The sequence below is a fragment of the Scyliorhinus torazame genome, chromosome 17 (assembly GCF_047496885.1).
Source record: "Scyliorhinus torazame isolate Kashiwa2021f chromosome 17, sScyTor2.1, whole genome shotgun sequence".
NCBI classification, from domain to species: domain Eukaryota; kingdom Metazoa; phylum Chordata; class Chondrichthyes; order Carcharhiniformes; family Scyliorhinidae; genus Scyliorhinus; species Scyliorhinus torazame.
Genome location: NC_092723.1, coordinates 58,917,801 through 60,071,233, shown reverse-complemented (window position 1 = coordinate 60,071,233; position 1,153,433 = coordinate 58,917,801). Strand labels below are relative to the sequence as shown.

The window sequence follows — 1,153,433 nt, the reverse complement described above, 5'->3', positions numbered from 1 at the left end:
CCCCCACCCAACAACCCCCATTCAGCTCGCTGCCATCACGGCACCCGCCTCCCTTTCCAACTTTACGCCCCCCCCCATCCAAACAAAAAATAAAACAACAACCGCTCCCCATCCCCGCTGATGACTTAATACACCTTAAAGAAGCAGATAAACAGCTTCCACTTCAAGGTGAACCCCTCCTCTGTTCCCCCATCACCCTCCGAAATGGCGAACTGAATCTTTTCCAAGCGTAGGAATTCTGCCACGTCACTCACCCAAGTCTCGCCAACGCTCAAAATCCGTCTCTGGGCTATCAGGAAGGCAAAGGCCAAGACATCGAGCTCTCTCGCCACCTGTACTCCCAGATCCTCCAACACTCCAAATATCGTCAACTCCGGACTCGGAGCTACCTCTAGCCCCATAATCTTTGACATTACTTCCGAAAATCCCTTCCAAAACTCCCTCAACCTCGGACACGCCCAAAACATATGTACATGTTTCGCACCCTGTCCCCGCACACCGCCCACACCTGTCTTCCACCACCAAAAATAACTGATTCATCCTGGACCCCTTCATGTGGGCTCTATGTACCACCTTAAATTGGATAAGACTTAGCCTCACACACGATGAGGACACATTCATCCTTGCAGAGTGTCCCTCCACACTCCAGCCCTCAATCCCCCTCCCAACTCCTCCCATTTGCGCCTGACCTCCTCCACAGGAGCACGCTCCCTCCTAATCAGCTCCCCATACATGTCCGCAACCCTGCCCGCCCAAATTTCATCCTTGGACAGAAGCTTATCCTGCAGCACCAGGGCCGGCAGTGTCGTAAATGACGGCATCTCCTTCCCAATAAAGTCCCTAACCTGCAGATAGCTGAACCTATTCCCTCTTGGTAACTGGTAGGTCTCCTCGAGCTCTTCCAGGTCTGCAAACACCTCTCCCATGAACAAATCCTCAAAGCATTCTATCCCCACCTGCCGCCAGCTCCGGAATCTCGCATCCAACACTGTCGGCGCAAACCTCTGAATGTCGCAAATCAGCGCCCACAGCGCTTCCAATCCAAAGTTCTGCCCACACTGATTCCAAACCCTTAGTGCTGATGCCACCACTGGAACCGTGGAGTACCTGACTGGTGAGAACGGAAGGGGTGCCAACAGCAGTGCCCTCAAGCTGGCACTTTACACGAGGCCGCCTCCATCCGCACCCAAACTGATCGCTCCTCCACCGCCCATTTCCTAACCAGTGCACTATTTGCTGCCCAGTAGTAATTCAATAAGCTGGGCAATGCTGCTCCACTCCCCTCGCCCCCTCCCAAAACCAACCTCCTTACCCATGAAGCCTTCCCTGCCCACACAAACTTCAGCACCTTCCTTTTAAAAAAAATATATATTTTTATTGGGGCATCTATATAAACATTAAACACGGACCATCATAAGAGTGAGAGCAGAGAAATCTCATTAAAAAATAAGTAACGACCCTAATGCCCTGCCTTCCTCATTTTAACCCCATTAATTCTTACCCCCACCCAACCCCACACACACCTCAATTTTCCTTGAAAAAGTTGATGAACGGCTTCCATTTCCGGGCGAACCCATCCACTGATCCTCTTTAAGGCAAACTTGATTTTCTCCAACCTCAGGAACTCCGCCTGCTCGCTCACTCACACCCCTGGCTTCGGTGGCCCTGAGCCCCTCCGCTCCAGCAAAATCCGTCTCCAGGCTACCGGGGAGGCAAAGGCCAAAACGTCAGCCTCTCTCGCCCCCTGGCTGCCAGGTCCTCCAATACACCAAGTATCGCCACTTCTGGTCTCGGGGCCACCTTCACCTTCAGCACCTCGGACATTACGTTCGTGAACTCCCGCCAGAACATCTTTAGCTTCGGACATGCCCAAAACATGTGGACAAGCTTCACGGTCCTCCCCGCACATTGCCCGCACCTATCCTCCATCCCTTCAAAGAACCTGCTCATCCTGGCTACCGTCATATGCGCACTATGCACTACCTTAAACTGGATAAGGTGCACGATGATGATGCATTCACCCTCCTCAGAGACTCCTCCCACAAACCAGCCTCCTACCACCCCCCACCCCCAGCTCCTCCTCCTATTTCCTCTTGGCTTCTTCCAGTCCATTAACTCCTTGTAAATCTTGGACACCCTGCCCTCCCCACACTCTCCTTCGACACCACCTTGTTCCAAGGGCTAGTTTAGCACAGTGGGCTGAACAGGTGGCTTGTAATGCAGAACAAGACCAGCAGCGCGGGTTCAATTCCCGTACCGACCTCCACCAACAGGCCTCGGAATGTGGCGACTAGGGGCTTTTCACAGTAACTTCTTTGAAGCCTACTTGTGACAATAAGCAACTTTCATTTCATTCTGTGTCCTCGAGGCGGCAGATTGAGAAAAGACAGCACCTGCTTCCTTACATAGTCCCGTATCTGTAAATAACGGAAACCGTTCGCATCCCGACAATTAGGTCTCCAAAACACTCGCTCCCTGCCCGTCGCCAACCCCGAAACCCCGCACACAACCCCACCGGTGCAAATCTATGATTACTGCAAATCGGTCCCCAGACCGAGGCACCTTCCAATCTCAAATGCTGCTGCCACTGTCAACACACCCACATGGCCACCCCCACCATAGGGCTCGTGGAGTACTTGGCCAGCGAGAACGGCAAAGGCACCATCAACAATGCCCCTAAACTCGTACACCTGTAAGAGGCCACCTCCACCCGCCCCATGCCGACCCCCCCCCCCACTACTCACTTACTCACCATAGCGATGTTTGCTGCCCAATAATAATTCATTATGTTTGGCAAGGCCAGCCCCCACCCCTCCCCCCCAACTCGACCCCCTTCATCTCCACTCCGATAAGACCTTCTTAACCCATGGGGTTTTCTTCACCCACTCAAACCCCGAGATCAACAAATTAATTTTCCGAAAGAATGATTTTGGGACGAAGATCGTGAGGTTCTGAAAAACAAATAAAAGGCTCAGGAGCACCATCATTTTCACTGTCTGCACCCGCCTCTCCCCGCCCTGCCAGCGGCAGCACATCCCACCTCTTGAAATCCCCCCTCATCCAGATTCAATCTGAGAAGTTGTTCCCATCCCCCCGCCACCTGGAGACCCAAATATCTGAAGCTCACCCCCACCACCTTAAACAACAGCTCACCCAACCTCCTCACCTGCCCCCTGGCCTCGATCAGGACGACCTCACTCTTACCCATGTTCAGCTTGTATCTGGAAAACTGGCCAAAGTACTGTAAATTACCCAGAATTCCCCCGAAGCCTCCCAGTGAGTCTGTAATATAAAGCAATACGTTGTCCACATATAGCAAGACCCTGTGCTCAACCACACCACCCCCCCCCCCCCCAACCCCCGCACAATCCCTCTTCAACTCCTTGAAGTTCTAAACACCATTGCCAATGGCTCTATTGCCAAGGCAAAACGTAACGGGGTTGTGGACGTCTTGTCCCACGGTGCAGCCTGAAGTACCCCGAGCTCACCCGATTCATCTGTACGCTCGCTACCGGCACCCTATACAATAATCGGACCCAGTCTACAAACCCCTGCCTGAACCCAAACCGTCCTAACACTTCCCACAGATACTCCCACTCCACCTGATCGAATGCCTTCTCCGCGTCCAATGCCACCTCCATACCCTGTCCCTCCGGAGGCATCATTAACACGTTCAGTAATTTCCTGACATTTGCCAACAGTTGTCTCCCCTTTATGAACCCCATTTGACCTTCCCCTGTCACCCCTGGCACACAGTCCTCAATCCACGAGGCCAAGACCTTTGCCAACAATGTGGCGTCAACATTTAACAACAAAATCGGACGGTAGGACCCACACTGCCCCAGATCTTTATCGTTCTTTGATATTAGGAATATGGACACCTGTGATGATGTAGGGGGGAGCTCCCCCTTGTCCCTCGCCTCATTATAAACCCTCATCAGCAGGGGTCCCGGATTCCCAGCAAACATCTTATAAGATTCTGCAGGGAACCCGTCCAGGTCCAGGGTTTTCCCTGCCTGCATCACCCCCATGCCCTCCATCATCTCAACCAGTCCAATGCGGCCCCCAGCCCCTCCATAAAGTCCAGAACCGCTGCATTCCCTTCCCCTCGGCCCCTCATAGAACTTCCTATTAAAAAACTCCTCAAAAGCCCCATTCACCCCCACCGGTCCACCCACCACGCCCCTCCTGTCCTTCACCTTTTCGATCTCCCTCACCGCCAGCTGCTTCCTAGGTTGGTGGGCCAGCATCCTACTTGCCTTCTCCCCGTACTCATACACTGACCCTCCGCAACTGCCCTACTGCCCTACCCGTGGACACCAGCCCAAACTCCATCTGGATCTTCGGCCGCTCCTTCAACAATCCCGCCTGCGGGGCATCCGAATACCTCCTAACCAGCCACAGGATCTAATGCACCAGCCTTGCCATCTCTTCTTGCTCCTCTTTTCCCCTCTATGCCCAGATCGATATAAACTTCCCCATGACCACTGCCTTCAGTGCCCCCCATAGCGTGGCGGCCGAAACCTCCCCTGTACCGTTCAGTTCCACGTACCCCCGAATGGCGGCGCTCACACACCTCCTCATCCGTGGTGCTAGCACCCCCCCAATCCACTTGCGAGTCCAGCCAACCCAGCATGTGGTCTGAAACCGACAAGTACCCCGAATAGACAACCCCCGCCAGCAGTGCCTTGTCCAGCACAAAATTCTCAATCCGCGAGTGCACCCTGTGCACATGGGAGAAGTACGAGAACTCCTTCGGCCTCCCAAACCTCCACGGATCTGCCCCCCCCCTTCCCCCCACCCCCCCGCATGCACTCCATGAACCCCTTCAGCTCCTTCGCCACCACCGACACCCTCCCTGACCTCGGGCTCGACCAGTCGTACCCTGGATCAATGACCGTGTTAAAATCTTCTCCAGGTGCGAGTCCAGGTCAAGGATCTTCCCCAGCACCCACCTCATGAACTCCACATTGTCCCAGTTTGGGGCATAGACATTCACCAAGACCACTGACAACCCCTCCAACTTCCCGCTTATCATTATGAACCTCCCCCCCCCCGAATCTGCCACAATATTCCCCACCTCAAACGGCACCCCCCACGTCTTCATATCTAATTCCGAATGAAAACTTGCCCGACCCACACGTCCTTTAGCCTGGTCTGATCCCCGATCTTCAAGTGCGTTTCTTGCAAAAAGGCCACGTTTGCCTTCAAGCTCTTCAAGTGCACGAACTCATGTGACCTTTTGACTGGCCCATTCAGCCCTCGCACATTCCATGTGACCAATCTGGTCGGGGGTGTGGTGATCTTTGTGAGGGCTTTGCAGGATGGAAGGCGTAGTGCTCACAAAGATACACAAAGCTCTTTTGAAGAACTCAACTAATTTTATTAACACTACTAAATTTGAGTTTGACACTTGTTCTGAATAGCAAACATACACGTAAGAATTAAACTACACTCACTAACACTATCTCTATTAACTAATTATAACTATTATATCTTAATTAACTCTGCAATACACTATGAATCTTATCTTCTTCAGCTCCAGTCTAATCTCCTCCTCCTAGCTTAAGAGGCAGTGCAATTTATAGTACTGTCCCTTAGCTCCCTCTAGTGGCTTGGCCTAACATAACATTAACTCTTCACATGCTGTACATTTGTATAATGTCACGGGGGGGTGGCCACAGCAAACACACCTTTGTCAGCAGCCTCCCCTTCCCCCTCCCCCTCCCTTAAGCAAAACAACAACCCCATCCTCCTCTGCTACACTAACCACCTGCTCACCCCCCACTGCACACCCGTTAACTAGCCCGCCCAGCTTGCCTGTCGGGGGGCCCATGGTGCCAAACCGCCAAGCCCCACTGATTCCCCTCCCCCCTCTCGCACACCTCCATATCAAAAACAACAATGAAATAAGAAAAAGGTGCACTCACCCTCCTTGTTTCCCAAATACCCTGCCACAGAACCCAACAAGACCTCTCAAAAAATAGAGTTTTTCCCATAATCAAGAAACAAAAGGCAACAATATGAAAAATCAGAAAAATAAACAACATCTCCTCACACCTCCTCCACAATTCAATGGCCACCTTCGCCTGCCAGTCCATTGTACCTTGCTCCATTGCCTCCTCTGACGTCCCAAAATAATGTTCTCGGCCGTTGCGAGTCACTCAGAGGCGGGCTGGGTACACCAGTCCAAACCTCACCCCTTCTTAAAGAGAGCAGGCTTCATTCGATTAACACCGGCTCTCCTCTTCACCAGTTCTGTGCCCAAGTCCTGGTATACCTGGAGTTCATTACCTTTCCAGGTGCATCTCCTCGTCTGCCTTGCCCACCGCAATATCTTCTCCCTGTCAAGGAACCGGTGGAGCCGCACCACCTTTGCCCTCGGCAGCTCGTTCTCCTGCGGCTTCCTCCTCAGTGCCCTATGCACCCGGTCGACCTCCAGGGGCTGGTCAAAGGCCCCCACTTTGATCAGCTCCAACACCTTGGCTACATATGAGCCAGCGCCTGCTCCCTCGATGCCCTCGGGCATCCTCACAATTCTTAAGTTTTGCCTCCAGGAACGGGTCTCCAGATCTTCCACCTTCTCCTTTAGCCACTTCTGGGTCTCTCACATCTTTCCAAATTCGGCTGCCAATGAGGTAAGCTGCTCCTTTTGCTCCCCTACCGCCTCCTCCACTTTCTGAATGGCCTGGCCCTGGGGCTCCAGCCTCTGCTCCACACGGTCAATTCCAGCTTTTAGTAGTTCCACCACCTTGGCTAGGTCCTCCTGGACCTCCCTCCTCTGCCGGGTCAACTTCTCATTTAAGACGTCCACCAGCTGCTCCGTTGACCACTGGGAAGGCAGGGCTGACCCTTTACCCTCCTCCATCTCTACCTGTGACGCACAAAGAATTTCTTGCTCCAACAGCTCCCTTCTTCTCAACCCATTTCTGGTCAGTGGATCCATCCACCTGCCCCACCAGTGGAGTTTAACTTCCCTCGACCAACTCTACACCATTGTCCACTGTTATGGGCCAGGGTTTAGAGAACCCCAAAGTGTATCATGGAGTTCACCTGACCCACAACTTTTAATAGATTGTGGTATGGGGAGCACTCGGCCCACTCTACAGGTGTGGTACAGCAGAAATGGGAAAGTATTTTTTAAAGCAAAACAATGTTTATTCTATGAACGCAAGTTAACCTTTTTAAAACATACAGTGAACATCTTAGCAACCATTAATTCAAATACAACCCCCAAAGAATACAACACTTTCCTTTTAACATTCATAAGACTTAAAACACCTTTTACCAGAAGCACATCAGGTTAAAGTCACTACTGTTATTAGTTTTAAATCACCAGGATCGATTTACAATCTTTAGATTACAGAGAGAGATTCATACACCTTCTGGCTGTGACTGCAGCTATCCAGCTCTGAAAACAAAACTAAAACACACCCTGCAGCAAACAGCCCAAAACGAAAGTAAAAAGCTGACAGACAGCCCAGCTCCACCCACTCTCTGACATCACTGCAGTAATAAACACCCATTTCTTAAAGGTACTCTCACTACAGATATTTATATACACACCCATTTATAAACACCCATTTCTTAAAGGCACTCTCACATGACACCACCAAAACATCCGCCCAACAAACGGGGAAAAGGACCAAAAGAACTGCCTCGAGCGGGAGCTGCCAAATGTGTGACCACTCACTCCATGACCACCACCAGAAGTGCCCCATTAAGCTTCCTATAAAAGGACTACTTGTTTGCCAAACAGCATAAGCAGCAAGTAATAGATAGAGCTAAGCGATTGTACAAGAAACACATCAGATATAAGCTCTGTACTTCTGCCACATCCAGCCATGAATGATGGTGGACAATTAAACAACTTAGTGGAGGAGGAGGCTCCACAAATATCCCCACCCTCAATGATGGAGGAGTCCAGCAGGTATGTGCTGAGGCATTCACAACAATCTTAGCCAGAAGTGATAAGTGGATGATCCATCTCGGTCTCCTCCGGAGGTCCCCAGCATCATAGATGTCAGTCTTCAGCCAATACGATTCACTCCAAGTGATATCAAGAAACAACAAAAGGCACTGGATACTGCAAAGACGATGGTTGCTGATAATATTCCAGAAATAGTACTGAAGGTTTGTGCTCCAGAACTGGTCACACCCATAGACAAGGTGTTCCAGTACACCTACAACACTGGTATCTACCTGGCAATGTGGATAATTGCCCAGGTGTGTCCTGTACACAAGAAAAAGGACAAATCCAACCCAGCCAATCAGTCTACTTTCCATCATCAACACAGTGATGGAAGGAGTCATCAACAGAGTCATCAACCAAGCAGCACTTACTCAACAATAACTGTAGCACGGTAGCACAAGTGGATAGCACAGTGGCTTCACAGCGCCAGGGTCCCAGGATCGATTCCCCGCTGGGATACTGTCTGTGCGGAGTCTGCACGTTCTCCCCGTGTCTGCGTGGGTTTCCTCTGGGTGCTCCGGTTTCCTCCCACAGCCCAAAGACGTGCAGGTTAGGTGGATTGGCCATGATAAACTGCCCTTAGTGACCAAAAAGGTTTGGAAGGGTTATTGGGTTACGGGGATAGGGTGGAAGTGAAGGCCTCCTTCTGCATTGTATGTTCTATGAATAGAGAGCTATGAATAACCTGTTCACGGACACTCAGTTTGGATTCTGCCGGGGTCACTCAGTTCCTGACCTCATAACAGCCTTGGTTCAAACATGGACAAAAGAGCTGAATGCCAGAGGTGAGGTGAGAGTGACTGCCCTTGACACCAAGGCAGCATTTGACCAAGTATGGCATAAAGGAGCCCGAGCTAAACGGGAGTCAATGGGAATCAGGGGGGAAACTCTCCACTGGTTGGAGTCATACCTGGCACAAAGGAAGATGGCTGTGGTGGCTGGAGGTCAATCATCTCAGCTTCAGGATATCACTTCAGGAGTGTGGTAGTCGGTATTAGAGGTATTACGGTACCCTGTAATACTATAAGACCATTGGTGTAGGAGGTACTGTTTTCATTGGTTAAGCCTGTCTGCTGGTTCCGCCCAGTAAGGCGGAGTATAAGAGCCCGTGTCTCCCCAGCAGTTGCCTTCTGTACCCGCGCTGCTGGGGGAAACATCTAGTGTAATAAAGCCTTCAATTGTCTCCAATCTCGCTTCTGCAGTTATTGATCGAGCATCAATGTATTACACTAGATTTTAAAGAATGGAGATCCGAATCAAGCCGGAGTGTCCGCAACTCAGCCCCCACGCAGCAAACTCAGCGGCAATCTTCAAGCACTGGCTACCGTGTTTCAATGGATATCTCAGGACGGCCACAACTACACCCACGGAGGACCAGAAAATGCAAGTTCTGCACTCGAGGGTGAGCCCGGAGATCTACACTCTCATCGAGGACGCGGACGATTTTGAGGCCGCAATGAATCTGCTGAAAGGACACTATATTCGTTGTAAACCAGGTCTACGCCCGACATCTACTAGCGACAAGGCGACAAATCCCTGGGGAATCACTGGAGGAGTTCTACCGTGCACTCCTGGTGTTGGGGAGGAACTGTAACTGCCCGCAAGTTTCGGCCAGCGACCACACAGAACATTTGATCCGGGACGCATTTGTTGCAGGTATGCTGTCCTCCAAAATCCGCCAGCGATTGCTGGAGAAAGAGACACTAGGCCTCAAGGAGGCACGGGCCCTTGCTAGCTCCCTGGATGTGGCCTCCCGAAACGCCCGCGCTTACGTCCCTGATCGTGCGGCAGCCCCTTGGGCAGCGTGGAACCCCCCCCCGACCGACTCCGATGCATCCCCCATCCCCCCACAAGCTTGTGCTGCGAGACTGCCAGGCAACCCTGGGGGGTGGGGGGGGGGGGCCCGCTGCTATTTTTGCGGGCAAGCCAAGCACCCCCGACAGCGCTGTCCGGCCCACTCATCCCTCTGCAAAGGATGCGGCAAATAGGGCCACTACATGGCGGTATGCCAAGCCCGGGCAGTCGCTGCGGTCTCCGGAGGCAAATCGGGACCGCCACCACAACCCTCTCCACGGGCCACGTGCGGCCAGCGGGCACCGCCATCTTCCTCCTTCAGGGCCACATGTGGCCTCCGGACGCCGCCATCTTGTCTCTCGGACACCACGTGTGATGGTTGGACGCCGCCATCTTGTGCACCCCAAGCCATGTGCGACCAGTGGGCGCCGCCATCTTGGCTGGACTCTCAGGACCCCGACTCGGATGACCACACACCGCCCGAGGAGACCATCCAACTTCTGCCACGACTAGCCTCGGTGACCCTGGACCAGTCTCGGCCCCGAACACTCTCGACTGCAACGACGACCGTGCTCATCAATGGGCATGAAACATCCTGTCTGATCGACTCTGGGAGCACGGAGAGCTTCATACACCCCAACATGATAAGGCGCTGTTCAATCCCCTTTCACCCAGTTAACCAAAATATGTCCCTGGCCTCCGGGTCTCTTTCAGTGGAGATCAAGGGGTTCTGCATAGTGAACCTCACGGTCCAGGGAAGGGAGTTATAAAATTACCGGCTCTATGTCCTTCCCCACCTCTGCGCTGCCACACTCCTAGAGTTAGATTTTCAATGCAACCTCCAAAGCTTAACCTTTAAATTTGGCGGCCCTATACACCCCTCACTGTCTGCAGCCTCGTGACCCTCAAGTTCGATCCGCCTTCCCTGTTTGCGAACCTCACCCCGGATTGCAAACCCGTCGCCACCAGGAGCAGACGGTACAGTGCCCAGGACCGGACCTTTATTAGGTCGGAGGTCCAGCGATTACTGAGGGAAGATGTCATTGAGGCTAGCAACAGTCCCTAGAGAGTTCAAGTAGTGGTTGTAAAGACCGGGGAGAAGCATAGGATGGTCATCGATTATAGCCAGACCATGAACAGGTATATGCAGCTTGACGTGTACCCTCTCCCCCGCATATCCGATCTGGTCAACAGGATCGCACCATACAAGGTCTTTTCCACGGTGGATCTAAAGTCCGCCTACCACCAGCTCCCCATCCGCTCTAGAGACCGCAAATACACTGCTTTCGAAGCAGATGGGTGGTTTTACCACTTCCTAAGGGTTCCCTTCGGTGTCACTAATGGAGTCTTGGTCTTCCAACGAGAGATGGACCGAATGGTTGACCGGTACGGTTTGTGGGCCACGTTTCCGTACCTCGATAATGTCACCATCTGTGGCCACGACCAGCAGGACCACGACACCAACCTCTGAAAATTCCACCATACCGCAAAAATCCTTAATCTCACATATAACAAGGATAAATGCGTGTTCAGCACCGACCGTCTAGCCATCCTCGGCTACGTAGTGCATGATGGAGTTATAGGCCCAGACTCTGAACGCATGTGCCCCCTCATGGAGTTCCCCCTCCCTCACTGCTCCAAGGCCCTGAAACGTTGCCTGGGATTTTTCTCTTATTATGCCCAGTGGGTCCCCAACTATGCGGACAAAGCCCGCCCGCTAATCCAATCCACGGTTATTCCCCTGTCGTCAGAGGCCCGCTAGGCCTTCAGCCGCATCAAAGCGGACATCGCAAAGGCCACGATGCACGCCATTGACGAGTCCCTTCCCTTCCAAGTCGAGAGCGATGCGTCCGACGTAGCTCTGGCGGCCATCCTCAACCAAGCGGGCAGGCCCGTGGCCTTTTTCTCACGCACCCTCCACGCTTTACCTGGCCGGCAGGAGATTCACTCTCCTCACTGACCAACGGTCGGTTGCCTTCATGTTCGATAATGCACAGCGGGGCAAGATAAAGAACGAGAAGATCTCAGGGTGGAGGATCGAACTCTCCACCTACAACTATGAGGTCTTATATCATCCCGGGAAGATAAACGAGGCTCCTGATGCCCTATCCCGTGGCACGCACAAGTGGGCCGCCTCCGAGCCCTCCACGAGGACCTCTGCCACCCATGGGTCTCTCGATTCTTCCATTTCATTAAAACCTGTAACCTGCCCTACTCCATTGAGGAGGTCAGGACAGCCACCAGGAACTGCCAAATCTGCACGGAGTGCAAGCCGCACTTCTACAGGCCAGAGAAAGCGCACCTGGTAAAGGCTTCCCGTCCCTTTGAACACCTCAGGATGGACTTCAAAGTACCTACTTCCTGAACGCGATTGACGAGTACTCCCGGTTCCCATTCGCCATTCCCTGCCCCACCATGACCGCAGCCACCGTCATAAAAGCCCTCCACAGTATCTTTACGCTGTTCGGTTTCCCCGCCTACATACACAGCGCTAGGGGGTCTTCCTTTATGAGCGACGAACTGTGTCGCTCAGCAAGGGCATTGCCTCGAGCAGGACAACCAGTTACAACCCTCGGGGAAACAGGCAGGTAGAGAGGGAGAACCGTTCTACTGGCCCTGCAGTCCAGGAATCTCCCAGTCTACCGTTGGCAGGAGGACCTCCCAGATACCCTCCACTCCATCCGGTCACTGTTGTGTACCACGACCAACCAAACACCTCACAAACGTCTCCTTGTCTTCCCTAGGAAGTCCTCCTCCGGGACCTCGCTCCCAACCTGGCTGGCAGCCCCTGGACCCATCCTGCTCCGCAAACACGTGCGGCCGCACAAGTCGGACCCATTGGTCGAGAGGGTCCATCTCCACCACGCTAACCCTCAATACGCCTACGTGGCGTACCCCGACGGCCGACAGGATACGGTCTCCCTATGGGACCTGGCGCCCGCTGGATCCCCACACACACCCCCACCACCAATCCCGCCCTCCCTCCCACCGGCGCACCCCACAGCCGCCCCCTTCCCAGGTGGATCGGTCCTGCCACCGGTCCCATCTAGGGGTGATGAAGCTGCTGAAGAAGCTGAAGCCACGCTCCCGGAGCCACGGATTCCCGAGCCAGCGCCTGCATCACCACCGAAGCTACGACAATCGCAGAGGACGACCAGGGCCCCCGATCGACAAATTGCTTCATTCTGAACTGTAAATAATTACTGTAAATAGTTTCGATGTAACGAGGCAAAACCACTGTACTGATGTATACCGGGTACCTCCATAACGTTAACCTTTAACACTGTGTAATGCGAGGCCACCACCCCCGCCAGACAGGGGGTGAATGTGGTAGTCGGTATTAGAGGCATTACGGTACCCTGTAATGCTGTAAGACCATTGGTGTAGGAGGTACTGTTTTCATTGGTTAAGCCTGCCTGCTAGTTCCGCCCAGTAAGGCGGAGTATAAGAGCCCGTGTCTCCCCAGCAGCTGCCTTCTGTACCCGCACTGCTGGGGAAAAAATCTAGTGTAATAAAGCCTTCAATTGTCTCCTATGTCGCTTCTGGAGTTATTGATCGAGCATCAAGGAGTTCCTCAGGGTAGTGTACTAGGTTCAACCATCTTCAGCTGCTTCATCAATGACCTCCCGTCCAGCAAGTTACATTCGCACCACACAAGTGCCAGGCAAAGACCATCTCCTACAAGAGAGGATCTAACCATCGCCCCTTGACATTCAATGGCATTACCATCGCTGAATTCCCGACAATCAACATCCTGGGGGTTACCTGGGGGTTACCATTGATCAGAAACTGAACTGGACTAGCCACTTGACTACTGTGGCTACCAGGGCAGGTCAAGGCTAGAAATCCTATGGCGAGTAACTCACCTCCTAACCCCTCCAAAGCCTGCCAACCATCTAAAATGCACAAGTCAAGAGTATAATGGAATACTCTCCTCTTGCCTGGGTGAGTGGAGCTCCAACAACACTCAAGAAGTTTAACACCATCCAGGACAAAGAGGCCCACTTGAATCCTCCCCCTTCTATAAACATTCAAACCCTCCACCAAAGACGAACAGTGGCAGCCGTGTGTACCATCTACAAGATGCACTGCAGTAACTCACCAAGGTTCCTTAGACGCACCTCCCAAACCCACGGCCACTGCCATCTAGAAGGGCAAGAGCAGCAGATACCTGGGAACCCCACCATCTGGAGGTTCTTCTCCAAGTCACTCACCACCCTGACTTGGAAATATATCGCCGTTCCTTCACTGTCGCTGGGTCAACATCCTGGAACTCCGTCCCAAACAGCAGAGTGGGTGTACCTACACCTCAAGGACCGCAGCAGTTCAAGAAGGCAACACACCACCACCTTCTGATGGGAAGCTCGCGATGAGCAATAAATGCTGGCCAGGTCAGCGAAGCCCACATCCTGTAAATCAATTTTTTTTAAATAGGGAGGTTCTAGAATACAAGACCGTCATCTACATAGTCTGCACCTGCCCCACCAAAGACAATGACAAAACATCCCACCTCTGAACGTCCGCCTTCATTCCCTCCACCAGCCGCGCCAGGTTCAGCTTGTGCAGCTGGGCTCAATTCCGCGCCATCTGTATCCCAAGGTATCAAAACTCGCCCCCACCAACCAAAGCCGGAATTCCCCCAGCCTCTCCTCGCCTCACGCTTTTCCCCATATTCAGTTTGTACCCTGAAAAACAGCCAAACTCCCCCATGGTCCTGTCGAAGCTCCCAACCAGCTCATCTGCGTACAAAGAAACTCGGTGCTCGACCCCAGCCCCCCTCAATTCCCCTCCTCCCTCTAGTGCCATTGCCAGCAGCCAATTGCAAGGGTAAAGAGCCGAGGTGAGAGTGGGCACCCCACCCCACCTCGTCCCCAGTATAATCCAAAATAATCTGAGCTGACCTTGTTCGTCCGAACACTCGCCTTGGGCGCCTCATACAGCAGCTGAACCCAATCCAGAAATCCCTGCCCAAACCCGAACTGACCCAAAACCCGAACAGATACACTCATTTGACCCGGTCAAACGCCTTCTCCTCGTCAATTGCCACCACCACTTCTGCTTCTCCGCCTTCGAGAGGGCATCATATTGACATTAAGCAGCCTCCGTACATTCAGCGACAGCTGCTGCCCCTTCACAAACCCTGTCTGAATGTCTCCTATCAGCCCAGGCATGCAGTCCTCGATCCACATTGTTCACGCCATCACCAACAATTTTGCATCTGCATTCGACAGTGAGATCGGGTGGTCTGATCCACACTGCTCCAGGTCTTTGTCCTTTAAAACGAGCGGTATCGAGGCCTGAGACAATGGGGGAGGAGCTCCCTCCTCACCATCGACTCATTATACCTCCCAATTAGCATGGGCCCCATCTCCAACCCAAACGTCTTGTAAAACTAGATTCGGAACTCATCTGGCCCTGGGACCTCCCCCATGCAATTTTTCACCTTCCTCAGCCCAATTGGAGCCTTCAGTCAATTCATCATCGCCTCCTCAACCCTCGGGAACTCAAACCCATCCAAAAGCCTGCACCGGAGGCTCCGAGTTATACAGCCTCCCATAAAAGGCCTCAAAAACCCCCTTCACCCACTCTGGCTCCGATACCACTGTACCCCTCTCATCGCTCACCCTTCCAATCTCTCTCACCGCCAACACCTTCCTCAACTGGTGCGCAAGCATCCTGCTCGCTTTCTCATACTCGTATACCGTCCCTCTGGCTCTACACAATTGTCCCACCACCTTTCCAATAGAGACCAGCCCAAACTCCATCTGGATTCCGGAACACATAATTCCAGAGGGCCAACCTCACGCTCTCACAGACCACCTTGTCCACTAATAACCCCACATCCAAACTCTACTGCGGCTGCGGAACCTCCCCCTGCACCACCCACAAATCCACACAGTGGGGCGCGTGGTTAGAGACCAGAATCACTGAATACTCCGAACCTACCACCCCCACCAACAACAACTTGCCTAAAGCAAAGAAACCAATCCGGGAGTACACCCGGTGCACGTACAAGAAATACAAAAACTCCTTCGCCCTCGGCTTCTCAAACCCCCCCCATACACTCCATAAACCCCAACAACCTCTTTGCCATAGCCGAAACCCTCAGGAACCTCGGGCATGACCAATCCAACCCAGGTCCGGAATCTTTACTGAAACCCACCTCACAAAATCCACATCATCCCATTTTGGGGCATATACATTCACTAGCATCACATCCCCTCTAGCTTTCCACTAACCATCACAAACCTACCCCCTGGATCAGGGACAATATTGCCGACATCAAAGGCCGCCTTCTTGTTGATCAGCATCGCTACCCCCCTTGTCTTCATATCCAACCCCGAGTAGAACACCTGTTCCACCCAGCCCTTCCTCAGCCTCGTCTGGTGCATCTCCTGAAGATATACAACGTCGGCCTTCAAAATCCTTAAATGTGCGAAAACACACAACCTTTTGACCTGGCCATTTAAACATCGAACATTCCATGTAATCAAGTGGGTCAGGGGGCTCCTGCCCCCCCACCACTCCCCCCACCTCTTTAGCCAGCAACCCCCCCCCCCCCCCCCCAGTTCTGCGCCTCGCCTGTTCGACCTCGGGCCCTCTCCAAGATGTCCGCCGCCCTCGCCTCTTACCCAACTGCGCCACATCAACTCGACCCATGTCAACATCCCTCCCCTCCCTCCCCCATGACAAAGGAAACCCAACCATCCTACCCACTCCCTCCATAGGCCGACCCCCCACTTCACTCCCATTAACTAGCCAAAAAAGCTAGCATGGTGGCCCCCACTCGAGGCCTCCACCTAACGCTCTTCCCTCCCCAGCCACCCTTCACCTGCAATTCCCCCAAAACAGTAAAAAAGAACACCCTCACCCAGTCCGCACCTTTATTCATTAAATACAACCAACTGCCCGTTGTGTGAACCCACTTTAGCATCTCCAAAGTTCAATGTCCTCACACACCTCCCAGTCCATGGTCTCTCATAAATTCACTTGTCTCTTCCAGCCTCTGCTCCACTCTCTCGATAGCCGCCCTAAGCGGCTCCACCACCTTTGCCAGGTCTTCTGAGGCCTCTTGCCTCTGCTGCTGGAACTTCACATTCAAAAATTCCACAAGTTGCTCAGTAGACCACTGGAGGGGCAACGACGCCCCAGCTCCCTCCGTCACCTTTCCCTGTGTCGTACCTCGAATAAACCCTCGCCAGGCTGCTGCCTCTTACTCGTTACATTCCTCCAGGCAAGCCATAAACTGGTCCCACCGATGGAACACTCCTATTCCTCAGTGCTCATGCACCTTACACCAGCAAGAAAACTGTTAACAAGAAGCTGTGGTTTTGAGAAGTGGTAAATCTTCACTGGGGTTTTGTGTCCGTAAGGATATTGCGAGGGTAAATAAAGTAGTGTGAGTTTGAATCATTTTCAGGTGCTTGTATTGAAATCTTTTCAAACCTGCAGGAGAGGAGACTGAGGGAGATGCCGTTCAAAGTGGAAGGAAGGAGTTTTAGGTATGTGGTGGTATGTATTAGGGGTATTAAGGTACCCTGTGATGCCGAGAGGCTATTGGTGGATAGACACTGGGTCCCGATTGGATCAGCCGCCTACTGGCTCCACCCAGTAAGGCGGAGTATAAGAGCCCGGGTTCTCCCAGCAGCTGCATTCTGTAACTGTGCTGCTGGGGAACAAGTCTGCATAATAAAGCCATCGATCGACTCCTTCTCATCTTGCCTCGTGAGTGATTGATTGTGCTACAAGGTACCTGGGGATTCAGGTGGCAATGAACTGGGGTCAGCTTCATAAATTAAATTTGGGCAGGGTGATTGAGCAAATGAAGGGGACTTCCGCAGGTGAGACGTGCTCCCGCTGTTATTGGCGGGGAGGGTACAGACTGTGAAAATGACAGTCCTCCCGAGATTGCTGTTAGTGTTTCAGTGTCATCCAATTTTCGTCCCTCAGGCATTTTTTAGGAAGATGAACGCGGCGATCTCGGGTTCTATAGGGGCCGGGAAAGCCCTTCTTGAATGGGAGCACAGGGAGGGAGGTTTAGCCCTTCTGAACTTTATTAATTACTACCGGGAGGCCAATATTTCAATTGTTAGGAAATGGTTAGTGAGGGAGAGATCGGTGTGGGAGCGAGTGGAGGCGGCATCTTGCAAAGGCATGTGGCTGGAGGCTTTGATAACGGCACTTCTGCCGTTCTCGCCAGCTCGGTACTCCACAAGCCCAGTGGTAGTGGCAGCCCTGAGGGTGTTGGGGACAATGGAGGCAGCACATGAGACTGGAGGGGGCGTCGGTGTGGTCGCCGATCTGTGACAATCACCGGTTCGTTCCGGGGGGCCTGGACGGGGACTTTAGGAGGTGGCAAAGGGCAGGGATTGAGAGGTTTGGGGATCTCTTCATTCAGGAGGGTTTCCCGAGCCTGGAGAGATTAGAGGAGGAGTTTGGGTTATCGGGTGGCAACGGATTTCGGTACCTCCAGGTCCGGGACTTTGTCCGGAGGCAGGTTCCAAGCTTCCCTTGCCTCCCTCTGGGGGACTGCAGGATAAGATGATGTCAAAAACAGGGATTGGGGAGGGGAGGGTCTCAGAAATATATCAGGAACTGTTGGAGTTGGAAGGTGTCCCAATCGCGGAGGTGAAGAGGAAGTGGGAGGAAGAGTTGGGAGGGGAGTTGGAAGTCAGGCTGTGGGAGAAGGCCTTGAGGAAAGTCAATGCATCCTCGTCGTGTGCCAGGCTCAGCCTGATCCAGTTCAAGGTGGTCCACAAGGCTCATATGACAGTGGCCCAGATGAGTAGGTTTTTTGAGGAGGTGGAGAACAGATGTGGGCGCTGCGGGGGAAGTCCGGCGAATCACATACATGTGTTTTGGGCATGTCCGAGGCTGAGGGGATTCTGGCAGGGATTTTCAGATGTCATGTCAGAGGTCTGGAAGGGAGGGTGACTCCGAGTCCAGAGGTGGCAATATTTGGAGTTTCGGAAGTTCCGGGAGCCTAGGCGGGGTGAAAGGCCAATGTTTTGGTCTTTGCCTCCCTGGTGGCCCAGAGACAGTTTTTGCCGGGAGTGAGGGACTTGGAGCCTCCAAAGTCGGGGTTGTGGGTCAGCGACATGGCAGAGTTTCTCAGGCTGGAGAAGATTAAGTTCGCCTTAGGGGTTCAATACAGGGGTTCGCTCGCAGGTGGCAGCCGTTCATCGACTTCTTTAAGGAAAACTGAACGTCAGCAAAAGGGGGGAGGGATGGGGGAGGGGAAAGGGGAGGCATATCAGTGAAGAATAAGGGCAGGAAATCTAATATATGGGTTGTTAGGAGTTAGGGTGGGGGGAAGTTGGGCATGTTATTGTGGGGTTTTTGCGTGTGTCAGACCGCTCTGTTATTTAGAAAGTTAAAATGTTCCCGGTGGGGGGAATGCCGGAGGTGATGAGGATTCTCAGGGAGTGTGGGGATTTCTCCGGATATAAGCTTAATATGGGGAAGAGCGAGTTGTTCGTAGTGCACCCGGGGGACCAGGAGAGGGAGATTGGTGAGCTCCCGCTAAAAAGGGCGGAGACGAGTTTCAGGTACCTGGGGTTCCAGGTGGCTAGGAGCTGGGGGGCCCTACATAAGCTTAACTTCACAAGGCTGGTGGAGCAGATGGAGAAGGAGTTTAAGAGGTAGGACATGCTGCCACTCTCCCTGGCGGGTAGGGTGCAGTCAATTAAAATGACGGTGCTCCCGAGGTTTTTGTTCCTGTTCCAGTGCCTCCCCATCCTGATCCCTAAGGCCTTCTTCAGGCGGGTTAACAGGAGCGTTATGGGGTTTGTGTGGGCGCAGAAGACCCCGAGGGTGAGAAGGGTGTTCCTGGAGCGGTGCAGGAATAGGGGGGGTTTGGCGCTGCCTAACCTCTGTGGGTGTTATTGGGCCGCCAACGTGGCGATGGTGGGTAAGTGGGTGATGGAGGGGGATGAGGCGGCAAGGAAGAGGCTGGAGATGGCATCCTGTGTGAGCATCAGCCTGGAGGCGCTGGTGACGGCGCCGCTGCCGCTTCCTCCAACGAGGTATACCACAAGCCCGGTGGTGGCGGCTACCCTCAAAATCTGGGGGCAATAGAAACATCACAGGGGGAGGTGGGGGCCTCGGTGTGGCCCCGATTCGGGGGAACCACCGGTTTGTCCCGGGGAGGATGTACGGAGGGCTCCTGAGCTGGCACAGGGCAGGTATTAGAAGGATGGGGGACCTGTTTGTGGACGGGAAGTTCGCGAGCCTGGGTGAGCTGGAGGAGATGTTTGGGCTCCCCCCGGGGAACACCTTCAGATATATGCAGGTAAGGGCGTTTGTTCGGCGGCAGGTGGTGGAGTTCCCACTGTTGCCGCCACGCAGGGTCCAGGACAGGGTGCTGTCGAGGGTGTGGGTTGGAGAGGGGAGGATCTTGGCAATGTATCAGGTGATGCAGGAGGAGGAGGAGGCCTCAGTGGAGGAGCTAAAGGGTAAGTGGGAGGAGGAGTTGGGTGAGGAGATTGACGAGGGGACGTGGGCGGTTGCCCTGGGAGGGTTAACTCTTCCTCCTCTTGCGCGAGGCTCAGCCTCATACAATTTAAGGTGCTGCATAGGGCTCACATGACCGGGGCAAGGATAAGCCGGTTCTTTGGGTGCGAGGACAGGTGTGTTGGGTGCTCAGGGAGCCCAGCAAACCACACCCACATGTTCTGGGCATGCCCAGCGCTGGAGGACTTTTGGAAGGGCGTAGCGAGGACGGTGTCGAGGGTGGTAGGTTCCAGGGGCTTGCAATATTTGGGGTGGCAGAGGAGCCGGGAGTGAAGGAGGCGAAAGAGGCCAGTGTTCTGGCCTTTGCGTCCCTGGTAGCCCGGCGAAGGATTCTTCTTCAGTGGAAGGATGCGAGGCCCCCAAGCGTGGAATCCTGGATCAATTGGAGAGGGTGAAATTTGCCTTAAGGGGATCGGTGCAAGGGTTCTTAAGGCGGTGGCAACCGTTCCTAGACTTCCTGGCAGAACGTTAGAAGTTGGTCAGCAGCAGCAGCAATCCAGGAGGGGGGGGGGGGGGGGGGGTTGGTTCGTTTGTCTTGAGTAGGCGTGTATATTTGCCTTTGTGTTGATGAAGTGTTGCTGATTTTCTCCTTGGTTCAATTGCTCTGTTTTATTACCTTTGCTCTCGAGTCGCCAGGTATCTTTATGATACCGCCACGAGGTTCAAGTCCAAGTAATGATCAATAACCCAATACACTGATTAGTAAGATTTAAATCAAAGCACATTTATTATACACAGTAATCGCTACTCATGCACAAATTCTACGTCTAAGCTACTTCTACAACTAACCGGCCTATACTTAACTTTGGACTGGCCCACCAGGTCAGGGGAACAAATGGCCTTTCGTTCGGGTTCTGAGTCTGCGGGATTCGAAGTTGGTACGGATTGGTAGCTAGGAGCGCCTATCTCGTAGCGAGCGGTGAATTAAAACTTACTGGTCGGTGATCACTGGAGTCACTGCATCGGTCACTGTCAATGTTGGTTCGTGTTGCTGGGTGGCCCGGGCAGGAAGAAGAGAGCGATTTGAACTTGGGGCTCAGCTCTTATAGTCCCCAGGATCTTCCCGCCTTTCGGGGCGGACCCTGTACCTGGTCCCAAGTGATTGGACTTTGTCCCAATCGCTTGGTTCGATTTTCTCCAATACTGGAGCGGTTCCTTGATCGATGGGCGGTCTTGAGGTGCTCGTTCACCTCCTTTGTGTTGGCTCCTGCTGGCGCCGAGGAGTCTGGCTTTGCTTTGTGTGTCCAAAATCTTACTTATTGTTCCCGGGGATTGCTCATCAGTATGCAGATGGCTGTTACTTTGTTATGTTGATGGTCGCTGGTATCGATGTTGTCTGGTTTTTGCAGAGGTAAATACACAGCAAACCTGCAGCTGCTGGTTTCTGTCTTGTTGGCTGATTTTCCCATCAGCCTTTGCCGTTCGCCATTTTAAATCGGGAGTTGGCCACTAGGTGGCTACAGAAGGCTGTTAATTTATTATTTATGTATATGGGGGGGGGGGGGGTTTGTTCTTTTCTTTCTGTATTTTGTTGTTGATATTTTTTGAAAATTTGAATAAAAATTTTTTTTTTTTTTTAAAGTATGTTAAAATGTTAAAATTATAAATGCCTCAATAAAATGTTTTCTAAAAAAAAAAGAAATCTTTCCAACCTTTATGTCCAGTGGAATACAATTCATTTTTCATGATAAATGAAAGTTTTATTCTTTGTGGTAAAAGTACACTAGCAGATTTGTGTGAATGTGTTCAGTAACTGACTTCCACAGTTTCTAAAAAAAAATAAAGTTAGGATCTATCCAGCCAGGTTTCTGACATCTGAGTTGTCCAGTGTTAACAATGCTGGGATCATAGCAGTACCTACTTCCAAATGGCCTCTCTGAGCTTTTTGCAATAGACTTGCAGCTAATTATGAGAAACCGCCATGGTCAGGAAATGTACTGAGCAAACGTAATGTACTGTGACAGGATAACAAACATCTTAACGTTTTCAGTGTTTTTTCAATTAGGTTGGTAAATTCTACTTTGTATGTGTGTCCACAATTTATGTGCAGGGAAATGTCCTCAGAGAAACAATCCTATGCAATGTGGTGTGTCGAGGAAAGGTCTCATCCAGCAATATTGGGAATGGAAAACTGAACTGAGGTTTGCACTAAATATGTGAATTTTCTGGAGAATTTATATTAAAAGCGAGCATTGTTTTTAAGGTTAATGGTAAATTAATGATGTTTGTTTGTGAGGACAGCGAGCTAGCACAAACTGGATAGTCGGTCCGTTTAATCACACTGGGACTCGATGCTGTCTCTTCCTGTAATGAGCCCATTCTTTTCAGTTCCGTGGGGGTTGGTTGATATATTTCACTTCAGTAAATTGCCAGACAATAGACACATCTGCTAAGATTCCTTAACGCTCCATCAGCATCTACCCTACAGCGCGGCCAGATGCTGCACTGAGTCACTCTCTCACCTGACTGTCATGATTGCCTTTGCAGTGCGAGTCTTTTGCACCCAGGAAACCATGATACCAACGCTGCAGCTTTCGGGAACTTTGGATCTTCTCCGTCTGTGCAGACACCAGAAGGTCCCTAACCATTATCAGTTATTTATCCAGTTCCCTTTCAAAGGACACAGCAACAGCTGTTTTTCCTGCAAGTCTGTGGTGGCCTGCAAATGAGTCAAGTGCCTCTTCTCTCTGAGTTGGGACTGCTTTGGACCCCTCTGTATTTGATTCGTCATGATGAGGACTGGTGCTGGTATCTGGGTAGGGGTGCAAAATAGAGGCAGAAGAGATCAAAGCAGACAGCAATCCTGTTTACAAGGTGTATGATAATTCATTGGACTGTGGTGGGGAACTCGCCAGCAGAGCCGTTGAATCGCGCCCTAAGTGTCACTTTGGGCGGGTTTGGTGAGATATTTCCCACTAACTTTTTGGGTGAGATCCAGACCTGGATTCACCCACACTTCATCATTTTTTAGGGGCTTGGGGAGTTTCAGGCTGGTCAAGCCCACACCTCGAAACATTTTCAGCATTGGGAAGCTGAATGTCACCATTTTGAAAAGTGCCCCCATCTCTAAGTGCGCTTGTCCCCCACGCCCCCCCCCACCCATGGGCAATGCCACCAGCCACAGACATGGGCATTACCCTCGCCCCCTCAAGTGAGGACACCCCTTTATGGGGTTGCTGAAGGCCCTCCTTTTAAGACCCCGTCCCACTCTTTGCCCCCACTTTCAAGCCCCTCCCCCTTCATCCCCAACAACCTTTGAGGCCCCTTCATGACTCCCCTTCTCCCCCAATCCACACTTCATACCCCCTCACCCGCCCTTTCATGGACATGGCCTTCAGGTCATGACCCGTGGCTGTGCCAACCTGGCACCTTGGCACTGCAAGCCTGGCATCCTGGCAATGCCCCTACCAGCATCTGGCAGTGGAGCCCAGACGCCCTGGCAGGGCCAAAGTGCCTGGATGCCAGAGCACCCTGCCCAATGCTCGACCACCCATGGGTCTGCAATGGCCTGGAAGACCCCATCAGGTGCCGTTACAACTGGTCCACATTTGTGTGGACCAATACTAAATGATGCCCTGGCGGGGTCTTCCCGGTGCGACTGGTGAATCCCAGGCCCAGGAGAATCCAGCAAATGACTATTTAAATGCATCAAATGGCTCGTTTAAATATGCATATCTGGATCTCTCCCAGCAAGGGCAAGATCGAGATCGCAACACCGCGCGAGACGTTTCGAGCTCACTAAGTCGGATGCGATGAGGTAATTGAATCACGCCCGAGGTCTGCGAAGAAACATTGTTTTTAACAGTTCTTCAAGGGGCTTGGACGTTAGAAGCAGAAGTTGAAAAGTTACTCTCCCAGGACAGTATTGTTGTGTTCTCTGATGTAACCGTCGTAATGATGTCCACCAGACATATAGTTGATTAACTATAAAGATGATTTATTGATAAAAGCGTGGAAAAGATAACAAAGGAACTACTATACAGACGATGGCTACTAAATGAATTCAGTGAATTCTCCTGGCGCTATTCTAAGAGCGACTGTCTTCTTGTACAACTTACTACCGCCGGGTATCTTGAATCACGCGATGGATCTCCATCGCCACCAGCTGGTTGGAGGTCGCATTACTAACTATGTGCAGAACTGTGCACAGGCATATCACCACACTGATAATCTATGGCCTGTCCCATATATTTCACTATCCGGTATTCCTTGTGCTTACTCCAAGAGAGGCATTGTCAACCAGAGAGGAAAGGCATTAACTAACTGTTGAATGTTAACAGCCTGCCAACATATAGGGAAGGTGGATTTAGTACCGTATATATTTGGAGCAGGATCCCCAACATGGTTCTCCCAGAATCCAGCTAAGATGGTGTTTTAAAAGTAACTATTTTATATCTCTGTTCCTTCCATTGAACCATTGAAATCCTTCAGTGTGGAAGAGGTACCGACCCTCCGAAAGAGCACCCTACCTAGATCCAATCACCCACCCTATCTCCATAACCCCACCTTACCTACACATCTTTGGGCACTGGCGGCAATTTATCATGGTCAATCCACCTTACCTGCACATCTTTGGACTGTGGGAGGAAACTGGAGCACTCGGAGGAAACCCGCGCAGGCAGGGGGAAAACGTGAAAATTCCACATGCAGTCACCCAAGGCCAGAATTGAACCTGGGTCCTTACTGCTGTGAGGCAGCAGTGCTAACCACTGTGCCACCGTGCCGCTATTCGCAATTCATTTTTCAATTCCATTCCCTTAGAACCAGGCACCAGAAATCAGGAAGCAGATGAAAGGAAATTTTGAGGATTTAAAAATATTTTCCCTCAGAAACTATGTGGAATAGAAGATAAGATTTTGCAAGCAACGATTTTTGGTGGTGAAGGAAGAATTTTGGCTAGGACTTTGGTTAATCTCCCGATTCACCCTTCCACGGTGCAGCGTTGACCAGCTCAGCATCTAATGATGCACCACTCCCTCAGTGCTGCACTGAAATTGAAATAGCGCCAAGATCACAAGCTGAATTCCCGAAATGGGGCTTGCATGTTCCCTGGCTTAAGGCTGGAGAGAGGATTCCAAACTGGGTTAAGTTGACATCTATTCAATGGGCTGAGCATTCATAAACGTTGTGCACTTGATGTATGAATAGTTGTTGAAACATGAGTCATAAAGTCAAGTTACTAGAAAGAACAAGAATGCTGATTGGAAATATTTGGTGTGATTCTACGCCGCATCGCAAGAATAACAGTTGAATCATGGGAGAGGCCCAAATCTGGCATCGCGCCGAGGGCAAAACCTCACGCAAGTCCCCTTAGATGCCCGCCGTGATCTGGATCATGCACTCGCTGGCTGTGACCGAGATAAAAATGTTTAAGTGAGCCATTAAGCTCTTTTCAATATGTGCGGCCATCTTGACGCCACATTAACCCGGGGCGTGAACGGAGGGTATAAAGGGGCCGCTTAAATATTGGGAGGGGGTGAAGGGTTCATCAAAAGGCAGAGGGCTGAAAGGGAGGCTGGGGAGACATAGTGGGGTGTTCTCACTTGGGGGGGAGGGGTGGCATTCGCCCTGGATGGAGGGGGACTGTCAAATTCATTTTGAGATTGAGGCACCCTTTCAAAATGGTGTCCCATCTCTGAGGAGTCGGTCTTGCCCGTAAGTTCAACTCCCCACTGCTGAAACAATTCTTCTTTTAAAAATATTTTTATAAAGATATTTGAAAATTTTTATAAAAATAACAAAGACAATGACATCAACATGGTATAACAAACATTTCCGCCCCCATCTCAATCTTCACACACCCCAACCATAAAACAACAATCCGACCCCCCCCCTTGGAATACTGCATCTGCTGACATTTTAATTTTACCCGAGAAAGTCGACGAACGGCTGCCACCTCCGGGTGAACCCGACCATTGACCCTCTTAAGGCGAACTTTATTTTCTCGAGACTGAGAAACCCAGCCATGTCACTAACCCAGGTCTCTACACTCGGGGGCTTCGAGTCCCTCCACATTAACAAGATCCGTCTCCGGGCTACCAGGGAGGCAAACGCCAAGACATCGGCCTCTTTCGTCCACTGAACTCCCGGTTCTTCCGACACTCCAAAGATCGCTACCTCCGGGCTCGGCACCATCCTTGTTTTTAGCACCGTGGACATTGCCTTAGCAAAACCCTGCCAAAACCCTCTAAGCTTTGGGCATGCCCAAAACATGTGGACATGATTTGCTGGGCTTCCCGCGCACCTCACACACCTGTCTTCTACCCCAAAAAACCTGCTCATCCTAGCCACTGTCATGTGTGCCCGGTGGACTACCTTGAATTGTATCAGGCTGAGCCTGGCACATGATGAGGATGTATTAACCCTGCGTAGGGCATCCGCCCATAGACCCGCCTCCATCTCTCCTCCTAGCTCGTCCTCCCACTTGCCCTTAAGCTCCTCCACCGGAGGTTCCTCCGCCTCCGAAAGTTCCTGGTAAATATCCGATACCCTCCCCTCCCCCACCCAGGTACTGGAGACTACTCTATCCTGTATCCCCCGTGGCGGCAGCAGCGGAAAGGCCGGCACCTGTTTTCTCAGGAAGTCTCGCACCTGCAAATACCTAAACGCGTTTCCTGCTGACAATTCAAATTTATCCTCCAAAGCTTTCAAGCTGGGAAAGCTCCCATCTATAAATAGATCCGCCATCCTTCTAATTACTGCCCTTTGCCAACTCCGGAACCCACCATCTAGCCTATCCGGTACAAACCTGTGGTTGTTATAAATCGGGGTCCAAACCGATGCTCCCTCCACTCTCTTATATCTCCTCCATTGCCCCCAAATTCTCAGAGCTGCCACCACCGTCGGGGTGATGGCTGCGAACCTTAATTATTCCATATTTTCGATCCTTAGCTGTCTCTAAGATATGGCGGAGTAATGGGGCTGAGGGTAGGGGTTTACCGTCCGCGGAAACAAATCCTCTTGTTTCCCAGAGTGGTAGGAACTCTGTCAAACTATTACAGACATACAAGCTGTCCGAATAGATGTCTGCTGGGGTCGGGAACGAGTCGGGGTGGTCTACAATATAAACAATTGCTGCTTGCTCTGCTGCCTGTGAGCCTAAATGTCCTGGCAACTTTATTGAGATCTCATCTAGGACATGTCCCTACGCGTCCTCTACGTAAATACTGCAACCAGTAATTCTCTTTCCATTTAACACTGTGGAGGAGCCATCCACATAAATCTTCAGGGGTGCGCACGTGTCTGTGGGCTGGGGTATCTGGGGTGTACTACCTGTTTTCCTGGGGGGTGTTTTGGGAATAAATGGGCCTGTGTTCTGTTTCGTGGTGATGATCTCACATTCATGAGGGGTGCCTGCATACTGCAAATTATCGGCAAGGAATGTGTGGGTCTTGGTTCGTTTGACTGTGATGTCCCGTCCCTGTAAAAGAAGGGTCCAACGGGCTGCGCGGATTTGGCTGACTGCCATCTTTAAGTCGGCCGTCTAACAATAGCTGTGTTGGGGTGTGTTCTGTGAGGATGGTGATGGGGCTGAGTCCTGTAATGCAGGCGAAGTATTGTACTGCCCAAAAAACTGCGAGCAGGTGCCTTTCACAGGCAGAAAATCCTTGCTGTACGGGGTCTAACACGCGTGAGGCATATGCTACGGGGCGTAACTGGTCATGGCGTTCCTGGAGGAGTACGGCCGAAAGGGTTCGGTCGGTGCTTGCAACTTCGATTGCGTATGGGGAAAGTGGATCTGGGACCTGTAGTGCGGGGGCTGTGCTGAGTGCTCTTTATAAAGCATCCACGGCATCTGTACGCTGTGGAAGCCATTCCTAAGGTGCCTGCTTCTTGAGAAGTTCGGAAAGGGGCGCTGCTTTAGTGGTGAAACCGTCAATATGGTTTCGGCAGTAGCCAACCAGTCCTAAAAATGACCGGAGGGCTGAGACATTGTGGGGAAGGGGCAATTTGACGATCGAGTCAATTCTCTTTTGCTCGATCTCGCGTTTAGCATGAGTGATCACTGTTCCCAAGTAAATCACTTTCTCTTTCAAAATCTGGGCCTTCTTGGGGTTGACTTTACAACCAATTCCTTTTAGGAGTGCTAGGAGTTTGGCGAGAAGTGAAATGTGCTCTCCCTTTGTGTCTGTCAGTAGTAACAAGTCGTCTACGTACTGGACCAGACAATCGGGGCGGGAAGATTTTGCTAATCCATTTGCCAGCTGTCGGTGGAAAATGGAGAGGGAGTTGTGGAAGCCTTGTGGAAGGCACGTCCACGTATACTGTTGCCCTTGGAATGTAAAGGCGAATTTGTACTGGCATGCTTTAGCCAATGGAATGGACCAAAAGGCGTTACTAATGTCCAAAACTGAAAAATGTTTTGACTGGAGTCCCTGTTTGAGCATGGTCTCGGGACTCATGGCTATGGTGGGGGCTGCTGCTGGGGTTACTTTGTTCAGTTCCCGGTAATCAATGGTCAGTCGCCATGATCCATCCGGTTTCCTGACTGGCCAAATTGGTGCGTTGTTTGTGGAGGCTACTGATCTGAGTACGCCTTGATCCAGCAAACTCTCCATTACTTTGGAGATTTCTCCCTCTGCTTCCTGGGGAAATCCGTACTGCTTCTGGAGTTTGGGGTCGGGACCTGTAATGTTCACAAAGCCAGCCAATTTGCCACAGTCGTGCTTGTGCTGTGCAAATGCTGCTTTATGTTCCTGCAGGACTGCCCTAACCTGTTTTTCTGCACTAATGGTTCGAGGGTCAAACCAGAAGTCTAATCCTGTTTACATACTCTCCTACTGTGAGCGTGGCGGGGGTTCGTGCTGCCTTTGCCATTTTCCAAACACACTTGTTAACTGGGTCAAAAGAAAGGTTATGTGAGCTCATGAAATCGATCCCAAAGATATATTCTGCTGTCTGGGGCAGATCAACCAAAACTACGGGGTGCTTAGTTGTGATGTTCCCTATTTGTATTGCTACAGGGGCTGTGATATGTCCCTGTTGTAAATGGCCTGTAAAACCGCTGAGTGTGATGTGATGTCCGTTGTGGGCCATGTGTCTCACTGAAACATTGTGGAGGAATTGAGTGTGGTGCGGGACCCTCCTCTGTCCCAAAGAAATTCTACAGGGTGTCCCCGAACTTTGCCTGACACTACCGGTCTACCGGACTTGTCCCAAAGGGTGTCGCAGACCCAAGTTGGGGAGCCTGAACACCGTCAGTCGGTGCCGTTCACGTCTGCATTCTCTGAACGGGCGCTAATGCTATGGATCGGCTTTGCCCTATTCCTGTTTAGGGTGCCTGTCTGTTGGTTTCTCTGCTGCTTCTGGGGCGCATTGCACTCTTGTGCAAAGTGTCCTAGCTGTCCACAGTTGTAACATTCCTGAGCTTTGGGCTGGGGTGGGCTATTCCTGCCCTCATTTACCCATGCGGGGTTCTGGTGCGCTGTAACTGGGTTCATCTCTGCCTGCTCTTCATCGGGTTTTGTAAATGCGGTTTTGCCTTGGACTGATTGCTCCCAAGCGCGGGACAATCTCTTCAAAACCCATTTTTCATTGTGGGCCTCATCTGAGGGGTCGTAATTTGCGCAAGCTTTTCGTCCTGCGTCTGTGGCGTGGGAGACTAGAATTCGGGTCTATTTGGCCATATTATCTGGGGACAAATGGGCGCGGGCTAACTCTCCGAAAACTGCGGTGAAGTGAATCCACAAGCGTCCAGCAAACGCTGTGGGGTGCTCTGTCTTCTTTTGCCTATACTTGTTTAGGCCTTCTACGGGGTCTCCTCTGTTAAAGCCGATCGCATCAAGGATCGCTCTGTGCATCTCCTGGAGTGTGCCTCCTCCTACATTCTGTGGGTCGGAAAGGGCTGCCACGACTGAAGGGTCAAGGCTTAAAACTGTGAGCTTCACTTGCTCCTTTTCGTCCAGGCCGTATATGGTAGCCTGTTGTTTGATTTCGCGAGAAATTGGTGGGGGTCTGAAGTGTGAAGGAACGGTGTAATTGTTCCACACGCGTCCCGTAATTGGGTCACGGTTAACGGGGTTGTATAAAGGAAATCTGCTTCTCCTTCTCCTGCGGCCCTGCGGTGTGTGGTTACAGGGTTTATTGGGGTGTGTTCTGCCTGTTTGGTTGGGGGTTGGGGCGCTTTCCTTTTCTGGGGTTTTTCCTGCGTACATGTCCCATGTACATATCTATGGGCAGTCTCGTTCAATTCCTGCCAATCGGGGCCGTTTTCTTGATCTAATTGTGGTCCAAATGCGCTTTGAAACCCATTTTGAACGGAAAGCAGAGATTGCGCTTCCGACACTTTGCGTGGTCTACAGAGCTCTGCCTTTGTTCCGTTGTGGAAGTATGGAGTGCTCGTAGGGCTGCTTTTAAATCATTGCACTGTTTCTGCAATTTCTCCACTTGCTGTTCTGTCTCTTGTCTTACCAAGACCGCACGTTGCGTGTCCTGGTAGGCCTTATCATATTGCGTCTGAAAACTGTTCAAACGCGTAAGACAAGACTGATGTGCCCTCTTGGCATCATCCACCTCTCTGTCCCTTGCTGCTAACTGCTCTTTTAAATCTCTGTTCTCCTGCTCTACTTCGCTCACGTCTACCTCACTACTTCTGTCTCTCTCCTCTATCTCTCTATGGAGAGTCCTAACGACCTCCTCTGTGTCTCGCAATTGTGCCAAACAGGACACGATTGCCATCGGCTTGCGAGCTTTCCCTAAGCTCTTCTTGTGGATCTCTGACAGGTTCTCCCACCAAGTATGTCCTGTACTCCTGGGACCTGTTTCCTCATTAGCGCAGAATTCACACTAAAGGGGCCATCCTTTCCGTTTGAGATATTTCCTGATCTCATCTTCCCAAACGAGACACTGTCCTACTCCTGGTCGCTGCGACCTCGAATTCCTGGGGGTTCATAAGGCGTTCCATTGCCTTCATTGCCATTTTCTCTCTCTAGGTACTCTACTGAACTTGGAACAGTGGGTGATAAAGTGGTGATGTAAACACAGGTACGGCTTACGCTAATTTCCGGCCTACAAAACACACAACAGTTTCACGCAACAAAATCTCTCAGGTTTACCTTATATTCCTGTTAGTACGCATGCATTAACACACTTCCAAATCTCAGAGGCTTGATCAGTACTGTTCTTACGCTTGTGGTTTTTCTGTTTCCAATTGGATTCTCAATTCAAATTTGGGTTCTCTCGGAGTGGTTAGGCCACTTCTAAGTCGAGTCCTGTCAGATGTTGCCAGTAAATGTTGCTCTCTTTGGTGTTGTCTCTTGTTTGGCTCTGTTTAATTACGTTTGCTCAAGAGTCGCAAGGTATCTTTCGACACCGCCACAAGGTTCACAACCGAATACTGATCACAGACTCGATACACTAGTTAGTAAGTTCAAAAGCAATGCTCATTTATTTACACACAGTCAAATCTACTCATGCATAAACTCTTCAAACTAAACTATCACGATTACTAAAGCCTATACTTAGCTTCGGGTGCCCACTCAGTCAGAGGAACAATGGCCGTTGCTCGGTTCTGAGGCTGCTGGGTTGAGCTGTTTACAGGATAGCAACTAGGAGCGTCTATCTCGTAGCGTGCGTTGACTTGGAACTTACTTGGTCTGGCGTAGCTGCTAGGCTGGTCTCTCTTCGCTGAGAGCCAAGACCAAAGAAGAAAGATTCCCTCTTGGGAATACTTTTTGTACCTGAAAGGGCTTTGCGCGCTTTTGGGCGGGCCTTGAACTTGGCCTCAATTAATTGGGCCTTTCCCAATCATTCTTATCGATCTTCCTCCAATAGAGGGGTGGGTTCCCTGGTTGCTGGGCGTGTCCTGGGTGGCCGTTGGTTTGCTTTATTTGAGTCTCCTCTGGTGCCGGGGTGCCTGCCTTAACAATGTGTATCTAAATGTTTCCCTTTTGTCCCCAGAGATGGCTCATTGTATGTAGATGGCTTAGCAGTTTCTGTCCTGTCTGAGAGCCAAGGCTCTAATCAACAGACAGACCTTGCACCTGCTTGTTTCTCGGTATTGTCTAATTTTCCCTGCATTCTTTGCAAGTGTCCATTTTGTAATCGGGACGTGGCCATCCCAGATGTCTACAGCCTCATGAGAAGAATGGCCAATCTTAGAAGCATTAGGAAAGGTGAGAAACAGTTCAGACTGCAGTTGGGGAAAGCAAGAAAGGAACTGGACTGCTGATTGTGTCTTACGATGAGGGTTGTTTGACCTCTGTGGTCTCAAAGGTTACTACTGAAAGAGAACAATGGAGCCGATGATCCTGTTTTCATGACCATTTGACGGAAGATCTCAACAGCAGGAGGGTCTCTGCCAGACAAGCATCATCAGCATGTTGTAGGACTACCAGAGCAGTATAAAGGTGAGAAACTCAGAGGGCGTAATGTAATGGAAAAGTTTCTAAGTGTCATTTTTGCTGGGTGTTTCCCACCGGCTGTGTTGGCAAGTTCTCCATCGCTATCTAACCACACTTGGTCACTTTCTTGGGCCTTGGGGTGTTTCTCCCCGGTCAAGCTCACTAGAATTAGTTTCATCACTGGAGAGTTGAATTCCCTGGCCAGACCAGCTCCTCAGAAATAGGGGTGCCATATTGAAAGGGTGTCCCAATCTATAAATGAGTTTGTGGGTCCTCATACTACCACCCATGGGCAATGTCACCCCCCCCACACACATGAGCATCACCTATCACCTCCCCCCCCCAAGTGATGACGGTGCTATGGGGTCGTTGAGGGCCCTCTCCTTTTCAAGCATTTCCACACTCTCTTACAGGTTCACACCTTTCATCCTTCCCCTCACCCTTCCAGAGGCCCCTTCATATCCACCCTGCACCTCCCATCCACTCTTCATACCATCGCCGCCTCCACTCTCCTTTCATGGACATGCCCCGCCCCCCGCTGCCCCCCCCCTGCCCCCCCCCCCCCCCACCCAGGCCCTAATCCTTGGCAGTGGCATCGTAGTAGTGCTCCTACCAGCTTTGCAGTGCCATCTGGGCACCTTGGCAGTGCCCGGATGGCAGTGCCGAGGTGCTAGCCTGGCAGTGCCAAGCTGCCTGCATTCCAGGAAGAGGCCAGGGGGGCACCTGGCCTTGTCACTGACGACCCAGGGGTTTCCGATGACTCTGGAGACCTCCTGGGTGGCGTTCTATTTGGTCCACATATATGTGGACCAGTACTGACCGGCACCCGGCTGGGGACTCCGTGGGAGGCCGGTGGATGCTGGAAGCCCTATAGATCCCGGGTGAGCATGCCTAAGCGGGTTTTAAACCAACATAGGCTTGCAAGGCTTGGTCCGCCCATTGTGGGCAGGCTCCTGATCACAATGCCTCACGAGACCTGGGTAGATTTCGTAAGATGTAATGTCCGTTAGGAAGCCCAGGGAGTGCCTCTCCCAGCATCTACCGGCCACATTGCACTTTTGGTTGGGCGCAACGCGGCCAGTAGATCATGCCCAGAGTCTCTACATCAACAACCTAGGATGAACCATCGAGAAGGAAAGCCCTCAGTGGAATTCTCCACTGGCAGGATTCTCCGTTGTGCCGGCAGTGCCCCCATGTCCACGGGGCTCCTGGCGGTGTGGGGTGGCCACAATGAGAAATCCCATTGACAGGTGGCAGGAGCAGAGAATCCCGCTGCCAGCGAGGGCGCACCACCCAGGAAAACATGGCTGGTGGACCATCCTACCCCCCTGAGTTGGGAACTCGGAGAAGACAAGCCCAGCAGAGTGTACCTGGCCAGTTCATCACACATAGGTGGTATCTAAGTCCAAGTCATGAGTCTTTTGACCTATCATAGACCAGTGTTAAGTAGAATAGTCCATTAAACACAGAAAGCTGTAAGAGATAACTGAACACAGGATCGGGCAGCACGGTGGCTCGGTGGGTTAGCACTGCGGTCTCACGGCGCCGAGGTCCCAGGTTCAATCCCGGCTCTGGGTCACTGTCATTGTGGAGTTTGCACATTCTCCCCGTGTTTGCGTGGGTTTCGCCCCCACAACCCAAAAATGTGCAAGCTAGGTGGATTGAACATGTTAAATTGCCCCTTAATTGGAAAAATGAATTGGGTACTCTAAATTTTTTTTTTTTAAATGAATAAAGGATCAATTGTACAAGAGTGTAGATTGTGAACCTTTGTCCGTTAAGTTAGATGACATCATTGGGAGACGGGAAGTGTCAATAGGAGAGAATCTAAAGAAAGTTACAAATCTAGGGAAGGAAATCTGCCATCCTGGTCTGGCCTGGCCTCCATGTGACTCCAGATCCACAGCAATGTCGGTGACTCTTAAATGCCCTCATCCCATGAATGAATAGAAAAAAAAGTAGAGGGCCGCTATTACATCTGCCGGCAGATTTCCTTCCCGAAAGGACATTAGTGAACCAGATAGGTATTTACGACAATCGACAGTGGTTTTCTGGTCACCTTTAGACTTTTAATTCCAGATTTTTATCGAATTCAAATTTCACCATCTGCAGTGGCGGGATTCAAACCTGGGTCCACAGCGCATTACTCTGAGTCTCTGCATTACTCTGAGTCTCTGCATTACTTGTCCAGTGATAATATCACTACGCCTCTGCCCCCCCTATGAGTCTTTTGATACCGGAATAAACCTTTGTTCATTCCTATCCAACCGTGCATTCCTGTGTCTCTTCCATTGGATTCTACACATTCCCAACACTTTCTGTTTTTTTCATATTTCCAGTACCCACAGTATTTTGCTCTTACTAAGAGGAGTCGGGAGTTACCTCTGCATTCCAGTTTGAACCTGGAATAGCGAGCAGTTTTGACAGAGGAGTACAAGTTCAAGTTAGAAATCTCTGATGCTTTCCAAATCAAAGAGAATGATCATTTGGGTTTCATGAAAGTGACTGTGAACCCTTTTATAATATCACAGAACCCAGTGTCGACATGGGACCAGTGTTCTCAACAAATTTGTAATGTTGCCCAGTGATGATATACTATTCCATCGCTGCAGAAATATGCACTGAAATTCAAAATTTGAAAGACAATCTGAAATGATATTTGTTAATCTGTCTTTCATACTGTACATTCAGGGCTGTCATAGGTGGGTTGTGAGTAGCATGTCACTTCATTGAGAACACAACGGGATTGTACCACCCATTATATATTTAGCTTGGTGTCCTATATCCTGCCGCTGCCTTCTTCACTTCTCTTCATTTACGTTGCAGAAAGCAATCACTCCATTATGTGTGTGGTATATCCCACTTGTTGTGCAAAGACTTGGTCCAGAGGTAAAATTATCTATTCTGTACCTTGATAAATAAACCCTAGGCTCCACAATGACATTTTTAGCTCTCCTTCAGGACTATGTTTGATGACAATGGAATCAGAGTCTTAAATTGTTTTCAGTGTCATGCCCAAGTAGAAGAGGGTGGTTCCAAATAAAATTCAGTGCCCTCTTGCCCAATTCCTGTGGTCTGTCTGGAGCCTAGATGCCAATTGCTTCCAGACCCAAGTCCGACGTTAGACTTTAAAACATTAAACCCCATTGTACGAGCTCTGTTATAGATTAAGCGCATTATGTAACACAGCAAATGAAAGGTGTTACCCACAGTAACTTGGTCATCTTAACCAGTTCAGTGGTTACTGTCTCTTGGTCACTGGCATTGTGTACAAAGTGACAGACAACAGGAATTTAGCTGCAATTAGTCATTCCACCAGGACTAGAAAAACTGCAGGCAGAATTCAACCACCTCCAATACTGCACAACAAATTACTTTAATCAATGTGGAACAGTTTCATCTTCAAGCTATGTCAAACATTCAGAACACTTAAATGTTTCCCTGTAGGAAGTTATACTTTGTTATCTTCAATGCTCCTCTCCCCAAGCTATTTTTTGATGTTGATAATGCTTTGATCGGAGAGGTGCACAAACCACTCATTATAATGTTGCCTTATTACAAAATTCCCTGATGGCAAGGTTTGATGCAAGACTTTAGATTTTTCTATCATATTTCAAATCTGCAATAAAAATTGCTTAAATTATCCTTTCACCTCCTGAATCCATTATCAATTCAGTCCTGGGGACAAAGGTTTTCATTCCCTGCCAGCTGCAAGGATCTTGCATGAAAAGAGCTGGCGACATTTTAAGCTGAATTCTTTCTGGGGCTCAACACATGATGATAAAAGCCGCTTGTAATTTAGCCATAAATTGATGCTAAATTGGCTGTCTAGCTCAGTTTGTAACAACAGCAATTTGCATTAATGCAGCAGCACTTAATGTTGGAAAACATCCGAAGGCACTTCAAAGAGGCACAAGTTAAAACGATGCCAGAGTAAGAAGTAGTGATTAGGATGCGGGTTGAAAAGCGGGTTTTTTGGGGGAAAATATTGGTATTGAGCTTTTAACATTTTACATCACAAATTCATAGGGCAAAAGAAGCCCAACATAAATATCAGCAAATGAAGAAGTTCCAACCGACAACTGTAATAATAAGCCCCCATAACGAAAACATTTCTCTTGCAGACTTTACATTGCCAGACTTGGCCACAACACAAATTCATTGTGGTTTATATTCATTGTGGTTCAGGCGTTAATTTGTGAGCAAATCGGTCTCTTATAGTTTCCCTGCCTTCTGCCTGTCTCCCGTATTTGTCTTGGGTGAATCCGTCCGGCCCCGGTGCCTTCCCCACCCGCATAGAGTTAATGCTCTCCGTGACTTCCCTCAGTTCTCCCAAGATCGGCATGTCCAGTTCGCCGAGGAACTGCATCATCTTCGAGCCCCCCCGCCTGGGACTCGGAGGAGTACAGCTCCTGGTAGAAGATTGCAAAGGCTTCACTGATCTGTTCTGGCGCTGCGACTAGCTTGCCGCTCCGGTCTTTTATCTGGGCTATTTACCTCGTGGCTGCCTGCTTTCTCAGCTGGTGGGCTAGCAGGCGGCTGTCTCCATGCTGATGCCCCATGTCTGGTGGAGCTGGTTGGTACATTGCTTTCCCCATGGAGAGCAGGTCAAAGTCCATTTGTAGCTTTTCCCTCTCCGCCAATAGTTACATAGTCGGGGCTGTGGAATACCGACGGTCCACCTCCAGTGTGGAGTCAACTAGCTGTTGCCTAGCTATCCTCCCCTTCTTATCTTTGCGTGCCTTGCATGCAATAATTTTCCCCATATCACAGCCTTCCAGAAGGTGTCGGGTGAGACCGCTCCATTCTGTTTGTTGGTAATGTACCCATCTATGGTCTGTGATATCTGTTCACAGAATGCCTTGTCAGCAAGGAGGGCCGTGCCCAGCCTCCATGGGAGAGCATTGTGCCTGGCCCGTCTCCAACCTCACATCCACATAGCGTGGAGCGTGGTCGGAGATTATGTTTGCAGAGTACTCCATTCCCAGTATCCCTGGAAGCACTGCTTTCCCCACTACAAAGAAGACGATACCGGTGTAGACCCTGTGTACCTTGGAGAAGGAGAACTTCTTCTCCCATGGGTGGTTGAAGCTCCAGGGGTACACTGCCTCCATCTGCTCCATGAAGTTATTCAACTCGTCCTGTTTGGTAGTTTCTCCGATTTGGGCCTGGATCTGTCCGTCCGTGGTGCTGTACACAGTTAAAGCCCCCTCCCATAAAGAGTCAGTGTGAGTCTATGTTGGGGATTTCTGCCATGGTTTTCTTTTTGAGTTCTGCATTGTCCCAGATGGGGGCACACACGTTTATGAGGACCTTCCAGGCCACAACTAACCATGCCATACTGTCCCCGAGGGTCCGTGACCGTCTCTGTCGCTGTGAATGCCAACCTTCTACCCTTTGTCCTACAGCACGATTGGTAAGTATGTCCCACCCAGCTTTCTTACCCGCAGTCCGTCCTTCCCCCCTCGGGTGTGTCTTTTGGAGGAAGACATTGGTCCTCAGACTTTTCAGACGGGCAAAGACTCTTTTCACTGGGCCGTTAAGTCTACTGATGTTCCGGGTAACTATCTTGATGCGGTTTTTTGTACCCCGCCCTGCCTCCTGCAGGGTCAACTATACTTCTTAAAAAAGTATTTTCATTGCCGCTTTCCTGTTTAACAAAGTAACAACTCATGTGTATCTGGTATTTACAAAAAAGTTTGTATCTTATTTATGCCGGTTTTTATATGAGGTCCCCCCCCCTTCCCCATCAATCATACTTACCTTGTGGATGCCCCCCCCCCTGCACTCCGGGGTTTCCCTTTATTTGGGGGCCATCCAAGATGGCCATTCTTGGTGTACTTGTTTCTGTTGTTTCCATGTCTTAACCAGTGTTCCACCCACCCTCCCCCACCCCCAGTTTCTTCCTGGGTTTATCTACCCCCGCTAATCATCTGCTCCCCGCGATCTTGTGGGCCTCCCCACTTTTCCTCCCCCAGTATCTTGCCCCCTTCCTCCTCCCTAATTAGAGGTTTTCTAGCCCCCACCTCTTGTGCCAGGCACTCTCTCCCCCTCGGGAGCTGTGCCACGACCCCCTTCTCACATACTTCCCTGCGCTAGCTTGCTCACTAGTGTGGTGCTCCGCCTCCCCCCTCCTCCTTCTCCCCACCCGTTTCTGCACCTCACTGCGTTCACCCCCTTTTTCCTGGGACTCAGAGCAGATCATAAACGAAGCAGTTCTATCCCACCCAATTGTCCTTTTTTAAAAAGTTTGTATTCGGTGCTGTTGCTGCTGCCTTCCTAGCCGTGCCTGCACAAATTCCTCCGCTTGGCTCGTGCGGTGAAGTAGTGCCCCTTCCCCTGGAAGGTTACCCAGAACTTGGCTGGGTACAGCATCCCAAACCGCATCTTGCTCTTGTATAGGACTGCATTGGCTGTGTTGAATTCAGCCTGGTGCTTGGTCAGGTCTGCCCTAATGTCCTGGTACGCACAAAGCGTCTCCCACTTACAGGACCATGTGTGCCTTGCCCAGTTCAGGATCTTCTCCCTGATCTTCTCCCTGACTTCGTTCCGGTGCAGCTTTGCAATGATGGCCCGGAGCTGTTCTCCCGTTTTGGGCCTCGGCCGGAGTGACCTGCGGGCTCTGTCTACCTCTAGGAGTTTGTGGAAGATCTCCCCCCTGACCAGTTTCCCCGGAATCCGGACCACGTACTCCATGGCGCTCCTGCCCTCTATACCCTCCAGTAGACCCACAATGTGGAGATTCTGGCATTGTGACTGGTTCTCCTGGTCCTCGACCTTTCCTTCCAGCATCCCCTGCATCAATTTTCCCACCTCCATCTCCAATGCGCCAATCCGGTCGCTCTGGTCGGTTGCTGCTTTCTCCAACTCCCTGACGGTTGCCTCCTGCATCTCAAGTCGTTGCTCCATCTTTTCCAGCACCACCTTGAAGGGTGCCAGAGCGTCCATGACGGCTGCCTTCATCGTTGCCATCATCTCTAGCTTGATGGCGTCGCTTTGTGCTTTAGGAGCTCCTACATTAGGATGTCCATCCACTCACTATCTGAGGGTAGTCTGGAACGTGCCTCGGCGACTTGGCCTAGTTGGGTACAGCCTGTTCTGTCCCGCTCTGCATGCCCGTCGTCGGCCGGTCGTCCTTTCCAGGTTCTTACTGATCCTGCAGCCTTTTCGGCAACTAGAATTGATTGCGGACATTTTTCGGTAGCTGTGGTGGATCTTGAAGGAGGATTGGTGCTTTTCAAAAACTTAGCCAATTGTTGGGCTAAAAGTACCAAATTCAAACTTCCAGGAGGAGAACTACCTTTCCTGCTCCCGCTCAGCACATGCCCGTCACCGGAACTCAAATGCTAGCTTAAAGGTGGATTGTACGGATAGTTTTAGAGGAAACAAAAGAGAGAAAGGGAGGGGTTTGGAGAGGAGTTAGAAGATGTGGGATTTCACTCACCACCAGTGACTCAATGAAGGTGCGGTCAAAGAAATGGAGAGTTCAAGGGAAGTATTAGATTGTATATGGAGATTGGAGGAGTAGGGCTGTGAAGGGATTTGATTTTAAACATGAGGCATTTGGGGAACAACACCAATACTAACAGCAGAATGTTGAATTGAGACACAGTTTAAGGAGGTTAGACGAATGGATGGGAGACTGCCTGAGAAATCAAATATTGAGGTGCCAATAAATTAATGTGAGTTTCAGTCACAAATGCATTGAGCCAACAGACAAGACAAGTGATGTTCTGGAGATGTGAGCAGCCTTTTTGATGGAATGGGTGGAAGGTGGGGAATTCACCTGCGGATTGAAACCAGATGCCAATGTTGCAAACCTTTTGAGGCAGTGCTTGGAGTAGGGAATTTTTTAAAAATTCTCTCACGGGACGTGGTTAGGCCAGCATTTACTTATTTATTTTTATTCATTTAAGGCCGTGGACGTCGCTGCCTAGGCCGGCGTTTATCGCCCATCCCTAATTACCCTGAGAAGGTGGTGGTGAGTCGCCTTCTTTAACCGCTGCAGTCCCTGAGGTGTAGGTACATGTAGAGTGCTGTTAGGAAGGATTTTGAGCCAACGACGGTGAAGGAACGGCGATGAACTTCCAAGTCAGGCTGGTGAGTAACTTGAAGAGGAACTTCCAAGTGGCGGTGTTCCCAGGTATCTGCTGCCCTTATCCTTCTGGATGATAGTGGTCATAGTTTTTGGAAGGTGCTGCTGAAGGAACCTTGGTGAGTTCCTGCAGTGCATCTTTTAGATGGTACCCACAGCTGCCACAGTTCGTTAGTGGTGGAGGGATTGAATGTTCGTGGAACAAATAGGAATCAAGCGGGCTGCTTTGTCCTGGATTGTGTCGAGCTTTTTGAGTGTTTTTGGAGCTGCACTCAGCCAGGCAAGTGGAGAGTATTCCATTACAATCCTGACTGCGTTGTAGGTGGTGGACAGACTTTGCGGGGGTTCAGGATGTCATACACACAATAAAATTGTAGCATGTAGATGAGAAAGAGGAGTGCGTCAAGGATGGAACCACAACTGTATGGCCCAGAAAGAGACCATTTGCCCCATTGTGTCTGTACCGGCTCTCCGAACGAGCATTTTGACAGCGCCATTCTCCAGCCTTTTCCCTGTGCCCCTGCACGTTGTTTCTGTTCAAATAATCTTTGAGGATCTCCAAAGGTAATGGTGTGGCTATGAGAAGAGAAACCATTGTCGGAGGTGTCCTGAATACAAGCTGAACAAATGAGGAAATGTGCTGCAGGAGGATGATGTGACCAACTGTGTAAAAAGTTGCAGAAAATTCAAGAAGAAGAATTCACTATGGTTGCAGTTACAGAGAAGGCCATTTGTTATTTTGGCTATTTTAGTGCTGTGGGTGGTCACAAAGCTGTGGGCCGGTGTTCAAAGTGCGGATTGCGAAGAGATGGGTGTGAATCGGGGCGATGCCAATGCATTCGAAAGGAAAGGGAAGTTGCTGATGATGGGCGGCATGGTAGCACAGTGGTTAGCACTGTGGCTTAACAGCGCCAGGGACCCGGGTTCAATTCCCGGCTTGGGTCACTCTCTGTGTGGAGTCTGCACGTTCTCCCCATGTCTGTGTGAGTTTCCTCCGCGTGCTCCGGTTTCCTCCCACGTGTCCCGAAAGACGTGCTGTTAGGTAATTTGGACATTCTGAATTCTCCCTCAGTGTACCCGAAAGGCGCCGGAATGTGGCGACGAGGGGATTTTCACAGTAACTTCTTTGCAGTGTTAATGTAAGCCTACTTGTGGCACTAATAAAGATTATTATACTGTATTGGTTCGCAAGAACCAGAGTCAAGGCTGGGTCTGAGGTAGGGTATTGGTGGTTGTGAGAGGGAGGGGATAATGTCCGAACAATGCCGGCTTGGGGAACTGCCAGGGGAAAAGGAAGGAGTTAAACAGGCATGAAGGCAGGAGCCAGTGTTAGGTCTCATGAAGGAGATAAGCTTAGTATGGGAGGGGGCGAAGGTGGGGGCGGGGAGTGGGGGGCAGGGGGAGAACAGGAGAAACTGCAGAGATGAAGCTTCAGGGAAGAAGGGTACCGGTGACATGGAGAGGAGTAGCAGACACTGCTGCATGGATAGTCTCTGTATTGATAATGAAGAAATCCATGATATCGGGGTGAGAGTGGAAGGGTGTTTAAGGGGGCATCTGATTAAGGTGAAAAGCCTGGGGTTATTTATGCTCTGATTAGGAGGAGGTATTTTCCCTGGTCCAATTAGTCGATATCAGCACTCTAATTTCAGACTTTTTTAAAATCACATTTTCTGCTGTTTATCTATGTCGAAGATTTTAACTTTTGGTCTTGCCCTCTGGTGGCCATTCTTCATTTACATTGCCAATTCTGTAAATGTAAATTGTTGTTAGAGATGGCAGAAGCATGCCTGCCAGTGGTGGTCAGGTGTAGGATGCTGGTTTAATCCTCCCTACGCCAGGGGAATGGGGATCAATTTGTACACGCCATGACTAGTCAGGTTGAAATGAGCTAATTCTTCACAGATTATCACACAAACTAGGGACCTTTTTAGTTCATATGGCTCTGTTAACTGTTGCCTTTACCAATTGAGCCATTGAGAGACCTTGAGACCCAGATTGTTTTCACTCCCAGGTCAGCTGAGCAGACAGGAACATTCCCAGCTCTCCGAACCACACCTTTAAAAATGGCTGCCTACAGTTGAGAGTTTTGTTGTGGGGCGGGGGAGGCTGGTTTGGTTGGGTCATGGTGCAGGCTGGATTAGAAATTGGGCCCACCACTCCTGGAATGAGTGTGGAGGCTATGGGTGCAGAGTTGGGCTGGACGAAAGGCCTGCCTCTGTCCTTCAGAATTTATTTTAAGATATTTTGAAGAAGATTAAATCAAAGAACAGCCCTCACCCTCCTCACACATTCCACAAGCCCCATGTATGGCAACCTATACTACCTCATGTCCCTACCCATCTCCTCTTTGTTCTTCATATCTCTATATCAACCCATGCTCTTCTACCCACCCCTATGGTCTGTCAGATCCCCATGCTGACCCATGCTCCCTACCCACCCATTGACCCCTCATACCTCCTATGCCAACCCACCACTATAGACCTTTTTAGTCCCTCAGCTAACTTAGTGTCAACTCATGCCAACCCCCCACCACCATTCTTTGCACTTAACCAATTCATGTCAACTCACCTAATATCCTTTAACATTCTTTGGCAGCTCAATAGTCCTTTGACAGTTTTGAAAGTACCTTGACAGATTGAAGATTCTTTGACTGTTCATTGACAATTTCAGCAGTTACATTGAGTTAATGCACTTTTAGTAGAAGCCCCATGGGGGATGGTGCAATGGGAGTGCTGGCTATACTTCCATGGTGTTGATGGGGGCATTCAGTGCCAGCGCTGGGTGTAGCAGGGGAGGGAGCAGAATTCCAAAGCAGATTGTCAGGGCAGGGGGAGCCCCCGATCCCTCTGTAATGGGGCTGGGCTGTAGGCTGAGTGCCAGCGCTGGGTGGGGCGGCCTTTAAAGATGGCGCCCTGATCTCTTTGGAGCCAGTTGCCGTTTCTATGACACCCCACCCTGCCAGAGTGACGGCATAAACCATGCCCACTCTTTGTTTTGTCTAAGAGCCTCAAGGTTTGGCGAGAAAACTGGTCTGTGCAACAGGAGAGTTCCATGCCAGTTCTCTGCCTGAGCCTGACACGTTGCTAAATTCTAGTAAAATTCTGCTCTTAGAATAGTTTTTAGTGGGTTTAATTTAATGTTTTTGTGCCTGGAAGGGTAAAACCTGTTAGACTCATGCTGGACAAAGGTATATGTGGGGTTTGGTTACATTTCAACTGTGTTTATATTACGCTTAGAGAGGACTCCGGCATGAAGAATAAATAAACCAGCAGCGGTTGCTTAGCAACCTTGTAAGGTCAAGAAGCTTTTAACTTTTAGTTTAGCTAATTTGATTGCAGTTGGAGATGGGTAGTGAGTGAGCAGGCAGCCTTCATGCCTCTGCAAGATGCAGTTGGTTTTAGAAGGCGAAAGAGAGAGAACAATTCTTAGCACTGCTGGAAGAAAAGCCATACAATGGAGTAAAGGTTAAGATAACAGATGCTGGAAATCTAAAGTACAGCCAGGTAAGGAATCTAGAGAAATGGAGTCAAGTGTCCAAAAAGCCTGGAGCCAAGTGAGCAGAGATCAAGGCATGATTCAGAAGAATTCAAGGAAGAGTAAACAAGGTGTTCCGAGATAAGGATACAAAATCAGGAACCAGATATTAAGTGGGACAGCAGCCTTCAAAGGAAAAACAGAGTTAAAGCAGTTGTGATCAGTTTGCACAGCAGTCAAACCAAAGAAATCCCAAAGGGGGTTGGGTGAAATTCTGGACTGGATTCTCTGTTAAAAGTGGAGCTGAAGCTTTGTTTAAAAGTGTCATCTGGAAATTGTTTGCATTTTGGAATGCAAACCACTAAGGGAAAGCATTATTATTAAGATTTTAAAGCGTGTTTGGGGAATGGAGTTTGTAAACTCTCATATGATCATCATCTAGGGGGATTCTGAGGAGATATCCACAGATACTAACTTGGGTCCAGAACTGTGTGTGCAATTAACCACGGTCATCTTGTGTGCTTAGAAGGGGCTTTTGTATTAATGAGGCCATTGGAATTTAAGATGTATTTTGTAATCCATGTTAATCTTTAAAGCTGTATTTGGTAAGCTAAGGGGAGAGTAAAGGAGTATTGTACAATTTCAAATTGTACAAATACAATATTATTGTATTTTTCCTGTTTAATAACTGTATTTTTTGGTGTTAAAACTAATTAGTGATCCTGTAACTCTGTTCCTCCATGTTTTATATTAAAAAAGTAAAAGTTAGAACCAGGGTCTCATTATGGGATCTTCCCGTCCAGTTATAACATCAAGTAGGTTTGTAATCAGGAATGATTGATGGAAGGTGAAAAGCTCCTTCTGATTCTTCTGAAATGGGAATCCAAAGTTGATAGGCTTGTTTGATAGAATTGAATTTCCCAGCCATTAGGATTTATTTCCCAGTGATACGAGTACAGATCTTATTTAACCTCTTCACTCCTCCGCTGGTGCCTTTCTATGTGAGTGGCCTTCTGATGGCTCCCATTATTATTTTCCCGTCTGAAGGAAATGCAAGAATGAGATGCCACATCAATAAGGAAATGATGAATTTGTTCAAATAACTAGAATTTTCTATTTAAAAGACCTGGGCTTTTCCAACGAGGTTTGTCATTTCTTTCAGAATAGGACGCCGCTCCCTGTTACTGCCATTTATTACTCTATTTCTCCGGTGTTTCTTATTTATTCAATTCATGCACATGATCTTCATTTCCATCAGGTTGCCATGGCATCTAATTTCCTGTTGCATACTGAGGAATAGTGAACTCATTATGGCCGCACATTTCCTATTCAATTCATTTCAGTAATGTAGCTGATCACAGTCCAGCAGCATATCTGGCCAATCATTTGCAGACATAGGCTCTTGGTGTGATGCTGAATACAAGCAACAGCTGCACAAGCTACAATACTGAATCGAAAACAAAATTGAACATCTTAGACTCTATGGTTTGAATTTTAATGTGCACGAGTGTGGCTTTAAGACTGGAAGACAGGGGTAAAACTATGGAAATTGACACGTCAGGAAGCTGGCTCCAACATATTGACTTCTTCAATTACCTACAACACATTTGTATGTGTGTGTGAGAGAAGGTGAGAGTGTGTATGTGTAAGTGAGAGTGAGTGAGTGAGTGTGTGTGAATGTGAGTGTCTGTGTATGGAAAAGCGTGTGTGCATGTGTGGGTTTGTGTGAAAGTGAATGTGTGAGTGTGAAAGTTTGTGTGAGAGTGTCAGTTTGTGTGAAAGTGAGTGTGTGTGTGTGAGAGATTTTGTGTGAAAGTGAGAGTGTGAGTGAGTGGGTCAGAGTGTGTGTCTGTGAGTGTGTGAGAGTGTGCGTGTGTGTGAGAGATTTTGTGTGAAAGTGAGAGTGTGAGTGAGTGGGTCAGAGTGTGTGTCTGTGAGTGTGTGAGAGTGTGCGTGTGTGTGAGATTTTGTGTGAAAGTGGGAGTGTGTGTGTGTGAGTGAGTGGGTCAGAGTGTGTGTGTGAGTGGGTGAGAACGTGCGTGTGTGTGAGTGAGTGAGTGGGTCAGAGTGCGTGTGTGTGTGTGAGATTTTGTGTGAAAGTGAGAGTGTGAGTGAGTGGGTCAGAGTGTGTGTCTGTGAGTGTGTGAGAGTGTGCGTGTGTGTGAGATTTTGTGTGAAAGTGGGAGTGTGTGTGTGTGAGTGAGTGGGTCAGAATGTGTGTATGTGAGTGGGTGAGAACGTGCGTGTGTGTGAGTGAGTGAGTGGGTCAGAGTGTGTGTGTGTGTGTGAGATTTTGTGTGAAAGTGAGAGTGTGAGTGAGTGGGTCAGAGTGTGTGTCTGTGAGTGTGTGAGAGTGTGCGTGTGTGTGAGATTTTGTGTGAAAGTGGGAGTGTGTGTGTGTGTGTGAGTGGGTCAGAGTGTGTGTGTGTGAGTGGGTCAGAGTGTGTGTGTGTGAGTGGGTGAGAACGTGCGTGTGTGTGAGTGAGTGAGTGGGTCAGAGTGCGTGTGTGTGTGAGAGAGTTTGTATGTGTGAGCTTGTGTGTGTGAGAGTTTGAGTGAAAGTGAGAGTGTGTGTGAGTGGGTGGGTTTGTGTGTATGTGAGGGAGTGAGAGTGTCCGTGTGCGAGAATAAAACTTCCCAGGAGAGACATATTGTCAATTTCAGTATATTAGTCGCTTGATTACAGTGGTGTTAACATGGCTTTTGCAATTTTAAGTGTGGGCCAACCAGTTTTCTGAGCTTCTTGCAACTTGCCAGTTGAAAGCAAGGTGAGGACACGGTGACATTTGAGGGAGTTTACAGGATGGTTACAGCACAGAAAGAGGCCATTCAACCCATCATTGTGTGTTCTTGCTCTCCGAAGGAGAAATTTACCCAGTGTCTCCATGTAACCATTCCGACTTTACAGATAATCCAGTTCATTCTTAGAGGGATACAGCACCAGGAAGTGCTGATGGTTTTGACCAAGGGTGGTATCATGACTGGTACAGGCTTGGAGGGCCGAAGAGCCTGTTCCTGTGCTGTATTGTTCTTTGTTCATGAATGCCTCAATTGAACCTGTCTCCGCTCCACTTGTAACAAGACAAGAAAATATTCCAACATGCCACTGAAATGACACAGCTATTTTTTTGCATGCTCGTGCGAAAGGCTGTCTGTTCAACATATGGATACTGACAAAATTAGCTGTTTGTATGTTTGATCTGCAAGTTCTGTTAGATCAGCGCAAGTGCTGCTTAAACACTTTTACTTCGGGCCTCATCCAAGGTGACTAACACCAGCTGGAGAAGCAAATCACTCTGCTCCTCGCAGACCTGCAGCTGCACAGGAGAGATCAGCAGCAAAGCGCAGCTTGAGGGGTGCCATACGCAACACACAGTGTCTGGGCAGAGGAGAGGTTTCCTCAACGTATTGGAACTCAAGAGGCTCAGGATGTGGTGTCAGCTGGTACCAGACTCTGGAACATGGCCTAGTGACAGGTACACTCTGCCCTCTACTTCATCGTCTCTAGGTCCTTTCAGGCATCTGCCACAAACATTTACAGGACCTCATGGTCTGGCTCACAAATCTATAAGACAGGTTTCAGGTGGCTTGTCCAACAGCGCAGGTGATTATGTCAATTTTCCAGTGATGATGCCAGTCAGGCTGAGCAGGTGTTTCCGAGTATTCGCCTCTGGTTGGCTATCCGGTGATGCAGGGCCTCAAGACTGCACAGGTTTTTCATTTTCTCTGTGGAATCTCTAAAGTGCAATAGGTGGCCATTCGGCCCATTGAGTCTACATTGACCCTCCAAAAGATCACCCTACCTAGGCCCATCCCCCCCACCCTATCCCCACAACACCACGCATCGATCATGGCCAATCCGCCACCAAGTCGACACCAGCAACCGCTTCCACTTTACCAATGTACATGGTGTGAAACCACTAAATAATCTTGATGGGCAAGATTCCTGAGCAGGTGCCATGATGTCCTCTCCCATCCACACCTGGAAGCAGGGTCAGAGGCTGGCTGCTTGGAGGCAAGGGATACCCAAACTAGTGAGGACCAGGAGCAATACAATGAAAGCCATATGTCAACCAGATATGCCATTGAGATAGCCATCAACATGCTGAAGATGCCTGGACACCTTTGGTGGTGTGCATTAGCCTGTGTCTCCAGAATGCTTGTGGTTTGCTGCACTCGGCACAACATTGCAGTCAGTGGGGTTTGCGCCTGAAATAACTTCAAGAATTGGCTCCATCAGTTAACTTATAAAACACAACAATTTATTCCAACTATAAACCACTATTTACAGAGTGCTTACAACGGTCGCTATATACTCAGCTCTGTGTCCAACTGCTGGGACAAGCCCCAACACATCCCAGTGAATTCACAACTCCATCTCTGATTGGACTAGTGGGTCACATGACTCCTCTCTCAGAGAACGGCCCTTAAAGGGAAATAAGGTTACTTGCATTGCTTCAGTTAGTTTAAAAGAATTGATAGACGAGAACCAGTCATACAATGCACAAGGGTGTTGCTGAGGATTTGGATAGGGGTGTTTTTAGTGGATCCACGTCATGAACACTGTCCTGAGCAGAACTGAGGAGGTTTTGCAGATGTGCGCCATTTTGGTGAAGACAGTGCCTATGAAACTTGATTGTGATTACTGTCAGCAGATGGTTAGAGACTAAATTCTCAAAGAGAAGGAGTGGGAATTCTACCTGAGGAGATTTGGTGCTTTGAAGTACTTTGTGGCTGAAATTAGTAACATATATATTCGGTGAACTGCGCAGGGTATCCGAGATATACCTCTGTCATACCTTTAATGTATGATTTATAGTTTGATTGTTAAAATAAAAGTTATAAAAATGAAATCTTGTCCATTGGTTTTCTCATTGGGGTCGTTTGGTAAGTTCAGTTCTTTTGGTTTATTGGCCTCCACCAGGATCATAACACAGTCCTTACGGTACAGCATTAGCACCGAGCTGAGTGTCCTGTGGCCTCCAATGCAGACACTCTACAGGTGTCCTTGTCCCATCTACTCCTGCTCAACGTGATGCGTAAGCCACCAGTGAAACCAAACTATCATTTTTATCATTCCCACCAAAGTAAGATTGACTGAGCTGGTGCATGGTCTGCATGAAAATGCACCTCCTGGAAGGATGGGCTCCCTCTGAGGAGCCGTCGTCACCCTCCTGGATCATCTCATGCTGAATTCTCAAAGGCCCTGTGGAAGATGGAAGATGTGCATTTGAATGGTCAGGTCAGGATGTTTTCTGTGATTGTTGCACACCTGGTCATATTTCATTTGTTGCTGTCATCGAGTCGACGAGAGTGAGTGCAGTGTGCAATGCCGATGTCTGAGACTTAATTCTATCACGAGGTAGCTGGGCCATCCCCATCCACCCGCATCATCCCTGAGTGAGATTAATGATGTGTTGAATGGATGGATGCATTTGTTGTGGGTGACGATAGGCCTTAAAATTGAAGGTGTGTCGGTGCTGAATGGACAAATGGGATCCTAGGGTGCACATACAGAGATAGATGGTGCTCTTGCAAGGTAATATGAAGTGAGGAGTGATGTGCTGGAATAGGTTTGAAAAAGCAGATTTGAGGGGCTGGGGTGATGCACGATGTGGGTGAATAACCGCTGTACTCACTTGCCCTGCTTAAGTCATATTCGGCATTGAATCCACAAGCTCAGCAGTACACTCCTGAGCAATCTTTCTGGATAGATTACTGCAGGTAATTGCTTTTTTTCTGAGCCCTACTAAATTCCCATTGCAACTCAGCAACAGCACGTGGCTGAGTATATTCACGCCTTTGTTGTCGGTTCTGAACGAGCCTGGCCTCTTCAAATTTCTGTATCCCTTTCTGGTCACCCTTGTCACTGTCTGTCCAGCAGTTGCTTGGATTTCCTTGGCTTTGTGTACCACGTGCTGCTGAGTATAGGGCCATGGATTGTACTCAGAATCTCCTCACAATATTTATCACATCAGGTGCCCAATGTGGTAAGTCTGCAGATTCTGAATCAGCCCTCATCAGCTCTCTTCAGACGAATGCAAGACAATCATCCTCGCTCGCGTAGAGGGATAGCCAATAATAATAGCAACAATGACACTTTATCGATAGCCATTTCTTCCCTCATCAAAACTCAGCAAGGATTTCATCTAGCAGCCAGCAGTTTTTGTGTCATCGTTACTTTGATGTGAGATTTCCACTCACATTTTGACAATCTTAAACCCATAAACACAAGTACCGCTGAGGATAAAGACAATAATTGACCATACTTGGTGACACGCCTAAAAAAAGACAACAGTCTCCTATCGATAAGCATTTAAATGCAATGTCTTGCAAACGTCAATAATGTGTTCTACATTCCAGTATCAACATCACTCTCAGCAAACTCAGGCCCATCTATAGATCGGCCAGCATAGGACCAGTGGCAATTTAATTCTGCTTTGTAAGCATTGCTGCCGGTGCACGGAGACATTCGTCAGCATTTCAAACCAACGTCCTGCTTCCCACGTACAAATTACAACTGGGCTGGAGTGCACTGACAGTCTGCTTTTAAATAGCCTTTGTACAAAGATATTTAAGCCTTATTACAGGGCTTATTTTCAACTTTCCTCACCAGCCCTAACATTTGTTTTCTGATTAGATTACTCTACTTAAAATTGCCTCTATTCTAGCGGTGATGTTTAGACACTTTTCTACAGTCCCCAGCGTTTTAGAAAATTCATTCATGGGTTGTGGGCGTTGCTGGCTGGGCCAGCATTTGTTGCCCGTCCCTAATTGCCCTTGAGCTGAGTGGCTGGCTAGGCCATTTCGGAAAATAGTTAAGAGTTGACCACATTGCTGTGGGTCTGGAGCCACATGTAGGCCAGACCAGGTAAGAACGGCAGATTTCCCTCTCTGGAGGACATTAATGAACCCGATGGGTTTTTACGACAATAGTTTCATGGTCACCATTAGGACTTCAGTTCCAGCTGCCGTGGTGGGATTTGAACTCGTGTCCTCAGGGCATTAGCCTGGGTTTTTGTAGTTTCTTGATCACCATCTTCCCTCACAGCCAGGAGATGGAATGTCCCCAATTTCTCCCCATAGGGATTTAAGGTCTTTGCTAGAGGCATCTCTTTTTAACAAAAAGTAAAATCATTTCTCCTTTCAGTTTCCAGACATCCTTTAGTTCGATTTGTTTTGGTATTCCCAATACTCTCTTGTGCTGAGGATGCGCCACAAGTCATATTATAATCCATAGAGGGTGAGTGTGAAATCAGGTGACACTGTCTTCACCATCACTATCTTCTTACAGCACGGTAGCACAGTGGTTCGCACTGTTGCTTCACAGCGCCAGGGTCCTAGGTTTGATTCCCGGCTTGGGTCACTGTCTGTGTGGAGTCTGCACGTTCTCCCTGTATCTGCGTGGGTTTCCTCCAGTTGCTCCGGTTTCCTCACAAGGGGAGACCAGAAAGTTTGAAATGCAAACTTATACCACCTGTAGCTGGTTGGCTAGAAGAAACTATGGGGTGAGGGTGACCTGACATGTGAGATGGAGGGTTAGAGGTTTGAGGATTCCATCATCTTCAATAGGTTCAGCTGAACTGGCAACCATGGTCTTAGAATGGTCTTTACCATAATGGCTCCTCCATGGGGTTAGAACCTGCAGATGTGCTGGTCCCCCTCCAGCTTTCTCCAATTGTGCACCACCTTGTCCTGCAACTGAGAGGAAAGTATGTGTCATATGTTTGGGTGCTGTGGCTGTCAAGATTGAATAGTTGACAGTGGGTGTGAGGCTTGCAGCAGTATTGTGTGTGAGTATGAGGCTGGTACCAAACTCTGGTAAAGGCCTACTGCCAAGAGGAACTAGTGATAGGCACACTCTGCCCTGCTTCATCGTCCCTGGGTCCTTCCAAAGATCTGCCGCAAACATTTACAGGACCTCATGGTCTGGCTCGCAAATTTGTAAGACAGGTTTCGGGTGGCTTGTCCAACAGCGCAGGTGATTACCTAAATTTTACAGTGATGATGCCAGTCAGCTCTGGTTGGCTATCCGGTGATGCAGGGCCTCATGACTGCACAGGTTTTTCTTTTCTCTGTGGAATCTCTGCTGTGCAGTAGGTGGCCATTCGGCCCATTGAGTCTACATCGACCCTCCAAAAGAGCACCCTACCTAGGCCCATTCCCCCACCCTATCCCCGCAACAGCGCGCATCGATCATGGCCAATCCACCTAACCTGCACTCTTTGGACTGTGGAGGAACCCAGAGCATCTGGAGGAAATCCACGCAGACACGGGGAGAACATGCAAACTCCACACAGCCAGTCACCCAAGGCTGGAATTTAACCTGGGTCCCTCGTGCTGTGAGGCAGCAGTGATAACCACTGTGCCACCATGCCGTCCTATTAAATCACCTCCAGATCACCCAGTGTGTTCGGCAACAGCAACCGCTTCCACTTTTTCAATGTACATGGTGTGAAACCACAAAATAATCTTGATGGGCAAGGTTCCTGAGCAGGTGCTACAATGTCCTCTCCCATCAACACCTGGAGGCAGGGTCAGAGGCTGGCTGCTTGGAGACAATGGATACCCAAACTAGTGAGGGCCAGGAGCAATACAATGAAAGCCATATGTCAACCAGATATGCTATTGAGAAAGCTGATGTGTTAAGAAAGTTGGTTCAACGTTGACTGCAACTGGATGCAGTGAAACTAGAAACAGGCTTCTGACACAGGAGATGGTCCAACACTGTTTTACTGAACTTCCTGATTGCTGTACATAGTCTGCTGTGAGTTGAAACTCTATAAATCTAACTGATAACCTCCTCCTGGTTTGACCAGACTAACTCTCTACCTCATGGAGATGGTGCTCACTGGCTTGTGCACTCTTACTATCTCAGTAGCTGTGTCCTGTAGAGAGAGGGAGAGTCTTAATGCCCTGTGTGCTTTATAGTGGTGGTGTCCTGTCTGGTGATTGGTTGTTATGTGTTGTGTGTGTTCATTGGTTATCCTGTATGTCAATCTCTGCCTGTCTGCATCTCATTATATACATGAGTGGATATTATGACAAAAGCCATAAACATGTTGAAGGTGCCTGGACACCTTTGGAGGTGCCCTTAAATATGCATTAGCCTGTGTCTCCAGAATGCTTGTGGATTGCTGTTCTCGGCACAATGTTGCAGTCAGTGGGGTTTGGGCCTGAAATAACTTCAAGAATTGGCTCCATCAGTTAACTTATAAAACACAACAATTTATTCCAACTATAAATAGCGAATTACAGAGTGCTTACATCGGTCGCTACATACTCAGCTCTATGTTCAACTGCTGGGACACCCCCCCAACTGGCCGCTGCTCACCAGCGGGGCATCACGTGGCCAACTCAAGGGCAATGCCCACAGTAGCCCATACAGGGGGGCACTGGACGGGGGTCGTGGAGCATACCCCTGGCAGCAGGGATGGGTGCCAGGGCTAGAGGCCCCCATGGTACTGGCCACAGATGGGGGAGGAGGGGTTTTTGTGGGTGTAGGGTCCGTAGTGCAAACTGGGGCCGCCTTGTAGCCTGTTGAAGCTGGTTGGGCACAGGGGCATGCACCATACTAACATGTCGGCATTTCACCCCCTGCAGACAATGGATATTGGATTAAACCAGGAATGGTGGCCTTCCACCTAATTATAATAATAATCATCATCTTTATTAGTGTCACAAGTGGGCTTACATTAACACTGCAATGAAGTTACTGTGAAAATCCCCCAGTCGCAACACTCCGGCGCCTGTTCGGGTACACTGAGGGAGAATTCAGAATGTCCACTTCACCTAACAAGCATGTCTTTTGGGACCAGTGGGAGGAAATCAGAGCACCTGGAGGAAACCCACGCAGACACAGGGAGAACGTGTAGACTCCACACAGACAGAGACCCAAAAGGGAATCGAACCCGGGTCCCTAGCAATGTGAAGCAACAATGCTAACCACTGTGCTACCGTGCCACCTCTTGGTGCCATCTGCAAATTTAAAGATATTGCATTTTGTTCTCTCATCTAAATCATTAATATATATTATGAATAGCTAGGGTCCTCGCGCCGAGCCATGCGGTACCCCACTAGTCACTACCTGCCAATTTGTAAAAGACTCTTTAATTCCTGCTCTTTGTTTCTCGTCTGCCAACCAGTTTTCTATCCATCTCATTACACAGTAATGATAACAATAATAATATTCGATCAATCTTTGTGTCACCTGCAAATTTCTCAATCGTACTCCTCACGTTCACATCCAAATCATTAATATATAAAACAAACAGTAAGGGTCCAATGCCGAGCCCCATGGAACACCTCTTGAACCAACTTTCCAATTGCAAGGGCAGCCGTCGACCATTACCATTTGTTTCCTGTTACTAAGCCAATTATTATTTTTTTTAAATTTAGAGTACCCAATTAATTTTTTCCAATTCAGAGGCAATTTAGCATGGCCAATCCACCTAGCCTGCACATCTTTGGGATGTGGGGGCGAAACCCACGCAGACACGGGGAGAATGTGCAAACTTCACACGGACAGTGACCCAGAACTGGGATCGAACCTGGGACCTCGGTGCCGTGAGGGAGCAGGGCTAACCCACTGCGCCACTGTGCTGCCCCTGAGACAATTTTTTATCCAGTCTGCCACATTGCCCTGTATCCCATGGATTTTTACTTTTTTGACCAATCTTCCATGTGGGACTTTGTCAAACGTCTTGCTAAAATCCATGTGCACAATATCCACTGCACTACCTTCATCAACCCTTCTTGTCACTTCTTCAAAGAATTCAATCAAATTTGTGAGGCAGGACTTTCCTTTAACAAATCCATGCTGACTATCCCTGACTATTCTATGCCCTTCTATGTGACAGTTAATCCCATCTCTCAGGATTGATTCTACTAATTTGCCCACCATCAACGTAAGACTAACTGGCCTATAATAGTTTGGCATTTCCTTCGATCCCTTTTTAAACAATGGAACCACATTTGCATTTCTCCAGTCCTCCAACACCTCACCTGTATCTAATAAGGATTGGAAAATCATTCTCACAGCATCTGCTATCTCCTCCCTGACCTTCTTCAGTCATCTCGGAAACAATTCATCTGGCCCTGGTGACTTATCAGCTTTCAAGGATTCCAACCCTTCGAGTACTTCCTCTCTCTTTATGATTATCCCGTCCAATATCTCATGGTGTTCCTCCTGGACTACTATATCTGCATCATCCATTTCCTTTCAAAACACAGAGGCAAAATATTCATTTAAAAGCCTTCCACAGCTTCTGCATCTACACACAAGTTCTATTCTTCATCTGATAGGTCCCACTTTTTCCTTAACTAACCTTTTATCATTAATATATTTGTAAAACATCTTCAGGTTTTCTTTAATTTTACTTGCTAATCTTGTTTCATGCTCTCTCTTTGGTTTCCTTATTTCCTTTTTGACTTCGTCTCTGCACTTTCCATACTCGTCTAGGCTATCTTCAGTGCTTAGTTCTTTGTGCCTATCGTAAGTTTACTTTTTCTGTTTGATCTTTCCCTGTATTCCTCTAGACAACCAGGGGGGGTCTTGATTTGGCAGTACCACTCTTATGTTTGGAGGGCACATGTCTATTTTGTACATTTAGGATCTCTCTTTTAGTGTTTCCCACTGGTTTTCCACTGATTTATACTCTAGCAATGCTGGCCAGTCTACCTTAGTCAAGTCCCTTCTCATTTCCGCAAAGTTGGCCCCCCTCCTGTTCAAAATCTTTACTCCTGTTTTATCTCTGTCCTTTTCCATGGTAATACTGAATCTAACTGAATTATGATCACTCTATCCGATATGGTCGCCAACCATCACTTCACCCACTTGCCCTCCTTCGCTCCCCAAGACTAGGTCTAGAATTGCATCTCCTCTCGTTGAGTTTGTCACTAATTGGTTGAAAAAGATTTCCTGGACACACTGCATGAATTTTGTGACCCATGTTGGATTCTACTGGCCAACACCCTCACAAAGTGGAGCCACAGATTCATGTCTGGCCTTCCCTCACCAGAATGTAAACTAGAGATGTTTACACATCCACGGGAATGTCATCAAGCCCCCAGACCTGCTCGTCCTCACAATTAGATCATTGCTAATTGTTATTTCATCTTCATTTTCTGGTCTTTCCTCCATATCTTATCTAAGCAACTCAACCTTGAATGTTCTAACTGACTCCCAGCATACACAGTGAGTTGGGGAAGAAACGTCCAGATTCTATGTGCCAAAAGGCATAGTTCTAATTGTGAAATGTCCTCTCATTTACCATTCTCTGTCGTGAGAACAGTTTTGTCAGAAGTACGCCCTCTGATTCTTTTAATATTTGAAACACATCATCGGATAACCCCTCAAACCCCGCAGGAATGTTCAAGTTGATGATCTGAAATCTGCTTGCTCCATAAATTGGGTGGATTTTAGTGTGTTGAGTAACTTGTTCAGTTGCTTCAAATCAAATTTATTCCAGTTTCTAAATGCAGCAAAATATGTTTTTAAGTCAAACTTTCTGATATGATGCAAGTAGTGAAGTGTCACTCTGCTTCGTGAACCGTGCAATGCTGTTGCAATGATTTTCTACCCGTTGTAGAACCTCCAAGTGAAATGGGACCATTCATGCATGCAAGTGATCTGTTTTGTTGTGTTGTGTTTCAAACTAAATTGAACTGTGGTATTTGCGTAAACCCAGTGATGCTCAGTGACGCCTGGGAGGAAATGACACTGCAGCACCCTGTAGGCCCTGTAGTGTTAGAGTCTGGCATAGACAGAATTAGCGTGGGACTGGGTACAGTACCACTCACAGTGTAGTGTAAAGGAACACATGACCCAACTTCAGAGGGTATTCTTGTACTGGACAGAGATGTGTGTAGAGGCAAGCATGGAGGCAGCTCCTAGCTTAGACCTTCTAATGTATATATTATTAATAGTTAATAAACACTTAATGTTAAACTATACAAGACTCAGAACCATTTTGTGAGGCCCACTGGACTATACATATCTTACAACAAATACCATGAGGAAGATCAATTGGAAATAATTGTGTGCTTAATCTCTGCATTTGTAATGAGGTACAAGCTCCTTTCAAACAAAAGAAAACTACTGAAGTGGATTTAGATGGTGTGAAGATTTCAATCTCTTTTATAAAATTCTTCTTGAAAACGTTGGCAGCCTGCATGTTACTGGAGTGACGGCTGCTCTGTGGGAAAGTGTTGGTTTTGTAAAATATTTTTACTCATTTACAGAATGTGGGTGTCGCTGGTTAGGCCAGCATTTATTGCCCATCCCTAGTTGTCCTTCAGAAGGTGGTGATGAGCTGCCTTCTTGAACTGCTGCAGTCCCTGAGGTGCAGGTAAACCCAGAGTGCTATTAGAGAGGGAGTTCCAGGATTTTGACCCAGTGACAGTGAAGGAACGCAATATATTTCCAAATCCGGGGGATGTGACTTGGAGGGGAACCGCCAGGTAATGGTGTTCCCATGTATCTGCTGCTCTTGCCCTTCTGGATGGTAGTGTTTGTGGATTGGGAAGGTGTTGCCTAAGGAACCTTGACGACCTACTGCAGTGCATCTTGTAGATGGTACACATGGCTGTCACTGTTCATCGGTAGTGGATTGATGAAATGTTTGTGGATGGGGGAGCAATCAAGTGGACCGCTTTGTCCTGGATGGTGTTGAGTTTCTTGAGTGTTGTTGGAACTGCACTCATCCAGGCAAGTGGAGAGTATTCCATCACAATCCTGATTTGTGCCGTGTAGATGGTGGACAGGCTTTTGGGGGTCAGGAGGTGAGTTACTCGCCGTAAGGTTCCTAGCCTTTGACCTGTTCTATTAAACACAGTATTAATATGGCTAGTCCAGTTCACTTTCTGATTAATGGTAGCCTCCAGGATGTTGATTGTGGGGGATTCAGTGATGGTAATGCCATTGAATGTCAAGGAGCGATGGTTAGATCCTCTCTTGTAGGAGATGGTCATTGCCTGGCACTTGTGTGGCACAAATTTAGCTTCTGACCTGACAGCCCAAATCTGGATATTGTCCAGGTCTTGCTGCATTTGGACATAGACTGCTTCAGTATCTGAGGAGTCGTGAATGGTGCTGAACATTGTGCAGTCACCCGCAAATATCCCCACTTCTGACGTTATGATGGAAGGGAGGTCATTGTTTTTTAAAATTAACTTTTTATTGAATTCTCAAATATAAACAGTAATATACATATAGACAAAGATATATACATAATATAAATTTCATAAGCAACAAAAAAGAACAACTGAATCAAAAGTAGGAAGGTAATTAACGGTGCAATGGAACACGGAACCTGTGATAAAAGCAAATTACTGCGGATGCTGGAAGCTGAAACCAAAGAGAAAATGCTGGAAAATCTCAGCAGGTCTGGCAGCATCTGTAGGGAGAGAAAACAGCTAACGTTTTGAGTCCAGGTGACCCTTTGTCAAAGCCTGTGATGAATGAACCTGTGATGATATGCTTAAAGCAAATTTGTACATAATATGATGCACAACCTTCGACTACTAGGTGGCAGTGTAAACCCACTACGGGACCGTGTAGTTGGGAGTAGTGAGTGCTGGAAGATAAACATATTTTGCAGGAGTTCCACATCAGTGTTAGTGGTTTATTATTTTATTTATTCTAGTTATCAAGTAGTTGTTCTACAATAAATTATTTAAACTAGATGTTCTGTAGTTCATCATTCACTTCGGCCAGTTTACAGAGCATGACAGAACCCCTATTACTAAATGAACCCCCACTAACTCAACCCCCCTAATCCTCTAATGTGTCCAGATCCTTAAAGAAAGAAATGAATGGCCGCCAAGCCTCTGAAAGTATACTTGACCTTTTCCAGATACAAGACCGATATCATACCTTCCACCAATGCAGGTGCCTTGGGTGGAGAGGGAGATCTCTAGTTGAGTAATATTTGCCCCCTGGCTATTAAGGAAGCGAAGGCAAGAACATCCGCCTTCACTCCAGATTAGAAAGACAGGGAATCCGAAGCCCAAATGCGTGTGCTTAGCCGGTGGAAGTGAGCTCCACGTCCCAAAATGATCCATTCATTCTTGCCTTTGTCCATAAGACCATAAGACATAGGAGCGGAAGGAAGGTCATTCAGCCCATCGAGTCCACTCCACCATTCAATCATGGCTGATTTCAACTCCATTTACCCGCTCTCTCTCCATAGCCCTTAATTCCTCAAGAAATCAATAATTTATCAACTTCTGTCTTAAAGGCACTCAACGTCCCGGCCTCCACCGCCCCCTGTGGCAATTAATTCCACAGACCCACCACTCTCTGGCTGAAGAAATTTCTCCTCATCTCTGTTCTAAAGTGACTCCCTTTTATTCAAAGGCTGTGCCCCCGGGTCCTAGTCTCCCCTGCTAATGGAAACAACTTCCCTACATCCATCCTATCTAAGCCATTCATTATCTTGTAAGTTTCTATTAGATCTCCCCTCAACCTCCTAAACTCCAATGAATATAATCCCAGGATCCTCAGACGTTCATCGTATGTTAGGCCTACCATTCCTGGGATCATCCGTGTGAATCTCCACTGGTCCCGCTCCAGTGCCAGTATGTCTTTCCTGAGGTGTGGGGCCCAAAATTGCTCACAGTATTCTAAATGGGCCTAACTAATGCTTTATAAAGCTTTGTCATTTTGTCACCGTTTAGAAAATAGTCCACGCCTCTATTTCTTTTTCCAAAGTGCAAGACCTCGCACTTGCCCACGTTGAATGTCATCAGCCATTTCTTGGACCACTCTCCGTAATACCTCTACACAGACTACCACATTCACCCGGTGGGGGTGGTGGCTTGATATTACACATTGTAACGTGGTAGAAATTATAATTATGGAGGTACCGTAATACCTCCGTACAGCGTTTTGTAACTATTTACAGATTCACAATTAACTATATACTTTAAAATGAAGCAATCAGTCGATCGGGGGCCCTGGTCGTCCTCTGTGATCGTCGAAGCTTCGGTGGTGACTCCGGTGGAGGCTCGGGCGTCTGTGACTCCGGGAGCGTGGCCTCGATCTCCATGACAGCTTCAACACCCCTAGACAGCGCTGGTGGGAAAAACGGTTCACCTGGGAAGGGAGCGTCTGCGGGGTGCGTCGGTGGGTGGGGGGGCCTAGACGGGGCCGGCAGAAGGACCGATCCTCCTGTAAGGTACACCGGTGGCAGGGAGGGTGGGACTGGTGGCTGGGGTGTGCGTGGGGATCCGGTGGGTGCCAGGTCTTGTAGGGAGACTGTATCTTGTCAGCCGTCGGGGTACGCCACGTAGGCATACAGGGGGATAGCGTGGAGAAGATGGACCCTCTCGACCAACGGGTCCGACTTGTGCGCCCGCACATGTTTTCGGAGCGGGATGGGTCTGGGAGCTGCCAGCCAGGTCGGGAGCAAGGTTCCAGAGGAGGACTTCCTGGGGAAGACAAGGAGACGTTCGTGAGGTGTTTGGTTTGTCATGGTAGAAAGCAGTGACCGGATGGAGTGGAGGGCATCCGGGAGGACTTCCTGCCAGCCGGGGACCGGGAGATTCCTGGACCATAGGGCCAGTAGGACGGTCTTCCAGACCGTTCCGTTCTCCCTCTCTACCTGTCGGTTACCCCGGGGGTTGTAACTGGTCGTCCTGCTCGAGGTGTTGCCCTTGCTGAGCAGGAATTGACGCAGTTCGTCTCGCATAAAGGAGGACCCCCCTATCACTATGTATGTAAATGGGGAACCCGAACAGCGCAAAGATGCTATGGAGGGCCTTGATGATGGTGGTTGCGGTCATGTTGGGGCAGGGGTTGGCGAATGGGAACCGGGAGTACTCATCAATCACGTTCAGGAAGTACGTGTTGCGGTCGGTGGAGGGGAGGGGGCCTTTGAGGTCCATGCTGAGGCGTTCAAAGGGACGGGAAGCCTTTATCAGGTGCGCTTTCTCTGGCCTGTAGAAGTGCGGTTTGCACTACGCGCAGATTTGGCAGTCCCTGGTGACTGTCCTGACCTCCTCGATGGAGTAGGGCAGGTTGCGGGTCTTGATAAAGTGGAAAAAGCGAGTGACCCCCAGGTGGCATAGGTCCTCGTGGAGGACTCGGAGGCAGTCCACTTGTGCGTTGGCACATGCCATGGGAGAGGGCATCTGGAGGCTCGTTTAGTTTCCTGGGATGATACAAGATCTCGTAGTTGTAGGTGGAGAGTTCGATCCTCCACCGCAAGATCTTATCGTTTTTTATCTTGCCCCGCTGTACATTATCGAACATGAAAGCAACCGACCGTTGGTCAGTGAGGAGAGTGAATTTCCTGCCGTCCAGGTAATGCCTCCAATGTCGCACAGCTTCTACTATGGCCTGGGCCTCCTTTTCGACTGAGGAGTGGCGGATTTAAGAAGCATGGAGGGTACGTGAGAAGAAGGCCACGGGTCTGCCCGCTTGGTTGAGGGTGGCCGCCAGAGCTACGTCGGACGCATCGCTCTCGACCTGGAAGGGGAGGGACTCGTCGATGGTGTGCATCGTGGCCTTTGTAATGTCTGCTTTGATGCGGCTGAAGGCCTGACGGGCCTCTATCGACAGGGGAAAAACTGTGGATTGGATCAGGGGACGGGCCTTGTCCGCGTAGTTGGGGACCCACTGGGCATAGTAAGAGAAAAACCCTAGGCAGCGCTTCAGGGCCTTGGAGCAGTGAGGGGGAACAGGAGGGCACATGAGAAGTCTTTGTCAGGTAGGATCAAGGATAACCCTAAAGCTTTCTATAGATATGTCAGGAATAAACGAATGACTAGGGTAAGAGTAAGGCCAGTCAACGACAGTAGTGGGAAGTTGTGCTTGGAGCCGAGGAGATAGGAGAGGTGCTAAATAAATATTTTTCATCAGTATTCACACAGGAAAAAGACAATGCTGTCGAGGAGAATACTGAGATTCAGGCTACTAGACTAGAAGGGCTTGATGTTCATAATGAGGAGGTGTTAGCAATTCTGGAAAGTGTGAAAATAGATAAGTCCCCAGGGCCGGATGGGATTTATCCTAGGATTCTCTGGGAAGCTAGGGAGGAGATTGCTGAGCCTTTGGCTTTGATCTTTAAGTCATCTTTGTCTACAGGAATAGTGCCAGAAGACTGGAGAAGAGCAAATGTTGTCCCCTTGTTCAAGAAGGGGAGTAGAGACAACCCTGGTAACTATAGACCAGTGAACCTTACTTCTGTTGTGGGCAAAATCTTGGAAAGGTTTATAAGAGATAGGGTGTATAATCATCTGGAAAGGAATAATTTGATTAGAGATAGTCAACACGGTTTTGTGAAGGGTAGGTTGTGCCTCACAAACCTTACTGAGTTCTTTGAGAAGGTGACCAAACAGGTGGATGAGGGTAAAGCAGTTGATGTGGTGTATATGGATTTCAGTAAAGTGTTTGATAAGATTCCCCACTGTAGGCTACTGCAGAAAATACGGAGGCATGGGATTCAGGGTGATTTAGCAGTTTGGATCAGAAATTGGCTAGCTGGAACAAGACAAAGGGTGGTGGTTGATGGGAAATGTTCAGATTGGAGTCTAGTTACTAGTGGTGTACCACAAGGATCTGTTTTGGGGCCACTGCTGTTTGTCATTTTTATAAATGACCTGGAGGAGGGCGTAGAAGGATGGGTGAGTAAATTTGCAGATGACACTAAAGTTGGTGGAGATGTGGACAGTGCGGAAGGATGTTACAAGTTACAGAGGGACATAGATAAGCTGCAGCGCGAGGCTGAGAGGTGGCAAATGGAGTTTAATGCAGAAAAGTGTGAGGTGATTCATTTTGGAAGGAATAACAGGAAGACAGAGTACTGGGCTAATGGTAAGATTCTTGGCAGTGTGGATGAGCAGAGAGATCTCGGTGTCCATGTACATAGATCCCTGAAAGTTGCCACCCAGGTTGAAAGGGTTGTTACGAAGGCATACGGTGTGTTAGCTTTTACTGGTAGAGGGATTGAGTTTCGGAGCCATGAGGTCATGTTGCAGCTGTACAAAACTCTGGTGCGGCCGCATTTGGAGTATTGCGTGCAATTCTGGTCGCCGCATTATAGGAAGGATGTGGAAGCGTTGGAAAGGGTGCAGAGGAGATTTACCAGAATGTTGCCTGGTATGGAGGGAAGATCTTATGAGGAATGGCTGAGGGACTTGAGGTTGTTTTCATTAGAGAAAAGAAGGTTAAGAGGTGACTTAATTGAGGCATACAAGATGATCAGAGGATTGGATAGGGTGGACAGTGAGGGCCTTTTGACTCGGATGGTGATGTCTAGCATGATGGGACATAGCTTCAAATTGAGGGGAGATAGATATAAGACAGATGACAGAGGTCGGTTCTTTACTCAGAGAGTAGTAAGGGCGTGGAATGCCCTGCTTGCAACAGTAGTGGACTCGCCAACACTAAGGGCATTCAAATGGTCATTGGATAGACATATGAACGATAAGGGAATAGTGTAGATGGGCTTTAGAGTGGTTTCACAGGTCGGCGCAACATTGGGGGCCGAAGGGCCTGTACTGCGCTGTAATGTTCTATGTTCTATGTTCTATAAGGGGGCGCATGCGTTCAGGGTCGGGTCCTATAACTCCATTTCGCACTACGTAGCTGAGGATGGCTAGGCAGTCGATGCTAAACACGCATTTATCCTTGTTATACGTAAGGTTAAGGAACTTTGCGTTCTGGAGGAATTTTCGGAGGTTGGTGTCGTGGTCCTGCTGGTCGTGGCCACAGATGGTGACATTATCGAGATGCGGGAATGTTGCCCATAATCCGTACCGGTCAACCATTCGGTCCATCTCGCGCTGGAAGACCGAGACCCCGTTAGTGACACCAAAGGGAACCCTTAAGAAGTGGTAGAGCCGCCCATCTGCCTCGAAGGCAGTGTACTTGCGGTCACTAGTGCAGATGGGGAGCTGGTGGTAGGCGGACTTAAGATCCACTGTGGAGAAGACCTTGTAATGCGCGATCCTGTTTACCAGGTCGGATATGCGGGGGAGAGGGTACGCGTCCAGCTGCGTAAATCTGTTGATGGTCTGACTGTAGTCGATGACCATCCTATGCTTCTCCCCAGTCTTTACCACCACTACTTGAGCTCTCCAGGGACTGTTGCTAGCTTCAATGACTCCTTCCCTCAGTAGCCTTTGGACCTTTGACATAATAAAGATCCGATCTTGGGCACTGTACCATCTGCTACTGGTGACGACGGATTTGCAATCCGGGGTGAGGTTCGCAAACTGGGAAGGCGGATCGACCTTGAGGGTCGCGAGGCCGCAGACAGTGAGGGGGGTATAGGGCCGCCGAATTTGAAAGTTAGACTTTGGAGATTACACTGGAAGTCTAAACCTAGGAGTGTGGCCGCGCAGAGGTGGGGAAGGACGTAGAGCCGGTAATTTGTAAACTCCCTTCCCTGGACTGTGAGGTTTGCTACACAAAATCCCTTTATCTCTACTGAGTGGGAAACCGGAGGCCAGGGAGATTTTTTGATTAACGGGGTTGACGAGGTGTATGAAGCTCTCCGTGCTCCCAGAGTCGATTAAGCAGGACGTCTCGTGCCCGTTGATTAGTACTGTTGTTGTAGCAGTTGAGAGTGTTCGAGGCCGGGACTGGTTCAGGGTCACCGAGGCTAATCGCAGAAGTTGAGTGTTCTCTTCGGGCGGTGTGCAGTCAGCCGAGCTGGGGTCCTGGGAGTCCATCCAAGGTGGCGGCTCCCATTGGTCGCACATGGCTGGGGGTACACAAAATGGCGGCGCCCATCCATCTAACGTGGCGTCCGCGGGACAAGATGGCGGTGCCTGGGGGCCGCATGTGGCCCTGGAAGAGGAAGATGGCAGCGCCCACTGGCCGCACGGGGACCGTGGAGAGGTTTGGGGTGGCGGTCCGCATTCGCCACCGGAGACCGCGGCGACCACACGGGCCTGGCATACCACCACGAAGTGGCCCTTTTTACCGCATCCCTTGCAGGTGGATGCGCGGGCCGGGCAGCACTGCCAGGGGTGCTTGGCCTGCCCGCAAATGTAGCAGCGGGGCCCCCCGGGGTTGCCAGGCCGCCTTGCAGCACAAGCTTGTGGGGGGATGGGGGATATCTCGGGGTCGGCTTCGGAGGGGTTCCACGCTGCCAAGGGGGCTGCCGCGCGGTCGGGAACGTAAGCGCGGGCATTTCAGGAGGACACATCCAGGGAGCCTGCAAGGGCCTGTGCCTACTTGAGGCCTAGGGTGTCTTTTTCCAGCAATTGCTGGTGGATTTGGGAGGACAGCATACCTGCCACGAAAGCATCCCGGATCAAGAGTTCTGTGTGGTCGCTCGCCGAAACTTGCGGGCAGCTGCAGTTTCTCCCCAGCGATTCTTCCAGCGATTCCCCAGGGATTTGTCGCCTCGTTGCTGGCAGATGTCGGGTGTTGACCTGGTTTACCGGGCGAATATAATGTCCTTTTAGCAGCTCCATTGCTGCATCAAAGTCGTCTGCGTCCTCGATGAGGATGTAAATTTCCGTCCTCACCCTCAAGTGCAGGACTTGCAATTTCTGTTCTTCCGTGGGTGTGTTTTCGGCCGTTCCGAGATATCCATTAAAACACGCCAGCCAGTGCTTGAAGATTGCCGCTGCATTCGCTGCGTGGGGGCTGAGTCGCAGACACTCCGGCTTGATTCAGAGCTCCATCCTTTTAAATCTAACTTATTAAATTGATGCGCGATCAATGACCACTAAAGCGAGGTTGTAGTCCAACTGAAGGCTTTAATAAGCTAGATGTTTCCCCCAGCAGCTCAGGTACAGAAAGAAGGCTTCTGGGGCGGCACAGGCTCTTATACCCCGCCTTGCAGGGCGGAGCTATCATACAGCTTGACCAATAGGAAACATACAATATCTACCAATGGTGTTCCAGCATTACCAGGCACCGTAATACCTCTACACAGACTACCACATTATGTTCTCAACTTCTCAATTCACAGTAAAGAACATACCTCCTGCAAAGCAAAAGTGAAAGAGGTAAGATTTGGAGATGGCACACAGGGAGATTCTGGCATTCAGAGCAGAGAAAGAAGGAGGCCTAATCTATGCCAGAAAAACTTGCAAGAAAAATCTTTTTGTCCTCTCATCCCCTGGTGGTTGCACCTCTGGAACCTGAAAGTGATCTGTGAATTTTAGTGACATTTAATCTGTAATGGAGCTCGGATCAAGTATTGGATAATATTGAAGTCACGCAGCATACAACTTGGCCTTTGTGAGAAGGCGCAATCTGAGAGAGAGAATGAGGAGTCGCTTAGAAACAAATTGTGTAATAAATGCAATCTCTGTCACTAGAGTTCTCTTTGATTGAAAATTTTCCAGAGTTATAAGCAATGGTTAAGCAGGATTGTATCAGATGAATAAGTAAAACAGGTGTTGCAACAATTTGTTTCAGATACTATTTTTATTTCAGCTGTCACCACAGTTGGATACCCTTCAGGATAACCTCATGATTATGATTGATATCCTTATGCCCCCCCTTATCTTTAAGTCATCTTGGCCATTTAATGGAATTTAATTAGGGCCACTTATTAAGCAGTTGGAGACATTCCATCCCATAATTTTCTCCTGAAAACCGTTCTTGTTGCTGTGATGGTCACAAACACGTTGTGGGGATAATTGGCTGATTAACTTCATTCTTGTGGAAGATTAAACACTCAATGAACCTAGTACGTGGCTGATGATTTGTGCTGTCGATCATTCAGACTCTGTATACTCTCTCGAAATCTGACATGAATGTGCTCAGTTTAATTTTTGACATGTATTAAAGACACTGGGAGATGGATAGAGAGAAGCTATTGCGAGGACTCCATTAGTAGGTGATGCGCGATCAATGACCACTAAAACAAGGTTGTAGTCCAACTAAAGGCTTTAATAAGCTAGATGTTTCCCCCAGCAGCTCAGGTACAGAATGAGGGCTGCTGGGACGGGTTCTTATACCCCGCTTATCAGGGCGGAGCTATTATACCTTCTAGCCAATAGCAAGCATATAGGTTCTACCAATGGTACTTTAGCCTCTCAGGTACCGTAAGACCTATAATACCACATTCACCCCCTGTTAAATGCGGCTGGCCACCACCCGGCAGGGGTTGTGGCCAGAAACTACAAAACATAACAACATGGTATAATTAGTTATGGAGGTACCGTAATACCTCCGTACAGTGTTTAGTAACTATTTACAAGTCTGGTAGCTATGTACATTTGGTGTTTTATATTTACAGATTACAGTTAAAATTAAGCAATCAGTCGATCGGGGCCCCTGGTCATCCTCTGTGATCATCGGAGCCTCGGTGGTGACTCCAGTGGAGGCTCGGGCATCTGTGACTCCGGGAGCGTGGCTTCGATCTCCATGGCAGCTTCGTCACACCTAGACGGCGCTGGTGGGAAAACGGCTGACCTGGGGAGGAAGCGCTTGCGGGGGGCGTCGGTGGGTGGGGGGGCCTAGACAGGGGCGGCGGAAGCACCGATCCTCCTGATAGGTGCTGCGGTGGAGGGGTGGGTGGGACTGGCGGCTGGAATGTGCGTGGGGTTCCGGCGGGCGCCAGGTCCCGTAGGGGGACCATATCTTGTCGGCCGTCGGGGTACGCCACGTAGGCGTACTGGGGGTTAGCATGGAGCAGATGGACCCTCTCGACCAACGGGTCCGACTTGTGCGCCCGCACGTGTTTTCGGAGCAGGATGGGTCCGGGTGCTGCCAGCCAGGTCGGGAACGAGGTCCCAGAGGAGGACTTCCTAGGGAAGACAAGGAGATGTTCGTGAGGTGTCTGATTGGTGGTTGTACAAAGTAGTGACCGGATGGAGTGGAGGGCATCCGGGAGGACTTCTTGCCAGCGGGAGACTGGGAGGTTCCTGGACCATAGGGCCAGATGGACGGTCTTCCAGACCACTCCGGTCTCTCTCTCTATCTGCCCGTTTCCCCGGGGGTTGTAACTGGTCGTCCTGCTCGAGGCGATGTCCTTGCTGAGTAGGAATTGACGCAGTTCCTCGCTCATAAAGGAGGACCCGCTATCGCTGTGTATGTAAATGGGGAACCCGAACAGTGCAAAGATGCTATGGAGGGCCTTGATGACGGTGGTTGCGGTCATGTCGGGGCAGGGGATGGCGAATGGGAACCGGGAGTACTCGTCATACACGTTCAGGATGTACGTGTTGCGGTCGGTGGAGGGGAGGGGGCCTTTGAAGTCCATGCTGAGGCGTTCAGAGGGACGGGAAGCCATTATCAGGTGCGTTCTCTCTGGCTGGTAGAAGTGCGGTTTGCACTCCGCGCAGATTTGGCAGTCCCTGATGACTGTCCTGACCTCCTCGATGGAGTAGGGCAGGTTGCGGGTCTTGACGAAATGGAAAAAGCGAGTGACCCCCGGGTGGCAGAGGTCCTCGTGGAGGGCTCGGAGGCGGTCCACTTGTGCGGTGACACATGTGCCGCGGGACAGGGCGTCAGGAGGCTTATTTAGCTTCCTGGGACGATACAAGATCTCGTAGTTGTAGGTGGAGAGTTCGATCCTCCACCGCAAGATCTTGTCGTTTTTTATCTTGTCCCGCTGTGCATTATCGAACATGAAAGCAACCGACCATTGGTCAGTGAGGAGAGTGAATCTCCTGCCGGCCAGGTAATGCCTCCAATGTCGCACAGCTTCTGCTATGGCCTGGGCCTCCTTTTCGACTGAGGAGTGATGGATTTCAGAAGCATGGCGGTTACGGGAGAAGGCCACGGGTCTGCCCGCTTGGTTGAGGGTTGCCGCCAGAGCGACGTCGGACGCATCGCTCTCGACCTGGAAGGGGAGGGACTCATCGATGGCGTGCATCATGGCCTTTGCAATGTCTGCTTCGATGCGGCTGAAGGCCTGGCGGGCCTCTATCGACGGGGAAAAACTGTGGATTAGATCAGGGGACGGGCCTTGTCCGCATAGTTGGGGACCCACTGGGCGTAGTAGCTAAAAATCCCTGATGTGTTGGGTACTCTGCTACACAGATAAACCAACACGGTTGCGAATGGTACAACTCAGTTTTATTACTAACATTTATTTACAGTGGTAAACTGGTTATTGAGGTTCGATCATAACCCTAGAATCTGTGGACCTATTCCTAATACTATCTTGTAGTGGCACTCAGCACATAGTGGATGTCTGAGTGGCTTGCTGTGAGCTCTGTGCCCTGAGCTGTCTCCTGCTGGAATGCCTGGGAAGTGTCGTGTTCCCTGTTTTGTAGTGTGTATGCTCTTGCCTGTGATTGGCTGTGGTGTTGTGTGTGTGTTGATTGGTCCGTTGATCTGTCCATCAGTATGTATGTATGTTTGTACCATGATGTTTACCTGAATATCATGACATTCCCCCCTTTTTTACAAGAACGTGTGCCTATGTGGTCATAAATAGAGATGTGTACTGAGTGCAGCTGAATGTGTGTGTGTGTACAATATCTACAGCATGTACATGAGGCTAAACTATATACAAAGAGCGATGTCGGTTGCGACATAACAACGAGGTTGTACCATAAACAAAGAACGGGGAAATGTTGAACGACAAAACAAATTCCTGTAACGACAAGGAAGAACAGAAACATATTAACACAGTGGTATTATGAGTTCAATGTACAAACAGGCTCATAAGTCCAGTCTAGTAGGTGGGCGACGAATTCGGGTTGACCGCCTCAAGGGTGGGTCTGGAACCACCGGCTGAGGAATGGGCCTGGCCACGGGCGACGACGGAAGGGGCATGGTGGCAGGAAGCTCCACGAAGTTGATATCAGGAACAACAGGAGGGCGAGGTGTCGGTGTAAGTTCCCGTAGCGAGCGTGGAAGTAGGCGAAGAGCCCGGCGATTGGGCCTACGACTGGATCCATGAGGCATGCGAACCAGGAACGAGCGGGGAGCCACGCGTCGGAGAACTTCGGCAGGTGCTGACCAGCCACCTTCTGGTAGGTGGATGCGGACATCGTCTCCAGGCGCCAGGGCGGGAAGATCAGTTGCCCGTGTGTCATATGCCATCTTCTGGCGAACGCGCTGCTGTTGCATTCTGTGTAGTACCGGAGCATGGGTGGTTGTGGGTACCAGAATGGATGGCACAGTGGTCCTGAGGGCGCGACCCATCAACAGCTGGGCTGGTGAGAGGCTAGTGGGGCCGAGCGATAGGCCAGCAGGGCTAGGCAGAAAGTCGATCCGGCAGCAGCAGCCTTGCAGAGGAGCCGCTTGACAATGTGAACGCCCTTCCCCGCCTTTCCATTGGACTGGGGATGCAGAGGGCTGGATGTCACGTGTGTGAAGCCATATGAAGCAGCAAAGGATGACCATTCCTGGCTGGCAAAACAGGACCCATTGTCCGACATGACAGTAATCGGAATGCCGTGGCAAGCGAAGGTGTCTTTGCAGGCCCTTATGACAGCGGACGATGTCAAATCGTGCAGGTGTATGACCTCTGGATAGTTTGAAAAGTAATCACTGACGATTACATAGTCCCTGCCGAGCGCGTGAAAAAGGTCCACACCCACCTTCGCCCAGGGGGACGTCACCAGCTCATGGGGCTGAAGCGTCTCAGGAGGTTGCGCCGGTTGAAACCTTTGGCAGGTGGGGCAGTTGAGCACCGTATTGGCAATGTCATCACTGATGCCCGGCCAGTATGCCGCCTCTCGGGCCCTCCATCTGCACTTCTCAACCCCCAGATGGCCTTTGTGTAGTTGGTTGAGGACCAGCTTGTGCATGCTGTGCGGAATCACAATCCGGTCCAGCTTTAGGAGGACACCATCAATGACGGCCAAGTCATCTCGGACATTGTAGAACTGCGGGCACTGTCCTTTGAGCCACCCTCCCGTCATGTGGCACATCACCCGTTGTAGAAGGGGGTCAGCCGCAGTCTCCCGGCGAATACGGGCCAGACTGGAGTCGTCAGATGGCAGATTTGCCGATGTGAAGGCCACCTGTGCTTCGACCTGACAGACGAACCCCTCCGAATCGGGCGGTGTGCTCACTGCTCTAGGTAGGGCATCCGTAATGATAAAGTCCTTTCCCGGGGTGTAGACCAGTTGGAAGTCATACCTCCCGAGTTTAAGTAGGATGCGCTGGAGGTGAGGGGTCATCTCGTTCAGGTCCTTTTGTATGATGCTGACCAGGGGGCGATGGTCAGTCTCAATGGTAAACTGGAGGAGACCATACATGTAGTCATGGAACTTGTCTATTCCGGTCAGCAAACCCAGGCACTCCTACGCGCTGTTCTGTGGGGTTCATGGCCGCGAGGCATAAGCGACCGGGGCGCATGACGCAGTGTCGTCCCGTTGCAGGAGTACCGCCCCAATGCCGGACTGGCTGGCATCAGTCGAAATTTTAGTGTCACGAGATGTGTCGAAAAACGCCAATACCGGGGCTGTGGTGAGCTTAATTTTGAGCTCCTCCCATTCCTTCTGGTGTGTGGGCAGCCTCTGGAACTCCGTGGACTTCTTGACGAGGTGGTGCAGAGCCGTCGTGTGGGAGGCAAGGTTGGGAATGAACTTCCCCAGGAAGTTGACCATGCCTAGGAAGCGTAGCACTGCTTTCTTGTCTGCCGGCTGCGGCATGGCTGTGATGGCGCTCACCTTGTCTGCATCCGGACGGACCCCTGACCGGGATATGTGGTCCCCCAGAAACTTCAGCTCGGTTTGGCCGAAAGAACACTTGGCTCGGTTGAGGCGCAGGCCGTTTTCCCTTTTGCGCGCAAAGACGCGCTGGAGACGATTGATGTGCTCCTGTGGTGTGGTGGACCAGATGATGACATCGTCCACGTAGACGCGCACCCCTTTGATGCCCTCCATCATCTGCTCCATGATCCTGTGAAAGACCTCGGATGCTGAGATGATGCCAAATGGCATTCTGTTATAGCAGAACCTGCCGAAAGGGGTGTTGAAGGTGCACAGCTTCCTGCTGGACTGATCCAGTTGGATCTGCCAAAAACCCTTCGAGGCATCCAGTTTTGTGAAGATTTTAGCCCGGTCCATTTCGCTCGTGATCTCTTCCCATTTGGGTATGGGGTAGTGTTCCCTCATTATGTTGTTGTTGAGGTCTTTTGGATCAGTGCAGATCTGGAGCTCGCCGGAGGGCTTCTTAACACACACCATGGAGCTGACCCATGCGTGGACTCCGTGACCCGGGACAGCACCCCTTGGTCCTGGAGATCCTTCAGCTGCTGCTTTGAGTGGCGCTGGGACCCTGCGAGGTATGTGAATGACCGGGGTGGTGTCCGGTTTGAGCCGTATTCGGTAGGTGTAGGACAGTGTTCCCATGCCCTCGAATGTCCCCTGGTTGTGGGCAAGGGGCGATTGGAGCTGTGCCCTGAATTCTGCATCCGGGAAGTCAGATGTGCCTTCTGGAGACAGAGCATGGACCCGCTGCACGAGGTGGAGAACCTTGCATGCCTGTGCGCCTAACAGGGAGTCCTTTGATGATCCAACTATCTCAAATGTGAATGTGGCCGTGTGTGTGTTGTGTGTCACCTGGAGCTGGCAGGATCCCATAGCCGGGATAACGTTCCCATTGTAGTCGACCATCTTGCAGCGGGATGGCCGAATTGGTGGTCTGACCTTCATGGCGTAGAAGGTTGACCATGCTATGAGGTTGGCGGAGGCGCCAGTGTCCAGACGGAATGTTATCAGTGATCGGTTGACGGTTAGGGTGGCACACCATTCATCACCCGGATTGACAGTGTTCACTTGCAACGGCTGGTGGGTCCTGGCTGGAGACATCCGGTTCCCATCAATGACCGCAACACGGAAGGCGTCCCGGTCGCCTGTGTCACTGGTCTGGATAGCGTCTGGGCACGACTCGTAGTAAGGAGGCTGAATGGTCCGCACGTCCCTGCGAGGTTGTCAGAATTGGGGAACATTGGTAGGTTGAGCTGCTCGACAGCAGGCAGCGTAGTGGCCCATCTTGCCACAGCGGAGGTATTGTCGGTTTCATGCGGGACATTGCCGCTTTAAATGTGCGGCTCCGCAGTTGCCGCAAGTCGTGACGTCATGGCGTTCGGTGCACCACCGCGCATGCGCAGTTCGGTGTTGTGTCGAGCGCGCCTGCGCATCACGTCCCTCTGTGTCGATGTCTTTTTCGGCGCGCACAAACACGGGAGGCCCGGGAAAGCACGCGAAATGGCCGCCCTCGTCCGGGCCGCGGGCCGGGAGGAACTCGATCGCCTGGACCCGTTCGGCCTCGAAGGACGCCTGCCTCACCGATCTGGTCGCGTAGGACCCCTGCCGCGCCGATTCGGCCGCTTGAAATTGGGAGTAGCGGAGAGTCGCGTTTTCATGCAGGACACAGGCTTCGATTGCGGAGGCTAGGGTGAGGCCTTTAATTTTTAATAGCTGCTGGCGTAGGGTGCCCGAGGTGACCCCAAAATCTGGTCACGAATCATGGAATCGGAGGTGGTGTCGTAACCGCAGGACTGCGCGAGGATACGGAGGTGTGTAAGGAAGGATTGAAAGGGCTCATCCTTACACTGCAGGCGCTGCTAGAAGAGATACCTCTCGAAGCTCTCATTGACCTCGACGTTGAAGTGTTGGTCAAGTTTGAGAAGGACCATCTTGTACTTGGTCTTGGCCTCACCTTCCGCGAACACCAGGGAGTTGTAGACATGGATGGCGTGTTGAACTGTCGTGGAGAGGAGGATGGCAATCTTTCTGATGTCCGAAGCACTCTCCTTTTCGTTGGCTTCCAGGAAGAGCTGGAAGCGCTGTTTGAACAGCTTCCAATAGACGCCGAGGTTTCCAGCGACTTGTAGCGGCTGCGGCGTGCTGACGGTGTCCATGGCGCAGGATGGCAGATTCCGGAGGATTCGTAGGTAGGTCCCACAGTTACTCCTGGTACTATGATGTGTTGGTTACTCTGCTACACAGACGAACCAACACGGTTGCGAATGGTACAACTCAGTTTTATTACTAACATTTATTTACAGTGGTAAACTGGTTAATGAGGTTCGATCGTAACCTTAGAATCTGTGGACCTATTCCTAATACTATCTTGTAGTGGCACTCAGCACATGGTGGATGTCTGAGTGGCTTGCTGTGAGCTCTGTGCCCTGAGCTGTCTCCTGCTGGAATGCCCAGGAATTGTTGTGTTCCCTGTTTTGTACTGTGTATGCTCTTGCCTGTGATTGGCTGTGGTGTTGTGTGTGTGTTGATTGGTCCGTTGATCTGTCCATCAGTATGTATGTATGTTTGTACCATGATGTTTACCTGAATATCATGACAAACCCTAGGCAGCGTTTTAGGGCCTTAGAGCAGTGAGGGAGGGGGAACTCCATAACGGGGCGCATGCATTCAGGGTCGGGGCCTATAACTCCATTTCGCACTACATAGCCGAGAATGACTAGACGGTCGGTGCTAAACACGCATTTATCCTTAGTTATGTTAGGTTAAGGATTTTAGCGGTCTGGAGAAATTTTTGGAGGTTGGTGTCGTGGTCCTGCTGGTCCTGGCCGCAGATGGTGACATTATCGAGATACGGGAATGTTGCCCGTAAAACGTACCAGTCAACCATTCGGTCCATCTTGCGCTGGAAGACCGAGACACCATTAGTGACTGTAGCGCACAATGACTTACGCGAGACGAGAAGCGATGAAGTCGATCTAGGCTTTATGAAACGAGACTTGTCCCTAGCAGCTCAGCAACAGAATAAGGCTGCGGGGAGAAGCTCGGGCTCTTATACTCCGCCTTCAGGGCGGAGCCAGAAGTCAGCAGATCCAACCAGGACCCGGGACCTGACAGCCAATAGCCTCTCGGCTTCACAGGTACCACATTACCCCTAATACATACCACCACATTCACCCCTTGTTAAAAAAGAACACGGCGGGGTGGTGGTTCGCATGGTGGTAAGGGTTTACAAGGCTGGCCCTGGAACAAATTTTGGACTGTTAATACAGCTTTAGCCCTACACTGGGCTATGTACAAGTTTGTGAGAACTATTTACAATACGAGCAAAAAAAATTTTGTTACAACAACATTCTTGCTTTTCTTGGTGTCAAGCGGATTCCATGAGTCGAGCGGGCGGTCTGGTCTTTCTCGTCGATCGCCTCAGCCCCGGTGGTGGTGCAGGTGCTTGCTTGGGCGTTGTCGTCTCCGGGAGCGTTTCGCTGTTTGTTCCTGTTTTACTCCTGGGCGGGCACGGGAGGAGGACCGATCCCCCCGGGAAGGGGGCGGTCGCAGGGTGCGCCGGTGGCAGGGAGGGGGTGATTGGTGTCGGGGGGGTGTGCGTGTTGCCGGCAGGCGCCAGGTCCCGCAGGGAGACCGTGTCCTGTCGGCCGTCGGGGTACGCCACATAGGCGTACTGCGGGTTCGCGTGGAGAAGGTGGACCCTCTCGACCAACGGGTCCGATTTGTGCGCCCGCACATGTTTCCGGAGCAAGATGGGTCCTGGGGCCGCCAGCCAGGTCGGCAGCGACGTTCCGGAGGAGGACTTCCTGGGGAAGACAAGGAGGCGCTCATGAGGCGTTTGGTTAGTGGTGGTACACAGCAGCGACTGGATGGAGTGGAGAGCGTCCGGGAGGACCTCCTGCCACCGGGAAACTGGGAGATCCCTGGACCGTAGGGCCAGTAGGACGGTCTTCCAGACCGTGCCGTTCTCCCTCTCTACTTGCCCGTTCCCCCGGGGGTTGTAGCTGGTCGTCCTGCTCGAGGCTATGCCCTTGCTGAGCAGGAACTGGCGCAGCTCGTCACTCATGAAGGAGGGCCCCCTGTCGCTATGGATATACGCGGGGAAACCGAACAGTGTGAATATGGTGCCAAGAGCTTTAATGACTGTGGCCGCTGTCAAGTCGGGGCAGGGGATGGCGAAGGGGAAACGGGAGTACTCGTCCACCATGTTCAGGAAGTACGCGTTGCGGTCGGTGGAGGGGAGGGGCCCGTTGAAATCCGAACTGAGGCGTTCAAAGGGGCGGGAAGCCTTGATCAGGTGCGCTCTATCCGACCTGAAAAAGTGCGGTTTGCACTCTGCGCAGATGTGGCAGTTCCTGGTGACTGAACGGACCTCCTCCACAGAGTAGGGGAGGTTGTGGGACTTTACGAAATGGTAGAATCGAGTGACCCCCGGGTGGCAAAGGTCCTCGTGGAGGGCTTGAAGGCGGTCTCTTTGTGCGTTGGCACATGTGCCGCGGGATAGGGCATCGGACGGCTCGTTCAGCTTTCCGGGACGGTACAAGATCTCATAGTTAAAGGTGGAGAGCTCGATCCTCCACCTTAAGATCTTGTCATTCTTAATTTTGCCCCGCTGTGCATTATCGAACATAAAGGCTACCGACCGTTGGTCGGTGAGGAGAGTGAATCGCCTGCCGGCCAGGTAATGCCTCCAATGTCGCACAGCTTCCACTATGGCTTGGGCTTCCTTTTCCACTGAGGAGTGGCGGATTTTTGAGGCGTGGAGGGTCCGGGAGAAAAAGGCCACGGGACTGCCCGCTTGGTTAAGGGTGGCCGCCAGAGCTACATCGGATGCGTCGCTCTCGACCTGAAAGGGGAGGGACTCGTCGATGGCGCGCATCGTGGCCTTTGCGATATCCGCTTTGATGCGGCTGAAGGCCTGGCGAGCCTCTGTCGACAGGGCGAAGGTAGTGGACTGTATTAGTGGGCGGGCCTTGTCTGCGTACTGGGGGACCCACTGGGTGTAATATGAAAAGAAGCTCAGGCAACGTTTCAGGGTTCTGGAGCAGCGGGGGAGGGGAAATTCCATAAGGGGGCGCATGCGTTCGGGGTCGGGGCCTATTACTCCATTGCGCACTACGTATCCCAGGATGGCCAAACGGTTTGTGCTAAAAACGCATTTCTCATCGTTATATGTGAGGTTCAGGGCGTTAGCAGTCTGGAGGAACATTTGGAGGTTGGTGTCGTGGTCCTGCTGATCGTGGCCGCAGATGGTTACGTTGTCGAGATACGGGAACGTGGCCTGCAACCCGTGCTGGTCAACCATTCGGTCCATCTCCCGCTGGAAGACCGAGACCCCGTTCGTGACACCAAATGGGACCCTTAGGAAGTGGTATAGCCGCCCGTCTGCCTCGAAGGCGGTGTACTTGTGGTCACCTGGGCGGATGGGGAGCTGGTGGTAGGCGGACTTGAGGTCCACGGTGGAAAAGACCTTATACTGAGCAATCCGATTGACCATGTCGGATATGCGGGGAAGAGGGTACGCATCTAGCTGCGTGTACCTGTTGATGGTCTGACTATAGTCTACGACCATCCTTTACTTCTCCCCGGTCTTTATGACTACCACCTGGGCTCTCCAGGGACTATTGGTGGCCTGAATTATGCCTTCCTTCAGCAACAGCTGGACTCCCGACCGGATAAATGTCCGGTCCTGGGCGCTGTACCGTCTGCTCCTAGTGGCGACGGGTTTGCAATCCGGGGTGAGGTCTGCAAACAAGGAGGGCAGTTCAACCTTGAGAGTTGCGAGGCCGCAGATAGCGAGTGGGGGTATTGGGCCGCCGAATTGGAATGTTAGGCTCTGAAGGTTACATTGGAAGTCTAATCCCAGTGATGTGGGCGCGCAGAGTTGGGGCAGGACGTTGAGCCTGTAGTTCTTAAACTCCCTCCCTTGCACCGTTAGGTTTGCGATGCAGAACCCTTTGATCTCCACTGAGTGGGATCCTGCAGCTAGGGAACCCTTTTGCGTGCTTGGATGGATGGTCAGAAAACAGCGTCTTACCGTGTCTGGGTGAATAAAACTTTCAGTGCTGCCGGAGTCGATCAGGCATGGCGTCTCGTATCCGTTGACCAGCACCGTTGTTGTCGTCGTCTGGAGCGTCCGGGGCCGCGATTGATCCAGTGTCACCGAAGCCAGTCGTGGTAGTAGTGTCGCGGTGTCTTCGTTGGACCCCGTGGAACCGTCGATGCTGGGGTCCTTTGTTGTCAACCAAGATGGTGGCGTCCATGAATCGCACGCGGCCGGGGGTGGACAAAATAGCCGCCCCCATGAATCGCACGTGGCTGCGGGGGTCACAAGATGTTGGCGCCCATCCTCCACACGTGGTGCCCGGGACCCAAAATGGCGGCGCACGCGGGTCGCTGGGCGGGGGGTTGGGGGGTGTTCGGGATCTGTTGTCCTCGTTCTTCTCCGGGGATTGCGGCGACCCCCCGGGACCGGCACACTGCCGCGAAATGGCCCTTTTTGCCGCAGCTTTTACAAGTAGCTGCACAGGCCGGGCAGCGCTGCCGGGGGTGTTTCACTTGTCCGCAAAAATAGCAGCGGGCCCCCCAGGGATGGTCTGGCGCTTTAACCGTGCAAGCTTGCGGGTGGGGGGGTGGGGGGGTGCCGTGGAGTTGGTCGCGACGGGGGTCCACTGAGCCCAAGGGGCTGCCGCGCGGTCAGGGCCGCCGCGCGGTCGGGGCCATAGGCGTGGGCGTTTTGGGAGGCCACATCAAGGGAGGCTGCGAGGGCCCGTGCCTCTGAGAGTCCTAGCGACTCTCTTTCTAAAAGTCTCTGACGGATTTGGGGAGAGTTCATACCTGCCACGAATGCAACACGAATTAGCAGGTCCGTGTGTTCGATCGCATTCACCGGCGGGCAATTGCAGCCTCGTCCCAAAATTAGCAGCGCGCCGTCGAATTCTTCGAGCGATTCTCCGGGAATTTGCCGTCTCGTTGCGAGTTGGTGGCGCACGTAGACCTGGTTTACGGGCCGAACGTAGATGCCCTTCAGCAATGCGAGCGCCGTCGGGAAATCCTCTGCGTCTTCTATAAGCGAGTAAATCTCCGGGCTTACCCTCGAATGCAGGACCTGCATTTTCTGCTCTTCTGTGATCCGGCCGGGGGCCGTTCGGAGGTAGCCTTCGAAGCATGCTTGCCAGTGTTTGAATACGGCCACCGAGTTCGCTGCGTGGGGGCTGATCCGCAGGCTCTCCGGGGCGATCCGGAGCTCCATAGTCTTTTAAGCTCGCTTAATAAATTGTAGCGCACAATGACTTACGCGAGACGAGAAGCAATGAAGTCGATCTAGGCTTTGTTAAGCGAGACTTGTCCCCAGCAGCTCAGCAACAGAATAAGGCTGCAGGGAGAAGCTCGGGCTCTTATACTCCGCCTTCAGGGCGGAGCCAGAAGTCGGCAGATCCAACCAGGACCCGGGACCTGACAGCCAATAGCCTCTCGGCTTCACAGGTACCACATTACCCCTAATACATACCACCACAGTGACACCACAGGGAACCCTTAAGAAGTGATACAGCCGCCCGTCTGCCTCGAAGGCAGTGTATTTGCGGTTACTAGTGCAGATGGGGAGCTGGTGGTAGGTGGACTTGAGATCCACCGTGGAGAAGACCTTATAATGCACGATCCTGTTTACCAGGTCGGATATGCGGGGGAGAGGGTACACGTCCAGCTGCGTAAACATCTTGATGGTCTGACTGTAATCGATGACCATCCTATGCTTCTCCCCGGTCTTTACCACCACTACTAGAGCTCTCCAGGGGCTGTTACTGGCTTCAATGCCCCCTTCCCTCAGTAGCCTTTGGACCTCTGACCTAATAAAGATCCGGTCCTGGGCACTATAGCATCTGCTCCTGTTGGCGACGGGTTTGCAATCCGGGGTGAGGTTCCCAAACAGGGAAGGCGGGTCGACCTTAAGGGTTGCGAAGCCGCAGACGGTAAGGGGGGAATAGGGCCGCCGAATTGGAAAGTCAGACTTTGAATGTTACACTGGAAGTCTAAACCCAGGAGTGTAGCCGCGCAGAGGTGGGGAAGGACGTAGAGACGGAAATTTGTGAACTCCCTTCCCTGGACTGTGAGATTTGCTACACAAAACCCCTTTATCTCCACTGAGTGGGAACCGGAGGCCAGTGAGATTTTTTGATTAACAGGGTGGATGAGGAGGGAACAGCGTCTTACCGTGTCGGAGTGTATGAAGCGCTCCGTACTCCCAGAGTCAATTAAGCAGGACGCCTCGTGCCCGTTGATGAAAATGGTCATCGTAGTGGTTGAGAGTGTTCGAGGCTGAGACTGATCCAGAATCACCGAGGCCAATCGCAGTAGTTGGGATTCTGTTCAGGCAGTGTGTGGTCAGCCGAGCTGGGGTCCTGGGGGTTCATCCAAGATGATGTCTCCCATTGGTCGTTCATGGCCAAGAGTGCACAAAATGGCGGCGCTCATCCCTCAAGCGGGCGTCCATGGAACAAGATGGCAGCGCCCGGGGTCCGCACGTGGCCCTGGGATATGGGGGTGGCGGCAACCGCTGACCACACTGGGCCCTTTGTAAAGTTTGTGGTGGTGGTCCAGATTCGCCGCTGGAGACCGCGGCCACCGCTCGGGCCTGACATAGCCCCACGAAATGGCCTTTTTTGCCGCATTCCCTGCAGTTGGATGCGCAGGCCGGGCAGCGCTGGCGGGGGTGCTTGGCCTTCCCGCAAAAGTAGCAGCGGGGACCCTCGGGGTTGCCAGGCCACCTTGCAGTGCAGGCCTGTGGGGGAACGGGGAAGTCTTTGGGTCGGCCGCTGCGGGGTTCCGTTGGGAACGTATGCGCGGGCGTTCCTGGAGGCCACGTCCAGGGAGCCTGCAAGGGCCCGTGCCTCCCTAAGACCCAGGGTGTCCTTCTCTAACAGGCACTGGCGGATTTGTGATGAAAGCATTCCTGCCACAAAGGCGTCCCAGACTAAGAGTTCCGTGCGTTCGCTCGCTGAAACCTGCGGGCAGCCGCAGCTTCTGCCCAGCACCAGGAGTGCGCGGTAGAATTCCTCCAACGATTCTCCAGGGGTTTGCCATCTTGTTGCAAGCAGGTTCCGGGCGTAGACTTGGTTAACCGGGCGAATATAGTGTCCTTTTTGCAGCTCGATTGCTGCATCGAAGTCTTCCGCTTCTTCGATGAGGGTGTAAATCTCCGGGCTCACCCTTGAGTGCAGGACGTGCAGTTTCTGCTCTCCCGTGGGTGCGTTTTCTGCCGTCTCGAGATACCCTTTAAAACACGCCAGCCAGTGCTTAATGATTGCCGCTGAGTTCGCCGCGTGGGGGCTAAGTTGCAGACACTCCGGCTTTATTCGGAGCTCCATCCTTTCCTCTTAAAATTCTAGCTTATTAAATTGATGCACGATCAATGACCACTAAAGCGAGGTTGTAGTCCAACTGAAGGCTTTAATAAGCTAGATTTTCCCCCCCAGCAGCTCAGGTACAGAATGAGGGCTGCTGGGATGGCACAGGTTCTTATACCCCGCCTATCAGGGCGGAGCTATCATACACTCTAGCCAATAGCAAGCATACAGGTTCTACCAATGGTACTTTAGCCTCTCAGGTACCGTAATACCTATAATGCCACAGTAGGGTCCTGTGGACTAACGCGATTGCTGGCAAAAAGTTCTGAACAGGTGAGTTTACACAAATCTACTTTAGCAGAGTCTCCCCTGTGTTTATTACAGTTAGCTGTCAGCGGCCTATCCCTTCTCGTCCAACGTCAAGGTACAGCCAACGGGGAAGTGATCTAAATTAGGTGTTTTCAAACTCAGAGTCGTGACCCGCAGGTTGGTCGCAAGCATGTTTTGGGAGGATCGTGGCGCTCAGTCGCCCAACTGCCGTGACCGGTTTCTAAAAATGCCAGCTGCGACAGACTTTTGAGATTGCCTGCCATCCCGCGCATGAGTGCCGGATCAAGTAGTGCGCAGGCCCGAAGCCCAGCAGGGTGGACCGCCTCCTCTTGGCGTTAGCGTGTTGTCTAGGGCCAGTTTTCTTTCAGAAAATGATTGCGTCCTCCCACCGGAAATGGCAGCAGAGAGCAGGTCAGATGTCCAGTATGCTGATGTCACATATTTTGGGCGTGAGAGAGATTCCTCCATTTTGCATCTGCTAGCAGTGCTGGTGTGAACTCCAAGGCCTTTGGAGAACAACCAATGACGAAGATGCTGAAAACAGGAACAAAGCAGCGTGAAGATGATTACTTGAGGTGTGGGTTATTAATTTTTCCATTGCAAATCAGGATTCAAAGTTCATGTGTGTTATAAGTAGGGAAGCACTGGCAAATGAAAGTTTAAAACCCTCAAAACTTCAAAGGCATTTGAAGACTAATTTTTCTTTATTTTTTCAACGGATGCAGTGAGTTCTTAAATCATCAGCAGAAGTCATTATCAGAAATGTAACATTGAATAACAATGCAAGTAAGAATGCGAGGGCCAAGCAGGCTCATCTATCACATTAAAAGGCAAGTGAAAACGGTGGGTTGCAAAGGTTGGCCTGTGTGAGTCCCCAAGGTTGGCCAGTGTGAGTCCCCAAGGTTGGCCAGTGTGAGTCCCCAAGGTTGGCTAGTGTTAATCCCCAAGGTTTGCCAGTGTGAGTCCCCAAGGTTGGCCAGTGTGGGTCCCCAAGGTTGGCCAGTGTGAATCCCCAAGGTTGGCCAGTGTGAGTCCCCAAGGTTGGCCAGTGTGAGTCCCCAAGGTTGGCCAGTGTGGGTCCCCAAGGTTGGCCAGTGTGAGTCCCCAAGGTTGGCCAGTGTGAGTCCCCAAGGTTGGCCAGTGTGAGTCCCCAAGGTTGGCCAGTGTGAGTCCCCAAGATTGGCCAGTGTGAGTCCCCAAGGTTGGCCAGTGTGAGTCCCCAAGGTTGGCCAGTGTGAGTCCCCAAGGTTGGCCAGCGTGAGTCCCCAAGGTTGGCCAGCGTGAGTCCCCAAGGTTGGCCAGTGTGAGTCCCCAAGGTTGGCCAGCGTGAGTCCCCAAGGTTGGCCAGCGTGAGTCCCCAAGGTTGGCCAGTGTGGGTCCCCAAGGAATGAATTGGGTACTCTAAATTTATTTTTTAAATGTGTATTAGACATTAGTTTGTCATTAACCAGCTGTTTTGCTGCATGTTTCATTATAGTTCTTGTTATAAATAAACAGTAATCATGTTTACATTTACAAACCTGGTGACTGTGATTATTGGGCAGCCAAGAGACTACTTCAGGTATTTTTATAGGAATTATTGGTTAATTCACTTGCATTGTGACTCAGGGGCATGTGGGGCTGGAACTGACTGCGCACTAGCCCAGGGTGTCATAACGGTATTTCAGGGATTTGTAAGGCAACTTAGTGAGGGAGGAATGTGGTAGCATGGCCCCTTTAATGGCCGATCCTTTGTGGGTCACGTGATCTGCCCAGAACCTATGGATGGAGCTCATGAACTTTAGCCTGTTGGGTGCCTAGGCACGGACCTGGCTGTTGGGATATCGCCAGAGTAAGCTTGGGAGTCGAAGGAACTAGACCTGTGCTGGGGTTGTGCTGTTCTGTACATAAAGTTCTTCTTGTGTTAAATAAATCACCGTTGTGATGAAACACTGCCTCATTGTTTCACCTCGCACTACAACATATTACCTCACCATTAAGGAAATATTCTGATCTGTCTCAGATATAAAGCCCCATCATTCTCCACATTCAACTCCAACTGCCATAGGTCTGCACACAAATTTAATCTGTTTATGCGACGAAAGAGAAAATGCTGGAAAATCTCAGCAGGTCTGGCAGCATCTGTAGGGAGAGAAAAGAGCTAACGTTTTGAGTCCAATGACTCTTTGTCAAAGCTTTGACAAAGAGTCATCGGACTCGAAACGTGAGCTCTTTTCTCTCCCTACAGATGCTGCCAGACCTGCTGAGATTTTCCAGCATTTTCTCTTTGGTTTCAGATTCCAGCATCCACAGTAATTTGCTTTTAATCTGTTTATGTCCCTCTATGCACAATTCACATCAACCCCTAAATTACTGTAATTTGCAAACTGGAATCAACAACATTTTATTCCTTCATCTAATTCTTTCATGCATATATATAAAAATAGTGAAAAACTGAGGCTTGGTCACAGATCCCTGAGGAATAACATCTGTTACTTTTGTATTTGGATAGGAGAGAGGGGCAAAATTGACCTCTCTTATTCTCAATAATATTGTTGTTCTCTCTGCACATGCAGTCAGACTTGCTGAATCTTTCCCACATTTTCTGTTTCTATTTCAGAGCTCTAGCTTCTGCAATATTTGCCTTTTTTACGGGATCTGTTCTCCATAGCATTGCACAATGTAATGCTAATGGTGAAGTGAAAACCTCACAACACCCTCCCCAAAGAAAGATCAACAAAACTGTCCCGACCACAACACAAGACACTTGGGACAGTCAGGGCGGAGAAGGCTGAAAACATTTTTATATTATGATTTGATATATTGTGATCTTGATTGCTCCCCTTCTGTTAGAAAAGCAATTTTACTAAATTGTCTGAAATATTCAAAGGTTAATTGTTGATCCAGGAGTTCTGCTTGTCTAGGACTGGGCTGATATACAACTGGGGTGACTCACTACGAGTACGTGAGATTCCTTCCCTTACTGAGTCTCGTGAGATGTTGGTTTAAATTTCCAAGCATTCTCCTTTTCCTTTGTCCACCAGATATTCACTGAATCTCTGCTTCTTGTTTCCTGGGCATGAATTTGCACATACATACACGCACGCACTGAAATAAACCTCTTCTTTGGTAAGCTAAGATAATGGGCTCGATCTACCAGCCGCATCTCACTGTAATTGGAGTGGGACGTGGCCAGTAAATGCCGGGAGAGGCCTCCCCTGGGCTCCCCGACTGCCATTGCGCTTCGCGATATCTAACCAGATCTCATGAGCTGTTGCGATCAGCATCACACCCAACCGGCTCCCGGCATCTATCAGCCTCCCCAGGAGACCCCAGCTGGGCGCCGATTAGTGCTAGTCCACGCAAATGTGGACCTGGCGGAACGGCACCTGTGGGATCTCCCAGGTCATTGGAGGCTCCTGGGTGGTCAGGGACAGGGCAGGGTGGACCCCTGGCTTTCTCTCGGCACCTTGGCATGGCTATTCTGGTACTGCCAAGGGGCCCAGGTGGCACTGCCAGGCTGGCAGGAGCACTGCCAGGGTGGCACTGTCAGGTTGCCAAGGGGCACTGCCAACAAGCAGGGCCTGAGGGGGGCCATGCTCATGATAGGAGGGATGAGGGAGGGGTGAAGGGTGGGGGTCCTGGAAAGGGGGGTGGGCTGAAATGGGGTGTGGAAAGTCCTGAAAATGGGGAGGGGGGGGGCCCTCAGCTACCCCATAGTGGTGAGTCCTCATGTGTTTGGGGGATGACAAAATGGTGGCCCAATTTCTAAGCATCCGGTCTGGCCAGCGAGTTGAACTCCCCAGTGATGGAAATAATTCTAAGTGTGGGCTTGACCAGGGAGAAATTCCCAGGGCCTGAAAAAGTGACTAAGTGTGGTTAAAAAGTGGTGGGGAACCCGTCGACAGAGCTGGGAATAAACTCCCAGTCAAACCCACCCGAAATGACACTTCGAAACTTTTCCGTTAGATCGTTCCCAATGTTATTCCTTCATTTACCGCTTCCAAAGATTGTTTGCATTTGACCTTGGCCACTTTGTCCATGGCTTGATCCCATGCACAACCAACCCATAAACCATAGCTCATCACTTCCTATTGGCACCCTTATATTTTCTCTTTAAAAATGAAAGTCAGACAGCCTCTGTTTGTCTTTTATTTAACCAAAAGAAAGCATTGTATTAAACACAGGGGCTGATTTTGCTTCAATTTGTTTTTAAGCCTATGCCCTTGTTTGGTGCTAAGGGTGTGGTGGGGCAAAGGATGGCAATGCTGAAGCAGGCTTGTGGTCTATGTGATCACATGCACGGATTAGTCCTCTGTTTTCTGGCTCTCCATTGCTGGGCACTGACTCACTGGTTATAGTAAATGAATCACACCAGCTTCGAGGTTTGTTTGGTTAGCTCCGACCCGACAAAGCTTGAGGAAAAGTGAAAAGAGTGCATCCCTCTTTGTCTGAAGAAGATGGTTGTGAACCTTCTTGAAGCACTGCAGTCCTTGTTGTGATGGTGCCCTCACAATAGTGTTAAATACAAAATCTGTTGACTGTGCAATGATGACTGAGTGGAAATATATATCCAAATCAGGTTGGTATGTGTCATGAAGGGTATCTTGAAGATGAATGGCAGTCCACAAAGTTAATGCTCTTGTTCTTCTGTGGAGGTCCCAAGGGAAGGGGATGCTGTCAAAGTAACTCCATCGTTTGTGCATGGTCCTGACTCCACACTGACACAGCTGGCAGTAATAAATCTCAGTGGGTGAGTATCTTGCACTGTGCGACACTGAACTAGAATAATTTCAGTCCCCAACCTCACAGAAAGAGAAATAACTGATGGCCTCTTCAAATTGCTTTCACAGCGAACAATGGTGCAAAATCACAGCAAAGTTATACGTGAAGAAAAGTGCCACGAACACGCGCATTGTTGACAGTTGATTGCGTTTAATGCTATCTGAAGTAGGAAATGGTTCAGAAGGGGCACTTGGCACAGAAGATGGCTGCCTGACACACAAGATGGAGACACAGAGAATAAAGCAGACATAACTGATGCCTGAAGTCCAGCGGGGTGCCAGTGGGACAGATAGGAACAGATCCAGGACAAAGGGAGCCAGACAAGAAGATTAAGAAATACATAAATGCGGGACACCACTTGACTAAAGCTGACTTCAGCCAAGGTTTACACAATGATATACTAATACGAATGTCTTGGGCCATTTCCTAAAACAAAGGGACAATCGATACTGCTTTCCTGCTGCTACCTGTAACCTGTTAAACCTCTTTGACTGTAACCATGCGTAAATGGCAAAACGCTTACAAATAGCGATGTACAATCTATAAAACGTTTAAAGATAACAAGGTGATAATTGTTTTGTATCTGGGCTCATTGTGAACCCGAAGTGGCTGTTTAAGGATAACAAGGTGATAATTGTTTTGTATCTGGGCCCATTGTGAACCCAAAGTATAAAATGAATGACTGCCATTCCAACCACAAGAAAGGCTGGCTACCGTACCGCGGGGTATGCACGCTTTCTCCCGAAGCTTTGTGTAACAATAAACTGCACTAATTGGACACAGCATGTCTGACTCCTGAAGTGGTTGATTTTCCCACAACACTATCCTATTACAGCCCATGGTTGTTACTTCACATCTTTATTTCATTTTCTAAGGTAAGTAGCAGTAGTGCAATGATAATAGAACATCAGCCAAGCCCTGCTCCAGGGAGCAAGAGAGAGGGAGGCTAGGGAAATGGTTGGTATGGGAGCAGGTATGTGCAGCTTGAATTGCTGAAGCTGCATTTTCTGCATGACATGGCTCATAAATCAAACTCTGCACTGTGCTGGAGCTGGTGCATTAACTTTACTGCTTCTCCCCCACGTGTTACACTAAATATTGCTAAGGCCAAGAAGCAGGGGAAAGGACTCAGAGTCCTTTTGTGCATTCCAACAATGTTATGGCATCTAGGAAGCACTCTTTTCAACATTTCCTCATGTCATAATATACATCTATGTATATAATGGAGTGCAGACAGGCAGTGATTGACACACAGGATGACCAGTAAGCACACAGAACAGAGCAGCCAATCACCAGACAGGACACGACCACAATAAAGCCAGAGGGCACCAGTTTTCCCGCTCTCTCGAGACCCAGCCTCTGAGACAGTCAGAGTTAGTGAGCTGGCCAGTGCAAACACCATGTGGTAGCTAGTAAGTCTGATTCAGCTAGTATCAGGTATCCAGTCAAGTCAGCATAGTGTCAACCCACAGTTGAACATGTATAATAGTTTAGATGTGAAAAAAAAATCGTGTTCAAGTGTTGGAGGTCTGTCTCTTGCTACACTGCATCAAGTGCAGTCCACAGCGACCCAGCCTACCCAACACATCACCTCCCACACCACTCTGCTTGGAAATTTGATTTTTAATTATGAGCGAGCTGAATTATATTGGCCATCGTGATTCACCCAGCACACCCACTGCTTAAAAAATCTGGGTGGGCTTCATTTAACAACCACTTGGCCATTGCCAGTCTGGGGCTGGGATTTCCTGCTCTCAGGGAGAGGAGTTCCCGCCTCCGAGAGCTGCTCGATGTACTGGTCCGAACACTGGTGGGTGGGCAACCCACCGTTACCCTTGGTGCTGGTATAATTGTGGTGGGGGAAGTGACAGGTGGGGTAGGCGGTGGGCTGGTGGAGTTTCATGTGCCCGTCCCTCGCCCTCAAACCTAGGGACATTCATTCCTGCAGCCTGAGCTGGGCTTTACCCATTCCTAAAGGTGAAAGCGCAGAGCGATTCAGTCTCTATCATGTTTTCTGTTATAAGGAGGGGGCATAAATAACAGTAATAGTAGAACTTAGCATGTTGTATTATCTAAAGACTTTGTTCTAAACATTCCCTACTTAGTCGTGTTCTATTGACAGACAGATCTACAATGGGGGATAAAGCAGGATAATGCCAACTCCAGTAGCTCCAACTTGAGCCACAATCTCCGTGTGTCCCCTGCCCAATTTTTTACTTTTCAAATATCTCACCCACGTTTGCTTCTGTTGCCAGCACAACCTGCCTCCAGGCATTAGCCCTTTGTACTTGAGCTGTCAGCACATGTTCCTGCAGTTTTTGTGAAAACTCCTAATGTAACTCTGCAACATGAGAGCAGTTGGTCTTGAGTGACCTATTCGTCCAGGGTTGGGATGAGATGGACAGGCCATGTCCATTGATGCATTACCTGGCATTGAACATTATAGTGGATGAAGGATTTTGCTGCTTACCCATGGGAACCCAAGGATGCTCTCAAGTATTGATTTCACACAACCTTGCTGACGGTGTCCGCATTTCAACTCTCAAAATCTCTTGATATTCAATAGAACTGGAACTGGTTTAGGCTCTGATCCAGAAAGAGTGCAGCTTACTCAGTCTGTATTTTTAAATTGGATCCAATTCGCCTGTCAGATTTAAACCAATTGATGGCTGATGATTTTCTGTTTCTTTTCATTTAGAGATATGTTAATGTCTGTCTCCTGTTTCTGCTCGAATTTATGGGCGGTTTTGTCAAACTCTGGTGTGTATTTCAACCACTCCTGCTGTTACCCCAGTAAAAGATGTCACAATGCAGAAATTATTGTATTTTACTGGGAAACAGACTTGGGTTGGAAAATTACAAGAGTGTTTGAAGTTCCTGTCCTAATTCCAGAAATGGCAGGATCAATCAATTTTTCAGAGTCACGCTGTGAAAACGCTTGTTTGATTTTGTTTCACTGATTTTGTTGTCACAGTACCAAACTTGGAAGTAGATGGAGCTGTTTTCGAGAAGCATGCATGTAGCACCTCACCACATCAACATAGAACATTACAACGCAGTACAGGCCCTTCGGCCCTCGATGTTGCGCCGACCTGTGAAACCACTCTAAAGCCCAGCTACACTATTCCCTTATTGTCCATATGTCTATCCAATGACCATTTGAATGCCCTTAGTGTTGTGTTGGCGAGTCCACTACTGTTGCAGGCAGGGCATTCCACGCCCTTACTACTCTCTGAGTAAAGAACCTACCTCTGACATCTGTCTTATATCTATCTCCCCTCAATTTAAAGCTATGTCCCCTTGTGCGAGACATCACCATCTGAGGAAAAAGGTTCTCACTGTCCACCCTATCCAATCCTCTGATCATCTTGTATGCCTCAATTAAGTCACCTCTTAACCTTCTTCTCTCTAACGAAAACAGCCTCATGTCCCTCAGCCATTCCTCATAAGATCTTCCCTCCATACCAGGCAACATTCTGGTAAATCTCCCCTGCACCCTTTCCAATGCTTCCACATCCTTCCTATAATGCGGCGACCAGAATTGCACGCAATACTCCAAATGCGGCCGCACCAGAGTTTTGTACAGCTGCAACATGACCTCATGGCTCCGAAACTCAATCCCTCTACCAATAAAAGCTAACACATCGTATGCCTTCTTAACAACCCTTTCAACCTGAGTGGCAACTTTCAGGGATCTATGTACATGGACACTGAGATCTCTCTGCTCATCCACACTGCCAAGAATCAGACCATTAGCCCAGTACTCTGTCTTCCTGTTATTCCTTCCAAAATGAATCACCTCACACTTTTCTGCATTAAACTCTATTTGCCACCTCTCAGCCCAGCGCTGCAGCTTATCTATGTCCCTCTGTAACTTGTAACATCCTTCCGCATTGTCCACAACTCCACCGACTTTAGTGGCATCTGCAAATTTACTCACCCATCCTTCTACGCCCTCCTCCAGGTCATTTATAAAAATGACAAACAGCAGTGGCCCCAAAACAGATCCTTGTGGCACACCACTAGTAACTGGACTCCAGTCTGAACACTTCCCATCAACCACCACCCTTTGTCTTGTTCCAGCTAGCCAAATTCTGATCCAAACTGCTAAATCACCCTGAATCCCATGCTTCCGTATTTTCTGCAGTAGCCTACCATGGGGAACCTTATCAAACGCTTTATTGAAATCCATATACACCACATCAACTGCTTTACCCTCATCCACCTGTTTGGTCACCTTCTCAAAGAACTCAATAAGGTTTGTGAGGCACGATCTACCCTTCACAAAACTGTGTTGACTATCTCTAATCAAATTATTCCTTTCCAGATGATTATACACCCTATCTTTTATAAACCTTTCCAAGACTTTGCCCACAACAGAAGTAAGGCTCACTGGTCTATAGTTACCGGGGTTGTCTCTACTCCCCTTCTTGAACAAGGGGACAACATTAGCTATCCTCCAGTCTTCTGGCACTATTCCTGTAGACAAAGATGACTTAAAGATCAAAGCCAAAGGCTCAGCAATCTCCTCCCTCGCTTCCCAGAGAATCCTAGGATAAATCCCATCCGGCCCAGGGGATTTATCTATATTCACACTTTCCAGAATTGTTAACACCTCCTCCTTATGAACCTCAAGCCCTTCTAGTCTAGGAGCCTGAATCTCAGTATTTTCCTTGACAACAATGTCTTTTTCCTGTGTGAATACTGATGAAAAATATTCATTTAGCACCTCTCCTATCTCCTCGGACTCCAAGCACAACTTCCCACTACTGTCCTTGACTGGCCCTACTCTTACCCTAGTCATTCTTTTATTTCTGACATAGCTATAGAAAGCTTTAGGGTTATCCTTGATCCTACCTGCCAAAGACTTCTCATGTCCCCTCCTGGCTCTTCTTAGCTCTCTCTTTAGGTCCTTCCTAGCTAACTTGTAACTCTCGAGCGCCCTAACTGAGCCTTCATGTCTCATCTTTACATAAGCCTCCTTCTTCCTCTTGACAAGTGTTTTGACTGCTTTAGTAAACCACGGTTCCCTTGCTCGACCACTTCCTCTCTGCCTGACAGGTACATACTTATCAAGGACACGCAGTAGCTGTTCCTTGAACAAGCTCCACATTTCCATTGTGCCCATCCCCTGCAGTTTTCCTCTCCATCCGATGCATCCTAAGTCTTGCCTCATCGCATCATAATTGCCTTTCCCCCAGATATAACTCTTGCCCTGCGGTATATACCTATCCCTTTCCATCACTAAAGTAAACGTAATCAAATTGTGGTCACTATCACCAAAGTGCTCACCTACCTCCAAATCTAACACCTGTCCTGGTTCATTACCTAGTACCAAATCCAATATGGCCTCGCCCCTCGTTGGCCTATCTACATACTGTGTCAGGAAACCCTCCTGCACACATTGGACAAAAATGGACCCATCTAAAGTACTCGAACTATAGCGTTTCCAGTCAATATTTGGAAAGTTAAAGTCCCCCATAACAACTACCCTGTTGCTTTCGCTCCTATCCAGAATCATCTTTGCAAACGTTTCCTCTACATCTCTGGAACTTTTCGGAGGCCTATAGAACACTCCCAACAGGGCGACCTCTCCTTTCCTGTTTCTAACCTCAGCCCATACTACCTCAGTAGACGAGTCCTCATCAAACATCCTTTCTGCCACCGTAATACTGTCCTTGACTAACAATGCCACCCCTCCCCCTCTTTTACCACCTTCCCTGAGCTTACTGAAATATCTAAACCCCGGCACCTGCAACAACCATTCCTGTACCTGCTCTATCCATGGGCGAAATTCTCCCGAAACGGCACGATGTCCGCCGACTGGCGCCCAAAACGGCGCCAATCAGACGGGCATTGCGCGGCCCCAAAGGGGCGGAATGCTCCGTATCTTTGGGGACTGAGCCCCAACATTGAGGGACTAGGCCGACGCCGGAGGAATTTCCGCCACGCCAGCTGGCGGAAACGGCCTTTGGTGCCCTGCCAGCTGGCGCGGAAATGACATGTCGGGGCGGCGCATGCGAGGGAACGTCAGCGGCCGCTGACAGCTTCCCACGCATGCGCAGTGGAGGGAGTCTCTTCTGCCTCCGCCATGGTGGAGACTGTGGTGGAGGCGGAAGGGAAAGAGTGACCCATGGCACAGGCCCGCCCGCGGATCGGTGGGCCCCGATCGCGGGCCAGGCCACTGTGGGAGTGCCCCCCGGGGTCAGATCACCCTGCGCCACCCCCAGGACCCCGGAGCCCGCCCACGCCGCCTTGTCCCGCCGGTAAATAGGTGCTTTAATTTACGCCGGCGGGACAGGCAATTTATCGGCGGGACTTCGGCCCATTCGGGCCGGAGAATCGAGCGGGGGGGCCCGCCAACCGGCGCGGCGCGATTCCCGTCCCTGCCAAATCTCCGGTGCCGGAGACTTCGGCAACCGGCGGGGGTGGGATTCACGGCAGCCCCCCGGCAATTCTCCGACCCGGCGGGGGGTCGGAGAATGACGCCCCATGTCTCCGAAATGGCCACAACATCGAAGTCCCAGGTACAAACCCATGCCGCAAGTTCACCCACCTTATTCCGGATGCTCCTGGCATTGAAGAAGACTCACTTTAAACCACCTTCCTGCCTGCCGGTACTCTCCTGCAACTTTGAAACCTTACTCATGACCTCACTACTCTCAACCTCCTGTATACTGGAGCTACAATTGAGGTTCCCAAGCCCCTGCTGAACTAGTTTAAACCCTCCCGAAGAGCATTAGCAAATTTCCCCCCCCCCAGGATATTGGTACCCTTCTGGTCCAGGTGTAGACCATCCCGTTTGTAGAGGTCCCACCAACCCCAGAATGAGCCCCAATTATCCAGAAATCTGAAACCCTTCCTCCTGCACCATCCCTGTAGCCACGTGTTCAACTCCTCTCTTTCCCTATTCCTCGTCTCGCTATCACGTGGCACGGGTAACAACCCAGATATAATAACTCTGTTTGTCCTAGATTTAAGTTTCCACCCTAGCTTCCTGAATTCCTGCCTTACATCCCTATCCCTTTTCCTACCTATGTCGTTGGTACCTATGTGGACCACGACTTGGGGCTGCTCCCCCTCCCCCTTAAGGATCCCGAAAACACGATCCGAGACATCGCGCACCCTGGCACCTGGGAGGCAACACACCAACCGCGAGTCTCTCTCGTTCCCACAGAATCTCCTAGCTATCCCCCTAACTATGGAATCTCCAATGACTAATGCTCTACTCCTCTCCCCCCTTCCCTTCTGAGCAACAGGGACAGACTCTGTGCCAGAGACCTGCACCCCATGGCCTACCCCTGGTAGGTCCCCCCCCCAACAGTATCCAAAGTGGTATACTTGTTGCTAAGGGGAACGACCACAGGGGATCCCTGTACTTACTGCGTCCTCCCAGCCACTCTCACCATCACCCATCTATCTTTATTCTTCAGAGTAACTACATCCCTGAAGCTTCTATCTATGACCACCTCTGCCTCCCGAATGATCCGAAGTTCATCCAGCTCCAGCTCCAGTTCCCTAACGCGGTTTCTGAGGAGCTGGAGATGGGTGCACTTCCCACAGATGAAATCAGCAGGGGCACTGTCGGCATACCTCACCTCAAACATTCTGCAGGAGGAACATTGCACTACCTTCCCTGCCATGCCCTCTAGATAAAAAAAAAGAAGAAAGAAAGAGCTTACCTGTTATTCACTCCCCTTCTCAGCAAGCACTCACCCAGCAACCTCTGTGCTCTGCACGATAACACCTGAAGGAAAATTAAAGAAAAACTACTTACCAGTCACCAGCCAATCCCTTACCTGCAGGCTGTGACGTCACGGTTCAACTTCTACCTGCCCTCGAGCCTTCCTCTTGATCTTTACAGCGGTTGTTTTTTTTGGTTCGAGGAGGGGGTAGGGAGGGAAACACTGAAGAAGTGTTGGGGGTTTAAGTGTCACTTGACAACAGCTCCTCCACAAACCACCTTCAAGTTAGGGTGACCACAACGGAGATATGCAAATTTCCCTTGCAACAGCCAATCAGCAGCTCCGCTCTACTGCCCTCTGCTCAGAATATCCCCAAAGTGCTTCATTCACCAACGAATAGCTTCTGAAGTTAGTGTTGCTCTGTGTGGAAGTACGGCAGCTAGTTTTCACAGAGAGGTCCCACAAATGGCAACTGAAAAGAATGACAAGTTAATTATGATGTTAGTCAGAGAAGAATGTTGTCCATAATCAATAACTATCTGACTTAGGGGTAAGACTTACTTGTCGAGCCAAACCAATACTTAAATTAAAGATCTGCCTGTCACTGGTGCGTGGTACCTGCAGGGTGATTCATTATTAATGGAAGTCATTTTCAAAACCTGTCAAATCCAAATATGTCTTGCACTGGCTGCCAGGGGGAAATTTTCAGGCATTAAGACTTGGCTCCAAGGTAAGGATTAATCACTGCACTGTAAACAAGCAGGCCCTGTTTCCATGGACTGTTGATCTGCTATTTAATGAGAATTCTCTGGTCTGTGGGATGTGAAGGACATGCTACATGTTGCTGTGACAGTCCAACCATTTATCTTAATCCCTTGTACATGCAGCACCTTGCTGCTGATTCAGCCTGATCAGCATTCTCCTTCATTTTGCACATTCATGGATTTATTTTTAAACTGCTCCTGCAATGCAAGGAAATGGCCCTGAGAGTGTGCGAGGAGCTATTGACCCACTGAACTGCTCAATGTATAATGATGTAAAGTGAGGATTTTACCATTGTCCCTGTTTGTCTTCATTGTTTCCAATTAAGAATGTGTGGTTGCAATGGATTTTTTCAATGAGTAAAATCAATATAATTAAACATATAAAATAAGGCCAGCTCCATAGATGGTTAGGAACCAATGACACTTAAAACAAAATCTGTCAGACCACAGATTAATGGTAACCATTTACTCTCTCTTTGTCTGTCAGTGGAGATGCTATATTCATGAAGAAATGCCCACTTCAAATTTTGTTGCTCAGTGACGTCGAAAGGTGATGTGATAATACAATACAATGAATTAATTATCCATTTTAAGAATTAAATTTCCCCTCTCTCACCTGAAGGAGCATACCTGTGGGTGGGTGCTGGTCCATCAGCAATGAGGCAATTGCTATCGTCCTCAAGTCAAACCAATTATCCCATCCACCCTGGAGTCACAACTTTGCTGTTTGGACTAGCTGTCAGACATAAACCTGAACAGTGTGAGTCGGCAGGCTTTCATCCATACGGCCATCGCCACAGCCTAATTTCTTAGCCAACCGATTTCCGGGAGCGGGAGAGAGAGAGGGAGCTCGGAGTGCAGCGAGTGCAGTTTGGGATTCAGGTAGGTGTTTAAACTTGCCCCCAGGTTCCAGAGGCCTTGATTTCCGGGAGCGGGAGAGAGAGAGGGAGCCGGAGTGCAGCGAGTGCAGTTTGGGATTCAGGTACGTGTTTAAACTTGCCCCCAGGTTTCAGAGGCCTTGATTTCCGGGAGCGGGAGAGAGAGAGGGAGCCGGAGTGCAGCGAGTGCAGCATGGGATTCAGGTAGCTGTTTAAACTTACCCCAGGTTCCAGAGGCCTTCAATTCCGGGAGCGGGAGAGGGAGAGGGAGCCGGAGTGCAGCGAGTGCAGCTTGGGATTCAGGTAGTTGTTTAAACTTACCCCAGGTTCCAGAGGCCTTCATTTCCGGGAGCAGGAGAGAGAGAGGGAGACGGAGTGCAGCGAGTGCAGCTTGGGATTCAGGTAGGTTTTTAAACTTGCCCCCAGGTTCCAGAAGCCTTCATTTCCGGGAGCGGGACAGAGAGGGGGAGCTGGAGTGCAGCTTGGGAATCAGGTAGGTGCTTAAGTGTTTGATTTTTACCTCTATTTAAGTTGGGCGGTTGCTAAACCTGAGACACTACACTTGTAGTGTCTCCCTCCCTTCCACCTCCTCTAACCTAAGGGGGTGAGGGAATATCAGGAGAAGCGGCCTTCAGATTTTCGGCGGGAGCAGTGGCCAGGGGTCTGTCGGGAAGGTAAGTAGCTGGGAGAAATTTAACTCTTCGTAGGTTGGTAAGTATTGTGATTGGTAAGTAAAATCCTTAGTCCTTTCACTTATTTATTATTTGATATTATATTTGTAATCAGTTAAGGTAGAGTGTAAAAATGGCAGGAGATCCCAGACCCGTGTTATGCTCCTCGTGCTCATTGTGGGAGTTCGGGGATGCGGCCGATGCCCCTGACTCCTTCATGTGTGGGAAGTGTGTCCAGCTGCAGCTCCTGTTAGACCGCATGATGGCTCTGGAGCTGCGGATGGTCTCACTTTGGAGCATCCGCGATGCTGAGGAGGTCGTGGATAGCATGTTCAGTGAGTTGGTCACACTGCAGATTAGGATTGGTGAGCGAGACAGAGAATGGGTGACCAAAATGCATAGAAAAAGCAGGAAGGCAGTGCAGGTGTCCCCTGCGGTCATCTCCCTCCAAAACATATATACCATTTTAGATACTGTTGGGGAGATGACTCACCAGGGGAAGGCAGTAGTAGCCAGGCTCATGGCACCGTGGCTGGCTCTGCTGCACAGAAGGGTGGAAAAAGGCTGGCAATCTCAGGGTTGCTACCAGTGCCACGAGACAGTGAGAGTAGAAATTCAAGAATAGTCAGAATGAATACGTGGCTTGAGAGACGGTGCAGGAGGGAGGGGTTCAGATTTTTGGGACATTGGAACCGGTTCTGGGGGCGGTGAAACCATTACAAATTGGATGGTCTACACCTGGGCAGGACTGGAACCAATGTCCTAGGGGGTGCTTTTGCTAACACTGTTGGGGAGGTTTTAAACTAATGTGGCGGGGGATGGGAACCAGATTAGGAAGTTAGAGGTCAGTCAAGAGGCAGCAACTAAAGCCAGTAAGGTACTAGATAATAAACTCAATGTGACTAAGGGGAAGAGAAGACAGGGAAGAGATGATGAATGCAAAGGGACAGGTGGCCTGAGGTGCATTTGTTTTAATGCGAGAAGTGTAGCAGGTAAGGCAGATGAACTTAGGGCTTGGACTAGTACCTGGGAATATGATGTTATTGGTATTACGGAGACTTGGTTGAGGGAAGGGCAAGACTGGCAACTAAATATCCCAGGGTATAGATGCTTCAGGAGGGATAGAGAGGGAGGTAAAAGGGGTGGAGGAGTTGGATTACTGGTCACAGCTGTGATTAAGGAGGGCACGATGGAGGATTCGAGCACTGAGGCAATATGGGTAGAGCTAAGAAATAGGAAGGGTGCAGTAACATTGTTGGGACTTTACTACAGGCCTCCCAAAAGCGAGCGTGAAGTAGAGGTACAAATATGTAGACAGATTATAGAAAAATGTAGGAGCAATAGGGTGATCATGATGGGAGATTTTAATTTCCCCAACATTGAATGGGACTCATGTAGTGTTGGAGGCGTAGATGGAGCAGAATTTGTAAGGAGCATCCAGGAGAGTTTTTTAGAGCAGTATGTAAATAGTCCAACTCGGAAAGGGGCCATACTGGACCTGGTATTGGGGAATGATCCCGGCCAGGTGGTTGAAGTTTCAGTCGGTGATTACTTTGGGACTAGCGTTCACAATTCCGTAAGTTTTAGAATACTCATGGACAAAGACGAAAGTGGTCCTAAAGAAAGAGTGCTAAATTGGGGAAAGGCCAAGTATAACAAAATTTGGCAGGAGCTAGGGAATGTGGATTGGGAGCAGCTCTTTAAGGGTAAATCCACATTTGAAATGTGGGAGTCTTTTAAGGAAAGGTTGATTAGAGTGCAGGACAGACATGTCCCTGTGAAAATGAGGGATAGAAATGGCAAGATGGGAACCACGGATGACGGGTGGAATTGTGAAACTAACTAAAATGAAACAGGAAGCATACATAAGATCCAGGCGACTTAAATCTGATGAACTTTGGAGGAATATCGGGAAAGTATGACATATCTCAAACGCGCAATAAAGAGGGCTAAAAGGGGTCATGAAATAGCTTTGGCTAATAGGGTTAAGGAAAATCCCACAGCCTTTTATTCGTATATAAGGAGCAAGAGGGTAACTAGAGAAAGGATTGGCCCACTCAAAGACAATAGAGGGAATTTATGCGTGGAGTCAGAGGAAATGGGTGAGATTCTTAATGAGTACTTTGCATCGGTATTCACCAAGGAAAGGGACATGACGGATGTTGAGGCTAAGGATGGATGTTTAAATACTCTAGGTCAAGTCGGCATAAGGAAAGGGGAAGTTTTGGGTATTCTAAAAGGCATTAAGGTGGACAAGTCCCCAGGTCCGGATGGGATCTATCCCAGGGAAGCGAGGGACAAAATAGCTGGGGCCTTAACAGATATCTTTGCAGCATCCTTGAGCACGGGTGAGGTCCCGGAGGACTGGAGAATTGCTAATGTTGTCCCTTTGTTTAAGAAGGGTAGCAGGGATAATCCAGGGAATTATAGACCTGTGAGCTTGACATCAGTGATAGGCAAACTGTTGGAGAAGATACTGAGGGATAGGATTTATTCACATTTGGAAGAAAATAGACTTATCAGTGATAGGCAGCATGGTTTTGTGCAGGGAAGGTCGTGTCTTACAAACCTAATAGAATCCTTTGAGGAAGTGACAACATTAATTGATGAGGGAAGGACTGTAGATGTCATATACATGAACTTCAGTAAGGCGTTTGATAAAGTTTCCCATGGCAGGTTGATGGACAAAGTGAAGTCGTATGGGGTTCAGGGTGTTCTAGCTAGTTGGATAAAGAACTGGCTGGGCAACAGGAGACAGAGAGTAGTGGTGGAAGGGAGTGTCTCAAAATGGAGAAAGGTGACTAGTGGTGTTCCACAGGGATCTGTGCTCGGACCACTGTTGTTTGTGATATACATAAATGATCTGGAAGAAGGTATAGGTGGTCTGATTAGCAAGTTTGCAGATGATACTAAGATTGGTGGAGTTGCAGATAGCGAGGAGGACTGTCAGAGAATACAGCAAAATATAAATAGATTGGAGAGTTGGGCAGAGAAATGGCAGATGGAGTTCAATCCAGGCAAATGCGAGGTGATGCATTTTGGAAGATCTAATTCAAGAGCGGACAATACGGTCAATGGAAGAGTCCTGGGGAAAATTGATGTACAGAGAGATCTGGGAGTTCAGGTCCATTGTACCCTGAAGGTGGCAACGCAGGTTGATAGAGTGGTCAAGAAGGCATACAGCATGCTTGCCTTCATCGGATGGGGTATTGAGTACAAGAGTCTGCAGGTCATGTTACAGTTGTATAGGACTTTGGTTAGGCCACATTTGGAATACTGCGTGCAGTTCTGGTCGCCACATTACCAGAAGGATGCTTTAGAGAGGGTGCAGAGGAGGTTCACCAGGATGTTGCCTGGTATGGAGGATGCTAGCTATGAAGAAAGGTTGAGTAGATTAGGATTGTTTTCGTTGGAAAGACGGAGGTTGAGGGGGGACCTGATTGAGGTCTACAAAATTATGAGAGGTATGGACAGGGTGGATAGCAACAAGCGTTTTCCAAGAGAGGGGGTGTCAATTACAAGGGGTCACGATTTCAAGGTGAGAGGGGGAAAGTTTAAGGGAGATGTGCGTGGAAAGTTCTTTACGCAGAGGGTGGCTTTGCCAGCGGAGGTGGTAGATGGGGGCACAATAGCATCATTTAAGATGCATCTAGACAGATATATGAACGGGCGGGGAACAGAGGGAAGTAGATCCTTGGAAAATAGGTGACAGGTTTAGATAAAGGATCTGGATCGGCGCAGGCTGGGAGGGCCGAAGGGCCTGTTCCTGTGCTGTAATTTCTTTTGTTCTTTGTTCTTAACCTGGGTTCTCTCTCAAACAAGCTTGTCTGAAACTATGGGAGAATTCACAACTCCCCTTCCCAGCCCAGGAAAGCAGCTACTGTCATTACGGACATTACCTCGGCAGAGGTCACACTGGGATCTGCCTGATGCGAATGGCTCCTGTGGTACACTCATCCTCTAAGCCATGGAGAGGCTTGACGATGTACGTAATATTCTTATCAGATAGCCTGATTTACATTACAAGAACACTTGCAGATAAAGCTATAAACGATTTATTAACATTGACTGTGGGTAAACTACATAAACTGAATAACAGTAATATCAAACACGGCAACCTCTCTCTTCAGCTTCCTCCAGCCAGTCTGAGGGGGTCACCTGACTCTAATATTCACTTATAGACTAATGAGGCTCCTAGTGGTCAGTCAGTGAATTACAAAACAACCATGATATCACTACATCCCTTTCCTTTGAAGTAATAAATTAATACATTATCATCAGTATATTTACATGTGCTATCATGAGCCTGAGTCTAACAGTATTATTATTATTTTAATTTTTAAAAATTGTTTAACAAATATATACATGTACAAATTGAGTTGATCGGGTTTTCTTCTGACTCTGGTTGATCGTCTAAATTTATTGCAGTAAAAACAGGTTAAATTGTTGTTTAAATACACACCAGTTGCTGTCCATGTTACCATGAAATTGGAGACTCCTTGGTGACTTCAAGGACTCCATTCTTGCAGTCTTCAAAATTGTCAAATCTCTGTGGACGACGTGGCAGGCTTGATTTTTTCTCAATGTTTAATACCATTCAACCCTGGTACCATGTAATGTTCTTGTTGGATGGCCTGATTTATATTACAAGAACACTTGTAGTTAAAGCTATAAATGATTTATTAACATTGTTTTTAATGCATTTAGAGTACTAATTCATTTTTTTCAATTAAGGGTCAATTTAGCATGGCCAATGCACCTACATTGCACATTATTTTTGGGGGTTGTAGGGGCAGAATCCACCCAAATATGGGGAGAATGTGCAAACTCCACACGGACAGTGACCCAGAGCCGGGATTGAACCTGGGGCCCCGGTGCCGTGAGACAGCAATGATAATCACTGCGCCACTGTGCTGCCCTATGATTTATTGACGTTAACTGTGGGTAAACTATATACAAAACAACAGGTGAATAACAGTAAGATCAAGTACAAGCAACCTCTCTCTTCAGCTTCCTCCAACCAGTCTGAGGGATCACCTGACTCTAACGTTCACTTATATACTAATGAGACTCCTAGTGGTCAGTCGGTGAATTACAACAGAACCATGATATGACTACAATTTACTTTTGAAGTAATTTTCCTCTGGGAATTATGTTAGTTTATGAATTTGCAAAACGTGTTCTCAAAACATTTAAATCTTAGAAGAAAATGTAAATTCTTTGGAGATTAACTTCAGATTTGATTTCTTATTACCTGGGGAAAGCCTTTTGTCTAACTTTTATTCTTCTTCCTCGCATAAATAAATTTTTTCTCTTAAACGTATGCTTCTGGTTCCATTTGCAAATCCCCTGGCCTGTAGGATTACGGCCTTTTGAGTTGTTTCTGGAAGTTTCCACAATGTAAATCATACATCAATGTCCATTCTCCTGATCATTTCTACATCTTAAGTCAGAGGCATTAGCCTTTAAGAGTTTCAGTAAATTTGCTTTGAGCACAGGCAGAACACCAGCCACAATTCTACCTCTTTGCTGTCTAACTTGGTTTGTGGATGTCCCATTGTGTTCCGGTATTCCCAAACATTCTCAAGTGCCATGTATTCCTTGATCTCAAGTGATTTTATTTTCACATTAGCCTTCAAATTTCACCCAACTCCAGTCAAGAAAAGAATGCAGTCCATTCTTGTATAAATCCATATATACTTCCTGTGATGATTATTTAAAGATTTCTCATTGTGCTTTTCCTCATCGAATGCCACAGGAGTAAAAAATAGCAGTGCTATTTTTTTTAAAAGCAGTGAAATTTCCTTCCATTTTCCCAGAAGATATTTATGGTTACTGTGATATAGGATGTCCATAGGAAGCTGGAGAAGTGGAGCATCGTGAGGTTATCCGTGGGTTTGCGGTAAAGTGGACACACTCGTCTCCATCGAGGATGATCACCTCAGCACTTCGCTTTACCGCAAACCCACGGATAACCTCACATTGCTCCACTTCTCCAGCTTCCACCCTCAACACATTAAAGAAGTCATCCCCTCTGGACAAGCTCTCCGTATACACAGGATATGCTCAGACGAGGAGCGGCGTAACAGACATCTACAGACGTTGAAAGATGCCCTTGTACGAACGAGATATGGCAGTCGACTCATCGATCAACAGTTCCAACGCGCCACAGCAAAAAACCGCACCGACCTCCTCAGAAGACAAACGTGGGACACAACCGACAGAGTACCCTTCGACGTCCAGTACTTTCCCGGAGCGGAGAGACTACGACATCTTCTTCACAGCCTTCAACACGTCATCGATGGAGATGAACATCTTGCCAAGGTCATCCCCACACCCCCACTACTTGCCTTCAAACAACCGCGCAACCTCAAACAAACCATTGTTTGCAGCAAACTACCCAGCCTTCAGAACAGTGACCACGACACCACACAACCCTGCCATGGCAATCTCTGCAAGACGTGCCAGATCATCGACATGGATACCACCATTACACGTGAGAACACCACCCACCAGGTACGCGGAACATACTCGTGCGACTCGGCCAACGTTGTCTACCTCATACGCTGCAGGAAAGGATGTCCCGAAGCATGGTACATTGGCGAGACCATGCAGACGCTGCGACAACGAATGAACGGACATCGCGTGACAATCACCAGGCAGGAATGTTCCCTTTCAGTCGGGGATCACTTCAGCAGTCAAGGGCATTCAGCCTCTGATCGCCGGGTAAGTGTTCTCCAAGGTGGCCATCAGGACGCGCGACAACGCAGAATCGCCGAGCAGAGACTTATAGCTAAGTTCCGCACACATGAGTGCTGCCTCAACCGGGACCTGGGATTCATGTCGCATTTCATTCATCCCCCACCATCTGGCCTGCAAAATCCTACCAACTGTCCTGGCTTGACACAATTCACACCTCTTGAACCTGGGGTTACCCGATCCCTGGATCTGTAAAGATTTAATCACCTGCTAATGCTCGTATTCCAAGCATTGTCTGGCATCTTTGAATCTGTCTATATATATGTTTCTGGAACATACCTCTTCATTCACCTGAGGAAGGAGCAGCGCTCCGAAAGCTAGTGACATCGAAACAAACCTTTTGGACTTTAACCTGGTGTTGTAAGACTTCTTACTATAATATACAGTGCTGTTGTCCCTGTGATTGTGATCTAAGGTACTAACGTCACTGTGAAACAGGGTGCTAATGTCACTTATATAATGTGCTGTTGTCCTGTGATTGTGATAGAGGTTGCTAATGTCACGGTGATATAGGGTGCTAATGTCACTCACTGTTATATAGGATGCTGGTTTCACTGTGATTGTGATATAGGGTGCTAATGTCACTGTGATATAGGGTGCTGGTGTTGCTGTGACTGTGATATAGGGTGCTGGTGTCACTGTCCCCTGACATAGGGTGTGAATGTCATATTAACTGTGATAGATGGTGCTTGTGCCCCTGTCCTGAATGTTGATGTCCCTGTCATTGTGATATAGGGTGCTCATGTCACTGTCCCTGGTCTAGGGTGCTAATATCACTGTCACTGTGATCTAGGACACTGATGTCACTGTTGTATAGGGTGCTGGTGCCATGGTCACTGTGAAAAAGGATGTGAATGTCACTGCTGTGATATAGGGTGCTGATGTCTCTCTACTCCCGCATTCCCATAAGAATTGTATCCCTCTGTGGTGTTTGTCCCCTTTATGGGACGATCGGCTGAGAGGGGTCACATGACCTGGGTAGCCAATCAGGGACCGGTTGGGGGGGGGGGGGTCACCTAGCAAGTGTGGGTTTCTGGTTCAGTTTCATCCTGGAACCTGACGCACAGCCATGAGGTTGTAAGCCTGTGCATTGCAGTTTTATGTAAATAAATGTTGCAGAAATACATCACCTCACATTTCTCCGCATTGAACTTAATCATTCGCCTATCTGCCCACTCCGCAGCTCTACATCTCACCATTGCCTTCTCGAGGGCAATGAGGAATGGGCAATAAATACTGGCCTACCCACATCACGTGAACCAATTTGTTTTCCCTGTCTTCTTTAACTATCACCCTGTCTCTGATCGACCAATTTTGGGTGGTTTTTGACTTTGTATGAATATTTTTGGATCAGAAATTGAATTGGGCAGCTTTGACCGCAAAGATTAATAGTCCAGAAGGGCTTTAGTGACAGGTTGATATTGCCACAAAGAAATGGTTGCTCATTAACCTGTGTCACCGGGTTTGATGACATGTTGCTCTAAAATTGTATGGCCTTTCAACAGCTGTTGTGGTTTAGACAGATGTGTGCCATTTAACTGGAGGAACAGGGATGGCTCAGTTTGTAATTGATGTTAAACATCATTTCATTCCTGTTGAAGAGGTTCAGGCGTCTCGCAGCATCTGCCATAATAGCCAATCAGGAATGCGACTTCTTGTGTTTAATGCCCAATCAGTCTTCAGTCAGACTGTGCATCCCACATTGCCGTGCTGTGTTATCATTTATCAGTGTGCAAAGTCATGGTGCATGTGGGGACAATCCTGGAATTAAAATAAATGCTAATTGTCGTGTTGGGTGTTCCGCTATACAGACGAACCAACACGGTTGTAGATGGTACAACTCTGTTTTATTACTCTTAATAACAACATCTGTAAACTTATGACTGTGGCTCGTAATTTACCCGTTAACCTGTGGACCTAGCCCTAACACTATCTTAGAGAGGCACTCAGCACATGGTGTATGTCTGAGTGGCACGCTGTGAGGTCTGTGCTCTGAGCTATCTCCTGCTGGAATGAGCGGGAACTGTGGTGTTCCCCGTTTCTAGTGCATGTGCTCTCACTGGTGATTGGCTGTGATGTTGCATGTGTGTTGATTGGTCCATTGATCTGTCCATCAGTGTGTATGTGTGTTTGCACCATGATATGTTTATCTGAATATCGTGACATCCCCCTTTTTACAAGAATATGTGCCTATGTGGTAATAAATATTGGTGTGTACTGAGTGCAGCTGAATATGTGTGTGCAATATCTACAACATGTACATGAGGCTAAACTATATACATAGGTGTCAGGTGCAACATAGCAATGAGGTTGTACCATAAACAAAACAAGTGCAATCATCAAGGGCAGCACGGTAGCCTTGTGGATAGCACAATTGCTTCATAGCTCCAGGGTCCCAGGTTCGATTCCGGCTTGGGTCACTGTCTGTGCGGAGTCTGCACATCCTCCCCGTGTGTGCGTGGGTTTCCTCCGGGTGCTCCGGTTTCCTCCCACAGTCCAAGATGTGCAGGTTAGGTGGATTGGCCATGATAAATTGCCCTTAGTGTCCAAAATTGCCCTTAGTGTTGGGTGGGGTTACTGGGTTATGGGGATAGGGTGGCGGTGTTGACCTTGGGTAGGGTGCTCTTTCCAAGAGCTGGTGCAGACTCGATGGGCCGAATTTACACTGTAAATTCTATGAAATCAAACATCGAAAACAAACTCCTGTAACGACAAAAAGAGAAGCACATTAACATTGTGGCATAACACTTTAGTGAGTCCAATGTGCAAACAGGCTCATAAGTCCAGCCTAGTAGGTGGGTGACAAATTCGGGTTGACCGCCTCAAGGGTGGGTTAGGATCCACCGGCTGAGGAATGGGCCTGGCCACAGGCGATAGAGGAATAGGCATAGTGGCAGGACGCTCCACGAAGTCGACATCAGGGACAACAGGTGGGCGTGGCACTGGTGCATGATCACGTAGCGAGCACAGAAGCAGCCGAAGAGCCCGGCAATTACGTCGGCGAATGGAGCCATCAGGCATGCGAACCAGGAACGAGCGGGGAGCCACACGGCGGAGAACTCGGCAGTTGCCGACCAGCCACCCTCTGGTAGGTGGATGCAGACGTTGTCTCCAGGCGCCAAGGCAGGAAGATCAGTTGCCCGAGTGTCATGTGCCACCTTCTGCTGAGCACCCCGCTGTCGCATCATCTGCAGTACCGGAGCATGGCCGGGTTTAGGAACATGAATGGATGGCACAGTGGTCCTGAGGGCGCGACCCATCAACAGCTGGGCTGGTGAGAGGCGAGAGGCCAGTGGACAGTGGGGCCAGGTGATAGGCCAGCAGGGCTAAACAGAAATCCGATCCAGCATCAGCAGCCTTGCAGAGGAGCCGCTTGATGATATGGACGCCCTTTTCCGCCTTGCCATTTGATTGGGGATGCAGAGGGCTGGACGTCACGTGTGTGAAGCCATACGAAGCGGCAAAAGAAGACCATTCTTGGCTCGCAAAACAGGGCCCATTGTCCGGCATGACGGTAAGCGGAATGCCATGGCGAGCGAAGGTTTCCTTGCATGCCCTGATGACAGCTGACGATGTCAAATCGTGCAGGCGTACGACCTCTGGATAATTTGAAAAATAATCATTATGATGACGTAGTCCCTGCCGAGCGCATGAAAGAGGTCCACACCCACCTTCGCCCAGGGGGACGTTACCAACTCATGGGGCTGAAGCATCTCAGGGGGTTGCGCCGGCTGAAACCTTTGGCAGGTGGGGAGTTGAGCACCATGTTGGCAATGTCGTCGCTGATGCCCGGCCAGTATACAGCTTCTCGGGCCCTCCGCCTGCACTTCTCAACCCCGAGATGGCCTTTGTGTAATTGTTCGAGGACAACCTGTGCATGCTGTGTGGAATCACAATCCGGTCCAGCTTTAGGAGGACACCGTCAATGACGGCCAAGTCGTCCCGGACATTGTAGAATTGTGGGCACAGTCCTTTGTGCCACCCTCCCGTCATGTGGCGCATCACACGTTGCAGAAGGGGGTTAGCCGCAGTCTCCCGGCGAATACGGGCCAGACTTGCATCATTAGCTGGCAGATTGGCCGATGTGAAGGCCACATGCACTTCGACCTGACATACGAACCCCTCCGAATCGGGCAGTGTGCTCACTGCTCTGGACAGGGCATCCGCGATGATGAGGTCCTTTCCCGGGGTGTAGACCAGTTGGAAGTCGTACCTCCGGAGCTTGAGCAGAATGCGCTGGAGGCGAGGGGTCATCTCATTCAGGTCCTTATGTATGCTGCTGACCAGGGGGCGATGGTCGGTTTCCACGGTGAATTGGGGGAGACCATACACGTATACGTGGAACCTATCTATGCCGGTTAACAAACCCAGGCACTCCTTCTCAATCTGCGCATAGCGCTGTTCTGTGGGGGTCATGGCCCGCGAGGCATAGGCGACCGGGGCCCATGATGCAGTGTCGTCCCGTTGCAGGAGTACCGCCCCAATGCCAGACTGGCTGGCATCAGTCGAGACTTTCGTATCTCGAGAAGTGTCGAAGAACGCCAGTGCTGGGGCTGTGGTGAGCTTAATCTTGAGCTCCTCCCATTCCTTCTGGTGTGCGGGCAGGCACTGGAACTCCGTAGTCTTCTTCACTAGGTGGCGAAGAGCCATTGTGTGGGAGGCAAGTTTGGGAATGAACTTCCCCAGGAATTTGACCATCCCGAGAAAGCGTAGCACTGCCTTCTTGTCTGCCGGCTGCGGCATGGCTGTAATAGCTGTCACTTTGTCTGCATCCGGACGCACCCCTGACCGGGATATGTGGTCCCCCAGACACTTTAGCTCAGTTTGGCCAAAAGAACACTTGGCTCGGTTGAGGCGCAGGCCGTGTTCTCGTATCCGAGCAAAGACGCGCTGGAGATGACTGATTTGCTCCTGTGGTGTGGTGGACCAGATGATGACGTCGTCAACATAGACGCGCACCCCTTCGATGCCCTCCATCATCTGTTCCATGATTCTGTGAAACACCTCGGATGCCGAGATGATGCCAAACGGCATACTATTGTAGCAGAACCTGCCAAAGGGAGTGTTGAAGGTGCACAGCTTCCTGCTGGACTGATCCAGTTGAATCTGCCAAAAACCCTTCGAGGCATCCAGCTTTGTAAAAATTTTAGCCCGGGCCATTTCGCTCGTGATCTCTTCCCATTTGGGTATGGGGTAGTGTTCCCTCATGATGTTGTTGTTCAGGTCTTTCGGGTCGATGCAGATCCTGAGTTCGCCAGAGGTTTTTTTAACGCACACCATGGAGCTGACCCATGGCGTGGGCTCCGTGACCCGGGATAGCACTCCTTGGTCCTGGAGATCCTGCAGCTGCTGCTTGAGGCGGTCTTTGAGTGGTGCTGGGACTCTCCGAGGTACGTGAATGACCGGGGTGGTATCCGGTTTGAGCCGTATTCTGTAAGTGTAGGGCAGTGTGCCCATGCCCTCGAAAGCCTCCTGGTTGTGGGCGAGGAGCGAGTGGTGCTGTGCCCTAAAGTCTGCATCCGGGAAGTCGGACGTGCCTTCTGGAGACAGAGTGTGTACCCGCTGAACGAGGTGGAGAACCTTGCATGCATGTGCGCCTAGCAGGGAGTCCTTCGATGATCCAACTATCTCAAAGGACAGTGTGGCTGTGTATGCATTGTGTGTAACCTCGAGCTGGCAGGATCCCATGGCCGAGATAACATTTCCGTTGTAATCGACCATCTGACAGCGGGATGGCCGAATCGGTGGTTTGACCTTCAAGGCGTAGAAGGCTGACCATGCTATAAGGTTGGCGGAGGCACCAGTGTCTAAACGGAATGTAATTGGTGATCGGTTGACCGTTAGGGTGGCACACCATTCATCACCCGGATTAACGCTGTTCACTGGCATCGGCTGGTGGGTCCTACTTGGGGACATCCGATTCCTGTCAATGACCGCAACGCAGAAGGCTTCCCGGTCGTTGGTGTCTCCGGTCTGTACATCGTCAGGGTATGACTCGGTGTATGGAGGCTGAATGGCCCGCACGTCCCTGCGAGGCAGGAGGAATTGGGGAGCGTTGGCAGGTTGAGCTGCTCGACAGCAGGCAGCGTAGTGTCCCATCTTGCCACAGCGGAGGCATTGTCGATTATTTGCTGGATATTGCCGCTTTAAATGTGCGGATCCACAGTTGTCGCACGTCGTGACGTCATGGCGTTCATTGCGCCACCGCATATGCGCAGTTCGGTCCTGCGTAGAGCGTGCCTGCGCATCACGTCCCTCTGCGTCGACGTCTCTTTTGGCGCGTATAAGCGCTGGAGGCCGCGGAAAGCGCGTGAAATGGCCGCCCTCGTCCGGGCCACGGGCCGGGAGGAAGTCGATCGACTGGACCCACTCGGCCTCGTAGGATCCCTGCCGTGCCGATTCGGCCGCCTGGAATTGGGAGTACCGGCTGGTCGCGTTTTCGTGGAGGACGCAGGCTTTGATGGCGGTGGCTAGGGTGAGGCTCTTAATTTTGAGGAGCTGCTGGCGTAGGGTGCCCGAGGTGACCCCAAAAACTATCTGGTCCCGAATCATGGAATCGGAGGTGGCCTCATAACCGCAGGACTGCGCGAGGATACGGAGGTGTGTCAGGAAAGATTGAAAAGGCTCATCCTTACTCTGCAGGCGCTGCTGGAAGAGGTACCTCTCGAAGCTCTCGTTCACCTCGACGCTGAAGTGTTGCTCAAGTTTTAGAAGGACCGTCTTGTACTTCGTCTTGTCCTCACCTTCCGCGAACACCAGGGAGTTGTAGATGTGGATGGCATGTTGCCCTGCCGTGGAGAGGAGGAGGGCGATTTTCCTGGTGTCCGATGCATTCTCCCTTTCTGTGGCTTCTAGGAAGAACTGGAAGCGCTGTTTAAACAGCTTCCAGTTGACGCCGAGGTTTCCAGCGATTTGGAGCGGCTGCGGCGGGCTGATGGTGTCCATGGCGCAGGATGGCGGATCCCTGAAGATGTGCAGGTAGGTCTCACAGTTGCTGGGTTCCAATCCTGGTACTATGTCGTGTTGGGTGTTCCGCTATACAGACGAACCAACACGGTTGTAGATGGTACAACTCTGTTTTATTACTCTTAATAACAACATCTGTAAACTTATGACTGTGGCTCGTAATTTACCCGTTAACCTGTGGACCTAGCCCTAACACTATCTTAGAGAGGCACTCAGCACATGGTGTATGTCTGAGTGGCACGCTGTGAGCTCTGTGCTCTGAGCTATCTCCTGCTGGAATGAGCGGGAACTGTGGTGTTCCCTGTTCTCTAGTGCGTGTGCTCTCACTGGTGATTGGCTGTGATGTTGCGTGTGTGTTGATTGGTCCGTTGATCTGTCCATCAGTGTGTATGTGTGTTTGCACCATGATATGTTTATCTGAATATCATGACACTAATGATTTCATTAACTTCTGCTTGGATGCCGCAAGAAGCTTAACACAAACGCAATCTCTCAATGCTGTTGCTACTCGATGCAAGCTCACTGACATTGAATGGGCGAGATTCGCTGTTCCCCGACGCCGATTTTGTAATCGGTGATCGGGTGGAGAATCCCTTTTTATGACGAATTCGGGGGCGGAGCCTGTTTGACACAGGCTTCGTATGCTCCGTCCCCTTTGAAACGGCGTCATTGCGGCGTATGCCTCGCGCCCTTGGGACGGCCTCAGCGCGTCACCTGAAGGCCCTCCCCCCGATGCTCCGCCCCCGATGGGCCGAGTTCACGACGGCGGATTCACGTCTGGTCTCAGCCATGGGGGCACCCGGTGTGGCGGCTGCGGACTGTGTCCAACGCCACCAGAAATCAGACCGGGAGCCGTGCTGCTGGCCGGGGAGGCTTCCAAAAGGGCTGGGGGGGGGGGACTGGTGGGTGGTAGTCCAGGGGTGGCAAGGGGATGTCCAGGGGGGCTATCTGGCAGGTTGGGTCCGCGCATGGCCGTCGCCATGTTTTGCAGCACGACCACTGCAGGTTATCGCCATGCACATGTGTGGCCATGGACCCGGCCATTCTCCTGTTGTTTATTTCGTGGAGGCCGGGGGTTTTACATGGCGCGGCTGATAGCCCCTTACCGGTCGCAGCATCAGTGAGGGGGCGCCGCCAATTTTTTCCACGTAAAATGCCAGGGATCCTCCGCACGTAGCCTCAGAATCGGAGAATCTGGCCCAATATATTTTTCAGTCTAAGTGTATGTCGCGTGTTATTCCTCTCAACTCTCCTCTTCACAATGACCTATCTTACTGCTAATTTCATAGGATTTACAATGCAGAAGGAGGCCATTTGGCTCATCGAGCCTGCAACGGCCCTTGGAAAGAGCACACTATTCTCTCTCACACACCGTATTTAAGCCCGTGCCTCCACTCTGAAACTGGTGATATGAGCTGGTTTAATGGTTTTGACTAAACTGTTCTTTAATAAACCACCCCATGCACTGAGCGTTTCTGTGCAACTGCATATTGGAAGGAAGGTATGCTGTAACTGTTTCGAGACATGAAGCATTTGTACTGCAACTACTCGACCAGAAATTTTTCTATTTGCTTGCTCTCTTTCCTATGACTGAACATGGAATAAAGCCACGCAGGTGTTCTAATATGCCTAGTCATTAACCTTAGGCAAGTTGCCTTCTTGGGAGTATTGCTCACGACTCCATTATACCTTCTGCAAGGTAATGTTCTCCTCTGAGTGGACTCAGGAGACTACATTACCAATTTTCTGCAATTAAGCTGTGTGTCTGGATTATTCATCAGAGACTGGCATCTCATTAGACTAGAATACTAATGCATGTGGCAGAATGTTGAAATAGAGAATTGAAATGGGTTTTACATTCAAATCCAATAAGAAACCAGAAGGCAGTTGTGGTAGTAGAGGTATTACGGTACCTGGTAATGCTGGAACAGCATTGGTAGAAATTGTATGCTTCCTACTGGTCAAGCGGTATGGTAGCTCCGCCCTGCTAGGTGGGGCATAACAGCCCGTGCCACCCAGCAGCCTTCATTCTGTAACTGAGCTGCTGGGGGAAACATCTAGCTTATTAAAGCCTTCAGTTGGACTACAATCTCGCTTTGGTGGTCATTGATCGTGCATCAATTTAATAAGCTAGATTTAAAAGGATGGAGCTCCGAATCAAGCCGGAGTGTCTGCAACTCAGCCCCCACGTGGCGAACTCAGCAGCAATTTTCAAGCACTGGCTGGCGTGTTTTAAAGAATATCTCGGGACGGCCGAAAACACACCCACGGGAGAACAGAAAATCAAGTCCTGCACTCGAGGGTGAGCCCGGCAATTTACACCCTCATCGAGGAAGCGGAAGACTTCGATGCAGCAATAGAGCTGCTAAAAGGACATTATATTCGCCCGGTAAACCAGGTCTACGCCCGACATCTGCTAGCAACGAGGCGACAAATCGCTGGGGAATCGCTGGAAGAATTCTACCGTGCACTCCTGGTGTTGGGGAGAAACTGCAGCTGCCCGCAAGTTTCGGCGAGTGAACACACTGAACTCTTGGTCCGGGACGCTTTCGTGGCAGGCATGCTGTCCTCCCAAATCCGCCAGCGATAGTTGAAAAAAGACACTCTAGGTCTCAAGGAGGCACGGGCCCTTACAGGCTCCCTGGATGTGGCCTCCAGAAATGCACACGCTTATGTTCCCAACCGCGCGGCAGCCTCCTGGGCAGCGTGGAACCCCTCCGCAGCCGACCCCGAGTCATCCCCCATCTCCCCACAAGCTTGTGCTGCAAGGCGGCCTGGCAACGGGGCACCGCTGCTACTTTTGCGGGCAGGCCAAGCATCCCCGCCAGCGCTGCCCGGCCCGCGCATCCTCCTGCAAGGGATGCGGTAAAAAGGGCCATTTCGTGGGGGTATACCAGGCCTGTGCGGTTGCCGCGGTCCCCGGCGGCGAATGCAGACCGCCACCACAAACCTCTCCAAGGTCCCTGTGCAGCCAGCGGGCGCCGCTATCTTCCTACTCAAGGGCCACGTGCGGCCCCCGGGCGCCGTCACCTTGTCCCGTGGACGCCACGTTAGATGGATGGGCGCCGCCATTTTGTGCACCCCCAGCCATGTGCGACCAATGGGAGCCGCCATTTTGGATGGTCCCCCAGGACCCCGGCTCGGCTGACCACACACTTCCCGAAGAGAACATTCAACTGCTGCGATTAGCCTCGGTGACTCTGGATCAGTCCCGGACTTGAACACTCTCAACGGCTACAACAACTGTATTTATCATCGGGCACGAGACGCCCTGCATAATCGACTCTGGGAGCACGGAGAGCTTCATACACCCCGACACGGTAAGGCGCTGTTCTCTCCTCGTCCACCCCGTTAATCAAAAAATCTCCCTGGCTTCTGGGTTCCCACTCAGTAGAGACAAAGGGGTTTTGTGTAGCAAACCTCACAGTCCAGGGAAGGGAGTTTAAAAATTACCGGCTCTACGTCCTTCCCCACATCTGCGCGGCCACGCGCCTGGGTTTAGACTTCCAGTGTAATCTCCAAAGTCTAACTTTCAAATTTGGCGGCCCTATACCCCCCCTCACTGTCTGCGGCCTCGCGACCCTTAAGGTCGACCCGCCTTCCCAGTTTGCGAACCTCACCCCGGATTGCAAACCCGTCGCCACCAGAAGCAGACGGTACAGTGCCCAGGACCGGATCTTTATTAGGTCAGAGGTCCAAAGGCTACTGAGGGAAGGAGTCAGTGAAGCTAGCAACAGTCCCTGGAGAGCTCAAGTAATGGTGGTAAAGACCGGGGAGAAGCATAGGATGATCATCGACTACAGTCAGACCATCAACAGGATTACACAGCTGGACGCGTACCCTCCCCCCCCCGCATATCCGACCTGGGAAACAGGATTGCGCATTACAAGGTCTTCTCCACGGTGGATCTTAAGTCCACCTACCACCAGCTCCCCATCCGCACTAGTGACCGCAAATACACTGCCTTCGAGGCAGATGGGTGGCTCTATCACTTCTTAAGGGTTCCCTTCATTGTCACCAACGGGGTCTCGGTTTTCCAGCGCGAGATGGACCGAATGGTTGACCAGTACAGTTTACGAGCAACATTCCCGTATCTCGATAATGTCACCATCTGCGGCCACGACCAGCAGGACCACGACACCAACCTTCGAAAATTCCTCCAGACCGCAAAGATCCTTAACCTTACATACAACAAGGATAAATGCGTGTTTAGCACCGACTGCCTCGCCATCCTCGGCTACGTAGTGCGAAATGGAGTTATAGGCCCCGACCCTGAGCGCATGCGCCCCCTTATGGAGTTCCCCCTCCCTCACTGCTCCAAGGCCCTGAAGCGCTGCCTAGGGTTTTTCAGTTACTACGCCCAGTGGGTCCCCAACTATGCGGACAAGGCCCGTCCCCTGATCCAATCCACAGCTTTTCCCCTCTCGATAGAGGCCCGCCAGGCCTTCAGCCGCATCAAAACGGACATTGCAAAGACCACGATGCACGCCATCGACAAGTCTCTCCCCTTCCAGGTCGAGAGCGACGCGTCTGACGTAGCTCTGGAGGCCACCCTCAACCAAGCGGGCAGGCCCGTGCCTTCTTCTCACGTACCCTCCATGCTTCCGAAATCCGCCACTCCTCAGTCGAAAAGGACGTCCAGGCCATAGTAGAAGCTGTGCGACATTGGAGGCATTACCTGGCCAGCAGGAGATTCACTCTCCTCACTGACCAACGGCCGGTTGCTTTCATGTTCGATAATGTACAGCGGGGCAAGATAAAAACCGATAAGATCTTGCGGTGGAGGATCAAACTCTCCACCTACAACTACGAGATCTTGTATCGTCCCGGGAAGCTAAACGAGCCTCGTGACGCCCTGTCCCGCGGCACATGTGCCACCGCACAAGTGGACCGCCTCCGAGCCCTCCACGACGACCTCTGCCACCCGGGGGTCACTCGCTTTTTCCACTTTATCAAGACCCGCAATCTGCCCTACACCATCGAGGAGGTCAGGACAGCCACCACGAATTGCCAAATCTGCGCGGAGTGCAAACCGCACTTCTACTGGCCAGAGTAAGCGCACCTGATAAAGGCTTCCCGTTCCTTTGAACTCCTCAGCATGGACTTCAAAGGCCCCCTCCCCTCCACCGACCGCAACACGTACATCCTGAACGTGATTGACGAGTACTCCCGGTTCCCATTCGCCATCCCCTGCCCCGACATGACCACAACCACCATCATAAAGGCCCTCCATAGCATCTTTGCACTGTTCGGTACATACATAATGATAGGGGGTTCTCCTTTATGAGCGACGAAATGCGTCAATTCCTGCTCAGCAAGGGCATCACCTCGAGCAACCCCCGGGGTAACGGACAGGTAGCGAGGGAGAATGGAACGGTCTGGAAGACCGTCCTACTGGCCCTACGGTCCAGGAATCTCCCAGTCTCCCGCTGGCAGGAAGTCTCCCGGATGCCCTCTACTCCACCCGGTCACTGCTTTGTACCACAACCAACCAGACATCTCACGAACGTCTCTTTGTCTTCCCCAGGAAGTCCTCTGGGACCTCGCTCCCGACCTGGCTGGCCGCTCCCGGACCCATCCTGCTCTGAAAACACGTGCGGGCGCACAAGTCGGACCCGTTGGTCGAAAGGGTCCATCTTCTCCACGCTAACCCCCAGTACGCCTACGTGGCGTACCCCGACGGCCAACAAATTATGGTCTCCCTATGAGACCTGGTGCCCGCCGGAGCCCCATGCACACCCCAGCCACCAGTCCCACCCTCCCCTCCACCAGGGCACCTTACAGGAGGATCGGTCCTTCCGCCGGCCCCGTCTAGGCCCTCCCACCCACCGACGCACCCCGCAGGCGCTCCCTTCCCAGGTCAACCGTTTTCCCCACCAATGCTGTCTCGGGGTGTTGAAGCTGCCACAGAGATCGAGGCCACGCTCGCGGAGTCACAGACTCCCGAGCCTCCACCGGAGTCACCACCGAAGCTCCGACGATCACAGAGGACGACCAGGGCCCCCGATCGACTGATTGCTTCATTTTAAATTGTAAATTTAAATCATAAATTGTAAATAGTTACTAGAATTGTAAATAGTTACAAAACGCTGCACGGAGGTATTACGGTACCTCCATAACTAATTCTACCACGTTGCCATGTTTGTAGTATCAGGCCACCACCCCCGCCGGACTCTTTTTTAACAGGGGGTGAATGTGGTAGTAGAGGTATTACGGTACCTGGTAATGCTGGAACACCATTGGTAGAAATTGTGTGCTTCCTATTGGTCAAGCGGTCTGGTAGCTCCGCCCTGCTAGGCGGGGTATAAGAGCCCGTGCCGCCCCAACAGCCTTCATTCTGTACCTGAGCTGCTGGGGGAAACATCTAGCTTCTTAAAGCCCTCATTTGAACTACAACCTCACTTTGGTGGTCATTGATCGTGCATCAGCAGTGAGATAAAACATGTTCGAATAATGTCCATGTCACTGAAGACAGGAATGAATGACAATTGAAACCCAAATTGTCCTAACCATCTCAAGCTTCTGACTGTCTTCAGTGTTATCGACAAATTAATTCTCCAGGTTGTTTCGATTCAGTATTGCAGTGTTGTAACATTAATATAAAACGGTCATACTTCAGCCAAAATAGAGTCAAGACAATGGTTCAGCAGAATATTTCAGGAATTACCTTCTGTATTCTGATTTTGGGTGTGTACTAGATATCCTTTTTGGTTTAGCATCATTAGTCTTCTCCATTAAATTAACCTCAAACTCCCAACGATTGGGAGTGTTTCTGTGCAGAAGGAGGCCATTTGGCCCATCGCATCTGCACCGGGCCTTGGAAAAAACACTCTAAGCCCACGCCTCCACCCTATCCCTGTAACCCCACCTAACCTTTTGGACACTAAGGGCAATTTATCATGGCCAATCCACCTGACCTGCATATCTTTGGACTGTGGGAGGAAACTGGAGCACACAGGGGAAACCCAGGCAGACACGGGGAGAAAGTGCAAACTCCATACAGACAGTCACCTGAGGCCGGAATTGTACCTGGGTCCCTGGAGCTGTGAGGCAGCAGTGCTAACCACTGTGCCACCGTGCCACCCGGTTATCTATTTATGCAATAGTGTGAGGCGGGAGGCCCTATATTTACTAGATCCTGTCATCTTGCCTGTTGTACTGTGTGCATTCTCCTATCTTGTAAAAATTAAATGATAAACATTCCTGTGATATAATCCAATCATAAAAAGAAACTGCTTTATCTTACATGAAATGCACAATCCAGTGAAACTCAATTTATTTCCTCTCACTTCTCATGACATCAAAAGTAAGAAATTATACAACCCAAATTCTTGATATGATCCATGCTTCATTTTATGAATCAGTATTTTCTAACTTTAGAAATAAGTTCTCTGCCCCCTGAATTTCCTAATCAAACTGCTGCAGACTCTGTTCAGGTATGCAGACATATTATCAATTATCACAAATCTAGCCCCCCCAATTGCCTAGAGGAATACAGGGGAAGATCAAACAGAAAAACAAAGCGTACTATAGGCACAAAGAACTAAGCATTGCAGGTAGCCTAGACGAGTATAGGAAGTGCAGGGACAAAGTCAATAAGGACATAATGGAATCAAAGAGAGGGCATGAAACAAAATTAGCAAGTAAAGTTAAAGAAAACCCAAAGATGCCTTACCATATATTAAGGTTAGTTAAGGAAAATAATAATCTTTATTAGTGTCACACAAGTAGGCTGACATTAACATTGCAATGAGGTTACTATGAAAATCCCCCAGTCGCCACGCTACGGCGCCTGTTTGGGTACACTGAGGGAGAATTCACAATGTCCAATTCACTTAACAGGCACATCTTTCGGGACTTGTGGGAGGAAACCAGAGCACCCGGAGGAAACCCACGCAGACACGGGGAGAACGTGCAGACTCCGCACAGCCAGTGACCCAAGCCAAGAATCGAACCCGGGTTCCTGGTGTTGTGAAGCAACAGTGCTAACCACTGTGCTACTGTGTCGCCCACAAAGTGGGTCCTAACAGAGGCGATGCAGGGAACTTGTGTGTAGATGCAGAGGCTGTGGGAAAGGTTTTAAATGAATCGCTGTGTAATATTGGATAGGATAATCATAAAGAGGGAGGAAGTACTCAAAAGTCGACAAGTCACCAGGGCCAGGTTGATTGTTTTCGAGGTTGCTGAAGAAGGTCAGCGAGGAGAGAGCAGATGTTTGGAGGATGATTTTCTAATCCTCACTAGATACAAGGGAGGTACCCGAAGACTGGAGAAATGCAAACTCGGTTCCATTGTTTAAAAGGGGATCGAAGGAAATACCAAACAATAATAGACCAGTTAGTCTTACATTGGTGGTGAGCAAATTAGTAGAACCAATCCTGAGGAATAGGATTAACTGTCACATAGAAACGCATGGCATTGTCAGGGATAGTCAGCATGGATTTGTTAAAGGAAAGTCCTGCCTCACAAATGTGATTGAATTCTTTGAAGAATTCAAAGAAGGGTTGATGAAGATAGTGCACATGGATTTTAGCAAGGCGTTTGACAAAGTCCCACATGGCAGATTTTTTAAAAATAAAAAAATTTAGAGTACCCAATTCATTTTTCCAATTAAGGGGCAATTTAGCATGGCCAATCCACCTACCTTGCACATCTTTGGGTTGTGGAGGCGAACCCACGCAGATACAGGGAGAATGTGCAAACTCCACACGGACAGTGACCCAGAGCCGGGATCGAACCTGGGAACACAGCGCCGTGAGGCAGCACTGCTAACCACTACGCCAGCATGCTGCCCTCCCACATGGCAGATTGGTTAGAAAAGTAAAAGCCCATGGGATACAGGGCAATATTGCAGACTGGATAAAAAGTTGGCTTAGTAACAGGAAACAAAGTTGCCCTTGCAAATGAAAAATTGTTTCAAGTGGTGTTCCACAGGGCTCGGAGTTGGGACCCTTATTGTTTGTGTTATATATTAACAATTTGGATGTGAACGTGGTGGGCACGATTGGGAAATTTGTAGATGACACAAAAATTGGCCGAGTGTTGGACAGTGTAGAGGATAAATATAATCTACAAAATTATATAGATGGGTTGGTGGAGTGGGCGATAAAGTGGCAGATGGAATTTAACACAGAGAAATGTGAGGTCATGCATTTAGGGAGGTCAAACAGTTATAGGGAGAACACAATAAATAGGAATATACTAACTGTAAATCCTATGAAAAACCCTTCTAGGACAAAGAGACAAAAAGCTTAAGATGTGATATTCACTTTAACGCATCATTTCCTCTGCATTGAACTCTTCAACACTCTCAATGTTTGTCTTATTTTTCCATTGTTTATGTGGAATCTCTCATCATTTCTGTGACATCTCTCAGTATTCATTCAATGATTTTTCAGCATTATATTCAATGCCCAGTTTGACGATAGAAATGTATGTATTATCTGTGTATTTTGTACATATACTTACACTACGTTGTATTTTGGTGGTTGCCGTTCTAGTCAGGACTATTATTGGGTGTCCGAGGAGCTAGTTTAAAACAGTTGAACGGCTCATTAGATACAATATCATCAGCTTTATCAGCAACCCAAAGTCACTAACAAATTGTTTTGGAAGGTCACCAAATTTTACAGATGCCAGGTTTCCCATGGCTGTAAATGAGATAGGAACCCACCTGCCTGTAATCATTTGGATCACTGTCTTAATGACCACATGGGTGCCTGCTGTCTCAAAGTCATATTTGGTGATAATACCTTCTGCCCTTTAGCCACTAGGAGAAGCAGCAGAGTGGGCATTGTGTAATGAACCATCCCATGTAACCCATGCTGGAGCTGCATAAGGCAACCAGCACTTTGGTTTGATGCTAAATAGACATCAACTTTGACCCAAGAACTCAATATATTGTAAAAACTCATTTCTCCCTTGACTTCAAAGCAAACAATGCCAACTGACACCAACCGGCAGTACTTTCACAATAAATGCCCTGCTTATTCATTGTGGTATTACATTTAATTGACCATGAACATAATTGATTATGTTCAATTTCAATACTGCTTTGTTTGAATCACACGGAGGACGGACAATAGCTTCACAAAGGAACAAAATCTGGATTGTCTCTGAAGTGCCCAAGAACATTTTGCTACATTCACAACATTACAAATGCGAAGACTCTCTATATAAAAAGGCACAGGGACGGCATGGTGGCGCAGTGGGTTAGCCCTGCTGCCTCACAGCACCGAGGTCCCAGGTTCGATCCTGGCTCTGGGTCACTGTCCGTGTGGAGTTTGCACATTCTCCCTGTGTTTGCGTGGGTTTCGTCCCCACAACCCAAAGATGTGCAGGGTAGGTGGATTGGCCATGCTTAATTGCCCCTTAATTGGAAGAAAAATGAATTGGGCACTCTAAATTTATTTATTTTTAAATTTATATAAAAAGGCACTATATATATATAAAATAATATAAAATAGCTAACGCCAAAATTCAGGAAAGGCGATTGGGCGGAGAATCGGTTCTGACTCCAAAATCGCGGCAGGTGCCAATTTGACGCCAAATCGCAATGCTCCAGCACCTCGACAGCGGCATCAATGCATTCCACAACAGACGTACAGTGGACACCGTTGGCATACCATTAGCGGGTCCGACCCGGTATTCTCCAGGGCCTCTGCGATTCTCTGCCTTTGATGGGCCACGTTCCCGACAGCGTGGTTCACTTTTAAAAATTATGAAACAGGTGTGGTGGCTGCTGAGGGAGAGTAAGGAAGGTGTCCAACATCGCCATAGTTTGCTGACAGTTGAGCCGCTGGCCGGGGGGGGGGGGCTTCTACCAGGGCCGGGGGAAGTAGTGAGGAGTGGTCACGAGGTGGGCTGTGAGTTTGGGGTGGAGAGGCAAGGAATACCATTGATGCAGCCGGCAAGGCAGCCATGCAGCAGTGCACACCGCTAACAGCCCACTTTGAACTTAGCGCCACAGGTTGTATAGGTGTCCTCCCAGGGTCCCCCCCCCCCCCCCCACCCAGATGCCCTATGGCCTCAGCCGACCCATCAGCTGTAGGGCGCGCTCCAACGCAACCAGTGCCATATTGTTGGCTGATATATGTGTGTGGGGAGTGTAATTTGTACATGCGGCTGCAGCTCGTCAGCCTCCCGAATGTCAATCACGGACCTGGCGAATCCCGCACCGTTTTTCATTGGAATCGATTGTGTTCCACGCGATACTGGTGCTAGGCCCTCAAACAGTAGCGGAATCGGTCCAGATGAGGCACCATTTTTTCTGTCGTAAAAGTCCACGGATTCTGCATTGGCGTCAACACTTTGTCTCAGAAACGGAGAATCCCGTCCCTCATGTATTTGTTTTGATCTCAATTAAATACAAACTTCAGGATGGTAAATTTTAACACAAATAACTTTTTATTATTTAACAGGAATTGGTATTAAACAGGCAACAATACAACTGGTTAACTAATATCTAATTCCCAACCCCCCATATATATATATATACATATATATATCTAAATATATCTATACACACACAGACAACATAGAGGGAAAGGGTTGTGGGGAGGGAATAAAATAATAAAAAATAAAAGTGAGGGATCTTTGACTTCAGATGAATATATTCCAGTTACTTCCTTTCTCCAGTTTACAGCTTCAGTTGGATGTTCTCTTTTCCTTCAGCTTGTAACGGTCTTCACTGTAGATTAGCAGAGACAGCAGCCTGGAGAGAGGGAAAAGGCACAGCTTCTTGCTTTTAGAGTCACGTGTCTTCTGCTGGGTTCTCTCAAAAAAAAAACAACTGGCAGGAATTAATCGCTATTTGTTGCCAGGCAGAACACTGTCCCTGGCTAACACATTGGCCACCAGCCAACCATTTGAACAGAATCCCTTCAATCTGCTAGGTGCCAGAAAGTCTGGAATTTCCTTTCCCAAACACAAGACTTTCCCAAACACAAAACTTGAGGACATTGTGTTCAAATTGTCAAGCTATTTGAAACTTCTGTACTTCCCCTGCTCGACTTAAAGGGATGTTTTCGCTATTTCCCTGGCCCTACATTCATCTCTGAAGCATCTTGACAACTAGGGCTCCTACATCAGACTCCTATTTATTGACTACAGCTCCGCCATCAACACCATAATCCCAGCCAAGCTCATATCAGAACTCCAAAACCTAGGACTTGGCTCCTCCCTCTGCAACTGGATCCTCGACTTCCTGGCCCATAGATCACAATCAGTAAGGATACACAACAACACCTCCTCCATGATAGTCCTCAATACCGAGTCCCCACAAGGCTACATTCTTAGCCCCCTGCTATACGCCTTATAAACACACGACTGTATGGCAAATTTTAGCTCCAACTCCATTTACAGGTTTGCTCATGACATGACCGTAGTGGGTCAGATCTCGAACAATGATGAGTCAGGGTTCAGGACGGAGATAGAGAACTTAGTGTCATGGTGTACTGACAACAATCTCAATGTCAGCAAAGCTGAAGAGTTGGTTATTAACTTCAGGAAGTGAAGTATCATACACATCTCTGTCTGCATCAATGGTGTCAAAGTGGAGATGGTTGACAGCTTCAGATTCCTCGGCCATAGATCATAGAATTTACAGTGCAGGTATGCACATCACCAACAATCTGTCCTGACCTACCCACGTCGACATTACAACAAGAAAGCACAACAGCACCTATACTTCCTCAGGAAATTAAGGAAATTCGGCCCGTGCACATTGACTCTTAGAAAGCATCCTATCTGGCTGCATCACAGCCTGGTATGGAAACTGAGGAGGGTGAACTCGATTAAACTCGAGGGTGAACAAAACCATAAGCAACTACAGAGAGTCTTGAACACAGCCCAGTTCATCACGTGAAACCGCTTCCCACCCATTGACTCTGTCGACACCTCCCGCTGCTTTGGGAAAGCGGGCAGCATAATCAAAGACCCCTCCTACCTGAGTTATTCTCTCTTCAAACCTCTTCCATCGGGCAGGAGATATAAAAGTCTGAGAACACGCACTAACATGTTCAAAAACAGCTTCTTCCCCGCTTTACTCCGAAATGACCCTCTTATGCACTGAACCTGATCTCTCCACACATCTTCTCTATTGAGGACTATTACACTCCGCATGCTTCATCCAATGTCTGTGTCTATGTATTTATAGTGTGTATTTATCATTTGTCCTATGTTTGTTTTCATGTATGGAACGATCTGTCTGGACTGTATGCAGAACAATACTTTTCACTGTACCTCAGTACACATGACAATAAACCCAAATCCAAATAACGATCCCTGGAACAAAAAATAAAATAAAGATAAAATAAAAGAAATGGGAACAAAGGGAAATCAAAAGGAAGGATTCTAACTATATATACATATTTTTTTGGAAAATATTTTTATCATTATTTTTAGCAATTTATATACAAAACATACAATAACACAATAACAATTAAACAGTACGATCCCCCTCCCCTGCAACAGTATAACATAGTTACCAAATGTCACCCCCACCATCTGGCCTGGGCTTGCAAAATCCTACCAACTCTCCTGGCTTGAGACAATACACACCTCTTTAACCTGGGGTTACCCCTCTCTCTGGAATTGTAAAGACTTAATTACCTGCAAATGCTCGCATTCAAAGTATTGTCTTGCATCTTTGACTTTGTCTATATATATGTTTCTGGAACCTACCGCTTCATTCACCTGAGGGAGGAGCAGCGCTCCGAAAGCTAATGATTTGAAACAAACCTGTTGGACTTTAACCTGGTGTTGTAATACTTCTTACTGTGCTCACCCCAGTCCAACGCCGGCATCTCCACATCATTTCTTTAAAGTACATTATAAGCGGTCACCTTCTACGGTAAAACCCTTCCACTGACCCTCTCACGGTAAACTTAACCTTCTCGAGATGCAAAACCTCCACTAAGTCACCCAGCCATGCCGAGACGCTTGGCGGTGTAGTCGAACTCCAACTCAATGGGATTCGCCTCCTTGCCACCAATGAGGCAAAGGCCAGGATGTCTGCACCGCCCCGAGTTCCGACACAACCGAAACCCCCAAAATAGGCACTAATGGGCAAGGCTCCAACCCAATATTCAGTACTGCCAACATAATCTCAAAAAAGGACCTCAAGAAGCTCACAAACTTTGAGCATGACCAGAACATGTGCGTGTGGTTCGCCGGGCTCCCCTGACCACCAAACACATCGATCAACCACCCCTTCAAAACAAACTGACTCATTCAAGCCTTCGTGAAGTGTGCCTGGAACATCACTTCTAGTTGGATGAGACTCAGCTTCGCACAGGATGAGATCGAGTTCACCCTCCTCAGTGCCTCGCTCCAAACCTCCTCCTCCAAGATTGGCTCCAATTCCTCCACCCAATTGGCCTTCATACCCTCAACTGAGCACATCTCCCCACCCCTCCCACAATCCGCTGGTATGCACCCGCTGTGTTGGCTACCTCCGAGCCTGAGCAAGATAAGATCCTCGTGAGCAAGGTAGAAGGCGGCTTCACTGGAAAGGCAGAGAAGTACTTTTTGACCCAGTTTACGCACCTGGAGAATCCTGAATCCATCAGCAGCTGTAAACCCATATTGTTCCTTCAGTTTCTCCAGGCTAGCTAACTGACCCTCTAAAAACATGTCTTCCACCTTCTCCAAATCCTTTTCCTTCCACTTCCTAAACTTCACACCCTTCCTAGAAGGCTCGAATGATTCATTCCCACAGATGGGGGTTAGTCTTGAGACAGCCTTCAAATTAAAACGTTGATGGAGTTGCCTCCAAATTTTTTACGTGGCCACTACCACCGGGTTAGTCGAGTATATCTTTGGCACCACTGGTAATGGAGCCGTTACCAATGCCCCTAGGCTCCCGTCATAAATTCTGCTTCCACCCGGACCCAAAGCTCTTCCAAATCCCCGCACCACTCTAGCATATTTTCAGCATTAGCTTCCCAATAGTAATGTTGAAAGTTTGGCAAGGCCAAGCCCCGTACTTGTCTCTCCCTCTGGAGCACCGTCCTCCTGATCCTCGGGCCTTTACCCGCCCAAATAAACCCAGACACAAGCCGGTCAAACTCCTTGGACAAGAATATCGGAAGGCACTGGAATAAAAATAAAAATCTCTGCAAGATATTCATCTTAACCGATTGCACTCGGCCCGTTGGGGATAATGGGAGACCGCTTCATTTTTGCAAATCCACTTTGACTTTCTCCACCAGATTCATATAATTCAACCTCCGGAGTTCCCCCAGTCCCTTGCTACCAGGACGCTCAAATACCAAAAATGATTTCCTGCTGGCTGAAACGGTACTCCCCATAGCCCTCCTCTCCACCTCGCTACCCCAACCACAAAGTATTTGCCCTTTCCTAGATTTAGCTTATAGCCAGAAAAGGCCCCAAAATGCTGCAAGACCTCCATAATGTTGCCTCCGGATCCCTCATGTATAATAACAAATCGTTGGCGTATAGCGAGACCTTGTGCTCCACCCCTCCTCTAACTATTACTTCCCATGTCTTTGAGGACCTCAGGGCCATGGCTAGTTGCTCTATTGCTAATGCAAACAACAAAGGGGATGTCAAACATCTCTCGCTGGTGCCCCGGTACAGACGAAAGGGGTCGGAAGTCACTTTGTTAGTGCAAACACTGGCAAATGCGCCTGCATACAACAGCTGCAACCACGCTACAAAGCCCGATCCAAACCCAAATGTTTCTAATACCGAGGTAGAGTGAGTTTAGGTACTGGCAGGTGTGGGACTTTGTGCGAAAGGAGCAGCTGACGTTCCCCCAACTACCGGTGTACAGGGGCTGGAGAAGCTGCTATTCCCAGATGAGGTAGGGGAGGGCAGCTTCGGTGACATATACGGGTGGTTGGGAGAGCAGGGTAAGGCACTGGTGGAAAGGATTAAGCCAAAGTGGCAGAGGGTGTTGAGGAGGGAGATAGGATGGGGTCTCTGGTGTGGTGCGATACGTTGAGTGAATTCAGCCTCTTCCTGTGCCAGAATGAGCTTGATTCAGTTTAAAGTGGTGCACAGGATACACATGACTTGGGTTCGGATGAGTGGGTTCCCAAGGGTAACAGATGGATGTGAGATGTGTGGGCGGGGGCCAGCGTATCATGTTCAGATATTTTGGGGTTGTGGAATGTTGGAGAGTTTCTGGGACCCTATCGAGGATAGTGGACGAGGTGAAGTCGGACCCCATGGCGATCTTTGCGATTTCGGAGGTACCGTAGCTGCTGGATGGGAGGGACTGTTGCAGTGTTTCCCTCTCTGATTTCCCGGCGACAGATTCTGTTGAATTGGAGGACAGATACGCTACTGGGAGTTGCGGCTCGGCTGGGGGACCTGTACAAGTTTCTCCGGTTGTAAAATATTAAGTTTGCCTTAAGGGGGTTGTAGTGATCTGTATATCTATACATACATCTGCACATACACCAGGGACTGCAGACAGATGTAACAGCCACAGCATCACTAGAGGGCATCAGAGACGGGCATAAAGGGTCCAGCCCAAGGTAGGATCCGCCTTTATCAGAAGCACAGGGCTAGGGAGCAGCAGCAGCAGACAGAGACAGCTCAGCATTGGCAGCTTACCTTAGCTTCATTGGTCATACCTCTTGACTGTATTATATCTAGTTAAGCTCTGGAAACAGAACAAACCTACTGAATAAAGTATTTGTGTTAACTGGAAGTCTACAATCTTTATTCAGACTTAGAGAATAACATATGACCAGGAGTGATTTCAGAAAGGTAGCTAGACACCAGCAAGAGAAGAAAAACTTAAACCGGATATTCATCTGTGGAAGACTTCACAGCAAATGGATCCTCGACGACTAACTGATTCGATGGAACTTGTTGGAACTCCATGGCAGCTGGAAACAGCCGGTAATTTACGTTATAACTGGAAAATGTTTGAACAGCTGTTCCAAACATTTATTACAGCTAATGATTTAAGCACTGCCTCTGATGCAACAAAAATAGCCCTACTACTCTCAACAGGGGGGCATGAAGCTAGAGAAATGTATAATTGCTTTAATTACTTAGAAGGTGAAGACAACACCAAAGTAGACAGTATACTCAAAAAAATTGCTAAATGCTGTAACAGTCAGGCTGGTGCGATTCTGGAAAGATGTAACTCTTGTCAGAGAAACGGAGGGCCCATCTCTGATTTTATTACAAATCTCAAGTTAATACCTCAAGGCTGTGATTATGCTGATTTCAGAGACACTGTGATAATGCTTCAATTAATTTCTGGACTGTGGTGTTGGGCGTTCTGACACACAGATGAGCCAACACAGTTGTATTTGGTACAACGCTGTTTTATTCAAACTTATTATATACAGTTCGTTCTGGATACTCTGCACGTGGTGTCTCCCTGTGTGTGTATTGTAACAGGTCTGTCCTTGTCCTGGTCTCCAGCTAATACTGGCCACCAGGTGTCGTGTTTGTCCTTTTATACTGTCCCTGTCCTTGTCTGTGATTGGTTGTGGTGTTGTGTGTTCTGATTTGTCTGTTGGTGTGTCTATCATGATGTGTGTGTTTGAATATCATGACATGGACTATCTGATAAAAATTTGAGGGAAGAACTATCACAAAATAAGCATCTAACTCTAGAAACTGCTATACAAAAATGCCTTGCTTATGAACAAAAACAAAATCAATACTGTCAGTCTTTACAAACACAGAATCAGTGTCTAGAAAAGAAAATCGGACAAAACGGCGCCAAAACTTACCACGAGGCAGAGGCAGGATTGAAGGAAGTTCTGACCGGCAGCCATCTTGAGAAAGGAGCCGCACATGCGCAGTTGCGAAAAGAGCACACACTACAGGAAACTCAGAGTGCGCATGGGCAATCGAGTCCTACGCATGACGTCACGAAAATACGGCATCATCAAAGTAAGAAGCTACCATCGTTCCTCCCCGCCCGGCAATGTGAAAGCTGACGCCCTAGCGAAGGCAGGCTCATGACATGGCCACTGTTGGCAACCCCCCGAGAGTGCCCCAGTACACGCAGTTCAGGTCTCAGAGACCAACATCCAAGACCTAGCCCAGGCACAGAAAGAAGACAAAGCATTAAGAGACATTTTAGAAGGAAACTTCCAAGCTCCCTATGAAAGATTTTGAAATTCTTTGACGGTCCATGAGGGAATCGTTTTAAAAGATGGAATTTATGTAGTCCCCACCCAGGACAGGAATGAGATAATCTGTAAGTTCCATGACGAACATGGACACCAAGGATTGAATCCACCCTTGCCCACCTCAGGCCCCTTTGCTGGTGGCCCGATTTGAAACCGACGTGTCCCACGTCGTTGAAAACTGTTTAATTTGCGCTCAAAACAACCCCGATAGGTCTGCGAGAAAAGCCCAGCTACGACACACCCGCCCTGTAAATGGCCCGTGGACAAACCTCCAATTGGATTATATTGGTCCCCTTCCCCCCTGCAGAAATGGTTACAAGTATGTGTTAGTAGTGATAGACACATTTACGAAATGGGCCGAAGCGTCCCATTGAGAACAAACACAGCCAAGGCCACCGCAAAGGTCTTAACAGAGCAGATTTTTACAAGGTGGGGACTCCCCCGTAGTATTGAGTCGGACCAAGATTCCCACTTTACGGGAAGGGTCATGAAAAATGTAATGACGATATTTGGAATTAAACAAAGTTCCACATTGTCTATCACCCGCAGTCCAGCGGCATTGTGGAGCGCATGAATCGGACGCTAAAGGCCACCCTTAGGAAAATGGTGCAGCAGCACAATACAACATGGGACACAGTGCTCCCATTCACACTGATGTTTATTAGAAACACAGTGTCGAGCTCTACATGATATACCCCCCATACCCTCATGACTGGACGATCCATGAAGGGTACCGAATACTTACTCGGACTTGATTTGGCCAGCCCGCAGTCACCGCCCTGACCCATGAGAAAGCAGTCCAGCACATGGTAGAGAATATTAAAGCAGCACAGCTCGCTGCAGCTCTTCGACTAGGCGCTAAGCGAAAGCAGAGTAAGGCCTGCTTTGATAAAACAGTACACCCGACAGAGTATACAGTCGGACAGCAAGTAATGATCACCTTATACAACCCCAGCTCATTCCTCTCCACTAAATTTGCAGGACCCTATTCAATTTCAGACAAAGTAAGCCCCTCGTTTATGAAATCACTTTTCCCAACGGAAAATCAGGATGGTTCCATGTAAATCAGCTTAAGGTTTATGGAACGCAGTGCAGCCACTTGCAGCGCCTCTCATTGGCGATGGTAGACAATGAGGACCCGCCCACTGACAACCGAGTTCCCTCTCCCCAAGCACCAGCAGCACGTCCACAGACACGACCTTGACCACGCCCCCAGAATCAAATTTCACCCTGACGTTTCATTCGGCTGCCAGCGACAGCAACAGCAACAGCACAACTGAAGCCCCTGAGAGACCTCACGAAACAGGCCCCAATCACTACAGGCCCAGAGACCCCGACCACGATATGCTCAGCCTCTTTCAAACGATTTATTTGCCCACACCAGAACCTGACTCACCCCCAACAATAGCGACACCTCCCTTGCAACCTCCCTACGGACCATGAAGCACTGTCACTGCGACAATTCTTGTCGCTTGACGAGAAATGACAAAATGGACCCCACATTGGCACACGCCGGGTTAGCACACAAACTCCAGGAAAGAGTTTGGCACCCGGGAGATGGTGACAGCTCCGAGTCTGACTCCCACCATGGTAACCACTTTGCAAATCTTTTTGAAATGGAATCGTGAGGTGTCCAGATGATGAGAGTCAGGGACCGATGGAGATTTACAGTGTCCTGTACCCTGATAGAGCCTGCACGCTTTTTCTTTGTCTAATTTGTTATTTGTAAATGCTGAATGTTTGTTCTTCGTGCGACTATTTGTGTCGATCTCACTGAATTTCTTGATACAGTTTATTCTTTCGGCCTCACACCAAAATTCTTAATGCACCCATAATTACTCGTCTGATGCCACGTGGCAGTTAGTGAAACAAGTTTATCTGGAGGCCATATAGTTACAAATTCTTACCGCTCTTGGAAGGTCACTTAGGCAGTGGAGTAATGGCACTTACCCCGCCCTGCGTGGAGAACCCCTATACATTTGGTCAGCCAAGCCCGGGTAGTGGAGCAACGGCACTGATCACCGCCCTATCTGGGGATCTCACGCATCCTTGCACTGCCGCGCATCATATGCATCACCCCATTCAGATGCTTGTTTTCAAAACTCTTTTTCTGTTCTTTTCTAGTCCTGTGGTTTAAAGAATGCTTTTTGCCACTACTTTTGCCCTTCCCGGCAACCATTCGGTTGCTATTCCCCCACATACTATTTACATGTAAGAAACACTTGGTTGGAAAAACAAGTTTGCAGAGGACGGAGAAATTGTCCGCCCACTCAGCTCATCGACCATAGGCTGTGAGAATGCTCGCGCTGTGACACAGAACTTTTTTGGGATGTCTTGTCTCCGCAAATGGTTGTTTAAAAAAAATATGAGAGAGTCACATGACGATTATAATGGGAAAATTGACATTAAGGAGACACACATGGACATACGAGATGTTAAACAACACAATGATAACAGAAATTATGCTTGTTCCCCAGGAAGATATGAAGATACACGACAGCGAAGGAAAGCCGAATAAGATAAAGACGACCCTGATGATCGGCATCATGATCGTCACTGGAACAGCCCAACTGCGTGTGTTACCCACCTCTACCCCCCCTCACCACACAGGCCCCGAACACGACCACCCAACACAACACCCCCAGCCTGGACACTACACCGCGCGCACACCCAGCCACCGGTACCCCCACATGGTGTGAGAACCTCGTCAAGTGGTATTCACTGTCCTACACAGTGGAAGCCTTGCTAGTGATAACCATATTGTACAGCGTCATTCAGACCATCAGATTGTGGAAATGGAGAAGGAGAGCCTCCCGCCCTCCAGTATATACATTCACAGCCCCTTTCCTCGGACTCCAGCAAACCCCACACTCTTTCTGAACCTCTCTCTTCAATAAATTCCGCGGTTGTTGTTTTGTTCATAAGGTTTTTTTTCTGTGTATGAATGTCAGTGATTGGAAGAAATGCGCTGCTGCTATCGGATATTTTTTGTATTGTAAGGTAAGTTCTTTGATTTTAAATAGCAGAATGAGTGCAGTCTAGTTATAGGCAGTTAGAGGTTCCACTTTTACTGAATGTTAAATGGCCCCCGAGAAATTTTTAGACATGTGTTATTTAGGGAAATGTTTTTGGACCCATAGCACAGAGTAGAGTAGAACCTGTCCTTGGTTAAGGGTACCCGGCATCCCAAGAGAACAAAGAAGACCCAGTATTGTGATCCTTCACGCTTCGCGTTGAGGATCAAGAGGACGGAGTGTAGCCATCTGGGATGGCCACTTCCAACTAAGTACAGAGCAACTCGCAAAGACTGGTGGGTAAAATGGACAAGCCAAGAATCAGGCAGGCTCAGAGCATGAAATGCATATTTGTCTGCAAAAGTCCAGATGGTATCGAAACTCCGTCCCATTAGCATGTTCATTAGGCCTATTAGCATTTGATGGCCCATATTCCCCAAAACAAAGGACTGGTACTCGAGTGACCGGGACAGTCCCAGACATTTCGGTGCCACTCCCTGTCCAAGGGAAACGCAAACAACAGGGTCAGTGACCGCTTGGGACACGCCCAGCCATCCAGATCCCCGCCCACTTATTGGTTAAGGAATCGAACGGAGTGATCAGGGATCACCCAATTAGTAAGGCCCAAATCGAAGGACCGCCCAAAAGAGCGCGAAAACCCCCCGAGTATAAGAAGAAGAGTTTGCCATATGTTCGCTCTCTCTTGGCCCTGGTACCCCAGTCACAGCCATCGCCAAACGCAGCAACACCAGAAGCGAGTCCAAGTTCAACGCCCGCTACCAGACGGATGAGCCCAGCGGAGCAGCAGTTACTCCTTCGAACCCGAGAGATCCAGAATTGAACAAGCGGCCACTGTTCTCTGACCTAAGCCGGGTGCCCGAAGTTAAGTACAGCTTGTCTTAGTCGATAGGTGTAGTTAACTAGTAGTGTTCATGTTGCATGACTAATTGTGTGTAAATAAAGTACCCTTGACCTTGAACTAACTAACTGGTGTTTGGCTCTTTGATCGATAGCTGGTTGAAACTTGTGGCGGTATCATTTGATACCTGGCGACTCTAAGCATTCGGACATAGATAGCATAGAACGAAAGGCAAATTCACTGATTGCCCTAATTGGAACAGAGCCACAGAAAAGACCAAGTAGAAAAAGAAACTAGCAATACCAGCGACCTCGGCTGAGAACGATCCCCCCCTTGTCTTGCACGCAGTTCATGTCCCATCTCATAATACGTTGGTGGGTGTCCTGGTGCGGTATCGCTGACAGCAGCCATTTCATAAATATTGTATTGTCCCAATTAGGGGTATATACATTCATCAATACCACCTGTTTCTCTTTTAACACTCCCGTGACTATAACATACCACCCGCTATTACCTTCTCCGAATGAAACTGGACCCTTTTATTAACGAGGATCTCCATCCCCTGGGCCCTGCATTCGAACTCCAAATGGAAAACCTGACTCACTCAAGCCTTCCAAAGATGCACCTGGTACCGCTCGTGCATGTGGGTCATCTAGAGAAACATCAGGTTCCCAGGTTCTTTAAATAAACAAAAACCCGTGCTCTTTTGACTGGACCCCCCTGGCCCCACACATTCCAAGTGACCACCCTTATTCGGGGTCACTCATCACCCCCTCAGCCTCCAGTCAGCCATTACCACCCCGATAGGTTATAGCTTCACCGATGATTCTCAGGCTGCAGGCCCACCTAAGATCCACCTAAATGGTGGATTAAAGAAAAATACCTGGTCACTATCAGTTTTGCCCCCCTGCTCCCAGACAGTAGATAGCCTGCTGTCTCCTCTAATCCCGATCCACCGAGCCGAACCTAACATCCCGACAAGTCGCAGTCCCATTCCCCCACTTGACTTCTGTTAACTAGCCTACTTTCCAGTGCTAGTAAGGTAACACCCGCCTCCCCCCGCCCCCAGATCCCACCTACTACTTAACCATCACCTTTGTTTCTGCCTCAAACTCATCCCTCTCACCTTTTTAAAAATAAAATTTTTATTGAGGTATTTGAAAATTTTTATAACATTAACAAAAGCAATAACATCCACATAGCAAAATGAACAACCCCCCCCACCCCAGCCCAATCTTCACACACCTCAACCAAACAACAACAATTCGTCCCCCTCCCCGCCACCCCCCCACCCTCTCCTCTGAATACTGCATCTGCTGAGTTTTAATTTTCCCCGAGAAAGTCGACGAACGGCTGCCACCTCCGGGAGAACCCTAACATTGACCTTCTTAAGGCGAACTTTATTTTCTCGAGACTGAGAAATCCAGCCATGTCACTAACCCAGGTCTCTACACTCGGGGGCTTCGAGTCCCTCCACATTAATAAGATCCGTCTCCAGGCTACCAGGGAGGCAAAGGCCAGAACGTTGGCCTCTTTCACCCCTTGAACTCCCGAATGTTCCGACACTCCAAAGATCGCTACCTCCGGACTCGGCACCACCCGTGTTTTTAGGACTGTGGACATTGCCTTAGCAAAACCCTGCCAAAACTCTCTAAGCTTCGGGCATGCGCAAAACATGTGGACATGATTTGCTGGGTTTCCCGCGCACCTCACACACCTATCCTCTACCCCGAAAAACTTGCTCATCCTAGCCACTGTCATGTGTGCCCGGTGAACTACCTTAAATTGTATCAGGCTAAGCCTGGCGCACGATGAAGAGGTATTAACTGTCATAATATACATCAGTACATTGTGGTGCAATCACATACACACACTGATGGACATGCAGTGGGACCAACCAGCATACATAACACCGCAGCCAATCACCAGTGAGAGCACAAGCACTATAAAGACAGGAGATAGGAGAGTTCCCGCTCATTCTAGCAGCAGCCAGCTCAGAGCACAGAGCTCACAGCCTGCATCACAGACATTCACCATGTGCTGAGTGCCTCACCATAGCTAGTGGTAGGAAAGAGTCCACATTTAAGCTGGTATTGCTTATACCCACGTTTACAGTATGTTGCATAGTTGAACAGTTAATAAAATAGCGTTGCACCACTTCCAGCATTGTTGGCTTGTTTGTAAACCAGAACACCCAACATGACATTAACCCTGCTTAGTGCATCTGCCTATAGACCCGCCTCTATCTCTCCTCCTAGCTCGTCCTCCCACTTGCCCTTAAGCTCCTCCACCGGAGTTCCTCCACATCCGAAAGCTCCTGGTAAATATCCGATACCTTCCCCTCCCCCACCCAGGTACTGGAGACTACTCTATCCTGTATCCCCCGTGGCGGCAGCAGCGGAAAGGCCGGAAACTGCTTTCTCAGGAAGTCTCGCACCTGCAAATACCTAAAAATATTCCTTGGTGGCAATTTACATTTATCCTCCAAAGCTTTCAAGCTGGGAAAGCTCCCATCTATAAATAGATCCGCCATCCTTCTGATTCCTGCCCCCTGCCACCTCCAGAACCCGCCATCTAGCCTACCCGGTACACACCTGTGGTTGTTATAAATCGGGGTCCAAATCGATGCTCCCTCCCCTCTCTTATATCTCCTCCATTGCCCCCAGATCCTCAGAGCCGCTACTACCACCGGACTTGTGGAGTATCGGGCCGGCGAGAACAGCAGAGGTGCCGTTACCGATGCTCTCAGACTGGTGTCTTTACATGACGCCGCCTCCATCCGCTCTCATGCCGACCCCTCCCCCACTACCCACTTCCTAATCATGGCTATATTAGCCACCAAGTAGTAATTGCAGAAGTTCGGCAGCGCCAACCCACCCTCCCCCCGACTGCGCTCCAGCAACACTTCCTTCACTCGCGGGGTTTTACTCGCCCACACAAAGCCCCAAATAATCTTATTCACCCGCTTGAAAAAGGCTTTAGGGATAAAGATGGGAAAGCACTGAAAGACAAATACAAATCTGGGGAGGACCGTCATCATCACGGTCTGTACCCTCCCCGCCAATGATAGCGGGAGCATGTCCCATCTCTTAAAGTCCCCTTCCATTTGATCTGCCAACCTGGATAGGTTTAACTTGTGTAGTACCTCCCATTTCCGGGCCACCTAGATTCCCAGATATCGAAAGCTCTTCCCTCTCTCTTTTTCTGCCCTCTTGCCTGGATCTCAAACATCTCGGTCTTCCCCATGTTCAATTTATACCCCGAAAAACTGCTTAATTCCCCCAAGATTCACATTACTTCCCCCATCCCCTCAAACGGGTCCAAAATGTACAAGAGCAGGTCATCTGCATAGGGCGAGACCCGGTGCTCCACAACCACCACCCCCCCCCCCCCCCCCCCCCCGCCTCCGAACCAGTTCCTAGATGCTCTTAACGCCAGGGCCAAATGCTCTATTTCCAGAGCAAACAGTAACGGGGAGAGGGGGCACCCTTGCCTCGTCCCTCGGTGTAGTTTAAAATACCCTTACCTCAGCCTGTTGATACGCACACTCGCTACTGGTGCCTGATAGAGCAACCGCACCCAGTCGATTAAGCCCTCACCAAACCCCAACCTTCCCAGCGCCTCCCACAAGTAATTCCACTCCACCCGATCAATCTCCGCATCCATCGCTACCACCACCTCCGCCTCCCCTCCTTCTGAGGGCATCATAATAACATTTAGAAGCCTTCGAACATTGGCCTTGAGTTGCCTGCCCGTAACAAATCCCATCTGGTCTTCCCCATCACCCCCGGGACACAATCCTCTATCCTTGTGGCCAGTATCTGAACCAGCAGTTTGGCATCCACATTTAGTAAAGAAATCGGCCTGTATGACCCGCATTGCTCCGGATCCTTCTCCCGTTTTAGGATCAATGAAATCGAGGCCTGCGACATTGTTGGGGGGAGGACTCCCTTCTCTCTTGCTTCGTTAAATGTCCTCAACAGCAGTGGGCTCAATATCTCTAAAAACCTCTTATAGAATTCCACCGGGTAGCCGTCAGGCCCCGGGGGCCTTGCCCGACTGCATGCCCTCCAGCCCCTTGATTATTTCCTCAATCTCAATTGGGGCCCCCAGCCCCTCCACCAGGTCCTCCTCCACCCTCGGGAACCTCAACTGATCCAGAAATTGCCTCATCCCCTCCACTCCAGTCGGGGGTTCCCTCGGGAACCTCAACTGATCCAGAAATTGCCTCATCCCCTCCACTCCAGCCGGGGGTTCCGACTCATATAATTTACTATAAAAATCCTTGAACACCTCGTTCACTCCTGCTGGGTCCAGGAACGTATTACCGTCTCTACTCTTTACTCTACCTATCTCCCTGGCTGTCTCTCTTTTCCTGAGCTGATGTGCCAACATTCTGCTTGCCTTTTCCCCGTTCTCATAGATCGCCCCCCTTGCCTTCTTCAACTGTTCCACTGCTTTCCCTGTGGTAAACAGCCCAAACTCCACCTGTAACCTCAGCCACTCCCTCAGTAGCCCCGCTTCCGGGGCCTCCGAGTATCTCCTGCCCACCTGGAGTATCTCCTCCACTAACCTATCCCCCTCAGCCCATTCCACCTTTTCTCTGTGGGCCCGTATCGTGATTAATTCCCCTCTGACTACTGCCTTCCCAGACCGTCGTTGCAGAGACCTCCCCTGTATCGTTTGTTTCCAGGTAGTTCTGGATGGACTTGTTAACCCGCCCACAAACCGCCTCGTCCGCTAGCAACCCCACATCCAGTCTCCACAGCGGGCGTTGCCCTCTCTCCACACTAACCCGTAGATCCACCCAGTGCAGGGCATGATCCGACACTGCAATTGCCGAGTACTCAGTATCCACCACCTTCGGTATTAGTGCCCTGCTCAGAACAAAAAAGTTGATGCGAGAGTATACCTTGTGGACATGAGATAAAAAGGAAAATTCCTTTGTCCTCGGCCATGCAAACTTCCATGGGTCTACACCCCCAACTGTTCCATGAAACCCTTCAATTCCTTTGCCGCAGCCAGTCTCCTCCCTGTCCTGGATATTGACCGGTCCAATTCCGGATCAATGACTGTGTTGAAGTCCCCTCCCATGATCAGGTTATGTGACTCTAAGTCTGGGATCTTACCTAACACCCACCTCATAAATTCCACATTGTCCCAATTTGGAGCATATATGTTCACAAGTACCACCCGCACCCCCTCCAGCTTCCCACTCACCATTATGTACCTAACCCCCTTGTCTGACACGATTCTCCCTGCCTCGAATTCCACTCGTTTGCTGATCAAGATCGCTACCCCCTGGTCTTTGAGTCCAGTCCTGAGTGGGACACTTGGCTAACCCACCCCTTCCTCAATCTCGTCTGGCCTGTAACCTTTAGGTGTGTCTCTTGTAGCATTGCCACGTCCGCCTTCAGTTCCCTCAAATGCGTGAACACGCGAGCCCTCTTGACCGGCCCATTCAGTCCTCTCACGTTCCATGTGATCAGCCTGAACGGGGGGCTTCCACCCCCCTGCTGGCTAGCCATCACCCTTTTTAGGCCAGCCTCGAGCCCCCCCCCCCCCCCCCCGCTGCTCGTCCCTCTCACCTGATCCTCTTTCCCACCCATGTTGAGCAAAAGACTTAAACTAAGGGAAGACACCTCCCATCCTCCCGCAGTCCCAGCAACTACTAAGCCCATACAGAAGGATATTCATGAAAACAGAACAGAGGAAATGCCCACAATCCAAACATCTCTACCATTACCCCAACTCAACTCATAACAACATGAACATGAACAATAAAACAGTAAAATGGTAAAACTCCAACCATCCAATAACAAAACTCTATCCCTCAGCCCGCTCCAGAGTTTCGAAATAAAAGTCCTTTGAGTCAAACGTGATGCTTAACTTTGCTGGGTGCACCACTGCGAATGAACAGGCTCGTCTTCACCTTATTGAAGGCTGCCCGTCGCTTCGCCAGTTCCATGCTGATGTCTTGGTGAATTCTTACCTTGTTCCTGTCCAGTTGATGTTTCGGGCTTTCTTGGCTCATTCCAGGACCCCTGCTCCTTCCTTTGGAAGTTGCGAAACTGAATGATCACCTCTTGAGGTGGCTCATTCGGTCGCAGCTTCTACCTCAAGGCCCTGTGTGCCCTGTCCAGCTCCTGCACAGCAAACACCTCATCGCCGCGTACAGCAGAGAGAACTTTGCAGCAAAGTATTCAGTTGGTATTGAGTCCCCAACTCCTTCCAGAAGACCCACCGTCCTCGGGTTCATGTGCCTGGACCTGTTCTCCATATCATCCAGTTTCGCTTGGAGGCCTTTATTCTTGTCCCCGACAATCGCCATTTCGGCCTCCGGTGACGCAAGTCGGTCTTCGTGTTGAGATAAGGCCTCCTCCACGCCCTTCAGCTTCTCTGGCTGTACGCCTACCGCCTTAGTCGTCTTGCTCAACTGCTCCCTGACTGGGCCCAAAGCCTCCCCCCCCATAGTTTTAAATGCTGCCTTCAATTGCTGGCCACGCCCCTGGAATCGTTTGTCCATCTCCCTACTGAATTTCTTTAATTCTTTTGCCATCACCCCTGCCACCATGTCGAGGGTGATGGGCATGGTCGCTTCCCCCGCCATCTTTAATGAGTCCTTGCTCAGGCTCAGCTCAGGAAGCTTCACTCCTCCGCCTCAGGGATTTCGACATCCCAGATTCACAGCTGTTTCTTCTGCCAGGCCGTCCAGACCGATGCGAAAATTCTTTGTGAAATGGGCAGAAAAGCCCAAAGTATCAGAGCCTGCGGGGGAGCCACCTAAAATGCAACTGCTACTACATGCCACCACACCGGAAGTCAACTATATACACATATGTAAAAGCACTATACATAAAAAGCACTTGTATATATATATATAAAAAGGCACTCGGTAAATATTTATTATATAAATGAAATTTGCTATATGTTTTTAATATCGTAGCTGTTTCTAAGTCACTCCCACTGCTGCTTGTTACCTCTGCCTAGTAGGATGCTCTTAGTTGTCTTTCATTCTGTATTCAAACTCACAAATTTCTTTGTTTCCCCCCACATTCAAAGAGACCGCTCTCTTTCCAACTTGTATTTAATCATTTCTGGACGATACTAATTTCATCAAACACTAACCGCAGGATGGAAATAAACGCTTGGAATGAGTAGGTTTGCTGACTTTGTATAACCTGAACATTAATTGACAGTCAAAGGTGAGGAACTATGGGATCGAGTCATGGCTTCAGCAGAATTAAAACATGTCTAACCCTGGGAGACATCAGACACAGGATCGGGACAGCATAACCATGGGAGACATTAACTGATCAGACAACTACCCCACATCTCCGCATCCCCACATCACCTGAGGAAGGAGCTGCGCTCCGAAAGCTAGTGATTCGAAACAAACCTGTTGGACTTTAACCTGGTGTTGTAAGACTTCTTACTGTACTCCAAATGGTAGACTTCCATGACGCCCACTGCAAACCAGGCACCCTCCACAACCACTCCACTCCTGACCCAGTCTCTCTTGGGTTCCAAATCACTGCCAGCCCAGCAGGCCACTGATTCCCAAACTGCCTCAATAAAACTTCGAATCAGATTCAGTGCCATTAAGAGGTGCACCACCAACCACTGACCGGTCTCATATCGCAACCTCCACAACAACATCAGGACCTTTATTTCTAGACAATCAAAAGGGCTCCATCCCCATTAACTATGTGAAATTGGTGTTCAAACCTCATACTGGGCCAAGAGTGGAAATTAATTCCAAACTTTTAAGAACATTATAAAATCTTCAGGAGTCCTGAGAAAGTGATATAAACATAGGTTTATTTGGAAAGCAAAAGTAAAGGCCGTAACGTGGCTTAGAGCACATAGGTTCCAGCTGGGACTACCGATCCTGCCGTTCCCAATCCGGGCCGGCTTTTGAGCAATAGATTAATCAGCCCCAACTGCCGGGCCTCTGCCCCTCAACCGGGGAGCTCGTATTCCACGCGTCCCCTGGGGAGATCAATTGTGTCATCCTACAATCATATCAAGTCATCTGTCTGCACCTCACCCCACCCCACCTCCCAATATCTCTTTCTTCCTTCACTCCCTTCTCCTACACACAAAGTCATAGAGTTTTACAGTACAGAAAAAGGCCTTTCGGTCCATCATGTATGTGCCAGCCATCGGCTACCTATCTATTCTAATCCCATTTTGGTCCATAGCCTTGCATGCTATGGCATTCCTTTGAAGTTATAGAACCACCATTTATATAATTTACCTTTTTTCCCGTCTGGTTCTCTCCTGCTGTCTTGTCAGGAGGTTATGAATTTCTTGTTGTTCGGTTAGCTCAGTCCTGACATATCTTTGAGTGGATGGTATTATCACAGGTAAACCAAACCCAGTCCTCACCCAATGTTCACATACAAACACTTGTTACAAGAGTCACTGCTGATGTAGAGCAGGACATCAGATGATTTTCAATTTATTTTATAATTTCTTTAATGTATTTTATAAAATATGTTCATTTCATAAAACACTGGTTTGGCCTTAAGGAGAACTGTGCCTATATTTTGTGCACTATGTTTAAGAAAGAATGTGAAAGCTTTAAAGAGGGTGCAGAAAAGATTTACGCAAATGCTTCAGGCACGAGGGACATCAGTTATGTGGATAGACTGGAGAAACTGAGGTTGTTTTCGTTAGAGAAGCGAAAGGGAGATTTAAAATCATGAGAGGTGTAAACAGAGAGATAAAGAGATATTGTTCCCATTTGTGGAAGGGTCCAGAACCAGAGGCCACAAATTTAAATTGATCGGTAAAAACCTTTTAACACAGAGAGTGGGTACGATCTGGAATGCACGGCCTGAGAGGGTGGGAAAGACAGACTCAATCATAGCTGCACATGAGCCCCAGAAGGGAAGACATTTGCATGGTTACAGGAAAAAGGGCAGGGGTGCAGGACTAGCTAAATTACTTTTGCAAAGTGCCAGAGCTGGCTCGATGGGCTGAATGACCTCCTTCTGTATTAATTCCATGATTTTATGATCCTGTTCTTTTCCCTAATCCAATTATTGCGATGTTACAACCCGGCTTCGATTCAGGAACTCAGCATTGATCAAACCTGCCATCTTTCCAGTCAATTGGCTGCCTCACTCACTCAACCAGGGGAACAATTTGGAGAGTGTACATTGATGTACCGTCAATGACCACGAGACGAGAATGGTGAAACAATCGAGGTTTTATTGCACAAGGTGTTGTGCCTCCTGCAGCTGGAACCAGAATGGAAGCAGTGCAGGAGAGCGGACACTTTTATACGCCGCCTGCTGGGAGGAGCCAGCAGGCGGGGATTTACTGTTGCATCTGTAATACAGGGGCAGTACCGTAATACATGCAATGTTACTAGTGCTGTTTACCACATTCACCCCCTGTTTAAAAAAGAGTCTGGTGGGGGGTGAAGAAAACATTACAGATTGACTCTGTCGGGGGCTTTGACCATCTGCTGCGATCGCCTCAGTCCTGGTGGTGATGTGGGCGCTGACGTGGTCACCTGGGAGCGTGTTGTCCTCTGCTTTGTCACCCCTGAGTGGATCCGGTGAGGGGACGGTTCCTGCTGGGTGGGTGCTGCGGTGAGGTTCGCTGATGGGAGGGTGGGTGGCACAGGGGTGAATGAGACAACCGGAGGGGGAAGGAGCGGTATCAGGTCGGGGGTTGTGGGTGGGGACCCAGCGGGTGCCAGGTCCCGGAGGGAGACTGTCCTATCACCCATTGGGGTGTGCCACGTAGGCGTACTGTGGGTTTGCATGGAGGAGGTTGACTTTCTCAACCAAGGGATCCGATTTATGGCTCCGCACATGCTTCTGGAGGAGGACGGGCCCAGGAACTGTCAGCCATGTTGGGAGCGAGACCCCGGAGGTGGACTCCTGGGGAAGGCAAACACACGTTCGTGAGGGGTCTCATTAGTGGCGGTGCATAGGAGAGACCGGATGGAGTGGACCGCGTCGGGGAGGACCTCCTGCCAGCGGGAGACCGGGAGATTTCTAGACCGAAGGCCAGCAGGACGGCCTTCCAGACCGTCCTGTTCTCCCTCTCCACTGCCCGTTTTCCCGGGGGTTGTAGCTGGTCGTCCTGCTCAAGGCGATGCCTTTGCTGAGCAGGAACTGACGCAGCTCATCACTCATGAAGGAGGATCCCCGATCGCTGTGGATGTAGGTGGGGAAACCGAACAGGGTGAAGATGCTGTGCAGGGCTTTGATGACCGTGGCAGAAGTCATGTCGGGGCATGGGATGACGAAAGGGAACCAGGAGTACTCATCAATCACGTTGAGGAAGTAGACATTGTGGTCGGTGGAGGGGAGGGGCCCTTTGAAGTCCATGCTGAGGCGCTCAAAGGGGCCTTCACCAGGTGCGCTCTATCTGGCCGGTAGAAGTACGGCTTGCACTCTGCGCAGACTTGGCAGTCCCTGGTTACGGTCCTGACCTCCTCAATGGAGTAGGGCAGGTTGCGGGCCTTGACAAAATGGAAGAACCGGGTGACCCCCGGGTGGCAGAGGTCATAGTGGAGAGCCCGGAGTCGGTCACTTGTGCGCTGGCACATGTACCGCGTGATAGGGCATCTGGGGGCTCATTGAGCTTCCCCGGGCGATACAAGATCTCATAGTTATAGGTGGGGAGCTCGATCCTCCACCTCAAGATCTTGTCATTTTTGATCTTGCCCCGCTGCGTATTGTTAAACATGAAGGCAACCGACCGTTGGTCAGTGAGGAGAGTGAATCTCCTGACGGCCAGGTAATGCCTCCAATGTCGCACAGCTTCCACAATGGCTTGGGCCTCCTTTTCAACAGAGGAGAGCCGACTTTTGGAGGCATGAAGGGTGCGGGAAAAGAAAGCCACGGGTCTGCCCGCCTGGTTGAGGGTGGCGGCCAGAGCTACGTCTGATACATCGCTCGCCACCTGAAAGGGGAGGGACTCGTCGACCGCATGCATCATGGCCTTGACGATGTCCGCCTTGATGTGGTTGAAGGCCTGGCGGGCCTCAGCCATCAGGGGAAAAACTGTGGACTTGATGAGTGGGCGGGCCTTGTCCGCATAATTAGGGACCCACTGGGCGTAATACGAGAAAAACCCCAGGCATCGTTTCAGAGACTTGGGGCAGTGGGGGAGAGGGAGTTCCAGGAGGGGGCGCATGCGGTCGGCGTCGGGCCCTACGACTCCATTTTCCACTACGTAGCCAAGGATGGCTAAGCGGTTGGTGCGGAACACGCATTTCTCCTTATTGTAGGTGAGGTTAAGGAGTTTGGCGGTATGGAGGAATTTTTGGAGGTTTGCGTCGGGGTCCTGCTAATCGTGGCCGCAGATGGTGACGTTATCTAGGTACGGGAATGTGGCCCGCAGCCCGTACTGGTCAACCATTCGGTCCATCTCTCGCTGGAAGACCGAGACCCCATTGGTGATGCCGAAGGGAACTCTAAGGCAGTGATGGAGGCAGCCATCTGCTTCGAACGCAGTGTATTGGCGGACCTCCGGGCGGATGGCGAGCTGGTGTTAGGCGGACTTCAGGTCCATTGTGGAGAAGACTCAATACTGCGCAATCTGATTGACCATGTCAGATATGCGTGGGAGGGGTTACGTGTCGAGCTGTGCGTACCGGTTGATGGTCTGGCTGTAGTCAATGACCATCCTGTGCTTCTGCCCTGTCTTCACTACCACCACTTGAGCTCTCCAGGGGCTGTTGCTGGCATCAATGATCTCCTCCCGCAGAAGCCGTTGGACCTCCGACCTGATGAAGGTCCTGTCCTGGGCACTGTACCGTCTGCTCCTAGTGGCGACGGGCTTGCAGTCCGGGGTGAGGCCGCAGACGGTGAGGGGGGGCAGGTGTCTGCCGAATTTCAAAGTAAGGCTTTGGAGGTGGCATTGAAAATCAAGGCCTAGTAACAGGGCAGCGCAGAGGTGGGTGAGGACGTAGAGCCTGAAGTTGCTGAACTCCACACCCCGAACGGTGAGGGTTGCGACACAGTACACCCGGATTTCAACGGAATGGGATCTGGAGGCCAGGGAGATTTTCTGTGTGACGGGGAATACCGGGAGGGAGCAGCGCCTTACCGTAGCAGGGTGGATGAAACTCTCTGTGCTCCCGGGGTCAAAGAGGCAGGTCGTCTCGTGCCCGTTAATCTTCACCGTCGTCATAGCAGTCGTGAGCTTGCGAGGCTGAGACTGATCCAGGGTGATGGAGGCGAGCTGCGGAAGATGTTGGGAGGTCCCGGGCTGATCAGCGGTGGCGGCACCCATGGGCCGCAGGCGGCTTGTGGTGGAGAAGATGGCGGCGCCCCTGGATCACACGTGGGGGGTGTAGTAATGACGGGCCTGGAAACAACGGCGACCGACCAGGCCTGGCAAATGGAAACAAAGTGGCCCTTCTTCCCACACCCATTGCAGGTCGCGCTCCGCGCCGGGCAGCGCTGCCTGGGATATTTGCTCTGGCCACAAAAATAACACTTGCTCCTCCCAGAGTTGGCTGGCTGCAGCGCGGCGCAGGCTTGCGGTGAGTTCGAGTCGGCAGCTGGTGGGGCCCACGATGCTCACGAGGGTGCCGGTGGTGTAGACCTCCAGATTACGGGAGGCCACTTGTAGTGAGTTAGCGAGCTGCCTAGTCTCTGCAAGGTCGAGCATACACCTTTCCAATAGTCGCTGGCGAACGTACGGAGGCTTCATGCCCGTGACATAAGCGTCTCTGATTAATAGTTTGGTGTGTTGGACTGCCGAAACTGCCTGGCAGTCACAGTTCCTACCGAGAATCTGTAGGGCCCGCAAGAAATCGTCCAGAGTCTCTCCCGGGAGTTGCCGTCTCGTGGCCAGGAGGTGCCTAGCGTACACTTGATTTACCGACTTAACGTAATGTCCCTTTAGTAGCGTCATCGCTTCTGTGTAGGTGAACGCATCCCGGATGAGGGGAAATATTTCAGGGCTCACCCATGAGTAGAGGACTTGGAGCTTCTGTGGGTCCAAGTGTTCTTCCGTGGCTGCTCTGAGGTAGCCTTCGAAGCAGGCTAGCCAGTAGTCGAAGGTGGACGTTGGCTGTGTGAGGGCTCAGCTCCAGGCGATCAGGCTTTATTAAGATGTTCACCTTTTAAAATCTTGTGCAATAAATTGATGTACCGTCAATTACCACGAGACGAGAATGGTGAAACCATCGAGGCTTTATTGCACAAGATGTTGTGCCTCCTGCAGCTGGAACCAGAATGGAAGCAGTGCAGGAGAGCAGACACTTTTATACGCCACCTGCTGGGAGGAGCCAGTAGGCGGGGATTTACTGTTGTACCTGTAATACAGGGGCAGTACCGTAATACATGAAATGTTACTAGTGGTGTTTACCACATACATCTTACTGTTCGACTGAAATTCAGTTTGATTTTAAAAAACCCACCTGTGGCAGTGTAATGAATCTGCAACATTGACTTCCAACTTAACTCAGAAGTACCCTGAGTGAACGTGATCAAAGCTGCACTGTTCATTACCAGTGACTAATTGTACTGTCCTTGGGTGAAGAACATTCATAATGAAGGAGCCATGACCAATTCTTCATGTAAATCGATTTGTGCACTTGAGCCTGAAACGATAGCGATCCAATTGGAAACTTTAATGAATGTTATAAATGAAAGCGCATTATGTCATCCTCGCCAGAGACTAGGAAGGATGAGGAATCTATATTCCTTCAGCTACAGTATATGCGGATCTGCTCTGCATCAATAGTAATTACATTGAGAGAATAATAGCTTGTAACATTCATATGAAGCAGCAGAAATAATGGCCGTGAAATTCGATAATTCTTAAAGGCAGGCACAGGGATTGTGATGTACAATAAACCCTCACCCACTGCTCTCCATGCGGGCAGCATTCAATCTTCTCTCTGCCTGACCATTTAATGATTGTAGTTTAAGCCAGTGGCAAATATGTTATTGTGTACCAGAGCAGGGGGGGGCACACAATTGTGAGAGACTAGCCTGAGTTGAAGCCAGCCAGTCATTACTTAAAGATACTGCGGATGCTGGAAATTTGACATATAAACAGAAAATGCCAGAAAAACTCAGCAGTACCAGCATTTACTTAAAAAAATAAGTCTGCACCTCATAAAGGAGAGGTTAATTCTGGCTGGAGGGGATGGTGCAATTCATTCCACAACTGATTCTGACCAGAGAAACACAAACGAATGGCACAAGAACTTCATTGCCGTGTTAATGTAAGCCTACTTATTATTATAAGGTGGCAAATGTGGGCTCCAAGCTTTTCTCTCACATCACTGGAGGTCTTGGAGAGCAGGAGAGTTGCCCTCTGTCCACAAGGGCCCAGGAGATCCTCCAGTCTAAATATGCAAAGGCAATAGGAATGGATAGTTGTGCAATGAGTCTGACCCCAAGGACATAGATGCAGTGCCGTAAGATGTTCAATGTCCTAGCACAAGTTGTCAAGATCAGTGAATGTATTTTCAAATGCCAGATCTCAACAATTGCACCAATAGCCTCACACATTGCCAAATGCATCATATCATCATCATCACTCATCCCCCCCCCAAAATGTACAATCAATCACAGCTCATTCCTTATATTCATAGCTTCACTTCACACGCACGCTCAGCACTCCTGCAAGCCTTGGCCCCACATCTCACAGGTTGTACACATTGCCAACAGTTCAACCATGACAGCCACATCATCCAAATGCTTTGCACTACATTCACCGACACACTTCCCTCTCTCTCTCATACAGAGACTGGAGACAGCACACTTAACCAGCAGGGGCAGGCATAGCTGTAAGTCCTCAATACCGTCATTAAAGCTGCCATTACTGGCATCCTGGCCTGCAGCAAAGCTGAAAGCATCGAATGTGATGGTTGTCATACTATGCACTCATGCACACAATGAGGGAAAGACAGGCAGTGACAGACACCCAGGTTAGCCAATCAACACACAGTACAGAATACAACCAATTTCCTACTATAAAACACACGAGGCATCAGCACTCCGCCTCTTTCCACTGGTGACAACTGTAGTGACAGTCAGGGTGTGTTTATCAGTTAGCACCTTCTACACGTGGCTCAGAGCTAGTCTGGTCTGGTTAGTTAGCGTTAGCACACTTAGATTAGTAGAGTGTCAACCCACAGCCAGCTGTGTTCAGAAGTTCAATAGATCGTATTGAACCAACGTCTAAGTTTGGTGTCTGCTCTCCAGTACAACTGCATCCAGTTGCAGTCCGTGTTACCCCAGGGTGAATAACACGACAATGGTATCCTCAGACCTAATCCTTCTCCTCTTCAACTGCCTCTTCAACCCACAATCTCATCTAATTTACATGCGCCTGTTGCTTCATCACCACAACCTTGTCACTTTCTCCTTTCAGTTACTTGAAAACTGAAATGTATGGTGGTGGAAGACAGTGTTAAAGAAATTCACTAGGACCCATTTAGCTACCAGCTCAAATGCCTGTACTTTAGAGCTTAGATGCACATGGTCAGGACCAGGCATGAGTAATTTACAGCTAGGATAGGGGACAAGGGTAGCAGAAGTGCCAGCTCGTTGGAGGATAAGGTTGCACAGTTGCACATGAATTCTGCCACACCGGGCTCAGATGACATTGACGAGGAGCATACAGAAAAAGATTGATGGGGCTGCACACACTATTTCCTGCTGTGCTGGCAGGCCTGTCAGGAACCCATGCAGTTCCATGTCAAGGAGCATGGGGGAGTCCAACACTAACTTGGTACAGGCCCTGTACAGAGCTTTTTTAATATAATGGAAGTGTTAGCCAACTCCACTTGCCAACCCAACCACATGATGGCTGGTGTCTCCTCTTCCATTGGAGATGGATGTCCCTCTCTGGTGGATGTAGATCCCGTGGCAGTATTCTGAAGAACAGGGACGTTCTTCCTGGCGTCCTGGCCAATATATATCTTTCAATCAACATGACAAAAACAGATTATTTGATCATTAGCAAATTGTTGTTCATGGGAGTTGTGCGCAAAATTGGTTGTGGAGATTCCTACATGGTCACAGTGATTGCGGGTTTTAGCAGGCATACCTTTCCACTGAAATTCGCTGGAAACCCGATTTGCATCTCATGCCTGTCATTAAAACTCCAACAGACCACAATCACCTGTCCCTATCAAATCATCCACCCCACCAGCGGGCATTTACGTCGTTTGATTTCATTACCCAACAAACGTGGCGTGCACCCAGCAAGGGAGAATTTTTGAGCACTTACCGTACAGTCGACACTGCCTACACCACCGGATCTGACCCCAGGTGTGATGTGCACGAAGACATGGGGCTGAGAGGTGGCGCCTGGGTGAGATGAAGGGGTCGTGTAGAAAGACACAAAGCCACGATGTGGCTTGAGTAAGGGAGGAGGGAGGAAAGCATGAGAAGGGAGGTAGGGAGTGAGCGGGGTGATGGGTTTTGGGGCAGAGTGTTTCAGAGGGAGGGGTCCATTGGATCAATATTGGAATCCTGGGGAGAGAACTGAGGGTGCTGATGGTAAGATGGGGACCATGAGAAGGGGAGGTGGGATGCAATAAGGCCAGGGTTTGGGTATGGCAGGTGTAGATTTCATTCAGAGGGTCACTGAGGGGGAGAAGGATGGTGCCATGGATAATGGGACTAGGGAGGATTGGGTGGGCATTGCACAGTGGCTGAAGTGGGCTCAATGTAGAGGGGAGGCATGTCCAGGTTGACAGTGAAGGATCCAGGGTGGTGGGGGAGGTTCAAGAGTTACTGAGGGGAGAGTGAAGGTCATATTGGAGGTGGGGGAGGGGGGGTGGTTGCGGGCGATGGTGGTGATTGGGGTAAGTTGGTGGGTGACAAGAGGAGGGTGAAAGGTGGAGGGAGGCAGTCTGACACGTGGCACCCTGAGGCAGAAACACCTCAGCAGCAAGGAAACGTCCTCCATGCCACACAGCGGCAGGGCTGGCCCAGACCATTCTCATCTCACCAGATCCCAGCAAGATGTAAAGCTGATGTTCAGTCTGAGCCATTGGCCATTGGCCCCAGTCAGAGTTAATGAAGAAGGGAGGGGGCTGGTTAAGGGGGCATCCAGGGAGGCATCACTAAACTGTGGAGCTGGAGGCTGCTGCCTTCTGCTGCTCATTATTGTTCAAGGTCCTGCTGCCAGTATCGATTGATTGTCTGGGAGCCTTTTGTCATAATATCCACTCATGTATATAATGAGATGCAGACAGGCAGTGATTGACACATAGGATGACCAGTAAGCACACAACACAGCACAGCCAATCACCAGACAGGACACTATCACTATAAAGCCAGAGGGCACTAGGTTTCCCGCTCTCTCGGGACCCAGCTACTGAGACAGTCAGAGTCCACGAGCTAGCAAGCACAAACGCCATGGTAGCTAGTAAGTCTGGTCAGGCTACTACAGGGTCACTAGTCAGGTCAGTATAGTGTCGACCCACAGCTGAATATGTACAGCAGTTCATCTAGTTGAATAAAACAGTGTTGGATCTTCTCCTGTGTTAGACGTCTGTTTGTAACTTCCCTGCATCGAGTGCAGTCCACATCGAACCAACCTGCTTAGCACATCATGGTACCAGAGTGATATTGATCTTGACGGGCCTACCTCGAGTGAATCAGCATCGACCAGCAAGCAGCCATCCAGCAAAATGGAAAACATCCAGCCTCCTCCGCAACTCCGCATCTCCGGCAACCTCGGCGGCAACTGGAAAATCTTCAAGCAAAAGTTCCTTGCGCATGCGAGCCACGACCGAGTGGACGACGAGACCGAAAACCCATGCGCGATGGCGCACGGATCGCGCTGACGCAGCATCATGACGTGTCCGAATTGTGGCTCCGCCCATTTAAAGCGGCAATGTCCGGCAAGAGGACGCCGATGTCTCCAGTGTGGCAAGCTTGGCCACTACGCAGCCCTCTGCAGATCTGCTCCACCGCTCAGCAGCCAGTGATCCCAGCTGCGGCGCAGAAATATCTGCTCAATACAACAAGGCATGCCAGATTCTGATCCTGACAGCCCAACGGACCCTGATGCTGACTGCCTCAAGTCTCCATATCAGGTGGGCATCATAACCACACATGAGCTGGCCTTCACCACACCTGCGCAACACCTCTCGATCCTCAGTGTGGACCCTGACAACGGGTGGTGTGCTGTCCTCGAGTTAACAAGGCTCGCATCCGATTTAAACTGGACACCGCTGCGTCTGCGAACTTCATCATAGAATGCGACCTCGACACCATCCGGGCCCGACGAAGCATTCTTCCACCGGCCTGCCAGCTCCTTGTCTACAATGGCAATGCCATAGCTGCCAGTGGCTCATGTCAACTAGGGGTATCCAACAAGGCGATCAAGGCAACGTTACGATTTGAAATCGTCAGGCCTGACAGGGCGTCCCTGCTCGGTGCAAGCACCTGCAAGCTCTGAACCTGGTTCAGCGGGTCCACACCATGTCATCGTCACCGGCGATGGCCTTGCCCGATGGAAATTTGCAAGCCGACATAGATGACATTATCACGCAGTACCACAGTGTATTCGATGGAATAGGCACGCTCCCGTACCGATACAAAATACTGCTCAAGCCGAACGCCACCACTGTAATCCATGCACCACGCCGGGTGCGGGCGCCCCTCAAGGATCGTCTGAAAAAGCAACTACAGGACCTCCAAGACCATGGCATCATCTCGAAGGTCACGGAGCCAACAGACTGGGTCAGCTCCATGGTCTGTGTAAAGAAGCCATCAGGGGAGCTCCGCATTTGCATTGATCCCAAGGATCTAAACCGCAACATCATGCGGGAGCACTTCCCGATCCCGAAGCGTGAAGAGTTAACCAGTGAGATGGCTCATGCCAGATCCTTCACTAAGCTGGACGCCTCCTGGGGTTTTTGGCAAATACAGCTGGATGAGTCCAGTCGCAAGCTGTGCACGTTCAACACCCCGTTCGGCCACTACTGCTACAACCGCATGCCTTTCGGTATCATATCTGCCTCCGAAGTGTTTCATCGCATCATGGAGCAGATGATGGAGGGCATCGAGGGGGTACGAGTATACGTGGACGACGTGATCATCTGGTTCACAACGCCCCAGGAACACATCGTTCGCCTCAAGCAGGTCTTCCAGTGAATTCATGAACATGGTCTCCAGCTCAACAGGGCCAAGTGCTCATTTGGTCAATCTGATATAGGTTTCTAGGCGACCACATCTCACGGCAGGGTGTGCGGCCAGACGCCGACAAGGTTTTGGCGATCAACTCCATGAAGACCCCGGAGGACAAGAAGGCGGTCCTCCACTTCCCCGGGATGGTCAACTTTCTCGGGAAATTCATTCCCAATATGTCATCCCACACCACCGCCCTCCGCCATCTCGTCAAGAAGTCAACGGAATTCCAGTGGCTGCCCACACATGAAGCGGAATGGCGTGAGCTGAAGGCAAAGCTCATCACAGCCCCAGTTCTAGCGTTCTTCGACCCAACCAAGGAAACCAAGATATCAACTGATGCAAGCCAGGACGGCATTGGGGCGGTGCTCCTCCAGCGAGATGACTCTTCGTCCTGGGTTCCAGTGGCATATGCCTCCAGGGCCATGACGCCCACTGAGCAAAGGTATGCGCAGATCGAAAAGGAGTGTCTGGGTCTCCTGACAGGAATAGTCAAGTTTCATGATTACGTTTACGGCCTCCTTACTCCATGAGGGTCACCTTGGAGTCGAGAAATGCGACGCAGAGCTCGGGAGGCGGTTTACTGCCGGGCATTAACCAGGATATTGCCAACACGGTCCTCAACTGCCCCACCTGCAGTGTTTCAGCCGGCTCAACCCAAGGAAACACTGCAACAGCACAAGATCGTGACCTCTCCGTGGTCCAAAGTAGGTGTAGACGTTTTCACGCCAAGGGGCGTGACTACGTACTCCTGGTCGACTACTTCTCCAGTTACCCAGAAGTGGTGAAACTGTCCGACCTCACGTCGAAGGCGGTCTTCAAAGCCTGCAAAGAAACGTTCGCCAGGCACGGGATACCGCTCACGGTATTGAGCGACAACGGTCCATGCTTTTACAGCCAAGAATGGTCTGATTTTGCACAGTCCTACAAACTCCGTCACGTTACCTCCAGTTCCCACTACCTGCAATCAAACGGGAAGGCCGAGAAACGGGTCCATATTGTCAAGCGGTTGCTGTGCAAAACTGCAGACTCAGGCTCCGACTTCAACCTGGCAATGCTGGCATACAGGGCAACCCCACTGTCCACTGGGTTGTCTCCAGCCCAGATGCTCATGAATCGCACTCTGAGGACCACAGCTCCAGCCATCCATGTTCCACTCCTTGACCACCTCACGGTACTACAAAAAGTGCAGCAGTCCCGGGCCCAACAGAAGGCCACATATGATGCTCATGCCATGGATTTACCTGAGCTGGCTCCAGCCGATCATGTTCGCGTCCAGTTGCCTGAGGGCGAGTGGTCAGCCACAGCTGTTGTTGTCAAACAAGTTGCCCCGAGGTCTTTTATTGTTCGCATGGCTGATGGCTCCGCTATGGCGCAACAGACGGGCATTACGAAGAGTTCCACGCCCACCACCTGACCGCAGTGCTCCGCTGGCTATCATGCTTCCTCCGGACGTACCCTGCCACGAGGCCACCGATCCTGCCGGCCCACGCGACCACCACAATGGCAGCGATCCCACCTCCCTACATGCAGGTGGCTCCTGATCCACCTCTGCGGCGATCGACACAAATTTGTCGCCCGCCACAAAGACTGAATCTGAAGACTTAACTTTTATAAATTTTTGTGACTGAATCCATCGACTTAACTCTTGTAAATGTTGTTTAGTTTGCCATGTATCTGCACTATCGACACCTTCCCATGTATATACTTTTGTACAATCATCGTTTGTATATAGTCAGGCATATATATATTATATATATACACACCTCAGTGTTTATTTAACTCAAACAAAAAGGGCGAGATGCCATAATATCCACTCATGTATATAATGAGATGCAGACAGGCAGTGATTGACACATAGGATGACCAGTAAGCACACAACACTGCACAGCCAATCACCAGACAGGACACTACCACTATAAAGCCAGAGGGCACTAGGTTTCCCGCTCTCTCGGGAGCCAGCTACTGAAACAGTCAGAGACCACGAGCGAGCAAGCACAAACACCATGCTGGTGAGTCTGGTCAGGCTACTAGTCAAGGTCACTAGTCAGATCAGTATAGTGTCGACCCACAGCTGAATATGTACAGCAGTTCATCTAGTTGAATAAAACAGTGTTGGATCTTCTCCTGTGTTAGACGTCTGTTTCTAACTTCCCTGCATCGAGTGCAGTCCACATCGAACCAACCTACCTAACACATCACCTTTTAAAACAGATGTGTTGGTGGGTGATCGACTTCCTGCCCCGCCCTATTGCGAGATTTGACACGAACCACACACACATGCATAAATAATGAGGCGGGATTGGGTGGAGCAGCCCACCCCTTCCACAGCAGGAATCACTTCAACTTTCTCATCCCGTCACCGAACTTGGGCAGGGTGGGGGATGATTCCACTCAGACATTTAAAAAAGTACTTCATCGGGTGTGATGTACTTTGAGATACCCTGCAGTTGTGAAAGGTGCTACATAAATCCAAATGTTCTTCAGTCTGGAAACAACCAGACACGTACTATCTCTGTAAGAACCGAAAGAGATCAACCAGCAACTAACCTGACATTAATTGATGATCCCTTTAAACATCACTGAATAGGTGGTGACGGTGGGGGGGGGGTGGCATTTGTGTGTGTGTGGAGGGTCCTTTAATTTGCTGAATGCACATTTAGCTGTTTGAGGTTTAGAAAGAGCATTAATTAGGTGGAGCTCTGAGCTCCAGAATGGCAGCCACGGTATCAGGAGCACACTGATCCTATTCTACATACTTCCAGTGGTCACATGTGTTCACAAATGGCCTCATGAAAAATGGTGTCCGGCCCGGCCACAACTAGAATTGTGTGTGCGTGTTGCCGACTCCGGGTGCAATCCAGTGGCCAGCGAACTATGCCGTTGAATCTCGTGAGACGCTCGAAACATCTTGCAGCATTCAAAGGAATCCCACGAGACGCACGATCCAGATCGCGCCCTCACTGGTTCTGGCCCGGATCACCGTATTTAAATGAGCCATATTGTTCATTTAAATATACGTTTGCCAGATTCACCCGGCACCACAATTGACTTAACGGCCACACCTGGGAGACCTCACCAGGATGCCTTTCAATACAGGTCCACATAAACGTGACCAGTCGCAATGGCACCTAGTGGAGTCTACCAGGCCATTGGAGAGCCACGGATGGTCAGGGACAGGGCACGGTGGCACCCTGGCTCTCCCTCTAACACCTGGGCAGCTTGGCACTGCCAAGCTGGCAGGGGTACTGCTAGGATGCCAGGTTGGCATGCCAGGGTGCCTGTGTTCCAGGTTGGCACTTAGCAAGTAGAGGGGGAGGGGTTGGGGGATGAGGGGGGTCAAAAATTGGGGGGGGGGGGGGCTGAAAGGAGGGGGGGGTCGGGGGAGATCAGAGCAGACTTCCAAAATGGCTCCCGATGTGCGAGGAGCCTTTCCTACTGATGAGATTCAGCTCGCCAGCAGGATATCCCAGTAAGTGTAGCCTCCGCAGAGAGAATCTCCCCAAGCCCAAAAGAAATGGACAAGTGCCTTGGAATAACGGGGTATTTCTAAACTGGATTTCATGGTCAATAACGTTTCATTATTTGCCTTCTTTCACTTCTTATTGCCTGATATGCTTTGCGCATTTGAACTAAGAGTATATTTTTAATTTGTTAAGCATGTTGCAATGTCCCGTGACTCTCCAGTTAAATCATTTACCCCGATTTTTCACATTCTAAAACAATGTAGGCCACGACAACTAGCAGGCTATTCTAATTGTAGAAAATTTTTACCCTACTCATTTTGTTCATATTCCTCAATCTGACATGGTTCCATTGAAGTACCATCAATTACCACGAGACGGGAATGGTGAAACAATCGAGGCTTTATTGCACAAGATGTTGTGCCTCCTGCAGCTGGAACCAGAATGGGAGCAGCGCAGGAGAGCAGACACTTTGATACGCCACCTGCTGGGAGGAGCCAGCAGGCGGGGATTTACTGTTGTAGCAGTACCGTAATACATGCAATGTGTTACTAGTGGTGTTTACCACATCCATACACCTTGGTGAATACCAGTGAACTATCCAACCAACATTATTAAAACAGATTCCCTTGTCATTATTTCATTGCTGTTATTGGGGTGCACAAAATGGCTGCTGACTTGCACAAAATGGCTGCTGACTCACCTGTTTTCAGTGACTGTGCTTGTACTTTCCTTCATTGACCATAAAGTGCTTTGGGGTTATCAAAGGAGTTCGTTCAAATGCAAGTCTTTCTTTCCCACGGTGACATCGTGGCTATCCTGTGTTCATTGAAAATTGGGAGTTGTGTATTTACAAGATAGTAAATTATATGCAGTAATTGTGGTTCATTTCCTCTCTTCTCAGCTCCTCCCTTAGCTCAGGGCTGGTCTGCCCTTATCGCCAGGCTGACTTAAATCAGTAGACTGAGTACAGACTGAACCTGGGGCTGCCCTTTTAATTACTGGCTCGATTGATCACTGCTTTAAGTGAGCTTTTGGCTTTGAGCTCAAACCCCCATTCTAACTGCTTATGCATGGCTTTTCAATAACTCACTGCAGATCATGCTTACCTTCTTCAGTAAACTATATCTTTCTTTTTTTAAATATATTTGTGTGGTAGAGATCGTGCTGTATATCCCATTAATGGTACTTTGTGTTGTAATTTTTTAATTTTAAATTGTGAAATATCGGCTATTTCCCTGGGAGTTGCTGCCGCCTTGTGTTTTCCATTCACACTGAGGGGTGAGATCTATGCTGTGTCTATTCAGTCACTTTTGCTCTATGAATAAGAACAACGGGTGTGCATCTGTGAGGAAAGCTGCGACAAACCAGTCATACAATATTAAAATGAATGAACCTGGTTGTCCGGAGAGACCATTGGCTTTGAGATGCATATTTAAACAGATTTGATGCGACCATCAATTCACACGAGACGATTAGTAGAAGTGAACAGTGGTTTTAATAAGCTAGATCTGTGCCTGCCTGCGACTGCCCTGTACTGAGTGCCGCCTACAGGCTGCAGATCTATATACCACTCCCGAGGGGGCGGAGCCACAGGCAGAACCAACAAGGGCATCAACATAATACAATACAATACAGTGGTGAATTGTAGCAGCAATACGTTCGCCACATTCACCTCCTGTTAAAAATTGAAGTCCAACGGGGGTGAAGTGGGCTCACAGATTTAGTCTGTCCGGCGCCTTGATCGTTCTCTGTGATCGCCTCAGCTCCGGTTTCGCTGCGGGCATGGTTGTTGGGCTTGTTGACGCCGGGAGCGTGTCGTCTGGAGCTTCATCATGGTGGGACAGCGATGGGGGTACTGATATTATCAGGCAGCGGCTCCTAAAAGGGGCCACGCCCGACCTCGCAGAGACTAAAACGCCAGCGCTCTCCATGACGGTCGCCCTGCGCAATGTCCAGTCCTACGCCCCCAATCGCGTGGCCCACTCCTCCTACGCTTCATGGGCCCCACATGCAGCCGCCCCAGCGGGGGCACTACCCACCCAATACGCCTGCGCTACACGCCAGCCAGTGATCAAATTGATCGTGCCCCACGTGGTCGGAGGGGAAAGCATTTAGGCTCTGGAAGGCTACCTCTAATGAGGTGGATAGTTTTACCGTCTCTTCTAGGTTGAGGGCGTCCTTTCAAGCAGGCGCTGTCTGACATAGTTGGACCAGACTCCAGCCACATAGGTGTCCCGGATGGCAAGTTCCATGTGCTGCGAGGCTGTGACGTCCTTGTAGTTGCAGTTTCGAGCGAGTACCCTCAGGTCGCGTAGATATTCCTCCAGCGATTCCCCAGGGCATTGACGACGTGTGGTGAGGAGATGCCGCGCGAACACTTCGTTCACCGGCCTCATGAAATGTCTTTTCAGGATCGCGACCGCGTCTGCGTACGTGGTTGCATCTTTGATTAGTACAGAGCAGCCGCGGGAAGGCACAGATCTAGCTTATTAAATTGATGCGACCATCAATTCACACGAGACGATTAGTAGAAGTAAACAGTGGTTTTAATAAGCTAGATCTGTGCCTGCTGGCGACTGCTCTGTACTGAGTGCCGCCTACAGGCTGCAGATCTATATACCACCCCCGAAGGGGCGGAGCCCACAAGGGCATCAACATAATACAGTACAATACAGTGGTGAATTGTAGCAGCAATACGTTCACCACAAGATTAGAATGAGAAAACTCAATCAGCCCCTTTTGTATACCAATCTGCCCTCTCGCTGATTCAGCCTCACCTCTTTAATCCCCCGAAAGTTCTGCATTAACAAGCTCTGAAACGGTGAAGCAGAACTCTAGAATATTCATGCATTCCAATATCCCCACCATTAAACCAGGTCCCTCAAAAAACAATTCCCAAGATCTACTGCTTCTTAATTCACCCACCACTACCTCTCCTCCCCGACAAGACAGGAATTCGCATCTCAGTATAGTCCCATCTCGATAATGCCCCATCCTCTTTCCTCACCAGAATTTTGTGTAGCTCTCTTTTCAGCAAAGGAGCAACACAGAGTCATTCACCCAAAGAATAATGAACATGGAATGGATCTCCGACTAGACTAGTGTAGGGAAAACACATGGTCCGTGATTCACCGATATCGCGGCCAAGTGTTGACGCGGCGTCAAAACCGGCGCGGGCGACGTGGGCGTCAACAGGCCTCCAGGCCCAGTCATTCTCCTCTTCCTCGGGGGCTAGAACAGCGCCGAAGTGCTGTGCGCTGCTTCGGCGCCGAAAGCCGGCCCTCTACGGCTGGCGTGGGTGCCGCATGCGCGTGCTTGCCGTCGCCGGCCCCCGGGCAACATGGCGGAGCCCTACAAAGGCCCGGCGCGGAGGAACATAGCCCCCCTGGAATGAGCGCGCCCGCCGATCAGTAGCCCCCGATCGTGGGCCTGTCCACCGTGGAGGCCCCCCCCCCCCGGAGTCCGATCCCCCCCCCCCCCCCCACCAGGACGGCCCCTGCAGCCAGAACACCGTGGTCCCGCCGGGTGGGACCATATGTAAATCATGCCAGCGGGACTCGGTGGGCACCCGGCCCGTCAAGCGCAGCGAATTGCCACGGGGGCCGCTTTCAATGGCCCCCAACCGGCGCCGCGGTGACTGTGATTGGCGGCGATTCTCCGGTAATCGGCGGGCCGGCATCAGAGCGGCGTGGCGGGATTCTCATGCCCCCCCCCCGCCCCCCGGCGATTCTCCGACCCGGCATGGACTCGGGGAATCCCGGCCAGGACCTTGGTGAGACCACACCTGGACTATTGTGTGCAATTTTAATCTCCTTATCTTAGAAAGGATGAGGGAGTACTGCAAAGGTTCACCAGACTGATTCCTGGGATGGCAGGATTGTTGTATGAGAAGAGATTAGGTCAATGGCGACTGTATTCACTGGAAGAATGAGAGGGGATCGAATGACTCGTATAAAGTTCTGATAGGGTGGGACAGACTGGGTACAGGGATGTTGTTTCCTCCGGCTACGGGGTCTAGGACCAGGGGTCACAGTGTCAGGATACAGGGTAAACCATTTAGGACTGAGATGAGGAGAAACATAGGGCAGTGAGCCTGTGGAATTCTCTACCACAGGCGGCTGAGGCCAACTCACTGAGAAAATAGATAGATTTCTAGACTCTACAGATGTCGAGGAGTATGGGAGAGACTGGGAGTATGCATTGAGTTAGAGGAGCAGCCATGATCATATTGAATGGCCTACTCCTCCTATCTTCTATGCTTCTATGAATCATGGATACTTTGATGGTTTGGTGGGTTGGGGGAATGTGGGTTGGATTTTGTTGCATGGCTGAGGAAATATTTGTTGAGTGACCTTCCTTATCCAGATCTTAGGAATTTGTTTTTTTATGGGATCTGGTTCCACTTAATGGAAACCCATGAGGTAAGAAACAAATCTTCCAATCATTTTAGTCACAGGCTTGTCAATATTATGCATCTCCGGACGTCCGGTGGCGGCCATGCAAAGTGTTCCCAGTGAACGGGTTGGGTCGGTGAGCCAATTTAGGGGGGGGGAATGCCATTTAAAGTGGCCAGACACAGGTTTAGATACCTGGGAATTCAGGTAGCGAGGGAATGGGTAATGCTGCACAAATGGAATTTAACAAAACTGGTGGAAGAGGCTGGGGAGGATCTCAAGAGGTGGGATACGCTGCACTTAATTTTAGTAGGGAGGGTCCAAGTGGTGAAGATGAACATTCTACTGAGGTTCCCGTTCATTTCCCAGACACTCCCAATCTTAATACCGAAGGTATTCTTTCAAAAGCTAGACACGATTATTTCGGACTTTGTATGTGCAGGGAAGGTGCCAAGGGTGAAGATGACCCTGTATCAGAGGCAGAAGGAAAGTTGGTGTTGCTGAACCTGCTACATTACTATTGGGCGGCGAATGTGGAGAAGGTGAGGTGATGGTGGGCAGGAGAAGGGATAGAATGAGTGAGGATGGAGAATCCTGTAGGGGGTCCAGCTTAACGTCTACGGTGGTGGTGGCATTGCCAATGACACCAAGCAGATACTCGGAGAGCCCTGTGGTGCAGTCCACGGTGAAGATCGGCATGGTAGCACAGTGGTTAGCACTATTGCTTCACAGCGCCAGGGTCCAGATTCGATTCCCGGCTTAGGTCACTGACTGTGTGGAGTCTGCACGTTCTCCCAGTGTCTGCGTGGGTTTCCTCCGGGTGCTCCGGTTTCCTTCGTTTGCAGACGACACAAAGGTTGGTGGAATTGCGGATAGCGATGAGGACTGTCTGAGGATACAGCAGGATTTAGATTGCCTGGAGACTTGGGCGGAGAGATGGCAGATGGAGTTTAATCCGGACAAATGTGAGGTAATGCATTTTGGAAGGTCTAATGCAGGTAGGGAATATACAGTGAATGGTAGAACCCTCAAGAGTATTGAAAGTCAAAGAGATCTAGGAGTACAGGTCCACAGGTCATTGAAAGGGGCAACACAGGTGGAGAAGGTAGTCAAGAAGGCATACGGCATGCTTGCCTTCATTGGCCGGGGCATTGAGTATAAGAATTGGCAAGTCATGTTGCAGCTGTATAGAACCTTAGTTAGGCCACACTTGGAGTATAGTGTTCAATTCTGGTCGCCACACTACCAGAAGGATGTGGAGGCTTTAGAGAGGGTGCAGAAGAGATTTACCAGAATGTTGCCTGGTATGGAGGGCATAAGCTATGAGGAGCGATTGAATAAACTCGGTTTGTTCTCACTGGAACGAAGGAGGTTGAGGGGCGACCTGATAGAGGTATACAAAATTATGAGGGGCATAGACAGAGTGGATAGTCAGAGGCTTTTCCCCAGGGTAGAGGGGTCAATTACTAGGGGGCATAGGTTTAAGGTGAGAGGGGCAAGGTTTAGAGTAGATGTACGAGGCAAGTTTTTTTACGCAGAGGGTAGTGGGTGCCTGGAACTCACTACCGGAGGAGGTAGTGGAAGCAGGGACGATAGGGACATTTAAGGGGCATCTTGACAAATATATGAATAGGATGGGAATAGAAGGATACGGACCCAGGAAGTGTAGAAGATTGTAGTTTAGTCGGGCAGTATGGTCGGCACGGGCTTGGAGGGCCGAAGGGCCTGTTCCTGTGCTGTACATTTCTTTGTTCTTTGTTTGTTTGTTCTTCCACAAGTCCCGAAAGACGTGCTGTTAGGTAATTTAGACATTCTGAATTCTCCCTCCGTGTACCCAAACAGGCGGCGGAATGTGGCGACTAGGGGCTTTTTACAGTAACTTCATTGCAGTGTTAATGTAATTCTACTTGTGACAATAAAGATTATTATTTTTATTAATAATAAGATCTGGAACCAGTTGAGGAGGCACTTTCGAATAGAGGGGATATCGGTGTTAACTCCGTTGTGTGAAAACCATGGTGTGAGCCGGGGGGTGGGGGAGATGGCATGTATAGGAAGTGGAGAGAAGTGGGGCTGGATATGGTGAGGGAATTGCACCTGGAAGGGTTTGCCAGTATAGATGAATTCAAGGAGAGGGTAGAGGTCCTGAGAGGAAGTAAGTTTAGGTACTTGGCAGGTAAGGGACTTCACGCGGGAGGTTTGGAAAGAGTTCCCCAGGTTGCCGAAGTACACTCTGCTGGAGCGACTGTTGCCTCCGGATGTGGAAGAGGAGGGCAGGAACGGAGACATAGACAGATGGCTGGGAGAACGGGGAGATGAGTGGGTGGTGAAGATTAAGGAGAAGTGGGAAGGGGAGCTGGGAGGGTAGATAAACTGGGGAGCATGGAGTGAGGGGCTACAAAGGGTAAATGCGACCTCTTTGTGCGCAAGGATGAGCCTGATACAGTTTAAGGTGGTACACAGGGTACATATGACGCAGGCAAGAATGAGTGGGTTCTTTCAGGGGGTGGCAGATGAGTGTGCGAAGTGTGGGCGGGGACCAGCGAATCTCGAACATATGTTCTGGGGCTGCGAAAAGTTGGAGAGATTCTGGGTGGGGGAGTGTTTGTGGCGCTAACAAGGATTGTGAGGGAGGAGGTTGAGTCGGACCCTTTGGTGGCAATATTTGGGCTTTCAGAGAAGCCGGAGCTGATGGAGGGGAGGAAGGCCAATGTTGTGGCCTTCGCCTCTCTGATTGCCCGGCGAAGAATTTTATTGGAGTGGCGGTCAGCAATGCCACTGGGGGTGGCGGCCTGGCTGGGTGACTTATATAACTTTCGGCGGCTGGAAAAGATCAAATACGAGTTAAGGGGTTCAGGGGAGGGTTTCGAGGCAAGTTGGGGTTGTTTGTGACCGTGTTTAAGGAGCTGTTCGTCGTGGAGGGGTGAGGTGGGGGTGAAAAAGTGGGGAATTCTGTACGAACTGTATAGTTGTGTTGGGAAGTTTGTTTCCCGAATTGTGTATGTGTTGTAACTTTTATACGTTTGGAATAAAGTACAATTTTAAAAAGTATATTATGGTCTGCCCACCAACTGGTCTCAGAATTGTCTCCACATCTTTCTGCTGAGAATTATTGGGAGTGTGTTCTCCTCGTACGACTCCGCTGTGTATTCATTTCAACAGAAAGCAAATACACACAAACCGAGCTTCACAGAAGCGATACTGAATAATGAACCGGATTCTGAAGGTACTGATCAGACCACAGCCCAAGACTGTTCAAAGGTCTCTTCAAGCTTGTCAGGGGCTGTCTGAATATTGGATTCTGCCTCAGTGTCCCTGGGGAAGGTGTAGAAAACTGACGTACTCCAGATCACAGTAAGAAGTCTTACAACACCAGGTTAAAGTCCGACAGGTTTGTTTCAAACCACTAGCTTTCGGAGCGCTGCAGAATGCCCCTCACGGACACTGCTAATTACTAATTGCTTTTAATGTCTGCCTATTGAACAGCTTTATGAATGCTTAGTTCATTTTAAAACTTATTAATTATTAAGTTATTTTAAATAAATTAAACCCCCTTTTTGTAGTTTGTTGTCTGTTTTTCAGCTCCCTGGCCTGCCCCACCTCTCCCCCACTCGTCCCAGGCTGCTCAATTTCTCCCATTAACACATTTTGCTACCTCACCTTTTCCACTATTCACACTCTACATGCCGTAATAGCTCCATTAACACCCCTTTGACTTATGTCCATGACAAACTTGTCAATTTCTACTTTGCCCCAATCTATCCCTATTCTGCTCCACCTCCTCCGCTCCCTTTCCAACTATATCATTCTGAATATTTCTACATTTCCTCAGTTCTGTAGAAGAGTCATTTAGACTTGAAGTAGATGTCGTCAGACCTGCTGCGTTTATCCAGCACTTTGTTTTTATTTCAGATTTCCAGCATCTGCAGTATTTAGCTTTTATTTATTAATGTGTGAGGCCCTGATAAAAGTGAGGTCAGGGGTCATATATCACAGGATAAGTGTCCTGTCAGTGGCTCCAATTGGTGAAGGGCTGAGTCAAATGGATTGGCAAAGTCCTCAGTTTTGTCCCTAGCCTGAGTTGAGATAGCTGATCTCAGTCAGGGGCTGTCTGAATATTGGATTCTGCCTCGGTGTCCCTGGAGAAGGTGTAGAAAACTGACGTACTCCAGATCACAGTAAGAAGTCTTACAACACCAGGTTAAAGTCCGACAGGTTTGTTTCAAATCACTAGCTTTCAGAGCACTGTTCTTTCCTCAGGTGAATGAAGAGGTAGGTTCCAGAAACATATATATATATATATATATATATATAGACAAAGTCAAAGATGCAAGACGACACTTTGAATGCAAGTCTTATGTACTCCAGATCGGAATTGACTGACTCCAATGAAAATGTGTGTCTGTGTGCTTGATTATGGCAACCCTTCCGCTATCAACCGCTACTTCCTTTCAACCTGGGTTGCAAGCCATTTGGACCAAGCAACTTATCTACTCTAAGCACATCCAGCCTTTTCAATACATCTTCCTTATTAATTTTCACCCCATCTGCCAACTCTACCATCTCCACCTGTACCTATATTTTGTCAGTATCCCCTTCCTTAGGCAACATTACAGAGTACTCATTAAGTAAGCTAGCCATGCTCTGTTGGGGCGGCACGGTAGCACAATGGTTAGCACTGTTGCTTCACAGCGCCAGGGACCCGGGTTCGATTCCCGGCTTGAGTCACTGTCTGTGCAGAGTCTGCACGTTCTCCCCGTGTGTACGTGGGTTTCCTCCGGGTGCTCCGGTTTCCTCCCCCAAGTCCCGAAAGACGTACTGTTAGGTGAATTGGACATTCTGAATTCTCCCTCAGTGTACCCAAACAGGTGCCGTAGTGTGGCGACTAGGGGATTTTCACGGTAACTTGGATTGGATTTGGATTTTGTTTATTGTCACGTGTACCAAGGTACAGTGAAAAGTATTTTTCTGTGAGCAGCTCAACTTCATTGCAGTGTTAATGTAAGCCTAATTGTGACACTAATAAAGATTATTATTGTTGGTGTGTGTGGGGGGTGGGGAACCAACATTGCGAGCGACAGGATCAAGCTGGACCACGATGCTCTCCAAGTTGAATATCTTACTGTCACTTGTTATCTTGGGATTTTGCAGGAGGAATTAATGCTTTGCAAACAACTGGAACTAGGTTGGCACCTGTGGAACTGTACTTCAGGATCACAGAAGAAACGGGAATAATTAGGAGGGGAGTGGTGGGAGGTTTCTGTGTGCAGCCACTGGGTTACTTAAGAGAATTAATGAAAAAAAGCAAAATATTGGGAATCTGAAATGAAAAAAATTAAATGCTGTAAGTACTCAGTAAGTCAGAGAAAGAGACAAAGTTAACGTCACAGGCTGATGACCTTTCAACAGGTTTTTAGCAAAAATGGAGAGGGTAGAAATAGAAACAAAGGGGAGGTCTGTGAGAAGGTCGAAGAAAGGAGATATTAAATGGCAGAAGTTGTGGTGACATACATCACTAAGTACACAAAGGGTTAACGTACATACACTACACCTAGCTAGACACTAGAGGGAACACCAGAGACATGACACATAGACAGTCAACCAATAGGTCGGTAAGATAGGACACGACCAATGGGCAGTCACGATACACCCAGACGTGACACTACCACAGGAGGGCATTGCATCAACCCATATAAAAGAACACAGCACACATGATCTTCCTCTTTCCAGTGGAGACACTTAGTGAGTACAGACAGGGTTGATGGAAACACATCACACCCACCATGTGGATTGTAGCAGACTGATTCGCCAGTCTGAGTAGCTATAGCAGGATTAACAGTAGCGTCAAATCCAAGTAGGAGAATTGTTAATAGTTTAATAAATGTGTTAAAGCTATCTCCAAGTCTGAACCTTCCTTTGTCAGAGTGTACATCAAGGAAGCAGCTTATGCTCCGACAAGAGCATAACAAAACAGAAGTGTTAATGGTGGGAGGCCAAAGGATTAAGTAAAGAAACAAAACCTGTCTGGGCAGGTGCAAACGGCAGAATCATCGAACAGCTGCTACCCAAAAGCAAAAACTAGAGACAAACGAGAGGAAGACCAAAACCCCCCAAAAATTGTTGAACTCAGTGAGTTTGGAAGGTGTTATGACCGCCTGGGCAGTAAGGGAGTCTGCACCATCCGTTTCCCATTAACACATAACAAGTATGAACTCCCCTGGTAATTGGGGGCGGAGCTTCCTCCTTAACAGGGGAGGCTCCTCAATATAAAAACCCTGGCGTGGGTGTAAGTCGGGGAGAGTGACCCATTCGGGGCATGGGTGTTTAGCAGTGTATCCTTCTTTATATCCTGAGTGTTTCTCGCCTGTCGGATTCTACAGAAGGTGATAAAAGTGCCTAATTAAAAGATGAGGTACTGTTCCTCGAGCTTACATTGAGTTTCATTGGAAGAGAAGTTAGCATGAGAGCAAGGTAGAGAATTAAAATGGCAGACACCAGAAGCTCGGGATCAGACTTGCAAATTGAGCAGAGATCAATCTGCGTTTAGTCTCCCTAATGTGGAGGGGACCATGTGGTGCGCACCAAGGTGATGGTGAGCTGCCTTCTTGAACCTTTGCAGCCCATGTGGTGTAGGTACATCCACAGTGCTGTTAGGAAGGGAGTTCCAGGATTTTGACCCAGCGACAGTGAAGGAATGATGATATGTTTCAAAGTCAGGATGGTGTGCCTTGGAGATCTATCGGTTTCCCATTACCCATTTGATTAACGCACATGCACCCCGTCACACCACACCTGACACACACCCCACACACATTATCAACTTCTCTTCCAGTTTCCACCTTTCCCTTGGTCCATCTCTGACTCTTCTTTACCTTTTCTTGATCACTTTATTTGCATTTCTCAGGATATACTAACAACCAAAATTCATTATTAGCCCACTGTCTCCCATAGCTACCTGAAGTACACTTCCTTAAACCCTGTTTTCTCTATATGCTCCATATTGTTCCCCAGTTTCTCAGTCTCTATTGCATCCACTCTGATAATGCAACCTTCCACACTAGCACTTTTGATAAGTCTTCCTTTCTCCTCCATCAAAGGTTCCCCCTACTGCGATTGACTGGGATCTCAACAGTTTCCATCCCATTTCATGCACTTTTACCAACAGCCCTAACTCTCCATTCCAGAACCATAATAGTTTCCTCACCAGCCTCCATGTTCAACAGATCATCCTCTGACATTACTGCCACCTCCAGTGTGATGCCACCATCAAACTCACCTACCTCCCAGTAGCACCTTTCCACACAAGCACAGGAGATGCAACACTTTCCATTTTACCTCCTCCCTTCTCACCATCCAAGGCCCCATACATTCCTTCCAGATGAAACCTCTGATGCCATTTTGTTTCCTTTCTCTTTGCTGACTTTGGTTTTACTTGTTAGGAAAGAGTTCATGTTCCCTCGTACTTCAATTGGGAATTGGGGTTTCAATTGTTTAATGGATTGCATCAATATATAAAGGCGTTTTGTGTTGGAGAAGTGATTATTGAACACAATGGAGTTTAAGTTAAGACTTGTTTCCTCGTTCGTATTACAGAGTTACCATCGGAGCTTAACATTACTCTCCTGATTTAAACATTTTATTTTACTTTTAGGCAGCAGGCGTATAAGATTCTGCCTTTCACACCCTTCTGTGTATACTTTGTTTCTTTTCTTGTTCCATTATCTGGTGATTGTCCCTTGAAGGGGAACACAGTAGAGTAAGGTCACCTGGCTTGGGGGACCAATTGGGACACAGGGTGGGTAATCACCCAGTGGGTAGACATGTAGAGGACCAGGGCAGCCGTGTGGTTGCTGTATTGCCATGCAGTTTTCTTATTAATAAATCCCTCTGTGTTTCTAATACAGCCTGTGAAAGTGCATCACTAAACATTACCACTCCTTTGGCCCTGCACCTCCAACACTTAATCTCTCCTGTCTTCCATTCTTTTGCAGATCTTCCCTTTTGTACTTCTTTCCCCTCCTCTCCCACTCTTTCACTTTCTTAACACCTACTACATCTATAATTTTTCCCGATTGTCCGTCAACCTGCAATATTAACTTGGTTTCTCTCTCCCCAGATGCTGCCAGATGTGCTGAGTACTTCCAGCACGTTCTGTTTTTATTTCAGATTTCCGGCATTCGCAGTAACGTAGCAGCTCCTTCACTGCCCGAACTGCAATGGGCTAATTCTGCGCAATTCCACAATTGACTCAGGGGCGTCCAAGAAGACTATGACAGTCTACCATGCTCACGTGAACAACAAAGCGACTATGACAGTCCATCCAGATTGTTTGAGCCACCAGAAGAAGACTCTGACAGTCTACCCAGCTCAAGTGAACGACAAGAAGACACTGAGGGTCTACCCACTGTATGTGTGACACGTGACGACGGCATCCCACTTCCCATACCAGATGTGCAACATGACAGACCTCAGCTAGAATGTACAGAGGCACTCGACAATCACAGTGAGACTACTGGTGACTCCGGTGACACCACGTTAATTCAAACCTCATCCGCTCGAGCCTCTCCACAAGCAAATGAATTCCTGAACATTTTGACTCCGGATGGGGAGCATCACGAAACTTCAGAAGATGCAAGTGAACCTGAAATGACTCCGGACGGGGAGCGTCAAGAAACCAAAGCTGATTCAGGTGAACCAGAAGGGGCTCCAGACGGGGAGCATCAACAAACCAAAACTGACTCAGGTGAAACAGACCAGACTCCAGACGGGGAGCATCGACAAGCCAAAGCTGATTCAAGTAAGCCGGACATGACTCCAGACGGGGAGAGCTGCGGAATCAGAGACGGCACGCTCAATGAAACAGCAGGTGCCACAAAGGACGCTGACACGAGTAACTGTGTGAACAAATCGTATAATCCACTCAATATGGTCATTGAGCGCAACAAACTCAACAACAAAATCTACACAAACAACAAAGACAACGACACGAAGCGTACCAGAGGCAACAACGTCGACAACAAGCACGACAAAAACACCACTGGAACTACGACTGGTACAACATGGTACAACTCTGCAAATGCGGGACACTGTTACTGCTCAGCTCAGTACAATGACATACCATGGCAGGACAATGCATCTTACCAATTCACGTTTGCTGCACTACCAACAGGCAACCTGGCTTTCAGGACAGGTGCCATCAAGAATTGCTACCATAAGCATCGAAAAAAAAAGAAAGAAACAGACTCCAAATCAGTCAATGAAGTGATTTGAACACTTGAACACCTCCTGATGACCAAACACCAGGACACTGACAGCGTTCACAAGGGAATGACAACATCACCATTGACACTTCTATACCAGACCATACAAATTCATGAACTTTGGACTCATAACTTTTGTTTTGTATTGTCTTATCCTCAAGTCATCATAACTATTATTTGGTATTGTATAATATTGCATAGTCATCACAATCATCATAACTTGCACATAGCATCACTTATCTACCTGTTCTTGTTCAATTTTCTTTAACACTGTACAGAAAATATGTAACACGAAAAAAGGGGAGTTGTGGTGATATGCATCACTGTAAATACACAAGGGGTTAATGTACACACACTACACCTAGCTAGACACTAGAGGGAGCACCAGAGACATCATGGCACACAGACATTCAACCAATAGGTTAGTAAGATAGGACACGACCAATGGGCAGTCACGACACACCCAGACGTGACACTACCACAGGGGGGCATTGCACCAACCCATATAAAAGGACACAGCACACATGCTCAGTCTCTTTCCAGTGGAGACACTTAGTGAGTACAGACACGGTTGATGGAAACACATCACACCCACCATGTGGATTGTAGCAGACTGGTTAGTTAGTCTGAGTAGCTATAGCAGGATTAACAGGAGAGTCAAATCCAAGTAGGAGAATTGTTAATAGTTTAATAAACGTGTTAAAGCTATCTCCAAGTCTGAACCGTCCTTTGTCAGAGTGTACATCAAGGAAGCAGCTTATGCTACGTCAAGAGCATAACAAAACAATTAGCAATGTCAGAAATTGTACTGGGACAAGGTGAACAGGAAGAGGTAAAGGGCAAAGAAGAAACACAGTGAGAACACTATGCTTCACTTCAGCTTCCTCAACAACGAGTAAAGCAGCGCATTGCATCAGGCGCAGAGGTAAAACGGATCAGATAAGACTGAATTGGAAATTCAAGCAGTTGCCTCCAGAGCAGTCACTATGATGTCAAGTATACAGGGTCCCAGAGCTGCCTGTCACAGCAGTTTGTGTATGTTGGTTGGCTGGGTCTAGTCAAGTCCCCAGTGAGTAATGGGAGAGAAGCAAGGAAAGGAGGCCGTCAGAACCTGACTTGTATTCTAATTCTGTCAGCTTATTTTAGATTTTTGATCTTGGCAATAAAAAGCTCCAGCCAAAAGTGTTCCATCCTTCTGGCTGTGTGGACTGTTAATTGAGGTCAGAGGAACAAAGATGAGAAACCATTGAATTTGGCTAGAAATCCTTATTCATATGTCATGAAACTCATTTATCTATGTGTCCCCGAGTGTTAGATCAGTTGTCTGTAGAAACTGTAACAATTAAGGTACAGGATGTCCCTGTAATAGCCCGCATGGGACTTACGGGGTGGGAATGATTATGGTTATGGGGAGGAGGCAGGAGAATGGGAATGAGAAACATATCAGCCATGATTGAATGGCAGAGCAGACTCGATGGGCTGAATGGCTAATTCTGTTCCTATGCCTTATGATTATCATTCCCGTGGTTCTCGTGGAGTACGAGCTCCCCCGCTGTGGGGTGGACTCCATTTAGCATTGTATAAAAGGTCGGTCAGTAAGGCAGCAACCAGAGACCCGGTAGGGATCTACCAGCAAGTGTATATACTGTATTTGCAAATAAATCAAAGTTCATTCTTCAACTCATTGTGGACTCCCCTTGTGCTTATTAAAGTTCCAATGCTTGTTATATTGGTTCCTGCCGAGTAACAAGGGTGGGATCCTCTCAAGTGTTTTTGATAGGTCCCCACATCAGTTCAGGGGTCAGAAAATAGCTCTTCTGGATGCAGTCAGTTTAGGGAGAGTCAGGAGCAGGGGGGGAAGAAGCTTCATGCAGCAAAAGTGCTGCTGTTAGCTCTGAGGAGCTGCGAAGAGGGTTTGGATGCCCAAAAGATCCGAGGAGGCAGCCGATAGTTCGTGATTCCTTGCTGCAGGTGCTTGGAGCAGTGATGTTCTGCTTGGCACAGCCATAGATTTGAAAATGTGTTTGTGAGTGGTTTGTTGAGAAATCTGTGGAATTTGTTTTGGTCGCATCGATCATTTATTCTGTAGTGTTGTGGGTCTGACCACACTTTTTCTGCTAACCCACAGGTACCTCATAGATACCTTGAATGTTCGAGTATAAGATAGATATTGTAACTTGTTTCATCTTTCTGAACTCAAATAGTAAAGTTAGTGTTTAGAACAAAAAACAAAGAAAATTACAGCACAGGAACAGGCCCTTCGGCCCTCCCAGCCTGCGCCAACCCAGATCCTTTATCTAAACCTGTCTTCTATTTTCCAAGGATCTACTTCCCTCTGTTCCCCGCCCATTCATATATCTGTCTAGGTGCATCTTAAATGATGCTATCGTGCCCGCCTCTACCACCTCCGCTGGCAAAGCATTCCAGGCAGCAACCACCCTCTGCGTAAAAAACTTTCCCCCTCTCACCTTGAAATCGTGACCCCTTGTAATTGACACCCCCACTCTTGGAAAAAGCTTGTTGCTATCCACCCTATTCATACCTCTCATAATTTTGTAGACCTCAATCAGGTCCCCCCTCAACCTCCGTCTTTCCAACAATCCTAATCTACTCAACCTTTCTTCATAGCTAGCATCCTCCATACCAGGTAACATCCTGGTAAACCTCCTCTGCATCCTCTCTAAAGCATCCACATCCTTCTGGTAATGTGGCGACCAGAACTGCACGCAGTATTCCAAATGTGGCCTAACCAAAGTCTTATACAACTGTAACATGATCTGCAGACTCTTCTACTCAATACCCAGTCTAATGAAGGCAAGCATGCTGTATGCCTTCTTGACCACTCTATCGACCTGCGTTGCCACCTTAAGGGTACAATGGACCTGAACTCCCAGATCTCCCTGTATATCAATTTTCCCCAGGACTCTTCCATTGACCATATAGTCGGCTCTTGAATTAGACCTTCCAAAATGCATCATCTCGCATTTGCCTGGATTGAACTCCATCTGCCATTTCTCTGCCCAACTCTCCAATCTATCTATATTTTGCTGTATTCTCTGACAGTCGTCCTCGCTATCTGCAACTCCACCAATCTTAGTATCATCTGCAAACTTGCTAATCAGACCAACTATACCTTCGTCCAGATCATTTATGTATATCACAAACAACAGTGGTCCGGGCACGGATCCCTGTGGAACACCACTAGTCACCTTTCTCCATTTTGAGACACTCCCTTCCACCACTACTCTCTGTCTCCTGTTGCCCAGCCAGTTCTTTATCCATCTAGCTAGTACACCCTGAACCTGTTTGTTCAAAACCTGTGGAATCTTGTGGTTTTATTCCAAAAGGTGTCTAGAATCTCAACCTTTATCTACTTTAAACAAAACGTCATTGGCACCCCATGTCCTGAGGTCGGGCCAAGGATCATAACATATAAAACTAACCAACTTCTCAATAATTGCTAAATATATTTCAGGACATGCACATGATTGAAACATGAACTCACCGGAGGGAGTTTTAACTTGGGAGCAAATGGGAGTAGGGTATTAAATCTCTCCTGTGGAACTGCAGATCTGCTGCTAGTGTTGGTCACCTTAATCCATGTGTGAGAGCCAATCAGTGGCACTCATGAACGAATTTATCAACGCTCCAAAGTAGATCTCAGAACTCCAAAGCGTACATGAGATATCCAACATGTGTCAAGTAACCTTGCTGCACGAGTACTATTGTCAAGTCCTTTCACACAAGTAGGCAAGAAAGCAGCTGAAAGTGCTGTTTAAGTATTGCCATTTTTTTGCCTGCTACGTCCTTCGTTCCACAATGCTCTCACCAGTGAGTTTGATGTCTCATGGATTTGACAGACACTGGAACAGTATGGTCCCCAGGTCCACTTGGCAGCAGCTCTTGTTCCAGAAGCTGGAAATGTCTCCACCACCTGACATAGAAGTTCCATACCACAAATTGAAAAATACTGCTGGAAATCTGAACAGAAAATGCTGGAAAAGCCCAGCAGGTCTGGTAGCATCTGGGGAGAGAGGACCAGAGTTAATGTATCGAGTCCGTATGACTCTTCTTTAGAGCTAAAACAAATACCTTGCTCTCAGGCAGAGAATAGGTTTCCTTGACATGTCAGGTCATGTCTGTGTCTCAGGACACTCAGGGTGCCATGTCATGTCACACCTCTGGACTCCCTAGACCAATCAAGGAGGAAGGGCAGGTGATGGAGCCGTTTTCTAATTAAAGGGACCACGCCACGTTTCAAAGCAGCTCACCAGGGTGGCTTTGAGTTGTAGGAACAGTGAGGAGGCCTGGAAAGGCTGCCCCCCCCCCCCCCCCGTGTCTCTCACTCTTACGTGGAGGAACACGTAGAGAGGGGAGGTGGGCTCTCCTTCTGGGCAGGAGGATGTGGACAGCTTCTTCAACCAAGCAGTTGTAGATGGACAATGGCCAGGAAAGTGAGCAGCAGCAGTATGCTCCTCCATGGAGACAGTGCATTGGGAGGATCCAGGGCATCAGGTGGGCTTGCCAGGTGAGTGGTGTAACAGTGTCAGGTGTCATGCCCCATTCTGACTTGCCCAGTATTCTTCTGCACAGCACTCCTCATGGGTATATATTCCATCTCCACTATTCCTCTCTTTCCAAGCACCACATATATCTTTCTGAGCTGCCTACCCTCAAGGGGCAGCACGGTGGCACAACAGGGACCCGGCTTCAATACCGGCCTTGGATGACTGTGTGGAGTTTGCACTTTCTCCGTGTCTGCGTGGGATTCCTCCGGATGCTCCGGTTTCCTCCCACAGTCCAAAGAAGTGCAGGTTAGGTGGATTGGCCATGCTAATCCACCTAACCTGCACATCAGGATAGCTGATCCGTTGCCATTAAGCCCGATGGGGCTCTGGCTTCTCCCACCTGCATCTTCGTGCCATTCCCTCTGCCCAGTGGAGGGGCACGAGGCTGCGTAGAATCTGGAACTGTTGTATGTGGTGCTCCAGTTGTAGTTGCTGCCCTAGACATTCAGCAAAGGGGACAGTATAACCGTGTCAGCTGCTCCAAAGGGTGGCAGCAGAGATCTGCAGCTGAGGGTGGGCGAGATGCCTTCCAAGCTGTTGGCATTCTTCAGCCAAGCAGTGGTAGCACTCACCGGCAGAATTAGTGCCATGCTCCGAGTCTGTCCCTTTCTGTTTCTGTTCAGTGAAGCTGATAAAAGCCTTCAAGTTCTTGGCCATTTCACAGGGGCAGATTCTCAATATCGGGTTGTGGACATGTCAGGAGATTGCTCCTCTGTTGGAAAAGAGGGATTTTGCTGTGACAATCCCAATTTGTCTCTTGAATAGGCTTAATTGGCTTCCTGCCACGAGGAGATGCGGGGGGGGGGGGGGGGGGGGGGGGGGGGGGGGGAGGAGAAGAAGGCAAGAACATGCTGGGGAAACTGTCCGTCAGCATTTTTAATTTTCCTCACCTTCATAGACCTAGAAACGTAATAAGATTGCATTTTAAATGATAATTACGATACTTTATAATATACAGTTGAAAATTGGCCATTTGGTCATACAACACATTTATACATATAACGTTAAAAAAGCAAGTTAACATACCCAATAGATACCCAGAAAGACAGACTATACTAATGAACTGAACCATGCAGTACTTTTAACATTGTCAAGGTTACTGTGGCACTTTTACTATGTGCAATGAGTGCAATGGGCAGATGTCCAGATGTTTCTGTGTGCTGAATGATTGAAGGTGCACTGATACGAGCCATTTTAATTAAAAATTTCCATGTTGCCAGTTCTAGTGAGATATCGTTGAACGGATCAGGTTTTTTTTTCAATTTTTAACACAATTTAATGTTAATCCTTTAGTGTGATGTAGAGGGGGTTTATGTAGATTTATGACTAATTTTCCACCTGCCAGGTTCCTTCTCTGGACTGTGCTGTCTGGGGCAGGGGAAACTGAGTGGTGACTATGATCATGCATTGGCTGGGCAATGGGGGCCTGGGGAGATGTTCGTGAGGGAGCTCGACTTTGGCCTGTGCCTTTGTGATATCTGGGAGAGAAGAGCACTGACAGAACCTTTGGCTTCTGTTGTGCTGTTAGGTGGGAGACGCAAGGACTGTCAGTGGAGGGGGAGGGTTGAGTACTTACAGGATTTTCTCCGTTATTAAAGAAGTGCAGCTGAATGACTGAGCTGAGCTCATGTTTCTCAAACCTGCATTCTATCCTGCACTAATTTCCACTAGAATATCATCGCCCCTCATTTATAAATCACTCCACAGCCTCACCTCTGCAATCTTCGGTTAGTATAATCCCTCTGCTCTCAAGTTGGCCTCCTATGCTTTTCCCTGCCTCCTTTCCATCTTTGGCGGCAGAGCCTTCAGCCTGTATGGGCCATTCATTCCACAATCTTCAAACTCCTCTGACTTGTTCCTGTAGACCCACCATCAATAGACCCCCTTCAAACTGACCTCTTCAACCATGTCTTTGGTCATTACCCCAACTCTTGTTGCCTCTTGATGTATTTCTGTTTCTGTAATGCACCTTATGGCAATGGTGCTAAATAATTAGTTGTTCATTGCAAATTGGTAGAGACTGGGGAATCACTTACACCCATATGCCACTTGGCTGAGGTTGAGCACAAGCTGTATACATTGGTATGCGTGAAGTCCCTTTCACATGAGAAGTAAAGACACAAATATGTCAATTCCAGCCTATGGTTTATTGAAACTGTTTCCTAAAGGGTTGAAGTTATTTGGACGTATCATGGATTAGATAATAAGATGCCAAGTAGACAAAGGGCTAAACTAACCGAGTCCGCGAATGGCCTGGGTTCAATACAGACTGGCAATGGCCAAGTTCTGTATGGACCGGGAATGGCCCTGGTTTGAACAGACCTGGAATGACCTAGATTCCACATGGACCTGGAATGGTCCTGGTTCCATATGGACCAGGAATGGACTGGGTTCAATATGGATCAGGAATGACCTGGATTCAATATGGACCAGGAATGGACTGGGTTCCATATGGACCTGGAATGGCCTGGGTTCCATATGGACCTGGAATGGTCCTGGTTCAATATGGACCAGGAATGACCTGGATTCAATATGGACCAGGAATTACCTGGATTCAATATGGACCAGGAATGGCCTGGGTTCCATATGGACCTGGAATGGTCCTGGTTCCATATGTACCTGGAATGACCTGGATTCAATATGGACCTGGAATGGCCTGGGTTCCATATGGACCTGGAATGGTCCTGGTTCAATATGGACCAGGAATGGACTGGGTTCCATATGGACCTGAAATGGCTCTGGTTCCATAGGGATCCGGAATGGCCCTTGTTCCATAGGGATCTCCGGAATGGCCCTCGTTCCGCAGGGACCGGGAATATCACTAGTTCTGTCCAGACCAGGAATGGTCCTGGTTCTGTATGGGCCTCAATAACATTGGTCTGTCCAGACCTGAAATGGCTCTGGTTCTATAGGGATTGGGAATGGCCCTTGTTCCGCAGGGAACAGAAATAGACCTGGTTCCATAGGGACTGGGAATATCATTAGTTCTGTCCAGACCGGGAACGGTCCTGGTTCTGTAGGGACAGGGAATAGCTCAGGTTCCATACAGGCCAGAAATAACCCTGATTCAATACGGACCAGAATGACCTGGGTTCCGTAAGGAGCTGGAATGTCACTGGTTCCAGACTGGGGATAGCCCTGGTTCCCTTTCCACCTTTTGTCGCATCGGCTGAATTCAGTTAGATGGCAGTGAGGATCCACAATTGACCGCAATAGTCCTGGAGTAGGGAGATGGAGAAAATAGCTTGGATCCCTGATTATTCTCCAAGGAATTTTGCTGGAATGGTGTAGCTGTGAATACGAGCAAGGACAAAACATATTGCAGTTGTGACAACCTCTACACTGATTATTAACTAGGCTCAAACCTTAATTTTGTTGATAAAGAACAAGTTAAGGCCTTGAGCATGAGTTGCAATCTTCAGTATGAGGGAAAGTCTGCTAGTAGCAATGGTTAATGTGTACAATGTGCACCTCAGTTAATGCTCTTAATGGCCTCAGTCAACTCTGTTTCAAGCAATTAAAGCCTGGCGATTGTTGCTGTTGAGGTGATTAACCAATGGATAGGGAACACCTTGTGAAATTCATGACCCAAAATAGCACGGTTGGGTAAGAAAAGAAAATGGGCTCTTCGGATTTGGGCTCAAGTAATGTTTTTGGAAAATTGTATTACCAATTTAGTTGAACAAATGGCCTGATTATCCAAATATTTGAGGAGGTGTCAAGACGACGCAAATTTTTACTTATCCTTTGAGGCAGATCTAGTGACTCACAGTCGTAAACAAACTGCTGTATAAGCAAGGATCTCAATGTTTACCATTAACCAGGTTTACCTGAAAGTTAGAAAATATAAGACATGTTCCCATTAAAGTAGCAAGCCTGTTGTTCAGTCAGTCGTGTCGAGATGGGGCAGATATTTGCAAACAGAATTTGATGGATTGAGTGATTTGGGAAAAGTGTGGCAGGCGAATGCTCAATGTGGAGAAGCGCAAGGTTATCTATTCCCTTTGCACGTCAGATCACAGTACTTCTTAAATGGTGGGAAGCATAGGAACTATGGAGGAGCAGATAAGTACACTGGTCCCAGTGTAGAAATCACTAAAAACCATCAAATATAATTTAAAGGAATAATGGAAAGTAGGCCTTTATCTCAAAGAAGCTAAAAATACAAAGGGGTGAAAGTTACATTATATAAAGAACTGGTTGTATCCCATTTCACATGTTCCGTTCTGGAAGCCACGCTGCAGAAAAAGATATTTGGCTTTGGATGGGGTCCAGGGGCGATCCACCAGAATGAATTGCGGTTAATAGGATTAGACAATGGGAGAAGGAAGATTGTGTTCTTTTGAGAATAGGAGATTAAGGTTGGTTGAATTGGTGTTTAAATTGATTAAAGGGATTGATAGTTTCTCTCTCTCGACCCTATTTTCGAGGGTAGGGGAATGCGGTTCAAGTGAGCATTGCCTTAAAATTAGAGAGAGCAAGGTTTTTGGGGTGATGGCAGAAGTCTGAAACTCGATCCCCAAAATGCTATTGAGGTTGAGTCAATTCAAATTTTCAAACTCAGATTAATAGATTGTTGTTAGGCTAGGCTTGCAGAAAGAGCCAGACCAGCCATGTCCAAATTGGCTGACGGAACAGGCTTGAGGGGCTGAATGGCTATCCTGTTCTTATACCCAACTAATCTTAACATTATTCGTGCTTGTGTGGATTGAGCAATTCCAGTGTAGGTATAATTATCTTGGTACATAGCACCTCGGCTGCACACCTCTTTGTAATCAGTATAGATTTGCTTTGCTCTTCAGTTCGTTAAAAACAAGCTTAATTTGGTTTAATTCAGTCAAACGGAATTCCTTTTTTCAAAAAGCAAGTGTCAATGATTGAGATATTTCTGCATAGCACCGGAGTAAGACAGCTGGAAAAGGTATCCGTTGTACAAAGAATGCTCACAATCGCCCAGGGTCACTCAAAATGGAAAAATCCATAATTCTGTCCCTTCCCCAGGCAAGTCCAGTGTCACATATATTTCCCGGTCTGTGAGTGAAGTAGGTGCCTTGCTCCCAGACTGCGGCGACATTGGTGGCTCACACTCCATTTACTGGCTGCCGAGAGGCGAGAGAGATCGGTCAGCTCCTTCTGAATGGGAATATAGGTCGTCTTTTTCCTCTTGACTTCTGCGGCACGATGGCCTTGAACGCCCGTGGTATGGTTGGGGTGCTCATTTTGATAATTTGCTGTGGAAAGCATACAGCAGCTGAAGTGTGGTGTGCTGTGAAGGGCCAGCTCTTGGTCTTTGCACCCACCTGAATCAAGGCACCAGGAGCAGGAACTGAATGAAGGTCAGAGGAAGCAGCAGGAGTCTGTTTGAATTGTCCTGATGTCCCTCTTGGTGTCCAGATTGAAACAGGCAAAGAGCAGCAATTGAGTGGTTGCCTGTCTTTGACAGCGGGACAGTGACAAAGGATAAACTGGGACAAGGAGCAAGAAAATCAAACAGTGCCAAGTTTACAATCCTTTAACGAATACAGTCCATTATGTATACAAACCGTAACAAAAACAATCGCTAACATACGCTGTAGCTAATAACATTCATAATTAAAATCCCACAGCTCTTATGATCAGGAACTTTGCCAGGGTAACAGTTTATAGTCGGACAACAATATTTACACTAAGACTGTGCAATAAAAACAGAACCTTCTGAAAACAATATCTGCAGCATCTGAAAAGAGGAAAAACAAATTTTGGCATTCCAGGTTCATCGGGAATTACACCCGAGCCTTGAACCTGATCAGGAACTGCACCCAAATCCTCAACCGGACCAAATATTACACACAGAATCATAGAATTTACAGTGCAGAAGGAGGCCATTCGGCCCATCGAGTCCGCACCGGCTCTTGGAAAGAGCACCCTACCCAAGCCCACACTTCCAACCTATCCCCATAACCCAGTAACCCCATCCAACACTAAGGGCAATTTTGGACACTAAGGGCAATTTAGCATGGCCAACCCACCTAACCTGCACATCTTTGGACTGTGGGAGGAAATCGGAGCACCCGGAGGAAACCCACGCAGACACGGGGAGAACGTGCAGACTCCGCACAGACAGTGACCCAAGCCGGGAATGGAACCTGGGACCCTGGAGCTGTGAAGCAATTGTGCTAACCACTATGCTACAGAATCTGATCCTGATCAGGAATCACACCGGAAATCCAAAACAGATCAGGAACTGTTCCCAAAATCGGATGCTGATCCAAATCTGGAGCCAAATACCGATGCGGATCCGGAGCCACACCCAAATGCCAGTCTAGATCTAGAGTCGTTCTCGAATGTCATTCTGGATCCAGAGCCACAGCCAGCTGCCAGTCAGGATCCAGAGTCACTCCTGAATGCCAGTCCAGATCCAGAGCCGTCGCCGACTGCCAGTCCGGATCCAGAGCCGTTGCCGACTGCCAGTCCGGATCCAGAGTCACTCCCGAATACCGGTCTGGATCCAGAGTTGCTCCCGAATGCCGGTCGGAATCCAGAGTGGTACTCGAATGCCAGTCCAGATTCGCTCCCGACTGCTGGTCCATATCCATAATCGCACCTGAATACTGGTCCAGATCCGGGGTCGCACCTGAATGCCGGATCCGGAGTTGCATCTGAAAGCCAGTCCAGATCCGGTGTCACACCCGAATGCCGGATCCGGATCTGGAGTCACACAAAAATTCCAGTCAGGATACACACCCGAATCCCGGTTCTGATACGGAGAAGCACCCAAATGTTGGTTCGGATCTGGAGTCTCACCCGGATGTTGGCCCGGATCAGGAGCCGCACTCAAATGCTAGTCTGGGTCCAGAACCACATACCGATGCTGAACCGGAGTCACACCTGAATGCCAGTCCATATCCAGAGTCACACCCGAATGCCGGTCCTGATCTGGAGTCATATCTGAATGCCTGTTCGGATCCAGAGTTGCACCCGAATGCCGGTCCGGATCCGAAGTCGCACACGGATGCCAGTCCGGATCTGGAGTCTCACCCGGATGTTGGTCCGGATCAGGAGCCGCACTCAAATGCTGATCCAGGTCCAGAGCCAAATACCGATGCTGAACCAGAGTCACACCTGAATGCCGGTCCGGATCCGGAGTCGCACCTGGATGCCGGTCCAAGTCCAGAGTCAAATATCGATGCGGATCCACATTTGAATGCTGGTCCGGATCCTCACCTGAATGCGATTCATATCCGGATCCACACCCTGATCAGAAATCACATCCTAAACCTGAACTGGATCTTTCCCCCTTCAGGGTCTGCAGTCTGTTTTCAGAAATTCCCTTTTGATTTCAGATATCCAGCATTCCCAATTTTTAATCCATGCAGTAAAACCTTCAAGAGATCTAAGAACAATGAAATAAACATGAGGCAATAAGCAAAGCCAACATTAATAGTTCAAAACAAAATCAATGAATAGATTTGTCTTCTGAATCTGATTACGCAGCATCCCTTGATACTCAGTGGTGCCGAGATTCTCTCTCTTACCCCATATGGAGAATCTATTTATCACCTCACGCAAGCTTATTAAAAATATAATAGTGCAATTAAAATATTTACAAGCTGCTGTTTCATTGCCTGCTCCAATCAGAGCCAGCAAGTGTAGGTCAGAAGAAGCAGGGTGGGAGCTAAGCCAGAGTCACTCTTAGCAGAAGGCAGTGTGTTGTGAGGCAGGGTTGCTTTCTAACAGCTCCTCTTGATGATTTATCGGCGTTCAAGCATGGGTAGACTTGCTGTGATAAGAGAAGGTCACAGTTCCAACGCGTTAAAAGATGAATTGCTTGGTTTTTGCTGGTACAAGCACTGGACTGAAAGCAGAATCACAAATAATTGTTCAAAATCTACAGCCTCAAGATTATGCCATGTGACAGTGTGTAGCTAGTTTTAAGTGTTTTTGTACAATTACTGTTACTTGAACAGGTTAATGCTGATGTGAAATTACTATTTTGCACCAGCATTAACCTTTCTAAGGTGAACCTTTGAGATGAATGTCTCCATTAATTTACACAGAATAATTCTGTGCGCTATTATGCAGATAAAGTTGCACATAAGAAACTATTCAAAAAAATGAAATGGAAGGCAAATTATTGACCTGGTCAAGTGATCAGTTGTGCAGTAGAAGATGGAAAATAAAGATAATGCGAGTGGACTTGAATTGGAAGGAAATCCTCCCAGCGTCAGTAATGGCACCTCAACTATTTGCTATTATTAATACCTTAAATAACATAATAGAGTCACATATCCAAATTTGCCATTGATACAAGGATTGGTGATAGAATCAGCAAAACAAATTCCAATCCCCCTTCCGCACCTAATGGTGCACTATGGTAGAATTTCATCTGTTTCCATTGCTAGTTATTCCTGGAACAGGTCACTCGCCTGTCACCAGGGGCTTACAGCTTGAGGGGCGGCATTCCACATCAAACGTGGCTGACCAGGAGTCTTTCGCACACTTACTGCCAGCCATTAGTGTGTTTGGAAGAATTTTGCAGGTTGGCATACTCAACCTGTTTGGCCGAGTTATGACGGCACCTTCCTTGGCCATTAAATCCTGGGGTGGGACTGGAACCTGGAGTTTCTGGCTCACAGGCAGGGATGCTACCGACTGCGCCACAAGACCTCCAGCAATGCAAACGGGAGCATAAAATTACGAAGAGACATACAGTGATAGACACCTTGAGTACACAAAACAGTGGCCGATGGATTTGAATGCAGGTGAGTGTGAGGTCATTCATTTTGAACCAAAAATAGATAGATCGGAGTATATATTTTTTTTAAACTTTAGAGTATCCAATTCATGTTTTCCAATTAAGGGGCAATTTAGCGTGGCCAATCCACCAATCCTATGCATCTTTGGGTTGTGGGGCCGAAACCCACGCAACACGGGGAGAATGTGCAAACTCCACATCCGGACAGTGACCCAGAGCCAGGATCGAACCTGAGACCTCGGTGCCGTGAGGCAGCCGGGCTAACCCACTGCACCACCGTGCTGCACCAGACTCTGAGTATTTTTTTAAAAATAATTATAATTTAGGAGCAGGACAGTCAAAGGAGATTCAGGGGTCCATGTCTACTGAACACTAAAATATAGTGGTCAGGTACAAAAAAAATCTAAAGGGCTAATAGAGATATTCATCTTTATATCTAGAAGGCTAAAATATAAAGGGAAGGAAGTTTATCGACAGTGTACAAATCTCTGCTTGCACTATATCCGCAGTACTGCGGCACTGCACCGTAGAAAGGACAGACTGGCCTTGGAGGAAATGCAGTGCAAATTTAGCAGAAGGTATCTCGGGCTCCATGAATTAAATGATGAGGACAGATTGCATAAACTAGGCTTATATTCTCTGGGATGCAGAAGATTTAAGAGGTGATCTGATTTAGGCTTTTAGCATTTATTTAAAAAATTGATAGGTTACCAAAGCTAAACTCTTTCCACGGGTAGGAGAGACTATGGCATGAATATATAACCCTAAAATCATTGCCAAGGCCATTCCGCAGAGAAGTTAGGAAATGAACAATGGGTGGTAGAATTGCAGACCGACAAAAAGCAGCTCACTGACTAATTTTATGTCTGGGATGAACAGATTTTTGCTAGCCAAAGATATTAAGGGGAAATAAACAGCAGGTATACAGGGTTCGGACACAACATGAGGGTCTGAATGATCTATTCCACATTATAGGTCACCACTGTCAATTTTGTGTCATTTTGAATTGTGAACATCCATATTAAGCACTCGGAACCACGGAGGAGATAAAAATAATTTTTAATCATCTGTATTTTCTTTGATATATTCAGAACAGTCTAGTGACGTGTTTATAACTGTGTTGTTAACTATCCAGTACAGCAGATGTCTTTTTGCAGTTGAACTGCAAAGTGACATACATTGACACCCCAGGGGCAAGATCCTGAATTGGGCCTCTGATGTTCCTACATCGTATGTTCCCAATTGTACCAGTGAGGGTGGGAGGGGGATGGGATTGACGAGTTGCAGCTTTCTCACCAGTCAGCAACTGGATGATGCTCACGTCTGCCTCCTAGTGGCTTCTTGCTGCAGGGCCAGTCAGGAGGTTGAGCTTTAGTAACAAATAGAAGATGAGAATTTCAGTTAGGAGCTTTTCATTGAAGCTTTAAAGGGGCTGTTACAATTTGGGGAAAGAAATGATCTGCCTGGTTCTGTAATGCTGTTGTTTTGCCTTCAGACTAAGATGTCACAACAGAAATAACATTGCATTGTTTGATCAATATAATGTGCTCAATATTGCAACCTCATGTTACATGAAATGCTTCTATCCTGATTGTAGAACTGAAGTGTTATTTGTCAGGGTGTATTTATAAATTTCAACACTTTAATAATAACTTTTTATATCCTTTTCTATCCTGTCACAATGCAAAATATGTCAAAACTTATATTTTCGATTTGGAAGTAGTGTCTTGGATTACAACTGACTGCTATTTCCTTCAGGTTAGTGTGAAAGATTCAGTTCAAAAATGTTCATATTGTTGGACTTGATGCCACCTACTGGTGCGGCCTCAGTTTAAAAAAAGCTTCAATCTGTGGGCAGAAGGATCGCCCATAATTGGGCAGCGAGTTAACTTCAGACTTTTTGTAACATGTTAAATACATTTCACTGGACCATCGAGTTATACAACTTTCCCCAGCGAATCACGGCACCGCTCATTTATAATTATTCTTCGTTCCTCTTCCCCTCCCCCCACCCACTGATGTTGTATGGATGGGGAGTGGGTTTGTGTCTGGTTTTCGGGCGATTGTACAAAGCCACTCCGGTTTCAGTCTCCGAATCTGCTCACCCCCAAGGATATATGATCTGTAAATCTGTAACATTGCTGTTACCAATGTTTCCTAGTGCTGTTTGGCAAGTCTGCTTATGCAGAATGACTTCTGGTCTTTTGCTGTATTAAAGCAATCACTCCACCCCCAGTAAATAATCTTTCATGTAAATTAATTTTCAAAAGAAAATAGTGGCATTCATAAAGCATTAGTGTGCCCCCAAGTGCTTTCTGGACAATTAAGTACTTATTTTTTCCAAAGCAATGCAGTTGCTGTTGTAATGTGGAGCCAATTAGTGTACAACCAGTTCTCGTAAACAGCAATGTGATAAAGACCAGATAAGTTATTTTAGTGTTGGTTGAACGATATAAGTATTGGCCAGGAAACTGGGCACAACGCCCTGTTCATCTTCAAAACACTGCCATGAGATAGAAATAGAAAATTCTGGAAAAAAACGGCAGCTAAGGCAGCTTCTGCGAAGAGAGAGAAACAGAGTTCACGGGCACGATCTAACGGTGGCGACGCGCCCAAACGGGAGCGCGATGAGGCCGATAGATTCTGGGAGAAGTCTTGGATTTCCAGGGTGTGCAGCATTGTGTTTTTCGATCAATGTCCTGGGGTCTCTAACATCCACCTGAGAGGGTCGCATGGGGCTTGGGATTAAAGATTTTTCTGACAGATAGCACGTCCGACAGTGCAGTACTCCCTCAGGACTGCACTGCAGTGTCAGTTCAGCTTGTGTGCTCATTTGTGCACTGCCAGCTCTGTAATTTGGTGGGACCAACAGTAGAATATTGGACAAGTTCTGTTTACCACTAGATGGCATCCGATGAATATACTTAAACCAAACTTTAAAAGTCTCCAATAAAAAAAATATTGAAATAGATTATAATTTTAAACAAGCCTTGAGCGGGCTCCTACAGGATTTCTCCCAGTGTTATTCTATATAACATATCGAAGGCATCCAGGATCGCCCCTTTGGGTGACTTTCTAATGCCACTTGGGATTAAATTCTATGAGTGAAAACTGAACATGTTCATCCATCCTGTTATTAAAGGGAAACAGGGGATCAAACAGTCAATGCGATGCAGGGCTCCGGCTACAAATACCTACTATCTTGGTATTAATTTAGTTCAGATGTGGAATGATGTCCAAAGGCTGTTCACTAGCATCATGGAGCGTGGGGGATGGGGAAAAGAGAGAGGTGAATGGGCCAGGCCCAGTATTCCACAACTAAATAATCTTAGTACAGTAATCAGGATCAATGGGTCAGAACACAGTATTTATTGAATGCCAGATATTTGGGAGCACCTTGCAGAATGGAAGAGAGTTATTTATTTAATGAAACACACAGTTGTCACTTCCTTTCTTATCCCAGTAAAAATAACACTTACTGGATGTGCTTTATCTATGAAGGTCAATAATAACATCTGTTAATGTAGTAGCTTCACTCATACTATGATTGGGGGGGAACCATTCTAATGAACCTTGAATGCCTTTGCCAAGGTCCATCAGAATATGAGCAAAAGGAACAGGAGTAGGCCACTCGGCCCTTTGAGCTTGCTCTATCATTCAATAAGATCAGGGCAGATCTTCCACTTTAACTCTTCCTTCCTGTCGTATCTCCTTTATTCCCTTCCTACTCGAAAATGTATAACTCTCTGTTGAAATAGTCAACAACTGAGCATCTAGAGCCCTCTGGAGTACAACATTCTGTGGGTGAGAAAGGTGGTGTTAGAGTCCAGATATAACAAGGTGAAACCACGGCAAAGGTTCCCAAAGCCGATAAGCTCAATTAGCCCACAAGTAGCATGGCACAATGGGTAGCACTACTGCCTCACAGCGGCAGGGACCCATGTTCAGTTCCGGCTTTGGGTGACTGTCTGCGTGGAGTTTGCACCTTCTCCCCATGTCGGCGTGGGTTTCCTCTGGGTGCTTTGGTTTCCTCTCAGTCCAAAGATGCACAGGTTAGGTGGGGTTACAGGGTTACGGGGATAGGGTGGGGGAGTGGGCCTAGGTTGAGTGTTCTGTCAGAGGGTTGGTGCTGACTTGATGGGCCAAATGGCCTCCTTCTGCACTGAACAATTCTATGGTTCTATCTTCTCACATATTCTGGAGGTTATTCGAGTAATGCTGGGAATAGACTGCCCTCTTGTCCATGATCAATGTATGGTACAGGGAAATCTGACATAAGGGACGGAAAACAAAAAAAAACAAGTTTTCTTTTCAAAGATTATTAATGATTGCTGGGAATGGTGGTTAGCACTGCTGCCTCATGGCACTGAGAACCCAGGTTCGATCCCGGCCCCAGGTCACTGTCCGTGTGGAGTTGCACATTTTCCCCGTGTTTGCGTGGATCTCACCCCCACAACCCAAGATCTGCAGTGTGGGTGGATTGGCCACACCAAATTGCACCATAATTGGTAAATTTTAAAAAGAAATTAATGATTGCCAATAGTTGTTAAAGTACCAGAATATTGAGTTTAATGTGATTTATGTTTCTTGGATAAAACCAGGGACAATTTTTAATTACCCTGAGCATTTTATGTAATTCTAGAATTGCACGTTGACTAGAAGGATAGGGTTAAAATACGGCATCACACTAATGCTTGTTCACTTCTAACATTTTTGGTCCTTACCCTATGATCTACCGTAGTTCCTGCTTTCAGACTCAGCGAGAGTCCATCCCGGCGTCACTGTCCATGAAGAGCAACTTCACCAGAATCCCGGAGTAATAGGGTCCAAACACCATCCTGTTGTGGTGCAGTACACGACTGAGAGTGCAGCCAATCTCCTTCAGCTCTGCCTGAATTGGTGCAAGCCCCCCTGGGAGAACATGGAGGCATTTCTGTGGACTGGGAAAGTTGAGAAAACCCTTCAGGTATGAGTGGATCCGCCCACCTGCAGATAGAATGTTGGACAATGAAAATAGTGAAATAACAATACAATGGAGTCAGCAGAATAGGGCCGAGATAGGCGTAGTCTAGCAGACAGTGCAGGAGATGATAAAACAAACTATAAATATTTTCAAGTCTGAATTGTTCTCAGTTAATATATGAAACGGGTTTCTATATAAATTGTGGAAGAGGCGGGTTTAATCGAGGCATTGTTCAGGGCATTCGATGATTACTTGAACAGAATAATGTGCAGGGAAAGGCAGGGAAATGGCACCAAGTCATGGGGCGGGATTCTCGACCCCAAAATCGGGAACGGCAATTGGGCGGAGAATGGCTCAAGGGGAAGGGGGGGTTAAAATGGGGAAGGCAGGGAGGGAGGAGGGGGTATGGCAGGGGGGTGAGTGGGTGTTGATTATTTTTTATGTTGCATAATTTTACTTCTGCTTTCATGTGTTTTGTTTTTTGTGTTGTTTATGCAAATTCCTGAACAAAATATATATTTTTTAAATGGTCTCCGATCCACTGACACATTCTCGGAGTACTTGGCTTAGTTTGAAAATTGTACAATGGACTTACCTATCAGGTTCTGGATGACATTGCCTCTCTGTGTAATGCTTCGGATTTGTCCTTTTAAAATGGCTTCTTGTTCACTGGTCAGCGGAGTGCACCCATGTTCAGGAAGTGACTTGTTGACCTCTCTGTATATCTGGTCACTAACTGCAACTAGAATTTCTTCTAACCTGAATATCGTGGAGATTAACAGGAACAACAAAACAGAAATCTTTCAACATGTTTTTAGATGGAGAGGGATATTTTTGGTTAGATCGCGGAACATCTGGGTCGGGATTCTCCGAGCATCCGCACCGCAATCGGGCTCGGCGCGGGGGCGGAGAATGGGGCTTCAGATCCGTGATCGGGTCCGACGCCGGAGCGTGATTCTCCGGCGACTGGAGAATCGGCACCAATCACGCGTGTGCGGTTGACACGCCGCTGGTTGGGGGCCATTGAAAGCGGCCCCCACGGCGATCCTCCGCCGGTAACTACCCGAGTTCCCGCCGGCGTGGTTCACTCATGGTTCCACCCGACGGGCACTCGGAGTGGCTGCTGCGGACACAGTCCGCGGCCGCCCTGGTGGGGGTCGGGGGGATCCGTCACCCGGGGGGGGGGGGGGGGGGCTCCAGGACGGCCAGGCTCACGATCGGGGGCCACTGATCGGCGGGCGCGCGCAATCTGGGTGGGGGGGGGCCTATATTGTTGGGGCCAGCCCGCTGTGTGGCTCCACCATGTTGCCGCCACTGGCGACCGCCACACGCATGCGCGGACCCGCGGCCGGAAGTGCAGGGACCCCCGGGGCCCTGTTGGCCTCCTTCAAAATGGGGAATCACTCTTACTTCCTCCAGGAAAGTCCAGAGTGATTCGCACCCGTTTTCGCACGGGCGTGGGAACATAGCCCCGTGATGAGAGAATTTCGCTCCTGGTTGTCTTATGAGGAAGTGTTGGACAGGCTAGGCTTCTATCCACTGGAGTTTAGATTGACACCTGAGGGGGCTTGGCAGGGTGAATGTGGAGAGGATGGGCGTGATTCTTCCCCAAAATTCTAAGTTAATTTGTGGCGGGATTTTTGGGGAGTTTCCGCCGGCTCTGCTGGCAAGTTCCCCACCGCTATTCAACAACACTTTGGACGGGGTTCCCTGGCCCCGCCCGCTTGGCGATCGGAGAATCCTGCCTGAGTCAATAGACTTTTCCATTGTCTGCATCTCCCCCATGGCGATCTTGCGGCGGGCAGGGCAGAAGAATCCAGCACTTTGTCACTTGTTTGTGCCCTGGGAGTTTCACATCACACTTAGAATTTTCTTTAGCACTGGGGAGCTGAATTCCGAGATCGGGACACCCTATCAAAATGGGGAAGATCGGGCCGACATTTTGATAGGGTGTCCCGATCTCTAAATGAGCTCGTAGGTCCCCCCCACACATATGGGCACTTCCCCCCACCCCCCAAGTGAGGACAACCCCCTATGGGGTCCGCACTCTTCAGGCCTCCCCCAAGCCCCCTTACAGCACCGCCTCCCTTCCAGGACCCCCACCCAAAACCCCTCCCACAGGCCCCTACTTACCTGCCCTGCACACCCCCATCCTTCAAACCATACTCCACCCTCCTTTCATGGGCATTGCTCCCCTCACACCCTGGCCCTTGGCAGTGTCGCCTTGCACTCGTGAACTCTTGCACTGCCACCCTGGCATCCAGGCAGTGCTCCTGCCAGCTTGGGAGTGACAGGTTGGTAGTGCCACAGTACCAGCTGGGCAATGCCAAGATGCCCATGTTCCAGGGGGGAGGGCCAGGGAGCCACGCTGCACTTACCCTGACCATCCAGGTGCCTCTGATGGCCGAGGAGACCCGCCCGGGTGCCATTCCGCCTGGTCCACATGCTGAACGGCTGAAGCCTCGCTGGAGAGGCCGGTGGACCCGGTGTTGCCGGTTTAAAATTGGCTTTCGCGCGCACAGTTTGTCAACACCCTTATGGGCGTGTTTCAGATTCCGACGGAATCTTCCGCGGAACTTGGGTGAATCCCATGAGGCGCGAAGACCGTCGGAAGGTCCGTGAGAGAGCTCACCCGGCATATTCAAACGAGAGCACAACATGGCAGGTGCATCGCGCTCGATATTTCCCCTTGTGGGAGAATCTAGAAGAAGGGATTACTGTTTGAAAATAAGGGGTTGCCCATTTAGAAGGGAGATGAGGAGAATTTATTTCACTCAGAGGGTGGTGAGTCTTTGGAAGCAAAATTTTGAATAATTTGATAGATTATTGGGGGTAAGCAGGATGCAGATTTGAAGTTACTATCAGATCAGCTATGATCTTATCAAATAGCAGAGCACGTTCGAGGGGCTGAATGGCCTCCTCCTGCTCCTTGTTCGTATGTTTGTACCTCTTCAGGATTCAAAATCAAAGTGCCAGCTGTTTGAGGCACTAAAGATCAAAGCTTCAACTGGGTTTGTGACATAGAGACAAAATGGCTTCCAATTCCCCATCCAAATGGGTGAAAATGACAAAAGCCAGATGGTTCTTTAAACAGAGCTAAACAGGAATCATGGCAACCGGGTGACTTCCGGTGGCGGCCATGTGAATGGTCACACACATGGTGGATGTGTCCACGGACCAGAAGTGGGTCTAGAAGGAAGGAGATGCAGGAAAAAGAAACTCTTCATTCGGCACAGGGGAAGATGGTGAAGGTAAAGGGTCAGCCCTACCTACCCAATGGTCGGCGGACCAGTTGGTTGACTTTCTGAATGAAACGTTCTGCCAACAGAGGGGGGAGGCTCAGGAGGGCCTGGTGAAGGTGGTAGACCCGCTGAAAGCGGGGATCGACCGAGTGGAGCCGAGGCTGGAGACCCAGAGCCAGGCGATCCAGAAAATGGAGGAGGCAATGGGGGAGCACGAAGAGCAGCTTACCTCGTTGGCGGCTCAAGGAGAAAGTGGAGGATTTGGAGAACTGATCCCGGAGGCAGAATCTGAGAATAGTGGGGGTGCCGAGGGCATCGAGGGAGCGGACGCAGGCTCTTTTGTGACCAAGATGATGGAGAAGCTAATGGGGGAGGGGGCCCCTGGAGGTCAATCGGACGCATAGGGCGCTTATGAGTAAGCCGCAGGCAAATGAGCCGGCTAGGGCGATGGTGGTGAGGCTGCACCGGTTTCTAGACAAAGAGAAGATCTTGCGGTGGGCCAGGCAGACGAGATGATGTACCTGGGAAGGCAACGGGCTTTGGGTATACCAGGACCTGGGCGTGGAACTGGCAAAGAGGAGAGCCGGATTCAACTGGGTCAAGGCTGCCCTCTTTAAGCAGGGGGTGAAGTTTGAGATGTTGTACCCGGCCCACCTTTGGGTGACCCACTGCGGCAGCAAATACTACTTTGGAACATGGAGGAGGCAATGGAGTTTTTGAGAGACGATGAACTGGCAGGAGAGGGAGGACATTGAACTGGAGGGAATGTGAGGTGGCTCTCCCTGCCCCTCTTTTGTTGTATTGTGCCGGGTTCTTTTATTTTGGGTGATGGCCAGGGGAGAACTTCTCTTTTCTTAGGGGCTGTTTAGCTTTTTCATGGGGTTCTTTGGTGGGAGGCCGGAGGACGGTGGAGGGTGAGTGTACCTTTTTTTCTTCTTTACAGTGTTATTGTTGTTTGCACCATGGTGGAGTGCAAGCAAGGCGTAGGGCAATCAGTGGGGGGTAGGGTGTTTGGCGCCGTGGGCGGGGGCTGCCAGGCTAGCTAGTTCACAGGAGTGCAGTGGGGGGGTGATCAGGTGGTTAGAGTTTTAGAGTGGGATGGGACTGTTGTTTTGTTCAGAGGAGGGAAGGGGGCTGCTGATGGGGATGGGGCAGTCAAAGTGCAATAAGGAGGGAGTTGGTGACAGTGGACATCCGAGGGCAGACCTGGCGGGTTGCGGGACGCAAGCTAAGGGCTGGCCCAAGAAGGGGAATGGTTGATCGGCAGGGGAGCGGGTCGGGGTACCCCCGACCAGGCTAGTCACATGGAATGTGAGGGGGCTGAATGGGCCAGTCAAACAGTCGCGCGTGTCCCCAAACCTGAGGAGTTTAAAAGCGGATGTGGCATTTCTACAGGAAACGCATTTGAAGATCGGGGACCAGATTAGGCTGAAGGAGGAGTGGGTAGGGCAGGTTGTTAATTCGGGGTTAGATATGAAGATGCGGGGTGTGGCGGTGCTAATAAATAAGCAGGTAGCGTTTGAGGTGGGAAGCATAGTGGCAGATCTGGGGGGGGGGGGGGTGGTTTGTGATGGTGACCAGGAAATTGGAGGGGATGCCAGCATTCTTGGTGAATGTTTATGCCCCAAATGGGATGATGTCGAATTCATGAGGCTGGTGTTGGGGAAGATCCCGGGCCTGGACTCGTACCGGTTGATTATGGGGGGGGGGGGGGCATTTTAAAACAGTCATCGAGCCGAGATTGGACGGGTTGAGTCCGTGATTGGGCAGGGTGGCGGAAGAGCTAAAGGGGTACATGGAGCTGTTCGGGAGGGTGGACCCATGGAGGTTTGGGAGGCCGAGGGCGAAGGAATTTTCGTACTTCTCCCGTGTGCACAGGGTGTACTCGCGGATCGATTACTTTGTGGTGGATAAAACTCTGCTGGTGGGGGTGGCCGTCTCGGGGTACTTGGTGATTGTGGTTTCCGATCACCCGCCGCATTGGGTGGACCTGCAAGTGGACTGGGGGGGGGGTGCTCAGAGCCCAAAGTGGATATTAAGCATGGGATTGTTAGCAGACGAGGTGCGCGAGCGCGTAAGGGCTGCCATTCGGGGGTATGTGGAGCTGAATGACACGGGTGCGGTATCGGCTGCCACGCTATGGGGGGGTGCTTAAGGCAGTGGTCAGCGGGGAGCGATATCATTTTGGGCTCACAGGGACAGGATGGAGCGGGCAGAGATGGCAAGGCTGGTGCAGGAGATCCTGTGGGTAAATAGGACATACTCGGGAGGCAGGCTTTTTGAAGGAGCGGCAGAAGCTCCAGATGGAGTTCGGGTTGGTGTCCATGGGGAAGGCAGTGTGGCAGTTGCAGAGGGCCAGTGGTGCAGTGTATGAATATGGGGAGAAGGCGAGCAGGATGTTGGCTCACCAATTTAGGATTTTTATCCCAAAGGCCTTTTTTAGGAAAGTTAACACCCTGATTTCAGGGTTTGTTTTGGCGGGGTAATCTCCTGGGGTAAAAAGGATGCTGCTGGAACAGGGGCATGTGGGGGAGGGCTGGCCCTGCCAAATTTAATGAACTACTACTGGGCAGCAAATATATAATGGTTAAGAAGTGGGTAGTGGGAGAGGGGTCAGTGTGGGAGCGGATGGAGGCAGCGTCCTGTAAGGGCATTAGCTTAGGGACACTGTTGTCAGCGTTGCTGCCGTTCTTGCTGGCAAGGTACTCCACACGTCCGGTGGTTGTGGCAGCCCTGAGGGTGTGGGGACAGTGGCGGCAGCAGCTGGGGTTGGAGGGTGCCTAGGTTTGGACACCGATTTGTCCGAACCACAGGTTTGCCCCGGGGGGGGTGGCATTCTCTTTTTGTGTGCGAGGTTCAGCCTCATTCAATTTAAATTAGTCCTTGGGGCGCATGTTACAGTGGCCAAAATGAGCAGGTTCTTTGAGGGGTTAGAGGATAAGTGTGGGCGGTGCGCAGGGGAGCCCGTGAATCATGTCCACATTTTCTGGGCTTGTCTGAAACTGGGGGGATTCTGGCAGGGGCTTGCTGACGTAATGAAGAAGAAGGTTGTCCCGAGGCCAGATGTGGCGGTTTTCGGAGTGTTGGAAGACCCGGGAGTCCAGGGAATGAGAGAGGCCGACATTTTGGCCTTTGCCTCCCTGGTAGCCCGGAGACAGCTCATGTTGGAATGGAGGGGCTCGGGGCTGCCGAAACCGGGGGGGGGTGGGTAAGTGACCTCGCGGAATTCCTGAAGCTGGCAAAGATTAAGTTCACCTCAAGAGCGTCCATCCGGAGATGGATGCTGTTCATTGACTTCTTCTCGGATAGTTAAGACGTCAGCAGTGGGTGGGGGGTAAAAACAGGGGAAGCAGGGTGGGTGGAGGGGAACGCCATGGTGGGTGTTGTTATTTATTGGCTGTGTGACTTCCTGTTTGTTCTCTTCTAGGTAGGAAGAACTTAAAAATAGGGACAAGGGGAAAAACAGACAAAACAAATGGTAAAATTAACATTTTCCCAAATTGATATGTGTGGGAATAATTTGGCAAGAATTTCAGAATGAAGACAACTTTCCCCTCATGCATGTTTGTAGAAAGGTTTTAGGAATGAGTAAAAATCTGATGATAAATCCAAGCTGTTGGCTTGCGGAACACTGTGGAGATTTGGCAACGTGGTTTAAGTAGCAGTAAGATGTGAAAGATTCTGGGAGAAATCTCCTAAAACAAAACCTCCCAAATAGTGAAAATAATTCCTATTTTGAAACTTTTGTGCAAAACAGAAGAGAAATTCATTTATATTGAAATGTGAAGCAGGGTTTATATCCAGGTATCCATTTTCCCAGGAGTGAGTGCCCATTTTGGTTTCTTTGGTTATCAACACAGCTCGAAAGGTCATTGAGATAAACCTTTAGGCTGGATTTTAGCAGCCCAGAGACAGGAGAGAACACGGACACCTTCCCTCCAGCATGGCATTTACCTTCAGCAGGAGCCAGAGGCCCGAGTTTCTCCAGCAGTTAATTCGGGCAATTAAGAGCCCAAGTAAGGGGCATCTCCCACCCCCACTGGCATTCTATTGTCGGCAGCAAGGGTTTTGCTCCGTGGAGAGATTGCCAGATAAATGTTGGTGGCCTCCCAGCAAGTTCCCTGGTGTCCTCCTTTTACAGTTATTCCATGTGCATTGGAGAGGCCCCCTCAACGGTAATAGCTGTCACCATGGCTATGGCTCTGCCACTTAATGGTGCCTCCAATCCCACCTTCATTGCCAGGGCTCATCTGCCCTGGCTGGTCAACAAAACAGGCACTTTACCTTTGAGGGCATCTAGTCATGGAGGTGCTCTCTCCTTCACCCTGTAGTCTCAGCAATGGCCTCTAACAGTGGCAGTGCCGAGGCTGTTGACCATCTGATTGGGCCAGCAGCTCAGGGAGCGAGACCCAATCCCTAATTGCAAGGCGGTCCCAGAGACAGGCGGCCACTTAATTAGCCACCGCCAGTAGAAGTCCTTCATAGGGTCCCACATCCTGCCAGCGCCTGATCAGCTCCCACTCTAGGCCCTATTGGTGAAACCTCTCCCCTGCTCGAAGAATTCAGTCCATTAACTCTGTTTGCCTCTCCACGTCTGTTGCCTGAACTGCTGGGTATTTCCAGTATTTTGTGCTCTCAATACTGTCCACTTCCTTTACACTCAGTTGGATGATTGGTTTATTAGTACGAGCCGAATTGAGATCTGGGGCACAAACAGGACCAACTCCTCGACAATTCAGAAAAAGATAAAAAGAACCATCAGTGGAATTCTGCGTCGGCAGGATCCTCCGGACCGCCGGCAGCGCACCCACACCCGTGAGTTTCCCGAAGGCGTGTGGTGGCCACAATGGGGAACCCCATTGGCCAGCTGCGGGAAGAGAGAATCCTGCTGCCGGCGGGGTCTGGCGGGACGGAGAACCCCGCCCCAGAACTCTAAAACAGCTGTAGATCCTTCCATTTACTATCTCATTACTGGTAAGCACCAAAGGATCAGGATGTGCCACATTAGTTATCGGCAAGTAAGCACTGGTGAGGTTCAGTTTTGTAACGTTTCTTGATTTTTATGAGACTTTTGTATTCTGCCCTTATGTAACAGGCCGAAATAAGGTAGACAAAGAAAAGCTGTTTCCATTAGCCAATGGTACAAGAACTAGGTGACACAGATTTACGGTTTGGGGCTAGAGATGTTGGGGAAGATGTGAGGAAGACCTTTTGTACACAGAGAGTGTTAATGACCTGAAACCTGCTGCTCACTGGCATGGTGGAAGCAGAGATAATGTATAATTGTCTGGGCACTTGAGGGAACTATCCCATTGGGAGATAGCAGAGGAATGGGAGTGATTGGATTACTCTGTGGAGAATCAGCATGGGCTGAATGGTCTCCTGTGCCTTATTGACTATATATATCCGTGGTGGGCAACCTAGTCTAGTGAGTGGGCCACACGAGTGACCCTCCTTCATCTCAGTGGGCCGCAAGATTGAAATCGGGGCTTGTTCACTAACCATGATTTAACCATGAATACGATTAAATACATTTAATACACGTTGAATATTTCATAAAAGTTAATAGAAAATGCTTAATCATTTACTTATTAATAAAACTGTCAACTTCAAATGGTTAAAAATAAAAGAAATATTTTGCGCGCAGAGAGAAACCACAGTTCTCAAAGCCAATGTTGTGAGCAATCCGTCTGCACCTCACTTCACTAGCCCTTACTTTCTGTATGTACCAATTCAATCATACCAATAGGAAAAAAATTACTTGAATGGAAATCAGCGGAAAGTGGCAACCCTATGCATGGGCATCAGTCAACAAAATGTTTAGTCGGTCACGCTGAGAACCCAGATGAGCCGCAGTTTGCCCACCACTGATATATATCCTTAAGCCTGTCAAACCTCTTGATCAGCATTTCAGCCTTTCGTCTTCCGACTCTGCTTGCTGCACCTAAAACACATCTATAGTCCTGAACAATCACGTATCCTTGTTTTATATATATATGCAAATCCCGTGCCCATCAATGTAGGGCAAACAATTCTAAGGTAAAGTGTTTCAAAGGTTCAATAAAAGGACTGGTTCTCAGCCCGTTACAGCCAACCTTTAGTCATACTTTTTAGCTTTACCCTCCTGAATGCCCGATAGCCCTGAAAGCGAATGAATGTGGCAATGCATTCTTGGTATAAAAGCTCAAAATGGCACCTTTCCTGTGGTTAACTGTCTGCATTTGTTAAACAAAAGTAGAGCCATTGTGATCACCAGATCAGGTGCAGCGGGATTATTAATATACAAGCCTTATCAAAGAAGGTGAGCCAGGATATCAAGGCCTTTGGCTGAAAGTCAGAGAGAATACAGCACTGTGTATCTAAAGAAGGCAAGATTAAACAGCCCAAGCTCAGAAGGATTTCGAGACATTGGGGATGATTGAAAGCTGGAATGTGTTGAATGATGGCGAGGGGGGCCAGGACTGGACATTTAACAGGTGGTTAAATGCTGAAAGGGAAAGGCTGTAGAATTAGTCTTCTGGCATGATGGAATCAAACGGGGTGAAAGGGCCTCCTATTTCCAAATCCACCATTTGATCATGATACAAGAGGACAAGACTGAAACCAGCAATGCTGTACATTCAGCTGTCAGCCTTCCATTTACTGTGAGATAGCGGACCACACATATGTCTGTCTAAACTCGCAGCCGAGAGTTGTTTTCACTCTGCAACATTTCCACCTGAGTGTACTGAAGAAGCAGAGCTGTAATTACAGCAAGCGCTGAAAAATATGCTTCAATATAGTCTGCCTCTGCTGTCGCTTCCTGGAGACACAGGTGGTCACACAGATTAACTTACTTGTAGTTCAGCCCATCCAACAGGGCACAAGTGACCTGCTTTACTTTATCTACAAACCCAGGCAAACCACAAATGGCTGCTCCTGCTGTATTACTGGTGACCAGTAAGATGGAGGCCACCAGGGTCAGCTGATCGACTCTCTGCTTCAGCTCCTGTAGACGAGATCTGTCCATCAGCATAGTCTGTGTGGGGAGGGAAAAATATGTGTTGGTCCATGTTGTCTGTCAACAGGAAGACTATGGCATCCAGTAAATCACTTCTAAACAGTAGGATTGAGGGATTTGGCTCATTTAAAGTGATAAGTCATTTAAGATTGCTTTGAGTCCTTGTCTGTAATGATTAACCAGAACCAGCCAGCACCGCGGTTGCAGGCATTGGGATAGGCCCAGGCAGACTTTGAGCTATGAGGACATGCGTAGGGAGGGAAGCCAGCCCAGGTCCCAATGCCAGATTGTCATTGAGTGACCTTTGCTGGACAACATGCAGGGTGCACGTTGGGACTGGTATTTGCTGTGATCTGCGAATAGCTCACTAACACCCACAGCACAGACTCGCACGTGAAGGGCCACTTGGTCAGGATACAGAAAGTTCTGTCAGCACCCAAGAGCTGTGTCCCTGCACCTTCAGGAAAAGAACGGAGATAAGAACAACATGAACAAAAACCCTGAGCTGGCCGGACCGGTTAGATGTGTTCTTCCCCATGTAAGGAATCTTGGTGAGAAGCGAAGTTTTTGCCATCTTTGGGGAAAAAGCACAATCTGGAACTCTCTAAACCCACAGCAGTGCATCTTGTGCCGAGTTTCTTTCAGAGACAGTGGTGATCAAGTACCCCAATTGCGAGTAGATTTCAATTATATTTTGGAGGCCGGTTTAACTCACTCACAGGTATCTGTTCTAGAATCCCTACAATGCAGAAGGAGGCCATTCAACCACTGTGCCGCCCTGTGCGTTTTCCTTTCTCCATTTTAATCATTTTCTTCCCACCTCAGCGTTTTGCTCCTCTCCCATCTGGATCAACAAAGAATTTCATTTTGACGCCTCTTCATGGAGGAAGGGTGTTGAAATCTGACAAAACCAGGGCAGCGGGGAAACAAGGAACTAACAATAGGCAGGTGTGAAGTTGCCTCCGGAATCACCAGTTTCAGATGCAGATGGTGCTATTCATTGACTCTTAATAAATGACTTGAAGCAATCCTATCATCAAGATAAATCTGAACTTTAATTACTATTTTGAATTTGAATTGTTGGTGGAATGATCTGCATGAGACAAACAACTCAGCCTCTTGACAAGGGATCAGGAAACCCATTCACAGTTGTTTTACTTAGAGTGAGTCTCACTTTCATTGCTGACAACTGCCAATTGCAAAAGTCAATTGTGAAATAGACTCTATTTTATTTCTTTCCAACGTGTTTATTTTTCTGATCTCTGATGGCCATTCGGGAGTGACTGTGCAGAAGGTATGATGGAGCCTGGCACCTATTGTCTCCAGGGATGGCCTTGCACTTTCCAAGGCCCTATGGGGCAAAAGGTCATGGGGCCAGCCTCACCCTCAACCAGCAAACATGGGCTGCCAAGGCTTGTTCAATTTGATCAGGAGACTGGGCTGAGTTTGACCCTAGGCCTTGTCCTTTTGGTCTTGTCCTGAAGCCACACAAAAACCTCTGACCTGTCAATCTGAATTGTGTACAAGAACAATGGCAGAGTGTGACTGAATGGAGGAAGGTGGGCGAGGAGTGGGCACAGTTCCATCACTGTCATCACAAACTAGCTCCGCACATGCAAACCAATTGGACTGAGGCTGCCCTACCAAGGCAGTGCACACCCTTGCCGTCTCATTAGACATCCTTTTTCCATGTTGTTACACTGCTGAAGTTAACATGTGCATTCACACAATAATGTGGAGCTGTCAGGTCATGTCGGGATCAAAGAGATTCCAAGTGAGAGGCATGAGACGTCCCACATAAGTGTGAACGAGGAGCAGAGAAAAAATGGCACACTTGCTACATCTTAAATGAGGAAATGGAGTGGTGGTGTGCACGGCACTTCAGCTGTGTCCATGGTGGCACCTTGTTTATCATGTCAGTTTGTGGTTCTTCGCCTTTATTGAGGGTACTTGCCCCTTGCAGTCCAGAGCAGGATATCTGCATGCCCCAACATGGCTTCAACAATAGGTGATGGGCACAGCATCCGTAAAACGTTTGAATGGGCACATTCTGCTTGCTGGTGACTCAGAGCTTACCTCTGGATAATTGTCAGTGTCCTGGTCCCATTTCAGCAGGTTCATGAAGCCTTGATTCAGCACCACCGTGGGGCTTACCACTGCTGGACAGTTACCATGAGATGGTGAGACTGAATTGGCAGTTTCTTCAGTTGCTGCCTTCAGCCACGCAGTGGTGTGCTCCAAAGCATCTGAGAAATGGGAGAAGAATAAAGGTAACAATGGCATGATAGGAAACTGCTCTTACACTGGCTCAGTCTGATGAATGTGGGAATTTCAGATATATTGGATTATAAGTGGTGAAGTAAGGGACTGGATTCTTCCGCCCTGCCTGGTGCAAGATCGCCACGGGCGGTGCGCGGAGCATGAAAACGTCCATTGACCTCAGGCGGGAATTTTTGGTCGCCGGGTGGGCGTGGCCGGAGAATCCCACCCAAGGGTTAAAAGTCTGGGTTGGAGTGTGTTTGACTGCTGAAATCATGTTTTATAAGATTTGTAGTTTGAAAGACAACAAAGCCTTTGGGAGTCAGAGGTGCAGTTAACCATCGTACAAATCTTGGGCTAATGCAATTTTGCTTTCATTAAGGGGATTCCCTGGGGAGTTAATTTGTTTTCAGCTTGGTGAGATGGTGCTATTACTGGGTGAAGCTGAGCATTATGCTTTTTGAGAAGGCATTTTCAGTTCACTTCGGATCTGGCTGAAGCTGAGATCACAAGTACAGCAGTTTGTCCTCACTGTAGAACATAGAACAGTACAGCACAGAACAGGCCCTTCGGCCCTCGATGTTGTGCCGAGCGTTGTCCGAAACCAAGATCAAGCTATCCCACTCCCTGTCATTCTGGTGTGCTCCATGTGCCTATCTAATAACCGCTTGAAAGTTCCTAAAGTGTCCGACTCCACTATCACAGCAGGCAGTCCATTACACACCCTAACCACTCTCTGAGTAAAGAACCTCCCTCCTATATCTCCCACCCTGAATCTTATTGTTCTGCCCCCTTGTAACAGCTACATCCACTCGAGGAAATAGTCTCTGAACGTCCACTCTATGTATCTCCCTCATTATCTTATCAACTTCTATCAAGTCACCTCTCATCCTCCTCCGCTCCAAAGAGAAATGCCCGAGCTCCCTCAACGTTTCCTCATAAGACCTACCCTCCAAACCAGGCAGCATCCTGGTAAATCTCCTTTGCACCCTTTCCAATGCTTCCACATCCTTCCTATAGTGAGGTGACCAGAACTGTACACAATACACCAAATGTGGTCTCACCAGGGTCATGTATAGTTGCAGCATAACCCCGCGGCTCTTAAACTCAAGCCCCTTGTTAATAAACGCTAACACACTATAAGCCTTCTTCACGGCTCTATCCACCCGAGTGGCAGCCTTCAGAGATTTATCGACATGAACTCCGAGGTCTCTCTGTTCCCCCGCATTCCTCAGAACCCTGCCGTTGACCCTGTAATCCACATTCAAATTTTTTCTACCAAAATGAATCACCTCGCACTTATCACGGTTAAACTCCCATCTGCCGTTTTTTGGCCCAGCTCTGCATCCTTTCGATGTCTCTTTGCAGCCTACAACAGCCCTCCACCTCATCCACTACTCCACCAATCTTGGTATCATCAGCAAATTCACTTACCCACCCTTCAGCCCCCTCCTCCAAGTCATTGATAAAAATCACAAATAGCAGAGGACCCAGCACTGATCCCTGCGGTACACCGCTGGTAACTGGTCTCCAGTCTGAACATTTTCCATCCACCACCACCCTCTGTCTTCGATATGATAGCCAGTTACCTCTCCAATTGGCCAAATTTCCCTCTATCCCACACCTCCTTACTTTCTTCATGAGCCGACCATGGGGAACCTTATCAAATGCCTTACTAAAATCCATGTGTACGACATCAACTGCTCTACCTTCATCTGCACACTTAGTTACCTCCTCAAAGAATTCAATCAAATTTATGAGGCAAGACTTACCCTTCACGAATCCGTGTTGACTATCCCGGATTAAGCTGCATCTTTCCAAATGGTCATAAATCCTTTCCTTCAGGACCTTTTCCATTATCTTCCCGACCACCGAAGTAAGACTAACTGGCCTATAATTACCAGGGTCATTCCTATTCCCTTTCTTGAACAGAGGAACAACATTCGCCACTCTCCAGTCCTCTGGCACTATCCCCGTGGACAGCGAGGACCCAAAGATCAAAGCCAAAGGATCTGCAATCTCATCCCTTGACTCCCAAAGAATACTTGGGTATATCCCATCTGGTCCAGGGGACTTGTTGACCCTTAGGTTTTTCAAAATTGCTAATACATCCTTCCTCAGAACATCTACTTCCTCCAGCCTACCCGCCTGAATCACACTCTCATCCTCAAAAACATGGCCCCTCTCCTTTGTGAACACTGAAGAAAAGTATTCATTCAACGCCTCTCCTATTTCTCCTGACTCCATGCACAAGTTCGCACTACTGTCCTTGACCGGCCCTACGTTCACACCCTGGTCATTCTTTTATTTCTCACATAAGAGTAAAAAGCCTTGGGGTTTTCCTTAATCCGACCCGCCAAGGACTTCTCATGCCCCCTCCTAGCTCTCCTAAGCCCTTTGTTCAGCTCGTTCCTTGCTACCTTGTAACCCTCAAGCGATCCTACTGAACCTTGTTTTCTCATCCTTACATACTCTTCCTTTTTCCTCTTGACAAGACATTCAACCTCTTTTGTGAACCATGGTTCCCTCACACGGCCATTCCCTCCCTGCCTGACAAGGACATGCCTATCAAGGACAGTATTTGTTCCTTGAACAAGTTCCACTTTTCATTTGTGCCTTTCCCTGACAGTTTCTGTTCCCATCTTATGCTCCCTAATTCTTGCCTAATCGGTACAGTGCACAGGACAGGACCTTTATCAAGTCGGAGGTCCAACGGCTTCTGTGGAGGGGATCATTGAGGCCAGTAACAGCCCCTGGAGAGCTCAAGTGGTGGTAGTGAAGACAGGATGGTCGTTGACTACAGTCAGACCATCAACCGGTACACGCAGCTCGACGCGTATCCCCTCCCACGCATATCTGACATGGTCAATCAGATTGCACAGTATCGAGTCTTCTCCACAGTTGACTTGAAGTCCGCCTACCACCAGCTCCCCATCAGGTTAGGTAAAATAAATTAACAGTATTTATAGCAGTGCAGACTTGTTTGAGAACAAAGGGGAGCTGAAACAAGCCAGCTGGAAACAGCTTCTGAAAGCCATACAGCCAGGGTTTTTGCATGGGTCTGAGAGGAGTCAGATCTTTCCTTTAAAACAATATCAAGAGATCTCTTTCTCGAAGAATATCCCTGTTGGGGGCAGCATAGTGGTGCAGTGGTTAGCACTGCTGCCTCACGGCATTGAGGATCCAGGTTTGATCTTGGCCCCGGGTGACTGTCAGTGTGGAGTTTGCACATTCTCCCCGTGTCTGCGATCCAGGGATCTATGTACATGGACATCGAGATCTCTCTGCTCATCCACACTGCCAAGAATCTTACCATTAGCCCAGTACTCTGTCTTCCTGTTATTCCTTCCAAAATGAATCACCTCACACTTTTCTGCATTAAACTCCATTTGCCACCTCTCAGCCCAGCACTGCAGCTTATCTATGTCCCTCTGTAACTTGTAACATCCTTCCGCATTGTCCACAACTCCACCGACTTTAGTGTCATCTGCAAATTTACTCACCCATCCTTCTACGCCCTCCTCCAGGTAATTTATAAAAATGACAAACAGCAGTGGCCCCAAAACAGATCCTTGTGGTACACCACTAGTAACTGGACTCTAGTCTGAACATTTCCCATCAACCACCACCCTTTGTCTTCTTCCAGCTAGCCAATTCCTGATCCAAACTGCTAAATCACCCTGAATCCCATGCCTCCGTATTTTCTGCAGTAACCTACCGTGGGGAACCTTATCAAACGCTTTCCTGAAATCCATATACACCACATCAACTGCTTTACCCTCATCCACCTGTTTGGTCACCTTCTCAAAGAACTCAATAAGGTTTGTGAGGCACGACCTACCCTTCACAAAACCGTGTTGACTATCTCTAATCAAATTATTCCTTTCCAGATGATTATACATCCTATCTCTTGTAAACCTTTCCAAGATTTTGCCCACAACAGAAGTAAGGCTCACTGGTCTCTAGTTACCGGGGTTGTCTCTGCTCCCCTTCTTGAACAAGGGGACATTTGCTATCCTCCAGTCTTCTGGTACTATTCCTGTAGACAAAGATGACTTAAAGATCAAAGCCAAAGGCTCGGCAATCTCCTCTCTAGCTTCCCAGAGAATCCTAGGATAAATCCCATCCGGCCTAGGGGACTTATCTATTTTCACACTTTCCAGAATTGCTAACACCTCCTCCTTATGAACCTCAAGCCCTTCTAGTCTAGTAGCCTGAATCTCAGTATTCTCCTCGACAACATTGTCTTTTTCCTGTGTGAATACTGACAAAAAATATTCATTTAGCACCTCTCCAATCTCCTCGGACTCCAAGCACAACTTCCCACTACTGTCCTTGACTGGCCCTCCTCTTACCCTTGTCATTTGTTTATTCCCGACATATCTATAGAAAGCTTTAGGGTTATCCTTGATCCTACCTGCTACAGACTTCTCATGTCCCCTCCTGGCTCTTCTTAGCTCTCTCTTTAGGTCCTTCCTAGCTAACTTGTAACTCTCGAGCGCCCTAACTGAACCTTCATGTCTCATCTTTACATAAGCCTCCTTCTTCCTCTTGACAAGTGTTTCGACTGCTTTAGTAAACCACGGTTCCCTTGCTCAACCACTTCCTCCCTGCCTGACAGGTACATACTTATCAAGGACACGCAGTAACTGTTCCTTGAACAAGCTCCACATTTCCATTGTGCCCATCCCCTGCAGTTTTCCTCTCCATCCGATGCATCCTAAGTCTTGCCACATCGCATCATAATTGCCTTTCCCTCAGATATAACTCTTGCCCTGCGGTATATACCTATCCCTTTCCATCACTAAAGTAAACTTAATCAAATTGTGGTCACTATCACCAAAGTGCTCACCTACCTCCAAATCTAACACATGTCCTAGTTCATTACCCAGTACCAAATCCAATATGGCCTCGCCTCTCGTTGGCCTACCTACATACTGTGTCAGGAAACCCTCCTGCACACATTGGGCAAAAACAGACCCATCTAAAGTACTCGAACTATAGCGTTTCCAGTCAATATTTGGAAAGTCCCCCATAACAACTACCCTGTTGCTTTCGCTCCTACCCAGAATCATCTTTGAAATCCTTTCCTCTACATCTCTGGAACTTTTCGGAGGCCTATAGAAAACCCCTAACAGGGTGACCTGTCCTTTCTTGTTTCTAACCTCAGCCCATACTACCTCAGTAGACGAGTCCTCATCAAACGTCCTTTCTGCCACCGTAATACTGTCCTTGACTAACAATGCCACCCCTCCCCCTCTTTTACCACCTTCCCTGATCTTACTGAAATATCTAAACCCAGGCACCTGCAACAACCATTCCTGTCCCTGCTCTATCCATATCTCCAAAATGGCCACAACATCGAAGTCCCTGGTTCCAACCCAGGCAGCAAGTTCACCCACCTTATTCCGGATGCTCCTGGCATTGAAGAAGACACACTTTAAACCACCTTCCTGCCTGCCGGTACACTCCTGCAACTTTGAAACCTTACTCATGACCTCACTACTCTCAACCTCCTGTATACTGGAGCTACAATTCAGGTTCCCAAGCCCCCGCTGAACTCTTTAATTCCTGCGGCTTAATTTCTCAGTACCAGAACAGGCCGAGTAATGACCCCTTCAGTGAGCAATGAAACTCTGAGCTTCAAATGTTTACTTTGTTTCTTGCTGCACAGTTGCTGCCAGACCTGCTGAGTTTATCCAGCATTTTCTGTTTTAATCTCAGATTTCCAGCATCTGCGTTTTCCCCATTACTGAGTTGCTTACTGGGCTGTTTGTTGAGGAACTCCTGGAATTTGCTGCGCTCATACTGGATGGACTCTTGTTGTAGGTGAGGCTTCAAGGCCTTCATGGTAAAGTTCGCCATGTCGATCTTCATTAGGTCAAGCACACGGAAGATCTCCCTAAGAGATGGTAAAGTCAGACCGTTTAGAGATTTTGTTCCTCACTTGGCGATATGTTTCACTCTGCGATGCCTCATCTGCACCCGAGGAGAGTTACTGACAGCAAAGAAAGCAAATAAATTGTGAGGCATTTCAGTTGGTGATCTCTTGAACATATTTAAAAAAGAACCAACAGAAGAGGCCGCAGATGGTTTAATATAGAGTTTTACTGTTAAACCTTAATACCCTCCAACAGTGTACGGTTACAGTAAACTGTTCTGATCTAATCAATTTGTTTTGATGGTTTACACTGATAACATTGCAAAGCTCGGGGTGGCTTTGATGACTTTCGAATGTTACATGGGTATATAGTGAACAAATAATAATCATCACCGGAAGGGCTGGTCTGGAAGGGATTGTAACTAGAAATCGGGGAACAAAATCAGAAGAGGATGCAGCCAGTGTTCGACGGTACAGCAAAAAACACGGCCCTGATATTTTCTGGTGTGGGTGTTGTGAGTGAGGGGGAGGGTCATTTTAATCTGAGGCCCAGGCTTCTCCACCACTGCGAAGTTTCTTGGGGGGGTAAACATTGAGATTTGAAAAAAAAAACATCCTTTCCAATCCGAACTCACTTGTTCGTTTGGGTTAAAGTTGTCTCCATTACTGCAGTGAGTGAGTGGCCAAGCTGTGGAACAGGCTAACTAGGGAGGTAGTGGAAGAAGATGGTATTAACTAATTCAAATTAGATTTCTTTAAAAATTACTATTTTTGATACAGTGAATGAGTAATTTGAGACAGGGCATATAGTAATTGTAGCACCTTCAGGAGGAAGGGGTGACTTTGGACCTGTGGTTCCTGAAGCTTACTGGCACTGGACATTTCCTCACCTCTTGGCTGGCTCTGTTACAGATTAATTGATAGAGATCATTTGCTAAGGATTTGTCAATTGCTCCATTATTATTTTATCATGCGACAAGCGGGAATGGATGGGCTGAATGGTTTGTTTCCATGCTGTAAATTCCTTCTAATAGGTGGATCTTGGTCTTCTTTCGTGTAGCAATTCCTATGGTCCTAATGAAACTGCTGGTATTTGGGAAACTGCTAGATTTATCTTTACAAGCTGGTTGAACATTTAAGGAGATATAAACAAAATCAATCATAAATTTACAAAGGGAAATCACACCCAACTTAAATACAAGGATCTGGAACATAAAGGGTTAACGTGGAATTGAGTACAGTACCACCACATAGTGATGTAAGAATTAGGAAGGCAAATGCAATGTTAGCATTCATGTTGAGAGGGCTATAATACAAGACCAGGGATTCTGAGGCTATATAAGGCTCTGGTCAATCCCCATTTGGAGTATTGTGAGTAGTTTTGGGCCCCGTATCTAAGGAAGGATGTGCTGGCCTTGGAAAGGGTCCAGAGGAGGTTCACAAGAATGATCCCTGGAATGAAGAGCTTGTCGTATGAGGAATGGTTGAGGACTCTGGGTCTGTACTCGTTGGAGTTTAGAAGGATGAGGGGGGATCTTATTGAAACTTACAGGATACTGTGAGGCCTGGATGGAGGATATGGAGAGAATATTTCCACTTGTAGGAGAAACTAGAACCAGAGGACACCATCTCAGACTAAAGGGACGATCCTTTAAAACAGGGATGAGGAGGAATTTCTTCAGCCAGAGGGTGGTGAATCTGTGGAACTCTTTGCCGCAGAAGGCTGTGGAGGCCAAATCACTGACTGTCTTTAAAACAGAGATAGATAGGTTTTTGATCAATGGGCCGAGTGGCCTAATTCTGCTCCTATGTCTTATGGTCTTATAACACATGACCCACACCTAGGCGGTCAAGGTATGTTGGACAGAGCAGTGTGTAGAAGCAAGCATGGAGCCCTTTTCTGTATCTATGTATATAGTTTCTTAGCAGTTAATTAATACTTACTGTTGAACTACCCAAGACCATGAATGCCTTAATAAGACCGACCAAGCTACGCCCAACACCTTAAAACATGGCTATTATAGCAGCATTTCATGATAAAATAACCAAAGATGAAGATGTGAGAACAGTTTACACATGGTTTAGTTGGCTTCAATGCAATTTTTTTTGCAAGAGTATTGTTTAATCTGATTCCCCCAAGGCCACAAGAACAACTTGCATTAATTTGTAAAGCATCCCACAGCACTTCACAGGAGAGTTAACAAACCTGACACTGAACCACAAAAAGGATATCAGGATGAGGTCAAGGAGGTACACTTTGAAGAGTGTCTTTGGGGAGGAAGAAAGGCTTAGGAAGGAAAATCATAAGAAGGATATTTAGAGCTTACAATGTCATCTCCTAACACATCCTCCCTCCTCCAAACATACCTGAAGAGTGATACAATCTCTGTGAGGCCCTTCAGCTTCTTAATCTCTGCATCCCTGACTGGCGCACACAGAGTTGCCATCATGCCTACGATGAAGCTGGCCAATCGCTGGATATCTAGTGCATCGTGTTCAGCTTGCTGCTCGATCAACTCCATGTCCAGCACTTCACCAATCTGAGCCCGTAAACGGGTGTGGCCAGGAAGCAGTAGAGTTAACAGTGACTAAAGAGAAGAAAGCCAGCAATAAGTACAGTTCAGTTCAGACCAGCAGCTCTACTCCTCTGTGCCACAGCTCCTCGTTCATTAAATTCCCACGGTATAGAATCATGGATCCAACTGTGAAGACATCTTAGCCTGGCAATGATTGTGTTCCATAATTGGATGGTTTAAACATTTCAGGTTTGATATTATGTGCTTGTCAAGAATCAAGTGTGTTGTTTATTTTAAAAGAACACCAGTTTTATTTTATTGACAAACCTGTGAAGGCAAAGATCCACAGTGCAGGGCAGGATCCTCAAAAACAAGAAGAGATAAATGAGCATAAAATGAAGTAGTCATGGTGAAGTACTCAGCTGATGCATCCTTGGGTTATATTTCATGGGAGTTGGGGGGCTTGGGTAGAGGGCGGGGTGCATATTACTCACCCCTCCCTTGCCTTGGTTGGCCAGCAGCTGACGGACATGAAAATTGAAGCCTGTCCCCGAGTGATAACGTGTTGCCAGCAGGCTGGACAAACTGAGAGTGGGACTTTTGGCCCTCACTAGCAGGAAGTCCTGTCATCGAGAGTTGCCAGACAACAGCTCTCTGACTGGACAGCATTTCAAGCAGTCCCACCAGCTCCAGGACTGTGTAGTTGGCGCTGCTGGGACTGCAGGCGGGCTCACAGACTTCGGTGGATTCCACAGCCAGTAAAGTCCCCTGGGCTTTTAAGGCAGGCGAGGAACAAGAGGGCAACTGTAACATCTTGGAGGTTGCTGCTGATGTGTAAGTGGAACTGCTAAAATGCCATGGCCCCTCTCTTTCCCACCTTTCCAAAAACTTTTTTCAAAAGTGGTTTCCCCACTCCCATTCACCTGTGCACACCAACTATTTTATGGCAAAGGCAGTATGGAATATTGAGTAACTGGTTTGGTAACAAGCTCAATTGGCCATTCATTTGTTTTTTAATGCCTTGCTGTGAGGTAAAAGATTGGCTGAACTCCCAGCGAAACAGCCCAAAGGGCGGGATACCCAGCCGTTGCCACATCTCCGGTGTTTCCCCTCCAACTCCTACGGCAGGAGACAGGCACAGCCTCAGCTGAAACTCAGGGCCAGAGTTGGTGCAGAGTGAAGTTCAGTCCATTTAGTAGTTTCTGAAGTATTCCTAATTGCCAAGACGTGAGCAAGTCTTCAAATATTTTCTAGTCCAAGTGTAAGGGTAAATATGGATTTGGCGGTTTTACTGCTAATGTTGCCAATTTGGCACAACTGAGGTGGATTTATAAAGCCACTCTATAGTACAGACTGATTGAACAGATGAACAGCGAATGTGAATGATGCTGTAATGTTGCAAGCACATGCCTTAAAGTTTCAGTGTTAAATTCCAACCTGTCTTTCCCAGGGAAAAGAATGGAAATCTGAGCCAATTAACTTAGGTCGGTCTTATTAAGGCATTCATGGTCTTAGTTAGATTTGGTCCACTCCAGGCTGAATTGGACTGCAGCCCATCTCTACCACTTACCTCTTTAACTTCCTGCAGTAGCTTGATGGCCTGGCTGTATTGTGGTGGCGTCTCGTTTAACTGGGCCTTCAAACTATCCCAGAAAGCTTTGTGCACAATCTCCTTCACTCTTCTTTCCAAACTGTGGAAGAAATACATCGATATTTAATTGGGAATTTCCAAGCAAGGTGGAAACAGGGGAAGCGGTGGATGCACTGTACTTTAATTGCCAGAAGACATTTGATTAAGTGCCATTCAAAGGTTACTACACGGTGTGGGGTAACAAGTTAGTATGGGTAAAGGTTAGCTAACAGGAAGTGAAGAGTAGGGATGAATGGGTTTTTTCCAGGTTGGTAAGCTGTAATAAGTGGAGTGCCACAGGGATCAGGACTTGGGCCCGGCCATTTGCAATCTATATAAATGACTTGTATACCGGGATAGAAGGTTCTAGAGCCAAATTTGCAGATGGCAGAAAAATAGATGGGACAGTAAGTTGCAAGGAGGAAATAAGGGGCGGGATTCTCTGACCCCCCACCAGATTGGAGAATCGCCGGCGGGTGGTGTGAATCCCACCCCCGCCGGCTGCCGAAATCTCCGGCGCGGGGATTTGGCAGGGGCGGGAACCGCGCCGCGCCAGTCGGGGGCCATTGGCAGCGGCACCCCCGGCGATTCTCCGGCCCGCGATGGGCCTAGTGGCCACCCATTTTCGGCTGGTCCCGCTGGCATAAATTACCGGCGGGACCTGGCTCCGCGGGTGGCCTCCGGGGGGGGGTGGGGGGGATCTGACCCTGGGGGGTGCCCCCATGGTGGCCTGGCCTGCGATCGGAGCCCACCGATCCACGGGCGGGCCTGTGCTGTGGGGGCACTCTATTCCTCCGCGCCGGCTGGTGTACCAGTCCGCGATGGCCGTTGCGGAGATGAACCCCCCTTGCGCATGCGCTGGGTTGACGCCAGCACACGCTGGCGCAAATCACTCCGCCGCCGGCCTAGCCCCTGAAGGTGCGGAGGATTCTGCACCTTCGGGGCGGCCCGACGCCGGAGTGGTTCACGCCACTTCTTCGCGCCAGAGTTGCCCGCCCTGCTGGTTTCCGAAGAATCCCACCCCAGAACTTTACAAATGGATATAGATAGGTTCGGAGATTGGCCAAAATGTGGCGGATGGAGTTTAACGTGGATAGTTGTGAGGTCATGCATTTTGATTAGAAAAATAGGAAGGCAGCTTATTATCTAAATGGGGAGAGACTTCGGAGTGCTCCGTTGCAGAGGGATCTGGGGTCCTCGTTAAGGAGTCACAAAACTAGCATGCAGGCACAGCAGATAATAAAGAAAGCAAATGGAATGTTGGCATTTATAGCTAAAGGAATAGAGTATGAAATGAAAATCGCTTGTCACAAGTCGGCTTCAAATGTCGGCAGCACGGTAGCATTGTGGATAGCACAAATGCTTCACAGCTCCAGGGTCCCAGGTTCGATTCCGGCTTGGGTCACTGTCTATGCGGAGTCTGCACATCCTCCCAGTGTGTGCGTGGGTTTCCTCCGGGTGCTCCGGTTTCCTCCCACAGTCCAAAGTTGTGCGGGTTAGGTGGACTGGCAATGCTAAATTGCCCATAGTGTCCAAAATTGCCCTTAGTGTTGGGTGGGGTTACGGGGTTATGGGGATAGGGCGGAGGTGTGGACCTTGGGTAGGGTGCTCTTTCCAAGAGCCGGTGCAGACTCGATGGGCCAAATGGCCTCTTTCTGCACTGTAAATTCTATGATTCTATGAAATGAAGTTACTGTGCAAAGCCCCTAGTCGTCACATTCCGGCGCCTGTTCGGGGAGGCTGGTACGGGAATTGAATCGTGCTGCTGGCCTGCCTTGGTCTGCTTTTTTTTCCAATTAAGGGACAATTTAGGGTGGCCAATCCACCTAACCTACACATCTTTGGGTTGTGGGGGTGAAACCCATGCAGACATGGGGAGAATGTGCAAACTCCACACGGACAGTGACCCAGAGGCAGTATGCGAACCCAGGTCCTCAGCGCCGCAGTCCTAGTGCGAACCACTGCGCCACATACCACCCTAGGAAGTGTTTTTACCATCATACAAGGCATTGGTGAGACCACACTTGGAGTATTGTGCACAGTTTTGGTCCCCTTATTTGAAGAACGATATAGTGGCATTGGAGGCAATTCAAAGGAGGTTCACTCGATTGATTCCAGAAATGAGGGGTTTGTCGTATGAGGAGAGATTGAACAGTTGAGGCCTATACTCTCTAGAGTTTAGAAGATCCAATAAAATGTTTATGGGATTTGTGTGGGCGGGGAAGTCCCCGCGGGTGCGGAGATTGATGCTTGAGAGGAACCGGGGGGAAGGGGGGCTGGCGCTGACAAACTTTAGTAACTACTACTGGGCGGCCAACATAGCTATGATAAGGAAGTGGATGGTGGATGTGGGGTCGGTTTGGGGGCGGATGGAGGCCGCTTCGTGCAGGGGCACCAGTTTGGCAGCCCTGGTCACGGCACCCCTGCCGCTCGCGCCGGCACGGTACTCCACCAGCCCTATAGTGGTGGCGACTTTGCGGATCTGGGGCCAATGGAGAAGGCACGTGGGGGAAGTGAGAGCATCAGTTTGGTCCCCAAATTGCGATAATCACCGGTTTGCACCGGGGAATATGGACGGTGGGTTCCGAGCATGGCAGAGGGCTGGGATTGCGTGGATGGGGGATCTGTTCTTAGAAGGGAGCTTCCCGAGCATGAGGGCGCCAGAGGAGAAATTTGGGCTGGCGAGAGGGAATGATTTCAGGTACTTGCAGGTGCGGGACTTTCTACGCAGACAGATTCCATCCTTCCCACGCCTGCCACTTAGGGGGATCCAAGACAGGGTAGTGTCCAGTGGATGGGTGGGGGAGGGGTGGGTCTCAGATATATACAAAGAATTTATGGGGGCAGAGGAGTCGCAGACCGAGGAGCTGAAGCTTAAGTGGGAAGGGGAGCTCGGAGGTGAGATAGAAGAGGGCTTAGGGGCGGAGGCGTTGAGCAGGGTAAACGCGACCGCAACATGCGATAGGCTCAGCCTGATTCAGTTTAATGTCGTCCACTGGGCCCACATGAGAGTGGCCCGGATGAGTAAATTCTTTGGATTAGAGGACAGGTGCACCAGATGTTCGGGAGGACCAGCGAACCATGTCCACATGTTCTGGGCATGTCCAAAACTCAAGGAGTACTGGCAGGGATTCGCGGACGTTAAGTCCCGGGTACGGAAAACAAGGGTGGTGATGAGTCCAGAGGTGGCAATTTCTGGGGTTTCGGAGGACCCGGGAGTCCAGGAGGAGAGAGAGGCTGACGTTTTGGCCTTTGCTTCCCTGGTAGCCCGGCGACAAATTCTGCTGGCATGGAGGGACTCAAAGCCCCCGAAGTCGGAGGCCTGGCTATCAGATACGGCGAGCTCTCTCGGTCTGGAGAAAATTAAGCTTGCTTTGAGAGGGTCACTGTCAGGGTTCGCCCGGAGGTGGCAACCATTTATCGACTTCTTTGCGGAAAATTAATCGTCAGCAAGGGGGGGGGGGCGGAGAGATTAGGGCAACGTAGATTAGGGGGATAGTTAGGCAGGTCCCTGTAGGAGGGGAGCTGGTTTTGCACTTTGTTGATTGTTCTTTGCACACTGTTTTGTATTGTTGTTGTTTACTATGCCAAAATGCCTCAATAAAATTGTTTATCAAAAAAAAAGAATGAGGGGAGATCAAATTGAGGTATACAAGATGCTAAAAGATATGGAAAAGTAGACATGGAGCTGATGCTTCCTCTTGTGGCTCATTACGATGAGGTCCTGGATAATGTGGACCACTTTCCATAACTTGGGAACCTACTGTTGACAAGGCAGACATTGATGATGAGTGTGCCAGAACAGCCTTTGATTGCCTGAGGAAGAGAGTGTTTGAAGACCAGGACCCGAAACCTAGCACCAAGCTCATGGTCTACAGCTAGTAGTGATGCCCACCCTCGCTATATGGCTCAGAGGTGTGGACTATGTCCAGAAGGCACTTTAAAACCCTGGAGAAGTACCAGCAACGTAGCCGTCCGCAAGAGCCTGTAAATCCATTGGCAGGATAGATGCACCAACGTCAGTGTTCTCGGTCAGGCCGGCTACCCCAGAATCAAAGCATTGACCTCACTCGATCAACTCCGCTGGTCAGGTCACATCGTCCTCATGCCTGACATGAGACTGCCCAAACTAGTGCGCTACTCGGAGCTTCGACATCCCAAGTGAGCCTCCGGAGGGCAGAGGAAATACTTTAAGGTCACACTCAAACCCTCCTTGTAAAAGTGCAACATCTCCACTGACACCTGGGAATCCTTGGCCCACGACCACCCAAAGATGAGGAAAAGTATCCAGGAAGGAGCGGAACAGCCGGATTTGATCACCGAGAGTAAGCTAATGCCAGCGAAAGGAGTGGGTGGCGACCTGGGCACTCCACCCACCCACCCACTCCTCCATCCACCATCTACCCCACCTGTGATGGAGACTGCAGGTCACACTTTGGACTCCTCATTCACCTCAGACCTCATTTATAGTGTGGAAGCAAGTCATCCTCAACTCCGAGGACCTGCTAAGAATGCTTCAACAGTGCATCCCACCAGGATACTATCTGCATCCTACAGCCAAGCCTAATATTGTCTGTGCCAAACTCCAAACGTTTGTATATTTTGTATATTCAGTTAGGTTGTCAGCTTGTAATCGAGAATAGGAGCCATATCCGATGTTTTCACCCCACCCCTACTTCTTACCTTGGGTGTGCCGAGACTGACCATGGGTCAACCCAGCTGAGAGCAGCCAACTAAGGAATAAGCAGCGACTTTTTCGAACAAATGTGAGGCGGAAGTTTACGGCCCCTCCCGCCGGCAAGAGTTTCCAGTCCTGTTGAAATCAATTGACTTTTGACTTTTGACCGACTCGCTTCATTTTCTAGCCCCACCCCCGCCAAAACAGGTCTGTAAAATTCCACCCATTGAGTCTGCGTGGCTCAATTACTGAGTTGATAACCTCGCAGATTCACTGGGGAGCACATGATTAATTTAATTGCGAAACAAAACCCAGTAAATTAGGCTGTTACCTGTTCTGAGGAGATTCCACCTTCTGGATCTGGAAGTTGCTGTTCATTACGATTTCATGCGCAATGGTCATGTTGGACACATCTCGGGCAGTTTCCAGAACTTCCGTCACAGATATTATTCTTGGGGGACTGGCTGTGGAAGGGATACAATACAGACAGCATTTCTCTACTTTGAAAATGACCATGTTACAAGTTCCCAGATCTACAATAAAATGACCAAGATGCATGTCTCTATAACACTGGAATAAAATTGGGTTCCTGTTCAAATTAAGAAATGAACTTTTTTGCAGCAAATTCCATAAGCCAATGGTCTCATTTTTGATCTTCCATTTACCATACTACACCTTCAGCTGTCAGCTTTCTCACAAACTCGCACACCAGCATCTGTAACTCTCTTTTCCCCAGCAAAAATTATCACTATCTCATATCACGGTCATTTCCCTTGTCTGGGTTCCTTCTTTACTCAAGTTGAAGGGATGCAAATTTGAGCATATCAACAACATGTAATTTTATAGTACCTTTAACATAACAAAATGTCCCAAGGTGCTTCACATGGCGTTATCAAACAAGAATTGATACCAAGCTACATGAGAAGCTATTAGGGCAGATAAACAAACTCGAGGTCAAAAAGGTTTTAAGAAGTGCCTTCCAGGAGATAAAAAGAGGTCGACATGTGTTGTGGTTTAGGGAGGGAATCCTAGGGCTTAAGGCCTCATCAGAAAAATGGCCACCAATGGCAGAGCGATTAAAATCATAGATGATCAAAAAACCAGAACTGCAGGTGTGCAAATACCTCAGGAAGATTGTGAGAATAAAGGAGGTTGCAGACTGGATGAGGAGTGAGGCCATGGAAGGATTTAAAAACAAGGATGATAATGTAAAATCGAGGCATAACCTAACTGTGTAGATCAGTGAGCACGGGGCCGATGGGTGAACAGGTGTTGGTGCAAGTTAGGACATGGCCAACAGAGTTTTGGATGACTTCAGGATGGCAGAGGGTTGAATGTGGGAGGCTGGCCAAAATTGCAATGGAAGAGTACAATCCAGTGCTAACAATGGCACGGTTGAACCCATTCATCATCACATCTCTTTGGTTCACTTGGGAATTTGTTCAATCCCTATCCAACCATTTTTTTTTATTTGATGGATCGGGACAGCTGAGGACAACGGTTGTTTATCTTAAACAGAATAAACATGAAATGTTTCTTTAAAAGGGAATAGTCATTGAATTCTGTTTTGAATGTTTTGCTTCACCACTTTATGTGTGAAGGAAGAAAGACTTGCATTCTTCACGAACATCTGAAAGCACTTTGCAGCCTTGAAGTACTATTTTGACGTATATTTTGGCATGACATCCTGTGCTAGTGTACGGTCAATTCCAGCCCCACTTGGCCTGGAGTTGCAACACAGGTGAAATTAGATTTTATTTAAATACCCTAGGCCCTTGGTTGAGGACTATAAACTAGTCACCAGCTTTGTAACTTTAAATCACAAGTAACGTTTATTATGTAAAGTATTATAATTAAACTGACAGAAAATGTATCTGATTTCCTTTTCCCAATTCCCCTTCCTAACTCACTCCATTCTACACATAAACAAACAGATAAACAGAACAGAAGGGAAAGGATGATGGTAAGGGAAAGGAAATGTTAATAAAAATAAAAGGATAGAGATCTCTGTTGCGCTGGGATGACTTTCAGTCAATGTCTTTCTGAAGTTCAGACTTTTGTTTTGGTACTTCTTCCGTTTTGGCTTGAGACGGTTTTGTCTGGCACGGTTGTCCACTTTCTCTGCAGACTCAGCTTTATTTCACATTTACAGCAAAGGATGTGCCAAACACTCACTTCTTTCAGTGCAATAGAGCATTTTTTTCACTTCAGCAAGCAGGAGAGAGTTCCTTTCACTTCCAAGGTCTAAACATTTCTCCCTGTTTCTTTCAGAAAGCATCACGCAGGAGCCAATCATTGACGGTTGTCAGACAGAACATTGGCTCTCGCTAACTCAGCGGTTGCCAGTTAACCAATTGAACGGACTCCTTCCAAACCAGGTTTCCAAGATCCACTTGGTGCTGAGGAGTCTGGCTTCTTCTCTCCAAAATACAAAAGCTGGAAACACCATGACCTGGCAAGGAGGCTGTTTCAACTTTGAATATTCTGCTGAAAGGCATATCCTGATAATGGGTCCCCGGACCAAAATAATAAAATAAAAGAAATGGGAGCAAAGGAAATAAACAGGAAGGACTCTTAAAATTCACTGTTGCAATGTAGGAGAATTGACAGCCAACCTGCGCTCATGTTATGACCACAGCAGATGTTAATTGCTGAAAAACCAAATCCCAGAGGGAAACCTGGCTTATGGACCATACCCTTTTTTTTGTTCTGGAAGCAAGAAGACAATGTACTGATCTCAGCAGCAATAAGTTTAGTAACACTTTTGGGATACAAAAATTAAAAGTAAATTTAAAAGTAAAAGTAAGCTTATTAACAAGAAGAAAATAATACTTTAGCACAAAATATTACAGGTACAGTTAAAAATAATCTGACAAAACACTCCCCCCAAAAGAATCCCTACTTAGTCCACAAGTAAACACCTTCTAGGCAACACTCTTTTATAAATGTTTAAATGTAAACATTGCTCTTGCTTTAATAAAGATATTCCATACAACCTCCCAAGCCCTATTCCATTCTGCTGTGGAAATTCAAGAAACTTCAGAACACGGCTGTTCTTTTGCAGCCCAAGACTTTTCTGGCTTGACTGGGTGGCTGATTCAAACTTCATCTTCTCCAAGCCCAGAACTGTTTCCAGGATGTCTTCCTCACACAGCCAACATCAATTTAGCTCAATCTCTCTCCTTCCATAACTTTTGTCCCTGCCATCTTCAATCCCATTGTTCTCTGTACTTTATGAACTTAACTTTTCCAGAACATAAAAATCTTCATGTCTTTCCTATTGCCCCCAATACTGGGATCAAATAAAATGTAATAATCCTACCTTGTTTATTTATGAAACCTCTGCAAACTGTTAATTCCTTTTAGTGAAATTTAACAGCTAAAAAGAGTCTCTCTCTATCTCCTAATGCAAATTTTTAATCTTTACTTATTTGTTATAAAACCATTTAACTGTAGCTTCATCACAAATGCACGTATTTAACACCTTCGCTCCTTTCATCCCTCAATTCTTCCAGACAAATCATCCTCACCGTAATTAAGTCATTTAGATACATACACACACAGCCTTCTTTACAGAATAACATATTCCCCAAAATATTTTTTTAAATAACGCACAATCTCACACTCAGCAAACTCCCTCAAATGACAATGTGATAATGTTCATCTATTTTATGTGATTTCGATTGAGGGATAAATATTGGCCAGGATACCAGGGAATAACTCCCCATTCTATTTGAAGGTTGTTCGGTGGGAAATTTACATCCACCCAAGCAGGCAGACTAAGCCTTGGTCGAACATTTGATCTGTAACGCAGCACCTCTGACAGTGCAGCACTGCCGCAATACCGCACTGGAATGTCAGCATTGATTATTGTATTCAAGCCCTGGAGTAGGGCTTGGACCCAGAACCTTGTGAGTCAGAGCCACAATTAACACTATACTTCATAAACGTGCGTGAAAATTCATTAGAAGAGATGAATGAAATCCCGTCGTAACATATGGGTAATTTTTTCCATCTTTCTCGATGTCTAGGAAATTAATGTGAGCTAACTAGCAGTTGAACATATTGATGAGCAAAGACCAAAGCATAGCAAAGCTTCATTCTATTATTAGCTGGGCTATTATATTAACTATTTCCTCACAAGTCTTTAAGTTCTCAAATTGTTACTTTTTATAAATCTCTATTCAGGATGATGGAAAATATTTTGTTGTGACAGATGATTTATTATTGGTCAAGCCTACTTAGAAACCTGCTATACTGCTTCTGTTGACACTTTTTATACAATACTTAACATAGAAATGATAACACAGAAACAGGCTTTACAGCCCAATAAGTCTTTATGTTAATCCTCCTTGTGAGCTGTCGTCCTATTCCCTTTGTGACTCCCCTGTTGCTAACTCCCTTTATTCCCCATTTTGTATCCAACTATCAAACTTATTCTTAAATGTTAATATGGCCTCTGCTTCAGTCACTCATTCTTCACTAGTCTCAGGGTACTCCATATAAAAAGATTCCTCCTGTTCTATGTCATAAATCTTTTATATTTAATCTTATTTTTATGTCCTTTTATTCTACATCCTCAATTACTGGAAGCAGTCTGCTTCTAGATACTCTGTCCCATTCCCTTCATAATTATCGCCACCTTCATTAAATCACCTCATAATTTCCATGAGGAAAGATCTTTTCACCCAGAGCATGAAGGGTGTCTGGAATTCACTACCCAGGTTGGTGGTTTGAGGCCTAAAAGTTCAATTCATTTAAAAGATACCCGGATCTGTATCTGAAGTGCTATAACCTGCAATGCTACAGACCAGGGGCTAGAAAGTGGGACTAAAATGAACGGCCTCTTTCGTTTTCTTCTCTTTTTTGGATGGTGTAGACAGGAAAGGCCGTAACTTTTTCATGGTTCTATGGTTTCTACGTTCTAACAAAGACATCACATTTAAAATACTGCCCAGTGGAACATGAGATTATTAAATAACAAAAGCACTTCAATAAAAAGCTACTGCCCTAATGGAACCATGCTTGAGTTGAAGACGTCTGCTCTGAGGAACTAGCTTCTTATTTATTCCATACTTTGACATGCCCCGTTTACTGGTATTGACGCAACCCGCCAATAGCAGACATTATCATCCCTCCACACAAGAGAGATACGCAAGTTGCAATCCTAGATGCTTACTGTTAGTCATGCTAAGCTCATGGATACACTACTGACAGTGAGACTAGTATGCTATCTCAGAGACACCAACCTGCTAGCTGGTTTCACAGCAAATTAGTCAACTAAAGACCCTCCCAATCTCCTGTAAAATAAGCAGCCATTATGTGGACACACAGGAGGAAGATGCTCTATCCAGAGCGCTCAATAAGGCATGTCAGCTGGACAGTGAATGACATCACGTGGAGTAAGTGTAGAAATTCACAGGATTAGATTCAAGATGCGGCACAACATGGAATAATTTTCCCAACTGATGACTACATAGCTAATTGAGCAGATTAAAATGTACAATCATTAGAACCTATAAAACCCGACGTAATCTTGAATGTTTAGACGGAGGTTTATGTCTCCCCTTTCCTACTGGGTCGCTGTTCCTTTGCTTTAGGCTTTATACTACAAACCAGAAAAGTAAGTAGGCACCTTGTGTAAGACTGCCATTATAATGAAATCACAGAGAATGAAGTCCTCTCCATTAACGACAGGTATTGGAATAGTAGCGGGCTGTGAACAGCATTCCTAATTTATCATGCCATTGTAGAGCATGCCCGTGAAAGTAGGGTTCCCAGGCAAATGCCTGCTTCCAGGCTGCTACTCACTTACTACAGTAAGAGTGGAGGGAATCAGTAAATGTACAGGTGAAAGCTCTTCCTTGTTGACTTTATTTGACATTCAGATGGATATTTCCCATTTTAAGCAACCAGGTCCTATTCCAGCAGAATGTACTACCTTCACACTTGACACAGTGAATAGAAACATTTTAGTCGCCTGTTACCAGGGACAAATTTCATGCCTGTTCCTTGTTTTGACTAATGAATAGGTGGAGTCTCTGATAATTAGAAAGTAACTTTATTTTGATCACTTAAAGCTTTAAAATCAACTCAATATGCCAGGTGTTGATGACATAAAAGAAATTAATTCTCTCACCACCTGAATAGAAAGTGTTAAATTGGCATGTTGTAATCTGTGTGAGTTGCCCTTCACCTGCTGTTGCATGTCTAGACAGCGGCTGTCTAGAAATGAGCAGCTGATTGTGATCAATATTGTGGTGGTGCCTGAATGCGCTCATGAGGTGCTACTACTCTGGTTTTATAGGCCCAATTGCCAGTCTTCAGGTGTGTGTCCCCACCCCCCCATCAACTTCACAGTTAAAGGAAACTTGCACAATTTTGTCTGTGAAAAAATGGAGCTTAGAAATAGATCTCATCTGCCACAGATGAGATATTCATAGAGTTTTACAGTACGGAAAGAGATCCTTCAGCTCATCACGTCTGTGCTGGCCATCAAGTATTTATCAATCCTAATCCCATTTCCCAGCACTTGGTCCACAGCCTTGAATGCTATGGCATTTCAAGTGCTTGTCTAAATGCTTCTTAAATGTCATGGGGGTTCCCGCCTCTACCATTCTTTCAGGCAGTGAGCTCTCTCGGGGTGAAAAGGTTTTTCCTCAAATCCCCTCGAAATCTCCTGCCCCTTATATTAAATCCACCCCTTGGTTATTGGCTGGAGCACAGGAGGCTGTTCAGCCAGTTCTCTCTCTGTAAGAGCGATTCACTGAGTGCCACTTCCCACCCTTTCTCCATAGCTCTGCAATGTCTTCCTCTTCAGCTCAAGATCCAATTCTCTTCTGAAAGTCACAAATGAACCTGCCTCCACAAATTCTCAGGCAGTGCATTCCAGATTCCAACAACTCACGTTTCCCCCGTCGCCATTGCAGTTTTACCCAATTAACTTAAACCTGTACCCTGTGGTTCCCAATGCATCCACCAATGGGGGCAGTTTCTCTCTATCCAGACCCTTCGCGGTTTTGAAAACCTCTATCAAATCTCCTCTCAACCTTCTCTTCTCTGAAGAGACCAGCCCCAACCTCTCTGATTTACCCAAGTAACTGAAGTTCCTCATTCCTGGAACCATTCTTGTGAACCTTTTCTGCACTTTCCCTAATGTCTTCACATCCTTTCTGAAGATAAGTGCCCAGAACTGGACACAACACTCCAGTTGAGGTTTAATTAGATCTTTACACAGATCTATCATAACCTCCTTGCCTTTGTACTCTGTGCCCATTTATAAAGCACAGGATCCCTTAGGCTTTTTCAACCGCTCTCTCAACGTTCGGTGTCACCTTCAATGATATGTTCACATATACTGCAAGATCCCCCAGCTCCTGCACCCTCTTTAATGTCGCACCCTTTCCTTTATTTTATATTGCCTTTCCCGTTCTTCCTGGCAAAATGATAGATATTGTTTGGACTGCAAGGTAGGGTTTGCAGTGGTGTTCCCCAATGGTCAGCTTTGGGTCCATTACTCTGCAGTTTTCATAAGGAACCTGAACTCAGGTGTCGGGATCAGCAATGTCAAATTTGAAGAAGATATGAAATTTATCAAAGTAGGCTTCAGGATGACATAGGCAAGACTGTGAAATGGGGAGAAGTTGGAAGAAGGAGTTCAATGTGGAGAAAAGCAAAATGATGCACTTTAGGATAATAAAATGAAAACATTGTACACATGGCACGATCTTGAAAAGCATAGAAGCTTTGGTGTCATTATAGACAAATCTTTAAACCTGTCAGGGCAAGTTATTAAGGTGGTTCAAAAGGTGGTTTGTTGGGTGTTGGGGACTGGTTTACCGCAGAGCGAGGCCAGCGGCGCTGGTTCAATTCCCTTACCGGCTGAGTAGTCATGAAGGCTCCTCCTCCTCAACCTTGCTCCTCACCTGAGGAGTGGTGATCCTCAGGTAAATCACCACCAATCAGCTCTCTCCCTCAAAGGGGAAAGCAACCTATGGGCATCTGGGACTATGGCGACTTTACTCTACTGTTGAGTTTATAAACTGAGGAATTGAGTACAAAGAGAAAATCTTGCTAGAACTTTATACATCACCTTCGGCCTCATCAGCATTATCAGTGCAGCACACACCAGGAAAGAAGTTAGCACTTTAGAAAGATCTTTTGAGGCGCTTTACCAGGCTGTTATCAGGAGTGAGAGATTGGAGTTATTAAAAAAAAAATTTAGAGAACAATTGTGTTTTTCCAATTAAGGGGCAATTTAGCATGGCCAATCCCCCTACCCTGCACATCTTTTTGGGTTGTGGGTGAGACCCGGGCAGACACGAGGAGAATGTACAAACCCCACACGGACAGTGACCCGGGGCCGGGATCAAAGTTGTCAGGTGGTTGGGGTGTGGTGCCAGGTGGTCAGTGGTGATCGGATGATCAGTCGTGGAAGAGGGGGAGGTTGGGGGGAATTGTTGGCAGGTTGGGTAATATTGGGGGAGTTGTAGTAGGGGAGGGATGCGCTGTTGAGGGGTGAATGTGGTTGGAGGGATAGTGTGGTGGGGGGGGGGGGGGGGGGGAGTGGGTGGTTGGGAGTGTGTTTGAGAGGGGGTGGATTGGGGTGTTGACTGGTTTGAGCGGGAAGAGGTAGGATGCTAGAGGGTCAGACGCCACCTGACCTTAAGGGAGGTGGGGGGGGGGTGGGGCACTCAAAGTCAGAAGGGGGCTTCTGATGGAGACTTCCTCCCGCCTGAGATCCAAGCCTGTTCATTTTGGGCTTCCTCCACGTCAGGTAAATGCTTCAGCCTTCCTAAAAATTAAAGCTGAGCAGAAATCTATTGCTCGATCTGTGGTGGGCAGAGAGTTCAATCACAATCTTGCAGCATCATAGGTGGAATCTCATAGCTCGCCATTCTTAAGCCAATTCTTTCAAAGTACTATCCAATTAGTCCCATTCCTTCTCTACGCCATTGTTTCTTTTTCCTTTTCAAGTGTTATAGTTGGTATTGAACCCACTCCCACCGGTTTTCCAAGCAGTGCATTCCAGATCACAGCTCTCTGCATTAAAAAAATTCCAATTTTCTTAAATCTGTGTCCGCTTGATACCAACCTTCTTACCATTTCCTCTTGATTTGCACTAACAAAACCAATCCTAACTTTGAGCATCTCTACAAAATCTGCCCACTATCTTGTGGAGTTCTTTACCCCTTTGGGTATTCACCACCAGTAACAAGAACTCCTAATTCAAGTATATCATAGCTCAGATGCAGAGTAAAACCCACTCTACCCTTCTCCAACATTGTCTTGAACCAATACAATAGAATTCTCTGACAGCTTTGCCACTGGGAAAACTTCCATTTCCAGCATCCATGAGGCCCGGCAGAGTAAGATGGCCAATTTACTGCCATTTTGTGGTATGAGCTCATCATCACTGGACATTGTGTTGTGTTTACCGGAAACATATTTCACAACGGAACCTTTACAATCGACAGAAAGGTGAGGATTTAATTGGACCGGGTTGCAACCCAGTGACCAGGAATAAAAAAATATCAAAATGTGACAGCAACAACTTGAACTTATATTCCACCTTTAACATTGAAAACATTCCAAGGCACTTCATAGTATCTAATTTTGTCTGATTTTGATTCTGAGTGACCTAAGGAGATATTAGGATAGGTGACTAAAAACATCATCAAAAAGATAGGTTTTAAGGAGGATCTTAAGGGAAGAAATGGGTGGGAGGCTTGCAGAGCAGTTCGGGGGGGGGGATTAAAGAGCATAGGGTTGAGACCACTGAGGAGACCATGGCAGCTATTTGAAAGACACCAACACCACCACCCTCCACCCCAAGTCCCAGGATCGCGAAGGACCCAAGCTCCAGATATGTAGTGTAGGGTTGGGGTCACGGGGAGAGGGAGGCCGGAAAGTGGGAAGGAAGCAATGACAGGGTGGTGGATCTCAGCAGCACCCCCACCCACTTGTGATGTCCAGTCCCTCGATTAGGCACTGATTGAATCATAGAATTCATAGAATCATAGCATTTAGTACAGAAGGAGGCCATTTGGCCTATCGAGTCTGCAGCGGCTCTTGGAAAGACCACCCTACTTAAGCCACACCTCCACCCTATTCCCGTAACCCAGTAACCCCACCTATGATTGATTGCATTTGATCATGAGACTCGCCCCACCACCTACACCCCCCACCAGCTCAAGGTGACTAGCAGCAGTTGCAGCCCTCAAGTGGTCATTAATTGGTCACTTAATGACCTCAATTGCTGACGGTGCGGCAAGATCGACTAGGGGCCTTCCCACCCAGGATTAATTCTGCTGGAGGCAGAAGGGCGGCAGGGTTGAGATGAGCCACCACCCCACTGAGGTAAATACCCTTCCCAACTACACGTTCTTCACCAGCGAGAGCAGAAGATTCCTTCATAATATGAGTTAGGATGTGGGTAGCTTAGATGAGCCCAGGTCTATGGAGAGTGGACGCTGGCCAGGATAACTATGGAATAGTCAAGGCTAGACATCATTACGGCATAAATGAGGGTTTCAGCAACAGACGAGCTGAGGGTGGAGGGGGTGTCGACAATAGACCATAATAGCCAAGGGGAAGCGGACGTCCTTTGTAAGGCTGAGGATATGTAGCTGGAAGCTCATCTCAGGATCACACAACAAGGTTGCAAACAATCTGATTCAGTCTCATTCTGTGACCAGGGAGAGGGATCGAGGCGGTGACTGAGGAACACAGTAGGTGCCAGGGATGAATAATAATAATAATAATCTTTATTATTGTCACAAGTAGGCTTACATTAACACTGCAATGAAGTTACTGTGAAAACCCCCTAGTCACCACCCTCCGGAGCCTGTTCGGGTAAACTTCAGAATGTCCACTTCACCTAACAGCACGTCTTTCAGAACTTGTGGGAGGAAACCGGAGCATCCGGAGGAAACCCACGCAAACAACATGCAGACAGTGACCCAAGCCAGGAATTGAACGCGGGTCCTTGGCGCCGTGAAGCAACAGTGCTAACCAGTGTGCTCCATGACACCCGATAGGGTCAATGGCACAATGGTGGGGAGAGAGTCTGTCGGAATTCCTACATCTGGAAAAGATAAAGTTTGCCATTAGGGAGTCAGAGGAGGGGTTCTTCTTGAGGTGGAGGGTGTTCGTCTCCTTCTTTAAGGAGTAGTAAACGTCACTGGTGGAGGAGGGAGGTCCTTTCTGATTGAGTTATCCTTGTTTTACATCATAATTTTTTTTTTAAATTTCCAATTAAGGGGCAATTTAGCGTGGCCAATCCATCTACCCTGCACATCTTTGGGTTGTGGGGGTGAATGTGCAAGCTCCACAGGAACAGTGACCCGGGGCAGAGATTGAACCCGGATCCTCGGCGCTGTGAGGCAGCAGTGCTAACCACTGCACCACCATGCCGCCCGTTTTACATTGTAATTAAATCAATTTAGTTCTGAGACTTCTTATATTTCAACCCACTAGATGTGCTGATCAAACACTGATTAGTTTTTAAGTTGGTATGTGAGTTGACATAATGATTTGTTTTATTAGCCAACAAGGCGGTGCACATCAACATAGAAATGTCAATACAGAAGGAAGCTACTTTTCCCATGGTCTTGTACTAGTGCCAGTTTCCCCCACTCAAAAGGGGTCTGCTCTAATCCCTCTTCCTCACCCTACCCCTTTCCCTTTAATATTTTTCGACTTCAAAGATCTATGTTTTTTCCTCTGAAATGCAAAGATTAATTCAGCTGTAACAACTGCCTGTGGTTAATTATTCCAGATAAAAATAATCTTTTATGTAAAAAGGTTCTTCTAACTTCTCTGCCCCATTATGCTCCTTGTACTAATCCAGTGTCTGCCCCCATGTTGCTAACTCACCAACCAGCTATTAATCACTATTTACTCTTTCAAACTTGCTAGGATGCAGAACCACATCAATGATTCTCACTTCATGGTATGTTCCTGACCCAGCCTTTTCTTCAAGGTGAATCACTAAAGATTCTGGCACCTCACTGTCGAGAGGGGAACTGGGGAGACCGGTCCAACCAGCAGGCAATTGACTCAAAGTCATTCTCATGTGGCCGGTGTAGATGTGACATTGGTCCCGGTCTACTCTCTGCTGATCACGAAAGCTGGTTTGGGAGATCCAAATGAAGGATCAAAGTCAGGAGGCGAATAGGTAGGAAACTATAGGTACATCCGCCTATGAGACCAGTGGCCATTATTGAAAGCAAGTTTATATTGAGGTGCATGTACGGTTGTTGGCTGCTTGAAATTATGGACTGGATTCCCCGGTCCCCCAGCCACTTGTTTCTCGGGGTCGCGCCGTTCGCTGGCAGCGGGATTCTCTACTCCCGCCGCTTGTCAATAGGATTTCCCATTGAAGACACCCCACAACACCGGGAAACCCACAGGCAGGGGTACACTGCCGGTGGGAAAAGGGAATCCCAGTGGAAAGAGAATTCCGGCCCAAGTCAACTGTTTGGATCACTCTTTCTTCAAGGTAACTTCAAGACTGCTTTTTCAGTTTTATTATGCCCAATTTCATGCTCAGAACAGCCAGAGTGGGAGGATGACTGTCCTACCACTTCAGCTATTGGATTTCCTTTGGATGGACTTCATTGTTGATCTTAACGTGGCTGACAGGGTGGGCATAGAGGTGGCAGCCATTTCAGTTGTTGGGGAGAATTACATGGATACGGCTGTCAGGAGTCCCCAGGTGAAAATTTATGACAGAGATAGAGCTGAGTATGTTTTGGTTTTTGCAAATATTTAGAGCCTCCTCCTTCCTGCTCTTCCACAACAACCCTCTTGACAATTCAGCTCCTGTTCTCTATAATAAACCAGCTGTTTTGTTTGTCAGGCGAGAAAGCGTTTTGAAGTGAAAAAATGTAATTGGTAGTTAGGGTGTTACACTGTAATTGTCTCCAGTGAACACACACACATCTGATCCTGCCTTATTCAAACCTCAAAGACATCCAGGCCTGCAACCATAGAGATGTTCAAACCCAAGGCCATAAGCAGACGGAGTTTCAAGCAAATGTTGATACTTGTGGGGAATAGTTCCCTTCTTATTTCTCTGTGGTTTGCTCTTGATAATGTTTTCAAATACTTATAAAATTCATAATGTTCCTTTCATGAGCTGGATTCTCCGATTCTGCGGCTAGATGCCGACGGCGGCGTGGGAACTGTGCCGTTTTACGATGCCAAAATCAGCATAGAACTTTCAACGATTCCGGGACCGGTGGTGGGCTAGCAGCGGCACCGGGTGAAATTCCCGGCTCCTGCGCCAAAAAACACCAGAGAATGGCCGGGTCCATGGTCGCGCATGCACACGGCGACAACCTGCAGCGATCGCGCCATATAACATGACGGCAGCCATGCGTGGACCCGACCTGCCAAATACTGCCCCAAAAGACAAACCCTGGTCACCCCCACCAGTCCCCGCGGACCTCGCGGAAGCCCCCCCCCCCCCCCCCCCGGCCAGCAGCACGGCTTCCAGCCGACTGTGGCAGTGCTGGACAAAGTCTGCGGCTGCCACACATGAGACGTCATTCTCCGACCCCCCAGCGGGTCGGAGAATGGCCGTTGGTCGCCGTGAATCCCGCCAGCGCCCCCGCCAAAGTCTCCGGTATCGGAGATTGGGCGGGGGCGGGAATCGGGCCGCGCCGGTTGGCGGGCCCCCCGCTCAATTCTCCGGCCCAGATGGGCCGAAGTCCCACCAAGAAATTGCCTGTCCCGCCGGCGTAAATTAAACCTGGTATTTACCGGCGGGACCAGGCGGCGCGGGCGGGCTCCGGGGTCCTGGGGGGGGGGGGGGCGCGGGGCGATCTGACCCCGGGGGGGTGCCCCCACGGTGGCCTGGCCCGCGATCGGGGCACACCGATCCGCGGGCGGGCCTGTGCCGTGGGGGCACTGTTTCCCTTCCGCCTCCGCCACGGCCTCCACCATGGCGGAGGCGGAAGTGACTCTCCCCACTGCGCATGCGTGGGAAACTGTCAGCGGCCGCTGACACTCCCGCGCATGCGCCGCCCCGAGATGTAATTTCTGCGCCAGCTGGCGGGGCAACAAACGCCATTTCCGCCAGCTGGCGGGGCGGAAATCCCTCCGGCGTCGGCCTAGCCCCTCAATGTTGGGGCTCGGCCCCCAAAGATGCGGAGCATTCCGCACCTTTGGGCCGGCGCGATGCCCGTCTGATTGGCGCCATTTTGGGCGCCATTCGGCGGACATCGCGCCGTTGGGGGAGAATTTCGTCCCAGGTTCCCGGCTGCTCAGACCACACGTCAACCAGGCAGTCGGGAACTCGGCCCATCGGGGCGGAGCATCGGGGGAGGACCTCCGATGACGTGTCAATGACATTCCAACAGCGTGAGGCACGCAATGTCGCCATTTCGGAGGGAGTGGAAACTAAAAAAAACAGCGTCAAACCGGCACCGGCACTGCCCCCGATTTGAGCCTCAGAAGGGATTCACTGCCCAATCGACGATTACGATATAGGCGTCGGGCAATGAAGATTCCCGCCCTAAGTGTTGACGCCAACGGAGAATACATGGACTTTTGCGACAGAAAGATTGCCGCCACACCTGCTACTATTAATGGGCTAGCACCGGCGCCACGTGGAACACAATCAATTCCAATGGAAAATGGTGGGGGATTCACCGGGTCCGTGATTGACATTCAGAAGGCTGACAAGCTGCAGCCGCACATAAATGGTCCCCCCCCCCCCCCCCCCCCCCCCCCCCCCCCAACTGGGTCATAATTACATTTAGCAACCTCCTAATATTAGTAGAAAGCTGCCTCCCCTTCACAATCCCCATTTGGTCCTCTGAGACCACCTCTGGAACACACCCCTCCAACCTTCTTGCCAATACCTTTGCCAGGGCTTTCACATCCGTGTTCAGCAGCGAGATGGGCCTATTGGACCTGTACTCCAGCGGATCCTTCCCCTTTCTTGGGATCAACGAAAACAGCGGCAGAGTAGCGGCAGTTCCCCCTTCTCCACTGCTTCATCGAACACACCCAGGAGGTCTGGGGCCATCTCCGTCACAAACTACAGATACAATTCCGCCAGGAAGCCGATTGGTCTCAGCACCTTGCCCGCCTGCATCATGCCAATGCACTCCAACACCTCCTTTAGCCCTAATGCGTCCTCTGCGCCTGCCTAGTCCTCTCTTCCACATCGGGGAAGTCCAGCCCGTCTAGGAACTGACCGAACTCCTGCCGAGTCCCACCGGTGTGGTTCCAACCTGGTACCACCCGGCGGGAGCTTGGACCTGTGGTCGCGGTGGATGTCCTGGTGGGGGAGGGCGGGCGGGAGATCTGACTCTGGGGGGGCCTTCACACGATCGGGGGCTTCCGATTGGCGGGCGCCCGTGATCTGGAGGGGGCCTACCTCCTTCCATGCAGGCCTACTGTAGGTCTCCGACATGTTGTGCGGCGCAGACGTGGAGACGGCATCCACGCGCATGCGACGGCACGGAGACAGCCGTCACGCGGATGCGCGGACCCGCGCTGGCCATGCAGGGCCGCCTTTCGGCGCCGGAGCAATGCTCAGCACTCCGGCGCCATGCTGGACCCTTGAAGACCGCTGAATTGCTGGGCCAGGAGGCCTGCTGACGCCCGCGTACGCCACTCCGGTGTTTATGCTGGCGTCAACACTTGGCCGGGATTTCGGAGAATCCCAGCCCATGTTTTTAAAAAATAATTCTATTGTATATGGCCTAGATGTTTTTCGCAGTCAGAAGGTGAAATTGACGAAGGAATGTATTTTTCAGTCTGGGCTAATGGAATGTGATTTGACTGGGAAAGTTGTTGGGAGTTAATGTACTTTGCATCCTGCAGAGATAATTTGTTTTTTAGCTTGGGGAGATGAGGTCAGCACTGGGTGGAGCCAAGAAATGTAGAGAGATATTTTAAAAAGCTTCAAAGAGAGTTTTTTTTGAGAAAACTTTGGCGAGAAGAGTTGAATTCTGATCTGCCTGACGCCAAGTCCACAATTCTCCCACAATAAGCGAGATTGAGAGCTGTGTAGTTTTTTTCCTTGTTGTTTAATGGGATATTGAGTAGTAGTATTTAAAAGATAATTGTAAGCAGTTTGTTTCAGGTGTAAAGTTAAAAAGTTAATATTTTATTCATAATAAAGTTTTGTTTTAAGAATAACCCTATTTCTTCATGCAATCTCTCCTGGAGGGATCATTCTTTCCCCACAGTTTTACAAACAAAATATCGGGGTTTCGGTCCAGTATCCTAGCCACTGTTGAGAGTCCAATCTGGGATCGTAATATTATTCATCTAGGTTGGACAAGATGTGCTCTGATTGACCTCAGGCAGAGGTAAAACCACTGATAAAGAGTTGGCGACCACCATTTTAATCTGGAGAAGAAAGCCATTTAATGGATTTCAGAGCTGTGAGGAAGAGGGGACATGGTTATTCATGGCCCCAAATCGACCATTTTCCCAACATTTGATCTCATGGCCCTGATGACCCTTGATCCCATGGCTTTGATGACCTTGCTCACCATGTTGTAATTGTAAACACCCATTCCAATTGAGGTTGCATATTGTTATCCCTACAACAGCCAAGGTCAATCCAAAGGGGATCTGTTATGAGCAAATTTCAGCAATCAGTCTCAACACAAAGTGCTTTGCGATTTAGAATGCTCCAATATCAACTTTGCACCTGTGAATGACACAATGGCTGAAATTTTCCATGCTCTTTGAAGATGGCGCAGAAGGTGCTGAAAGGGAAACCCAACATGTTCCTGTTGCCATGGGATTTCTCCAAAGGCAAGTACGGCAACGGCTAGGCGGCTCACCAACGGGAGGCAGCCAGCCAATTAAGGTAATTAATTGGTCCATTAGTGGCCATTTTACTCGTTTCAGAATGAGCCAGCCCCCCAAACCCTGCCACATGATTAGTCTGCCATCTTCATTGTGGCAATCTTCTAGTGGTTTTCAGGGAACAGGAGGATCAAAATAGAGATGATACCTGACAACATCTGAGGATGCTGACCGGGTTTTGTGTGATTTCACAGCTGAGTTAGTAATAATGGCACCACTGTAAGGCAGTTGCAGAAATGTTAGTTTGGGAGTGTCATGTTGCTTGGCTGTGGTTGGTACATGAGACGTGGCAATGGTACCTGGTGAATGGTCACTTTGTACTTACAGCAGGAGAGGCCTGGTTTGCAGAGGCCAGGCATGTTGGTGTTGCCGCTTCCCACACTGGACTTGGTGTCATCGAGCAGAGACCCTCTGTCCTCCCGATCCTTCTGACCTTTGCCACTGGTGTCACTTGTGTCTTCACTGTTGGGCATTTTGTCAGGGCTGTTCCCCCTCCCCACTTCGAAAACCAGTTGGATAATTAATCTGTTGAATAAAAATGAGATGTCTTCCAAGGTACAACAACAGCTGTCACATTGTCCTCATGCCCTTCATTTTTCGAATTGTCACTTCACGGGCTGACATAGTCGTATCATCGGAATCAAACTGCTAAGTCTTGCCTCTGTGTTGCAAAACTTCCCGTTAAAATCAGCTTTAATGATTGGAAACCCTTCCGAAAATAAATATTTTGAGTTGTTGGACGCTCATGCACAGACCCTTGAATATCAGGAGGTCCAACTTCTGTTCCTGAGACCCTGAAAAGCTTTTAGTTTAGGTAGCAATGGCTGTAGATCACACCTTGCTCATGAAGGCAGAGCCTTAACCAGATCCACCACAGTCTAATATTCTTATGCTAGTTTATTTTCCTTTAACTTGACAGGGAATGAAAACTGGACAGGATACAAACAGCATTACCCCTTTGGCCCCTATGTCCCTCAAAATGTGTGTCAGCTGTACACTGACCAAAAATATGTTTATACACTCAGTGTTTGTACCACATGCACTGAATAAAGACAACAGTTTACATTGCCCCCTCTATGTCCTATGATGCCTCTATCTGTCACTTCCACTGTCTCACCATCTCTTATTTGGGATTCTGTGTCCTTTTTAAATTGCTTCATAATGGTTCACCTATGCAACTCCCTCCAGCTTGTTCCCCGAATCTTCCAGCTCTGGCCATCTATTACCCACCCCAAACCATTCCCACCTCCTCCCGCAACTCCACATCCCATCAGCATTGGTCACTTCAGCGGTCACACACCCTCACTTTGGACCTCCCTCCTAAAGCCCTTGCCATGTCACAACTTCCCCTGTTTTAAAATATCTCTGTCAACTTGTATTTATATAGCACCTACAAAAGTAATACTTGGCCACCTCCTCAATCCTCCTTCTATGTCGCTGCTGAGTGACTGGCTATGAGCTCTCCCTATGTTTGATGTTTCACTGCATTAATTATTTTATCAGTGCCATTGTTCTGATTGCACCCTCGATGGACCGAATGGCCTATTTCTGCTCCTACATCTTATAGTATATTGAGACCAAATATAAATGGCCAAATACACTCAGGTTTGTGCTACAGATTGAGGAAGTGATTTTCTTTCCAATTGGACTAATGACACATTTCCCTTTCTCTATATACACAAGTCTCCCATGTGTTTTGCGATTTCACCCCCCACCAACACCACCACTCCTTATTGTCCTGTCATTGCTGAGCCAGGCTGGAATACATGTACTCAGGCACCCACCATGCACCAGTAACTAAACCAAGCTGCTATTCTCCATCTCGGAATGTAAACAGTGAATGTGGGAATGTTGGGGACATCAGAGTCGAGCCCAATCCTGCGCTCGTCCGATATCCATAAATACAAGTACACACTGGAGGAAGCACAGAAATCAGGGTTATATCCCTCTTCCACCAGTGTTTTTGGGTTCGGATTTACTCACATCCTCATACAAGCTTGTTTAAAATTGGGATACAAGCGATACCTCCGTTATATAAAGTCCTGGTTGGACCACACCAGGAGTTGCTCTGAGCAGTTCTGGGTACCAGAACTGCTCAGCATGGGTCAGCACGGTAGCATAGTGGATTGCACAGTTGCATCACAGCTCCAGGGTCCCAGGTTTGATTCCCAGCTTCGGTCTCTGTCTGTGTGGAGTCTGCACGTTCTCCCCGTGTGTGCGTGGGTTTTCTCCGGGTGCTCCGGTTTCCTCCCACTGTCCAAAGATTTGCAGGTTAGGTGGATTGGCCATTCTAAATTGCCCTTAGTGTCCAAAAAGGTTAAGTGGGGTTACTGGGTTACAGGGATAAAGGGGGATAGGGTGGAGGTGTGTGGGGCTTAAGTAGGGTGCTCTTTCCAAGGGCCGGTGAGACTCGATGGGCTGAATGGCCTTCTGCCATTCTATGATAACCTTAGGAAGGATATATTTGGGTGGCACAGTGGCAAGCACTGCTGCCTCACGGCACCAAAGACCCTGTTTCGATCCCGGCCCCGGGTCACTGTCCTTGTGGAGTTTGCATATTCTCCCCGTGTCTGCATGAGTCTCACCCCTAAAACCCAAATGGAATGTTGGCCCTTATTGCAAAGGGGTTGGAGTATAAAGGTAGGGAAGACTTGCTACAGCTGTACAGGACATTGGTGAGACCGCTCCTGGCGTACTGTTGTATAGTTTTGGTATCCTTACTTAAGAGGGATATAGTTGCACTGGAAGAAATTCAGAGATGGTTCTCGGCTGATGTTGGTGCCGTATGAGTAAAGGTTGAGTAGGTTGGGCCAATTGTCCATTGGAGTTTAGAAGAATGAGGGGTGATCTTATTGGAACACATAAGATTCTGAGGGGGCTTGACAGAGGGGATGTTCTACAGATGTTTCCCCTCATGGGGGAATGTTGAATTAGGAGCAACTGTTTAAAAATAAGGGGTCGCCTATTTATGATGGAGGTGAGGATTGACTTTTTCTCTCAGAGATTTGTTAACCGTTGGAATTCTATTCCCCAGAGAGTAGTGGACGTTGGAATTGAATGTATCCAAGGTTGGGTTGGACAGACTTTTGACCGACAAGAGAGTCAAGGATCGAGGGGAAGGCAGGAAAGTTGACTTCACAGAATTATTACGGTACAGAAAGAGGCCATTTGGCCCATCGGATCTGCACCGGCTCTCCAAATGAGCATCACCGCTTAGCGTCATTCACCTGCCTTTTCCCCGTAACCTGCACATTGTTTCTATTCAAATAATAATCAAATGCTCTCTTGAAAGCCTCAGTTGAACCTGCCTCCACTACAAATCCAGGCAATGCATTTTCTCAAATCACATTTGCTTCTGTTGCAAATGACTTTAAATCTGAGCCCTCTCGTTCTTGATCCTTTTATGAGTGGGAACCATTTTCTCCCTATCTACTCTGTCCAGCCCCCTCATGAGATGGAACATCTCTATCAAATCTCATCTTAGTCTTCTTCTTCTCTCTAAGAACAGTCCCAACCTCTCCAATCTATCCACATTACTGAAGTTTCTCATCCCTGGAACCATTCTGCGTTCTCTCCACTGCCTTCACATCTTTCCTATGTGGCTACAATAGTTAAGGGCACAATCAGAACAGCCATGATCTTATTGAATGGTGTAGCAAGCCCAATTGTTCTTCCTCTATTTTTTTACAATCTTATTTTCGGGGAAAACTTAGGAAATACTTCCACAGAAGATGGTAGAAATTTCTTCCGCAAATGGCAATTAATGTTTGATTAATTTGTTATCTTTAAATCTGGAATTGATAGAGTTTTGTTGACCAAAGATGTCCTGGGATATGGCACAAAGGTAGATGCACTCGGTGGCAGATCAACTATGATTTCACTGAATGGTGAAGCAGATACACGGGGCTGAATGACCCACCTTTGTTCCTATGGGTGCTCTAGTTAAATTCAGTGTGTGCCTGGAGATTGCAATACTCAAAGATTTAGTACCTGGGGTTCTGAACTCTTTATAACAAACGGTGCCAGGTAGAATTCCAACATCAGGGGCCCGACAAGTCGCCACCAAGAATAAAAACAAGACCCACACCGTTATTGCTCATCAACTAGTCAGTGCAATGAGTTCATAAGTGGATTTAGGAGCATTTCAAAAAAGGAATAAACTATGAACGATATTCTAATAACACTAATTTCAGAGATTAGAGAGTGGTGGCGCCTGCAGTATTCCTCACATATCTCTCAGGGCTGAGGAATCTCTGCATCGCAAGAATGAAGAAGCTGCAAACACCACAACAGATCTGTCAGAATCTAAAGATGGATTGGTGTTTGGACACCTTCCTCCAGAACTAATTGGGAGAGGTTTTTTTTTTAATGGCGCCTTCCTGCCTAGGGGCACAGATTAATCTGCAGTAGCATCCCCCCGCCCCCCGTAATTTCAGGTCTGTTTCAGATTTCCAACATTTGCATTTTCACACTTTTCTCCCCTTAACTCAAAAACCTTAAAAACCGCTGCACCAGATTTACGTTATGAAACCAGTGCCTAAATAACGAGATGCACATGCAGAGTGCAGTTTAGTATTCAAAATTGTAATTTAAGACCGCCCAGTACTATTTAACAAGAGTGGGGGTTATCTGCAATGCCCACAGCGAATTTGCAGGATAATTTGACCTCCTTTCTGCTAACGTGAGAAAAGACAATTTGTCGACCCTGCTCATCTTCAGTGAGGAAGTATTTTAGAAAGTTTTTTTTTTAGAAAAAAAGAGTAAATGAAAGTTTTTTTTGTTGTTGTTGCAGTGTTTCCAGTGTTTAGCTGACTTACCTGGGCGATCGCTCTGACGAGTGTTTACACTGAGTCCCGCCTGTAACTTCAAACTGACCCCTTCCACACTGCAGGCAGCAGGGAGGGGGTAGCAAGCTGACCAACTTTTGCATTCGGGCTCCAAACTGCACAGTGAACACAATCTTTCACCGCATTTCTCAAAATTAACATGGACAATTCTGATCTGTGCACAGTCTGCACCTGTTTTATTTGTATGGTGACATGCCACTGTTTCCTGAGGCTTCTCTCGTCCCCTTATTTAATGGGCTCTTCCAATATTGAAACTAAACAGAGTGGGAGCTCCGCCCCTCACAGCAGTTGCAATGTTGTACCAATCCAGGAAATCCCATTAAAGTTACATTTGCGGGCATGTCGCGGAATCTCGCCCAAACTGAACCATTTGCAGAATCCACCCTCTGTGAAATGCAGAATAATTCACATCGAACCGCGAATCTAAGAGGTCAATCACCTAATCGAAAACATGTTTTTTTTAAAAATAAGCAACATTTTACCATGGTAACCAGGAAGTGACACGTCACCAATTAAAGCCTCCTCATGTATGATGTTCAGCCTCAGTCTGGAGAATAATGCATAGCAGAGTTGTAGCCAGCTGCCCTGGTTGTGCTAAAGCAAAATACTTCGGATGCTGGAGTTGGGAAATGGGGGGAACAACTCAACCCTTCAGGCAGCAACTTGGGAGACAAACATGGTTAATGGGTCTTCCAATCAATCGGTTCAACCTTCCTTGGGTGTCTGAGTGAGAATTTTAGGGTAACTGGCCACAGTTATGGGTCATGAATGCAATTATATATTCCGGATTTTTCGAATTGCTATTCTAAATAGCAAGTTGAGAAGGATTGTCTTTCAACTTGATCAGTTGAAGTTGCATTAAATTAGAAGTCCAAACTTCCCGGAAACTAAATGTAATGAGCGGAATTTAATGGTAAAAATTTCTAAGTTCATTTGTGGCGGGTTTTTCAGTGAGTTCCCTCCCCACCCCCGCACTTCTATCAAACGACACTTAGGGCACGATCCAATGGCCACACTGTGCCTGAAAAGCAGCTTACCGCCGTGCAGCATGCCAATAAAAGCGAGGAGACCCTGCTCCGTGGATCTACCCAGCTCGTATCGCCTCACGAGATTCTAAGCAATCCCGTGAGACATTGCGATTAAATCCCCCCTATTGTGGGTAGGATAATCTTTTGGCAAATCTGCATATTAGAGCGAGACAGCTCTTAACACACTAACGTGCCGATTCCCAAGATACCTGAGGCTTTGGGATTCATCCCCTTTGCCTTGGAGACCTCGGACAAGTGTCGTTCAGCACTGGTCCGTACAAACTGGGACCAGATGGAATGGCACTCGTGGGGGTCTCCCAGGGGATCGGAGGCCCCCAGCTGCATACTGTTGTGGTAGGGTGGTAGCCTGGCACTGCTGGTGCCAGCTGGACACCCTGGCAGTGCCACCAAGGTGCCCAGGTGGCACTACCAGCTGACATGGGCACTGCTAGGGTGTCAGGTTGGTGGTGCAAACTGGCATTTTTTGCACAATCAGGCTGGGGTTGCCCTGTTCAGGTGTTCTGGGATGCACTGGGGACCCTCCTATAGTGTGATTTCATCTGGGGGTGTCAGGGTTCGCTTCGGGGTACTTGGAGATTGGGACGCCATTTAAAACCAGTGTCCAGATCTTTCGCGACACTGGAGAGTTCTAGTGAGCAGAGCTCCCCAGTGTACAAAATGGAGAGTTCTAGTGAGCAGAGCTCCCCAGTGTACAAAATGGAGAGTTCTAGTGAGCAGAGCTCCCCAGTGTACAAAATGGAGAGTTCTAGTGAGCAGAGCTCCCCAGTGTACAAAATGGGGTTATCAGCAGCTTCAGCCGTGCAATCCCCGCTGAGGCCCCTTGTACAATACGAGTCGCTTGTATGGCCATGTGTTTCTCGGCCGGGAAACATGTGGCTAAACGTGCTCGCTAAGGGACTTTGTTCCCAAGTATTTGAATCAAGCCCATTGTCACTTTTGTAGGCCCAAGGGAGTTTCTCACTGGTTTAGCCCACACTTAGAATATTTTCAGCACTGAGAAGCTGAACTCAGAGATTGGGCCGCCATTTTGAAAGGGTACCTGGATCTCTAAGTGAGCTTACGGGTCCCTCACACACCCCACCCATGAGCAATGTCATCCCCCACACACATGGGCACTACCACCCCCCCTCCCCAAAGTGAGGACACCCCATCCTTGGTCCCTGGGGGCCCCCTCTTCAGGCCCCACCATGCCCCCTTACAGGCTCCCCCCTCCAGGACCCACCCCCAACTTCCCAGAGGCTCCAACTTACCAGCCCTGCACCACCCCACCCTTCAAACTCCCCCTCCACCTTCCTTTCATGTGCACGGGCCTTCTTGGGCTCTGACCCTTGGCTGTGCCACCCTGGCACCTGGGCACCATTACAGTGCCACCCTGCTACTCTGGCAGTCGTATGTCCGGCTTGGCAGAGCCACCGGGCACTTTAGCAATGCCAGGGTGACAGTGCAAGCATGGCAACTAGGCAGTGCAAGGTACCTGCGTTCCAGGGGAAGGGCCAGGTGGCCACCCTGCATTGTCCCTGACCACCCAGGGGCCTCCGATGGCCCGGGAGATCCCGCACATGCCGTTCTGCCTGGTCTCCGTTTGTGTGGACCAATACTGTATGGCACCCGGCTGCAGCCTCGTTGGGGCGGCTGGTAGTTACCAGGAGGCCGGTAGATATCGGGTGAACTCACCAAAGTAGGTTTAAACCCTACTTAGGCCCGCCTCATTTTGTTATGCCCATTTTGGTCAGGATTCCGATGCCTCGCAGGACTTGGGTATATCCTGCGAAACGTGAAGGCTATTGAAAAGCCTGCGGGAGGCCTCCCCCAAGTTGAGTGAATGTACAAATGCATGGCCGATGCAGTATAATGTGGATAAATGTGAGGTTATCCACTTTGGAAGCAAAAATAGGAAGGCCGATTATTAGCTGAATGGCTATGGATTGAGAGAGGGGAATGTGCAATGAGACTTGGGTGTTCTTATACGCCAGTCGCTGAAAGTAAGCATGCAGGTCAGCAAGCGGTGAAGAAGGCAAATAGTATGCTGGCCTTCATGGCGAGTGGATTTGAGTACAGGAGCAGGGACGTCTTGAATATTGTGTGCAATTTGGGTCTGTTATATGAGGAAGTAAGAATAATCTTTATTGTCACAAGTAGGCTTACATTAACACTGCAATGAAGTGGCAGCACGGTGGCGCAGTGGTTAGCACTCCTGCCTCACGAAGCCGAGTTCCCAGGTTCGATCCCGGCTCTGGGTCACTGTCCGTGTGGAGTTTGCACATTCTCCCCTTATTTGCGTGGGTAGGTGGTTTGGCCACGCTAAATTGCTCCTTAATTGACAAAAATAAATTGGGTACTTTAAATTTATTTTAAAAACCACTGCAATGAAGTTACTGTGAAAATCCGCTAGTCACCACATTCTGGCGCCATTCCGGTTCACAGAGGGAGAATTCAGGATGTCCAATCCACCTAATAGCACGTCTTTCGGGACTTGTGGAAGGAAACCAGAGCATCCGGAGGAAACCCACGTGGACACGGGGAGAACGTGCAGACTCCGCACAGACAGTGATCCAAGCGGGAATTGAACCTGGGACCCTGGTGCTGTGAAGCAACAGTGCTAACCACTGTGCTAAGTATGTTCTTGCTAGAGAGTGAGAGCAGCAAAGGCTTACCAGACAATTCTTGGGATGGTGCGACTGACATATGAGGAGAGATTGAGTCAGTTCCGATTATTATTGATGGGGTTTAGAAGAATGAGAGAGAATCTCATAGAAACCTATAAATTTCTAACAGGCCTGGACGGGGTAGATGTTGGAAGGATGTTCCCGATGGCCCGTCTAAGGATATGGGGTAACCCATTTAGGATTGAAATGAGGAGAGAGTGGTGAGCCTGTGGAACTCTCCACAACAGAAAATAGTTGAGACCAAAATATTTTATGTTTTCAGGAAGATGTTTTTTGAGAAGGGGCGAAGGAGATCAAAGGATATCTGGGGGAAAGCAGGAACAGGTTATTGATTTGGATGATCAGCCATGATCATAATGCATGGTGGAGCAGGCTCGAAGCGCCTACTCCTGCTCTTATTTTCTCTGTTTTGATGTAGCCAACATCCATACAACATGGTAGCAGCTGGGGATCAAAAACCCTCAACCGTGCTAAAATGCAGCAACAAGCTGAGAGGCTGAAAGACCAAGAAAAAGATATAAAGTGATTTTGCACAAAAAAGCAAATGTGATGTTAGAAAAAACAATGGGCTGAATGGCCTCCTTCTGCACTGTAACAATTCTGTGATTCTGTGAACACGTCAAGAAAAATTCTAAACGGAGAGAAGCTCCCAACAAGAAGCTGAAGAAGGAGAGAAAATGCCCCCCCCCCCCCCCCCCCCCCCGAGAAAAGGCCTGGAAATTGAAGGCAGGGATTTTTGCTGCAGCAGTAGACTCTACTGAATCTCCTTTGGAAGTTCAGTTTCAGAGCGCAGAGTCAACAGAACCTGCAAGGGTGAACTAAATCTTTCAAAGTTCCAGGCTGCAACAAGGCTTATTTCCCTAATTCAGTGTCAGAGGAAGGAAAGTCCATCACTAAAACCTATTCCCCAGTCAGAGCCCAACATGTGGCCTCCAAACACGTAAGATCAGACAAAAAATTAATTATTTAAGTCTCTCATGAATGTCGCGACTGTCCAGCTCAGAAAACGGCAAGCTTAACTTTAAATTTCAATGCCTCATTACTCAGCATAGTAAACTAGGGAACAAAAGAAGCTGGCACACAGCTGACCATTATGAAGAGTCTTCGTTAAGAAGCGTGCCATCGCCATTTTGCATGGCCCACGAAAACCAGCATGCACAGGAAATCCTTGTGTCTCTGAGTCAACGGTGACACCATCCTGAAAGCCTGTAAGCTCTTAAAGCTGCACATACAATTTAACATTTTTTAACATGGATCACAATTTAAAAATTCCAACTCAATCTGAATTTACCCAAGGCCCAGACCAGCCTCAAAATTGGAGACTTTGTTTGAAAGGTTTTCTGACTTTTGGACTTAAAGAAAAGGCCTGCGAACCTACAAGTGAAAGAAGTTCTAACCCTGGACAGGGCAATTTGGATAGACTGTTTGAACTATATGAGCAGCACAGGACAATCTATTTAAAATAAATAAATTTGACAGTACCCAATTCATTTTTTCCAATTAAGGGGCAATTTATCGTGTCCAATCCACCTAGCATGCACATTTTTGGGTTATGGGGACGAAACCCACGCAAACACGGGGAGAATGTGCAAACTCCACACAGACAGTGACCCAGAGCCGGGATCGAACCTGGGACCTCGGCGCCGTGAGGCCGCAGTGCTAACTCACTGCGCCACCATGCTGCCCTCACAGGACAATCTTAAGGGGAGCGAATAAAACACGGGGCAGAGACCAACTCTCAGTCCAGCTTATCAGGCCATAAAGTCACAGGGACAATCCAAGTCAGGGAAAGCAATTCCTGAACTGACCAGCAGAGTAGTACCTTACCAGTGCTGGAGTGCGAAGCACCATCGCAATCAGTGTTTTGTGAGTACAGTCCATTCTTCCACTGTAACAGGATGGAACACAGTGGCAAACTGTGGCAAGTCAAACCCACAGAAACACACTGAAGGCACCGCACCAGCCACTTGCCAGAGACACTGAAGGGCAACAAGGCCTGGATCACAGATCTCGAGAGAAAAGGTGGAATGGAATGAGGACCAAACCAGGTCCAAACAGATTAGCATGGCAAATGAAACAGGAGAAAACTCCGCCCTATCCCTAGACTGGTTGCTCCCATTACACTGTGGAATACTATCAAAGAAAACACACAAATGCCAGCCCAACCTCCAGAGAAGTTACAAGGGACGCTGGTTTAGCACACTGGGCTAAATCGCTGGCTTTTAAAGCAGACCAAGGCAGGCCAGCAGCATGGGTTCAATTCCCGTACCAGCCTCCCCGAACAGGCGCCGGAATGTGGCGACTAGGGGCTTTTCCCAGTAACTTCATTTGAAGCCTGCTTGTGACAAAAAAGCCATTTTCATTTTCATGTATGCTAAACAGCGGAGGCAGCATGTAATACATATTCATGTGAAAGGTGATCCTGCAACCAACAGATCAGATTAAAGCACAGATGTCCTGCTACTTTCAGTCATGAATGGTGGTGACCAATTAAACTATTAATCATTGTTGCTGCTAACTTTAGCCTTAGTTTAATTGCTCTGTTCTATCACCTTTGTTCTTGAGTCGCCAGGTATCTTTCTGATACCGCCACGTGGTTCAAGTCCGAGTAATGATCAATAATCCAACACACCGCTTAGTAAGAGTTAAATCAACGCACATTTATTATATACAGTAATCAATACTCATGCATAAATTCTACGTCTAAGCTACTTCCTACAACTAACAGGCCAATACTTAACTTGGAAATGGCCCACCAGGTCAGGGAAACAAATGGCCTTTTGTTTGGGTTCTGAACCTGCGGGATTCGAAGCTGGTACAGATCGATAGCTAGGAGCGCCTAGCTCGTAGCGAGCGTTGAAGTAAGACTTACGATTTGAGCGGCTGTTGCAGAAGGCTAGCAGAAGGGTCGCAGGAGGGTGCAGAAGGGGTAGCAGAAGGGGCCGATTTGAACTTGGACTCTATACTTATAGTCCCCAGGGGCTTCCCGCCTTTCGGGGCGGACTTTGTGCCTGGTTCCAAGTGATTGGACTTTGTCCCAATCACTTGGTTCGATATTCTCCAATGCTGGAGCGATTCCTTGATCGATGGGCGGTCTTGGGGTGATCGTTCACCTCCCTTTGTGTAGGCTCCTGTTGGCGCCGAAGAGTCTGGGTTGGCTTTGTGTGTCTAAATTGTTGCACATTGTTCCCGGGGATTGCTCATTAGTATTCAGATGGCTGGTGTTTTGCTGTGCTGATGGCTGCAGGTATCGATCTTGTCTGGCCTTCCCAGAGGTGAATACACAGTTTACCTGCAGCTGCTTGTTTTAGTCCTGTTTGCTGATTTTCCCATCAGCCTTTTCCGTTCGCCATTTTAAATCGGGGTTAGCCATTCCAAATCGGGAGTTAGCCATTTTAACCGGCTACATCATCCTCAACAATGGCAAAGCCCAGTACAACAGCAGAAAAGATAATTTTGCAATTGTCTTCAGCCAGAAGTGATGAGTTGAAGATATATCTTAGTCTCCTTCTGAGGTCATCAATATCACAGAAGCCATTCTTCAGCCAATTCAATTCACTCCAAGTGAAATCGAGAAATGGCTGGATACACAGGATACAGCAAAGGCTATCAGGCCTGACAACATCCCCCACTGTAGTCACAATATACATCTATGTATACAATGGAGTGCAGACAGGCAGTGATTGACACACAAGATGATCAGTAAGCACACAGAACAGAGCAGCCAATCACCAGACAGGACACGACCACTATAAAGCCAGAGGGCACCAGTTTTCCCGCTCTCTTGGGATCCAGCCTCGGAGACAGTCAGAGTTAGTGAGCTGGCCAGTGCAAACACCATGTGGTAGCTAATAAGTCTGGTTAGGCTAGTATCAGGTCTCCAGTCAAGTCAGCATAGTGTCAACCCACAGTTGAACATGTATAATAGTTTAGATGTGAAAAAAAAATTGTGTTGCATCTTATCAAGTGTTGGAGGTCTGTCTCTCGCTACACTGCATCAAGTGCAGGCCACATCGACCCAGCCTACCCAACACATCAATTGTAATGCTGAAGATCTGTACTCCAGAGATAGTTGCGGTTTGGCTGAATTGGATTTTGCCTGGTTTCTTGCGAACAAGACATACCTGAATAATTCTCCACTTGTTTGAGTGGTTGTCATTGTTATGGGTGAGGCTTTTCAGAACCCCATAATGTATCATGGAGTTCAACCAATCTCTCCCTTTAATGGATTTGTTGCTTTTCCGAGCACACGGCTTTTTCCCTAGGTGTGGGGTTACAATTATGGACACATGGGTTTTTAAACACAAAAAACTGTTTATTCCATGAACTCAACTTAACATCTTAAATAAACATTGGGGGTGAGATTCTCCGACCCCCCGCCAGGTCGGTGTGGTAATACCAGGTATTGCGGTACCAGAGAGAGGAATAACCATTGGCTAGACCGCTGGGTCTACCATTGGGTAATGTACATAGCCCTGCCCTGAGAGGCGGGGTATAAGAACCAATGCCGTCCCAGCAGCCTCCACTTCTGTAACATCGCTGCTGGGTACAGTTCTATCTGACTAAAGCTGAATCGATATGACTCCACGTGGACTCAAGCGTATTGATTGTGTATCAATTTAATCAGATAAGTACTTTTGAAGGATGAATCTCCACATCAAGCTGGCGTGCCTTCAGCTCAGCCCTCACGCAGAAAACTCCGCCGCAATTTTTAAGCATTGGCTGGCATGCTTCCAGAGCTACCTCGAGACGGCTGCCGACACCCCCACTGAAAGGCAGAAAATGCACCTCCTACGCTCGCGGGTCAGCCCGGCGATCTACCCCCTGATCGAAGGGGCGGCGAACTATGATAAAGCCATGGAACTGCTGGAAGGACACTTCATTCGTCCACTTAATCAGGTCTATGCCCATCACCTGCTGGCAACGAGACGGCAGAGCCCAGATGAAATGCTAGAAGATTTCTACAGGGCACTGATCGTGCTGAGCCAAAACTGTGGCTGCCCAGCGGTGACGGCGAACGAGCACTCCGAACTTTTAATTCGAGACGCTTTCGTGGCAGGTATGATCTCCCCCGACATTCGCCAAAGGCTGCTCAAAATGGAGATGCTGGGCCTCACCGAGGCCCGGGCCCTGGCAGGGTCCATGAACGTGGCGTACAAAAATGCCCTTGCGTACGCCCCCGCGCGCACCGCGCCCCCCTGGGCTGCGTGGCACCCCGCCGCGGCAGCCCCCCAGACTTACCCGCTTAATCCCCAGACTTACCCGCTATCTCCGCAGGCCTGCACAGCAAGGCACCCCGCTACCACCGTCGGCCAACGCTGCTTCTTCTGCGGCCAGGCGAATCACCCGCGCGCGCGGTGCCCGGCCCGCACCGTCACCTGCAAAGGGTGCGGCAAGAAAGGCTACTATGCCGCGGTCTGCCTCGCCCGCGCGGTGAACGCAGTGTCCAATGACTACCCTCAGCCATTCCTCCAGCCGCCCGCTGCGCAACCACAGCCGTTCCTCCACGTCCCGACCATCCCAGGCCTACTGCCGCACTCCCTTTTCCCAGCCCCGCCGGCCCAACGCGCACCACAGCCTTTGCCCCCCCAGGCAGCGTCACAGCCGCAGCCATTTTCCCCCCCGGAAACCATGCTGGAGGAGTTCGCGCAGCCATTTTGTCCCTCACCGGTCCAATCGTTGGGGTCTCCGTCCCCGAACTCCATGGGCGATCCCTGGCCGACGCCATCTTGGATGGGGCCTCAAGCCCCCAGCGCGGCTGGCTCCGTGCTGCCGGACCAAAACCCCTTGCTGCAGCTGGCCTCCGTCACACTGGAGCAGCATGCGCCGCCAGTTTACTCCTCCCCGCCGCCATCTTCCGAGTCCCCGGACTCCACGTGCGACCCATGGCCGGCGCCATCTTGGATGGGGCCTCAAGCCCCCAGCGCAGCTGGCTACGCGCTGCCCGACCAAAACCCTTTGTTGCAGCTGGCCTCCGCCTCGTGGGAGCAGAGAGCGCCACCATTTTGTCCCTCCCCTCCGCCATTTTGTTTCTCCCCGCCACCATCCTCGGAGTCCCCGGACTCCATGTGCGATCCATGGACGGCTCCATCTTGGATGGGGCCTCAAGCCCCCAACACGGCTGACGATGCGCTGCCCGATCTTCACTCCTTGCTGCAGCTGGCCTCCGTTACCCTGGACCAGAGTCGGCCCCGAACGCTAGCAAAGGCCACCACGACGATCGGCATCAACGGCCACGTGACGTCATGCCTCATCGACTCCGGGAGCACGGAGAGCTTCGTCCACCCCAACATGGTATGGCGCTGTTCTCTGGTCACCTACCCCACCCAACAAAGGATCTCCCTGGCCTCCGGGTCACACGTGGTGCAGATAAAAGGGTTCTGCCTTGCGAACCTCACCGTCCAAGGCAGGAAATTCCGCAATTTCCGCCTATACGTGCTGCCGCACCTCTGCGCAGCCACCCTTCTGGGACTGGATTTCCAGTGCCACCTACAAAGCCTTACTTTAAAATTCGGCGGCCCTATACCCCCCCTTACTGTCTGCGGCCTCGCGACCCTTAAGGTCGACCCGCCTTCCCTGTTTGCGAACCTCAACCCGGATTGCAAACCCGTCGCCACCAGAAGCAGACGGTACAGTGCCCAGGATCGGATCTTTATTAGGTCAGAGGTCCAAAGGCTGCTGAAGGAAGGGGTCATCGAAGCGAGCAACAGCCCCTGAAGAGCTCAAGTAGTGGTGGTAAAGACCAGGGAGAAGCATAGGATGGTCATCGACTATAGCCAGACCATCAACCGGTTTACGCAACTGGACGCGTACCCCCTCCCCCGTATTGCCGACCTGGTAAACAGGATCACGCAATGCAAGGTCTTCTTCACGGTGGATCTCAAGTCTGCCTACCACCAGCTACCCCTCCGTAATAGCGGCCGCCAGTACACTGCCTTCGAAGCAGATTGGCAGCTCTACCACTTTTTAAGGGTTCCCTTCGGTGTCACAAACGGGGTCTCGGTCTTCCAGCGTGAGATGGACCGAATGGTTGACTGGTACGGCTTACACGCAACGTTCCCGTATCTTGACAATGTCACCATCTGCGGCCATGACCAGCAGGACCACGACACCAACCTCCGTAAATTTCTCCAGACCGCGCACCTCCTGAATCTGACCTACAATAAGGAGAAGTGCGTGTTTAGCACCGACCGTCTAGCCATCCTAGGCTACGTAGTGCGAAATGGAGTCATAGGCCCCGATCCTGAATGCATGCGCCCCCTTATGGAGTTCCCCCTCCCTCACTGCCCCAAGGCCCTAAAGCGCTGCCTCGGCTTCTTTAGCTACTATGCACAATGGGTCCCTAATTACGCTGACAAGGCTCGACCCCTAATCCAATCCACGACCTTCCCCCTGTCGACGGAGGCCCGCCAGGCCTTCTGCCGCATCAAAGCGGACATCGCAAAAGCCAGGATGCGCGCCATCGACGAGTCCCTCCCCTTCCAGGTCGAGAGCGACGCGTCTGACGTAGCTCTGGTCGCCACCCTCAACCAAGCAGGCAGGCCCGTGGCTTTCTTCTCCCGCACTCTCTATGCCTCCGAAATTCGCCACTCCTCGGTCGAAAAGGAGGCCCAGGCCATAGTGGAAGCTGCGCAGCACTGGAGGCATTACCTGGCCGGAAGGAGATTCAATCTCCTCACGGACCAACGGTCGGTGGCCTTCATGTTCGATAATGCACAGCGAGGCAAGATTAAGAACGACAAGATCTTGCGGTGGAGGATCGAACTCTCCACCTTCAATTACGAGATCTTGTATCGTCCCGGGAAGCTGAACGAGCCTCCTGATGCCCTATCCCACGGCACTTGTGCCACCGCACAAGTAGACCGCCTCCAAGCCCTCCACGAGGACCTCTGCCACCCGGGAGTCATCCGGTTCTTCCATTTTGTTAAGTCCCGGAACCTGCCTTACTCCATCGAGGAGGTCAGGACTGTCGCCAGGGACTGCCAAATCTGCGCGGAGTGCAAACCGCACTTCTACCGACCAGAGAGGGCGCATCTGATAAAGGCTTCCCGTCCCTTTGAATGCCTAAGCATGGACTTCAAATGCCCCCTCCCCTCCACCGACCGCAACACGTATTTCCTGAACGTGATTGATGAGTACTCCCGGTTCCCATTCGCCAACCCCTGCCCAGACATGACCACAACCACCGTCATCAAGGCACTCCAAACTATTTTTACACTGTTCGGTTTCCCCGCATACATCCACAGTGATAGGAGGTCCTCCTTTATGAGCGACGAGCTGCACCAGTTCCTGCTTAGCAAAGGCATCGCCTCGAGCAGGACGACCAGCTACAACCCCCGGGGAAACGGGCAGGTAGAAAGGGAGAACGGAACAGTCTGGAAGACCGTCCTGCTGGCCCTTCGGTCCAGGAATCTCCCAGTCTCCCGCTGGCAAGAAGTCCTCCCAGTGGCCCTGCACTCCATTCGGTCACTGCTATGTACTACCACGAACCAGACACCTCATGAACGTCTCCTTGTTTTCCCCAGGAAGTCCTCCTCGGGACCTCGCTCCCAACCTAGCAACACCCGGAACTGTCCTGCTGCGGAAACATGCGAGGGCGCACAGGTCGGACCAGCTGGTCGAAAGGGTCCACCTGCTGCATTCCAACCCCCAGTACGCCTACGTAGCGTTCCCCGACGGACACCAAGATACGGTCTCCCTCCGGGACCTGGCGCCCGCCGGAGCACCACGTGCGCCCGAGCCACTGCCCCCCCCCCTCCATACCTGACCGGAGGGTCAGTACTGCTGCCAGAGCCCCGACCCAGAGCCGAGCAGGCACCGACGCCCCCTACAGGCACCCCTTCCTTCTGCCCATCTTTCGACCTTACAGCGCCGCCTAGGGGTGACGAAACTGCCTGGGAGGAAGGCACCGCGTTCCCGGAGTCACTATTGCCGGGGCCCTCACCATGATCGCCGCCGAAACTTAGACGCTCCAGTAGGACGACCAGGCCGCCCGATCGTCTGATTGCAGCACCATGAGGAAAATTAACAACGCAAGAACTTTCTCCGCAACCCTCGATAGCATGGTACCTGCAATACCTGGTCCTACCATGAAAAGGCGACAGTAATACTGGCCATCATCCCGCTGACTTTTTTTTAACAGGGGGTGAATGTGGTAATACCAGGTATTGCGATTCTCCGAAACCCCGCCGGGTCGGTGTGGTAATACCAGGTATTGCGGCACCAGAGAGAGGAATAACCATTGGCTAGACCGCTGGGTCTACCATTGGGCAATGTACATAGTCCCGCCCTGAGAGGCAGGGTATAAGAACCAATGCCGTCCCAGCAGCCTCCACTTCTGTAACATCGCTGCTGGGTACAGTTCTATCTGATTAAAGCTGAATCGATATGACTCCACGTGGACTCAAGCGTATTGATTGTGTATCAGTCGGAGAATCGCCGGTTGCTGGCGTGAATCCCGCCCACGCCGGTTGCCGAATTCTCCGGCACTGGAGATTTGCCGGGGGCAGGAATCGCGCCGCGCCGGTTGGCGGCTCCCCCCCCCCGCGATTCTCCGGCCCAGATGGGCCGAAGTCCCGCTGCTAAAATGCCTGTCCCGCCGGCGTAGATTAAACCACCTACCTTACCGGCGGGACAAGGCGGCGCGGGCGGGCTCCGGGGTCCTGGGGGGGTGGGGCGATCTGGCCCCGGGGGGTGCCCCCACGGTGGCCTGGCCCGCGATCGGGGCCCACCGATCCGTGGGCGGGCCTGTGCCGTGGGGGCACTCTTTTCCTTCCGCCTTCGCCACGGTCTCCACCATGGCGGAGGCGGAAGAGACTCCCTCCACTGCGCATGCGCGGAAATACCGTCAGTGGCTGCTAACGTTCCCGCGCATGCGCCGCCCGGAGATGTCACTTCCGCGCCAGCTGGCGGGGCATCAAAGGCCTTTCCCGCCAGCTGGCGGTGCGGAAATTCGTCCGGCGCGGGCCTAGCCCCTTAAGGTTGGGGCTCGGCCCCCCAAGATGCGGAGCATTCCGCACCTTTGGGGCGGCGTGATGCCTGACTGAGTTGCGCTGTTTTGGGCGCCAGTCGGCGGACATCACGCCGATACCGGAGAATTTCGCCCGTGGTCCGAAACATCATAATCACATAAACATTATAATTGTAGCACTCCTCAGATAAGCTTTGTTTGCATACCATCTAATCTTCACAAGCATTTCCTCTATTATAGATGTTTGGCTGACTGGTCTATAATTTCCAGATCTCTGCCTCCATTTCCTGTTCTAACATCTTTCCCCTCAATAAGCACCAAAGTTAATTTCTTAACATTTCAATTGGCTCGAGAAAAATGGCCAATGGAGGCTGAGTCAGTGGGACAGATGTTCCACCCTCCCAGCCAGCTATTCAATATACATTGCAGAAAATAAAAATATCACCACTTATTAAATTCAATCAGGTGGCCAGCTGCCTCGCCTTCCGCTGCTTCCTGTTGCCTAGTTTTTCTTTTTGAGGGTTCTGCGGCTGCAAAGTTTAAAGCTCACCGTGCTAAGAATCGGTAAAGAAAAACTAAACAGGGGAGGCAATGTTAATGGAAACATAGAATTTTGGGGCAGGAGGAGGCCATTCGGCCCTTCGAGCCAGCCCTGCCATTTGTCACGATCACGGCTGATCATCCAACTTAATAGCCTAATCCTGCTTTCTCCCCATAACCTTTCATCCCATTCACCTAAAGTGCCAAATCTAGCCGCCTCTTGAATGTATTCTATGTCTTAGCTCAACTACTTCCTGTGGTAATGAATTCCACAGGCTCACCACTCTTTGGGTGAAGAAATGTCTCATCTCTGTCCGAAATGGTCTACCCCAAATCCTCAGACTGTACGGCGGGTGGGCCGTACGGGCGTCAAAGAGTGGCGTGAACCACTCCAGCGTCAGGCCGCCCGGAAGGTGCGGAATCCTCCGCACTTCCAGGGGCTAGGCCGGCGCTGGAGTGGTTGGCACCGCACCAACCGGCGGCGAAGGGCCTCCGCCAGCCAGTGCGAGTTGGCGCATGCGCGGGAGCTCCAGCGTGTTCTGGTGCATGCGCAGAACCGCTGGCGTGATCGCTGCACATGCGCAGGGGGTTTCTTCTCCGCGCCGACCATCGCAGAGCTTTACAGAGGCGTGCGCGGAGGGAAGGAGTGCCCTCACGGCACAGGCCCGCCCGCAGATCGGTGGGCCCCGATCGCGGGCCAGGTCACTGTGGAGGCCCCCCCCGAGGCCGAATCCCCCCTCCACCCCCCCCCCCAAGGACTCTGCAGGCCGCCCTCAGAGCCAGGTCCCGCCGGTATGGACCTTGTGTATTTCACGCCGGCGGGGCCGGCCAAAAACGGGCGGCCGCTCGGCCCATCGGGGCCTGGAGAATCGCCGTGGGGGGGCACTGGCAACGGCCCCCGACCGGCACGATGAGATCCCCACCCCGCCATAAAAACCGGCGCCGGAGAATTCGGCAACCGGCATCGGAGCGGCAGGGTGTGATTCACGCCGCTCCCCGGCGATTCTGTGACCCGGCGGGGGATCGGAGAATCCCACCCATGGGGCGGGATTCTCCGATATCGGCGCGATGTCTGCCGACCGGCGCCCAAAACGTCGCAAATCCCACCTGCATCGCGCCGCCCCAAACGTCGCAAAGTCTCCGGCCCGGAGTGGGCTAGCAGCGACGTGCCGCTATCCGCGCTGGCTCACGTGGTTCACGCCGTGCGGCGTGACGGCTCAAAAGACGCGCTGCTCCCCCACCCGACCAGAAGACCCGACTGGATGGCTGGCCGCCGCTCACCCCGAGGTTCCAGTCACGCGATGTGGAGGCGCTCCTGGACGCAGTGGAGCAGAGGAGGGAGGTCCTGTATCCCGGACACGGCCGCAGAGTCGCCCCACGCCACAGCCGGCGTCTGTGGAGGGAGGTGGCAGAGGCCGTCACCGCTGTGGCCCTGACACCACGGACAGGCACCCAGTGCCACAAGAAGGTGAACGACCTCGTCAGGGCAGCCAGGGTGAGCCTCCCCCCCTGCCCGATATCCATATCCCCCATCTCCGATATCCCCCATATCCCCCCTCCCCCATATCCCCCATATCCCCCCTCCCCTATATCCCCCTCCCCCATGTCCCCCATATCCCCCTCCCCATATCCCCCCTCCCCCATATCCCCCTCCCCATATCCCCCCTCCCCCATATCCCCCTCCCCATATCCCTCATATCCCCCTCCCCAAATCCCCCATATTCCCCCTCCCCATATGCCCCCTCCCCCATATCCCCCTCCCCCATATCCCCCTCCCCATATCCCCCATATCCCCCTCCCCATATACCCCTCCCCATATCCCCCCTCCCCATATCCCCCCTCCCCTATATCCCCCTCCCCATATCCCCCATACCCCCTCCCCCATATCCCCCCCCATATCCCCCATATCCCCCCTCCCCATATCCCCCTCCCCCATATCCCCCTCCCCATATACCCTCCCCATATCCCCCATATCCCCCTCCCCATATCCCCCCTCCCCCATATCCCCCGTCCCCCATATCCCCCTCCCCCATATCCCCCTCCCCAAATCCCCCATATTCCCCCTCCCCATATCCCCCATATCCCCCTCCCCATATCCCCCCTCCCCATATACCCCTCCCCATATCCCCCATATCTTCCCTCCCCCATATCCCCCCTCCCCATATCCCTCCTCCCCCATATCCCCCCTCCCCATATCCCCCCTCCCCATATACCCCCTCCCCCATATACCCCCTCCCCCATATTCCCCCTCCCTCATATCCCCCATATCCCCCCTCCCCCATATCCCCCCACCCATATCCCCCTCCCCATATCCCCCCTCCCCCATATCACCCCTCCCCCATATCCCCCTCCCCATATCCCCCATATCACCCCTCCCCCATATCCCCAAGTAAATCCCTAACCTTAACCTCTGCAATACACGTGCAACCGATGGCGTGCATTCATATACCTGTCTAACACTGTTGCCTTTTACCCCTGCCACCACCCCCCACAGGAGAAGCGCGCACACAACACCAGGGAGCATGTGAGGACTGGAGGAGGCCCAGCTGATGAGAGGCCACTGACCGAACATGAGGAAAAGGCCCAGGAACTGGCTGGCGGACCTGAGGACCGGGGCGTTGCTGATGCAGAGTTTGGGGGCCCACCAGCAAGTGAGCCACCGACATCCCGTCCCCATATCCCCCCTCCCCCATATTCCCCCTCCCCCATATCCCCCCTCCCCCATATCACCTGATCACTGCCTGCGTGTCTAACCATGCATGCTTCATTGTGTATCGCAGGAGCAAACGTCGAGGCACCCATCCCCGCAGATGCAGACCGCCCGCAGGATGCCCCTCGGAGACCACGGGAGACGGAGCGACCCGGACCCTCTGGCATGCGACTCCCGCCCGATGCCCCTCGGAGACGGAGAGACCTGGAGCAACAGGGAGACGGCGCCCCCGTCTCATGCGGGTGCGGTGACGCAGGTGTGTGCCACCCAGCGACGAGAGGGGCAGCCACAGGCCCCCGTCACAGCCGAGCCACGAAACCACAACCCAGGACACCCCTACCCAGGACACCCCTACCCAGGAAACTGAAATACCGGACAGTGACACAGATTGGATGGGTGGAGACGAACTGCCACCCCAAAGTGCCATGGACTCAGAGTCGGACGATGCGCACGACACAACGCCACTGCTGTCACCAACACCCTCCACCATCGCAGAGACGCTCACCTCGGTTGGGCACTTTAGTGATGAGGCGTCTGGTACACTCACTGGTGCGCACAACACAGCTGTCCCGGTACAGCAGGTGGAGGTAGGAGCAGCAGAGGGGCCGGGCGGTCGGAGGGCAGCCCAGCCCAAGCGAACACCTGCCGCCCAGATGGATCCCGGGTTCTTGGAGTTACCACACCCACCCATAGGTCCGATGCAACCACCGAACCTGGGACGAGCGAAGAGGGTGACGGCCAACTTGCGGCGGCTGCAGTCGCAGGTGGAGGAGTCCACCCGCGTCCAGGAGCTGGCAGTGGTGCCGGTCATGCGAGCCACCCAGGCTGACACCGCATGGGTGGCGTCCGCGGTGGAGGCAATGGGTGCGATGGTGTCAGACATGGGGAGCGGTTTGCGAGGCCTGGGGCTTTCCGTGCAGGCGGCGTCTGTGGCCCAGGACATGGCTGCCCTCTCACAGGAGGCCATGAGCCAGCGCCAGCGGCAGATGGCAGAGGGGCTCAACTCCGTGGCACAGTCTCTGAAGGCCATGGCCCAGTCTCAGCAGGCCATGGCCCAGTTTCAGCAGGCCATTGCTGAGGGCATCGGCGCCATTGCCCATGTGCGAGCCGGCGTCGCACTGTCACTGACAGGGTTTGCCAACCCCCTGAGCTCCATGGCTGCAAACCTGCAGACCCCTGTCGATACCAGCACGGGCCTCCAGGACTGGCAGCGCCAGATGTTGGGGTGGCGTTGGATGGCCAGTCCGTTCGCATCCCCCACCCATGTAGAGGCCTGGGGGCCAACGGGCACCCCGAGGGAGGAGGAGGTGCTGGGGCCCGTTCCGGGTCCCATTGTAGGGGAGGTCCCGGAACACCTCAACACCTCGGGCTCCCCCCCTTCCGTCCCAGGTGCATCGGGTAGGCAACGGGCAGGACAGGCTGGCAGCTCGCCATCCCAGTCGCCCGGGCCGCAGCCTGGCCCATCTAAGCCAGGACGCCCCAGGAAACGGCCGCCAAAGGGATCCCGTGTCAGAGGGCAGGAATTGCAGGAGTCCACCTCCAGTTCTGCTGTACTGCCTGGGGAACCACGTAGACGTAGTCAAAGGGCCCGTAAGGCCAAACAATTAGACACTGAGTAAGTTGGCACGGGTGCAGGGCACAGATGAGTTTTAGGGGCTAGGGCACGTGTATGAACTCCTTTGGTTATTAAAGTCAATGTTACACCTACCGAAGCTGCCTTTGTGCTCTGTCCAAAGTGTGCGGGGGTGTAATGTACGTTGAGCGCAAGTGTGTGTGTGAGGGGTGGTCTTACCTCAGCCCCAGGTGAGTCTGCCCCCTTCCACCTGGGCCGCCATCAACATCCCCCCGGGCAGAGGGCGGGACCGTGTGCTGCAGTGTCACAGCCGCATGCAGGGATGGTCCGGGTGGATGGTGGTACTGTGGCCATGGGTCAGACATCGTCCAACGATGTGGAGCCAGGAGCTCATCGCAGGGCGGGTTGTCATCATCCTCCATGGCCTGCAATAGACACGCATCCACCGGCAACTGTGTGAGCCCGGCCGTTGTGCCGCAGGTGGATCAGTAATGGGGGGGGTGGTGTGCATGCGGGTGGGGTGGGTGGGGTTGGGGAGGGGGGTGAGGGTGCTGGGTGGGTGGATGGGTGGGGGGTGTGGGTGGTCGGGTGTTGCCATGGTGTGCGGTCTGTGGCCATACTACCCGATTCCCACGCCCATCTAGTCAGTGAAGCGGGCGTCTATCAGCCTGTCCCGTGCCCGCTGGCCCAGCCGGTAACGGTGGACAGCCACCCGCCTGTGTCTAGCCCGTCTGCCCTGACCATTGCCCCCATCTCCCTCATCTGGGAAGGACTGCGCCTCTTCCTGCTGCTCCTCCACTCCTCCCTCCTCTGCCTGCGGCACATCGCCCCTCTGCTGGGCTATATTGTGTAGGACGCAGCACACCACAATGATGCGGCCGACCCTATCTGACCGATACTGGAGGGCGCCCCCAGAGAGGTCCAGGCACCTGAAACGCATCTTCAGCACGCCAAAGCACCTCTCTATCACTCCCCTTGTCGCTACATGGGCATCATTGTAGCGGTTCGCCGCCTCATTGCATGGCCTCCGTATAGGCGTCATCAGCCACGATCGCAATGGGTAGCCCCTGTCGCCCAGCAACCAGCCCCTCAGCCAGGGATGGCGTCCCTCGTACATGCCGGGGATGTATGACCGCGACAACATGTATGAGTCGTGTACACTGCCCGGGTAACAGGCGCAGACGTGCAGGATCATCATGCGGTGGTCGCAGACCACCTGTATGTTCATCGAATAGGTCCCCTTCCTATTGGTGAACACGGCCCTGTTATCTGCAGGTGGCCGCACGGCGACGTGCATCCCATCGATCGCGCCCTGGACCATGGGGAACCCGGCCCCGGCAGAGAAGCCCACGGCCCGGGCATCTTAGCTGGCCCGGTCCACAGGGAAGCGGATGTAGCGGGCGCAATGGCATATAGGGCTTCTGTCACTGCCCGGATGCACCGGTGCACCGATGTCTGCGATATGCCGGACAGATCCCCACTCGGTGCCTGGAATGACCCCGTTGCAGAAAAGTTCAGGGCCACCGTAACCTTGACGGACACGGGGAGAGGGTGTCCCCCGCCAGTGCCACGCAGTGACAGGTGTGCCAGCAGGTGGCAGATGTGTGCCACAGATTCCCGGCTCATCCGGAGTCTCCTCCTGCATTCCCGGTCCGTGAGGTCCTGGTACGACAGCCGGGGCCGGTACACACGGGGCACCCTCGGGTGCCTCCGTTGCCGTGGGGCCACGGCGTCCTCCTCCCCCTCCTCGTCCTATCGGGCGGTTGTCCCTTCAGCCTGGTCGGCTACCGCCTGCCCCTCTGCGGCAGCCTGCGCCGCCTCTCCGGCACGCTCCTCCTCCTCCTCCTCCTCCTCCTCATCCAGGGCAACATGGACATTAGTGGCTGCCGCCACGGCGGCCAACATCGCTGGCTGATCGGAAAACATGACGGCCTGTGGGTGGAGGGGTGGGGGCCCATACCCCCTCCTCCCCCCAGCCAGGTGGCATGGACCGCATGGGTCCGACTGTTGGAGGCTGGCACCTGGCCAGGTGGACCAACTCACTTGCCCTTGCATCTCCCCTCCCCGGCACGGACACCCCCCCCTCCCCCCCCCCCCCCCCGGCACGGACCCCCCCGTCCCCCCTTCCTCCACCCCGGCACGCACCTCCCCGTCCCCCTCCCCAGCACGCACCTCCCCATCCCCCTTCCCGGCACGCACCTCCCTGTCCCCCTCCCCGGCACGCACCTCCCTGTCCCCCTCCCCGGCACGCACCTCCCTGTCCCCCTCCCCGGCACGCACCTCCCTGTCCCCCTCCCCGGCACGCACCTCCCCGTCCCCCTCCCCAGCACGCACCTCCCCATCCCCCTTCCCGGCACGCACCTCCCGTCCCCCTCCCCGGCACGCACCTCCCTGTCCCCCTCCCCGGCACGCACCTCCCTGTCCCCCTCCCCGGCATGCACCTCCCCGCCAACCTCCCCAGCACGCACCTCCCCGTCCCCCTCCCCGGCACGCACCTCGCTGTCCCCCACCCCAGCACGGACCCCCCCGTACCCCCCGTCCCCCGGCACGCACTTCCCCGTCCCCCTCCCCGGCACGCACCTCCCCGTCCCCCTCCCCGGCACGCACCTCGCTGTCCCCCACCCCAGCACGGACCCCCCCGTACCCCCCGTCCCCCGGCACGCACTTCCCCGTCCCCCTCCCCAGCACGCACCTCCCCATCCCCCTTCCCGGCACGCACCTCCCGTCCCCCTCCCCGGCACGCACCTCCCTGTCCCCCTCCCCGGCACGCACCTCCCTGTCCCCCTCCCCGGCATGCACCTCCCCGCCAACCTCCCCAGCACGCACCTCCCCGTCCCCCTCCCCGGCACGCACCTCGCTGTCCCCCACCCCAGCACGGACCCCCCCGTACCCCCCGTCCCCCGGCACGCACCTCCCCGTCCCCCTCCTCGGCACGCACCTCCCTGTCCCCCACCCCGGCACGGACCCCCCGTACCCCCCGTCCTCCTCCCCGGCACGCACCTCACAGTCCCCCTCCCCGGCACGGACACCCCCGCCCCCCCTGTCCCCCTCCCCGGCACGCACCTCCCCGTCACCATCCCCGGCACGCACCTCCCCGTCCCCCCCGTCCTCCTCCCCGGCACGCACCTCCCCGTCCCCCTCCCCAGCACGCACCTCCATGTCCCCCTTCCCAGCATGCACCTCCCCGTCCCCCTCCCCAGCACGCACCTCCATGTCCCCCTCCCCAGCATGCACCTCCCCGTCCCCCTCCCCGGCACGCACCTCCCTGTCCCTTCCCCGGCACGCCCCTCCCTGTCCCCCACCCCGGCACGGACCCCCCCGGCACGTACCTCCCCGTCCCCCTCCACGGCACGCACCTCCCCGTCGCCCTCCCTGGCACGCACCTCCCCGTCCACCTCCCCGGTACGGACACCCCCGTCCCCCCTGTCCCCCTTCCCGGCACGCACCTCCCCGTCGCCCTTCCCGGCACGCACCTCCCTGTCCCCCACCCTGGCACGGACCCCCCCGAACCCCCGTCCCCCTCCACGGCACGCACCTCCCCGTCCCCCTCCCCGGCACGGACACCCCCGTCCCCCCTGTCCCCCTACCCGGCACGCACCTCCCCATCCCCCTCCTCCTCCCCCTCCGCGGCACGCACCTCCCTGTCCCCCTCCCCGGCATGCACCTCCCCGTCCCCCTCCCCGGCACGCACCTCCCCATCCCCCTCCCCGGCACGCACCTCGCTGTCCCCCACCCCAGCACGGACCCCCCCGTACCCCCCGTCCCCCGGCACGCACTTCCCCGTCCCCCTCCCCGGCACGCACCTCCCCGTCCCCCTCCTCGGCACGCACCTCCCCGGCCCCATCCCCGGCACGCACCTCCCTGTCCCCCACCCCGGCACGGACCCCCCGTGCCCCCCGTCCTCCTCCCCGGCACGCACCTCACAGTCCCCCTCCCCGGCACGGACACCCCCGCCCCCCCTGTCCCCCTTCCCGGCACGCACCTCCCCGTCCCCATCCCCGGCACGCATCTCCCGCCCCCCCCGTCCTCCTCCCCGGCACGCACCTCCCCGTCCCCCTCCCCAGCACGCACCTCCATGTCCCCCTCCCCAGCATGCACCTCCCCGGCCCCCTCCCCGGCACGCACCTCCCCGTCCCCCTCCCCGGCACGCACCACCCTGTCCCCTCCCCGGCACGGACCCCCCCGGCACGCACCTCCCCGTCCCCCTCCCCGGCACGGACCCCCCCGGCACGCACCTCCCCGTCCCCCTCCCCGGCACGCACCTCCCCGTCGCCCTCCCCGGCACGCACCTCCCCGTCCCCCTCCCCGGCACGCACCACCCTGTCCCCTCCCCGGCACGGACCCCCCCGGCACGCACCTCCCCGTCGCCCTCCGCGGCACGCACCTCCCCGTCGCCCTCCCCGGCACGCACCTCCCCGTCCCCCTCCCCGGTACGGACACCCCCGTCCCCCCTGTCCCCCTCCCCGGCACGCACCTCCCCGTCCCCCTCCCCGGCACGCACCTCCCCGTCCCCCTCCCCGACACGCACCTCCCCGTCGCCCTTCCCGGCACGCACCTCCCCGTCCCCCACCTTGGCACGGACCCCCCCGTACCCCCCGTCCCCCTCCCTGGCACACACCTCCCCGTCCCCCTCCCCGGCACGGACACCCCCGTCCCCCCTGTCCCCCTACCCGGCACGCACCTCCCCATCCCCCTCCCCCTCCCCGGCACGCACCTCCCCGTCCCCCTCCCCGGCACGGACACCCCCGTCCCCCCTGTCCCCCTACCCGGCACGCATGGGTCCGACTGTTGGAGGCTGGCACCTGGCCAGGTGGACCAACTCACTTGCCCTTGCATCTCCCCTCCGTGGCACGGACACCCCCCCCCCCGGCATGGACCCCCCCTCCCTGGCACGCACCTCCACGTGCCCACCCCGGCACGGACCCCCCCGTTCCCCCGTCCTCCACCCCGGCACGCACCTCCCCGTCCCCCTCACCAGCATGCACCTCCCCATCCCCCTTCCCGGCACGCACCTCCCCATCCGCCTTCCCGCCACGCACCTCCCCATCCGCCTTCCCGCCACGCACCTCCCCGTCCCCCCCGTCCTCCTCCCCGGCACGCACCTCCCCATCCCCCTTCCCGGCACGCACCTCCCCATCCCCCTTCCCGCCACGCACCTCCCCGTCCCCCCCGTCCTCCTCCCCGGCACGCACCTCCCCATCCCCCTTCCCGGCACGCACCTCCCCATCCCCCTTCCCGCCACGCACCTCCCCATCCCCCTTCCCGGCACGCACCTCCCCATCCGCCTTCCCGCCACGCACCTCCCCATCCCCCTTCCCGCCACGCACCTCCCCGTCCCCCCCGTCCTCCTCCCCGGCACGCACCTCCCCATCCCCCTTCCCGGCACGCACCTCCCCATCCCCCTTCCCGCCACGCACCTCCCCATCCCCCTTCCCGGCACGCACCTCCCCATCCGCCTTCCCGCCACGCACCTCCCCGTCCCCCCCGTCCTCCTCCCCAGCACGCACCTCCCCATCCCCCTTCCCGCCACGCACCTCCCCGTCCCCCTCCCCGGCACGCACCTCGCTGTCCCCCACCCCAGCACGGACCCCCCCGTACACCCCGTCCCCCTCCCCGGCACGCACCTCCCCGTCCCCCTCCCCGGCCCCATCGCCGGCACGCAGCTCCCTGTCCCCCACCCCGGCACGGACCCCCCGTCCTCCTCCCCGGCACGCACCTCACAGTCCCCCTCCCCGGCACACACCTCCCTGTCCCCTCCCCGGCACACACCTCCCTGTCCCCTCCCCGGCACACACCTCACAGTCCCCCTACCCGGCACGGACCTCCCTGTCCCCTCCCCGGCACGCACCTCCCTGTCCCCCACCCCGGCACGGACCCCCCCGGCACGCACCTCCCCGTCCCCCTCCCCGGCACGCACCTCCCCGTCGCCCTCCCCGGCACGCACCTCCCCGTTCCCCTCCCCGGTACGGACACCCCCGTCCCCCCTGTCCCCCTCCCCGGCACGCACCTCCCCGTCGCCCTTCCCGGCACGCACCTCCCCATCCCCCACCTTGGCACGGACCCCCCCGTACCCCCCGTCCCCCTCCCCGGCACACACCTCCCCGTCCCCCTCCCCGGCACGGACCCCCCCGTACCCCCCGTCCCCCTCCCCGGCACGCACCTCCCCGTCCCCCTCCCCGGCACGGACACCCCCGTCCCCCCTGTCCCCCTACCCGGCACGCACCTCCCCAACCCCCTCCCCCTCCCCGGCACGCACCTCCCCGTCCCCCTCCGCGGCACGGACACCCCCGTCCCCCCTGTCCCCCTACCCGGCACGCATGGGTCCGACTGTTGGAGGCTGGCACCTGGCCAGGTGGACCAACTCACTTGCCCTTGCATCTCCCCTCCGTGGCACGGACACCTCCCCCCCGGCATGGACCCCCCCTCCCCGGCACGCACCTCCCCGTGCCCACCCCGGCACGGACCCCCCCGTTCCCCCGTCCTCCACCCCGGCACGCACCACTCCGTCCCCCTCACCAGCACGCACCTCCCCATCCGCCTTCCCGCCACGCACCTCCCCGTCCCCCCCGTCCTCCTCCCCGGCACGCACCTCCCCGTCCCCCTCCCCAGCACGCACCTCCCCATCCCCCTTCCCGCCACGCACCTCCCGTCCCCCTCCCCGGCACGCACCTCCATGTCCCCCTCCCCAGCATGCACCTCCCCGTCCCCCTCCCCGGCACGCACATCCCCGTCCCCCTCCCCGGCACGCACCTCCCTGTCCCCTCCCCGGCACGCACCTCCCTGTCCCCCTCCCGGGCACGCACCTCCATGTCCCCCACCCCAGCACGGACCCCCCCGGCACGCACCTCCCCGTCCCCCTCCCCGGCACGCACCTCCCCGTCGCCCTCTCCGGCACGCACCTCCCCGTCCCCCTCCCTGGTACGGACACCCCCGTCCCCCCTGTCCCCCTCCCCGGCACGCACCTCCCCATCACCCTCCCCGGCACGCACCTCCCCGTCCCCCACCTCCCCGTCCCCCTCACCAGCACGGACCCCCCCATACCCGCCGTCCCCCTCCCCGGCACGCACCTCCCCGTCCCCCTCCCCGGCATGGACACCCCCGTCCCCCCTGTCCCCCTACCCGGCACGCACCTCCCCATCCCCCTCCCCCTCCCCCTCCGCCTCCCCGGCACGCACCTCCCCGTCCCCCTCCCCGGCACGGACACCCCCGTCCCCCCTGTCCCCCTACCCGGCACGCATGGGTCCGACTGTTGGAGGCTGGCACCTGGCCAGGTGGACCAACTCACTTGCCCTTGCATCTCCCCTCCCTGGCACGGACCCCCCCCCCCCCGGCATGGACCCCCCCCCTCCCCGGCACGCACCTCCCCGTCCTCCACCCCGGCACGCACCTCCCCGTCCCCCTCACCAGCACGCACCTCCCCATCCCCCTTCCCGGCACGCACCTCCCTGTCCCCCTCCCCGGCACGCACCTCCCTGTTCCGCTCCCCGGCATGTACCTCCCGTCCTCCTCCCCGGCACGCACCTCCCCGGCACGCACCTCGCTGTCCCCCACCCCAGCACGGACCCCCCCCGTACCCCTCCCCGGCACGCACTTCCACGTCCCCCACCCCGGCACGGACCCCCCCCGTACCCCCCGTCCTCCTCCCCGGCACGCACCTCCCCGTCCCCCTCCCCGGCACGGACACCCCCGTCCCCCCTGTCCCCCTCCCCGGCACGCACCTCCCCGTCCCGCCCGTCCTCCTCCCCGGCACGCACCTCCCTGTCCCCAGCACGCACCTCCCCATCCCCCTTCCCACCACGCACCTCCCCGTCCCCCTCCCCGGCACGCACCTCCCCGTCCCGCCTGTCCTCCTCCCCGGCACGCACCTCCCCGTCCCCAGCACGCACCTCCCCATCCCCCTTCCCGCCACGCACCTCCCCGGCCTCCTCCCCGGCACGCACCTCCATGTCCCCCTCCCCAGCATGCACCTCCCCCTCCCCCTCCCCGGCACGCACCTCCCCGTCCCCCTCCCCGGCACGCACCTCCCTGTCCCCCACCACGGCACGGACCCCCCCGGCACGCACCTCCCCGGCACGCACCTCCCCGTCCCCCCTGTCCCCCTCCCCGGCACGCACCTCCCCATCGCCCTCCCCGGCACGCACCTCCCCGTCCCCCACCCTGGCACGGACCCCCCGTCCCCCTACCCGGCACGCACCTCCCCGTCCCCCTCCCCCTCCCCAGCACGGACACCCCGTCCCCCCGTCCCCCTCCCCGGCACGCACCTCCCCGTCCCCCTTCCCGGCACGCACCTCCCCGTCCCCCTCCGTGGCACGCACCTCCCCGTCCCCCTCCCCGGCACGCACCTCCCCTTCCCCCTCCTTGGCACGCACCTCCCCGTCCCCCTCCCCGGCACGCACCTCCCCATCCCCCACCCCGTTGCTTACTAGACCACTTCAGAGAGCAGTTGAGAGTCAACCACATTATTGTGGGCCTGGAATCACATGTAGGCCAGACCAGGTAAGAATGGCAGATATCCTTCCCTAAAGGACATTGGTGAGCCAGGTGTTTTTTTTGATTAACAATCGGTGATAGTTTTATGGTCACCATTACTGAGACTATGAAAATTTCACCAGTTGCGATGGTGGGATCTGAACCCCTGACCCCAGAGCATTAGCCAGGTCTCTGGATTACTGGTCCAGCAACAATACCACTATGTCAGCTCATAAATTGGATTAATTCAGCATTGCCAGAACAATTAGACCCAATGAATATTATTTGAGTCATGGAATGTGCATTACAGATCACTGTGGCGACATGCTCTTTTCCAGCTATGTATAATGGTGGTAGATGCTCCAAGGTTCTTACCATAAAATGGCTGACCAGGAATCTCTCCTGCACTTTCTGCCAGCCATTGGTGTTGGAAGAATTTGCAGGTTGATACTTTACCTGCTGACCATGTTATAAATACACGTTCCTTGGCCATCAAGTCCTGGAATGGGACTTGAATCTATAGCTTCAAGAGGAAGAGATGTTACCCACTGTGTCACAAAACCTCCTCCTAATCATGTTGTACTGGCTTCGCAGCCAAAATCCAATGATCTATTGCAATTATGAAAGAGGAAGAGATAGTGATACAATTTTATATAAAGCATTGAAAGGACCATAAAGTGAACTCTGCTTCACTCTCCACTGATGCTGAGTTCTTCCAGCATTTTCTTCTTGACAGGATCACCTTGTATGTATTGTATATTTACCTGGATATGTACCATATTATGTCATGTAGAATCCATAGAATCCCTACAGTGCAGAAGGGGGCCATTTTCCCCATCGGGTCTGCACTGACCCTCCGAATGATCACACCACCTAGGTCAACTCCCAGCCCTATCCGCGTTACCCCGCGCATTGATCACAACCAAATCACCGAACCTGCACATCTTAGGACTGTGGGAGGAAACCAGAGCACCCGGAGGAAACCCACGCAGATGTAGGGAGAACATGTAAACTCCACACTGACAGACACCCAAGGCCGGAATCGAACATATGTTCGACCGCTGTACAACCATCTCTTCTCCTCTGTCGCAGCTTCGAGGGCAGTGCGTTGTGGCACAGAGATTTTGGGCGTGAATGAAGGATCTGAGGAGGCAGTGCATTTTTCACCAAGCTTTTAAGTTACTGATCATTGATTTCCGGTGACTCCCGCTAGAGTTCTTGGTTTCCTCCCACAAGTCCCGAAAGACGTGCTGTGAGGTGAATTGGACATTCTGAATTCTCCCTCTGTGTACCCGAACAGGCGCCAGAATGTGGCGACTAGGGGCCTTTCACAGTAACTTCATTGCAGTGTTAATATAAGCCTTCATGTGACAATAAAGATTGTTATTATTATTATTATTATTATTACATTCCTGTCCGTCCTCAATGTCAGCGTGGGGACTGCAAGGAAAGCGGAGGCTGGGGCACCAGGGGAGGCCACATTGCTCACGGCAGAAGAAATGACCAAGGTGATGGCCGTGGAACTTGAAAAACAGTTCACAAAGCACATGGAAGCGATGAAGAAGGAGATGGGGGCGGTATTGAAAGTGCTGCTGGAGGAGGCGATTGCCCGGGTGAGGGCGGCGGTATCGAGCGCAGCGGCGGAGGTGCGGGAGCAAGGTGAGACACTGAAGGACGTGGGAGAGGCATTATCGCAGCACAGTGATCAAGTCACCTCGATGGAGAAGGAGCTGCAGAGGGTGATAGAGACCAACAAGGGTCTGCGAGCCAAAATGGAAGACCTGGAAAACAGATCCAGGCGGCAGAGTCTGAGGATCATGGGTTTGCCCAAACGGGTGGAAGGCCCGAGGCCGACGGAGTATTTTGCCACTATGTTGGCAGAGCTATTGGGGGTGGGGGACGATCCCTCTCGATACGAACTGGATCGTGCTCATAGGTCGCGGAGGCCTATACCAAAGTCGAGTGAGCCACCAAGCGTAGTAACTGTTTGTTTTCGTAGGTACAGCGTGATGGAGACGGTCCTGTGCTGGGTAAAGCAGAAGCGGGAGGTGCAGTGGGCTGGAGCTGGTAAACGTATTGACCAGGACTTTGCGGTGGAGCTGGCGAGGAGGCGGGTGGCCTTCAGCCGGGTGAAGAAGGCACTGCATAACAGCAAGGTGCGGTGCGGCGTAGTATATCCAGCTAAGTTGAGGGTGACCTACAAATCCAAGGACTTTTATTTTGGGGCGGCGGAAGCGGCGGAGGGGTTTGCGAAGGTAGAAAGACTGTGGCAGAATTGAGAATTGGGACTGAGAGCGGATCTTGTACCGATGTAGCCTCATGTAACTTTATTTTCTCACTGCGTGTTGGTATATGTACTAAATGAGTCGACGGCTGTATATTTGGACAAGGAAGGAATTGGGACTTTCATTTGCAATGATGGTTCTTTGGGGCTTGGGTGGGTATGCTGGGGTTGTGTGCTAAAGGGGATTTTGTGGTTTTTCCTGGGACCAAGCAAGGGGAAGGAGACCTGGGTGGGGGCCTCCACGTTGGCCGGTTTAAGCCGGTCAGTGAACGGGAGTGAGGTGGGGAGGGGCTGTGGCCATCGGAGCCTGGTAGAACAGGTTCCGGTGAGTCTAGCCGGGGTGAAAAGTTGGGGGAAGGAACCGAGGTTGGGGGGAGGAGTTTACAAGAGGAAGTGAAGGGGAGGAATTTGTGTGTGGTGGTGGTGGGGGGGGGGGGTGGGGGGTGGGGGGGGTGGGGGCGGTGGAGGGGACTACAATTCATGGGTGTCATTCACGGTATTCTTTCGGGGATTGGATGGCGTTGAATATTAGGGGGGGAGGTGGACTATATATGTCAATGGTGACCACAGGCGATTCCTGATTCCTTTTCCTTTTTTTTTCTCCTTGGGAGGTTTTGTTTTATTCGAGGCTTATATTGTTATGCGGGCCATTGCTTGGGGGGTGGTGGGAGGATGGGATCGTTGTTGTTAATAAGGGGCTTGACATTATATTCGTTACTGTTTACAGTTTGTTGGTGTGGTGTAAATCTTGAAGAAAATGTGAAAATGGAGAATAAAAATATTTTTAAAAATAAAAATTCCCCTTCCTGCCTGCGGCGATTCCCATGGCGGGGTGGGGGGGAGGGGGTGGAATTAAATGTAATGGTAGTACAATTAAATAAAGGTAACTACAAAGACATGAGTTAGGAGCTGGCCAGAGTTGATTGGAAGGGGAGCCTAATGGCAGTGTCGTGTTGGGTGTTCCGATACACAAACGAACCGACACGGTTGTAGATGGTACAACTCTGTTTTATTATTCTGTACAATAATAACTGTTAACTTCTGGCTGTGGTTCGTACTTCACCAGCTAACCTGTGGACCCAGCCCTAGCACTATCTTAGTGAGGCATTCAGCACATGGTCTATATCTGAGTGGCACGCTGTGAGCTCTGTGCTCTGAGCTATCTCCTGGTAGAATGAGAGGGAACTGTGGTGTTCCCTGTTTTATAGTGCGTGTGCTCTCACTGGTGATTGGCTGTGATGTTGTGTGTGTTGATTGGTCCATCTACCTGTCCATCAGTGTGTGCGTGTGATTGCACCATGATATGTTACTATGGATATCATGACAGGCAGGAGTTTTGGGGGGTTATTCGGGAGGCACAACAGAAATTCATCCCAAGGAGGAGGGAACATGCTAAGGGGAGAACAAGGCATTCATGGCTGATGAGGGAAGTCAAGGACAGCATAAATGCAAAATAAAAAGCATACAAAGTGGCAAGGATTAGTAGGAAGCCAGAGGATTGGGAAGCCTTTAAAAGCGAGTTGAGGACAACTAAAAAAGCAATAAAGGGGGAGAAGATGAAATATGAGTGTAAGCTCGGTAGTAATATAAAAGAAGATAGGAAGAGATTTTTTTCTGCATAAAAGGGAAGAGAGAGGTAATAATAGACATTGGACCACTGGAAAATGAGGCTGCAGAAGTAGTAATAGGAAACAAAGAAATGGCAGAGGAACCGAATAGTTACTTTGCATCAGTCTTCACGGTGGAAGGCACCAGTGGCATACCAGAGCTCCAGGAGAGTCAGGGGGCAGAGGTGAGTGTAGTGGCCATCACTAAGGAGAAGATTCTGGGGAAACTGAAAAGTTTGAAGATGGATAAATCATCTGGACTGGATGGACTACGCCCCAGGGTCCTAAAGGAGATAGCTGAGGAGATTGTAGAGGCATTGGTGATAATCTTTCAGGAATCACTGAAGGCAGGAAGGGTCCCAGAGAACTGCAAAATGGCTAATGTAACACCCCTGTTTAAGAAGGGAGAGAGGCAGAAGACAGGAAATTATAGGTCGGTTACCCTGACTTCAGCCGTTGGTCAGATTTTAGAGTCCATTGTTAAAGATGAAATTTTGGAGTACTTGGAAATGCATGATAAAATAGGACTGAGTCAACACGGCTTCGTCAAGGGGAGGTCATGTCTGACAAATCTGTTGGAATTCTTTGAGGAGGTAACAAGGAAATTAGACAAAGGAGAACCAGTGGACAGATTTCCAGAATTCCTTTGACAAAATGCCGCATAGGAGACTGTTGAATAGGTTAAGAGCCCATGGTGTTAAGGGTAAGATACTAGCACAAATAAAGGATTGGCTGATTGGCAAAAGGCAGTTGTGGGGATAAAGGGGTCTTTTTCAGGATGGCAGCCGGTGACTAGTGGTGTACCTCAGGGGTCTGTGCTGGGACCACAACTTTTCACAATATACATTAACGATCTGGAAGAAGGAACTGAAGGCAATGTTGCTAAGTTTGCAGATGATAACAAGATATGCAGATGGTTAGGCAGTATTGAGGACGTGGGGGTGGGGGTGCTGCAGAAGGATTGGACAGGCTAGGAGAGTGGGCAAAGAAGTGGCAGATGAAATACAATGTGGAAAAGTGTGAGGTTATGCATTTTGGAAGGAAGAATGGAGGCAGAGACTATTTTATAAATGGGGAAATGCTTAGGAAATCAGAAGCACAAAGGGACTTAGGAGCCCTAGTTCAAGATTGTCTTAAGGTTAACGTGCCGGTTCAGTCAGTAGTTAGGAAGGCAAATGCAATGTTAGCATCCATAGCGAGAGTGCTAGAATACAAGAGCAGGCATGTACTTCTGAGGCTGTATAAGGCTCTAGTCAGACCCCATTTTGAGTATTGTGAGCAGTTTTGGGCCCCATATCTAATGAAGGATGTGTTGGCCTTGGAAAGGGTCCTGAAGAGGTTCACAAGGATGATCCCTGGAATGAAGGGCTTGTCATATGAGGAGCGGTTAAGGACTTTGGGTCTGTACTCATTGGAGTTTCGAAGATGAGGGGGATCTTATTGAAACTTACAGGATACTGCAAGGCCTGGACAGAGTGGATGTGGAGAGGATGTTTCCACTAGTAGGAAAAACTAGAACTAGAGGACACAGCCCCAGACTGAAGGGACGATCCTTTAAAACAGAGATGAGGAGGAATTTCTTCAGCCAGAAGGTGGTGAATCTGTGGAACCCTTTGCCGCAGAAGACTGTGGAGGCCAAATCACTGAATGTCTTTAAGACAGAGATAGATAGATTCTTGATTATTAAGGGGAAGAAGGGTTATGGGGAGAAGGCAGGAGAATGGGGATGATAAAAATATCAGCCATGATTGAATGGCGGAGCAGACTCAATGGGCCGAATGGCCTAATTCTGCTCCTATGTCTTATGGTCTTACCAATTGTCATTGGCATGTGTTGGAAGGATCTTGCAGGTTGATATTCAACCTGTTGGCCACATTATGAATGCACCTTCCTTGACCATCAAGTCCTGGGGTGTGACTTGAAACCAAAGCTTCTGATACAGGAGGTACACTACCCACTGCGACACAAGATTTCCCTTGAAGGGTATGGAGTCCCAAGTTATAAAATGGTGAGAAGAATGATCATTGTCAGTTGATACCTTCAATAGGAACTGGATCAATGTTTGGTTGGAAACATAACTGAATATTATAAAAGGTATATAAAGTACATACGCTGATACTGAAATAGTCAATGGAACATTCTGATTCATATGCTGCAGGAACACACATACATCAATGTGGAAAGCAACCAACTATTTTAAATTCATGGGGGAACTAACCCTACTTCATAATTACCTTTGGATATTGGTAGAAACTTTGCAGAACCTCCCTAAAGAAGATTAACTAATAGAATCATGTCCACGACACAAAAGAGTGCAGGTGGCTTGGTCTTGATGGATTAGATCTTTTGTGCTTTATTTTTGTGACCATCAGCTGACAAGGTTTTATTTTAAATACCTAGTCATTTTCCACTGCTGAAGTATCAATGTGGAGCATTTCTTGGAGATAAAATGCAACCATTGTGTCCTCCGCAGGCCTGAACAGTTTACAGCTGTTAATCACACAAAAACATCACCGCCTTCAGGCGTTACACATATAGATGTGGCAAGGGACATGACTGTAAATAACCGTTTATGACACTTAATTATAGGCTTGTTCGCAGCATTAGTCATTGAGATTTGAAAAAGGTAAAATTACATACAGACATGACTTACCATGGGTGTAATTGCCATGGTTGGAAATGAAAGGACAGTACTATTATCATAGAATCGTAGACTTTACAGTGCAGAACGAGGCTATTCAGCCCATCGAGTCTGCACCGGCCCTTGGAAAGAGCACCCCATTTAAACCCATGCCTCCACCCTATCCCCGTAACCCAGTAACCCCACCTAACCTTTTAAGGGCAATTTATCATGGCCAATCCACCTAGCCTGAACATCTTTGGACTGTGGGAGGAAACCGGAGGCCCAGAGGAAACCCCCGCACACACGGGAAGCACGTGCAGACTCCGCACAGACAGTGACCCAAGCCTGGAATCGAACCTGGGACCCTGGAGCTGTGAAGCAACTGTGCTAACCACTGTGCTACCGTGCTGCCCACGGTAATGGTAAAGTGACCAACAGAAAGCAGGAGGAGGAGGAGGACAAGAGAGAGCAGCTATTTTGTTTTGTGAACAATACTATTCTGCAGTTCTTTTATCTTACCACCTGGTAAAGTGACATCCACAGCATTTTTCCAGGTGTCACGACCCCTTGGGCTAGTGCGTGGTCAATTCCAGCCCCACTTGATCCAGAGTAGCGACACAAGTGAAATTACCTGAGGACCTTGGCTGAGATCGATAAACTGCAGTCACCAGGTTTGTAACTTTAAAGCACAAGTAACCTTTTATTATATACAGTATTATAATTAAACTGACAAAAATGTAACTGACTAATACCCCTTTCCAAATCCACTCATTTCTAATTAACCTCACTCTCTACACACACACATACACAAACAACACAGAGGGAAAAGGGTGGTTGAGAGGTAAAGAAAATAAAAGAATAAAGGATCTTTGATGCACTAGGATGGCTTCCAGTTCTTCTCTTTCTGGAGTTCCAGCTTTCGTTTCAGTCTACCTTCTCGGCTTGTCATGGTTTTCTCTGGCAATGCTGGCTACTTTCTCTGCAGATTTAAGATCACTTAAAGTTTATAGCAAATATGTGCCTGGCACTCACTGATTTTAGAACAATGAAACAGTTCTTTCAGCAAGAGAGAGAGACTGTTTCTTCTCCTTTCAAGGTCTAAACACACCTGCCCAGTTCTTTCAGAAGCATCACGCAGGAAGCAATCACTGACTATTGTCAGGCAGAACACTGTCCCTGGCCAACCCACAGGTTGCCAGTCAGCCAATCGAACTGACTTCCTCCTGGGCGACATGGTAGCACAGTGCTTAGCACAGTTGCTTCACAGCTCCAGGGTCCCAGGTTTGATTCCCGGCTTGGGTCACTATCTGTGTGGAGTCTGCACGTTCTCCCCGTGTGTGCATGGGTTTCCTCTGGGTGCTCCGGTTTCCTCCCACAGTCCAAAGATGTGCAGGTTAGACGGATTGGCCATGCTAAAATTGCCCTTAGTGTCAAAAAGGATATGTGGGGCTACTGGGTTAAGGGGATAGGGTGGAAATGTGGGCTTAGGTAGGATGCTCTTTCTGAGGTCCGGTGCAGACTTGATGGAATGAATGGCCTCCTTCTGCACTGTAAGTTATATGATATGAACTGGTACCTAAGATTCACTCGGCGCCGATGAGTCTGTTTTCTCCTCTCCAAAATACAAAACTTGGAACACACTGTCCTGACTAGCAGGCTGCTTCAGCTCAAGTCTACTGCTTAAAGGCACATTCCGATTATGGATCCACGGACCAAAAATAATAAAATAAAAGAAATGGGAAGAAAGGGAATAACAGGAAGGACTCTTACACAGGTTACTTCAAGGAGATGCGTAACATTGTAAAAATTTTAAAAATACTATTTACAGGACACTGGTTAAAGCTCCATATATTAGGAATTCCATGCAGTTCTGGGTATCTCGATTGTAGGGAGTACTATAGAGGCATGCAAAGGGTACAAGCTAAGATTCATCGCATTATAAGAAGAATAAGAGTTTATTGTTATGAAAAGTCAAAATATTGAGAAAATTTGACTGAAACAGAGAATATCAAGGAGGGATTTAATCATTTCATTCTTTAATTCTTCAGTTGCCTGCAGACTTAACCACAGTTTGGGTCTCGAGTTATGTCAGACCAGGTCAAAGTGACAAATTCTCTTCTCCGAAGGTCATTAATGAGCCAATTGAGTAATTAATAACAAACTCAACAAGTTTAACAACAAAATCAACATGTCTGATGGAATTTTCTTCTTGTGCCAGTCCATAAATGAACAGCTTCCTTCCAAATGTAGGAACAGAAGAAGGCTGTTTAGTCCCTCAAACCTGTTCCGCAGTTCATTTAAACTGTTGCTGATCTGCAACCTAACCTGTGTCCGTCGTTGCCTTGTATCCCTTATGACTTTTGGTGAGCAAAAATCTATCAATCTCAGTTTTAAAATTAGCATCAAATCCAGCGTAAATTGCCATTTGCTGGAAAGAGATCCAAACTTCCTGGGCTGGATTCTCTGCAGCCCAACGCCAAAATCGCGGCCGATGCCGGGGCAGACAATTCAGTTTGCCGCCGGAATCGGGCCCGGCGCCGGTTCGCCGATTCTCCGGGCCCCAAAAATTGGAGTACGCCCGCCGCCGGGGGGGGCGGGGGGGCCATTGCCAGAGGCCTGCTCAGCAATCCTCCGCCCCCGACCAGCCGTGTTCTCGATGGTGTGGAACTAACCACCTATTACCGGTCGGGATACTCGCGTGGCGGCTGCGGACTCAGTCCGTGACCACCCTGGTTGAGGGCGGGCGGATCGGAGACTTGGGGGACCTTACAGGCGGCCGGCGATTTAATGGGCGGGGTTTGAGGCCGGGGCGCGTGGCCGATCGGGGGGTCTCTTTCTTCGGTGTGGCTTCGCGGTATGGGTCCGCCATGGAAGCGCGGGGGCACGTATCTGCAGCTAAAGCTGCGAGATTCACTCCGGGTCCCTGCCAGCCCCCTGCAGGGCTATGAATTCGTTGGACTTATTTGCAGGAATTTCAGGAGTAAAACTCCACCGTTCTTATGCTGGCGTGGGGACATGGGCCGGGATTCTCCGAGCCTCCGCGCCACAATTGTGCTCGGCGCAGTGGCGGAGAATGAGCGTCAGACTCACGATCGGGTCCGACAGCGCTCCTGCGATTCACCGGTCCCCGGAGAATCGGCGCCATCGCACATGCCGGTTGGGGGTCAACGCAGTGCCGGTTGGGGGTCATTGAAAGAGGCCCCCACGGCGATTCTCCGCTGGCAACTGGCCAATTTCTCGCCGGCGTGGTTCACTCATGGTTCTACCCGGTGGGCACTCAGAGTGGCGACTGCAGACTCCAGGGTGGCCAGGCTCGCGATTGGGGGCCATCGATCGGCGGGCATGCACGATCTGGGGGAGGGGGCCTATATTGTCGGGGCCGTTCCATGGGCTGTGTCCGCCATGTTGCGCCGGGCTGCCGCCGTGCGCATGCGAAGTGCAGGGCTCCGTATGGGCAGCTGGAGCTGCAAGGACTACTCTGGGGCCCTGCTAGCCCCCCTCAGGTAGGAGAATCATTCGCGCCCGTTTTCTCGTGGGCATGGGGACATAGCCCCATTATCAGAGAATTCCGCCCATCGTCTCGATTTCAGAGAATCCAGCCTGCTTTGTGCGTAGAATTGTTTCCTAATTTCACTTCTGGCTCAGATTTATACACGATGTCCCCCACACCAAGACTTCTCAACCAGCAGAAATAGTTTCTCGATACCCTATCTGTTCTCCCTAATACCCTGAAAACTTTGATCGAACTGCTTCTTTATTTTCCAAATTCCAAGTAATACAAAGTTGTGCAACTTTTGGGAATTCTGGTAAATCTGCACTGCACACCCCTCCAAGAGCAATATATCGGTGGGTTCCCCAGTGGTGGAGGGTGCAAACTGTAGGAAACCCCGTTAACAGTGGGGGGCCAGAAGATTCCGCCGCTGGCCAATGGCGGGGCACCTCTGCCCCGGCAAATCACCCGGGGGAGGCAGGAAACCGGCCCATTATTTTTACCGGTTGGCAAATCGGTTTTACCGGCTTGCTTTATCACAAGTGACGACTGAAACTGGAACACCATTTAAAAAGCATTTGAAAAGAATATAAAAGGGTATATGGAAAGGGCAGGTAATTGGATTGGAGGAGATAGTTTCAGTTGAATTCACACCAGTACAGACTCAAGGGGCAAATGGTCTTTGTTCTGTAATTTCTATTATTCTGTAAATGTAGTGCACTGGAATAATTTCAAGGTTTACTCCGTTCTTATTGTGTCTCCCTTGGATAATGTGATTGTGATGTTGGTGCTCTTCAGCATATTATAAATGTTATGAAGAGAGAAGTTCATCAATAGGTTCCCACATTTCTCTGTGACTCAGACTGGTCAGAAAGGTGAGCTGCATTTGTATTTAAAATAGAGGAATAGTGAGTACCTGGGAAGTGGCTGGGTACATCCATATTTACAGTTGTGCTGGGCAAGATCCGGATCAGCATATTTAGATGAGCCATTCAGGTCATTTAAATATGTCTGCGCCGTATTCTCCAGGGACCCAGGAACTAATGGCCGCGCCTGGGAGACCTCGCCAAGCGACCGTTTAGTACTGGGCCACAGAAACGTGGGCCAGGTGTAACGTGCCGTTACAAGGCGGACACAGCTATGGAACGGCCCAGGTGCCCTGTGGGGTCTTCCAAGCGTTTGAAGACCCTTGGGTAGTCAGGGCCAAGGCAGGGTGGCCCCGTGGCTCTCCCTCAGCACCTGGAAACCTTGGCACTGCCAAGGTGCCTGAGTGGCACTGTCAGGGTGCCCACATGCCAGTGCCTGGATGCCAAGGGAGTACTACCAAGGGCCTGGGCCTGAGAGGGGGCTATGCCCATTGTAACGGTCCTTCCTGTTTATTCCCTGCCGACTCCCTTATTTCATCTTTCTTTCATTTTTGCCATTACATTTTTGATCCGTGGATAATTAATAGACATGCCACTTTATGTCAAGAAGCCTGTGGCCTGGATTCTTCGCCACCCGCCGCCAGAAGTCGGGTCCCCAATGCGGTGGAGAATCGAAAGAAGCGGGATCGGTGCTGGCGTTGGCAGGCACTGATCCGAACGCAATGCTCCGACCCCCTACTGGCGGCAGGATCAATTTTGCGCATGCACGCCAGCGGGAGCTTAATGGCCCATTTGCATTCATTTAGCAGGCCCAGTACGCTATTCTCCGGCCGTCCAAGATTCTCCAGTCCCTGGGCCAAGGATCACCTGAGCAAGGATTACAACAGGTTTCACCAAACGTGGTGGACCTCGCAGTGGGCCAAGGGGGTAACTCCTTAAGGGAGCTTCCCTCAAAGTACATCTAAGGGCCCCCTCCCACTCCCTCCCCACAATGCACTACCTGATCATCCCTCCTCTATCAGATCCTCCCATGCCCCTCCTGAGTCATCCAGATTGGGGGAACCCCCCAGAAGACCCTCTTAATAGGGAGACCTACCCAGGTACTCCTTACTAGGCAGAACCATCCCAAGGGACCCCCTTAATAGGGAGACTCCTCCCCAGGGAGCTTCTTAATATGGAGACCCCCCAGGGGTCCCATTCACATGGAGACCCCCCTCCCCTCCGGGGGTCTCCTAACTGAAGGGACCCCACAGAGACCTATTTGAAGGAACCCTCCCCACAGGGACCCCCTAACTTGAGGGACCTCCTATCTAAAAGCTCCCCCACAGGGACCCCTGAACTAAAGGAATCCCCCTACAGACACCCCCTAACTATAGGTTCCCCCCCCCCCCCCCCCCAGGGACCCCCTAACCAAAAGAACGTCTCGCTCACAGAGACCCCTAACAAAAGGAACCCCCCCCTCCCCCAGGACCCCTGCTACCACAGACCGCCTCACCCTCCAGAAGAGAGACCCATCTCTGGAAACTAGAGAGCAATCCAGACAGGGGCAGTGAAAGAAATTACAGTTGTAATACTTATCTGGAAGGAGAACAGCTGTGACCTGTATTTAAACCCTTCAAATCCATTAGCTGCAAGCCATTCATTTGTTTCTAGTCGTAGGCCTCCACAAAACAGCTGCAGCCTTGATTCATTCATCTCCCTTTATGGATGAGTGGCTCTCAGTGCTGAAACCCCGATATTTACGAATATCAACCACATCAAAGCAAGATAAGTGCATTCCAATCACTCAAGCATGTGATTGCAATACACTTCCTGCTCTTTGATGTGGGGGAAGGAGGGAACACCAGGAAATCTGGGGGATGGGGGACAGATTGTGGTCTGAGAGGTGTGGCTGGCTGCAGGACTCTGCTATCGGGCTGTCCGCTCAAAATGGTGGCCCGATAGTGGGATTCTTTCGAGAATCCATCGTATTCCTCACCATATATAAATTTGCATGGCAAGGGGTACTGAATTGCTTCCCGATTTGCGCTCCCAGGTGGAATGCAAATCGGTAGCACTTCTCCTCTAGCGGGAGAACATTGTCTCCAAAATGAAGAATTTTGTCCTGTATCTTTAATTCAAGCAGGAAGAATGTGAAAGGCTGTGCTGGTTTAAACAGAAACTACAGACTAGTCGGCTTCAGTGACGGAGAGATTGCTTGGGACTTATTTTGATTGATTTGCTGGTTGCCAATGAATTAGCCCAAAAGGCTGTGCTCTGCCTGGTAACAGGTGATGGGATGTTCATCAGAGTCCAAGGTTTGTGTTTGGTTTCAGTTTTGATTCTGGCAGCATGGTGAAGAAAGAACCAGCTAACTCTCTCTAGAAAGATCCAGCTAATTCTCTCCAGAAGGCCACTATGAGGGCTGACTCTCTCTCCAGAAAGCCTCTGGGTGCTCTTTTCCTGTAACTACAGAGGCTCGAAGACAAACCATGAACTGAAAGCACAGTTTGATGAGAAATAAGGTATCTCTCCAGGAGAAGCTGTGTGGAATGCATTTTTTGTACTACAGATTATCTGAATGAATTTACAAAGAAGAAGATAAATGCATTACCCTCAAGGTTGACACTAATACAATTGAAGGTAATTCACAGAACACATTTGGTGAGGTCATAATGAGTCGCATGTTTGAAGGGGTTGAGGACATTTGTGACGTGCGGGAGGGGGCCAGCCAATCATTTAGACATGTTTTGATTGTGCCTGAAACTGAGGACATTTTGGACCTACTTCTTTAGCACCAGTGTTTCTGCACTGTAAATTCTATGATAATGTCAGTGTGTTACAGTCATATTCGGGGTGTTGGGTTTTCCGGAGCTCCAGATGGGGGCAGGGGCAGATGTCTTAACCTTTACCTCGCTAGCGGTGAGGAGGCAGATCCTGTTGGTTTCGAGGTCAGTTTCTACACCCTGTGCCTCAATAAGGCTGGGAGATTTAATGGAGTTTCTAAGCCTAGAGAAGGTTACATTTAGTTTAAGAGGGAATGAGGAGGGGTTTCATAAAAGATGGTGTCCGTTCATATCTCACTTTAAGGAATTAACCTCAGTCAGCAGCTAAAACGGGAGGGGGTTAGTTAGCTAATTAATTAATTGTTTTCAGATTGAGGAAGGGATTGTTAAATGTTAATTAAATATGTGTAATGTAATTTATGTATAAGAAAAACTTTGAAAAATCTAATAAAAATATTTATTAAAAGAAATAAATTACAAAGAAGATCATTTTCAAACCAAAGACTTTAATCTGCAAGCTTGCAGTGAAGAAAGTATGCTAACAAAAACCATAATTTGAAACAAAGGGCGGGACTCTCCGTCGGCCATCGCCGGAATTGCGAAATGCGACTGGGCAGAGAATCGATGCCAACATCGTGATGGATGCCGATTTCACGCCAAATCAGAAATCTCCGTCGTTTCGACGTCGGCATCAATATGTTCCAGAATGCACATACAGTAAATACCATTTGCATATCATTAGCGGTCCCGACCCGCTATTCTCCAGGGCCTCCGCGATTCTCTGCCTCTGATTGGCCCAATTCCTGATGGTGAGGTTCACTTGTGCTTCTAAAAATCATGAAAACGGAATTGTGGCTGATGAGGGAGAGAGAGGAAAGTGTCCAACATCGCACAGTGTGCTGGATTATGAATTTTACCCATTTCCACCCCTCTGTGTTTGTCTGTCTTGTGTGTGTGTGTAGAGGGTGGGGCAAGTGAGGATTAGATATTAGCTTGTCATTAACCAGTTGTATTTACTGCATATTTCATTATAGTTCTTGTTATAAATAAACAGTAATTGTGTTTACATTTACAAACCTGGTGACTGTAATTATTGGGCAGCCAAGGGCTAAAGACTGCGGGAATTTTTATCAGAATTTTTGGTTCATTCACTTGTGTTGTGAATCCGGGGCACACGGGGCTGGAATTGTCTACTATCTATGTACTGTGTACGTTCCCTCGGCTGCAGAAAAATACTTTTCACTGTACTTCGGTACATGTGACAAGAAATCAAATCAAATCAAATCCAAAATCAAATGAACTGACCTGTACCAACTTTTCAGTCATGAAAATTATTAAGGCAATTGGGAAAAGAACGAGAAGGGTAAGAGGAAGCAAATTTGTTTCATGATCTGGAATTCACTTCTGAATGAATGGCGCTGGCACATTCAGCAATATCTTTCCAAACAGCATTGGCTGGATGTGTGCAAAGAAAATCTTGGAGAGCTGTGGGCAAGAACAGGGGAGTGGGGTGAAGTGGATCGCTGTTTCAAAGACCCAGCATTGATATGGTTTTTGAAATGGCCATCATGTGCTCTTCCCAACTCCTTTCTACCAAAGTCTGTTCTAATAAATTGATACAAATGTCAAGCTTTATGATTCTCCTCTCTTCAGTTCCAGTGAACACAATTCTGTTGGTTGTCCAGCTGACATAGGCGTAGTTAATATAAATTTTGTATTATAATTCGGAGCCATGTAAACTAATGTTTTTTTTCCAATAATTTTTATTGGGGTTTTCACAAAATATCAACAACAGAATGAAAAAGGGACCCAATCGAATTAAATGCAGAACAAAGTAAAACGACCCCCATGCCCCCCTTCCCCCTATACATAATTAATAAATTAACACCCCGAATTAACACAAAGCAAACATTGCAAATATATACACCCCCTCAGATCCCCCAGGGTAAATAAGCAAAAATAAAATAGAACCCCCCCCCCCCCCCGCCCCGGGTTGCCGCTGCTGACCATTGTCTACCGCTCTGCCAGGAAGTCCAAGAACGGTTGCCACCGCCTCAAGAACCCTCGTACCGATCCCCTTAAGGCGAATTTCACCCTCTCCAATTTAATAAACCCTGCCATTTCGTTGATCCAGGATTCCACGCTTGGGGGCCTCGCATCCTTCCACTGAAGAAGAATCCTTCGCCGGGTTACCAGGGACGCAAAGGCAAGAATTCTGGCCTCTTTCGCCTCCTGCACTCCCGGCTCCTCTGCAACCCCAAATAATGCGAGCCCCCAGCCCGACTTGACCCTGGATCCTACCACCCTCGACACCATCCTCGCTACGCCCTTCCAAAATTCCTCCAGCGCTGGGCATGCCCAGAACAAATGGGTGTGATTTGCTGAGCTCCCTGAGCACCTAACACACCTGTCCTCTTCCCCCAAAGAACCGGCTCATCCTTGGCCCGGTCATGTGTGCCCTGTGCAGCACCTTAAACTGTATGAGGCTGAGCCTCGCGCACAAAGAGGAAGAGTTCACCCTCCCTAGGGCATCTGCCCACGTCCCCTCTTCAATCTCCTCTCCCAACTCCTCCTCCCACTTACCTTTCAACTCCACCACCGAGGCCTCCTCCTCCTCCTGCATCACCTGGTAAGTTTCCGAGATCTTCCCCACTCCAACCCACCCCCCCGAGAGCACCCTGTCCTTTACTGTGCATGGTAGCAGCCGCGGGAATTCCACCACTTGCCGCCTGGCAAACGCCCTTACCTGTAAATATCTAAAGGTGTTCCCCGGGGGGAGCTCCAGCTCACCCAGGCTCGCAAACTTCCTGTCCGCAAACAGGTCCCCCAACCTTCTTATCCCTGCCCTGTGCACCCCGAAAACCCTCCGTCGATTCTCCCTGGGACAAACAGGTGGTTCCCCCATATTGGGGTCCACACCGAGGCCCCCACTTCCCCCCTGTGCCGCCTCCGCTGCCCCCAGATTTTGAGGGTAGCCGCCACCACTGGGCTCGTGGTATACCTCATTGGAGGGAGCGGCAGCGGCGCCGTTGCTAGCGCCTCCAGACTCGTACCCTCACAAGACGGCGTCTCCAGTCTCTTCCATGCAGCCCCCTCCCCCTCCATCACCCACTTGCGCACCATCGCCACATCGGCAGCCCAGTAGTACCCACAGAGGTTAGGCAGCGCCAGCCCCCCCTATCTCTACTCCGCTCCAGGAACACCCTTCTCACCCTCGGAGTCCCTCGCGCCCACACAAACCCCGTTATGCTCCTGTTGACCCGCCTAAAGAAGGCCTTCGGGATAAACATGGGGAGGCACTGGAACAGGAACAAAAACCTTGGGAGCACCGTCATCTTAACTGACTGTACCCTACCCGCCAAGGACAGCGGCAACGCGTCCCACCACTTGAACTCCTCCTCCATTTGCTCTACCAGCCTCGTGAAATTAAGTCTATGCAGGGCCCCCCAGCTCCTGGCCACCTGGACCCCCAAATACCTGAAGCTCCTCTCCGCCCTTTTTAGTGGGAGCTCGCCAATCCCCCTCTCCTGGTCCCCTGGGTGAACCATGAACAACTCGCTCTTCCCCATGTTGAGCTTGTACCCTGAGAAATCCCCAAACTCCCTGAGGATTCTCATTACCTCCGGCATTCCCCCCATCGGGTCCGCCACATATAGCAGCAAGTCGTCCACATAGAGCGACAGCCTATGCTCCTCCCCACCCCGCACCAACCCCCTCCAGTTCCTCGACTCTCTCAGTGCCATAGCCAGGGGTTCAATCGCCAGTGCGAAGAGCAGGGGGGACAGGGGACACCCCTGCCTCGTTCCTCGATGCAACCAAAAGTACTCAGCCCTCCTCTTGTTCGTGGCCACACTCGCCATCGGGACCTCGTTCAACAGCCTAACCCACCTGACAAACCCCTCCCCAAACGCGAACCTCTTCAGCACCTCCCACAAGTAGCCCACTCTACCGTATCGAAGGCCTTCTCAGCATCCATCGCCACCCCTATCTCCGCCTCCCCCTCCTTCGCCGGCATCATAATAATGTTCAGGAGCCTCCGCACATTCGCATTCAACTGCCTCCCCTTCACGAACCCCGTCTGGTCTTCGTGGATGATCTGCGGCACACAACCCTCAATTCCCGTGGCTAAGACCTTCGCCAGCATCTTGGCATCTGCATTTAACAACGAAATCGGCCTGTAATACCCACACTGCAGGGGATCCTTGTCCCGCTTCAGGATCAAGGAGATCAGTGCCCGGGACATCGTCGGGGGCAAAGCCCCCCCCTCCCTTGCCTCATTGAAGGTCCTAACTAGCAACGGGCCCAACAGGTCCACATATTTTTTGTAGAATTCGACCGGGAAACCATCCGGCCCCGGTGCCTTCCTCGCCTGCATGCTCCCTATCCCTTTGGCCAGCTCCTCCAGCCCAATCGGGGCCCCCAATCCCGCCACCAGTCCCTCCTCCACCTTCAGAAACCTCAATTGGTCCAGAAAGCGGCCCATCCCTCCCTCCTCCCGTGGGGGCTCGGACCGGTACAGTTCCTCATAAAAGTCCCTGAAGACCCAATTGATGCCAACCCCACTCCGCACCACACTCCCTCCCCTATCCTTAACTCCCCCGATCTCCCTTGCTGCGTCCCGCTTCCAAAGCTGATGCGCCAGCATCCGACCTGCCTTTTCCCCATACTCATAAATCGCCCCTTGGGCCTTCCTCCACTGCACCTCCGCCTTCCTGGTGGTCAACAGGTCGAATTCGACCTGGAGGCTGCGCCTCTTCCTCAACAGTCCCTCTTCAGGCACCTCCGCACACCTCCTGTGTACCCTCACCATTTCCCCCACCAGCCTCTCCCTCTCCCTCTGCTCTCTCCACTCCTTGTGGTCCCTAATGGAGATCAGCTCTCCCCTAACAACCGCCTTCAGCGCCTCCCATACCATCCTACCATCCCCACTCGGACCTCCCCGTTATCGTTGGCCTCCAGGTATCTCTCTATGCTTCCTCGGACCCGCTCACTCACCTCCTCGTCCGCCAACAGCCCCACCTCCAAGCGCCACAACGGACGCTGGTCCCTCTCCTCCCCTAGCTCTAGATCTACCCAATGCGGGGGCGTGATCCGAAATGGCTATCACCGAGTACTCGGTATCCTCTACTCTCGCTATCAGCGCCCTACTCATAATAAAAAAGTAGATCCGGAAATAGGCCTTATGAACATGCGAGAAGAATGAAAATTCCCTAGCCCCCGGCCTTGCTAATCTCCAAGGGTCCACCCCTCCCATCTGGTCCATAAACACCCTCAGCACCTTAGCCGCCGCCGGCTTCCTACCCGCCCTAGACCTGGAGCGATCCAGTGCCGGATCCAACACCGTGTTAAAGTCCCCCCCCCATTATCAGGCCCCCCACTTCCAAGTCCGGGATCCGACCCAACATGCGCCGCATAAAACCCGCATCGTCCCAGTTTGGGGCATACACATTGACCAGCACCACCCTCTCCCCTTGCACCTTACCACTTACCATTACGTACCTGCCGCCATTGTCTGTCACAATGCTCGACGCCTCGAACGACACCCTCCTTCCCACCAAGATCGCCACCCTTCGATTTTTGGCATCCAGCCCCGAATGAAACACCTGAGCGACCCACCCCTTCCTCAATCTTACCTGGTCTGTCACCTTCAGGTGTGTCTCCTGGAGCATGACCACTTCCACCTTCAGCCCCTTCAGGTGCGCGAACACCCGGGCCCGCTTGACTGGCCCGTTCAGTCCCCTTACATTCCAGGTTATCAGCCGGATCAGGAGGCTACCCGCCCCCCTCCCCCGCCGACTAGCCATAACCCCTCCTTGGCAGCCACATGCCCGCACCCCACACCCGGCCCGTTCCCCACGGCGTCAGACCCCTATCCCAACCCCCTCTACTCGCTCCAGCTCCCCTTTGACCATAGCAGCATCAACGGGGTCCCCCCCCCCCCCAGCTAGGACCCCTCCTAGCTGCTTTACTCTCCCCATTGCACTCCCGCAAGTCAGCTGACTCCTGCTGACCCTGGCCACTCCCGCCTCTCCTTCGACTCCTCCCAGCCCCTCCTCCTCCAGTACCCATCCACAGGCTCTCCGCCTCCCCCTTCCATCCGAAGCGCGGGAAACAACCCTCGCTTCCCCATCCCGGCCCCGCCCCCTCCAGCCTTCAGCACGGAAAAAAGCCCGCGCTTTCCACCTGCCCGGCCCCGCCACCCCTGTCGCCGTTCCTTTTACAGGCTCAGTCCCCTCACCCCCGACTCAGGCCTCCCCCTCCCCCGCGGTGCCCCATCCCCCACCCTACCGGCCATCCACCCCTACTCCATTTACTTACCCCCCTCCAAGAGCCCACCCGACAGACCCAACCAAAACAGTGCCCAACCCACCCTAACCACCCTCACCGAACCAAAAAGAAATAAGAACAAAGACCCCCCCCCTCAAAATGTAACACCCCAACAGCAATCCCCGACCACCCATCCCGACTCTCAGTTTGTGTCCAGCTTCTCAGCCTGGACAAAGGCCCACGCCTCCTCCGGAGACTCAAAATAACGGTGCCGGTCCTTGTAGGTGACCCACAGTCGCGCCGGTGCAGCATACCAAACTTCACTCCCTTTCTGTGCAGCACCGCCTTCGCCCGATTGTACCCAGCCCTCTTCTTCGCCACCTCTGCACTCCATTCCTGGTATATTCGAACCTCCGCGTTCTCCCACCTGCTGCTCCTCTCTTTCTTGGCCCACCTGAGCTCGCACACCTGATCAGTGAACCGATGAAACCGCACCAGCGCCGCCCGCGGCGGCTCGTTAGCCTTGGGCCTCCTCGCCAGCACTCTATGGGCCCCTTCCAGCTCCAGGGGCCCCTGGAAGGACCCCGCTCCCATCAGCGAGTTTAACATGGTGACCACATAGGCCCCCACGTCCGACCCTCCAGCCCCTCTGGGAGGCCCAGAATCCGCAAATTCTTCCGCCTCGGCCGATTCTTCAACTCCTCGAACCGCTCCTGCCATTTCTTGTGGAGCGCCTCGTGCGCCTCCACCTTTACCGCCAGGACTAAGATCCCGTCCTCGTTGTCGGAGATCTTTTGCCGAACATTGCAGATCGCCACCCCCTGGGCCGTCTGGGTCTCCAGCAGCTTGTCGATAGAAGCCTTCATCGGCTCCAGCATGTCCGCTTTGATCTCCCTGAAGCAGCGCTGGATAACCTCCTGCTGCTCCTGCGCTCACTGCATCCACGCTGCCTGGTCCCCGCCCGCCGCCATTTTGCTCTTCTTCCCTCGCACCTTCTTTGGGTTCACCACCACTTTTTTAGTCGCCCCGCTCCTGGTCCAAGCCATACACTGTCGGGGAACTATTGCAATCTCCTTCTCACACCGGGAAACATTGAAAAAAGTCCGTTGGGGGCCCTGAAAAGAGCCCAAAAGTCAGTTTTTAGCGGGCGCTGCCGAATGTGCGACTTAGCTCCGCATAGCTGCAACCGGAAGCCCCATGTAAACTAATGTTATAAATATAAAGCAGTATTTTAATTTGGGGATCTCGTTCTAAAGTCCATTTGTATGCACTTCTGGTACATTGTCATGATAGTTGTATAAATATTTTGGAAAGTCGCTGGAACTCTGCACTCCAGCTCAATGTTATAGAATTTCCAGGGCAGCCTAACTGACAGAGGAAGACGGAGTCTCACTGTCACTCTGACAGCAGGTGGCAGTAGTGACACACAGGACTTGACTGAATCTCCCAGTCTCCTGCAGACAGTTCAGAAAACCCGATCCAAGGTGAGATTCCAACTGTGTGGAGTCTGCACATCCTCCCCGTGTGTGCGTGAGTTTCCTCCAGGTGCTCCGGTTTCCTCCCACAGTCCAAAGATGTGCAGGTTAGGTGGATTGGCCATGATAAATTGCTCTTCATGTCCAAAACTGCCCTTAGTGTTGGGTGGGGTTACTGGGTTATGGGGATAGGGTGGGGGTGTTGACCTTGGGTAGGGTGCTCTTTCCAAGAGCCGGTGCAGGCTCGATGGGCCGAATGGCATCCTTCTGCACTGTAAATTCTATGATCTATGAACTCCTTCCCAGTATCTAGGAAATTTGTAGAATATTTGAGGAACAAACCGATATTCAATTGTTTATGGTACTTCCACTTCGTGAGTGTGCTGAAATGGCGATGCCTCTCTCTCATGTGGGCACAATGTTTACCGGGGAGCGGTTCTGTGATCCGGAGGCTGTTTGTTGTTCTTCAAAGAGTAAAGAGAACCATCCCAAAGAAACATAATTTAAATCAGGTTAATTGAGGCTGACTGAGTCTTTTTTTAGGGATAGTGCTAGGGCTGGACGAGTACCTTGTAGTTATACAGAGGATCGATGGTGGTGGTGTGATGAGGGGAGGGTGGGCTGGAAATCTGCTCAAAAAAACAGTGCAAACAGGCACTTGAGCACCAGCATCAATACACTTTGTGTCCTGGGGAGTCAGATGGAGAGGTTAATTCAGAATAATGCCACTGAAGTTCATTGGCTCAGCCTGGGAACATATTGAGAGTTTGTGAGTGTGTTGCCCGACAGAGAGCCAAGGAATAGATTTTCATTCATGTTGCAGCTTTCACAACTTCAAGATGTCCCAAAGTTCTTTACAGTCAACAAAGTGTTTGTTATTTGCTTTTGTTATTCTTTCTGTCACTGGCTAAGCGAGCGTGTGCGGCCCACCCTTAATCGCCTTTGAAAAGGTGGTGGTGAATCACCCTCTTGAACCACTGCAGCTTACCTTTTTGGGGTACATCCACAGTGCTGTTATGAAGGGAGCTCGAGGATTTTGACCCAGCGACAGTGAAGGAATGATGATATATGTCCAAGTCAGGATGGTGTATGACTTGGAGGGGAACGTAGAGGTGGTTTTCCCATGCATCTTATCCTTCTGATTTGGAACGGTCATGGGTTTGGAAGACACTGCCGAAGGAGCCTTGGTGAGTGGCTGCAGTGCATTTGTATATGGTCCACACGGCTGCCCCTGCTTCAGTTATTGAAAGAGTGAATATGAAGATGGTGGGTGGGATTCCATTCAAGAGGGCTACTTTGTGCTGGATGATGTCAATCTTCTTGAGTGTTGTTGCAGTTGCGTTCCATTGTTTTCCCAATTGTGCTTTATGGATGGTGAATATGCTTTGAGGAATCAGGAGTTGACTAATTGCTGCAGAATTCCCAGCCTCTGGCCTGTTCTGGTAGCCACAGTATTTAAATGGCTGATCCAGGTCAGTTTCTGATCAATGATAACCTCCAGGATGTTGATAGTGCGGGATTCAGCGATGATAATGCCATTGAATGTAAAAGGGAGATGGTTACATTCTATCTTGTTGGAAACAATGATTGTCTGGTACTTGTGTGATGTGAATGTTACTTATTACTTGTCAGCATAAGTCTGAATGTTGTCTAGGTCTTGCTGCATAGGGATATTGTCGTGGGAGTGTCCCTTTAAGAAAGGTTTTTGTCTTATCACATGGCTTCAGTGATGTCATTTTTGTGGGTGGAGCTGAGCTGTGGCTGTGAGGTTTTGGTTTCGCTTCCACAGTTTGACTGCTGTGGACTCAGACAGGAGAAAGAAATGTTTTGGCCTGTCTCTCTCTAGTTTCATTTTAAATACCTGTTCCAGTAAAAACTCACCTTGGTGGTGGCTTAAAAGATATAGTTTGCTTTCCGGAAGGGTTTAAACCTGCTGGTGAGACGGGGTCAGAATCTCAGGGAAAGCCAGTCTTATTCAAGTGAGAATGCAGAGTGCTGGGCCACTCCCTTGAAACGGGGGTTTGGTTTATGGGATTTTGGATTTTAATTGGAGCAGTTAAAGGGGAATTCATTAAGTGTTATGCATAGATTATTGTAGCTGGGGGGGTGTCTTTATGTTTGTAATTGATCAAAATTCTTGCTGCGTGTTGATATAAATGTTAACTAAATTCTTAGAATAAAGCTTATTTTGATTAAAATGTCTCGGAAGACTGTTGAACCACACCCAAAGGGAAGGCTCTTGTGCTCATCCTAGCCAAATTCTACAAAAAGTTATAGGTCAGGTGAACTCCGTTATACACTTTGGAGTTTTTAAAACCTCACCCATAATAACATGGACAGCTTCAGTATCTGGGGAGTTGTGAAAGGCACAATGTTGTGCAACATCAGCGAACATCCCCACTTCTGGCCTTAATGGAGGGAAGGGCATTGATGAAGCAACTGACGGTGGTTGACCTGAGGAACTCCTGTAGCAATGTCATGAGAATAAGATGATTGGTCTCCAATAATCATAATTGCCTTCCTCTGCCATACCAGCCAGCGGAGAGTTTCCCACTGAGTCTCATTGACTCCAGTTTTGCTAGGGCTCCTTGATGCCACACTTAGTCAAATATTGCCTTGATGTCAAGGGCAGTCACTCTCTCCTCCTCTTGAATTCATTTCATGTGTACATGTTTGGATCAAGGTTGTAATGAGGGCAAGAGCTGAGTGGTGGCCCAGGCAGAACCCAAACTGAGTATCAGTGAGCAAGTTATTGTTGAGTGAGTGCTACTTCACTGTACAAAGGCAACACCTTCTGGGGGCTCATTTAGCTCAGTTGGCTGGACAGCTGGTTCGTGATGCAGAGGGAGGCTACAGGCTCAATTCCTATACCAGCTGAGGTTATTCATAAAAGCCACCTTCTCAACCCTGTCCCTCGCCTGAGGCATGGTGATCCTCAGGTTAAATTACCACTAGTCAGCTCTCCCCTTCAGGGGGGAGAGCAGCCTATGGTCATCTGGGACTATGGAGATTTTACTTTTACTTACTAGGTAATACCTTCCATCACTTTTCTGATGATCAAGAGTAGATTGATGGGACAATAATTGGCCAGATAAGATTTGTGCTGCCTTTTGCATCACCATTAGCCATGGGTGAGGTACCAGAAGACTGGAGGGTAGCACCTGTTGTGCCCTTATTTAAGAAGGGCTGCAAAGAAAAACCTGGGAATTATAGACCATTAAGCCTAACATCTGTGGTGGGTACGTTACTCGAGAGGATACTGAGGGATAAGACATACAGGCAATTTGAAAGACATGGTTTTTTTAGGAGTAGTCAACACGGCTTTGTGCATGGAAGATCATGCCGTACAAATTTGTTAGAGTTCTTTGACGAAGCGACCAGGAAGGTTGATGAGGACAGGGCAGTAGACATAGTCTATATGGACTTCAGTAAGGCCTTTGACAAAGTTCCACATGATAGGCTGTTCTGGAAGGTTAGATAACATGGAATCCAGGGAGAGCTGGCAAATTGGATATATAATTGACTTGATGGTCGGAAGCAGAGGGTAATGGTGGAACGATGCTTGTCGGACTGTAGGCCTGTGACTAGCGGTGTGCCTCAAGGGTCAGTGCTGGGCACATTGCTGTTTGTTATCTACATCAGCCATTTAGATGAGAATGTACAAGGCATGATCAGCAAGTTTGCAGTTGACACTAAAATAGGTGGTATTGGGGACAGTGAGGACGGTTATCAAAAATTGCAGCAGGATCTTGACCAGCTGGGGAAGTGGGCTGAGAAATGGCAATTGGAGTTCAATAGAGATAAGTGTGAGGTGCTGCGTTTTGGAAAGTCAAATCAAGGTAGGGCTTTCACGGTGAATGATAGGACCTTATGGAGTATCGTGGAATAGAGGGACCTTGGAGTTCAGGTGTACGGTTCTCTAAAAGTGGAGTCACAGGCAGATAGGGCAGTGAAGAAGGCTTTTGGCATACATAGATACATAGAAGGTAGGAGCAGGAGGAGACCTTTTGGCCTTCGAGCCTGCTCCACCATTTATCACGATCATGGCTGATCATCCAATTCAATAGCCTAATCCTGCTTTCCCCCCATAGCCTTTGATCCCATTCGCCCCAAGTGCTGTATCTAGCCGCCTCATGCTGGCCTTCATCAGTCAGGGCATTGAGTATGGGAGCTGGAAAGTTATGTTGCGGTTGTACAGGACGTTGGTGAGGCTGCACCTGGAGTAGTGTGTTCAGTTTTGGTCGCCTTGCTATAGGAAAGATGTTATTAAACTGGAGAGAGCGCAGAAGAGATTTACAAGGATGTTGCCAGGACTCGAGGGACTGAGTTATAGGGAGAGATTGGACAGGCTAGGACATTTTTACTTGGAGTGTAGGAGACTGAGGGATGATCTTATAGAGGTGTATAAGGTCATGAGAGACATGAATAGTATGAATGCACTCAGTCATTTTCCCAGGCTTGGGGAATCGAGAACTAGAGGGCATAGGTTTAAGTTAAGAGGGGAAAGAATTAATTGGAACCTGAGGAGCAACTTTTTTACACAGAGGGTGGTATGTATGTGGAATGAGCTGCCGGAGGAAGTGGTCAAGGCAGAGACATTGACAACATTTAAAACATTTGGACAGTTACATGGATAGGAAAGGTTTAGAGGGATATGGGCCAAATGCAGACAAATAGCGTTAGCTTAGATGGGCTTTTTGGTTGGCATGAACCAGTTTGGGCGGAAGGGGCTGTCTCTGTGTCGCAAAATCTATGATTCTATGACATACATGGCCAATGTTTTACATTGGCGGGTAGATGCCTGAGCCTTAACTGTACTGGAAGAGCTTGGCTAAGGATGTGGCTCGTTTTGGAACACAAGTTTTCAGTAGTACTGCTGTTTTTCATACAGGAAATATAACAACTATTTTGTGCAACAGCAAGATCACACGAAAGATAATGTAGTAAATGACCAGAAAATCTATTTCAGTGATGTTGGTTGAGGGATAATTATTGGGCAGGACACCGGGATAAGCCCCACTGCATCCCAAATAACGGCATGGTATCTTTCCATCCCTATGAAAGATAATTGTGAAACTTAGCCTTTATGCCTCAATGGGAATTATTCCTATTATGAATTCCCCTTTGTCCTTCATTGAGCATTTATTTTGCCACTGCAACTAACTGATGTAAAAGGTTGAAGTATTTGTAAATTGCTCTTAGCTGACTGCAGGTGGGCAATGTAACCTATAACACACATCAGTGCTGAATGATTTGTAAGGAGCTGAGAGTTAGACACATTAAACTGGTCTTATAGTCATAATCATGCACAAGATAAATCCCTGGTTACATATTCTGAATATTTGCATTAATTATCCTGTTGTATTACAAACTGAGACATGAAGTGTTCCAAATGAAATCATAGAGTTTCCAACTATCAATGAATAAAACAGAACAGCATCAAATTATTTGATAAGTAATCTGCCGGTAATTTTGTTTTAAGAGAAAATAGATTTAGTGAAATTCTAACCCTTTAATCTAATCTAGTTTATTTTATTTGTTTTGGTAAGATCAGGCTTTGGATTTTAAGGATTGTGAAGTACAAGAGAGATCTCTTTCGTCAGCATTATAAAAAGATTAATGCCAAATGTTTTCAACATTTCTGGTAACGTTGGTTTACTGAAGCAAAGGTACAGGTTGAAAAATGTTGTTGGAGGGAATGGCAGAGCATTCATTCCAGGTTGAAATACAACATATACCAACGGGTTTCTGGACACTCATTCTGAGGCCAGGGTTTGTGTGAAGCAATGAAATTATTGTGACGAGTTGCAGACCTCATTTTGTCACTGACATGCTACTGGTACATTCATGTTCACTGGGGAAAGCATGGTGGTGGTGGTGGTGGTGTGGGCTGGGGGGGGGGGGGGGGGGGGGGCGGGGGGGTAGCATTAGAGAGACTCCTAAACTGTGTGCTCAATGTTATGTGAACTGGTCCAGCCTGATCAAGGACATATCACGATGATCCCAGGACATATAATGTAAACTAGGAGGTACTAGTTACGCTGCAGCTCAGAAGAGTTCTCTTAGTAGGTATTAGACCACGGCATGGTAGCACAGCGGTTAGCTTGGCTGCCTCACAGTGCCACGGACACGGGTTCAATTCCGAACTTGGGTGACCGTCTGTGTAAAGTTTGCACGTTCTTCTCATGTCTGCGTGGGTTTCCTCCAGGTGCTCCGAGTTTCCTCCAACACGTCAAAGATGTGCAGGTCAGATGAACTGGCCAGGCTAAATTGTTCTTTAGTGTCAAAAGGTTAGGTGGGGTTGCGGGGATAGGGCGGGAGAGTGGGCCTAGTTAGGGAGCTCCTTCAATGATGCAGACTCAATGGGTCAAATGGCCTCCTTCTCCACTTTAGGAATTCTCTGATTCTGTAAAGACCATAAGACATAGGAGCAGAACTGGCCATTCGGTCCATCGAGTCTGCTTCACCATTCAGAGAGATCATGACTGATCTGAAGTGACAATCCTCAACTCCACTTTTCTGTCTTATCCCCACAATCCTTGATTCCCTCACTGATTAAAAATCTGTCTGTCTCAGCCTTGAACATACTTAACGACTCAGACTCTACAAACCTCTGTATGTTATTCTCTAAGTCTGAATAAAGATTGTAGACGTCCAATTAACACAAATACTTTATTCAGTGGGTCCGTTCTGTTTCCAGAGCTTAACTAGATATAATACAGTCAAGAGGTATGACCAGTGAAGCTAAGGTAAACTGCCTATGCTGAGCTGTCTCTGTCTGCTGCTGCTCACTAGCCCTGTGTTTCTGAAAGAGGCGGATCCTCCCTTGGGCTGGACCCTTTATACCCATCTCTGATGCTGCCCTCTAGTGATGCTCGGGATGATGCTTTGATGTCATCAAGAGTACTGTCTGGCGTTGTGTGGCGAGGAACGTCCTGTGGACAAATGGACTCAGTCAAGTCCAGTGTGGGAAATATTGGCGTTGTACATCGAATCTCTAATAGATCCCGGCAGTTACAGCGAAAAAGTACTCCCGCTGACGATTTGACAATGTAGGACCGCAGTGGCTCCTGCCTGATCACCGTGGCTGACTCAGACCATCCGCCTTCTGGGTCCCTAATTCTGACGATGTCACCTATTGTCAGTGGCTTGAGTGGGATCACATGTTGATCGTAGTATGGTTTTTGTTTGGAGCAGAGTGCCCGCATTTCGTCGAGAACCAGTGCGTTGCTGGGGCCTCAGAACTGCATTGCCGGTAGGGTTGCCCGGATGTCTCTGCCGAAGAGCATTTGTGCTGGCGACAGTCCTGAGCTCAATGGAGTTGCTTGGTACGATAACAGAGCTAGGTTGATGTCGGAACGTGACACGGTTGCCTTGCTGATGAGTCGTTTAATGATGTGGACACCTTTTTCCCCTGTTTCATTTGATTGCGGGTAGTGATTCTGTGTTGCACCGTTGTCTGACCTCGACTTTTTCCTGTGTTTGTGATATTGATTCTGTATGGTATCGTTCGTGAAAGCTGTTTTGCTTGTTTGTTCTGGAGCAGATGTGAATTTGTGAGATTCTTTATCATGCCATGGCATGTTTGTAGTCTTGTCATTGTTCTGCAGTGTGCTGTGGCATTGTCCTTCATGTGCAGAGTTGTACCATGTTGTACAGGTCGTTGTTTCAATGTTGTTGCTTTTGTCGTTTCTGTCTTGGTTGTTTTCATTGGCGTTCTTGTTGTTGTCGTTCTTGTTGTTCTTTTTGTTGCGCTTGTTGATTCAGTTTTTGCTTTTATTCTTGTTCTTTTTCTTGTTTTGCTCGTTGTTTCAGGGATGCTTCTTGTTGCTTTTGTCGTTCTTGTTGCGCTGCATGTTGTTTTTGTTGTTGCTGTTGTTGTTCTTGTTTCTGCTGTGCTTCTTGCGGTTTTTGTTGTTCTTGTTGCGCTCAATGTGCCATGTGGATGATTTGAGTCATTGTCACAGTTATTGTTGTCAGTGTCCTTTGTGGTATCTGCTACATTGAGCGTTTCTTTCTTGAGAATTGTGAGAATGATCTGATGTTGATTTGATGTTGATGACATCGGTCATTTGTCGTGGATTCAATTCCTCTTCTTTGCTTCCTTGCTACTCCTCTTCTAGAGTCATTTCTGGTTCACTTGAATCATCATTGATTTCTTGGTGCTCCTCTTTTGGAGTCATTTCAGGTTCATTTGAATCATCATTGATCTCTTTTCTGGAGTCAAAATCTTCACGATTTCATTTTGTTGTGGGTCATGGTGCTCCTTTTCTGGAGTCAAAATCTTCAGGATTTCTATTGAAGTGGTCTCTCTGGACTCTTGGTCCTCCTCTTCTGGAGTCAAAATCTTCACAATTTCATTTGACGTGGTCTCTCTGGACTCATAAGTAGCCGTCCTCTGATTATAGAGTGCTTCTGTGCAGGCAAGCTGAGATATGTCAGTCTCCCTGTGATCCTGAACATCCTGTATGGGAATTGTGATTTCTTCGTCACTTGTCTCACATACAGCGGGTAGACATTCAGTGTCTTCTTGTTGGTTAAATGAGCCGGGTAGACTTTCATAGTCTTCTCCTGGTGGCTCAAATAAGCTTGATAGATCTTCATGGTCATGTTCATGCATGGTGTTCGCTATGGAGTGTTTGCTTGCTTCCATTTTTGAGTCTGTCACCAAGCTGTCTGTGGAGGCTTGCATTGCTCCCTTTGTGGAGGCTTGTGTCGCTCTCGTTGTGGAGGCTTGTGTCGCTCTCTTTGTGGAGGCTTGCATCGCTCTCTTTGTGGAGGCTTGTGTCGCTCCCTTTGTGGAGTCCTTCATCGCTCTCTCTGTGGAGTTTGTCATCACTCTCTCTGTGGAGTCCTTCATCGCTTTCTCTGTGGAATCTGTCATCGCTCTTTTTGTGGAGTCGTGCAGTGTTCTCACTGTAGAGTCGATCTGTGCTCTCTCAACGTAGTCGTTCTGTGCTCTCTGTGTGGCGTCGTCTTCGTCTTGGGTATTGCTCTCATCCAATGTATTGACGATCTGCCATGGCACCATGGTATTGGATTCATCTACCATGAGAAGAGTCGTGTTGAGCTTTTAAACCGCGTTGCTGATGCTATGATCAGGATCTCCGAATAACTCAGCCATGTCTGAGTAGTATTCTGTGTATTGTTCGATAGACAAATCATCGCTTTTTGTTTCGGAGTTGTGATCGTTCTCTTCATGTTCAATGAACAAATCATCTTCTTGTGTGGAGGCTGGAACCCTTCGTGGTGCGTGGACCACTCTCTTTTTCTTGGCGTCAGGCCGCAGCATAATCCTGCACTCACGAGTCGGGATGTCATATATGCTGGGCTGAAGATTCCCCAATCCGAAGAACTCATCATCGGGGTCTTCATGGTACAACACCTCTAGTTGCGGTTCGGATTTGGTACTGGGGTAGCCATCTCCCAAGATGAAATCTTCACCTGAGTCGTAGTCTACAAGGACCATATTATCTTCTAGGGGGGTGCTAACTGCTTGTTCCAGGGTGTTGTGAAAGTTATTTTCAACTGCTGGTGTATGTTCGGGCATTGTTCTGTCTTTTGAGGCAAGAAAATTGGGTTTTGCAGCTTTAAATTTCTTTTTGTTCATTTTCGTGCATTTCCCTTTTAAGTGGGCGTGGCCCTGGTCCTCTGACGTCATGACGCTCGTGACGTCATGCGTAGGACTCGATTGCCCATGCGCACTCCGAGTTTCCTGTACTGTGCGTTCTTTTCGTAACTGCGCATGTGCGGCTCCTTTCTCAAGATGGCTGCGCTCAGGACCTCCGTCTTCCTCCGATTCAACTCTACCTCGTGGTAAGTTATCGCACCATTTTTACCGATTTTGTTTTCTAAATGATGATTCTGTGTTTGTAGAGACTCAAAGTATTGATTTTGTTTTTGTTCATAAGCAACGCATTTTTGTATAGCGATTTCTAGAGTTAGATACTTATTTTGTGAAAGTTCTTCCCTCAAATTGTTATCAGATTGTCCCGAAATTAATTGACCCTTTAACATAGTGTCGCTGAAATCAGCATAATCACAGCCTTGTGGTATTAACTTGAGATTTGTAATAAAATCAGAGATGGGCCCTCCATTTCTCTGACAAGAGTTAAACCTTTCCAGCATCTCCCCAGACTGACTGTTACAGCGTTAATCAAATGTTTTGAGTATTACTTCTACTTTGGTGTTGTCCTCACATTCTAAGTAATTAAAGCAATTATAGATTTCTCTAGCTTCATGCCCTCCTGTTGAGAGTAGTCGGGCTATTTTCGCTGCATCAGAGGCAATGCTTAAATCATTAGCTGTGATAAATATTTGGAACAGCTGTTCAAACATTTTCCAGTTCTAACTTAAATTACCGGTTGTTTTCAGCTGCCATGGAGTTCCAACAAGTTCCATCGAATCAGTTAGTCGTCGAGGATCCATTTACTGCAACGTCTTCCACAGTCGAATATCCGGTTTAAGTTTTTCTTCTCTTGCTGGTGTCTAGCTCGCTTTCTGAAATCACTTCTGGTACCATATGTTATTCTCTAAGTCTGAATAAAGATTGTAGACTTCCAGTTAACACAAATACTTTATTCAGTGGGCTTGTTCTGTTTCCAGAGCTTAGCTAGATATAATACAGTCAAGAGGTCTGACCAGTGAAGCTAAGGTAAACTGCCTATGCTGAGCTGTCTCAGTCTGCTGCTGCTCACTAGCCTTGTGCTTCTGAAAGAGATGGATCCTCCCTTGTGCTGAACCCTTTATACCCATCTCTGATGCTGCCCTCTAGTGATGCTGTGGCTGTCACACCTGTGCTGTAGTGCCTGGTGTATGTGCAGATGTATGTACAGATGTACAGATCACTACACTGTGTTAAAGAATTTCACAGATTCACAACCCTCTGAGAGAAGAAATTCCTCCTCTTAAATGTTTTCAATGGGCCATCCCTTACTCTGAAATTATGCCCTCTGGTCCTAGACTCTCCCACAAGGGGAAGCAACTTCCCAGTATCCACCTTACAAGCCCCCTATATGTCCCAATAAGGCCGCCTTCCATTCTCCAATAGTTTTCCATAATGCCATTGAATGTCAAGGAGAAATGGTTAGATTTATTTTTGCTGAAAATAGTCATTGCCTGGCATTTGTATGATGTGAATGTTACTTATCACTTGTCAGCATAAGTATGAATGTTGTCCAGGTCTTGCTGCATATGGAAATGACCTCCTTCAATATCCGGGCAGGCTCGTCGCCCTATTAAGGATGGTGGGTGGGCTATCAAAGTTGAACAGCCAATCAGAGGTCTTCCAGCTTGAAAGCAACAAGAATATTTCAAGCCAGGTCAGTGAGAGAGATGGAAAATGGACACACCATTTTCAACTTTATAACTTTAAAATAAAAAGGCCCTCAGCAGCCAGGTGCGGTCAGGGTGGGGGCATGAAAGGCAGTAAGACATTCAAATGATGAGCATTTCTAGTTTTTCTAAGATTCCTAGAATTGTGCCAACATCACCACTCAATAAGGACGTACATTGATTCTTCCCAATCAATGATCTGTCGCCCATTGCAACTAAGAGGAGCAATAATCTTGCTGTTTGTAGCTTTGGCCCCTTTTCATGAAGATCTGTTGTTGCTCGATATTGGAGAAAATGGCATTTCCCTAACTCTCATTGCTGGCCTCTCTGTGGGCTCTCGAGGTGGGGCAAGAGCAATGACGGCTTACCAGGTACATTTATTGTTCCCTCTCTCCAGTGTACCTCCTGCCGTCGAAATGTTGGGAGTCTCCGGGGGGGTCAGGTCAGGGGGGTGATGTAAATGTTGCCCCGATCACTTCCTGCGCGGAGGAGTTCCGCTCGTTGGAGCTCCTCTGTACAGGATATGTGACTACGTGCGGCCTAGGCGGGGCGTTCCCTGCCGTGGGTAAAATAGAGGTGGAGTCGGGCCGTTAATTGGACACTCAATGGCCCATTAGGGTGTGTAACCAAACATCTCCACTGTCCCCTGTGAAATTGGAGACAGGTCAGGAGTGAGTTGAAAGGCGGTGGGAATGCCGCCTGCTGCATTTTACAAACAACCGATAGCCCCCCCCCCCCCCCCCCCCCCACCCCCCACCGCCCCCCACCCCCAACCTTTAAACCCATTGGTGCAAGAGTATAAAATCCAGCCCTTTATTTCTTGATTGATCGGGGGATCAGGGGTTTACATATATAGAATTTACAGTGCAAAGGGGGGGCAATTGGCCCGTCAGGTCTGCACCGGTTCTTGGATAGAGCACTCCACTTAAGCCCTCACCTCCACCCTATCCCCGTAAACCAGTAACCCCACCTAACCTAATGCCAATTTAACATGGTCAATCCACCTAATCTGCACATCTTTGGACTGTGAGAGAAAACCGGAGTACCCGGAGGAAACCCACGCGCACACGGGGAGAACATGCAGGCGCCGCACAGACAGTGTCCCAAGCCGGAAATCGAACCTGGGACCCTGGAGCTGTGAAGCAACTGTGCTAACCACTGTGCTACCGTGTTGCCCAGTAGAGGAGGCCATTCGGCCCATCAAGTCTGCACCAGCTCGGCTTCCGGGTGCGGTGATGACCAGCTAAGCCGCACGTTTCGGCAGCTCCCGTTGGAACGGGCTTTTGGGCTCTTGATAAGAGCCCCAACGACAATTTTAAACGGCCAAAATCACTGTGCGGTGAAATAGAAGGGAATCCCCGCGGACGTTGATGGACAAAGGAGAGGATAGCGGCAGGATTGCAGTGGATCCTTCGGAGCAGCGGCAAGGAAGGGAAGCTCGAAGCAAGATGGCGTCGGAAGGTGGCAGTTCGATATGGGGCCCGGAGCAACAAGAGTTCCTGCGGCGCTGTGTGGAACAGCTGAAGAAGGAGGTGTTGGCCCCGATGCTACAGGCGATTGAAGGGCTAACGGAGGCGCAGAGGACCCAGGAGCTGGAGCTTCGGGTCGTGAAGGCAAAGGCTGGTGAAAATGAAGATGAAATTCAGGGCATGGCGGTGAAGACAGAGATGCACGAGGCGCAGCACAAGAGGTGCGTGGAGAGGTTGGAAGCCCTGGAGAATAATTAGAGGAGGAAGAATCTAAGAGTCTTAGGTCTTCCCGAGGGCGCAGAGGGGGCGGACGTCGAGGCATATGTGAGCACGATGCTTCACTCGCTAATGGGATCGGAGGCCCCGACGGGCCCTTTGGAGGTGGAGGGAGCTTATCGAGTTATGGCGCGAAGACCAAGGGCAGGAGAAATACCTCGAGCCATAGTGGTGAGGTTTCACCGCTACAATGACAGAGAGATGGTCCTAAGATGGGCGAAGAAAACTCGGAGCTGCAGGTGGGAGAACGCGGTGATCCGCGTATACCAGGATTGGAGTGCGGAGGTGGCGAGAAGGAGGGCAAGTTTCAACCGGGCTAAGGCGGTGCTTCACAAAAAGGTGAAATTTGGAATGCTGCAACCGGCAAGACTGTGGGTCACATACCAAGGGAAGCACCACTACTTTGAGACGGCAGAAGAGGCATGGACATTCATAGTAGACGAGAAGCTGTAATAGTCTGGCGAGAGAAAGAGCTTCTGGTGCAAAGTGGTGGGGTGACTATGTGGGACGAGGAAGTGGGGGGGGGATGATTTTTCAATTGTTAATTCTTTAATCCTGTAAATTTTCTCTCTTCCCCTCGTTTGGGGGGGGGGGAGTATGAGGAACTGTGGGCGCCGGTGGGTAGGAAAGCGGGGCTGAGTGGGAAACGCGGGCCTCATTCCCGCGCTATGGTAATTAAGGCGGGAACAGGGACGCAGGAAGGTGGGGGCCTCGCACAGTGAGAGGCTGAGGGCAAACGGGGAAGCCGAGGTCAGCCAGAGTTCGCTGACTTCTGGGAGGCAACATGGGGGGTGTAATTACGCTAGAGGGGGATCTAGCGGAGGGGGGGGGCGGGAGGGAGCTAACTGGGTTGCTGCTGCTAAGGGCAAGTGGGAGCTGTTATGGGGCGGGGTGGTCGAGGCGGGAGGGCACCGTCGGTGGGATACACGGGTACGTGGGAACCGGGTGAGGAGCTGGGGTAAAAAAGGGGATGGCTAGTCGACAAGGTTACATGTGGAATTTGACCTGCTGACCACGGGTAAAGAGCCCCCCAACCCGGTTGATCACGTGGAACGTGAGAGGGCTGAATGGGCCGATTAAAAGGGCGCGGGTACTCGCACACCTAAAGAAATTAAAGGCAGATGTGGTTATGTTGCAGGAGACGCACCTGAAATTGACAGATCAGGTCAGACTACGTAAAGGATGGGTGGGACAGGTGTTTCATTCGGGTTTGGATGCGAAAAATAGGGGGGTGGCTATTTTAGTGGGGAAACGGGTACTGTTTGAGGCAAATACCATAGCGGCGGACAGTGGGGGTAGATACGTGATGGTGAGTGACAGACTGCAAGGGGAGGCGGTGGTCCTGGTGAACATATACACCCCGAACTGGGATGATGCAAACTTCATGAGGTGTATGTTGGGGCGTATCCCGGACCTGGAGGCGGGAAAGTTGGTAATGGGGGGAGGTTTCAATACAGTGCTTGATCCAGGGCTGGACCGGTCGAGGTCCAGGACCGGGAGGAGGCCGGCAGCGGCCAAGGTGCTTAAGGACTTCATGGAGCAGATGGGAGGAGTAGATCCTTGGAGATTTATCAGACCGAGGAGTAAGGAGTTCTCATTCTTCTCCCATGTTCACAAGGTATATTCACGGATATACTTTTTTGTCCTGGGAAGGGCACTGATTCCGAAGGTGACAGGGACAGAGTACACGGCCATAGCCATCTCGGACCACGCTCCACACTGGGTAGATCTGGAGGTAGGAGAGGAAAAGGAACAGCACCCACTCTGGAGAATGGATATGGGTCTGTTGGCGGATGAGGGGATATGTCTAAGGGTGAGGGGGTGTATCGAAAGGTACTTGGAGCTTAGTGACAATGGAGAGGTACAGGTGGGAGTGGTCTGGGAGGCGTTGAAGGTGGTGGTCAGAGGGGAATTGATATCCATAAGGGCACATAAAGGGAAGCAAGAGAGTAAAGAAAGGGAGCGATTGCTGAGAGACCTTCTGAGGGTGGACAGGCAATATGCAGAGGCACCGGAGGAGGGACTGTACAGGGAAAGACAAAGGTTACATGTGGAATTTGACCTGCTGACCACGGGTAAGGCAGAGGCACAGTGGAGGAGGGCACAGGGAGTGCAGTATGAGTATGGAGAGAAGGCGAGTCGGTTACTGGCCCAAAAATTGAGGAAGAGGGGAGCGGCGAGGGAGATAGGTGGGGTGAGGGATGAGGAGGGAGAGATGGAACGGGGAGCGGAGAGAGTGAATGGGGTGTTTAAGACATTCTATGAGATGTTGTATAAGGCTCAGCCCCCGGAAGGGAAGGAGGGAATGATGCATTTCCTGGATCAGCTGGAATTCCCGAAGGTGGAGGAACAGGAGAGGGCGGGACTGGGAGCACAGATGGATATGGACTAGGTGGTAAAGGGGATTGGGAGCATGCAGGCGGGGAAGGCCCCGGGACCAGATGGGTTCCCGGTGGAATTTTATTGGAAATATATAGACCTACTGGTCCCGCTCTTGACGAGAACCTTTAATGAGGCCAGGGAAAGGGGGAAGTTGCCCCCGACTATGTCGGAGGCGACAATATCGTTACTTTTGAAGAAGGATAAAGACCCGCTGCAGTGTGGGTCCTACAGGCCCATTTCCCTTTTGAATGTAGATGCTAAGCTCCTGGCCAAGGTAATGGCGACGAGGATAGAGGATTGTGTCCCGGGGGTGGTCCATGAGGATCAAACTGGGTTCGTTAAGGGGAGACAGCTGAATACGAACATACGGAGGCTGCTAGGGGTGATGATGATGCCCCCACCAGAGGGGGAGGCGGAGATAGTGGTGGCGATGGATGCCGAGAAAGCATTTGACAGGGTGGAGTGGGACTACCTGTGGGAAGTGTTGAGGAGATTTGGTTTTGGTGAAGGGTTCATTGGATGGGTACAGCTGCTATATAGGGCCCCGGTGGCAAGTGTGATCATGAACAGGCAGAGGTCTGACTACTTCCGTCTTTATAGAGGGACGAGGCAGTGGTGTCCCCTGTCTCCATTACTGTTTGCATTGGTAATTGAACCCCTGGCCATAGCACTGAGGGGCTCCAGGAAGTGGAGGGGAATACTCAGGGGAGGAGAAGAACACCGGGTATCATTGTATGCAGATGACTTACTGTTGTATGTTGCGGACCCGGTGGAGGGGATGCCTGAGATAATGCAGACACTCGGGGAGTTTGGGGAATTCTCGGGGTACAAATAGAGGATTTACCGCTGAGGAGGGTAACAAGGGATTTCCGGTACTTGGGGATCCAGATAGCCAGGAGTTGGGGAACCTTACATAGGCTTAATTTAACACGATTGGTGGAACAGATGGAGGAGGATTTTAAGAGATGGGACATGGTGCCCCTGTCACTGGTGGGGAGGGTGCAGGCGGTCAAAATGGTAGTCCTCCCGAGATTCCTTTTTGTGTTTCAGTGCCTCCCGGTGATGGTCACGAAGGCTTTTTTCAAGAAGATCGAGAAAAGCGTCATGAGTTTTGTGTGGGCTGGGAAGACCCCGAGAGTGAGGAGGGGGTTCTTGCAGCGTAGAAGGGAGAGGGGGGGACTGGCACTACCGAGCTTAAGTGAGTACTATTGGGCCGCCAATATTTCAATGGTGTGTAAGTGGAAGGGAGAAGGGGAGGGAGCGGCGTGGAAGAGATTGGAGATGGCGTCCTGCAAAGGAACCAGCCTATAAGCACTGGTGACGGCACCGCTGCCGTTCTCCCCGAAGAAATACACCACAAGTCCAGTGGTGGTGGCAACACTGAAAATTTGGGGGCAGTGGAGACGGCATAGGGGAATGACGGGAGCCTCGGTGCGGTCCCCGATAAGAAATAATCATAGGTTTGTCCTGGGGAGAATAGATGGGGGATTTGGAGCATGGCAGAGAGCTGGGATTGTGCAACTGAGGGATCTGCTCCTGGACGGGACGTTTGCGAGTCTGGGAGCGCTGACGGAAAAATATGGGGTGCCCCAAGGGAATGAATTTCGATACATGCAACTGAGGGCTTTTGCGAGGCAACAGGTGAGGGAATTCCCGCAGCTCCCGACGCAGGAGATTCAGGATAGAGTGATCTCAGGGACATGGGTGGGGGAGGGTAGGGTGTCAGATATATACAAGGAAATGAGAGATGAGGGGGAGAACATGGTGGATGAGCTGAAGGGAAAATGGGAGGAAGAACTGGGGGAAGAGATTGAAGAGGGGCTGTGGGCAGATGCCCTACGTAGGGTAAACTCTTCGTCCTCGTGCGCCAAGCTTAGCCTGATACAATTTAAGGTTTTGCACAGGGCACATATGACCGGAGCAAGGCTCAGTAAATTTTTCGGAGTAGAGGATAGGTGTGGGAGATGTTCGAGAAGCCCAGCAAACCACACCCACATGTTTTGGTCATGCCCGGCACTGCAGGGCTTCTGGGTGGGGGTGGCGAAGGTGCTTTCAAAGGTGGTGGGGGTCCGGGTCGAGCCAGGCTGGGGGCTGGCTATATTCGGGGTTGCAGAAGAGCCGGGAGTGCAGGAGGCGAGAGAGGCTGATGTTTTGGCCTTTGCGTCCCTAGTAGCCTGGCGAAGGATACTGCTTATGTGGAAGGAAGCCAAGCCTCCGGGCGTGGAGACCTGGATAAACAACATGCCAGGGTTTATAAAATTGGAACGGATAAAGTTTGCACTAAGGGGTTCGGCTCAGGGGTTCACCAGGCGGTGGCAACCGTTCATTAACTACCTCGCAAAACGATAAAGGAAATGGGAAGGTAACAGCAGCAACCCGGGGGGGGGGGGGCCAGGTGGGTCCTCAGGGGTGTTTTTGTAACGATATTGGTACTTGGTTATGTATATTGAATTGCTGATTTTATTATTTGGGAGAGCTATTATTTTTTGTTATGGCAGTTGCCATTTAGTTTACATATTATTTATTTATTTGTTAAAATACGGTCACGGTTATTTATATTGTTTTGCTGTTGTAAAAAGGGGAAAAACCTTTGTATTGTTTTGTTTGGCCGAAAAAGTTGAATAAAATATATTATTAAAAAAAAAGTTTGCACCAGCTCCTGGAAAGAGGTTTTACAACAATATCAGGAAAGGATTGCCAGGCTAGACCTTTTACACTGAAAAATGTCACTGACAATATGCCAGATGAGCACAATATGTGGACTTGCAACCCATTTGCACTAACAGCCAGGCAAGGGGATTTATCAGCGCATAATTATGAGAGCCTGATTGACATGACTTCTTTTTTTTTAAATATGTTTTATTGAAATTTTTTTCCCAAACAACAATTTTTCCCTCTTACAAAGCAAACGCAACAATAACAATACAGAAATTTTTAACAATACACAAGTAACAAAACCCCATTATCTTTGATCTAAACGAAACTAAACACCCCCCCCCCCCTCCCCCCCCCACCCCCTTCCCCCTGGGTTGCTGCTGCTGGTCATCTGTCTTCCCTCTAACGTTCCCCTAGGTAGTCGAGAAATGGCTGCCACCGCTTGGTGAACCCTTGAGCCGATCCTCTCAGGGCAAACTTTATCTGCTCCAGTTTAATGAACCCCGCCATATCATTTACCCAGGCCTCCAGTCCGGGGGGTTTTGCCTCTTTCCACATGAGTAGGATCCTGCGCCAGGCTACTAGGGACGCAAAGGCCACAACGTCGGCCTCTTTCGCCTCCTGCACTCCCGGCTCTTCCACAACTCCAAATAGAGCTAACCCCCAGCCTGCTTTGACCCGGGCCTTCACCACCCGCGAAATCACTCCTGTCACTCCCTTCCAAGACCCTTCCAGTGCCGGGCATGCCCAAAACATATGTGCGTGGTTTGCCGGGCTCCCGCCACACCTCCCACATTTGTCCTCCACTCCAAAGAACCTGCTCAATCTTGCTCCCGTTATGTGTGCTCTATGTAGCACCTTAAATTGAATCAGGCTAAGCCTGGCGCATGAGGAAGAGGAATTTACCCTGCTTAGGGCATCAGCCCACATACCCTCCTCTATCTCCTCCCCTAGTTCTTCTTCCCACTTTCCTTTTAGTTCGCCCACCAACTCCTCCCCCTCTTCCCTCATCTCTCGGTAAATCTCTGACACCTTGCCCTCTCCGACCCACACCCCTGAAAGCACCCTGTCCTGTATCCCCTGTGTCGGGAGCAACGGAAATTCCCTCACCTGTTGTCTAGTAAATGCCCTCACCTGCATATATCTCAAGAAATTTCCCCGGGGCAACTTATACTTTTCCTCCAATGCTCCCAAGCTCGCAAAAGTCCCATCTATAAATAAATCTCCCACCCTCCTAATTCCCAACTGGTACCAGCTCTGAAATCCTCCATCCATTCTTCCTGGGGCGAACCTATGGTTGTTCCTGATTGGGGACCCCACCAGGGCTCCCCGCACCCCTCTCTGTCGCCTCCACTGTCCCCAGATATTCAATGTTGCCGCCACCACCGGGTTCGTGGTAAACTTTTTAGGTGAGATCGGTAGCGGCGCCGTCACCAGCGCCTCTAAACTCGTCCCTTTACAGGACTTTCTCTCCAGTCTTTTCCACGCCGCTCCCTCACCCTCCATCATCCATTTACATATCATTGCCACATTGGCGGCCCAATAGTAATCGCCCAAGTTCGGTAGTGCCAATCCTCCTCTGTCCCTACTACGCTGAAGGAACCCCCTCCTTACTCTCGGAACTTTCTCTGCCCACACGAAGCTCGTGATGCTCCTGTATATTTTATTAAAAAAGGTCTTGGTGATTAGTATAGGGAGACATTGAAATACAAATAAGAACCTCGGGAGGACCATCATCTTAATTGCTTGCACCCTGCCCGCCAGCGATAGAGGCTGCATGTCCCACCTCTTGAAGTCCTCCTCCATTTGTTCTACCAACCGTGTCAGATTAAGTCTGTGCAAGGTTCCCCAGCTCCTAGCGATCTGAATCCCCAGGTATCGGAAGTTTCTTTCCACTTTCCTTAGAGGCAAGCCTTCTATCTCTCTACTCTGGTCCCCTGGATGTATCACAAATAATTCACTCTTCCCCATGTTTAGCCTATACCCCGAGAAATCCCCGAACCCCCTCAAAATTCGCATAACCTCTATCATCCCCCCCGCTGGGTCCGACACGTATAACAATAGGTCATCCGCGTATAACGAGACTCGGTGTTCTTCTCCCCCTCTAATCACCCCTCTCCATTTCCTGGAGTCTCTCAACGCCATGGCCAGAGGTTCAATTGTCAACGCGAACAACAATGGAGACAGCGGGCATCCCTGTCTTGTTCCCCTATATAGTTGGAAATACTCCGATCTATGTCGACCTGTAACTACGCTTGCCGTTGGAGCCCCATAAAGAAGTCTAACCCAGCTAATAAACCCGTTCCCAAACCCAAACCTCCTTAACACTTCCCATAAATACTCGCACTCCACCCTATCAAATGCCTTCTCTGCATCTATTGCCGCCACTATCTCTGCCTCCCCCTCCACTGGGGGCATCATTATCACCCCTAATAGTCGTCGCACGTTAACATTCAGTTGTCTCCCTTTTACGAACCCTGTCTGGTCACCCCCGGGACACAGTCCTCTATCCTCGATGCCAGTACCTTTGCCAACAATTTGGCGTCCACGTTCAATAATGAAATGGGTCTATAGGACCCGCACTGCAACGGATCTTTATCCCTCTTCAAAATTAACAATATCGTCGCCTCCGACATCGTCGGGGGTAGAGTCCCCCCTTCCCTGGCCTCATTGAACGTCCTCACCATCAACGGGGCCAACAAGTCCACATATTTTCTGTAATATTCCACCGGGAACCCGTCTGGTCCCGGGGCCTTCCCTGCTTGCATGCTTCCCAGTCCCTTAATAACCTCGTCCACCCCAATCGGTGCCCCCAGGCCTACCACCCCCCGCTCCTCCACTTTCGGGAACCTCAATTGGTCCAGGAACTGCCGCATCCCCTCCTCTCCCTCTGGGGGTTGAGACCTATACAGTTCCTCATAGAAGGCCTTGAACACCTCATTTATCTTTCCTGCCCTTCGCACCGTGTCTCCCCTTTCATCTCTAATTCCTCCTATCTCCCTCGCTGCTGCCCTCTTTCGCAATTGATGAGCCAACAGGCGGCTAGCCTTTTCCCCATATTCATACCTCCTCCCCTGTGCCTTCCTCCACAGTACCTCCGCCTTTCTGGTGGTCAGAAGGTCAAATTCCGTCTGGAGTCGTCTCCTCTCCCTGTACAATTCCTCCTCCGGGGTCTCTGCAAATTCCCTATCCACCCTTAAAATCTCCCCCAGTAATCTTTCCCTTTCCTTGGCCTCTGTTTTCCTTTTGTGGGCCCCAATGGAGATCAGCTCTCCTCTGACCACCGCTTTTAGTGCTTCCCATACCACTCCCACAGGGACCTCGCCGTCGTCATTGACCTCCAGGTATCTCTCAATACACCCCCGCACTCTTGCACACACTCCCTCATCCGCCATCAGTCCCACATCTAATCGCCAGAGTGTTCTCTGCTCCCTTTCCTCTCCTAATTCCAGGTCCACCCAATGTGGGGCATGATCCGAAACCGCTATGGCTGAGTACTCAGCTTCTTCCACCCTAGAGATCAACGACCTTCCCAAAACAAAAAAATCTATCCGGGAGTACACTTTATGGACATGGGAGAAGAAGGAAAACTCCCTACCCTAGGTCTAAGAAATCGCCATGGATCCACTCCCCCCATTTGGTCCATAAACCCCTTAAGTACCTTGGCCGCTGCCGGCCTTCTTCCGGTCCTTGAGCTGGATCTATCTAGCCCCGGGTCCAGCACCGTATTAAAGTCCCCTCCTAAAATCAAGTTTCCTACCTCCAGGTCCGGTATACGTCCCAGCATCCGTCTCATAAATCCCGCATCGTCCCAGTTTGGGGCATACACATTAACCAACACGACCTCCATTCCCTCCAGCCTGCCACTCACCATTACATATCTACCTCCGCTATCTGCTACGATGTTCTTTGCTTCAATTGCTACCCGTTTCCCCACCAAAATGGCCACCCCTCTATTCTTTGCGTCCAGTCCTGAGTGGAACACCTGTCCCACCCATCCTTTCCTTAACCTAACTTGGTCCGCCACCTTTAGGTGCGTCTCTTGGAGCATAACCACGTCTGCCCTTAGTCCTTTCAAATGCGCGAGCACTCGGGCCCTTTTTATCGGTCCGTTCAGGCCTCTCACGTTCCACGTGATCAGCCTCACTAGGGGGCTACCTGCCCCCCTCCCGTGTCGACTAGCCATTACCTTCTCTAGGCCAGTCCCATATCCCGCCTCCGCGCTCCCGCTCGCTCCCCCAGCGTCGCACACCATCCCCGCCCACCCACTCTTTAGCCATTTCCTTTTGGATTTCCGCAGCAGCAACCCAGTTGTCCCCCCCCTCGCTAGATCTCTTTCTAGCATGATTGCTCCCCCCATATTACTTCCGTAAGTCAGCTGACTTCAACTGACCCCGGCTACTCCTGCTCACTCCTCGACCCCCGTGTGGGGAACTCCCATCCGCCTTGCGCCTGTCTTCCCGCCTTATTCTTTCTGGCGCGGGAACATCCGTTTACCTGACCCGCCTCTTATAGTGCAGCTCCCTTTCCCCTCCCCCTCCCCCTCCCCATTCTCCAACTATGTCCCGTCTTTCCCCCCTCACCGGCGCCCACATTTCCCCAATGCCTCCCCCCTTCCCAATTTACTTCTCAATTAACTTCAACCATAACATTAACAATAACATTTCCTGCAGCATCAGTCCCTCAGTTCCGATCCAATTTCTCTTCTTTGATGAAGGTCCATGCTTCCTCCGCCGTCTCGAAATAATGGTGTCTCTCCTGATACGTGACCCATAGTCTTGCCGGCTGCAGCATCCCGAACTTCACCTTCCTTTTATGCAACACCTCTTTGGCTCGGTTGAAGCTCGCCCTCCTTCTTGCCACCTCCGCACTCCAATCCTGGTATACCCATACCACTGCATTCTCCCATCTGCTACTCCGCACCTTTTTAGCCCATCTCAGGACCTCTTCTCTATCTTTAAGGCGGTAAAATCGCACGATTATCGCCCTGGGTGGTTCTCCCGCTTTTGGTCTTCTCGCCGGAATCCGATTTGCCCACTCCACCTCCAAGGGGCCCGTAGGGGCCTCAGCACCCATCAGTGAGCTCAGCATCGTACTTGCGTACGCTCCACAGTCCACTCCTTCCACACCCTCAGGGAGACCCAGTATCCGAAGGTTCTTCCTTCGCGCTCCGTTTTCTAGGGCCTCGATCCTTTCAGTACACTTTTTATGAAGTGCCTTAACCGCCAGGCCCAGGATCTCGTCCTCAATATCTGTCGCCTTCTGCTCCACCACGCGGAGCTCTGTCTCCTGGGTCTTTAGTGTCTCCTTGAGCCCCTCAATTGCCTGTAGCATCGGGGTCAGCACCTCCCACTTCAGCAGCTCCACGCACCGTCTCACAATTTCATCCTGCTCAGGCCCCCATGTCGCCTGCGCTTTCTCCGCCGCCATCTTGTACTTCTCTCTTTCTGACCCTTTGGTCGAAGATTCCTCGCGCTGCAGCCGCCGCCGCCGGTATTTTCCTCCTTCGTTTGGGGGGGACTCCCTTCTCACACACCCCACACCGGGTTGCGTCGTCGAAAAATTCCCCGTTGGGGCTCTTAAAAGAGCCCGAAGGTCCGTCGGAGCTGGAGCCGCCGAAACGTACGGCTAGCTAGGCATCACCGCAACCGGAAGTGATTGACATGACTTCTGACTCCGCACTGCCATTGATAAATTTGCGCAGCAGCTTAATGCAAGAGTCTCCTAATGTGGCAAAGAAAGCGCGTTGTGAGCTCCTTCATTTCACCTCAAAATATTTGTGAGGAAGTGGTTTCTCCCGATACTCAACTACAAAAGCAAAAAACAGGTAGCCTCACCTGAAATGAGAATCCATCCCTCCAACATCAGCCCTGACGTCAAGAGGATGTGTCCGCAAAGGAGGCAGTATCACTCCTCACACAGAAGATGACAGGAAGGTCAGCCTTCAGTTCTTTGTCACATGAGATAATGTTTCACTGGTAACATATCCATAGATATATATATAGCTAGAAAAGATCTGTTTACATTTGATTTCTGCATTTGCACCCATTTCGGGGCAAGAAAAGGGGTGTCAACATTATGAGAATTATGAGGGGTTCGCTGATGCTCTTCGGAGGTCACCAGATATTCTGCGGCTGGAAAGGTTTGGGGATCCCTGGTACGGACACATTTAAGGGGACACTGGACAAGCTTATGAGGGAGAAGGGAATAGCTAGTTAGAATGGTGGCTTTAAAAGAGAACAAATAGAGCAGTCTTGAATAGAATAGCTTGGGCTGGTTGGGTCAAAGAGCCTGTTTTATTGCCATATCCATTGTAAAGGCTGTCATGATATCCATATTAACATATCATGGTGCAATCACACACACACTGATGGACAGGTAGATGGACCAACCAACACACACACATCACAGCCAATCACCAGTGAGAGCACACGCACTATAAAACAGGGAACACCACAGTTCCCGCTCATTCTAACAGGAGATAGCTCAGAGCGCAGAGCTCACAGCATGCCACTCAGGCATACACCACATGCTGAGTGCCTCACTAGGATAGTGCTAGGGCTGGGTCCACAGGTTAGCTGGTGAAGTACGAAGCACAGCCAGAAGTTAATAGTTATTATTGTATAGAATAATAAAACAGAGTTGTACCATCTACAACCGTGTCGGTTCATTTGTGTATCAGAACACCCAACACGACATGATACCAGGACTGGAAACTCGCCAGCGACCGTGAGACCTATTTGCACATCTTCAGAGATCCGCCATCCTGCGCAATGGACACCGTCAGCCCGCCGCAGCCGCTCCAAATCGCTGGAAATCTCGGCGTCAACTGGAAGCTGTTTAAACAGCACTTCCAGCTCTTCCAAGAATCCACAGACAGGGAGAATACATCGGACATCAGGAAGATCGCCCTCCTCCTCTCCACGGCGGGGCAACACGCCATTCACATCTAAAACTCCCTGGCATTCGCGGAAGGCGAGGACAAGACGAAGTACAAGACGGTCCTTCTAAAATTTGAGGAACACTTCAGCATGGACGTTAATGAGAGCTTCGAGAGGTACCTCTTCCAGCAGCGCCTGCAGGGTAAGGATGAGCCTTTTCAATCTTATTTGACACACCTCCGTATCCTCGCGCAGTCCTGCGGCTATGAGGCCACCTCCGACTCCATGATTCTGGATCAGATAGTATTTGGGGTCACCTCGGACGTCCTACGCCAGCAGCTCCTCAAAATAAAGCGCCTCACCCTAGCCACCGCCATCGAAACCTGCGTCCTCCACGAAAACGCGACCAGCCGGTACTCCCAATTCCAGGCGGCCGAATCGGCACGGCAGGGGTCCTACGAGGCCGGGCGGGTACAGTCGATCGAATTCCTCCTGGCCCGTGGCCCGGACGAGGGCGGCCATTTTGCGCGCTTTCCGAGGCATCCCGCGCGCTTTCCGCGGCCTCCCGCGTTTGTACGCACCAAAAGAAGGGATGTCGACGCAGAGGGATGTGATGCGCAGGCGCACTGTACGCAGGACCTCACCGCACTCGGTAATAGACAGGAACCGGATGTCCCCAAGTAGGACCCACCAGCCGATGCCAGTGCACAGCGTTAATCCAGGCGATGAATGGTGTGCCACCCTAACATCAACCCGAATTCATCGACCACCTAATAGACTGGACTTATGAGCCTGTTTGCACATTGGACCCACTGCATTGTTGTACAATACTGTTAACGTGTTTCTTTCTTGTCATTCCAGGAGTTCTCTTTCGATATTTGCTCATTGCACTAGTTTTGTTCATGGTACAACCTCGTTGCTCTATAGCACCTGACACCTTCCTATGTATATAGTTTAGCCTCATGTACATGTTGTAAATATTGCACACACATACTCAGATGCACTCAGTACACACCAATATTTATTACCATCTAGGCACATATCCTTGTGAAAAGGGGGGATGTCATGATATCCATATTAACATATCATGGTGCAATCACACACACACACACCGATGGACAGGTAGATGGACCAACCAACACACACACAACATCACAGCCAATCACCAGTGAGAGCACACGCACTATAAAACAGGGAACACCACAGTTCCCGCTCATTCTAACAGGAGACAGCTCAGAGCACAGAGCTCACAGCGGCCACTCAGATATACACCATGTGCTGAGTGCCTCACTAAGATAGTGTTAGGGCTGGGTCCACAGGTTAGCTGGTGAAGTACGAACCACAGCCAGAAGTTAATAGTTATTATTGTACAGAACAATAAAAGAGTTGTACCATCTACAACCGTGTCGGTTCGTTTGTGTATCGGAACACCCAACATGACAAAGGCCTTACCCCATTGACTAGTGTGTGGTACTCCAGTGTGCTGGTACTGTTATGTCAACATCAGGGAATTTGGCGGGTCAACATCTTTACACTGCAGTATGTTAACACTCTAACTTACAACATTTTAGCATTCTGATGTGCTCTCATGTGTTGCTCATGTCTCATTTTGGTATCTAGCATTTTGGCAATCTAGCATGGTTGGGCTTATGTGTGTTATCATTCTAGCAATTGCCACTCCCGCATGGTGATGCTGCAATGCAAAGCATTCCAGTATGTTGGTGTTAGTTATTGGCACTCCGGCATGTTCCACTGTTGCACTGCATCCTTTCCATGGTTTTTGGTTCTTAACATTACAACACACCATTCAGAGACCAAAGGCCTTAGTATTACTGCTAACAGCAACACCGACATGGTCATGGTTACCGTAAACATCCCAGCATATTTTGTACGGAAGCAGAGGTCACAAAACTGATTAAAATATGAGGAGCAGCCAAGTACTTCAATCAGCTCGAGATCCATGCATCAGCTGAGATCCTTTATTCTAACATAAAGGCTTTTTTAACATTCACTCCAAACATCAATTGAATGTGATTTAATGATCGGAGCTTTTCTCAGAATGTGGGCTTTTACTGTGCATTAACACCCACTTATCTGACAGCGGGATTGTCAGAATTTAATAATACACAACAGCAGAACAAGGTAATCTGTTCACTAGTGCAAGAAGCCATGCTGACAGCCCAATGATAGATGTGCTCCTCTCAGTTTACATACCCATCCGTTACTCTGTCGAGCTTTGTATCTGCATTCAAAGTGGTGGAATAGTCCTAATAAGGGCCAAATTCCGCTCAACGCCTCCCCCCCCCCCCCCCTCCCCCCCACCTCATTACCGACAGCAATAACTTGCATTTAAGTAAGGCTTTTAATGAGATACCTCAAAAAGGATTTTCCCCAAAAGTCTGGTTGAAGAGGCTTTGATTAGGGCGAATCTTAAAACAAGGGAAAGTGGGAGAAACATGAAGAGGTTAGAAATTTCAGAATTTAGTCATGTGTTCAGCGATCTCGACTCTGGAGCAACAACATTTGAGGAAGTGCCATCTGGCCAGAATTGGAGAAAGCAGAGATCGAAATTTGTTCCAGTTTGTTTTGCAGAGGTAAAATGAAACAAATGTTACCTTTTTCAAAACATCAAAATGGCTCTACTTTAAGTATCACCTCTGGTCACAGAATGGCGATGAGCGCTTTGGGCTTGGTTCATTGTGAGCTCCCAGTCAGAATTGTGTGGGCTCACACCCCGGGTGGGATTCTGTGATCCTGAGGCTAAGTGTTGACGCTGTCGGAAACGCCGTCGCGTTTCTCGACGGCGTGAACACGGCCTCAGGATCAGCAATTGTGGCCCCTACAGGGGGCCAGCATGGCACTGGAGCAGTTCACGCCACTCCAACTGCTGATCCCGGAGTAAACTGGGCACCGCGGGATCCGAGCATGCGCAGTGACACCAGCGCCAACGCGCGCATGTGCAATGGCACCGACGCCAACACGCGCATGTGCAATGGCACCGACGCCAACGTGCACATGTGCAGTGGCTTCCTTCAACACGCCGGCCCTGATGTAACATGGCGCAGGACTACAGAGTAGGTGTGGACAGCGGCGGCGGGTCTCGGCGTTTTTACGACGGCAGCTTGGCCCATCCCAGGCCGAGAATCGGCGGGCCAGCCGTGTAGAGCGGCCCCCGACCAGCGGCGCGCCAACCATGCCGGCGCCAACCATGCCGGTGCTCAGCGGAGAATCGCGTGCCGGCGGCATGGCGCGATTCGCGCCGGTCACGGGGATTCTCCGGACCGGCCCCGGGCTGAGAGAATCCCGTCCCCCATTCCCGACATCTGGAGCAGGATTCTCCGTTGGCTGCCGCTGGAATCGGAAAAGGCGATTGGGCGGAGGATCGGTTTTGACATTGATCTCGTGGTGGGCACCGGTTTAATGCCAAATATCCGGTGCCTCGACAGCGGCGTTAATGCATTCCACTCCGCAGGTACAGGAAACACCATCGGCATACCGTTAGTGGGCCGAACCCGGCATTCTCCGGAGCCTCCGCCACCCCGCGGTGAAATCCCGACGGCAAGGTTCACTTGTGCTTTTAAAAATCATGAAGCAGGCGCCGTGGCTGATGAGGGAGAGAGAGGAGGTAGGACACGGATGTGGTGATATGCACCACTGTAAATAACAAGGGGTTAATGTGAACACACTACACCTAGCTAGACACCAGAGGGAGCAGCAGAGACATGGCACACAGACATTCAACCAATAGATCTGTAAGATAGGACACGACCAATGGGCAGTCACGACACACCCAGACGTGACACTACCACAGGGGGGCATTACACCAACCCATATATAAGGACACCGCACACATGATCTTTCTCTTTCCAGTGGAGACACTTAGTGAGTACAGACAGGGTTGATTGAAACACATCACACCCACCACGTGGATTGTAGCAGACTGGTTAGTTAGTCTGAGTAGTTATAGCAGGATTAACAGGAGAGTCGAATCCAAGTAGGAAAATCGTTAACAGTTTAATAAATGTGTTAAAGCTATCTCCAAGTCTGAACCTTCCTTTGTCAGAGTGCACATCAAGGAAGTAGCTTATGCTACGTCAAGAGCATAACAAAGCATGGCACCAGGGAGTGACTGTTTAAATCCATATAGTTACAACTCAGCAAACTGTGACAACCAGCAACAGCACCCAGGCAAGGTGATCGAGATTCTGGTTCCACAGCGGCTCGGTGCCATGGCAATCTCAATGCAAACTGGCGTGCATTCTGGCAAAGGCTTGAGATCTTCCTGGTAGCAGCCGATCGACGTGGCCGATGCTGAAAAGACAGATCTACTGCTCACAATTGCGGGTGCAAATGCAGAACAAATCTTCAAAACCTTCAAGTACTCCAGAGGGCAAGAAAAGAGAGACTTCCAGACAGTCCTGGACAAGTTTGAACAATACTGCGAGGAAAACACAAAGAAACCAACAGAAAACGGTAAAAGAGGCGCCAATACTAACCACAAGGCTGAGGGAGGCGAGCAACGAACGACAATCTTGATTGGCGGCCATCTTGTAAAAGGTGCCGCACATGCGCAGTTGAGAGGAGGGTGCAAAGTAAAGGAACAGCGATCTGCACATGTGCAATCGCTTCCTACGCTGTACGTCACAAGCTTTGTTATGTCAGAGGCCCCGGACCATGCCCACTTAAAGGTGAAATGTCCCAAAACAAGAAAATAAATTTTTAAAGCCTCAAAACAAGATTCTTTCACCTGGAACGACAGCACAATGCCTGATCTTCGACCAGTAGCTGAAAGTAACCTCTGTAGAACCCTGCAACAAGCAGTTAGCACCGCCCTAGAAGAGGTTATGGTCCTTGAAGACTACGACTCAGACGAAGGTTTCATCTTGGGAGATGGCTACCCCAGTACCAAATCCGAACCGCAACTAGAGGTGCTGTACCGTGAAGACCCCGACAATGAGTTCTTCGGACTGGGGAATCTTCAGCCCAGCGGTTATGACATCCCGACTTGTGAGTGTAGGATTATGCTGTGGCCTGACGCCAAGAGACAGAGAGCGGGACAACCCACAGAGAGCGGCCTGCTGCCACACAGAGAGTGGTCCTCGCACCGCGAAGAGTCCCCGACTCCACACAGAGAGTGGTCCACGCACCACGAAGGGTCCCAGACTCCACACAGGGAGTGATGAAAGACTCCACAGCCAGACAACTGCACGTCTCCACACAGAAAGCGACTCCAGTGACGCAAGCCTCCACAGTGAGCTCGTGGACAGCCTCCACGATAGAAGCAACGCAAGACTCCAGAGCGCAGTCCTTGCATGAACAAGAAGTGATGACAGTCTCCACAGCGAGACAAATGCACGATTCCACACAGGGAACGCTACAAGACTCCACAGAGGGAGTGAGACAAGCCTCCACAGCGAGCTCGTGGACAGACTCCACGATGGAAGGAACGCAAGACTCCAGAGCGCAGTCCTTGCATGAACAAGACCATGAGGGTCTAGCAACCTCCTCTGAGAAACCAGCAGCAGACGATGCAAGTCTGCCACGCTCAAGTAAACAACAGAAAGCCTATGACAGTCTGCCACGCTCAAGTGCACAGCAAGCAGACTCTGACAGTCTACCACGCTCACATGAACAACAAAGCGACTATGACAGTCCACCCAGATTATTTGAGCCACCAGACGAAGACCCTGACTGTCCACCCAGCTCAAGTGAACGACAAGAAGACACTGAGGCTCTACGCACTGTATGTGTGACACGGGACGACGGAATCCCACTTCCCATACCAGGGGCGAAATTCTCCAGTATGGGCGTGATGTCCGCTGACCGGCGCCAAAATCGGCGCAAATCGGTCCAGCATCGCGCCGCCCCAAAGGTGCGGAATCCTCCGCCCCTTGACTGGCCGAGTCCTAACCTTGAGGGGCTAGGCCCGTGCCGGACTGATTTCCGCCCCGCCAGCTGGCGCGGAAATGACATTGCCGGGCGGCGCATGCGCGGGAGCGTTAGCGGCCGCTCACGGTATCCCCGTGCATGTGCTGTGGAGGGAGTCTCTTCCGCCTCCGCCATGGTGGAGACCGTGGCGATGGCGGAAGGAAAAGAGTGCCCCCCCGGCACAGTCCCGCCTGCGGATTGGTGGGCCCCGATCGCAGGCCAGGCCACCGTGAGGGCACCCCCCGGGGCCAGATCACCCCGCGCCCCCCCCAGAACCCCGGAGCCCGCCCGCACCGCCTTGTCCCGCCGGTAAGGTAGGTGGTTTAATCCACGCCGGCGGGACAGGCATTCTAGCAGCGGGACTTTGGCCCATCCGGGCCGGAGAATCGCAGGGGGGGGCCCGCCAACCGGCGCGGCGTGATTCCCGCCCCCGCCGAATATCCGGTGCCGGAGAATTCGGCAACCGGCGGGGGCGGGATTCACGCCAGCCCCCGGTGATTCTCCGACCTGGCGGGGGTCGGAGAATCTCGCATGTTTGCAACATGACAGACCTCAGCTACAATGTACAGAGGCACTCGACAATCACAGTGAGACTACTGGTGACTCCGGTGACACCACGTTACTTCAAACCTCATTCGCTCGAGCCTCTCCACAAGCAAATGCATTCCTGAACGTTTTGACTCCGGATGGGGAGCATCACGAAACCTCAGCTGACTCAAGTGAACCTGCAATGACTCCGGATGGGGAGCGTCAAGAAACCAAAGCTGATTCAGGTGAAACAGACCAGACTCCAGATGGGGAGCATCGACTAGCCAAAGCTGATTCAAGTAATCCGGACATAACTCCAGACGGGGAGCGCCGCAAACACAGTGACGGCACGCTCAAGGAGACAGCAGATGCCACAAAGGACACTGACAATAGTAACTGTGTGAAGGACTCGTATTATCCACAGAGTGTGGTCCTTGAGCGCAGCAAACACGACAACAAAACCAACCACCACAATAACATCAAGGACAATAGTAAGAAGCGTACCAAAGGCAACAACATCGACAATAAGCACAACAAAAACAACACCAATGGAACTACGGCTGGTACGACATGGTACAACTCTGCAAATGAGGGACACTGTTACTGCTCAGCTCAGTACAATGACATGCCATGGCAGGATGACACAGATTACATACATCACTACCACAGGGACACTGATGGCGTTTACAATGCAATGCCACCATCAACATCACCAACTCACCAACCAACCAAGAAAGCCACTCGACCATAATAATTACTGAACTTTGGACTCGTACATATGATTTGGAGTTATTGTGTAATTACTCATCATGATTTGTACATGTCATCACTTATCTACCTATTTTGTTCAATTTTCTTTAACACTGTACAGAAAATATGTAACACAAAAAAAGGGGTGATGTGGTGATATGCATCACTGTAAATACACAAGGGGTTAATGTGAACACACTACACCTAGCTAGACACCAGTGGGAGCACCAGAGACATGACACACAGACATTCAACCAATAGGTCAGTAAGATAGGACACGACCAATGGGCAGTCACAACACACCGAGACGTGACACTACCACAGGGGGGCATTACACCAACCCATTTATAAGGACACAGCACACATGATCTTTCTCTTTCCACTGGAGACACTTAGTGAGTACAGACAGGGTTGATTGAGACACATCACACCCACCACATGGAATGTAGCAGACTGGTTAGTTAGTCTGAGTAGCAATAACAGGATTAACAGGAAAGTCGAATCCAAGTAGGAGAATTGTTAACAGTAATAAACGTGTTAAAGCTATCTCCAAGTCTGAACCTTCCTTTGTCAAAGAGCACATCAAGGAAGCAGCTTATGCAACGTCAAGAGCATAACAAAACAACGGAGAAGTGTGACTGTTGGCTGTCGGTCCTGACATTGGCTGGGCTGGCTGGGGTGGAGGGGCGGGACCTACCATGGCTGGGGGAGGAGGGGTGACGGGGAAGGGCCCTGGGGCCAAGGTGACCCCCCCCCTCCGGGAGACTGGGGCAGTGCCCAGGCATGGATCGCCATTGCCGCAGCCTGCAAGGCAGCCATCTTGCTATGCAACAAACTGACCACCCATGTTGGCCCCTGGTTCTGCAGAGTGATACCGTGTCCCCACCTCACCACCCTGGCACCCCACCCCCACCCAACTGGCTGGCACCCATGGGCAGGGCACCACACGACCCTCTCAAGGGAGCCCCTATAAGGGGGCGCGGACAGGGGCCGCTGAGCATACCGCTAGCCATGAGTTGGCAGTAACAGTGGGCCTGGTCCATTGGATGGAGGATGATGACAACCCGCTCTGCGATGAGCTGTGGTGCTCCGCATCATTTGGCAATGGCTGACTCCTGCCCATGGTAGCGCTTCCCACTGTTCACCTGGGTGATCCCTGCATGTGAGCTGACCATTCCATCACATGGTCCCATTGAATCCCTGGGGTGGCGGAGATGGGACGGTGGGGGTGGGGACAGTGAGGGTGGGACACCGGACCAGTGAGCGCTGGCTGAACTGCAGTCCCTGAGCCAAGCCCACCCACAGTGTCCATCAATTCCCCACTCCCCCACCACCCACACCCACTCTCGGGCAGACCAGATCAGCCCACCCCTCACACCCTTCTGACAGAATACCGAGGCAGGTTGTAACATTGTGCACAGGTGTTTAATGTGAACAAATATATACAGATCCGTGCCCTAACTCCTATCACTAACTGTGCCCTGCACCCGTGCCAACTTAACTGGTGTCTACTTTTCTTACAGGCTCTAACGCTACGTCTAGGTGGTTCCCAAGTGGTACATCAGGAGTGGAGCCAGGCGGTCTGCTGTGATTCCCGCCTTGAGACTTGGGACCCGTTTGGTGGCCATCTTTTGGGGTGACTGGGCCTGGTTGGGCCCGGATTCTGTTTGGGTGTCCCAGGTGGCGAGGTGCGCCCTGTTCTGCCCGCTGCCCATCAAATAAGCCATGGACAGGTGGGGGGTTGGGGAATCTGAGGTCCCCTGTGGGAGTCACCAGCACAGGCCCAATCATAGCCTCCTCCCTCAGGGTGTCCAATGCCCCGGGCCACTCCATGGGACGGACGTGCGAGCAGAGTTAACCCCTGAGGCTCTCCTGCCACTTGGTGCTGCCAGTCCTGGAAGCCCACTGCCGTCTCGACTAGGGTCTGCATTCTCGAGGCCATAGAGCATAGGGAGTTGACCACTTCCATCTGGGTCTGCGCCACATCATGCTGCGACTGTGCCACCACCTTCTGGGTCTATGCCACATCAGCCACTGACTGCGCCATCTCCCTCTGCAACTGCGCCACGTCGGTCAGTGCATGGGCAATGCCGCTGACGCTCTCAACCATGTCCTGCTGTGACAGGGCCACCCTCAGGATCGCCGCTGCAATGCCCAGGTGGCTCTGGCACATGGCTGCCTGTGATGCAGCAATCCTGTCCTGGGCCTCAGCCACCACCTGCACAGACTGCCCCAGGCCTTGGACATGCTGATCCATGGCCAAAACCTTCACCCCCAATGCCTCCACCGCAGACGCTATCTGTGCAATGTTGGCCTGGGTGGCACGCATGGCCAGCACTACGTCCTGCCCCTGCACGCGGTTGGACTCGCCACATGTGCCTACAGGTACTGGATGCTCACCAACATCCCTTCCTGCAGTCCCTGGCTCTGCAACTGCATCTCCACAATCAATGGGACTGTCCGTTCCAGAAGCCAGGATCCCGACTGGCTGGCAGCTAGTCCCTGGGGTCTGCCTGCCCGCCGACCGTCCGCCCCCTCTGGCATCCTTTTGTAGCAGTGTCTGCCAAAGGGAGTGTTGAAGGTGCACAGCTTCCTGCTGGACTGATCCAGTTGAATCTGCCAAAAACCCTTTGAGGCATCAAGCTTGGTAAAAATTTTAGCCCGGGCCATTTCGCTCGTGATTTCGTCCTGTTTGGGTATGGGGTAGTGTTCCCTCATGATGTTATTGTTCAGGTCTTTCGGGTCGATGCAGATCCGGAGCTCGCCAGAGGGCTTTTTCACGCACACCATGGAGCTGACCCATGGTGTAGGCTCCGTGACCCGGGAAAGCACACCTTGGTCCTGCAGATCCTGAAGCTGCTGCTTGAGGCGGTCTTTGAGTGGTGCTGGGACTCTATGAGGTGCGTGAATGACCGGGGTGGCATCCGGTTTGAGCCGTATTCGGTAAGTGGAGGGCAGTGTGCCCATGCCCTCGAAAGCCTCCTGGTTGTGGGCGAGGAGCGAGTGGAGCTGCGCCCTAAAGTCTGCATCCGGGAAATCGGACGTGCCTTCTGGAGACAGAGTGTGTACCCGCTGAACGAGGTGGAGAACCTTGCATGCCTGTGCGCCTAGCAGGGAGTCCTTCGAGGATCCAACTATCTCAAAAGACAGTGTGGCTGTGTATGAATTGTGTGCAACCTCGAGCTGGCAGGATCCCATGGCCGAGATAACATTACCGTTGTGATCGACCATCTGACTCTGGGATGGCCGAATCGGTGGTTTGACCTTCAAGGTGTGGAAGGCTGACCATGCAATGAGATTGGCGGAGGCACCAGTGTCTAAGCAGAATATGATTGGTGATCGGTTGACCGTTAGGGTGGCACATCATTCATCACCCAGATTAACGCTGTGCACTGGCATCGGCTGGTGGGTCCTACTTGGGGACATCCGATTTCTGTCTATTACTGCAACGTGGAAGGGTTCCCGGTCGTCGGTATCGCCTGTCTGTACGTCATCAGGGTATGACTTGGTGTATGGAGGCTGAATGGCCCACACGTCCCTGCGAGGCTGGCGGAATTGCGGAGCATTGGCAGGTTGAGCTGCTCGTCAGCAGGCAGCATAGTGGCCCATCCTGCCACAGCGGAGGCATTGTCGAGTTTTGGCTGGACATTGCCGCTTTAAGTGTGCGGATCCACAGTTGCCGCATGTCATGACGTCATGGCGTTCGTTGCGCCACCATGCATGCGCGGTGCGGTCCTGCGTATCACGTCCCTCTGCGTCGACGTCCCCTCTTTTGGCACGTACAAGCGTGGGAGGCCTCGGAAAGCGCGCAAAATGGCCGCCCTCGTCTGGGCCGCGGGCCGGGATGAACTCGATCAACTGGACCCGCTCGGCCTCGTAGGGCCCCTGCCGTGTCGATTCGGCCGCCTGGAATTGGGAGTACTGGCTGGTCGCATTTTCATGGAGGACGCAGGTTTCGATGGTGGTGGCTAGGGTGAGGCGCTTTATTTTGAGGAGCTGCTGGCGTAGGGTGTCCGAGGTGACCCCAAAGACTATCTGATCCCGAATCATGGAATCGGAGGTGGCCTCATAGCCGCAGGACTGCGCGAGGATACGGAGGTGTGTCAAAAAAGATTGAAAAGGCTCATCCTTACCCTGCAGGCGCTGCTGGAATAGGTACCTCTCGAAGCTCTCATTCACTTCGGCGCTGAAGTGTTGCTCAAATGTTAGAAGGACCGTCTTGTACTTCGTCTTGTCCTCGCCTTCCGCGAATGCCAGGGAGTTGGAGATGTGGATGGCGTGTTGCCCCGCCGTGGAGAGGAGGAGGGCGAACTTCCTGGTGTCTGATGCATTCTCCCTGTCTGTGGCTTCTGAGAAGAGCTGGAACGCTGTTTAAACAGCTTCCAGTTCACACCGAGATTTACAGCAATTTGGAGCGGCTGCGGCGGGCTGATGGTGTCCATGGCGCAGGATGGCGGATCTTTGAAGAGGTACAGGTAGGTCTCACAGTCGCTGGCGAGTTTCCAGACCTGGTATCATGTCGTGTTGGATGTTCCGATGCACAAACGAACCAACACGGTTGTAGATGGTACAACTCTGTTTTATTATTCTGTACAATAACAACTGTTAACATCTGGCTGTGGTTCGTACTTCACCAGTTAACCTGTGGACCCAGCCCTAGCACTATCTTTGTGAGGTACCCTGCACATGGTATATGTCTGAGTGGCACGCTGTGAGCTCTGTGCTCTGAGCTATCTCCTGGTAGAATGAGCGGGAACTGTGGTGTTCCCTGTTTTATAGTGCGTGTGCTCTCACTGGTGATTGGCTGTGATGTTGTGTGTGTGTTGATTGGTCCGTCTACCTGTCCATCAGTGTGTGTGTGTGATTGCACCATGATATGTTAATGTGGATATCATGACAAATAAAGTTGGCCAGTTTGGAACCAGCAGGAAGAAGTGAGCAGCAAGTGAAGTTGCTGCTGTTGTTTCTATCTATATATGTATATATATATATGTATATATATATATATATATATATATATATGTTATTGTAAATAAATGTTATTTCTTTGTATCCTTAAAACTCGTGCTGGATTCTTCGTGGCCCTCACAGATGGGTGCCACGTTCTGACTTTAAAAATCCTGTTGACTGCAGGAGGAAGGAATGAACAAGCCACATGAAGATGTTGTAATTTTCTAAAAAGTATTTTCAATATGTATTATAGTAATTGAGTCCCACGCCTGGTTTAATTGGTGATCCCCTAAAACTGAAACCATGTTGTCCTAACAAGGAGAATCAGAGAGAGAGAGAGAGTGTCAGAGATAGAGTGTCCCTCTGTGCTTTACTCAATTGACCCCTCTGGCAGTCAGTTATAAAGGAGCATTAACATGTCTCCCAGCTTCACATAGTTGAACCCCGAGATAGGGCTCCTGTACATCATCCCTGGGTCATGGTTGGAGTCATACCCGCCACAAAGGCACAGATGGTTCTGGTGGTTTGAGGTCAATCATCTCAGTTCCTGGACATCATTGCAGGAGTTCCTCAGGGTAGTGTCCGAGGCCAAACATCTTCAGCTGCTTCATCGATGACCTGCCTTCCATCATAAGGTCAGAAGTGGGGATGTTTGCGGGTGACTGCACAATGTTCAGCACCATCAACGACTCCTCAGATAATGAAGCAGTCCATGTCCAAATGCAGCAAGACCTGGACAATAATATCCAGGCTTGGGCTGACAAGTTACATTTGCGCCACACATGTGCCAGACAATGACCATCTCCTACAAGAGAGGATCTAACCATCGCCCCTTGACATTCAATGGCATTACCATCGCTGAATTCTCCATAATCAACAACCTGAGGGTTACCATTGATCAGAAACTGCACTGGAAGGACTTCCGGGTGCGGCGATGACCAGCTGAGTCGCACGTTTCGGCAGCTCCTGGTGGAACGGACTTTTGGGCTCTTAATAAGAGCCGCAACGGCAATTTTAACGGCTATAAGTACTGTGCGGTGAACCAGAAGGGAATCCCCCCTGGAAACGGATGAAAAAAGGAGAGGAAGGTGGCCGGATTGCGGTGGATCCTTTAGAGCAGCGGCAAGGAAGGCAAGCAAAAACCAAGATGGCGTTGGAAGGTGGCAGTTTAATATGGGGCCCTGAACAACACGAGTTTTTGAAACGCTGCGTGGAAGAACTCAAAAAGGAAATGAAGAAGGAGCTGTTGGCCCCGATATTATAGGCGATCGAAGGGCTAAAGGAGGAGCAAAAGACCCAGGAGCGGGAGCTTCGGGTTGTGAAGGCAAAGGCTGCCGAGAATGAGGACGACATACAGGGCCTGGTGGTGAAGACGGAGATGCACGAGGCACACCACAAACGATGTGTGGAAAGGCTGGAGGCGCTGGAGAACAACGCGAGGAGGAACAACTTAAGGATTCTTGGTCTTCCTGAAGGTGCGGAGGGAGCGGATGTCGGGGCATATGTGAGCACGATGCTGCACTCGTTAATGGGAGCCGAGGCCCCGGCGGGTCCGCTGGAGGTGGAGGGAGGATACTGAGTGATGGCGCGAGGACCGAGAGCAGGAGAAATTCCTAGAGCCATAGTGGTGAGATTCCTCCGTTTTAAGGATAGAGAGATGGTCCTTAGATGGGCAAAGAAAACTCGGAGCAGTAAGTGGGAGAACGCGGTGATCCGCGTATACCAAGACTGGAGTGCGGAGGTGGCGAGAAGGAGGGCGGGCTTTAATCGGGCCAAGGCGGTGCTTCACAAAAAGAAGATAAAATTCGGAATGCTGCAACCGGCAAGACTGTGGGTCACATATCAAGGGAGGCACCACTACTTTGAGACGGCGGATGAGGTGTGGACTTTTAGCGTGGAAGAAAAATTGGAATGAGTGGGTTATTAAAAAAAAGAACGTTTGAAACAAAGTGGTGGGGCGAGTATGGGGGGCGAAGAGGGGGGTAAAAAGGGGGGAAAGAGGAGTTTTATGTTATTAATCCTGCGATGTGGTAACTTTTCTCTCTTCCACAGGAGGTGGTGGGGGGAGGAAAGGAGGTGGAAGAGATGGGGCGTTGGCCATTGGGGGCGGGGCCAAGGGGGAAGCGCGGGCTCGGTTCCCGCGCTATGATAATCATGGCGGGAATAGGGAAGCAGGAAGGAGGGGGCGTCGCACGGTGCGAGCCGAGGTCACGGGGGGAAGCCGAGGTCGGCCAGAGTTTGCTGACTTCTGGGAGCAATATGGGGGGTGTAACTACGCTAGTGGGGGATCTAGCGGGGGTGGGGGTGGGAGGGGGGAATTATTGGGCTGCTGCTGCTGGGGAGAGGGGGCAGCTGGTATGGGGTGGGATGGGCGGGGGGGGGGGGGCACCGCCTGGGGGGGACACAGCTGCGTGGGAACCGGGTGAGGAACTGGAAAAAGGGGATGGCTAATCGACAAGGGGGGGGGGGGGTAAAAAGCCCCCCAACCCGGCTAATCACGTGGAACGTGAGAGGGCTGAACGGGCCGATAAAGAGGGCACGGGTACTCGCACACCTTAAGAAACTTAAGGCAGACGTGGTTATGTTACAGGAAACGCACTTGAAACTGATAGACCAGGTGAGACTACGCAAAGGTTGGGTGGGGCAGGTGTTCCATTCGGGGCTAGATGCGAAAAACAGGGGGGTGGCTATATTAGTGGGGAAGCGGGTAATGTTTGAGGCAAAGACTATAGTGGCGGATAGCGGGGGCAGATACGTGATGGTGAGTGGCAAACTACAGGGGGAGACGGTGGTTTTGGTAAACGTATATGCCCCGAACTGGGATGATGCCAATTTTATGAGGCGTATGCTAGGACGCATCCCGGACCTAGAGGTGGGAAAGTTGGTAATGGGGGGAGATTTCAATACGGTGTTGGAACCAGGGCTGGACAGGTCGAGGTCCAGGACTGGAAGGAGGCCGGCAGCAGCCAAGGTGCTTAAAGATTTTATGGAGCAGATGGGAGGAGTAGACCCGTGGAGATTTAGCAGACCTAGGAGTAAGGAGTTTTCGTTTTTCTCCTATGTCCACAAAGTCTATTCGCGAAGAGACTTTTTTGTTTTGGGAAGGGCGTTGATCCCGAAGGTGAGGGGAACGGAGTATACGGCTATAGCCATTTCGGATCACGCACCACATTGGGTGGACTTGGAGATAGGGGAGGAAACAGAAGGGCGCCCACCCTGGAGAATGGACATGGGACTAATGGCAGATGAGGGGATGTGTCTAAGGGTGAGGGGGTGCATTGAAAAGTACTTGGAACTCAATGATAATGGGGAGGTCCAGGTGGGAGTGGTCTGGGAGGTGCTGAAGGCAGTGGTTAGAGGGGAGCTGATATCAATAAGGGCACATAAAGGAAAGCAGGAGAGTAGGGAACGGGAGCGGTTGCTGCAAGAACTTCTGAGGGTGGACAGGCAATATGCGGAGGCACCGGAGGAGGGACTGTACAGGGAAAGGCAAAGGCTACATGTAGAATTTGACTTGCTGACAAGGGGTACTGCAGAGGCACAGTGGAGGAAGGCACAGGGTGTACAGTACGAATATTGGGGAGAAGGCGAGCAGGTTGCTGGCCCACCACTTGAGGAAAAGGGGAGCAGCGAGGGAAATAGGGGGAGTGAGGGATGAGGAAGGAGAGATGGAGCGGGGAGCGGAGAGAGTGAATGGAGTGTTCAAGGCATTTTATAAAAAATTATACGAAGCTCAACCCCCGGATGGGAGGGAGAGAATGATGGGCTTTCTGGACCGGCTGGAATTTCCCAAGGTGGAGGAGCAGGAAAGGGTGGGACTGGGAGCACAGATTGAAATAGAGGAAGTAGTGAAAGGAATTAGGAGCATGCAGGTGGGGAAGACTCCGGGACCGGATGGATTCCCAGTTGAATTTTACAGGAAATATGTGGACTTGCTCGCCCCGCTACTGATGAGGACCTTTAATGAGGCAAAGGAAAGGGGACAGCTGCCCCCGACTATGTCTGAGGCAACGATATCGCTTCTCCTAAAGAAGGAAAAGGGCCCGCTGCAATGCGGGTCCTATAGACCTATTTCCCTCCTAAATGTAGACGCTAAGATTCTGGCCAAGGTAATGGCAATGAGGATAGAGGATTGTGTCCCGAGGGTGGTCCATGAGGACCAAACTGGGTTTGTGAAGGGGAGACAGCTGAATACGAATATACGGAGGCTGCTAGGGGTAATGATGATGCCCCCACCAGAGGGGGAAGCGGAGATAGTGGTGGCGATGGATGCCGAGAAAGCATTTGATAGAGTGGAGTGGGATTATTTGTGGGAGGTGCTGAGGAGATTTGGTTTTGGAGATGAGTATGTTGGATGGGTGCAGCTGTTGTATAGGGCCCCAGTGGCGAGTGTGGTCACGAATGGACGGGGATCTGCATACTTTCGGCTCCATAGAGGGACAAGGCAGGGATGCCCTCTGTCCCCATTATTGTTTGCACTGGCGATTGAGCCCCTGGCAATAGCATTGAGGGGTTCCAAGAAGTGGAGGGGAGTACTTAGAGGAGGAGAAGAACACCGGGTATCTCTGTATGCGGACGATTTGTTATATGTGGCGGACCCGGCGGAGGGGATGCCAGAGATAATGCGGACACTTCGGGAGTTTGGAGAGTTCTCGGGATATAAACTGAACATGGGGAAAAGTGAGTTGTTTGTGGTGCATCCAGGGGAGCAGAGCAGAGAAATAGAGGACTTTCCGCTGAGGAAGGTAACAAGGGACTTTCGTTACTTGGGGATCCAGATAGCCAAGAATTGGGGTACATCGCATAGGTTAAATTTAACGCGATTGGTGGAACAAATGGAGGAGGACTTCAAGAGATGGGACATGGTATCCCTGTCACTGGCAGGGAGGGTGCAGGCGGTTAAAATGGTAGTCCTCCCGAGATTCCTCTTTGTGTTTCAGTGCCTCCCGGTGGTAATCACGAAGGCTTTTTTCAAAAGGATCGAAAAGAGTATCATGAGTTTTGTGTGGGCCGGGAAGACCCCGAGAGTGAGGAAGGGATTCTTACAGCGTTGTAGGGATAGGGGGGGGGGGGCATGCACTACCGAGCCTAAGTGAGTACTACTGGGCCGCCAATATCTCAATGGTGAGTAAGTGGATGGGAGAAGAGGAGGGAGCGGCGTGGAAGAGATTGGAGAGGGCGTCCTGTAGGGGGACTAGCCTACAAGCTATGGTGACAGCCCCATTGCCGTTCTCACCGAGGAACTACACCACAAGCCCGGTGGTGGTGGCGACTTTGAAAATTTGGGGACAGTGGAGACGGCACAGGGGAAAGACGGGAGCCTTGGTGGGGTCCCCGATAAGAAATAACCATAGGTTTGCCCCGGGGAGAATGGATGGGGGATTTGGAATATGGCAACGAGCAGGAGTAACACAACTGAAAGATCTGTTTGTGGATGGGAAGTTCGCAAGTCTGGGAGCGCTGACTGAGAAATATGGGTTGCCCCAAGGGAATGCATTCCGGTATATGCAACTGAGGGCTTTTGCGAGGCAACAGGTGAGGGAATTCCCGCAGCTCCCGACGCATGAGGTGCAGGACAGAGTGATCTCAAAGACATGGGTGGGGGACGGTAAGGTGTCAGATATATATAGGGAAATGAGGGACGAGGGGGAGATTATGGTAGATGAGCTGAAAGGGAAATGGGAAGAAGAGCTGGGGGAGGAGATTGAGGAGGGGCTGTGGGCGGATGCCCTAAGTAGGGTAAACTCATCGTCCTCGTGTGCCAGGCTAAGCCTGATTCAATTTAAGGTGTTACACAGGGCGCATATGACTGGAGCACGGCTCAGTAAATTTTTGGGGGTAGAGGATAGGTGTGCGAGATGCTCGAGAAGCCCAGCGAATCACACCCACATGTTCTGGTCATGCCCGGCACTACAGGGGTTGTGGGTGGGGGTGGCAAAGGTGCTTTCGAAGGTGGTGGGCGTCCAGGTCGAACCAAGCTGGGGGTTGGCTATATTTGGGGTTGCACAAGAGCCGGGAGTGCAGGAGGCGAGAGAGGCCGATGTTTTGGCCTTTGCGTCCCTAGTAGCCCGGCGCAGGATACTGTTGATGTGGAAGGAAGCCAAGCCCCCGGGGGTGGAGACCTGGATAAATGACATGGCAGGGTTTATAAAGCTGGAACGGATAAAGTTTGTCCTAAGGGGATCAGCTCAAGGTTTCACCAGGCGGTGGCAACCGTTCGTCGAATACCTCACAGAAAGATAGAGGGAATGGAAAAGAAGAAGGCAGCAGCAGCAGCCCAGGGGGGAGGGGGAGGGGGGGTGGGGGGGGTGGGGAGGGGGGGGGTGGGGTGGAGGAACCAGAAGGACTCTCAGGGTTGTTAATATATATGTATAATATGTATAGGTCGTTGCTATAAATAATTGTATATTAGACTGTTAAATCATATTTTTGGAGAGTGTTTATCTGAGACAAGGCAGTTGCCATTTAGTTTTAGTTTTCGTTTTTGTTATATATTATTTATTTTTTGTTTATAAAACAGGTCATTGTTATTTATACTGTTATATTATTGTGTAAAGGATACACAATGTACTGTGATGGTGGACCAAAAATTTTCAATAAAATATTTAAAAAAAAAGAAACTGCACTGGACTAGCCAGATTAATACTGTGGCTACCAGGGCAGGTCAAAGGCTAGAAATCATACGGCGAGTAACTCACCTCCTGACCCCCCCCAAAGCCTGTCCACCATCGACAAGGCACAAGTCAGGAATGTGGTGGAATATTCTCCATTTGCCTGGATGAGGGCAGCTCCAATAATGCTCAAGAAGCTTGACACCATCCAGGACAAAGCAGCCCACTTGTTTGCTCCTCCTTTCACAAACGTTCAAACCCTGCAAACAGTGGCAGCCGTGTGTACCATCTACAAGATGCACTGCAGTAACTCTCCAAGGTTCCTTAGACTGCACCTTCCAAACCCACGACCTCTATCATCTAGAAGGACAAGAGCAGCAGATACCTGCGAACCCCATCACCCTCCAAGTAACTCGCCACCCTGTACTGGAAATATACCGCCGTTCCTTCGCTGTCACTGAGACAAAATCCTGGACTCCCTCCCTAACAGCACAGTGGGTGTACCTACACCTCAAGGACTGCAGCGGTTCAAGAATGCAACTCACCACCAGCTTCTGAAGGGCAACTAGGGATGGGCAATAAATTCTGGCTTAACCAGTGATGTCCACATCCCATAAATAAATTTTTTTAAAAAACCATTGCACCAATTGCTTGCACATAGAATGCAAGTTAAAATTTGCAGTTAACTGGAAAGCCATTCATTGTCAAATGTTTTGAGACACTTTGAATGTGGAAGGCACACTATGATGTTATGGCCCCCTGGGCTAGTACGCGGTTAATTCCAGTCCCACTTGACCCGGAGTCGCAACACAATTGAAATTAACAATTTGGTCTCTGGCTGCCCAATAACTACAGTCACCAGGTTTGTAAATTTAAACACAATTAATTGTTATATAACCGGGAGTAAATAGGCAGCAAATACAACTAGTTAACTATCATCCAATTCCTAACCCCCGCTCTTCCCCGAACAGGCGCCGGAATGTGGCGACTAGGGGCTTTTCACAGTAACTTAATTTGAAGCCTACTTGTGACAATAAGCGATTTTCATTTCATTTCATTCATTTAACTCACCCCCACCCTCTATACACACACAAAACAGACAAAAACACAGGGGAAATCTAGGGCGGGATTCTCTCAGCCTGGGGCCGGAGCGGAGAAGCCCCGCGACCGGTGTGACTCGTGCCAGGCCACCCCGACGCCGGGACGCAATTTGTCTCAGAGCGGAGAATCGGCGCCATTGGCGCCGGCGTGGTCGGTGTGGCGCCGGTCAGAGGCTGCTCTACATGGCCCCCCCCCCATCGATTCTCGGCCCGGGATGGGCCGAGCGGCCGTAACATAAATCCTGAGTCCAACCGGCGCCGTTCTAACCTGCTCCTAGCCAGCGTTACCACGGCGTGGAAGGGTCCAGGGGTGTCTGTGGGGGGTCCGACTCCGAGGGGGCCTCCGTTGTGGCCTGGCCCGCAATCAGGGCCCACCGATCGGCGGGCCAGCCTCTCAGGCTGGCGGCCTCCTTTCTTCCGCGCCGGCCCCTGTAGCCCTACGCCATATTGCGTCGGGGCCGGCGTGGAGAAGGGAGCCACTGCGCATGCGCGCGTTGGTGCTGGTGCCACTGCACATGCGCGGACCCCGCAGCGCCCAGTTGATGCCGGGATCAGCAGCTGGAGTGGCAAGGGTCGTTCCAGTGCCGTGCTGGCCCCCTGTAGGGGCTAGAGTTGCTGATGCTGAGGCCATGTTGATGCCGTCGGGAAACGCAATATGGGCCAGTCATTGGCCCCCAGCCAACCAATCGATTGAATCCCTCAATCTCTCGGATGCCAGAAAGTTTGAGTTCTGCTGTTGTAAAGCTAAATCTCCAATAGTACATTGTACTATTTTGCAATGTTTGAGTTCCTCACTTCCTCCGTTCGACTTAACGGTATATGACCATGTCTCTGGGGCGGCACGTGGTACAATGGTTAGCATTGCTGCCTACGGTACTGAGGACCTGGGTTCGAATCCCGGCCCCAGGTCACTGTCCATGTGGAGTTTGCACATTCTCCTTGTGTCTGCGTGGGTTTCACCCCCACAACCCAAAGATGTGCAGTTAGGTGGATTGGCCACGCTAAATTGCCCCTTAATTGGAAAAAATGAATTGGGTACTTTAAATTTATAAAAACAAAAAAATGACCATGGATCAAAATGATAACCACAAAGTAAAAGAAATGGGAAATAAGAGAATCAATAGGTATGGCCCTTACAATGAATACAATGGGCAACACAGGAGCATAGTGATTAGCACAATTGCTTCACAGCTCCAGGGTCCCAGGTTCGATTCCGGCTTGGGTCACTGTCTGTGCGGAGTCTGCACATTCTCCCCATGTGTACGTGGGTTTCCTCCGGGTGCTCCGGTTTCCTCCCACAGTCCAAAGATGTGCAGGTTAGGTGGGTTGGCCATGATAAATTGCCCTTAGTGTCCAAAATTGCCCTTAGTCTTGGGTGGGGTTACTGGGTTATGGGGATAGGATGGAGGTGTGCAGTTGGGTAGGGTGCTCTTTCCAAGAGCCGGTGCAGACTCGATGGGCCGAATGGCCTCCTTCTGCACTGTAAATTCTATGAAAAATATAATTGTAAACACATTGAGCCATTAGGATAGCATTATATTTCACATATGATTCTCCAGAATTACATGATCTGGAGTATTGTGCATGTAGGGTTATCTGGGAGATTGCATAAAGTAGTCACATATCTCAAGGTTCAGATGGTATAAAGATATCATGGAAGCTTTTCTCTTTGCTTTTGGCTTACAATGCCTATAATGAATGCGCCATATGCCATTCACTTTCATATACTTTTATTAGCATCATAGAATCTACACAGAATCTATAGTGCAGAAGGAGGGCACTCGGCCCATTGGGTCTGCACCAGCTCCTGGAAAGAGCACCCCACCCAAGCCCATACCTCCACCCCATCCCCGTAACCTCGTAATCCCAACAAACCTTTTTGGACACTAAGGGCAATTTATCGTGGCCAATCCACCTAGGCTGCACATCTTTGGACTGTGGGAAGAAACTGGAGCACCTGGAGGAAACCCACGCAGACGTGGGGAGAATGTGCAGACTCCGCACAGAAAGTGACCCAAGCCGGGAATCGAACCTGGGACTCTGGAGCTGTGAAGCAACTGTGCCAACCACTGTGCTACTATACTGCCCCACGGCAGTAGCTTGGTGGTTTGTTACTGAAGTAGTAATCCTTAGGCTTGGATGAATGATCCAGTGATGAGGTCAAAAGGAATTTAAATGTATTTGATTTTAATAAAATCTAGAATTAAAAAGCTGCAGCGGGATTCTACCGAATCCCTGCAATGGCCTGACACCGGCGTAAAAAGCGGCGCGGGCCACTCTGGCATCGGGCCGACCGGAAATTGCGGAATCCTCCCCACTTCCGGGGGCTAGGCCAGCGGCGGATGGGTTGGCGCCGTGCCAACCGGCGGCGAAGGGCCAGCGTGAGTTCGCAGATGCGCAGAACCGCCGATGTGGTTCCGCGCATGCGCAGACCGGCCGGCGTATTCTAGCGCATGCGCAGGGGGGTGTCTTCTCCACACTGGCCATGGCGGAGCCCTACAGGCCCGCCCGCAGATTGGTGGGCCCCATCGTGGACCAGGCCACCGTGGGGGCCCACCCCGGGGCTGGATCCCCCCGCGCCCCTCCGAGGACCGCACCAACCGACCTACCAGCCAGGACCCGCCGTGTGGGACCATGTCCAATCCACGCCAGAAACTGACGGCCATTCGGCCCTTCGGGGCCCGGGGAATTGCCGAGAGGGCCACTGCCAATGGCCCCCGACCGGCGTGGCGTGATCCCCGCCCCCTGCCCGCAAACCAGCGGCGGAGAATAAGGCAGACGGCGTCAGAGCGGCGGGCCGTGATTCACGCGGCCCCGCGGGGATTCTCCGACCCGGCGGGGGTTCGGAGAATCCTGCTCCTGGTATCAGTAACGGTGACCATGGAACTATCAGATTGCCTTAAAAACGTGATTCATTAATGTCCTTCAGGAAAGGGAATCTGCTGTCTTCACCTGGTCTGGTCTACATGTTACTCCAAACTCACAGCAATGTGACTGTTAGCTCTGGAATGGCCCAGCACAATATTCAATTGTATTCAAGAAGGCTTCACAAGGGCAATTCAGGATGGGCAATAAATTCGGACCGTACCAGCAACACTGGCCTCCTGTGAATTGAGTAAAAAAACTAATTCTGTGTATCAAATCATGTGGCATATGTAGAACTTAATTAGCTTTGAAGCTACCATTTTCTCTTATGAATGTGCGATTTCTCAGACAATGGGTGCTATTCTCCACTGGCTAATGCCGGAATTGAGAAACACAATTGAACAGAGGATAGGTTCCGACACCAGAATAGCAGCGGGCGCGATTTCATGCCAAATCGCAATTTTCCAGTGCCTCGACAGCGGCGTCAATATGTTCCAGGATGCATGTACAGTAAATGCCATTGGCATATCAATAGCGGGCCTGATCCGGTATTCTTCGGGGCCTCCACGATGGTTTGCCTCCACTGGGACGAATTCCCGATGGTGAGGTTCATTGGTGCTTTTGAAAATCATGAAAGAGGCACCATGGCTGAGGGGGAGAGAGGGGTACAGAAAGTGTCCAACATCGCCGTTATTTGCTGATAGTTGTGCCGCTGGCCTTGGGCTTCTGCCAAGGCCGGGGGAGTAGCTGGGGGTGACCACTGTAACAATATGGATATTGTATGAGAGATAAAGGGTTAACAATTTTATGCAAATACATCTAACCACCAGCTAGTGATCAAGAGCAGTCATGTAGAGCACCATTGATTCTGGTAGAAGGTGTTTAGGCGTGAGAGTATTTGCGTATTTGGGATTCTGTAGATAGAGTTATAGCATAGTTTATTTAGCAATCTTTGTACTTAGGAAAATGTTTGAATCTAGTTTAAGTAGTGTTAATAAATTAGCTTTGTTAATTTACCTAGCTTGATGTTCTTTAATGAACATTACACATCAAAGCCATCCTTACCAAGAAAACAGAGAACATCACATGGTACCAGAAGTGGTTCCTAAGGTAAAATAGAAAGGTTTAGCGCGAGAAACAAAAATCTCCTTGTGAAAAAAAGACTTACGAAGAAAGAAGAAAAAACTCTCTGCCAGGCTCCTATCTCAACGACCTTTTGTGGCAGCCAGTGCCGTCGAAAAAAGTTGCCAAGTTGAAGTTAGATGAAAGGTTTGCAGACCCCAAAGCAATTCCGTCATCGGGTAAAGTTGGTGTTTACTGGAAAAATTTCAAACAGCAGTTTGAATTATATACCTCAGCCTTAGACCTTGAAGCGGCCAGTGAACAGCGACAAATTGTGTTGTTTTTAACAATGGCTGGATTGCAAGCCCTAGAAATTTTCAACTCATTCCGTTTTGAGAATGAGGATGACAAAAAAATATATAGTAAAGTAATCAAAATGTTCGACAGGCGTGGGTTTCCTCCAGGCGCTCGGTTTCCTCCCACAAGTCCCGAAAGATGTGCTTGTTAGGTGAATTGGACATTCTGAATTCTCCCTCAGTGTACACGAACAGGCGCCGGAGTGTGGCAACTAGGGGATTTTCACAGTAACGTCATTGCAGTATTAATGTAAGTCTACTTGTGAGACTAATAAAGATTATTATTAAATTTCAGGGGGCCCTTTTTTCAAGTGTCCTGGGTAGATGTCAAAACAGGCACTTGAATATGTTAATTAGGGCCTTAACACCTGTTGAAGGACCTTTTACTGAAATTAGTCAGCTGTGAGCAGGGAAGGATGTAAATTTATTAATTTTTAAGAAAGGATTTCCTGTGGAGGTGCAAGGTGCAAGAGTCCCGTCCAAAGCCCAAACCTCAACATGGTTCATTCCAATTCCCTCTGCTCAGATGTACCAGAGGACCACTACTGTCCTGATGTCTTTCCTTGGACAAGCAGCCAGTGGGGATCAAAATACAGGCCCAGACTAATATCCCCCCAAATCCTCATAGATTGGGATTAAACCAAAATATTCTTATAGAATCATCCTCAATTACCCCATAAAATGAAAAATATTCAGTGTTAAACCCCAATTGTTACAACTCAATCAAACAGGGCAATACTTCAATTTTCCTGCATTATAGAGTAGATTTCTCTGTGATCTATGATGTCCTGTCCATTGAAACCAATTTAACATTTGTCTATCCCACCAACCGTTTCTGGGAAATGGGATGTGGCTGAAATGGGATCTACAGCAATGACTCGGTAAACTTATTCTGGACGGGTTGCTTGGGTAGGCGCCGGAAGCTCACCCATTGGACAAATTAAATTTTGAGCCACTTGCCTCACTGGTACAACCCATTTTCACAGAAATGTTAGTCTCGCTTATGCTAATAAGGAGCTCAGCGTCTCTCTGTGGCCCAGATGCTTGAACGTCATGGAAAACCAATATATTATTGTGATGATATACATAATGTAAGTTAGTACTTAATGTTATGCACGACCTCCAACCACTAGGTGGCATTATAAATCCATCACGTCACCATGTGATCTGGGAGTTGGGAGTTGCCGTGCTGGGAGATAGCCGTGTTTGCATTAGTTCCACAAGAGTTGTTCAGTGTTAGTTCTTTGTTTGTTTGTTTATCGTAGTTATCTTATCATGCAGTTTGTTCTATCATAAATGATTTAAAACTATGTGTTCTGTCATGCATCTTCCACTTCGGCCAGTCTGCAGAACATTATAGTCATCAGCTGTCTTTCAGGTATCCTTAGAGTGCAACTCATGGCCCTCCAATAATGGTCATTTTTGCCCTGTTAAACTGGCACAATAAGGACCAGTATCCATTACAGTCTCTGTCAACTGTTTTGGAATGTTTCAGCAAGAACTCAGAGCACTTCATAAACGCAAGTCGTTCTTCCATTAACAGGGATACAAATTTAAATTATTATCATTAAGTATCATTCAACTAGTCTTGTGGCACAGTGGGTAGTGTCCCTGCCTCTGAGTCAGAAGCTCTGGGTTCATATCCCGCTTCAGCACTTAACGGCCATGAAAAGTGTGTTCATAACGTGATTGATTATCAGCCTGTAAGAGGCTCTCTCAGAGGATTGTGAGCTTTTGGAACTCTCTTCCTGAAAAGGCTCTGGATAGATTGTTGATAAACAAGGGACAGAGGTGGACAGATTTGTGATAAGCAAGGGAGTGATAAGTTATTGGGGGTAGGCGGGATGCAGATTTTAGGTTGCTATCAGGTCAACCGTGATCTTATTAAATGTCGGAGCATGCGCGAGGGGCTGAATGGCCTCCTCTTGCTCCTTGTTCACATGTACGAATGGAACTGAACTCCAGCATGAGATACTGGATTAAATCAGCGATGATTTTGTGGGCTGCTTCAAATCAGATACAGAGGCTGCAGATCTAAATAGTTTTGATTTAACTCATATCAGACCCGTGACACTCGCAGTTCGAACAGGTGCTTCCGCTTGGACATTGCCGGCTGCTATTTCTGCCCCACCCACTAGAGGGCAATGACTCCTAACCAATTTTAAATATCAATACAGTAGTTATGATTGATTAGAACTTCTGCAGCCAATTCAAGTTACAATACCTGTGCAGTTACTGATGGCTTTAAGGCAGTGATCAAAGGATGTGCTTGTGTCCAAAGTTCTTAACTTGAAAATCCAGCATGGAAACTTCATGCACTGTTACTAATCGAAGGGTTACTTTCAGCTTCTATTCATGCTCTCGATGAATAATTATAAACTAACTGAGGCTGCGGCGTATTAGATGCAGTATGATACATAGACTGCAGCACACTGTACACAGGATAACATGCACGGAGTACATGCATTAACATCTGTAGGCTGTGGTGTGTATTTTATGTTGGATTACCCATAGACTGTTGGGTGAAGGGTAACAGAGAGGCTGCGGCAAGTTATTTACAGCCTATCAAAGAGCTTTTGGGATGTTACGCAGCAAGAATCCATTCTTTTTCAATCATTTTCCCTTTCAATAATCCGTTCAGTGTCTGTGGATGTTGTGAATCCCCAAGAGCAAGGCTTGAGTTTGATCGCTGTCACCTGAGTCTGCCCTTCAGCTGTGCTATTCACCCTGTGGAGTTTGCAGAGGTGTTTTAATTCGACGAGTCCATGGCAGACGCTAACAGGTGACAACCTTCCCCCATCCCATTGTTTGTGGCTTGTTGTGTACCCCTATCAGGTTCTCTTGATTGCCCCTACAAGGGATGCGGTGAAGGTACATGTCGCGATGACAATGCACGACCGCGTGGAGTGATGCAAGGTAACTCTATGCACAGAGTTCTGAAGAAGAATGGCAAAAAAGTGACGCTGCCCGAATGTGAGACACCCAGGCAAGATGCATGGAATTTCTGACACCAGCAGCTCTGCTTAGCTGAGCATAGACAATGAGTCACTAATATAGCCAGTGACCTTTCAGCTTAACCACAATTATCAGGTAGGGTGGAGTTGTCCTTTAATAGAAATTAGATCTGGGTTTTAGTTCCGTCGCTGTCTCCTTCTCCTCCACCCACATTCCAGCACACCTGAGGGGATGGGATATCATTTCCAGCAGTGCTACATTACAAGTGTCGGCTCCCCTCGGAGACTGTTGTCTTCGACTGGTACATGTACCCTGCGCCTCACTGATATTTGCTGAGTCTCAATGCTTAGGGGCAATGGGGGAGGGGGGGGGGGGGGGGAGGGGTGTCGGTGCTGGTCTCATTAAATAGATCCAGAAACGAACTCATTTTATTTCAAACCTCACGTTTCTACTTCGAATAAGAACGTGAATCAACAGCTTTGTCTCAGAACATTATATTTTCTTTCAAAGTTTTACTTTTAATGATAAAATTCAATATTTTCACTGTAAGATTTTAGTCCCATCGGAGTTGTTTGCAAAGTTCCTCACACATCAAAGTGTAGGCTCAATATAAGCTTGTTTCACAACTGGAGTTCCTTGACATTCACTGACGCTTACAAATCCATTCTCAATCATAGTATCTGTGTGTTCCTCTTGGAGTTGATTACTAACAAGCGCACAGCCTCAAAATATTATCGGGGAGAAGGCTGTGCTGAGAAAACTCTGGCATGTCAATAGTACATTTATTTCAGCGATTAATAAAACTACAATGGCTTGTAGCAGGCTCCAGCATTCTAGTCACAATCAACAACCAGCTATCTTGAGTAATCATAAAATGATACAGCATGTAAAGAGACATCTGTCTGTGAATCAGCCGTGATGGAATGACTCAAAACAGCTTATAACTGTGTCCCTGAACATGTCTCTCAGCAAGAGCAGAATCCGCAATTCCACAATATTCCTCCTAATATTACTCCGGTCCAATGTTAGCAGCTAGTAGTCTGAGGAAACGGTGGCATAACTTGCCAGGTTTGCAGAAAGCACCAGGAACAGTAAATTAAATTAACCACATAGTCGCAACTTCTCTCAGCAGATCAATGATGAAGTGGAATTGTAACCTTCCCAATATTTGTAAATGCTTCAATTTTGCAGAAAGTGATCAAAGCTTCATGTCAGAAATAAACATCTTCGCCACTGTAGTGGAGAATAGCCCATCACACTCCTGACTTGTGCCTTGTAGATGGTGGTCAGACTTTGGGGAGTTCGAACGTGAGTTACTCACTGCAGACTTCCCAGCCACTGACCTGCTCTTGTGGCCACAGTGTTTGTGTAGTTGGTCAGGTTAAGTTCCTGCTCAGCTGTGATGCCAAAATGGTGATGGTGGGGGTCGGTGGGCTGTGGGGGGGTGGTGGACTTCAGGATTCAACAATGGTAATGCCTTTGAATGTCAAGGAGAGATGGTCAGAGTCTTTTTTGAAGGAGGTGGTCGCTGACTGGTACTAACGTGGCACGAACGTTACTCGCTGTTGTCTATGGACACACTTTTCTCCATTATCTGAGGAGTTGTGAATGGTGCTGAACATTGTGCATTCATCAACAAACATCCCCACTTCTGACGTTACGATGTAGGGAAAGTAACTAATGAAGAAGGGGAAGATGAACAACATCTAAAATTGACTTTTTAAATTGAATGACAAATTACAAGAAACATTCAAACATCCTAATGGAGCCAACCTGATGTTTAGAAGATCAGAATCTCAAAGCTTGTTCCAAATAGTTAAAAAAATTCCAATTGCAGCTTTTTTGAACTAACTCGTTAAAAGAGGAACAACAATGGTAGATATACAATACCTGATCATCCTGACCATTGATATCAAGGGGAAGAAAAAGAGATACTGACAATGATAGGGTATATTGTGTCCTAATCAATACAGTGGATGTGTGAGAATGGTGCAAGACAGAGCAGAAACTGATAGCCAAGTTCCGTACGCATGAATACGACCTCAACCCCCCACCATCTGGCCTGGGCTTGCGAAATCCTACCAACTGTCCTGACTTGAGACAATTCACACCTCTTTAAGCTGTGATTATCCCTCTCTCCAGTCTCACCATCTGGACCTGTAAAGACCTTAATCACCTGCAAAGACTTGCATTCAAAGTATCATCTTGCATCACTGACTTTGTCTATATATGTGTTTCTGGAACCCACCTCTTCACTCACCTGATGAAGGAGCTAGTGATTAAAAACAAACCTGTTGGACTTTAACCTGATGTTGTATGGCTTCTTACTGTGCCCACCCCAGTCCAACGCCACATCAGGAGTAGCTCCAAGCAGAGCTATCAATTTCTAAAATGTGTTACAGCTAATTAAGTACTTTCAGCCATTGGCATAATATAGGGAGATTGTGTAGGAGTATAATGGGCCGTCGATCTTGATCTGATATTAACTGTTTTAATCATCATATTGTGCTGTTTTGGCCAGGTACCACCCTGCCCACAGCTCCCTGTCCCGTGATGTGCAGCTAGCTGATAATCTGTAATAGTTCCACTGGGGAAGGGGGGGGGGGTGAAAAGGAGATTTTGCAGAAAATATCTGTTCTCAGGCAGCTCTTTACAAGTTGCTTTAAAGCACAAAACATGGGAACAAGGGAAGCTGAGAACCGCAAATAAAGGGACATCTAATCTTCTTTTAGAACATTTAGGATTATGGCAATCAGGCTAAATATATTTCCTTTTTAATCACAATCAGTCAGAATTAAGATTTATGGCATTAGCTTTTTAGTTCCTAGAATAATGTTTCGAGACCTGCAATACCAGGAGTATACCTCAAATAATTTTTTGACATCACTCGCCTTGTAATCGCCTTGTGTTACAATTTCCCTCAATGTATTATTTAAATGACTAAGAACCAAGGTGACGAGACCCAGTGGGTAGGGCTCCTCTGGTATCAGAAAGGGCTAGTGAAAAAGTTAAATCAACGAGCAGTGGTTAGGTACCAAATTTATAATTTACAAGCCTGCAGATTATCAAGGATGACAATTTGAGAAAAGTAAGAATTTCCACAGTTTGAAATCATGGGAAAGATTATTTAAAATTAATTTTCTGGCTCTAAACATTGATGGCATGGACAGCATTTACTGCCATTCCCTAGTTGCCCTTGATAAGATGCTAGTGGAAGGCTTCTTTTTGAACATGTGTTGAAGGTACTCCAACAATGCTGTTAGATTGGGTGTGCCAGGATTTTGATTCAGCGCTGATGAAGAATGGAGGTATATGTTGAGAAGGTGTTTTCCTTGGAGGGAATTGTGGAGGTAGATTGGCCATGCTAGATTGCCCTTTAATTGGAAAAAAATGAATTTGGTATTCTAAATGTATCTTTTTTTAAATTGTGGGCATGGACTACTTCATTATCTGGAGAATTGAAAAGGATTCTGAAGACTGTGCAATCATCAACGAACCACCCCACGTCTAACATTATAATAGAGGTCGTTGATGAATCAGCTGAAGGTGATTGGGTCAAGGATGCTAACCTAAGGAATTCCAGCAGTGATGTCCTGGCACTTAAGTGATTAGTTTCCAACAGCCATCTTCCATTGTGACAACTCTTTTTTTTAATAAAGAGTATCCAATTATTTTTTTCCAATTAAGGGGCAATTTAGCATGGCCAATCCACCTACCCTGCACATCTTTGGGTTATGGGGGTGAGACCTGTGGTGTTGGGTGTTCTGAGGTACAGATGAACCAACACGGTTGTATTTGGTACAACGCTGTTTTATTTCAACTTGTTATTTACAGTTCTGTCTTGATACTCTGCACGTGGTGACTCTCTGAGTGTGATGTTAATCAGGTCCTGTCCTTGTCCTGGTCTCCAGATCTACTGGCCACCAGGTGTCGTGTTTCTTCTCTTATACTGTCTCTGTCCTTGTCTGTGATTGGCTGTCGTGTTATGTGTGCTGATTTGTCTGTTGGTCTGTCTATCATGATGTGTGTGTTTGAATATCATGACAAGACCCACGCAAACATGGGAGAATGTGCAAACTCCACACGGTTAGTGACCCGGGGCCGGGATCGAACCCAGATCCTCGGTGCAGTGAGGCAGCAGTGCTAACCTCTGCGCCACCATGCCGCCCCTCTTTGTGACAACTCTTGTTGTAGCTGCGGAACACGTTTTTCCTGATCCCCATTCAGTTTCATCAGTGCCCCTTGGTTCTACGTTTGGTTGAATGTTGTTTTGGTGTCAAGAAGGGTTCTGTAGGTTAACATATTTGGAGCTTGTGGGGGAAAGAGCAGAACAATGATAAAATGGAGAAATACAAAATTATTAATTTTATAAACCGCCTAAAGTTCTCAGTTGGATTAACCTTGTAAGCAGTCCAAATATCTAATGTTGTACAATCGAACCAACAACTTGTCCATAAGGCTGCATCATGCTTTGAATCGCAACATCTTAATGATGAGGCAGAATGGCAGCAGACAAGGAAAGTAGCGGAAGCAAATCCTGTACTCCTGGATGCTGCTACCTCATGCGATATTCTGCCCCATCTGCCCAAAGACCTGAGAGTTGAGAATTAGCCTGTCAGTCCCATGAAGACCCATGACAGAAACTCGTGACCCTGAGTAGACTTCATTCTCGAACTGAGGGGCAGTCAAAGATGATGGGCGAGATTCTCCCTTCTGGGGACTAAGTCCCCACGCCCGCCGGAAAACTGGCGGGAATCACTCCGGACTTTTTCCTAGAAAGTCTGGGGTGATTCTCCGTATTCATGGGGGCTAGCAGGGCCCAGGCATGCGCTCCGCAGCTCTGGTTGCCGGCGGGGCCCTGCGGTTATGCCCGCGCGCAACATGGCGGAGCTCTGCAGGGGTCCGGTGCAGAGGAACATAGGCCCCCCCCCGCCGCCCCCCCCCCCCCCCTCCGGAATGAGCGCGCCTGCCGATCGGTAGCCACCGATCGCGGGCCTGGCCACTGTGGAGGCCCACCTCCGATGTTGGATCCCCCCCGCCCCCCCCCCACCAGGACGAACCCCGCAGCCAGACCGGGTGGGACCACGTGTGAACCACGCCGGCGGGACTCGGCGGGCACTCGGCCCGTCGAGCATGGAGAATCGACGTGGGGGGCGCTTTCAACAGCCCCCGACCGGCATCGCGTCGCTGGAGAATCACGTGCCGGCGTGGGAGCCCATTTTGGGTAATTCTCCGCCCCTACACCGAGCGCGATTTCGGCGCGGAGGGTCGGAGAATCCCGCCCGATGATTCTACAGTTTGGAAATCAGTCACCTACAGCTTATATTATCTCTATGATCACTTAAGACTCTATGCTTTAAAAGACATAAAGCGTGCCATATAATTAGCCATATAAATATATCATATAATGATATATTTTGGGCATATATCTATCCACCCAAATGAAAATCAGATAGATCAGACATCCCAGAACTACATTGTTCACATTATATTTTTGAATATTTAATTATATGATAAGTTGTATGATTTTTCTTTTCCTGAATTCTAAATGCAATAAAAGTGAATGCAATAATTTCAATCTTTTTCCAAATGATCACTGAATGTACAGAAGAGAAAGGCAAGCAAATATACTTTTACAGCAATGCATTCTTTATGCAGTGGCTGGTTGATCTCTGTGTATAAACTAAACATTCACTGCCGATATGGCATTGTGCGTGTTATAATTTGCCAATGCAATCTCTCCTTGATTGAAATTATCTTGTGAGTATCTAAAAAGTAGTTACATGTCTGTTTGAACTCCATAGATGGACCACATTTAGACGGGGAATGTTATGTTGATCAGATTGTGCAAACCAAAGATGCTGGATAACAACCTTGCATAATGCTACAAAGCAAGCCAAGCTTTGAAAGTTACTGGCTTAGGATCAAACATTATTAATTCCACAGATGAACCTGGCACATTGTATTTCTACTCCATCTCTCGCCCCTTCAAAATTGCCAAAAGCATTGGCTTTTAATCTATTTTAATTGGGGGATCAATTGTGTATTTTGTCACACGTTAAGTCATTTCAAGAGATGTTAATACTTTCATTGAGCTTCAAAGGTTGGCTTTTCGGATTAGATTTATGCAGTGTTTACCTCCAAAGGCCTTGTCCTTGTCACACGCCAATAAATATTTTGAGAAAATCTGATTAAGGAAGATGGCTTTGTCTACGTTCATTAAACAATGATTTTATTTGGTTTTTAATGAAAGAACCTTTTTCAGAAAGCTTTGTAAACCTGTAACATTGATTTTGCGGGGTATGTGTTGTGCAGATTTTGATGCCATAGGCAATTTGACGATGGTAGAATTCAGAAAACCCTGACAAGTAACTGTAGAACTGATGCAGAACTAGTTTTATGTGTTATGGAATGGAAGTTTGGTCTTACAAGTTGCCATTTTGTATTGATTCCAGTTAAATGCCCCTGTTCAGCCAGAGAAGATCCCTTGAAAGGACATCATACGTAATGATAAGCTATCGAATCAGTGATGAATATATACATGTAGTAATATGGTGTGGGTTAAGAATAAGAAGTTACACAGATATTTCAAAGCACGGTGTGTTGGCAGTAGGTGAGTGCCTTATATTTAACGCCTTTAAATGTAGAGGTCTAACATATTGATGCTCAGTAGTCTGAGGACGGTTTCGCTCAATAGCAGCTGTCTATTTATTGTTGAAATTAAAAGGATGATATCTTGATCCTTCAAGAATAGTCGCTATTCTCTACAATCTTCTGCATTGCCTGGACTAGCTGGTTTACTGAGTGTCTGGATCACATCCCAGATGTTTTATCGCACATCTGCTGCTGGGAGGGCAGCTGTTCTTGCCTGAAGGTGCCCTATGGGCAACAATGAGTGCTTTCTTCTGACACAGTCATTGTAGCTTTGGCGCTGGTTAGGTAAGGGTGAAGAAAGTTATTTAGTGGCATTGCAGGTTTTTTCTGTTCAATGTTTTCCTGTACCCTGTTTGGTAGCTTGTGTTTTTGGATGCCCCTGGCCTGGATGTAGCACACAGATCTTCAAAGGAACAAAGAACGATTGAGATTGAATGACTGGCTGTTAACAGAAGGACATTATTTTGAAATTACTGCTACCACCCTCTTGATAAATTAAAATCTTACTTGGTCACAATTGATGCGATTCCAGAGCTTCTCAATTGCAGTCTGTGGGCTGAGGGCCTCTGTATCATTGTATTTATTTGACATGGCATCTTCCCTATGAAGGACTTTCCTCTGATACCACTTGTATAAATGGACAACCTTCTCTTTGAGCTGTGCCAGATCTTCAAGAACTTTAATTAATGGACAATATGTAAAGTTTAGCTCTATCAGTGCCAGATGCAATCAAAACTGTGCTCCTTGTGTTTGAACGCTGCTAGAGGAAAACTTCAGCTGTTTATCCTTTATGAATGTTCCTTCGAAACTGGTATTGCTATTGGGAGAGTAATCTGTTGTTTTACAGCAAACACAAGCATGCACTTATTTGAAAGTACCACTGAAGAATGTCCAAAATGATGTTTGATGTGAAATCATCTCAGATTGGGTATTGGCTGTTCTGTCGGCAGTAATAGCTACATCAGTGGAGGATTTGTAAATATGAATTGACACATAATCTTCAGCTTTTTAAATACGCTGAGACCTTTTCAACTTTTGAACTGCAGTCTTTTCTTTCACATATCCCCTTGATAATATGTTTTTTAATACGTATCAAATGTTGGGTATTATAAGGTAGACTTTATGAAATGTAGAGCTATCTTGATTCCCAGTAATCATGGAATAACTTCAAAGCCACTTTGACTGAATGGATGGTAATTGTGGTTACTTTCATGGCTGCTTTAAAGCCACTGTTTGTACAGCATTGAGGTGCAAAATCAAAACCTTTTAATGTTTCTTCCTTCATTTACTTGTGGTCAAGTTGTCACTTATTCTGACAAAGATTGAGTACTCACCGTCTGGATTGACGAGAAGGGTGGTGAAGTCATCTTTTTATGGAGCATTTGATTCTGACAAAGTACTTTTGCACGCCTCTTTAAAACAATTAACCTGTCTATCATTGCCTCCGGGTTACAAGCTGTTGAGAAAATTCCCCTGTGCAGGAGCACTCTTGGCTTTGATTTACCTGAGCTGTTCGACCATCAGGTGCTGTAATACCAGAAATAGATAAATGCTTGCATTTTATGTAAGGGCAGATCTCAGATGACTGATCCAAGAACATTTCGCTGAGCCTTATTATGTTTGAGCCAAAGTTCCAGCTAGGGATTTCCAGTAACGTACAGGAGATAACATTTTTGTTTTGTCAAAGTCTTATCAATCAATCAAATATGGCATTTGGGGTAAGAGAAAGTCGATCAGTATGCTACCATTAAATAATGATGTGGAGATGCCGGCGTTGGACTGGGGTGAGCACAGTACGAAGTCTTACAACACCAGGTTAAAGTCCAACAGGTTTGTTTCGATGTCACTAGCTTTCGGAGCGCTGCGCCTTCCTCAGGTGAAGGTTAAATAATGAGAGGAGCAGATTAATCACTCAACAAGTGAAAACACTGAATGAAGTGAAATAATTAATTTCCTGTGTGTACAGGAAAGGAAAATTAAGCATGGCAATTATTGTGTGGAACTTGGACAGTATTCGGTCTGAATAGGTCAATAAATTGTTTGATTTATTGCGCAGTTTAATCCTATTGTGATGTCTGCAGAGGAGGGAGTTGCACTTCCACTTGGTATGTTGCCACCCTGACCGGAGCTGGTCAAATATTGGCCTTCATTTTATGATCAGCAGCAGCAAAACAAAATGCCTCAAAGAAAACCTCGCCGGAGCGTTTAGCAATCTCTGTGACATGTCATTGATTCCAGCAACCTTTAATGGGGTTTCCCAGAGTGGGGCTGCAGTGTGATGACATTGGGCTGTCCAAACAGTCAATTGCATTTCAGAATCCTCACAGACAGCCAACCAAGAAATGAAAATCCACTTGCACCTGATTGAATAAGATGCAACTTTTTATGGGGTTTCTAACAATGCTGGGAGGGAGGTTCCTGTCACCTCAGTTGATGTCACCGAGTGTCTGCTCTGCGGAAGGTCTACAGGACAGCCTGTGACAGGGCGGTGTGCAATAGATCACAGCTTCAGGATTTCTGCGCTAAGGTTCTCGCCATTGATGTTCCCACGCACTAAATCTTTAATTTGTGGTCAGTTTTGGAGGGGTAATAGTGGGGAAGGTTATGAATTTGCCATCAAAGCTGCCCACAAAATCTGGGCTATTGCTTAATAGAATTGATGCTCATTTCAAAGTGCTTCACCAACAACGGGTTAATCTTGAAGTCTGGTCACTGTTCATGGGCAAATGTGGCAGCTAGCTTGTCACACCACTGTCCCACAAACAACACTGAGACGGATGACCCGTTGATCTTTCTTGGTGATATAGGTTGACGGAGGAAGCTTCAACAAAGCCATCCTTGCTCTCTGTGAAAATGTACTGTGAGGGTTTTTCTTTAAAGTTCACCTGAATGGCCGGATAAGCCTCTTGGTTTAACATAGCATCTCAATCTGAATGAAAATTAGCCTTAAGTGTTAGTGCTGGAGGAAATGGTAATCGCTCATCTTCTCCTCCCCCAACCTGACCAACATATACCGCCACACTGACAAATATGTTAACAAGAAGGAGCAAGTGAACTTTAGATAAACAGCTCTGAATAGACTGGCATCACATGCATGCTACTTGGTGTAGCAAATAAAAATGTTAGTCGATTAAACGATTCTTCCACTTAAGTGAAAATACTTACAGTATATACAAAAATATAAAATACCTGGTAAAAGCTGCAGATAATAAGTTAGTAGTGGTAGATGTGATTGGGATATTGTTACCTCAATAGTCGAATCAATTTCCATCTCAGTGCTGTTAAACACAACAATTTCATGCTTGTGCATCTTTAAGATTACATTAGGACATATAATCCATGGTAGATTATACTGTATTACTTTTGTCCATGTCAGGTACCTTACTCCATAATACGAACAGCCCATGTTTTTTCTGGTGAAGGGCATCTTCCTTCCCTTTACCTCTCCTTTCCACGGGTCAGACTATGTTACCTGTTTGTCGGTTATGATGACTATCTGGTTTATAGCTCATGTTTTAGACGTAATATTTAATTTGGGGTGCTGTGAAGTTAAGGTAACGATAAAATGCTGGGCTATGGAGATTGACAGAACACCTAAAAGAAAAGGGCAGTTCAGAAGGCTACCCTTCAATAGAGTCAGAATAGAAGAGATGGAGCCATAAAACAACAGGTGCATTTAGTTAGCTGGAGACTTGGGCCGCGTTTCAGCAGACTTCGCGGCACGTTTAGCAGGGTGTTCCTCGGCAGCTGCGGTGCCTTTGGGTGTCATCTAATGGAAAGGTAGGGCAGCACGGTGGCGCAGTGGGTTAGCCCTGCTGTCTCACGGCGCCGAGGTCCCAGGTCGATCCCAGCTCTGGGTCACTGTCCATGTGGAGTTTGCACATTCTCCCCGTGTCTGCATGGGTTTCGCCCCCACAACCCAAAAGATGTGCAGGGTAGGTGGATTGGCCATGCTAAATTGCCCCTTAATTGGAAAAAAATTAATTGGGTTTGCTAAATGTAGAAGAAAAAAAAATCTAACGGAAAGGCTTCTAAATTTCAGTTGTGGCTGGTTTCGCTGGGGGTTTCGAGTTCCCCACCACTAGCTAAATATATTTAAGTCACTTTTTTGGGCCCTGGGGAGTTCCTCATCGGGCAGGCCCACGCATAAAATTATTTTCATCACTGGGGAGCGAAACACGCTGGACAGACCGGCTCCTCAGAGATCGGGCCATCATTTTGAAAGGGTGCTCCGATCTTTAAGAGGGCTTGTGGGTCCCCCACACACCCCACCCTTGCGTAATGTCACCCCCCACACATATGGGCATTACCCCCCCCCCCCAAGTGATGATATATTTTCAGGCCCCACTCTTCCAGGACCCCCATCCTTCACCCCACCCAACCTTCCAGAGGCCCCCTCTTACCCGCCCTGCAGCCTCCAACCTTCATACCCCCCCTCCACCCTCCTTTCATGGGCATGGCCCTCCCAGGCCCTGACCCTTGGCAATGCCACCTTGGCACTTGGGCATCCTGACACTGCCATCCTGGCAGTACTCCTGCTGGCTTTGCAGTAACACTCAGGCACCTTGGTAGTGCCAGTGTGGCAGTGAGAAGGTGCCAGCCTGGCAGTGCCAAGGTGCTTGCATTCCAGGGGTGATGCACAATCAATTGCACAAAGACTAAAGTTGGGTACAGCTGTGACTTTATTACAGTCAGATGCGTGGCCTCCTACTGCAACTGGTGAAATGGCAGGGCACTGGAGGTCATACATATTTATACAATTCTCAGTGGGCGGAGCCAGCCGGCAGGAGCTACCGGCGAACCTGTAGTGCAGGTCCTACCTTACATCGCCTATTACAGTGGTTCATCACATTCACCCCCTGTTAAAAATGAGTCCGGCGGGGGTGACATGAAACTATATACAATTAGTGCAATTATGTACAGTGGTAGGGAAAGAAAAGTCCATGTTGACGGTCCGGAGTCCGTCAAAGGTTCAGCCGGTCCGGTGCTTTGGTGCTTCGTTGGGTGCGGCGTAACGGTGGTGGTGAAGTTGGTGCTGGCGGTGGTGGAGGTGGCACCGATGGCGGTGGTGGCGGTGCTGATGCTGGCCAGTCATTGGGGAACTCCGGGAGCGTGCAGAAGTCCTCTTCGTCCTCTTGTGCAGAATAGGGGAGGGGGGGGTGGTGCTCTGGTGGGGTCAATATTGGCGGCGCGGTGGGAGGTGGAGGGGGGGCGCATTGGTTGGGGGGGTGTTGGGGTGGAACCTGACGGTGCCAGGTCCCTGACTGAGACAGTATCTTGGCGGCCGTCGGGGAACTCAATGTAGGCATATTAAGGGTTGGCGTGGAGCAGGTGAACCCTGTCCACCAAGGGGTCCGCCTTGTGGAGTCGGGCGTGCCTACAGAGAAGGACCAGTCCTGGAGCAGCGAGCCATGTCGCGAGTGACACCCCGGATGTGGACATCCTGGGGAAGGTAAAAACACGTTCATGGTGTGTGTTATTAGTGGCGGTGCACAATAGTGACCGGATGGAGTGCAGAGCGTCAGGGAGGACCTCCTGCCAGCGAGAGGCTGGGAGGTTCCTGGACCATGGCGCCAGTTGGACAGCCCTCCAAACCGTCCCATTCTCCCGTTCTACTTGCCCGTTTCCCCGGGGGTTGTAGCTGGTCGTCCTGCTGGAGGCTATACCCCTGCTGATCAGGAACTGACGCAGCTCATCGCTCATGAATGAGGATCCCCTGTCACTGTGGATGTAGGCGGGGAAACCGAACAGAGCGAAGATGGAGCTGAGGGCCTTGATGACGGTGGCAGACGTCATATCGGGGCATGGGATGGCGAAGGGGAATCTGGAGTACTCATCGACCACACTGAGAATGTACGTGTTACGGTCGGTGGAGGGGAGGGGCCCTTTGAAATCCACGCTGAGGAATTTATCGAGATTGGCATCGTGGTCCTGCTGCTCATGGCCGCAGATGGTGACATTATCTAAGTACGGAAAGGTGGCCCGCAAACCGTACTGGTCGACCATTTTGTCCATCTCTCTTTGGAAGACCAAGACCCCATTTGTGACACCGAGAGGGACCCTAAGGAAGTGGTAGAGGCGACCGTTCGCCTCGAAGGCAGTGTATGGCTGGTCCGACTTCCGGATGGAGAGCTGGTGGTAGGCGGATTTCAGGTCAATTGTTGAGAAGACCTGGTACTGCGCAATCTGATTGACCATATCAGATATGCGTGGGAGGGGGTACGCGTCGAGCTGTGTGTACTGATTGATGGTCTGGCTGTAGTCCACGAGCATCCTATGTTTCTCCCCAGTTTTAACCACTACCACTTGGCTCTCCAGGTGCTGTTGCTGGCCTCGATAATACCCTCCTTAAGCAGCCGCTGGACTTCGGACCTGATGAATGTCTTGTCCTGGGTGCTGTACCGTCTGCTCCTAGTGGCAACGGACTTGCAATCCACAGTTAGATTGGCAAAAAGGGAGGGGGGATCGACCTTGAGGGTCGCGAGGCTGCAAACGGTAAAGGGGGGTAAGGGCCCGCCGAATTTGAGGGTGAGGCTCTGGGGGTTGCACTGGAAGTCCAGGCCCAACAGGAGTGCAGCGCAGAGATTAGGAAGAACACAGAGGCGGAAGTTACTAAATTCTACGCCCTGGACCGCGAGGGTGACTGTACAAAAGCCTCGGATCGGGACGGAGTGGGATCCGGATGCTAGGGAGATCCTTTGATTGGCAGGGCGGACCGCGAGGGAGCAGCTCCTTACCATATCTGGGTAAACAAAGCTTTCGGTGCTCCCGGAGTCCAGCAGGCATGAGGTCGTGTGGCCGTTGATTTTAACCGGCGTCGACGCGGTGGCCAGATTGTGCGGGCTAAATTGGTCCAGCGTCATCGAAGTGAGCTGTGGGTAGCTATCGGATGCTTCGGGTGGCGAGCGTGTGTCATGCCGATGTCGGGATGTCCGGAGACCCTGTGGGCGGCGCCCATTGTGCGCACATTGCGGGGTCGGGACAAATTGGCGGCGCCCATGGGACGCACGTGGCAGAAGGGGGACAAGATGGCGGCGCCCATGGGGTGCACGTGGCCAAAGGGGGACAAGATGGCGGCGCCATTGGTCGCACATGGACCCGGAGGAGAAGATGGCGGCTCCCATTGTGCGTCTGGCGTGGCGGAGGGGGCGATAGCGGGCGCTATCGCAGCAACTGCGTGGGCCTGGCACACAGCCGCAAAGTGGCCCATTTTACTGCAGGCTTTACAAACTGCAGTGCGGGCCGGGCAGTGTTGGCGGGGGTGCTTCTGCTGACTGCAGAAGTAGCTGCGGGGACCCCCGGGGTGCGCGGATCGGCATGCGGGCCAGGCGTATTGGGAAGGCAGGGCCCCGGCTGAGGATGCCGTTGGGGGGAGTCCAGGAGGGGTAGGAAGGAGTAGAAGGGTGGGCAGCGCGGCATGAGGGGTACGATTGTACATTAGGGGATGCGACCGTCATGGAGAGCGCCAATGTTTTTGTCTCCGTCAATTCGAGCGTGGCCCCTTCCAGTAATCGTTCTCGGATGCGGTCCGACGCAATCCCCGTCACGAAGGCATCGCGCATGAGGAGATTCGCGTGTTCGACGGCCATAACGGCCTGACAGTTACAGTCCCGGACGAGTGGAATTAGGGCCCGCCAGAAGTCTTCGATGGACTCACCAGGTAGTTGCGAGTGGGTGGCGAGTACATGCCTGGCGAAGAGCGTGTTCGCCTTCTGCGTGTAGTGTTCCTTAAGGAGTTCCATTGCTTTTGTGTAATTTGTGGCGCCTTGGATCAACGGGACCTCGCTGGAGCTCAGTCTGGAGTACAGGACGTTTATCTTCTGAGCCTCCGTTGGCCTGGGGTCTGCAGCCTTGATGTAGGCCTCAAAACATGCTAGCCAGTGAGCAAAGTCGTTTTTGGCGTCGGGCGAGTGCGGATCCAGCTGCAGGCGATCGGGCTTAATTCTGATATCCATTCTGTGGAAAATCTGACTGTAATAAATTGATGCACGATCAATTGCACAAAGACTAAAGTTGGGTACAACTGTGGCTTTATTACAGTAAGATGCGTGGCCTCCTGCTGCAGCTGGCGAAATGGCAGGGCACTGGAGGTCATGCATATTTATACAGTTCTCCATGGGCGGAGCCAGCCGGCAGAAGTTACCGGCGAACCTGTAGTGCAGGTCCTACCTTACATCTCCTGTTACAGTGGTTCACCCCAAGGGGAGAGCTAGGAGGTCACCTTGCCCTGCCCTGACCACCCAGTGGCTTCCAATGGCCTGGGAACCCCCCCCCCCCCCCCAGGTTCCATTCCACCTGGCCTACGTTTGTGTGGGCCAGCATTGAATGGTGTCCAGCTGAAGGCTCCCTGGGAAACCGTTAGATCCTGGGAGCCCAATAGATCCCATGTGAACCCACCTGAGTGGGTTTAAAACTGACTTAGGTGCACGAGGCTTGGTCACATCCATTGTGGGCAGGATCCTGATCGGAACGCCTTGTGAGATCTGGTTGCCGGGAAGCCTGCGGGGATTCTTCACCCGGCATCCACTGGCTGCGTTGCCTTCCCGTTGAGGCGCAATGCGGCCAATAGCCACAGTCTACTTTAACCAAAACGTTACTGGTCCCTAGCCGGATCAGAACAAGGTGCTTGCAGTAATGAAGAACCATGGTGTGTATGTATTTCTCTACCTTCCCATACCGTCCTCCAAGACAAAGTCAATGACAACAAAACTCAATGGTTGGGAATTCTGCAGTGAGTAACTCACCTCCTGAACCCCAAAGCTTTTCCTCCAGTTGTAATGCACAAGTCAGGAATGTGAGGGAATAATCTCCACTTGCCTTGATGAGTGCAGCTCTAACAACAATCAACTAGCTGACAGCATCCAGGATAAAACAGCCCACTTGATTTGCGCTCCATTGACCACCTTCAACATTCGCTCCCTGCACCCACGGCGCAAAGTGGCAGCAGTATCTACAAGATGGACTGCAACAACTCAATAAGATCTTCCACACCTGCCACCTCTCCCACTTAAAATGATATGGGCAGCAGCTACTGTAAATGGCGCCACCTGCAAGTTCCTCTCCAAGTCATACCCCACCTTGATTTGGAACTATACGGGGCGGCATGGTAGCACAATGGTTAGCACTTTTGCTTCACAGCGCCAGGGTCCCAGGTTCGTTTCTGGCTCTGTTTACTGTCTGTATGAAATCTGCACGTTCTCCCTGAGTCTGTGTGGGTTTCCTCCGGGTGCTCCGGTTTCCTCCCACAAGTCCCAAAAGACGTGCTTGTTAGGTGAATTGGACATTCTGAATTCTCCCTCAGTGTACCCAAACAGGTGCCATAGTGTGGCGACTAGGGGATTTTCACAGTAACTTCATTGCAGTGTTAATGTAAGCCTACTTGTGACAATAATAAAGATTATTATTATATTCACTGTCACTGAAACTCCTTCCCTAACAGGACTGCGGGTGTACCACACCACATGGACTGCAGCAGTTCAAGAAGGCAACTTACCACCACCACCTTCTGAAGGGCAATTAGGAATAGCTGACAAATGCTGGCTTTGCCAGCGATGCTCACACCCCATGACAATTTTGTTTTAAAGGGTTCAGGAGGAACAGACAGTTGAAGATCCGCAGAGGAGGCGGCTGTCTTCTGCTTTGTACTGATAAGTTGGTCAAATATAAACTTTGCTAAGAACATGCTCTTGACTGCAAAACTCTTAATTATTCTCAGCATCGTAACAGGATACTCATTGAGTCTGAAGAGATAGGAGAGGTCTTGAACGAGTACTTTTCTTCTGTATTTACAAATGAGAGGGGCGATATTGTTGGAGAGGACAGTGTGAAACAGATTGGTAAGCTCGAGGAAATACTTGTTAGGAAGGAAGATGTGTTGGGCATTTTGAAAAACTTGAGGATAGACAAGTCCCCCGGGCCTGGCGGGATATATCCAAGGATTCTATGGGAAGCAAGAGATAAAATTGCAGAGCCGTTGGCAATGATCTTTTCGTCCTCACTGTCAACAGGGGTGGTACCAGGGGATTGGAGAGTGGCGAATGTCGTGCCTCTGTTCAAAAAAGGGACTAGGGATAACCCTGGGAATTACAGGCCAGTTAGTCTTACTTCGGTGGTAGGCAAAGTAATGGAAAGGGTACTGAAGGATAGGATTTCTGAGCATCTGGAAAGACACTGCTTGATTAGGGATAGTCAGCACGGATTTGTGAGGGGTAGGTCTTGCCTTACAAGTCTTATTGAATTCTTTGAGGAGGTGACCAAGCATGTGGATGAAGGTAAAGCAGTGGATGTAGTGTACATGGGTTTTAGTAAGGCATTTGATAAGGTTCCCCATGGTAGGCTTATGCAGAAAGTAAGGAGGCATGGGATAGTGGGAAATTTGGCCAGTTGGATAACGAACTGACTAACCGATAGAAGTCAGAGAGTGGTGGTGGATGGTAAATATTCAGCCTGGATCCCAGTTACCAGTGGCGTACCGCAGGGATCAGTTCTGGGTCCTCTGCTGTTTGTGATTTTCATTAATGACTTGGATGAGGGAGTTGAAGGGTGGGTCAGTAAATTTGCAGACGATACGAAGATTGGTGGAGTTGTGGATAGTGAGGAGGGCTGTTGCCGGCTGCAAAGAGACATAGATAGGATGCAGAGCTGGGCTGAGAAGTGGCAGATGGAGTTTAACCCTGAAAAGTGTGAGGTTGTCCATTTTGGAAGGACAAATATGAATGCGGAATACAGGGTTAACGGTAGAGTTCTTGGCAATGTGGAGGAGCAGAGAGATCTTGGGGTCTATGTTCATACATCTTTGAAAGTTGCCACTCAAGTGGATAGAGCTGTGAAGAAGGCCTATGGTGTGTTCGTGTTCATTAACAGAGGGATTGAATTTAAGAGCCGTGAGGTGATGATGCAGCTGTACAAAACTTTGGTAAGGCCACATTTGGAGTACTGTGTACAGTTCTGGTGGCCTCATTTTAGGAAGGATGTGGAAGCTTTGGAAAAGGTGCAAAGAAGATTTACCAGGATGTTGCCTGGAATGGAGAGTAGGTCTTACGAGGAAAGGTTGAGGGTGCTAGGCCTTTTCTCATTAGAACGGAGAAGGATGAGGGGCGACTTGATAGAGGTTTATAAGATGATCAGGGGAATAGATAGAGTAGACAGTCAGAGACTTTTTCCCCGGGTGGAACAAACCATTACAAGGGGACATAAATTTAAGGTGAAAGGTGGAAGATATAGGAGGGATATCAGAGGTAGGTTCTTTACCCAGAGAGTAATGGGGGCATGGAATGCACTGCCTGTGGAAGTAGTTGAGTCGGAAACATTAGGGACCTTCAAGCAGCTATTGGATAGGTACATGGATTACGGTAAAATTATATAGTGTAGATTTATTTGTTCTTAAGGGCAGCACGGTAGCATTGTGGATGGCACAATGCTTCACAGCTCCAGGGTCCCGGGTTCGGTTCCGGCTTGGGTCACTGTCTGTGCGGAGTCTGCACGTCCTCCCCGTGTCTGCGTGGGTTTCCTCCGGGTGCTCCGGTTTCCTCCCACGGTCCAAGGATGTGCAGGTTAGGTGAATTGGCCAATGATGAATTGCCCTTGATGTCCGGGGTTGCCCTTGGTGTTGGGTGGAGGTGTTGAGTTTGGGTGGGGTGCTCTTTCCGGGAGCAGGTGCAGACTCGGGGGGGCCGAGTGGTCTCCTTCTGCACTGTAAATTCAATGATAATCTATGATTAATCTAGGACAAAGGTTCGGCACAACATCGTGGGCCGAAGGGCCTGTTCTGTGCTGTATTTTCTATGTTCTATGTTCTATGATACAGGGTTTCAGGTTTACCAGCTTCTTTATTTTTTTAAGCAAAGCTTTTGGAGGCAGGGAGGATATGAGATTAAGGCTATTTGCCTCTTGTATGTGTTAACTGTACCTGGTAAAAAGAAAGGCTTATATTTATATAGAAATGTTCACATCCACATCCCAGAGCACTTTACAGTCAATGCTGAACTTTTGAAGAGTCATCACTCTTGTAATGTAGGAAACTCGACAGTCAATGTGAGCACAGCAAGATCCCACAAACAATGCAATTAATGACCAGATAAATTGTTTCAGGTTTTGATTTTAATGGTTGACCAGGAAGAACTCTGATGTTCTTCTTCGAGCAGTGCCATGGGATCTTTTATGTCCACTCAAGAAGGTAGCTCGAGGCTCAATTTAATCTTTTACCCATGAGATGGCATTTCCGATGATGCAGCCGTCAGACATTAAAGTTGGTGCCTCAGTTGACCTATTGTAGAACAGAGTCTTTCCCAGTGGCGAACACAAGGATGCTTGAGTGTGATTGACGTAGTCCGAACATAGCTGAGTGATGGTGATATTTTAATTATTATTTTCGTAGTTCCTGGAATTTCAGTAAAAGTAAGCAATTTGGGGCTGTCAACGTAGTGACTTTTTAAAAAACTTTATTCTTTGGATTTGGACCTTTTTGGAAGCTGCAATTCTTGCCATGCGGAGATGGGGGACCTATTACATCGAAGGGTTCTGAATCATCATTTTGTATTCCTGTGAGGACCAATGTAATAATGTGGAATTCCGTACAACTAGTTTAACAAATGCTACTGAGTGGTTATATAAGGGTTAAGCTATAGTATCTGATTGAGTTTCAATGGGATACGCCAACTTAAGACAGCAGAGTACTGATTGGAATCTAGCCACAGGCCACTGCAAGTATAGAGACTGATAACCATCAGCACTACTCTCAATACTGGATCTTACTAACTACTGACAGTATGCTGCAGTTTCTGAAAAACCATATACCACTTTCAGGTACAACAGATGCCAACAGGGTGGCATCAGCTCTTGCTGGGACGCATCCCTTATCAGTGTCATTATCGAACACTCAAATACTTGTTTGCGTGATTTCGGAAGCAATTTACTATGTTCTGCCTCTTAAGGTCAAGTAAACATAACCTAATTTAGCACTAAGGCAGAAAGTTAAAAATCCGATGTACCTGTGGAGGGTGATGTAGCTGCGGGCCGGTTTAGCTCAGTTGGCTGGACAGCTGGTTCGTGATGCAGAGCGAGGCCAACGGGTTTAATTCCCGTCCTGGCTGTGGTTATTCCCTGAGTCCCTCGGCTGAGGTGTGGCAATCCTCAGATTGAATCACTACCAGTCAACCCTCCTCGTCAAAAGGGCAAGTAGCCTAAGGGTCTATGGCGACTTCATAATAATAAAATATTACAGCTGTAACAAACCCTAAGAGAATATCTCTGTACTGTAATAGAGCTGCACTGCTGTATCAAACCTTGTAACATTAGCTATCACCTCCCATAGAATGTGAGTTCTGTAACAAACCACTACTATCCAGTATCTAGCTAATGTAATAGAATATAATTGCAACAATGAGCCTTGTAATGGTACCCAGCACCTGTAACAGCTCATCACTGTAATGGCTCCTTGTTACAATTGTAAATAGCCAGCCACCGCACCGGTTACTGCCACTGTTTATTTATTTGAACCTAACTCTAAAGCTGCAATTATATTAGATCACACTGAATTTGAATCAGAGTAATATGAAACTGAATACATTTCACAGTATTTAACTCCTGCATTATTATACCCATACCCATGTGTGAGATAAATGTATTAAATTACCAGTTTCACCTTTGCTGAATTCCTGCTCTTGATCATGCCAGCGTAAAGAAACCAGACACGTCTCCTTTGGATGGGAAATGGAACAGGCAAGAAAGCCATCTTCAGGCTACTGTCAAACACTTTCAACCAGCAAGTTCTGAAATTAGTGGATTCTTCAGAAAAGGCTACATTCCTCCCCCACAGCTGCTGTTGGTGAGGGGCCTGCAGAGACCAAGGGTACAAAGAAATAGATTAAAAAAACTAGGGGGTGGGGGGTGGATTTACCCTTTTACTTACCATCCCTGTGCATAAAGCTGTATTAAATTACCAATAAATCACCATCCATTAGCACTAAATTGTTAACTCATTCTGACAGGCTACAATGATGGTTGATGAGGGAAGACGAAAATTGACACTGCTGTTAGAAATGGGTGCTCTTCTGAGGTCAAGGCTAAGAAGGATTTTGGGGGCTGAAGTAGAGGAAGCTTCACTTTATATCTAGTCCATGACGCACTGAGTGGGAGTTAGCAATGCTGACAATGAGAACGCAAATGAGAAAAATGATTGTTTGCCCGATCTTTTCCTCAGGCTGCTAAGCACAGAAATTGTCAATCCTTTTCAAAATAGTCGATAGGTGCACTGAGTATTTCTTTGCTGTAATTTACAGTGGGCCTACATATCAGCACGTACACAATCCTGATCTGACACTGACTTCAGATGTAGTATTTAGAAGTGGGGTAGCTTTGCTTCCAGTGAAGACAGTGATGAATAACTCACATGCCATAACTGGCGTGAATGTGCTGCACATTTGCTGGAAACGTCTATGTGCAGTCCAAATTCAGTTTCATTGTGTGATACTTCACCTAGAAAAATCAATGGATGATTTGTTGATGGTGCCGTCTAATCCTCAGCTCCCCAGTAGATTGGGGAATGTCTGAATCAATGGGTGTGTGGTTGATGATGTGCAGCGCTGCCTCAAAGGGATCCTTTCTCGCTCTGCAGCATATGGTCTCAAACTGATCGATCAGTAGTGCATCGATTAAGAGAGCTGGGATCCAATTAGGCCCCACTCAGATGTTTCTTCTCTAACATGTAGCACAATAAAGCAAGAGAATGCGTTGTGGACACAGAGGCTGTGCATTGCCATCTCTGATCAACATCATGTGATAATGGTGATCATTTCCAGCAATGCACACAGCATGCTCCACCATTACAAAATCAACCTGCAACATAATAGTTTTGAAAAGGCTACTTTTTAAATCCCAAATAATTTTGCATTATTGTAACTAATCACTATCATTGCTATTGTAGCTAATATATACATATAAATATATATATGCATTATCATAGAGTCATAAAATCATAGTTCTACAGCACAAAAAGAGGCCCTTTGGCCCATTGTATCTGCTCCGGCCATCAAGCAGCAAACAATTCGAACCCCATTTTCCAGCACTTGATCCATAGCCTTGTTTGCTATGGCATTTCAAGCGCTCATCTAAATGCTTCTTAAATGTCTTCAGGTTCCCACTTCGACCACCCTTTCAGGCAGTGAGTTCCAGATTCCCACCACCTTCTGGGTGAAAAGGTTTTTCCTCAATCCCCTCTAAATCTCCTGCCCATTACCTTAAATCCATGCCCCCATGGTTATTGATCCTTCTACTAAGGGGAAAAACGTCTTCCTATCTACATAATCTATGTCCTTCATAATTTTGTACGGCACGATCAGATCCCCCCTCAGCCTTCTCTGCTCTAAAGAGAGCAACCCCAACCTAACCATCTTCTCTTCACAGCTGAAATGCTCCAGACCAGAAAACATCCTGGTGAATCTCCTCTGCACCCTTTCTAGTGCAATCACATCCTTTCTATAGTGTGGTGAACAGAATGGCACACAATACTCTAGCTGTGGCCAAACAAGTTTTTGACACAACTCCATCATAACCTCCCTCCACCTATATTCTTTGCCTCAAAAGATATTCAGTACAGTAACACCAGTGCCCGGTTGGAGATTCCTCTGCGCCAGGTTTTGTGAAACACCTGAGGTAAATTGTGATTGGTCTCAGGATGACACAATAAAACAAGGTGGAAACTATTTTTTCCCTTTGTCTCTCCTGTTTTAGATATCCCCCCCCCCCCCCCCGCCCCCCCCCACACACACAACACTTGATTCACTGTAGCCTCTGCTCATTTTATTTTGCTTACTATTTCCTTGCCAGGAAGTCACTCTTTTTATCTGAGCATGGACAGTTAATATCTGTACATTATTTCACCTCAATGGAAATCCTAACTAAGCTTGATCTACCCTTACTTCACACATGCATCTACCCAACCAAACACATGCACATGTACATGCACATAAATACATGGACATGTCCACCCACACAAATAAACATTGCCATAGGTCCTTTGATTATACGGATTTAGAATAATGCACATATCTACATTAGCTTGTCCAAATCCGTATATTTTTACACAAACCTAATTTGTCAAAATATATTCCAGCAGGAACATGATATTGTAAATTGTCTGTCCCACATAATAGAATTTCACAGTGTACGAGAATTTGCCTTAATTACAGCAGCCTGTGAATTAGAAACTTCAATTCTTTTAGGCTCTCATTTTCCAACCAGATATTATACTGTTTAACAGCAGCGAGTTCCCGCTTTAACAGGCATTAAAGTGACAGGGAGACAATATGTGTGTGTTTTAAATTATAAGTGATTGTAAATGATTCTTCCCAAGTAATATTTCACAGTCTTGAAAAAAAAATAAACACAACCCCTTCTTCAAAGTTGTCCATCATTTTACTAACTGAGCTGGAGAGTTGAGTGATAAACATGCTACCTTGCGGGGGGTGGGTCACATTTCTATCCATCTAGATACCCCCCCCCCCCCCCCAGGAATCGGTGTGGGTCTGCCTGTCCCCCTGCAATGGACCCCCCAATTTCTCCCCAACCTCCCCCTCGTTTGACTGACAGAGATCGAAGGGGGATTTGGATCTGAGGGAGGAAGACAAAGTGGCGCCCCCACCGCGCTGACGAGTGTGGGAATCAGAGCTGGGGGAATTTGCATGGAGCTGTCTGTCTGTCCCCCAGTGTGAATCGACTGCACCGCGGGGACACAATATAATCGGACTTATTTAAATACTCTGCCCCCTTCAATACATGGGCATGTCGCCGCTCACTAATTGGAGAGAGTTCTCTCCGCGGGCTGACCCCGTTTGAACTTTTAAAAGGAATTGCCAGTTCATTTGCAGGCACTTGTTTAAATCTGAGTTCTGAATCGCTAGTTCAAGTTCCTACTTCCAAGGCCGGGTAGGTGTTTAATTATAATAACGTGCTATTTAGAGAGAGAGAAAAAAATCCCCAACAAGCATTGAACTTGTACTGCTGGTGTTGCAACCCGAACCTGTCTTTATCACTATAAGCCAAACATTGAAATCACTTTGCTCTGTGATATTTCACTTGCTGCTGACGGCGAGACTCTGAAGGTCCATTCACCGCTTGCTGGATTTGTGCATTTTCTAATGGCTGGGCTAGCCCAGCGACATGATCCTGCCTTTATCGATCCATTGATTGCACATGGTCCTGTCCTGACCTCCTGATCCCAGAGAAGCCGTTTCCATGGAGACTGGAAGTCCTCGTCCAGCCTTTTCTCTCTCTCTCTCTCTTCAGTAGGAATTTCTTTGGGGCAGTAGTTGATTGTAAATTCCTGCAGAGACTGGAAGCATTGCGTGTGTCTCCCTCCTCCCCCTTTATCTTTCCCTCTTCGGATTGAGTGCAAGATTCAGACACTCACCCTCTCTCCCCATCTCTGATTCCCTCCCTCTCCCTCTCTCTCTGTCTTCACCCCCCCCCCCCCCGCCCCCCTCCTCCTTTCACCTCCACTCCCTCCCCATATCCTTGTGTTAAAACAATGAGCAGGACAGAGTACATCTTTCTAATCCCACAGAGGGCGATCTGACTGACTTGAGAGGCTCCGATCGAGGTTTCTTTACAGCTCCATCAGTACTTTCAATAGGAGAGGGCGGGGGGGGGGGGGGGGGGGGGGTTGGAAAAAAAATATCGCTTCTCATCCCCTTCTCAGAAAGACTCATCTGAAAAATGCGGAACAGAATGGGGACTGTCCGTCTGTCCGGCTGCTACTGTTTGCTGCTCATTTTCCTCAGAGCCCTCAGCACCGCAGGAAGCAAGGCTAACCAAGGTAAGGAAGCCTTAAGAGTCCCTCTTCTTCTTTCTCCAACAACCCCCAACCCCCTTCACTTGAAATGTATATATATTGTCCTTCTGCGAATCTGTTCACCCTGGAATTTCAGATCATGGAATGGAGGGAGCTCAGGGGTCTGACTGCGCAAGGGATTCGCCTGTCTGTGTGAGACAGGGCAAGTGTTTAAATAAGATCAACAATTCTGCTGAGAGGGAGAGAAAAGAAAAGGCAAACTGGGCAGCATAATTTGTTTTTGCAATTTGGGTCCAATTTAAAGAACATTTGTGACTAACTTTTAAATGTTTCAGTATCCTGGATGAATGCCTCATTTAAATACCTGGGGGTGGGGGGAAGCTGACAAACTTTGAGATATTTTAACTAAGATTTTATCCTCTGTTCTCGCTAAAGCACAATCCTTCAAACATGACATGTTCAGGGCATCTTCTTTCTCGTTCTAGTTTGATAAAAGTTTCCCATCTGTGTCTATTTTAGAAAGTTGAAGGGAACTATGTCACAGATCTTTGCGGGTCAGCCAATGAATTTTGCCATGGATTATTTAATGAATTCAGGTTTTCGATAATTGCTGTACATTTTGGGAGAACTGGCTGCTCATAATCGCTGCAATAGTAGATTTAAGGATGAAAACAGATATTTATATAGAGTGTCATTATTTGATGCTGGGTGAATTCAGCATTTCGTATTCCTCACACATTTACATAGGACCAGGGAGATGCCAGTTAATTGATTTATAATTGGCTCATTGTCTTGCAAACTGTAAGTCAGTAGAAAATTAAATAATCAATTGGCTTGTCACAACCAGCCACCACAGACATAGTACAATACACTCAAATCTGGCTTTTCAGATCCTGTTTTACTTGCGTCTGCTGACATTGTAACAATAGCAAAACAAACACTGCAATGTGATTTTAGTCTTTAGTTTATTAGCTGGCCGACTGACATATGTATTTGCTGAAAAATGTAATCTGAACAAGCTGGGACTTATTCAGTATGATGTTGACACATTACTGTGCAAAGTGCTGAGTGAACATTTAACCAAGAATTTTCACCACTTTGAGCATAGTTTAACATCGCTGAATATATATATGGTTGTTACATTAGATTGACTGGGTTTGATAGCTGGGCCATGGCTAGCCAACAAAACGTTGTAAAAAGCTGTGGCATGTTAAGTGAGTGCAGCACGTGAGATGTTTTTAGTTTGAATAATTTCTAATAGGTGCAAAATAATTCACTAATAAATTAGTGAAAAGCTGCACTTACAGTTAACTATTTTTCTTCTGTCCTATTCTGAAGAGAATGGTTATGGTTCCTCGTGTGCTGGAATGATCTGTTACCTCACTCAAGCTGCCATTCTTCTCATACTTAACCAGCACGTCTCAGCAACTATTTGACTGTGAGGAGCATCACTGCCCCAGTCCAATCATATCCGTACCCAACATTTACAAATGTCAACAGGAGTCACTGAGTAGTGACTAGGAAGAGGTACACTGGCAGATTTCCCTCTATCCCAAACCTAAAGGCAGGGAGGCCAATTCTGGTGCTCCGGATACTGCCTAGGTGGGATAAACTAAAAAGGCACAGACCAGAGATCGAACTTGGACCTTCCTGATCTGTATGGATCAGGAGCACTCGAGGGTGCATCTCCTACTGAATTGTCACAAAGAGCTAATTTTTCTGACCATATCTCATACTGCTTTTAATCACTTACTGAAGCATTCTTGCGGGTATGTGCGTGTCATCTTGTTTCTTATTAAATAAGCATTTAGTTCTCCAACATAAAGTTTGCTGGAGGCAGTCCTTTGTAAAAGTCCTTCCAAAGAGAATTAAATAAATTTAAATCAGCACCATTAAAAAATCTGATTTGACTTCCAATGTGACAGTGGGGCTTTAACAGGATGACATTTATTGATTGTAATGGGGCAAGTAAAGTACTAGAAGAAACACAGCAGTTTTGCACATTGTGTACACTTGATGCAACAACTCAAGAATTAAATCTCTCAGATTAAAAAAATAAATCTGTTTGACTGTTGGAAATTCACTCAAGTAAAATAATCTTGTAGCCTGTTTCGGAATATCACCTAGTTCAACCTTGAGTGCTGACATCCTTGGTACAGAACAAAAGATGTTTCCCATTATAGACGCTCTGCATGTGTAAGCGAGACACCTCTCATTAAATGAGTGGGTTGTAGGTCATCCACACTTACTTAATAAATGAGTGTCGGGGGGGGGGAGAGGAGGGGGTTGATGTGGTATGGAGGATTCTGACAGTGAAATGAGTATACTGGCTGCTTGAAATTAGTTGTGAATTTTTAACACTCTCCATGCCTCATACACTACAAAGCTGGCAATATCCTGAATGCTTAGCTTTCAAATAATCAGGTTTAACAAATTGTCACCATTCAGTTGTGAATATTTTCTGCAAGAAATAATTAGTGTAAGTTCTCAGCTGCAATCGGCCCCCTTTTATAGAATTTGATGAATAGCGGTAAAGAGTTGGATTCCCTCAGTGCCTGCCCTCAGTAGTTTTCATTGTGTTGCTTGTAAACACATGAAACAAATATGTTTTCATGTGCAATTTGAAGCTGTGGCATTTTAGCTCTAAGATTTGTTAACCCTTTCTCAGCTTAGCAAAAGTCTTAAGATTGTCGGCATGCAATCTCTTTAATTTCTTGCAGATTCTCCCAGGGCTCTCGCAAAGTTAGAGGTTCATGAGGGATTTGGTTCTGTGAGTGACACCAATTCTGTGGTACCTCATCTGAGAGACCAATCTTTTACGTGTAAACTGGGGCTGAAGAATGTTGCCAGGTTATTGCCGATTTTGGGGGGGGAAGGGGGGGGGGGAGTGTGGCGAGGCTGCTGGGTCATCGCAACTGATCTTCATCCAGGGCTAAAATCAATAATGATTACTGAATAATGTTGAGAATCAGGAACCCTTGATGACTTTCCCCCACCCCCATTTTCCTCTCTTTTTTATAAGCTCATTGGTGCCAACAATGGTGGTGGTATCCCTAATGCTACTCTCTGAGGTCAGAAAACTCAGTAGTCATAGAGGATTGAAGCTGGGACTTGCTTGTTTCTGTACTACATTTGGGTGGTGTATTTACACAGTGAGCTAGAGGGCCACTCGTTATTTACACTGCTGATATTTAATATAAAAACAGACAGAGAAAAGCTTATCTAAACACAAACCAAATTTAGTGCTATTTCACTTAAGCAATATGGAAGGACAGCTCCCCTATCGCAATGGCATGTTATATCATGGTGCCTCTGGCCATCGGTGCTGTGGGAATCACCCTGTTTATATCATAGGGAAGATTCAGCAGCAGTCGGACCCATGAAGTTCTAAGCCGCGATTTATAACCTTGTTCATGGGCAGTGCTACCTTGTTGACTGCACCATCAGCCTTGACAGCTGAATGATCCTAGCACACAAAAGCTCTTTTGCTGAATGTTACATGCTGATCCGTTGTGTACCATCCAATTTATTTTTAAAATTGTCAGTTCAGTTCATGGACTGCGATCAAGTAATGTGAGCCTAGTGCTATTGCTGTTGCTGGGCCACTCACTGGCTACTGGCAAAAAAGTAATTTCACCCGACTGCAGTGAAACTGGCCAATGCAAGCTTCACGCGTGTATATGAAAGGCCCCTGTTGGCTCAAGTGGAGCTGTAACACCGGCAGATCCCAGTTGGGCTGAATAGCCTGAATTTGTGTTGTATAATTCTAAGTCATGAAACAGTGGTTGGGGAGTGTTTTAAGTGCTGCTGGGTGTTACTGAAATGCCAAAGTTTGTTATTAATCTTTTCACTCTCAAAGGTGTACAAAAGCACTTGCAGCCCATGTACCTCCTTGCCTATCTCGGGTCTGTCATTTGGAGGGGGAGGTGAGAACAAGGCTAGTCAAACTAGGGAATGATATAGATGCTGCCAGACCTGCTGAGTTTTTCCAGCACCCTCTGTTCTTCTAAGGGAATGATAGAACTGGTACAGGCAAATTTATGAATGTGGCTCTTCTGAGTTTGTTATCCACTAAGATCATTCAGTATTAGATAGAATATTTAGGATTTGATTCGGGGGCAATAATTCCAACTAAAATGGAGATTTGTGATGAATAATAATATAGGGGAAAAAAATGAGTTAATTAAGGATCACAGATGGGGATTGAGAAAGAGACTTATTATTTGCATCCTTCAAAGGCGATAAGCGACTGATGTCCAGTTTTTCTTTTTTGTTGCCTTTGTTTCCGAGAGTGGAAGTGCCATTATTCAAAGCCACAGTAAATCCTATTGTGCACTAACACACAGCCAAATTAGTGCTACTTATGCAAAGGTTTCGCTAAAATGATGCACAGTGGGGCACAAATAGCAGGTTAAGGAGCATTTTCGATAATGTTTAAGAGGCTGAAATCCTCAAACAGCTGGTATCCAAAAGTTTATTGTGGAGGAGTAAGTTTTCCCTGGATTTTGGCATTGTGTGTGAGTGTGTGTGAGAGAGTGTCTGTTTTCTCTGGATTTCGGCATTGTGTGTGAGTGAGAGCATGCGTGTGTGTGAGTGAGAGCATGCATGTGTGGGAGTGAGAGCACACGGGTGTGTGTGAGTGAGAGCATGCATGTGTGGGAGTGAGAGCACACGGGTGTGTGAGAATGAGAGCACACGCGTGTGAGTGAGAGCACGCGCGTGTGAGTGAGAGCACGTGTGTGTGAGTGAGAGCACGGGTATGAGTGAGAGCACGCGTGAATGAGAGCACGTGTGTGTGAGAGTGAGAGCACACGTGTCTGAGAGAGAGTTTGTGTGTGTGAGAGAGCGTGTGTGTATGTGTGAGAGAGCGTGTGTGAGAGAGTGTGTGCGTATGTGTGAGAGAGAGTGTGTGAATGTGTGAGAGAGAGCATATGCGTGAGAGCATGTCTGTGTATGTGTGTGAGAGAGCATGTATGTCTGTGCGGGAGAGAGAGTGCGTGTGTGGGTTTGTGTTATGTGCCTGTGTGTGAGAGAGGTTGTGCACGCGAGGGTCTGTGTTGTGTGCGCGTGTGTGTGAGAGAGCGACTGTGTGTGTGTGGGTCTGTGATGTGTGAGAGAGAGTGTGTGCGTGGGTCTGTGTTGTGTGCCTGTGTGTGAGAGACAGAGTGTGTGTGTGTGGGTCTGTGATGTGTGTTTGTGCATGTGAGAGAGTGTGCATGCATGGATCTGTGTTGTGTGCGCGTGTGTGTGTGAGAGAGAGTGTGTGTGTGGGTCTGTGATGTGTGCCTGTGTGAGAGAGAGAGTGTGTGTGGGTCTGTGCTGTGTGCCTGTGTGTGTGTGAGAGAGAGTGTGTGTGCGTGGGTCTGTGCTGTGTGCCTGTGTGTGTGTGAGAGTGTGTGTGCGTGGGTCTGTGCTGTGTGCCTGTGTGTGAGAGAGAGTGTGTGTGTGTGGGTCTGTGCTGTGTGCCTGTGTGTGAGAGACAGGGTGTGTGTGTGGGTCTGTGATGTGTGCCTGTGTGTGTGTGAGAGAGAGTGTGTGTGCGTGGGTCTGTGCTGTGTGCCTGTGTGTGAGAGAGAGAGTGTGTGTGGGTCTGTGATGTGTGCTTGTGTGTGTGTGAGAGAGAGTGTGTGTGGGTCTGTGCTGTGTGCCTGTGTGTGAGAGACAGGGTGTGTGTGCGTGGGTCTGTGATGTGTGTTTGTGCATGTAAGAGAGAGTGTGCATGCGTGGGTATGTGTTGTGTGATTGTGCATGCGAGAGAGTGTGCGCGCGCGTGAGTGTGTCTGTGTGAGTGTTTCTGAGTGTGTGTATGTGCGTGTGTAATGATTTTAGAGATTTTGAGAAAGCTGTTCCAAGATTTCAGACAGTCTGAAATCTCTGCAGTCTGGCAACAATGCTGCTTAGATCAGAGTGCTGGAATTTGAAATATTCTTCAAGCTTAAAGTTTTATTTTTTTCTCGCTCCTGTTCTTTGATTCCTCTGAGGATGAGATTCTCTCCCTTCCCCTTTCTGGGTTCCCCTGTGTCACACGACCTGGCTGTGATATGTGCAATGGGTTCCCAGCTAAAGTAGTTAATGCTCTGTTGATTAATGCCATTTGACAAGAAGAGCTGGGTGGATATCTGGTTAGGAATGGGATTGAGCATTATAAAGATAAAAAACAGATAGAGATAATTGAGTTCTGTGTGGGACACGATGGCTCCTGAGCTGTTGGGACTATGGGAAATGTCATGGTAAAGGGAGGCAAATAGTCATGGATGAATAATGCTGTGCTCGGCAAGGCTGGCAAGTTTCACTAGCTTGACCTTTTGGGAAGGGGGCAGGGACAAGTCTGCACAATCTTGCCTCAGGAGATTAACCAGGTTGCATTGGCGAAAGTAAAATAAACTCAGCAAAAATGCCCAGCAAATGCTGGAAATCTGAAACAAGATCAGAAATGTACAGACAGTTAGTCAGCGTCTGCAGAGAGGGAAAGATGAGTTAATGTATCCTCAAAACTAAAAAAAAATCATAATTTACCAACTTGTGCAGGCTCAGCAAAAGGGGCCAGGACGCAAAGGGCTGAATGGCCCTTTCTTCTGTGATTTCTTAGTCTGATGTTTGGCTTTGATGTTAGTTGCACATCGTGACACAGTTAATAAGGTCAATGTGTGGAGGGTTGGGTTGTGAGCTTGGGTCTTTTGATTTTACTTCATTTTATTCCAGCTTTATTTCTGTTCCGTCTAACATGAGTGTCATTGGTGAATCACACAAGGCGAGGTCACTTTATTTCTGCCAAGCTGCCTATACTGGCGGCTTGGCTTTGTCTTTAATGTGGAGCTCCGTTGCACCCAGGTGCCTTCTGACCTGACTATCTGGTGCAGTGAAGATATAAAATCAAAACTTGGGTGTATTATAAAATGCTGACCCTTTTCTCGGTTGTCCAGTAGTCCATTGATACTTAAGAATACATTGTTACAAATTTTGCTGCGCATTTTTGGGCATTTTCCTAAGCTGCAAAAATAATAGTTTCAGCGTTTTTGAAGAGATAGTGCCCACTAAAATGATGGCCCAGACCTTTGAGACTTCCGACGCACTGATCTCTTTGTGAATTGCCCAGGGGGATTGAACTCCTGAAGGGCAGTTCCCATGCTCCCTGAGACCCTTTGAAAATGTCCAAATCATGGGCAGGATTCTGTCAGCCCGGGGCTGGGCCGGAGAATCACCGCGACCGGCGCGAATCGAGCCACGCCGCCCCGACACCGGGACGCGATTCTCCGCAGAGGGGAGAATCGGCGCCACTGGTGCCAGCACGGTTGGCGCGGCGCCGGCCGGGGGCCGCTCTACGGGGCTCCCCCGGCAATTCTCCGCCCGGGATGGGCTGAGCGGCCGTAACAGAAAACCCAAGTCCCACTGGCGCCGTTCTAACCTGCTCTTAGCTGACAGGACCTCGGCGTGGAAGGGTCCGGCGGCGGCCTGCGGAGAGGGGGGGGGTGTTTGACCCCGGGGCGGGCCCTCCTGACCACCTGACTAACCCCCCTGACCAAACCTGATTACCCCTCCTGACCCAACCCGACTACCCACCAGCCACATTACCCACCTACTGCCCTACCACTTATCATTGAACCCCTTTGCCACCCTATTCACCTGCCGCCCTATGGACATACACACATTGTACCTACCTACCCACCCTACCCATTGACTCAGTCACCCATTCACCCATTTACAAACATTCAAACTGGGAGTTCAAACTTACCGTATAACAGATAGTACCGTAAAATGGGTGCATGTTCTGCCCGACACTACTCCACTGTGATGGGGTTCTCCAATGGACTGTATGCTCTGCATTTCTGGAGAAGCCGAGTTTTGAAGTCCCAGCCAGAAATGCGGAGCTGTGACGGAGCACTGAAGAGTATGGCCGTCCAGCGGCGATTGAGATTTTGTTTGACATCTGACGTGCTATAACTGGCTGCATGATCATAAAATCCCTACAGTGCAGAAGGAGGCCACTTGGCCCATCAAGTATGCATCTGAAAGAGCACCCTACCCAGGGTCAGGTCCCCATCCTCTTCCAGCAACCCCTTCCAAACCTTTGGACACTAAGGGCAATTTAGCATGGTAAATCCACTTAACCTGCACATCTTTCGACTGTGGGAGGAAACCGGAGCACCCAGAGGAATCCCATGTCGACAGGGGGCGAATGTGCAAACTTCACACAGCCAGCCAACCGAGGCCAGAATTGAACCCGGGTCCCTGGCGCAGTGAGACAACAGTACTAACTACTGTGCCACCATGCCGCCCTTTGATGTTTGTTTGATCAACTCCATATATCCTACCCTAATGTAATCAAAAATTATCCTGAAATTTAGCTGCCATTACATCACCCCTCCAGATTCCAGTGCTCAAAAATCTTAAATAAATATATAAATTTAAATATACTTTCCTCTCCATTCGAGTGACCTGTGACAACCATCTGCCTCAGCACACATCCAGGGCTCCTTCAGCTCTTTGGTGTCCCCCATTAGCTGTTCTGGACCATTGTTCGATATCCCTGTCAAATGAAACTCTACCTAAATCATTATACCTTGTCAGTCTTGTCACTTCTTTCAAATTCTCTTAATAATCCAACTCTTCGGCATGCGTTCAATGCCCCTTTCAGTATATTGCCTCCTCTCAGCTCAATGTCCTCTTTCTCCATACTTGTAAGTGTCCTGTGTAGGCTGTTATGAACCGCCGCAACCGCGCCACGACACTCCGACGCCGGCGTGCAATTCTCTGAGGTGCGGAGAATCGGTCCCATTTGTGCCGGCCACGGGCCGCTTGAATCGGCTGCCGATTCTCCGGCCCAGATGGGCCGAGCGGCCGCACCGATACGACAGAGTCCCGCCGGCGCCGTTCACCCCTGGTCGCTGCCGGCGGGAACGGTCGGGGGTACGGCCTGTGGGGGGGGGGGGGCTCCTTCACCGGGGTGGGGCCTCCGATGGGGTCTGGCCCGCAATCGGGACCCACCGATCGGCGGGCCAGCCTCTCCCGCCCCCCCCCTCCCCCTCCCCCGGGCCTACGTTCTGGCGCGCCGGCCCCTGAACACCGACTCCATTTTGAGTCAGGGTTGGCGAGCTAAAGAAGTCCCCCGCGCACGTGCAGTATGGCGTGGCCCAACTGCGTATGCACAGGTTGGCCGGCGCCCATTTGGCACTGCGAAAGGAGGCTGGAGCGGCGTGAACCTCTCCAGCGCCATGCTGGCCCCCTGAGGGGGCCAGAATTGTATGTAACCGGGCCCGGTACGTGCCGGCGTGAAACGCGATGGCGTTCACGACGGCGCGAACCCTTGGGCCCAATATTGGAGAATCGCCCCCATGTTGTTTCCTTGTCCTGCAATTTCCATTTTTCACTCTCTCTCCTGAAGGGACTGGTTCCAGCCAGGGCATTGGCAGTGGCCTTAGCTGAGGGATTGGGGATTGGGCCTCCAGCAGTGCAGCTGCTGAAATCTCTTGCCTCTTACCCGATGGAGAAAGTAAGAAGTTTTATAACACCAGGTTAAAGTCCAACAGGTTTGTTTCGAATCAGTGGCTTTCGGAGCGCAGCTCCTTCACTCAGCTCTGAAAGCTAGTGAATCGAAACAAGCTTGTGCCCACCCCAGTCCAACACCGGCATCTCCACACCGATGGAGAAATGTATTGTATAACATGGTTCGGAGCCATGGAGATCCCAAAGGTGTGGGATTCTCTGAGCCTTCGCTCCGAAATCGCGATTGGCGCTGGGGCAGAGAATGCCCACGATCGGGTCCGACGCCGAGACGTGATTCTCCAGCGACTGGAGAATCGGCTCCAGTTGCGCGTGCGCGGTCGACGCGGCGCTGGTTGGGGGCCGTTAAAAGAGGCCCCCGCGGCGATTCTCCGCAGTCGACCGGCCGAGTTCCCGCCGAGTCCTGCCGGTATGGTTCCAACCTGGTTCCTCCCGGCGTGAACTCGGCGTCGCGCCTGTGGGGGGCAGGGGGATCAGACTCCGGGGGCGGCCTCCACGATGGCCAGGCCCACAATTGGGGGCAACCGATCAGCGGGCGCGTGCATTTTGGGGGGGGTAATGTATCTTCTTCTGTGCCAGTCGCCGCACGCATGCATGGACCGGAAGTGCTGGGGCCCGTATTGGCAGCCGGAGCTGCATGAAGTACTCCAGTGCCGTGCTGGCCCCCTGCGGGTTGCAGAATCGTTGGGCCAAGAGTCCCGTTGACGCCGCCATGAAACACCCCGGTGTTTACGCCGGCGTCAACACTTTGCCGCGATTTTAGAGAATCCCGGCCTTGGTTCTTGGCTTGCTTCAGGCATTAAAGTGATTTGAGCATTTCTGCACTGGGGCTGAGGTTAGGCAGAGAACCAATCGAGGGTTCCTTTTCCTAATTTATCATAGAATTTACAATGCAGAAGGAGGCCATTCGGCCCATCGAGTCTGCACCGGCTCTTGGAAAGAGCACCACCTCCACCCTATCCCCATAACCCAGTAACCCCACCCAACACTAAGGGCAATTTTGGACACTAAGGGCAATTTATCATGGCCAATCCACCTAACCTGCACATCTTTGGACTGTGGGAGGAAACCGGAGAACCCGGAGGAAACCCACGCACACACAGGGAGGATGTGCAGACTCCGCACAGACAGTGACCCAAGCCGGAATCGAACCTGGGACCCTGGAGCTGTGAAGCAATTGTGCTATCCACAAGGCTACCGTGCTGCACAATTGCTACACAATCGCCAGCTACAGGACACTTATTGGTTGGCTAAGGATGCAGTTTATCATAGCCCTTAACACTTGAATTTCTTGATTTGACTCTAACCACCCTGAGCACTCTGCATATCCCGCCATGTCCTCAAAGGACCAAGACCCCAGCCTGAGCAGGCACTGAACTTCCAACTGATGTTTGTGCATTGGAGTTTATTTTTTTTAAGGAACGCTGTTATGAAAATCCAGGAAAATGTGTTGCATTGTGTTCAGTTAGTGATTGCGACTTGAAATGCTTTCATTTCTTCTCATGAGACATATTGTGGTGTATACTGGTCAGAACATTCTGACAGTTTTGATTTTTTAAAAAAGTGGTGATGCAGTAGCATCAAATTTGTGTTCAAAATCACAAAGCATTGTAATAGAATAGTTTGAGAGAAACTGTTTCAGCTGGCAGGAGGGTCACTAACCATAGGATACAGATTGAAGATAATTGACAAAACAACTGGAGGGGAGATGATAAGAATTATTTTTTAACAAAGCGAGTCTGGAATGCACTGGCTGGACGGGTGCTGTGAGCAGATTCAAAATTAACTTTCAAAAGGAAATTGTATAAAGACTTAAAAAGGAAAAAAATTGGCTTTGTTGAAAGAGCAGGGGAGTCGGTCTAATTGGATAGGTCTTTCACAGAGCTAGCACATGGGAGAATGGGCAGAATGGCCTCTTTCTGTGCTGCTATATTCTATGAATTACATGGGCCGGGATTATCGAATCCCGCGGCAGAGTGTCCACGCCGTCGTAAACGCCGTCGCGTTTTACGACGGCGTGAACGGGCCGCTCCCAGGACTAATTCTGGCCCCTACAGGGCGAACTGTGCGCCGCGGGATCTGCGCATGCGCAGTTGCGCCGGCGCCAACGTGCGCATGCGCATTGGCCTCCTTCAACGCGCCGGCCCCGACGCAACATGGCGCAGGACTACAGGGGCCGACGCATAGGAAAGGAGGCCCCCAGCCACAGAGGCCAGCCTGCCGATCGGTGGGCCCCAATCGCGGGCCAGGCCACATCGGAGGCCACCCCCCCAGGTCGGACCCCCCCTCCCCACCCGAAGGCCGCCACACGACCCTTACACGCCGAGGTCCCGCCGACCCAGAGCAGGTTAGAACGGCGCCGGCGGGACTCAGCTCTTTTCTTACGGCCGCTCGGCCCATCCGGGCCTGAGAATCGGCGGGCCAGCCGCGTAGAGCGGCCCGCGACCGGCGCTGCGCCAACCTCGCCGGCCCCAATGGCGCTGATACTCCGTTCTGCGGAGAATCGCGTGCCAGCGTTTGGGCGGCATGGCCCATTTGCGGGGATTCTCTGGGCTGGCCCAGGACTGGGAGAATCCCGCCCATGAACTTCGCTGTTTTTTAATAATGCAATTTTTTCAGTATTCTTTTTTGCAAAGCTAGTGGAGGGAAACACATTTTGATTACTTTATCGTAAGTTATGATATGATTTTAGGATTTAAAGAAATTATGGGATAAGTGTTTGTTTTTGCTTTCTGGGCTATGATTTGGTGCAATGCAGTGTCCACTCTTCAGAGAACCCACCAGCGATTGTCCACCCTTTACAGAACCTGTCAGAATTTCATTCCTCTAAAACCCACGTTATTGCTGAGGTGATTGAGAAAAATCAACTCTTGGATATTTTTCCAGTGTTGTTTCTTTTAAAAAAATTATTTATGAATTTTGAATACCCGATTCATTTTATTCCCCCAATTCGGGGGCAATTTAGCGTGGCCAATCCACCTACCCTGCACATCTTTGGGTTATGGGGGTGAGACCCACACAGACACGGGGAGAATGTGCAAACTCCATACGGACAGTGACCTGGGACCCTGAGCGAACCAAGTCCTCAGTGCCGTGAGGCAGCAGTGCTAACCACTGCACCACCATGCTGCCCTAGTGTTGTTTCTTAATGGCATTACTTGGATTATGGCTGGGAGTCGTATTTTTGGCAAGTAGTATTTTTTTTTTGCTGTCAGTATTTTTTGCCAGTAATATTACTTTAGCTGGTAGTACTTCTTTGCCAGTAGTATTTTTTTTGCCAGTTATATTATGTTTTTGCCTTTAGTATTCATTTTTGCTGGTACTATGACTTATTGCCGGTAGTGTTTTCTTTGCCGTTAGTATTTGGTTTTTTTTGCTGGTAGCATTTTTTTGTGCCGGTAGTACTATTTTGGCAGCAGTATTATTTATTGCCGATATTATTATTTTCTGATCTTAGTATTGATTGTTGCAAGTAGTATTATATATTGCTGTTAGTATTTTGTTTTGGCAGTAGTACTTTTTTCCAGTCATACTTTTTTCCAGTAGTTTTTTTTGCTGGTGGTATTATATTTTGCCAGTAGCATTATTTATTGTCGGTAGACTTTTTGCCAGCAGTATTTTGTTTTTGCTCGTTGTATCATTTTAAAAAAAATTAAGAGTACCCAATTAATTTTTTCCAATTAAGGGGCAATTTAGCGTGGCCAATTCACCTAACCTGTACATCTTTGGGGTGTGTGGGCGAAACCCATGCAGACATGGGGAGAATGTGCAAACTTCACACGGACAGTGACCCAGAGCCGGGATTGAACCTGGGACCTCGGCGCCATGAGGCAGTTATATCATTTTTTTGCTGACGGTATATTTACCAGCTTTTTTTGCTGGTAATAGTATTTTTCTGCCGTTTTAGGGTAGTAGTTTCTTTTGCTGCCAGTATCTTTTTGTTTGCAGTATTGCATATTGCCAGTAGTATTTTTGCCAGTAATATTTTATTTTTGCTGGTAGTTTTCTTTTTTTGCTGGAGGGGAGGCAGTATTTTTTTGCCGGTCGTATTATATTTTGCTAGTAATATTTTTTGCCAGTGGTATTACATTTTTTGCTGGTACTATTTTTTTTTGCCTTTAGTTTTGTTTTGCTGGTAGTATGTTTTTGCCGGTAGTTTTTTTCTTTGCCTTTTAATATTTTTTTTTGCCGGTAGTATTATTTCTTGTCCGGAAAGGATTATAGAATTATCAAAGAAAACAGGTTCCAGGTCAGAGGAGGCAGGTTGACCATCAAGCCTGTGCCAGCTCTCTGCACGTGACATTTAGCCACTCCCTTGTCCTTTCCCCATTGCCCTGCAATTTCTTTTCCCTTCATCATAGAATTTACAGTGCAGAAGGAGGCCATTCGGCCCATCGAGTCTGCGCCGGCCCTTACAAAGAGCTCCCTACTGAAGCCCACGGATCTACCCTATCCTCGTAACCCAGTAACCCCCACTTAACATTTTTTGGACACTAAGGGCAATTTAGTATGGCCAATCCATCTAACCCGCACATCTTTGGACTGTGGGAGGAAACCAGAGCACCCGGAGGAAACCCACGCAGACACGGGGAGAACGTGCAGACTCCGCACAGACATGGCCCAGCCGGGAGTCGAACCTGGGACCCTGGAGCTGCAAAGCAACTGTGCTAACCACTATGCTACCATGCTGCCCTTCAGGTCCCTATCTAGTTCCCTTCGAAATCCACCTACCCCCACCACACTCTCAGGCCATACATTCAAGATTACGATCACTCGTTGCATAAAAATGTTGTTCCTCATTTCACTTTTGACTCTTTGCCAATCATTTTAAATCAGTGGTTTATGGTTCTCAACCTATCCTCCAATGGAAACAATTTCTCTCTACCCACTCTGTCTAGGTCCCTCATGATTTTGAACACTTGCATCAAATTTCCTCTCAACCTTTGCTACAAGGAGAACAGCCTCAGCTTCTCCAATCTATCCGCGTTATTGAAGTCTCTCTTATCAGGAACCATTCTTCTTTAAAAAAATATATATTTATTCAAATTTTTCAATAGATTTTCAACAAACCCCCCCCCCCCCCCAACAAAAAGAAAGAAACAAGATCAGAACAATCAAAAACTATACAAAAATCATACATTGGATTTCCCCCATATACAATAACCCCCCATATGACATTTAAATACACCAATGGAGTCGCAGGTGGACAGGGTGGTGAAGAAGGCATTCGGCATGCTTGGTTTCATTGGTCAGAACATTGAATACAGGAGTTGGGACATCTTGTTGAAGTTGTACAAGACATTGGTACGGCCACACTTGGAATACTGTGTGCAGTTCTGGTCACCCTATTATAGGAAGGATATTATTAAACTGGAAAGAGTGCAGAAAAGATTTACTAGGATGTTGCCGGGACTTGATGGTTTGAGTTATAAGGAGAGGCTGGATAGACTGGGACTTTTTTCCTTGGAGCGTAGGATGCTTAGGGGTGATCTTATAGAGGTCTATAAAATAATGAGGGGCATAGATAAGGTAGATAGTCAACATCTTTTCCCAAAGGTAGGGGAGTCTAAAACTAGAGGGCATAGGTTTAAGGTGAGAGGGGAGAGATTCAGAAGGGCCCAGAGGGGCAGTTTCTTCACTCAGAGGGTAGTGAGTGTCTGGAATGGGCTGCCAGAGGTAGTAGTAGAGGCGGGTACAATTGTGTCTTTTAAAAAACATTTAGATAGTTAAATGGATAAGATGGGTATAGAGGGTTATGGGCCAAGTGCGGGCAACTGGGACTAGCTTAATGGTAAAAACTGGGCGGCATGGACTGGTTGGGCCGAAGGGCCTGTTTCCTTGCTGTAAACTTCTTTGATTCTATGAATAGGGAAACCCCCCTCCACCCAAACGCCCCTTCAAAAGAACCCCCCCCCCTCCCTCCAGCCCTGGGCTGCTGCTGCTGCTGACCTCCTCCTAATGCTCCGCGTGATAGTCTAGGAACGGTTGCCACCGCCTGAGGTACCCCTGCACAGACCCCCGCAAGGCAAACTTTATCCTCTCCAGCTTGGTGAACCCTGCCATGTCATTGATCCAAGCTTCCACACTAGGGGGCTTCGCACCTTTCCATAGTAGCAAAATCCTCCGCCGGGCTACCAGGGACGCAAAGGCCAGAATACCGGCCTCTTTCGCCTCCTGCACTCCCGGCTCGTTCGTTACCCCAAATAATGCCAACCCCCAGCTCGGCTTGACGCGGGTTTTCACAACCTTGGACATAGTCCTCGCAAAACCCCTACAAAACCCATCCAGCGCCGGGCATGACCAGAACATAGGGACGTGATTTGCCGGGCTTCCCGAGCACCTCCCACATCTGTCGTCCACCCCAAAGAACCTACTCAACCTCGCCCCTGTCATATGTGCTCTGTGAGTAACTTTGAACATTATTAGGCTGAGCCTGGCGCAAGAGGAGGAAGAACTAACCCTACTCAGGGCATCAGCCTACAGACCCTCATCTATCTCCTCCCCCAGCTCCTCCTCCCACTTGCCCTTTAACTCCTCCACTGAAGCCTCCTCCTCTTCCTTCAGCTCCTGGTAAATCGCCGAAACTTTGCCTTCTCCAACCCATACATCCGAAGTCACCCTGTCCTGAATCCCCTGTGCTGGGAGCAGCGGGAATTCCCTCACCTGCCGCCTCACAAGCGCCCTCATTTGCATGTACCTGAAAGCGTTTCACGGGGGTAGCCCAAACTTCTCTTCCAGCGCCCCTAGACTCGCAAGCGTCCCATCGATGAACAGGTCACCCATTCTTCTAATCCCTGCCCGATGCCAGCTCCGAAACCCCCCATCCATCCTTCCCGGGACGAACCGATGATTCTCCCGAATCGGGGACCAAACCGAGCCTCCCACCTCGCCCCTGTGTCGCCTCCACTGCCCCCAGATCTTCAGCGTCGCCGCCACCACCGGACTCGTGGTGTACCTTAACGGCGAGAGCGGCAGCGGTGCCGTCACCAGCGCCCTCAGGCTCGTGCCCACACAGGACGCCATCTCTAACCTCTTCCATGCCGCCCCCTCTCCCTCCATTACCCACTTACGGATCATCGCCACATTGGCTGCCCAATAATAGCCGCACAAATTCGGCAGCGCCCTGTCCCTGCTACGCTCCAGAAACACTCTCTTCACCCTCGGGATCTTATTCACCCACACAAAACCCATGATGCTCCTACTTACCCGTTTGAAAAAGGCCTTGGGGATCATAATGGGAAGGCACTGGAACACAAAGAGAAACCTCGGGAGGACCGTCATTTTGACCGACTGCACCCTACCCGCTAGCGAGAGTGGCAGCACACCCCATCTTTTAAAATCCTCCTCCATCTGCTCCACCAACCGCGTCAAATTGAGTCTGTGCAGGGCCCCCCAACTCCTAGCTACTTGGATCCCTAGATACCGAAAGCTCCTTTCCGCGGTAGCTCGTCTATCCCCCTTCCCTGGTCCCCTGAATGCACCACAAAGAGCTCATTCTTCCCTACGTTGAGTTTCTACCCCGAAAAGTCCCCAAACACCCTTAGGATCCGCATGGCCTCCGCCATCCCCTCCACTGGATCTGCCACATACAGCAACAGGCCGTCGGCATACAATGACACCCGGTGTTCCTCTCCCCCCTGGACCAGTCCCCCCCATTTCCTGGACTCCCTCAATGCCATGGCCAGAGGCTCAATTGCCAGTGCAAACAACAAGGGGGATAGGGGGCACCCCTGCCTCGTCCCCCGGTACAGCCGAAAGTACTCCGACCTCCGCCGATTCGTAGCCACACTCGCCACCGGGGCTCTATGTAGCAACCTGACCCAGCTGATGAACCCCTCCCCGAACCCAAACCTCCACAACACTTCCCAAAGATACTCCCACTCCACCTGGTCAAAGGCCTTCTCAGCATCCATAGCTGCCACTACCTCCGCTTCCCCCTCCACCGGGGGCATCATAATCACATTGAGGAGCCTCCGCACATTTGTATTTAATTGCCTACCCTTCACAAATCCCGTCTGGTCCTCATGAATCACTCCCGGGACATAGTCCTCAATTCTCGTAGCCAGCACCTTCGCCAGCAACTTAGCAGCAACATTGAGGAGCGAGATCGGTCTATACGACCCACAATACTGTGGACCCTTGTCCCGCTTCAGGATCAAAGAAATCAGTGCCCTAGACATTGTCGGGGGCAAGGTCCCCCCCTCCCTCGCCTTATTGAAAGTCCTCACTAGCAACGGGCCCAGCAGGTCCACGTATTTCATGTAGAATTCAACCGGGAACCCATCTGGCTCCGGGGCCTTCCCCGCCTGCATGCTCCCCAATCCTTTACCCAGCTCCTCCAGCCCAATCGGCGCCGCCAAACCAGCCACCTCCTCCTCCTCCACCCTCGGGAACCTCAGCTGATCCAGGAATCGTCGCATCCCCTCCTCCCCCGCTGGGGGCTCAGACCTGTACAGATCCCCATAGAAGTCCCTAAATACCTTGTTTATTCTCACCACACTCCGCACCGTATTCCCCCCTCTATCCTTAACTCCACCAATCTCCCTCGCTGCCTACCTCTTACGAAGCTGATGTGCCAGCATCCGACTCGCCTTCTCCCCATACTCATACACCGCCCCTTGCGCTTTCCTCCACTGTGCCTCTGCTTTCCCCGTGGTCAACAGGTCGAACTCCGTCTGGAGGTTCCGTCGCTCCTTAAGTAGCCCCTCCTCGGGGGCCTCTGCATACCTCCTGTCTACCCTTCGAATCTCCCCCACCAACCTCTCCCTCTCCCTCCCCTCTCTCTTCTCCCTGTGGGCCCTAATGGAGATTAGCTCTCCCCTGACCACCGCCTTCAGCGCTTCCCAGACTACCCCCACCTGCACCTCCCCATTGTCGTTGGCCTCCAAATATCTTTCAATGCACCCCGCACCCGCCCGCACATCCTCCATCCGCCAATAGCCCCACATCAAGGCGCCACAGCGGGCGCTGGTCCCGCTCCTCCCCCAACTCCAGCTCCACCCAATGCGGGACGTGGTCCGAGATGGCTATGGCCGAATATTCCGTTCCCTCCACTTTTGGGATTAACGCCCTACTCAAAATGAAAAAATCTATCAGGGAGTAGGCTCTATGGACGTGGGAAAAGAAGGAAAATTCCCTGGGCAGCGGCCTGACAAACCTCCATGGATCCACTCCCCCCATCTGGTCCATAAACCCCCTGAGCACCTTGGCTGCAGCTGGCCTCTTACCCGTCCTGGACCTAGAACGGTCCAGTGCTGGGTCCAGCACCGTGTTGAAGTCCCCCCCCCCCCCCCCCATTATCAAGCTTCCTACCTCCAGATCCGGAATCCGACCCAGCATGCGTTTCATAAATCCGGCATCATCTCAATTCGGGGCATATACGTTCACCAGTACCACCCGCACCCCCTGCAACCTACCGCTCACCACCACATATCGACCTCCATTATCCACTACAATATTCAGTGCCTCGAACGACACCCGCTTCCCCACCAGTTTTGCAACCCCTCTGTTCTTCACATCCAGCCTTGAATGAAAGACCTGCCCTACCCATCCCTTTCTCAGCCTAACCTGATCTGCCACCTTCAGATGTGTCTCCTAGAGCATAACCACGTCTGCCTTCAGTCCCGTTATGTGCGCGAACACCCGGGCCCTCTTGACTGGCCCGTTCAGGCCCCTCACATTCCAAGTTATCAGCCAGACTGGGGGGCTACCCCCCCCCCCCCCCCCCCCGGCCGACTAGCCATCTCCTTTTAAAGGCCAGCCACGTGCCTGCGCCTCCCGCACCCTCCAGTCCCCCAGGCGGCGGACCCCCGCCCCGACTACCTCTCCTACTTCCAGCTCCCCTTTGGCCAATGCAGCAGCAACCCTGTTTCCCCCCCTCCCCCTGCCCCCGCTAGATCCACATCTAGAAATTTTGCTCCCCCCATGACACTCCCGTAAGTCAGCTGACTCCTGCTGAATCGAGCCCCCCAGTATGAGAATCCCCCCTCCCCATGGCAGTCAGTGTGCGCTCCTCTCCAGCACCACCCTTCCCCCGGCCCCACCCCCATCCTTCCCTAACGCGGGAAAAAGCCCGCACTTTCCTGAGCCGGCCCCGCCCCCTCTGGCGCAGCTCCTTTTTGCGGTCTTACCCCAACTCCCCATCCCCGGGCCTCCACTCCCCCTCCTCCTCCGTGGGGGCCTGCCCCTCCAACACCGACACCCACACTCTCCCACAGCCCCCACATCAAATCCATTCACCCATCCCCACCCAGCACTCAAACAAAGAGAACATTCCCCAAATGTAATAAACACAGTGAACACAGTAAACATCCCCCCACGACAAACCCTCAATTTGAGTCCAACTTTTCAGACTGGATAAAGTTCCACGCCTCATCAGGCGTTTCAAAATAGTGGTGCCGATCTTGGAACGTGACCCACAATCGCGCTGGCTGCAGCATACCGAACTTCACCCCCTTCCGATGGAGAACCGCCTTAGCCCGATTGAAACCAGTTCTCTTCTTAGCCACCTCCGCACTCCAGTCCTGGTAAATTCGGATCTCCGTGTTCTCCCACCTGCTGCTCCACTCTTTTTTGGCCCATCTCAGGACGCACTCTCTGTCCATAAAGCGGTGGAACCTCACCACTACAGCCCTTGGCGGCTCGTTGGCTTTGGGTCTGCTTGCCAGGACCCGATGAGCCCCATCCAGCTCCAGGGGCCTCGGGTAAGCTCCCGCACCCATCAGCGAATTGAGCATCGTGTTCATATGTGCCCCGGCATCAGGCCCCTCCAATCCTTCAGGGAGACCCAGAAACCGAAGATTCTTCCTCCTCGATCTATTCTCCAGGTCCTCGAATTTTTCCGCCCACCTCTTGTGCAGCGCCTCGTGCGCCTCCACCTTCACCTCCAGGCCCAAGATCTCATCCTCGTTCTCCGAGGCTTTATGCCGCACCTCCCGGATCGCCACCCCTTGGGCCTTCTGGATCTCCACTAGTTTCTCAATCGCCACCTTCATTGGCGCCAGCATTTCTGTCTTCAGCTCCTCAAAGCAGCGTTTAAGAAACTCCTGCTGCTCCTGCGACCACTGCGCCCACGTTGCTTGGTCTCCACCCGCCGCCATCTTGCTTTTCCTCCCTCGCACTTTTCGCTGCCCCAGGATCACTTTTTTAACCGCCCCACTCCTGGTCCAATCCATATACTGTCGGGCGGACCTTGTTGTCACCTTTCCACATTGGAAGTTGTCGAACAATTGTCGTTCGAGCCCCTCTGGAGAGCCCAAAAGTCCGTTCCCGGCGGGAGCTGCCGAACGTGTGACCTACCTAGGCATAGCCGCAACCGGAAGTCCTTATCAACCATTCTTCTAAATCTTTTCTGCACCCTCTCTAATGCCTTCACTTCCTTTCAGAAGTGTGGTACCAAGAATTGAACAAAAGGGATAGTGTTTTTAGGTGCTGATGGGACAGATGGCAACAACGACAGCGCCGGCTGGCGTGCCCATTTCCTGTCATCGTTCTTGCCGCTGTCAATATTCCTCAGGGTGGGATTAGGCAGGACCTGCATACCCACCCAATTTGGGATGGAGGTCAATGTAGGTTGTCAGCTCGCTGAGGGGCAGTTTGGGATTTGGTGGGGCTGCACCGGTTGCATGCTTGGCCAGGGACAGACCAGTTGTTTGGAGGTGGCGACACAGCAGGGGGACAGTCATGGCTCGATCCATAAAAAGGAGCACGGCTGAAAGGGACAGTCAGCCATTGGCACACACACATGTGCCATTGGAAGTGTAGAAATTGTTGCGAGACTGACCTGTACACGCTTGAGCAAAGTGGGGGAATCCTCACCTTCCTGACATGGCGATGCCACAGGAGGTGGGGGTTAGTCTTCCAAACATTATTGGGTGCACAGCTGAACACAGGAAGGCAGCAGCTGGCAAAGTAAAGTAAGTAAATAAAGTCTCCATAGTCCCAGATGACCTAGGCTGCTCTCCCCTTTGAGGGGAAGAGCTGACTGGTGATGATTTATCCTGAGAATCACCACACCTCAGGCCGGGCCGTCATGAGGGCAAAGGAGAGGGTTAAGACGCAGGAAGGCAATGGAAGCCAAATTCTCAACACAGGACCCACTGGTGAAAATGAAGTTGAATGAGATGTAGGGGAGGCAGGGCTGCACCTAGCCTGAGATCTGTGTACTTGGGGCCTCAGCATTGTTCACCATGCTCTGCTTTTAGCCCTTAATGTCACTGTGGCCTTGAACGTCTTCACCTCTGGCTCCTTCCAAGAATCAGCAGTGGATCTTTGTGGTGTCCAAAGGTGGCTTCCCACTACTACAGTATGCGGATCACTCATATCCTATTTGCGAAAATGGGCAGTTGATAAAATTTCAAACAGATGAAACCACACAAGGACCCTTCTTCATTGCTGGGTACCCCGATGTACAGGACATCATTAATTGCACCAAGGCACTGAGTGACTGGCCAGTGAGATTCGTCCACTCGCTCAATGTTCAGCTAGTGTGAAATCACAGCAAGAATTTCCTCTAGGCGTGCACTCACTTTCCTGCTGTGACTCCTTAATCCTCCGGCAGTCCATACTACTTCATTCACTTTCCCCAAACTATGCAGATGGATTCTGGGGGACTAGGGACATGCATTGAAGAGATGACTACTCACCCTATTATGAGGCCCTAAGACAGAGTCACAGGGGCACTTTAACTGAAGTCATCTACTCACTCAGACCAGCAGCGAGTAGGTCATTGGGCTTCTGAAGATATGGGTCTGGTGCCTGAACTTGTGAATGTCTGCAGTACACTCCTGCAAAGGGTTTGGCTATTGTGATGGTCTGCTGAGCTCTCTATAACATGGGCTACTGGAGAGGTATGGATCTTGAAGAGAGTGAGGCCTTGGTGGGACACAGCTCATTGGAGGAGAGGAGGAAGATACATAACTCCAGCTGGTTCAGCTGCCCAGGGTTGCGGCTAGTCCAGGAACGGGGCTTGTGGTCTTATCGGGTTGCTGAAAGCATCACAGGACATTTCAGCGGAGTTCTTCTAACCCAAGAGTATGGCATGGTCTGGAACCCACTTTGAGATCCCTGCAAGATCACTTCCATTGAAGATGTAACCTGAATGGGATCCACCCATAGCACCACAACTGGCCAGTTGTTTCATTGCCCTCTTCAATGACCTTTCATTCTGTTCTAAAGTTTACATTTACAGTGAGTGAATCCCAGTGATTCAACCAGTGCCACCCAACCAATCAGGTCTGCGGACCCGCTGATGTGAGTGCATCAGTGCCTGTGGAGGGTGTGTTTGGAAGATGTGACGGTGTATTCTCTGCCGTTTTCCCTCAATGTCACAATCTGTGGGAGACAAGAGGAGAGATAGATCATGAGAAAGAACCGGCCTCTGGGCGAGGAAGCTTCTGTATTGCTGAAACCTTGGCATGATGTTGGACAGTGAGGAGTGCACTGCACATTGCAATATCCTTTCACCCTTTCCACCAGGTATGCCCATCTCTCCTTCCCCAACCTGCTCCTGGGAGTCACCCTTACAATCTCCATGGACACCTGCTCAATGGCACTCACTATGTGGAGACAGGGCACTCTTTCTCCTATCAGTGCTGGCATTGTGAACACTTTTCCCCCGTAAGGACATATAAGATAGAGATCAGGCACTGCCGGCCTCTGCGACAAATACTAACAGTTCTTTCACCTCGGAAGCTGCATGCCTCAGAGCAGCACAGTCCTCAGCACTGCTATGGCTCTTAGCCTTGCTATGGGATCAGTAAGGGCCCACAGTGCTCCCATGTTCAGGAGCACAATTCACCCTCCATTTCCTCAGCCAGAATGTCAGCTGAAAGTTGGATAGCCAGAGGCCTGGCTTCGCACTCACCTTGCCAGAGTGAGTAAAGTCATTGAACCTTTTCTGGATCGGGGTCCCAATGACTCCTGACCACACATGGGCTGCTGATGGTCTTTGCCATCTGCAGCCATGTCAGCTTGGCTTGGGAGAATCCTCCTGCCATCGCCTGGAAAAAACCTCCTCTCCCACACTGCCTCCAGAAGGACTTTGAAGTCAGCACCAGAGAATCAAGGGGTCGCCCTGCCCTAGGTACCAGCCCTATACCTCTAAACCTGAAGCACTGTTCATCCATTGTTTTAGTCAGACAGCAGCCTCAGTTAAGGCTGTCATTGTTTGTTTAAATGGAACCCGCACTTCTTCAGTCAAGCCTCTATTCTTGCCTTCAAGGGCGCTGATGGTCACCTAACCAGCACTCCCTCCATCTGATTAGCTGCTCACCTCCGTGATCAGCCATCATCTCATTGAATGGCGGAACAGACTCGATGGGCCGAATGGCCTATGTCTGCACCTACATCTTGTGGTCTTTATTACCAGTCATCAGGTGTATTGGAAAGATTCACAGGCTGATAATCAACCAGTTTGACGACGTTATGAACACAGCTTCCATGGCTTCTGGCTGAGAGATATAGATGTTACCACCGCGCTGCAACACCTCTGCAGCTTTGTACGAGATGCCTCAATTTAGAAAGCCCACTATCTTGCATGGATTTTTAATCATTTTCTCAACCTAGCCTGACACTTACAATGGTTCATGCACATCTACCCCAGGTCTCTCAGTTTCTACACTGGCATCGGAATTGTACTTTGGTTTATATTGCTTCTCTTTATTCTTCCTACCAAAATGTATCACTTCACACTTCTCTGCATTAAATATAATCTTCCACATATCTGCCCCAGCCACCAACCTAGGGCTGGATTCTCCAATTCTGGGGCTATATCCCCACACCCGGCGTGGGAACGGTGGCGCCAGGAAAACTGGCGCAAAACGGCTAGCGATTCCCAGTTTTGCTGGGGGCTAGCAGGGAGACAGCGTAGAACCGGCTCTAGCTGCTGATGTGGCCTGGAGAATTGCCGGGTCATGCTTCATTCGGAGGACGCTCGCAGAGTCGGCCCGCAAAATATCCCCCCCCTTTTTGCCGGATTGCGTGCCCCGGGCCGCCCAACCACAGTGCCCCCAGCCCCGAATTTGTCCGCCCCCCTCCCCCCCCCCCCCCCCCCCAACGACTGTGACGGCCTGGGACTGAATCCGCAGCCCCCACGCCGAGTTCCCGACGGATGAGACCACATGTGGCCTGCGCCGTCGGGAACTCGGCCAGTCGGGGGCTGAGCACTGGGGGGCGGTCCTCAGGCAATGACCTGAGGCAGTCAATACGTGGCGCGGCACATTGGAGGGGTCGGCGCATCGCAAAAGCAGCGCCACCCCGTTGTTGTCAGGAAGTTGGATTCTCCGGCCGTTCGCCAAATGCGATTTTGGCATTGGCAACCGGAGAATACAGCCCCTTGTCTCTGTTCTCATGAATTCTGTCACTAAGCTCCTCGGAACTCACTTCCAAGTTTTGAAACATCTACAAATGTTGTAAAAATGCCCCATACACCTAGGTCTAAGCCACCAATATACACCAAGAAAATCCTGGTACCGGCCCCTGGGGAATCCCACTGTACACCTTCCTCTAGTCTGAAAAACACTCCTAATCTCTGTTTCCAATCACTCAGCCAACTTCATAGTCATGCTGTCACTGCCCCTTTGATTCCAACTTTACCTGCAAATCCATTATGTGGTACTTTATCAAACCCCTTTTGGTTACACTACATCAACCTCATAGCCCTTATCAATCCTTTCTGTTATCTGCTCAAAAAACTCAATAAAGTTGGTTATATTGGGGGCATCCTCCCTTTAAGGCCCAGTGACCACTGGGACCCCAATCACCCCCACCCTCATTAAGGCTGACCTTATATACACTGGGTAATTGAGATACCCTGCCCCTAGCGGGGGAGCTAGTACTCCGCAAGGAGCATGGGGAAGACGAGCATTCCCACCCCGTAGGTCCCGTGCAGTATATTGAACCCTCCCTCCTTCCCTATCTCCATGCCCGGGGAACCCTACCATTTCCCTCTTCTCCAGGTCCGGGGGCTTAGTTCCATGCAGCTACCTGCAGTGCCTCTTCTGGCCACAACAGTGATGTTTCTGGAGGGAGTGGAGAGCTGCTGACCAACTGATTGGCCAGCAACTCTCCAAGGCTGGGCTTCTTCCTGGTAATGGGTGGAAGTCCTGCCTTATGCCAATCAGTGCTGAACATTCCTGAAAATTCACACCCATAAGTTTGAAACTTTGTCCCAAGATTAATGAGGGAAACCCATGATGAACTCAACATGTTTAGTCTTATTCTTTTTTTTAAAATATTTTATTGAAAATTTTTGGTCAACCATCACAGCACATTGTGTATCCTTTACACAATAATATAACAGTATAAATAACAATGACCTGTTTTATAAACAAAGAATAAATAATATATAACAAAAACGAAAACTAAAACTAAATGGCAACTGCCTTGTCTCAGATAAACACTCTCCAAAAATATGATTTAACAGTCCAATATACAATTATTTATAGCAACGACCTATACATATTATACATATATATTAATAACCCTGAGACTCCTTCTGGTTCCTCCCCCCCCCCCCTCCCCCCCCCCTCCGGGCTGCTGCTGCTGCCTTCTTCTTTTCCATTCCCTCTATCTTTCTGTGAGGTATTCGATGAACGGTTGCCACCGCCTGGTGAACCCTTGAGCCGATCCCCTTAGGACGAACTTAATCCGTTCCAGCTTTATAAACCCTGCCATGTCATTTATCCAGGTCTCCACCCCCGGGGGCTTGGCTTCCTTCCACATCAACAGTATCCTGCGCCGGGCTACTAGGGACGCAAAGGCCAAAACATCGGCCTCTCTCGCCTCCTGCACTCCCGGCTCTTGTGCAACCCCAAATATAGCCAACCCCCAGCTTGGTTCGACCTGGACCCCCACTACTTTCGAAAGCACCTTTGTCACCCCCACCCAGAACCCCTGCAGTGCCGGACATGACCAGAACATGTGGGTGTGATTCGCTGGGCTTCTCGAGCATCTCGCACACCTATCCTCTACCCCCAAAAATTTACTGAGCCGTGCTCCAGTCATATGCGCCCTGTGTAACACCTTAAATTGAATCAGGCTTAGCCTGGCACACGAGGACGATGAGTTTACCCTACTTAGGGCATCCGCCCACAGCCCCTCCTCAATCTCCTCTCCCAGCTCTTCTTCCCATTTCCCTTTCAGCTCATCTACCATAATCTCCCCCTCGTCCCTCATTTCCCTATATATATCTGACACCTTACCGTCCCCCACCCATGTCTTTGAGATTACTCTGTCCTGCACCTCATGCGTCGGGAGCTGCGGGAATTCCCTCACCTGCTGCCTCGCAAAAGCCCTCAGTTGCATATACTGGAATGCATTCCCTTGGGGCAACCCATATTTCTCAGTCAGCGCTCCCAGACTTGCGAACTTCCCATCCACGAACAGATCTTTCAGTTGCGTTACTCCTGCTCTTTGCCATATTCCAAATCCCCCATCCATTCTCCCCGGGGCAAACCTATGGTTATTTCTTATCGGGGACCCCACCAAGGCTCCCGTCTTTCCCCTATGCCGTCTCCACTGTCCCCAAATTTTCAAAGTCGCCACTGCCACCGGGCTTGTGGTGTATTTCTTCGGTGAGAACGGCAATGGGGCCGTCACCATAGCTTGTAGGCTAGTCCCCCTACAGGACGCCCTCTCCAATCTCTTCCACGCCGCTCCCTCCTCTTCTCCCATCCACTTACTCACCATTGAGATATTGGCGGCCCAGTAGTACTCACTTAGGCTCGGAAGTGCCAGCCCCCCCTATCCCTACTACGCTGTAAGAATCCCTTCCTCACTCTCGGGGTCTTCCCGGCCCACACAAAACTCATGATACTCTTTTCGATCCTTTTGAAAAAAGCCTTCGTGATCACCGCCGGGAGGCACTGAAACACAAAGAGGAATCTCGGGAGGACTACCAATTTAACCGCCTGCACCCTCCCTGCCAGTGACAGGGATACCATGTCCCATCTCTTGAAGTCCTCCTCCATTTGTTCCACCAATCGCGTTAAATTTAACCTATGCAATATACCCCAATTCTTGGCTATCTGGATCCCCAAGTAACGAAAGTCCCTTGTTACCTTCCTCAGCGGAAAGTCCTCTATTTCTCTGCTCTGCTCCCCTGGATGCACCACAAACAACTCACTTTTCCCCATGTTCAGTTTATATCCTGAGAATTCTCCAAACTCCTGAAGTGTCCGCATTATCTCTGGCATCCCCTCCGCCGGGTCCGCTACATATAACAACAAATCATCCGCATACAGAGATACCCGGTGTTCTTCTCCTCCTCTAAGTACTCCCCTCCACTTCTTGGAACCCCCTCAATGCTATTGCCAGGGGCTCAATCGCCAGTGCAAACAGTAATGGGGACAGAGGGCATCCCTGCCTTGTCCCTCGATGGAGCCGAAAGTATGCAGATCCCCGTCCATTCGTGACCACACTCGCCACTGGGGCCCTATACAACAGCTGCACCCATCCAACATACTCATCTCCAAAACCAAATCTCCTCAGCACCTCCCACAAATAATCCCAATCCACTCTATCAAATGCTTTCTCGGCATCCATCGCCACCACTATCTCCGCTTCCCCCTCTGGTGGGGGCATCATCATTACCCCTAGCAGCCTCCGTATATTCGTATTCAGCTGTCTCCCCTTCACAAACCCAGTTTGGTCCTCATGGACCACCCTCGGGACACAATCCTCTATCCTCATTGCCATTACCTTGGCCAGAATCTTAGCGTCTACATTTAGGAGGGAAATAGGTCTATAGGACCCGCATTGCAGTGGGTCCTTTTCCTTCTTTAGGAGAAGCGATATCGTTGCCTCAGACATAGTCGGGGGCAGCTGTCCCCTTTCCTTTGCCTCATTAAAGGTCCTCATCAGTAGCGGGGCGAGCAAGTCCACATATTTCCTGTAAAATTCAACTGGGAATCCATCCGGTCCCGGTGCCTTCCCCGCCTGCATGCTCCTAATTCCTTTCACTACTTCCTCTATTTCAATCTGTGCTCCCAGTCCCACCCTTTCCTGCTCCTCCACCTTGGGAAATTCCAGCCGGTCCAGAAAGCCCATCATTCTCTCCCTCCCATCCGGGGATTGAGCTTCGTATAATTTTTTATAAAATGCCTTGAACACTCCATTCACTCTCTCCGCTCCCCGCTCCATCTCTCCTTCCTCATCCCTCACTCCCCCTATTTCCCTCGCTGCTCCCCTTTTCCTCAATTGGTGGGCCAGCAACCTGCTCGCCTTCTCCCCATATTCGTACTGTACACCCTGTGCCTTCCTCCACTGTGCCTCTGCAGTACCCGTTGTCAGCAAGTCAAATTCTACGTGTAGCCTTTGCCTTTCCCTGTACAGTCCCTCCTCCGGTGCCTCCGCATATTGCCTGTCCACCCTCAGAAGTTCTTGCAGCAACCGCTCCCGTTCCCTCCTCTCCTGCTTTCCTTTATGTGCCCGTATTGATATCAGCTCCCCTCTAACCACTGCCTTCAGCGCCTCCCAGACCACTCCCACCTGGACCTCCCCGTTATCATTGAGTTCCAAGTACTTTTCAATGCACCCCCTCACCCTTAGACACCCCCCCTCATCTGCCATTAGTCCCATGTCCATTCTCCAGGGTGGGCGCCCTTCTGTTTCCTCCCCTATCTCCAAGTCCACCCAATGTGGAGCGTGATCCGAAATGGCTATAGCCGTATATTCCGTTCCCCTCACCTTCGGGATCAACGCCCTTCCCAAAACAAAAAAGTCTATTCGCGAATAGACTTTGTGGACATAGGAGAAAAATGAAAACTCCTTACTCCTAGGTCTGCTAAATCTCCACGGGTCTACTCCTCCCATCTGCTCCATAAAATCTTTAAGCACCTTGGCTGCTGCCGGCCTCCTTCCAGTCCTGGACATCGACCTGTCCAGCCCTGGTTCCAACACCGTATTGAAATCTCCCCCCATTACCAACTTTCCCACCTCTAGGTCCGGGATGCGTCCTAGCATACGCCTCATAAAATTAGCATCATCCCAGTTCGGGGCATATACGTTTACTAAAACCACCGTCTCCCCCTGTAGTTTGCCACTCACCATCACGTATCTGCCCCCGCTATCCGCCACGATAGGCTTTGCCTCAAACATTACCCGCTTCCCCACTAATATAGCCACCCCCCTGTTTTTCGCATCTAGCCCCGAATGGAACACCTGCCCCACCCAACCTTTGCGTAGTCTCACCTGGTCTATCAGTTTCAAGTGCGTTTCCTGTAACATAACCACGTCTGCCTTAAGTTTCTTAAGGTGTGCGAGTACCCGGCCCTCTTTATCGGCCCGTTCAGCCCTCTCACGTTCCACGTGATCAGCCGGGTTGGGGGGCTTTTTACCCCCCCCCCGTGTCGATTAGCCATCCCCTTTTTCCAGCTCCTCACCCGGTTCCCACGCAGCTGTGTCCCCCCCAGGCGGTGCCCCCCCCGCCCATCCCACCCCATACCAGCTCCTCCCTCTCAGCAGCAGCAGCCCAATAATTCCCCCCTCCCACCCCCCCCCCCCGCTAGATCCCCCACTAGTGTAGTTACACCCCCCATGTTGCTCCCAGAAGTCAGCAAACTCTGGCCGACCTCGGCTTCCCCCCGTGACCTCGGCTCGCACCGTGCGACGCCCCCTCCTTCCTGCTTCCCTATTCCCGCCATGATTATCATAGCGCGGGAACCGAGCCCGCGCTTCCCCCTTGGCCCCGCCCCCAATGGCCAACGTCCCATCTCTTCCACCTCCTTTCCTCCCCCCACCACCTCCTGTGGAAGAGAGAAAAGTTACCACATCGCAGGATTAATAACATAAAACTCCTCTTTCCCCCCTTTTTACCCCCCTCTTCGCCCCCCATACTCGCCCCACTACTTTGTTTCAAACGTTCTTTTTTTTAATAACCCGCTCATTCCAATTTTTCTTCCACGATAAAAGTCCACGCCTCATCCGCCGTCTCAAAGTAGTGGTGCCTCCCTTGATATGTGACCCACAGTCTTGCCGGTTGCAGCATTCCGAATTTTATCTTCTTTTTGTGAAGCACCGCCTTGGCCCGATTAAAGCTCGCCCTCCTTCTCGCCACCTCCGCACTCCAGTCTTGGTATACGCGGATCACCGCGTTCTCCCACTTACTGCTCCGAGTTTTCTTTGCCCATCTAAGGATCATCTCTCTATCCTTAAAACGGAGGAATCTCACCACTATGGCTCTAGGAATTTCTCCTGCTCTCGGTCCTCGCGCCATCACTCAGTATCCTCCCTCCACCCCCAGCGGACCCGCCGGGGCCTCCGCTCCCATTAACGAGTGCAGCATCGTGCTCACATATGCCCCGATGTCCGCTCCAACCGCACTTTCAGGAAGACCAGGAATCCTTAGGTTGTTCCTCCTCGCGTTGTTCTCCAGCGCCTCCAGCCTTTCCACACATCGTTTATGGTGTGCCTCGTGCATCTCCGTCTTCACCACCAGGCCCTGTATGTCGTCCTCATTCTCGGCAGCCTTTGCCTTCACGACCCGAAGCTCCCGCTCCTGGGTCTTTTGCTCCTCCTTTAGCCCTTCGATCGCCTGTAATATCGGGGCCAACAGCTCCTTCTTCATTTCCTTTTTGAGTTCTTCCACGCAGCGTTTCAAACACTCGTGTTGTTCAGGGCCCCATATTAAACTGCCACCTTCCGACGCCATCTTGGTTTTTGCTTGCCTTCCTTGCCGCTGCTCTAAAGGATCCACCGCAATCCGGCCACCTTCCTCTCCTTTTTTCATCCGTATCCAGGGGGGATTCCCTTCTGGTTCACCGCACAGTACTTTTAGCCATTAAAATTGCCGTTGGGGCTCTTATTAAGAGCCCAAAAGTCCGTTCCACCGGGAGCTGCCGAAACGTGCGACTCAGCTGGTCATCGCCGCACCCGGAAGTCTATTTAGTCTTATTCTGTAGTCTTAATTTACAAATAGATTATTTCTGTTGCGGTATACTGTCAAGACATTTTCTCCAATGATAGCATCATTTTCTTTTGCACTAACATTAGCATTGAGGCTTGCTGGGTGTGTATCAGCATTTACAGGGAAACGCCACACCGTGCAAGTTTGAACATCTTTACCTTGCACATTTGTGCTGTCAGGCCAACTTTTCCTTTCTCAGCATCCTGCAATATAACGGTAAGAAAACGAAAGAGTCAGGAATTTCCTGCCGTGAGAGTTAGGTAATAATTTCACATCGAGGTTTTGCTGACATTCATGAACTACTCGAGCTTTTTTTTTGCGGTTCATGCTATCATCGGAATTGTTCAGTTAAATAACTCCCTTGCAGCTCCCTGCCAACCATCTATTATCCTGCAATGATAATACTGGTGTGGAGATTCCCCTGTGTTCTGCTCCTCCACTGTGGTTCCAGTCATGGTAACTGACAGTTCAATTCTAGGGTCTTTCATGTACTTTTCAGTAAATTATCCATAATTTTAGCTGATGAAATAGTTGCGTCAGATTTGTAATTGTGGCAAAAGAACTTCAAGTTTAACTATCTGTGATAAAATCACTGGAATTACTGCTGCAAATGTCACCCATCAGCAGAAAATGGAGTCTAACTCCTCTGAGAAGTGAATGTCTTTTCTTATTATACATTTCAGCTTTATTTTAGGTGTGATTTCCTTGTATATTTTATTGTGTGTATATGCATAAATAACCATGAGTTGACATGTTCCAGGAAATTAGTGTAGTTTTTTTTTACAGTAGCTTACCTGGAAATTGTGTAAGATGCATTTGGTATTGGGTGCCCATTACAGAAAAATGGTGGTTTTGCAAAAATAGATTATTTGCTTCTCAGTTTGCTCATGTGGATAAATGCATCATTTAATGTGGTACTGAGTGAGGGTGGTCGCAGATTCACTCCTGGTATGTGTTGAGTTCGCTAATCTTTGGCAAGGAGGGAGGGAATGCGGGATGTGTCATTAGCTTCCATGTCTGAGTTAGGGTGTGGAAGGGAGTCAGTGAGGTGTATTTCTCATGAACACATTAAGCAAAATCTTCTGGAAAGTCTACTTGAGTATATTTAGGGTTCTGCCACATTTAAATAGTACACTGCCACAAGTGACTACTGCTCACTTGGGTAATGTAGCAGAGAGTTGCTAGTATTTGTCAAGTAGACCTCAGCATGAATCACCGTCTTCATGACTGAAATGGAGGAAATCCCATGCTGTTACTTATTTTGCTCCTACCATGCTCTCACTGTGCCATCTTCCCTGGGTGAGATCTGTTCCCGGGCTTTTGTTGATTCAGTGCTGTATCAGTGACAGTGCCCGAGAACAGCTAATGATTGCTGGCACTCGGTTTTCTCCCCTCCATATTGGACTGCGTGATTAATTCGGATTGCTCTTGCAAAAAGCTAGCTCAAGCCCATGGGCCAAAAGGTCTACTGTTGTTGTAATCTTTTGTTTCATGACTGATATCAGAAATTGAGTGCGTGGCGGTTGCTGGAATATCTGCAACGTTTGTGTCACGGCAATTGGTATCTCACCGTGTTTCTGTCTTTATCCTGCAACTCTCCAATATTATTTTAAGAAAGAAGAGAGCTGTAAATGGACAGGCAGTACATAATAATTCTTAATCAAACAGTAAATTCTAATGCCAGGTAGATCTGCTATGAAAACATTATCTTCATTGAGGATTGCATCACCAAAGATAAGCACACATGAAGGAGGCCACTTGACGCATCTAGTCCAGTCATCCAAAGGGGACCATTTCTAAAGTTAACATTCTATTTGATCCTGAGCAGAGCCTCCCAACTCCATGTCCTCACCATTGTGCACCACCTACTGGTGCTTCTGCTATATCCCCTGTCTCTGATCCTGTTTCAGCCATTTTCTACCCTTCATTAACAAGTTAATTGAAAACTTTGTTGCCTCGGAATATTTTACTACATTAGAGACACTTTATAAATACAATTAACCTGTATTGGCTGACCAAGTTTTTTTTACAAATTAATTAATGGGATGTGTGCATCTCTGCCAAGAACTTATTTATTGTAATGATGTTTCTGACGTTGAACGTCGAGAAACGTGTCCCGTCATTGATGGGGAGAGGGGGACAATCGCGTCATGCGTTTACGTTGGCGTAAAATATGACTATCCAGTTCTCGTGATATTTTCTGCTGAACCCGCTCGACATGAGCAGGAGCAGAAAATCCCAGCGCCCAGAGTGGGGTGATATGCCATCAATGAACACACAATGAGCGGTGAACGTAACTGAGGCTTTAATACACTAAACCGAAAGCCTCCTGGCCCTGATCCCGAACTGGATCAGAGGCGGAGACCGGCCACCTTTATACCGGCCTGAGGGGAGGCAGAGCCATCGGCAGTGGTTTACCATACTACACATAATTCAGTGGCCATTTACCACATTACATATATTATACATTACAGTGGTTTACCACATGGGGCTTGAACTTGGATCTTCCGGCTCAAGAGATGGGGATGCTATAACTGCACAAGACCTCTGTTTTCTATGCAAAGCTTCCACGTAAACATTTAAAATGTGAATTCCTATGTAAGCTGTTTGTGGTCAAGGTGCAGTTGCAGGCCTCTTTTTCCTCCCCCCACCCACTAGGTGGTGCTAGTACCTTGTCCTGCACCTGCGCACTGAGTCATTGTTGGCATTGAGTAAAAGATTGGGATTCTGAAGCATCTTTATTTTCTAAAGCAAGTAGGTTTAAGCGTTCTTGATTTTTACTCCCCTCTTCTGTTCTTCTGGCCCTGCTGAAATTTTCTCTTCCGTCCAGATATAGGTTAATTTGTGTAGGCATAACAGATTGGGGAGAGCATGATGTGACAGAAGTTGTTATAAATATAGATGATGTTCCTGACAGATGCGGCCAATACATCAGGAATCTGGCTGATGGACAAAACAAATAGTAAAGAGATGGTGGGGAGAGAAAGGGCGATGAAGGAGAGAGAACGGACAGAGAGAGTACAAGATTAGATGGGGGAAATTTGTGTGGACAGTTCAAGGGACAGAGAGAGAGAAAATAAGAGTTAGCAAGGGGGATCTTTGGAGGATAGGATGCAAGATTCTCAGATCAGGCAACAGAAGTCTTCCAGTAAGCAGTGAAGATCTACTAGTGCATGAAAATTATTTTTGTTGACTGTTAGTATTTGTTGTGACCTTTCTCCATTGTCTTCTGGATGATTTTCATAAACTTACTGGAACAAATTGAGGGACAGTATTAATCACTATCTAGAAAGGTGTGGAATGGCCAAGGGCAGTTGGCATGGATTTGTTAAAGGAAGGTCATGTCTGACTAATTTGGTTGAATCTTTTGAAGATCAACAAGGAGGGTCGATGTGGGTAGTGTGTTTGATGTAATCTAGATGGATTTTAACAAGGTCTCACACTGCAGACTGGTCAGAAAAGTAAAAGCTCATGGCATCCGAGGACAAGTGGCAAGTTGAATCCGGAATTGGTTCAGTCACATGGAGTAAAGATTAACCAGTGCTTTTGTGACTGGTAGGCCTTTTCCAGCATGGAATTCCACAGTGTTCAACGCTAGGTCCCATGCTTTTCATGATATACATAATAATTTAGACTTAAGCAGCATGATTAAGAAGTTTGCTGATGGTGTAAAAAATGGGTGTGTGGTTGATCGTGAAGAAGAAAACTGTAGAAAACAGGAAAATATCAGTGGACTGGTTGGTAGATTGCAAAGTGACATGGAATTCAATTTAGAGAAGTTGTGGAGGCAAGCGAATGCACAATAACTAGAAGGATACTGAGAACTATAGAGGAACAGAGGACCTTGAAATGCATGTCCACAGGTCCCTGCAGATAGCAGGACAGGTGAATAAAGTGGTTAAGAAGGCACACAGGATACGTTCCTTTTTTAGCCTCATAGCGCCAGGGACCCGGTTTCGATTCCCGGTTTGGGTCACTGTCTGTGCAGAGTCTGCACGTTCTCCCGGTGCCTGTGTGGGTTTCCTCCGAGTGCTCCAGTTTCCTCCCACAGAGTCCCGAAAGAAAGACGTGCTTGTTAGGCGAATTGGACATTCTGAATTCTCCCTCAGTGTACCCAAACAGACGCTGGAGTGTGGCAACTAGGGGATTATTATTGTTTTAGAATATTACAAAACATTAGTTGGGCCACAGCTACAGTACAGCATACACTTCCTCTCAATGATGGAGGAGACCATTGCCTAAGTGCAAAAGGCAAGGTTGAAGCATTTTCAACCACCTTCAGACAGAAGTGGCTGATCTATTTCAGCCTCCTCATGAGGTCCCCAACATCACAGATGTCAAGTCTTCAACCAATTTGATTCACTGTATATGATATCAAGGAATGACTGAAGGCACTGGAGACTGCAAAGGCCATGGGCCCTGACATTATTCCGGCAATAGTATTGAAGACTTCTGTTCCAGAACCTGCCGTGCCCCTAGTCAAGCTGTTCCAGTACAGCTACAACACTGGCATCTACCCGGCAATGAGGAAAATAGTCCAGTTATGTCTTGTCCTCAAAAAGCAGGACGAATCCAAACCAGCTAATTACCGCCCCATCAATCTACCCGCCATCACCAGCAAAGTGATTGAAGGTGTTGTGACAGTGCTATCAAGTGGCACTTACAACTCACTTATGCTCAGTTGGAGTTCCTCCAGGGTAACACCAGACCTTATTTCAGTCTTGGTCCAAACATGGACAAAGAGTTGAACTCTGGAGAGGTGAGACGAGAGGGATTGCTCTTGATAGCAAGGCAGCATTTGACCGAGTATGGCATCAAGTCTCCTTGACATCTCTTTGGGGTGGAGGACAGGTGCGCAAAATGTGCGGGAGGACTGGTGAACCATGTCCACATGTTTTGGACATGTCCAAAGCTTAGGGGATTTTGGCAGGGATTTGCGGATGTCATGTTCACGGTGTTAAAAACAAGGGTGGCGCTGAGTCCAGAGGTGCCGATTTTCGGCGTGTCGGAAGACCCGGGGATCCAGGAGGAGAGAGAGGTGGACGTTCTGGCCTTTACTTCCCTGGTAGCCCAGAGACGGGTACTATTAGCATGGAGGGACTCAAAGCCCCCGAAGTCGGAGTCCTGGCAATCGGACATGGCTAGCTTTCTCTGTTTGGAGAAAATCAAGTTCACCTTGAGAGGGTCACTGTTAGGGTTCACCCGGAGGTGACAACCGCTCGTCGACTTCTTCGCGGAAAATTAATCGTCAGCAGATGGGGGGGGGGGGGGGGGGGGGAGGCAGTGGGGGAGTAGTTTAGATTAGAGTAGGGGGTCAATAAGGGTGGGACCTGTACGAAAGGTAAATGGCTTTTGCACTATGTTTATGGTTTCATCTACATTGTTTATTTTGTTTTTGTTACTATACCAAAAATACCTCAATAAAATGTTTATTAAAAAAAAGTCTCCTTGACATCATCTTTGAAACCCACCGCCACTGCCACCTAGAAGGAGAAGAGCAGCAGAGGATGAGAACACCACCTGCAAGTACACTCTCCAAGCTCCACATCACCCTGACTTGCAACTATATCACCGCTCCTTCACTGTTGATGGTCAAAGCTCTGGAACATGCTCCCTAACAGCACTGTGGATGTGCCCACACCACCTGCTGAAGGGCAACAAATGTTGGCTTTGCCAATGATGCCCATATGCCATGAGAGAATGAAAAAAGGATGTGTTTGTACTGGGGAAGGTACTCAGGTGATTTAAGAGGGTATTTCCTGGAGTGGAGAATTTGAGACATTTTGAAGATTTTGATTTCTTGGTGCTGCTTTCAATGGAAACGAGGAGGCGGAGGGGAAATATGGCTGAGGCCTAGATGGGGAGAATTTGAAAAACTATTTCCTTTAGCAGAGAGGTCAATATCTAATGGGAATAGATTTAAGCTCATTGTCTGAAAAACAATTAGGGAGGATTTGAAGAGAAATTGTTTTATTCAAATGGTGGTGGTGATGTGGAACCCACTGGCTAATAGGGTAGTGGAGTCAGAAACCCTTATCACATTTAAAAAATACTGGAAGTGGAATCACTTTATATGAGTGCTGCAGCAGCTGTGATCCCACATGCTCCAGCTCTGCTCACCTTTCAACCTTTATCTTTGTGCTCATCTTTTTTTGTCTTTTCATGGTCTGCATGCAATGCACCAAGAGTTGTTGGTCAGTGTTTCAGCTTTATTGAGTCGAGGTGAAAGGGGGGCTGGTTTAGCCCAGTGGGGCTTTTCACAGTAACTTCATTGAAGTTTACTTGTGACAATAAGTGATTATTAATCCTCGTTGATTTGTGGCAGCTGGAAGCAGTTGGAGATGGGGCCTTGTCGTTGGCGGAGCAGGGTTTCCACCCTGGTGGTGTACGGTGCTCACCAGTGGATGATAGTTGCCAGTGATAAAGTTGATCCTTCTCAATGGCTTGACTCCGCGATGCTGGATGTCAAATCCTAGTTTCAGGAGTTGGAATGAGGTGTCTTTGGATAGGGGGATCATGTAGTCCTATGGTCTAGTTCTTTCATGTCTTTATTCTTGTAGCGGCGCTGAGCTAGGCCAGGCCCCGTGATGTGGTCATTATCCTGTTGCTCCTCGGGTGGTGGCATGGGGGTCCCGAGGTGGATGACCCACATTCAGAGAGATGTTGAAGTGGGGTAGGTCTGAAAGTAGGGCCAAGGGCTGAAAGTAGGGTCCAGCCTTTATCTTCGGTTAATTCTTCCTTAGAGTTAGACAGGCACACGTGGAGGTTGGTTGACCGGTCTTTATTTTGTCATAATCTGAGGCGGTTAGTTCTGACAGTTCTTGCTCTTCTTCTTCCTCATTTTTCTTCAGACTTGGAAAGGTTTTAGGAGTGTTCCCTTGTGTTGGAAGGTGAGCCTTGGTGGCATGGACAGGCAAATAGCGATTTTTTTGTTTTGTTTTTTGGGTGGCCAAATCCTTTCCTCTTTGAGTTTTGGGTCTTCACCCTGAGGTTGTCTTTTGCCATTTTGGGGGCAGTTTTGGTGTTGAAGGTTCAATCATCTGTTTAGTACTTGGGGCTGGGAGATTGGGATTGTGGGGCCTCATGTGTTCACTCTTGTTCTTGTTCTCTTTTTACTTTCTTAATGAGAGACCGTGGGTTGTTAGCATGTGCCCGGCTGCGCCTGGTCCTCTCCTTGAATTTGTCTTTTGCCATCTTGAATGTGTGGGGGGGCCAGCAAACCATGTCCACATGTTCTGGACATGTCCAAGGCTGAGGGCATTTTGGCAGGGGTTAGCCGACGTCATGTCCAAGGTATTAAATACGAGGGTGGCAATAATGAGTCCAGAGGTGGCGTTTTTTGGGGTGTCGGAGAATCCAGGAGGAGAAAGAGGCAGATGTTCTGGCCTTTGCTTCCCTGGTAGCCCGGAGGTGTATATTACTAGCATGAAGGGACTCGAAGCCCCCGAAATCGGAGACCTGGCTATCGGACATGGCTGGCTTCCTCTGCCTGGAGAAAATTAAGTTTGCCATGAGAAGGTCTCTGTTCGGGTTCGCCCGGAGGTGACAACCATTCGTTGACTTCTTCACAGAGAATCAACCGTCAGCAGAAAGGGGGGGGGGGGGAGAGAGGGGTTAGGCTAGCGTAGATTAGGGGGGTAAGTAATGGTGGGACCTAGAATCATAGAACCATAGAAATTACAGTGCAGAAGGAGGCCATTCACCTGTGGGAGAGGGAGGTGGTATTTGCACTATGTTAATGTTTTCCTTGTTATGTACATTGTTTATTTTGTTGCTGTTACAATGCCAAAGAAATACCTCCATAAAATGTTTATTAAAAAAAAGAGTTACTCTTGAAAGTTAATATGTTGCTATATATGTGCTGGGGACCCCTGAACCGCACTCGGGAGGTCCATAGGTAATGTTGCATGGCAACTATCTGGGAAGTTCAAACTTGCGTTGGGAAGTTGCCCTGGCAATCAGAACCACCTGAAACTCTGATAAAAATCGCAAACTTTGGATGGTTCCAACTGTCTTAACCAGGAAAAGTTAAAAGAATTAAAACCACTTATAATTCCTGAGTAACGATTGGGCTACATCCCGCATGACCACCCACACGGGACTCCTTGATCATCCCTACATGCCTCGACAGGACTCCCTGAAGCACCCACTCCCACACTCTACCTTCCCCCATCTGCTGGTCCCCAACCACCTGATGCCTACCCCCCCACAGAGTACCCGATCACCCCCATTGACCTCCCCACCTTCTCATGTCCCCATGACCACCCTACTCCTCCCTCCCCGCCCCCCCCGCAAACTCCTGACACTACCCCCCCCCCCCCCCCCCCCCCCACCCTCCCCCCTCCCCCTCCCACTGACTGACTGACAGCAATCCCAATTCTACCCATTTACCTGCTCCCGGCCTTCTGAAAGTTGCTGGACCTTTAAACTTACCTACTTTACTGTAACTGATGCCACTAAAAAAGAGGGCAATGCTTTCTTACGTCTGACCCTTTAGCCCATGACCGAAGGCCTCAGGAACCCACGGCACAAAACCGTTCTCGCCCAGCCTGAGTTGGAAGATAGGGCGAGAAAGGATTGGCTGGATTTTCAGGTAAGAAATGAGCAGAATAGCAGTCTGGCTCTACCACTCCAGGGCAGTTCAGGCTCATTAATGTGATTAGTGCTGTCATTTTCACATTTTAACAGGTGGATTTGTTAATCTTGGTCATCTGTAATTACGTTGCTGACCGTCACTCTTTGTTCCTTATTTCCTGTGAACCACAGTTAAGGATTTGGGATAAGGAGCCGAGGTCAGTTGCTTTGAAGTAAAGAAATCCAGTATTGGAGATTGTGGGTTGGATTTTCGCTACTGAGGCAGTTAGCCAAGCCAGGAAATTTCCCAACTTGGCACGCCTGCCACAGTTTAAAGCCCCCACCACCCAGTCACGTGAACTTCTCATTCTGCAGTGGTGGGCGTGGGCACCGGAATAGAGTTGGGCCTGCTGACCCTGGAAGACGTTCCTGGGCAGCCAGATTTGCTGGCGAGTGGCAAGTCGGGCTGGTCAGAAGGCCCACCTCGGTTCTCTGGAACTTCATCCCAGTTGTAATTAAAGCGGCTAGACCCTCTAGCCCTCACCCCTCACGCCACCTCACCTTCTCATGGCCCCTCATACACCCCATGCCAACTCAAGGCCAATTCCTTCTCTCCCCCCCCCCCCTCCCCACCAGCCTTTCCCCAAGGCCCCTCTTATTCTCTCATGTCAACGTAACTAATGAGTCATATAACAATGGCAAGTGTGAAACTGCTGGGATAAAAAGGAACATCCATCCTGAAATGGCCTGTGTATGGTGTATGTATGAATGCATGATGTAGGTATGGTGTATGTATGTATGATGTATAATGTATGTATGATGTGTGTATGTATGTATGTGTATGTATGTATATATTAGGGGCTGGTTTAGCACCGTGGGCTAAACAGCTGGCTTGTAATGCAGAACAATGCCAACAGCGCGGGTTCAATTCCCGTACCGGCCTCCCCAAACAGGTGCTGGAATGTGCCGACTAGGGGCTTTTCACAATAACTTCATTGAAGCCTACTTGTGACAATAAGCAAGTATTATTATTAAATGTTCTTTGGAAAAAAAAACCAGCTCTCTCTACAACACTATAAGTGTGTCATTCAGACTTATAATTAGAAAATCAATAACAGAGGCTTCAAACACTTCATACCTCTTAATTCTGCCCATATAAACATTGACAAAAGAGATCAAAGAAAGAACAACTTACTATAACCACAGAAAGATGTCAATCAAGTGAAGTCAACAATTCACTCCACTTGTCAAAACACATTTCCTGCTAAGCTGATGCTTTTATTGGTCTAGCTCTCAGCCAAGCATGCATAATGAGGGCATGTGGTAACCCAGATACCCAGACATGGCTGCGGGGATGTGAAGCATGGGTCATGGTGAATCTGGGCCACCTTCACAAAACCTTTGTGGGGGGGGGGGGAAATGGGCGGAAGCGATGCGTACTGGCACAATGGAGTTGGCTGGGTGAGGAGTGCAAAGTTCAATCTCGCTACCCGGACCCTTGTCGCTGGTTGAAAACTGCTCTCACCAGGAATGGGGGTAGGAATACCAGGATTGAGTCTTCAGTCTTTCAGTCCCTGATTTCCTGCAGTAAATGCCGACCCATGTAATCATCTTCAGACCAGTTTTAATACCGCGGAGGGCAATAACAGAAGGTGAAGAACATGATTGAAGTTTTAAAATCTGTTTGCTGCTGGCAGGTGCAGCAAAACACTTAATTTCCTCCCCAGACCCCGATCACCAACCCCTCCCCGGGCTCACTGGCTTTCTTTACAGAGAAAATAAACATCAATATTTCAGTAACAAAGCTACTCAAACAGGGATTGATAATCCATACAGTAATCACCAAACAAGACTCGGTACCTAATCCACAATTTTATATAAAAATCAATTTGTGCTAGCTGGCCTCTTAGATCATAGAATTTACAGTGCAGAAGGAGGCCATTCAGCCCATCGAGTCTGCACCGGCTCTTGGAAAGAGCACCTTACCCAAGGTCAACACCGCCACCCCATCCCCACAACCCAGTAACCTTACTTTCTTTCTGTTTTGCATTTTTCTTACTTTCTGTTTTGAACTGGGTTCCTTTTTACCTGTTTAAATTCTGTTCAACGCCTTAACCAGCTTTCAGTGTAAACTATTCAAATGGCCTTGTGTCTCTTCTCCCCTGCTCCCGCTGCTTAATTTCGAACTGCAGACCTCTGAAAAGGTTTTGAATGATTGAAGGCTGACTTTTTAAAGGCTGGTTTTCCAGTTAATGGGACAGCCTAGATTTTGGAAGACTGCTCATAGATATAAACCTGTTCTGTTCTGATACTGTTGTGCAGAATGTGACCACATCAGGATGACTGGGCAAGCTGTCAACCCAACAGTGGACTCATCAAAGGCTCAGCAAGGAGGCTTGAGGCCAAATTCGAAACAAAGGAAATTTCAAGATAAATAGGGGTGGAAAAGTACATGTCAGGAGTCAGCCTGTCCCCGAGGTTTGTCACAAAGTGTTGTTTCAGTTTGCACATTCAAGGGGACGTGAGACAAAGCGCTGGAGTTCTGTACGAGTAGGCAGGGGGAGGTGAACTGGCCTGAGAACTCCTGGAACCAGGCAAATCTGTTGGCCAAAGTGGTTTATTTGTTTTCTTCCTGCCAAAGGAACCCATATTTCCTTTGTGCCGGTCACTATAATGAAATGTTAACAATTGGTAGTGTTTTTAGTAGTTCTTGCGTTAATTATATTGACACAAACTCAATGTACAAAATTAAATAGACTGAGTGTTGTGATTGGAGTTTTTTTGGAATTCAGCCCTGTTCAAGTTCGCTTGGATGACAGCTGTGAGGTGTTAATAAGCTGTGAAATCGCATTTCATCAAATGATATTGAACTTCTTTTCGTTTTACATTGGTAAATGGGAGATCCGAGAGTGGATTTGAACTCGCACTAGCTTTCCGGTGTAAGGGGGGATCACAGTAAGGGGCCTTGATAACTTGCTGTTGGCCAACTTCCTGTCTGGGTAGAGTTGGCAGGGGGGAAATCCTGCTCCTCCCAGCCCTACAAAGAAAAATAAAATAACTTAGCTTGAATGGGCTGTTCTGCCACCTGACGGCAAAGCCACATTGGGCTTCCTTCCTTGAGCTGCTTTTGGGGCCCAGAGACGCCACTGGCTTCGAACAAGTGCTTATCTGCCTGCTCTGGAATCTTGGTCAAGTTGGAAATGGCAGGATCTGGAATAGACAACAGTAGGCAAGTCACTTTGGGGATTTTAATTGTTAATGGTTTCTGCTGGGTGGGTCAGGTTAAAATCCACTACTGATGAACTGTGTTGGCAGTGTGTGCCATCTACAAGATGCACAGCAGGAACTCGCCAAGGTTCTGCAGACAGCACCTTCTAAATCCATGACAGCTACCATCTAGAAGGACAAGGGCAGTAGATACATGGGAACCCACCACCTGGAGGTTCCCCTCCAAGTCTCTCACCACTCTGACTTGGAAATATATTGCGATTCCATCATTGTCGCTGGGTCAAAGATCTGGAACTCCCTCCCTACTGTAGGTGTACCTACACCACATGGACTGCAGCAGTTCAAGAAGGCAGCTCATCAACACCTTCTAAAGGGTAACGAGGGATTAGCAATAAATGCTGGTCCAACCAATGACACCCACATCCCATAAATGAATGAAAAAAAACCTGTTCTTGCTATTTCAAAAATCTTACTTGAGATGCAATGGGAAAATTTGCAGAATTAACCGTGCTCGACAATACCTCTCAAACCTACATAAGGGCGTGAACATTCCGGTCCCGCCCACCAAGGGAATCATCACTGGCAGGCCGGAAAATTTGATGGACCATTATGAAGGCCTATTTGTCCCGTTTATTCCCTTATTTCCCCTTTCTTTTATTTTTGCTGTTACATTTTTGATCCATGGATGTTGAATACACCTGTGACTTTAAGGAAAAGCAGCCTATACCTTTAATTCAAACAGAAGGATCCAGAAAGCTGTGCTGTTTTAGGCTGGTGATTGCAGACTGATTGACTGGCATCAGTGATGACTCGGTTTGATTGATATGGCTGGTGGCCAATGAATTGGCCCAAAGTGCCGTGCTCTGCCCGGTAAAGGGTGGTGATTGGATCTGTTCGCACTGGAATGTTTTTAGAGTCACAAGGTTCCAGTCTAGTTTCACTTTTGATTCTGCAGCCTGGACGGAGGAATCTAACTGACTCTCAAAAAAGATCTAAATAATCCTCTCCATAAGGCCACTGTGAGGCTGACTCTCCAGTGAGTCTGGGTGCCATTCTCGTGAGCCAGCAGAGTCCTGAAGTCAAACTATGAGCTGAAAGTAAGGTTTGATGTGAAATAAAGTGTCTGGTATACAGAAAGATAAAGGCCTGAATGTGAACCTCAACCTGAAGGCCCAATTTGATAAGAAATAAAGTGTCTCTCCTGAAAGCCTGCTGCCTGTAAGTGCTGTATTGAATGAGTGACTCATCAAGGAAGACCATTACCAACTGTGAGCCAGAGACTTTAAAAAATAAAATAAAAATGTATTCAAATTTTTACATATTTTACATATTTTCATATTTACAGAAAAAAGAAAACAAAGAACACATAAATAAACATCTTACAACTACATCACGAATTCCCCCCAATATACAAACCTCCCATTAAGCAATAATAAACACAGTAGAAAACACAAAGTACCCCCACCCCCCCTCCTTTCCTCCCCCTCCGGGTTGCTGCTGCTGCTGACCACCTCCTAACGCTTCGCTAGAAAGTCTAGGAACGGTTGCCACCGCCTGACGAACCCTTGCACAGACCCTCTCAAGGCAAATTTTACCCTCTCCAATTTAATGAACCCTGCCATGTCGCTGGTCCAGGCTTCTACGCTTGGGGGCCTCGCATCTTTCCACTGTTGCAGAATCCTCCGCTAGGCTACCAGGGATGCAAAGGCCAGAATACCGGCCTCTTTCGCCTCCTGCACTCCCGGCTCGTGAACCAGAGACTTTGATCGGCCAGTGTACTGCAAGGAACGGGTGATGAAGAACCACCATTGAAAGCAAAGAATCTCATCTTTTGACCTTCATCCTTATTACTTATAACCCTCCACCCCCTCCCTCCCCATGTGTTTTTCTGTCTTGTGTGTATGTGGGTAGAGAGTGGGACAGTTAAAGGGGGTAGTAGGTTAGCTTGTCATTATCCAGTTGTGCTTCATATTTCATCATTCTTGTTATAAATAAACAGTAATTGTCTTTCGACTTACAAACTTTGCGACTATAATTATTGGGTAGCCAAGGACCAAAGTCTTCGGGGAATTTTTATAAGAATTGTTGGTTAATTAACTTGTGTTTTGACTCCGGGGCACGTGGGGCTGGAATTGACTGCACACTTGCCCAGGGTGGCGGAACGCCATTTAAAGGTGTTAACCTCAGGTGGGAATTTCTGGTCTCTGGGTGGGCGCGACTGGAAAATCCCACCCAAGGGGCGAAATTCTCCAGTAACCGCGCGATATCCGCCGACTGGCGCCAAAAATGGCGCTAATCAGTCCGCCATCGCGCCGCCCCAAAGATGCGGAATCCTCCGCATCTTGGGGGCCGTGCCCTAACCTTGAGGGGCTAGATCGGCGCCGGACTGATTCCCGCCCCGCCAGCTGGCGGAAAAGGCCTATGGTGCCCCATCAGCTGGCGCGGAAATGACATCTCCGGGCGGCGCATGCGCGGGAGCGTTAGCGGCCGCTCACGGCATCCCCACGCATGCGCTGTGGAGGGAGTCTCTTCCGCCTCTGCCATGGTGGAGGCGGAAGGCGGAAGGAAAAGAGTGCCCCCACGGCACAGGCCCGCCCGCGGATCGGTGGGCCCCGATCGCGGGCCAGGCCACCGTGGGGGCACCCCCGGGGCCAGATCGCCCCACGCCCCCCCCCCCCAGGATCCCGGAGCCCGCCCGCGCCGCCTTGTCCCGCCGGTAAGAGAGGTGGCCGGAGAATCGCAGGGGGGGGGGGGGGGGGGCGCCAACCGGCGCGGCGCATCCTGCCCCCGCCGAATCTCTGGTGCCGGAGAATTCGGCAACCGGCGGGGGCGGGATTCACGCCAGCCCCTGGCGATTCTCTGACCCGGCGGGGGGTCGGAGAATCTCGCCCCTGGTCTCCAACCAGAGCTTTTATTTGACTGTTACAGTTGCCAGTGTTAAATTATGCTTGAAGCTACCCTGTGGGATGTGTCTGAAGTCAATAGTGGAGGCGAGGGTGTTTTATGTGCATCCAAATCTAGGATGTATTGAAACTGACCTGGTCCAGAGTGGCTTTAGCACACCAGGATGTGGGGGAATGATTTAGAAATTAGTGCTTCCTACTTAAAGAGTGATTAGTTTGTTCACCAAAACAATTTGCCACATAATGGTGGCTTACAGATGGAATCAAATCTCTTGTTGGTTGACACTTTCTCGATCGTGTATTCGACTGTAGATTTGAAAGGGGCTGCAAGGCACAGTGTCTAGATTACGGTACTTCCTGAAGGCCCTTATTTGATCCCCGTATGTGCTGAGACTGATGAACTCCGGTGCATTTAGCCCAAGGCTCCTGAACTAGGGTGAGAAAAAAATGAAAAGATCTGGGGTTGGATTCTCCTCACCCCGATGCCGAAGTCGCGTTCGGCGACGGTGCGGAGAATCTGTTTTCCCGCATGGAATTGCCGGTTCCGCGATTCTCCGCCCCCCCCCCCCCCCCCGAAGCCGAGTAGCCACTGCCTGAGGCCATTGTCCGAGGCCCGCCCTGCTATTCTCTGTCCCTGACCGGCCGAATTCCCAATGGCGTATTTCTAATGTGGTCCTGCCTGTGGGAAACCCGCGAGGCGGCTGCGGACTCAGTCCGCGGCCGCCACAGTCGGGGGCAGGCCGCTGGGGGGGGGGGCGGGGGCGGGGTGCTCATTCGGGACTGGGGGCTATGTGTGCAGGTGGTCTGGGTCGGGTGAGTGGCTGATCGGGGGCACTATTTCGGCGGTCTAAGTCCGCCATGGAGCACGGCACGGCTGCTGGATGCCCGACCGGCGTGCGTATGCGCGGCCTCTGACCCTGAGGTGTGGGGGGGCCATATCTCGAGCTGTGAGCTCCACGAACGCTGCCTGCCAGCCCCTGCAAAGCTGTGAATCTGTGGCCTTTTGACAGCAGTTATCCTGGTGTACAAAAAAGAGTTTTCACGACGGAGTGGGGACATAGTCCCAAAAACGGAGAATCCAGCCTCTGACATTTCAACAGAAAGTGATGGGAAAACTCAGCATGTCTGGCAGCATCTGTGGAGAGCGAAAAGCAAAGAGTTAATGTTTCAAGTCCAACATGACTCTTTGTCAGAGAATCCAATGTGACTCTTCTCTGTTCTGTTGAAGAGTCATATTGGACTTGAAATGTTAACTCTGCTTCTCTCTACACAAGGAAAAAAAATTAATTGGGCCTCCTACCTTGGATTGCTCTGCACTGACCCTTTTGCTGGCAAGAAGTGGTTGCGCATCAGGTGAGAGCTACAATTTGAAAAATCATCCTATGTGATTAACTATTACTGCACAGAACTGCCTTAACCGCATAGTAATTGGCAGTTATTCAGTGTCTGTCAGAAAGGCCGTTATGGGTGGGTGGAATGGGAACCTCACAGCTCAAACTGTTGTTTAAAAACAAACAAAATAATTGATGGTCCAGGTTACTCGGTTACAGGTGGGTGCGGGATGATTTGGCACTAGGCAGCCTTTGTTTTATCAGCTGGAGGTTCTGTGAGACCTGAGACTATAATGATACCAAATATTAGTCACAGCATTAAGCGGTAGGTTTAGTGTGAGAGCACTTCAACAATAAAAGGTAAAAAAACACAAACATTTCAGTCATCTTCACTTGCTCTGCTACCTTATTTGTTACCAATTCCAAGTTTGTTGTAAAGTACTTCGGTGCAAAAACATAGAAATTAGGAACAGGAGTAGGCCATTTGGATTGGATTGGATTGGATTTGTTTATTGTCACGGGTACCGAGGTACAGTGAAAAGTATTTTTCTGCGAGCAGCTCAACAGATCATTAAGTACATGGGAAGAAAAGGGAAGAAAATAAAATTTGGCTCATCAAGCTTGCTTTCGTGTTGAATCTCTATCTCTTTTTTTTTATAAATGTTTTATTGAAATTTTTTTCCCAAACAACAATTTTTCCCCTCTTACAAAGCAAACGCAACAATAACAATACAGAAATTTTAAACAATACACAAGTAACAAAACCCCTTTATCTTTGACCTAAACTAAACCCCCCCCCCCCCCCCCCCTCCCCCTGGGTTGCTGCTGCTGGTCATCTGTCTTCCCTCTAACGTTCCCCTAGGTAGTCGAGAAATGGCTGCCACCGCCTGGTGAACCCTTGAGCCGATCCTCTCAGGTCAAACTTTATCTACTCCAATTTAATGAACCCCGCCATATCATTTACCCAGGCCTCCAGCCCGGGGGGTTTCGCCTCCTTCCACATGAGTAGGATCCTGCGCCGGGCTACTAGGGACGCAAAGGCCACAACGTCGGCCTCTTTCGCCTCCTGCACTCCCGGCTCTTCCGCAACTCCAAATAGAGCTAACCCCCAGCCTGGTTTGACCCGGGCCTTCACCACCCGCGAAATCACTCCCGTCACTCCCTTCCAATACCCTTCCAGTGCCGGGCATGCCCAAAACATATGTGCGTGGTTTGCCGGGCTCCCGCCACACCTCCCACATTTGTCCTCCACTCCAAAGAACCTGCTCAATCTTGCTCCCGTTATGTGTGCTCTATGTAGCACCTTAAATTGAATCAGGCTAAGCCTGGCGCATGAGGAAGAGGAATTTACCCTGCTTAGGGCATCAGCCCACATACCCTCCTCTATCTCCTCCCCTAGTTCTTCTTCCCACTTTCCTTTTAGTTCGCCCACCGACTCCTCCCCCTCTTCCCTCATCTCTCGGTAAATCTCTGACACCTTGCCCTCTCCGACCCACACCCCTGAAAGCACCCTGTCCTGTATCCCCTGTGTCGGGAGCAACGGAAATTCCCTCACCTGTTGTCTAGTAAATGCCCTCACCTGCATATATCTCAAGAAATTTCCCCGGGGCAACTTATACTTTTCCTCCAATGCTCCCAAGCTCGCAAAAGTCCCATCTATAAATAAATCTCCCACCCTCCTAATTCCCAACTGGAACCAGCTCTGAAATCCTCCATCCATTCTTCCTGGGGCGAACCTATGGTTGTTCCTGATTGGGGACCCCACCAGGGCTCCCCGCACCCCTCTCTGTCGCCTCCACTGTCCCCAGATATTCAATGTTGCCGCCACCACCGGGTTCGTGGTAAACTTTTTAGGTGAGATCGGTAGCGGCGCCGTCACCAGCGCCTCTAAACTCGTCCCTTTACAGGACTTTCTCTCCAGTCTTTCCCACGCCGCTCCCTCACCCTCCATCATCCATTTACGTATCATTGCCACATTGGCGGCCCAATAGTAATCGCCCAAGTTCGGTAGTGCCAATCCTCCTCTGTCCCTACTACGCTGAAGGAACCCCCTCCTTACTCTCGGAACTTTCCCTGCCCACACAAAGCTCGTGATGCTCCTGTCTATTTTATTAAAAAAGGTCTTAGTGATTAGTATAGGGAGACATTGAAATACAAATAAGAACCTCGGGAGGACCATCATCTTAATTGCTTGCACCCTGCCCGCCAGCGATAGAGGCTGCATGTCCCACCTCTTGAAGTCCTCCTCCATTTGTTCTACCAACCGTGTCAGATTAAGTCTGTGCAAGGTTCCCCAGCTCCTAGCGATCTGAATCCCCAGGTATCGGAAGTTTCTTTCCACTTTCCTTAGAGGCAAGCCTTCTATCTCTCTACTCTGGTCCCCTGGATGTATCACAAATAATTCACTCTTCCCCATGTTTAGCCTATACCCCGAGAAATCCCCGAACCCCCTCAAAATTCGCATAACCTCTATCATTCCCCCCGCTGGGTCCGACACGTATAACAATAGGTCATCCGCATATAACGAGACTCGGTGTTCTTCTCCCCCTCTAATCACCCCTCTCCATTTCCTGGAGTCTCTCAACGCCATGGCCAGAGGTTCAATTGCCAACGCGAACAACAATGGAGACAGCGGGCATCCCTGTCTTGTTCCCCTATATAGTCGGAAATACTCCGATCTATGTCGACCTGTAACTACGCTTGCCGTTGGAGCCCCATAAAGAAGTCTAACCCAGCTAATAAACCCGTTCCCAAACCCAAACCTCCTTAACACTTCCCATAAATACTCCCACTCCACCCTATCAAATGCCTTCTCTGCGTCCATTGCCGCCACTATCTCTGCCTCCCCCTCCACTGGGGGCATCATTATCACCCCTAATAGTCGTCGCACATTAACATTCAGTTGTCTCCCTTTTACGAACCCTGTCTGGTCTTCGTGCACCACCCCCGGGACACAGTCCTCTATCCTCGATGCCAGTACCTTTGCCAACAATTTGGCGTCCACGTTCAACAATGAAATGGGTCTATAGGACCCGCACTGCAACGGATCTTTATCCCTCTTCAAAATTAACGATATCGTCGCCTCCGACATCGTCGGGGGTAGAGTCCCCCATTTCCTGGCCTCATTGAACGTCCTCACCATCAACGGGGCCAACAAGTCCACATATTTTCTGTAATACTCCACCGGGAACCCGTCTGGTCCTGGGGCCTTCCCTGCTTGCATGCTTCCCAGTCCCTTAATAACCTCGTCCACCCCAATCGGTGCCCCCAGGCCTACCACCCCCCGCTCCTCCACTTTCGGGAACCTCAATTGGTCCAGGAACTGCCGCATCCCCTCCTCTTTGAATCTCTATCTCAACACGAGATAGGCTGATCCTCTATCTCAGGGTTTTTCAAACTCAGGGTCATGACCTGCGGGTGCGCCATGGTGCTCCTGATCGCGGAAGAAGCGCCCAAGAATGGCGACCGGCTTTTATGTTGAGAATGCCCCCCGCGTCTGCCAGCAGCCGTGGGTTTTTGTCTTGCGCCATCTGATTGACACCCAGATTACCCAATGGGTGATTAGCTTTCCTAATGTCACATCTGACGTCTAATTGTTCTGCTGACCAATAGGAGGAGGCGGGGGCGGTACCTTCGGCAGTGGACTGTTGGAGTTCGGGGCCTGTTAAAGACAAGAGTGGCCGAGTGAAGTTTGTGTGGGGGGGGAGAATGGTGGGTCACGATGTTGGCAGCCACCACCAGTTCACTGGCTTCCACAAGTACTTCAATGCCTACACCATCACAGGAAATATGCGATAGCCACATAAGCAGGGATTGAAGCAATTTGTTTGTTCTTCAATCTGAGATCCAAGAAGAAGGCATCAGCAGCAATCACAGAGGCGGTTCTCCTCTTGGGGCAGGGCATGTGGAATGTAAGCGCGAGCATGTGAGATCTGGGTGAATGTTTGAAACATCTGCAATTGTGTCACTATAATGCTGTATTATAAGTTGGCAGACTTCACAAATAAAACTCATGTGATGCCAATGTGCTGTTTAAAAAAAAAGAGAGAGAATGCTATCTGCATGCATGCCCCCTCAGACAGATCTGGCAGTGCACAGGCCCGGTGCCAGCAGGACAGACTGCCACCTCCTGACGTCAGTGTGCTATCCCCAGTACCGCCTCCTCCTGACTTCAGTACGCTGTCCCAGTACTGTCTCATCCTGACGACAGTGCGTTGTCCCAGTACTGTCTCCTCCTGACGTCAGTGTGCTCTCCCAGTACTGTCTCCTCCTGACCTCAGCGCACTATCCCAGTACCGTCCCGTCCTGACGACAGTGCGTTGTCCTTGTACCATCTCCTCTTGACGTCAGTGTACTATCCCAGTATTGTCTCCTCCTGACCTCAGCGCACTATCCCAGTACCGTCTCCTCCTGACGTCAGCGCACTATCCCAGTAGCGTCTCGTCCTGACGTCAGTGCACTATCCCAGTACCGTCTCGTACTGACGTCAGCGCACTATCCCAGTACCGTCTCCTCCTGATGTAAATGCACTATCCCAGTACTGTCTCCGCCTGACGTCTGTGCGCTGGCCCAGCACCATCTCCTCCTGATGTCAGCCCTCTGTCCCAGTACCGTCTCCTCCTGATGTCAGCCCGCTAACCCAGTACCGTCTTGTTCTGACATCAGCACGCTGTCCCAGTACTGTCTCCTCCAGACATCAGCGCGCTGTCCTAGTGCCGTCTCCTCCAGACGTCAGCGCGCTGTCCTAGTGCCGTCTCCTCCTGATGTCAGCACGCTGTCCCAGTACTGTCTTCTCCTGACGTCAGCGCGCTGTCCCAGTACCATCTCTTCCTGACGTCAGCATGCTTTCTCAGTACCGTCTCCTCCTGATGTCAGCCCGCTGTCCCAGTACCGTCTCCTCCTGATATCAGCAGGCTTTCCCAGTACCGTCTCTTCCTGACGTCAGCCCGGTGTCCCAGTACCGTCTCCTCCTGACGTCAGTACGCTTTCCCAGTACCGTCTCGTCCTGACGTCAGCACGCTGTCCCAGTACCATCTCATCCTAACGTCAGGGCACTCTGATGTCAATGTTCTCTGTTGATTATTATTTTGTCTACTATGTACGTACTGTGTATGTTCCCTCGGCTGCAGAAAAATACTTTTCACTGTACTTCGGTAGATGTGACAATAAATCAAATCAAATCAAAACCAACCCCACTATCGTCTCCTCCTGACATCAGCGCGCTTTCCCAGTCCCGTCTCCTCCTGACGACAGCACGCTGTCCCAATCCCGTCTCCTCCTGGTGTCAGCACGCTGTCCTGTACCTTCTCCTCCTGACGTCAACGCGCTGTTCCAGGACAAAATTTATTTTTAAAAAGAGCAAAACATTCCCGCCAGAAGTGGGGAGTGTGATCAGGTGACGCGTTTGGCACGTACACTGACATCAAGCAATCCGTGTTTTGGCCGTGAAATCATGGAGAAGAGATTCATCCATTTTGTAGCTGCCATCAAGCAAACAACAGGAATGTATGAAGAACTGAAGATGGATCAATTTGTAAGAAGGAAGTGTGGGCCAGAGACACAAACAGGCCAGGATCTCACACCTGAATCTGCTGGGGAGAGTTTCGCAGGAGAGTCCAAGGCATGACAAAGCATTGTTGGTGTAAGCTCCAGGGCAGCTAATGAACAACTCATTAAGAAGAAGCTGAAATCAGGGAAAAAAAAGCAGTATGAAGATGATTTCTTTGTGCCAGTGCAAATCAGGATGCAAAGCCCATGTGCGTTATGTGCAGGGAAGTACTGTGAAATTAAAGATAAAACCCTCAAAACTTCAGAAGCTTTTGTAGACAAAGCATGGCGAGATCGCGGACAAACCTCTTGAATTTTTTTCAAAGGTTTCAGTGAGAACTTCAATTATCAGGTGAAGCTCTTGGCAGAAATGCAACATTGAATGACAAAGCAAGTGAGATCGTGAGGCTCAACTGTCGCATTAAGGATAAGCAAAAAAGTCAGTTGCAAAGTTTTGGCAGCATGGGTTGCGAAGATTGGCTGGTTGTTTAAAATGAGTCCCGGGCAAAAAGTTTGAAAAACACTGCTCTATCTCAACTCCATATTTACGCTCTCTCCACATACCACTCAATGCCTTTAGTATCTAGAAATATAGCTATTTCTTTCTTAAATACGTCTGACATGCCTGTGAAAAGCACAATGTCTGTGCACAGATAAATGGCCTGCTTTGTTTGCCTTTGGTTTCAGAACGAAGTTCAGAGACAGAGAGGATAGTGAACCTGCCACATTTGTCTAATGTTTCATCAAGGAACGGGAGGGAAGTGGGAAGGAGTATAAAAATGGGTGGGGGCGGAAGTTTTTGCAAGATCCAATATTAATTCAATTTCGGGAGAGCGCTTTGATGAACAAGTGATATTCCAGTTCTGAGGTTACAGATTTGTTAATTGTCCATCCTTACCAATTGAAAGTGGCAGTATCTCGGTAATTTAATATGTACCATTTAACAAGACGCCAACTTATCAAGCCTCCTTCAACAGCACCTTCCAAACCCATTACCTCTACCCATTACAAACGCAGTAGACTTACTGGAATTCTCCCATCTACAAGTTCCCCTCTAAGCCACAAACCATTCTGACTTGGAACTATATTGCTGTTCCTTCGCTGTCACAGGGTTCCCTGCCTGGAATTCCCTTCCCCACAGCACTGTGGGTGCAGCTGCGCCAATGCCGCCTTAAGGGCAATCAGTGATGAGCAGCAAATGCTGACCTTGCCAATGACACTCACACCCTGTGCAGGAATGCTTAACAATTCGATTACTTTTTAAAAATAAATTTAAGAGTACCCAATTCATTTTTTCCAATTAAGGGGCAATTTTAGCGTGGCCAATCCACCTAGCCTGCACATCTTTGAGTTGTGGGGGTGAAACTCACGCAAGCACAGGGAGAATGTGCAAACTCCCCACGGACAGTGACCCAGGGCTGGGATCGAACCTGGGACCTCAGCGCCTTGAGGCAGCAGTGCTAACACTGCACCACCTTGCTGCCCTCAATTCGATTACTTAATAATCTAACTTTGCAAGAGAGTACGTCAACAATTTTTTTTAAACTAAAAGCATGACCAAAGTAATTATTTTAAACAGTACAAGATCACCACAGGTGTGAGTGGCTTGAAGAACATTTCAGTTCCCTACCACCTCTGTAAAATCATCGGAAGGTTTCTGGATTTTCTTTTTACTGAAGAAATGTCAGTGAAGGATTGGCTCAAGATGGAGCACCCCATCATTTGGGAGCTGATGATCCAATTCTTAAAGTAATAGTTACATGATGCCTAGCTTTAGGGTTCTATTATGGGAGCAATAATATCAGAATATGTAGGAATATGTTGAGGTGGGTAAGGGGTTCTATGGCTTTTGAGGCTGTAAAAAGTATTGAGTTAAGAGACAGTGTGATCAAAATGATCTGACTCTCCTGTGCACTCAAAATCTTGCTACCATAAGAGTTCATAGAGTTCATAGAATTTACAGTGCAGAAGGAGGCCATTCGGCCCATCGAGTCTGCACCGGCTCTTGGAAAGAGCACCCTACCCAAGGTCCACATCTCCACCCTATCCCCATAACCCAGTAACCCCACCCAACACTAAGGGCAATTTTGGGCACTATGGGCAATTTAGCATGGCCAATCCACCTAACCTGCACATCTTTGGACTGTGGGAGGAAACCGGAGCACCCGGAGGAAACCCACGCACACACAGGGAGAACGTGCAGACTCCGCACAGACAGTGACCCAAGCCGGGAATCGAACCTGGGACCCTGGAGCTGTGAAGCAATTGTGCTATCCACAATGCTACGTGCTACCCTACAATGCTACCGTGCTGCCCACAATTCTACCGTGCTGCCCACGGTTATCTATCCCATGGCTATTTTCGTAGTACCATACTTCTGCAACAAGCTAATCAACTGTATGACCCTGAAGCAACAGTGCCAGTTCAATGAGCTACAGTAATATGGTATTCTTTTAAAAGTATGGGTATACTGTTTCCACTAAAACCCAGTTCTGTTATGTGCTTCTCCGTATGTGATTTTCCATATATAGTGTCCAACATATGGTGCTGCTACTGTGAGTTGCTAACAATTTTTTATGACTTAGCCTCTGTTTTTATATCATTTTCATTCTGCTACCAATAAAGTTCCCAATATTTAACTCGGTCGCAGTGAAAATTGTTTTTCTATAGGACTGGCAAGTCGTAGCTAAATGGCATTCAATTATCTCTGTAAATGTTTGCACATGTTCCTGTTGCATATTGAGTACAGCGACCGCAGGATCTTCTTATAAATCCTCATTGTGTGGGTCCTTATTACGCACCATTACATCTAGAATTGAGCTGGGATGTGAACTCTCATGCTGACCATAACTTCTGCTTGGGATGAACGCAAGGTACAAGACAAAAATGTTGCTGTTTTGAAAATGGCAAAGAATGTAGATCAGTGTTTTCCAAACTTTTTTTCCCCGGGACCCACTTTTGCCAACTGGTTGACCTTCGAGACTCACGCCACATTCACTTACCTAGCCCATCTTTAGTCAAGGCTGTGTTTGGGCCGCAGACAAGGGAGGGAAAGAAAATCATCAAGTTTTCTTGTTCTTAATCACTATCCAGGGACTCTTGGTGCATTGAATTTATGTCAGTATTGAGTGAGGACAGGAGCTAACCAACCTCCAGGTACAAATTACATGAATTTAAAACGGACAATAGTGGAAATGCTCAGCAAATCAGGTAGCACCTGATGGCTTTGATGGAAGGCCATCGACCTGAAACGTTCAGCCATTTGATCTATGTCACTGAACATGCTGCCTGGGTGGCTGAGTATTTATAGGGTTCTATGTTTGTATTATGAAACACATGTTCCGAGATAATATTTTCCCATTTTAATTATTGCTCGCAGAGACGCAGCTCAAAGAAAAAGTATATCTTTTTCGGACATCCTGGGCGCGATCCAATGGCCACGCTGCGCCCAAAAAGCAGCTCGCCCCGGCGCAGTATGGCCATTGAAAGCCAATAGACATCGCTCCTGGGATCTACCAAGGCGTGGCGCCTTGCGAGATTCAGCAAGATCACTTTTTGGCAAATCTACATATTGGAGCAAGGCAGTTAGCCTCACCATAACGTACAGATTCCTGAGGGTTTTGGGAATTAATCCCTTCGCCACAGAGACCTCGGGCGAGCGCCATTTGGTACTGGTTCCCACAAACAGGGACCACATTGAATAGCACTCGTGGGGGTCTCCAAGGGGATCAAAGACCCCAATCTGCATGCCGTTTGGGCAGGGTGGTGCCTTGGCACTGCTGGTGCCACCTGCCACACTGGCAGCACTAGCTTGGCACCCTGGCAGTGCCACCTGAGCGCCAGCCTGGCACCGCCAAGTTGCCCAGGTTGCATTTCCAACTGGCAGGGGCACTGCCAGGTTGGCAATTCCAAGGTGCCAAGCAGACATTTGCGCACATGCAATCAGGCATGCGTTGCCCAGCGTGGGTGTTGGGGGGATGGCGGCGACCCTCCTATACTGCATTCGGGCTTGGGGGAGGAGGTCATGGATCATTTTGGTGGCCTCGGAGATCGGGACACCATTTAAAGATGGCCTCCTGCTCCCTCGCTGTAATGGGGAGCTCCAGCGAGCGGAGCTCCCCACTGTACAAAACGGGACTATGTGAGGCCTTGGCTGCTTGTCCCCGTTCAGGTCCCTTATTCAACGTGAGTCAAGTTTGAATAGCCATGGGCGGGATTCTCCACTCCCACGCCGAAGTGGCCGCGCCGTTGTGAACGCCGTCGAGGTTCACGACGGCGCGGAACGGCCCCGGTCCCGACCGATTCAGGCCCTGACAATGGGCCAGTATCGGGGCTGCGTCATCTACCCGCGCCAGGCCTTGTCGCCCGCATAAAAGCGGCGCCGCATAGATGACGCGGCCGGCGCCGCATCACGGACGTCATCCGCGCATGCGCAGGTTGGCCGGCGCCAACCTGCGCATGTGTGGTTGCCGTCCTCTCTAAGTCCGCCCCACAAGAAGATGGGGGACGGATCTTGTGGGGCCGCAGAAGGAAGGAGGTCCTCCTTCAGAGAGGACGGCCTGACGATCGGTGGGCACCGATCGCGGGCCACCCCACATTCCAGGTGAAGCCCGGTGCAGGATCCCCCCTCGCCCCCCCACCCCCCCCCCCCCACAGGCCGCCCCCCCCCGCAGCGTTCACGCACTGCCCACGACTGCAGCGACCAGGTGTGGCCGGCGCCGGGGGGAACCCGCCGTTTTGGCCTGGCCGCTTGGCCCATTCGGGCCTCAGAATAGCGGGGGTGCCGGAGATTGCCATTTTCGGTGTCTCCGGCGATTCTCCGGCCTGCGGCCCGCAAAACTCGACCGGGCCGTTCCCGCTGCTTGGGAGAATGGTGGGAGGGCGTCGCACCGCCGTCCCCGGAAATTTTGGCGGCCCAGGCGATTCTCCCAACCGGCGTGGGAGTGGAGAATCGCGCCCCATGTGTTTCTTGGTGCTGCAAGCGCCGGGAAACACATGGCTAAACGCGCTCACTAAACGGGGCGTCATTCTCCGACCCCCCAGAGGGTCGGAGAATGGCCGTTGGCCGCCGTGAATCCCGCCCCCGCCGGTTGCCGAAGTCTCCGAAGGGAGAAAAGTTGGCGGGGCGTTAATGGCGCCGCTGCCGCGGAGAATGTCACGGGTCTGCGCAAGGCAGCCGATTTTCGGCCTGCCGATATTCTCCCTTCCGGATGGGCCGAAGTCCTGTCGACGTGATGACCGTTCACGTCGACGTGAATCAAACCTCCTTTTCATCGGCGTGACCCGGTGCTCCAGGCTCACGCCGACCAGCGTGGAGGTGAGTGACGGCCTGGGGGGTTGGCTCTGGGCAGGCAATGGCGTGGCCGCAGTCTGAATGTGTGAGGAGAGGTGTGTCTCGGGTTGTGTGTGTGTGTGTGCGGCGGGGGGGGGGGGGGGGGTGGTTAGAGTAGGCTGGGCTCCGGGGGAGTGCCGGGAGGGGGTCCGTGTCGGGGTGGAGGTTGGGCGGGGGCGGGTCCGTGCCGGGGTGGAGGTTGGGGGGGGGGAGGGGGGTCCGTGCTGGGGTGGAGGTTGAGGGGGGGGGCCTTGCCGGGGTGGAGGCTGGGGGGGGGTCCGTGCCGTGCCGGGGTGGAGGTTGGGGGGGGTCCGTGCCGTGCCGGGGTGGAGGTTGGGGGTTGGGGGGGGGGGGGGTCCGTGCTGGGGTGGAGGTTGGGGGGGGGTCTGTGCCGGGGTGGAGGTTGGGGGGAGGGGGGTCCGTACCGGGGTGGAGGTTTGGGGGGGGTTCCGTGCTTGGGTGGAGGTTGGGGGGGGCCGTGCCTTGGTGGAGGTTGGGGGGGTCCGTGCCGTGCCGTGTCGGGGTGGAGGTTGGGGGGGGGTCCGTGCCGTGCCGGGGTGGAGGTTGGGGGTTGTGGGGGGGTCCGTGCTGGGGTGGAGGTTGGGGGGGGGGGTCCGTGCCGGGGTGGAGGTTGGGGGGAGGATCCGTGCCGGGCTGGAGATTGGGGGGGGGATACGTGCTGGGGTGGAGGTTGGGGGGGGGGGTCCGTGCCGTGCTGGGGTGGAGGTTGGGGGGGGGTCCGTGCTGGGGTGGAGGTTGGGGGGGGAGGTCCATGCCGGGGTGAGGTTGGGGGGGGGTCCGTGCCGTGCCGGGGTGAAGGTTGGGGGGGGGGGGTCCGTGCCGTGCCGGGGTGGAGGTTGGGGGTTGGGGGGGGGGTCCGTGCTGGGGTGGAGGTTGTGGGGGGGGGGTCCGTGCCGAGGAGGGCGATTTGAGGGCAAGTGAGTTGGTCCACCTGGCCAGGTGCCAGCCTCCAACAGTTGGACCCATACGGTCCATGCCACCTGGCTGGGGGGAGGAGGGGATATCGGCAATGATGACATGTCGTCGTTCCCCTCCCCCCCACCAGGCCGTCATGTTTTCAGATCATCCAGCGATGTTGGCCGCCGTGGTGGCAGCCGCTCATGTCTATGTTGCCCTGGATGAGGAGGAGGAGGAGGAGCGTGCCAGAGAGGCGGCGCAGGCTGCCGCAGAGGGGCAGGCGGCAGCCGCCCAGGCTGGAGGGACACCTGACCGACAGGACGAGGAGGGGGAGGAGGACGTCGCGGCCCCACGGCAACGGAGGCACCCGAGGGCGCCCCGTGTGTACCGGCCCCGGCAGTCATACCAGGACCTCACGGACCGGGAATGCAGGAGGAGACTCCGGATGAGCCCGGAAACCGTGGGACACATCTGCCACCTGCTGGCACACCTGTCACCGCGTGGCACTGGCGGGGGACACCCTCTCCCCGTGTCCATCAAGGTTACGGTGGCCCTGAACTTTTATGCAACGGGGTCATTCCAGGCACCGAATGGGGACCTGTCCGGCATATCGCAGACATCGGTGCACCGGTGCATCCGGGCAGTGACAGATGCCCTATATGCCATGGCGCACCTCTACATCCGCTTCCCCGTGGACCGGGCCAGCCAAGATGCCCGGGCCGTGGGCTTCTCTGCCGTGGCCGGGTTCCCCATGGTCCAGGGCGCGATCGATGGGATGCATGTCGCCGTGCGGCCACCTGCAGATAACAGGGCCGTGTTCACTAATAGAAAGGGGACCTATTCGATGAACGTACAGGTGGTCTGCGACCACCGCATGATGATCCTGCACGTCTGCGCCCGTCACCCAGGCAGTGTACACGACTCATTTGTGTTGTCGCGGTCATCCATCCCCGGCATGTACGAGGGACGCCATCCCCGGCTGAGGGGCTGGTTGCTGGGCGACAGGGGCTACCCATTGCGATCGTGGCTGATGACGCCTATATGGAGGCCACGCAATGAGGCGGAGAACCGCTACAATGATGCCCATGTAGCGACAAGGGGAGTGATCGAGAGGTGCTTTGGCGTGCTGAAGATGCGCTTCAGGTGCCTGGACCTCTCTGGGGGCGCCCTCCAGTATCGGTCAGATAGGGTCGGCCGCATCATTGTGGTGTGCTGCGTCCTGCACAACATAGCCCAGCAGAGGGGCGATGTGCCGCAGGCAGAGGAGCGCGGAGTGGAGGAGCAGCAGGAAGAGGCCCAGTCCTCCCCAGATGAGGGGGATGGGGGCAATGGTCAGGGCAGACGGGGTAGACACAGGCGGGTGGCTGTCCACCGTTACCGGCTGGCCCAGCGGGCACGGGACAGACTGATAGACGCCCGCTTCACTGACTAGATGGGCGTGGGAATCGGGTAGTATGGCCACAGACTGCACACCATGGCAACAGCCGACCACCCACACCCCCCACCCATCCACCCACCCAGCACCCTCACCCCCTCCCCAACCCCACCCACCCCACCCGCATGCACACCACCCCCCCACCATTGCCGATCCACCTGCGGCACAACGGGCCGGGCTCACACAGTTGCGGGTGGACGCGTGTCTATCGCAGGTCATGGAGGATGATGACAACCCGCCCTGCGATGAGCTCCTGGCTCTACATCGTTGGACTATGTCTGACCCATGGCCACAGTACCACCATCCACCCGGACCATCCCTGCATGCGGCTGTGACACTGCAGCACACGGTCCCGTCCTCTGCCCGAGGGATGTTGATGGCGGCCCAGGGGGAAGGGGGCAGACTCACCTGGGGCTGAGGTAAGACCACCCCTCACACACACACTTGCGCTCAACGTACATGACACCCCCGCACACTTTGGACAGAGCACAAAGGCAGCTTCGGTAGGTGTAACATTGACTTTAATAACCAAAGGAGTTCATGCACGTGCCCTAGCCCCTAAAACTCATCCGTGCCCTGCACCCGTGCCAACTTACTCAGTGTCTAATTGTTTGGCCTTACGGGCCCTTTGACTACATCTACGTGGTTCCCCAGACGGTACAGCAGAACTGGAGGTGGACTCCTGTGATTCCTGCCCTCTGACACTGGATCCCTTTGGCGGCCGTTTCCTGGGGCATCCTGGCCTAGATGGGCCAGGCTGCGGCCCGGGCGACTGGGATGGCGAGCTGCCAGCCTGTCCTGCCCGTTGCCCACCCGATGCACCTGGGACGGAAGGGGGGGAGTCCGAGGTGTCGCGGTGTACCGGGACCTCCCCTACAGAGGAAGCCGGGACGGACCACACCACCTCCTCCTCCTTCGGGGTGCCCGATGGTCCCCAGGCCTCTACATGGGTGGGGGATGTGAACGGACTGGCCATCCGACGCCCCCCCGACATCTGGCGCTGCCAGTCCTGGAGGCCCGTGCTGGTATCGACAGGGGTCTGCAGGTTTGCAGCCATGGAGCCCAGGGGGTTGGCAAACCCTGTCTGTGACAGTGCGACGCCGGCTCGCACATGGCCACTGGCGCCGATGCCCTCAGCGATGGCCTGCAGAGACTGGGCCATGGCCTGCTGAGACTGGGCCATGGCCTGCAGAGACTGGGCTATGGCGTTAAGCGCCTCTGCCATCTGGCGCTGGCACTGGCTCATGGCCTCCTGTGAGAGGGCAGCCATTTCCTGGGCCACAGACGCCGCCTGCACGGAAGGCCCCAGGCCTCGCAAACCGTTCCCCATGTCTGACACCGTCGCACCCATTGCCTCCACCGCGGACGCCACCCGTGCGGTGTCAGCCTGGGTGGCACGCATGACCGGGACCACTCCCAGCTCCTGGACGCGGGTGGACTCCTCCACCTGCGACCGCCGCAAGCCGCCCGTCACCCTCTTCGCTCGTATCCGGGTCGGTGGTTGCATCGGATCTATGTGTGGGTGTGGTAACTGCAGGAGCCCGGGATCCATCTGGGCGGCCGATGTTCGCTTGGGCTGGGCTGCCCTCCGACCGCCCGGTCCCTCTGCTGCTCCTACCTCCACCTGCTGTACCGGGACGGCTGTGTTGTGCGCACTAGTGAGTGTACCAGACGCCTCATCACTAAAGTGCCCAACCGTGGTGAGTGTTTCTGCGATGGTGGAGGGTGTTGGTGACAGCAGTGGCGTTGTGTCGTGCTCTTCGTCCCACTCTGAATCCATGGCACTTTGGGGTGGGGGTTCGTCTCCACCCATCCACTCTGAGTCACTGTCCGGTATTTCGTCTTCCTGGGTAGTGCTGTCCCGGGTAGGGGTGTCCTGGGTAGTGGTGTCCTGGGTAGTGGTGTCCTGGGTAGTGGTGTCCTGGGTAGTGGTGTCCTGGCTCGGATGTGACGGGGGCCTGTGGCTGCCCCCCTCGTCGCTGGGTGGTCGCTCCCGCACGTGACGGGGGTGTCGTCTCCCTGTTGCTCCAGGTCTCTCGTCGCATGCGGGCGTCGCATGCTGGAGGGTCTGGGTCTCTCCGTCTCCCGTGGTCTCCGAGGGGCATCCTGCGGGCGTTGCATGCTGGAGGGTCCGGGTCTCTCCGTCTCCCGTGGTCTCCGAGGGGCATCCTGCGGGCGTCGCATGCTGGAGGGTCCGGGTCTCTCCGTCTCTCGTGGTCTCCGAGGGGAATCCTGCGGGCGTCGCATGCTGGAGGGTGCAGGTCTCTCCGTCTCCTGTGGTCTCCGAGGGGCATCCTGTGGGCGTCGCCTGCTGGAGGGTGCGGGTCTCTCCATCTCCTGTGGTCTCCGAGGGGCATCCTGTGGGCGTCGCATGCTGGAGGGTGCAGGTCTCTCCGTCTCCTGTGGTCTCCGAGGGGCATCCTGCGGGCGTTGCATGCTGGAGGGTCCGGGTCTCTCCGTCTCCCGTGGTCTCCGAGGGGCATCCTGCGGGCGTCGCATGCTGGAGGGTCCGGGTCTCTCCGTCTCTCGTGGTCTCCGAGGGGCATCCTGCGGGCGTCGCATGCTGGAGGGTGCAGGTCTCTCCGTCTCCTGTGGTCTCCGAGGGGCATCCTGTGGGCGTCGCATGCTGGAGGGTGCGGGTCTCTCCGTCTCCTGTGGTCTCCGAGGGGCATCCTGCGGGCGTCGCATGCTGGAGGGTGCGGGTCTCTCCGTCTCCTGTGGTCTCCGAGGGGCATCCTGCGGGCGGTCTGCATCTGCGGGGATGGGTGCCTGGACGTTTGGTCCTGCGATACACAATGAAGCATGCATGGATAGACATCAGGCAGTGATCAGGTGATACGGGGGAGGGGGATATAGGGGAGGGGGGATATGGGGACGGGCTGTCGGTGGCTCACTCGCTAGTACGCCCCCGACCTCTGCATCAGCAACCTCCCGTTCCTCAGGTCCGCCAGCCAGTTCCAGGGCCCTTTCCTCGTGTACGGTCAGTGGCCTCTCATCAGCGGGCCCTCCTCCAGTCCTCACATGCTCCCTATTGTTGTGTGCGCGCTTCTTCTGTGGGGGGGGGGGCAGGGGTAAAAGGCAACAGTGTTAGGCAGGTATATGAATGCACGCCATCGGTTGCGCGTGCATTGCAGAGGTTAAGGTTAGGGCTGGATTCACTTGGGGATATGGGGGAGGGGGGATATGGGGGAGGGGGATATGGGGGAGGGGGATATGGGGGATATGGGGGAGGGCGGATATGGGGAGGGGGGGATATGGGGATATGCGGGAGGGGGGATATGCGGGAGGGGGGATATGGGGGAGGGGGCTATGGGGAGGGGGGGATATGGGGGAGGGGGGATATGGGGGAGGGGGGATATGGGGGAGGGGGGATATGGGGGAGGGGGGGATATGGGGGAGGGGGGGATATGGGGGAGGGGGATATGGGGAGGCTCACCCTGCCTGCTCTGACGAGGTCGTTCACCTTCTTGTGGCACTGGGTGCCTGTCCATGGTGTCAGGGCCACATTGGTGACGGCCTCTGCCACTTCCCTCCACAGACGCCGGCTGTGGCGTGGAGCAACTCTGCGGCCGTGCCCGGGATACAGGGCGTCCCTCCTCTGCTCCACCGCGTCCAGGAGCGCCTCCACATCCCGTGACTCGAACCTCGGGGCTGAGCGACGGCCAGCCATCCAGTCGGGTGTTGCGGTCGGGTGTTCCAGTCGGGTGGGGGGGAGCAGCGCGGCCTTATGAGCCGTCACGCCGTGCAGCGCGTATGACGCTGCACGGCATGAACCACTGCGCAAGCGGGGATCCCGTTACGTCGCTGCTAGCCCATTTCGGGCCGGAGACTATCGACCCATTTTTCCGACGTGACGCAAGTCGGATTTGCGCCGTTTTTTGCGCCGATCGGCGGACTTTCCGCCGATAACGGAGAATTTCGCCCAGGGTCTTTGTTCTCTTTTGGGAGAATCGCGCCCTCTGTCTCCCCTTTCTCAGTGGTATCATAGAATCATAGAATTTACAGTGCAAAAGGAGGCTATTCGGCGCATCGAGTCTGCACCGGCCCTTGGAAAGAGCACCCTACTTAAACCCAAACCTCAACCTTATCCCCATAACCCAGTAACCCCACCTAACTGTTTTTGGCACAAAGGGCAATTTAGCATGGCCAATCCACCTAACCTGCACATCTTTGGACTGTGGGAGGAAACCGGAGCACCTGGAGGAAACCCGCGCACGCACGGGGAGGATGTGCAGACTCCGCACAGACAGTGACGCAAGCCGGGAATCGAACCTGGGACACTAGAGTTGTGAAGCAACAGTGCTAACCACTGTGCTATGGTGCGGCCCCCACGGTATGGTGTCTTCCATACTCCCAAGTGGGATTTACATTAACAGGCCGAGTGTGTGATTGAATACATGCGTGCTCGCAGACATGTAATCAGCACATGTGGGTAGGCATTTAATTAAAATAAGGCGAAGGACTGACAGTTTTCATGGTCAGTGGTGTGGAAGGGTCAGAAACAAATACGCCTAGAGTCACAAAACTGTCTGAATCCTACTGCAGAAATTTCTAAACAGTCCCAATTTGCAATGATATTCAGCAATTAGAACTGAATTTTGGACAGTGCAATATAAATGACCCAATGTGCAATTTTACCTCGATCATTTAATGAGAGTAGGTGACCCCCTCCCTTAATCAATAGACAGATAAATCAATTAGCTAATGTTTATAAAGAAGTTGCCTCCTGTGCTTTAACAATTTGATAGGTTAATCAAGTACCACCTTAAACACCCTTCACTCATCAGCGTCCGGTTTATCACATTTCCGGACAGAAATGCTGAGCACAAAAAATTAGGGAAGGATTTTAAGATATGAAGCACAGTTCTGTTCTGACCAACACTGGTGCACACACGGTCACTTCTCCCGAGTTGCATTCAGTCTATCGTGATCTTCCTGATAAATGTAAATCCATCAGCTTCTATGTCCCCGAAACCAAATACAGTTCTCTGAAATTACTTATTTAAAATAATTAAAGGAGAAATATTGATAAACATGAATCTGGTGCACCCCATTGTAGCGAGAAATCTCCAAGGCCCCAGAAATAATCCCCCACCTCCCCAGCCCAAATGCACTATGGGAGGGCCCCTGGCACCCCCACCCACCCCCGAACACCCACACTGGGCAATCCCGGCCTAATCGTGCATGCAAAAAAATGTTAGCTTGGTGCTCTGGTAGTGCCAACCTGATAACATTGCAGTGCCCATGCCAGCTGGCAGTGCCACCTTGGGCACCTTGGCAGTGCCATGCGGGCACCCAGGTGACACTTCCAGGGTGCCAGGCTGGCACAGCCAGGATGTGCAGGTGGCAGCAGCAGTGCCAGGGCTCCATCCTTCCCAAAAGGCATGCAGCTGGGGGCCTTCGATCCCCTGGGAAGCTCCCACAAGTGCCATTCTGTCTGGCCCCTGTTTGTGGTGGCCAGTTCTGGACGACACTTGCCCAAAGTCTCTGAGGCGAAGGGGTTGAGTCCAAAAGCCTCAGGCATCTTGGGAATTTGCACATTGGAGTGAGGTTTACTGCCTCGCTCTAATATGCAGATTTGCCAAAAGTGATCCCACCCATTTGGCAGGCGGGATTCACATCGCAACGTCTCGCGTGATCGGGTTGAATCTCGCGAGGTGTTGCGAGCTGGGTAGATCCCTGGAGCGGGATCTCCCGGATTTCAATGGCCACGCTGCACCGCGGTGAGCTGCTTTTCGGGCGCAGCGTCGCCATGGGATCGCACCCTCAGTGGAAAAGTCCACTTTGTGGAAAGATCTTGGAGGCATCAAAAGTTAACTTGTATGCCACGATCTATAGTATTTCATATGCCTGCTTTCCGAATTGGAATTTCTGTCACTTTGCTGCGTGTGTTTTTTCAGGGAACAAATGCACAATCCTTTCTGAAGTTACTACATGCTTATTTGCAACGTCAGTTTTCCCATGATTATTAACTTCTGGATGTCCCAGAACTATAGCTAATAAAATGATGGATCATTGGAAGGACTGTAGTGACATTATTTGTAGGTTCCTGTTAGACTGGCATTGTAAAATGCTGACATAAAGGTCTTGTCATGATATCTAATAGCCAAACCATAGAAATGAGGTTCATTTCGTAACCCCCCGCCCCCCGCTGACATCTTAACAGTTTTCGAAGTAGTCAATGAATGGCTGCCTCTGCGGGCAAACCCCTTCACAGTCCCTGACAAGGCGAACTTGATCTTTTCTAACCTGAGAATTCTGCGAGGTCACTCACCCAAAGCCCCGGTTTTGGTGGCCCATTCCAACAAGATCTGTCTCCGGGCTACCAGGGAGGCAAAGGCCAAAAGGTTGGCCTTTCTTGCCCCCTGGACTCAAGGGTCTTCCGACACTCCAGAAATTGCCACTTCTGGATTTGGGACCACCTTCACCCTCAACACGTCAGACACCAAGTCCGCAAACCCCTGCCGGAATCCCCCCAACTTCTGACAGGCTCAAAACAGGTGGACATGGTTTGTGGGCCCACCCGCGTACCGCCCGCACCTATCCTCCACCCCCTCGGAAAACCTACTCATCCTGGCCACCGTCGTATGTGCCCTGTGGACTACCTTGAACTGAATGAGGCTAAGCTCCGCAGAATCTCATCATTGTTATTGATCTAGTTTGCTCGACAGATCCAGAGGTTCCATAGACAAGGATAAAAACAGGGTTTGGAATACTTCTGCTTGATTCAATGGCGTCACTTCATATCAAAGTGTTGCTAGCGATCTCTGTGGAGCTAAGTGTCCATATTACAGTCCTTTTGTGACTATGCAAAAGAACAATTTTGAATTGTCAGTGCGGCAGTTTGTACCAAGTTAGAAATAGACAGTGAAGGTCATTTACTGCTTGCGATGTATATGCGAGCAAATAAGGATTATTCCAATGCGTTCCCGGCTGTTAGACGTTTTAGTTGCTGTGGTATAAAGAGTCTAAAGTTATGTTCCTTTTTCACAAACACACATTTATTTCATTCCAACAGCCTTTGCACAACTATACATCACCTGACAGAGGCCACCTGAAGCCCTTTACATATCAGTGTCAATTAATGGATACTTAACATAAATGAGACAACTAATTGCAATGTCTCTTAACCCATTACTTAACAGCCTCCCCTTCCTTGGAGAAAAAAAATTAGGTGAAAACAAAATTTCAAGAAACTCAAAAACACACACATGATTTCCCCCCCCCCTTTTTTTGTTTGGACGAGAAAGAAAAAAAAAACAGTCACAGAAACAAGCGCCCTTCATTAACAATATCCAAAAGTGTCTGTGAACTTGCCTCTCTTTTCATAAAACAGTCTGACAGTTGATATCTCCTGTCGACCCATTTAATTTTTGTTATTTCCCCTCTGTCCAACATCTGCTTCAAACGTGCGATGTCTATCCGTAACCTCTTTTCATTGACACTTTTTGTAGAGTGCACATTTTTCCACAGGGATTTACTGTCAATGTGACAGTCAATAGGTATATTACCCAAATCCCCTAATCCCAAGATTTCTGACAATATCATACTTATATAAAAGGCCATATCCACCGCCTCTACAAGGCTTAATGTCTCAGCAGCCAAAGTGCTTTTTACCACTCCTTATTTTCTTTGTTTCCCACACAAGCGGGCAACATTTACCATTGTTCCCCAAAAGGAAAATTATAAAACCTCCTGCTCTTGAAACCCCATCACATAAATTTGCATAGGACGCATCACTATAAACTGAGTTTCAAGTGCCTAAGGTCACCTAAAACCGGGAACTTCAAAACACACTCCTGCATTTTTAGTTTGGCCAACGCTTTATTTGCTCTTATTATGTCTTCCACTTTGGGATCATTCATTTTTGTACTCAACTCTAAGATATCAAAACTCACATCCGGTCTAGCCTGTCTACCTAACCAGTTCATTTGCCCAATTAAACTTCGCAGTTGCTCTTTTTCTATCTTTGAAACCATTGCGTCTTTTTGTGAAACTCGGCCACGACTAATTGCTATTGGGCTGATGCTTTCCAAATAAGATTGCTGACATAAAGTTGCCCCTAACTTAGTCTGTCCAATTTCCAGTCCAATATATTTAAATGCACCGGAAGCCTGACTTCCAACCCTGAATTCTTTCCTCAAACCAGAGATTACAATAGCTTCAAAATCACTAGTCCCACCCCACAAAAAATCATCGACATGCATCATAAAAATGCCAGAAAGATTTCCTTTATAGTGCCAGTAAAACATTGCAGGATCTGCTTTCAACTGGCAACAGCCTACCTTTAACAAAACTGACCTTACCGAAAAATACCAGACTCTAGATGCATCATTTAATCCATATACACATTTGTTCAACTTCCAGAGTACCCATTCTGTGTTAGCTGCTTCTTTAGGAGGACAGAGAAAAATGTCTCTCTGGAGCTTATGCCCCTGCAAAAAGGCAGCTCTTATATCTATAGATTTGCATTCCCATGCCTTTGTGGCGAATAGAGCCAAGAAGATCTTTAAAATAACCTTTCCTGCTGTAGGTGAATCTACCCTTAAATCCTGATCTTCTAAGTTTTCTTCAAATCCCCTTGCCACAAGCCTGGCCTTTGCCTTATAAGTTCCATCCGGAAGAACCTTTTCCGTGCAAATCCATCTGTGGAATAGAGCTCTTTGTCCCCTATCTGGTACTTCCGTGTATACCCCAAATTCACTCCAACTATGCAATTCTTGCTGTTTAGCTTCTTTGATAACTTTTTCATCTAATTTATTTGAAGCTACGAAAATTTCACGTGCATGTGGGCTTCTACTCCTATTAGTATTCATAGTCTTACTCATGTTCCGAGATCTTGATAAACTACGTCCCCTCTCCCGCCTAGTATCTCGTTCTGTACTGCTACTTCTAGATCCTTCCCTTCTGCTGTGGGATGTCCTTTCAATAGTTCTCAACCTTTTCCTGTGGACCTGTTCACTATCCGATGTACTATCTGAACTGGCACTGCGTTTCTGTGCCCTCCATTTTTGAACTTCGTTTTCCCAATCCATTGTCTTGACTCCTTCCCCTGAATGCTGTACATTCAACCAATGTTTATACTTTCCAGTGGCCTTCCCTGCTCTCCTAATAACAGTTGCATCCTTCCATTGACTAGACCCTTCAGGCAAGTATGTCACTTTTGTCCCAACTTTTGGCAGTTGCCCTTTCGGAAAAATGGCCTGTTCTAATTCATCAGAAGTGTTATGTTCCTCCTTTCAGAACTATGAGGACCAATTAACTGATATAGACAGGAAATCCTGTCTATATCAGTTAATTGGTCCTCATAGTTCTGAAACAGATGCGTACCAGATGACTCTGGTTCCTCGTCATGTCTGTCTGCTCTGTCTAATTTTGAAAATTTGTAATCTGTACCCAGTTTGATTACCATGTTGCAAAATAATTGTTTTGCCATCTATGCCTATGATCTTCCCTGGGCCTTTCCATTCATTAGAATTGTCTCTCTTATAGTATACCATGCCTCCTTGCTGAAAAACGGCATCTGATGGCCATACGTTATGTCTTTAAGCTCTGCGAATTCTTTCAGAGACTTCTGCTTCCAAAAAAGCTCTTCTACTGCTATGTAATGCATTTAAATGTTCAGAAAAACCAGAGCTAATTGTAGTCCCCTCCCAAGCTGTAGGCTGGTCATCCAAAATGGACGGAATTTTAGGATTTCTACCAAACACTAGTTGATCAGGACTATAGCCCCCAACCATCTGCAATGAATTCTTTGCATGTACTGCCCATGCTAAAGCTGAATTTAGCCTGCAATATGACCGATCTGCCAAAATTTTCCGAAACATGTCATCGATGACAGCATGATTCCTTTCACAGACACCGTTACTAAATGGGCTTTCTGCAGCTGTATCCATAACTCTGATATTCATGTTTTCACACATATCCCTAAACTCATCATTCACAAATTCTCCCCGATTGTCCGTATGGAAGTTTGCCGGTGGACCCATTCCTGTCCCTATCCATTTTTCCACGATTTAATCCAGAATTACTCTTTTTCTTTACTTCGTACAATCGTTGATTGACTAAATCTGGTTGCTAAATCTACAAAATGCAAAATAGATATATTATTTCCTTTATCCCAGATCTTAAGGTCCATGGCCACAATGTTGTTAAAATCCCTGGCCAAAGGTAGGGTTACTATCGGTCGTGCTGGTGTCCTTCTGTACTTCCTACAAACTTCACAGCGGTCACTAACCTGTTCTATCAGTTTAGTATAGTCGTCATCCCTTACCCTCTGCATCCTTTAATAAATTTTTCAGCCTCCGAGGAGACGGACGTGCAAATTGCCTGTGCAGTTTTAATACCATGAGCTTTTTATCAGCTAAAGTCCCATTTTCAACTGCCATTAACACATCCTTAACCACTCTACTTGCAATATTATTTGTCAGTAATGGAATACAATAGTGTCCCGACTGTGTAAATTGTAAGTCCGCCGTCTTTCCAAAAACTGTTGCCTTATCCTGTTCCATATCCAGTTTCATGTGTGCTTTCTTCATCGATGGTCTGCTCAGAAGCAAAGGTATCTCACTTGATACAACATCCGGGATAATTGCAAGGGATCACCTCTCTTTTCAGCGACTTCAGAGTATTATCATCCCCAAACCTGAAACTTGTGGAACTTTCAAATTCCTGAACCTTGTTACGATTTTCAGCATTCAAAGAGTCCAGGTAACATTTTAACCAGTCAATTCCACACACAGTAGATGTGGAGCCACTGTCCAATACAGCACAGTTGAAGGATTCTGCAACCAACACCCTCATTACCGGCGTAAAACTGCTTGTCATTGAGACAATGCCTTCTTTCTGGTCACTATCTTTTTCCTCTTCTGACTCTTCCGTGTCATGTGTCGCTTCAAAAACTCTATCATAACGAGTTGGACAGTTGAAAGCATAATGGTCTTGAGAGTCACATCGAAAACATCGATTTATCATGCCCTGTGCATTTCTGGGGTTCATCTTCCTATTGTAGGTTCTAACTGGGTTTCTGTCTTCATAATTTCCTTGTCTCGGTCTCCGTCTATAGTCTTGAGCCCTGTTCGTAGCCATACGATTTTGCCATCCTGTTATTAGTGTATCTTCCATATTCTGCCTTATTGCAGGCTGACCTATTTCGGTCATCAGAGCCATCGGAATCGAATGTTTCCCCAGAATCTTATGTAAAGCTTTTGTCATCTGTTCGAATAAGGTATCCTTATCAGTAAACTGAACTCCTGTCAAAACCAGGAGCCTATCCATGTTGCTCACTCTAGCACAGTCAAGTAATTTAAAGGCCAACACAGACTGTGGAAATTCCAGGTTGTATTTCTGCAGCCTTTTATATAGTCTGCCAAATTCCATTATCTAGTCTTCCATGGATATATCCTCCATTTTCCAGAACTTATCAAAATCCGACCATGCTTCATACACACGTAACAAGTCATCTTTCTTATAAATCTTTTTTTTTTATAAATATTTTATTGAAAATTTTTGGTCAACCAACACAATACATTGTGCATCCTTTACACAATATTATAACAACACAAATAACAATGACCTATTTTATAAACAAAAAATGAATAAATAATAAATAACAAAAATGAAAACTAAACCTAATTGGCAACTGCCTTATCACAAGTAACACTCTCCAAAAATATAATTTAACAGTCCAATATATAATTATCTGTCGCAATGACCTATACATATTATACAGTATATATTAACAACCCTGAGAGTCCTTCTGGTTCCTCCTCCCCCCCCCCCCCCCCCCCCCCACCCCGATCCTGGGCTGCTGCTGCTGCCTTTTTTCCATTCCATCTATCTTTCTGCGAGGTATTCGACGAACAGTTGCCACCGCCTGGTGAATCCTTGAGCCGACCCCCTTAGAACGAACTTAATCCGCTCTAGCTTTATAAACCCTGCCATGTCATTTATCCAGGTCTCCACCCCCGGGGGCTTGGCTTCTTTCCACATTAGCAATATCCTGCGCCGGGCTACTAGGGACGCAAAGGCCAAAACATCGGCCTCTCTCGCCTCCTGCACTCCCGGCTCTTGTGCAACCCCAAATATAGCCAACCCCCAGCTTGGTTCGACCTGGACCCCCACTACTTTTGAAAGCACCTTTGTCACCCCCATCCAAAACCCCTGTAGTGCCGGGCATGACCAAAACATATGGGTATGATTCGCTGGGCTTCTCGAGCACCTCGCACACCTATCCTCCACCCCAAAAAATTTACTGAGCCGTGCTCCAGTCATATGCGCCCTGTGTAATACCTTAAACTGAATCAGGCTTAGCCTGGCACACGAGGACGACGAGTTTACCCTGCTTAGGGCATCTGCCCACAGCCCCTCCTCGATCTCCTCCCCCAGCTCTTCTTCCCATTTCCCTTTTAGTTCATCTACCATAGTCTCCCCTTCGTCCCTCATTTCCCTATATATATCTGACACCTTACCATCCCCCACCCATGTCTTTGAGATCACTCTGTCCTGCACCTCTTGTGTCGGGAGCTGCGGGAATTCCTTCACCTGTTGCCTCGCAAAAGCCCTCAGTTGCATATACCTGAATGCATTCCCTTGGGGCAACCCATATTTCTCGGTCAGCGCTCCCAGACTCGCGAACTTCCCATCCACAAACAGATCTTTCAGTTGCGTTATTCCTGCTCTTTGCCACATTCCATATCCCCCATCCATTCCCCCCCGGGGCAAACCTATGGTTGTTTCTTATCGGGGACCCCCCCCAAGGCTCCAGTCTTTCCCCTATGCCGTCTCCACTGTCCCCAAATCTTCAGTGTAGCCACCACCACCGGGCTTGTGGTGTAGTTCCTCGGTGAGAATGGCAATGGGGCTGTCACCATAGCCTGTAGGCTAGTCCCCCTACAGGACGCCCTCTCTAATCTCTTCCATGCCCCTCCCTCCTCCTCTCCCATCCACTTACTTACCATTGAAATATTAGCGGCCCAATAATACTCACTTAGGCTCGGTAGTGCCAGCCCCCCCCTATCCCTGCTACGCTGTAAGAATCCCTTCCTCACTCTCGGGGTCTTCCCGGCCCACACAAAACCCATGATGCTCTTTACAATCCTTTTAAAAAAAGCCTTCGTGATCACCACCGGGAGGCACTGAAACACAAAGAGGAATCTCGGGAGGACCACCATCTTAACCGCCTGCACCCTCCCTGCCAGTGACAGGGATACCATATCCCATCTCTTGAAATCCTCCTCCATTTGTTCCACCAACCGCGTTAAATTTAACCTATGCAATGTGCCCCAATTCTTGGCTATCTGGATCCCCAGGTAACGAAAGTCCCTTGTTACCTTCCTCAACGGTAGGTCCTCTATTTCTCTACTCTGCTCCCCTGGATGCACCACAAACAACTCACTTTTCCCCATGTTCAATTTATAGCCTGAAAAATCCTCAAACTCCCCAAGTATCCGCATTATTTCTGGCATCCCCTCCGCCTGGTCTGCCACGTATAGTAGCAAATCGTCCGCATACAAAGATACCCGGTGTTCTTCTCCTCCTCTAAGTACTCCCCTCCACTTCTTGGAACCCCTCAACGCTATCGCCAGGGGCTCAATCGCCAGTGCAAACAATAATGGGGACAGAGGGCATCCCTGCCTTGTCCCTCTATGGAGCTGAAAATATGCAGATCCCCGTCCATTCGTGACCACGCTCGCCATCGGGGCCCTATACAACAGCTGCACCCATCTAACATACCCCTCCCCAAAACCAAATCTCCTCAACACCTCCCACAAATAATCCCACTCCACTCTATCAAATGCTTTCTCGGCATCCACCGCCACTACTATCTCCGTTTCCCCCTCTGGTGGGGCCATCATCATTACCCCTAACAGCCTCCGTATATTCGTGTTCAGATGTCTCCCCTTCACAAACCCAGTTTGGTCCTCGTGGACCACCCCCGGGACACATTCCTCTATTCTCATTGTCATTACCTTGGCCAGGATCTTGGCATCTACATTTAGGAGGGAAATAGGTCTATAGGACCTGCATTGTAGCGGATCCTTTTCCTTCTTTAAGAGAAGCGATATCATTGCTTCAGACATAGTCGGGGGCAGTTGTCCCCTTTCCTTTGCCTCATTAAAGGTCCTCGTCAATACCGGGGCGAGCAAGTCCACATATTTTCTATAGAATTCGACTGGGAATCCATCCGGTCCGGGGGCCTTTCCCGCTTGCATGCTCCTAATTCCTTTCACCACTTCTTCTACCTCGATCTGTGCTCCCAGTCCCACCCTTTCCTGCTCTTCCACCTTGGGAAATTCCAGCCGATCCAAGAAGCCCATCATTCTCTCCCTCCCATCCGGGGGTTGAGCTTCATATAATTTTTTATAAAATGTCTTGAACACTCCATTCACTCTCTCCGCTCCCCGCTCCATCTCTCCTTCCTCATCCCTCACTCCCCCTATTTCCCTCGCTGCTCCCCTTTTCCTCAATTGGTGTGCCAGCAACCTGCTCGCCTTCTCCCCATATTCGTACTGTACACCCTGTGCCTTCCTCCATTGTGCCTCTGCAGTGCCCGTAGTCAGCAAGTCAAATTCTACATGTAGCCTTTGCCTTTCCCTGTACAGTCCCTCCTCCAGTGCTTCCGCATATTGTCTGTCCACCCTCAAAAGTTCTTGCAGCAACCGCTCCCGTTCCTTACTCTCCTGCTTCCCTTTATGTGCCCTTATTGATATCAGCTCCACTCTAACCACCGCCTTCAGCGCCTCCCAGACCACTCCCACCTGGACCTCCCCATTATCATTGAGTTCCAAGTACTTTTCAATGCACCCCCTCACCCTTAGACACACCCCCTCATCTGCCATTTGTCCCATGTCCATTCTCCAGGGTGGGCGCCCTCCTGTTTCCTCCCCTATCTCCAAGTCTACCCAGTGTGGAGCGTGATCCGAAATGGCTATAGCCGTATACTCCGTTCCCCTCACCTTCGGGATCAACGCCCTTCCCAGCACAAAAAAGTCTATTCGCGAGTAGACTTTATGGACATAGGAGAAAAACGAGAACTCCTTACTCCTAGGTCTGCTAAATCTCCATGGGTCTACACCTCCCATCTGCTCCATAAAATCTTTAAGTACCTTGGCTGCTGCCGGCATCCTTCCAGTCCTGGACTTCGACCTATCCAGCCCTGGTTCCAACACCGTATTAAAATCTCCCCCCATTATCAGCTTTCCCATCTCTAGGTCCGGAATGCGTCCTAGCATCCGCCTCATAAAATTGGCATCATCCCAGTTCGGGGCATATACGTTTACCAAAACCACCGTCTCCCCCTGTAGTTTGCCACTCACCATCACGTATCTGCCCCCGTTATCCGCCACTATAGTCTTTGCCTCGAACATTACCCGCTTCCCCACTAATATAGCCACCCCCCTGTTTTTCGCATCTCGCCCCGAATGGAACACCTGCCCCACCCATCCTTTGCGTAGCCTAACCTGGTCTATCAGTTTCAGGTGCGTTTCCTGTAACATAACCACATCTGCCTTAAGTTTCTTAAGGTGTGCGAGTACCCGTGCCCTCTTTATCGGCCCGTTCAGCCCTCTCACGTTCCACGTGATCAGCCGGGTTGGGGGGCTTCCTACCCCCCCCCCCCTTGTCGATTAGCCATCCCCTTTTTCCAGCTCCTCACCCGGTTCCCACGCAGCTGTATCTCCCCCAGGCGGTGCCCCCCCCGCCCATCCCCTCCCATACCAGCTCCCCCCTCTCCCCAGCAGCAGCAACCCAGTAATTCCCCCCTCCCACCCCCCCCGTTTCTTATAAATCTTATCCATATCATGTAATACAGTCGCCAGACCTTCTTCTGAGTCTAACTCTTCCAATTCCAGCTCAGAAAGCACTTTGTTTCGGATTTTACTGCCATATGGTAGAGAAAGAGCCAATGCCATACCTTGTTTTCTCTTTCCCAAAGCAGTTACCTTAGTCCACATAACTACTGCACTTCTCCATTGGTCGTACGATTCCCTTTCAGAAAATAAGGGAGGATAGTCATATCCAGCCATCTTTATCCTCGGTTCAGCCATATATCCCTTTTTTTTCTTTTCTCACTCCCTCCTTGGTTTGATCTGGAAAAGTTGTATCTTTCAACCCTTCACATTTACACAGCAACCATCCTCTGCTACCAATTGTTAGACGTTTTAGTTGCTGTGATATGAAGAGTCTAAAGTTCTGTTCCTTTTTCACAAACACACATTTATTTCATTCCAACAGCCTTTGCACAAATCTCTCACTATACATCACCTGACAGAGGCTACCTGAAGCCCCTTTACAGATCAGTGTCAATTAATGGGTACTGAACATAAATGAGACAACTAATTGCAATGTCTCTTAACCCATTACTTAACACCGGCTGGCCTCCCATCTGCTTCTCAGCTCATCCAAGGCCTTTTATTCATCATTCGTTATTTCACTGACTTCCTGGTATAGCAATGCCTCAGATTTAAAATTCTCATCCTTGTGTTAAAGTCCCTCCATGGTCTTGTCCCGTCCTATCCCTGTAACCTCCTCCAGCTCTACATCTTCCTGAAAATGCTACATTCCTGCAGTCTGGCCAATGGCCTCTTTGCTCCACCACTGGTGGCTATGCCTTTAGGTGTCTCAACCCTAAGCTGTGGAATTTCCTCCCTAAACCTCTCCCTCTTTTTTCTCCTTTAAGATGTTCCTTGAGTCCCACCTATTTGATCAAGCTGTCCTCATGAGGTCCCGTGTCAGATTTTGTCTGGTATAAGTCCTGCAAAGCATCTTGATATGTTTTGCAAAGTTGAGGGTGCCACATAAGTCCAAGCTGCTGTATCACTCAGACACCATTCAAATGTTTCTGAGATGAAGAGGAAACTATCTTAATAAATCCAAGCAAAAAGCTTATTTCAGCACTGCTGCCTCACAGCTCCAGGGACCCAGGTTCAATTCCGGTCTTGGGTGATTGTCTGTTTGGAGTTTTCACTTCCTCTCCGTCTGCATGGCAGCACGGTAGCATAGTGGTTAGCATAGTTTCTCCACAGCTCCAGGGTCCCAGGTTCGATTCCCGGCTTGGGTCACTGTCCGTGCGTAGTCTGCACGTTCTCCCCATGTTTCCGTGGGTTTCCTCCGGGTGCTCCGGTTTCCTCCCACACTCCAAAGATGTGCAGGATAGGTGAATTGGCTACGGTAAAATTGCCCTTCGTGTCCAAAAAGGTTAGTTGGGGATACGGTGGAGGTGTAGGGATAGGGTGGATGGAGGTATGGGCGTAAGTAGCGTGCTCTTTCCAAGTGCCGGTGCAGACTCGATGTGCCGAATGGCCTTCTGCACTGTAAATTCTATGATTCTATGCATGTGTTTCCTCCGGGTGCTCCGGTTTCCTCCCATTGTCCAAAGACGTGCAGAGGCATGGATTGGCCATGCTAAAATTGCCCGTTGGTGTCCAACTGTTTGGTGGGGTTACGGGGATAGCATGGGGATTGGGTCTAGACTGATGGGCCAAATGGCCTCCTTCTACACTATAGGAATTCTATGTTTCGTTTCTTTGTTTCTTGCTCTTCGTTTGTTCTCATTCTCATTCTTGAAGACGTGATGAAAAAGATCATTTAGCGTGAAGCATTCAACTTTGTCACTATTCAAACAAAGATTTTGGTCAGAAAGCTCAAATTTGCTGAGGGAAAGATCTCATTTTGGAAGGCCTTTTGGAGAAATGCTGTGATTACAAGATCATGCATGACTGGGTGTTCATGGTGAAGCATACGTAAGATTTAAATCAATTGTATTTGAAATGTAAAAGCCTCTCATGTCAGCAGACGCTGGCATGAGAAAGTTGATCTGACATTGAGAAAGGTTGAGAGTTAATCAGCTTCATAAAGACTCTGGGGATAATTATTGGGAATGAGAGCAGAATACGTCTACTTCAATCAGCAGAGCAGGAAGATGAGAACTCCTGTTGTGATGAAAGAGATAGCAGCTAATCAGCAGCAGGTGCGGGTGTTAGAGGAAGTGGAACAAATATTTTGCGCTGGATTGCTTCCCGTTAGAATAGAAGCACCTGAGAATACTGAAAAATTATGTTGTGGGTAAGAAGAACATAATACCATGAGGTATATGCTTAGGTCAGCAAGAATGTACAGGGCGAGGGAAATTGTAACCCCTGAAAATGGTGCCTTGTGCTTGGGTGTCCAGTTCAAAGGATTCGGGCACCACCACTCCTTCCACCACCCCCTCCCACCAAACCCACACACCCAATATGTCATCCAAGTGGCTATTTGTATGGAAACAAAATGGAGAAAATTTTAACCTAAGCCTGCGGACATCATCAGGAGCAACACTGAACAAAACAGACTTTACCATGATGAAAGCAAAATACTGCGGATGCTGTAAATCTGAAGTAAAACCAGAAGATGCTGGACAGATTCAGCAGTTCTGGCAGAATCTGTGGAGAGAGGAACAGAGTTGGCCTCTTGAGTCCAGGTGACTTCTTCAGAGCTGATTTTATTCTCTGCTGAAATCCCAGCGAGTAATTCCGGGTGGGGTATAAAGCCGGCGTTCCACCCAATCTGGGCTTCCCATCGATCAATTAAGTTAAAATTGGCTCTAAGTCTGCAGGCCGAATACCGAAAGATATTCCATCCAAAACCCATCTCCATCCTTAACTAAAATTCACGCAATTGCGCCAGAGGAGTGGAGGTCTGTCTGACTTTCACCCCATTACCTGAAGTTGTACTCAGGGCAGATTGGACAACGGCTCAGATCAGGAAATGAATCCCATACAAGCCGTGATCTTTTGTGCATCACATCAAAGCAGTGATCTTGTTCACTTAAAAAAAGCAGGGAACCACAGGAAAGATATTCAAACCTCAGTGACCCGTGATGGGGATGATACACTGGGGTCCTGTGCAAATGGGGAAACTGTGATTGAATGTTCCAAAAGTTCATGTGGAGTCTGTTTAAAATTAAGCATCATTAAGTGCAATATAAATGTTACTTAGTCTTTGGAAGGCATTTTTGACCCCATGTTATTCCTTAGGGTTTGGCATTCCTAAAAAAGCCCTGGTCATTTTAAAGTGTCTTCAAACTAAGAATGATGACTGGATTGAACATTTTACTCCAGCTTTAAACATGACTGAAAACTGAAACTGGATGTAATAAGACTGCCAGTGGACCCTTGCTTCAAATTATAAAAATATACAAAAGCATTTGACAGGAAAAGACCAGCTAATTTATCAAGGCTGACCAAGGGCTGGTTTAGCTCAGTGGGCTAAACAGCTGGTTTGTAATGCAGAACAAGGCCAGGGTTCAATTCCCGTACCGGCTGAGAATTCTGAATTCTCCCTCTGTGTACCAGAACAGGTGCCGGAATGTGGCGATTAGGGGCTTTTAACTTAATTTCAGTAAGCCTACTTGTGACAATAAAAAGATTATTTATTTACAGTTAGAAACCCTTATGCATCACATCATGGAAACCCCATACTCCATAAATGCCATATATTGTCCTGCGATTGGCAAATAAAATTTGGGGTGGTGCAGTGGTTAGCACTGCTGCCTCATGGCACCGAGGACGTAGGTTCGATCCCGGCTCCGGGTCACTGTCCGTGTAGAGTTTGCACATTCTCTCCGTGTCTGCGTGGCTCTCACCCCACAACATAAAGATGTGCAAGGTAGGTGAATTGGCCATGCTAAGTTGCCCCTTGATTGGGAAAAAAAGAACTGGTTACTCTAAATTTGTAAAAAAGAAAGACAAAGAAAATTAGATCAAAAACCCATGGTCAATTAAGGAGTGAAAAGAAAATTCCCCTTCAAGCTTGCAGATGGTTGGAATTCATCCAAGAGATCACACTGAGCATGGTTTATATTATTTGATAGCGAACACTTGATGCGCTCTCTTCTCCAGCAAAGGACTGGTCTAGCTCTCTGGTAGGTAAACAGTTTGAAGTGGCATTCACAAACCAAGAACTTTTTCCATAGATTTAACATCCAACCTAATATGCAGAACAATCTCTCAGCACAGGGAGGCACAGGGGTTAAGTCAACTGGTAAACATTTAATTTTGTTTAATTTAATCCAGTTGTAAAATAAGGTTGGTCAATTAATAAGTACAGAACTTAAAGATAAGCCAGTTTGATAAAATGCATAAACTTTAAATTATTTTCTGCATTGTAATATTTGGTCATTCATCATTTAATTATGATCAGTGTTGAATTAATGACTGGGATCTGCAGGATAAATTTAAAATTGAATAAAGCGGGTTAATAACATTAAAGGCTTCATTTTTTTAAAATGACAATGTAAGGCATATAGCTAATAAGAATTAAATAAAACATTTAAGTTAACATCCTTATAATGATGTTTATTTAAGTTTTAAGTTTAGGTCCCTTAAATAATCTAATCAACAGAAGCATGGTAGGGCACCTGCACCCCTCATGCCCGTTCACATCTGCACACCTCTCATGTTCATTCATATCTGCACACCCCCATGCTTGTTCACACTTCCACACCCCCATGCCGTTCACATCTGCACACACCCCATGCCCGTTCACATCTGCACACACCCCATGCTTGTTCACACTTCCACACCCCCATGCCGTTCACATCTGCACACACCCCATGCCCGTTCACATCTGCACACCCCCATGGAGAAGGGACAAAGTTGGGATGAGGAAAACCGGCAATGGGGTACAATTGGGAGTGAGGGGACAAAATTGGGAAGGGGGTAAAGTTGAGAGAAGGGACAAAACTGGGATAGGGAACAAAGCTAGGATAGAGATAAAATTGGGAGAGAGGAAATGAAATTTGGAGAGGGGGATAAAATTGGTATGGGGCAAAGCTGCAAAGAAGCATTCTGGATGTAGTCTCTAAGTCAAAACACTGGTGAGAAAGATATAGAGGGACAAATTTGCAGGGAAAATCAGAGATTCAAGAACTCTAGTGTAGTGATTCTAGGAGAGTTTAATGATCCTAATCTAGACTGGAATAATCAAAGTGCAAAGGACAGAGAGAGAGAAGAGTTTTTGACAGGTGTTCAGGAGAATATTCTTGACCAATACATTTCCACCCAACGAAGAAAAAGGTGTATATTTCCGTGGAACGAGATGGTTCAAGTGGATCAAATATCAGTAGGGAAACATTGAGGGAACATTGGTCGTACTGTCATAAGGCTTAGGTTACCTATGGAAATGGAGCATCTAGAAGAAAAATACAGGACTGGTGTAGAGCGAATTCCGTGGGGCGCGATTGGACTGTTGCTGGATAATCCAATATAAAAAGAGACAACTGCATTCTGAGCACTTTAGAGTCATTTAGTTGTATTCTGAATGATTAAAGTGTTCAGAAATATGGTCCTTCTCATTTCTGAAACCATTAGTGCTGACCTATGAATGAAATGGTCTACCTGTGTGTTTCTATATAAAAATAAATCAATAGCAGGAGTTTTAAGGGGAATTTGAGGAAAAACCTTTTTACCCAGAGGGTGGTGACGGTCTGGAACGCACTGCCTGGGAGGGTGGTAGAGGCGGGTTGCCTCACATCCTTTAAAAAGAACCTGGATGACTTCTTGTCACATCATAACATTCAAGGCTATGGGCCAAGTGCTGGCAAATGGGATTAGGTGGGCAGGTCAGGTGTTTTTCATGTGTCGGTGCAGACTCGATGGGTCGCAGGGCCTCTTCTGCGCTGTGTCATTCTGTGAATAGGTTGAATGGGAAACTTGTAGGTTTGTTTGATGTGGATTAACTGGTGATTTTCAGCATGATTCAGGCAGTTTCATAACCAAGCGCGAAAGCTGAAAGTGAATGATTGATTGATTGCCTTTTGTTACACGGCCTTCAACAACCTAAAAGAAAAATCAAGATGTGCAAACCTAGATGATGCTGCATCATTTGCTGTAGATTCCTTGTGATTTCCGAGGATTCCTGATGAACAGGTTCTGTAGCAGTTGTAGTAATGAGCATATCTTGTTTCAGGGACATCATTTCTAAAAACAAATTCAATAAATCTGACAATTTGTGGGCTGGTGCCCAATAAAATCATAGATTATCATAGAATTTACAGTGCAGAAGGAGGCCATTCGGTCCATCGAGTCTGCACCGGCTCTTGGAAAGAGCACCCTACCCAAGGTCAACACCTCCACCCCATCCCCACAACCCAGCAACCCCACCCAACACTAAGGGCAATTTTGGACACTAAGGGCAATTTTATCATGGCCAATCCACCTAACCTGCATATCTTTGAGGGTGAAAGTGGTTGCTTTGTTATAAAAACCCAACAGGTTCACAGCCTGCCCTCCATGTAACTTCAGTCTGATCGTTCAGCTGACTTTTAATGCTCATGGGTGACCGGTGATGGACAATAAATGCTACTTTGCCAATCTTGTCCACATCCAAAAGTTTTCAAAAAAGGCCAGATGAACCTTTTAGTCTCTGGTGATTCTTAGCCATTTATATTAAGGGATTTGGGGCAATGGTAGGATAAGGTGGAATTAGGTTTCAGATCAGCCAAGATCACATTGAAATGATATGGAATAAAGGCAAGGGCTAAATGGCCTGCGCCTGTTCCTGTGAAACAGTCAAGAACTAATTCCTAGGCTTGGATGATTACTAACAAATGGACCCTTCATTCTGAATAACCTATCCTGTTTTTTATTATTAAGAAACAAAAACTTTGCTCTTTATGAAATTACACTCTCTGGCAGCGGATATATTGGTCTCTAAGCACCATTTGAAGATTGCCCAAATGGTACAGGTTGAAGAAAGAAGTCAGACATAACTGACCTTGCCTGTATGATTGGAAGCAAAAGATGTGAGGGACAATGTCTTAAAACCGGCAGCCTCAGGGCTGTGACTGCGCCGATTTCTTGGAGCTTAATTCTTTTAAAAATGTTTTTATTAAGGCAAATATATATATATATACATCAAACAAAACCAAAACCAAAAAGAGAACAAACAGGAAATCACATAACAAATAAATAACCAATACCCCACCCTCCCTGCCATTATCCTCCATCCACTCTGCCGCGCTTTTTTTTGAAACCCCAAAGACAACCCCCCTCCCCCCGCAAACTGGCTTCTTAACTATCCTTGAAGAAGTCGAGGATGAAAATCTGGAAAATTCCCCTTGAAACCCTATTGGTGATTAAAACTAGCCCAGGAGACCACCCCACCTAATTAATGTTGCACGGCACCTTTGTGTCGGAGATAATCACTGTTCCAGCTAGAAACTTGAAGGCCAAAGAGGATTGATTAGGTTATGAATGAGTGCGTATTTGGAACTGAAATGTGCTGGAAGCAGAGTCTTTCTGTATTTTTAAGGCAAAGGTGGAAAGATTCCTGGTGAGCAAGGGGGGTGATAGGTTATCAGGAATAGGTGGAGTGAGATTACTATCAGATGAGCCATGATCTTATTGAATGGTGGAGCCGGCTCGAGGGGCTGATTGGCCTCCTCCTGTTTCTTGTTCTTTTGTTTGATGTATATGTTCGTATATCCTTCAAAAATGTTACATGAAGACACAAAATGGAATGGAAGATTTCAAGTATGGTGCAACATTTTAATACTATGAATTTATGTACTGGTCTATCATCAAAACTAAAAATTTACCTGAAAAAGCTACTAAAATGCTAATTGCTTGTGCTAGACCGAATTTATGTGATTTACATTTTGTTTCCTATTGCCTGATGCTGCACTGTAGCACTGCCCATCTGGGAAATTAATGGAGACAGAAATTAAACTGACTTCTTAGTTTGTATTCGGTGTTAGCAGGCAATGTATTAGAGCCTGCGTTCATTGATATTCAGATATTGGTATGCAACTAATAACAACCTGCATTTCAAATGGTAAATCTGGCCCTGTTTCATCAGTACTGCAATATTATAAACATTGATTCCTTGGTGCTAGTGTCCCAGGCTAAGAACCTTAAATATTGCAGTTTATAGCTTTGACCTTCGGTATAATGGCGGAAACCAGGATTTTCCGGTATGCTAGGAAATTTGGGTAGGAGTTATGGGTCAATCAGAGAGGTGACATCTACGAAGAATGGACCTCTTCCAGAGAGGTTTCAGTTTAATAATTATACATCCCCAAAGATATGACCTTTTATGACATCTGCTGCATTTGTTAGAACTCTGCAAATAGTTGAGCCTGGCCAACTTGGTTTCCTTGAGCACAGTGGACCTATTGACCCAAGTCAGCTCAGCTGTTTCCCTTTGCTCTGTCTTTCAGTATAGTTGGTGAAGAATTTAGTATATATTGTTACTATGTCAACACAAGCAAATTTAAGGTGGAGAAAGAAACATTGCCTTTCTTCACCCCTCCCCCTCCCCACCCCCAAAACTGGAGAGAAAACATAGAAAAACATTTACATTGGAGGAGGAACTTCAAGTTGCATACATCAGGACAAGCGTGCATGGCAAGTTACTGTTCCTGTTGTGTCTACTTGCCCAGCGTTTCTTATCAGGTTCTCATAAAATCTGTTTCTCTTCTGATAGTCAGACTGACACGTTTCATGACATTTTTTTGTTGCCCTGTAAAGATTAGGCTCAGCATTCAATCACGGAGTATTGATCTTCAGGTGGAAGAAACAGTGGTTGACATTTTTCCATTTTATTTTGGTTGAAAGATATCAATTTAATGCCTTGGGGATGCTGTCTAGACTACTGTGAATTTGACTGGAGGGGCTGACAAATAGACCCAAGAGATGGAAGCAACTAGCACACTTCATTGACTTAGTAATGGAAGAGTCATCTGGAGTGAGTCAGGCACTGTTTATATACCAGTGCTTCAGATTCACCCCAAAGTCCAAATCTCAGCTGTAGCTGTCATTGACAACATGACATTTTCTTTCCTCTCTGGCGCAAATTTTCAAACTGAAATATGAAGTGTCCACCAAGGAGCCCTGAAATCACAATATTTCTATGTATTTTATAACTTACTAAAGCATTGCTCGGAGATTTAACCTAAAAAGGGACAGGTTTGGGTCAGTTGGGGTAGGTGTTTAAATCTGTTTGTCAGCCAAACCTGTCTCCTTATCCACCCATTTCTAATTTTAACTGAGACTGGTAGGTAAGAGGGTGGCCAACCTTTCAAGGAGGCAAGTTGCAGTTTAGGGGATGATAATGAGGTTGCAAGTCTGATCATCATTCAGCTTTTCAGCCGGGTTTCTCGATAGTCAGGGAATCCCATCGGTTCATTGAGGCAAGTACTTGGTAGAGACAGCTGGTAAGTGTCTCCTGAATCCAGGTGTTTGCCTGAGGAACCCCTGAGATTGGGCTCCACCCAGTCCCAATGACTCCCCCACCACGAGGCCTCCACCCCCATCACCATCAGTTCTACCCCCCCCCCCCCCCCCCCATCACCATCAGTTCTACCCCCCCCCCCCCCCCGACTAGGAGGTCTCTAATTTGTGCCAACTGGCCTCGGAATTCTGATTGGGCTAAATATGGTCCTCCAAAATGACCATGGGTTATAATCCAGCAAGGAGAGGTTGAATGACTCCCCTCTTTGCCCTCCTTGTTTGGCCTCAACAGGCTTTTTTGTTTGAAAAGAATATACTTGCCAATTCAGTGAATACTTAACTGCTTGGGTGCTGTGATTATTAAAGAACCAATCAGGCAGGTTTTCTTGAGTTTTGCACAGAAATAAATTAGTTTTATTATACTTAAACCAATCTAAGTCAAATAATAAAAAAAGCTCTTGACTTTCACATGCGCTGACAAGCAAAGTTCACTCATATACAAATCTAAATCACAGAATGGGTAAGGTAGGTTGGTCAAATTAGACTTAATTAATAGAGTACACAGTCTGTAGCTTGGTGACTGAGCTGGCTTCAGGCTGAATTTGATGGTCGCGAAGTGTGGCATGGTGGCACAGTGGTTAGCACTGCTGTCTCACAGCACCAGGTACCCAGGTTCGACTCCGACTGTGGGTGACTGTGTGGAGTTTGCACGTTCTCCCCATGTTTACGTGGGTTTCCTTCGGGCGCTCCGGTTTCCTCCCACAATCCAAAGATGGACAGGTTAGGTGGATGAGCCATGCAAAATTGTCTCTTGGTGTCGAAAGGTTAGATGGGGTTGTGGGGGAGGGGACCTAGGTAGGGTGTTCTTTCAGAGGGTTGGTGCAGACTCGATGGGCCGAATGGCCTCCTTCTGCACTGTAGGTATTCTATGATTCTTGCGATTTGAAGTTGTAGACGACTGAGTTGATGGTTTCCTGGAGACAGGGCTAGGTTGAATTATTTTAAGAAATCACTGCCTCTGGATTTGGATTTTGTTTATTGTAGTGAAAAGTATTTTTCTGCGAGCAGATCATTCAATATGGATGGTCACAGTCAGCAAACAGGGCTCAAAGCTTTTCAGGTGGGCTGGAGAGGGGCGGAGGCAGGAGAGACCCAGTTTAGGTCTTAGGTCTTAGCTCTCAGCTTTGCAGCTGCTTGTCCTCAGTTCTGCTGAGAAAACATGTGCTTTAAACACACACATATTTGGCTTGTCATGTGACTTTCCTTCTCCAATTGCCAGCAGGATCGAAATAAGGTAATTGCCTGTGTATTCCAAGGGTAACTTGATTAGCTTATGTCTAGAAATCTATTTTAGCTGGCAACCCATTGTCCAACTGGTTAGTCTTAATGGTCCATCATCAACTTTGAATAATGCCTTGTGAATGGGACAGTGGATGTCCCATGGGATTCCTTCACCTTCTCCAGGTGAAAGTTCACTTTGTTGTGTTTTGCAGACTTGCTGTCTACATTCCAGTGGATTGGAATATGAGATGCCCAGGAGTGCAAATTGGTGGAGCCATCCTTGGCTGCAAGTTCAAGTCACTTCAATCTGTGTTTTTAAGAAGGCTGTTTTTTTTTAATTAAGTTCAGTTTTCCAGTCGGTGGATTAAAAATCATTGAGTGGGATTTTCTAGCCCACCCTGTTGGCGGGATCTTCTAAGGGAGAGCGTAACATGGCCAGTGAATGCCGGGAGAGGCTTCTAGCGAGCCTCCTGACAGCCTCCGCGACTTGCGGGATTCTCTGAAGTCCCGCGAGACGTCGGAACTCTGTCCCAAATGGGCATGACCAAATGGCGCTCCCGGAATTAGGTTATAAACCTACTAATGATCTACTCACACGGGATCATCCACCAGCCTCCCTCGATTCTTTGGCTTCCCCAGATAGGTTGCAGCTGGGTGCCGACCACGTGGAATGGCACATGGGAGGTCTCCCAGGCCACCGGAGACCTCTGGGTGGTCTGGGTAAGTGCAGGGTGGCCCACTGACCCTTCCCCTGGAACTTGGGCACTTTGGTACTGCCCAGCTGGCACCATGGCACTGCCACCCTGGCACTGCCAAGGTGCCTGAATGGCACTGCCAAGCCAGCAGGAGCACTGCCTGGGTGCCAGGGTGGCAGTGCAAGGGTGCTTGAGTGCCAGGGCGGCACTGCCTAGGGCTGGGGGCGAGGGGGGTCATGCCCATAAAATGATGGTGGAGGGGGAGTTTGAAGGGTGGGAGAGTGCAGGGCAGGTAAGTAGGGGGTGTCTGGGAGGTTGAAGGGGTGATGTGTGGGGGTCCTGGAAGGGACGGGCTGCTGTAAAGGGGCTTGGGAGGGCCTGAAGTGGGGAGGACCCCCAGGGACCCCATAGTGGGGGTGTCCTCACTAGGGGGGTGTGGGGTAGTGTCCATGTGTGCGGGGGATGACATTGCCCATGGTTTGGGGGGGGGCCCACAGGCTCACTTAGAGATCGGTGCACCCTTTCAAAATGGCGGCCTGATCTCTGAGTTCAGCTCCCCAGTGCTAAAAACCAAATTCTAAGTCTGGACTAAACCGGTGTGAAACTCCCCAGGGCACAAAAAAGTAATTAAGTGACATTGAATAGTGGTAGGGAACTTGCCAGCAGAGCCGGTGGGAAATTCCCTGAAAAAAACGCCACAAATTGAATTGACTTTGAAGTTTTTTGGGAGAATCTCTACCATTATTCATAATAAAAGGTTACTCGTATTTGAAAGTTACAAACCTGGTGACTGTGGTTTATTGGACTCCACCAAAGACCTCGGGTATTGAAATAAATTTAATTTCACTGGTGTTGTGACACCGGGCCAAGTGGGGCTGGAATTGGCCATGCACTAGTCCAATGTGTTGTAATAATTTCCATAAATACTCTGAGATCCACCATGCTAGTTATTATCTGAAAAGGTTACTGAGAGTAACCGCTTTCACAATGTACCTTGATTCTCAAACGATCAACTGTCCAAGTGCTCAGTCACTTGGGGATAGTTTCCAGCAAATTCCAAACAATTGATGTTAAACTTACAGTTTGCAGATACCTGGGGCTGATACTCTGCCGTCGGGATGCTCCGTTTTGCCGGCAGCCCGGGGGTTTCCAGAAATCTGGCGGGGCGGAGAATCCAGCCCTCGGTTTTCTGTCCCTTTCCTCTTAGATAATGGAATGACATTTGCAACTTTCCAATCCTAAGGCAGTTAAGAGGTTTGGAAAATGGTAATTAAAGTTTCTGCAACTTCTTCCTATATTTCTTTTAATAACCATTCCATTTCATTCCATTCCCTTGTCCTTTGCCTAAACCCTTTTTCTTTTTCGAATATTTATCGTCTTATATCTTTAACGTTATTACAGATTCTGCATTTGTGCATCCACCCGTTCCTCTGCTCAGGTGTTTCACATCCGAACAATCTCTCTTTTTGTTTTCAAAATCCCACTTTCACCATTTGTTCGATGGTGACCATCTTAAATCTATGCCCTGTAAGTTACCAACCCATTCAAATAGCTTTACCCTGTTCACCTTATCACATTCCTTCATAATTATGAAATTCCTGATTAGGTTTCCACCCATTTTCTCCTCACTCCTGAAGCCTCTCACGCTGAGCGTCATCTTAGTGAACATGTTTTTGCACCCCCTGCTTTTTGAAATATGGTGACCAAAACTAATTTAAGTGGTTGGAACTTATTCCGTTTGAAAATTGACTGTGTGCTGGTTTTTTAGTAAAATTTACATTAAAAATTATGTACTGCGTTTCTTTTTTTAAAAAAATAATTTTTATTAAAGGTTTTCATAAAATATCAATAACAAAATGCCACACTTCCTCCAGCGCTGGGCATGCCCAGAACATATGGGTGTGATTTGCTGGGCTCCCTGAGCACCTAACACACCTGTCCTCACCCCCAAAGAACCGACTCATCCTTGTTCCAGTCATGTGTGCCCTGTGCAGCACCTTAAACTGTATGAGGCTGAGCCTTGCGCACAAAGAGGAAGAGTTCACCCTCCCTAGGGCATCTGTCCATGTCCCCTCTTCGATCTCCTCTCCCAACTCCTCCTCCCACTTACCTTTCAACTCCACCACTGAGGCCTCCTCCTCCTCCTGCATCACCTGGTAAGTTTCCGAGATCTTCCCCATTCCCACCCACCCCCCGAGAGCACCCTGTCCTGTACTGTGTGTGGCAGTAGCTGCGGGAATTCCACCACCTTGTGTCTGGCAAACGCCCTCACCTGTAAGTACCTGAAGGTGTTCCCCGGGGGGGAGCCCATACTTCTCCTCCAGCTCACGCAAGCTCGCAAACTTCCCGTCCACAAACAGGTCCCCCAACTTTCGTATCCCTGCCCTGTGCCACCCCGAAAACCCTCCACCTGTTCTTCCTGGGGCGAACCGGTGGTTCCCCCGTAATGGGGTCCATGCCAAGGCCCCAACTTCCCCCCTATGCCGCCTCCACTGCCCCCAAGTTTTGAGGGCCGCCACCACCACCGGGCTCGTTGTATACCTCCTTGGAGGGAGCGGCAGCGGCGCCGTTGCCAGCGCCCCCAGACTTACACGGCGTTTCTGGTTTGCACTTTTGAACTTTTACTCTTGATGGTTGTGCCAGGTTTAACCACAAGTGGGCAGTGTCCCTTGTGATTTGGTCGTTTGGATGTTGGGTTGTGCAGCTCAGGGTTACTGAAACAAGATTTTCATGGAATCTCATATCCCTTCAAAGTTTTGAATGCAGCATAGACTTTGTCATAATATGCACTCATGTTCATAATGAGATACAGACAGACAGTGATGGACACACATAGGAACCAATCACCACACAGAATACAGAACAACCAATCACCAGGCAGGACACTACAGGGTACATTACCAGTATAAAACACACGAGGCAGGAAGGCTCGGCCTCTTCGTACTGATGATAGCTGTAGCAACAGTCAGGGTGCAATGTACAGCCAAGAGTGGTCCAACTTTGCACAATCCTACCACTTCAAACGTGTCACATCCAGTCCCCATTACCCGCAGTCAAACGAGAAGGTGGAAAAAGGGGTCCACATTGTCAAGCAGCTGCTCTGCAAGGCTGCAGACTCTGCATCTGATTTTAACCTTGCACTGTTGGCATACAGGGCAACCCCTCTGTCGACTGGTCTGTCTCCGGCTCAACTACTCATGAATCGCAACCTGCGGACAGCTGTTCCAGCCATCCACGTTCCAGTCCTTGATCACCTCACGGTGCTAAGAAAAGTGCAGCGACTCAGGGGCCAGCAGAAGGTCACGTATGATGCTCATGCCACTGATTTGCCTGTGCTGGCTCCAGAAGATGTTGTTCACATCAAGCTGCCTGAGGGAGGTTGGTCAGCCCCAGCTGTTGTTGTACGACAGGCGGCCCCCAGGTCTTTCGTTGTTCGCATGGCTGATGGCTCCATTCTCAGGTGCAACAGAAAGGGCACTGCGCAAAGTTGCCTGCCCACCACCACCTGACCACACCCCTCCGTATGTCGAGACGCCTCCTCCGGACATTTCAAACCACGAGCCCGCCAATCTGGCAGCAATCCCGCCTGTCGAGACGCCGGCGTCCCCCCGCCACCTCTGAGGTGGTCGACAAGAATCCGTCGCCCACCACAAAGACTGGACTTATAGACTTTAACTGTGTAAATTTTGTTCACCTTGTTCTGTATATGCAGGATAGACACCTTCCCATGTATATATGTTCACTCACTCACCATTTTGCACATAGTCACACATGTAAATACAAGCACACAGCCACAAGCATCCAAAATGTATTTAAAAAGGGGAGATGTCATAATACGCACTCATGTTCATAATGAGATACAGACAGGTAGTGATGGACACACACAGGAACCAATCACCACACAGAATACAGAACAACCAATCACCAGGCAGGACACTACAGGATACATTACCAGTATAAAACACACGAGGCAGGAAGGCTCAGCCTCTTCCTACTGGTGATAGCTGTAGCAACAGTCAGGGTGCAATGTACAGTCAGCACCGACTACACATGGCACAGAGCAAGCCTGGGCAAGCCAGACCAAGGTTAGCAAGCTTAGATTAATAGAGTGTTGACCCTCAGCGAACTGTGTACATTACTCGGCAAGTTCAATAAAGCAGTGTTGAACCATCTACAGCGTTGGAAGCCTGTTTTCAAGTGATACTGCATCGAGTTGCAGTCTGTGTTAATCCAACATAGATAACACATCGGACTTAAGACGAGCTAAAACTGGTACAAGCTGGTACAAGCTGCCAGTCTTTGATCACGATCAAACAAACGGTAGTACCGATTTTGTGAAATTAAATGAACATGCTTATGTTCCATGGAATGCCAACAAAAGTGCACATTACCGGAAATCTGTAAGCTGGCTGCCATTATGCGTGCTAACTGCTATTGTTAACACACAATGGAAATACAATATAATTTGTCTTCGAGATTGATTCAGGAGCAAACCACTCGGTAGAAGCTCCAAATTAGGTAATCATTGCTGAGATAGGCAGCAACATTCTCCATCAGGGGGACCCTCTGGTCCGCCGACAGTGCACCCACGCCCGCGGGTTTCCCAACGGCGTGGGTGGCCACGATGGGAATCTCCATTGGCTGGCGGCGAGAACGGAGAATCCTGCTGCCCGCGGGCGGGCGCCGTGCAGGAGAACGAGCCTGGCATACCGGAGAATCCCACCCAGGGTCTCCCAATGCTCAGAACAACTTGATAGCTTTCAAAGAGCATCTACTGATTTAGCAGAAGGAGTGAGACCTTTAGAAGAATAGAAGTTTTGATAAAAATGCAGAACCCCGCACCTAACATATGTTACAACACCCTGGGCTAGGGCATGGTCAGTTCCAGCCCACTTGATCCAGAGTCGCAACACAATTGAATTAACCCAGAAATATGGTTGCCCAATAATTACAGTCACCAGGGTTGTAAATTTAAACATAAATTATATTTTATCTATAACAAGAACTAGAATGAAATATGCAGCAAATACAACTGTTTAACTTCCTAATCCCCCGCTTTAACTTACCCCACCCTCCATATGCACACATACGAGAGAGAGAGAGAGAAAGCAGGTCGTTCTCCCTGTGTGTCCAGGATTAAAAAGCAGAGCTCCTAGGGTCTCTGAAAATCGTTCCACTCAGGTAGGACCCAATCACCACTTGTTACCGGGCAGAATATGGGCTGTTTGGGCAATTCATTGGCCACCAGCCAACCAATCGAACCGAGTCCCACCCCATCTCTTGGGTGCTGTGAATTCTGGGTCTTGCTGTCAAAATTATAAGCACCATATAACATGTTGCAACTTTTTGAATTACTCATCCTCTCTGCTGCTGACTTAAAGATATATGCTCATTTAGCATTCATGGATCAAAATGATAACAGAAAAAGTAAAGAAAGAGGAAATAATGAAATCAGCAGGAAGGGCCTTTGCATGCCTCCCTCCTGAATGAAACGTCAGGGCACGGATGATTCATTATGAGGTATGCAAGACATAGATCACAGATACACATCCATCCAATCCATTTCCATTATACAAGTTCCCTTCCCAGTCTCTACACTGGTAACTAGTCAGCTCTTATATGCATGACAATGCATCCGCAATCACATAATCTTTGCTAGGAATGCGTACAATTTTAACATTGAACTGTTGGAATAATAAACTCCAATGGAATAATCATGCGTCCCGGGTTTTAAACTTTTCTATAAACGCAAGCGGATTATGGTCTATATGAAAGATCAGAGAAAACCCAGCAGAGGAGATGATGCAAATCAGCTTCACAGATTGTACATTTATGGATTAGGATTACAATATGTTCTTTTGTAGGCTCTTTGGTGAAATTCAACTTGTGGTGTAGTCTGGAGCCATGACTGCTAAGATGATTACAGATCATGTTTGGATATTTGGTGAGATTGAGATTGGGCTGCACTCTGTTGGTCTTGTTGACTCAGTATGCTCCAAAGCCAAGTTTTTGAAAATATCGGTGTCAGTGCACAGTTTTGCTTGATGGGAAGAATTTTGACTTTACTTGTGCAGTAAGTACTTTGAAAAGTTGGCTTCAGAAGGTGAAGTAACTGCTCAGAACACCGTTGTATCCATGAGAAGAAAGCACTAAAACTTTGGTTTTGCGCTTTAGGAATGGTAATTTAGGGGCGGCACAGTGGCGCAGTAGTGAGCAATGCTGCCTCACGGTGCCGAGGACCCGGGTTTGATCCCGGCCCCGGGCTACTGCCCGCGTGAAGTTTGCACATTCTCCCCGTGTCTGCGTGGGTCTCACCCCCACAACCCAAGGATATGTAGGGTAGGTGAATTGGCCACGCTAAATTTCCCCTTAATTGGAAAAAAAATTGGGTACTTTAAATTTATATTTATATTTTTAAAAAAAGAAAGATGATTTAGAGAACATACTAGAGAGCCTTGAAAAGCATGCAACCATATTGAATATGAACTGCTGCTTTCATAGGAGGGAGGCTGAGAAATGGTGGTGGGAGGAGACAAGAACCTGTACTGTTCAAGTTCTTTGATATTAACTATCTTTAGTTTTTCATGTTAAAAAATGTACATTATTGTTCAGTGATAGGCATACTTTTACCACAGATCAAATTCTGGTTTGCAGATGAATACAACGTTCATTTTCAAGACACCAAGTACAATTGTCAGTTTATTTTGGCAACAATGCCATTGCCTAATAGTTACACTGTTATGATCCCTGTATCAAATTCCCAGAGACCAACTTAAGGGAATTGCTCAATAATATTTCATGTTTTAAGACTTTTACTATAACAAACTACAAACAACATTGACTAAACATTACTTAGGCAACCTATACTGTAAACTACAGAAAAAACATCCTTTATCAGTGTTTTAATATGACTGATAGCTCCATGCCACTTTTACTTTACAGCATAAGACCATAAGACATAGGAGCGGAAGTAAGGCCATTCGGCCCATCGAGTCCACTCCACCATTCAATCATGGCTGATTTCAACTCTATTTACCCGCTCTCTCTCCATAGCCCTTAATTCCTCGAGAAATCAAGAATTTATCAACTTCTGTCTTAAAGACACTCAACGTCCTGGCCTCCACCGCCCTCTGTGGCAATGAATTCCACAGACCCACCACTCTCTGGCTGAAGAAATTTCTCCTCATCTCTGTTCTAAAGTGACTCCCTTTTATTCTAAGGCTGTGTCCCCGGGTCCTAGTCTCCCCTGCTAATGGAAACAACTTCCCTACGTCCACCCTGTCTAAGCCATTCATTATCTTGTAAGTTTCTATTAGATCTCCCCTCAACCTCCTAAACTCCAATGAATATAATCCCAGGATCCTCAGACGTTCATCGTATGTTAGGCCTACCATTCCTGGGGTCATCCGTGTGAATCTCTGCTGGACCCGCTCCACTGCCAGTATGTCCTTCCTGAGGTGTGGGGCCCAACATTGCTCACAATATTCTAAATGGGGCCTAACTCGTGCTTTATAAAGCTTCAGAAGTACATCCCTGCTTTTATATTCCAAGCCTCTTGAGATAAATGACAACATTGCATTTGCTTTCTTAATTACGGACTCAACCTGCAAGTTTACCTTTAGAGAATCCTGGACTAGGACTCCCAAGAGCATGCTCTCCACAGAATTGCTGTATTTTCTGGAAATTATCTAAAAGTCACTCCCAGCTTCAAACTGGTTTACGTCTCCCTGTTTTGTCAAGTTGTAATGTCAACGCCCATGGAAAACCATTTCCCTCAATCTTCCGAGGAATCTCGAGTTGACCTTCAGCAGCATGACTCACTCCTGATGATTCCTCCACCTCTCGGCCATGTTCAGAAGAATCTTTCAGAGATCGGTTCCCTTTCCCCAACTCGAGGACCAGTTGCCATCAGCATTATGCCTGGTGGCTAACACAGGACAGCTTTTTCCCTGCTGCTTGCTATCCCTGTTGTCTGTCTGTCTGTCTCTCTTGCTCTCGCTCTCTCTCTATTCCAGCTCAAAGTCTCTGAGACAGAAAGTTTGCAATAACAAGAAAATCTGCTTCTGCCTTTGTTTTCAGGTGTTAAACCTTGCATGTGCAGTTCAAAACCTGGGCCTTCTGGTCTCATGGTAAGCAAGCCACACTGGCATGTTGTCAGGAAGAACTTGTAGTAGATCTCTGACTCTGTTCATCACTTTATTTTACCTTAAATTGAAAAGATGGTTTAAAACATAACCATCTCATAAAACCTCATCTCCTTAACAACACCCACTGAGAACATAGAATGATAGAATCCGTACAGTGCAGAAGGAGGCCATTCAGCCCATCAGGTTTGCACTGACTCTCTGAAAGAGCACCCTAACATAGGCCCAATCCCCCACCCTATCCCTGTAACCACACCCAGGGACAATTTAACATATCCAATCCATCCAACCTGCACATATTTGGACTGAGAGGAACCGGAGCACCCAGAGGAAACCCATGCAGACACGGTAAGAATGTGCAAACTCCACACAGACAGTCACCCGAGGTCGAAGTTGAACCCACATCCCTGGCACTGTGAGGCAGCAGTGCTAAACACCGTGTCACCGTGCAGGTACATGATTGTATCTGAAACACTTCTGACATGTTTTGAGATGTTGGTTATCCCTTTTAAAACAGTTGCAACAGTTACCTATGTTGTCAGGTTGTTATTGCTTTTTCTCTGATAAAAGGCTTGAGAGAACGTCGAACATATAATTTCAATGTAGACTTCCTACTGACGTTCTAACGCTGAATGGGTTTGAAAGTTTTGAATTTCTTAGAAGTCCTAAGCGGAAGATTAAAAACTATTAAAAGCATTAACGGGCAATAGTACATTGGAATTTAACAAACTGAAATCATTGATTGGCAGGTAGATTTTACATAATTCCCATTGGTTGTAAGGAAGCCTTTTAGAGGGCATGTTAGCATTTAGAATTGTGATCTTTCTGTTATTTTATCTTGAGTAGATAGATCATATACTTGCATTAGTAATTATATATTATTGATACATATTCACTTCATTATTTAATACATTTACTCAATAGTTTCGAATTAGTCTAGGGCATGATGCAATGTTGGAATCTGTTGACCTGAATGCGCCGAGGAATGCTTTGCCTAGATAGCCTAGTGAAGGCATAACAAGTTAGGACTCACCTAGAAGACTGATTTAAGACACAAATGGCAAAAACATGTAGAGTTAAGACCCAAAATCTCACTGTACTTGTGACAAAATGGCACATTAATTCTACACCAATAACCTGTAGTAATTGTCACCATTTTTGCTCTTCAAAACTTCCAATGAATGTCTTAACAGGAAATCTGGTGTTACCTTAAACTACTTCACCTTGGATCATAGGTCATAACCCACATTCTCTTTAACTTGTCAAATTGTCACAATAAAGTTACATGACATCAAATTGAAGATGCGTTTCTGAGCCAGGCCTCTTTCGAAATGGGGAGTAAAGAAAACAAATATGCATGCTGCAAACAGATTGATAGCACATCAGTGTCATATCTGCCATTTGCACATCCAGATAATTTGCTTTTGGTGTTGTCATGAGGCAATACTGAGTGAAGACCATGCAAATCCTCAAAGGAATGGAGGAAAAGTCATCTAAAATTACTCTCCCATCTTTATTCTAAAGCACTTCATTTTTTAAAAGCTGAATGGAATCCATTGTTGTTTAATCAGGACTTGGAGCAAATGGTAAAGTAAGCTGTGTTGTAGGAGTTGGAATTCATTCAGGGACATGTATCTTGATAGAACAGAGTAAAGCAGTGGGAGGGTTTGAAAAAAAACGGCAAACAATTATTTTGAAATTAATTCCCTGGACATGAGGAGCTATTGGTGCTTAGCAAAACAAGCATAACCGATTGCATGGAGAATTCTTACAATGTACTAACTTGATAGAGATTTTTGATCAGTAACAGAAAAGGTTGATGAGAGTAACGCAATTGATATGTTATATATTGGGATAGCCTTTGATCCAGATGCAATAACAGTCAGGAAAATGTGTAATTACTTTAAACTGCTTGGGGAGTCTGTAATGTTCTTTTAAGTGTTTGAATCGGAATTTTAACAGTTTGTGTCAAATGTAAAAGGATCAATTATAATTTTTGGAGCATAAATACCAGTTCATGTGACCAGGCGACATGACCTGGAAGCAATACCAACAGGAAGGAAGTTAAAATATGGTAACTGTGTGGCAGATGCAAAGAGCAGAGCTGGAGAGAGGAGGGAGTTCTGGTTGATCCACACTACCACCAACTGATGGGAGCTGAGAATGTTCTGGAATAAAGTCAGCCATTGTGTGGAAGATTGCATGGTCAGAACCCTGTTAATGTGCATGGGATTGCCTGCAGAGAAGGTCCTTGAAGGTAGAAGACTGGAATTTTCTCCATGTGAAGATCTAACCTTGGAAGAACTTTGGGGCCGAAGATGTTTTCCATGCAGGCAGAGTGGACTGCCTGGAAACTCATCATGATTTGCCTGTTAATTTAAGTTTGTATAAACTTAAGGTAAACGTTACAAAAAGTGAAATCTTCATTTGGGGATCATTCAGTAAATTTGTTCATTTTGGTTTTTGGATCCCCACAGGGATTGCAACAAAATGAACTTCCAAAAGATGTTTGTTAAAGTGCCACATAGCAGGCTAGTCAACAAAGTTAAAGCGCATGAAATAAAGGGGAGAGTGGCTGCAGGGATACAAAGTTTTCTAAGTGGCAGGATTGTTGAACGGTTATCTTTTGGATTGGAGGAAGGTATACAATGGGGTGCATCGGGGGCGGTACACAGACAGTTGCTTTTGTTGATCTATGTTAATGACTTAGAATTGGGCGTATAGGGCACAATTTCAACATTTGAAGACGATACTGTTCCAATACCCTGGGCTGGTTTGCGATCAATTCCAGCCCCACTTGACGCTGTGATGAATGTAGGCATTTCAGATGTTATGCACTTGGTGCAGAAAGAGTTAAAAGCCTGGGTTAGTGTGTGTGTGACTGCTGCATCCTAGTTTGAAATGCAAGTATATTTTGGGAGCCAGGGGTGCAATTAAAGCATTGTAAAATGCTTGGGCTAATAGTATTTTGTTTTGATTAAGAGGATTCCCTGTGGAGTTACTTAGATTTCAGCTTGGTAAGATGATGTCATTACTGGGTGGAGCTAAGGCATCAGTCATTGTGCAGAAAGCAGGTAAGTGCAGTTCTGATCTTTGTCCAGAAGTCAAAACAGTTTGCTCTCACTGCACTTCAGTTGAAAGTGATTAACATTCTTTAAAGCAGCGCAGACCTTTCTGGGAACAAGGGGAGCTGGAACAAGCTGAGAAGCATCTTCTGAAGAAATACAGACAAAGTTTCTGCATGGGTCTGATAGGAATCTGGGACGGGATTCTCTGACACCCCGCTGGGTCGGAGAATCGCCGGGGGATGGCGTGAATCCCGGCCCTGCCGGTTGCCGAATTCTCCGGCACCGGATATTCGGCGGGGGTGGGAATCGCGCTGCGCCGGTTGGCGGCCCCCCCCCCCCCCGGCGATTCTCCGGCCGGGATGGGCCGAAGCCCCGCTGCTGGAATGCCTGTCCTGCCGGCGAGAATCAAACCACCTCTCTTACCGGCGGGACAAGGCGGCGCGGGCGGGCTCCGAGGTCCTGGGGGGGCGCGGGGCGATCTGGCCCCGGGGGGTGCCCCCATGGTGGCCTGGCCCGCGATCGGGGCCCACCAATCTGCGGGCGGGCCTGTGCCGTGGGGGCACTCCCTTCCGCCTTCGCCATGGTCTCCACTATGGCGGAGGCGGAAGAGACCCCCTCCACTGTGCATGTGTGGGGATGCCGTGAGCGGCCGCTGACGCTCCCGCGCATGCGCCGCCCGGCAAAGTCAGTTTCGCGCTAGCTGGCGGGGCACCAAAGGCCTTTCCCGCCAGCTGGAGGGGCGGAAATCAGTCCGGCGCAGGCCTAGCCCCTCAAGGTTAGGGCTCGGCCCCTCAAGATGCGGCGGATTCCGCACCTTTGGGGCGGCACGATGACGGACTGATTTGCGTCGTTTTTTGTGCCGGTCGGCGGACATTGCGCCGATTACAGAGAATCCCGCCCCAAAGATCTTGTCTTTAAATTAGTGAGAAAAGCTATAATTTTCTCAAAGAACATCTCTGTAAAGCAAGCATTCCTGAATGCCAATGGTAGTTAAAGTGGATTGAGAGCTGAGGTGTTTTCTTTTCTTGTTGTTTGAGTGGGAATAAAGTTAAGGATATTGTATTCACTGTATTGAGTAGTATTCTTTAAGGGGTAATTGTAAGCTATTTTCCCGTGTGCTGTCAAAGATGTTTTAATACTGTGTAAGTAATAAAGTTTGTTTTAGTGTACCCTATACCTATTTTTTCGTGCAATTACTCCTGGAGCGAAGTATCCTTTCCTCTCAGTCTTACAAAATTAAAATTAAATATTGGGGTTTCTGTCCAGTATCCTAGCCACTGTAGTAGAAAATACCCAGTCTTTGGTCTCTGGCTGCCCAATAACTACAGTCACCAGATTTGTAAGTTTAAACACAATTATTTGTTATTCACAGTAGTAAATATATTTAAAAAGGCAGTAAATACAACTGGTTAACTATTATCTAATTCCTAACTCTTTAACTCACCCCACCCTCAACGCACACACAAGACAGACAAACACAGAGGGGAGAGAGGGGTGTAAAAAAATTACAAAAAGCAAAAGGATAAAAGTCTCTGTTTCAGATGGACATTTTCCAGTTAGATATTTTTAGTCATGGCTTTCAATTGGATGGCTTTGCTTTCCATATGTAATGTTTTTTCTGTTGATTATTAGGATCTCAAGACTTCTCTGCAGATTAAGAAAACAGCAGGCTGGAACCTTTTTTGGAGAAAGAGAGAGGGAGCAACTCACAGCTTCTTCTCTCATCGTCCAAGGCCTTTTTCTCATCCTCCTGGGTCCTCTGAAAATCCCTACCTGGCTGAACCCAAACACTGTCTCTCGCTGGGCAGGATACAGTCCTTAGCCAATCCATTGGCTACCAGCCAACCAAACAAACCAAACCTCTCCGATCTCTCAGGTGCCAGAAAGTCTGAGTTCTTCTATTCAAAATCTAAATACTCATAACAGAGTGAATTATTTTACAACTTTTGAGTTCCTCACAACCTCTGCTTGACTTGAAGGTATATGTCCATTAAATATCCATGGATCAAAAATGATAAAGACAAAGCAAAAGAAATGGGAAATAAGGGAATCAATAGGAAGCGCCCTAACAATACAAAACTTGAAAGGCTTTAGAACTAAGGAAGGATAGTGGTGAACTTCAAGAGGATATAGACAGGCTGGCAGAATGGGCAGGCACATTGCAGATGAAATTTAATGCAGAGAAGTGTGAAATGATACATTTTGAGGAGATGCAATATGAAGTAAAGGATACAAATGTAAAGGGGCGTGGGACAGAGAGACCTGGGGGTATATGTGCTTAAATTATTGAACAGGGCAAGTTAAGGAAGTGGTTAAAAGACATATGGGATACTGGACCTAATAAATAAAGGCATGAGTACAAAAGAAGGGAAATTGCAATGATCCTTTACAAAATACTGAGCCTGAGCTGGAGTATAGTGTTCAGTTCTGGAAAGATGCATAAACTTTAGAGAGGGCGCAAAAAATCATGAAAATAGTTCTCGGGATAAGGGACTTAAATCGAGTGGATAGGTTCGACATGAAGAACAGAGGGTTGTGAGGATAGATAGAGGTTAGAGGTATTCAGAATCATGAGGAGTTAAGGCCAAAGCAACAATGAAAAAATATGGAAAAAACTACTTTTTAGTGGTTAGGATCTGGATTGCACTGCCTTGAGAATGGTTAGGATCTGGATTGCACTGCCTTGAGAGTGGTTAGGATCTGGATTGCATTGCCTTGAGAGTGGTTAGGATCTGGATTGCACTGCCTTGAGAATGGTTAGGATCTGGATTGCACTGCCTTGAGAGTGGTTAGGATCTGGATTGCACTGCCTTGAGAGTGGTTAGGATCTGGATTGCACTGCCTCGAGAGTATGGAGAAGGCAGTTTCAATCTTTTTAACGATGGAATGGATAAGTACCTGAAGAAAGAAGATTACTGGGCTGTGGGGCAAGGACAGGGGAGTGGGAATTACTGAGTAGCTCCTGCAGAGTGATAGCAGGGGCATGATGGACTGAATGGCCTCCTTATGTGTTATAACCATTCTATGATTCCATGTTTGAATAGCAAACTATTGACATTATTTATGTTGAGAGCTCTGGTTCTTTCACTTTTGAGCAAAAAGGTAATCAGCTTAACTAATACCAACATATTCCTGCAATGATGTGCATTATTTTTTTATACGGTCCACAGTTTAAATTCAGTCAAGACTTCGGATCAACCTAATTCAGTGAGTAAGCTTGATAATGAGATATATTTTTGAACTTGGCCATGCTGAATTGAAGTATTCGCTTCTTGCCCAAATGAGGAAAGACCTTCCACCATAAAACTGTTGTCACTTCTACTTACACCAGTTCTCTACCGGCCATTGATTTAGCTGTGAAGGGCAACATTGTTGTGTCAAACAGCTTTAGTGTTGGAAATGAAGCCTTTATGCTTCTTCCTGCTGGTGTGGCTGATGCAGCTGTTGTGGTTTCTATGCCCGATACAAGCCTTCCAACCTCCGCTGCTCTTCCGGCTATTGCTGTTCATGTGGTTCTGGTGGTTCCTGAGGCTTTTCCAGTCGATGTGGCTTTTGCTGTTTTAATGATTCTAGGGCTCGACGATTTTTTTTGATTGGCCTTTGTTTGAGACATTTAGGTTCTTGATCTTAGTTGAACTTCAAGGGAAGGTGCAGAGCAGAGAGAGCAAGTTCTTCACAAACACGGGGATAGGAGATCTGTCTACACGTTTGTCTTGCTTACTCTTGTCCCAAAATTGACAAAAACAGAAGAAGCCTGAGGGTGCCCACCTGCTTATTTTCCTTGCATCTGGCAAGAGAATTAGAAATGAAATTGAACAAAAAACAATCGGCTGGTGCGGGGGAAGCTGAATTACCAGAAAAATGTTGTGTCTTTCAAGACCAACAGTTGCTGTTGTATCTAGAACGGCACAATGGAACAAGCTTCTTTGGAGTCCAGGCAGTTCGCCATATTTTCTAACTCCAAGGCGGATTAGGGGTGATGCTGACTGATAAGGTTGTCGGGGAAAGTAGTCGCAGCTGAACCCATAGCACCTCTTGACCTCCCGGTTATCAAACTGTGTGTGTTTTAACCTAGAATGAAAGAAAGAAATTTGAACAGAGGTAAGTATTGAAAGATAAGGGAAAAACACAGAATCACTACAGTGCGGAATGAGGTCAATCATCCCATCGAGTCTGCCTCGAACCTCCAGAAGAGCACCCCATCTAAACCCAATGCGCAGCCCTCTTTCCATAACACCAACTAGCCTTTGGACACCTAAGGGGCCAACCCACCTCACCAGCACGTCATTGGACTGTGGGAGAAAACTGGAGCACCTGGAGGAAACCCACGCAGACACGGGGAGAATGTGCAAACTCCACATAGTCACCCGAGGCCGGAGTGAAGCAGCAGTGATAACCACTGTGCCACAATGCCGTCCCTAACACAAACACAAATGAATGGAATCAGGCTCTTAAATAGACTAGGAAAAATCATAAAAATGTGAACCAAGAGATGAGGAACAACTATAAACAAAAGCTAGGAATTGAACACATATCCCTGATGTCATGTATAGATTGTGATGTTTCACTCTGAAGATTAGCTGACTAATTCTTGCCTGTATTTGTCAGGTGGAAATTAATAAAGTTAAAAAAAATATATTTTCTTTATGATTTGAGGATTAATTTCAGAATTCAATAGCTAATATGAAAAACAGATTAGTCTGCACTATTCTGAGTTATGAAATCTGTACACCTGGAGGATTGATGGTTATAGAGATATCAATAGAAGCATGGTGACACAGGGGTTAGCACTGCTGCCTCACAGCTCCAGGTCCCGGATTCAATTTCAGCCTTGGGTGACTGTCTGTGTGGAGTTTGCACGTTCTCCACGTGTCAGCGTGGGTCTCACCCCTACAACCCAAAGATGTGCAGGTTAGGTGGATTGGCCATGCTAAATTGCCCCTTGGTGTCCAAAAGGTTAGGAGGGGTTACTGGGTTAAGAAGATAGGGTGGAGGCATGGTGTTCTTTCGAAGGGCTGGTACAGGCCCGATGGGCCGACTGACTTCCTGCACTGTAAATTCTATGATTCTAACAGGATTTTGATTTAAAGCTAGATCTCAATAGCTTACTAAGAGGTGAGGAAAGACATGGCAGAATATATCTGCCTGGACTTAAATGAAATGCGTGTGATCAGTGAAATGTTTGTTTTCTGGTCTGGCAAATACAGGGTTAATGTCAACTGAGTACAGTTTTGCCCACACAGCGATGTGAGAGAACACATGACCTGCACTTACGAGTCAGTCTAGTGTTGGATAGAGCTGAATGTACCAGCGAGCATGGAGAAAACTCCTAACTTGAACCCTTTACTGTAATAATAATAATCTTTATTATTGTCACATGTAGGCTTACATTTATACTGCAATAAAGTTACTGTGAAAATCCTCTAGTCGCCACACGACAGCGCCTGTTCGGGTACACAGTGGGAGAATTCAGAATGTCCAATTCACCTAACAATTCTTTTGGGACTTGTGGGAGGAAACCGGAGCACCCGGAGGAAACCCACGCCCACACGGGGAGAAGGTGCAGACTCTGCACAGACAGTGACCCAGCCGGGAATTGAACCCGGGTCCCTGGCGCTGTGCAGCAACTGTGCTAACCACTGTGCGACTGTGCCGTCCCGTATACATGTACACAGTTCTTGTAGTTAATAAATTCATACAGTTAACCTACTTAACAGTCTGAAGACCTCATTAAGACGTACCAAACTGTATCCAACACCTTACCACATGTTCTTACTTCAGACTTAATAATCATTCTGTTAATCATAGAGTTTGTTGGAGTGTGCATCCGGCGTGCCTATTATACCTGAGCAGGGATGGGTGCTCAACTGCTACTAATGGCAGCAGAATTCACTTCACTTGCCGAATTTCACCTATATCTTCTTGCCAGTAAGCATTTGGGACTCTCATGGTCCTGGTTGTGTGCTAGGGCCTGCTGTGATCCTCATGAAAGAACCATGATGGACAAGATGTTTGTTTATGTACAACTAACAGTCATGTGTATATATATACATTTGGACTTATGGGAAAATGCTGGAAATCAAACTGATTTCTGATTTAAAAACAAATTGCATTACGTGTGTGAGCCGTGGTTCAGTTGGTAGCACATTCAACTCTGAATAACAAGGTTCTGGGTTCAATGTCTTGGTGATCAACATTCGCCCAAAATTGTGTGCAAAACCAGACCTTCAAACAGGCTAGCACAGCATTCATTTAGCATTTATTTCCACCCTTTCACTGATATAACCCCAAGTATTCCATTGAAACAATATACTTTACTGAAAACCTATTAAAATACCCCAGCAATGTTCAAAACCAAACATTGACTTTGGATAATTTTATTAATTGACATTTACATAACTGGATCTAACTGAACCCCCAGACGGTAACAGCTACTGGAAGTCCATAGAATCCCTACAGTGCAGACTGAGGCCATTCAGCCATTGATTCTGCACCGACTCTCCAAAAGAGCACTCTACCTAGGCCCACTCTCCCATAGTACCCGGTAACCCCCCACATTGATCACCGCCAATCCACCTAACCCACATATCTTTGGACTGAGGGAGAAAACTGGCGCACCTGGAGGAAGCCCATGCAAATACAGGTAGAATGTGCAAACTCCACACAACCATTCACCCAAGGCCTGAATCGAACCCATGTCCCTAGTGCTGTGAGGCAGCAGTGCTAATCATTGCACCACTGTGCTGCCAAGCAATGTTTCCTGCTAGCTATGTGGGTGCAGGACCTCACAGCAATCTGATACGTATTACGTGAAGAACGAATGGGCTGAACACAGCCAATGTTTCCTTTAAATGTGTGCATGTGCGGCCATGTGGCAATCTTAAGGAGACCTCGCAGTGCCACAATAAATGTCACAGATGGTCCCGATCATCCCAGAATTCCCATCTTTAATTAGTAGGTCCTCCATTTCCTGCTGTGAACAGTGATCCAGCTTTACTCGCGGTATGTTGTTTGGAAGATAGATTATGTCTTTGACTTGACTGATCTCTATCCAATGTGTTCTGTGGTAAATGAATAAACCAGCAGTGACAATTGAAAAAGAAAACCTTGTCCATTGATCGCCTGATGGAGTTTTTCAGAGAACATTGTAATCGTGGTCAGTGAAAGGCAAGGAACCTAATTGTCGATGTAATATGGGTACCTGCACTTTTTGCATGACTGCATTTGAAATACTGGGCTAAATAATATGGGCGGTGGGGGGGGGCAGATGGTGTGGAGCCGACATTCTCGGGAGGGGGTGGGGAGTGGGTGGTGGCTAAATGTAGGCCAGTAAGACTTCCAGCTCTCACTGGGGAAGAAGCCCCACCTTCTGATTGGCCGGCAGCTCCTACTAGTCCCAGCTGCGCCAAGAGCGAGTCAGTGGCATCTGTTAGAATTGCAGTACAAGAAGGAAGAAGGCCCATCAGTCCCCTGGAGCCCATAATTCAGAGCTCTTGGACAGGGAAAGCTTGGGTAGGTCAGGGAGAGGCGGGGGGGGGGGGGGTAGTTGGGTTTAAGTCTGTGGGTGGGTAGGAAGGAAGGGGAGGTTCAATCTCTTTTTTACTTTCTTTTTTAAAAAAATTAGAGTACCCAATAAATTTTTTCCTATTTATGGGCAATTTAGCGTGGCCAATCCAGCTACCCTGCACGTCTTTGGGTTGTGGGGGCGAAATCCACGCAAACATGGGGAGAATGTGCAAACTCCACACGGACAGTGACCCAGAGCCGGGATCGAACCTGAGACCTCGGCGCCGTGAGGCTGATGCGCTAACCACTGCGCCAGGGAGTTCAATCTCAAGAGTCTCTTTCCCCCCTCCCCATTCCTTTCTGCCCTTTAAAATATTGTGAGGGAAAAAAATTTGGATTGTCCACTCTCACCCAGCTGCCCACACCAAATGCTTCATGGTTTGGGTAATGTATTACCCGGGTCAATTGTCCTAATAACAAGCCTAATTGATCCTTGATTATTGGTTTGAATATGGTGAGTGTGCTTCCGATTCTGGCACCTGCCCACACCATGTTTTATGGGGATGAGCTCGGGGGTTGGTGGGATGGTGGTGGGATGGGTACCATCACTCACCCATCCTATTTTACATGCCACCTCTGCCTAACGCATACCTTGCAGCGACGAGTAAAATGCAGCCCATTAACTCTGTTTTCTTCTACACAGTTGCTCCCAGATCTCCTGAATATTTTCAGCATTTTCTGTTTTTATACCCAAACACTTTCCAGTTATCAATTATTCTAATGTCCAGGTGACTCCCCCTTCCTACAGGATTGGACTGGAGATGAGAACGGTCTCTGCTTGGGTTGCCTTGAGCCATGTTAGCAAGAGTTTCTTCAACATCGGGATAGGCAGCCATTATCATCCTCTTACCTCTGGAGAGAATGCCCGCATATCGGACTGTTCCAAGATGTTCGCCTTGTGGTTCATGATGGTGGTCAAACTCGGTGGAATTTCCCACTCCTTCGTGGTGTCCACTTCACACTTCGTGCCAGGGTTTTCCACTTGCTGTAACAACTTCACCTTCTCTCCAGTTGGCAACACTTCTTGCCGGTTTAGCCATACTCGCAGGTTTCGCAGGTCCTTTCACAGGGAGATCTCAATGTCAAATGATGGTTTGCCCAGTGCGTCTTGATTTCCCCTTCTTGTTCTGTCTCACTCTGCTCTGATTGGTTGGTACAGTCATATAACAAACTTGGACACGTGCGGTCAATCCAAAGTGACCAGTGCAGAATTGAGCTTATCACAAGCATCATTCTTTGGGATTTGCTATTCTGCTGGCGGGATTGGTTGATGACTTGACACAACTAAAATTGTGTGTCATTGAGTTTGAATCGTCGCAATTTCACTTTATTTATAAGGAAGCTACAAAGAATTTGTAGTTATTATACTGGAGGTTGTCATATCTAGGTGTTGCAATAGTGCATCAAAGCTGTTCAAAAAATACCCCTTGTCATCAGCTACTATTGACTAATAACAGGCTCATCACTATCACAAAGCATGCTGATGTTATGAGGGTATCCCAACTTGGAACACTGGTTTTATTTTAGTGTGAGGAGACAAGTGAACCCATGTGAGAATAAACAGCCCAGTCGTCGTGTAACAATTATTGAAGACTAAAGAAAAGACAAATGCACACAAACCGGACTACTCTTCTCTCATGCAATTAAGATGCCTGAATTATTAAACATACACAGTTTCTATAGAACCTACCCCTTGTTACAAAATATATCTGTGATACCTGAACTCTGTAAGACATCCCCTGTTCCCCAAACAATATCCAAATTGAATAATCGGCTATAGTTACCACACAATCCAGGGATGATACTCAAATCTGGGAACTGTCTTTTTCCTGGTCCAGCAAAGATTTTTTTTAAACTGTTGTTACGAAGGTTTTCTGCACAGCCTTGTCTCTAAGACTTAGAGCTTTTTTGCTGTAAACTTGGCCACCATGCCTGGAAACTAGTCTGTTCATTTTCTGAGACTGCTAGATGGTAACTGCCTCCCTTTTCAGGGACTGGTCTGTTATACCTTTGTTGTGCTTTGATTCTGCCTTCTCTGTATTCGGCTGTCGACCTCCATCAACTTCCTTGATTAACATATGTATATCTCAGGATCTTCCCAATCATCTATAATTTGTTTCTCCTCCGTGAACTGTTCACACTTGATTATTATCTAAACTGTCATTGGAAACCTGTTACCGGGAGAGATGCATACCAATTGAGATCCCTTTGAATACTGCCTGTCTCCAGGCAGGTTCCTGACGGTCACCTTGATTTTCTTTATCAAGCAATGCTTCATATCATGAATTCAGATGCTGATGTGTATCCATAACCTTAGAGTTTCTCCCCTTCCTGCTCCTCTATCTCCTTGCAGTTGACCCACAGTTACTAGCATGCTTGGCTAGACAGGATGAATAGCTAAAGTCAGTGAAGAGTCTGAAGTTCCCACTGGAAGGATCTGTTTGGCGTGTATTTGAGTCCTGCACTCTGCTTAGCAATAGAACAGCTGTGTATAATGGAAGAATTATGGTCTGCAAAGCAGAGTGAGAGGGTGCTCAAAGCAATGTGCAGCTGATGTGTTTGTTTTATTTCCTGTTGAGAAGCATTGGATGGAAATCCTCTGTTTTGTTTATGCAGGGACCTGTGACAGTAATCCAGCTGTCATACATAAATCTGTGGCTGTGGGTCGATTGGAATTGTATTATTTAGATGTTGGGTTCTCTGTGCAGCAGCTTTACAATACAATATATGTAAATTATGTGTGTAACTACATGTGATAATATTCATTAATCACATGGCTTGAAGCCATTTCTGATAAAAACTTTAATTGGTCCAGGGCTGCGTGTGACTTTCAAAGGGAGGGGATCCCACTTTGGTGCCACTTGCTTCCAAGTCACTTAGAACCCCATCCCCACACTGACTGGAATTTCCATTCAACAGTGCGGGCAACACACATCGACCTGGATGTGTTCAAACCAACTTTGTGGACTCAGGGCGAGAAGGGCAGGGAGCACATTGGATCACAAGAGAATACGCTCCATCTCACAATGTGGAGAAGTAACAATTGGGCTAGTGACTACAAGCCTTCAGAACACAAACAGGTATCACCCCCGTTACAGATAAGCATGAACTGACAAACTAGACCCAAGGCAAGTTGAAGCTGGTTTTCTATTTCAATTCATAAACACTTTTACTCTGAACAAATGGTGTGATCTTGAAACACTTCATGTAGTCATCCGACCAGATTTTAATTATACTAATTATCTTTTCTTTGGGCGTCAACCTATTAACCAAAGTAATATTCCCCTGCTAGACTGGGAACATCATTGTTTGCAATGCTGCATTTCCCACCAAAGTTCCAAAGTGGCCGCTGTAACTTTGATTGGTGAGTCGATAGCCTACTTTAGGTTTGATAATTAATTAAAGGCAGTAAAACAAAATTCCTCAACTCCCCAACAGAGATGGAACTCAATGGAAATAACTGTTTTCTCCCTCCAACATGTTATCAGATGCCGGAACCCAACGGTATCTTGCTGCCGAGGTGCGTAACACATGAGGAATCCCTTTGAATGACCTTTCTGGTAGTGAGTGAGAGTGTCTGTTAGGAGTAAATACCAATCAACACAGTCCTGTATTCAAAACATTAAAAGTCTTAAATTTCTTCACCCCTCCCTGTGTTCATCCAGTGTTTCTGACAGCTGATCAATGAACAAGCCCAATGCAAACATTGAAGGTGTTGCGAGTGAACGCTATAAATATGAACTGCCATAGACGGGGGCAGCACGGTAGCATTGTGGATAGCACAATTGCTTCACAGCTCCAGGGTCCCTGGTTCGATTCCGGCTTGGGTCACTGTCTGTGCGGAGTCTGCACATCCTCCCCGTGTGCGCGTGGATTTCCTCCGGGTGCTCCGGTTTCCTCCCACAGTCCAAAGATGTGCAGGTTAGGTGGATTGGCCATGATAAATTGCCGTTAGTATCCAAAATTGCCCTTAGTGTTGGGTGGGGCTACTGGGTTATGGGGATAGGGTGGAGGTGTTGACCTTGGGTAGGGTGCTCTTTCCAAGAGCCGGTGCAGACTCGATGGGCCGAATGGCCTCCTTCTGCACTGTAAATTGTGTGATCTGTGATGACTTCGGCCCTTGCTAATTTTCTCTCAGCACTAACTATTTTCAAGGGACAGCAAATTCAAATGGGGCGCCTGGGTCTGTAGGAACACAATGGAAGTGGAAAGATGGTAGATCTTCGAGTGAGACCGTGAATCTCCAAGAGGGGAATCCATGGTCCAGATGAGGCTGAAGACAAAGGGCGGTACAAATGCTGGTCAGCTTCTCCCTTAAAGTACAGGGAAATTCATCGGCGACAGTCAGTCTCTGTGGGGTTAATTCCTGTTTAATTCCTCCAAGTGAAGAATTTGGACAATTTGGTCTTATTTGGATGCTTATGGCAAAATGTGTGGGGAAGGCTAAAAATGCTGAGACAATTCAGTTGGAGTAGTGTCGAAATATCCTGCCTCCCTCCCTCGTAACCTTTTTAAATTTCCTTTAAAATTGTTGAACGGGGCAAAGAATCTGTGGGTCTGGGTTTTGCTCAAAATTACTGCCATTCCTCCCCCTCTGATCATTTTATTAAGGTAGAATTAGAGACTTGGGATTTTCACCATTTCTGGGTTATTCTGTGTTAAATGTACTTGTGGAAAGCAAAAAGGTCTGCATCAGTTTTGTTTGGAACGTTTATTACATTGACCGGTTCGAACAGCTTGTATTCTTTCTAAAATGTTCATTTGGAATGCCAAATGTCCATTTGATAGTTGAAGATATGGCCAAGATCAGACACTGGCTTCAGGCAGGGGAATGTGAAAACTTTAAGGGGAAACCATTTACAAACATCACAATTAAAGCATAAATCCAGTGTTAGGAACTGACCTGATGAAAGAAAGTTCCACTCGAAGATGTTGTCCTGTGCAATGAGAGCCTAAGTCAGGGCCTCAATGATAATGATAAAAAGATAGAAAATGCATTATTACTGAGAGTGTGTCCAAGTAGCAGCTGTAACTATTTTAGCTCGCTCTAAATTAATCCAAATTGAATTTGTGCAGAATTCCTCATTGCATTTTAACTTTGACATGAGGTGATGGAAAAGCTGGCTGCATGCTTCTGTGTCTTATTGACAGCTATTGCAGTTCTGCATGAAATCAACAGCAGCATGTTAAGTATTCAGCCATTTCCAATATTGGATTTGCTATTGGTGGAGAGGAGACTGTTGTCACTCTGTATTCCATTATGCTTCTAGTGCAAAGTGGTGGCTGCATATTTGTTACATGTGGGTTAAGTTGTTTCCCTCTAAAATGGTACTTTTGTCTGATTTTCTCCTTAACCGAGGTTTACTACCACCTGTAGTTAACTGGGTTCGACCCATCCCCCACATGTCTACACTCACTCTTTCCTCTCCCTTCCAGAACCATGAAAGGGTCCCCCTTATCCTCTCTTTTCACTTCGCTAGCCTTCACATTCAAAGGAGCACCCTCCACCAATTCTGCCAGCTCCTTCAGGCTGCTACCACCAAACATACCTTCCCCTCTTCGCAACCCTCCCTGGTCAGCATTTCGCTGGGACTACTCACTCCGTGACACCCTGGTCTACTCCTCCATCATGCCCAACTCCCCATCCCCTTCCCAGGGTACCTTCACGTGCAATCATAGAAGGTGCAACACCTGGCCCATTACCTTCTCTCTCCTCACCATTCAAGGCACATAGATACTCCTTTCAAGTTAAGCAGCGTTTCGCTTGCACTTCCCTCAGTTTGGTTTATTGTATTCACTGCTCCCAATGTGGTCATCTCTACATGGGGGATATTACTCCGCAAGCATGACCCCCAACTTTCCTGGCCCTTGCCATTTTAACTCGGCACCTTGCTCTCATGCCCACATGTCTGTCCATGGCCTGTTGCAGTGCTCCGGTGAAGCCCACGCAAGCTGGAGGAGCAGCACCTCATCTACCAATTGGGCACGTTGCAGCCCTCGAGACTCGACTTTAGATTTGGATTTTTCTCCTCCATCTTAAACCCCTCCCTTTCTTTTTTTTAAGTAGTCCATATATGTATTGCCTCAATGCAAAACACAGCCTCCCCCTCTCACACTAGGCCATCTACATTTTGTTCTTAAAGTTGCTACTTTTTGTTGCAGTTTCCACAATTCTAACACACTCTCCCTCCTTTCAGTTCTGACGAAGAGGCTAAGGACTTGAAATGTTAACTCTGTTTCTCTCCTTATAGATGCTGTCAGACTTGATGTGTATTTTCAGCATCCTCTGAAGTTGTTTTCTGTGTTTGTTGCTTTATTTTGTCTCTAGGTCTCCCTCTACTAAATACAAGGGGCGAGATTCTCCGACACCCCGGCGTGAATCCCGCCCCCGCCGGTTGCCGAATTCTCTGGCACCGAGGATTCGGCGGAGGCGGGAATCGCGCCGCGCCGGTTGGCGGCCCCCCCCCCCCCGCGATTCTCCGGCCCGGATAGACCAAAGTCCCGCTGCTAGGATGCCTGTCCCGCCGGTGTGGATTAAACCACCTCTCCTACCGGCGGGACAAGGTGGCGCGGGCGGGCTATGGTGTCCTGGGGGGGGCGCGGGGCGATCTGGCCCCGGAGGGGTGCCCCCACGGTGGCCTGGCCCGCGATCGGGGCCCACCGATCCACGGGCGGGCCTGTGCCGTGGGGGCACTCTTTTCCTTCCGCCTTCGCCACGGTCTCCACCACGGCGGAGGCGGAAGAGACTCCCTCCACTGCGCATGCGCGGGAATGTCGTGAGCGGCTGCTAACGCTCCCGCGCATGCGCCGCCCGGAGATGTCATTTCCGCACCAGCTGGCGGGGCACCAGAGGCCTTTCCCGCCAGTTGGCGGGGTGGAAATCAGTCCGGCGCGGGCCTAGCCCCTCAAGGAGGATTCCGCACCTTTGGGACGGCGCGATGCCCGACTGATTTGCGCCGTTTTGGGCGCCGGTTGGCGGACATCGCGCCCATACCGGAGAATTTTGCCCATGATTCCTGCTGAGTGGATGTGCAAATGAGCAGCTCAGTATTTCCAATGATTCACCCGTCCTTATAGAGATGTGACTGGATGACTATGCACCTCTCCTGATATCAGCAACTCAGCACAGCAGGGATTGTGGAAGCAAATGCTCGTCTCATCACTGACACATTTCACTTTTGACAAACCATGCTAGACTTGCTTGATTGTAGGCAAGTTATGACACTTTCCTCAGTAACTTTCAAACATTTTCTTTTCACCCGGTGTTGAACATTTTTGAAGAGGAAGAACGTGGCACTGAGAAAGAGATAGGTAAATTAAGGGGTTGGGAGGAATTGAAAGTATGATCAACGATCAATGTGTCTAATGAGGCATTTAGAAGAAGGTGCAAAGGAGCAAGGGAAAGTGCGAGGCTAGATGGATGACTTTCTCTTAAGACCCTACCAGTGTTAATTTAGAGTTGGTTCCAGGTAATGTCCTCCTACTTTCCTTCCCTCACTGTGCAAAGCAGTAGGGCTCTGTTCATTCACTGCCCCAATGATTGACAGTCCAAGCACAATTGTCACTGCTGTTAAGCACCCTAGGACATTTTGCTGCACAGAAGGTGCTATATAAATGCAAGTTACTTAACATCGTACCATTTGATGGCAGTGCACGTTGGTGTATGAAGGCACTGTGGTATTAAATCTTCTCTCCCTTACCACTTCTAGACCTCTTGGTAATTTGAGAAGACGGTAGTTGTGTTTGCTTTGATGCTATTATTCATGTCGTATACAGACAAACTGAGATTTACAATAACAATTGAAGATACCATTACAAGCCCTGAAAAATATTGTTCTGCGTTCAGTCCAGACAGGTCACTCCGTACATGAAACCATAGCACATACAATAAATACATGATACTTAAACACAGAATCGGGTGAAGCATACAAAATATAGTGCTACAACTGTAGAGAAGATGTGTAGAAGGATCAGTTCAGTCCATAAGAGGGCCATTCAGGAGTCTGGTAGCAGTGAGGAAGATGCTGTTTTTGAATCTATTGGTGCGTGTTGTCAAACTTTGTATCTCCCGCCCGATGGAAGAGATTGGAAGAGAGAATAATCCAGGCGGGAGGAGTCTTTGATTATGCTGACCGCTGCAATGGGAGCCTCGGTGTGGTCCCCGATCAGGGGTAACCACCGATTTGTCCCGGGGAGGATGGACGGGGGGTTTCAGAGCTGGCATCGGGCGGGGATTAGAAGAATGGGGGACCTGTTCATTGACGGGACGTTTGCGAGCTTAGGGGCACTAGAGGAGAAGTTTGGGATACCCCCGGGAAATGCTTTCAGATACATGCAGGTGAGGGCGTTTGTGAGGCGGCAGGTGAGGGAATTCCCGTTGCTCCCGGCACAAGAAATTCAAGACAGGGTGATCTCGGGCGTATGGGTGGGAGAGGGCAAGGTGTCGGCGATATACCAGGAGATGAAAGAAGAGGGGGAGGCGTTGGTAGAGGAGTTGAGGGGTAAATGGGAGGAGGAGCTGGGGGAGGAGATTGAGGAGGGGCTATGGGCTGATGCTCTAGGGAGGGTTAATTCCTCCTCCTCGTGTGCCAGGCTTAGCCTGATACAATTTAAGGTGGTTCACAGAGCGCACATGATGGGGGCGAGGCTGAGTAGGTTCTTTGGGGTAGAGGACAGATGTGGGAGGTGCTCAGGCGAACCATGTCCATATGTTTTGGTCATGCCCGGCACTGGAGGGGTTCTGGAGGGGAGTGGCGGGAACAATATCTAAGGTGGTGAAAGTCCGGGTCAAGCCAAGCTGGGGGCTAGCAATATTTGGAGCAGTGGATGAGCCGGGAGTGCAGGAGGCGAAAGAGGCCGGCATTCTGGCCTTTGCGTCCCTAGTAGCCTGGCGAAGGATCTTGCTAATGTGGAAGGAGGCGAAGCCCCCCAGCCTGGAGGCCTGGATAAATGACATGGCTGGGTTCATTAAGCTGGAGAGGATAAAGTTTGCCTTGAGAGGGTCTGCGCAGGGGTTCTACAGGCGGTGGCAACCGTTCCTAGACTATCTCGCGGAGCGTTAGATGAAGGTCGGTCAGCAGCAGCAGCAATCCGGGGGGGGAGGGGGGGGATGTCTCGGGAAGGGGGGGGGAGGGGGGAAGTGGGGGGAGGGGGGAAGGGGGGTCTGCCTGGGGGGTATTTGAGCAAGAGAACACATGAAAGATCTGGAAAACTGGCATGGATGGGAGGAATTCAATGTACAAAGCTCTGTAACATATCGTTTTACCATGTTTATATCTTGCTATGTGCGTTATCTTTCTATTTTGTTCCGAGGGGGGGTGGGGTTTTTGTTTGGAAGGGTGAAAAATTGTGTTAAAAAACTTGAATAAATATATTTTTTTAAAAAAAGATTATGCTGACCGCTTTTCCAAGGCAGCGGGAAGTGTAGACAGAGTCAATGGATGGGAGGCTGTTTCACACGATGGACTGGGCTGTGTTCACGACTCTCTGTAGTTTCTTATGGTCTTGGCCGCGAAGTTGCCACACCAAGCTGTGATACAGCCAGATAGGATGCTGTTATGGTACATCTATAAAAATTGATAAGAATCATTGTGGACATGCTGAATTTCCTTAATTTCCTGAGGAAGTGTAGCGCACAATGACTTACGCGAGACGAGAAGCGATGAAGTCGATCTAGGCTTTATTAAGCGAGACTTGTCCCCAGCAGCTCAGCAACAGAATAAGGCTGCGGGGAGAAGCCCGGGCTCTTATACTCCGCCTTCAGGGCGGAGCCAGAAGTCGGCAGATCCAACCAGGACCCGGGACCTGACAGCCAAAAGCCTCTCGGCTTCACAGGTACCACATTACCCCTAATACATACCACCACAGGAAGTATAGGTGCTGGTGTGCTTTCTGGTTGTAGCGCTGATGTGGGTGGACCAGGAGAGATTGTTGGTGACGTTTACACCTGGGAATTTGAAGCTGTCAACTGTCTCCACCTCGGCACCATTGATGCAGACAGGGGTGTGTACGACACTTCGCTTCCTGAGGTCAATGACCAGCTCCTTAGTTTTGTTAACATTGAGGGAGAGATTGTTGTCTTTGCACTATGCCACTAGATTCTCTGTGTCCCTCCTGTACCCTGTCTCGTTGTTGTTTGAGATCCGACCCACTACGGTCGTGTCATCAGCAAATTTGTAGATGGAGTGCATCTACGGAATTTTCAAATTATTTCATATTAAACTTGTTGGTGGAAGTATTTCACTGGCAATTCTTTTACAGTATATATTACTCCTGTAGGTCATGGGTATTTTTAACATGAAAAGTGTTACACTTTGTGATTACCAGTACTTGCTGTTTTATAATGAAGTGGCAGAAAGCATGACTGATGTGTGGCATCTTTTCTTGGCACTCTGTCATCCGCCAACTCTCATCTGAAAGGAAAGAAGAAAAAGACGCAAGCAGAGGAAGACAGAGAAGCAAAAACAGGTTCTAAGAGGAGAGAAGCAGCAGAGGAGAGAGACAGAGAGGAAAAATGGAGGGAATCTGCAAATGAAAGCACCAGAGATGGGCTTACAGTGTGCAATTCGGTCGGAGGTCCAAAGGATTATTACATTTAAGATGTAACAAATAATTATTGCCTTTAAGATCAAATTTGATCTTGTGCAGCTTCTCTCTCTCCATTCATTTCTGTTGCATTACGTGTGTGATCACTGCAAGCTGTTTGGTTGATTGTTTATAAACAAACATTATTTCCCTCCCCAGCTGCTGTGTGGTGAGGGAGGGTGACTGCCTATCCTTTTTTTCCTGTAGTCTTCCACCCTGCCTCCACACCAGCAAAGTTCCTGGGCTGCTTTGATTTATGGATGAGTTCACACTCTGAGAATGCAAGCTGGTGACATTCAATACCTGTAAAATCCATCAGAGATTCTTCCGTTGTCGGATGTAGGATATGGAACCAGGCAAGCCGGTGTGTTCACAACCCCAAATACTAGAATTGCCTTTAATTTTCTTTAGTTTAATTCACTCCCTTTGTTGTTTATGTCTACTCCTGTGTCACACATTTCCCCTCTTATATTTTGATTGGTTCATGGGATGTGGCTAGACCAGCATGTATTGCCCATCTCTAATTACCCTTGGGAAGGTGGCTGCCTTCTTGAACTGCCGAGGTCCACGCAGTGTAGGTGCACTCACAGTGCATTTAAGGAGGGAATTCCAGGATTTTGACCCAGTGACAGTGAAGGAACGGTGGTCTCGTTCCAAGTCAGGATGGTATTTGGCTTGGAGGGGAACTGGCAGGGGTGTGTTCCCATAAGCCTGTTGCCCTTGTCTATCCTTTGGTAGAGGTCGCAGATTTGGAAGATGTTTTTGAAGGTGGCTTGGTGAGTTGCTGCAGTGCATCTTGTAGGTGATACACATTGCTGACACTGTGTGCTGTTGATGGAGAGAGTGAATGTTTAATGGGAAGGTGGAGTGCTCGGTGAGCTACTTTGACCTGAATAACGTCAAGCTTCTTGAGTGTTATTGGTGCTGCACTGATCCAGGCAAATGGAGAGTATTCCAGAACACTCCTGACTTGCGCCTTGAAGAACAAAGAAAATTACAGCACAGGAACAGGCCCTTCGGCCCTCCCAGCCTGTGCCGATCCAGATCCTTTATCTAAGCCTGTCTTCTATTTTCCAAGGATCTACTTCCCTCTGTTCCCCGCCCGTTCGTATATCTGTCTAGATGCATCTTAAATGATGCTATCGTGCCCGCCTCTACCACCTCCGCTGGCAAGGCGTTCCACGCACATCTCCCTTAAACTTTCCCCCTCTCACCTTGAAATCGTGACCCCTTGTAATTGACACCCCTACTCTTGGGAAAAAGCTTGTTGCTATCCACCCTGTCTATACCTCTCATAATTTTGTAGACCTCAATCAGGTCCCCCCTCAACCTCTGTCTTTCCAACAAAAACAATCCTAATCTACTCAACCTTTCTTCACAGCTAGCACCCTCCATACCAGGCAATATCCTGGTGAACCTCCTCTGCACCCTCTCTAAAGCATCCACATCCTTCTGGTAATGTGGCGACCAGAACTGCACGCAGTATTCCAAATGTGGCCTAACCAAAGTCCTATACAACTGTAACATGATCTGCTGACTCTTGTACTCAATACCCCGTCCGATGAAGGCAAGCATGCTGTATGCCTCTTGACCACTCTATCGACCTGCTTTGCCACCTTCAGTGTACAATGGACCTAAACTCCCAGATCTCTCTGTACATCAAATTTCCCCAGGACTCTTCCATTGACCATATAGTCGGCTCTTGAATTAGATCTTCCAAAATGCATCACCTCGCATTTGCCTGGATTGAACTCCATCTGCCATTTCTCTGCCCAACTCTCCAATCTATCTATATTTTGTTGTATTCTCTGACAGTCCTCCTTGCTATCTGCAACTCCACCAATCTTAGTATCATCTGCAAACTTGCTAATCAGACCACCTATACCTTCGTCCAGATCATTTATGTATATCACAAACAACAGTGGTCCGAGCACGGATCCCTGTGGAACACCACTAGTCACCTTTCTCCATTTTGAGACACTCCCTTCCACCACTACTCTCTGTCTCCTATTGCCCAGCCAGTTCTTTATCCATCTAGCTAGTACACCCTGAACTCCATATGACTTCACTTTTTCCATCAACCTGCCATGGGAAACTTTATCAAACGCCTTACTGAAGTTCATGTATATGACATCTACAGCCCTTCCCTCATCAATTAACTTTGTCACTTCCTCAAAGAATTCTATTAGGTTTGTAAGACATGACCTTCCTTGCACAAAACCATGCTGCCTATCTCTGATAAGTCTATTTTCTTCCAAATGTGAATAGATCCTATCCCTCAGTATCTTCTCCAACAGCTTGCCTACCACTGACGTCAAGCTCACGGGTCTATAATTCCCTGGATTATCCCTGCTACCCTTCTTAAACAAAGGGACAACATTAGCAATTCTCCAGTCCTCCGGGACCTCACCCGTGCTCAAGGATGCTACAAAGCTATCTGTTTGTAGATAGGCTTTGGGGAGTCGGGAGGGCATTGCTTGCTGCAGAATTCCAAGCCTTTGACCAGTATTTATATGGAAAATTGAGAAGAATCTGGTCAGTGATAGCTTCCAGGATGTTGATAGTGAGATATTCGGCGATGGTAATGCATTGAATATCAAGAGATGACGGTTAGATTCTATCCTATTAGAGATAGTCATTGCCTGGCACTTATGTGCTGCAAACGTTACTTGCCATTTAAAAGCCCAAATCTGGATATTGTCCAGCTCTTGCTGCATACAGGCATGGACTGCTTTCGTATCTGAAGAGTTGCAAATGGTACTGAACACAATGCAATCAATTATAATAATAATCACTTATTGTCACGAGTAGGCTTCAATGAAGTTACTGTGAAAAGCCCCTAGTCGTCACATTCCAGCACCTGTTCAGGGAGGCCAGTACGGGAATTGAACCCGTGCTGCTGGCCTTGTTCTGCTTTACAAGCCAGCTGTTTAGCCCACTGTGCTAAACCAGTCCCTGGTCAGTCATCAGTGAACATCCCCACTTCTGGATGGAAAGGTTTTGCTGGTTGGACCTAGGACACTCTCCTGAGGAACTGATATCCTGGAACTGATATGATTTTCAATAATCCCGTACCGGCCTCCCCGAACAGGTGCCGGAATGTGGCAACTAGGGGCTTTTCACAGTAACTTCATTGAAGTCTACTTGTGACAATAAGCGATTATTATTATTATTAATCACAACCATCTTCCTTTATGCTAGGTATGACTTCAACCAATGGAAGGTTTCTCTCCGATTCCCAGTTTTACCAGGTTGCTTGATGCCACACTTTGTCAAATGCTGTCTGAACCTTTGGCTGCAAAGGGGTTTGGAGCTCAGTAGCCCTGGCAGAACACATACTGAGCATCCTTGAGCAGATTATTGTTGTGTGAGTACCGCTTGCTAGCACGGTCAACACTTCCATCATTTTATTGACGATCGCAAGTAGATTGATGGGGCAAAAAGTAGCCAGATTGAATTGGTCCTGCTTTTTGTGAACAGGACACATCTGGGAAATTTTACACAGGTAAATGAAGTGTTATAGCTCTACTGGAACACTGTGGGTGTAACTGGAGCACAAGTCTTCAGTACTACAACAGGATGCTGTCTGGATCCATTGCCCTTGTTTGGTGAATCCAATTGGCTGAAGACTGACTTCTGTGAACCTGGGGATGTCAAGGAGACCAATCTGGATCATCCACTTGGCTGCCACTTGTGGTTGATATGGCTCCAGCCTTGTCTTTTGTACTGTTGAGCTGGACTTCCCCATCGTTGAGGATGAGGATGTTTGGGGAGTTCACTTAATTTTTTAATTGTCACCACCATTCACGACTGGACATTGCAGAGCTGCAGAGTTTGATCAGATTAATTAGTTGCATATCCCGTGGCTCTGTTGCCAGCTGTTTATCATGCATATAGTCCTCTATAGCAGCTGCTTGTGATTTGCTCTCTGCACTCGTCATTGAACCAGGGTTGATCTCCCAGTTTGATGGTAATGGTAGAGCGGGGGATATGTTGGACCCTGGGGTCACAGATTGTGGGTGAATACAATTCTGCTGTTGCTGGTGGCCTCCAGTGCCTCATGAGTGTCTAGTTTTCAGTTGCTTTATCTGTTCTGAATCTATTCCATTTAGCACGGTAGTAGTTTATTTGCATTATTTCACAGGATGTGGACATCACTGGCTAGGCCAGCATTTATTGCCCATCTCTAATTGTCCTGGAGAAGGCGGTGGTGAGCTACTTTTTTGAACCACTGCAGACCCTATGGTGCAGGTACACCCAGTGCAGTTAGGGAGGGAGTTCAAGGCTTTTGACCCAGTGACAATGAAGGAACAATGGTATATTTCCAAGTCAGGATGGTAAGTGGCTTGGAGGGGAACTTCCAGGTGGTGGTGTCTCCAAACGTCTGTTGCCCTTGCCCTTCTAGGTGGTTGGGGTTGTGGGTTTGGAAGGTGCTGCCTAAGGAGCCTTAATGAGGTTCTGCAGTGCATCTTGTGGATGGTACACACTGCTGCTTCTGTGGGTTGGGGCTGGAAGGAGTGAATGTTTAAGCGGGCTGCTTTGTCCTGGATGGTGTGGAGCCTCTTGATTGTTGTTGGAGCTGCAATCATCCAAGCAAGTGGAGAGAATTCCATCACACTCCTGACTTGTGTCTTGTAGATGGTTGTCAAGCTTTGGGGAGTCAGGAGGTTAGTTACTCATCGCAGGATTTCCAGCCTTTGGCCAGCTTTTGTAGTCACAGTATTTCTATGGCTAGTTCAGTTTAGTTTTTGGTCAATGGTAACCTCCAGAATGTTGATAGTGGGGAATTCAACTATGGTAATGCCATTGAATGTCAAGGGGAAATGGTTGGATTTGCTTTTATTGGAGATGGTCATTGCCTGGCACTTGTCCAAATCTGGGGTGGCATGGTGGCACAGTGGTTAGCAATGTTCCCTACGGCACTGAGGACCCGGATTCGATCCCGGCCACAGGTCACTATCCATGTGGGGTTTGTATGTTCTCCCTCTGTCTGCGTGGGTTTCACCCCCACAACTCAAAGATGTGCAGGTTAGGTTGATTGGCCACATTAAATTGCCCCTTAATTGGTAGTTGGCAACGGCCCCCCCGGCGATTCTCCAGGCCCCGATGGGCCGAGCGGCTGTCCATTTTTAGCCAGTCCCGCTGGCGTGAATCACTCAACTCACGCATTGGCAGGACCTGGAAGGTGAATGTGCGTGGGTGGTCCTCGGGGGGGGCGGGGGGGCGGGGGGGGGGGGGGGGGAATCCGACCCCGGGGGGGGGGGGGGGGAGGAATCCGACCCCGGGGGGGCCCCCACGGTGGCCTGGCCCGCGATCGGGGCCCACCGATCAGCGGGCGAGCTAGTTCTGTGGGGGCATTTCTTTCTTCCACGCCGGCCCCTGTAGGGCTCCACCATGGCTGGCACGGGGAAGAGAACTCCCCCCGCACATGCGCCAAATTATGGCCGGCCGGCCTGTGCATGTGTGGAATCACGCCGGCCGTTCCGCGCAATCGCAAGATCACGCCGGCACTTTGGTGCATGCGCAAACTCGCGCCATCCCTTTTGCTCCAGCTGGAGCGGCGCCAACCCCTCCGTCCACCTAGCCCCGAAAATGCGGAGAATTCCGCACTTTTGGGGCCTGTTGACGCCGGAGTGGTTGCTGCTGGTTTTCCCGCCAGTGTGGGGACTTGGTCCCCAGAAGGGAGAATCACGACCATTAATAGTAATAGGTTAGTGAAGGATAGAGTGGATCCCATAAGGGACAAGTATGGTAAGCTGCTTACTGAAGCAGAGGGTGTGGCAGAGGTATTAAATGAGGACTTTGCTTCTGTCTTTACCAAATGAGAAGATGGTGACAATGGCCCAGTTCAAAATGTGAGTGTTCAGCAACTAGGTGGTATAGTTATAGATAAAGAAAGATCCTAAAAAGGCTGGCAGCACCACAGGTAGAGAAGTTGCCAGATCTGGATGGGATACATCCTAGATTGCTGGAGAGGTAAGGGAGCAAATTGCGGAGCTGCTGACTGAAAATTCCCAGGCCCCTCTGAACAGAGATTAGGTATGGGCGGTGGGCGGGGTGGCCCGCGAATCACGTCCTCGTGTTCTGGGCATGTCCGAAGCAAAAGGGGTTCTGGCAGGGGTTTGCAGATGTAATGTCCGAGATGCTGGGGGTGAAGGTGGCTCCGAGTCTGGAGATAGCGATATTCAGGGTGTCAAAAGACCTGGGAGTCCAGGGGGCGAGAGAGACCGATGTCTTGGCCTTTGCCTCCCTGATAGCCCAGAAATGGATCTTACTTGAATGGAGGGACTTGGAGCCGCAGAATGCGGGTGTGTGGGTGAGCGACCTGGCAGAATTCCTGAAGCTGGAGAAGGTCAGGTTTGTCGCTGTTTTTCCAAGCTCACCATCCCTGACAGTTTTCCCTGAAAGCTTAAGTATTCTTTATCAACCTCATTATCGTTCTTCATACTCCCTCTAGGATGTTTTGTGGTAAGGTGCTTGGAAATGTGCACAATGCTCTCAATACCAGCCTCCCTAGGCCCAGCAGCTCAGTAACCATTGTGATTAATTTGGTCATCCCTCATCATTGCTTGCCCTTTAGCCTCCGGCATTGTACTAATACAGGTGTTCATCCGGATCTTTCTTGTTTGAAGCTTCTAAAGGAGCATCAGCTGTTTTCTGACTGTCAGTTTTCATGAATGCAGTACGTCACAGGAGAAAATAAAATTCTGAACTAGAGCACACCTCTGAAACTGTTGAGAAGTATGACAAAACTGGAACGATCACGTGACTGTTTCTCCTCCCTCTCCCCATGTTAGACGATTTGACATTTCCTTTTGTGAAGCGTACTGAAGCTGTAAATTATTCCAGTGAGGCCTAGTCTTGCTTTCAATCCCTATTTGAAATGGAACTTAGCTTCTGGTAGAGAAAAGCTTCTGATTGAGAAAAGTAAACAAACGATGAAGTATGGTCAATCGTGTAGTGTTGGTAACGCAATTTGTGTGCACCAGAATTCCACAAAGTTCAGTGCAATGGTGAGCAGCTGATTTGTTTTAATGGTGTAAATTGAGAATAAATATTGCCCAAGAGACTGGGGGAAAACTACCCAGCTGTTTCATAATACAGTGGCATGGGATTTTTTAATGACTCCATGAGAGGGCAAATAGGGTTTATTGTGTCATCTGAAAGATGACACCTCCGACGCTGCAGTCCCCCAGTGCTGTACTGGAGTTTCAATCTAGGTTTGCACCCAATAATCTGTAATGAGACCTGAACAACAACTTTCTGACTCAGAGGCAAGATTGCTACTTATGGAATTTTCTTATTAATAATTTCTCTTCGGTGCTAGATTCTTTAAAAAAAAAACAAATCCATTTGTACAGCACCTTTAGCAATTTTTTAACAATTAGGCAGAGTATAGAAATTTAATGCCATGTGAAGACATGGGAGATTAAGAGGGATGACTAAATGCTTGACTATGCAAGAGGATGAGAGAGAAATGGAAAACATCACAGAGGCAATTCCAGAATGTAGGACCCAGATGGCTGAAGGCTCTGTCATTAATAGTGAGTCAAAAAGAGTCCACAATTTGAGGGGTAGAGTTTTTGGAAGATGGAAGGGACATGGAGCCGGAAGAGGTTGTGGAAATTGTGGTGGGGGTTGGGGGAGGGGGGGGGGGGAGGCCGATGGGAGTTTGGGCATGGAGCAGTGGGGCTGGATAAAGGCCCAGCGATAAGTGGAGATTGACAAAATTGTTGTGGAGAAAAAGATGGAGGGAATATAAATGGTGGTGATAATGACTAGTGGCGAGACCAGAATGTACTAGCAATGTGATAATGTGATCAAATTATTCCACTCAATATTATCACTTTCAGCCCAATAACCTGAATACAAGAAGCAAGACCGGTACCAGCCAAAGGCTTTTCAAATGTAATCATTCTTTGTGCTTCAAGATTGTTTTGCTAGCGATATTTTCACGAACAGAGAAAGCCTTTTCATGTTTTTGGACATTGTTAATAAACAATGATTTGGGAAGAAATGTTGTAGTTTCTTGATTTTGTTTTTGAATAATGAATTCATAACCTCTTCTATTCCTTGTAATGAAAGGACAAATGAGCATTTAGGGCAGAATTTTCCATTGCGCTGGGATGAATCCGCCCCTTTTCAGTATGTTGCCCAGCAGCTATTTAATGCTTTTAGCGGGGTGTTGATTGGTTCAGGGCAAGGCTCCACCCCCTATCGACCTCGGGGAGCTGCCAGCCAGTCAAATGGCTGCACTCGATGCCTGACACAAGCAGAGTTGTGAATATATGGGGGGGCGGGATTCTCTGTTCCGCCAGCCGCATATGCCTCGCCGGCAGCAGGATCCTCCATTCCAGCAGCTGGCCAATGGGATTTCCCATTGTGGTCACCCCACGCCGTCAGGAAGCCCACCTGCGTGGGTGTGCTGCTGGCGGAGCGGAGGATCCCGCTGAAGGAGAAGTCCGCTGGTGATATCTATAAATGTTTTCACTCGTGAGAAAAACTTTAGTCACTTACAGAAATAATTGCACAGTGTAGCCAATAATTTGTTGCCACTATATGAATAAGTTATTGATTGGTCTTGAAGATTAGCATATGAGTAGAACTCTGTGTCCGCTGGGTGCAAGAGTAACTTGTATCAATGGGATTATTGGCCTTAATTTTCACATACTAGCCTATGGTACCTGCTGGCATAGAAACCACTTGGTTTGTATTTCACCACAGATCAGCTTTTAAATATTACTGGGCGGAATTTACTGGCTGTTCACACTGGCGGGATATTCCAGTCCCACTGACGGTGCACCCCTGCCTTGGGTTTCCCGGGGATGAGGGCTGTATGCATCAAGAAATCCCATTAACAACGGCGGGACCAGAAATTTCCGCTGGAGGGCCGCCCCTGCTGCCGGAAAACACATGCCGGGTTGCTCGGTAAACCCTGCCCACTGTGCGTGTGCAACTGTTTCAAACTTTCAATATGTAGGCATTAGTGTTCAACAGTTTAATTGATCTATGTTTGATTCTGTTAGTCTGTTCACTAATCTATGTTCACTAGCTCATTGCTTAGGCTGTGTTGGAGCGAGAGAGCACTAAGTAACTGATTCCTGAGAAGGTTCTGAAATCTGGACTGAGAGAGAGCATGTGTGTAGAAATCCTTGTGAATACCGAATTATTTCAAAGTAAGGTAAATAAGTCTGTTGTAGACTTATAACTAATGTCATTTCTGCATTGCTCTGAGATTAATCAGGAATATAAGAAATACAGTAAACTGGTGAATAAAGAAGGGGTTCTTTCACAATCCTGAAGGGTGTGTGTCTCCCTCAGTGTTCTGCACCCATGCCCAGGTTCCCGGAATCAATTGCAAATTGTGTGGATATATATATGACCATGGAACTCCGAAATCCCACTTTGGTTGTAAAGGTATTAGAGGAACACATGGTCATTGCATCAAAACTGGCTGCAGTATAAGTAAGTGCAGGTGTGAAAGTGCCTTGTGTCTACTTTGCTGCAGTATTTCCCAGCCACCTTTACATGTCAGCAGCCAAGAAACCGTGCGATGGAAGTTTATTGGTACTCGGCAGCCAATGATAACCCCAACCAGTGATTAAGGAGCCAGCCCCAAACTGAGCCTCCGACCTCATTGATTTTTTTTCAGCTTTCTGGAACCTGTTGTGTCTCCATGCACACTTCGCATATTTGCGGGGACGATAAGAATTGGGAGGGGTGTTTGGAGTGGGCAAATTGGAGGTCCTTCATTCGCAAATGTAAGGAACCAATGCTTGTTTTAGGCAGCTGCCAGGTGTGTTTGAAAAATGACCCACGTAATTATGGTTCAGATATTCTTCAGATGTCCTTGCGAGTGTTAACGCGCTCATCCCCTAATTAGGGTCTCCCTTGCAGTACTTGAACACCTTTAAAAAAGATGCAATGTGCTTCTATTCCTACCGCCATTTTTCTCTCTGAATATAATATACAGGCAGATCTTCAGTAGCTCTGCATGTTGTAAGTTATATTCCTTTGTGTTTATGTTGTATAATGATGTGATTCTGTCTTATTAAAGGCATGTCTGAAAATTGCCTATTTAGGCAGCGTATGCAGCTTTCGATGGCAGTAATGCCACTTTGCTTACATGAGATTTCCATTCATGATAGCACTGGTTTAAAAAAAAAAAAAAATTTCATGAGACGTTGGTTACAGTGGCTAATCCAGCATTCATTGCCCATTCCTAATTGCCCTTGAGAAAGCAGCAGTGAGCCACCTTCTTCAACCGCTGCAGTCCCTGTGGTGTAGGTACACCCACAGTGCTGTTAGGGAGGGAGCTCCAGGATTTGGACCCAGCAACTGCAAGACCCTCTACCTGTTCCTTTGTCGTTACTCTGGATATCACTAACACCACAACTTGGATGACATCCCACCAAAGGGATATCACCTTTATTAAAGCACTAAACAATAGTATATACTTGCGATGATACGAGTATATTATTCTGCACGGGACCTACAGGGTGCGAATGCTGTCTTCTGCGTGTTGATTTCCCCCACTAGAATCGGGGTATCCCAATTACCCAGTGTATATAAGTTCGGCCAGTAAGGCACCGACCAGAAAGAAACCCCGTCAGGGTCTACTGGGAAGTGTGCATATATCGTTTGGAAATAAAACTTTGTTCTTTTTAACTCGGTATGGACTCCCCTTATTAAACTTAGCTTCCCTGAGAGTCGGAATCCATCTCCATGGTCAGTCCAGTGATGAATCCTCCCTGTGCATCTTCTGAGCAACCAACCAATTGGCTCAAAGCACTGCAATAGCTGGTGCTTTGAGTCCACAATGTAGTTCAGTACAGTTCTTCGCACATCTTTGGGGCTGAGATTTAATATTCCTTGATGTTCCATGTTACCACCATAAGACAAACTTCACGCACATAGTTACACCACAAGCGGTCAACATTGTTTAATATAAAAGAAATAAACAGTAGCATGGTTAAAGAGTGACTGTACATTGACTTACACAAGAGGGAAGGAGCAGCCATATAGTTACAAGGCAGTATGGTGTGTGTGGCTTGGAGGGGAACTTGCAGTTAGTGGTCTTCCCAAGCACCGGCTGCCCTTGTCCTTCTAGGTGATAGAGGTCACGGGTTTGGAAGGTGCTGTTGCACTTTCTGCCAAATTAAAGTAATGGCATGCAGGCTGTCTGGTGAAAAGTATGCGATAATCGGGAATAAACAGGTTTGATCTAAATTGGATTAGTATTCTCAGCTCAGCCTGCTGGGAGATGGAAATAAAGATGCTAGGCTGGGGAGAGGGAAATTGAAAATGCTGTCCTCAAGTAGCTCAAAGGACCAGGAGTAGTTACTTGGGAACAAGGGTGTGGCCATAATTGGAGTGTCGCCAGGGCAGACCAATGGGACCAATATCTGTTAATTTGTAGCAAAAAACTGTAATGTTTCACAATGAAAATTCCTAAATAGTCGTGATGAATAGTGTTTTTGAATAGTGTTGTTTAAATATTAATCTCTAAGACATCAAGTGGAGGAATTTGCCAAAAGTGGTTTGTAAACTGGTGACATAAGGGAGCTGTAACTACGTGCAACAGCTGAATCAACATTTACTGCAGACTAGTACTGACAATTGGCTAATGATACACTTACCCTCTTAAGCATTGTTGGTGAGTAGTGGTGGAAGGAGGAATGAAACCGTGTTAGACTAGCTCTTTAAATCTGTTTGGGTTTCTGCATTTGTTTTGGGAACGCCTCAATGCATAAGTCACTTTTCACCTGAATTGATTGATCAAAATTGTTGTCTGAGGGAGTTGGAGTGCCGTGCTAAAGTGGTTTTGTTGAATTCAATATTGCTGATTGTGATGTGCCCCGATCCTCTGGGATGACCATTTTGATCTTTTTCCCATGCGCTGCCTTTGGCGTTGTCGAGTGAATCTTGCCTAAGGTGCCTGGTTAATCAACATGTGGAGATGCCGGCGTTGGACTGGGGTGAGCACAGTAAGAAGTCTTACAACACCAGGTTAAAGTCCAACAGGTTTGTTTCGATATCACTAGCTTTCGGAGCGCTGCTCCTTCCTGAGGTGAAGAGACCTCACCTCACCTCACCTGAGGAAGGAGCAGCGCTCCGAAAGCTAGTGATATCAAAACAAACCTGTTGGACTTTAACCTGGTGTTGTGAGACTTCTTACTGTGGTTAATCAACCACAGCAAGGGTATGATTTGGAAAACTACTGAACCCTCTTTGGAAAATAACAGTTGTGTCAAATCTAACAAATAGTGTGAAGTGCAACCGCAGCTTGCTCAATAATGCAAGGAAGGAACGTTTAAAATGGATCTCTTTGTATAAATCCTGACAGGGTAACCATGCCAAAATTTACTGGACTTGTTTTAGTTCTGTGATGCTACGCTGAAATAGTCAGCTTCAGGATTTCTGACTCAGCAGCCCCTCTGGATAATGTTTCGTTATTACCTGAAGATTTTGTTTTTCCCTTCATGTGACAGGTGTGTCAGCATGTGATGTGAATAAAGTGTTGCAATAATAAACATATTTTGATATATCTGTTGCCTCAGGCACATGGAAATAGGTAGTATATTTTCATGTTTTCGCCTTAATTAACCGTTTGGTTAAAGCCAATCCACTTAACTGAACATCATGTAATGTTTATTACAATTTAATAGCAATCCAATTTTATTTTGGCACCAAGGCTAGTTCTTGTCTTTTTTGTGCCACAGACTTCCCAGAATATCTTCGGCTGCCTTGTTTACACTGTGGCACAAAACAGTATTTCAATCAGTATGAAATGCATCTCTGTGTAAAATCAGATGAAAGGGATCTTTGTGTTATTTCACAGTGAATATTGGATATCCTCCACCGATCTACCCCCTCAACTTGTGCTGAGGGTATATGGATGTTCAACTGAGACATAGCCAGGTTTGGCCCAATGTTTATCCAGAGATAGACTAAGGGCTGTGTTTTACATGGTTTCTTTATTACAGATGGAGCAATGAGCAATGCATGTTATTTATCATTGTGGTCAGACAGTTTTCTGTTAAGTGGCTGCTCTGATTCAATGCAAACATTGTGATGTGCACTTAGTCAAAAAGTAAAAGTGTCAGAGCACTGTGAAATTATTATTTACAGACATGTTACCAGGTCACTTGGTATTTTCTTTCCCAATTTTCTCCCGTTTTGGCCCTTTCATGGCGCCAGCAAACCCACTCTGACCAGCTATTGAGGTTGAGTGAATCCCATCTGATTCTCTCTACCCCGATCATTTCCTTTTTAAGCTCGGAAAATAAATGTGGAGGGGATTGGAATCTGCATTCCAAATCCTCCAGAATATCTGACTGGATGGAGAAAGCACATTTGGTTGGGGATGTGGTAGCATATATTCACATCTAAAAGAGAGACAGGGTGGGTTTTGCAAGGTGAGACTCCATCGTCAGATAGGTAGTATTGATTAACATAAATGCTTGCCTCCACATTTGACTGATCCTATTGAATAAGACATTGCATGGGAGGCGTTGCTTTGTAAAATGTACTTTTAATGTTCCCTCTTATTGTGCTTATGTGAGCTGTCAAAGGTTAAACTCCTGTTCATGCTTAAGGTGTTTGAAAACTTTCCCAGTGAATAGTACTGTAGGCTTTGGTCCAGTAGCTAGATTTCAGCCACATTCCACTTCATACAAGTATCAGTTTACAGCATGAACGGTGTCTGACAAATCTCCACTCTTCTCCGAGGAAAATGTGTGGCAGGAGACTCAATGCTACCCCCCAGGTTTATGTTCCAGCGGAGAGAGCTGAAGTTCCAGTAGAGATAGTTGTGCTGTATTGAAAGAGCCTTCTCCCTTCCGCTCCAGATAACTCGGATAACATTTGTGAAACTGCAGATACAGATGAATCCTAAATGTAAATGGCTGACAGGGCTGAGTCTCAATATCGTTATTTTAATAAATATCTGTGCATCAATCTTGGTAGAAGTGAATCTATACTAGACTTCATCACCACATTTCATTGTACTCTGCCCATTCAGAATCAGCACTTTTGATTTGTGTCTAGTGATGAGGTATTTGGTTGAAATCCCATGGTAGTGGCATAAAAACATAGAAAATAGGAGAAGGAGTCGGCCATCCAGCCCTTCGAGTCTGTTCCGCCAATCAGTATGATGATGGCTGATCCCCTATCTCCATGGCATACTCTAGCACTCTCCCCATACCCCTGGACTCCTTTAGAGTCTAGAAAGCTATCTATTTCCTTCTTAAACATAGTCAGTGACTTGGCCTCCACAGTCTTCTGTGGCAGAGAATTCCACAGGTTCCCCACCTTCTGAGTGAAGAGGTTTCACTCATCTCCGTCCTAAATGGTGTACCATCTGGTTGGAGTCATACCTAACATAAAGGAAGATGGTTGTGGTGGTTGGAGGTCAATCATCTCAGTTCCAGGATAGGATACCACTGCTGGGTAGTGTCCTAGGCGCAACCATCTACAGCTGCTTCATCAATGATCTTCTTTCCGTCAAAGGTCAGAAGTGGGGAGATTCATTGATATTGCACAATGTTCAGCACCATTCACGACTCCTTAGAAAATGAAGCAGTCCATGTCCAAATGCAACAAGAACTGGCCAATATCCAGGCTTGGGCTGACAAGTAACATTCATACCAGACAAGTGCCAGGCATTGACCATCTCCAACAAGAGAGGATGTAACCACCACCCCATGATATTTAATGGCATTACCATCACTGAACCCCCCACTATCAACACTACCATTGATCAGAAACTGAATTTGACTACCCATATAAATACTGTGGTTACAAGGGCAGGTCAGAGGCTAGGAATCCTGCAATGAATAACTCCTGACTCCCCAAAGCCTGTCCACCACCTACAAGGCACAAGTCAGGAGTGTGGTGGAATACACTCCACGTGCCTGGATGAGTGCAACTCCAGTAACACTCAAGAAGCTCAAACATCATCCAGGACAAAGCAACCCGCCTGTTTGGCATCCCTTCCACAAACATTCAATCTTCCAACACTGACAAACAGTAACGGCAGCGTGTATCATTTTCGAGATGCACCACAGGAACTCACCAAGGCATCTTCCAAACCCACAACCGCTACCGTCTAGAAGAACAAGGGCACCAGATACATGGAAACACCAGCATCTGCAGGTTCCCCTCCAAGTCATTTACCATCCTGACATGGAAATATATCACTGTTCCTTCATTGTCGCTGGGTGAAAATCATAGAACTTCCTCCCTAACAGCACTGTAGGTGTACCTAAACCTCAGGGACTGCAGCGGTCCAAGAAGGCAGCTCACCACCACTTTCTCAAGGGCGACGAGGGATGGGCAATAAATGCTGGCCGAGCCAACATTGCCCACATCCCATAAAATAATTTAAAAAACCCAGTATCCCAGACTGTCATTTTTCTTTAACTATTATGCTTGCATGCTAGACCTGAAGGAATCCTAAATGTTTCTAAAATAGAATGGAGTCTGTACACCCATTACATCTTTCATTGAAGACAGTCAAATGTTTAATCATGAAATGGCTGAAATTTCTAAATTGGGTTTTTTCCATTGATTCTCAGTCATTTCTTTAATTGGGTACTCGCCTAAGGGTATGCACAGTGGAGTAACTGCTCTTTATGTTCATTATAACGGACATCCACTTCTACAGTTTCATTTTGCCAAGACAGTTTGGCAAATGATGAATCCAGGCGCAGAAATAGAAGTAGAGATGTCAGCAATTTTCCTGGCACAGTACTGTATGCTTCTCATTTTGTCAGATAACAGTTTCTGCAATTTAAAAAAAAATACAGCTGTTTAAAGAATCCTTGCCCTCTGGGTTGGAAGCAAAAATGTCAAAATTTCAAGCTTGTAAACACATTGAGCAATTTGGACAATTCAAGATGGCTGCCCAACTGTCAGTTGCTATAACCTTTTGTGAAAGTTCAGATCGGTAAACTTTGAGAGAACACATCATATTCAATCGCTATTGGTGAAGCGTGGAAGCCTCTGCTCTGTTTCCATATGGGATTGTGTTAACATAATACCTTTATTCAAAGTTGCTTTCAAGGTTTGGGGTGTTCATTGATTAGTAATTGTATACAGGTGGTGGGCATTTATCTGGGGTCTTGTATTACCACTTGTGGCCTTATAAATAGGAACAGATTGAAACTGCAATAGTTGGGTTAGAACACATGTATGTATGTACTGTGTGTATCTCCATAATTAAATTCTCATAAAAGTGTGTAAAGATTGGCTCCAGTCCTATCCTTCACCACCTGGCTTTCTGGAATATAACATGGCAGCAGAAAATGGTTGCCTAAAGGTGGAGGTTGGAAACTGGGGAAAATTCTCGGAGAAAATTAAAACCCAAACGGCAATTTTGGAACATGCCAAAAAGTAAGTGTAAGTTAATTGGCATGATTACCACTCAATGTCCTTAGAGTCTGAACAATATGGCCCGTGGAGCAATGAGTGGATATGCGGACACGGATTACATAGACATAGAACATACAGTGCAGAAGGAGGCCATTTGGCCCATCGAGTCTGCACCGACCCACTTAAGCCCTCACTTCCACCCCATCCCCGTAACCCACTAACCCCTTCTAACCTTTTTTGGTCACTAAGGGCAATTTTTTTATCATGGCCAATCCACCCAACCTGCACGTCTTTGGACTGTGGGAGGAAACCGGAGCACCCGGAGGAAACCCACGCAGACACGGGGAGAACGTGCAAACTCCGCACAGACAGTGACCCAGCAGGGAATCGAACCTGGGACCCTGGCGCTGTGAAGCCACAGTGCTATCCACTTGTGCTACCGTGCTGCCTATCGCTATCAGGATAAACTGTTAAATGCTTATGGTGCACCGTCAAAATTTAATGGAGGAATATATCACAGGCTTTAACAGATTGTATGTGAGAGTGATAAAACTAAATCTGTAGATTCCTGGGTCAGTGCTAGCTTTTGAATTACTGAATTGTGCTCGGCTGTCTCATTTGGATAGGCAATTGGTTCTGACTGGTCTTTGTTTCTTGTTCCCTATTGAATTAGCTGTCTACCACCTTAGAAACATATCCTGGGGAAATGGCTATTCCAGCCTACATAAAACAAAGAGACATTCCATGGTGACACAAAAAATAGAAGACTTAATCATTGCGAGATCACAAAATGGTCCAGATCCTTGGCACAAGCAACAATACAATAGAGGGATTAAATACAAGCAGAATGACGATTAAAGCACCTTTAACAGATCTGGCTATTACAGCAAAAGACAAAATTGGAACAAAAGTAATGGACAAATGAATCTTGATAATATTTAGGAAACAGTTATAGGTACTTCAGGTGTTATTGAAGTATTCTAATGTGATAAATTGCTGAAAGGAGAAGATGCAACATACTTGGCATGATGTATGATGAAGAGAATTCTGTGGCAGTGGTTGAAGATGCTGATGCCTCCAAACAGGTCACAAAAGGTTTTGTCCTGTAACAAATGTGTTAGTCGCAGATTCCTTTTAACAGTGCAGTACTAGAAAAGCATGTACCTCAACAGCATGTGGGACAGATTGGTTAAAACGTTATCTTGGTTCACTTAGTTCTGAGGATCAGTGGAAGTTTAAGGGATATTGATGCAAAGTTCCTGGCCAAACACCTGGCTAGGCAACTGGAGAACTGCGTGCCGGAGGTGGTCACAGAGGACCAGATGGGCTTTGTCAAGGGTAGCCTGCTAACATTGAACACCAGGCACCTGCTGAATGTGATAATGACCCCATCCGGGGAGAGAACACCAGAGGCGATCACCTCCCTGAATGCAGAAAAGGTCTTCGACAGAGTAGAGTGAAAGTACTTCATTGAGGTACTGGAGTGGTACAGGCTTGGTTCAGGGTTCACCGCCGGGGTGAAACCTCTGTACAGTGCTCCGATGGCGAGCATGCGGGCTAACACCACTCGTTCTAAATACTTCCAGCTGCACATAGGCACAAGGCACAGATGCCCGCCGTCCCCGCTTCTGTTCGTTCTAGCAATCAAATCACTGGTGATCGCCCTCAGAGCGGCGAAGAGTTAGGAGAGGTATACAAAAAGGGGACAGAGAGCATAGAGTCTCACTCTGTTGGATGACCTGCTCCTCTATGTCTTGGACCCCCCACACCAGTATGGAAGGGACCATGAAGCTCCTGCAAGTGTTCGGAGCCATCTCGGGCTACAGACTCAACCTGAGCAAGAGTGAAATTTTCCCGGTGAACCCATAAGGGAGAGTGACAGAGCTGGAGGGAATGACATTCAAACAAGCCCAAAACAAATTCCACAACCTGGGATTAAAATTGCCCATGACTGGACACTGATCCACAAATGAAACCTGACGAGTCTGGTGGAGGAAGTGAAAAAGGACCTGCAGAGGTGGGACATACTCCAGCTCTCGCTGGGAGGGAGTGCACAGACGAGTCATCGGACTCAAAACGCTAGCTGTTTTCTCTCCCTACAGATGCTGCCAGACTTGCTGAGATTTTCCAGCATTTTCTCGTTGGTTTCAGATTCCAGCATCCGCAGTAATTTGCTTTTATTCAGATGAATGTACTGTTCAGGTTCATCTTCCTGTTCAGAGCTCTACCAATCTACATCCCCAAAGCCTTCTTCAACATGGTCGACAGACTGATCATGGCGTTTGTGTGGGGGGAAAGAACACAAGTATCCCAAAAAGGGATCCGACAAAAGAAAAGAAGAATGGGAGGCCTGGCCCTCCCAAACCTACAATTCTACCACTGGGCACCCACAGCAGAGAGAGCGAGGGGATGGGTGAAGGAGCCAGTAGCAGAGTGGGTGAAGATGGAAGACAGCTCCTGCTCGGGGATGTCCCTCCGAGCCCTAATCATGACAGCACTCCCATCCCGACTAACCAAACAACTCAAAAAACCCAGTGGTGGTAGCCATGCTGTGGACATGGTACCAATTGAGGCAACATTTTGGCCTGATCAAAATGTCCACCATGGCCCCCATCTGCAAAAACCACAGGTTCACGCCAGCAACAATGGGCGCCACCTTTAAACGGTGGAGACAGGACGGAGGGACGTTGTCAGTTAGTGACTTATACTCAGAGGACAATTGTGAACGGTGCCAGGGAGGCCTGGCCAACTGCACTCACATGTTCTGGGCTTGCCCCAGACTTGTCGGGTTCTGGACAACTTTCTTTGAGGCAATGTCCAGGGTTGTGGGAGTGAGGGTGCAGCCATGCCCAAAAGTGTCTGCCTGCGGGGTCTCAGACCAGCCAGAACTCTTCGTGGAGAGGGGGGGCCGACACCCGAGCGTTTTCTTTCCTACTCGCCAGTCGAAGAATCCTGCTCGGCTGGCAAACGGCAGCACCACCTGAAGCTGCAGACTGGCTTGTGCGACCTGTCGGAATTCCTCCAACTGGAGAAAATAAAATTCACCATCCGTGGGTCAGAAGACGTGGAGGCTATTTGGCTATTTGGCAACTTGTTCCAAGACCTGTTTGTACGTAGCAGCCAATAGACCGGGGGCGGGGGGGGGGGGGGTGGGGGGGCGCCTGCGGGGTAGACCACAGAACACAGGTGGCAGAGCCGCGGAAGAGGGGCCTGTAAACAAGAACGACGGAGCAGTCAAAAACACACGCTGGATGACACATGCCAGGGCCGATACAAAGTGTCCAGACAGGGCGGAACGACCAGATAAGTCCCGCAGCCACAGGGGAGGGGGGGGGGGGGGAAAGAAACCAGGTATACAGCCAGAAAATTCCAGGTCTAAACACGTATGTGTGCCACATGTCACACTGTTCGGAGGGGGGGGATCTCGACACCCCCTCAGAAGGAACTATGCAAATATGCAAACTCTGACAGTGATGACGTAACTATGAACCATAACATATGAAAATCAATTTTAAACATTTTTAAAAGGTTTAAGGGATATGAAATCACTACTTGCTTTAATTTTGATGATGACAACACATTGATGCCATTAAAGGGAGTTGCAATTTCATGTAAAATAGCTAGACTCAGCCATTCTTTAAAATACTGATGAGTCTGTAATGAGAAACTGTTCCGTCATTGTTTAGTAAATCTTCCAGGAAAAAGGCAGATATGAAACTTTAAATGGAGCTCAATAATGCAATTTTTTTAGGAAGTCAGTTATTCTTGTATTCCCCAAACCAAACCTGATGTATCACATCTGAGCATTAGACCAGTACTAATGGCGTCAAGTAACAAAAATCAGAGGGTACAAAATGTCCTAAAGTTTCCGAGACAATTTGCAAACCCTACTTGTCAAAGGTTAAAACCTCCTCAAAGATTCTAGAACATCGAACATTCAGTGCAGAAGGAGGCCATTCGGCCCATCGTGTCTGGACCGACCCACAAGCCTTCACTTCCACCCTATCCCCGTAACCCAATAACCCCTCCTAACCTTTGTTTGGTCACTTAAGGGCAATTTATGCAGGTGTCTTTGATAAAGAGTACATGAGGCCACGAGAAAAGATTAGTGAGAAGTATGAAATATGTTTAAAAATGGTTACAAAAGAATATCACTAAACCGTATAAGAAATCTTATATTGGCACCTGACTTTAATAAGGTCATTGTCATGGATCTGAAGGTATGGGGAAAGATCAGAAATGTTTTCATCCTAGATTTTATAGACCTAGAAACCAGATTTAGTCTTTCTTTAACAACACGTGGTCAAGAGAAAAGGGTTACTGCAGACAAAATCATGGAAAGGAACTGGATTTGGGTCACCTGAAAAGCTTCAGACTAGTAATGGAGGATAATTTGCCAGTGGTAAATTCAGAACCGTGTGAAAATATGACTTTTTTGTAATTATGAATCCCACAGCTAAAAGTCCTTTTTAGTAATGGGTTTTGTGAAATGAATCATGTGGTGACTGATGATCAACTACATTTTAATGCAGCTTTTCCATAAGGCTATATGTTGACCTTTGGTCTATCATTTCTGTTTGTGCAAAGAATTCATTTCAGATTGTTGCAGGATCAGTCAGTCTCTGGATAAAATACCAACTTGCCTTCTATTCTGTGCCATAATCCTCCTGTTCTGGAAGGCACTTCATACCTCAAATGTTAATGTTTTGTGATGTCACTATATGTGGCCGATCAAAGACTGCATTGTGGTAATTAAATGATTGTGGCACTCATGGCAAATTCATCACTGACAATTCAAGTGCTTAGAGTGGGCACTTCGGTAACGTATATTCGAGAGCAGCCTTATGAATGGGGGGACGTGACAATTGTAGGACACGTAGTAAACGTTACTGGCAAGTTCAGATATTGATTGAATGTATTTGATGATGGACAAGAAGCAAGGACCATGAACTGAGAGGAAAGAGTGGAAAGTAAAAAAAGCATTCAAGTACTGATATTAGCTCCAGAAGCTACTCTTGGTTCGAAGATGATCCTTAGCTGGAGAACGAACCTGAGTTAGTGCACGAGAGAAATATCGCAGTACTCGTCCCAACAGGCATTTGAATGGAACTAGGAATATGGTAAGTTGGTCTTGAATAATTTTAAATGAACAATCCTATGTAGAGTGTTTTTATTCCCATCCCAGTTAATTGTACTAGGTCACCACAGAAAGATGATGTTATATCGAAACAATCGTGAAGGTTGATCGACCAATTGATCTGATTATGCACCCGGACTTGACCAGATACTATTTTTGATGTGTTGGAATTAAGTAATACAATGCAGCACCCTAAAGTAGAGAATGATCTAAGGGTGACTAAATCATTAAGAATGATGAATCTGGATAAATGTATATTTAAGTTCCCATCCTTAGGGGACCCAAAAAATGCAAAGCTACTCATTTTTAGTGATGCTTCACATGTAGAATTTACAGTGCAGAAGGAGGCCATTCGGCCCATCGAGTCTGCACTGGCTCTTGGAAAGAACACCCTACCCAAGGTCAACACCTCCACCCTATCCCCATAACACAGGAACCCCACCCAACACTAAGGACAATTTTGGACACTAAGGGCAATTTATCATGGCCAATCCACTAACCTGCACATCTTTGGACTGTGGGAGGAAACCAGAGCACCCGGAGGAAACCCACGCACACACGGGGAGGATGTGCAGACTCCACACAGACAGTGACCCAAGTCGGAATCGAACCTGGGACCCTGGAGCTGTGAAGCAATTGTGCTATCCACTATGCTACCGTGCTGTCCTACATGGTAATCTTTCTGATGGGTACTCTAATGTAGCTGCTTTCATTATGGGTGAAAATGTCCTTTACTGAGGAAAGCTGAGAAATTGAGAAAAGGCTAATCAAAAGTACTCTGGCTGCTGAAACGGCAGCTGTTCTGGTGGCAGTGGGTACAGGATTCCATTTGGCCAATATTTTAAATACATTTCTGTACACTGGATGTACTGAAGAAAGGGCTGGATTTTACATGGCCCGGCTGTCGGATTTGAAGGCGAGGAAGTTTGTAAAATCTAGTGGGTGTGCTTCCCACTGCCTACCTGCCTACCAACTACCTGTCTGAAATGTAACAGGGCGTGGGTGAGGCATTAGGCAGCCCTTGGACCTATTGACGCCCTTAAGTGGTCATTAACGGCCGTTGAAGGGCCTCATCCCACTGTCACCGGTAGGCTGTAGCGAGAGATGCCCACACCATGCGGGAAGTCCCGCAGCTACAGCTGCATGGGCTAGTGTCGGGAAAGGTGAGGGCAGGGGGGGCCGTGGTGTTGGAAACCGCCTCTGTAAGTCCCATCGGCCCATCGGAGACACCCCTGCCCCCTCAAAATCATCCCCACCCTTAAACCTCCCCCAGCCTCTTGTACCTCCACTTCACTGAGATCCCCAACCTGGGATTTACCTGAATGTCTCACTGAGCTGAGGCAGACGTCTCACAATGTGTTACCACTGTTCCGAGCATTAAATTATCCTGGAGCAGCCATCAAGATTGTGGGTGGGCTCGCCCGTCGACTTGTTAGCTGGGAGGGGGTGGGGATAGGGACCATGACACCCTGTGAAGTCCAGCCCATAATATATGCATTGAATGTTATGTAGATAATCATTCCTTGTGAAATAATGTATACTCTATGAAAGAATAAGTGAAAATTCACCTTGACCGTGCTCACTTGAAACAATTGGTCGGGTTAGGATGTGCATATTTGCAGTGTGTATATCTGTCAATAAATTCTCCTAAAAGTGTGTTGACCTTGTCTTAAATTCCATCCTTCATCGTTTGAATTTCTGGGCTATGTCATGACATTTAAAATGTCTGCGGAGTATTCTTCAAGAGCCCAGGAACTAAGGGTGGGGATGGGCAACACATCAAACCCAGTTGTCTCTTCAACCAATGTCAATGCAAATGCCTTTTACTTGCAGGAGCCAAGGAGTCATTGGATAGTGATCAGGGGCAGGAACTCTGGGTGATTTTTCCCTCCAGAATCCAGGAGCACTGAGGCCAATGATAACTCTGTTGCCATTCCCCTGGTTGAGTTCTGTTAATCAACATATTTGGAAAACTAAATTCTCCTGCCATTATGAGTCACTGAATTGCCATTATGAATCACTGAATTGCCGTTAGGCCTGCATAATTCTGTTTTGAGATGATCCTTGTATTGTTTTTATTAAGTATCAAGAAACTCTTTGAATTGATTTGACCAACGAAAACACCATCTTAATTAGCTTTGTTCCATTTTAAATTTATTTCAGATTAAACAAAATCCAAAAATGAAGAAACTGTTGTTCAGTTCAGAACTAAAAGTCAATTAAATTATGTTTAAGAAACCTGGTTGTCATACGTTGAAGGTGGCCACGCGGTTCCCCGTTGCACCTTGATGCCCACAAATCTGGAGCAGTGCTAAATATTGTCACTGTGCTGAATAACATGTTCGAAAGTCAAACTCCTAAAACTAACCTCCTTACTGTGGAAGTACTGGGTTGTGATAACTGGCGACCAGGGACTAACAACAATAAAGGTCTATTGATAGTATGGAGCAGCTCTCACATGCTGTTGTCTGCCCGTGACCAGGTAAGAATTCCTACACTCCCGACAAGTGACCCCTTTTGGACCTGTGTCATCCCAAAATCCATGCGACCACCTGGTCTACATTTACAGCACAAGTGGCAGATGTGTAAGATTTGGATCTTAATTTACGCCACAGAAGGGGCAAGAACGAAGGCAGGTCGTATAATTTCGCACCATCAGTCAGCCTGCCAATTTGCTGGCATCGTCCTGCCCCTCCCCAGTAGAGCCAAGCCCACAAGAGGTGGGCAGCTAATTATAATAAGTGAAAGGCCAATTAAGGCCAATTGTCAGAGGTAGACTGGAATTTTCTGGTCAGTCTGTGGGGCCCCTGTGGCATGGAAATAGGCCAGCGGCTCAGATACAGCCTGCCGGTGGCAGACAGAGGGAGCCTGTGCTCCAGACAGCGTTCAGGCCCTGCCTGCCAACCTGATCACAACTGTGGCCACTCCATGATAGCTGCCTGGCATCTGTTGCCATTTAAAAAAAAAAAAATGTTTTAAAGTTGCTGAATGGGCGCCTCAAAATGGAGGCACCCTCTCTCTCTCTCCCTTACCTGCAAGGTCCTCCTATTGGACTTGTTGCTCCCAACCTGTTGACGCACCGAGGCCATTGAATCTTGCGTGAGGCCTCTCGCAAGTTGGCGCAATCTGGATCTTGCCCTCGTTGGCCGAGATCCAGCTATACATATTAAATGAGCCATTGGGCTCATTTAAAATGTCTGCGGAGTATTCTTCAAGAGCCCAGGAACTAAGGGCCTCACCTGGGAGACCTCGCCATGGCGCTGTTTAGTACTGGTCCACACAAATATGAGCCAGGTGTAACAGCGCCTGGCAGAGTCTCCCAAGCCATCCGAGACCCCAGGGCTCTCGGGTCTGGGCAGAGTGGTGCCCTCGCACCCCCGCTGACACCTGGGCACTGGCCGGGGGCACTGCCAGACCGGCGGGGTAACTGCCAGGGCGGCAGGCTGGCAGTGCCAAAGTGCCCAGGTACCAGGTTGCCCATGCCAGGGGTCGGGCCTGGGAATGCCTTGACCTTAAGAGGTGGTGTGAGGGGGGGGGGGGGGGGTGGGGGGGGGGGTGGGGGGAGGAGAGAGCTGCTGGAGCGCTAAGTTGGATGCAGTGGAGAGGGTCCGGAGGTAGTGGTGCAGTGGCTGAGGGAGTTTGAAAGATTGGCGTGGCATTTAAAAATGGTGCCCTAATCCGTGGATACTCTTCCTGCACTGGTGAGGCTGACCTTGTCAGTACAGGAAATGAAGATAAGTGTGGCTTTGGAGCGGCATTCTTCGCCGAGGCCAAAAGAAAATGGCAAAGTCCCATTAAGTAGCAGTGTCGTTCTTGGTGCTGCAGGTGCCAAGAAACACCCAATAAACGCACCCAAAACGTTACTCTGTTTTTGTCCCGTTAAATTGTGGCCTTAAACTAAGTTATACTGAACAATTTAAGATTCTTTCAACACATACTGGTTGATTTGTTTGCCACTCACGTAAGAAGCAGCAATATTATTTGTGTTCCCATTTGTTCAGATCGTTTATTTCTTACTGTTTGACTTTTTTCTTCGCTTAATTATTCACTACCTCCACACTCTCTTCCCCCATTTTACATATTGTGATTTCTTTCTGCTTTATTTATATTTTTGATATTTTGGCATTTGGGGTTCTGGCTACACTGACCCGTGCCACAGTCATGAAGGGTCAGGCTTTAACAATGTGTATTTTAACCTTGCCATCAGAGACCTCGTCCCCTACTCTCCCTTTCCCCTCCATTCCCCACACGAGGCTTCTTGTGGTAAGGTTGACAAATTATGGATCAATCTGCATTAGGTTGAGGTGACAGACTTCTATTACTCAAGAATATGCAGAGGGAAGTTGGTGAATGGAACCCTGATTTTAAATTATAATTTTGACTTGGGGGTGATGGGGCCATTTTAATTCCCATATGATGGTTCCATATCCTAAGTGAGCCACCCACTCGATTCTGGCAGGAATAAGTACCTGGCTGGTGGACAAGAGCCTGGATTTAGGTGGCCATTGTTTGGGACCTGCTGGGACAGCTCTGGGAACTTAGAAGGGTCTGGCAATGATCATGTGGGAAGTGGGAAGAGCGCATAGTCCAGGGCAGAGGAGTCCCAACATTCTCCATTCGGCCTGAGCCCCAAGAACACCGTAAAAATAAAGCTCTACAGTTACCTTCCGGGTCCACTTCTGGGCGTGCGTCTGCCGCCCTCCAGATTTCTTTTGACAATCTTGGCATTGGTCATAGGTTGAACATATTAAATTCATGTCAAAGCTCTCTTTTTATGTCATTGGATCCTCACCTGCTGCTGATGAGGGCACACATCCTGAAGAATGCTAGTTAAATTGACAGCAGGGATGACTGTAGTGAAGAAGCTGCCTCTACTTCAAAGAACAAAGAACAAAGAAATGTACAGCACAGGAACAGGCCCTTCGGCCCTCCAAGCCCGTGCCGACCATGCTGCCCGACTAAACTACAATCTTCTACACTTCCTGGGTCCGTATCCTTCTATTCCTATCCTATTCATGTATTTGTCAAGATGCCCCTTAAATGTCCCTATCGTCCCTGCTTCCACCACCTCCTCCGGTAGCGAGTTCCAGGCACCCACTACCCTCTGCGTAAAAAACTTGCCTCGTACATCTACTCTAACCTTGCCCCTCTCACCCTAAACCTATGCCCCCTAGTAATTGACCCAATCCTCCCCTGTAAACACTGTAGCCTTCAGGTACAGGATTGGGGTGTTAAATTTGGCCACGGGCCTTCCTCCTTGTAAAGATATTAAAAGGAGAAGGATTTGTTTGTACAGAATTGAATTTTAGCTTGCTAATGTGAAAAACATTCAATTTTACCAAGCAAACTTAGCACAAAAAGCCCTGAATAACCGTCTTACTGCCAGATTACATTAGGTTTTTTCATGCCTTAGACTGTTTTGTATCAGATGGCAGGCAGATAGGTAAACTGTCTATGCGCTGACAAAGCAGCACTAGATCCAAGACTAATGGATTTTTCACATTCCGCAGTAGATTATTATGGTTAACACACTACATAGTAATGATCCTCTTCTAACATCTCATTTTTTTCTGTTTCAGATGTTGATGAATGTGTTGAAGGAACAGATAATTGTCATATTGATGCCATCTGTCAGAATACCCCCAAGTCATACAAATGCATCTGCAAGTCTGGGTACACAGGAGATGGAAAACAATGTGAAGGTAGTGTAATCATGAGTTACATCAGAAAATTCACAACGCCGTATCATTTAATGGACAACTTTTTGTTCAATTTGCTTCCTTTTTGTCTTACATTGACACCAATTAAGATTATAAGGAAAATTCATATCTGTCCAGCCCTGCTGGAAGTTTACATATTCCTGTCGTGCACACTTCCTATACTGAGAGTCGCCAAAATCAAGATTGTGGAGAAAGTGTTTGTCATACGATGACATGTCAATTGGAAATAGTTGAAACACAGAGTTTCAGCCTGAATGATGTGGCCACAATACCGTAGTCTTCTGAAAAATGAGTGAATGTCACTGATATTTCTTCTATCTGCATTATTGTACACAAAAGCTATTATTATTTTTCAAAACTGGTCAATGTTGAAGTGAGCCTTTATTCAGTACTTTGCTGTTTTCAGATTATTGGCCCGTTCCTGCTTTTTAACTGTCGCCATATTTCTAATTGAAATTGATGTTGTTTCCAGATTTGTAAATTCTCCAATATCAACTTGCACCATGCCAAATATTTTGACATTTTTGGAAGCTTTAGTAAGGTGCTGTCATGGGAGAATTCATTGTTGATGTTGGTAAATCTAAAACCGTAAGAAACATTGTTCTTGAAAGACAAAGTCGCCATTTTAACCCACTCATTATTTCCCTTGCAGTTATGTTTGAATTATTGTTTCAGGTGCTTCTAAATTGTCATCCACTGCTTCACAATTATTACGCACCAATATTTTCCCATACCTTTTGTAAATGATGGGATTGCTTTGTAAATGGTATTCAGGATAGTTTTGTCAACTGTGGTCGGTCATAACATTGATTCTCTTGAACTATAATGCTGTCAATTAGCAATAATAGATTTCTTAGTTTTAGTTATTTATTATTTTGGAGCAGCACTTGAAGCCAGGTTTTTAATTTTCTTTGTGATGGGATACTATTCTCCTTGTTTTACAACTGATTCACTTAAGGCTGTTAGTAGAGAACCTATTGCTTGGACATGTGTATTCCTGACACAAAGGTAGCAATATATAATGAGGGCGAAACGTCATACCATAGGTACAATGGTACACTTCCCATTCACCTGAGGATTGGGGTGTATGTGTGTTTAGGTTATGGTTGACCCTGCCAAGTACCAGTGCTGCAATCCATTAAAACATATTATAAAGCTAGGTAGCACGTTTGAAAATGCTGTTGAGTTTCAGATTTGCATGTTTGTGCGGATGAAACACTAATTGAGTTTCATCAGTCTTCTGAAATGAGCAAATCACCACAAATACCAATCTTCCAGTGTATTCGTCTCCATTTGCCAAATGATATGACATTCATTTGCTGATTGCGATCTATTACATTTAGTGAAATTCCACTGATTGATAGATAAGTAACACAAATATGTTCCTGCACAAATATGTTCCTATTCAGGCCTTCTCATGTACTTGCTGTTCTGCTACATGCAACTCCTATCACTTGTTACTCTGCTAAGATAGACAGTGTTTGCCTTTCATAGAAGTTGGACGTATTTTGTGCATAAGAATGGAATGATCTCCATAGTTGGTACACACATAGAATGTAATGCAGAATATTTTTCGCCAGTGGTCTGGCTCCCACAGTAGCTGATGGGAAATTTCATGTGTTTTACGCAATGATGTGATACAATTGATTGGCCCTGGTGTAAATGCAAGTTTTTAGACCCTCAATGAACACCACAAATGCTGACCATAGAATTTACAGTGCGGAAGGAGGCCATTCGGCCCATCGAGTCTGCACCGGCTCTTGGAAAGAGCACCCCACCCAAGGTCGACACCTCCACCCTATCCTCATAACCCCATAACCCAGTAACCCCACCCAACACTAAGGGCCATTTTGGACACTAAGGGCAATTTATCATGGCCAATCCACCTAACCTGCACATCTTTGGGCTATGGGAGGAAACCGGAGCACCCGTAGGAAACCCACGCACACACGGGGAGGATGTGCAGACTCCGCACAGACAGTGACCCAAGCCGGAATAGAACCTGGGACCCTGGAGCTGTGAAGCAATTGTGCTATCCACAATGCTACCGTGCTGCCCTGTAATTCTCTTCGTTGATAAATGGACATATGATGATAAGTGTCATCAGATCAATTAAATAATTAAAGAGTGAAAGAAATGAAAAAGCACCAACCAAGAAAATGGAAAGTCTTCCTATGTTGCTCCTGCTTGAGTTAAATTAATTTCCGACAAGTTTTTGGTTGACTTAAGCTCTGATTAATTGTCTTCTAGATATTGATGAATGTGACAATGAGTACAATGGAGGCTGTGTCCACGAGTGCATAAATATCCCAGGAAATTACCGCTGCACGTGTTACGATGGTTTCAAGCTAGCACACGATGGCCATAACTGCCTTGGTAAGCACTTAAATCCAGTATTTATTGCTTTTTTTTTTCAATAAGGGGCGATTTAGCGTGGCCAATCCACCAACCCTGCACATCTTTGGTTGTGGGGGTGAGACCCACGCAGACATGGCAAGAATGTACAAACTCCACATGGACAGTGACCCGGGGATGGGATTGAACCCGGGTCCTCGGAGCTGTGAGGCAGCATGGCTAACCACTGCACCACCGTGCCGCCCTCCACTATGAAATGAAATGAAATGAAAATCGCTTATTGTCACAAGTAGGCTTCAAATGAAGTTACTGTTAAAAGCCCCTAGTCGCCACATTCCAGCGCCTGTTCGGGGAGGCTGGTACGGGAATTGAACCGTGCTGCTGGCCTGCTTGGTCTGCTTTAAAAGCCAGCGATTTAGCCCAGTGTGCTAAACCAGTATGAGATTCCTTTAGTCCATTCTTCGAGAATTTCTACAAATATTTACAGCCTGACAAAAGAATCAAACATTTAACTCAGAAAGTAACCACAATTAACCCAGGTAGTTGGAATATTAGCCAAATATGTAATTGTTATAAAAAACTCATGCAATTAGACAATGAAGAAATAGTACACATGTAAATAATCTAGAAGCTCTATTCAAAGACTTCATTGTCCATTGTGATGTCTAGTTAACTTTCAAAAGTTGCTAGTGTTTACAGGTAAGATGGCACCTTTTCTGAGGGGAAGGTGCCTATTGACTTGAGTGGAATACAAGAAGAAATAAAGTAAATTTAGCTCACTAGTTCAAGTGCAGCATTGACTTGAAGCTATGTATGAGTACATCTAATTACTTGCTACGGAGACAGACAAAAGTCTGCCTCAGTGTGCCACTAGGTACGGGAAGAGAATAGAATGAGTGCATCTATACTTTAACCGTATTCAGGGGTGGCACAGTGACACAGTGGTTAGCACTGCTGCCTCATGGCACTGAGGACCTGGGTTCGATCACTGCTCTGGGTCACTGTCCGTGTGGAGCTTGCACATTATCCCCGTGTCTGCATGGGTCTCACCCCTACAACTCAAAAATGTGCAGTGTAGGTGGACTGGCCACGTTAAATTGCCCCTTAATTGGAAAAAAAAATTGTGTACTCTAAATTAATTTTTAAAAATCTTTATTCAGAATAAAAATCTTTCTTGCATCACTGTTACATTTCCTGCTTCTACAAGAACTATTCGAGTGGCAACCTGAGTCAGGCAATATAATGTAAATGTAATTGGAAATTATAGCCTAAGTTGTTTTGTAAGCTTGCTGTGACTAGGGATTAAGTTAAAACCCTTGCAAACTGATTTTGCAAAGATACTTAAAACCAGCAAGTAAAAGCTTTGCAAAACAGCACCATAGAAAATGGGCTGCAAACATCCAGATTAATATCATCTTGGACAGTACTGAGGAAAAGGCATGGTGTGCACAGGAATACCTAACGCGCAAGCCAACAATTTCTGACAGTAGAAATTTTGAAGATGAAATATTGTTTGCTATTGTAAGAGAATGAGCCTATTTACCCACAATTTATTTAGTTCACCATTTAGCTCCCGTCCCAGACTGTGAATGAATATTTTACAAGTGACCTATTTCCAATCTTAATGCTATTCTCCATTGGCTGCTGGGAGATATGAGATTAGTCTGGTGAAACTCTCCATCGTTGTTTCCCCAGTTACCTATGCTATGCCTTGCAAATAATGATGTGTCTGCGATCTAGAACTCAGCAATGTCGGCATTGTAGGTCTGAAACTATGGGCGGTGTTCTCCCATCTAAGACTACTTCGCGTGGCAGGGATGGGAATGAGTATTTCCCGATGTGGAGGCCAGTGGGAATCACGTCCATCTTCCGGCCCTGACCACATTAATTAAGCAACCGGGTGTTTTACGCCGTATTCTGTGGTGGCGCAGGCCTGATGGCACGTGACCCACCATTGTATCTGGGTACAATATTGAAAAGGTGTCCAACATCACTGACCCACTATTCAGAAAATAAGATGGACTTCCTCGATGACACCAAATCTGAAAGATTCACATGCAGATACCCCCCCACCCACCCACTGCTGTGGTGTTTTGGGGTCCAGGATTGCTGGTGGCCTTTATTCTCAACTCTGGATGCAGCCCCAGCCATTTTTCAGGTAGGTCCCGCACCCCATGTTGTTCCAGATGTGTTTTGCACTGGTGTGCATTCCCGCTGGCTTCACAGCGAACTTGGTGTGGTGGAAGATTCGGGTCAGGCCTTCCTCTGCAATCCATTACGGTGATTCAAATTAGTTTCAGACCATCTTCCAGCTGGTTTCCCGATCTGGCATGGCCAGCACCATCGAAGATACTGTGGGATGTTCCGGGGCATTAAACTGATTTTGGCGGAGAGAGGGGGGGGGGGGTGCAGCAGGGGGTTGGATTTTCCACCCCATTCTCGGCAGGCGGGAATAGTGGAGGGAAGGAGATTTGAGTGGCAGTCTCAAAATGGGGGATGCCCCAATCTGCCTGTAGCTGAGGTTCTACAGCATCCCTACAGTGCAGAAGGATGTCATTCTGCCCACTGTGTCTGGACCTACCCTCCGATAGAGCACTCTATCTAGGCCCACTCCCCTGCCTATTCCTGTAACCCTGTGCATTGATTATGGCCAATCCACCTAACCTACACATCGTTAAACACGAAGGGGCAATTTAGCATAGCTAATCCATTGACCTGCACATCTTTGGACTAGGGGAGGAAACTAGAGCACCCGGAGGAAACCCACACAGACACGGGAGAATGTGCAAATTCCACAGTCACCCAAGGCAGGAATTGAACACTGATCCCTGGCGCTGTGAGGCGTCAGTGCTAACCACTGTGCCACCATGTTGGTTGCTGGTGGGGTGGGCACTGCAGCCAGCATGATGCTGTGGGACGCAGCCCATCACTTTATTTTGACCAAGTATTTAAAAATAGGGCGGGAAGAGCCGGGAGTACTGCCTGAATTCACACACAGCCAAGAAATGAGAAGATTTCACCCAATGAATAATAGATTCATCATAAAACGTGTACAGGGGTCCTGAAAGAATGAATCACGGAACCTGGTGGGGTAGAGATTGGTTTAATTTTTATGAAGAGGTTGGCCATGTTGGATGAATTCACCCCCTCAAGATTACCTTAAATATGCACATGGTCTTGTCGATATTTGGAATGCGGTGAGAGCAATGTCGTGAGATGCTGATTCCTCTGGCTGGGGGGAGTCTAGAATAAGGGGTCACAATCTCAGGATAGGGGTAGGCCATTTGGGACTGATATGAGGAAAGATTTCCTCACTCAGAGGATAGTGAATCTGTGGAATTCTCCACCACAGAGGGCTGTGGAGGCCAATTCATTGGATATATTTAAGAAGTAATAAATAGATTTCTAGGCTCTAAAGGTGTCATAGGGTATGGGGAGAGTGCTGGCAGTATGGCGTTGTGAGACAGGATCAGCCTGGATCATGTTGAATGGTTGCAGTGTCGAATGGCCTACTCCTGTTTCTATGTTTCTTCAGATATCCAAATAGTTAGAATATGTTAACAGTGTTCTCTTGACACTGCAAATTATGTATCCATGAACATTAATACATTAGAGTGCTACAAGGAACAAACAGCAAATGACCACTCACTGTCTCAGGCTTTGAAGATCAATCTGGACATTCAAAACTAAACATAAAACATTGCCAGCGCAATAGAAATTCATAATTTTCCTACTGACTATGGAAATTTTCCATTCATCTTCCTGTCAGAGAACAGTATAAATAATTCTGTTCTGTTCCAGTTGGAGAACTGGGTCAATTGAGTTTCGTGAAAGTATTTGCCACTCTGCCAGACCAGGAATAGTCTGTTTGGTCAATGCATCATCTTTGGAAATGTGGCTTTTTTGTTTGTTTTAACTAACCTTAATTGCCATTTATGGTTAGAAGGTGAACTGCACCCTGCAGAGGACTCATTTTAATGTGACTCACTTGGTGATTGCCGCAATGCATCTGATACAATCTTCTGTCTGTAGGGGGGTCATATTGTAACGTGCGTAATCATTGGGAAAATGTCTGTTGATGCAGCCTGTTGAACAGAACAGAGACCGCAGGCACAACTCTGTCTCATAGCTGGACCAGCTTCAAAGGAATGCAATCACTTTCCTTGGCTGCATAAAGGAACACCTTCATATAGCAGACATTTGTTGTGTCATGGTGATTTCTGGCCAAGCAGCCATGTGAAGCCGAAGAAATGACCATAAAATGTTTGAGTTCATTGTGCGGTCATCTTACGCTGAAAATCAATTGAAGGAAGTTATTGTGAAATGAGATACTGACTGCTGGGAATGTGCATATACTGATACCATTGCCTTTTTTCTAAGTGCAAATGCAAGAGTCTAATTAGTGTGCCCAAATCATTGTGAATATTGTAAAAACAAAAAGTGATTACTGGGAATTAACCTCATTATAACGTTAGTGTTTTAAAAAAATTACGTAATATTTTACCTTCTCCAACTGCAGGAAATCGTACAGGTCACCCAACCAAGCCGCTACGCCCGGTGCCGTTGGCGACTACCACTCCAGCAAAATTTGCCGCCGTGCAATCAGAGTGGCGAAGGCCACAAAATCGGCCTTCCTCCTATCCATGAGCTCTGGCTTCTCTGAAACCCCAAATATCGCCACCAAAGGGTCCGGATCCACCTCCTCCTCCACTACCCTGGCTAAGACTGCGAACACTCCCGCCCAGAATCTTTTTTGCAACCCCAAAACACGTGATTCGCTGGCCCCCTACCCACACCTCTCACACTCATCTGCTACCCCCTTAAAGAACCCACTCATTCTCGCCCGAGCCATATGCACCTGTGCATCACCTTAAACTGTATCAGGCTCATCCTTGCACAGGAGGAGGTCCCTTTTACCCTACGCAGTGCCTCACTCCATAATCCCCAATTGATCTTCACGCCCAACTCCGCTTCCCATTCTTCCTTGATCACCCCGCGCGCCTCCCTGTCCCCCAGCCATTTGTATATATCCCCAATTCATCCCTCCCATTCCACATCCGAAGCAGCAGTCGCTCCAGCAGGGTGTATCCCAGCAACCTAGGGAACCCCCTCCAGACCTTTCGCGCAAAGTCCGTAACCTGCAGATACCTGAACTCACTCCCCCTTGGCAGCTCTATCCTCTCCCTTAGCTCCTCCAGACTGGCGAACCCTTCCTCCAAATACAGATCCCTCATCTTGGCCAGCCCCACTTCCCTCCACCCCTTGTATACACTATAGATTCCCCCCGGCTCAAACCCATGATTCTCGCACAGCGGCATTAACACCGACATCCCTTACCCTAAAATGCCTCCTCAGCTGATTTCATATCTTCACCGTAGACTGCACCACCAGGCTTCCTGAATACCTACTCTGAGCCATTGGCAACGCTGCCGTCACCATAATCCTCAAACTAGACCCCTTACAAGGTTCCTCCTCCATCCTAACCCACTCTACCCCTTCTCCTTCCCACCATCGCCGCCCAATAATAATGAAGCAGGTTTGACAACTCCAGCCCCCCCTGCTGCCTCTGCCTCTCTAGCAGGGTCCTCCCCACTCTCCGGCACCTTCCCCACCCATACAAAGTCCAAGATGATCGTGTCCAATTTCTGAAAAAAGGCCTTTGGTATAAAGATCGGCAGAGCCTGTAAAATAAACAAGAACCTTGGCAGAATGTTCATTTTCACCACTTGGACTCTCCCTGCCAATGTCAACTGCAGTGTATCCCATCTCTTAAGATCCTCCCTAGCTTCCTCCACCAGCTTTGTTAAGTTTCACTTATGGAGCCTCGTCCATTCTCTCGTTACCTGAATCCCCAAATACCTAAACCTATCCCTTGCTACCGTAAATGGCATCCCCCCTAAATTTGCCCACCGTCCCAGCTCATTCACTGGGAAAGAAACAGGTCCTGCAGGCCAACTAGTCTGTGCTGGTGTTTCGATTCCACATGGACCTCCTCCCACTCTAGTGATCGCATCCTAATACTTGCCATATCCTTTAATTCCTATGACATTTGTGTACGGATCAAATCTCCGAATGTAACAATGATCTCTGCTTCAACAGCTCCATTTATTAAGTTCCTCATCCTCATCAAACTGATATATTAATTATTTCGGAATTCTTTATTTGTTTGATAATTGGCTATCCTATACTTTTGTCTCCTTGTGCTGAGACCGCTGCAGTGGCAATAGTTTTTCCATAGTCACCCAATTGAACCTCTTTATAATTTTTAAACCCTCTATCAGGCCTTCCCTCAGCTCAAGCAAAATACCCCAACCTGCTAAATGTTTTCCCCCATGGCTCAATATTCTTTTGATGTCAAAGAATTTTAGCAATGATGTTCGAGGGATGATCTTTTCCAGATACACCTCAGTCCCATGGAAAATCAACTTTTTTCCAGGAAGTCCAGAAGTGAAGCAATCATCTTTGATCACATTGTATCGAACTAATTCTGATACTTAGTCTGGTAATACCAGGTATTGCGGTACCTGAGAGGTGGATGACCATTGGCTAGACCCAGGAGTCTACCATTGGCTGATGTACATAGCTCCGCCCTGAGAGGCGGAGTATAAGAACCAATGCCGTCCCAGCAGCCTTCACTTTCTGTATCGAAGCTGCTGGGGAACAGTTCTAGCAGATTAAAGCCTATTAGTTATGACTCACCTTGTTTCGAGAGTAATTGATTGCGCATCACTTAGTGATGCCAAGAATGCTTGTCTGTGGGAAAAGGTGTCTTAAATATCGCTTCAGCTTTACTAGTATCAGTTTGTGAATGTTGGTCAAAATGTAGTTGTTGCTGGAAATGAGATTTTGGTGATGATGCATAAATGCTGTGTTTTCTGCCTGAATTCTGATAATGCAATTCAAGTACTCCAAAGCCATTGCATTTCATTATCTCCTCACTTCCTTTTCTCAATCACAAACACACAATACATACAAAACAGTGAATGTTATAACAAGAACAGAGGACCCTGGAAAAACTCAGCCAACCTGGCCGCATCCATGAGGAGAGATAGCAGAGAAAACATTTTTGAGTCCTTTGGCTCTTCCCCAGAACTGAAGAGTCAAAGGACTCAAAATGTTAACTCTGTTTTCTCTCCTCACAGATGCTGCCAGACCGGCTGAGTTTTTCAGGCATCCTGTGTTAAGTGTTTCAGATTCCAGGACCCACAATATTTCACTTATTTTAGTGAACATTGTAACATAGGGATGACAATTCCACATTTTGTTACACACAACCAGGATCTAGGATTATTTTCAATGCCAAAATACCACGTGACAAGTGGAGGTTATTGAATTGCATTGATATGAATTTCCTGTCATCAGAGAGAACTACATTTTGTACAGCTTGCTGAGGACACCTAGTGTTGCAGCTTTACAGCACAACCCAGAAGGCCTGAACCTTTTTTTTTAGCACATTTATATTACATTGCTCACTTTATTGGTGGGAAACACCACATTGTTAATAATTCTAATTTTCCCAACTTTGTCTCTGCGTGCCAAAACTTGCATCAAAATATGTTGGCTATAAATGATGTCTCTTAACATACACGATGGGAACATTTCAGACATTTGCATTGCCACATTTTTAACAGATTGGTTTGGAGTGTAATATACTTCAAAGTCTGTTGAATAAATTTTCTGTTGACATAAATTGATTTGTGGGTTCAATAAAACTTAAAACTGAGTAACTGATAGAAGGTAAATTCCCATACATAGAATAGTGCAAATAAATCCCTGCCTTTAAAGAATGATAGTTTGTCCCATCGACAAGATAAACACTCTATTAAACAGAAACCTTTTTTTTTCCCATAAATAAAAGAATCATAGAATCTACAGTGCAGAAGGAGACCATTCAGCCCATCGAGTCTGCACCAGCCCTTGGAAAGAGCACCCTATCCAAGTCCACGCCTCCACCCTAGCCCCCTAACCCAGTAACCTTTTGGACATTATGAGACAATTTAGCTTGGCCAATCCACCTAACCTGCACATCTTTAGACTATGGGAGGAAACCGGAGCGCCCGGAGAAACCCCCCGCAGACACGGTGGAAAGTGCAAACTCCACACAGGCAGTCACCCAAAGCTGCAATTGAACCCGGGACCCTGGAGCTGTGAGGCAGCAGTGCTAACCACTGTGCCACCGAGCCACCCCTTGTCTAGTCTTTAGGATTTATTTTCCAACACAAGATCTTTTTGTGGACTCAGCTCCACTTACCCGCCCGCTCACCATTACCCTTAATTCCTTTACTGTTCTAAAATCTATCTATCTTTGCCTTAAAAATATTCAACCAGGTAGCCTCAACTGCTTCACTGGGCAGGGAGTTCTACAGATTCACAACCCTTTGGGTGAAGAAGTTCGTCCTCAACTCAGTCCTAAATCTGTTCCCCCTTATTTTGAGGGCCTGCCCCCAGTTCTAGTTTCACCCGCCAGTGGAAACAACCTCCCTGCTTCAACATAACTGTCCCTTTCATAATTTTACATGTTTCTATATGATCCCCCCTTATTCCTCTAAATTCAAATAAGGATAGTCCCAGTCTACTCAATCTCTCCTCATAAGCCAATCCTCTCAACTCCGGAACGAACCTACTGAATCTCCTCTGCACACACTCCAGTGCCGGCACATCCTGTCTCAAGGAAGGAGACCAAAACTGTACACAGTACTCCAGTTATGACCTCACCAGCACCCTATACAGCCGCAACATAACCTCCCTGTTTTTAAACTCCAGCCCTCTAGCAATGAAGGACAAAATTCCATTTGCCTTCTTAATTACCTGCTGCACCTGCAAACCAACTTTTAGCGATTCATGCACAAGGACACCCAGGTCCCTCTGCACAGCCGCATGCTGCAATTTTTTACCATTTAAATAGTAATCCCATTTTGCTGTTATTCCTACCAAAATGGATGACCTCACATTTACCAACATTGTACTCCATCTGCCAGATCCTTGTCCACTGACTTTAAGACTTTATCTTATGTGACAGCCTTTTGTGCGGCACCTTGTCGAATGCCTTCTGGAAATCCAGATACTCCGTACCCACCTTTTGTTTACCACGCTCATAATGTCCTCAAAGAATTCCAATAAATTAGTTAAGCAGGACTTGCCTTTATGCAGCCACAGATCTCCTGTTCGTTACAGGCACAAGTCCTTATCTGCTCTTGGAATCAGAGAAGGGTTACAGCACAGAGGGAGGCCTTTCAGCCCTTAATGGCTGTGCTGGCCCACTGAAGGAGTAATTCACCTAGCACCACTCCCCTGCCTTTTTGCCTTAGGTCTGCAATTTATTTCCTTTTCAGATAATGATCAAATTCATTTTTGAAAGCCTCAGTTGACCCTGCTGTAATATCCCACATGGGGGCTACGGGGTGGAAATGCTTGCCTTCCCCGTGCTCCTTGCGAAGTACGAGCTCCCTTGCTGGGGACGGGTATCTCAATTACCCAAATTGTGTAAGGTTTGCCATTAGGACACCGACGAGCGGAACCCGGTAGGGATCTACCGGGCTGTGTATATATTGTTCATGTGAATAAAACTTAGTTTAGATTTTACTCGGTGTGGCCAAATGAGGACTGGTTTGCTGTCGACACTGTGACTTACTCAGCTGAGCCACCTCCCCGATTTTCTGGACCCAGGTTTGGATTTCTTTGATTTGCCATGCCTCTGTTTGGGCGGTTAGATGCATTTGATGTCAATGTTGAAGAACCAATGCACTGTACGAATGCATTATTTCTTCCGGGCCAACAATATCATGGAAAAGGTGTAACAGACAGTCAAACTATTGACGGCCTACAGATCGCATACGTTTGGGCTGTGGACTCCCCGTGTCCTGGTCAAACCTGCCTCCACCACAATCTCAGACACTGCATTCCAGATCCAAATCACTCGCTGTGTGTAAAACCTTTCCCATATGTTGCCATTGCTACTTTTGCCAAATACCTTCAACCTGTGTCCTCTGGTTCTTTATCCCCTTCTACTGATGGGATAGTTTCTCCCTATCAAACATGTTGTGGAGCCCAGATCGGGGGGGGGGGGTTGGGGGTGGAGAGAGAGAGGGGCGGGGGGGGGGGGGTGGTGGAGAGAGAAGGGAGATAACACAGGGTGTTAAATCCAGCCACTCACAACTGCCAGCCTGCTTAATTGCTGGGTTTATCTTTACATCCTTTTTTAACAAGGGTGGAACATTTGCATTTTCCAGGCACCACCCCTGAGTCAAAGGAAGATTGAAAAATTACGGCCAATACCTCTGCAGTTTTCCCTCTTACTTCCTTCAGTATCCTTGGACGCATCTCACCCAGTACTTGTGCCTTATCAACTTTAAGTACAGGCAGCTTATCTTAATTATTTTCCCTATCATTTCTAAATCACTAAATAATAATCATTATTATTGTCACAAGTAGGCTTACATTAAAACTGCAATGAAGTTACTGTGAAAATCCCCTGGTCGCCACACTCCAGCGCCTGTTCAGGTACACAGAGGGAGAATTCAGAATGTCCAATTCACCTCCCAAGCACGTCTTTCGGGACTTGTGGTAGGAAACCGGAGCACCCGGAGGAAGTCCGTGCAGACATGGGAAGAACATGCAGACTCCGCACAGACAGTGACCCAAGCCGGGAATCAAACCCGGGACCCTGGCGCTGTGAAGCAACAGTACTAACGTTGTGAGTTCTTTCCTATACTCTTTTCTCTGTCTTTTCTGTGGCTCTGTTCCAATTATGGCAATCAGTGAATTTGCCCTTTCTATGTTATCTATGTCCAAATACTTAGAGTCGCCAAGTATCAAATGATACCACCACAAGTCTTAACCGGCTAGCGATCAAAGAGCCAAAAACCAGTTAGTTAGTTCAAGGTCAAGGGTACTTTATTTACACACAATTAGTCATGCAACATAAACACTACTAGTTAACTACACCTATCATCTAAGACAACCTGTACTTAACTTCGGGCACCCAGCTTATGTCAAAGAAACAGTGGCCGCTGTTCGATTCTGGATCTATCGAGTCCGAAGGAGTAATTGCTGCTCAGCTAGGCTCATCCGTCTGGTAGCGAGCGTTGAACTTGTACTTGCTTCTGGTGTTGCTGCACTTGGAGATGGCCATGACCGGGGTACCAGGACCAAGAGAGAGCGAACATGTGACAGACTCTTCTTCGTATACTTGGGGGCTTTCGCGCTCTTTTGGGCGGTCTTTTGGACAGCAACTTAGGGGCTGAATTAACACAGTGGGCTAAACAGCTGGCTTGTAATGCAGAACAAGGCCACCAGCGCGGGTTCAATTCCCGTACCGGCCTCCCCGAACAGGCGCCGGAATATGGCGACTAGGGGCTTTTCACAGAAATTTCATTGAAGCCTTCAGGGGCAGGTTTAGCACACTGGGCTAAATCGCTGGCTTTTAAAGCAGGCCAGCAGCACGGTTCAATTCCAGTACCAGCCTCCCCGAACAAGCGCCGGAATGTGGCGACTAGGGGCGTTTCACAGTAACTTCATTGAAGCCTACTTGTGACAATAAGCGATTTCATTTTTCATTTTCATTTTCCTCCGGTTTGGGCCCTACTAATTGGGTGATCCCTGATCACTTTGTTCGATTCCTAACCAATAAGTGGGCGGGGATCTGGATGGCTGGGCGTGTCCCAAGCGGTCACTGACCCCGTTGTTTGCGTTTCCCTTGAACAGGGAGTGGCGCCGAAATGTCTGGGACTGTCCCGGTTGCTCGAATACCAGTCCTTTGTTTTGGTGAAGATGGGCCATCAAATGCTAATCGGCCCTATTAAAATGCTAATTGGATGGAGTTTCGATTCCGTCTGGACTTCTTGCTTACAAATATGCATTTCAGGCTCTGAGCCTGCCTGAGTCTTGGCTTGTCCATTTTACCCACTAGGCTTTGCGAGTTTCTCTATAGTTGGAAGTGGCCATCCCAGATGGCTACACTAACCACTGTGCTATAAGGAGAAGGTTGTAGTCACTGTTGCTTTATCAGCTCAGGAGATTTGAGTCTATTTTCATTGTCCTTTGATGAGTGCAGGCTGTTCTCGCTGCGTACTTGCCCTAAGGCTGAAACAGGGGCAAAATAATTAAAATTAGAGCAAGGAAACTTTGCATTTATTTTATTTGAAGATTATTTCAGATGATTGAGGCCTTCTCCTTTCGAAATTCCGACCGTACTAAAGCTTTAAACCTCCCAGAACAGGCAAGCAGTTGTACGCCCTCCATGCAGTACAATGCAGTGAAGTCCTGAAACGAGGTGCAAACCCACGACCATCTCATGCAAACAATTTATGAATTGAATTTATTCTTAAAAGAGAGTTTGATTTGTTTAATAAGTGGCACAAAGGTGTCAGCTGGAGACAAGAGTGCCGTGAGACCAAGCGTTAGATGTGAGAATTCGATAAGTGAGGTAGTTTTAAATCTCTTTCTAAAATCTAGGCAAGATTGCATTTAGCTTAATCATAACAGTAAATTGTGTTTTTTTGCAGAATTAGTTATTATTAAACAAGCTCACTGTTTGAGGCAGCTGCAGTTGTAAATTTGGGAACTAGTTTGAAATAGTCCCCTAAGTTAGTATAAATACAGGTGGTTTAGCAGATGTACAAAGTAAGTCGCACCAATGTGGTACGTCTTTTGGGACTTGTGGGAGGAAACCGGAGCACCCGGAGGAAACCCACGCAGACACCGCAGAGACAGCGACCCAAGCCAGGTATTAATTAGGTGTACAGGTAGATAGATGATGGATAGGTTTTATTTCTCTTAACTTAATCTCAGAAGTCTTGCAGCAAAAAATGAGACCATTCACCCTATCGTGCCTGCGCCTGCTCCCAAATGAGTAATGCACCTAGTGCCACTCCCCTGCCTTCTCCTGTAACCCTGCAAAGTCTTCCTTTTCAAATAATAATCCTATTCCGTCTTGAATGCCTCAGCTGAATCATAGAATCCCTACAGTGCAGAAGGAGGCCAATCGGCCCATTGAGTCTGCACTAGCCCTCTGAAAGAGCACCCTATCTCGGCCCACTCCCCCCGCCCTATCCCTGCCGAACTTGCAAATCCCTGGACACTAAGGGCAATTTAGCATGGCCAATCCGCCTAACCGCAGATCTTTGGGCTGCGGGAGGAAACTGACGTTGACATGGGGAGAACTTGCAAACTCCATACAGACAGTCACCCAAGGCCTGAATTGAACCCGGTTCCCTGGTGCTGTGAGGCAGCAGTGCTAACGACTGTGCCGCCCAATTGAACTTGCCTCCAACACACTCGCAGGCAGTGAATTCTAGATCTTAACCACATGCTGCATGAAAACTTTTCACCTCATGTCTCCATTACTCCTTTTACCAATTTCCTTAAATCTGTGCCCTCGTGTTCTCGATCCGTCCACCAGTGGGAACAGTTTTTCTTCGACAGTAGTTTAAACCTAATTAGTTGAATAAAAACAAAGGGAAGGCAGGCGATATGTTGCAGCTGAAGCATATGGGAATGGTGGACACTTTTGTGATCCAACTTCAGTAAGCGTGTGCTGCTCAAGGAATTTCGACTAAGGGTGAGTTTGAATTTTGGACACTGTGATACATCAAGGAGGGGGTAAGTTACCTGGACATTTTGTTCCAGGAAGCAGTCGCACCCCTTAGGGCATCCTTCAGATTTGGGTGTGATCAAGGACAGGAAGGTGTGACTGTAAGAGAGGCAGGTATGGGGTACCAGAAGGTAGCAATGGAGAACATTCAGTTCTTGCAATTATCCAGCATAGATTACATAGAACATACAGTGCAGAAGGAGGCCATTCGGCCCATCGAGTTTGCACCGACCCACATTAATCCCTCACTTCCACCCTATCCCCGCAACCCAATAACCCCTCCCAACCCTTATGGACACTACGGGCAATTTTTAGCATGGCCAATCCACCTAACCTGCACGTCTTTGGACTGTGGGAGGAAACCGGAGCACCCGGAGGAAACCCACGCAGACACGGGGAGAACGTGCAGACTCCGCACAGACAGTGACCCAGCGGGGAATCGAACCTGGGACCCTGGCGCTGTGAAGCCACAGTGCTATCCACTTGTGCTACCGTGCTGCCCACCGTGCAGCAGGTTCAATGTTCTTGTAGCTTGTGTTGATGAGAGCAATGAATGCAGGGAGGATGAGCAAACAGACGATGGCACAATGGTACAGGGGCTATTCAAATGGGGGAGCAAAAAGGAATGTACTTGATGTCGGGGATGGTAAGGTTAGTGGGACAGGAACTGTTTCCGGCATGTGTATGCTTGGATCCCGAAGGCTGTATTACCTGCCTGTTTCCAGGATTAAGGGCACCTCTTCAGTAGTGGAGATGAACTTGGAGTGGGAGGGGAAGGACCTAGTTTTCATGGTCCATCTGGGTACCAGTGATATCGGGAGAACTAAGAAAGAAGTCCAGCTGAGGGAGCATGAGCAGCTCGGGATTAAATTAAAAAGCAGAACCATAAAGGTGGTAATCTCCAGATTATTACTGGAGGCACGGGCAAATTGGCATTGGGTAAATCAGATCAGAGCGTTGAATGTCTAGCTCAGATTGGTGTGGGAAAATTTTCATTTTTTCATTAAAGGATACAAAGCTCGAATTTTCCAACAGAGCATATATTCTTGTTAGGTGCTTACAAATACAAATTACAAATTGGGGTAGCGCGGTGGCACAGTGGTTAGCACTACTGCCTCACAGCGTCAGGAGCTTGGATTCAAATCCAGCCTTAGGTCACTGTCTGAATGGACGTTGCACTTTCTTCCCATGTCTGCGTGGGTTTCCTCCGTGTGCACCAGTTTCCTCCCACATTTTAAAGATGTGTAGGTTAGCTGGATTGGTCATGCTGATTTGCCCCTTCGTGTCCAGGGATGTGTAGGATCGGGTTATGGAGATAGGGCGGGGAAATGGGCCTAGGTAGGGTGATCTTTCAGAGGGTCGGTGCAGACTTGATGGGTGAATGGCCTCCTTCTGCGCTGTAGGAACTCTATGGTTCTATGCCCAAGGAACTCCCAGTTTGGTTCCGCAAGTTTGACTCATTACACATTGGATGTACAGACTAGTAAAATGTCATGTTTGCAAGTAACATTCATACCAGACAATTGTCAATCAATAATCACTTCCCAAAAAATAATCTAGCCACTTCCTCCTGAAATTCAAACACCTTATCACTGCTGATTCCCAGCATCAACATCTTGGGAGAGACCATTGACCAGAAACTTACGGAACCAGCCATGAGGCTGCAAGCCAAAAGAGCAGATCAGAGGCTGGGTATTCATGTATTTCGCCTTTGACCCGTGAAAGCCTATTCCCCTTCACAAAGAACAAGTCAGGAGAGTGATGGAATACTCTCCACTTGCCTGGATGAGTGCAGCTACAACAATGCTCAAAGTTTGGTACCACCCAGGACAAAGCAACGTGCTTGATTGGAATTAACTCCTTCATCATAAACGTTTACTCCCTCCACCACCGACGCACAAAGGCACTGTTTACCATCCATAAGATGTACTGCAAGACCTTCTAAACCCACAACTTTTACCACCAAGAAGGTCAGCAGATGCATTGGAACACTGCCACCTGCAGTTTCCCCTCATAATTGCACATCATCCTGACCTGGAACTATGGGCACGATCTTCCTACAAGGGAACAAAGTCCCCAAGCTGGCTCGTTTAGCCATTTGTTTCCTGGCGCTCGTAGTGCCAAGAAACACTTGGCTATTCAACACACTCCTGTTGAATAAGGGGGCTGAATGAAGAACACACGGCTGAGGCCACACATAGCCCCCCCCCCCCCAAACGGTGCTCGCCCGAGGCCTGTGAGGTGAAGGGATTGCATCCCAAAGCCTCAGGTACCTTGGAAATCTGCAACGGAGAATCCCGAGAATCCAGCCCCTGTTTTCTCCAAACCTTGTTGCTCCCTCTCTTTTAAAATTCTGCCACCTTTCCCAACGACCCCCTCAACAAGGGCATATATTTAGTCAGAAACCTTACCACATACGACATTCCATTACTTGGGATTGCCAAAGGGGGATCAATTCATTTGTGCCCGAACTTTATGGTATCTTGTGATAAAATATCCGGAATAAGGCCAATAATTGATGTGTCAAGGGGAGGTTTTTTTCTTCCATTGGCGCTTGGCTAAATGCAAAGAAATGCATTCCTAACACAAAGGAGTGGATGAGAAAAGTATCATACCTGTCGCTGCTTTTGGTATATGATTATGGACTCTACCCTTTCCGCTCAATTCCCTGAGGGGAAAACTCTACATAAGCATGTGCTCATCCCTGAAGGAGTTGAGAAAAATTCAGGAATATGGGGCACCCGTTCATTGTTCAACCAAGGTCTGGTACTCCCCAGACAAATTTCCCCACCTGCGATCCCATGAGTATGCGAGTCCTTTAGAATTCAATCTTCCCCAAGTTAATTCAAAGTTGTTTTTTTTCCTTGAAAAGCCATGTGTTATCCGGTTGCTTAAATTAAGTTTTTAAAATCAAACAGCAGAGCAAGCATTTGTGGCATGGAAGCAATCACAGTGTCATGATATGCACAGGTAATGATATACAGACAGGCACAGACAGGCAGCTAATGAACACAGAGAACAGGACATGACCAATGAGCAGGCAGGACACTCAGGGGTGGTATCTCACTATAAAAGGCACGAGGCACTCACACTCCGCCTCTTTCCACTGATGAACATCTACAGAGTGAGTCAGGGTGTATGTACAGTATCACACCTCCAGCACGTGGCTAAGAGCTAGTCTGGTTCAGTCAGACAGAGTAACTACACTTAGGTTAGCAGATAGTCGAACTCCTAGAGAACTGTGCTAACTGTGCTACTGGTTCAATAAATCAGATTGAACTCACTTCAAGGTCTGGAGTATCTTTTGGTTAAAGCTGCATCCAGTTGCAGCCTGTGTTATCCCAGAGTACATAACACAACACACAGTTAGCAGAAAATTGGAATTCTTTTTCAGAAGAGCAGATTGTGTTTGATCAAGGAAACACGATTATAACTGCATTTTAAGAAAAAGGTTGAACAGTTTTGTGACACATGTTGGTGCAAAGGTGTCATCCATATAACACAGTTTTACTGTCTGCCTTCAGATTTTTATTAAGGTCTTTATTCATTCACATGATGTCATTGACAAGGCCAGCACTTGTTGCCCATCTCTAATTGCTCTTTGGAAGGTGGTGATGAGTCGCTGTCTTGAGTACCACTCGGGCTGAAATTTATGGGCCACCGGTGGTGGGAAAACATGAGAGAGGACCAGTAAATTAGGGCACTGTGCCATCCTGCTGGCCCATCTGCTCTGCCACGGTTTTATGGGTGGGGGGGGAGGAGGTGTTGTGTCGGTATCCCATCTGTGGCCCAACTGAGGTCTTTCAATGGGCAACTAATTCCTACTGAAGAGCTTCCTTCCATTGCCAGTCGGATATGTGGCAGACAGTGGGAAAGGCCGGTGCCCTGTGTGTAGCCTATCAGGTATAACCATGTGGGACTACTGGTCAGTGAAAGGTGCCCTGAGCTACGGGCCTCAAATTGGCCAGCAGCTCTATAAGTCCCGCCTCATACTAATCAATGGGCTGTTGCTTGAAAAGGTGGGGGCGAACTGGCCAAGGGGAGGCAGGCTCGCCCCCAAAATGTATACAAGTGTTTGAGGAGCCAGACAGGGTAAAGATGGGAGATTTCCTTCCCTAAACCCCTGATCATTTTTCACATGACAAACCGGTAGTTTATCACCATTACAGATGCTAGATTTTTATTTAACTTGTTGAGTTTAAATTTCCTAGTTGCCGTGGTGGGATTTAAATAAATGTTTCCAGATTGTTAGTTGAGACCTATGGATTACTTATCTAGTAACATAACTGGGTACGTTTTCCAGTCCCGCAGCGGGTGCATTTAGAGGCCTGTTGACCTCGGGTGGGAATTTCCGGTCTCTGGGTGGGTGGGACCGGATGATGCCGCCCAACTTCACCACTATGTGACCATGAGCCTCAAAGGTGTAGTTAGTGCAGGCAGTAGTGATGGCCACCTGTTGTGACATCCAGGTCACCACACACCCCTGCAACTACACCCCTATTTTACTGACTTATCTAACAAACAGTCTGCGCAACATCAGAAATACTTTATTACTGTATCTTCCTTTTGGTTTGCCCTAGGTTGTCTCATCATTCGGCGATAAACATTTGTTGTCATAATGATGAAGAAGGCAACTCGTCATCCACCTTCTCAAGGGCAGTTAGGGATGGGCAGAAAATGCTGGCCTAGCCAACAAGGCCCTCACCCCTTGAATGAGTGAAACAAAATTCTCATCACCGCAATTTTATTGTTTAAATCAAAGTCACAAAATGGTAATCCTTTGCTTTGTACCTAAAGAATGTTATTATCCAGATGCTGTGCAAAGCACTATTAATTCAACGGCCATTTTTTGAGCTGCAGTGCAAGAGTTAACTAAACTACAACATGGCCAGGTAAAATCTGTGTTCCAAGTCATTGACTGAGCATGGTTTCAAACTTAATGCTTTGTTTTTCCTGATATTAACAAACTAAATCACGTTACGTCCCATCTGTTTGCCTCAAGGTAGCAGCTGTGAAGCATCTTCTTGTTCATCTTGTCTTTACTTTGTAGTCTTGCCTAAATGAAACTAGCTGCAATACTTCAAAGGTGGTGTAAGTTGTCCTTTGTTCCATGAAAGGAGTTGGGTGGAGAACATGCATAATTACAAGCCAATAAAGGCAGGTGCAGCAAACTCATGCCCCGAAGCAACATGACAGAATCTACAAAGCTACTTGTGAAGTGCTGGAGAGTGGCCTCACCTATGGCATAAGAACAAACCGAATTTTGAATGGTTTAAACAAGGGGAATCATTATTCAGTTCGGGGCCATTACAATTCCCTCTCTTACTCCTCTGCTTGCACCCCCCACCCCCCCACCACCCCCTCCACACACACACACACACACCGCAAACCGATCAAAAGTATCTCTGCTCTCATTGGCCATCCTTTGTGAAGCACAGTTGCTTCACAGCTTTTGGGTCTCAGGTCTGATTCCCGGCTTGGGTCACTGTTTGTGTGGAGTCTGCACGTTCTCCCCATGTCTGCGTGGGTTTCTGCCGGGTGCTCCGGTTTCCTCCCACAGTCTGGTGTTTCCTCCCACAGTCCAAAGATGTGCAGGTTAGGTGGATTGGCCCTTAGTGTCCAAAAAGGTTAGGTGGGGTAACCGGGATGGGGTGGAGGCGTGGGCTTAAGTAGGGTGCTCTTTCCAATGGCCGGTGTAGACACGATGGGCCGAATGGCCTCCTCCTGCACTGTAAATTCTAAGATTATATCCTTTATAGGAAATTGTTGATGTGCCTCAGGAATGTTCCAATGAGGGCCTGCGTACTTCTTGACAATAAACACTGAAACACGCAGGGCGCAATTCTCCGAGCCCCGTGCCGAGCCGGAGAATCGGCGCAACCACTCCCCGACGCCGGCGCGCGATTCTCCGAGGTTCAGCGAATCGGCGCCATTTGCGCGTTTGATGGGGCCCCAGCCGCTGGATTGCCGATTCTCCGGCCCGGATGGGCCGAGGAGCCGTGCGGAAAAAGCAGAGTCCCGCCGGCGCCGTTCACCCCTGGTCACTGCCGGCAGGAACTCTGCACGAAGGGTCGGGGGGGGGGGGGGGGGCGGCCTGTGGGGTAGGGAAAAGCGCTCCTTCACCGGGGGGGGGGGGCCTCCGATGTGGTCTGGCCCACGATCGGGGCCCACCGATCGGCGGGTCGGGCTCTCTCTTTCCCACCTACCCCCCAGGCCTACTTGTTTGCGCGTCCGGGCCCTGAACTCCCACGCCATGTTGCGTGGGGGCCGGCGCACTGAAGAAGTCCCCCGTGCATGCGCGGGTTGGCGTGGTGCCCATTTGGTGCCGGGAAGAGAGGCTGGAGCGGCGTGAACCACTCCAGCGCCATGCCGGCCCCATATGGGGGACATAATCGGTCGTCCCTGCGCCCGTTTCGTACCGTCGTGAAATGCGATAGCATTCACGACGGTGCGAACACTTAGTCTCCATTTTGGAGAATCGGCCCCGCAATGTTTGGTTTTGTCATTGTAGATGGCGTCCCCGTAAACTTTCAATTGGTCTTTCGATAGAACAGTGAATAATCTGTTGCCAATCGGCACCGGAGTCACCAATAATGTTGCCAAATTAACTAGGTAAGGCAGTTATTAATGATAATATTGCTTTTCAGAGTCGCCAGGTATCAAATGATACCACCACAAGACTTTACTGGATATCGATCAAAGACCAAACAACCAGTTAGTCAGTTCAAGTTCAAAGATAGTTTATTTACACACAAGGATTACTTCGACATGCAAAATAAAACACTACAAGTTAAACTACACCTAACAACTACAATAACCTATACTTAACTTCAGGGCAACCGGCTCTTTGCAGATGGACAAGGCCTTTGTTCGGATCTTGCGTGGCTGGGTAGAGGAAGTGGCTTCATTTCTGCTGGGCTCATCCGTCTGGTAGCGATCGTTAGTCTTGAACTAATCTTCTGGTCGTGATGCTACACTTGGTTTTAGGCGTAGGTCGGGGCCAAGAGAGACCGAACACATGGCAGTGTCTCTCTTTATCCTTCTGGGGTTTCGTGCTCTTTTGGGCGGTCCTTAGCTTTGGACCCAATAATTCGGTAGGCTTCGATTACTGCCTTCAATTTTGGCCAATAAATGGGAGGGTGCCTTGATGACGGGGCGTGTCCTGAGCGGTCATTGACCTTGGCTTTTTGGGCTCCCTGAGCAAAGGGAGTGGCGCCGATGAGTCTGTTACTGTATCCGTTATCTGATTACAGGTCTTTTGTTCTGGGGAAATGGGCCAATAGAATGCAAAGTAGCTGGGGATTTCAATCGCGTCTAGTTATCTGAGTTGCCAATATACATAAGCTCTGAGCGTCTGAATCCTGGGTTGACCATATTTCCCATGATCCTTTGCAGGTGGCCATATTTCCCGGGATCCTTTGTAAGTGGCCATCCCAGATGGCTACAAATCGAAGCATCAAAATGCATAAACATGAGTTAGGAACGTCATCCATCGATAACAAATGAATATGGACCATTCTGGAATGCAAATCATGTAAATTAACACCGGATGTTATCAGTGTGATGGCAGAAGTTCTCCTCTCATGTTAAAATTGGGTAACAAACTGTTGACAAACACTCAAGACGAGTGGGTTTTAGTTGAAGACATTTTGGGATGATAACTAGGGGATTTGAAGTTGGTGATGTTGACTGTGGAAGTTTTTCCCAGTCAATTTAAGAGCTAAGAGATAATAAATGAAGGAAGGGCCTTGCAGGAGGGATTCATTATCTGCAGATGTTTGAACCTTAAAAGCAGCACCAACATCAGTGGACAAGTCCGTCGCCTTGCTTAGGGGTGGCGAGAAGTTAAATGAAGGATGTAGAAGGGGAAATTTGTAAGTTAGAAGATAATTAGAGTTCTCTTCAGGCATGAAGGTTTTCTGAAAAGGCAACTATGTAAAGGGCAAAATACTTGTGGGCCAAGGAAATCTGCTTTGCTGCAGTGACAGTAAATAAGAACATATGAGTACTTTTACCAGTCTGAAAGATGTTAACATTTGGCGTAAAGGCACTGTAACAAGTGCAGTGTACTGTGACACGCTTAACATGTGTCTGCAATCAGTGTGGATAAATGTATATTTTTCAATGGGACTAACAAATTTATAAGGTAAGCAGTAAGACTGCCATTCAAAACATTACCTCATGTGATAAACATGCTCTCAGGGGTTTCATTATATTGAAAATCTGAGAGCTTTGGTGTCCTTTCATATTTTCAATTCGAAATGTTTGTCTTTTGTGGTCCATCAAGGCAATTGAGCTGTACATGACTTTTGGCGTAATGTAAAACGGCTCTTTAATCTCAATCCAAAAAGTATTCAATACAGTTCCGTAATAGCATTCTTTTTGACACCTCCGGACATCAAGATATTGAAATATTTTACAGTGATTTATATTGGGAATTGTCTTTCTCTTTTGAAGCTCGTGTTCTGAGAGGTTGACGTGCATGGTGTTAACAGATGGCTTTTAGATTAATGAGCCAGTCTTATAAATTTATCTTCTAATAGTTCACATTTCTAATCATAGAGTCGAAGATGTCTACAGCACAGAATCGTCCCTTTGGCTCATCGTGTCTGCACCGGTCAAAAACAGCACCCTAACTATTCTAGTCCCATTTTCCACCACTTGGCCCATAACCTTGTATGGCTTGGCATCGCAAGTGCACATCTAAATACTTCTTAAATGTTGTTATGAGGGTCTCTGCCGCCGTCACCCTTTCAGGCAGTGAGTTCCAGACTCCCACCACTCTCTGGGTGAAAATGATTTTCCTCGCATCCCCTCTAAACCCCCTGCCCCTTACCGTAAGAAGTTGAGGACTCTGGGCCTGCACTCAATGGAGTTCAGAAGGGTGAGGGGGATCTCATTGAAACTTGTAGAATACTAAGAGGCTTAGATAGAGTGGACGTGGAAAGATTGTTTCCACTAGTAGGAAAAACTGGAACCTGAGGGCACAGCCTCAGACTGAAGGGACGATCCTTTAAAACAGAGGTGAAGAGGAATTTCTTCAGTCAAAGGGTGGTGAATCTGTGGAACCCTTTGCCGCTGAAGGCGGTGGAGGCCAAATCACTGAGTGTCTTTAAGACAGAGATAGATAGGTTCTTGATTAATAAGGGGATCAGGGGTTAGCAGGAGAATGGGGATGAGAAAAATATCAGCCATGATTGAAAGGCGGAGGAGACTTGATGGGTCGAATGGCCTAATTGTGCTCCTATGTCTCATGGCTTTAAAATAATGGGAGTAAACAGGCAATAGTTTGGAAAGGGATTTCAAGGAGTAATGCAGTAAAGGGGACTTTGCCAATATGTGCAAGAATTAAGGCAATGGGGCTTACACATTTCACCTGATGCCTCCGCCAACAATCGCTCCCAACCCCAATTCCCCGTGCTAAACTACAACATAAAATTTACAATCTGGGCCAACTGACTAGTGCTCTGCTTATTCTCTATATAAGCCTCTTCTCACCTTCCTTCATCTAACCCTATCAGCATGGTATCTCGTGTACTTATCCAGCTTCAAGTGAAAAGCTTTTTATGTTATTTGCCTCAAGTGGTAGTGAATTTCACATTCTAATCACTTAGGGTAAAATAAATCTCCTGAATTCTTTACTGGATTTATTTGTGACTTTCTTTCTATTTATAATCCCAAGTTTAAGATTCCCACCCACCTGCCCCACCCTCTGTTGGTTTTCCCGTTGTGGAGGTGGCAAGCTATTGGCTGTCGGCAGGATCTTCCAGTCCCACCAAAGTCAATAGTCATTTGCGTGGCCCCGCTGCCAGGGAACCCGCCATGGGGGTCGGCCTTGGAATGACCGCAAAATCCCGCCGGTGGGAATGGCCAGAAAACCCCACCCATCTTCTCTGCATCTAATGTTATTGCTAATGAAGTGTGTAGGCTGGAAAAGACCATTGCGATTCATCTGGCCCACATCAGATACTTAATAGTTTTGTCAGCTCAATCCAACTAATCATTTCTGCTATGATAAAAGCAAAATACTGCAGATGCTGGAAATCTGAAGTGAAAACAGAAAATGCTGGAAAAACTCAGCAGTCTTGGCAGCATCTGTTGAGAGAGAAACAGAATTAACATCTCAAGTTCACTTGGCTCTTCAGAGCTGATGAAAGGTAGAAATGTGATAGATTTTATACTGTTGAAGGAGCACTTGGAGCAACATAGGTCAGGAATAGGTGGGAACTTGGGTCAGATTTGACAAAATGGCATTGACGCTGTGAAGATAGGTAGACTATCATCTGTATATAATATGAGTAGTTCATCATCACTGTAAATCCTATGATCTATGATCTGCATGTATATTATAAGTTATATGTTTTACTGTTGTAGTTCTACCATCCGACCAACAGGTGGGGCGAGTACGGAGTCCCAGGACCCGGCATGCTCCATGTGTTCCTCCAGAAGGTGTTTGTTCGGAGTTGATAGCAGTCGCAGAATAGAGTAGCTCTGTTGTATCTTAGTGTAAGTTAGTGATCAACATTTATTTCCAACTGTATTCATCTTAGACATTTTAGTTATTCGTTAATGTAGTGTTAGTAATAAATAGCTTTGTTTATAAAACAAAGTCTAATGTTCTTGGTTCACATCAACCCAATCAAAGAACATTACAGACACAAGACAATGGGATTGTTACTGATCGTGTTAATAACTAAGGACGGTGATGATGATGGCATAATGGTGAGATAGCAGAATGTGGTAATAGTAGAACAAGGTCAGCATTCCATGAAAATAAAGCTGAAGAACAAGTTACAGATGGTCCTGTTGGGGAAGAGAGGATTGGGAATTAATTTTTTCCAAAATGATCAAAGTGGAGAATAGAGCTTGTGTTAGGAAGTTATTCAACCCACTGTTAAGTCAAGAACTGTAGAGTTTCTAATTGGAAGTTGAAGTGCTGTACCCCCAGTTTGCATTGGGCTTCACTGGAACTGTGCAGCCGGCCAAGGACAGAAATGTGGCCATGGGAGCAAGATGGTGAATTGAAATGACAAAGTGACTGAGCAAAGGTGTTCTGCAAAGCAGTCACCCAGTCTGTGTTTAGTCTCCCCAATGTGGAGGAGACTACATTGTGAGCAGTGAACACAGTCAAATAAATTGAAAGAACTGCTCGTGAATCGCTGCTTCACTGGAAAAGAGTGTTTAGAGGCCTTGGATGGTGAGGAGGGAGGAGGTTACACCTCCTTCAATTGCAAGAGAAGGGCATCTATCTTACATGAGCTGTTTTGATATTTAGTAATGAACATGTTCAAAATTGATTTTGAGCTTTGTAGAGTGACCTCACTTTGAGTGCATGTTGCAAATATTTTGACTTACGGAATGGCTCATGTGATTGGTATAGATCATCTGATTGAGAAAAGAATGCTCGCTGTAATCTCTGTGAACAAGGTTCTTATTTATTTGTAATCATGGAATGTTGTGTTTGGATCTTAAGTTTGCTTATGTCTGGTAATGTGTTTATCAGAGAATTGATTCCTTCCAATTTGGGAATACAGATTTAAGCAAAGCATTAAATTTACTCTATTTCATCAAATTACATAACGTGGTTACATTTTCATTTAAATTCTACAATCACAATGACCTTTGAATAAATAATATTTAATGAAGCACATCATATCCTGGGCTTTATTAATAGGGGCAGAGATTACAAGAGCACAGAGGTTATGTTGAATTTGTCTACGTTACTAGCTAGGCCGCAGCTACAGGATTGCATCCAGTTTTGGGCATCGCACATTTGGAAGTCATTGGAGAGGGTGCAGAAAAGAGTCACAAGAATAATTCCAGGGATGAGGAACTTCAGTTATAATGATGGACTGTTTTCCTTCGAGAAATGAAGGCTGAGAGAAGATTTGTTGAAGGTTTGCAAAGTAATGCGTAGTCTGGACAGAGTAGATGGGGAGAAACTGTTCCCGTTCATTAAAGAATTGAGAACAAGAAAACACGGATTTAAAGTAATTAGTAAAGAAGGCAAAAGTGATATGAGCAGAATTTCTTTTTACACAGCGAGTAGTCAGGGTTCAGAGCTACTGCCTGAGAGTGTGGTGAAGGCAGGTTCAATCAAAGCATTCAAGAGGGAATTAGATTGCTATCTGAAACCAAAACCAAAGTATGTGCAGGGTAACGGGGACAAGGTGGGAGAATGGCACCAGCTGACTTGTTCATTCAGAGAGCTGAGGAAGTCACGATTGTCCAAAGAGGCTTTCCTGCACTGGAACAATTCTGTGATTCTGAAATAATGCCTTGATGTAGGAAAACATTTTAAAGCACAAGTGCCTTACACAGACTCAAAAGATGCCTGTCCAGCAAAGGGAACATTAAGTAACGTAGAGTGAGAAAATCTGTGCTTATGACTATTTTTCCTTTTATGTTGATCTTCAATTCTGCAGGTGACGGTTCAGCCTTTTGTATCAATTTAGGGGTTTCCCTGTGTTCTGCCCTCCTTCCCTATTTTTTTTTTACATCAGCACCCATTTGTATTTACATTGTGCCTTTATCATAGATTATCATAGATTAACATAAGATCGAAACAGAAAAAAAAGCCAAGCAAGGAAATATTAAGAGTGCCGATTAAAATTTTGGTCAAAAGGTGGATGATGAAAAGGACCTTTAAGGAAATTTGATGCCCGGCTGGCAATGGTGCAGCGAGGAGATTGGGGGCGAAGTTGAAGCGATACAGTTTACTGAAGATCATAGGGCTGGAGGAGGTTGCAGAGATCACGTGGGATGAGACTATCCGAGGGATTTAGATACAAGAGTGGAATTTTTAAACTTAAGAAGTTTGTGAACCAGAAAACATTTGCAGGTAGTAAGAACAGGTAAAGGTAAGGTAAAGTCGCTATACTCCCAGTTGACCATAGGCTGCTGTCCCCTTTGAGGGGGAGAGCTGATTGGTGATGGTTTAACCTGAGGATCACCCCACCTCAGGTGAGGGGAAAGGTTGAGAAGGTGGGTCTACATGAATAAAGTGATGCATGAATGGGATGGTGCAAATAATGGGGTAAATTTTCCAGTCCCAGAAATTGTCACGGGAGGGGCGAAAAATATGACGGACAGTTGAAAGGTTTGTTGACCTCGGGAGGTAATTTCTGGTCTCGAGGTGCGTGAGACTGGAAAATCCTGCCAAACATTTTAGCAATGGAGTTTCAGATTTGCTGAAATTTGCAGCAAGCAAAGGCGGGAGAGGCCAGCCAGGTCAGCATTGGAATAATTCAATGTGGAGGTGACAGCGGCTTGAGTTAGGTGGAAATAGGTGGAGTTTTGTGATGGAGGTGATATGAATTTGGAAACTCACCTCAGAGTCAGATAGGGCATCTACATTGGGAACAGTCTGTTCAATCCGAGACAGTGGTGGAGAAAGTGGGTGGAATTAATGGTAAGAGTACTGAGTTTATGGGGCAGGCCGTAGAAAATGGTTTTCACCTTCCCAATGCTTAACTGGGGGAAATGGAGGCTCGACCCAAAGCTGGATGTTGGATGCGCAGCCTGACAGCACAGAGAGGGTTGAGGAATCAAAAAAGATGGTGGATAGGTGGTGAAGTGTTATCAGCGTATATGTGAAACAATGTTGACAAGGGGCGGTGTGTAGACGATGAAGGGGAAGGACATTAAATCCTTTGGATGCTCCAGAGGTAAGACTGTATGTGCAGGAAGAGTAACCAATAATGGACACGCTCTTGTTACAGTTGGATAATTAAGTCTGGAATTAAGTGACAGCTGTCGCTCTGAACTGGTAATCCAAGGAGGCGGATGGTGTAGCCAATCCTGTAAAAATCTACAAAACCTAGAGTGGAAAAACACAACATGATTACAGTCACACAGGATGTCAAAGAACAGAGAAGAACGAAGAAAAGTACAGCACAGGAACAGGCCCTTCAGCCCTCCAATCCTGTGCCGATCATGATGCCCTAACTTTAAAAAAAACCTACTGCCCTTACATGGACCGTATCCCTCTATTTCCTCCCTATTCATCTACCCATCCAGATGCCTCTTAAATATTGCTAATGTGCCTGCTTCCACCATATCCTCTGGCAGCACGTTCCAGGCACCCACCACTCAGTGTGAAAAACTTACTCCGCACATCTCCCTTAAACTTTCCCCCTCTCACCTTGAACCTGTACACACTTGTAATTGACACTTCCACCCTTGGAAAAAAACCACTGACTATCCACCCTGTCTATGCCTCTCATAATCTTGTACACCTCTATCAGGTCTCCCCTCAGCCTCCGTCTTTCTAGTGAAAACAATTCTAGTTTATTCAACCTGTCCTCATAGCCAACACCCTTGAGACCAGGCAACATCCCGGTGAACCTTCTTTGCACTCTCTCCAAAGCTTCCACATCCTTCTGATAATGTGGTGACCTGCACGCAATACTCCAAATCCAAGGATTTATATTGCTACAATATGATTTCTCAACTCCTCTATTCCATGCTCCGGCTGATAAAGACAAGCATGCCATATGCCTTCTTAATCACCTTGGCCACCTGTGTTGCCACTTTTAGGGAACTGTGAACCTGCACGCCCTGGATCCCGCTGTATATTAATGTTCCTAAGGGTTCCGTCATTTATAATATAATTCATACCTAGATTTGATCCTCCAAAAGCATCACCTTGCATTTGTCCAAATTAAACTCCATCTGCCATTTCTGTGCCTATGTCTCCAATTTTTCTATATCCTGTTGTATCCTCTGACAATCGTCGGCACTATCAGTAACTCTGCCAATCTTCGTGTCATCCGCACTTACTAATCAGACCACCCACATTTTCCTCCAGATCATTTATATGTGCCACAAACAGCAGAGGTCCCAGCACTGATCCCTGCGGAACACCACTAGCTATAGATCTCCATTCTGAAAAACACCCTTCTACCGCTACTCTGTCTTCTATACCAAGCCAGTTCTGTAGAAATCTAGCCAGCCCATCCTGAATCCCTTGTGATTTTAGTTTTTGTACCAGTCTGCCATGTGGGACCTTGTCAAACGTCTTACTAAAGTCCATATAAACTACATCCACAGCCCTTCCCTCATCAATTTTCTTTGTCACCTCTTCAAAAACTCAAACACGTTATTGAGACATGTCCTTCTCCATACAAAACCATGCTGCCTGTCACTAACCAGTCCATTTTACTCCAAATGTGCATATATTATGTCCCTCAGTATCTTTTCCAAAAGCTTCCCCACCACTGATGTCAGGCTCACCGGCCTATAATTTGCTGGAGTATCCCTGCCTCGTTTCTCAAACAAGGGAACAACATCGGCATTTGTGACTTTGATTTAAATCTATTTCAGCTCCATCACTGCGGCAGAAATCTGATTGGAGAAGTTTAAACCTTGAGTTTCAGGAAAGATGGGCAGTGATTTATTTGACAACAGTATGTTCACTGACCAGCATAGGAATCTTATCCTGCATTTATGGAAACGGTGACAAGTTTATATTGTTATGGGCCGGGGTTTAGAGAACCTCAAAGTGTATCATGGAGTTCACCTGACCCAGAACCTTTAATAGATTGTGGTATGGGGAGCACACGGCTCACCCTACAGGTGTGGTAGAGCAGAAATGGAAAAGTATTTTTGAAAACAAAATAATGTTTACACTATGAACTCAAGTTAACCTTTTTAAAACATACATTGAACATCTTAGCAACCATCAATTCAACTACAACCCCCAAAGAATACAACACTAAGTACTCCTTAATGACTTCCCAAACAACATCCAGAAGACAAAAGAAACAGCTTTTAACAAAAGCACATTAGGTTTACATTCACTACTGAGATCATTTATAATTCTGAATTCACCAAATGATCAAGAGATAGTATTTTCATGGCAGAGAGATCAACAGTACACCTGCTCTGTCTGTCTTCAGCTCCGACACTGAACACAAAACTAAAACACACCCTGCAGCAAACGGCCTAAAACAAAAGTAAAAAGCTGACAGACAGCCCAGCTCCACCCACACTCTGACATCACTGCAGTAATATGAGCAGCCAAACATTTTTTAAAGCGACATTCTCATGACACCACCCCCCAAGAAAAAAAAATAAACCATCAACTTCAAGATGGTTTCATTTTTCACTTTTTCACTATCCTTTAAGAAATGCACACAGTATATATACTTTTCGTTTCAAAAAACAACACAGGCAAACAGGTAGAATAATATAGTCCATTTTTCCCCCTTCTTCCTCCGACTGAAATCCTTCTCGATTGACAGTCTCTTTGAACAAGAAGGTCACTGCACGATCCGTCCATTTCTCTACGCCTCGGCATTTCTCTTTAAAGTCAGATACTTTAGTTCAATATAATCGTGGAGTCCCTTGTAATTCTCCAACACAGGAGTATTGGTTATCACAGCTTTCAGGCCGTCCAATGCCTGTTGAAAGTCCGCTGTCCACTGAAATTTTCGACGTTTCATCAGCAGGTCCATCAGTGGAGCAATCACGCTACAAAATCTTTGCACAAATGTTCGATCAAATCCACAAATGCCAAGCAATCGCATTTTTTCCCTTTGTCATGAGGGTATCGGAAACACCTTAAGGAAAGTGACTTGGGCTTTTCCAAATTCACTTTTGGCTAGGTTTATCACCAAACCCGCCTCCTGAAGTTGATCGAATAACTCCATCAGATGTTTCAAATGTTCTGTCCATGTTTGGCTGAAAAGTACCAGATCATCGATGTATACCACACAATTGGGTAATCCTGAAACAACTTTGTTAGTTAACCGTTGAAATGTGGCTGGGCCGTTTTTCATGCCAAATGGCATAACTTTGAATTGGTATATACCATCTGGAGCCACAAAAGCTGAAATCTCCTTCGCCCTTTCTGATCAAGGTACCTGCCAGTAACCTTTAAGTAAATCCAGTTTGGAAATAAAAGCTGATTGTCCCACTTTCTCAATGCAATCCCCCAAACATGGGTTAGGATAAGAGTCCGTTCTTGTAACTGCATTAACCTTTCTATAGTCCACACACAACCATTGGGTATCGTCTGGTTTAGGCACCATCACTATTGGTGAGCTCCATTGGCTGCAACCCACTTCAATTATGCCATTTTTAGGCATACTCTCAAACTCTTTTTAAAACCTGTGCCAATTTTAAAGGGTTAAGTCTATATGGATGTTGTTTGATTGGAATAGCAGTTCCCACATCTACATCATGTATAGCCATTTTAGTACTTCCCAATTGATCTCTACAAACTTGCCCACGTGATATCAATAACTCTTTCAGGCCAGTTTGTTTTCCCCTGGAAGGTAACTCAACAATTTATCCCAATTTTTAAGAACATCCTTGTTTTCCAATTTAATTTGAGGTATGTCAAATTCCAAGTCATCTGGATTTGGTTCGTCACTTTGAGTTAGAATCATTAAAATCTCCTCCTTTTTCTCCCCTTCCCTTTCAAAGTACCTTTTAAGCATATTCACATGACACACTCGGTGAGTTTTCCTTCTATCTGGCGTTTTTACCACATAATTCACCTCACTTAATTTACTTTCATTCTGATAAGATCCATAAAACCTTGCTTTTAAAGGTTCACCTACCACTGGTAACAATACTAAAACGTTATCTCCACTGGCAAAACTACGAACTTTGGATTTCTTGTCCGCTATCCGTTTCATCACATTTTGTGCAACTTTTAAATGTTGTCCAGCCAATTCACCTGCTCTATTTAATCGTTCCCTGAAATTTGACACGTAATCCAATAATGTAATTTCTGATTTCTCACTCACCAATTTTTCCTTAATCAATTTAAGTGGCCCTCTTACCTCATGACCAAAAATTAGTTTAAAAGGACCAAATTTGGTTGACTCATTAGGTGCATCCCTAATTGCAAACAGTACGAATGGAATTCCTTTATCCCAATCCTCTGGATAATCTTGACAATAAGCCCTCAACATTGTCTTCAATGTCTGAAGCCACCTTTCTAACACTCCCTGCGATTCTGGATGGTACACAGTTGATTTTAATTGTTTTATTCCTCAGTTATCCATAACTTCTTTGAATAAACTGGAGGTAAAATTTGATCCTTGATCCGATTGTATTTCTGTGGGTAGTCCATATCTAGTAAAGAATTTAAGTAACTCGTCCACAATCTTTTTAGCTGTAATATTACATACTGGAATGGCATCTGGAAACCTCGTCGACACATCCATTATCGTCAAAAGATATTGATTCCCACTTTTCGTTTTGGGAAGCGATCCTACGCAATCAATTAGGACCCTTGTAAAAGGCTCCTCAAATGCTGGAATGGGTATTAAGGGCGCTGGGTTTATCACTGCTTGAGGTTTCCTTACCACTTGACATGTGTGACATGATTGACAAAATGTAACTACATCTTTATGTAGTCCAGGCCAATAAAAATGTTTCTGGATTATAGCTTGAGTTTTTATTCCCAAATGACCTCCCACTGGTACCTCATGTGCAACTCACAACACCTCCTTTCTATACCCTACCGGCAATACTACTTGATGAACATCTGTCCACTTTTCATACGCCTGCATATGTAAAGGTCTCCATTTTCTCACCAAGACATTACTTTTACGGTAATAACACTCTGGTACACACTCCGATTCCTCTTCCGCATATGCTTTCTGATACATCCGTTTTATTTCTATATCTTTCTGTTGTAACTCCGCCAATTTTCCTGAACTAAAAGTATCCGCCTCATCCTCCAACTTTTCTTATTCTTTTTCAACCATCTGATCAAAAATCGTTTCTGATAATTGCACTTCAACTTTATCTTCACTCTTTGATTTCTCCTCTTGTCTGAACCTGTGACTTTGCCACCTTGTTACTACACAATCCGGAAAAATCCCAGGATATTCGTCCTTCAACACTTCAGTTGTCTGATTTTCCACTGGCTTATCAACCACAGTAGGCATCACTCCCACCTGCGATCCAGCTGTATCATTACCCAAGATAAACTGTATTCCTGGACAAGATAGTTTCTCTATTACTCCTACTACCACTTCATCACTCTTCACTGGACTTTCCAACCTTACCTTATATAATGGAACACTACTCCTCTCACCCTGAATTCCACATCATACCACCTTTTCTGGCAATATTCTTTCCAGACTACATAACTCCTAATTTATTCCCATTAAAGATTGACTAGCTCCCATATCTCTTAAAATTGTGACTTCTTTACCCGCACCTCGGAGAATCGCATGCCGGCGTTGGGACGTCGTTGCGCGGTTGCGGTGATTCTCCGGCCCGGCGCGGGGCTCGGAGAATCGCCCCCATAGAGTCCCCCAGTCCAAAGTCTCAACTCCCACCGGAAATCAATAGAACTGTTCTAAGTTGTGAATAGGCTGAATTATAACTTGGTGCAACAAAAACAGCGAGTCTCAGTGAACCTTAAATAAAGTTATTTAATCAAAAACACTATGTATTATGCATTTTTAGAGCTAAATTGGATTAGCATCTTGTACAGAATGAAAAGGAATGTGGAGTTATATGGAGTTAGGCCATAGATCAGTTGTGATATTGAAGTGGTAGAACAGGCTAGCAGGGCTGAATGGCCTACTCCTATTTAGGTGGTCCAGAGTTATCCTCATTCTGACATGATTGGAAGATTGCCCCATTGGTTGTTTCTGCTCATCAGGGACGAGATTCTCCGACCCCCCGCCGGGTCGGAGAATCGCTGGGGGCTGGCGTGAATCCCGCCCCCGCAGTTTGCCAAATTCTCCGGCACCGGAGATTCGGCGGGGGTGGGAATCACGCCGCGCCGGTTGGCGGCCCCCCCCCCAGCGATTCTCCGTCCCAGATGGGCCGAAGTCCCGCTGCAGGAATGCCTGTCCCGCCGGTGTGGATTAAACCACCTCTCTTACTGGCGGGACAAGGCGGCGCAGACGGGCTCCGGGGTCCTGGGGGGGAGAGTGGGGCGATCTGGCCCCGGGGGGTGCCCCCACGGTGGCCTGGCCCGCGATCGGGGCCCACCGATCCACGGGCGGGTCTGTGCTGTGGGGGCACTCTTTTCCTTCCGCCTTCGCCATGGCGGAGGCGGAAGAGACCCCCTCCACTGCGCATGCGCGGGGATGCCGTGAGCGGCCGCTGACGCTCCCGCGCATGCGCCGCCCGGCAATGTAATTTCCGCGCCAGCTGGCGGGGCACCAAAGGCCTTTCCCGCCAGCTGGCGGGGCGGAAATCAGTCCGGCGCGGGCCTAGCCCCTCAAGGTTAGGGCTCGGCCCCCCAAGATGCGGAGGATTCCGCACCTTTGGGGCGGCGCGATGCCGGACTGATTTGCGCCGTTTTTGGCGCCAGTCGGTGGACATCACGCCAATTGCGGAGAATTTCGCCCCAGGTGTCTGTTCTATGGAATGGAAGACTTGGCAACATTGAGGAGACCATGTTAGCATCAACACTCCCTGTTCAGGGTTAGAGTGATTTGTGGGGCTGTAAAATAAAACGCCTATTCTCAGGCAAATTCACACATTTTTCAGTTTGTTTGCTAATGCACCTGTCCTCAAACCTTTATTAGTGTTGCCACCGTGAATTGAGAAATCTCTGACATGCAGAGCAAATTTAACAAGTTTTGTTTGAATTGAGTTTGTAGTCCATGGAACAGAAATGTCAGTATTTAACCAATTCAGAATAATACGGCGGCACAGTGGTTAACGTCACTGCCTCACAGTGCCAGGGACCTGGGTTTGATTCTGATCTTGACTGTCTGTGTGCAGTCTGCACGTTCTCCACGTAGCTGCGTGGGTTTCTTCCAGGTGCTCCGGTTTTCTCCCAAGTCCAAAGACATGCAGGTTAGGTGGATTGGCCATGATAAATTGCCCCTTAGTGTCCAAAGCTTAGGTGGGGTTACGAGGATAGGGCAGGGGGGTGGTCCCAGGTGGGGAGCTCGTTCACAGTGCCGGTGCAGAATCAATGGGCTTAATGGCCTTCTTCTGTACTGCAGGGATCCTATGATTCCATGAATAGTATTCAAAATTGATTTATTGGGAGTTGATAACCATGCTTTATGAGTTGTGGCAGATTATTGAGTTGCTTTTTGAAATCCATTGGTGAGCTCACCTCACGATACAAATGTAGTTATAACCTTCAACTTCATAAGAGTTCTCTCCAAGGTGTATGCAAACCAGCCGGACTACGTCTCCTTTGTAATTTCCTTTGTCGTTTCCCATCCAAGTGTTTAATATAACCCAGAACATGGGACCAAAGTCAACAGCTCTCCCACCATTTCCTTACTTGAAATTCTGTCATTCCCATCATTGGTTTCAGTTGGCATTGTAAGCAGTGACAGCTTTGCCCGAGGTCTTCTATTGTTGTTGAATCTGTAAATTGTTTTAACCCACAGATGCTGGGGGAGATTCTCCAAAATGGAGAGCAAGTGTTCGCGCCATCGTGAACGCTGTTGTGTATCACGACGGCGCGAAACGGGCCCGGTACGACCGATTCTGTCCCCCACAGGGGGCCAGCATGGTGCTGGAGTGGTTCACGCCGCTCCAGCGTCCCTTCCCCGGCGCCAAATGGGCGCCGCGCCAACCTGCGCATGCGCGGGGGACTTCTTCAGCGCGCCGGCCCCGACTCAACATGGCATCGGTGTTCAGGGGCCAGCCGCGCAACAAAGTAGGCCCGGGGGGGGGGAAGAGGCCGGCCCGCCGATCGGTGTGCCCCGATCACGGGCCAGACACCATCGGAGGCCCCCCCCCCCCCCCCCCCCCCCCCCCGGTGAAGGATCGCTTTTCCCCGCCCCACAGGCCGCCCCCCCTGACCCTTCGCGCAGAATTCCCGCCAGCAGCGACCAGGGGTGAACAGCGCCGGCGGGACTCTGTCGTATCCGCGCGGCCACTCAGCCCATCAGGGCTGGAGAACCGGCGGCCCCGCCGATTCCAGCGGCCCGCGGCCAGTGCCACGTCAAACGCGCCGGTGCAAATGGTGTAGGTTGTCCACACCTGAGAGAATCGCGCGTCAGCGTTGGGGCATCGTGGCGGGGTTGCGGCGATTCTCCGGCCCGGCGCGGGGCTCGGAGAATCGCCCCCGCTGTTTTAGTGTGTTTATAAGTCATCATCTGCATACAATTAAATGAAATATGTTCTTACTTTATAAATGTCAAAAGCTTAGGGTAACCTTCCGGTTGCTTGGCATTTCAAAGCTGCATTCCACGGGACAACAATTCTCAATGAATACAGTCTCCAAACACAAACAGAATTGCTGCAGAAAGCAATGTCCAAACTCCAGCAGTATTCCAAAAACGTCTGATCCTGCAATTGGGCTTCAAAGGACATTCAGAACCACTTTCTCAGCACACAGCTACTGCAGTCTCTTTTAATCGCTTGCCAACAATTTGACCTTCCATGGTTTCCAGCCAAAAATTGAAGACTGAATGTCATGCCGTGGCACGATGCTCTGTTTTTGGGGAATGGGAAAACTGTAGGCCTTGCAACAGGAGCATAAGTATTCATACTCTAAGTGTTATGTTGAATGACTGCAGACATCGAAACGTTATGGGTTATGAAGCTGTATAACACAGGAGCGATTAGTTGCAAAAAGAAAAGCGACTTCCTCATACCTGGTGTTTGCTGGTCCCCTTCCCTCCAAATCAACTGAAATGTTAGACACACTGGTGAACCTGTGAGCAAGGGGCTGCAAATAACATGAGGCCAGGCTGCAGATGGGGTAACGCCAGCCTCCAGAGTTTAATAATGAAAAGGATGATCTGTTTCACACATTTATTTCAAGAAGCTTAGAAGTGAAAGAATCTGCGGAAAGATATAAAAGGCTGGAAATGTTCCACAGGTCAGACAGTACTTGGGTCAGTCCTGCGGAAGGAGCTACAAGGTAGATGATGCGACCATCAATTCACTCGAAGACACGTGGAGAAGTAAACCGTGGTTTTAATCAGCTTAGAACTGAGCCTGCCTGTGACCGGTACAACACTGAAGGCGGCCCTGCAGGTCAGCAGCTCTTATACTTCCTGGAAAGGGGGTGGAGCCATGGGTGGAGCCTGTACATGCCCCAACATATCCCCTGTGGGTGAAGCCACACAATGGCCCATAGGTAGAGCCCACGGGGTTAATAACATAACACAGTGCACTGGTGAATTATCAGTAATTATACATTCACCACAGTAGAAATGTCACTTGATTGACTTCTTTCCCTCCATAGGGTACGCCTAGTCTGCGGTTTGCCTTTTTATGCCCTGTGATTTCCCACATCTGCAATATTTTGTTTTTAGTTCATTGAAAGAAAATGTCATGTTTCGGGGGGCCCCTTGAGCCACAAAGTTGACGGTGGGGGGTTCAGATCTCATGAAAGGTACTTGAAGATAAAATTCTGGGCTGACACTCTAATGCAGTGCTGGCACCACAGGAAATGTTGCCTTTTGTATCAGATGTTAAATCGAGGCCATGTCTGCTTTCAGGTGGAGATAAAGGATCACATGGTAATATTGCCAAGAAGAACAAGGGAATTTCCCTGGTGTACTTGCCAATATTTGTCCCTCAATCAGCATCACTGAAAACAGATAATCTGGCCATTATCACGGTGCTGTGTGTGGGAGCTTGCTGTGCCTAACCTGGCTGCTGTGTTTCCTACATTGCAACAGTGACTACACTTCAACAATACTTTATTGGCTGAAAAGTGCTTTGGGACATCCTGAGATTGTGAATTGTGCTAGAGAAATGCAAGTGTTTCTTTCTTTTTTGAAATAATTTAGCGTACCCAATTATTTTTTTTCCAATTAAGGGGGAATTTCGCATGGCCAATCGATCGAGCCTGCATATTTTTGAGTTGTGGGGGTGAGACCCACGCAGACACGGGGAGAATGTGCCAACACCACACGGACAATGACCCGGAACCAGAATCGAACCCAGGTCCTCAGCGCCGTGAGGCAGCAGTGCTAACCACTGGGCCACCGTGTCACCCACAAGTGTTTCTTTCTGATGTGATAGGATAGGCTGGATGTTATGGAGAGGCGGCCGGGGAAGGGCACTGCTCATTCTCAGTTAGGAAAGTGGGCTGCGAACTGACCAAGTTTAAAAAAGGTCCCCTGCAGCAATAACTCACTGCGTGCAGGCTTAGTGAGAGTGGGATTTCCGCCCCTCAGTGGGAAGAAGTCCAGCCTGCGAGAGCTACCGGCCAATCTCATTGGCTGGCAAATCTAGCCGTCCCAGCAGCTCCCGAGCTCAGCAGTGGGCACCACTGGGATTGTAGGCAGTGCCACAATGAAGAGGACAGTGGGTCCCAAACTCGGATAATTCTGGGATCTTTGGGCGGGGAGGAGTCAGGCGCCCTCTGGAGGGAGGTGGTGGGAAGATAGGGGAGTGGGCTCTGGAGGCCAGGACTCGAGGTACAATGTATCACCCTGTGGGGGCGGGGTGGCCCAATGAGCACAGGAACATACCCCACCTTCCTTCCTGCATTTTCACCACAAATGGTTCCCTATTCTTGCCCACTTGCCCACTCCACCGGCGCTATGATGTGGGCAGTGGAATAGTTAAGCCAATTGGCTTGTTAACAAGCTCAATTGGACGTAAATCATTTTTTTTCTAGATGGGTGGGCGGGCTGCTGATTTCTGCGCCAACCCCGCCCACCGTATGATGTGAAGTTGGTGAATTAATGGCAGGTTCACGACCTGACGTCATCACACCAGATTTTACACATTTATGGGATGGCAGAAGACCTGGGGCATCACTCTCTGCCGGCGGGAGTCTCCGTTTTGCCGGCGCCCGGGGGTTCCCCGACGGCGTGGGGCTGCCCCACAATGGGAAACCCCATTGACCGGCCGGTGTTACGGAGACTCCCGCCGGCCGGTCGGGGCAGAAATGTGGCGGGGCGGGTAGGAGAATTTCGCCCCAGATTTGCAAACATAAAATCCTGAGCGATGTGTCAGGAGGCGGCAGCTGCAAGAGCAACATCGGCCTCACCTGAGGTTAGGGAGACAGCTCTTTGCGAGCATTGAATTTTGAATTGATGACCATATTTAACAATCAGTTAGGATTTTAAATCGTTCATTGGAAGTATTTCAATTTTCCACTTTGACAGTACTGACCCGTTTGTGTGCTACTTTCAGCTGTGAAGAGCTGGAAGCTTCAATGTTGACAATGTGCCTGCTGAAACCTTGACGCATGCGTGGAACTCGCAACACCTCAGCTTGTGGTATTTGCTGAGTAAACCTAAGCAAACAGCTCAACATGTTTTCATTGCCCGGGGTCTGATGTGCACAGGAGTCATGCCTGAGTCTCTGCAAGTCCCAAACTGGGAACTGTACACCTGTAGAGATTGGTGTTCAGGGTGGAGACCCTCTGCCAGAGCACCTGGTGGAGCAGGTTACAGCAATGATGTTAACCTGCAGTTTTCTCACTCCTGTCAGAGCTGTGACAAACCCAGATGGCCAGGCTGTGATGGAGGGAACATCGGAGCCAAGACTGCAGCCAATTCCAAGCCTTTATTTACAGAGACACACATTAAATCTCCTGCATCCCCAAGCCAACAATCGCATATATAGATTTTTGTTTTGTACCACCTATATGGGAAAGCGCAGATGAATCTTCAGTTCATGCTCACCCATTTGAATCCAATTAAACACCCAATTCAACATCAAATCAACAGGGGTCTGTTCTGGTTTCTAGTTTCCTTTTCCTTGTTTCACCTAAACCCTCATCAGTTGACCTGTTCATTCTCTGACTCTCTTGAACAGCTTTCATTTCTCTCCATGCACATCTTGTCACCCACTCAACCTGTTATTTCATTCGAGCACTTTCCAGGCCTGTTATCTCATTGTAGCACAGTGGTTAGCACTGTTGTTTCACAGCTCCAGGGACACTGGTTCGATTTCCGGCTTGGGTCACTGTCTGTGTGGAGTCTGCACGTTCTCCCTGTGACTGCGTGGGTTTCCTCCGGGTGCTCCGGTTTCCTCCCACAAGTCCCGAAAGACGTGCTGTTAGGTGAATTGGACATTCTGAATTCTCCCTCAGTGTACCCGAACAGGCGCCAGAATGTGGTGACTAGGGGCTTTTCACAGTAACTTCATCGCAATGTTAATGTACGCCTACTTGTGATAATAAGAATTACTATTATTATTTCCTGCCCTTTGTTCTATTCCTTTTAAAGTGATGTTGATTTTGATTCTTTACCCCCCAGTTCTGATGAAGCTTGCACACCTGAAAGGTTTATATGTCTGGGCCGGGATTCTCCCCTACCCGGCGGGGCGGGCGGTCCCGGACGAATGGAGTGGCGGGAACCATTCTGGCGTCAGGCCGCCCCAAAGGTGCCGATTTCTCCGCACCTTTAGAGGCCAAGCCCTCACCTTTAGGGGCTAGGTGCGCGTCGGAGTGGTTGGCGTGCCGCTGACCAGCGTGGAAGGCCTATGGCACCACACCAGCCGGGGCTGAAAGGACTGTGCCGGGCGGCGGAAGTCCGCGCATGCGCGGGAGCGTCAGCGGCTGCTGACGTCATCCCCGTGCATGCGCAGGGGGAGGGTGTCTCTTCCGTGTCGGCCATAGTGAAGACTGTGGCCGAGGCGGAGGGAAAAGAGTGCCCCCACGGCACAGGCCACTCGCGGATCGGTCGGCCCCGATCGTGGGTCAGGCCACCGTGGGGGCACCCCCCGGGGCCAGATCGCCCCGCCTCGTCCCGCCGGGAAGAGAGGTGGTTTGATTCTCGCCGGTGGGACAGGCATTCCAGCAGCGGGACTTCGGCCCATCGCGGGCAGGAGAATCGCCGGCGGGGGGGGGGGGCCTGCCGACCGGAGCGGCGCGATTCCCGCCCCGCTGAATATCCGGTGCCGGAGAATTCGGCAACCGGCGGGGGCATTCCGCTTGGGTGAATCGCGGGAGGGCGTCGGACCGGCGCCGCGGGGAAAAATGGCGCGCCAGGCGATTCTCCCAACCGGCGCGGGAGCGGAGAATCGCGCCCCTTGTATTTTAGGTGTGTTTGTAATGTGCTGTCACAGGTCAGGTACAGCGTTTGGAGTCAGCTCTCAGTTAATAACTGATTCTGGGGTCTCAACCTCAAAAGGAATGTTTCACCCACACTTCTCTTTCAAAATCTGAAACTTCTCTCATTTGCCAGTACTTCCTGTATGTAACACACATGGGTTTTGCAACCTTATTTGCACAAATATCAAACCCCACATCAAGAAATCATCTTGCCTTGTTCCCAAGTTAAGTTTCTTCTTTGCAGACCGAACACGAGCACTGCCCTACCTGCCATGGACTCTCTGCCCGTTTCTTCCTTGTAACAAAACCATCCATCTTCACAGTTCTCTTGCCTTGCTTGCTAGCTGCCAGAAAATGGAAACAGCTCACCTCTGATTTGGCAGCAAAAGCACATACATGCAGGGTGCCTGATGTCATGTGTGCATGCAGGGCACGTGACCTGCTCACTGCTGCCACGTGAAGACTAAACACCGCCTCATTTTGTTCTCATTTTAAAGCTGGCATTCTCAATATAAAAGCCGATAGTGGCTATTGGGCACTTCTTTCGCAATTGGGAACGCCACAAACGATCGCTCCGCCTCCTCCTGACACCTGCCCGTGACCCACCCGCAGGTCGCGACCCACACTTTGAAAAACACGGCCCTAAAGGGGCCGGTGTTAACCAGTCTGATGAAAAAAACCCAGCTTAATCTCTCCTGCCCGTCTGCCTAAGTCAACCATTTAATGGCACAGGGAGTGTAATATTTGGGTCAATTGGTTTGCTAACAAGCTCAATTGCCAATTAATTTTTTTGGGGGAAAATGGGGGCTGGGCTGTTGTTTTAGTGCCTGTCTACCTACTGATTTGTGGGGAGTGGGGCAAGGGTGGACAGGAAGGCAAGGGCCAGGCACCGTCACATTTTACTTGTCCCCCTGCTGAAATCACACCCAGCGTTGGGGGGAGTGGTGGGGTCTGTAAAATCCAGCCCAGGGTTTAAACGCTACCACACGGGACATCTGGGAACATTTGTTATCGGCAGATTATCAATGTACTGCACCATGAACTGTTGTGATTTAATTTTCATTTTTGGAATTTCTTTTGACATTGGAATTTATACAAACAAAGATGTCTAACTGTTTCACTTGGAGACTCGGTAAGTGGTGTGGTGTAACTATCACAGCTCCAATCATATGATTTGATCTTTTTCCACGAATCCGGGAATGTGACTTTAAAGTTATTTGTCAATGCAGCAAGCTGCATTAACGTTTTAACTGAGAGAAAAATATGAAGAGGAGAGAATTTATTGCTTGATATTTGCCTTGGGAATAGTCCCACATAAAGCCACATAAGGCCGCTCACCTATGGGATCTTCTGGTCCCGCCGGAGTCTACAGCGTTTTGTATGGCTCGCTGGTCATGCCGCTAGGGAACCCATCATGGGGAGATCGCCTTTGACAGGACCGGAAGTTCCCGCCAGTGGGAAGGGCAGGAAAATCCTGCCCCATGTCATGCACGTGGTTTCTTATATGTACGCAAACTGACCTGAGTATCGATCAAAAGCTGGGAATATGGCCAACATTCCCAATACATTTTGAACAGCAGGGGCTGTTAGCACAGGGCTAAATCGCTGGCTTTGAAAGCAGACCAAGGCAGGCCAGCAGCACAGTTTGATTCCTGTACCAGCCTCCCCGAACAGGCGTCGGAATGTGGCAACGAGGGGCTTTTCACAGTAACTTCATTGAAGCCTACTTGTGACAATAAGCGATTTTCATTTCATTTTCATTTCAACATTGTTATGTTCTCCCAACGTAACGGGGGTGGGGAGCGGGTGGCAAGCCACTCACGGGAATGCCACGCACAGGAATACAACATTCCAAGACTATCCAGTTCCTAAAATTTGTAAGTGATAATTGATGTAAGATTATCATCCATTTTGCCGAATATTGACTGATTGTAGTGTACAGGTGGTACTTCCATGACTGCATTGGGACATAAACTCAAGGACTCCTTACCATGTTTGCTGATTTACATCTATAACTAATCTCTATGACCATCCATTTATTCAGTATGTTAGTGCAAAATGAATTGCTTTTGATGTTGGATGAGTCCATATTTCTGGTCTTTTGTCATTCTTGCAGTTTGCTATGTTTATGCAAATGGCCTCAAACACATACACAATAGTGGCCCACTTTACATCTGTAGTAAGAATGATTTTAAAAGTCCTGGATCATGCTCTCTCTTGCCAATTCCTTCACTAAAGGTGGGAACTTCATTTTTTTGTGCCTCTCTGCACCATTTGTTTTAAATCTGGGGTATTTTGTTTCTCAGAATGTTCCCTATTGTCTCAAAGTCCTTTTGAAGGTATGTTTACAACTGTTCACAATGTTTAGAAATGGGTGTATGAGAACAAAATAATCTGAATCATTTGCAATCAGATGCCTTTGAGGTATATCTTAATGCTTAATCTTCTTTATTCCAGTATACATTGACTTATATTTACCCACAATAATTTCCAATTAACATTTTTTAATCTCATCTATTTAATTTGACCACATTTCTTTTGATGTGTAAGGGAGTTGGCGAGCTAATAACCTAGCTTTGTGTTATCAGCAATTGTAAATACACCATTAAGTACTCTCTGTATAAATTTAAACAATGTGCACAGTGGTGGACCCACAACTGGTTGCAATGGAATCATAGGTCACAATCTAACCAAATTGCAACAGGTTCCCGTGTCGGGCGCTTTTAGTCGGGTGTTTCCCGGTGCTCGCAGTGCTGAGAAAAAACACGCTATTGAGCGGGACTTTGTTGCAATCCGGGGCCTCAGCGGGGAATGCTGTTCCTGTTACCTGCCCTGAAGAAGTCCTCTCGCCAGAACTCCTCAGTGCAGGAGGAGAAAATGGCATCCTGTTCTCTCAACAGCCCCACCCCCCACCCACCACCACCACCACCGACGCGACCACCGGACCTCCCCAAAGCCCCAACCCACCTATAAGATGGTCCTCAGGGGCCCTCTCCCACACCCCACCTCACAGGGGCTGGGCAATCCCAGGACCCAATCCCAGGCATGGGCAACTGCCACCCTGGCACTGCTGCTGCCAGTGCCACCTGGGTAACTTGGCAGTGTCCAGTTGGCACCCAGGTGGCAGTGCCAGGGTGCCAGGCTGGTGGTGCCCAAGTGGCACCAGCAATATCAGGGTGCCACCCTGCCCAGAGGCCAATCACCCAGGGGCCTCTGATCCTCTGGGAGACCCCCCAAGTGCCACCCGCTGATCCCTATTTGTGGGGACCAATACTGAAAGGTGCTCGTCTGAGGTCTCCAAGGCAAAGGGGTTCGATCCCAATACCTCGGGTAGATCAGGTGAACTGCACGTTACAGTGAGACTACAGCTCACTTTAATATGCAGATTTGACAAATACTGATCCTGCCCACAATGGTTGGAATCCAGATTGCGACGCCTCGCAAGATCCCATTAAATCTCATGAGGTGTGGGAGCCGGGTAGATCCCGGAAGAGGCCTCTCCCGGCATCTACTGACCGCATCGTGCCCCCATTTGCCCAAATGGGGGCATGATGTAGCCTTTAGATAGCGCCCACAGACTTATAGTTAGGGCACAGAAGGAGGCCACTCCATTCATTGTGTTTGTGCATGTTCTCTGCAAGGGCAACTCTGTTAGACCCGCTTTCCTGCTCTTTCCCCCAGCCCAGAAATGTTTTTCACATTACGTGTTTATCCAATTCGCTTTTGAAAGTCACAATTGAATCTGCCTCCACCACAATCTCAGGCCAGATCCTAACCACACGCTGCATGAGAAAAGGTTTTCCTCATGAGTTTGCATTGCTTCTTTCACCAATCACTTCAATTGGTGATTTTTGGTTTTTGATCCTTCCACCAATAGGAACAGTTTCTCCCTATCTACTCTTGTCCAAACCCCTCATGATTTTGAACACCTCTACTAAATCTTCTCTCAACCTTCTCTAAAAGAAATCACCCCCAGCTTCTCCAATTTATCCATCTTTGGAACTATTCCTATGGACCTTTGCTGCACTATCTCAAAAGCCTTCACATTAATCTTATTCAGTGCAGTACCCAGAATTGGACAGAATACAATTGAAGCTGAAACTATATTTTATAAAGGTTCATCATAACTTCCTTTGTACTCTTTGTGCTCTATTTGTAAAGCCCAGGATCCATACACCTTTTATAGCCAAATTCTTAACTTGACACCTTCAACAACATGAATTACTTCACACTTCTCTGCATTAAATTGCATCGGCCTCGTGCCTGCCCATTTCACCAGCCTAACTCCTTGAAATTTATCTCTACATACTCAGTTCACAATATTTCCAAGTTTTGTGTCATCTGCAACACCCGAGTCTAGATCATTCATACATATACATATATATAATGGAAAGCTTGTCCAGAGTGGAGTCCTATCCATTAAGCCTTACTTTCTGCTTTCTTCAAGCAGTATTTTAACCCAGCCAGCAGAATTGCATATAAATCCAAATGTTTAAAATCCACCGGATAATTCTTGCCAACAATTTGCTTGGAGTGAATTTGTGAGACAAGTGGCAGAATCTTATGGAGGTGACCAGAGTCCTGGAGAGCTGGTAAGACCCGCCCCATGTCATCCCTTTTTGGGAAGGCAGGCCACATCTTTTGCCAATCATGCACTTGACAGGCCAGTGCCAGGATTTCCCCTGGGAACAAGGACCCCAGGAACAAATGTTCCGCCCGCCACAATTTGCTCGCACATCAGAGGCTGGCAGCTCTTCTGTGCTCAGCAGCTGCCAGTATGACACCCATCTGAGTCTTTGGGTCACAGAGGGGCCCTGGCACAGGTAGGTGATGGCAGAAGGGGAATCCTGGGGGTGAGGGAGGGGTGGAATTGTGAATGAGGAAGATCGGCAGCAAGGGAAAGGTGGTGATCTCCAGTGGCCTATCCCCCACCCTTCCAGATGCCGTGATCCTTAATCAGCCACAGCGTACCTTTGAACAAGGGATTCCTCTCCTCCTCCCCCCCCCTCCACCACTACCACCGTTGCACCCCCCACCATCATCACCATTCCTGCCAACCCGCAAGGAACCCCACATATGTTTCCTTGTCATGCTCCTCGCACAATGAATCCCTACTCACCTTTGGACTAATGCCAGCAGTACTGAGGTGAGGCCCTTAAATGGGCATGAATTGCCGACTTTGATTGATAGTGGACTGGGAAGGCCATCCACTGACTTGCTTGGCCTGAAGTGAATCCGTGAAGGTGGCAGGGTCCCCAGACACTGTCTTCCCGTCTGATTAATTACCCCCCTTTTCCACCAAACTCGTCATGGGGAGAGGACACGATTCTGCTTTTGACCTTTTATGTTTAATGTTCTACTCTTCCTCTTCCACCTTCCAATGTCTAAATGTTTGACTGACTGGACTGTTAGATCTGATTCAATCTTTAATGACTTGTTTGAAAATGAGGGGTTATCCACTTATTATTCAGTCCTTGAACATATTATCTAAAGTTAAGTGATTCCTAAAAATTAAGCCAAAACTGCCATTTTCCTGACTTAATTTGTTGAAGATTCCGGGTTGGATCTCATTATGTGCAGGCACTGGATGAGTATCTATCTATTTGAACCACTTCAGAATATATGCTTTGCTAATCATTGCAACTGTTAACAGTCTCCAAAAGTCATTTGATTGGATTTGGAGTTTGTTTATTCCAATGATCCATGAAGAAGTTGTGTAATCATTCTGCCATCTTCTGAATTCTTGTGACGGTTGAAGCTTAGAATTTAGGAAGTAACAAATGTCTGACCAGGATCCGGAATACACAGTGGTTATGGTTGCCACATTTTAAATGCAGAATTAAGAAGAACAAACCAACCACATACTTAACTTAAAATAAGATACCAAAACCATTAAAGTAACCAGAGATGTTTGCAGCTTATGTGTGCCACAGTTCATTGTGTCTTCGCTGACTCATTGCTAGATACTTCTAAAATGAATGCCATGGCTCTGCTTTCACCCTGTAGTCATGTTTCTTCCTCTCATTCAGATATTCATCTACTCATCCCACAAGGGATCTTTGTCTGTGCCTCAACTATAGCTAAAGGAATAGGGCTTAAAGGTAAGGGAGTGTTGTTGCAACTGTACAAGGCATTGGTGAGACCACACCTGGAGTATTGTGCATAGTTTTGGCCCTCTTATTTGAGGAAAGATGTTGTGGCATTGGAGGCAGTTCAGAGGAAGTTCACTAGATTGATTTCAGAGATGAGGGGTTTGCCGTATGAAGAAAGATTGAACAGTTTAGGCCTATACCCTCTAGAGTTTAGAACAATGAGGGGAGATCAAATTGAGGTATATTAGATGATAAAAGGTATGGATAAAGTAGATGTGGAGCAGATGCTTCCTCTTGTGGGGCATTCTAGGAGGAGAGGTCAGAGCTTTAGGATAAGAGGCAGCAAATTTGAAACAGAGTTGAGGAGAAACTATTTCTCCAAAAGGGTTGTCAATCTGTGGGATTTGCTACCCAAGAGTGGCTGCTTGGCCAGTGAGTAAATTTAAAGAGGGGTTGGACAGATTTTTAGTTGGTAATGTGTTGAAGGGTTATGTAGAACGGGCAGGATGGTGGAGTTAAGGATGAGATCAGCCATGGTCCAATGGCAGAGCAGACCCGATGGGCCAAATGGCCTAATTCTGCTCCTACATATTATGCACTATACCATGGGGCAATTGCAGACCATGGGCGGGATTCTCCCCTACCCGGCGGGGCGGGGGGTCCCGGCGCCAAGGAGTGGCGTGAACCACTCCGACGTCCGGCCGCCTCAAAGGTGTGGACTCCTCCGCATCTTCAGGGGCTAGGCCCGCCCCGGAGTGGTTTGCGCCCTGCCGGCCGGCGCAAGTTGGCGCATGCGCGGGAGCGCCGGCGCAAGTTGGCACATGCGCGGGAGCGCCAGCGAGTTGGCGCATGCGCGGGAGGGTTCGTCTCTGCATCGGCCTTGGCGGAGAATCACAGCGGCCGATGCGGAGCAATAGGGTGCTCCCATGGCACAGGCCCACCCGCGGATCGGTGGGTCCCGATCGCGGGCCTGGCCACCATGGGTGCACCTCCCGGGGCCAAATCCCCCCGCGCCCCCCCGAGAACCCCGGAGGCCACCCAGGGAGCTGGGTCCCGCCGGTAGGGACCAACCTTGATTTATGCCGGCGGCACCCTCATTAAATGGGCGGGACTTCGGCCCATCGCGGCCCGGAGAATTCGGGCGCCCCCCATTGAGTCGCGCCGGTCCCCGCCATTCTCCGAGGCGGGCGGCGCGATTCTCTCCGGGGCGATTTTTTGGGGGGGCGGAGAATTCGGAGGACGGCGGGGGTGGGATTCACGCCGACCCCCGGCGATTCTCCGACCCGGTGGGGGGGGTTGGAGAATCCTGCCCCATGCTGTAATTCCTACTAAGCTTCTCTTGTTGGCCAATTCAAATTGATGATACCTCGTCGCTCAAGTAGCTCTTTCCTATTCATCCCCATCAAAACCCTTCATAATTTAAGAAAACAATTAAGTCCCTTCAGTCTTCTCTGCTCCAGTATAAATATTGCCAGTAGTTCAAAGAGCTCCTCATAATTGTGGATCCTCTTTATATAATAATCTTTATTGTCACAAGTAGGCTTATATTGACACTGCAATGAAGTTACTGTGAAAAGCCCCCAGGCACCACATTCCTGCGCCTGTTCGAGTACACAGAGGGAGAATTCAGAATGTCCAAGTTACCTAATAGCATGTGTTTCGGGACTTGTGGGAGGAAACCGGAGCACCCGGACGAAACCCATGCAGACACGGAGAATGTGCAGACTCCACACAGGCCGCGACCCAAGCCTGGAATCGATCCTGGGACCCTGGTGCTGTGAAGCAACAGCGCTAACCACTGTGCTACCGTGCTGCCAGTGCCATCATGATGCCATCTACGCTGCGTGGCTTGCATGTCCTTCCTATAATGTGCCCAAAATTACACAGTTTTTGAATTCTGCACAAACCATTTCACCGTGTAAAAATAATTAACGTAACTTCTTTGTATACTTACTCATATGATATCCAAATTTTACTGTACTTTTGACTGCTTCGTCATTATACACTTCCTTTTATTAAAAAGTATTTTTATTGAGAATTTCATTTATAAACAAACAGAGCGTGCAACATCAACATGATAACAAACCAAAAGTTGAAAACAAACAGAAAGCTAAAGTATATTTACAGAGTGCAAAGATAGAGTCTATGTACAGGTATGGGGGCAGCAGTTAGCGAGCCCCCGGTGATCGGCTGCCCCCGGCCTTTAGCTTTGCACTCCCCACATTTAGCTGCTTAATGAGGAGGTGGAGTTTGCCTTATGCAGTGTTTCAATCCAGAGTCTCCAAGCCCAGTTCCTCCTCCCATTTCTCCCTCCCATGTCTCATCAAGGCCCCCCCAACACAGAAACACCATGATTAGTTTGGTGAAGAAGGCCTTGGGGATGAAGATCGGGAGAAATCTGAACAGTAAAAGGAACCTGGGCAGCACGTTCCTGTTGACCGTCTGCCAGGGAGAGTGAGAGTGAGTCCCACATCTGTAGGTCACTTTTTACTCTCCTCCACAAGACTCAGCCGGTTCCATTTATGGACCTGTGTCCATTCATGGGCAATTTGCATCCTCAGGTAGCGGAATTTGGTCTGGGCCAGTTTGAATGGCAACTTCCCCAGCTCTTACTCCCCCCCCCCCACCCCCCCCACCCCTGCGGGTTCACAGGGAAGATTCCGCTCTTGCTCAGGTTACGTTTGTAATCTGAGAAGGCGCCGTTCTCCCCTAGGAGTTCCATTATTCATCTCATACTGGCCAGGGGGTTCAATCATAGAGGATCAGGTCATCTACATGGAGTGAGACTCTATGCTCTCTGTCTCTCCTTTGAATGACAATAGCAGAGGGGATAATGGGCATCACTGCTTCATGCCTCTGTGAAAACGGAAGTATCCTGAGCTGATGCTGTTTGTCCGTACGCTCGCCGTGGGAGCGCTGTACAGTAGCTTCATCCACGAGGTGAACCCTGGCCCGAACCCAAACTGTTCCAGTACCTCAATGAGGTACCTCCATTCAACTCTGTCAAAGGCCTTCTCTGAGTCCAGGGAGATGATCACCTCTGCTGTCTTTCTCCCAGGGGTCATGATCACGTTCAGTAGGCACCTGATGTTAGCTGTCTGCCCTTGACAAAGCCCGTCTGGTTCTTTGCGACTACCTCTGGCATGCAACTCATCATATGTACACTTCCAAGAAAGTATACCATTCAATAGAATTCCATTGAGTGTACATTCTGATTCTTTGTGTTTTTGTCCAAAATCCCGAAGTGAAGATGTCTTCGATATGCAGGGTTGGAGTTTTGCTACTGAGGCAAGTAACTTGAGTTGGAGAATTTCATAACTCGGCAGGGCTGCCTCAGTTTACTCACTACGCACAATTGTGTTGTTGGGGTCTAGATCGGAGTTTTGGGAATGCTCAAGTCTCCCAAAATATGCTGCTCGAGTCTGTAATCTCTCAAAGCCATTGCTCTTTATTTATAGCGTGTATTTCCACCTTTGGACCTCTGTATGAGGTTGGAGCTTCTCCTTCATTCAGCTCTCTCTTACATCTCAGTCATGTGATCTGACACTATAACAGCAGCATGATGAATGCTTTTAGCTGTTAACCCTAGACTCTGCAGACCTCAGGAGCAAGCTGAGTTTCTCTGTACATTGCAATTTAACAGGCATTTCTTTATTCAAAACAACAGAGGAAGGAATTTCTATTTAAATCAATCAGCAGCAAGGAATATGCTTTGTACAATTTTCCCTGTTGTTACTGTTGCACAAGAGATGTGATATGAAGGGAAAATGTGCACAGTAGTATATGCAACTCCGATTATCCCATGGCATTGCTCACTGTGTGTCAGTGATTATATGGGTCAGGGCGAGGTGAGCTGTGGACTACTGGGGTTTGGGAATAAGGGAGAAGTGCACAAAATGTGTGACAGAATTTGAACAGTTGTAAGAAATTTAAGGGAGGGGAAGCAATCTGAGTTGAGATTGATTTGTGGAAAATAAATGGCATTTCTGAAACCCTGTGTGCGTGCTTGACGCTCTATCTCATGCTCTCTCTTTCTCTCAGCTACTGTGTCAGAAATAACACAGTAAGCAATTACACTGTGCCAAACCTTACCTCAAAAACACTTTAAAGTCCATGCTGCAGACTGTATTGAACTCACTTGGAAGAAATCTCAAACTTGTAATTATTGTCTAGCCTGGGAAAAAGCTGGCAATGAAAGGTGTTTGAAAAACACTTTGAGCAACTTGGCTCAGTTTCTGTGTGTGTTTATGAGTAGACATCCATCATTGTCCACAGTTGGAAATTTCTGATCGTCTCAAATTTCGCATTTGTAATCGGGAAAGTGGCACAGAAATTTGAGTAAACCAGTGTTACACCAAAGTATTCGAAGGAAGTGCAATGAACAGCAGAAAATGCATTCACAAATGTGTTTGTAAATACGATGTGTGTCATGTATGTCTCTCACAATGAGATTGAAGTTATATTGTTACATTAGGGAGGAATGGTGATCATAAATTTTATGTCTTCTAGTTATTGATTCACCATTCAGTGGAAACAGTTTTACCGTATCAAAGCGTTTCCCAATTTTATACGTCTCTATCAGATTTCCTCTTATCCTCTTTTGCTTGAATGAGAATGACCCTTGTTTCTCTAGTCTCTCTCCAAGACCAAAATTTTTCCTCCCTGTTGTTCAAATGAATCTCTGCTGTGTCATCTCCACTTTTTCATCCCTGCCAATTGTTACTGAGATCTGTTTGTCTTAAATCTCATTTTTCATGAATCAGAAATGAATTAACAAAGTGTAACATCAGAACTTTTGATTTATTCCTTCATTCACAGGGTGTGAGTGTTGCTGGCAAAGGTCTACGTTTATTGTCCATTCTTAATTGCCCTTAAGTAAGTGGTGGTGACCCACCTTTTTGAAGCGCTGCAGTCTGTGCATTGAAAGCGCTCCCACAGTCCTTTGAGGGAGGGAATTCCTGGATTTTGACTGAGCGATTATGAAGGAAAGGTGTGATATTTCCAAGTCAGAATGGTGCATGACTTGCAACAGAACCTGGAGGTGGTGGTATTCCCATGAGCCTGTTGCCCTTGTTCCTCTAGGTAGAAGAGGTTGTGGGTTTGGAACGTGCTGTCAAAGGAACTTGTCAACGAAGGACACTGCTGTCACTCTGTGCTGGGTGGGGTACCAATCCAGTAGACTAGTTTTTCCTGGATGACGTCGAGCTTCTTGAGTGTTGGAGCTGCACCCATCCAGGCAAGTGGAGAGTTTGCCATCACACTTCTGACTTGTGCCTTGCCGATAGTGGTCAGGCTTTGTGGAGTCAGGAGGCTTTGTGGAGCCAGTTGCTGCAGAATACTCTGCCCCTGACCTGCTCTTGAATATATTTGTGTTTTGTGCAGTTACGTTTCCAGTGAACAATGAGCCCCCAGGACGTTGGGGTTAGCTTCATTATCTGAGTGGTTGTGAATAGAACTTAAATTATGCAATCACCAGTGAACATTCTAACTCCTGACCTTGTGATGGAGGGAAGGAGATTGATGAAATAGCTGAAGGTGGTTAGGCCTAGGACACTACCCAGGGGAACCCCTGCGGAAATTTGCTGGAGCTGAAATGGTTAGCCTCCAGCGATCATCACCTAGCTTCCTTTGAGCTTGGTATGACTCCAGTCAATGGAGATTTCCCCCAATTCCTATTTTACTTCAACTCTGGAATTCAGTTCTTTTGTCCATGTTTGAACTAACATGGTGACGAGGCCTGGAGCTGAATTGCCCTGGTGGAACACAGAGCATCTGTGAGCAGGTCATTGCAAACAAAGTGCCACATCGTACTCCATCTTCTACCATTCATCACTTTGCTGCTGACCGAGAGTCGAGCGGTAATTGGCCAGATTGAATTTGTCTTATTTTTGTGGCCAAAACTTACTTTTGGAACGGCCTGGTTAGGGATGTGGCTGGTTCAGGAGCACAGGTCTTCAGCATTACATCTGGATGTTGTTGGGATGCGTAGTCTTTGTTGTATCCAAAGCAATCAGCCGTTTCTTGCTATCATGTGAAGTGAATTTCATGTTCTGAAGACTGTTTTTTGTGATGGTGGAGGCCTCAGGAGGGGAATGACCTGCATTATTCATTCAGCATTTCAGGCTGTTCGCAAATGCATCAACCTTGCCTTTTGTGCTGGGCTCGGCCATCATTAACGGTGGGGTGTTCAAGGAACTTCCTCTTCACATTAGTTTAATTTTCTACCACCATTCACGGGTACAGAGCATGGACTTGACCCATGAGTTGTGGGATCACCTGGTTCTATCTTTTGTATGCTGCTTTCACTGTTTGGCATGCATTTAACCCTTTGATGTAACTTCCCCAAGTTGGTACTTCATCTGTATACCTGTTGCTGCCCATGACATTATCTTTAAAGCGCCTCATTGAATCACCTTGTCCATGGCATGATGGTAATGGGAGAGTAAGGCATAGGCAAGGCCATGAGGTTGCAGATTGTGGTTGAATACAATTCTGCTGCTGCTGGTGGCCCACAGCTCCTCATGGATGCCCAGTTTTGAGCTGCCACATTGTTCTGAATCAATTTAGCATGGCAACATGAAAGAGGACATCCTCAATTTGAAGACAAAAGGACTGTGCAATGGGCAAACTTACCTTTACTGTCATGGACATATACATGTCAGAAAGAGGAACTGCATATACTCAGACAACAATATCTGCTTCCAGCTAACACTGAGCAAATGTATTGGGTTGAATTCTCCCATTTTGAGACAATGGGAGCTGGGATTCTCCGATCTCGCTCACCCCGTCTCTGCTGCCAGCGAGAATGGAGAATTTGGCGCTCAGCCAAAACTCCATTGCAGCGGGACTGGAGAATCCCAGCCGCAGGCGAGGTAAGAAAGTTCCGGTCTAAGCTTGATGATGGGCAGCTCCGGCAGCATCTTTCCCGTTGGCCAGAATGGCCGATCCTGCACTTGGAACCTCATTAATTATGCAGAGGTGAGTTCTGCTCCTCACCACCTGGCGGCCCGCCTTCAGCTGGCAGGTTCGAAGATCCCAGTGTCCTATTTAAACATCAGTCCAGTACACTCATGTCACTCTCGTGAGTTCACCAGACCATGCTGGATGTCAACAACCAGTAGGGAAAAGGCTAGCAGCCTCAAGAAGAAGTTTGTTCCTCAATTCAATCAACCTCATCCTGAGCTCATCCACTGTGAGGCACCCATGCCCCATTTGAACCTCTACCCAACACATCTGGAGTCTTCATGCATCCCCTTCCAATAAACAGTGAGGTATCCAGTTGACACCCTTTCTGTGAGTGTTTCATGCAGCTTGTTAGGCTTCAACCTCCCTCCCATCAGTCTTCTGTTGTTCATCTTCTTCATCCACCTCCTCTTCCTTCTGCCTGCCATTGAGAGCCCCCTCAACCCCCCAAGCTTTCCCACCCACTTGTTACACAGCTGTCCTTCCACATTGCCGCCCTTGTCTTCAACAGGCCAAACCTCCGCACCCCCCAACCTCAGCCCATACTCCACCCCCAGTCGAACTTCAGACCTTTGCTGCAGTGGCTGCATAAGTCCCATAGCACAGTGCCATCCAGATAGACGCTGGTGTGTGACATCAGGGGCAAGAAGATCCCTATACCCACCTCAACCCCTGGTGCTGCACTGATCTGACTATATGACCAAGAGGGTCCATGGGTCCAGCAACGTGATGCTGTCCATGAAGACCAGTTCGGAGATGGAGGGCAGGAACTGGCCTGCCCTGGCAGGGTAGTGTACAGCACATGAGGAACAGCGCAGCACTATGCCAGAAATCTTTCTTGCCCTCACTTCAAAGTGTTTGGCAAACATATCACTCATTAGCAAGCAGAATTTAGACCAATGTAATTTCCCACTGCCCTGACACTAGATCAGAAGGCTGGACAGGATGCAGGCGGCCAGTTGTTTTAATGAGCATTCATGAAGTGCAAATGTCATTCGTGCCACCAGCCAGCAGGAAGCCCGAACCGCCATGAACTGTCACTGGGAGAATTGCAACAGGGTTTTACACCGATGGGTTTCTGACTTTTTGGCTCAGGTCCGATCCTCCACTCCCGCCTGTGGTGGGTTTGATTGCGGGTGGGATGGGACAACTTCACCCATTGTGTCCAAAATATTTAGGAGAAGCTGTCGCTTTCAGATAAAACCATTGATGACTCGTTTTTAATTCCATTACAGTGAAGGATATTATTTTTTAATGTTTCTTTTATGTTTGAATTTTGGACATTAGGAAGTTAGTGACAAAGTATTATGAGTGAGTGGTTCGGCATCAATTTTCTTTCATTGATAGCTTCTCCTCACTCGTCATTTAGGGACCAGGAATGCGATATGGGCACAATGGGTGAATTGCGCACCAGCCCCAAATCAGGCTCCATGCCTGGTGCCAGGCCGACCGAGTCACCTGACTTGCTCCACCTGGCGCGATCTGGATCTCACCCAGATCTGAATATTTAAGTGAGCCTTACGGCTCACACAGCACCCGGTACTCACCAGCCACACCTCGCCATGGTGCCGCACAAACGTGGAACAGTCGTAACAACACCTGGGGGTGTCTCCCAGGTCATTGGGTGGTCGGGGCCAGGGAAGGGTGGCACCTGACACTCCACCAGGCACCTTGGCCCTGCCAACCTGACACCCTGGCAGAGGTGACACAGCTAGGGTGCCTGGGTGGCACTGCTGGTGCCAGGTTGACACTGCCAGCGAGCTGGCCTTGCCTTGTATAGGGGCATATGAGGGGAGGGTTCCCCAGGCCTCCCAAGGTTGGGGGGGATGAGGGGAGGGGGTCAAAAGCCAGGGGGGGGGAGGAGATTGGGGCAGCCAGACAAAATGGCGCCCCGCTCTGCAAGGAGCCTTTCAAGTTCACCAGCAGGAAATCCCTCGAAGTGCGGCCTCAGTGGAGAGAATTTTCCCAAGGGCCAAAAAAAGGCTAATGCCATTGGATAGTGGGATGTTTGTCGGTGCTGCAGCCTGTGAGAAACACCCTGTTAAACGTGCCATTCAGCAGACTTTAACTTCAGTCCGCTGAATCGCACCCCAGTTGTTTTCATGAATAGTTTCACGATGAGTGTCTTCTAGTCCCATTTTCTCACTTTGGATGACTTCAATTCTTTATCTTCTTCTGTTCCGATTTTCTGTTCATTGAGGCATTCAGCAGTGAGGATTTAATGTGTCACTTTCCTTTGGATCCCATGGGATTTCACTTTTCAAACCAGACTGACAAAAGCTTTGCTAAAATCAGTATAGACCCTCCTTGTTCCCTCCTCAAAAGATTCAATCAAATTAGGCATCTCCATTCTCCAGCCATTTATACCATGGGAGCCGGGGTTTTACACGGTGTGGCTGCTACCCCCTCACCGGGGGGCGCCGCCAATTTTATTGACGTAAAACGCCACATATCCTCCACACTGAGCCTCAGAAATGGAGAATCCAGCCCTATATGAAGTCCTTAAGGCCTGATGATATTAGGAGTGGAATATGTACAATTGACAGCACTGAGTGGACCCTTGGCAGAAATAGGGATGGGTGTCCCAGATTCTCATTAACTGTGAGGGTCGTTCCTTGTTCTGGCAGCACAGAGGAGGATTCCTCATATTTTGACCCACTAGAGAAAGGTGAATTCTGGATGGGATGCAATGGAAACAGTGGAGACTACCAGCCTTGGGGAGGATGAGCTCCGCGGCACTGGATGAGAGCCACAGGTTTCACAGCTTGTGAACATGGTTCATGAGGGACAGCTTTAGGTGTGTTAGACCTCAAAATCTGGCAGTAGGAGGGTGGTCTGAGAACCACTGCTAGCAATCTGCACCCCTTGACCGTAGCTGTACTGAACAACACAAAGTGCACAGGCAGCTTAAAGCTGTTAAATGTGATTGCGTTTGCCAGATATGTATCGGGAGAAAGGGTGATACTTTAAAACATGCTTAAAAAAACTATTATGGTAGAAAATGATCACTACATCAGTCTATGTTTGCTTCCTTGCTTTAATACTTCTCTGCGACTTGCAACTGTCAAGTATTGTAATATTTATAAGATTTTATTTATACGAATTCATAATAAAATTAACAATCCACTTTGTTCTGTTGTTCCATGGGAATGACGGTTACATTGGTCCAAGGGACCAAAGCCACAAATTGTGTTTGTCAGATTTCAAACAGTTTCTTAGTCTGTGGGCGAAGAACATGAACAAGTCTAAAGAATGAATAACAGCACAAAACATTTTTTTGTGGAAGCTGAAAGGAAGGAAGGAAGACCACAAAGGATGTGCCATAACCAACAGTTCAAAGAATGAGAGTTAAGGCGGCCGGTGGCGCAGTGGTTAGCACTGCTGCCTCACGCTGCCAAGGACCCGGGCTCGATCACGGCCCTGGGTCACTGTCCGTGTGGAGTTTGCACATTCTCCCCGTGTTTGCGTGGATCTCACCCCACAACCCAAAGATGTGCAGGTTAGGTGGATTGACCACCTTAAATTGGAAAAAGAAATGAATTGGGTACTTTAAATTAAAAAAAAAATGAAAGTTGAGCTAGTAAATGATAGATTGAGAGAATGAGAGATCTAACCTTTGACATAGTTCATGATTGGCAATACCTTGCCAATGGAGTCCATCAGTGCCGAACCTACAGCCCAACTAACAGGCACTTCTTGGTAAAATTTAACAAATGATTGCTTGATCAGTGAACTGTAATTGTGTCATGCGGAGCTTAAAATCATGCAGTGTCGAAGATGGATTGTGCCTGTAAATATTCTTACTTTAGTCAGCCGTATGGGTCACTGAGGATTTGTGTGTCCACCTTCATAGAATTTAATATACATGCGTTTTGCATTACATAGAATCCTCTTATACTCTTCAGTATATGACAGCTTTAAAGTTTAGACAGCTGGATGCAGAGAAGGAGGGAGCTTAAAGCTGTTTTCTCTTGAAACGATTAGGGTTAGAATAGGGAAAGAGTTTACTATAGTACAGCTGTGATGTTTATAAAGTCCTAAAACAGTGTAAGGGAAAATCGAGGCTGGAAGTGGTTATACATGTTTATATAAATGTCTGTAGACAGATGTATCTCTGATGAATTGGGTTTCCACCTTGTTCATTTCTTTGGTTAATACTGATCCTCCGGGGCATTTTCATTCAGATCTTCAGCTTTTTATTCAGTTTTAATAGAATTACTTGATTCAGTGATTTTTGTGGTCGGTAAAATAAAGAGAAAGACTTGCATTTATTAAGCCGCTTTCCTGACCTCAAACTGTTTGAAAGTGCTTCACAGCCAATTAAATGCTTTTGAAGTGTAGTCACTGATATAATATAAGAAATGTTAGTTAACTCTCGAGCTGCATGTGTACTTTAACTATGAAGATGAAGTTGCCAGTTAAATAACTAGATAAGCTGAGAATACATTATTGTTGAATAAAGGTAAAGTTGCCACCGCCCCAGATGACTATTGGCTGCCTCCCTTTTGAGCGGGGGGAGCTGACAGGTGATGGGTTAACCTGAGGATCACCACACCTCAGGCGAGGGGCAAGGTTGAAAAGATGGAGCCTTCATGAATAACCTCATAACTCATGAATAAGAGTCGAATAATATGGCTTGCTGACATCAATGGCTCCTGAACATCTCCCTCTAAGGTCCCAAAATATCTGCAAGAAACAAACTGGTTTAACAAAGGTTAACAATTATTATTATGTTAACGATGCAAGGTATAGGCAGCATGGTGGCGCAGTGGGTTAGCCCTGCTGCCTCACGGAGCCAAGGTCCCAGGTTCGATCCCGGCTCTGGGTCACTGTCCGTGTGGAGTTTGCACATTCTCCCCGTGTTTGCGTGGGTTTTGCCCCCACAGCCCAAAGATGTGCAGGATTGGTGGATTGGCCACGCTAAATTACCCCTTAATTGGAAAAAATTAATTGGGTACTCTAAATCTTTAAAGAAAAAGAAAAACGTGCAAGGTATTACAGTGGAATTAAGGCAGCGGAGAGAGTGCATTCAAGTCTGTCAGAGAAGGTCGACTAGATTCCATTACACAGGGAGTCAAAGCTGCTTCAATCTCTCTAAGAGGCAAGGTATGAGGAAGTTGGGTATCAGCTTGAAAGCGACACATGAATGATCTCCAATCAAATTGTCCAGGTGCGGGACAGGGCAGGGAAGTTGGTGATAGCTCCAGATCAGATTAACAAGGGGTGGTAAACCCCCCCCCCACGCCGGGTGGGAGAATCGCCGGGGAACCGCGCGAGTCCCGCCATGCCGCCCCGACACCCGCACGCGATTCTCCCCCCCCCCCCCCGCAAACCAGCGCAGCGAGAATCGTGCTGGGCCGCTCGGAGAATCGCCAATTGCCGTTTGCAAAAGGCGAGCGCCGATTCTCCCGCCCGGATGGGCAGAGCGGCCGCTCCAACACAACAGGTTCCCACCTGCGCCGTCCACACCTAGTCGCTGCCGGCGGGAACTGTGCAGGGACGCTGGGGGGGGTGGGGCGGCCTGTGGGGGGGGGTTCCTTCACCGGGGGGGCCTCCGATGACGTCTGGCCCATGATCGGGGCCCACCGATTGGTGGGCCAGCCTCTCTAAAGGAGGACCTTCTTTCCTCCGCCGCCCCGCAAGATCCATCCACCATCTTCTTGCAGGGCGGCTTCGGGGAGGACAGCAACTGTGCATGCGCGGGTGACGTCATTTACGCGATGCCGGCCGCGTCATTTATGCGGCACCGCTTTTTAAGCGGCGCCAAGGCCCAGCGCGCGTAAAAGACGTGACCCCGCTCCTAGCCCCCCAGGGGCGGGAGAATAGGGGGCTAGGAGAGGGCTCCGACACCGGAGTGAAACACTCCGGTTTGCACTCCGGCGTCGGGACTTTGTCTCCCTTTGGGAGAATCGCGCCCAAGGTCTTTAAGGAATTTTATGAGAGGTTGTACAGGTCAGAGCCACGTGGGGGGAGCCGGAAATGCAGGAATTTCTAGATGGGCTGGAGTACCCGAGATTAGGGGAGGGGGACAGGGCTACGTTAGAGGGGGCGATAGTGGAGCAGGAGATGAAAGATGCAATTTGGAGGATGCAGTCAGGGAAGGTGGCAGGGCCGGATGGGTTTCCAGTGGAATATTATAAAAAATTCAAAAATAAGCTGGCACCACTGATGGTGGGGATGTTTGAACCGATAGAGAAGGGGGTGTTACCACAAACTTTGGGGCAGGCATAGATTTCCCTGTTAGTTAAGAAAGATGAGGTGCGGGATTTTCCGACCCCGCGCCGGGTTGGAGAAACGCTGGGGGGGTTGCGAATCACGCGACGCCGCTCCGACGCCGCTCCGCTGATTCTCTGGTCAGCGCGGTGCAGGTTGGGGGCCGCTCTACCTGCCCCCACCCGGCGATTCTCCCCGCGCGATGGGCTGAGTGCCCGCAGAGTTAATCCGAGTCCCGTTGGCGCCGTTCTCGTATGGGTCCTACCCGCGGGACCTCTGCGTTCATGTTGCGGGGGTGGCCTGGTGGGGGGGAGGGGTGATCCGACTCCGGGTGCCTTCCATGGTGGCCTGGCCTGCGATCGGGGCCTACCGATCGGCCGGCGGGCTTATCCCGGTGGGGGCCTATGTTCCTCTGCGCCGGGCCCCTGTAGCTCTCCGCCATGTTGCGTCGGGGCCGGCGCGGAGAAGGAAACCCATGTGCCAAACTCGCGCCGCCCGTGACACGCATTCGCGAACTTGCACCGGCCATGGCGTGGATGCCCAGACACGCGGCGCCTGTCCTGACGCCCGTTTCGGCAGCTGGAGCTGCGTGAATCGCTTCAGTGCCGTGCTGGCCCCCTGTGCGACGCAAGATCGCTGATCCTAGGGGCCTGTTGACACCGTCGTAAAACGCTCCTACGTTTACGACGGCGTCAACACTTAGCCCCAGGATCAGAGAATCCTGCCCAAGGATCTGACGGAGTGTGGGTTGTATAGGCCCATACCACTTTTAAACGTGGACACAAGATATTGACAAAGTTACTGGCAGATAGGCTAGAAATGATAGGTGAAGATCAGGCGGGTTTTGTGAGAGGGAGGCAGCTCTTTTCAAACATGAGGAGGGTATTGAATGTGGTTTGGCACCGGCGGAGGGGAAGGAAACAGAGGTGGTTGTGGCATTGGATGCCGAGAAAGCGTTTGACCGGGTAGAATGGGGGTACTTGATGGCAGCTCTGGAGCGGTTTGGGATTGGGCCCAGATTTGTGGACTGGGTAAAGCTACTATATAAGGAGCCGAGGACGCGTGTCCGCACAAATAATTTCAGCTCGGAATACTTTCCTCTCCACCGTGGGACTAGACAGAGATGTCCTATGTCCCCCCCTGCTGTTTGCACTTGCGATTGAGCTGTTGGCCATCGCGTTAAGAAGTTCGGGTGTATGGAAAGGGATAGTGCGGGGGGGATAGAGCATAGGGTGCCCTTATATGCCAATGACTTGTTGTTATACGTGTCGGACCAAGTGTGTCAGTAGGGGGAATACTGGAGCTGCTTCGGGTGTTTGGGTCTTTCTCGGCGTACAAATTAAATCTAGACAAGAGTGAATATTTTGTGGTGTCTCGGCCAGGGGTGGGGGCAAGGGTGGGGGGCTGCCATTCCGTAGGGCAGGGACTCACTTTAGATACCTGGGGGTGCAGGTTGCTCGGGATTGGGAGGGGGGGCTCCGTAGGTACAACATTTCTAGTTTGGTGGGGAGGGTGATAGCTGATCTGGCAAGGTGGGATGGTCTCCCTCTGTCACCATACATCACCTTCAGGTACAGCCGGTTAAAATGAATATGCTGCCGCGATTCCTGGTTATTTTCCAATACCTGCCGATTTTCCTGCCAAAGGCATTTTTTAGAGAGGTTGAAGGGATGATTACCTTGTTCATGTTGGAAGGGAAGGTGGCCAGAATTAGAAAGGTGCTGCTACAGAGGGGAAGGCAGGCAGGGGGTTTGGGTCTTCCGAACCTGATGTATTACTACTGGGCGGCGGATGTGGAGAAGGTACTGAGCTGGGTTAGAGGGGTTAACTCCCAATGGGTCAGAATGGAGGAGAGTTTGGGTAGGGGGTCGGGATTGAAGACGCTAGCAACAGCACCGCTCCCGACGGCCCCGGGGAGATACTCAGGGAGTCCGGTAGTAATAGCTTCGTTGAGAATTTGGAAACGGTTCCGCCAGCACCTCGGGTTGGGGGCAGGGTCAAGGGAAATGCCGATTCGGGGGAGCCATAGATTTGAGCCAGGGAAGTGGGGTGGAAACTTTCGGAGATGGGAGGAGAGAGGAATTAGGACATTAAAAGATTTGTTTCTTTGGGGTCGGTTTGCAGGATTGAAGGAGCTGGGAGCGAAGTATGGGCTGGAACAGGGGGAAATATTTAGATACATGCAGGTTCGAGACTTTGCCAGAAAGGAGATACAGAGCTTCCCGGTACAGCCGGCTTCCACATTGCTGGAGGACGTGCTGACCACAGGGGGACTGGAGAAGGGGGTAGTGTCAGCGGTTTACGGAGCTAATTTGGAGGAGGAGAAGGCGCCGCTGGAAGGGATCAAGGCAAAGTGGGAGGAAGAGTTGGGAGAGGATATGGCGGAAGGGCTCTGGTGAGAGGTGCTCTGGAGGGTGAACGACTCCACCTCGTGCACGAGGTTGGGGCTGATACAGCTGAAGGTGGTGTATCGAGCACACCTCACGAGGGCGAGGATGAGCCGATTCTTTGAAGGAGTAGAAGATGAGTGTGAACGTTGCGGGTGGGGGGCGCCCGCTAATCACATTCATATGGTTTGGTCCTGTCCAAAGCTGGAGGATTACTGGAAGGAGGTTTTTAGGGTAATCTTTAAATGGTGCACGTGAAACTGGAACCGGGCCCTCGGGAGGCCATATTTAGGGTGTCGGACCAGCTGGGGTTGGAAACGGGTGCGGAGGCAGATGTTGTAGCCTTCGCCTCATTGATCGCCCAAAGGCGGATCCTGTTAGGATGGAGATCAACCTCTCCACCCTGTGCCCTGGCATGGCGTGGCTGGAATTCTTGATGCTTGAAAAGGTAAAATTTGAACTGAGGGGAAGGATGGAGGGGTTCTACAATTCATGGACGTTATTTATTATGCACTTTCGAGAATTGGATTACATCGAACATTAGGGGAGGTTGGGGGGAGGGGGACTGTATGTCTTAATGGTGACTATGGGTGATTCCTGATTCCTTTTTGTCATTTGTTTATGTTAACATGCGGGCTAATGTTTGGGGTTTGGTGGGAGGATGGGACCGTTGTTATTGATATGGGGATTGACATTGCATTCGTTACTGATTATTGTTTATTGTTGGGTGTAAATTTAGGAGAAAATGTGAATAAGGAGGAGAATAAAAATATTTTTTGTAAAAAATGAATGATCTCCAATCAATGAGCAAGGCAAATGGCATTAATAAGCATAATGACTATTTTGTCAGGCACCAGCATGGATCTGTCCGTTTCCAATTCCGTTACCCAGGTTATACATGCTATATTCAACATCCCAGTTAATACGTTAGAATCAATAGCAGACAGGAGAAACTGAAAAATTCTTGGGCATGATTTAATGGGGAAACAACAGAGTCCCGTTTCCCGCATTTACCGGGGTTTTTCTCTGTGTCTGCAGTGCTGAGAATTACCCCGCTATTAACTGGGACTCTTTTTTGGGGCCTCAGTGAGGAAGGCCCCACCGAGGCTGCACTTACCTTCATTTCCTGCACTGGCTCATCAGCGCAGGGCGAGATTGGTGTGCCATTTTTAAATGCCATCCTGATCTCTCAAAACCCCCGCTGTGGCCTCCAGATCCTCCCAAATGCCCCAACTTATTTGTCAGGAGATCCTCGATCCCCCCCTCACCCCACCACAAAAGGGCAGGGCACCCATGGGTCCGATTCCCAGCCTGGGCACCTTGGCACTGCAAAACTGGCAGTGCTACCCAGGCATCCTGGCGATGCCCGGGTGGCAGCGGGATTGCCAGGGTACCACCCTGCCCAGAGCCCGACCACCCAGGAGCCTCCGATGCCCTGGGAAACCCGCCCAGATGCAGTTACACCTAGCTTTAGTCCCTGGGCGCTGGGAGAATCGGGGACTGACGTATTTAAGTGAGCCTAACTGATCACTTAAAGATGTAAATCTCTATCTCGCCCAATGATGGCATCCATTACACATCCATGTGGCTATTCTGGTGACGATGCAGTAAACAGTGGAACTCACCAATTGAAAATAATAATCAACCATAGAATCCCTACAATGCAGAAGGTGACCATTTAGGTGACAGTAGATGTTTCAGTGCATTTATCCTTACATCTCTCTTGCATAAAAACTGGATTCAACAGGCACAGGACCCCTGCCACCCCTGCATCCTTTCAGTGCAACATTTGCCCAACCCTCTGAAAAAGCCCCCTATCTAGGCCAACTCTCCCCCCCCATCCCATAATCCCACCTAACCTGCACATCTTTGGACTGTGGGAGGAAACCAGAGGACCAAGACGAAATCCAAGGAGACACAGGGAGAGTGTGCAAACTCCACACAGGCTGGAATCGAACCCGGGTCCCTGGCGCTGAGAGGCAGCCGTGTGTCACCATGCCGCCTATTCAGAATATTGCTCATGACGCCACAATGGGATCCCACACTTAGTATCCAACAGCAGCAAACAATGTACATTTGAGAAGCCAGGACATCATTAAGACAGTTGGCATGCTCAAGTAGTTCTGAGGTTTGGCCCTTCTCCCAGGGCTCGATGGAAACACCGGGCTGGAATGGAAGTGATGTGCTGCACACCATTGTTGTTGAAAAAGGCAAAAGGTACTTTCAGTCCTAATGCTAGTAGAGGAGGAAGAATCGGTAATGCCGAAGAGCTAGCGGACCCTCAATAGTCACTTCAGGAGCACCAAGTGTTCACTAGATTCTATTGGACTAGATGATTCTGTATATAACATTGCTCATTCCGATATAAGTTTTAAGTTTCACTATTTATTGATTTCCAAAGTGAAAAACACCACTCAAAAGGTTAAGATGATGGGGTTGTATCTTTGTTAAATATAATCAAAATGACTATGTGGGATGTGTTTAATGCGACCTGCTGCTGGAGAGAGTGCAAACGCTTCCTCAGAACCTGACTCTAATTCTGCTTAGCTTGAGTCTGTGTATAAAGAGCAGACTGTGGCTCAGCTTGACTAGAGTTGCTTGTCCAGAGGTGCAAACAGTCAAGAGACCGGTGGCTATTTGAGAGCCATCTGCTTGCTCAAATAACCCCGTTTGCTGTGATTTGACACCTGCTATTAGTTACCACTCTGCACGAGTATAGAGTTCTGCACTGCCAATGGCGGTTCTCTAGAATCTGTTCTCAAGTTCAGTGTAGGTGATTGTTGGTGAATTATGGATGTAGGTACCTTGACATCTTTTATGCCTGCGGGGGGGAGAGTGTTTCCTGCAAGGTGCTGCAATTGTGTTTGTTATCTTTACGACTCTTCTGTTGGCATCATTGATACTGTGTGGTGAAAGCTCATGACTACCTGAAGCTGGTTAGCTGAATCAAGATTGGCAATCCTAATTTCTGAGGTGGTCTGCAAGGAGACAAGTGATCGATGTTCACAGGTAGCCTGTAATTCCTGTACCGTGGTCCTGTAACAGTGTAAAGCTGATTCTAGTCTTCCAATAAAGTAAATATACTGAAGTGATCTGATGAATGAATGACATGATGTAAAATGTAGGACTAAGAACTAAAAGAGGGAGGCTTCACAATTGCAGCATTTATAGTACAATTTGCGTCTTGTTTTACAAACCATTCTTATGATGCAAATAACTCTGTTCTTCCCTCCCCAAAACTTCTCATCCTCAACTGTTTACATTGCAAATCGTACAATTTTACCTGCATCTCCCAGTAAATTTGCAGCATTTGCTTAATCTGCGACTGCACTTATTTATTTTTCTCGGGGGACTGGGTGGTGCAGTGGTTAGCACTGCTGCCTCACAGCGCTGAACACCCGGGTTCGATCCCGGCCCCGGGTCACTTCCATGCGGAGTTTGCACATTCTCCCCGTGTCTGCGTGGTCTTGCCCCAAAAAAGATGTGCAGGGTAGGTGAATTGGCCACGCTAAATTGTCCCTTAACTGGAAAAAAAGAATTGGGCACTCTTAAGTTTATTTGTTTATTAAATTATTTATTCTTCTCCCCTTCCCGCTTTATAATTTTTCTCCCTGTGACTCACGTTACCATATGGCTATTTTCTTCTTCCCCTCACTTCCGACAATGGATCTGCCCTTCTTTCTATAGCTGAGTTATACCCTGGAATTTGCATTCCCAACTTTGAGTGCACTAATGAGCAGTAGTAACAAACAACGGTCCTGGTACAACTGGACGACGGACTGAGCGGGGTGTCCGGTCTCAGCACCATACCGCCTCACAAGCAGACTCCTCTCCCTCCACAAGACTTAAAAAACACCAAATCCAGGAACAACGGGCTGGATTCTCCGAAAATGAGACTATGTCCCTACGCCGGCGTAAAAACAGTCGTGTTTTACTCCTGAAATTCCTGGAAAAAAAGTTCAACGAGTTCTTAGCCCTGCAGGGGGCTAGCAGGCACCCGGAGTGAATCTCGCTGCTTTTGCTGCAGATACGGCCCCCGCACATCTGGGTCAGAGGCTGCGAATATGCACGTCGGCAACCTCCAGCGGTCGCGCCGTGCTCCATGGACTGCAGAGCCAGACCGAAGAAAGAGACCCCCCCCCCCGATCGGCCGCGCCCCGGCCGCCTACAAGCCCCACTGGTCTCAGACCCGCCCACCCCCAACAAGGGCGGCCGCGAACTGAGTCCGCAGCATCCACGCGAGCATCCCGAACGGCAATAGTTGGTTAGATCCACGCCGTCAGGAACTCGGCCGGTCGGGAGCGGAGGATTGATGAGCGGGCCTCCGGCGGCACAGCGTACTCCATGATGATGTCAATTTTTGGTGCCCGGGGAATCGCCGGACCGACGGCGGGCCTGATTCTGGCGTCAAACTGGATTCTCTGCCCTGGCGCTGGCCGTGATTAGAGCGTCGGGCTGCGGAGAATCCAGCCCAGCACCTACAGCTCAGAATTTCTACATTGCGGTTTAACTGCCTGCCGTACAATGCTGAGGAAGTGAAATCTTTAAATTGCGTTTTGGGTTTTGTTACCTGTATTTGACGTGTGGTTTGCAGATCTTCACCAGGCTTTTAAATGACAGTAGATGGCTCCGTGCATTTATCCTTACATCTCTCTTGCATAAAAACTGGATTTAGGCGCAGAATTCCGTATAAAACACCAGAGGAACAGATTTCTTTTTAGTATTGGCTCTTCTTTTCATAGTTCTCCCCTCACAACTGTACATTTTCTGTCCACTTGTCATTTGGGAGAGTGTAGGACCAGAGGACATAATCTCAGAGTAAGGGGTCGCCCATTTAAGACAGAGATGAGGAGGAATTTCTTCTCTCAGAGGGTAGAGAGTCTGTGAAATTCTTTACCGCAGAGAACTGTAGAGGCTGGGCATTCAGTGTGTTGTAGGCTGAGATAGACAGATTTTTAATCAGTAAGGGAATCAAAGGGTTATGGGGATAAGGCAGAAAAGTCGTGATCTCATTGAATGGCGGGGCAGACTCGATGGGCCAAAGGATGGCACGGTGGCACAATGGTTAGCCAGGGACCCAGATTTAATTCCAACTTTGGCTGACTGTATGGAGTGCACGTTCTCCCTGTGTCTGCGTGCATTTCCTCCGGGTGCTCAGGTTTCCTCCCATAGTCCAAAGATGAGCAGGTTTTGTGGATTGGCCATGATATACTGCCCCTTCATGTGCAAAGTTTGGGTGGGGTTACAGGGATAGGATGGGGGAGTGGACCTGGGTAGGTTGCTTTTTTGGAGGATCGGTGAAGACTCAATGGACTGAATGGCCTCCTTCTCCACTGTAGGGATTCTATGATTTTGCTACTACGTCTTGTGATCTTATTATGTGACATGGATTACAGCAGTCCATTTCAGAGAGGGCGAAAATTTCAAATTCAGGCTCGCGTGTAAATACAATTTACCAATGAAGAACATCTCCATTTGAAGAATAAAAGCTTTGGAATGGGTCCTGACTGAAGCCTCAAGCTAAATCATGTTTTATGGATAGACAAAATGGGAGGTTTCAGTCGGATATCTCATACCCTCTCCAGATGCAACCTCAGCTGGGATCAAAGATCTGAAAAACTGAGCTGGGACTTGCTTGCACTGCGTGGCTCAGTTCCATGGTGGGCTTCCAGGGAGTGAGATCTGACTTTAGAGGAAGATGTGAGTGAATTTATGCTGATATGTAAGTGGTGTAAAATAAGTCTGAACTTTTTTTGGAATTTTCCAACCAGTGACTTCAATAAACTCAGAATTAAAAAAAAAAAATCTTTTGGAAGCCAAGAATTACATATTTAGACTCCAAATGTGACAAAACATTTATTTTCCAGGAATTTGGTTTCTATCAAATAGTGTTTCTTTTGAGGTATGTTACTTTCCCTCTATTCTTTGCCAAATGCAGTATAAAAGTCTGTCTGACTATGTGCTATTAAAGACTATTTCTGCATCTTTTGAAGGAGGCTAAATGGGGCTGTGGTTTTCTTACCCAATAAAGTCACATGTCCACATGAATGAATCAGGATTCCATTTTGTTCCAATTTATGTTGGCTTTCTTTCAGTGTGCTCTGTACTTGGACTTAACAACCTTTTTGGTTTTGTTATCCTGATTTAATACGGCTGTGGGATTACTTGGAGATGGAACTTGATCTGGTGCCTCCGTCCTTACTGTGTAAATAGAAAGAAATTGATTTCAGATGAGTATGCATTAACTCGACAGTTGTTACAGCCAAAAGTTTGGCGTTGGGAGTGAATGACAGCAGGCACGTGTACCCCCACCCCTATATAAGTTTTAAATAAACGTTGAGTTTAAGGGATATGGAGTAAAGGCAGGCAAATGTAGTTGAGTCACCATGAGTTAATTGAATGGTACGACAGGCTCAAGCAGGGGAATGTGGCGTCACGGTGACTCAGTGGTTATAGCACTGCTGTCTACGGCGCTGAGGACCCGGGTTCGATTCCGGCCCCGGGTCACTGTCTGTGTGGAGTTTGCACATTCTTTCCATGTCTGTGTGGGTTTCACCCCCACAAGCCAAAGATGTGCAGGTTGTCGTGTTGGGTGCTCTGCTACACAGACGAACCAACACGGTTGCGGAAGGTACAACTCAGTTTTATTACTAACAATATTAACATTTGTAAACTGGTTACTGTGGTTCGTTCATTACCCTCTCACCTGTGGACCCAGCCCTAACACTATCTTGGAGAGGCACTCAGCACAAGGTGAATGTCTGAGTGGCACGCTGTGAGCTCTGTGCCCTGAGCTGTCTCCTGCTGGAATGAATCGGAAGTGTCGTGTTCCCCGTTTTATAGTGTGTCTGCTCTTGCTTGTGATTGGCTGTGATGTTGCGTGTGTATTGATTGGTCTGTTGATCTGTCCCTTAATTGGAAAAAATATAATTGGGTACTCTAAATTTATTTTTAAAAAGCAGGGGAATGGCCAACTCCTGCTCTGAGTTAAGCTTCCGGTCAAGAAGTACTAATTCTACATTGGTGAAATACGATGCACAGAATAAAAAAAGGACTTTTCAACATGTCAAGCCCATTCCTTTGAAAGATCCTGTCCCATAATGATTACTAACTCATTTACCTCACCTCCTGAGGAAACGCTTTGCCGAATTTCTCCTTGATTCCCAGAGATTATTGAGTTCAATTTCATTTTTGCAATTTACAATTTCAACTTTGCGCTTCACATCTGGCTGGTTGTTTTCTACAATGACATTTCCATAGTTCCTGCAGCACCAGAATGATTGTATTCCTGGAGTATCTGTCTATCTCGCTCTGTAGTCATTCCTATAGCTTTTAGTACAATTCCTAAGCAAGCAATTGTGTACATGACAGTAAGAGGTTGGGGAGAGGGATGCAGGTGAGGAGCAGATGGGAGATTAGGAACTAACATCATTAGTCATCATTGGCAGGCCATCCATGACTTGTGCTGTGACGGTCAACTCATTTTTCAGCATCGCTTGCCGCATTTGCTGCACAGAAAGACACTGGGCGTACAATGTGTTAGTCTCTGTTTCTGGGGGACCTCATCTCAGCTGGCTGAGCTTTCTGTTTCTGCTTGCTTTTTTCAATTCCCGTCTAAATAGGCAGCCTCAAGAGGTCATGGCCAATGGTGACTTGTCTCCAGTTGTCAATGTCCACCATATTCATATCTCATTTGCGGTATGGATGCCCTGGAGGTCGTGACCCTGTGTCCAGTTAAGATGATCTTTAAGGATACAGCTGTCATCCATCCAATATATGTAGTTGAGTCAGCTCCGACATCAAGGGCCGAGCACAGATGTATCTTTGTTCGTTTGAACATGAATTGGATAATTTGGGGCAATCCTGAGAATGCTGGAAGTGAGAATGGTTTATTCGATCAGATTCAAAGTAGGATAAGTAGTTCCATAGAATCCCTACAGTGCAGAAGGAGACCATTCAGCCCATTGTGTCTACACCGATCCTTCAAAAGAGCACCTTACCTCGGCCCAATGCCCTGCCCTAACCTGGAACCCCACTCAACCTTTGCACACTTAGGGTCAATTTAGCCAATCCACCTAACCCGCACATCTTTGGACTGTGGGAGGAAACCGGAGCACCCGGAGGAAACCCACGCAGACACGGGGAGAAAGTGCAAACTCCACACAGACGGTCACCGGAGGCCGGAATTGAACCCGGGTCCCTGGCACTGTCAGGCAGCAGTGCTAGCCACTGTGCCACTGTGCTGCTGGTAGTTTAGTTTTGGTTGGCCCTCCAACAGCTAGTTTTCTGTGATTGAAAAAATTGCTAACTGGTCTCAGAATATGTAACTGAAAATAGTTTGATGCGACTTCCGGGTGCGGCGATGACCAGCTGAGTCGCACGTTTCGACAGCTCCCGGTGAAACGGACTTTTGGGCTCTTGATAGGAGCCCCAACGGCAATTTTGACGGCTAAAAACACTGTGCGGTAAACCAGAAGGGAATCCCCCCTGGATACAGATGAAAAAAGGAGGAGAAAGTGGCCGGATTGCAGTGGATCCTTTAGAACAGCGGCAAGGAAGGCAAGCAAAAACCAAGATGGCGTCGGAAGGTGGCAGTTTAACATGGGGCCCTGAACAACAAGAGTTCTTGAAATGCTGTGTGGAAGAGCTCAAAAAGGAAATGAAGAAAGAGCTGTTGGCCCCGATACTACAGGCGATCAAAGGGCTAAAGGAGGAACAAAAGACCCAGGAGCGGGAGCTTCGGGTCGTGAAGCCAAAGGCAGCCGAGAATGAGGACGACATACAGGGCCTGGTGGTGAAGACGGAGATGCATGAGGCACATCAGAAACGATGTGTGGAAAGGTTGGAGGCACTGGAGAACAACGCAAGGAGGAACAACTTGAGGATTCTTGGTCTTCCTGAAGGTGCGGAGGGAGCGGACGTCGGGGCATATGTGAGCACGATGCTGCACTCGTTAATCGGAGCGGAGGCCCCGGCGGGTCCGTTGGAGGTGGAAGGAGCATACCGAGTGATGGCGCGAGGACCGAGAGCAGGAGAAATTCCCAGAGCCATAGTGGTGAGATTCATCCGTTTTAAGGATAGAGAAATGGTCCATAGATGGGCAAAGAAAACTCGGAGCAGTAAATGGGAGAACGCGGTGATCCGCGTTTACCAAGACTGGAGTGCGGAGGTGGCGAGAAGGAGGACGAGCTTTAATCGGGCCAAGGCGGTGCTTCATAAAAAGAAGATAAAATTTGGAATGCTGCAACCGGCAAGACTGTGGGTCACATATCGAGGGAGGCACCATTACTTTGAGACGGCGGATGAAGCGTGGACTTTTATTGTGGAAGAAAAACTGGAATGAGCGGGTTATTAAAAAGAACATTTGAACAAAGTGGTGGGGCGAATGTGGGGGGCGAAGAGGGGGGTTAAAAAGGGGGGAAAGAGGAGTTTTATGTACTAATCCTGCGATGTGGTAACTTTTCTCTCTTCCACAGGTGGTGATGGGGGGAGGAGGGGAGGTGGAGGAGATGGGGCATTGGCCATTGGGGGCGGGGCCAAGGGAGAAGCGCGGGCTTGGTTCCCGCGCTATGATAATCATGGCGGGAATAGAGAAGCAGGAAGGAGGGGGCGTCGCACGGTGCGAGCTGAGGTCACGGGTGGAAGCCGAGGTCGGCCAGAGTTTGCTGACTTCTGGGAGCAACATGGGGGGAGTAATTACGCTAGCGGGGGGGGGGGGGTGGGAGGGGGGAATTACTGGGTTGCTGCTGCTGGGGAGAGGGGGGAACTGGTATGGGAGGGGATGGGCGGGGGGGCACCGCCTGGGGGAGATACAGCTGCGTGGGAACCGGGTGAGGAGCTGGAAAAAGGGGATGGCTAATCGACAAGGGGGGGAGGGGGGTAGGAAGCCCCCCAACCCGGCTGATCACGTGGAACGTGAGAGGGCTGAACGGGCCGATAAAGAGGGCACGGGTACTCGCACACCTTAAGAAACTTAAGGCAGATGTGGTTATGTTACAGGAAACGCACCTGAAACTGATAGACCAGGTTAGGCTACGCAAAGGATGGGTGGGGCAGGTGTTCCATTCGGGGCTAGATGCGAAAAACAGGGGGGTGGCTATATTAGTGGGGAAGCGGGTAATGTTCGAGGCAAAGACTATAGTGGCGGATAACGGGGGCAGATACGTGATGGTGAGTGGCAAACTACAGGGGGAGACGGTGGTTTTGGTAAACGTATATGCCCCGAACTGGGATGATGCCAATTTTATGAGGCGGATGCTAGGACGCATTCCGGACCTAGAGATGGGAAAGCTGATAATGGGGGGAGATTTTAATACGGTGTTGGAACCAGGGCTGGATAGGTCGAAGTCCAGGACTGGAAGGAGGCCGGCAGCAGCCAAGGTACTTAAAGATTTTATGGAGCAGATAGGAGGTGTAGACCCGTGGAGATTTAGCAGACCTAGGAGTGAGGAGTTCTCGTTTTTCTCCTATGTCCATAAAGTCTACTCGCGAATAGACTTTTTTGTGCTGGGAAGGGCGTTGATCCCGAAGGTGAGGGGAACGGAGTATACGGATATAGCCATTTCGGATCACGCTCCACACATGGGACTAATGGCAGATGAGGGGGGGTGTCTAAGGGTGAGGGGGTGCATTGAAAAGTACTTGGAACTCAATGATAATGGGGAGGTCCAGGTGGGAGTGGTCTGGGAGGCGCTGAAGGCGGTGGTTAGAGGGGAGCTGATATCAATAAGGGCACATAAAGTGAAGCAGGAGAGTAAGGAACGGGAGCGGTTGCTGCAAGAACTTTTGAGGGTGGACAGACAATATGCGGAAGCACCGGAGGAGGGACTGTACAGGGAAAGGCAAAGGCTACATGTAGAATTTGACTTGCTGACTACGGGCACTGCAGAGGCACAATGGAGGAAGGCACAGGGTGTACAGTACGAATATGGGGAGAAGGCGAGCAGGTTGCTGGCACACCAATTGAGGAAAAGGGGAGCAGCGAGGGAAATAGGGGGAGTGAGGGATGAGGAAGGAGAGATGGAGCGGGGAGCGGAGAGAGTGAATGGAGTGTTCAAGACATTTTATAAAAAATTATATGAAGCTCAACCCCCGGATGGGAGGGAGAGAATGATGGGCTTTTTGGATCGGCTGGAATTTCCCAAGGTGGAAGAGCAGGAAAGGGTGGGACTGGGAGCACAGATCGAGGTAGAAGAAGTGGTGAAAGGAATTAGGAGCATGCAGGCGGGAAAGGCCCCGGGACCGGATGGATTCCCAGTCGAATTTTATAGAAAATATGTGGACTTGCTCGCCCCGGTATTGACGAGGACCTTTAATGAGGCAAAGGAAAGGGGACAACTGCCCCCGACTATGTCTGAAGCAACGATATCGCTTCTCTTAAAGAAGGAAAAGGACCCGCTACAATGCGGGTCCTATAGACCTATTTCCCTCCTAAATGTAGATGCCAAGATCCTGGCCAAGGTAATGGCAATGAGAATAGAGGAATGTGTCCCGGGGGTGGTCCACGAGGACCAAACTGGGTTTGTGACGGGGAGACAGCTGAACACGAATATACGGAGGTAATGTTAGGGGTAATGATGATGCCCCCACCAGAGGGGGAAACGGAGATAGTAGTGGCGATGGATGCCGAGAAAGCATTTGATAGAGTGGAGTGGGATTATTTGTGGGAGGTGTTGTGGAGATTTGGTTTTGGAGAGGGGTATGTTAGATGGGTGCAGCTGTTGTATAGGGCCCCGATGGCGAGCGTGGTCACGAATGGACGGGGATCTGCATATTTTCGGCTCCATAGAGGGACAAGGCAGGGATGCCCTCTGTCCCCATTATTGTTTGCACTGGCGATTGAGCCCCTGGCAATAGCGTTGAGGGGTTCCAAGAAGTGGAGGGGAGTACTTAGAGGAGGAGAAGAACACCGGGTATCTTTGTATGCGGACGATTTGTTACTATATGTGGCAGACCCGGCGGAGGGGATGCCAGAAATAATGCGGATACTTGGGGAGTTTGGGGAGTTTTCAGGGTATAAATTGAACATGGGGAAAAGTGAGTTGTTTGTGGTGCATCCAGGGGAGCAGAGTAGAGAAATAGAGGACCTACCGTTGAGGAAGGTAACAAGGGACTTTCGTTACCTGGGGATCCAGATAGCCAAGAATTGGGGCACATTGCATAGGTTAAATTTAACGCGGTTGGTGGAACAAATGGAGGAGGATTTCAAGAGATGGGATATGGTATCCCTGTCACTGGCAGGGAGGGTGCAGGCGGTTAAGATGGTGGTCCTCCCGAGATTCCTCTTTGTGTTTCAGTGCCTCCCGGTGGTGATCACGAAGGCTTTTTTTAAAAGGATTGAAAAGAGCATCATGGGTTTTGTGTGGGCCGGGAAGACCCCGAGAGTGAGGAAGGGATTCTTACAGCGTAGCAGGGATAGGGGGGGGCTGGCACTACCGAGCCTAAGTGAGTATTATTGGGCCGCTAATATTTCAATGGTGAGTAAGTGGATGGGAGAGGAGGAGGGAGCGGCGTGGAAGAGATTAGAGAGGGCGTCCTGTTGGGGGACTAGCCTACAGGCTATGGTGACAGCCCCATTGCCGTTCTCACCGAGGAACTACACCACAAGCCCGGTGGTGGTGGCTACACTGAAGATTTGGGGACAGTGGAGACGGCATAGGGGAAAGACTGGAGCCTTGGGGGGGTCCCCGATAAGAAACAACCATAGGTTTGCCCCGGGGGGAATGGATGGGGGATATGGAATGTGGCAAAGAGCAGGAATAACGCAACTGAAAGATCTGTTTGTGGATGGGAAGTTCGCGAGTCTGGGAGCGCTGACCGAGAAATATGGGTTGCCCCAAGGGAATGCATTCAGGTATATGCAACTGAGGGCTTTTGCGAGGCAACAGGTGAGGGAATTCCCGCAGCTTCCGACACAAGAGGTGCAGGACAGAGTGATCTCAAAGACATGGGTGGGGGATGGTAAGGTGTCAGATATATATAGGGAAATGAGGGACGAAGGGGAGACTATGGTAGATGAACTAAAAGGGAAATGGGAAGAAGAGCTGGGTGAGGAGATTGAGGAGGGGCTGTGGGCAGATGCCCTAAGCAGGGTAAACTCGTCGTCCTCGTGTGCCAGGCTAAGCCTGATTCAGTTTAAGGTATTACACAGGGCGCATATGACTGGAGCACGGCTCAGTAAATTTTTTGGGGTGGAGGATAGGTGTGCGAGGTGCTCGAGAAGCCCAGCGAATCATACCCATATGTTTTGGTCATGCCCGGCACTACAGGGGTTTTGGATGGGGGTGACAAAGGTGCTTTCAAAAGTAGTGGGGGTCCGGGTCGAACCAAGCTGGGGGTTGGCTATATTTGGGGTTGCACAAGAGCCGGGAGTGCAGGAGGCGAGAGAGGCCGATGTTTTGGCCTTTGCGTCCCTAGTAGCCCGGCGCAGGATATTGCTAATGTGGAAAGAAGCCAAGCCCCCGGGGGTGGAGACCTGGATAAATGACATGGCAGGGTTTATAAAGCTAGAGCGGATTAAGTTCGTTCTAAGGAGGTCGGCTCAAGGGTTCACCAGGTGGTGGCAACCGTTCGTCGAATACCTCGCAGAAAGATAGATGGAATGGAAAAAAGAAGGCAGCAGCAGCAGCCCAGGATGGGGGGGGGGGGGGGGGTGGGAGGAGGGGGGGGGGGGGAGGAGGAGGAACCAGAAGGACTCTCAGGGTTGTTAATATATACTGTATAATATGTATAGGTCGTTGCTACAGATAATTATATATTGGACTGTTAAATTATATTTTTGGAGAGTGTTACTTGTGATAAGGCAGTTGCCAATTAGGGTTAGTTTTCATTTTTGTTATTTATTATTTATTCATTTTCTGTTTATAAAATAGGTCATTGTTATTTGTGTTGTTATAATATTGTGTAAAGGATGCACAATGTACTGTGTTGGTTGACCAAAAATTTTCAATAAAATATTTTATTAAAAAAAAAGAAAATAGTTTGATTCACCTCGTGTACCTTGCTGCTGATTAATATCTGGGTCAGTACCTGTGATTTTTCAGTCCATCAATGATGATAAACCATTATTTGGCTGACAGAAAATTAAGCGACTAGATTCGTGATTAACATTTACCCTGTCTCATGGTTAAGCTAGTCTGTGTAAATGCAGCACACACACAAATGCAGTTATAACGCAATGTATTTGACCAATGAATTTGACCGTTGTACCCCTGAGGGTCAAATCTGGAAAATGATTTTCTTCCCTGCACTAAGTCCTCCCATTACCTTGAGGAGAATTAGATTATTCATGCATTTTGAAGGAACATTTCTGCTATAGATGTATCCATGTCTCAACGTGCATTTGTGCAAACATGTTTCATCTCCATAATGTTTAAAAATTCAACCAGATTATAAGCAAAAATCATGTTTGCATTGAGAGATAGGGCTCATGGTCATCAATCTCTTCAGTTTGAACCTGGACCTTCTGGCAAGGTGGATACAGAACTGGCTAGGTCATAGAAGGCAGAGAGTAGCAATGGAAGGATGCTTTTCTAATTGGAGGGCTGTGACCAGTGGTGTTCCACAGGGATCAGTGCTGGGACCTTTGCTCTTTGTAGTATATATAAATGATTTGGAGGAAAATGTAACTGGTCTGATTAGTAAGTTTGCAGACGACACAAAGGTTGGTGGAATTGCGGATAGCGATGAGGACTGTCAGAGGATACAGCAGGATTTAGATTGTTTGGAGACTTGGGCGGAGAGATGGCAGATGGAGTTTAATCCGGACAAATGTGAGGTAATGCATTTTGGAAGGTCTAATGCAGGTAGGGAATATACAGTGAATGGTAGAACCCTCAAGAGTATTGAAAGTCAAAGAGATCTAGGAGTACAGGTACACAGGTCATTGAAAGGGGCAACACAGGTGGAGAAGGTAGTCAAGAAGGCATACGGCATGCTTGCCTTCATTGGCCAGGGCATTGAGTATAAGAATTGGCAAGTCATGTTGCAGCTGTATAGAATCTTAGTTAGGCCACACTTGGAGTATAGTGTTCAATTCTGGTCGCCACACTACCAGAAGGATGTGGAGGCTTTAGAGAGGGTGCAGAAGAGATTTACCAGAATGTTGCCTGGTATGGAGGGCATTAGCTATGAGGAGCGGTTGAATAAACTCGGTTTGTTCTCACTGGAACGAAGGAGGTTGAGGGGAGACCTGATAGAGGTCTACAAAATTATGAGGGGCATAGACAGAGTGGATAGTCAGATGCTTTTCCCCAGGGTAGAGGGGTCAATTACTAGGGGGCATAGGTTTAAGGTGAGAGGGGCAAGGTTTAGAGTAGATGTACGAGGCAAGTTTTTTACGCAGAGGGTAGTGGGTGCTTGGAACTCGCTACCGGAGGAGGTGGTGGAAGCAGGGACGATAGTGACATTTAAGGGGCATTTTGACAAATACATGAATAGGATGGGAATAGAGGGATACGGACCCAGGAAGTGTAGAAGATTGTAGTTTAGTCGGGCAGCATGGTCGGCACGGGCTTGGAGGACCGAAGGGCCTGTTCCTGTGCTGTACATTTCTTTGTTCTTTGTTCTGGAAATTTTATAGTCAGAGCCACAGAAATACTACCAAGTCGAACAGCTCTTTAGCAGGTCAATTCCAATCTCTCTACACCTCTGTCTCCCACCAGGGTGGTCTAAGAGATCTCTGCTTCTTCTGTAAACAGAGGCCTAACCAGCCTCGATCCACCGCTACCCATCTCTGCCTGGCTGAACCTTGTTCTCACATTGAATGAATTCTCGTTTGATTCCACTCACTTCCTCCAAATAAAAGATGTTGCTATGGGAACGCATATGGATTCTAACTATGTCAGCCTTTTTGTGGGATATGTGGACATTCCATGTTCTAGTCCCACTCAAGCCCCCTCCCTGGTATGTTGATGACTGCATCAGTGGTGTTGCATGCTTTCACCACGAACTGGAAAATTTCATCAACTTCACTTCCAATTTCCACCCTCCTCACCTTCACATAGTTCATCTGACTTTTCCATTCCCTTCCCCAACTGCTCTGTCTCAATTTCTGGAGAGGGATTATTGCCCGATAACCACGATGGATCCATTGATTCCCACAGTTAACTTGACTTCCCATAAGAAGTCTATCTCATTCTCCCAGTTTCTCACTCTCAGTTGTAATTGTCATGAAGATGGCACCTACCATTCCAGCACTTTCGATATGTTTTCCTTTTTCCTTAACTGAGGATTTCCTCTCCCATTTCCTCACTACGAGTGGGATTTTCAGCACAGCCTGCGGCGTGTTTCGCAGCGGTGGAGGTGGCCCGACATTGGCCGGAAGGCGAGATCTTCTGATTCTGCTGCTGTCAATGGGGTTTCAAGTTCTATGCATCCTTTGCTGCTGGGAAACCCGCAGCAGAGGTTCGCCCTCAATGGCTCCGGAAGGCCACTTCAGATTTGAAGTGCCCTCCCCTCCGGGATCTGGGAATTCTGGCTCTTCCGTCCCCCAGGACATACCAATCATGCTCTCCAGGACTCCCGGGACGTGGAAACGGTCCCAGGACTGAGTTTCAGACATAACATTGTAGTACCTCTTCTGGACACTGCAGCGCTGAGCCGGGAGGAGTTGGAGAGCCACCTGTCATTTAGATTGGCTAACAGCTCTCCCAAGACAGGACTTCCTATCAAACCAACAGATGCTCAGTTGAGCTTTAAATGGCAGTGGACTTCTGAAAGTCAGTGGGAGCATGTAATCCTACCTTATGTCATTAATGTAGATTATAAATAGCTGAGGTCCTAGATCCTTGCGACACTCTACTAGTTACAACCTGACACCTTGAAAATGCCCCAATTATCCCTCCGGACTCTGCATACTGTCTATGAACCACTCCTTGATCCATGCTGATATATATCCCCAACTCCATGAGCCCTGATTTTGTGTATCAAATGCCTTTTGAAAACCCAAGTATACTATATCCACAAAAACACCTAACGTATTTGCCAAACACAATTTCCATTTTGTGAAACCCAGGTTGACTCTGTTTTTCTAAGTGCAATATTAAGACTTCCTTAACAATTGAATCCAACATTTTCCTGACTACTGACGTCAGGCCAACAGGCTGGTAGCTCCCTGTTTTCTCTCTCTTCTTGAATAGTACTCTTAAATTTGCTAACTTCATAATCCAGTAGGACAATTCTAGAATCTGGGGAATTTCGGAAGACCAGCTTGGAGAAGTAGAGCAGTGGAGAAGTACTGCTGCTGTTGTATATATGTAATTCTAAATAAAGTTGTTTCTTTTGACTCTACAAACCCATGCTGGATTCTTCATTGCCCTCACAAAAACAATACACAAATTAATGTATCATAATCTTTACTAAACAAAAGACTGGTTTGTATAAAGAAAGCATCTTGAAATGCCGGCCCTGTAGTCACTTGTATAAGTGAGAGTCTGCTTTGCATGGCTAATCCAAGAGAGACAGCATTGGAAATAATTATTTGAGGAGAACGTGTGAATTCATAAGTGATAACTTGCCATTCACTGAATTGTAAGGGTCCTTCCTATTGATTCTCTTATTTTCCCTTTCTTTATTTTTGTTATTTTTAATCCATGGAAGTTTCATGGATATGTATGTTTATAAGTCAAGCTTCAGAGAGAAGGAGGAATTCAGAAAGTTGCAACATAGTATATGGTGTTGGTTTTTTGAACAGGTGAACTTTGACTTCTCGGCACCTGAGAGGTGGGGTGGAACTCAGTACAATTGATTGGCTGGGGGTCCAATGAATTAGTCAAAAGGCTGTATTCTGCCCAGTAACAGGTGGTGATTGAGTCCTGCTCGAGTGGAATGATTTCTAGAGACCCAAGGAGCTCAGTTTGAATCCTGGACATTCAGGGGAAGGACTTGCTCTTCTTATTCTCTCAACTATCTGAAACAAAAACTCTTTCCCCTTTTACTTATTATTTTCACCTCTCTCCTCCACTCTGTGTTTTTCTGTCGACTGTGTGTGTGTGTGTGTGTGTATGTGTGTGTGTGTATAGATGGTGGGGGCAAGTAGAATTAGTTGATAGTTAACTAATTGTATTTGCTGCATATTTCATTAAAGTTCTTGTTGTAAATAAAAAAGTATTTGTGTTTAATTTTACAAATCTGGTAACTGTAATCAGTGGGAAGCCTTGGGTATTTTTCTAAGAAATATTGGTTACTTTAATTATGTTGTGACTCTGGGTCAAGTGGGGCTGGAATTGACCGTGCACTAGCCCAGAGTGTCTTAACAAAATGCATTTGGTTCATATGAAGTTATCAACAACCTGGGAGATATTCCAAGGATATTTAACTGCCTTAAATGATTGTAACCCTAAATATCTGATCATGAAGTTACATTTGCTTGTAATTTTGGATTTCCCATCTTTCTAAGGAAATGAGTGCAATGGTAATTATACAGAGAAATGTAACTGGAATATTTCTGGCTTTGGGCCTCGACTTTCCAAGGAGAACCCCAGAAATTTTTTTATTGTAGGAATAATAGTCAACTCAACATTATAGAAACATTAAAAATAGGAGCAGGAGGAGGCCATTTGGCCCTTCAAGCCTGCTCCGCCATTCCTATGACCATGACTGATAATCCAACTCAATAGCCTGATCATGCCTTCCCTCCCACATCCTTTGATCCTCTTCGTCCCAAGTGCTGTCTAACTACAGTGCTGGATTCTCCACTGTCAGGATTCTCCATTGCGCCGGCAGCGCACCCATGCCTGGGGTTTTCCTGACAGTGTGGGGCTGCCCACAATGGGAAACCCCACTGGCCGGCTGGTGACACAGCGTATCCCGCCATTGGCGGGGGCACGCCGCACCAGAAAACTGATGCGACGGGCTGGAGAATCCTGCCCACAAAGTTTTGGCCTCAACTGCTTCCTGTGTTAGCGAATGCCACAGGGTGACTACTCTCAGGGTGAAGAAAGTTGTCCCCATCTCAGTCCTAAAGGGTCTAACCCATATCCTCAGACTGTGACCCCTGGTTCTGGACACTCACACCATCGGGAACATCCTTCTTGCATCTACCCTGTCTAGTCATGTTAGACTTTTATTGGTTTCTATGAGATCCCCCTCATTCTTCTGAACTCCATGTGAAAACAATCGTAACTGACTCAATCTCTCCTCATACTTCAGTCCTGCCATCCCAGGAATCAGTCTAGCAAACCGTCTCTGCACTCCCTCTATAGGTTGAGAGTTTGAATAAACTCGGTTTGTTCTCACTGGAACGACGGAGGTTGAGGGGCGACCTGATAGAGGTCTACAAAATTATGAGGGGCAGACTTTTTCCCAGGATAGAGGGGTCAATTACTAGGGGGCATAGGTTTATGGTGCGAGGTGCAAGGTTTAGAGGAGATGTACGAGGCATGTTTTTTACACAAGAGGGTAGTGGGTGCCTGGAACTCGCTGCTGGAGGAGGTGGTGGAATCAGGGACGATAGTGACATTTAAGGGGCATCTTTACAAATACATGAATAGAATGGAAATAGAGGGATACGGACCCCGGAAGTGAAGAAGATTTTAGTTTAGATGAGCAGCATGGTCAGCGCAGGCTTGGAGGGCCGAAGAGCCTGTTCCTGTGCTGTACTTTTCTTTGTTCTTTGTTCTATAGCAAGAACTTCCTTCCTCAGATAAGGGGACTAAAACTGCTCACAATATTCCAGGTTTGGCCTCACCAAAGCCCTGTATAATTGCAGCAAGAGATCCCTGATCCTGTACTCGAATCCTCTCGCTATGTGGCCCAACATACCAGTGGCCTTTATTGCCGTCTGCTGCACCTGCATGCTTACCTTCAGTGACTGGTGTACAAGGACACCCAGGTCTCGTTTCATATTTCCCACTCCTAATTTATGGCCATTCAGATAATAATCTGCCTTCCCGGTTTTGCGACCAAAGTGGATAACCCTCCCACTCAGCTTTGTGTCATCTGCAAATTTGGAGATTTTACATAAGGTTTCCTCATTTAAATCATTAATATATAAAGTGAAAAGCTCAGGTCCCAGCACCAACCCCTAAGATACCCCACTAGTCACTGCCTACTCTTTGGATGCGATCCAATGGCCACACTTTGCCTGAAAAGCAGCTCACCGTGGCACAGCATGGCCGATGAAAGCCAGGAGACCCCGCTCCCAGGATCTACCCGGCCCTGCGAGATCCAACGCAATCTTGCGAGACGTTGCAATGTCAATTGTAAGCCTCCTTCTAATGTGCAGATTCCTGAGGTACTTTAGGCTTTGGGATTTAACCCCTTTGTCTCAGAGACCTTGGGTGAGCGCCGTTCAACACTGGTGCCCACAAATGTGGACCAGACGGTACGGCATTTGTGGGGGTCTCCCAGGAGATCGGAGGCCTCCAGCCGCATGCCCTTTGCACAGGGTGGCATCCGGGCACTGTTGATGCCACCTGGTATCCTGGCAGTGCCAGTCTGGCAGCCTGGAAGTGCTACCCGGTGAGCGGAGCTCCCCACTCTAAAAAAATGGGACTATGAGCGGCCTTGCCGCACTTCCCCTGTTCAGGCATCTTATTCAACGTGTGTCAAGTTGAATAGCCATGTGTTTCTTGGCACTTGCAAGCGCTGGGAACCATGTGGCTAAATGCACTCGCTCAGGGACTTTGTTCCGTTTTGGGAGAATTGTACCCTTTGTTTCCTGTCTGCCAACTTTATGCCAACAAAATGCGCTTTAATTTTACAGGCTAACGTCTTACTTGGGACTTTGTGGAAAGCCTTCTGATAGTCCAAATTAACCACATCCACTGGCCCCCTTCATCAATTCTACTAGTTACATCCGCAAAAAATTCCAGTAGATTTGTCAAACATGATTTCCTTTTCATAAAACCATGTTGACTCTGTCCGATCCTGCTACTGTTTTCCAAGTGCGCTGCTATAAAATCTTTGATAATGTATTCTAACATTTTCGCTACTACTGATGTCAGGCTTACTGTTCTACAATTCCCTGTTTTCTTTCTACCTGCCTTTTGAAATAGGTGAGATAAAGTCACCAAAGTTCCAGGTGACCATAGGCTGCTTTCCCCTTTGAGGGGGAGAGCTGACCGGTGGTGGTTTAAACTGAGGATCACCACACCTCAGGTAAGGGGCAAAGTTGAGAAGGCAAGGTCTTCATGAATAACCTCAGCCGGTACGGAAATTGAACCCGCGCTGCTGGCCTGGTTCTGCATCACGAACCAGCTGTCTAGCCCACTGAGCTAAACTGGCGCCCAAATAGTGGGATTACATTAGCTACCTTCCAATCGGTAGGAACTGTTCCAGAGTCTATAGAATCTTGGAAGGTGACCACCAATGCAGCCACTATTTCTAGGTGTATTTCTAGGATAACTTGTTATCTGTGTCTTTGAACTCCTGTTAGGAATAGTTAACATAAGCATGAGTTGGCTGAACTTTGAATATCAAATTGGAGGACATGCATATTTGTGAACAGGTCTCAGGCAAGAACTGAGAGGAATATATTTTGTATATCCTATTTCACGGGCACTTAGGCCAATTTTAGTGTCCCAACTGTTGTCCCAAGTGAAACCATCAAACTCATTGGACACCGAACATTAAATCTGGGATCTTTCTCCTCTCTCTGTCTTAATCTATTCAGTCACATGGCCATTGGTGGAGCCAACCCAGACTTCCTTCAGCAGGAGATTTTCATCAATACTCAGATTTGTTCCCAGCACATCCGACATTCCAGCTCAGCGTCTGCTATGTCGGTTACCATGGAAGGTTTGTGTCACAAAGACCCACAGTACATGATGCTGGATAGGTTGAAATGTAAAATGTGTGGGATAAAGAACAGCGTGAATCAAGAATCATGGGATAGATAACACCAAGTTTTCTTTGGAGCTTTTAAATTGCAGGCGGAATAAAAAGTGAGGTACATGAACAATGTGAGCAGGAATAGGTCATTTGGCCCTTCAATCCTGCTCCACCACACAAAAAGATCATAGGCAGGTTTTGGAAATGAGCGACATGTGACGCTGTAGGAGGAGATGCCATGATAAAATAGATTCATTTCAACTTGGGAGGGACAAGGGAATAAATTCAGAGGGTAAAAGGACCATGGCCGGGATTCTCCCCTACCCGGCGGGGCGGGGGAATCCGGCGTAATGGAGTGGCGGGAACCACTCCGGCGTCGCGCCGCCCCAAAGGTACGGAATTCGCCACACCCTTAGGGGCCAAGCCCTCACCTCTGGCGGGAAAGGCCTTTGGCACCACGCCAGCCTGCGCTGAAAGGACTTCGCCGGGCGACGCATGTGCGGGATCGTCAGCGGCTGCTCACGGCATCCCCGCACATGCGCAGGGCAGGGGGTCTCTTCCGCCTCCGCCATAGTGAAGACCATGGCGAAGGCGGAAGAAAAAGAGTGCCCCCACGGCACAGCCCGTCCGCGGATCGGTGGGCCCTGATCGCAGGCCAGGCCACAGTGGGGGCACCCCCCGGGGCCAGATCACCCCGCCCCCCTCCCCCCAGGACCCGGAGCCTGCCCGCGCCGCCTTGTCCCGCCGTTCAAAAGGAGGTCTAATCCACACCGGCTGGCGAGGGTTGACAGCGGCGGGACTTCGGCCCACTGCGGGCCGGAGAATCGCCGGGGATGGGCCTGCCGACCGGCGCGGCACGATTCCCGCCCCCGCCGAATCTCTGGTGGCGGAGAATTCGGGACACGGCGGGGGCGGGACTCACGCAGCCGCCGGCGATTCTCTGACCCGGTGGGGGGTCGGAGAATCGCACCCCATAATTGTATTGATAAAATAAGGAGTGAGGAAAGGTTGCAAGACAGATTGCTTTGTGTATGTTGCCTAATATGGTGAATTTTTATTTAAAAAATATTTGCCCCTGAAGTTGCTGATGAATTAAATAATAAAGCTCACTGGTTCATTATACATCAGTTCCTTCGGAGGGAGGGGGGGGGGGGGGTCATGGCGGTGCAGTGGTTAGCAATGCTGCCTCACGGCACTGAGAACCCGCGTTCGGTCCTGGCCCTGGGTCACTGTCCATGTGGAGTTTGCACCTTCGCCCCGTGTTTGCATGGATCTCACCCCCACAACTCGAAGGTGTGCAGGGTAGGTCGATTGGCCACGCTAAATTGTCCCTTAATTGGAAATAAAAGAATTGGGTACTTTAAAATAAAAAAAATACTCCAGCTCCCTCAAACTGCGTGATCAACTGTTCAATCTCATTCCATTTCACCATTACATTTTTATTACAGAAATGATCATGAGAAAAGAAGAGTCGAAACAAGATAAGAGATCAAATAGAGTTTTATGATCTCCCTGCTGCTTTTGCTAATTATTCCTATTCCCTCGATGACAAATCTTTATCAGAAATAAAATGCTTTTGAACGGTAAGTTGCGTGTATAGCAGGAATTGGCAACCTTAACAACAAGAAACACTTCAAAAACCTGGTCAAAAACGCAAAATCTTGCAAGCAGCAACTCATGCGCTAATACTATTGAAAAACAGGACAGAAAACCATTTCAACATTTTAAAAATGTTTCTACAAAAAATGCTAATTGAATGATACTTTCTCACAAGTGTAGGTTTTTCAGAAAACAACAAAGCAAATGGCCACCAAAATAGGTTTGATCGATGAATTTGGGAAATGCGTGACTCCTTGAAGAGCTGCATGTGGTTTCAGGTCCCCAGGTCGCAGACGCCTGGTGCACGTAATTTAATATTAACAACAGTGTTCTTGCCTGCTAGCTGGAGAACTGGCTGGAGCCCAGTGTCATCTCCATCGCAGATCCAGCAGTATTAAGCTCCTAATTGCTCAGTAGCAGACTTTCCCTGGGATTTAGGACCCAACGGTGGGCATTCCCCCCCCCCCCCAACATACCATCCCCCCCCCCCCACACACCACACACACATACCCCACTCCCCACCCCACACACATACAATTAAAGAGCTGCCTGCCAATCAGAAACCAGCAGCTCACCATTGCCTGTCAGCATCACTGGGAGCGATGTCAGCTGCTGGTAATGCACCCACCAGGAGACACACAGTCCACATGGGAGTTGTGGGAATGGGGGAGGGTGGGTTACTGGCTGGTGCAGGGGGGAGCTCTGTAGAAAGAGTGGGCAGGGGGTGGGGACGCTTACAACGGATGTCCCTCACCTTGGCTTCCCAGATGCTTTGATCTGACACGGAGTGACTTTGGATAGGGCCCCCCCCCCCCCCCCCCCCCACTCTCACCCAAGCAAACATAACAGGGTTTACTTTTTGGACTTCCTGTATGGTGACCCTCTCGCCTGTCACAGTGGGATGAGGCCCTTTAAGGGGGCATCACATGACGAGAAGAAAGAACAAAGAAAAGTACAGCACAGGACAGGCCCTGCAAGCCTGTGCCAATCATGATGCCTGTGGTAATACCAGGTATTGCAGTACATGAGAGGTGGATGACCATTGGCTAGACCTAGGAGTCTACCATTGGCTAACGTACATAGCTCCGCCCTGAGAGGCGGGGTATAAGAACCAATGCCATCCCAGCAGCCTTCACTTTCAGTATCGAAGCTGCTGGGTACAGTTCTAGCTGATTAAAGCCGATTAGTTATGACTCACCTTGTCTCGAGAGTAATTGATTGTGCATCAATGCCCTAACCCAAAAAAATCTTTCTGATTTTCCTGTGTCCATATCCCTCTATTTCGTCCTACTTAAGGATCTGAATTAGTGTGCAGGTAGAAAGGCTGTCCAGGAGCCTTCCTGCCCTGGAAATGATCAGGCAGAGGCAGGGAAACAACGGCTTCCACAGCCTGCACCCTCTCACCCAATTAAATGCTTCTGCTACTTTCAAACCCTACCACCAGGGTGCACTAAATACCACCAACAATCTGTGGTTACTGTGCCATTTAATACCCATTTAAGTATGAACATGGCTTCTGAATAATATATATATTAACTGAAAATTATTTTCTGCTTGGACCAGGAAGGGGCTCATGGCTTGTATTTTTGTTAAATTTCTGCCCTTTGACCTATCAGCTCATGAAGAAAATAGTCTTGGAATTTCTGATGTATCACAGGAGGCCATTTCCTTCCACCGTTTGGCATACATTTATTTGTCAGAATTACATGTAGTTTCACATTATTGAATAAACTGAATGACTCCTTGTTTGGTATGGGCGGTGTAAAGGGTGCTAGGGACAATGGGCGGAGTTATCTGGTCATTGGGATTCTCTGTTCCCACTGGCAGCGCATCCCGCCCGCGTGTTTCCGGGCAGTGTGGGGTGGCTTCAATGGGTAATCCCACGAACAAGCGGCGGGAGCAGAGAATCCCGTCCGGCAGCAAAACAGTATCATAGTATTTTCCTTACTATAAGCTGCACAGCAATCAGTAAATTCCCATAAGGTGGGGGTGTGTTTCAGTTCACTCAGGGAGTTTGAGTTGCTGTGGCGATGTGCACTATTACAAACACAGTCATGATAGGCGCTCAAACGTCTCTTCTATTACATAGCTGACCAGGAATCCCTCCCACTCTTACTGTCTGCTATTGGCAGGTGTTGGAAAGGTACTCAACCTGTTAGACTGCGTTATGGCCACACCTTCCTAGGCCATCAAGTCCTGGAGTTGGACTCGAACCCAGAGCCTTGGGCTCAGAGGCAGGGACACTACCCACTGTGCCACAAGAGCTCCATAGAACCCAGAGGTGTGTGGAGAATCCAGAAGAAGCTCTTCATTATTCATGTAAAATTACCATTTGCAATCCACAGCTTATATGCATATGGTCCCAGTGGGATGTGGGCCATTGTATTCCATTTAGCTTCGGTATCTCCATTTTTTAAAACAATCTTCGATCCACTTATTAGATAGACATTCATTCAGTATCTTTGTTGTCTATCTAAAGCGTGGCTCATGGTGCATGGGGTCTCTTTCTGTACCTTGCCATGTTGAAGCCACTGTGCAACGTTTCCTCAATAGCAACGTTTTCTCAACAGAAAATCCAAACCTGCTGGCACATGTCAGGAAAACAAGAAATGGACCATTAAAACCTCTATTGGCTCTTCACATTCACTGAATCCACAGGTTTGTGTTGAAATCAGTTGAAAAAGTAACCAGCTCGTGCTTTGTCAGCCTATTCATTCTAAATGAGTTGTATTTCTTCAAGAACAAATGTAAAAACTCGAGCTTAAACTAAGCATTCTCCAGAAGAGGGAGGGTGTCTCCGGGTGACCTTGGTGCTGTTACTCTGAAACAGCCACCAATGGACCCTCCTTTTGCAATGTAATTGTTGAATGGCTGACACCTAATCTGGTTGCAGACTGCAATTTATGCTAAAGTCACAAGATAAATGCAGTTTAGGAAGGCTATTCTGCTATCACTGATTACTCATTCATTCAGGAAGAAAAAAATACCAGTTCCTTTATCAGAATATCCAACTCGGGTTGCCAACGGTGATTGAATATACCCTTGGAGAACTCATCACATGACTTGCCCCCATGCTCCAACCATTATTTGTTTCGCCTTGGGTTTGGGATCTTTGAGGGGTACCTTTAGGGTTTGCCCATGACCCAAAGAATGTTGCCTTAGACTGTTACTTGTAAAAATAATTTCTTGTTTGTTTACAGATCTATATACATCTCAGTACCCTACACAAGGTGGTACTTTCGCTTCCCTCCAGAGTGCAGTCTCTTAGTCATGTGACATTATATCACAGTTACATCAGCAGTTACATCAGTATCGGGTGCTCCTGATGTTAACCCTTTACTCTACATTCATCGGCCAACACATCCAACCTTGTGACATACAGCCTCCCCCATGTCAATTCGAAAGCAGAAAGACTCAGTACCCAATTGGATGATGCTTGATTGTCATCCAAACAACCTTTTCACATCCCCACCTCCACATTTCAATATTTTCATATCTGGTCATATCTGGAGAATTGTTCAAAGGAAATGACAAAAAAAAAAAATCTGTTTTAACATCCCAATGATCTTTCTCCAGGGTCACACACAGCTGTGTCCTGGAGACTAATCTTCAATTCCTGGAGACTCCAGGTCAGTCCCGGAGTGTTGGCAAGCCGACATCCGACTAACTTTACCTGCACCACTAACGAAAGGGGAGGTTTGTAATAGGGTAGAAAGCAAGGGAGATTTAAATTGCCAAAAGGGATCATGGTGCAAGGCAAAAAGGGAATAATCAAGGGGACATGTAAAGAAACAAAACAATAGGTCTGGAGGAGCTGTTAGCGACAAAAGCAGATTGATTTCCAGCAACTGCTGTCTTTAAAAGGGCAGAGGTTATGATCTGAACCTGTTGAACTCAACGTTGAATCCGGAAAGCTGCAAAGTGCCTAATAGAAAGTTGAGGTGTTGTTCCTCGGGCTTTTGTTGAGCTCATTAGAACAGTGTAGGCTGACCGGTGAGTGGACCAGAGAATTAATTATGTCTGTCAGGAGTATTACAGCTTCCCTTATCTCTCTGATGTCAAGGTCGCTCGTTACCAACTTGATCTGAGGGCTACTTTTTGGGAGGGCTTCCTTTATGCATTTTTTCTTGAAACAACTGTGCGTTGTACCTGCAGACTTAGGATCGGATCTATACGCTGCCAGGCCACAGTGCAGACAGAACTTTTCACATCAGCGAGATAGCTTTGCCAAACACCAGGCTCAATATCCCCAAGGTGAGGATTACCAAACAAGGTTAGAAAAAGTCCAACCCTTCAGTTCTCCACGTCAGTGATGGATGAGAAAACAGTCTCTTTTTAAAGAAAAAACAACGCTGGAGGGCACACTTAAAAACTTTATTTGAACCACTCGGTCTTGGAAAGAGAAAAGGCAGTTGTGCTCGAGGGCAGATAGCGCAAGATTAATCAAAGTGACAAGATCAAGAGGTAAGAGAATTGAATGGCAACCACATCAAAAGTGGCATTTCATCTCACAAAAGGTCTGTAGGCAGGCCAACACTGGGGGAACCTACACTTTAAAATGTCATTAAGGACAGAAAGATCTTTGTCTAAAATCGCCTGCAATCAGTAGCCGCAGAATGGAACCTGTACTGACTATTCTGTGTGGAGGGACTATATCTTCTCCACATGACCGCGCCAATGTCTGTAGTTCTCGGTCTCTTATCTTTGCTGCTGATTTTGCTAAATGAACGATGTCACTGTAATACTGAAACTGTGCAGTAATTTTAAGTTTTTTTGAGCTGATTTGAGAAAGCGAACTGACTCAACTTGCAAATACTCTGTGATCAAAATTGTGGGCTGTAGTTTTTTATAAAGTTGGTGAATTATCCACTTCTGGTCATGATCTAGTGTGGAGGGGTTGGGTGGAGGGCGGACACCTACACATACAGCAGAAGGCAAGGAGTTTTTTTTATTGGATGGCTGTTATTCGGAGAAGCCTTGCAATGGGTCCAATTGGCAAGGGGAATGGGGGTCATACAGAACGGTTTTAGGGGAAAATATAAACATGGCCCTCAAAAGGAATTTTTGAAAATAGCTTCACCTGTAAGTTAAGTATCCTGGTAATATTTACACATGTTAGAAGGTGAAAAGGACACATAGGACGCAAAGATTCCTTCAGTTTGCAAGAAAATACCTGACTCTTGTCAGTGCTGAAAGTAAAATGCTAAAAAAATATCAACTTCGATTGAAACACATGTTTATTGTCTGACTCCAAAATTCTTCTTCCTCCAGCTTCCAAAGAAATAATGCCTGGTGTGTTATGTTATGTCCATCACTTAAATGGGCAGGTTAAATATTTGAGACACATTTGGGAGGTCATGTTTCCTCATTATTTATCAAATTCTGGAAAGCAATATCATTGTTCATGTTCAGATTTGAGTTAGGTCAAAACATGGGGCTGAACGTTTAGGCCCAATGGGGGATTTCCTAACCAATTCCCACCGGTCACATTTTGACCGGTGCAGGAAATGTGGCGGGTTGCGACCCGTCGCACACTCAAAATGTTACGGCGAATTGAGTCTTTTGGGTGCCTGCGTTCATTTTAAATTTCCCTGAGACACCCAGTGGTAGACTGAATGGCAGGAAGTAGAGAGTAGTAAAAGGTTGCTTTTCAGATTGGAGAATGGTATCCTACTGACCAACTTCATTTTGTAACATTTATTAATTCCTTGAATATGTGTGTCGAGGGCACAATTTCAAAATTTGCAGATGATGCACAACTTTGGAAGTGTAGCGAACAGTGAGGAAGATGGCGATTGACAAATAAACTTCAACCACAGGGTCTCATTGTTTACAGCAACATTTGGATTCTATAATTACTGCTATTAATGTATTAAACGCGCCGACTGTTTTGCTCCTGTCCTGTACTTAGCCATTTTAAAGAGTGCTGATTTCAAGCCAAGTCAGATCTTCAAACAGTTTCAATCAGCTTTGTGCAGCTTAATTGTTGCCTCCGCAGTGAGATTCTGGATGTAACGCTGACAATTAGAAGATACAGTTGTTAAGTGAGATTTCCTGTTTGTATATTATTGGCAAATATAACAGGAAAACTGTGAACACAACAATACATAGCAGGCAAACTGTGTTCGCATCGCTATGCTCTTTATAAAATGTGAGGAGTTTACTAGTAAAGCCTCTAGCACGCTTTGAGTAATGTCATATTTTATCTGTTGGTGATGTTAGGGCGCGATCCAATGGCCACGCTGATCTCGCGAGACATTGCGATGTAAATCCCGCCCATGTGGGCAGGACCACTTTTTGGCAAATTTGCATATTAGAACGAGACAGCTAGTCTCACTCTAATTTTTAAAAAAATATTTTTATTCAAGGTTTTTTACATTTCCTCACTATAGAAATCTTCGCCGCCCAATAATAATTTAAATTCGGCACTGCCCGAGCCCCGCTTGCACTCTCTCCAGGAACATCCACCTCACCAATGGGGTCTTCCCGCCCACTCAAACCCCAAAATTATCCCATTGACCTTCCTGAAAAAGGACTTGAAAACAAAGATAGGGATGTTTTGGAACACGGTCAAGAACCTGGACAGCATCGTCATTTTCGCCATCTGCACGCACCCAGCACCCAGTGACAGCGGCAACACATCCCATCTCTTAAAATCCACCTTCATTCCCTCCGCCAGTCGTGCCAAGTTCAATTTGTGTAGCTAGGCCCAGCTCTGCGCCACCTGAATTCTTAGATACTGAAACCTCGCCCTCACTACCCGGAACAGCAACTACCCCAACCTATTCTCCTGCCCTCTAGCATTAATCGTGAACACCTCACTCTTCCCCATGTTCAATTTGTACCCCGAAAACTGGCCAAATAACCTCAGGATCTCCATGATCCTTTCAATGCTGCCCAACGGGTCCAAAATGTATAACAACAAATCGTCCACATATAGCGAAGCTCTAAACTCGGCACCCTCCTCCCCGCTCAATCCCTTTCCAGCCCCTCGATGCCCGAAGTGCCATTGCCAATGACCTCAAATACCCCATTCACCCCCTCTGGGTCCATAACCACCTTACCCCTTTCGGCCCTCACCCTACCAATCTCCCTCATTGCTGCCTGCTTCCTCAGCGGATCGGGTTAGTCTCACTCTGATGTGGAGATCCAAGGTACCTGAGACTTTGGGATTCATCCATCTCGCCTCGGAGACCTTGGGTGAGCGCCATTCAGTACCGGTCTCCACAAATGGGGACCAGATGAAACAGAACTTGTGGGGGTCTCCCAGGGGATCGGAGGCCCCCAGCTGCATGTACTCTGGGCAAGGTGGTACCCTGGCACTGCTGGTGCCACCTCGGATGTGCCATCAGGGACCCAGTGGCACTTCCAAGGTGCCCAGGTGGCACTCAGTTGGCATGAGCACTGCCAGGGTGTCATGCTGGCATTTTCTGCACATGATCATGCCAAGGGTACCCTGCGTTGGTGTTGGGGGGGCATGGGGGAGGGGAGCATCCTCCCATAGTGTGTTCGGGCTGGGGGGGTCGGGGGTCATTTCTAGGGCACGGGATCGGGACGCCATTTAAAAATGGCATCCCAATCTCTTGCGGCAATGTGGAATTCCGTCGAGCGGAGCTCCTCAATGTTCAAAACGGGGCTATGTGCGGCCTTCGCCGCGCATTCCCTGCTGAGAGCCCTTATATAATACGAGTCGCGTTGTATAGCCATGTGTTTCTTGACGCTGCAAGCACATGGAAACATGCGGCTAAACGTGCTCGCTATGGGACTTTATTCCCAATTAGTTGATTCATGGCCATACATAGCTGACTCGAAACTTATGCAAGAAAATGGCCCTGATTAAGGAGTTTCAGTCCAAACTTTATCCTGTCTTTCTGCTCCAGATAATTTGTATTTCTACACCATTTACTGTTTGTATTTCAGATTCCCATTGTTGACTTTTTTCTTTATTTTTTTACCTCGGGTGTGGTAGTTTCTTGTTAAAAATGCCGTAACTGATCAGATACCAATTATACAAGACCAGGAACTATAAATCACGGAACTTTTAACAATATTTGATTATGCCTTTCGATTCCATTTAAGAGTACCAATGCGGTGCTGAAAGGGGAACAGTTAATGGAGTGAATAGACGGAGCTTTTGGCAAAAATATAAAATCCACGCATTGTAGCTGATGGCTGGCGTGAGATTTTATTCCTAGTAAAGGAGCAAACTGTTCCTAATGTAGAAATCAGAGCTGTGACATTCAAGGCAAGAAACTGGGTTTGGTGGTGCCCATTGAGGACGCGGCAACGTCTGTTAAAGCTCCAAAATTGGACCCACGGTGGACGCACAAACCTGAGCAGAGATTTGCACCCGACGCCATATTGATGAGGGCCTTACTGAACTGTAAACGCAAGGGGGAAGTATGCAGAGTAGGGAGAGCATGACACCGATCAGCAGGCAGCTCTGATTTAAAGCCAGCGCTGCTATTTTGGAGCCTAACTCATGATCTAATGTCCTTCTTCAGCTTTGCACAAGTGAACATGCGTTATGGAGCAGGAAACACCCCTCCACCAACGTCAGTACTCAGATTTATTGTTGGGTCTGTTCCTCCGACTGTTGCTACAATCCCACAAGTACTTGGTGTCTTTGATAATAGTTTGAACGGTCGATAAGGCTTCTACACCAGCATTCACGCAATGAAAGTCATGCTACCATACTCAATGTGACAAAACAGGCGGCATGGTGGCACAGTGGTTAGCACTGCTGCCTCATACCGCCACGGACTTGGGTTCGATTCTGACCACGGGTGGCTGTCTGTGTGGAGTCTGCGCATTCTCCCAGTGTCTGCGTGGGTTTCCTCCGGGTGCTCCGGTTTCCTCCCATTGTCCAAACATGTGCATGTTAGGTGGATTGGCCACGCTAAATTGCACCTTAGTGTCCAAAGATGTGCAGGTTAGTTGGGGTTAATGTGATATGGTGGGGGAGTGGGTCTGGTCAGGGTGCTTTTCCAGAATGGCCTCATTTTGCACAGTTAGGGATTCTATAGATTCTATGACAGATCACCGGTGCACTGAAATATTGGCCTGGTCCTTCTACGAAGCAGCAATCACTGCCAAACTGCTGCCCTCACCGTACATTTCTGTGCCACAAAGTAACCCTGCATTTCTGGCGGGATGAGTGTGTGACTTGAGTCAATGGATAGGGTGGGTGAGGTGGCAGGTGGCTCAGAAGCTAGTTGGGTGGTGGGTCAACTCTGAGCAAGAGGGGTAGTCGTGGGGGCGGGGGAAGACAGACATTAAGGAAGTTGTTGGGGGGTATGTGCGAGTGATTAGGGGGTAAAATCTTTATTTACCCCATAGTTAGACGAGGATATTTCTGTCTAAAATTTCCTGGGTGATTATCCAGGTGCGTAAATCAGAATTGTCCCCAGTCACCGACTCTAACTCGGAGTCGGAGACATTCACGGAGGGTCCCAAAGAACAGAGGAATTGGTTGTTGTAAAGTGAAACTCCACGTGTTAATTCCCTTGGAGCTCAGTGTGTTGGGACCTGCAAGCTCCCAATGGGCATCTTGGGTCGTTCATCAGGTCTCCGATGGTGGGAGACGGGGAGAGGGGCGAGCAGGTGAGGAGGTGGGTTGGTGGGACAGTGAGCAGAAGGGGCGATGAGCGGGAGTGGTGGCGTGCAGTCAGGTGGTTAACTTTCTATTCATAGATGATCTCAGAAATTAGGGAGCCAGCAGCCCAGGTATCGACCTCCATTTCAATAGGTTGCCCATTCAACTTTGGCACTACCCAAAAATGGTGTGACTCATCCTGGACTGATAGCACGTTCAAGCTTTAATTCTTCACTGGAATGAATTTAGTTTTGGTTTCACTGACGTTGTTATTTTTCCACAGTATGAATTCTTTTAGTTGAATTTGGTTTGTTTCTTCCTTTGAATGAGTTCTGTGTCTTCCTTTGAGTGTTCTTCTCTGAAGAACTTATTTTATTTCAGCAAGCTCTTGTTGTGTGGCCAGTTGTGCCACAATTTTTACATTGGCTGTCCTTGCTCCAGCAATCAGCCTGTGAATGGCCTGTTTTTGCACAGCGATGATACCGGTTCCTATGTAGACTTCTAACCAAAGAACAATACAGCACAGGAACAGGCCCTTCGGCCCTCAAAGCCTGTACCGGTCATGATACCAACTCTTGTGCTTGTTCCAAGCTGAGAAACCACCTTCGCCGCAAGTTCCATTGAAGCAGCAATATTTAATGCAGTCTTCAGACTTGGATTAAATTTCATTAATAACCCTCTTTGAATAGCTTCATTTTTCAAACCACACACTAAGTGATTACCGATTGTGTAGTCTAACAATTTTCCAAATTCACAAAACTCTGTAAGTCGCTTGAGGGTTGCAACGAATTGTTCAATATTTTCACCTCCTAACTGATTCCTTCGATGAAAATGAAGCCTCTCCGCAATAATCAAGGGCTTTGATGAATCATGATCTTCTAATATTTTCACAAGTTCTTGATATGTCTTATATCTGGCTGAAGTAAGCTTCTTAGCAAATTGGAAGCTTTGCTTCCGATTGTAATTAAGAATACTGGGACCTTCCGATATTTTGTTGGCTTGGATATAACAATGGAATCACTCTGAATATGACTTCCAGTTCTCTGAAGCCGCATCAAAAGAGTCCATCGCACCAAAATTTCCCGCCATTTTTCACGGTATTGGAATGCTCTCCCCATTGGCCTAATTCAGTAGTCTGGTTCATTCAGGAAGGATTATCAATTTGTAACAGCTTTAACTTTCATCAACTTTAACTTGCAACAACTTTACCTTATGTCCACTTTACCTTTCAACAACTTTAACTTTGCTCAAACTGATGATAATCTTTTGTTCTTTGCCCTGCTCTACCTCTGTGTCTTACTGTACTGTACGTTGCGAGCCCTGCAGCCTGACTCCTTAGATTGATGGTTTAAAATTGGTATGGGCCCTTCCTTTGAATTCTTGCCCCAAAACCTGACCGGTTCTGATGCCAGCGACTTGTGACCTTCTGTTAGTCAATTGATCGATTGATCTGTTGAAGTTGCTCCACTCCAATGATTTTTTTTGAAAAATAAAATTTTTATTCTTTCTTCTGATCCTGCTCTGGTCTCCAAATTCCTTTCTTTGTAAACTGTTGTATCTTTAGACAAACAGTACAAACTAAATAGGATTGCAGAAGCACATGGGTTTGATGCAAGAGGTTTATTCAATAGGTCTTCACTGAACAAGCTTTGCCACTAGACTCCTTAAAATTAGCTAAGTAGCCAAAGTAGCCGCATGTCAGGTGGCTCAGATCTTAAAGAGACATTGCACACAACTACGATAATCCATCATCTCCTGCAAAGTGCTACCCCAGTGTCTTGTACGGTGCTACGTCGATGTCCAGCACAGTGCTACTTCGACGTCCTGCATTGTGCCCCCCCCCAGTGTCCGGCAAGGTGCTACTTCGATGTCCTGCACGGTGCTACGTCAATGTCCTGCACGGTGTTACGTCGATGTCCTGCACAGTGCTCCCCCAGTGTCCGGCACGGTGCTCCTCCAGTGTCTGACACGGTGCTCCCTCAATGCCTCCAGACGGCTGGTGTAAGGCTGCTAACTTTCAGTGAATGAATCTTCAGATGGCCCTGCAGATTACTTCAAGAAATCCCAGTTTTGGGCTGCACCACCTCAGCATTGACCGTCTGCACTGGCTGAGAGGCAGTGGCATGGAGCTGACATAATGGTGGCAGTGTGAGGACAAACACTGTCAGCCTCAGCGAGGACAACAGGTTCCATGGAGTGACTGTCACTGCCATGTGGCAATACTTTGGAAACCCTAATAACCCATTGGAGGAAGGATTGCCGGACTGTCAGTGGTAGTGTGGCTGAGCAGACTAAGAAGCTGAATTTAGGCTTCAGTCTCTATGGTGAGCTCAAATGCCAAAACGCCAGACAATTTATAATTTGGGGAGATTCTGGAACAATGTCACTGGACCAGTACTGCAGAGGCCCAGGTTAATGCTCTGGGGATATGGGTTCAAATGCCACCATGGCAACTGGTGGAATTTAAATTGGGTGAATAAAATCTAGGTAACTGAGCTGCTGTGATACCCTGCATATCTCTTTGCATATCGCTGTATAATCTACAGCTATGCTGTCCGCAGTCTGACCTTCCCTTGCAGCACCCAGAGATTTGGGTGGCTGCTACTTGCACTGCAACTAAAGCTGACACATTGACCATCAGACACTGAATCATGGTAAGGTTCCATGAGCGTGCGATTGGAGTAGACCACCAGTTCCACCCTGGAATTCCCACAAGGAATGTTGGTGAAGTAATCAGTCTCCCTCAATTTTATGGATTTATTTTTAATCTAGCTTTAGGTTTCTCTGTTCCCAGAGTGAGATCTCTGCCATTATTTCTACCAGTGCATGTTGAGTTGACCACTTGAAGGTGTATACCAGTTGCTGGGGATGAATTACCCTCCAGTTTCTGTCACTTGTCGCCCCTGTTCTGTTGGTAACATACCTGACCTCTCGTCACTGCTTTTCCTGATGGAAAGGCTGAGATTTCGAGCATTCCGTTTGGGGAAACAGTAGCTACAAATTGGACTTCCATCATGTTTAAAGCCTTTTGTTGCAGAACAAACCAATGTCACATTGTTATTTCTTCTCATGGTAGCTATAGTAGCTAATAAAGGTCGAGGGAGGTAGACACAGTGCATGTCCCTCCAACTTTGCAAATGTCTGATCTTCAATATGTCACGTGGTACAGGTTTACTCTCCTATTTTTTTTGAGGGACCATTTCTCTACCTTCCATTCCCACTTCCAAGATGTGTTGTTCAAGGGTTGGAAGTAGAAGGTTTGTGGTGAGACCAGGCTAATCTCCAGTGTGGTTAGGTGGATTGGCTATGCTAAATTGCCCCTTAGTGTCCAAAGGTTGGGTGGGGTTATGGGGATAGAGCGGGGTATGGGCCTAGGTAGGGTTCTCTTTCAGAGGGTCGGTGTAGGCTCGATGGGCCAAATGGTCTCCTTCTGCACTGTAGGGATTCAATGATTCTATGATTATACAATGGAATAAGCAGATCATGTTTGTTTTTTTGTTTAAATGGTGATTCTGTATTCTTTTTCACCAGACGTGGATGAATGTGGAGATAGTAATGGTGGATGCCAGCAGATCTGCGTCAATATGATGGGAAGCTACGAATGCCGATGTAGGGAAGGATTCTTCCTCAGCGACAACCAGCACACATGCATCCTGAGGCCTGAAGGTCAGACCACATTTTAGTACAAGTATCATCGGATTATTGATAAATTGTAGTGGTTTCTCTTAATTTGACGGTGCCATTATCTCCTCTTTTATCATCGTTCCCTCTTCACAGAACTGATCTCTTGTAAAGAAACTGCCAGTCTAACTGCGGGAATGACTCTGGCATCAGCATTGGGTCAATTGGCCAAAGTGTTGTCCAGTTACCTCAGGACGTAATTTGATTGTGAACTTCCTCTGACTTTGCAAGTGACTTTGACAGTGATGTCAGTCATATTTCTGTTTGTGAGGGTTGTTCCTTTCCAACTTGCTCTGTTGGAGGAAGCATACACCACACATCAGTTTATGTTTGTGTTGGATTTTCCTCCTAATTATTCATTTGAGCTGTTCACATCTTTGCAAGTAAGAGTTAATTAGGCTGATAGGATGTGAAATGCCTCCTATACTGGCTTTAATGTTGATGGTTTATAGGTGAGAACATCTTGATCAGTCTTCTACAATTTTGATATTTTAAATGTGATTAGCTCATTATTTGCTGAGCGTGTCACATGAAAGCTCTTCAAACAATATGATTAGGACAATTTGTCCTCACCAAACTTACGTAATATGAGGAGGCATATGTGGAGCATAAACATAAGCAAATTAAAGCAGATGTTGAAAATCTGAAATATAAATAGAGCATTCTGGAAATATTTCTTCAATTTGGTTGTACCTGTAGAGAAAAAAAAAGAGTTAACGGGCTGAATTTTCCTGAACCTATAGAGATAACTTTGGAGGCAGGAGTGCAACGAAATTTGACAGATACCCGTCAGGTCAGCTCCCTGTTGTATTCCCACTTCCCTGCATCTCTCTTGGAGGCGGACGAGCAAGTTTGATGGCAAACTGTCCGGCAGCAGTGGAAAGCCAGTTAAAGCTGATAATGAGCCACTTGTCACAGTTTTCCCCGCTGCAGGAAGATTTTCTCTGGGACATACAGACCTCACTCACTCTGTGCGAGGAACCCAAGAATGGATGCGAGGCAGTTTTGCAGCAGGAGGTCCAAGCTGTGACCTGGAGAGCTTAAATTTATTTCCAAGTAGTCATTCACAAAAGGAGATCTATGCTCAGGCAGCAGTCACTTCATACAGACTGAAGTCTTCACTAATGCTTGCCTGATTGCACCAGCAGCTGCTTCGTTCTCACTGAAAGTGCCTCCATGTTGCTGCTGTTGCTCCTGCTGATGACTGGGTATCGCCAACACTGCAAGCTCTGCTGGAATGCAGCCACCATCCCTAATTGGGTGGGGTCCCCAGAGGCAGATTCTTAATTGGCTGCCTCCAGGAAAATCACCTCCAACATCCCACCCTGGCCACCTCCAGGTGGTTCCTGACCCGGAATTCATCCCGACGTCAGGAACAACGGCAAAATTCTGGTCAGTGACCTTGCATCTGAACTGGAGAAAGTTGGAGATGCCCCTTGCTCCTTCATGGGGCCAGCATAAACATGATGGGCCGAATGGTCTCCTTCTGAACTGTAACCATTCTATGGTTCTGTGTGACGGGTTTAAAAGAAATGCAGAAGGAGGGAATGAAAAGAGCAAAAGGGGAGGTCTGTGATGGGGGGAAGGCAGGAAAGCTTAAATGACAATAGAGATTATGGTCCGAGGCAAATAGGGATGATAACGGGAGGAGTAAAGAAACAAAATATATGACTAAAGGATCTGCATGTGTGGAAAATGCAGGATCACTCCCAACAGCTCAAATCCAAAAATACGGCAACAAAAGAATAGAAGCTGAGGTTACAATCTGAAATTTTAGAACTCCATGTTGGGTCCAAAAGACTGTAAAGTGCCTAATCATGAGATGACGCATTGTTTCTCGAGTTTACACTGAGCTTCATTGGAACACCAGAGGCAGAGAGGTCATGCAAGCACAGGAAGCGCTACACCTGCCTTTTTACCTCGTCCTTTCTCACTGCCCAAGACTCCAAAGAGTCCTTCCAGGTAAAACCAATTTACTTGAACTTCTTTCAATTTAGCATACTGTATTCACTGCTCACAATGCAGCCTCCTTTGGAAATCAAACTCAGTTTGGGTGATTTTCTTTGCTAAATGTCTCTGTTAAGTCCACAGGCATGACATTGAGGTTCCGGTCAGCTGTCAGTCTAATTCTCCATCTTTCTCCCACACTGACCTCTCTGTCCTCGCCTTTCTACACAGTTCCAGCGAAACTCAACCCAAGCTCGAGGTACCCAAACCCAAGTACTTCATCTTTCAACTGAACACTTTACAACATTCTGGGCAGAGCATTGAGTTTAACAATTTCAGATTGTAACTTCTACTCCCATTTTTGTTGTGTTTATGTTTTTAGCTGGCAGCTGTTGGTAATGCTTCTACATTTTCCTCATTAGCAGCTCCTTTAGACATGTCTTTTCTTTCTTTACTTGTCCCCATACCATCTCCTTTTGCCTTGCATCATCAACTCTTTGATTGTTTAATCTATCCAGTCTTCCACCCATTCATAGGCCTTCCTTTTTGTTCTCTTCCCACCCCCCACCCCCGCTCCTCTTTCCTTGCCTCTTTACTCACTTAAAATACTTTCTACCCTTTTCCTGTTGTGATGAAAGATTATGGAACTGAAGCTTTCCCTCCCTCCACAGATGTTACCAGACCTGCTGAGCATTTCCACCATTTTCTATCTATATTGCTGCCTTCAATCAGCTGGGCCAAATGGCCTGTTTCTGTACATTTCTGGGTAATAGTAGGTAGTAGTGCTCTGAGGTGATCTCCCCCCATTTATTTGCAGCCTTGTGGAAATGAGACCCCCAAGGAGAGATTCCTTTACAAGATGACTTGTAAATTTAGAAGGATGTTTATCAAAAGGAAAAACTGGAGATACTGAAAATATTAACTAAAAATAAAAATATAGAAATGCAGAAGATACCCAAAAACATTTGTAAGGAGCACACACTGGTTAATGCTTCATTCGTAAACCCTTCAGGTGGATTGGCAACTGGAAAAGCTACTTTATTGTCTTCACATCAAATCACTGTTTAACATTTACACAAGATCCTTGATTTACAAGAAGTCAGAGGCCTGGATCTATAGAGCCCCCGCCATCCGAAGAGCCGGTGGGGAACACATCCCTGTCGACTCAGGCAGCCCCAATGCCATATTACACTTTTAACAAGCGTTGATTGGCAGAAGGCAAAACAGGCGCTCTCACTCGGGAGGAAGTCCCACCTTGGGGAACTACTGCCCAATCAGATTGACCAGCAGCTCTCCTGTCCCTCCAAGCACAGTGCTGTAGTGGCTGGAAGAGGCACTGCAGGGAGCTGCACGGATCGAAGACCTGGGACCCAGATGACAGCTAAAGGATCCAAGAAGGGTAGGGAAGGGTAGGGAAAGCCTGAGGGGTTGCGAGTGAGTCAATAGGCCATGTTGAGGGTGATCCAGAAGTCATCGGGCCTTAAGGGGAGGACTCCCACAAGTAAGAAGGGGGAATTCGGCCCGAGGTCTAAATTTGGGCAGGGTTCTCCTGTCTCCCAACCGCGTGTTCCTCGGTCGCACGCCATTCGCAGGCGGCGGGATTCTATCCTTCTGCCGCTTGTCAATGTGATTCCCCCACTCCGGGGGTGCACTGCCAGTGGGAAAAGTGAATCCTGATGACCGGAGAATTCCAGCCTTTGTTTTTTTTTCTGGCCTTCCCCCTCCTGAACTGTCATCTGCCTGCCAGCTTAAAAATTGAGCTTTGGCGGCAAAAAGCCCTGAAGCAGCAATTAAGTGTGGTTGATGTAAAACTCTGGCCACACTGCATGCATTGTCTGTCCAGCGGCAATTTAGGTGGAGCACACTGAGCATACTAGCCACAGGGATTGTACCCCTGACACCCAAATCCTGTTGGGCCTTATTTAAATGATCCTGGCACACTATCTGACACAGGCAGGATAGGAGCAAAATATTTGGGGACTTTTGGGACCTTAAGGCACCAGACATTCTAAAGGGGTGGATAAAATGGAAGCCACGCAGAAGAAAAATCAATTGTATTAAATAAAATTAAAATATCGTCAAAATCTGAAGTAAAGATAAAACGTGCTGGAAGACAGTTGGCATTGCATCTATGGAGACGAAAACAAAGTTGACCAGTCAGGTCGATAGCCTTTCTTCAGAACTATTCAAAAATTAATTCATGCATTTCTGAAGTTTTACAGAACATTGAATTTTTACAGCTGTGTACTACTGATGAATATTAATAGTTGGAGTTCTATTTTAACTAGCCAGAAGCCAACAAGTTTTCATTTTGTACTCCTGTCACCTACTTAAACTTAACAAGTCCTTTCAATGTGTGCATACTGACATTATATTTGAGTTTGCAGTAACCCAAACAGGAGCTTGGGCACCAGTGCAGTTTTCCCTGGAGTGAGCACAGTGATGGAGGAATAGGCTGTGTGATTGTGATGAATGATGCTGTGGCAGTCGGAAAGTTGTGTTCTTCTGAGTGAGTGGCTTCTCTTCCTGTTCGAGCTTTAACAGTCATACTTGTAGGTTGATTCTTGGGTTGGGAATCAACTGCTAGTGGATCAGGAAAGGGTAAGCCGAATATCTTCAGCAGCTGTCGACAGGCTTATTTGCAATGGTTTTCCCTCATCTGCCTCCAAATAAGCCATGCGCAAACAAGTGGTTGGTGCAGGACTGAAGATTGCCTGCATCTCTGAGTGCATGAGAGCAATAGCACTGAGCATCAAGTTTTGAAACAGCAAAACTATTTTCTATTCAAAATATGAAATATAATGCTGTTCCTCGGCAGTAGCAACCTCGATGCTCTGAGTACCTAAATGGCAGCTCAGGATCTGTAATGCCTGGTGTTCATGGGGCTGTTAATCCCTGACCCGAACCCGGACTAAAGGAAGAAACCCATGTGCAGAATCCTTGATACCTATTTTTATGGATGTCAATTTACTTTTTTGCGGCCTCTTAAGCTGCATTCTGGTTCAGGCACTCCAAAAATCCAAATAGACTTTTCAACAGCAGGATGGGGCAAAAGGATAAGTCTTTGTTTTCCCTTTGCACTGTTGCTCTGTTTCGGTCCCAACAGCGTCGCCAATACTGTGGGTATTTCTATTTATCTTCGTGAACCACAAGCCTGCCCTTATATTCGATCAAATGACCACACAACCAGTTGGTTAGTTCAAAAGATGGTTTATTTACATACATAAGAGTTATCTCAACGTGCAAACACAATATCTACTACGAGTTAAACTATACTTAACTTTAGGGCGACCGGCACTGTGCAAATGGATAGGGCCTTTATCTGAATTTCACTTGGATGGTTCGAAGAAAGTGGCTCTGTCTCTGCTGGGCTCATCCGTCAGTTAGCGATCATTGGTCTTGAACTTGGCTGGCTGTTCCTGCTACAATTGGGTTGGCACAGGCCGGATCCAAAAGAGACAGAACACATGGCTGTGTTCTCTTTTATCACCCTGGGATTTTGCGCTCTTTGGGACGGTCCTTAACCTTGGACCCAATAGTTCGACAGGGCTCTGATCACTCTCTTCGATTTCGGCCAATAAAGGGGCGGGTGGCTTGGTAGCTGGGCGGGTCCTTAGCGGTCATTGACCTTGGCAGTTGGGCTTTCTGAGTAAGGGGAGTGGCACATATCAGTCTGTGGCTGTACCGGTTGCTTGATTGGAGTTCTATTGTCCTGGGAAAATGGGGCACTAAAATGCAAACGAGCGGGGGTTTCGATCAGGTCTAGTTACCTGTGTTTTAGATACACATAGGCTGTGTATCTGTCTGAGTCCTGGGTTGGCCATAATTCCCATGGTCCTTTGCAGGTGGCTATCTTAGATGGCTACAGCACCGCATCTATTTGTCAGCAGGGCTCATACTTTCTTCAGCTCATCAGGGAGTCTGGAGCCATTATCATGCTCTTGTCCCAACTTCCTTCCTCTTCCACATGACAATCTATTCAGACTCAGGCGGATGATCCATAAGTCGGGGCTTGATTTCATCCTCTCCGCACTCGACGGGCTGAGTGCCCGCCGCGTTGGCAGTCTTGACCATCGCCAAACCGCATGTTTCCGCTTCCAAAACATTGTCCATATTGCCTTGCTGCCATTGCTGCTGAAACGATTATTCATTCTGCCTTCGTCTCCAGATTACCTTGATTACTTGAACATTCTCCTCCACCAGTCTCTGCAAGCTTCACCCTTCATAAACTTGCATCCTATTGCAGGCCGTGCCTTACTCCCTCATCACTGTCCTAACCAACCTCCATTGGCTTCCCATTTCTCAACGCATCAAAGTCAAAATCCATGGGCGGGATTCTCCGTTGGCCGACGCAGAAATCGTGCAAGGCGATTGGATGGAGAATCGGTTCCGACGCTGAAATCGCTCCGGAACGCACGTACAGTAGACGCCATTTTAATTTCATTCGTGGGTCCAACCCGGTATTCTCCGGGGCCTCCACGATTCGCCACCTCCGATGGATCGAGTTCCCAATAGCGTGGTTCACTTGTGCTTTTAAAATTCGTGAAACCAGCATGGCGGCTGCTGAGGGAGAGAGAGGGGGGTACGGAAGGTGTCCAACATTGCCATAATTTGCTGACAGTTGTGCCGCTGGCCGGGGGCTTCTGCCAGGGCCGGGGGGAGTAGTTGGGGGTGGCCAGGAAGTGGGATGTGGGGTCAGGGTGGACGAGCATGGAACACCATTGCCGCAGCCGGCAAGGCAGCCATGCAGCTGTGCACACCGTTAACAGCCCACTTTGAACCTGGTGCCATGGGTCGTACAGGTGTCCCCTCAGGGCACCCCCCTGGCTGCCCTCTGACCCCAGCCAACCCATCAACTATATGGGCACGGTCCAGCACAACCAGTGCCATCTTTTTGGCTGGGATAAGTGTGTGTGGGGAGTGTAATGTGTATATGCGGCTGCAGCTGGTCAGCCTCCCGAGTGTCGATCACGGACCTGGTGAACCCCGCACCATTTTTCATTGGAATGGATTGTGTTCCACGAGTCCCCAGTGCTAGCAGCTCAACGATAGCGGAATCAGTCCAGGGGCGGCGCCAGTTTTTCTGTCGTAAAAATCCACTGATTCTGCGTTGGCATCAACACTTAGTCTCGGAAACGGAGAATCCCACTCCTTATTTTTATCCACAAGCGCCTCATTGCTTCACCCCTCTATATCTCCGAAATCCCCTCCAACCATGCCCATCAATGCTGCCTTCCCATTGTGGATTATGTCTTCCCTTATACTCCTCTTCCAGTGGTCTTCCCGCTCAGTTTGCTGAAGTGATTTTTATCATCTCCGCCACATACTCTTGTACCCTTCCGCATTTTTATTTAATCCCTCCTTCAAGCTCCTTAAAATCTCGCTGTATGGACTTCCCTTAACTATTCACTTCCCTTAACCCATCCCCCATCATCGCATAGTCTCCGCTGGTTGCCTTTTATTCGGATGTTTTGATTACCTTCTGATTCACAGAATCACAGAATTGTTACAGCGCAGGAGGCCATTTGAGCCATCATGTCTGCATCAGAAGTCGACAGTAATCTTCACAAGTTTACTCCACTCCTGTAATAACAACCAAATTACCCGTCAGCATAACGGGACTACCCGGCTGATTCAAATCAAAACCTTCTCGAGTCTCAAGAGAGCCATCACATTTTAAATCACGGAATAAACTGCGGGTCTCACCAGTGGGAAGCTGACGCACTGAATCCACGAGTTTTAAAGAGGTAACCTTGAAAGAACCCCCACCCGAACATTTTATTATTCAAATGCAGAAACTTCCAATTTGGAGGTTTCCTTAAATGCCTGAATTAAACACAGCATTTAATGCATTTAATTGTCGTAAAGTGGTAGTTTGTCAGGAATTGTACGTCTGGTAGCCATTACTTAACAATAAAACAGTAAACCTGTGGGTTCAAGTTGAAGAAATGAAGAGAGGCCATTAAGGCAGACTGGGTGTCTTGTGGAGATACAATTGGCTCTGCCCCTTGCCACTGCCCCAGAAAGTCTAGAGAGTCAGCATCTTCCCACCTTTGAGCAGTTCAGCTGTTTGGACAGCTCATTATATATAAAATATAGTGACACAAAATGAATAGAGCCTTATGCTTTAATGAAACCTCAAATTCCTAATGGTTTTTACAGCCTCTTGTAATAAGTTGGAGGAAGCTGTGGATGATTTATATGATACTATAAAAGCCACCTGTATAATGACGGCATGGTAGCAGCATAGAATGTGGGAACATTATTTCTTAGGAAGTTAATAAAATACTGAGCTTCGAAACGATTTTGTTTTCAAATGACTTGCCGCGACTAAAATTAGGAATGAGTTCTCCAATCTTGGTTCAGGGGTAAGTTTGTCGTTTGGATTTTTCTTGCTGTTAATTGCCATGGTATTAAATTCCTATCAAGGACAAGCTGTTTTACTTATAAACACACTGAACATTTGCTGTAACACAGCCATGAACCTGAGATACCCTCACACCTTTCTGTCCTGCAGACTGTGGCTTTAATTAGCTATTTAAACACTAGTCGTATAAACCTCCAAAGGATCTAGTTTCCCCGATTTAATTCACTTCAGTGTTTTTGCATTCGATTTTAATTCAGCTGTTAAGCTAATGAAGGACTTTTGTACAAACATATTACCCTGTACACCACTGAAGGAAATTGAACCCCATAATGTGTAGATAGCCTGGCCGGGCTTCTCCGAGCCCGCGCCGGGTCGGAGAATCGCCGGGGGGGGGGGGGGGGGGGCGGGAGAATCCCCACCACTCGCCCTGCCACTCCGCCGCTGGGCCGCCGATTCTCCAGCCAATCACGCCCGCGCGGTCACCGCGGCTCCTGTTGGGGGCTGTTGAAAACGGCCCCCACGGCGATTTCCCACGCTCGACGGGCTGAGTGTCGGCCGCGTTCCACCAAGTCCCGCCGGCGTGGTTCACATATGGTCCCACCCCTTGGGACCTCGGCGTACTGGATGAGGGGGCCATCCTGGTGGAGGGGCGGGTGGGATCAAATTCCGGGGGGGCCCTCCACGGACCCGCGCCGGCCATACAGGGCTGGCTTTTGGCACCGGAGCAGCGCACAGCACTCCAGTGCCGTTCTAGCCCCCTAAAATCAGGAGAATAACTGGCCCAGGAGGCCCGTTGATGCCGGCATACACCACTCCGGTGTTTACGCCGGCATCAACACTTGGCCAGGATTTAGGAGAATCCCGGCCCCTGTTCCTTTTTTAAAAAAAATATTTTTATTCAATTTTAGCAAATTTCCAACAAAACTGCCACCCCTTACAGAAAAAAGAAAAGCATAAAACACACAGATTGACATCGTACACTTATATCGCGAATTCCCCCAATGTACAAACCCCCCATGGAACAATAACAAACAGATACCCGAAACACCCCCCCTTCCCCCCCCCCCCCGCCCCGGGTTGCTGCTGACCACCTCCTAACGTTCCGCTAGAAAGTCTAGGAACGGTTGCCACCGCCTGAAGAACCCTTGCACAGACCCTCTCAAGGCAAACTTTACCCTCTCCAATTTAATGAACCCTGCCATGTCGCTGATCCAGGCTTCTACGCTTGGGGGCTTCGCATCCTTCCACTGTAGCAGAATCCTCCGCCGGGCTACCAGGGACGCAAAGGCCAGAATACCGGCCTCTTTCGCCTCCTGCACTCCCGGCTTGTCCAATACCCCAAATAATGCCAATCCCCAGCTCGGCTTGACCCGGGTGTTCACCACCTTAGACACAGTCCTCGCAAAGCACCTCCAAAACCCATCCAGCGCTGGACACGCCCAGAACATATGGGCGTAGTTTGCTGGGCACCCCGAGCACCTCACACACCTGTCCTCTACCCCAGAAAACTTACTCAACCTCACCCCTGTCATATGCGCTCTGTGAAGAACCTTAAATTGTATCAGGCTAAGCCTGGCGCAAGAGGAGGAAGAATTAACCCTACCCAGGGCATCAGCCCACAGACCCTCATCTATCTCCTCCCCAAGCTCCTCCTCCCATTTACCCTTCAGCTCCTCCACCGAGGTCTCCTCCTCTTCCTGCATCTCCTGATAGACCGCTGAGACCTTGCCTTCTCTAACCCACACCCCGAGAGCACCCTATCTTGAATCTTACGTGCTGGAAGCAGCGGAAATTCCCTCACCTACCGTCTCTCGAACGCCCTCACCTGCATGTACCTGAAGGCGTTTCCGGGGGGCAGCCCAAATTTCTCCTCCAGCGCCCCAAGGCTCGTAAACGTCCCATCTATAAACAGGACCCCCATTCTTTTAATTCCTGCCCGATGCCAGCTCAGAAACCCCCCATCCATTCTCCCCGGGACGAACCGATGGTTTTCTCGGATCGGGGACCAAACCGAGGTCCCTACCTCCCCCTGTGGCACCTCCATTGCCCCCAAATTTTCAGAGTCGCCGCCACCACTGGACTCGTGGTGTACCTTGTCGGCGGGAGCGGCAGCTGTGCCGTCCCCAGCGCTCTCAGACTCGTGCCCACACAGGACGCCATTTCCAGCCTCTTCCACCGGCCCCTGTTCCTTAATGAGAGCAGTAAGAAGTCTTACAACACCAGGTTAAAGTCCAACAGGTTTGTTTCAAATCACTAGCGTCGGGAGCACTGCTCCTTCCTCAGATTCACCTGAGGAAGAAGTGCTCCGAAAGCTAGTGATTTGAAACAAACCTGTTGGACTTTACCCTGGTGTTATAAAACTTCTTACTGTGCTCACCCTGGTCCAACACTGGCATCTCCACATCATGACCTAAATGAGAGGAATGAGTACTCCATTTTGACACTGTAGTTCAGTTTAAGGTACTTGGGCGAGATTCTCCGACCACCCGCCGGGTTGGAGAATCGCCGGGGGCTGGCGTGAATCCTGCCCCCGCTGGTTGCCGAATTCTCCACCACCGGATATTCGGCGGGGGCGGGAATCGCGGCGCGCCGGTTGACGGGCCTCCCCCCGCGATTCTCCGGCCCGGATGGGCCAAAGTCCCGCCGCTAAAATGCCTGTCCCGCCGGCGTAGATTAAACCACCTACCTTACCGGCGGGACAAGGCGGGGCGGGCAGGCTCCGGGGTCCTGGGGGGGGCGCGGGGCGATCTGGCCCCGGGGGGTGCCCCCACGGTGGCCTGGCCCGCGATCGGGGCCCACCGATCTGCGGGCGTGCCTGTGCCGTGGGGGCACTCTTTCACTTCCGCCTTCGCTACGGTCTCCACCATGGTGGAGGCGGAAGAGACTCTCTCCACTGTGCATGCGCGGGAAGCTGTCAGCGGCCGCTAACACTCCCGCGCATGCGTCGCCCGGAGATGTCATTTCCGCGCCAGCTGGCGGGGCACCAAAGGCCTTTTCCGCCAGCTGGCGGGGCGGAAATTCGTCCGGCGCCGTCCTAGATCCTTAAGGTTGGGGCTCGGCCCGCAAAGATGCGGAGCATTCGGCACCTTTGGGGCGGCGCGATGCCCGACTGATTTGCGCCGTTTTGGGCGCCAGTCGGCGGACATCGCGCAGTTTCCGGAGAATTTCGCCCCTTGTATGCAAATTTGCTTATCTGTTTTGGGTTTTAAAGATAGTTGAGATGTACACAGTACTTGTTGCCATGGATCAAAGCTGAACACAGATTCAAGTCCACAGGTCTATGACTAATGGGAAGATGGCAAACAGATTGTAGCTTCTCCCAGCAAGAGGGAGGAATAATTGATGGGAAAAAGCTTTGTCTGGGTATGAATTGGTTGTATTGATATTGGATTGGGAGCAGACCTTGTATGTTTCTAGAGAAGATGTTACCATTTATGGGGTTGCCTATAACTCGGAACTGTAAATAGAAGGTTGGGGGGATTCACCAGCCGCGTGTTCTCTGGTGGTGCACCGTTTTCTTGTGGTGGGATTCTTGACCCCCGCTGCTTGTCCGCTGCCGAGAGACCCAGAAACGGGGATGCGCTGCCAGCGGGAAAAGAGAATCCGAATAGCTGGAGAATTCCGGCCAAGGTAGTTCTCAATAAATCCAACAAGGAATTCAGGAGAAACTTGTTTACTGTGGTTAGAACGCGGAACCTGCCACCACTTGAGAAGCTGAGGAGGATAACAGACACGTTTGAGGGGTGGGGAGATAAATGTCCAAGGGAGGCAGAAATGGAAACATATGTCGATAGGGTGAAATGAAGCAAAGTGGGGGGAGGCTCATGTAGAGGATAAACATTAGCATGGCTGAATATCTTAGTGCTGTAAATTCTCGGTTAAATATGCCACCAATTCCAGGCATTGGGGCGTGAATGAAGAATAGGGCTTGGGGGGAAAGGGGAGGTAAAGATACAAAAGCTGATGGGAACATATCTGAACATGCCCATTGTAGTCAAGCATATCATGGATCTAACCTCAGGCCTGGGGTTTCAATCTACCTCGATGGTGGCTGCTGACTATAAGGACTCGCCATTTAGCTCTGAGAAAAATGAAGATGTTAGTTGGTACTGAAACACAACTTAATTCCTCCTAGGCCCATTGCTGGAAGGATTTTAGAAGCCCATTGACCCACCCAGTCCCTGTGCCACATAAATATACAGCGCCTCAGGTCCCAAGGACAAAGGTGGAAAACTTTCTTTCCCCTCTCAATGCCTGAAAAAGTCCGAGGACAGTCGGAACCATCTTCACATTTATTTTGAACATTCCGAAATTCTCTTCTATAATGAGTTGTAAATGGCTCCAATAGTTAGTGGGTGACATGGTAACACAGTAGTTAGCACTGTTGCTTCGCAGCGCCAGGGTCCCAGGTTCAATTCCCGCTTGGGTCACTTTCTGTGTGGAGTCTGCATGTCCTCCCCGTGTCTGCATGGGTTTCCTCCGGGTGCTCCGGTTTCCTCCCACAAGTCCCGAAAGACGTGCTTGTGAGGTGAATTGGACATTCTGAATTCTCGCTCTGTGTACCCGAAACGCGCCAGAATGTGGCGACTAGGGGCTTTCCACAGTAACTTCATTGCAGTGTTAATGTAAGCCTACTTGTGACAATAAAGATTATTATTAGTTGTGGTTCTGGACTTTCTGATTTAAATTTACTGATCAATTCCAATGAAAGGTCATTGACCTTATTGCTGCCTGACCTGTTGAGTATTTCTTTTTTTTTTAAATATGTTTATTCAAGGCTTTCAATAAATTTTTACAAAACACTCCAAAAAGGAAAGAAAATATACATAAGAAAAATAAAAAGGGGGGCCTTACGCCATCCCCTCCAACAACTTAAACCACTAACCATTAAACTATCTAACAAACTAAGAACAAAAATGGGGCAGACGCCCCTTACAATAATAAAAACAAGCCAACCCCCCCCCCCCCCTCCTTCTCCCCCCTGGGCTGCTGCTGCTCTTGACCTCCACCTAACGTTCCGCGAGAAAGTCTAGGAACGGTTGCCACTGCCTGGAGAACCCCTGCACAGACCCTCGCAAGGTAAACTTTATCCTCTCCAACTTGATGAACCCTGCCATGTCATTAATCCAAGCCTCCACGCTTGGGGGTTTTGCATCCCACCACATTAGTACAATCCTCCTCCGGGCTACCACGAACGCAAAGGCCAGAACTCCGGCCTCTTTCAGCTCCTGTACTCCCGGTTCATCTGATACCCCGAATATTGCTATCCCCCAGCTAGGTTTTACCCGCGTGTCCAAGACTTTGGACATAGCCTTTGCGAAGCCCCTTCAGAACCTCTCTAGCGCTGGGCACGCCCAGAACATATGGACGTGATTTGCTGAGCTTCCCGAGCACCTCACGCATCTGTCCTCCACCCCAAAAAACTTGCACATCCTCGCCCCTGTCATATGTGCCCTGTGAACCACTTTGAACTGGATCAGGCTAAGTCTGGCGCAAGACGAGGAGGAGTTAACCTTGCCCAGGGCCTCCGCCCACAAGCCCTCATCCAGTTCCTCGCCCAGCTCCTCCTCCCACTTGCCCTTCAGCTCCTCCACCGAGGCTTCCTCCGCCTCCTGCAACACCTGATGGATCGCCGAGACCTTGCCCTCTCCCACCCATACACCCGAGGTCACCCTGTCCTGAATCCTCCTTGCGGGAAGCAGCGGAAATTCCCTTACCTGCCTTCTCACAAACGCCCTCACCTGCATGTACCTAAAAGCGTTTCCGGGGGGGTAACCCAAAGTTCTCCAGCGCCCCCAGGCTAGCAAAAGCCCCGTCGATAAATAGGTCCCCCATTCTTTTAATCCTGACCCGATGCCAGCTTAGGAATCCGCCATCTATCCTGCCCGGTGCAAACCTATGATTATTCCTTATTGGGGACCAAATTGAGGCCCCCAACTCACCCCTGTGCCGTTTCCACTGCCCCCAGATCCTCAGTGTCGCTGCCATCACCGGGCCTGTGGTATACCGCGTCGGCGGTAGCGGCAAAGGTGCCGTCACCAGCGCTCCCAAGCAAGTGCCCATGCATGATGCCGCCTCTAATCTTTTCCACGGCACCCCCTCTCCCTCCATTTCCGAATCATCGCCACATTGGCTGCCCAGTAATAACTACACAGGTTCGGTAGCGCCAGCCCGCCCCTGTCCCGACTACGCTCCAGAAACAGCCTCTTGACCCTCGGGGTCTTACTTGCCCATACAAACCCCATAATGCTCCTGCTTACTCACTTAAAAAAGGCCTTGGGGATGAGGATGGGCAGGCACTGGAACACAAACAGGAACCTAGGGAGGACTGTCATCTTAACGGACTGCACCTTGCCCGCCAGGGAGAGTGGCAACACGTCCCATCTCCTAAAGTCTTCCTCCATCTGGTCTACCGACCGCGCCAAATTAAGCTTATGCAGGGCCCCCCAACTCCTAGCCACCTGAATACCCAAATATCGGAAACTCCTCTCCGTCCTCTTAAGCGGCAGCTCCTCCAGCCCCCTTTCCTGGCCCCTCGCATGCACCACAAAGAGCTCACTCTTCCCCATGTTATGCTTGTAACCTGAGAAGTCCCCACACTCCCTAAGGATCCACATGACCTCCACCATCCTCTCCACTGGATGTACAAAAGCAGGTCATCAGCATACAACGAGACCCGATGTTCCTCCCCTCCCCGGACCAACCCCCTCCAGTTTCTAGATTCCTTCAACGCCATGGCCAGCGGCTCAATTGCCAAAGCAAACAACAGAGGGGCAGGGGGCACCCCTGTCTCGTCCTACAGTACAACCTAAAATATTCTCATCTCCACCGGTTCGTAGATACGCTCGCCACCGGGGCCTGGTATAACAATTTGACCCACCCTATGAACCCCTCCCTGAACCCAAACCTGCCAAGCACTTCCCATAGGTACTCCCACGCCACCCGATCAAAGGCCTTTACCACGTCCATTGCCGCCACCACTTCTGCCTCCCCACCCTCCGAGGGCATCATAATCACACTCAGGAGCCTCCGCACGTTTTGATTTAACTGCCTGCCCTTCACGAACCCCGTCTGGTCCTCGTGTATCACTCCCGGGACACAATCCTCAATCCTTGTGGCTAGGACCTTTGCCAGCAACTTGGCATCTACATTAAGGAGCGAGATCGGCCTATACGAGCCACACTGCAGCGTCCTTGTCCCGCGGGATCAGCGGGATCAGCGCCTGCGACATTGTCGGGGGGAGAATCCCTTCCTCCCTCGCCTCGTTGAAGGTTCTCATCAGCAGCTAACCCAGCAGATCCACAAAATGCCTGTAAAATTCGACCGGGAACCCATCAGGCCCCGGGGCCTTGCCCGCCTGCATGCTCCCCAACCCCGTAACCAGCTCCTCTATCCCTATCGGGGCCCCCAGGCCTTCCACTTGCGTCTCCTCCACTCTCAGGAACCTCAATTGGTCCAGGAACCGCCGCATCCTCCCCCCCCCGCCCCCTCCAGGGGTTCTGACTTATACAGCTTCCCATAAAAATCCCTGAATACCTCATTTATTTTAGCCGAACTCCGCACCGTGTTCCCCCCTCTGTCCCTGATTCCTCCAATTTCCCTCGCCGCCTCCCTCTTGCGTAATTGATGCGCCAGCATCCGGCTCGCCTTCTCCCCATATTCGTATACTGCCCCCTGCACCTTCCTCCACTGGGTCTCAGCTTTCCCCGTGGTCAACAAATCAAATTCCGTTTGGAGGCTCCGTCACTCCTTCAGCAGCCCCTCTTCAGGGGAATCCGCATACCTCCTATCCACCCTTAATATCTCCCCCACCAACCTCTCCCTCTCCGTCCTCTCTCTCTTCTCCCTGTGAGCCCTAATTGAAATTAACTCTCCCCTAACCACCGATTTCAGAGCCTCCCAGACCACACCAACCGGTACTTCCCCATGATCATTGGCCTCTATGTATCTCTGAATGCACTCCCGGACCCGCCCACAAACCTGCTCATCTGCCAACAGTCCCACGTCCAAGCGCCACAGCGGGCGCTGGTCCCTTTCCTCCCCCAACTCCAACTCCACCCAGTGCGGGGCGTGGTCCGAAATCGCTATGGCCGAATATTCCATTCCCTCAAGTCTTGGAATCAGTGCCCTGCTCACCACAAAGAAGTCTATCCGTGAATAGGCTTTATGCACGTGGGAGAAAAAAGAGAACTCTCTGGCCGCCGGCCTAGCAAACCTCCACGGATCCACTCCCCCCATCTGATCCATAAACCCCCTGAGAACCTTGGCCGCAGCTGGCCTTTTGCCCGACCTCGACCTGGATCGGTCCAGTGCCGGGTCCAGTACCGGATTAAAGTCCCTCTCCCCCCCATTATCAGGCTCCCCGCTTCCAGATCCGGGATCCGACTCAGCATGCGCTTCAATGAACCCTGCATCGTCCCAATTTGGGGCATATACATTCACCAGCACCGGCCGGGTCCCCTGCAGCCTACCACTCACCACGTATCGACCCACATTATCCGCCACAATACTCAGCACCTCGAACGACACCCGCTTACCAGGATTGCAACCCCTCTATTCTTTGCATCCAGCCCCGAATGAAAGACCTGCCCCACCCATCCCTTTCTCAGCCTGATCTCACCCACTACCTTCAAGCGCGTCTCCTGCAACATAGCAACGTCTGCCTTCAGTCCCTTTAAGTGCGTGAACACCCAGACCCTCTTGACCGCCCATTCAGGCTCCTCGCGTTCCACGTGATCAGCCGGATCGGGGGACTGCCCGCGCCCTCCCCCTGCCAACTAGCCATCTCCTTTCTTAGGCCAGCCAAGTGCCCACGCCTCCCGCACTCTCCAACCCCCCAGGCGGAGGACCCCCCGCCCCGACTCTCCCTCTTACCTCCAGCTCCCCTTCGGTCAATGCAGCAGCAACCCATCCCACCCACCCACCCACCCGGCTAGAAAACTGTCCAGCCCCCTTGCTCCCCCCATTGCACTCCGTAAGTCAGCTGACTCCTGCTGACCCCAGCTGCTCCCGCCTCTGCCAACGATCCCCCATTTAGATTCCTCGTCAAAGTCCCCCCCTCCCCCTTCAAGTCGATACGGACAGCCCTCCGGCACCGCCCCTCCTGTCGGGCCACGCCCCCCCTTTAGCGCAGGAAAAAGGCCTGCGATTATGCGTTGTCGCTGGTCCTGAAGGCCGCCTTGGAGAACGCTCCAAGACGGCCTTCAGGACCCGCGACAACGCAGAATCGCCGAGCAGAAACTTATAGCCAAGTTCCGCACACATGAGTGCGGCCTCAACCGGGACCTGGGATTCATGTCGCATTACATTCATCCCCCACCATCTGGCCTGCGAAATCCTACCAACTGTCCTGGCTTGATACAATTCACACCTCTTTAACCTGGGGTTACCCCATCTCTGGATCTGTAAAGATTTAATCACCTGCTAATGCTCGCATTCCAAGCATTGTTTGGCATCTTTGAATTTGTCTATATATGTGTTTCTGGAACAGACCTCTTCATTCACCTGAGGAAGGAGCAGCGCTCCGAAAGCTAGTGACATCGAAACATACCTGTTGGACTTTAACCTGGTGTTGTAAGACTTCGTACTGTGCTCACCCCAGTCAAACGCCGGCATCTCCACATCAAGGAGAAGAAGGATGTTGAAAAACACCAAAAAAACGGCCGGGAAAAAAGCGGCTGAAAGTCCGTTGGAGAGGGGAAAGGTCACCGCGGGGTCAACAAAGAAAATGGAGGCTGGAGCACCAGGGGAGGCCGCAGTGCTTACGGCTGAAGAAATAACTAAGGTGATGGCTGCGGGATACCAAAAGCAGTTGGCGCAGATTGAGAAATGCATGGAGACGGTGAGGAAGGAGATGAGGGAGGTTTTGAATGTGCTGGTGGAGGAGGCGGTTTCCCCGGTGAAGACGGCGGTGGCGAGCGCAGTGGCGGAGGTGCGAGAGCAAGGGGAGGCGCTAAGGAAGTGGAGGAGACAGTATTGCAGCACGGTGATCAACTTGCCTCGATGGGGAAGGAGATGCGGAAGGTGATGGACACGAACAAGAATCTGCGAGGAAAAATGGAAGATCTGGAAAACAGATCCAGGCGACAGAATTTGAGGGTCGTGGGGCTGCCCGAAGGAGTTGAAGGACCGAAGCCGACTGAGTATTTTGCCGCGATGCTGGCAAAACTATTGGGGGAGGGGGAGGACCCCTCCCGATATAAACTGGATCGGGCTCATCGGTCGTGGAGGCCTGTACCAAAGGCGAGTGAGTCGCCAAGGGCAGTGACTCTGTGCTTCCGTAGGTACAGTGTGAAGGAGAAGGTCCTGAGCTGGGCCAAGCAGAAGCAGGTGGTGCAGTGGGCTGGAGCTGGTATACGTGTATACCAGGACTTTATGGTGGAGCTGGCGAGGAGGCGGGCTGCCTTCAACCGGGTGAAGAGGGCACTGTACATTGGCAAGGTGCAGTGCGGCATTGTATATCCAGCGAAGCTGAGGGTGACTTATAAGCTCAGGGACTTTTATTTTGGAACGGCGGAAGCAGCAGAGGAGTTTGCGAAAGCAGAAGGACTGTGGCAGAACTGACACATTGAGGAATGGTCATGTGCCGATGTAACCTCATGACTGTATTTTCTTCTTTTTTTTGTATCACTGCGTGCGGGTGTAGAGGCTAAAGGAGCCAATGTTGCATATATTTGGACAAGGGAAGGGACGGGACTTTCACTCGAAAGGAGGGCTCTTTGGGGTGTAGGTGGATATGCGGGGTTTGTGTGCGAAAAGGGGATCTTTGGGCTTTCCTAGGGCCGGGCAAGGGGGAAAGGGACCCGTGCGGGGGCCTCCACGCTGGCCGGTTTAAGCCGGCCAGTGAACGGCACTGAGGTGGGGGAGGGGCTGCAGCCATCGGAGCAGAACAGGGTCCGAGTGGTCTAGCCGGGGTGGAAAGTTGGGGGGAGGGAACCGAGGTTGGGGGAGGGAACCGAGGTTGGGAGGAGGAGTTTTACAAGAGGCAGTGAACGGGAGGAGCTGGAGACTTAGGAGGGGGGCGGGGGGGGGGGGGTACAACTTTGGGGTATCATGTACGGTACTCCCTTAGAGGCTGGATGGCGTGGGGTGGGGGGGGGGTGGAGAGCTGTGTAGATTAAGGGTGACTACGGGTAATCCCTGATTCCTTTTTGTCATTTGTCTATGTAAACATGCGGGTTGAGGTTTGGGGGTTGGTGGGCGGATGGGATCGTTGTTATTTTGGGGATTGACATATCTTGTTGATTATTGTTCATTGTTGATGGGTGTAAATGTGGGAGAAAATGTGAAAAAGGAGGAGAATAAAAAAAAACAATACCCATGCCCCTTAATACACACATATCACATCCAATCCCCCCTTCCCACTCCCCAGCTTTCCCAAAACCCACAGCAAACCATTAGTTCGAGTCCAATTTTTCGTTCTGAATAAAGATCCATGCCTCCTCCGGCGTATCGAAATAATGGCGGCGGTCCTGAAAAGTGACCCACAATCGCGCTGGCTGCAACAGCCCGAACTTCACCCCCTTTTGGTGGAGAACCGCCTTGGCCCGGTTGAATCCTGCCTTCTTCTTGGCCAGCTCTGCACTCCAGTCTTGGTAGATGCGGATCTCCGTATTCTCCCACCTGCTGCTCCGTTCTTTCTTCACCCATCCCACGACGCACTCTCTGTCCGTGAAGCGGTGAAACCTCTCCACTACAGCCCTTGGCGGCTCATTTGCCTTAGGCCTCCTTGCCAGGACTCTGTGAGCCCCATCCTGCTCCAGGGACCTCGGGAAGGCGCCCGCGCCCATTAGCGTATTCAGCATCGTGGCTACATATGTCCCGATGTCGGATTCCTCCACACCTTCAGGGAGACCCAAAATCCAGAGATTCTTCCTCCTCAACCTGTTCTCCAGGTCCTCAAACTTTTCCTGCCACTTTTTATGGAGCGCCTCGTGCGCCTCCACTTTCACCGCCAGTGGCAGGATCTCGTCCTCGTTTTCAGAGGCTTTCTGCTGCACCTCTCTAATCGCCGCCCCTTGAGCCTTCTGGGTCTCCACCAGCCTCAATCGACGCTTTCATTGGGGCCACCATCTCTGCTTTCAGCTCCGCAAAGCAGCTTTTCAGGAACTTCTGCTGCTCCCGCGACCATTGCGCCCACGCTGCCTGGTCTCTGCCAGCCGCCATCTTACTTTTTCGCACCCGTTCGCCTCTCTTCTCCAAGATCACTTTTTTGACCGCTCCACTACTGGTCCACTCCATGCAATGCTGGGTGAACCTTACTGCTGCCTTCCCACACCGGGAATCGTCGTCCAAGTGCCCCTGGGGCTCCTCTAGAGGGCCCAAAAGTCCGTTCACGGCGGGAGCTGGCGAACGTGCGACCTACCCAGGCATAGCCGCAACCGGAAGTCCCTGTTGAGTATTTCCAGCGTTTTCTGTTTTTATTTCAGATTTGTAGCATCCACATATTTTTACTTCAATATTCACGTTCAAGCAGCTGCCATCATTGGAACCTCCTCAAGTGGACAAAAAGGATCCATGACACCATGCCAATAACGAGTGTAGGAGTTCTCCCCAGTACCTGAGCCAACATTTATCCCAAAATCAATATCATCAATTTGGTCAAAATAAAGAACAAAGAAAAGTACAACACAGGAACAGGCCCTTCGGCCCTCCAAGCCTGTGCCGACCATGCTGCCCGTCTAAACTAAAATCTTCTACACTTCCTGGGTCCGTACCCCTCTATTCCCCTTAAATGTCACTATCATCCCTGCTTCCACCACCTCCTCCGGGAGCAGCAAGTTCCAGGCACCCACTACCTTCTGTAAAAAACTTGCTTCGTACATCTCCTCTAAACCTTGCCCCTCGCACCTTAAACCTGTGCCCCCTAGTAATTGACCCCGCTACCCTGGGAAAAAGCCTCTGACTATCGACTCTGTCTATGCCCTCATAATTTTGTAGACCTCTCTCAGGTCACCCCTCAACCTCCGTCGTTCCAGTGAGAACAAACCGAGTTTATTCAACCGTTCCTCATAGCTAATGCCCTCCATACCAGGCAACATCCTGGTAAATCTCTTCTGCACCCTCTCTAAAGCCTCCACATCCTTCTGGTAGTGTGGCGACCAGAATTGAACACTATACTACAAGTGTGGCCTAACTAAGTTTCTATACAACTGCAACATGACTTGCCAATTCTTATACTCAATGCCCCGGCCAATGAAGGCAAGCATGCCGTATGCCTTCTTGACTACCTTCTCCACCTGTGTTGCCCCTTTCAGTGACCTGTGGACCTGTACACCTAGATCTCTCTGACTGTCAATACTCTTGAGGATTCTACCATTCACTGTATATCCCCTACCTGCATTAGACCTTCAAAATGCATTACCTCACATTTGTGCGGATTAAACTCCATCTGCCATCTCTCCGTCCAAGTCTCCAAACAATCTAAATCCTGCTGTATCCTCTGACAGTCCTCATCGCTATCCGCAATTCCACCAACCTTTGTGTCATCTGCAAACTTACTAATCAGACCAGTTACATTTTCTTCCAATTCATTTCTATATACTACGAACAGCAAAGGTCCCAGCACTGATCCCTGCGGAGCACCACTAGTCACAGCCCTCCAATCAGAAAAGCACCCTTCCGGGCAGCACGGTGGCGCAGTGGGTTAGCGCTGCGGCCTCACAGCGCCGAGGTCCCAGGTTCAATCCCGGCTCTGGGTCACTGTCGGTGTGCAGCGTAGGTGGATTGGCCACGCTAAATTGCCCCTTGATTGGAAAAAATGAATTGGGTACTCTAAATTTATTTTAAAAATTTTTTTAAAGCACCTTCCATTGCTACTCTCTGCCTTGTATGACCTAACCAGTTCTGTATCCACCTTCCAGCTCACGCCGATTCCGTGTGTCTTCACCTTTTGTACCAGTCTGCTATGAGGGACCTTGCCAAAGGCCTTACTGAAGTCCATATAGACAACATCCACTGCCCTACCTGCATCAATCATCTTTGTGACCTCTTCGAAAAACTCTATCAAGTTAATGAGACACAACCTCCTCTTCACAAAACCATGCTGCCTCTTGCTAATACGTCCATTTGCTTCCAAATGGGAGTAGATCCTGTCTCGAAGAATTCTCCCCAGTAATTTCCCTACCACTGATGTAAGGCTCACTGGCCTGTAGTTCCCTGGATTATCCTTGCTACTCTTCTTAAATAAAGGAACAACATTGGCTATTCTCCAATCCTCCGGGACATCACCTGAAGACAGTGAGGATCCAAAGATTTCTGTCAAGGCCTCAGCAATTTCCTCTCTAGCCTCCTTCAGTATTCTGGGGTAGATCCCATCAGGCCCTGGGGACTTATCTACCTTAATATTTTTCAAGATGCCCAACACCTCTTCTTTTTCAAACTCAATGTGACCCAGGCTAGCGACACACCCTTCTCCAGACTCAACATCCACCAATTCCTTCTCTTTGGTGAATACTGATGCAAAGTATTCATTTAGTACCTCACCCATTTCCTCTGGCTCCACACATAGATTCCCTCCCCTGTCCTTCAGTGGGCCAACCCTTTCCCTGGCTACCCTCTTGCTTTTTATGTACGTGTAAAAAACCTTGGGGTTTTCCTTAACCCTATTTGCCAATGACTTTTTGTGACCCCTTTTAGCCCTCCTGACTCCTTGCTTAAGTTCCTTCCTACTTTCCTTATATTCCACACAGGCTTCGTCTGTTCCCAGCCTTCTAGCCCTGACAAATGCCTCCTTTTTCTTTTTGACGTGGCCTACACTATCCCTCGTTATCCAAGGTTCCCGAAATTTGCCATATTTATCCTTCTTCCACACAGGAACATGAAGGTCCTGAATTCCTTTCAACTGACATTTGAAAGGAATATCACATGTCAGATGTTGATTTTCCCTCAAACATCTACCCCCAATCTAGGTTATTCAGTTTCCGTCTAATATTGTTATCATTAGCCTTCCCCCAATTTAGCACATTCACCCTTGGACCACTCTTATCTTTGTGCACCAGCACTTTAAAACTTACTGAATTGTGGTCACTGTTCCCGAAATGCTCCCCTACTGAAACTTCTACCACTGGCCGGGCTCATTCCCCAATACCAGGTCCAGTACAGCCCCTTCCCTGGTTGGACTATCTACATATATTGGATTGCTATTTATGAGAGTTTGCTCAGCTCGCCCTGGCCGCTACATATTCCATGTTGCACCGATGTCTTTTAAAGCTGGCTGTAAGGTACTTTGGGTTGAGATTGTGCAAGGTACGAGATAAATGCAAATCTTTCTTTATGAGTCCTTACTGAGTAAAGTAGGATATTTTTCAAGTTTCAAGACTGCTGGATTTTTGTTGACACTGTGGTGGTGTTAGTAATCCTGAGTCTTCCAGATTGAACAACATCCACTTATTCACCCACCGACTGGTAAACTTCGTTGTTGGGGTCGAAATGACAATTTTGGGTATAGCTCAAAGCTCATAGAGCTAACAGTTGACCAAAACATTTAGCCGTTCACACATTTCAATATTGCAGTCTGTTCAGCAGACGCTGTGAAATAGTTTGTTTGTATTGAATAGGTAGGAAGTTAGGGGAACAGGAAGGGGATAGTAAAGAATGGAGCTCTTCAATGGAAGTACATTGCATCGAGGGAAGTCTGACTAACTGCAAAGAATCCAGGGGATAAAGATGGGAGGCCAACCAATTATTCAGTGTAAAATGAAGTGGAATATCTTTGGCAGAGAAAAGAAAGCCTCATTAAAAGCACAGTGGGCGGGATTCTCCGAGCCTCCGCGCCAAAACCGTGATCGGCACGGGGGCGGAGAATGGGCGGCAGATCCGAATCGCGTGCGGTCTACGCATCGTGGGTCGGTTCCATTGACAGAGGTCCCCGAGGCAATTCTCCACGTGTAACTGGCCGAGTTCCAGATGGCGTGGGTCTCGCATGGTCCCACCCGTCGGGAATTTGGCGTGGCGGCTGCGGACTCCTCAGTCCGCGGCTGCCCTGGTGGGGAGGGGGGGGGGTGATTCTTCACCGGCGGGGGCCTCACAGTTGGCCAGGCTATCGATCGGAGGCCACCGATCCACGGGCGCGCGTGATCTCGGGGGTGCCTATCTTTTTGGTGCCAGTCCGCGGTGTGGATCCGCCATGTCGTGCGGGCGGCTGGTGCAGGCCGCCGCAGTGCGCGTGCGCGGACACCCGATCGGAAGTGCAGGGCCCCGTATCTGCAGCCCCATATCCAGGGCCCTGCTAGGCCCCCTCTGGGTAGGAGGATCACTCTGGACTTTCCTGAAGAAAGTCCAGAGTGATTCGCCCGCGTTTTGACGCTGGAGTGGAGACATAGCCCCATTATTGTAGAATCCCGTCGACTTTGGACTGATATGTGACAATGGGGGTTAGCTTGGGCACTCCTTGTTGTTCATTTTTGAGAATCTTTAATCCTTGGCTGGCTGTGGTAAACACCCCTGCATTGAGAGGTTAGTCTGCAGGCTGAGGGGGAAGGACCACAGGTTTTGTCACTGGCCTCTCAACAGTCTACAACTTCCCAGCAGCTGTGCTTGTCCTTGTGTTTGCCCTTGCTGGTATCTTTAAACTCAAGTCACTGCAATATTCTTTTGAATAAACACTTACATACACACAAGTAAGTGCCGAATGAGTGCTGCTGAAGTATTTATTATGGCCTGGATATAGGGTGGCTAAATGCTTCCATCTGGAATGCTAATCACACAGCTCTCTGGTCAGGTGGGTGAGGCCATTGTACCCTTTTCTCACTTTCCTAACCCTCGTAGATCCAGCTCTATTGCTGCATTTCCTCCTACAGCAACAATCCACAACTTGATAATGAGGGGTGTTTATAGAATCATAAAATCATGGAATTATTCAGCACAGAAGGAGGCCATTTGGATATTTGTGTCTATGCCAGTTTTTTTTTTAAAAAGCTATTCAAGTCGTCCCCATAACACTGCAAAAAATTTTACCAAAAAAAAGCCAGAGTCCATTCTGGCCGGTAATCGAGGGGTTGTTCCTGCCGCTACAAGCCCACAATGGGCAGGATCCAGATCACAACATCTTGGGGGATCTCGTGAGACATGGTTAAATTCCAAGAGCGGCTGCTCCCAGCTTCTACCGGCCGCTATGCGCCTGACCTGGGTGGAACATGGCCGGTAGATCGCGCCCTTCAAGTATTTATCCAATTTCCTTTTAAATTTTCTTTCCACCAACTACTCAGGCACCTGATTCCAGATCATAGAAAATCAGAGAAACTTGCTGTTAAATTTCTTCATGTCACCTCTTAATTTTCTAGATCTGTGTCCACTTTCTGCCAGTTTCTTCTTATTCTCGCTATCAAAACCTTGTATTATTTTGAATATCTGTATCAAATCTCTCTTTCAACCTTCAATGCTCTGAGAAAAACAACCTCAGTCTCTCTAGTTTCGCCACATAATTAAGATCTTTTATCCTTGGTATCATTCCAGTAGATCGCCTCTGCACGCTCTCTAAGGTATCACAATCCTTCCTAATGTGTGGTGCTTAGAATTGGATACAATATTCAATCTGGGACCTGGCAATGTTTTAGAAATGATTTTCTTAAGTTTCTTGCTGCTGTACTCCACACTTTCTATTTATAAAGCCACGGAATCTTTATACCTTTTTAATGGCCTTCTCAACTTCTGGGATTTGTGTGCATACATCCCCAGGACTCTCTGCCCCTACAAACCTTTAGAATTGTAGTGTTTCATTTATATTGCATTCCCTCATCCTTCTTACCAAATGAATTACTAGACACTCTGTGTGAAATTTGATCTGCCATGGGCCAGTCCATTTCACCAGCTGGTTTATGACCTCCTGAAATCTGTTACCGCCTTCCTCATTCTTTAATGCATTTCTGAGTTTTTTGTATGATATGCAGGATTTGAATTATGTCAACTCCAGGCCATTGAAATATATATCAAAAATTACAGTGATCGCAACACCGACCCTAGGGGTTATGACTACACAGTAACCATTCACTACTACTTTATGCTGTCTCTCCCTTAGCCAGTTTCACATTCACCCAGCTACCACCCCTTCATCCCATGGGCTACAATGTTGAAAACAAATCTAATGTGTGGTACTTTATCAAATGTCTCTCGAAAGTCCAAATGCACAATATGGATGGTAAGAAATAAGATCAGGAGTAGGCCATTCATTCCACCAAGCCTTCTCTGCCATTCAATAAGATCATGATTGAATTGATTGTGGCCTTTTACTCCACTGTCCTGCCTTCCTCTCCGTAACTCTCGATTCCTCTGTCAAATCAGAAATCTGTTTCACTCAGCTTTGAATGTGACCCGTTGCTCCCAGTGGAAGATAGTTCCAAAGATAACGACCCTCTAAGAGAAGAAATTCCTCCACATCTGTTTTAAATGGGAGACTCTTTATCTTGTTCCAGCCTCCCCCATGAGGAGGAACATCCTCTCAGCATCTACCCTGTCAAGTATGTCACGGTTATCATTCCTCTTGTTACACCATCAAGGAAATCAAGCAAGTTGATCAAACATTAATTGTCTTTAATTAATCTATGCTGGCTTTCTTTTATTAACCCAAGGAGCAATTCATTTTGCCCCAGATTTTATTGTACAGTTCCTGACCATCAACGTTAGACTGACTGGTCTGCAGTTGCTGGATTTATCCTGCTCGCTACGTTCGAACTGGGGTGTAATATATGCGACCCTTTCTCACTAATCGCATATCTAAGGAAGATTGAAAGAATTGTGGCCACAGCCTCCATAATTTTCACCCTTCTCTCAGTCACCCAGAGTGCATCCTATCCAAGACAAGTGACCTTTCTACATTGAGCATGCCAATCCTTGAAGGATCTCCTTTTTATCTCTTTATGTGCATTGCGTAATTGCCCTGTGATGATTTTCCTTCAAAACAGCTGATCCAGTTGACTGCTACACCTCCCAATTCCAAACCGCCAAAAACAGATTGTTTTTTTAAAAATAAAGGAACCTTACCATTCAAGAATTAAACCCCGCAGCACCTTCTAACAATTGCATTTGAAACTCTGGGAGAGTTGTGCTAAGTGCTGGAGTACAAAAAAGACACATGCAGTCATTTTTTAAGAGTAGAATCTCATTGAACACTGGATTCTTCCAGCTTCGTTCAAGGTGAAAGTTGAGCTGCTTACTCTGCAATGGGAGGTGTTCTCATTCAGAAATGACTGGGGAATGGATGCTCCTCGGGTTCAGACTGGGAGACAGTGTTCTGCTCTGGTTCAAAGATTACTTTGAGGATTGGGGTGGTTCAGAGATGAACACTGCGCAGGTAGTTTGTTTGGTAACTGTAGAATCCGCTAAAGCAGCACGCATTGACCAGGCAGGTAGAAAACAAAGATTATATTTATTTACGATTTTACACTCTCCACTCCCTGAAGGGTCTCCCTCCTCGACCTGCTCCCAGGTCGGGGTTTTTATACTAGAGGACTGATTACCCAAGTTCAGGGGGAAACTCCATCCTCTTTTTACCGGAGGGGGGGAGCTCATATTCAGAGGAGGTCACTTGGAGTCTAATTGTCCTGATACTGTGACCTCCTTGAGGGTTATAACAGTAATTTGCTGTAAGAACCTGTTCAGTTTAGACTTGTTAAGGTTGATGCTGAAGGTATGTTTGTGGAAGACTTGTCTTATTCTGTACTCTCTAACACTATAACAATAAAATCGAGTTTGCTTCAGATAGTTTATAAATCTTTAGGAGATTTTGAATAGCCCTAACCCTGTTAGAATAGCCAAAGCCATCTTTTCTATGTTACAGTTGATATCATAGAATCAAAGAATTCCTACAATGCAGAAAGAGGTTCTTTGGCCCATTGAGTCTGCACCGACCCTCTGAAAGATCACTCTACCCAGTCCCACGGCCTACCCCAGTAGCCCCATAACCTCACCTAACCTGCACGTCCTTGGACACTAAAGGGCAATTTAGCATAGCCAATCCATCTAACCTGCACATCTTTAGATCTATCATCATATACTATAGTGAGTTCACTGCACATTTGTGCCACAAACCTAAGCGGCATTTCTGCTTTGACGATGGGGTAGGGAAGTTGGTTGATTTTCCTCACCCCAATCTAAGAAAATTGGTGCACAGATAGATATTATGCCAGTCCCATGGCACCATTATCAATGTTTACTTGTCATCAACTGTGCTATTGTGCAGTTTACTTTTAAACATTGTCTTATGCCAATCAGACCATTACATGGTTGTTCCCTTTCCTTCCCTTGAAAAATTTGTCTTCAACTTGTTCCAGTGATTGGATCTGTCAGGGTTTGAGTTGATTGAAACCAATCGAAGCAATATATCAGCACCAAGCAGTTAAGTCTGACCTGCAGTTTCCCTGATAATGGTGGCTGGCAGAAAGACTTTTCAAAAGATTGCATCGCGGAATTAAACATTTTAACAGATGCATCCAAAACTGTGGCCCTTTTGTAGTAAGAAGGGTGATACATAAATGTAAAATGCGTTTTGAACATGTACCTTTGAACCATTTGTAGCTGCCTTTATATGAACAATCTGAAGTTTGTGCACTCAGTCCCTGTGCCTTGTTTTGCAGCGTTTTCTGTTCTTCTGACAGTGCTTCTTTTAAAAAAAAATCAAAGTCTAAGGACAGGAAGCTGAAGATAAATGTTGTCTGACCTTATTTAATATAAGAGATCATTTCATTGTGTTTTTACTGGATGTGTGCAATTGCATTTGTTGTTAATTAGTGGCATGGACAATGAGGCAAATTGGTGACAGATGCGGGACTGACAAATGCCAATTATGAGCAGAAGCCTGGAGGATTGACATTTCTTTGAACCTTGCAGAGCAGAAACATATTTTCCATAATCTAATGTTGACAATAATGATCACTTTTATAAAATAAAATGCTGGAGCAGACGGGCATAAATTAAAGAAAATATAACCATGTTGCCTTTAGAAAACTGAACTGCCATGTTACATTTTTGATCCTTGCATCGCAAAATGAAACACAGGCCATGTATGCAGAGACGTGTAACTATATGGGAAATGTTGCCAATAATGTGGGTCTTCTGAAGTATCAAATTAGGGGGCTATTTCAAGTATTTCTGTGGTATTGTTTCTGATGGAATGTTGGTACAAAGGTGGTATTAGGGAAGAATTGATGCAACTTCATTTTCAGTATCCTTCCAAATATATCTTGAGTGGTACCAGCGAGACTCGCACAGGGCAGTTGGTGACTCAGGCTCCAAACTGAATGGGTACTATTGCCAGGCTCCATGTGTGTACTTTGCGGAGGTGGGGAAGCTGCTGTTAACTCAATAATTATCTGCCGCTTTCAAAGTTGAAGTCTGATCCACCATGCCCAGTACAATTTTCTGGAGGGCCAATCCATGAGTGTTGACCTTGCTTATGTTACACACCCCTCATTGTTCTTGTGTGAGTTTAGAGTTATGACTCACTTTCCATTCATGTTGACCTGCTGGTGCTCAAGCTAATGGCTCACCCTTTGCATTTTTGCATCAATTTCGAGGTTCCTCAATATTCTGTCCTCCCGAATGGCTACACTCCGGAGCTAATCTTTGCACACCTCTAGAAGCTTTTGTTTAGAGAAATACATGTTGCAAAATGCAGCTCCTCATCCAACAACCACAGTTTTAGTCCTTTCCTCCTTTTAAGAGACAAGTAAATCCTGAGTTAATGCCCATCATCTGCATAAAATTAAATACAATTATTAGGCAATTAACACTTTTGTTCTATTTGTTTTCTACATCACAACTTACATATGTAGCGTGCCTTTAACATAGAAAAATGTGGCAAGGCACTTCACAGAAATGTAATCAGACAAAATGGATGTTGAGCCACTGAAGGGGTAACTAAAAATGTGGTGAAGAAGGTGGGTCTGAAGGAGGGTTTTGAAGGAGAGTGAGGAAGTGGGGAGTTGGGTAAGTTTAGCAAAACTAATTTGTTGAGTGTCAGATGCAGGTTGCTGAAGGTGTAGCTGCCAGGGTAGGGGTGAGGAAGCGAGGGGATGAAGACGCTGAAGGACAACCCTGTCCTCAGAAGATTGTAGGGCTGGAGGACATGGCAGAGATAGGGTGAGGTGAGGCCATGAAGGGATGAAACGTTTAAATTCAAGGCATTAGAGGAACGGGATGCAGGTCAGTGAGCACAAGGGTGATGCATAACTTGATGTGGGCTAGGATAGGGCTAACAGAGTTTTGGATGACCTGTTGTTAATGGAGGATGGGAGGCCTGCTAGGCGAGATTTGCAATTGTTGAGTCTGGCGTGGACAAAGGTGTGGATGAGGGTTTCAGAGACAGGTGGGCTGAGACATGTGCAGACACTGGCATAGTTGCAGAGGTAGTTGGTCTTTGAGATGAAGTTGTGAAGTCAGAAATATGACTTGAGGTCAAAATGGATGCTGCAACAGTCTGATTTGGCCTGATCAAGGCAGAGCCCAGGGAGGGATATGGAATGGACAGCAAGCGTAGGGGATTTGCGATCGGGGTTAAAGATGATTGGTTTAGTCTTTCCAATATTTAAATGTTAACTACAAACATCAATGACTTCCTCAAAGTAGTACCCTATCCTATCCTATCCATTCTCCAACAGATGGTATCAGTCTCCACTCATCCAATTCTTTCAGATTTAGCATCCTCCATGTAAACAGCTTCCATTGCCCTCACCTTAACTACACCACAACATTTTGATCCTTCCTGCATCCTTTTGCAAATAATTTCTTTTTCAATTTTTCTGTAACTTTTATATTTATTTTTATATAATTGTTATATTTATTGACAATTTACAGCACAGCAACAAAAAATGGCACCCAGCTAGTTTCTGCTCTGTGTGAGCGAACACTATATCTTTATATTTCTTGGAAAACCTAGCCAAGTGCTTGGTTTGTTTGGTGGCACCGCGTGTTCCATCTATAGTGGCATTCTTGACTGCTGTCTGCTGGTTGAATATCCCCAACTAAGTGGTTTGCATTTCCAGGCAAAATATTGTCAATAATCCTGTATCAAATTGGCAATCTGATTAGTGAGGCTTGTGGTTCGGGTATCGGAAATCACACCGGCGCAGCAGCAGGAGCATGTTATTAGGCTGTAGCAATGGGAGCATTGACAGGTATTCGTAACATTCATGGTGGAAGAGGAGGGTAGAAAGCAGTTGAGTCACAGATTTTAAATAGTCATTTCCCCTGAAGAAGAGAATAGCTGGGGTATGAGTTAAAATTTGGATAGTCATCACATGAGCGGTAATTAGATAAAACATACATATATCTATTAAGGGGCGACATAGTGGAACAGTGGTCAGCACCACTGCCTCACAACGCCAGGGACCTGGACTTAATTCCGGCCTTGGGAAACTGTATGGAGTTTGCATGTTCTCCCCGTGTCTGTGTGCGTTGCCTCTGGGTGCCCAGGTTTCCTCCCATAGTCCAAAGATGTGCATGGTAGGTGGATTGGCCACACTAAATTGCCCCTCAGTTTCCCAAGATGTACAGGCTAGGTGGGGTTACGGGGATAGGTGGGGGAGTGGGCCTAGGTAGGGTGGCCTTTTAGAAGGTCGGTGCTGACTCGATGGACTGAATGGCCTCCTTCTGCACTGTCGGGATTCTATGGCTATGGATATATGGGCCAATATTTTTCCCTTAGTAAGGGACTCTCTTTTTTTGGAGAAAGCAACCTTAGCTTCTGCATGAAAACAAATATTTAAGTTTTAACATTATTGCTGTTTATAATTTACAATCGCTAACAGACCCCAATTGCTTTCTGAAGTTAGGTCAACCCTACATGTTAAATTATAAATTAAGGTGCTTAACGGCGCCTCTGCCATTCCCGCCGGCCCGCTACTCCCCCAGCCCCGTGGTGGTCACGGCCCTGAGAGTCTGGGGCAATGGAGGAGACATGTGGGAGCAGAGGGAGCATCGGTCTGGTCCCCAATTTGCAATAATCACCGGTTTGCCCCGGGGAGGTTAGATGGAGGGTTCCGGAGGTGGCAGAGAGCAGGGATCGAGAGGATGGGCAATATGTTTACAGAAGGGTGCTTCCCCAGCTTGAGGGAACTGGAGCTGAAATTTGAACTGACGGGAGGGAATGAATTTAGGTACCTGCAGGCGCGAGACTTCCAACGCAGGCAGGTCTCAACCTTCTCGCTCCTACCACCAAGGGCGTTACAGGATAAGGTAGTTTCCAGAGGGTGGGTAGGAGAAGGGAGGGTTTCGGACATTTATAAGGAGCTTATGGGGCCAGAGGAAACACAGACCGAGGAGCTGAAACACAAATGGGAAGAGGAGTTTGGTGGAGAGTTAGAGGATAGTCTCTGGGCTGACGCGCTGAGTAGAGTCAACGCGTCCACAACCTGTGCCAGGCTCAGCCTGATACAGTTAAAGGTGGTTCACCGGGCTCACATGACAATGGCCCGGATGAGCAGGTTCTTTGGGGTGGAAGACAGGTGCGCAAGGTGTGCAGGAGTACCAGCGAACCATGTTCATATGTTCTGGGCATGCTCGAAGCTTAGGTGATTCTGGCAGGGGTTTGCGGATGTCATGTCCAAAATACTGAAAACAAGGGTGGCACCGAGTCCAGAGGCGGCGATTTTCGGAGTGTCGGAAGACCCGGGAATCCAGGAGGAGAAAGAGGCAGACGTTTAGGCCTTTGCCTCCCTTGTAGCCTGGAGACAGATATTATTAGCTTGGAGGGACTCAAAGCCCCCGAAGTCGGAGACCTGGCTATCTGATATAGCTAGCTTTCTCTGTTTGGAGAAAATCAAGTTCGCCCTGAGAGGGTCAATGTTAGGGTTCGCTCGGAGGTGGCAGCCGTTCGTCGACTTCTTTAGGGAAAATTAACCAGCAGCAGAAGGGGGTGGGGGGGGGGGGGGGGGGTGCTGTGGGGGCAGTTTAGTGTAGAGTAGGAGGCTAGAAATGGTGGGATGTATGAGAGAGAAAGACAGCTTTTGCACTATGTTTATAATTGTATGTACACTGTTTCTTCTCTTACTGTTATAAAACCATAAATGCCTCAATAAAATGTTTATTAATATTTTTTTAAAAATTAAGGTGCTTGGTCACTTTGACTTTAAACCACAACATACATGGAAAAGTGTTTCCAGTGCTGTACTATTATATCTAACTCTGGCTACTGGCTGAGTGTCATTCCACTGTGTGTCTGGCGGGTGTCGTGCAGAGTGCAGATGGCTAAAAATATCACCTGATTACTAAATTACCTTGATATGAATTTATTGCCTCGCTGTTGCATTTCAAATTCAAATCAGCCAATGACTGGTATGGGGCTCTCGTACAAAAAAGATGTGTTTTTGTTTAAATTTGCCCAACAGGGACTTTATATCCTGTGCTAATTGCTGACAGTTCATTTTTATATGTATGCAATATTACTTTCGTTAAAAATGTCCTTTGAACTGAAATCAAAGCATTTTTGTTGCAGTTGTGGTAAAATATAGCAGAACATTTTAATACCCAATGTTATGTCTTGCTGCTGAGCTATTTTAATTGATTAGAGTTTTGTTGAAGAAGGTAAGCATGAGTACCCCTTCTTGTAAATGTTTCACATTACCTCTGATGGTGGAGTGTTACAGATCACTGAGGAAGCTCGAGTTGCCATGGCAACACACACTTTTACATGCATGTTGCAGTTTGGAGCAATGGGTAGTGATGGTAAACGCGCTAACTTACTTTCCAGTTACTTGGCTGACCAGCAATCCCTCTCGTTTTTACCGCCTGTCATTGGTATGTGTTGGGAGGACTTCTGGTTTAATAATCAACCTGTTTTTTTTTCTGTGTTATAAACACACCTTACTTAGTCATCCAGTCCTGGGTTGGGACTGGAACCCAGAACTCCTGGCTCAGAGGCAGGGAGGGAACCCACGCTGCCGCAAGACCTCTACGCTAGTGCTAGGCAATGTGAAAACAAGGATATTGTGAGTTTGGAGGGATCTGCATTTTCATTTTGCTTTTTCTGTGCGTCTTAATTACCCCTCCACCCACACCCAAAATGAAGACCAACTATTTCAAATTCTAATACCCAGCTGGCAACTACTTCAATAGAAATAGCACAGATAAAAATCTGGATTATCATTTTGTCAATCTGTAAGCAACTATAATTAAGTATCGACTGAATGCACGGCACTATTAGGCTGGTGAGGAATTTTGATGATTCAGGCACTTCTTTATCAGCATCCCGGATTTTGCCAGAAGCTAATTTTCTTATTCTTGGGGAATGCTGTGAAGACAACCTTCTCTTTGAGTCACTGCACTCCTTGTGGCCATGGTAGTCTTACAATGGTGCGAAGTCGAGAATTCACTTTTAACTCCGTGACAATGAAGGAATGGGAATGGTTAAAGCTAGTATCGTATTCACCCACAGTCTGAGTATGTTTAAACAGTTAATGATTCGATAAAATAGTGTTGCACTATTTCAAGTTTGGTGACCTGTCTGTGATCCAGAACACCCAACACATCACTTGTGACACTAATAAAGATTATAAAAAACTTGAATACACTTTAACATTAACCTAGAAAGAAATCTACATGTAGAGCAACACAATGAGGGCTGGGACATGGCCTCACTTCAACAACCATTTTCACACAATTGAGCGCCTTTAATGTAGTAAAACAGCCCTGGGCAAAGTTTGACACCATGCCACAAGCTTGTTCAAAGAGTTGAGATTTAAGGAGCATATTGAAGGATGAGAGGAAGGTTAAAATATGAAAGAAGGCCGTACAGCCAGATTGTGCCTTTCACGGGCTGAGGACCCAAAGTGTTTTACAGCCGCTGCAGTCCTTTTGAAATGTAGTTACTGCAGCAAATATGGGAAAGACAGCGTCTTCATCCACCTCCTCGTCTGCCATCATGAACCTTTGTCCTCTCTCCCCCATTTCCAAACCGGAGCCCCTCCTCCCCCTGTTGCACAGCCCTCCTTCCAGCTTCAGGTGAGATGTGAATCTGGAACCTTGTGACTTAGGAGTCACAGCTGACATGACCGTTTGCATATTCATGGCTGTCTGTACATTCATGATCGCCTGTACATTCATGATTGCCTGTACATTCATGCTGCAGTGCACAGTTGAAAGCCTTGCTGCACTTGTGCCTTCTGATGGCTCACTCAACAAATCATTAACATGAAGATGGCCGGTGACTAATACCCAGAATGGATTCAAGCCGAACGGCTCATCATCCACTCCAGCAGTGCAGTGGTGTTGGACACCTGTGCCAGGCTATTCAGTGGGAGTTGAGATGAAAATGCAGAACCAATACATTGGCCATCTGTTTGCTACCGGTGCAGACAGGTGGGAATGAGGTGTAGGTAGCACAGTTGAGGGCCAAGGTGGCCTTACTCACCACTGGCAGTGTCATTTCTGTTTTGTAGGTTGGCTATATGTAGCCTTGATGTGACTGTTGCCTTCTGTCATTGGCAAGAGAGGCGTGCCAATATTTGCTGACTTTTGCTGATGCCTGCTGATCTTCTTGGCATATGTTCCTACATGCTGTACTGGTTTTCCATGCAATATTGTATACCAGGCCATTAAAGACGAGTAAAAGCAGCGTGGTGCATTTGCATGTACTGGAAGCTGCATATATTAATGCACAGGGTCCTGTTTTTTGCAGAGAAAAAGAACATGTGCACACATTGCGGTTGTTTCAGTTGAACAAAATAAGTGGCAGCTATTCGCTGACTCATTCCTCATGCAATGCTTTGACCAACCAGGATCAAAATCAATTTCAAACAATGCTTGGCAACTAACTGTCACTCAACTGGTGCATTCGACATGGCAACGCCTCTACCAATCGGAGTCAACTTGCCAACCAATCCACACTTATTCTCAAACAGTATTTGTTTCCCCTTATACTGGTATTCTTGCGAAATGTCCAAAGTTATAGCAAGTCAGGAGAACCTGAGAAATGATAATGCACTTTTATTATGATTGGGACCTTTGATGAGCTGGTCATTCTCTACTGCTGATGTTCTTAGGCCACAAAAGCTCTCTGGATTTACTGTGGGCTGCTGCATCTGTCACAACTTTAGATACTTTTATGTAGTTCTCCTAAATTCTATTTTATTACATACTTATCAATCATTTCACCAACTGACATTTACTTAGATGAGATATTCTGGCACTTGATCCCCATTTGAGACTGGGCAGTGTGCCAGTAAATTAACACTCCTTCACTCAAAGGGGCTCTGCCAAATAATCTGCATTTCCACAGATTGCAAGGCACAGACTGTTCCAAGTTCTGCACCTGGGTAGAAGGAAACCTGGAGGGGCTTAGCATGAAGCCACAATCCATTTTAAAAGTCGCAAAGGGAAGCGCAGTCAAGCCGCACTCACATCGGAGCAGATGCTCAAGAAGGTCAGGTAGTTGGCTTGCGGTATTAACAAGTCCCAACCAGACTGATCACCATGGAAGCACCAATAATCTACATCACCCCCTCTGGTGGGGGAAATCTAAGAAGGAGGAGATGAGATCTTAAAATTAGAGCTAGCTCATGCAGGAGTAAAATCAGGAATAAAAACAAAAAATGCTGAAATTATGCAGCAAGGTCCTGAGGGGTTTTGACAGGGTGGATGTGGAGAGGATCTAGAACTAGGGATCACTGGTTAAAAATAAGGGGTCGCCCATTTAAAACTGAGATGAGGTGCAAATCTTTCCCTGAGGGCCGTGAGTCTTTGGAACTTTCTTCCTGTAAAGGTGGTGGAAGCAGAGTCTTTGAAAAGTTTTAAGGCAGAGGTGGATAGATTCTTGGTAAGCAAGGGGGTGAAAGGTTATCAGGGGTGGACTGGATACAGATTTTAAGTGACTATCAGATCAGCCATGATCTTATTAAATGGCGGAGCAGGTGTGAGGGGCCGAATGGCCTCCTCCTGCTCCTTATTCGTATGTTTTGCATGTTCGCACTTTCTGTTTTGATGAAAGGTCATCTCGATCCGAAATGTTAACTCTGGCCGGAACGTTCTGGCTGTTCAAGCCAGTGGGATCTTCCGGTCCTGCCGACAGCGCACACCTGCCACGGGTTTCCCGGCAGGGAACGGTGCATTGAACAGGAAATCCCGTTGACAATGGCGGGACCAGGAGATCTCACCGCCAGCCCATGGCAGGCAGCCTCCCGCCACAGCGAAACGTGCTGGGCTGCGCAGTAGATCCTGCCCGCTGTTTCTCGCCACGGCTGCTCTTGATCTGCTGAGTGTCTCCAGCATTTTCTGTTTTTATTTCGAACTTCCAGCATCCGCTGTATTTTGCTTCTGTATTCATGTAAAATCAGGAAGGACTTTTACACACACACACTGGAAATGTTGGAGAAATCCCAGACTCTTTCCCCCAAAAGGCTGTCAACGCTGGGCTGTCGATTGACATGTTGAATTCTGAAATAAATAGCTTTTTGTTAGGGAAGGGAATCGAGGGACATGGAGTTCAGGTGGGTAAAAGCTGAGGTAAAGCTCTGACATGATCTGACTGAATGCTGGAGCAGGCTTGAGAGACCAAGTTGACTACTCCTGTTCCTACTTTTGCAAGTACAGCTTTGTGTCTCTTGCCAGAGCATTGTTGTACTCGAGACAATTGGAAGTCAGAATTTAGTTAAAGGCTGACTGTTGGATTCAATGCCACAATGTTATTAGAATTTGATAGATTGTGGGCAAAGGGTGAGTTCGGAATCACTCTAACTCATTCCGATGAGTTGATCAATGGTGTTAAGCTCAGAGGAATGATTTCCTACATTTACTCATGCACAACATGTTAAAAGCAGCGGAACGGAAAGAAATATCAAATTGTGAACTTTTCATTAATTCAAAGGTTTTTTTTCCTGCAATTTCGTGAGACTTTTATTTGAAAAAAACATCACGAGCAACCACTTGGGAGTGCAAGCAAGCAGTGTGGAAAACGCATGTGTATTATGCATATAGGTATTGTCGTGTTGGGTGCTCTGCTACATAGACGAACCAACATGGTTGCGGATGGTACAACTCAGTTTTATTACGAACAATATTAACATCTGTAAACTGGTTACTGTGGTTCATTCTAACCTGTGGACCTAGCCCTAACACTATCTTGGAGAAGCACTCAGCACATGGTGAATGTCTGAGTGGCTTGCTGTGAGCTCTGTGTCCTGAGCTGTCTCCTGCTGGAATGCGCGGGAAGTGTCGTGTTCCCCGTTTTATAGTATGTATGTTCTTGCCTGTGATTGGCTGTGATGTTTGTGTATTGATTGGTCCGTTGATCTGTCCATCAGTGTGTATGTATGTTTGCACCATGATGTTTATCTGAATATCATGACATCCCCCCCTTTTCTACAAGAATATGTGCCTATGTGGTAATAAATATAGATGTAGATGTGTACTGAGTGCAGCTGAATGTGTGTGTGTGAAATATCTATAACATGTACATGAGGCTAAACTATATACATAGGAAGGTGTCAGGTGCAACATAGCAACGAGGTTGTACCATAAACAAAACAAGTGTAAACATCAAGCATCAAAACAAACTCCTGTAACGACAAAAAGAGAAACATATTAACATTGTGGCATAATACGTTAGTGAGTCCAATGTTCAAACAGGCTCATAAGTCCAGCCTAGTAGGTGGGCGACAAATTTGGGTTGACCGCCTCAAGGGTGGGTCAGGATCCACCGGTTGAGGAATGGGCCTGGCCACTGGCGATAGAGGAATAGGCATGGTGGCAGGAAGCTCCACGAAGTCGACATCAGGAACAACAGGTGGGCGTGGCACCAGTGTATGATCACGTAGCAAGCGCGGAAGCAGGCGAAGAGCCCGGCGATTACGCCAGCGAATGGAGCCATCAGGCATGCGAACCAGGAACGAGCGGGGAGCCACGTGTCGGAGAACTTCGGCAGTTGCCGACCAGCCACCCTCTGGTAGGTGTATGCGGACGTTGTCTCCAGACGCCAGGGCAGGAAGATCAGTTGCCTGAGTGTCATGTGCCACCTTCTGCTGAGCATGGTGCTGTCGCATCCTTTGCAGTACTGGAGCATAGTCGGGTGTAGGAACAAGAATGGATGGTACAGTGGTCCTGAGGGCACGACCCATCACAACTGGGCTGGTGAGAGGCCAGTGACTAGTGGGGCCGAGCGATAGGCCAGCAGGGCTAAGCAGAAATCCGAAACTGCATCAGCAGCCTTGCAGAGGAGCCGCTTGACGATGTGAACGCCCTTTTCCGCCTTGCCATTTGACTGGGGATGCAGAGGGCTGGACGTCACGTGTGTGAAGCCATACGAAGCAGCAAAAGAAGACCATTCTTGGCTCGCAAAACAGGGCCCATTGTCCGACATGACAGTAAGCGGAATGCCATGGCGAGCGAAGTTGTCTGCATGCCCTGATGACAGTGGACAATGTCAAATCGTGTCAGCGTATGACTTCTGGAAAATTCAAAAAATAATCTATGATGATGACGTAGTCCTTGCCAAGCGCATGAAAAAGGTCCACACCCACCTTCGCCCAGGGGGACGTCACCAACTCATGGGGCTGAAGTGTCTCAGGGGGTTGCGCCGGCTGAAACCTTTGGCAGGTGGGGCAGTTGAGCACCATGTTGGCAATGTCATCGCTGATGCCCGGCCAGTATACAGATTCTCGGGCCCTCTGTCTGCACTTCTCAACCCCCAGATGGCCTTCGTGTAGTTGGTCGAGGACCAGCTTGTGCATGCTGTGTGGAATCACAATCCGGTCCAGCTTTAGGAGGACACCGTCAACGCCAAGTCGTCCCGGACATTGTAGAATTGTGGGCACTGTCCTTTGAGCCACCCTCCCGTCATGTGGTGCATCACACGTTGCAGAAGGGGGTCAGCCGCAGTCTCCCGGCGAATACGGGCCAGACTTGAATCATCAGCCGGCAGATTTGCCGATGTGAAGGCCACCTGCGCTTCAAACTGACAGACGAACCCCTCCGAATCGGGCAGTGTGCTCACTGCTCTGGATAGGGCATCTGCAATGATGAGGTCCTTTCCCGGGGTGTAGACCAGTTGGAAGTCGTACCTCCGGAGCTTGAGTAGGATGCGCTGGAGGAGAGGGATCATCTCGTTCAGGTCCTTTTGTATGATGCTGACCAGGAGGCGATGGTCGGTTTCCACGGTGAATTGGGGGAGACCATACACGTAGTCGTGGAACTTGTCTATGCCGATTAACAAACCCAAGCACTCCTTCTCGATCTGCGCATAGCGCTGTTCTGTGGGGGTCCTGGCCCGCGAGGCATAGGTGACCGGGGCCCATGATGCAGTGTCATCCCGTTGCAGGAGTACCGCCCCAATGCCGGACTGGCTGGCATCAGTCGAGATCTTTGTATCTCGAGAGGTGTCGAAGAACGCCAATACCGGGGCTGTGGTGAGCTTAATTTTGAGCTCCTCCCATTCCTTCTGGTATGCGGGCAGCCACTGGAACTCCGTGGACTTCTTTACTAGGTGGCAAAGAGCCGTTGTGTGGGAGGCAAGGTTGGGAATGAACTTCCCCAGGAATTTGACCATGCCTAGAAAGCGTAGCACTGCCTTCTTGTCTGCCGGCTGCAGCATGGCTGTAATGGCGCTCACTTTGTCCGCATCCGGACGCACTCCTGACCGTGATATGTGGTCCCCCAGAAACTTAAGCTCAGTTTGTCCGAAAGAACACTTGGCTCGGTTGAGGTGCAGGCCGTGTTCCCATATCCGGGTAAAGACACGCTGGAGACGACTGATGTGCTCCTGTGGTCTGGTGGACCAGATGATGATGTCGTCGACATAGACGCGCACCCCTTCGATGCCCTCCATCATCTGTTCCATTATTCTGTGGAATACCTCGGATGCCGAGATGATGCCAAACGGCATTCTGTTGTAGCAGAACCTGCCAAAAGGAGTGTTGCAGGTGCACAGCTTCCTGCTGGACTGATCCAGTTGGATCTGCCAAAAACCCTTCGAGGCATCAAGCTTTGTGAAAATTTTAGCCCGGGCCATTTCACTCGTGATCTCTTCCCGTTTGGGTATGGGGTAGTGTTCCCTCATGATGTTGTTGTTCAGGTCTTTCGGGTCGATGCAGATCCGGAGTTCACCAGAGGGCTTCTTAACGCACACCATGGAGCTGACCCATGGCGTGGGCTCCGTGACCCGGGATAGCACCCCTTGGTCCTGGAGATCCTGCAGCTGCTGCTTGAGGCGGTCTTTGAGTGGTGCTGGGACTCTGCGAGGTGCGTGAATGACCGGGGTGGCATCCGGTTTGAGCCATATTCTGTAGGTATAGGGCAGTGTGCCCATGCCCTCGAATGCCTCCTGGTTGTGGGCGAGGAGCGACTGGAGCTGTGCCCTAAATTCTGCATCCGGGAAGTCTGATGTGCCTTCTGGAGACAGAGCGTGTACCCGTTGAACGAGGTGGAGAACCTTGCATGCCTGTGCACCTAGCAGGGAATCCTTCGGTGACCCAAATATCTCGAAGGACAGTGTGGACGTGTATGTATTGTGTGTCACCTGGAGCTGGCAGGATCCCATGGCCGGGATGACGTTTCCGTTGTAGTCGACCATCTTACAACTGGATGGCCGAATTGGTGATCTGACCTTCAAGGCATAGAAGGCTGACCATGCTATTAGGTTGGTGGAGGCATCAGTGTCCAAACGGAATGTGATTGGTGATCGGTTGACCATTAGGGTGGCACACCATTCATCACCCGGCTTGACACTGTTCACTGGCATCGGCTGGTGGGTCCTGCTTGGAGACATCCGGTTCCTGTCAATGACCACAACGCGGAAGGCTTCCCGGTCGTCTGTATCACCGGTCTGTATGTCGTCCGGGTATGACCCGGAGTACGGAGGCTGAATGGCCCGCACGTCCCTGCAAGGCTGTCGGAATTGGGGAGCGTTGGCAGGTTGAGCTGCTCGACAGCAGGCAGCGTAGTGGCCCATCTTGCCACAGCGGAGGCATTGTCGATTCTTTGCTGGACATTGCCACTTTAAATGTGCGGATCCGCAGTTGCCGCACGTCGTGACGTCATGGCGTTCGTTGCGCCATCGCGCATGCGCAGTTCGGTCCTGCGTAGAGCGCGCCTGCGCATCACGTCCCTCTGCGTCGACGTCTCTTTTGGCGCGTACAAGCGCGGGAGGCCGCGGAAAGAGCTCGAAATGGCCGCCCTCGTCTGGGCTGCGGGCCGGGAGGAACTCGATCGCCTGAACCCGCTCGGCCTCGTAGGACCCCTGCCGTGCCGATTCGGCCGCGTAGGACCCCTGCCGTGCCGACTCGGCCGCCTGGAGTTGGGAGTAGCGGCTGGTCGCATTTTCATGGAGGACGCAGGCTTCGGTGGTGGTGGCTAGGGTGAGGCTTTTAATTTTGAGGAGCTGCTGGCGTAGGGTGTCCGAGGTGACCCCAAAAACAATCTGGTCCCTAATCATGGAATCGGAGGTGGCCTCGTAACTGCAGGACTGGGCGAGGATATGGAGGTGTGTTAGGAAAGACTGAAAAGGCTCATCCTTACCCTGCAGGCGCTGCTGGAAGAGGTACCTCTCGAAGCTCTCATTTACCTCAACGCTAAAGTGCTGCTCTAGTTTGAGAAGGACCGTCTTGTACTTCGTCTTGTCCTCACCTTCCGCGGACACCAGGGAGTTGTAGATGTGGATGGCGTGTTGCCCTGCCGTGGAGAGGAGGAGGGCGATTTTCCTGGTGTCTGAAGCATTCTCCCTTTCTGTGGCTTCGAGGAAGAACTGGAAGCGCTGTTTAAACAGCTTCCAGTTGACACCGAGGTTTCCAGCGATTTGGAGCGGCTGCGGCGGGCTGATGGTGTCCATGGCGCAGGATGGCGGATTCCTTAAGATGCATAGGTAGGTCTCACAGTTGCTGGGTTCCAATCCTGGTACTATGTCGTGTTGGGTGCTCTGCTACATAGACAAACCAACACGGTTGCGGATGGTACAACTCAGTTTTATTACTAACAATATTAACGTCTGTAAACTGGTTACTGTGGTTCGTTCACTATCCTCTAACCTGTGGACCTAGCCCTAACACTATCTTGGAGAAGCACTCAGCACATGGTGGATGTCTGAGTGGCACACTGTGAGCTCTGTGCCCTGAGCTGTCTCCTACTGGAATGAGCGGGAAGTGTCGCGTTCCCCATTTTATAGTGTGTATGTTCTTGCCTGTGATTGGCTGTGATGTTGTGTGTGTGTTGATTGGTCCGTTGATCTGTCCATCAGTGTGTATGTGTGTTTGCACCATGATGTTTATCTGAATATCATGACAGGTATGTTTTTTTTTACTGCATCTATGTAGGTTGGTTAGCAGGAGGATATCCGTGCCCAGAATTTTTTTTTTGAGACATAAGTTTATTTGTTTTGCACAGAGCAGCTTGGTTTAGCTGAACATTAATCTCCAGATTCCTATCAAGAGACCTTGACAGAGTTAGACGGAGAAAATTACACAACCATTGAAAATTTCATATAAACTCTTGGTTAACAGATGAAAGTGTATGGATTATGGTATTTGATGCTCAACCATTCCTTCAACATTTGATACAGACTATTTGCAAAAGCATTGAGGAGGAAGGTGAAAATAAACTGGCCTGAGAGCTGATCAATTGGTCTTGTAACTCTTTGCATCAAAAAAAGTGGCACCATGGCGCTGTAACTCCTCTGCCATCTTGAAGGGGCAGCACATCCTCATGTACCTTCTGCCCAATCACAACTGCATTAAGACATGAGTGAGACAAGGCTGCACCTGCTAGTTATCTTTTCGGCCATCATCCCTGATTAATATTAATGACAAGGTACTGGCCAAGAACCTGGTTAAAGAGATGTCCCTTTATAAACATTGCAGGATACATGAAGTTATGTTTGATAGCTGCAGTGACTTTATTTTGCAGTAATAGTGTTCATCAAGCCAAATCAAAAGTCCACACAAATTAAAGATCGGTGGAATGTTCCATTCCACGGCGGAGCGTGCAAACATTGGGAAACCTCGAAGGGACTGGGGCTGCCTCCACCATTGAAAAACACATCGAGGGGGGGGGGGTGGAAAATCCCGCCCAAACATTGTCAAATTGTACTGTTTTCTGTATGTGTGCCGGAAAAGCAGCTCGCCACGCCTCAGCGTGGCCGGTGAAAACCGGGAGGACCCGCTCCCGGGATCCACCCGGCTCGCAATGCCTCGCGAGATTCAACGCGAGTAAGCCTCGTTCTAATGTGCAGATTCTCAAGGTACCCAAGGCATTGGGATCTATCTCCTTTGCCTCGAAGACCTTGGGCGTGCGCTGTACAGTACTGGTCTCCACAAATGGCAACCAGATGGAACGGCACTTGTGTGGGTCTTCCAGGGGATTGGAGACCCCCACATGCTGCTCTCTGGGCAGGGTGGCCCCCTGGCACTTCTGGTGCCAAGGTAGCACTGTCAGCTGGCAGGGGCACTGCCAGGGTACCAGGTTGGCACTGCCAAAGTGCCAAGCTGGCATTTTGTGCGGGGTGGCGATTGGACCGGGGTGCCCTACACGGGTGCTGGAGGGCTGGGGGCTGGGGGGGGGGGGGGTGGTGCTGGGAACCCCCTCATAATGAATTGGAGCTTGGGGAGGGGAACGTAGGGGGCTGCATCAGGGGCTGCAGAGATCCATGGCATCCCCTCATTACACTGCGCCTCAGAGCTCCTCAGTGCACAAAACGGGGCTACGTGGGCCTCGGTACGCGTTCCCCACTGCGCCCCGTATCTAACCGGGGGTGGATTAAATAGTACTGTGAGCTCCGGGAAACACGTGGCTTGGAGACTTTGTTCCCATTCGGTTAAATCGCATCCATAATGTCCAAGAGAGAGCTTTGTTTCCTAGCTTAGCTATCCAGAGACCTTTCAAGCTCCATTTTAATGCCAGGCCATTTTCAGTGGGTTTGTAGCAACATGAGTTAGAAACACACCCATTACTTCAGAGATTAAGCCCCGAGCCATCCCACAGAGACATAGCACCAGATTCTCTGGCCTCCCCGTGGCCTGTTTCTCCCATGCTGCTGGGAAATCTGCGGCGGGGGTGTGCCGTTGGCGGTACTCGAGGATCCAGCCAGCGTGAACAGCCGGAAAATCTTGCCCGTGGTATATGGCAGAATTGGTTGCTGGAACCATCCTATGGAGGTTTTGTGATAAGGGGATGAAAGGGAGGGAATCAATACCCTCCGATTCTGCAGAGACCAGACACGACTCCAGTTTCTTTGTTCACCGGTTTATTCAAGCATTTGTAGGGAAGCTACGCCCATACAAGATGAAGTTTCAGCTTCTCGTATGATACATCATTCCTATATTGTTATACAGAGAACAGATTGTTTGCATTTACCAATCAAAGATTAACATGATTGGATACTTCAATACAGTCACCCAATCAATATTCATATGTCTCTGCAGTGATTATACCATCATGATTACACTGTAGCTACGACCTTCAACACTGAGTTTCAATGGACAAAGCAACATTTTGAATCTCTGTCAGAAAACTCCTGCCCTGCTCAATTCCCACATGGTCTTTCAGCTACTCCTTGAGTCCTTAGAACACAATTTTACTTATATGGTGTTATTAACCCATACCTTCCCCTTTCAAGGCCCAAGTCAGATCTTCAGCAGGCAAAAGCTAATCTTTCCATGGAAGTTCTGGTGGTACGCTTCTAGTCTCTACAACACAGAAAGGGCGGGGGGGGAAAAAAAAGTCAAATTTTAAAACTCCCCTTTTTGGCCCTCTCCTGAGCCTGATCCACACCTCCATCAGCTTGGCCTGATGGGAAATTCACTGCCTCTTCTTATTCAGGCTGTTGAGTTAAAATTGCAGTCCTGATGTCATTGAGACTCAACCTGACTTTGAATGGATGCATTTGCCGCCTGTTCAGTTGGGCTGGTTATAAATCTGAGATATGTCAGTTCCTGGCCAGGTACCCGTGGCAATTTTAATTGCCAACCCTCATTGTTCTTGTTGGCCAGGTCAGGTTGCAATCGCCTCCTTCATCAAATTTGTTTGATACATGGCTGTATAGTTGAAGCGTTTTATTAAGTAGGCTGCAGAATATGTAAGGTAATGTAAAGTCGCCAGAGTCCCAGATGGCATAGTGTAGGTTAGATGGCTTTTGTTTCGGTGCAACATCGTGGGCCGAAGGGCCTGTACTGCGCTGTATTCTATGTTCTATGATCATCGGCTGCTTTCGGATTTGAGGAGGAGAGCTGACTGGTGGTGATTTAACCTGAGGATCACCACACCTCAGGTGGGGGGCAAGGTTGAGAAGGTGTGGCCTTTATGAATAACCTCACAGAATAATCAAGTCACCGATCAAACTGTGCTATTGGATAATATGGTGCAATCACTTCTAATGCCTTATGTTAACAAGCATTACCATTGTCTTTTCAATATGCTGAATTCCACTTGGACAAAAACAAAATCCTGCAGATGCTGAAAATGTGAAATCAAGCCAGACCCCATGAGTATTTCCAGCATTTTCTGTTTTAATTAATGTTAAATCCTACACACTGTAACCTGTGATTCATGTCTCAGAAAATACCAGCCCTTTCTCATTCCTGATCTTCTCCTCTTCTGGGTTCTCCAGGACTGCAACTATGAGTGGAATTTCATGCTTGCTCCTGTGGTGAGTTTGATGGGGCAGGGGCTGACAGGTGTGGACCCTCCTGCCTTCCTACCAGCCCCCCGATTAAGTCCAGTGAAAGCCTACTTAAGGGCCTCATCCCACAGCTGTTGGTATTAACCCAGCGGCAGGTGGAAGTCTCACCATGTTGGAACACAAGAAGTAAACCCGTACAGGGTCGCTTGCTGGCTTGCGGGGGTCCCCCATTCAAAGGTGCTCGCTGCCTGATCAAGATAGACAGAACTCCAGACAAAAGGAACAATAAAATATACAGTATTCAGTGAAGATAATAATGCTCTATTAAATATGAATAGACGTAATGTGACTTCACTTTTCAACAGTTGCCAGAGCTATATTGTTGTGATCTCCATAGAGTCTGTACCTTTCAGAAAGAGGTACAAAAAGTGACCGACTCAAGGGATCACATGACACGATTTCACGTTTTTAAAGCTTTTACTATAACAAACACACAAAAGTAACATTGATGAAGCATTACTCAGTAGGCAACCAATACTCTAAATTACCTTTACTTGCTAACACAATCAAAAAACCCATGCGACGTTTATACATTACACATAACTTTCCGCAGAATTGTAATCTTTGTAGAAACCAGTACAAAGTTATTATCAGCTTTCAATGCTCCCTGTTTCACTGAGTAGTTGATGTCCAGTTTCCATCGAACGTCATTTTTCTCCGTTTTCACCCACTCTGGTGATTCCTTCACTTAGCCACCACAGGGTGAACCTTCCAGTGTCCTCAAATCTCTGCAGGCTCCATCTCTTTGACCAGAGGATGAACTCCCACAACATTATGCTTGGTATCGTACAGGAAACAACCTTTTTTCCTTTTTTTCCAAACAGCTGCTGTATCTTCTGTCTCTCTCTGGACACTCCCTCCCTCTCTGTACCCAGGGTCTCTGAGTTAGCAAGTCTGCAAAAGGCCAGGCCAACTGTTTCTGCCTTTGTGTTCATGTGTTAAATCTGGCACTTGGATGTCAGTAGGGCCTGATCTGGGCCTCCAGTTCCCATGACAACTAGGTCAAATTGGCTTATCGCCTGGCAGAACTGGTGGGAGGTCATGTGCTCAATTTTGCCTCACAATGTCTAGTGATCATAACAACATGAATTGTAATTAAACTGTGGTTTGGTCATATTAGCATTACCAACATCTGATGACTTCCTGCACAGTGGTACTGTGTGGAGTGGAGTGAAGGGAGTTATCAGCGTCGGTATTTATTGAGAGATAGGAATGCTTCGACAGTAAAGTACTGCAGTGTCAGTGAGTTGGGAAGATGGTTATTGCAAAATCTAAGGCTGCTGGAGATCTGGAGAAGAACGTTCTGGCAAAAGTACAAGACTGCACGGTATATGAAACAGAGAGGCCTGGGAATCAAACCTCAATTATACTTGTATATAGGAAGGGGAAACAGTAAATCAGCAAAACCTGATTTTCAGCTCTTGTCGTGTTAAGCACGTTGAGATAACACGGGCTGCAACTGGATGCAGCTATAACTCAAGTAGACTCCAGACCTTGAGTTTAGTTCAACTTGATTTATTGAACCTGTCACACATTTAGCACAGTTCTATGTGAGTTCGACACTCTCCTAACCTAGCTGTGATTTCTCTATCTAGACTGAACCAGACTAGCTCTTCTCCACGTGCTGTATGCGTTACGTGATATGTACACTGGACTCACTCTGTAGATGTCCCTAGTGGAAAGAGGCGGAGTGTGAGTGCCTCGTGCCTTTTATAGTGGGAAACCACCTCCCAAGTGTTCTGCCTGCTGATTGGTTATGTCCTGTTCCCTGTGCTCATTAGCTGCCTGTCTGTATCTCATTAAGTACCTGTCAGCATATCATGACAAGCTCCATCTTGTATTAATGTCCAGATATATGGCCTGTTTCTCTGTAGAGAGTGATGACTTGTGTGTGGAAGTAAATCTTAGACTAATGTCAGACGGAATGGCTTACAGCCAAGTGTGAGTGCATCACAGGTGAAAACATAGAAAGCACCATTATTTCACCCAACGTTGACCTCAAGTTACCATTATTCAGACAGTTATATGGAACAGAAATCAGGAGAATGTAGTTGTGTGTGTGAGCCACCTTGCTACAGTTAACAGGTATAAATTCTGAAGCTATTTTCTTTGGTGATCCTATTGTGTATAGTTGAGCAGATGTAAGTGTTTCGTTATCATGTGCTGGGGCCTGTTTGATAGTAACTTGCCTAATTCTTTAAAAATTGTAATGGATTGTCCAATGTATTTTTAGGCAAATGAACAGATTGGGAAGGGATTATTGTGTGGTTGCTTATGATTCACGTAGCGTGCAGTTGTTACCTGGGAATTGTCTCAGGTCGCCATATTGGCAGGCTCATGGCGCTGTGAAATGGAATGGAGACAAAAAAATGTGTTTAATCCATTCTTGCGATGTGAGTGTCACTGGCACTTCCAGGATTTGTTACCCATCCCTAATTTCCCTTGAGCAGCTGAGGTATGTCACCTTCTTGAGCTGCCCGCTGCAGTCAATGTGATATCGGTAGACGGACAGTGCAGTTAGGGAGGTCATTCCAGGATGTTGACCCAGACAGTGGAGGAATGATGATATAGTTCCAAATAGGAATACTGGGTGTGACTTGGGGATAATTTTGCAGGTGATTTGATTGACAGCTCAGAGAGGTTATTAAAGGATTGATGTGCGGTTATGAATATGTCTGTTTTTATATGGAATTAAGAACTTGAGCAGTTTTGAATGGCCTTTCATGGGTGTCGCCTAGGGGATCCTCTGGGTAATGGGTGTTAACGACCCATTTACATCCACCCACTGGCGCGGGGCGCAAACCTCGATTCCCAACACCAATTAGAACCCGGTTTTTCCCCAACGCTGGATTCTCCACTGCATCGGAAACTCTGCTATCAGCAGCGGGCGGAGGAGAATGCAGCCCTTTGGTTTCTCAAGGAATCAAGGGATATGTGGAGTGGATGGGAAAGTGAACTTAAACAAAGACTTTCATTTATATAGTGCTTTTCACAACCTCTTGAAGTCACAAAGTGTCTTACAGTCAATTAAGTAATTTTGAAGTGTAGTAGAAATGCGACAGCCAATTTGCGGACAGAAAGTCCCATAAGCAGCTTGTGATGATTACCAGATTATCTGAGTTTTATAATGTTGTTTGAGAGATAAATAATGACTAGTGCAAAGAGAGAAATCCTCTGATCTGCTTTGAAAGAGCGCCATGGGATTGTTTGCATCCACCCGGGTAGGCAGATGGATCCCTAGTTTAGTGTCTCATTTGAAGGATGACACCTCCAACACTGCAGCGCTCCCAGCACTGAACTGTCAATCTTGACTTTTGTGCTCAAAGCAAGAAGTGGGACTTGAATACAGAATCTTGTGACTCAGAGACTAAAGTGCTACCAACTGAGCTATAGCTGATACAGAAGGTCAGCCATGATTGTAATAAGTGGTGGAGCAGGCTTGTGGTGCCACATGCCTACTCCTTCTGTACTAACACACTAAACTACTTATTGTTTCTTATTGACAGACTGTTTTTTTGGGAGTTTGTGTTAGGTTTTGGAATGTATTATCACCACTGTTCATCGTGTGTTAAGACTGTATATGGGGGCAGCATGGTGGCGCAGTGGTTAGCACCGCTGCCTCACGCCGCTGAGAACCCAGGTTCGATCCCAGGCCCGGGTCACTGTCCGTGTGCAGTTTGCACATTCTCCCTGTGCCTGCGTGGGTTTCACCCCCACATACCAAAGATGTGCACGCTAGGTGGATTCGCCACACTAAATTGCCCCTTAATTGGAAAAAAATAATTGGGTACTCTAAATTTAAAAAAAAGATTGGATGTGGGAGACATTGGCTTGCATCAGAAACTACTGCCATTCACACAGGGTGAGGGTTAGGTGAGGTGAGAGTCCGATAGTGTGGGCGCGATCTTCCCAAAAGGGAACAAAGTTCCTGAGTGTGCGCATTTGAATAAGGGGCCTAAATGGTGAACCTGCAGTGCCAGGGCACCAACCACTCTGCCCAAAGGGCATGCGGCTGGAGGCCTCCGATCCCCTTGGAGATCCCCACAGGTGCCGTTCGCTGATCCCTGTTTGTGGGGACCACTACCAAACACCGCTCACCCGAGGACCTCCAGGCGAAGGGATTAAATCCCAAAGCCTCGGGTACCTTGGGAATCTTCACATTGGAGTAAGGCTTTCTGCCTCGCTCTAATATGCAGATTTGCCGAAAGGTGATCCCTGCCATTGTGGGCTGGATTCCCCTTGCAACGTCGCGCGAGACTGCGTTGAATCTCGCGGGACGTTGTGAGCCGGGTAGATCCCGGGGGCGGGGTCTCCCGACTTTCACATCCGAGAGATCGGATCCTGTGTGTTTTGAGGGAAGAAATTGGATTAAATTGTCATTGATATTAAGCAGTACCTAATTCAATAGATCATGATACACCAGCATCACTTCCAACAGGGAAACGGAGGGAGTGACTCAGCAGACCTGAGGTAACATATGCTGATCTGGATCACGTGACTCTCACGAGAGGCCCCGTGAAATTCAACGGCCTTGTCCTGACACCAAGTCATGTGCGACGAGGCCGCTGAATCACACCGGGAATATAGTTTTCAAAATGCAGTCAACTCCTTTTCTTTAAATTCATTTGTGGGATGTGGTTGTCGCTGGTTGGGCCAGAATTTGATGCCCATCCCGAACTGTCCTTGAACGGAATGGCTTTCAGAGAGCATTTTAAGAGTCCACCACATTGCTGTGGATCTGGAGTCACATATGTGCCAGACCAGGTAAGGACAGCTGATTAAGGGCATTAGTGAACCAGATGGGATTTTACAACAATCGACAATGATTCCCTGGTCATCATTAGACTTTCAATTCTAGATTGTTTTTGAATGCAAATTCCATCACCTACCGTGGCGGAATTCGAACACCGGTCCCCAGAAAATTACCCTGGATCTCTGAATTACTAGTTCAGTGACAACATCAACACTCCTCTGCCTTCCCCTCTTCCTGAACAACTGACACTTTATGCTGTTAACAAAGCACTTGGTGACAGAGGTCAGACGCCCAGCAATCAGCACATCCCACCATTTCATGCCTGGAATCGGATTGGGCCTTGTCTTATATGAGTCGCCAACAATCAGACCAGGGCAAGAAATAAACCTTTTGCACAGTTGTTGCTATAGCTTGAACACCGGACTCCATGGGCTTTGTTCAGTTCATCATATGATCCATTCTCTTTTCGTGCTCCTCTATGTTCTCATTTATGATGGGGTAGATTATAGTTAGCCTGTGAAAGGAGCAGACTTGATTGGTCAGGTAGTCTTCCTTTCCACTTTTGTTTCTTATGTTCTCGTGCTCCGAGGGAGCCTTTTTTTTTACCTCCAGTTTATTACCAGAGCATTCGGCGTTTTTCAGATTGATTGCTGCACTGTTGAATATTTAGGATCTTTATGGAAATAGTTTGACAGCGAGCCATGAGTGGAGGTACAGACATTAACCCAGGGTCACATCAGCAATTGTGTTGTTTTAATTATGAGTTCATTCAGCTCCCGTGCAATGTCTGTCTCGATTTCTCCTCAACCTAATTCTTGTGATGATTTTAACAATACTTGCTCTTAAAGTTGGGGGAGGGGGGTAGATTCCAAAAACAACACAGATGGACAGAGGAGAGAAAGAAAGGATGTTAAAGTTAATAATCTTTGTAACTGGCCTTTTAAAAATGGGTCCTGATGGGCAAACCCACTGTTTAAAAGCCTGTTACTTTACTGGATTTTGTGAGGTCATTAAAAGGTGAAAGATTTTAACTTATAAATGGCAGCTCCAAGCCATGGAGGTTACACACTTTTCTCCAACCTAAAAACTTTTCCACCCTGAGATAAATATTTATTTAAGACTTTCCTTCTGCCTCTCCTTGCAATAGGTCTGTTTAAAAAGTTACCCAAAAAATGAACTCGAGCAACTTTTCCTTTCTGTTTTCTAACATGCTTTAAACAAATCCAAAGGGATAAGTTTGCAGAAGTCCTAAAAGACATGTGCCCGTGATATAATTCATTTTTATATAAACTCTAAAGCTGCTGTGTAATTATTCGATCGTGCATTCTGCTCCTTTAACACGATTGGATACGATGGTTGTAGAAAGTGCCTCTAATTTCTTTTTCAGTTTCCCTTTTTCTAAAGTCTCTTTTTAAAAAAAGAAAGAAATCTTTTGTTGGGTGTGGGTTTTGTGAGATAAGTGCGACAATTTGTATAGTGCCATTAATTTAGAAAAATGCGGCTTCACAGTATGTGCATGTGCACCTGCACCTGCATTTTGGTTCTTTCTTCCCAATATTCTTGGAGTCTTGAAACAAACTGTAACTCCTCTTTAGCTGTCCCAGTTGAAGTCAAGTAACACAGGACCTGGATTAAACCAGAAACCTTCTTGCTTTGCACAGTTCACTTACACACCAAACCACTGGAAAATTGTCCATTTTGTTTTGAGGGACGGGTTGATCTTCAGTTCAGTCAATTTGTGTATTTTCATAATCATCTGAAAGGAAGTCAGTTCATGCCCATGTAGAGTCACAGAATGGTTACATCACAAACAGAGGTCATTTGGCCCGTCCATCCCATGTCCAGCTAGCTCTCTCCAAGAAGAATTAAGCTAGGCACACTCACAGGCTCTTCCTCGTTAACCCTTCAAATTCTTTCCCTTTCACTGTGCTTAGTCCAATTTCCATTTGAAATGCCCAATTGAATCCACCTCCACCAACCTTTGAGGCTGGGCAGTTCAGATTGTAACCACTTATTGCATAAAAATGTTTTTCATCAAGCTGCCTTTGCTTCTTTTGGCGATCAATTGATTAATAGATATCGAATAAAATAAAGAAACATAGTTTTATTTACACACGATATTTACACTGCCGGGCAGATCCCTACCTGACTCCTATTCTGGTTGATCACCTTGCTGGCCAACTGTTTATACAGAGGTTAATAGAGATCACCCATCCTGAGCGGGGGAGCTCATACTACAGGGAATATAATCATTCCCACCCTGTAGACCCCGCGAGGGATATTACAATTTGAAATTTGTAACCTCTGTTTCTCGATTCTTCGTCCAATAGGAACAGTTTCTCTCTATCTACACTGTCCAGACCCTCCCTGATCTTGGACACCTTGATCAAATCTCTTCTCAGCCTCCTCTTTTCTAAGAACAGCAGTCACGTCTTCTTCAATCTATCCGTGTAACTGCAGTGATTCCGTTCCCACAAGACCCAAATGAGGGGAAATGTTTTTTCTGTCACAGCGTGTTAGCCTCTTCGTTAGCCTCTTCTCCACAAACCAGGGTCATTGAGTTTATTGAATGTTAATGATTGTTTTTTTGTAGACAGTGGAGTCGAGGGTTATGGGGGTGCCGGACAGGAAAGTGGAGTTGAGACCACAGCTAGATCTCTGGAATGGCAGAGCAGGCTTGAAGGACCACTCACCGGTCCTATGGTCTAAATTGTTTCTGCACCCTCTCTAAAGCTTTCATATTCTTCCTACAATGCAGTGCTCAGAATTGGACACAATACTCCAGTTGAGCCCAATCCAGTGGTTTACAAAGGTACATCATAACTGATCATTTTCTTGCTCTTTAGGTTTCATTTGCCTCAGAAGCACGCAGACTAATTCTTGCCTTGACATCTGAAATTGCATCTTATCATTCCCCATTTTCACAAGTGTTTCAGCCAGTGCTTTACAAAGGAGTATTTATGTGAGAAGAGTCTGTTTTTTACTTGATAAAAAAGTATGTTCTTTCATCTCCTTTTAAAAAGACAATTGCGTAAACTTCCCTCCAGTTTCTAACATGACCTCGGTGAAAGTTTCAATGGATTTCCTCGATTTGGTGTTCAGCTCAAGATTTTCTCTGGCATTAGCGATTAAAGAAAAGACTGAGATGTTAAATGGTTTCTTGTGAGTAGAGACCTGTTATGCAGTCCACATGAATTCCCTTTACATTGCCTATTTTATGTCGTTGGTGATAGTTACAATTGTCCTCATTGTCCACACCAGGGCAGGCTAATTCCCCTAGGCTGTATCTGTATATGTTTTTGCTGTCTGCAGCTACATTTGCCACTGGAGCTGTTGCTGATTGATTGTGTAAACGGATAACTGTGAGCTAAGGTGTGCAGGACAACTGATGATCACAATAAGCCAAACATCTGGCTGGGCAAGTGAGAGTGAGTCCAAGAGTTCTCTTCCTAAATGAGGTGAGTCGGGATCTTGAATAAAAGCCATAACTGGCTGCAATGGAAATGAAGATTGTTTTGAAGGAATTACTATCAGTTTGAAAGATTTTTTGGCCTGTACATTTTGCAGCATGAGTTCATAATGAATTTGTTTGGTAGAATAATGCAGTGTGGAGTCCTCCGGTTCCGATCATTGTTGTTGCTGATGAGCGCGCACACACCTGTTTTTAGTTTACTGGCTCAGTTACTCGGGCGTTCTGTTTCGAATTACTTGAAACTGACTCCCTTAATAATTGCTACAAAGACTTGGAAACATTCCTCTTTTTTGAATTAGTTTTATTACTGGGGCGCACTGCAGGGAGCATCAATCACTATTTAAAAACGGCTTCCTGTGTTGTGACATCCTGTCTTATGAAACACTCCACTACTTTCAGTTATATGTTACAAGAAAAGTAGATTTCAAGAAGGGACTTGTGGTGGAGTCAGTTTGGCAACAGACCAGCATTATCAGAAACTGTAGGAGGAAACAGCCTGGTGGAGTTCGAGGTGTCACTAAATTAAAGGGCAGGACTTAACTACTTACCAGCAAAATATTAAATTCAATAACATTCATTTTTGTGCTGCCATTGCACCTCTTTGAGCTTGACGAGAGGCTCACCTTATTCATAGAAGAATCACAGTGCAGAAGGAGGCCATGCAGCCCATTGAGTCTGCACCGACCCTCTGAAAACGCACCCTAGCCCTGCAACCCCACCTAACCTGCACATCCCTGGGCACTAAGGGGCAATTTAGCACGGCCAATCTACCTAACCTGCACAGCGTTAGACTGTGGGAGGAAACCGGAGCACCTGGAGGAAACCCACGCAAACATGGGAGAGAACGTGCAAACTCCATACAGTCACCCAAGGCCGGAATTGAACCTGGGTCCCTGCCGCTGTGAGGCAGCAGTGCTAACCACTGTGCCACTGTGCCATCCCATTATTGTTACACATTGTTCCAAGCTGAATTGGCCATGATATCCAAGTGGAATGCCAGAAGCCCTTAGAATCATAACACTTACCCATATCCTAACTCACTGACCATATTAAGAATGCACCTAGAGCTATGCCAAACTCTAGCCATGGGGTACAGGTCTCTGGCACAGAGTCTGTCCCCGTTGCTCAGAAGGGAAGGGGGGAGAGGAGTAGAGCATTAGTCATTGGAGACTCCATAGTTCGGGGGATAGATAGGAGATTCTGTGGGAACGAGAGAGACTCGCGGTTGGTGTGTTGCCTCCCAGGTGCCAGGGTGCGTGATGTCTCGGATCGTGTTTTCGGGATCCTTAAGGGGGAGGGGGAGCAGCCCCAAGTCGTGGTCCACATAGGTACCAACGACATAGGTAGGAAAAGGGATAGGGATGTAAGGCAGGAATTCAGGGAGCTCGGGTGGAAACTTAGATCTAGGACAAACAGAGTTATTATCTCTGGGTTGTTGCCCGTGCCACGTGATAGCGAGACGAGGAATAGGGAGAGAGAGGAGTTGAACACGTGTCTACAGGGATGGTGCATGAGGAGGGTTTCAGATTTCTGGATAATTGAGGCTCATTCTGGGGTCGGTGGGACCGCTACAAACAGGATGGTCTACACCTGGACCAGAGGGGTACCAATATCCTGGGGGGGAAATTTGCTAATGCTCTTCGGGAGGGTTTAAACTAGTTCAGCAGGGGCTTGGGAACCTGAATTGTAGCTCCAGTATACAGGAGGTTGAGAGTAGTGAGGTCATGAGTAAGGTTTCAAAGTTTCAGGAGTGTACCGGCAGGCAGGAAGGTGGTTTAAAGTGTGTCTTCTTCAATGCCAGGAGCATCCGGAATAAGGTGGGTGAACTTGTGGCATGGGTTAGTACCTGGGACTTCGATGTTGTGGCCATTTCGGAGACATGGATAGAGCAGGGACAGGAATGGTTGTTGCAGGTGCCGGGGTTGAGATATTTCAGTAAGCTCAGGGGAGGTGGTAAAAGAGGGGGAGGGGTGGCATTGTTAGTCAAGGACAGGTTTACGGTGGCAGAAAAGACGTTTGATGAGGACTCATCTACTGAGGTAATATGGGCTGAGGTTAGAAACAGGAAAGGAGAGGTCACCCTGTTAGGGGTTTTCTATAGGCCTCCGAAAAGTTCCAGAGATGTAGAGGAAAGGATTGCAAAGATGATTCTGGATAGGAGCGAAAGCAACAGGGTAGTTGTTATGGGGGACTTTAACTTTCCAAATATTGACTGGAAACGCTATAGTTCGAGTACTTTAGATGGATGCGTTTTTGTCCAATGTGTGCAGGAGGGTTTCCTGACATAATATGTTGATAGGCCAACGAGAGGCGAGGCCAAATTGGATTTGGTACTGGGTAATGAACCAGGACAGGTGTTAGATTTGGAGGTAGGTGAGCACTTTGATGATAGTGACCACAATTCGATTACGTTTACTTTAGTGATGGAAAGAGATAGGTATATACCGCAGGGCAAGAGTTATATCTGGGGGAAAGGCAATTATGATGCGATGAGGCAAGACTTAGGATGCATCGGATGGAGAGGAAAACTGCAGGGGATGGGCACAATGGAAATGTGGAGCTTTTTCAAGGAACAGCTACTGCGTGTCCTTGATAAGTATGTACCTGTCAGGCAGGGAGGAAGTGGTCGAGCAAGGGAACCGTGGTTTACTAAAGCAGTCAAAACATTTGTCAAGAGGAAGAAGGCGGCTTATGTAAAGATGAGACATGAAGGTTCAGTTAGGGCGTTCGCGAGTTACAAGTTAGCTGGGAAGGACCTAAAGAGAGAGCTAAGAAGAGCCAGGAGGGGACATGAGAAGTCTTTGGCAGGTAGGATCAAGGATAACCCTAAAGCTTTCTATAGCTATGTCAGGAATAAAAGAATGACGAGGGTAAGAGTGGGGCCAGTCAAGGACAGGAGTGGGAAGTTGTGCTTGGAGTCGGAGGAGATAGGAGAGGTGCTAAATGATTATTTTTCGTCAGTACACACAGGAAAAAGACAATGTTGTCGAGGAGAATACTGAGATTCAGGCTACTAGACTAGAAGGGCTTGAGGTTCATAAGGAGGAGGTGTTAGCAATTCTGGAAAGTGTGAAAATAGATAAGTCCACTGGGCCGGATGGGATTTATCCTAGGATTCTCTGGGAAGCTAGGGAGGAGATTGCTGAGCCTTTGGCTTTGATCTTTAAGTCATTTTTGTCTACAGGAATAGTGCCAGAAGACTGGAGGATAGCAAATGTTGTCCCCTTGTTCAAGAAGGGGAGTAGAGACAACCCCGGTAACTATAGACCAGTGAGCCTTACTTCTGTTGTGGGCAAAATCTTGGAAAGGTTTATAAGAGATAGGGTGTATAATCATCTGGAAAGGAATAATTTGATTAGAGATAGTCAACACGGTTTTGTGAAGAGTAGGTCGTGCCTCACAAACCTTATTGAGTTCTTTGAGAAGGTGACCAAACAGGTGGACGAGGGTAAAGCAGTTGATGTGGTGTATATGGATTTCAGTAAAGCGTTTGATAAGGTTACCCACGGTAGGCTACTGCAGAAAATACGGAGGCATGGAATTCAGGGAGATTTAACAGTTTGGATCAGAAATTGGCTAGCTGGAAGAAGACAAAGGGTGGTGGTTGATGGGACGTGTTCAGACTGGAGTCCAGTTACTAGTGGTGTACCACAAGGATCTGTTTTGGGGCCACTGCTGTTTGTCATTTTTATAAATGACCTGGAGGAGGGCGTAGAAGGATGGGTGAGTAAATTTGCAGATGACACTAAAGTCGGTGGAGTTGTGGACAGTGTGGAAGGATGTTACAAGTTACAGAGGGACATAGATAAGCTGCAGCGCTGGGCTGAGAGGTGGCAAATGGAGTTTAATGCAGAAAAGTGTGAGGTGATTCATTTTGGAAGGAATAACAGGGAGACAGAGTACTGGGCTAATGGTAAGATTCTTGGCAGTGTGGATGAGCAGAGAGATCTCGGTGTCCATGTATATAAATCCCTGAAAGTTGCCACCCAGGTTGAGAGGGTTGTTAAGAAGGCGTACGGTGTGTTAGCTTTTATTAGTAGAGGGATGGAGTTTCGGAGACATGAGGTAATGTTGCAGCTGTACAAAACTCTGGTGCGGCCGCATTTAGAGTATTGCGTGCAATTCTGGTCGCTGCATTATAGGAAAGATGTGGAAGCATTGGAAAGGGTGCAGAGGAGATTTACCAGAATGTTGCCTGGTATGGAGGGAAGATCTTATGAGGAAAGGCTGAGGGACTTGAGGCTGTTTTCGTTCGAGAGAAGAAAGTTAAGAGGTGACTTAATTGAAACTATGTTTCAAGATGATCAGAGGATTGGATAGGGTGGACAGTGAGAGCCTTTTTCCTTGGATAGTGATGTCTAGCACGAGGGGACATAGCTTTAAATTGAGGGGAGACAGATATACGACAGATGTCAGAGGTAGGTTCTTTACTCAGAGAGTAGTAGGGGTGTGGAATGCCCTGCCTGCAACAGTAGTGGACTCGCCAACACTAAGGGCATTCAAATGGTCATTGAATAGACATATGGATGATAAGGGAATAGTGTAGATGGGCTTTAGAGTGGTTTCACAGGTCGGCGCAACATCGAGGGCCGAAGGGCCGGTACTGCGCTGTAATGTTCTATGTTCTATCTTCCATCGCACTTCAATTATACCAATGTTGAATGAATGGGATTTTTATCAAATGTTTTTGTTCACCGAATGTTGAACCAGCATTTATTCTGGCTGAACCAGCATTTATTGCCAATCTCTAGTTGTCCTTGAGAAGGTGGTGGTGAGCTGCTGCATGTATGTACACCCACAGTGCTGTTCAGGAGGGTTCTACGACTTTGACCCAGCTACAGTGAAGGAACAGCGATATATTTCCAAGTCAGGGTGGTGAGTGGCTTGGAGGTGAAATTGCAAGTGGTGGTGTTCCCGTGCATCTGCTGCCCTTGTCCATCTAAATGATAACGGCCGCGGGTTTGGAAGGTGCTGTTGAAGGAGCCCCGATGAGTTCCTGCAGTGCATCTTGTAGATGAGACACACTGCTGCTACTGTGCATCGGTGGTGGAGGAAGTGAAGGTTGAAGGTGGATGGAATGCCACAAGCAGGGGCTGCTTTGACCTGGTCTGCTGAAACACTGATTACATTTTATAAATCAATTTCTGGAGATTTTACTCTCAGTTGATTCTGTGGAGGTTCTTTTGTACCTATAGAATGTAGTGACCTTACAATGGTGGTGGGAATGATGGATGCCGTCTTTTTACTAAGTACTGTATATAGTGAGGACCTTAATTAAGGTACCAGTCAAGTTCTGTCTTTGATAGATGTCCCTATGTTCAATTTGAAGTAGCAAAGTGGGCAAGAAGATAACAGATGGAGTATAATATCTTGATTGTCACAAGTAGGCTTACAGTAACACTGCAATGAAGTTACTGTGAAAAGCCCCAGTCGCCACATTCCAGCGCCTATTCGGGTACATAGAGGGAGAATTCAGAATGTCCAAATTACTTAACAGCATGTCTTTCGGGACTTGTGGGAGAAAACCGGAGCACGTGGAGGAAACCCACGCAGACACGGGGAGAATGTGCAGACTCTTCATAGACAGTGACCCAAGCTGGGAATCGAACCTGGGACCCTGGAGCTGTGAAGCAACAGTGCTACCCACTGTGCTACCGTGCTGCAGTGTAATATGGAGCTGTTTGAAATTATCCATTTGGCTGGAAAAACATAAAAGCAGAATATTTTTTTAAATGTTGGTCTTCAGAGGTTCCTGGATGTTCACGTACCCAAATCACAGCTATTTAAACATGCTGCAAACAAGAAGGGTGACGAGTGATATTTTAGCCTTCATTACAAAGGAATTGGAGTTTAAGAGTAAAGCAGTCGTACTACAATTATAAACGACCTTGTTGAAATCACAGGCAAAATTCTACGGTATAGGCGAGATGTCCGCCAACTGGTGCCCAAAATGGCGCAAATCAGTCGGGCATCGCGCTGCCCCAAAGGTGCGGAATGCTCCGCATCTTTGGGGGCCGAGCCCCAACCTTAAGGGGCTAGGCCCATGCCGGACGAATTTCCGCCCCGCCAGCTGGCGGAAAAGGCCTTTGGTGCCCCGCCAGCTGGAGCGGAAATGACATCTCCGGGCGGCGCATGCGCGGGAGCGTTAGCGGCCGCTGACGGCATTCCCGCGCATGCGCAGTGGAGGGAGTCTCTTCCGCCTCCGCCATGGTGGAGACCGTGGCGAAGGCGGAAGGGAAAGAGTGCCCCCACGGCACAGGCCCGCCCGCGGATCGGTGGGCCCCAATCACGGGCCAGATCACCGTGGGGGCACCCCCCGGGGCCAGATCGCCCCAGGACCCCGGAGCCTGCTCGCGCCGCCTTGTCCCACCGGTAAGGTAGGTGGTTTAATCTACGCTGGCGGAACAGGCATTTCAGCGGCGGGACTTTGGCCCATCCGGGCCGGAGAATCGCGGGGGGCCCGCCAACCGGCGCGGCGCTATTCCCGCCCCCGCCGAATATCCGGTGCCGGAGAATTCGGCAACCGGCGGGGGCGGGATTCACGCCAGCCCCCGGTGATTCTCCGACCCGGCAGGGGGGTCGGAGAATCTCGCCCCACATCTGCAGTATTGTGTATAGTTTCTTACTTACATAAAGATACATTTTCCTTGAAGCGTAGCTGATTCCTGGGTTGAAGAGACAGTCCTATAATGGGTGATTGAATAGATTAGGTCTATATTTCCTGGAAGAATGAGGAACAATATAATCAAAAATATAAAGTCCTTCAGGGACTAGACAGGTTGGATGCTGGGAGAATGTTTCCCAATGCTGAGGAATCCAAAATTTGGACTCTCCGATTCAGAATAGAGGGTTGGTCATTTCAAACTGAGGTAATGAGAAATTTCTTGACCCAAAGGCTTATGAATCTTTGGAATTTTTCATTCCAAGGAACTGTGGATGCGAAGGTGTTGAGTGTATTCAAGATGGAGATTCTTTGATAGATTTTGGATAGTAAGGAAATCGAGGAATATGGGGATTGTATGGGAAGCTCAAGCTAAAGTATCCCACCAGGATCAAATTGATTGGTAGAACAAACCTGGCGGGCCGAATAGCCAAGTCCTGTCCCTATTTCTTGCACATGTATGAGCTGTTATGTAGTGTGATGAGTGCTCGCGGGTCATTTATTGGATAGGCCTCTTTCTACCCTAGGGTTGCCAACTCTCCAGGATTGGTCTGGAGTCTCCAGGAATTGAAGATCCATCTCCAGGACACTGCTGTGTGCAAACCTGGAGAGAACTCATAGGGACATGAAAAATAATATTTGTCAGTTTCTTTTGAAAATTTCTCAAGCATCATCCAATTGGGTAAAATGAGTCTTTCTGCTTTCCAATTGGTGCAGGAAGGCTGTGTGTCACAAGGATGAAATGAAATGAAAATCGCTTATTGTCACAAGGAGGCTTCAAATGAAGTTACTGTGAAAAGCCCCTAGTCGCCACATTCCAGCGCCTGTTCGGGGAGGCTGGTACAGGGATGGATGTGTTTGCCGTCTAATGGCTGGAGGGTAGGGGCATTTCATGTGATGAAACTTCCATTTAATCACAGTTGGCAACCCTATTCTACCCTGTCTCATATGCATCTTATTTCCAAACTCAAAGGAGTTTCAAAATAAGATACATACTAAACTGTACTGTTTGAAGTTGTCTGTTTCCTACACCTGTAATTCTTCTTAACCCTGAAATTGAAATGTGAAACTCCAAATTTTCTCACTGCCTTTTTGTTGGAGGCACCGCTTGTTTAAGGTAAATGGGTTACCTCCTCTGCCGACATAAGCTGAAGGAAACACTTCAGACAAGAGCATTTGCACCTGAATGAAATTGCCAATCTCTGCTGAGTAATGGGTAGTTTCGGCTTTTGCTCTATTACTAGGCACACGATTGAGAGAGCCCAAATTAATTTGATATCAAATCCTGACAGACGCCAAAAGAGATTTTCATGTCCAGACACAATAGTGAAAGGACAACAAAGTGACCTCCTTCTCCACCTACTTTGTTCAGCAGTGGACCTGTGACCTATATCATAGCCAGAGTAAAATTAACAATGATTTACATTTTATACAATGCCTTTAACTTGGATAATCAAGGCAAAATACTTTATTGAAGCGTAAGTCATAGAATCATAGAATTTTACAGTACTGAAAGAGGCCATTCGGCCCATCGTGTCTGCACCAGTTCCCGGAAGACTTAGAATCCCCACAGTGCAGAAGGAGGCCATTCGGCCCATCAGGTTTGCAATGACCCTCTGAAAGAACACCCTACCCAGGCCCAATCCCACCTCTCCCCCATCCCTGTAACCCCGTCTAGGGACAATTTTGCATATCCAATCCATCAAACCTGTACATCTTTGGACTATGGGAGGAAACCCAGAGGAACCCCACGCAGACACGGGGAGAAAACGCAAACTCCACACAGTGCTACATAGATAGTCCCATTCCGCAGCCCCAGCTCCGTAGTCCTCTAAATTAATTGCTTTCAAATATATATCCAACTCTCTTTTGAAGCCTCCTATGGAATCTGCCTCCACCACTCTCCCAAGCAGCACATTCCAAATCCCAACAACTCTAAAAGACGTTTCTCCTCATCTCACTCCTAGCTCTCTTGCTGACCATCTTGAAATTGTGACCTCTAGTCACTGACATACCAACTAGTGGAATCAGGATATCCTTCTTTACGCTTCAAAATTGTTCATAATTTGTAACAATTTGTAACATAATTAATAAGGTCACCTTTTAAACTTCTCTGCTCTAAAGAGAACAAACCCGATTTAAAATTCCTCATTCCTGATATCATTTTAGTAAATCTCCTCTGCACATATATGGGGCTTTAACATCCTCCCTTAAAAAAGGTCCCAAAGTATCAGGATGGGTGACTGAAGTTTGCTCAGATAGGTTTTGACGAAAGTGGTGCAGAACATGAAGGGAATTCCAGAGCTTTGGGCTCAAAATGTTGAAAACATTGCTGCCAATGTTAGGGATAAAGGGGGGAATGTGGAAAGGACCAGCGTTGGAAAAAAACATAATCCTCAAAGTGAAGTTGTAACTGGGAGAGGTTACAGAGAGAGGGATGGGAGAGGTCATTAGGTGATTCGGTGGGAAGCTGAATCTGGGGTTGAATAGGAAGCCAAGGTTGTGAATGGCCTGATTCTGCCTGCAACATGGTCAGAAACAGGGGCAGAACAAGTAGTGAGAGCACATGTGGTGGGGCCGAAGACAATGGCTTCAGCCTTCCCAATATTTCATGATAGGAAGTTGCAGTCGTTACATGTTGGACATCGCACAAGCAGCCTGACAACACAAAAACCGTGGAGAGATCAAAAGAGTTGGAGGAGAAGTGGGGATGGATATTACCAAGCTATAGGTGGCACCCACCCCCATGTTGTTGGAGGGTGAGAAAGTTCAACCCTTTGGGGACTGCAGAGGTACATATGAACATAGGACTTAGGAGCAGGAGTCAGCCATTCAGCCTTTTGAGCCTGCTTCACCATTCAGTAAGATCATGGCTGATCTAGTTGCGGTCTCAGCTCCACTTTGCCATTTGCTCCCTCAACAACCCTTGTCTATCAAAAATCTATCCAACTCTGCCTTGAATTCAGCGGTCCAACATCCACTGCTTTCTGGGGAAGAGAATTCCATAAACAAATGACCATTTGAGCCAATACAATTCTCCCCTCCTCTGTTTTATACGGTAAATCTCTAATTGTTCAACCGTGTCCCTTTGTTTAATCTCTACCACAAGAGGAAACTTCTTCCTGATATTCTATCAAGTCCCTACAGAATCTTGTATGTTTCAATTAGATCACTTCTCATTCTCCTTAACTCCAATGAGTATAGGTCCAACCTGTTCAATCTTTCCTTGTCGGATAAGCCCCTCATCCCAGGAATGAGACGAGGTGATGATGTGGGAGTGAGAAGGGAAGTCACTGATGGAGATGCTTTAATTATAAACATGGTTCCAAATATGATGCCAGCATACAAGACTCATTGAAATATTTATGTCATACAAATAAATGAATTGTTTACATTGGTTGCATTAAGGATAGGATTTTCCTATTAAACTTGATTTGCTATGAGGAAAATGGTCTATATTGAACCAATTAAATAATTTTTAAATTCCAAATAATGGCACTTCATTGTGTAAGATTACCATTAATGTTTGTGATTTTGCCCTTTGATTTGGCCTGATAGATACATTTTTGACAGGTCAGTGACAAAGAGTTTTAAAAAGAAGAGATCCTAATAACGTGCCCCCATTGTACTGCTGATTCTTTTTATTACCCTCAAGAGGCATGTAATGCCTTTCCTGACTCGCTGCCAGGGCTTTTCCATTTGAGGGACACATTGTCTAGAAAGAACTCTGCAACTGAGTGTGGTGAATGTATTGCGATAACAATTCACCATGTGCATATCTGTATTACGCTATTGCCCATGTGGGCTCCACCTATGGACCATTGTAAGGTATTACCTGTGATGTAGCATGTTGCGGCCTGTGTGGGCTCCGCCCCTGGCTCCACCCCTTGAGGGGAGGTATAAAGAGCAGTCGCCCTGTAGGCAGCTCCCACTAACAGTCAGTCGCAGGCAGGCACTGTTCTAGTTGATTAAAGCCACAGTTTACTTCTACTCCTGGTTTTGTGTCAATTGATGGTCGCATCAATTTAATCAACTACTACGCCACTATGGAATCGGCCCTCAAACCTGACCGACTGGAACTCGATCCGCAGGCCGTGGAGGCGAAAGAGATTTTTTCGCACTGGCTCCGCTGTTTCAAGGCCTACCTCGCCGCCTCCTCCTTGCCTTCCATCACCGACAAACAGAAGCTGAGTCTCCTCCACGCACGGATGAGCCATCGAATCTCTATTCAACTCGAGGAAGCCTCCACCTACGCAGACGCCCTCGCGATGCCAGAGCGCCTCTACGTAAGGCCCGTGAACGAAGTATACGCGTGGCATCTCCTCACCACTCGTCACCAGCATCCCGTGGAATCGCTGAAAGAGTACTTACGTGACCTCAAAGTCCTTGCAGGAAGCTGCAATTACCAGGCCGTTACGGCCACTCAACATATGGACCTCGCCATCCAGGACACCTACGTCGTTGGAGTCAGGCCCAACTACAGTGCCTACTCGAAAAGGGTGCCCTAGACCTGGAAAAGACGGTAAAATTAGCCTCCTCTCTAGAAGTAGCATTCCAAAGCCTTAACGCGTTCCCATCCGGTCACGTGACCCCCTCGTAGACCCACGACCAAAGAATACCACAGGCCTGTGACGCGCGGCTGCCCGCCCACCATGGGGGGCTACCCTGTTATTTCTGCGGCCAGCCTCAACACCCCCGGCAGCGCTGCCTGGCCCGGAACGTGAACTGCAGCGACTGCGGGAGAAAAGGACATTTTGCTAAAGTTTGCCTGGCCAGGTCCAAAAACTCTAAATCGCAGGCTCGACCCTCAGACTCACAGGCCCGCAGATCCTGCAGTGTGGCAGCGCGTCATCCTCGGCTGCGTCGTGGAAAACGGGGTTCTAGGGCCCGACCCCGACCGAATGCGCCCCCTCCTGCAACTCCCCCTTCCCCACTGCTCCAAGGCCCTGAAAAGGTGCCTCGGGTTTTTTTTCATATTACGCCCAGTGGTCCCCAACTTTGCGGACAAAGCCCGCCCACTAATCAAGGCCACCATCTTCTCACTGGCGGCTTAGGCTCCCAGGCCTTCAGCTGCATCAAGGCGGATATCGCCAAAGCCGCGATGCACGCAGTGGACGAGTCCGTCCCTTCCAGGTGGCGAGTGACGCATCTGAGGTCGCCCTCGCCGCTGCCCTCAATCAGGCAGGCAGACCAGTAACGTTTTTTTCACGTACACTCACCATCTCCGAAATTCGACACTCCTCAGTCGAAAAGGAAACCCAAGCCATCGTGGAGGTCGTGCGGGACTGGAGGCACTATCTCGCTGGTAGGAGGTTTACCCTCGTCACCGACCAACGATCGGTAACCTTCATGTTCGATAATACACAGCGGGGCAAGATCAAGAATGATAAGATCTTGAGGCGGAGGATCGAACTCTCCACCTATAACTACGATATAGTATATCGTCCTGGGAAGCTCAACGAACCCCCAGATGCCCAGTCCCGTGGCACATGCGCCAGCACGCAAGATGACCGACTACGTGCTATCCACGATGACCTCTGCCACCAGGGGGTCACCTGGCTACTCAACTACATCAAGGTCCACAACCTGCCCTACTCCACCGAGGAGGTCAGAGCCATGACCAGGGACTGCCAAATTTGCGCGGAGTGTAAGCCGCACTTCTATTGACCGGATAAGGCCCACCTGGTAAAGGCATCCCGGCCCTTTGAGCGCCTCAGTATTGAATTCAAAGGGACCCTCCCCTCCAACAACCGCAACATATATTTCCTCAACATCATCGACGTTTTCTCCCGCTTCCCCTTTGCAATCCCTTGCCCCGACATGACCGCGGCCACCTTCATTAAAGCCCTACATAGTGTCTACACCCTGTTTGGTTTTCCCACGTACGTTCACAGTGACCGGGGCTCGTTGTTCATGAGCGACGAACTGCGTCAATACCTGCTCAGTAAGGGCATCGCCTTGAGCAGGACTACCAGTTATAACCCCAGGGGAAACGGGCAGGTGGAGAGGGAGAACGCGACGGTCTGGAAGACTGTCCTCCTGGCCCTACGGTCTAGGAATCTCCCAGTTCCCCACTGGCAGGAGGTCCTCCCCGACGCACTCCGCTCTATTAGGTCCCTACTTTGCATGGCCACAAACGAGACCCCTCATGACCGCCTATTTGTTTTCCCCAGGAAATCCACCTCTGGGGCCTCGCTTCCATCCTGGCTGAAGACACCGGGTCCCGTCCTGTTCCGCAAACACGTCAGGAGCCATAAGTCCAACCCCCTGGTCGAAAGGGTCCAGCTCCTACACTCCAAACCCCAGTACGCATACATCGAACACCCCAGACGGCCGACAGGATACGGTCTCCCTCCGGGACCTGGCACCCGCATGTTCCACTACCACCACTACCCCATCTTACCCCACCCAACCTACGCTGACCAGCACCCCTGCCCCTACATGGCACTCGCACCCCCTCCGACCCGCAATTCCCCCTTCACCGACCCACAGGAATGAAGCCCCAGAAGACACGCTCCCGGAGTCCACGTCTGTGCCCGCACCAGCGACATCATTACCGATGCCAGCACAGCTGAGTTCGACGCCCGGGCCAGCTGCGATACCAAAGTTTCGGCGATCACAGCGCACAATCCGTGCGCCGGACAGGCTGAACTTATGAATCCTTCACCCCCGCCGAACTTCATTTTTTAACAGGGGGTGAATGTGGTGAATGTATTGCTGTAACAATTCACCATGTGCATATCTGTATTACGCTGTTGCCCATGTGGGCTCCACCTATGGACCATTGTAAAGTATTACCTATGATGTAGCATGTTGGGGCCTGTGTGAGCTCCGCCCCTGGCTCCACCCCTTGAGGGGAGGGATAAAGAGCAGTCGCCCTGTAGGCGGCTCCCACTAACAGATCAGTCGCAGGCAGGCACTGTTCTAGTTGATTAAGGCCACAGTTTACTTCTACTCCTGGTTTCGTGTCAATTGATGGTCGCAACACTGAGGCCTCTGGAATTCCCAGCAATTATTTCAGATGCTGAGTGACTGCTGGTGACGCAATAATGATCCAGCCAAGCTCGGGCAGATCAACCAGGAGGGTCAGCAGCATCGCTGGAGCTGCGGTGTTCTGTCATGAAAATCATGCGAGTGCTTGTCATCCTCTGTCTGACCAACCTCCTGCTTAGGGCAGCGCAATCGGGGTGCAGACCGGAGGGTGAACTGGTTCTAGTGCACCTTCTTAGTCACTGGTTACTGTGTCAAAGGTGGCAGAAGATGCCTGCACACTGGCACGTGGCATAAGGAAACCTAGCCGTAAAAAAGCTGTACAAAGTTTGTATCTTTAATTAATCAAAAGTCCTTGATTACTCTTCATGTCTCATGAGGTTATCTCTGCCACATTTGGAAGTAGGTGATTCAGCTCATTAGAATCCACTTCAATTAGCAAGGATGGTTTACATTGGACAACTCTCATGGACCATTTTCCCTGTCTCTCCCTCTCTCAACCTTCAGTTCTCTTTTTGTATCAGGTAAATAGGGAAAGTATTTAAAATTAGACTTTTATCATAGGCAGATTGAACACTTTTGCTCTGGATTGCTGTTTCTAGGTCAGGAACGCAGACTCAGAATGTTTCCCAGCTCCGCAAACTCGACCCAGGAAAAAGTACCCGGGAAGTTGGGATTTTTGCGGTTGCGGGGTTCTCTTGCGGTTGGGCTCGCTACCCCCAGAGTGAGTGCAGAGGTTGCTGGGTGGGGAGCTGGACTGGGTCGAAGGCCTGCCTCTGTGTTCCGACACTGTCTCCAAGATTTCTTTTTAAAGCAATAAAGCATAAAACAACACCGCAGCACTCAGCCTTCATACCCCATACCACCCCACCCCACACTAGTATGCCCCATCCATGCCACCTCGTTCCCTCTACCCATCCTGTGACCACTCATTCCCTCCATGATAACCTATGCCCCCACTCACCCACTTCCCTGGCTCTTTATAGTCCATATGTCAACACATTCCCCTCTCTCCGCTTGACCTTTTATACCGGTTTTGGCAAACGATTCCTCTCTGCCAATGCCCTATAGTCCTTTATTTCCCCATGCCAACTTAGTACCAACTCATGCCAACTCAGGCCTCCCACTCATCACACTTTACCCTTACACCTACCAATCCAACTCACCCAGTATCCACCATGTACAGACTTCAGGACCCAGGCTGAGATGAAATTTAATAAGGTTCAAAGCATCTAACTCTATCAAAATACTCTGCAGACCTCTTTATTTATTTTAAAATTCTCATTCATAAAAAACAGTTCACTACAATATATTCCTTTAACTACATCCTTATAAAAACGAACATTCATTCAAGTGCTTAATCTCTTAGAACGACATTGGAATTCATTGTTCCACTTTAAAGAGTCTATAACCATTTGGATCTGTCAATAAAACTGTGAAATGGAAAGCTCCCTACTGTGATGACGGAAGGTTGTGAGATCAGTCATGCTGCACTAACAAGTAATGGTAACCCTCAGCCTTTTGACAACAGGCAGGGTGAAATAGCAAGCAATTATATTCTTTACATTTTCCAGACAGTTTTTTTCAAAAATTAAAGTGTGGAAATTTTAAATGCCCTGGCAGCTTGACAGTTGCCTTTGACAGTTCATTTTGACTGGAATGGAGGCACAAGCTCATTTATATGGGCAGCTGCCTTTGCGAAATGTGCATGCACAAATCCCGACCGGGGCCCATTCCTGCCCCAGCAAAAATGGTAGGTGCCATGTTCGGGGGGGGCGGGACTTCCAACTTTCAGCCTCTTCTGTCATTTTTGAAACAACGGAGAGGCTGTCCGTCATGTTACTGCAAGAAGAACATCATGGCAAAAAAAAGGGGCAAGAACATGTTCAACACTCAATTATTATCCATACCTAGTTGCTCCAACAAGACTATCACGGGCTTGCTACATGAGCAGCTGCTGTCCATGTGACGATGGTGCTCCCACCATGCTGCTGGATTGGAAATTCCCAAGATTTTGACCGAACAGCCATGAAAGAATAGTAATATCTTTCCTAATCAGTATAATGTGTGAGTTAAAGGGGAATACATGAGTGGCCTGAGCGTTTGAAAGATGTAGGATTGTTTTGATGGATCAGTCTTTATGTTCCAGAACGAGATTGTAAAATTCAATCTCCTGTATCTATGTAATGTAAAGTATAGCAGGTTAATGAACTTAATCAGCAGCAGGGGAACAAAAATGCCTGTTTCTTTTCCTTCCTAAGTGCACCCATCTTGAATCAATGAGCTCTATATTATAATAACTGAGACACCAGGTATTTTTTTTCCACCATCTGTTTCCAAAAAGACATTAAAACCAAACAAGCTGAACTAATTTGTGAGATGAATCACTTAATCCAATACCACAGAACTCAGTGAAAAGTTAAAAACAACATACAAATAGCAGCCTTCCCCCACCCATCCAACACAAATTATGTAGCAATGGGAATCTACCAAGAGCTCTTTAACAATTAATAGAAAAGCACACACCGAAAAGCATTCTGAAAATGTCTTTTATCTATATTAACGGGTGAAGATTTCTGCATCCCAAAAATAGCAGAACAGAAATATTAAAGTGGAATTACAGAAAGCTGGCATTAATTGAGATGAATCGGCGTTGGTCTCACGTGAACCTGGGTTCCCTGCAATGGAGGACTGGCGATATTACAGTGTACTGGGCTGCTTGGCCTCCAGCTGTACCATTTCTACTAGATTGGTCCATCTTCGCAAATCCCTCGTGCTCCTCGGAATTGAGAGGTGTTATCAGGAACTGTATGAATTAGGCCTCATTCCTGAATGTGTGGCATACATTAAGAAACTAAAACTTTGCACTTCCTCTGAGTCTGGCTTGGAAGGGAAAGCCAGCTTGCTTAAAAATACAAGATTTTTGAGATGTGCCCCACTCCCGCCACTCTGTACAGATTATTGCCTAAACATTTACTTTTTAAAATTTTCTTAAAGGATTTATTCTTTTTAAGAAACCATTGGGGTAAATTTAACTGCAAACTGGATGTTGGGAGTGGAGTGTTTTTTTTAGATCACTAAGTTGACTCCAACCTGCCTCCATCCTGACAATTTCCAGTTTTAATGAACATAGGACGGGTATAGGTAGCAACCAACCCACTTATCGGAGACAGGTTGGCATTTAAATAATACTATGAGGCTGCCTGCCTGCAATTTAACCTTGTCTTCCTGGTTAAACCTCTGACAGGACCAGGGTTCCATGTCTTGGAAAACCTGGCAGTTTAATTGAACTGAGGATTGCTTTGTGGCATTTTAGGTATCTTTACAGCACTGCTTGTGGGCCAAGAAGAGCAGCAGTGCTTCCTCCCAGTCCACCTAGCTAACTATCTTCCCTGTGACTCTCCTCTCCACAAATCAGAACCCCTCCCCATGATTGGGGATAGGGCCAACTCACGATGCAAACCCCCCCCCCCGCCACACACACAGCATCTCGGGCTGGACATCTGGGCATCCTAAACAAAACAATTCTCCACTGTTCAGTTAACCCATCTCAACGTGGCAGTCTCTTTGTTGGAGGGTGGGGGTTGCATCAGTGGGAAATATCTAGAGTAGGTCGCAATCCCAATGGCAAATGGGGACCCTGCAACTGTATTAGTAACATTTCTGGAAACTCTCATAAATCTCACAAATTACACCATTAATTTGCATGAATGGCAAAGAAATCACATTTCAGAATTCAAAAATACATTTCAAATGCTGGAAATTTGAAATGAAGGCAGAGGGCTGGAAATATACAGCAGATCCAAGCATCCGAAAAGGTTTTGGATGAAGATCCTTTATCACAACTGGTGCCTTCTTAATGAAATTAGTACATTCCTGTTCCTTCACAAATATTTTCAGTGGTACTTGAATATTCTGAATGTTTTAGGACATCTTTAATCTGGATCATGAGCTCCTGCGTACCTCTTGTTTGTGGATGCATTATACTGAGCCAAACTGTTCAGGAAGATCCAAAATTATTAAGTTGTGTAGGGTTAACTGATTTTAATTGAGGCAGCATCAGGGAAGGAACAATTAGCTAATTCTCCCTTGGCTTAGGAAGGGGGTCTCAGCTTCTGATCCATATCCTTAAATATCAACTATTTACATTATGCCGTGCCTTGAACATAAGATGGATTCCATGGAAAGGAAGGAGCTATTGAGCATACATTAACTTGGTCAAAGAGGTGAAGTTTAAAGAGGAAAGAGGAATTAAGGAGGGAATATTGCTAGAAAGTGCATGTGTGTGGATGTTGAGCGCTTCAGGACCAAGTAGCCTATCTTGAATGAAGTACAAGAGAGCTCCTGGTGCCAGTGGAGCAGTACCCTCGTACAAGTCGGCATCCCGAGGGAAGGAAGCAAAAAATATGGAAAATTAAAAGCAGGGAAACCAAAATCACTGCCACGTCAAAAGGCATTTTCCAATTGGTGAAGTTCTAGGCAGACATTGAATTCTCTTTGGTCAAACTCCTACCACCAGAAGGCACTGAAACATTCTTTCCATGGGAAAGATTCATTTTCTGTAGCATTTGTTGCTGAGTACCAGACTATTACACATGATAAACGCTTCCGAGATAAGCAAATAACAAATTGGTTGGCACAACCTGGGAGCGTCCTGTACCTCACGTTTGATACAGGATTCCACCATCTGCTTGTGCGACCTTGGCACCCACTTTCGATCTCGACGGCAGGTCAACCTAGCATTTCAAAAAACTTGCCAAAGTTTAGAATCAATATTAAAACACATTCTATTCCCTGCTCCGATAACTGAACAGTAGTAGATAAACGAACTAAAGACACAATTTAATTGGCTGAGACAGTGGGTATCAGTGCATGATAAACGCTTGCATTCCAAAAGTGATTGCTATCAGCTATTGATTATAAGAAACATTCCAGCGTGGGTTATGCTGGAATAGGGGACTGCGAGCCGATTAAAGAACAAGACACCCAGTCACCTCTTGACATCCTATTATTCCTGAGTGTTCATTATTTATCTTCTCGTTGTACAGTAAATGTGCTTTAAAAAAACAAGGTTTGCTTGTTAGCCATTTACAGATTTTTGTGTCATGTTTGCCCTGAACCTTCTTTCATCCCAGTATTGAATATGATGTAAACATTTAGTATTTTCTGGGCATGCCAGGAATTTTAATGTAAACTTTCGAAGATATTCTTCATTTTCTCCCCTCGAGCACGCTCAGCTGTGAGAGTGTTTATATTTGTAAGGAGCTCTAGATATCAAGGAGCACTGCACTGGCATTAGGCCAAGACCATGTCATATAGCAGCGAGCAGGGAAACAGGGCCCAAACAGAAATTGCAGTACCCGCAGGGGTAATTCAGCTTGCGGCATTTGCAGAGTTAGATAATGTGTAGCATGTGCAGGGCTGCATTAATGTCCAGTACTCAAATGGTTAAATTAGCGCAGTTTGTGCAGAATCAGTCATGCCCCAAGTCTACAGAGAGTTAAATTAGAGTGCCATACTTGCAAATTACATCATAAGAGTTTTGAGAAAGGACTTTGAGCAAAGCATTAACCTGACTTTTCTCTCCACAGATGCTGACTGACCGCCTGCTTGTTTCCAACATTTTCTATTTTCGTTTCAGATTTCTAATATTTACATTTTCTTTCTCTTATTTAAATCAGAGCGACTGCTGGATTCCTTCATTTTTCCCCCAATGAAATTATGCACCGCTGCTGTTAATATCTGTACAAGAAAAACTGTAGATGATTGATATAATGTTGGATTATACATTTGAACTCTTGTGGGTCAGCCTGTGTAAATAGTTTTCATGTGTGTATTATGGAACATGATCTTGTGCAACAGTGAGTTTGAAATGCTGTAATAAATTAGTTCTTGAGGCTTAAAATAACATTGACAGATGCTTTAAAGGGAGAATCTATTTACCTTTTGAAAAAAATGACTGTTCTTTTCATGCACAAGTACAATGTGTAGTTGTGATCGGGAGGAAATCAGCATTTAGATATTACATTGTCGCCAATGTCTGGTCTTCACTTTAAGGCACAGGAGACTGGAATCCCTTTGGTAAAAATAAAGGTTGCTGCTTCACTCAATGTCAGGGGCTGAAAGGTTCACCTTTGACTCCAATACAGTGGAACATTACTGGGTAAAACACATCGTTGCAACTCCCTCTTGTGTGGAAATAATGTTTTTTAGTGTCATGTGGAGCTGTTCTATTCCATCCTGTTAAACACTGAGCTCCAGTAGTGACAGTAGTATTGAGATAAGGGTGTAAAAAGGTGCCGTATGTTGAGGAGTAAAACAGTTGAGTCTTAGTGCTTCCAGTGCACTGACACGCAGTACCGACAGGTGACATTCGGATAGTAAGATCTCACGGAAACTCTGCCTTTGTCTGTCCAAAGTGCCTGTGACAGGACTGTTGACATGAATCAGAAAATTCAGGACTCCGGATTTTGTTTGTATTTGGGATATGAGGAAGGTCAAGGAGGATGCGTTTATTGCCCGTCTATGGTTGCCTTGAGAAGTTGGTTGTGAGCCTTCTCCTTGAACACTTGCATCCTTCAGCCAATGATGATGTTAGGGAAGAAACTCCAGGATATTGATTCAGTAACAATGCAGGAACGATGATACATGTCCAAGTCAGGATGGTCGGTGACATGGAAAGACCTTGAAGATGAAAGTGTTCTCATGATCTTGGTGATAGAAGTTGTAGAGGAAGGAGGTGCTGAGGAGTAAGCTTGCCAAGTTGCTGCTTTACTTCCAGCATATACTATGGCCATAATGCGGGCATTGATGGAGGCTGGATATTTAGCTTCATGTTAGGAGCACCAGCTGGGCATATTGCTCTGTCCTGAATGACACAGAGCTTCTTTAATGTTGTTGCAGCTGTACCTATCCAGGCAAATGGTGAATATTCCATCATATAGCTTACTTGAGCCTTGTAGACATTGGGGAGGTTTTGATGATTCAAGAGGTGATCCACTTATCATCATCTCAGCTCTGCCTTTGTCACCAAAATATTGATATGACTGGCCCAGCTTTTGAGTAGTGGTGATTTGGCAATATTGGCACAGTCAAATGATAGGGAGAGGTGCTTGGAGTTTTTCTTATTTGTGATGGTCATTACCTAGTACTTATGGCATGAATATTGGCTGTTAACCAAAGCCTGGATGTTTTACAAGTTTTGCTGTAGGTTGGCATGAACTGTTCTGTCATCTGAGAAGTTATGAATGCAGCTGAATACTATTGAGTCATTACTCCTGGCCTTATGATGAAGAGAAGATGATTGATGGAGCAACTGAAGATGGTTGAACCAAAGGGATATTGCCCAAAGGAACTTCTGCGCTCATGACCTGAGGTCATGATGCTTGACCATCTTCTTTTATATTAGGTATGACGGCAACCACTGGACAGTTTTCCCCAGCACTTCCATTTTTGCTAAATCTCCTTGGTGCCATACGGTTGAATGCTGCCTTGATGTCTACAGATCAATAAAGAAAGACTTGCATTTTTCTCGCACTTCACACAACCACCTGGATGTTTCAAAGTACTTTACAGCTAATGAAGTACCTTTTCTTTGAAGTAAAGATGTATAATATAGAAATTCAAGACAATGATAAGGTTTGGAGCTAAATGGTTCCTTTGAAGCCCAAGCTGAGCACTGATAGGTAGGTTATTGGTGACCCGGGGTCACTGGATGGCAGAATTAATGACCCTTTGCATCACTTTACTGATGATTACAAAGAGGCTAACATGGCAGTAATTGACAGTGTCAGATTTGTGAATAGGCCATATGCTGTCCTAGGCAATTTTGCATACTGTCCGTTAGTTATCAGTGTCCTAGCTCCACTGTATGAGTTCAGTAGGGGTGCAGCTCAATGCACATGGCATTCGAAACTAAACAAATGAACTGATGTAGAAGCGGTTTGAGTAGAAATGGGAAATGATAATGGCACGAGTTACTTGTGGGAGTGGTGTGCAGGCCCCCTAACAGTACCCACACAATAGGGCAGAGTATAAAGGAAGAAATAATGGGAGCTTGTCAGAAAGGGGGATGTTACTCTCCATATGGACTGGAAAAATCAGTTGCGCAAAGGTAGCCTTGATGAGGAGTTCATATAATGTTTTCAGGATAGTTTCTTTGATCAGCACTTTCTGCAGCCAACCAGAGGGCAGGCTACACTAGACCTGGGATTATGCAAGGAAATAGAATTACTTGCTGACCTAGTAGTGAAGGCGCCCTAGGTAGCAATGACCTGGGGGCGTGATTCTCCCCAACCCGGCGGGGCGGGGGGTCCCAGCGTAATGGAGTGGCGGGAACCACTCCGGCGTCGGGCTGCCCCAAAGGTGCTGAAGTCTCCGCACCTTTAGGGGCCAAGCCCTCACCATGAGGGGCTAGGCCCGCGCCAGAGTAGTTTGCGCTCTGCCGGCTGGCGGGAAAGGCCTTTGGCGCCACGCCTGCCAGGGCCGAAAGGTCTTCGCCGGGCGACGCATGCGCGGGAGCGTCAGCGGCTGCTGACGTCATCCCCGTGCATGCGCAGGGGAGGGGGTCTCTTCCGCCTCTGCCATAGTGAAGACCATGGCGAAGGCGGAAGAAAAAGAGTGCCCCCACAGCACAGGCCCGCCCGCGGATCGGTGGGCCCAGGTCGTGGGCCAGGCCACCGTGGGGGAACCCCCCGGGGCCAGATCGCCCCGCGCCCCCCCCAGGACCCCGGAGCCTGCCCGCGCCGCCTTGTCCCGCCGTTCAAAAGGTTTAATCCACGCTGGCGGGACAGGCATTCCAGCAGCGGGACTTTGGCCCATCGCGGGCCAGAGAATCGACGGGGGTGGGCCCGCCGACCGGCGTGGCGCGATTCCCACCCCCGCCGAATCTCTGGTGGCGGAGACTCCGGGATACGGCGGGTGCGGGATTCACGCCAGCCCCCGGCGATTCTCCGACCCGGCATGGGGTCGGAGAATCCCGCCCCTTAATCTGATTGAATTTCACATTCAGTTGGAGTGAGAGAAGAGTGGATTCAAGTCTAGTATTTTAAACTTAAATAAGGATAATTATGAGGGCTTGGAAGCAGATCTAGCTAAAGTGAAGTGGCCAGTTAGGTTAAGGGGTAGGTCAATAGGGATGCAGCTGCAAACATTTAAAAGTATATTTCAGAATTCGGGCAGCATGGTAGCACAAGTGGATAGCACTGTGGCTTCACAGCGCCAGGGTCCCAGGTTCGATTCCCCGCTGGGTCACTGTCTGTGCGGAGTCTGCACGTTCTCCCCGTGTCTGTGTGGGCTTCCTCCGGGTGCTCCGGTTTCCTCCCACAGTCCAAAGACGTGCAAGTTAGGTGGATTGGCCATGATAAATTGCCCTTAGTGACCAAAAAGGCTAGGAGGGGTTATTGGGTGACGGGGATAAGGTGGAAGTGATGGCTTAAGTGGGTCGGTGCAGACTCGATGGACCGAATGGCCTCCTTCTGCACTGTATGTTCTATGTATGTTCTAATGCGCTGAAGACACATTCCAATGAGAAAGAGAAATTCCAAGGGAAGGACCCACCATCCATGGTCAACAAAAAAGTTAAATGCAGTATAAAACTTCAAGAAAATGCATATAATTGGCCAAGGATATTTTAAAAAGAAAAGTTATCAAAGTGAGTGTTGATCTCAAAAGTGCATCTGTGGAATTAATAATGGAAAGTAAGGAGATAGCAGATGAATTCAATAGATATTTTGCATTGGTCTTCCTATAGAGGATAGAACCATCGAATTCTTAGAAACCCTCTTAAACAGCACCCGATGTAGGCCCACTCCCTCCGACTATCCCTGTAACCTCACTTAACCTGCACATCTTTGGACACTAAGGGGCAATTTATCATGGCCAATCCGCCTAACCTGCACATCTTTGGACTGTGGGAGGAAGCCAGAGCACTCGGATGAAATCCATGCAGACAAAGGGAGAAAGTACAAACTCCACAGAGTCACCCAAGGCTGGAATCAAACCCGGGTCCCTGATGCTGTTGGGTAGTAGTGCTAACCACCACAAGTAATATCCAAGAAATAGTGATAGATTAGGAAATGGAAGGAAGGGAGGAACTCAAGAAAATTATAATCAAAAGGGAAGAAGCACGGAGCAAATTGTTGGAGCTGTGGTTGACATGTTCCACAGTCCTGATGGACTTCATCCTAGGGTCTTAAAAGAAGCGCTTGTGAGATAGTTGATGCATTAGTTTAATTCCCTAGGTTTGGGGAAGGTTCCAAAAGATTGTAAAATAGCAAATGGAACTCATTTATTCATAAAGGGAGGGAGACAGAAAGCAGGAAACTACAGGTCAGTTAGCTTAACTTCTATCATGGGAAAAATGTTTAAGCTATTATTAAAGATGCTGTATCAGGGCACTTAGATGAATTCAGAGTAATCCGGCAGAGTCAACATGGTTTTGTGAGAAGGAAATTATGGGCTAGATTCTTCTGCCCCGCCACAGGCGGGACGCAGACAATGGAGAAGTCCATTGACCTCGGGCGGGATTTGCCGGGCAGACGCAGCTGGAAAATCCAGCCCTATGTTTAACCAATTTATTGGAGCTCTTTGAAGGAGTCACATATGCTATGGATAAAGGGGAACCAGTGGATCTACTGTACTTAGATTTCCAGAAGGCATTTGCAAAGGTGCCACATCAAAGTTCATTGTGGAAAATAAAAGCTCATGGTGTTGGCGGAACATATTAGCATGGATAGAAGAATGACAAGAATGACAAGTTAACAGCAAACAGCGGGTAGGCACAAATGGGTCATTTTCTGGTTGGCAAGATATGATGAGTAGTATGACATGGGGATCAGTGCTGGGGACTCAGCGTTTTACAGTTTAGATAAATGACGGGTAAGAAGTCTTACAACACCAGGTTAAAGTCCAACAGGTTTGTTTCGATATCACCTGAGGAAGGAGCAGCGCTCCGAAAGCTAGTGATATCGAAACAAACCTGTTGGACTTTAAACTGGTGTTGTAAGACTTCTTACTGTGCTCACCCCAGTCCAACGCCGGCATCTCCACATCTTGGATGAAGGGATCATAGGTATGATTGCTAAATTTGTGATGATACAAAGATAGGTAGGAAGACAACTTAGGGAGACTACAAAGGGATATAGGTAGGTTAAGTGAATGGGTAAAGATCTGGCAAATGGAATACAACATGGGGAAATCCCAGAGGTGAAGGGGTTGGATTACGAGGAGAGGTTGAGTAGACTGGGACTGTACTCGTTGGAATTTAGAAGGATGAGGGGGGATCTTATAGAAACATAAGATTATGAAGGGAATAGATAGGATAGATGCGGGCAGGTTGTTTCCACTGGTGGGTAAAAGCAGAACTAGGGGGCATAGCCTCAAAATAAGGGGAAGTAGATTTAGGACTGAGTTTAGGAGGAACTTCTTCACCCAAAGGGTTGTGAATCTGTGGAATTCCTTGCCCAGTGAAGCAGTAGAGGCTCCTTCATTAAATGTTTTTAAGATAAAGATAGATAGTTTTTTGAAGAATGAAGGTATTAAGGGTTATGGTGTTCGGGCCGGAAAGTGGAGCTGAATCCACAAAAGATCAGCCATGATCTCATTGAATGGTGGAGCAGGCTCGAGGGGCCAGATGGCCTACTCCTGCTCCTAGTTCTTATGTTCTTATGTTCTTATGTGAAATTGTCCATTTTGGCAGGAAGAATAAAAATAAGCTTATTATCTAAATGGTGAGAGACTGCAGAGCTCTGAAATGCAGAGGGATTTGGGTGTCCTAGTGCATGAATCACAAAAGGTACACAAAGTAATTAGGAAAGTTAATAGAATGTTATTGTTTATTGTGAAGAGAAGTCAATGTAAGGTAGGAAGGTTATGCTTCAATTATACAGGGCATTGGTTTGGCCACATCTGGAGCACTGTGTACACTATTCCTTATTTCAGGACGGATGTGAATGCAGAAAGTTTATCAGACATGAAATGGGCGGGTTGTATTTTGAGGAAAGATTGGACAGATTAGGCTTGGATTCTCTGGTGTTTAGAAGAGAAAGAGGAAACTTGATTGAAACATATAAGATCCAGAGGGGTCTTGACGGGGTGAATGTGGAAAGGATGCTTTCTCTTGTGGAAGACTCCAGAACTCGGAGTCACTGTTTATAAGTAAGGGAGTTCTTTCTCTCAGAAGGTGGTGAGTCTTTGGAATTCTCTTCCTCAAAATCAGAATCTTTGAATATTTTTAAAACAGAGGTAAGTAGATCCTTGATAAGCAAGGGGTTGAAGGTTTAACAGGAATAGGCGTAAATGTGGAGTTGAGGTTACAATCAAATCAGCTATGATTTTATTGAAGGCAGAACAGGCTCAAGGGGCTGAGTGGCCTGCTCCTAATTTGTATGGTGCACCAGTTTTCAGTACTATATCTGAAAGATTGCCTGGCCCATCCAGAATAAACCAAATTTGCTGGGTACTAGCCTCTATGATAGTGGGATTTCTCTGGAAGGGGGTGGGGTGGGGGGAAAGAGTTGAATCATACTTGTGGCCAAAAGCACTTGCAAATATTTTTGGTGGGATCTTCCAGCCCTTCTGCTGGTGGGATCTTCCGGTCCCGCCAAAGTGAATGGGGATTTAACTGGACTACCACATCCACCGCGAGTAAACTCATTGTGCCGGGGATGGAAAATCTCGGTGCTTGTCTCATGTAAACTTACTGGTCCGCTCCATAGTTTAAAGATGTCCATGGAACCTCCTCCTCCTATTTCCAGCCTGATTGTCCATTACCATTCCTGACTGGATGTTGTAGGATGACAGAGCCTTACTCAGATCTGTTGGTTTTGGGGCCATTTAGCTATATTGTTATCCTGAACTTTGATGCTTAACATGCGAATAGAACCATGATGCAGCTTCATTAGGTTCGTACCTCATTTTGGTGTTGCTCCTGGCAGACCAATCAGCGCTTTTTGTTTAACTAGGGTTTGCCTCATAGTTTGATGGTGATGAATGTGTGAAAGGTATCCCACCTAACACAGACCCATTCTCACAGCTGTGCACTGGACTTGGTTAGCGATGGTAGAATCGAGCCACATTTTAAGGTAGACATAGGGTACATTCCGTTCCTTTATTTCTCTCAAGACTTTCTTCAAATGGTGCTCAACATGGAGTACAGATTTGCCTCTTGAATCGAGGCAATAGGTGGTAATCAGCAGGAATACACCTTGACCTTGGAGGAGTCTTTAGACGAGTCTAGCATCAATGTTGAGCACTCCCAAGGTTAAATCTGTCAAACAGTTTTATTGTCCTTCTGCCTCTGGTTAGTTAATTTTGCTGGTGGGGAAGGACATATGTTGGGATGCCAATGTCGTCATATGTAGGCCAACCGTTAGACTTGTCTATTGAGGTTTATCATAGAACTTCATCATAGAATTTAGGTGCTGACATTGAAGAGCCACATAATACACCATGCGACTATACAGACTCCAGTTAGTCAGAAATTGTATATTGTCTGTTTGCCCAATGTGAGCTTTATTTTCCCCATTGAATGGTTCTTCAGGTGAAAGAGGTGTTGAAGGAAACCACTCACATGGCCACTAACCTTTCCCTTTCTCGTAGCATGAAGGTGCTGCAGTAAGCGTAGAGTAGGCAGAAAATCAAATGGTTGTGCAGAGTGCTTTGTAATCCAAGCTTTATGGAGGCAACTGGGTAGTGCGGTGGGTTAGACATCAGCCTTTCATCTCTGGAACCCGAGTTCAAAATCCAACACAAAAATGATGCAATCTCTGTCCTGTCAAAGAGAAAAATTGTTGCTTGTAATTGATGTTGGTCTTCTGAGTTTGGACTGATGCATATTGTCGGACATCCTTACCCGATTGCTGACACTGGTTTCCCCGCGCTATCGTCCCTCACTTTGATAGTGATGGCAAAAAGCTACAGCTGAACTAAAAAAAAAAAGCAATGTGAAATGGCCTCCATTAATTATTGTGGCTTTACTCTGTTCTGGACGCATGGGATTAATGGTTATCGGGATAGGTGTAGACCAAGATGATGAAATACAGATGGGATTTCTGTTTTATTGGAATGTATGTCTGGAGGGTAATGAACCAGCACAGAATACTGGAGACTTGAAGGTGGATTAATATGCTGGAGTTCTCCTTAATTATCTTTGGAGATCAGAAAGTTTGTAATGCAAATGCACGTATGGGGTTGAATGGGTGATAGATTGTGAAAAGAGCTGGTTTGGGCTGAAATGGATGGCTAATTTTATTCTATACTTTGTGCATTCTTCACAAAACTATTTTCAGATTTATTTCAAAGAAAGGGCGAAGATGTGAAGAAGAGTCTATTTTTCTTGAAGGGGAGATGGTTTGGAGGGGAAGACAAGAAAGAAGAAGCCCTCATCCTTCTAAAGCAGACACTTTGGAACAGAGAATTTCCAGAGATTAATAAGTCACAAATGTTTGTTTTCACTAGCCAATAATGGCTTTCAAACCGCGACAGGGTGTACTCCATGGACACTAGCAAGAAGGCAGTGGTCTCTTTTGTTTGGGGAGAATCCACAAGTATTTTTTAAAACTTTATTGTGTCCTTTAAAAGTGTTTAATGGATTGGAATCAGGATTTCCCCAGCACTGACTGCCATATTTGGTTGATATTTTCATACTTGTCCCTGACTGCTTTCTAGATTCAATTAAAATGCTTTCTCATCAATCAGTCTCAATCATGAAGAAGCGCCCAGAACGTTAACGTGTGTTTTATTTTGCTCTGCAGCTGCTGCCTGACCTGCTGTGTTTTTACAGCATTGTTGGGGTCTATTTAGTCCTGCGTAGTGTTGAGGTCAGGTCAGTGTGGTAGCATTGCTTCCCATTCCTCAACAGCATCTGAAAGAAAGGGATCACGAGTTTGGCTGTGACCCTCAATCGGCAATCTTAACCTAGCTTTTTGTGACAAGAATGCCGTCCTACCTGCCCCCATATTAAATGCTGATTAAGTTGCTGTACATTCCCTGCGTATTGTGTTTTCAGTTCAACCCTGGGAAAGAACAAGGCAGTGGGACTAATTGAAAAGATAGTTCTTCAAAGAGACCGGTGATCCCATTCTGTGCTGTAGGAACCTACAATTTCCAGGCTTTGTACTTTTATTAATCCTACAACATTTAATACAATCTGATTGCTTTTAAAAGTGAGGTCTACATTTTAGGCTTAGGAAATAAAAGAGAATGAGGTTTGAAACATGCCATGCAATGGATATAGTCTCTTTAATGGAATCCCCTTTGAAGCCTGGATGTTTAGATAACTGGTGAGCAGGAGTTAGCGGTAATCACCCAGAGAAATGCCTTTAGGTTGAAAAATTACATTAAGACTTGAATGTTTATGACTGTAGCCCTCTGGGTCTGTAGAAGCAGATCTGTGCCAGCTGCTTGTTCGCTGAGCTGAAGTTTATCTGAAGAATTCTTTAAGACTGGGGTTTTATCAGATCCTTAAAAAAATAAATAAGAGGACAAGATAACGCTGCAGGGATCACAACTGATAGCTTTCCACCTATAGAGTTGAACAACAACGGATTATATTTATGTCACGCTTTGAATGCAGTGAAAGATCCCAAAGCATCAATTGAAGATTGAGAAATGAAGGAAGAAGGGTTAAAGGAGGTGACCAAGAGTAAGATTCTGAGAAGGCCTTTGGACGGAGAGGAAAAACAGAGAAATACAGCAAGGGCTTAAGTAGACTGTTCCAGAGGTCAGAGACAAATTACTGATGGCTCTGCAGCTGAAAGTGGAACCAATCAAAGGGAGGATGTGAAAATAAAAACTGCACAACTAAAGAATATCAGCTTGTGTGAAGTAACTGAGCTGGGAGGGCTGAGGCCATGGAGAGATCTGTCGATGAAAAACTTGAAAGGAATGCAGATAGAAATCCAGTGAAGATTGGAAGGCACAAGAACAGTGGCGGAATGGTGCAGAGATTTGGATGGAGGAGTTTTGGATAAACTGACATTTCTACCGTTTGAAATCCAAGAGGTTAACGAGGAGAGCACTTGAGTGATTATATCCGAATGTGGCAAAGTGAACATCAGTAGGGATGATGTACAAGTGGGGGAGGGTAATGTTGAGCTGGTGGAAATTGGTGGCCTTGATAGCGGCTTCCAGCCCCTCAACCTTGCTCACATCATAATCAGCGAGGACACCTAAAACGGCACTCTGCCAGAACTAGGTACTAAGCACTCGACTTACTGCCAGTTGTGTAGCTGGTCAGTGATAACCCACCAAGCACCTCCCTGTATTGCCACAGACTGTATCTACAAATATCGTTCCCTCCTGTATGATCATTGCTGAGCAATTACTAACACCCTGCAGGTCCTACGCCTGTGTATAGTGCCTTTCTGTGCTTCAGCCAAAACTGGGTTGTTTCTTGTGTAACATAGTCTAATTGAGGTAGACTGAATAAAGTCCTTGTAAGTGGTGATGGCCAGTAGTTAACTGAAGGATTCTAACCTTGTACTCCTTTTTAAGGGGAACTGTAGCCTTAACATTATTCCCTCAATTTTCCTTTTGTAAGAAAATTATTTTCTCCTCCTCCTACTCTCCTTTTCTCTGCCAGAATCATCATCACAACACAGATTAGATACTGATCCTTATAATGATTGTCAAGTCAAATTGAAAATAACTTATTAATTGTCCTTTTTTGGCATTTTTCCTTCCTGTAAGGAAGCATTTTAACAGGAAGAATAATTATACATTGAAAATTGTATCATCTCAATTCTGTGTCTGAGCCATTTAATTCCTCTCTCTCTCTCTCTCTCTCTCTCTGTGAACCTCCATGTATTATGTATTTGTTAGGTACAGAGGGGTATTTTTGTCAAGTTGAACTATGTCTCTTAATTAAGGCTACAGAAGCCCACAAGGGTTAACGTTTAACCAGAAAAAATGTTTCTTTGGAAAAGTGTTTAAACTCTGCCCGGAAGTTATATTTTTTTAACTTTGGTATTGACAGTTTTAAGGTTTATGATTTTCCTCTTGGCTTAAAATTTCTCTTCTGGCTTCTGACGATTTCAACAACACACTGGTGTCATGGTAGGTATTAATATAAAGGAACCAATGTGAACATAATTCTCAACTAGATTAAAAATTAAACAGAATAATAATAAATGCTCCTCACTGGAAGCCTACAGAATGTCGTTGGTGCAGGTACAGGATAACAAAGTGGAGAATAAGATTAATAAGAAGGAACCAAGAATTTCCAGGTCTGAGCATTCCTTCTGAGTGATAATTGATGTTTTAGCATGTATTGTCATATAACAGAAAATTGGAGTTTAACGTCAGGGCCCAGTATTATTTCAAATTTTCATTAATGCAATGCTTTACAAATTTTTAGGCTCCTATCGCAGAACAGCTGTGTTTGTGTTTGTTACTGCAAGATAATGTTAAGAATCCGCAGCTGACAGTTCTTTTTTTATATATAAATTTAGAGTACCCAATTCCTTTTTTCCAATTAGGGGCCAGTCTAGCATGGCCAAGCCACCTATGCTGCACATCTTTGGGATATGGGGCGAAACCCACGCAAACACGGGAAGAATGTGCAAACTCCACACGGAGAGTGACCCAGAGCCGGGATCGAACCTGGGACCTCGGCGCCGTGAGGCTGCAGGGCTAACCCACTGTGCCACCCAGCTGACAGTGCTTGTAATATGTATTTATTGATCTCTATAGATTTAATTTCAAAATAATTTGACCCCTGCTGCCTTTCCAGGGCTGCCATTGTTTCAGTGTGACAGGACTGCAGTTACCTGTCTGAGCCCTTCTACATCTTGGCCATGTTTCCCAGAGAGCACGTGGTACAACGAGGCCTACGCTAGGTAGACTTTGACACAGTGCCTGGAGAAGGGGAAGTTAAGTTGTCAAAATAGAAAATGCTGAAAATACTCAGCAGGGCAGACAACTTCTGTCGTGTTGGGTGTTCCGATACACAAACGAACCAACACGGGTTGTGGATGGTACAACTCTGGTTCGCATGCCTGATGGCTCCATTCGCCGGCGTAGAGAGCGCGGAAGCAGCCGAAGGGCCCGCCGATTACGCCGGCGAATGGAGCCATCAGGCATGCGAACCAGCAACGAGCAGGGAGCCACGCGGTGGAGAACCTCGACGGTTGCCGACCAGCCACCCTCTGGTAGGTGTATGCGGACGTTGTCTCCAGGCACCAGGGCAGGAAGATCAGTTCGAACCAACACGGTTGTGGATGGTACAACTCTGTTTTATTATGCTGTACAATAATAACTATTAACTTCTGGCTGTGGTTCATGCTTCACCAGCTAACCTGTGGACCCAGCCCTAGCACTATCTTTGTGAGGCACTATGCACATGGTGTATGTCTGAGTGGCACGCTGTGAGCTCTGTGCTCTGAGCTATCTCCTGGTAGAATGAGCGGGAACTGTGGTGTTCCCTGTTTTATAGTGCATGTGCTCTCACTGGTGATTGGCTGTGATGTTTTGTGTGTGTTGGTTGGTCCGTCTACCTGTCCATCAGTGTGTGTGTGTGTGATTGCACCATGATATGTTAATTTGGATATCATGACAACTTCTATGGAAAGAAACAGCGTCAGTGTTTCAGGTCATTGACCCTTTCACTTCTGTGTTCTGATAAAGGGTTATCGATCTGAAACATTCTCTCTGGATGGGATTTTCCAAGCCCTCCATGGTGTGTTTTGCAGTGGCAGATCTTCCAGCACTGCCACTGTCAGCAGGTTTCCCCATTATTTGCACCCTCCCCCACTGAGGAACCCGCCGCGGGACCAGAAGATCCTGCCGGCAGGAACAGCCTCAGTTTCTCTCCGTAGTGGCTGCCTGACCTGCTGAGTATTTCCAGTATTTTCTGATTTTATTTCAGACTTCCAGCATATGCAATACTTTGCTTTTGTGAAGCAGGGTGGCCAATTTATTTCTTAATCCTTAAAAGAAATCATATCTTTGCGCAGTGAACAAGGGCAGGATTCTCCCGTCCCTTAGCCGCATGTTTCTCGTCGGCGCACTGTTCATTGGCAACATGATTCTATCGTCCGGCCATTGGGCGATGGGATTTCCCATAGAAACCACCCCACGCTGCCACAAAGCCCACTGGCGAGGGCGTGCTGCCGGCAAGAAAAGTGAATTGCAAAGGCCGGATAATTCCAGTCATTTTTTTTTAACCTAAATTGGACGTAATGGGCTTATGAAAGATAAGCTGGGCCAGTAAGAGTAGGAAAAGTTCCCGGTCTCTGCCGAGTCAGAGAATTTCCTCTGGGTCGGTGGATAAGGGGGGGTTGGGGAGTAGTATTTGGGATCATTCAGGATTCCTGCTCTCGATAGTTTCCCATCAAATTCTGCTGGGATGTGGATCTGGGAAGAAAGCTGAGCTGGACTACGGTAACCAGACGCACACACACAGGGAGACACACACACAAGCAAATCCAACAGACTGGTGGCACACATTAAGAATGCCTGTTTGGATGAGGCATTGAGGAACACTTATCGAACCTGGTCACAGTGAAACTCACTGCCTTCAGGGTAGAGGGTGATTAGTGAGAAAAAGACCAAAAAAGGTCCAAAATGGAATGTAAGTAATTTGTGCATTGATTGATAACAGACTTTAATGTTAGTCTTGTCTGCACTCAGTATTGATCCCTCGACATAATATCTAAGCTGCATTATAATGATTTACTATTATTTATGGTCTCCCTCTTATTGATGTTCCTTTGCAGAAGGAATGAACTGTATGAATAAAAACCACGGATGCGCTCACATTTGTCGAGAAACTCCAAAGGGAGGAATTGCCTGTGAATGTCGACCCGGATTTGAACTCACAAAGAACCAACGGGATTGCAAATGTAAGTCCCAACATATACCTGTGTGTCACTTTGAGCTGAGTAAGCAGATTCAGAGTGTTAACGATCATATCCCAGGAGTGAACTGTGTTGCTGGAGGTACTGGGTGACTCTCTTGAGGTGTGATATTTATCTCCTTGATTGTAACTGGTCGATTAACGCAAGGAATGAGGCTTGGAGAATTATAATCTGCCTCACAAGTGGAATCGAAAATATATCTGAAGGCTCTCCCAGTAGGTCAGTAGAGGTTTTGAGAAATTGGGTCCATGTTTGATCTCAGCTGGGGGGGGGGTTGGGCGTTGGCAGGTGGAAGTGGGGGGAGCACTGTCCAGTCAGAATGTGATCTTGCAATTGATAGTGCGCCTGGGCCAGAGTCCTAATAAATAATTAACCAGCATTCGCACTTATCATTCCATTCCAGCCATCCCTGCTGCCCTAGCTGTGTATGTTGAGGACTAGTGAAGATCAGAGCTCTGTTATAATGCTTTTAGCCGTTAAATGGTCTGTGAACTCTCTGATAAAGCTCACATGAGAATAATGGCCATTTGGTCAATGTATCAGCACCTTCAAAGGAGCAGAGGAGAAAACTGGTGAATGGAATAGATGTAACCATTTCGGGAAAAGAAAGCATCTGTTTGATAGGCCTGTGTTGAATACTCCATTTATCTAGATTTCTGGAGAGGAACCCATCAGTCTTGGATACCCCTGATGCCAATCTAGTTTGCATTATTATAGAAGTAGGACTTCAGCACAGTCCTCAGAATATTACCAGGCTTAAAGGCTTGTAAAGACAAATCGCACAAACTATCTCCTTGAGATTAGAAGGTTCACGCTGATCTAATCAAGTTTTTAAAAATCATTTAGTGAAGGAATCCAGGACATATAATCTCTAACTTTGAGTCAGGCCATTTAGGTGTGAAATCGGGAATCACTTTTTCATCTGAAGGGCAGTAAAAATCTGAAGCTCTCTTCCCCAAAAGGCTGTGGTTGCCCTGACGTTACCTGAAATTTCCAGCTCTGAGATGATAAGAGCTGAAATCTGGCCTCTTGCTCATCTCTGATTTTAATGCCGGCTGTACCTTCAGCTGCTGGGACCCTAGACTCTGATATTCCCTCCCTGACCATCTCCACCAATTTCTACCTCTTTTTCTGTTTTTAACATGCCCCTTTAAACCTACCTCATTGACCAAGCTTTCGGTCACATGCCCTAATACGAGATTGCATGTGCCGAGGACCAGTACCGAGGACCCGGGGTCGATCCTGGCCCCAGGCCCCTGTCCATGTGGAGTTTGCATATTCTCCCCATGTCTGCATGAGTTTCACCCCCACAACCAAAAAGATGTGGAGGTTAGGTGGATTGGCCACGCTAAATTGCCTCTTAATTGGAAAAAAAGAATTGGGTACTCTAAATTTATTTTAAAATTGAGTAGATCCTTATCCGTTCCCCTTGATATCTTGGAAACTTTAATGGAATCACCTTTTAACTTTCTAAATTATATTGAATATGACCCTTGTTTGTGTAATATCATCTCGTAATTTAATCTTTGGAGTCTCGGTATAATTTTGGAAAATTTATAATAATAATCTTTATTCGTGTCACAAGTAGGCTCACATTAACACTGCAATGTCGTTTCACATCGTATAAGGGGCCTCAGTGGGGAACATGCAGCTAAGGCTGCACATGACCCCACTTTGTACACTAGGGAGCTCTGCTCGCCAGACTCCCAAATGCAGCGAGGCCCGCGAAGCGATCCCTATCCCCCCCCCCCGTGCAGGGCACCCACGGCCCAATCGCCAGCCCTCAAAAATGCCAGCTTGGCATCATGGCAGTGTTAACCTGGCCGTGCCAGCTTGAAGTGCTACCTGGTGCCAAGATAGCACTGCCAGGGTGCCCAGGTGGCAGCAGCAGTGCCAGAGTATCACCCTATTCAAAGGGCCGGCACCTGGGAGACCCTCACGAATGCCATTCCCTCTGGTCCCGGTTTGTGGACTTTTTTTTTTATTCAAAAAAAATATACTTTATTCATAAAATTTATCATAAACATTACAGAAACATTTCAAATTGTCTTGACTGTACATTTCCGGCAGAGTTACACATTGCCTTGACTTTCTTCCATTCAATTTTGATGTTATTATACACCTATCACTCTTTACATTACAATTCCTTCTTAAATATTTACATTGTCATGTTTGTTTTATACATTGGAGTGTTGGTGGCACAGACCGAGGGGGGTTTACACTGTTACCCGCCCCTCGGTGTACATTTGCTGTAAAGACCTTACACAGTGGTCTTTCCCCATTGTGCCTTGGCGGCAGCTGCCCCAAGCTTGAGTGCGTCCCTCAGCACGTAGTCCTGGACCTTGGAATGTGCCAGTCTGCAACACTCGGTCGAGGACAATTCTTTGCACTGGAAGATCAGCAAGTTTCGGGCAGACCAAAAAGCGTCTTTCAACTCGAGCACAGAGTCCTGTGTCACAGATCTATTCGGGATAAACCTTGACAAATACCACTGCATCTCTCTCCAGACCGTCTTTGCAAAGGCACATTCCACAAGGAGGTGTGTGACCATCTCATTTCCCCCACAGCCACTCCGAGGGCAGCGTGCATTGGCGCAGACCCTTCGGGTGTGCATGAAGAATCTGACAGGGAGGGCCCTTCTCACCACCAGCCAAGCTAGGTCTTGGTGCTTGTTTGAAAGTTCTGGTGATGAGGCGTTCTGCCAGATGACTCTGGCAGTCTGCTCAGGGAACCATCCAACGTCCTCCAAGGTCTCCTTTTCCCTGAGGGTCTCGAGGACATTACGTGCTGACCACTGCTTCATTGCCTTGTGGTCAAAGGTGTTTTTCTTCAAAAACTTTTCCACAAAGGACAGGTGGTACGGTACGGTCCAACTACTTGGAGCGTTCCGCGGCAATGAGGCCAGGCCCATCCTTCGTAACACCGGGGACAGGTAGAACCTCAGTATGTAGTGACACTTGGTGTTTGCATACTGGGGGTCCACGCACAGCTTGATGCAGCTGGATACAAAGGTGGCCAACAGGATGAGGGAGGCGTTGGGTACGTTCCGCCCTCCCTTCTCCAGAGGTTTGTACATGGTGTCCCTTCGGACACGGTCCATCTTGGATCTCGAGATGAATTTGAAGATGGCTCGGGAGACTGCTGCGGTGTAGGGTCGGGTTATGGGCCAGACTTTCGCCACGTGCAGTAGCACAAAGAGTACCTCACACCTGATGACCAGGGTTTCGCCTGCAATGGAGAGGGAGCGTTGCTCCCACCAGCCCAGTTTCTGCCTTGCCTTTGCTATGCGCTCCTCACAGGTTTTGGTGCACGCCCCAGCAGCTCCGAACCATATCCCCAGCACCTTCAGGTAATCTGACCTGACAGTGAAGGGGACAAAGGACCGGTCGGCCCAGTTCCCAAAGAACATGGCCTCGCTCTTGCCACAGTTTACCTTGGCTCCCGAGGCGAGTTCAAACTGGTCGCAGGTGGTCAAGAGCCTGCGTACAGACGCAGATCCGAGCAGAAGATGGCAACGTCGTCCATGTACAGGGAGGCCTTGACTTGCGTGCCTCCACTGCCTGGGATTGTCACTCCTCTTATACCCGGATCCTTCCTGATGGACTCGGCAAAAGGTTCTATGCAGCACACAAAAAGGGCAGAGGAGAGAGGGCAGCCCTGCCTGACTCCGGATTTGATCTGGAACTTTTCTGATTCCCACCCATTGATTGAGACTGCGCTATAGATGTTTGTGTAGAGCAGTTTGATCCAATTGCGAATTCCCTCCCCAAACCCCATTTTGGAGAGCACATCCATCATGTAGGTGTGCGATATTCTGTCAAAAGCCTTCTCCTGGTCAAGGCTGATGAGGCAAGTGTCCACCCTCCTGTCCTGCACGTAGGCGATCGTATCCCTGAGTAGCGCGAGGCTATCAGAGATCTTCCTGCCGGGTACAGCACAGGTCTGGTCAGGGTGGATCACCGACTCCAGAGCAGACCTGACCCGATTGGCGATGACCTTGGCTAGAATTTTGTAATCCACATTCAACAGTGAAATGGGTCGCCAATTTCGAATTTCTTCCCTTTCCCCCTTCTGCTTGTAGATGAGGGTGATGATGCCTTTCCTCATGGACTCTGACATGCTGCCTTCCAGAAGCATACTCTCGTACACTTCCAGCAGGTCTGGGCCCATCCAGTCCCACAGAGCCGAATACAACTCAACCGGTAAGCCGTCGCTTCCGGGAGTTTTACTCGTTTCGAAGGACTTGGCGGCCTTTGTCAGCTCACCCAGAGTTAGTGGTTTGTCCAGGTTTTCCAGCTCGCTGTCGCCTATGACCTCCGTGATAGTCGACAGGAAGGTCTGGGAAACAGTGCTATCTGTTGGCTTCAGGTCATACAGTCCGGCATAAAAGGATTGGCTGATCCTCAGGATGTCAGACTGCGATGACTTTACAGAGCCATCTTCTTCCTTCAGGCTGCTGATCACAGAGGTCTCTCTGTGCACCTTTTGGAAGAAGAAACGTGAGCACTTTTCGTCCTGCCCCACGGAGCGGACTCTGGAACGGAAGATAACCTTGGAGGCCTCCGAGGTGTAGAGCAAGGCTTGCTGGCTCTTCACCTCTTGGACATCCTCCTTGACATCCACCCCCATCGACTGCAGCTGGAGCAAATTCTGCATACTTTTCTGGAGCCTGGACATGACCCCTCGTCTCTCTCTCACCTTTTGAACGCCCTTGAGGATGAAAAACCTCTTGATATTCCCCTTGATTGCTTCCCACCAGAGATGTGGGGCCTCAAAGAGGGGTTTCACGGTTCTCCAACCCTTGTAATCCCTCCTGAGTTTCTCGAGGTTCTCAGGGGTCAGCAGTTTTGCATTTAGCTTCCATGTCCCCCTGCCTACCCCCTGGTCTTCCTGCAGGTGGCAGTCGGCCAGTAGGAGGCAGTGGTCAGAGAAGAACACCGGCCTTACGTCGGTGGACCTGACCGTGAAAGCTCGGGACACAAAGAAGAAGTCTATCCTGGAGCGGACGGACCCGTCTGGCCGGGACCATGTGTATCTACGCTGCGCTCCGTCTGCAGGGTTGCTGCAGACGTCGAGCAGCTTGGCGTCTTATACCGTTTCCATCAGGAGTCTGGACGTAGCGTCTAGTTTGCTGTCGGCTCTGCTGGATCGTCCAGCCGCATCGATGATGCAGTTGAAGTCACCACCCAGGATGACCGACTTGGAGGTGGCCAACAGCAGTGGGAGTTGCTGAAGGACTGCCAGCCGCTCACTTTTTACGGCCGGGACGTACACATTAATAAGTCTGAGAAGGGTGTTTTTGTATTTGACGTCTGCTACGAGGAGGCGCCCGCCCACCATCTCCTTAACGTCGGAGATGGTGAAGTTGCCTCCCCGCAGCAGAATACCCAGGCCGGAGGAGCGGCAGTTGTTTCCTCCTGACCAGATGGATGGCCCGTGGGACCACCAGCTCGACCAGCGCCTGTAGTTGCTGAGGTGTGGAATTCCGCACTCCTGCAGGAACAGTAGGTCAGCTTTCACATTTGCTAAATAGTTGAGTGTGGCTCACTAGTTTGTGGACACCCGTGCTGAACAACTCAGTCGAGGGCCCTGAGCGAAGGGGCTGAATCCCAAAGCCTTAGGTACCTCGGGAATCTGCACATTAGACTGAGATTAGCTGTCTCGCTCCAATATGCAGATTTGACAAAAAGTGATCCTACATTGCAACATCTCGCATGATCGCCTTGGATCTTGTGAGGCAAAGGTCTCTCGGCTTTTATCTGACATTTTTTGGCGTGTAAAGCTGCTTTTCGGGTGGAGCTTGGCGATTGGATCACGCCCCTTATCTCTTGCAATGGCCATTGTTTTGAGCTTTTCCCCATTTAGAAAGTACTCTGTTGTAACGTTATTAGGTCCAAAGTGGATCCCTTTACATTTGCCGACATTAAAATCCTGAAAGTGGGTCATCTGCCTACTCCTTTGGGCTGTGCGATGCTGCATGGTTCAGGTAGACAGGATGGGGAAAATAATGAAACATGTTTCAAGTTTGGGGGATTTAAAAGCTCTGATAACTTGAAGAGTTGCGATGTTGACATTTTAGGATGTGGGAACCTTGAGCCACAGAAGGAGTGAGGAGAAAGCGTTACATTAAAGGAACGGTGCTCCTCACAACTATTTCAGAATTCCAAAGATTTTTCTGTGACAAAAGTGCATTGGACTGTTTTTCTTTTAATTGATAGGGAATGTGGTCCTCATTAAATCACAATTTTTAGAAAACTAGTAGTAATTTTTTTGTGGAAAACAAAATAAACAAACAAAATCAGATTATATCAAATTTCTTTCTAACTGGTCGCATTTTTTAAAATGGAAAATAAAACAAACCAGCAAAAGAAACATTCCCGAGATGGTTTGCTTCCCAACTATAAAAGGCGATAGTTCTCTGCTATGGTTGGATAACGATCTCAAAACATGCTCTTTGACACATTTGTGAGGCTGGGGGTCAGTTAATCTAACCCGCTGGCATTTATCGAAAGTTGATCATGTGTTTTCTCTCTGTAGTGACGTGTAACTATGGAAACGGAGGGTGCCAGCACACGTGTGATGATACCGATCAAGGCCCGAAGTGCGGATGCCATTTGAAATTTGCCCTGCACTCTGATGGGAAAACATGCGTTGGTGAGTGGCTGGCTGAAAACTGAGATACCACAAACAACCACAAGAAATGGGGTCCTGGAGTTGAGCAATCTGATGTAATCAGTCGAGGAAATGGCTTGGATTTACAATTTCATACACCATTTCCACATATAATGGGTAACAGAGCTGGTCGGCGAAGTCTGCCAGAAATCTAAAGGCTTTGGATGGGCTCATAGATGTTAGGAGACGTTCAGGGTGGAGAGCAGGGTAGGTGCTTGTGGGGGGAGTTGGAGGGAATCCAAAAGGGTGAATTGACTTGGAGGGTTTTTGTTTGTCAAAAATGAAGCGCAGTAAATACTGAGCTGATGACTTTCCAAAGTGTGGTCGGACAGACGGTAGTCGTGAAGAGTACTCATTCTTGCAAGAAGGGAAGAAAACATTGATTAAAGAGATGAATCGTAGGAATTTGGTAAAGTGCAAGAACAAACCCATTTCCCATCCATCCACTGTGCAGCAAGTTAGGGAGAGGCTTGGGGCTGGTAATTTTCTTGCATAATGTGGCCTCTGGCAGCGTTACATTGGCCTGGTGCTGCTTTTGTGGTGTAACCTGCCCTATCGGGTGCTTCCTGCTCAGACCATGCAGCATTGCACCAGGAGACATGTGCAAGTGGGTGCATCCCCTGTGTGCTTTTGAGCCAGCACTATCCTGACGACATCACAGCCTAACTGAGTGATGCGGCACCAGGATCCCAAACTTGGACCATGAAGTCTAGACAACTAAAAAATTTAAATTAAGCCTTCTGCTGTGAGAACGGACCTGGGCAAGTGCTAATTAAAGAGTCACTCAGCACGCTGCAGGTGAGGTGTTATATTTATGCGAACACATGAATTAGGAGCAGGAGTATGCTATTTGGCCCCTCTAACCTGCTCTGCTCATGGCTAATCTGATTTTGGCCTGTACTTCCTTGTCTATCACCTTATCAATATTCAATGACCCAGCCTCCACTACCCTTGGGGAAAGAGAATTCCAAAGACTAACGACCCTCAGAGAAAAATTCTCCTCATCTCTATCTTAAATGGGAGACTCCTTATTTTTACAATATGTCCCCAAGTCTCTTCCTCAAGGGGAAACACTCTTTCAGCTTCCACCCTGTCAAGGCCCCTCAGCATATTAAATGTTTCAAGAAGACCAGCTCTTATTCTTCTAAACTCCAATGGATACAGACCCAGCCTATCTAACCTTTCCCAAGAATGCCCCTTCATCCCAGAAATCGGTCAATGGAACCTTCTCTGCACTGCTAATGCAATTGCCAGAGATGGTCTCACTAATGCCCTCTGCAATTGTAGCAAACCTTCCCTACTTGTATATTCCATTCCACTTGCAATAAACGACAACATTCCATTTGCCTTCCTGATCACTTGCTGTACCTGCATACAAACCTTTTCTGATTCATGTACAAGAACACCCAGGTCCCTCTGCACGGAAAGTTCTGCAATCTGTCTCTGTTTAAATAATATGCTGCTTTTCTATTCTTCCTGGTAAAATGGACAATTTCACATTTGTCCATATTACACTTCAACTGCCAAATTTTCTGCCCATTCATGTAACTGAACTATAACCCTTTGTAGACACTTATGTCTTCTTCACTTCTTCACAACTTAGTCTCGTCCCTATCTTTGTGTCATCAGCAAATTTGGCAATCGTACATTCAGTCCCTTCATCCAAGTCATTAATAGCTGCAGGGTACTCAGAAGAGGTCTTTGAGCAGCACGCAGCAGAGCACTAATGGGGATGCACACAGAGCTACGTGGCCTGTCAGACAAACTCCTGTTACTCAGTAGGAGCAAGGAGAATTTTGGGTTTAGTGTGGTAGACGGCAGTACCCAGAGTCTGGAGTCCATCCTTTACAGCATAGGAATGGCTCACCAGAGGAACCATCTTCTAGTCACATCGCCCTGGCGCATGGGAGCCGGGGGTGTCGCCCCCTCCTGTGCCCCAACACTAACATGCAAGAGGTGGTGGACTTGGACTCCAAGATGGAGACCCAATGGAGGCAACCGAGGCTTCCGACAGCAACCGTGCCAAGGATCAGTCGTCAGCGGTACCCCCCAGATGGTCATCGCAGAAAAGATGTTCACCAACATGCTACACAGCACATACACACACACCTCCACCCCATGAGCCCACGACCCAGCCCTGCGGCCACTGAAAGTGTAGCCGCGAACAAAGAGAAGTAGACATCCTTCTGCACTCCCTCTTCAGAGGGGCTTACGGACTTCAGGGGGGAGGGATGTTACAACCCCCACGAGACCCACAGAGATGACCCGATTAATCACCCTGTGGGACCGGGTAGGAGCCGAGCTGCAGAGAAGTCCCTGCTGGGACTTGGACTATAAACACTCCTTTTGGAAATAAACCATTGTTTGACTCTCCTTTCCGAACTTCTCCTTGACTATTAAAAAGAGGAGGGGGGGGAAGCTCTGGGAGGAGAGAAGTAGAAAGAGGGGGAGGAAGATGAACAGACGGAGGCAGGCAGGATCTTCCAGAGTTCCAAGTAACTGGAAGAATTGTGAGAGAGCAAAGTGTGAGGCTCTAATTCTATTGAAACAAGTGCCCCATCCCAATGTGGAGACACCATTCACCACTGTCACACCCATTGCAGACTTCATTCATCACACAATGACCTTGGCCAACACACAGAAAAAAAAAACATGTAAAAAAACTAATTTTACCCATCAGCCCATCAAACTGTACAAACAGCAATTCGCCCATGCACACTCCCTTAGTGCCTGGATTGCGCCTATCCTTTTTCAATCCTTGTGCCCCTAGGCAGTGCTGTCCTAGTGACTACAGCATGGCTGATGGAAGGCTGCTGCCTTTCGGTGGGGAGACTGCAGACGGTCTTTGTAGGCTTCCCTTGAGCAACTCTGCTACTCGAACATTCGGATTCTGACTGCATGGGTGGCAACATTCTCGGCTGGCTCGCTGGAAGGCAGCAGCAAGGGCAGTAATGGAGTGGCAGCTTTCTGAACACAAATGCCGCTAAACTGCCACTGCCACTCCCACTGTCTGCCACCTCAGCAAACTGAGTCATCTGTTGGAGCACTGATTTCTAGACTGATCCGAGAGCCTCCATGCCCCATTGATAAATGAGATCCACACCCAGGATGGCAGCTGTCTGAGCTTATGTGACAGCAACATGGATGTCATCAGCTCTAGCTGAATTTCCACAACGCACTGTGATGTGAGAAGGATTCTCCCTGTGCTACAGTGGAAGCCAAGTCAACAGGCACAAGGCACTCTATAATGGGTCGGTCCAGTGACACTGCCGTGGCGCTGACAACCATTCCTATGCTGTAAAGGATGGACTCCAGACTCTGGGTACTGCCGTCTACCACACTAAACCCAAAATTCTCCTTGCTCCTACTGAGTAACAGGAGTTTGTCTGACAGGCCACGTAGCTCTGTGTGCATCCCCATTAGTGCTCTGCTGCGTGCTGCTCAAAGACCTCTTCTGAGTACCCTGCAGCAGACCTCGTCTGTAACCTGGCCCCGCGGGGAATTAAAACATGGGCCACCCTTTTCCCCTTGCCTGGCTGAAACTCATTCTTGCCGAATGATTCACCTTGTGCTAATCCCGACTCAACAACACCCAACGTTTGTGGAGTGCCCGCATCCGAGCTGGTAGCTGAGATTGAAAGGCCAATTGATGGATCCTCCTCATCGCTGTCATGGGCTTGCTGCTCTGTCTGGTCCTGCTGAGGGTGTCCAGGGGACATGTCTTGGGTTTCTGAAAACATACAAGCAGAATGGGAGGGTCGGGTTGTGGGAAGGGATTGGTTCGGAACATACATAGGAATATATGGAGATACAAAAAAATAATAATTTTCATTAGTGTCATGAATAGGCTTCCATTAACACTGCAATGAGTTACTGTGAAAATCCCCTAGTCGCCACACTACTGCACTTATTCCGGTACACTTGAGGGAGAATTCAGAATGTCCAATTCACATAACAAGCCCGTCTTTCGGGATTTGTGGGAGGAAACCGGAGCACCCGGAGGAAACCCACGCAGACACGATGAGAACGTGTAGACTCCGCACAAAGAGTGACCCAAGTGGGAATCAAACCTGGGTCCCTGGCACTGTGAAGCTACAGTGCTAGCTACCGTGCTGCCCGGTCGGAGCAGACATTGTCCATTTGACCCCTCGAGCCTGGTCCACCATTCAATAAGATCATGGCTGATCTGTTTGTGTTTCTACTTCCACATTCCCATCTACCCTGATAACCTTTGATTCCCTTGCCTAATAAGAATCTACCTCCCTCCATTTTAAAATTAATCAATGATCCCCGCCTCCACTGCCTTCTGAGTCAGAGAGTTCTAAAGTTGCACAACCCCCTGAGAGAAAACATTTCCCCTGTCTTAAAAGGGCGACCGCTAATTTTAAAACAGTGCCCTCTAGTTCTGGACTCACCTACTAGAGGAAACATCCTTTCCACATCCACATTGTCAATACCATTCAGGATCTTATAAACTTCAATCAAGTCACCACTCACTCTTCTAAACCCTAGTGAAAACAAGTCTAGCCTTTCCAACCTATCCTCATAAGACAACCTGTTCATTCCAGGTATCAGTCTAATAAACCTCCTCTGAACCGCATTTACATCCTTCCTTAAATAAGGAGACCAAAACTGCACACAGTATTCAAGATGTGGTCTCATCAATGCCCTGTATACTTGAAGTATAGCATCCTTAATATTTATGTTCAGTTCCTCTCATAATTAAGGAAGTCCTTCCAAAGTAGGAGGTCCAAGGTCATACTATCTGTAACTTACACTGATTGAGGATGAGGAGAGAGTTGGATAGGGGTATAGGTCAGTCACTTAACATCGGCCCTCTACAGATGGCCTTTGACTAGAACCCCATTCAGGCAAGCTACCCTGCTGCTGTTTATCTGCCTCCAGGCAGTTGATTTGCCCTCGTCACATCAGGAAACTGAAAGCTATCCTGACAATCTCAGGCAGCCTCCACAGCTTGCCTTTAACAAGCTTCTTCACGTGCATAATAGCACATTTTCACATTCAGTTGTATTGGCATGAAAGTCTTTGTAGATACTGGGTGCGATCTAACCAAATTGCAACAAGGTCCCACGATGAGCGCGTTTATCCCGGTGATTCCCGGCACTCGTAGGTGGTAGAGCCGCCCAGGCACTGCCAAGGTGCTCAGGTGGCACTGCCAGGGAGCCAGACTGGCAGTGCCAAGGTGCCCAGGTCCAGGTGGTACCAGCAGTGTCAGGGTGCCACCCTGCCCAGTGGGAAACCACCACCTTGGGGCCTCCGATCCCCTGGGAGACCCATCCTCCCAAAGTGCCTTTCCGTCTGGTCCCTGTTTGTGGGGACAAGCACTGAACGGCATTCGCCTGAGGTCTCTGAGGCAAAGGGGTTAGATCCCAGGGCATTGGTAGATCAGACGAATACATATTAGAGTGAGGCTAGCTGTCTCGCTCTCATCTGCAGATTTGCAAAAAGTGATCCCACCCACAATGGACAGGATTCATATTTGCAATGTCTCGTGAGATAAATCTCATGAGGTGTGGCAAGCCGGGTAAATCCTGGAAGAGGGTAGATCACGCCCACTGTTTTATAGCAGTATAATCTGCTTGCAACACTTAGCATACCTAGGAATGTTCTGTTCATTGTCACCTATGTGGAACAGGCGAGTCCTTGGGGGGGAACCTTCCGCTCCCCCACCCGCCCACGGCATGTTTCTCAGCGGAGGGAAGTGGTCCGCCATTGGCAAGCTGCGGGATCTTCTGGGCCTATCCTGTCAATGGGATTTCCCTTTGAATACACCCCCCCAGGGGCCAGGAAACCCGCGATGGGGGTCTGCCATTAGCGGGACCAGAAACCAGAATATCCCTCTGACGAGAACGGCTGTAAAACCGGAAAATCTCCTCCCTAGCTTTTTAAAAATTAATTTACAGGTTGTGGGTGTTGCTGCTTAGGCCAGCATTTATCATCCATCCCTAGTTGCCCTTCAGAAGGTGGTGGTGAGTTGCCTTCTTGAATCGCTGCAGTCCCTGAGGTGTAGGTACACCCATTGTGCTGTTAAGAAGTATAAACTCTCCCACATTATTACATTGCCTATGTTACAAGTCCAATGATTTCTTGCTTAATTTCATTTCACCGAATCAACAGTGCAGAAGGAGGCCATTCGGCCCATCAAGTCTGCCTCCACCCTATCCCTGTTAGCCAGCAACCCCACCCAACCTTTTGGACACTAAGGAACAATTTAGCATGGCCAATCCATCTAACCTACACATCTTTGGACTGTGGGAGGAAACCGGAGGAAACCCACACAGTCACCCGAGGCCGGAATTGAACCCGGGACCCTGGAGCTGTAATGCAGCGGTGATAACCACTGTGCCACCATGCCACTCTCTCTGTCCATACTCTGTCCATAGGTATAACTATTGTTAGGTGGTCTATAGACTACCCCCACCAGCATTTTCAGACTGTTGCTAATCCTCATTGCCACCCTGGACTAATTCTACTTCCCGATTTTCTGAACCAAAATCCTTTCTCACTAATGCCCAGCTCTCATCCTTTATTATCAGGGATACCCCTCCTCCGTTTCCATTCTGCCCCTCTTTTCTAAATGTTGTCAATCCGGGGGCAATTGCTTCCCAACCTTGATCACTTTGTATCCGTCGGCATCATTTTTCAGATGGCGGGGTTTGTTCCTAAGTTCCAGCTCCGAGATCTGCCAGCCAACCTGATTGGTTGCCCGCTTAGTATTTCCAGCAGTGGCCAGTTCTGGGTGCACAGATTCTAAACCCCAAAGTCTAAGACTATGTGACTGTGGGATGGATGCTCTTGCAGTGGATGGGTGAGGTGAGGCCAAAGAGGGGTGGGATCTTGATGGAGAGGCTAATAGAAGAGAGAGCTCCCACAGTGAACAGTCATTGGGGAGGGTGGGCACAAACATCTGATGCCTGAGGAGGGTGAGATTCCCCTTGCCCCTGACCTTCTCCCAGCAGCCACAAAATTGAGGCCGGTGGGAAGCAACCCTTAAGTGACTAATAATCAAGGGTCTCAGTTGGGCGAACGTGAGTGGGCTGCCCTAGGTCTCATTGAATCATAGAATTTACAGTGCAGAAGGAGGGCATTCAGCCCATTGAATCTGCACCAGCCCTTGGAAAGAGCACCCTACTTAAGCCCCACGCCTCCACCCTATCTCCTTAACCCAGTAACCCCACCTAACCTTTTTGGACACTAAGGGCAATTTAGAATTGCCAATCCACCTAACCTGCACATCTTTGGATTGTGGGAGGAAACCGGAGCACCCGGAGGAAACCCACGCACACATGGGGAGAACGTGCAGACTCCACACAGACAGTGACCCAAGCCGGGAATCGAACCTGGGACCCTGGAGCTGTGAAGCAACTGTGCTTACCACTGTGCTCACCCACCCTCTGTAAAATTGTGGATAAATCGGGCTGGCAAGAGAGTGGGGAGAGGGCCACCTGGGGAATTTTATCTCAACCATTTTTCTCTATTTGTGCCAGTAGTTTATCTATCTAATTGCGAGTGCTCTGCAAATTCAGATAAATAAGCATGGAATGTAAAGCTAGTGTCAGTAATGATGACCATAAAAGCATTGCCTATGGAGGGAGTAAAAACCCATATGGTTCACTCATGTCCTTTTGGGAAGGAAATCCGCCGCCGTTAACTGGTCTGGCCTACATGTGACTCCAGATCCACAGCAATGTGCTTGACTCCTAACTGCCCCTCTGAAAAGCAAGCCAGGCAGTTAAAGGGCAATTAAGGATGGGCAACAAATTGCCAGTGACACCCACATCCCATGAAAGAATAAGGAGGGACAGAAAGATAATGTGATTTCAATTTTATCTTTTTACTACTCCTTGCATGGGCTTTACTCTTTGATTACCATTGGACATTACATCTTCCTGATCCATTCAGCTTTTTTTTCACCCACATTGATGTACTTTTCTGATGCCTCAAGTTTAATCTTTGGATTTCTAAATTGCCCTTCACCTGAACCCTCCTCTGTTAGCTTTATGCCAGTTTCCACACTTTGACTACATTTACTGATGCACACTTAGTTTGTGTGCTCTGTGACTTTTAGTTGGGGAGAAATTGGCGTACTGTTTTTAAATGTTCAATACACAATCCTCTTACCTTCCATCACTGAATTAGTAATGGTTCACAAATATAAATGCATTTGTAAATTGACAAATAGTAATGATTTTCTTGATATTGTTTTATTGACCATTGTAATGATAAGGGAATATGTGCAGGCTACCAGAAAGGGGGCTGATCCCCCCCACATATCATTCGCAATTAGGGAAGAATGAAACAGCTCCCCTGTGCAAAATCCCGCAACGGGTAATGAATCAACCCAGCGAGACGATTAATCTACTTAGAGGCCTTTATAACCCATTGTCAAACTCCCGGGACAGTTATCGACTGCCTAGGCCTTAAAGAGTGTGCTGTCCTGGGACTCTGTATAACCATATTAAAAAAACCTGTTCTACTGTAATCTACAAATAAGAAATATAACTACTTAAATAGAAATTCTACACTCCTGGCCAAGGATTGATATTGATGTGTTGAATTGAGGGAGAACATAAAAAAACATGTTTAGAATCTGCTGGCTCACTGAAGTACAATTAATTCCACTGCAACAATTAGATGCCTCAGAATTAGTTCAGCTTAAAACAAAACATCAAATACCAAATGGCGTGTTTTTGTTTGGAAAAAATTAACACATTTTACATTTGTTCGATGCTAATGAATTCTCCAAAGGCCTCACATTACATAGTTTGCAGTGTTTACGTTGGCTGCCAGCACTCAATTGGGAATCATCGCTGGCTTTTTTATTGTACTCCTGTGACTTGCAGAGCACAGTCGAGCCAACAGAAAACTTTAAATGCTTGTTATGGATGACAGGGTCAAGAATATTTGAATGAATGCTGCCCCACCACCCCCAATACTTTTGAAATGTTTTATACGTAGAGTCGAATGTACGTTGCACGTAGGTCAATAGTTGAGGTTTCACTGCAGTCAGTTCACCATCAGTAAATTGTGCCCAGCGGTTCAGGATCTGCTGCCTAACCTCCACTAATTAAGACTAATTACAGAACTGTACTGAAATGTTATTATCCACCTTCCTTCCCCTCATTATTTGCTAATCCCCATCTCTCTGTCATGCTCCAAAATGGAAGAGAGACAATTGGGTAACATAAAGGACTTGTGAGTAAGGGATTGTTGGGGTTTCAGGGTTGTTTTTGCTCTTTATCATTTTACTAAGTGTTCCTATAAGACAATTTTAACCGCTATAATCTGGGAACTATGGTAGTTATTTTAAGTGCAAAGTAAAATGAGTGGTGTCAGGTGAGATGTTAAAATTTTATAAATCTCAAACCTGAACACCGCCACCCATTTTGGTTCTAATGGGGTAGCCAGGCAGGTAACCCATTCTGGGGAGGTAGTTTGGTCATTTACATATTGTAATGTGGCTGCCTACCTCAGATTTAACCTGTTTTCCAGGTTTAACCCTGGCCGGCCGAGATTCCCAGGCCTTGGGAAACCCGGCAGCTGAATGGAAGAGAGGACTACTTCACGGAAGAGGTAAATACCTTTGGAGCGCTGCTTCTGGGCCAGGAGGATTGCAGAAGCCTGAGCAGGAAGCAGTTAACAAAATCCTGGCAGAGGAATATAAACAGGAATTTAAAGAGAAACACCTGCGATAAGTTAATTGCCTTTCGTGAGAACTGCTTCTAAAGACTTTGGGGTTTTAAGAATCTAAGAAGCTTTTCTAGGTTTTTGTATTATAAAAATTGCCAAGTCTTCCTTAAGCATGACATATAAAGGGTGCTTTCCATTTAACAGAGAACCGAGAAGATCAAAAGAGAAATAATGACGTATGTTTTGGTTCATTAAAGTTCAGCTCATTTTTCATTTTTCTCAGACTCACATCGGAGTCGGTGCACTTAAAATCTGCATATTTACCTGCCTGCCTACTAGTAATAGTCCTGCTAACCTTCTTTATAAAGATTTCCATTTAAATTATTTAATGTATTCAACAAGCATCCCCATTTCCCGTAGCTATTTGCTCCTTCTGGCTGTCCCTCAAAGCGAGGAGGACATTGGCCATAGAGTGCAGCCCGTGGCAAGAACCTGTGCGTGGAGGTTTTTTTTAAACACAGCCTGTTGCGCTGCTGCTAACACACAGTTCTGGCTGACGAGGAGACTTTCCCACTCTTCCCACCTGTCATATTGGAAGGATTTTCAAGCTGCGAATCAACCTGTTTGCTCATGTCATGAGCACACCTTCCTTGGGCCATCAAGTTCTTGAACCCAGAGCTCCTGGCTCGGAGGCAGGAGCACTACTCACTGCGCTCCAAGACCTCGTGTTGGCTCTTTTAACCTGTGTTCCTAGCTCACTCCTGCAATTTGGGATCAGTTTTGTTCTTTTGCATGTTTTTGAACCTTGTCCAGATCTTTCATGGGCAAGCAGGACAGCCAAATCCTGACCCTGGACTGCACGTGCATTCCAAGTATGATCATACTAAGTTGTCAACTCCATGCCCTTGCCCTTCTATATACTGTAAGAATTGATGACACCACCTTTGATCTAAACCGTGCACGACAGCAGCGCTGCATCAATATTTGGTTCAATGATGGAGTCTTCAAAGAAAAATCATTCCACCTGCTGATGGGTTCCATGTGAGAAAGCAGTTCTATGTTTAACTGGTTGGCCAAGTGATTTAAGAGAGGATCTGTTTAGATTCAGTGTCATGTGATGTTAGTCTAAGACATGTGGAACTGATCAATTGACATTAATTAGATTGTGTTGTCATGTGACACCGAGTCACTTACTTTCATTTTGCTGCAGAAAGATTTCCAGGAAGCTCAGCACATTGCAAATCACTTTTATTCAGGGGAATCTGCATGGCCTCTGATCTGTCGAGTTATTTATACTTTTGAATTTTACTTCAGGAAACCCAAATTCAAATCTCCATTTCTATTGCCATTCAGCCTCAGCCTTGTGTGGGTTTCCTGAGCTTGACCAGCCTCTGGAGTAGAAGGTGGTAGAAGAGGGATGGAGATAGCACATACGGCATGTCTCACTAAAGAGACAGTAACATGTATGTGGTGGGGGGTATCAGGTAGGAAATTGGAAAACAAAAGAGAGAAATTTACTGGCAAAATACCACCCTATAAACCACTGTGATCTTTCTGTTCTCGTATGATAGCCCTGCCATCAGTTTGGGTCATCGGACATTCAGGTTTTAATTGAATCCAGGCTAAAACTAAAGATCGGGTGAAATCACCAGGGTCTAAGTTCAGGCATGAAGAACGACAACCACGGCAAGAGTTCACAGTACTCTGAGAAGACAGCTATGTTGGAATGGGGAAGGCCTATATAATTGGTATACAAAATTAGCAAGTTACCAACTCCTATATTCATGGCTCTAACTAAAAGGAAAAGCCAGTGGCTCCAGTTCTATTGAACCCTGGACTGAGGGGTGTGTCTGGACAGGGAGTTCTGATGTCCCTGATGAAAGTAAAGAAAGACTTGCATTTAAATAGCACCCCTCCTGATCCCTAAATGTCTCACAGCACTTTACTGTCAATTAAGCACTTTTGAAGTGCGGTCACTGTTGTAATTTGCACTGTAAAGTTGTCCCTGGTGGCATTTAATCTCATGCTGGTTTGATCTCCACCCATTTTGTTTCTCTTCCCACAGAGACCTGCGCTGTGAATAACGGAGGCTGCGACAGCACCTGTCAGGATGCTGCCACCGGAGTGCGCTGCAGTTGCCCGGTCGGCTTCACATTGCAGCCTGACAGGAAGACTTGCAAAGGTCAGTATTGTCTGCATCTCCCACGGAGGCACCTACTGCTAAGCATTGATCACCAGTTTAGCAAGATGCGAGGATAAATTACAGTTTCTTCACTCGTTTAACAAAGTATTTAAATTACTGTTAGTGCATCTGAAGACACAAATGGAGATTTTCATATCCCCTCCGCAAAAAACTTTGGAAATATGCTTGCATGGTTGGACAGTTTGGAATTTAATCTTCAATAAAATGAAACCAAGAATCCCCTCGCCCGACAGAGACAATTTGAATTTCCCCAAATTCATGGGGTTTTGGCAGACAACCTACCTTAACTCAGCTTGAGTTAAGCCATTAAATAGATGGGTATAAACTGTGGAACTTCAAAATGGCAGCCAGTTTACCATTTTAGCTGAGGTGCTTCCAGTCTTTTGGTGTGCACTTTGCGAACAATGGAGTATTTTGGGATTCCGCTCAAATCTCAGAGTTTCAATTAGTATTCCTTACCTGGAAATGATAGAAGTATAAGGATGATGGCGATGGTCGGACTCGTGAGGTGTGACTCGATATGAGTCTTGAAGCCATAAGACCTCTCTGGCTGGGGTATGGCAATAGGAGGGAGCAGAACAACTGTCAGGAGATGACAGAAAAGGTAGAGAAGGGAATGAAACAGAGGGGAGTTCTTGTGGCATGAACGAGTGAAGAAAAACAGCATCAAGGGAAATGGATAAGCTATGAGCCTGAGAAAAGAAAAGAGCCAGAGCGTAGGAGAGAGCAATAGTGCAGCAATATCGTAAATTCATTCAAAAAGAACATGTTTACAATGCTGCTGTACAACGGCCAGAACAATCTTCCTCCAAGCTTTGTAAATAGAATGAAGCCATAGATCTGTAACAGGAAACCATTCCAATGACATAAGCAGCTGAAATGTTTCAAACCTACATAATGCAGTAATCAAGGCTGTATGACCCCTGGGGTACAAACATGAATTATGTAAATTAAAGCCTAAAGGTTAAGAGCTCACGCTTGACTGTGATTGACAAGAGAGAATGCTTCATGGTTTCATTAGTTTAGAATTAGGTAGAGGAGGAATACTTAAGAGGACGTATATAATCTGAATTGAATGGGCCAATAACATTGTCATTCCTGCAGTGTTAGAACACAGTTTTACTGTCTTGTTAACTGTATTTGTCAACTACATCCCACCCCTTGGTGACATAATAGGAGAAGATGGTGGTGTTATGGTAATATGACTGGATTTAGTAATCTAGAGAAGTGTTCTGGGCTCACCATGGCCGTTAGTCAAAGTTAAATTCAATTCATAAGGAAAATAAACCTGGAATTGAAAGCTAGTCTCAGTCGTGGTGACCTTGAACCTATCATCAATTGCCTGTAAAAACCTATCTGGTTCATTGATGTCCTTAAGGGAAGGAAATCTGCCATTCTTACCTGGTCTGGCCGATGTGTGACTCCAGATCCACAGCAATGTGGTTGACTCTTAACTACTCTCTGAAATGGCCTAGCAAGCCACTCAGTTCAAGTTCAGTTAGGGTTGGGCAACACATTCTGGCCTTGCCAGTGGCACCCACATCCCATGAAGGAATAAATAATCTGTATGCCACTGATGTTCAGCTTCACTCCTCTGTTGTCTTCCTTAACTCCATGACGATCCCTCTGTTTGTTGTTCCTTGAGGCCAAAGCCATCCTATTCAGCTGCTGTCAAAAACTCTGTACACTTAATATCCTAACTCTGAGTTTCCTCCAGGCGATCTGGGATAGGCCAGTCTGTTGTGCTCTTTGTTTTTGCTCTTCAGGGTGGTGAAGGCTGTAGTGTGAACAAAGAACAACAAGCAGTGTTTAACAAACAAAGCTAATTTATTACACCACTTAATTAGATTTGAGCATTATCCAAGAGATTAGATAAGTAAATATTGCATTACACTTCTACAATACTAAATTATTCTATTAGTTAAACTATCTCACACCTACTCTGTCTGGCTCCCTTCAACTCTATCCTGTGTCTCCCACCATCTCCCAGAGGTCAAGGATATTTATATGGTTGCTCCAGAGCACTATATGGTGACTAGAGAAGCAATGTTACATTAACCCTTTATGTGCTTTACAATATCCACATATTGTGACACGGGCAAGAGGAGCAGAGGCCGGGGGTGCCTGAGAGGGGTTGGGCCTAGGGGGGCACCTAGAGAAGCCAGGGCCACGGGGCTTGAGAGGAGAGTGAGTGGGTGAGAGAAGTGAGTGAGGTTGTGGGTGAGGGTGTTGGTAAGGGCAGGTCTGGGTGAGAGTGGGTGCTCCCATTAAAAATGTACAAAGCATCAAAGCATCTTTTAAGTTTGTTTTGTATGTAGATACCTAATGTGCATTTTTTTGTGGGTTTCTCAGGGGTTCCTTCAGTGCTCCTGGGAGGGTCCAAAGGGTTCTGCGGCTGGAACAATTTGGGAGACCCTGCCCTAACTCCAACCTATCCAAAACGCCAATGCTGGCAACTTATCCTGGATTTAAATCTTGCATAGCTATTTTAGTTCAATCATCATTCTGTACCAAACCTCTTGTCCCCTTTCCTTTCTCTGCATGGCCCTGGTATTCTAAAAGGCTCCTCCTTGATGTGTTATTCTCTTTCCTTTCAGAAGATTCCTCAAAACCTACCCCTTCAACCCTGTCTTCAGTGATCTTCCTCCAACATCTCCTACCCCTCCCCGCTCCTCTCCAGTATATATTGTCCACCATTGCTTATTTACTTGTTTGCTGTTTTTGGATGCCAGATTTGGCTTCACTGCATCCAATATTCAGCTGCATTAATAGCTCAATGAGTAATGACGTCTGCTGGCATGTTATTGAGTCAGACAGAATCGGAAGGTTCAGTCCCTGATTGTTACTGTATTCAGACAGGGCAGCAGTGGCGTTCTCGAATTACCCCAATGCTCCTGGTCTAGGACAGGAAGTGGGGATAAGGAAAACTCGTTCAAGTTCTTGATCCACGTCACTTTACCGAGATCCTTGTCAGAAGCTGCATCTGTTATGTTGGTTGAAAAGAGGATTAGGTCTATGGTGCTCAATTGCAGCAAGAGGCATACCATCAGAAGGAGGAGAATAATATTGCCGTCTATTTTTTGCAACAGTAGATAGTGTTTGTTCTAAGGACAAGATGATACCATGATAAGATAACATATTTTCTGTGCATTTTTGAATATGGTGTGTGTCAAACTTGTTGGTGCCCTTAGATCAGAGTAAAGTTGCACTTTTCCAATTACCTGAAATGTCCCAGGAACAATCGAAAAATGATTGTACCACCTTCTCTGAGCAAACCGTTTGCAAATCCTTTCAGCAGCCAAATGTTTTCTCATTTGGTCCAACTGTGCACCCTCTACTAGGACACTAAAAACACCTTAAATAAATCACTTCTCTTCTCATTGCAAACCACGAGGTCTTGTGGTGCAGTGGTTAGAGTCCCTGCCTCTGAGGCAGAAGCTTTGGATTCATGTCCCACCACAGGACTTGATGGCCAAGGAAGATGCCTTCATAATGCAGCCAAACAGATTGAGTGTATCAACCTGCAAATCCTTCCAAACACGCCAATGGCTGGCTGTAAGAGTTGGAGAGACACCTGGTCAGCCACGCTTCATGTAGAGTGGAGCCCCTCAAAGCTATAAGCCCTTGGCAACAGACTAGCGACCTGTTCCAGGAATTACTAGCTATGGAAGCAGACAAACATCTGCCTTAGTGCACCACTAGGTGCAGAGAATTGGAATTGGAATACCAAACACACCACTTCTTCACTCACCTCATTTCCTGACATGTATCAGAACTTTCACCCTTAACTTGGAATATAGTGTTCAATTCTGGTCGGCACACTACCTGAAGGATGTGGAGGCTTTGAAGACAGTACAGAAAAGATTTACAATAAATGTTGCCTGGTATGGAGGGCATTAGCTATGAGGAGAGGTTGGAGAGGTTTCTTTCTCACTGGAACGACGGAGGTTGAGGGGCGACCTAATAGAAGTCTACAAGATTATGAGGGGCACGGACAGAGTAGATAGTTAGAAGCTTTTTCCCAGGATGGAAGAGTCAATTACTAAGTGGCATAGGTTTAAGGTGCGAGGGGCAAGGTTTAAAGGAGATATACGAGACATGTTTTTTACACATAGAGTGGTGGGAGCCTGGAACACGCTGCTGGAGGAGGTAGTGGAAGCAGATACAATAGTGACTTTTAAGGGGCGACTTGACAAGGGGCGACTAGGATGGGAATAGAGGGATATGGTCCCTGGAAGGGTAGGGGGTTTTAGTTGAGACGGGCAGCATGGTCGATGCAGGCTTGGAGGGCCGAAGGGCCTGTTCCTGTGTTGCACTTTTCTTTGTTCTCCTACCCTGCACTCCCTTGGGCCAAAGACTTGTCTTCTTCCCTTACAAATGTTAACATTTGCCTGCATTTTCATTCTTTTCAGGACTCCGCACATGAACCATTTGATTTCCCGCGCTTCCCCTGATCTCATTCATTGTCCTCTCCCTCTAATCGCTGAAGGTACATACATGTCACTGAGTAAGAGATGTATCCCCTGTTAATCTTTTTTCTTTTTTTGCTTCTCCATTGGATGTGACAAGTACCATTCTTTTCTGGGGCTTCAACTCTTCATCATATTTATTAAAGGAGTTTTATATCCAAGTTGATGCTCATAAATCCACCAGTGCCGGCGGTGCATGGCTGAAGGGTCTCTTTCTGTTCTGTAAAACTCTATGACTAAATTAGAAGGAACAGGAAGTTGCGATGGTGCATGGTCAGATTGAGTGGACAAACGTATGACCAATGGAGTTCAGTATGGGTTAGTGTGAGGTTCTTGACTTCAAAATCAATAAAGACAAATTGGAGTATTTTCTAAATGGTGAAAAACTATGGGCAATAGAGGAGAAAAGAAATATGATTATACAAAAATCATTAACTGCCAGTGGGCAGGTACAAAAATTAAACAATCAAAAAGGCTAGTGCAATGTTGGCCTTTATCTCAAGGGGCTGAAATACATAGGGGAGTAAATTATACTTCAGTTGCATAGAGCCTTTTCAGACCCTGTCTCAAATACTGTGTTTAATTTGGAGTATCAGGGCTACATTGGCCGTGGTAAATTTACTAGAAATCTACTAGGTAGATTTACTGAGATTTAGAGGGCTAAATTATGAAGGGAGATGGATTGGATTTGTTTGTTGTCCCGTGTACCAAAGTATGTTGAAAGGTATTGTTCTATGCACAGCTCAGACAGATCATTCCGTACATGAAAAGAAAATACATAGGGCAAACATAAAATAAGCAATGTAAATACATAGATACAGGCATCGGGTGAAGCATACAGGAGTGTAGTCCTCCTTAGTGGAGAAGATGTGTGAAGAGATCAAATCAGTCCATTAGAGGGTCGTTGAGGAGTCTGATAGCAACAGGGAAGAAGCTGTTTTTGAATCTGTATTCTCAGACTTTTGTGTCTCCTGCCTGATGGAAGAAGTTGGAAGAGTGAATAAGCTAGGTGGGAGGGGTTTTTGATTATGCTGCCCGCTTTCTCAAGGTAGCGGGAGGTGTAGACAGAGTCAATGGATGGGAAGCAGGTTCGTGTGATTGACTGGGTGGTGTTTCACGATCTGTAGTTTCTTACGGTCTTGGGCGGAGCAGTTGCCTTACCCATGGGGCAGCACGGTAGCATAGTGGTTGGCACAGTTGCTTCATAGCTCCAGGGTCCCAGGTTCGATTCCCAGCTTGGGTCACTGTCTGTGCGGAGTCTGCACGTTCTCCCCGTGTCTGCATTGGGTTCCTCCGGGTGCTCCGGTTTCCTCCCACAGTCCAAAGATGTACAGGTTAGGTGGATTGGCCATGCTAAATTGCCCTTAGTGTCCAAAAAGGTTGGGTGGGGTTATTGGGTTATGGGGATAGGATGAAGGTGTGGGCTTGGGCTTTCCAAGAGCTGGTGCAGACTCGATGGCTCGAATGGCCTCCTTCTGCACTGTAAATTCTAAGATTCTATGCTGTGATGCAGCCATATAGGATGCTTTCCATGATGCAACGGTAAAAGTTTGTATGAGTCAAGGTGGACATGCCAAATTTCCTTTGTTTCCTGAGAAAGTATTGGCACTGTTGTGCTTTCTTGGTTGTAGCTTCGACGTGGGTGGACCAGGACAAATTGTTGGTGATGTGCACACCTAGGAATTTAAAGCTGTCCACCATCTCTACCTTGGCCCCATTGATGCAGACAGGGGTGTGTATGATACTTTGCTCCCTGAAGACAATGACTAGGTCTTTAGCTTTGCTGACATTGAGGGAGAGGTTGTTGTTGTTACACCACTCCACTAGGTTCTCTAGCCCCCTCTTGTACTCTGACTCATCGTTGTTCGAGATCCAAACCACTATGGTCATGTCATCAGCAAACCTGTAGATGGAGTTGGAGCCAAATTCTGCCACACAGTAGTGTGTGTATAGGGAGTATAGTAGGCGGCTAAGTCCGCAGCCTTGTGGGGCCCCAGTATTGAGGACTATCGTGGAGGAGGTGTTGTTGTGTATCCTTACTGATTGTGGTCTCTGGGTCAGGAAGTTAAGGATCCAATTACAGAGAGAGGAGCCAAGTCCTAGGTTTTGAGGTTTTGATATGAGCTTGGCTGGGATTATAGTGTTAAAGGCGGAGCTATAGTCAATAAATAGGAGTCTGATGTAGGAGTCCTTGTTGTCAAAATGCTCCAGGGATGAATGTAGGGCCAGGGAGATGGCATCTGCTGTGGACCGGTTGTGGCAGTAAGTGAATTGCAGTGGATCTAGGCACTCTGTGAGTATGGAGGTGATGTGTGTCATGACCAACTTCGCGAAACACTTCGTTACGATCAATGTCAAGTCCACCGGATGATAGTCGTTGAGGCACGTTGCCTGGTTCTTCTTTGGCACCGGTATGATGGCGGCTGTCTTGAAGCAGATGGAGACCTCGGAACAGAGTAGGGAGAGATTGCAGATGTCCGCAAACAAATCTGCCAGCTGGTCCGTGCAGGATCTGACTGCACGACCAAAGATCCCTTCAGGATCCGTTGCCTTCCGAGTGTTCACTTTCAAGAAGGCTGATCTGACTTCGGAAGCTGTGACAGTGGATATGGGTGTGTCCGAGGCTGCTTGGGCAGTTGACAGTGGTTTCCTGCTCGAACATATAATGTATTGAGATCATCAGGGAGGGGTGCGCTGCTGCCGGAGATACTGTTCGGCTTCGCTTTGTAGCTCATTATGTTGTTTAACCCTTGCCACAACCGACGAGAGTCCATGACGCTAGTCTGTGACTCTGGCTTGGTCTGATATTATCTCTTGGCATCCTGGATGACTTTGCGGAGGTCGAACCTGGATTTCTTGTATAGGTCAGGGTTGCCTGGCTTGAATGCCTCTGACATGGCCTTCAGTAGGGAGTCAATCTCCCGATTAAAGCCATGGTTTCCGATTGGGGAACGTACGTACTGCTTTCTTTGGCACGCAGGCATCTACACATTTGCTGATAAAGTCTGTGACAGTGGCGGCATACTCACTTAGGTTGGTCGCTGAGTTCTTAAATATGGACCAGTCCACTGACTCCGTGCAGTCACGTAGGGGCTCTTCTGATGTCTCAGAGAAACGCTGCATGACCTTCTTAACCAGATTCTCCCACTTATGTTTCTGCTTGTATGCCGGGAGAAGGAGCACCGTCTTATGGTCCGATTTTCCAAAGTGCGGTCGGGGGATGGATCGGTAGGCCCTTGATTTTGGTGTAGCCGTGGTTGGTACCCCTGGTGGGACAGGAGATGTGTTGTTGGAATTTTGGCAGTACTCTCTTGAGGTTGGCCTTGTTGAAGACCCGGCCACAATGAACAAGGCCTCCGGGTGTTCTGTTTCATTGTTATTTATAACTGTGTACAATTCGTCCAGCGCCTTCTTCACTTCTGCCTGGGGTGGGATGTAAACCGCTGTGATAATTGTTGAAGTGAACTTACGTGGAAGGTAGTACGGGCGGCACTTTACGGTCAGGCATTCCAGGTCTGGGGAGCAGTAGGTCACCAGGGTCGCAGCATCCGAGCACCAGCAGGAGTTGATGAGGAGGCAAACCCCTCCACTCTTCACTTGCCTGATGACGGCGTGTGGTCCGTCCGGTGTATTGAGAAGCCATCAGGTTGTATGGCACAGTCCAGTGAGGTATGAGTGAGCCATGTCTCTGTGAAACAGAGCACACAGCAGTCTCTTACTTCCCTCTGAGAGGTAAGTTTAGCGTTAAGTTCATCCAGCTTGTTTTCGATCGTTTGGACGTTTGCCAGGAGTATGCTGGGAAGGGGAGTCTTGAAAGCACGTTGCTTTGGTCTCACCTGCTCCTCCGCTTTTCCCGCGGTCGGCGGCTGCTTCTGGATGGTCCCGGGATCCGATGGGAGAAGTCTGACCTTGAGGAAACTAGGTGGTTGGAATGCGAATTTGGGAAAAGAAGTTAAGAAAAAGGGAAAGAAAAATAAATATAAAACATATTTTGTGGAAATTTCTATACTGTTTAAAATAAAATCTTTCTCTTCAAACACCTATTATTTGTGGCAGTTACACGTTACTGCTCAGTCACCGAGTTGGTTTACAAACACATTAAAATGGACTCAGTTTAAAAAAAGTTAATTCCCAAGATATGATTGAACACTACTTGAGCGTGATGCATGATGGCTATCCATCTCCCTGGGGTCTTTGATGCATCGTCATACAGATTATTCAACCCCTGATTGAGCTTGTACACAACCTCTCTCATTCATTGGTACAAATGTTCAGCTGCAAATTTCTCCCACCACTGCAAGAGGAATTGTCTCCATCCCAGAGTAAATTGTGAAGCTATTTTAACTGTGATTCCACAGGTACCAATCTGATTTACCAGTGCTCACTTTGATGCCAAAGCACAAGTTTCACAGGCTGTAATGTCGTCCCAGATACGACACTAAGTACTGACCAAATGCGGCACTCAAAGTTGTCGGTGTCCAACAGGACCATGCTTGTTGTTGACTTGGGAAAGTGCTTCTCTTTAGTTCTGGAGGAGCAGACATTTTTCACTTGTTAGGAGCAGAAAGCAAATGCACTCACATTGGCATAGTGCATGTTTGAAGCATGTCCCAAGTCTATTTTCATCCAATGAATTACTTTTGAAGTTTATCCTGTTGCAGAGGCCAGCGGGAAAACACAACAAACCTGATGACGGCGTGTGGTCCGTCTATTCCAGCCCTGACCTCATTAATGATGCACCAAGGTGTTTTGCGCCTTTTTCCATGATGGTCAGGCCTGGCTAGCATGTAGTCTGCAGTCGTATCTGGGGGGCCATATTAAAAAGTTGCCCAACATCCTGGATCTCCAGGAGCACTCTGAGAATGGGTGATGAACCTCCTGAGACAGAATATGGACCTCTTCAATGACACCGAATCTGGAAGATCCACCTGTAGATGCTCCCTTCACCCTCTGCTATGGTGTCCTCAGGGCCCAGAGTTGCTGGCAGCCTTCCTTCCGAACTCCGGGGGAAGTCCCAGGCATTGTTCACATGAGTCCTGACAGTTGCACACCATGTTGTTCCGACATGTTTTGTAATGGCATGGTTTAATAATAATAATCTTTATTAGTGTCACAAGTAGGCTTACATTAACACTGCAATGAAGTTACTGTGAAAATCCTCTAGTCACCACACTCCAGTGCCTGTTTGGGTACACAGAGAGAGAATTCAAAATGTCCAATTCACCTGACAAGCACGTCTTCGGACTTGTGGGAGGAAACTGGAGCACCCGGAAGAAATCCACGCAGACACGGGGAGAACGTGCAGACTCCGCACAGTCAGTGACCCGAGCCGGGAATCGAACCCGGGTCCCTGGCGCTGTGAAGTAACAGTGCTCACAACTGTGCTACCGTGCTGCCCATTTCCAGCTACCATCGCAGAAAATCAGGCGTGGGTGGAACGTTAGAGGCGGGCCTTCATCTGCTTCCCATTAGCAGAATGCAATCAGCTTAACACCGGCCTCCGATGAGTTTTACGACCCATCGCCCAACATTGAACCTGCTGGTGGGGGTTGGGGGAATTCCGCACATTACCTCTGTCATATGCACCAACTCGTATCTTCATCCTTGTGTTGTATCTCTGTGATAACCTGGATTGGGCTGTCTGACCGTGTTTATTGTCTACATAGAATTGGAAGCAGTTAAACAAAAATACATGTATGAGTCAATAGCATTTGGCCAGTTTGAAAATGGTTTGGGGTACAGCTTAAGCAAACAGGGCGGTGCAAGGCAAGAATCAGTTGTATAATATATAAACTATCACTATCGAAACATAGTTAGAATACAGTATTAATGGTGGACAGTTTCTGGATGCAGTTTTTAATAGTTAGAAAATCTGTCTTCTCTATATGTACAAAGGGAAACAATGGTCACATTAAAAGCTACGTGATGCCAGGGTTATCCAGTCCTCTCGGACAGCTCATTATCCTTGATCAAGTGAAATACAAACTGCCAATAAATCCAGTTTTTCGGATGTTTCAAAGCAAGTAGTTCAGTCATTAACAAATACGTAAATCACCCAGTGATTGCCAGTTTCATGCAACTCACTGCTGTGTACAAGTGACAATTCCATCACAATATCCATGGATTATTAAATGTTCCAAAACTCTCCATCACTGTCTGAATATTTGTTAGTGTGGAGCTGTACTGGAGAAATTAAATAAAAAATAGGTTCATGTCCATGAGGTCTTTCAAAGCAGTCCGCAGCCAGTTATGTTTGGGAAGCTTTGACTCCTCTAGACTGTCACAAGTAAAAATACAGAACTTTACATATATTTGAATAAGATGAATATTGGTTACTGCCGCGTAACATGGGCTATTAGTTACTGCCCTGTAACAGGGGCTATTAGTGACTGCCTTTTAACAGGGGCTAATAGTTACTGTTACTATCCTGTAACAGGGGCTATTAGTTACTGTTACTGTCCTGTAACAGGGGCTAATAGTTACTGTTACTGTCCTGTAACAGGGGCTATTAGTTCTGTTACTGTCCTGTAACACGGGCTATTAGTTACTGCCTTTTAACAGGGGCTATTAGTTACTGTTACTGTCCTGTAACAGGGGCTATTCATTCCTGCCCTTTATAAGGGGCTTTCAGTTACTGCTGCGTAACAGGGGTTATTGGTCACTGCTATGTAACACGGGTTATTAGTTACTGCCGCGTAACAGGGTTATTGGTTGCTGATCTGTAACAGGGGCTATTAGATACTGTTACTGTCCCGTAATAAGGGTTATTAGTTACTGCGCTATTTAAAGGGCTATCAGTTACTGCCGTATAACAGGGATCGTCAGTCACTGCCCTATAACACAGGTCATTAATTACTGCCCTGTAACAAGGGCTATTAGTTACTGCCCATGTAACAGCGGCTCTTAGTTACTGCCAATTAGTTACTGCCCTACAACACGGGCTATTAGTTACTGCCCTATAATATGAGCTATTAGTTACTGCCCTGTAACATGGGCTATTAGTTACTGCCCTGTAACAGGGGCTATTAGTTACTGTCATGTAACACAGGCTATTAGTTACTGCCCTGTAATAGGGGCTATTAGTTCCTGCCACATAACAGGGGCTATTAGTTACTTCCACATAACAGGGGCTATTAGTTCCTGCCACATAACAGGGGTTATTAGTTACTGCCACATAACAGATGTTAACGTTTACTGCCACATAACAGGGGTTATTGGTTACTGCCCTCTAACAGGGGTTATTGGTTACTGCCCTGTAACCGGGGCTATTTGTTACTGCCCTGTAACAGGGGCTATTAGTTATTTCCTTGCATAAGGGGCATTGGTTACTGCCCAGTAACAGAGGCTATTGGTTATTGCCCTGTAACTGGCAGTATTGGTTACAGCCCTGTACAGAAAGCGTTGGTTACAGCCATATAACTGGTGGTATTGGTTACAGCTCTATATAGGGGACTATTGGTTACTGCCCTATAACTGGTGGTATTGGTTACAGCTCTATATAGGGGACTATTGGTTACTGCCCTATAACTGGTGGTATTGGTTACAGTTCTATATAGGGGGCTATTGGTTACTGCCCTATAACTGGTGATATTGGTTATATCTCTATATAGGGGGTTATTGGTTACTCCCCTACAACTGGTGATATTGGTTACAGCTCTATATAGGGGGCTATTGGTTACTGCCCTATAACTGGTGGTATTGGTTACAGCTCTATATAGGGGACTATTGGTTACTGCCCTATAACTGGTGGTATTGGTTACAGCTCTATATAGGGGGCTATTGGTTACTGCCCTATAACTGGTGGTATTGGTTACAGCTCCCTCTAGGGGGCTATTGGTTACTGCCCTATAACTGGTGGTATTGGTTACAGCTCTACATAGGGGACTATTGGTTACTGCCCTATAACTGGTGGTATTGGTTACAGCTCTATATAGGGGGCTATTGGTTACTGCCCTATAACTGATGGTATTGGTTACAGCTCTATATAGGGGGCTATTGGTTACTGCCCTATAACTGGTGATATTGGTTACAGCTCTATATAGGGGGTTATTGGTTACTGCCCTATAACTGGTGGTATTGGTTACAGCTCTACATAGGGGACTATTGGTTACTGCCCTATAACTGGTGGTATTGGTTACAGCTCTATATAGGGGGCTATTGGTTACTGCCCTATAACTGGTGGTATTGGTTACAGCTCTATATAGGGGACTATTGGTTACTGCCCTATAACTGGTGGTATTGGTTACAGTTCTATATAGGGGGTTATTAGTTACTGCCCTATAACTGGTGGTATTGGTTACAGTTCTATATAGGGGGCTATTGGTTACTGCCCTATAACTGGTGGTATTGGTTACAGTTCTATATAGGGGGCTATTGGTTACTGCCCTATAACTGGTGGTATTGGTTACAGCTCTATATAGGGGACTATTGGTTACTGCCCTATAACTGATGGTATTGGTTACAGCTCTATATAGGGGGCTATTGGTTACTGCCCTATAACTGGTGGTATTGGTTACAGTTCTATATAGGGGGCTATTGGTTACTGCCCTATAACTGGTGGTATTGGTTACAGCTCTATATAGGGGACTATTGGTTACTGCCCTATAACTGATGGTATTGGTTACAGCTCTATATAGGGGGCTATTGGTTACTGCCCTATAACTGGTGGTATTGGTTACAGCTCTATATAGGGGACTATTGGTTACTGCCCTATAACTGGTGGTATTGGTTACAGCTCTATATAGGGGGTTATTGGTTACTCCCCTACAACTGGTGATATTGGTTACAGCTCTATATAGGGGGCTATTGGTTACTGCCCTATAACTGGTGATATTGGTTACAGCTCTATATAGGGGGCTATTGGTTACTGCCCTATAACTGGTGGTATTGGTTACATCTCTATATAGGGGGCTATTGGTTACTGCCCTATAACTGGTGGTATTGGTTACAGCTCTATATAGGGGGCTATTGGTTACTGCCCTATAACTGGTGGTATTGGTTACAGCTCTATATAGGGGGCTATTGGTTACTGCCCTGTAACTGGTGGTATTGGTTACAGCCCTGTATAAGGGGCTATTGGTTACAGCCCTGTAACGGGGCTGTGGTACAGCCCTGTAATCGGGGTTACAGCAGGCTTGTAATCAGGGCTCTTGGTTACAGCCCTGTATAAGGGGCTTTTGATTACTGCCCTGTATAAAGGGCTATTAGTTACTGTGGGAGTGATCCAGTGAGCCTGTTGCGCCCGGCACGGATCTGAGTGCAACAAGTGAATTGCACAAATCGGGCCCCACGCGGGGCTGATCATGATTCATGGAGACCCGATCCTCCTGGCAAGCTTCAGGAAATCCCCCTAAGTGAGTCTGCTGAATCGCACCCTATGTCTCCTTCACTTCACTGACCCTTACATTGTTCCACTAACTAGTGTTCATTGTTTAATTGCCCTTTTCTTATTCATTCCTAAATTTTTCTTTGAATCCCCACAGCTTTCAACCTAACTAGAAGCCTTTTATTTGAAAATTGATTAAATACATTTTGGAAACCTAAGCACATTAATGGCAAGTTTATGAGAGTCAACGTGGGTTGTTTCTTCCTCAAAGGGATCACGGAGATTGGTGAGGAAGCAGCTTCCCCATTGAAAGTCAAGGATCGATGTCTGATTGGCAAATAATTCCCAAATTTACTCCTGATGTTCCCCAACACCATTATTCTACAAATAAAAAAAGGAAACAAATGGGTCAGTAGTTCCCCACTACTGCATTAAATTTACCCTTTTTAAACTTGGGCAGCATATTGACCTGCTTACAGGTCCGACTTCTCAACTTTCTTCCTAGTTCTCTGTCTTCTGCTTTTAGGACCACATCCCTTTTTTTTTACATATGTCGTTGGTACTGATGTGCACCATGACCATTGGCTGTTCACCCTCCCTCTCCAGAATGTCCTGTAACCGCTTCAAGACACCCTTGGCCCTAAGCACCATGGAGGCAACATACCATCCTGGAGTCTTGTTTGTGGCCACAGAAACACCTATCTATTCTCCTTATAATTAAATCCCCAACAACTATTGCATTCCCACACTTTTTATTCTTCCCCTCTGCTGCAGAACCAACCGTGGTACAATGAATTTGGCTGCTGCTGCTTTCCTCTGAGAGGTCATTTCCTTTAATGGTCTCCAAAGCGGTATATCTGTTTTGCAGGCAAATGACCACAGGGGATTCCTACACTGCCTGTCTGGCTCTCGTGTTCTGCCTGGTGGTCACCCATTCCCTTCCTGCCTGTGGAGTCTGATCCTGTGGTGTGACCACCTCTCTATACATGCTAACCACAACACTCTCCACCTTGTGGATGCTCCACAGTGTTCCCAGCCGCCGCTGCAACTCCGGGCTTCCAGGGGCTGCAGCTGAAGATACTTCCTGCACACATGCTGGTCCAGGGCACTGGAAATGTTCCCGCCCTCCCACATGGAGCATGAGGAGCAAACCAAGGCTAATACCAGAACTGAGAGAGTACAGTTACGAGGGAAGATTGAAGTGGTTGGACTCTTTTCTCTGGAAAAGATGAGGTTAAGAATGAGGTTTTAAAAATTATGATGAGGTCCAATAAGGTAGTGAATGGAAAGGTGTTTACATTTGTGGGGGAGTCCTATTCTTATGGTTGTATATATGAGATCATCACTAATAAATTTAAGAAGGAATTCAGGAAAACCTCTTTACCCAGGGAATGATTAGAGTGTAGAACCTGTTACCATGCGGTGCGGTTGAGGCAAAGTATGTAAGGGGAGTCTAGGTAAGTAGATGAAGACGAAAAGAGTAGAAGGGCATATCGATGAGGTAGAACGGTTGGAGGTGACTTGTGTGGAGTCAATGGTGTAAACCTGTTGGGCTGAATGGCCTATTCTATGAAATAGTTTAATATTTGCATCTCTTTTTTGACAGGCCCCTTGCTGATGTAGCACTAACGTTCGGGTCAAGATGAGCACTAGCACTTGTGCCTTGCCCTACCCACTGAGTTAACAGGCATTTAACCTTTACTAACTTTGAATCTAACCAGTTGAATCTTCACAGTTTATAATTGGCTGATTGAAGTCTCCCATTAACACAGCGTTCCTGTTCTCACAAACCCTTCCTATCTCTTCATATTGAACCTGTACTGTGCTGACCTTGTGGTCGGTACCAACCTGCTTCAAATTGGAGCACATGTCATCTGTGCAATACAATTGGAAGGCTCCATGCACTTAAATAAATCACCAGCACACGCCAAAAAGAATTAGAGGGAGCGTTGATCATCCCCCTAATTTTCAGTCGGGTCTGTGCAGATTACTTCTTTCTAAATAGAGTTGTTCTATCTGTGGCTTACCTCTTCCGTGGCATAGAGAGGGAAGCTTCCTGCTGCATTGAAGATGTTGCTCTTGACTTGTGTTACTCACGCTTTGAGATGGAAATGACCATGTTCGTCATCGGGGATGTTTGACTGGGTTCTGACGAGTAACCATGGTGCGGCATGGTGACACAGTGGTTAGCTGCCACTTCACAGCGCCAGGGACCCGGGTTCGATTCCAACCTTGGGAAACTGTCTATGTGGAGTTTGCACATTCTTCCCGTGTCTGCGTGGGCTTCCTCCAGGTTTTCCAGATGCTCCAGTTTCCTCGCACGGTCCAAAAATGTGCAGGGTATGTGGATCGGCCATGTTAAATTGCCCCTTGGTGTCCAAAGATGTACAGGTTAGTTGGGCTGTTAGGGCGGGGGCGTGGTCCTGGGTGTGGTGCTCTTTCAGGGGGTCGGTGCAGACTTGATGAGCTGAATAGCCTTCTTCTGCACTGTAGGAGTTCTATGGTAACATAAGGCTGATTGGAGGCTAGAAGGATACCGCCGAGCATTTGAGTTTTGGACGAGTTGCTGGTTTGTGATTTTATTTCCTTGGGCTTTTCTCAATACCTCTGATATGCCCCTTGCTTTCGGAAGAAGCTGCAATGTTATTATTTTGTGGCATCAGCTGCAGTGACCCTGGGAGAGGTTCTCCCCAGACTCGGAAGTCAATACAAAAGAAAAATTGCATATCAAACTTGCCGCTAATTGTTTTTGGAGAGTGTGCGGATGATTTATTTCAATTTGCCCACCCCTAATTATTACTTTTGCGCAGCTGGTCATGTGCTGTGATTTCAAGTGGCTCATGCAGGAATTTTCAGTTTGTGTCGCAACTCGAGGAAATCCTTTTGTTACATAAATGGTTCTTCACTAAATCAATTTCCATGTTTCCATCCAAGGACATGGTTAGCTGTATCTGGCTTAAAAGCTATAGGGCTGGATTCTCCGATCCTGCAGCTATGTCCGCAGGATCGGTCTGGTCTTACGACCAGAAAGATCCTCCGCCAGGTGGGGGGCTAGCAGCCGCGGAGCGTAAAGCCCTTACCTGCTGATACTGCTGCAGAATGGCCGTGTCCGCGCATGCGCACAGTGGCGGCCGCTCCGTGCAACATGTCATCGGCCGCACATAGACCCTTCCTGCCAAAAGCTGCCACCCTGTAACACCCCTCGCCACACCCGGACCACCCCCCACCCGTCCCCCCAGCCCCCGCCGAAGCCCCCCCACCCCTGTCAGCGGAATGGCTGACCCCCCCCCCCCCCCCCCACTGTGGCAGCGCTGGACACAGTCCGCAGCCACCATGCGAGGTCCCCGAACGTTGTGAGGACACAGGCCGAACACCGTCAGGGACTCGGTCCATGGGGGGGCGGAGCATCAGGGGAGGGCCTCAAGTGACGTCCTAAGGCCGTCCATGTGGAGTGTGGCATACTCCCTGAGCACGCCGTTTTTGAGTGGGGCGGATCATTGCAAAAACGGCGCCGTCCGCGATTCCAGCATAAATGTGGACTCTCCGACTGATCACCAAATGCGATTTCGGCATCGCCCCCTCAAAAACGGCAGCGCCCGCGATTCCAGCATAAATGTGGATTCTCCATTCGGTGATCGGAAAATCCCACCCATAATCTGTGCCATAGATCTATAAAGATATCAATTCCTTTACTGCAATCAAACGCACAATTAGCCATGTAGTCTTTTTGACTCAGAACTAAATTCTGTTGCAGTATTGAAACCTTAGTGATATCGTTGTCACCAGAAGCAAAAACGCGTTGGAACAAATGATTGTGGAAGGAGTAACGTGGATGAATTTTACCCCATTTCTTTTTGATTGAGAAATGCAAGGAATTAGGCCAAGGTCCAGAGTGCAAGAGACCATCAAAGCTGCAAAGGGGAGAACGTTGAATATATCCGGAAGTGAAGGATAAACATTCACGAGTCGGGAGGGTGGGGGGGGATTTAAAATCAAATTAATTTGAAAAGCCCCTGTCATGATATACACCAGTATATCATGGTGCAGATACACACACACTGATGGACACACAGCGGGACCAATCAACACACACAACACCGCAGCCAATCACCAGTTAGAGCACACTCACGAAAAGACAGGGGGCATCAGAGTTCCCGCTCATTCGGGATGCAGCCTCCTACAAGGACAGAGCTTACAGCTTACAACACAGGTCCTCACCATGTGCTGAGTGCATAGACTGGTTCGGACAGGCATAGGTCTTTAGTTTAATCTAACATCGTGTTAACCCACAGTGAAAGTATGTTCAACAGTTTCTGTTGCACTATTTTAAGTGTTGGTGGCATGTATGTGTTCCACGGATCCAGAGCACCCAACACATCATGATACCAGGAGTTGAGGGATGTTAGAACTTCTTAGACCTACCTGCAAGTGATCTGCCTTCCACCAGCATGCAGTCATCCTGCAAAATGGACAGCGTCGGCCCTCCGCCGCCGCTCCGCATCACCGGTAACCTTGGGGCCAACTGGAAGATATTCAAACAACGCTTCCAGCTCAAGCTGGAAGCCACAGACCGGGAAGATGCCTCGGACACCAGGAAGATCGGTCTCTTCCTATCCGCGGCTGGGGGAACATGCCATCCACATTTTCAATTCACTCACCTTTGCTGATGATAAAGATAAATCAAAATTCAAGACGGTCCTCCTCAAGTTTGACACTCACTGCAGCATAGAGGTGAATGAAAGTTTCGAGCGCTATGTATTCCAACAACGTTTACCGGGTAAGGATGAACCTTTCCAGTCCTTTCTCACCCACCTCCGCATCCTTGCGCAGTCCTGTAATTAGGGGCCCACCTCCGACTCCATGATACATGACCAGATCGTTTTTGGTGTTCAGTCGGACCCCCTACACCAGCAGCTCCTCAAGATAAAGCAGCTCACCCTAGGGCCCGCCATCGAGACCTTCGTGCTACACGAACACGCCACTAGTCGGTATTCACACGTCCAAGCTGCTGAAACGGCGCGGGCAAGGTCCGCACGAGGCAGAACCGTTCCAAGCAATCGAGCAACTCCAGGGCCTCAGCCTGGATAAGGGCGGCCATTTTGCGGCTTTTCGCGGACTCCCGCGCTTGTGTGCACCGAACGAGGGGACGTCGATGAACGTACTGCGCAAGGCGTGCACCACGCACGGCCGCACCGCGCATGCGCAGTGGCGCAGCGAACATACTGAAGCTACAACGTGTGGCAACTGTGGCTCCGCCCATTTAAAGCGGCAATGCCCTACAAAATCCCAACAATGCCTGAGATGTGGCAAACGTGGATACTATGCTGCTTTATGCAGATCAGCTCGGCCTGCCAATTCGTATCGCTCTGGCCAGACTCGCAGGAATGTCCGGGCCATTCAACCCACGGTCACCAAGTCGATGTGGACCTACTACCCGATATTGACACCGAGGACCCGAAGACACCTTTTCGAATCGGTATAGTTACAAAAAACAGGGGGTGCGATTCTCCACTCCCACGCTGGTTGGGAGAATCGCCTGGGCCGCCAAAATTTCCGTGGATGCCGGTCTGATGCCGTCCCGCGATTCTCCCAAGAGGCGGGAATGGCCCAGTCGAGTTTCGCGGGCCGCAGGCCAGAGAATCGCCGGAGACACCCAAAATGTCGATTCTCCGGCACCCCCGCAATTCTGAGGCCCGGATGGGCCGAGCGGCCAGGCCAAAACGGCGGGTTCCCCCCGGCGCCGTCCACACCTGGTCGCTGCAGTCGTGGGCGGTGCGTGAACGCTGGGGGGGCGGCCTGCGGAGGGGCAAGGGGGGATCCTGCACCGGGGCGTACCTCAGATGTGGGGTGGCCCGTGATCGGTGCCCGACGATCGTCGGGCCGTCCTCTCTGAAGGATGACCTCCTTCCTTCCGCGGCCCCGCAAAATCCGTCTGCCATCTTCTTGCGGGGCGGACTTAGAGAGGACGGCAACCACGCATGCGCGGGTTGGCGCCGGCCAATCCGCGCATGCGCGGATGACGTCCGATCTATGCGGCGCCGCTTTTACGCGGGCGACAAGGCCTGGCGCGGGTAGATGACGCGGCCCCGATACTGGCCCATTGTCAGGGCCTGAATCGGTCGGGACCTGGGCCGTTCCGCGCCGTCGTGAACCTCGACGGCGTTCACGACGGCGCGGCCACTTCGGCGTGGGAGTGGAGAATCCCGCCCAGGGTGTCCCCGAAGCAAAGAATACATCCTCTCTCGGTATACAGCATTTATCCAGACGATGAGTGGTGTGCCACCCTTACGGTCAACCGGTCTTAGCTTGCTTTGATCCAGCAAAGGAGACCAAAATTTCGACCGATGCTAGTCAATCCGGCATTGGGGCAGTGCTCCTTCAACGTGGTGAGGCCTCATCATGAGCCCCCGTTGCATATGCGTCACGTGCGATGACCCCCACGGAGCAGTGCTACGCGCAGATAGAAAAGGAGTGCCTGGGCCTTCTGGCCGATGTGGTTAAGTTTCACGATTATGTTATGTCTACGGACTTCCTCAATTCACCGTCGAGACCGACCATCGCCCGCTGGTCAATATAATACAGAAAGACTTGAACGATATGACGCCTCGCCTCCAGCGTATTCTTCTCAAGCTCCGGCGATATGACTTCCAGCTGGTATACACCCCAGGCAAAGACCTCATCATTGCTGACGCTCTCTCCAGGGCAGTCAACACTCCATGTGACCCAGCGGGATTTGTCTGCCAGGGTGACGCCCATGTGGCATTCGCGGCCTCCAATCAACCTGCCACAGATGAACGCCTTGTTCAAATTCACCGCGAGACGGCGGCTGACCCCTTGCTACAGCGTGGCATGTGCCACCTAACGGACGGGTGGCTCAAGGGCCAATGCCCTCAGTTCTATAATATCAGAGATGATCTGGCGGTAGTAGACGGGGTTCTTCTAAAACTGGACCGCATTGTCATCCCGCATTTGTGCATGTAAAGAAACATTTGCTCGACAGGGCATTCCGCTCATGGTTATGTTGGACAATGGCCCCTGCTTCGCCAGCCAGGAATGGTCCAACTTTGCCAGGCGGTACAATTTTGCCCATGTGACATCCAGTCCCCTGTACCCCCAATCCAACGGCAAAGTGGAGAAGGGAGTACATATAGTCAAACGGCTCCTATGCAAGGCTGCCGATGCTGTGTCCGATTTCCACCTTGCCTTGCTGGCCTATCGCTCCGCCCCGCTGTCCACTGGCCTGTCACCAGCCCAGTTACTCATGGGTCGTACCCTGAGGACGACGGTGCTGTCCATCCATGTCCCAGACCTCGACCACATTCCAGTCCTTCGCCGGATGCAGCTGTCTCGTGCACAGCACAAGGTGGCTCATGACTCCCGTGCAGCTGATCTCCCTGCTCTGGCTCCAGATGCCAACGTCCGCGTCCATCTTCCGGATTGGGGTGGTCTGCGACCGCTGTTGTCCTTTGGCAGGTGGCCCCCCGCTCGTTCCTGGTTCATCTACCGGGTGGCTCTATTCTGCACCGCAATCGACGCGCCCTTCGTCTCGTTCCTCGCTCGCCACGTGATCCTCCACTGTCGCCTCGCTCTCCTGCTGACCCTGCCACGGACTATGCAGAGCTCCCTGTCACTCTGCATCCCCCTGACTCTGACGCAGTCCAGCCCGCTCCTGAACCGGCGGCTCTCGACCCACCCTTGAGGCGGTCAACCAGAATTCGTCGCCCACCTCCGAGACTTAATTTATGAACTTTGCGGACTTATAGACTCTCTGAATTGTTTTGTTGCTTTGTTTGATCGTTTCCCTGGTTTGTATATAGTGTTGATCTCGTTACTCTTGTTGCATACTGCTTCTCTGCACCAGGCACCTTCCCATGTAAATAGCTTAGTTCTCATGTACGTAGTCCTGTAAATATATCTTCGCACCCCACACGTAGTTAGGAACATTCTCACCATACATTATTTATTGCCACACACATACATTCTTTTATAAAAGGGGGTATGTCATGATATGCACCAGTATATCATGGTGCAGATAAACACACACTGATGGACACACAGCGGGACCAATCAACACAGACAACACCGCAGCCAATCACCAGTTAGAGCACACTCACTATAGAGACAGGGGGCATCAGAGTTCCCGCTCATTCGGGATGCAGCCTCCTACAAGGACAGAGCTTACAGCTTACAACACAGGTCCTCACCATGTGCTGAGTGCATAGACTGGTTTGGATAGGCATAGGTCTTTAGTTTAATCTAACATCATGTTAACCCACAGTGAAAGTATGTTCAACAGTTTCTAACTTAATAAAATATTGTTGCACTATTTTAAGTGTTGGTGGCCTGGTGTTCCAGGGATCCAGAGCACCCAACACATCAGCCCCAGAAAGAACTATTTGGAATTATAGATGGCACAGTCTGTCTTGATTGCAATAGAATAAAAATCAGAAGAAGGGTGCAATGAATATTGTATTTAAAAACTAAACGTGACAAATCCGAGGAATAGTGGCCACAATGCTATCAATAATGTGGTAAGGAAGATTAGGAAAAAAAGACATAGAAGCGGTGTGAGAGGATTTGCTTGTCAAACAGCAAGTATTTCCTGTATTCTCTCCAAGAGTGAGATCATGACCAGGACAAGTAAAGGCACCCATGTTTCTTTGGTGATATATTTACTTTGTAAGTGTGACACTTCACTGAATTGCTATGAAGTTGGTACTAATACTGTGAAATTGTTTGCTTTTCACTTCTCTCTTTTCCTATGCCTCTCTATCTCTCTATATCTTTCTCTCTCTGTCTTACTACCTCTCTCACCGTCTCACTCTATGATTCTCTCTCCCTGTCTTGCCACTCTCACCATCTCACTCTATGTCCCTGTCTCTCACTCATTCTCTCATTCTCTCTCTCACATATGTATATATATATAAATTTCTCTCTCTGCCTCTCTCTCTTTCCTATCCCTCACTCTCTCTGTGCCTTCCACATTCCTTCAATGATTCTCTTGCTAACTTGCTCTTTCTCCATGCCTCCGCTCTCTCTTCCTCTTTATCTCTCACTTTCTCATTCTCTCTCCCTCTCTAAATAAAAACCTCTCTCTCTGCCTCTCACTCTCCCATCCCTCATTCACTCGCTCTGTGCCTTTCATACCCTCTATTTCTCTCTTGCTAACTCGTTCCATGTCCCTTCTCTACACCTCCCTATTTTCTTGCTCTTCGTCTCTGACTCTTTCTCATTCTCTCTCCCGGACTCTCTCTCATTCTCCCTCTCTACGTTCTTTCTCTCCCGCTGTTTGCCCCTCCCATGCAGATATTGATGAATGTCGCCTGCACAATGGTGGCTGTGACCATGTCTGCAGGAACACAATTGGAAGTTTTGAGTGCAGCTGCAAGAAGGGCTACAAACTCCTTACTAATGAAAGGACTTGTCAAGGTGAGTCAACGTACCTCACCTTTTAAAAATGTTTTAAATCCAGCCACTGCAATCTCACCGTTAATTACAATTTTCAGTTTAATCCCTCGAACTGAGATGTTGCTCTCCGTGAATCACATGAAACAGATGTGGTCTTAGAAATTGTGCTTTTCATTACACTGAAGCACAAGGCAGCTGCTGCAGCTGTGGTAACTCATTGGTTAATCCTCAAAGGTGGTGTGTTTGGTGTCTGCTTCGGTGATATCATTATCTGGCAGTGTTATCCGCTGGTAAACAGCGAGATTAGATTTTAGATGTGACTGCTCATTTTATGTGACAGGCTGGAAGGACAAACAGTTTTGGGGAGAAACCTGATCATTGTGTTTTTTTAAAATATCTATTTTTATTCAAGGCTTTTTACAAATATACACGAAAATATCAGAAGGCCAAGACATCAACCTAACCAAACAGCCACAAATCCCAAACCTCCTCGATACCAATGCCCCACTACAGCCCACCTTCCCCATTGTTACCTCCTTATTTCCCCCCTAACCTTGCTGACCCCTCAATGAACGGTTTCCAGCTCTGGGTGAACCCCTCTACCAACCTCAGGACCTTCTCCAACCTCAGGAATTCTGCTAGGTCACTCACCCACATCCCCGCCTTCGGGGGCTCCGAATCCCGTCAACACAACAAGATCCGTCTCCGGGCTATCAGGGAGGCAAAAGCCAATATATTGGCCTCTCTCCTCACCTGGACTCCCATATCTTCCGACACACCAAATATCGCCACCTCCGGACTCGGGGCCATCCCCACACCCAGATGAGGGAATCATTTGTGTAGATCCCTCAAATCTCATCAGCAGTGAACGAGGGTAAGAAATGGGGTCTCTGGCTATCCCTCCTCACAAAAGTACTGCTGTGTCATCCATTTTGGATGAGAATATTATTCTTGTTCAATAGGATAGCCATGTCGTTTAACAGATGTGTCCAGGAATATTTACACTGTCTATGACCTCTGTTTCCGTTTATGGAAGTTGCTATGTTGTGATCAGTTCTACAATCCAGTTGGGCACGATCCAACCCAACAAACAATCAGTGACCGTTCTGGGCAGGATTGGTGGGGCCATGCCCGGCGCTGCTACCTAATGGCATTCTGCTGCTATTTTGGGCCCCGGCGAGGACACCCCCCCCCCCCCCCCCCACCCCCAGCCCGGAGGTCAATCATTCTGGGCCTCAGATCGCCCGGGAGACCCCCCCCCCCGGTGCCGTTCTGCCTGGTCCCCATTTGTGGGGAACACTGCTGAACAGCGCTCGGCTGGGGCCTCCTCAGCGAGGCCGGTAGATGCTGGGTGGCCATTCAATCCGGCATCAGCAGAATTACGTGGGTTTCTAAACTCGCTGAACTCTGCGAGAGATTGTGATGTCTCGCGATATCTCGTTACATCTCACAAGGCCGCTCCCGGGATCAACTGGCCGTCTCCCGTCCCGACTCCAGAAGGACAGGGCCAATAAACCAAGCATTTCTCAAGCGATGGAAATTCCATTGGTCCAAAGTCCAGTGTTTCTCAGAAGGCCTGGATGGGCACAATCCAAGTGGTAAAGTCACTTGGATTTGTGAAAACTAACAGCTGTGGATACTGAAGTACTTTCCCATTGCTGGAAAGAGATCATCCATTGGTCACTGGGGTCCTCTGGTGGTCGACCATGAGTCTGCAGCGGTGTGGTTCTGAGTTGCAAATACAAATGGCAATTGTATAATTACAGATGTTGAGATGCTGGACTAGTAAAGCCACAAGATAATTTTGCCACATGCAGTCCAGAATTACAGTCATTACTATAGCCCAAAGTCAATCTGTTATTTCCATTGAATTCCCTTTTTATTTTGATTTCAGCGAGCCATTTTCTTTCTTCACCCAGAGCTGAAAGCCCAGTGTGTTAGTTATTCGGTCACCTTCCATTCTGGTATGTTAGTTACTCACCCACCTTCCATTCTGGTGTGCTAGTCACTCGGTCACCTTCTGTTCTATTAATTAGAGAAGGTAAACATGCATCAACGAGTGCAAGGATCAGGAAACCTGCAAATACTGGTATTTTGAAATGAACGAAAAAAGATTAAAAATGCACAGCAGGGTCAGACAACAGCTGCATAGAGAAAATATAGTTAATTCAGGTGTGTGTCTCCATCAGAATGACCTTTTCCATTCAAAATCTGACCTACCTGTGGTGTTTGACCAATAATTTCTGTGTATATTAATGTACAGGCCTGCATTTGGTTTATCATAGATTATCATAGAATTTACAGTGCAGAAGGAGGCCATTCGGCCCATCGAGTCTGCACCGGCTCTTGGAAAGAGCACCCTACCCAAGGTCAACACCTCCACCCTATCCCCATAACCCAGCAACTCCACCCAACACGAAGGGCAATTTTGGACACTAAGGGCAATTTTTCATGGCCAATCCACCTAACCTGCACATCTTTGGACTGTGGGAGGAAACCGGAGCACCCGGAGGAAACCCACGCACACACGGGGAGGATGTGCAGACTCCGCACAGACAGTGACCCAAGCCAGAATCAAACCTGGGACCCTGGAGCTGTAAGCAATTGTGCTATCCACAATGCTACCGTGCTGCCCCTATTTCTAAACCTCTACCAGGATTTAATAAATTGTCACAATTAAATACAAAATGCATATAGATGCCTTAATTTGACTTTAAAAATTAAATGTAATTCATTCTGGACAGACGTAGGATTGGATTTAGCACTCCCAAGCTCGTGGATTTGAAAGCGAGGGGGTCGGTGTGGAGTGAAGGGGTGTGGAGGTGGGGAGAATGGGGTGTGGGGGGGTTGTGGGGAGAAGGTGTGGGGGGGGGAGTGTGGGAGAAGGGAGAGAGTGTGGGTTGGGGAGAAGGTGGGGAGAAGAGGGTGTGGGGGGGGTGTGGGGAGAAGGGGGTGTGGGGGTGGTGGTGGGACCAGGGGGTTGGGAGAAGATGTTGTGGGGGGCTGGGGGAGAAGGGAGAGGGGGTGGAGTGGGGAGAAGGGGGTGTCTGGAGAAGGGGGTGGGGTGGGGAGAAGGGGATGTGGGAGTTGGGCAGAAAGGGGTGTCGAGGTAGGGAGAAAGGGGTGGGGGTGTGGGGAGAAGGGAGAGGTACATGTTAAATTAAGTGGGTGCCCCCCCCCCCCTCATCCTTCTCCTACTGCAATTTTAGCAGTGGCAGGGGTGGCATCAGACAACTCTCCCTCCAGTGGGTCAAATGCGGCCCACTTAGGGGGCCTCATTCTGCCACTACCAGGATTAAACCGATGGTGGGAGAGATCCAAGCCAAGCAATCAGCTAGGTTTCTCTTGGCGGCTGGTTGGTAGATATGGGAGTGTCCCACTTTCATCGGCCCACTGCGCTCATTGGAGGGCTCCCTCAAGTATTAATGACTCCCCCATGTTCCCTTCCCCCCATCTCAAATCTCAGCCCTCACACTGACCCGCGTTTCCCCCATCCCAAACACTTACAAAGTTCCGATCCATTGCCGAACGCCTCCTTGAGCACTGCCGGGATGTGGGAGCTGCGCTGTATTATTCTGTGATCCTGGAGCCTTGTATAATTCAACCCATAGAGTCAGAGATCTATCTCTCAATGGTTGACCGTAAGGTGTTAGTGATATGCGTATTGGAACAGTGAGGGAGAGATCCTTACTGCTGTGTTTGACTAGCACATTCAAAGGTACTTACAGCATCTATTCACAGAATACAACGATTCCGAGCAGAACCTTATGCTACGGATGCAAGGCTTAGGTAAGCTGCCAGTGCTGTTCTTTCCCTGACCCTCCATATCCATACCTGCTCCAGATCATGTGAAGTAATATTAGTTGATAAACCATCTCTAGTTTTAAGCTAGACAATAATGAACTTTGTTACATGTGGATTATGAGTGTTCTGGTCACAAATGATGTCTGCAATTTTATTTTTAGCCAATCTTCACACCCGCACTATTTTTCCTTTGGGGAATAGTGGGGGAAGTGCTGGAAGGACCCGAGCTAATTATCAGCTCGTTGATCCGCGTAATGAACACTCCTTCTGTGGCCAATAAGTCGTGGTGCTGGACTGGAGCCCGGAGCTTCTGGTCCAGTGGTAGGGGCATTATCACTGTGCCATAAGACCCCCTACATGTCTGCAATTAAATTATATTATTCAGACTATCACAGTTGATGTCACAATGTACACACCGCAACTTTGAAGACTATTGCAGTGATGCACGATCAATTACACTCAAGACGAGGTGATTTCATAACTGAAGGTTTTAATCGACTAGAACTTGTTCCCCAGCAGCTTCGGTACAGAAAGTGAAGGCTGCTGGGACGGCACCGGTTCTTACAGGCGGAGCTACGTATCAACAGCCAATGGTAAATTCCTAGGTTTAACCAATAGTCATCAGCCTCTTAGGTACCACAATACCTGATAATACCACATGCAGATAGTAAAATTAATAAATCTACTTTTCAACCAGGCCACTTGGTCTTCCAACCTCTGCGATCCTGCATTTTACAAGCTCTGATCCTTTCCTAGATTAAAGGATTATTACTTCATGATTAAAAACAGCAATAAAGCTCTTTGTACGACGCAGTTGATACAGAGCGGTCTTTTGCACCAACTTCAGATATCAAAGGACGCAGGTTGGAGTTAGAAATAGAATGGTAAATTAGCTGGAACATTTGTACACATGGGCAATAGGTGGAACATTCGCACACATGGGCAAAAGATTGGGGTAGACGATATAAATGAGATGCATTTCGTGAAGTCAGATAGTAGAGATTGAGCTGAGTGAAACAGAAACATTTATATCACCAACTTGCAGTTGTATAGCACGCTTAACATCATAACATTTTCCAGTACATTTTCTCGGGGAGAGAGGATTTAAAGGGAGATGGACCAAGCGGTAGAGGGCTTACCATCGGGTTAGAATGAAGGGTAGAGATTTAAAAGAGAGAGGAACTGAAGGGTGCAGGATTTGGGTGATAAATTTTTAAAAATTCGTTCTTGGGATGTGGGCTGGGCCAGCACTTGTTGCCCATCCCTAGTTGTCCTTGAACTGAGTGGCTTGCTAGGCCATTTCAGAGGGGAGTGGGGCTGTTAAGAGTCAACCACATTGCTTCGCTGTGTGGGTCTGGAGTCACTTGTCGGCCAGACCGGGTAAGGATGGCGAGATTTTCTTCCCTGCAGGACATTAGTGAACCAGATGTGTTTTTACGACAATCGTCATAATTATGCTTTCAATTGCAGCTTTTTATTGAATTCAAGTTTCACCATCTGCCATGGGGAGATTCGAACCAGGGACCCCAGAGCATTACAGTGGGTCTCTGGATTACTAGGCTAGTGACAATACCACTACGCCACCGCCTGGTATGGCCTGGAGGATTTAGGATAGGGATGGACTGAGCAACAAAGGATTAAGACAGATGACGCAAACAGAAAAGGAATAAGTAGCAAGGTGGATGGAAGTTTGGGTTCGTTTTGACCCAGTCAAAAGGACATGTTTTTGGGGAAGCAGGTAAGGTTTAAGGTGAGAGTGTAGGGTTCAGTTCGGACAGTTCACATCCAACCTTGTAGATTTTATATTGCTGACTAAACCCGGAACAGTCCTTGGCACAGAAACACAATTGGTTTTGTTCCAAGGGGTCAGGTACATGGCCTGCAGAGGATTTTTACAGTAACAGGTGATCTTATCACCATGCAGTCGCATCATGGTACTTATCAAACATGCGCTGCTGTAATCTCTACAGGCTCACAGTCACGTACACATGTTTCAGCACCCTTCTAGCTAAAGGCATTTGGGGTGAAGCCAACGTCGGTGAGGGGTGACCAGAGATTATCAGCGAGTCACGCCCATGATGTGTTAAATGATTTAGAACTATGTTTTTGTTAGTCACTGAAATAAAAAAATCAGCAGTGTGACAGATAAATGTTATGGGTGGGTGCAGACTGGGTTTGGTACTGGCTTATTAAAGCTCCACAGAGGAGAATGGGAAACAATTTCACTGTGATTAAAGTATGAAAGGGACATTGAAAGTGTACATATGTTTAGGAATGAAATAATTATTTAACCAGTTGGGCAAAGGAGTCTTTTAACCCCGTCCCTGTCTGACCCCGTCCCTGTCTGACCCCGTCCCTGTCTGACCCCGTCCCTGTCTGACCCCGTCCCTGTCTGACCCCGTCCCTGTCTGACCCTGTCCCTTTCTGACCCCGTCCCTTTCTGACCCCGTCCCTTTCTGACCCTTCATGGAAAATCTTGCCCAGTGAGTTGAATATATCAGGAGAATTTGCTTCAGTTCGAGTTGGGGGTAGTCTTGGAGGGGGCTGATGCGGAGCGAAGGTCTGCATCGGGCCAACTCCACCTCCTCCTGTGTGAGGTTAAGTTTGATACAGTTTAAGGTGGTGCATAAGTCAGTGTGGAGTTTGCATTTCTCCCCGTGTCTGGATGGGTTTCCTCCGGGTGCTCCGGTTTCCTCCCACATTCCAAAGATGTGCAGGTTAGATGGATTGGCCAGGCTAAATTGCCCCTTAGTGTCCAGAAGGTTAGGTGGGGTTACTGGGTTATGGAGATAGTGTGGAGGTTTGGGTTTAAGTGGGGTGCTCTTTCCAAGGGCTGGTGCAGGTTCGAATGGCCTCCCTCTGCACTGTAAATTCTATGATGATCTATTGTATGAAGTCGCACTTGACGAGGGCGCGTATGAGTAGGTTCTTCCCTGGGGTGGAGGAGAGATGTACCAGATGTTCTAGTGGGCTGGCGAACCACACACATATGTTTTGGTCTTGCCCCAGGCTGGCTGACTTTTCAGCTTCGTTTTTCGAAACAGTGTCAGGTTCTATAGGTTAAGGTGGAACCGTGCCTGATGGTGGCCACCTTTGGAGTTTCAGACTTTCCGGAGCGGCAGAAGGGGAAGGAGGCAGATGTCTTGGCCTTCACCTCTCTAATAGCCCAGAGGCAAGTCTTGCTCGGGTGGAGGTCCCCAGCACCACCTTGGTTAGGGGACGTCATGGATTTTCTGCAGCTGGAGAAGTATACTTTGAAAGGATCAGGTTTTACTCAGGTGGTGGCTGTTCATTAATATTTTCAAGGAGCTGGTTACTGTCAGCTATTGGGGGGAAGGAGGGGGTTTGGAGAGGACAGTCTAGGTACGGGGTTGGATGGGGTGGGGTTGGGCATATTTTTGTTTATTTGATGGAATGGAGTGAACCGTTTGTATGTCTAAACGAACATTTTTGAATAAACTTTATTTAAAAAATAATTTGCTCCAGCCTTCCCCAATACTCATTCCCAAAGCGTAATACGCTTGGTATTGTAATGGTGCTAAGGCATCTCACTGTGGGCAGATTTTCCCATTTGTTTTGTGTCAGGCTCTGACTGAAAACTGGCATGTGGGTCTCCAGCTGTACAGCCGAATTTTTAGTTCATATCTTGAATCTTTCTGAAAGAAAAATCAGTGACCATGGTTTATGCCTTCACTGTGATGGGGCGGGGGCTGATAGAGCCTGCGAGGCCGACCCCACAGAGATCAGAGCGCCTTTTAAAAAACGTGCCCTGCCGGCGATTCTCCGTTCGCCGGAGAGTCGCGCACAAACGTCGCGGGCCGTCAACTATGATTCTCCAAGCCGGCGCGGGCTCGGAGAATCCCGGCCCATGTTTGGCTGTGACTTTCAAACAAATGGAACCTTCTCGGAGCATCAGATTAACTGACCTCGTTATCTCTGAAGATATGATAATGAATCCGTGAGCAGCAGAAATCAAATCCAAAGGGAATTGTACAAAGGCCATCTACTTTTATTAAGCCAGGCCTGGTCAATGGAAACTAGTCTGCAAGGACAAAGGACCCTGCAACTTGTTTATTAATGTTTTAACCATTAGGAATTTCAGAGTGGGTGCGGTGGCTAGTGGCAATGTCATTGGCCTAGTCATCCAGAGGCCCAAATTAATGCTCTGGAGACATGGGTTCAAATCCCACCATGGCAGCTGGTGGAATTTAAATTCAATCAATAAAAAAACTGTAATTGTAAAGCTTGTCTCAATAATGGTGACCATGAAACTATCATTGATTGTTGTAATGTTTCGCTGATTCACATGTCCTTTAAGGAAGGAAACCTGCCATCATTACCTGGTCTGGCCTACATGTGACTCCAGACCCACAGCAATGTGGTTGACTCTTAGCTGCCCTCTGAAATGCCCGAGCAAGCTACTCAGTTCAATGGCAATTAGGGATGGACAACAAATGCTGGCTTTGCCAGCAGTGCCAACATCACATGGGAGAATTTTTAAAAAAGTTCTGGCAGTCCTGTTATCGAAGGATATTTAGGCCATGCAGCATGACTCATGAGAGTAGTTGGGCTTTTGAAAGATTCACTTGAATGGTGCCAGGAATGCCAAGTTATAATTCTGAAGAACTGCTACTTTCTTCACGGAGATATTTAAGAGGAGTGAGAAAGGCGGGTGGGGGGAGGTGGGGGTAGAGTGGTGGGCATGCCCAATAAATATTTTCAAACATATTGCAAGTTCGCAAGTCAATGAGAAGGGAACATTGACGAAACATAATTATTGGAAGGTCAAAGGGAGATGACAAAAGAAAATCTTTGGGGGTTATTCCAACAGTGAAAATTTTGTCAATGTGGATATTGAGATAGAGAAAGTGCACTCTGAGTCCTGGCTTTATAACTCAGAAAAAGTAATTAAAATTTTTTTTGTAAAATACAGGGATATGGAATTGAAACAAGTGGCTTTAGTTGAGCAGCTGACTCGAGTAAAGACACAAATGGCGTGCAGGCTTCATTCTGCACAGCAATTCCTATGATTCTAAGAATCTGAACACTTGCCTTTTTATCTAGTTTTGAATCCCGCACAGATTATTATAACCCTTGTACAACTCTTTCAGCAAATCGAGTTTAAATTTATTTCTTGGTCAGTGCAAGGCCGCAACACCAAGGGCGCAAATTAACCAAAAATTGCCAAGTGTCATTTTGGGCGAGTTTGGCGTGGCATTTCATGCCGACATTTTGGGTGAGATCCACACATTCACCAACACTTGGGGCGAAATCTAACAGGCGCGCCACGCACAACCTGGGATGCAACGTGGCCGGTAAATCTCAAGAGACCTAACGGGATCTCATGAGACATCACAATCTGGATCCCAACCACAATGGGCGGGACCCAAATCAGCATATTCGTTTGCAATAAAGCTCACTTGAATATGAACTCACCGCAGTTATCCAAGGCGCGGGATCTAACCCGTGCGATCGGGGGCCCCTGGGTGGCCGGGTTCTGGGCAGGGTGTTACCCCCATGACACCAAGTGGGGTCAACAAGGCCGTTAAATCGCACCCTAAATGTCCATTCATTTTGCATAATTGGCGCTTTTATGCAAATTATGGCCCGGTTATAATTTGAACTGAAAGTCAAGAGTATTCCAAACCACTTCACAGGTGCAAGCTGTGCTGGCTCCAGAATAAAGAGGCAGAGGAGGCAGCAAGGATAGTTGGTACAATAGGTGGAAAATCCCCATTGACACATCAGCAATGCAAAGGAGCTTCGGTCAGCATTGATGCTATATATATATATATATATGACCAAATACAAAAGACTGAAAGGTGACCCATTCTCAGCTCGTCCAACTGTCACCAACAGGAACATAGAATAAACTCTTGGAAAGAAGAAGATACAAGGCCTCGTGCTTACAGACGGGTTTCTTGTGGCAAAGAGACATTTGAAGGGGGCTAGAAGATGCCAAGATGCCACAGACAGATGCACTTTGATGAAGTTTCTCGTTGCATTGTAAGCCAACAAAGAAAGATTTGGCAATGCAAGCGCCATTTACGACTCCACCTCATTCAAAACAAGGGAGTGTTGACCTCATATAGATGAAAACTTTGGTGATTCTCACAGTAAGAAACAGTGGAAGGAATGTGAAGCCCAGACAAGACAACAAGGGATTGTGATGCCACATTTGGAGTCATGTATGTCAGTGGTTTGTCTCTAACCTAAGTTTAACCTTACTGTAATCTCATTTTTTATTGATGTAGAGGCGAGATCCCTTGAGGATTACACCTTGATAAAGTATTGTGGGCTCACTGTGCATTCAAACAGGTCAATCAGGTTGGACTGTGTAAACAGCTCAAGACTCAACAAAGGCTTCATCAGAAGCATTGGCATCATGAAACGCCTTGGTGCACTAATTAAATAGTGATTTGTGGCGGTCTTGTTGGACGGTGGCCATGCTTTGCTCAAGGAAGGCTGAGCAGCTCAAATCTAAACCATTCTTATTTACGCATAAATACTTTGATGTGGTCCGTGTGAAGTTGTCTGATTTTCTCCATGGAATTTGAAGCTGCCCAGCATTCAGCGGAATAGTTTTGTTTTACGTGGTATTGTACGCAGTATAACGGAGGGAGGAAGCTCAACACTTAAGTTCACAATGATATTAAGTGAACTTTGTAGCAGAACACCTCACTGCAATCTGATTCTTCACACGACCTCTAAGCACTGTTCTAAATACTTGTGGAAGTTTTGCTTTTCCAAGAGGCTCCCCCTGAATCCTGGCTTGTTCAGCAGGACATTTTTACAGAGGGACTCTTCTGTTACTCCTTTCCAAGCACTCACCCTCCACGTGTGTCCTGTGTGCTGATTTGTGATGCCTGTTCCTGTTAAGGTCCGAGGAGCGAAGATGTCCTCTGTGCACTGAGTAGCAAAATCAGGCGCCAGCTTGTAAATGATTCGCATCTGATTTTGCTACATAGAACATAGTGGACATTGCAACGCCGCCCCCCCCCCCCCCCCCCCCCCCCCCATCCTAATATGATTGCACACATTTTCCCATAGGCCTCACTGACATTGATCGGAGATCATGGACAGAATTTCAAGGTCCCCACCGGCAGGTTTGCAGGGATGGGCGGGTGGTGGTTCTGGAAGATGTCCCAAGAGGCCTTCCCACCACCCTCTTGTCCGCCCCCTCACTTGCCTGCAATTTTACGGGGGGTGGGCGGGGCCAACGATGACTCATGCGTCCAAACCATAATTGAGGTCCTTAAGTGGTCAATTAATGGCCATATCAGGGCCGCTCCCCACACCAGTCTCAGTTTGAGGCCAGGGGAAGAGGTTAAGGGACAGGAGGAATTCCACAAGTCACCCTGCTCAGGCTTCAGGCTGGGTGGGGAAGCCAGCTCCAATGACGGCTTCCTCTTTGAGATAAGGCGCTCCTGAGCATGTGGGCCTGGAGTTTGGAATGCGCCAGTCCACAACCTCCAGTCGTTGACAGCTCTTTACTTTGGGATAGTCATCGAGTTACATAATTAAAGCACCAAAATGAACGTCTGTCTCTATAGCTTCATTTGCAGGGATTCATATGTTGGTATTCAGACCTGTAACATGATATCACAGCCCTGTTGCCTTATCAGTAGCAGCCTTTAACAATCCCGTTACTCATTCTGAAGGGCAGATACTCTAGCAGTGTTTGTCTTGAGTGGTTGCAGCAGAGTCTAAACAGAATGGATTATTAACCTCACATTCTTCTCACACCAACTCCCTCAAACTATTAGAAGTACTCGTGGAATAATATTAAATTAGGAATACCTGGATGGCACAGTGACAAAGTGGTTAGCCCTGCTGCCTCACAGTGCCTGGGACTCGGGTTCGATCCCAGCCCCCGGGTCGTTGCCTGTGTGGAGTTTGCACATTCTCCCTGTGTCTGTGTGGGTCTCATCCCCACAACCCAAAGATGTACAGGGTAGGTGGATTGGCCACGCTAAATTGCCCCTTAATTGGAAAACAAAGAATTGGGTACTTTAAATTTATTTTTTAAAAAGGAATAAGTGCAGTGTTTGCAAATTGCAGAGTCTTTTTGGGGGGTGGTGGGAGTGGAATGGGAAGGGCCTGTAATGGGAAAATTGAAGTGCGGTATTGGTGGTTAATACATGGGATCTGCACATTCATTTGCTGTGTGGAAACATTCCTGATCTAAGCTTTTGAGGAAAAGGTGGTGATTTAGGGGCAAGACTTCCCCAGGGTAAAACCAGCCTTCTCCCATTTGCCTCCTACCACCCAGGCCAATATTTAACTTTCGACCAAGGCCAGTTGAAACAAATTACCTGGGTATTGTCATGTTGCTTTTTGTGGGAGCTTGCTGTGCACAAATTAATATCCACATTTCCTGCATAATAACAATGACTGTAGAGGATATCCTGAGGTCATGTGGGAGGTGAGGGGGGAAAGAAGCAAGATTTGCATTTGTATAGCACCTTTTATGACCACCAGACACCCATAAGAAGACAAAAACGCAAGAAATAGGAAGAGGAGGAGGCCATACCACCCTTCAGGCCTGCTCCGCCATTGAGTACAATCATGGCTAATCTTCAACCTCAACCCCCCTTTCCTGCACGTTCAATATATTGCTCAATTCTCTGAGAGGCCAGAAGTCAGAATATTTCAGTCTTTAATATATTCAACGATGGAGTATGCACAGCTCTCTAATGCCAAAGGTTTGCAACCCTCCGCAAGTGAAGAAGTTTCTTCTCATCTCAGTCTAAATGATCAATAAGCCCCTTATCCTGAGACTGGGCACCATAGTCTAGATTAGCCAGGGAAAACAGCCTCTCAGTGTCTGTCATGTCAAGGGGAGGCGGTGTCATAGTGGTATTGGCACTGGACTAATAATCCAGACCCGAGTTTGAATCCCACCAGGGCTGTTGATGGAATTTCAATTCAATAAAAGTCTGGAATTAAAAGTTTAAAGGTGACCATGAAACAATTGTCGATTGTCATAAAAACCCATCTGATTCACTAATGTCCTTTAGGGAAGGAAATCTGCCATCCTTACCTGGTCTGGCCGACATGTGACTCCAGACCCACGGCAATGTGTTTGACTGTTAAATGCCCTCAGGGGTAGGCAGTAAATGCTGACCCAGCCAGCGACGGCCACATCCCATGAACGAATTTAAGAAAGCCCATTCGGGATCTTGTAGGTTTCAATGAGATTACCTCTCAATCTCTTCTAAGTTCCAGTTTGCTCAGCCTCTTATCATAGAACAACCGTCTCATCTCAAGGTTTTCTGAGACAATTAAGTACTTGTGAAGTATAGCCACTGTTGTAAGGTACAAAATATATAGTGACATAATAAAGGCGCTTTATAAATGCAAATCTTGCTTCATTTCAAGGGCAGTATTGACTGAAAACTGGGAGTCAGCCTCTTGCTGGGTTTCATGGTGTAGCAGGGCCAGAAGGAAAGTTAGTTATAAAAGGGGAGCAAAGCAATTAAAGTTTGAATTTGCACAAATTGAAACTACCGAGGGCCATAACACTGGATTGGACAATTCCTAACTTAAAATTTAAGTCTGAACTGACCTTATTGAGTTCTTTGAGAAGGTGACCAAACAAATGGATGAGGGTAAAGCAGTTGATGTGGTGTATATGGATTTCAGTAAAGCGTTTGATAAGGTTCCCCACGGTAGTCTACTGCAGAAAATATGGAAGTATGGGATTCAGGGAGATTTAGCAGTTTGGATCAGAAATTGGCTAGCTGGAAGAAGACAAAGGGTGGTGGTTGATGGGAAGTGTTCAGACTGGAGTCCAGTTACTAGTGGTGTACCACAAGGATCTGTTTTGGGGCCACTGCTGTTTGTCATTTTTATAAATGACCTGGAGGAGGGCGTAGAAGGATGGGTGAGTAAATTTGCAGATGACACTAAAGTCGGTGGAGTTGTGGACAGTGCGGAATGATGTTACAAGTTACAGAGGGAGATAGATAAGCTGCAGCGCTGGGCTGAGAGGTGGCAAATGGAGTTTAATGCAGAAAAGTGTGAGGTGATTCATTTTGGAAGGAATAACAGGAAGACAGAGTACTGGGCTAATGGTAAGATTCTTGGCAGTGTGGATGAGCAGAGAGATCTCGGTGTCCATGTACATAGATCCCTGAAAGTTGCCACTCACGTTGAGAGGGTTGTTAAGAAGGCGTACGGTGTGTTAGCTTTTATTGGTAGAGGGATTGAGTTTCGGAGCCATGAGGTCATGTTGCAGCTGTACAAAACTCTGGTGCGGCCGCATTTAGAGTATTGCGTGCAATTCTGGTCACCGCATTATAGGAAGGATGTGGAAGCATTGGAAAGGTTGCAGAGGAGATTTACCAGAATGTTGCCTGGTATGGAGGGAAGATCTATGAGGAAAGGCTGAGGGACATGAGGCTGTTTTCGTTAGAGAGAAGAAGGTTAAGAGGTGACTTAATTGAGGCATACAAGATGATCAGAGGATTGGATAAGGTGGACAGTGAGAGCCTTTTTCCTCAAATGGTGTTGTCTAGCATGAGGGGACATAGCTTTAAATTGAGGGGAGATAGATATACGACAGATGTCAGAGGTAGGTTCTTTACTCTGAGAGTAGTAAGGGTGTGGAATTCCCTGCCTGCAACAGTAGTGGACTCGCCAACACTAAGGGCATTCAACTGGTCATTGGATAGACATATGGACGATAAGGGAATAGTGTAAATGGGCTTTAGAGTGGTTTCACAGGTCGGCGCAACATCAGGGGCCGAAGGGCCTGTACTGCACTGTTATGTTCTATGACCAATGAGCATTGCTACAGGGCTGGTCAAGTTCGGTTAGACAGGGGGTGTGGAACTTGTCAGATGGATGGGAGGGGGATTTCACCTTGCACTAATGCTGTCCCTTAATATGGATTGAATTGTGTCATTTACTGGTATCAATGTGCTAATCTGCACTGAAGTTGTTCTAGTTGTGTCATCTATCCCCTCCCGACTGAACAGCAAACTGGCCTGCATGCCAGGCAGAAAGGGAAGGAAATGTAAGGGACAAATTGACCACCAAATTGAGAGAAAAATGCAGGAAATCAGTTTTGTAGCTATTCTAGTGTAGGACGGATTTAAGAGTTTTTAAAAAAAACAACAAAGGGCGTTGATTGCTTGGCTGGTTCACATTAATAAGGAGCTCAATGATGTATGGTCTGTTATATCACATTCAATAATTGTCATCATGCAGAGCAGTCAAGCAGTACACACACTCCATGCCCCAAGATGTTTAATTGGAGCTTGTGGTAAACACTCCTCTGGGAGATATATGGGCTTCAGGGGGAAACATGCATTATCTCAAAGTGTAATCAAACCAGAATGTATTTCTGTGATCTCTGACTCTACTTTGTCTACTGATATAGTTGAGATCCTTATCTCATAAAAACACAAAACATTAACTCTACGACTCGGTTTACATGGGTGAACTGGAATTAATTTAAGGCAATATGTTCCAAACTCTTCTTCAAAGTGCCATTTTTTCTAAAATGACTTGTTCTTAATCTTATTTCACCGTTTTCACCGTTTTATGTCAGTCACATGAGTTCAATACTTAAAATAGAAGATATCTCTATGTGACATCAACTGACAGCCACCCACATGTGCTTTCCAGAAAATTCATGTTCACTGAAGTCACTGGTTTGCCATTGGGATTGAATTTTTTTTTTTTGTGACCTTATTCTAGCCTGGGGACATTGAGACTTTCTGCTGAGATCCCTGCTTGTCCTCATTTCCCATCTTTTTCCATCTTTAAAAAAAAATCTTTTTCCCTCTCCCTCTTATTTCGCTTGCTGTTTTCTGACACTTCTTCTCCAACCACAGCTTGCCTATCTATGGGGTTGAGACTTTTTTCTCCTTCGATTATTAAGCACATGAGTGAAACCTTAAACAGAGGACTTTCATGAATGCCCTGAATGCTTTGTTGTCTGGTTTCCATAGCATTGTCTTTCCATTCTCGCACTACTCAGTGGGAGCAAGAGAAACATCAGAAACTATTGGCACAACACAGACAGCATGTGACCAGGATCTCGCACCAAGGGTTTGTAGACCTGGCTATTTGAGTCGGAGATTCTGGTGATGCACCAAAACCCACAGTGAAATAATTGATTAATTTATTGAATGAGCCCTGCATTTGAAACTTTGGGTGCAATTCTCCTAAAAAATTTCTAAGTTCATTTTGTGGCGGATTTTTCAGGGAGTTTCCTGCCGGCTCTGCAGGCAAGTTCCCCACCGCTATTCAATGACACTATGGGGGGCATTCTCCGGCCTTGTTTGACCGGCGACCTGAGAACAAAGAACAAAGAACAAAGAAATGTACAGCACAGGAACAGGCCCTTCGGCCCTCCAAGCCCGTGCCGACTATGCTGCCCGACTAAACTACAATCTTCTACACTTCCTGGGTCCGTATCCCTCTATTCCCATCCTATTCATGTATTTGTCAAGATGCGAGAGTCTCGCCGAAGGTCAATGAATGTTTCCATCGTTGGAGTTTAGCCCGTGGCCTTCTTGCAGAGGGTGGGGAGGGAGAATCCAGCCCTTAGAACATGTTTTAGCACCGGGGAGCTGAACTCCGTGTTCGCGCCACCATTTTGAAAAAGTGCCCCGATTTCTAAGTGAGCTTCTGGGTCCCCGACACCCCCCACCCATGGGCAATGTCACACACATGGACACTACCCCAAGTGAGGACAGCCTGCTATGGGGTCCCTGGGGGTCCCCCCTCTTTAGACCCCCTTAAGTCCCCTTACAGCACCCCTTCTCTTCTAGGACCCCCACCCATCGCCATCCCAACCTCCCGGAGACCCCTACGTAGCTGCTGTGCACTCCCCACCCTTCAAACCCCCCTTCACCCCCTGACCCTTGGCAGTGCCACCGTGGCACTCAGGCACCCTTGCACTGCCACCTTGGGACCCAGGCAGTGTTCCTGCCAACTTGGCAGCGCCATCCAGGCACCTTGGCAGTGCCAAGATGGCGGTGCCAGCTGCGCAGTGCCAAGGTGCCTATGTTCCTGGGGGAGGGCCAGGGAGTCACACTGCACTTACCCTGACCACCCAGGGGTCTCCAATGGCCCGGGCCCCGGTGCCGGTGCGCTGATCTACGTTTGTGTGGACCAGCACTGATCGGCGCCTGGCTGCAGCCTCCCTGAGGAGGCCAGAGAATGGAGGGAGGTTGGTGGTTCCCGGGGCAGGTAGGTTGTAAGTAGGTTTACGACCTACTTCCGTGAGCGTCATTCGGTCCCATCCATTTGGACTTGGGTGAATTTTGAGAGGCGCGGAGCCAGTCAGGAGGCCCGCTGCAGGCCTCTCCTGGTATTCGCCTGGCTTGAGCGCAACGAGGCCGGAGAATCGCGCCCTTTGATACAAGTATTATGAGCGTTTCACTTCATTAGCGGGATGGGAATTAATCATTTTTAAATAGTCGGATCTTCCATAGTGAGTTTGCTTCCCCACGTTCTCACTCTGCAGCTCCCACAGCTGAAAAATCACATTAGCCTCCCGCGGAGTGGAATCACGAGCTGTGCCATTCCCCAAAGGTCTGTGAGAATCCTAAAGTGCGTAAAGTGCCCATTTTGAATCCATTCTCTCTTCATTCCATTCCATGGCTTACTGTTGACCCCTAACCTGGAAGATTTTTGAGTGCCAAGTTGTATTTCATCTAAGCCAGCGGTTCAAAATAAACATGTATTATCTGCACAATTTAATGTTTAGAAAGGGGAAAGCATTGCACAAAAATCATTCATCTTAGCCACTGTTCCTCTGCCCCGTGCAATTCCCTGGCTCAAACCATTTGGCCTTGCTATTTCTCCACCTCCTTTCAACAATGCCCTAAATGTCCTTCTCTTTGACCCCAAGCTGGCCACGTGGACCGTGGGGGCTTTCCCCTTAAAGGACTGTGCCACCACAAGAGCACTATAAATGCCCAGGTTATTGATGCTGCTGCTCCCCTCGTTTTGGGATTCTGACCAAAGATATGATAGCTTGCATTTTTATTACGGCTAACTGTGGTGCACACAGAGTTTGTTGGTTTTGACGCAGCGTAGCATTTGTGTGGTTAGCCAGCTTTTAATGGAAGGAGATTTATTATGAGTGCATCAAAGTTTCGAATGCAGCGCACGTTTCGGGGAAAAAATGGAGAAAAATAATCCCATCCATGTAAAACATGCTGAAAATGTCAGCAGTGAGTTTTCATTAAAATCAGCTCCATGCGATCCTTCTGTGCTTCTCATTAATATTGATAGTCATTACACTTGCACAACATAATACATCATAACATTATTTAATATAGGAAAACAGATGGATTAAATGAAAGCCAGTGCCTTGTTGTAATATGAGTACATCCTGAGGGACACATGTTGCACTCCATTAAAACAAGGGAGGGTGTTTCAAACCCAAATCCAAACATAATCAAACTTATATGAGTATAATATCTTCATCCAGACAGGTGACAACAGATTTACCACTGTTCAACGTTACAGGAAATTGGTCAGCAGCCAAATGTGGGTTTTAGCGAGAGATAAAGCCACCTATGTATGTACCAATATATAGGATTCATTATCAGCATCAAGTATTCCTAAGTTACGTAAGTAAAGTCGCCATAGTCCCAGATGACCATAGGCTACTTTTCCCTTTGAGGGGGAGAGCTGACTGGTGGTGATTTAACCTGAGGATCACCACATCTCAGGCTGGGGGAGGGGGGCAAGGTTGAGAAGGCGGGGCCTTCATGAATAACCTCAGCTGGTACAGGAATTGAACCCGCGCTGTCGGCCTCGCTCTGCATCACGATTGCCATTGGTAATAATTCCAAGAGTGAAGGGTGGAACTGGCAGAAGATGGCCAATTTGTTCACCCACTTTACCAATCAGTGTCTGCGAGCTGTACTTGTGCAAAGGAGAATTTGAAATGGAAGTGCACCGTTGCTGCCGACTGCTGTTGGGGGAAGAAATACCATTAATTTCACACGGCCTACCTGTGACCACTGACTCAGTCTATTTACACACTGTGACCTATAGTGGCTTAACACTGCTAATGTTCGTACATTCTCACAGCATGATAGGATGCCAACTGATCCCCAGGCAGTGAGACCCAAGATGTCTTCGGGGAGGGGTGGGGGGGACGGGCAAAGGGCGAAGAGAACCATGCTGTGTTTGGGCACTCATACACAAGGAGGAATTAAGCAGCATGTTAGCTTTAGCCAATCCGGCGCCACAGCGGCGTCAGTGACCCATTGATTTGCCTTGATTGCAAAATGTCATGGGATACAATGAAGAAAAATTAAAGATTAAAGTACATAAATGAGAGGAAAAAGATTTCCCACAAGCACCCGCACCAAAATTCCCCACAGAACAATCCTTTGCACTTTTAATTGGAGAGATAAGACCAGTTGTTTTTTTTACTTGATTCCACACTGGATTCAATAACTTTTGTAGTCACCAATTGAAAACCAGTCCCACCTGTACCCAGAGGCAGACTGATTTTATGGGAAACAAAAATTGATTTGGGATAGTGTTTGCAAAGGAGTTCATCCCATGTTAATGAAACTTTTGTAATTCTGCCATCGATGTGGACAGACGAAAGGTTCACAGCCAATGATGTACTTTTTAAAAAGATATAGTCCCTGATGCAATGCAAGAAATTGCAGCAGCCAATTTGTGCACAGAAGGTCCCGCAAACAGCGACAAAATTAACGGTCGCGTAATCGGTTTTGGCGATGGCATGGTGGCACAGTGGTTAACACTGCTGCCTCACAGCGCCAAGAATCCGAGTTCAATTCCAACCTCTGGGGAACTGTCTGTGTGCAATTTGCACTTTCTCCCCATGTCTGCCTGGGTTTCCTCCGGGTCCTCCAGTTTTCATCCACAGTCGATAGGTGTGCAGGTTAGATGGATTGGCCATGGTAAAAATTGCCCCTTAGTGTTCAAAGGTGTGCAGGTTAGGTGGGGTTATGGGGATAGGGTGGGGGAGTGGGCTTCGGGAGGGTGTCCTTTCAGAGAGTCGGTGTACACTTGATGGGCCAAATGGCCTCCTTCTGTGCTGTAGGATTCTATGGGAACTAATCATGAAAAGGTTTTCAGAGCAGAAGAAGGAATTCTCCAGCTTCAAAAGTTAACACTGCAATCAGAATTTGTTGCAATTGTTCAAATCTTCTACAATGATCTTATTATGTGCTGGTGTGGTCTTGCATCAGCTGAGGCCAGTATCTTGAGCAGATCCTACCTGCAGGAAAAGGCAGCAAACCGTGGCGATTTCAATAGCTCCCATAAGCATTTTCATTTCATATCATATGGATTCCAAATACTTGACTAGAAAAGAACAGTTTGTAGTGTGGTATCCTAAACTATTCCAGTCTGTGTACAAGGATTGTGTCTAGGTTCCTAGATTGCCTTGGACTTTCCATTGACCCTGCCTTCAGCAAGATCAACTAATATATGTACAACCTTATCAGCAACTTTTCATAAATCTCTAAAAGGAAACAAATCACAGCGCCAGGGACTGGCCTTGGGTGACTGTGTGGACTTTGCACGTTCTCCCCGTGACTGTGTGGGTTTCTTCCGGGTTCCTCCCACAGTCCAAAGATGTGCAGGTTAGGTGGATTGGCCATGATAAATTGCACCTAGATGGGGTAATGGGGATAGGGTAGGGGATTGGGCCTAGGTAAGGTGCTCTTTAAGAGGGTCGGCGCACTCGATGGGCCGAATAGCCTCCTTCTGCACTGCGTGGATTCTATGAATTAATAAGAGGGAGCACTGAGACTGATTTAAAGGTCTCTTTTCATTGTTGTGGGAAATTTGCTATTCACCTTTCACATCAGAAAATAACGGCAAAAATGAAATAGTTTGATGTTTCATATTTCTGTCAGGTTTGTTTTTTCTGTAATGGCAAGGGAATTTGGTAAACTTTGTCTCCTCCTGTAAGATATGGGGCTGGATTTCACAAGTGGGGTCTCTCCCGTGAGCGATTTCTCAATCTAAGTCCCCTTACTGGGAAGGAGGTCAGCTTGAGGCTCAATTAGGGGTGCTCAGCATCCCAAGGAGGTGGGAGCTGACAGCCTGGCATCAGCAGTAAAGGCAGACGGCCAGTGTGTTGACCGGGATGAAAGAGATCATGAAGGAAAAATGAAGGCCCATCACTCGCACTGGGACAAATAGGCAGATGACAAAGCAGTTTCAATACAAAGGGTGGGATTTTATGGCCCTCCCACTGGCGGGATCTTCCAGTCCCGCTGATGCCATCGGGAGATTTAAATGGATTGCCGCATCCGCAGCAGGAAATCTCGCCGCAGCAGGGTCGGAAAGTCTCAACGAAAGACAAATAAACTTTACAAGGCAAACTTGGCAGCTGTGCACTAGAATGCAACAAACTAATCCAATTCACCAAAATAATGTTTAAAAATTTCATTCTACACGGGGCAGGTTCCTTTACAAATTCTTTGAGAAACTTCACGGGCTGTTAATTTGGAGCAAACAGGTTTCCAGTTTTCTCCCCGTACCCTCATTGCCCTTTTAAAATTACAAACTATACCCCAGAGGCATCGGGAATCCTAAAATGACCTCCGGGTCCGTGATTTTCAAACTGCGCCCACTTTGGGTCCCAACCTTAAAGCCCTTTGAAAATCCTGCCCATAGTATCTGAGACCATTTAACTGCTTTTTGCACCACTGACCCCTTTGTTCTGGTAATGATACTCCTAGCTGTTTGGGTGAAGTTATGGGAGGTACACTGGAAGAATCAGAGTTGGGCTGTGCGAAGGCAGGGAGAGGGGAATTTAGCTGAAATGAGGAGCAGATGTAGGTGTGCACTTCAGTGACTGTTTCAGGTGTTGCACACAAGAAAAATGAAACTCTGGTCTCCATATTTGTGTCATGTTATATGCAGTACTCCGCCCCCATTTTGAATATCTTCTATGGTCAATTGGTTGGTTTAGCATCTTTGATTCAATGGTAACTCCTGTTTGCAATTTGTCATTATTAGCACACCCTATATTTGCTGCACATATCTTGGGATATGTTTCTGATTGTGAACCAAACCCTTTGGAATGATTTGGGATGCTCAGCCCAGACTAAAAATGTGCTGTTCCATGATCTATTTCTCTTTATTGTTTTTAGATATTGATGAATGCTCCTTTGACAGAACATGTGATCACATCTGTATAAACTCTCCAGGCAGCTTCGAATGCTTTTGTCACAAAGGTTACACGTTATATGGCCTGACACACTGTGGAGGTAGGTGGATGCTATTAGTTTTCACTCCGTTCTAAGAAGGGTTGGAATGAGCACTCGGTCATGAGGGAACTGGGGATGAATGAAGTTGTACAATGGCGGCTTGGCAAATCTGAACCATTCAATGTTTATGTGAGGGAGTACGATGGGATGAATTCTGTTCATTTGTAGCATTGTTAAACAGCGGCATACTGATTTTAATTCACCCATGGGATGTGGGCATTGTTGGCCTGCCCATCCCCAATTGCCTTTTAAGTGTCAACCACATTGTGTCAAATGTCGGCCAGGTCAGGTAAGGACATTAACCGTATGGGTTTTTACAACAATGATAGTTTCATGGTCATCATTAGACTTCTAACTTCAGATTGTTATTGAATTCAAATTTCAATAAACCTTGGAGATTTTCATGAGCTCCCGTAAGTGTTTTCATTTCATATCATAGAGATTCTGAATGCTTGACCAGAAAACAACCGATCGGAGTGTGGCATCCTGGACTATTCCAGTCTTTGTTCAAGGATTCAAATTTCGCCATCTCCTGTGGTCGGATTCAAATCTGGCTCGCCTGGTCTCTGGAATACTAGTCCAGTGTCAATATCACTGTGCCACCGCCTCCCCTGATGATGTGGCTATGGGACTGTGGAAAGAGGCCATCTCCTGAGAAGTATGGCTCATTGTCAACTGAATTCAGTGTTCCATGTGCAGAAGGCAGGCCATTATCACCATGCCATTGTATCTCATGACAAATTGGATTGCCCTTGAAAGAATGCCTGGCCCTTGACCCGGAGGTGTCAGCTGAGCCATGTTAGTGCTTTAAGCACTTCACGGCTGTTTAACAGAACACTATTGGTGTGCACCAATCACTTCACGTTTTTGCCTCACTACCACATCGATTGATTGATTTGATTTATTGTCACATGTACCGAAGTACAGTGAAAAGTATTTTTTTGCATACGTACATAGTAGACAAAAAGAATAATCAACAGAGAACATTGAGTAATTATATAAGAAGAGGAAAATAGTTTTAATAGGTCAGAACGCTGATAGGAGATGAAAGAAAAGGGACGGGGGGGAGAGAGCTCGCAGAGAGTCGCCATGCTCCGGCGCCATCTTGGATGAATGATGCCCCTGCCCCTCCACACAAACAATTTGCATTTGTCACCCATCATTCTGCAACTGGCAAGGTTGGACAGATTTACTTACCCCTGATAATGATGCCCTTGAACCAGAGAGAGATGCATGACGGCAACTTGGGTGGCTCAGCCATTGATTTGTTTTGGGGATTTTTTTCCACTTTGAGAGACTGCCTCTCAGGGTTTCCCCTCGGCATCTTCTGATGGTACAGAGCCAATGCTGCAATGGGTCTTGCATCCCATAGCTACAAGTTTGCAACAAACTCTGTCGGACAGGATACTGATATCACAAGCCATCTACCCACAGCCTCATAACAATTCTGAAAAGGGAACAAAACATAGTGGATAATGGTGGTGATAGAAGCAGACTCAATAGTATCTTTCAAAAGTAATTTGATATTTGTTTGGAATGGAAATATTTGCAGACTGTAGGGAAAGAGGAGGAGAATAGTACCAACTGGATATTTCTTTCAAAAAGACAGCATAGGTGTGTGGACTGAATGGGCCCCTGTGCGGTATGATTCTGTGATAGTCCTTTGAATCTGATTCAAGCTCATGAGCAAGCCTTTAAGCTAATCCAGCTCACACTAACATCAATTTCTTTGTATTCACTATGAGGTGTTTTTGTTCAACGTATAATCCGATCCCATTCTCTTACTGTTGAAAAATGTTCTTTACACCAAATGTTTTTCTGTTCATGTTGTAACCCCCTCGAGACCCACGGGGTTGACCCGATCGATGTCACGTGGAATACAAGCTGCCCCACTGAGGAGTGGAGGCCTGACAGCAGGGTTTGTTAATTCCCCATGATAAAAGTCTGCCCAGAAGGGAGTCGGCACCTCAGAATGGTGCCTGTTGGGATTTGGGCACTTGTTAGCTGCTGTATTTCCTACTGAAACTAGGAAATAAACTACTTTTGACTTACCTTTTCGGGGCTCCTCTTTGACTACATCAGCTTGCGATGGGCAGCATGCACTGGTCTTTAAAGTTTGGTTTGATATGTGGGTGACGGTTGCATCTCTCTAAATCCCCTGGGGGCATAAAGAGTTTTGTGGAAGTTGGGTTCAATAGACTTGGTAAGGGAGCAGATTCCCTTTCCTGTGGTATATCAGGGTAGCCACTGGGCTTTAATCACATTTTGCAGTCTTCACCATTATTTCCTGGTGCCAGCATTCTTACCTATGCTCAATGTTTGTCGTACTTTCAGTCTACTCACTGTTTGTACACCGGGGGCGGGATTCTCCGAGCCTCCGCGCCAAAATCGTGATCAGCTCGGGGACCGAGAATGGTCCGAAACCAGGAGAATCGCCGTAATCGCGCATCCGCAGTCTGCGCGGCCATTGACAGAGGCCCCCCGCGGCGATTCTCCCAGGAAAACTGGCCGAGTTCCCGACGGCGTGGTTCTAACCATGTTGGGAACGGCCGCCCTGGTGAGGAGCGGGGGATCCGTCACCGGGGGGGGGGGCCTCACAGACGGTCAGGCAAGCGATCGGGCAGCACCGATCCGTGGGCGCGCGCGATCTTGGGGGACCTACTTCGTTCATCATGGTCCGCGGTGAGTCCACCATGTCGCACTGGGCGGCCGGCGCCTTGCACATGCGCAGACTCCCGACCGGAGGTTCAGGGCCCCGTATCCGCAGCCAAAGCTACAAGGAGCACTCCGGGGCTCTGCTAGCCCCCTGCAGGTAGGAGAATCACTCTGGACTTTCTTAAGGAAAGTCCAAAGTGAAATGCCCGCGTTTTGACGCTGGCGTGGGGACATAGTCCCATTATTGGAGAATCCTGCCCATGAACTCCACACACACAGTGCAAGAGGGCAAATAGCCCAAGTTCATAGAACTTGATATGTTATCATGTGTAGCGCACAATGACTTACGAGAGACGAATAGAGATGAAGTCGATGAGGCTTTATTAAGCGTGACTTGTTCTCCGCAGTTCAGCAACAGACTGGAGCTGCGGGGAGAACTCCTGGTTCTTATACTCCGCCTTCAGGGCAGAGCTAGAGATCAACAGCCAACCAGGACCCGGGATCTGTCAGCCAATGGCATCACGGCTTCACAGTCCCACATGACCCCTAATGCATACTACCACATTCACCCCTTGTTAAAAATGAACACGGCGGGGTGGTGCTTCGCATGGTGGTAGGGGTTTACAAGGCTGGTCCTGGGAGGAAAGACTTTTGCATGTCATTACAGTGCCCTACACTTTGCCCTACACTGGGCTATGCACAGGGTTTGTGAACTATTTACAATATTCGTAAGAAGAAAAAAGAACATTCTCGTTAAAGTCCACAACATTCTTGTGTTACACCGATGCCACGAGTCGAGCGGGCGGTCTGGTCTTCCTTGTCGATCACCTCAACCCCGGTGGTGGTGCCGGTGCTTGTTCCAGCGTTGTCGTCTCCGGGAGCTTTACGGTGTTTGCTTCTGCTTCACTTCTGGGCGGACACGGGAGGAGGACCGATCCTCCCGGGAAGGGGGCGGTCGCGGGGTGCGCCGGTGGCAGGGAGGGGATGATCGGTGTCGGGGGGGGGGGGTGTTGCCGGCGGGCGCCAGGTCCTGTCGGCCGTCGGGGTACGCCACGTAGGCGTACTGCGGGTTCGCGTGGAGGAGGTGAACCCTCTCGACCAACGGGTCCGACTTGTGCGCCCGCACATGTTTCCGGAGCAAGATGGGTCCTGGGACCGCCAGCCAGGTCGGCAGCGACGTTCCAGAGGAGGACTTCCTGGGGAAGACAAGGAGGCTTCTCATGATTAGTGGTAGTACACAGCAGCGACCGGATGGAGTGGAGAGCGTCCGGGAGGACCTCCTGCCACCGGGAAATTGGGAGATCCCTGGACCGTAGGGCCAGTAGGATGGTCTTCCAGACCGTGCCATTCTCCCTCTCTACTTGCCCGTTCCCCCGGGGGTTGTAGCTGGTCGTCCTGCTCGAGGCTATACCCTTGCTGAGCAGGAACTGGCGCAGCTCGTCACTCATGAAGGAGGACCCCCTGTCGCTATGGATATATGCGGGGCAACCGAACAGTGTGAATATGGTGTTAAGGGCTTTAATAACTGTGGCCGCTGTCATGTCGGGGCAGGGGATGGCGAAGGGGAAACGAGAGTACTCGTCCACCACGTTCAGGAAGTATGTGTTGCGATCGGTGGAGGGGAGGGGCCCTTTGAAATCCAGACTGAGGCGTTCAAAGGGACGGGAAGCCTTGATCAGGTGCGCTCTATCCGGCCTGAAAAAGTGCGGTTTGCACTCAGCGCAGATGTGGCAGTTCCTGGTGACAGTACAGACCTCCTCCATGGAGTAGGGGAGGTTGCGGGACTTTATAAAATGGTAGAACCGAGTGACCTCCGGGTGGCAGAGGTCCTCGTGGAGGGTTTGGAGACGGTTTATTTGTGCGTTGGCACATGTGCCGTGGGATAGGGCATCGGACGACTCGTACAGCTTTCCGGGACAGTACAAGATCTCGTAGTTGAAGGTGGAGAGCTCGATCCTCCACCTTAAGATTTTGTCGTTTTTAATCTTGCCCCGCTGTGCATTATCGAACATGAAAGCTACCGACCGTTGGTCAGTGAGGAGAGTGAATCTCCTGCCGGCCAGGTAATGCCTCCAATGTCGCACAGCTTCCACTATGGCTTGGGCTTCCTTTTCCACTGAGGAGTGGCGGATTTCTGAGGCGTGGTGGGTTCGGGAGAAAAAAGCCACGGGTCTGCCCGCTTGGTTAAGGGTGGCCGCCAGAGCTACGTCGGAGGCGTCGCTCTCGACTTGGAAGGGGAGGGACTCGTCGATGGCGCGCATCGTGGCCTTTGCGATATCCACTTTGATGCGGCTGAAGGCCTGGCGAGCCTCTGTCGACGGGGAAGGTAGTGGTCTGTATTAGGGGGCGCGCCTTGTCTGCGTACTGGGGGACCCACTGGGCGTAATATGAAAAGAACCCCAGGCAGCGTTTCAGGGCTTTGGAGCAGTGGGGGAGGGGAAATTCCATGAGGGGCCGCATGCGTTCGGGGTCGGGGCCTATTATCCCATTGCGCACTACATATCCCAAGATGGCTAGCCGGTTTGTGCTAAACACGCACTTGTCCTCGTTGTATGTGAGGTTCAAGGCTTTAGCGGTCTGGAGGAATTTTTGGAGGTTGGCGTCGTGGTCCTGCTGATCGTGGCCGCAGATGGTTACGTTGTCGAGATACGGGAACGTGGCCTGCAACACGTGTTGATCAACCATTCGGTCCATCTCCCGTTGGAAGACCGAGACCCCGTTTGTGACGCCAAATGGGACCCTTAGGAAGTGGTATAGTCGCCCGTCTGCCTCGAAGGCTGTGTACTTGCGGTCACTTGGGCGGATGGGGAGCTGATGGTAGGCGGACTTGAGGTCCACGGTGGAGAAGACCTTATATTGGGCAATCCGATTGACCATGTCGGATATGCGGGGGAGAGGGTACGCATCTAGCTGTGTGTACCTGTTGATGGTCTGGCTATAGTCTATGACCATCCTTTGCTTCTCCCCCATCTTTACTACTACCACCTGTGCTCTCCAGGGACTATTGCTGGCCTGGATTATGCTTTCCTTCAGCAACCGCTGGACTTCGGACCGAATGAAGGTCCGGTCCTGGGCGCTGTACCGTCTGCTCCTAGTGGCAACGGGTTTGCAATCCGGGGTGAGGTTTGCAAACAAGGATGGGGGTTCAACTTTGAGGGTTGCGAGGCCGCAGATAGTGAGTGGGGGTATTGGGCCGCCAAATTGGAATGTTAGGCTCTGCAGGTTGCACTGGAAGTCTAATCCCAGTAATGTGGGCGCGCAGAGTTGGGGAAGGACGTAGAGCCTGTAGTTTTTAAACTCCCTCCCTTGCACCGTTAGGGTCACTATGCAGAACCCTTTGATCGGTACGGAGTGGGATCCTGCAGCTAGGGAAATCTTCTGCGTACTGGGACGGATGGTCAAAAAACAGCGTCCTACCATGTCGGGGTGGATGAAGCTTTCTGTGCTCCCGGAGTCGATCAGGCATGGTGTCTCGTGTCCGTTGATCAGCACCGTTGTTGTCGTCGTCTGGAGCGTCCGGGGCCGTGCTTTGTCCAGCGTCACCGAGGCCAGACGTGGTCGCGGTGTCTCAGCGTCTTCTTCGAACCCCGTGGAGCCGTCGATGCTGGGGTCCATTGTTGTCGTCCGAGATGGCGGCGGGGGTGAACAAAATGGCCGTCCCCATGCATCGCACATGGCTGGGGGTCACAAGATGGCGGCGCCCATCCTCCCCTCGTGGTGGCCGTACGCGCGGGCGTTTTGCGGGGCCACATCTAGGGAAGCTGCAAGGGCCCGTGCCTCTGAGAGTCCTAGCGACTCTTTTTCTAACAGTCTTTGGCGGATTTGGGGAGAGTTCATACCTGCCACAAACGCATCGCGAACTAACATGTCCGTGTGTTCCGCCGTGTTTACCGGCGGGCAGCTGCAGGCCCGTCCCAAAATTAGCAGCGCGGCGTAGAATTCGTCTAGCGATTCTCCGGGACTTTGCCGTCTCGTTGCGAGTTGGTAGCGTGCGTAGATCTGGTTCACTGGGCGAACGTAGACGCTCTTTAGTGCTGCGAACGCCGTCTGGAAATCCTCTGCGTCTTCTATGAGAGGGAAAATTTCCGGGCTTACCCTCGAATGCAGGACCTGCAGTTTCTGGTCTTCTGTGATCCGGCCGGGGGCCGTTCGGAGGTAGCCTTCGAAACAAGTCTGCCAGTGTTTAAAAATTGCTGCTGAGTTCACTGCGTGGGGGCTGATCTTCAGGCATTCCCGGACGATCCTGAGCTCCATAGTCCTTTAAGCACACTTAATAAATTGTAGCGCACAATGACTTACGAGAGACGAATAGAGATGAAGTCGATGAGGCTTTATTAAGCGTGACTTGTTCCCCGCAGTTCAGCAACAGACTGGAGCTGCGGGGAGAACTCCTGGTTCTTATACTCCGCCTTCAGGGCGGAGCTAGAGATCAACAGCCAACCAGGACCCGGGATCTGTCAGCTAATGGCATCACGGCTTCACAGTCCCACATGACCCCTAATGCATACTACCACATCATGTCACTCAATTTCACAATCATTTGCAATCCAGTTAGCATAACACGTGCTATCAGAAACACCTGGGTATCTTTTGAAACTCTTATCACCCTTTTTAAAGCAAAATTCTGCAGCTTAATTTAGAGGAACATAGGTTTGCATTTCTTCAGTTTAATCAGAGTGCTGAAGTATTGTAGAATGTGCTAGCAGAGTGAAAATCTCTATTGTTCCTCTATTTTGTTGTGTATTGTGATGATCACTTTAAAATGAAAGACCTAAGTTCAGCAATTCAATTTCTAAACTTTTTTAAAATAACTGAAATTTATATTGACCTTGAGTTTGGCATACATGTGGAAAGTTTAGACTGCGGTTGCTACATGAGCTGAGTTTAATAAGGACACGGGGGTCCAAACCGAGTAAAAATAAGAACAACGTTTTATTCGCAAACGAGAATGTACACTTCCCAGTAGACCCCCACCGGGTTCCTCTTTGGTCGGTGCCTCTCTGGCCTACCTTATAATTGGGTTACCCTGCTCTTAGTGAGGGAGCTCGTACTCTGCAAGGAGCACGGGACAGACAAGCATTCCCACCAAATTGGTCCCGTGCGCGATATTGCCATGTTATTAAAATGCTGATACTCACTTCAAAATGGCTACCATGATCTCCAGATAGAGTCCTTGTGTAGAACAGAACAACCCATCTGTGTGGTGTTTTTTGTGTTGCTTATTTCAGGAAGGTTGGCGTAGTGTTCACAAAGACCACAAAATAGCTTTAACTTAAACAAAGCTGTGATCTTACTTACACTACTAAACTGGGATTCGACACTTAGTCCTTAAGAATACACAATTGATCAATAACATCTAACTACACTCATCTACTGCTAATCTCACCACTGGTATAAACTATAATCTCACCTTACTCACACTATCTGCTCTTATGACCTTCAGTAGGTATCTCCTGCATACACTCCTTCCCCAAGGTCTAGCATCACTGCCTTATATAGTTGTATCTGCAGCTCCCTCCAGTGGCTACTTTCAACACTACATTAACCTTTGCAATGCTGATAGTTATGATAATACCGCAATCTGTATGTTTGAATACATTCAATCTTTTATTTTTTTAAATTGTTTTTATTCAAGTTTTTCTTCAACAAAGTTTAACATAACCAATAACAAAAAGGAGAACATTTAATCCCCGCCTACCTCCCCCCCCCCCCCCCCCCCCCTCGGATTGCTGCTGCTGCTGACCATTCAACGTTCTGCCAGAAAGTCAAGGAACGGCTGCCACCGCCTGGAGAACCCCAGCAAGGACCCTCTCAAGGCAAACTTTATTCTCTCAAGACTGAGAAACCCAGCCATGTCACTAACCCAGGTCTCTACACTCGGGGGCTTCGAGTCCCTCCACATTAACAAGATCCGTCTCCGGGCTACCAGGGAGGCAAAGGCCAGGGCGTCAGCCTCCTTCGCTTCCTGCACTCCCGGACCTTCCGACACCCCAAATATCTCTATCTCCGGACTCGGCTTTACCCGAGCGTCCAAGACCTTGGACATAGCCTTTGCAAAGCCCTGCCCGAATTCTTTAACGCGGGGCATGCCCAGAACATATGGACATGGTTTTCTGGGCTCCCTGAGCATCTCGCACACCTGTCCTCCACCCCAAAGAACTTGCTCATTCTCACTGTCGTCATGTATGCGAATACAGTCAATCTTAACTGGACACATTGTAACAAGTGACATGGTAGAAAGTATATTTTAGAGGCTGTGGCAATGGTTTAATCCTGGCTAGACCCCAATAGACCAACACTTCACATATTGGAGTCAAAGTCTCTACCTTGCTTGTTGTTTATGCTTCTAACACTGCATTTAAAAAAAATAGTTGCCAGTAATATCTGATAATTCCAGTGTTTCAGAACTTGTGGCTTTAAGATTAAAATGCTTGTTTAGTTTGCCACTTCAAAAGGTGAGTTGAAATGCAGTTTGAGACTTGCAGGGGGAAGGTTCTCATCACTGGCAGCAGTGTTGTGTTTCTGCACTAGCTGTCAGATAAGAAGAGGGTTTCTGAAAATGCTACCATGTGGAATTTGAACAAAGATCAAAATACATATTAACCACAGCAATGCACATTAAAGCAACAGTAGCCTTTTGATGACTGACGAAATTACATCTGATATTCATAAAAAAAACCCTTGTCATGTACATCAGCTTAGCCACAACATTCCCAATTTATAATCCTTTAGGGACTAACGGTCATGTATTTTCTGAGAAATTCATTGTTCATTGTTTGCTTTAAAAGAAAAATAAGGTTGAATATTATAGAACTAAATTAAGGCTGCTCTTAAAGTGAACTAAGAAAACCAAATCCAGACATATTGTGTACATAAAAGACTAAAGAATTATTTCCAGCTCATTTCATTCCCTTAATAATATTAGTGCCATAATCCATGGCTCAAAATACATCGTGCAACATATAATTCAAGTGATTAGATTTTCATAATGGGTTGTTGAAGCATAAGAATGTTTTGCAACACAGACTACTTGAGCCAACAACTATCACATCCTGTGCCATGGAGAAGTAGTCTGAGTTTCTGTAACAGAGCCTGCATAGATAAGATGGGCTGAATGGCCTCCTTTCGCATTGCAACCTTCTATTCCAATTCCACTGTATTCTTCCCAAACCGGCCCCCTCTATTAGAAAGGCACAGAATATAAATGAATAAATGTGCTGCTCAATGCTGGAGATTAAATCATATAGACCATGATGGTCATGAGTTCCAAACCCTGTGCTGAGTTAGCCTGGTGGGGGGCATGCAGGGGGGACACTCTCACTCCTTCTTGCCAACAAGTAGCACTCACCTTGGCCCCTTCTAGTCACTCAATGCCTCCTGCTGTGCTTTGCATGCAGTACCTGTTATATTATTGCAATGCAATTTTCACATTTTTGCCTTCATGGTACATCCTAGGACTCCATCTTTGGTTTCCCGTTCCCTTCATCATTTGTACGCTATCCTTTGCTGATCATCTGGAAGCATGGGGTCAGTAAGATTCCACATGTATGTGAGTGATACTCAACTCGTCACCTCTTCTTTGACCCATCGACTCTCTAACGTTATTTCAATCCATCTTTACGCTCTGGATGGGTAAGCTACATGCTGACAAATCTGAAACTATTTTGTTCAGTTCCCTTAAAAGCTTACATACATGCAGCTTCAACTGAATTTACCCCACTATGCACTGACCCTGCCAACCACCCCCCTCCCTCACACACTGGACATCAACGTTCAGGAGGGGCAGTTCAGCCTAGGTTCCAGCTCTTAACCACTCCTACCTTGTGACCAGAGTCCACATCAGGCCGCAAATCACAAAGTGTTTCCAGGACACAACTGCCCTTCGCAGTGATTCATGAATTTTCCATTGTCTCCGAGAGAACTTCCAGACACATATTGGTGAGCAGATGAATGGTGATTACAATCGACAATTCAACACACTGCAGTCGTGGAAAGCCAAAGGCTTCAAGTTCACAAGATACATAGAGATTGCTGAGTTAAATTGAGCTCAATGGCCCAGTGAATTGGCTCGCACTCACCTGTTCTAATTTTTCTAACAGTACAGAAGCTGTACTGATTGTATCAAACAACTCTTATCAGTCTCATTGTTCTGTGTGCTTTTCCTAATGTAGAACGAAATGCAGCTTGCGATTCCTACTGACCCTTCGCCTGGTCCAGTATTAACTCGGTGAGATTGAACTAATACATGTGCTGAGGGCACATCATCTCAGTCCAGGTCACATGGGACTCCCACAACTGCAAAGATAGATATTGGGTAACAGGAGGCAACCTCCATTTAAAAAGTAGGCACTCGGACCACACTAGAAAGCAGCTAGCACACAATACCCGCAAAGATATCACAATAATCCAACCTACTAAATAACAGGAACATTCAACACACCAGCATTAAAGTTAGAATCTGTAATGACAGGTGGGGCAGCTCTCCCAGCAGAACTAGGCAATCTTCACTGATGGCAAGACAGTGACTGTGTGAAACACTGGTGATAGGCATGTAGTTTTTATTAAGCACAGCAAGGCTATTAAGGGCGGCACAGTTGCACAGTGGTTAGCACTGTTACTTCACAGCGCCAGGGACCCGGGTTCGATTCCCGGCTCAGGTCACTGTCTGTGTGGAGTCTGCATGTTCCCCCCATGTCTGCGTGGGTTTCCTCCGGGTGCTCCGGTTTCCTCCCACAAGTCCCGAAAGACGTGCTTGTTAGTTGAACTGGACATTCTGAATTCTCCCTCTGTGTGCCTGAACAGGCTCTGTAATGTGGCAACTAGGGAATTTTCACAGTAACTTCATTGCAGTGTTAATGTAAGCCTACTTGTGACACTAATAAAGATTATTATAACAAAACCAAGTCACGCAGTTGGAGTTAAGACATACATCAGCCAGAATCTAATTGAATGGTGGAACAGGCTTGAGGGGCTGAATGCCCTACTCTGATTCCTGCGTGAGGGCCTTTGGGGGTCCTGGATGGTTTGACTGGGAAATGAGCTAGGCAATGCCAATTATCGTGTTTTTGATCCCTGCAGTGAAATTCCGCACCTCTGCCTTCTACAGCCAGTCAGTCCGAGTGAAAATTGTTAAAACTCACCCAACTAAGACAAGCAACCTCAAAAATATTCTGACTGGAACAAACCAATTGAGTTACCCAATCACCTGTGAAAGTGCTCCCTGTCTGCATGTGGAATGGTTGAGTTGCAGAATGCTCCAAGGCTGGGTTCTGATTGTTTTTGCACACAGTAAGAGTGAAACTCTCTCGAGTTAAGTATGAGAAGTCAGATACTGGGCCATTTTGCCCAACACAACTCTTGCTCTTTAATTAAATGCTGTGGGGTGAATGGGTCAAATCCTGTACCGCCATTATGATAGTCTTCAGAAGACAGGGTCACCTTTGACCATGTGACAAGAGTGCCATAGAAAAATAATCGTGACAGAAATCCTTAGCTATATCTTACCATTGTTGGAAAGGGCCAGGGACACAAGAAAGTAATTAACTGATTCACATTGAAGGGAATCTTTAGAGTTCAGTACATTGGACACTGAAAAGAACAATTGGATAGGGTTAATAGACTGGGCATAATGTAATTTAAGAACATCTTTAATCCAGTTTCCCACAGGTGCTGACAGATTGAAGTAGCTATGACTAAAGGGGATATGTTTTAGGAATGCTGACTTAAACCTTTCAGTCTCCTGAACAGATCGAGATTTTTCCTTAAACAGTTCCATATTCCTGAAGAAATGAATTTATCCTGAGCATGTTAAAAGCTTATTACTGATTTTTTTATAGACAGCGTGTGATACAGTGGAAACACTTTCTTATGCCCAGTTAAAGGTTTTTCTTTGAGTTTCTACAGTTGCTACAGCAGGTACTGTGACCAGGACTTTAGATGTCAAAGACTATTTTTGTAACCATTAGAGACATCCTACAGTGGCATGGACTGCTTTACAAGTGTCAGGTGCAGCCATGTAATCATCAAACCTACAAAGGTCTTGTTATAATTCCATGGAATTACATGTCATATACCTGCAACTATTAAGAATAAATTGCAGTTTTAGTCAAGAAATTACAATGAGTTGCTGTAAAAAGGTATGACTAACTTCATAATTACAGTCTTAAATCACTTATAATAGTTACAAGAGGAGTACCCCAGGAGATTTAAAGCATAAATTTAAAGCAAAAGTATTTGTCCCCTTCCAAAATGTATTTTGATCAGAGAATGTGCTTCCGCATGATTAGTGATTGACTTCTCCCCCCGACAATTAGTCTCATCCTCATACAAATAATCTGAGAATTTACCCCCAAATTGATGATCAATCTACCTGGTAATGACTTTAATTTGCTTGCTACAAAGACTGCACTATGGCTTTGAGTTGGGAGTTGGAATTACAGGGACCACTTAATTTAACATGACATTCATTGTGACTTTGATCCTTCCTTATGCATAGGTGTCAGTTTTATTCTTCTGTTTACCGTTTAGTTTAAGCTATCCATGGAGGGAGCAGCGTGGTTTATTCCACGTTAGATGGGGCAGGATCGCCCTGCTTTATTGAGATGGGACATGGCCCTTTTAAGATGCTGTGAGGTATGAATAATGTAAACGTAAACAATTTGACTGAACCCCTGAGTGCAGAATTCACATGCCCACGATTGAAACTAGAGATTAGAAGTAAACTTTTTTCTACAACCATAGAACCATAAAATTAGAGAATCCCTACAGTGCACAATGAGGCCATTTGGCCCATAAAGTCTACACCGACCCCCTGAAAGAGCATCCTAACTAGGCCCAATCCCCCACCCTATCCCTGTAACCCCACCGAGGGGCAATTTAGCATAGCCAAACCACTTAACCTGCACATCTTTGGACTGTGGGAGGAAACCGGAGCACGCGGAGAAAACCCACACAGACACGGGAAGAATGTGCAAACTCTACGCAGACAGTCGGCCAAGGTCGAAATCGAACCTGGGTCTCTGGCGCTGTGAGACAGCAGTGCTAGCCACTGTGCCATCAATAATTTACATTTCTGTCTTTCTCCTCACATACAGAGAGGCATCTCATAATGCTTCACCGGGCATCAATGAGTGGCAATCAAGCAGGGGGAGAAAGGGGCAAGAGAAACTGTGGGGTGCGAGCATTATCAAACAAATGGGTTTTTGGGAGGCTTTCAAAATCAGTGAAACTGCTGTAATGTTTCATTTGCAAGTGTCAGTGGGTGGGCCATTGATGGGATGAATGGAGTTGGGAATGTGGAGGTGTGTGGAAGCCACAAAGTATGTCGAGGAATATTGTGCTGGTGGTGAATGTGTGAAATGAGGCCATCGAAGGATTTGAAGAGAATGAAGAGATTGGGGCAAGAAGTGAATGCAGGAGATGGGTGCAAGCCAAGTGAGGGCCATGGCATTTTGCTTGAGTTATTGGTGGTGGAGAACGAAAGCATGGAGGCCAGCGAGAAGAGCATTGGGATTATTGATTGCCAAGGTGATAACAACACAGGTTAGTCTTTTGACAGCTGCGGATGGGAGTACAAATGTAGCAGCAGAGACAGGTGATGTCCTGGGGTGGAAGAACATTTTCCTGATTACAATGGAAGAGAATAAACTGAGTTTGGACTCCAGTAGTATGCCAAGGCTGCACACTTCTGGCCTTAGCCTGAGGTGGTAGTTTGGGATGAGGGTGAAGGGAGTGGGTGGGGGTAGGGGGTGGGGCATGGGCTGTGCAGCATGGTGCAGTGGCTGGATGTATGTAGGCCTTTAAGGGAACTGAAGAAAATGGTTTCAGATTGTCAGCATTTAGCTTAATGTTGGATAGAAATAGCATTAGAGTTGATGGATCAAAGAAGAGGTGACGAGTTGTGTATTATTCGCATACATGTAGAATCTTACTGACCCCATGCTTTCAGACGATCAGCAAAGAGTCGGGTACAAATGATGAAGGGAAGGGAAAACCAAAGATTGAGTCCTGGGATGCACCAGAGGTAACCGTGCAGGCAAAAATACAAAACTCACATTGTAATAATATAACAGGTACTGCATGCAATCCCACAGCCAAAGCACAGCAGGAGGCACTGAGTGACCAGAAGGGGCCAAGGAGAGTGCTAAAAGAAAAATGGCTTTTATGAGAGCTAATTGTTGGCCAGGAATGGGAGTGCTTCCCCTGCCTGACCCACCAGGTCCAAACTTGCATAGATGCCTGTACCCAATTAATGAATAAAAATAACACCTTGAGCCTCCAGCAAGTGCAATGAATTTCGCCATTTCTATCCCTTTATTTTTTTATCCTAGATTTGAAGTGATTTGCAAAAAAATCAAATGTGATGTCAGGAAAATCTATTTCGCTCAATGAGTGGTTCGGGTCTGGAATGCACTGCCTCAAAGTGACGTGGAGGCAGGTTCAGTAAAGGCATTCAAGAGGGCATTCAATGATAATTTGGATAGAAACAATGTGCAGGTGTACAGGGAAAAGGCAGGGGGTGGCACCTAGTCATGGAGAACAGGTGCAGATAGGATAGGCCAAATGGCCTCCTTCAACGCCATATAACTCGGCGATTCTGTGATTTACAGCCTATTCACAGCCCACTTTCCCACATGAATTTGTATCAACAAACTTCGATATATTGCGCTCGGTCCCCTGATCTAAGTCACTGATAGAGATTGTAAATAGCTGAGGCCCTGATTTGTGAACCAATTCCTCACCCCATGCAAATATATTACCTTCAATCCCATAAGCCTTGGTTGTGTAAAACAACCCCTTGTGTAACGTCTTTTTGAATGCCTTCTGAAAATCCAAATATATTACAATTGGTTCTGCCTTAGCCAGCTTGCTAGTTACATCCTCAAAAACCTCTTGCAGATTTGTCAAACTTGATTTACTTTTTTTAAAACCACACGGTCTCTGCATGATTATAGTGATTTTCGAAGTGCCCTGTTATTACCTCTTAACAATAGATTCTAATATTTTCTTCACGATAGTTGTCAGGCTAACTGGCCTTTAGATTCCTGTTTTCTTTCTTCCTCCTTTTCTTAAACAAGAGGGTTACATTTGCTACCTTCCATTTCATGGGGACTATTCTAAAATCCAGGGCATTCTTTAAAATCAAAACCAATATATCCACTCTCTTTACAGCTACCTCTCTTAAAACCCAAGTCTGATAAGGAGAGCCAAGAGATTTATCAGCTCATAGTTAAATTTCCAGTACTTTTTATTTCCCAAATATTTTCCCAATATTTTTCCATCCTCCCTTTGTTGTCACCCACATTGGTAGCAAGCACCTTGTTGGATAATGGCAAAAGCTGAATCACCTCCACCACGGCATCTATGATCTCCTTACCTGCCGAAGTCTTAATGACACTCCCCCATTCCTGACCACTAACCAAATCAAAACTATTTCTTAATCTGGCATGATCTAACAGCCCCATTAGCTGTGGGCGCAAACCCCGTAATAGCTGCTAAATCATGCGAGCACCCAAAAATGGTATTTGCGCTAGTGAGATCTCAGTTTGAGATCTTTCCTGCCCCCCGCTAGTGACGAAATCAGATTCACGCCCATTAAGGACAGATTTCCATAGATTTTAATCTAATTAATGGGCTCAACGCCATGGTGTCCGCACATGGCTATCCTCCACGGAGGCATGACGTCACACTGGCGCAAATCACTACCGGGGATTGAGGAACAAGGCTGGGCTTTGCCAAGAGGGCAGTGCTGAGGGGGCACATGAAGGGGGCAGTGCCAAGGGGCCTCTTGCAAGGGCTAACCCTCTTTCATTGGGGTGGTTCCCTTTATGAATGGCAGGAGGGGGGGGGTGGAGAAAGGAGAGCCCCGATGCTTGTGAGGGGACAGGGGGAGTAGAGGGGGGACAGTGGGCCCTGATACTTCCATGGTGGGGGCTTGCCCCGATGCTTGAGGGAGTGACGGTCCTCTGTGTCGATTAAACGCAGATTGATGTGCCCTTTAAAGATGACGGCCCGATCTCTGTGGAGCTGACTTTGGCGACTCTATCAGACCCCGTACTGTCAGAGTAACAGCCTAAACCATGTCCACAGAGTGTCTGTGCACTAAGTGCCAGAAAATCTCTCCGAAAACGGGGCTGTGTTTCTGGAGAGAAACTCATGGTTTTCAGACAGAGCCTGACATTCTGACAAATTTTGGTAGTCACTGCTTCCTGTGTCAAAATGTCCAGCTAACTCTCCCATTGAAGCTGATAGAACATGGCAGGTCAACACCTTACTAGTCGGGGACTGTCTGGCTTGAGGTGTATAGTGGCTGCTTAGTGGGACATGATGGTCCCTCACACCATCCGAAACAGCCTGTAGCATCCAATCTCTATGTCAATCGAGTTGGGGTTATCACTGGTAACTGTCGGTAACAACTGCATGTTGTGATTATACTCTGCAGCAAATGGAACTCTTCAACAAGAGAGAAAGCATGACCCCCATCATCACCAACCTGCCTGCCACAGATACATCTGCCCATGACAGTATCGGTAGGAGTGACCAACGCACAGTCCTTGTGGAGACAAAGTCCCATCTCCACATTGAGGGTACCGTCCATCGTGTTGTATGGCGCTACCATCTTGCTAAATGGGATAAATTCAGAACATATTTAGCAACTTAAGACTGGGTATCAATGAGACACTGTGGGCCATCAGTAGCAGCAGAATTGTACTCAGTCACAATCTGTAACCTCGTGGCCTGGCATATCTCCACTCTAGCATTCCCACCAAGCCAGGGATCAATCCTGGTTCAATGAAGAGTGTAGGAGGGCATGCCAGGAGCAACACCAGGCATAACTAAAAATGAGATATCAGAAGCTACACCACAGGACTATTTGCATCCAAACAACATAAGCATCAAACATATACAGAGCTAAGCAATCCCACAACCAACAGATCACACTTAAGGTCTGCAGTCCTGCCACATCTGTCGTGAATGGTGGTGGACAATTAAACAACTCACTGGAGGAGGCTCCACAAATATCCTCATCCTCAATAATGGAAAAGTCCAGCACATCAGTGCAAAAGACGAGGCTGAAGCATTTGCTGAAATCTTCAGCCAGAAGTGCCGGGCGGATGATCCATCTCGGCCTTCTCCGTAGGTCCCCAGCATCACAGATGCCAGTCTTCAGGCAATTTGACTGAAGACACTGGATACTGCAACGGCCATGGGCCTTGACAATATTCTGGCGATAGTACTGAAGACTTTGCTCCAGAACTTGCCGTTACCCTAGCCAAGCTGTTCCAGTACAGCCACAACACTGCCATCTACCCAGAAATGTGAAAGTTGTCCAGTTATGTCCTGTACACAAGAAGCAGTGCAACTCCCACCCAGCCAGTTATTGCCCCATCAATCTACTCTTGATCATTAGTAAGTGATGGAAAGGATCATCAACAGTGATATCAAGCGGCACTTGTTTAGCAATAACCTGCTTACTGATGCTCAATTTGGATTCCACCAGGGCCTGACCTCATTACAGCCTTGGTTCAAACATTGACAAAAGAGCTGAACTCCAGATATGGGGGGAAGTGACTGCCCTTCACATCAAGGCAGCATTTGACCGAATGTGGCATCAAGGAGCCCGAGCAAAACTGGAGCCAATGGCAATTAGGGGGGAAACTCTCCGCTGTTTGGAGTCAAACCTAGCAAAAAGTAAGATGGGTGTGGTTGTTGGAAGTCAGTTATCTCAGCTCTAGGTCATCACTGCAGGAGTTCCTCAGGATAGTGTCCTAGGCCCAACCATCTTCAGCTGCATCATCAGTGACCTTCCCTCCATCATAAGCTCAGAAGTGGGGATGTTTGCTGATTATTTCACAATGTTCAACATCGTCCACGATCCTTCAGATATTGAAGCACTCCATGTCCAAATGCAGCAAGACCTGGACAGTATCCAGGCTTGGGCTGACAAGTGGCATGTCATATTCACGCCACTCAAGTGCCAGACAATAAGCATCCCCAAGAAGAGAGAATCTAACCATTGCACCATGACATTTGAGGCATTACCATCGCTGAATCCCCCACAATCAACATCCTGGGGGTTACCATTGACCTGAAACTGAACTGGACTAGCCACATTGATACTGTGGCTACAAAAGCAGGTCAGAGGCTAGGAATCTAACAGTGAGTAACTCAACTCCTGACTCCCCAAAGCATGTCCTCGTGGAGTGTAATGGAATACCCTCCACTTCCCTGGATGAGTGCAGCTCCATCATCACTGATGTAGCTTGACACCATCCCCAGGACAAAGTAGCCCACTTGATTGGCACCCCATCCACAAACATTCAAATCCTCCGCCATCGAAACACAGCAGCAGCAGTGTGTACCATCTACAAGATGCACTGCAGGAACTCACCAAGGTTCTTTAGACTGCACTTTCTAAAGCCATAACCATTAACATCTAGAAGGACAAGGGCAGCAGACACATGGGAACACCACCACCTGGAAGTTCCCCTCCAAGTCATTCACCATCCAGACTTGGAAATATATCGCCTTTCCTTCACTATCAGTCAGTCATAGTCCTGGAACTCCTCCCCTGTCCCCCGCCCCAAGCACTCTGTGTGTACCTACACCATATGCACTACCACAGTTCAAGAAAACAGCTCACCACCACCTTCTCAAGGGCATTTAGGGATGGGCAATAAATGCTGGCCTCACCAGCATAGCCCACATCCAATTAAATTAATTAAAAAAAAGATATCCACAAGGCAGTGGAAGTATTCAGCCATTGCCGGGAGTTTGGTTCATTAGTGTCAGAGCGTGTCCACTGCATGCTTGGGGCCAAACCTCCTCCAAGTTCCCCTGAAGCATTAGCTTGGCCCCATTAGGTTTGTGAAATACCAGTGGTTCCATTGCTGGAAGGTGACCATTGCGGCCAGGTTTCACTGGGCGGTCTCCCTACACCGCAGCGGCCGTCGACTCAGACAAAATTCCTGCCGAGGCAGAACATGACTTCCCAACCACGATCCTTTCCGCTGTTGACATATATATGACTTGGCAGTGGGAAGATGTTGGGCTTACCTCATGCCTCCCAGCGTATCCCCGGGCCTGAAAATGCAGCCCAATGGCCACCTATCTCATAGACATTCGGTACCACTGTATTTACAAAATATTTGAAACTTGATACATCAGGTGACTTCCCAGAGATTTTTGACATGGGAGGGAACAGTGCATAACCTCAAACTGCCTCATTGAAACACCCCAGTGTTGTGGATGCCCATTATTTACCTGTCGATGATTAATCCATTGCTGGTATACTACTTGTTCTGAACAGATACCAGGGTTGAATAGTGCCAGATATTATAGTGTAATAGTTTAAACAGAAGAATTTCATGTTCACAGAGACTCAATAGGAAAAGATTGGGTACTCTTGAGGAACTCCATTTTAGCACAGTGGCTAGCACTGTTGCTTCACAGCTCCAGGGTCCCAGGTTCGATTCCCGGCTTGGGTCATTGTCTGTGTGAAGTCAGCACATTTTCCCTGTGGCTGCGTGTGTTTCCTCCAGGTGCTCCGGTTTCTTCCCACAAGTCCCGAAAGACGTGCTGTTAGGTAATTTGGACATTCTGAATTCTACCCCTGTGTACCCAAACAGGCACCGGAATGTGGCGACTGGGGGCTTTTCACAATAACTTCATTGCAATGTTAATGTAAGCCTGCTTGCGATAGTAAATGATTATTATCATTCTACCCTTTGATCTGTAGAACCTGTCACAAGTTTAAATCAATCCAAATTGAATAACAGGGGCAGACTCACAGAGCCTGTCATCTCCATTTACAATGCAGATGCTTACCTTTGAGCAGAGCTAAGGACCTTGTCAATTAAGTGGGTGGACCTTGGGTCAATTTTAACTTACCCTGCGTCAAGTATCTTTTTGTTTACTGCAACTGTGTGATGTACAACCACAGTAAAAGTAGTCGCTTGGCATTGGTTGAATGTGGTTATGTAAATAAAGCAGATATGAGCTTTTAGGAGCTGTTAGTTGATCTCTGTAACGTTCATACACTGTTACTAATACTACCAGAATCAGAGGGGAACTCATGAAAACCTCTATTAATTGAATGAAATATTAGAAAAGCTTTACATCTAGGTATTTGAAAGCATTTGTTTCCTCAGTTTCAATCTGGTAACACAGTTAAAGAGCCCAGTTTACCAACCACCAGACATGCGTACGGCAGCAAAGATGGTCATGGACCATATCAATTCCTTTTTGAACGAGATTCTTGTTATGACCCCCTGGGCTTGTATGCGGTTAATTCCAGCCCCACTTGACCCAGAGTCATGACACAATTGAAATTAGTAAATAATTCTCTGAAAAACACCCAAAGTCCTTGGCCCTTAGCTGCCCAATAACTACAGTCAACAGGTTTGTAAATTTAAACACAATTTTATTAATAACAGTAACTATAATTATATATGCAGCAAATACAGAAGGTTAACTATTATCTAATTCCAACCCTCCCCCACACTTCAACTCGCCCCACCCTCTGCACACATAAGACAGACAAACACAGAGGGGAGAAGAGGGGTGTAAAAATAATAATGAAAGTAAAAGACGAGTCTTTTTTCAGATGGTTGTTTCTAGAACCTTTCTTAATCTAGGCTTTAAGTTTGAGGCTTTCTGTTTCCTGCCTGTAATGGTTTTCACTGTACATTCATTCAGGTCTCTGCAGTTTCAGAAATACAGCAGCTTTCCTGGAGAGGGAGAGAGTAGAGAGCAGGTTGTTTCCTCTGAGCATCCAGGACTCCAACTCCAGGGCTTTGATAAAGAGTCATCGGACTCGAAATGTTAGCTCTTTTCTCTCCCTACAGATGCTGCCGGACCTGCTGAGATTTTCCAGCTCTCTTTCGTTTTTTTCTCCACCTGTTCTTCCCCATGCTCTATAAAACTGTCCTATTCAGGCAGGATCTAATCACCGCCTGTTACCGGGCAGAAGACGACCTATCAGCCAATTCATTGGTCATCAGTTAACCAATCGAACCGAGTCCCACCGATCTCTCGGGTACCAAAAACTCTGAGTTCTTCTGTTCAAAAGTTAGCACAGTGTTCTCTTCCCCGGCTCGACTTAAAGGGATATGTCCATTAAGCATCCATGGATCAAAATGACAACAGCAAAAATAAGGAAATGAAAAATAAAGGAATCAGCAGGAAGGACCCTTGCATTCTATCTCTTCTTTAAACATTAAGGACCTGATTGTTGCAGCGACGGAAGAGGCTGTAGTCTGGAAGTCCCGCCCCCAAACATGGCATATACTATTTTCACAGGTGGAAATGGGAACAGGTTGGGATTTACGATGTGCATTTCCTGAAAGTAGCTGCTTATAAAAGCTCAGGAGATTCAAGAAGGTAAATTAAACAACATTTATTTAGTGAATGTAAAGTAAAGACCACAACACAAGCTTTACAACTCAAAAAAGTAGAGGAGTCTAGAACTAGAGGGCATAGGTTTAAGGTGAGAGGGGAGAGATACAAAAAGAGACCAGAGGGGAAATTTTTTCATACAGAGGTTGGTGAGCATCTGGAGCGGGCTGCCAGAGGCAGTGGTAGAGGCAGGTACGATTTTGTCTTTTAAAAAGCAGTTAGACAGGTACATGGGCTGGGTGGGTATAGAAGGATGTGGGCCAAATTCAGGCAAGTGGGACTAGCTTAGTGATAGAAACTGGAGGGCATGGACAAGCTATGCCAAAGGGCCTGTTTCCATGCTGTAAACATCTATGACTCCTAAGTCCCAATCAGAACGACTGGAAGTGTCGATCCCAGTCCGGGCCGGCTTTTAGAGGGCGAGTTTACGAGCCCCAGCTGCCCGTGTCTAATGAGTCCCATGGGGAAATTGATCAACGTATCCCCATGGGTCTTGTAAGGGATATTACACTATCCATATCATGTCTGATTGTTATTAGGCAAGAATAGAAAACATGAAGTTTGCAGATTAGCCCTGGCTAGAGAAGGCCTAAACTTTGTGGAGTCCTTTGGAGAGGTGGGGGACCCTTTTGAAGAGAGTCCCAACCCTTGGGAGAGGTCAGATACCCTTTGGGAGAGGTCAGCTGCCCTTTGGGTGAGGTAACGTGCCTTTGGGAGAGGTAAAGTGCCTTTTGGGATTGTTAAAAATGGACATGAATGTGTGTAAAACATGCATTGTCTCATTGCAACTGTCAAAAGAGTCAAAATAAACAGTCAAAAGGAACTATAAAAGTGTCAAAGGGAACTGTCAAAAGTGATTCTCAAGCTGGAAAGCTACTGAAAATGATTGCCCTTAAATCTTTGAACGAGACTTTGCGGTGTGTTTTTTTTTTAATTGTTTGCTATTTCGCTCTCCCTGTTGATATAAACCTGAGAGTCATCCTTACTGGATTTGTGCTGCATGACTGATTTCAAAACCTTCCATTATCACAGTGGGATACCTGCCATTTCACAGTTTGATTGACAGTTATAAGTGATTATAGACTCTTTGAAGTGGGCCTCTGAATTTCAGTGCCTGTATTTATAAGGGATTAAACACAAATGATATGTTAATTTCACATGGGATTATGTGGTTGGAGGAATGCAAATCGAGTGAATGGGTTTCTATGATCGGGTGATTTTTAATATAAAGTCTGCAATAGTCATGTAGAAGTTTATTTGTTTAATCTCAGCATGGGTCGTTATGTCTGCCCATGGTGGATACTGGATGAATTGACACGGAAGGGGTAAGGACAAAAGGTGGTGGGTGTGGGTGCATAAATTGGCATGAGTTGACACTAAATTGGCATAGGGATCGTAAAGGGTGATGGGGTGTCGAGGGAGCATAGGTTGACATGGGGAGTATGAAAGGCCCTGGGATGATGATTAGGTTGGCATGGAGTGACTGGGGGGCTATGGGGTGGGTCAAGGGCATGAGGTGGCATGAGGACTGGGTGAGGAATGGAGGGCTTTTTTAATTGCTTTTTTCTGTTTTGGAAGTGCCAGGGCACTGAGGCAGGCCACCTCTAGACCAGGCAGCCTCCGCACTCATACCGCCGTCACCTGCCCCACCGGACCGAAGATCTGACCTCCAGAAGAATTTTCTCCCGGGTCAGGTTTGGAGAGCTGCCAATTTGAAACCAAAGTTCAGGCCTATGTTTTCCCTCCTGCTTACACTTGACTGGGTGAGCAGCCTGAACTCGAGCCTTTGCTGGTGTTGTGGTGTTGGTCATCACTAGTGCGTTTTGCCAGAGCAAAGACGATCCGTTTGTCATCATGGGCCCACTACCAGAAACATACCTGCTACCGGCGTCAATCAACAGAGACTACAAGGGTCTAAGACCTGTCCGTGGAAATAATTTAAATAGTAGAAACCAAAGTACTTACTTTTATTGATTCTCTGGATGTGAATGTTACTGGAAAGCCCAGGAGTCATGTCCGTATCCCATTGTCCATGTCTAGCTGGTGGTGAGCCACGTACTTGAACAACTGCATTCTGAGCAGTGAAGGTACTGTGAGGTAGGGCGTATCAAGAACAGCAGCAATCTATGTATTGGGATTAAATAGGTCAGAATAGACCCAATCACCTAATAACCTTGACATTTTAATTTGCAGTCATACAGACTTTTAGTAAAACATGACATTAACAGAAATATTAATGTTGTGGAGATCTTTTACTTTCAGTGAAACTGAAGCTGAGCCTGATCCTTCCCTCCATTCTATTTTGTTTGAATTGCTAAAGCATGCTTTAGCTGGTGTAACAGATACCAGACTGATGCAGTGATGTTTATCACGGCACTATCAGCAGGTTGTTTGACTGGACATGTAGCAGGTGGGCATAAAGCAGAACTATCCATGACTTCCAACATTTAAAGTAGTGAAATGAAAAGCTAACACTGGAATCAGGTTGTGGAGCACCTTTGGGGAGAGGCAAGTGTAGAGTTAATGTTTCAGGGAAGTGGCACTTTGTCAGAACACGGTAGAAAGAGTGTGATTTGAAAAGAGGTACTCGGATAAGGGATGCTGTGAAAACATGTTTTAGTGAACACAGAATCAAACAGGAGAATTGAAGCAGATGGCACTGAAGGTGAATAGAGAAAAGATGCAAACAGCAATCACATCAAAGAAAAGAAAAAAATTAACTTCTGAGGAAACATTAATCATTCCTCCTGTTTCTGTCTTGCAAATGACATGTTAAACTGAAGCCCCATCTGTCTTCCAAGGTTGATGTAAAATACCCCATGGCACCTCTTTTGAAGAAGAGCAGGTGAGTTATCCCTGGTGTCCCAGTCAAAATTAGTGTCTCAACCAATATCAGGAGAAAAGATGATCTGATCTTTTGTATTCATTTTTATGGGATGTGGGCATCACTGGCTAGATCAGCACTCATTGTCCCTCCCTATTTGCCTTTGAGAAGATGGTGATGAGCTGCCTTCTTTAACCATTGCAGTTCCTGTGGCGTAGGTACATCCACAGTGCTGTTAGGGAGTGAGTTCCAGGATTTTGACCCAGCAACAGTGAAGGAACGGCGATATATTTCTGAGTTACTGGGAGGTGAACCTCCAAGTGGTGGTATTCCCATGTGTCTGCTGTCCTTGTCCTTTTAGATGATAGCAATTGTGAGTTTGGAAGGTGCTGTCCAAGGAGTCTTGGTGAGTTCCTCTAGATGATACACACGGCTTTTGATCTCATTGCTGTTTGTGGAACATACTCTGTACAGGTTAGTTGCCTACATTACACCAGTAACCATCCTTTAAGAGAAATTAATTTCGGACATTCTGGGGTTGCGAAAGTCACTTTAAAAAAGCAAGTCCTTTTATACAGATGCTGCCTGACTGGATGAATTCTTCCAGCATTTTCTGCTTTTATTTCAAATTTCCAACATTTGTCATGTTTAGTATTTTGATCCAAAACAGTGGCAAGGAATGGCGGCAGTGCTGTGAAGATTTTTTTTTTCCAAGTGTCACATTTTTAGTTGCTGTTTGAAACCCTTTATTAGCAACTTGATGTTGATGCTGATTAAGAGGTTAGAGACGAGTTCCCCTCTTGCCTGGTGGATAACTGTTCCAAATCAAGTGCAATATGAATCCATAGAGGTAAGGAAGGTCCTGAGTTCAATCTGAAATCTGTGCTGTGGGGGTTGGGGGAGGGGATGGGGCAGTGGTGATGGGGCACAAAGATCGGTCTCTGCATTCCTAGCTTGGGAAGAGGGCAAAACAGCCGGAGCTGCTGTTCCTGGTCACTGTGCAAAGGTCCTTTCTGGAAAGTGTACCTGTGTCTGAATGGGTATTAGTCTCATTGAATGGAAATGCCGGCGGGTTTGAGGTGGTTTCCAGGTTGTCTGCTTCGATGGAAATAAATGAGAAAAGTGTTTGAGTTGGAATGGGTTCCCTCCTGGACTCCCGGACTCTGACTCCACTCATTTTAATGTTAGTGCAGCAAAGGTAAATCTGTACCTGAGACCAGAATCTGAAATCCATCTAGATCCTGTCTTCTTTTTCACCTCAGTTACATAACAGTGCTGATTGTGACCACAGCTTTTCCTGCAACTTTCATTTTCAGGTTTTTTGTTCCCAATTTGGATTTCTTTTCTCTTGCAGTTAATTACAAATGATTAATTAAAACAAGGTAGATGGACGTCATATCAAGTAGATTTATCTTGTGGGGGGAATTTACGTTATGTGGCTTTTAAAATGCATAGATAATTGATTTTCTTGTTGCTATCTTGCCCTGAGTGACATATCAGTAATGGTTAGCATCTGCTTTCATTGCTGTTTTATGCTTATGGAATTCTCTTGCCCTCCATTTCATCTGTTTTTAGTTTTCCTGTGTCATTTAGCTTAACCTGGTTGAGATGACAATAGACACCCTGTCAGTGCTCGATGCAGGGTTTGTTGGTATGATGCAACCCTAGATTTCCTCTCCTACCCTTCTAGTGATGCAGTTCACGTCTCTGTTTGTGCTTACCGCCCCTCCCCCTCCCCCCACTCTCTCCCCCCCCCCCCACCCCCCACCCCCCCCCCCCCCCCACCCCAACCCAAATTCAAAGGTATGGCTGAAATGTGAAATTCATCAAACCTCCACACAGCTGTTTAATACCACGGGCAGTGATGCTCTCCCAATTGCCATGGAGTGCAATGATTTTGTTTTAAATCAATGGTGAGGTTACAACATGGGATCTTCGGCTGGGGAAGGGGGAAATGTTTTTTCAATTGTCACAGGCAGGATGGAAGAGGTCCATCAAGTGTTTTCCCACAGACAGGGAGAGAGGCAAAGCAGGAATCTGTGCCATGTGTCTGTATCTGCTCAGCGCTTGCTACAGCCATATATCTGTCAGGCTATCCAGGGAATGGTGTGTAACCCATGGGAGGAAATAATGAATGAAAATGGAAGGCTGGAATGAGGGGTTAATTAAAATGAGATCGTGTTAAATTATCAAAGACGAGGCATCATTTGAGTAAGCATGCATTGGCGGAAGAACTGTTTTGATTCTTTTTGCCTTTTTTGTTATTTTTTAGAAGTTTAAAATGAAGACCATGCAGAGCCATGTGATAAGGTTATTGGAAAACAGAATGACCTAGCAGTGATAGGATGAGGGACTTCATCAAAGTCGCCAAGATACAGAGCGACAGAGCGTCTAGAGCCATGTTTGACCTTGTGTCCCTCGACATGAAGAGTTTGATTCTAAGCGCTGTGGGTCATTTCTCTATGTTAAAGGCGCTATATAAATGCAAGTTGTTGTCGAATTACATTGATGATGGGAGGGTTGGTGTTTTTAATAATCAGCTGTGACCTGGGAAGAGTTCATCAATCTACCCTCCCTGTACAGCAGAGAGAAGTGTGTTCTATGTGGATAAACAAAAGAAACGTGAGAAACATCTTAAAAAGGGAATGTGACCATTGCCCCATGAATAAAAAAAGTAATATTTCAATTCTGTTGTCTGAAAAAAACAATTGCGTTTATACAGCCTCCCACAGCCACAAAAGGACCCAAAGCACTTTATAATGTTTACGACACCCTGGGCCAGTGCACAGTCAATTCCAGAACCACTTGACTCGGAGTTGCAACACAATTGGAATTAACTATTAATTCTTAGAAAATATCCAGTCTTTGGTCTCTGGCTGTCCAATAACTACAGTCGCCAGGTTTGTAAATTTAAACACAAATGTTTTTTATGAATAACAATAACTGTGTAAATAAGCAGCAAATGCAACTCGTTAACTATTTTCTAGTTCTTCTTTAACTTGCCCTCACCCTCTACACACATACCAGACAGACAAACAGAGAGGGGAAAGAGGGATATAAAGAAAAATAATAAGCAAAGTAAAAAGCATGAGAATCTCTTGTTTCAGATGGATGTCTTGCAGTACACCTTTCTTCAGTCAAGACCTTCAATTGGAGGTTTTTTGCTTTCAATCTGTAATGGTTTTCACTGTAGACTCATCCAGGTGTCAAGACCTCTGTTCAGGTTCAGCAAACAACATGTAGGCAGTATATCTGGCGAAAGAGCGAGAGAGACAGCAGCTCACAGCTTCTTCTCTCAGCATCCAGGATCTGACTATCCCTTCCTGGGTTCTCTGAAAACCATCCCACTCGGGTAGAAAACAATCAGCGCCTGTGGCCAGGCAGAATCCGGGGCTGGATTCTCCGCACCCCAACGCCGAAATCGCGTTTGGTGACGGGTGGAGAATTCAGTTTCTGCATGAAATTGTGGGAGTATGCCATGCAGAGTATCCACGACCTGAGGCCATTGCCAGAGGCCCGCCCCGCTATACTCCGCCCCCCAACCGGCCAAATTCCCGACGGAATATTTCTAATATGGTCCCAGCCTTTCGGGAAATCCGCGAGGCGGCTGCGGGCTTAGTCCACGGCCGCCAGGGTCGGGGTGGGCCGTTCGGAGGGCACGGCAGCCTCATACGGGACTGGGCCTTTATTGTGCGAGCAGTCCGGGTTGGGCGCGTGGCCGATTGGGGGCACTATTTCCATGGTCCAGGCCCGTGGTCTGAGTCCGCCATGGAGCATAGCGCGGCCGCTGGAGGTCGCCGCCATGCGCATGTGCAGCCTCTGACCCGGAAGTGCGGAGGGCCGTAGCTGAAGCTGCGAGCTCCATGACGGCTCCTTGCTAGCCCCCTGCAGGGCTGTGAATCTGTGGCCTTCTCACGTCAGTTTTTCTGCCGTAAAAGACCACAGTTTTAACGATGGCGTGGAGAATCCAGCCCCTAGCCTTTGGACAATTCATTGGCCACCAGCCAACCAATCAAACCGAATCCCTCGATCTCTCAGGTGCCAGAAAGTCTGAGTTCTGCTGTTGAAAAGTTACACCTCGAATAGCACAGTAAATTATTTTGTAACTTTTGAGTTCCTCACTTCCTCTGCTCAACTTAAAGGTATAGTTCTATTAACTATCTACGGATCGAAGTGATGACGACAAAGTAAAAGAAATGGGAAGTAAGGGAATCAACGGGAAGGGCGCTTACTTTAAAAGTATAATTCACACGGTACTGTAGGTAACGAGGCCACCAAAAGGAGCAATGTGATAATATTCACATGGCTATTGTTTTGATTGTGGAATAAATATTACCTAGGTCAGTCAGGAGAACTTCCTTCCTCTTCTTTCAAATTGAACCATGGTATTGCTTACATTCACTGGAGCGTGGCAATGGGGGACCCAGTTTAATATCTTAGCCAAAAGTTGGATGATGTTGCATTAATGTTAGAGGACCACAGGACGCGATTTACTGGCCGTGTCTCACCAGAATCGGAAAGGGATGTGTCCAGTACATCCTGCCAAAGGCCTCTTCCCGAATTCCCGAAGGTCATTACGCGAGATCTCGCGAGATGTTTTGGGTTCCAGACTTGCATAGTTAAGTGATTAACCACGCTGATGCCTGATTTAACCGTTACCCGGGATCTACCGGCTTTGCTGAGAAGACCTCAGCCGGGCACTATTTAGCACTGCTCCTCACAAACGGGGACAAGGCAGAATAGCACTTGGTGGGAGCGGGGTCTCCCAGGTGATCGGAGACCCCTGGGCGGTTGACTTCTGGGCAGGGTGGCACCCTGGCACTGTGGCATTGCCAGCCTGGCATCCTGGCTGTGCCACCGGGGCACACTAGCACTTCCAGGATGCCCAGGTTAACAGGGGTGACCGGCTGGCATTGCCAAGGTGCTCAGGTGGCATTTTGCCCATGCTGGGGATCGAGCTCGGCAGCACCCTGCCTGTATGAGGTGGGGTGCGGAGGGTCTGGCTCCCCGATCTCTTCCTGTACTGATGTGCAGGAAATGTGACGGAGTGCAGCCTCTGTGGGCGTTCCGCACTGTAGCCCGGTAAAAAAGAGTGCTGTTTGATTTTGGTGAGGATGTTAGCATTCGCAGGGAGCACCAGTCAGAAGTATACAAAGAAGGTGGATCATGACGTCAATCAGTGTGTTACTCTGATTTGACTGCAGCACTGCAAATTTGAAGGTCAACTCTCTTAACCCCACTAAGCTGAGCATGCACTCAGTGTCAGGAAAGATTGCCCTTCAACCGTATAAAAGGAACCATCAGTTACTTTCAGGCAATTAATTGCTGATAATTCCCACTGGCTCTTACTGTGATTGTCGAAGTGTGCGGTGGTTTGCAGAGTTGTTTGAAGTTGCTGAAGTCTAAGGGAATGACACAGTGCCTGCTGAAGCACAATGTCCGGACTTCAAAGCTCCTGCACAGACACTTGCTGCCAGCCATGGACGCAGTATTTTCCATCGCCCTTGGACTACAGCCTGATGAGGAGAATGAGCTGATCAAGCTGCTTGAAATGGGAAGAGTAGAAGGGCTCCCAGCAGGAGATCATATCGACACCAACATATTCAGGGAGCAATTTTCCTGCCTGAGTTACATGAACGAATGGTGTGTCAGGCACCTCCACTTCACTAAGCAGACCTTCAGTGAAAGGTGGCACCTGCCGCAGCCACACCTGCAACCTCCGAACAGGGCGAGGCTGACATTGCCCGTGGCTGTGAAAGTGACTGTGGCCACGAGCTATTATGCGGTTGGGCACCTTCCAGGCTGGTGCTGGATATTGGCAACATCTCTGAGTTCACCATCCACTATTGCAAAGTGAGAGGTCACTGAACTTCTATGTTCCAAGAGAGCTGAATATATTTCCTTTCCTCCTTCCAGAGCGAAACAAGCAGAATGAGCGAGTTCCCCCCTGGGGCAGGGGGATACTGACTGCATGTACCTCACTCTGCACGTGTTGTCTGCCAACTCTGAGATGTGCAGCAACCTCAAGGGATTCAACTCAATCAACGTCCAGCTAGTGTTCAACCATGTTTGGTGCATCATGCCGGTCAATGTCTAGTTGCGTAGCAGCCAGGTAGCAATTATAATAATAATAATCTTTATTATTGTCACAAGTAGGCTTACATTAACAGTGCAATGAAGTGATGGTAGAACAGTGGTTAGTACTGTTGCTTCACAGCACCAGGGTCCCAGGTTCGGTTCCCGGCTAGGGTCACTGTCTGTGCAGAGTCTGCACGTTCTTCCTGTATCTGCGTGGGTTTCCTCCAGGTGCTCTGGTTTCTTCCCACAAGTCCCGAAAGGTGAGCTGTTAGGTCATTTGGACATTATAAATTTTCCTTCAATATACCTGAACAGGCGCCGGAGTGTGGCGACTAGGGGAGAAGGTGAAGACTCCGCACAGACAGTGACCAAAGCTGGGAATGGAACTTGGGGCCCTGGTGCTGTGAAGCAACAGTGCTAACCACTGTACCATAATGCCTTCACTCTACAACATTCTACTGAACTTCTTCTTTTGGGTTACCATGGCAAAGCAGAGAATGACTACTGGGAGGCAAGGGCCATCCACTGTCCACGTGGTTCATTACGCTGGTGCGTAACCCATGCACCTGTTGGCAACATAAAGTAAACCAGGCTGCTGCATGGAATGTGATCGAGCAGGCCATAGGGGTGCTGAAGAAATACATTTACTGTGAATCACCTTGGAAGAGTCCTGCAGTACTCGACAGAGCAGCTGTCAAGATTCATGGTGGCCAGTACTGACTGCTCAGTCTCTTCATCATTAGAGCACAGCACTTGCTACAAGGTATATGACATTCAGCTGAGGAGGAGAGAGGAAACGGCACTCGACACTGCCCCTTTCTGTGCGTGATATCTCACCCTGTGCAGATCATGCCCTTAAACTACCACCGGACAATCAGAGAGGCGAAGGCCACATCGGCCCTCAGGCTAGCTCAGGTTCGTTGAATGTGATTGTCACTACATGCCGTAAATTGTGGTTTAGACGTTGACCCGGCATATAAGATGACCCCCCATTTCTGGTCCCAAAAATCATGTTTTTGCACCTACTCAGAGTATAAGCCAAGCCCCCTTTTCAGCGACAACATGCTACGCCCACCCCACAATTGTAGAATTCACATACCGGTCCCTTATACGAAGAAGGCATTTCAAAATGGTGACCATTCACATGCATGCCGGCGGTTTACTTTTTTACGAAGCATTTAGGTCCACCCCCATTTTTGGAGCGGTTTTCAAGGCTTCACAGTCGACTTATATGCTGACATTCAAAGTAAAGTGAAGTAAAGTTACCATAGGCCCAATGACCATAGGCTGCTTTCCCCTTTGAGGAGGGAGAGCTAACTAGTGGTGATTTAACCTGAGGGTCACCTCAGGGGAGGGGCGAGGTTGAGAAGGCGGGGTCTTCACGAATAACCTCAGCCGGGAATTGAATGCGTGCTGCTAGCGTCGCTCTGCATCACGAACCAGCTGTTCAGCCAACTGAGCTATGCCAGCCCCATATACAGCAATTCTTTACTCCAAGACTGCTCATAGTCATCTATTACGGTAACAAAAATAAAAGCAGAGACCCACGAACTAAAACCAAAATGTGCCTCAAGCAACCATTTATTAACTAGTGTGTGTGAGTGAGTGTGTGTGTCTGTGAAGAGAAAATACCTTCAACATAATCTGGAGCTCACAGCAGCCTCACACGAGCAATTATCAAACAAGATGTGTTTGAGGAGTGTTAGAATTCTGCAGTGATTATGGAGAGTGAATTAAGCCTGTAGAATAAAAACATCTTGCAGATCAGAAGTAATTGTTTCCTCCTACAATCGTCCCCCTCCCTCACTGACCCCTTCAAAAAATATTGAATAGAGATGAAGCTCAACATCTTATTATGCTGCAGTCTGTGGCGAGCTAGGAAACATCCCTGTTGTTATGTGGTTTATACTCATATTCATGTAACTGCAGATTTGATGGCCCTCTGCCAGTAGCCTCGGGTTTTGGAGTGCATTAACCTCCACTTAACAGCTTCTAATCTTTCAATTAAAGTTGACATTGGATTTTATTAATGAAATGGTACATTCTTTCTTTTTTATTTGTTTTTTCTAATCCTTTAATTTTTCCCTTCCCTGCAGTCACTTTTTCCCTTTAAATTCTTCATTCTTTGAACCTTTCATTTTTCTTTCCATATTGAGTTTTCTAATTTTAATAAAAATGGATTACTCTGTATTAATTTCCCTTATTTTTTCATCATTTCAGCCTCTTTTCATCTCCATCTTCCTCAAAGCATTGAGGTAGAAACTGTTTTGAAGCTGTTGCTATGGCTACATGCTCACTGAAGGGAATTATTTTTAGGCCCAAAAGCGAGCAAATATCAGAAAATGACCCTTATTATGATACACTTACCAGAAACTGGCCTTTGCGAAACGGAATAATGAGTCAATGGTGTTGCCACTCATCTGATCCTAGGTCATTAGATTGTTGCCTAGAAACCACAACAAGGCCTTAGTAAATTGCTAAGAGTAATACAGTTTGTGTGTAGCAGCTGTAAACACCACTCGCTGACAACCGCAACACAGCATTTGGATATTTTGGAGAGGGAAGTCGTTTTGAAAGGATATTGGTTCTGGACTGATTCCTAGCAGGTCCTGCTCTCTGTGCCTGTACCTTTGCTGCTTTGTACCCAGTTTGTTCACCACCTGTGCCGACAGATTTGCCCTCCTAATTTTACTCACTTCTTGTTGGTCGGTTGACCAGGATGCTGTTTCCCAAATCGCTCCCCAGTTGTGAGAGGGACTATATTTCCCAGTTATGAGAGACAAATTGTATGACTCGTGATAGAATGCACGAGTGCACGAGCCCGATGTGCCAATGAGCTCTTGACATTCACACACCACCACAATTTGCATGTTCTCTTTTGGAACATCTTTATTCAGGAAATAGAAGCAAGGTCTTCATATCACCAACTGTTCTATAAATAAATGTTGTGACCAATCAATTTATGTGGATCTGTGGGGAAATGCATGTTGCTGAAGGGATAAAGGTGCATTGACTTGATGAATGATGTTTGGCAAGGCCAGGAAGAAAATTTGAGCATTATTATCTTCACACCTCATGCTCAGATACCAGGATGATGTTCAATGCGGTGTACGTCAGTATGTTGGATTTTCATAGATATAGTGCACCTTTAAGAAGAGATATTGGCCGGAATTCTCTGGTCATTGGGATTCACTTTTCCCATTGTTAGTGCACCCCCTCCAGCGTGTTTCCCGGCGGCATGGGGTGGTTTCAATGGAAAATTCCATTGACAAGTGGCAGGAGTAGAGAATCCCTTCACCAGTGAACGGTTCGCGGCCAAGAAACATGCAGCTGGGGGACAGGAGAATCCAGCCCGCTGTTCTCCAGAGTTCATGCTTCTAGGATTACTTTGCAGTTTAAGCATAATATGGAGTTAGCTAGTAGCGCACAGCATAAGAAATAATGGGGAGACTTGAATTTATATAGCACCTATCACAACCTATTACAGCCAATCGGGGACTGCATCAGGGTTACGTTTAAGGTCAGATGTTCAAATGTTTACCATGAAGTAATGTAGCAAACGTGGTAAATCTGAAAAATCTTTTGTTCGGTACAGACAAATTGGTTGCTGCAACCCCTCTACCAATCCTACTCCCTAGACGCTTCCACTTAGGACCTTTGGAAGTTGCGGTACTGCATTGAAAAGATGAGCCACAGCCCTGGAATCCAGTGTAAACAAGATGTGTGTGTGTTGGGGGGGAGGGTCGCATGCAAGTTTGCATCATCACACACTCAGCTGTCGAACTCTGCTGTTGAGGGGACTAAGTGGAAGAGGTACCCAGAGCCGCTGACATGCCAATAGTGATGACCTGGGAACCAAAGGAAAAAAGCAACGTAAAGTTAGCTTAATTGTGTCAGATCAGGACATTCTTAATATGAGCCAATTCACTTTCTCTTTGTTTGTGTCTTTTTTCAGATATCGATGAATGCAGCATGAACCATGGTGGCTGCAAGAATGGCTGTGTTAATACACTGGGAGGCTATCAATGCTCTTGCCCGAATGGCAGCTACAAACTCCACTGGAATAAGAAAGACTGTGTGGGTATGTGAAGAACTCTCATCTCTAGCATCCTCTAGTGGCACCAATGGAAGCAGCAATCCTGTAACATTACTTAATGAGAAACACTTCATGCTCAAAGACATATGATTGTAGGTCACCTTACGTGTCTCAGCAACACCGCCAACGCTTCACATGCAGATAACTGCTGTGAGGCGCAGTTGCTGCTGTTATGTGGCTCATTTCTGAAATAATTTGAACATGAAGCAGTATATTTTCTCGTTGGGAGGCAGGAAGTATTTGTTGAGGCTGGGAACCTCAAAACATCTGAGAGTTGGATTATATTAGGGCCACTTATCCCCTGAGCCAGGGGTGACGTTGGACAAGAGATGGTCTGGTTGGGGCAGAGGTGGCAATCACAGTCAATAAAAGAGGGAAGCTCACCCACATTCTGCTGTTTATGGAAACCACACACTGCACCTGGAATGTGAAATGCAAAAGTTACATTGAAATCCGTGTATGGTCACTTTAGTGATGCATTAAATGCATTTGAAAACTGTCTTTATGGCGCTACACAGGAATTTTTCGCTAAGTCACATAAGGTAATATAAGGACAGATGACCAGGAGCTTGGTAAAAGAGCTAATTTTTAAGGTGATTCTTTTTTTTTTCCACAAACACACATTTATTTCCTTCCAACAGCCTTTGCACAAAACTCTTAACTATACATCACCTGACAGAGGCCACCTGAAGCCCTTTTACATATCAGTGTCAATTTTTAAAAAATATATATTTTATTAAAGTTTTCAAACACAATCTTTTCCCTTACAAATCAAAAAAAAGAAAAAAAGGTAACATGATAACTGCAATACAACATTGTTTAACTAACATGGTAAACTAATAAAATAACACAAAGTAATACTCCCCACCACCCCCTCTTCCCCCTCCAAAAACCCAAACAATTTACCCCCCCCCCCCCCCCTGGGTTGCTGCTGCTGGCCATCTAGCTTCCCTCTAACGTTCCGCTAGGTAGTCGAGGAACGGTTGCCACCGTCTGGTGAACCTTTGAGCCGATCCTCTCAGCGCAAACTTCATCTGCTCTTTTTATGAACCCCGCCATATCGTTTATCCAGGCCTCCAGTCCGGGGGGTTTCGCTTCCTTCCACATGAGTAAAATCCTACGCCGGGCTACTAGGGACGCAAAGGCCACGACATCGGCCTCTTTCGCCTCCTGCACTCCCGGCTCATCCGCTACTCCAAATATAGCTAACCCCCAACCTGGCTTGACCCGGACATTCACCACCTTCGAGATCACTCCCGTCATTCCCCTCCAATACCCCTCCAGTGCCGGACACAACCAAAACATATGTGTGTGGTTCGCCGGGCTTCTCCCGCACCTCCCACACTTGTCCTCCACTCCGAAGAACCTGCTCAACCTTGCTCCCGTTATGTGTGCTCTATGCAGCACCTTAAATTGGATCAGGCTAAGCCTGGCACATGAGGAAGAGGAATTTACCCTGCTTAGGGCATCAGCCCACAAACCCTCCTCAATCTCCTCCCCGAGCTCTTCCCATTTTCCCTTCAGTTCGCCTACCAGCTCCTCCCCTCTTCTCTCGTCTCCCGGTATATCTCTGACACTTTGCCCTCCCCGACCCACACCCCCGAAAGCACCCTGTCCTGGATCCCTTGTGTCGGGAGCAGCGGAAATTCCCTCACCAGTTGTTTCGTGAACGCTCTCACCTGCATATATCTAAAGAAATGTCCCCGGGGCAGCTCATACTTTTCCTCAAGCGCTCCCAAGCTCGCAAACGTCCCGTCTATAAATAAATCTCCCACTCTCCTGATTCCTACCCGGTGCCAGCTCTGGAATCCTCCGTCCAGCCTCCCTGGGGCAAACCTATGGTTGTTCCTGATCGGGGACCACACCGAGGCTCCCAGCACACCCCTCTGTCGCCTCCATTGCCCCCAGATACTTAATGTTGCCGCCACCACTGGGTTCGTGGTAAATAAAATTTACCGGCACCAGCGCTTTTAAACTCGTCCCTTTGCAGGACTTCATCTCCAACCTTTTCCAAGCCGCTCCCTCTCCCTCTATCATCCATTTACGAATCATCGCCACGTTGGCGGCCCAGTAGTAGTCGCCCAAATTCGGCAACTCCAGTCCCCCTCTGTCTCTGCTACGTTGTAGGAACCCCCTCCTTACCCTCGGGGCCTTCCCTGCCCACACGAAGCTCGTGATGCTCCTATCTATTTTTTTAAAGAAGGCCTTAGTGATCAGTATAGGGAGACATTGGAACACAAATAGGAACCTCGGGAGGACCATCATCTTAATTGCCTGCACTCTGCCCGCCAGTGACAGCGGCTGCATGTCCCTTTTAAGGTGATCCTTAAGGGATGGTCAACGCTAAGAAATGTAGAAAAGTCAGAAAAATCTCAGTATATTTTTTGGATCAGCTTCTCCAGCCAATAGAGTTTGTAATGTTTATTTGACATTAACATCCCATTTAACATTGAACCTGATATTTTTTCAAATTCTTTGTCAGGGAATGTGTAAGATGTAAACTAGGCACTGATAGTCTGATGATTCTTTGTAAATAAAAGCCCAATTTAATATTTCCGTCTGTGCCTGTGACGTAAAGGTGCTGGTTGTCACGATTATGAAGGTTTTTAATTACTTTCATCAACAGTAAAACAATACCAAAATCATCTCCACCAAGTAAGAAAAGCTCACACATAGGCCTATATGGTTCACATTAATAGCTCTAATCATTTGGTGGGGTGGGTTAAGGAAAATTAATCACAAATGCCATGCAATCAGCTCATGTTTGGTACGAGTTTGCCCCATAAATTGTGTAGCAGTGTACTGTAGAGTGCTGAACTCCCTCCTGGATTTTACTTTCCAACTGGGGGCGTTGTCTAAAACAATCTATCCCTCCAATTCTCATTACTTTTGGTCTGTTCCCTCTCAGAGAAATGTCACTTTCAAGTGTGTTAGTGTTAAAAGACCTTACTGTTTATACTACTCAAGGAACCTAGCTGTCAATCACTGCGGTGGTGTCAAAGTGCTACCCATGGGGGAGGAAGGACAGATTGTTCCCACTCCCTGCGAGATCATTTCTTAAACAGTTCATCTGCACAAGGTCAGATTCTGCTTTGTATCAATGTTTTCTGCTGTAATTTCAGCCCAAGGATATCGAAGGTCTTTATGCCAAGCATCCCATTGTACAACAGCTTGCTAACGTCTGCACACTAAGTTTTAAAACCCCTTCCCTTGGGGAATTAGGAATAAAGTACCTTTTTAATGGCAAAGCTACCTCCAGTTTGTGCTGTAAGTACTCTCGCAGTAAAATATTTCTGAAGCCACAACATCCCGAGGCAGGATCGGCTGGTTTAGCTCACTGGGCTAAATCGCTGGCTTTTAAAGCAGACCAAGGCAGGCCAGCAACACGGTTCAATTCCCGTAACAGCCTCCCCGAAAAGGTGCCGGAATGTGGCGACTAGGGGCTTTTCACAGTAACTTCATTGAAGCCTACTTGTGACAATAAGCGATTTTCATTTTCATTTCTTTCCCTTCAGCAATCAGTGTTGTAAAAGCTTCTGGCCCATCTAGCTTAAGCAGGATTTATTTGCCAAGTATTTCTCAAATACACCTTCAAAATGCCTTTGTAACCAATGAATTCGCAAAGTTAACCGACTGAGTTAGAGCCACGTTTCATGTCGGCTGCCCAATCACATAGTTGTCGAGAACTGTATTTAAAGTATTTTTATTCACATTTTTAAACATTTTAACACTTAAGGCATACACCAGTACAAAATAAAACCAACATAAAACCTGAAACCCGTCCTCCCTAGACCCTAGCCAACACCCCCCAGCAGCTGACGGCAACCAGGTCCTTAAAATCTAGTTTAAACAAAACCCAGTTGTTATAGAACCCCTCACTCCCCCCCCCCCCCCCCCCCCCCGAGCAAATTTCACCTTTTCCAAGTACAAGAACTCCATTAGATCCCCAACCACACCAAGACACAGGGTGGGGAAACTGACCTGCACCCCAACAGAACCCGCCTGAAGCAATCAATGAGGTGAAGGCTGAAACATCTGCCCCCGCTCCCGTCTGCAACTCTGGCAAGTCCAACACCCCAATATGGCCCCCAGGGGACTGGGCTCCAAATCCAAATGCAAGACTGCCGACACAGTGCTGAAGAACGACTTCCAAAATTTCTCCAACTTTGGACAGGAACAGAACATATATACGTGATTGGCTGGGCCCTTCCCACACCGCTTACAAATATCCTCCACCCCCTCATACAATCGGCTCATCCTCAACCTCATCAGGTGCGCCCTATGCACAACCTTTAGCTGTATCAACCCCAGCCTCTTGCACGAGGTTGAGGCATTTACCCTCCGCAACACCTCACACCACAGCCCCTCTTATAAGACCATAAGACCAAAAGACATAGGAGCAGAATTAGGCCACTAGCCTATCGAGTCTGCTCTGCTATTCAATCATGGCTGATATTTTCTCATCCCCATTCTCCTTCCTTCTCCCCATAACCCCTGATCCCTTATTAATCAAGAACCTATCCATCTCTGCCTGAAAGACACTCAGTGATTTGGCCTCCACAGCCTTCTGCGGCAAAGATTTCCACAGATTCACCACCCTCTGGCTGAAGAAATTCCTCCTCATCTCTGTTTTAAAGGATCGTCCCTTTAGTCTGAGATGGTGTCCTCTGGTTCTAGTTTTACCGACAAGTGGAAACATCCTCTCCACGTACACTCTATCCCGGCCTCGCATTATCCTGTAAGTTTCAATAAGATCCCCCTCATCCTTCTAAACTCCAACGAGTACAGACCCAGAGTCCTCAACCGTTCCTCATATGACAAGTTCTTCATTCCAGGGATCATTCTTGTGAACCTCCTCTGGACCCTTTCCAAGGCCAGCACATCCTTCCTTAGATACAGGGCCCCAAACTGCTCACAATACCGCAAATGGGGTCTGACCAGAGCCTAATGCAGCCTCAGACGTACATCCAAGGTCTTGTATTCTAGCTCTCTTGACATGAATGCTAACATTGCATTTGCCTTCTTAACTGCCGACTGAACCTGCACGTTAACCTTAAGAGAATCGTGAGCAAGGACTCCCAAGACCCTTTGTGCTTCTGATTTCCTAAGCATTTCCCCATTTAGAAAATAGTCTATGCCTAAATTCCTCCTTCCAAAGTGCATAACCTCACACTTTTCCACATTGTATTTCATTTGCCACTTTATTGACCACTCTCCTAGCTTGTCCAAATCCTTCTGCAGCTCCCTTGCATCCTCAATACTACCTGTCCCTCTACAGATCTTTGTATCATCTGCAAACTTAGCAACAGTGCCTTCAGTTCCTTCTTCCAGATCATTAATGTACATTGTAAAAAGTTGTGGTCCCAACACAGACCATTGAGGCGCACCACTAGTCACCAGCTGCCATCCTGAAAAAGACCCTCTTTATCCCCACTCTCTGTCTTCTGCCAGTCAGCCAATCCTCTATCCTTGCTAGGATCTTACTCTTAACACCATGGGCTTTTACTTATTTAACAGTCTCCTATGCGGCACCTTGTCAAAGACTTTCTGAAAATCTAAATAAATCACGTCCACTGGTTCTCCTTTGTCTAACTTCCTTGTTACCTCCTCAAAGATTTGTCAGACATGACCCCCCTTTGACAAAACCGTGCTGACTCAATCCTATTTTACCATGCACTTCCAAGTACTTTGCGATCTCACCTTTAATGACAGACTCTAAAATCTTACCAATGACCAAAGTCAGGCTAACCGGCCCATAATTTCCCGTCTTCTACCTCCCTCCTTTCTTAAACAGCGGTGTTACATGAGCCACTTTTCAGTCCTCTGGGACCCTTCCTGCTTCCAGTGATTCCTGAAAGATCACCACCAATGCCTCCACACTTTCCTCAGCTATCTCTTTTAGGACCCTGAGGTGTAGACCATCTGATCCAGGTGCCTTATCCACCTTCAGACCTTTCAGTTTCCCCAGAACCTTCTCCTTAGTGATGGCCACCGCACTCACTTCTGCCCCCTGATTCTCTTGGAGCTCTGGTATCCCACTGGTGTCTTCCGCCTGGCACTCTTCCAGCGCCATCCCCAACTCCTCCGCCCACTTGGCCGTAACCACCTCCAGAGATGCAATATCTTCCACCAAAATCCTGCCATAGATCGCGGAGATGACCCCCACCCCCAGTCCCATCACCGACAGCACCCCCCCACCTCCAGTCCCATCACCGACAGCATCCCCTGCAACAACGAGGAAGGTGGTGCCACAGGAAAAGTCAGGAAAACCTTTTTTGTGAAATCCCGCACCTGCATATACCTGAAAACATCCCCCAAACTTCCCCCCCCCCCAGCTCCTCCAAACTCACAAACTGCCCTTCGAAACACAAGTCCTTCATTTCATCACCCCTCGCTCCTCCCATCCACGAAACCTAGCATCCATCCTCGCTGGCTCAAACCCATGGTTCCCTCGTATCGGCATCAGCTTCGACTCCGCCCCCAACCTGAAATGCTGCCAAAATTGCCTCCATATTTTCAGCGTGGCCACCACCACGACCGGACTCCTCAGGATCTTCCCTGGGGAAAAAGCCTCCAACCCCACAACTTCTCGGCATTCGCGCCCAAAAAATAGTAGAACAGGTTCGGAAGGGCCAGGCCCCCGGCTGTCGCCCTCTCTGAAGTACTGTCCTCCTAATCCTTGTCACCTTACCTGCCCACACAAACAATGAGACCAACTTATCGTCCGAGTGAGAAAAGTGACAGGATACGATCAAATGCCTGTCTTACTTCCTTCTCCCTCCCCCACCCCACCCCACCATCCAATCTTCAAGTGAAGATTATGCCCTTTGTATTTGTTTCCTGTTGTTTCACTTCAGCTTTTCAGGATGTGTGAAATCGATTTCTTTTCATTTGCAGAGGCAGCAAAGTGCCTGCTGGGTGCCAACCCTCCTCGAGCACAACTTTCCTGCATCAAGAGTGGCAAGAGGGAGACCTGCTCTCTCAGCTGTGCCTCCAAGGCTCACTTCCAGGCAGGTAGGCATCATTGCAAAGTCACCAGAAACCGACGGTCCTGATCAGCATTTCAGACCAAACATTGAGGAACATTGGATGTCCTCGCTGGGTGTTCAGGGGAGGTGGGGTTGCCAAACCTCCAGGTCTGCCCTGGAGTCATCAGGAATTAAAGATTGATGCACTATCAATTACCACAAAGACGAGAGTAGTAGAATAATCGAGGCTTTATTGAGCAAAGATGTTGTGCCTCCTGTAGCTGCCACCAGAATGGCTGCAGCACCGGTGAGCACACACATTTATACGCCGCCTACTGGGCGGAGCCAGCAGGCAGGGATTTACCCATGTACCTCTACTGTACGGGCAGTGCTGTAATACATGTAAAACAACTAGTGGTGACTACCACAAAGATAAGTTACAGGATGCCGCAGTGAGCAGTTTATCAGAAAATACATCGAGACATTAAACAATTTGGTTTGTTTTTATCTGCGTTTGCTAGTGGAACTAACTACAGGGACAACATTCACTCTGCTCCCTGTGTGTGTTAGTGACAATAGCTACAGGGACAACATTCACTCTGCTCCCTGTGTGTGTTAGTGACAATAGCTACAGGGACAACATTCACTCTGCTCCCTGTGTGTGTTAGGGACAATAGCTACAGGGCCAACATTCACTCTGGTCCCTGTGTGTGTTAGTAACATTAACTACAGGGCCAACATCCACTCTGGTCTCTGTCTGTTAGTGACACTAACTACAGGGACAACATACACTCTGGTCTGTGAGTGTGTGTTAGTGACAATAGCTACAGGGTCAACATTCACTCTGGGCTCTGTGTGTGTTAGTGACACTAACTATAGGGACAACATTCACTCTGGTCTCTGTGTGTGTTAGTGACACTAACTTCAGAGACAACATCCACTCTGGTCTTTGCGTGTGTTAGTGACACTAACTTCAGGGACAACATTCACTCTGGGCCCTGTGTGTGTTAGTGACACTAACTACAGGGACAACATTCACTCTGGTCTCTGTGTGTGTTAGTGACACTAACTACAGGGACAACATTCACTCTGGTCCCTGTGTGTGTTAGTGACACTAACTACAGGGAAAACATCCACTCTGGTCTTTGTGTGTGTTAGTGACACTAACTTCAGGGACAACATTCACTCTGGGCCCTGTGTGTGTTAGTGACACTAACTACAGGGACAACATTCACTCTGGTCTCTGTGTGTGTTAGTGACACTAACTACAGGGACAACATCCACTCTGGTCTCTGTGTGTTAGTGACACTAACTACAGGGACAACATTCACTCTGATCTCTGTGTGTGTTAGTGACACTAACTACAGGGACAACATCCACTCCGGTCTCTGTGTGTGTTAGTGACACGAACTACAGAGACAACATTCACTCTGGTCCCTGTGTGTGTTAGTGACACTAACTACAGGGACAACATCCACTCTGGTCTCTGTGTGTTAGTGACACTAACTACAGGGACAACATTCACTCTGGTCTCTGTGTGTGTTAGTGACACTAACTACAGGGACAAAATCCACTCTGGTCTCTGTGTGTTAGTGACACTAACTACAGTGACAACATCCACTCTGGTCTCTGTGTGTGTTAGTGACACTAACTACAGGGAAAACATCCACGCTGGTCTCTGTGTGTGTTAGTGACACTAACTACAGAGACAACATTCACTCTGGTCCCTGTGTGTGTTAGTGACACTAACTACAGGGACAACATCCACTCTGGTCTTTGTGTGTGTTAGTGACACTAACTTCAGGGACAACATTCACTCTGGGCCCTGTATGTGTTAGTGACACTAACTACAGGGACAACATCCACTCTGGTCTCTGTGTGTTAGTGACACTAACTACAGGGACAACATTCACTCTGGTCTCTGTGTGTGTTAGTGACACTAACTACAGGGACAACATTCACTCTGGTCCCTGTGTGTGTTAGTGACACTAACTACAGGGACAACATTCAATCTGGTCTCTTTGTGTTAGTGACACTAACTACAGGGACAACCTTCACTCTGGTCTGTGTGTGTTAGTGACACTAACTACAGGGACAACATTCACTCTGGTCCCTGTGTGTGCGTTCGTGACACTAAATACAGCAATAACATTCACACTGGTCTGTGTGTGTGTTAGTGACACAAACTACAGTGACAACATTCACTCTGGGCCCTGTGCGTGTTCGTGACACTAACTACAGTGACAACATTCACTCTGGTCCCAGTGTGTGTTAGTGACACTAACTACAGGGACAACATTCACTCTGATCCCTGTGTGTGTTAGTGGCACTAACTACAGGGACAACATTCACTCTGGTCCCTGTGTGTGTTAGTGACACTAGCTACAGGCACAACATCCACTCTGGTCTCTTGTGTGTTAGTGACACTAACTACAGGGACAACATTCACTCTGGTCCCTGTGTGTGTTAGTGACACTAACTACAGGGACAACATTCACTCTGGTCTGTGTGTGTTAGTGACACTAACTACAGGGACAACATTCAATCTGGTCTCTGTGTGTTAGTGACACTAACAACAGGGACAACATTCACTCTGGTCTGTGTGTGTTAGTAACACTAACTACAGGGACAACATTCAATCTGGTCTCTGTGTGTTAGTGACACTAACTACAGGGACAACATTCACTCTGGTCTGTGTGTGTTAGTGACACTAACTACAGGGACAACATTCACTATGGTCCCTGTGTGTGTTAGTGACACTAACTACAGGGACAACATTCACTCTGGTCTGTGTGTGTTAGTAACACTAACTACAGGGACAACATTCACTCTGGTCTGTGTGTGTTAGTGACACTAACTACAGGGACAACATTCAATCTGGTCTCTGTGTGTTAGTGACACTAACTACAGGGACAACATTCACTCTGGTCTGTGTGTGTTAGTAACACTAACTACAGGGACAACATTCAATCTGGTCTCTGTGTGTTAGTGACACTAACTACAGGGACAACATTCACTCTGGTCTGTGTGTGTTAGTGACACTAACTACAGGGACAACATTCACTCTGGTCCCTGTGTGTGTTAGTGACACTAACTACAGGGACAACATTCACTCTGGTCTGTGTGTGTTAGTGACACTAACTACAGGGACAACATTCAATCTGGTCTCTGTGTGTTAGTGACACTAACTACAGGGACAACATTCACTCTGGTCTGTGTGTGTTAGTAACACTAACTACAGGGACAACATTCAATCTGGTCTCTGTGTGTTAGTGACACTAACTACAGGGACAACATTCACTCTGGTCTGTGTGTGTTAGTAACACTAACTACAGGGACAACATTCAATCTGGTCTCTGTGTGTTAGTGACACTAACTACAGGGACAACATTCGCTCTGGTCTGTGTGTGTTAGTGACACTAACTACAGGGACAACATTCACTCTGGTCCCTGTGTGTGTTAGTGACACTAACTACAGGGACAACATTCACTCTGGTCTGTGTGTGTTAGTGACACTAACTACAGGGACAACATTCAATCTGGTCTCTGTGTGTTAGTGACACTAACTACAGGGACAACATTCACTCTGGTCTGTGTGTGTTAGTAACACTAACTACAGGGACAACATTCAATCTGGTCTCTGTGTGTTAGTGACACTAACTACAGGGACAACATTCACTCTGGTCTGTGTGTGTTAGTAACACTAACTACAGGGACAACATTCAATCTGGTCTCTGTGTGTTAGTGACACTAACTACAGGGACAACATTCACTCTGGTCTGTGTGTGTTAGTGACACTAACTACAGGGACAACATTCAATCTGGTCTCTGTGTGTTAGTGACACTAACTACAGGGACAACATTCACTCTGGTCTGTGTGTGTTAGTAACACTAACTACAGGGACAACATTCAATCTGGTCTCTGTGTGTTAGTGACACTAACTACAGGGACAACATTCACTCTGGTCTGTGTGTGTTAGTAACACTAACTACAGGGACAACATTCAATCTGGTCTCTGTGTGTTAGTGACACTAACTACAGGGACAACATTCGCTCTGGTCTGTGTGTGTTAGTGACACTAACTACAGGGACAACATTCACTCTGGTCCCTGTGTGTGTTAGTGACACTAACTACAGTGACAACATTCACTCTGGTCCCTGTGTGTTAGTGATGGTGTATCTACAGTGACAACATTCACTCTGGGCTCTGTGTGTGTAAGTGATACTGTAGCACAGTGAGAGTATTCACCCTGGTCTCTGTGTGTTCGTGACACTGTAAGTATGGGGACAAGATTCACTCTAGTCTCTCTCTGTGTTAGCGATACCATAAATACAATGACAACATTGACTCTGGTCTTTGTGTGTTAGTGATGCTGTACCTACAGTGACAATATTCACTCTGGTCTCTGTGTTAGTGGTGGGGTTAATGGCGTTTCTCAGGCAGGGCACCACAAAAATCATGGCGTCCCAATCAGCATAGAAACTGAATGGCCCCAATGCCACCCCCCCCCCACCCACCCCCCCCCCCCCCACCACCCCCCCCCCCCCCTCACGTATATAGAATTCCACAGTGCAGAAGGAAGCCATTCGGCCCATCTGGTCTGCACTACCCTCTGAAAGAGCAACCTACTTAGGCCCACTCCCCCGTAACCCTGTAACCCCACTTAACGGACAGTAAGGGGCAATTTAACGTGACCAATCCACTTAACCTGCACATCTTTGGACTGTCGGAGAAAACCGGAGCACCCAGAAGAAAACTACATCAACACGGGAGAAAGTGCCAACTCCAAATAGATGCTCTCTCAAGGCAGTAATTGAACCGAGCTCCCTGGTTCTGTGAGGCGGCAGTGAGGCTGGCCTTTTGTGTGTCAGCGAGAATTGCGTTTTCCGATTCTCACTGCATTTTCTGTCCATGCCACCATTGTCTCTGATGTCGAATGTGGCTGAAAATCGGTCCCTAGGTATCATTTAAGTGTTTCTTTATATGTGTACAAATAATTATCCAGAGTGCCCTCCCACCTGTGTCTATATCACCTTAATTTTTATAATTAACACCATGCCACCATATACCCCATACCACCTCCATAATCACTCACCCAGTATTCTCTATGGGCAGACCTCAGGAGCCACCTGGAGATGAGAAAAATTAAACTTCAAGTGATCTAAGGGAGCTCTCACTCATACAAACTTGATGCAGAAAAAAATTTACAATCATGAAATCCAATCAAAGATTTCAAATCCTCCTCAAGTGGTTAAACTGTTATAAATGTACACAAACCCATGTGCCGCATTGGGTGGGGATGCAGATGAATCGGGGTGGGGGGCAGCGCCCGCAGTAGAGTTGGATGTGGGGCTGTTGGCAGATGAGGTCTGTGAGCGGGTGAGGGCCGCCATTCTGGGATATGTGGAGCTGAATACAAGGGTGAGGTTTCAGCCGCCACACTGTGGGAGGCACTGAAGGCGGTAATAAGGGAGGACTTTATCTCAATATGGGCGCACAGAGACAAGACGGAGCAGGCAGAGATGGCAAGGTTAGTGGATGAGATTAAACAGGTGGATAAGAGGTATTCGGAGGCCCCGGAGGCGGAGTTGTTGAGGGAACATCAGAATCTCCAGCTGGAGTTTGGGCTGATATCCACGGGCAAGGCGGTACGGCAGTTAAGGAGAGCGGTATATGAATAGGGAGAAAAGGAGAGTAGGATGTTGGCACATCAATTGAGGAGGCAGGAGGCAGCGAGGGAGATCGGAAAGGTGAAGGATAGGGGGGGAATATGGTTTTGGACCAGGTGGGGGTGAATGGGGTGTTGGGGGATTTTTATAAGAGATTGCATGAGTCAGAACCCCCAGCCGGGGTAGAGGGAATGAGGCGTTTTTTGGCAGGGTTGGAGTTCCCTCGAGTGGAGGAGGACCTGGTGGTGGGATTGGGAGCTCCCATTGGGCTGGTGGAGGTTGTGGAGGATATGGGGGCGATGCAGGCGGGGAAGGCCCCCGGCCCGGTGGGTTCCCGGTGGAATTTTATAAAACGTTTTTGGGGGACTTGGGACCCCTGCTGGTAAGGGCATTTAATGAGGCGAGGGAGCAGGGGGTACTCCCCACTATGCTGTTGCAGGCCTCGATCTCCTTAATCTTAAAGAGGGATAAGGATCCAGAGCAGTGTGGGTCCTAAAGGCCAATTTCATTGTTAAATGTGGACGCTAAGTTGGCCAAGGTTCTAGCCTCAAGGATTGAGGACTGTGTGCCGGGGGTGATAGGGGAGGACCAGACGGGGTTTGTTAAGGAGTGGCATTTGCCTTCTAACATCAGGCAGCTGTTAAATGTTATAATGATGCCCCCAGACGGACGGAGTGTGGAGGTGGTGGTCGCCATGGATTCGGAGAAGGCCTTCGATTGGGTGGAGTGGGACTAACTATGGGAGGTGCTGGGGTGGTTTGGGTTTGGGCAGGGGTTTTTGGATTGGGTCCGGCTGTTGTACCGGGCGCCAGTAGCGAGTGTGCGAACAAACCGGGTGAGTTCGGAATATTTCAGGCTGCACTGGGGGACGAGGCAGGGATGTCCACTCTCCCCATTGCTCTTTGCCTTGGCCGTAGAGCCATTGACAATTGTGCTGAGAGACAAGGGACTGGCAGGGAATAGTGCAGGGGGGGTGGAGCATAGGGTCTCGTTGTACACGGACAATCTGCTGCTCTATATATCAAATCCTTTGGAAGGTATTGGGGGTATCATGGACATATAGGGCGAATGTGGCCGGTTTTCGGAATATAAATTGAATATGGGGAAGAGCGAGGTTTTTCCAATTCAAGCAAGGTGGCATGAGAAGAGGCTGGGGTAGTTGCTGTTCAGAGTAGCGGGGGCGAGCTTTCGGTATTTGGGAATCCAGGTGGCGCAGGGATGGGAGCAGCTGCATGAGCTGAATTTGGCTCACTTGGTGGAGCAGATGAGGAGGGATTTTAGGAGGTGGGATGTGCTCCCGCTGTCGCTGGTGGGTCGGGTACAGGCGGTGAAGATGACGGTTCTCCCGAGGTTCTTGTTTGTGTTCCAGAATCTCTCGATCTTTATCTTTAAGGCTTTTTCAGGAGGGTGAATGCACAGATTTCGGGGACTGTTTGGGTGGGTAAAGCGCCGCAGGTGAAGAAGGTGCTGCTGGAGCGGGGTCGAAGGGGGAGGAGGGTTAACTCTTCCAAATTTGTTAAATTACTACTGGGCGGTGAATATAGCCATGGTTAGGAAGTGGGTGGTGGGGAGGGACCGGTGTGGGAATGGATGGAGGCAGCCTCGTGTAAGGACTCGAGCTTGGTGGCACTGTTGACAGCGCCTTTACCATTCTCACCGGCCAGGTACTCCACAAGCCCAGTAGTGTTGGTGGCCCTGAGGGTGTGGGGTCAGTAGAGGCAGCACCTGAGGCCAGAGGGCGTCTTGGTTTGGACACCAATCTGTGGGAATCGTAGGTTTGCTCTAGGGGGGCTGGATGGGATGTCAACAGGTGGGGATTGAGCGGTTTGGGGATCTATTCATTGGGGGCAGGTTCTCGAGCTTGAAGGGGTTGGTGGAGGAATTTGAGTTGCCCGCCGGGAATGGGTTCTGGTATTTGCAGGTACAGGATTTTGTTTGGAAGCAGGTACCATCCTTTCCTCACCTCTCGGCCCAGGAACTGCAGGACAAGGTGGTCTCATAAACAAGGGTAGGCGAGGGTAGAGTGTCAGAAATCTATAAGGAGTTGATGGATTGGGAGGGAGCCCCAATAGGGTTAGTGAACCATAAGTGGGAGGAGCAGTTGGGGAGGGAGGTGAAGCCTGGGTTGTGAGAGGAGGCTTTGAGGAGGGTGAACACATCCTGGTCGTGTGCTAGGCTTAGCCTTATTCAGTTTAAGGTGGTCCACAGGACACATATGACTGTGGCCAGGATGAGCAGGTTGTTTTGAAGGTGTTGAGGATAGGTGTGGGTGGGCTCACGTATCATGTCCAGATGTTTTGGGCCTGGCCGAAGGGGGATTCTGGCAGGGGTTTGCCAATGTTATGTCAGAGGTCTTGAAGGTGAAGCTGGTCCCGAGTCCAGAAGTGCCGATATTTGGAGTGTCAGAAGATCCAGGGGACGAGAGAGGCCGATGTCTTGACCTTTGCCCCCCTGGTAGCCCGGACACAGATCCTATTGGAATGGAGGGACTCGGGGCCACCGAAACCGGGGGTGTGGGTGAATGACCTGGCAGAGTTTCTTAGGCTAGAGAAGATAAAGTTCGCCTTGAAAGGGTCTGTGGAGGGGTTTACCCGGAGATGGCAGCCGTTCATCGACTTCTTTGAGAACAGTAAAGATGTCAGCAGTGGGTGTGGGGGGGGGGGGGTAAAATAGGGAGGTTGGGGGGCGGGATGATGGGGTGTTAGGTATTTAGTTGATTTGACTTTTTGCAGCCCTATTGGCTTGTTTTGTTTTATGGTTGTGTTTGATGTACAAATATGGAAATGCCACAATAAAATATTTTAAAAAGAAAATATATATGTAAACTAAAGCTCCGTCAGATGGCCTGTCAATAAATGCACTCCAGCACTGTGTGTTTCCTTTTTCACTCTTACTGACAGCTATATCTTTGTTTCTCATGCTTATAGCGCTGGGGATTAAAGTAACTACAGATCATGACATTAACGGGCCTTTTCTGCCCTTAACCATTGTTTGAGCAGATTTTTCCCATGTTTTTTCAGAGTTTCAGACTCTGACTGAAACCTGGTGTGTAGCTCTCCAGCTGCACGATCGTGTTTTTAGCCCAGATTTTGAGCCACTATTAAAACCAAAATCAGTGGGCGGGGTTTATGCTGTCACTCTGGCGAGGCAGGGTTTGATGGAGCTGGGGAGGCCGGGTCCACAGAGAAGGACGTCCCGATGAGGACAGAAATTGAAAGGCCCCCAACGCGCACCGCCCAGATTGGCACTGCAGGTTGATTTGACAGGGATGCCAACCCGACAGTGTCTTCTTGGCCGTACCAACCTGTGTCAGGGGCAGTGCTATCCTGTGCCAGGGCAATACCAGGGCAGCTCCCACATACCCGCCGACCCTTTCCGAGGCAATATTTATCTTTGTATCCCATGGGGGTCCCCTTGACTGATTCACGTTTTTTTTAAAATATATTTTATTGAAAATTTTTGGCCAACCATCACCGTACATTGTGTATCCTTTACACAGTAATATAACAGTACAAATAACAATGGCCTGTTTTATAAACAAAAAATAAATAATATATAACAAAAACTAAAACTAAATGTCAACTGCCTTGTCTCAGATATACACTCTCCAAAAATATGATTAACAGTCCAATATACAATTATCTATAACAACAACCTATACATATTATACATATATATTAACAACCCTGAGAGTCCTTCTGGTTCCCCCCCCCCCCTTCCCCCCCCCCGCTCCCCCCGGGCTGCTGCTGTCTTCTTCTTTTCCACTCCCTCTATCTTTCTGTGAGGTATTCGACGAACGGTTGCCACCGCCTGGTGAACCCTTGAGCCGATCCCCTTAGGACGAACTTAATCCTTTCCAGCTTTATAAACCCTGCCATGTCATTTATCCAGGTCTCCACCCCCGGGGGCTTGGCTTCCTTCCACATCAACAGTATCCTGCGCCGGGCTACTAGGGACGCAAAGGCCAAAACATCAGCCTCTCCCGCCTCCTGCACTCCCGGCTCTTGTGCAACCCCAAATATAGCCAATCCCCAGCTTGGTTCGACCCGGACCCCCACTACTTTCGAAAGCACCTTTGTCACCCCCACCCAAAACCCCTGTAGTGCCGGACATGACCAGAACATGTGGGTGTGATTCGCTGGGCTTCTCGAGCATCTCGCACACCTATCTTCTACCCCCAAAAATTTACTGAGCCGTGCTCCAGTCATATGCGCCCTGTGTAACACCTTAAATTGTATCAGGCTTAGCCTGGCACACGAGGACGATGAGTTTACCCTACGTAGGGCATCAGCCCACAGCCCCTCCTCAATCTCCTCCCCCAGCTCTTCTTCCCATTTCCCTTTCAGCTCATCTACCATACTCTCCCCCTCGTCCCTCATTTCCCTATATATATCTGACACCTTACCGTCCCCCACCCATGTCTTTGAGATCACTCTGTCCTGCACCTCCTGCGTCGGGAGCTGCGGGAATTCCCTCACCTGTTGCCTCGCAAAAGCCCTCAGTTGCATATACCGGAATGCATTCCCTTGGGGCAACCCATATTTCTCGGTCAGCGCTCCCAGACTTGCAAACTTCCCATCCACAAACAGATCTTTCAATTGTGTTACTCCTGCTCTTTGCCATATTCCAAATCCCCCATCCATTCTCCCCGGAGCAAACCTATGATTATTTCTTATCGGGGACCCCACCAAGGCTCCCGTCTTTCCCCTATGCCGTCTCCACTGCCCCCAAATTTTCAAAGTTTCCCCTATGCCGTCTCCACTGCCCCCAAATTTTCAAAGTAGCCACCACCACCGGGCTTGTGGTGTATTTCTTCGGTGAGAGCGGCAATGGGGCCGTCACCATAGCTTGTAGGCCCTCTCCAATCTCTTCCACGCTGCTCCCTCCTCTTCTCCCATCCACTTACTCACCATTGAGATATTGGCGGCCCAGTAGTACTCACTTAGGCTCGGTAGTGCCAGCCCCCCCCTATCCCTACTACGCTGTAAGAATCCCTTCCTCACTCTCGGGGTCTTCCCGGCCCACACAAAACTCATGATACTCTTTTCAATCCTTTTGAAAAAAGCCTTCGTGATCACCACCGGGAGGCACTGAAACACAAAAAGGAATCTCGAGAGGACTACCATTTTAACCGCCTGCACCCTCCCTGCCAATGACAGGGATACCATGTCCCATCTCTTGAAGTCCTCCTCCATCTGTTCCACCAACCGCGTTAAATTTAACCTATGCAATGTGCCCCAATTCTTGGCTATCTGGATCCCCAAATAACGAAAGTCCCTTGTTACCTTCCTCAGCGGTAAGTCTTCTATTTCTCTGCTCTGCTCCCCTGGATGCACCACAAACAACTCACTTTTCCCCATGTTCAGTTTATATCCTGAGAATTCTCCAAACTCCCGAAGTGTCCGCATTATCTCTGGCATCATCCCTCCGCGGGGTCCGCTACATATAGCAGCAAATCGTCCGCATACAGAGATACCCGGTGTCTTCTCCTCCTCTGAGTACTCCCCCTCCATTTCCTGGAACCCCTCAATGCTATTGCCAGAGGCTCAATCGCCAGCGCAAACAATAATGGGGACAGAGGGCATCCCTGCCTTGTCCCTCTATGGAGCCTGAAAGTATGCAGATCCCCGTCCATTCGTGACCACACTCGCCATCGGGGCCCTATGCAACAGCTGTACCCATCTAACATACTCATCTCCAAAACCAAATCTCCTCAGCACCTCCCACAAATAATCCCACTCACTCTATCAAATGCTTTCTCGGCATCCATCGCCACCACTATCTCCGCTTCCCCTCTGGTGGGGGCATCATCATTACCCCTAGCAGCCTCCATATATTCGTATTCAGCTGTCTCCCCTTCACAAACCCAGTTTGGTCCTCGTGGACCACCCTCGGGACACAATCCTCTATCCTCATTGCCATTACCTTAGCCAGAATCTTAGCGTCTACATTTAGGAGGGAAATAGGTCTATAGGACCCGCATTGCAGCGGGTCTTTTTCCTTCTTTAGGAGAAGCGATATCGTTGCCTCAGACATAGTCGGGGGCAGCTGTCCCCTTTCCTTTGCCTCATTAAAGGTCCTCATCAGTAGCGGGGCGAGCAAGTCCACATATTTCCTATAAAATTCAACTGGAAATCCATCCGGTCCCGGAGACTTCCCCGCCTGCATGCTCCTAATTCCTTTCACTGCTTCCTCTATTTCGATCTGTGCTCCCAGTCCCACCCTCTCCTGCTCCTCCACCTTAGGAAATTCCAGCCGGTCCAGAAAGCCCATCATTCTCTCCCTCCCATCCGGGGGTTGAGCTTCGTATAATCTTTTATAGAATGCCTTGAACACTCCATTCACTCTCTCCACTCCCTGCTCCATCTCTCCTTCCTCATCCCTCACTCCCCCTATTTCCCTCGCTGCTCCCCTTTTCCTCAATTGGTGGGCCAGCAACCTGCTCGCCTTCTCCCCATATTCGTACTGTACACCCTGTGCCTTCCTCCACTGTGCCTCTGCAGTACCCGTTGTCAGCAAGTCAAATTCTACGTGTAGCCTTTGCCTTTCCCTGTACAGTCCCTCCTCCGGTGCCTCCGCATATTGCCTGTCCACTCTCAGAAGTTCTTGCAGCAACCGCACCCGTTCCCTACTCTCCTGCTTTCCTTTATGTGCCCTTATTGATATCAGCTCCCCTCTAACCACTGCCTTCAGCGCCTCCCAAACCACTCCCACCTGGACCTCCCCATTATCATTGAGTTCCAAGTATTTTTCAATGCACCCCCTCACCCTTAGACACACCCCCTCATCTGTCATTAGTCCCATGTCCATTCTCCAGGGTGGGCGCCCTTCTGTTTCTTCCCCTATCTCCAAGTCCACCCAATGTGGAGCGTGATCCGAAATGGCTATAGCCGTGTACTCTGTTCCCCTCACCTTCGGGATCAACGCCCTTCCCAAAACAAAAAAGTCTATTCGCGAATAGACTTTGTGGACATAGGAGAAAAACGAAAACTCCTTACTCCTAGGTCTGCTAAATCTCCACGGGTCTACTCCTCCCATCTGCTCCATAAAATCTTTAAGCACCTTAGCTGCTGCCGACCTCCTTCCAGTCCTGGACCTCGACCTGTCCAGTCCTGGTTCCAGCACCGTATTGAAATCTCCCCCCATTACCAACTTTCCCACCTCTAGGTCCGGGATGCGTCCTAGCATACGCCTCATAAAATTGGCATCATCCCAGTTCGGGGCATATACGTTTACCAAAACCACCGTCTCCCCCTGTAATTTGCCACTCACCATCACATATCTGCCCCCGCTATCCGCCACTATGGTCTTTGCCTCAAACATTACCCGCTTCCCCACTAGTATAGCCACCCCCCTGTTTTTCGCGTCTAGCCCCAAAATGAAACACCTGCCCCACCCATCCTTTGCGTAGTCTAACCTGGTCTATCAGTTTCAAGTGCGTCTCCTGTAACATAACCACGTCTGCCTTAAGTTTCTTAAGGTGTGCGAGTACCCGTGCCCTCTTTATCGGCCCGTTCAGCCCTCTCACATTCCACGTGATCAGCCGGGTTGGGGGGCTTTTTACCCCCCCACCTCGTCGATTAGCCATCCCCTTTTTCCAGCTCCTCACCCGGTTCCCACGCAGCTGTATCTCCCCCAGGCGGTGCCCCCCCGCCCACCCCACCCCATGCCAGCTCCCCCCTCTCCCCAGCAGCAGCAACCCAATAGCTCCCCCCCCCATCCCCCCTGCTAGATCCCCCACTAGCGTAGTTACACCCCCCATGTTGCTCCCAGAAGTCAGCAAACTCTGGCCGACCTCGGCTTCCCCCCGTGACCTCGGCTCGCACCGTGCGATGCCCCCTCCTTCCTGCTTCCCTATTCCCGCCATGATTATCATAGCGCGGGAACCAAGCCCGCGCTTCCCCCCTGGCCCCGCCCCCAGTGGCCAACGCCCCATCTCCTCCACCTCCTTTCTTCCCCCACCGCCACCTGTGGAAGAGAGAAAAGTTACCACATCGCAGGATTAATAACATAAAACTCCTCTTTCCCCCCTTTTTACCCCCCTCTTCGCCCCCCATACTCGCCCCACCACTTTGTTTCAAACGTTCTTTTTTAATAACCCGCTCATTCCAATTTTTCTTCTACAATAAAAGTCCACGCCTCATCCGCCGTCTCAAAGTAGTGGTGCCTCCCTTGATATGTGACCCACAGTCTTGCCGGTTGCAGCATTCCGAATTTTATCTTCTTTTTGTGAAGCACCGCCTTGGCCCGATTAAAGCTCGCCCTCCTTCTCGCCACCTCCGCACTCCAGTCTTGGTATACGCGGATTACCGCGTTCTCCCACTTACTGCTCCGAGTTTTCTTTGCCCATCTAAGGACCATCTCTCTATCCTTAAAACGGAGGAATCTCACCACTATGGCTCTAGGAATTTCTCCTGCTCTCGGTCCTCGCGCCATCACTCGGTATGCTCCCTCCACCTCCAGCGAACCCGCCGGGGCCTCCGCTCCCATTAACGAGTGCAGCATCGTGCTCACATATGCCCCGATGTCCGCTCCCTCCGCACCTTCAGGAAGACCAAGAATCCTTAAGTTATTCCTCCTCGCGTTGTTCTCCAGCACCTCCAGTCTTTCCACACATCGTTTATGGTGTGCCTCGTGCATCTCCGTCTTCACCACCAGGCCCTGTATGTCGTCCTCATTCTCGGCAGCCTTTGCCTTCACGACCCGAAGCTCCCGCTCCTGGATCTTTTGCTCATCTTTTAGCCCTTCAATCGCCTGTAATATCGGGGCCAACAGCTCCTTCTTCATCTCCTTTTTAAGCTCTTCCACGCAGCGTTTCAAAAACTCGTGTTGTTCAGGGCCCCATATTAAACTGCCACCTTCCGACGCCATCTTGGTTTTTGCTTGCCTTCCTTGCCGCTGCTCTAGAGGATCCACCGCAATCCGGCCACTTTCCTCTCCTTTTTTTCATCCGTATCCAGGAGGGATTCCCTTCTGGTTTACCGCACAGTACTTTTAGCCGTTAAAATTGCCGTTGGGGCTCTTATTAAGAGCCCAAAAGTCCGTTCCACCGGGATCTGCCGAAACGTGCGACTTAGCTGGTCATCGCCGCACCCGGAAGTCCTGATTCACGTTTTTAACTAACTAGTAAACCTTGCCGACATAATGTCATGTCGGTGAAGTTTGAATATTCAGTGAGTGTGGTTTATCGGGCGGGGAGGTGGCTGGCTAATGACATAACAACATTAAAATGTATGCTAAAACCACATTCTCCCCGTGTTTGCGTGGGTTTCACCCCCACAACCCAAAGATGTGCAGGGTAGGTAGATTGGACATGCTAAATTGCCCCTTAATTGGAAAAAATGAATTGGGTACACTAAATTTATATATTTTTTTAAAAATGTATGCTCAAACATTAAAATTAGGTTCTCGCCCTTTGTGGGTGTGAACTCGTGAAGTCACCAGCGAGGGGAGTGTGAAACCGGGAAATGTGATCTCGCCAGCACCCTGGGAATCAACTGATTGCCATTTTTCCAAACCTGTTGTAAACCTCGCCCACATTACTTCACGTCAGCGAGGTTTGAATATTCAGTGAGGGGTGGAAATCATGTGGCTGGGTGGGTGGGGGGCTCGGTAAAAAGATTAAAATTATGTAAGTCTATTTACATAAGGGGCTGGGTAAGCACAGTGGGCTAAACAGCTGACTTGTAATGCAGAACAATGCCAGCAGCACGGGTTCAATTCCTGTACCGGCCTCCCCGAACAGGCGCCGGATGTGGACACTAGGGCCTTTTCACAGTAACTTCATTGAAGCCTACTTGTGACAATAAGCTATTATTATTATTATTAAAGTTAGGTACTCACCCTTTGTGGGCTGTTCTCTCACCGGCGACGGGTGTGTCAAATCGGGAAACAAAATCTCGCTGGCGAGTATCTCACCTGACAGCGGACGCTGTGGCGGAATCACCCCCTTTACTTCTTCATCAATTTGTGAGTCCCACACTGGATTAAGGCCCTTGGAACAGTCAAAATGAGGTCTGTTTTGAACTTGGCACTCATTGCGAGTTCAGGTTTCTTGCCTGTGTGATTCACACCCCATTCTCCTCTCCACCAACAAAAATGGGTCTTGCCGGAAATGAAGGTGGAACGTTCATCTGCCGACATTTTTAAAGGCAACCTAACTTTGCAAAAATCTGGACCCAGTTCCTACTGAGTTAATTCCTTTAGCTGAATAACCTAGGGTCATAATGATACAGAACGAGGTCATATGACCAATTAAATCCATGTCAACCCTCTATAGAACAATCCACTGAGCCCTGATCCCCTATAGAGTCATAGGCACAGCGGTTAGCTTCAGTGTTACCAGAGGGATGGGGCCGGTGTTTTCAGAAAGTCAACTGAAACATGTGCATGTGTGTTTGTGTGCACATGCATGTCTTGTGTGTGTGTGTGCAGGTGTCTGCGCATGGATATGTGTGGGTATTCACATGCATGCACGTGTGCATAAGCATGTATGTGTACACGTGTGTGCGTGTATGTGTGTGCGCGCAAGACTATCAAGTTAGACAGGTTGAATATTGAAATTTGTCTATGTCGGAAAACCTGCCAAAGATAATTGTGTAACTTTGTGAGTGAAGAGTGGTAATCTGGGCCTGGTACCCGAGGGTGTCCAGTGCCATGGAACCGTGTTAGCAATATGAATCACCCCCTTTAGGAGGGAAGGGAGAACATTGGACAGTGAGAATTATACCTCTGTTAGAGTATCCTGTGTATCTTTTCCGCAATGATTCGGCATCGATGAATACCAGTCCATTCCTCTGTTTCTTAATACTGTCTCTCGTTTCTGTCAGGTTCTGATAACAGTTACACGGTGAGCTGTGGGGCTCCTATAAGGAGTGCCGGTGCCCAACAGCGACAGAACACCAACATCACAGGCTGTGTAGGTAAGCCCCTGCCAAAATGTCGGGCTGCTCTTGTAAGTACTGCTGAAAAGCTTTTGTTGACCTAAGACATTTTGTTCAGAGCTCCAGTATTTAGCATCAACCTTTTCTTTTGTTCCAAGATTGAGTTTGTAATTATGGAGCAACAGTATAGCAGTGGCTGATTCCACGACATTCCCTGGGGAAGGTTTTCTGAAGCAGCATTCTTGGCACAGGACAGTGTAAACAGCAGACCATCTTGGGAATTTGGGTTGAGATCAGCACAAAGTTGTGCAGGACACGCTGACCTAATAAGCACTCCCAAACTGCAGGACTATTAGTCTTTCCTGCAAAGTGGGTGTTATGGGCCAGGGTTTAGAGAACCCCAAAGTGTACCATGGAGTTTACCTGACCCACAACTTTTAATAGATTGTGGCATGGGGAGCGCACGACCCACTCTGCAGGTGTGGTACAGCAGAAATGGAAAAGTATTTTTTAAAGCAAAACAATGTTTATTCTATGAACTCAAGTTATCTCCCTTTCTCATTCTTTCTCTCGCATTGCATATTCAAGCTGCTTTAATTATTTTTCATGTTCAAGTTGCTTAATCTGCAACTGGATCTTTGCCATTTCTAATGAGTCAGACTGTATCTCAGGCTAAATGCTTAGCCACCGCCATAATTACCTCACCTTTTCGCATTTTGTCAGGTAATGTTAACTGCAATGTTTTTGCCAAATCTAACAGTCTGCTTTTAGTCTCTGTCATAAGGTACTGTGTGTGACTGTCTCCACCCCCAAAAACTTCTGAGCCTCTGAAAGAGCCATTGTCCACAACACACTCCCCACTTAAACTAGAATACCGCACCTGAAAAGCAACCACAATATGCTCACCCTTCACTGTCTTTAAGTTCACTAAGCCAATCCAATAGATAGACTTTTATCCCGGACGAGCCCCCAATTTGTTATGGGCCAGGGTTAGAGAACCCCAAAGTGTATCATGGAGTTCACCTGACCCACAACTTTTAATAGATTGTGGTATGGGGAGCACACGGCCCACTCTACAGGCGTGGTACAGCAGAAATGGAAAAGTATTTTTTTTTAAAGCAAAACACTGTTTATTCTATGAACTCAAGTAAACCTTTTTAAAACATACAGTGAACATCTTAGCAGCCATTAATTTGAATACAACCCCAAAGAATACAACACTAAGTAATCCTTTAAGCTTTCCTTTTAACATCCATACGACTTAAAACACCTTTTACCAGAAGCACATCAGGTTAAAGTCACTACTGGTATTAGTTTTAAATCACCAGGATCGATTTACTGTCTTTAGATTACAGAGAGAGAGACTCATACACCTTCTGGCTGTGACTGCAGCTATCCAGCTCTGAAAACGAAACTAAAACACACCCTGCAGCAAACAGACTAAAACGAAAGTAAAAAGCTGACAGACAGCCCAGCTCCACCCACTCTCTGACATCACTGCAGTAGTAAACACCCATTTCTTAAAGGTACCCTCACTACAGATATTTATATACATACCTATTTATAAACACCCATTTCTTAAAGGTACTCTCACATGATACCTCCCCCCCCCCCAAGAACAAAAAATAAACCGTCAACTTCAAGATGATTTCATTTTTCACCTTTTCACCATTCTTTTAGATATGCACACAGTAAATATACTTTTTTGTTTCAAAAAACAACACACGCAAACAGGTATAGTAATATAGTCCATTTGTTTTTTCTCCCTCCAACTGAAATCCTTCTCGATTGACAGTCTCTTTGAACAAGAAGGTCTCTGCATGATCCGTCTACGCCTCGGCAATTCTCTTTAAAGTCAGATACTTTAGTTCAATCTGATCACAGAGTCCCTTGCAATTCTCCAACACAGGAGCATTGGTTATCACAGCTTTCAGGCTGTCAAATGCCTGTTGAAGGTCTGCTGTCCATTGACATTCCCGACGTTTCTTCAGCAAGTCCATCAGTGGAGCAATCACGCTCCAAAACCTTTGCACAAATGTTCGATCAAATCCACTCACGCCAAGAAATCGCATTATTTCCCCTCGTCTTGAGGGTATCGGAAATGCCCCAATAACTTTTGTTTTCACATCCCATGGGACCATTCGACCCTGTCTGATTATATGGCCAAGGAAAGTGACTTGGGCCTTTCCAAATTCACTTTTGGCTAGGTTTATCACCAAACCCGCCTTCTGAAGTCGATCGAATAACTCCATCAGATGTTTCAAATGTTCTGTCCATGTCTGGCTGAAAATTACCAGATCGTCGATGTATACCGCACAATTGGGTAATCCTGAAACAACTTTGTTAGGTAATCGTTGAAATGGGGCTGGGGCGTTGTCCATGCCAAATGCCATAACTTTGAATTGGTATATACCATCTGGAGTCACAAAAGCTGAAATCTCCTTCGCCCTTTCGGATAAAGTTACCTGCCAGTAACCTTTAAGTAAATCCAGTTTGGAAATAAAAGCTGATTGTCCCACTTACTCAATGCAATCCTCCAAACGTGGGATAGGATAAGAGTCCGTTCTTGTAACTGCATTAACCTTTCTATAGTCCACACACAACCGTTGGGTACCGTCTGGTTTAGGTACCATCATTATGGGTGAGCTCCATTGGCTACAACCCACTTCAATCATGCCATTTTTAAGCATACTCTCAATCGCTTTGTTAACCTGTGCCAATTTTAAAGGGTTAAGTCTATATGGATGTTGTTTGATTGGAACAGCATTTCCCACATCTACATCATGTATAGCCATTTTAGTACTTCCAAATTTATCTCTACAAACTTGCCCATGTGATATCATAACTCGTTCAGGTCAGTCTGTTTTTCCTCTGGAAGGTAACTCAACAACTTATCCCAATTTTTAAGAACATCCTCGTTTACCAATTTAATTTGAGGTATGTCAAATTCACAGTCATCTGGATTTGGTTCGTCACTTTGAGTTAGAATCATTAAAACCTTTTTCTCTCCTTCCCTTTCAAACTACCTTTTAAGCATATTCACATGACACACTCGGTGAGTTTTCCTTCTATCCGGCGTTCTTACCACATAATTCACCTCACTTAATTTCCTTTCAATCTGATAAGGTCCACAAAACCTAGCTTTTAAAGGTTCACCTACCACTGGTAACAGCACTAAAACTTTATCTCCACAGGCAAAACTGCGAACTTTGGATTTCTTGTCCGCTACCCGTTTCATCACATTTTGTGCAACTTTCAAATGTTGTCTAGCCAATTCACCTGCTCTATTTAATTGTTCCCTAAAATTTGACACGTAATCCAATAATGTACGTCCTGATTTCCCACTCACCAATTTTTCCTTAATCAATTTAAGTGGTCCTCTTACCTCATGACCAAAAATTAGTTCAAAAGGACTGAATTTGGTTGACTCATTAGGTGCATCCTTAATTGCAAACAGTACGAATGGAATTCCTTTATCCCAATCCTCTGGCTAATCTTGGCAATAAGCCCTCAACATTGTCTTTAATGTCTGATGCCACTTTCTAACGCTCCCTGCGATTCTGGATGATACGCAGTTGATTTAAATTGTTTTATTCTTAAGCTATCCATAACTTCTTTGAGTAACCTTGAGGTAAAATTTGATCCTTGATCCGATTGTATTTCTGTGGGTAGTCCATATCAAGTAAAGAATTTAAGTAACTCCTCCACAATTTTTTTATCTGTAATATTACGTACTGGAAAGGCCTCTGGAAACCTAGTCGACACATCCATTATCGTTAAAAGATATCGATTCCCACTTTTTGTTTTAGGAAGCGGTCGTACGCAATCAATTAGGACCCTTGTAAAAGGTTCCTCAAATGCTGGAATGGATATTAAGACGCTGGTTTTACCACTGCTTGAGGTTTCCCTATCACGTGACATGTGTGACATGATTGACAAAATTTAACTACATCTTTATGTAGTCCAGGCCAATAAAAATGTTTCTGGATTTTAGCTTGAGTTTTCCTTATTCCCAAATGACCTCCCACTGGTACCTCATGTACAACTCTCAACACCTCCTTTCTATACCCTACCGGCAATACTACTTGATGAACTTCTGCCCACTTTTCAACCGCCTGGATATGTAAAGGTTCACATTTTCTCATCAAGACATCACTTTTACGGTAATAACACTCTGGTATACACGCAGATTCCTCTTCCGTGTATGCGTTCTGATACATCCGTTTTATTTCTACATTTTTTTGTTGTAACTCCACCAATTTTCCTGAACTAAAATTATCCGCCTCATCCTCCACCTGTTCTTGTTCTTTTTCAACCATCTGATCAAAAATCGTTTCTGATAATTGCACTTCAACTTCATCTTCACTCTTCGATTTCTCCGCTTGTCTGAACCTGTGACTTTGCGACCTTGCTACTACACAATCCGGAAAAATCCCAGGATATTCGTCCTTCAACACTTCAGTTGTCTGATTTTCCATTGGCTTATCAACCACAGTAGGCATCATTCCCACCTGCGATCCAGCTATATCATTACCCAAGATAAACTGTATTCCTGGACAAGATAGTTCCTCTATTACTCCTACTACCACTTCACCACTCTTCACTGGATTTTCCAACCTTACCTTATATAACGGAACACTACTCCTCTCACCCTGAATTCCACATATTACCACCTTTTCTGGCAACATTCTTCCCAAACTACATAACTCCTCATCTCTTACCATTAAAGATTGACTAGCTCGCGTATCTCTTAAAATTGTGACTTCTTTACCTGCTCCTCCTGATACACATGAGTAAACTTTACCCACACAAGTAAATTCTTTAAAGAGGTCTGGCACCTTCTTATCAATCACCTGTTGATCAGGCTGTACAATCTTTTCCACCTCCTTCGCTTCACTTGTCCTTTACCACTTTAACAAACCCTACTGTCTTATCCTGTTTTACCACATCAGCCTTCCCAGTGCTTTTCTTCAACCACCAACACTGACTTTACATAGCCTAGTTTATTACAGTGAAAACATTTGAAACTTTTCATTTCTTTTCCACGCTCCTGGATTTCTTTTTTAATCTGAGGTACACTCTCCTTATTATCTCCCATCACATCACCTTTACTTTTCCCACTTGAGTATTTCTCATGTCCCCAGTTTCTATCCCTCACCGGCTGAAACTGATGTCGGAAACCAATCTTTGATTTATGAACTAATTCATAATCATCTGCCATTTCCGCTGCTAATCTCGCAGTTTTAACCCTCTGTTCTTCCACATGAATTCTCACTACATCAGGAATTGAATTTTTAAACTCCTCCAAAAGTATAATTTCTCTCAGAGCTTCATACGTTTGGTCTATTTTCAAAGCCCTTATCCACCTATCAAAATTACTCTGTTTGAGCCTTTCAAACTCCATGTATGTTTGATCAAATACTTTCCTTAAATTTCTAAACCTTTGTCTGTAGGCTTCAGGCACTAGTTCATATGCACCCAAGATGGATTTTTTCACCTCCTCATACATCCCAGATACCTCCTCCGGTAGTGATGCAAACACTTCACTAGCTCTACCTACCAGCTTTGTTTGAATCAGTAATACCCACATGTCCTGTGGCCATTTCATTTGTTTATCTACCTTCTCAAATGAAATGAGAAAGGCTTCCACCCATTTCTTAAAGGTGCTCTCACTACAGATATTTATATGCATACCCATTTATAAACACCCATTTCTTAAAGGTACTCTCACATGACAGGGGTCACAGTACAAGATGTAAGGAAGCCTTGCTGAAACTGTGCAGGCCTTTGCTGAGACCACAGCTGAAGAAACTATGTACAGTTTTGGTCTCCTTAGCCAAGGTAGGGTACACTGCCCTTGGACAGAGGGCAAAGTATGTTTCACTGGATTAATTCCTAGAAGAGGACGTCTGTCCTATGAGGGGGCATTCAGTCAATTGGGGTTATGTTTTCTGCTGTTCAGAAGAATGAGAGGTGATCACATTATAATATACTGGTATAAAATCTTTAGAGGGCTTGGCATGGTTAATGCCAGAAGCTATATCCCTAGGGTGGAGAGTCTGGAACTCGGGGTCAGAGTCTAGGGATAAAAGGTCAGCCATTAAGCCCTGAAATGAGGTGACATTTCTTAGCTCAGACATTTGTGAATCTTTGCAATTCCCTAACCCAAAACACTGTGCATGCACAGTCATTGAGCATATTCAAGACAGAGGGTAATTGGATTTTTTGACACTAAAGGGAATGGAGTGATAAGGAATAGGGCAGAGTTATGACTGGTTCCCGGTTAAGGTTCGCCCAATTTGTTAAAATTCCTGATGGGATACCTCCAAATTGTTATACCCCGGGTGAGGAGGAATGGACTAGCTCCCTTTCTTTATTCAACCCCCTCTATTGGTTGCAACAAGATTAATTCAAAAAGGATACCTTCCCTTGCCGATATCTTTTCCCAGTCCCAACATTTAGGCTTTAAAAGTAGATAATTTAACCATGCTTTTTTGAGTTAAAGAAAGAGTGAGTTTATGAGCTACAAACAAGTGATAAAGCAAGAAAAGTGATAAAGAACATGCATATACATTCATACAGATTGGAAATGAGAATTGAGTAAGTAAAAATACAAGTCAAATCAGTCTTTGACTTGTCCGTGAGGGGTAGATGGTGGAACATTGCAGCAGTTGCGATTCCAGTAGCATTGACTTGAGCAGGTGAACAGTCGGTTCTGAGATTCCAGTGTTCTGTGGTGTTGCTGAGAAGCTGTCCTGTTTCCTCTTCAGCTGTGGCTTCTCTGCTGGCTTGGCGTGCTTCAGCAATCCGAGAGAGTGACCTGCAAATATTTTCAGAGGTCTGCTGCTATCTTTCCTCCTGTGTCACCCACTAACACATCCAGCACTAGTTAATCCTGACCAAGTTTTTTTGCTGTTTTTTATCCCTGTCTTTGTATACTTCTGGAAGGTAAAAATCCACAACCTGAAATGGGGCATTGCTCACAGGATATAGTTCCTGCTGAGGTGATAATCAGCTCCCGTTGTCTCCACAGGAGATGATTTTTGGTTTCTGTATGGCTTTTATGGTTTTGATGTGCCCTTGTCTGGAAACAGGTTGTGGTCCCATTGTCATTCTCTCAGTATCGCCCACCAGCAACTCAGCCAATGTCTGAGTTCACATCCTCAGCCATCTTTGGCTCGCGTGTACATTTTAAAAACCATGTCATATTTAAAAGTTCAGTATGTCCGTATGTAATTCGGAGTTTTTCTTCCATCACCATGACCTTTCCTTCTCCTCCCCCGCCCCCCACCACCAATCCCCCTGCTTCACCAGAAATAAATGAGATTTGTTCTCATTTCATTATAAAAAGAAAAAAATATATAAAACAACGGACGCTCGTGCACACTCATTTTATTAGCAACGGTCAGTATCATCTTGGTCAGTATTATCGTTTCAGTTCTAACTGTGTTTCCTTACGTTCTGGACAGGGAGTCTGAAATCACACCTGATTTTCCAGGAATTTGGGGAATTTTTAAGTGATATGGTTGGAGGAATAAACTCCAATGGAATAACCTGGCATTCTGGGTCTTAAACCTTTCCACAAAAGCTAACGGAATGTAGTCAATATGGACTGTGGTCTCTCTGTACCCATTTTAAACATATTTCTCAAAGTGTTTGAGGACCAGTGATAACCAAAGGTTTTCCTTCTCTAGTGTGGAATATCATTTCTGCTGCTTGTTTAGTTTCTTAGAGATACTTCTCCGATTGGTGTCTCTACTCCGGATGCGTCCTTCTATAGGAGGACAACTCCTACCCCAATGTCGCTCATATCAATGGCTACTTTAAAGTCCAGGGCTACAAGCACAGGCTCGCCTATTAAAATGGCCTTCAGCTTTTCTCAGACTATTCTATCTTTACTTTATTCTGTAGTAGGTCTGTTAGCAGAACGGCCACTGTGCTGAAGTTTGGAACGAACCTGCGGTCTCATGACTTCCCGTTTTATGGTGGGAATGAAGAACTGGGCAATGGCTTGTAGCGTGGCAACCCTGGGTAACATCTGTCATTGACCCATCACGTGTCCTAGATAGGTCACTTTAGCCGTAGTGAACTCGCTCTGTGTGAGATTGACCAGTAGGTCAGCTGACTGTACTCTCTGGAAAAGGGCTTCCAGTTGCTCCAAGTGGGTTTCTCGTGTGTTGCTGCACACAAGGAGTCACCCAGGTACACTTCACAATTGGATAAGCCCACCACTACCTGGTTTATCAGCCTTTGGAAGGTAGCCAGGGAATTTTGGAATCCAAAGGGCATACCCAGTCTGGTATGAACTGTCTGGAGTCACAAAAGCGGAGATGTCATCCTGCGGGCAGTCAAGGGAACCTGCTAGAATCTCTTCAGTAAATCTATTGCTGTGACACAGGCTGCTTTACCTACCCAATCAATGCAGTTTTCCAACCAGGGTATCAGGTAGGAGTTAGCTTGAGTCACTGCATTAACCTTTTGATTGACAGTGCAGAACCTTATGGAGCCATTTGACTTGGGCATAAGCACAATTGGAGAGCTCCAGCTACTGTTTCTAGGCTCTATTAGTTGGTGCTCCAGCATGTAGTTAAACTCCTCCCAGTCCTTGCTCACCTTTGCTGGACCTAGACCATGGGGATGTTGCCTTCTGGGTCAGGCCTCTCCACATCTACATTGTGTGTGATTAGGGTGGTGCAGCCTGGTTTGTGTCTGCACAAGTCTTTAAATGCAATAAGCAGCCTCGTTATGCCTGATTGCTGTTCTCCACGTGGGTGGGTGAACAAGAAGTCTATGTTGGCTAGGATTTCTGTATTGGTGAGCCAGGTAGTAGGGAGTTCAGTGTGGGCCTCGCCCAGGTCTCCCTCCAATTCATCCCCACTGCTACCCTCATCCTCCAGGTCAGGGGAAATGGGACAGACCAATACTTGCTTGTCCCCTTCTCAGCTGTGATATTGCTTTATCATATTGATGTGGCAGTGCTCTGACTGTGAGATGTGGCAGGTCTGGGAGGCTTCCAGCGTCCCAGATGGCCACATCTACAGAAAGTGCACCCAATTGGGGTCCTCACAGACCGCATGGTTCGGTTGGATGCACTTAGGAGCATGCAGGTGGCGGAAAGCGTCATAGATAGCAGTTATATAGATGTGGTCAGACCCAAGGTGCAGGCAGAGAGATGGGTGACCACCAGAAGAGGCAGGCAGTCAGTGCAGGAATCCTCTGTGGTTGTTCCCCTCTCGAACAGGCATACCGCTTTGTATACTGTTGGGGGGAATAGCCTATCAGGGGAAAATAGCAGCAGCCAGCGCAGTTATATAGATGTGGCACCACGGCTGGCTCTGATGTTCAGCAGGGCAGGTCAACGTGCAGAAAAGCAATAGTCATAGGGGACTCTATAGTCAGGGGCACAGATAGGTGCTTCTGTGGACGTGAAAGAGACTCCAGGATAGTCTGTTGCCTCCCTGGTGCCAGGGTCCAGGATGTCTTAGAACGGGTAGCGGGCATCCTGAAGGGGGAGGGCAAACAGGCAGAGGTCGTGGTACATATTGGTACTAACGACATAGGCAGGAAGGGGGATGAGGTCCTGCAGCAGGAGTTCAGGGAGCGAGGCAGAAAGTTAAAAGACAGGACCTCAAGGGTTATAATCTCGGGATTACACCTTGTACCATGTGCCAGTGAGGCTAGAAATAGGAAGATAGAGCAGCTAAACACGTGGCTAAACAGCTGGTGTAGAAGAGAGGGTTTCAGTTATCTGGACCACTGGGAGCTTTTCTGGGGCATGAGTGACCTGTATAAGAAGGACAGGTTGCACCTAAACTGGAGAGGCATAAATATCCTGGCCGCAAGGTTTGGTAGTGTCATCACGGGAGGGTTTAAACTAGTATGGCGCGGGGTGGGTACCTGAGCAAAAGGTCATAAGGTGAAAAGATTGAGGGAGGACTAGGAAATAGGGCCAGTATAGTTCTGAGGAAGAGCAGACAGGGGGACTGGTGGCCTGAAGTGCATATGTTTTAATGCAAGAAGTATAACAGGTAAGGCAGATGAACTTAGAGCTTGGATTAGTACTTGGAACAAGATGTCGTTGCCATTACAGAGACCTGGTTGAGGGAAGGACAGGATTGGCAGCTAAACGTTCCAGGATTTAGATGTTTCAGGTGGTATAGAGGGGGGTGTAAAAGGGGTGAAGGAGTTGCGCTACTGGTTAGGGAGAATATCACAACTGTACTGCGGGAGGACACCTCAGAGGGCAGCGAGGCTATATGGGTAGAGATCAGGAATAAAAAGGGTGCAGTCACAATGTTGGGGGTTTACTACAGGCCTCACAACAGCCAGCGGGAGATAGAGGAACAGATAGGTAGACAGATTTTGAAAAGGAGCAAAAGCAATAGGGTGGTTGTGATGGGAGACTTTAGCTTCCCTAATATTGACTGGGACTCACTTAGTACTAGGGGCTTGGACGGGGCAGAGTTTGTAAGGAGCATCCAGGAGGGCTTCTTAAAACAATATGTAGATAGTCCAACTAGGGAAGGGGCTGTACTGGACCTGGTATTGGGGAATGAGCCCGGCCAGGTGGTAGAAGTTTCAGTCGGGGAGCATTTCGGGAACAGTGACCACAATTCAGTAAATTTTAAAGTGCTGGTGGACAAGGATAAGAGTGGTCCTAGGGTGAATGTGCTAAATTGGGGGAAGGCTAATTATAACAATATTAGGCGGGAATTGAATAACCTAGATTGGGGGCGGATGTTTGAGGGTAAATCAACATCTGACATGTGGGAGGCTTTCAAATGTCAGTTGAAAGGAATTCAGGACCGGCATGTTTCTGTGAGGAAGAAGGATAAATATGGCAAATTTCGGGAACCTTGGATAACGAGAAATATTGTAGGCCTCGTCAAAAAGAAAAAGGAGGCATTTGCCAGGGCTAGAACGCTGGGAACAGTCGAAGCCTGTGTGGAATATAAGGAAAGTAGGAAGGAACTTAAGCAAGGAGTCAGGAGGGCTAAAAGGGGTCACGAAAAGTCATTGGCAAATACGGTTAAGGAAAATCCCAAGGCTTTTTACACGTACATAAAAAACAAGAGGGTAGCCAGGGAAAGGGTTAGCCCACTGAAGTACAGGTGAGGGAATCTATGTGTGGAGCCAGAGGAAATGGGCGAGGTACTAAATGAATACTTTGCATCAGTATTCACCAAAGAGAAGGAATTGGTGGATGTTGAGTCTGAAGAAGGGTGTGTAGATAGCCAGGGTCACATTGAGATCCAAAACAACGAGGTGTTGGGCGTCTTGAAAAATATTAAGGTGGATAAGTCCCCAGGGCCTGATGGGATCTACCCCAGAATACTGAAGAAGGCAAGAGAGGAAATTGCTGAAACCTTGACAGAATTCTTTGGATCCTCACTTTCTTCAGGTGATGTCCCGGAGGACTGGAGAATAGCCAATGTTGTTCCTTTGTTTAAGAAGAGTAGCAAGGATAATCCAGGGAACTACAGGCCGGTGAGCCTTACGGCAGTGGAAGGGAAATTACTGGAGAGAATTCTTTGAGACAGGATCTACTCCCATTTGGAAGCAAGTGGACGTATTAGCGAGAAGCAGCACGGTTTTGTGAAGGGGAGGTCGTGTCTCACTAACTTGATAGAGTCTTTCGAGGAGGTCACAAAGATGATTGATGCAGGTAGGGCAGTGGATGTTGTCTATATGGACTTCAATAAGGCCTTTGACAAGATCCCTCATGGCAGACTGGTACAAAAGGTGGAGTCACAAGGAATCAGAGGTGGCAAGATGGATACAGAACTGGCTAGGTCATAGAAGGCAGAGAGTAGCAATGGAAGGGTGCTTTTCTGATTGGAGGGCTGTGACTAGTGGTGTTCCGCAGGGTTCAGTACTGGGACCTTTGCTGTTCGTAGTATATATAAATGATTTGGAGGAAAGTGTAACTGGTCTGATTAGTAAGTTTGCGGACAACACAAAGGTTGGTGGAATTGCGGATAATGATGAGGACTGTCAGAGGATACAGCAGGATTTAGATCGTTTGGTGTCCTGGGTGGAGAGATGGCAGATGGAGTTTAATCTGGACAAATATGAGGTAATGCATTTTGGAAGGTCTAATACAAGTAGGGAATATACAGCGAATGGTAGAACCCTCAAGAGTATTGACAGTCAGAGAGATCTAGGTATACAGGTCCACAGGTCACTGAAAGGGGCAACACAGGTGGAGAAGGTAGTCAAGAAGGCATTTGGCATGCTTGCTTTCATTGGCCGGGGCATTGAGTATAAAAATTGACAAGTCATGTTGCAGCTGTACAGAACCTTACTTAGGCCACACTTGGAGTATAGTGTTCAATTCTGGTCGCCACACTACCAGAAGGATGTGGAGGCTTTAGAGAGGGTGCAGAAGAGATTTACCAGGATGTTGCCTGGTATGGAGGGCATTACCTATGAAGAAAGGTTGAATAAACTTGGTTTGTTCTCACTGGAGCGAAGGAGGTTGATGGGCGAACTGATAGAGGCCTACAAATTTATGAGGGGCATAGACAGAGTGGATAGTCAGAGACTGTTTCCCAGGGTAGAGGGGTCAATTACTGGGGGGCATAGGATAAAGGTGCGAGGGGCAAGGTTTAGAGGAGATGTACGAGGCAAGTTTTTTACACAGAAGGTAGTGGGTGCCTGGAACTCGCTGCCGGAGGAGGTGGTGGAAGCAGAGACGATCGTGACATTTAAGGGGCATCTTGACAAATACATGAATAGGATGGGAATAGAGGGATATGGACCCCGGAAGTGTAGAAGATTTTAGTTTAGACAGGCAACATGGTCGGCGCAGGCTTGGAGGCCCGAAGAGCCTGTTCCTGTGCTGTACTTTTCTTTGTTTTGACCAATTTGACACAGATTTTGCTTTTTTTCCCCGATCCTGGGCGAGACTCTCCACTCCCGCGCCGGTTGGGAGAATTGCCTGGGCCGCCAAAATTTCCCGCGACGCCGGTCGGACGCCCTCCCGCGATTCTCCCAAGCGGCGGGAACGGCCCCGCTGAGTTCCGCAGGCCGGAGAATCGCTGGAGACACCCAAAATGGCGATTCTCTGTCACCCCCGCTATTCTCAGGCCCGGATGGGCCGAGCGGCCAGGCCAAAATGGCGAGTCCACACCTGGTCCCTGCCGTCGGGAACAGCGCGGGAACGCTGGGGGGGCGGCCTGCGGGGGGGGGGGGAGGGGGGATCCTGTACCGGGGGGTACCTCAAATGTGGGATGGCCCGCGATCGGTGCCCACCGATCGTCGGGCCGTCCTCTCTGAAGGAGGACCTCCTTCCTTCCGCGGCCCCGCAAGATCCGTCCGCTATCTTCTTGCAGGGCAGACTCTGAGAGGACGGCAACCACGCATGCGCGGGTTGGCGCTGGCCAACCCGCGCATGCGCAGGTGACGCCAGTTATGCGGTGCCGGCCGCGTCATGTATGCGGCGCCGCCTTTACGCGGCGACAAGGCCTGCCGCGTGTAGATGACGCGGCCCCGCTCCTAGCCCATTATCGGGCCCTGAATTGGTCGGGATAGGGACCGTTTCGCGCCGTCGTGAAACTCGACGGCATTCACGACAGCGTGGGCACTTCGGCGGGGGAGTGGAGAATCCCGCCCCTGGTGTCTGATTGGGTAGTTCATGTCCCCAAACTTTTTTACTAATCTGTACGGGTCACTGAATTGGGCTTGTAAGGGTTCACCTGGTATGGTAATGGCACTAACACATAGTCTCCTGGCTGAAAGCTTCAAACCCCGGCATGTTTGTCTGCCTGGTTTTCATAGCTGTCTGGGAGATTTTCAAGTGTTCTGGGTGGCACACAGGCTCTTATGAGCTGCTCCTAGAACACAGTTACATAGTCCAACATGGAGAGTTCCTCCTTCTGCTCTAAAAACCTTTTCATGATTAGTTCCCATAGAATCCTACAGTGCCGAAGGAGGCCATTTGACCCATCACGTCCGACTCTCTGAAAGGACACCCTCCCGAATTTTTACCATGGCCAATCCACCTAATCTGCACATCTTTGGACTGTGGGAGGAATCCGGACCACCCGGAGGAAACGCATGCAGACACGGGGAGAATGTGAAAATTCCACACAGCCACACAAGGCCAGAATCAAAATCAGGTCCCTGGTGCCACCTTGCCGTCCAGTTGCAGAGGCCCTCGCACTTGGTGCCTGTAAACAAATTTAAATGGAGTAAAACTGGTGGACTCATTGGGTGAGCTCCTGGTTGCGAATGGAGGGAAACCTAGTCCTTTATCCCACTCATGGGGGAGCTCATGGCAGTATGCCCTGATCATTGTTTTGAGGGTTTGGTGGTACCATTCTAGCACCCCCTGTGACTGCGGGTGATACACTGAAGACGCCAGCTGGGTCACGCCCAGGTTACTACCGACTTCCTGAAATATTGGACATGAAATTTGAGCCCTGATATGACCGGACGCTGATGGGCAGACCATACCTGGTAAAGAATTGGGTTGGTTCCCCTACCACAGTTTTGGCAGTTATGGTTCTCAGGGGAACAGCCTCTGGGAGGTGGGTAGTCATATCCATGGTGGTCAGGGTATTTGTGTGGCCCCCTCAGGTTTTGGCTAGGGCTCCCACACTGTCCACTAATACCTTGCTGAAGGGTTCTCCAGAAACAGGCATCATAGCTGCAGGTCATATTGCAGGTTACGGTTTTTCCACCTGCCAGGTTCTGTAAAGCCTTACTACATCCCTGCGGAGGTGTGATCAATAGAAATGCTGACTGATGTGAGCTTGGCTTTTGTGTATACCATCATGTCCAGCCATCGGGATTTTGTGGGTTAGTCACAGGATTTCCCCATGGACCTCAATGGCACTACTACCTGGGGGATCACTGTCCATTTGCAGGTCTGTGGGGGGGGGGGGGGGGGGGGGGTCTCCATTTCCTCATCAGCAGCTCAGTTTTAATGTGGTAGCACTCAGGGATTGCTCCTGCCATGGCTTCAGTGTGAGCAGTCTGAGAGAAGGCTTTGAACTGTGGGTCAGCTTGCTGGGCCGTTCCAAGGAAGATTTATTTACTACATCCTGAGGGTCTTCTAGACTCCTGGAACAGGTTTCACATAACCAGACTGGAGAGTCTTCTGCCTGCAGTGCCACTTCAGCTTCCTCTGATGAAACTTCTTTGACCATGGACCAGGCTACCCCACAGTCTAGGAAAATGTCAGGCACTTTCTCCTGCAGCTGTTTTGTTTCCTTGACCACAGTGGTCTTCTCTGAGACCACTGGGGATGCTATCACATTAACCCTACTCGGTTATTGCTGAGGAGCAGATCAACCCCGTCCACAAGAAAATTGGGGACAACTCCCACTTTCACTGGTCCTGATAGAAGGTCGCACTCCAGATGCACTCACTATAGGAGAATAGGCATTTGCCCATTTCATCTTCAATCCCCTTTCCCAGAAACTTGGCATTTACTGCACTCTCTGGTGGGAAGATCATGCTTATTCCCAGCAGTAGAGTCTGGCTGGCCCCTGTATCTCATAGTATTACTACAGGTTTACCCGCTTCACCCTAGGCGAATGTTGGTCACCGTTCCTTTAGATACAAAATCCCAGTAACTCTCAGGGATATGTTTAATCTCATCTGCATTCTCAGGCGTCCCCCTATAGGGATTTGCAGCCGCAGTCAGAGCCATAGCCTGATCTGCAATGCTGTCTGACTGACTCCCATTGTCTGTATATGTGCCCCAATAAATCCCACTTGTTTTCCTGTAGCCTCCAACAGTTGGCCCAGAAGTGCCCTACCGTTCGACGTTTAAAACATACAGGCTTCTTGGCACCACTTTTCATCTCAGCATCACCTTTCCTGTCCAGAGGAGGGTACCTAGAATTTCACTCTCCATCAGTTTCCCATCACCCTCCTCGCCTCCATCCTTTCCACTTGGTTGGGGGGGGGGGGGGGGGGGGGGTGACTCGGGGAGGGTCTGTCCTTGAACAAGGGTTTGTTGATCAGCTCATAATTATCTGTCAGAGTGGCTACCTGCCTGACCCCTGTGACCCTCTGCTCCTCTAGGTGTGTTCTTATTGGAAAAGATATGGAGTTTTTAAACTCCTCACAGGGAATTATTTCAGAGATTTTTGTTAGCAGTTTCTGTTTTAAGTGCCAATACCCACTGGTCAAAAGCAAGTTGTTTAAGCCTTTCAAATTCCTGGTCAGGCTATTTCCTAATGGTACAGAATTTCTGACTGTACAACTCCGACTCTAACTGGTATGCACTTAGGATAGCCCTTTTCACTGCCCCATAGTCAGTGACACTTTACTCAGGCAAGAGAGAATAAACTTTGTGCGCTTTCTCTGAAATCTTTCTCTGCAGTAATAGGGAACACGGCTGGGCCAGCCACCTTAACAGCTCGGAAGACCTAAAGAAGGCTTCCACCTCTGCTTCATCAAACTTTTGGATTAAGTGAGTGAACCGGGATGCCTCAAACCATTAAGACTGAGCTACTGGTGTCTTCCAGGGACACAGGGGATTCCTGCCCTTTTCCAATTTCTTTCCCATTGAAATTGTCTCTTTTCCCTTTATATCCTTTCCTGAAATTCCCCTTCCATTCCTCTCTACTGAAATTCCAATTTCTGCTGCTCCAATTTTAATCTCTCTACTGCTATGCTGTCCGTTTCATCGTCCTCAATTTCCACCTGCAAATTGTTTGCCACTCGTTTTAAAATTATATGTCTTTCGCAGTGGGTTAGCACTGCAACCTCACGGCGCCGAGGACCCAGGTTCGATCCTGGCTCTGGGTCACTGTCCGTGTGCAGTTTGCACATTCTCCCCGTGTCTGCGTGGGTTTCGCCCCCCCAACCCAAAAATGTGCAAGCTAGGTGGATTGGCCATGCTAAATTGCTCCTTAATTGGAAAAAATGAATTGGGTACTTTTATGTGTCTTTTCACTTTCAAGTGAAATTCAGCTCAAAGACTGGGTTGGAGAAGTGAGGTCTGGTTCGGGGGCACTGGCACCAGTACTGGAGAAAGTGGGATCTGTACACCATTGGAATAGTCGACACCTGAACCATGCTAGGGCTGATGTTCTGGCGAGCTGCACAACTAGGGAAGTAGAGAGTGTTTTAAACTGAATAGTGGGGGTAAGGGATCAAATTTGGGAAGATGTGGTATACAAAAGAGTAGAAACAAGGCAAGAGAGAATGGTACTAATATGCGAAATGATGAACAGACTATGACAGGAAGGGACAGAGAGTACAAATCTAAGAGTAAATCATCAGTTAAGGCTGGATGCTACAAAAATAATAAAAGGGCAAAACTAAAGGCTCTATATCTAAATGCACATAGCATTCAAAACAGAACAGATGAACTGATAATGCAAATAGAAATTAATAAGTACAATCTGATAGCCATTACAGAGACATGGCTACAAGATGATGTAGATTGGGATCTGAATATTGAAGGGTATGTGACATTAAGGAAGGATAGGCAGTTAAGAAATCGTTCATGGTATTTTCACATTGGATAGGGGTGACCTAAATTCAGGAAACCAGGATATAGAAGCAGTTTGAGTTGAGCTGAGGAATTCTAAAGGTATTATGTCACTTGTGGGAGTGGTGTACAGGGTCCCTAATTGTAACCACAGTAGAACAGAGAGTATGAAAGAGGAAAAGAGGAAATAATGGAGCCTTGTATACACTGGAAAAATCAGATGGGCAAAGATAGTGTGGGTGAGGACCAGAATTCTTATTCCAGATTCTAAGTGTCTAGAAGCTTCACTGGGGTGGGATTCTCATGGTTTGACGATACAAAAATATGAATAACATTGAACACGCCACTTTGCTTGCAGTTATTGGTGTTGAGCCGCCATTTTGAATGGGCTCCCTGATTCCAGCGCCAAGTCCCTCCCCCTCCACACCACAAATGTTGATCCATCCCCCTGCTGACCAGGAGAGCACCCCCAACCCCTCATCAAGGAGGGGCATCCTCCCCCCACCACGGGAATAACAGACCCCCCCCCCCCCATATACCACGTACACATGAGGGTGACCCGACAGCCCCACACTCAGCCACCCCTTCTTCAGTCCCTCCCTTAAGTCCTGGCCCCCTGCCATTGTCAACAGGCACTGCCCCTTGGCACTATGGCACTGGCCCCCTGGCAGTGACTCCCTAGCCTGGTGCAATGGACCCGGAGTGGGGTCAAGAGGGTCAGCTCATTGCTCGTGTGCCCACGTTTGCTGCCAGGCTGCAGAGGGAGAGTCCCCCAAGTGCCCGGGGGTTGGGTGAGCTCGTGTTGTGGGTAAGGGGTTGGCCACGGGGCTTTCCCCCAGGATGGGGGTCTGGACTGCCCTTCCAGTCCTGGGCAACCTGTTGGCATGGTGATGTCAGGCAGCCTGCTGTTCAAAATCCTCATCCTGGTCTGACCTGGTTAATCTCTGAGGTGGCCTTCTCATTCTGAACTGTTCTGCCTGTCAGATGATGAGCAGACCAGACAGTTCAGTGAAAAATCAAGACAGGAACACTTTCCCTTTACTCCCATCTGCTCCCTCAGACATATGCTTTTGAAACTGCTGCTTTTTGAAGTGCCAGGGCCTTCCTAGAGAGCCCAGAAAAGTTGAAGAAGTTTGAAATCCCCCAGATGGTTTGAAATGCTAAGAATTCATTCATTTTCACAGTGAAGTACCTTTAACTTGCCTTTAATTGACAGCTTAATGGTTTAAACATAGCTGCTAGGAGGTTTGTTGATCTTTCCCTTCACACTTGAATGAATCTGAAGTACCCTCCATTGTTCCCAACTGCATTTGGTTTATAAACATTCTTGTTATGATTGACAGTTACTAACCACTTCAACAATGTTAAGTGCATTCTGCGGTTAGAGAAGAGGAAGTGAAACCACTTAGCTGCTTTAAGGTGGGCAGCATCTGTCAATCAGAATAGGTGTTTATAAACATTGCAAGATCATAATATGATTCAATTTTACATTCAGTTTCAGGGATAGACTATCCAAGACTAGTATTTTAAATAGGGGCAGTTATGAGGGTGTAAAGTGAACTGCCAAATGTGCTTAAGAGATGGATAATAATAATCTTTTTTGGTGTCACAAGTAGGCTGATATTAACACTGCAGTGAAGTTACTGTGAAAATCCCTAGTCGCCACATTCCGGTACCTATTCGGGTACACTGAGGGAGAATTCAGAATGGCCAATTCGCCTCAATAGAGGTTCAGTGGCACACATTTAAAGGGATATTTCACAATACACCGAATAGAAACATTCCAATTGGAAAGGAAAATTCCAAGGGGAGGATCCACCATCTGTGGTTCACTGAAAAAGTTAATGACAGTAGCAAACCAAAAGAAAAAGAACATATTTGCACAAAGACGAGTGGCATGTCAGAAGATTGGAAAGAATATAAAGAACATTAAAGAATGACAAAAAGATTGATAAGGAGAGGAAAACTATAGCACGACGAAAGCTAGCCAGAGATATAAAGATAGATAGTAAGAGATTAATTAGATATCTAAATAAGAAAAGGTGAACATTGGTCATGTAGAAAGTGCATCTGGGAAATTGATCATGGAAAGTAGGGCTATGGCGGGCGAATTAGACAGATATTTTTCATTGGTCTTCACTATCGATGGCACAAATAACATTCCCGAAATTGCTGTAAATCAGGAAATGGAAGAGAGGGAGGAACTCAGGAAAATGACAATCACCAGGGAAGTGGCATTGAGCAAATTGTTGAGGCCGCGGCTGACAAATCCCTAGGTCCAGGTGGATTTCACCATATGGCCTTCAAAGAAGTGGCTGTTGATGCATTGGTTTTAATTTTCCAAAATTCCCTAGATTCTGGGAAAGTTCCATTAGATTAGCAAATGTAACTTCGTTATTCAAAAAGGGAAGGAGACAGGAAACTGGAAACTACCGACCAGTTGGCCTAATGTCCGTCACAGGGAAAATGTTAGACGATATTATTAAAGATGTTGGGTGGGATTTTCCCCAAATTGCACAGAGTGCTGATTAGGTTTGAAAAGCTGGGTGAAACTCACTGCTTTCCCATCTGCCTTTTCTAGCCAGGTCTGTGCAATTTCAAAGTGCAGGCGAGGATTCAGAGATTGGGGCGCTGTTTTTAAAGAGCACCCCGATCTCAAAGTGAAAGTAAAGACTCTCCTCCCCACCCACCCAACCCGGATATCGGGATCCCCAGCAGACAAGGGAACACCCACCAACCCTCGAACACAGGTGGTCACCCTCCCCGTAACACTCAATGGTTGGGCCAACACCCCCCCACACACACACACACACACACACACCACGCAGCAGCGTGGTGACCCAACACCTCCCCCTCCATCTTTGCCAGCATCGGCCCCATTCTGTGTCCGTCCCATCCCCACCACCATGCAGTCACAGCACCCACCCCCATATAATGGGAACACTCCTCTGGTTACGTCCCCAACACTGCCCTCAGGCAGTGCCCCCTGCCAAGCTGGCAGTGCCCCCTGCCAAGCTGGCAGTGCCCCCTGCCAAGCTGGCAGTGCCAGGGTGTCAGGAGGCAGTGCTAGGGCACTGCCAGGGACTGTCCAGTCATGTTCCTCATCGCCAGGGGCGATATTCACCTCTGCCTACCCGGCATGGTCATCAAGACTGATTTCTGTTTTTGGAACTAGTGGTGATTCCTGCCAGTGTGACATCATGCTGGCAGGGGGGGAATATTCAATGCTCCTGGAAGCAACATCATTAAGCCATATAATAATATTTAAATATAGTCAATTTTGTGGTAATCAGGTTCCCACCCTTTCTGGGCATGAACCAGATTATGTCACCGGCAGGGGGTGCTGTGGATAAAGGGGAACCGGTGGATGTACTGTACTGAATTTACATCCTCAGCCATCTTTGTCCTGCATGTCCATTTTTAAAACCACTGGACTCATTTCGAAGTTCAGCATGTCCGTACGTAATTCCGAGTTTTTTCTCCTTCATCATGATTGCAGGAAAGTAGAGTTGAAGTAAAAGTTCAGCGGTGCTTTTAAAAAATGATGGAGCAGGTTCAAGGTACTGTGTAGCCTAATCGTACTCGCATTTCTTATGTTCCTCTGTGTAACGGGGGTGCCAATTCACAAATGCTCTCTCCTGTCTCCACCCTGCTCTATGTGCCTCTAATACGAAGTGAACAAGCTGAACAAAGGAAGCACAATACTGAATGAAAGGCCACTCAGTTTGTATTTAAATGCTGCTTTAAGATGTCTTTAAATGCTCTCGTTTCCTTTTAGAGACTTTAGCTCCCCCAGTCAAACAAAGAGCTTCCTTCAAGATTAAAGATGCCAAGTGTCACCTTCATCCACGCATTAAGGGAAAGCAGGACAGTGGGCGCCCAATTATCACAGGTACAAAACACTTGACACCAATCACTAGTTTGTTTCATAGATTTTTTTTTTTCATTTTAATCCCTTTTGTACTCAGGCCTATCAGCTCCTGCTTCAGTTAGAATATTGGTAAATCATTATTAATTGCTGTGCACGAGACTTCCGGTGGCGGCCATGGAGGAGTAGGTCACACATTCGATAGCTCCCGCCTGTAACGGACTTTCGGACCTTTTTCCCCCGTCTTTTCTCGGATTTTATAGGATAAATCGGTGAACTGTGCTACAGTAAGGAGGATTCCCTCTCTGGTGTATGGAGAATTGGACCAGAAGTGGCCGTGTGAAACGACTCAGTCCTGGTAGTGAGAAGCAAGCGGAGCTGGTACCGTGGGACAGCATGGCGGAGGGCAAGGCCGAGGAAAGACGGCACAGTGGTCGACGGAGCAGCTGGTGAAGCTTTTTGAGGATTGCTTCGCCAAGCTGAAAAAGGATACGCTGGACCCGATCAAGGCTTCGATTGATCAAGTAGTTTTGAATCAGGAGACCCAGGGGAAAGCGATACAGGAGATCGAACAAAAGTTATCCGACCAGGTGGACTATATAACCGTGTTGGAGAACAAGGTGGAGGTGTTGGATGACCACCAGAAGAGGATGCAGGAGAAGCTGGAGGACCTGGAGAATAGGTCCAAAAGGCAGAACCGCAGAATTGTTGGCCTCCCTGAAGGCAGTTAGGGATCGTATGCGAGGGCATATGTGACGGGCATGCTGGAGAGATTGATGGGAGCTGTGGCGTTCCCTCGGCCCCTGGAGGTGGACAGAGCGCATAGAGCCCTCGCGAGGAAGCCCAGGACGAATGACCCGTCGAGGGCCATGGTGGTACGTTTTCACCGTTTTATGGATAAGGAACACGTCTTGTGGTGGACCAAGAAAGAACGGAGCAGCAAGTGGGAGAACTGTGAGTTGCGTATTTATCAGGACCTGGGAGTGGAGTTGGCCAAGAGACGGGCTAAGTTCAATCAGACAAAGGCGACCCTCTTCAAGAAAGGGGTGAAGTTCGGTATGCTGTACCCAGCGTGGCTGTGGGTTACGCACGAGGAACGGGACTTTTATTTTGAGACGCCAGACGATGTATGGACATTCATTAAAGAAAAGAAGCTGGAGACGATTTAAAGGACATTTAAGCTGCGGAGAAGTTTTGTAGCAGTGGTTCGTAATACTGTACAGGTTTTTTAAAAGAAAAAAGATTTTATGTCGTTCTGGGTGAAATAATGGGCTGTGGTGACGGTTGGAGGGTGCTTTGTCTTGCAGGGATTTGATGCGGGGGGAAGGGGGTCTTGGAGTTAGAGCTATTCTTCGGGAGATTGGGTTCTGTGTTAAGTGACTGTCCCTTCACTGGTTTATGTTAATTTTGTATTTTTCTGTTGTTTTTGCTGCTGTTTACTTACTGGGGAATGTGATTTATTCATGTAGGGGGAGAGGTTCGAACAGTAGGGAGACAGACTGTTTGGCGCCAGGGGCGGGGGTTATCGGGGTCAGCATGGTTCAGCTGGCTCTCGGAAGCGCAGTGGGAGGTGAGCAAGTGCTAAACTGGTACTTGACCTGGGGGCTGAGGTTTCTGGTGCTTTTGGGGGAGGGAAGGGGGGGGGGAGGCTGCTTTGCTGACAGGGGAGGAACGATTATTGGGGAATAAATGGGAGGTCGGGAACGGCTGCTGCTCATGGGGGTACTCGGGGAAGCGGGGGCGCGGGCTCGGGGCTGGCCTAAAAAGGGTGATGGCTAGTCGGTGGGGGGGGGGGGGGGCGGCGGTGGAAGTCCCCGTCCAGGCTGATTACGTGGAACGTGAGAGGACTGAATGGGCCGATCAAGAGGGCTCGCGTGTTTGCGCATCTAAGGGAACTGAAGGCAGACATCGCAATGCTACAAGAGACACATCTTAAGGTCATAGATCAGACGAGGTTGAGGAAGGGGTGGGTTAGCCAGGTGCTCCACTCAGGGCTGGACTCAAAGGCCAGGGGGGTAGCAATTTTGATTAATAAGTGAGTGGCATTTGAGGCAGGGAGAATCGTGTCAGATAAAGGGGGTAGGTACATAATGGTGAGTGAAAGGTTGGAGGGTGTGCGTGTGGTGCTCGTGAACATACATGGTCCGAACTAGGATGACGTGGAATTTGTGAGGCGTGTGCTAGGTAAAAACCCGGACTTAGAGTCACATAACCTGATCATGGGTCGGGACTTTAACACGGTCATTGATCCGGAATTGGACCGGTCAATATCCAGGTCAGGGAGGAGGCCAGCTGTGGCAAAGGAATTGAAGGGCTTTATGGTACAGATGGGGATATAGACCCATGGAGGTTTACACGACCGAGGGCGAAGGAGTTTTCGTTTTTTTCTCACGTCCATAAGGTTTACTCCCGCACTGACTTTTTTGTTCTGAGCAGGGCGCTAATACCGAAGGTGGCGGGGACGGAATACTCGGCAATTGCAGTGTCGGATCATGCCCCGCATTGGGTGGACTTGCGGGTTAGTGAGGAGAGAGGACAACGTCTGTTATGGAGACTGGGTGTGGGGTTGCTTGCGGATGAAGCGGTCTGCGGGTGGGTGAATAAGTCCATCCAGAACTACCTGGAAACAAATGACATGGGAGAGGTATCTGCAGCGACGGTTTGGAAAGCTCTTAAGGTGGTTGTTAGAGGGGAACTAATTTTGATTCGGTCCCACAGGGAAAAGGGGGAATGGGCGGAGAGGGAGAGATTAGTGGAGGAGATACTCCGGGTGGACAGGAGATACGCAGAGGCCCCGGATGCAGGGCTCCTGAACGAGCGGCGGAAATTGCAAGCAGAGTTTGAGTTGCTGACCACAAGGAAAGCAGTGGAACAGTTGAGGGAGGAAAAGGGGGTGGTTTATGAGCATGGGGAAAATGCGAGTAGGATGTTGGCGCAACAGCTTAGGAAGAGAGAGGCGGCCAGGGAGATTGGTAGAGTGAAGAATAGGGAGGGTAACATGGTCTTGGACCCAGGGTGGGTGAACAAAGTTTTTAAAGAATTTTACTGTAAATTATATGAGTCGGAACCCCCGGCTGAAGTGGAGGGGATGAGGCAATTTCTGGATCAGTTGAGGTTTCTGAGGGTGGAGGAGGACCTGGTGGAGGGGCTGGGAGCCCCAACTGAGATTGAGGAAATTATCAAGGGGCTGGAGGGCATGCAGTCGGGCAAAACTCCGGGGCAGGACAGCTACCCGGTGGAATTTATAAGAAGTTCTCAGAGATATTGAGCCCACTGCTGGTGAGGACATTTAACGAGGCTAGAGAGAAGGGAATCCTCACCCCGACAATGTCGCAGGCCTCGATTTCACTCATTCTTAAACGGGAGAAGGATCCCGGGCAGTGTGGGTCATATAGGCCGATCTTGCTTTTGAATGTGGATGCCAAGTTGTTGGCTAAGATATTGGCCACAAGGATAGAAGACTGCGTTCCGGGGGTGATAGGAGAAGACCAGACGGGATTTGGAAAGGGGAGGCAACTCAAGGCCAACGTTCGGTGGCTTTTAAATGTTATTATGATGCCCTCAGAAAGAGGAGAGGCGGAGGTGGTGGTAGTGATGGATGCGGAGAAGGCTTTTGATCGGGTGGAGTGGGAGTACCTGTGGGAGGCGCTGGGAAGATTTGGGTTTGGTGAGGGCTTTATTGGCTGGGTGTGGTTGCTCTATCAGGCGCCTGTAGCGAGCGTGCGTATGAACTGGCTGAGGTTGGGGTACTTTCAATTACATCAAGGGACGAGGCAAGGGTACCCCCTCTCCCCGTTATTGTTTGCTCTAGCTATAGAGCCACTAGCCATGGCGCGAAGAGCTTTGAGGAACTGGCAGGGGCTGGTTCGGGGGGGGGGGGGGGGGGTTGGAGCACCGGGTCTCGCTCTACACGGACGATTTGCTCTTGTACATTTCGGGCTCATTAGAGGGGATGGGGAGGTTTTGCGGATCTTGGGGAAATTTGCCAATTTTTCAGGGTATAAATTGAACATGGGGAAGAGCGAGATGTTCGTCATTCAGGCTAGAGGGCAGGAAGAGAGACTGGGAGAGCTGCCGCTTAGAATGGTAGGGAAGAGCTTTCGATATCTGGGAATCCAGGTGGCCCGGAAATGGGAGGTACTGCATAAGCTTAATCTATCCCGGTTGGTAGAGCAAATGGAAGGGGACTTTAAGAGACGGGACATGCTCCCGTTGTCACTGGCGGGGAGGGTACAGACCGTGAAAATGACGGTCCTCCCCAGATCTCTGTTTGTCTTTCAGTGCCTCCCCATCTTCATCCCAAAGGCCTTTTTCAAGCGGGTGAACAGGATCATCTCGGGCTTTGTATGGGCGAATAAAACCATGGGTGATGTCATGGTATGGGTGAAGAAAATGTGGTTGGAGCATAGTCGGGGGGAGGGTGGGCTGGCGCTGCCGAACTTCTGCAACTACTACTGGGCGGCTAACATTATGAAGTGGGTAAAGGGCGAGGGGTCGTCATGGGAGCGGTTGGAGGCAGCGTCATGTAAAGGTACCAGTCTGGGAGCATTGGTAACGGCACCTCTGCCGTTCTCGCTGGCCCGAAAGCCCACAAGCCCGGTGGTAGTGGCAGCTCTGAGGATCTGGGGGCAATGGAGGAGGTATAAGACGGTGGAGGGTGCGTCGGTCTGGACCCCGACTTGTTACAACCATAAGGTTTGTACCGGACAGGCTGGATGGCGGGTTCTAGAGCTGGCAGAGGGCAGGAATTAGAAGGATGGGGATCTATTTATAGATGGGAGCTTTCCCAGCTTGAAGGCGCTGGAGGATAAATTTAAACTGCTGCCAAGGAATAGTTTTAGGTATTTGCAGGTGCGAGACTTCCTGAGAAAGCAGTGCCGGCCTTTCCCCTGCTGCCACCACGGGGGATACAGGATAGAGTAGTCTCCAGTACCTGGGTTGGGGAGGGGAAGGTATTGGATATTTACCAGGAGCTGTTGGAGGCGGAGGAAACCCTGGTGGAGGAGCTTAAGGGCAAGTGGGAAAATGAGCTAGGTGGAGAGTTAGAGGTGGGTCTATGGGTGGACGCCCTAAGCAGGGTCAATTCCTCCTCATCATGTGCCAGGCTTAGCCTAATACAATTTAAAGTGGTTCACCGGGCAAACATGACGGCGGCGAGGTTGAGCAAGTTTTTCGGGGTAGAAGATGTGAGGTGCGAGGGAACCCCAGCAAACCATATCCACATGTTCTGGGCATGCCCGAAGCTCAGAGGGCTTTGGCAGGGGTTTGTGAAGGCAATGTCCACGGTGCTAGGAACTCGGGTGGTGCAGAGTGCAGAGGTAGTGATCTTTGGAGTGTCAGAAGATCCGGGAGTTTAGGGAGTGAAAGAGGCCGACGTCCTGGCCTTTGCTTCCCTAGTAGCCCGGAGACGGATCCTTTTAATGTGGAGGGACTCGAAGCCCCCGAATGTGGAGACCTGGGTTAGTGACATGGCTGGGTTTCTCAGTCTTGAGAAAGTAAAGTTTGCCTTGAGAGGGTCAATGTTGGGGTTCTCTCGGAGGTGGCAGCCGTTCGTCGACTTTCTTGGGGAAAATTAAAATGTCGGCAGAAGCAGTACTCTGAAGGGGGGGGGTGGGGGGGGCGGGCGGATAGGTGTTAGATGGTTGAGGTGTGTGAGGACTGGGTCGGGTGGGGAAATGTTTATTTTACCATGTCAATGTTATTGTTTTTGTTATTGTTATAAAAATTTTGCAAATACCTTAATAAAAATATTTTTTTTTAAAAATAATTAATTGCTCTGTGCCTGATCTTGGTACAGTCCCAGCATCAAGTGTTATGATTGGTCTGGGTCTCACTGTGCCCGGCACAGTCCCAGCATTGGGTGCTGTGATTGGTTTGTGTCTTACTGTGCCAGTTACAGTCCCAGCATTGGGTGATGTGATTGGTCTGGGTGTCACTGTGCCCGTACAGGCGCAGCATTGGGTGGTGTGATTAGTCTGGGCCTCACTGTGCCAGTACAGTCCCAGCTTCGGGTGGTGTGATTGGTCTGGGTCTCACTGCGGCAGGTTCAGTCCCAGCATCAGGTGGTGTGATTGGTCTGGGTCTCGCTGTGCTAGGTACAGTCCCAGCATTGGGTGGTGTGATTCCTCTGGGTCTTACTATGCCCTTACATCGAGTGGTGTAATTAACCACGGAACCATTCATTTTGTGATAAATATTGGTCAGGACACCAGAGAGAAGATAATATATATTTTTTGTATTTGAGTTGTCTCCAATGCCTGCTGGCATCACTCACTGTGCTTGCTTTGTTTCATTGCCTTATTATGAAGGAGGTGCCTTCCCTTGTACCGACAACTGTCAAGTTACCTTTGTGAACCTAAAATGTGATTCTTCCAAGAAAGCGAAAGGTCGACGGACCCGCAATCCCCCAGGAAAAGAAGTGACCCGAATAACACTGGACTTTGAAGCAGAAATAAGGAAGGAAGATATAACAGGTGAAGAAGTATTTTTCATTTGCGGTTGTTTTTTAGTTTTTACAATGAATATAAAAAGCAGTGAAACGAGTTTACTGGTGAATAACTGGGATGAATTCTTGAGGAGGCTCAGTGTTTGATCCTGGCCTCAGCCAGGGTAGCAGTACGCCTGTTGCTGTTGGCTTCTGGGTTCAGGCAGGGCAAATCAACTTTGGCTTCCCATTTCCAATGCTGGAGTCATTGTGGCCAATTGGGCTGGGACAAACATATCTCAAGCGGGTTGAACATCACTGACTATCCAGGCTCACAGCTAAATATGGGCCACTTGAGTATCTGACTCTCATAGATCAGAAACAAACATCCCAGAAGAATTCAGGCAGATGGGAATTGATAACAAATCAAAATTGTCCCATTTTCGCATAGGACAAATGTCACACTTATTCCAGAATTTTATCTTTCTGAGAAAAAGCTGCAAATGTCCAGGAAGTCAGTCGGCATCTGTGGAAAGGAGAGTCAATGGGGGAATTTTCTCAGGCAAGGAAAGGTGGCTTAATGTATGTGTAGGGAATCAAATCCCCTGAAATTGACATTGGAGCAGCATCCCAACATTATCCTGCCCTCTCCCGGGTTTTTGCGAGGTCAGGCTGAAACGGAGCAGGGAACCCACTTGCCTCTGTCAGTAAGAAATTGAAGTAATTATGAAACTAATTAAAAATTATTTCAATCAGCAATTCTGGAACTTTTAGCCATGGCACCTGTTTCCCAACCTGCCAGAAACAACTCACCTGGGGTCACTAGGTGAGCGCACAGTGGGGAAAGCTTTTTCAGTGAAACTGAGAAGCTGGGAAGGCTTTGATAACTGAAACTGAAGAGCTGTATCCATGGGCAGGTGAGAGGCTGCTGTTCAAAGCACACCCTCTCTCTACCACTCAGTGCTATCAACTCAGTTGGTTGTTAATTTTTTGGAAGGCACTACGCCCTGTTTAGCACTTCACTCACCTTCAGCTACACTTCCCTGCTTAACAGCCTTCACCACAGCATGGGAGCACATTATGCAACTCCATTTTTCATCTCTGCTAAGGGTCCTGGGCAGAAAGCCACGCCTCTGCCAACTGCTGCAGATGATTACAGAGATTCATCTAGAAGTAGGCAAGACCCCCCAACACAAAGGTCCACAGGCAGAGGACCAACAGTCCCAACATGTCTTTTTTTAAAAATAAATTTAAAGTACCCAATTAATTTTTTTTCCAATTGAGGGTCAATTTAACGTGGCCAATCCACCTACCCTGCACATCTTTGGGTTGTGGCAGTGAAAGCCACACAGACATGGGCAGAATGTGCAAACTCCACATAGGCAGTGACCCGGACCCAGGATTGAACCCGGGTCCTCGATGCCTTGAGGCAGCAGTGCTAACCACTGCGCCACTGTGCCACCCCCACCCCCCCCCCCCCCCCCCACCCCCCACCCCCTCTCCGAGTCTCAACATAAGAACATAAGAACATAAGAACTAGGAGCAGGAGTAGGCCACCTGGCCCCTCGAGCCTGCTCCGCCATTCAATGAGATCATGGCTGATCTTAACATGTCTGAGCAGCAGTGCCTCAGGAGTCTCAGGCTGTCGTGTCAGTTCGCTGTTGATGCCTGCAGCCTCCTGGAACAGGTGGGCACGCATTGTCATTGGCCATCTGAGGACAAACCACTCCCTCCCACAGTTTGTCCTTCCCCCACGTCTCTGCCACTCCCCAAGACTGTGTGTTCTCTACTTCTGCAAGGAGACAAAACAGAGAGGTGTGACTGTTTGTAGTGGCTTTGCATGGAGACAAGAGAAGGGCAACATTTGTGGATTGTGACTGGGAGGTCAGAGTGTGGGCGGACAATATGATGAGGGCGATTGTGAGTGTAGGATGTTCTGATAAGGATGTGACAAGATGTGTGGAGAGGGAGGAATGAGAGAGGAATGAGTGGATCTGCAAGATGTGCTATGTAGGAGAAATTTGGGAAGGGCAGTGTTTGGAGATTGTGGCCTGAGAATATCACAACACTCGCCTTTCCCAGCCTCCTGAGATCTTGGATCTTGTTGGTGTACTGTTTTCATGTTGTAGGGCCCAAATTTCCACTGCTAACATTCTTGGCCCCTTCCATTCACACCTGCTTGGTTTTGAGAGGCTGGTCTCTTTCCTCCTGTTCTTAGGAAAGATCACCTATTGCAGTTCCTCAGATCCTACAGCAAGTCATTCAGATAAGAATGAGAGACCTGAGGAACAGGGTTCCTCTCCATTCCTGTGGGTGCTGGTGCCTCAGGAATCTTAGTGCTGGTGGAGCGTTGTAACCCATATCATAATCCTTTTGAATTTGAAATCCTTCCTAAAACAGGATGGTGCATTCATCCCACTTTCCATTCTGATTAGTCAGGGAGCCCGGACGTGAGGTGATAATTGCTCTGGGAATGTTTGATCTTTCACCATTCTCACAAATGGTCCCACTGTTCCAACATCGGTTTAGTGCGGACAATTCCTCCTGAGCTTTGAGACTTTGACTCTTCATTTCTGTTGAAGGGAAGCAATGAACCCAAAATATCGACTGCTTTCTCCACAAATGCCTATTGTGCTTTCAGCTCTTTCTATTTCTACTTCAGATTTCTAGTATTTTTTTTTTAATTTCTCATTTTGAACCTGGCCTGAACACAATGTGAAGTTTGAGTCTGGCTTTCTGACTTCATGGTACAGTAATCCAAATCTTATACAGTCATCTCTCTTCCTTGTGTGATGGAGCTGTTCTGTAGATTATAAAGCACATCATATATCATCAGGAATTCATAGAATTTCATAGAATTTACAGTGCAGAAGGAGGCCATTCGGCCAATCGAGTCTGCACCAGCGCTTACAAAGAGCACCCTACTGAAGCCCACATATCTACCCTATCCCCGTAACCCAATAACCCTCACTTAACATTTTTTGAACACAAAGGGCAAATTACATGGCCAATCCACCTAGCCCGCACATCTTTGGACTGTGGGAGGAAACCGGAGCACCCGGAGGAAACCCACACAGACACGGGGAGAACGTGCAGACTCCGCACAGACAGTGACTCAAGCCGGGAATCAAACCTGGGACCCTGGAGCTGTGAAGCAACGGTGCTAACCACTATGCTACCGTGCTTCCCTAGGAATAGAGGTGAGGAGGCAACTGGTTCACACCAGTTGAAATACTTTTGATGGGTTTACTATTGCCATGTAGGAAAACACAACAGCAAAGCAAGTTCCACATATAGCAATTGAAAGGAATGATCAATTAATCTGATTTTTGGGAATATTCATTGAGTAAGGAATGTCGGCCTGAATACTAGGATCACACTGTGCTCCTTAAATTGCTCTTTGAACTTCATATTATGTCTACGACATGGTGGCACAGTAGTTAGCACTGCTGCCTCAGTGCCAGGAACCTGGGTTCAATTCCAGTCTTGGGTGACTGTGTGGAGTTTGTACATCTCCCCGTGTCTGCGTGGATTTCCTCCAGGTCCTCTGGTTTCCTTCCACAGTCCAAAGAAGTGCAGTTTAGGTGGATTGACCATGCTAAATTGCCCAGGGATTTGCAGGTTAGGTGGGAATACAGGGACAGGGCGGGGAAGTGGAGTACTCTTTCAGAAATTCAGAGGAGACTCAATGGGCCGAATGGCCTCCTTCTGCACTGTAAGGTTTCTACGATTCTATGAATAGGCAGACTGGGTCGTGACTTGGTGTTTCATCCAAAAGCCGGCATCTCTGATAATGCAGCACTCCCTCAGTAGTGCATAAACGTTTGGATCTATTTATGTGCTTAAGTCTGGGAATGCTGGGAAGTTTCAGTACGGGGTGCAAATTTAAATGGCGGAGTAGGCGTGAGGGGCCAAATGGCCTACTCCTATTCCTTGTTCGTATGTAATGTCGCTTAATCCCCAGTCTTCTGATTTGATAGTGAGAATCAAGGCAAGATCACAATTACATAGAACATAGAACTGTACAGCACAGTACAGGCCCTTCAGCCCACAATGTTGTGCCGAAATTAATGGATTTTTAGTTTCGTGTTGCATTCTATTTATTAGAAAGCACATTGTCTGCATTGGAATGCCAACACTAAAGATTATAAGTATGAATAAGCCCTCAAAGACACAGACTAATCGAATAATACATTTCTCCCCAACCTAACCGCAGCTTATGGGAATCAAATTTCTTGAATGGACTTTACTGTTGAAATCTGTTCTTGTGTATGTCAAGGGTTTACAGTGATATTTTCCCATTAACCTACTCAAATGTGCATGTCGGCTGATGTTAACGTACCGATAGGTTTGAGAGACTGACGATCACAACAGATACCAGCATGAAGGAAGCGATTGTTGTTCAAAGAGTATTAACAATGAGTTCAGGCTTCAGTGGAAGGATTAACATTCCACAGTCCTCAGGAAAGCCAGAAATCCTTAACCATGGTAGGGAGTTAAAATAGAGGCAGCTAATTCTCTGTAATTTTCATCGGTGATTTAGAGTAATTTGAAAGACTAGACGCAGAATGCTGTCTTGAAGCTGCTCTGCAGGGTACAACTGATCCCTGTTTACATGAAACAATCAACACTTTTTTTCAAAAATTTTTATTTTGTCATGAGGGAATATGAATCAAAAAAAGACAGATGGGTTAAGGTGAAGCAGGGGTTTGGGTGCATTCAAGTCGATAAAGTCTAATTTCTCGCCCAAACCCGTCTCCAACCAATCCACTTCCGGCTTTAATTAGCCAGGAAAGTGACCAACCCAAGTCTTAGGAAATTTGGCAGCTACGTCCAGGCGATGACTTGGCCTATCAAGCAGGTGCAGGCATTTGCACCTATGCCTGTCAGAGCAAACCCCCGCAAACAGGCAACACCAACCCTCCACTGAGGGCTCTGATCCCCTCCGGAGACCTCGGAATCTTCTGCTTCAGAGCATTTTATTCCCAATTTACTTTCACATTCTGTATTCAACAACAATGACCTAAATTTATATTGTACCTTTAACATTATAATACATTCCAAGGTTCTTCGTGGGAGTGTTATAGAATCATGAAATCGCTACTGTGCAGAAGGAGGCTATTCGGCCAATCAAGTCTATACCGACCCCCTGAAAGAGCACTCTACCCAAGTTCATTCCACTATCCACCCCAACCTATCACCGTAACTCTTTAACCTAACCTGCACACCTCTGGACACTAAGGGGTAATTGATCATGGCCAATCCACCTAACCCGCACATCTTTGGACAGTGGGAGAGAACCGGAGCACCCGGAAGAAACTCACGCAGACAGGGGAGAACATACAAACTCCACACAGACAGTCACCCGAGGCTGGAATCGAACCCGGGTCCCTCGCACTGTGAGGCAGCAGTGTTAACCATTGTGCCACTGTGCCGTCCAAAATTTAAAGCACAATTTAACATTGAATCATATCAAAAGATACAGGGCAGATGTTCAAACGTGTGTCAAAATGTAAAAGAGTGTATTAGAGGAGGAATGAGAAGGAAAGAGTGCAGAAGAGGTTGAAGGAGGGAATCCCAGAGCTTAGGGTTTAAAGATTAGTTGAATTATTAGCAATTCTTGTAAATTAGCACCGAAATCAAACTCTTGCCCAGATAACATCAAATGCATTGTACTACCCCAGCACTGAATAATGAAGCTGCTGCACTAACTGTCACCACCAACATTCCCATTGTTTCAAAAGGGCTGCTGATGGCTCAGTTTGGCAGTGTTTGCAAGCATTATGATTTGCTTAATATTGCTAATAATTAATTTATCCCATCTGGTTATAAAAGATTTGGTGTACCGATATATTTTTCATTTAAACGTGCTTATCAGATATTCACAAATGGGCTTCCATTTGTGATTCGCAGTCAGGGCACATGTCCTGATTCACATGGTCAGAAATGGATTTAAGTTAAAATAAATGGACAGGAAAATTCCATTTCTTTCTGTTCTATTTAGAGCATTTGTCTAAAATAGAATAAATGCTGAAATTGCTGCAAAAACTTTAATTTTAAAATAATGGGTCACATTTTCTTTGTGCAGAAGAGAACTGATAACATTAAATTATACTGAAACCACAGCAGGCATTTTATTATTTCCCATGTACAAAGTAAAAATCAATATGGCGTCATTATGTGTTTGCAAATATTTTGTAACATCTGAGGAAAATACCTTCCCAGAGAACTGATGCTAAATGAATGTAATGCAGATTAATTCCTTTGCTTAAAATTACACGAGTTCACTTTAATTTTGCTTAGTGCTTATCAAAACAAGAAATGGGTGGCACGGTAGCACAGTGATTAACACTGTTGCTTCACAGCGCCAGGGACACGGGTTCGATTCCCGGCTTGGGTAACCACCTGTGCGGATTCTGTACGTTATCCCCGTGTCTGCGTGGGTTTCCTCCGGTTTCCTCCCACAAGTCCAGAAAGACTTGTTAGGTGAATTGGACATTCTGAATTCTCCCTCCGTGTACCCAAACAGGCGCCCAAATATGGCGACTAGGAGATTTTCACAGTAACTTCATTGCAGTGTTAATGTGAGACTACATGTGACACTAATAAAGTTTATTATTTTTATTAAATGGAGGTACTATGGAATGCAGCACTGTCTATAAGTGCTCCAAGCGTGGCGCTGTCACACTCTGAGCCCTCTCGACCTTGCCTCAACAAAATCCCTGAGGAGCAACTCGCACACCAGCAGGTTGACACCCCTTTGTCCATTTTGCACATAAACCATTCCGTGGTCTCGATTTAAGGAGAGCCCCAGACTGAGATTGTTCCAGTTCTTTCACTCTGGCTCCTGCCCAGCTCATTCACTCCAAATCACTTTGACAAAATGCAAATCGTTCCTTGCAGGCAGCTGCAACATCAACTGCCTGAGGCAGAAGATGGAGAAGAAACTGAAATCTGCGATCAAAACTTTGAAAAAATCGATCAACCAGCAGCGCTTCCACATTCGCTTCTCTGGGACGGAATACGAAGTGGCAAAGAAGTTAGCCAAAGCGCCGGAGAAACAGGAGGCATGCAATATCGGGCAGGAGTGGGTGGATGGGAAATGTGGTAAGTGTGTGACATAAGTGAGGTGGCAGTGAATCATAAACCTTGCTTGGCTGTGTGAATAAGGAAATGCATAGATTGACTTTTATTTTGTAGTTTTCTGAATTAAAGTTAAACAAAATACCTACTTCAGTGAAGTCACTGCAGACTTTATCAAACTGAACTTGCAGGAAAGTGCAAACAGCTAATAACACATGACAATAAAAAAACTCTATAAAGCACATTGCTGCATTTATGTCACTCAGGTGATACATCCCGCTTGTGACACTTGTTCCACTCGTTCAGTGTCCGACCATTCCCAACTTGGTCAGGCATCCTGAGTAGACCCATAACCTTGTTCTTCAATCAGCTTAAGGTCTGCTGTTTCAGACTGAATCTTCAATATCTCTGTCCCTCTGTCATCAGCTTGATTGCATTACCATACCTGTTCTTCAAATGGCTTCTTGAAATAGAGAATACTGTTTAGGATCAAAGTCCAATAGCAAAGGTTGGATGGGCTGAATTACCTCCTTCTGTACTGTATCATTGCATGATTCTTGGAAATTTATTTTAATGAAGTACCTTATTTTAATGAAGTGCCTTGAAAACACAACCTAATATTAAAACAGAAATTATGTTTTTCAATTATACGTGAAAAGAAAATGTACCTGGTGCATTCAGAAAGTAAAAGCGACAATATTGTTGTTAACCAGAGATTAATCCCAAAGTTTAAAGCAACTAAAAATGGGCATGTGTTTCCTGCAAAGGATGCAACAGGTTATCTCAGCAAGTAGCCGAATCGTAGGTCTGGATCCTGTTTGGTCCTCTTAATTGATGTCCATTGGACAATAATCAAAACCCTAAGCACCCTTAGCTTGGGAAGTGGAAGAATTTGTCAACATGTCTGTTGCTGATGACTCTCCAGTGATACCTCGCTGGAGGTGCATACTTCAGGATGGAGGGTGAAGACAGAATGTGGTCCAGTAAGCGGTTAACATTTACTGCCCAGGCTTGCATGTAAATAATGGCCATTGAAGCAAGGAAATGGAGGACAACTGCAACCCTATAAATCATCGTTTTCATCATAGGACAGATGAGGAGTGAAAATGATTGTTAAACATACAGCTTTTATATACAGAGCAGACAAGCTTGGCAGCTTATTGGCCAGTTCTCATTTTGGAATCATTCATACAGAAACATACAGACACAAACTGCCCATTTGTATTGTAAATACAATATCATGCTGCCCACTAGTGTTTGGTGGAGATAAGCTGATGGTGGGAGAATAACATTAAATATAATGACGGCCATTGGAAACAACTGATGGGTACTTAGTTATATTAGCATTGCTATATTTTATCATTAGAACTGAAATTCCCAATTCAGACATAGAAATAAGCCGATGCTGCCATGCAGACATACAATTTGCCGTTACCATTGAAAATGCTGGCATATGATAGAGAAGAACTTTGCACTGCACTTCCTACTTACAGAGTCATCGAGTCATACAGCCCAGAAATAGGTCCTTTGGCCCACCATGTTTATGCCGACCATCAAATGCCAAACTATACTAATCCCATTTACCAATACTTGGCCCGTAGCTTACTATGCCTTGCCGATTTAAGTGCTCGTCCTTTCTGAACCTTCTCTGAGTGTTGCACAGCTCAAAGGTGTATGACATTTTAGAATGTCCACAGGAATTATTGCCAAAATATTTCAATATTTCAATTTTTTTTTTAATGCTTTAAAATACTGTTGGCCAAAATAGAAACAGGAAGGTATTTCGGTGAATTCTTGCTTTTGCGATTCCCCTCACCGGCACTTTCGTTTCTCAGTTAGCTGCTCGTCAGGATCCTTCTACCATGGACAGCAGGAGAAATGTGTTCCGTGTCCTGCCGGCACTTACCAGGAGAAGGATGGACAGTTGTCATGTGACTTATGTCCTGGAACTGATGGGCAAGGCCCAACTGGAGCAAGTAACATAAGTGTATGCACAGGTAAATGAGTTATGCACGTGTCAGTCAACCTGTGTTGGGGATTTCCGCATGTTTGATGGAGATATTCATGAGTTTGGTTGTACAAGTATGGTATTTGTGTGTATTTCGATGACTGGTAGGGATTGAGTATTTCTCAGAAAAAAATGCATCAATGGTTCTGTAAATCAAACATTTATACTTCGCAAGGATACCAAGTTCTTCCAAGTCAGGCATGGAATGCAGCTAATGCAACTCAAAATTTCATCTCATTCTTTTTCCATAGAATCCCTACAATGCAGAAGGAGGCCACTTGGCCCTCGAGTCTGCACGGACCCTCCGAAAGAGCTCCCTAACCTAGGCCCACTACCCCTCCCTATCCCTGTGAACCTGCATTAATCCTGGCCAATCCACCACTTTCCGGAGGAAACCTACAAAGACACGGGAAGAACATACAAACTCCACACATACAGTTATCCAACGCTGGAATCGAACACGGGTCGTTGGTGCTGTGAGATAGCAGTGCTGACCATTGTGCCACCGTGCTGCATCTTGATTCTCTTTCTACAAGGGGACATTCTATCCAAGTCCACTCCGCTGTCCACCCTGCTCTATCCCCGTAACCTAACCTGCACATCTCTGGACACTATAAAGGGCAATTTAGCATGACCAATCCACCTAACCTGCACACCTTTGGACTGTGGGAGGAAACCGAAGCACCCGGAGGAAACCAATGCAGACATGGGGAGAATGTGCAAACTCCACACAGACAGTCACCCAAGGCTGGAATTGAACCTGTCGCTGTGATGCAGCAGTGCTAACCACTGTGCCACAACAGGGGTGGCTATTGCTGCTCCATGAGCCAAAGAGAACTAGAATAAAAGGGTCTGGGGTCTTGCCCCCAGAGCCCACCAGGGTTTATGTGGCAGTCTCCCATCCCAAAAGCGGACCCCCCAGCCACTGGTGAAATGCCAGCAGAGCTGGGAAGCCCTTAATTGGCTCCATAAGTGACTCATTTGGACTTCACGCAGACAGGATGTCTAGCACCTTTCCTGCCACTGAAAAAATAGCATGGCAGCAGGAAGACATGGGCACACGACCCAATCCTTTCCTGTGCTATTTTGTTAGCCTTCATTCCTCCCAGTCCACCCCTATAGGGCTGGTGAAATTCAGCCCAATGGAAGCTGAATTAAGCCAGCCTATGTAGATCTACCTCAATGCTGTGCAGTGAATTACCCAGACTGAGATTAGTACGGCCTGCAGCTTTGGATTACGGGCGCCCAAAAGAAGATAGAGTTTCTGAATACATGTTAATCAATTTTCTTAACCAATACCTCAGCAGAAATCATTGTTCCACATGTCTAAGCTGAATTCAAACCCCAGTCCGAGAGGTGAAAGGGCAACACATCACCTATTTCATCAATCGGACCAATGATTTCATTTATAGACATTGCCTTTGGTCCGGAGCACTTTGATTTATGTTGTTTAGTTTAAGCAATGACTGGTCAGCTCACTTAAACCCTCTGTTGTTATTGTTGATGCAGGTCAGTGCAGTCCTGGCCATTATTCGTCAGATGGGTTTCAACCATGCCAGTTGTGTAGTCGAGGTACATACCAGCCTGAGCTAGGCCGAACACTGTGTTTCCAATGTGGAGGAGGCTTGATGACAAAACATGAAGGAGCTTCATCCTTCCAGGACTGTGATACTAAAGGTGAGTAAGAAACGCTGTTGTACAGGAAGCTCTTTTATGTTTATATTAACAGAAAATAAGTAGCAATATGCATTGAAGTTTGGATTGTGGGAGGAAACCAGAGCACCCGGAGGAAACCCACGCAGACATGGGGAGAAAGTGCAAACTCCGCACAGACAGTCACCCGAGGCTGGAATTGAACCCGGGTTCCCGGAGCTGTAGGATGCACTGCAGTAACCTTCCAAACTCACAACCTCTACCATAGAGTTGTGTTCTTTTCTAAAATCTGTGGTTAAAGCTTGTGCATTTTATGACACCCTTGTGAGTTTAGATAACATTTGGAAACCTTGCATATTAATGTAGTACAGGATCAAAGAGTGAACAATTAAATGGAAAGCGGGGGGCTGCACGGTAGCGTAGTGGTTAGGACTGCTGCCTCACGGCGCCGAAGATCAATCCCAGCCCCAGGTCACGGCCGTGCGATGTTTGCACATTCTCTCCACGTCTGCGTGGGTCTCACACCCAAACCCAAAGATGTGTAGGGTAGGTGGATTGGCCACGCTAAATTTCCCCTTAATTGGAATTTTAAAAAAAATAAGTTGAAAAAGATGAATACAAGGTTTCAACTACAAATTATATGGCTGTTGCAAATTGATTGTTGCCTTTACTCGAGAAATGTAAGGGAAGGAATCTCCGAAGACAACACCAATTTACTTTAAAGGAAAATGTTGTGGGAGTTTCACCAGTAGTTACTCAACTACAGCGTACTTCTCTCTCCCACTAACCAGACAATACTTAGAGTTGAAGTTCAGTTTAACCTTTTATTGCAAGCTATAGCAAGGGAGCTGAGCTATCATTCGATGACTTGCCAGCTTCCCGAGCACAGAAAGTACAGGTCAATTATACTTTTCCCTGTTATCTGAAGTAATTAACAATCAAAAGAATACCTTTGTTCAAAAATTATCAATGTCCACTCACAGGATTACATAATGCATTACACATGAGTATAGTTATCAAGCATAACCAAGGCACATACATAATATAATATCGCTGGGTGCGTAAGTGTCTCTACTTATCTACAAGCTTCCAGACAATTATTAGATTAAGTATACGCCTGAGCTGCAGCCCCCAGACTCCTTTCCATTGTCCTTTGCTATGATCTTCACGTGAGCGGCAACTGCCTGGTATCAATTAACTTTACGTGTGCAGGCATCCTTGCTGCGACTACAAATCCTTGGGAGTTTTATCTGTTGCCATAGCAATGGCCTGAGGTTATCTGTCGACAGACACCTCCTAGTCTCTGCAAGCAGGAGCTCATGTGAGCCCTTTGGTTTTATTTAAACCTAGTATATAGGTTAATACCTAAATCTACCTTTTTATACCCAAATCTACCTCTTCAGGAACTATTACATCAAATAACAGCCGTGGATGACTCCTATAGATTTGGCTTTGGTGATTGAATGCTCTTGATGTGACATTGGTGATTTGAATATTCTCAGTAGAAACTATAATAATACAAGCTGGACTTTTCCTTTACGTCGCTGAAAATTGGTCAAAGATTGACACCAATTTTTGTATTTGTGGATAATTATTAAAATTAGTCATGTGAAAATTCACCTGGTAAACAAAGTTGGGACAATGTCTGAATAAAAATCTTTGCATTTTTGAACATTCACCATGCCCTGACAGAAACAAAAGAATTTTAGTTTTGATCTAACCAGGACTTTATTGCAGTGTTAGTGTAAGCCTACTTGTGACAATAATAAAGATTATTATTGTTATTATTATTACAATTCTTCAGCTATAACAATGAATAGATTCAATGTTGGTGTGTCGTTATGTTTGTAATTATGATACTGTTTTCAAACTCTCGCAGTTCAGTGCTCCCCAGGCCATTATTACAACACAACAGTTCACCGGTGCATACGATGTGCCTTGGGCACCTACCAGCCGGAGTTTCGACAGAATTACTGCATCGCATGCCCTGGCAACACCACGACTGACTTTGACGGGTCAACTACTGTGAGGCAATGCAAAAGTAAGAATCCACTTGTATTTTGAGAGTACAAGAGAAGACCCATCTGCTAACACCTCCATCTCTAACATCATAGTATCATGAAAGAGTTATAAAGTCACCTGTGGCCTCAGAGAACCTTCTTTCAGTTTGAATGTCTCCTTGACATCAATACAGGTGACATATGGGCTGAAACTTGTGCAAAGTATTTTCAGTAGTCAATGTGAACTCGATCTGTTGAAGGGCTGGTTACTCACACAAATTCTGACTGAACTAGTGGGCACTGTTTTAAAATTAGGAGTCCCCTTTTAGGACAGAAATGAGGAAATGTTATTTCTTCAGGATTGTGCGACATCGGGACTCTTCCTCAGAAGGCATTGGTGACCGGGTCATTGAATATCTTTAAGGTGGAGGTAGATGGGTTCTTGTTAGGCATGGGAATCAAAGGTTATCTGAGGTAGATGGACATGTGAAATTCTAAACACAAACACATCTGCCATGATCTTATTAAATGGTAGAGCAGACTCACGGGCTGAATGGCCTACTTCTGCTCCAAATTCATATGTTCGTAGACGAATTAGTATATAGGCCAAAAACTAATTCTACATCATAACTAAATTGTATTGGAATTATTTTGGATCTGAATTTGCTCAATTCAGTTAATTCTTTTAATGAATGTAGTTATTTGAGAGAATCCATGATTTAACCCAGTCAATGTTCAGATAATGGGCGCGATTAGTCTAAAAGGGCACAAAGTCCCCTAGCGAGCGAGTTTAGCCGAGTGTTTCCCGGCGCTCGCAGTGCCGAGAAACACATGGCTATTCAATGTGACTCGCGTTGAAGAAAGGGCCTGAAGGGGGAACGCGCAGCCGAGGCCATACATAGCTCCGTTTGTACAGCCATTTCCAAACTCTCGCTACAATGGAAAGATCTGGCATGCGGAGCTGCCCATTATAGCAAACGATTGGAAATGGCGTCCCGATCTCCGAAGCCCCTGAAACGATCCCCAACCTCACCCTTCCCCCCCCTCCCCAGCCCGAACGCACGAGAGCAGGGCACTACCCTGTCCAAAGGGCATGCAGCTGGGGGCCTCCGAACCCCTGGGAGACCCCAATGAGTGCCTTTCTGTCTGGACCTCTTTTGTGGGGACCAGTGTTGAATAGCACTCGGCCGAGGTCTCGGAGGCAAAGGGATTGAATTCCAAAGCCTCAGGTATCTCGGGAATCTGCACATTTGGGGTGAGGCTTACTGCCTTGCTCTAATATACAGATTTGCCAAAGAATGGTGCCGCCCAATGTGGGTGGGATTTACATCGCAACATCTCGCGAGATTGCGTGGATCTTGTAAGGTGTGGCGAGCCAGATAGATCCTGGGAACAGGGTCTCCCGGCTGTCATCGGCCACGCTGCACCACGGTAAGCTGCTTTTCGGGAGTAGCGTGGCCGTTGAATTGTGCCTCATGGATTTTCAATTAGTTGGAAACAGAGTTTAACATTGGTTTTCAGCCAATAGAAACCATGGCCAAATGTTCCAGCCGTCTTCCATTCCCGCCGATGATGACCCCCTTCCACAGGTTCCCTTGCAGCTGAGGGTACGAATGACGGGGAAATCCTATTGACATCAGCAGGCTCTCCACTGCCACAAAACACACCACGGGGTGTGAAAACCTTAGTTTAATCTCTGGTCTGTTTTGAGTTACTTAATCTGAACTGCAAGTAGCCTCAGCATGACAGGCTAACAGGAGAACATCAACTTTAATCGTGCACATGATAACTATCCAGTTGGAGACTGGCGGTAAAAGCGAGAGGAAGCAAAATTAGTTTTTTGTTTTTAGTATCTGTTTCAGTATCAGCATGTGATGTTGGTGTTAAGAAATGTCGACCCAATGAGATTGAAATTTTTCCTGGGCAGGCCAACAAGTGTCCAGCAGCTATGTTCCTTCTGAGATTCCAGTCCATCTTCAGGTCAGTTATGCATTCCACGTGTCTCTTTCCTATAGATCGTCAGTGCGGCGGGGAGCTTGGGGAATACACAGGATACATTGAATCCCCCAACTACCCCGGGAACTACCCAGCAAATGTGGAGTGCACCTGGAACATTAACCCTCCTCCGAAACGGAAAATTCTGATCGTGGTTCCTGAAATCTTCTTACCCATTGAGGATGATTGTGGCGATGTTTTGGTCATGAGGAAAAATTGTAAGTTTCTCAACTACTTTATACTAGATGCGTCCCTCGCTAGCCCCTTCCCCGCCATTCTTTCAACTCACCATTGGTAAAGAGCTTTTATCAACCTGGGCTCTAATCTCACTAAACCTCTTCAGCTCCACTCTTCCCTTCTACGTCTTCTAAACGATTCTCCAAATGACCTTTTTGACCAAATTGTTGTTCACCTTTCCTAATCTCCCTGGCTCAGCATCGGTTCCCCTTCTGAACTATTCTTTCTCGTCCCATTTCGTAAAGCACCTTTAATTTACTGAGCGCTCTATTAGCAGATTGGAATGTCTTGGGGCATAGTTGGTAGTGTCCCTGCCTCTGAGCAAAAAGCTCTGGGTTCGAGTCCCACCCCAGGACCTGATGGCCAAGGAAGGTGCATTCGTAATGTGGTCAGACAGGTTGAGTGTTAGCCTGCAAAATCCTTCTAACATACCAATGGCAGGCAGTTAGAACGGAAGAGGTTCCTGGTCAGCCCCATGAGAGAAAGAAAATTGGAGCCGCTACTACCATGATCCACAGCTCTGTGCTAAAACATGCATGTAAAAGTGTACGTTGCCATAGTAACTTGGACTCCCTGAGTCATCTGTAAGACACCACAGCAGCATATTAGTTACTGGACTAACAATCCAGAGGCCTGCACCAATGATTCAGTGGCCTAATTCCCAACATGGCAGCTTTTAGACCCATCAGGTTCGCCACTGCTCTCTGGGAAAGACGTGGCTTACATGTGACCCCAGATCCATAGCAAAGTAGCTATTAAGTACCCTCTGAAATGGCCCAGCAAACCAATATTCAAAAAAGGTAGTTTACCATCACCCTCTCAAGGGCAATAAATGCAGGCCACGGTTGCATCCCTTGAATAATGTTAAAAATAAGCTAAGGGTGTTGCATCAATGCAGGTTGTTGCTGAATGTGTGAGCTGAGACCAGCACTGATCCAACAAAAGTGACAGTGTAAAGTTATCAGACGTTTCGACGGGACAGTTCTAACTTCGGTTCTGCTGTGCATCACACAGGACACTTTCCTCACCTCCACGTGTGACTGAGTATTGTTTTATTGGTCATTTCCACACGAAGTATCACAACCTCTAGCCCTTGTGAGGTTTGGCAGGGGTGTGCGAGCAGAATCTTCAATCATTTATCATTATAGCCAAAACTGAATCTATCATCTCCAATGTCCTAACATATCCTCTCACAGGAGGGAGATGTTCACTGGGTAACAATAAAGATTAATTATTCTTTCCCTAACTCGGGAATGAGACAAATCACTGCACCTGTTCACATGGGAATAACCTCTGGATTATTACCTGAGCCAAGAGCAAATTGACGCAGGGTAAATAAGAATAGAGAATTAAATGATGTCGGAGAAATGGGGTTTTGATTCATGGAGCACTGGCATCAGTACTGGGAAAAGTGGGAGCTGTACCATTGCGGCAGTCTTCATTTGAACCATGCTGGCACGGTGTTCTGGTGAATCATACAATAATGGAGGTAGGGAAAACTTTAAACTAAATAATGGCGGCAAGGGATCAAGTGTGGGAAGATGTGATAAATTAAAGAGATAAAACAAGGCAAGCGAGCAACGTAGCAGTAAGGGAAATGATAATCAGATCAGAGCATAGCAGGAAGGGACAAAGCGTACCAACTTAAGAATGTGCCAGAAGATGAGGCTAGAGGTTGCATCAAAGTATCCATGGCATTTGACACAAGATAGATGAATCGACAGCACAAATAAAAATAAATATGCATGATCTAAGGATGGCATTAGTACGTTAGAGAGGGATGACCTTGGTTCAGAAAGTCAAGATGTGGGATCAGTTTGGATTGAGATAAGTAATAGTAAACGTAGGAAGTCATTTGTGGGAGTAGTTTTTAGGTCCCTTAACAGTAACCGTACTGTAGGATCGGGTATACAGAAGAAATACTGGGGGTTTGTGACAAAGGTATGGCAATAACCATGGGTGATTTTAATTTACATATAGATTGGACAAATCATATTGGCAAAGGTAACCTGGGAGATGAGTTCATAGAGTGTTTTCCGGATGGTTCCTTATAGCAGCACGTTCTACAGGCAAATAGAGATCAGCCTATTCTAGATCTGGTAATGTGCAACAAGACAGTATTAATTAATAACCTCATTACATAGGACAACCTAGGCAGTGCAAACATGCCCACGTTCCAGGTGGAGTGTAAGGGGTCTACCGTGCCCTATCCCTGACCAACCAAGAGCCTTGGATGGCCTGGGAGATCCCCCGGGTGCCGTTCCACCAGGTCCACATTTGTGGGGACCAGTACTGAACGGCGCTCAGCTTAGGCCTCTCTGGGGAGGCCGGTAGATCGCAGGTAAGTACACTTAAGTAGGTTTAAAACTTACTTAAGAACACACGGCCTGGGCCTACCCATTGTGGGCAGGATTCTGGTCGCACCACCTCATGGGACATTGGTAGATCCCGCGAGGTGTCGTGGCTGCCTTCCCGGCATCTACCCGCGGGAGGCCTCACCCGGCATCTACCGGCCAGGTCATGTTCCCAGTCTGAACATGGCCGGTAGATCACACCCTGAGTGTATATGCAGGCCCAGGCAAAACAAGTTTTGGAAGGCGAGATCGAAACTTTGGGAGGTAGATCCTTGTTGAAGGCATCCGAGTGGAAACAAAATTTAAGAGAGCATTACAAGGTGAATTCTTCGAGCGTGGAGATTGGAAGCTTTCATGAGAAGACAGAATTTCAGTGAGACCTGGTGGTTCACGATGGAACAAGGATGGGGTTTGGGGTGTGGGGTTGTGGGTGATGATGTGAAATCCATGAGATCTGCTTTGCTGGTATCTGTCACTCGTTTTCGACCCTGAGGTGTGTCTGACCCTTAGGCAGTCTCTGGGAGTTGAGGATGACTTGCTTCCAAACTAAAAGTGGCTTCTCAAGTAACCGAGGAGTCCAGTACACAACCTACATTCTCTGTCAATGGTGGTGCAGACGGTGGAGTGGGTGGGTAGGGTACCCCGGGTGTCACTGTTGGCACTTGGCTTCAGCTTTCTCTCGGCGATGAAACCCGAAGTGCCCAGCTCCTTCCAAGATGTTTTCTCTCCACTTCAGGCGATCTTGGGCTAGGGATTCACAGATGTCGGGAGGTTTCACATTTTCAAGGAGGCTTTGAAGATGTCCGAAGCATTTCCTTTGCCCCCCTGGGGCTCGTTTGGCATGTCGAAGCTTGTTTCAGGAGTTTGGTGTCAGGCATGCGGGCGATGTGGCCCACTAGTGTAGCTGACTCCATACTTACCTGCCACATTAGACTATAAGATAGATATTGTAAATTATGTTATCTATCTGTAAAGGTATAGTTGGGGTGAAGGGATAGTGTAATTTGAACCATTTACTGGAACTTCTATTGAAATCTTTCCAACTTTTTTGTCTAGTGTAACATATTTCATTTTTCTTGTTTAATAAACCTTTTATTCTTTGTATTAAGACTGTTGCTTCACAGCTCCAGGGTCCCAGGCTTGATTCTCGGCGTGTGTTTCCTCCGGTGCTCTGGTTTCCTCCCTCGGTCCAAAGATGTGCAGGTTAGGTGGATTGGCCATGTTAAATTGCCCTTAGTGTCCAAAAAAGGTTCGATGGGGTTACTGGATTACGGGGATAGTGTGGAGGTGTGGGCTTAAGTAGGGTGTTCTTTCCAAGGGCCGGTGCAGACGTTTTTTAAATTTAAAGTGTCCAATTCATTTTTTGTTCCAATTAAGGGACAATTTAGCTTGGCCACTCCACCTATCCTGCACATCTTTGGGTTGTGGGGGAGAAACCCCCGCAGACACAGGGAGAATGTGCAAACTCCGCACGGACTGTGACCCAGAGCCAGGATCGAACCTGGGACGCCGGCGCCGTGAAGCAGCAGTGCTATCCACTGCGCCACCATGCTGCTCCTGGGCTGGCAGGCTTGATGGGCTGAATGGCCTGCTTCTGCACTGTAAATTCTATGATTAAAAGTACACAGGAAGACTCCTGGGAATGTGTTCAGTAACTGTCCTCCACATTTTAAAAGAGAAATTAGGTTCTATCAAATCAGGTTTTGATCTGGGATCGATCTGTCCAATATTTACATTAGCTGGATCATAACACCTGGGAGTCTGTTGTTTGTATAGATGCATTTTTAATGAGGTTTTACCACCCATTAAGTTAAAGAGGTGGGTTAAAAAGGTTTTAAAGCTCAGTTTAGACAATGGGGGTAATAAGAAAGCTTAACTGTTGCTGAGGTACAGTGATCCTGTAACACAGACACTGAAAAAATGGGAGTAGAGAAAGAGTTCAACGTGTGTCAGAGAGAGGACAGGCATTTTAAGAAAGACTACAAGGCTACTGGGGACAGTCGTTGACTGAATAGTTAGTAAAGCAATCAGTTTAGTGGCGGTGCTACTGGAAGACTGAGTTATGGAACTCATTTGTTTGCTTTGCAGTGGAAGAAACAGCAAAGTTAGAGTGCAGTTTTTCAGAGTCTCAGGGAGAGATATGAGTTGGGTGGGTAGCATTAAGTGAATACTCAGGAATTCACCAAAAGAAAAATGTTTGCAACTGTGACAGTCCCACGTGAGAAAGCTTTGTGACAAGCTAGTGGTAACCCTTTACTGGTTTATGTGTCTGTAAAGATATTGCTGGGGTAAAGGAATAATGGGAATTTGAAGTGTCTTCTTGGGGGCGATTCTCCAACATTGAGGCCAAGTGTTTGCACCGTCGTGAACGCCGTTGCGTTTCACGACGGCGCAAACAGGGCCCGGACACGACCTATTCACGCCGCTCCAGCGTCCTTACGGGGCCCCAAATGGGCGCTGTGCCAACCCGCGCATGCGCAGTTGGGGCAGCCCAATTCCTGCGCGTACTGGGGGGTGGGGGGGGGGAGGCCGGCCCGCCGATCAGTGGGCCCCGATCGAAGGCCATCCCGTTTAAGGAGTCCCCCTCCTCCCCACAGCCCCCCCCCCCCCCCCCAGCGTTCCTGCAGAGTTCCTGCCAGCAGCGACCAGGGGTGGACGGCGCCGGCGGGAACCTGTCGTGTCGTAGCGACCGCTCGGCCCATCCGGGCCAGAAAATCGCCGCTCGCCAGTCCTCTGAGCAGCCCAGTGCGAATCGCGCGCCGCTGGTTTCCGGGGGGTGGGAGAATCGCGTGCGGGGGTCGGGGCGGCATGGCGCGATTCACGCGGCACCCCGGCGATTCTCCCACCCGGCGTGAGGGGGGGGGGGGAGAATAGCGCCCCTAGTGTTTGTATTGAGATCTTTTCAACCTTTTTGTTTAGCGTGATTGAGTTCATTTTTCTAATTTAATATATATTTTATTCTTTGTATTAAAAGTTCATCAGTAGACCATTGTTCAGTAACACTCTTCCACAGTTTCTAAAAAAACAAAATAGGACCTATCATGCCAAGTTTCATCCTGGGATCGGACTTGTCCAGTATTAACCTCAGCTGGATTGTAACAGAACTAAAAGCTGACAAGTCCCCAGGACCTGGTGGACTTCGTCCTAGGGTCTTAATGGAAGTAGCTGCTGAGATAGTAGATGCATTGGTTTTAATTTTTCAAAAGGTCCCATCACATAAAAAAAGCAAATGTTACTCCTCTATTCAAGGAAGAAGGGAGAAAGAAAGTAAGAAACTATAGACCAATTAGCCTAACATCTGCCATAACGAAAATGCTGCAATCTATTTTTGAGCTTATAGTGGGTCACCTAGAAAATCTCGATACAATCAGGCAGAGCCAACATGGTTTTGTGAAAGGAAAATCATGTTTGACTTTTTTTTTGAAAGAGTTATTTGAGGAAGTAACTAGCAAAGCTTGCTGAGAGTTGTTGGAGTTGCACTTATCCAGGCAAGTAGAGAGTATTCCTGACCTGTACCTTGTAGATGGTCAACACGCTTTGAGGAGTCAGGAAGTTCTCCACAGAATTCCCAGCCTCTGACCTGCCCTTGTAGGCACAGTATTTATTGACTGATCCAGTTAAGTTTCTGATCAATGGTAACCTCCGTTGATAGTGAGGGGTTCAGTGAAGATATGCCATTAAACATCAAGGAGAAAAGATTCACTTTTGCGATTATTGCCTGGCACTTGTGTGGCACAAATGTAACTTGCCACTTATCAGCTCAAGTCTGAATGTTATCCACATCTTGGTACATGCAGATATGCACTGCTTCAGTATCTGAGAAGTTGCAGATGGTACTGCACATTGTGCAAGCATCAGCGAATATTCCCTCTTTTAATTTTATGATGTTAGACGTTTAGTTGCTGTGATATGAAGAGTCTAAAGTTTTGTCCCTTTTTCACAAACACACATTTATTTCCTTCCAACAGCCTTTGCCCAAATCTCTCACTATACATCACCTGACAGAGACCACCTGAAGCCCTTTTACATATCAGTGTCAATTAATGGATACTTAACATAAATGAGACAACTAATTGCAATGTCTCTTAACCCATTAAGAAGTTTTACAACACCAGGTTAAAGTCCAACAGGTTTGTTTCAATGTCACTAGCTTTTGGAGCGCTGCTCCTTCCTCAGGTGAATGAAGATGTATGCTCCAGAAACGTATATATATATATAGACAAATTCAAAGACGCCAGACAATGCTTGGAATGTGAGCATTAGCAGGTGATTAAATCTTTACAGATCCAGAGATGGGGTAACCCCCAGGTTAAAGAGGTGTGAATTGTGTCAAGCCAGGACAGCTGGTAGGATTTCGCAGGCCAGATGGTGGGGGATGAATGTAATGCGACATGAATCCCAGGTCCCGGTTGAGGCCGCACTCATGTGTGCAGAACTTGGCTATAAGCTTCTGCTCGGCGATTCTGCGTTGTCGCGCGTCCTGAAGGCCGCCTTGGAGAACGCTTACCTGGAGATCAGAGGCTGAATGCCCTTGACTGCTGAAGTGTTCCCCGACTGGAAGGGAACATTCCTGCCTGGTGATTGTCGCACGATGTCCGTTCATTCATTATCGCAGCGTCTGCATGGTCTCGCCAATGTACCACGCTTCGGGACATCCTTTCCTGCAGCGTATGAGGTAGACAACATTGGCCAAGTCGCATGAGTATGTACCGCGTACCCATTACTTAACATATGATGGAGGGAGGATAATTTCTGAAGCAGCTGAAGATGATTGGGCATAGGACACTACTCTGATGAACTTCTGCAGTGATATCCTGGGCCTGAGATGATTGACCTCCAACCACCACAACCATCTTACTTTGTGCTGGGTATGACTCCAACCAGTGGAGGCTTTTTCCCTGCTTCTCGTTGACTTCAATTTTTCTAGGGCTCCTTGATACCACACAACTTCTGCTTTGATGTCAAGGCAGTCACTCTCACGTCACCTCCGGAATTCAGATCCTTTGTCCATGTTTGGGGGCTGTAACGTGGCCTTGACAGAACTGAGCATCGGTGGGCAGGTTATTTCTAAGTAAGTTCCGCTTGATGATTGAGGGTGGACTGATGGAGTACTAATTGGCTTGATTGGAATAGTCCTGCTTTTTTTTGGACAGGGCATACTTTAGCAATTTTCCACATTGTTGGGTAGATGCAGGTTTTGTAGCTTTGCTAGGGATGTGGACTAGATCTGGAGCATAAATAAGTCTTCAGCACTACAGCCGAGATGATGTCAGGACCCATAGCTTCTGCTAAATCCAGAGTTACGTGGGTTGAGTGCAAGCCTGTTTAGTGAGAAGAAAATTGCCTTCTATTCTACCAGCAATCCCAGTAAGGGCTAATCTGAACATTGGCCACCTCGTACGTCCTGAATAGCTTCTTGCCAGTTGTAGAAATGTATTGCCTAAAACAGGATCTTCATGAGAAGAAGGGAGGAGTAAAACCATGAAAATTAAATGTCAATTTTTAACTTGCCTTATTTCTTCCTTTCTCGTTTACAAGAGAATGTTTGTAAAAGTGGGAGCAGTTGGAATTCTTTTCTTAACTTTCTCAATTCTGAAATTTTGTTAACAGCTTTGCCTACTTCAATCACAACATATGAAACGTGCCAGACCTACGAGCGGCCAATAGCCTTCACTGCCAGGTCCCGCAAACTGTGGGTCAACTTCAAAACGAATGAAGCAAATGGCGCCAAAGGGTTCCAAATACCTTATGTCACCTATGATGGTGAGTGAGCCTTGTCATGTGCTGTTCACAGATACCCATCTTGATTGGTGTGCATGTGACTAAGATCTTAATGTTTCATGGTGCACTTTTTTTGCAATGACCCAAATGTGTCTCAAAAGCAAAGATCCAATAACTCCATTGTCAATATCCTCACCCCAGCACCAGTTGCCCTGGAAGAGTACATGCAATATCTCATTGAATTGCTGAAGGAAGCTAGAATGAAACAGGGGCAAAATTCTCCCGAAACGGCGCGATGTCCGCCGACTGGCGCCCAAAACGGCGCCAATCAGACGGGCATCGCGCCACCCCAAAGGTGCGGAATGCTCCGCATCTTTGGGGGCCGAGCCCCAACATTGAGGGGCTAGGCCGACGCCGGAGGAATTTCCGCCCCGCCAGCTGGCGGAAACGGCCTTTGTTGCCCCGCCAGCTGGCGCGGAAATGACATCCCCGGACGGCGCATGCGCGGGAGCGTCAGCGGCCGCTGACAGTTTCCCACGCATGCGCAGTGGAGGGAGTCTCTTCCGCCTCCGCCATGGTGGAGACCGTGGCGGAGGCGGAAGGGAAAGAGTGCCCCCACGGCACAGGCCCACCCGCGGATCGGTGGGCCCCGATCGTGGGCCAGGCCACCGCGGGGGCACCCCTCGGGGCCAGATCGCCCCAGGACCCCGGAGCCCGCCCACGCCGCCTTGTCCCGCCGTTCAAAAGGTGGTTTAATCCACGCCGGCGGGACAGGCAATTTATCGGCGGGACTTCGGCCCATCCGGGCCGGAGAATCGAGCGGGGGGCCCGCCAACCGGCGCGGCCCGATTCCCGCCCCCGCCGAATATCCGGTGCCGGAGACTTCGGCAACCGGCGGGGGCGGGATTCACGGCAGCCCCCGGCGATTCTCCGACCCGGCGGGGGGTCGGAGAATGACGCCCCAGATTCTAAAAGAAAGATTTGCATTTGTATACCGGTTTTGTTTCAGATTCCAGCATTCACAGTAATTTGCTTTTATATTTGTACACTGTAATGCCTTTCATCACCTTAGTGTGCCCCAATTGCTTTTCAGCCAATGCTTTTGAAGTGTTAGTCATTGGTGCAACGTAGGAAATCCAGCAGCCAATTTGATCACAGTAAACCCAAACAAACATAATTGACCAGATAGTCTGTTGTTCTTTTAATGTTAATACAGACAGAAAACTCCGCAAGTCTTTTAATAGCCTATACAGATATTGGTCAGGACAGCAGGGATAACTCCTCTGCTCTTCCTCAAAACAGTGCCATGGATCTTTGACTTACACTGAGAGTGGAGATAAGGCCCCTGTTTAATTTCTTCATCCAAAAGACAGAATCACCAACAGTTGCAGCCATTCCCTCAGCACTGCACTGAAATGTCAGCCTAGGTTGTTATGTTTAAGTGTCTGAAGTGGGAATTGGACTCTCTGCCCTCTGACTCAGGGGGCGACAGTGTTACCAGCCGATCCACGCATCGAGAAAAACCTGTCCGACCCATCCCTTCCTGAATCTAACCTGATCAGTTACTCTAAGGTGCACTTCAAGGACACATCGCGAAAGGTGGAGAAGCTGACCCCACAATGCTAACTGGGAAATTCTGATTCTCGAAACTATAAGACTGGAAAGCCGGGTAGGGGCAAGAAAGAATGTGAAACATAAAGGGAAAAAAGATTTTAAAATATGCACAGGCAAATGGTAATCTTCTTAAAACATCAAAAATAGTACAAACAATGTTGCATTGTTATTAAGAATTGCAGCTGGGATCCAGAGTCAGTAGTTTTTCTCATTTACGGATCTTGGCTCCGGAAGTCAGGAATATTTTTTAATCTATTCCCTATGAACATGGTTAAATTTATAACTGCACAGAGGAAAAATATTGGAAGTTTGTTTGACTGACTTTTACATTTCTTTTCTAGAGGACTATGAGCAGCTTGTCGAAGACATTGTCCGAGATGGTAGATTATATGCTTCAGAAAACCATCAGGAAATTCTAAAGGTAAATGAGTCTGTTATTTAAGATGTTTGGATGTGATCCGCAAAACAATGGTTATATAGTCCCACACATACTGGGACATTAGCTATGTAATTGGCAATGAGACCTTATGAAAATTAATAGATCGTGCATGTTGTTATAGATGTTAAATCAGAGAAAATGGCTTCCCACTCTCATTTTATCTTTTGACTCCAGGGTGCTCATTCCTTCTTTATCTCTCCTCTTACTTCCACCTTTCTTTTCTCTCAGACAATTCTCCTTCCTTCTTTCTCACTGTTATTCACTTGGATGGAAGGGAATAGAAATTCTGGCAAGGGAAAGAGCCATCAGTCACTGTGTCAACCCCATTGCTGTCCCCACTTTTCTCTCCCCTACTCTCTTCTCTCTTCCCCCCCCCCTCCCCCCCTCCCAGTCTTCTCCCCAGTTTTTCTCCCCCCTCATCCCCTTCTTATCCCCTTCCTTACTCAGCTTGCTCCCCCACCTCTTTTCCCCTCCTTTCCTCTTGCCTCCATCTCTCTCCCACTTCTTCTCCGCAACCCTCTCACATCTCTTCATCTGCCTCTCCCTGTCTTCCTGTTACCCATTTCTTCCCGCCCTCCCATCATATATCCCTCCCTCTTTTTCTCTCATTCTTTCTCTCACCTTTTTCCCTACCCTTTCACTCTCCCTTTTCCTTTCCTTTGCTCTTTTCCTCCATCACTTCTGCTCTTCACCCTACATCCCATTTACCCTTCCCTCTCCCTCACTTCCTGTCCGCCACTCATCCCTTCATTCCCCCTCCCCTCCCATTCACAGCCCTCCATAACTCCTCCCTTTCACTCCCCTTTCCCTACTACTTCTAAGGTCCATCAGTTCATTGTCATTGCAGGGAGCATTGTGGCAGGATTTCCACTGTTGACATTACTTGCGTTTGACTGTGCTGAGTTCTTCATGCCACTGAGCCATGGTTGGGAAACTTGAACTGTGGACCGGGCATCACAGTTGCAATGTGGTTTGTTGGATGGAGATGAGGGACAACCTTTAGACCTCAGCCAACGTGTATAGAGGCAGTGGCATAGGGGGAAGCTTCAACAAAATGACTAGGCTCTTGTTAAATGGTACCATGGGATAAATATTCCGAGGGATGGGAAGTTTGACGGACCATTAAAATATCCGTTAATCTCGGGCGGGAATTTCCAGTCTTGGGAGGGCATGACCAGAAATCCCATCCCATGTTTTTGGAATTAAGCTGTTTATTATGAGGTTCATATATTGTTTATTTTAGTTCGAAGCACGTATGAGACAATATATAAAAACATCACCCTCGCCAAGAGGCTCCAGCAAATAAATTAGTGCTGCACCCTCCAGTGGCCAGTGTCAGGATTTGCAGATATGGATCAATAAGGATGCATATAGTCACACATTAGATAGAATTCCTCTTATTCAGTCATCCAACATGATGCTCAGCACAAACTACAAGCACATTAAGAGACACGTTAGATAGTGCAGTGGGAGGTGAGCAGATGTTATGCTTGTTGAAGGGGTTGGTTTACATTGTGCTGTTACTGTGGGGGGGGGGGGAATGTTCTGCTGATGGGGGAGGGACTTTTGCTGTGGAACAGATAGGAGGTCGGGGGCGGAGGCTGCCTGGGGGCGGGCCGGCGGATGCGCGGGGCGTGGGCTGGAGACTGGCCCAAGAAAGATGATACTTGATTAGCGAAAGGTGGGGAGGGGCAATAAGCCTCCCAACCAGGCTGATCACATGGAACGTAAGAGGGCTAAATGGGCCGGTTAAGAGGGCAAGCATGGTCGCGCATTTGAGGGGACTGAAGGCGGATGGGGTGATGTTATAGGAGACACACCTCAGAGTAATTGATCAGATTAGAGTAAGGAAGGGATGGGTCGGACAGGTTTTTCACTCGGGGCTGGATTCTAAGACTAGAGGGGTTGCGATCCCGATTAATAAGCGTGTGTTATTCAAGGCGGGAAGAATAGTTGCTGATGTGGGAGGCCGGTACATTATGGTCAGTGGGTCGCTGGAGGGGCTGCCGGTGGTACTAGTGAATGTGTACGCGCCACATTGGGATGATGTGGAGTTCATAAAGAGGATGTTGGGGAAGATCCCGGATGGTAGGGTGCCAGCAATGGGCAAAGGAGCTAAAGGGGTTTATGGAGCAAATGGGGGGGGTGGACCCATGGAGATTTGGGCGGCTGAGAGTGAAGGAGTTCTCCTTCTACTCACCTGTGCATAAAGTGTACTCCCGGATTGACTTTTTTTATTTTGAACAGGACTCTACTGACGGGGGTAGTGGACACGGGGTATTCGGCGATCACAATCTCGGATCATGTCCCGCACTGGGTTGACCTACAGGTTAGCAAGGAGTGTAGCCAGCGCCCGCACGGAAGGTTGGACGTGGGCCGTTTAGCTGATGAAGAGGTGTGTGGGCGGCTGAGGAAATGTATTCAGAACTACCTAGAAGTCAACGACACGGGTGAAGTTTCGGCAGTGGTGGTCTGGGAGGCATTGAAGGCGGTGGTTAGAGGGGAGCTGATCTCGATACGGGCCACAGGGAGAAGGCAGAGACGGACCGACTGATAAAGCAGATATTGCAGGTCGACAGGAGGTATGTGGAGACCCCAGAGGCAGAGCTTCGAAGGGAGCGAGGGAGGCTACAGGCGGAGTTTGGCTTGTTAACTACAGGGAAGGCAGTGGAGCGGCTGAGGAAGGCGAGGGAGGCAATTTATGAACATGGAGAGAAGGCTAGCAGAATGCTTGCGCAGCAGCTCAGAAGGAGGGAGGCAGCCAGGGAGATAGGGAAAGTAAAGGACGGGGACGGGAACCTGGTCCGAGATACAGCAGGGAGATACAGCAGGGGTTAACAAGGCGTTCAAAGAGTTTTACACCAGGTTGTATGAGTCGGAGACCCCAGCTGGGCCGGAGGGGATGAGGCACTTTTTAAGGGGGGCTGAAGTTCCCGAAGATGGACGGGGGGTGGTTGGTTGAAGGGCTGGGGGCCCCGATCGGGTTGGAGGAAATAGCAGAGGGTCTGAAGGCCATGCAGTTGGGTAAAGCCCCAGGGCCGGACGGGCACCAGTGGAGTTTTATAAAAGGTTCTCTGGGATAGTGGGTTCGCTGTTGATGAGGACATTCAATGAGGCAAAGGAGCATGGGGTGCTTCCCCCGACTATGTCACCGGCCACTATCTCATTGATCCTGAAGCGGGACAAGGTCCCGGAGCTATGCAGGTCCTATACGCCGATATCCTTACTAAATGTGGATGCCAAACTGTTGGCCAAAATCTTGTCCTCTAGGATTGAAGACTGCGTTCCGGACGTGATTGAGGAGGACCAGACGGGTATTTGTTAAGGGTAGGCAGTTGGCGGCCAATGTAAGAAGGTTGTTAAATGTGATTATAATGTCCCCAGAAGGTAGGGACGTGGAGGTAGTGGTCGCAATGGACGCAGAGAAGGCATTTGATTGGGTGGAATGGGAATATCTGTGGGAGGTACTGGGGTGGTTTGGATTTGGGCGGGGCTTCATTGACTGGGTCAGGCTGCTGTATCAGGCTCCTGTTGCGAGCGTACGGACGAACAGGTCAACATCGGACTATTTCAGGCTGCATCAGGGGACGAGATAGGGATGCCCCCTCTCCCCTCTGCTGTTCGCGTTGGCCATAGAGCTGCTGGCAATTGCGCTGAGAGCCTCAAGGGGCTGGAAGGAGCTGGTCCGGTGGGGGGGGGGGGGGGGGGGGGGGGGGGGGAGTGGAACACAGAGTCTCGCTATACGCAGACGACCTGCTCCTCTATGTTTCGGACTCACTAGTAGGGATGGAAGAAATTGAGGCTTCTGGGGGAATTTGGCCGGTTTTCGGGTTATAAACTGAATATGGGGAAAAGTGAGATGTTTGCGATCGGGCAAGGGGACAGGGGAGGTGATTGGGGGAGCTGCCGTTTAGGGTGGTAGGGGGAAGCTTTCGGTACCTGGACATTCAGGTGGCGCGGGAATGGGAGCGGCTACACAAGTTAAATTTGGCCCGATTAGTAGACCAAATGAAGGACGATTTCCGACGGTGGGACGCGCACCCGTTGTCACTAGCTGGGAGGGTGCAGACAATGAAAATGACGGTCCTCCCGAGATTCCTGTTTGTGTTTCAGTGTCTCCCCATCTTTATTCCACGGTCCTTCTTTAAACGGGTCAATAATGTGATCACTGGCTTTGTATGGGCGGGTAAGACCCCACGAGTAAAAAAGGGGATTCTGGAGCGGAGCCAGGGGAAGGGCGGGCTGGCACTCCCGAACGATAGTAATTATTACTGGGCGGCGAATATAGCCATGATTAGGAAGTGGGTGGTGGGTGGAGGGTCGGTGTGGGAGCGTATGGAGGCGGCATCATGCAAGGGCATTAGTTTGGGTGCATTAGTAATGGCGCCTCTGCCGTTCCCGCCGGAATGGTACTCCACCAGCCCCATGGTGGTGGTGGCCCTGAGAGTCTGGAGCAATGGAGGAGACATGTGGGAGCGGAGGGAGCATCGGTCTGGTCTCCAATCTGCAATCATCACCGGTTTGCCCCGGGGAGGCTGAATGGAGGGTTCCGGAGATGGCAGAGAGCAGGGATTGAGAGGATGGGAGATATGTTTATAGAGGGGAGCTCTTCTACCCTGGGAGTTGGAGGAGAAATTTGGATTGACAAGAGGGAATGAGTTTAGTTACCTGCAGGCGTGGGACTTCCTACGCAGGCAGATCTCAACCTTCCTGCTCCTGCCGCCAAGGGGGATACAGGACAGGGTAGTTTCCAGAGGGTGGGTAGGAAAAGGGAGAGTTTCTGACATTTACAAGGATCTTATGGGGTCAGAGGAGATGCAGACCAAGGAGTTGAAACGTAAGTGGAAAGAGGAGTTAGGAGGAGAGATAGAGGATGGTCTCTGGGCGGGCCCATTGAGTAGAGTCAACGCGTCCAGATCATGTGCCAGGCTCAGCCTGATACAGTTCAAGGTCGTTCACCGGGCTCACATGACAGTGGTCCAGATGAGCAGGTTCTTTGGGGTAAAAGATAGGTGTGCAAGGTGTGCAGGCGGGTCAGCGAACCATTCCATATGTTCTGGGCATGCCCGAAGCTTAGGGGATTCTGGCAGGGGTTTGCGGATGTCATGTCCAAAGTGTTGAAAACAAAGGTGGCACCGAGTCCAGAGGTGGCGATTTTCGAAGTGTCGGAAGACCCGGGAATCCAGGAGGAGAAAGAGGCAGACGTTCTAGCCTTTGCTTCCCTGGTAGCCCGGAGACAGATACTATTAGCTTGGAGGGACCCAAAGCCCCCGAAGACGGAGACCTGGATATCGGACATGGCTTGTTTTCTCTGTTTGGAGAAAATCAAGTTCGCCCTGAGAGGGTCAATGTTAGGGTTCGCCCGGAGGTGGCAGCCGTTCGTCGACTTCTTTGGGGAAAATGAACCGTCAGCAGAAGGGGGGGGGGGGGGGGTGGGGGGTTGGGGGTTAGCTTGGTTTGGAGTAGGAGGTTAATAAAGGTGGGACTTGTAAGGGAGGAAGACGGCTTTTGCACTTTGTTTGTATTTTCATGTACATTGTTAAAAACGAGACACGTTAGATATCTGGTAAATAGTCACTTCATGCAATGATTTTTTTTAATGTTCATCTTTTTCAGTGAAACCTTTAATGAATATTGTAAGTAACTCATAAGAAGTGGCCCACATCAGTGTGGAAGCTGGAGCATGGGTGCGATTTATAACTGTTAAGAAAGGGTTGGGCTCGGGGCGGCACGTGGCACAATGGTTAGCATTTCTGAGGACCCGGGTTCGAATCCCGGCCCTGGGTCACTGCCCGTGTGGAGTTTGCACATTCTCCCATGTCTGTGTGGGTTTCAGCCCCACAACCCAAAGATGTGCAGGTTAGGTGGATTGGCCACACTAAATTGCCCCTTAATTGGAAAAAATAATTGGGTACTCTAAATTTTTTTTTACACGAAAGGGTTGGGCTCAACGGAACTGTACATTTGAGGACTCCTCAGATATTTTATTTGGGGAAGTAGGTTAATTAGGAAAATCTCAGCAACTACACTTTCATGCCATATTCTCATATCCCTTAATTCCCTTAATGTCCAAAATGTATCAATTTCTACGATTGAGAATTCCAAACATTCATAACACTGTGTGTGAAACAAATTTCTCCTCATCTCAGTCCTCAATGACAAACCTTTATCCTGCTATACTAATGGTTAGTTCTAGATTTTCCAGTCAGGAGCAAAAAACCTCTCTCAGTGGGATCGCCTCTCATTCTTCTAAACTCCACAGAAGATCGTTTTTTTCCAGCCGTCCTCGTAGGATCGATCCTGTCATCCCAGGAATCAACCTAGTGAATCTTCGTTGCACTCCCAGTATTTCCTTTCTTCAGTCAGGAGACCAAAACTGTTCTCCAGCTTTGGTCTCACCAAAGTCCTGTCTGATGGAAGCAAGACTACCCTTGCTGATACTCCAACCCTCTTGCAATAAAGGCTAAGATACAATTTGCTTTCCTAATAGCTGTACCTGTGTGTTAACTTCCAGTGCTTCATGTACAAGGGCGCCAAATTCCCTCTAAATAACAACATTTACTGATCTCTCTCACTTTTTCAAAATATTTTAGATGGTATTTTCCGTCCCTCCCCGCCAGCGGGATCTTCTGGCCCTACCGAAGGTGACACCCCGCAGCGGGTTCCCTGGCGGTGGGACGAGCAAGCCAACCAATACGCTGTAGACATCAGCAGGACCGGAAGATCCCGCCTGCGACCAATGGCGCTCGGCCTCCAGGGTCAAAAAATATGCCATTCTATTCTTCCCACCAAAGTGAATTATTCTACTAACTAAACCAGTTCTAAACCCCTCTACAGTCAATAAAAAGTAAATTATAGCTGCCTGTGATATGGAGCTTCTGATCAGAAGAACTGATCATGAAATTATTGTCTTCCTTTTTTAAACTCTTATTTTACACCAGTAACAAAGTGTGGTATTTTGAAATGTGGCATCTGTAGAGTGGTAAAGCATGTAATAGACTTGAGTATTAATAATGTCTGCATAATATTAAGCACAAAATGGTATTACGTGGTGATGTTATTTTTTTTAATCTTGCAGGACAAGAAGCTGATTAAAGCTCTCTTTGATGTATTGGCACATCCGCAAAATTACTTCAAGTACACAGCACAGGAGTCCAATGAGATGCTACCAAGATCTTTTATCAAACTGCTTCGCTCCAAAGTTTCCAGCTTTCTCAGGCCCTACAAATAGCTTGACTGGGCAAAGGCGATAAAATGACCCACTGAATTTTATTTTTACAGCTTTGTAACCGTAATATTTCACTATGCTGACTTTTTTGTGGCTTTCTTCAAAAGGATCCCAGTTCATACTTCACTGTACGTTATTTATAGCTCTCAGTCCATCATAACGAAGACTGTTCATTCCTTATATTTATGTGTGCGCTGGTATATATGACTGCTGGGAGCGCATCCAAAGCCTGCTCCGTATGCAAGCATACTTTATGCACTAGGACTTTCTGTCTGCATTGTGTGTGTTTTTTTTTCCCTGTATAAGAAAAGAAAGTGCAATGATTACTTTCTCCTGTTGGATGTTTGAATGGAAGTTTTTTTCTACAGAAAGATGACAATATTTATATCTGCAAGGAAGCCTTTACCGTCTCCACTGCAGTGTACCTTGACACCACCCGCAAATCACACATAATGAAAAGTGACAGGATTTCTATGTTGCGCATTAATAATTTTGGAATTTATTTGCACTTGAGAATCGTTTTTGAACATGTACAAAAGTTTGGATTTTGTATTGCCATTTTTTAAATTGAATTGAGATATTCAATTTGTTGTTTTTTTTTCCTTTTCTCTGCTAGTCTGTCCCAATTTCTCATGATGCTCAACCTTGTATCAAACAGTACAACTGGAACACAACATTTGATTAACTGAAAGGGGTTTAAGAATCTCCAAGAACTTTGAATTACAAGTATAGTTCTGATGATGCAAAGATTAGCCGCTCTTTTGGCCCTACCTTGGGTTTATGGACAATATATTAATATCATTTTAGTGCAATTTTGATTTTTTTTTTCAATATATGAAATGGTTTTCAGGCAATTTATGTGTTCACCTCATCAGCTATGTTGAGGAATAATTGGGTATTAGGGACATTACAATACAAAAAACTTAATTTTGAGATCCTGAAATAAAACACGAACCATGCATTAAAAATAGTGCATATAATGCATCCTCAGTAAATATGTAAATGTTTATAGTTATTGAAAGAAGCGCATTTTAATGTGTGGAACAGAATACCACATTGTAAAATAATGAATCAGTAGAAGCTCCATAATGGGAGAGCAGTATAAGTCCTTCATTACATTAGGACACTAGCAGGTATTGTTAAGTAAATATTCAGGATCACTGAGAAGACATAGGGGTCAAATGTCCCAGGCCAAAATGTGCAGGGGCATGGATATTCCATGGTGAGGAGGTCGATTGTGGGAAATCTTTTTGAAAGCGTTAAGTAGTACTTTAAACCAAATGCTCCTGATCAACATTTTCCTCACCAATAATTACAATTTGAATTTTAGCCAAAGGGGTAGAGTCTTAATGAGGAGCAAAATGTAACCTTCAATTTAGCAAAGAAGCTAGTCGCGGAGGAAGTTGCAAGTCAGCAGATGCAAAAGAAAGGCAGGAAAGGAAAGTAGAGGTTTTTATAAAGAGGATCTTTTGTGAGCCAACAATTTTGCCTTTACAATAAGGGAGCTTGTTTGGGAATGTAGTTCCAGCAAACTGGCAGTCAGTTGTCATTTTCCTGCAATCTGACCCAGAAAACTGCTAACTGCAAAAGCACCTGCCATTATTCGGAAGCCAACATACCTCTTTTGTTTTAGCTTTAACAAAGCTGCAAAGTAATCTGTCCAAGCTGATCGATCAGTCGGATTTCCAGCCTAGTGGTAAAGGGGAATTAGATTGCTTTGGCCCGAATCCTGAGGACCTCTTTCCTAGAAATTCTTTACCCAAGCAGTTGCTAAATTGGATTCTACAATGATTAAAGTTTTGTCACTGAGTACTGGTCTTGTATTCAGTAACCTTGATCTCTGGAGTTTTACTATGCCATATCCCTGCCTACTAAAAATGATTCAATTGGGTGAAACATTAGATATTTAATTTTAAATAAATTCAAACCCAAAAAGAACTCATAGTTCAAGCTAAATACAATTAGGTATTCAAATTACAAGGAAAAATATTCATGTAGCATTATCGATCCTTGAACGGATCTTATATTATTTGTCATTTCTTCATTATAAAACTTAAGTTAGCTCAGTTGGCTGGAGGGCTGGTGATACAGAGCAATGCAATAGCACAGGTTCAATTCCCGTACTGGCTGAGGCGCCATGAAGGCCCCGACTTCTAAAACCTGTCCTTCACCTGAGGTATGGTGATCCTCAGGTTAAATCACCACCAATCAGCTCTCTCTCTCTCAAAGGGGAGAGCATCCTGTGGTCCCCTGGGACGATGGTGACTTTCATTTCACATAAAACTGGCTGATTCTGTGAACATTGCTACCAGGAAATCATTCTGAAAAATAGTTTTGCTTCCTTTTTGCATTACAAATACTTTCATGTCTGCCATTGTCGATATTATTACATAAACACTCGACGTGCTCATATCAAATTTTCTCAGCTATTTTAACAAGGCATTAACTCATTAGGAAGAAATGAAAATCAGGAGTGTTCATTTTTACTCTTTGAAGTCTCCAGTAATACGTATTCTACATTTTCCTCCCACTACAGACCAAAATGAGCAAATTAATTATGTTAAAGTCTATAGGAACATTTTAGTGTGCCACTTGTGATTAGCGAGCAACTTCACGTTGTTGTCTGATGTCCCTTAGTAATTGAGTCACTGAAACTTGACTTGATTCAGACCCAAAATAGCTATCGGAAAAAGCGAAAGTCAAACTTTCAAGCTGATTTTATTTGGGTTGGATTGGAACACAGGTGCATGGTGTTAAAGGACAGTGCATCTCACTGTACTAAGCCCACTGTTAAATACTTCATTCCATTGTAGTGATTAAATATTTCTTTTACTTCATCGTGACTGGTGTGGCTTATGTTTGCACAAGGATATGAATAATTCTAGACCACTATAAAGCAGATTTTTATAAGGATAGTGACTATTGGCGGGATTCTATATGTTTCTTCTTCTGTTATGATTTTGCAATGATTTTAAAATATGCTAAAGGCATGTTTGATTTATAAAGTTCAATCTATAGTGAATCCAACCGGTGTTTCAAATCAAGGCTGAACGTTGATCCAACTCTTCAGCTGCAGGTTTTGTGCCAGTATGACGGCCTGAGAAAATTAATGCCATCTCAACATTGCTCTTAAACTTCTGTCCTTCTGTTTGCACAGATGCAAACAAGAGTGGTGCCAGGAGCCGGAGCTTCTGTAGCTACCTATGCCAGCAGAGCTGGCCCATTGCAGGCAACAGTATGTGGAGGGCTGCTAAGTTCCCATATTTCGATCAAACAGTCCTGTTTTGGAAACGAGTTGTCTGAAACTTTCTAAGACTTAAATCAGACACTAAAAGTTTGATTCATAAAACAGAAGTCTTTTTTTTAATCCCCCCACTATGTTTAATGGTGTGGAAATATTAGTTGTAAGATTACTGATATTTTCTACTAAAATCGATCAGCGGCAAAACAAGTATCGGAACTCGAGCCCACAGTCTCACCTTTGCCCTCCCCAGCACATCCCTATTCTGCCCAGGTCAGGGTTTGGACTTTACAAAAGACATCAAACCGAAAAGTAAGTGATGGGGACAAGGGAATATCTCCGTCTGATTTCTGCTTACTTATCTGTAAATCAGGCTGTTTCACTCCACCTTGGACAGAAGAGTAAAAGGAACTTATTTTGAAATGTATTTTAATTTCAAGGCACTTACAAAGGGGGAGGGGAGAGGAGTTTAACTACTGCTTGCATCAAATGGCTCTGCGTGTTAAAAGGACAGACATAAATGTTAGTATATCGGTGACCACTGGATGGCAGTGGGTCAAGTGCACATATTGTTTAAGCAGGAACTGGCTATTTCTCATTGTAATCATTAGCTTCCACTAAATGGTGTGTGTACCAAGTTCGGTTCACGCAGTGTAAACGGTAAAATATAAAGGAGATAAATGATTTATGATCGAAGAGGTAGGGCCATCTTTGCCTTTATCCGACCTAACTAACTTCTCCTTTCATACCATCAGCTTGGGATGCACTCCAGATAGGTTAATAGGTAAATCCGTGTGGTGGTCCTGACTCTTTAGAACAGAAGCTCGAGTTCATCCCCAGTTTTTACTGAGTTAGTTGATTACAGTTGGGCCAGCAACTGCAAGTGGGGAAATCAAGCATTGGAGTGTGCCCTTGCTGGAGAGTCTACATGCATGGATGCTGGGTGGGCTCAGTTGTGATGCAGCGATGGCCAAGCAGCCTAATGCACTGAAGCCTGAGCTCGCCAGAGATTTGCTGGTGACTGCTGGAAATGTACCTCCGCAGGAGGCAAGAAAGTCGGATCTTTTTAAAGGAAGAAGAATTAGTTTCCTTGGCAAGTTGAATAAATAGTTTGGTTGCTGATTTACAGGGGCCAGCCAATACTGAAGGTCACGCAGGTAGATGTGAGAGAATCGTTGCCCTTTATTCTGCGTGAACTGTAACTTCTCCGGGAGATCCAAAGTTGCATTTTGTAATACTTCAAATAAAAGTAGTTTTACAACTGTACTCTTTTTTAAAAAAAAAAACAGTGTTACAAATTACAAAAGGTTTTGTTTCTGTTCCATGGTGGCACAATAAAAAATCCATTACTCAAATTGCTTAACAAGTGATGGTTGTTTGAGAGCAGATTTTGCTGATACTCTGAACGGAGCAATATCTATATTTCAATCTTATTTCCTTACTGCACACTGCATAGAGTTATACTTGCCTGGTTTCCGTCACATGACTTGCTCAGTGACAAAGAAACAGCAATTGCGGTATGTGTGGATGTTTTGTTGGCAGTGAACCTGATCCTAGAGAATTTCCTGTTGGGAACGTATCTGGGAAACCACACCCAAAATTACCTCCCCCCCCCCCCCCCCGGTGCACCCGTATATTGATGGTTATTTACACCCTAACATCCTGCAATTTTCATTAGTGAAATGAAAAATGAAATGAATAGTGTACGTCAGAATGTGCAAATAGCTGGGGCCTGAGGAAGGTGCTGAACTCGCTCCCAGTAATCTTTTAAGCGTAAAGATTAAAGTTTCAAACCATTTATTCGATGCGATTCTCCAGCCTTGTTAGGCTGTCCGTAACAAGGTCTGCATCAGGCGATGCAACCGGCCCACTTCCGTGGACGAAATGTGGATCTCACCGCCGTAGCGTGGTGAGAAACCAATTATCACCACTTAAGCCCCATTTCCATACAATTAACGAACGCAACCCACATCCAACGGCCTCCTTTCATTCAGTAGCCTCCCCAGCAAGTGCTCACGCTGGCGCAGATTAGTACTTTTGAAAAGCGAGAACCTGGTGCTATAGCTTCTGTGAGGAGCCGAGGAGGTGAGTAGCCATCATTGCTCACAGGCAACGAGCCCGGGGGTGTTGGGGGTGAGGGACCCTCCGCAGGGGTGTGCCACCTTGGGAGGGTGGTGGGGGAGGCACTGGGGGGGGCAACCCGTGGCACCACCATGCCACCCCTGATTGTTTATCCGTTCCGGGGGCAAACCTTGTCCCTGCCTGTCTGCCCCAATGACCATCCGTAATCCCCACCAACTGCTGATGCCTCTGGCTGCGTAGCTGAAGGCTATTGCTAATAGGGAAGTGCCAATCGTGGTTAAGTGAGCACTTCACAGATGCCAACTGGATTCCTGTGGGTGGGCCATGTAGCATGTGGGAGACATTGCCTAGCATCCCAATCATGGACATTGTGCTTGAACAATGCGGGAGGCAACACCACACAGGCAACATTGGAAAAACCCAGGGGTTGGGACACAGCTCCGGTGATATATCCACAGCCGGAGGGTGGGTGAGCACCACGGGGGGGGGGGGGGGGGGGGGGGTTGCCTGGAGAGATGGGCAAAAGGGTCCAGAGGTCAGCCCACATAGTGGAAGGAAGTGACAGACGCATAATAATGGTTGTGCAAAAAGGTGTTTAATGTGCTGTACAATACCCCACTCCCAATTGTGCCCCCACCCCCTAACCTGCACCCCCCTCACTAGTGCCTCAGTGATCCTTAATGTGCTTGGCCCTCCTAAATCTACCACTACGTATAGGTGTTTCCCCAGGATGCACATCTGAGGTGACGCTGCCAGCTGCCTATCTCATTCCATGGCCTTGGATGCCCCTGGATGGCATTCTCTGCTGGCCCGTCCTGTCCCGTGTGCTGACCTCGAGATGCAGCCTCATCAGAGGAGTGGAACTCAGGGGAGCTAATGGCCACCGTCACCACTCCATGGGACAGGTCCGGATTGGCATTCTGCGGCCCCTCCACCCGGTCAGTGCCCATAGGGCCCTGTGGTTCACCTTGGGATGGAGGGGCAGCTGGTTTGAGTCCCGGCTGCCCCTGCATCATCTGTGCCAGCCCTGGCGGTTCCCCATGGTCTGCCCCATTGTTTCGAAGTCCTCAGCGATGCTCCTCAGTGACTGGGCCATGCTCTGTAGCGCCTCAGCCATGCTACCTGCGACTGGGATAAGCTCCTCAGCACCTCTGCCATGACCATCTGAGAGTGGGGCATGTCCTGCAGAACCTCATCAAGGTCAGCCTGGTACGGGGTGACATTCCCCAGTGAGTCGGACATTCTGCCGACACTCTCACCCATGGCCGTCAATGATTGCGCAATGCCTTGGACATCTTCACTCATGCCGTAGAGACCTCGAACATCCTGTCATTTTCACAACTGAACCCGAATCATCCCAGTACTTCCCACAGATATTCCCATTCTTTTTTTATAAACAATTTTAATGAGGTATTTTTGGCATTACAAGCAACAACAGTATAAAACAATGTACAAAGAACAATAAACATAGTGCAATCACCAACTCCCATCCCGCCAAGACCCGCATAATTGACCCCCTATTCTACGCTACCCTTATCCCACCCACCCCCCGTCGATTAATTCTCCGTGAAGAAGATGAATGGTTGCCACCTCCGGGTGAACCCTAACAGTGACGCTCTCAAGGCGAACTTAATCTTCTCTAGGCCAAGAAAGCTAGCCATGTCAGTTCGCCAGGTCTCCGACTTCAGGGGCTTTGAGTCCCTCCAAGATAGCAGTATCCGTCTCCAGGCTACCAGGGAAGCAAAGTCCAAAACGTCAACCTCTTTCTCCTGGACACTCGGGTCCTTCGAAACCCCATAAATCGCCACCTCTGGACTCATTGCCACCCTTGTTTTCAAAACTCTGGACATGACGTCCGCAAACCCCTGCCAATATCTCCTACGTTTTGGACATACCCAGAACATGTAAACACGGTTTGCTGGTCCGCACATTTTGCACAACTGTCCTCTACCCCAAAGAATCTACTCATCCGGGCCACTGTCATGTGTACCCGGTGAACCACCTTGAATTGGATCAAGCTCAGCCTGGCGCATGTTGTGGTTGCGTTGATTCTGCTCAAGGCGTCCGCCCATAAGCCATCCTCCATCTCACCACCAAGCTCCTGCTCCCACTTGCGCTTCAACTCCTCGGTCTGCGTCTCCTCTGCCCCCATGAGTTCTTTGTAGATGCCCGAGACGCTCCCCTCTCCCACCCATCCCCTCGACACTACCCTATCCTGGATCCCCCTTAGTGGCAGGAGTGGGAAGGATGATACCTGCCTGCGCAGGAAGTCCCACACCTGTAAATATCTAAATTTGTTCCCCCTTGCCAACCCAAACTTCTCCTCCAGAGCCCTCAAGCTAGGGAAGCTCCCCTCTAAAAACAAGTCCCCCAACTTCTCAATTCCCACCCTTCGCCATACTCGGAACCCCCCATCCAAGCTCCCCGGGGCAAACCGGTGATTGTCACATATTGGGGACCAGACCGATGCTCCCACTGCTCCAGCGTACCGCCTCCACTGACTCCAGATTCTCAGGGCCGCCACCACTACAGGGCTGGTGGAGTGCCTCGCCGGCGGGAACGGCAGAGGTGCCGTTATCAATGCCCCCAGACTGGTGCCCCTACACGAAGCTGCCTCCATCCGCTCCCAAACCGACACGGCCTCCACCACCCACTTCTTTATCATGGCTATGTTAGCCGCCCAGTAATAATTACTAAAATTCGGCAGCGCAAGCCCCTCCTCCCCCCGGTTCCGCTCAAGCATCACCTTCTTCACTCACTGGGACTTATCCGCCCACACAAAGCCCAGGATGATTTTATTGGTCCTCTTAAAAAAGGACCGCGGAATGAAAATTGGGAGACACTGAGATATGAACAAAAATATCGGTGGGATCTCCGAAACTCGCCCCTTCACCTGTTCAACCAACCGGAACAAGTTCAACTTGTGTAACCGGCCCCAGTCGCTCGCCACTTGTATCCCTAAATACCTGAAACTGTCCCCCCCCCTAACCTAAACGGCAGCTCCCTCAGCCGACCCACCTGACCCCTCGCCTGGACTGCAAACATCTCACTCTTTGCCATATTCAGTTTATACCCTGAAAACCCGCCAAATTCCCCCCAAATCACCATAATTTCGGCCATCTCTGCCCCTGGATCCGATACATATAAGAGCAGGTCGTCCACGTACAGCGAAACTCTATGCTCCACCCCCCCCCCCCACCCACAACCCCCCCCCCCCCCCCCCCCCGAACCAGCCCCTTCCAGCCTCTTGAAGCTCTCAGAGCAATTGCCAGCGGCTCTATAGCTAACGCGAACAACAGTGGGGAGAGGGGGCACCCCTGTCTTGTCCCCCGTTACAGTCTAAAATAGTCCAAGGTCGTAGTCTAAAATAGTCTGGGGTCATCGTCTAAAATAGTCCGAGGTCGTAGTCTAAAATAGTCCGAGGCCGTAGTCTAAAATAGTCCGAGGTCGTAAGATATTCCCATTCTACCCAATCAAAGGATCTCTCCGCGCCCATAGCGACCCCATCTCCGCCTCCTATTCCTCCAGGGGCATTATTATCACATTCAATAGGTACCTAACGTTATCTGACAAATGCCTCCCCTTTACAAACCCCGTCTGGTCTTCCCCTATCACCCACGGCACACAGTCCTCAATCCGTGAGGCCAAGATCTTTGCCAACAACTTGGCATCCACATTTAGCAGTAGTATCGGGCGGTAAGACCCACATTATTCCGTGTCCTTGTCCTTCCTCAAAATTAAGAACATCGAAGCCTGCGATAATGTTGGGGGAATCTCCCCCTTCTCCCTCGCCTCACTGTATGCCCTTACCAGCAGGGGCCCCAGATTCCCTGAAAACCAATTATAAAAATTCTACCAGGAGCCCACCTGGGTCCGGGGCCTTCCCTGCCTGCACTGACTCTGCTCGATACCCTCCATCATCTCCACCAGTCCAATGGGTGCCCCCAGCCGCTCTAACAGGCCCCCCTCCACTTTGGAGAACTCCAACCCATCCAGAAATCAGCACATTCACTCTTCCCCGGCCGAGGGCTCCGATTCATAATGCCTCTTATGGAATTCCTCAAACGCCCCATTCACCCCCACCAGGTCCAGGACCGCTCTTCCCCTCTCATCCTTCACCTTTCCGATCTCCCTCACCGCCTCCTGCCTCCTAGGTTTGTGGGCCAGCATCCTGCTCACCTTCGCCCTATATTCATACACTGCCCCCTTGGCCCTCCATAACTGCCCACTGTCTCCCTGTAAACTGAACTCCATCTGGAGCTTCTTCCACTCCTTCAACAACCCTGACTCTGGGGCCTCTGAGTACCTACTATCTACCTGCAGGATCTCCTCCACCACCTTTGCTCGCTCCGTCCTATCCCTATGTGCCCGGTTCGATATAAATTCCCCCCTGACCACTGCCTTAAGTGCCTCCCATAGCGTGGCAGCTGAAACCCGTGTTATTCAGCTCCACAAAGCCCCGAATGGCAGCCCTCGCCCGCTCACACATCTCCTCATCTGCTAGCAACCCCACGTCTAATCTCCAATGCGGGCATTGGGCACCTCGCGCCCCGGTCCACGTGCAAGTGCACATAGTCAGAGACCAGAATCGCCAAATAACCCGAGTCGACCGTCCCTTCCAGCAGTCTTATCCACCACAAAGTAATCGATCTGCGAGTACACAGTGTGCACATGGGAGAAGTACGAAAATTCCTTCGCCCTCAGCCTCTCGAACCTCCACGAGTCCACCCGTGGTAAACCACTGTTACACCTATATTAGGTGATGTAAGGTAGGACCTGTACTACAGGTTCGCCGGTAGTCCCTGCCTGCTGGCTCCGCCCAGTATGCGGAGTATAAATATGCGTGTCCTCCATTCAGCAGCCATTTCGCCAGCTGCTGTGGGAGGCCACACATCTTAGAGCAATAAAGCCTCAGTTGTATCCAACTCTAGTCTTTGTTCAATTGATCGTGCATCAACCCCCCATGCTCTCTATAAACCCCTTTAACTCCTTCACCACCGCCGACACCCTCCCTGATCGAGGACTCGACTGGTCCAATCTCTGCTTGATGACCATATTAAACTCCGTCCCTTCCTCCGCTTTGTTCAATTGATCGTGCATCAATTTATTGCTCTAAGATTTTCTAAAAGATGGACCTTCGTATCAAGCCAGATCGCCTGCAGCTGGATCTGCAATCAAGCGACGCCAAAAAGGACTTTAATCACTGGCTAGCTTGCTTCGAGGCGTACATCAATTCAGCGACCACCCCTATTCCGGAGGCTCAGAAGATACAGATCCTGTACTGAAGGTTGAGCTCCAACATGTTTCCGCTGATCCAGGACGACCCGAACTACGCCGACGCCATGGCGCTTCTCAAAGAAAACTACGCACAGACGCACAGAAAACGAACACGCTCTTCGCCAGGCACGTACTCGCCACTCGCTCTCAACTCCCTGGTGAGTCCATAGAAGACTTCTGGCGGGCCGTAATCCCACTCGTCCGGGATTGTGATTGTCAAGCCATTATGGCCACTGAACATTCGAACCTCCTTATGCGGGACGCATTCGTTACGGGGATTGGGTCGGACCTCATATGCCAAAGACTGTTAGAAGGGGCCATGCTCGACCTAGCTGGGACAAAGAAGCTAGCGCTCTCTATGACGGTCGCCTCGTGCAAAAGTCGGGCCTACCCCCCAGCCGAGCGGCCCACCCCTCCTACGCATCGTCGACCCCACAGACGGCCATCCCAGCGGGGGCCTTATCCAGCCAGTACGCCTGCGCCACGGGCCAGCCCCCGCACCCCGGGGGTCCTCGATGTTACTTCTGCGGCCAGCATAAACACCTTCGCCAACGCTGCCCAGCCCACATGGCCCTTTGCAAGGCTTGTGGCAAAAAGGGGCACTTCGCCGCGGTGTGCCAGGCCCGCGCAGTCGCCGCTATCACCCCCACCCCCCTAGTCTACACACAATGGGCGCCGGAATCTTCATCTCCCCGGACCATGCGCGGCCAGTGGGCGCCGCCATCTTCTCGCCCTCAGTCCACATGCGACCCATGGGCGCCGCCATCTTGTCCAAACCCCGCAACGTGCGGCCCTTGGGCCCATTTTGTCCTCCGCAGGATCTTTAGGCGCCGCCATCTTGTCTCCCCCACGGGGCATGGACACCAACAGCATTCCAGGACCTGGGCCCCCCAGGCTCCCATCATCCGACGCCAGTGACGACCGACCATGACTCGCCTCAGTGACGATCGACCAGTCTCGTCCGCACAACCTGGCCACCGCATCGACCAGCGTGAAAATCAACGGCCATCTGACCTCTTGCCTGCTGGACTTCGGGAGCACCGAAAGCTTTATACACCCGGATACGGTAAGGCACTGCTCCCTCGCGGTACACCCCGCCAACCAAAGAATCTCCCTGGCCTCCGGATCCCATTCCGTCGCGATCCGGGGGTACTGTGCGGTCACACTCACAGTCCAGGGTGTAGACTTCAGCGGCTTCCGCCTCTACGTCTTCCCTAACCTCTGCGCTGCCCTACTACTCGGCCTGGACTTCTAGTGTAACCTCCAGAGCCTAACCCTCAAATTCGGCGGGCCCCTACCACTCCTCACTGTGTGCGGTCTCGCGACCCTAAAGGTCGATCCGCCTTCTCTCTTCGCAAATCTAAACCCAGATTGCAAACCCGTCGCCACCAGGAGCAGACGGTACAGCACCCAGGACAGGACCTTCATCAGGTCCGAGGTCCAGCGGCTGCTTTGGAAAAGCATCATCGAGGCCAGCAACAGCCCCTGGAGAGCCCAAGTGGTAGTCGTTAAAACTGGGGAGAAACACAGAATGGTCGTGGACTACAGCCAGACCATCAATCGGGACACGCAGCTCGACGCGTACCCCCTCCCACGCATATCTGATACGGTCAATCAGATTGCACAGTACTGGGTCTTCTCAACGGTAGACCTCAAATCCGCCTACCACCAGCTCCCCATTCGTAAATCGGAGCATCCATACACTGCCTTCGAGGCGGACGGTCGTCTCTATCACTTCCTCAGGGTTCCCTTCGGCGTCACTAATGGGTCTCGGTCTTCCAAAGGGAGATGGCCCAAATGGACGACTGGTATGGTTTGCGGGCCACCTTCCCGTACCTAGACAACGCCACCATCTGTGGCCATGACCAGCAGGACCACGATGCCAACCTTGCCAAATTTCTCCACACCGCCACTCTCCTCAACCTCACCTACAACAAGAAGTGCGTGTTTAGCACAACCCACTTAGCCATCCTCGGCTATGTGGGCCAGAACAGAGTTCTGGGGCCCGATCCCGATCGCATGTGACCCCTCATGGAGCTCCCCCTTCCCCACTGCCCCAAGGCCCTCAAACGCTGCCTGGGGTTCTTCTCATACTACGCCGAGTGGGTCCCAAACTATGCAGACAAGGCCCGCCCACTCATACAGTCCACACACTTTCCCCTGGCGGCCTAGACACAACAGGACTTTGCCCATATCAGAGCTGATATCGCCAAGGCCGGGATGCACGCAGTAGACGAGACACTGCCCTTTCAAGTAGAGAACGACGGATCAGACGTCACCCTAGCCGCCACCCTCAATCAGGCAGGCAGACCCATGGCATTCTTCTCCCGCACACTTCATGCCTCAGAAATTCAGCACTCATCCGCCGAAAAAGAGGCCCAAGCTATTGTTGAGGCTGTGCGGCATTGGAGGCATTACCTGGCCGGCAGGAGATTCACTCTCCTTACGGACCAACGGTCGGTAGCCTTCATGTTCAGTAACACACAGCAGGGCAAGATCAAAAACGATAAAACCTTGAGGTGGAGGATCGAGCTCTCCACCTATAATTACGAGATTTTGTATCGCCCCGGCAAACTCAACGAGCCCGCAGACGCCCTATCCTGAGGTACGTGTGCCAGCGCACAAGTAGACCGACTCCGGGCCCTTTGTCACCCGGGAGTCACATGGTTGTACCATTTTGTCAAGGCTCGCAATCTGCCCTACTCTGTCGAGGAAGTACGGACAATCACCAGGGACTGCCAGGTCTGTGCAGAGTGCAAGCCGCACTTCTACCGGCCGGACCGTGCGTGCCTGGTGAAGGCCTCCCGCCCCTTTGAACGCCTCAGCATGGATTTCAAAGGGCCCCTCCCCTCCACCGGCCGAAACACGTATATTCTCATTGTGGTCGGTGAGTACTCCAGATTCGCCGTTCCATGCCCCGATATGACGTTTGCCACTTTCATCAAAGCCCTAAACACTATCTTCGATCTGTTCGGTTTCTCCGCCTACATCCACAGTGACAGGGGATCCTCATTCATGAGCGATGAGCTGCGTCAGTTGCAGCTCAGCAGGGGTATCGCCTCCAGCAGGACAGCCAGTTATAACCCCCGGGGAAACGGGCAGGTAGAGAGGGAGAACGGGACGGTATGGAGGGCCGTCCAACTGGCCCTACAGTCCAGGAACCTCCCAGCCTCTCGCTGGCAGGAGGCCCTCCCTGATTCACTCCACTCCATTCGGTCACTGCTGTGCACCGCCACTAACAACGCACCCCATGAACGTCTTTTTGCCTTTCCCAGGAAGTCCTCATCCGGGGTGTCACTCCCGGCTTGGCTCGCAGCTCCAGGACCAGTCCTGCTCCTAGGCACATCCGACTCCACAAGGTGGACCCGTTGGTGGAAAGGGTGCAATTGCTCTATGCAAACCCCCAGTATGCCTATGTAGCGTACCCCGACGGCCGCCAGGATACTGTCTCCCTCAGGGACCTGGCACCAGCAGGTTCCACACACACACACCCCTCCGGCCCGGCGCCACCCTCCCCTCCCCTGGCGCTCCCAGTATTAACCCCACCAGGACCATCCGTCCTTCCCCTGCCCACACCCAAGGGTGAAGAGGATTTTGGCACGCTCCCGGAGTCACCGAATATCAGGCCAGCATCGACATCGCCGCCACCACTACGTCGCTCAAGGCACCGGACCGGTTAAACCTCTAACTGGTCCGCCGGACTTCAAAAGACATTTTTTTTCTGCTCAAATACTATAAATATAGATTCATTGCTGTATATAGTTCTCCACTACCGGACTCAATTTTAACAGGGGGTGAATGTGGTAAACCACTGTTGCACCTCTATTGGGTGATGTAAGGTAGGACATGTACTACAGGTTCGCCGGTAGTTCCTGCTTGCTGGCTCCGCCCAGTAGGCGGAGTATAAATATGCGTGTCCTCCATTCAGCAGCCATTTCGCCAGCTGCTATGGGAGGCCACACATCTTAAAGCAATAAAGCCTCAGTTGTATCCAACTCTAGTCTTTGTTCAATTGATCATGCATCAACCCCCCAGGCTCTCTATAAACCCCTTTAACTCCTTCACCACCGCCGACACCCTCCCTGATCGCGGATTTGACTGGTCCAATCTCTGCTCGATAACCATATTAAACTCCGCCCCTTCCCCCGCTCCAACATCTTAGCCACATAAGAGACTGTGTCTGCTCCCTCGATGCCCTCGGCATCCCCACTATTCTCAGCTTCTGCCTCCGGGAGCGGTTTTCCAGATCCTCCACTTTCTCCTTGAGCCGCTTCTGGGTCTCAATCCACATCCAATTTTGGCTGCGAACGAGGTAAGCTGCTCTTCGTACGTCCCCACCGCCTCCTCCATTTTCTGGATCGCCTGGCTCCATGTCTCCAGCCTCAGCTCCACTCGGTCGATCCCCGCTTTCAGCGGTCTTCCACCTTCGCCAGGCCCTCCTGAGCCTCCCTCCTCTGTTGGCTGAACTTTTCATTCAGAAAGTCCACCAACTGCTCCATCAACCATTGGGTAGGTAGGGCTGACCCTTTACCTTCCACCATCTTTCCCTGTGCCGAATGAAGAGTTTCTTATTCCTGCAGCTCCTTCATCTAGACCCACTTCTGGTCCTAGGATACATCCGCCGATCTCACCAGTGGAGTACAGCTTTCCTCCACCACCTCTGAACCTTTATCCTCCAAAACATCCACCCGGCAACTGGGGAAAAGGAGCAAAAGAAATCGCCTCGAGCGGGAGCTGCCAAATGTGCAACCACTCACACCATGGCTACCACCGGAAGTCAATACCCCACTCTCTCAATTAACGTTTCCCACCGAAGTATGTATATCAGCGGTGGTGCAAGGTGGGGATGACAGCTGTGAGGTGTTGACCATGGCAACCTCGGAGCTCTCCTCAGAGGTGTACTCCCGGGAGGCAGGAGAGGGGGCCGCCTGAGATAGGCCGGTGCCATCGGCTGGAGGACCTGCGGGAGAATGGACATGTGTTCAGTGGGATGGTTCAGTCAGTATTGCAATAACAACTCACGTATGTCAGGTCCTCTGGGTGGGAGCGGTCCCGGCAAATCGGCTGGCAAGCCCTCATTTGTGATGAGAAGCCCATGGGGCCTCATTAAGTGGACCAATTAACGCTGAATAGCACTACCGGCCTTGCTGGGCCAAGCGCTGGGAAGCCCGCGGCAGTTCCCACTCGCTACCACACTTTCAGTAGAATTGTGCCCATATTTATGCTGACTATATAAGCTGTAGTTAACAAAGGTGAATTTATTAACATATTTAAAATTACATGCTTAGCACACCTTCTCACTTCCAGTGCAGACCTCACTGGGAGATAGGTCTAACCAGGCCCTGAGTTGGGCCTGCTTTTATCCCTCTGTCACCTACATAGGGAGCTCGTAATTCATGAGTCCCACATGGAGATCAATGTTTGTTTCCCCATAGTCCTTATAGAATAATAGAATTTACAGTGCAGAGTACATGGGGGTATAACACTGACAATTCCCAGCTCCACCTCACTACCACCTCTTGCAGCACTTCCACTGTCTCCAAACAGCTTGTCTGGCATTCAGAGCTGGATGAGCAGCTCATTAATATTGGGAAAACCACAACTATTGTCTTCAGCTCCCACCACAAACTCCCTTCCCTAGGTGTAAACCTCATCCCTCTTCCTTGCTGTTATGGGCCAGGGTTTAGAAAACCCCAAAGTGTATCATGGAGTTCACCTGACGCATGACTTTTAATAGATTGTGGTATGGGGAGCATACGGCCCACTCTACAGGTGTGGTACAGCAGAAACGGAAAAGTAATTTTTAAAGCAAAACACTGTTTATTCTATGAACTCAAGTTAACCTTTTTAAAACATACAGTGAACATCTTAGCAACCATTAATTCCAATACAACCCCAAAGAATACAACACTAAGTAATCCTTTAAGGTTTCCTTTTAACATCCATACGACTTAAAACACTTTTTACCAGAAGCACATCAGGTTAAAGTTACTACTGGTATTAGTTTTAAATCACCAGGATCGATTTACAGTCTTTAGATTACAGAGAAAGATTCATACACCTTCTGGCTGTGACTGCAGCTATCCAGCTCTGAAAACAAAACTAAAACACACCCTGCAGCCTGCTCAAAAACGAAAGCAAAAAGCTGACAGACAGCCCAGCTCCACCCACTCTCTGACATCACTGCAGTAGTAAACACCCATTTCTTAAAGGTACTCTCACTACAGATATTTATATACACACCCACATGACACTTGCAAATGTTGTAGGCTGAATCAGAGTATTACAACTTTGAATCCAAGATGATCTTCCTGTCACACACCAATGCAATTGTTAAGAATGCCTATTTTCACTCCCGTAGCATTGCCCACCTCCCTCCAACTCAGCTCACCTGCTGAAATCCTCACTCGTGCCTTTATTAGCTCTAGACTTGACTATTCTAACATTTTCCTAGCTGGTCTCCCGCTTTCTATCCTCCATAAATTTGAAGTCATCCAAAAACTCTGCTGCTGTGGATCCTATTCACCCATCACTCCTGTGCTCACTGACTTAGGTTAAACCTTGGATTTTAAAATTCTCATCCTGCTTTTCAAACCCTCCAATGGCCTTACCACTCTGTGTCAGTCATCTCCTATAGCCCCACAACCCTCCAAGGCAACACTCATCCAATTCTGATCTCTTTGTGCATTCCTGATATTAATTGGTGCACCACCAACTACCACAGGCCTGAACTTTCAGGGTGGGATTCTCCGTTATCCAATGCCAAAATCGGGAATGGCGATTGGGCAGAGAATGGCTTCCGATGCCAGAATCAGGGGCAGGTGCCGGTTTGACGCCAGATGGAAATGCTCCGCCCTCTCCAAATCAGCGTTGCCGCGTCATCAGCCCGCCCACCCACGATGCTCTGCTTCTGATTGGCCGAGTTCCCAATGGCACAGGCCGCATGTGGTTCAGGCAGTCGTGAGCCTCGCGTGCTGGCTGCGGACAGTGTCCAGCGCCGCCACACTCGGCTGAGATCCCTGTCGCTACCCGGGGGTGTTCTGCTCGGGCTGTGGGGAGTGGTGGGGATAGCCAGGGGGTGGGCTGTGGGGTTGGGGTGGGTGACTATGCGGTCCAGCACGGCCGGCGTCATGGTTCCCGGTGCGACCAATGGGGGTGTAGGCATGAGCGGCTGCAGCTTGTCAGCCCTGCGCATACGCGGCCCGGGACCCGGCGATTCTCCGGCTGTTTTCTGCATGATCCATGGGTGTTCCACGCGGCGCCAGTGCGAGCCCCTCACCGGTACCAGATTCGGTGAGGGATTTGTGCCGATTTTCCGGCCGTGGAACACAACGGATTCTCCTTTGGCGAAGACACTTAGCCTCAGAAATGGAGAATCCTTGGCAGCACAGTGGTGCAGTGGTTAGCACTGCTGCCTCATGGCGCCGAGGTCCCAGGTTCGATCGTGGCTTTGGGTCACTGTCCGTGAGGAGTTTGCACATTCTCCCCATGTTTGCGTGGGTTTTGCCCCCACAACCCAAAGGGTAGGTGGATTGTCCCACTAAATTGCCCCTTAATTGGAAAAAATGAATTGGGTACTCTATATTTATATAAAAAGAAGAAATGGAGAATCCAGCCCTCAGTTTTCATAGAACATAGAAGATACAGTGCAGAAGGAGGTCATTCGGCCCATCGAGTCTGCACTGACCCACTTAAGCCCTCACTTCCACCCTATCCTCGTAACCCAATATCACTTCCTAACCATTTTGGACATTTAAGGGCAATTTAGCACGGCCAATCCACCTAACCTGCACATCTTTGGACTGTGGGAGAAAACCAGAGCATCCAGAGGAAACCCACACAGACACAGGGAGAACGTGCAGACTCCGCACAGTGACCCAGCGGGGAATCGATCCTGGGACCCTGGAGCTGTGAAGCCCCAGTGCTATCCACTTGTGCTGACCGTCCTTCCTTAAACCTCTCCATCTCTTTTTCTTCCTTTAAGACACCCACTCTTTGACCGAAAGTTTCGGTCATCTGCTTTAACATCTATTGATGTGCTAAAGTATCACATTTTGTTTTATAATTCTCCTGTGAAGTGCCTTGGAATGTTTTCCCAGAAGGAAAAGCAGATGGACCAGTATTCCCATTTCCCCGTTTTTCTTCCTTAATCCCGTGGCGGGATTCTCTGGTCACCGATGCCGACATCACATTCGGCGATTGGTCGGAGAATACCCGTTTACAACCAAATTGGGGGATGCGCCGCTTTAGCGATGCTCCGCCCCCTCACAGAGTACGCTGCGTGCCATATCGACGGCCTCAGGCCGTTGCCTGAGGCCCACCCCCCGATGTTCCGCCCCCGACTGGCCGAGTTCCCGACGGTGTCGGCCGCGTGTGGTATCATCAGTTGGAAACTCGGCGTGGCGGCTGTGGACTTAGTCCAGCGACGCCACAGTCGGGAGAGGGCCAATCCGCGGGCAGGGTGGACTTTGTCAGGGGCTGGGGTCATTGTTGGGGGGTGGACTGAGCGGGGGGCACTATTTTGCTCCCCTATGTCTATTACATTTGCTGCTCCCAATGTGGTCTATGCTACATTGGAGAGACTAAACGCAGACTGGGTGATCGCTTTGCAAAACACCTCCGATCCATCTGCAAGCAGGACCCAGACCCTCACTGCCCTGCTCTCACGTCCGCATGTCCATCCTTGGCCTGCTGTAAGGTTCCAGTGAAGCCCAGCGCAAACTGGAGGAACAGCACCTCGGGGTAGATTCCTCGATTCTGGGGCTCTGTCCCCACGCCGGCGTGGGGACAGTGGCATTTTACAGCAGAATCACTGGTGGAAAATGGCCACCGAATCCCCGTTCTGTTGCAGGCTAGCATGGCGGCAGTGTAGAGCACCCGGCTCCAGCTGCCGATACGCCCAGGAGAATTTCCGGGTCCGTGGCCACGCATGCGCACGGTGGAGGACTACAGCGACCGCGCCGTGCAACAAGGCGGCCTCCGCTCGCGGACCCAGCCCGTGAAACAGTCCCCCCCTCCGCCGGCTCCCGCGCCCCAACCACTCCCCACAGTGACCCCAGTCCCGAATAATGCCCCCCCACCTGCGGAGTGACACTCCCCCAACTGTGGCGCCGCTAGACTGCGTCCGCAGCTGCCACACCGAGTTCCCGACAGGTGAGACCATGAGAGACTCACGCCATTGAGAACTTGACTGGTCGGGGGAGGAGCAGCGGGGGGCCTCAGGCAATGTCCTGAGGCCGTCAATACGTGGCGTGCCGTACTCTGGGAGTACGCCGCTTTGGAGGGGGCGGAGCATCGTGAACACGGTGCCGCCCCTGAAGCCCGGAAACTTTGATTCTCCAGCCGGTCGCAGAATCTTTTGGTGATAGAGTTAAACTTTTTATTCCAGAGGTGCTCTGCTAAAAAACCTCTAACACCTACTTCAAGGTCTGGTTTTATCCTGCAATTTTGGGCCTAATTACTATAACTTGAATTTGTCGAAACACACTAAAACTGCAGATTTCGCATTCAAGTGCTCATAGAAAGCAATTTTTCTGGAGCAGTATCCGTGGGCTTCACGCACCCACTTCGTGGCGTGGACTGGCCAACATACAATAGCAGACTTCAGGATGCTGAGGGACTGAGCTGGAAGGCATAAGGTTCTCAGAGGAGGCATTTTCGACTTAGACGAGGAGACTAAGGAGGCAAGGTGTCTGTACTTGCAAGGGAACAAGGGTGAGATCCTCCACGGTTCATGTCCACGGGATCTTCCGGTCCCGCTGCCGACGCACTCCTGCCACTGGTTTCCTGGTGGTGTAGGATAGTTTCAATGGGAAATCCCATTGACAGCAGTGGGACCAGAAGATCCCATCGCTGGTCAACGGCGGGCGGCCTCCCATCACCAAGAAACATACCGTGCGGAGGCCAGGGAATCGCGCCCCAAGTCTATCTTCTTCAACTATCCCACTCTCCTGCAGCAGCTAGTGCTGACCTGTTTCACCTAAAGTCCCCCTCCTCATCCAAATCCAATTACACACACCTAAAACTAAGTGCTCCCTTAATCCTGGCCCTGAACTTTACACCCCCACCCTCATCCCAGCAGATTTCGAGGCAGACATTCCAGATGTTGGTCGAGTGTTGGTGAAGTCTTGACAAACTGTTTCAGAATGTTTCCTGATGCATTTCAAAAGATTTAATCAAGCATGCAACAGCAATGCAACATTGCCAGGTGAGTAGGCCTTTACGTTGCATCCAAAATCCACAGCAAAGATCTGTGTACCTCCTGCTATTAAAAGAGAGTGTTAGACCAAGCCTTTGGCATCAAAGCAGCCTCATTAATGAGCACTAACTGGCAATTAAAGTGACAATTAGCTCCTTAATAATCATCATCTGGCCATTCCTGGCATGTACTTCAACCCTTTTATTAAGATTGTATCTTGTGTTAATTGTCAGCTGTTTATGCTCAGGAATAAATCTTGGTCACCTCAAAGGCTCTTTAATGCCTAAGGGAGATAGCAAAAGAATGCCCCCAAAGGCTCTTTGAGCTGAAGTGGAATTGAAGACAATTACTTGAACGTTTTTCATTAAAGAGCGAAAAGAAGGGGAGTGAATTTACTTCCGTCAAAGAAAGATGTTACAGCTAGGATTTCTTTCTGCAGAGCATTACGCAATTAAGTTTCAGATCATTATCACCAGCAGGACATTTTTTTTGATTGAGCAAAAAGTTCCCTGGTGGAGAATTTAATAATCAGCACACTTCATTGGGTTTAGGTTGAAGACTTTTCTGCTCATTTCTGTTTCCAACCTCATCTGTAACCTATCTGACTGGGATTGGGTAAAGGCAAAGCAAATTCCACTTTAATCAAAGTTAATTCCGTGTTCTTCACCTAACTTAAAACTTGGCAACTCCTCATCCCAGTCAGACCTGTCGGGTAAGTAGACAAATGTAAAACAATGGGACTATGCTGCTGCAACCATGCAAAACCAACTGTTAGTACATAAACTGGGGAGGTAGAAGTGTAAACAAATACAGTAGTTGTATTGGTAGCTATCTGTCACGGGTTTCAAATGTTGTCAGTCAAATTTCATGCATATCTGCCAGAAGCACTTGTATTACATTTTTGAATGCATTCTTTTGTTGAAGGGCAACTCAGCAATTACCTGCAAGGGATTGATTAAGAACAAGGGATTGGTTAAGAAGGGGAAAATAGAGTGTGAGAATAAGCTTGTGGGGAACATAAGAACGGACAGTACAAGTTTCAATGGGTATGTGAAGAGAAAAAGATTGGTGAACACAAATGTAGGTCCCTTACAGTCAGAAACAGGGGAATTTATAATGAGGAACAAAGAAATGGCTGACCGGCTAAGTACATACTTTGGTTCTGTCTTCACAAAGCAGGAAACAAATAACATACCTGAAATGTTGGGGAACTCGGGGGTTTAGTAAAAGGGAGGAAGTGAAGGAGATCAGTGTTAGAAGAGAAATGACATTGAGGAAATTGATGGGATTGAAGGTCAATAAATCCCCACAGCCTGATAGCCTACATCTCAGAGTACTTAAAGAAGTGGGCCTAAAAATAGTGGATGTATCAGTGATCATCTTCCTGTATTCTATAGACTCTGGAACAGTTCCTACAGATTGGAGGGTAGCTAATGGAACTCCCATTATTTAAAAAGGGAGGTAGCGAGAAAACAGAGAATTCTAGACCAGTCAGCCTGATGTTGGTAGTGGGGAAAATGCTAGAATCCATTAAATAGAAACCAATAAAATTCCAACAGGACTTGACAGGGTAGATGCAAGAAGGATATTCCTGGTGTTGTGGGTGTCCAGAACCAGGGGTCACAGTCTGAGGATACGGGGTAGACTATTTAGGACTGAGATGAGGAGAAATCTCTTCACTTAGAGAGTGGTGGGCCTATGGAATTCACTACCACAGAAAGTAGGTGAGCCCAACATGTTATGTTTTCAAGAAGCAGTTAGATATAGCACTTGGGGTGAAGGGGATCAAAGGATATGGAGGAAAGCGGGATTCGGCTATTGAGTTGGATGATCAGCCATGATCATAATGAATGGCAGAGCAGGCTCAAAGGCCGAATGGCCTCCTTCTGCTCCTATTTTCTACGTGTCAAGTTTCAATTACACCAATCAAGATAATCCCAGCCTCATAATAGAATCTCTTTGCCTTTGAAAGTAAGGAGAGAGGGAACAAAATGGAATTCCAGCTCAGTCAACATCCCTCAGCTGAGAGGCACTGCAGATCCAGTTGTGCATGGGAGCAGCCAAGGCAAGAGGAGGGGTAAGCTCATGATAAAGATATGGCAGGCAACTTCATACTCCAGACATCGTAACCTTGAACAACTGGGCATCACGTTAAATGGAATGGAGAAACACCATCTGCTATTTCACTGGATCCTGGCGTACTTACAGGTTACTTGCTGGATTATTTCTTCTGGCTGCAACTGTACACCTTTTTGGAGGTTTCTTCAATTCAGTTGAAGTTTGAATACTCTCAAGGAGTGGTCAGGCTGGTTTTTCATATGAAATTTTGCAGTGAAACAAGTTGCTTTCAGACATGTATGGCCCAGTAGGGCTTCCATTGGGATTTGAGCATGACCAGGAGAAAAAAAGCCACACAATTTGGTTGCATAGTGGCCATATTTTCAGCTTTTTGGTCCAAAATGGCAGTTGATCTGTACACCCACATTTCTAATGCAGACCATGTCGGATACCATTTGGTGAGGTTGTTAATGCAGGCACTGTACCATGCACTGGAAGTGTACAGAGTAAAAGTAAAGTTGCCATAGTTTCAGATGACCGGAGGCTGCTTTCCCCTTTGAGGGGGAGAGCTGACTGGTGGTGACTGAACCTGAGAATCACCACACCTCAAGTGAAGGACAAGGTTGAAAAGGCAGGGCCTTTCATGAATAACCTCGGCCAGTACGGGAACTGAACCTGCGCTGTTAGCTTTACTCTGTATCACGAACTAGCTGTCCAGCCAACTGAGCTAATCCAGGTGAGCATATAAGCCTTTGGTTGCCCCTATACATCTAATTGAGGTTTTGCAACTCCTGCTTTGAGTTGCCAACTGTAGAATTGTGGGTCATTCTTTCCTCCTGGTACCTTTGTGTTGCCCTCAGATTTGTTTGGTCAAATCTCGCACAGCTTGGTTCATTGAAGACTTCAGTTTATTGTGTGTTTTCAAATGTGTAAACTCATCTGGAACTTTGCTTTTCAACTCCTCCAGTTTAGCTCAGATGTAAACCTTTTTCCATAGAACCTTTACCTTCAGCTTGTGCATTTCATTGCATTGAGGTGATTAGAACCATCTTGTAGTTTACTTGAATATTCTTTCTCTCGGGTCTCCTGGCTCCCATATTCAGGGTTTCCAGCCCAAGTTTCAGGCTTTCTCCAGTTGAGATGAATGGCCATTGTATCCCATCTATGTTTTTCCTTCTTGCCATTGCATTGAGCTGTCAAACTAATTAATCTTCTTGATATGAATATCGTGCTATCATAGCACCTCAATCTTACTTTCCAGGGCTTCATTTTCAAAGTGTTATGTTAAGCCACTTCACACAGGTCGGTGAGAGGTGATTCTCTTCGAGGAATTTAAGAATTCCCTACCTCCTACAATAAGAAAACATGTTGAAGACCAGAGGGTGAAGACTGCTAGACAAGCAGCAAATATGGCTGACAATTATGAGCTAATCCATAAATTTAAACTTTTGTTCCAACATCTCCATACTTTTGAAAAGGACATTCGAGAGTGAAAGGAAGGCAGGTAGCCAAGGTAACAAATGAATAGCTGCAAAGGCTCTGAGATCGCCTCCTTAGACCAGGAAGGAAGGTACTGTGGGTGGATGTGAGAGTCGGAAGCCTATGTGTTACTCTTGTAACAAGGTGGGACACGTTCGTTCAGCATGTTGGGAGTTTCAAGGAAGGTCCATGGGACTTGTGGGAGTTCATAAGGATGATTCTGAAATGAGGTCAAAAGTGGCGAATACTACAGGGCAGAGTGTAGTGTTAACTTAGGAGTCCTGAGGTAAACACTGCTATGGGAGCAGGTATGAAGCTGAGATAGATGAGAGATATGCCAGGTTTTTGTCTCAGAGGAAGATCACTACATTTTCTTCAACTGCGATAGCAAAACACAACTATTTTAAGAGACACAGAGGTTACATAAACTCTCATACTGGAGAAGGATTTGGTTTTCCCTCCAGCGTGCTCATTGAAAGCTAAGGTATTAGTGAAGGGGATAGGTGAAAATTCCATTATATAAAGTACAATTGGAGTGTGATTTAGTGTCAGGTCCAGTAGTTGTCAGAGTGGTTAAAGAATCCCCAGCAGAAGAAGCAGACTTACTTTTGGGGAATGATTTTGCAGGAGTGAAGGCTGTAGTTTTACCTATGATTACGGAGATTCCGAGGGAAGTACTGCAGATAGCACATGGGATGGCAATGGTAGGGCATGTAGGAGTTGGAAAAGTTCATGGGGCAGTAAATGACTAAAGGAAAGAAATGTTGAAAGACATTCATCACATGTCAAGTGACAATGGTGTGAATCTGATTTGGCTGACACCGATGAAGTTACCTCGACGAGAGTGCTTCCTCACAGAGATTTGGCGAAGATAAAATCTAGTAAAGAACCAAATTCTGAGAACTCCAAGACTGAGGAGACCAAAGAAAGAGGAGTCCAAATTTAATGGTAATGGCAGTGTTGAAGAATCAGATGAGAGTTTTGAATTCGATCTTGGTTCTGGTTATGAAGTAGTGATAAACAGCTGTTACCAAATAGACCCTTTACAAACTCATTTTGAACAAATGGCAAGTAATTCTTCCAAAGCTAGTAATGATGACAGCAAATTGGAAGAAGGAAGTGACTGGGACTTTTCTAAAAGTAATTTGTTACAGCCTCTTACAACAGACCCATTGCCATTCATTCAGGTGCAAATATTTCCCAGAGCATGCTTGCTTTACTAGAAGAGGCATGGTAGCATGACATCATAGACCCATTGCCATTCACTTTAAGTGCAAATATTTCCCAGAGCATGCCTGCTTTACCGGAACATATACCTGGTAGCATGACATCAGTTAGTCAGGACGAGGACAGTAAGGACTCTGAAGTGATACCAAGCAAACAGCTGGTTAATCCACAACCTTTTAACGGTCCATAGTGCCACTTCAAAGTAAAAGAAGCCAATATCAAAGGAGATGAGCTGGTCAGTAATCAATTCATTTTAAAAATTAAGAGGAAGCTAGATGGAGAACCATGTGGTGGTTCTGCCACCACATCAGTTAGTAACAACCAGAAAGTACATGGCGCCACAAACATACCATCCTCTGATTCTGAAAATAAAGAAGAACAACTGAAACCTGGAAGGCACAAATTGTTTCAGTCCGTATTACCGAATGGGGATAAGAGCGGTGATTATGAAAACTCCGATGAGGTAAAGGTTGTCACACAAAGAATGGTGCAAATAAAGCCAACTAACTGAGAGGATTGAACCCTCAGCAGCACTTGTTGCTGAAGGTAGCTCAATACGCTACCCATAATTCCATGCACTTTAATTTGACACACTAATCTCTCATGTGGGACTTTGTCAAAAGCCTTCTAAAAGTCCAAATAAACCAAATCCATTGGCTCTACTCTACTCCTTTCATACTCAAAGAATTCCAGTAGATTTGTCAAGCACGATTTCCCCTTCATAAATCCATGCTGACTCGGTCCGATCCGGCCACTGTTTTCCAAGTGCTCTGCTGTAAAATCTGTGATAATGAATTCTAGAATTTTCACCATATCGACGTCAGGCTTACTGGTCTATAATTCCCTATTTTCTCTCTGCATTAGCTACCCTCCAATCTGTATGAATTGTTCCAGAGTCTATAGAACCTTGGAACATGACCACCAATCCATTATTTCTAGAGCCAATTCTTTAAATACTCTGGAATGGAGATTATCAGGCCCTGTGGCCTTCAAGGCCTTCAACCCCATCAATTTCCCAATTACCAATTCTCTACTAATACTGATCTCCTTCACCCCTCAACCTCACTAACACTGCGTTTCCGAACATATTTGTGTCCTGCTTTGTGAAAACAGAACCAAAGTATGTATTTACTTGGTCAACCATTTCTTTTTTTTCAAATATTTCCTTATTCTCCTCCTTTTTCACATTTTCTCCCAAATTTACACCCACCAACAAACAATAGTCAGTAACAAATATGTCAATCCCCATATCAATAACAACAATCCCATCCTCCCACCAAACCCCAAACATTAGCCCGCATGTTCACATAAACAAATGACAAAAAGGAATCAGGAATCACCCATAGTCACCATCAAAACACCCCCCCCTCCCCTCCCACCCACCCCCCCCCCCAACTCCTGTTCGATGTTATCCAGTTCTTCAAAGTGCATGATGAATAATGCCCATGAATTGTAGAACCCCTCCATCCTTCCCCTCAGTTCAAACTTAACCTTCTCAAGAGTCAAAAATTACAACAGGTCCCCCGCCACGCCAGGACACAGGGTGGAGAGGTTGCTCTCCAACCTATCAGGATCCGCCTTCGGGCGATCAACGAGGTGAAGGCTACAACATCTGCCTCCGCACCCATTTCCAACCCTAGCTGGTCCGACATCTCGAATATGGCCACCCGGGGGCCCTGGTCCAGTTTCACGTGCACCACTTTAGAAATTACCCTAAAAACCTCCTTCCAGTAATCCTCTAGCTTTGGACAGGACCAGCACATATGAATGTGATGAGCCCCCCCCCCCCCCCCCCCCCGCAACGTTCACACACATCTTCTACTCCTTCAAAGAATCGGCTCATCCTTGCCCTCGTGAGGTGTGCTCTGTATGCCACCTTCAGCTGTATCAGCCCCAACCTCGCGCACGAGGTAGAGGCATTCACTCTCCGGAGCACCTCACACCAGAACCCCTCCTCCATATCCTCTCCCAACTCTTCCTCCCACTTTGCTTTGATCCCTTCCAGTGGTGCCTTCTCCTCTTCCAAAATAGCTCCGTAAATCGCTGACACTAACCCCTTCTCCAGTCTCCCTGACATCAGCACCCCTCCAGCAATGTGGAGGCCGGCTCTACCGGGAAGTTCTGTATCTCCTTTATGGCAAAATCTCGAACCTGCATGTATCTAAACATTTCCCCCTGCTCCAGCCCATACTTCACTTCCAGCTCCTTCAATCCTGCAAACCGACTCCTAAGAAACAAATGTTTTAGTGTCTTAATCCCCTTCTCCTTCCATTTCCGAAAATTTCCATCCCACCTCCCCGGCTCAAATCTGCGGTTCCCCGAATGAGCATTTCCCTTGACCCTGCCCCCAACCCGAAGTGTTGGCGAAACTGCCTCCAAATTCTCACTGAAGCTATTATTACCGGACTCCCTGAGTACTTCCCCGGGGCTATCGGGAGCGGCGCTGTTGCTAGTGCTTTCAATCCCGACCCTCTGCACAAACTCTCCTCCATTCTGACCCACTGAGGATCAACCCCTCTGACCCAGCTCCGCACCTTCTCCACATTCGCCGTCGCCGCCCAGTAGTAATACATCAGGATCGGAAGACCCAAACCCCCTGCCTGCCTTCCCCTCCCTCTGTAGTAGCACCTTTCTAACTCTGGCCACCTTCCCTCCCCATATGAATGACGTAATCCTTCCCTCAATCGCTCTGAAAAAAGCATTTGGCAAGAGAATCGGCAGGCATTGAAAAATAAACAGAAATCTCAGCAACACATTCATTTTAACCACCTGTACCCGACCCGCCAGTGACAGAGGGAGACCATCCCAACTTGCCAGATCAGCTTTCATTCTCCCCACCAAACTAGAAATGCTGTACCTGCAGAGTCCCCCCCACTCCCAGGCAACCTGCACCCCCAGGTACCTAAGGTGAGTCCCTGCCCTACGGAATGGCAGCCCCGCCACCCCTGGCCGAGACATCACAAAATACTCACTCTTGTCGAGATTTAGTTTGTACCCCGAGAAAGACCCAAACACTCGAAGCAGCTTCAATATTCCCCCTATCGACACACTCGGTTCCGACACGTATAACAGCAAGTCATCGGCATACAAGGACACCCTATGCTCTATTCCTGCCCGCACTATTCCTTTCCATACCCTCGAACTTCTTAATGTGATGGCCAACGGCTCAATCATGAGTGCAAACAGCAGGGGGGACATAGGACATCCCTGCCTAGTCCCACGGTGGAGAGAAAAGTATCTCGAGCTGATGTTGTTTGTGCGGACACTCGCCCTCGGCTCCTTATATAGTAGCTTAGCCCAGTTCACAAATCTTGGTCCAATCCCAAAACGCTCCAGAACTGCCATCAAGTACCCCCATTCTACCCGGTCAAATGCCTTCTCAGCGTCCAATGCCACAACCACCTCTGTTTCCTTCCCCTCTGCCGGTGCCATAACGACGTTCAATAACTTCTAATGTTTGAAAAGAGCTGCCTCCCTCTCACGAACCCCGTCTGATCTTCACCTCTCACCTTCAGGAGGCACTCCTCCAGACTACCCGCCAGTACCTTCGCCAACACTTTTGCGTCCACATTCAGAAGTGATATGGGCCTATACGACCCACACTCCGTCGGATCCTTATCTTTTTTTACCAACAGGGAAATCGATGCCTGCACCAAAGTTTGTGGCAACACCCCCTTCCCTATCGCCTCTTCAAATATCCCCACCATCAGGGGTGCCAGCTTATCCTTGAATTTTTTATAATATTCCACTGGAAACCCATCCGGCCCTGCCACCTTCCCCGACTGCATCCTCCCAATCGCATCCTTTATCGCCTGCTCCACTATCGCTCATTCTAATGTAGCCCTGTCCCCCTTCCCTAACCTCAGGTACCCCAACCCATCTAGAAATTCCTGCATCTCACGGTCTCCCCCAGGTGGCTCTGACCTGTACAACCTCTCATAAAATTCCTCAAAAACCTTGTTAATCAGATCCGGAGCCACCACCAACTTCCTTGCCATATCCCTCACCTGCACAATTTCCCTTGCCGCTGTTTCCCTCCGGAGCTGACCTGCTAACATACTTTAACATAGCTTTATCTATATGTTCGTAAACTGCACCCCTTGCTCGTCTCAGTTGGCACACCGTCTTCCTGGTAGAGAGTCAGTCAAAGCTCGCCTGTAGTTCTTTCCTCTTTTCCAGCTTTGCTGGGTCCCCATCTTCTGCATAACTCCTATCTACCTCCAACATCTCATCTATTACCCTCTGCCGCTCCAACCTCTCCTCTTTGTCCACCCTGGCCTTAAACAAAATCACCTCCCCCCTCACCACCGCCTTTAGAGCCTCCCAGACGACCGCCTTCGACACCTCACCCGTGCAGTTGAAACCTACATATTCCTCAATTACCTTTTCAATTTTGTCACAGAATACTTGGTCCCCCATCTAATTTCCACCCCGGCCTCTGCGCTACAACCTTCTCCAGCACCATATCCACCCAATGTGGAGCATGATCTGACACTGCAATTGCCGAGTATTCCGACCACTTAACCCCAGCCAGCAAAGCCTTCCCCTCCACGAAAAAGTCGATCCGTGAATATACCTTATGGACTGCTGAGAAAAAAAGAGTACTCCCACTCCCTCGGGTGCAGAAACCTCCAAGGGTCCACCCCTCCCATTTCCACCATCAGCCCAGCTAACGCCTTCGCCCCCTCTGATGGGATCAGCGAGCGCGGCTGTGACCTGTCCAACCTTGGCTTCTGCACCAAGTTCCAGTCCCCCCCCCACTATCAGTTCGTGTGTGTCCAAGTCGGGGATGGACCCGAACACCTTCTTTGCGAATCTCACATCATCCCAATTGGAACCGTATACACTTAACAGCGCCACTAACCTCCCCTCCAGCACCCCTGTCGCAATCACATATCTACTCTCCTGATCTGCCACCACCTTCTCCACCTGGAAGCGTACTCTTTTGCTGACCATTACCGCTACCCCTTGAGCCTTTCCATCAAGTCCAGAGTAAAACACCTGACTAACCCAGCCCTTTTTAAGTCTCACCTGGTCTTTCACACTCAAGTGAGTCTCCTGCAGCATTGCTACATCGGCTTTCAAACTTTTAAGAAAGAACAAAGAACAAAGAAAAATTACAGCACAGGAACAGGCCCTTCGGCCCATGATGCACTATCAATTACGACGAGATGAGAGTAGAATGTAATCGAGGCTTTATTACACAGACATGTGTGGCCTCCTACAGCAGCTTACGAAATGGCTGCTGTTCGGAGAGCACACATATTTATACTCTGCCTCATGGGCGGAGCCGGCAGGGATCTACCCCCGTACCTGTAGTACAGGGGCCTTACCGTAATACCCATATATACAATATAATACAACAGTGGTGACTACCACATTCACCCCCTGTTAAAAATGAGTCCAGCGGGGGGGGTGGAAAACTATATACATACAGATTGGTTTTAAAATTACAGAGAAGGTTACAAATTTAGACGATCGGGCGCCTTGATCTGTCGTCGGGAGCGCCGCAGTGCTGGTGACTCAGGCGTTGGCTTGGTCTTTGGGGACTCCGGGAGCGTGTCGAAATCCTCTTCATCCCCGGGTGGGGGCAAAGGGAGGACGGATTGTCCTGGAGCGGGGGCTGTGGTGGGGTGCGCCAGTGGAGAGGAGAGTGGCGCCGGGGCAGGGGGGGTGGACGGACCCAGCTGGTGCCAGATCCCTGAGGGAGACTGTGTCTTGGCAGCCGTCGGGGTACGCTACGTAGACGCACTGTGGGTTCGCATGGAGTAGCTGTACTCTCTCAACCAACAGGCCCGCCTTGTGGAGCCGCACATGCATGCAGAGGAGAACGGGTCCTGGAGCTGACAGCCATGTTGGGAGCGAAACCCCGGACTTCCTGGGGAAGGCAAAGAGACGTTCATGGGGGGTTTCATTGGTCACGGTGCACAGGAGCGACCGAATGGAGTGAAGTGCGTCGGGGAGGACCTCCTGCCAGCGGGAGGCCAGGAGATTTCTGAACCGTATGGCCAGCTGGACGCCTTCCAGACCGTCCCATTCTCCCGCTCCACCTGCCCGTTTCCCCTGGGGTTGTAGCTGGTCGTCCTGCTCGAGGCAATGCCCCTGTTGAGCAGGTACTGGCGCCGCTCCTCGCTCATAAATGAGGATCCCCGGTCGCTGTGGACGTAGGCGGGGAAACCGAACAGAGCAAAGATGGTGTTGAGGGCTTTGATGAGTCGCAGACGTCATATCAGGGCGTGGGACGGCGAAGGGGAATTGGGAATACTCGTCGACCACATTAAGAAAGTACGTGTTGCGGTTGGTGGAGGGGAGGGGCCCTTTGAAGTCCACGCTGAGGCACTCAAAGGGGCGGGAGGCCTTCACCAGGTGCGCACGGTCTGGCCGGTAGAAGTGCGGTTTACACTCCGCGCAGATCTGGCAAACTCTGGTGATAGCCCTGACTTCCTCGATGGAGTAGGGCAGATTGCGGGCCTTCATGAAGTGGTAAAAGCGGGTGACTCCCGGGTGACAGAGATCGTCGTGCAGGGTCCAGAGTCGGTCCACTTGTGTGCTGGCACATGTACCTCGGGATAGGGCATCGGGCGGCTCGTTGAGCTTACCGGGGCGATACAAAATCTCGTAATTGTAGGTGGAGAGCTCGATCCTCCACCTCAAGAATTTATCATTTCTGATCTTACCCCGCTGTGTGTTGTTAAACATGAAGGCAACCGACCGTTGGTCAGTGAGGAGAGTGAATCTCCTGCCGGCTAGGTAATGCCTCCAATGTCGCACAGCTTCTACGATGACTTGGGCCTCCTTTTCGACGGAGGAGTGCCGAATTTCGGAGGCATGGAGGGTGTGGGAAAAGAATGCCATGGGCCTGCCTGCCTGGTTGAGGGTGTCAGCCAGAGCGACGTCTGATGCATCGCTCCCGACTTGGAAGGGGAGCGTCTCGTCGACCGCGTGCATCGCGGCCTTGGCGATGTCGGCCTTGATACGGTTGAAGGCCTGTTGAGCCTCGGCCGTCAGTGGGAAAGCGGTGAATTGAATAAGTGGGCGGGCCTTGTCCGCATATTTAGGCACCCACTGGGCGGGTAATACGAAAAGAACCCCAGGCACCATTTGAGGGCCTTGGGGCAGTGGGGGAGGGGGAGTTCCATGAGGGGGCGCATGCGATCGGGGTCGGGCCCTAGAACTCCGTTCTGAACCACATAGCCAACGATGGCTAATCAGTTCGTGCTGAACACACACGTCTCCTTGTTGTAAGTTAGATTGAGGAGTGTGGCGGTGTGGAGCAATTTGGAATGGTTAGCGTCGTGGTCCTGCTGGTTGTGGCCACAGATGGTGACATTGTCCAAGTACGGGAATGTGGCCCGCAGCCCGTACCGGTCAACCATTCGGTCCATCTCCCGTTAAAACACCGAGACCCCGTTGGTGACGCCGAAGGGAACCCTAAGGAAATGGTAAAGGCGGCCGTCTGCTTCAAACGCAGTGTATGGGCGGTCCGCCTTGCGGATGGGGAGCTGGTGGTAGGCAGATTTCAGGTCCACTGTCAAGAAGACCCGGTACTGTGCAATCTGATTGACCATATCAGATATGCGTGGGAGGGGGTACGCGTCAAGCTGCGTGTACCGATTGATGGTCTGACTGTAGTAAACGACCATCCTGTTTTTCTCCCCAGTTTTCGCCACTACCACTTGGGCTCTCCAGGGGCTGTTGCTGGCCTCGATGATACCTTCCCGCAGCAGCCGCTGGACCTCAGACCTGATGAAGGTCCTGTCCTGGGCGCTGTACCGTCTGCTCCTGGTGGCGACGGGTTTGCAATCCGGGGTGAGGTTTGCAAACAAGGAAGGCGGGTCGATTTTAAGGGACGCGAGGCCGCAAACAGTAAAGGGTGGTAGGGGCCCGCTACATTTCAGGGTTAGGCTCAGGAGGTTGCACTGGAAGTCCAGGCCGAGTAGCAAGGCAGCGCAAAGGTAGGGGAGGATATAGAGCCGGAAGCCGCTGAACTCTACGCCCTGGACGGTGAGGGTGGCGATGCAGTACCCCCGGATTGCCACGGAGTGGGATCCGGAGACCAGGGAGATTCTTTGGTTAGCGGGGTGTACCGCGAGGGAGCAGCGCCTTACCGTATCGGGGTGGATGAAGCTCTCAATGCTCCCGGAGTCCAGAAGGCAGGATACCTCGTGCCTGTCGACCTTCACCTTTGTCGAAGCGGTCACGAGGTTGTGCGGTCGAGACTGGTCAATCGCGACCGAGGCGAGACGCGGCTGGTTGTCGGCGGTAACGAACAATGCCCCAATTTGACCCATCAGGAAACCCGATGGCTCATGGCGACTGACCATCGATTATAGGGAACTAAACAAAGTTACCCCAGTAGCAGCCCCCACCACAGCCACGAGTCCCGATACAATGCTAAAACAGGGAATCAAGTCAAAGAAAATTTCGATTTTGGACATCAGCAATGGCTTTTGCTCCATTCCATTGGATAAAGCATGCCAATATAAATTTGCTTTCACCTTCCAGGGACAGCAATACACGTGGACGTGCCTGCCGCATGGCTTCCACAACTCCCCCTCCATTTTCCACCGACAGCTGGCGAATGGATTAGCCAAATCTTTCCAACCCGATTGCCTTGTCCAGTATGTAGACGACTTGCTTCTACCGACAGACACTAAGGGAGAGCACATTTTGCTTCTCACCGAATTATTAGGACTCATTTGTGAAATTGGATGTAAGGTAAACTCCAAAAAGGCCCAGATTCTGCAAGAAAAAGTAATTTATTTAGGCACAGTAATCACCCATGGCAAACGCGAGATCGACCAGAAACGCATTGACTCCATTGTCAAATTACCCTTGCCCCATAATGTCACAGCCCTCCGGTCATTTTTAGGACTGGTTGGCTACTGCAAGAATCACATAGACTGTTTTGCCACAAAGGCAGCCCCCCTCTCCGAACTCCTAAAAAAGCAAGCACCATGGGAATGGCTTCCACAGCACACGAATGGTGTGGATGCATTAAAACGAGCCCTCAGCACAGCTCCCAGATTACAGGTCACAGATCCACTCTCCACATACGCAATTGAGGTTGCAACCACCGACCGAACCCTTTCGGCCGTGCTCCTCCAAGAAAGACACGATTACACTCCTGCACCAGGCCCCACTCCCAGCGACTCCGAACAAGATTCGTCCGACCCCTTTGAGACCATGTATATCAAAGCCCCTGATCCGGACCTACCGCCCGGCGACTATGGATTGCCCCCTACCACGTCCAACTCGACACAAAACATTGGCACTGCGACAATTCCTACAGACCCATCCGCAACGATGAGATGGACCCCACATCGCCCCAAGCAGCCTTGGCACAGCTACTCCAGTCACGAGTGTGGCATCCGGGAGAAGATGATGACTCAGAGTCTGACTCCCACCACACAAGCCCCTTTGCGACTCTTTTCGCTATAGAGCAATGAGGTGTCCAGGTGATGATAAAAAGGAACAGATGGAGATTTACGGTGTCCTTCTTTCTGATGGAGCCTGCCCGATTTTGTCATTTTAGTTTGTTAATTTTAAATGTTGAATATTTGTTTGTGCACTTAAAGTTTCTTCATGGCCCCACGCCACATCTTGAAATAGTCATAACCACTCTTTTAACGCCAAGTGGCAGTTAAAGGAACTAGTTTGTCAACAGACACCCATTCATAGCTACTCTTCTGATTCGAAGATAATCATAAGAGGCAGTATCCACAATGAACACAAATTCTTTCCGTTCTTACCGGGTCACCCAGGCAGTGGAGTAATGGCACTGACCCCCGTCCTGCCTGAGGACCCCCATCTGGTCAGCTACGCTCGGGTAGTGCACCTACGGCATTGGTCACCATCCTACCTGGGGATTCCACCCATTCTTGCCCCGTCATACATCGTAGAAGCACTGTTAGTCATGGCGATACTCTATAGTGTCATCCAGACACTGAGACTTCGGAAATGGCGAAGGAAAGCCTCCCGCACTCCGGCATATACCCTCAGACCCATTTTCGGACTTCAGCAAACCCCCCACTCCCTCTAAGTAAATAAAGTGCGTCGACTAAATTTCTTTGTTTGTTCTAATAAAAGATGTGAAATCTTGCACTTGACTGCCAAGATACAGAGACATGTAATGCTGTTATTGTATAGTTTATACTGTTTGTAAATTCTTTTATTGACTAAGGATAGCTTAGAGTAGGATAGTTAGAGGTTCCCGTGTTTTAAGTGAAAAATAAATGTAATGCATGCCTGAATGTCATAGCGCCCCTTAGAATTTTATAATAATGTGATGTACATAAAGCAATTTAGGTAAAGGTTCCACTCCATAGGACAGAGTAGAATAGAACCTGTCCTTGATTGCGGGTGCTCGACTTAGGCAGAGAACAAAGAAGATTCAGTAATATGGGGCGAAATTCTCCGTTATCGGCGGAAAGTCCGCCGATCGGCGCAAAAAACGGCGCAAATCCCACTTGCGTCACGTCATAAAAATGGGCCGATAGTCTCCGGCCCGAAATGGGCTAGCAGCGACGTGACGGGATCCGCGCTTGCGCAATGGTTCATGCCGTGCAGCGTCATACGCGCTGCACGGCGTGACGGCTCATAAGGCCGCGCAGCTCCCCCCCACCCGACCGGAACACCCGACCGCAACACCCGACTGGATGGCTAGCCGTCACTCAGCCCCGAGGTTCGAGTCACGCGATGTGGAGGCGCTCCTGGACGCGGTGGAGCAGAGGAGGGACGCCCTGTATCCCGGGCACGGCCGCAGAGTTGCCCCACGCCACAGCCGGCGTCTGTGGAGGGAAGTGGCAGAGGCCGTCACCGCTGTGGCCCTAACACCACGGACAGGCACCCAGTGCCACAAGAAGGTGAACAACCTCGTCAGAGCAGGCAGGGTGAGCCTCCCCCATATCCCCCCCTCCCCATATCCCCCCTCCCCCATATCCCCCATATCCCTCCTCCCCCATATCCCCCATATCCCCCCTCCCCCATATCCCCCCTCCCCCATATCCCCCATATCCCCCCTCCCCCATATCCCCCCTCCCCCATATCCCCCCTCCCCCATATCCCCCTCCCCCATATCCCCCATATCCCCCCTCCCCCATATCCCCCCTCCCCATATCCCCCATACCCCCCTCCCCCATACCCCCCTCCCCCATATCCCCCCTCCCCCATATCCCCCCTCCCCCATATCCCCCCTCCCCCATATCCCCCCCCATATCCCCCCTCCCCATATCCCCCCTCCCCATATCCCCCCTCCCCCATATCCCCCATACCCCCCTCCCCCATATCCCCCCTCCCCATATCCCCCCTCCCCCATATCCCCCCTCCCCATATCCCCCATATCCCCCCTCCCCCATATCCCCCCTCCCCCATATCCCCCCCTCCCCATATCCCCCCTCCCCCATATCCCCCCTCCCCCATATCCCCCCCTCCCCCATATCCCCCCTCCCCCATATCCCCCATATCCCCAAGTGAATCCAGCCCTAACCTTAACCTCTGCAATGCACGCGCAACCGATGGCGTGCATTCATATACCTGCCTAACACTGTTGCCTTTTACCCCTGCCACCCCCCCCCCACAAGAGAAGCGCGCACACAACAATAGGGAGCATGTGAGGACTGGAGGAGGGCCCGCTGATGAGAGGCCACTGACCGTACACGAGGAAAGGGCCCTGGAACTGGCTGGCGGACCTGAGGACCGGGAGGTTGCTGATGCAGAGGTCGGGGCCCCACGAGCAAGTGAGCCACCAACAGCCCGTCCCCATATCCCCCCTCCCCTATATCCCCCTCCCCCGTATCACCTGATCACTGCCTGATGTCTAACCATGCATGCTTCATTGTGTATCGCAGGACCAAACGTCCAGGCACCCATCCCCGCAGATGCACACCGCCCGCAGGATGCCCCTCGGAGACCACAGGAGACGGAGAGACCTGGAGCAACAGGGAGATGACACCCCCGTCACGTGCGGGAGCGACCACCCAGCGATGAGGGGGCAGCCACAGGCCCCCGTCACATCCGAGCCAGGACACCACTACCCAGGACACCACTATCCAGGACACCCCTACCCGGGACACCACTACCCAGGACACCCCTACCCGGGACACCACTACCCAGGACACCCCTACCCGGGACAGCACTACCCGGGACAGCACTACCCGGGACAGCACTACCCGGGACAGCACTACCCAGGACACCCCTACCCGGGAAGACGAAATACCGGACAGTGACTCAGAGCGGATGGGGGGAGACGAACCCCCACCCCAAAGTGCCATTGACTCAGAGTGGGACGAAGAGCACGACACAACGCCACTGCTGTCACCAACACCCTCCACCATCGCAGAAACACTCACCACGGTTGGGCACTTTAGTGATGAGGTGTCTGGTACACTCACTGGTGCGCACAACACAGCCGTCCCGGTACAGCAGGTGGAGGTAGGAGCAGCAGAGGGACCGGGATCTGATGATCCAGGCAAAGCGAACATCTGCCGCCCAGATGGATCCCGGGTTCCTGCAGTTACCACACCCACACATAGATCCGATGCAACCACCGACACGGAGACGAGCGAATAGGGTGACGGGTGGCTTGCGGCGGCTGCGGTCGCAGGTGGAGGCAATGGGTGCGACGGTGTCAGACATGGGGAACGGTTTGCGAGGCCTGGGGCCTTCCGTGCAGGCGGCGTCTGTGGCCCAGGAAATGGCTGCCCTCTCACAGGAGGCCATGAGCCAGTGCCAGCGCCAGATGGCAGAGGCGCTCAACGCCATAGCCCAGTCTCAGCAGGCCATGGCCCAGTCTCAGCAGGCCATAGCCCAGTCTCTGCAGGCCATGGCCCAGTCTCTGCAGGCCATGGCCCAGTCTCAGCAGGCCATCGCTGAGGGCATCGGCGCCAGTGGCCATGTGCGAGCCGGCGTCGCACTGTCGCAGACAGGGTTCGACAACCCCCTGGGCTCCATGGCTGCAAACCTGCAGACCCCTGTCGATACCAGCACGGGCCTCCAGGACTGGCAGCGCCAGATGTCGGGGGCGCGTCGGATGGCCAGTCCGTTCGCATCCCCCACCCATGTAGAGGCCTGGGGGCCATCGGGCACCCCGAGGGAGGAGGAGGTGGTGTGGTCCGTCCCGGCTCCCTCTGTAGGGGAGGTCCCGGTACACCGCGACACCTCGGACTCCCCCCCCTTCCGTCCCAGGTGCATCGGGTGGGCAACGGGCAGGACAGGCTGGCAGCTCGCCATCCCAGTCGCCCGGGCCGCAGCCTGGCCCATCTAGGCCAGGACGCCCCAGGAAACGGCCGCCAAAGGGATCCAGTGTCAGAGGGCAGGAATCACAGGAGTCCACCTCCAGTTCTGCTGTACCGTCTGGGGAACCACGTAGACGTAGTCAAAGGGCCTGTAAGGCCAAACAATTAGACACTGAGTAAGTTGGCACGGGTGCAGGGCACAGATGAGTTTTAGGGGCTAGGGCACGTGCATGAACTCCTTTGGTTATTAAAGTCAATGTTACACCTACCGAAGCTGCCTTTGTGCTCTGTCCAAAGTGTGCGGGCGTGTCATGTACGTTGAGCGCAAGTGTGTGTGTGACGGGTGGTCTTACCTCAGCCCCAGGTGAGTCTGCCCCCTTCCCCCTGGGCCGCCATCAACATCCCCCGGGCAGAGGACGGGACCGTGCGCTGCAGTGTCACAGCCGCATGCAGGGATGGTCCGGGTGGATGGTGGTACTGTGGCCATGGGTCAGACATAGTCCAATGATGTAGAGCCAGGAGCTCATCGGAGGCGGGTTGTCATCATCCTCCATGGCCTGCGATAGACACGCGTCCACCCGCAACTGGGTGAGCCCGGCCCGTTGTGCCGCCGGTGGATCGGCAATTGGGGGGGGGGGGTGGTGTGCATGTGGGTGGGGTGTGTGGGGTTGGGGAGGGGGGTGAGGGTGCTGGGTGGGTGGATGGGTGGGGGGTGTGGGTGGTCGGCTGTTGTCATGGTGTGCGGTCTGTGGCCATACTACCCGATTCCCACGCCCATCTAGTCAGTGAAGCGGGCGTCTATCAGTCTGTCCCGTGCCCGCTGGGCCAGCCGGTAACGGTGGACAGCCACCAGCCTGTGTCTACCCCGTCTGCCCTGACCATTGCCCCCATCCCCCTCATCTGGGGAGGACTGGGCCTCTTCCTGCTGCTCCTCCACTCCGCCCTCCTCTGCCTGCGGCACATCGCCCCTCTGCTGGGCTATGTTGTGCAGGACGCAGCACACCACAATGATGCGGCCGACCCTATCTGACCGATACTGGAGGGCGCCCCCAGAGAGGTCCAGGCACCTGAAACGCAGCTTCAGCACGCCAAAGCACCTCTCGATCACTCCCCTTGTCGCTACATGGGCATCATTGTAGCGGTTCTCCGCCTCATTGCGTGGCCTCCGTATAGGCGTCATCAACCACGATCGCAATGGGTAGCCCCTGTCGCCCAGCAACCAGCCCCTCAGCCGGGGATGGCGTCCCTCGTACATGCCGGGGATGGATGACCGCGACAACATGAATGAGTCGTGTACACTGCCTGGGTGACGGGCGCAGACGTGCAGGATCATCATGCGGTGGTCGCAGACCACCTGTACGTTCATTGAATAGGTCCCCTTCCTATTAGTGAACACGGCCCTGTTCTCTGCAGGTGGCCGCACGGCGACGTGCATCACATCGATCGCGCCCTGGACCATGGGGAACCCGGCAACGGCAGAGAAGCCCACGGCCCGGGCATCTTGGCTGGCCCGGTCCACGGGGAAGCGGATGTAGCGGTGCACCATGGCATAAAGGGCATCTGTCACTGCCCGGATGCACCGATGCACCGATGTCTGCGATATGCCGGACAGGTCCCCACTCGGTGCCTGGAATGACCCCGTTGCATAAACGTTCAGGGCCACCGTAACCTTGATGGACATGGGGAGAGGGTGTCCCCCGCCAGTGCCACGCGGTGACAGGTGTGCCAGCAGGTGGCAGATGTGTGCCACGGTTTCCCGGCTCATCCGGAGTCTCCTCCTGCATTCCCGGTCCGTGAGGTCCTGGTATGACTGCCGGGGCCGGTACACACGGGGCGCCCTCGGGTGCCTCCGTTGCCGTGGGGCCGCGACGTCCTCCTCCTCCTCCTCCTCCTCCTCATCCAGGGCAACATAGACATGAGCGGCTGCCACCACGGCGGCCAACATCGCTGGATGATCTGAAAACATGACGGCCTGGTGGGGGGAGGGGAACGACGACATGTCATCATTGCCCATATCCCCTCCTCCCCCCAGGCAGGTGGCATGGACCGCATGGGTCCAACTGTTGGAGGCTGGCACCTGGCCAGGTGGACCAACTCATTTGCCCTCCCATCACCCACCCCGGCACGGACCCCCTCCCCAACCCCCAACCTCCACCCCAGCATGGACTCCCCCCCCAACCTCCACCCCAGCACGGACCCCCCCCCCAACCTCCACCCCGGCACGGACCCCCCCCCAACCTCCACCCCGGCACGGAACTCCTCCCCAACCTCCACCCCGGCACGGACCCCCCCCCCCCAACCTCCACCCCGGCACGGACCCCCTCCCCAACCTCCACCCCAGCACGGACCCCCCCCAACCCCCAACCTCCACCCCAGCACGGACCCCCCCCCAACCTCCACCCCGGCACGGACCCCCTCCCCAACCTCCACCCCAGCACGGACCCCCCCCAACCCCCAACCTCCACCCCAGCACGGACCCCCCCTCCCAACCTCCACCCCGGCACGGACCCCACCCCCCAACCTCCACCCCGGCACGGACCCCCTCCCGGCACTCCCCCGGAGCCCAGCCTACTCTAACCACCCCCCCCCCCCCAGCCGCACACACACACAAGCCGAGACACACCTCTCCTCACGCAATCAGTCTGCGGCCACGCCATTTCCTGCCCAGAGCCAACCCCCCGGCCGTCACTCACCTCCTCGCTGGTCGGCGTGAGCCTGGAGCACCGGGTCACGCCGATGAAAAGGAGGTTTGATTCACGTCGACGTGAACGGTCATCACGTCGACGGGACTTCGGCCCATCCGGAAGGGAGAATCTCGGCAGGCCGAAAATCGGCTGCCTTGCGCAGACCCGTGACATTCTCCGCGGCAGCGGCGCCATTAACGCTCCGCCGACTTTTCTCCCTTCGGAGACTTCGGCGGGGGCGGGATTCACGGCGGCCAACGGCCATTCTCCGACCCGGCGGGGGGTCGGAGAATGACGCCCCAGATCTTTCACACTTCGCGTTGAGGATCACAAGGAGGTAGTGTAGCCATCTGGGATGGCCACTTTCAGTATATAAAATGGACACTCGCAGAGCCAATAGGGAAAAATGAACAATGCAAAGCAACAAGCATGCAGAGCCTGAATGTATATTTGGAAGGCAGTCAGCAGACGGAATCAAAACTCTAGGTCGATTTACATATTGATGGCCCATCTGCGAGGAACAAAGGACTAACGCTCAGGTAGCCGATACTGTCTCAGACATTCCGGCGCCACTACCCCAACCAAAAGACACTTACAAAGCAAGGCCAATGGCCACCTAGGACACGCCCAGCCATCAAGGCATCCACCCCTTTATTGGTTTAGATCGATGACAATGATCAAGAAGCTGCCCAATTAATTGGGACCATGTTTAAGGCCTGCCTAAAAGCACGCGAAGCCCCTCCAAGTATTAGAAGGAACCCCCGCCAAAGATTCACTCTCTTGGATTCGGCTCTCAAGCGGAGAGACCCTTCCACCAGCATCACCAGAAGCAAGTAAGTTCAAGGTCAACGCTCGCTACCAGACGGACGACCTTAGCTGTACTCCTGTTACCTCTTCGAACCCAACAGCCTCAGATCAGAACAACGGCCATTGTTCCTCTGACCTAAGTTAAGTATAGGTGTTAGCAATAGAGATAGTTTAGCTTGTAGTATTATTGTGCATGAGTAAACCATACTGTGTGTAAATAAATACCATTGACTTTGAACTAACTAACTGGTGTATTGGCTCTTTGATCGGTATTCGGGTTGAACCTTGTGGCGGCACAATTGCGGGCAATTAGGACATTACGCACAAGAGTGCAATGCCCCCCAGAAACAGCAGCGAAACCAAGTTCAAGGTCAACGCTCGCTACCAGACGGACGACCTTAGCTGTACTCCTGTTACCTCTTCGAACCCAACAGCCTCAGATCCGAACAACGGCCATTGTTCCTCTGAGCTAAGTGGGCACCCGAAGCTAAGTATAGGTGTTAGCGATAGAGATAGTTTAGCTTGTAGTATTATTGTGCATGAGTAAAACATACTATGTGTAAATAAATACCATTGACTGTGAACTAACTAAATGGTGTATTGGCTCTTTGATCGGTATTCGGTTGAACCTTGTGGCGGTATCGAGAGATACCTGGCGACTCGGAAAGTATACTCATAAATAGGATTAAGAAAGGCGACCTTATTAACCGCCATATTTATAGCAAGTAAACAGAGCAACAATGTGAAGAGAAGTAAATTACAATACATGTCAGTAAAAAGAAAGTTATGACATTTATACGTTTTCCAGCTCCCCAATCACAGTCCACAGTCTCTCTTCCAGCACCGCTCCTCACGTCTGTCCCAAGCCTTCTGCCCTCACAAATGCCTCAGCCGCCTCCGCTGTCTTGAAATAAAAGTCTTTGGCATCATACGTCACCCTCAGCTTTGCCGGGTATACCATACCACATCGCACTCCCTTTTTGTACAGTGCCGCCTTCACTCGCCCGAACGCCGCTCGGCTTTTTGCCAATTCCACCGTCAAGTCCTGATAGATCTGAACTCCAGCACCGTCCCACTGCACCTCGCGCTTCTGCTTCGCCCAGCTTAATATCTTCTCCTTCATACAGTATTTTACTGCTCTTGGCTACTCATTCACTTTGGGCTTCGGCCTTAATGACCGATGAGCTCGGTCCAGCTCGTACCGGGAGGAGTTCTCACCCTCCCCCATCAGCTCCGCCTACTCCTTAGTGAAGTACAACGGAGAAGGATGAGGGGCGACTTGATAGAGGTTTATAAGATGATCAGGGGAATAGATAGAGTAGACAGTCAGAGACTTTTTCCCCGGGTGGAACAAACCATTACAAGGGGACATAAATTTAAGGTGAAAGGTGGAAGATATAGGAGGGATATCAGAGGTAGGTTCTTTACCCAGAGAGTAGTGGGGGCATGGAATGCACTGCCTGTGGAAGTAGTTGAGTCGGAAACATTAGGGACCTTCAAGCAGCTATTGGATAGGTACATGGATTACGGTAAAATGATATAGTGTAGATTTATTTGTTCTCAAGGGCAGCACGGTAGCATTGTGGATAGCACAATTGCTTCACAGCTCCAGGGTCCCAGGTTCAATTCCGGCTTGGGTCACTGTCTGTGCGGAGTCTGCACGTCCTCTCCGTGTCTGCGTGGGTTTCCTCCGGGTGCTCCGGTTTCCTCCCACAGTCCAAAGATGTGCGGGTTAGGTGAATTGGCCAATGATAAATTGCCCTTAATGTCCAAATTGCCCTTGGTGTTGGGTGGAGGTGTTGAGTTTGGGTAGGGTGCTCTTTCCAAGAGCTGGTGCAGACTCAAAGGGCCGAATGGCCTCCTTCTGCACTGTAAATTCAATGATAATCTATGATTAATCTAGGACAAAGGTTCGGCACAACATCGTGGGCCGAAGGGCCTGTTCTGTGCTGTATTTTCTATGTACTATGTACTATGTACTCTGTTGGCCTTGGGCCCTCTGTCCCTTCGGGCAAGCCCACAATTCTCAGATTTTGCCGTCTCGAGCGGTTCTCCAAGTCCTCGAGATTTGCTCGGAGTCCTCTGTTGACCTCCACCACTCTCCGCAGCTCGTCCCCCCTCAAGGTGAGCTGGTCACTCTGCTGCGACACTGCCTCTTCTACTTCCTTCATCTTCTCGCCCTGCTCTCTCACCTCGGCCGATGTCTTTGCCACAGCTACTCTCACAGGGGCGATTGCCTCCTCCACCAATGATTTCAATGCGACCGTCGTCTCCTTCCTCAAAGCCTCCATGTGCCTCGCAAACTGCTTTTCCAGCTCCACCACCATCACCTCGGTCATCTTTTCCACCGTAAGTAGTGCAGCCCCACCATGCGGTCCGGCATCCGCCATCTTGTCAGCGCTTTTGCTGGCCTTCTCATTCCACAGCGAACCCAGGTCTTCTTCCTTCTTCCTAGCTGCTTTTCGCATCCTCTAATGACTTATTATTTTTTCTTTCTTTCTTCAATCCAACAATAAATAAATAAATGTTTTCCCAAAAATTCCAAAATCAAAAAATCTCTTCCCCCTGGGACCGGACTCCAAACTCCTCAAAGATCTATTTTCAGTGGGAGCCACCCAATGTGCTCTCGTCCCCCTCTATATCGCATTCTGGACTTGGGCCTGCCACCTCGATTGCCTCGCCTCGTGTCAAGCTCCGCCCACGCATCCGACGTCTGGATCAATGCCTCCCGCTCCGGCCGCCGGACACTCCTGCGGGGCTCCTCACCGGCTCCAAACCGGACCGACCCAACGCCCGTCCCTCAGGCCCCAAAGGCTGAAGAAACCTGGGAAGAAAGAACCACGGGGGAAACCCGAAAAAGTCTGAAATATCGCAGACTGGCGGGAGCCTCTTCTCGACGCAGCCACTCAGCTCGCGAGCTCCACCGGAAGTCGGTCAACCATTTCTTTGTTCCCCATTATAAATTCCCTGGGCTGGATTATCCGGTCGCTGACGCCAAAATCATGTTCGGCACATGGCCAGTGAATCCAAGTTCCTGACCAAATCTGGGTTGGCGCTGCTTTCACGATGCTCTGCCCCCTCCAAAGTGGAGTACTCTGCGAGTACACCACGCATCAATGGGCTCAGGACATTGACTGAGGTCCGCCCTCCAATGCTCCACCACCGAGCGGTCGAGTTCCCGATGGCGTGGATCATGTGTGGTCTCACCCGTCGGGAACTCGGCGTGGCGGCTGCGGTCACAGTCCAGCGCCGCCACAATCGGGGGATTGCCAAACCGCGGGCAGGGGGGACATTATTCACGACTGGGGGCACTGTGGGGGGTGGTCCGGAACGTGCAAGCTGGCCGAAGGGGGGGGACTATTTCGCGGGCGGAGTCCACAAGCGGCCGTTGCCAGGTTGCATGGTGCAGCCTCTGCAGGCCGCCACCATGCGCATGCGCGGCCACGGACCCGGCAATTCTCCGAGGTGTATCGGCAGCCACAGCCGGGTGTTCTACACTGCCGTCCTGCTAGCTCCCAGCAGAACGTGGAATCGGCCATTTTGCGCCAGTTTTCTGGCGTAAAGCGCCACCGTTCGCATGCCGGCGTGAGGACATAGCCCCAGAATCGGAGAATCCAGCCCCCTGTTTCTGACAGTAAGGGACCTACATTTGTCTTCATCAATCTTTTTCTCTTCACATGCCTATAGACGCTTTTATAGTCAGTTTTTATGTTCCGTGGAATCTCAGTTTCATCCTCTATTTTCCCCGTCTTAATCAATCCCTTTGTCCTCCTTTGCTGAATCGTAAACTGTACCCAATACTCAGGTCTGCTGTTTTTTCTGGCCAATTTATATGCCTCTTCCTTGGATCTATTACTACCTCTAATTTCCTTTGTCAGGCATGGTTTGGCTACCTTTCCGATTTTATCTTTGGGTTAGACAGGAATGAATAATTGTTACAGTTCACCCATGCGCTCTTTGAATGTTTGCTCTTACCTATGCATTGTCATCCCTTTAAGTAACGTTTCCCAATCTATCATTGCCAACTCGTGCCTCATGACATTGTAGTTGCCTCCTACAAGTCCTGAAAGACGTGTTTGTTAGGTGAATTGAACATTCTGAATTCTCCCTCAGTGTGGCAACTCGGGGATTTTCACAGTAACTTCATTGCAGTGTTAATGTAAGCCTACTCGTGACACTAATAAAGATGATTATTATTATTTAGATTCTGGACCCTAGTCTCCGAATCAACTACATTACTCTCCATCTTGATGAAGAATTCTATCATATTATGGTCACTCATCCCCATGGGGCCTCGCAAAACTAGATTGTCAATTATTCCTTTCTTATATGGGTGGCACGATAGCACAGTGGTTAGCACTGTTGCTTCACAGCGTTAGGGACCTGGGTTCGATTCCGGCTTGGGTCACTGTCTGCGCGGAGTCTGCACGTTCTCCCCGTGTCTGCGTGGGTTTCCTCCGGGTGCTCCGGTTTCCTCCCACTGTCCAAAGATGAGCAGATTAGGTGGATTGATCATGCTAAATTGTCCCAAGAGGTAGGGTGCTCTTTCAGGGGCTGATGTAGATTCGATGGGCTGAATGGTCTCCTTCTGCACTATAAATTCTATGATTCTATAATTATCAAACCCAGTCTAGGATGGCCTGTTCTGTCGGTCGTTCCTTAACGTATTAGATCAGAAAACCATCCTGTACACTTTCAGGAACTCCTCCTCTATAGTATTGCTCCTAATTTGATTTGCCCAATCTATTTGCAGATTAAAGTCACCCATAATTGCAGATGTTCCTTTATCGTATGCGTCTCTAATTTTCTGTTTAATACCATTCCCAATATCTCCACTATAGTTTGGGGATCTATATACAACCCCCACTAACATTTTTTGCCCCTTCGTGTTTGTCAGCCCTACCCATTGTTATGGGCCAGGGTTTAGAGAACCCCAAAGTGTATCATGGAATTCACCTGACCCACAACTTTTAATAGATTGTGGTATGGGGAGCACATGGCCCACTCTACAGGTGTGGTAGAGCAGAAATGGAAAAGTATTTTTTTAAAGCAAAACAATGTTTATTCTATGAACTCAAGTTAATCTTTTTAAAACATACAGTGAACATCTTAGCAACCATCAATTCAAATACAACCCCCAAAGAATACAACACTAAGTAATCCTTAATAACTTCCCAAACAACATCCAGAAGACAAAAGAAACACCTTTTAACAGAAGCACATTAGGTTTACATTCACTACTGGAAACATTTATAATTCTGAATTCACCAAATGATCAAGAGATAGTCTTTTCATGGCAGAGAGATCAACAGTACACCTACTCTGTCTGGCTTCAGCTCCAACACTGAAAACGAAACTAAAACACTCCCTGCAGCAAACAGCCAAAAACAAAAGTAAAAAGCTGACAGACAGCCCAGCTCCACCCACTCTCTGACATCACTGCAGTAATAAACACCAATTTCTTAAAGGTACTCTCACTACATATATTTATAAACACCCATTTCTTAAAGGTACTCTCACATGATGCCTCCCCCCAAGAAAAAAAAATAAACCATCAACTTCAAGATGGTTTCATTTTTCACCTTTTCACTATCCTTTAAGAAATGCACACAGTAAATATACATTTTTGTTTTTAAAAAAAACAATACACGCAAACAGGTATAATAATATAGTCCATTTCTTTTTTTTTTCTTCTTCCTCCAACTGGAATCCTTCTCGATTGACAGTCTCTTTGAACAAGAAGGTTTCTGCACGATCCGTTCATTTCTCTACGCCTCGGCATTTCTCTTTAAAGTCAGATACTCTAGCTCAATCTGATCACAGAGTCCCTTGTAATTCTCAGGGATATTGGTAATCACAGCTTTCAGGCAGCCAAATGCCTGTTGAAAGTCCGCTGTCCACTGAAACTTTCGATGTTTCTTCAGCAAGTCCATCAGTGGAGCAACCACGCTGTAAAAATTTTTCACAAATGTTCGGTCAAATCCATTCATGCCAAGAAATTGCATTATTTCCCTGAGTCTTGAGGGTAACGGAAACTCCTCAATAACGGTTGGTTTCACATCCCTTGTGACCATTCGACCCTGTCCGGTTGTATGGCCAAGGAAAGTGACTTGGGCTTTTCCAAATTCACTTTTGGCTAGGTTTATCACCAAACCCGCCTCCTGAGGTCGATCAAATAACTCCATCAGATATTTTAAATGTTCTGTCCATGTCTGGCTAAAAAATACCAGATCGTCGATGTATACCGCACAATTGGGTAATCCTGAAACAACTTTGTTCGTGAACCGTTGAAATGTGACTGGTGTGTTTTTCATGCCAAATGGCATAACTTTGAATTGGTATATACCATCTGGAGTCAAGAAAGCTGAAATCTCCTTCACCCTTTCGGATAAAGGTACCTGCCAGTAACCTTTAAGTAAATCCAGTTCGGAAATAAAAGCTGTTTGTCCCACTTTCTCAATGCAATCCTCCAAACGTGGAATGGGATAAGAGTCCATTCTTGTAACTGCATTAACCTTTCTATAGTCCACACACAACCGTTGGGTACCGTCTCGTTTAGGTACCATCACTATGGGTGAGCTCCATTGGCTGCAACCCACTTCAATTATGCCATTTTTAAGCATACTCTCAATCTCTTTGTTAACCTCTGCCAATTTTAAAGGGTTAAGTCTATATGCATGTTGTTTGATTGGAACAGCATTTCCCACATCTATATCATGTAAAGCCATTTTAGTACTTCCCAATTTATCTCCACAAACTTGCCCACGTGATATCAATAACTCTTTCAGGTCAGTTTGTTATTCCTCTGGAAGGTAACTCAACAATGTATCCCAATTTTTAAAAACATCCTCGTTTTCCAATTTAATTTGAGGTATGTCAAATTCACAGTCATCTGGATTTGGTTCGTCACTTTGAGTTAGAATCATTAAAACCTCCTCCTTTTTCTCTCCTTCCCTTTCAAAGTACCTTTTAGCATATTCACATGACACACTCGGTGAGTCTTCCTTCTATCTGGTATTTTTACCACATAATTCGCCTCACTTAATTTCCTTTCAATCTGATAAGTTCCACAAAACCTAGCTTTTAAAGGTTCACCTACCACTTGTAACAACACTAAAACTTTATCTCCACAGGCAAAACTACAAACTTTGGATTTCTTGTCCGCTACCCGTTTCATCACACTTTGTGCAACTTTTAAATGTTGTCTAGCCAATTCGCCTGCTCTATTTAATCGTTCCCTAAAATTTGACACGTAATCCAATAATGTAATTTCTGATTTCTCACTCACCAATTTTTCCTTAATCAATTCAAGTGGTCCTCTTACCTCATGACCAAAAATTAGTTCAATAGGACTAAATTTGGTTGACTCATTAGGTGCATCCCTAATTGCAAACAGTAGGAATGGAATTCCTTTATCCCAATCCTCTGGATAATCTTGACAATAAGCCCTCAACATTGTCTTTAATGTCTGATGCCACTTTCTAATACTCCCTGCGATTCTGGATGGTACGCAGCTGATTTAAGTTGTTTTATTCCTAAGCTATCCATAACTTCTTTGAATAACCTCGAGGTAAAATTTGATCCTTGATCCGATTGTATTTCTGTGGGTAGTCCATATCTCGTAAAGAATTTAAATAACTCCTCCCCAATCTTTTTAGCTGTAATATTACATACTGGAATGGCCTCTGGAAACCTAGTAGACACATCCATTATCGTCAAAAGATATTGATTCCTACTTTTTGTTTTAGGAAGTGGCCTACGCAATCAATTAGGTCTCCTTGTAAAAGGTTCGTCAAATGCTGGAATGGGTATTAAGAGTGCTGGTTTTATCATTGCTTGAGGTTTCCCTATCACTTGACATGTGTGACATGATTGACAAAATTTAACTACATCTTTATGTAGTCCAGGCCAATAAAAATGTTTCTGGATTTTAGCTTGAGTTTTCCTTATTCCCAAATGACCTCCCACTGGTACCTCATGTGTAACTCACAACACCTCCTTTCTATACCCTACCGGCAATACTACTTGATGAACATCTGCCCACTTTTCAATCGCCTTGATATGTAAAGGTCTCCATTTTCTCATCAAGACATCACTTTTACGGTAATAACACTCTGGTATACACTCCAATTCCTCTTCCGTGTATGCTTTCTGATACATCCGTTTTATTTCTACATCTTTCTGTTGTAACTCCGCAAATTTTCCTGAACTAAAAATATCCGCCTCATCCTCCCCCTGTTCTTGTTCTTTTTCAACCATCTGATCAAAAATCGTTTCTGATAATTGCACTTCAACTTCATCTTCACTCTTCGATTTCTCCTCGTCTTAACCTGAGACTTTGCGACCTTGTTCCTATACAATCCGGAAAAATCCCAGGATATTCGTCCTTCACACTTCAGTTGTCTGGTTCTCCACTGGCTGATCAACCACCACAGGCGTCACTCCCACCTGCGATCCAGCTATATCATTACCCAAGATAAACGGTATTCCTGGACAAGATAGATAGTTTCTCTATTACTCCTACTACCACTTCACCACTCTTCACTGGACTTTCCAACCTTATCTTATATAATTGAACACTACTCCTCTCACCCTGAATTCCACATATTACCACCTTTTCTGGCAACATTATTCCCAAACTACATAACTCCTCATCTCTTACCATTAAAGATTGACTAGCTCCCGTATCTCTTAAAATTCCTTTACCTGCTCCTCCTGATACACATGAGTAAACTTTACCCACACAAGTAAATTCTTTAAAGAGATCTGGCACCTTCTTATCAATCACCTCTTGATCAGGCTGTACAATCTTTTGCACCTCCTTTGCTTCACTTGGGCTTTCCTTTATCACTTGAACAAACCCCACTGTCTTTTCTTGTTTACCACATCAGCCTTCCCAGTGCTTTTCTTCAACCACCAACACTGTGACTTTACATGGCCTAGTTTATTACAGTGAAAACATTTGAAACTTTTCATGTCTCTTCCGCCCTCCTGGATTTCTTTTTAAATCTGAGGTACCCTCTCCTTATTATCTCCCATCAGATCACCTTTACCTTTACCACGTGAGTATTTCTCATGTTCCCAGTTTCAATCCCTCACAGGCTGAAATTGATGTCAGAAACCAAGCTTTGATTTATGAACTAATTCATAACCATCTGCCATTTCTGCTGCTAACCTCACAGTTTTAACCCTCTGTTCTTCCACATGAGTTCTCACTCCATCAGGAATTGAATTTTTAAACTCCTCCAAAAGCATAATTTCTCTGAAAGCATAATTTCTCTGAGAGCTTCATACGTTTGGTCTGTTTTCAAAGCCCTTATCCACTATCAAAATTACTCTGTTTGATCCTTTTAAACTCCATGTATGTTTGACCAAATTCTTTCCTTAAATTTCTAAACCTTTGTCTGTAAGCTTCAGGCACTAGTTCATATGCACCTAAGATGGATTTTTTCACCTCCTCATACATCCCAGATACCTCCTCCAGTCGTGATGCAAACACTTCACTTGCTCTACCTACCAGCTTTGTTTGAATCCGTAATACCCACATGTCCTTGGCCAGGGTTTAGAGAACCCCAAAGTGTACCATGGAGTTCACCTGACCCACAACTTTTAATAGATTGTGGTATGGGGAGCACACGGCCCACTCTACAGGTGTGGCACAGCAGAAATGGAAAAGTATTTTTTAAAGCAAAACAATGTTTATTCTATGAACTCAAGTTAACCTTTTTAAAATATACAGTGAACATCTTAGCAACCATCAATTCAAATATAACCCCCAAAGAATACAACACTAAGTAATCTTTAATAACCCCCAAACAACATCCAGAAGACAAAAGAAACACGTTTTAACAGAAGCACATTAGGTTTACATTCATTACTGGGAACATTTATAATTCTGAATTCACCAAATGATCAAGAGATAGTCTTTTCATGGCAGAGAGATCAACAATACACCTGCTCTGTCTGGCTTCAGCTCCAACACTGAAAACGAAACTAAAACACACCCTGCAGCAAACAGCCTAAAATGAAAGTAAAAAGCTGACAGACAGCCCAGCTCCACCTACTCTCTGACATCACTGCAGTAATAATCACCCATTTCTTTTTTTTAAATAAATTTGTTTATTCTCCTCCTTTTTCACATTTTCTCCCACATTTACATCTATCAACAATAAACAATAATCAGCAAGATATGTCAGTCCCCATAATAACAACAATCCCATCTACCCACTAACCCCCAAATCTCAACCCGCATGCTTACATAAACAAATGACAAAAAGGAATCAGGGATTACCCGTAGTCACCCTTAATCTTACACAGCTCTCCCCCCCCCCACCCCAGGTCTCCAGCTCCTCCCGTCCACTGCCTCTTGTAAAACTCCTCCTCCCAACCTCGGTTCCTTTCCCCCAACCTTCCACCCCGGCTAGACCACCGGACCCTGTTCTGCCAGGCTCCAATGGCCGCAGCCCCTCCCCCCACCTCACTCCCGTTCACTGGCCGGCTTAAACCGGCCAGCGTGGAGGCCCCCGCCCGGGTCCCTTTCCCACTTGCCCGGCCCTAGGAAAGCCCAAAGATCCCATTTTAGCACACAAACCCCGCATATCCACCTACACCCCAAGGAACTCTCATTTTGAGTGAAAGTCCCGTCCCTTCCCTTGTCCAAATATATACCACATTGGCTCCTTTAGTCTCTACACCCGTGCGCAGTGATACAAAAAAGAAGAAAATACAGTCATGAGGTTACATCAGCACATGGCCATTCCTCAATTTGTCAGTTCTGCCACAGTCTTTCTGCTTTCGCAAACTCCTCCGCTGCTTCCGCCGTTCCAAAATAAAAGTCCCTGAGCTTGTAAGTCACCCTCAGCTTCGCTGGATATACAATGCCGCACCGCACCTTGCTAATGTACAGTGCCCTCTTCACCCGGTTGAAGGCAGCCCGTCTCCTCGCCAGCTCCACCGTAAAGTCCTGGTATACACGTATACCAGCTCCAGCCCACTGCACCACCCGCTTCTGCTTGGCCCAGCTCAGGACCTTCTCCTTCACCCTGTACCTACGGAAGCACAGAGCCACTGCCCTTGGCGGCTCACTCGCCTTTGGTACAGGCCTCCATGACCGATGAGCCCGATCCAGTTCATATCGGGAGGGATCCTCCCCCTCCCCCAATAGTTTTGCCAGCATCGCGGCAAAATACTCAGTCGGCTTCGGTCCTTCAACTCCTTCGGGCAGCCCCACAATCCTCAAATTCTGTCGCCTGGATCTGTTTTCCAGGTCTTCCATTTTTCCTCGCAGATCCTTGTTAGTATCCATCACCTTCCGCATTTCTTTCCCCATCGAGGCAAGTTAATCACCGTGCTGCAATAACGTCTCCTCCACTTCCTTCAGCGCCTCCCCTTGCTCTCGCACCTCCGCCACTGCGCTCGCCACCTCCGTCCTCATCGGGGAAACTGCCTCCTCCACCAGCACACTCAAAACCTCCCTCATCTCCTTCCTCACCGTCTCCATGCATTTCGCAATCTGCGCCAACTGCTTTTCAAATTCCGCAGCCATCACCTTAGTTATTTCTTCAGCCGTAAGCAGTGCGGCCTTCCCTGGTGCTCCAGCCTCCATTTTTCCTGGTGACCCCGCGGTGACCTTTCCACTCCCCGACGGACCTTCAGCTATTTTTTTTTTTGGCCATTTTCTTGCTCACCCTCGACATTTTTCTTTGTTCTTTTTTTTCCTCCTGTGTCTTCACTGTGCCTCCTCCGTGCCTTCTCCCTGCTTCTGTCGCCTCCGCAGACCCTGGGACCGGGCTTAAAGCCCCGAAAATGCCGTTCCCGAACGGGAGCCCTCCATTGTGCGGCCGCCTCCCGCCCGCCGTCACCGGAAGTCCCACCCATTTCTTAAAGGTATTGTCACTACAGATATTTATATACATACCCATTTATAAACACCCATTTCTTAAAGGTACTCTCACATGACACCATACAGATTTCACATCGTTGGAGCTAATATCCTTCCTTACTATTGCGGTAATTTCCTCTTTAATCAGCAGTGCAACCCTTTTCCTTTTTGTCTGTCCTTCCTAAATAATGAATCGCCTGGATGTTCAGTTCCCATCCCTGGTCACCCTGCAGCTATGTGTCCATACTCTCAACTATATCATCCCCATTTACATCTATTTGCGTGATTAATTCATCCACTTGAGTATGAATGCTCCACGCATTAAGGCACAAAGCTTTAAGGCTTTTCTTTTTAACATTCCTTGTCCTATTCCCATTATTCTTCACGGTTGGCCCTCTTTGATTCTGGCCCTTAATTTCTCTGCCTATCACTTTTATTATTCCCCTTTATGTCTTTTATTCTTGTCCCTGTTTCCCCTCCTCTGACTCCTTGCATCAGTTACCACCCCCCTCCCATTTTAGTTTGAACCCTCCCCAACCACTCTAGCAAATACCACCCCTAGACATAAGTTCCGGTCCTGCCCAGATGCAAATCATCCAGTTTTTACTGGTCCCAATTCCCCCAGAACTGGTCCCAATGTTCCAGGAATGTGAATCCCTCCTCCTTACACCATCTCTTCAGCCACATATTAATTTGATATACCTTACTACTTCTGCTCGGACTAGCAGGTGGTATTGGTAGTAATCCTGAGATCACTACCTTTTGAGGTCCTAATTTTCAACTTACTTCTCAACACCCTATATTCTGTTTTTAGGACCTCATCCATTCTTTTTACCTCTGTCATTTGAACCAATGTGTACTACCACCACTAGCTATTCTACCTAACCCTTCAGAATGTGCTGTAGCCGCTTTGAGACATCTTTGACCCTAGCACTAGGGAGGCAATATTCCATCCTGAAGGTTTGTTTTCAGCCACAGAAATGCCTATCTATTCCCCTTACAATTTAATCCTCAATAACTATTGCATTCCCAAACGTTTTAACCCTCTCCTGTGCAACGGAGCCAACTGTGATGCAACGGATTTAGCTGTTGCTGCTTTCCCCTGAGAGATCACCCCCCCCCCCCCCCCCCCGCCCCCCCAACAGTATCCAAAGCCGTATATCTGCTCTGCAGGGGAATGGCCACAGGAGATTCCTCCACTGCATGCCTAGTCCTCTGACTTATACATACTATCCACGATACCCTTCACTTCGCAGATGCTCCACAATGTCCCCAGCTGCCCCTCGAGCTCCAAAGTCTGGGCTTCCAGGTGCTGCAACTGGAGATATTTCCTGCACATATGCAGGCCCTGGGCACTGAAAATGTTCCTGACTTCCTATATCGCGTAGGAGGAGCACACCACAGCTTTGAGCTCCCTACTCTATGAGTCCCCCCCTTTAAATTGAACCTTGTTGGAAGATACTTAATATCAAATAATATCAATTATTCTTGGGCCCTTCTTCCCTGGTCCTCGTTGCTACAGAATATAGCCCATACAAACATAGACCACCAAATAAAGAGGGTCAGGTGATGTGAGCGCTGGAGTGGCTGCATTTCCGCGAGGTCCAGCTTTGCTGAACTTTTAATCCATCTTTTCATCGTAGTGCACACTTTGTATTGTCTTTTCCTGGGGTACACAGCTTGTGCTCTGTCCTGAGAAGTGTTTGGCATGTGTCTCTACATAAAAGAGATAAAATGCTTAAATCCTCATTGGTTCTTGGCAGCTGGAATGGGCTGCGGTGAGTTCTGCTTTCAATGTGCAGTTGATATTGAGTGAACTGCCACCTTGGCAGTGCATCAATGGATGATGGTGGCCAACGAAGATGTTGCACTGGCTGAAAATCTCGACTCTGTGGTACAAGTCATTAGGGCTCAGTTTAAGAGTCACGGGTTACTTTTGTGGAGGCGACGGAGGTGCACAAAGAGATTCCTGCAATAGAGAGATCACTGTCCCTGGTGAGGGCCCGCCTCCACAATGTCGAGATTCTGTTGCATAGCCTGTTGTACATCTTGACGGATTCGGGAGAGAAGAGAACTGGGAGGTTACACCGCTGAGCCCAGTCCTCAATGCAAGGTGGTTGAACAATCCCTGAGTAAATTTGAGAATTAGCTGCCATGTTTCGGGGACCTTGATTTTGAATGTATCATATCAGATTCGATGGAGCACAATATATCCTGGGCTGGATTCTCCGCAGCCCGCGCCGTAATCGCGGCTGGTGCCAGGGTAGAGAATCCAGTTTGACGCCGTAATCGGCCCGGCGCCGGTCCGGCGATTCTCTGGGCACCGAAAAACGGCGTCACCATGGAGTACACCGCGCCACCGGGGGCCCATTGCCAGAGGACCGCTCATCAGTCCTCCACTCCCAAACGGCCGAGATCCCGACGGCGTGGAACTAATCACCGACTGCCGGTCGGGATGCTCGCATGGCGGCTGCAGATGAGTCCGCAGCCACCCTGGTTGAGGGCGGGCAGATCGGAGACCAGGGCGGGCCTTATAGGCGGCCGGCGATTAAATGTACGGGGTTTGAGGCTCGGGCACACGGCCGACTGGGGGGTTTCTTTCTTCGGTGTGGCTCTGTGGTCCGAATCCGCCCTGGAGTACGGCTCGGCCACTGGAGGCCCCCGCCATGCACATGAACGGCCTCTGACCCGGAAGTGCGGGGGCTGTAATTGCAGCATTAGCTGCGAGATTCACTCCGGGTCATTGCTAGTCCCCTGCAGGGCTATGAATTCGTTGAACTTATTTGCAGGAATTTCTGGAGTAAAACTCCACAGTTTTTACGCTGACGTGGGGACATAGTCTCATTTTGGGAGAATCCAGCCCCTTGTCTTTGAGGCCTGGGTTCTATTTGGCCTGCTGATCACTGATCCTGTTTGTCCTGTTCCTGATGCTAGTCGTGAGGGGTTGGAGAAGGCCAAAACGGTCAAGTTATTCTCCCTGTGCCAGCCAGGGCCTAGTCTATAGACCACCGAATGTTGCTGAGACGGCATGGTGCAAGTATTGGTGTCTTATGCTGAGATCTGCTGACCCGCAAATTTCTTATAAAATTTGACGGGAACCCCATCCGGGCCAGGGACCTTCCCTATTTGCAACAGCCCAATGCACTTCAGTATATCCTCAGGGATTAATGGGGCCTCCAGCCCCTCCTTTCTCTCTTTCTCTTTCTCTCCATCACTGAGAAGAACAACCCATCTAGGAACTCCGACCTGACCGATCCACTCCCCGTGGGCATGATCAATAGATATCCCTGTAAAAAACCGGAAACGCCTCGGGGCTGAAACCAAGCTGCCGCCCGAGTCCCTAATCTGTTCAATCTCCCGGGCAACCATCTGCCACCTCAGTTGGTGAGCCAGAAAACTGCCTGCCTTCTCCCCATACTCATAAACCACCCCCCTTGAACACAACAGCTGGCCCACCGCCTTTCCCTTTGAAACCAAATCAAAAGCATTTGCAGTTGCTTCCTAGTTGCCAGCATCTCCTGAGTAGGGTTCTCGGAATAGCGGCGATCCGTGTCCAAAATCCCACCCACTAGTCGCTGCCGTTCCGCCCTCAGCATCCTATCTAAATGCGCCTTAGAGGAGACTATCTCCCACAGTGGAGGGAGAAACCGAGTCATTCCTGTTAAACCAAATTTATTCCTCAATGGTTGTAGTGATCTCTATATGTGCATGTACACAAGGGGTTAATGTGGACTCAGTAGCACCACATGATCACTAGAGGGCCGGACCAACAGGGGTATAAAAAGGCAACCACATTGGGTCTCTCTCTCTTGGGTGCACTGTGACCAGGGCACTAGCAGACTAGTTCAGATGGCTAGTGGAGTTATGTATAGTTACCGTAGTTAGATCTTGTTAACCTTATCACTAGTATCAAAGTTAAAGTAAAGAACTCATGCAATTATTGTTATGGTTGCTCAATAAACCTTTTGTTACTACTGGACGAGTTTGAGTCTTCTCCATCGAGATTCAGAAGACCTCATCACTAACCAAGGTTTGAGTAGCACCTGTTACCTACCACACAGGTAACGAAATATGGTACCAGGCATGTTGGCTTTAACAGAACTAGTTAGATTAGGTTAGACAAAAAGAGAAGAAAATTCAGACTGGATATTCAACTGTGGAAGACTGCAGCAAATGGATCCCCGACGACTAACTATGGGACACATTGGACCTCTAGGGCAGCTGGAAACATCCAATAATTTAAGTTATGACTGGAAAAGATTTGAACAGATATTCCAAATATTCATCGCAGCTACTGATTTCAGCACGGTCTCTGACGCAACGAAAATAGCACTACAACTCTCAATAGGAGGGCATGAAGCTAGAGAAATCTATAATTGCTTTAATTACTTAGAAGGTTAGGACAACGCCAAATTAGAAGTAATACTCAAAAAATGTGATGAACACTGTAAGAGTCAGTCTGGTGAGATGCTGGAAAGATTTAAATCTTGTCATAAATGCCAGAGAAACAGAGGGCCCATCACTGATTTTATTACAAATCTCAAGTTAATACCACAAGGCTGTGATTATGCTGATTTCAGAGACATTATGATCATGGATCAATTAATTTATGGACTATCTGACAAAAATTTGAAGGAAGAACATTCACAAGATAGATATCTAACTCTAGAAACTGCTATACAAAAATGCCTTGCTTATGAACAAAAATAAAATCAATACTGTGAGTCTTTACAAACACAGAATCAGTATCTAGAAAACAAAATCAGTAAAAATGGCGCGAACACTCACCACGGGCAGAGGCAGGATCTCACTCAATGCAACAGCACTTTTTGATTGGCAGCCATCTTGAGCGAGAGCATTCCGGCCAGTATGCACATGCGCACTTCTCAAAGAAAAAAACGGCAAAATACACCTGCGCGCATGCACGAGAAGCCACGCATGCGCAGATGCAAAAAGAGCGCACAGTAAAGAAAAGTCGGATTGTGCATGCGCAATTGATTCCTACGCATGCCGTCACGAGCGTCGTGACATCAGAGGACCCGGACCATGCCCACTTAAAAGGAAAATGCACGTAACTGAACAAATAGAAATGTAAAGCTGCAAAACCCAATTTTCGTACCTCAAAAGACAGAACAATGCCCGAACTTACACCAGCAGTTGAAAATAATTTTCACAACACCCGAGAACGAGCAGTCTGCACCACCCAAAATCGGGGCCCACCGATCCGCGGGTGGGCCTGTGCCGTGGGGGCACTCTTTCCCTTCCGCCTCCGCTACGGCCTCCACCATGGCGGAGGCGGAAGAGACTCTCCCCACTGCGCATGCGCGGGAAACTGACAGCGGCCGCTGACGCTCCCGCGCATGCGCCGCATTTCCGCGCCAGCTGGCGGGGAAACAAACGCCATTTCCGCCAGCTGGCGGGGCGGAAATCCCTCCGGCGTCGGCCTAGCCCCTCAATGTTGGGGCTAGGCCGCCAAAGATGCGGAGCCTTCCGCACCTTTGGGCCGGCGCGATGCCCGTCTGATTGGCGCCGGCTTTGGCGCCAGTCGGCGGACATCCCGCCGTTGGGGGAGAATTTCGCCCCTGGTGCTGGAGATGGATTCCATTCAGCACTAGCCGTGGAGGTTAGATGTGGCATTACAAGTGGAGAAGGGGTTTTGTGAGTGCATCTCTGCAACCATTGTTTTGTTACCTGTGTGGTAGGTAACAGGTGCTACTCAAACCTTGTAAGAAGTCTTACAACACCAGGTTAAAGTTCAACAGGTTTATTTCAAACACTAGCTTTCGGAGCACTGCTCCTTCTTCAGGTGAAACCTGAGTTATTTCACCTGAGGAAGGAGCAGTGCTCCGAAAGCTAGTGTTTGAAACAAACCTGTTGGACTTTAATCTGGTGTTGTAAGACTTCTTACTGTGCTCACCCCAGTCCAACGCCGGCATCTCCACATCATGACTTAAACCTTGGTTAGTGATGAGGTCTTCTGAATCTCGATGAAGAAGACTCGAACTCGTCCAGTAGTAACAAAAGGTTTATTGAGTAACCATAACAATAATTGCATGAGGTTAGAGTCTGCACCACCGGGGCAGCATGGTAGCATTGTGGATAGCACAATCGCTTCACAGCTCCAGGGTCCCAGGTTCGATTCCGGCTTGGGTCACTGTCTGTGTGGAGTCTGCACATCCTCCCCGTGTGTGCGTGGGTTTCCTCCGGGTGCTCCGGTTTCCTCCCACAGTCCAAAGATGTGCAGGTTAGGTGGATTGGCCATGATAAATTGCCCTCAGTGTCCAAAATAGCCCTTAGTGTTGGGTGGGGTTGCTGGGTTATGGGGATAGGGTGGAGGTGTGGAGCTTGGGTAGGGTGCTCTTTCCAAGAGCCGGTGCAGACTCGATGGGCCGAATGGCCTCCTTCTGCACTGTAAATTCTATGATAATCTATGAAAGTGAAGAGCACAATGACAAATCCGAAACCCAAGAAGATGATTTGTTCATTGACCATGAAGAGAACGATAACAACTCTGAAACAAAAAGAGATGATTTGTCTACCGAACAATACACACAATACTGCTCAGACATGGCTGAGTTATTCGGATATGCTGATCACAGCATCAGTAACACGGTTGCAAAGCTCAACACGACTCTACTCATGGTAGATGATTCCAATGCCATGATGCCATGGCAGATCGCCGATACATTGGATGACAGCAATACCCAAGAAGAAGATGACGCCACAAAGAGAGCACAGATCGACTCTACAGTGAGAACACTGCACGACTCCACAGAGAGAGCGATGACAGACTCCACAGAGAGAGCGATGACAGACTCCACAGAGAGAGCGATGAAAGACTCCACAGAGAGAGCGATGAAGGACTCCACAGAGAGAGCGACACAAGCCTCCACAAAAAGAGCGACGCAAGCCTCCACAGACAGCTCGGTGACAGACTCAAAAATGGAAGCAAGCAAACACTCCATAGCGAACGTCATGCATGAACAAGACTATGAAAGTCTAGCAAGCTCACGTGAACAACAAAAAGACTATGACAGTCTACCCAGCTTATTTGAGCCACCAGAACCCAGCTCATTTAACCAACAAGAAGACAGTCTACCCAGCTTATTTGTGCCACCAGAAGAAGACTATGAAAGTCTACCCAGCTCATTTAACCAACAAGAAGACACTGAATGTCTACCCACTGTATGCGGTACAAGTGATGAAGAAATCATAATTCCCATACAGGAGGTGCAGGATCACAGCGAGACTGTCAGATCTCAGCTCGTCTGTACAGAAGCACTCAACAATCAGAGGAGGGCTACTCATGAGTCCAGAGAGACCACGTCAATTGAAATTGTGAAGATTTTGACTCCAGAAGAGGAGCACCAAGAAACCAAAGGTGATTCAAATGAACCAGAAATAACTCCAGAAGAGGAGCACAAAGAGATCACAGATGATTCAAGTTAACCAGAAATGACTCTAGAAGAGGAGTACCAAGGAAGCAAACAAGAGGAAACAAATCCACCACAAATGATTGATGTCACCAACATCAATGCAACATCAGATCATTCTCACAATTCTCAAGAAGAAACGCTCAGTGTAACAGATACTACAATGGACACTGACACCAATAACTGTGACAATGACTCACATCATCCACATGGAACACTCATTGAGCGCAACAGGAACAACAAAAAACGCAAGAAGCGCAGCAGAAACAAGAACAACAACAGCAACAAAGAAAACATGCAGCGCAACAAGAGCAACAACAAGAGGCGCTGCAGAAATAAGAACGACAGCAACATCAAAAACTACAAGCACAACAACAAAAACTACAAGAACAACAAAAAATCAACACGAAGCATAACAAAAACAGAAAGAACAAGCACGACAAAAACAACAACAAGAACAACCACAAAAACGACCAAGACAGAAACAACGACAATGAAACAATGACCTGTACAACATGGTGCAACTCTGCACATGAAGGACAATGCCACAGCACACTGCAAAACAATGAGAAGACTACAAACATGCCAAGGCATGACAAAGAATCTCACAATTTCACATCTGCTCCAGAACAAGCAAGCACGCCAGCTTTCAAGGCAGATGACACACTAGATCAATACCGCAAGCACAGGAAAAAGTCCAGGTCAGACGACAAAGATGACATACAGAATCAATACTGTAAGCACAGGAAAAAGTCCAGGTCAGGTAACGGTGTAACACAGAATCGCTACCACAAGTATAGAATAAAAAACAAAAGTCTAAATCAGACAACAAAGTGATTCGACCATTCGAACACCTTATGATGACTTGATGGCCACTTAAACACAGGAACACTGACAGCATTCACAAAGAAATAACGACATCAACATCACCACTTCAACAATAGAAGAAGAAAGCAACTCAACCGAACAAATTCATAAAGTTTGGACTCACAATTTTTAAAATTAAGATTGGACTCTTAAATATTAATTGGCTTTGTATAATCATCAAGATCATCACAACTTGTACATAACATCATTTGTCTACCTATTTCACGCAAGCGGAAAAAACCTAAGAGACTAAATGTATTAACATTTAACGGACTAACTCATTGATTTTATGTAATGCATTTGGAAAATGCATCCATTATGTTTGTTCAATTTTCTTTACAACATACAGAAAATATGTAACACGAAAAAAAGAAGGATGTAGTGATCTCTATATGTGCATGTACACAAGGGGTTAATGTGGAATCAGTAGCACCAGATGATCACGAGAGGGCCGGACCAACAGGGGTATAAAAGGCAACCACATTGGGTCTCTCTCTCTCTCTCTCTTGGGTGCACTGTGATCAGGGCACTAGCAGACTAGTTCAGATGGCTAGTGGAGTTATGTATAGTTACCATAATTAGATCTTGTCAACCTTATCACTAGTATCAAAGTTAAAGTAAAGAACTCATGCAATTATTGTTATGGTTACTCAATAAACCTTTTGTTACTACTGGACGAGTTCGAGTCTTCTTCATCGAGATTCAGAAGACCTCATCACTAACCAAGGTTTAAGTCATGATGTGGAGATGCCGGCGTTGGACTGGGGTGAGCACAGTAAGAAGTCTTACAACACCAGATTAAAGTCCAACAGGTTTGTTTCAAACACTAGCTTTCGGAGCACTGCTCCTTCCTCAGGTGAAATAACTCAGGTTTCACCTGAAGAAGGAGCAGTGCTCCGAAAGCTAGTGTTTGAAATAAACCTGTTGAACTTTAACCTGGTGTTGTAAGACTTCTTACAAGGTTTGAGTAGCACCTGTTACCTACCACACAGGTAACAAAACAATGGTTGCAGAGATGCACTCACAAAACCCCTTCTCCACTTGTAATGCCACATCTAACCTCCACGGCTAGTGCTGAATGGAATCCATCTCCAGCACCAGGGGCGAAATTCTCCCCCAACGGCGGGATGTCCGCCGACTGGCGCCAAAGCCGGCGCCAATCAGACGGGCATCGCGCCGGCCCAAAGGTGCGGAAGGCTCCGCATCTTTGGCGGCCTAGCCCCAACATTGAGGGGCTAGGCCGACGCCGGAGGGATTTCCGCCCCGCCAGCTGGCGGAAATGGCGTTTGTTTCCCCGCCAGCTGGCGCGGAAATGCGGCGCATGCGCGGGAGCGTCAGCGGCCGCTGTCAGTTTCCCGCGCATGCGCAGTGGGGAGAGTCTCTTCCGCCTCCGCCATGGTGGAGGCCGTAGCGGAGGCGGAAGGGAAAGAGTGCCCCCACGGCACAGGCCCACCCGCGGATCGGTGGGCCCCGATCGCGGGCCAGGCCACCGTGGGGGCACCCCCCGGGGTCAGATCGCCCCGCGCCCCCCCCCCCCAGGACCCCGGAGCCCGCCCACGCCGCCTGGTCCCGCCGGTAAAACCAGGTTTGATTTACGTCGGCGGGACAGGCAATTCCTGGGCGGGACTTCGGCCCATCCGGGCCGGAGAATCCAGCGGAGGGTCCCGCCAACCGGCGCGGCCGGATTCCCGCCCCCGCCCAATCTCCGGGAGCGGAGACTTCGGCGGGGGTGGGGGCGGGACTCATGGCGGCCAACGGCCATTCTCCGACCCGGCGGGGGGTCGGAGAATGACGCCCCAGGTCCACAAAGTATGAAGCATGATCAGAGATTACTATTGCTGAATATTCCACCCTTTTAACCCACAGGAGCAGGGACCGACCCAGTAGAAAGAAGTCAATCCTGGAATAGATCTTATTCACATGGGAAAAGAAAGAAAACTCCTTATCGCTTGGGTGCAGATGTCTCCAAGGTTCGCTCTCTCTCTCCTCCCCCCCCCCCCATCAATCTGCTGTATAAACATCAGAAGCGTCTTCACCACTCCTGATAGAGCCAATGATTTAGGCCTGGACCGGTCCACTTTAGGATCCAGTACACAATTAAAGTCTCCTCCCAGAACCAGCTGGTGCATCTCTAGAGTGGGAATGGAAGCCAACAGATCCATAATAAATGCCAAGTCATCCCAGTTGGGGACATAGACATTTGCCAATGTCACCAATATACCCACCAAAGACCCACTGACCACCACGTGGATCCGCCACGATCCTGGTGACCGACAAGGGGACCTGTTTATTATTTAGAATTGCCGCGCCTTGGTCCCTTCCATGAAAGCCCGAGTGAAACACTGTCCCACCTACCCCCACGATCTGATCTCTTACCCACAAGTGAGTATCCTGCAAAATCACCACATAAGCATTTACATTCCTTAAGTGAGTGAAAACTCTCAACCTCTTCATTGGGCCACCAACCCCCTTACGTTCCAGGCAACCAACCAAATTGGGGGTCTCCTATTCCCCTCCCATCCTGGAATCAGCTATTTCCACCATCAGGGACTACTAAGTAAAAACTCACAAAGTACAGGCCAAAGGCCTTCCCAAGATGGCCACCAAACCTGCCCCAGAGTACAACAAAGAAAGTCCTCTCTTCGCCATCAACAAACTAACCCCTCCCCCCACTCTCACCCAACACCCCACCCAAATACACAGACTGAAACCACACCCAAGATCCAAACCCCCTCCCCCCAAGCCCCAACCCTGCGCCAAGCCCGCCAAACCAGTTTAACGGCTGCAGTTCCTCCCCCCCCATCTCACTCACGTTCGCGAGCCTTGTTTATTGCTATGCGGGCAATGCCCTCCCAGAACAAAGAAAAAGACAACACCATTGCCCGTCTTGGGGTAGAACATTCCTCATAGTTCAGGCCCCATCATAAAAATCCCCCATCTGCCCCACAAACAGAAAAATACATTTTATCAACAAATATATACAAGGGGCTAGATTCTCCGATTCTGCGACTGAGTGCTGACGCTGGCGTGTAAATGGTGGGTTTTGCGACCGAGTAAATGGTGCAAAATGGCCACCAATCCTCCGTCTGGTGGTGGTGGGGGGGGGGGGGGGGGGGGGGGGGAGGCTAGCAGGCTCGCAGCATAGAGCACCCGGCCTTTGCGGATAAGGCCGGAGAATTACCGTGCAACATGGTGCCGGCCGCGCGCGGACCTGGCTTGCCCAATAGTGACCCCCTTTAGTCGGGCTCGCCACCTCTGGTCCACACCCCACCAGTGCCCCCAGCACCCCCCTGCCCGCAGATCGGCTCCCCCTCCACCCGACTGTGGCGGTGCTGTTCTCAGTCCGCAGCCGCCATGCTGGGCTCCTGAAAACAAATACCACACGTGACCGACAAGCAGACTGGTGTGAAAAACTATGATGTGGGAATGGCAGTGTTGGACTGGGGGAGCACAGTAAGAAGTCTTAGAAGGAGCAGTGCTCCGAAAGCTAGTGATTTGAAACAAACCTGATGGACTTTAACCTGATGTAGTAAGACATCTTACTTTGAAAAACTATGTAATATGATGCCACGCCTTTCAGATTTCCAGAATAAAAGCATTTTGCTTTTATTTTTTTCTTTAATGTCTTTTCACTCCTGTGAAGGGTATGGTTGGCTTCCTGTGCAGTTTTTGCTTGCCCTTCATCAGTTGAAAGCAGTATTTGAAGCGTAATCAATGCCATTTATTTTGACGGTATGCATATTCATGGAACTACAGTAACAATTTGTGGTAGTCACCACTGTTTGTATTTATTACGTATATGAGAAGTAATACGGTAAGGCTCCTGTACTACAGATACAGGGGTAGATCCCTGCCTGCTGGCTCCGCCCAGTAGGCGGAGTATAAATGTGTGTGCTCACCGAGCTGCATCCATTTCGGCAGCAGCTGCAGGAGGCAACACATCTCTGCTTAATAAAGCCTCGATTACTCTCTACTCTCGTCTCGTCGTAATTGATAGTGCATCAATTTATTAAGCAGAGATTTTACAGCGATGGACCTACGCATCAAGCCAGATCGCCTGCAGCTGCACCCTCAAGCAGACAACGCCCCGTCGGCCTTCGACCACTGGCTAGCTTGCTTTGAAGCCTACATCGGATCAGCGACAGAACAACCCTCAGAAGCACAGAAACTCCAGATCCTGTACACACGGTTGAGCTCCGATATTTTTCCCCTTATCCGGGACGTGCCCAACTTTGCTGAGGCCATGGCTGAAAGTTCTGAAAGAGAACTACACCCGGCCGATCAACAAACTCTACGCCAGGCACCTCCTGTCCATGCGGAACTACTCCCCGGTGAGTCATTGGAAGATTTCTGGTGTGCCCTGGCAAGGAACTGCGATTGCCAGGCAGTTTTGGCCGTTGAACATAGCGAACTCCTAATCAGGGACGCTTTCGTTATGGGCATAGGGTCAGCGTACATCCGCCAGCGCCTCTTAGAAGGGGGTACGCGTGACCTCGCGGCGACCAAGAAACTCGCAACCTAATGTACAAGCGTACGCCCCCGACCGCACGGCGCCCACCTCCTGGATATCGTGGACCCCACCAGCGACCGCCCCCAGCCAACCCCAAGCCTGCACCTCGCGGCAGCCAGCCAACACCGGGGGGCCCCCAAGTGCTATTTCTGCCGGCAGACAAAGCACCCCCGGCAGCGCTGCCCGGCGCAGAGCGCAATCTGCAAGGCCTGCGGGAAGAAGGGACACTTCGCTGCGGTGTGCCAGGCCCGGTCGATCGCCGCTGTAACCAGGCCCATTGTTCCTGCACCCCCACGTGCGACCCGCGGGCGCCGCCATTTTCGTCCCCGCAACCCATGTGCAGCCCGTGGGCGCCGCCATCTTCCTCGCATCAGAACACGTGTGGCCCATGGGCGCCGCCATCTTCCCCCCATCAGACCTTGTGCGGCCCGTGGGCGCCGCCATCTTTAACAGTGCCATCTTTGGCGCCATTTTGGACGCCGCCTCAGGACCCCTGCTCGTCAGGCACCTCATCGGGCTGCTCATCACCCGCAACCGCCGACAACCAGCCCGGAGACCACCAACGCCAGCCGCAGCTCGCCTCCAACACGCTCGACCAGTCCCGGCCACACAACCTCGCAACCACGACGATGGTGAAAGTCGATGGCCACAAGACACCTTGCCTTCTCGACTCCGGGAGCACGGAGAGCTTCATCCACTCCGATACGGTAAGGCGCTGCTCCATCGCGGTACACCCCATTACCCAACGAATATCCCTGGCCTCTGGATCCCACTCCTTGGAGATCCGGGGGTACTGCACCGCCACCCTCACCGTCCAGGGCGTAGAGTTCAGCAACTTCCGGCTCTATGTCCTCCCCAAGGCGCTGCCTTGCTACTCGGCCTGGACTTCCAGTGCAACCTCCAAAGTCTAACGCTGTAATTCGGCGGGCCCCTACCATCGCTTACTGTATGCGGCCTCACGACCCTTAAGGTCGACCCACCTTCCCTGTTTGCAAACCTCACCCCGGATTGCAAACCGGTCGCCACCAGGAGCAGGCGGTACAGTGCCCAGGACAGGACCTTCATCAGGTCGGAGGTGCAGCGGCTACTGCGGGAAGGCATCATCAAGGCCAGCAACAGCCCCTGGAGAGCCCAAGTGGTAGTTGTAAAGACTGGGGAGAAACACAGGATGGTTATTGGCTACAGTCAGACCATCAATCAGTACACGCAGCTCGACGTGTAACCCCTCCCACGCATATCTGATATGGTCAATCAGATTGCACAGTATCGGGTCTTTTCTACAGTGAACCTGAAATCTGCCTACCACCAGCTCCCCATCCACAAGGCGGACCGCCAAACACTGCTTTCGAAGCAGACGACCCCCTTTACCACTTCCCTTCGGCGTCACTAATGGAGTCTCGGTCTTCCAACGGGAGATGGACTGAATGGTTGACCGGTACGGACTGCGGGCCACCTTCCCGTACCTGGATAACGTCACCATCTGTGGCCACGACCAGCAGGACCACGACGTTAACCTTTTCAAATTTCTCCACACCACCAAACTCCTGAATCTTACGTAGAACAAGAAGTGTGTGTTCAGCACCAACCGCTTAGCCATCCTTGGCTATGTGGTGCAAAATGGAGTTCTAGGGCCCGACCCCGACCGCATGCGCCCCCTCATGGAACTCCTCCTCCCCCACTGCCCCAAGGCCCTCAAACGATGCCTGGGGTCCCTAACTATGCGGGCAAGGCCCGCCCACTCTTTCACTCCACAGTTTTCCCCCTGACGGCCGAGGCTCACCAGGCCTTCAACCGTATCAAGGCCGGCATCGCCAAGGCCGCGATGCACGCGGTTGACGAGACCCTCCCCTTTCAAGTCGAGAGCGATGCATCTGACGTCGCTCTGGCCGCCACCCTCAACCAGGCAGGCAGACCCACCGCATTCTTTTCCCGCACCCTCCACGCCTCCGAGATTCGGCACTCCTCCATCGAAAAGGAAGCCCAAGTCATCGTAGAAACTGTGCGGCATTGGAGGCATTACCTGGCCGGCAGGAGATTCACTCTCCTCACTGACCAACGGCCGGTTGCCTTCATGTTCAATAACGCACAGCGGGGCAAGATCAAAAATGATAAAATCTTGTGGTGGAGGATCGAGCTCTCCACCTACAATTACGAGATTTTGTATCGCCCCGGTAAGCTCAACGAGCCCCTTGATGCCCTATCCCGAGGTACATGTGCCAGCGCACAAGTGGACCGACTCCGGGCCCTACACGATGGTCTCTGTCACCCAGGGGTCACTCGGTTCTTTCACTCCATAAAGGCCCGCAACCTACCCTACTCCATTGCAAAAGTCAGGGTGGTCACCAAAGAATGCCAGGTCTGCGCAGAGTGCAAACCGCATTTCTACCGGCCAGACCGAGTGCACCTGGTGAAAGCCTCCCCTCCCTTTGAATGCCTCAGCATGGATTTCAAAGGGCCCCTCCCCTCCTCCGACCGAAACACATACTTCCTTAACGTGGTCGATGGATACTCCAGGTTCCCCTTCGCCATCCCATGCCCCGATATGACGTCTGCCACAGTCATCAAAGCCCTCAATAGCGTGTTCACCCTGTTCGGTTTCCCCGCTTACGTCCACAGCGACCAGGGATCCTCCTTTATGAGTGATGAGCTGCGTCAATTCCTGCTCAGCAAAGGGCATTGCCTCGAGCAGGACGACCAGCTACAGCCCCCGGGGAAACGGGCAGGTGGAGAGGGAGAACGGGACGGTCTGGAAGGCCGTCCTGCTGGCCCTATGGTCTAAAAATCTCCCGGTCTCCCGCTGGCAGGAGGTCCTCCCCGACACCCTCCACTCCATCCAATCGTTACTTTGCACTGCGACTAATGCAACCTTCCATGAACGTCTCCTCGCCTTCCCCAGGAGGTCCACCTCTGGGGTTTTGCTCCCAACGTGGCTGGCAGCTCCAGGACCCCTCCTCCGCAAGCACGTGTGGCTCCACAAGGTGGACCCGTTGGTCGAGAATGTACCGCTACTCCATGCAAACCCGCAGTATGCCTACGTGGCGTACCCCGACGGCCGCCAAGGCACAGTCTCCCTCAGGGACCTGGCACCAGCTGGTTCCCCACCAGAGCCCTGCTCCAGGATGATCCGTCCTCCCCTTAGTTCCACCCGGGGATGAAGATGAGGTCTACATGCTCCCGGAGTCACCGGCGACCAAGCCGGCGCCTGCATCGTCACCAGGTCTGCGGCGCTCACAACGGAGGATCAAGGCACCCGTCTAAATTTGTGAACTTTCCCCAAACTGTACACTTTAAAAATGCTCACATACATGTAAATAGTTTTTCCACCACCCCTGCTGGACTCTTTTTTTTAACAGGGGGTGAATGTGGTAGTCACCACTGTTTGTATATATTACGTATATTGGAAGTAATACGATAAGGCTGCTGTACTACAGGTACGGAGGTAGATCCATGCCTGCTGGCTCTGCCCAGTAGGCAGAGTATAAATGTGTGTGCTCACCGAGATGCAGCCATTTCAGCAGCAGCTGCAGGAGGCAACACATCTCTGCTTAATAAAGCCTTGATTACGCTCTTGTCTCGTCTCGTCGTAATTGATAGTTGCATCACAATCCAAAACGCCTTCATAAAGTCGGTTAACAAATCAAACTTCTGCTGAAAGCGTAAACTGCTCATCGATAAATAGAAGCCAAGACTGATGTACTTTAATATTTAAATTTATCTAAATGAACATCATTTCTACACTAATTTTCCTACGATGGTGACTACACTTTGCAAGGTCTACATTGGCTGTAAAATACTCATCGGAGGAGCTGAGTTGTGAAAGATGCTAGTGAAATGTACAGTCCTTTTTTTTTCTGTTGTCTTTTGGAGTCATTATAAGTAAACATGACCCTTTAAATGAATTACCATCAATGAAATTCCAGCCAATTCCCACATTGCTTCTTGTGCCCTTTAGTTTTTGACAAGGTACAGCCCAAAGAGGTTTCACTCTCCTGAACCACCAATGCTAACCATTTCACTGAGCCCTGTTGTCTTTTATAATATTTTACTGCACATCACAACTCTACAAATACACATTGTCCCTACCCATTCGCGCATTTCATTCAAATGTTTAATGCTTCTGCGGGGAGAAGAGACTCTACCCCGGACTCTGATTATACATCAAAAAAAGTCCTCACGGTCGTGGTGGTGATTCATTTATACACATTCAGGGGCGGGGAAATTTCCAGCCTCTATGGCTGCGTGGCGATTCCGGTGCCCGCGACCCTGAATACACCCAGTCGCCAGCGTCGGTGAAGTACCCGCGGCATTTGCGAAATGCTGTTTCGGGGCGAGGCGGCAGCGTGTTGGGGTGGCCCGGGACCCTGAATGTGGCCTCGCAGCGCCGCGGGCAACGGTCCCTTCACGCGCGTGTGCGATGGGGGGGGGGAGGGGCGGGGAGCGCGCACCCCGGACGCTGAATCCTCATGCTCCGCGGCACTGGCGCGGCGCGCCTAACATTCGCCGATGCCTGTTCGGGGGCGGAGATTCCCGCCACAGCCCTGGTGCATGGCGGTCGCACGGAGGAATTGTTGGAAAAAAAGGTTAGTGAAAGATTTTTCCCAGTCGGCGTTGCAGCAGCTGCCGGCCCGGAGAGGCGCCGGAGTCAGAGGCAGGGGGACGTGCGGCGGGGACGACAGCGATAGCAGCGCGGCCAAGGGCGGGGAGAGCGGCGGCCTTCTCCCCCTCCCTCGCCCCCCCCCAATCCTCACCCTCCCGACTGCGGAGAGCGGGCTGCTCCCGGCCTAACGCAGGCTTTTAGTCCGTCAGTCCCGCCCCGTGCTCCTGCGCGGATGGATGAAGTCGTCCAAGATGTCTCTCTCTCGCCCCCCCACCCGACTTCCTCTGCCGCAAACTGGGGCCTGGCAGCCATAATCAGACTGAGTCAGTCTTGCAAGTGTACCGGGGGAGAGGGAGGGGGGTGCCTAATAGACACCTAGACGTTGTTACCCATGCAGTGTTTGGATGGTGCAGCCTGCACCTTCATTTCAGAGCGAGGGACGGGGGTGGTCTCCAAACTTTAACCGTTTCCTTGCTCCAGACTTGAGGGTGGTGAGCCTGAATGTGTATTTTTCAGCACTGCTCCTGGCCTTTAATCCCACCAAAGTAACCCGTGGAAACGAGCAGGTTGTTTAATTATATCATCACCCAGAGTGATCTGATGGTGATGAGACTGAGGTCCCCATCTCTAACATTCAAAGTGCACATTCGTTTACTGGTGACGTGGTTGTTTATTGGGACTAAACTAATTGTTCTTTTTATGATGTTGGTCCACCTTTTGAATCTGATTACAAAATATTGCAAGTTGGACCTATTTCACTCCCATCATAGACTTTTTCAGTTTATTTTTCCATCCTTCCCCCTCTGCTTTAATGTTTTGGTATCTTGCTCAGATTTGGCTGGAAGTTTCTTGTCCTGCTGTTAGAAGCCAGAATTTGAAAATGTTTTCAAAAATAAATGAATGAGTCTCTGTCTGTACAGTAAAACTTTATTTGCAGTAATTAAAGTTGTAATATCTACACTTTTCTGCAGAGATTATTAAAGATCTGAACTAATTAAAGGTAACTTTTTATATGCTATGAGTAAAATCACATTTCATACCTGGGAATTGTTAATCACTAATTGAGGTGGATTGCAAATCATATTTACAAATGCAACTGTTTGTTTTAAGAGTAAGTTTTTTCATTTAGTTTTGAGATGTGGTTGTTGCTGGCTAGGCCAGCATGTATTGCCCATCCCGAATTGCTGTTGAAATAGCTGAGGGGCTGGTTTAGCACAGGGCTAAATAGCTGGCTTTTAAAGTTCAATTCCCGTCCCAGCCTCCCCGAACAGGCGCCGGAATGTGGCGACTAGGGGCTTTTCATAGGAGCGACTTGATCGAGGTCTACAAAATTATGAGGGGCATAGACAGAGTGGATAGTCAGAGGCTTTTTCCCAGGGTAGAGGGGTCAATTACTAGGGGGCATAGGTGCGAGGGGCAAGGTTTAGAGGAGATGTACGATGCAAGTTTTTTTACACAGAGGGTAGTGGGTGCTGAAACACTCTGCCGGAGGAGGTGGTGGAAGCAGGGACGATAGTAACATTTAAGTGGCATCTTGACCAATACATGAATAGGATGGGAATAGAGGGATACGGACCCAGTAAGTGTAGAAGATTTTAGTTTAGACGGGCAGCATGGTCGGCACAGGCTTGGAGGGCCGAAGGGCCTGTTCCTGTGCTGTACTTTTCTTTGTTCTTGGTGCAGTACTGTTAGGGAGGGAGTCAGGATGGTGAGTAACTTGGAGGGGAACTTCCAGGTGGTGATGTTACCACGTGTCTTCACACTTGTCCTAGATGGTAATGGTCCTGGGTTTGGGAGTTGCAGTCTAAGGAGTGTTGATAGAATTTAAGTACGTCATTTTTCTAAAGCAAGTTGCCACTCAATTAGTAAGACTGGGCAAGGTACTTGTTATATTTAACCTTTGATTTGAAACTGGGGATTTTGGTCAGGGGTGCAAGTACACGTACATCAGCTGCAAAAACGAAACATCAAGAAAGCTATTTCAGATCAATTATATTAGAATCAGTTGAGTGGGGGAGGGGAATGATTAAAACTCCATTAGCTGAGTGTCTGGTTTCCTCCAGCTTTAGGAAAATATGCAAAACTAAATTTATGTTTAAATTGGCAAAAAAGTGCTACCATAATGTATTTAGCAAGTCCGAACCAGCCATGTTTATCTGTCCCGTTTTATGCTTGATATTTTCTTTGGTTCACCAGAGACCAATATGTGCAGATTAGCACCGACCAGTTACATTATCCTAATTACAGTACTCAACAAAATTGCTGAAAAACACTTTTTGTATGTGGCAGATTTCATGTTTTAACCTTTGTTTGACATTGAGAGGCGGATTAAAAAAATACAAACTTTTAAAATTCCTTCTGATTATCAAAGGCTGTATTGTGACCGTTGGCCACTTGTATGTTGTATTTGTATATTGGCTTTAATGTAAAGAAATGTCTGGGAGCATTTTTTGAATAGGTGTAAATGCTGCACGATTAGGAAGTGTGCCAAAGTTTGAATGAAGAGATTTGATCTTAGTGTGAGATGGTAAAGCTGTTAATCTTAGCTCTGTATGACCTGCGTTAACACTGTCAACAAACACTTTCTAATAAATTAAAAATTAAGCAAAATGAATTAATAACGCAGAGATGAAGTTTTTGTTCATAGTGTTTTACAAGTGGCAATTCAAATCAGACTGACTGGGAGGTGAGTGAAGATTATAAGACTTCTGGAGTTCAGAGATCGAGAAAAGTTTGGGAAGTTGATGTCAAGAGTGCAAGGGCATGGTGAAGGGCATCACAATGGCACAGTGGTTAGTACTGTTGCCTCCAGGGACCCAGGTTCAATTCCAGCCTTGGGTGACTGTGTGGAGTTTGCACTTTTTCCCCCTGTCTGCGTGGGTTTCCTCCGGGTGTTCTGGTTTCCTCTCACAGTCCAAAGATGTGCAGGTTTGGTGGATTGACCATCCTAAATTGCCGGCTAGTGTCCAAAAGGTTAGCTGGGGTTACTAGGTTACGGGATAGGGTGGAGGCTTAAGTAGGGGGCTCTTTCCAAGGGCTGATGCAGACTCGATGGGTTGAATGGCCTCCTGCACTGTAAATTTCATGAAGAATGGAAGATCTTGTAGAAGCATGGTGTAGGAAGGCCAGAGAGGGAGGTAGGTGTAAATGAGGTAGGATTTGTAATTAATTGACATGGACTGAGAACCAGTGGAGATTGAGGAGGGAATGGTATTGGTTAAGTAGATGTTATTGTACAAAGAGGGGATTGGATTGGATTTCTTTGTGTAGGATGGCACCTGATCAAATGGCCGGGAGCAGAGAAAAATAAAAGTTGCAGGTGATACAAGTGTGAAGGAGAGTTGAAGTCACACTGGGTCCAAAGGCAATTTGGATCAAGGCAGTCTTCATATTGGGCTGCGTATCGGGTTTGAAGCTAAACATGGGGTTAAACGGGGCATCAAGGATTTACATTGTCTGAGCAGCTAGGCTGGAGTTAAACTAAAATGTCAATCAACCGGTAAAATATTTAAAATGAAAATAAATGCTCAGAAAACTTAAGTAAATTTAAAGTCCAGTGAGCTGCAAGGCTGAGTATATTTTGCTCAAATTATTGCAAGGTTACGCAAAGGTCTGCTCAATTAAGTAGAGCAGTCAATATAGAACAATATGTTTGTGCTGGGAAGCTGTGGAAGCACATGTTTGCACTTGCAACTTTTCAACACAATCAAGTTTCAATCTTGAACAGACTGCTAAGAGACAGGAAACTGACTTCAGTGGGGAAGCACTTTTCTTTTGAAAGATATTTTTATTACATTTTCAACATTTTCACATTTTTTACAACAATATACAACACCCCCCTTCCCCTCTACCCCTTGACAGCAACTAGGTCCCCAAAATGTAAAACAAAACAAGCCCCATCTCTTGTGGAACCCCTCATCCGCACCTCTCAGAGCAAATTTCACCTCCAAATACGGGAACTCCATTAAATCCCCCAGAGGCACGGGGGAGGAGCTGACCTCCACCCCAACAGAAACTGCCTGCAAGCAATCAACGAGGCGAAGGCTAAAACCATCTCTCATGCCCCCTCGCATCAGCAGATCAGGCAGGTCGGACACCCTGAATGTGGGGACCTGGCTCCAAATCCACATGCAGAACCTCTGACATGGTGCTGAAAAATGACCCCCAATATTTCTCCAATTTCGAGCAGGACCAGGACATATGGACATGATTGGCTGGGCCACTCCCACACCGCTCATAACTGTCCCCAATCCCTCACAACAGCCGGCTCATCCTAGACTTTGTTAAGTGCTCCTTATACACCACTTTTAGCTGAATCAACCCGAGCCTTGCACACACCATCGAGGCATTGGCCCTTCGCAGCACTTTGCACCACAGTCCTTCCAGCTCCATCCCCAACTCTTCCTCCCACTTGGCCGTAATCCCTTTCACGGACTCCTTGCCCTCCATAATCCTGCTGTAAATCGCTGAAATGGTGGCACTCTCCAGTCTCCCCACCGAATTCACCTCCCTGAACACCGAGGAGGAAGGTGCCACCGGGAAGCTCGGGAAAACCTTTCTTGCAAAATTCAACTCCTGCATATACCTGAGGCCCTCCTCCCGCTGGAGCCCATATGTCAAACTCAGCTCCTCCAAACTTGCAAATTGCCACTCCAGAAACAGATCCTTCATCCCTTTTTACTCCTTTCTCCTCTCATCGCCAAAACTTTGCGTCCATCCTCCCTGGCTCAAACCCATGATTCCCTCATATTGGCATTACCCTCAACCCTGCTCTCAACTTAAAGTGCTGTCGAAATTTCCCCCATATCTTCAGCGTGGTTACCACTACTGGATTACCCAAATACTTCCCTGGGGAGAACGGTAGTGGTGCCATTGCCGGCGCCTGCAACCCCAACCCTTAGGGCAGCACTTCTAAGTGGCTATTTACAGAATGAGTTTGCCATGGGCCTGGGAGCTGATTGTTTGCCCTCGCGTGTAGGGAAAGATGGGGAGCAAAATACTTGAAGGAAATAAGTAAATGGAGAAAGGAGAAATATGCTTATCATTGTCGAAGTGAGTAAGTACCACCTGCATCCTTCCATCTACATAGGATGATGGACGTGTGGCAGATCAAATCTGTTGGGAATGGCGTAGCTTTATGTGGAGCACTGATGGCAGGTTCTACCACAAGTGTCACATATTAAGTATTCCGGTGTCGTGGGTTTCGCCACTGATCGTCATGGTAACACACATGACCCATCGTTGATGCCATTCTCCTTTGTCATTGGCTAGTGACTCAATATTTAGGGTCTTCATGTCATGCTTGCAAACATCCTTGAAGTGGAGCTTTGGGCATCGTGCAGCTCTGATTCCGACTACCTCACCATATAAAATACCCTTGGATATATACCTCTGTCGTTCATTTAGTGGACATACCCAATACAATGATGTTGCCTCTGCTTTATGGTTATCAACAGACTTGGAAGATTTGCCATTGAGAGGGCTGCCACATTAATGATTCTGTCCTTCACGAAATGCCCAGAATGCACCACAGACAGCAAGGCTGAAGGGTTATTGAGCTTTTTTGATAGCTGCAAATCGTTCATGTTTCACCAGCATATAAACAAGATGCTGAGAACATAGACCTCATAAACCAGCGTCTTGGCTGTTAGAGTCAGCTTGATACTGCATGTTTTATGAGTGGGCCAACGATGGTAGCTGCTTTCCCTATACATGTATGAAGTGACAGATTGTCACTGGATCCCAAGGTTGCTGAACTTGTTTACACTTCCAGCAGGGTGTTATTTGGAGTGATCAAGGACAGAGATATAACACCCTGCCCTGTAACCACAGTTTTCTTGATGCTTATAATGGAGAACAGTTATAAGAATGGGAGAGACAATCCATGAGTCTTCTGTATCTGAGATTCTGTCTTAACGACTAGCCTAGTATCATCAGCATGGAGGAATTATCTGATCAAGACAGGTGCTGTATTTTTATCTTTTCAATCTGGACAGATTTTAGAGCTTGCTCTCTGGCCAAATTTGCAGGTAAACTTACATATTTGCAGGAAAGGCAAAGGTGTCAGCCGTTTAAAGAAGAATATGCCAGATACATTCCTTTTATTTCCTGTAACTGGTGGAAATAGTGCTGTGAAACAGTATTACAGTGCCTGTGGAAATACATATAGAATTCTGGCTTGTCACTGTCAAGCTTTCCTCTACAAGTGTGTATCACATTAGCACTTTTTTATTACTCTTAGCAGCCACTGAGTTTTATTTTTGGCTGCTTGCCACCAACAGGACTTTTTAAACAAGAAAATAAATAGGTAATCTTGACGGGAGGAACAGCTTTACTGAAAAGGAATAGAATGTTTTGCTTAGGCACTGAATTCTTTTCTATAATGTATGTGGAGAATGAATGCCAAATATATTGCAAGGCTATAACATTCAAAAGTTTGAGTCACAATCAACCATCAACATTTCAGCAACTTATAAAGTAATCACAACTTTGAGAGTGATGTTCCAGTTATCTATGTTTTCTTAAACTCAGTTTTGTAGCTTTTGGTTCTCTAAATAAATTTCCATTGAAGTTTTATATTGTACTTTGTAACCATTACTGTAATTTGCTCCGTTTCTGGCATACTTTCCATTTAAATATGATGAATTGTGGGTAAAAAAAAAAATGCAGATTTGTTTTTACTTTCCTTGGTTCTATCTATTCCTTTTTCCCCACACTGCACCACACACTGATTTTATTTTATTGTCACATGTACCGAAGTACAGTGAAAAGTATTTTTCTGCGGCCAAGGAAACATACACAGTAGACAAAAAAAAGTAGATAGTTACAGTGAATGCGAAAAAGTACACAATACATCTACAAATAAGTAATTGGTTACAGCACGGGACAAAGCAAATACGACATGAGCGAAGAGCAGCATAAGGCGTCGTGAATAGTGTCTTACAGGGAACAGAAAAGTCAGAGGGAGAGTCGTTGAGAAGTCGAGTAGCTGTGGGGAAGAAGCTGTTCCTAAGTCTGGATGTATGGGTCTTCAGACTTCTGCCTGATGGGAGGGTTTGGAAAAGGGCAAAACCTGGCTGCGAGGGGTCTCACAATGCTGTCTGCTTTTCTGAGGCAGCGGGAGGTGTAGACAGAATCAATGGCAGGGTGTCAAGCTTGTGTGATGTGTTGGACTGAGTTCACCACACTCTGCAGTTTCTTGCGATCTTGGTCCAAGCAGTTGCCATACCAAGCTGTGATGCAGCCGGATGGTCAGTCTGCCTCTACTCAATTGTTCCCCTGGTTTTGCTTTCCAAGTATTTAATTCTAAATTATTTTTCAATGTTGGCTTTGTTACCATCATAATTCCAGTTGCTCAGAGTTGACTGTGAGTATCTGTTGAGTACAGTAATGTCCCAATACTACCAGGTTCAATGTCAAGACAACTGGTCATTTTTGTTTGTAACTGATTAAACATTTAATGCCAGACAGTTAAGTGCCAGATCCTGAATGTAGTTCTTCCACTGAAGCTTTCCACTCTTTCAAGACAAGAAAGTTGTACTCTTCATTAAAAAAGCTGAATAAGCATGGTATAATACTGAGACCGGGGGTGGGGGGGCTGCCATTCTGTAGGGCGACGACCCACTTTAGATATCTGGGGGTGCAGGTGGCATGGGTTGGGGGTGCTCTGTAGGTATAATACTAGTTTGGTGGAGAGTGTGAAAGCCAACTTGGCAAGGTGGGATGGTCTTCCCTTGTGATCGGCGCGTCGGGTGCAGGCAAGTAAGATGAATGTGTTGCCACGGTTTTTTATTTTTCAGTGCCTGCCGATCTTTTTGCCAAAAGTGTTTTTTTAACCAAGTGGAGAGGATGATTACCGTGTTTTTTTGGCAGGGGTAGGGGGTGATGGCTACGATTAGGAAGGCACTGTTGCAAAAGGATGGCAGTCAGGGGGGTTGGGTCTCCCAAATTTATATTATTATTGGGTGGCGAAATGCTGAAAAGGTGAGGAGCTGGGTCAGAGGGGGGGCGCTCCCAATGGGTGAGAATGGAGGAGAGTGTGTAGGGGGTCGGGGTTGAGGGCGTTGGCAACAGCGCTGCTCCCGATGGCCCTGGTAAGATATTCAGGGAGTTCTGTGGTGGTGGCGACATTGAAGATCTGGAGGCAGTTGCGGCAGCACTTTTAAGTTGTGGGTAGGATCAAGGAAAATGCCGATTCGGTGGAACCATAAGTTTGAGTCAGGGCAGTGGGATGGGAGTTTTCAGAGGTGGGATGAGAGGGGAGTTAGGATATTAAAGGATCTGTTTCTGGAGAGCCAGTTTGCGAGGAGCTGGGGGAGAAATCTGGGTTGGGGCAGGGGGAGATGTTTAGGCATATGCAGGTTCGCGATTTCGGCAGGAAGGAGGTACAGAGCTTTCCGGTGGCGTCGGCCCCCACATTGTTGGAAGAAGTACTGACAATAGGGGGATTGGAGAAGGGGCTGGTGTCGGCAATTAATGGGGTAATTTTGGGGGGAGGACAAGGTATCGTTGGAGGGGATTAAGGCAAAGTGGGAGGAAGAGTTGGGGGAGGGTATGGAGGAGGGGTTGTGGTGTGTGGTGCACCGGAGGGTGAATGCCTTAACTTCGTGGGCGAGGTTGGGACTGATACAGTTGAAGGTGGTGTATAGAGCGCACCTGATGAGGATGTGCCGACTCTGAGGGGATAGAGGATGTTTGTGAACATATGGCTCATATGTTGGTCCTGTCCAAAATTGGAGGAGTATTGGAGGGAGGTCTTCAGGCTAATCGCAACGGTGGTGCATGTGAGGCCCGAACCGGGTCCCTAGAAGCCATATTCGTGGGTGTCGGATCAGCCGGGGTTGGAGGTGGGTGCGGAGGCAGATGTCTTGGTCTTTGTCTCACCGATCGCCTGAAGGCGATTCCATTTGGGGTGGAGGTCAGCTTCTCCGCCCTGCGCCTCGGCGTGTCGGGGGGACCTACTGGAGTTTTTAACGCTCGAGAAAGTGAAGTTCAAGTTGAGGGGAAGGATGGAAGGGCTCGACAACTCATGGGCATTGTTTCTCATGCATTTTCAAGAATTAGATGACACCGAACATTTGTTTGGCATGCAAGTAGTCCTGTGTTGTAGCTTCGCCAAGTTGACACCTCACCTTTAGGTATGCCTGGTGCAGCTCCTGCCTAGCATGCCCTCTTGCACTCTTCATTGAACCAGGGTTAATCTTATAGTTTGATGTTAGGGTGGGGGATATGCCAGGCCATGAAGTTACAATTTGTGGCTGAGTACAATACTGCTGCTGATGATGGCCCACAGCGCCTCATGGATGTTTGAAATCTATCCCATTTGCACGGTCCTCGTTCCACACAACATGATGGAGGGTATCCTCTGTGTGAAGGTGGGATTTCACCTCCACAAGGACTGCAGTGGTCATTCATTCCAATACTGTCATGGATGAATACATCTGCGACAGGTAGATTGGTGAGAATAGTCAGGTAGGTTTTTTCCTTTTGTTCGTTCCCTCACCACCTGCCACAGGCCCAGTCTACCATCGATGTCCTAGACTCTGCCAGCTCGGTCTGTGGTGGTGCTACCGAGTCACACTTGGTGATGGACATTCCAGTTCTCCACCTTGTGTACATTGTGTCAACTTGCCACCCTTGCTGCTTCCTCTGAATGGTGTTCAACATGGATTCATCAGGGGAGGATATGGGGTGCCATTAAGTGGTAATCAAAAGGAGATTACCTTTCCATGTTTGACCTGATGGCCATGAAACCTCATGGAGTTAATGTTGAGAACTCGTAGGCCAACTCCTTCCCAACTGTATACCACTGTGCCACCCTATCTGGTGGGTATTTGGGTGGTCGGGTGTCTGAGACATTGTAAATTATGATTCCTGGAGGATGTTGTGATTGATTAGTCTGAGACAGCTCCCCCAATTTTGGCGCAAGCCCCAGGTGTTAGTAAGGAGAAGATTGTAGGTTTGACAGGACTTATTTTGCCCTTGTAATTGCTCGTGCCTAGGTTGAAGCTGGGTAGTCTATCCATAGAACATACAGTGCAGAAGGAGGCCTTCTTAAGCCCTCACTTCCACCCTATCCCCGTAACCCAATAACCCCTCCTAAACTTCTTTGGTCACTAAGGGCAATTTATCATGGCCAGTCCACCGATCCTGCACATCTTTGGACTGTGGGAGGAAACTGGATCACCCGGAGGAAACCCACGCAGACATGGGGAGAACGTGCAGACTCCGCACAGACAGTGACCCAGCGGGGAATCGAACCTGGGATCTTAGCGCTGTGAAGCCACAGTGCTATCCGCTTTTGCTACCGTGCTGTCCATTTTTATTCCTTTTCAACTGAGTGGCTTGATTGGCCATTTCTGAGGGTATTCAACCACATTGCTGTAGGTCTGGAGTCACATGCAGCCAGCCCAGAAAGGGGCGGCAGATTTCCTCCCCTAAAGGACAATTATGAACTAGATTGGTTTTCATGACGTCGACAATGGTTTCGTAGTCACCATTATTGAGACGAGCATTTGATTCCAAATTTTTTGAGAATTGAATTTAAATTCCACCACTGTGTGGGATTTGAACCCATTCCCCCAGACATTACCCCTTATTCATGCTCGGTGGTTTCCCCATTGATGCAGCTTTGAACTATAAATCAGCATATGACAGCAGCCAGAGTGAGAGTGTTAATTGAGGCCGAGACCCTTCTCCCTGTGTCACAAGCAGATTGTCTGAATACGTATTTATACATGCCTTTCAAATTACACTAATAATAATATATTATAAACATTCTGAAAGTTGGTGCTGCACATTTATTTGTTTGTTTTAGCATTTTAAGTTCTTTCTACAAGAAAGTAATGAGGGAGGGAGCCATTCAGTTCATTTTGAAATTTGCAGATGTGTAACATTATTGAAAATAACTTTTGGGGGGGAAAGATCAGCTCATTGGTCAGAGGGTATGGTCACTGGTTTATCCTCACATTGCTCAATTTTAACATGTTGATTGAAAGGTAAGTGATTATCCTTCTTAGTTGAGTTTTGCACATGTATTCATATTTAAATGGCCACATGCTGATGTACTGAAGTTGAAACCTCCCTGTAAAAAATATAAAGCTGCATGTTTGGTAAAATTTGGGCAGATGAGGAAACGTGGCCTGTGTGAGTCCGAGGTAGTATTGAAAACCATTCTTGTCCGAACATGAACAAACAGGAAGCTTTTATTGAAATTTAGTTGAAATTTCAGTGAAATCAAATGAAGATGGATATATGCAATCATGCCTTGAATTACATCGAATTTGTTGCAAAGAAAGTGACCATTTCACCCAGCTGGTCTGTCCGGTCAGTTTATGCTGTATGTAAGCCTCCTCAAACCTCCTTCATCAACTTCCATCTCTATATCTTTCTATCCCGTTCTTCTTTGCATGCTTATCTCACTTCCCTGAAAGTATCTATGTAAATTCCACTTTGCGAGTAAAGAAGTTTCTATCGAATTCCTTATTGGATTTATTAGTGATCATTTTATAGTTACGGCACCTAATTTTGAACTCTGTTGTAATTGGAATTATTTCCCTCATCCAGCCTGATGGTTGTAACCTGTTAAGAACCCAAACCACGCTGATACTTGCAAGAGTGTTTCAAACCCCCGAAGGATAACTTGAAATGCTGGTTCTCAGTAGTGTATTATTGGTTGTAATAATCTGTACAACCCAGTGAGGAACCAGTCCAGTCGCTGTGTAACAATTAATAATAAATATTTATTAAGGTAAAAGATTAGGAAAAAGCACTGCACTACTCTAATATATACCATTAAGTATATTAATAACGAAACACATAATTTTATCTGAAGTTACCTCTTGTTCCCAAAATGTATCCACGATCCCTGAACTCACTAAGCCACCCCTTTTCCTAAGCAACATCGATTTTTGTAACTCAGTAGGTTAAATCCACCTGATACTTACCACACAATACCACTTAGGTAAATCTAGGAAAATTTCTCTTTCTGGTTATGCGCAGGCACAAAGCTGCGTCTTTTAGAAGAGAATATCTGAAATCTGTTGTGGCTCTAAATGTTAGCTGGAACAGGCCTCTGGGGCTGGAGTCATAGATGTGTGGTGAATATATTCGCCTAATGCATGCATGATACTGTAGCCTATGACCTGGAAGTGGTGATATGAGCTGCTTCCAGATACTGTACTGTAACCCCAGTGGGCTCCGCCTCTGGCTCCGCCCTCACCGGGGCCAGATATAGACCGATCGCCTGTGGGCGGCATTCATCTGTACAACCGACTCTGGCTAGGCAAGTTCATGACTAATAAAGCCTAATGTTCACTCGCTTTTTCTGCCTCTCGGTGAATTGAAGGTATATCAATTTATTAGTCATAGACAGCACTATGGAAGCCGCTCTAAAGCCAGACAGGCTCGAACACGACGCCCGCGCGTCCAAAGCCAAGGAGATATTCGAACATTGCCTTTGATGCTTCGAGGCCTACCTCGACTCCTCCACAACGCCTCCCTCAGAGACCCTCCAGCTGCGACTCCTCCACGCTCGGGTGAGCCATCGAATCTCAGTAATGATTGAGAAAGCGGCCACGTATGAGGCGGCGGCGCAACCCTCAAGGCACACTTTGTGAAGCCCGTAAATGAGGTGTTCGCTGGACACCTCACTACTCGCCGTCAACGCGCCGGAGAATCGCTCGACGAGTATCTGGAAACCCTGACTCTACTCGCGCGGAACTGTAGCTATCGAGATGTGACGGCGGAGGAACACATGAACTCACAGATCCGGGACACCTACGTGGCGGGGGTCTACTCGAACTACATCAGGCAGCACCTGCTGGAAAACGGGACCTCTGACCGCGGGACACGGTAAAGCTAGCTACCTCGCTAGAGGTGGCCTACCAGAACCTCAGTGCGTTCCCCGCGGGCCTGGCTAACCCCTCGTGGACAACCTCGCCGTGGCCCCCGTCGGACCCAACTATGTCGCAGGCCTGCGCCGCGCGTCTGCCAGCCCAGCCCGGGGAACCGCAGTGCTACTTCTGCGGCCAGGGCCAACACCCCCGGCAGCGTTGCCCAGCCCGCACAGCGACTGTGGGGAAAATGGGGCACTTCGCTAGAGTCTGTCTGGGCCGGCCTAAGGCTCAGAAATCGAAAACGCACCAGGCCCGACCCTTGGACTCTCAGCCCCACAGACCGGCAATGTGGCTGGCTGCGCGCCTGCCCGGAACGCTCCCGTCGGATGCGTCATCAGCATCGTGGGGGCCGCCATCTTGGTCGCCGGCCCCAACACCGACCGACACATGTGACTCATGGGGGCCGCCATCTTGGCCGCTGGCTCTGGCACCGACCAACACGTGCGACCGATGGGGGCCGCCATCTTCGCCCCAGCCCGACACGTGCGACTCATGGGGGTCGCCATCTTGTGATTCCACCGACCACATAGGCTACCCGCAGCTGGGCGCAGTCAATCTCGACCAGTCGCAGCCAAAACAGCTGAAGAACTCCATGATGATCGTCCGGGTCAACGGGCACGAGACCCCCTGTCTTTTCGACTCTGGGAGCACGGAGAGCTTTGTCCACCCCGACACGGTAAGGCGCTGCTCCCTCCACACCTACCCAGCCTCCCAAACAATCTCCCTTGCCTCCAGGTCCCATTCGGTTCAGATCCGGAGGTACTTTATCGCCAATCTCGCGATGCAGGGTGCAGAGTACGCTCGTTTAAGCTCTACGTCCTCCCCCCACCTCTGCGCCCCCCCTACTGCTCGGATTGGACTTTCAATGTAATCACCGAAGCCTGACCTTACAGTTTGGCGGACCCTCGCCCCCCCCTCACAGTGTGCAGCCTCGCGACCCTTAAGGTCTCTGGCCCTTCACTCTTTGCGAGCCTCACTTATGACTGTAAGCCCATCGCCACCAGGAGTAGGCGGTACAGTTCGCTGGACATGACGTTTATCAAGTTGGAGGTCCAGCAACTGTTGAGTGAAGGGATCATCAAGGCCAGCAACAGCCCCTGGAGGGCGCAAGTGGTGGTTGTCCGGACCGAGGAAAAGAATCGGATGGTTGTGGACTACAGCCAGACAATTAACCACAACTGGATGCGTACCCCTCCCCCGCATAGCGGAGGTGGTCAACCAGATTGCGCCGTACCGTGTTCTCAACGGTCGATCTGAAGTCGGCCTACCACCAGCTCCCAATCCGCCCGGTAGAGCGCCACTACACTGTCTTTGAAGCAGCCGGCCACTTCCTCCGAGTCCCCATTGGCGTCACTAACGGGGTCTCGGTCTTTCAGAGAACGATGGACCGAATGGTGGACCAGTGCGGTTTGCGGGCTACATACCCGTCTTTGGACAATGTGACCATCTGCGGCCATGATCAGCAGGACCATGATGCCAACCTTCAGCGGTTCCTCCAGGCCGCCCAATCCCTCAATCTCACTTACAACAAAGAAAAGTGCGTCTTCCGTACTACCCGACGAGCCATCCTCGGCTATGTCGTGGAGAACAGAGTCCTAGGGCCCGACCCCGACGTATGCGCCCCCTCACAGAACTCCCCCCTCCCCACAGCCTCAAGGCCCTAAAACAATGCCTGGGGCTGTTCTCGTACTACGCCCAGTGGGTCGCCAACTATGCGGACAAAGCCCGCCCACTTATTCAAACCACCAGTTTTCCCCTGACGGGTGAGGCCCGCTCGGCCTTCAGCCGCATCAAGGGTGACATCACCAAGGCCGCTATGCACACGGTGGACGAGTCCATCCCCTTTCAGGTAGAGAGCGATGCGTCAGACATCGCACTGGCCGCCACACTCAACCAGGCGGGCAGGCCAGTAGCATTCTTCTCTCGGACCCTCCACGCTTCCGAAATTCGACACCCCTCAGTCGAGAAGGATGCACAAGCCATAGTGGAAGCCGTGCGGCACTGGAGGCACTACCTAGCCAGTAGGAGGTTCACCCTCGTCACCGACCAGCGGTCGGTCGCCTTCATGTTTGACAACGCACAACGGGGCAAAATAAAAAATGACAAAATCTTGAGGTGGAGGATCGAACCCTCCACCTACAATTACGATATCAAGTATCGTCCTGGGAAGCTCAACGAGCCCCCAGATGCCCTGTCCCCGCGGCACATGCGCCAGCGCGCAAGATGACCGACTTTGGGCTATCCACAATGACCTCTGTCACCTGGGGGTCACCCGGCTGACCCACTTCATTAAGGCCCGCAATCTGCCCTTCTCCACTGAGGAAGTCAAGGCAATGACCAGGGACTGCCAAGTCTGCGTGGAGTGCAAACCGCACTTCTACCGGCCAGACAAGGCCCGCCTGGTAAAGGCCTCCCGGCCCTTTGAGCGCCTTAGCATTGACTTCAAAGGGCCCCTCCCCTCCACCAACCGAAATATATACTTCCTCACCATCATCGATGAGTACTCCCGCTTCCCCTTCGCTGTCCCCTGCGTCGACGTGACCTCGGCCACTGTAATAAAAGCACTGCACAGCATCTTCACACTGTTCGGTTTCCCTGCGTACGTCCACAGCGACCGGGGCACATCGTTCATTTAAAAAAAAAAAAAATATTTTATTGAAAATTTTTGGTCAACCAACACAGTACATTGTGCATCCTTTACACAATATTATAACAACACAAATAACAATGACCTATTTTATAAACAAAAAATGAATAAATAATAAATAACAAAAATGAAAACTAACCCTAATTGGCAACTGCCTTATCACAAGTAACACTCTCCAAAAATATAATTTAACAGTCCAATATATAATTATCTGTCGCAACGACCTATACATATTATACAGTATATATTAACAACCCTGAGAGTCCTTCTGGTTCCTCCTCCTCCTCTTCTCCCCCCCCCCCCCCCTCCCCCCCCCCCGATCCTGGGCTGCTGCTGCTGCCTTCTTTTTTCCATTCCATCTATCTTTCTGCGAGGTATCGATGAATGGTTGCCACCGCTTGGTGAACCCTTGAGCCGACCCCCTTAGAACGAACTTAATCCGCTCTAGCTTTATAAACCCTGCCATGTCATTTATCCAGGTCTCCACTGGGGCTTGGCTTCTTTCCACATTAACAATATCCTGCGCCGGGCTACTAGGGACGCAAAGGCCAAAACATCGGCCTCTCTCGCCTCCTGCAATCCCGGCTCTTGTTCAACCCCAAATATAGCCAACCCCCAGCTTGGTTCGACCCGGACCCCCACTACTTTTGAAAGCATCTTTGTCACCCCCATCCAAAACCCCTGTAGTGCCGGGCATGACCAAAACATATGGGTATGATTCGCTGGGCTTCTCGAGCACCTCGCACACCTATCCTCCACCCCAAAAAATTTACTGAGCCGTGCTCCAGTCATATGCGCCCTGTGTAATACCTTGAACTGAATCAGGCTTAGCCTGGCACACGAGGACGACGAGTTTACCCTGCTTAGGGCATCTGCCCACAGCCCCTCCTCGATCTCCTCCCCCAGCTCTTCTTCCCATTTCCCTTTTAGTTCATCTACCATAGTCTCCCCTTCGTCCCTCATTTCCCTATATATATCTGACACCTTACCATCCCCCACCCATGTCTTTGAGATCACTCTGTCCTGCACTTCTTGTGTCGGGAGCTGCGGGAATTCCCTCACCTGTTGCCTCGCAAAAGCCCTCAGTTGCATATACCTGAATGCATTCCCTTGGGGCAACCCATATTACTCGGTCAGCGCTCCCAGACTCGCGAACTTCCCATCCACAAACAGATCTTTCAGTTGCGTTATTCCTGCTCTTTGCCACATTCCATATCCCCCATCCATTCCCCCCTGTCCCCAAATCTTCAGTGTAGCCACCACCACCGGGCTTGTGGTGTAGTTCCTCGGTGAGAACGGCAATGGGGCTGTCACCATAGCCTGTAGGCTAGTCCCCCTACAGGACGCCCTCTCTAATCTCTTCCACGCCGCTCCCTCCTCCTCTCCCATCCACTTACTCACCATTGAAATATTAGCGGCCCAATAATACTCACTTAGGCTCGGTAGTGCCAGCCCCCCCCCCCTATGCCTGCTACGCTGTAAGAATCCCTTCCTCACTCTCGGGGTCTTCCCGGCCCACACAAAACCCATGATGCTCTTTTCAATCCTTTTTTTAAAAAGCCTTCGTGATCACCACCGGGAGGCACTGAAACACAAAGAGGAATCTCGGGAGGACCACCATCTTAACCGCCTGCACCCTCCCTGCCAGTGACAGGGATACCATATCTCATCTCTTGAAATCCTCCTCCATTTGTTCCACCAACCGCGTTAAATTTAACCTATGCAATGTGCCCCAATTCTTGGCTATCTGGATCCCCAGGTAACGAAAGTCCCTTGTTACCTTCCTCAACGGTAGGTCCTCTATTTCTCTACTCTGCTCTCCTGGATGCACCACAAACAACTCACTTTTCCCCATGTTCAATTTATACCCTGAAAAATCCCCAAACTCCCCAAGTATCCGCATTATTTCTGGCATCCCCTCCGCTGGGTCTGCCACGTATAGTAGCAAATCGTCCGCATACAAAGATACCCGGTGTTCTTCTCCTCCTCTAAGTACTCCCCTCCACTTCTTGGAACCCCTCAACGCTATCGCCAGGGGCTCAATCGCCAGTGCAAACAATAATGGGGACAGAGGGCACCCTGCCTTGTCCCTCTGTGGAGCTGAAAATATGCAGATCCCCGTCCATTCGTGACCACGCTCGCCATCGGGGCCCTATACAACAGCTGCACCCATCTAACATACCCCTCTCCAAAACCAAATCTCCTCAACACCTCCCACAAATAATCCCACTCCACTCTATCAAATGCTTTCTCGGCATCCATCGCCACTACTATCTCCGTTTCCCCCTCTGGTGGGGCCATCATCATTACCCCTAACAGCCTCCGTATATTCGTGTTCAGCTGTCTCCCCTTCACAAACCCAGTTTGGTCCTCGTGGACCACCCCCGGGACACATTCCTCTATTCTCATTGCCATTACCTTGGCCAGGATCTTGGCATCTACATTTAGGAGGGAAATAGGTCTATAGGACCCGCATTGTAGCGGGTCCTTTTCCTTCTTTAAGAGAAGCGATATCGTTGCTTCAGACATAGTCGGGGGCAGTTGTCCCCTTTCCTTTGCCTCATTAAAGGTCCTCGTCAATACCGGGGCGAGCAAGTCCACATATTTTCTATAGAATTCGACTGGGAATCCATCCGGTCCCGGGGCCTTTCCCGCCTGCATGCTCCTAATTCCTTTCACCACTTCTTCTACCTCGATCTGTGCTCCCAGTCGCACCCTTTCCTGCTCTTCCACCTTGGGAAATTCCAGCCGATCCAAGAAGCCCATCATTCTCTCCCTCCCATCCGGGGGTTGAGCTTCATATAATTTTTTATAAAATGTCTTGAACACTCCATTCACTCTTTCCGCTCCCCGCTCCATCTCTCCTTCCTCATCCCTCACTCCCCCTATTTCCCTCGCTGCTCCCCTTTTCCTCAATTGGTGTGCCAGCAACCTGCTCGCCTTCTCCCCATATTCGTACTGTACACCCTGTGCCTTCCTCCATTGTGCCTCTGCAGTGCCCGTAGTCAGCAAGTCAAATTCTACATGTAGCCTTTGCCTTTCCCTGTACAGTCCCTCCTCCGGTGCTTCCGCATATTGTCTGTCCACCCTCAAAAGTTCTTGCAGCAACCGCTCCCATTCCTTACTCTCCTGCTTCCCTTTATGTGCCCTTATTGATATCAGCTCCCCTCTAACCACCACCTTCAGCGCCTCCCAGACCACTCCCACCTGGACCTCCCCATTATCATTGAGTTCCAAGTACTTTTCAATGCACCCCCTCACCCTTAGACACACCCCCTCATCTGCCATTAGTCCCATGTCCATTCTCCAGGGTGGGCACCCTCCTGTTTCCTCCCCTATCTCCAAGTCTACCCAGTGTGGAGCGTGATCCGAAATGGCTATAGCCGTATACTCCGTTCCCCTCACCTTCGGGATCAACGCCCTTCCCAGCACAAAAAAGTCTATTCACGAGTAGACTTTATGGACATAGGAGAAAAACGAGAACTCCTTACTCCTAGGTCTGCTAAATCTCCACGGGTCTACACCTCCCATCTGCTCCATAAAGTCTTTAAGCACCTTGGCTGCTGCCGGCCTCCTTCCAGTTCTGGACTTCGACCTATCCAGCCCTGGTTCCAACAACGTATTAAAATCTCCCCCCATTATCAGCTTTCCCATCTCTAAGTCCGGAATGCGTCCTAGCATCCGCCTCATAAAATTGGCATCATCCCAGTTCGGGGCATATACGTTTACCAAAACCACCGTCTCCCCCTGTAGTTTGCCACTCACCATCACGTATCTGCCCCCGTTATCCGCTACTATAGTCTTTGCCTCGAACATTACCCGCTTCCCCACTAATATAGCCACCCCTCTGTTTTTTGCATCTAGCCCCGAATGGAACACCTGCCCCACCCATCCTTTGCGTAGCCTAACCTGGTCTATCAGTTTCAGGTGCGTTTCCTGTAACATAACCACATCTGCCTTAAGTTTCTTAAGGTGTGCGAGTACCCGTGCCCTCTTTATCGGCCCGTTCAGCCCTCTCACGTTCCACGTGATCAGCCGGGTTGGGGGGCTTCCTACCCCCCCCCCCCCCCCCTTGTCGATTAGCCAGCCCCTTTTTCCAGCTCCTCACCCGGTTCCCACGCAGCTGTATCTCCGCCAGGCGGTGCCCCCCCGCCCATCCCCTCCCATACCAGCTCCCCCCTCTCCCCAGCAGCAGCAACCCAGTAATTCCCCCCTCCCACTCCCCCCCCCGCTAGATCCCCCGCTAGCGTAATTACTCCCCCCATGTTGCTCCCAGAAGTCAGCAAACTCTGGCCGACCTCGGCTTCCCCCCGTGACCTCGGCTCGCACCGTGCGACCCCCCCCTCCTTCCTGCTTCTCTATTCCCGCCATGATTATCATAGCGCGGGAACCAAGCCCGCGCTTCTCCCTTGGCCCCGCCCCCAATGGCCAACGCCCCATCTCCTCCACCTCCCCCCATCACCACCTGTGGAAGAGAGAAAAGTTACCACATCGCAGGATTAGTACATAAAACTCCTCTTTCCCCCCTTTTTAACCCCCCTCTTCGCCCCCCACATTTGCCCCACCACTTTGTTCAAACATTCTTTTTAATAACCCGCTCATTCCAGTTTTTCTTCCACAATAAAAGTCCACGCTTCAACCGCCGTCTCAAAGTAGTGGTGCCTCCCTCGAAATGTGACCCACAGTCTTGCCGGTTGCAGCATTTCAAATTTTATCATCTTTTTATGAAGCACCGCCTTGGCCCGATTAAAGCTCGCCCTCCTTCTCGCCACCTCCGCACTCCAGTCTTGATAAACGCGGATCACCGCGTTCTCCCATTTACTGCTCCGAGTTTTCTTTGCCCATCTAAGGACCATGTCTCTATCCTTAAAACGGAGGAATCTCACCACTATGGCTCTGGGAATTTCTCCTGCTCTCGGTCCTCGCGCCATCACTCGGTATGCTCCCTCCACCTCCAACGGACCCGCCGGGGCCTCCGCTCCCATTAACGAGTGCAGCATCGTGCTCACATATGCCCCGACATCCGCTCCCTCCGCACCTTGAGGAAGACCAAGAATCCTCAGATTGTTCCTCCTAGCGTTGTTCTCCAGTGCCTCCATCCTTTCCACATATTGTTTCTGATGTGCCTCATGCGTCTCCGTCTTCACCACCAGGCCCTGTATGTCGTCCTCATTCTCGGCTGCCTTTGCCTTCACGACCCGAAGCTCCCGCTCCTGGGTCTTTTGTTCCTCCTTTAGCCCTTCGATCGCCTGTAGTATCGGGGCCAACAGCTCTTTCTTCATTTCCTTTTTGAGCTCTTCCACACAGCATTTCAAGAACTCTTGTTGTTCAGGGCCCCATGTTAAACTGCCACCTTCCGACGCCATCTTGGTTTTTGCTTGCCTTCCTTGCCGGTGTTCTAAAGGATCCACTGCAATCCGGCCACTTTCTCCTCCTTTTTTCATCCGTATCCAGGGGGGATTCCCTTCTGGTTTACCGCACAGTGTTTTTAGCCGTCAAAATTGCCGTTGGGGCTCCTATCAAGAGCCCAAAAGTCCGTTTCACCGGGAGCTGCCGAAACGTGCGACTCAGCTGATCATCGCCGCACCCGGAAGTCGGGGCACATCGTTCATGAGCGATGAGCTACGTCAGTACCTGCTCAGCAAAGGCATCGCCTCGAGCAGGACTACGAGCTACAAACCGCAGGGAAATGGGCAGGTGGAGACGGATAACGTGACGGTATGGAAGGCCGTTTTTCTGGTGTTGCTAACTTTCTCCTTGGTTCAATAGCTCTGTTTTATTACCTTTTCTCTTGTGTCGCCAGGTATCTTTATGATACCGCCACGAGGTTCAAGTTCGAGTAATGATCAATAACCCAATACACCGATTAGTAAGATTCAAATCAAAGCACATTTATTATACACAGTAATCGCTACTCGTGCACAAATTCTACGTCTAAGCTACTTCTACAACTAACAGGCCTATACTTAACTTCGGACTGGCCCACCAGGTCAGGGGAACAAATGGCCTTTCGTTCGGGTTCTTAGTCTGCGGGATTCGAAGTTGGTACGGATTGGTAGCTAGGAGCGCCTATGTCGTAGCGAGCGTTGAATTAAGACTTGCTTCGTTCAGTGGTCACTGCACCGGTCACGTTCAATGTTGGTCCCAAGAACAATGTTGGTCCCGTATCTGGTCCCAAGAACGAGACCCCTCACGATCGTTTGTTTATCTTCCCCAGGACGTCCATCTCCGGGGTCTCGCTACCATCTTGGCTGACAGCTCCGGGACCAGTTCTTCTCTGGAGGCACATGAGGAGCCATAAGACCGACCCCCTGGTCAAGAGGGTCCAGCTGCTCCACGCCAACCCCCAGTATGCCTACATCGTGCACCAGGACGGACAGCAAGAAACGGTCTCCCTACGGGACCTGGCGCCAGCTGGTTCTCCTACCAACGCGCCCTGCTGCCTGCCGCCACCCCCAGCGCTCCATACGCTCCCCTGGGTCTCCTGTATTGTCCCGCGACGACACTGCCGCCACCCATCACCCCCCTGCCTACCCCCACACTCCAACCGTCTCCGACATGCCAGACTGTGGCTCAAGCTCCAGACACAACACCCCTGGAATCACCACCTGCAACAACCGTGCCTGCCCACCGCCAAAGCTGAGGAGGTCAAAGAAAGCGATCCGGCCTCCAGATGGACTGAATATGTAATGACCCCACGCCACCCCCGCTGGACTTGATTTTTTAACAGGGGGTGAATGTGGTGAATATATTATCCTAATGCATGCATGATACTGTAACCTATGACCTGGAAGTGGTGATAGGAGCTGCTTCCAGGTACTGTACTGTAACCCCGGTGGGTTCAGCCTCTGGCTCCGCCCTCACCGGGACCATATATAGACCGGCCGCCTGTGGGCGGCATTGATCTGTACAACCGACTCTGGCTAGGCAAGTTCATGAGTAATAAAGCCTAATGTTCACTCGCTCTCTCTGCCTCTCGGTGAATTGAAGGTATATCAAGATGGAACTGGCCTGTCTGTTGGATTGAGAACTAGTTTCCTTCCCCAATAAATGTGCTAACAGTTGTATGGTTCAATCTCTGATACCCTGTGGATTTGGCTATCTACATCTCTGAAATTCCTTGCCTTTAGAAACTATCATTTGTGTAATCCCACTGATCTCTGGCAAGCAATGTTTCTGATATGGTCATTTGCATCTCAAAGTCTCCAGATGCCTGCTAGTCTTGCTACTTGTCTGGTATTTTAATTTCACCTCAGGTTTACTGTTGACCACGTTAATTTCCCAAATTCCTAACAAACCTCTCACTTCTAGTATTATTGTAGATTTTTTTTCATCTTCACCAATGCCTCCATATCTTTTTTTATAATATGGGGGCCAGAACCGTTCACAATACTCCCAACTGTGATCTAACTAAGTTTTAACATTACTTCCTTGTTTCTCAATTCTAACCTTCCAGAAATGAATCACAGATGTTCATGCATTTCTCATGGTCTTGTTAACTTGCATTGCTACTTTTAATGATTTAAAATGTCCCATGTCCCTAATTTTCTGAGTAATACGTGACTTCCTTATTTTTCGTGTTAGAATGTACCGTTGCCTATATTGAAATTATTTTGCCAATTATATACGCATTCCTAAAGCTTATTAATGTGTTCTTGTCATTTGTTGCATTCCTCCTCAGTGTTGACTATCCGTCCCTATTTGGTGTTGTCCACAAATTTAGAACAACAGTGGCCCAGCACTGATCTTTCTGCCATTCTGAGTAGCCACCCTTTACCCTTACCCTGTGCTTTCTGTCTGTCAGACAGCCAGTTATTCATTCTGCTACTTGTTCCCCGACTTCACATGATCTGACTTTATTCATTAACCTGTTATAAAGCACCTCATTGAAGGCCTTTTGAGAATCTAGATATGTTGCTGAATTACCCTTGTCTATTCTTTCTGTTAACCTCATCAAATAATTCAATGAAATTGATCAAGCATAGGGCGGCACAGTGGTGCTGTGGGTTAGTACTGCTGCTTCACAGCGCTGAGGACCCCGGTTTGATCCCAGCCCCGGGTCACTGTCCGTGTGGAGTTTACACATTCTCCTTGTGTTTGCTTGGGTCTCACCCCCACAACCCAAAAGATATGCAGGCTAGGTGGATTGACCATGCTAAATTGCCCCTTAATTGGGAAAAAAATAATTGGTACTCAATTGATCAAGCAAGACTTTGGAGTCCATGTGGAATATTTATTGCTTTCAAAGTGTTACTTCTATTTTCTCCTCCAGTTGGAGTTCCATTATTTTTCATATTACAGATGATAAGTTGTTAAGCCTATAGATCATTGGACATGTTCTACCTCCCTTCTTGAATATCGGTGTAACATTAGCTAGTGACCAGTCTTCTTGAACTACATTTTTTTTCTAATGAATTATTCAGTATGGGTGATAGTACCGGTGTTAAATCTTGCCTAGATTCTTTTAAAATGTACAGTGCTTTCCTTACAAACCATGAGTTTTATCCACTTTAAGTTTGATTAGTCTCCTCTTTATGTCTTAAACACGATTATATCACTTCTAATTTAATCTTTCAGTCTCATGTACTCTTGCTTCATCTCTCTGGTTAATGTTGAAGCAAAATAATTATTTAATATTCTTTCCATTTCACCTGTCTGTGATGTTACCCTGACCTTTCCTTAATGACCCCATTCTTGTCTTGACTTTCCTTTTTATGTGCTTGCAGAATATTTTACTACTTTGTTTTATATTCCTTGATAACTTAGTTTCAAGCGTTCCCCGTACTTACCCTCAAATTTTCACTTCCGTCTTTATTCATGGCTGGAGTGCCATTAACGTTTTGCTCGTTCTTGATTTTTAGCAAAATATATTTTTCTTGGTCTTGACTGAACACCATTTTAAATGTTTCCTCTTGCTGTCCTATGTCATTGTTTGCATATACTGTCCATTTTATTTTCCCAAATTCTATTCTCAATCCCTGAAAAATTAGCTTTACTTTCGATCTGTTATTCTGCTCTTTTCCATGCTTGAGTCCTTCTCAATTATTATCTTAAACCATTATATTATGGTCACTATTGATTAGATGTTCTCTACTTTACCTTCTCTTATCTACTCTGGTTCTGGTCTCATCGCCAAATTCACTCCAGAATTTCCTCTTGCTAGGCGGCTTTCATGTACACAGAGCAGAAACTACATTTCCTTACAGCTTTGCCTACCTCTTCGAGCCAATTATTTTTGGGGTAGTTGAACTCTTTTTTCCCCCCCCCCCTCACCCTGCTCCACATTATTTTACGTTTGTTTCTCATTCCTGTACTTTATTTGCAGATTTGTTTCTCCACCTCCCAACCCTTATGGTGGCCTGTAAACTAATGCAAGCAGTATTAAAATTAACTTGTCATTTATCTAGCAAGTTTATTAACATTTCATCTTATTGCAGCCTTCTTCAATGTTGACAATACCCCCAATTTAACATCACCTGCAAATTTTGAACATTGACAGAAAATTAAGACACTCATTGTTTCAGGATCTGTTCTTACTCTTTCAGAGGAAATAGGAATGCCTACTAAATTCCTGAGAGGGTTTTCTAACTGAGACCCGTTTCTATTTTTTTTGTGAGGGCCACGAAGAATCCAGCACGAGTTTTAAGGATACAAAGTAATAACATTTATTTACAATAAAATATATATATATATAATATATATAACAGCAGCAGCAACTTCCCTTGCTGCACACTCCTTCCTGCTGGTTCCAAACTGGCCAGCTTTATTTATACTTGGAGTTTACTAATGGTTTCTCTGCCCCCCCCTCATTGGGGAAGCTCATACTCCCACAGGATTGTGGGATTGTGATTAGTCCCCAGCCAATGGCAATGGTAATAATACCTTGTTTATTTTCGGCGCACTCCGCACCGTGGCTCCCCTTCCATCTTTGACTCCCCCTATTTCCCTCGCTGCCATCCTCTTACGGAGCTGGTGTGCCAGCATCCGACTCGTCTTTTCCCCATTCTCGTAGGTCGCTCCCTGCGCCTTCCTCCACTGTGCCTCTGCCTTCCCTGTGGTCAACAGATCAAACTCTGTCTAATGACGTTGTCTTTCCCCAAGTAATCCCTCCTCAGGGGCCTCTGCGTATCTCCTGTCCACTCTTAAAATCTCCGCTGCCCTCTGTCTTCTCCCTATGAGCCCTGATGGAGATTAGCTATCCCCTGATCACCGCCTTCAACGCCTCCCATACCACCCCCACCCGCACCTCCCCGTTGTCGTTGGCCTCGAATTACCTTTCGATGCACCCCCTCACCTTCCCACACACCGCCTCATCTGCCAGCAGCCCCACATCGAGCCGCCACAACGGGCGTTGGTCCCTCTCCTCTCCCAGCTCCAGTTCCACCCAGTGCGGGGCGTGATCCGAAACGGCTATGGCCGAATACTCCATTCCCTCCACTTTCGGGATGAGCGCCCTGCCCAGGACAAAAAAATCTATCCGGGAGTAGGCTTTGTGCACGTGGGAGAAAAAAGAAAATTCCCTGGCCTGCGGCCTGGCAAACCTCCACGGGTCCACTCCCCCCATCTGATCCATAAAGCCCCTAAGCACCCTGGCCGCCGCAGGCCTCTTTCCAGTCCTCGATCTGGAACGGTCCAGTGCTGGGTCCAACACCGTATTGAAGTCCCCACCCATTATCAGGCTTCCTACCTCCAGGTCCGGAATGCGCCCCAACATGCGCTTCATGAATCCAGCATCATCCCAGTTCGGCACGTATACATTTACCAATACCACCCACATCCCCTGCAACTTACCGCTCACCATCGCATATCGCCCTCCGTTATCCACTACGATATACTTGGCCTCAAATGACACCCGCTTCCCCACCAATATTGCCACCCTTTTATTCTTCGCGTCCAGTCCTGAATGGAATACCTGTCCTACCCATCCCTTTCTTCACCTGACCTGGTCCGCCACCTTCAGATGTGCCTCTTGGAGCATGACCACGTCTGCCTTCAGTCCCTTTAAGTGCGCGAACACTCGGGCCCTCTTCACCGGCCCGTCCAGGCCCCTCAGGTTCCACGTTATCAGCCGGATTGGTGGGGCTCTCACACCACCCCCCCCCCCAACTAGCCATCTCCTTTTCTAGGCCAGTCCCGTGTCCGCGCAGCCCTTACCCTCCAGTCCCCCAGCCGGGAGACCCCCGCCCCGACCACCTCTTCTGTGTCCCATTCCCTTTCGGCCAGTGCAGCAGCAACCCTTTTTCCCCCTCTCCCCTCCCCCCCGCTATATCCGTGTCTAGCTTTTTTGCTGCTCCCCCCCCCATATCACTCCCGTAAGTCAGCTGACACCTGCTGACCCCGGCTTCCCCCGCCGTCCCATTGACCTCCCCGTGTGGGAGTCTCGCAATCAGTGTGCGTTCCTCCATTCCCCTTCCCGCCTTTCTTCCCTAGCGCGGAAAAAACCCCGCGCTTTCCTAAGCCTACCCCGCCCCCTCTGGCGCAGCTCCTGTCACAGCCTTGTTTCTCTCCCCCAGCCCATGTAACATTTCCTGCGCGTGATTGACCCCCTATATACAACAGCCATCAAACATCCCCCCACCCTCACAAACCCTCAGTTTGAGTCCAACTTTTCGGTTTGAATGAAGGTCCACGCCTCTTCAGGCGTTTCGAAATAATGGTGTTGATCCTTGTGTGTGAACCACAGTCCCTCTGGCTACAGCATTCCGAATCTCACTCCTTTCCAGTGCAACACCGCCTTGGCCCGGTTGAAACCCGCTCTCTTTGCAACCTCCGTGCTCCAGTCCGGGTATATTCGGATCTCTGCATTGTCCCACTTGCTGCTCCGCTCCTTGCGTGCCCATTTCAGGACCCTCTCTCTGTCCGTGAAACAGTGAAATCTCAACACCATCGCCCTTGGCGGCTCGTTTGCTTTGGGCCTCCTCGCCAGCAGGAGTGCCCCCTCCAGCTCCAGCGGCCTCGAAGGGGCCTCATCGCCTCGAGCATTGTGCTCGCGTATGCCCCGGCATCGGCCCCCTCCACTCCTTCAGGGAGACCCAGGATTCGCAGGTTCTTTCTCCTCGACCTGTTCTCCAGGTCTTCGAGTCTTCCCACCCACCTCTTGTGCAGCGCCTCGTGCTCCTCCACTCTCACCGCCAGGCCCAAGATCTCGTCCTCATTCTCACTGACTCTTTTCTGCACTTCCTGGATCTTTTTTCTCGTGGGCCTTCTGGGTCATCCCTAGTCCTTCAATTGCCGACAACATAGGCGCCAGCATCTCCTTCCGCAGCTCCTCGAAGCAGAGCTTGATGAACTCCTGCAGCTCCGGCCCGCACTCCGCTTTGTCCCCGGCCGCCGCCATTTTGCTTTTCTTCCCTCGCTTCTCCTGCTGCTCCAATGCCGCTTTTTTGCCCGTTTCACTTCTGGTCCGGTCCATAAAAGTTGAAGGGGGACCTCTCTCTTTCCTTCCCCACGGGTTGTCTTCAAAAAAATTTCCGTTGGGGCTCCTCTAAAGAGCCCGAAAGTCCGTGATAGCGGGAGCTGCCGAATCGTGCGGCTTAGCTCCGCATAGCCGCAACCGGAAGTCCACAATAACATACATCTATTATATAACAGCAGCAGCAACTTCCCTTGCTGCACACTCCTTCCTGCTGGTTCCAAACTGGCCAGCTTTATTTATACATGGAGTTTACTAATGGTTTCTCCAGCCCCCTCATTGGGGAAGCTCATACTCCCACAGGATTGTGGGATTGTCATTAGTCCCCAGCCAATGGTAAGCAGGCAGGTTATATTTTCTTCTCTCCAAAAGGTGTTGACCCATCATTGCTGGTGTATGGTTGCATGAACATTGAAAGTCTTCCAGTAGTTTGCCTTAATGGCTAGCCTTCTTGTGATACGATGACAGGTGAGGTGGGTTTGCTAAATAGGTGACACCAATCTTCACCTGGCATCTCCACATACGCGCACTTTCTCCATTCACAGGGATTGCCAGATTTTAGTCAACAATGGGAACTTTGACCTCTCCTGAGCCAGGGAACATAAAAAGGCCAAAAGTATTGACCTCGTTGTTATTTGATCAGTTTTTTGTCAGGACAGAGTGAGGATTAAACCAGGATTGGTCTTGGGCTGTGAGACTGAGTGATATGTTCACGGGTGCATTTATTCACAAAGTCTTTGTGATTGCTGACCAGCACAGGGGAAATTCCTATCTTCCCAGGTCAGGCCTTTTCAAAACAAATGTACAACCCACAAACTAGCAAGTGCTCATGAATATATAGCTTTTACAGCTGCAATAACGTGCAACTAAATTTTTTTTAAAACATTTTTATTCGCCATATTTTCATCATTTTCACCATGCAAAGGAGAAACAAAAACAACTCCCAGCGATTATATAAAAAGAGACAATCCTCCCATACCCAACCCCCCCCCCCCCACCAGATTTTCCTCTTCCCCCTCAACTGTCAACTGTAACCAACTCCCAAAAGTGCATGATAACAAACCCCAAAGTATTGTAGAACCCCTCCTTCATCCCCCTCAGCTTAAACGTCACCTTCTTCAAGGTCAAAAACTCCAGCAGGTACCCCTCCCCACACTGAGACACAGGGTGGAGAGACTGACATCCACCCCAACAGGACCCGCCTACGAGCGATCAGCGGAGCGAATGTTAAAACCTCTGTCCCTGCTCCCGTCTGAAACTCGGGCCCGTCTGATACCCCGAATATGGTTTCTAGGGGACTGGGCTCCACATCCATATCCAAGACCCCTGAGATTGTGCTGAATCTTGTCCTCCAAAACCTTTCCAGCTTCATGCAGGACCAAAACGTCTTAAGTGCTGACGCCAACAGAGGATCCGTGGAGTTCCACGATGGAAAAATCGGCGCCACACCCGCACCAATTCCGTTACCGGTGACAGGCCGCAGAAAAATACTTTTCACTGAACTTCGGTACATGTGACAATAAATCAAATCAAAATCAGAAAAGCTGGTGCCGGTTGTGCTGGACCATGTGCCTGTCCACCCCGACCCCACAGCCCACCTGCCAGCCACCCTCCACTACTCCCCCCAGCCCTGGCAGAAGCCAGAAGGCCACCCTTCTGTCAAAGCTGAGGCGCAGAAGATCAGTCAGCTACATTTGGAGTCAGGCTTGCCAGTCCATTTACAGTTTCCTTACTAATGCTGTTCTTCGATGTGTCGTAGCAGTGTGGGGAACATGTAGTAATTTTGGCTCTGCACTCACAATTGCCAAACTTTCAATGAGTTTTGGAAAGATGTGATTGCTTCACAGTGCCAAAAGCAATCATCATCCTTCCCTTGCAATTTGAGGTTCAGTTCATTTAGAATTGAAAAGATGTGTGTACGGTAAGACTTAGTTAGCATCCAAGTTTCATCAGGAAGCAAATCAGCCAGAGAGGACAATTTCTCGAGGAGGAAAGCGTGGATTTCGTACCTCAGTTTGTAAATTCTGAGTAGCTCCCCTGTTGACTGATCATTACAGTAACTCTTCAAGCGGATGAAGTCCACCGTCATAGAGATTGATTGGTCACTGTTTCGATTCAATGCTTTAATGTAGTCTAAAAGGTCAGCAAAAAACTGATAGCCACCCTTCAGTACAGAGAGGGCAATGATGTGATGATTTCCCATGGCTTTCATTATATCCCTTGCTAAACGTTCAGTTCTGTCCATAATTAAACCATGAGGAATATATATTCTCTCCAGATCATTTGAGTAATGTTTAGGGATGCAAAACAGATGGAGATCATAGCCTTGTTCATCATTGGTGATCACCGCGCAGTCAGCCACCGCCATGCTGCATCTCACTTTGACCCCGGGTTCAAGTCCCAACACTCCCAGTCTGCATACGCACTGATGAGCAGGCACGCATGTGCAGTGCGCCTGCATTTTTTAGCTGGTCATGGCCGCCATTTTTAAAGCTCGCAACCAGAATTGTTAAAAGCCGACTGCTACGGCTACTGCCCGTTAATTCCCGTGATCGGAAACGCCGTGATGGCTGGCTCCGCGACCCTCCTGCCACCTGTCCGCGACCCCACTTTGAAAATGCCTGCCCTATCCTTCCCCAGGATACTCCCATAGATAGGTGAAACAACTCCCCTCTCCAGCTCCTCCCACCCCCCCCTTCCATGCTGACAGCACCGCCCCCAAGCGATAAAGGGGCTGGCGCTATCGGAAAGGTCGGGAAAGCCTTTCTTGCGTAATCTTGAACCTGCAGGTACCTGAACCCTTCCCCTGCGCAACCCACACTTCTCTTCCAAGTCGGCCAGGCTCGCAAATCACCTGCAGAAACAAATCCTTCATTTCCTTGATCCCCCCTCTCATCCCATCTCCTAAAGCCCGCATCCGTTCTCACCGGCTCAAACCCATGATTCCCCCTAATCGGCATCCCCCTGACCCGGCCCCCAGCTTAAAATGTTGCCTGAACTGCCTCCGAGTCTTCAATATGGCCACCACCGCCGATTGATCGAGTACTTTCCTGGGGCCATCGGAAGCGGCACCATTGCCAGCGCCCGCAACCCCGATCCCCTACAAGAGCCCGCCTCCATCTTAACCCATTGGGCCTCCCCCTCCTTGTTCCAGCCCTTTACCTTCACCGAAATCGCTGCCCAATAATAGTACAGCAATTTGGGAGGCCTAGCCTCCCCACCTGTTGTTTTCTCTGCAGTACTCCTCTCCTTATCCAGCCCCCCCCCCCCCAACCCCCTCCCGATAAACGAGGTGATCAACTTGTCCACCTGTTATGGGCCAGGGTTTAGAGAACAACAAAGTGTATCATGGAGTTTACCTGACCCCCAACTTTTAATAGATTGTGGTATGGAGAGCACACGCCCACCCTACAGGTGTGGTACAGCAGAAATGGAAAAGTATTTTTTAAAAAACAAAACAATGTTTATTCTATGAACTCAAGTTAACCTTTTTAAAACATACAGTGAACATCTTAGCAACCATTAATTCAAATACAACCCCCAAAGAATACAACACTAAGTAATCCTTTAAGCTTTCCTTTTAACATCCATAAGACTTAAAACACCTTTTACATTCACTAAAAACATTTATAATACTGAATTTACCAAATGATCAAGAGATAGGCTTTTGATGGCAGAAGGAACAACAGTACACCTGCTCTGTCTGGCTTCACTGAAAACGAAACTAAAACACACCCTGCAGCAAACAGCCTAAAACGAAAGTAAAAAGCTGACAGACAGGCCAGCTCCACCCACTCTCTGACATCACTGCAGTAGTAAACACCCATTTCTTAAAGGTACTCTCACTACAGATATTTATATATACACCCATTAATAACACCCATTTCTTAAAGGTACTCTCACATGATACCTCCCCCCAAGAACAAAAAATAAACCGTCAACTTCAAGAGGTTTCATTTTTCACCTTTTCACTATCCTTTAAGAAATGCACAGTAAATATAATTTTTTGTTTAAAAAAAAAAACAACACACGCAAACATGTATAATAATATAGTCCACTTTTGTTCTTCTCCCTCCAACTGAAATCCTTCCTGATTGACAGTCTCTTTGAACAAGAAGGTCTCGGCCCGACCCGTCCATTTCTCTACGCCTCGGCATTTCTCTTTAAAGTCAGATAATTTAGTTCAATCTGATCGCAGATTGTAATTCCCCAACACATGAACACTGGTTATCACAGCTTTCTGGCCGTCAAATGCCTGTTGAAAGTCCGCTGTCCACTGAAATTTTCGATGTTTCTTCAGCAAGTCCATCAGTGGAGCAATCACACTACAAAATCTTTGCCCAAATGTTCGATCAAATCCACTCATGCCAAGAAATCACATTATTTCCCTTCGTCTTGAGGGTATCGGAAACTCCTCAATAACTGTTGGTTTCCCATCCCGTGTGACCATTCGACCCTGTCCGATTGTATGGCCAAGGAAAGTGACTTGGGCCTTTCCAAATTCACTTTTGGCTAGGTTTATCACCAAACCTGCCTCCTGAAGTCGATCAAATAATTCCATCAGATGTTTCAAATGTTCTGTCCATGTCTGGCTGAAAATTACCAGATCGTTGATGTATACCGCACAATTGGGTAATCCTGAAACAACTTTGTTAGTTAACCGTTGAAATGTGACTGGTGTGTTTTTCATGCCAAATGGCATAACTTTGAATTGGTATATACCATCTGGAATCACAAAAGCTGAAATCTCCTTCGCCCTTTCGGATAAAGGTACCTGCCAGTAACCTTTAAGTAAATCCAGTTTGGAAATAAAAGCTATTGTCCCACTTTCTCAATGCAATCCTCCAAACGTGGGATAGGATAAGAGTCCGTTCTTGTATCTGCATTAACCTTTCTATAGTCCACACACAACCGTTGGGTACCGTCTGGTTTAGGTACCATCACTATGGGTGAGCTCCATTGGCTGCAACCCACTTCAATTATGCCATTTTTAAGCATACTCTCAATCTCTTTGTTAACCTGTACCAAATTTAACGGGATAAGTCTGTATGGATGTTGTTTGATCGGAACAGCGTTTCCCACATCTACATCATGTATAGCCATTTTAGTACTTCCCAATTTATCTCCACAAACTTACCCACGTGATATCAATAACTCTTTCAGGTCAGCTCGTTTTTCCTCTGGAAGGTAACCCAACAATTTATCCCAATTTTTAAGAACATCCTCGTTTTCCAATTTAATTTGAGGTATGTCAAATTCCCAGTCATCTGGATTTGGTTCGTCACTTTGAGTTAGAATCATTAAAACCTCCTTTTTTATCTCCTTCCCTTTCAAAGTACATATTAAGCATATTCACATGACGCACTTGCTGAGTCTTCCTTCTATCTGGTGTTTTTACCACATAATTCGCCTCACTTAATTTCCTTTCAATCTGATAAGGTCACAAAACCTAGCTTTTAAAGGTTCACCTACCACTGGCAACAAAACTAAAACTTTATCTCCACAGGCAAAACTACGAACTTTGGATTTCTTGTCCGCTACCCGTTTCATCACATTTTGTGCAACCTTTAAATGTTGTCTCGCCAATTCACCTGCTCTATTTAATCGTTCCCTAAAATTTGACACGTATTCCAATAATGTAATTTCCGATTTCTCACTCACCAATTTTTCCTTAATCAACTTAAGTGGTCCTCTTCCCCCATGACCACATATTAGTACAAAAGAACTGAATTTGGTTGACTCATTAGGTGCATCCCTAATTGCAAACAGTACGAATGGAATTCCTTTATCCCAATCCTCTGGATAACCGTGACAATAAGCCCTCAACATTGTCTTTAATGTCTGATGCCACCTTTCTAATGCTCCCTGCGATTCTGGATGGTACACAGTTGATACAAATTGTTTTATTCCTAAGCTATCCACAACTTCTTTGAATAACCTGGAGGTAAAATTTGATCCTTGGTCCGATTATATTTCTGTGGGTAGTCCATATCAAGTAAAGAATTTAAGTAATTCCTCCACAATCTTTTTAGCTGTACTATTACGTACTGGAATAGCCTCTGGAAACCTAGTAGACACATCCATTATCGTCAAAAGATATTGATTCCCACTTTTTGTTTTAGGAAGCAGTCCGACACAATCAATTAGGACCATCGTAAAAGGTTCCTCAAATGCTGGAATGGGTATTAAGGGTGCTGGTTTTATCACTGCTTGAGGTTTCCCTATCACTTGACATGTGTGACATGATTGACAAAATTTAACTACATCTTTATGTAGTCCAGGCCAATAAAAATGTTTCTGGATTGTAGCTTGAGTTTTCCTTATTCCCAAATGACCTCCCACTGGTACCCCATGTGCAATTCGCAACACCTCCTTTCTATACCCTACCGGCAACACTACTTGATGAACTTCTGCTCACTTTTCATCCGCCTGCATATGTAAAGGTCTCCATTTTCTCAACAAGACATCACTTTTACGGTAATAACACTCTGGTATACATGCAGATTTCGCTTCCGTGTAAGCTTTCTGATGCATCAGTTTTATTTCTACATCTTTTTGTTGTTACTCTGCCAATTTTCCTGAACTAAAAATATCCGCCTCATCCTCCACCTGTTCTTGTTCTTTTTCAACCATCTGATCAAAAATCGTTTCTGATAATTGCACTTCAACTTCATCTTCATTCTTTGATTTCTCCTCTTGTCTTAACCTGTGACTTTGCGACCTTGTTACTATCCAATCCGGACAAATCCCAGGATATTCGTCCTTCAACACTTCAATTGTCTGATTTTCCACTGGCTTATCAACCACAGTAGGCATCACTCCCACCTGCAATCCAGCTATATCATTACCCAAGATAAACTGTATTACTGGACAAGATAGCTTCTCTATTACTCCTACTACCACTTCACCACTCTTCACTGGACTTTCCAACCTTACCTTATATAATGGAACACTACTCCTCTCACCCTGAATGCCACATATCACCACCGTTTCTGGCAACATTCTTCCCAAACTCCATAACTCCTCATCTCTTACCATTAAAGATTGACTTGCTCCCGTATCTATTAAAATTGTGACTTCTTTACCTGTCATGTCCCCAGTTTCTATCCCTCACAGGCTGACACTGATGTCGGAATCCAAGCTTTGATTTATGAACTAATTCATAATCATCTGCCATTTCTGCTGCTAATCTCGCAGTTTTAACCCTCTGCTCTTCCACATGAGTTCTCACTACATCAGGAATTTAATTTTTAAACTCCTCCAAAAGTATAATTTCTCTGAGAGCTTCATACGTTTGTTCTATTTTCAAAGCCCTTATCCACCTATCAAAATTACTCTGTTTGAGCCTTTCAAACTCCATGTATGTTTGACCAAATTCTTTCCTTAAATTTCTAAACCTTTGTCTGTAGGCTTCAGGCACTAGTTCATATGCACCTAAAATGGATTTTTTCACCTCCTCATACATCCCAGATACCTCCTCTGGTAGTGATGCAAACACTTCACTAGCCCTACCTGTCCGCTTTGTTTGAATCAGTAATACCCACATGTCCTGTGGCCATTTCATTTGTTTAGCCACCTTCTCAAATGAAATGAAAAAGGCTTCTACCTCCTTCTCGTCAAACCTTGGCAATGCTTGGACATATTTAAATAGATTCCCACCAAGCCTTCGACTATGATGCTTTTTCTCACTATCCTCATCACTATCATCCAACTGTACGTTTCCCTTTACGTTTGCCAATTTTAACTGACTGTCATGTTTCATGGCCATTTTCTGAAGTTTAAACTCTCTTTCTTTATCTTTTTCGCTGATCTGTATCTCCCTTTCTCTTTTTGTTCTGCTAGGGCTATTCTTTCTTTTCTCCTTTCTTCTCTCTCCTTTTCTTTTTCCTCTCTCTTTCTTTTTCCTCTCTCTCGTCTTCTTTTTCTTTTTCCTCTCTCTCACTTTCTTTTTCCTCTCTCTCTTCATTCTCCTCTCTCTTTAAGTTTCCTCTCTATTCAAGCTGCTTTAATTCTTTCTCATGTTCCATCTGTTTAAGTTGTAACTGAATTTTTGCCATTTCTAATGAGTCAAACTCTATCTCGGGCAACTTTAAATGTTTCGCCACCGCCATAATTACCTCATCTTTTCGCATTTTGTCAGGTAATGTTTTTTTAAAAATAATTTTTAGTGAAGTTTTCACAAAATATCAACAACAAAATGAAAAAGGAACCCAATAGAAATAAATACAACACAAAATAAAACAACCCCTGTGCGCCCCCCCCCCCTGCCCTATACATAAATAATAAATTAACACCCCGAATTAACACACAGCAAACAGAGCAAATATATACACCCCCTCAGACCCCCCAGCGTAAACAAACAAAAATAAAATAGAACCCCCCCCCCACCCGGGTTGCTGCTGCTGCAGACCATTGTCTACCGTTCTGCCAGGAAGTCCAAGAATGGTTGCCACCGCCTGAAAAACCCTTGCACCGATCCCCTTAAGGCAAATTTCACCCTCTCCAATTTAACAAACCCCGCCATATCATTGATCCAGGATTCCACGCTTGGGGGCCTCGCATCCTTCCACTGAAGAAGAATCCTTCACCGGGCTACCAGGGACGCAAAGGCCAGAATACCGGCCTCTTTCGCCTCTTGCACTCGCGGCTCCCCTGCAACCCCAAATATTGCGAGCCCCCAGCCCGGTTTGATCCTGGATCCTACCACCCTCGACACCATCTTTGCTACGCCCTTCCAAAACTCCTCAAGCGCTGGGCATGCCCAGAACATAAGGGTGTGGTTTGCTGGGCTCCCTGAGCACCTAACATACCTGTCCTCACCCCCCAAAAAACGGCTCATCCTTGTTCCGGTCATGTGTGCCCTGTGCAGCACCTTAAACTGTATGAGGCTGAGCCTCGCGCATGATGAGGAAGTGTTCACCCTCCCAAGGGCATCTACCCATGTCCCCTCCTCGATCTCCTCCCCCAACTCCTCCTCCCATTTACCTTTCAACTCCACCACCGAGGCCTCCTCATCCTCCTGCATCACCTGGTAAGTTGCCGAGATCTTCCCCTCTCCAACCCCCCCCCCCCCCCACCCCCCGAGCCCCCTGTCCTGTACCATGCGTGGCAGCAGCAGCGGGGAATTCCACCACTTGCCACCTGGCAAACGCCCTTACCTGTAAATACCTAAAGGTGTTCCCCGGGGAGAGCCCATACTTCTCCTCTAGTTCACCCAAGCTCGCGAACTTCCCATCCACAAACAGGTCCCCCAATCTTCTTATCCCTGCCCTGTGCCATCCCGAAAACCCGCCATCTATTCTCCCTGGGACAAACCGGTGCTTCCCCCGTATTGGGGTCCACACCGAGGCCCCCACTTCCCCCCCTGTGCCGCCTCCACTGCCCCCAGATTGAGGGTAGCCGCCACCACCGGGCTCGTGGTATACCTCATTGGAGGGAGCGGCAGCGGTGCCGTTGCCAGCGCCTCCAGACTCGTACCCTCACGAGATGCCGTCTCCAGCCCCCCCCCCCCCCCCCCCCCCCCCCCCCATCCCTACTCCGCTCCAGGAACACCCTTCTCACCCTCGGAGTCCCTCACGACCACACAAACCCCATTATGCTCCTGTTGACCCGCCTAAAGAAGGCCTTCGGGATAAACATGGGGAGGCACTGGAACAGGAACAAAAACCTTGGGAGCACCGTCATCTTAACTGACTGCACCCTACCTGCCAGCGACAGCGGCAACGCGTCCCACCGCTTAAACTCCTCCTCCATTTGCTCCACTAGCCTCGTGAAATTAAGTCTATACAGGGCCCCCCAGCTCCTGGCCACCTGGATCCCCAAATACCTGAAGCTCCTCTCTGCCCTTTTTAGTGGGAGCTCACCAAACCACTTCTCCTGGTCCCCTGGGTGAACCACGAACAACTTGCTCTCCCCATGTTGAGCTTGTACCCTGAGAAATCCCCGAACTCCCCTGAGGATCCTCATTACCTCCGGCATTCCCCCCACCGGGTCCGCCACATATTGTAGCAAGTCGTCCGCATAGAGCGACGCCCTATGCTCCTCCCCACCCCGCACCAACCCCCTCCAGTACCTCGACTCCCTCAGTGCCATAGCCAGGGGTTCAACCGCCAGTGCGAAGAGCAGGGGGGACAGGGGACACCCCTGCCTCGTCCCTCGATGCAACCAAAAGTACTCAGACCTCCTCATGTTCGTGGCCACACTCGCCATCGGGACCTTGTACAACAGCCTAACCCACCAGACGAACCCCTCCCCAAACCCAAACCTCTTCAGCACCTCCCACAAGTACCCCCACTCTACCCTATCGAAGGCCTTCACATGGCCAATCGCCACCACTATCTCCGCCTCCCCCTCCCTCGCCAGCATCATAATAACGTTCAGGAGCCTCCGCACATTCACGTTCAACTGCCTCCCCTTCATGAACCCCGTCTGGTCTTCGTGGATCACCTGCGGCACCCAGTCCTCCATTCTCGTGGCTAAGATCTTTGCCAGCACCTTGGCATCTGCATTTAACAACAAAATCGGCCTGTAAGACCCACACTGCAGGGGATCCTTGTCCCGCTTCAGGATCAAGGAGATCAGTGCCCGGGACATCGTCGGGGGTAAAGCCCCCCCCCCCCTCCCCCCTTGCCTCATTGAAGGTCCTAACCAGCAACGGGCCCAACAGGTCCACATATTTTTTGTAGAATTCGACCGGGAAACTGTCCGGCCCCAGTGCCTTCCCCGCCTGCATGCTGCCTCTCCCTTTGGCCAGCTCCTCCAGCCCAATCGGGGCCCCTAATCCCGCCACCAGTCCCTCCTCCACCTTCGGGAACCTCAATTGGTCCAGAAAGCAGCCCATCCCTCCCTCCCTCCAGTGGGGGCTCGGACCGATACAGTTCGTCATAAAAGTCCCTGAAGACCCCATTGATGCCAACCCCACTCCGCACCACACTCTCTCCCCTGTCCTTAACTCCCCCAATCTCCCTAGCTGCGTCCCGCTTCCGAAGCTGATGCGCCAGCATCCGGCTTGCCTTTTCCCCATACTCGTAAACCGCCCCCTTGGCCTTCCTCCACTGCGCCTCCGCCTTCCTGGTGGTCAACAGGTTGAATTCGGCCTGGAGGCTACGCCTCTCCCTCAGCAGTCCCTCCTCCGGCACCTCCGTGTACCTCCTGTCTACCCTCACCATCTCACCCACCAGCCTCTCCCTCTCCCTCTGCTCTCCTCTCCTTGTGGGCCCTAATGGAGATCAGCTCTCCCTAACCACCGCCTTCAGCACCTCCCATACCATCCCCACTCGGACCTCCCTGTTATCATTGGCCTCCAAGTATCTATCTATGCTTCCTCGAACCCGCTCACTCACCTGCTCGTCCGCCAACAGCCCCATCTCCAAGCGCCACAACAGACGCTGGTCCCTCTCCTCCCCCAGCTCTAGATCTACCCAATGCGAGGCGTGATCCGAAATGGCTATCGCCGAGTACTCTGTATCCTCTACTCTCGCTATCAGCGCCCTGCTCATAATAAAAAAGTCGATCTGGGAATAAGCCTTATTAACATGCAAGAAGAATGAAAATTCTTTAGCCCCCGGTCTTGCAAATCTCCAAGGGTCCACCCCTCCCATCTGGTCCATAAACCCCCTCAGCACTTTAGCCGCCGCCGGCTTTCTACCCATCTGAGACCTGGAGCGGTCCAGTGCCGGATCCAACCCCGTGTTAAAGCCCCCCCCCGCCCCCCCATTATCAGGCCCCCCACTTCCAAGTCCGGGATCCGACCCAACATGCGCTGCATAAAACCTGCATCGTCCCAGTACGGGGCATACACGTTGACCAGCACCACCCTCCCCCTTGCAGCTTACCATTCACCATTACATACCTGCCGCCATTGTCTGTCACAATGCTCGACGCCTCGAACAACGCCCTCTTTCCCACCAAGATCGCCACCCCCCCCCCCCCCCGATTTTTGGCATCCAGCCCTGAATGAAATACCTGACCTACCCACCGCTTCCTCAATCTTACCTGGTCTACCACCTTCAGGTGTGTCTCCTGGAGCATGACCACACCCGCCTTCAGGTGCGCGAACACCCGGGCCCGCTTGACCGGTCCATTCAGTCCCCTTACCTTCCCGGTTATCAGCCGGATCAGGGGGCTACCCGCCCCCTCCCCCGTCAACTAGCCATAATCCCTCCTCGTCCAGCCACATGCCCGCACCCCACGCCCGGCCCGTTCCCCACGGCGGCAGACCCCCGTCCTAACCCCCTCTACTCGCTCCAGTTCCCCCTTGACCATACCAGTAGCAACCTGGTCTCGTCTCCCCCTCCCCCCCCCCCCCCAGCTAGGACCCCACCTCGCTGCTTTGCTCCCCCCATTGCACTCCCGCAAGTCAGCTGACTCCTGCTGACCCTGGCCACTCCCGCCTCTCCTTTGACTCCTCCCATCCCCTCCTCCTCCATTACCCATCAGCAGGCTCTCCGCCTCCCCCTTCCATCCCAAGCATGGGAAACAACCCTCGCTACCCCGCCCCCTCCAGCCTTCAGCGCGGGAAAAATCCCGCGCTTTCCACCTGCCCGGCCCCGCAACCTCTGACGCAGCTCCTTTTACAGGCCTAGTCCCCTCACCCCCGACTCGGGCCTCACCCTCCCCCACGGGGCCCCATTCCCCCTACCGGCCATCCACCCCTTCTCCATTTACTTGGCCCCCTCCAAGAGCCCACCTGACAGACCCAACTAAAACAGTGCTCAACCCACCCTAACCACCCACACCGAATCAAAAAGAAACAAGAGCAAAGAACCCCCCTCAAAATGTAACACCAACAGCAATCCCCGACCACCCATCCCGACCCTCAGTTTGTGTCCAGCTTCTCGGCCTGAACAAAGGCATACGCCTCCTCCGGGGACTCAAAATAATGGTGCCGGTCCTTGTAGGTGACCCACAGTCGCGCCGGCTGCAACATGCCAAACTTCACCCCCTTCCTGTACAGCACCGCCTTTGCCCGGTTACACCCGGCCCTCTTCTTCGCCACCTCTGCGCTCCAGTCCTGATATATTCAAACCTCTGAGTTCTCCCACCTGCTGCTCCTCTCTTTCTTGGCCCATCTGAGCATGCACTCCCGATCAGTGAACCGATGAAACCGCACCAGCACTGCCCGCGGCGGCTCAGCCTTGGGCCTCCTCGCCAGCACTCTATAGGCCCCTTCTAGCTCCAGGGGCCCCTGGAAGGACCCTGCTCCCATCAGCGAGTTTAACATGGTGACCACATAGGCCCCCATGCCCAACCCCTCCGGGGGAATGTTGCAGTCTTCTTCCCACACCGGGACATGTCGAACAAATTCCGTTGGGGGCCCTGAAAAGTCCGTTCCAAGCGGGAGTTGCCGAACGTGCGACTTAGCTCTGCATAGCCGCAACCGGAAGTCCTTGTCAGGTAATGTTAACTGCAATGTTTTTGCCAAATCTAATCGTCTGCTTTTAGTCTCTGTCCGTAAGGTACTGAGTGTGACCGTCTCCACTCCCAAAAACTTCAGAGCCTCTGAAAGAGCCATTGCCCACAACGTACTCTCCACTTAAACTAGAATACCACACCTGAAAAGCAACCACAATATGCTCACCCCTCACTGTCTTTAAGTTCGCTAAGCCAATCCAATAGATAGACTTTTATCCCGGACGAGCCCCCAGTTTGTTATGGGCCTGGGTTTAGAGAACCCCAAAGTATATCATGGTGTTCACCTGACCCACAATTTTTAATAGATTGTGGTATGGGGAGCAGACGGCCCACTCTACAGGTGTGGTTCAGCAGAAATGGAAAACTATTTTTTAAAAGCAAAACAACGTTTATTCTATCACTCAGGTTATCCTTTTTGAAACATACAGTGAACATCTTAGCAACCATTAATTCAAATACAACCCCCAAAGAATACAACACTAAGTAATCCTTTAAGCTTTCCTTTTAACATAAATAAGACTTAAAACACCTTTTACCAGAAGCACATCAGGTTTACATTCACTACTGAGAACATTTATAATTCTGAATTCACCAAATGATCAAGAGATAGTCTTTTGATGGCAGTGAGAACAACAGTACACCTGCTCTGTCTGGCTTCAGCTCCAACACTGAAAACAAAACTAAAACACACCCTGCAGCAAACGGCCTAAAACGAAAGTAAGAAGCTGACAGGCAGCCCAGCTCCACCCACTATCTGACATCACTGCAGTAGTAAACACCCATTTCTTAAAGGTACTCTCACTACAGATATTTATAAATACACCCATTTATAAACACCCATTTCTTAAGGTACTCTCACATGACACACCCCCCTGAAGAAAGACTTCGATAAAAAGACCAGCAAGCACTGGAATAAGAAAAAGAATCGTGTCAACACAAACATTTTAACCCGGCCGCCAACGACAGAGCGAGGTTTTCCAACCTTGACAGATCGGCCTTTACTCTCCCCACCAAACTGGTAACATTATATTCCCGGGCTACCTGCACCCCCAATACCTAAAGTGGGTTGCCATCAAACAGAACGGCAGCTCCCCCCACTCCCGCCCCTGCTTCCAGCTGTGAGACCATGAAATACTCGCTCTTGCCTAATTTCAATTTGTACCCAGATTACGTCCCAAATCTTCGGAGCACCTCCATTATACTCCCCACCGACATGTTCAGTTCTGCGATATACTAGCAAATCATCGGAGTATAAGGACGCCCTGTGCTCACTCCCCCACCCCCATCACTACCTCTTCCACAGCTCCGAGCTACTTAGCGCGATGGCCAAGGACTCTACAGTCAATGTGAACAACAGGCGGGGACATAGGGCACCCCTGCCTTGTACCCCAATGCAGTGCAAAGTACCCAGAGTTTCTGCTGTTAGTTCGAACACTCAGCATTGGCTCCTTGTACAACAGCCGCACCACGCCGCAATCCTAGGCCCAATTCCAAATCTCTCCATCAAGTAACCCCACTCTCCCCAGTCAAACACCTTCCCTGCGTCCAGTGCCACCACCACCTCAGTCTCCTTTACCTCTGCCGGCCATAGGATCACATTCAGCAACCTCCTACATTCAAAAACATCTACCTTCCTTCACAAACCCTGTCTTATCCTCCCCAATCATCTTCGGAAGACATCCCTCCAACCGTGACGCCAGCACCATTGTCAATTTCTTGGCATCTGCGTTCAGTCGGGATATGGGCCTATATGACCCACACTCTACTGGTCCTTATCCTTTTTTAGCAACAACGAAATTGAAGCCTGCCCCATCGTCTGTGGCTAGACACCCTGACACAACTGGTCGAACCTCACCTGCAGCTCCTTGCTTTTGGCCAAGAGGGCCGGGTCCGGGCCCCAATGTACCTTCCATCCACCTCCAGGATCTCCTCAACCTATTTTGGGTGCTCCTCCTTGTCCACCATAGCTTTGAAGGTGATCACCTCCCCCCTCACCACAGCCTTGAGAGCCTCCCAAACCACCAACTGCAAAACCTCCCCCGTGCATTTAAACTCCACATATTCCTCGATCACATTCCCGATCTTATCATAAAAGCGGTCCGCGAGCAACCCCACATCCATTCTCCACCCTGGCCTCTGGGCCGTCCCCTCCCTTCTTCAAAACCACATCCACCCAATGCGGAGCATGGTCCGAAATCACTATTGCTGAGTACTCCGATCTCCTAACCCAGCCAGTAGCGCCCTCCCCACCATGAAAAAGTCTATCCTCGAATACACATTGTGTATCAGGGGGAAATTAATTAATTAATAATCTGAATTGTCACAAGTAGGCTTACATTTACACTGCAATGAAGTTACTGTGAAAATCCCCTAATCGCCACATTCTGGCGCCTGTTCAGATACACAGAGGGAGAATTCAGAATGTCCAAATTGCTTAACAGCACGTCTTTCGGGACTTGTAGGAGGAAACCGGAGCACCCGGAGGAAACCCACGCAGGGACAGGGAGAATGTACAGACTCAACACAGACAGACATTTTTTTTTCTCCAATTGACAGGCAATTTAGCATGACCAATTCACCTAGTCTGCACATCTTTGGGTTGTGGGGCGAAACCCACACAAACACGGGGAGAATGTGCAAACTCCACACGGACAGTGACCCAGAGCTGGGATCGAACCTGGGACCTCAGCGCTGTGAGGTGCGCCACCGTGCTGCCCCCTCGATAAATGAATGCTCCCATTCTGTCGGGTGTAAGAACCTTCACGGGTCCACTCCTCCAATCTCCATCATGGGCCCAGCCAGCGTCTTCGCCCCCCGCCGCCCCAGACTGGGCCAGACAGCGTGGCTGGGACCTATCTTCTCTGGGTCCTGCACCATATTTCAATACACCCACACACTATTAACTAGTGGGTATCCAAATCCGGAATGGCACCCAGCACCCTCTTCACAAACCCCGCATCATCCCAGTTGGGGCTATATACGCTCGTCAGTGCCACCAACCTCCCCTCTAGCGCCCCCGCCACTTCACTCTCTTGCCCATCAATACCGCTAACCCCCAAAATCCTGCTATCGAACCCCAAGTGGAAAACCTGACTTACCCAAACCTTTTTTACAAAAAATAAATTTAGAGTATCCAATTAATTTTTTCCAATGAAGGGGCAATTTAGAGTGGCCAATCCACCTAGCCTGCACATCTTTGGGTCGTGGGGGCGAAACCCACGCAAACACGGGGAGAATGTGCAAACTCCACACGGACAGTGACTCAGAGCCGGGATCGAACCAGGTACCTCGGCACCGTGAGGCAGCAGTGCTAACCACTGCGCATGCTGCCCTCACCCAACCCTTTTTAAAACATTTTTTTTTAAATTCTCCTTTTTCACATTTTCTCCCAAATTTACACCCACCAACAATAAACAATAATCCGTAACAAATATGTCAATCCCCATATCAATAACAACGATCCCATCCTCCCACCAAACCCCAAACATTAGCCCGCATGTTCACACAAACAAATGACAAAAAGGAATTAGGGATCACCCATAGTCGCCATTAACACACCCTGCCCCCCACCCTCAACCCCCCCCCCAACTAATGTTCGATGTTATCCAGTTCTTGAAAGTGGAAAATGAATAATGCCCATGAATTGTAGAACCCCTCCATCCATCCCCTCAGTTCAAACTTAACCTTCTCAAGAGTCAAAAATTACAACAAGTCCCCCCGCCACGCCAGGACACAGGGTGGAGAGGTTGCTCTCTAACCTATCGGGATGCGCCTTCGGGCAATCAACGAGGTGAAGGCTACAACATCTGCCTCCTCACCCATTTCCAACCCTGGCTGGTCCGACACCTCGAATATGGCCTCCTGGGGGCCCGGGTCCAGTTTCACGTGCACCACTTTATAAATTACCCTAAAAACCTCCTTCCAGTAACCCTCTAGCTTTGGACAGGACCAAAACATATGAACGTGATTCGCAGCCCCCCCCCCCCCCCCGCAACGTTCACACACATGTTCTACTCCTTCAAAGAATCGGCTCATCCTTGCTCTCGTGAGGTGTGCTCTGTATACCACCTTCAGCTGTACCAGCCCCAACCTCGTGCACAAAGTGGAGGCATTCACTCTCTGGAGCACCTCACATCAGACCCCCCTCCTCCATATCCTCTCCCAACTCTTCCTCCCACTTTGCTTTGATCCCTTCCAGTGGTGCTTTCTCCCCTTCCAAAATAGCTCCGTAAACCGCTGACACTACCCCCTTCTCCAGTCCCCCTGTCGTCAGCACCTCCTCCAGCAATGTGGAGGCCGGCACCACTGGGAAGCTCTGTATCTCCTTTCTGGCAAAATCTCAAACCTGCATGTATCTAAACATTTCCCCTGCTCCAGCCCATACTTCGCTTCCAGCTCCTTCAATCCTGCAAACCGACCCGTAATAAACAAATGTTTTAGTGTCTTAATTCTCTTCTCCCATTTTACATTTTACATCCCCCCTCCCTGACTCAAATCTGTGGTTCCCCCAAATCGGCATTTCCCTTGACTCTGCCCCCAACCCGAAGTGTTGGCGAAACTGCCTCCAAATTCTCAATGAAGCTATTATTACCGGACTCACTGAGTACTTCCCCGGGGCTATCGGGAGCGGTGCTGTTGCTAGTGCTTTCAATCCCGACCACCTGCACAAACTCTCTTCCATTCTGACCCACTGGGGATCAACCCCTCTGACCCAGCTCCACACCTTCTCCACATTCGCCACCCAGTAGTAATACATCATGTTCGGAAGACCCAAACCCCCTGCCTGCCTTCCCCTCTGTAGCAGCACCTTTCTAACTCTGGCCACCTTCCTCCCCAGATGAACAAAGTAATCCTTTCCTCAATCTCTCTGAAAAATGCATTTGGCAGGAAATCAGCAGGCATTGAAAAATAAACAGAAATCGCGGCAACACGTTCATTTAAAAAAAATAAATGTAGAGTACCAAATTCATTTTTCCTATTAAGGGGCAATTTAGCCCGGCCAATTCACCTAGCCTGCACATCCTTTTGGGTTGTGGGGGCGAAACCCACGCAGACACGGGGAGAATGTGCAAACTCCACACGGACAGTGACCCAGAGCCGGGATCGAACCTAGGACCTCGGCGCCGTGAGGTAGCAGGGCTAACCCACTACACCACCGTGCTGCCCTAACACGTTCATTTTAACCGCCTGTACCCGACCCGCCATTGACAGAGGGAGACCATCCCACCTTGCCAGATCAGCTTTCGCTCTCCCCACCAAACTAGAAATGTTGTACCTGCGGAGCACCCCCCCCACTCCAGGGCAACGTGCACCCCCAGGTACCTAAAGTGAGTCCCTGCCCTACGGAATGGCAGCCCCCCCCACCCCTGCCCCCACCCCCGGCCGAGACACCACAAAATACTCACTCTTGTCTAGATTTAGTTTGTACCCCGAGAAAGACCCAAATATTTGAAGCAGCTCCAATATTCCCCCTATCGACACACTCTATTCCGACACGTATAACAGCAAGTCATCGACATATAAGGACACCCTATGCTCTATCCCTCCCCGCACTATTCCTTTCCATACCCCCAAACTTCTTCATGCGATGGCCAACGGCTCAATCGCGAGTGCAAACAGCAGGGGGGGACATAGGACATCTCTGCCTAGTCGCACGGTGGAAAGAAAAGTATCTTGAGCTGATGTTGTTTGTGAGGACACTCGCCCTTGGCTCCTTAAGTCGATTTATCCAGTTCACAAATCTTGGTCCAATCCCAAACCGCTCCAGAACTGCCATCAAGTACCCCCATTCTACCCGGAAAAACGCCTCCTCAGCGTCCAATGCCACAACCACCTCTGTTTCCTTCCCCTCTGCTGGTGCCATAATGACATTCAATACCCGTCTAACATTTGAAAAGAGCTGCCTCCCTCTCACAAACCCCACCTGATCTTCACCTATCACCTTGAAGAGGCACTCCTCCAGCCTACCCGCCAGTACCTTCGCCAATACTTTTGCGTCCATATTCAGAAGTGTTATGGGCCTATACGACCCACATTCCGTTGGATCCTTACCTTTTTTTAGCAACAGGGAAATCGATGCCTGCCGCAAAGTTTGTGGCAACACCCCCTTCCCTATCACCTCTTCAAACATGCCCACCATCAGGGGTGCCAGCTTGTCCTTGAATCTTTTACTAGAAACCCATCCAGCCATGCCAGCTTCCCCGACTGCAACCTCCCAATCGCATCCTTTATCTCCTCCTCCACTATCACTCCTTCAAATATAGCCCTGATCCCCTCCCCTAACCTCGGGTACTCCAACCCATCTAGAAATTCCTGCATCTCACGGTCTCCCCAGGTGGCTCTGACCTGTACAATCTCTCATAAAATTCCTCAAAAACCTTGTGGATCAGATCCGGAGCCACCACCAACTTCCCTGCCCTATCCCTCACCTGAACTATTTCCCTTACCGCTGCTTCCCCCTGGAGTTGACCTGTGTGGTAGTCACCACTAACTGTATTAGATGTATATTAGATGTAGTACGATAAGACTCCTGTACTAGAGGTACATGAGTAAATCCCTGCCTGTTGGCTCCGCCCAGTAGGCGGCGTATAAATGTGGGTGCTCGCCGGTGCTGCTCCCATTCTGGTAGAAGCTACAGGAGGCCACACATCTTTGCTCAATAAAGCCTCGATTATTCACTACTTTCGTCTTTGTAGTAATTGACAGTGCATCAATTTATTGAGCAAAGATTTTAAAACAATGGAACTTCGCATCAAGCCTGATCACCAATAGCTGAGCCCTCAAGCAGCCAACGCTACGTCTGCTTTTGACCACTGGCTAGCCTGCTTCGAAAGCTACCTCCGAACATCTGCTGAAGAACCCTCGGACGCACAGAAGCTCCAGGTCCTTTATTCACAGGTGAGCCCTGCCATTTTTCCTCTCATCCGGGATGTGCCCACTTACGCTGAAGCAATGGAGCTCCTGAAAGGACATTACGTTCAGCCGGCCAAGAAACTATACGCCAGGCACCTCCTGTCCACGAGACAGCAACTCCCCAGTGAGTGTCTAGACGATTTCTGGCGTGCCCTGCACATCCTGGCGAGGAACTGTGACTGCCAGGCAGTTTTGGCAGTCCAGCATACAGAACTTTTAATCAGAGACGCTTTTGTTACGGGCATGGGGTCGGCGTACATCCGCCACCGCCTATTGGAGGGGGGTACACTTGATGTTGCGGGAACCAGGCAGCTCACAAACTCGTTAACAGTGGCCTTCCGACTTCCGGGTGCGGCGATGACCAGCTGAGTCGCACGTTTCGGCAGCTCCCGGTGAAACAGACTTTTGGGCTCTTGATAGGAGCCCCAACGGCAATTTTGACGGCTAAAAACACTGTGCGGTAAACCAGAAGGGAATCCCCCCTGGATATGGATGGAAAAAGGAGGAGAAAGTGGCCGGATTGCAGAGGATCCTTTAGAACAGCGGCAAGGAAGGCAAGCAAAAAAGCAAAAACCAAGATGGCGTCGGAAGGTGGCAGTTTAACATGGGGCCCTGAACAACACGAGTTCTTGAAATGCTGTGTGGAAGAGCTCAAAAAGGAAATGAAGAAAGAGCTGTTGGCCCCGATACTACAGGCGATCGAAGGGCTAAAGGAGGAACAAAAGACCCAGGAACGGGAGCTTTGGGTCGTGAAGGCAAAGGCAGCCGAGAATGAGGACGACATACAGGGCCTGGTGGTGAAGACGGAGACGCATGAGGCACATCAGAAACAATGTGTGGAAAGGTTGGAGGCACTGGAGAACAACGCAAGGAGGAACAACCGGAGGATTCTTGGTCTTCCTGAAGGTGCGGAGGGAGCGGACGTCGGGGCATATGTGAGCACAATGCTGCACTCGTTAATGGGAGCGGAGGCCCCGGCGGGTCCGTTGGAGGTGGAGGGAGCATACCGAGTGATGGCGCGAGGACCGAGAGCAGGAGAAATTCCCAGAGCCATAGTGGTGAGATTCCTCCGTTTTAAGGATAGAGAAATGGTCCTTAGATGGGCAAAGAAAACTCGGAGCAGTAAATGGGAGAACGCGGTGATCCGCGTTTATCAAGACTGGAGTGCGGAGGTGGCGAGAAGGAGGGCGAGCTTTAATCGGGCCAAGGCAGTGCTTCATAAAAAGAAGATAAAATTTGGAATGCTGCAACCGGCAAGACTGTGGGTCACATTTCGAGGGAGGCACCACTACTTTGAGACGGCGGATGAAGCGTGGACTTTTATTGTGGAAGAAAAACTGGAATGAGCGGGTTATTAAAAAGAACATTTGAACAAAGTGGTGGGGCGAATGTGGGGGGCGAAGAGGGGGGTTAAAAAGGGGGGAAAGAGGAGTTTTATGTACTAATCCTGCGATGTGGTAACTTTTCTCTCTTCCACAGGTGGTGATGGGGGGAGGAGGGGAGGTGGAGGAGATGGGGCGTTGGCCATTGGGGCCGGGGCCAAGGGAGAAGCGCGGGCTTGGTTCCCGCGCTATGATAATCATGGCGGGAATAGAGAAGCAGGAAGGAGGGGGCGTCGCACGGTGCGAGCCGAGGTCACGGGGGGAAGCCGAGGTCGGCCAGAGTTTGCTGACTTCTGGGAGCAACATGGGGGGAGTAATTACGCTAGCGGGGGGGGGGGTGGGAGGGGGGAATTACTGGGTTGCTGCTGCTGGGGAGAGGGGGGAGCTGGTATGGGAGGGGATGGGCGGGGGGGCACCGCCTGGGGGAGATACAGCTGCGTGGGAACCGGGTGAGGAGCTGGAAAAAGGGGATGGCTAATCGACAAGGGGGGGGGGGGGGTGGTGGGTAGGAAGCCCCCCAACCCGGCTGATCACGTGGAACGTGAGAGGGCTGAACGGGCCGATAAAGAGGGCACGGGTACTCGCACACCTTAAGAAACTTAAGGCAGATGTGGTTATGTTACAGGAAACGCACCTGAAACTGATAGACCAGGTTAGGCTACGCAAAGGATGGGTGGGGCAGGTGTTCCATTCGGGGCTAGATGCGAAAAACAGGGGGGTGGCTAGATTAGTGGGGAAGCGGGTAATGTTCGAGGCAAAGACTATAGTGGCGGATAACGGGAGCAGATACGTGATGATGAGTGGCAAACTACAGGGGGAGACGGTGGTTTTGGTAAACGTATATGCCCCGAACTGGGATGATGCCAATTTTATGAGGCGGATGCTAGGACGCATTCCGGACCGAGAGATGGGAAAGCTGATAATGGGGGGAGATTTTAATACGGTGTTGGAACCAGGGCTGGATAGGTCGAAGTCCAGGACTGGAAGGAGGCCGGCAGCAGCCAAGGTACTTAAAGATTTTATGGAGCAGATGGGAGGTGTAGACCCGTGGAGATTTAGCAGACCTAGGAGTAAGGAGTTCTCGTTTTTCTCCTATGTCCATAAAGTCTACTCGCGAATAGACTTTTTTGTGCTGGGAAGGGCGTTGATCCCGAAGGTGAGGGGAACGGAGTATACGGCTATAGCCATTTCGGATCACGCTCCACACTGGGTAGACTTGGAGATAGGGGAGGAAACATGAGGGCGCCCACCCTGGAGAATGGACATGGGACTAATGGCAGATGAGGGGGTGTGTCTAAGGGTGAGGGGGTGCATTGAAAAGTACTTGGAACTCAATGATAATGGGGAGGTCCAGGTGGGAGTGGTCTGGGAGGCGCTGAAGGCGGTGGTTAGAGGGGAGCTGATATCAATAAGGGCACATAAAGGGAAGCAGGAGAGTAAGGAACGGGGGCGGTTGCTGCAAGAACTTTTGAGGGTGGACAGACAATATGCGGAGGCACCGGAGGAGGGACTGTACAGGGAAAGGCAAAGGATACATGTAGAATTTGACTTGCTGACTACGGGCACTGCAGAGGCACAATGGAGGAAGGCACAGGGTGTACAGTACGAATATGGGGAGAAGGAGGGCAGGTTGCTGGCACACCAATTGAGGAAAAGGGGAGCAGCGAGGGAAATAGGGGGAGTGAGGGATGAGGAAGGAGAGATGGAGCGGGGAGCGGAGAGAGTGAATGGAGTGTTCAAGACATTTTATAAAAAATTATATGAAGCTCAACCCCCGGATGGGAGGGAGAGAATGATGGGCTTCTTGGATCGGCTGGAATTTCCCAAGGTGGAAGAGCAGGAAAGGGTGGGACTGGGAGCACAGATCGAGGTAGAAGAAGTGGTGAAAGGAATTAGGAGCATGCAGGCGGGAAAGGCCCCGGGACCGGATGGATTCCCAGTCGAATTCTATAGAAAATATGTGGACTTGCTCGCCCCGGTATTGACGAGGACCTTTAATGAGGCAAAGGAAAGGGGACAACTGCCCCCGACTATGTCTGAAGCAACGATATCGCTTCTCTTAAAGAAGGAAAAGGACCCGCTACAATGCGGGTCCTATAGACCTATTTCCCTCCTAAATGTAGATGCCAAGGCCCTGGCCAAGGTAATGGCAATGAGAATAGAGGAATGTGTCCCGGGGGTGGTCCACGAGGACCAAACTGGGTTTGTGAAGGGGAGACAGCTGAACACGAATATACGGAGGCTGTTAGGGGTAATGATGATGGCCCCACCAGAGGGGGAAACGGAGATAGTAGTGGCGATGGATGCCGAGAAAGCATTTGATAGAGTGGAGTGGGATTATTTGTGGGAGGTGTTGAGGAGATTTGGTTTTGGAGAGGGGTATGTTAGATGGGTGCAGCTGTTGTATAGGGCCCCGATGGCGAGCGTGGTCACGAGATTGTCGGGTATCTGCATATTTTCGGCTCCATAGAGGGACAAGGCAGGGATGCCCTCTGTCCCCATTATTGTTTGCATTGGCGATTGAGCCCCTGGCGATAGCGTTGAGGGGTTCCAAGAAGTGGAGGGGAGTACTTAGAGGAGGAGAAGAACACCGGGTATCTTTGTATGCGGACGATTTGCTACTATACGTGGCAGACCCGGCGGAGGGGATGCCAGAAATAATGCGGATACTTGGGGAGTTTGGGGATTTTTCAGGGTATAAATTGAACATGGGGAAAAGTGAGTTGTTTGTGGTGCATCCAGGGGAGCAGAGTAGAGAAATAGAGGACCTACCGTTGAGGAAGGTAACAAGGGACTTTCGTTACCTGGGGATCCAGATAGCCAAGAATTGGGGCACATTGCATAGGTTAAATTTAACGCGGTTGGTGGAACAAATGGAGGAGGATTTCAAGAGATGGGATATGGTATCCCTGTCACTGGCAGGGAGGGTGCAGGCGGTTAAGATGGTGGTCCTCCCGAGATTCCTCTTTGTGTTTCAGTGCCTCCCGGTGGTGATCACGAAGGCTTTTTTAAAAAGGATTGAAAAGAGCATCATGGGTTTTGTGTTGGGCGGGAAGACCCCGAGAGTGAGGAAGGGATTCTTACAGCGTAGCAGGGATAGGGGGGGGCTGGCACTACCGAGCCTAAGTGAGTATTATTGGGCCGCTAATATTTCAATGGTGAGTAAGTGGATGGGAGAGGAGGAGGGAGCGGCGTGGAAGAGATTAGAGAGGGCGTCCTGTAGGGGGACTAGCCTACAGGCTACGGTGACAGCCCCATTGCCGTTCTCACCGAGGAACTACACCACAAGCCCGGTGGTGGTGGCTACACTGAAGATTTGGGGACAGTGGAGACGGCATAGGGGAAAGACTGGAGCCTTGGGGGGGGGTCCCCGATAAGAAACAACCATAGGTTTGCCCCGGGGGGAATTGATGGGGGATATGGAATGTGGCAAAGAGCAGGAATAACGCAACTGAAAGATCTGTTTGTGGATGGGAAGTTCGCGAGTCTGGGAGCGCTGACCGAGAAATATGGGTTGCCCCAAGGGAATGCATTCAGGTATATGCAACTGAGGGCTTTTGCGAGGCAACAGATGAGGGAATTCCCGCAGCTCCCGACACAAGAGGTGCAGGACAGAGTGATCTCAAAGACATGGGTGGGGGATGGTAAGGTGTCAGATATATATAGGGAAATGAGGGACGAAGGGGATACTATGGTAGATGAACTAAAAGGGAAATGGGAAGAAGAGCTGGGGGAGGAGATCGAGGAGGGGCTGTGGGCAGATGCCCTAAGCAGGGTAAACTCGTCGTCCTCGTGTGCCAGGCTAAGCCTGATTCAGTTTAAGGTATTACACAGGGCGCATATGACTGGAGCACGGCTCAGTAAATTTTTTGGGGTGGAGGATAGGTGTGCGAGGTGCTCGAGAAGCCCAGCGAATCATACCCATATGTTTTGGTCATGCCCGGCACTACAGGGGTTTTGGATGGGGGTGACAAAGGTGCTTTCAAAAGTAGTGGGGGTCCGGGTCGAACCAAGCTGGGGGTTGGCTATATTTGGGGTTGCACAAGAGCCGGGAGTGCAGGAGGCGAGAGAGGCCGATGTTTTGGCCTTTGCGTCCCGAGTAGCCCGGCGCAGGATATTGTTAATGTGGAAAGAAGCCAAGCCCCCGGGGGTGGAGACCTGGATAAATGACATGGCGGGGTTTATAAAGCTAGAGCGGATTAAGTTCGTTCTAAGGGGGTCGGCTCAAGGGTTCACCAGGCGGTGGCAACCATTCGTCGAATACCTCGCAGAAAGATAGATGGAATAGAAAAAAGAAGGCAGCAGCAGCAGCCCAGGATCGGGGGGAGGGGGGGGGGGGGGAGGAGGAACCAGAAGGACTCTCAGGGTTGTTAATATATACTGTATAATATGTATAGGTCGTTGCGACAGATAATTATATATTGGACTGTTAAATTATATTTTTGGAGAGTGTTACTTGTGATAAGGCAGTTGCCAATTAGGGTTAGTTTTCATTTTTGTTATTTATTATTTATTCATTTTTTGTTTATAAAATAGGTCGTTGTTATTTGTGTTGTTATAATATTGTGTAAAGGATGCACAATGTACTGTGTTGGTTGACCAAAAATTTTCAATAAAATATTTATTTAAAAAAAAACAGTGGCCTTCCGTAACGTTCAGTCGTACGCCCCCGACCGCACGGCACCATCATGGGCCCCATCAGCAACCGACCCCAGCCCACTGCAAGCCTGCGCCACACTGCAGCCAGCCAACTCCGGGGGGCCCAAATGCTACTTCTGCGGGCAGAACAAAGACCCCCGGCAGCGCTGCCCGGAGCGGAGCACAACCTGTAACGGCTGCGGAAAGAAGGGACATCTTGCTGCTGTGTGCCAGGCCCGGATGGTCGCCGCTGTTTGTAGGCCCAGCGTTCTGACATCCCCCACATGCGGCCCATGGGCGCCGCCATCTTCTTCTCTGCAGGCCACGTGCGGCCCGTGGGTGCCACCATCTTTAATGCCGCCCGCCATGGGCGCCGCCATCTTCGGCGCCATTTTGGACGGCGCCTCAGGACCCCTGCTCGTCGGGAAGCTCGTCTGGCCGCTCATCACCTGCCAACACCGCTGACCAACCCGGGGCCTCTCAGCATCAGCCGCAGCCTGCCTCGATCACCCTCGACCAGTCCCAACCTCGCAACCGCAACGACAACGGTGAAAATTGACGGGCACGAGTTCCTGCCTTTTTGACTCTGGGAGCACGGAAAGCTTCATCCACCCCACTACGGTAAGGTGCTGCGTCCGCGCGGTACACCCCGTTAGCCAGAAATTCTCCCTGGCCTCCGGATCCCATTCCGTGGAAACCCGGGGGTACTGCATCGTGACCCTCACCGTCCAGGGCATAGAGTTTAGCAACCTCAGGCTCTACGTCTTCCCCCACCTCTACGCTGCCCTGTTACTCGGCCTGGACTTCCAGTGCCATCTCCAAAGCTTAACTTTAAAATTCGGCGGACCCCTACCCCCCTCACCGTATGCGGCCTCACAACCCTTAAGGTCAATCCACCTTCCTTGTTTGCAAACCTCACCCCTGTTGCTAACTTTTGGTTGGTTCAATTGGCTCTGTTTTATAACCTTTGCTCTAGAGTCGCCAGGTATCTTTATGATACCGCCACGAGGTTCAAGTTCAAGTACTGATCAATAACTCAACACAACAATTAGTAAGATTCAAATCAAAGCACATTTATTATACACAGTAAATCGCTACTCTTGCATAAACTCTACTTTCTAAGCTATTTCTATCACTAAAAGGCCTATACTTAGCTTCAGACTGGCCCACCAGGTCAGGGGAACATATGGCCTTTCGTTCGGGTTCTGAGTCTGCGGGATTCAAAGCTGGTATGGACTGGTAGCTAGGAGTGCCTATCTCGTAGCGAGACTTGAGACTTACATTCTTTGGAGGCCACTGTCAAGGGTTGATTCGCTGCTGAGTGACCCTGTCAAGAAGGACGATTTGAACTTGGGGGCTTTACTTTATAGTCCCCAGGGGCTTCCCGCCTTTCGGGGCGGACCCCGTACCTGGTTTCAAATGATTGGACTTCGATCCAATCGCTTGGTTCAATTTCTCCAATACTGGAGCGGTTCCCTGATCGATGGGCGGTCTTTAGGTGTCCGTTAACCTCTTTTGTGTTGGCTCATGCTGGCGCCGAGGAGTCTGGCTTAGCTTTGTTTACCTTAAATGTTTCGATTGTTCCCGGGGATCGTTCATTAGTATGTAGATGACCGCTACATTATTATGCAGATGGCTGCTTGTATCGATGCTGTCTGGGCTTTTGCAGAGTCTAATACACAGTAACTTGCACCTGCTAGTTTTTGCCTGTGTTGGCTGAATTTCCCTTCAGCCTTTGCTGTTCTCCATTTTACGTCGGGAATTGGCCAACCCAGGTGGCTACACACCCTCCTTATGATCCTAACGCGAAGCGTGAAGGATCACATAACTGCGTAGTTCTTCATTCCCTGACCCGGCGAGCACTCTTTTATGGCCTCTACACTGACCATGACTATGCAAGAAAATTTTAACTGACAATTCTAAGTGGCGCTATGTCAAAACAGGGACATGCATTACAAAATAAGAAAAACGGTATCTCTAACTGTCCTTAATAAACTACACTCACTCAAACATTCAATCATACTAACTTCCTCAATAATACAACCAAAATCATAGCAGCATTATTCACATTTTTCCTGGCTTGGCGGTCAAGCTCAGGATTGTACAATCGCTCATCAAACACATTTCTTTATTCACAAAAAGCGCAAACGAATGTTCTTTATTATAGATCGCGGGGGTCGGGGATCTGGTCGTAACCGAAAATAGGAAATCTCATCCTATATACCGGGGTGCGAGCGCGGTAGGCTCTCCTTCTCCATTTCCTCAGACGAATAGTCTGCACGATGCAGCAGAGTATCGCCAATACTAGTAGGGATTCTGTCAAGTAGGACCGGGAGTACCAGGTTATAAACCTGTCACACCAAGATGGTGTGGTGTCGCTTGTGACTGGGCTCTCGGTACTATGGGGAAGTGAAGCATTAACGGCTGGGGGGGGGTTGGGGTCCGGGGGTTCACGTTCGCGCGCAACCAAATGTTCAGTAGGGTGATGAGCAACACGGAGGATGTTCTCATGGTTCTTCTTCTCTTCTCTTCTGTTCCTGGAGCTTCTGGAGTTCTGTGGGGTCAAGCATCGTGTCTGTCGCTACCTTATTTTAATATCTCGTATGATAGCATGTCTGTCCTTTAGTGCCAATTACTCCCTTTATAATTGGTCACTATGTGTGACTCCCTCATTTTTTTTTTAAACCGAATTTCAGGACAAGACACACTTACAAATACTGAACCAGTGTGAGCCGTATCGCAGGCTGTGCGATTTACCATCCAAATGTTTGAGGATGTAAATAGCATAGGGTTGACAACCTAAGGGTCACCTGAAAACAAAACACAACTTTTTGAACGCAAATTGCGAAATGAGGTGCATATGGGCTGCGACAGGTAAGATTTGGATGGAATCCCCGGGTAGGACGGCGACCAATGACGTGTGTGCTCTACGTGAGCGTAGCTGACCAGAGGGGGGTTCTCAGGCAGGGCGGGTCCCAATGCCGTTTCTCCACTGCCTGAGCAACCAACAAGAACGGGCAAGAAATGTAGTCATCGTGGGGGTTGCCGTATTGGTTCTGCCTTTGAACCAGAAGGGCAGTTACGAACGGGGGTCTGGCAAGCTCTCCGAGGTTTCTGCTGATGAACGTGCTGACAAGTTCTCAGAGGTTTCGGCCGAAAAATAAGGCGTGGGGCCGTGGAAAAAATTTCCGATCTTACGTACAACATTTAACAATAACACTAACAAACAACATTAAACAACATGCTGCAGGTTCCATTAGAAAGGACATCGTTTTCGCCCAAGCGGTTCCTTTTTAAAACATCATCTGGACACCTCAGTTATCGGTTACGAACAGGGTCGCAAACGGGTTCTCGTTTTGGGAGTCAGGCTCAAAGTCGTCATCTTCTCCCAGATGCCAAAACTCGAGTGTATCAGGGCGGATAGGGCTGCATGGTGTGATTTGGGATCCATCTCGTCATTCCGGACGAGTCTGTACGAGTTATCTCGGTGCCAAAAGGTGGTGTCTAGTTCTGTGGGTACGGAATCGGGGTCGTCATTGTAGGTCGGTGGTGGGGTTTGTTTAGGAAAGTGATCATGAAGGGATCACTCGAATCGTGCTCAGATTCGCTGGGTGTGGGGCCTGATGTACGGGGATAGTAGGGTGGCGTGCTGTGGCTATTGTCTGTGTCACAGTCGTTGTCGCTGCTGCTGCAATCTGTGGGCGTTCCGGGGCGGAGTGTATAGCTCAGGGGTCGAGTCGAGGTTGAGTCCGTGGCTGGGCTGGACGTGTTGGGGGAGGGTAGGGTTACGTTGGCTGTGGGTGGGGCGTGGTCTGCTGCGTCAAGCATGACGTGTGTGTGGTTCGACTGTGTTCCATATGCTTTAAGCTGATTGATATGGAACCACGCAGTCTTTCCGTTGGGATACTTTATTTTGTAGACGGAAGGGCTGACTTTGTCCGCAATGGAGTACGGACCCGAATATTTAGGTGACAGGAATGTGCTGGGGTTGTATATGGTGAGCATGACTTGCTGTCCTACACTGAACTCAGTCGCATGCACTGTCTTATCGAAACAGGCCTTGCTCTGTTTCTTTCTTGTGCCCAATTTCACTGCTGCTGCTAGCTGAGCCGTTTTAACATTCTGCACCAGTTGTTCTACTGCTTTCTCGTGTGTGAGGGCCGTCACATCGGGGCTGGTCAAATCTAATCCCAATAACAATTCTGTGCCGTTCATGGGGCGTCCAGTCATGAGGGTGTGTGGGGTGTAATCTGTAGATATTGAAACCGTATTTCGCAAAAACATCAGCGCAAAAGGGAGGACAGAATCCCAAGTGGTGTTGTTTTGTTGGACCATTTTTCGGAGGGTTGATTTTAGGGTCTGATTCAGTCGCTCCACGATACCACTTGACTGGGGGTGGTATGCGATGTGGAATTTTTGGGTAATGCCAAATATCGTGAGGACGTTCTTCATGACACGTCCTGTAAAATGGGAACCTTGGTCGGATTCAATGCTGCGGAGGAGTCCCCATCTCGTAAAGATGTGGTGGGTTAAAATCTTGGCTGTGGTCTTTGCCGTGTTCGTTCTGGATGGGAATGCTTCCACCCATTTTGTAAACGTGTCTATCACCACGAGTACATATTTATAACCATTCCTGCAAGGGGGCAATGGTCCTATATAATCAATCTGGAGGTTAGTCCAGGGGCCATTAACGGGTCGGGTGTGACTAAGCTGAGCCTTTTTTGCGTATCTGTCCTGGTTGTTCTGGGCACAGATAAGGCAATTCTCAACGTAGTGAGTTACATCGTCTTTTAAACTCGGCCACCAACAGAGCTGCCTGAGGTGGGCTGTAGTGGGATCAATTCCCTGATGCACATGACTGTCATGGAATACACAAATCAGTTCCTGTCCTGTTCAGGAACCACATAAAGGGTGTCTTTTAACACCACACCGTCATGTGTGGTCAGAGCATTTTTAAATCTCTCGCAGGGTGCTGGATAGTTTCCTTTCAAAATCTCCCTGAGATTGCTATCCTGCTTCTGGGCCTGCACTAAATCCCCGATAGTAGTCTGCGAGACCTGAACTGCATTCACTGGTGTGCTCTCGGGGGGTGTCCAAAAATATCCGTGCCTGGAACCTGCTTTTGCCAGTGCGACAGCTTTTACATTTCCTGGGGGGGAGGAACGATGGTGACTACGAACTTTGATGATTCCAAGGTCCTTTTCTGTGCTCTTTCTAAAATGTGACGGAGCAATGGGGCTGAAGGGAGGGGTTTTCCGTCTGCGGAAACAAATCCTCTTGCTTTCCACAGGGGTAGGAATTCCGTAAGGCTGTTGCAGACATAGAGGCTGTCCGAATATATGTCTGCTGGGCTGGGGAAGGAATCTGCGTGTTCCACTATGTATGCGATGGCCGCAAGTTCTGCCTGCGCGCCTAAGTGTCCTGGAAATTTTATTGCTATTTCTTCTAGGGCGTGTCCCTGCGTGTCCTCGACGTAAATGCCGCATCCTGTTATGCGCTTCCCTTCAAACATTGTGGAAGATCCATCCATATATTCTAATGGGTTTGCACGTGTCTGTGTGCTTGGGGCTCTGGGTTGAACTACCTATCTTTCTGGAGGGTGTTTTAGCAATAAAGGGGCCTGTGTTGTGGCGTGGAGAGATGATTTCACATTCATGGGGGGTTCCGGGGTACTGTAGGTTATTGACTAAAAAAGTGTGGGTCTTTGTCCTTTTAACAGCGATGTCCAGTCGGTGCAAAAGAAGGGTCCATCTGGCTGCTCTAATCTGACTAACTGTACCGTCCATGAGTCGTCCGTCCAGTAAAAGTTGGGTGGGGGTGTGTTCCGTGAGGATTGTGATGGGGTTCAGTCCGGTTATGTATGAAAAATACTGTACTGCCCAAAAAACTGCGAGCAGGTGCCTTTCACAGGCTGAAAATCCCTGCTCCACAGCATCTAAAACTCTGGAGGCGTAAGCCACGGGCCTGAACTGTTCGTGCCGTTCCTGGAGGAGCACGGCCGAAAGGGTGCGGTCTGTGCTTGCTACCTCTATCGCATAAGGGGAAAGCGGGTCTGGAACTTGTAGTGCGGGGGCTGCAATGAGTGCTCTTTTCAACGAGTCCACAGCATCCGAATGCTGCGGAAGCCATTCCCAAGGGGCTCCTTTCTTTAGGAGGTCTGAGAGGGGTGCTGCCATGCTGGCGAAACCGTCAATGTGGTTTCAGCAGTAGCCAACCAGTCCTAAAAACGACCGGAGGGCTGAAACGTTCTGGGGAAGGGGCAATTTAGCAATCGAGTCAATCCTTTTATGCTCGATCTCACGTTTACCGTGCGTGATAATTGTACCCAAATATATCATCTTGTTTTCCAAAATCTGGGCCTTTTTGGGGTTGACTTTACAACCAATTTTCTGTACGAGTTCCAGGAGTTCGGACAGAAGCTCGATGTGCTCTTCCTTGGTGTATGTCTGCAGTAGTAGGTCGTCTGCGTACTGGACCAGACATTCGGGGCGAGAAAATTTGGCTAAACCATTTGCCAGCTGTCGGTGGAAAATGGAGGGGGAGTTGTAGAATCCTTTTGGCAGGCATGTCCACATGTACTGCTGATTTTTAAAGGTGAAGGCAAATTTGTACTGGCACGCCTTTGCCAATGGAATGGACCAGAATCCATTACTGACGTCCAAAACCGTGAAGAATTGTGAGTTGAGTCCCTGTTTGAGCATGGTCTCGGGACTTGTGGCTACTGTGGGGGCTGCTGAGGGGGTAACTTTGTTGAGTTCCTGGTAATCAATGGTCAATCGCCATGATCCATTGGGCTTTCTCACTGGCCAAATCGGGGCATTATTAGTGGAGGCTACTGATCTGAGTACGCCCTGCTCTAATAAGCTGTCGATAACCTTTGCGATTTCTCCCTCTGCCTCTTGGGGAAATCCATATTGCTTTTGGGGTCTAGGGTCAGGTCCTGTGATTTGTACTGAACCAGTCATCCGGCCACAGTCGTGTTTGTGGGTCGCGAATGCTGTCCTGTTCTTTTGTAAAACTGCCCTAACCTGCTTGTCCGTGCTAATCGTAGTCGGGTCAAACCAGAATTCGCCGACTGCGCTAATCTTGTTGGCGTATTCTTCTATTGTGAGCGTTGCGGGGGCCCTTGCAGATTTTGCCATTCTCCAGACACATTGGTTGACTGGATCAAAGGACAGATTGTGGGAATTCATAAAATCTATGCCTAAAATGTGTTCTGCTGTGTGGGGTAGATCGGCTAAAACTATGGGGTGCTTGGTGGTGATGTTGCCGATTTGAATGGGTACAAGGCTGTGATGTGTCCCGCTGAGGGTGATTGTGGCTGTCGTGGGCCACGTGTCCTTTTGAAACATGGTGGAGGAATTTATTGTGTTGCGGGACCCTCCTGTGTACCAGAGAAACTTGATGGGCTGTCCCCGTATCTTTGCTGCAACTACTGGTCGGTCGGATCTATCCCAAAGGGTGTCGCAGACCCAACTGGGGGAGCCCGAACACCGTCAGTCCGTTCCGGCCAAGTCCGTCTGATCTGAACGAGTGCTAACGCTATGTATTGGCTTTGTCCTGTTCTTATTTAGAGTGCCTGTCTGCTGGCCTCTCTGTTGCTTTTATGGGGCATTGCATTCTCTTGCAAAGTGTCCCAACTGTCCACAGTTGTAACACTCCTGTGACTTTTGTGGGGGGCTGTTCTTGCCTTCATTTACCCATGCGGGTATGTGATGTACCCATAGGGCACTGGTGTGCCTTAACTGCTTGTATGTCTGCTTCTGCCTGCTGTTCTTCGGGATTTTTGTTCGTGGGTTTGTTTTGAACAGAGTGCTCCCAGGTGTGGGACAATCTTTTTACGACCCATTTCACATTATGAGCCTCCTCTGAGGGATCATAATTGGCACAAGCTTTTTGTCCTGTTTCTGTGGCATGGGAGATAAGGGTGCGGGTCTATTTGGCCATGTTATCTGGGGACAAATGGGCGCGGTCTAAGTCTCCGAAAACTGCTGCGAAATGGATCCACAGGCGTCCAGCAAACGCTGTGGGGTGCTCGGTTTTCTTTTGTCTGCATTTATTGAGGCCATCTACGGGGTCACCCCTGTTATACCCGATCGCGTCCAGGATCGCGGTATGCATTTCTGCAAGGGTGCCTCCTCCTACATTCTGTGGGTCAGGAAGGGCTGATACGACCGAAGGGTCTACACTCAAAACTGTGAGCTTTACATGCTCTCGCTCATCCAGGTCGTACATGGTCGCCTGCTGTTTTACTCTGGCGAAGAAGTGGTGGGGGTCTGAGGTGGGGAGGAACGGTTTGATTTTATCGCACGGGTCCCGTAATTGGGTCACTGTTAAGGGGGTGGTGTACAGAAATTCTGTGTCGTCCGATGTGGCTGTGCGGTGGGTGGTGACTGGGCTCATTGGAGCCTGAACTATCTGCTCTGTGGGGGGTTGAGGCGCTTTTATCTTCTGGGGCTTTCCCTGCGCACATGTTCCCTGAACATATCTCTGCGCTGTCTCACTCAATTCTTCCCAATCAGGGACGTCTTCCTCATCTAGCTGTGATCCAAAGATTTCCTGGAATCCTTTTTGAACTGAAAGCAGAGATTGCAGTTCTGCAATCTGCTTCCGGCACTTTGCGTGGTCTAATGAGCTTTGTCTTTGCTCCGTGGTGGCAGCATGGAGTGCTCTCAACGCTGCCTTCAGGTCACTACACTGCCTCTGCAATGCCTCTACCTGCTTCTCGGTTTCCTCTCATACCAGGACTGCACGTTGCGTGTCCTGATAGGCCTTTTCATACTGGGATTGGAAGCTGCTTAAGTGCGCTAGACAAGACTGGTGTGCCCACTTGGCATCATCCACCTCTCCGTCTTTTGCTGCCAACTTCCTCCTTAACTCTACGTTCTCTTCTCTACCTCACTGACATCGACCTTGCTCATTCGATGTATGCCTTCTATTTCTTTTCTGAGCGTCCTAACGACCTCCTCTGTGCCTCGCAATTGTGCCAAACAGGACACGATTGCCATCGGCAGGCGAGCTTTTCTTAAGCTCTCATTGTGAATCCCGCTCAGGTTCTCCCACCAAGTATGTCCTATACACCCGGGTCCTGTTTCCTCATTGTTACAGATTGCACTCCAAAGGGGCCATCCTTTCCCTTTGAGGTACTTTCTGATTTTCTCTTCCCAAACGGAACACTGTCCTACTCTGCTGCTGCTGGTCGCTGCGACCACGAATTCTTCGGGGTTCATGAGGCGTTCATTGCCTGCATTGCCATCTTTCCTCTCCAAATACTTCTCTTAAAATTTGGAACAAGGGGTATTAAGGCGGTGCTGTAATTACGGGTACGGTTTTCGCTATTTTCCGGAATACAAACTCCCGACAGTTTTGTCGCAACAAAAAATCTATCAGTTTACCTTATCGCCCTGTTAGTTATGCATGCATTTACACACTTCCGAATTATGAGGATTGATCAGAACTGCTTGAACACTTGTGGTTTTTCTGTTCTCAATTGGATTTCTAATTCAAATTTTGGGTTCTCCCTGAGTGGTCTAGATCGGGTCTCGTCAGGATGTCGCCAGTAATATGTTGCTAACTTTTGGTTGGTTCAATTCGCTCTGTTTTATAACCTTTGCGCTCGAGTCGCCAGGTATCTTTATGATACCGCCACGAGGTTCAAGTTCAAGTAATGATCAATAACTCAATACACCAATTAGTAAGATTCAAATCAAAGCACATTTATTATACACAGTAAATCGCTACTCATGCATAAACTCTACTTTCTAAGCTATTTCTATCACTAACAGACCAATACTTAGCTTCAGACTGGCCCACCAGGTCAGGGGAACATATGGCCTTTCGTTCGGGTTCTGAGTCTGCGGGATTCAAAGCTGGTATGGACTGGTAGCTAGGAGCGCCTATCTCGTAGCGAGACTTGAGACTTACATTCTTTGGAGGCCACTGTCAAGGGTTGATTCGCTGCTGAGTGACCCTGTCAAGAAGGACGATTTGAACTTGGGGGCTTTACTTTACAGTCCCCAGGGGCTTCCCGCCTTTCGGGGCGGACCCCGTACCTGGTTTCAAGTGATTCGTCTTTGTTCCAATCGCTTGGTTCGATTTCTCCAATACTGGAGCGGTTCCCTGATCGATGGGCGGTCTTTAGGTGTCCATTAACCTCTTTTGTGTTGGCTCCTGCTGGCGCCGAGGAGTCTGGCTTGGCTTTGTTTACCTTAAATGTTTTAATTGTTCCTGGGGATTGCTCATTAGTATGTAGATGGCCGCTACATTATTATGCAGATGGCTGCTTGTATCGATGCTGTCTGGGCTTTTGCAGAGTCTAATACACAGTAACTTGCACCTGCTAGTTTTTGCCTGTGTTGGCTGAATTTCCCTTCAGACTTTGCTGTTCCCCATTTTACGTCGGGAATTGGCCAACCCAGGTGGCTACACCCCGGATCATCAGGTCGGAGGTCCAGCGGCTTCTGTGGGAAGACATCATTGAGGCCAGCAACAGCCCATGGAGAGCCCAAGTGGTAGTAGTAAAGACTGGGGAGAAACACAGGATGTTCATTGACTACAGTCAGACCATCAATCGGTACACGCAGCTCGACGCGTAACCCCTCCCACGCATATCTGATATGGTCAATCAGATTGCACAGTACCGGGTCTTTTCCACAGTGGACCTGAAGTCCGCCTACCACCAGCTCCCCATCCGCAAGGAGGACCGCCAATACACTGCATTCTAAGCAGATGGCCGCCTCTATCACTTCCTTAGGGTTCCCTTCAGCGTCACTAATGGGGTCTCGGTCTTCCAACGGGAGATGGACCGAATGGTTGACCGGTACGGACTGCGGGCTACCTTCCCATAACTAGACAATGTCACCATCTGCAGCCACGATCAGCAGGACCACGACGCTAACCGTCTCAAATTTCTCCACACCGCCAAACTCCTTAATCTCACATACAATAAGGAGAAGTGCGTGTTCTGCACCAACCGCTTAGCCATCCTTGGCTATGTTGTGTAAAATGGAGTACTAGGGCCCGACCCCGACCGCATGCGCCCCCTCATGGAACTTCCCCTCCCCCACTGTCCCAAGGCCCTGAAATGATGCCTGGGGTTCTTCTCCTATTATGCCCAGTGGGTCCCTAACTATGCGGACGAGGCCCGCTCACTCATTCAGTCCACAGTCTTTCCCCTGACGGCTGAGGCCCGCCAGGCCTTTAACCGCATCAAGGCAGACATCGCCAAGGCCACGATGCACGCGGTCGACGAGTCCCTCCCCTTTCAGGTCGAGAGCAATGCATCGGATGTAGCTCTGGCCGCCACCCTCAACAAGGCAGGCAGGCCCGTGGCATTCTTTTCCCGCACCCTCCATACCTCCGAAATTCGGCACTCCTCTGTCGAAAAGGAGGCCCAGGCCATTGTGGAAGCTGTGCGGCATTGGACGCATTACCTGGCCAGCAGGAGATTCACTCTCCTCAGTGACCAATGGTCGGTTGCCTTCATGTTCAATAATACACAGCGGGGCAAGATCAAAAACGATAAGATCTTGAGGTGGAGGATCGAGCTCTCCACCTTTAATTATGAGATTTTGTAACTCCCCGGGAAGCTCAACGAGCTCCCCCGATGCCCTATCCCGAGGTACATGTGCCAGCGCAAAAGTGGACCGACTCCAGGCTCTACACGATGGCCTCTGTCACCCGGGGGTCACCCGGTTCTTCCACTTCATCAAGGCTCGCAACCTGCCCTACTCCATTGAGGAGGTCAGGACTGTCACCAGAGACTGCCAGGTCTACGCGGAGTGCGAACCGCACTTCTACCGGCCAGATCGAGCGCACCTAGTGAAGGCCTCCCGCCCCGTTGAGCGCCTCAGCATGGTCTTCAAAGGGCCCCTCCACTCCACCGACCGAAACACGTACTTTCTGAATGTGGTCGATGAGCACTCCCGGTTTCCCTTCGCCATCCCATGCCCCGATACGACTTCTGCCACGGTCATTAAAGCGCTCAACAGCATCTTCGCCCTGTTCGGTTTCCCCGCTTACGTCCACAGCGATCGGGCATCCTCCTTTATGAGCGATGAGCTGCGTCAGTTCTTGCTCAGCAAGGGCATTGCCTTGAGCAGGACAACCAGCAACAACCCCTGGGGAAACGGACAGGTGGAGAGGGAGAACAGGACGGTCTGGAAGGCAGTCCTGCTGGCCCTACGGTCTAAGAATCTCCCGGTCCTCCCCCACGCGCTCCACTCCATCCGATCGCTCCTTTGTACTGCAACTAACGAAACCCCTCATGAACGTCTCTTTGCCTTCCCCAGGAGGTCCATCTCAGGGGTCTCGCTCCCAATATGGCTGGCAGTTCCTGGACCAGTCCTCCTTCGCAAACACGTGTGGACCCATAAGTCGGACCCGTTGGTCGAAAGAGTCCAAATACTGCACGCAAACCCGCAGTACGCCTATGTGGCGCACCCCGACGGGCGCCAGGACAGTCTCCCTCCGGGACCTGGCACCTGCTGGATCCCCACCCATGGCCCACCACCTGAAACCCCCCCCCCTCCGGTTGCCCCTGCGCCACTCGCCCTCCCCCCAGCCCACCTCACCGCAGACCTCGCCCCAGGAGGATCCATCCTCCCACTGGTTCCACTCGGGGGCGATGAAAACGAGGACAACACGTTCCCGGAGTCACCGGTGACCAAGTCGGCGTCCGCATCACCACCAGGACCGAGGCAATCACAGCGGAGGGTCAAGGCCCCCAACAGACTGAACTTGTAAATTTTTCCACCACCCCTGCCGGACTCTTTTTTTAACAGGGGGTGAATGTGGTAGTCACCACTAACTGTATTTGATGTAGTACGGTAAGACTCCTGCACTAGAGGTACATGGGTAAACCCCTGCCTGCTGGCTCCGCCCAGTAGGCAGCGTATAAATGTGTGTGCTTGCCGGTGCTGTTCCCATTCTGCTCCAGGAGGCCAAATATCTTTGCTCAATAAAGCCTCGATTATTCACTACTCTCGTCTTTGTTGTAATTGATTGTGCATCAACCTGCTAACATACGCCCCGGCGGCCAACTTATCTCCATGTTCGTAAACTGCACCTCTTGCTCGTCCCAGTTGGTGCACCGTCTTCCTGGTAGAGAGTCGGTCAAAGCTCGCCAGTAGTTCCTTTCTCTTTTCCAGCTTTGCTGGGTCCCCAACTTCTGCATAACCCCTATCTACCTCCAACATCTCATCTATTACCCTCTGCCGCTCCAACCTCTCCTCTTTGTCCACCCTGGCCTTAAACAAAATCACCTCACCCCTCAACACTGCCTTGAGAGCCTCCCAGACAACTGCCTTCGAAACTTCGCCCATACAGTTGAAACCTACATATTCATCAATTACCTTTTCAATTTTGTCACAGAATCCTTGGTCCCCCAAAAGTCCCACATCTAATTTCCACCCCGGCCTCTGCGCTACCCCCTTCTCCAGCACCATATCAACCCAATGCGGAGCATGATCTGACACTGCAATTGCCGAGTATTCCGACACCTTAACCCCAGCCAGCAAAGCGTTCCCCACCACGAAAAAGTCGATCCGCGAGTATACATTATGGACTGCTGAGAAAAAGGAGTACTCCCGTTCCCTCGGGCGCAGAAACCTCCAAGGGTCCACCCCTCCCATTTCCACCATTAGCCCAGCTAACGCCTTCGCCCCCTCTGATGGGACCAGCGAGCGCGACCGTGACCTGTCCAACCTTTATCCTGCACCAAGTTCCAGTCCCCCCCCCACTATCTGTTCGTGTGTGTCCAAGTCGGGGATGGCCCCAAACACCTTCTTCGCGAATCCCACATCGTCCCAACTGGGACTGTATACACTGAACAGCGCCACTAACGTCCCTTCCAGCACCCTGTCACAATCACATATCTACCCCCCCCTGATCTGCCACCACCTTCTCCATTTGGAAGCGTACTCTTTTGCTGACCATTACCGCTACCCCTCGAGCCCTTCCGTCAAATCCGGAGTGAAACACTTGGCTAACCCAGCCCTTTTTAAGTCTCACCTGGTCCTTCACCCTCAAGTGAGTCTGCTGCAGCATTGCTACATCGGCTTTCAAACTTTTAAGATGCGCAAGCACTCTTGACCGGACCTCCTAACCCCCTCACGTTCCACGTGATTATCCTAACTGGGGGTTTCTCACCCCCCCTCCCCACCTTTCATATTCATCATCATCATACCACTGTGCCCTGCCCCATGAGCCTGACCCGCCTCTATCCATTATTAACATCGAATCCCTTCCCCTCCCAAAAAACCTTCCTACATTTCCTCTCGAAAAAACATCTCCCAGCATCAATCCCTCTCTTCCTCCCCCCCCCCCCCCCCCCCCCCCCCCCCCCCCGTCGCAGCACAGAATGCCAATCAACCCAACCAATAACTTGAACTCTAACAATATGAAGTGAAGTAAATTACAATACACATCAGTAAAAAGAAAGTTATAGCATTTATACATTTGCCAGCTCCCCAATCACAGTCCACAGTCTCCTCATGCCTGTCCCAAGCCTTCTGCCCTCACGAACGCCTCAGCCACCTCCGCTGTCTCGAAATAAAAGTCTTTGGCATCATACGTTACCCTCAGCTTCGCCGGCTATGCCATTTCAAATCGCACCTCCTTTTTGTACAGTGCCGCCTTCACTCGCCCGAATGCCGCTCGTCTTTTTGCCAACTCCACCGTCAAGTCCTGGTAGATCCGAACTCCAACACCATCCAACTGCACCTCGCGCTTCTGCTTCGCCCAGCTTAACATCATCTCCTTCATGCAGTACTTCTAGAAGCAGATAATTACTGCTCTTGGCTACTCATTCACTTTGGGCTTCGGCCTTAATGACCGATGAGCTCGGTCCAGTTCGGACCGGGAGGGACTCTCACCCTCCCCCATCAACTCCGCCAACTTCTTAGCGAAGTACTCTGTTGGTCTTGGGCCCTCTGTCCCTTCGGGCAAGCCCACAATTCTCAGATTGTGCTACTCGAGCGGTTCTCCAAATCCTCGAGCTTTGCTCGGAGTCCTCTGTTGACGTCCACCACTCTCCGCAGTTCGTCCCCCATCGAGGTGAACTGGTCGCTGTGCTGCGACACGGCCTCTTCCACTTCCTTCATCTTCTCGTCCTGCTCTCTCACCTCGGCCGATGACTTTGCCACAGCTACTCTCACCGGGGCGATTGCCTCCTCCATCAATGACTTCAATGCGACCGCCATCTCCTTCCTCAAAGCCTCCATGTGCCTCGCAAACTGCTTTTTCAGCTCCACCGCCATCACCTCGGTCATCTTCTCCACCATAAGTCGTGCGGCCCCACCAGGCGGTCCGGCATCCGCCATCTTGTCAGCAGGTCCTCTCATTCAATTGCGAGCCCACGTTTCCTCCCTTCCTCGACGCTGCTTTTCGCATCCTTTAACGACTTATTATTTTTCCTTTTTTTTTTTCACCCTTCTATCCTTCAATCTTTTTTTATTATAGAAAAACAAAAAATTCTTCCTTCAAAAAATGAAAAATAAACTTTCACCAAGTTTCTTTAAAACTTCTTTCTCTTCTTTGTATTCCTCCAGAATTTCCCTGGGACCGAACTTCAGTCTTCTTACTACATTCTAGGTGGGAGCCACCCGATGTGGGACATCTCACCTACATCGCGCCCTGGCTTCGAGCCTGCCGCCTCGACCCCCGTTTGGTTCCGCCCCCGCTGTTCCGACCTCTGCGCGCACTGGGCCCGACGCCTCAGCACCAGCCGCCCAACACCATCCAACTGCACCTCGCGCTTCTGCATCGCCCAGCTTAACATCATCTCCTTCATGCAGTACTTCTAGAAGCAGATAATTACTGCTCTTGGCTACTCATTCACTTTGGGCTTCGGCCTTAATGACCGATGAGCTCGGTCCAGTTCGGACCGGGAGGGACTCTCACCCTCCCCCATCAACTCCGCCAACTTCTTAGCGAAGTACTCTGTTGGTCTTGGGCCCTCTGTCCCTTCGGGCGTACTGCATGAAGGAGATGATGTTAAGCTGGGCGATGCAGAAGCGCGAGGTGCAGTTGGATGGTGTTGGGCGGCTGGTGCTGAGGCGTCGGGCCCAGTGCGCGCAGAGGTCGGAACAGCGGGGGCGGAACCAAACGGGGGTCGAGGCGGCAGGCTCGAAGCCAGGGCGCGATGTAGGTGAGATGTCCCACATCGGGTGGCTCCCACCTAGAATGTAGCAAGAAGACTGAAGTTCGGTCCCAGGGAAATTCTGGAGGAATACAAAGAAGAGAAAGAAGTTTTAAAGAAACTTGGTGAAAGTTTATTTTTCATTTTTTGAAGGAAGAATTTTTTGTTTTTCTATAATAAAAAAAGATTGAAGGATAGAAGGGTGAAAAAAAAAAAGGAAAAATAATAAGTCGTTAAAGGATGCGAAAAGCAGCGTCGAGGAAGGGAGGAAACGTGGGCTCGCAATTGAATGAGAGGACCTGCTGACAAGATGGCGGATGCCGGACCGCCTGGTGGGGCCGCACGACTTATGGTGGAGAAGATGACCGAGGTGATGGCGGTGGAGCTGAAAAAGCAGTTTGCGAGGCACATGGAGGCTTTGAGGAAGGAGATGGCGGTCGCATTGAAGTCATTGATGGAGGAGGCAATCGCCCCGGTGAGAGTAGCTGTTTAAGTTCAGAAGTGTACCATAGGAGAGGTCAGTTTATGCCAAGCAAGGTTTTTTGCCTTGTTATGTTTTAATCTGGAGATGCTTTGTTTTTGCAACTTTCAGTAATCAGTAACAAAGAACAAACAGCACAGGAACAGGCCCTTCGGCCCTCCAAGCCTGGACCGGTCATGATACCACCCTTGTCCAAAACCCTCAGTACTTCCTTTTGCCGTATCCCTCTATACCCATCCCATCCATGTATTTGTCGAGATATCTTTTGAACTCTGTTATTGTATCTGCTTCCACAACCTCCCCTGGCAGCACATTCCAGGCACTCACCACCCTCTGTGTTTGGGCAGCACGGTAGCACAAGTGATTAGCACTGTGGCTTCACAGCGCCAGGGCCCCAGGTTCGATTCCCCGCTGGGTCACTGTCTGTGCGGAGTTTGCACGTTCTCCCCGTGTGTGCGTGGGTTTCCTCCGGGTGCTCCGGTTTCCTCCCACAGTCCAAAGACGTGCAGGTTAGGTGGATTGGCCATGCTAAATTACCCGTAGTGTCCATAAGGGTTGGGAGGGGTTATTGGGTTGCGGGGATAAGGTGGAAGTGAGGGATTAATGTGGGTCGGTGCAGACTCGATGGGCCGAATGGCCTCCTTCTGCACTGTATGTTCTATGTAATCTATGTAACCCATGCAGGGTTCATCGCCGGATTTCAAACCGGCCCCGCTTGATGCCCGGGACGGCCCCAAAGGCCAACAATAATCAGGGGGGAGAGCGAAGAATCAGGGAAATCCCCGAAAGCGCTGCAAATAGTGGCCACTGGCAGGAGTTCCACTCGATGCGGCCGACCCGCTCGCAAACACCACCGGACACCCAACCTTTCTTAAGTCTCATCTGACCCTTCACCCTCAGATGGGTCTCATGGAACATCACCATGTCGGCCTTTAAGCAAGTGTGCAAGAACATTTGATCTCTTCACCGGCCCCCCTAAACCCCTCACATTCCACGTCACTATTCTGACCAGGGGTCTCTCCCTCCTATCCGCTAGCATCATAACCCCGGGCCCTGCCCTTCAGGCCTGACCCGGCCCGTCCCTTTGTTTTTGAGCAACTAAATTAAACACTTTTTAAAATTTAAATTCTTTACATCAGCTTATTGTGACTTTTCTACATTTGTTATATTTTCCTCCCTTGTAATTAAGAGAAACAGTTGACACATTCTTAAGAGTTTTTCTCTATTTTAATTCATGACTCCTGGGCCCCACTGGCCATTTTGAAAAGCGAGAAGTCTGCTCCTTTTTGACCGAAAGCAGGTTCTGAAGGTTTGCTTTCTAATCACTTGAGACTTGGAACTGTGCAGATTATTGAATCATAAGCATGACCAGATCATCGTTATGTGATTTTCTAACATTAAATGGAGATCCACTGTTGCAAGATGAGTTATCTCCTCTGCAAAGCTGGCAACTAGTTAGGTCTGATCATTTGTCTGAGACACAAGCAGATTTAATGGCTTCAATCTGGAATGCACTTTGTCAGAAATTAAACATTGCCTCCTATGTAAAGTATCACACATGCTACATCTAGGCTATTTTAGTGTTTACTGTTCTCAAGTTAAGCTTTGTATTTTTTAAAATTTGAAGGGTTGATTACTTCAATCTATGTTTTATAGAGTTTCAGTAGATGCTATTAAACAGCAAGGTTACCTTGGAGATGCATTATCTTTGCCTAGGGTCTATATTAGTGGAAACATAATTATTGGCAGTCGTGGTTTTACTGAACACTTTGAAGCGATGGGTTCAGATATTTAAAAAATGCAGGGCATTTTATGTATACGGCATTTAATACTTCAATTAGATTTTTCCATTTGCAAGGTGAATAAAAGTATTGATTAATATTGCTTTTCTTAAGTAAGAAAACAGGGAGCAACATATGTGAAGAACGTTTAATGTGAGAATTTACAACTCCACTTGTGTTTTGTTCAGACACGTTACTGGTACAGGGGATGCGGTGGCGTAGTGGTATTGTCGCTGGACTAGTCATCCAGAGACCCAGGATAATGACCTAGGGACCCGAGTTCGAATCCCACCAGGCAGGTGGTGGAATTTAAACTCAATAAAATCTGGAATTAAAAGTCTAGTGATGTTGTAAAAACCCATCTGGTTCATTAAGTGGCCCGTCTTAGCAGAAGTGGCTGTACAGTGGTATATAGTCGGGAGGGAGTTGCCTGTGAGTTCTCAACGTCAACTCTGGACCTGATGTCAGGTTAAGCAGCATGGTAGCATGGTGGTTAGCACAATTGCTTCACAGCTCCAGGGTCCCAGGTTCGATTCCCGGCTTGGGTCACTGTCTGTGCGGAGTCTGCACGTCCTCCCCGTGTGTGCGTGGGTTTCCTCCGGGTGCTCCGGTTTCCTCCCACAGTCCAAAGATGTGAAGGTTAGGTGGATTGGCCATGCTAAATTGCCCTTCGTGTCTAAAATTGCCCTTAGTGTTGGGTGGGGTTACTGGGTTATGGGGATAGGGTGTGGGTTTGGGTAGGGTGCTCTTTCAGAGAGTCGGTGCAAACTCAATGGGCTGAATGGCCTCCTTCTGCACTGTAAATTCTGTGAAATTTCTGTGAAATTAATGTCCTTTCAGAAAGGAAATTTGCAATCCTTTCCTGATCCGGCCCATGTGCTACTCCAACAATGTGGTTGACTCTTAAATGAGCTCTGAAATGGCCTAGCAAGCCACTCAGTTGTATTCAACCACTACGAAAACACAAAGGAATGAAACCGGACGGACCACCCAGCATCGAGCCAGGCATCGGAAACGGCAACCCCCCTCTCGACACTGCAACGCCCTACTTACTAACATTTGGGGGCTTGTGCTAAAATTGGAAAGCATCAGCCTGACATTACCATACTCACAGAATCATACCTTCCAGACAAGTCCCAGACACCACTATCGCCATTCCTGGGTATGGCCCGTCTTAGCAGAAGTGGCTGTACAGTGGTATATAGTCAGGAGGCAGTTGCCCTGTGAGTTCTCAACATCAACTCTGGACCCGATGTCAGGTTAAGCAAGGAAACCTCCTGCTTATTACCACGTACCAGCCACCACCAGCTGATTAATCAGTACTCTTCCATGTTGAACACCACTTGGAGGAAGCACGGAGGGTGGCAAGAGTGCAGAATATGCTGTGGGTGGGGGCCTTCAATGTCCATCACCAAGAGTGGCTCGGTAGTGCCACCACAGATCCAGCTGGCCGTCCTAAAGGACATAGCTGCTCGACTGGGACTGCAGCAGGTGGTGAGGGAACCAGCAAGAGGGAAAAACACTTAACCTCATCCTCACCAATCTGCCTGCTGCAGATGCATCTGTCCATGACAGTATCGGTAGAAGTGACCACCAAACAGTCGTTGTGGAAACAAAGTCCCAACTTCACATTGAGGATACCCTCCATTGTGTTGTGTGGCACTACCACCGTGCTAAATGGAATATACTTCGAACAGATCTAGCAACTCGAGACTGGGCATCCATGTGGTGCTGTGGGCCATCAGCAGCAGCAGAATTGTACTCAACCACAATCTGCAACTTCATGGCCCAACATATACCCCACTCTACCACCAAGCCAGGGGATCAACCCTGGTTCAAGAAAGACTGCAGGAGAGCAAGCCAGGAACAACACCAGACATGAGGTGTCAACCTGGTGACGCCTCAACACCGGACTACTTGTGTGTCAAACAGCATAAGCAGCAAGTAATAGAGCTAAGCGATTCCACAGCGAATGCAGCAGATCTAAGGTCTACAGTCCTGCCACATCCAGCCGTGAATAGTGGTGGACAATTAAACAACTCACTGGAGGAGGAGGCTCCACAAATATCCCCATCCTCAATGATAGAGGAGGCCAGCACATGTGTGCAAAAGACAGCTGAGGCATTCACAACAACTTTCAGACAGAAGTGCCGGGTGGATGATCCATCTCGTTCTCCTTCAGAGGTCCCCAGCATCACAGGTGTCAGTCTTGAGCTAATACAATTCACTCCACGTGATAACCAGAAACGGCTGAAGGCACTGGATACTGCAAAGGCTATAGGCCTGACAATATCCCGGCAATTGTACTGAAGACCTGTGTTTCAGAACTTGCCGCACTCCTAGCCAAGCTGTTCCGGTACATCTACAACACTGGCATCTACCCAGCAATGTAGAAAATTGCCCAGGTGTGTCCTGTACACAAGAAACAGGACAAAACCAACCCAGCCAATTACCGCCCTATCAGTCTACTCTCCATCATCAGCAAAGTGAGAGAAGGAGTCATCAATAGTGCTATCAAGCACCACGTACTCAACAATAACTTGCTCATGGACGCTCAATTTGGGTTCTGCCAGGGTCACTCAGCTCCTGACCTCGTTACAGCCTTGATTCAAACATGGATAAAAGAGCTGAATGCCAGAGGTGAGGTAAGAGGAACTGCCCTTGACATCAAGGTAGCATTTGACTGAGTGTGGCATCAAGGAGCCCAAGCTAAACTGGAGTCAATGGGAATCAGGGGGAAAACTATCCACTGGTTGGAGTCATATCTGGCACAAAGGAAGATAGGTGGCTGGAGGCCAATCATCTCAGCTCCAGGACATCACTGCAGGAGTTCCTTAGGGCTTAGGGTAGTGTCCTAGACCCAACCATCTTCAGCTGCTTCAGCAATGACCTCCCTTCCATCATAAGATCAGAATAATAATCTTTATTGTCACAAGTGGGCTTACATTAACACTGCAACAAAGTTACGGTGAAAAGCCCCTATTCGCCACATTCCGGCGCCTCTTCGGGTACTCCGAGGGAGAATTTAGAATGTCCAATTCACCTAACAGCACGTCTTTCGGGATTTGTGGGAGGAAACCGGAGCACCCGGAGGAAACCCACGCAGACACGGAGAGAACGTGCAGACTACGCACAAACAGTGACCCAAGTCGGGAATCGAACCTGGGACCCTGGCACTGTGAAGTAACACTGTGCTACCATGCTGCCCTAAAAAGTGCTTTGCAGGGGTCATCCGGGATTTGAACCCAGGACCTCTCGCATTTTAAAGGAATGGAAACCTCTAAGCGAGAATCATACCCCTAGACCAACGTGCCAACCACTGTGGGGGTGTTCGAAGGTGATTGATTGCACAATGTTCAGCACTATTTGCATCATCTCAGATAATGAAGCACTCCATGTCCAACTGCAGCAACACCTGGACAATATCCAGGCTTGTGTTGACAAGTTACATTTGCACCACAAGTGTCAAGCAATGACCATTTCCTACAAGTGAGGATCTAACCATCGTCCCTTGACATTCAGTGGCATTACCATAATTGAATCCCCCACAATCAACATCCTGGAATTTCCATAGATCAGAAACTGAACTGGACTAGCCATATTAATACTGACCAGTGCTGGTCAAAGGCTAGGATTGACAAGGCACAAGTCTGGAGTGTGCTGGAATACTCTCCACTTTCCTGGAGAGTGCAGCTCCAACAACACTCAAGAAGCCGAAGCTAGGGGCGGCAGTGGTTAGCACTGCTCCCTCACGAAGCTGAGGACCTGGGTTTGATCCCGGCCCCGGATTGCTGCCCGTGTGGCGTTTGCACATTCTCCCCGTGTCTGCGTGGGTCTCACCCCCACAACCCAAAGATGTGCAGGGTAGATGGATTGTCCACGCTAAATTGCCCCTTAATTGGAAAAAATTAATTAGATACTCTAAATTGAATTAAAAAATAAAAGCTTGACGCCATCCAGGACAAAGGCCACTTGATTGTTTCCCCTTCCCCAAACATCAAACCCTACACCACCAATGAACAGTGACAACCGTCTGTACCATCTACAAGATGCACTGCAGTAACTCGCCAAGGTTCCTTAGACAGCACATTCCAAACCCATGACCATCTAGAAGGACAAGAGCAGCAGATACCTGGGAGCCCTACCACTTGGAGGTTCCCCTCCAAGTCACTCATTATCCTGACTTGGAAATATATCGCCGTTCCATCACTGCTGGGGAAAAATCCTGGAACTCCCTCCCTAACAGCACTGTGGGTGTACGCTGCAACATGGACAATCCCTCATAAGATGCATTTCTGATTTCCCATCACAAAGTCCTTGTGGTCAATATTTGAACACAACAACTACGCTGCAGTACAAAAGCAGCACAAAAAGATTACTCTTATGCAAGGTCTTTGTGCTTGTCTTCTGCATGTCTTCCCCTGGCCTAGTGCGCCTAGATAGTGCTAGACCAGTGACTGCAACATGACTGGTGGAAGGCTGCTTATTTTCACTGCGGGTGACTCTTACAGAGGAACATCAAATAGACCAGCCTTGAGGGCTAACCTTTGTAATGTACCACCTAGACGTGGGTAGAAGCAGTGTGGGTTGGCTGGTTGAGAGGACCCAGCAAGGTTAGTGGCAGTGTTGGGAGCTCTACGGAGCCACTACCTCACCCTTCAGATGGCATCTCAACAATGCTTGTAATCTCCTGGAACACAGTTTGCTGGACTGCTGTGAGAGCCTCCATGTCTTGTCGAGCTATGATGGCAGTTGACACAGACTCAGCCTCTATTCCAGCTGCCAGGGATATTCCACTAGGCTGATGATAGCAACCCCGATGTCCGAGGATGTGCATGTGGGGTCACAATCCAGCCCCAATATGAACCTCTTCCTGTAGGAAGATTGTATGGGCCCATTTTTATACAGGAGATTTAAATTGCTGTGCAAAAAACTAATTTTGGTGGTTCCCAACCTCATTCCCGACTGCAGGAAGGCACGAAATGTAGCTCTGTGATGTTCAAATCCATTCAATCACTTTGACTTGCTTGACTGAGGGTATTAAAAGTCTTTTGAATTGCTGCCCGTCCATGGTACTCTGGACGCTGCCCTTGCCACATGGCTTCTTGCCTATGCTGGAAACATAGCTTCTCTCCTGTCTTTTGTCGTGTTGGGTGTTCTGGTTCACAAACAAGCCAACAATGCTGGAAGTGGTGTAACGCTATTTTATTAACTGTTCAACTATGCTAACATACTGTAAACGTGGGTATAAGCAATACCAGCTTAACTGTGGACTCTTTCCTACCACTAGCTATGGCGAGGCACTCGGCACATGGTGAATGTCTGTGATGCAGGCTGTGAGCTCTGTGCTCTGAGCTGGCTGCTGCTAGAATGAGCGGGAACTCTCCTATCTCCTGTCTTTATAGTGCTTGTGCTCTCACTGGTGATTGGCTGCGGTGTTTTGTATGCTGGTTGGTCCTACTGCATGTCCATCAGTGTGTGTATGTGATTGCACAATAATGTACTGATGTATATTATGACATCTTTAACCTCCCAGCAAATTGCATACAGTACAGCGTCACTGAATGTGGGAGCCCTCTCTTTTCTTTGTTGCGATCTGACTTGCCTGTGAGTGGCCTAATACAGTAATCCAGCAGCCTGCAGTGCATTGCTGCAACTTCCCTTTCAAATGGACCGTGCCAGGAGAGCCTGGGAGGCTGTCTGGAAGTCATGCTTTCAACAGAACACTGTTCAGCCCCCTGGATGTGCAGGACCACCTGCAATGAAATGGAGACCAGGGCTATCTGGGGGCTGCAGCTTTCCATGCCACAATCCCGATAATGATGTGGATGAACCAAATTTCTTTCTTGCCCACTCTGTTTAAAAAGGGTTGCAGGGACGCTCCCAACTACGGTCCCCCTGTCCAAAAATCAGGATGATTGAATGTCGCACTCTAAATGTCCACCGTATTATCATTCTGTTTCCAAATCTTGCACATTCTGTTCATATATTAAATTGATGCGCTAAGCGTCAAGAACCACAAAGACATGTGAGACTTTAACTCAGGCTTTAATATACTACATGGGAGGCTTACCCGACACAGACGACCCCAGACAGAATGGGGCCTGTCCCAGAAGAGGTTCTTATACTGACTCCCGGGGGAGTGGCTAAGGCGGAGCTCTCCATGGCCAGGTCGGGTTACCTACCAGTGACCGAACCTCTGCAGAGTTACAGTACAATACACAGTATTACAGGGCCACGTTACGCACAACTATTATATACGATGTACAATGGTAGGGAGGTACAGTGGTGTATCACCACATTAGTGTAAGAATTTTCCCTTTGTACTTTCTCATGATAATGTAGTGTGAAATTATGCTGAAGACATTACATGCATGTAAGGTGTTCGCATTCAGTAATAATTAACATTTGTCATTGTTTTGGATTACACTAGATGATGGAGAGCCTGAGCCTACAGGCAGTGACTCTTACAGATGGATCTACAGCCTACATTCAACATACACTGAAAGGTGAGCACCCAGAGATATGAATTGGAATTTATAAAGCAATGGGCAAACATGTAGCACCATGGGAGTGTTGGGTTATCTCACTCCCCTAAATTGTTAGTATCATTCCTTCTTGGGTGGCACTGAGCAGAGGCAAGGCATCTCTCCAGAGCAGAGTGAATCTGCCGGCAAGTCATCTCGACTAAAGAGTATCATAGATTGAGATCTGGAGTGCGTTAACTGGCCAGGAGATGCACATGGCCAAGATCACCAAATGAAAGTGGAGCTGGGATAGAGGTGTGAATAATATAAATAGGACAATCCTTTAAAACAGAGATGAGGAAGATGCCTTCAGCCAGAAGGTGGTGAATCTGTGGAACTCTGCCACAGAAGGCTGTGGAGACCAAATCACGGAGTGTCTTTAAGACAGAGATAGATAGGTTCTTGATTAATAAGGGGATCAGGGGTTATGGGGAAAAGCAGGAAAATGGGGATGAGACAAAGATTAAGTACAAGGGCCCTGGAGTTTGGGAGAAGAGGAGGTGATCTAATTAACACATAAAGGATTCTTGGAGGGTTTAACAAGGTAGATGCAAAGAGAAGCTTTTTACCCTGACGATGCATTAATTTCTGAATATATTTAACAGATGCAAAGTTGATTGAGGGGCAAACAATTCAGCTGGAAGATGGTACGACAGCCTACATCCAACAAGTTACAGTACATAAAGGTAACAATGGCAATTACAGACAGAACATTCATTAATACTAAACCTATGTCCAAAGTATGAATGGGAGTTGGTCTGATTCGGTAGAGTGCAGTTGCATTTTATACACAGTAATGTCTACGTTACTGGGCACGCTAACATTTGTGATTTCAGTCAGATTGTAACTTTGCCCCTGCATGAAGTAATTGCTGATATGTCTGTGTTTATTTTACTGACAAATGTATTGGGATCATGTCTGCGTTCTGGAATTAACAAAGTTTGACACAACAGAAGCAGTTCAACCAAGATTATCGCCACAAAGTAATGCCACTTTTATTTATAAGAGGCGCAATGATGACATTAATGTAAAAGCAAATGACTGAGGATGCTGGAATCTGAAACAAAAACAGAAAATATTGGACAATCTCGGCAGGTCTGACAGCACTGGAGAGAGAAGGGAGCCAACGTTTCGAGTCTGGATGACTCTATGTACACCTTCCAAAATTTCAATTGAGCAAAATCCGCACACAGGTCAAATGTCTCTTATTAATAAAGTTAACACTTAGTGGCTTACAGATTTATTCACAAAGTCCTTGGAGAGAGGTTTTCAGAAGTCACTCTGAGAAATTCAACTCCCTTCCTCAGAACCCAGAGCAAAACTCTGAAAATCTAAACTAAAAACAGACCCAGACCCAGTGACATTACAGCCTGCCTAACTCTTAACTCCTTAATCACAGCTTTAGCAGACATATAATCTGGATATCTTAACTCAAGTTCTTTTAATAACATTACTGCAACAGACACATCATACAATATATATAAAAAATTCCTACATACATCACAATCTGCACCACAACAGGACATTGGTCTGATCTTCAACAGGGGGATGAATGCTCAACAGATAAATGTGTGTGACTGCTTTTGTGCTTGACTTAGTCATTATAGAAAATCAAATGGAAAAACTAGAGGGAAGGTCTTACTTGCCCAGTCTTTCTGTGGCGTCGAGCAGGAGAATGTGAACCTCAAAAGGGAAGAAAATCATTTTAACGAGGTTAGAAAACAGTGCAAGTGATTAGTGTAAGCTTGAAATTGTAAACTTGAACTCATTGTTTTGCTCCTCCATGTCAAACCTTTTTACATATTAAAATCTGCAGGTGACTCTCTGCCTTTTGAAGATGGCCAGGCTGTACAGCTTGAAGATGGCAGCACTGCATTCATCCATCACACCCCTAAAGGTAGCCATCATTCTCATAATGTACTTTGAAATCTTACTTCTATGCAGGACAGCATCAAGCTGGAACTGATCCAGAAAACCTACTGTCAATTATAATGTATCTGCCTGTGTTTCCTCCAGGTGCTCCGGTTTCACAGAATCATATAGAATTTTAAGTGCAGTCCAAAGATGTGCCGACTAGGTGGATTGGCCATGCTAAATTGCCCCTTGGAAGGGGCGGCAAGGTGGCGTAGTGATTAGCACTGCTGCCTCATGGCGCTGAGGACTCGGGTTCAATCCAGGCCCCGGGTCACTGTCTGTGTGGAGTTTGCACATTCTTCCCGTGTCTACGTGGGTGTCACCCCACAACCCGAAAAGATGTGCAGGGTAGGTGAATTGGCCACCCTAAATTACCCCTTAATTGGAAAAAATTGGGTAATCTAAATTTATTTTTAAAAAGGCAAAAAAGAAAATTGCCTCATGGTGCCCAAAAGGTTGGGAGGTGTTGCTGGGTAAGGGGGTGGGGTGAAACGTGAGACTAGGTAGTGTGCAATATTTTATCAATAAGGCCGGTTGTATGGGCTTGTACGTGCAAACTAGTCCTGAATGTATTTGTTTAGAATCATTGAATCATCGAATCACTACAATGCAGAAGGGGGCCATTCGGCCCATTGAGTCTGCACCGACCCTCTGAAAGAGTACTCTACCTATGCCCAGCCCTCTGCAATCCCATAACCTCACCTAACCTTTCCACAATAAGGGACAATTTAGCATGGTCAATCAACCTAACCTGCACATCTTTGGACTGTGGGAGGAAACCGGAGTACCCGGAGGAAACCCAGGCAAACTCCGCACAGGCAGTGACTCAAGGCCGGAGTTGAAAACGGGTCCCTGGCACTGTGAGGCAGCAGTGCTTGTTTCCACTAGTCCCAGATCATCTATACTTACAGCAATGACATTTCCATTGCATCCTGTATCTCAATTTTTGACTTGCGTGTCTTATGTCAACATTTATGATAGGAAAATCTTACGTTTTCCTACTTCAAGATTTGACTGTCTTCCTGCCGTTCCAGGCCTCCTCCCACTATATGGTACTATTGCATGGCTTGATCTCTGCTAGCCACCATTTTTCTTTAGCACAATTTTGGGGATACCTTCTCTTCCCCCAAAATATTCCAGGTAAGCAGATCTCTCATTCCTACCTGTAGCTACTCAATTCTGATTTCAGGCTGCAATTACGAACTCCGTTCTTTTTTATTAGTGAGTGATTCTTAGGCTGACTTGCCCCGAAATGATTCTAGCATTAAGATTGGAATTTGAGAGGGCAGCACGTGGCGCAGTGGATAGCACAGGGACTGTGGCGCTGAGGACCCGGGTTCGAATCCCGGCTCTGGGTCACTGTCCGTGTGGCGTTTGCACATTTTCCCCATGTCTGCGTGGGTTTCACCCCCACAACCCAAAGATGTGCAGGTTAGGTGGATTAGCCACGTTAAATTGCCCCTTAATTGGAAAATATATATATAATTGGGTACTCTAAATTTATTTTTAAAAAGATTGGAATTTGGGCTCTTTCCCCTGCACCTTGGGCTGGAATTTTCCAACCCCGCCATGGCCGGCTCCCCCGCAGCGGATACGACGAGCCATTCAAATGTAAGATCCCGTCGGTGGGAGAGGCTGGAAAATTCCGCCCTTCGTTTCATATTCATGTTAGTTGTACAGACTCAAGCCTACCAATCTTGGATTATACAAACATATTTATTAACTCACTGAGGGTGTCAACAAAAACTTAACTTCAGTAATCCTAAACACACTGCCATTGTTTTTAAATTACCTTTCACGTAATCGCAGGTGGCATCAAATTCTCCAACGGAGGAAACTATGGTTAAAGTGATTATGCTGTATGATCATTAAGAACGAAGGATAACCACTGGAAACCAGTTGACCAGTAGATTTGTTTATTAGTTGCTTCTCTACAATTCTAGAGAGCTTAGTTAATTGCTTTGAAGATGTCCTGAGGTATAAATGCGCAAGCATCCATCTTTCTTTCCATTTAAAGTAACCAGTGTCAGTCATGTAATGATGATTTGTTATGATTTGCTTTTTTAACCAATAGGAATGCATCTCAATTTGGCCCCTTCATGTGATGGTCTCATTCCTCTGTGCGTGAGATGCAAGAACTTCAATCAGACAGATTCTAGTTTGTGTTGGTAGCAATGAATCTCGGGCCTGGACTTTTACTTAACTGTCCTGCCAGAGGTGGGTGGGGGTCAGAAAAATGTGGGGAAGCTGCAAGTCAGGATTCCCCAGCGCACAGTGGGGTTTTAACTCCAGAGCGTGCGGGTGACATCCCCAGTTGGTACCCCACGCCAAAGCTAGCCTGGTTTACAGGGAACCGGCTGTTGGAGGCCACAGGACCAGACAGATCCCCACTGCAGCACATCACAAGGTAGTGAACACTATGTGGACACTGAACAGGAAGGAGAGTATGGTCAGGAGGGGGCACACGTACAATGGGAAGGGGGGGTGGGGAGGAGCTTGAGGAAAATTTTGAAAACAGGAAAGAGTGTGATTATGGTGGTAATAGCAAGGGAACAGGTTGCATTTAGTGGCTGATGGAATAGCTGCTGATAGTGGAGTAGAGGCGATGCAGAACAAGAAATAAGCTGATGTTGGAGTGGGTGGTGAGCCCAGAGACGTGCCATCTTGCAGATAACATCTTACGCTGTCAATTCAAAGCTTGTTGGTACTCAGGCTAGGAAATGATCCAGTGATTTGACTGAGATTGTTACATTGTTCATTAATTTGTGACTCTAAACATAAGAAAGCCATCAATAATGGACCTTGCTGGAAATTGTTTAGGTTGCAGTGCTGATACTCTCGTATAAAAATGATCCTGCAAAGCTGGCTGTTATTTTACCTTGACGGATGTCGTCCTTTTTCCCAGATGATTTTGACCCAGAAGCAGTACAAGCCGTACAACTGGAGGATGGTACAACAGCTTATATTCATCACCCAGTCTCCCTGCAGGGTTCCAATACAATCCTGGCTGTGCAGACAGAAGCAGGATTGGAAACACTGCATGCTCAGACAGATGGCACTGTTGATCAGGAGACCATTAGTGCTCTTGAGCATTATGCCAACAAGGTAAGCTATCATCCGTGATCTGGAACAACCGTTGTTAATTGTTAGGAATGTGAGGTTTTATAGGATACTTGTATCTTGGCACTGTCTCTCTAATTCTAGGTAAAATGATGGAATGAAGGGGGTAATATGACCACAAGTTCTGCTTGACACCAAGCCTGGGTGGCTTGGTTGTTATGGAGCTGGGGGCCCTGGTTGATTATATGGAGAGAAAGGAGAGGATGCTTATACTTGTAAGCTGTGGCAAAAGCAGCTGTGCTGACTGTAGATGGACTTTCAGTCTCCAAGACTTGGTTAAAAAAAAGAGAGAAAAAGCGAAGTCTCACAGAGAAAGGACTGCCACCAGTGTGGTCAGCAGAGAGAAGAAGTTGCAAGTTCTCTAAAAGCTACCAATGCAGGAAGGAGGGTGGTCTTGGGTTAATGAAACTAATCTTGTGACAATCTAAGGATTCCAGAAGATTTGTCCTGGCAAAAGGAAGCGCCTTTAGAATAGTTGCTCAACGTTACTCTCAAGACAAAACAGGGAGAAGTAAACTTGTTGGAAACGTGGAATGTTGGACTAGTTCTTGTGAAATCTGTTATTTTGTGAAGAGTGGGATGTGAAGTATACCCATGGCATGGGTTTTCTGTTGTGTTAACAGTTAAAGAGGGAATATCTATTCTGTAGTTCAGTGTATTAGTTGTTTACAAAATAGTGTTTAGTCAACGTTGCTTTTCGTTCATTTGTTGCAGTAAAAGTCTTAAAACTTAAAATCTTATCAGATAATCCTTTCAATCATTCATTGGGAATTCAGATGTCAGTTGAAAAGCTAATGGTCCCTGTAGGGATCCTAACATAATTCAACTGAAAAATTGCTCTGACAACATTAATTGATCAATGATTCACAATCCAGACATGGCAAAAGTCATTTTGGAACTGGAATATTTCCAGTGCTGTTAAAACAAACTTTGAACATAAAGATATATTATAGTATGTTAATTTTGCATCAGTCAGCTCCTCAGTTATTATTAAAAGAAGCTCTTAATGTGGCAAGTAACTCTACTTCCCAGAGTGAGGTATTTATTTTTGTGGGATGTGGGCATCGCTGGCTGGGCCAGCATTTGCTGCCCATCCCTGAGGGCATTTAAGAGTCGAACCACATTGCTGTGGATCTGGAGTCACATGTATGCCAGACCAGGTAAGGACGACAGATTTCCTTCCCAAAAGGACATGAGTCAACCAGGTGAGTCTTTACAACAATCGACAATGGTTTCTTGGTCGTCATTAGACTTTTAATTCCAGATTCTTATTGAATTCGATTTCCACTATCTGCCTGGTGGGATTCGAACCCGGGGCCCCCCCAGAGCATTACCCTGGATCTCTGGATTACTAGTCTAGTGACACCACTACGTCACTGCCACCCCCTAAAGTTAAAATGAGGCAAGCTTTGCCAAAATATTTTATAAAAATAAATCTGTGCAGAATGTTTGACTTGTGGGATTCAATCTGCATGCAATGTTTCAATTATCTAATTCCCTTACCACTGAAGCCACACTCAGCCTTCAATCATTGTATGCAGCACCACATGATATTGATTAGTATTTTTTTAAATCTTGTACCTGCACATATTCTTGCAGTGTTAATGTAAGCCTACATGTGACAATAAAAGATTATTATTATATTTAAATTGCCATGTTTTATTTTGGTCACAATTTATCCCACTCTTCCTGTTGTAAATTTTTATGCCCCATTTCGTATTCAAGCTTCATATGTCAACATTCACTGCTACACTTTGATGAACGAATCCAATTACTCAAAACGTTTTTTTTAAAAAAACTTCTGCCATCTTTTTCTCTAGCTAATGCCCAAAATTAGGTTTCAAACAAAACTTCAAAAAAAATCGAAGGCTTGATTAAAGTTGTCAGCTAAATTGTTGCTATGTCTTAATACCTTCACTAAAGTGTTGCCTCCAAGACCTCAAATTCTTCTGTTTTTGCCCATAGCTTTAACTGTGTAGCTGAGGAAATTCTGTCCATGTGCAGTGTACACAGTTTCTCGAGATGCATCGGTTGCATTTAATCTAGTCAAATGCTTTTCTCTGTCATTAGCAACATTCATTTGGTTGTTTTTCAAAATGAACTGAAGAAAAGCTGGAAAGAATTTCAAATACTTTATAGGGAGCATTTTTGCCAAAATTCAGCGAGAGAGAAAGAGAAAACATGACAAACTATTAAATTACTTGTTAAAAACTTAGTTGGTATTCAAATGATAGTTGAGAAACTTCAGAAAATATATTGAACCAAAAGTCATGGAAACATAATAAAATAGGAGCAGAAGGAGGCCATTTGGCCGTTCAAGCCTGCTCTGCCATTCATTATGATCATGGCTGATCATTCAACTCAGTAGTCTAATCCTGCTCTCTCCCCCCCCCCCCCCCCCCTCCATATCCTTTGATCCCCTTCGCCCCAAGCGTAATATCTAACTGCTTCATGAAAACATACAATGTTTTGGCCTCAACTATTTCCTGTGATAACGAATTCCCATCCGACCACTCTCTGGGTGAAGAAATTTCTCCTCATCTCTCGTCTTAAATGGTCTATCCCCTAACTTCAGACTGTGACTCCTGGTTTTGGGCACACCCAACATCAGGAACATCCTTCCTGCATCTACCCTGTCTAGTCCTGTTAGAATTTTATATGTTTCATTTGAACTCCAGCTAATACAATCCTAACCAATTCAATCTCTCCTCATAAGTCAATCCCGCCATCCCAGGAATCCATCTGGAAAAACCTTCGCTGCACTCCCTCTTGAGCAAGAACATCCTTCCTCAGATAAGGAGACCACATTGTACACAATATTCAATTTGTGGCCTCGCCAAGGCCCTGTATAATTGCAGCAAGACATCCCTGATCCTGTACTCGAATCCTCTTGCTATGAAGGCCAGCATGCCATTTGCCTTCTTTACAACCTGCTGAAAATGCATGCTTAATTTCAGTGACTGGTGTACGAGGACACCCAGGTCTTGTTGCACATTCCCCTTTCCTAATTTATGTCCATTCAGATAATAGGCTGCTACCTGTTTTTCGCTACCAAGTGTATAACCTCGCATTTCTGCAAATTATACTGCATTCGCCATTCATTTGCCCACTCACTCATCTTGTTCAAATCACAGCGAAGGATCTCTGCATCCTCTTTACAGCTCATCCTCCCAGCCAACTTGGTGTCATCTTCAAATTTGGAGATTTAGTCAGCTACTAAGAGTCAGCTACCATGGGAACATAGTGGTTAGCACTGCTGCTTCGCAGCAGCAGGAACCTGGGTTCAATTCCAGCCTTGGGCAATTGTTGGTGTGGAGTTTGCATGTTTTCGCTGTGTCTGTGTGGGCTTCCTCCCCCTGTCCAAAGATGTGCATGTTAGGTGGATTGGCCATGCTGAATTTCCCCTAGTGTCCCAAGATTAACTTGTGTTATGGCGATAGGGCGGGAGAGCGGGTCAACATAAGGTCCTCTTTCAGAGGTTCGGTGCAGACTCAATAGGCCGAATGGGCGCTTCCTGTACTGTAGAGATTCCACGACCCTTAGCTCTGGAAATCCCTCTCGAAACCTCTCCACCCCTCTTTAAATTGCCCCTTAAAATCTTACTCTTGACTCAAACAGTTGGCTATCTGTCCTAATATCACTATATGATTTCATGTCAAATTTTGTTTGGCAATGCTTCTGTGAAGCTCTTTGGGATTTTTCACTGTGTTAAAACACTATACAAGTTGTTGAGAAAGTATCGTTCTCATCATAATTAGAGTTATTTTATATCAAGAAAAACAAGTTAAACGTCAATATCAAATTACCTTAAATTATCACTTGTATAAATTATCATCTTTCGTGAGGTGATAATTAGAAAATGTGAACATCAGATTACTGATGCCTGTGAGGCAGGGAGAGAATCAGAGACACGCATGAGAGACAGTTTATGTTCTTGATGTAATTTGAATTTAGAAAAACATGTGTTGAATTTTGGAAGTGAATAGAAAGCTGCTATTTATTTCTAAATATCACCTGTGCTTTGCTGATAATTAGAAATATGTCAGCATTCTGGTTGTTGACATTGCTGTCAGATATAGAGAGAAAGGTGACCATGAAGAAAGAAACTAGATAGACCCGTGCATTTTTAACAGCTAATCATGGATGCCAAATGTAATTTTTGCAGAGATCTCTTGGTAAGTTCCATGCCATTCCTGCCATAACTAGGATGCCCTCCCATCACTGTTGATGAACATCATGGGGGAGTTCTAACCTAAAACAATTCGTAGCTTTAGGCTGGATGAAGCATTCAAGTCTTAAAAATCAGGGGCGTCATTCTCCGACCCCCCGCCGGGTCGGAGAATGGCCGTTGGCCGCCGTGAATCCCGCCCCCGCCGAAGTCTCCGAAGGGAGAAAAGTCGGCGGGGCGTTAATGGCGCCGCTGCCGCGGAGAATGTCACGGGTCTGCGCAAGGCAGCCGATTTTCGGCCTGCCGATATTCTCCCTTCCGGATGGGCCGAAGTCCCGTCGACGTGATGACCGTTCACGTCGACGTCAATCAAACCTCCTTTTCATCGGCGTGACCCGGTGCTCCAGGCTCACGCCGACCAGCGAGGAGGTGAGTGACGGCCTGGGGGTTGGCTCTGGGCAGGAAATGGCGTGGCCGCAGACTGATTGCGTGAGGAGAGGTGTGTCTCGGCTTGTGTGTGTGTGCGGCGGGGGGGGGGGGGGGGGGGGGGGTGGTTAGAGTAGGCTGGGCTCCGGGGGAGTGCCGGGAGGGGGTCCGTGCCGGGGTGGAGGTTGGGGGTTGTGGAGGGGGTCCGTGCCGGGGTGGAGGTTGGGGGGGGGGGTCCGTGCTGGGGTGGAGGTTGGGGAGGGGGTCCGTGCCGGGGTGGAGGTTGGGGAGGGGTTCCGTGCCGGGGTGGAGGTTGGGGGGGGGTCCGTGCTGGGGTGGAGGTTGGGGGTAGGGGAGGGGGTCCGTGCCGGGTTGGGGGGGGGTCCGTGCTGGGGTGGAGGTTGGGGGTTGGGGAGGGGGTCCGTGCCGGGGTGGAGGTTGGGGGGGGGTCCGTGCTGGGGTGGAGGTTGGGGGTTGGGGAGGGGGTCCGTGCCGGGGTGGAGGTTGGGGGGGGGGTCCGTGCTGGGGTGGAGGTTGGGGGTTGGGGAGGGGGTCCGTGCCGGGGTGGAGGTTGGGGGGGTGGTCCGTGCTGGGGTGGAGGTTGGGGGTTGGGGAGGGGGTCCGTGCCGGGGTGGAGGTTGGGGGGGGGGTCCGTGCTGGGGTGGAGGTTGGGGACGGGGTCCGTGCTGGGGTGGAGGTTGGGGGTTGGGGAGGGGGTCCGTGCCGGGGTGGAGGTTGGGGAGGGGGTCCGTGCCGGGGTGGAGGTTGGGGGGGGTCCGTGCTGGGGTGGAGGTTGGGGGGGGGGGAGTCCGTGCCGGGGTGGAGGTTGGGGGGGGGGCGGGGGGGGGTCCGTGCTGGGGTGGAGGTTGGGGAGGGGGTCCGTGCCGGGGTGGGTGATGGGAGGGCAAATGAGTTGGTTCACCTGGCCAGGTGCCAGCCTCCAACAGTTGGACCCATGCGGTCCATGCCACCTGGCTGGGGGGAGGAGGGGATATGGGCAATGATGACATGTCATCGTTCCCCTCCCCCCCCCCCCCCCCCCACCAGGCCGTCATGTTTTCAGACCATCCAGCGATGTTGGCCGCCGTGGTGGCAGCCGCTCATGTCTATGTTGCCCTGGATGAGGAGGAGGAGGAGGAGGAGCGTGCCAGAGAGGCGGCGCAGGCTGCCGCAGAGGGGCAGGCGGCAGCCGCCCAGGCTGGAGGGACACCTGACCGACAGGACGAGGAGGGGGAGGAGGACGTCGTGGCCCCACGGCAACGGAGGCACCCGAGGGCGCCCCGTGTGTACCGGCCCCGGCAGTCATACCAGGACCTCACGGACCGGGAATGCAGGAGGAGACTCCGGATGAGCCGGGAAACCATGGCACACATCTGCCACCTGCTGGCACACCTGTCACCGCGTGGCACTGGCGGGGGACACCCTCTCCCCGTGTCCGTCAAGGTTACGGTGGCCCTGAACTTTTATGCAACGGGGTCATTCCAGGCACCGAGTGGGGACCTGTCCGGCATATCGCAGACATCGGTGCATCGGTGCATCCGGGCAGTGACAGATGCCCTTTATGCCATGGCGCACCGCTACATCTGCTTCCCCGTGGACCGGGCCAGCCAAGATGCCCGGGCCGTGGGCTTCTCTGCCGTTGCCGGGTTCCCCATGGTCCAGGGCGCGATCGATGGGATGCACGTCGCCGTGCGGCCACCTGCAGAGAACAGGGCCGTGTTCACTAATAGGAAGGGGACCTATTCAATGAACGTACAGGTGGTCTGCGACCACCGCATGATGATCCTGCACGTCTGCGCCCGTCAACCAGGCAGTGTACACGACTCATTCGTGTTGTCGCGGTCATCCATCCCCGGCATGTACGAGGGACGCCATCCCCGGCTGAGGGGCTGGTTGCTGGGCGACAGGGGCTACCCATTGCGATCGTGGCTGATGACGCCTATACGGAGGCCACGCAATGAGGCGGAGAACCGCTACAATGATACCCATGTAGCGACAAGGGGAGTGATCGAGAGGTGCTTTGGCGTGCTGAAGATGCGTTTCAGGTGCCTGGACCTCTCTGGGGGCGCCCTCCAGTATCGGTCAGATAGGGTCGGCCGCATCATTGTGGTGTGCTGCGTCCTGCACAACATAGCCCAGCAGAGGGGCGATGTGCCGCAGGCAGAGGAGGGCGGAGTGGAGGAGCAGCAGGAAGAGGCCCAGTCCTCCCCAGATGAGGGGGATGGGGGCAATGGTCAGGGCAGACGGGGTAGACACAGGCGGGTGGCTGTCCACCGTTACCGGCTGGCCCAGCGGGCACGGGACAGACTGATAGACGCCCGCTTCACTGACTAGATGGGCGTGGGAATCGGGTAGTATGGCCACAGACCGCACACCATGACAACAGCCGACCACCCACACCCCCCACCCATCCACCCACCCAGCACCCTCACTCCCCTCCCCAACCCCACACACCCCACCCGCATGCACACCACCCCCCCACCCCCAATTGCCGATCCACCGGCGGCACAACGGGCCGGGCTCACCCAGTTGCGGGTGGACGCATGTCTATCGCAGGCCATGGAGGATGATGACAACCCGCCTCCGATGAGCTCCTGGCTCTACATCGTTGGACTATGTCTGACCCATGGCCACAGTACCACCATCCACCCGGACCATCCCTGCATGCGGCTGTGACACTGCAGCGCACGGTCCCGTCCTCTGCCCGGGGGATGTTGATGGCGGCCCAGGGGGAAGGGGGCAGACTCACCTGGGGCTGAGGTAAGACCACCCGTCACACACACACTTGCGCTCAACGTACATGACACGCCCGCACACTTTGGACAGAGCACAAAGGCAGCTTCGGTAGGTGTAACATTTACTTTAATAACCAAAGGAGTTCATGCACGTGCCCTAGCCCCTAAAACTCATCTGTGCCCTGCACCCGTGCCAACTTACTCAGTGTCTAATTGTTTGGCCTTACGGGCCCTTTGACTACGTCTACGTGGTTCCCCAGGCGGTACAGCAGAACTGGAGGTGGACTCCTGTGATTCCTGCCCTCTGACACCGGATCCCTTTGGCGGCCGTTTCCTGAGGCGTCCTGGCCTAGATGGGCCAGGCTGCGGCCCGGGCGACTGGGATGGCGAGCTGCCAGCCTGTCCTGCCCGTTGCCCACCCGATGCACCTGGGACGGAAGGGGGGGAGTCCGAGGTGTCGCGGTGTACCGGGACCTCCCCTACAGAGGGAGCCGGGACGGACCACACCACCTCCTCCTCCCTCGGGGTGCCCGATGGCCCCCAGGCCTCTACATGGGTGGGGGATGCGAACGGACTGGCCATCCGACGCGCCCCCGACATCTGGCGCTGCCAGTCCTGGAGGCCCGTGCTGGTATCGACAGGGGTCTGCAGGTTTGCAGCCATGGAGCCCAGGGGGTTGTCGAACCCTGTCTGCGACAGTGCGACGCCAGCTCGCACATGGCCACTGGCGCCGATGCCCTCAGCGATGGCCTGCTGAGACTGGGCCATGGCCTGCTGAGACTGGGCCATGGCCTGCTGAGACTGGGCCATGGCCTGCAGAGACTGGGCCATGGCCTGCAGAGACTGGGCCATGGCCTGCTGAGACTGGGCCATGGCCTGCTGAGACTGGGCCATGGCCTGCTGAGACTGGGCTATGGCGTTGAGCGCCTCTGCCATCTGGCGCTGGCACTGGCTCATGGCCTCCTGTGAGAGGGCAGCCATTTCCTGGGCCACAGACGCCGCCTGCACGGAAGGCCCCAGGCCTCGCAAACCGTTCCCCATGTCTGACACCGTCGCACCCATTGCCTCCACCGCGGACGCCACCCGTGCGGTGTCAGCCTGGGTGGCACGCATGACCGGGACCTCTCCCAGCTCCTGGACGCGGGTGGACTCCTCCACCTGCGACCGCAGCCGCCGCAAGCCACCCGTCACCCTATTCGCTCGTCTCCGTGTCGGTGGTTGCATCGGATCTATGTGTGGGTGTGGTAACTGCAGGAACCCGGGATCCATCTGGGCGGCAGATGTTCGCTTGACCTGGGCTGCCCTCCGACCGCCCGGTCCCTCTGCTGCTCCTACCTCCACCTGCTGTACCGGGACGGCTGTGTTGTGCGCACCAGTGAGTGTACCAGACGCCTCATCACTAAAGTGCCCAACCGTGGTGAGTGTTTCTGCGATGGTGGAGGGTGTTGGTGACAGCAGTGGCGTTGTGTCGTGCTCTTCGTCCCACTCTGAGTCCATGGCACTTTGGGGTGGGGGTTCGTCTCCACCCATCCACTCTGAGTCACTGTCCGGTATTTCGTCTTCCCGGGTAGTGCTGTCCCGGGTAGTGCTGTCCCGGGTAGTGCTGTCCCGGGTAGTGCTGTCCCGGGTAGTGCTGTCCCGGGTAGTGCTGTCCCGGGTAGTGCTGTCCCGGGTAGTGCTGTCCCGGGTAGTGCTGTCCCGGGTAGTGCTGTCCCGGGTAGTGCTGTCCCGGGTAGTGCTGTCCCGGGTAGTGCTGTCCCGGGTAGTGCTGTCCCGGGTAGTGCTGTCCCGGGTAGTGCTGTCCCGGGTAGTGCTGTCCCGGGTAGTGCTGTCCCGGGTAGTGCTGTCCCGGGTAGTGCTGTCCCGGGTAGGGGTGTCCCGGGTAGGGGTGTCCCGGGTAGGGGTGTCCCGGGTAGGGGTGTCCCGGGTAGGGGTGTCCCGGGTAGGGGTGTCCCGGGTAGGGGTGTCCCGGCTCGGAAGTGACGGGGGCCTGTGGCTGCCCCCCTCATCGCTGGGTGGTCGCTCCCGCACGTGACGGGGGTGTCGTCTCCCTGTTGCTCCAGGTCTCTCCGTCTCCCGTGGTGTGCGAGGGGCATCCTGCGGGCGTCGCATGCTGGAGGGTGCGGGTCTCTCCGTCTCCCGTGGTCTCCGAGGGGCATCCTGCGGGCGTCGCATGCTGGAGGCTGCGGGTCTCTCCGTCTCCTGTGGTCTCCGAGGGGCATCCTGCGGGCGTCGCATGCTGGAGGGTGCGGGTCTCTCCGTCTCCCGTGGTCTCCGAGGGGCATCCTGCGGGCGTCGCATGCTGGAGGGTGCGGGTCTCTCCGTCTCCTGTGGTCTCCGAGGGGCATCCTGCGTTACGTCGCTGCTAGCCCATTTCGGGCCGCAGACTATCGGCCCATTTTTATGACGTGACGCAAGTGGGTTTTGCGCCGATCGGTGGAGTTTCCGCCGATAACGGAGAATTTCGCCCCAGATTTCCAACTGAAACCAACCTTCAACCTGTTCACCTCCAGCTTTAACTGACTGACAGGTGCCCAGGTAGCCAACCTGCTCCAGGGAAGAAGTTGGCATTTTCTAATAATACAACTACAATTCACACGGTCTTTCAACTTTCTAACTTTAACCTCTGGTCACCTGAGTTTTCCACTCCATGGGGAACCTGGCAGCTACAATCAGGTGTGTATCCAGGAGGTGAGTGCCTTGACACCCACCTACTGGATCCAGCATACCTGCCTGAGGAGCCAGTGCAAACAGGCACTCCACTTCCCTCACCACCTTCTTCCCCCCCCTCTTTTTTTCCCCACCCAGCCTCCGAAACCACCACTGCCTCCTGCACCACCTCCAAAGCCACCTCTCTGACCATATCACACCTGTGACCCCCCACTGGCGTCCACAAGGTCTTGGATTTCCCCTCATCTCCAGGCCCATGACTACCCGCCAGACCACCAAAGCCCATGATTGAATCCAGTTAACTAAAGCTCAGTTAGACACCATCCCTACCCTGTGCTGCTGTGTATCGAATGTTCATTTCCACAAGATACAGCTTATTCTCAACCTTCAAAGTAGTGTATGATGAAAGTTAAGTACATAACTAAGGATGTGACTAAATAGACTACTTATGGTCTCCACAGAACAACGAACAGAGTTGTGCAATTCAATCCAAAGCATCAGTAAAAATCCCAGAATATGATTTAATAAAAATATAATCTGTCTAATGCACAGTGGTGGTGATGTTATCGCCTGGACGGCATAAAACAACCTACCATTGAACAAAGCCTGAGGAGAGCAACAAAGTATTTTTCAAACATGTGAAGTTTTAGATAAAAATTATATTTGTAGTATTTGAACCTTTTACTTTAATCGGGAAATGTCTGGGTGAAATGGTAGTCGTTATGTGCGTTTTGTTTTTTCAGGCGTCTGAGGAAGATGAAGGGGTCAGCAGTACTACTGGACTGCCTTCCGATATGAACAAGGACAAGCCTGTGCAGGTATCACTTTATTCTGTTAACTTTATACCAACAAGGATCAGTGTGAGACACATCAGCATACACAAATAAATCTCTGCAAAGCGATGGATGTACCACATCTTTCCTGATTCATTTATAACAAAGGTAGCATTTTGGCATTCATGTTATAACTGAATTTGCATCAGTCGAACGATTCCTGCTTTAACTCACAAGTTGGAAGATGTCGGTGCCTGGTTTTGACTGGGAGCAACTTAACTGCTATTTTGAAACAAGTTCAGCCTTCCTCTGAGGCTATTAGTTTCCCCTGTGGGTCACCTTGCTTTTCTTAACTATCAGCTAAGACACTGTGCTTATGTGTGTGTTGCTTTATATTTCTTATACTTCTACCAACTTATTCAACTGAATTAACTGTACTATACTCTATTGCACATCTCTCTCAGTATTCTAAAAACTGGAACTAAAGTGTCCTATCTAAAAGCATTAATTTATCAAGATTAAAGTGTCATTTCCGTTCTTTTGATCCATTAATCATCTTCATTAAAAATTAGAATTTCATTGAAACCTTACAGGAATGCATTTGCAAATTGTCCTGGTTGAAATATTTAAAGACTTGGGTGCTCCCATTCACTTCATCAAAAGTGCATAATGAATAACGCCCATGAATTGTAGAAACCCCCCATCCTTCCCCTCAGTTCAAATTTGACCTACTCAAGAGTCAAAAATTCCAAGAGGTCCCCCCAAGGGTAGAGATGTTGATCTCCACCCTAACAGGATCCGCCTCCGGGCGATCAACGAGGTGAAAGCTATAACATCTGCCTCCGCACCTGTTTCCAACCCCAGCTGGTCCGACACCCCGAATATGGCCTCCCGAGGGCCCAGGTCCAGTTTGACGTGTACCACTTTAGAGATTACCCTAAAACCCTCTTTCCAGTAATCCTCCAGCTGTGGACAGGACCAAAACATATGAACGTGGTTTGCGCCCCCCCCCCAGCAACGTTCACACACATCTTCTACCCCCTCAAAGAGCCAGCTCATCCTCGCCTTTGTAAGGTGTGCTCTATACACCACCTTCCGCTGTATCAGCCCCAACCTCGCACAAGAGGTGGAGGTGTTCACCCTCCTGAACACCTCACACCAGAACCCCTCTTCCATACCCTCTCCCAACTCTTCCTCCCACTTTGCCTTGATCCCTCCAGCGGTGCCATTTCCTCCTCCAAAATAGCCCCATAAACCGCCGATACTACCCTCTTCTCCAGTCCCCCTGTCGTCAGCACCTCCTCCAGCAATGTGGAGGCCGGCTCCACCGGGAAGCTCTGTATCTCCTTCCTGGCAGAGTCTCGAACCTGCAAGTTTCTAAATATTTCCCCCTGCTCCAGCCTATAATTCGTTTCCAGCTCCTTCAATCCTGCAAACCGACCCCCAAGAAACAAATCTTTTAGTGTCCTAATTCCTTTCTCCTCCCATCTCCGAAAATTTTGATTTACCTTTTAATTGTGCAGATCAACGGTCAGTTTGCTTTTTGGTCATGTAGAAATTAACGATTTCATCTCAAATTTTCTAGTTTTACCTGAACTACCTTTGCTTAGCTGTCAGGCTGAATGCTTCAATATAGGTGGCAGATTGCCATTTCACATTGCTTTCCACTGGTGAGTTATCTGATCTGAGTGCCATCGTTTACCGTCTGGCTGAAGCTGATGAGTAATGCTATCTGAGGCAGGAATGTTATCTGACAAAAACCTGATGTGCACTGACGTGCCATGCTACCCAATTCGCTTTAATTAACAGTAAAAGATTTTTATCCCCTCTTGTTTTTATACAGCTGGTGATTGACGGTGAAGTGCGAGTAAGTACTAAAGGACAGCAGATAGGGGAAAAAGCATTCCGCTGTGGTTTTGAGGGCTGTGGCCGACTGTATACAACTGCACATCATTTAAAGGTAAATAACTGCGTTTACATCGTTTGTGTTTCGTTTGGTGCTTTGGGCACTTGAGCCTTCAGCTAATTAATTTGCATGCATGTTGTTTCCATTTGAAAACTAAAGTGTAAAGGCCCCGTACATTGTCCTTTGACCTCTGGGACCAGAATGATTCCAGCAGAGACTGATGCAACCCAACATGAAATGACTCAGTCCTGCTGGACACTTGTCCATGGAACTGTCCGTAACTTGACACTAATTCGCCGAACAGTGGCTGATGTGAGAATTAGAAGTATCACACTTCTGCAATGGAGAGCGATATTCTGCGTTTGTTGTTCAGGCTTAATTTCGAGCAAAGTGAAGGGAACATTGTTATTTCTGCCATGTGCACTAGGCATCCCATTCCCCAAAGAAGGTGCACACTTCAGTGAGCATAAAAAAACTGTTTAAAATAAAACCTATCCGCCAATGCTTCTCATTAAATCTGCAAAATAATACGGGCTGAATTCGGGATGCTCAGTTTTGCCGGCAGCCCAGGGGTTTCCCGACGGCGTTGGGCTGCCCCACAATGGGAAACTCCATTGACCAGTTGGTGAAACGGAGAATCCCAACGGCGTGCTGAACCAGAAATCTGGCGTGGCGGAATTGAGAAACCCGGCCACATGTTCATGCAATGAAACATCACTGTAGTCACCTAGCACACCCTGCTGCCTTTCTGCAATTTGAAGTAGTTTGTACAAAAGTGCCCTTGTGTAGGACTTAACCTCTTCAAATGTTGCTTGGTCTAACTATGCAGCTATATGAAAGTCTGATTGCAAAATCATCTGTTGTCTTGTTCCTCTCTCCCTTTTCCGATACTGTGGTCTGACCTAGCTTGTTCTGTGATTCACTAGTTTGCTCAACAATTCAACAACTAACTTGTATTTATGTAGCACCTTTAATATAATAAAATGCCCCAAAGCTTTTCACCAAGCCGCGTAGGAATTAAAAAAAAAAATTATTTCATGGGATGTGGGTGTCACTGGCAAAGCCACCATTTATTGCACATTCCCAATGCCCCTGAACTGAGTGATGTATTTCAGAGGGTCGTTGAGCACCAGCCACATTGTTGTGGGTCTGGCATCGCGTTTAGGCCAGACCAGGTAAGGACGACAAATTTCTTTCCCGAAACGATATGAATGAACCCGGTGGGCGGTTATGACAATCGATTGGGCGCCATTGGGGTCGGGCTGCCATATCACCAGAGAGTGGGGGGATGACATGGGGGTCGTACAAAGAGGGAGAACGCGAGGCCCCCAAAAGTGTAAGTCCGCCTCTGGCAGGATGACAGGTAAAAAGAGTTGGGGCACAAGCAATAGAGTTTTGGCTAACCTCAGGTTTATGGAGGGTAGAATGTTGGAGACCTGCCAACAGTACACTACACTAATCAAATTTATAGACAACAAATGCATGGATGAGGGTTTTAGCAGCCGATACATCATCAATAATTGTTGGTTTTTATACCATCCCATCTTCTCTTTGCATTTCAGTTAAATGAAAAGCAATAAAATAGCAACGGCTAAAAATAGCATAAACTCTGTTTTGAAGTTATATACCTTCAAATCTAGTATTCAATTCACATATTTTACAAACAAATGTGAAAGGAATTCTAAAAACGTTTGGTATGTGTAATTTTGTTCAAGTCCTCTTAATAGGACAACCTCTCATACAGATTCATGAGACCTAAAGGATGTTCCAGTGTCTACCTTTCTTCACCACCTCTCCCCTGTTCCATTCTTACAATCGCCCTTCAACCTCACATGTTCTTTCCCCTGTTGTCATTGAGCTCTTCAGCTTTTTCCCATTTTCCTTTCCTTTTCTTCCCTCATATTCCTGATTTTGGCAATGCTCTCGTAACCTGCCCTGCTACGTGGAACTCTGATGACGAGACAAGAGCAGAAAATGCTGGGAATACTCAATGGGGGAGGCTGTACCTGTGGAGAGAGAAACAAGGTTTCATCATGGAGTTGGGAATTTTCCCAATGTCACGATCCTGCCTCCATCCCAGCAACGTCGGAGGCTGGGACTTTTATCTCCGGGAGGAGGGATGGCCTTGAGTCGGGCCTGCTGCCAAGTTAAAAGGATCGCCTCCGCTCACAGAAACATCAGATGAGTAGAAAGGCCCCCTTACACACCCCACCCTTTCACCCCCTCATGCATTTTCACCCACGTCACACCTTCTTTACCTCCTTCAACCCCCAACTCCTCAACTCACACACCCAGTCTCCATTTTATAAACAACTCAACACAATAACATTTGGAATTCGTCGAAAAGCTCAACCTGTCAAAATAAACAAGCATCGCTTGAAAAGCATTTTTAAAAAAATCCTCCTCAGGTGCTCAAATCTGTCAAATCGATCCCACCCCCACCCCTCCATATCCCGGCTCTGACAGCCCTATGAATAAGATCTTTGGTACAGAATCCATTGGAGCCTTTCAGGCAGCCATACATATGACAAAGCTGCCAAATGGATGGCTGAGCTATTTTGCAAAGAATGAATGAAATCAGTGGGAGAGTTTAAACAGTTAGCTCTGGATAACTCATCCGGCAAGCCTTTCAACACTGTGCAATGCAGAATATCACTTTTTCCAATAGTTAATCTATTCTAATGGATCTGACAACTTTTCCACCTATACAATGCTGTTGACAGTTTGCCAGTTGTCAGAAGTAACAACCTGGCAACCTGGATGAGGGTGAGAACAAAAGGGCAGGTCATTGACAGGGTGTTGGAAAGGAGTGATTAAATGGGTTGATGGAATAGGAGTGGTGGAGAGGCAGGGAATCCTGGGGAAAGGGCCAAGAAGAGACAGTAATGGACCAGTTGTAACCTTGAAAGGGTTCCAACTTGGTTCCAACTCCATCTACAAGTTTGCTGACGATACGACCATAGTGGGCCGGATCTCGAACAACGATGAGTCCGAATACAGGAGGGAGATTGAGAACCTAGTGGAGTGGTATCGCGACAACAATCTCTCCCTCAACGCCAGCAAAACTAAAGGGCTGGTCATTGACTTCAGGAAGCAAAGTACTGTACACACCCCTGTCAGCATCAACGGGGCCGAGGTGGAGATGGTTAGCAGTTTCAAATTCCTAGGGGTGCACATCTCCAAAAATCTGCCCTGGTCCACCCACGTCGACGCTACCACCAAGAAAGCACAACAGCGCCTATACTTCCTCAGGAAACTAAGGAAATCTGGCATGTCCACATTAACCCTTACCAACTTTTACAGATGCACCATAGAAAGCATCCTATCGGGCTGCATCACAGCCTGGTATGGCAACTGCTCGGCCCAGGACCGCAAGAAACTTCAGAGAGTCGTGAACACCGCCCAGTCCATCACACAAACCTGCCTCCCATCCATTGACTCCATCTACACCTCCCGCTGCCTGGGGAAATCGGGCAGCATAATCAAAGATCCCTCCCACCCGGCTTACTCACTCTTCCAACTTCTTCCATCGGGCAGGAGATACAGAAGTCTGAGAACACGCACAAACAGACTCAAAAACAGCTTCTTCCCCACTGTCACCAGACTCCTAAATGACCCTCTTATGGACTGACCTCATTAACACTGCACCCTGTATGCTTCACCCGATGCCGGTGCTTATGTAGTTACATTGTATATGTTCTGTTGCCCTATTATATATTTTCTTTTATTCCCTTTTCTTCCCATGTACTTAATGATCTGTTGAGCTGCTCGCAGAAAAATATGTTTCACTGTACCTCGGTACACGTGACAATAAACAAATCCAATCCAAATAAAAACTTTGGGTTCTTTTATAGAATCATAGAATACCTACAGTGCATCAGGAGGCCATTCGGCCTATCGAGTCTGCACTGACCCTCTAAAAGAGACCTCCGCCCTATCCCAATAACCCCTTAACCTAACCTACACATTTTCTTTTTTTTTATAATTTAGAGTACCCAATTATTTTTTTCTTCCAATTGAGGGGCAATTTACTGTGGCCAATCCACCTTACCTGCATATTTTTGGTTGAGGGGGTGAAACCCACGCAGACACGGGGAGAATGTGCAAACTCCACACGGACAGTGACCCAGGGCCTGGATTCGAACCAGGGTCCTCAGCGCCGTAGGCAGCAATGCTGACCATTGTACCACATGCCGCCCACTATCCTACACATTTTCTTTGGACACCTAAGGGACAAATTAACATGACCAATCCACCTAACCTGCACATATTTGGATTGTGGGAGGAAACCGGAGCACCCAAAGGAAACCCACGCAGTCACGGAGTGAACCTGCAAACTCCACACAGACAGTCGCCCAAGGCTGGAATTGAATCCGGGTCCCTGGCGCTGTGAGGCAGCAGTGCTAACCACTATTCCAACGTGCTATCACGTTCTATAAGAGAACCTTTAAAGAAGAGCTGGTTCAGCAACTCAAAGTGTTCGTGGAAAATCCCTTGCTCACTGGTCCAGGCAAGCTGAGTTAACAAGGTGCAAGACCCCAATTTAAGCATTTAAATAAAATTCCTGCTTATTTCAGTTCAGGTAGACCTTAGGAAGCCAATGGCTTGGACTTTGTCAAATTTTAATTTTGCCATTGCTCTATTCCCCAATGTAAGCAGAATGGCAGGAATATGAAAATAAGCGCAAATAGGCTTGAATAACTGTATGTATCTATCAAATATCCATAAACCTGCTTGAATTCTGCCATGAGTTAATTGAAGCATATAATAGGTAATTGTCACCATCCAGTGGAAGTAGTAAGTACTGCAATGTGTACACACATACAAATGTCGTTCCTTTGTTGCCTAAAATTATTACGGATTGACCAGTTTTCTTTAAAGATTTATACCGCTGCAGAAACAATATAAAGATAGCATTTAATGTGGGACGGTTTTACCTGACTTCTTCTCACAAAGGGTGATGAAAATCTGCAACTCTTCTTTCCTCTCCTCCCCTGTCCCCTCCCGAAAAGCTGTTGAGACAGGGGTCAATTGAAAATGTCAAAACTGAGATTGATATATTTTTGTATCGGTCAAAGTATCAAGTGATATGGAACGAAGACAGTTAGTTGGAGTTAATCAGCCATGATCTCTTGGAATGGTGGAACCAGTTCAACGGGCTGAATGGCCTATTCACGTTCCTACATTTCTGTTATATACACTTCTCCCTCCTCCCTCTTATTAACATTTTTCTTTGGAGCGGGAAAAGCTTTAGTGTTTCTTTATGTACCGCAGACGTCAGCCTAGAAATTGACCTTTGAAGCCTCAAAATCCCTCCATAAAATGGGGGTCAACTTAATAATAATCTTTATTAGTGTCACAAGTAGGCTTACATTAACACTGCAATAAAGTTACTGTGAAAATCCCCTAGTCACCACACTCCGGCGCCTGTTCGGGTACACAGAGGGAGAATTCAGAATGTCCAATTCACCTAACAAGCATGTCTTTCGGGACCTGTGGGAGGAAAACGGAGCATCCGGCGGAAACCCACGCAGACACAGCAAGAACGTGCAGACTCCGCACAGACTGTGACCCAAGCCGGGAATCGAAACTGGGTCCCTGATGCTGTGAAGCAACAGCGCTCCACTGTGCTACCGTGCCGCCCTTATGCTGAGTATGAGTATGAATGTGAACCACTGACCGTGTTTAAACTCCTGTGGGTTGCCTGCTTGATCTCTAGTGGGCAGTGATACAGTGCTGGTAAGTAAGTCATGCATTTGTGGGGTGAAGAATTGAGGCTATCGACTAATGCAGTGTGTCGCGGCTGAAAAGCAGACTTGACCAGAGTGACCGTGCAAACCACACCCACTCAAGTCTTGGTAAGATTTCGCCCATTGTCGGTGATAATACCCTTAAAATGCCCACCATCGTCATCGCCAAAAGGTGAAACCGGCTCCAGGGTGCTAGCCTGAGCAGTTTGATCAGAATTTTATTAAAGGCCATCCGCATTCGGGCTGGTGATGTGTTCAGATGACATCTGGTTCAAAGCAAATGGATTCGTGGCTGTTTTTGGTGGTACTCATAACGATTGTTTCAAACCAAATCTTGGCATATTAAGAATACTTTGTTCCCACGAGTGTTTCTGGAGCCACCTTTTCTCTGTGATCAATCCGATGGCTTTTAAATGATAGCGATAACCGTCCTGAATGTGGCTTGGCTATTTCATATTCAGAAAACTGGCAGAGAAAGATCGATGGACAAAATATTTTTATCATACCCTTAATGGGGATTTCTTATAAGTACATCCTCCATTTTCTGCTTTGAACTCTGCTTAACTTGATGTTTAGATTGGAATGTGAGGAGCAGTAGCATGTCAGGGCAGCATGGTAGCACAGTGGCTATCACAATTGCTTCACAGCTCCAGGATCCCAGGTTCGATTCCCGGCTTGGGTCACTGTCTGTGCGGAGTCTGCACGTTCCCCCTGTGTCTGCGTGGGTTTCCTCCGGGTGCTCCGGTTTCCTCCCACAGTCCAAAGATGTGCAGGTTAGGTGGATTGGCCATGCTAAATTGCCCTTAGTGTCCAAAAGGTTGGGTTGGGTTGGATGGGGATAGGGTGGAGGTGTGGATTTGTATAGGGTGCTCTTTCCAAGGGCCGATGCAGACTTAATGGGCCATATGGCCTCCCTTCTGCACTGTAAATTCTATGATTAATATTGCGCAAATCTTTCAAATGAAGTACTGAAACACCCGAGGAAGGGATTGTACTGTAATAATTTATACCTAATGCACAATGACTCAATCCAATATCTCCATTGGTTTAAGTGAGTAAATCTTGCTCCATCTTGTTGTTTCTCTGTTCTCGGCAAATGGGACAAGTAGGGCGCCACAGTCTGTCTCTGAGTAGGGGAGAGAGAAAACATCAGCTGCAATAGGAATTTGTACATGTGAATGTTGGGAGAGAATATAATTGGGATCTGCTGAGACTGCCCTCTGCTATTTTTCAACCAACCGACATCTACTGTGAAGCTCTACACACGAGCATTGGTCACTCCAGCCAGATACGGGAGAGCGATGAGCATGGGAGAGTGACCAGCATCTTTTCAGCTATAGCCGTAGAAAGAGAAAACCTCTCTGCAAGAAGAGACAAGAAAATGAGCTGTCAAAATACAGTCACTTACTTTTAGTTTACCGCAGAGATCATGGTGTCCCTACAGTGCAGAAGGAAGCCATTTAGCCCATCGATTCTGCACCGACATCCGAAGGAGCACCCTACCTAGGCACACTCCCCCACCCTCACCCTATCTCCGGAACCCCACCTAATCTTTGGACATTAAGGGGCAATTTAACATGGCCAATCCACCTAATCTACACATCTTTGAACATTAAAGGGTAAGTCCATCTAACCTGCACATCTTTTTGGACTTTGATGTAAATTGGGGGTTCAGAGAATGACCATAAATGGTGACTGGTATGCTGTAACCTGATTGAATCCTGTATCGTAGAGAACGGGTTCGTAACAAAAATACAGTTGGATAAAAAAAGCTCTTGATATTGGTTTGGAGCAGCACTGCTAGTCTGTAAAACTAACCATTGGTCTTTCTTTGGCATATTGACAAATATGTCCGAAGTTTTAATTACTGTTTCTTGTGCCACATTGCAGGTTCATGAACGGGCTCATACAGGGGATCGGCCATACCGATGTGAACAACCAGGTTGTGGAAAGGCATTTGCCACAGGTGATTACATAAACATTTACTACACAGAAAGTTGGGTTCATATTCCAGAACATGTAGGACAGATACACTGGGGAAATTGTGTCGGGTTAGCTGAGTTGTAAATTGTATTTTAGAATAATGAATTTTTTTTAATGTGTTCATGGGATGTGGGCACCACTGGCTAGACCAGCATTGTTTTCCCATTCCCAAATGCTCTTGAGAAGGTGGTGGGTGGTGAGCTGCCTCCTTGAGCCGCTGCAGCCTATGTGGTGTAGGTACATCCATAGCGCTGTTAGGAAGGGATTTGCAGGATCCTGACCCAGTGATAGTGAAGGAATGACAATATAGTTTCAAGCCAGGTTGATGGGTGGCTTGGCGGGGAATTTGCAGATGGTGGCGTTTGCATGTATTTACTGCCCTTGTATATCTAGATGGTAATGGTTGAGCGTTTGAAAGGTGCTGTCGAAGGTGTCTTGGTGAGTTGCTGCTGTGCATCTTGTAGATAGTACGTCCAGTTGCCTCTGTGCATCGGTAGTGGAGGGAATAAACGTTGAAGGTGGTAGATGAGATGCAAATCAACCAAGCTGCTTTGTCCTTGATAGTGTTGAACTTCTTGAGTGTGATTTGAGCTGCACTCGTCAGGCAAGTGAGAGTATTCCATCACACTCCTGACTTGTGCCTTGTTAGATGGCTTTGGTGAGCCAGGAGGTAAATTACTCACTGCAGAATTCCCAGCCTCTGACCTGCCCTTGTAGCCATAGTATTTATATGTCTGGGCAGCACGGTAGCACAAGTGATTAGCACTGTGGCTTCACAGCGCCAGGGTCCCAGGATCGATCCCCCGCTGGGTCACTGTCTGTGCGGAATCTGCACGTTCTCCCCGTGTCTGTGTGGGTTTCCTCCGGGTGCTCCGGTTTCCTCCCACAGTCCAAAGATGTTCAGGTTAGGTGGATTGGCCATGATAAATTGCCCTTAGTGACCAAGAAAGGTTAGGAGGGGTTATTGGGTTACCTTAAAGTGAGGGCTTAAGTAGAGCGGTGCAGACTCGATGGGCCGAATGGCCTCCTCCTGCACTGTATGTTCAATGTTCTCTATGGTCAGTTTTTGGTTAGTGACAAGCCCCCAGGATGTTGATAGAGACATGATGTGACATTACATGCTGTGAATCTTAATCTCCAGTTATAATAGTTTTGACTGCCCTTGTGCTGCAGTGGATTTACCCAGCGCGCAGCTAAGTCATCAGATGAAGAGGATCGCAGGTTTGATCACTGGATTGTGTTTAGTTACCTAATCTCAGCAGGATAGTGGCCTATGCACTACAAGTGGTCAAAGTGCCTTTAAGCTGTCCAGATTCTTCCCCATCCATAGCGTAAGTTATTTAACGTTCCAAGAATTATTTAAAGGTCTCCTTCACCTGTGACCAAGAATGCTCAAGAAAAGCATTTACTTGTCCTTTTGTCTCTCTTCCTGATCAGTAAGTACCTTGTCTCCCTTTGACATCTAACACCTTGACCTAAACAGATCAGTTGTATTGAATTTTTGGACAGAAGTGTAAGCGTGTACCACCTGAAAGGCGATTTTTGAAAATTAATTATTGCTTTGCATGAACATTTGACCCTGAACTTCCTAGAGCCATAGAAGACTAAAACAATCTTGCTTTCCTTTGTATTCCATATTGCCGCATTTCTTTCAGGCAAATTCTCACATTTGTGTTCCTTTCTCCTCTTCTTTCCTCTGTCTTACCTCCATGAATCCACCTGCAGTGCCACTCAATTGATGACTTTGTGTGAGACCTTCTACATCTTCTGCTGATATTTAAATTTACTTTAGATGAGAGAAGTATTTCAATGAAATTTAAGTTCCTTGTGTTTTATTTTGTTCGTTCAATTCCAGGTTATGGATTGAAAAGCCACACCAGAACGCACACGGGAGAAAAACCATACAAATGCCCTGAAGACACGTGTAACAAAGCATTCAAAACATCAGGAGATTTACAAAAACATATCAGAACACACACAGGTCAGATATTAGCTCTATAGCACCCAATGGATTATTACACCTTCATGTAATTATAAAGTTAACCACTTGTATTTGTAGTTTGGTCGTGATTTAGAATCAATTATTTGTCACAATTTGCCTTACTGTGCCTAGGCTGGGTGTGGCTCACGCCTAATTATTTCCTTCAGTGATTTTTATGATGAAAGGCCTTTAAGTGTGGATACCAGGTGAGATCAGGCTCTGGTTTGATGCAAGGCCCCTACAACTAAATATCTGACAACACTCATTATATAAAAAAAATAACTAATGTAGTTAATTATACCGCCCTGTCAAGAATCACCTTCTGGTGAGGGAAAATGGGAGATGATTTTTTGTGGGAAATGAATTCACTTTTGGTAAGAAAGAAATTATGATTTTGATGCTACACCGGAGTTTTTGTTGTTTGTTTAAGCACAGATCTGCACACAACTTGCTCTAGCAAACGGTATCAAAATGTTGGCCAAGTGCCCAAAGTCAATAATGTCCACATTTCTTACTGGTATCAATTAAGATACGGCGCTGAAAGATGGGGCAAATTATTTGTTTGCCATTATTTGGATTTGGATCCTGATAATTCCATATAAACCAGAATAACACACACAACTAACAAAAGCAACACTCTACTCAAAAGCAATTACACTCCTAAAATGTGCTGTAAATTTATTGAAATAAATTAATACTTCGTGCTGACCATTGAAAATATAAATACTTGAGGAGTGTTATTTACCTGGATAGGGATTCATCTTAAATTAGGAATTCTACAGATACATTTGCCCACTTTTTTCATTCTGCAGGCATTACGACAGTGGCTGCACTTCAAAAGTACATTCATGGTTGCAAATCACTTGGAACAACTTGCACTGAAAGTTGTTCTATAAATAGGAGGTCCTCACTATAGGGGATGCGAGTAACGTCCCAGAAACCGCTGTAAATCAGGATATGGAAGAGAGGGAGGAACTCAAGAAAATTACAATAACCAGGGAAGTGATGCTGAGCAAATTGTTGGAGCTGTAGCCTGACGAGACCCGATGTCCTAATGGACTTCATCCAAGGGTCTTCAAATAAGTGACTAGTGAGATGGTTGATGGTTCATACATTGGTTTTAATTTTCCAAAATTCCCCAGGTTCAGGGAACGGTCCAATAGTCCTTAAAAAGGGAGGCAGACAGAAAGCAGGAAACCTCCGGCCAGTTATTAACATCTGCCATAGGGAAAATGTTAGAGGCTATTATTAAAGACGTTTATGGCAGGGCACTTGGATAAATTCAAGGCAGAGTCAACATGGCGTTGTGAGAGGGAAATCGTGTTTAACCGATTTGTTGTTTTTCTTTTAGAAAATATTTTATTGAAGCATTTGTAATTTTAACACTTTAGCATTCCTTAAACCACCGCGCGGGCTGACACACGGGGAAAAAAAACCTAAAAACGACATCCCCTACTACCCCCGCCCTATTTCCTAATTACCCATGTACTAAGTTCCCTGTCCTTGTCTTATACTACCATGTCTCCCATTTTCCTCTCCCCCCCCCCCCCCCCCCCCTCCCCCTCCCTTACTGCTGACGTTCAATTTTCCTTGAAGAAGTCGATGAACGGCTGCCACCTCTGGGTGAACCCCTGAATTGACCCTCTCAAGGCCAACTTAATCTTTTCCAGCCTGAGAAACCCTGCCATGTCGTATTGGTTTTTTTTTGAAGAAGTGGGGTGCTGTGAATAAAGGGGAACCAGTGGGTGTACTGTACTTCTATTTCCAGCAGGTATTTGATAAGATGCTGCATCAAAGGTTATTGCCGCAAATAAAAGCTCAAGGGATAGGGGGTAATATATTGACGTAGATAGAAGAATGGCTAGCCAACAGGTAACAGAGAGTAGGCATAAGTGGCTCATTTTCTGGTTGGCAAGATATAATGAGTGGTGTGCCGTGGGGTTCAGTGCTGGGAACTCAACTTTTTACAGTTTATATAAATGACTTGGATGAAAGCATCGTAGGTATGGTTGTAAATTTGCTGATGATACAAAGATGGGCAGGAAAGCAAGTTGTGAAGAGGACATCAGGCAGCTACAAAGGGATAATGATAGGTTAAATGAGTGGGCAAAGATGTAGCCAAATGAGGATAATATGGGAAAATGTGAAACTGTCCACTTTGGCAGGAAAAATGAAAAGAAGGTTATTATCTAAATGATGAGAGATTGCAGAGCACTTGAGGTGCAGAGGAATCTGGGTGTCCTACTGCATGAATCACAAAGGTTTGATATGCAGCTACAGCAAGTAATTAGGAAAGCTGATCAAATGTTATCATTTATCGCAAGGGTAATTGAATGCAAAAGTGAAGAAGTTATGTGTCAGTGGTGAGACCACATCTGGAGCACTGTGTTCAGTATTAATCTCCTTATTTAAGGAAGGATGTAAATGTGTTGGGAGCAGTTCAGAGAAGGGTTACCAGACTAATACCTGGAATGGGCGGCTTGTCTTATGAGGAAAGATTGGACAGACTGAGCTTATACCCATTAGAGTTTAGAAGAGTAAGAGGTGACTTGATTGAAACTTAAGATCCTCAGGGATCACAGGATGGATGTAGAGAGGTTGTTTCCTCCCTAGAATCTAGAACTACAGAGAATCTAGAACTAGAGGTCCCTCTTTAAAAATAGGGGTTTGCCCCTTTAAGACAGGCGAGGAGATTTTTTTTCTCTGAGGGTTGAGAGTCTTTGGAACTCTCTTCCTCAAAATGCAGGGGAAGCAGAGTCTTGAATATTTTAAGGGAGATTCTTGATGAGCAAGGGGTGAAAGGTTATCAGCGGTAGGCAGGAATGACGGGCTGAGGTTACAATCAGTTCAGCCACGATTTTATTGAATGGCGGAACAGGATTGAGGGGCCGAGTGGCCTCCTGATCCAAATTCAGATGTTCGTTTGTTGAGTTGTCCCTATTAGTTCATAAACTGGGATTGAGCATTAAGGACGGCAGCACGGTGGCGCAGTGGGTTAGCATTGTTGCCTCACGGCGCCAAGGTCCCAGGTTCGATCCCGGCTCTGGGTCACTGTCCGTGTGGAGTTTGCACATTCTCCCCGTGTTTGCGTGGGTTTCGCCCCCACAACCCAAAGATGTGCAGGCTAGGTGGATTGACTTAGAACATCCTGAGTAAATCACTGAAAGGGTTTCCACAAACATAATTTGGCAGTAACTTAAAAAACCTATGTTTAAGTTATTCTCTCAAGTAACATTGTGTCTGCTTTTCTACAGGTGAGAGACCATTCAAGTGTCCGTTTGAAGGCTGCGGTCGATCTTTTACCACTTCCAATATCCGTAAAGTTCACATCAGAACGCATACAGGAGAGAGACCGTATATCTGCTGTGAACCAGGATGTGGCCGAGGGTTTGCTAGTGCTACTAACTACAAGAACCACATGAGAATTCACACAGGTAAATTTCATCATTGAACACAAAGCACTGAAGTTAAAGTAATTTATAGAACCATGCTAATGGGGCATACAACAAATCTGGTTGAGTGAATAGACGTATAGTTCCCCATGGGATTGTATTTATGATTAAACTAGTACAATATGAAGTGTAATTGCAATGTGCAACAGGGCACAGATGTGTTAATGGATTTTTATATGAAATTCCTTTGCTATTTAATGGATCACCATCTTAACTAAAACAAGACGCAGGGGAATTTCATTACCATACCAACATATGCTGCACAATACAATTCCATTGCAATGTGGAAGCTTTTGTGGCATGTTTGCCTCCATGCTTGTTCAAAATGAAAAGGATGAACATTTTGATTCAGACTCTACATAGCTTTGAAAACCTGATGGTTAACAAAGAATTTAAGGAATGCAGTATCTACACATTAATAGTATTTCCTATCATTCTAATGACTGCCCTCAGCTATGTTGATGAATGTGGCGACTAGGGGCTTTTCACAGTAACTTCATTGAAGCCTACTTGTGACAATAAGCGATTTTCATTTTCATTTCATTTCAAGGAGCGTTAGTGAACAGCTTTTTGGCTGTGTAATTTAACCTTAAGTGTGCAATGTCTGGAAAATGTTGGTTACCATCTAGGGATTTGGATATCAGTTGATTTGATTTTTTTTTTTAAATGGTAAAACGGTATACAATTTGATGGTTAATGCTGTTTTTAAGTATTACATTTCAATGCAGTTGAAGGGCTTTGAACCATCCGAAGTTCCTTTAACACACCATTCCAGGCTGGAGCAAATGCAAATAGCTATTTGGAATAAGTACTATACTGTTGGGACTCTACCATTTGAGACTAGTCTGACCTCTCCATTCTGATTCTGCTTCAAAATACTTGCATTTTTCAGCTGATAAAGGCACTCATTGCACAGAGCATTGGAAGTTGAGTTTAGCGAAGGCACCACTTGGTGGAGCATCATGTTTTACAGCGCAGCGGGGCAGCACGGTGGCGCAGTGAATAGCACTACTGCCTCACGGCGCCGAGGTCCCAGGTACGATCCCGGTCCTGGGTCACTGTCTGTGTGGAGTTTGCGCATTCTCCCCGTGTTTGCATGGGTTTTGCCCCCATAACCCAAAAGATGTGCAGGCTAGGTGGATTGGCCACGCTAAATTACCCCTTAATTGGAATAAATGAATTGGGTACTCCTAAATTTTTAATTTTTAAAAAATGTTTTACAGCGCAGAAAATCCCAGAGTTTAGTGCTGAGTATGTGCTGAGTTAACTGCTCTCAGAGGCACAAATTCGGTCAGCAATTTGAGGGAGGCTAGGGCGGTTTTGGAGAATCGGACATTGTTCCATCTCCTGGCTGCTGTTCAGAAATTTCTACTAGAAGGGGTTTCAGCCCCTGAGCACCTGTGGAAGCTCAACCTGGCCACAGTCTGGATCTCCAGGAGAGGAATACAAATAACTGGGGTGAAAAAAAGGGGAGTCTAGTTAGAGGGGACTAGAATTGAATATGGCCGCATTTCTTTTTCAAAATTAGGACTGAGCTCTGCCGTTTATTTTTGTTCTTCAGGGCAGCATGTGGCCCAATGGTTAACACTGAAACTACGCCACTGAGGTCCCGGGTTCGAATCCCGGCCCTGCGTCACTGCCAGGTGGAGTTTGCACATTCGCCCCACGTCTGCGTGGGTTTCACCCCCACAACCCAAAGGTGTGTAGGTTAGGTGGATTGGCCACACTAAATTGCCCCTTAAATGGGAAAAAAATAATTGGGTATTCTAAATTTATAAATAAATTTTAAAACTTTTGTTCTTCAACTTCAGATTTATGAGTAATTTGACACGGTACAATCTGTAACAAATAGGATATATTAATTGCAGAAAGGCAAGAAATAAGGGTTCTTGTGTTTTGATTCTGGTTGGAAAGGTCAGATCTTGCCTGATTGATTTTACTACCCCCAGGAGAGAAGCCCTATGTTTGTACAGTACCAGGCTGCGGGAAACGTTTCACAGAATACTCAAGCCTGTATAAGCACCATGTGGTCCATACACATTCCAAGCCATATAACTGCAACCACTGTGGAAAGACATATCGACAGACTTCCACATTAGCTACACATAAACGCACCGCGCACGGTGACATGGAAGCAACAGAGGAAAGTGAACAGGCTTTGTTCGAGCAGCAACAGCACCAGCAAGGTAATTACACTAAGTATAGTCAATGTGCTTATGCGATTGAAGAAACCTTCCCATGAAGAGCGATAACTACAACTGACGTGATCCACTAACTCAAATAATGGAGCACTTAAACACTTTGAAAATCACTGACTAGACCTTAGCCTTGCTCTTCTAGATAAAAAAAGTATCCACGGTTTTTGTAGTTTCTGGAGACTCCTATAGTTGGCTCTGTGAAAGGATTTTAATGTTATAAGTGCTGCACTTTACCTGACATATAAAACCCACTGTTCTGAAATATTGATGGAACTAGAGCATATCTGTTTGGGCAGTTTGTTTGAACCAGACATGATAGGGAAAACAAATGGTCAGGCACAAAATGTATGCAAGCATATAAATCAGTTCGATATAGGCGGCATGGTGGCACAGTGGTTAGCACTGCTGCCTCATAGTACCAGGGATCCGGGCTCAATTCTGGCCTTGGGTGACTGTGTGGAGTTTGCACGTTCTCCCTGTGTCTGCGTGGGTTTCCCCCAGGTGCTCCGATTCCCTCCACAGTCCAAAGATGTGCAGGTTAGGTGGATTGGCCATGATGAATTACGCCTTAGGGTCTAAAGGTTAGGTGGGTTACGAGGGAGTGGGCGTAGATAGAATGTTCTTTCGGAGGGTCGGTGCAGACTCGATGGGCTGAATGACCCCCTTCTGCCCTGTAGGTATTCTATGTTCGTAGGTTTTTCTTTGCAGAGAGTTTTTTGACACTGCTGGTTTGTATGCTGAGGGTGGATTTCCTGCAATGCTTCAAAAAGCAGCTGGTCAATTTTCCTTCTGGGGCCGATATCACTAAATATCATGGAAAGGTGGCCTATTGGGTATACTCCTCATGGTCAATGAGGCCCCTGAACTCACTCCGATCATCTTCTGGTGTTAGAGGAATTTCCCGGATTTGCTTTTTAAAAAATTGGCTTTGGGTTTTTGAATTTTTTTTGCCACTCCTAAAGATTTCTTGACGGCTGGTGGAAGGGATTTCTGAGGGTCCTGGTGTTTCACGACATTCACTGTTTGGGGCAGGTTCGACATTCAGTTTGTATGCATGTTGCCATGATCAGAAGAGTGAGTGAGTGAGTTCTGGTCATCAGGGAGATTGTGGGGGAATGAGATATATTGGGCATATATGGAAGGGAAAAAAAGAGACAGTTATGACAAGGAGAGGTTTCATTGAAAGCAATGCAAGAGGATGTTAAATAGATCCAAGCTAGATGGTGAAGCATGAAACCAGAGACAGAAAGTCGGCTTATACATAGAATGCAACATTGTGGATTCTACCTCCTACCTGCCGCATCACCCAATATCCCGGCAGTCCCTTGAATAAAACCAAAAATCAGTAAATTAAAGCAGGGGTGATAGACCCTAGTGGGGCACTGCAACTGAAACAAAAATGGCAAAGGAAACATAACTAACTCAACCAAATATCATTACCAGGAAGTGATGAAGCATCCCAGCACCCATTGGCTGCGGAAGGTCTGAAGCATGCCGTTGGACACTGTGCTCCCTCTCCAAGGTTACCCCGGCCGCGAATGCAGCCGCTGGATCCTATGTGTTCCAAGATGATTAATTGGTCATTACTCTTTACCTGTTTATCCTTAACGGTAGCAATACAATTGACATGACATTAATACCAGCATGTGTATTTATTATGTTTATTGGATGCAGGTGTTCACTTAAAATGGTGAGTGGTCTCAAGGTCCTGCAAGAAATGCACCAGTAAGTGGCTCTGTAAAGATAATGTTACATAACCTATGACTTCCAACCTAAACTCTACTGAGAGCCGCTAACTAAAGAATCTCAACCATTACCCTTAAATTTTAATAACTACCCTTAACTGTATTCAGGCTGCTGCATAGTACATTTCACACCTCCTGCCCCACAAGTTGTGCCTGCCACAGTCTCGGCTCCCGATGCAATCACCCCACTCGATGGATGTGTTATAAACGGAGGTTGACGTGTGCACCCACTTGGGTTCAGCTCTATCTAATTGTTGTGAATGGAAAATACACTGGGAGTCTTATGAAAACAATCAAAATTGACATCTTCTTGTCACCAAGTTTAACCGCAGCTTTACATTTTCTGAATATATGTGATATTGTCTTTAATCCCATATATTTCATTCATTCTTCGCAACAGTTATTGAGCCTGCATTGAAGAGGCCGCGCATTACGTACCTCTCTGGGGTTGACGGTGATGGTGGAATTCCAACTCAGGTTACTATGGTAACCCAAGATGGGCTGGGTTCTCAGGTAGCCCTTATATCACAAGATGGTACACAGCAGGTATGAACGAACCTTGAGTGGTTCAACTATAAGGTGACTTATTCTCTTACACTTTATCAATTCAGTGTGATTAAATTCTGTGTGAAATCAAACAATCTTTTAAATATTTTTACAAACTTTTCTTCCTCACCTTTCCTTAAAGTTTTCCCATTTATGCGGGGGAGGGGGTGGCATGTTTCCAGTATTGCTACCTGCCCTCTGGTATCTTTCTCAAATAACCATCCATCATCTGTGAGCTCCAGTGGTTAGCACTAACAGGCTATTTGATCGTAGAGCATAGGACAGCCAAATCTGAGTGCTCTTTGACACCATCATACTTGCATTTTCCAGCAGGTGTCATGTAATAGCAATCAAAAGCAAGAAATCTGGTGAACATATTAGTCCTTATTCCAGCTGACTGAGACCAATTGCATCCCCAGCATCACCTCCAACTGATAGCACCAACTCAACAGAGACTCTGAGACCTGCTCTGTGTAGCTCAGTAACACACTTAACCCACTACGGAGGAAAAATAAGGTGTTCATTCTTTTACAAATTTGGGAGTTGTGACTCAGTTGGCAGCGCTCTACCCTCTTGAGTGAGAAGGTTGTGGGTTCAAGTCCCACTCCGCGACATGTACAGAACATAAAATCAAGTTGACATGCCAGTGCACTACACGTGGAGTGTTGCAGTGTCAGAGGTGCCATCCTAAGAGTGAGATGTTAAACTGAGGCCCCTTCTATTTCCGATGACCTCAAAGGTCCTTTGGCACTGCTTTGAAGAAGAGCAGGGAAAGTTCTCCCTGGTGTCTTGGCCAATATTCACCCTCTATCAACATCACAAAAATAGATTTTCTGGCCAGTGTCACATTGCTGTTGTGGGAGTTTGCTGTGTGCATATTGGCTGCCGCATTTTCTACATTACAACACTGCAAAAGTACATTTGAGGCTTGTGAAAGGTGATATATAAATGCAAGTCTTTGAGTAACTTTTCTTCCCCCCCCCCCCCAAAAAAAAAGATGCTCAATACTATTAATAGCAAAACTATGCATAGTGAAGTAGGGTTATAATATCATTATTGAAATGCTGGGTGAATGGATTTTAAAAACATTTTTTGGTGAGGTGAGAAACAGGCTGTTGTATTGTGCCACTGAAGTTACATTTTGTAAGTTTGAAACGTTTATTATTACTTGACATTTCTAGATTTTCCTATAAGAATAATTTTGTAAATTTGAAACGTTTATTATTACTTGACATTTCTAGATTTTCCTATAAGAATAATTTTATTAATCACAGGTTAGTCTATCGCATGAAGACTTGCAGGCCCTCGGAACAGCTATTACCATGGTAACTCAGGATGGTACTACGATTGCTGTACCCACACATGAAGGTGACCTCACAGGGTCACCAGGTGCTCATACAGTTACCATGGTGACAGCGGATGGTACAGAAGCACAGCAGGTATGTCATGACTTGCATCATCACAGTCATTAATTGAGAATGCACATAATCAAAAATATTGAAAGATGTATTGCAGTAACTGTTCAAACTGCTGATCAGTTTTATCTCTAAAGGAACACAAAAGTTTTTATGGAAAGCAGTATGCAGAGAATGAATGTCATGAACATGAATCTTAGCAGGAGTTTAATATTCCAGTATCAAAATGCTGAACATTTACAAAAAATTATGATTGACTTATTTGACGTTTAATATGTTGTATGGCGCCTAACATTTCCAAAGAATTAAGGAATTGGTGGGTTGGTTGCCCATTCACCTTCGTAAATAGGGTTTGAAACCACCTCAAGCTGTTGAGATGAAAGACCACACTCTTGTCAATTACAAGGATCTTTCCTGTCAGGCTGGGATACCTCAGCCCCAGTCTTTGGTTCACAGCAGAAAAGTAACCCCAGTGGTTAGCTTGCTGCCTCACAGCGCCAGGGACCCGGCCTTGGGTGACTGTGTGGCGTTTGCACCTTCTCCCCATGTCTGCGAGGGTTTCCTCCAAGTGCTCCCGTTTACTCCCACAGTCCAAAGATGTGCAGGGTAGATGGATTGGCCATGCTAAGTTTACCCTTAGTGTACAAAGATGTGCCCGGTAGGTGGGGTTACGGGGATACGGCGGGTTTTGGGCCTAGGAAGGGTGCTCTTTCAGAGGTAGGTGCAAACCTGATGGGCCGAATTACTTCACTTACCTTCTGCACTGTTGGAAATCTATGGTTCAGTGACAAATTGGCAGATTTACTCCGAGATTATAGGGTGCCTGGAATCAAATAGCAAATGAAAGGGCCACAATGTTGACAGTGCATTAGGAGCTTTATTTGCATCTAAAAAAGAACAGCTGTGGTCATTCTGATGGTGCACACTTGATTTTGCCTTTAACAGGTGGGTCTTAAGACCACCTCTAAAGATTGAGAAATGGAAGCTGAATTGAAGTGGTGCCTTTTCTGCACTGCTCAAGTACATCTTCTTTTGGGGTAGCACATAACAGTCTTCATGGAGATGCTCAAAACCTGGAAAACAATCAAATGTCATTAGCCAAAAGAATATGTTCTTTTTGCATGTGTGAGCAGCATATTTATAACACCCTTTTCGATTCTACATTCTTGTGCAAACTGTTTCGTTTAAATAGAATGAAACAAACGGATTGTTAAAGTTTATAAATTGGACAGGCTTTACTTACCTTCATTTGTGAACCTTATTTTGCCAGGTTGCTATAGTGACATCAGACGGGATGGTAACTGGGGACTCTGCATTAGCAGCTCTCCATGCAGCTGAAGTGGTACAGCACCATCAGCAAGTTGCATTAGTCGCAACTGCTAATGGTACACAGATAGCAGTACAGGTGGGTAAGAGTGATGATGCTTCAAACTGAATATGTTTCTATATGTAATGCTGCAATACTGTGTAAAATCCAGTTAATGCACTGTTTGGAGGGCGTGTGTGAATCATACTGCCATAGTGTCTAACTAACTTTCCTTTATCTCCTTTTGGGTATGAATAAAAAATTGACTCGAGTCAGCAGGATTCCTTCTCTTGCTTAACCCAACTTTTCATGTCTTGGAGAAAAGATTCTTCCTTGAACCCCAAGGAGATTTGAACCACAAAAGCAATTAACCTCAAATTAACATATCACAGAGGTCATCTTCTTAGTTACAGCAGGACTGGGATCATAATCTTCTGCAGAGTTAATATAATTTGAAAACAGAATAAATCAAACCGTTACATGGAGTGCAGTTTATGGTAATATTAGCATGCTTCGTGAGAATTTGTTTACCGTAAGCTGTTGGGCAACATTTGATAAATGCCTAATCTTTTTGCTGCAGCGGCACATTTACACAAAAAGTTTTAGGAAAAAAATAGTTCTCATCTTTCTCAACTACTTTATTTGTTAGCGTACCAAGTGCCTGACTTAAGATTAAGGCGTGGGAGTCTGACCCCGTTCATGATGATGATAACTATAAGCCAGATTTGGGGGTCATCTCATTAATAGCATTGCATCATTAATTTCCTGTGCCAGTGATTCAGTCCTCTGTACCCACCGGAGGCAAGTGGTGTACATAAATCAGGGAAAAGAGAGAGAACTAATGTTAGCAGAGATGCACTGATAAAATAGTATTGTCACTCAAAAGTGAGACCTAACTAGTAGTCACTGCTTAAATTGGGCAGATGCTTTCTGCCAAGTTGCGTTTAGACTGCATGCTGCCTTGGCATCTAATCTCTGACTAGTTGCTGCAATAGCTACTGGAGCAGTGCGACTTATTGCAGACCTGACTCTGCCACGTGCAAAGCTCTGCTCCCAGATGGTAGACTTTAATTGTACTGACTATGTGAGAACATCAACACACCCAACACATTTAAATTGAATTAGATTTGTTTATGAAGCACTCTTTAGGTCTTTCCTAAGCACTCTGGTTACCATTGCACTGGAGGTACACACCAAGCCCAAACAACCCTGGGGTTTTCCACAGTGAATATTGGCTTGGAACAGTGCGACACCACATGCTTGAGGTGATTTTGTTTCTGTTGCTTTTGTGCACTCCCAAGGTTAAGCCATCAGCCTAACTCATGATATCCCGCCACTTCGGCATCAGTGCACACAACAACCTGCTTCTTAATGTTCGCAAGTAACTGCATAACTGGTCCTGAAGAGGCTGACGAGCTAAAGTTAAAAATAGTATGTGGACGATGAACTAAATCCCAATATTATTTGATCCTAGAACTGAGTACTAGGTATCCTACAAAAGATATTACTTTTGCAATAAGAGCTCACATTTTCACTGTAGGCTAAGTACTTCCTCGTCTTTGATTCTGGAGTTTGCTGCTTAATTTTTTTTAAAGCATTTTTCAATTGATGTTAAAAAATAAATATACGGCAGCTTGTTGTGATCATGTGCTATTACATTAATATGTTAAAACAATGAAAATGGAAATATTTGAGCAGTAACTTGTTTGATTAGAGACAAAGTATTTCTTCCAACTAGGGAGGTGCGGTGGCGCAATGGTTAGCACTGCTGCCTCACAGCACCGAGGATCTGGGTTCGAGTTCGAACCCAGGTCACTGCCCGTGTGGAGTTTGCACATTCTCCCCGTGTCTGCGTAAGTTTCACCCCCACAACCCAAAGATGTGCAGGTAAGTGGATTGGCCATGGTAAATTGCCCCTTTATTGGATACAAATCATTGGGATATTCTAAAAAAAAATTTTTAAGTATTCTTTCCAATGAGGGTAAATGGGGGGTTAATAACCCTTGGTAGAGAGTTATAGAGTATCTGTGATGTGTAATAACTCTGCCAAGGCCAGTCTTCTATCAAGAACTCCATTTATTAAAGTACAAAAAGAATTGCTACTGCAGCATACAGCACTTGTGTCCCAGCCAGGAGACCTGGGGAAGCCCGGTCTGATTCGGAACTGCGTGTTTTAAATTCCTGCCATGCACCTTCTATTGGCTGAATCTCCGCCCACTTAATAGGGGAATTCATATTCCATGAAGCTCAGGGGGAGATCTATTGCTGATCTCCTTAAATCCGTTTTCCCCCTCAGCACTCCCGCGGTGAAGAGGTTTCCTCTGCCTCTTCACAGTCGGTCTGAGATTGAATGAGGGCGGAATGGGATCCGGAGGTATGAACCGGATTGGTGACCTTCATTTCCTGAGGGAGCGCCGAAGAGTTACCAGTGCGTATTCCTCCTCGGTGCCTGCTACCGAACACCTTATTCCTCTGCTTCCATCTCGGGACCAGAGTCCTTGTCATCAGGGGGGATGGACACAGGTTTCTCTATGGGCGGTAGCCCTGCACTGGTGGTAGCAACCTCTGTGGCCAGAGAGGAGGCTTGCGAGGGACAGACTTTCTACTTCTAATGTGGTCCAGGTGTTTCCTCAAGACCTTATCCTGGACCTTTGTAGGATCCGGGTCTCGTTTTCTCCAATATGACTCCGGGGATCCAACTGGAACCATCTCCGAAATTCCTCACAAAAACTGGATCGCCTGTCTTGAATATTCTTTCAGATCTCACAGAACCATAATTATTTTCTGATTCCCTTGATGGGACTCCACCCTCCCTACCAGGTTTGGGAATAGTATGCTGAATCTTGTGTGATGTTGCTGTCCCATTAACCGTTCCGCTGGGACAATTCCTGTTGTAATGTGAGGAGTGGTCCTGTAATCAAGTAAAACTGTGCCAATTTGGTCTTAATTGACGTTGCTGGCTGCTTTTTCATGCCAATTTTGAAGATCTGCACCGCCGTTCTGCCAGTCCATTGGATGAAGGATGATATGTTGCTATTCTAATATGCCTGATGCCATTTGATTTCATGAAGGCCTGGCACTCATCATTGGTGAAAGCTGTGCCATTGTCAGAAACCAGGACTTTTGATGTGTCATGTGCAAAAACTCTTGTTGTAGTTTCTCGATCGTAGTGTGGGAGGGTCATGGAGCCCATGCAATGCATCTCCAACCATTTGGAGTGTGCATCTACTAGGATCAAAAATATGCAACCCATAGAAGGCCTGGCCAAGTCCATGTGCACCCACACCCATGGCCTGCCTGGCTACTCCCGTAGATGACAAAGGGTCATCTGGACTCGACACGTTAGCTCTTTTCTCTCCCTACAGATGCTGCCAGACCTGCTGAGATTTTCCAGCATTTTTATTTTGGTTTCAGATTCCAGCATCCGCAGTAATTTGCATTTATCCTGCCTTCCATTGACATATTGGCGATTTAAAAAAATATATACCAAACACAACCGCCAAGCCCTCATTCACGTTTTGAGTACCTCCGCTTGGCATCCAAGAGAGTCCTGGAGGCCTAAGTGATATGTTTTTCTGTTCCGTCTTTCCAGCGGTGTAAGAGTACTGCCCCAACCCCATGAAGAGAAGCATTGCACATCAGGATGAGTTCCTTTTTGAGTTGAAATGGGCGAATAGATTGGATGCCTTTTACTTTTTTGAAGGCCTCCACCTGTGGTGCCCCCGGTACCATTTCTGGTACTTTTGCAGTAGTATGTGTAACGGAGACAGCAAGAAGGCCAAATTTGGGATAAATTTCCCATAATAATTGAATCATCCCAGGAAGGATTTCAATTCCATATTGTTTCTGGAGTTGGCACTCTGTGATGGCCCTGCTGTCCTCCACTGGTTGTAGCCCTTTTTTTGCCATCCGATAGCCAAAATAGGTCATTTAGCGCTCTTGTATTTCTCCCTTTTGAGATGTACCCCTGCTTTCGAAGATCGCCACAAGACCTCATCTACGTTTTCCAGGTGCTCTTGTTCTGATGTCCCTGTGATCAGAATCAGAATGTCACCCAAGTACACCACCACTTTGGGTAACCCTTGGAGTGTGTTCTCCATAACCCATTGGAATATGGCGCACGCTGATGAGACCCCGAAGGACAAGCGAGTGTACTCATATCGGCACTTGTGTGTGTTGATCGTGATGTATTTGCGGGAAGGCTCGTCTAATTAGAGTTGAAGATGGCTTGCATCTAACTTGGTGAACGTCTGGCCACCTGCTAGTTTAGCATATAGGTCTATTGCGGAATGGGGTACCTATCCAATTTGGAAACCCGATTGACTGTAAGCTTATAATCCCCACAAAAATGGATTGATTTGCCCAGCTTAAGAGTGGGGACGACAGGTACTGTCCACTCTGCGAATTGCACAGGTCTTATTATACCTTGGCATTCCAGGTGCCCAAGCTCGGTCTCTACCTTCTCCAACAGGGAATACGGAACCAGTCTTGCCCTGAAATATATAGGCATATCATCAGAGTCAACATAGATTGTGGCTCTCGCTCCTCTTATTTTCCCAAGGCCCTCATGGAAGACTTCAAGGTATTTGCTGATAATTTTGTACAGTACTGCAACACCCAGTCTGAAAATCTCTAGCCAATCCAGCTGGAGCCAATCTCCCCCCATAAGACTTGGTCCCTGAGAGACAGCTGGGCTGACTTCTGCCTGTAGGTCACTGGGGTCGTTGTGGTACCCTTAATCCGTAAAGTTTCCCCGTGTAGGTGACTAATCTGGTTCTAGTGTCTTACAAACTCAAAGATTGGTTACCATTTGTGGAGGCGGTCAAATGTCTGTTCCCCAAGGATGGAGACAGCATCCTTCGTGTCCATCTCGGTATTTAATGGATGACTACTTACTAGTAACTTTATCATTATCAGGGCGACCTTGGTCGTGATGATAATGTTTGATTGCACTGTCTCTTTGTCTTGGAGTGAGCATAGCTGCATGGTATGAGTCTGTGCTGGCCTCAACATTTTCCCCGAGTAGCATGTGTATTGCTGATTCCTATAGCCTTGCCTTGGTTGTGCCCTTTTACAGTGCTTACAGTAGCCCATCGCTGGCATCTCCATTCCTCTCGTTCCCTAGTATCCTAGGATTGTCATGAAATTACCTTGACTGCCAGGGGACACCATCTGAACACTGATTTGATGACAGGCGATTCACACAGGCTCCTTCAACTGAGGAATGGCCGCCTTTACACAAGCGCCCCCCCCAAAAAAAAAACCGGAGGACACTCCTGCCAGGTGCCCCCTGTATCTCCTGAGCCTCTTTTTCCACGTTCTCCAGGGACAGCACTATCATAGAGTCATAGATGTTAACAGCATGGAAACAGGCCCATCGGCCCAGCTGGTCCATGCCACCCAGTTTCTATCACTAAGCTAGTCCCACTTGCCTGCATTTGGCCCACATCCCTCTGTACCCACCCGGCCCATGTAACTGTCTTAACTGTTTTTTAAAGGACAAAATTGTACCCGCCTCCACCACTGCCTCTGGCAGCCCGTTCCAGATGCTCACCACGCTCTGTGTGAAGAAATTTCCCCTCTGGTCTCTTTTGTATCTCTCCCCTCTCACCTTAAACCTATGCCCTCTAGTTCTAGACTCCTCTACCTTTGGTAAAAGATGTTGACTATCTACCTTATTGATGCTCCTCATTATTTTATAGACCTTTATTATATCACCCCTAAGCCTCCTACGCTCCAGGGAAAAAATGTCTCAGCCTATCCAACCTCTCCTTATAACTCAAACCATCAAGTCCTAGTAGCATCCTCGTAAATCTCTTCTGCACTCTTTCGAGTTTAACACTATCCTTCCTATAATAGGGCTTTTTTTTAGATCCAGATTAGGCTCTGCCAGTAACTTTTTCTGAGTCGTGACATTGTTTATTCTGCACACCAGTCTGTCTCACTACATCTCGGTCAGGGCGAGGCCGAATTCATTGTGCTCCGCCGGTTTTCTCAACCTGGTTAAAAATTCAGTGATTGGCTCCTCCGGTGTTCTTCCTGCCATGTAAAAGCGATATCTCTGGAGAATGATAGAGGGCTTTGAGTCATCGCGATTTCACTCTGTCTACGAGCTTGTCAAAAGTTTTCGAGTCAGAGGCATCTGGGTAGGTTAGGCTTTTTATTGCGCTGAATTTCGGGACCGCATGCTGTCAGCGGAATCACTTTCTGCTTCTCATCTCAAAATTCTATCAGCCCAAAAGAAGTAACGCCTGCTCTCTGCATATTGGTCTTCTCAGTTAACATCACAAGGTTCAAGTTTACCAAAGAGAGGCAGTTTGTTTCTTATCGGATAAGTTGCTTGTATTCAACTCAAGGCTGCTCAGCAAGTTTTTACACCTCGTCGCCAATGTAATAACGTCACCAAGGCCAATCTTCTATCAATAACGCACTTTACTAATATACCACAGTTTACAACACTTGCACCCCAGCCCAGGGACCTATGGAGATGCCCGCCCGGGTTGGAACTGCAGGCTTTAAACTCCCGCTACATGCCTCCTATTGGGCAAGCCTCCGCCCACTCATTAGGGGAAATCATATTCCACGAAGCCCATGGGGAGATCTAGTGCCGATTTCCCCCGTGTCCTTCGTGGCCACCATAACAGTACCTATCTCTCAATTCATGTGAAGGAACCACTGATTGGGACCAATATGTTCCTTGACCTGTGAAAGATGTCCTTGTTATATGTGGTGTCAGTTAATTAGAAACATGCCCATTACCTTTCTAAATTATCTCAAAGAACAAACAAAGAACAAAGAAAAGTACAGCACAGGAACAGGCCCTTCGGCCCTCCAAGCCTGTGCTGACCATGCTGCCCGTCTAAACTAAAATCTTCTGCACTTCCGGGGTCCGTATCCCTCAATTGTAATCCATTGCTAATGACTAAATTAGGGGGAACCATGGATGCCCCTGTTGAACTGTCTTCTGATTGCTAATAAACGTACAGGCTTTTATTGATCGCTGGAGTGTGGCGACTAAGGGATTTTCACAGTAACTTCATTGCAGTGTTAATATAAGCCTACTTGTGACACTAATTAAGATTATTATTTTTTTTAAAAAGGATATTACTAATATGGTAAATTAATTTCAGTGTCGGGGTGATGCCAGGTATGTAGGCCATGCATACTAAAGACTGGGGTAGATCGTATCAAATAGTACATTCCTTCGCGTGTTTGCAATCGACAAAGTGCTGATTACTTAACCAACCAACTTAAGGACAGCATGGTAGCACAGTGGTTAGCAAAGTTGCTTCACAGTCCCAGGTTCGATTCCCGGCTCGGGTCACTGTCTGTGTGGAGTTTGCACGCTCTCCCGTGTCTGCGTGGGTTTCCTCCAGGTGCTCCGGTTTCCTCCCACAGTCCAAAGATGCGCAAGTTAGGTGGATTGGCCTTGATAAATTGCCCTTAGTGGGGTGGGATTACGGGGATAGGGTGGAGGTGTGGGCCTAGGTAGGGTGATCTTTCCATGGGCCGGTGCAGACTCGATGGGCCGAATGGCCTCCTTCTCATTCTGTGATCTCTATGAACCCGCGCTTGCAAAACTCAACACACGGTCCAGTATTCAGTCTGACTCCATGATTGGACAACACTTGCTAATCAGTCAGGATCGCAGCCTGGCTCACTTGCGCATGCTAGAAGCTATATATATATATATATGCATACACAGGGCCATGTTCTTTGCAGAATGAAGGAACTGTTCAATCATTGCACCTTTTTCAACTAAACAAATGCTTAGGGGACAGCTATTCCCTATCTTCTTCCCCATGGCAATCCCTTGACCAATCAGTCGACCGACTTGGTTTGAATTTAAACAAAAGCTTGACAACGAATTGTTGCACTCTCCATGGCAACACTTCTATGGATCAGAATCCTCTTGCCAGGGAGGGTGGGGAAATGTTCACTTACTGCATATTCTTTTTTTTTTCTTTTATATAATATTAATGTTCACCTTGTTTTGTTAAATGTTGTTAATGGTTATGTAAAACTTTTGTTTCGATAAAAACCTGAATAAAAATAATTTTTTTTAAAAAAGAATCCTCTTGCCAAAAAAACAGCCCTTGTTCCAGTTAGATTTGGGATTCTTGCGAATCTGTCCTGATGAGTACAAGATGTAAAATTTCGACAGCATGTCGCTTTTCAACAGTAGTCAAGTTCTGTAATTCCAAATGACCGTATGTGAGATTTGTGACTTGTATCTTTTCACCCAGTTTGTGTCAAACTTTATGAAGAACTTAACACTTGTGTGTTGCTTAATCATATCCGCAGGATGTCCCAAAGTGGTTCAAAACTGATGAATCTCGTTTTAAGTGCAGTCATTGTCGTTTGTGCAAAATAGGGTAATGGGATCAATGGCTGGCTGGCTGAGAGAAGAACATTTGACCAGGACAGATTGTCACAGTAGTGGCAATTAAACTTCTCTTAATAAAGACCTTGTACCATTTATAAAGATTAACCAGCAGTGTAATGTTAAAATGACCAAGAACACAATGTCTTACCACACCTGCTGATTTTGTAAGCCCCTGTCAATGTTTGTCTCTTTAGCTGGAGGACCAGCAGACATTGGAGGAAGCTATTGGCATGGCAACAGCAGCAATTCAGCACGAAGGATTGACACAGGATACAGTCATGGTAGATAATGACCCATGAAAATGGAGACCAGGAAACAAGTGACAAATTCAGGAGAGAATGAGCTGTGGTTTGCGACCTAGTACTGTCCAATGAAATCCTGGGAACCAAACGTAAACTACTCACAGACATTTTAGAACAGTCTATTCTCAGGACTAATAATTTACTGTGTGTATGTTGATCTCAACTCAGGTGATTTTACACAATATGGTAAGGGTTTTATGACGAAAAGGAGTTTTAGTGCTGCTGTACTGATCAATAGGCTTGTGGATTTACTTGTACAGTATAAGATATAGTTTTATTGAAAATTTCCATAGTTTTGCTTTTTATTAAAGATGAAATGTTTGCTGAAACTGGTGTAGGGTTGGCGCTTCCGTGCAGAGTTGGAATAAGCATCAGGCTGGTCATTTTAATGGCAATCAGTGACAAGGTTTCGGAATGTGTATGCTACATTTTGAGGTCCAGTACTTGATGCTGTATGAACCTGTATATGTATATATGAAAATAAAATTTGAAAACTGTGCTTGTCCTCTCTGATTTTTAAGAATCCATACATCGGGATTTGGGCATCACTGGCTAGGCCAGCATTTACTACCCATCGCTAATTGCCCTTGAGAAGGATGATGATGAACTGCTTTTTTGAACCGCTGCAGTCCAAGGTGTAGATACACCCACATTGTTGTTCAGGAGTTCGAGGATTTTGACCCAGTGACAGTGAAGGACCAGCGATATGTTTCAAAGTCAGGGAGTAGCTTGGTGGGGTGCTTCCAAGAGGTGGTGTTCCCATCTGTCTCCTGCATGTGACCTTCTACATGGTGGCAGTCGTGAGTTTGGGTGCTGCTGTCTAGTGTCTGGTGAGCTCCTGCAGTGCAACTTGTAGATTATGCACATGCTGCCACTTGGGTTGCTGCTGGAGCGGGTAAATGTTTGTGGAAGGGGTGCCAATCAAGCAGGCTGCTTTGTCCCGGATGGTGTTGAGCTTCCTGAGTGTTATTGGAGCTGCACTCATCCAGGCAAGTGGGGAGTATTTCATCACACTCCTGACTTGTGCCTTGTAGATGGTCAACAGGCTATGGAGAGACAGGAGGTGAGTTAATCTCTGCAGAATTCCCAGCCTCTGATCTGCCCATGCAGTCACAGTATTTATAAGGCTAGTCCAGTTTCTGATCAATGGTAACCCCCAGGACGTTGATGGTGTTAGCTGGGATTCAGCTGCCGGGACTTGGACACTTTCTCATTCGCAATAGTCAATATTCAGTACTTCTGTCGTGTGAATGTTGTTTGCAGATTGTCAGCCCAAGCCTGGGTATTGTCCAGGTCTTGCTGCATTTGGACACTGACTGATTCAGTATCTGAGGAGTCGCGAATGGTGCAGAACATCAGTGAAAATCCCCACTTTTGAACTTTTGATGGAAAGGTCATTGATGAAGCAGCTGAAGATGGGTGGGTCTAGGACGCTACCCTGATAAACTCATTCAATGATGTCCTGGAACTGAGATGATTGACTTTCAACAACCATAGTCATCTTTGTGCTAAGTATGACTTTAACTAGTGGAGGGTTTTCCTTCTGATTCCCATTGACTCCAGTTTTATTAGGGCTCCTTGACGCCACACTGTCAAATGCTCCTTGATGTCAAGGACAGTCCCTCACCTCACTTCTGGAGTTTGGCTCTTTTGTCCATGTTTAAACCAAGGTCAGGAGCTGAGTGGCCCTGGTGGAACTTGAACTGAGCGTCTGTGAGCGGGTTTTTAAGCAAATTCTGCTTGATAGCACTGTTGATTATGCCTTTTATCACTTTACTGATGATCAAGTGCAGACTGATGGGATGATATTTGACTGGTTGAATTTGTCCGGCTTTTTGTGTACAGGATGTATCTGGGCGAATTCCCACATTGCCGGATAGATGCCAGTGTTGTAGCTGTACTGAACAGCTTGACTTAGGGACACAACAAGCTCTGGAGCATAAGTCTTCTGTACAATTGAGGGGATATTGTCAGCACCCCTTGGCCTTTGCGATGTCCAGTGCTTTCAACCATTCCATGAGGAGTGAACTGAATTGGCTGAAGATTGGCATCTGAGGACCTCGGGAGGAGACCAAGGTTGTCATCCACTTAGCACTAGGCAGAAGATTGTTGCAAATGCTTTAGTCTTAGCTTTTTGCACTGGTGGGCTGACTTTTTCCACCATTGAGGATAAGGATATTTGTGATGCCTCCCCCTCCAAAGAGGTGTTTAATAGCCACCATGGGAGTATACAAGCTAATACGCATGTTTAACCTGATGCCATGAGACTTCATGGGGCTCAGAGTCTTTGTTGAAGGCTTCAAGGGCAACTCACTCCCGCCTGTATGCAACAGTACCGCCACCTCTGCTGGGTCTGCCCTGCCAGTGGGACAGGACATACCTGGTGGTGATGCTGTCTGGGACATTATCGGCATGGTATGATTCCATGAGTGGGACTATCAGACTGTTTTGACTAGGCTGTGAGACAGCTCTTCTAATTTTGACACCAGACCTTTGTTCATGGTATTTTAATCCAAACTCAAACTTTTGTTACAAAGAATATCCACATGCGATTAATGTACAGTTTGTACAAATTTTTCCCTTTATATCCCTCCCTCCCCCGTGGTGACAAACAGTTCCTTAAACATGGATATCATCGCGTGCAGAACTCTTCCTCAGACCTTTTTTTTAAATTTAGAGTACCCAATTATTTTTTTTTCCAATTAAGGGGCAATTTAGCGTGGCCAATCCACCTAGCCTGCACATCTTTTGGGTTGTGGGGGTGAAACCCACGCAGACATGGGGAGAATGTGCAAACTCCATACGGACCGTGACCCAGTGCCGGGTTTCGAACCCGGGTCCTCAGCGCTGCAGTCCCTGTGCTAACCACTGTGCCACATGCCACACCTCCTGAGGGCAAATTTAATCTTTGCCAGGCGCAGAAATTCCTGTACGTCCTGGGGGTGGTGGCACTGCCAATTCGGCAGTATCCTTAGCCGGGCAATGGCATCGGCCCCCTTTCCCCACCCCCTTCCCCATTTGCAGCTCTGTGTTACCCCAAACACCAGAATTACCGACAAATTCTTAAATACCTCCCGCACACCACCCCCATCCCCAAATCCCACCAGTTTCTCGCACCCCCAGAACATATAGGTGTGTTTCGCCGGTCTGCTCCCACACTTCAAAAAGGGATCTTTCACCCCTGTGAAGAATTCACTGATCTGTGCCCTGTGCGCCATCTTAAATTGTATGAGACTCGTCCTCGTGAACAAGGAGGCCATGTTGACCCAGCACAGCATCTTGTTCCATATCCGCCATCCTAGCTTGATCCCCAGCTCTTCTTCCCATTTGCCCTTAATCCTGTTCACCAATGCCGTCTCTTTCTTTCCCAGCTATCCATAAATATCCCCAATCCTCCCCTCTCCAGGAGCGTATATTCTGGTAACGAAGGGAACCCGGGTAGTTCTTTCCGTACAAAATCCTGCACCTGTAGTGTCTGAGACAAGTGTCTCGCAAAGCTCTGCAAACCGCTCTTCTACAAACTGGTCCCTCACTCATATTACCCCTCCCCTTCGCCACGTCTCGTACATCCCATCCATCCTACCGGGCGCAAACCTGTGATTCATACATCGGGGCCAGCACCGACCCCCATCCCAACTTAAAGTGCTTCCTCAGCTGGTTCCAAATCTTTATCGAAGAGACCACCACTGGGCTATTGGAGTACTTCCCCAGGAAAATGGGAGCAGGGCCATTAACATGTCTCTCAGACTTGACCCCTTGCTGGGGTCCTCCTGCTCCTGTACCCACTCCGACTCCCTCTCTGCCACCATTGCCTCACCTTGCAGCAAATTTGGAAATGCTAGCCCCCCTACCTATCTTTTCCTCTGCAACGGCATCCTATTAACCCACTGTGTCTTACCAGCCCATACAAACTCTGAGATTAGTCCATCCACCCTCAGCAAAAAGGCTTTCGGAAGAAAAATTGGGAGAGATTGAAAAACAAACAGGAACCTGGGGAACACGTTAATCTTTACAACCTGTACTCTCCCTGCCAGCACTAATGGCAGGGCATCCCACCTCTTTCGATATCCCTTGACCCCCTCCACCAGTCCTGTTAGGTTCCATCTGTGAATCGTTACCCAGTCATGCTCAACTTAGATCCCCAAATACCTAAACCGAGCATTCACATTCTTGAATGGCAGGGGCCCCAGATTCATGTTCCTTCCTAACTCATTTACCAGGAAGACCTCACTCTTTCCTACGTTCAATTTGTACCTGGAGAAGGCCCCGCATTTTCCCAACAATGTCATAATTCTTCCCAATCTATCCAACGGATCCGCGACGTATATAACCAACCCTGTGCTCCCTACCCCCCTTACAATCCCCTGCCACTCCTCCGAGCCCCAGAGTGCAGTTGCCAATGGTTGTATCGCCACTGCCTCGTTGCCCTATGTAGCTTAAAAAATCTTGATCCACCCCATTTGTTTGGACACTCGCCTTGGGGAACGCCTAGAGCAATTGTATCCATGTCACAAATGTCAGCCCAAACCCAAACTACCTCAACGTCTCAAACAAATATCGCCACTCAACACGATCAAAGGCCGCTGCACCCATCAATACTATCACCTCTGGCACCCTACTGCCCAACGGGATAATGACCATATTCAATAGCCTCCTAATGTTGCTAGATAACTGTCGCCCTTCACAAATCCTGTCGCCCTTCACAAATCTCCCCCCCCCCCCCCGCCCCCTCTCCAATGCCTCATTAAACATATTCAGGAGGTGCAGGGCCAATACTCCCCAAAACTAAAAAAAAATATGGCCGGGAAGCCATCCGGCCCAGGCGCCTCCCCAACTGCACCAATCAAACCCCCTTTACTCTCTCCTGTAACCTTAGTGATCATCCAATGCTTGCCACCTGTCCTTCCCCACCTCTGGGAACACTAACCAATCTGATCTGTTACTCATAAATGCATTTCCTGCAGGAAAATCACATCTGCCTTTAAATTCTTTAAGCGCGCCAACACCCTTGATTTCTTGACCGGCCCATTCAACCCTCAGGCATTCCAGGTTACAATCGTAACCAAAGGTTTTTGCTCTCTATTAAAATCCGCCATCATCTCCAACTCCCATACACCCCTAATTATCCATTCCCCAACCGACTTGAGCTCACACAAAATGCCCCCCCCCCCCCTCCATTTTCCCCCATATCCAACTTAAAAAAACAACTGCATCACCAACCCACCACTCCATCTCCCTTCCACCCTTCTGCTCTCTCCCCTCCCCCCACTCCCCTTCTCTGGCTACTCATCGCAGCCCCATCCCCCACTCTGCTTCCGTTTACAAGCATGTCACACTAACATGGCGACTCCTACCCGGAGGTCCAAACAATGGACCTCACCTCCATCACCCATCTCACCCATCCCCCATTATTTTTACTCATCGATCTATCACGCTCCCCACTGCCTCACAAAGAGTCCCACCATCCCCACACCTTCCCAAAACTCTCCCCTCCCTTTTCGTAACCTGGTGTCGCCAGCAGGAAAGTCCAACCACATCATCAACATCACACTTATAAGCAACAATCAATAACATATTAACAATACAATTTTTAACAAAACCTTGACAAATCATGAAAAGATACAACTCAACCCATCCCTAACCCTCCCCCAGCCCTTGCTCCTGGACAAAGTCATTCGCCTCTTCTGGCATCTGAAAATAATGCTCCTCCTCCTGGACTTTACCCACAATGTGGCGGGGTAATACACCCCAAACCGAAGTTTGTTTCGTAAGAGTGCTGCCTTGGCCCTGTTGTAAGTCACCCACCTTGATGTGTTATGTGAGTTGGTTCAATGTTGACTGCAACTTGATGCAGTGAAACTAGAAACAGGCTTCTGACACAGAAGATGGTCCAACACTGTTTTATTGAACTTCCTGATTGCTGTACATAATCTGCTGTGAGTTGACACTCTATCAATCTAACTGATAACCTCCTACTGGCTTGACCAGACTAACTCTCTACCTCATGGTGCTAGTGCTCACTGGCTTGTGCACTCTTACTATCTCAGTAGCTGTGTCCTGTGAGAGAGGGAGAGTCTTACTGCCCTGTGGGCTTGATAGTGGTGGTGTCCTGTCTGGTGATTGGTTGTTCTGTGTCGTGTGTGTTCATTGATTATCCTGTGTGTCAATCACTGCCTGTCTGCATCTCATTATGTACATGAGTGGATATTATGACATCTCCCCTTTTTAAAATAAATTTTGGAACGTGGCGGTATATACATGCATGACTATGTACAAGTGGTGAATGAATGAACATATATACATGGGAAGGTGTCTATCGTGCAGATACAGAGCAAACTGAACAAAATTTACATGATTTAAGTCTGTAGATTCAGTCTTTGTGGCGGACGACAAATTCTTCTCAATCGCCTCAGAGGTGGAGGGGGAGACACCGGCACCTGGACGGGCGCGATTGCTGCCATTTCGGTGGCCTCGTGGGGCGAGATGTCCTGAGGCAGCATGATGACATGCGGAGAAGTGCGGTCAGGTGGTGGGCAGGGAAATTTGCCCAGCGCCCTCCTGTTGTGCCGTAGAATGGAGCCTTCAGCCAGTTGAATAATGAAAGACCTGGGGGCAGCCTGTCTGACGACAATAGCTGGGGCTGACCAGCCTCCCTCAGGCAACTGGACGCGAACAACATCTTCTGGAGCCAGCGCAGGCAGATCCGTGGCATAAGCAGCATACGTGATCTTCTGCTGGTCCCTGGATTGCTGCACTTTCTGCAGCACCGTGAGGTGGTTGAGGTCTGTGATGCAGACTAAAGCGAGGTTGTAGTCCAACTGAAGGCTTTAATAAGCTAGATGTTTCCCCCAGCAGCTCAGGTACTGAATGAAGGCTGCTGGGGCGGCACGGGTTCTTATACCCCGCCTATCAGGGCGGAGCTATCATACATTCTAACCAATAGAAAGCATACAGTTTCCACCAATGGTGCTTTAGCCTATCAGGTACCGTAATACCTATAATACCACATTCACCCCCTGTTAAAAAAGAGTCTGGCGGGGGTGGTGGCCTGAAACTACAAAACATGGCAACATGGTATAATTAGTTATGGAGGTACCGTAATACCTGCGTACAGTGTTTAGTAACTATTTACAATTCTGATAGCTATGTACATTTGATGGTTTATATTTAAAGATTACACTTAAAATGAAGCAATCAGCCGAGCGGGGCTCCTGGTCGTCCTCTGTGATCGTCGGAGCTTCGGTGGTGACTCCGGTGGAGGCTCGGTCATCTGTGACTCTGGGAGCGTGGCTTCAATCTCCATGGCAGCTTTGGAACCCCTAGAAGGCGCTGGTGGGGAAAACTGTTGACCTGGGAAGGGAGCGCCTGCGGGGGGCGTCGGTGGGTGGGGGGGGCCTAGACGGGGCTGGGATAGGACCGATCCTCCTGTAAGGTGCTGCGGTGGAGGGGAGGGTGGGACTGGCGGCTGGAATGTGCGTGGGGTTCTGGCGGGTGCCAGGTCCCGTAGGGAGACCATATCTTGTCGGCCGTCGGGGTACGCCACGTAGGCGTACCGGGGGTTAGCATGGAGCAGATGCGCTCTTGACCAACGGGTCCGACTTGTGCGCCCGCATGTGTTTTCAGAGCAGGATGGGTCCAGGTGCTGCCAGCCAGGTCAGGAGCAAGGTCCCAGAGGAGGACTTCCTGGGGAAGACAAGGAGATGTTCGTGAGGTGTCTGATTGGTGGTCGTACAAAGCAGTGACCGGATGGAGTGGAGGGCATCCAGTTGGACTTCTTGCCAGCGGGAGACTGGGAGGTTCCTGGACCGTAGGGCCAGTAGGACGGATCCCAGACCATTCCGTTCTCCCTCTCTACCTGTCCGTTACCCCGGGGGTTGTAACTGATCGTCCTGCTCGAGGCGATGCCCTTGCTGAGCAGGAATTGATGCAGTTCGTCTCTCATAAAGGGGGACCCCCTATCGCTGTGTATGTAAGCAGGGAACCCGAACAGTGCAAAGATGCTATGGAGGGCCTTGATGAAGGTGGTTGCAGTGATGTCGGGGCAGGGGATGGCGAATGGGAACCGGGAGTACTCGTCAATCACGTTCAGGAAGTACGTGTTGCGGTCGGTGGAGGGGAGGGGGCCTTTGAAGTCAACGCTGAGGCATTCAAAGGGACGGGAAGCCTTTATCAGTTGCGCTTTCTCTGGTCGGTAGAAGTGCGGTTTGCACTCCGCGCAGATTTGGCTGTCCTGACCTCGATGGAGTAGAGCAGGTTGCGGGTCTTACAAAATGGAAAAAGCGAGTGACCCCCGGGTGGCAGAGGTCTTCGTGGAGGGCTCGGAGGCGGTCCACTTGTGCGGTGGCACATGTGCCGCGGGACAAGGCAACAGGAGGCTCGTTTACCTTCCCGGGACGATACAAAATCTCGTAGTTGTAGGTGGAGAGTTCGGTCCTCCACCGCAAGATCTTGTCGTTTTTTATCTTGCCCCGCTGTTCATTTCAAACATGAAGGCAACCGACCGTTGGTCAGTGAGGAGAGTGAATCTCCTGCTGGCCAGGTAATGCCTCCAATGTCGCACAGCTTCTACTATGGCCTGGGCCTCCTTTTCGACTGAGGAGTGGCGGATTTCAGAAGCATCGAGGTACGAAGGAAGAAGAAGGCCACGGGTCTGCCCGCTTGGTTGAGGGTGGCCTCCAGAGCTACGTCGGACGCATCGCTCTCGACCTGGAAGGGGAGGGACTCGTCAATGGCATGCATCGTGGCCTTTGCAATGTCTGCTTTGATGCAGCTGAAGGCCTGGCGGGCCTCTACCGACAGGGGAAAAACTGTGGATTGGATCAGGGGACGGCCTTGTCCGCGTAGTTGGGGACCCACTGGGAGTAGTAGCTAAAAAAAAACCAGGCAACGTTTCAGGGCCTTGGAGCAGTGAGGAAGGAGGAACTCCATAAGGGGCACATGCATTCAGGGTCGGGACCTATAACTCCATTTCACACTACGTAGCCGAGGATGGCTAGACAGTCGGTGCTAAACACGCATTTATCCTTGTTGTATGTAAGGTTAAGGATTTTAGCGGTCTGGAGAAATCTTCGGAGGTTGGTGTCATAGTCTTGCTGGTCATGGCCGCAGATGGTGACGTTATCGAATATGGGAATGTTGCCCGTAAACCGTACCGGTCAACCATTCGGTCCATCTCACGCTGGAAGACCGAGACCCTGTTGGTGACAGCGAAGGGAACCCTTAAGAAGTGATAGAGCCGCCCATCTGCCTCGAATGCAGTGTATTTGCGGTCACTAGTACGGATGGGGAGCTGGTGGTAGGCGGACTTGAGATCCACCGTGGAAAAGACATAATGCGCAATCCTGTTTACCAGGTCGGATATGCGGAGGAGGGAGTACGCGTCCAGCTGCGTAAACCTGTTGATGGTCTGACTGTAGTCGATGACAATCCTATGCTTCTCCCCGGTCCTTACCACCACTACTTGAGCTCTCCAGGGGCTGTTACTGGCTTCAATGCCCCCTTCCCTCAGTAGCCTTTGGACCTCTGACCTAATAAAGATCCGGTCCTGGGCACTGTAGCGTCTGCTGCTGGTGGCGACGGGTTTGCAATCCGGGGTGAGGTTCGCAAACAGGGAAGACGGGTTGATGTTAAGGGTGGCGAGGCCGCAGACAGTAAGGGGGGGGGGGGGGGGTATAGGGCTGCCAAATTTGAAGGTCAGACTTTTAAGGGTACACTGGAAGTCTAAACCCACGTGTAGCCGTGGGGAAGGACGTAGAGCTGGAAATTTTCGAACTCCCTTCCCTGGACTGTGAGGTTTGCAACACAAAACCCCTTTATCTCCACTGAGTGTGAACCGGATGCCAGGGAGATTTTTTGATTAATGGGTGGATGAGGAGAGAACAGCGCCTTACCGTGTCAGGGTGTATGAAGCTCTCCGTGCTCCCAGAGTCGATTAGGCAGGACGTCTCGTGCCCGTTGATTAATATGGTTGTCGTAGCAGTTGAGAGTGTTCAAGGCCGAGACTGATCCAGAGTCACCGAGTCTAATCGCAGCAGTTGAGAGTTCTCTTCGGGCAGTGCGTGGTCAGCCGAGCTGGGGTCCTGGGGGTTCATCCAAGATGGCGGCTCCCATTGGTTGCACATGGCTGGGGGTGCACAAAATGGCGGCTCCCATCCCTCCAACGTGGCATCCGCGGAACAAGATGGCGGCGCCCAGCGTCCGCACTTGGCCCTGGAATATGAAAGATGGCGGCGACTGCTGGCTGCACAGGGCCCGTGGAGAAGTTTGTGGTTGCGGTCCGCATTCGCCGCCGGAGACCGCGGCAACCACCCGGGCCTGGAATACCCTCACGAAATGGCCCTTTTCACCACTTCCGGGTAGCTGGAGAAGTAGTCGACCAAGAGCACGTAATCACGCCCATTTGCGTGAAAGAGGTCTATCCCCACCTTGGACCACGGAGAAGTCACGATCTCGTGCTGTTGCAGTGTTTCCTTGGGCTGAGCTGGTTGAAACTTCTGGCATATTGTGCAGTTGAGGATCGTGTTGGCAATGTCCTAGCTGATGCCAGGCCAGTCTCGACCTCAAGGAGACCCTCATGGATCTGTCTGAGCACCATGGTTTGCATGCTTTGGGGAATGACAATTCTATCTAGTTTAAGAAGGATCCCCTCAACAACCGTTAACTCGTCCTTAACGTTGAAGAACTGGGGGCACTGCCCCTTTTGCCAGCATGGGCAAGGTGTGGCATCATGCGCTGCAGTAGAGGATCTTTGGCAATTTCTTCGCGTATTTGGACAACTCGTTCATCAGTGGCTGGGAGGTTGCTGGCACACAACTGCACCTGTGCCTCAATGTGGCGAATGAAGTTGTCCTGTTCACATGGCATGGTGATGGATCGGGATACGGCATCCGCGATGATCAGCTCCTTACCCAGTGTGTAGACGAGTTCGAAGTCATATCGGCGGAGACGAAGAAGAATTCGCTGCAGCCGAGGTATCATGTAATTTAAACCCTGCTGGATTATGTGGACTAAAGGCCTGTGGTCTGTTTCCACCGTGCACTTTGGCAGACCATATACGTAGTCATGAAACTTGACTATTCCTGTCAGGAGACCCAAGCACTCCTTTTCGATCTGGGCATACCGTTTGGTCGGAGTCATGGCCCTGGATGCATATGCCACTGGAGCCCAGGACGAGGAGTCATCTCGCTGGAGGAGCACCACCCCAATGCCGTCCTGGCTTGCATCTGTGGATATCTTGGTATCCTTGGTCAGGTCAAAGAACGGCAGTACTGGGGCTATGGTGAGCTTCGCCTTCAGCTCAAGCCACTCTTGATGTGCGGGAAGCCACTGGAACACTGTCGACTTTTTAACGAGATGCCGGAGGGCCGTGGTGTGGGATGCCACGTTGGGAATGAATTTTCCGAGAAAATTTACCATCCCGAGGAAACGGAGGACCGCCTTTTTGTCCTCTGGGGTCTTCATGGCATTGATTGCCAGCACCTTGTCAGCATCAGGTTGCACACCCTGCTGTGAAATGTGGTCACCCAGAAACCTGATAGCGGACCGCCCAAACGAGCATTTGGCCCTGTTGAGCTGGAGGCCATTTTCATGAATCCTCTGGAAAACCTGTTTGAGGCGAGCGATGTGATCCTCGGGCGCGGTGGACCAGGTGATCACGTCGTCCACATAGACTCGCACCCCTCGATGCCCTCAATCATTTGCTCCATTATGCGATGAAATACTTCGGAATCTGATATGATACCAAAAGGCATGCGGTTGTAGCAATACCTGCCGAACGGAGTGTTAAAAGTGCACAGCTTCTGACTGGACTCGTCCAGCTGTATCTGCCAGAAACTGCAGGAGGCGTCCAGCTTGGTAAAGAAATTGGCATGAGCCATCTCACAGGTTAATTCTTCACGCTTCGGGATCGGGTAGTGCTCTCGCATTATATTGCGATTCAGGTCTTTGGGATCAATGCAAATGCGGAGTTCACCAGAGGGTTTCTTGACGCAGACCATGGAGCTGACCCAGTCTGTGGGTTCCGTGACCTTTGAGATGATGCCCTAGTCTTGGAGCTCTCGTAGCTGCATTTTCAGACGATCCTTGAGGGAAGCCGGCACCCGGCGTGGTGCATGGATGACTGGGGTGGCATTCGGCTTGAGCAATATCTTGTAGCGATATGGGAGCAAGCCCATCCCATCAAACACATTGTGGTATTGCGTGAGAATGTCGTCTATCTCAGCCTGGAGATTCGCATTGGGCGAGGCAGTCACCGGTGGCGAGGACATGGCATGGACTCGCTGGACCAGATTTAAGAGTTTGCATGCACGAGCAGCGAGCAGAGATGTCTTGTCAGGCCGGATGATTTTGAATCTTAACGTCGCCTTGATTGCCTTGTGAGATACACCTAGCTGACACGATCCACTGGCAGGTATGACATTACCATTGTAGTCGAGGAGCTGGCAGGCTGGTGGAAGAATGCTAGGTTGGTGCCGGCTGCTGTCGAGGTCTGACTGTGATATGAGGTTCGCAGACGCGCCAGTGTCCAATTTAAATTGGATGCGAGACTGGTTGACCATGATGACGGCACACCACTCGTCGTCAGGATCCACACACAGGATTGAAAGGCGGTTTGCAGGCGCGGTGGAGACCAGCTCGCGTGTGGTGATGATGCCCACCCGATATGGAGACTCGAGGCAGTCAGCATCGGGGTCCGTTGGGCTGTCTGTATCAGAATCCTGCATGCCTTGTTGTACGCAGCGGACACGTCTGCACTGCAGCTGGGATCGCTGGCTGTTGCTCGGTGGAGCGGACCTGCAGAAGGCCGCGTAAAGCCCAGGCTTTCCACACTGTAGACATCGCCTTCCTTTGGCTGGACATTGCCGCTTTAAATGGGCGGAGCCACAATTTGGACACGTCATGACGCTGACGTCAGTGCGTTCTGTGCGCCGTCGCGCATGCGCAGTGCGGGCGGCCGACGTTCGCACATACGCATTAGGGTCTTCGGCCTCATCGTCCGCCCGGTCGTGGCGCACATGCGTAGGGACCCGGGAAAAGCGCGTGAAACGGCCACTCTCCTCGATGCTCAGGCCTTGCATTTTTGCGATGGCCTGCACCCTTTCTGCCTCGTGGGAGGCCAGTTTTGCAGTTTCTGCCACCTTGATGCGGGAGTAATGATTTTTTGCATGCTCATGGACAACGCACGTTTCGATGGCAACGGAAAGGGTCAACTGTTTGATTTTGAGGAGCTGCTCCCGCAGGGAGTCGGACTGGACCCCAAAAATGATCTGATCCCGGATCATGGAATCAACCGTCGAGTCATAATTACATGACTGCGCTAGGATGCGGAGATGGGTCAAGAAGGACTGAAAAGGCTCATCCTTACCCTGAAGCCTCTGTTGGAAGATGTACCGTTCAAAGCTCTCATTCACCTCAATGTCGCAGTGGCTGTCGAATTTCAGCAGAACTGTCTTGAACTTCGTCTTGTCTTCGCCATCGGCAAACATGAGCGAGTTGTAGATGTGGATGGCTTGACCACCCCCCCCCACCCCCCACCCCCACCCCCCCCCACCCCCACCCCCCCCCCTCCCCCCACCCCCCCCCCTCCCCCCACCCCCCCCGCAGTCAAAAGGAACAGTGCAATCTTTCTGGCATCCGATGCTGCCTCGAGGTCGGAGGCCTCGATGTACAGGAGGAACTTCTGTTTGAAGACTTTCCAGTTGGCGCCGAGGTTGCCGGAGATCCGGACTTGCGGAGGAGGCTGGATCTTTTCCATGCCGCTGGATGGCTGCTTGCTGGTCGTTGCAGATTCACTCGAGGTAGGTTTGTTAGAATCAATAGCTCCCTGGTACCATGATGTGTTATCTGAGTTGGTTCAACATTGACTGCAACTGGATGCAGTGAAACAGAAACAGGCTTCCGACACAGGAGATGGTCCAACACTGTTTTATTTAACTTGCTGATTGCTGTACATAATCTGCTGTGGGTTGACACTCTATTAATCTAACTGAAAACCTCCTACAGATGTGACCAGACTAGCTCTCTACCTCATGGAGATGGTGCTCACTGGCTTGTGCACTCTAACTATCTCAGTAGCTGTGTCCTGTGAGAGAGGGAGAGTCTTAATGCCCTGTGGGCTTTATAGTGGTGGTGCCCTGTCTGGTGATTGGTTGTTCTGTGTCGTGTGTGTTCATTGATTATCCTGTGTGTCAATCACTGCCTGTCTGCATCTCACTATATACATGAGTGGATATTATGACACACCTCTTGGCCAGTTCAGCCCAATATCCTGTTAAAACTGGATCCAATACCCCTCCCAGCTACAGTCCCTTGGCCCACCTCAAGATGTGATCTTTATGTTGATATTTGTGCATGCACAGCCTGGGGCAGCTCCTCCGCCCTCACCTTCTGTTTCAAGGACCAGTGGGCCCGATCCACTTTAGAAGCCCTTCTCCCTTACCAGCTTCCCAAACATCCTCGACACTTAACTGGTGGGAAGTGTTCCTTCCACTCCCTCCGGCAGCACCAGGTTCTGCCGCCTTGACCAATTTTACTGATCATCAACCCTCGCCCGCAGCACCTTGCAGATTGCCCCCATCATCGCCATCTTTGCCTCCAGCAAGACGATTCGGTTACTCTGGTCTGATAACGCCTTCTCCACCTCTTTGATCGTCGCCTCCTTGCACCTCCAGCCACTTCTCTACTCACTCCAGGGACCTGCAAAGAGGTGTAACACATCCTCAATCGCCTTTGGCCAGTCCCCTTGCATCTCCCTGCACTGTTGTCCGAATTCCTCCTTAATGAAGCTCATAAACTGCTACATCTGCAAAGTGGCTGTCGACAGCGACCCATCCCCCTGCGCCATCTTTCCCACTAGTGCTGCACCACGAGGCTCTCCCAACGCCTGGACGGGGACTCTCACCGACTTTAATCAGGTCTGGTAGCCCGTCTTCATCCCACACTGGGGCAGAAGCCACCACCCTCTTGCCTCCTCACGATCATCACCAAACATCGCCCGCCAAATAGGCAGAAAGTTCCAAAACCTACACCTTCACACAGGAGCCCACCCGGTCACAGCATAGCCGCCACTGGAGGTCATCCCCATAAGTTTCAGTTCCCCATAATTGTTTTACGTATTTGCAATGTGTAGGGGTGTTAATCTAAAATGTTCGTAGACCAACACTTAGTGTAAAACCCATTTATATCTACACGGACCAGTTGTTTTTGGATATAGGAACTTGTGAACATATATAAAAAAGTGTTTTTTTAAACTGTGAATTAAAACTGCAACCAAGGAGCAATAACCAGCACAGCACAAATAGATGCCGCAAATGCCTCTATGAAAAACTCTGGCACGAGGCAAGTGATCATTAACATGTATACAGTGAGGAAATAGTTTCCAGGAAATATTGCATTGCTTGTGCTTTGGAGCATTTTAGAAAATGGAAGTACAGAACACTGGGTTATCTCAGATTTTTTTACCCTTTCCATAAAAATTTATGGAACCTCTACAGTGCAGAAGAAGGCCATTCGGCCCATCGGGTCTGCACCGACCCTCTGAAAGAGCACCCTACCCAGGCCCACTCCCCCCGCCCTATTCCATAACCTCACCTAACCTGCACATCTTTGGACTGTGGGAGGAGACCCACACAGACACGGGGAGAATGTGCAAACTCCATTTGATTTGAAATCTTAACTAAATATCCTGCACCAAGGGAGTAAAGTTTCTGAACAAGCCTTCGGTGAATAAAGTACTTTATTGAATTGCTTTTAACAGTCATGAAAAGAAATGAAATAAATATTGTTACTAATCATTATTGTTGGGCTTGTTAAATGTTTAACTTGATGTATATTGAGGAAGAGGAATCACTTATATAAGTGGACGCCTCAGAAAATTAAATTAGCTTAGTCAGACTTGAGTCAGTTGTATAAAAACCACAATGTTGTTAAAAATGACCCAGCCTCCCATCGTCTTGGCTATCTTACAATCTCAGTGAATTTTAACTGGTAACAGCAGCCTTGGACCACAAGGAGGAGAATTATTGCTTGTAGATTATGTAGTTTTAAAACTGGCAAAGGGAAGCACCACTTTTGTACCCCGAAACAGGAATGTAACATTAAAATGGAGAGTTCCTGGCGTGGAGCCAATCTGATCTCTTAAGCTCGTGCCGAACTTTGTCTCCTGGTGTCGTGACGTGGAGATTGGGGAGAGATTGAGCGGACTACTGTGGCAAATAAAAATCCTGTTAGAATCCATAGAATCCCCACAGCCCAGGACCATTAAGCTCATCAAGTCTGTACTGACTCTCCGAAAGAGCACTCTACCAAGGCCCACTCCCCCACCCTTTCCCTGAAACCCTGCACATTGATCATGACCATCTGCCTAACCTGCGCATCTCTGGACTGTGGGAGGAAACTGGAGCACCCGGAGGAAACCCACGCAGACACGGGGAGAACGTGCAGACTCCACACAGTCGATATATCTGACCATTTGTGGACTAGCGCCTGGATTCTCAGATTGTTTAAAAAAACACTTGTTCATTAAATCAGGGAAAAGAACTGGTTATCTACCTTGCCTACAGATGACTTTAGTCCTACAGTACGTTGTTGACTTTTAATGCCTTTTAATGTGGCTTACCAAGTCGTTTGGCTGTACAAACGATTGCTATGAAGCAGAACTCTTTTTTAAAACTTCTCAGAGAAAATAGGAATGGTCAATAAATGCGGCAATTCCGGAATATAATGAAATCTATTATCAGTGATGGCAAGCCTTCAGTATTTGAACAAGTATGAGGTGGTCAAGAGAGCATGAATTTGTGATGGGCGACTCACGTCTGACTAAGCTAATTGAATTTTCTAAGGCGTCCACAAACATAGTGGACAGGGAAGTGTGTACAGATGTCGTCTATATGGAGTTCCAGAGGCATCTGATACATGAGATTATTAGCAAAACAAAATGATTTTTTAATAAATAAATTTAGAGTGCCCAATTATTTTTTTCCAATTAAGGGGCAATTTAGCGTGGCCTATCTACCTACCCTGCATATCTTTCAGTTTGTGGGAGCGAAACCCACGCAGACACGGGGAGAATGTGCAAACTCGACACGGACAGTGACCTGGGGCCAGAATCAAACCCGGATCCTCAGCGCCGTGAGGCAGCAGTGCTAACCACTGTGCCACCTTGTCGCCCAGCAAAACAAAATTAATATGGAATTGGGAGTAACATTTTGACGTGGGTCAAAACTTGAATTGTTTGGGAGGCAGGAGATGGTGGGCATAAAGGGAATTCTGGAAGTGTGCTGTTCTCCTGGGATCTGTGACACTGCCTAGCATTTCATCATATACAGCAATGACTCAAGGAATAGAAGTTGAATGTTTAAGTTTGCAGATGAGATTAAGTTGTGTAGATCAGAGCAAGAAACTACAAAGGGACAGGACAGTTTCAATGAATGGGTGTAACTATGGCAGAATTCCAAGTGGGGAAGTGGAGGTCATCCGCTAGATCGAAGAAAAGCAACTTGGAAATGATTTTTCCCAATAACAAAAGAGGAACTAAATGCCACAGGAAGAGTATACTGGCTTTTGGAGTGGGTCTGGTGATGTTTCACCTGGCTTTAGCAACATCGGAACAGCAGTATGACATTCAGCCCCTCAAATCCGATCAGCTATTCTATAAGATCATGGCTGATCCAACCCAATTCCACATACCCACCTTTATCATAGAATCCCTACAGTGCACAATGAGACTGTCGTGTTGGGTGTTCCGATACACAAACGAACCGACACGGTTGTAGATGGAACAACTCTTTTATTGTTCTGTACAATAATAACTATTAACTTCTGGCTGTGGTTCGTACTTCACCAGCTAACCTGTGGACCCAGCCCTAGCACTATCCTAGTGAGGCACTCAGCACATGGTGTATGTCTGAGTGGCACGCTGTGAGCTCTGTGCTCTGAGCTAGCTCCTGGTAGAATGAGCGGGAACTGTGGTGTTCCCTGTTTTATAGTGCGTGTGCTCTCACTGGTGATTGGCTGTGATGTTGTGTGTGTGTTGGTTGGTCCAACTGCACGTCCATCAGTGTGTGTGTGTGATTGCACCATGATATGTTAATGTGGATATCATGACAGAGACCATTCGGCCCATCAAGTCTGCACTGACCCTCAAAAGAGCACCCTACCTAGGCCTAATCCCCCTCCCCTATCCCCGTAACCCCACCTAGCCTTTGGACACTAAGGGGCAATTTAGAACAGCCAATTCACCTAACTTGCAGATCAGATGTGTGAGGAAACCGGAGAACCCAGAGCAAACCCAAGCAGACACTGAGAGAACATGCAAACTCCACACAGTCACCCGAGGTCGAAATAGAACCCAGGTTCCTGGCGCTATGAGGCAGCAGTGTTAACCATTGTGTCACCATGCCGTCCATATCTGTTAATACCTTTGGTTTGCAAAATCTATCAATTTCATTTTAAATTTGCAATTGGCCCAGCATTGGGGCAGCGCGGTAGCATAGTGATTAGCACTATGGATTCACATCGCCATGGTCCCAGGTTCGATTCCCGCTTGGGTCACTGTCTGTGTGGAGTCTGCACATTGTCCCTGAGTCTGCGTGGGTTTCCTCCGGGTGCTCCAGTTTCCTCCCACAGTCCAAAGATGCGCAGGTTAGGTGGATTGGCCATGCTAAATTGCCCTTAGGTTAGATGGGATTGCATTGTTACGGGGATAGGGTGGAGGGTGGGCTAAGTAGGGTGCTCTTTCCAAGAGCCGGTGCAGACTCGATGGGCCGAATGGCCTCCTTCTGCACTGTAAATTCTATGAAGTCTATGAAACATCAATTTGTGGAAGAGAGTTTCAAACTTCTGCTATCCTTTGTGGGTCTTTTTCCATCCTGAAGGGCCTGGATCAATTTTTTAGGCTGTGTCCCCTAAACTCCTAAGTTCCGCAACCCCAAGTTGAAGATGGTGGTGATCGCATGCACCTGCTCCCCTTACCCTTTTAGTTGTGGGAAGGTTCATTACATTAATGGCTAATTACAATTGTTGTTGGAGGAGCATGGGGGGAAACCTTCTTGAATATGTAGTTCCAGAGATAGCCCACCAGGTGGTGCACAAGCAGTGGCATTCCCACATCCACATTCGACCACCTGGGGCGGGATTTGTAGTTTCTGAGATTAAGTGTTGACGCTGACGTAGAATTTGTGGAGTTCCACAATAGCTAAACCGGCGGCGCACCTAGACCGATTCAGCTACTATTAAAGGGCTAGCTCCAGCACAATCGATTCCAATAAGAAACGGTGCGGGATTTGGCGGTTTCACGATCGACCCTGAGGAGGCTGACAAGCTGCAGCCGCAGATACACATTACACTCCCCACACACACCATCCCGGCCAACAAGATGGTGCCTGGGTGCAGTTGGCAGAGGCCATGAGCGCCGTGGGCAACACCGTCCGGACCGGCCAGCAGTGCTGAAGAAATCTGCATGAGCTCAGGGCGGCAAAAGTGAGTAGGCAGCACTGTGCCCCTGGAACCCACGTCCTACACACTCGTAACCTGACCTCCCCCCCCGCCCCCCCGCGCCCCCCCCCCCCCCCCCCCCCCCCCCCCCGTCCCCCGTCCTACACACTCGTAACCTGACCTCCCCCCACCCCGCTGGACCTGTGGCCCCTCAACATGGCAAAGCAGAGGGCCCTGGGTGTGGTCGGTGACCCAGAGGAAAGGGAGGTCAACGGGTAGAGTTCGGGCGAGGAAGTGAGACTCCGCTTAGTTACGGCTCCTTATGACACGTGTGTCAACCTCCCCCAACACCACCCTCACCCTCACACTTACCCTCACCCCCACCCCCCGTCACCCTAACACCTACCCTAGTTATGTTGGCACGGGCGCAGGGCACAGTTTAGTTGTAGGGGCTAGGGCACAAATCTGCACATACGTTATCACATTAAACACCCGTTACCGCTGTTACAACCTGCCTCGGTTCTCTATCTGAAGGATGTGAGGGATGGGCTGGTCTGAGCTGACCAGAAAGAGAGTGCAGGGGTGGGGGGGAATGGGAGGATGTTGCGGGTGGCCCGGGCTCCCCATGACCCCCCCCCCCCCCCCCCCCCCGGACCGTCCCCACCACCGTCACCCCAGGGATCCAATGGCACTGTGTGATGGAATGTCCAGCTCGCATGCAGGGATCACCCAGGTGGACGGTGGAAAGTGCTACCGTGGGCAGGAGTCAGACCTCGTCATAAGATGCGGAGCACCAGAGCTCATCGCAGAGCGGGTCGTCATCATCCTTTATCCCATGGACCAGACCTGTTGTTACTGTCAACCCCAGGGCCCCCACCCCAAAGTGCGGGGTGGGTAGGGAGTGACAGGGTGTTGGGGTGGGATACAGTGTCTGTGCCCCTGGACAATCTCTCTCCCCCCTCCCAAGTCTGTGAACCTGGAGGCGATAAGAGCATCCTGTGCATGTTGGCCCTGTGCACACGTCGTGCGGCGCCCCGTTCCTGCCTGGGCCCCATGTCCTGCCCATCCTCCCCCTCCCCTGCATCCTCCTCGTCGGATGAGGCCTGCCGTTCATCCTCCTCCTCCAGCACCTCGTCCTTCTGCCGCACGATGTCGTGGAGGACGCAGCTGGCCACCACGATGCAGGCGGCCCTCTCCGCATCATACTGCTGGGCCCCTCCAACGTGGTCCAGGCACCTGCACTGCACCTTCAGGAGGCCGAGGCACCGCTCGATCACGCCCCTTGGAGCTGCGTGGGCGTCGTAGCGAGTCTTCGCGTCGGTCTGTGGCCCCCGGATAGGTGCCATCAGCCACGACCGCAGCGAATAACACCTGTCACCCAGGAGCCAACTCTCCCAGCCTGGGGGAGTGTCTCAAACATGCCAGGCATCATCGAGTGTGCCAGGATGAAGGCGTCATTCAGACTGTCCGGGTATCGGGCGCAGACATGGATGATGCTTAGCTGATGATCACATATCAGCTGCATGTTCATTGATTGGATCTCCTTTCAATTGTTGTCGAGTGGCCTGTCAACTGCAGGTGCTCATAGAGGGACATGCATCCCACCGATCACCCCCTGGAACTGGGGCATCACATCGATGGCAGCGAACCCTGCTCCCCGGGCATCCTGGTGGGCTCGGTCCACATTGAAATGAATGTATTGAGCCGCCTGGATATTTGGGCCTCTGTGATGGTGCTGATGCACCTGTGCAGCAAGCTCTGTGAGATCTTGGACAGGTCCCCACTCGGCGCCTGGAAAAACTTGTGGCGTAAAGGTTCAGGGTGACCGTCTCTTTGACGGCCAATGGAAGAGGGTGTCCTCCCCCGTACCCCTGCGGTGCTAGGTGTGCCATGATCTGGCAGCTATGTCGCACTGTCTCTCTGCTCAGCCCCGGAGTCTTTGCTGACACGCACGGTCCGATGGGTCTTCGAATGACAGGCGCTGCCGGTACACACGAGGCCTCATGCGAGGCCTCCTTGTCACCTCCTCCTCCTCGACTTGTTGGGCGGCCGGCTCTCCATCCTGGGCGGCTGTCTCCTGTTCTTCTGGGGCAAGATCTGCTGCTGCAGTTTCCTCCTCCTTGAGCAGCTCCAGCTCGTACAGCCTCAATGCATCCCCCAGGGCTGTGGCGACTAGGAGGAAGGCCATCATTGCTGGTTGAATTCCAATATCCATTGTCTGCAGGGACTGAAATGCCAACATGTTAGTCTGGTGCATACCCCTGTGCCCAACCAGGTCCAATGGGCGACACAGTGACCCCGGTTGGCGCTGCGGGATCTGTCCCCACATTTCCCCCCACCTACACCCCCACACCCATGGCCCTGCCCGTGCCCAGCACCGTGGGGCCGCTGGCCCTGGCACCTGACCCTGCTGCCAGGGGTATTGTCGGCTGCCCCTGCCCTTGCCAGCGGTACATTCCGCGGCCCCCACCCGGCCCCCCGTGTCTGCATGCGTTTCCTCCAGGTGCTCCCACAAGTCCTGAAAGACGTGCTGTTAGGTAAATTGGATATTCTGAATTCTCGCTCAGCGTACCCGAACAGGCGCCGGAGTGTGGCGACTAGGGGATTTTCACAGTAACTTCATTGCAGTGTTAATGTAAGCCTACTTGTGACAATAAAGATTATTATTATTATTCTGCTCCTGCGTCTCTCCCAGGTTGCCAATCCTCCAGAATTAGCCTGGAGTCTCCAGGAATCAAAGATTAATCTCCAGGAGTCAGCTGCATGCAACTCTGAAGAAAAATCACCCGGACATTAAAAATGTTACTTTTGTGTCATTTCTCTTTACCAGATAGAAAAATATATTGAAAATGGGCAGGGGAGGGGTGGGGCTGTTAAGCTCTCAGTCAAGATAATTGGTGCAGGAAGGTGAGGATGGGGCTGGAGCGTGGGAGCAAGCCTCCAGGGATACATATAATCAAAGTCGACAACCTTATTTTGTCCGTCATGCCGGAGCTCTGTGTTTTTGGCCGGGATTTCTGACCCCAGCTTCTGCGGAAAGCGAACCCAACCTGAAATGGAACTGATTCTGTGCAGTGCAGGATCATCAGGGGAAAACGAGACATGCCCCCCCTTTTAAAGCACAAGTTGCCACATTCTGGTAAGTAAAGAGTTTAAGTGTCCCAAATCGTCTTTGAAAAGCTACAGTGTGAGATTCAGTGGGTCCTGGGGAGAGGGTGGCTGAAGGGTAGGCTGAGTCAGGTACATGGGCAGCGTGGCAGCTGAGGTTGGTAGGTGGTTGGCGGGCTGGGGGTAGTTGAGTTGGGAGGACCTGTCAGGCTGTGGGGGAGGGGGGGGGGGTGCAGGTTGGTTTGTGGGGGTGGGGAAAGAGTCTGGTTGGTTGAGGTTAGTCAGGGTGGGCCAAGTCAGTGGGGTAGTCAGAGCATCAGGAAGGGGTCGGACGGGTCAGTGTGTGATTGTGGTGGTTAGTCTAGGATTTTCTAGTTACTGGGTAACTATCCAGGTAAGCATTACTTTTTTTTAAATTTAGAGTACCCAATTATTTTTTTCCAATTAAGGGGCAATTTAGCGTGGCCAATCCACCTACACTGCACATCTTTGGGTTCTGGGGGCGAAACCCACGCAGACGCAGGGAGAATGTGCAAACTCCACACGGACAGTGACCCGGGGACAGGATTTGAACCCGGGTCCTCAGCCCCACAGTCTCAGTGCTAACCACTGCGTCACATGCCGCCCCCAGGTAAGCATTACTGAACTGTCTTAAGCCTTCAACTCTAAATCAGAGTTGGAGGCTTCTGCAAGGGTCTCCGGCTATTTAGGAACTGGAAAATATGGACCATTATAACTTACGGTATAACACTCAAGAAAATAAGATTTTGCGTGGGGGGGGTACAGAAAGAAAGATTGTTTCAATTTGTTTATAAGATCATAAGAAATGGGCCATTCAGCCCATTGCACTGAGTCCACCATTGAATAAGATCATGGATGGCTGACCTGATTGTGGTCGAACTCCTGCCTGACCTCCATAACCCTTGATTCCCTTTTGACTCAAGCATCTGTCTAATTCAGCCTTGAATATATTCCAAACCCCAAACTCTATTGTTCTCTGCTGTTTGGAGTCATATCTGGCACAAAGGAAGATGGTTGGGTTTATTGGAGGTCAACCATCTCAGTTCTAGGACATCACTGCAGCAGGTCTCAGTTCAACCACCTTCAGCTGACCTTCCCTCCATCATAAGGTCAGAAATGGAGATGTTCGCTGATGATTGCTCAGTATTCAGTGGCTCCTCTGATACTCCTCAGTCCTTGCCCATATAAAGCAAGGCCTGGATAACATTCAGGCTTGGGCTGATAAGTGGCAAGTAACATTTGCATCACACAAGTAACCGGCAATGATCATCTCCAACAAGAGAGAATCTAGCCATCTTCCCTTGACATTCAATGACATTACCATCGCTGAATGGGGTGGGGCGGGGGTGGGTGGGTGGGCGGGGGCGGCTGTTATCATTGAACAGAAGCTGAACTGGACAAGCCATAGTGTGATGAACGGTTACTGCCTTATCATCATGTAAGGTGATGTCCCCTTTAAGACCGGGCTTGGAACCCTGGGGACTCCGCCTCTGGCTCCGCCCATCTGGGAGCCATACATAAAGGCCTGCCTCATGGTCTGTATAGCAGTCAGCTCTCGTCCATAGCTGTAGCATAGTTATTAGTCTAATAAAGCCTTCTTTACAGTTTAATCTCTAAGCGTCATTATTGAGGGTACCTCAATTTATTAGACTAAACTAGATTCAGGATGGACGCAGGCCTAAAACCAGAGAAGCTCAATCTGGAAGCACGAACGCCGGAGGCAAAGGAAATTTTTAAATACTGGCTGCGGTGCTTCGAGGCCTACCTGGACTCCGCAGAGACTCCCATCCTGGGGCCACGCAAGCTGCGTCTACTCCACGCCCGGGTGAGTCACAGAATCTCCGGCACGCTCGAAAAGGCGACGACTAATGAGGAAGCGATTGAGTTGCTCCGCAAGCGGTTTGTCAAACCCGTCAATGAGGTGCACGCCCGGCATCTGCTCTCTACCTGCCGGCAGCGCTCGGGGGAATCGCTCGACGAGTTTGTTGAGAAACTCACCGTGCTTGCCAGGGACTGTGACCATCAGGATGTGACAGGGGAAGTCCATATGAACCTGCACATCAGGGATGCTTTCGTGTCCGGAATCCGCTCGACCTACATCCGGCAGCGGCTGCTCAAAAACGGGGCAAAAGACCTCCAGGAGACGCTAACGCTCGCCTCCTCGCTGGAGGTGGTCCGACATAACTTGGGTACATACCCCGCGGACTCTGCCAGACCCCCCGGACTTCCGCAGACTCACCCGTATTACAGGCCTGCGCCACGCGGCGACCCGCTCACCATGGGGGCACACCTTGCTACTTCTGCGGGCAGGGCCAGCACCCACGCCCACGCTGCCCAGCCCGCTCCACGATCTGCAGCGACTGCGGGAAGAAAGGGCACTTTGCGAGGGTCTGCCTGGCCAGACCCAGGGGCCAGAAAAACAAAGAACAGCCGGCCCGAAAATCAGGCTCTCGGGCCCGCAGGCCTCGCAATGCTGCTGCGCACCGAACCGACACGCCCTCTTCTGATGCGTCATCAGCCTCGTGCGAATCATGGGAGCGGCCATCTGGTCGGCGGCCATCTTCTCGACCCGACACGTGCGACCGACGGCAGCGGCCATTTTACGAGTCCGACTCGGCTGACGACGCCGACTACCCGCGACAGGGTGCGATCACCCTCGATCAAACTCGGCCAAAACACCTGCAGAACTCCATGATGCAGGTCCAGGTCAACGGGCACGACACTGCATGCCTCTTCGACTCCAGGAGCACGGAGAGCTTTATCCACCCTGAAACAGTAAGGCGCTGCTCCCTACGCACCCATCCCGCATCCCAAACCATAGCCCTCGCATCTGGGTCCCACTCGGTACAAATCACGGGGTACTGTATTGCGGATCTCTCGATCCAGGGTGCCAAATACACCCGTTTCAAATTTTATATCCTCCCTCACCTCTGTGCCCCCCTGCTGCTCGGACTGGATTTCCAGTGCAGCCACCGAAGCCTGACACTGAAGTTCGGCGGACCCTTGTCCCCCCTCACGGTGTGCTGCCTTGCGACACTGAAAGTCGCACCCCCCTCACTATTCGCTAACCTCACTCCCGACTGTAAGCCCGTCGCCACCAGGAGCCGGCGCTACAGTGCCCAAGATATGGCTTTTATCAAGTCAGAGGTCCAGCATTTACTGGGAGAGGGGGTCATCGAGGCTAGCAACAGCCCTTGGAGAGCGCAAGTGGTGGTAGTCCGGTCCGGGGAGAAGAAACGGATGGTCGTGGATTATAGCCAGACCATAAACCGATTCACGCAGCTTGATGCGTACCCCCTTCCTCGCATCGCGGAAATGGTAAATCGGATCGCCCAATACCGAGTCTTTTCCACGGTCGACCTCAAATCCGCCTACCACCAGCTCCCCATCCGACCAAAAGACCGCCCCTACACTGCCTTCGAAGCAGCCGGCCGGCTCTTCCACTTCCTCAGGGTCCCCTTTGGTGTCACAAATGGGGTCTCCGTCTTTCAAAGGGCGATGGACCAAATGGTGGACCAGTACGGTTTGCGGGCTACATACCCGTACTTGGACAATGTCACCATCTGCGGCCATGATCAGCAGGACCATGACGCTAACCTCAAAAAGTTCCTCCAGACCGCCCGAGCCCTTAACCTGACCTATAACGAGGGCAAATGCGTTTTCCACACCACCCGGCTGGCCATCCTCGGCTATGTCGTGGAAGACGGGGTCCTAGGTCCCGACCCCGACCGCATGCGCCCCCTTAAGGAACTCCCTCTCCCCCGCAGCCTCAAGGCCCTCAAACGTGCTTGGGGCTTTTCTCCTATTACGCCCAGTGGGTCCCCAAGTATGCGGACAAAGCCCGCCCACTCCTAAAGACCACCACTTTTCCCCTCCCGGCTGAGGCTCAATTGGCCTTCAACCGCATCAAGGCCGACATCATCAAGGCCGCCATGCACGCGGCGGACGAAACCATCCCTTTCCAGGTAGAGAGTGATGCATCAGACATCGCCCTGGCTGCTACCCTCAATCAAGGAGGCAGACCAGTAGCGTTCTTCTCCTGAACCCTCACCGCCTCCGAGATTCGACACTCTGCAATCGAAAATGAGGCACAAGCCATTGTGGAGGCTGTGCGGTGCTGGAGACACTACCTCGCCGGTAGGAGGTTTACCCTCGTCACCGACCAACGGTCGGTCGCCTATATGTTCGATAACACGCAACGGGGCAAAATAAAAAACGATAAAATTTTGAGGTGGAGGATCGAACTCTCCACCTACACGTACGATATCAAGTTTCGTCCAGGGGAGCTCAACAAGCCCCCAGATGCCCTGTCCCGCGGCACATGCGCCAACGCGCAGGAGGACCGCCTGCAAGCCATCCACAATGACCTCTGCCACCCGGGAGTTACCCGGCTCGTCAATTTCATCAAGTCCCGCAACCTACCTTACTCAACCAAGGAGGTCAAGGCCATGGTCAGGGCTTGCCAGGTCTGTGCGGAGTGCAAACCGTACTTCTATCGGCCAGACAAGGTTCGGCTCGTGAGCGACTGAGCGTGGACTTCAAGGGGCCCCTCCCGTCCACCAACCGTTATGCCTATTTCCTCACCGGGATCGATGAGTTCTCCCGTTTCCCATTCGCCATTCCCTGCACCGACATGACCTCAGCCACGGTGATTAAGGCACTGCACAGCATCTTCACCCTGTTCGGTTGCCCTGCTTATATCCACAGCGACCGGGGTACATCGTTCATGAGCGATGTACTGCGTCAGTATCTGCTCAGCAAAGGCATCGCCTCGAGCAGAACGACCAGTTATAACCCACGGGGAAACGGGCAGGTGGAGAGGGAGAACGCGACCATGTGGAAGGCTGTCCTTCTGGCCCTGCGGTCGAGAAATCTCCCAACCACCCGCTGGCAGGAGGTCCTACCCAATGCCCTACACTCCATTAGGTCACTCCTCTGCACGGCCACGAATGAGACCCCTCACGACCGATTGTTTCTCTTCCCCAGGAAGTCTACCTCCGGGGTCTCGCTTCCACCTTGGCTGATGGCTCCGGGACCTGTTCTTCTCCGGAGGCACGCGAGGAGCCATAAAACGGATCCCCTAGTTGAAAAGGTCCGACTGGGACTTCCGGGTGCGGCGATGACCAGCTGAGTCGCACGTTTCGGCAGCTCCCTGTGAAACGGACTTTTGGGCTCTTGATAGGAGCCCCAACGGCAATTTTAACGGCTAAAAACACCGTGCGGTAAACCAGGAGGGTGTTCCCCCTGGACACGGATGGAAAAAGGAGAGGAAAGTGGCCGGATTGCAGCGGATCCTTTGGAACAACGGCAAGGAAGGCAAGCAAAAACCAAGATGGCGTCGGAAGGTGGCAGTTTCATATGGGGCCCTGAACAACAAGAGTTCTTGAAATGCTGCGTGGAGGAGATAAAAAAGGAAATGAAGAAAGAGTTGTTGGCCCCGATACTACAGGCGATCGAAGGGCTAAAGGAGGAACAAAAGACCCAGGAGCAGGAGCTTCGGGTCGTGAAGGCAAAGGCAGCCGAGAATGAGGACGACATACAGGGCCTGGTGGTGAAGTCGGAGATACAGGAGGCACACCAGAAACGATGTGTGGAGAGGTTGGAGGCACTGGAAAACAACGCAAGGAGGAACAACCTGAGGATTCTTGGCCTTCCTGAAGGTGTGGAGGGGGCGGACGTCGGGCATATGTGAGCACGATGCTGCATTCGTTAATGGGAGCGGAGGCCCCGACGGGTCCGTTGGAGGTGGAGGGAGCGTACCGAGATATGGTGCGAGGATCGAGAGCAGGAGAAACTCCCAGAGCCATAGTGGTGAGATTCCTCCGTTTTAAGGATAGAGAAATGGTCCTTAGATGGGCGAAGAAAACTCGGTGCAGTAAATGGGAGAACGCGGTGATCCGCGTTTATCAAGACTGGAGTGCGGAGGTGGCGAGAAGGAGGGCGAGCTTTAATCGGGCCAAGGCGGGTACTTCACAAAAGGAAGATAAAATTTGGAATGCTGCAACCGGCAAGACTGTGGGTCACATATCAAGGGAGGCACCACTACTTTGAGACGGCGGATGAAGCGTGAACTTTTATTGTAGAAGAAAAACTGGAATGAGTGGATTATGAAAAAGAACGTTTGGACAAAGTGGTGGGGCGAATGGGGGGGGGCGAAGAGGGGTTTTATGTTCTAATCCTGCGGTATGGTAACTTTTCTTTCTCCCACAGGTGGTGATGGGGGGAGGTGGGGAGGGAGAGGAGATGGGGCGTTGGCCATGGGAGGCGGGGCCGAGGGAGAGGCGTGGGCTTGGTTCCCGCGCTATGATAATTATGGCGGGAATAGAGAAGCAGGAAGGAGGGGGCGTCGCACGGTGCGAGCCGTGGTCACGGAGGGAAGCCGAGGTCAGCCAGAGTTTGCTGACTTCTGGGAGCAACATGGGGGGAGTAATTACGCTAGCGGGGGGCCTAGCGGGGGGGTGGGAGGGGGGAATTACTGGGTTGCTGCTGCTGGGGAAAGCGGGGAGTGGGTACGGGAGAGGATGGGCGGGGGGGCACCGCCTGGGGGAGATACAGCTGCGTGGGAACTGGGTGAGAAGCTGGAAAAAGATGATGGCTAACCGGCAAGGGGGGGGGGGAAGCCCCCCAACTCGGCTGATCACGTGGAACGTGAGAGGGCTCAACGGGCCGATAAAGAGGGCACGAGTACTCGCACACCTTAAGAAACTTAAAGCAGATGTGGTGATGTTACAGGAAACGCACCTGAAACTGATAGACCAGGTTAGGCTGCGTAAAGGATGGGTGGGGCAGGTGTTCCATTCGGGGCTGGATGCGAAAAACAGGGGGGTGGCTATATTAGTGGGGAAGCGGGTAATGTTCGAGGCAAAGACTATAGTGGTGGATAACGGGGGCAGATACGTGATGGTGAGTGGCAAATTACAGGGAGAGATGGTGGTTTTGGTAAACATGTATGCCCCGAACTGGGATGATGCCAACTTTATGAGGCGAATGCTAGGACGCATCCCGGACCTAGAGACGGGAAAGCTGATAATGGGGGGAGACTTTAACACGGTGTTGGAACCAAGGCTGGATAGGTCGAAGTCCAGGACTGGTAGGAGGCCGGCAGCAGCAAGGTGCTTAAGGATTTTATGGAGCAGATGGGAGGTGTGGACCCGTGGAGATTCAGTAGACCTAGGAGTAAGGAGTTCTCGTTTTTCTCCTATGTCCATAAAGTCTATTCACGCATAGACTTTTTTGTGTTGGGTAGGGCATTGATCCCGAAGGTGAGGGGAACGGAATATACGGCTATAGCCATTTCGGATCATGCCCCACACTGGGTAGACTTGGAGATAGGGGAGGAAACAGGAGGGCGCCCACCCTGGAGAATGGACATGGGACTAATGGCGGATGAGTGGGTGTGCCTAAGGGTGAGGGGATGTATTGAAAAGTACTTGGAACTCAATGACAATGGGGAGGTTCAGGTGGGAGTGGTCTGGGAGGCGTTGAAGGCGGTGGTTAGGGGGGAGCTGATATCAATAAGGGCACATAAAGGGAAGCAGGAGAGTAAGGAACGGGAGCGGTTGCTGCAAGAACTTTTGAGGGTGGACAGACAATATGCGGAAGCACCGGAGGAGGGACTGTACAGGGAAAGGCAAAGGCTGCATGTGGAATTTGACTTGCTGACTACAGGCACTGCAGAGGCACAATGGAGGAAGGCGCAGGGTGTACAGTATGAATATGGGGAGAAGGCGAGCAGATTGCTGGCACACCAATTGAGGAAAAGGGGAGCAGCGAGGGAAATAGGGGGAGTGAGGGATGAGGAAGAAGAGATGGAGCGGGGGGCGGAGAGAGTGAATGAAGTGTTCAAGACATTTTATAAAAAATTGTATGAAGCTCAACCCCCGGATGGGAGGGAGAGAATGATGGATTTTTTGGATCGGCTGGAAATTCCCAAGGTGGAAGAGCAGGAAAGGGTGGGACTGGGAGCACAGATCACGGTAGAAGAAGTGGTGAAAGGAATTAGGAACATGCAGACGGGAAAGGCCCCGGGACCGGACGGATTCCCAGTTGAATTTTACAGAAAGTATTTGGACTTGCTCGCCCCGGTACTGACGAGGACCTTTAACGAGGCAAAGGGAAGGGGACAACTGCCCCCGACTATGTCTGAAGCAACGATATCGCTTCTCTTAAAGAAGGAAAAGGATCCGCTACAATGCGGGTCCTACAGACCAATTTCCCTCCTAAATGTGGATGCCAAGGTCCTGGCCAAGGTAATGGCAATGAGAATAGAGGAATGTGTCCCGGGGGTGGTTCACGAGGACCAAACTGGGTTTGTGAAGGGGAGACAGCTGAACACGAATATACGGAGGCTGTTAGGGGTAATGATGATGGCCCCACCAGAGGGTGAAACGGAGATAGTAGTGGCGATGGATGCCGAGAAAGCATTTGATAGAGTGGAATGGGATTATCTGTGGGAGGTGTTGAGGAGATTTGGTTTTGGAGAGGGGTATGTTAGATGGGTGCAGCTGTTGTATAGGGCCCCAGTGGCGAGTGTGGTCACGAATGGACGGGGATCGGCATATTTTCGGCTCCATAGAGGGACAAGGCAGGGATGTCCTCTGTCCCCATTACTGTTTGCACTGGCGATTGAGCCCCTGGCGATAGCGCTGAGAGGTTCCAAGAGATGGAGGGGAATACTTAGGGGAGGAGAAGAACACCGGGTATCTTTATATGCGGATGATCTGCTACTATATGTGGCGGATCCGGCGCAGGGGATGCCAGAAATAATGCGGATACTTGGGGAGTTTGGGGATTTTTCAGGGTATAAATTGAACATGGGGAAGAGTGAGCTGTTTGTGGTGCATCCAGGGGAGCAGAGTAGAGAAATAGAAGACCTACCGTTGAGGAAGGTAACAAGAGACTTTCGTTACCTGGGGATCCAGGTAGCTAAGAATTGGGGCACATTGCACAGGCTAAATTTAACGCGGTTGGTGGAACAGATGGAGGAAGATTTCAAGAGATGGGATATGGTAGCACTGTCAATGGCAGGGAGGGTGCAGGCGGTTAAGATGGTGGTCCTCCCGAGATTCCTCTTTGTGTTTCAGTGCCTCCCGGTGGTGATCACGAAGGCTTTTTTTAAAAGGATAGAAAAGAGCATCATGGGTTTTGTTTGGGCCGGGAAGACTCCGAGAGTGAGGAAGGGATTCTTACAGCGCAGTAGGGATAGGGGGGGGCTGGCATTACCGAGCCTAAGTGAGTATTATTGGGCCGCTAATATTTCAATGGTGAGTAAGTGGATGGGAGAGGAGGAGGGAGCGGCGTGGAAGAGATTAGAGAGGGCGTCCTGTAGGGGGACCAGCCTGCAGGCTATGGTGACAACCCCATTGCCGTTCTCACCGAGGAACTACACCACGAGCCCGGTGGTGGTAGCTACACTGAAGATTTGGGGACAGTGGAGACGACATAGGGGAAAGACCGGAGCATTGGGGGGGTCCCCGATAAGAAACAACCATAGGTTTGCCCCGGGGGGAATGGATGGGGGATATGGAATGTGGCAAAGAGCAGGAATAACGCAACTGAAAGATCTATTTGTGGACGGGAAGTTCGCAAGTCTGGGAGCGCTGACCGAGAAATATGGGTTGCCCCAAGGGAATGCATTCAGGTACATGCAATTGAGGGCTTTTGCGAGGCAACAGGTGAGGGAATTCCCGCAGCTCCCGACACAAGAGGTGCAGGACAGAGTCATCTCAAAGAAATGGGTGGGGGATGGTAAGGTGTCGGATATATATAGGGAAATGAGGGACGAAGGGGAGACTATGGTGGACGAACTAAAAGGGAAATGGGAAGAAGAGCTAGGGGAGGAGATCGAGGAGGGTCTGTGGGCAGATGCCCTAAACAGGGTAAACTCGTCGTCCTCGTGCGCCAGGCTAAGCCTGATTCAGTTTAAGGTATTACACAGGGCACATATGACTGGAACACGGCTCAGTAAATTTTTTGGGGTGGAGGATAGGTGTGCGAGGTGCTCGAGAAGCCCAGCGAATCATACCCATATGTTTTGGTCATGCCCGGCACTACAGGGGTTTTGGGTGGGGGTGACAAAGGCGCTTTCAAAAGTAGTAGGAGTCCGGGTCGAACCAAGCTGGGGGTTGGCTATATTTGGGGTTGCACAAGAGCCGGGAGTGCAGGAGGCGAGAGAGGCCGATGTTTTGGCCTTTGCGTCCCTAGTAGCCCGGCGCAGGATATTGCTAATGTGGAAAGAAGCCAAGCCCCCGGGGGTGGAGACCTGGATAAATGATATGGCGGGGTTCATAAAGCTAGAGCGGATTAAGTTCGTCCTAAGGGGGTCGGCTCAAGGGTTCACCAGGCGGTGGCAACCGTTCGTCGAATATCTTGCGGAAAGATAGATGGGGGAAAAAAGAAGGCAGCAGCAGCAGCCCAGGACTTGGGGGGGGGGGTGGAGGGATGGGGGGGGGGTGGGGGGGGGTATAGCCTGTGACAAGGCAGTTGCCAATTAGGGCTAGTTTTCATTTTTGTTATTTAATATTTATTTATTTGTTGTTTTTTGTTTATATAAAAAAGGTCATTATTATCTGTATTGTTATAATGTTGTGTAAAGGATGCACAATGTACTGTGTTGGTTGACCAAAAATTTTCAATAAAATATTTATTAAAAAAAAAAAGAAAAGGTCCGACTGCTCCACGCCAACCCCAGTTACGCCTACGTGGAGTACTCTGACGGCAGGCAAGATACGGTTTCCCTCCGGGATCTGGCGCCCGCTGGATCCTCCACCACAGACGCCCCTTCCCGCGCCGCTCCCCTGCAGGACCCGTCGCCCCCTACAACACACCCCCTTCCGGCCCACCCACCCGTTGGTGAGCTCCTACCGTGCGCCCCCCCTTGCGCCCCCCCTTTACACACCCCGCCAGTGCCGGCTCCGCTACCCCCGGCCCTGCCTAGTTCCTCTGCCCCGACCCGGACCGAAGCTCCGACCGCTGTGCTCCCGGATGTGCCCTCAACCGGGACGTCCGTGCCCGCCGCACCACCGCCCGAATTGAGGAGGTCGAGGAGGACGATCCGGCCACCGAGACGGATGGACCTATGATGGCACTTCACCCCCGCTGGAGTCTTTTTTAAACAGGGGGTGAATGTGATGAACGGTTACTGCCTTATCATCATGTAAGGTGATGTCCCCTTTAAGACCGGGCTTGGAACCCTGGGGACTCCGCCTCTGGCTCCGCCCATCTGGGAGCCATACATAAAGGCCTGCCTCATGGTCTGTATAGCAGTCAGCTCTCGTCCATAGCTGTAGCATAGTTATTAGTCTAATAAAGCCTTCTTTACAGTTTAATCTCTAAGCGTCATTATTGAGGGTACCTCACATAGAAAAACTGTTGCTGTAAGAGCAAGTCAGAGGTTTGGGAATTCTGGGGCATGTAATTCACTTCCTGACTTACCAAAGCCTGTCCATCATTTACAAAGCACAAGTCGGGAGTGTGATGGAATACTCTCTGCTTGCCTGGATAAGTGCTGCTCCAACAACACCCTCGGAACTCCAATCAATATTATCTAGGATATAGAAGCCCTCTCGATTGAAGAAAGCACCCCATCCACCAGCTTCAACATCCACTCTTTCCACTACTGATGAACAATGGCAGCAGTGCGTACCATCTACAAGATACACTGCAGGAACTCGCCAAGGTTCTTTCAACAACACCTTTCAAACCTGTAACCTCTACCACTTAGAAGGATAAAGACAGCAGGCGCATAGCAGCACCACCACCTGGAAGATCCCCACAACATCCCCCATTGGTACAATGCAGTCAGTCCCTTCATCTAAGTCATTAATGTAAAGTTTAAATAGTTGAGACCCAAATATGCTACATGAACTGGATCCCTTGCCTGTTACATCCTCAAAGAATTAATTTGTCATAGTTTTCCCTTCACAAAACCATGTTGGTTCTGCATGATGATAGTATGATTTTCTAAATATTTTCTAAATATCCTGCTAATAATCCTGCTACTATCTCCCTAATAAAGGATTCCAACATTTCCCCAATGTCACATGTTAGATTTTCTTTTTAAATTTAGAGTACCCAATTCATTTTTTTCCAATTAAGGGGCAATTTTAGCATGTTCAATCCACCTACCTTGCACATCTTTGGGTTGTGGGGGCGAAACCCACGCAAACACGGGGAGAATGTGCAAACTCCAATGTCACATGTTAGATTAAACTGTCCTGAGGATCCCTGCATTTTGACTCTCTTTTCCTGAATAGCAGTGTTATATTTGTAGTTTTCCTAATCCATTAGGACCTTTCCTGATTCTGGGGAATTGTAGAAGTCTATAACCAATGTATCCATATCTCTGCAAAAACGTCTTTGAAGACCCTTGGAAGCAGGTCACCAGGTCCAGGGTCAGCCGTTTCATCCCATTGTTTTTTTCTAATATTTGTTTTCTAAGAGCTTTGATTGTTTTAAATTCCTCCCTCCCTTTATCCCCTGCTTTTTCCTATTATTCTCAGGATGCCTTTTGCATCTACCACTGTGAAGACAGATACAAAATTCATGTTCAAAGTCTCTGCTGTTTCTTTGTTTGCCATTATTAATTCAAGTCCCACTCTAATAATAATAATAATCGTTATTGTCGCAAGTAGGCTTACGTTAACATTGCAATGAAGTTACTGTGAAAAGCCCCTAGTCGTCACATTCCGGTGTCTGTTCCGGTGCACAGAGGGAGGATTCAGAATGTCCAAATTACCCAGCAGCATGGCTTTCAGGGCTTGTGGGAGGAAACTCACACAGACAAGGGGAGAACGTGCAGACTCCGCACAGACAGTGACCCAAGCTGGGAATCGAACCTGGGACCCTAGAGCTGTGAAACAACAGTGCTAACCACTGTGCTACCGTGCCATCAATAAGGGATCAATTCTATTTTTAGCAACTATTTCTCTTTTTATATATTTGTGGAGGTTTTTTAAAATAAATTTAGAGTACCCAATTCGTTTTTTCCAATTAAGGGGCAATTTAGCGTGGCCAATCCACCCACTCTGCACATCTTTCGGTTGTGGGGGTGAAACCCACGCAAACATGGGGAGAATGTGCAAACTCCACACGGACAGTGATTCAGAGCTGGGATCGAACCTGGGACCTCGGTGCCATGAGGCAGCAGTGCTAACCAGTGGAGGTTTTTACTGTTTTTATATTTCTTGGTCATGTTCCCCCGTGACTCCAATGCCATCATAGAATCCCTACAGTGCAGAAGGAGGCCACTTGACCCTTAGAGTCTGCACCAGCCCTCTGAAAGTGTACTACCCAGGCCCCACAGTCCTGTAAACCCGTAACCCCAAGACACCAAGGGGCAATCCAGCATGGCCAATCCACCTAACCTGCGCACCTTTGGACTGTGGAAGGAAACTGGAGCACCCGGAGGAAACCCACGCAGACATGGGGCGAACATACAAACTCCACACCGACAGTCGCCCAAGGCCGGAATCGAACCCGGGTCCCTGGTGCTGTGAGGCAGCCGTGTGACCACTCTGCCACCATGCCGTCCATTTCTCCCTCCTTATTATTTTTTCCTTTGTTGGTTTCCAAAATTTTCCCATCCTCTAGGTTACCACTAATTTTTGTAGCATTGACATTTTGCCTTTCAATTTGATACCATCCTTAACTTGCTTAGTTAGCCACGGATGGTGGTGCATCCTCCTCATGGAGTCTTTCTTTCTTATTGGACCATGCCTTTGTTGAGAGTTATGAAACATTGCCTCAAATGTAAGTCACTGCTCTCTACCATCTTACCTTCTAACCTATTTTCTCAATTCACTTTAGCCAACTCTCTTCGTCATACTCTTGTAATTGCCTTTATTTGAGTTTGCTGTGATCTATGTTTCTTTATTTATCACATGGAATTATAGTTTAGAATTTAATTTACTTTTATTTTCTGTTTGCAAATGTAGATTCTTTGGGATTGAGTTGATGGCAAGATATGTTCCCCAACATGGGCTGTGGGACTGTATCAATTCTCGGCGTCAGTGTCATTAACCTAACAGATGAACCAGTCATGTTTGTTCAGTAATGGGTTAAGAGACATTCCAATTAGTTGTCTCATTTATGTTAAGTATCTAATAATTGACACTGATATGTAAAGGGGCTTCAGGTGGCCTTTGTGTCAGGTGATGTGATGTTAGAGTTTTGTGCAGTATCTGTTGAAGTAAATTACAGGTGCTTGTGGAAAACGTCCAGAACCTTTGACTCTTTATACAACGTCTTACAACACCAGGTTAAAGTCCAACAGGTTTGTTTCGATGTCACTAGCTTTCGGAGTGCTGCTCCTTCCTCAGGTGAATGCAGAGGTCTGTTCCAGAAACACATATATAGACAAATTCAAAGATGCCAAACAATGCTAGGAATGCGAGCATTAGCAGGTGATTAAATCTTTACAGATCCAGAGATGGGGTAACCCCAGGTTAAAGAGGTGTGAATTGTATCAAGCCAGGACAGTTGGTAGGATTTTGCAGGCCAGATGGTGGGGGATGAATGTAATGCGACATGAATCCCAGGTCCCGGTTGAGGCCGCACTCATGTGTGCGGAACTTGGCTATAAGTTTCTGCTCGGCGATTCTGCGTTGTCGCGGGTCCTGAAGGCCGCCTTGGAGAACGCTTACCCGCAGATCAGAGGCTGAATGCCCTTGACTGCTGAAGTGTTCCCCGACTGGAAGGGAACATTCCTGCCTGGTGATTGTTGCGCGATGTCCGTTCATTCGTTGTCGCAGCGTCTGCATGGTCTCGCCAATGTACCACGCTTCGGGACATCCTTTCCTGCAGCGTATGAAGTAGACAACGTTGGCCGAGTCGCACGAGTATGTACCGCGTACCTGGTGGGTGGTGTTCTCCCGTGTAATAGTGCAACTGATTTTGGAGAGTAGTCCATGGTGAGTCTGATGGTTGGATGGAACTTATTAATGTCATTGTGTAGTCGTTTCAGTGATTCTTCGCCGTGGGTCCAAAGGAAAAAAATGTCATCGATGTATCTGGTGTATAACGTCGGTTGAAGGTCCTGTGCGGTGAGTAGGTCCTGTTCAAACTTGTGCATGAAGATGTTGGCGTATTGGGGTGCGAATTTGGTCCCCATGGCTGTTCCGTGCGTCTGGATGAAGAACTTGTTGTCGAAGGTGAAGACGTTGTGATCCAGAATGAAGCGGATGAGTTGCAGAATTGCGTCTGGAGATTGGCAGTTGTCAGTGTTGAATACAACCGGCGTACAACCGGTGTTGAGTACAACAATGACATTTTTTTCCTTTGGACCCACGGCGAAGAATCACTGAAACGACGACACAATGACATTAATAAGTTCCATCCAACCATCAGACTCACCATGGACTACTCTCCAAAATCAGTTGCATTCTTGGACACACTCGTCTCCATCAAGGACGGTCACCTCAGCACGTCGCTTTACCGCAAACCCATGGATAACCTCATGATGCTCCACTTCTCCAGCTTCCACCCTAAACACATTAAAGAAGCCATCCCCTATGGACAAGTGCTCCGTATACACGGATCTGCTCAGACGAGGAGGAGCGTAACAGACATCTACAGACGTTGAAAGATGCCCTCGTACGAACGGGATATGGCACTCGACTCATCGATCGACAGTTCCAACGCGCCTCAGCAAAAAACCGGACCGACCTCCTCAGAAGACAAACATGGGACACAACCGACAGAATACCCTTCGTCGTCCAGTACTTCCCCGGAGCGGAGAAACGACGTCATCTTCTTCACAGCCTTCAACACGTCATTGATGACGATGAACATCTTGCCAAGGTCATCCCCACATCCCCACTACTTGCCTTCAAACAACCACGCAACCTCAAACGAACCATTGTTTGCAGCAAACTACCCAGTCTTCAGAACAGTGACCACGACACCACACAACCCTGTCATGGCAATCTCTGCAAGATGTGCCAGATCATTGACATGGATACCACTATTACACGTGAGAACACCACCCACCAGGTACGCGGTACATACTCGTGCGACTCGGCCAACGTTGTCTACCTCATACGCTGCAGGAAAGGATGTCCCGAAGCGTGGTACATTGGCGAGACCATGCAGACGCTGCGACAACGAATGAACGGACATCGCGCAACAATCACCAGGCAGGAATGTTCCCTTCCAGTCGGGGAACACTTCAGCAGTCAAGGGCATTCAGCCTCTGATCTGCGGGTAAGCGTTCTCCAAGGCGGCCTTCAGGACCCGCGACAACGCAGAATCGCCGAGCAGAAACTTATAGCCAAGTTCCGCACACATGAGTGCGGCCTCAACCGGGACCTGGGATTCATGTCGCATTACATTCATCCCCCACCATCTGGCCTGCAAAATCCTACCAACTGTCCTGGCTTGATACAATTCACACCTCTTTAACCTGGGGTTACCCCATCTCTGGATCTGTAAAGATTTAATCACCTGCTAATGCTCGCATTCCTAGCATTGTTTGGCATCTTTGAATTTGTCTATATATGTGTTTCTGGAACATACCTCTGCATTCACCTGAGGAAGGCGCAGCGCTCCGAAAGCTAGTGACATCGAAACAAACCTGTTGGACTTTAACCTGGTGTTGTAAGACTTCGTACTGTGCTCACCCCAGTCCAACGCCGGCATCTCCACATCATCTTTATACAACAGCAGCTAAACGTATAACAAATGGTAGCAGAGGATGGTTGCTGTGCAAATGTGAAGGGTTGAAAGATACAACTTTTCCAGACCAAACCAAGGAGTGAGTGAGAAGAAAATACCCCCCAAAGATATATGGCTGAACCTAGGATAAAGACGGCTGGATATGACTACCCCCCCCCCCCCTTATTTTCTGAAAGGGGATCATACGACCAATGGAGAAGTGCAGTAGTTATGTGGACTAAGGTAACTGCCTTGGGAAAGAGAATACAAGGTATGGCATTGGCTCTTTCTTTACCTTATGACAGTAAAACCCAGAGCAAAGTATTTTCGGAGCTGGAATTGGAAGAGTTAGACTCAGAAGAAGGTCTGCAGACTCTATTACGTTATATGGATAAGATTTATAAGAAGGATGACTTGTTAAGTGTGTATGAAGCATGGTCAGATTTTGATAGGTACCGGAAAATAGAGCATTTCTCCATTGAAGACTATATAGTGGAATTTGGCTGCAGAAACGCAACCTGGAGTTTCCACAGTCTGTATTGGCCTTTAAATTGCTTGACTGTGCTAGAGTGAGCAACATGGATAGGCTCCTGGTTTTGACAGGAGTTCAGTTTGTGGATAAGGATACCTTATTCGATCAGATGACAGAAGCTTTAAAAAAGTTTCTGGGGAAACATTCGATTCCGATGGCTCTGATGACCCAAATAGGTCAGCCTGCAATAAAGCAGAATATGGAAGATACACTACTAACAGGATGGTGAAATCGTACGGCTACAAACAGGTTCCAAGACTATAGAAGGAGATCGGAACCTGAAAATTATGAAGACAGAAACCCAATTAGAACCTGCAATAGGTAGATGAACCCCAGAAATGCATGGGGCATAATATTTCGATGTTTCAATGTGACTCTCAATACCATTATGCTTTCAACTGTCCAACTCATTATAATAGTGTTTGAAGCGACACATGACACGAAGAGTCAGATGAGGAAAAAGATACTGACCAGAAAGAAGACATTGTCCTATTAACAAGCCGTTTTACGCCGGTAATGAGGGTGTTGGTTTCAGAATCCTTCAATTGTGCTGTATTGGACAGTGGCTGCACATCTACTGTGTGTGGAATTGACTGGGTAATATGTTACCTGGACTCCTTGAATGCTGAAAATCTTAACAAGGGTAAGGAATTTGAAAGTTCCACAAGTTTGAGGTTTGGGGATGATAATGATCTGAAGTCGCTGAAAAGAGTGGTGATCCCTTGCAATATTGCCGGAGTGAATCATTTCATTAGCACGGATGTTGTATCAAGTGAGATACCTTTGCTTCTGAGCAGACCGTCGATGAAGAAAGCACACATGAAACTGGATATGGAACAGGATAAGGCAACAGTTTTTGGAAAGATGGTGGACTTATAATTTACACAGTCGAGACACTATTGTATTCCATTACTGGCAAATAATATTTCAAGCAGAGTTGTTAAGGATGTGTTAATGGCAGTTGAAAATGGGACTTTAGCTGATAAAAAGCTTGTTGTATTAAAACTGCATAGGCAATTTGCGCATCCGTCTCCTCGGAGGCTGAAAAATTTATTAAAGGATGCAGGGGTAAGGGATGAAGACTATACTAAGCTAATAGAACAGGTTAGTGATCGCTGTGAAGTTTGTAGGAAGTACAGAAGGACACCAGCACGACCGATAGTAACCCTACCTTTGGCCAGGGATTTTAACGACATTGTGACAATGGACCTTAAGATCTGGGATAAAGCCAATAATATATTTATTTTGCATTTTGTAGATTTTAGCAACCAGATTTAGTCAATCAACGATTGTACGAAGTAAAGAAAAAGAGTAATTCTGGATCAAATTGTGGAAAAAAGGATAGGGACAGGAATGGGCCCACCGGCAAAATTCCTTACGGACAATGGGGGAGAATTTGCTAATGGTGAGTTTAGGGATATGTGTGAAAACATGAATATTAGAGTTATGAATACGGCTGCAGAAAGCCCATTTAGTAATGGTGTGTTTGAAAGAAACTATGTGTTAATAGATGCCATGCTCTGGAAAATTTGGCAGATAGACCTAACTGCAAGCTAAATTCAGCTTTAGCATGGGCGGTACATGCAAAGAATTCATTGCAGATAATTGGGGGCTTTAGTCCCTATCAATTAGTGTTTGATAGAATCCTAAAATTCCGTCCATTTTGGATGACCAGCCTCCAGCTTGGGAAGGGACTATGTGGTATTATAGGTATTACGGTACCTGATAGGCTAAAGCACCATTGGTGGAAACTGTATGCTTTCTATTGGTTAGAATGTACGATAGCTCCGCCCTGATAGGTGGGGTATAAGAACCCGTGCTGCCCCAGCAGTCTTCATTCTGTACCTGTGCTGCTGGGGGAAACATCTAGCTTATTAAAGCCTTCAGTTGGACTACAACCTCTCTTTAGTGGTCATTGATCGTGCATCAATTTAATAAGCTAGTTTTTTAAGAAGAAAGGATGGAGCTTCGAATCAAGGAGTATCTGCAACTTAGCCCCCACGCGGCGAACTCAGCGGCAATCTTTAAACACTGCTGGCGTGCTTTAAAGGGTATCTCGAGACGGCCGAAAACGCACCCACGGGAGAGCAGAAACTGCACGTCCTGCACTCTAGGGTGAGCCCAGAGATTTACACCCTCATCGAGGAAGCAAAAGACTTTGATGCAGCAATAGAGCTGCTAAAAGGACACTATATTTGCCCGGTAAACTAGGTCTACGCCCAGCACCTGCTTGCAACAAAGCGAAAAACCCCTGGGGAATTGCTGGTGGAATTCTACTGTGCACTCCTGGTGTTGGGAAGAAGCTACAGCTGCCCGCAGGTTTCGGCGAGCGAACATACAGAACTCTTAGTCTGGGACGCTTTTGTGGCAGGTATGCTATCTTCACAAATCCGCCAGCATCTGATAGAAAAGGACACCCTGGGTCTCAGGGAGGCACAGGCCCTTGCAGGCTCCCTGGACGTGGCATCCAGGAACGCCCGCGCTTACGTTCCCGTCCGCGCGGCAGACCCTTGGGCAGCGTGGAAACCCTCCGCGGCCGACCCCGAGACTTCAACCATTGCCCACGGACCTGCGCTGCAAGGTGGCCTGGCAACCCCGAGGGGCCCCGCTGCTACTTTTGCGGGCAGGCCAAGCACCCCCGCCAGTGCGCCCGGCCTGCGCAACCACCTGCAAGGAATGCGGCAAAAAGGGCCATTTTGTGGGGGTATGCCAGGCCTGTGCGGTTGCCGCGGTCTCCAGCAGCGAATGCGGACTGCAACCACAAACTTCTCCACAGGCCCCGTGCGGCCAGTGGTCGCTGCCATCTTAATATTCCAGGGCCACCGCCATCTTGTTCCGCGGATGCCACGTTGGAGGGATGGGCGCCGCCATTTTGTGCACCCCCAGCCATGTGCGACCAATGGGAGCCGCCATCTTGGATGAACCCCCAGGACCCCAGCTCAGCTGACCACGCACTGCCCGAAGAGAACTCTCAACTGCTGCGATTAGCCTCGGTGACTCTGGATCAGTCTCGGCCTCGAACACTCTCATACGACAACCGTATTCATCAACGGACACGAGACGTCCTGCCTACTCTGGGAGCACGGAGAGCTTCATTCACCCTGACACGGTAAGGCGCTGTTCTCTCCTCATCCACCCCATTAATCAAAAATCTCCCTGGCTTCCGGTTCCCACTCAGTAGAGACAAAGGGGTTTTGTGTAGCAAACCTCACAGTCCAGGGAAGGGAGTTCAAAAATGTCCAGCTCTACGTCCTTCCCCACCTCTGCGCGGCTACACTCCTGGGTTTAGACTTCCAGTGTAACCTTCAAAGTCTGACCTTCAAATTCGGAGGCCCTATACCCCCCACCCCCCCCCCCTTACTGTCTGCGGCCTCGCGACCCTTAAGGTCGACCCGCCTTCCCTGTTTGCGAACCTCACCCCGGATTGCAAACCCGTCGCCACCAGGAGCAGACGCTACAGTGCCCAGGACCGGATCTTTATTAGGTCAGAGGTCCAAAGGCTACTGAGGGAAGGGGGTCATTGAAGCCAGTAACAGCCCCTGGAGAGCTCAAGTAGTGGTGGTAAGGACTGGGGAGAAGCATTGGATGGTCACCGACTACAGTCACACCATCATCAAGTTTACGCAGCTGGACGCGTACCCTCTCCCCCGCATATCCGACTGGTAAACAGGATCGCGCATTATAATGTCTTCTCCACGGTGGATCGCAAGTCTGCCTACCACCAGCTCCCCATCCGTACTAGTGACCACAAATACACTGCCTTCGAGGCAGGTGGGCGGCTCTATCACTTCTTAAGGGTTCCCTTCAGTGTCACCAACGGGGTCTCGGTCTTCCAGCGCGAGATGGACCGAATGGTTGGCCGGTACGGTTTACGGGCAACATTCCCGTATCTCGATAATGTCACCATCTGCGGCCATGACCAGCAGGACTACGACACCAACCTCCGAAAATTTCTCCAGACCGCTAAAATCCTTAACCTAACATACAAGGAACAATGCGTGTTTAGCACCGACCGCCGAGCCACCCTCGGCTACGTAGTGCGAAATGGAATTATAGGCCCCGACCCTGAACGCATACGCCCCCTTCATGGAGTTCCCCCTCCCTCACTGCTCCAAGGCCCTGAAACGTTGCCTAGGGTTTTTCAGTTACTACGCCCAGTGGGTCCCCAACTACGCGGACAAGGCCCGTCCCCTGATCCAGTCGACAGCTTTTCCCCTGACGATAGAGGCCCGCCGGGCCTTCAGCCGCATCAAAGCAAACATTGCAAAGGCCACGATGCACGCCATTGACGGGTCCCTCCCCTTCCAGGTCGAGAGCGATGCGTCCGACGTAGCTCTGGCGGCCACCCTCAACCAAGCAGGCAGACCCGTGGCCTTCTTCTCTCATACCCTCCATGCTTCCGAAATCCGCCACTCCTCAGTCGAAAAGGAGGCCCAGGCCATAGTAGAAGCTGTGCGACATTGGAGGCATTACCTGGCCAGCAGGAGATTCACTCTCCTCACGGACCAACAGGCAGTTGCTTTCATGTTTGATAGTGCACAGCGGGGCAAGATTAAAAAATGACACGATCTTGCGGTGGAGGATCGAACTCTCCACCTACAACTACGAGATCTTGTATCGTCCCGGGAAGCTAAACGAGCCTCCTGACGCCCTGTCCCGCGGCACATGTGCCACCGCCCAAGTGGACCGCCTCCGAGCCCTCCACGAGGACCTCTGCCACCTGGGGGTCACTAGCTTTTTCCATTTTGTCACGACCCCCAACCTGCTCTACTCCATCGAGGAGGTCAGGACAGTCACCAGGGACTGCCAAATCTGCACGGAGTGAAAACCGCACTTCTACCGGCCAGAGAAAGCGCACCTGATAAAAGCTTCCCGTCGCTTTGAACGCCTCAGCATGGACTTCAAAGGCCCCCTCCCCTCCACCGATCGCAACACGTACTTCCTGAACGTGATTGCCGAGTACTCCCGGTTCCCATTCGCCATCTCTTGCCCCGACATGACTGCAACTACCGTCATCAAGGCCCTCCATAGCATCTTTGCACTGTTCGGGTTCCCCGCTTACATACACAGTGATAGGGGGTCCTCCTTTATGAGCGACGAACTGCATCAATTCCTGCTCAGCAAGGGCATCGCCTCGAGCAGGAGGACCAGTTACAACCCCCGGGGTAACGGGCAGGTAGAGAGGGAGAACGGAATGGTCTGGAAGACTCTCCTACTGGCCCTACTGTCCAGGAACCTCCCAGTCTCCCGCTGGCAAGAAGTCCACCCGGATGCCCTCCACTCCATCCGGTCACTGCTTTGTACGACCACCAATCAGACACCCCACGAACGTCTCTCCTTGTCTTCCCTAGGAAGTCCTCCTCTGGGACCTCGCTCCCGACCTGGCTGGCAGCACCTGGACCCATCCTGCTCCGAAAACACGTGCAGGTGCCCAAGTCGGACCCATTGGTCGAGAGGGTCCATCAGCTCCATGCTAACCCCCAGTACGCCTTCGTGGCATACCCCGACGGCCGACAAGATACGGTCTCCCTACGGGACCTGGCGCCCGCCGGAGCCCCACGCACATCCCAGCCACCAGTCCCACTGTCCCCTCCACCGTAGCACCTTACAGGAGGATCGGTCCTTCCGCCGGCCCCATCTAGGCCCCTCCACCCACCAACGCCCACCGCAGGCGCTCCCTTCCCAGGTCAACCGTTTTCCCCACCAGCGCCGTCTAGGGGTGCCGAAGCTGCCATGGAGATCGAAGCCACGCTCCCGGAGTCACAGACGCCCGAGCCTCCACCGGAGTCACCACTGAAGCTCCGACGATCACAGAGGACGACCAGGGCCCCTGATCGACTGATTGCTTCATTTTAATTGTAAACTGTAAATATAAACCATCAAATGTACATAGCTATCAGAATTGTAAATAGTTACTAAACACTGTACGGAGGTATTACGGTACCTCCATAACTAATTATGCCATGTTTTGTAGTTCAGGCCACCACCCCCGCTGGACTCTTTTTTTAACAGGGGATGAATGTGGTATTATAGGCCAAAGCACCATTGGTGGAAACTGTATGCTTTCTATTGGTTAGAATGTACGATAGCTCCGCCCTGTTCGGCGGGGTATAAGAACCCGTGCTGCCCCAGCAGCCTTCATTCTGTACCTGAGCTGCTGGGAGAAACATCTAGCTTATTAAAGCCTTCAGTTGGACTACAACCTTGCTTTAGTGGTCATTGAGCGTGCATCAGACTACAATTAGCTCTGCCTTTGCTGAGCATTTAAATGCATTACATAGCAGTAGGAAAGCTTTTTTGGAAGCAGTAGTCTCTGAAATAATTCGCAGAGCTTTGAGGCATAATGTACGGCCATCAAATACCGTTTTTCAGCAAGGAGACATAGCATATTATAAGAGAGACAATTTTAATGAATGGGAAGGCCCAGGGAAGATAACAGGCATAGATGGCAAAACAATTATTTTGCAACATGGCAATCAAACTGTTAGGGTACATTCATCAAAGATAAGGTACAGATTACAAATTTTCAAATTTAGACAGAGCAGACAGACATGACGAGGAACCAGGGTCATCTGGTATGCATGTGTTACAGAACTATGAGGACCAGTTAACTGATATAGACAGGGTTTCTGTAGAGGAACGCAACACTTCTGATGATTTAGATCAGGCCATTTTTCCAAAAGGATAACTTACAAAAGTTGATACAAAAGTGACATACTTGCCTGAAGGGTCTAGTCAATGGCAGGATGCAACTGTTATTAGTAGAGCAGGGAAGGTCATTGGAAAGTATAAACATTGGTTGAATGCACAGCATTCAGGGGAGGGAGTCAAGACAATGCATTGGGAACACAAAGTTCAAAAATGGAGGGCACAGAAACGCAGTGCCAGTTCAGATGATACATCAGATAGTGAACAGATCCACGGGAAAAGGTCGAGAACTATTGAAAGGACATCCCACAGCAGAAGGGAGAGATCAAACAGTAGCAGTACAGAACGAGATACCAGGCGGGAGAGGGGATGTAGTTTATTAAGGTCTCGGAACATGAGTAAGACTACAAATACTAATAGGAGTAGAAACCCACATGCACGTGAGATTTTGGTATCTTCCAATAAGTTAGATGAAAAAGTTATCAAAGATGCCAAACAGCAAGAATTGCATAGTTGGAATGAATTTGGGGTGGACACGGAAGTACCGGATAGGGGACAAAGAGCGCTGTCCCACAGATGGATTTGCACGGAAATGGTTCTTCCGGATGGAACTTATACATCAAAGGCCAGGCTTGTGGCAAGGGGATTTGAAGAAAACTTAGAAGATCAGGATTTAAGGGTAGATTCACCTATGGCAGTTTTGTAAGGGCCACGAAGAATCCAGCGCGAGTTTTAAGGATACAAAATAATAACATTTATTTACTATAACATATATACATAACAGTAGCAGTAACTTCCCTTGCCACATACTCCTTCCTGCTGGTTCCTGAACTGGCCAGCTTTATTTATACTAGGAGTTTACTAGTGGTTTGTCCGCCCCCCCCCCCTCATTGGGGAAGCTCATACTCCCACAGGATTGTGGGATAGTCATTAGTCCCCAGCCAATGGTAAGTAGGCAGGTTATAACATCCCTCCCCCCCCAAAGTCCAAGGAATCCACCGAAGACCCTGGCGAAGGAGGGCATCGGACTCGTTTGGCCGCAGGCCGGACACCATTTGCACGCGGCGCTGGATCAGGCGGCGTGTAACGAGACGGAGACCGGCGCCTCCGTGATGAACGGCGCAACGGTTGTACATCCACGGCCCGTGGACCCGAGGATTCCCCCTCTGATGCATCCTGTGTCTCCATCTCGGAGTCAGAGTATGCTGCCTCCGTCATGTCAGCGTCTCTATCTCCATTCGGTCCCGTAACGACCTGCGCAGGCTTCGAGTGAGGCACCAGTAGAAGATTGTGCGGACTACCTTCCCTGGTCTCTGGTCTCTGCGGCTGTTGAAATGAGCTCCGGGGGCGGGGAATATTTTGAGGGGATGGTCTTCTGGACTGAACGTGGTCTACATGTTTTCACTGGAGACGACCCTGGGCTTGCACTTGGTAAGATATAGGGCCCGTTTGGCGAAAGATTACACCAGGAACCCATTGGGCACCACCAGCTAAATTCCGAACGAACACTGGGTCACCGGGCGCAAACTGCCGAATCGGCCGATGCCGAGAAAATCCCTGTCCCTGCCGTTCTTGTGTGTGGCGTACTTTTGCGCCAATGTCCGGGAAGACCATACTAAGGCGGGTGCGAAGTCTCCGGCCCATTAGGAGTTCTGCAGGAGCTACCCCAGTCACTGCATGGGGGGTGGTCCTGTACGTAAACAAAAAGCGAGCCAGTCTCGTGTCCATTGATCCGGAAGACTGCTTCTTTAGGCCTCTTTTGAATGTCTGCACTGCGCGCTCTGCCAACCCATTTGAAGCCGGGTGGTAAAGGGCTGTGCGGATATGGCGGATGCCGTTCATCTTTGTGAACCTCGCAAACTCCTCACTTGTGAATGGAGTGCCGTTATCCGTGACCAGCACCTCGGGGAGGACATGCGTACTAAACGATAAACGCATCTTTTCAATTGTTGCGCAGGACGTTGTCCCCTGCATCTTATGCACCTCTAGCCATTTGGACTGGGCGTCAATTAGTAGAAGGAACATGGATCCTTGAAATGGGCCTGCGAAATCTGCATGCAAGCGTGCCCAAGGCCGCCCTGGCCATTCCCAGTGATGTAGGGGCGCGGCCGGCGGAAGCTTCTGATGCTCCTGGCAAATGGAGCAGTTTTGGGCCACCTTCTCAATGTCGGTGTCGAGGCCTGGCCACCAGACATAACTCCGGGGCAATATTTTCATTTTGGTCACGCCTGGATGCCCATTGTGCAAGTCTGATAGTATCAGCTCCTGGCCTTTTTCCGGGACAATCACACGCGTCCCCCACAAGAGGATGCCGTCTTCCACCTTGAACTCTGACAGCTTGGAGGAAAATGCCCGCAACTCGCCTGGGAGCTGTCTCTATGCTGCCCACCATACAGGACTGTGTACCGAACCTTTGACAGGACTGGCTCCGTCTGGGTCCACTCACGGATCTGTGATGCCGTGACAGGCAAGGTGTCCATAAAATTTAGGGTTGCAACCGCCTCACCAGTCGTGGGGGTCGACATGGGGCCGGTCGATAAAGGCAATCGGCTCAGTGCGTCGGCATTTGCTATCTGCGTACCTGGTTTGTGCTCCAGAGAATACTCGTATGCAGCAAGCAACAAAGCCCAGCGCTGGATCCGTGCAGAAGCAATGGGCGGTATTGGCTTATCCTCTCTGAAAAGTCCCAGCAGGGGCTTATGATCAGTCACCATAGTGAAATGGCGGCCGTACACGTACTGGTGGAAGCGTTTCACCGCAAAAACCACTGCCAGGCCCTCCTTCTCGATCTGCGCGTACTTTTTCTCCGCTGCAGTCAATGTGCGGGAGGCGAAAGCTATCGGTCGTTCGGCCCCGTTCTCCATCTTGTGGGACAGGACGGCCCCAATACCATACGGGGATGCATCACATGTGACGAGCAAAGGCTTTCCAGGATCATAGTGGGTTAGTAACCCAGACGACGACAATTGTTGCTTTACCCGCCGGAAAGCGGTTTCTTGCGGCTGACCCCAAACCCAGGTGTGATTTTTCTTTAGCAGCAGGTGTAAGGGGGCCAGCGTAGTTGCCAGATTGGGGAGGAACTTCCCGTAATAGTTTACGAGACCGAGAAAAGAACGAAGATGCGAAGTGTCAGTCGGGGCGGGGGCATGTTGAATTGCACGCACCTTCTCTGCGACGGGGTGCAGACCTTCGCGGTCCACCCGATAACCTAGGTAGACTACTTCCTTTGCCTGAAATACGCACTTTGTGCGACGTAAACGGACTCCAGCCTCCGAGAGGCGTCTAAGGACAGCCTCCAGATTTTCCAAATGTTCCTGCTCCGACGTCCCTGTAATCAAAACGTCATCTAGGTAGACAGCCACACGTGGTAAACCTCTCAAAATGCCCTCCATAACGCATTGAAAAACTGCGCAGGCAGAGGATACTCCAAAGGGCGACCGTGTACATTCATACAGGCCCCGGTGTGTATTAATCGTTACATATGGTCGGGAGGCAGGGTCCAGCTCCAACTGCAGGTAGGCGTGACTCATATCTAATTTTGTGAACGAGAGTCCACCTGCAAGTTTCGCGTAGAGATCCTCTATGCAAGGCATTGGATATCGGTCGAGTCGGGAAACCGTATTCACTAAGTTTATAGTCGCCACACAAGCGAACTGTGGCATTTGGCTTTATTACAGGTACAATTGGTGCTGCGCAGTCAGCAAAACGGACGGGCCTGATAATACCCAAACTCTCCAAACGAGTGAGCTCCCCTTCTACCTTCTCGAGCAAGGCGTAAGGCACTGGGCCCGCCCGGAAATAGCGCGGCGTGGCTCCTGGTTCAACTTGGATACGGGCTACGGCCCCTTTTATTTTCCCCAAACCAGGCTGGAATACATCTGGGTATCATCTTAGCACCTCAGTCAACCCTTCAAAAACTGTTTGGAGGATGTGCTGCCATTGCAACCGCCAATGGCGCAACCAGTCCCGACCCAACAGGCTGGGCCCATGGCCACGCACTACGATAAGTGGGAAATGCCCCTCCTGGCGTCCATAGACAACAGGGGTCATTGTAGTTCCTGCAATGTCCAGTGGTTCCCCCGTGTAGGTGGCCAACCTGGCCTGTGAGTCGGTTAATGTAAGGGTCTGTATACCCTGCTTGATGTGGTCGAATGTCCTCTGGGCGATCACGGAGACTGCTGCGCCAGTATCCAACTCCATCTCCAGCGGGTGGCCATTGACCCGTACTGTCATCTTAATGGGGGCCACACAGGGAGCTGCCACACAATGCAGCTGCAGGCAGTCGTCCTCCGTCTCCACGTCCTCAGGAGTAGTCGCCGCAGGTTCATCCACATGGAAGGTACGGCCTCTGGGCTGGTCCCAGTTACGACCCCTGGGCTGGTCCCAGTTTCGGTCGGAACGACGGCGCCTCTGGCGCCCCCAGGACCGCCGTCCGCGACGGGGTCGGCGCCTACAAGTCTGACACGGACGTGGCTCCTCATCCATTGGCTCTGGAGAAGGCTCCCTTCGGGGAGGAATGTCCGACGGCCACTGGCGTCGGTCTGGACGTTGCCTCGCCCAAGGTACCGCAGGAGTGCAGGGGGATGTTTTCGGACGGAAGGGCCCAAGGCATGCACCTTCATTCCCTGTAGCTCCTGTACTCCTCGCTCTGCGCTCTCTCGGGACAATACTATTTGAATGGCCTGTTGAAAAGTCAATGTTGGCTCCGCTAACAACTTTCTCTGGGTGGCCGCATTGTTAATACCGCAAACCAAACGGTCGCGTAACATTTCTGACAAGGTCTCACCATAGTCACAGTACCCCGCAATCCTGCGTAGCCTGGATAGAAAATCATCAAGGGGTTCTCCAGTGGTCCTCTCAGCGGTATTAAACCGGTAACGCTGGACTATCATGGACGGGGTTGGGTTAAAATGTTGCCCCACTATATTCACAAGTTCATCAAACGTTTTGGTGTCCGGCGCAGCTGGGTACGTAAGGCTCCTAATCACCCCAAACGTATGCGGGCCGCAGGCGGTGAGCAATATGACCACCTGGCGCTCGTTTTCGGTGATATTGTTTGCCCAGAAATAGTAACGCATCCGTTGTGTGTACTGGTTCCAGCTTTCCAGCGCAGCATCAAAAACATCCACACGTCCGTACAGAGGCATGGTGTAATAGAAAACAACTTCCAACCTGTATCCAACAAAAATCCAGGGAGGTGGCTTCAGCAGTGTAGACGGCTATTCACTTTAACCTTCGTCGCCAGTTTTGTAAGGGCCACGAAGAATCCAGCACGAGTTTTAAGGATACAAAGTAATCACATTTATTTACTATAACATATATACATAACAGTAGCAGTAACGTCCCTTGCTACATACTCCTTCCTGCTGGTTCCTGAACTGGCCAGCTTTATTTATACTAGGAGTTTACTAGTGGTTTCTCCGCCCCCCTCATTGGGGAAGCTCATACTCCCACAGGATTGTGGGATAGTCATTAGTCCCCAGCCAATGATAAGTAGGCAGGTTATAACAGGCAGGAAAGGTTATTTTAAAGATCTTCTTGGCTCTATTAGCCGAAAAGGCATGGGAATGCAACTCTATAGATATATAAGCTGCCTTCTTGCAGGGGCATGAGCTCCAGAGACATTTTTCTCCGTCCTCCTAAAGAAGCAGCTAACACAGAAGGGGTACTCTGGATGTTGAACAAATGTGTGTATGGATTAAATGATGCGTCTCGAGTCTGGTATTTTTCGGTACGGTCAGTTTTGTTAAAGTTAGGCTGTTGCCAGTTGAAAGCAGATCCGGCAATGTTTTACTGGTACTATAAAGGAAACCTTTCTGGCATCTTTATGATGCATGCGATGATTTTTTGTGGGGTGGGACTAGTGATTATGAAGCTATTGTAATCTCTGGTTTGAGGAAAGAATTCCGGGTTGGAAGTCAGGCCTCCGGTAAATTTAAATATATTGGATTGGAAATCGGACAGACTAAGTTAGGGGCAACTTTACGTCAGCAATCATATTTGGAAAGCATCAGCCCAATAGCAATTAGTCGTGGCTGGGTTTCACAAAAAGACGCAATAGTTTCAAAGATAGAAAAAGAGCAACTGCGAAGTTTAATTGGGCAACTGAACTGGTTAGGTAGACAGACTAGGCCGGATGTGAGTTTTGATGTCTTAGAGTTGAGTACAAAAATGAATGATCCCAAAGTGGAAGACATAATAAGAGCAAATAAGCGTTGGTCAAACTAAAAATGCAGGAGTGTGTTTTGAGGTTCCCGGTTTAGGTGACCTTAGGCACTTGAAACTCATAGTTTATAGTGAAGCATCCTATGCAAATTTATGTGATGGGGTTTCAAGCGCAGGAGGTTTTATAATTTACATTGGTAAATGTTGCCCTCTTGTGTGGGAAACAAAGAAAATAAGGAGAGTGGTCAAAAGCACTTTGGCTGCTGAGACGTTAAGCCTTGTAGAGGTGGTGGATATGGCCTTTTATATATCTTAGATATTGACAGAAATTTCGGGATTAGGGGATTTGGGTAATATACCTATTGAATGTCACATTGACAATAAATCCCTGTGGGAAAATGTGCACTATAGACATCGCATGTTTGAAGCAGATGTTGGGCAGAGGGGAAATAGCAAAGATTAAATGGGTTGACAGTAGCTATCAATTGTCAGACAGTTTTACAAAAAGAGGGGCTAGCTCACAGAAACTTTTGGATATTATTTCTGTGACTTTTTTTTCTTCCAAGAATGAAAGAAAAAGAAGGGGGGAAATTGTGTGTGTGTATTTTTGAGTTTCTTGTCATTTTGTTTTCACCTAATTATTTTTTTCTCCAAGGAAGGGGAGACTGTTCAGTAATGGGTTAAGAGACATTCCAATTAGTTGTCTCATTTATGTTAAGTATCCAATAATTGACACTGATATGTAAAGGAGCTTCAGGTGGCCTCTGTGACTGGTGATGTGATGTTAGAGTTTTGTGCAGAGTCTGTTGAAGTAAATTAGAGGTGTTTGTGGAAAAGGAGCAGAACCTTTGACTCTTCATACAACAGCAGCTAAACGTGAACAATGTTCACTGGGCACTTTGGGGCACTGTTGATACTTGGCCAGTCAGCATGGCTCATAAAGGAGGTCTGAGCAGGTCTCTGGGGTTGGGATTCTTCTCACTCAGCTCCACATACCCAACTGTAAGCTGAAGGCAATGGATACGGTTGTTCTATCCAGCAAAACGATAAGAAGCCTATTTAAGTTCTATGCTGGTAAGCTGCCTCTTTTTGGCAAGTAGAATGTTAACATACCTCAAATTGCACAGAGGACCCTCAACCTTGTCTCTTGCCAACCTGCACCCAGGTGTTTAACGCTTGGGTGAATAGTTGTACTGTAGCCCCATGAAAGCAGTAAAATGTCCCAGAGCACTTTGAAAGAGCACCAATTACACCGAGCTATAAATGACAAAATAAACAAATCTGTACAAACCAAACACAATTTACAGAAAAAGGACATTAAAAGTAATGCCAACATACCCCCTTCACGCCTCCCCCTAACTGACAGTGATCGGGGGCTGGATTCTCCGACCCCCCCGCTGGGTCGGAGAATCGCCGGGGTCTGGCGTAAATCCCGCCCCCGCCGGTTGCCGAATTCTCCGGCACCGGATATTCGGCGGGGGCGGGAATCGCGCCGCGCCGGTTGGCGGGCCCCCCCGGCGATTCTCCGGCCCGCGTTGGGCTGAGGACACAGACCTCCACCCCAGTAGATCCCCCCCCCCCCACTGGGCAATCAACAAGACGAAGGCAAGAACTTCTGCCCTCGTACCCGTCTGTAGCCCCGGCGAGTCTGACACCCCAAATATGCCAACTAACAGGCAGGACGCAATATTTAATATCACCGACATGATGCTAAAGAAGGAGACCCAGACGCTCACAAGCTTGGGACAAGACCAGAACATGTGCACGTGGCTGGCTCACATCTATCGTCCACTTCCGAGAAGGAACAACTCACACAAGACTTGGTCAGGTGTGCCCTAAACACCGCTTTAAGTTGGATCCAGCCGCACACATGAAGATGTGGCGTTCACCCTGCAAAGGGCCTCACTCCACACCTCATCATCTATTATGAGCCCCAACTCCTCCTCCCACCTCGCCTTTGCCCCTTCCACTGAAACCAAATCTTCTGCCAAAATCCGCCCATAAATGCCGGGTGTGCTATCCTCCTCCTCCTCCTCCTCCGACCCTCCGAGTGAAAGGACTACAGGTTGAGGGACACACAAAGGCTTTGCTCAATGGTGAAAGTATACTGTCTAAGATCCACCTCTCACAGTATGGACTTCACAAGTGGCCTAATTAACGTTAGATAACGGTGACGGCCTCGCCTGGTCGGCTGTATGGAAACACTCAGTATTTCCCACTCACTACCTCACTTAGAACAAATTCCATTAGATCGCGCCCTATATATAATTGTAAAATAATTTGCACTCCTTTTTATTCCAGAGTTTGAAATAAGTAAGAGGGAACAAATCTTTAAACTCAAGCAAATGTTAGTTTCTCAGTAGTTAGTTTAAATTCTGAAGAATGTTGATAGTTTTTCACAAGTATCAGCTACCTGATTGAATCAAAAATTATTTCAAAGTGATTCAATTGAATTTCTGACCAGATATTTACTACTCCTGTTTTATCCACTGTATTTTATGGTGCTTGTTGGAAATGTACAGTAAAACCCTTTCCTGCTATATAATGAAAGTATGTTTTGAAGACTACGCATGATTTTCACAGCTCATAGTTGGTAGACGATTATTTTTTACTATTCCACTGTAAGCAGATTCATGTTGTTGTTGAATGCAAAATTTGAGACTACAGAACGACGGAGGCAGAAGCTGACGAGCAGGAATTCAACATTTCCTGAGGCCTAATGTGTGTATCTGCTTCTGTGCATGATAGCTGACGTCTGTGTAGGTTGGCAGGCGAATAAATCTGTCTTGGAAAAGAGGTCCAGTGACAGGAAAAGTAAGACACAAAACATACCAGCATTGATGGTATTTGGATCTGATTCCTGCTGAGTGAGTGGCTCACTGTCTTTGGAATGCTTGAGTCTTGAACATTGCCGATTCCTGTGAAATATAATTACCTTAAAGGAAATACTATGGAATTAGCATTTCTCTGGAGATATTTTTTCAGGAAATGTAGCCATTGGTTGTCCCCGTTTTATCCTCCTATTTTAAAAAAATATATAAATTTAGAATACCCAATTCTTTTTTTCCAATTAAGGGGCAATTTAACGTGGCTAATCCACCTACCCTGCACATCTTTGGATTGTGGGGGTGGGACCCACGCAGACACGTAGAGAATGTGCAAACTCCACTCGGACAGTGGCCCGGGGTCAGGATCGAACCCCGGTCTTCGGCGCCGTGAGGCAGCAGTGCTAACCACTGTGCCACCGTGCCGTCTCTTTGTCCTCCCGTTTCAATCTTATTCTCAATTCCTTTGCAGTGTATAGGTGTCGCTGATTGCCTTTGAGGAGGTAGTGGCGAGTCTCCTTGAACCATGGCAGCCCATCCGGAGAAGGTACATCCACAGTGCAATTAGCTCGCAGATTCCAGGACTTCACCCAGCAACAATGGAGGAAGATTGAAATGTTTCTGAATCAGGGCAGTGGAACTTGGGGAATTGTACATGGCTTGATTGAACATTCAATTTCACTTCAATTTACAAGGGATATAACTCACTCCGGGGAGGCTTGTTTCAAAATGATGCTGCCATTCTGAAATGTTAGGTTCAGCCTGTAGTTAACTGAGCTGTGAGCTTGCTGGTGAGCGAGAGACATTCTTCGAGCAGTGAGACTCCTAGAAAAAAGTGCAAATACGGAAAGAAGCAAACAAAGAAAGGAAAGACAATCCAGATTTAAATGTGAAGAGAGTGTAAGTGAGCTAAGTAGATTGAATAGAAATGAAAATGTTGAAGAGAGAATGAGGAAGAAAGGATCAAAGAAAAAGAGTTCAAGAGTCAAAATTAAATGTTTTCCAATCCATTTTAGGTTCCAAAAAAATTTACAATTACAATATGTGGGTTGCATTAGATGAACCAGAAACATGGTTTGTAAACGATTGGCACCCTTTCCACAAACATTCAATCTCTCTACCACCCACAAACAGTGTCTACATCGACAAAATGCACTGCAGCAACTCACCAAGGTTCCTTAGAAAGCATCTTTCAAACTCACGGCCAATACCATCCAGAAGGACAAGGGCAGCAGATACGTGGGAACACCACCACCTGGAGGTTCCCCTCCAAGTCACTTGCCACCCTGACTTGGAAATATATCGCCTTTCCTTCACTGTCGTTGGGTCAAAATCTTGGAACTCCCTCCCTAACAGCACAGTGGGTGTACCTACACCTCAGGGACTCCAGCGGTTCAAAAAGGCAGCTCACCACCATCTTCTCAAAGGCAACTAGGGATGGGCAATAAATGCTGGCCGAACCAGCGAAGCCCACATCCCATAAATGAATTTTTAAAAATCTACGTCTTGTGATTGGTCACAAATTTGGAACAATTATGATATTGTGTCTTGTATCCATTTTCATTCAGTGTCAAACCCAAGAAAATTTGAAAGAGGTTGCACATCAACAAATAGTAGGATCAATGATCAAGCAAAACTATTTCAACAGAAGGAAAGAGGATACAAGGTGAGGGGTGCTCACTGGATAATAGATTACTTGTGAAGTTTAACAGGAGTTTAACTGAATGTGATTAAAATTAAAGAGGAGAGCTGTTCTAACAAATTACGCCATATTTCCTAACTGTCCTGAAGAGAGTTGTCGATTAGTGTCTCTCTGTTTCCTTTGTTAGGTAAGTAAGTAAAGTCGCCATAGTCCCAGATGACCATTGGCTGCCTTCCCCATTGAGGGGGAGAGCTGACTGGTGGTGATTTAACCTGAGGATCACCACACCTCAGGCAAGGTTGAGAAGGCAGGGCCTTCATGAATAACCTAAGCCGGTGCGGGAATTGAACCTGCGATGTTGGCCTCGCTCTGCTTTGTTAGATGCTGTGTATAAATCCCCATACATAAAATAAATGGCTGTTTTATGAAACTTTCTCCATTCATCATGTTACATTAACGGGTATTACAGATAATCGGCTGGATTCTCTGCTCCTGAGACTAAGTGTTGACGCCGGAGCAGAATTTGTGGACTTCCATGACAGCAAAGCTGTCACCGCACCTGGACTGATTAAGTGACTGTTAAGGGGTTAGCACCAGCACCACGTGGAACACAATCGATTCCAATGAGAAATGGTGCGGAATTTGTCGGATTCCCGATTGACACTCAGGAGGCTGAGAAGCTGCGTGTGCACACTGCACTCCCCACGCACACCCAGCCTACAAGATGGCAGCAAGACGCATGGCGCCACGCTTCACCGACGCCGAGCTGGAGACCCTCCTGGGCACGGTGGAGGAGAGGCTGGCCATCCTGTACCCTGGCCCGGGAAGGAGGCTGCCAGCCACTGCCGTTCGCCGTGCATGTGGCAGAGGCGGTCAGCGCCACCAGTAACACCGTCCGGACTGGCCTGCAGTGCTGTCAAAAACCACACAACCTCCTCGGGGCGGCCAGGGTCAGTTGGCAATACTGTGCCCCTGGCAACAACCCACGTCACACACACCCATGATACCCCCCCCCCCCCACCAAGAGAGCGGGCAAACCCCCACCCTGCACCACAAGACGGCACCCATACCGGCCGCCATGTCCGAGTGCCCTGGCCAATGAGGCCACCAGCTGCCCACCCCCTGGGCTGCATGCGTTGGATTGTCTAACACTGTCATTTTCTGTTCCCCTCTCCAGTAGAAGGCCGCCGGTTACTGCCTGGAGCGGGAGAAAACTGGAGGGGGACTGCCTGACCTGCGGCCCCTCACCATGGCAGAGTATAGGGCCCTGGATGTGGTCTGAGGGCCATAAAAAAGGGAAGTCGCCGGGGTGGAGTTGAGGAAGTGAGACCCTGCGTAGTTGCGGTTCCCCGTAACACGGATGTCGACCACCCCCCAACACCAACCACACCACCCTCACCTTCACTGCTCACCCCCACACCACCCCTCACTCCTGCCCTCAACCCCAGCCTCACCCCCACACCACCCTCACCCTCACCCCCACCCTCACCCTCACTGCTCACCCCCGGCGAGCATCCAGAACCTGCAGGTGCAGTTGGAGGAGTCCAACAACATGCAGGAGCAGGAGGTGGTGCCGACCATGCGCGCCACCAGGCTAACCACACGGGATGTGTCCGCGGTGAAGGCCTTGGGGGCGAGGGTTTTGACTTTGGATCAGCATGCCCAAGGCATGGGACACTCTTTGCAGGCACTGGCCGAGGCCCAGGACAGGGTTGCCAACTCTCAGACGACCATTTGCCAGAGCCACCTGGACATCGCAGTGGCACTTCTTATCATGGCCCTGTTATAGCGGGCCATGGCTGAAAATGACGGTGGCATTGCCCAGGCGCTGGCCGATGTGCCGCAGACCCAGAGGGAGATGGCGCCATCACTGGTTGATGTGGTACAGACCCAGAACGTGGTGGCACAGTCAATGGGTGATGTGGCGCAGTCCCAGACGGAGATGGTCCACTCCCTGCGCTCTAAGGCCACGAGCATGCAGACCCTGGCCTCAAGGAATGGCAGCATCAGCTGGCGTGCGTGCCTCAGGGAATAGCTCTGCTCGCACTCCTGCTCCATGGAGTAGCCCGGGGGCCATTGGGCATCCCGAGGGAGGAGGAGGTGATGGGGCCTGTGCCGGTGACTGCTGCAGGGGAGGTGCCGAAACAGCTCAGCACTCCGATTCCCCCCTCCTGTCCCTGGTGCATCTGGTGGGCAGCGGGCAGAACAGGCTGGCATCACGCCACCTGGGACACCCAAGCAGCAGTTGAGCCCATCCAGGCCCGGTCGCCCCAGAAGATGCCCGCCAACAGAGTCCCGGGTCACAGGGCGGGAATCACAGCAGGCCACCACAACTCCTACTGTACCATCTGGGGATCCACCTAGTCATAGCATTAGGGCCCGTAAGGCCAGAAAGTTAGACACCAGTTAAGTTGGCACGAATGCAGGGCATATTAAAGTGATAGAGGTTAGGGCTCGTATGTGTATATATTTTTTCACATTAACCACCTGTTCACACTGTTATAACTTGCCTTGGTGCTAAGTCAGAAGGGTGTGAGGGGTGGGCACGTCTGGGCTGGCCAGAAGGGGATGCAGGTGAGGGCGGACGTTGTGGGTGGGCTGGGCTCCCACCCTCTCCCCTGACCGTCCCCATCTCCGCCACCCCAGGGATTCGTTGGGACTGTGTGATGGAATAGCCAGCTCACATGCAGGGATTGCCCAAGTGGACAGTGGGAAACGCTACCATCGGCAGGAGTCAGATGTTGAAAAACGATGCACTGAACCAGACCTCATCGCAGAGCAGGTTGACATCATCCTCCACCACATGGACCAGGCCCACTGTTGCTGCCAGCCCAGGGCCTGCACCCCATAGTGCGACAGGTATGTATCACAAAGGGAGTTGCAGGTGGGGGGGTGGGGGAATGGGGGTATGTGGGGGTGGCATACAGCATCTGTGCCCCTGGCCAGTCTCTTCACCCCCCCCCCCCCCCCCCCCCAGGGTGGGGTGGGTGGCCGGCCGGGAAAGGTGTGTGTGTGGGAGTGGTATGCGGTCTCTGTGCCCCTGGCCAGCCCCCCACCCCCACTAGTTGGTGAACCTGGAGGCGATCAGAAAGCCCCGTACACGACTTCCGGTGGCGGCTATGTGGGAGTAGATCGCACATTTGGTGGCTCCCGTTTCGGTCGGACTTTTTTGCGCTTTTGAGTGCCAAACTGGAAAGCAACAGTATCAGGCACAGGACCGATACAGAATTGTATGGACCCAAGAAGCCGGAGGGACCGTAAACAGCTGAAGAAGTGGTTGAGTAAGGGCACAGTGGAGGCTGTGAGAGAGACCAGCATGGCTGGTGTTCAGAGCAAGGTGCCGACAGCCCAGCCCACAATAGAGCAGCTGCTGCAGACCATGCAAGAGGGCTTTTTGGCTCTGAAGCGTGACAACTTGGAGCCGCTACAGAAGTCGATTGACCGGATGGGAAAAAGGCTGGATGATCAGGCTGAGAAGCTCCAGCAGTTGGAGAAGCCAGTGGAGGAACAGGCTGACTTTCAAACGGTGGCGGATGTGGAGATTTGGAGATTGCGGGACCAGCAAAAAGTGCTTCTGGAAAGGCTGGAGGACCTGGACAACAGATCTCGTTGGCAGAATGTGAGAATCATGGGCCTCCCGGAGGGGGCAGAGGGGCTGGACGCTGCCGCGTATGTGGAGGGTATGTTTCAGAAGTTGCTGGGGAACGAGGTTTTCCCGCTCCCGCCGGTCGTGGACGGGGCACACAGAGTGCAGGTGAGGCAGCCGCGATGAGGGGGTCCACCATGAGCGATGGTGGTACGCTTTCACAGGTACCTGGACAAGGAACGGGTGCTGCAATGGGCAAAGAGCACACAAAGCTGTACTTGGGACAATACTACCCGACGTGTTTACCAAGATTTGAGCGCTGAGGTGGCCAGGAGGAGGGAAGGCTACAGGCAGGTGAAGGAGATACTGTATAAAAACAAGGTGAAATTCGGGCTGCTTTTTCCGGCGTGACTGTGGGTTACGTATGAGGGTCAGCACCACTATTTCGAGGAACCCGAAGAGGCGATGAACTTCGTTAAGAAGAAAGGGCTGGCCCTGAGCTGAGGGCGTTTGGACTCATGTCAGAACTTTTAAATATATGTGGTGTCTCTCCCGTTTTCAAAATTGCCTGCATGTTTGGGTCCGTTTTTGTCCTTTTTTTTCAACCTTTTTAGGGTGTTGGAAGGTGGAAGAGATGTGGGTTTTTTTGCCTGCTTTTTGCGTGGTTTACCTGAATGTTTCCTGTTTGGGCTCTTTGATTAGTTGGAGTTTGGCTGGGGGGAAAATAATAAAGAAAACAGTTAAAAGGGTTGGGTTAAGATGGATGCTTCAGGGAAACTTTGTGCCATCTTTTTCTGTGTCTGAATGGGAAGGACTGAGAGTGCCTGTTATTTCTTATCTCTTTTTTTTTCTTGTTTAACTTGAATTGTGCCATTGTGGGGGTTGTTTATGACTTGTGTAGCGTGTTTGCTTGAGTAGGGCTGATCTGGGGAAGTGGTATGGATGGGTCGGGGAGGGGTGACGGGGAACAATGGGTGGGAGACGTGCTGGCGCCGAGGCTGGGAGCCCCAGGCTAGCTGAGTGCGGCTAGTCAACGGAAGCCGAGGTGGGGGGTGTGCATATAGTTAGATTAGAGCAGGGGTTAGGTGATAGGATGGTGTTGTTAGGGGGGGAGGAGTCGTTCTGCTGACAGGGATGGAAACTGGGCATGGCAACAGTGAGGAGGTCATGGGTGGAGCCGGTCAGGAGGCGGGCCAGATGAAACGCGACACAAGGCTGGGGGGCTGGCCAAGGAAAGGGGATGGCTGATCGGCAAAGGGGGGGGGGGCGGCGAAGTGCCCCCCCCCCCAACCAGGCTGATCACCTGGAATGTTAGAGGGTTAAACGGGCCAGTGAAGAGGGCGCGTGTGTATGCGCATCTGCGGGTTCTGAAGGTAGACATAGTCTTGCTGCAGGAGACGTACCTGGAAGTGGCAGACCAGGTTAGGTTAAGGAAGGGCTGGGTCAGTCGGGTCTTTCATTCGGGGCTTGATTCTCAGACGAGGGAGGGCTGCGATCCTGATTAATAAAAGGGTACAATTTGAGGCGGAGGGCACAGTCGTGGATGGGGGTGGCAGGTTCGTTATGGTGAGGGGTAAGCTCGAAGGGGTGAGAGTAGTCCTGGTCAGTGTGTATGCCCCTAATTGGGACGATGTGGATTTTATTAGGAGGATGCTAGGGAAGATCCCCGACTTGGACTCGCGTAAGCTGATCATGGGCGGGGACTTTAATACAGTCCTGAACCCAAGCCTGGACCGGTCATGTTCAAGAACGGGCAGGTTGCTAGTGATGGCAAAGGAACTGAGAGGGTTCATGGAGCAAACGGGGGGAGCAGATCCGTGGAGATTTAGCCGGCTGACGGCGAGGGAGTTCTCGTACTACTCCCACGTCCACAAGGCGTATTCCAGAATTGACTACTTTATTGTGAGTAGGGAGCTGCTGGCCGGAATGATGGGGGCAGAATATTCGGCAATTGCCATATCGGACCATGCTCCGCACTGGGTAGACCTGTGTAGCACCATCGGTCACACACGAGGCGAGACATAGAGAACTTCAATCGAGGCTTTATTGAGCAGACTTGTTCAGACTTGTTCCCCAGCAGCTCAGTCACAGAATGCAGCTGCAGGGAGTAAACCGGGTTCTTATACCCCGCCTATCTGGGTGGAGCCCAGTAGGCGGCAGATCCAATCGGGGCCCAGCATCTGTCCTCCAATAGCTCCTCGGCATTCATGGTGTACCATATTACCCCTAATACATACCACCACATTCTCCCCTTGTTGAAAAGGAACCCAGCGGGGTGGTGGGTGGTATGGTGGTAGGGGTTTACAGGGTCGGTGCCTTAACCATTGAACTATATACAACTATGCCGCTTTACTGGGCCACTGAATTATATACATCTTAAGTCGACTCGATGAGTCGAGATGGTGCTCTGGTCGCCCTCTCCGATCGTCGCAGCCCGGGTGGTGGTGGTGGTGGTGCTGGTTCTGGTCCGGTCGACTCTGGGAGCATCGCGCTGTCCCTCTCTGTTTCCTTACTCCTGGGCGGGCATGGGAGGAGAACCGATCCCCCCGGGAAGGGGTTGGCTGTGGGGTGCACCGGCGTGAGTGAGGGGGTGGTGATTGATGTTAGGGGGGTGTGGGGAGCTCCGGCTGGCGCCAGGTCCCGCAGAGAGACCGTGTCCTGTCGGCCGTCTGGGAACGCCACGTAGGCGTACTGCGGGTTGGCGTGGAGTAGATGTACCTTTTCCACCAGTGGGTCTGATTTGTGCGCCTGCACATGTTTCCGGAGCAGGATGGGCCCCGGGACTGCCAGCCAGGTCGGAAGTGACGTTCCAGAAGCGGACTTCCTAGGCAAGACGAGGAGGCGCTCGTGCAGCGTTTGGTTCGTGGTGGCGCACAGCAGGGACCGGATAGAATGAAAATGGCCGCTCCCATGGATCGTATGCGGCCCGTGGGTAGGAAGATGGCGCCTGTCCCCCCATCGTGGTGTCCGGGGTCCAAAATGGCGGCTCCCGTTGGCTGCCCGTGGGTCGCTGGGGGGGGTTGAGCCCGTGGTCCCGTTTGTTCCCCGGAGATAGCGGCGACCCCACGGGACTGGCACACCGCTGCGTAGTGCCCCTTTTTGCCGCAGCTTTTACAGGTGGCCGAGCGGGCCGGGCAGCGCTGGCGGGGGTGTTTCGGCTGCCCGCAAAAGTAGCAGCGGGGCCCCCCCGGGTGGTCTGGGATTCTGGCCGCGCACGCTTGGGGGGGTGTGGGGGGTGCCGGGGGGTCGGTCGAGGCGGGGGTCCACGGAGCCCAAGGGGCTGTAGTGCGGTCGGGGGCATAGGCGCGGGCGTTTTGGGAGGCCACGTCGAGGGAGGCTGCAAGGGCCCGTGCCTCTGAGTCCGAGAGAGTCTTTCTCTAAAAGTCTCTGGCGAATTTGCGACGATGCCAAACCTGCTACGTAAGCGTCTCTGATCAGGAGGTCCGTATGTTCATTCGCCGTTACCGCTGGGCAGTCGCAGTTTCTTCCCAGGATCGTCAGCGCATTGAAGAATTCGTCCAGCGATTCCCCGGGGATTTGTCGTCTCGCCGCAAGCTGGTAGCGTGCATAGACCTGGTTGACGGGCCTAATGTAGGTCTGTTTCAGCAAGTTGATCGCCGCTGGGAATTCTTCCGCGTCCTCGATGAGTGCGTAGATTTCGGTACTCACTCTGGAATGCAGGACCTGCATCTTCTGGTCTGCCGGGGGCCGTTCGGAGGTACCCCTCAAAGCACGCCAACAAGTGTTTAAACGCCGATGCCCTATCTCGCGGCACATGTGCCAACGCACAAGTGGACCGCCTCCGAGCCCTCCACGAGGACCTCTGCCACCCGGGGGTCACTCGCTTCTACCACTTTATAAAGGCCCGCAACCTCCCGTACTCCGTCGAGGAGGTCCGAACAGTCACCAGGAACTGCCAAATCTGCGCAGAATGCAAACCGCATTTTTTCAGGCCAGATAGAGCGCACCTGATAAAGGCTTCCCGTCCCTTTGAACGCCTCAGTCTGGATTTCAAAGGCCCCCTCCCATCCACCGATCGCAACACGTACTTTCTTAACGTCGTGATGAATACTCCCATGTCCCATTCGGCATCCCCTGCCCCGACATGACACGGTCATTAAAGCCCTCTGCACCATCTTTACCCTGTTCGGTTTCCCCGCCTACATCCATAGCGATAGGGGGTCCTCCTTCATGAGTGACGAGCTGCGTCAATTCCTGCTCAGCAAGGGCATAGCCTCGAGCAGGACGACCAGCTACAACCCCCGGGGGAACGGGCAGGTAGAGAGGGAGAACGGAACGGTCTGGAGGACCGTCCTACTGGCCCTACGGCCTAGGAATCTCCCAACTTCCCGCTGGCAGGAAATCCTCCCGGACAGACAGTGACCCAAGCCGGAATCGAATCTGAGACCCTGGAGCTGTGAAGCAATTGTGCTATCCACAATGCTATCGTGCTGCCCTTAAGAACAAATAAATCTACACTATATCATTTTACCATAATCCATGTACCTATCCAATTACTGCTTGAAGGTCCCTAATGTTTCCGATTCCACTACTTCCACAGGCAATGCATTCCATGCCCCCACTACTCTCTGGGTAAAGAACCTACCTCTGATATCCCTCCTATATCTTCCACCTTTCACCTTAAATTTATGTCCCCTTGTAATGGTTTGTTCCACCCAGGGAAAAAGTCTCTGACTGTCTGCTCTATCTATTCCCCTGATCATCATATAAACCTCTATCAAGTCGCCCCTCATCCTTCTCCGTTCTAATGAGAAAAGGCCGAGCACCCTCAACCTTTCCTCGTAAGACCTACTCTCCATTCCAGGCAACATCCTGGTAAATCTCCTTTGCATCTTTTCCAAAGCTTCCACATCCTTCCTAAAATGAGGCGACCAGAACTGTACACAGTACTCCAAATGTGGCCTTACCAAAGTTTTGTGCAGCTGCATCATCACCTCACGGCTCTTAAATTCAATCCCTCTGTTAATGAACGCTAGCACACCATAGGGCTTCTTCACAGCTCTATCCACTTGACTGGCAACTTTCAAAGATGTATGAACATAGACCCCAAGATCTCTCTGCTCCTCCACATTGCCAAGAACTCTACCGTTAACCCTGTATTCCGCATTCATATTTGTCCTTCCAAAATGGACAACCTCACACTTTTCAGGGTTAAACTCCATCTGCCACTTCTCAGCTCCTGCTCTGCATCCTATCTATGTCTCTTTGCAGCCGACAACAGCCCTCCTCGCTATCCACAACTCCACCAATCTTCGTATCGTCTTCAAATTTACTGACCCACCCTTCAACTCCCTAGCTTTCGGAGCACAGCTCCTTCCTCAGGTGAATATTCAGTGACCCTTCTTCCACTGCCTTATGAGGCAGAGTTTCAAAGTTGCACAATCCTCAATGAGAAAAGAATTCTCCTAATCTGAGTGGATTGGATTTTGTTTATTGTCATGTGTACCGAGGTACAGTGAAAAGTATCTCTGTCCTGTAAGGGCGACCCCTAATTTTAACACAGTGCCCCCTAGTTCTGGACTTACCCACAAGAGGAAGCACCCTTCCACGTCCACCTTGTCAAAACCGTTAAGATCTTATAAACTTCAATCAAGTCACCCCTCACTCTTCTAAACTCTAGTGGAAACAACCCTTTCCAACCTATCCTCATAAGACAACTCACTCATTCCAGATATCAATCTAATAAACTTCCTCTGAGCCGCATTTACATCCTTCCTTAAATAAGGAGACCAAAACTGTACACAGTATTAAAAATGTGGCCTCACCAACGCCTTGTCTCGCTGAAACATGACATCCTTACTTTTATGTTCAATTCCTCTTGTAATACAGGATAATATTCCATTAACTTTCTTAATGACTCGCTGTACCTGCATACTAACCTTTTGTAACTTGTGCACTGGAACACCTCGATCCCTCTGCACCTCTGAATTCTTCAGCCGCTGTCTGTTTCAGTAATACTCTGCTTTTTTATTCTTCCTGCCAAACTGAACAACTTCTCATTTTCCAACATTATACTCTATCTGTTAGATTTTTGCCCACTGACTCAACCTATTTATATCCATCTGCAACCTCCTTTTGCCTTCTTCACAACAGGCCTTCCTATCTAGCTTTGTGTCATCTGCAAATTTAACTATCATGCCTTTGCTCCCCTCATCCAAGTCATTTAAAAAAAAAAATTTAGAGTATCCAATTCATTTTTTCCAATTAAGGGGCCATTTACCATGGCCAATCCACCAATCCTGCATATTTTTGGGTTGTGGGGGCGAAACCCACGCAGACACGGGGAGAATGTGCAAACTCCACACGGACAGTGACCCAGAGCCGGGATCGAAGCTGGGACCTCAGCCCCGCAAGGCAACCATGCTAATCACTTGCACCCCAATGCTGCCCCTCTAAGTCAATTTTTAAAACAATATTTTTATTCAAGGCTTTTTAAATTTATGCACAAATTATCAAAGAACAACGCATCAATCTAAACAAGCAACCACAAATCCCCAAACTCCCGTGATACCAACACCCCTTTACAACCCGCCTTCCCCATTTTTACCCCCTTACCCATGCCCCCTGCAACTCCCCACCCCCCCCCCACCCCCACTCACTGACTCTTCAATTCTCCTTGAAGAAATCAATGAATGGTTTCCATCTCCGGGTGAACCCCTTTCCCGACCCCCGCAGTGCGAACTTGACCTTCTCCAACCTCAGGAATTCTGCCAGGTCATTCACCCACAAACCCGCCTTCGGGGGCACCGAATCCCGTCAACACAACAAGATCCGTCTCCGGGCTATCAGGGAGGCAAAGGCCACACAATGGCCTGTCTCCCCACCTGGACTCCCGAAACTTCCGACATACCAAATATCGCCACCTCCGGACTCGGGGCCACCCCCACACCCAGAACCTCAGACATAACATCCAAGAACTCCTGCCAAACCACCTCTATCTTGGACACCCCGTGATTCGTGGGGCCCCCCTCGCACTGCCCACACCTATCTTCCAGCCTGCAAAGAACCTGCTAATCCTCGCCACCGTCATGTCAGCCCTCTGCACCACTTTAAACTGGATGAGGTTTAACCTCACACACGACGAGGACTGGTTCACCCTCCGCTAGGCCTCTACCCACATCCCAGCCCGCACCTCCCCTCCCAGCTCCTCCTCCCACTTGCGCTTGATCTCCTCCACCAAGCGTCCTCCCGCTTCATCAATTCCTTGTATATATCCAACCTCTTCCCCTCCCGTATTTCGTCCTCCGACAACAACTTGCCATGCAACACCGGAGGCGGCAGCCCCAAGGAAAGGTGGCACCTCTCTCCTCACAGCATCCCTCACCTGCAGGTACTTTAAGCCTTTTACCCTTGGACAACTCATACAATTCCTCCAACTCCTCCAGCCCTGTGAATTTTCCCCCTATAAACACGTCCCTAAAATACACGATCCCCACCTGCCGCCACCACCAAAACCTTGTGTCCGGCCCCGCCGGCACAAACCTATGGTTATCGCGTATCGGCGCCCACAGCGACACGCTCTCCAGTCCAAAATATAACCTGCATTGCCCTCACACCCTTAACGCTGCTGACACCACCACTGGGCTCATGGCGAGAACAGAAGAGGGGCCAACAACAGAGTCCTCAAACTCATTCCCCTACGTGACGCCACCTCCACCCGCCCCCAAATCGACCTCCCTTCCACAGCCCATTTCCTCATTATCGCAATATTCGCCGCCCAATAGTAATTTATCAAACTCAGCAATGCCAGCTCACCTCACCACCACGCCCCCCCCCCCATCCCCTCGCCCCCTCCCTCCAAAAACACTCACCTGTGGGTTCTTCCCGCCCACACAAATTCCAGAATTATCCCATTAACTTTCTTAAAAAATACTTTTTTAAGGGACAAAGATGGGGAGGTTCAGGAAAACAAACAGAAACCTGGGCAGCACCATCATTTTCACTGTCTCCTTGCGCCCAGCCAGCAAGAGCGGCAACACATCCTACCTTTTAAAAGCCCTCATTCCCTCCACCAATTGAGCCAAGTTCAAGCTATGTAGCTAGGCCGAACACCTGGATTCCAAAATACCTAAAGCTCTTCCCCAACACTGTGAATGGCAACTTCCCTATCTCCTCTCTTATCCTCCGGCATTGATCGGGAACACCTCTCCACCCATGTTCAATTTATACCCCGAAAACCAGCCAATTTCCCCCAAAATCTCCATAATCTCTCCAATGCTGCCCACCAGTTCCGAGATATATAATAACAAATCATCCGCGTGTAGCGAAACCCTACACTCGACAACCCCTCCCCTCCCCCGCACAATCCCTTTCCAATCCCTCAAAATCAACCCTCCTAATCAGCCGATGGGTCTACAGGTCTGGGGTCTTCCCTAACGCCTGTCGCCCCAATTTGGAGCATAAACATTTACCAGGACTACCGACATCCCCTCCAGCTTCCCACTGACCATCGCATACCTACCCCCCCAGGATCGGCCATAATGCTCCCCACCTCGAAAGCCACCCTGTTGTTAACCAAGGCCACCAGCCCCCTCATCTTCATATCCAGCCCCGAGTAGAATACCTGCCCCACGACCGTTTAACCGGCCCATCCAGCCCTCTCACATACCCCTTTTTCAACTGTCCCCCGGCCCGCGTCATGTGCCCCTTCATGCCCGGCCATGGATGTCAGCCGCCATCTCTCCCTTCCCAGCTGCGCCACACCAACCACATTCATGTCAGTTACCCTCCCCTTCCCCCCACCCCCAGACAAAACAACAGCCCAATCACCTTCCCCACCACGCCTTCCTCCTGACAACCCCCCACTTCACTCCCATTAACTAGACTGCCCAGCTCGCATGATGGCCTCCGCTCATGGCCTCTGACTTCACCTCACCCCTCCAGTCCTCCCCTCCTCCCCATCCTCCCAACCACCAACAAACAAAGAGAAACACTCACCATCACCATTCCCCCACCGAAACCCACCCCACATTGCCCACCCTATGGGCGGGATTCTCCACTCCTGCGCCGAAGTGGCCGCGCCGTCAAGGTTCACGACGGCGCGAAACGGCCCCGGTCCCGACCGATTCAGGCCCTGACAATGGGCCAGGATCAGGGCTGCGCCATCTACATGCGCCAGGCCTTGTCGCCCGCGTAAAAGTGGCGCCGCATAGATGGCACGGCCGGCGCCGCATAACGGGCGTCATGCGCGGGTTGGCTGGCGCCAACCCGCGCATGCATGGTTGCCGTCCTCTCTAAGTCCGCCCCGCAAGAAGATGGCGGACGGATCTTGCGGGGCCGCGGAATCCGGGCACCGATCGCGGGCCACCCCACATTTCAGGTAAAGACCGGTGCAGGATCCCCCCTCGCCTCCCCCCGCAGGCCGCCCCCCCCAGCGTTCACGCACCGCTCACGACTGCAGCGACCAGGTGTGGATGGCGCCGGGCAGATCCCACCGTTTTGGCCTGGCCGCTCGGCCCATCCGGGCCTCAGAATAGCGGGGGTGCCGGAGAATCACCATTTTCGGTGTCTCTGGCGATTCTCCGGCCTGCGGCCCGCGAAACTCGCCCGGGCCGTTCCCGCTGCTTGGGAGAATCACGGGAGGGCGTCGGACCGGCGGCCCTGGAACTTTTGGCGGCCCAAGCGATTCTCCCAACCGGCGTGGGAGTGGAGAATCACGCCCTATGTGTCTTACAATGAATACAAAGCTCTTCTCCAAAGTTCAATGCCCTCACACTCCTCCCAGTCCATGGTCCCTCATAAAGTCCATCGCCTCCTCTGGTGAGTCAAAATAAAATTCCTGCTTTTGGTGTGTTATACACAAGTGGGCAGCGTACAAAACCCCGAACTTCACCCCCTTCTTAAAAAGGGCCGCCTTTATCCGATTGTGCCCATCCTTCTGCTTTGCTAACTCCGCACCCAGGTCCGGGTAAATCGGCAGCTCACTCCCTTCCCAGGTGCATTTCGTGGCCTGCATCGCGCACTCACTGGCTCCCCCACCTGTGGCCTCCTCCTCAGCGCCCTGTGCACCTGGTCCACATCAAGGGGCCGGTCGAAGGCACCCTTCCCCATCAATCTTAGGGGTGGCACGGTAGCACAGTGGTTAGCACTGCCACTTCACAGCTCCAGGGTCCCAGGTTCGATTCCCAGCTTGGGTCACTGTCTGTGCGGAGTCTGCATGTTCTCCCCGTGTGTGCGTGGGTTTCCTCCTGGTGCTGTGATTTCCTCCCACAGTCCAAAGATGTGCAGGTTAGGTGGATTAGCTGTGCTAAATTGCCCTTGGTGTCCAAAAAAAAGGTTAGGTGGGGTTACTGGGTTATGGGGATAGGGTGGAAGTGTGGGCTTAAGTAGGGTGCTCTTTCCGGGGGCAGGTTTAGACATGATGGACCAAATGGCCTCTTTCTGCACTCTAAATTCTATGATCTATGAACCTCTCCTGCATACTCACCACATACTTGGTGACCTCTGCTCCCTCGATGCCCTCAGGCATCCTGACAATCCTCAAATTCTGCCTCCGAGAGTGGTTCTCAAGGTCCTCCAATATCCCTTAGCCTCTTCTAGCTATTCAACACCATCCTCAGCTCCATCTCCAGCGAGGCCAGTCGCTCCTCATGCTCCCCCACCAACTCTTCCACCTTCTGGATCGCAATGCTCTGAGCCTCCTGCCTCTGCTGCTCAATCGCCACTTTGAGCAGCTTCACCACCTTGGCCAAATCCTCCAAAGCTTACTTCCTCTGCTGCTGGGATTTGTTATTCAAAAACTCCACTAGCTGCCCTGCTGACCGCTGGCCGGGCACGCCGCCCCCTTGCCCTCTGTCATCTTCACCTGTGGCACACCACAAAAACTTTCCTGCTCCAGCTGCACTCTCTTTTGTGGCATTTCTCGTCAGCTGATCATCCACCAGCCTCACCAGAGGTGTACTACCTTCCCTGGGCACTCATACACCTTTTGCCCTCAAGTACCACACCATTCAGGTGGAGAAGACACAACAAAAATCCACCTTGAGGGGGAGCCACCAAATATGTGACCATTCACTCCATGGCCGCCACCAGAGGTTTCCCCCTCATCTAAGGCATTGATATAAAATAAATTGTAAAATGTTGAGGTCCCAGCACAGACCCTTGTGGGGCTCCACTCGCCAAATCCTACCAATCTGACAAAGATCCATTTATACATACTCCCTGATTTCTGCCACCAAACCAATCTTCAATCCAGGCTACAATGCTGCCCTCTACAACATGAGCATTTATTTTTTGCAATAACCTTTGATTGACACCTTATCAAATGTTTTCTGGAAATCCAAGCACAGTACATCTCCAGGTTCCCCTTTATCTATAATGCATCAAGAACTCTTGTAAACTGATTAAACATGATTTCCAGGAAAACCCTTCAGTGCCACGAACTTGCTTGGCTATTCAGTGAGATCATAGCTGATCTGATTGTGGCCTCAACTCCACTTTCTATCTGCCCGCTATCATCCTTGACTCCCTTGTCAATCAAAAATCTATCTAACTCTGCCTTGAATATATTCAATGACCCAGCCTCCACTGCTGGGAAAGAGAATTCTCCATACTGTTGCTAACTTTTGGTTGGTTCAATTGGCTCTGTTTTATAACCTTTGCTCTAGAGTCGCCAGGTATCTTTATGATACCGCCACGAGGTTCAAGTTCAAGTCATGATCAATAACTCAACTCACCAATTAATAAGATTCAAATCAATACACATTTATTGTACACAGTAAATCGCTACTCATGCATAAACTCTACTTTCTAGGCTATTTCTATCAGGGGTTGCTTCGCGTTGCTGAGTGACCCTGTCAAGAAGAACAATTTGAACTTGGGGGCTTTACCTTATAGTCCCCAGGGGCTTCCCGCCCTTCGGGGCGGACCCCGTATCTGGGTCCAAGTGATTGGACTTCGTTCCAATCACTTGGTTCGATTTCTCCAATACTGGAGCTGTTCCCTAATCGTTGGGCGGTCTTTAAGTGTCCGTTAACCTCTTTTGTGTTGGCTCCTGCTGGCGCCGAGGAGTCTGGCTTGGCCTTGTTTATCTTAAAATGTTTCGATTGTTTCCGGGGATCGCTCATTAGTATGTAGATGGCTGCTACATTACTATGCAGATGGCTGCTTGTATCAATGCTGTCTGGGTTTCTGCAGAGTCTAATACACAGTAAACCTGCACCTGCTAGTTTTTGCCTGTGTTGGCTGAATTTCCCTTCAGCCTTTGCGGTTCTCCATTTTAAGTCGGGAAGTGGCCAACTCAGGTGGCTACAATCCCTCCTTGTGATCCTAACGCGAAGCGTGAAGGATCACATAACTGCGTTGTCTTCATTCCCTGACCCGGCGAGCACTCTTCTATGGCCTCTACACTGACCATAAGTATGCAAGAAAAATTTTAACTAACCTTCTAAGTGGTGCTATGGCAAAACAGGGACATGCATTACAAAATAGGAAAACCGGTACCTCTAACTGTCCTTAATAAACTACACTCACTCAAACATTCAATCATATTAACTTCTCAAACAATACAAACACAATCCTAGCAGCATTATTCACATTTTTCCTGGCTTGGCAGTCAAGCTCAGGATTGTACAATCGCTCATGAATCACATTTCTTTATTCACAAAAAGAACGCGAACGAATGTTCTTTATTATAGATGTCGGGGGTCTGGTCATAACCGAAAATAGGGGATCTTATCCTCTATACCGGGGTGCGAGCGCGGTAGGCTCTCCTTCGCCATTTCCTCAGGCGAATAGTCTGCACGATGCAGCAGAGTATCGCCAATACTAGTAGGGATTCTATCAAGTAGGACAGGGAGTCCCAGGTTATAAACCTGTCACACCAAGATGGTGTGGTGTTGCTTGTGACTGGGCTCTGGATGCTATGGGGAAGTGAATCATTAACGGCTGGGGGGGGGTTGGGGTCAGGGGGTTCGCTTTCGCGCGCAACCAAATGTTCATTAGGGTGATGAGCAACACGGAGGATGTCCTCATGGTTCTTCTTCTTTCTCTTCTCTTTTCCTGGAGCTTCTGGGGTTCTGTGAGATCAAGCATAGTGTCTGTTACTATCTTGGTTTAATATCTCATCTGTTAGTATGTCTGTCCTTCAGTGCCAATTCTCCATTTACAATTTGTCACCTTGTGTGACTCCCTCATTTTTTTTTTTTTAAACCGAATATTCAGGACAAGACACACTTAAAAATACTCAAACAGTGCGAGCCGTCTCGCAGGCTGTGCGATTTACCATCCAAATGTTTGAGGATGTAAATAGCATAGGGTTGGCAACCTAAGGTTCGCCTGAAAACAAAACAAAACTTTTTGAACGAAAATTGCCGAAATGAGGTGCGATAGGCCGCGACGGGTAAGGATTGGATGGAATCCCCGGGTAGGACGGCGACCAATGCCGTGTGTTCTCTACCCGACGTAGCTGACCAGAGGGGGGTCCTCGGGCAGGGCGGGTCCCAATGCCGTTTCTCCACTGCCTGAGCAACCGACAAGAACGGGCAAGAAATGTAGTCATCGTGGGGGGGTTGCCGTATTGGTTCTACCTTCGAACCAGAAGGGCAGTTATGAACGGGGGCTGGCAAGCTCTTAGCGGTTTCTGCTGATGAGCGTGCTGACAAGTTCTCAGAGGTTTCGGCCGAAAAATAAGGCGTGGGGCTGTGGAAAAAATTTCCGATCTTATGTACAACATTTAACAATAACACTAACAAACAACATTAAACAACATGCTGCAGGTTCCATCAGAAAGGACACCGTTTTCTCCCAAGCGGCTCCTTTTTAAAACTTCATCTGGACACCTCAGTTATCGGTTGAGAACAGGGTCGCAAAGGGGTTCTCGTTTTGGGAGTCAGACTCAATGTCGTCATCTTCTCCCGGATGCCATACTCTTGAATGTATCAGGGCTGATAGGGCTGCATGGTGCGATTTGGGGTCCATCTCGTCGTTCCGGACGAGCCTGTATGAGTTGTCGCGCTGCCAAAAGGTGGTGTCTAGTTCTGTGGGGACGAAATCGGGGTCGTAATCGTAGGTCGGTGGTCTTTGGTGGGGTTTGTTGAGGAATGTGATGAGGAAGGGATCACTCGAATCATGGTCAGATTCGCTGGGTGTGGGTCCTGTTGCATGGGGATAGTAGGGAGGCGTGCTGTGGCTATTGTCTGAGTCACAGTCGCTGTCTCTGCTGCTGCTGTCTGTGGGCATTCCGGGGCGGAGTCTAGAGGTCGGGGGTAGAGTCGGGGTTGAGTCCGTGGATGTGGTGGGCGTGTTGGGGGAGGGTAGGGATACGTTGGCTGTGGGCGGGGTGTGGTCTGCTGCGTCGAGCATGACGTGATGTGCGTGGTTGGACTGTGGACCATATGCCTTAAGCTGGTTGATATGGAACCACGCAGTCTTTCCGTTGGGGTACTTAATTTTGTACGCGGAGGGGCTTACTTTGCCCGCAATGGAGTACGGATCCGAATATTTAGGTGACAGGAATGTGCTCGGGTTGTATATGGAGAGCATGACTTGCTGTCCTACATTGAACTCAGTCGCATGTACTGTCTTATCGAAACAGGCCTTGCTCTGTTTCTTTCATGTGCCTAATCGTACCGCGGCTGCTAGCTGAGCCGTTTTAACATTCTCTACCAGTTGTTCTACTGCTTTCTCGTGCGTGAGCGCCGTCACTTCGGGGCTGGTCAAATCTAATCCCAATAAAAATTCTGTGCCTTTCATGGGGCGTCCGGTCATGAGGGTGTGTGGGGTGTAACCTGGAGATGTTGAAACCGTATTTCGCAAAAACATCAGCGCAAAAGGGAGGACTGAATCCCAAGTGGTGTTGTTTTGCTGGACCATTTTTCGGAGGGTGGACTTTAGGGTCCGATTCATGCGCTCCACGATACCACTTGACTGCGGGTGGTATGCGATGTGGAATTTTTGGGTAATGCTAAATATAGTGTTGCTCTTTTTAACCTTAGTCTATTTGCTCTGTTTACGTCACCTTTGCTCATGAGTCGCCAGGTATCCTTATGATACCGCCGCGTGGTTCAAGTTCAGGTTATGATTAATAATACAGCACACCGCTTAGTAAGGATTAAAACAACGGTCATTTATTATATACAACAAGCAATATTAATACCCTAATACTACTTTCTATATAATAAACCTATCACTACTGGCCAATACTTAACTTAGGAAGAGCCCACCAGGTCAGGGAAACGAATGGCTTGTCCAATCAAATCTGGCCCGCGGAATTCAAAAGGCTGCTACAGGTCGGTGGCTAGGTGTCTCTACCGGATAGCGATCGCTGGATTCAAACTTACTATTGCCGGTGGCTGGTCTTGCGAAGGTCTCGAGCAGGCGAAGAGGAGAGAGAGAGAGATCTGAACTTGGACCCTCACTTTTATAGGGCCCAGGGGCTTCCCGCCTCCCGGGGCGGCCCTTGACCCTGAGTCCCAAGTGATTGGATCTGTCCCCAATCTCTGGGGTCGATGTGTCCAATGGTGAGGCGATTCCTCGATCGGGGGGTGGTCGCTCACCTGTCTTTGTTTCGGCCACTGCAGGCGCCGACAGGTCTGGCCTGGTATTCAATTGCTAATATGTTGCAATTGTTCCCGGGGATAGCCGATTTAACTGTGGATGTCTGAATAGATGGGCTGCAAACAGTCCTGAATGCAACTGCGAATACCTGGGTTGATGGGCTGTTGATAGCTCTGAGTATCGATCTGGGCTACCTTCCCAGAGCCGAATATGCAAAACTGTCTGCAGCTGCCTGCTTGTGTCTTCTTGGCTGCTTTTCCCAGCAGTCTTTCGGGTTAGCCGTTTTAAACTGGGTTTTGGCCAGATTAATCGGAACGCAGCCATTTTACATGGCTACAATAGTGAGGACGTTCTTCATGACATGTCCTGTAAAATGGGAACCTTGGTCGGATTCAATGCTGCAGGGGAGTCCCCATCTCGTAAAGATGTGGTGGGTTAAGATCTTGGCTGTGGTCTTTGCCGTGTTCGTTCTGGATGGGAATGCCTCTACCCATTTTGTAAACGTGTCTATCACAACGAGTACATATTTATAACCATTCCTGCAAGGGGGCAATGGTCCTATAAAATCAATCAATCTGGAGGTTTGTCCAGGGGCCATTAACGGTGCGGGTGTGACTAAGTTGAGCTTTCTTGGCATATCTGTCCGGATTGTTCTGGGCACAGATAAGGCAATTCTCAACGTAGTGCGTTACGTCTTCTTTTAAACTCGGCCACCAACAGAGCTGCCTGAGGTGGGCTGTAGTGGGATCAATTCCCTGATGTCCATGACTGTCATGGAACAAACAAATGAGCTGATTCCTGTCCTGTTCAGGAACCACATAAAGGGTGTCTTTTAGCACCACACCGTCATGTGTGGTCAGTGCATTTTTAAACCTATCGTAAGGTGCCGTAAATTTTCCTTTTAAAATCTCCCTGAGATTGTTATTTTGCTTCTGGGCCTGCACTAAATCCTCGATATTAGTCTGCGAGACCTGAACTGCATTCACTGGTGCGCTTTCAGGGGGTGTCCAAAAATATCCATGCCTGGACCCTGCTTTTGCCAGTGCGTCGGCTTTTACATTTGAGGGGGGGAGGAACGGTGGTGACTACGAACTTTAACAATTCCAATAGTCCTGCCCTGTGCTTTTTCTAAAATGTGACGGAGCAATGGGGCTGAGGGGAGGGGTTCTCCGTCTGCGGAAACAAATCCTCTTGCTTTCCACAGGGGTAGGAACTCTGTAAGGCTGTTGCAGACATAGAGGCTGGCCGAGTATATGTCTGCTGGGCTGGGGAAGGAATCTGGGCGTTCTACAATGTACGCCACGGCTGCAAGTTCTGCCGCCTGCGCGCCTAAATGTCCTGGAAGTTTTATTGCGATTTCTTCTAGGGCGCGTCCCTGCACGTCCTCAACATAAATGCCGCATCCTGTAATGCGCTTCCCTTCTAATATGGTGGAAGATCCATCCATATATTCTTCTGGGTTCGCACGTGTCTGTGTGCTTGGGGTTCTGGGTTGGACTACCTATCTTTCTGGGGGGGTGTTTTCGCAATAAAGGGGCCTGTGTTGTGTTGTGGTGTGGTGAGATGATTTCACATTCATGGGGGGTGTCTGGGTACTGTAGGTTATCTGCTAAGAAAGTGTGGGTCTTGGTCCTTTTAACAGTGATGTCCCATCCCTGCAAAAGAAGGACCCATCTGGCTGCTCTTATTTGACTGACTGTACTGTCCTTGAGTCGTCCGCCAGGTAAAAGTTGGGTGGGGGTGTGTTCTGTGAGGATTGTGATGGGGTTTAGTCCGGTTATGTAAGAAAAATACTGAACTGCCCAGAAAACTGCGAGCAGGTGCCTTTCACGGGCTGAAAATCCCTGCTCCACAGCATCTAAGACTCTGGAGGCGTAAGCCACGGGCCTGAACTGTTCGTGCCGTTCCTGGAGGAGCACGGCCGAAAGGGTGCGGTCTGTTCTTGCTACCTCTATCGCATAGGGGGAAAACGGGTCTGGAATTTGTAGTGTGGGGGCTGCTATGAGTGCTCTTTTCAAAGAGTCCACAGCATCCGTATGCTGCGAAAGCCATTCCCAAGGGGCTCCTTGCTTTAGGAGTTCCGAGAGGGGTGCTGCCTTGCTGGCTTCGGCAGTCGCCAACCAGTCCTAAAAACGACCGGAGGGCTGAAGCGTTCTGGGGAAGGGGCAATTTGGCAATCGAGTCAATCCTTTTATGCTCAATCTCGCGTTTACCATGTGTGATAATGGTACCCAAATATATCACCTTGTTTTCCAAAATCTGGGCCTTTTTGGGGTTAACTTTACAACCAATTTTCTGTAGGAGTTCCAGGAGTTCGGCCAGAAGCTCGATGTCCTCTGCCTTGGTGTCTGTCTGCAGTAATAGGTTGTCCACATACTGGACCAGACATTCGGGTCGAGAAAATTTTGCTAATCCATTTGCCAGCTGTCGGTGGAAAATGGAGGGGGAGTTGTGGAATCCTTGCGGAAGGCATGTCCACGTGTACTGCTGATTTTTAAAAGTGAAGGCAAATTTGTATTGGCACGCTTTTGCCAATGGAATGGACCAAAATCCATTACTGACGCCCCAAACCGTAAAGTATTGTGAGTTGAGTCCCTGTTTGAGCATGGTCTCGGGACTTGTGGCTGCCGTGGGGGCAGCTGCGGGGGTGACTTTGTTGAGTTCCCGGTAATCGATGGTCAGTCGCCATGATCCATCGGGCGTTCTGACTGGCCAAATCGGGCATTATTAGTGGAGGCTACTGATCTGAGTACGCCCTGCTCTAATCAGCTGTCGATAACTTTTGCGATTTCTCCTTCTGCCTCTTGGGG

The 1,153,433-nt window shown here is 48.6% G+C and overlaps 3 protein-coding genes across 7 annotated transcripts; 2 read left to right on the top strand and 1 right to left on the bottom strand.

Moving 5' to 3' along the window:
• Positions 1 to 177,574: 177,574 nt before the first annotated feature.
• On the bottom strand, positions 177,575 to 235,458 carry LOC140393895 (T-complex protein 11-like protein 1). 4 transcript variants are annotated; one of them, XM_072480492.1, is made up of 11 exons: positions 235,332 to 235,458; positions 230,840 to 231,039; positions 214,007 to 214,139; positions 208,938 to 209,058; positions 207,219 to 207,439; positions 204,736 to 204,872; positions 198,788 to 198,957; positions 196,548 to 196,729; positions 187,065 to 187,228; positions 186,231 to 186,492; positions 177,575 to 180,606 (listed from the first exon to the last, which is right to left on the bottom strand). In XM_072480492.1, the coding sequence occupies exons 1-10, from the start codon at positions 235,442 to 235,444 to the stop codon at positions 186,263 to 186,265; spliced, it is 1,671 nt and encodes a 556-aa protein (XP_072336593.1). In that variant the 5' UTR covers positions 235,445 to 235,458; the 3' UTR covers positions 177,575 to 180,606; positions 186,231 to 186,262. The 4 variants fall into 4 exon arrangements, with proteins under 4 accessions (XP_072336593.1, XP_072336594.1, XP_072336596.1 ...); XM_072480493.1 differs by having other exon boundaries at positions 177,575 to 180,144; XM_072480495.1 differs by having other exon boundaries at positions 196,605 to 196,729; positions 235,332 to 235,390.
• A 123,961-nt stretch (positions 235,459 to 359,419) lies between these two features.
• Positions 359,420 to 879,757, top strand: LOC140393894 (signal peptide, CUB and EGF-like domain-containing protein 3). Of its 2 annotated transcripts, XM_072480490.1 has the most exons (23): positions 359,420 to 360,283; positions 504,569 to 504,691; positions 506,960 to 507,085; positions 605,727 to 605,861; positions 694,366 to 694,491; positions 701,044 to 701,160; positions 710,692 to 710,772; positions 712,895 to 713,011; positions 736,133 to 736,255; positions 758,158 to 758,274; positions 793,182 to 793,307; positions 800,220 to 800,336; positions 816,791 to 816,883; positions 838,075 to 838,188; positions 844,473 to 844,637; positions 851,492 to 851,695; positions 853,507 to 853,668; positions 855,189 to 855,356; positions 857,212 to 857,373; positions 859,348 to 859,545; positions 867,529 to 867,681; positions 869,595 to 869,674; positions 876,771 to 879,757. In XM_072480490.1, the coding sequence occupies exons 1-23, from the start codon at positions 360,184 to 360,186 to the stop codon at positions 876,921 to 876,923; spliced, it is 3,060 nt and encodes a 1,019-aa protein (XP_072336591.1). In that variant the 5' UTR covers positions 359,420 to 360,183; the 3' UTR covers positions 876,924 to 879,757. The 2 variants fall into 2 exon arrangements, with proteins under 2 accessions (XP_072336591.1, XP_072336592.1); XM_072480491.1 differs by lacking the exon at positions 710,692 to 710,772 and having other exon boundaries at positions 359,423 to 360,283.
• A 68,576-nt stretch (positions 879,758 to 948,333) lies between these two features.
• LOC140393893 (zinc finger protein 76-like) lies at positions 948,334 to 1,074,998 on the top strand. Its single transcript, XM_072480489.1, has 15 exons — positions 948,334 to 948,479; positions 1,027,630 to 1,027,705; positions 1,028,329 to 1,028,409; positions 1,029,540 to 1,029,620; positions 1,032,543 to 1,032,742; positions 1,043,500 to 1,043,574; positions 1,045,373 to 1,045,489; positions 1,053,076 to 1,053,151; positions 1,055,024 to 1,055,149; positions 1,058,404 to 1,058,583; positions 1,060,551 to 1,060,787; positions 1,062,945 to 1,063,090; positions 1,064,365 to 1,064,529; positions 1,065,776 to 1,065,910; positions 1,074,392 to 1,074,998. The coding sequence occupies exons 1-15, from the start codon at positions 948,363 to 948,365 to the stop codon at positions 1,074,494 to 1,074,496; spliced, it is 1,917 nt and encodes a 638-aa protein (XP_072336590.1). The 5' UTR covers positions 948,334 to 948,362; the 3' UTR covers positions 1,074,497 to 1,074,998.
• The last annotated feature ends 78,435 nt before the right edge of the window (positions 1,074,999 to 1,153,433 follow it).

What these genes read in the sequence shown, in the direction of transcription:
- LOC140393893 (XM_072480489.1), top strand. Translation starts at nt 948,363, where the DNA reads ATGCTCCGCGGCACTGGCGCGGCGCGCCTAACATTCGCCGATGCCTGT. An exon ending in ACATATCAGAACACACACAG is followed by an intron (nt 1,055,150 to 1,058,403) that starts GTCAGATATTAG and finishes GCTTTTCTACAG; the next exon opens with GTGAGAGACCATTCAAGTGT. An exon ending in ATGGTACAGAAGCACAGCAG is followed by an intron (nt 1,064,530 to 1,065,775) that starts GTATGTCATGAC and finishes TTATTTTGCCAG; the next exon opens with GTTGCTATAGTGACATCAGA.
- LOC140393895 (XM_072480492.1), bottom strand. Translation starts at nt 235,444, where the DNA reads ATGCAAAAGTTGGTCAGCTTGCTACCCCCTCCCTGCTGCCTGCAGTGT. An exon ending in TACTGCAGGAAGTTAAAGAG is followed by an intron (nt 207,440 to 208,937) that starts GTAAGTGGTAGA and finishes TCTTCTCTTTAG; the next exon opens with TCACTGTTAACTCTACTGCT. An exon ending in TTGGATGGGCTGAACTACAA is followed by an intron (nt 187,229 to 196,547) that starts GTAAGTTAATCT and finishes CACGATATTCAG; the next exon opens with GTTAGAAGAAATTCTAGTTG.
- LOC140393894 (XM_072480490.1), top strand. Translation starts at nt 360,184, where the DNA reads ATGCGGAACAGAATGGGGACTGTCCGTCTGTCCGGCTGCTACTGTTTG. An exon ending in GAATAAGAAAGACTGTGTGG is followed by an intron (nt 793,308 to 800,219) that starts GTATGTGAAGAA and finishes TTTCATTTGCAG; the next exon opens with AGGCAGCAAAGTGCCTGCTG. An exon ending in TACTGTGAGGCAATGCAAAA is followed by an intron (nt 857,374 to 859,347) that starts GTAAGAATCCAC and finishes TCTTTCCTATAG; the next exon opens with ATCGTCAGTGCGGCGGGGAG.